The 1,153,433-nt window shown below is 46.9% G+C and overlaps 3 protein-coding genes across 10 annotated transcripts in view; 1 reads left to right on the top strand and 2 right to left on the bottom strand.

The window, feature by feature from the left end:
* Positions 1 to 47,472, bottom strand: part of PBXIP1 (PBX homeobox interacting protein 1) — a 220,419-nt gene extending 172,947 nt beyond the window's left edge. For 2 of the 5 annotated variants that reach the window (XM_069650225.1, XM_069650235.1), the window contains exon 1: positions 47,368 to 47,466. The gene's annotated coding sequence lies outside the window, so the exon portion shown is untranslated. Of the gene's footprint in view, positions 1 to 47,367 lie in introns of all 5 variants that reach the window. The other 3 variants (XM_069650226.1, XM_069650231.1, XM_069650227.1) reach the window with 3 other exon arrangements.
* Positions 47,473 to 322,159: 274,687 nt separating this feature from the next.
* Positions 322,160 to 926,775, bottom strand: SHC1 (SHC adaptor protein 1). 4 transcript variants are annotated; one of them, XM_069650218.1, is made up of 14 exons: positions 926,551 to 926,774; positions 816,108 to 816,185; positions 745,424 to 745,585; positions 664,557 to 664,627; positions 592,906 to 592,969; positions 503,369 to 503,488; positions 470,646 to 470,699; positions 442,001 to 442,052; positions 426,148 to 426,274; positions 418,208 to 418,391; positions 418,042 to 418,099; positions 399,689 to 399,865; positions 327,672 to 327,913; positions 322,160 to 327,583 (listed from the first exon to the last, which is right to left on the bottom strand). In XM_069650218.1, the coding sequence occupies exons 2-14, from the start codon at positions 816,117 to 816,119 to the stop codon at positions 327,455 to 327,457; spliced, it is 1,452 nt and encodes a 483-aa protein (XP_069506319.1). In that variant the 5' UTR covers positions 816,120 to 816,185; positions 926,551 to 926,774; the 3' UTR covers positions 322,160 to 327,454. The 4 variants fall into 4 exon arrangements, with proteins under 4 accessions (XP_069506319.1, XP_069506321.1, XP_069506322.1 ...); XM_069650220.1 differs by lacking the exon at positions 926,551 to 926,774 and adding an exon at positions 817,630 to 817,742; XM_069650221.1 differs by lacking the exon at positions 816,108 to 816,185 and having other exon boundaries at positions 926,551 to 926,775.
* Positions 926,776 to 927,568: 793 nt separating this feature from the next.
* On the top strand, positions 927,569 to 1,041,820 carry CKS1B (CDC28 protein kinase regulatory subunit 1B). The gene is made up of 3 exons (XM_069650223.1): positions 927,569 to 927,729; positions 998,761 to 998,888; positions 1,041,282 to 1,041,820. Exons 1-3 carry the CDS (start codon positions 927,671 to 927,673, stop codon positions 1,041,332 to 1,041,334), a joined length of 240 nt encoding a protein of 79 aa, XP_069506324.1. The 5' UTR covers positions 927,569 to 927,670; the 3' UTR covers positions 1,041,335 to 1,041,820.
* The last annotated feature ends 111,613 nt before the right edge of the window (positions 1,041,821 to 1,153,433 follow it).

Below are 1,153,433 nucleotides of genomic sequence, written 5' to 3'. Positions count from 1 at the left end.
TATTTAAGGGAATGTTTACTGCAATACACTAAAGTGCAAGCTTCACGTTCTTCCTACACTTTTATTTTAAAACTAAACCATACCAGAATGGTTTCTTTTTAATATACAAGTATAGGAACAGTGAAACTTAAAAATAAAAAGTATAGGAGCACGGCTCCCGCTCACTTCGACCTCCGAGTCCAGGCCTTGACACCATGGACATGTCCACACCATCCTAATAATTTGCCATCGCATGGCGCCAAAGGCACCACTAGAAGCCGAAACGAAGACTGTCAATCTGTTGTGGGCATGATCAGTTTCATCTCCAATACCTGGCAGACGTCTGTTATGCGTAACTAACTGGTGGCCAAACACTGTGGCCCTACTATGACACTTAGGGCTCTCCATACACAATCACCCACAATGCATTGCAATGTGGAGGCAAAGGGCGAGTTGTTTGTAAACGTTATCAGTATTTCAAGATGGCGTGACCATTTTTGGGTCGAGGAAATAAAAAAAAGAAAACTAGACTGATAAATATTTCCATGTTACATAGAACAGTATTGCTGTGGTAGAGAACAAGTACCATTTCTATTGAAAAAAGTTTTGCGCAGGAAGGAGGGGAAAACGAGGCCATTGATGATATCAGGATGTGGCTGTGATGGTACTGTAACATACACCAAACAAGCTCCTCTTATTATCTTTTTATATATGTAATTTGTATACCGTTATCAGGACGTTGAGGCAAAAAAAAACTGTGCCAGTCAAGCTGTTCTGGTCAAGCCAGTTGGCGTGAAAGGGCCATTTGGGTAATGTGCCCATGTTCAGATTATCTGTGTGGCGCAGGAAGCGGGTGGGTGCCGGGTCTTCCTCTGCGCATGTGCAGCATCGCTACTGTTTTTACTGTTAACTATGGACTCTTTATGTCGCGTCCTTGACAGGAAGGAAGCAGAGGCGTCGGCGGCATCTACCGAGGCCCAAGACTGAGAGTTCAAGGCATAAGGGAGGGCCACGATGAGGTCCCTGCAGCTGTGACGTGAATTTAAGTAAACTAGTTTTAGGCAAGCAATTCATAACATGCTCATCCAAGAATGCATCACTTAATTGGAACACATTTTTAAACAATTGCTAAATCCCAGAATTCACCATTTCAAGGGCACCCAAGCTTTAAACAGGTAGTTTATCCCAGAATGCATTTCCTCCTCGGCACCCATCTCACAGATGATTTATCCCAAAATGCATTGCTTTAGTGGCACTCGATTTTAAAGTGTAATTTATGCCAACATACATTGTTTCAAAGATACCCGATTTTACATGACGAATTTATCCTAGAATACATCACTTCTGCCATACCGAATTAAAGGCGAGGGACAACTTGCAACATAGCCACCTTGTGCGGCACTAGCAACAGCTGATCCTCGCAGGCAGCCCCGCATTCATTGGTCGCTGGCTCCACTTCCTGGAGCAGGAGAAGGCGCCAGCAGACAGTCGCTGGCCCCCTCCAGGGCTGTGGTACAAAAGGGCAACTTCCCCGCTTGAAGTGCCTTTTCTTTTCTATCGGAGGAAGCTACAACATCGTGTGGACACCGCACCTTGCGGTTCCACGCCCAGTGAAGAGCTGGCGAGGGACAACTTGAAACGTGGCCGCCCCGCACAGCACCAGCTGCTCCTCGCAGGAACGAGCCCTGCATTAATTGGTCGCTGGCTCCACTTCCTGGAGCAGGCGGAAGGGGCCGGCAGGCACTCGCCGGCCCCCTCAAGGGGCCTCATCTAAGGCCAAGTCCCTCCCTGTCCGGGCCTTTAGGAGTCAGAGGACGCTTCACTATGCCATTGGCTGCAACTACTAGTAAGCATCCTATGGTGCTCCAATTGCCCACAACCCATCCTCACTCATATGGGGTCACCCGGCCCTGCAAGAAAAAGCCCTCTGGCCATGCATTTTGCTGGCGTGCCTGACCAGTCCTGAATACTGCACCACTTTCCACATATGTGCGCATTCCTTCGCGGCCCTTCATCTATGCAGGACCTAATTGACTGCCTCTCCCCCCCTTCTATAGCGACTGCCTGGGCCATTCTATCCCTCTTCAGATGACTCCAATTTCCAGGCTCTCTTCTAACTCCACAGTTTTTTCACATACCACTTCAACTGTCTTTGCTCGAGTACTCTATCTTTTGTCTATGAGCCACATATGCCCAGCCAAATGCTACCTCTCACATGTGGACCTTTTTCTCAATTGTGGATGCTTTTTCTCCTGCATTGCATTGCTTTCTGCTGGCTGCTAGTGGCAAACCCAACATTTCTTTTTAAGAGCACATATAATATTGTTACCCCCCATTTTGTGCTGTATTAGTGTTTTTTGGCAACTTCAAATCTAGGTTTGCTTTTTCAATTGCTACATCGTCCACTTTATGCTTTTTATTCTGTGCACCGATTGTCTTCCTGCGCACACCTCTTCCTCTGTGCTTGGCTGGCTACTACGCCACTTGGTGAATTCCTGTGCACTGTGCAGCTCTCCTGCTTCTCTCTCTCTGCCCCTCTAATCCCATGGCACTCTCCATCACTCCTATCTATTCTAACTGCTACTCTATCACTTATCCTACCTCTCTCTCTCAGAAAGTCTGGAAGAAAAAAGCATAAAGAAGCTCTCCTGGACTCTAATCCAGGCCTACATAGCTGACACTTGCGTCAAAGCCACTTGCAGACAGACTATCATGGATATCTTCTTCACTGTCCCCTCTACTGACCTATGGATCCCCCATCTGGTCTCCACTCTTTCTCCTTTCTCCTCCTCACCCATAAATGGTGGCACTAGACGGGAAGTACTCCTTGCTTACATCTGACCCTCTAGATGTATCATTAATGTCTATCACAATGGTACTATCATGGCCCAAGGTTCTCAACCTACTCTTTTCCTTCTCGACCGCCGCCTGCCTTTTCTCATAAGCTTCCTCCCTCCTCCTGACACCCTTGCTTCCTCTCCCTTCACTTTTCCACCACCATCGATAGGAGTACCATGCCCTTGTACACCCCCTCAGAAAACCTTGAAAGGTGGTAACACGCTTCACTTGCTCTGAATGCTCACTCTGCTGCCAAACACTCCTCTGACATCTGTCTCCTTATCAAAGACTTTCACCTTGATGTCCTCACTCTTACTGAGACGTGGTTCAATGACAGCTCTGTCCTTGCTCTTGACACTCTACAAAATCCTCTACAAACCCAGACCCAACAGGCCTGGAGGTGGAGTGGCCCTGATCTTCCCTGAGTGGTATGTGCTTCCATCAATCCTACTCCTCTTTTGAATGCCTCGTCTGTAGGCTTGGGGGTGTCTTTTCTCTCTCTCTCTCTCTCTCTCTCACTCTCTCTCTCTCTTTCTCTCTCTCTCTCCCATCTACAGATGCCCTGGCCCTCTTCATCTCTGAATGGGCCGACCTTGCCTCATCCCTTCCAGACTCCTCCCCCTTGGTGACTTCAACATCCACCTCGACCCAACTGAATCATCCACTTGTCAGTTCTGTGTCTTCTTTGACTCCGGCCCGACTCACTCTGCCTGCCACACTCATGATGCCCTCTTCTCTGGCGACATCCCTATCTCTAATCCAGTCACCACCCCCCTCTCCAGGTCTGACCATTCTCTCCTTTCCTCCCACCTGGGACACCTTGGCCCTCTATCCGAGCCCCCACCAGCCCTGCACTGCTAGCCTCCTCCACCATTATTCTACCGATGAAGTGAGTGTCAGTTGCTGCTTTTGCCTCCACCTTCATCCACCCTGCCACCCCTGCTCCTGACTCTCCCTCTGACTGTACTTGTTAACCTGCACCTTGCCATCTCTAACACCCTTGACATCCTTGCCCCTGCCACGAGGATCCACCTAAAACCTACCACCAAGAAAAACAGCTGGTATGACTCTGATATAGCATCTCTGAAACGCAAGTGCAGAGTTGTTGAACGGAGTGGAAGACCTTGGAGTTATCTTCTGACAAACTGGCCTGCCCCCTGCTCCAAAGGCAATATTGCTTCTCTATCCGCTCCAAGCAGCGGGCCCACATCCAAGCCCACATCTCTGGATCCACTAAAAACACGGCCAAACTTTTCAAAATCTGCAAGGAACTCGCCAATCCACTTGCAGTCTCCACCTCTCCCCCTCCTTCCCAGACTCTCTCCTCCACCCCATCATCTCTCCCATACCTGCTCCCCTGCTTCCCTTGGCCCCTCTCCTCCTACCCCCTCACTCTCCTCCCTCCTACCCATAACACTGGGTGAGGTCTCTAAAGTAGTATGCTCTATGAAGGCCACCCCAAACAGGTGTCCCCCGTGCTCCCCCAGAACCATTGAGGACAACCATTGCTGACTTCTGTAACCACTCCTTCACCACTGGCTCTTTCCCTTTATACCTCAAGCACTCCCTTGTGCACCCTCTCTAATAAAAAAAAATCTGCTGACCCCTCATGCCTGGCTAACTATCGTCCTATCTCTACTACCCCCTTCCTGGGTAAACTGCTGGAGAAGTTGGTTCTCCCCCAACTGACCCTCCACAATGATCTTGTTGGTTGCCTTCATTACCATCAATCTGGATTCTGGGCATCCAGAGGCACAGAAAATGCTCTCCTGAACACCTGTGAAACCATGCTCGTAAATCTCAACTCCAATTCTCCTGCTGTTCTCATTCTCCTCGATCTCTCCTCAGCTTTTGACACGGTCAACCATTCCATCCTCATAAAACTGCTCCTTGACACCCTCGGCATCACTCACCGAGCACTGGATTGGCTAACCTCTTCCCTCACCAACCACCCTTGTTCCCAGCTTCAACTGAGCACTTTCTCCTTCATCACCAACCTCTCCACCTGTGGCATCCCCCAGGGCTCCATCCTATCGCCATGGCTCTTCAATATCTTCCTTGCCCCTCTTGCTCATCTGATCTCCTCCTTCTCTCCTCACTTCCACAGCTTTCCTTCAAACTTCTCTCTACTTCCCCCTCTCTCATCCCCGACTGTCTGTCTGCCATTCAGGCATGGTGTGCAGCGAATTATCTCTGTCTCAATGCCAGTAACATGGAGACCCTCCTCATCAGGACACCTGGGCCCTCTTTTCCTCCTAAAGTCTGGCCAGCCTCTTTGGGCCCTCAACCCCGACCATCTTGTGAAGCAAAAAAAGTCTGGGTCATCTTTAACTCTGCTCTCTCCTTCACCCCTCACATCATAGACCTTACCAAGCAGTCCCACTTCCAGCTCCACCTCCTCAGAGGCATTCTTCCTTTTCTCACCTTCCCCGGACGCTCTATGTCTCCAGAGCTCTGGGCCTCTCCAGGCTGGACTACTCCAACAGCCTCTTACTCAATCTCCCTTTGTCCTCCCTTTGCCTCCTTCGGGTAATCCAGAATAGGGCTGCAAGACGACTGGATCCCTCCAGACCTAAAATCTCTCCACTGGCTCCCAGTGACTGCAAGGATCAAATTCAAGACCCTCTGCATCATCCACAAGGCCTTCTTGGGCCCGGGATCACACTATCTCCAACTTTCCCTTCCAAAATACTCACCTGCTAGAGCCCAACGCTCCTCTAATTCCAGCTCCTTGACTTTAAATGCTTCTCCAAGCAGGGAGTGGGGTGCTCCTCGGTTGGTGCCACCCTTTGAAACAGCCTCCCTGCCCCTCTCAGACTTGAGCCGGACCTCCTTAAGTTCCAGAAACTGCTCAAAACTCTGCTTTTTTCTACCTCTTTCCCCCTTTCCTTTCCCTGCCAATCACCCCACTGCCGCTGTGGCCGGTGGCCTAATCCCCATGAATCTCACAGGATCCCAGGCCCATCCTCCCAGTCAATACCAGCCCCCCACCCCTCTCCACTGCACTACCTTGCGAGCCCCTGCTTGATGGCTCCACATCCCACCCTTGAGAGTCGCCTGTACTGGCACTTAGGCTGAGGGCCTCCTCCTTGGCTCCCCTTAGCACTTCCCTCCTGGCCCCTCCTCCAGTACTTGTCCACTCCCCTGCTCCTCCTTCCATCCCCATCCCCTGAACTTCTCCTCAACGCACTTGCACGTCCGAATGCCACAAGGCCTAGTAGGACCCCAACTGTATATTACTGTTTCTGCCATTGTTATTATTTCCACTGTTCCCTTCACATTTAGCCATGTGGCACTTTGACACACAATTCTGTTGGATAAAGCACCCTACAAATGCTCGATAAAATTAAAATAAATAAAAAATGTATTCATTCTAGTGCATCATTGGCACTAAGTTTTTAAACATTTATGTATAGAAGAATTAATTGCTTCAAGGGCACCACATTTTGCACAAATGATCAATTCCAGGGTGCATCACTTCAGGCTTACCCAACTAAAGACCACCCAGAATCCCAAAATGCATCACTTCAAGTTTACCTAAGTCTAGGCAATTTAGTCATCCAAATGTACCACTTCAGGGGGACCAATGTTAGATGATCTACGTAGCGTTTCATATGGTAACTTCATTGACTAGGCTGTTGCTGGCAGTGGTTTTTGAAATATCAGATACATATGAATGGTGACACTGGATAGACTATCAACACGCTACAGACAGGAATTCTGACAATATAGCTCATAGATGGGCACAGCAAATGTTGGGGCTGGATAAAGGTTGGGAAAGCTTGGCGTGAGTTATGAATTTTGGGACCATTTCTATTGCTGGAGTGTCAGCACATGGCCAGGAACGGTCAAAATTGGAAAGATCATGTCCGGACAAAAATCAATAATACCCTCCTACCCGCCCCAATATGGCACCCACCATTTACCTATGGAACAGGGGCGTGAGAAGCGGGCAGTGGAAGCTCTTTGTATGTAGGGGCCTGTGCATCTGTTCCTTGGAATACAGCATAAAAGCTTATCGGGTAATATGTAATTGGGAATTGATGATTTATTGTTGTGTTCCCCATTGCGGCAGGAGGCTCAGGTTCAATGGGCTAGTATGTGTGCTTTGCATCTACTGTCTCTCAACAGCTTAGAAATACTGTTCACTAGCACAAGCCAGAAGCCTTTTTCTTTTGAGGGGTTTCCTTCACATGCCACAAGGGTCCCTTTCTTTGCTGCACTCTTTAACCTCAGTGCTCTGCTTCAGAAGTTCTGATTGGCACCCTTTAGCTAAGTGGGTTTCACTGTTCTATTTGTGGATGGAAGCATTCATTTTCTATATCTACTCCAGTTAGATGCTGTACCCTGGTATGCATGCTTCATGGAAGCCCTGCTCAGGGGTCCTTACATTTGTAGGCTTCCCATGCCATGCACTTGCCCGTCATGGTATTGTTCTGTTGTTTGCGCTTACTTGGTTGGAATGTGTCTCCACATGGGTCTGTGGTGAAACAGTTTGTTTGGCCTTCAGTGCATCCTTTTGCTTTGAAGTTTATTCATTTACTTCGATGTCTGGTGCCTCTGCCCATATGTCTCATCTTTTTCATTCAAGTGAGCACCCATTCCTGGGATTTTCAGACATAATTGAGGCCTTTTCTGGGGTTGTCCTACTCAAGAATATATTTCTAGGATTTTGATAGTTGATCCGGACCTTTCTTGGTGTTGTCCTACTTGAGAATCCATTCCTAGGATTTTAATACTTGATCGAGGCCTTTCTTGGTATTGTCCTAATCGAGAATCGATTCCTAGGATTTTGATACTTGATCGAGGCCTTTCTTGATATTGTCCTAATCGAGAATCGATTCCTAGGATTTTGATACTTGATCGAGGCCTTTCTTGGTGTTGTCCTACTCGAGAATCCATTCCTAGTATTTTGATACTTGATTGAGGCCTTTCTTGGTGTTGTCCTACTCGAGAATCCATTCCTAGGATTTTGATACTTGATGAAGGCCTTTCTTGGTGTTGTCCGATTCGCATTAGGCCCAGTTATTTTATCCTGGGTAATTCCAATGTCTGTATAAAGTTGGTGGAGGGGTTTTAATCTGGGTTGCTCTTCTGCAAAGACATTGGCTGCTGCATTCTGATAGCAGGTCTGTGAACCTCTGCTGCATCTCATCCAGGATAAAAGAAAATGCAAATGCCGATGCAATAAGCAAGGAAAGCTGTCTGCTTCCTTTAAGGTTTCATGCAGAGCCCCCTCTATTGGTTAGCAGGCATTGGGCATTATGGTCCATCCCGTTCTTATACCTTTCACAGAGGGTGTGCCCAATACATCAAGGAAGGATAGACTGAGGACAGTGTTTCAATTGAGGTCTTTAATTTGGAGAGAGAGAAATTGGAGGGAGATGGAAAAAGGGGCTGGATCCTAGCAAGCTTGCGACATGGACGAAACAGCCAATCGCTTAGAACAACACAAAGTGGTTGCATACAAAACCAAGTACTACAATTCAGTGCATTTATTTGCATTGTTTTCTCTAGTGCCAAGCGGGTTGCTTTGTGGCCACTACACAGCATTCCTTCTCTGTAGACTGCACATCATGTTGGTTGCTGGATCTGGGTGTGAAGCAGTACCCAGAGAAGGCTCCACATGGGTATGTTATGTAATTCACGTTTTTGCATTCAACCCAGTTAGACAATTATGTACAAACTGGGTAACACACACACAAATTGCTGAAGGAAATAAGGAGGGAATCTGGAGAATTGGGGTGACTAGGGTAGGATTATTTAAAACACACATCACAAATGAGGATAACTTGGTGAACAAAAAAATGGGCGTGGGATGGTTCTGGGTGCTGGGACCTGGTTCTTGATTCTGTTGGGCTGGAGTTCAAAGTACAACGCAAGCAAATGTTTAGATTCTTCCGAAGGGTCTTTCTTGGTTGCCCCAAGACACCATTTTTTAGACAAAACTTAGAGAAATGGGCCAACCCCTGGGACAAATTGGTAAAGGGCAGAACCTGCGAACCCGCTGGAACTGGACCCGTTGTTCCTCAACCTCCGAGGCAATTGTCAAAAATATCATACTCTTGCATATTTTCTTCAGCTCGATACAATGCTTAAAAAAAATGCTTTAAGAATCTTTAATGTACATGTACAACGCAGTGACTTGCGCCATTCCATTGTAAAAATAATAAATGGCTGTCCTCCCACCCCATCATCTTCCCTCGCCTGTACCTAACGAGGACAAACCTTGTTTCTTGTTTAAATCTATATCCAGTCTGGGTATGGACAAGATCCTATCCTCCATGCATCCAACTTCCAGCCGATAAAACATCCTTCCGGCGAAAATGGTTCTTGACAATAAAAACATCTTTATCCCATTCCTTACCAGTTTCGATAACTCTTCCTTGAAGTATGACTCTGTCCCTGAATCCATCAAAACTGTCACTATAACTCCACTGGTGAGGAAGGTAGGTCTAGATCCCAAAGTTGCAAAAATTCTTAGGCCAATTACCAACTCAAACGTTTTGCTGAAAATACTGGACATGGTGAGCACTTTTCAACTTCAATCCTTCCTTGAAAACACATCCAGATTCCACATCAAGCAATCAGGTTTTAGAGTTATCCAGAGCACTGAGGCAGCCTTGCATGATCACCAAACTAATATGTTGGAAACAGCAGATCAAGAGAAAATAGGGCTACTTGTCCTATTGGATCTGTCCGTGGCATTCAACCTACTGGACCAAAGTCACCTCCTCCTCCAAATTTGGGAAAGTGTGCCCCTGAAGCCACAAAGTGGATTCAATCTTTTCTGTCGCAGATTGTCCTTGGTGTTCTGGGAGGACACCTCCTACGAGTTAGCCCCTATTCATTGTGGAGTACCACATGGTGCCTGCATATCACCCACATTGCACATTAGACCCCTCTATGGGCTTCTAGGAAAGCAGGGTGTCTTCTTTACGAGCCCCCCCATGAGTGTCTGTGTGCCCCCCATGCCCCTTGTGATTGTCTGTATGCCCCCCGTGAGTGCTTCTGTGCCCCTATGCCCCCTTTGTATGTCTTAATACTCCTCGTGAATTGCCTGTCTGCCCCCTCCATCCTCCATGAATCCCCCTTCTTTTGCCTCCTTCCTACTCTTCACCCCCCTCTATTCTCCCTACTCTCCTACTCTTCCCTCCTCCCCGTCCCCCTGCCTCCTCCTGTTAACTTCTGGCACTACCTCAACTGCTGTAAGGCATAGTAAATCCATAGCTGCCTGTCTTTTGCTGTCACCTTGCCTCCCAACCCCTAACCCCCTTTTTCCTCTTTCTTTTTCCTGTTAAGCCTGGCACTATCCCAATTGCCGTCAGGCATAGTAATCATAGCTGCCTGGCTTTGCAGCCACCCTGCCCTGCCCTCCTTTCCTCCCCCACCCCATCTTTCTTTTTCCTGTTCACTTACTCTTATCATTTGTCCCATGACTTTTGATAGCAGCTTGTCTGTCTCCCCTCCTTCCCTCCTTGTCTTCTCCTCCCGTGCCCCCCTGCTCTTTAAAATGTGTCTCTGACCTATTTTGACAGTAGCTTGTTTTGTTCCTCTCCTTCCCCCTTACTCCAAAACCCCCTCCCCCCTCCTCTTGTATACTTCTTGCACTCCATCAATTGTCGTCAGGCATAGAAATGTTACTGCTGGTTTTGTCTCCTTCTTTTCCCTTCCCCCTTTGCCTTATCTGTTCCATGCACTTGCACTATCTGAAATGTCGCCAGGCTTATTACGATAGTTATTTTTCACATTCTGTGTTGTTTCAAGGACGTTAAGAATGTAAATGTATTTTCCCATGTTCCCTCCCTCCTTGAAGCGCTTTGAAACACATTGTGTATAGGCGCTATATAAATAAACAATCAATACAATACAATACAATACGCAGCTAATCATGGAAATCAGCAGAGATTATGGTTCCGACACCATCAAGCTCAACTCAATTCTTTGTATGATTAATCAATGGTTGACTGAAAATTGGCTCTGCCTAAATGAGGGGAAAACCGAACTATTGATGTCAGGAACATCAGCCACCAGAGGTAAACTGGGGAATGAATATTCTGGCTTTCGCATCAAGGACTGCCTCATACCAGTCCGGGAAAAAGTGAAGACGTTAGGTGCGTTTTTGAGTCCTCATTTAGCGCCAGGTTATGTACATCTTCAGTAACTGCCACTACTACCTACGACTCCTGCAAAACATTAAACCTTTCATCTCAGAGGCAAACTGTTCATCAATCACCCACCTGATCATTTTCTCCCACCCCGATAATTTCAAAGCATTACTGATAAGGGCAGGCAAATAATGTATTCAAAAGCTTCATATCCTTCAAAATAACGCGGTTTGCATCTTCCAAAGGAAACTCTCGACGAGAGCACCTATTCTCTCATAGACAAACCTTACATTGACTTCCGAATCTGGTCAGAATCCTTTTTAAGTCAGCCACCATTGTGTACAAGTGTCTATATGGAAAGGCCCCGACCTACCTGAAGGCACTGGTCAAGCTTTACGTGCCTAATCGGAATTTGAGCTCATCTAATAAGGTGCTTGTAAATAGACCTACAGCGAAATGAGAAACGGGATGGGAAAAGCTTTTCGGACAGTGGCCGCCCGGCACTGGAATTCTCTACCTTCGGTCCTACGAATGAACAACAACTTGGACTCCTTTCCGGATTGCACTGAAAACATTACTCTTCAGCTATTTATTTATTTTATTCATTTTATTGGGCATGTATGAGACTCTAATACAGCAAGACCGTGTTTCAAAGTGCCACAAGGCAAAAGGGAAGGGAGCAAAGGAACAAATACACAGTCAAATGACATTAAATAAATCATAAAAACAAGGGCGGTCCTACAAGGCCTTGTGACATTCCGAATGTGCAAGTGCAGAGAAAAGAGAAAGGTGTGGGGGTGAAGGGAAAGTGCTGGAGGGTCCACCAGGGGTGAAATGACAAAGGTGCCTGTAGCGGAGGCAACAGGTAAGTTCAAGACCAGAGATGTCCCAAACGAAAAGGAGGTCAACCACCCCCCGGGTCAGTGCAGGTCTGTGACAAACACCCAACTGGCATATGTGGGCCCAAGGCCAATCCAGGGGGGTGCGGATGCTGGTGGCTATTGGGCAGATGGCCAGGGCTCTGTTGGACTTTTGAAGGACCAGGCCGCCAATCTCAGTGTTGTGGGGATGGTTAGCACGGGAGGGAGAGAGGAAGGGAGAAGGAGAAGAGAAAAGTCTTGATCTGTTTGCGGCACTTGAAGAGATCCGTTCAAGGCAAAGAGAGAGAGGAAGTCTGTTCCAGAGGAGGGAGACAGCGGAGGAGAAAGAGATCTGCCCCAGCTCTCAGCTTGGAAAAGCGTTTGACCAGCAGAGAGTTGGAGCAAGAGGATCAAAGGGATCTTGAAGGAGAGTATTTAGTAAGAGACAGAGGGTCTTGAATTTGATCCTTGCAGCAACCGGGAGCCAGTGGAAAGATTTTAGAGCTGGGCAGGTACGGTCCCTGGGCTTGAGGCCAAGGATAAGTCTTGCAGCCCTATTCTGGATTAGTTGAAGAGGGTGTAGCGATGAAAGAGGCAGGTTAAGAAAGAGGCTGTTACAGTAGTCCAGCCTGGAGAGGACCAGAGCTCTAGAGACATCGAACGTCTGGGGGAAGGTGAGGAAAGGGCGAATGCCTTTCAGGAGTTCAAGTTGAAAATGGTCCTTATTGGCAAGGTCCAAGATGCGAGGAGTGAAGGAGAGAGAGGAGTCGAAGATGACCCAAGGTTTTTGGCTTCACTGGAAGGAGAAGGAGGAGAGCCCATAGAGGGTGGCCAGAGTGCAGGGGGGAAGTGAGGGACGGGTGTTTCGATAGCAAGAATCTCAATCTTACTGGCATTAAGACAGAGATCAATGGCGGTGCACCATGAATGGATAGCAGACAGGCAGTCAGGGATGATAGAGGAAGAAGAAGAGGAGGAGGAGAAGGAGGAGGAGGAGGAGGGGAGCTTGAAGAAGAGTTGTGTGTCATCTGCATAACACTGGAGGTGAGAAGAGAAGGCAGATATCAGGGGAGCAAGAGGAGCAAGGTAAATGTTGAAGAGCCAAGGTGAGAGGAAAAAGCCATGGGGAACACTACAAGTTGAGAGAGAGGTGGAGGAGGAGAAAGAGCCCAGGGTCACATGGGAGGGGCGGTCAGTGAGGAAGGAAGTCAACCAATCCAGTCCTGTGCCTGGTATGAGATACCAAGGGTATCCTGGAGATGCTTTATGAGGATAGAGTGGTTGATTGTGTCAAAGGTGGAAGAGAGGTCAAGGAGGATGAGAACAGCAGGTGAGTTAGAGTCAAGATTTGCAAGCAATTCTTCATGGGTGTTCAGTAGATCAGTTTACATGCCTCTGGATGCTTGGCATCCAGATTGATGGTCATGTAAACAACCAACGTGTTCAGTATATTTGGTCAGTAGGGGGAAGACCAACTTCTCCTAGAGTTTCCGAAGGAAGGGTGCAGTAGAGATAGGGTGCTTGTTGGCTGGACACAAGGGGTCGGCAGAGGGCCTTTTTTGAAGGGGGGCACAAGGGAGTGCTTGAGAGAGTTAGGGAAAGAGCCAGAGGCTAGACAAGGTTTCAGAAGTCCGCAAGATCTGGTGTAAGTGGGGGAGGTATTGCCTTTGATGGTTCTGGAAGAACAGGGAGACACCTATTTGGATGAGACCTTCATAGAGTGGACTACTCTAGCGACCTCATCTGTTGTGATAGGAGAGAAGGAGGAGAGAGTGGGTGGGGGAGGGAGAGAGACCAAGAAAGGCAGGAGGTCAGGGAGAAGAGTAGAGGAGAGAGAGGAAGAGAGAGAGATCAAGATGTCCTGAGTCTTAGAGGTAAAGTGGGAGGCCAGAGCGGAGGGCCACAGAAACAAGAGGTGTGGTGAAGACTGCAGATGGATTGGCTAGTTCCTTGCAGATTTTGTTCAGCTGTGTTGTTAGGGGCTCCAGAAATGTGGGCCTGGATGTGGATCCTCTTTTTGGAGTGTATGGAGAGACGTGATTGCCTTTGGAGCAGGCGACAGGCCAGTTTGTCAGAGGATGAGCCGGAGGTCTGCCACGTCCGTTCTGCAACTCTAGACTTCCATTTCATAGCGACAAGATCAGAGTCATACCAACACGCTTAGAGGCAGGTTTCAGGCAGATCCTCATGACCGGGGCAAGAATGACAAGAGTGTTAGAGATAGAAAGATGAAGATTGTCATGGACAGAGTCAGTGGGAGAGTCAACAGGAGGGGAAGGAGGGAGGATCAAGGTAGAGTCAAACGCTGCAATTGACACTCGCGTCATCGGACGGATGACCGCGAAGGAGGCTGGTAGTCCTGGAGGAGCCTCGGTCAGGAGGCCGAGAGGTCCCAAGTGTGAAGAGAGGAGGAAGTGGACAGACCAGGAGAGAGGGGTAGAGAGCGGGTTGGAGAAAGGAAGATCAGCTTAAATGAAGGCATCAAGAGTGTGTCTGGTAGAGTGGGTAGGCCTGGAAGGGAGAATAGTGAGGGAGAGAGAGGTACGGAGAGGTACGAAGAGCACGGAAGAATGTGGAGGCAGAGACCGCTAAGCACGGAGTATGACCCTGTAAATTGTACACCGACCTACAATGTTCTGTCCACTTATATCTATGTATCAATGTTTTTTTTGTGCAGCCTGATGCCTGCGGTTTCATGGTGCGTTATAAAGAAATAAATAAACAGACATGATTTAAATTAAAGTAGTCTAATAAACGTGTGGACAAAAGCAGGGTAAATGTATGGGCTGCACAACTGTATTCAACTTTGCAACTTTGAAGGAAAATCGCCGCCCCTCTAAATAAAGAGATCTACCAAAACAAGAGGAGACCCGTGGACCTACGCGCAGCATCTCACTCTAGCTCCCCAACCAAAACGGAAAAATCGACCCCTTAAATTGTAAAAAAAAAAAATGAAAAATGACTTTGACACCTTCTTCTACGAGAAAAAGGTGAATGACACGTTTTAACATAACAAAGGTTTTCCTTTAATCAGCACCATGCAGCATGCACCCATCCTCTATCCGATCCCGGTGTCAGCTCAGAATGCCCCCTCAATTCTCGCAAATCTCTCTTTTTCAACAACACCTGACTATGGTCTCACTCCAATGGACGCACATACCAATGCACAAACCTCAATTCACAGTACTGCGCTACTATTAAAAGATGCCAGCACAAATGCTGGCTACGCACACGCTCTGTAGAGCGCTCTGCTGCTCTCGAGCTAGGTACGCGCTTTAAACGATAAAATAAAAACAAACACATATGCAGGGATAAGCATAGTTCAAATGTGTCCTGCGGGAGAGGCAGAACGGCGGAAGAGGAGGGGAGATTCGGCTGGTAGTGGGACCCATCACAAGGCCGCCTTTCTAATGCTTGCTGGGGTTCCTGTCACGTAAAGCCCTGCCACTTGACAGCACCCTTGCAGTGTACCTCATCCCTCCTCATACCAGGCTCCTGTAACCTAATATGGAGCTGGGGTTTCAGCTTTTCCAGGATTCCAACCTTGCAGCATCTCATGGTGGGCCTGAAGCTCGATTGCAAAGGTCACAACAATACTAGACTCTGGAAGGCCCAGAACATCCAACTGCTTGAGAATGAGGAACAGCTTAGAAAGCCATGGTGCCTGAAGGCAGGTGCTTCCTGCTGAAAATGGTCCTCAGGCATGGCGCCCATATTCTAGCAGCTCCCGGATGCACAACTCATTGGATCACATTAAGCTTCAGGATTGCAGTGGGTTGTGTTCAGGGGCAACTCGTACCTAATGAGCGATGCCGTGTCACCCATTTGACTCATTATGCAGGAGAAGTTGGCAGACCCACTAACCAAAACAGGCAGAGAGTAGCGCATAAGAGCACCCTGCCCCCCTGCAGGAACCCTGCAATGTTGTGCATGCTCAATGGTTCATGTGAGGCTGGGCGTGAAGCTCTTCCTACCAGGCATGGCCAATTGGGTACACTGGCGGGTGACTGCCAGGAGAGGAGGCTCTTCTTTGCCGTCTTTTGCTGCACTGAGGCATTGAGGCATTACGTTTTCAGAGCCTGGTCTCTAAAGACGTAGCCTCCCTACTCTTCTTGCTTTCTAGCACATGATCCGAAACTGGAGGCAGACAGCAAAGAGGAGGAACTGGGCTGGAGAGTGAGGTAGCGGGCAGGCAATTCAAAAAATGATGCGTGAGGGGTGTGGGTGTGTGCGTGTGTATTCCCGCAGATATATGTGCACGCATGCGTGTTCTGGGCAAGGCTGACTTGTGGCATTTTGAGCAGGGGCATGGAAATGTGCTATTGGGTAATGCTGACTTATATTGTGGGCACAGTCACTGTGACATCATATGTTATGCTGTTATATATTGTGTGCATGGACATCATAAAAATATGCATTGCAATGTCAAGGGGAGCTTATAATTTGGGCACAGCCATTTGTGAATACGTTTTACCAGGCACTGATGGCAATTGTTTTAAGCACAGGCACCATGAAAATGTGTTGTAAAATGCTCCTCTGTAATGATGGTGAACAGACATCTTTTTGGTTTCTGTTATGTGTTTCTCCACAGAACTGACTGTACATTGTGATATCTGTGCTGCTAAAGTCACCAGTGTACGCAATTGGTTCCATAGTTTTCTGGTGGTGTACGGACATTCTCCGAACCCTGCTCGATTCAATCGGGCACGGTTTCTCAGGAAAATTCAGGATACAAATGTAGATCCCTCTACTTTCAACATTCATAATCCGCCAATGTCTGTGTCCATGTAGTGGGTACTTAGTGTTGGTGGTAGGGGTGGGATTGTTGTGGAAGGAAGAAGCTAGCTTACTCTGGACCACATACAGTTGTACTCTGGTATCCTGTTGTTAATGAGGTGATATGCCCCAAGGTGTTGCGAAGGTCCCTTAACGACAGTAGCGGTGTCGTTACCGAAAGGGTCGGCCCGCCACTGAAGGTCATATTGTCATTAGAACCTGCGTAGTTAGTATTAAGTGAAAGAAATGTTTCACTTTACCCAAGAAAAAATAAGATCGATTTAGAAAGACCACTCCTTGACTGCACAGAGCAGTCTTTCTAATCAAACTGTCACGCCCCTGCCGCACACGAGTACGCGCAGGGGCTGAAAGGCACATCGAGACCCAGAGGAGTTGTTGCGTGAGTGTCTGTGTGTCTGCGTAGGTATGTTTTGGGAGTAAGTGTGTGGGGAAAGGGACTTTTTTTAATAGTCAATTTTTCAGTTATTCTTTAATGATTAGCAGTGCTTTCAGGGCATGAGAGCGATCCAGGGCACAGAGGCTTGAACTCCTAAGGATCGGCTCCTAGGTCTTTGCTGTTTGAAATTCTGCCGGCAGATGGTCCAGATATTGGCTCATTCCTAGCTGGTAAAAATGTGGAGCCAGCACCTACATATAACCGGGACTCTTAGTCCAAAACATCACGTGCCTGGCGCAGAGAACTTTGAATTGAATCGTGGACTCCAGAAAGAGGCCAATCGGACCACCTATGCCAGGGGATATTTCTCGTCAAGCACATTACATGCTTTGGACATTGCACTGGGATGAACTCCATGGGCTACTTAAACATTCCACTTCCTGGTGGTAGCTGCTTAACACTGGAACACCCTGCCACGTACACTAAGGTCCGAAGACTCCTTCTGGACCTTCTGCAAACACCTAAAAGATGGCTCTTCTCTCAGGAGCTCCTAAAATAACTCCGTCCACCTCTCAGCACCTCTGCTAAGAACCATATCCAACACCACTTGCTAATTGGGGAGGCCGTGAGGCTCCTATATATGTATTTTGTAACACTGTAACCTTGTAACTATTTCACCTCTTATGGCTTAGTCTCAGCTGCGTAACCTTGTAACATTATCATGTAAACCCATAACTACTGCACCTGTTATGGCAAAGTCTCATGTGTGTAACCCTGCAACCGTAACTTTGTAACTGATGATGTTGTGTCTGCCAAGTATAGCACCTAAATGCCTCCAGGCTGGGTGCGCTTTATAAATGTTAAATAAATAAATACTTTCCCCGAAACGTGCACCATATGTGGAGGGCACATTTAAAGAGAAGGCCTCCATTTGAAGATGCCTACTGCCAAGTATTACCTATGCCAGGGCCCAAGCCCTAAGCTGCCTCCCTTCTTCCAAGCCTGAGGGGCTGCAAGCAGATGATGGGCATCTAGCATCAGGGTAAACTCTAGCGCTTCGGGGCAGGCAGGAGAGGAGCTACACTAGCGACCTTCTGGACAGCTTCAAGTACACCATGACCTGGGCCGCTCCCTTTCTTCCTCTGCATCATCCTCCACCACGGAGTCCCCGTTGTGGCACGCCATGGTTGTGCATGCCACAAACTGGCTGCCGCTCGCCTCTCCACGCAAACATGATTGTTCCCTTTCCAACTCCTTGGGATTCTCCTTTGTACACAATTAATTCGTTCCGCAGGTCAGAGGCACTGCTGGGGGTTTGGGGGCTTAGGGACTATAGCCCCGGGTCTTTTGGTTGTAGCCCCTGATAGAAGCTCAGGGTCTACAACCAAAAGGCTACAGCTAGCCCCGAATCCCGACAGTCCCGACATTAGCTTAGCCACTGATCTTTTCCAGATCTAGCAACACCCCTGCCGCAGGGCATTACATGAGTGGGGCGGGAGCTAATGTGTTGCTAGACATTGGTCTCTGAATGCATTTTTCTAGAGCATCAAAATGTTACACAATTCGTTCCGCTTAGATGAGCCTAGGTTTGTGGGAGGCAGGTGGTTTATCAATTTTTTGTGATCAACGAGCAACATTTGCATATCAAATGGAATGGTGGAAACAGCTGAAACTCAATAAATCAAGTTGTTCTTCGATGAAATTGATTTTGAAGAAAATATTTTTGCCAAACACACTATGATAAGTGATGAATCACACTGACAAATGTCTTTGTTAATGTTGTATTTGTCTTTCGCAGTAGGTCTGACGGGTAGCATGCCGCTAGCGGGACAACGGCAAAAAGACCGCTGCAGTTCTGCAAATGTCAAGGGAGGTCCGCCCACCCGTATAACACGGGCGTGGAAGGAGTAGTTGGGTGAGAACCCAAGGCAGGGTTAGGAGAGGGGGAATGAGAGGAATAACAGGGGAAAGTGGCCTCATCTCAAAAGTAAAAGGCATACGAAAGCAGTACATATCAAAGGGAGAGGTCAATAGACATCCAGAAGAATGTTGCCAGCGTCGAGAGGCGCCGGTGTTGTTCCACTGGCATTACGTCACTGTATCTCCTGACGAATCAATAGGCCACTTTCAGGCCCGTTTTTTTCATTTACTCTGAAACCACTCTTGTAAACTTGACTAACCTTGAAGCCAGAACCACAACCTGGGTAGAAATGCAGATGCGTGGCATGAAGGGGTGCAGAGGAAGGATGCCAACCCCCTCGTGCCGCAGAATGCATCACAAAAATGTCTTAAACCCTTAACTGCCGGGCTGTTATGCAAGTCCATGCCAAAAGGACGAGCACACTCGTCCTTGGCACTTAATTCAAGTCCAGAACTCTACAGTGAATTGCGGCCAGGATTCCCCTAGGATGACCATGATCTTTGTACAACAATCCAAAATGCTGGTTTTATGAAACTCCTGCTGAGGCAAAGGAGAGATTCAATGAACACAGAAATAAATAAACATACTCACAGAACAGGCCCATGCACATGTTTCTTCAAACGGACTTTCAAATCAATAATGAATGGATATTGCATCATTTCAAATTGATGATTCAGTCTTAGTTGGGCTCCCAGGAATTCTGTACATTTTTTGACATCTTTTCAAATGTTAAACAACAATCCTTAGGTCTCGTTAAGGGTTCGATTGTACTTTGTGTGATATAGGCATGATGTGCATCAGTTTGCAATTTTCAAAAAGATCAGCAGCAAGGGGAATAAAGAACACACACAACCTCAGAGCGTTCCGCGTTAACCTAAATCATTAACTAAAACATTCCCTCAATGAGCTTTCTATTTAGGATGCCAGAATCCTTTCAATACCCCTTATTTGTGCCTGTATTTATGACATTTTATAGCGCTTTCGCCAAAGCGCTGGACAGTACAAAACAACACAACACTAGAATTAAAGTAATGGATTAGAAATGGCGAATGTTATGACGCCAGAAGATGAGCTTAAAGAGCGGAGCGAAATGAGGATAGGGAAGAGGAAGAGCGTACAGGAAGTGGCCATGATTTCGAGTATTTGGGGGCAAATAGGGAAAAAGATCGAAAAGGGGGGGCTGCACAAGGAGGTTTAGCAGTAGTAAGAAGAAGGTGAGATTGGGATCTTAGAGAATGAGGAGGAGCATAAAAAGAAGGATATTGATATTCTCGAGACAATTATTAATTAAGCAATAATCACCTGTTCCCAGGGCTGGAATGGGTGATAACGGCACCGTGCAAGGGACTTTAAGAAGGGTCGCTGGTGCAGTTATCAACTGTTCCAGCCCTTGGAAAGGTGATTATTGCGATAAGCACCCCAGGTTTCAAATTCGGAAACCCAGGGTGCTAAGAGCAAAGTATTTTCTTGCAATGAACGGGACACCTCGCGGCCAGCAGCAGGGAGATAGAGCGATGCCACACTAAGCAGGTAAGTGAAGCTGGAAAGGGGATTGGGGCTAAATTAGTATTGGAGGGAAGGGAGGATGGGGGAAGATGTCGGGCAGATGTCGGGCAGAAGAAGCAGCCGTCAGGATGCTTGGAGCACGGGCTTGGATTCTGGGAGTTAGCCTGCTATCCAAGCAACCTGATTGGTCCACTCCCCTCCACCCAGGGTGCTAGTCTGCATTCAAACATCCAACATTTTCATGTAATGATAGTTTTATATTTACACGCACCTTCTCATCATGTCGCAAACATGACATCTAAAGCTTCAGCCAGTGGCTGACTCTGGCTGAATCCACTCAGACTCTGATCACATGATCGGCCTTCCAGATTCTTCTTACAGTCATCAAAGGACTGGGAATGGTTTGATATCTGAGATGTTAGATCAACTATTGGTCGCTTGTGAGAAGAACATACATATACCCTTGTGTCATGTAGGCGCGCGTCTCCCTGGGCTCTTCACATTAGATCTGTAGATTATTTGAATGGGATGAGAATCACTTAAAACGATTGTCCAACTCCATTCACTCTTCTATAATATCTTTTAATTCATGCAAAAAATGTGTTTATTGTTAAACTATATGGCAACCTTTGTATTGATAATATATTAAAAGCAAGTTTTGTTAATGCGTTAAATGCTAGATGCTTGCCTTTTGAACTTCTTTTTGAGTACTGCGATCTTAAGTGTCCGTCATATCAGTTTTCAAATTCAGTGTGCTTCAGGATTCAATAACATTAAGATTTCGTTATGATGCAACAATAATACAAAAGAAAAGGAGTTGCCAAAAGAATCTATCAATTCTTTGTTAAAACTGATGATAACCTGGACTACATACTCCAATTCCCGATTTGCTGGCTAAATACCTTACCCAATATTTCAAAAACGTATATTTGTGCAGCATGATAACTGCATGTGTGATAATGTTTTCACTGCCCGGCGCCATTTTGAAAATCTGATTCATACTTAGTTTTGTGGAAAGAAAAAGGACTTCATTCAGCTTCATACTGGCAACTATTAATGCCGTTTTTTTTATGAATCTTTATTTGCACACTGTACTTACTTCAGAAGGGAAATATTTAGATGTCTAGTTCGAAAGCTTATCTTCATATTTTTTTATATACACATTATATTCTTGGAAAGGTAAATTGTACATTTCAGAAAGAGCCAACATAGTAATATATGTGGAGCCTTTATGACTATTCACCATCTTGTTGAGTTCCAAATGTAAAATGTAAGGCAAAACGTTAAAAGCGCTGTTTTCCGATTATAATGTGTGCTTTTTCTGTATTATCAATTCAACATTTTGTGCAGTCTATACATTTCATCCAACCTGTTCAGCAATCACTCTTCCAAAGAGGTGGCATAACCACTAGAAGCAGTGACCTACCAGTTGCATTCCCCAGGTCGCACAGAGGGTCAGCATACATGCCAACATTATCCAGTCCAGTAGTGAGACAATAGTCCAGTCCTGGTTTTAACTTTGCGTCTTGGGAATTGTAGTCCTGTGTTTAGAATGGGGAAATCGAGCACACGTGCCAGAAGGCAAAACTAAAACCTGGACTGGACTACTGCCTCCCGAATGGAATGGATAATGCGGGCAGGAAGCATCGCTATCGGAAATACGAAAAAGCATACTTGCCAGCATCAACCATTCCATTCGGGCGACAGTAGTACATTCTAGCATTGGTTTTAACTTCGCTTTCTGGGAAATGTAGTTTTGGGTTTATAAAGAGGACATCCAGAACTACACGTACCAGAATGCAAAGTTAAAACCTTTATGGAATCGATAATGTGTGCAAGTATGGTTACTGTCAGACATGTCCGTTGAACTTGGCCGCCGCGGCAGATTCTCAGTACAGAGCAGTCAGCGAGCATGCAGATGAAGTACCTTTTTTTTTTTACTTTGACAATACTTTTCGAAGTAAGTTTTGTTGGTGAAAGTGACCAAAAAATCCCTGCACGCAAATTGCCTGTCCGTCGACTTTTAAGAGAAAGGTGGTTTTCGAATGATTGGAAATCGCATAGTATGGTTGTGCTTTCCAAACATCCTATCACGAGGCGGATTAGCTTGTGTGCCTGAAAGGATGATTCGGAAATATCCCGACCTAGAAGGACATTGCTCCCCTCCCCCTCTTGTACGACAAGAGGAAGGTTCTAGAATAGGAACAGTGGGGAGGCTGTTGCTTGACAACGCTTCAGAAGAGAAGAATGGACGCTAGCTGCCGAGAAAGGGACGTCTTTCTAAGCCGAGAGTTGGGGGAATGGTTTTACTCAAAAACGAGTCATAGTTAGTCCTGGCCTCCAGGCCTGATGTCACAATGGCACTACAACATGGCTGCCTGTTCAAGTAATTGTTAGGCCTGCTTCGGACTTCCCCTTCCCCTCCCCATGCCTGAAAGGAAGAGGTGTTTCCTAGTTGCCTGGCAAGAGGCAGAGGGCTTGGAGGCTTGCAGCAGGAAACTGTTGTGCCTCAGGCTTGAGGACAACCTGGCACAAAACCATGTGATGCTCGCTATCCGTGGGGCCCGCCATGTCTGCCCAATCCACCATATCCTTCAGAGACACTTCCGAACAACCTTTCCGCCATCGCCCGCATGGCCGAGAGATCGAGGAAGACCCTGGCTCCATAAGCAGCGGAAACGTCACCACATTCTCAGACGCAGGACCTTTGGACAGCTCTGTGCTGGAAGATGGTAAGCACCATAATTCCACCCACAAGATAGAGCCCTCGCCAAGCAGGCTGAAGAAGGATTCCTCCAGCCACCGAGAGACAGTGCAAGAAGCCTCTATTAAGAGGGATCGCAAGCGTTCACGTTCATTGGGCTCCAAGCACAAACAAGACAAGTCTAAGACCACCAGGTCTCGCAGCCGTGGATTTTTCAAAAGCATCAGCGGCTTTCTATCTGGCTCCGGCTCTGGGCACTCGGAAGTGAAGCCCAAACGTAGCACATCCAGGAAACAGTCGCAACACAGAAAAGCGTCACCCACCAAGAGCAAGCACCAATATAAGGAAGGCCAAAGCACTGAGAGGGAAGGGGAACATTACAAGAGATCATCAAAGAGCAACCAGGCCCGGAAACATAGGGCAAAGGAAAGGTCTTCTTCCAGAAAAGACAAAATGGGTAATCGCCCAGAAGAGACCGCATTGACAGCAGCAAAGGGCAGCATATCCTTCCAAATCCCCAGAGACGCCAGGACTGCATCCTTGACCAGCGTGGCCTCCCAGACAGTGGGATCAATTTCACACCTGAACGAGCCTAAGGAGAGCCTGACTGACCGACAGGCTCCACCAACGAGTAGCACAAACATCCCGGACAGCCAGACAGTCCCTCAGCTGGGTGGACGGGATTCTATCTCAGAAGGATATCAACCCCCTCTGGAGTCTGGAAGTTGGGAATGGCAGTGGAGGCAATCTCCGCCACCACAGTCACCTTCACCACCGCCACCACCACCTCAGCCACCAACAACGCCTGTCAATCACACCTCCCAAGGTGGTCTAAATGTCAGGGGGCTGTGGTCGACTATCAGCTCCCTGTTAAATCCGATACCCAGGAGCGCCTCGACGATACACAAAAGCACTCAGACTGAGCCCATTTTATTCCATCCTAAATCCCAAGCTATGCCAACCTCCAGCAGTCGAACAATGGGACCGGAGAATTCACCAAATGTTGTCATTCAGGGATCCCAGCCACAAACAGCAACGCTGCCCCAGCACCCCACTGAATCACAACACATATTGCAACAAGAACGCATCCACGTTCAGCTTGAGAGCCAGCCTTCACGGACCCTTTCCAAAGGGACACACCGATGATCTTCCAGCACGGTGGCCATCAACCTGCACACCCAACTGTTCTGAGTAGCTGATTGGGACTGATACTTTTGTGGGCTTAAGTGAGCCATTGCCGAGCGCAAATGCTTATTCGGTGCAAAGGTTTTCAACTGCTTGGGGTAATGAAGAGTGAGGTAGACGGGGCTCTGTGGGGATGGTGGTTTCTGAGACAGACCGGTTCCTCTGAATTGATGGTATGTTGGGGAACAGTGAGCCACACACAGCAGCCCTGCAGCCTTTCAGTGGCCACACCCTGTCAGGGAAATCTTACCCCTTCTGCCCATAAAAGATTCCACCTCTGTTGGGGCTCTGGGAGAGTTCATTGCCTCCATCGCCCTCGCAGTTCATCCAGTTATACAACAGTCTGCAGGGCTCTTTGAGGATCAGAGAGAGTCTCTTAAGCAGTCAATGTTCACATGCTTAATTATGAAATGTTGATCTTTAAAGAGCGATGCTTTGGGTTTAATCCATCTTGTGAGCATGGCAAAGAGAACACACTTCAAAAAAACAAAAAAAAAATTCTAAAATAAATTTAAAATCAAATCAGTCTGTAGCTTGCCTTTCCTCAGCAACCTCTGAGACCACAATGTAAGTATGATTTTAAAAATAACTATTACACAGTGCGTGCATGTTTGGTAATGTGGCGTCAGGGTCAGGACCAACTATGGGCATGCACCCCCTACCCAACTTTACTTCCCGGCAGACTCTCACCTTTACCAGATCCCTCCCCTTCAACAGACTGTCTGCCTTGGACAAACTACACCCATTCACCCCCATTTTGGCTCCATAACATAAGGACGTTTTTTTCAGGCTGCAGGGATTAGACCTCTATGGCTTCCACTCTATTCATTCAAGCCTGCTACCTTCTATGTTATATTAGTTGAAAGAGTGTTTTCAGATCCCTGATGCCCAAGATTTGGAGACGGTAGCGAGTTCTACAGTTGAGTGCACTCAAGGTACTTTTTCAGGTCAATTTTCTACTTTTGGTTAGGTCTGAAAGCAATCTTTTAGAGAAAGCGATCAGAACATAAGCTGTCTGCCAATTGAATACAAGTGAGGGCAGGTTGGAATGAGGAATTTTGGTTTCAATGTTCATGTCTGGTTTCTTGCAAGTTGCCTGCTGTCACCCCATGAAAGGCACCTAGACAGGTCTGTAATATGAATGTGTCAAGCAACATAACTAGGTTTCTACACATGGACTTGTCACATGGTAAAGTTTATACAGGAAATATAAAAAAGTGATACAGGTGCATCTCATAAAAGTGTTGGAAAAAAAGAACTCAAACTCCTTCTTGTCGGTACAACTCTGATATTCACAGGGTGCAAAATGGAAATGACAAGTTACCACCTGCTGCAGCCCATCTACCTCCAATCCCATGGGCTGGAATGTTATTAAAGATGGAAAAAGTACAAGTGACGTTTTTAAAATCTGCCTGGGCAAAAACACCTGAGCAGAGTGAAGACAGTTGGAGAAGGTTCTTGGAACTTTTGACTGCATTCTCAGGTGGAGTAATGGCAAAGGGCAACCCTGAACATTCATGGGTGGGAAGCAACAGCATTCCTCGTAGCCGCGCGAAGCAGGCAACGTTTATAACAAATGAAGTGGTACATACTGTTTACATCATCGCTATTGGGATGGGCGTTCCAACCCAATATTACCTTTGTGGGTGTAGTTTAGGCTATGGGTCTTGCCAACTTGCGTTTATGGTAATTGAACATGTTAACTCCTTACAGTTGGCTGGACTGTACAATACATAGGAACATTTGGGGATTTGTGGGCTATAGATATATATTTCCTGCTGTCGTTTGAGGTACTGTTCCACAGTAAAAGCCCAACCCTTTATTTAAAATCTAATTCATGAAAAGGTTACTTATATATGTAACTGTTATGCATTGTGTGGCATACTTTGCAGTTGGATCTCCTGGTAGTCTGGAGCGTGCAGCTGAATGCCATCAAGGACACACAATACATCCAACAGGGATGCCATTTGCCTGCTTAGCACTGGGCAGCTTCTGTTAAGGTGGCTGAACGGATATCTTGATGGGATACCACAGACCTTTCTTATACATTTGGCACACAGTTGTTGCTCACTCTCGTCGTTGTATGGCTTTGGGCATCCTTTCACAGGTTTTGTGTTGCACTTGCCCATTTTAAATGTACTCTTTGCCATTTTTACTTCTGTATGATCTCTTTATGCTTGCACCTTTTGGGCGGTAACACCCCTCAGAAATGTGGGGCCGTTGAGGGAAAGTAGGGCTTGCTTCCGAACATCCTTTTAGTGCCCACCTGTGGGGACCCTGTGCTTGACTTACGCATGCATTTAATATTGTGAAAGAAGCTGCTATCCTCTCTCGAATGGATTTTGTTGGAGTGGTACAACTCAACCGCCTCTGACTGGAAAATTAGTGGCAGTGAATTAAATTGTGTCTAGACAGCCCCTGATGATAGAGAAGTGAGATCAAGAAACAAGAATAAAATGGGGGGACTAAGGGGTATTGCCTGTGTGAGCTTTATGGAGTGCTGGCACCCATACAAAGGTAATGGAAATATGAAGGGCGATTTCCCTCTAAGAGTTCATGGAAGCAAGGGTCTAGAGCCTCTACCATAGACAATTGTTTTTGTATGACAACAAATGTTCAGATTAGTGGGTTCCCTGCAGATTAGGGAGCCTTCTAGGAATGACCATGCCATGCTCAGAATGAAATTGGGTTAACACAGTCATCCTTACAGCTTGAGCCCAACCTCACAGAGCTAGAAAGTAACCCTCAGGGAAACAGACTAAAGATATCCCACAATGGGAGGGTAACATTGTCCTAGAGAATGAGAAGGTTTGTTGAACATTGTTCTGGAAAACAGTGGGGATCGGGCATATCTACCAGTAATCAGAAGAGTGTAATTACGGAACCCCTAAGCCGTTCTAAACGGGGGTGGGGAGATGCAAAAGCACATAACTCATAAAAAGACATGTATTTGACAAAAAATGTGTGGTTACGAAGAAGACAACTTAGAAGAAATATAAGAAGAATACGGAGAGAATGTCAAATTGAAAAATGGTAGCACATGTACAATTGGAAGAGGTTAGTTAGTTGAGACAAGCATAGAAAATTGGCAAAGTAGTAAAAAGCAATTCTCCTTAATCAAGACAGTTTGAAAATGCTGGGAATTATTGTGTCAAAGGATTCAATGATATTTTGGAACCTCCTTAAAGAGACTGGGCTTACCCAGAAGGCTCTACAAACTTGCGATATAGCCGGCTTACATAGATTCAATGTTTGGTCATAATTTGGAGACACCTCTTGACTTCAATGCTGATGAGCTGGTGACTTGGGAGGTGCTTTTACAGTAGAGGATATTTCAAAAAGAATTGTATAATGTAAACCTCGAAGGCCATAGGTCCAGATGGGTTAGTGAACTATATGTTAAAAGGGGATGCGAGTGCTTGGGCCAAAGTTCTATATCCCCTATTGGTGCAGACTGTAGAGAAAACTAAACTTCCAATATTTTGGCAATATAGGTATGTCGCCCCCATTTACAAAAAAGGTGATGGGGGTCAACTAGAGTTGTAGACCTTTAGCCGTACCGGATTCTATAGGTAAAATAGTTGCCTCTCTGGTGCTGGAGGAATTGGAGAAATGGCAGAGAAAGACAACGCAGCTGCCAGTTGTTCAAACAGGATTTAGGAGAGGCTTAGCTTGTTCTCTAAATGGCTTTTTGCTAAAAGTGGCCCCATCCCCGGGTTGCTAAGAAATGTAATTCAGCTGTACTCCAAAACAACTACGTTAGGATAAACATGAGAGGATCCTTGACAAGGAAAATAGCAACAATCACAGTGTTAGGACAGTGGTGCCTATTGGCCTCCTGTCTTTTTAATCTGTACATGAGTGATTTAGAAGAGGAACGAATGAAGGTCTGTGCTTTTCCACCAAAGGCCAGTCGTGTCCATATCCAGTTCTTGGCCTTTGCAGATGATATCATACTTTTGTATGCCTCTAAGATTGGATTGTAAAGGTTATTAGGCTGCGTAGAACATTTTCTATCCAATAATAACATGAAAATGAATGTATCGAAAACGACCATCATGACCTTTAATTCATCACGGACAACAGAAAAGCAGTCTTCGTTTGTCCAGAAGGAAAAACTGAAGATTTCCAGTCAAATGATATGGGATATATTCTAACCAGTGGAAAAAGTCCCCAGGATGTTAACGATGAGTCACTGAATTAAAGTATCTCGGCTATTAGCCCAAATGAAAAAAAATAACAGTAAACTATTGTTGATTGTTTGCCTCCTCTTTGAAACGTTTATATCCAGAAAGTTATTCCTTCCATAACCTATGATCTAGAGATAACTGATCGACTAGTAGAGAAGGATTCAAACACTAATGTAGGCCTCAAAGCACTTTCTTCAACATCGTTAGGTCTGACAAAGTGTGAATAGGTAGGTCCGTTTTAAAATGTCTAGTAAAAGTAGTGTTGACGTGAATGTAGGATCTATGAGATGAATGATGTCACTAAACATGAATTGAAATATGAATCCTATTGTGCAATGATGCATCATTTTTAGCCTTTACTTTTCTGGAGGGGAACCCCTCCTTTTTGCAACAGTTTAAAAAATGCATGCTTCCTTGACTCAATCACAGTATCTGTGTAATAGTGCCGAGCACACTTCCTTGACTCAATCACAGTATCTGGGATATAGTGCCCAGCACGCTTCCTTTGCTCAATCACAGTATCTGAGATATAGTGCTCTGCACACTTCCTTGACTCAATCACAGTATCTGGGATATAGTGCCCAGCACGCTTCCTTGACTCAATCACAGTATCTGGGATATAGTGCTCCGCACGCTTCCTTGACTCAATCACAGTATCTGGGATATAGAGCCCAGCACTCTTCCTTGACTCAATCACAGTAGCTGGGATATAATGCCCAGTACGCTTCCTTGGCTCAATAACAGTATCTGGGATATAGTGCCCAGAACGCTTCCTTGGCTCAATCACAGTATCTGGAATATAGTGCCCAGCACGCTTCCTTGGCTCAATCACAGTATCTGGGATATAGTGCCCAGCACGCTTCCTTGGTTCAATCACAGTATCTGGGATATAGTGCCCAGCACGCTTTCTTGACTCAATAACAGACTATGAGATATAGCACCCAGTGCACATCTTTGTTGCTCTTATGTTTCTTCTTAGTCCAGAAAGTGTCACCGTCTGGGCAGCAGGTCACCTTCTTAGACACCTTTGTCCTGCAAACACCTACCAGCAAATGCTTATTTCTCCTTGCCTTAAGGCATACCAACAGGAATGTGTTCCCTTCTTTGCCAGGGTATTACAGTTATATTACCAGCAAACATTTCTTACCTCTTGCCAGGGTTGGTGCTAAGCTGATGTCACCACCGAACATCCAAGAGGGGCGCCCTCTCAGTCTACTGAATGGGATTAGATCTAAATGTCGACCTTCAATTGCAAGACTACTCAAAATGACATCGCAAAAAGCTCTTCTCCTAAGAGAATTTCCCCACAAAATCCACCTGTTCCTCTGTTCTCAATCTGCTTAAAGAGTTCTTCAGTATTTCTATTTGTGAGTGGCCAATTAATGGGGCTACAGGGGGTCACCACATGTGTCTTTGCAGGATTTTCCTTTTTCAACTAGGCTCGATAGACACATGTATCTGTGTTACAAGAGGGTAGGGGAAGAGGGCTATACATTCTCCTCGCTCTCCCCCTCTGCTAAAAATGGATTTTATGAGCTTATTTAGCCATTCTCCAAAGGAGAGACCAGGTAAGGGGCAATCACAAACTTAAAAGCTACCTTTTGAAAACTTTAATTTTTTTATAATTTAGCAGAAAATACATTTTTAAAAGATATCCAAAATATAACATGTAGAAAAGCTAATTAAAGACTATTGGCACAGTTATTTACAAACAAATCCAACTAACTTTTTTTTATAATTTAGCAGAAAATACATTTTTAAAAGATATCCAAAATATACCTGTACAAAAGCTAATTAAAGACTATTGGCCCAGTTATTTACAAACAAATCCAGTAACATATACTTAGATTCCAGCCACACTGGATTTCTATAGATGTGCCACATGATCCTCCAGCACATTCACATTTAACAAAACTCTGTTTCTGACTCTTGCACCTTATATAACAGCACAGAATCTCAGATTATTTTTTACTTTTACTCAAACTATATTGCATACATTCTGATTTGTATATTTTAACAACTTTAGACCCAAAGGATACATTCCTAAAGTAAACTGGGAACATGGTGTCTATCTGAAAGAGCGAGAGAGTCAATGTTAAAAAGAGTTGTCTGTTTTCGCCTCTTGCTCACTGCCATAAAAAATAGGGTGTCCTTGTCAAATGCGAATAACTTCACGCACACACATGGAATATTTTTCAACAAAGTTAAAGAAAATCTCACGAATTGCAACCTTTTAACTGAGTCCAGAGGCTGGTTGATGCTTAGGACATGGAGAAAAATGAACAGGGAAATGGGAACTGTGCACATGTAAAAAGAGTGTTTGCCGCATTCAAAAGATTTTAGCAGACCTAATGACATATATTCAGAGCTTTAAACCCTCAAGGAACAAATCAAGGAGATCATCACAAGTAATGTTCCCAGAAAACAGAAGAAAAAAGCACTTATATATTATAATAATCTATCATTCATTTGCAATAAGTGTATTTTGCAATATGCTTCCTTTTCATTAAAATGATGTGTTGAATAAACAGGCACTGCTCATTCAAAGTTAATGGGTTTATTGAAGTGAAAACACAACAGGCAGCAGACACAACCCTGTGGCACAGCTGATGCTCACAAACTTCCTGCCTCAAACGAAAACACTCTGAATGGAACATACCTGACAGAATTCTTCATACAGAATAATGAGTGGGTAAAGTTCCATACTCATAACATAGCATATATAAACGTAACACACCTTCCCCCCTTGCATGTTACACAGGACAAAGTACCAGGCACTTTACTCCAAATAAAAATCCTTATATCGATCCGGAAATTTCTTTGTTCTCCTAACTTGTCTATCAATGCTGAGATTCAGATCTTTCGAGTGTCCTTCATTTGATTTAGTTATATCTCTCATGTTGTTTTCCTCTGAATGTAATGTCCTTTGCGAATTTCCTTCATCTTGTTTATCAGTTGACTCACCACCCTCGTCAACACCCTCCATGTTGCCTTCGTCGACTATAGAATCTGAAGTGCTTTTGACAAGCCTAGAAATAGACCAACATTCACCACCATCGAGTATAGCCACATTGCCTCGAATGGTTACTATTTTTCTTGGACCTAAAAACTTGCTTTCAGAACATTTTACACCAAAGCGAGAATTCTTTATGAGAACTATGTCTCCTTCCACCAATCCCACTTCTTTAACATGAAATGTGGAGTCAAACCTTTGTTTATATACATCTTGGGCCTCACATATCAAAGTCATTATCTTCTTCCTATCTACTTTCACACATCCAGCCAATCCTAACCATCCTGGGCATAATTTGGAGGCAGGTTGTCTCCCTTTAAGTGAGACAAATGGTGAAACCTTAGTGGTGGAATGTGGTGTGATACAATAACTCCACACCATTTCCCGCAACAACCTAGACCAATCAATACCCGAATTTAGTGCCAATTGAATGCCACCTTTAATGAATCTATTGGCCCTTTCAACCATGCCATTTGCCCTAGAATGATATAGAGCAGTCCTGGAATGCTTGATCTCATAGCACTGTAAAAACTCCTTCATTCTTTGTGAACAGAACTGCACTCCGTTATCTGTTATAATTTCTGTGGGAAACCCTTCTTTGTAAAATAGCTCCTCAAAAAACATGATCAATTCGTTGGTGGTAGCCTCTCTTAATGCCTTACACTCTAACCACTTGGTGTGGTAGTCCATTAGTACCACCATGAATCTGAAACCATCCCCCAGACCTTGGATAGGGCCAATGATGTCCACTGCGAGTTTTTTCCAGGGTTCACTAGGAACTTTAACTGGACTGAGTGGAACTTCTCGGACAACTTTACTTTTATCAGCATTTCTACATTCCCTACAGTCTCTAACTTTCTTCTCAACCATGCTGTCCATCCCTGGCCACCAATATGACTGTCGCACCAACCTCTTGGTACCACTTATGCCCAGATGGCCCTGATGAGCTAGGTCAACCAAGCAAGCTCTAATACTTACAGGGGGAATAATCTTGCATCCTCTTCTCAATATCTCACCATTCTCAGACAAATTTAATTCTAACCTAATTTCATAGAATCAATCAAAGTTTCTATCTAGAGACTCCTTCCTGGGCCATCCCAACCTAGTCCACTCCTTCACTCTGGAAAGACACGAATCCTCTAGATCAGCTTCACTACACTCTCCTTTCCCCACAGCATTCTCTGTGATATTCGAGATACACAAATCCTCCTCATTCTCTATGCTGGGGACTAGTCCCACCTGATCCAAAGGAAGCCTGGACAGACAGTCAGCAACTACATTGTCTTTGCCTGGAATGTAACTGAGTGTAAAATTGTAACCTTGCAGCCCAATCATCCATCTCGCAATCCTGGGCGAGCCTTTTGCCCAATCACAACTACCTAGTAGTTGTACCAGTGGTTTATGGTCTGATTTAATCAGGAACTCCTGTCCCCATAGAAAATACTTAAAGTGTAAAATGGCCCAATAAACGGCCAAAGCTTCTCTTTCAATTACCGAATAATTGCACTCAGCTCCCTTTAATGGTCTGGAAGCAAATGCAATCGTATGAACCGCCTTACCTGAATCTACTTGACACAATGTGGCACCCAACCCAGTCAGGCTCGCATCAACTGAGAGAACTGTCTTTCTACCACTAATGAAACTGCCTAGGGAGGGTGCTTTCGATATACTCTCTTTTATGGTGGAAAATGCTTCCTGACATGCTGTTGTCCAATTAAAAGACACCCCTTTCTTTAGCAAATTCCTCAATGGTGAGGAAATGGTTGCAAACTTTTCCACAAACTTGTGGTAATATTCGGCCATGCCCATAAAGGATCTAAGTTGATCTTTGTCTGTCGGAGCAGGAACACCACAAATATTCTCTACTAGCTTAACTTTTGGAGATATTCCTTGACTTGAAACCTTATGACCTAAGTATTCAACTTCTCTAAGAGAAATGCAACACTTTTCCCTCTGTACTGTGAGACCATCTGACTTTAACCTTTGCAGTACATTTCTCAATATACAATCATGCTCAACCTCAGACTCAGCATATGCTAGGATATCGTCTTGAAAAACTGCCACATTCTTGAGCCCCTTTAATGCTTCTTCCATCACCCTTTGGAAAACTGATGCGGCAGATGCCAACCAAAAAGGCATCCGTAAGTACTTAAAGGTGCCCAGAGGTGTTACAAATGCGGTAACATGTTGGCATTGTTCTGACAGTGGAACTTGATGGTATGCAGCAGATAAGTCAATTACTGAGAACCAACTGGGTTCTCCCAATGTGGCTAGAGTCTCTGAGATGATGGGTAGTGGATGCCTCTCAATGAAGATGTTCTTATTCAAGTCCCTCAGATCGACACACAGCCTTAAGTTTCCATTGCTTTTTGCCACTAGAACAACAGGAGAAAGCCATTCTGTCCCTTCGATGCGTTCTATCACCCCTTTCTGCATCAGATTATCAAATTCTTCACTCAGTTGTTGTCGTAGTTTGAGTGGAACTGGTCTCACCTTGTGAACAACGGGTCTGGAATTTGGTTTTAGCTTTATATCATGTTCAAAGTTGGATAACTTTCCTAGATTGGATGTGAAAACTTCCGGGAATTCCTTTTTCCACTTGTCTTCAATCTCAGCAATTGTCACTGGTTCACTGGCATTAGCTTGAATGCGGACACCAAGTTCTCTTTGCTCATCCCACCCCAATAACGATGCGCCCTTTTTCACTACCAAGATCTTGGCCATACATGCTCTCCCTTTGTATGCTACTCTTGCTTGGAATTCTCCAACCATGGCAATAGATGACTCTCCATAGCCACATGGTTTTACTCCTGTTTGGGATAATATGCTGCATTTCTTCCCTAGAACGTTCTTGAACGTATCCAGGGATATTATTGTCCAAGGGGAGGCTGAGTCTACTTTCATTTCAATGTTGCAGCCATCTATTTCGAATTGATCAATAGGACCCTTACTGTCGTCGGATACTGCATTAATGTGGAATATGTGGCGAGTACTGTTTTTGCTGAATGGGAGCTTCATTAATTGATCTGCCGGATGTGTGACTATGACTAACAGATGCAGGATCTCTTTGCTCAATAGCATTAATGGAGGATTCCCTGCACACATTTGTGAAGTGCCCTCTCTTCTTGCATTTGTAGCACTCTGCGAATCTCGCTGGGCATGTGGGACAATTTGCCATGTGTCTTGAATTGCCGCCCCTTGTGCACTTCTGAATCCACCACTCCTTTTTGTTGGGTGTTCTCTTCTTTTGTTGAACAGCACACACTCCTTGTGCCAAGCCTTGTGATTGTTGCTTGTCAATTTTCCTCTCTCTCATGTACTGGGACGTCTGTTCAATACTACGTGTTAATTCTACAGCTTGCTCCAGCGAGACATCCTTGGCCAGTAGTTTCTCTTGTACTCTGGAGCTATTCATGCAACGCACTAGTTGGTCTCTAATGAGAGAATCAGTGAGTTCTCCAAACTCGCATGTGTGACTCAGTGTCCTGAGTGAAGCCACGTAAGATTCGACCGACTCCGCACTATCCTGGGTACGTTGAAAGAACTTATGCCTTTCAAAAGTAATGTTCTTTTTTGGCTCAAAGTGTCCTGCAATTTTTTGGATGGCTATAAGGTATTAATCGCCGTCACCAATACCTTCCTCATGGGTTCGTGTGAGGCCATCAAACACTATCCGACCCTCTGTTCCAAGATTGTGAAAAAGGAGTGCCTTTTTTCTCCCGGAGCCATACCTGTCACCTCCTATGGCCACCAGATAGTTTTCAAAGGTTTTGATCCATCTATCCCATTTCAGCGGAGGGCGACTGGGTTCGGAGAGAAATGGAGCTGGCGGCGGTATTGCTGCTGCCATTTCGTCTTTTCCAGGTGAGGGGTGCAGGTAGGACAGTTTGCAGGTGAGCAGAGGGTCGGGAGTATTCTGTGTGCTTGCAGAATGGATTTATCTGAAGTTTGATTAGCTGCCCTGAGGTTACTGTGAATGAATTTGTGAAATGGAATGTTCCAAGTTTATAATATTATTATGTGTCACAGTGGCGAGTCTTGTGACATCACAATGGGTCTCTCCAGCAGTCTGGGCTTCTTCCGTAGACAGAGTATGGAGTGTTCAGGAAAGCATTCATTGTTTAGTGGTACATGGAGATTCAGGCTCAGTTCAAAATTAAACAAGAGTCTAGTACTGTATATGCACAGACTCTTGATTACTGAAATACAATGTATAAGTCCAGTCTGTGAAAGTACATCCCCTAGATACTCTGCGCACACGGATAAGATTCCCTTCCCCTCCCAATCTGTCCTGAAGGGCTCGCAGCCCTGCGCCTGCTGCCTGTGATGCTGTCAGCTGTGCTGGGAAAAGGGCGCCGCTCAAACTCCCATCACTGGGAGGAGCGGCAAGACGAGGAGCCGTTTCTGTTTGATCAGCCATGTGCTGTTTTCATGTTCTGGTGTCCAGGCTGCTGGGAGGGAGGCGCTGTGTCCAGGAAAGTAATGTGATACGGTCGGAGAAGCAGTGGGTTGATCCTCCTCGCCAGTGTTGAATAAACAGCCACTGCTCATTCAAAGTTAATGGGTTTATTGAAGTGAACACACAACAGGCAGCAGACACAACCCTGTGGCACAGCTGATGCTCTCAAACTGCCTGCCTCAAACGAAGACACTCTAAATGGAACATACCTGACAGAATTCTTCATACAGAATAATGAGTGGGTAAAGTTCCATACTCATAACATAGCATTTATAAACTTAACATGATGCAAAGTGTAATGTAGAAATTAAGCATTACTCAAAGTTCCATTGTATGTCTTCCATAAAGTTCACTTCACTTTGAATAACACTGTATATAATTTAACTCAAAATGAATAATGCCTGACCATAAAGCTTGATGTTGGCTTGAGCTGACCTCAGATTAACCTCACTTTAGCAGCCTGCAACATCACAATACAGAGGTCATAAAAAACTATTATATTCACCTTGTTCAAGCTGGTTTCAAGCCAAGGCCTCAAAAGCATTGCCATATCGCTGGCTAATATATAACTTCAAATGGACCAGACACATATATCAAATTCAGGCCCCTCATAAAATCCATTTAGCTAAGGTCACAAGAGATTATCTGATCTTCACGGAAAAGCCAAAGAAACTAGCCTCTGCATTTATTTAATATCAGGAAGGATAATGTGCATGGCATGTACCAACCGTGACCTCTGTGGGGTGAAGTCAGCATTTCTTAACTTATTAAATGAATAAGAAAGTTACATGTTGCATTTTAACACCAAAATGGAAGCATTTGAAAAATCATCTCGATCAAGCAAGGTCCTACCAACTTAAAACAAATGACTAAAAATGATAGTGTGTAATCTATATAAATAAATCACCTAATGTGTAATGTTAAAAATAAAGATAAATAGGAGAAATTATTATCTCTGAAAGTGCATGATGTACAGAAATATGTAACTTCTTGAATTATTCCTTCTGATCTACAGAATATAATGATTCTTTTTTTTATTAAACTCACACATCGACATCAAATGTTACTGCAGTTAACGAAATGCGTCTCCATAACATGAGGAGTGAAATTCACTCCCATATTTGCAGCAATGGGACTCCAAGGGAAAAGCCCATCCTTTCAAAGTCTCAAAATTTGGGGAGAAGCTAAGGATATAAAACAACTGGTAAACAGATAGATGATGATTCCTAATAATGTGCGATGAATATTGTTGTGTACAACTGGATGGAGATGGAGGTAGAACTGAGACTTGGACAGTGGTTTGCAGGCAGGCTGGAGAAAGAAGCCCTTACAGAGAGAGATGAACAAACCCATGTTGGAAACTGGATCCTAGACAGTCAGCTGAAAAGGACCTTCGTGAGGCAGTAATTCCACACTAGTGGGATTCTAGCTGATTCTCCAAAAATAAGAAGCCACATTTAAAGATTAGAAACCCCAACATAAATCCAAATTGCCCATCAGTATTCTCCATGGTAAATCAAACCAATAGAGGGCAGCGATTTAAGGGGAATGCTAATTTGACAAAGATACATGAGCAATATTAAACAAAATGGCCTGTGTCTTCTGTTTGAAACTGATGCAAGTGAGATGCAATTTCCTTACTACCCAATGCATTTTATATTGAGAGACACAGTTTAAACCTGACAGCATTGCGCATACTTTATTGCAGATTACGTTTGGAGAATTATACCAAATTAAAATAGAATCTTTGGTTCAAGCCAGCATGGAATCATGCAGATCATATTGTCATCATGAAACACTATTGTTTGGTGAGATGTGTATTTGCCACCAGGGGAAGCCTAAGTCATAAAGTAGATGCTTGTGGAACAGAAATGAACACAGAGAATTCATGCTATTCATAGAAAATCATCAAAGTGTTAAACCCCGGCAATCCCTTATCTTGAAATACACAGGTGGATAGATATATGTGTAATGTGAAAGGACATGGTGCTTTAATTGGAGTATCTTACATCTCCAGCCCAAAACTCGCACAGATGTAGATTACAAGTTTCACACACTGGTTCATTGAAAGTTGCACCCACAGGTTTATTGAAAGCTGCATACAGTGTTCAGAGAAGAGTGCAATCCCTGGGAATATTATTTTCCTAATGCAAATCTTTAGGAGTCAGATGTCCTCTGTTCTTGCCTACATTTAAATGACCTGCACATTGCCTATGCATTTCCAACCCCATATTTATACAGAGGAGCCAATTAAGATTAATTGTTGTTTATAAACGTAAATTGATCAAGTAACTTTTCTCTGATGATATACTTGTCTTGATACTAGAGAAAATCAAGTGTTTCTGAAGAATTTGGAAATTGTTTTATATCAATGTGTACACACATTGGCCGATAAGCGACTATGCTCTTACTGAAGTATATTCTTTGCTTAGATAGAAGCAATCATAGAAGGAGTGTGTTTAGAATACCTATGGAAATGAACGTTTGTGTGAATTGCTATTAATACATTTTAAATAGGGAGGCAAAAATAATCATTGCTGACTAATTGTTTAAGAGTATATAACATCGTAGTGAATCCCCTGGTATAAAGTTGGAGACCACCTTTGTTTGAAGTTGACTTACTTAGATCATGTAAAACAATGTTTATTTTACCAGGAATTGTGGGGTGGGACTGTATGCGGGGGACATTCAATTAGTCATGTCACCATAGCAGAACATATAGATAATCCAAACAGAGGCTTCTACAATATGCAACAACATAAACAGTGGTTGTATGACAATGCAACTAGGATATTGTATTTTTGAACTGCTAGGAACCATAAATAATCAAGATTAGAAATACGCTAAGTCTACTCATTGGCACTCAGAACACCCAAACGAGGACAGAAATGCAATCAGATTTGTAGGTTTCTTCAACATAGAGGATACACCTAGTTAAGCTTGACAACGAAATACCCGGAGGCAAGAATAATTTCCATGGATTTGTTCCATGTGACATATCATCACTGGTTTAAGTACAGCCAATGAAATGTATGCATTTCTGTAAGGTTTAAGTTTTCACTGATAGCGATGTTAAATGATGCAGCGCTATGATCACGGAAGTGACATCGCCCCAGTACTGATTAAATGTATACAGTCTCACTTGGCAGTCTAGTCTTAGAAAAGAGCTAATGAGGTCATGTTACTTTCCCTCCAAACAACATGGTAAGAAAACACAGGACTTAAATTAGTAACCAGTCACTTTCTAGTTGTGCTATGGTATGGGCCACGCAGCTCCGAACACCCCAGGTACATATCTATAAACACCCCGACAACATTCTACTAGGAACACTATAACCTAGTTCAGTGATCCCCAACGTGTAGCTCGCGAGCAACATGTTGCTCTCCTGACCCTAAAATGTTGCTCGCCAGTTGCTCTGAGTCATTGCGTGGAAGCTAAGAAGGAGGCCATTCAGGGATAAGACAACAATGGCAGTGTACCCTGAGCCATAAATGTGCAGGAAGGCTAGCCAATCAGCCTACTCTATTTGACAGCCATGACATACTGTTAGTTATTGAAGCTTTAGCTGTGGAGGCATCAGTAGAGTGGTCTGAATGCTGGGTCAGGCCAGGTGGTTGCAGGGAGCAAGGGGGGTGGCTACAGAAATTAATCTATTGGGGCTTCAGATGAGACAGTCCCCAGTGATTGAAGAGAGCCGGAAGCACAGAAACTAGGCTGGCCTGGCCATCCATGTGAATACCCATTGCACTGCTCTGTAATCAGAAGTAAAAGTGACTCCACACTGAACCCACCCTTATTGAGACAATCCCTGTCTTAGCACTCTAAAATGTCTATGCCACTTGGAGCTCTGGTACACTATGAGGTGCATTGCTGCTGGATCAAGAATACAATCTACGAAGATAATGCTGCTGCCAACGGAGCCTTCCCCCGCTGCACTCAGGTAGACAGAAAAGGGGGTTAGTCGCTGAATAGTACGAAAATACGTAATAGAATAGTGACTTGAATGCCCAACTGTCAATGAAGTTCCAATTAGCTTCTTTTGTACATGTATGATTTGCATTTGTTGCCAAAATGCAATTTTTTGGTCCAAAATGTTCCACAATAATTGCATAATCTTTGTGAAGACATTTTCATCTTCTGATTCTTCTTTCCAGTATGGAAGTGCAGTAATGGGAAAAATAATCTAACCAAATGCCTGTGTTTGTGTTCTGGTGACAGTTGCCAACTTCAGTGCCTTTATACAGCTGGTGCCCACATATTGGGCAAATAAGTGGCATGCATGCTCAAACTTTCCTTCTTAAACAATGTGCTTATGCCAGTTTCTTTACATGTGATCACTGGATATTACCTACCCCAGTCACTATCCATGCCCCCGAGTTCATGCCCCCGAGCATGCATGCTCAAACTTTCCTTCTTAAACAATGTGCTTATGCCAGTTTCTTTACATGTGATCACTGGATATTACCTACCCCAGTCACTATCCATGCCCCCGAGTTCACTGGGTATTACCTACCCCAGTCACTATCCCTGCCCCCGAGATCACTGGGTATTACCTACCCCACTCACTATCCCTGCCCCTGAGATCACAAGATATTACCTACCCCAGTCACTATTCCTGCCCCCGAGATCAGAATGTATTACCTACCCCAGTCAGTATCCCTGCCCCCGAGATCACAAGGTATTACCTACCCCAGTCACTATCCCTGCCCCCGAGATCACTGGGAATTACCTACCCCAGTCACTATCCCTGCCCCTGAGATCACTAGATATTACCTACCCCAGCCACTATCCCTGCCCCCGAGATCACTAGATATTACCTACCCCAGTCACTATCCCTGCCCCCGAGATGACTAGATATTACCTACCCCAGTCACTATCCCTGCCCCCGAGATCACTCGGTATTACCTACCCCAGTTACTATCCCTGCCCCTGAGATCACTGGATATTCCCTACCCCAGTCACTATCCCTGCCCCCGAGATCACTGGGTATTACCTACCCCACTCACTATCCCTGCCCCCGAGATCACAAGCTATTACCTACCCCAGTCACTATTCCTGCCCCCGAGATCAGAATGTATTACCTACCCCAGTCACTATCCCTGCCCCCGAGATCACTAGATATTACCTACCTCAGTCACTATCCGTGCCCCAGAGATCACAAGATATTACCTACCCCAGTCACTATCCATGCCCCCGAGTTCACTGGGTATTACCTACCCCAGTCACTATCCCTGCCCCCGAGATCACTGGGTATTACCTACCCCACTCACTATCCCTGCCCCTGAGATCACAAGATATTACCTACCCCAGTCACTATTCCTGCCCCCGAGATCAGAATGTATTACCTACCCCAGTCAGTATCCCTGCCCCCGAGATCACAAGGTATTACCTACCCCAGTCACTATCCCTGCCCCCGAGATCACTGGGAATTACCTACCCCAGTCACTATCCCTGCCCCTGAGATCACTAGATATTACCTACCCCAGCCACTATCCCTGCCCCCGAGATCACTAGATATTACCTACCCCAGTCACTATCCCTGCCCCCGAGATGACTAGATATTACCTACCTCAGTCACTATCCCTGCCCCCGAGATCACTCGGTATTACCTACCCCAGTTACTATCCCTGCCCCTGAGATCACTGGATATTCCCTACCCCATTCACTATCCCTGCCCCCGAGATCACTGGGTATTACCTACCCCACTCACTATCCCTGCCCCCGAGATCACAAGCTATTACCTACCCCAGTCACTATTCCTGCCCCCGAGATCAGAATGTATTACCTACCCCAGTCACTATCCCTGCCCCCGAGATCACTAGATATTACCTACCTCAGTCACTATCCGTGCCCCAGAAATCACAAGATATTACCTACCCCAGTCACTATCCCTGCCGAGATCACCGGGTATTACCTACCCCACTCACTATCCCTGCCCCCGCGATCACAAGATATTACCTACCCCAGTCACTATTCCTGCCCCCGAGATCAGAATGTATTACCTACTCCAGTCACTATTCCTGCCCCCGAGATCAGAATGTATTACCTACCCAAGTCACTATCCCTGCCCCCGAGATCACTAGATATTACCTACCCCAGTCACTATCCCTGCCCCAGAGATCACAAGATATTACCTACCCCAGTCACTATCCCTGCCGAGATCACCTGGTATTACCTACCCCAGTCACTATCCCTGCCCCGAGATCACCATGTATTACCTACCCCAGTCACTATCCCTGCCCCGAGATCACCATGTATTACCTACCCCAGTCTCTATCCCTGCCCCCGAGATCACTAGATATTACCTACCCCAGTCACTACTCCTGCCCCCGAGATCACAAGGTATTACCTACCCCAGTCACTATCCCTGCCCCCGAGATCACAAGGTATTACCTACTCCAGTCACTATCCGTGCCCCGAGATCAGAAGGTATCACCTACCCCAGTCACTATCCCTGCCCCGAGATCACAAGATATTACCTACCCCAGTCACTATCCCTACCTCTGAGATCACAATGTATTACCTACCCCAGTCACTATTCCTGCCGAGATCACTGGGTATTACCTTACCCAGTCACTATCCCTGCCCCGAGATCACCATGTATTACCTACCCCAGTCACTATCCCTGCTGCGAGATCACAAGGTATTACCTACACCAGTCACTATCCCTGCCCCCAAGATCACAGTGTATTACCTACCACAGTCACTATCCCTGCCCCCGAGATCACAAGGTATTACCTACCCCAGTCACTATCTGTGCCCCGAGATCAGAAGGTATTACCTACCCCAGTCACTACCCCGGCCCCGAGATCACTGCGTATTACCTACCCCAGTCACTATCCCTACCCCCGAGATCACAAGGTATTACCTACCCCAATCACTATTCCTGCCGAGATCACCGGGTATTACCTACCCCATTCACTATCCCTGCCCCGAGATCCGAAGGTATTACCTACCCCAGTCACTATCCCTACCCCCGAGATCACTGGGTATTACCTACCCCAGTCACTATCCCTACCCCCGAGATCACAAGGTATTACCTACCCCAGTCACTATCCCTGCCCCTGAGATCGCTGGGTGTTACCTACCCCAGTTACTATTCCCGTCCCAGCGATCACCGGGTATTACCTACCCCAGTCACTATCCCTGCCCCTGAGATCACTGGGTGTTACCTACCCCAGTCATTATTCCGTCCCAGGGATCACCGGGTATTACCTACCCCAGTCACTATCCCTGCCCCTGAGATCACTGGGTATTACCTACCCCAGTCACTATTCCCGTCCCAGGGATCACCGGGTATCACCTACCCCAATCACTAGTCCCGTCCCAGGGATCACCGGGTATTACCTAGCCCAATCACTATTCCTGGGTATTACCTACCCCAATCACTATTCCTGTCCCAGGGATCACCGGGTATTACCTACCCCAATCACTATTCCTGTCCCAGGGATCACCGGGTATCACCTACCCCAATCACTAGTCCCGTCCCAGGGATCACCGGGTATTACCTAGCCCAATCACTATTCCTGGGTATTACCTACCCCAATCACTATTCCTGTCCCAGGGATCACCGGGTATTACCTACCCCAATCACTATTCCCGTCCCAGGGATCACCTGTCTTGGGGACTGTTTACTCTCTGACGATTAACCTGCCTTCAGGTAAACTCTCCCTTAATCCACAGATATCTTGCAAGTTATTTGTTCACATTCCACGCTTATTGGAGTTTCACGGATCCAAATTTCCACATGGACTATCCTCTCACCGCTTTACCTTATTAGCGGGTCTTGCCCGGTCAGTCCTGTATTTGGTACCCTCTGTCTCTTTCCATCTACACTCAGAAGAGGAATTAGGTCGGAAAAAAGACCCAGCTGTGCTCTGGCAAAAACTATCTTGCCGGAGCGCCGTTCCTTGTGGACAGAAGGGCCAAACCCCCCCAATATAAGGAAGCTCTCTGCCCCCGACTGCTCTGAGTTTTCCGAACGCTGTGTCTCGTGCAGTACAGTAGTGCACTTTTTCACAGACTGCATCTGAAAGTCATCCTTTGCTCAATGGCCCAAACTTAAACAATGAAACTGTCCTTCTTCTTCTTCTTCTAAATTACCGAATGCGTGGGCGGACCCACGCAGGCGCTTCCCCATCCAATAGGATGATGTGCACCAACCCACCAATCAACACATAGCCCACATAAACTCACAACTCCTCCCACCGCCCCGTCTGTCTCACAAAATCCAACAACACACTGCTCCTCCTCCTGCCTCTCAGGATGACTATTCTGATCGAGGAAATGAACGCCATACTAAGTGTGCATTATATACTCGGAATGACCGTTTGAATTACTAGCACAGATGTGTTTGATAAATTGTTGGTTATTCTTATGTTCCCAAAATGCACTTTGTTTTTATGCAAAGCAGCCAGCATCCTATATTCTGGGCATGCACATAATTCGACATTTAGCTGTGCCTCCCAGTCGCGCCCACACCACTGACAATCTGCCCGCCAGCGAAGGGGAGGGGGCAAGGAGACTTCCCTCAGTACATTTTGTCTATTTCCAGCACTGTACACTTCTCCTTTTTCCCACACTATGGTCTGGATACCTTTGGCGCAGAAGTCTAAGCACTCTGAGACTACTCCATTGGGTACAGTATAAAAACATTGTAACATAACCCCGTGTGTATACTCCACACTGTCCTGATGTTCCCTGAGTATCGCATGTCTTGGGTAGATTGTATACTTTAACCATGTGCCCTGCATATACTCTGCACTTTGCCCGTTGCTTTGTGTCTACTATTCATCTTTGACGGTGCTCAGGTTACAATGTGGACTTGGAATACTCTGCACTCCACCCGTGCCCTGGCTATGCTCTGTACTGTGCATTGGGAATACTTTGTACTGTACCCTGTACAGAACTTCTGTCCCGTGGGCAAGTTATGTCATACTCCCAGTGGCTGCAAGGATTACATTCAAGACCCTTTGCATTGTCCACAAGGCTTTCTGGGGCCTGGGTCCACAATACCACTCTCCCTCCGTAAATACATTCCTTCTCGAGCTCTTTGCTCCTTCACCTACAACTCTCTCAGGGTCATTAGCTTCTCCAAGCAACGAGTAGGTGGTAGATCTCTTTCTTCGGCTGGGGCCTCCCTCTGGAACAGGCTCCCTGCCTCTCTAAACCTTGAGGAGAACCATCTTCGGTTCCGGAAGCACCTCAAGACCTTCCTCTTTGCTTCTGCCTGAGCTTCTTCCTCTCCCCTGCTGATCTGTCTGCTTTGGCACTAGGGACCTGGTTACGCTCTGATTTCGGGCCCAGATGCCTGCCCTCCCAGCCACATACCTGCACTTCCTCCTGGCAACCCTTGCACTTGGGCCTGTATCTGCAACCCTACAGTCTCCTTCCAGCACTTATCAGAGACCCGTTGTCTACACCTTATTCTCGCACTTAACACCTGCTGGCTGCACTACCTGTTGTTCTATCACGTGTTCAGCACTTTCCACTCCCCCCTGCCACTCGCACTTTCCCCCTTCCCGCTCCCCTGCACTTGCACATTTCTCAAGGTTACTGGGCCTAGTAAAATCGCTGTTTTGTCCTCCCTGGTTTCCCCCTCCTTGCCGCGCTCTGAAACACCTGTGTATGAGCCCGATACAAATAAAATATCATATCATATTCTGTGCGATACCAATGCCTGGATATACTGTGTGTTTTGCGCAGTTCCCAGAGCGCACTCTTTGCCTGGGGTAGTTTTTGAAATGTGTTTGCTGTTTCGTTTAGCATAAAAACACAAACAAGTAGGTCCATAGCACAGTACAACTGGGCAGAAGCACACGTTCCTTCTCCTAGTCTACAAAGCTATTAAGGATATTGCTCCTCAGTACCCGTCTGATTATGTACGTTTGCACTCCACTGCGTTCCCTCCAATCGTCCTCTGAACTCAACCTCACCGTCCCATACCCTCCGTGTGTCTCCTCTCACTTCCGTGCTTGCCCCCCACGGGAACCCACTGCCCATAACAATCAAAGCCAGTCCAACTCTGCACCGCTTTAAAGCTCAGCTTAAACTTCAGTTACTTGCTAAAGAGGGTGGTCCCCCTGCCCTCACCCTGATCCTCTCTACCCGGCTCGCTCTGGTGATGCTGAATAATGGAATGTGTGTATTGGCATGGAACTCTTCTTTAGTTTGACGCACTTGCCCCCTTAGGTTAAGGTCACCTTTGTAAGTCACCTGTTTTCTTACAGGCATTTGCTCTGTTTATTTTGTGTTGTCCCGGGTTTACGTCCCTCTTTTTGACACCCTCATAAACTGGCTCGCCACTGGTTCTCATCTTTGTGCTATTATACAGGCACCCTTCGTGGGAATGCTTCCGCCATCTGCAAACATGTTAAAGTCATTTCTGATCGAAACTAACATCCCCGTTCTTCAAATAAATACAATACAAAAATACAACACACTCGACCTCGATGGGTATACTGTGAACTGCACCCTCTTACGTATACTTTGCTATATCACACATCACGGAAAGAGTATTCACTCTCCTCTGCGCTGCAACCCAATGCCCTATGTATATGCAGCCCTGTACCCTTAAACCCAACATACTCTGTACTGTACCCGGCGCCTCATGTATAGCTGTATTCTGGACGTACCATATGTGTCAGTGGCAGAGCCAGGGTGGGGTAGAGGGTGGCTGCCCCCTCCCAGGCATCCCCCTGGTGCCCAGTCCATGCTCAGTGTGCCCCCCACGGGTTTCCTATTATCCACCCCTGCACCAAATGCGGACTCCGCTACTGCCATGTGTATACTATATTCTGTACACCTCGTATGTCCAGTACTACTGTACTCCAGTTACCCATTCAGTTACTGTCCCCATGTGCTCCGGATATATACCTGGCTTTCGGTATACGTTGCTGTTCACCCCAATCCTCAGTGTACACGGAGCTGTATCCTATGCCACGGACATGTTCAGAGGCATCTCTCCTGGGCTGGATATACCCTGATCTGAACCGTACTCCGATTCCCTTGGTATACCAACCACAGCATCCCCCTTCCCCTATGCTCTGCTTTGTGCGCTGGGTGTTATCTGCCCTGTACTGTTTTGCCAGAGTATACGCCACACCAAGGGCAAATGCACCCTGGAGATACTGTAGGCTACTCGTGGTATATTCTGCACCGTACGAACCTCATTGGATATGCTTTCGTCGATATCCAGAGTGCACTTTGCCCACTACGCAGGATGCCAGCCCACGGTTCTGTGTATACGCGGTCTGTACCGTATAGCCCGATGCCATTTGTATGCCCTGCACTGCGCCTATTCAGCCCAGGGCTCTGGGCGTACACTTCCCGGCGCTCCGGGCGTAGCCTACACTGTTCGCTGGCTGTATGATGCACATTGCGCGTGTGCCCCGAATGTACGCGGCAGTTCGCGCACCCCGTGGTCCTCACCTACTTCTCTGTGCCCAAATCTGCCCTTGGGTTCCGGTGGCTTGTTCCGCGCGCGCTCCTGCTCTCGCTCTCTCTCCTTCTTTGGGCGCAGAAGTTTCTCTGAACTTTTTCTGGCTCTGGCAAGAGGGAGGAGCGCGTCTCCGAGCTCTGACCAATCACCGAGCTCCTGGGCGGGGCCCATGGTCGGCGGAGGCATGGCAGGTGGTGCTGGTGAAGAGTGATAGACTGGGGCAGGTGCCAGGGGGGGGGGGGGGCGAGCAGACGGAGGCCTGGATTCCAGCAGCTGCTTGAAGTAATGCCGAAGGATGCAGCACCACGATGACTCGGCTGTTGCCTTGTTGCCACAGTCGCACACAGAATCTGATATTGTCCCGCTGTGGAATCAAAGTGCCCATGTCTACAGTGCGTGCCCTGAAGTAATCTTTCCTCGTACCAATTATTCTAGCCTACATTACAGTTCTACTGAGGGGTGGTAACCAGTGCTAGAAATGGACAAAATGAACTGGGGGACCCCCCTAACGTTCGTGTGCGGGGGTGGGGAGGATTGTCAAATGTGTAGTTGGGACTGGGGCCGGATTGGCACTGGTGTGGGGAACTGGGGGGTGTTGGCTGCCTGCCCATAGGCCTGGGTCACCGGGCCGACACCTGCTCTGCATGCATGCAGACAGCGGACCATAGGGGGCCACCTACCGCATCCGGATCGCCGGATTTACACACCGCAGATGGTGGACCGCAGGGGCACCCTGCGGCATCCGGAGCCACATACCTTGGCTGGGGGCACACAGCAGCCTTAGCGATCGGGGCACCCAGGCCGAGGCTGCAACCAAGGCCATGATCACATGGCAGTATAAGTCCATTGGGACAGTGTTGCCCAGCGGGGCACCGTCTATATGCTGGGCCACGCGGACAGGGCCTCAGCAGGCTGCACGGCACCAGCATGGTGCCAATAAACAAAAGACGCAGGAGGTAGCTCAACTGACGAGCCAGAACTGGCTCGTCCCTCTTATTAAGCAGGTCACATGGTTATCACCATGTGACCATGACACAAGTCCTGGGAGCTACCATGCTCCTAGGAGGGGTAACATGCAACACTCCTCCTTTTCCATAACGACCAAACACATCACACAACACAAACACTAATACTACCAATACAGGTGCACCTAATTTTCACACACTCGGGGGCACTGGTTACCCCACCCCTTCCATCGACTAAATCTTGGTACCCCTGGGTGACAGTCAGGGTTGGTGGGTTATTGGTGACACTTTGGAAACTCCACATGCAAGCACGCCCTTTATTAACCTGGGTGAGTGGAACTTACACCAATGACAAAATACCATTGCTCGCACCTGGCACCCCTCCCACCAAAACCCACAAATGCAGGAGCACAACTTCGCACAACATTTTGGCTGGGCCATTTTAGGCTTGTCCAGGATCTGCGGGCTCCCAGCCTTCAAGTGTATGACTGCTGTGTCCATGGGATACAAATCCGACTTCCATTGGCATCTGCTCATGGTTCAAGGGCCGGCAAAGCCTCACCTGGAGGCATCTGGGGCCACATCGGCCTAGTCCTTAGCTGGTGGGGCAAACCGTGGCTGGGTGCTGGGTTGGTGGCGGAATGATGGGCCACCTCCTTCACTTTGGGGCTGCTGCTACCGGCAGAGAGTGCACAAGCACTCACGAGAGCTGCAACCCTCCTCCGCGCCATCCTTTTACTTTCTCATGAGAAACACTGCCACCTGGCCCTAGGGGGGCGACAGCATGTTCAGTGGGCCCGGTTAATTAATCTATCTTCATCCGTTAACTACGAGCCCCCACCGGAGGGTGGTAGGCCAAAGACTTGGTTACCTCCCTCAAAAAATCCAACACACCTTGGAAACAACTACCAGGATGTTCTATGTGAAAACCTAACTCTGGTTTATTATTCACAGTTGTATGGTTTATGTATTTCCTTGATCATAATTGCTGAAATAACTGCCCTGCTTTTATGTTCATGCACTAGAAATTCTATGACCATGTACAAATAACTTGTGAATTGTGTCTATTATTTGCTTTCTGTTTTGTTCTATTTCCAATATGTTTGCCAACCTGAAGGCAAGTGTTGTTCGTAAAAATCACTAAATATTAAGGGAAACTGAACCCTTACTTCCTCTTTTGCTTTGACCTTAGTCAAATAAATAAGCTAAAAGTCAACCTTGAGATTCCTTTTGTATTTATATCTCTTATAATCATGAGTATAAAGTGTTTCTGATATTCAGCATGCCAAATGAGATAACCTTTGCAGAAAATTATAATGCAAATTGATGTAAATGTATGTGGCAGGACGCCACCATTTTGTTTCGACGACACACGCTCTGCATGCATGCAGAGGGCGGACCGTAGGGGGCATCCAAAGGCACCCGGATCACCGGATCACCGGACTTACACACCGTGGATAGCAGACCGCAGGGGGCACCCTGCGTCATCCGGAGCACCAGAGCCACATATCTTGGCTGGGGGCATCCAGCACACAGCAGCCTCAGCGGTGGGGGCACCCAGGCCGATGCTGCAACCATGGCCATGATCACATGGCAGTATAAGTCCATTGGGACGGTGTTGCCCAGCAGCGGCACCATCTATATGCTGGGCCAGGCGGACAGGGCCTCAGCAAGCTGCGCGGCACCAGCATGGTGCCAATAAACAAAAGACACAGGAGTCAGCTTGGGATCAACTGACGAGCCAGAACTGGCTAGTCCCTTTTATTAAGCAGGTCACATTGTTACCACCATGTGACCATGACACAAGTTCTGGGACCTACAATGCTCCCAGGAGGGGTAACATGCAACAGGGGGTGGAGCTAAGTGTGGAATGATGTGCATGCCCTTTATATTGTGCTGGCTGCTTTGCAAAGAAACAAAGAGCATGTTGGGAACATAAGAATAAGCTCCAATTCACCTGCTAGTAATTCAAACGCTCATTCCTTCTGAGCATGCAATGCACACTTGGTATGGTGCTCATTTAATCATTCAGAATAGTACCCTTGCAGTAAAATGTGAACAAAGCATGGGACATGTATGCCCCTTTGGTCAGGCTCATTCTGATAAGATTCAGGGTCGGACTGGGCCATAAAATTGTCCCCTGCACCAATGAAAAAGTGGCCCAAAGTTGAAAATGGCAATTCATTTTTTTGTGAAACTGTTTGAATAGTACCCAAGGGAGAGGTTTTTGATAAATGTGATGCAAATTGTGCATTTTAAAGAATATTTTTTTCAGTATCACTGGTCAAAACTACTAGCACATGGTGAAGTGACTTATCAAACTTGCATACATGGCCAAAAAAGTGGGCCACTTTAACCCCAAAACAGGCCCACACTAGCATTTTGTGTTTTTGGTTCGGGCATTGCCCTGTTGCCATATAGGGCAGTCCGGGCCTGTCAGAGTGAATTCCGGTGCAGATCCTCACCGATGGAAATCACGGCTCCTGCCCTTTGGCAGCCACCTCAAGACGAAGAAGAAGACAGGTTCATTCTTAAAATTTGGGCTGTTGAGCAGAGGACGACTTTCAGATGAAGGCTGTGAAAACGTGCGCACATGCATTCGGGAGACTCATGGCAGTCAGGGACAGAGAGCTTCCTCAACCTGGGAGTTTTGGGCCTCTGTGCTCAGCTCATCTTATTTCCGGCCCAATTCCTCCCCTGGTGGCAGCTTTGGTTTTCCCTACCGGGACGAAATTCCCCCACTCCGAATATGAGCAAGGAATTGAGTGAATTGAGATATTCTGACCCCTGCAGAAACCGTGCATTTGACGGCACATTTGATTTGATTTATATTTGAAATGCGCATACCCCATAGGGTCCAAGCAAAAACTGCATCTAGGCTCTGATGTTATGATGGCTATTTGCATAAACTACACCGGCTGTCACATGAGGCGTTCAAAATTGAAAGCACAAATTACATAAAGAGATAGGCTTTTAATTGCTTCCTGGAGACAGTCAATGAATCAATCTGTCGAAGATCCAGCGGAAGAGAATTCCAGGACCGAGGTCCAAAGGAAGAAAACTGCTTGTCTCCCCAGGATGTAGTTTTGACAAGCGGAGCTGTCAGAAGGCACTAGTCTGTGGATCGAAGTAGTCGATGTGGGCAATACGTTTGAATTTTTTATTTATTTATAACATTTGTTGTATGCCCAGACCCAAGGGTATCACGGCGTATTTGCAAGATTACTTATGCTTAAGGTTACATGTCAATTTGCAAAAAATTACATTTAGGTGGTCTCAGTAAAGGAATTACAATCTATACAAGCTTAATAGTTACACGTCGCTTTGTACACAGGAACATGCTTGGTAGTTACATAGACACTATTTCCATTTGTTCTGTGTGTTTACGGGGGCAATAGTGGCAGGAATTTAGAATTCATTAAAGAGCCACGTTTTAAGGCGTTTCTTAAAGTTGGCTATGGAAGGCTCATTGATTATGTTGGCTGGCAGAGAGTTCCAAATTCTTGGGGCTGCTACAGGGAAGCTGGCGTTGCCAGTTCTGGTGTTTTTAAAATGCGGTACGTGTAAATGTAAGTTGGCAGTGGATCTCAGGGTCCTAATAGATTCTTTGCGACTAATGCAATTATTAAGGTAGCCGGGGGCATGGCCTGTTACACATTTGTGTGTGAGTGTGAGCGTTTTGTGGTGTATCCTTGCTTGGATGGGAAGCCAGTGAGCTTCTCTCCTAAGATGAGTTATGTGCTCCCTTTTTTATGCCTAGTGCTGATTTTAGGGCTTTATTCTGCAGTAGTTGCATTTTGTTGATGTTTTTTTTTGGAGGTGCCTAGTAAGAGTATATTACAATAGTCTAGTTTGGTTAGTATCAATGCTCTTGCTAGTGTTATGCAATTTTGCTGTGTGAGGAAGGGCCTACTTAATGAAATCAGTTTGGTGGTGTATGCTGTGGAAGATGCCATGGCGCTGATATGTTTATTCATGGTGAGGCTCGAGTCAAGGTAAACTCCTAGAGTTTTTACTTGATTTGAGATGTGTATTGAGGTATTATCGATAATAATACTTTTGTAAAGTGGGTGGAGATTGGCTAGATGGGTGGGAGAGCCTACTATGGGGATCTCGGTTTTTTCTCCATTTAGGAGGGGACTATTGGCTGCCATCCAGATTTGGATGATGGTGTATATTTTATTTACTAAGATGGTGTCTTGTTCTATGTTGCCTGGGATAGGGATAAGTATTTGTGTATCATCAGCAAAATTAGTGTAAATTACTCCCATAGCATCTAAAGTTGTGAAGAGTAATTTAGTGTATGCATTATAGAGCGTTGGTGAGAGGCAGGATCCTTGGGGAACTTCTATTGGTACTTGTATCGGGTCAGCTGCTATGTCACCTATGGCTACTCTAGAGGTTCGGTCAGAGAGGAAAGAGTTGATCCATTTGGATGCTTCCTTGCAGAAGTGGAAATTATCTGTTAGGGTTTGGCACAGTTTACTGTGACCGACTAAATCAAATGCCGTGGACAGGTCCAGCAATAATAGAATGCAGAGGCATTACCGGGACGACCCGGGCAAAAACCTGATTGTCTCTCTCCTAATAGGTGGTTATTTTCAAGGTGGGCTTGAACTTGTGTGCAGGCTATTTTGTCTTTAATTTTGAGGAGGAAGGGCACTGTGGTGATAGGTCTATAGTTGGTCGGTATGGTAGGGTCTAATGTGGGTTTTTTGAGTAATGGAGTGACCCATGCTTCTTTGATGTTGGGGGGATAGAGTTGGCTTGGAAGGAGGCATTAACATAGTTATGGTGGGAGCTAACGTAGGGGCACAATCTTTGACTAGTTTAGCAGGGAAGTTATCTCCTTTACAATTAGAGGGTTTCAGTGATGCTATTGTTTTGGATACTTGCTCGATGGTAACTGCAGTAAAGTGGAATTTTGGTATATTGTTGGTAGGAGTGGTGACTACTGATGGTATTGTCTTGTTGGCAGTATCTAATGTTTTTCTTTGCAATTCAAATTTGTTTTGCAGAGTATTAATTTTTGCGGCTAGAGCATCTTGGATGGTAGTGCACCAGGTTTTATTTACTACCACTGTACTGGGAGGGTGTTTCTAGTTCCTTTATGATGGAGAATAATTCCTTGCTGTTAGATGAGGCATTTGCTATGCGGGTATTGAGTGACTTGGCTTTCTGTGTGAATACTTGTGTTTTATAGGAATTTGAGATTAGATGTAATTCTTTTTTGTTTTCCATTGTTGGTTTTGTTCTACATAGGTGTTGTAGTGCTCTCTTTTTTCTTCTTAGTTCAATGAGGTCATCGTTGAACCAGGTGTTTCTGGGCTTTTGTTTTGGTCATTTGGGCCTGAGTGGAGCTATTTCATCAATGGCTAGTTTAAGACAAGAATGGTAGTGTGATGAGATTTCATCTGGGTTATGCAGAGGGGAGGGTTCAGTGGTAAGTAGTTTGTTGAGTAGAGGAGATAGTTTTTCTGCCGTGAGTTTCTTAGAATTTCTCATCATGGTGGGTAAGGGGGGGGAGTGTGTGTGGTGGGGTCTCTTGATCTAATGATGTTGAATCTAATGAGGGAGTGATCCATCCAGGATATCTCTAGGATGTCTTCTATATGTATTGTAGTGTTTAGTGTTAGTATCCAGTTGAGTGTGCGACCTTTTCTATGTGTTGGAGCCTTGACATTTTGTTTGAATTGCATTTCTAGGAAGGCGTTGTGGAATGCAGTGGCTCTATGGTCACTGGGGTCCTCATATCCAAGATTGATGTCACCTAAGAGGATACATTTGGTGTTTGGTTTAATGAGAGGGGTGATAAGTAGTGGTATTTCTAAGACTGGGTTATTAGTGATACTGGGTGTTCTATATACTATTAGGAAATTGATAGTAGTGTTGGGGTCTGTAGCAATTTTGAGCGATAACTGTTCATAGCCTGGTAATGTTTCTATTTTACATTCTCTGAACTTGAGAATTGTTTTAAAGATTATGGCGACTCCACCTCCTGTGTTTTCTTGCCGATCTGATCTGAGTATTGAGTAGTCAGAAGGTAATGCTAAGGAGAGCAATGGGCCTGAGGCTACGTGGAGCCAAGTCTCAGTTATAGCGATGAAATCTAAGTCATACTCAAGGATCAAATCGTGGGTATACATGGCGTGAGCGCTTAGTGATCGGATGTTGAGAAGGGCACCTTTTAGTGGATTGACTTTAGTTGTTGAACTATTGATGGGGAGTGGTTGTGGTGAGCCTTTCCTGACTGTAGTCTGTGATTGGAGGCGGCGGGGGGTTGGTTAGGGGTATTTGTGTACTTCGATTTGGGTGATGGCTTGTCCTGAGCCGGAGCAATAGGTATGATAGTGACTTTGCTATTGGTCAGGTGGTGTTTGATACTGTCTTTAGGATATGTGGTGGTCAGAGTGTGGGAGGATAGTCTATTTGTTCTTTGTTTACCTAAAATAGGTTTAGAGTGTGCGATGAGAGTATGGGTCCTTGTATTGAGCCGGAGGAACCAGGTTCTGCCCAATATGGGCTTGGAGGTGGGTGTACTGTGAGAGGTAGGTGCTATAATGGTGAATTGTGGTGTCCTAGGTAAAAATGGTGTGGAACAAGGTAGGGGGTGATATCTAGGACAGAGTAAGTGTGCTAGACCTCTTCCTAGCTGAATAAATGTCCCTTGGGTGCAGTGTGTTGAGAGATTGGTACATTGTGGCATTGTTGGAAGTTTGTAGTAGTAGTGGGTATGTTGTTGATTGTGGTAATTATGTTGTGTTGATGTTTGGTCTGCTCCCAATAATGTGCATGCTATAGCAAAGGTAAGTATGGGAGCTATGTAATGTAGTATACTTTGGCTAAAGAGTATCATGGTTGGGCGAATAGGATATAAGTGTGTTTATAGCTGATCGATCATATCTTTGGATAGTACTAAATACGGCTAGCTTGGGTCAAGTCCGGGATGATCTAGATTTCGCAGTGCTTGGGTTAATTAAGCAGTGCAACCATAAAATGTGAGTAGAGCAAAAAGTATATGTCCTAGTGTATAAGCAAAGTGTAGTACTGTATGCCAGCAGCTCATAGGCATAAAGATGGGTGATATGGGCTGATGTGAGGTGACGTCAACCAGGTAATTGCTGTGTGTCATTGCTACTGTAGTACTCGTGCATTAGTGGGTACTGGGTGTGTGTACTTGACTATGCATGAGCAATCAAATATGCAGGCAACGTATAAAATCAGCTTCATGAATTCAGCGGTACAATATTAGTGCAGATAATAATTAATCATGACTAATAGCAATGTATAGTGCAAAAAGGGGAGGTGGTTACAAATCCGTGCAATCGCCAATATCAACACGGGTGAACATATTTTGAGGTTAACATTGAGCATTGAATACTACGTATATGGCATGGTGATTTCATATTGCAATTGTTATTGAGGGGTGACCGGTGCTGCCTCATTTTGTCACTAAATACAAGTCACTTAACAGGCGTATGGACGTGATGATACTGTTGTGCAAGACTTTATAAGTATGAGGATATTGGCAAAATACTTACTCCTGAGTCCTCTGTCGGGAACAAAGTTATCTGGGCAGAGTGACTCACGAAGGCACACTGGCGGCACGGACAGGCATGGGACAGGTGTTGTCCTTGTTGCGAGGTCCTTTGGGCGAGAGTCCGGCTACGCCTACTGGCTATGGATTGGCAGGGATATGCGATCAGTCAGCCAATCCGGCCCAGAGATGTGGGGCAATGTATCTCGTCGGTACTCTTGCTCTGGTCATGCGACTGTGGCGGCCATCTTTACACGGGGCAACCTTGTGTTGGATAATGGCGGATATTGATTTCTTCGTGCTGCTAACAGATGGTAAGTCGCTGGAGGAGCGCAATTGTGGCTTACCTCTGTTAGCACAGTAATGGATGAAATTATGGAAGCATCCACTCTGGAGATGGGAGCTGGGTGAGGTGTAGCCTGATGGCTTGCCTCTGGATTCCTGATATTCTGGGGGACGCTGCACTGCTCCGGCAGTGATAGGGAGCTCCTGATCCACTGCCGCTCTCCGGCTGCAGCTAGGGTTATGGCACGGGACAGGTGTTGTCCTTGTTGCGAGGTCCTTTGGGCGAGAGTCCGGCTACGCCTACTGGCTATGGATTGGCAAGGATATGCTATCAGTTAGCCAATCCGGCCCAGAGATGTGGGGCAATGTATCTTGTCAGTTTAAGTCAGGTATGCCGTAACAAGACCATGAATGCACTTAAAGGGCAAACTTAAGACCTTAAACTAAATTCTTTGATGCACTGGAAGCCAGTGGAGGCTCTTCCGATAATGCCAAACAGTTGCCTTTCTTGGCAATGAAAAAATCAGCCTAATAACAGAATTCTGAGCATCCTGCAATCTCTTGATTTGACATTTCTGAACACCCATAAGAAGGGTGTTACAATAATTTTGAATTAGTAAGTATACACAACACAATTGGGCGGTCCTTTTCAGCAATAAGAGATAGAACCGGCTTTATGAGTTTGAGTTGATAGTATATGGATTTCACTGTCTGGCTAACATGAAGACTACAGTCCATACTCGACTGCCAGATACACCCAACATTTTTTACTGCATCCGAAAAATTTAGTGGGGACCACAAACAGGGAAGGGCACGGAATGCATTGTGAGGCACTCATTACCCTTTTTTTAGAACCAAGTACAATGACCTCTGTCTTTGATGGATTTAACAGAAGTTTATTTTCCAGCATCCAGCTTTCAATTTTATTCACATTGATCAAACTAGTTCTATTGCCTCCAATGGTTGTTTGAGTCATACAAAGATTTGGGTGCCGTCATCATATGAGTGATAGGACAGACCAAAATAAGAAAAAAGCAACAGCGGGAACAGCGCGGACCTCTGAGGCACCCCGTTCTCCACAGGTAAAGAATCCGAGAGATAGGCCCCAATTTTAACCTGCTGAGTACGATTAGTTAAAAAGGACACAAACCGTGTCAGAGTTTCGTCTGATACCTGAGCCCCTGATGACAGCCTGGAAATAAGAATCTCAAAATCGACTGTGTCAAAGGCCGCTGACAGGTCCAGCATGACCAGCATGCTTATGCCCCTTTCCCTGAGGCCCCCAGTAGATCGTCGCAGACTGCCATATGGACTCTTTCAGTACCATGGCCGGTCTGAATACCGACTGAAAAGGATCCAGAATTTTATGTTTCAACATAATTCTGCAATTGACCGGTCACAATCTTTTCTAAAACTTTAGCAGGCCACAAAAAGCCAGCTATTGGACGGTAATTGGAAAGAGTTTTGTGATCCAATGTTGTCTTTTTTAGCAGCGGTGTAAGATAAGATTTCTTTCAGTCCAGGGGGACACAACTTTGTGGCAGTGAGGCATTTACCACAGTTTGAATAGCCCCACTGAGTCATTGGTGTGCTGCTTGGCCAGATAAGATGGAATCGAGTTGTATCCAAAATTAATGGGTTTAGGTTTACCCAGTAAATTAACAATCTCCTCAATTCCAACAGGAGAGAACATGAATTTAGGACATGGGGTTACCAAATTCAGTTGGACATGTTTTTCTGATGTAAGAGCAATATCAGTAGATCGAGCATCAATACGATCTCTAAATCACTTTGATTTTGTCCCGAAAAAAAGAAATTAAACTTATTAGCCATTTTAGGAAAGTTGGCAAACTTGCATTAACACAATCTGGATTAGGGAAATTTTTTATGGCCAAAAACAGTGCTTTATGTCTGTTTTCGGCAAGATTGATTTGTTTTTGCAATTAAGAGGATTTTGCAAGCGTAATCTCTCTTTTGTATACCTCCGACCCAATCTAGCCACCAGGCGATCAGCTGTGTCTCTTGTCTTAAGCCATCATTTTTCCTTTTTTCTATAACATTGATTTAGACCTTTCAAACCTTTCCTTCCCACCGAAGCACTCTCTTGTGCACCCTCTTCTCAAGAAACCCTTAGCCGACCCATTCTCTCCGGCTAACTATTGCCCAATCTCCATCACTCCTTTCCTGAGCAAACGCCTGGAAAACCCGGCCATTTCCCAGCTTAATCTTCACACTGTATCTGTTGGTTGTCTCCATGACCATCAGTCTGGCTTCAGAACATCCAGAAGCACGGAAACTGCTCTCCAGAACATCTGTGAAGACCCCCTCTCTAACCTCGATGCTAATCTCCCCTCTGTCCTCTTCTTACTTGATCTCTCTTCTGCCTCTGACACAGTCAACCATGCCATCCTGCTCAACCGGCTCCATGATAACTTGTGTATCACTGATCAGGCTCTGTGCTGGCTAACTTCTTTCCTCTCGAACTGACCCTCCCAGGTCCAACTTGGGTCCTTCCTCTCCTCTATCCCTCTCTCTACCTGTGGTGTTCCCCAGGGGTCTAACCGTTCTCCCTTGTTGTTCAACCAAAACCTGGCACCTCTGGCCCACCACATTGCTGCTCTCTGCTCCAACTTTCAGTGCTATGCGGACGACACTCAGCTCACTTTCAGGCGCCTCTCTGCCGCCTCTTCTCCTTTTCTCATTCCGGATTGTCTGTCTGCAATCCAGGAGTGGTGTGCCGCCAATGATCTCTGCCTGAATGCCAGTAAGATGTAGATCCTACTCATCGGCACACCTGCACCTTCTTTTCCTGCCACTCTCTGGCCGGCCTCCATTGGTCCTCTTCCTCCTCCCACCTGTGAGGCTAAGAACCTCCGGTCATCTTCGACTCCACACTCTCTTTCTCTCCTCACATCTCGGACGTCTCCAAGAAGTCAAACTACCAACTGCACCTCCTCAGAGGCATTCTTCCTTTCCTCTCCTTCCCCAGAAGCTCTCTGTCTCCAGAGCTCTGGTTCTCTCTAGTCTTGACAACTGCAACACCCTCTTTTTAAATCTGCCTGCTTCTACTCACCATCCTCTACAACTCATCCAGAACAGGTCTGCGAGACTTGTCCTTGGCCTCAAGCCCAGGGATCATATCTCTCCAGCCCTAATGGCTACAAGGATCAAGTTCAACACCTTAACATTGTCCACAAGGCCTTGTGGGGCCTGGGACCTCAATACCTCCAACTCTCTCTTCGGAAATATCTTCCTACTCATGCTCTTCGCTTCTCCACATCCAACTCCTTGAGGGGCAGGTGCCAGGTCAGGGCCAAGCAACGAGTCGGGGGCAGATCTCTCTCCTCGGCTGGCGCCTCCCTCTGGAACACCCTCCTTGCCTCTCTGAAACTTGAGCAGAACCATCTCTGGTTCCGGAAGCATCTCAAGACTTGCTTCTGCCTTCTCTCTTCCTCCTCCTTACTGCTCTCCTGTCTGATACTGCACTGGTCACCTGGCTACCCTCTGAACTTTGGGCCCAGGTCCCTGCCATCCCAGTTGCACACCTGCACTGCCTCCTGGCAACCCTTGCACTTGGGTCTGTATTTGCAACCCTACAGTCCCTTTACCTCCACTTATCAGACACTTGTTGTATGTACTTAACCCTTGCACTGCCACCTGCTGGCACCACTACTTGTTTTTGATATGGTGTCCTGCACTTGTCCTTCCTCCCCTTCCCCTGGCAGTTTTCCCCTTCCCTCTCCCCAGCACTTGTGTGATCTCCAAGTCACCAGGCTTAGTAAGATCGTTGTCTTTGTCCTCCCTTTGTTTCCCCTCTCTTGCCTCGTCACGACTTGAAAAACTTGTGTATAGGCGCATTATAAATGTCATATTATATCGATATATTGTCACTATACCACTGATTATTATTCCTCCAGATTTTTAAAATATTTTTATGGGGGCAATATTGTTACAGTTAGATTGTAAGTGCGACATGAGATTAAAATAAAGTTTGGTGCACTTAGTGGTAGATTGCACATGAGTTAAGTCCTGCAATAAGTCTGTGCTGGAAATAAGATCAAGGTCATTCTTTCGGCCTAGCAGTTGCCCGTTGGTAGATATGGTTTGTGATCGAGAAAGGTGAGTAGTAGGAATTAAGAAACATACTATGGAAGGATCTGACCAACTCACAGTGGTTATTTCAGGTTCACCTATCCTTAACCCTCGATAAAGCGCAGGGTCCAAGCAGTGACCCCCAATATGAGTAGGTAGGTTAGATAAAAGATGTCGTGAATCTGTGTGATATCGTAAAGATGTTTACAGTCAACTTCTTCAAGGACATTGCACCAAATATTTAAATTGCCCAGAATAATGTACTTTGCATAAGGGAGAGTTTCTGATCCCAAATACGCACCCAGGGTGTCTTAAGAATAGGACAGCTGACTAAGGGGTCTATAACAGAGTAGCAAACGAAAAGCTTCTTTGGGTGTCGGGTGATAAGTACAAACCAATGACTGAGATGTGTTTTAAGAAGGAATTCGAAAAATGCCCTATAATCCACAGGCAGTCCAGAACATATTATATTTCAGCAACAGTCACTCAACCTGCTGTGCTACCTTTTCAGCTTTCTGATTTACACTTGGAACTCAACATTTAAAGATTTCAACATGACTGAAGATTACTGATACTGCTCAAAATCAATGGATTGCACAGTTCATGTACATGACTTGAAAGCAATAGTATTTTATCTCCAGTGTCATTGGAAAGCACACAGATCATTCTGGATGTATAGTCAGAAAGCTAGTGAAGTCTGTAAATATCTCTACAGAGGCAAAGTGGGGTTCATGCCCCTGATGCTAAAGAAATAAGGGGGGAGTTGACCCATTTGGTCCATGTACACAGTCCTACGGCTTTGGCCCTCCCTCTTCACCAGAGGTGTAGCACCTCGCTTTAAACACAATCCCCAATTACCTTTTCTCACCTAGGATCATGGGCCCCACCACCCCCTTCCACGAGCGTGAGGCGACCATGAGTACTGTGACAAGGAAGAGTATGAGTAGGTGTGATGAGTAATACCAGTAAGTAATTTGATCATTACCTCCACACACTTCTTCCTCGTTCCAGTACTTTACTTTTGAGTAATACTTAATCCTAATTCATTGATGATATGGCCCATGAAATATCCCACAGGCCACAACGTATGCTTCTGGACACCTGACGCCTTGTACCGGGACTATGCCTAGATGATCACCACCACGTGGAGCTCCTGCACACTCATCTCTACGGCTGCATGGGGTATGCAGATTCCTCAACTGAACCCCATCACCGAACAAGGGGTCTAAGGAGACCAAGGAGCAATTTGTTCCAGGTGCAGGGTATAGTACCCGCCAACATTCATTGCCCCTCAAAGCCCAGCCTTGAGAGGTTGTAGGTCCCTGGCAAGAGGACAGTAACTTTTTAACCAAGGTTTGCTGGTAAAGGCTGGAACAACTCCCATTATTGATAATCCTAAATTACAATGTTCCTGTACCTCCAAGGGGAAGGGGTGGAACTTAATTTGGAAGCGAGCGTCCTGTCAGGGAGGCTGGGGCCTCAAAAGTAAAGTACTGTGACGAGGAAAAGAGAGGCAGAGGTAATGCTTATTTGATGCTATCAAAGGAATACACATGGCACCATGTCAGATGTGAGTGGTTTACCCAGGACTAGTGTGTTCTTTGCATTCTGTGTTTTGTGGCACTGCACTAAAATACAAAGAAAAGCCAGAGCTGCACGCCCTCAGTAACGGACAGCTGGAGATCTCAGTTCCCGGCTACAATTAGCTGGCTAAGCCTTCCGAGGACACATTCATTGGCGTAGTGGGGGCCTCCACAGCCACAGCCCCTGCCACCACATGTCTTTGGGGGGATTGCAGAGGGGTGGGCACTCAGACTTCAAAAAGAGATTAGTTATTTTTGAAGTCACTCTTACTGGAGAAACACATTATTCCGTTATGGTTTTCCATAACTGAAATAATTTCTTTCTGAAGTCAGAGTGACTTCAAAAAGAAATAATTTCTTTTTGAAGTCTAAGGGCCCAACCAACACATGACATGGAGGCCTCTGGCTCATCTGCTCTGCGATTGACAGGAGCCAGAGCTGGTTCCTGCTGCATGGAGCACGGAGCCAGAGTCCTGCCTGCAGAGGAGTTCCTTGGAGCGAAGGATTGGGGGGAAAAAGGTAAGACATCTTTTTTTTGTAAATGTGTTAGCATGAGTGCATGCAAAGGTGTGCGTATGTGTATATTATGTGATGTGTGTGAATGAGTGAGTGCATGATGTATGGGTGGCTGGGTGTATGTGTGCAAGTGCATGGTGTATGGGTACACATGTAAATTAAATGAGCGAGTGAATGGGGGTGTGTGTGTGTGTGTGTGTGTGTGTGCGTGTGTGTGTGTGCATGTGTATGTGTGTGTGTGTGTGTGTGTGTGTGTGTTTTTTGCCTGGATTACTTACCTTTAATATTCATTACTCCTAGTCTGGCTCGTCCTCGTCTATCACTTGCCTATGAGGCATCTTACATATACGCAAGTACTGGGATGAGGAAGAGGGATGAGGAGGTAATGCCTGGATTACTTACTGGAAATTTCCATTACACCTAGCCCTACTCTTCTTCATTCCAGTACTTACGTATGAGGCACGGTACTAGGATGAGGAAGGGGGATGTGGAGGTAATGCTGGGCAGATTAGCTGATTTGGGATGCTGAGGGGGCAGAAGGGAGAGGGGGCATGAGGTGAAGGGTGAAGCATGGATGTGCGCTAAAAGGTAATGGACATCCATGATAAAGCAGGCATGATATGTGTTATTCGCACCCAGGGAAGGGTGCTCAGCCAATCAGGTGGCTGGAACAGCGGGCGAGAATACACAATCCCTGCCCACTCTCCCAGCCACCGAAGGCCCTTCCCCGGGTGGCGATATTTTTCTTCCCTTTTTTTCAAAGCGGTTAGGCAACAGGGAGCATCTCCCTCTTGCCCTACTACCGTCCCAGAACTCCTCCCGTTTGGCTGCCGCCATAGACATGGAAAAGGGACTATGTCCCTTTTACATATGGCATCAGCCATTTTTTTTCATTGTTCACCGGGGGATCGCCCGCGAAAGCAGCATGGATCTTCCGATGAAAAATAATGAAAGCCATTTGCCCCCCCCCCGGACAAACCCTGGGGTGCGAATAGCTTTCATGCCCTGCCAGTCGGGCAGATATGGCTGGTAATGGCCCAGAGCTGGAGCTGGGCCTATTTTAGCTCGGGCTGGCGGGCCATTACCGGCCATGTCTGCCCTCCTGGCAGGGCATGAAAGCTATATTAGTGACTAGACTAGCATTTTAGGGCAGCCAGTCTTGTCATTTATTTCCCTGGCATGACATGCTTTAGTGGGGTTCTATAATAAATTAAGCATGATAAGTGTTATTGCGTGGCTAGACTAGCATTTTGGTGCTGCCAGTCTAGTCATTTCTTACTGTGGCTTAACCTTTTTCACTGGACATCTCTAATAAAGAATTCATGAAAAGTGTAGTTATCTGACTAGACTGGCATTTGGGTGCAGCCAGTCTAGCCTTTTATTACTGTGGCATTTTATATGTTTCTGGGCATCTATGATAAAGTAAGCATGGTAAGTGGGATTACGTGGTAAGCCTGGCATTTTGGTGCTGCCAGTCTGGGTATGTCTATGCATTTTTGTCTATACTGGCCTACATTGTGCAGTCAGTTTGGACATGTTTTCATATTGTGGCATTGCATTTTTAATAGCAAATCATTCAATTACTTAAAGCACTAATGCTCATGTGCACTGGTGGTGACTTGCATCTATTGGATTTTTGGATTGGAATTACTCAACAAAAACAATTGCAAACGCTCTGGCTCTTTGCCCAATTTTTCACAGAAAGTGTGCTGTTTAATGCACCATTTTAACCCATTATTCAAACATTTATCTCGGAGGAAGATACACCCCTGAATCTTCTTTGGATTGTTTGGGCTCCCTCGCTATGCTCAGTAACTCTGGTATATTTGTGAGAAATGTTTATGCCCCCTCAATTACAAAAAAATCAGTTACCACTGGGTGAGTGATTGGTGTATTAATAGGTATGAATATTTGAGTGCAAGGTTGGGGCCTGGGCAAGGGGCAATGCAACGTGGATGTTTTATTACATGCTTTACTGCCATTTTTGGGCAAAGTCAACTTGATGAATGTTATTACATGGAGGGATATTTGTGGTGAGTGGTTATAGTGCAAAGAGGCTGGCAGATTGGACATTTTCTGTGGTGTGGCAGATTTTACTCTCATAAGGGGCAAGACCACTGTGCTATGTGTTCTTACAAGGTGGGTGGAAGCATTTGTGCAGCCAAAAAAGGAAATGTTTCCTTACTGTAGTAGTGCGTGTTTCACTGGAATTTATGGCAAAGTCAAAATGAAGAGTATTCTTACATGGTGGTGCAAGAGCTGGGCAAGCATTTGTGCGGCCAGCAATCATGTGGCAGGAGATTTGTACTAGCATTAAGGGCAAAGCCAACAAGAGAATATTCGGATATGGGGATATTGGCATATACTAGCATAGCGAGAATGAATATGTTTTCTTATGATATCATTACTGAGCATAATATTATTGTCCAAGCACAGAATTGGCTAGTACCTTTAGATGCCCGGAAGCCAGGCACGCAAACCCCATATGTCTATGATAAGTGAAAGATGTAAGGTTTGATTAAAACACATATTTATATCTTTCACCTAGTGCAGTTTGCTGCGCGCCTCTGCAGCAGCGTTATCATCATGCGTTTTGCGCTAGCTTGGTGGTCCAGGCTGTCCTGTATTGTGGCGCGGCCCATGCTTTGGGGCGGGCCCTCAGCATGGCTCCAGGGGAGATGCCCACATTTGTGCTGAGCCACTGGACACGTTAATTCGTTCTTCTTCATTCTAGTACCATTCGCTATTCGTTTATAATAAGGGAAAATGCAATTTAAATACCAATAAGTAAGCGTACTAAAAAAGGGGGAGTGCAAGTTCAGCATCTTAAAGCCAAAATGGTAAAACGTCCGGTGGCGTACCCGCACCCACCTTCTTTCTCTCTCATTGCTGGGTTTGTGCCGCTTAGCGCCGAAAGGAGGACCCGTAACATCAAGTGTAAACAACGGCAGCCATTTCATGTCCAGCTCAGACTGGGCCCTGAATTGTAGTTGTCGTTTTTTCCTTGTTTCTTGTAATGTTAGTACTGCTGGTTTGGACGCCCGGTTGCGGCTTTGACAGCTGCTCGAAATCTGCAGCGCATTGGCCTGTGGGGGAAGCGCAGAGGGGTGATATTTATAGTGGTTATTGTGGGGGGGGGGGGGATATTTTAAGTGGGCGGTGAGTCGAGGAGACATTGGAAAGGGCTTCACTGACTGGAGCTAATACACAGGTAAGGATGCGGCCCCTGGTCAATAGTGGCCCAGGGACCATGCGGCTTTTGTTTACATTGCTTTGTTTGTTTTGAGGGCATTTGGATGTTGTTTTAAAGTGCCATGTTACACATGCGACCAATAAAACATCCCGTGCTCCACAATTGAGTGATTTAACTGGGGCCTGGAGGTTGGGGGATGGGGGCAGAAACCAGGTAATAAAGTTGTGTTATGCTTTTGAATGGTCGAGGCCTACGCCCGGGTAGGTGGAGAAGAAACAGCTGAGCCCACTCGAGAGCTGTGGGCCAGCTGCCACAAAAAAAACTTTCCAAGGATATTTTTAGGACGTGTTAACTTCCTGAGGCCTCCGCCCAGCCCTAGCCGGATGATTATGCCTGTAGATACAATCTGGAATACGTCCCTTTAAATAACAGCAAGTGGGAATACATCTTCTCCACTCAATGTACGCGAAGGGGTGGGAAATGCCCAAATCAGTTCCCAGTTATCTTCATTACTCTGAGTCCGACTCTTCCTCGTCGCAGTCCATAACAAATGCGACAAACCCATCTCTCAGTCATGTCTCACAGTAAAAATAACCAACCTTTTACAACCATCCCTAGGGGAAGTAGGTTCCTCCCCACGACCACATGAGAAGAGAAGATGATCCCTCTTCCCTTTACACACCTGTATATCCAACCTGGTGACCAGGCCTAACCCTCTGGGAAAGCTGGCCGAAAAGTAGGACTGGGACAAGGAAGAGAAGGACTCAAGGTAATGAATATTACAGATACATAATCTGGGTATCACCCCTTCTTTCCTCTTCCAATTCCTTAACAAATAAGGATGTGTCAAGTCGGGCACTGGTCACCCGGAAATATAAAAAAGACACCAGACAATGAACCAACGGACCAGTGACTTTAGTCCATGAAAACTGCAGACATGTATAGTGGTTACTGCTCAGGACCGCCGAAACAAGCCAGTTGCGAACGCAGCTAGAGAGTGATCAGGTGACGCCCAAGTGGCTACCTGGCTGATGATTGATATAGAAATCCCCTGAAAGGCCCCAGGTAGATCTGCCCTGAACGACCAGAGAGGGCGCCACCTCAGCCAGCTCCTATCACACGGAAAGAGGCAGCGTAAGACAACAGGGAATGGTAGCAACTGAAGGCATCCTGCCTGCATAGTCAGCGCCAAAGTTGAAGGGAAGAGAGTCACAATCCCTCAAGGGGGTCATTCCATCCAGGAGTTTCTTGGCCGTCCTTCCTGAAAAAGGTACCGGACTCAACCAAGCACTCTTTCATGACTAAGTAGGACCAGGACATCTCAATGGTGGGTAGCGGATATACCTTTAGCATGAAACTCCAGAGAGGGGAGCAGAACTAGCCCCCCCTGGAAGGAAGTAAGGCACGGACTGGCACAAAGGAGGGACTTCAACTAGCCGGCCGTCTAGTGGAGAAAATGTCGAGGAAACAGATAGTCTGCATCGTCCGACACTTAAAACAGATCTCAGCCGTAGGTTTCAAATGATACATGAGCAGCAAGGATAGAACCAATGGTCGATCTCCGGATAGACAGAGAGGCTGCAAAACTCTCAGTTTCTCTAATCCCTCCCTAAGGATCTCGTAAGGCCCTAACAGCTTCAATCTGGGCATGAAGGGTGGAAACTGCCAGACCCACTGTACCTGAGGAACTTGCGGATGAACAGAGGAGGACAGGACTGGGAGAGCAGTCTCATCAAAAACAACAAGAGAAGACTTGACCACATTTTTATGAGATTTCAATGGTGGAAAGACTGCAACAACCCTAGACATCGACAGCCACCAACGGAGACAAACCCATATTCAAGGGCCCCTCGAGTTCAAGCACCAGGCTGTTAAGTGGAGGGTATCCACAGCCAAGCAAGGAGGAAGTGGGAGCCTGAGGGGTGAAGGGACAAGAGAAAACTCCAGAAGGGGGCCCTGATGTCATATATTCACTGACGCTACGTTCCTCCTTACCCAGATCAGAAAAAATGGAAAAGAAGAAAGGGAAGGAAAGCGTAGGGGAGGCCTGGAGGCTACAGAGTCAAGAGGGTAACTTGGGCAGACCCGAGTCCATGAGATAGAAGGAGAAACTGGAGGGAAGCAAACAGCTAAAATGTGATGACCAAACCTCCTGCACAATGAGCCAAAGTCATACTGAGTCAGGGACAGCCCCAAAGGAAAGGTGTGGATGAGGGCACTGGTCCCCCCATAAGCCAATGCTGGGACATAAATATCTTCTCGGGCCAAAGATGCTTCTCTGCCCAGGACAGCGCCCTGGTGGCTAGGGAGGCACACCCTGTTACTGATGGAAAGACAGCACTTATCCACGTGCTATCTGTCCTGCCCAGAACCCCCTGATGGGCTGGGCGACAACCGAACTGGAGCAGGACCCGACGAAGTGCTGATAGCTCACACCAATTCATCTAAGCAGGATGCCACGGGCCCTAGGCTGACTTAAGTTCCAAGGGAGGTCCCCACCCCATCAAGAAGGCATTGGTAGGCAGGGACCGAGGATCAGCGGACCTTCCCCTCCCTACGGTGGTAGGGTATGACAGAATAGACTGGGAAAAGGTCCTGGGAGGTTTATTTTATTTATTTATTTGTAAAGAGCACGAAGCCCAAAGGCATTTAGGCGCTGACTCTTAAGAAGATGGTTACAGGTTTGCTTCAATAAAATACATTTACACAGTTGCATTACAGAGAGGTTACATGCTGACTTTGAGACCAATGGTAGCAAGCGTTACAGTGTCTAGAGGCTAGAACTCCAGAAACTCAAAATGTGCGCTAACGTGTGATTGATGTGTGCTGTGGCTCACGGGACCGTAAAGAATGGCAACGCCATGTCTCTGTGGTTCTGAAGCCAGGCCTGGGATGCAGCCAAAGACCTGGAGGGGAGCGACCTCAACCCGGGGCCCATAGCCTGGTAGCTCTGTGGACGGGAACAGACACCAGACCATGCTGTGACTCGAAGTCTGCGTCCCTGAAAACCAAAGATAAAAATGCTACCAGATGACTCCTCCACAGGATCAGTTCGTATCCGACCCTGATCACAGTCTGGCAGACAGTTATACGCTGTGCAGCGTTCTCCCAGGGGGGTGGGAGGATCATGCAGATGTCCAGGTAACCCTGAGAAAGAAGCAGGCCTATCCAAAGGACCAATATCCCTTTGAAGGCTCCTGGAGCCAAAGAAAGTCAGAACGGCAGCACTTGGTATTGGAAGTGCCCCCTCTTCCATGGCAAAACTTAGGAAACTCTGATAGGAATGTGAAGATGGGTGTCAACCAAAACGTTGGAACAGGGAAAGTCCCTCAACGGTGCTATGAGCGGGATGATCGCTGAAGAGTCTACATCTTGAATCTTGTCTGGATGATGTAGTGGCTTTAGCGGTTCACCTGTTGTAGTTTGTGAAAGAGACAGAAATCTCCTGATGGCTTGGGGACCAGAAGGAGCTGCGGTGGCTGGCAGCCAGTAGAGGAACTGTCCTGCCCTGACCCTCTCCTCTGAAAATCCCTCACTGTGCAACAGATGCCGGTCTGAAGGAACTGGGTTTCTACTTGATGGTGGGGGCAGACGTCAGTCCTCTCGGGCTTGTTTGTTCATTTTTCAGATACTACATTACAGTCCGAGGAAGGCCAGCATCAGCCAAATACCCAGGGGTGTACTGGCCTATAGGGAACTCTGGAGATTTCCCGGTGGGCCTCTGCACCCTGGGCCTCTTTTGTGTGGTATTTCTAAATGTTCTCATAGGAAAAACATTGGGCTTGCTTAAAATGTGTCATATGGGGCCACTTTTAAAATTATTTCCAGGGCCTCTTTTGGTCCCCAGTAATTATTTCCAGGGCCTCTTTTAGTTCCCAGTCCACCCCTGCAAATACCTATGGCTTCCCTATTTCAACTTCTCAGCTCACTTCTCAAGGACGTATATCAGTAAGGAAGGAGTTGCACGAGCCTTCTTCCAGAGCTGAATGAAGGGCTTGAAAATCCTTGTAGGGCGCTCTGAAAGAAGAAGGCAACATAAACACTTGTACGTAATCCACAGGATGAGGCAGCATGGGTCCTTTCCAATGATCCCTCTACTCTCTAGGAGGTGAGGCTTCCTATGAAGAAACTGATGAACTGGAGGTAGCGCAAAACTACAGAGAGGCAATTGGGTGCCCTGGAAATTCCCAATGACAGCCCCTGAGGGGGTACGCCCTTGGCCATTGCCAGAGGTTTGTCGCCTTCTCTAGGACTCAACACTCTTCGTGGATGATATTTCAGATGCTTTGCAGCAAGGTTAATCACCAAACCTTAGAGGTCACTCAACAGCTGTAAGCATCGTCCCTCTGGCTTCTCAGGAGCAGGGACATTACATCCCTGAGTAATGGGAGAATCCAATGGGATTCCCTGAGGAACCTAGTATGGGGCCCTTCTCATGTGGCCAAGGGAAGGCATGCACTCTCTGATCTCGACCTTGGGAGTGGTGTACTGCGGGAGGATCACATGAGGGGAATATCAGGCCAGTAAGACTGGGAGGAACCCCTTTTTTAACTTTCCCAGTGACGCTTCCCTTCTGATGGCCTTTTGCCAAATCAGAGATGTAGAAATATCAAATTTTCCAAAAAAGTGACTATATGTCCCAGAATCCATCAGGGCTGTGACGAAGAAGAGGGCTAAAGAGGCATGCAGAGGTAGAGAACAGGCATGCCCAAAAGCCTATGGCAAGGTCAGGCAATTTAGACTAAGGGTCTGCACCTAAAGCCAATTTACCCACCGAGGGGAAAGAAAGGCTGCTGCAGCAGGGTGTCACAGAGAGAAACTGTAGCAGGAGCTGGAAGGTCGGCATTAGCAGTAGGAGAAGAAACAGAACTGGAGGCTGGCAGTTCACAAGGAGGTGTGAACACGGAAGGGACGCCGTAGCAAAAAACAAGCAGATTTCACCTGCAGGCTCTGAGTTGGTCCTGTGCTCACAAAACCTGTCTGACTGTGGCTGCATTGGAATAAACTGGAGAACTCTGGCAGTCTTTCCAGGTGCGCCTAATTATCATGAATGCAGAGCTGAAGTCCTGTGTTTTGCCTGAGGCCCTTGTGCAGAAGCAAGCCGAGGGAAGCTGGAGAACGGAAGACCCTCCATTGATGAGGCCAGACCGAGACACCTGTGCAGAGGGAAGGTGTGGATCCTGAGAGTGCCTGTGGTAGCAGTAGCAGAGGAAAATTAGCCGGGAAGTCGAGACAGCCCACAGCCACTGCAGCATTGGAGCAGGTAAATGAAGGACCGTACTACAGAGCAGCAGAAACTCCTTGCCAGTAACTGTAAACCTGCTGATCTTCACTTGTGCCGAAGGTAAAGCAAGTGAAAGTCTTCGTAGTTGTGGGAAGTCTTGTCAAACATAGGGAAATGTATCACATGATTACCCAGCAATAACTGAGGTACGCATATGTGAATACGTTCTTTCTTTTCCCATTGCAACTTTAAAATCATTGTGTGAGGAATTTGATCATTTGCACGGTGGGTGTGCTCTAACCTGGGCTTTATTGAAATGTTATATGAAATTGAATGAAGGTAAATCAACCTGTGGGAAATGTGTGGGGCTAATCCGCAGAGATTTTCTGATGCTTACCACACGACATACACATAGACATGTGTACTCTGGATTTACACAGCCTACAGGCACAGTCCTCTCTGTCACATTTAGTTAGGATCTGACAGGTGGAGTACATGATGCATCGCAGAAGGGGGAGGACCAAAACCTTCCTTCTGCCATGGCCAGCCTAACTAACGATTAAAAAGGCCCCATGGGTCTCTCCTGTCTGTTTGTTTATCCTCTGTAGATGGTGGCAGTAATTAACATAATTAACATACTAATAGAGTATACTTCAAACAGGCCCACGTGGGGCCTGGCTGCAGAGGTTAACAAAAGACAGGCAAACACCAACAACCTTTCATATGCACTGTTTTAACCTGAAGCCGGCTTCCTCCTCTCTGTATCAAGGGCAGTGACCTGTCATGTCTGGGACTATGTATTTACAGTAGTCACCCCTGCAGGGGGACACCATTCAGAAGGTACGAGTATGTGGTTTGGCAGCAACCAAATGTCTGGTCACGCCACAGCTTCAAGGGAGACCTGCTGCTTTAATCAGGAACCACACAGAGCTCAATTAACCAGAGAGACCCGTTGATCCACAACAGACAGAAAGATGGGTGGGACTTAGAATTACATGTTTTCACCCCTTTACCGTTTCTGTTGCAAAGCACTCTGGTTATGACCCCGTGCATACAGGAGATTGTTGGTGGGTACCCAAGATTGGTTCATTAAGGTAGGCTTAACCTACACCAATCCCTGTGGCCCATTTGGCTTTAAAGGAGGGTAGAGCCCTTCTTTTAGGCAGATCATCTGAAGACTTTGCAAGGAGTAACAAAAATAACTATTTTGGACCCTGGCTGAATTTACAGTTTGCCTTACAGCTTCCGCCAGTAAAGGAAGGTCAGGATTTCCAAAAGGGAAGCAAGATCCCTCCCCTAAACATCTCCCAAGGAACAGAGGGAGATACTGAATCCTGAGGAACCTCCAGCAGCTCAGAACCATTACCTAGCCAGTACACATGCCCTGCTAGGCCCTGCAAAACAAGCTTTCTAGGTGGGAAGTGCCAGAAAGTCTTTGAACCAAACCCTGGACAAGGCCAGCACCACAACACTCACCCCAGCTTGGGCCATCCACCTTAAAGGATGACACACACCCAGTGAAGAAGCTAGGAGGTGTGCATCAACAAGCATCAACCAGCATCCTCCTTAAAGGACATTTTCAAGGCATTCGAGCCTCTTGAGTTGCAACCGACTGCATTGTGGACTGTTGTTATGCAGCAGTTGCTAATGCCGTCCGAGACACCTCGACCAGTGCTTCCGACTCACCAACCAGCACTGAGACGATTCCTGACCCTGAGCCGCCGTGTAGGCCAGCCTGCAGCCATCCATCCAGCTTCGCTGGCCGAACAGCCTGCTACCTGATACCCACAGCTGTCTCCCATCTGGAACTCTGTTGCAGGAGCTGCAAAGCGCCCTGAAACCAACTCGACCCTGTCGAGACCAAGAGCTTCTACAAGCACAAGGTACATTGTGGTTCTGTCCCCCTGGTCCTTTTCCGAAGGCCCCTAGTGATATTTTATGACCCATTGCTCCCTTTGTGATGAAGCCAAGTATCCTCAAACTATTGTGATTAATTAATTTGCCAACTACCCTCCCATCAGTATCCAGAGTGCATCTCTTTTCCTTCTTAAAACTGTCTGTCCTCTGCATTCCCTTACAGGGTGGGTAGTATTTTGCAGTGTGCTAGAACTGTGTGTTGAATAATAATAAAGTAGATATTTGTTTACAACCTTGACTGGACAGTCCTGTTTATCATTGGGTTATAATTGTATTTTCGCTGTGTTGCAACTAACCAACGATCCACGACCTTGCAGAGATAAGACTGTTGTTCCATCCACGTTACCAAAATTGGACAAGGAGGTTTATAATTTGCTCGTGTTTCCAATCTGTTCAGATCCCTCCTGGTGTAATAGAGGTGTGGGGCTAATTGATGGTTTAGAAACCGATATTCATTCCTGGACCACTGGTGCCCCGGAAGTTGATTCGTCACACATTGCCCGAAGCAGTTGTGTGCCTCCTATTAACAGGGAGAACTGTAGCATTAATGATCACAGTAGAGTACCTTCCTATTTAGTTATAAGGAAACATTGATTCAGAGAGGGCGCATATGCAATATTATGTTTCCCGATCATTGTTGAAGACGAAAGCTGTCTTTGTAAAAGGAAACGCAAGTAGCAAGTTGAAGTTTACCATCAAGAAGCCATTGCGTGTACCTAAAGTTGTTTTTGAAGTGACCCTTAACTCTTGTAACATTCTACATTCAAGTGTTGCAGAAGTTGTTGAAGTTGTTGAAGTTGTTGAAGTTGTTGAACTCAGAAGTAGAACAAGCTTTGCCCAAGCCAATTGGCAAAACCTTCCAAAGAGGACAGCAGCCAAAATAAGAATTAAAGCTTGTTGCATTGAAGTTGTCGAAGCTAATACTATCCCAGGGTCCTCTGATACATGAAGATGCGGAAGAAAGCTGGGTGCTTGTAATAATACATCATTACGCATCAGTAAAGCTGACACAGGGTCAGTCAGAAGATGAAGCAGATTCTGTGGTAGCTACAAGACTTAGAGGAAACGCAAAGAGGCTGCCCTTTCGGGTAGACGTGGGAAGAAGAGTGCCTTGCCAACCTGTAGAGGTCAAAGGGCCTTGTTTAAATTGCACAATAACATTTCCACAATATCAACGAGTAGCAGCAGAAGTTGAACTGTGGTTGTCTAGAATTTTGTCAGAGATCGTATGCTGAAGAAGTTGAGCAGAAGCAGTCTGTGAGGCAGAGAAGCCTGCTCTCACAGCAACACAGAGAAAAGCAAATTGTCACAAGGAGAGCAATTTCCTTAAAAGAAGCATCCTGACAAGTTGTATACAAGACACTGCAGAAAGTAGTTGTTATTAAAGTGGGAGTGGCATTTTTGCTTTGAACCTTATCCAGGATTGCCATTGGTGCTCTTTTTTCTTTATGGGACTTTGAAAAGGGAGCTTTTCATCCAGAGACGAAGAAACTGTTACCCGTGGATGTTTGTTTCAGTGATTTTTTATTTTCTCTGGAACTTTTCAAGAACTTATCAAGACTTTGTTTTCCTTGGGAGAAAGTGACTTTAAACTTTTCTGGCGGAGCAGAATCTGCCCAGAACAAGCAGAAGTCCACCAAGACCGTAATTGTTGGTAACCTTTTATTTATGTTATTGTTGTTTTACTTTGATTGTTTAGTGTGATGGTTAGATGTGTGTATTTGTTACGCTCACCTGGTTCCCACAGGGGAGTCGATCAGACCCGGACAGCTGCGGTCTCCACCAAGGTGATGCGTAGTGAAGAGATGACAGTCTGGACTGGCCCGCCTAATCTTGTCTGCTGGACTCGTAGAAGTATTCTCCTGCAAGTGGAGAAAGGGATTTAGCCACCCGTGGACTTTAGTGATGGCCCCCCAACTGTTCTCGTTCTCCCCACTAATCACCTCCGATATCCCCTCTTGGTAACCTCACCTTATGTTTTTAAATGATGAGCTCTCCATCCTGCATGGCATGCAGGGGCGCATAGATACCAGTTACTTCACTGGTTTGAAGGTACTGGAGGAGTTCCGGAGACTCTAGTGTCTATAAAGTTCAAAGAGTTCAATATGTCCGATGTTCACTCTTGTTCCATTCCCTCGTTAGGTTGCAGCTGGGTCCAATAGAATATTGCCTGGAGGCAGCTGATGGCGTACTGGTAAGAGTCTGTATTATCAAACACTGTCCGGTAAAAGTTGCATGAGTTGAGGGACCCGCCAGGGGTGTCCACTGTCTCCCTTGGTGTTCGCCTTATCGATGGAGCCGTTCGCCGCGAGAATCTGCCTCAATCCCAATATTAGAGGGGTCACGGTGGGCGGGACTGAACATAAAGTGGCGCTCTACACCGACGATGTACTTCTCACAGTCACAGATCCTAACAGCTCAATACAACCTCTACTCGAAGAACTAGAAGCATTTGGGGCATGCTCTGGGTTCAGGGTGAACTAAGATAAATCCTCCATCCTCCCGATCAATCTCCCAAGGCGCCAGGCAAATACTCTTTGCCCCGATTTGCCAATCCCATGGGCTCACACTTCATTGGAATACCTGGGCGTTCACATCCCCAAATCCAGCCCACCAATCTACAAATATAACTTCCCTCAGTTATTTAAAACGCTACGTTCCGACCTGAAACAATGGGACAAGCAAGAGATCTCGTGGCTAGGCGGGTCGCCGCGGTAAAGATGAACCTGCTCCCAAGAGTGCTTTATCACTGCCACGCGCTCCCAACCCATATCCCTGAAACGGATCTTGTAGCCTTGCAGCGCGATATTATGAAATTCATCTGGGGAGGCAAAAGACCCCGCATCGCCAGGAAGATCATGACCCGCAGCCGACAACTCGGTGGTCTTGGGGCCCCGGACATCGCTAGATATCGGCGCGCAGCTCAACTCGCGCACGCCTTCGCTTGGACCTGCACAGGGGATCGCCCTGCCTGGCTGCAACTTGAAGAAGGGTGGTGCTCGTCCCCCTTATCAGACTTGCCCCACATCCAGTCCCGGAATACCCCACCCGCAATATCTCCGCTCCCAGCAACCTGTAATACAGTGGACAAGTGGAAAGCGGCAAACAGAAAATGGGGAATCAAAAGCTCGTTGGGCCCACTAACCACGATCTGGGGCAATCCAGGCTTCTCCCCCAGCCTTTGCCACTGAAGCTTCGCCAACTGGTCAAAGGGCAGACTCCACAGAATCTCAGACTTTTTAAATGATGGCCAGCCGCTCTCCTTCGAGGACTGTAAAGCAAAGTTCAACATCTACGAGGAGGAACGATTCCGGTACACTCAAATCAGACACTGGATCTCACAGCGCTCTGTCAGAGAATGAGGCTCCAGGGACTTAACACCCCTCGAACTTTCACTAACGGCATCCCCCCCAAAAGGCAAGATCTGTTCCCTCTATAAACTCCTGGAAAAAACCAACCCCGAATCAAAGGAAAGGTACATGCTAAACTGGGAGCGCGATCTTGGGCGCCCCCTTGACTCTGAAACCTGGGACAAAATTTGGACAAAACTTCATAAGAGCACCCAATGCGTTACCAATAGAGAAGGAGGATATAAAGTATGCTTTAGGTACTATATTACACCATGTCAACTGTATAAAGCGGGGGTGCGACCCTCACCGAACTGTTGGAGGGGATGTGAGCAAGAGGGGAAGCTTTTCCATCTCCTATGAGATTGCCCAAAAGCGGCGCATTACTGGAAGGGGGTTCTGACTCACATCCGAGCAATAACAGGCCTCAACATCCCATGGGACCCTGGAATTATACTACTAGGAGACCCGGGGGAAGGGGACCTGCCAATGTCGGGAAACGCAGCCCGCCTCTGCTCCCACTTACTCTTGGCGGCCAAGATCGCCTTAGCCCGTCTCTGGAAACTTCACGAGGGCCCCTCTATCCCACTCTGGTGGGCTAAGTGTTGGGACATCATTGTTGCAGAAAGAGTCACTGCCTCCCGCCTGGGCAACCTCAACCCCTTCCTGAACACTTGGGTCCCATTCATAGACTATGCCGATCGCTACCCTGCCCTCACACTGAAGCCGCCCAGTGTCCGCTGGTTGAACTGAACTCCGCTTGGCTAAAACTCGCCCCTCTTCAGAACTGTCCCCCTCCACTACTCCCTCCCTATCAGAATATCGTTAGGAATGAATTGCATACCGAATTTTACCGTTAATATCCACTCTTCCAGTATAATGAACTGTGTCATTACGATCGTGTGCTAATTTCATTGTCTACCGTTTAATTTGTTTTCTATTTGATTAATTATTGAATAAAATATACATTTTGAAAAAAAAAAAAAGTTGCATGAGTTTAACTTGCTGTTTTCTTTCCCTTTATAGGTGCGGCATAGAAAGATGCAACAAATTCAAGGATAATACCTCCGGTGGTAAAGCAGGTAAGCCTATGGTGGCAAAGAGATTGTCTTTGTCAGTTTTCTCGGCTCACCTTGTTATTCCTTTTGTTTTCCCCCCAGGTGCTGGGTTTCAACGAAGAAAATGAAGGAGGCAGTGCCGAGTTGAAAGATGCGGTGGACTGGTGAGTATAACGCGGCGCTGCTGCTGGCGAAGCGACGCATGCTGAAATAATGTCCTTTCCAGGCTTGGAGATGTGCTGGGTCCGGAATCAGGTAAAGAATCAAATAATGTCCGTGATCTAACCTCTTCTCCTTTCTTTTCCTTTTGTCTAGGAGCTCCGGATTCGAGGTGGGCGTGGCTGAAGACTGGATGCTGACTTGCAGACACGGTGAGCTTTACGCTGCTGGATGCAGAATAACACAAAGCTGCTGTTCGGGCGTGGTTTAAATAGCCTGCAAAGTAGTCTCGGGTAAGAAGATCCCCAGAACCACACCCGAGTAAAAAATAGTCCCTGTAATAAAATAGTCCCATCCAGGCCTCACGTTGGCTTGGACTCATTTGCAGCATGGTCTGCATAAGGTAAGTAAAGTCTATGAGCCTGGCATCTATGGTGCCAGGACTGATTTCTATGATGAGCCTGGCGCCTAAGGCGCCAGGACTGAATCCAAACAGCCCCCAGCTGGGGCTGTTGGGGTTTTAATGAGTATCTGGATGCCTGCCCCTGGGGCTGATGGACTCCATCCAGATGCCCGAGGGTAGGCATCATGACTGTATTCCAGGAGGTTTTCCCTTAGATCTTATAGGTAGGGAATCCCCTGGTAGAGTAGGTTTAGTTAGGGTTTATATATTGTTTCTTTTCAAAATAAAATGTCAAACTTTGAGAAAACTAAACTCATTCGTGAGCCTCACATTACTAACTCCTCACATTATGTACCAAATGGAGATGTGCAACGGCAGTCTTCATTTCAAGTTGTTTGCTTTGACAATATCTCCCCATGGTCTCACAGCTTTCTAGAACATCTCGGTCCAAGGTTGGGATCCCCTACTGGATCCACCTGTGATGCCTGAGGAATGGGTCGGTGCCACAGAGCCTGGGTGGGCCAGCTAGACCCAAGTGGAGGGCAGAGAGGAATCGTACCATACCTCTCAACCATTTGAGTCACCAGAGCGGGTGAAAACTGAAGATTTATTTTTGGTGGTAGAGAGCCCATTCAAATTATGGATGGTATAGGGACTTGGCGTGTGAATGAACGGACTCCGTGGTGGAAGACACCCGTCAAAAGCGGTTGAGTGGCGAGGTATTCCATATACACTGTTTGCCCAGATCCAGAGGTACTTCCTGCCTGAAAGGGGTGCTTGGCAGAGGGATAGAAAGAACCAACTGTGGGACTGGTATCCATGGCAACTTCCTCCACATAAGGACCTCCACTGGTATATCAATAGTGGTGTGCTGGTAGAGGAAGCACGGCAGCAGGAGGGGTCGCTGGTGCCCTTGAAGCAGAGATCTCTCTCCTGCTCCATGGGCCCACTCAACCTGGAGTGCACTCGAGCGAAGGAGCCCACTTTCCGCAGAGCGTGTGGGACCAGGACTGCTTGCCAAGAGTGAGCAAGTGCTTCTCATCCATGCGCGGCACAACTAACCAGCACGAGGTCTTCCCTCAGAGCTGCCTCTTGGATCTTACAAAGGCCTCATGGTGTCTCCAGGCCACGGTTCTGTTGATACTGAAGTCCCTTAATTTCCGTGATGCACCTGGAGGAGGGATACTGTCGACGATGCTGGTTCTGCAGTGGGGGCATCTGATGCTGTGTCCAGCCATGAAGGCAAGGGTCTGCCCAAGGGGTCAAAACCACGACCGCCTCATCTAAAGGAAGAAAGAAACAGAAAACACTGTGAAAACCTACCTGTCGGAGAGAGAAAATAAGGTTAGTGAAGACGAGGAGCTTCCCCATTTCTTGTCACATGATTGGGGGAAGGTGTCTCCTTCCACAAACGAGGATGCTAAAAGAATGGTTATTTTTACTGTGAGACCTGTCTTGGTAGTCACCTCATTTGTTAAGAACTGGGGCAAGGAAGAGGGACAAAGGGGTAATGTATCCCTTATGGTGACGTTCGGGCTGGAGAGTCCTGGTTTAAGTCAGCAAGGTGTTCTCTGTTTAGTGCTTGACCTATTTTTCCAGCCAGTATAGCTCCTACCTTGAGGCTGCATATCACTTTCCACCAGGTATATGAAGAGCTAAAAGCCTTCTTGCCACTAAGTAACTTCAATAACAACCTTCTGAGTAAAAGAGAACAGGCAGTACCTGGATAAGGTAACCCTTGAAAAGAAACTGACACCTAAGCAACTTATTCATAGTCCATTCTGCCATCTATGAGAGGGGTGTCTTGACCCATCTTTCTATATCCATTTTAACTTTGTCCCACGTTAACACATAGTTTGCCTTCTAGATCTGTTTGAATGATCTCATAATTGTGATCCATAATTTAGGCCAGATTCTTCAACCTATAAGTGGAGTCCCTTCAGGTATTCCCTCTCTTCATTCAATAGCTTGCCAATCAGTATTAGAATAGACTTAGTTAAATTGACCTTAAAAACCAGGAAATACACTGTATTCTTGGAGGCCTAATAATATTTGAGGAATTGATGGCATGGGATCCCTAAAGTAAATCAATGCATCATCAGCAGATAATCCTAATTGATCATCCCTACTATCTACCTGGAGACCTTTAGTCTCAGAATTGTTCATGATATGTGCTGTTAAGGTCTCCATGACTGATGCATATTCAAGGTAAAATAGGACTGATCTGCCTCGTACCTCTGCATAGATCGAAAGGGTCATATTGCACACCATTCACCACTACCCTTGCAGTCAGGGGTGAGTAGAATGCTCCAACCCATGCTCTCCAATTTTGTCCAGATCCTAATTGAGTAAGGATTTCCCTCCAAAAATAGCCAGCTACTCTGGCTGAAAGACTTCTTGGCATCTAAAGGCAGTAATATCACATCACTCAACTTTCCTTCCCGTATTGTCCTTTCCCTGTCTCCCACCTTGCGAACCCTATTGTGTAAGGTGGGAGAAAGGGAAAAGACACTATTTCACACCTAAAAACACTACAGGCGCGTTATAAATGCCACATCATATCATATCATATTGCTATGTGCCGATCTTTTGCTGGAGAATTAGATCCAGGCTAGATGCCAATATCCTGCTAAAAACCTCTACATAGATATTTAGTAATGGGATGGGGTCATGGGTTTGATCCTGTCATGTGGGAGGGGGATCTTTTCATGCATTTTACCTGTGTTACCCGGCCCAAGAGGAAATAATGGTAAAGATTGGTCCATAGAATCAGGTAAGTGCCGCAGCCAATGGAAAGGGGGGAGAGGAAAGTTAAGAGCATTATATAAAGGAAAGGAATGAAGTACTGAGTCTGGATTGTTCGAGTGTTCTCAGGTAGAGAAGACCAACCAAGAGACCATGCAGTGGAAAGACTGCAGAAAAGAGCGTGGAGAAGACTGTGGGAGAGATTGTTACAGGTGAGATATTTGCTGTGAGAGTGGTACCTGTGTAAGGGTACGTGCATGGTTGTTGGGAAGTGTGAGTGAGGGGTGAAAAAAGGCTTTGTCAAAAAGTGAGTGAGTGGAGTGTAGGAGAGAGTGAAATGTTGAAATCCAATTGGAAGAGAGGAGGAGAGTAGAGATGACTGATTAGGAGGGTGGGGAGTAGACCGGAGGGGAGAGGAGTAGAGAGTGTGGGGCAGAATGTAGGGTGTGGAGCAGAACACAGGGTGTGGTGCAGGGGGAGAGTGAAGTAGAGTGGAGAGAAAGCAAGAGTCAGCAAGAGTTTGTGTGACCATTGAAGGTACATGAGGGAGGAGTACAGACTAAAGGTAAAGGGAAGGAGAAAGAGGGTGTAACAAGGAAAGAAGAATCAGGGTGTGGAAGAACAGAGTACAAGGAACTGGGGGCATGTGAAGAGGCACTAGATTAAATTGGAACAAGGCATCTTGGGAAGCGTTTAGGATAGGTTCTCCCCTACAAAATCCTGGAGGAAGTAATGCTGAGACCTTCAGGCCATCACTTCAGTCCGATTTGTCGAAAGTAGGTGTTATCGATCTCTAGATGCTAGCCTGGGGGATACAAAATCCTGGGCTAGTGAGGTGGGAAGCACATGGGAGATGAGAGTCGGACAGCTCTTAGTGTACCACATATGATTCAGATAACATTGGGCTTCAGCATCATTTGAGGTATTTGAAATAAAATCCCTTGAACCAACCTCTGAAGTCTGGGTATTCTTAATCCGTAACAGTAATACAACTCATCTGTGTGAAGAACAACATGTAGGGACTTCCCTACCTTTAGTATTACCGCTATCAACCCTTTAAGAAATGAAGGCAGAGTCTGCCGTATCCCCAGAAAACCATTTGTAGAATGTTGCACGATACCCATCCTTCCCGGTAGATCTCACCACTTTCATTTTCTAAAAGGCAGCCTGCACCTCCCTCAGGGAAATAGATTCATCTAATCAAAACGCCTCCTCATAGGAGATTTAGATCTTGTAAATATCGCTATTCCTGACAATGTGGAATCAGATTCATCAGTATCATAGAACACTTGATCAAATTGAGCAAAGCACGGTGGCACCTTGGATGGGGTGGGGTTTTGTCTCCCTCCTGGGTGGGTGCTCTCCCTCCCATACTTTTCTTTAACTTTAGCTACTGTAAGGAAGGCATGGTACATTGAAGACAGATACATGTGATCACAGTTTAAGGGTGTTTATTGAACTTCAATTGGGTTTTGAAAAACACCTATCTAATCCTAAATCTAAAGATAGGAGCAAGCTACGACCCTCAAATAATAATATGTCCTAGTGGAGTCTGGTCAAAAGAAAAGGGCCTACACTAATAAACCTATTGCCAATTCTTACTTCTAAATACAAATGGTGTGGGAAACAATGTTATACAAAAGAGCAGTGTTGAAGAAATTACATGTCAGGATAGTTGAGCCGTTAGCTTCCCTTACCCACGTTTTGAGCACGGGACAAGGCGGCACACTAAAGCTTAACATACACTCTGTATTTTCTAGCATGAGTATGCAGTTCAAAATCTCGGTATCAGGACCTTCTGTGTCTCTTTGCCATTTGCTAAAGTCTCTTATTTGATGCGACAAAACATTCAAAGTTCCTTTCTCTTCAGGATTCTCATATGCACAACCTTTCTGGTCATTCACTGTTCACCGCAGGTCCCACTCCGCCAGGCTCAGACCCACTTTAACACAAAACCATCAATTGGTCTCCTTAGCCGGGCTCAGACCAAATTTATCTCATTTTCCAAACTTTCTTTACTATATAAAAATCGAATACTTTCGACTGTGCGCAGGATTTTGGTTCACCCATCGCAGGACCACTTTGATTGACAATTCGATGTTCTCTTCATGGTATAACCCTTTAACTTTCACTTCTGCCACTTCTCAAGCTGGATACATTACAGAGACCTTCAATTGAGCACCCCTGCAGTGCCGGACCACTCTGTCAAATGTATTGTATCAAAGTCTCTTCAACTGGTGGACACCTGAGGGGTCCTTTCTTACTGCAAATAGGGCCCAGGGGATCATGCGATCCCAGTATTTCCCATCCTTATCTACCAACTATTTCAAGATCATCTTAAGGGTTTTGTTAAATCACTCTACCAACCCATCTGTTTGGGGGTGGTAAACTGTGGTACATAAGGTGGAAATATGTAGTAATTCCATGACACCCATGAGTTTGCTCCTAAAATTAGATCTCTGATCCGTTAGAATTTCCTTGGGAAACCAACCCTAGAGCTCTCTACAGCGATTCTTTAACACTCAATGGATTTGAAATTAGATCATCTTCAGATCGCTCACACATTAGCAGAATTATTTGCACTTTTTTTTAAAGTCAACCAAAAACAACTTACTTTTTGCAGTCATCAGTGATCCGATATCTTCCTACAAAGATTTTTCCTGTGTAACCAGAAAAGGCCTATAGAGAGAAATAAACCTCATGTCAATATAGGTAGTCACAGATTGCAAACCCATCTCATATCAAACATGCTATGGGCAAGCTTTGTCGAAGATTTAAGACATGTTTCCACAATTTACCTTCCAACTTTGTCCAATCAATTAATCTTGTCAAAGGATTTGCGTCTAGACAATAAGTCAAAGTCGGAATGACCTTACCCATGTAGAACCTCACTAAAGGAACAAGTGAGAATTTGCAGTACGTATGCAGTATTTTCCTCAGACAGGAAAGCTGAATCAGTTTCTCTTTTATATCTTTAGATCTTGGACAAGATTGGACATAGTTGGAAAGGACCTTAATTTGAAACCCAGATATCGGACTTTGTTTATGACTGGAACATCGCAATCGTTCATAGTCCATCTATAACTGGGAGATTTCTTTAAAGATCTCTTAAATTTTACTATTTTGGACTTTGCTGGGTTTATCTGCAGATCGTTTTGTACTGCATACTCCCCCAGGGCTCTCAACATACATTGAAGACCTATGGGGCTGTAATCTAGTTGCACTATGTCCTCAGCATAGGCTATCCAATTCAATCTCTCTGAGCCAATCCTCAGACTGGCCAAAGTGGCCATGTCCAATGACTCAGCAATATCAGCAAGATCGAGGCTGAAGAGGCAGGGGGCAAGCATGCAACCCTGCCTCACTCCTCTATCCGCTGCAATAGGAGCAGACAAGTTACCCTCTATGTCCAATCTTATCTGCATTTTGGAATGGGCATGTAGATTTACAATAACTGCTAACAAAGCCAGAGAAAGCCTCCATCGTTACAGCTTAGATCAGAGACGCTCCCTATTGATAGTTTCGAAAGCATTTGTGAGATCAACCCAACCACAAAACACAGTGGGGCCTCTCTTAATGAAAGACTTAGCACTTACGATGCTCATTACGGCACCAATTAAAGGGGTAGATAAGCCCCTTCGAAAGCACACTTGATGGTTTTGCTACAAAGTTCAAACACAGTTCTTGAGGATTCAAATTTGATAACAAAAGTTCAGTTGTGTCCATAATGTCCCAAATTAAATAATATGTTCCTACTCCACCAGGAGCAAGAACAAGTTTTATGTTCATCTTCTTTAGGTAACCAACAACTGTCTTTATCAGTATGAATTGCCACAACTTTGGTTTTAACAGAACAAGTATATTCCAACTCCTCCTGGAGTAAGAACATATTTAAATAACAACAAATGTCTTGGTCAGGATGACTTGCCACAGTTTAGGTTTTGCAAGAAGTATTGTGTTCCAACTCCTCCTCCGACAATTTTACATTGAAAAGAAACAGTGTTTTTCTCCACAGCAAGTTAAATGAGTTGTCTTGATCAAAACCACAGTTCAGCACTCTGTCTACTATTATTACCTGGTTGACTTCCTGTACAAAGCCTTCTACTTCCACAACTTTGTTATATGGATATACTCGCAATGCTTCACAACATAACAAAGTGTGCTTCAGTGGTGACTTCCAACTTAGAACAACAACTTCACATAGTTTTTGTGGCATTCATCTTTTAAAGTAATTTTGAGGAAAGAAGAAACCACATTAGAGCTTTTTAGGATAAGGATTCCTTGGCAACTATGCTCCTGTCCCTCTAGATAATCTTCTCCAGAAGGGTAACCTGTGTGCCACGCTTCTTTCAACAACCAAATAGTGTCCAGGATATGGTATCACTGTGTTTCTGACTTGGCTTGGTAATGTGTGTTTATGTCAAATGGTGATCCATACGCCACAACATATGAATAGTACGTCTTACAATTCTTGGGTTCCCCAATGTGCCCCTTCTGCATTAAACACGTTTATGGACTTGATATTGTTGAGGTTTTAAACACTCTTGGCTTGGGTGCTGGTAGGCTTTTGGTTTTAAAGAAGCCTCCCCAAGGAGGTTTTGGGCCTTCCACTAACTCACACGCTTGCTTGTATATTCATTCTGCTTCAACAAAGGTATCTTTCGTTGCTTTTGAACAGTTCAGTATTCAGAATTTCAAATGGAACTTCTTTCATTCACATGCAAGCAAATCTGCCTGCTGAGAACAAGTGGACAGCATCGGAGTGCCTCGGAGTCATTTGCGCACCTTGAACTCACCGGGTAAGTCACTCACTCCAGCTCCGCTTGGTGTTTGCACGTCTTCTTATGCTGTGGCTTCTTGTGGTCGGGCAAACAGCCTCTTCTGGCCCTCCTCCACTCACGCCACTCAAACCTGGAGCTTCTACTGCTCCGTGGAGGTTCAGGTGCAACCCACTCACCTGCAACCTCTGAAGACACACTCCCTTCTCTGCTTCTGCTTCCTGCTGCGCAAACTCTGCAAGGCGAATTAGCAATGGGCAAGCATTCTCATCTCACGCTTCCCGCTGTGCGACCTCTGCAACAGGGACAACATCAGGCAAAGACTCTTACATGACCCACCACCGTTTCTGGCTTCTCCGTGGTTCCGGCGTCTTTTCTTGCCTGTAGCTTCCTTTCAACTGCATACATGGTCCACGCTGCTTTCTCCTCTACTGCTGCTTTCATCCTTTTGCCTGCACCTGAGGGGGCTTTTTAAGCCTCTCAGTATCCCCCAGTTGTAGATCATTTACACTAATTGGTTGACCGCTCTTACAGCAGTATTCCTCTGCATCCCTTTTCCTCATCCCAGTACTGAGGGAATTATGGGACTTGAAGTCCCTTTCAACAAAATTAGTTTTTTTTAACCTTTTCTGCTTTGCAATAAGCCATTCGGAGATCAGGGTTTCAGGGAAAATTAAACAAGGGGATTTCTCCTTCCTGCGGGCCTGTTTCCACCCATGTGATCTCCCAGCAGAACACCACCCCCATGGTCTGGATCAGGAAGCGTCAGCAATCCCCTGGCCACATTAGAAGGGTCCCAGGCCAGGATTCTGGGAGGAATCACTACTGATTCATCACACCAAGCAGACTCCACTTGTTTTATCATCGAGCTTAAAGCACAGCATTGGCCCCACTACCCCAAACCCTCTAGAACCTCTGGTAGCCATGCACCTACTCTAGGACCAATAGAAACTCGGGTTATACAGTGAGACACTACTGCTTGACTGAGTGCTAAGAGGCAACTCCCATGGCAGTTTGGCGCTAAATGCATGCTAATAAAATGAATGTCATATTTTAGAGGAAAATTGTTCTGGAAAAGAGATGGAGATAGAAAATCAAATCGTGGTAGCTCCTGTAAACCAAAGGCGCGCAAGCTCTAAATCGAGACAGGCCCCTCTTCAAAGGCAGCCTTGGGATGGATGCACTCTTAAAGGACTGATATCATGTTTTTTTTAATTAAATAGAAGTACTCTTCAGTAGCTCAAATAATAATAGCAATAGACTGAGACACTGATTCTGAGGTGCAAGCAAACATAAGAAAGTCTTCTTCCACGAAGGAAGAACACTTTCCTTAATTGCACCATATTCTTTTAAAGTGATAATGTGGCAGCCTGGCATCAAAGCCACCACTATTGCATGCAAGTTATTTACTGCTTGACAACAGCCTTAGTAACTATGAGGCATGCAGGGTAGGCACTGCGAGGGGATTCTCCTTTCAAAAGCACTGGCTTTGCGAGTAAAAAAAAAACTACACCTCTGAGGTGTCCTTATCCTCTTCTGCACCCTTTTCCCTGTCTATAAATAGCATCTACGGGACTGCTGCACCACTTTTCTAAATTGCTAAAAGCTTAAGGACACTTACGCAAATTAGAAAAGGCTTGTATTGTCACTGATGCACGTGTTTCTCCCATAGTGAGAGATTTGAGCAGCTTTTGCTGCAGGAAAGCACAACATCTCCACTCTTGCCAGTACAAATGTTTTACACTCAACAAGTGATCCCAACACTATCGTATGAAAGCGAGGCTGCGTTGAACCTGTCATGGCACCTCTGGGAGAAACTCAAAAGTTTATTCTGGAAATCGATTTGGAAACTTCCAAGCTGTATACCGATGGTTGTGATAAGAGCAGAATTGGGTCCCAAATCCATACAGTCAAAAATTACATGGAAGTCGCTATCTTTGTTAAGAAAACTTTATGAAGATAATCCAGCAGAGGGGTATAAAATTCCCTCCAAAAGTGGGCGAAGAAATAGCGCATTCTTACGAAACACTTGGAAAGAGGCATGGATGACGGTATTATACGAACTTGAGTCATCTATTGAGGAGTTTCTTTCTGATCCGAACCGAGTAAAGGAAAAACTGAAAAGATTAGACTGGATTCAAACAAGAGAAGTAAAACTTTCTCTTAATTCCCATAAAAACATGGTAATTGAACAGCGGAAAAGGGATACTCTTCCCAGCTACCTGATGAAAATTCCTTCAAAATATTACCGAGAGAGGTTAATGAAAATTCGGCTTAGAGCTTATCCAACAAACGAATATAAGCATAACACAGGGAAAAGAGAAACTAATGAAGGGAACTGTGGATTTTGCCAGCAAGAGAATCAGATGGAAACGACAGTCATCTTTTAGCAGTCTGCACAGGTGTCATAGACGCTAGACATAGAAGTCTCTCCAGTTATATGGCCCCATTGAAAGTTAAGACGGCAGAGGAATGGTGGGAAGACTTTGTACAAGTAAGGTTTCACCTGTGCCAGAATAAAGTTTCTAGACATTCTACTCAAAGACAAAGATGCAGAAGAAGAAGTTTTGTCACAAGCACAATGATGACAAGAAGAGTTTTAATGACAAGAATGGGCATGGAGTGCATTTAAAGAACTCTTGGGATAGGAAATGTGAAAAATGTTAGTGTATTTTGTTAAAAACTAATTCGCAATTAAAATTTGATTAAAAAAAACAACATGTCCACTCCAATACTTCCACCCACCTCAGAATGGTGGTGCTGGAAACTGGAGGGGAGAATGTCGACTTTCCATACTCCTTTTAGCACAAGCTAAGAATCGGCCCTATTTGTAAAAGAGTTATTTAGCACGGAAAATGAACACTTGATAAAAACAAGAATAGATTGGTCGAGAGGTGGACCCAGACAGAGCTGTCATTTGTTCCCTTGTCTATTATCTGTTATGCCGTGATTCGATGTGGCCCGTTGCTCAGCTGAGGCCACATCTCGCCTGAAAGTATTTAAAGGGCCACATTGTTTCACTGCATGAAACAGTAGGGTAAACGCCATCATTGAAAATGTCGGGCTCTCCGTTTTCGGAGTCAGACATCGATTCTTGTTACTTTGTAACATTTGCTGTAGAGTGGCAAAGACTCATGAACGCGTGGCTCTCCACAGCGCCCCAGAGAAAATGTGAAGACTATTTTGGATGCCAATTTACATGCAATATGGTGCCACTTACAATTACTTCAACTGTTATTACTCTGTTGATGCCCTTGAAAAAAAGGTTTGTCTACTTTACATACTGGAGATGATGCTTCACAGAACAAAGGTGAGACCCCTCCAATTGAGGGGCAGCTGGGTTGGGCTGAACAGGGGCGGGTAACGACAGATGGAACGGGTGGCATCCAGTAGCACCAACCCACAACTGGTTCTGGGCAGCACATGCTGCTCACAGCCGACCTTTGCAGCAGACACTGTAGGGGGCAGACCCACGGCATGAAGATCGGCATACAAAGGGGGCAGAGGAAGGTGGAAGCATCATGCCTCCCCAGCATGGATGACCTGCCATGAGCAACACCAGAAGGGTCTTCAGATAGTTCAGAACAAGGCCCTGCGCAGTGGCGGCTGGTATCATAGGGCGGCCGGGCGCCGCCCCCCCAGAAAAAAAGAGAGAGGCTAAAAGAGATTCAATCAGAGAACTTCTCTGATTGAATCTCTTTTAGCTTAGAAGATGCTGCATTTTCTTTGCCAACAGCGCGGGGGCGCTGTGGCAAGGAAACAATAGCGTATAGGCTGGCCCGGCTTTCACAGCGGGGCGCGTCCCAATTTAGTATATTTATTTCTATAGTAGAGTGCGTGGAGCTCGTAGCTCCATGCACTCTACGTAGCCCCTTTAATTAGAAGCCTGGTGGGGCGCTTCAGTGGTGGCCCAACCAGTATAAAATGTGCGCAAACAGCACTCTTATTCCCCCCCCTGCCATGGATACAGTAATGTCATTGGCTGGCAAACAGCCAATGACATTACTGTATCTATGACTGGCGCTGCAGGGTGTGTGCGGTCGCCTGCGCTGCCTTTACACGTCTGTTGACTGTTTCTCTTTATTTTCTTTCAGCCTGACGATGAATCAACAACAACACACGAGTGTGCTGCTGCAGAGTGACCAACCCAGCGGCACCGCGGTAAGTACACCATTGTTTCTTCTCTGTTTGGGCCCGGGGACTCGGGAGTGACACTTACACTCCCCTCCCCGGGCCCAAACTATGTGGTCCACCACGGCCCAGGCCCAGTCAACACTGAACGACATGTAGGCCAGCGCCTACACGTCGTTCAGTGTTGCTGCCGAGCTGACTGCCGTCAACTTGGGGCGAGCTTTGGTGGTAGCGGGGCACCCGCTTCCACCGCGGCCTGGGCCTAGCCTACTTTGTTTACCCCCGGTCCGTGCGTGGTCCAAGGGCCTTGCATTTTGCCATGCTGGACCGGTACGCAAGCAAGGCCCAGGGCAGGCAGGCGTGCGCTGCTGCTGCCCATACTGCAGCCGCTGCCCGTGACCACTCCTGCATCTGCTAATTGTGCGTTTTATATTTTCTGCATTTTTCGACAAAAAATGCCGAAAATATAAAACGGGAAACTGCACAAGTCACCAGGGAGAGCCCTGACAGGGAGAGGGCCTCTCCCTGCCAGGGCTCTCCCTGGTGACTTGTGCCGTTTTATATTTTCAGCATTTTTTGTCGAAAAATGTCGAAAATATAAAACGGCACAATTAGCAGATGCGGGAGTGGTCGCGGGCCGCGGCTGCTCAGGACCAAAAGAATTGTTTGAGGCAGCCCTTGGAAATAGGGTCAGTATTGGAGCAATTACTGCATTAGTTTACCTCGCTGAAAGGGCTGCATATTGGATTGGCCAACATCTTGGCTTCGGATCCCTGTCTGAGGATATGATTAGTTATTTATACCGCACGTAATACCCAGAGGTTTCTAAGTGCGGACCTGGGGATCGAACCTGTGTTGCTCTACTCGTCTTGCTTTTAAGGCGAGCACGGTGCCCCTGAGCTATCCTCCCGAGACAACTTCTCTTGGACTTAATGAACTTGCTCCACACTGATTGGGTCCGGTTAATCAGACTGCAATAGAGATGTTGGTCGACAGGCGATTGATTCTCTGGGAAGTCTGTACCAGAGCACAGGGGAGCAGCGTAAGGGGAGCGCTTGCAAGCTTCTAGGCGCACATGCACAGAATATCTCACAAGAGCTCTGTGAGGTGGGTGAAAAATATAGGAAGTGTGAGAAATTCACTTCAGAGGTTACGTGCTTTGATGCGGTGCCCAGAGGTCTTTGCTTAGTTGCTCAAATGCGGGGGGTACGGTTTGTCACGGATGTCCTTTTCTTGTTGGTTTAATCTGTTACAGCTGGGGTGGCATGTTTCCCTACTCGGCACTTCTGAATTCAGAGCCACGTGGCTGGCATCCCCTCAGTAATTAAGCACCAGAACAATATGCAAGTTCATAGTCCTTACAATGAACATTTGCAGTGAGTAATGTGTGATTAACATGTGGCCCAGGAATGCTTAAAACCTGTCAGTGTGTATTATTTACTGGGCTGTTTCTGTCACGATGCAATGCTGACAGATACACCTCAGACACCCCAACAATGAATTCAACCAAACATTGCCATCCTCGTGGTAGATACATCTGCTCCTGTGCGCGTGTGCATAAGCAGAGCTCCGATGTCTCCCATGGCCATGCAGCGAGAAGGCCATAGAGTCCTGTTTTTGCTTGGAATTCTGGGACTTGTAGTTTTCGTACCTTTCAAATGGGTAAGAAAGACAATTTCCAGACTCCAAAGGGAAAACGCAAGACTGGTTGTCCTTCTCGTGCACGACCACGCGGAAGCTTGAGAGCGAAGTAGAAGAGATGCTCATCCAGTCGTTTTTTTCTGTGCATTTTTGTCTTGTGGTATGTTTTTTCCATAAACCATAAATCTGTAACTACAAGTCCCAGAATGCAGAGCAAAAGCAAGGACTAGATGAGCAACTCCAAAACAACATGGCAGATGTTGACTTGTATGTTGTAAGTGCTTGTTTGGTTGCTTGCGAGCTTCCCTCTGTTACTTGAGGGCGATGTAATGCGAGGTGGGAATTTCCACACCACCACAGTGGGAGAGCATCACCCCTCAACAGTCACAGGCGACAGACTGGATCAGTTGCTTGGGGCAAACATTTTACAGCGTGCATGCAGGTTTGGTTTCTTCCATAGATATTTGCGTACAATTCGTAACAGAGGCGTAGTGAGGGGAACACGAGATCCAAAAGGGGCGATTTCTCTGCCAGTGCAGGTGGCACACATTTCACTTGGGGACTCTCGCGGACTCTTTAGAGAGGATGCGTTTTGTCTGCCACGTGAAATGCTAGCAGGGAGCGGGGTACTCCCTACGAAGCGCGCGTCCTCCAATGAAAGTATGCCCTGCACTTCAGGAGCAGTGGCTGCCTGCCTCGGTACACCCTGTTTCGGCGCTGCTGGTTCTGCGCGGGCCGATTCGCCGCAGCCAGTTCGGCGCAACCAGTTGGGCGATGGGATATTTTGGTGCTGGGACATTTTGGCGCGCCGCACACTTGATAACATAAGCGTGAAATCCATTCTACAGAAATGCAATACACACGTAGAAAGTACGCAGACCTGCAAACATTGTAAGAAACTGCAGAACGTGAAACATAGCATGCCTCACAGAACTGAAACTGTTGACAGCCCCCAGATTTGTGAGTGAAATACTGCACAACTAACTGCTTTTCGGAAAAGTGGTATTACCACTCGAAACAGGAAAATGAAGAGACTGTGTTGCTTCATTTTACTTAGTGTAAAACAGTGAGCGTTGCTTTCAGTATTAAAGCAAGCAACAGGGTACCCGTGTATACACTTACATTTACATTAAAGAGAGGCTCTAATTGAGCAATGGGGTGAACACAACAAGATGAGGGTGATGGGGAGCGGAATACAAAGGATTGATGACGGAACTGTGATTGCCTGTACTTCGTTGTTTTATTTAAAATGGGCTTTCTTATCACCGGGCTGTATAGTTTTTATCACGTTCAGCGGAGCAGGACATTTCAGTGCGGCCAGTTCGGCGTGGGCTGCCGCTCCGAACCGGCTCCTTCGCCGAACCGGCTGCACCAAATCGGCCTGCGCTGAACCGGCTGCGCCTAATCGCCCAGCTCCGGCCTGCCTGGGGCACGGAGGAATGTCATGTTTTTGTGGTACCATTAAGGGTTCAGGCAGGTACTTCCTCCAGAATTCTCCTGTAAGGGATGCCCCAGGGGGGTTGGGGCAGGGTTGTCCCTTTGGAGGCACAGCTCATCCACCATTGATGTCACATATTTTGCTGCTGAATTGTCAATTACTAGCATAACCTGAGAACAGTGGGCTAAGTCTGTGAAAAGACATACAATCTTATTGCATAAAAGTACCTCTAGGGATATTAAAAGTGACTGTGTCAGCCGCTTCTGTTTACTTAAGCCCTTGTCCTCTAGGCAATAAGAAGCAGGCCCTATAAGGATGAGACAACAGTATCAGGGCAGACATGAGTGAGCGCAAGAAGCTTAGACAATCCGCCTACCCTCCCTAACTGACAGCTGATATCATTTTTAAGGACGCTTGCTGAGAGCGGTGAATCTGAAACGCTTGAGTAGCAGCCTGCTGCTCATGCTCTATGGTAGCTTGTGAATGCATGGGTTTTTAATGTTCTGGGAGTGTTTGAGGCACATACAGAGGAGAGCCTTAAGGTGGCTGATTAGGAGCGCACAGCGTAGACTCTGCTACTGCTATTGTAATCAACAGCCACAAACTTTCCGTCGATGGACCCCACATGCCAGGATGCCGCAATGGCTGTGTAGAGTATGGATGCTACTGTCCAGGCTGGCCATTCAGTCCTACAAGAAAATCATGTTACTGCCGCCATAGTCAGCGCATCAAACACCGATCGTGCATGTGCAAAGACTTTTAGGGCCCAATTCACAGAAGCGTCTCATAATGGCAAAACCCCATTGGAAAACGTTCTGTGAATCAGGGCCTTAGAGTAATTGGCAGTGTGTGTGAATGCTTCAGATGAGTCTCGTTAGCATGTAAGTCCGTTATCTCTCTCTTTGGAACACAATGTTTAAATGGCTGCGCCCCAGAAGCAGCCTGTGATCAGATATTTCTCTGCAATAAATAGCCTGTTTGAAATTTGATGAAACACACTTTCCATTTGCAGGCTGGCAGCCACTCCCAGTAAAAGGGCAGGGAATGTGCATACCACATGTTGCAACTTTGAGCAACTGAAGCAATGGCAACTCAGCGAGGCAGACAGCCATTAGAGGTAGGACAAATGTCGCATTAATTAAGTGGTTAAAAACGAAAGTAATATTTTTGCTTAGTTTCCCCCTTTCAGAAAATGCCTAAAATCCTACCTTAGTAAGAGGATGAACACGTGTGAATGCCAGTAACAGCATGACAAACATATGTTATCATCATTACTGACTATATAATGAATTTCTTTATGCATACACCATGGTACCAGCTATTCTCAATACAAGCTGCTGTAAAATGCGCCATCACACTTGCACACGTAAGAATAGTGTACCACCATTAATATGTAAAACCAAATGCTTTTTTCATATTTCGGTGGGTTTTTTGGACAGTAAATTGCACATTTTGTAGGCCATTTTTCCAAAGATTTCGCGGGGGAAAACCCCCCCGCACTCCCCTTGGGGGGGGGTGTGCTTGCGAGCTGTGCACGCTCGCTACTAAATTCGCCCTGGGAAATTTACGCCCCACCACCTTTCAAACTCACCAGCCGCCACTGGCCCTGCGGATATCGTCTGGAGCTCCAATGTTCACAAGGATAGCTGACATTCACAGAGAATTGGACATCGAGATGTTGGACGAACATCTAGCGAAGCGGTGTAAGAACTTCTGCCAAGGACTGGATCAGAAGCCCAACTCTCTGATCAGAAGACTCGCTGCTGCCACTGCAAACCCCTTCGACCACTACCTGCAGCCCATAATGGCGAAGATCCTATGAAACCAGCCCTACTGTGGCAGGTCCACACAGACCATGAAGAATCCTAACCCATGACTACATACTCAAATTGAGAAGATGGAGAAATGAGTTTCAAGCCTCGGTATCCATAAATCGCTGCTGATGGATAAAATCTATCAGCAAGAAGAAGACAGACAGGTGGAAGCATCAGCGTTCCATCCTCTTCTCAGATGACATTTTGCCGTCGGTTTCCGCTGCGTGCCCCTGCTGCTGCCATGGATGTTGAAGGTTTTCGGGGCATGCGCCCTCAGTGCTGCTGCTTCCTCTCGATGGGGTCCCTGATTCTTTGTCCTCCCCGGGTGGCCGGGCGATCTCTTGTCTATCGGTAACCCTGGGCCTGGGGACGACCACTGAGGTAGGTGGGGCATTTTTGGGGGGTGTGGCGCAGAGGGCATGGTACCGGGGTGCAGGGTGTTGCGTTGCATTCTCTGCAGCGTGTATGGCATCAGGGGACGGCAGTGATTTAGTCCTAATTCAATGTGCATTTAGGCAATGAACGAAGGCATCAGTGATTAGCAGTTAGGGAGTGTGCCTTTGGGCAAGTACATTTATATTGTAATAGTGAACCAAAGGGAGATGGATCCAACTAAAGTTGCTGTGCTGTTTTCCTCCTTTGCGAAATGGACACTGACAGTGTCATGGCGCAGTTGGCGCAGGGAATGGGGGAACCGCAGACACAGGACTCACAGGAGCGCATTCAGCTGCTGCACTGCCCCAGGAAGAAGGACGACCCGCCAAGGGCCACGTGTCCGCTGGTAAAACAGGGCACGGAGGCGGCAAAAGTGGGGATCCTGTGCCCGGGCCACGGCTGCAAAATGAATTTGCTGGTGCTGGCGGTGTGCAGGCGGCGTGACAACCCTAATCATAAAACAAAACAGGACACCACAGAAGTTATAACTTTAATCGAGAACTACCCTTTCGATAATCAGCAGCAAATACTAGTAAATCTCGATATAGTGTCCTTGTACACGTGCATTCCACAAGATCTTACTCTTGAAGTGCTGGAAGAATTTCTACTTGAGAAAAGAACGGAAGGAGAGTGTCCGAACAGCTTTATACTCTGGTGTGCGTCAATGTGCTTAAAAGAAAATTTCTTCAGTTTCAACCAGCAACTTTTCCAACAAATACATGGAACAGCGATGGGCTCATCGATAGCACCTTCTGCAGCCAACCTGTTTGTCGAATCTTCTGAAAAGAGCGTAATCTATAGCCCCTCCAATCCTTTTCTAAACCATCTTCATATTTATATTCAATTATTTGGGACGGTGATGCAGCCACGTTCGAACATTTCAAGGAATGGCTAAATGGACAGAACCCGTTCCTAAAATTTACGGCTACTACCAGTACAACTGCAATCAACTTCCTCGATATTACAATTTGGGCAGACACCAGTGACAACACACTCAACATGAAACCGTACCATAAACCAACAGATCGGAATTCACTTTTACAGTATGACAGTTGCCACCCTAGTCATATCAGGCAGAACTTACCAGTAGGCCAATTCTTACGCCTCAAGAGAAATAGCTCAAGTACTGCCACTTTCGAAGAAGAAGCTTCAATGTTAAGCTGTAAGCTGCGCACAAGAGGATACCCTAATAAGAGCGTGAGGCGAGCACATAAACAAGCAAAGAATAATAACAGAGAAGCTCTCCTTGAGTATCGCAGCAAACCACGAGATAATGACCAAATTGTTTTTGTAAGTACTTTTAACACACTTTCAAACAAAGTGAACGCTATTATTAAGTGCAACTGGCATATTTTAGATGCTGGCGAATGTCCCATTAAAAACCACTTTGCGTGTTTAAGAGAGGTCCAAATATTAAAGATCTGGTCACTAGAAATGATATCTCAGTTCGACCACCCCAGTTGACCTTGACTGAGTCCTGGGGGATGCCAAAACCCATCGGACACGCACCTTGTGGACACTGTAGTTTTTTGTTTGAGCACAAAGCGCACAAAGGAAGTCGACTTAGGTTTAAGAAAACCCTGGCAACAAAGACAGTTTACTAACTGCAATTCTCAGATGGTAGTCTATGTGATTTGGTGTCCGTGCCCTAAAATGTACATTGGAATGACAGAACGAAAAATCAAAACAGGGATTACAGAACATAAAAGCTGTATTAGAAACAAGAATACAACAGCCCCCATGGTGGGACATTTTCTGTCCATGGACCACACTCCGGAGTCTTTTACATGGAGTGTACTGTCTCAAATGTACCACAAAGAAAATACAATGGTCAACAAGAAAAGATTATTTGACACAGAACAAAGATTGATTTATCTTTGCAACTCTGTAGAGACAGGTCTCAACGAATCCATCGATTGGAACAGACTGTGACAGACAACTAGTGAAGGACTCTGCAAATGTATTCTCTGTCAGAGACCTCGAGGTGTTTTCCCACACAATATTAGAATTAGTCTCGTACCGCCTCCATATGTACAAGATACACATTGAACTAGACGAGCTCCCAATTATTAATCGAAAGATTAGTATTTTTTACTAAATACGCTGGTACCATCTCAACAAGCCTCATATAATTTAAGGTTGGGTCATTTAATTAATTAATAAAAAATCACATACCGGTAGCATCAAGTTATACCGATGGTTGGTTCCACCTCACGGTCAGTACCGGAGGAAGAATATAGGTTACATTTAATCCCTTCCAAGATGGCTCACGTAATACACACATACGGGCATTGCAGTCGCACTCCGTTCTCAGTTTCTACGTCCCGTTCACATTAACATATATTATCGGTCGTGTTACGACACCAAACAGTCACATGGTCTTGATGCAAACACACGACTGAGAGGAGACCGGGAGAGCGAAAAAACACAGTGAAGAAACCAGACTGTGAGTACAGAAGCAAACATATATGAACGTTAATGTTACGTTCAGAGTCATCTTAGAGATTTCGACTTAACAATGGCACTAGTTTATATCTGTGTCGGTATGAGCCCGTTTTTTGTTGCTTTGTCATTTCTATTAGGTGGAGCGAGGTACGTACAGGTTCCCAGCGTGGCATTTTGGAATCCTTTTCCGCACACGCTGCGCCAGCCACGGCTGTTTTCGCAATCCACATACAAACGCTGTGTAAGCACCGAGGAGCATAACATAAGGTTAGCCATGGGTGTTTCTTGTACCCACCCCTTCCCCCCTTTCTCCCCTCCCCCCGTTTTTTCTCAGCAGTCCCAACCTAGGTGACTTCTGTTGGCCCGTTAATAATTTTTTGCCTTGTAGTTGGTGAAAAAAAAAATATATATATTTATTTCGTGTACAGTTCAATTGGATTTCCCTCGTGGGTCCACTGGTTGTGGTTAGAGCGACCAACCAGACTACTCCTGAAATATTCTCAAGCTTAATAAGAGATCCTATACCATCAGTAACTCTCTGTAATTTTTCTTATTTAATATTGTTGACCGTGGAAATAAATGAAACATAGAAGTTGCTAGTATTTTTAGCTTACCTCAAAGTGGGGCTGTTTTAGACTATATGTATCCAGTCAGTTTCCAACCACCTTTGACCAAGCCACCTGTTGCCTCACTTTTTTCTAGAGAGAGAACCTCCCATTCAAGCTGATCGCGTGTTCACCCCTGCTACTATTCAAAAGTTGGCAGCGAGGTAACCCTTTAATCTACAATTAGATCCAAAAGGCACACAAAACCACTATTAGCAGTGTTTGTTCTGAAGGCACACAACTGATTTGGTTTGTTGTTTTCCCTTCCATCCCTTAGGTTGGTACTTCACAGCAAAAGAAGTCACCCTTAATGAACTATCCTCCCTCCTTTGCATCAAGTGTCAAAGAATGTATACAGAATCTTTTTAGTAATTGACATGCTATCTGATGTTTGTAACATCATCCCCTAAAGAATTTCCCATTATTTATCCTACTCAAGGTCGGTGGGAATGAAACATGTCGGGCTAATGTTTTTCTGTGAGAATACTGTCACAAGTTTAATAAGGCACTTATAGCAGTTACGTACTTAGAACTACTAAAAGCGTCTCAGTATTGAAATAGAGATTCCAGATTAGACATCAAATGGGTGTTTTATCTTATATGCTAATGTTGCATCTTTTTCATGTCATGTGTTTTTTTCGTTATACAATTATTTGTTTTGTTTTGTAATTCTAAGAGTTACTACAGAGAGCAACTTTTTCTGTCTGTGTTAATCGGTTTTCTGTTTTCCTAGTTTTTTATGATATAGGTTTCTTTTTCACTCATACACAGAATCTTTTCGGGTCCTATTCTAGGACTGTTTTTCTAGAACATATTTGGTCCGCAAACTTGTTTGATTGGTTTTGTTTTATGGTTGTTGTCTAGCACATTAGGAGTTGTGATGGTTGTCACAAAGTCTTTTTATATATCAAAACTCTTTTTAAAAAAATGGTCTTAATCTATATGTAATAATCAAATAAAAAGAGATACATATATTTTTGCAATCATGATTGTAGTGTCATTTGTTGCAGTCGAGGAGTATAGTTCATAATGTCTCCCCATAGATGAATTTAGATCTTAAAGGGTGAGTTTTTTGAGAGGAGTTAAGACCCTTGGTTTTTAAATTAAATATTTTGTATAGGGCACTGTCTTAAGCCTCTGTTTTTAAAAATAAAACCTAGTCTTCTGTAAGTTTTTCGGTGTGCAGGCGGCAACAGTACCAGCCACCTCAGTGGCAGGGGGTGGTGGGGTCCAGCCTAGGTTGATTTGGGGACAGGACGGGGGGATGGTCCCTCCACCCCCATCATGAATGGAGGGGCAGTAACCCTGCCGGTACCTCTGTACCGACGATTGGTTTCCTCACGCAAGTAAGTGTTAAGAAGGATTTCTGAACTCGGACCAGGAGGGGCAGAGGTTCAAAAGGCCAACCTAGTTTCTTGGAACAGGGTAACCTCTGGACAAGCCAGACCAATCAGGGTAGCTATGGCAGGCGGTCAAGACTAAGTCTCAAGAGGGGTGAGGGTGACTGAAAGACCTTAATGAGCACACAAAGCAAGGACACTTACAAATTACTCGAGATATAGACACATTTATTACAAGGCCTTTGTAACATAGACCATAGCAAAGAATCACAGTAAAACTACAGTAAACTAATACATCACAACCAACAATATATTTACAAGACCATAAGGTCTAAGGGATTAGAAGCACGAAATATGTAGACCACCTAGATGGGGAGGAAAACAGGCAGTGCAGGTAATCTCTAGACCCAGTTCAACATCAAGAATACACCTAACTAAGAGGCAGTCCAAGCCCTGCGAAGAGAGGAGCCTTATGCTCAATAGTACATGCACGCGCTTGTGCCAATGGACAAAATAGGGTCTCTTCAAGGATCGCTAGCAGCTCAGGAAGGTGGATGAGGCGATGAAGAACAAGTTCCCCCTATTCAAATAGGACCTCCACTTGAGGGCAGAGGCAGTTTAAGAGTGCGGGATGGAGTCGCTATTTCGCAATAGCTGTGGAAAGGAAGGGGGCCCTCGGTGGCCACTTTGTGCGTAAAAATAGTCTCCTGTGCTAGGGGCCACCAGTTGGGGTAAGGATTACTCACCGGTCCCCGACGCAGGCAGACCCAAACTTTGCCAGTACAGTCCACTTCGCTGGCAGGTTCGAATGTGACAATTAGGACGTCTCGACACCGTGTAGACTCAGAGATACAGCGAGTATTCCCAAACGGGACAGTGACGATTTCTCCACTCTGGGAGGAGGAATCGGCCCACTTCCACTGCAGCAGGCTTCAGGGGTAAGGTGGTCACAAATGCAGCAAACTTGCACAGGTTGACTTTATTGCTTTACAATAGTTGCCTAGCAAGGTCATCAGTTCGCTCCTTTGACAAAATCAGTTCTCTCCTAAGAGCATTGGTTTCTTGACGGGCGGCATGCACTTCAGCCCTCAGTTCCACTAGTAATTGGGCCAATTGGTCAGTCTCTGAGTTATCCATAACGCCCGGGTGGGAATTTGTGGGTAGGCTTCGTGTTCTGTTACGCTCACCTGGCTCCCACAGAGGCGTCGATCGGAACTGGACAGCTGCGGTCTCCACCAATGTGACGCGTAGGGCCGAGATGACGGACTGGACTGGCCCACCTAGCTTCGTTTGCTTGGCCCGTAGGAATATTCTTCTGAAAATGGAGATAGGGAATTAACCACCCGTGGAGTTGAGCGTTAACCCCCCCCCACTCCCGCTGTTCTCCCCACTGATCACCTTTGATGTCCCCTCTTATAGTCCCACCTGATGGTTTGGAAAGATGAGCTCTCCATCCTGCATTGAGCGCAGGGGCGCGTAGATAACCAGTTGCTTCACTGGCTCGAAAGAATTGGTGAGTTCCAGAACAATATTGACTCTGAGATTCCCAGCAAGGCCCCGTAAGTATGTAGTTCGTAAGAGTTCAAATGTCTGACTTTCACTCTTGTCCGATTCCTTGCAGGTTGCAGCTTGACCCTAGCGAAGTGTTCCTCGTGGCAACCGGTAATATTAAGGTAAGGATTTGTATTATCCAACACAGTTCGATAAAATAATGTCAATATGTAACTTGTTGCTTTCTCCCTTATTCAGGCGCTGAGAGAAAGTATGAAGTCTCTGGGAATAATGCCTCCGGCGGTAAAATCAGGTAAGTCTATTGTGGTGAGGAGGTTTCCCCTTGTTTGTCCCTTTGTTTCACCTTGCTGTCCTTTTGTTTCCCCTTAGGGGCCAGGGTTCGTCGAGGATGCAGTGGAAGCTGCACCGACCCGTGAAGAGGAATAGTACCCCGGTGGTAAAAGCGGATAAGTCTATGGGGGGTAACTATATTGCCTCTGTGTATTCCCTTGGCTCACCTTGCTGTTCTTGTCGTCCCCTTAGGTGCCGGAGTGCTGCGGGAACATGCAGAAGGAAGCGGTGGAATGTGAAGATGCTGCGAAGGCCGGTGAGTTCAGCGCGGCCTTCGCAGCAAATAACTTCTTTCTTCCAGCTCGAAGGCGCGATGGATCGGGAATTCAGGTAAGGATCAAAGGTATTGCTTGTTCTAACCTTTTCTCCTTTCTCCCTTTTACTAGGAGCTCCAGGCTCGAGACGGGTGTGCAGAAGACTGGATGCAGATTTGCAGGCACGGTGAGTGTTACGCTGCTGGATGCAGAATAACGCAAAGCGTGTGCTGCTCTTCGGGCGTGGTTTAAATAGCCTCCAAAGTAGTCCCAGGTAAGTATTCCTCCCCAGCCCCACCCAAGTAAAAAAATAGTCCCTAGGTAAAGTAGTCCCTTCCAAGCCTCTTTTGGGCTGGAGCTCTTGCAGCATGGTCTGCATCAGGTACGTTTTGCAGCATGTTCTGCATCAGGTAAGTTTTAATCTATGAGCCTGGCGCCTATGGCGCCAGGACTGACTCTCCATATGAGCCTTGTGCCATAGACGCCAGGACTGCACCCAAATAGCCCCTAGCAGGGGTTGTTGGGCTTGCTTGGAATAACTTGATGCCTGCTTCCGGGGTTGCTAGACTTGGTCTGGGTCCCCGGGGGTAGGCATCATGACAGGCCCTGAGGACGGGGGCCTGGCACAAGGAGTCTTTTAAGCCATTGAAGGCCTTCTCACACTCTTCAGTCCAAGTTACCATCTTGGGTTTCTTAGGAGTAGTGAGAGAAGTCAGAGGGGCAGCTATGGTGCCATAGTCTGCCATGAAATTTCTGTAGTACCCAGTGAGTCCTAAGAAGGCTCTCACTTGGGTCTGTGTAGTGGGGGTAGGCCAGTCTTGTACTGCTTGTACTTTACTTGGTAGAGGCTGTATCCTCCCTCCACCTACTTCATGTCCAAGGTAAACCACTGAGCCTTGTCCAATCTGGCATTTACTGGCCTTTATGGTCAAGTGGGCCTTCTGAAGAGCCTGTAACACAATCCCAAGGTGTTTCACATGGTCTTCCCAGGTGGCACTGAAAACTGCTGTATCATCCATATATGCAAGACAGAATTCATCCAACCCATTCAACACATGATTCACAAGCCTCTGGAAAGTGGCAGGTGCATTCTTCAACCCAACAGGCATTACCCTGAACTGGTAAAGGCCCTCCGAAGTTGAGAAAGCTGTCTTCTCCTTGGCATGTTCTGCAATGGCTATTTGCCAATAGCTTGCAGAGAGGTCAAACGTGCTGAGGTACTTGGAGGCACCCAAGGTATCTACCAGCTCATCTGTTCTTGGCAAGGGGGGGCATCTGTCTTGGTGACAGCATTCAGAGCCCTGTAATCCACACAGAACCTCAATTCAGAAGTACCTGCTTTTGGAACCAAAACCACAGGGCTGGACCAAGGACTACTAGAGGGTTCAATCACCCCAAGATCCAACATGTTGTTGACCTCTGTCTTGATGTAAGACCTTACTTTGTCTGACATTCTGTATCCCCTACTTTTGGTAGGTACACTGTCTCCTGTGTCTATGTTATGTTTGCACCAAGGTGTCAAACCAGGGGACTGTGAAAACAGGGGGGAAAATTGCCTAAGCAAACTTCTCACCTCAGCCTGTTGATCAGAAGTCAGGTGAGGGGCCACTCGGACACCCTCAATGGAGCTGCCTGAAGGACTGCTTTGGAACAGGTCAGGAAGGGGTTCAGACTCCTCTTCCTCAACATCTGAAGCCAATAGCAGTGCTGCGATTTCAACTCTTGGGATGAAAGCCTTCAGCCTATTTACATGGAACACTTTTGGAGCCTGTGCAGGCCTCCCAAGGTCCACTAAATAGTTGACCTCACCCAGTGACTCCACCACTGTGTAAGGGCCTGACCATTTATCCTGTAAAGCTCTAGGCCTTATGGGATTCATAATCAGGACATTCTGACCAGGTGTAAAGTGGATGAGGGAAGCCTTCTGGTCATACCAATGTTTCACCAGAGCTTGTCCTGCCTTCAACTTATCACTAGCCAGACCCATCAGGAGTACCATCCTTTTTCTGAGCCCTAGCACATAATCTACTACGTTTGTAGTGATGGAGGGAGTGGGCATCTCCCATCCCTCCTTGACTATGGCTAAGGGTCCGCTTACAGGATGACCAAACAGAACTTCAAAGAGGCTGAAGCCAACACCCTCTTGTGGTAACTCTCTGTAGGCAAACAGTAAGCATGGTAAGAGAAGATCTCATTTTCTTTTCTGAGGTTCTTCCAGAGCCCCAATCATACTTTTCAAGGTTCTGTTAAACCTTTCCACCATTCCATTGGTCTGCGGGTGGTAGGCGGAAGAAAACTTGTAGGTGACTCCACATTCTTTCCACATAGCCTGCATCTACTTGGACATAAAGTTGCTGCCTCTGTCAGACACAACTTCTTTAGGGAAGCCAACCCTAGTAAAGATGCAAAGTAAAGCTTTTGCAACTGACTTGGCAGTTACAGTTTTCAATGGGATGGCCTCAGGATACCTTGTGGCATGGCCGACCAGCACCAGGATAAACCTATTGTCTGAGGATGTCTGGGGGTCAAGGGGACCAACAATGTCGATCCCTACCCTCTCAAATGGTACCCCCACAACTGGAAGTGGTACCAATGGAGCTTGGATTGTTGAGCCACTTTTACCGGATAACTGGCAGGAGGCACAACTCCTGCAGTGACTTTCTACTTGCACTCCCATCTTGGGCCAGTAGAAGTGCATGGATAACCTTTGCTTGGTCCTCTTAATTCCAAGGTGACCAGCAAGGGGCACCTCATGCGCCAGCTGCAGGAGGAAGGGCCTTACAGCAAGGGGAGCCACCAACTTCCTATGGTCTCCTTCTGTAAACTCTGTGGGTTCACTATACAGGAGCCCACCTTCCCAATAAATCCGATGCTTCCCAGGAGGTTCACCTTCAAGCTGGGAGCAGGCCTGTCTCCTTAGGCCTTCCAGAGATGGGCACGTTGGCCTTTACTGAATTCTTCCCTGTCAGGACCACCTTCTACTAATAAATCATTTAGTTCAGGATGGTCATTGGGGTCCAATACTTCAGGTATCACCACCTCCTTGTCAGGTCCTGGTGACCAACCACCTCCACCTCAGTGGTAGGTGAGTTAGGGGGAATATTCTCTTTCCCTCTTTTTGGTTTTCTGATTCCTTTAGCCTTGGGTTTCCCCTTTGGCTGGGCAGTGGTATTGGCCAGGGCTGCCCTTGTCTGAGACCTTGTGCAGGGTCTGTCAGCAGTGTCTCCCACAAGCCCCAAAGCTCTGAGATCATTGCCCAACAAGACCTTTCCTGGGACACTTCTCTGAATGCTCACTGGAATCCTGACTGCTATACCATTGATAGTAAGATTTACAGGCATTATTGGGAACATGAGAGGTGGGCCATCAGCCAACTTAGTGGGCATCAGAGTAGCTCTGGCAATGGCCTCTGGGTCTACCAAGGTAGAACCCACTACAGTTTGACTGCACCCACTATCCCTAAGAGCTGGAGTATCTACTCCATTGATCAGCACACTGTATTTAAAGTAGTGCTTGGTGTTATCTGGAATCCTAGCATAAGCCTCTGAGACTTTAGGCTGCCAGGAACCCAGGGAAACTAAAACTACCTCAGCTTCTATCCCACTGGGGGAGGAGTATGAGGAGAAGGATGCCCCTGTAATCTCTTCTTCCTCATAGGAGGAGAAGGCCAGATTAGCAAAGTGGACCCCCAAAGGTTTAATCTTACATTTGGGATCCCCCTTCACGTGGTCAGTTGCTCCACAAGCAAAACAAGATCCATTGGGTCTGTTTACATAGGGAGGCTTATTATAACCAGAGTTCTGTTTTGGAGGCTGACCTCCACTACCCTGTGAGTTCTCTTGTGTCTTACCCTTATTTTTCTTTTTGTGGCCCTTTTGGGAGGAAGTTTTATCAGTTTCCCCACCCTCTTTATCTTTGGACTTTTTCCCTTCCTCCTGCTTACCAGGATGAGTCTTGGCCTTATGGGACACTCTATGTGACACCCACAAATCTGCTGCAATGGCTAGTTTCTTAGGATCTATCTCAATATGTTCCAGCATGACAAGACTTATCATACCTTCAAAGGTAGAAACTTTATAACCTTCAACCCAGCCAGTCAAGTTTTGTAAGGATTCAGTTACATAAAATACCCAAGTACCACCTTCTTTTTTTATACTCTCTGAACCTCTTTAAGTATTGGACAGGAGTCTTTCCAAACTTTAAGATGAGAGTCTGCTTCAACATTGCAAAATCTGCTCTCTCAGCTTTTGACATTTCCATAATGGCACTGCAGCCAGAATGGGGCAGTCTGCTAAGTAACCAGGCAATTTTATCAATATTGTCAACTTGTTGAACTTCACATGCATACTCAAATGTATTCAGCTAGTCCATAATGTCATTCTTTTCCTCATACACACTGAGCAGATCTTTTGGAAACCTTGGATGAGAGGAGGCCCCAGACCCATGTCCAGGACCCTTGGATCCATTGGCAACTTGAAGCTTGGCCAGTTCCAATTGATGATCCCTGTCTTTCTGTTTTTCTGCCTGCTCTATTTTCAGTTTGGCCATATTGAACTCAAGCTCATTTTGCCTAAACAGCAGTTCTTGCTTCTTGAATTCAAGTATGGCCTCCCCTTCATCACTGGCAGAGGAAACATTAGCCATTTCATCCTCCATGTTCTCATGGTTGCTGTGGATCAGTGCAGCGGTAGAACCATCAGTGAGAGCAGCCCCACCTCCTTCTGCACTGTCCTCAGAGGCTACAGCTCTAAGCTGAGCCTCTTGCCAATCTATGATCCTCTGGATCATTTCCACTTTTGTGCCTTGAAAGGGGACACCTCTCTCAGCACACATCTTTCTCAACAAGTACCTTGTTAACTTTAAATGCTTCTAAATCCGAAACATTTAAAGTTAACAAGGTACTTGTTTCCATACTGTTAGATAGGACTATGCTTTTTAAAAGTTATACCACAACAATTCACTATGTGTCCTGGTTGAAATAACTTGAAATGCCTTCATTCGTGTGCAACACTGGATACCTTCAGTCCTATCCCACCGCTGCACACCAATTTGTTAAGAAGGATTTCTGAACTCGGACCAGGAGGGGCAGAGGTTCAGAAGGCCAACCTAGTTTCTTGGAACAGGGTAACCTCTGGACAAGCCAGACCAATCAGGGTGTCTATGGCAGGCGGTCAAGACTAGGGCCTCATTACACGTTGTGCGGTAAAAATGGGCAATTACCGGCATGGTGCAATTAGCGTGTCCGCACTCGCAAGAGGCCGCCAATTGCGTGTCATTACAAGTTCTCGGGCACGAGCATAGCGCCATGCCGGTAATGACCTTACCGCCATGCCGCAAAAGACCCCAAAAAGTCCCTTAACGGTATCGTCGAAAGCGCTGATAGCACTTCCGACCTGCCGCCACATGCAAATAGCGGTCACCGCTATTAGCGGTCATCGCCATTAGCGGTCACCGCTAATAGCGGTGACCGTTATTTTGCGAAACCGGAAATAGCGTCATCGCACAGGAACAGGAAAGAGCACGGCGGCCATCTTTAAAAACACAATCCATTGCCATCCTCCTTATCCAGGACACCTTACCAGGAAACCCGAACAAAACTCCTTCCAGGACAGCCTAAAGATGCCCAAGGCCGTGAAAAAATCTACAAAGCGGCAACGCAAGGAGAAATTCTGCCAGGAGGAGCTTGTAATGCTGACTGAGACACTGGCGGCAAATGCACAGGTAGTCTTCTGCAACGACATGCGGCGGGAGGCCGTCCTAAAGAAGAAGGCCATCTGGGCAGAGGTAGCCACCAAGGTCAGCGCGGTAGGCACCACCACCCGCACAGTTAAAGACTGCCGCAAGAGGTGGGACGACCTCCGGCTACGTGTGAGGAACATCCTGGCCGTAAACCGCAACCTGGCTACAGGCACAGGAGGAGGCAGCAAATCACCTATTAAGCTCCGTGAGTAGGAGGAGACCTGTGCATCCACAATCGGAGTGGAATGCATAGAGGGAGTAGGAGAAATGGAGCATGGCGTGCCCACTTCGTCCGATGGAGGTGAGTGTATGCATCCAACAATGCACAGTGAAGTGTGATGGGCCCCCCAATCATGTGTCCATATGAATGTTGTGGATCCAGCCACCAACAGACATGCATGCATCACCACATATCCGTTCAACCCAGATCCATTTATGCATGAACCACCCAACATCCCCATTACCTGCATCCACACTAAAGAGCCCCAAATGCATAGAACGTCGTGACGTAATCATTCAGCATAAGGCAGGTCGACCCATGAATGATGAATATCCCCATTTCTCACCCCTACAGGATCACACACAGAAACTGATGAGCCACGCACTGCGACACCTGCTCCCACATCCAGCAAAAAAGCCAGGAGGGATGCCACAGGGGACACCGCCACATCCTCAAGGGGAACCAGGAGGAGTGACCATGACCAGAGGGACAAAGGCAGCAGGGGCACCAGTTCAACACAGCCAGAGGCCATGCCTACTGCCGTCGCGGCACCCACGGGAGTGTGTCTCCCAGCAAGTGAAGGCAGCATTGAGGGAATGCACTCTGCTGCCACAAGTTCAACGGGTGAGGCAGCAGCCACTGCCCCACTTTCGGATGAGGAGGAGGCACCTGGCATTCTGGATCTAAGCCAGAGCCCCAGACCAACACGCTCCATACTGGCAAGCCCGAGGTTGTCTACAGGTCCGGGTAGCCAAGGAGGGTCACCCACCCCCACCCTTGAAGGGTCATGGAGCCCCCAGGTATTCTCACCTGAGGCCAGTGCAATGGAACAAGGCGCATCAGCCATCCCACCAGCACCCACCATGCAACATGACCTCACAGCCATCATTCAGAGGCAGACGGAGATCACTGGCCTAGTAGGGCAGCATGTGGCTGAGGTAGGCCGTCTGAGGGAGGACCTCGGTATTTTTGCACAGCAGACAAGGGAGGGCATGGAGGCATGCACCGACAGGATCTGCAACTAAATGGGCCAACTCAGGCAGGCCATGTACCGTATAGCAGACGCAATTGAGCGCTGATGCCCACTCACAACCCAGGAGGAACCGGCCACCACCTCCTCTGGGAGTTCCTGGCAAACTAGCCCCCTACGCCGGTCTCTGCGCAACCTGAGGCGCACCACATCACAACCACCAAATGGCGGGGCAGGAACTGACAATTAGGGCAAGGACTAGGTGCAACATGTTGAGAAGGACACATTCACACCATGAGGGTCACATGGGAGTGTTGTGGGGGGAGGGGGGTAGGGGTGTTTTTGGGAGTGTTGTGGGGTTAGGGGGGTAGGGGTGTTTTTGGGAGTGTTGTGGGGGGAGGGGGGTAGGGGTGTTTTTGGGAGTGTTGTGGGGGGAGGGGTAGGGGTGTTTTCACAGTTGGGGCCATGCACTTATTGTTGTCTTTTGTTCACAATACACTGTTGATAACTTTACACTGGCTTGGTATTCATCATTGTGTGTGTGTACTGTATTGGGGAGATGATTCTTTATGGGACTGACCACATGTATCAGGGCGGTAATACCCATCTTTATGCATAATGGTCATACCTTGGATGTCATGGAATCTGATACATCAGATGCTGACGCACATCGTGTCCCTCCTGGACATTGCCACTTGCATGTCCCTGCGGGCCTTTTCGGCCATCCCCATCACCATCCACATCATCCTCATCTTGCGCTTGCATGTCAGGTGGCATAGGCACATACCGTCTGATGTAAATTTAGTCCCGCATCACACATGCCATGGTTGTCTTCAGCACTTTGTCATGGCCGTACAGGAGGGCTTCGCCCGGCACGCTTAGGGACCGGTGCTGTGTGTTGTAGAGGCCAGATGCCTGGTCCATCACAGCGCTGGTACGGCTATGTGCAATTTTCTTGTCCTCATCCTGCTGGTTCTGTGGTATTTCTGGGTGCCCTGCTGGTGCTTGCTGCGCCTGTCTTGCCCTACTCCTACTCGTACTCCTCCTGCGTCTCCTCTGTGCTGCCTGTTGTTGATGCTGCCGCACTGCAATCATATCCTCCAGCCCATGTAATGCGGGCAGTACAGGAAGCATTTTTGTGTGGGAAGGGGTGTGGGAAGGGGTGTGGTGTGCCCTTTTGTGCTGCCACAGTCTCCATCGCCTACACCTGTGCTGGATGTGTCCACCTGTGGCAGATGGACATACTGCTCAGGTCTCTTAACGGGTGGTTCGCGATGCCGGTAGTAGCGCCATGCCGGTAGGGGGTTTTGGGGTCTTTTCCATGCCGCTATTGCCATGTCCGCCTACCTTGCGATGGGAGGCTATTATAGCCATGCCGCTATTTCCGGCCTGGGGGTCGCACGCCCACGGACTTGCCGCTATTAGTGCCACCGTACTTAACGATGTCGCTAATAGCGGCAAGCCCGGGTCGTAATTACCGCCGTCCGTGTAATGAGGCCCTAAGTCTCAAGAGGGGTGAAGGTGACTGAAAGACCTCAATGAGCACACAAAGCAAGGACACTTACAAATTACTCCAGACAGGTGTTATATTAAAAATATAGACACATTTATTACAAGGCCTTTGTAACATAGACCATAGCAAAGAATCACAGTAACACTAAAGTAAACCAATACATCACAACCAACACAATATATATACAAGACCATAGAGGTCTAAGGGGTTAGAAGCACGAAATATATGTAGACCACCTAGATGGGGAGGAAAACAGGCAGTGCAGGTAATCTCTAGACCCAGTTCAACATCAAGAATACACCTAACTAAGAGGCAGTCCAAGCCCTACGAAGAGAGGAGCCTTATGCTCAATAGTACATGCACGCGCTTGTGCCAATGGACAAAATAGGGTCTCTTCAAGCATCGCTAGCAGCTCAGAAAGGTAGATGAGGCGATGAAGAACAAGTTCCGACTATTCAAATAGGACCTCCACTTTAGGGCAGAGGCAGTTTACGAGTGCAGGATGGAGTCGCTATTTCGCAATAGCTGTGGAAAGGAAAGGGGCCCTCGGGGGCCACTTCATGCGTAAAAATGGGCTCCTGTGCTAGGGGCCCCCAGTTGGGGTAAGGATTACTCACCGGTCCCCGATGCAGGCAGACCCAAACTTCGCCAGTACAGTCCACTTCGCTGGCAGGTTTGAATGCGACAATCAGGACGTCTCGACACCGTGTAGACTCAGAGATAGAGCGAGGATTCCCAAATGGGACAGTGGCGATTTCTCTGCTCCGGGAGGAGGAATCGGCCCACTTACACTGCAGCAGGCTTCAGGGGCAGGGGGGTCCCAAATGCAGCGAACTTGCACAGGTCGTTGCCACAGCAGGACAACACGGTAACCGCGTTACTCCAGTCCGGGTGCACTCGTCTCACTTCAGACCTGGGAATGCCAAGTGTCTGAAATTCAGTGTGAGGGTGCCGTGGACAGAGAGCAAGCAGTATACCAAGTTTCGAGGGCTTCCTCAAATCGGCGGTGGTCTCAGAGCAAACATCCCGTGTAAACTGGTCAGCCCACTGGTTGGCCCAGGGACACTTCCGAAGAGGCTTACTTGCAGGGTTTGTTGAAGGTGTCGAGAATAGTTGATCTCACTATTCTAATGGGTCAAAGCGTCTTCGCAGACCTTTTAGGACGATCAGATGCAGAGGGGTCCTTCCAGCAGGTCACCAGCGGTTCTTCGACTCGGCTTCTTGATGCAAGATACTTGGCTCCTTATCCATTGTTCGTGTGAACTCAGGAGATCGACATGGTAGTGGGGTTCCAGCCTCCTCTTATCCAAAGTTCCCTTCGCGCCAAAACGGAGAGGACCCATTGGGAGATCTGCTCTCAAACACGCACACCATACATGGACCAATCACGGACCACGGTGGTCCCAGGCATTCAGGACACTCCAGACTCTCTGGCGCCTAGGATGTATATTGGGACCAGACATCCCAGCCCACATCCTGGAGGCACACACACCAGGCATGCAAAAGCCTGCGAAAGCATTGGGTTTCGCGGGAAAATGCATGACCAAATAAGGACTTACCCGGGTCGCTCGACCTGGGGAAGGTGAAGGGGCAAGATGGGCAAAGGACAGGACAAAGAACCTCGTGGCATGGCCATTTTGGAGCCAGGCCACCTATTCGTGCCAATTGCGGTAAGCGCGGTTAACATGGCAAGAAAGGGTTAAAAATACATGAAAACGATAGCTGCCACCAGTCCTTCCCTTTTTTTAAATCAGAGGAGCTTTTCCTCTCTCGCTCTTTCCCCTTATTCTGAGCACTGGGTTTTTCGTTTGTTCACACTTGCACTTATCAGCATCCGTTTCCTTTATCCGTTTCCTTTATTCTTTAACCTTGGTTATGTGTAACCGTATGTTTGATGAATGATGTAAATAATTGTTTCATCTCCCCTCTCCATGTTTACGATTCGATGTATAATTGTTGTGTTTTTTAATTCTGTTATTCAACATATGGTAATCTTTGTTTGCAACTTTTTATGCATGAATATGGTTGTAACTAGGGGTGGGATTTGATACAAGAAAAAAACCCAATTACTGAAAGGCACTCCACCAATTCAGCACACTAGGCAAGGTGCTGAGTGCTCTGTTTCTTGCTTTGCAGCATTATCTTGTTATGTTAACCAGTCCGGCAGTGCCCATGGCCCATCTGCACAGTTCATAAAAAGTCCAGTGAGAGTTTCTAGGGCCTTTGGAATGACTAGGGACCCAAGAGTGCTGTAAGGTAAGTTACATCACACTCTTGTTACATGTTGCACGAAAGCTGCAACCTGAGAAAAGGACTAAGGGAAACAAAGTCTTCCAGTACTGTCTGTCTTAAGGGCATGTCAGTTTCCACATAAAAAGTGAGCGAAAGCCCAGAGGAGTGCAGCTGAGGGCTGTGCTTCTCTGGCAAAGTCTAGATCATGGTGTAAAACAGCAGCAAAAAGTTTGGGGGTTGACACATGGAGGGAAAATTACATACAATTATGAAATCTTTCCTAACAGTAAGCACACCCTCTATGGTGGGGTAGAGCAGGGGGCTCACAATCAGGGCATCCATCGCATGCTGGGTGCATGGCCCAGCCACAAGGTACACAGGAGGGGCAGATGTTTCAACCCAGCACTGTGTGAGGAAACAGGACAGCGAATGGCTGCCCTCACACAGGGTTAACAGGGCAGGCCTCAGTCGCAGAGCATAAAACACCACAGGCTGTGTGCGAGGGGGGAGTTAGCCAGTATCTGAATGGAGGTGCATATAACATGGGGGCCCCCATCCAGGGCACGCAGGCCTGGCACGTTACTGATGCCAGCAGGCATGACAAACCCTATGCATTATGGGGTGATATGATGTGATATGATATGATATATGATATGATATGATATGGTATTTGTAACGCGCCTATACACAGGTGTTTCAAGGCGCGACGAGGCAGGGAGGGGAGGAACAAGGGGAGACAGACAACGATCCTACTAGGCCAGGTGTCATTCAGATCGCGCAAGTGCAGGGGTGAGGGAGGGGGAAAAGTGCAAGGGGAAGGGGAGGGGGGGAAGTGCAGTACAAGGTAAGTGGCGTAAAGTAATAAATAAACAGGGCCAGCTGGTGGCAAGTGCAAGATAAGTGCAGAACAAGTGCTGGGGAAGGGGGGGGGCTGTAGGGATACAGAGACAGTCCCGCAGTGCAGAGGGGTTCCAGGGCATCAGTGCAAGTGGAGAGTGGCTGGGCCCAGGACCGAGGCCGTTTAGAGTGGTCCAGTTGCAGGATCAGTGCAGTTTCAGTGAAGAATTAATTAGCTGTTCAGCAGGGGAGAGGGAGAGAGAAAGCAGAAGCAAAGAGGAAGGTTTTGAGGTGCTTCCGGAACCGGAGATGGTTCTCCTCAAGTTTCAGGGAGGCAGGAAGGCTGTTCCAGAGGGAGGCCCCTGCCGCGGAGAGAGATCTACCCCCAGCTCGTTGCTTCGAGAAGCGGCTAACCCTGAGGGAGTTGGAGGCGGATGAGCGAAGGGCTCGGGAAGGAAGATATTTGGGAAGAGAGAGTTGAAGGTATTTAGGACCCAGGCCCCAGAAGGCCTTGTGGACAATGCAGAGGGTTTTGAACTTTATCCTCGCAGCCACTGGGAGCCAGTGTAGAGATTTCAGTCCTGGAGAGATACGGTCCCTGGGCTTGAGGCCAAGGACAAGTCTCGCAGTTCTGTTCTGGATGAGTTGCAGAGGGCGGAGAGTGGAGGCAGGCAGATTAAGATAGAGGCTGTTACAGTAGTCTAGCTTCGAGAGAACCAGGGCTCGGGAGACAGTGAGCTTCTGGGGGTGGGAACAACAGGTGCTGTGGGAAGCTCATGGGGCACAGTGACACCACAAGCGGGGGCTGGGCATGGGGGCCCAGCTGATGGGGGGCACATACTTTGCCTGCAGCATCCCCCTGGCGGTCCAAGAAAATGCACTGGGGGTGCAATGCGGGGTGGTGCAAAAAGCGTTCCTGCAAGTCAAGCAGGTATGGTCACTTGGCATGTGTCCAGGGATACTAAGGAAAACATTTGGAAGGATACATTTACAGATGTATTCACTCTTTTGGATTACATAAGGTTAGAAGAAGTAAAGGAACACAGTCTGGAGGGAAAGATAAAAAGTATCAAGTGGAGAAAACAATAATGAACTGGGTCACAGGTTTCAGGATATCTTTAACAGTGATATTGGAGAAATTCCCTGGAGTTGCATCAGAAATTGTTATCATACACACACTTGATCTTGTCTATGTATCGTGAATGCGTGTACGGGGCACAGTTGCTTTATGATGAACGATTCAGGAGCTGAAAAGCTAGGAGTGCTCAATTAGACTGGGGGACAAGTGCCATGGACCTCTGGGCTAGATTCACAGTGGTGCGGCTGAACAGTGGAAGAACTCGGCCACAACATTTGCTAGAGCGGGACAGCCCTTTCGGGCAGGCACCCAATCCGATGACAAGAGGGGGACATGTTGGGCCTTCAATAGATCTACGTGTACCAGACCAGCCTGCAAGTTTAAGCAGGTCTGTGCCTTCTGCAGAATGTCTGCTCATTGTGAGAAACATGAGGGTATTCTCCCAAGTAGACCCTAAGAATTCCTTATTCAGGTGGCCAGGGAAGGGCTTGCGCTCTCAGATCCCAATCCTGGAGGTGGACGAGCAAGGGAGGATCACCTGGGCAGGGGAACCCTGTGTTACGCTCGGGGCAACACCCCAGGGGAGACCTGGTACCACCACTGGGAAGAAGGTAAGGAGGACGAAGTCCCTGAAGCTTTTGAAGGCTATTCCCACTCATCATCCCTTCCACCCAATGAATCTCCCTTACTGAAAGGAAAATCCAACAACCCCTCTAGATTTGCCAAACCTATTAGCAAAAGGAGTAGACCGGTACAACAAGAAAGAACACCTCGGAAGTACAAGCGGGGAAATTAAGATGCATTCCTTCACCACAAAATACCTGTCCCCTTTATCCTGACAAGGAGTTGTACGATTTTCCTATGATTTCTATACCAAACTACAGCTCCCATAATCCCTGCTTTCATTATATAAACCAAACAGTGTTCAATCATTTCGCAATCCAACCTTCTAACAGATTTCATTTTTACCCTGAGCAAGGAAACTACCTTTCCCAAAATCTACACCACTTAAACCCAAACCCAGTGGCATTGGAAAACTATGTCTCCCAGAGTCCCTATTTCCCTGTTGACCACCCAAGTACTCCCCTTTCACAACAACACACCTATTCTTTTTCTGTCAGCAAGTTATAAAATTTTCCATAAAATCCGGTAAAACACTACCACTCCCACAATCCTTACAATCCCACTGTTATGGCAAGGAAAGGAAGCACAGGCCATGGGAGCTTTACCTTTTGTGACTTGCCATGGCTCTTCCCCACTAACAAGAGTCAGGCAAGTCAGGCTAACCAAGCCGAGAACCCACAACTGCAGATGGTTAACTCTCCCCACCTGAATCAAAGGCAGAGCTCAGAGGCACACTTTGAGGAAGATGAGCAGAGCGGCAGGAAATAATTCCCCTTGGAGCAGTGGCAACCCTGGAGGCAGAGCAGGACAGGCCAGCTGGTGAAAGAATGGCTGTGGCGCTATCCACTGCAAAGCGAAGGTCACGGCAGAAATGAAAGGAAACTCCTCTGTAATGCACAAGGCTAAATCGGCACTTCTTTTGGGTGGAAACGAGCGAGTTGGAAGGAGAACAAGCAGCACCGTGTTGGAAGCCCTGACTTCAAAAGGGAGCAAAGTTGATCAACTGTATCCTACAGTACCGAGTGAGTAAATTGTGATGCAAGAGTCCGGCTAGCACTAAGGAGTCTCTTCTACTCTCCTACAGTGGTGTTTGAAGGCTGCGCGTGTGCCAGAGGAACCCGCAAGAGAAAACCTGAGACATTGTTGCCAATTGTGAACCCGAATGAGGGACTGTGAAACAAGTAGGAAGCAAAGTGAATAGCGAAGTGGTCCATTAACCGATTGTTACCTTGTCGAAAGACTCCAAAGGGTGAACTGTGCAAGTGTGAACCCGACTGAGGGATTAGAAACTTCAAGTTCCAAGAAACCTTATGAGAGGCCAGCGTAAGATGTCAAAGTGGTCCTAGGAGTGTAAAACCAAACCCCTTGTACAGTCGAAAGACTTTTACAAGTTGTGTATTGCTGAGCTGTGAACCCGGCAGACTGAAGCTTAAAGTGCATCGAAATTGGTCTGAGCCCGGTGGAGGGAGACTAATTGAAGGGATCTGAGCCTGGCTGAGGGGGATCCAGTGTGAACCGTGAGTCACTCGAGAAAGAATTCTCTGATCTTGCTGTAAAAGGGATCTGAGCCCGGAAGAGGGAGATCCTGGGTGAACACCCTACATGCAAGTGAACTGTGCTATTGAGAAGGTGAGCGTGAACCCGACTGAGGGATGCAATTGTGATAGAAACTGTGCTATTGATTTACATGGTTTGAGCCCGGCTGAGGGGGACACATGGAACTGTGAATCAAACTGTGTTTGTTAAATGAACTTTGAGATACGAGCCAAAGCTGGGGAAGCTTGCAACACTGGGAAGCTGGGTTGAAGTGTTTGCCTGCTTAAATGTGCCCACTGCCAACAAGCTCTGCCTGTCCCCGTGCCATTAACGTGGGGAAGGGAGTTACTATTACCACGCCTACTATCCTGACACTTCTTTGAGACAAACTATTTATTTTGCATTTCCCACTGGAAAACCTGAACACTCTATTTTCTTTGACAATACTACCCTGTTGTGTTGAAAGCTTACATATCCCTTGTCACCTTTGTATTAGATTGAGGGCAGGAAATAGTTTTATTTAGGTTATGCCTTTTTGATTGGACTAGAAGGACGAGGACTGTCTTTTCTTTATTTTGCTTGATGGTGGACACTACTTCCATCTTAGCAGTAGGGCAAGATAGGAGTTCTCCACCCCTTTTCAAACTAGTGAATAAACACCATTGAACTTGAACCACTCGTGTTGTATTCTTACCTCCGACAACCATGCCATCTCGCATAATGCAGAAACAAAGTGTGGAACATGAGTGAAAGAAAAGGTACACAAATAGGATCTCGGCTCTCCCTGTCGTTGGCACGGCACTGCCTATGCCAGTGCGGGAAGACAAATTGTGGTTGTGGGCAAACAAATATCATATGGTTGAGGTAGCTAAACATTTAGTGGAAGTATTTTCATGCGGGTTTCGGATACTGGTACAGGGGCTAGTGACCCCACCAATCCCCAGGAATCAGCGTTCAGCTCTAACACAACCTGAGATCCTGATCGAAAAGGTTGAAAAAGAAAGAGGCCACTGGAGAATTGGGAGCCCCTTTGAAAGCCCCCCCATTTGCCGCATTTGTGTGTTCACCTTTGGGGAGTGTACCAAATAAGGAGGCAGAGAAGTACAGGATGATCCACAACCTATCTTTCCCAAAGGGTCTGTCAGTGAACTATGCCATATACGAAAGGGTTTGCTCAGTTTCGTACGCATCTTTCGATGGAGCGCTCTGCCAGTTGCAGGAGCTTGAAACAGGGGCATTGCTATCAAAGTGAGATATCGAATCAGTGTTTTGGTTATTACCAGTGCATCCAGAGGATTATCATCTATTGTGGTTTCAGGTTGGGGGCAGCTACAATTTTGACAAATGCATGTCTATGGGGTGTTCCAATTCGTGCAGCTACTTCGAGACATTTGGTACCTTTCTGGAGTGGGCAACCAAGTGTGATTACAAAGGGGCCAAGGTAATGCACTACCTGGATGATTTCCTTTTTATGGGCAAAGGAGACACTGAACAATGCAGGGAGGCTCTGCAAGCATTCCAGAGGTTGGGCGTGCTGCTGGCCAAAGATAAAACAGAAGGTCCAGTGACCACTCTGACATTTCTTGGGATCAATATGGACTCTGTCCAGGGTGGGTGCCACCTCCCGGTGGCCAAGGTGCAGGAATGTAGGGATTCTGTGACCAAATGCATGCAGGTAAAAAAGGAGACTCTAGGTCAGTAACAAAGCCTGGTGGTATAATTGAATTTTGCACTATGAATTATCTCTATGGGGAGACCCTTTTCTAGGGCAATAGTGTGGGCGATGTCCGGTATTACCCAGAAGCACCACCACAACAGGTTGTCAAGATCTGTGAGGGAGAATCTATGGATTTCTTACCAATTTTAACAGAGTTCAAATTTGTCTGGAATACTTGTAGTCGAATGACCAAATAGGGTTGTACACTGACGCCGCAGGTAGTTTAGGATTTGGGGAAATGTTCGGTAACAGGCAGTGGGCCAAGGCTGGCCCCCGAGTTGCACATGAGTGGTTTGATGTGAAACATAACATTCTTTGAGTTATTCCCTATTGTGGTGTCTCTGATGATTTGGCCCGAGGACCTGCGGGGAAGGAATGTGATAGGCTGGTCTGACAGTATGTCAGTGGTGATGGCAATCAACAACCAAAGGGCCCCGGGCCTGATTGTATTAAGACTGTTGAAGGAGTTGGTTTTTTGTGTTTACGGGGGAACAAGCAATTTAGGCAAAACATGTACCAGGCATAATTAACAATGCAGCTGATGCTTTATCTCATTTCATGACGCAGGAGTTCCAGTGTTGGTTGTCTCAGGTGGACAGCAAGATGACATCTTTCCCCAGAGATACTGTGGAGACTTAGTGCTCCAACCTAGCCATCCTAATTGCGCGATCCTATCAGGGCATCAAAGTCGGCCTACGAGAAATCGTTAAGGGAGTTCGGGTTTTTTTTGTGGGGAAAACCACCTAACGGACCTATTTCACAGGGAGGCATTGATAAGATTTCTTGGGCACTTCCAGGGTTTGGGAGTGCCCGGAGGGATTGCCCGGGGCAAGGTAGCGCAGTTTGTTTCTTTGGTGGTTTACATGGGGAGGAAAGTCCATCCACCGATTTTGCTATAAGAAAGGCCTGGCAGGCTGGAAAAGGGTGGAAGGTGTACAGATATGATATGATATGATATGGCATTTGTAACGCGCCTATACACAAGTGTTTCAAGGCACGAGTGAGGGACACTAGACGGCCTTTGGATTCGCAGAAACTCTGCAGACTGGTGCAGGTCTTGTGGGGGGTGTGTAGGGTTCAGTACGAGGTGATTCTTTTTAGGGCTGTGTTCACCATTGCCTTTTTGGGGCATTTAGGATCAGGGGGCTAGTTGGATCCTCCACTAGGGATGGGGGTGGGGGGGGGGTTTGACCCTCTCTGATGTGTCTATCGAAGGGGGGTACTTACTACACTTATGGCTGTGGAGGTCCAAGACAGACCAGGAAGGTAAAGGAGTCAGGGTCACTTTGGCCAGACATGTAGACAAACTAATTTGCCCTGTGAGGGCCTTGGCTGCCTCTATTACGCCCAGGGAGCTAATGGGAGCACCGCTATTCTTGCATAGAGACGGGTCACGCATGTCATGCTTTCAATTTAGCCGGATGTTGGAGATGATTCGGTTTTGCACCCTATTCTATCAGAATTGGAGCAGCCACCAAAGCAGCGGTGTGGGGTCTGAAAAGGGAGCCGATCATGAGAATTGGGAGATGGAAATCTGCCACCTTTAAGGGCTATATCCGCCAGCATTTGGCTTGTTGACAGGGGGAAGGAGTGTGTCTGTGTGGGTAGGGGTTCTGGTCATGTGTTTTGTCAATCTTTGATTTATATGCTTTTTTCAATATCTTCTTCATCCAGATGATGGCGGGCAGTAGTGTGGTCTGGGTAATCGTTCAGGAGAATGGCGCGGAGGCTCCGGCATGGTCCAGCGCTTCTGAAGGGCATCAGCACAGACTTGCATTTTATTGGGGGTGGGGGGCATGCTGATCCACGTCCCTGCGGCATATGGAGGATGACCATACGGATACTAAGTTGCCCCTTCTGGTGTTCCGAGACCGGTAAGGTACAATGGAGAGGGCAGGTTGCATGAAGATCAGCATTAAAAGGGGGCTGAGGGAGGTGGAAGCATTGGCATTCCATCCTCCCCTCGGACATCGCCGCCGGTCCCCTCTGCATGTCCTTGCTGCTGCCTCGGAGGTTGAAGGTTTTCCCATCCCACCCACTCTTCCTTTGGGCAGAGGGGGGGCGTAGGTGATTGCTGGCAGGTGGGGGGGACCATACGTACACTAAGTTGTCCCTTCTGGGACCCCAGGACAGGTAAGGTACAGTTGCGAGGGCAGGCTGCCTCTCACGAGGAGGGTGTTTGGTCCAGCGAAGGCTCCCCGGGATGGGGTTGTGGGTACGGGGTGGACTGGGATCATGAGGCAGTCTTTACCCGTGCAATGGGGGGTGCCTCCTGGTAACGCCCCCCAAGAAGGGTGCAGCAGGGAGGGCCAGGGGCATCACTGCCACGTGCTGCCGCCCTAGGGGCGGAAATTATGGTCCACCTGGACCACCTGTCAGGACCATGACTTGATTATGTTGTTGTTGATGCATTTCATGTGTTCTTGTGTTTTTAATCTGGGACACATTTCTGTGTGGAATTTACTTGTGGAACTGTTTTTAAATCCATACCAATGGGAAATCCCCCTCACTAACGTGACAGGGGGTTTAGATTCTAGTAAAGACAGGAGGCGAGTATTATGCATTACAATCTTTACTCTGAAACCACAGCAGCAAAGAAAAAACTTTTACAAACAAAAAAGTTTCAATAACATAACTAAATAGAGTTCAATGTCAATGCAAGGGAAGCTCCCCAATCCATCATGGAGGACAGGTCATGCCCTGTAGGGAATTAATGAGCAGGGGTCCTCCTCTATATATGTCCTTTACTCTAAGCCCAACTCCTCTTTCTGCAGCTGTCTTGCACCAGACGCCCATGAAAAGATTCAACTGCGTAGTGCGGAGAAAGGATCCAGCGAAACTGAAGGGATCTCAACCTCTCCGCATCCTGAAGCTATAACGAAGCTCTCCTGGATAGAACTTCTCACTCGAAAGCTGAAACAATATGAAATAGAACAGGGTGGGTGGTGGAATAAGAAACAAAAAAACAAAGGGAGGGTGGGAGGGATAATACTTGCCTCCTGTCTTTAATAGAATCTAAACCCCCTGTCATGTTAGTGAGGTGGATTTCCCATTCTATGGCATGGCAGGAGGCTTCATATTATGCAAGTTCAAAGCCCTTGCACCCCAATCCCAATCCCAACCTGAGCAATACGCTTGTGATAATAAAATTATTCCAATTATTATCCCATGACCAATCAGCGGCTTTGATAATTCCCTCCCCACAGGGGAATGTCCTAAACACTATAGCATCTTCAACTGAAGAACCAAACGAGCAATTGACTCCCTCTCTCTGCAAACCTACTTAATCCATAAGGGCCAAGGGCAGGAGACCCCGCAATAGTGTTCCCATAGGAATAGCAGCTGAGAGGTATTAGGGGTTAAGTCCAACTTAAGCATTTTAAAACACTTAATAATTCATTCATTACAAAATGTCCTGGAAACCTGGATAATAGATGGAGGAAACCCAACGATTACCCCCTCTGGCAATAGAAAAGCGATTTCCCCGCCCTCCGGGAGAAACATTCAACTATCCATATCTAAAGGACTGATACAGGAGACGCACCTTAACAGGAAAGACAAAACAGTTGTAGCACAGACAATCTTTCCTTGGAAAGAAAAAATGCGGTAATCCAATACAAAGTAATCGTTGCTTATAAGAAAACACCTAGTGAAGGTGGAACCCCAAAGCCAATGGACCTGAAGGTCATGCGCACCAAGTACTGCCAAACCACTGTTTCCACCCCTAGCAACCATGTCTCGCTGAGATAATGGCAGTTAAATGCAAAGATCGACATGTAATGTCACCCTTTGTAAGCAGCTCCCCCAGAAACCCCTATTTCTGCTAAGGGAGAAACAGAAGCGAAAACATTTTTGAGTCACATAGCTACTCACTGAACAGGTGCCAGCCAAAAAACAAAAACAGACCTATTAAAGGCTATCCCAAAGTCCTTGATGACCCAGATAAAACACTGCGAAAAACCTCGGCAGCTCCAGTAAGAGATGAAAATATATTCTAATGAATAACAGAGACGAACCCTTGAAGGAACCATTCATAAGAGAAAACTGTCGGGCAGATATAGGCCGCGGGTGGAGAGGGATGATATTAGAAAATATGTACTGTAAACTCCGATAAGTATGGGAACCACCTCCCCCGAGAAGGCCAACACTAGTTTTGTCTCCTGCTTGCGCAGCCGAACTCGCAACCCTTACCATCCTGGCAAAGGACGAAAGACACACCAAATGAACTGAGCAATCTCGGAGGAACAGACCAAAGACAGTGCACTGGAACCCACATTCTCACAAGGGAAAAGAGATCACTCAATCGGAACTCCAACCTTACAAGATATTGGCAAAGAGAGAGTTTAATAATTTAACATTTATATAGTGCTACAAACCCTCAGGTATCTGAGCACTGCTTGTTATTACCCACGGAGTGTGGTGCTCATTTATGGACCTCGGAAGGATGAAAGGCTGAGATTAGCCCTGCCGGGATTCAATCCTGCGCCAGCAGGCGCTAACAATTCCAAAAGGCTGATCTAAATGTGAACCCTATACCCGTGACGATGTTTGGAACAATGACACGGAAGGAGCTGGCCATCTACCCATCCAGGCTAGCTAGCTGAGGGAAAAAACCTCCTTTACTAGGGGAGAAGACGGATACCTCCTTACTTAAGTAGAGTCCATCATTCCAAAGGATAAGCTGTAGAGCTTTAATGTCGTTCTTATACCTGAGAACAAACTCCATGATCGCGGAAGGGACACCTCTAACAGTATCCAAGAAGAATATTATCCAGAACCCCTTGTGACTGAGGTGGGTTATCACTCTCTTCATTAACTTAGCAATGCACAAGGGGGTTGATGGGAAAGGGCAAACCGAAAGGGAGGGACATTGATAAGAGTGAACCCATCAGTGGAAATGAAGAGGAAAACTCCTGATAAGGAGGAAAAACTGTAACCCCCAGCACTCATCCTCGAGGCCTAACCTGACCATACCCTCCGCCAGGAGACAGGAAACAACAAGCATAAAAACTCTTCCATTTTTAAAGGTGCCCCAAATAGATGTTAAGACTGTCAAGCTAATTATTGGAAGTACTCCATATGCCCACTCCCAATTAGTGGGAGCAGAGTTCTCTCATTCACAATTGAAAAAACCTTGAGGGAGGCTGGCATCACCGCCCCTTCCAAATTTCACTTGCCTTAGTGACCACTGGGAAAGGAGTCAAGGGAAAACTGACAGAGGAAGAGCACAAAATGGATCCTTGTTAATTTACACCAACCCCCAGGGGTTTGAGGTGAACATAATTTACGAAAAACCTGGTGAACACCAGAGGCATTACAGGAGCTATCGTAGGAGTAGCAGGGCTCCTGTTGGCACAATCCCTCCAAGGGAACAAAAACACCGTGCTCAAGCCCCTCGAACAGAGGAGTAACTGTGCGCACCTCTTGATGCGCCTTCTACCAGATAGGTAGACTTAGGAAAAAACACCCAAAGGAGCGTGCCCTATTCTCCTGAGGGGCAAAAGATCTTAATAAAAACCACCTGTCCAATAATAACTTAGGATGAAGTCGCACGGAAAAGGGCTTACGTCATCCTGTGGCCATGAAGGCGTCTCTTTGATGCCGAGCAGGCAATCGCTCTTATAATCCAGCCCTTTATGATCCGCACATTTTCGAGTGCTAGTATTATAATCCGAACCTGGATTGTATTGTTTTACCTCTCAGAGGAATACGTTGCCCTTGAGCCATCCCTCCTCACATGATCGGTAACTACGCTGCTCTGTAAGAGCAGAGGCGTCGTTGTTGCCGAGCAGGCAAACAGATCTCAATCAAGTAGCCCCATATTTGCACATCAAATAGGGAAAATAGAGGTTACCTCTCTCTTTAGCCAGCTGAGCAAACTGAGTTATATATGTCCTAAATACACAGCTGCCACTCTTCCTTTGTAGGGTCCTTCCCTTTTTGCCCTAGGGCAAAGAAGGATACCAAGGACTGTCCATTCAACGTCGAGAGGGTTAGCTCACAAAACAAGAGGATGGCACTGCCTCCCAGGATCATCCCTTTGATGAGGGAAAGAAGGCTAAGCACCTTAGCGCCTTACAAGTAGGGTCCTCCAAGTTATCTGTCGCAGAGACAAGGACCATGCAGTAACGGGGATATACTAAGTAAACAGGTTATGAGGAACAAACCAGAACTGTGGGTACTCCTCCTGACCTGCGTACCTGACCCCTTTAGGGGAGGAGAAAAAACCTAAGGGAAGTAAACGGACTGAGTTGTCCTGAACCTACCTAAAGGAAAAAAGAGAGAGGGGTAACTAACCAGACATTTTGTCCCATAAAGGGACATGAAACATCATGCTAGTACAGGAATGCACCTGAATGAAGGATGGATAGGAAGGCCCAAGCCCCCTCTAGGTCATTTAACGACCTCCTCCACCAACCCCTGTCTTTTCTTTGAAGGATAAAATGATAAAAATAAGTAAAACAAAATAATTCCTTTAACAAAAGGGAAGCGTTAATGCTTCACACACAGCTTAGCCATTGTTGTAACAAAGGAATACGCTGAGCAAGCGCACCAAAAGCTGCTTACCCTAGCAGGGTATGGAAACCAGCAGCACGCCAGGGAACAACCCTCGCATCCAAACACAGGTGAAACCTGAAACCGAGCAGGCAGCGGCACTCAAAACAAATGTGCCGAAATTCTGACGCAATATACCCCAAAATAGTGAGAGACACTTTGTATTTTTTGTATTTCATTTCTAAAGTGTAAAGGAGATGGTACATGACGCTCCCCTCACCTGCGCTTCAGTAAGCAAAGCTATTGCAAGGGCACGCGTGGGGATTGAAGTGGGTGGCCCATATGTGGAAAGCCTGCACCTTTCCCATAATGTTTCCTATAAAAGGAAAAACCCTTTATCTCTTTGGGTATAAATTGAACAATTTGCATTCATAATTCAGCAGTCATAATTCAGCATTTACATAGCACTATCAACCCTCCGTTATCAGAGCGCTGCTCAACCCTACCCCTGGGTCTGGGGCAGCGTATAAGAAAGGAAAAAAATCCCATCACTCTTGTAACTTATTGTGTATAAATTGAATAATTCGTAATTCATAATTCAGCATTTATATATATATATATATATCCCACAAGTATAAGAGCGCTGCTCAACCCTACCCCTGGGCCTGGGGCAGTGTAAAAGAAGGAAAGAAATAACCATCACTAGCCCCCCCCGCACCCCTGCCGCGTCGGGAGTAAAGCCAAGCTTTTGACGCCCGCGCGCGAGGAGAATAGGGAGGGAGGGGCCAGTTGGCGGTTATCCGACAAAACGTGTCAATTAAGCATACTTCCCGCCACGCATCTGGCCTGAAGCGAAAGCTTATGAAAAGACCGCACGCGACGGAGGGAAGTACAAACAGTAGCCTGTGCACGTGAGGTCTGAAGCAAAGGCTTCACAGACCCGCGTGCACAGCTGACAACATATTATAAGTAAATAAAAAGAAACCTAACCTGGCGCTCTAGACGCACCAACCCACGCGTGACAGGCCTGAAGCAACAGCTTCTAAAAGGGCCGCACGCGAAAATAAACAAAAGGCTGTGCGCACGAGGTCTGAAGCCAAGGCTTCAAAAGACCCGCTCGCCACAGCTGACAACTTTTACATAACTCACGCGTGACAGGCCTGAAGCAAAAGCTTCCAAAAGGGCCGCACGCGACTGCTCGCGCTAATCTTATGAAGAAAATATTTAAATAAACATACAGAGCTCGGCACTGCCAGGCGCCCCAAACCCATAAAAGGAACCACACTGCAAGAAAAAAGCATGGGAGCCCGTGACCCATTATTTCTGTTAGACGCCACGAAGTAAGTGGCAGTTCATACAATACTGCAAAATAAACTTAAAATAATGAAACACAATTTCCAAGGTGAAAGCAGAAAGGCACATATTATATATGCAACACAAATTCATATGGCAACCACTGACTAACATGCAAAGCACAACTAAAAGGAGTGACTTAGCTGTGGTGTCAGCAGCAAAGAAAGAGGAGTTGGGTTTAGAGTAAAGGACATATAAAGAGGAGGGTCCCTGCTCATTGGTTCCCTACAGGGCATGACCTGTCCTCCATGATGGATTAGGGAGCTCCCCTTGCATTGACATTGAACTCTATTTAGTTCTGTTATTGAAACTTTTTTGTTTGTAAAAGTTTTTTCTTTGCTGCTGTGGTTTCAGAGTAAAGATTGTAATGCATAATATGAAGCCTCCTGTCATGCCATAGAATTGATGTCTGTCTTCTGCCGCCCTTGCGCTGCCCCCCTTGCAAAGCCCACATATTATTGCTTTTAACTTTACATTTTGGGACTTGTTGTCGTGGACTTCCTCATTATAAACTCAGGACTACAAGTCCTATAATTAACAGCCTAAACCCCGACTGGACTACTGTTTCCCGAATGGAATGGATAGTGCTGGCACGTATAGCAACCTCTACCACACAACCTCTGCTTGTGCTTTGAGTTTGGAGTGGAATCCCTCGATAAAATGGCACCAGACAGGCATTGTAGGGTGCAGATTGTCATGAGGACTACGAGGACTACTCACCGGAAACTGACTGCCTCGTCTATTATGCGTGTTCTACTTTGAGTGAGAGGGTAGGGGCGGAGGGAGCGTGGCTTCTGACTCTTGAGGGACAGGTGGTCCCGGAAGATGGGTGGGAATTTCCCAAGACGTCCCTGAGTGGGCAGAAATAACCCACAGCCTCCTTCCATGGTATGACTCCGACACTACGCAGAAGGCAACGTGATTTCCCCAAGCACTCACCTGATCAGTATGGGAGGGCTGGTCATTTTTCAGTTTGATGGAACTACAGAAGGTTTGAAGGCAAATGCTTATTGTTGCTAAATCCATTTTGGAGGACAGAAACATTTTTTTTATCACATTATCTTTTTTGCTTAAAAGGTATCTCCATGATACCCCGAACATTTCCCTTTACACTCTAAGAGGAAAAATACCTAGGTTCGTTATATACACTTTGATGACAAACAACAGGTTTCATTGTGCCACACGCAGACATGGCAACATGTGGGAGCCCCTGGGAGGGAGATTTCACCACAGCAATCGGGAACATGTATTTTTCCCATAGGATTGCATTGGGGTTATCATTATTTTAGGCGGGAGACAATAAAAAATCGGTAGTCTCTCGCCTAAAACGGGAGTCTTGGCAAGTATGCACAGGTGAGGGCAAAAATCTATTTTTATTTTGCCCATTGTCACGAAAGTTTCATGGAAACGTTTTATTTGACTATACCGATCGTAAAGTGGTGGTGTATGACGCAGCTTCTGCCGTTTTGGAAGCCTCTTGGCACTTGGTCCTGTAGGAGTGGCAGGATGGCAAGTTAGAGGGAGGGGCAAGATGCCAAACCTGAAGATGAGCGCAGACTGGACAAACCTGTTTTCTGTTTGCTGGCATGCTTCTAGATGAGTTGTGGTGAGGGCACTTGGAGTAAGCATCACCAGGCGTGGGAATCCTGCTGGGTTTGCTAATGACCAGATCTGCCCTGAAAACGAGGATGGGTCGAGGGTTACTGAAGCGTTGGGTGACAGGCTCATGGGAGAGATGTAGAGTGCGGAGGTCAGAGGGTACTTGCAGGTGTTCAGATGCGGTGTGTGTGAGTGGCTAGCTGATGTGTGTAGTGCAGTGGTCTTCAAACTCCGGCTGTTTGCCTCCTTGGAGGGCCCAGAAAAAGATGTCCATATGGTCTCAAAACTCTTTTATAAGGTATTAATATGACAGTTTTTAATATAAAACAAGAATTAAGGTGGCTGCTTTTAATAGCAAATATAAACAATAGAAAGCCTGCTCATATTTTTAAGAGTGTGGTGACCACCCTGGACATCCTTTGGGCCCCTTAGTGGGGCCAACCCCTAGGTGGGGGAGCCCAGAAACAATAGTTGTACTCATGGGTGGGAGGGGGGTGCTCGGTATGAAAATGTTTGAAGACCCCTGGTGTAGTGTAAGATTGAAAGTGGGGTGATCAGCAGGTTGGTGAGAGGGGAAAACAAACACAAAGCCACATCTGTTAAGGACAAGGGGCTTCATTCCAAGTTGGCCGGTACACAACAAAAGTGCCGGTAATAACGTTTACCCGCACTTTTACCGGACCAGCCAACTACAACTTTGCCGGTAGAGGTTAAGGATTTACCTCCAGCTAATGAGGTAAATCTGACCCCTGCCAGCCAAAAGCTGCCTTTATTACCAGCGCGGCCGCGGAATACCGGCAAACTTGGAATGAGGCCCAAATTAACCATGGAGCACTGAGTATGAAACGGAAATCGATCAAAGATAAATACATGTGAGACAACAATAAGAGAGACGTACATATGAACAAACAGGCAGGCCAAGTGAAATCAGGAGCCATGCACCGGAGGAAGCCACAGTACCGACAGAGAAAATGGCGTAGGTCAGGGCACTCAATCTTTCCATTAGCAAGAGCTACTTGCAGCTGAGGGTCGATAGGCGGGAGCTGCAGGCAAGAGCTATCTGAGTGAGGGATGTTCATAAGCATTGGGGGTTGTACCAATGCATTTTTGGGCTGTTTGTTTCTTCTTGACACAGAAGGGAAAAACAGACATTCTTCTTTGGGGTAGAGCTATACACGGCCCAAGCAAGTTCAGTGACTGGTAGCAGGGGAGAAAGTTAATGTTGGTGCTGCCGCATTCTCCCCAATATGCTCGAATCTCTGGTGCACTGAATGGCTGGTGCGACTATATGCCACATATCAAATCAAGTGATATGGGTCTGTGGGAGGGCCAGTGAAACAGTAATGCAATTCTAGGGGACAGCATTGAGGGCCGCTAACTGCTATGACTTAATTATTTGCCCAGGGTTGCACTATGGCTAATCAGTGAAGCAGGGATGCACAATTAAAGCATTTGACCACACACCTTCCAAACTTTACTTAGTACAAATATTTAAGTTTTGGAATTCAAGGCCTACAATAAGATTGTTTTATAGAGTTGACTTGAAAAATCCACACATTGCAACAACCCAACAACACCCAAATCCTTATAGAAACACGCTAAGCTAAACGAATATCATTGTAGCTTTATTTTTCACATCCTCAAAGGAAAACTAAGTCCCATAATGCAAACAGTGCAGTCCTGGAGCATCTATTTAACACCACTGCACGTTCACCACTTGGACACATACCGAAAGACGTTTTGCAATAAACTCAGTTAGGTATGGCAATTGTCACAAGCTTCCTGCTCATTATTTTTGACTGATGTTAGGAATATTGTACTATAGACGTAAAGCAAACCTTTTTTGCATGTAAAGCTGGGAGATATCATGGCTATATACACATTTTAAAAGGGGGCTTTATTCCGTTACTCACTTTAACTGATTTTGAAGCTGGCACAGATTTGCTAGGCAACTGGCGCGGTTTTGGGTCTTTCAGTTGGAAATGTCTTATGACGCATAAGAAAGACTCTGCTGAGAACAAAAGAATTGTATGTGGGAGATTGCTAAGGTGCTGGCTGCAGAGTGTCTCACTGTGCGACTCAGACTGGACAGGGTTTGGGAAATGGGAAGTGCTTGATTATTGGGCTAAACTGATTCTTAAGGCTTTTGTGAGACAAAATGCATCCATGACGTTACAGCCCCACCTCCCTGTGCAAATAACTGCACCCATTCTCTTTGCAGTGAGAGGCGAAGGGAGGGGGCCAGCTGTGTGCATGGTGAGGGCAGGGTTTGCAGCTCTGGGAGCGAGTGACTGGAAATCCTCAGGCGAGCTACCCGTCGCTCGCAATCAACGTACTGGAGAACCTGGTTTAGGTGAATATACACACATAAACTACAACAGAGGCCGATAGCAGCGCCACTGTGACATTGTAAATTTGGAGAGGGGATGTAGCTTAAGCAGAGAGGTCACCAGCTTCTTCCCTAACTTCAGTCTTTCATGCTTCTCAGTAGCTGCATCACAACAGACCAGAGTGCATGTCAGAGCTAAATTTCTTCTGTAATGCACACTGTGCTATGGAGCAACAAAGTTTTCGCCAGCGTTGAAGATCTAGCACCCTGGCAAAAAGGGGGTCCTCTGATGCTTCCCCTCCAGGGCTGTAGAACCAGGCTGTGCCACATGTGCGCCAGCAGGGCCTGGCACAGTTAAAGATCTGAAGCACTTGGAGCTTCCTACAGAAGTGCACTGCAATTGTGTTACGTTCACCTGACTCCCACGGAGGCGCAGGCCTGGTTTGGAGTGCTGTTGCCTCTTCTATGGTGAAGCGCAGGACTCGGAAGATGGACAGGACCGGACCCTCAAATATGGGTTGTCTGGCTCGCAGAATTATCCTTCTGTGTGTGAAAAGGGAGTATTAACAATCTGCGGGATAATGTGTAAGCCTCCCACTCCCTTCTCACCCTCCACGAAACCCTTCTGCGATTCCCCGTGAAGTCTCACCTTAGGGTCTGAAAGGACGAGCTCTCCATCCTGCTTCTGATGCAGGGGCGCGTTGTAATCCAGTTACTTCACTGGATCTTGGATTGTAGAGAGTTCAAGTTTGCTTGACTTTCCCGGTAAAATACTGTGAGAATTCTGTTTATAAGTATGAGCCCGAAATAATAATTGTCCGTTGTCTCTATTTCAGGTGCAGAACAAATATTCCGAGATGAGCAATGGAACCGACGAAGGAAACTCAGGTGAGTTGTTTGATGAGAGGTTCCTTTAGTGTCCTTGCATTAATGCACTAATACTTGTGTCTTTTTTCCCCATAGGGGCCGGGGTTCAGAAATGCCGGAGATATGGCACCGACCCGAAGTGAAGTGGGAATGACCCAACAGGTAAGTCTTATGATGGAAAATTAGGGTTTTCTTATTCTGTTCCCTTGCTCAACTTTGTTTTTTTTTGTTTTTTTAATTTTATTTTTATTAATTTTTCAAAACAAACAACAATACACACCAAACCGCAGTCCAATTAACAGTATCACATTTAACATTCAATCATTAATGCGCACTGCTCCCCTGATGCCCCCCCCTCCGCGAGCCTGTTCCCATGTCGTTTTCTGTATCTGTCGCACATGATTGGGCATCGTTACCATCCAATTCCTCCGAATCCACCCCTGTCCCAAATATGCAGGATATCAGTGTCTTCCATGCCATCAGGGAGCCCAATTCTTCCTCCCAAGCCATACAACTCGCCTCCTGCCACACCGCTGTTTCCGCCTCCGCCCATTTCTGCAGGTCACTCCACCATACCTCCACCCGTGGCTTGTGACATTTTTTCCAGCCCATGGCTATTCTTCGTTTGGCTAGCACATACGCTAAGTCTTTTAGTTTGCCCACATGCTTCTGCTTCCGAGGTCTGGGAGACCCACCCAACAAACATGCCCAGGCGGTGTCTACAACAAGCGTAACCCCTCTCTCCCCCAACTTGCGCGCCACCTCCCCCCAGAACCTCTCAATCACTGGGCATGCCCAGAACATATGCGTCATGTCCGCATTCTCTTCGTTACACTTAGGGCACGCCTGTCTTCCGGCGTTCCGGAATTTGGATATCCTCAGCGGGGTCATATACGCCCTGTGCGTGACGTATAACTGTATTTGCTGTAATCTAGCATTCCTAGACACCCTCTTGTGATATCCTAGAGCCCGCTCCCACATCCCATCTTCCATCTGGGTCCCCACCTCACTCTCCCACTCCGATCGTAAATGTGTCAATTCCTTTCCAACCTTCGACATCACCATCTCATATAGCCTAGAGGTCTCATGTCCCCCCTCCGCTGTATCATATATCACTCCGATAATAACATCCGGTTCATTTGCCAGGGTAGTCTCGGGCCATAGTTCCCGAATTCTCCTCCCCAATCTGTGATATGTGACATATTGGCCCCCATGTAATCCCGCCTCCTCGCTGAGTTCTACAAACCCCTTGATGGCGCCCTCCTGCCACATGTCCCCCAATGTCACCAGCCCCACAGGTTCCCAGTAGGTCCTGATAATCCCTCTCAGTTGTCCATCTTCGCCTGCCAAGGCAACTAGCGGCACCTGCGGAGAGCACGGGAGTGGGTCTCCCATCATTTTGCAGGCTCGTCTCCACATCTTCCACCCCAGCCTCACCATCCCCGGGTACTTCTTTGTGACAGCCTCGGGCAACCAGATTACTTCGTTTAGATAAAACGGGGCACATTCCTGCCCAAACAATCTAAATTCTGGAGTTACTTCATCGGAGAGCCATTTGGTCACAAACTGTAATTGGCTCGCAATGTAATAGGCCTCAAAGTTTGGGAGTCTGACTCCCCCTTTTTCATGAAAGTTCTGCAACTTCCAAAGCGCTACTCTGTTTCGAGTTCCATGCCACAAGAACTCTCTGCAAACCCCATTTATTTTAGCAAAAAAACTCTTAGGGATCATGTATGGGATGTTGCTAAAGTAATGTAGCAGCCTAGGCAGAACCACCATTTTAATCATCGCTCCACGCCCCATCATCGCCAAAGGCAACTTCTTCCAAAAACTCATGCATGCCCGTATTTTCTCAACAGCCATCTCAGTATTACACCTATGTTCTTCTTCCACCGTGTGGCAGACATCTATCCCCAGGTAACGAAATGTATGAACTGACCAGGGCACCTGCAACACTGGCAACCTGTCTATGGGAACCCCCCTATAGCTGCCCAGCGGAAAGATGCTCGATTTCTGGGGGTTGACCGCTATGCCTGACAACCTCGCATACCTCTCCATCACGTCCAGGACATACTGTAAATTCTCCTCCGGATGACTCAGGTACAATAACAAGTCGTCCGCATACAGGGATATCAGGTGCCTTTCCCCCCCAACCTCAATACCCACCATATCATACTGCTGCCTTAGATACAGCGCCAGAGGTTCCAGAGCCAAAATGTATAGCATCGGGGACCAGGGGCACCCCTGTCTAGTGCCTCTGCTAAGTTGCCACCTCTCTGATATGATTGTACCCGTCCGCACTCTAGCCAGTGGAGCACTGTACAGCAACTCCGCCCATCTAATGTATCCCGGTCCCAGTCCGTACTCTCCTAAGGCCGCCAGCAGCCATTCCCATCTAACCGAATCGAAGGCTTTCACAGTGTCCAGTGACACAATTGCCATCTCCCCCTCTTCATAACATCCCAATTCGATCACTCGATGGAGTCGCCTGTGGTTTTGGGTGATATTTCTATCCGGTACATACCCTGTTTGGTCCGGGTGGATCAACTTGCCTATCACTCTCCGCAGTCTATTTGCCAGGACAGCCGTTAGTATCTTGCTGTCCTGATTCAACATAGACAATGGCCTATACGATCCGCAACTATCCCTAGCTCATCTTTGTTCTTGTCTTTTTCTCCCTAGGCGCTAAAATGTGGCTGCGGGTCCAGATGGTCGCTGATGAACATGGAGGCGCCCAGTAAAGGTGAGTGGAATGCGGCGCTGCAGCGATCGATGCGATGTGCTTTTAAAATGAATGTCTTCCTTTTCAGGATCGTCGGCGAAATGTCTCCGGGATGCGGATTTAGCAGGTAAGGACTCTTCTTTCTTCTATTCTCTTCTCTTCTCTCTTTGCAGGTGTTCCAGGATGCTGGCGGTGTGGCAGAAGTCAGGATGCAGGAGCAGACACGGTGAGCGTCCAGCTGCTAGAAGCGTGAGTTGCTGCTTGGGCGTGGCTTAAATAGCCTTCAAAGTAGTTCCAGGTATGTATCCTTCCTCTCAGGTATATATTCTTCCTCCGGCCACACCCGTGTGGTTAAGTAGTCCCCAAAGATAAAGTAGTCCCATTCAGGCCTCTAGATGGCCTGGATGTTGCAGCATGGTCTGCATCAGGTAAGTTTACACCAAGCACCTTTCTACACAAAGTCATCTTTTATGAGCCTGGCGCCTATGGCGCCAGGACTGTTGTCCAATACGAGTCCATTATGGGACTTAGTTTTCCCAATATGAGCCTGGCGCCAAAGGCGCCAGGACTGAGTCCAAAGGGCCCCTATTTGGGGCTGCTGAGACTTCCCTCGGGGACATGATGTCTGCCTCTGGGGTAGCTGGGCCTGGTCTGGCTCCTTGGAGGTAGGCATCATGACAAATTGTTCCAGAACCCAAGCACCAAGTTTCACCCTTTGAAAGACCAAAGAAATATCGAGGCTTAGTACCACCAAAAATGAAATACGCCAGTCACGAGTTCAGAGGTACATGTACAATTTTAATAGGCAGATGGCCATCTGGCTCTCGGCGCCTCACAGTGTGTACCAGCAGACACCGTGAGGGAGAGAGTGCAGGACATTACAAAGCATGCATCGTTTATACACAATCCCGGTTACATCGTCCAGCCCTTCTCCAAGTTAACAATTCACTAGGGTTCATACCCAGTTCACATTGCTAATTTATTTATTTTTTATTAAGCATTTTAGCGTAAATTAATACATAACTTTTTGCTTAGGCATTTCACATTTCCTTTAAATCATTTTCCTACCTAGCCGAACACAAGTGTGTACGAATGATAATCATTGTCCTTGTTCAGTTTCTCTATTCAGTGATTATCTGTCAAAAATCCTTTCCAGGTAGTAGGTTTGGCTCAGGTTTACCTGTTTTCTGGGTCCATATCCATGTTTGTTATTCTTGTTGGCATATTTTCTAGGTATGTGCCAAGTCCTCTTGCAGTTTCCTTATTCAGCTCATCACAAAGGGCTTGCCACCATTTGTCAGAGTTTTGACCGCATGTTGGAGCAGAAATGTTCTGGAGATATTTCTCTCTTTCCTCATTTAGTTCTCCACAGAACATTAGTACATTAGTAGATGTTGTAGGGATTCTTCTTTTTTTTTTGCACAGTCTACATGTATCAGATTTTTCCAGGCCGTATTTCTTTAGATTCTGACGTGTTCGTAGCACATTTAGCCTGAAGCGAAAAATCATTGTCAGAGCAACCTGAGTCACTGGTTTCAGAGATATCAATTGCCATTAACTAATTGATGGTAATATCCTGCATTACTAAGACGTTGGTAGCTTTTTTAGGTATATGTATCTTAGGTCCTAATGTACCTATGGCTTGTGCACAACATCCTCCTATCATAGAACAAATGACAGGCAGAAATTGTATACAACAACAGCAGAACAGAAAAAAACAAGGATTACCATTAAGGCTACAAAGATTTTCCAAACCCAAGATCGGAACAAGTCCCAGAACCATGTGCTAATATTCCAGTTTCCCTCTGGGACATGTACTTCAGTACCTGAGGTATGTAGATTCTTAATTGCCTTAAATTTGGTGTGAGAGGAATCGGGTCCAGAAAAACAGCATGCAGATCCCACATTTTGCATACTCCACCAGGCTCAGCTAAAATGATATCTAACACCATCCTATTTTGGAGGGCTGCTAATCTAATAGCCTTTTGCTCTAGTGTCATGTTATACAAAATATCAGTGGACCTATTGATGGTTTTCTCCAATTGTAACGCTCACCTGACTCCCACGGAGGTGCTGGCCTGGTTCGCGCTGCTGTGACCTCTTCTAAGGTGATGCGCAGGGTTCGGAAGACGGACTGGACCGTGACCCCAAATCTGGCTTGTCTGGCTCGCAGAAGTATCCTTCTGTAGGCGAAAATAGGGGATTAACTGTCTGCGGGGTAATGCAATCGGCCTCCCACTTTCCCCTCTCACCCTCCTCGAAACCCTTCTGTGATTCCTCGTAGCGTCTCACCTTAGGGTCTGGAAGGACGAGCTCTCCATCCTGCTTCTGATGCAGGGGCGCATTGGTATCCAGTTACTTCACTGGATTTTCGGATTGGTGAGAACCAAACTTGCTTGGCTTCCAGGTAAGTTTTTTGATAAGAGGTTCCCCTTGTGTTCATGCATTAATGTACTAATGCTAGTGTCTTTTTCCCCATAGGGGCCGGGGTACGGAATGCCGGGGAACAGGCACCGACCCGAGATGAGAGGTGAAATCCTTGTAGAAATCAGATAAGTCTTTAATGAGCGTTTTTTGGTAATGTCTTTTCATTCGCTCATTAACGCTGATGTCTCTTTTTCCCCTTAGGGGCCGGGGTCCGGAAATGCCAGGATGCAGCGCGGACCCGAAATGGAGAGGGAATGAATCAACAGGTAAGTCTTAACATGGAGATTTAGCTTTCCTTATTCCCTTCTCTCTCTCACCTTTTGTTCTGGTCTTTTTCTCCCTAGGCGCTGGGGCGTGGCTGCGAATCCGGATGATCGCTGCTGAACATGGAGGCGCCCTGTAAAGGTGAGTGGAATGCGGCGCTGCAGCGATCGATGTGATGAGCTTTTAAATAAAAGTCTTCCTTTTCAGGATTGTCGTCGAGATGTCTCCGGGATGCGGTTTTAGCAGGTAAGGACTTTTCCTTCTTCTGTTCTCTTCTTCTCTTCCTTTGCAGATGATCCAGGATGCTGGCAGGCGTGGCAGAAGTCAGGATGCAGGAGCAGACACGGTGAGCGTCCAGCTGCTAGATGCAGAACAACGCGAAGCACGTGTGGCTGTTCGGGTGGGGTTTAAATAGCCTTGGAAGAAGTTCCAGGTATGTATCCTTCCTCCAATCAGGTATGTATCCTTCACCGACCACGCCCGGATGGTAAATTAGTCCCACAGGTAAAGTAGTTCCTTTCAGGCCTGAAGGACGCCGGGATCCTGCAGCATGGTCTGCATCAGGTAAGTGCACCCAAGCACTCCCATAATGAGCCTGGCGCCTATGGCGCCAGGACTGATGTCTTTTATGAGCCTGGCGCCACAGGCGCCAGGACACTGTCCAAAGGGCCCCTATATGGGGTTGCTGGGTCCTTCCTTGGGAACTGGATGTCCGCTTTCGGGGACGCAGGGCTTGAACCGGCTCCCCGGGAGCGGGCATCATGACAGCACTCCCCCCCCAAGGCCCCTCCCAAGGTTGTTCCCTCCGGGGGTTTTCGTTTGTCTGGGAAGAGTCGGTGGAATTTCCTGACTAATCGAGGTGCATGCACATGGTCGCTGGGTTCCCACGACCTCTCCTGAGGTCCGTACCCCTTCCAATCAATTAGGTAGAACAGTTTTGACCTAAAAATTTTTGAGTCAAATGTTCTTCACTTCGAATTCGGGCTCCCCATCTATTAGAATAGGTTCTGGAGGTTTGAGTAGTCGGGTTCCGGGTACCACTGGTTTCAGAAGTGACACATGAAAAACAGGGTGAATTCGCATACTAGCTGGTAAATAAAGTTTAACAGCCACTGGGTTAATTATTGCCGTAATAGAATAAGGTCCCAGATATTTTGGGTTAAAAGTTCGAGGCCCTTTGAGTGGTAAATGTCTGGTAGCTAACCACACTTGATCCCCAATCTGATACGGAGGTGCTTCACTCCGATGTAGATCAGCATTCTCCTTGTATTTGCTCTTGGCTTGTTGTAAATGCGTAATTGCCTCTTTAAAGGCTTGGGTAATTGTAGAATGCAGATGTTCTACTGCAGGCATTCCGAGGTTCTGAGGTGAGTCAAGGTTTGACGTTCGAGGGTGATGCCCAAACAAAGTATAAAAAGGGCTGTGGCCAGTTCCAGAGTGTACGGAATTATTATATGCGTATTCGGCTATCCAAAGAATGTCTTTCCAGTTGCTTTCAGATTGCTGCAACATACACCGTAAGTACTGCTCAAGGGTCTGATTTGTCCTCTCGGTCTGACCATCGGTCTGAGGGTGGTGACTGGTCGATAATCTTACGTCGATCTGTGCCATTTGACAACATTTGCGCCAGAAGTGGGAAATGAATTGGCTACCCCGGTCAGAGATTAGTATAGATGGGAATCCATGTAGCCGAACACTATTTTCGAGGAATTCTTTGGCTAGGACAGAAGCTGAAGGTAAACCTTTCAAAGGAATAAAGTGGGCTATTTTGGAAAACAAATCCAAAATTACCAGAATAGTATTGTACCCCGAACAAGGAGGCAGGTCCGTAATAAAATCCATTGATAGGGTGTGCCAGGGTGCTGGCGGTATGTCTAGAGGTTGAAGGAGACCGGCTGGTCTTTTCTTTTGACTTTTATTTTGGGCGCAAACACCACAGGACATCACAAAAGATTTAACATCTTTTCGCCAAGAGGGCCACCAAAATTGTCGTTTCACCTTTTCCTCTGTCTTGGCAATACCGGGGTGTCCCTCTATTAATGTATCATGATAACCGGAAATAACTAGTTCGTGTAATTCCTTATGTGGCAGGAATAAGCGTCCTTGGAAATAAGGTAAACCATTATCTAAGGTAAAGTCTGATCCCTTTTGTATCCAATCCTGTAAGGTTGTAGGGTCCAGGAGTTGTTTCACTCTGGCTTGAATGTCTTCAAGCGTCTGTAACGAAGTCATGCCTAGAATCCTCTGTTTGGGAATTATTGGTACTGGTTCTGAGTTTGTATCAGAGTCTCCCATTCCAATTCGGGATAAGGCGTCTGCTTTGCCATTCTTGCAGCCAGGTCGATAGGTAATCACAAAATCAAATTCAGCGAAAAACAAAGCCCATCGGAGCTGCCGTGATGACTGAGCCTTGGCGGTTTTCAAATACTGTAAATTCCAGTGATCAGTGATCACTGTGATGGTATGTTGAGCGCCAAGCAGATAATGCCGCCAGGCTTTAAAAGCGGACTTAATGGCTAACAGTTCTTTGTCCGTGATTGCATAATTAACCTCGGGTGCCGAGAATTTTCTGGACCAAAATGCTACGGGATGCAGTTGGTTGGTTTCGGGATCTCTTTGGGACAGGACAGCTCCCATGGCTAGGCTGGATGCGTCAGTCTCGACGACATAAGGGAGATCTGGACGCGGGTGTTTCAATATAGGTGCGGAGGTAAACTTAGCTTTTAAATCCTGAAAGGCCTGCTCGGCTTCTTCAGACCATTCAAAACGTTTATTTTTCCTCAAGAGTGCAGTAATGGGTTGTACCCCGCGTGAAAATTCCGGGATAAACCTGCGATAGAAATTGGCAAAGCCGAGCATGCTTTGAACCCCTTTTACAGAGCTGGGTGAAGGCCATTTGAGGATGGCATCCACTTTTCTTGAGTCCATTCGGACTCCTTTGGGTGTCAGGATGAAACCTAGAAACTCTACTTCTGTGGTATGGAAAACACATTTCTCCAATTTAGCAAATAGTTTGTGTTGGCGCAGTTTTTCAAGTACTGCCCTGACATGTTTTCTGTGATCAGATTCCAAAGAGGAGTACACCAGAATGTCATCGATATATACGACAACACAAACATGGATGAGTTCCCGAAGGACATCATTCATGAAGTATTGGAAGGCAGCCGGCGCGTTACACAATTCGAAAGGCATCACCTGGTACTCGAATAATCCGTATTTAGTACGGAAGGCAGTTTTCCATTCGTCGCCTTCTTTAACTCGTACCAGATGATAAGCCCCCCGGAGATCTAACTTGGTGTATATGCAAGCGTCCTTCACCTGGTCAAGGAGTTCAGGGATCAGAGGCAGAGGATAACAGTTTTTAACCGTTATCTGGTTCAATGCGCGGTAATCGATACAAGTTCTAAGGTCACCTTCTTTTTTGGGCACGAAGAACAAAGCCGAGGATGCCGGGGACTTTGACGGGCGAATAAAACCATTAGCTAGGTATTGATCCAAATATTGTCTCAAATGCAGATTCTCAGGTTCAGCAAGGGCATAAATCCTGCTACAAGGGGGTTGTGCACCGGGCACTAGATCGATTTGGCAATCGTACGATCTGTGAGGAGGTAACGTGTTGGCCTGTTCCTTTTGGAAGACGTCCTGAAAGTCTTGGTATTCCGGAGGTAGTTGCATGGAGGCAGAGGTTACAGATGCTAGATTAATCTTCGGGTTTTCTGGGTAGCAGGTCTGTGTACAATCCGGGAAGGTTATTCTCTTAGCTCGCCAATCAATTCGAGGATTATGTGTCTCTAACCAAGGGATTCCAAGAATAACCTGAAACTGTGGTGCCTTGATTACATCAAACACAACACCCTCCCGATGGCCGTCGGGACCAATAAGAGTCACCTCAGTAGTGAAATGTGTTACCGGTCCAGAGGCAATTTCAGTTCCATCGACTGTGGTGATGACATCTTTGCTGGTTTTAGGACGGAGAGGGAGGTTAATCCTAGAGACCAATTCACGATCCACATAGTTTCCAATAGCCCCACTATCGATGTATGCCTTTATTGCATGCAACCGCTTAGGCTGTTCTGGATCTACGAGAACCATTGGCACAATGAAATGCGAGGTCTGAGAGTTAGTTTTCAAGCTCGGCAAGCGGACCCCTACACTTGTCGGGCGGAGTCGTTTCCCGAAACAGAGTCTTCATGGTTTTTATCAGCGGCTCCTACCGCCTTTCGGGGCGGTTTTGCCGGGCAATCTCGTAGAAAGTGTCCAGAATTCCCACAATAAAGACATAATTTTAACTGCCGCCTCCTTTCACGTTCCTTTTGAGTTAAGGGTCCTTTAACCCCTCCAACTTGCATAGGCTCAGAGACATCAACTCCCTTGGGATTAGCATGGGTCTTGACCAACACCCGGGTCTCAAACCTGGACCGATCTGCTTTTCTGTTTTGAAGTCTGTGATCCAATTGGACCACTAAGTCTATATACTCTGTGCATTCTTGGGGTGGATTTACAACTTGGGCCAAGACATCTTTAAGTTCTCCGCGTAGGCCTCGATAAAACAACGTGACTCTTTTATCCTCTGGCCATCCCGTTTCCACAATTAGTCTATTAAAGGTTGCAATATAGGATAGGAGGTCCTGATTGCCCTGTCGCAGGGATAGAAGTTCGTCATCCAGAGCCTGCCCCTGAGAGTGTCGAGCAAATAACCTTTCCATGCTTGCTTGAAACCTTTGAAAATCACGGAGAATCGGGTCATCTTGAGTAACCAGTGGAACTGACCAATCGGCAGCGCAGCTGCTGAGATATGACAATACAAAGGCTACCTTGGTCTGATCATTAGGGAAGGCCCCAGGTCTGCATAGGAAGTGCAAACGACACTTTTCATGAATACGGCGAATCGTTTGGGGTCCCCAGCAAAGCGTTCGGGTGGGGCCAGTGGCATGTTTCCAGGTAGATTATTCTGCACAGGGTTACTGGAAACCACAGGAGCGGGGTTCCCTCCGGAACCGGGTAGAGGAGTTTGCCCAGCTTGACCTTGCAAAAGCTGTCTGGCCAGGTCATCAGTTATTTCCTTTGATATTATTAATTCCCTCCTGAGGGCATTAGTCTCTTGACGAGCGGCATGTACTTCGGCCCGTAATTCCCCCAGTAATTGGGCCAACTGATCAGTCTCAGAACTTTCCATAGCGCCTGGGTGGGAATTTGTAGGAAGGCTTCGTGTTCTGTAACGCTCACCTGACTCCCACAGAGGCGCTGGCCTGGTTCGCGCTGCTGTGACCTCTTCTAAGGTGATGCACAGGGTTCGGAAGATGGACTGGACCGGGCCCCCAAATCTGGCTTGTCTGGCTCGCAGAAGTATCCTTCTGTAGGCGAAAATAGGAGATTAACTGTCTGCGGGGTAATGCAATCGGCCTCCCACTTTCCCCTCTCACCCTCCTCGAAACCCTTCTGTGATTCCTCGTAGCGTCTCACCTTAGGGTCTGGAAGGACGAGCTCTCCATCCTGCTTCTGATGCAGGGGCACGTTGGTATCCAGTTACTTCACTGGATTTTCGGATTGGTGAGAACCAAACTTGCTTGGCTTCCAGGTAAGTTTTTTGATAAGAGGTTCCCCCCTTGTGTCCATGCATTAATGTACTAATGCTAGTGTTGTTTTCCCCATAGGGGCCGGGGTACGGAATGCCGGGGAACAGGCACCGACCCGAGATGAGAGGTGAAATCCTTGTAGAAATCAGATAAGTCTTTAATGAGCGTTTTTTGGTAATGTCTGTTCATTCGCTCATTAAAGCTGATGTCTCTTTTTCCCCTTAGGGGCCGGGGTCCGGAAATGCCAGGATGCGGCGCGGACCCGAAATGGAGAGGGAATGAATCAACAGGTAAGTCTTAACATGGAGATTTAGCTTTCCTTATTCCCTTCTCTCGCTCACCATTTGTTCTGGTCTTTTTCTCCCTAGGCGCTGGGGCGTGGTTGCGAATCCGGATGATCGCTGCTGAACATGGAGGCGCCCTGTAAAGGTGAGTGGAATGTGGCGCTGCAGCGATCGACGCGATGAGCTTTTAAATAAAAGTCTTCCTTTTCAGGATTGTCGGCGAGATGTCTCCGGGATGCGGTTTTAGCAGGTAAGGACTTTTCCTTCTTCTGTTCTCTTATTCTCTTCCTTTGCAGATGATCCACGATGCTGGCAGGCGTGGCAGAAGTCAGGATGCAGGAGCAGACACGGTGAGCGTCCAGCTGCTAGATGCAGAACAACGCGAAGCACGTGTCGCTGTTCGGGTGGGGTTTGGAATGGGTTTAAATAGCCTTGGAAGAAGTTCCAGGTATGTATCCTTCCTCCAATCAGGTATGTATCCTTCCCCGACCACGCCCGGATGGTAAATTAGTCCCACAGGTAAAGTACTTCCTTTCAGGCCTCAAGGAGGCCGGGATCCTGCAGCATGGTCTGCATCAGGTAAGTGCACCCAAGCACTCCCATAATGAGCCTGGCGCCTATGGCACCAGGACTGATGTCTTTTATGAGCCTGGCGCCATAGGCGCCAGGACACTGTCCAAAGGGCCCCTATATGGGGTTGCTGGGTCCTTCCTTGGGGACTGGATGTCCGCTTTCGGGGACGCAGGGCTTGAACCGGCTCCCCGGGAGCGGGCATCATGACAGCACTCCCCCCCCCAAGGCCCCTCCCAAGGTTGTTCCCTCCGGGGGTTTTGGTTTATCTGGGAAGAGTTGGTGGAATTTCCTGACTAATCGCGGTGCATGCACATGGTCGCTGGGTTCCCACGACTTCTCCTGAGGTCCGTACCCCTTCCAATCAATTAGGTAGAACAGTTTTGACCTAAACATTTTTGAGTCTAAAATGTTCTTCACTTCGAATTCGGGCTCCCCATCTATTAGAATAGGTTCTGGAGGTTTGAGTAGTCGGGTTCCCGGGTACCACTGGTTTCAGAAGTGACACATGAAAAACAGGGTGAATTCGCATACTAGCTGGTAAATCAAGTTTAACAGCCACTGGGTTAATTATTGCCGTAATAGAATAAGGTCCCAGATATTTTGGGTTAAAAGTTCGAGGCCCTTTGAGTGGTAAATGTCTGGTAGCTAACCACACTTGATCCCCAATCTGATACGGAGGTGCTTCACTCCGATGTAGATCAGCATTCTCCTTGTATTTTCTCTTGGCTTGTTGTAAATGCGTAATTGCCTCTTTAAAGGCTTGGGTAATTGTAGAATGCAGATGTTCTACTGCAGGCATTCCGAGGTTCTGAGGTGAGTCAAGGTTTGAGGTTCGAGGGTGATGCCCAAACAAAGTATAAAAAGGACTGTGGCCAGTTCCAGAGTGTACCGAATTATTATATGCGTATTCGGCTATCCAAAGAATGTCTTTCCAGTTGCTTTCAGATTGCTGTCACATACACCGTAAGTACTGCTCAAGGGTCTGATTTGTCCTCTCGGTCTGACCATCGGTCTGAGGGTGGCGACTGGTCGATAATCTTACGTCGATCTGTGCCATTTGACAACATTTGCGCCAGAAGTGGGAAATGAATTGGCTTCCCCGGTCAGAGATTAGTATAGATGGGAATCCATGTAGCCGAACAATATTTTCGAGGAATTCTTTGGCTAGGACAGAAGCTGAAGGTAAACCTTTCAAAGGAATAAAGTGGGCCATTTTGGAAAACAAATCCACAATTACCAGAATAGTATTGTACCCCGAACAAGGAGGCAGGTCCGTAATAAAATCCATTGATAGGGTGTGCCAGGGTGCTGGCGGTATGTCTAGAGGTTGAAGGAGACCGGCTGGTCTTTTCTTTTGACTTTTATTTTGGGCGCAAACACCACAGGACATCACAAAAGATTTAACATCTTTTCGCCAAGAGGGCCACCAAAATTGTCGTTTCACCTTTTCCTCTGTCTTGGCAATACCGGGGTGTCCCTCTATTAATGTATCATGATAGCCGGAAATAACTAGTTCGTGTAATTCCTTATGTGGCAGGAATAAGCGTCCTTGGAAATAAGGTAAACCATTATCTATGGTAAAGTCTGATCCCTTTTGTATCCAATCCTGTAAGGTTGTAGGGTCCAGGAGTTGTTTCACTCTGGCTTGAATGTCTTCAAGCGTCTGTAACGAAGTCATGCCTAGAATCCTCTGTTTGGGAATTATTGGTACTGGTTCTGAGTTTGTATCAGATTCTCCCATTCCAATTTGGGACAAGGCGTCTGCTTTGCCATTCTTGCAGCCAGGTCAATAGGTAATCACAAAATCAAATTCAGCGAAAAACAAAGCCCATCGGAGCTGCCGTGATGACTGAGCCTTGGCGGTTTTCAAATACTGTAAATTCCGATGATCAGTGATCACTGTGATGGTATGTCGAGCGCCAAGCAGATAATGCCGCCAGGCTTTAAAAGCGGACTTAATGGCTAACAGTTCTTTGTCCGTGATTGCATAATTAACCTCGGGTGCCGAGAATTTTCTGGACCAAAATGCTACGGGATGCAGTTGGTTGGTTTCGGGATCTCTTTGGGACAGGACAGCTCCCATGGCTAGGCTGGATGCGTCAGTCTCGACGACATAGGGGAGATCTGGACGCGGGTGTTTCAATATAGGTGCGGAGGTAAACTTAGCTTTTAAATCCTGAAAGGCCTGCTCGGCTTCTTCAGACCATTCAAAACGTTTATTTTTCCTCAAGAGTGCAGTAATGGGTTGTACCACGCGTGAAAATTCCGGGATAAACCTGCGATAGAAATTGGCAAAGCCGAGCATGCTTTGAACCCCTTTTACAGAGCTAGGTGATGGCCATTTGAGGATGGCATCCACTTTTCTTGAGTCCATTCGGACTCCTTTGGGTGTCAGGATGAAACCTAGAAACTCGACTTCTGTGGTATGGAAAACACATTTCTCCAATTTAGCAAATAGTTTGTGTTGGCGCAGTTTTCCAAGTACTGCCCTGACATGTTTTCTGTGATCAGATTCCGAAGAGGAGTACACCAGAATGTCATCGATATATACGACAACACAAACATCGATGAGTTCCCGAAGGACATCATTCATGAAGTATTGGAAGGCAGCTGGCGCGTTACACAATCCGAAAGGCATCACCTGGTACTCGAATAATCCGTATTTAGTACGGAAGGCAGTTTTCCATTCGTCGCCTTCTTTAACTCGTACCAGATGATAAGCCCCCCGGAGATCTAACTTGGTGTATATGCAAGCGTCCTTCACCTGGTCAAGGAGTTCAGGGATCAGAGGCAGAGGATAACGGTTTTTAACCGTTATCTGGTTCAATGCGCGGTAATCGATACAAGTTCTAAGGTCGCCTTCTTTTTTGTGCACGAAGAACAAAGCCGAGGATGCCGGGGACTTTGACGGGCGAATAAAACCATTAGCTAGGTATTGATCCAAATATTGTCTCAAATGCAGATTCTCAGGTTCGGTAAAGGCATAAATCCTGCTACAAGGGGGTTGTGCACCGGGCACCAGATCGATTTGGCAATCGTACGATCTGTGAGGAGGTAACGTGTTGGCCTGTTCCTTTTGGAAGACGTCCTGAAAGTCTTGGTATTCCGGAGGTAGTTGCATGGAGGCAGAGGTTACAGATGCTAGATTAATCTTCAGGTTTTCTGGGTAGCAGGTCTGTGTACAATCCGGGAAGGTTATTCTCTTAGTTCGCCAATCAATTCGAGGATTATGTGTCTCTAACCAAGGGATTCCAAGAATAACCTGAAACTGTGGAGCCTTGATTACATCAAACACAACACCCTCCCGATGGCCGTCGGGACCAATAAGAGTCACCTCAGTAGTGGAATGTGTTACCAGTCCAGAGGCAATTTCAGTTCCATCGACTGTGGTGATGACATCTTTGCTGGTTTTAGGACGGAGAGGGAGGTTAATCCTAGAGACCAATTCACGATCCACATAGTTTCCAATAGCCCCACTATCGATGTATGCCTTTATTGCATGCAACCGCTTAGGCTGTTCTGGATCTACGAGAACCATTGGCACAATGAAATGCGATGTCTGAGAGTTAGTTTTCAAGCTCGGCAAGCGGACCCCTACACTTGTCGGGCGGAGTCGTTTCCCGAAACAGAGTCTTCATGGTTTTTATCAGCGGCTCCTACCGCCTTTCGGGGCGGTTTTGCCGGGCAATCTCGTAGAAAGTGTCCAGAATTCCCACAATAAAGACATAATTTTAACTGCCGTCTCCTTTCACGTTCCTTTTGAGTTAAGGGTCCTTTAACCCCTCCAATTTGCATAGGCTCAGAGACATCAACTCCCTTGGGATTAGCATGGGTCTTGACCAACACCCGGGTCTCAAACCTGGACCGATCTGCTTTTCTGTTTTGAAGTCTGTGATCCAATTGGACCACTAAGTCTATATACTCTGTGCATTCATGGGGTGGATTTACAACTTGGGCCAAGACATCTTTAAGTTCTCTGCGTAGGCCTCGATAAAACAACGTGACTCTTTTATCCTCTGGCCATCCCGTTTCCACAATTAGTCTATTAAAGGTTGCAATATAGGATAGGAGGTCCTGATTGCCCTGTCGCAGGGATAGAAGTTCGTGATCAAGAGCCTGCCCCTGAGAGTGTCGAGCACATAACCTTTCCATGCTTGCTTGAAACCTTTGAAAATCACGGAGAATCGGGTCATCTTGAGTAACCAGTGGAACTGACCAATCGGCAGCGCAGCCGCTGAGATATGACAATACAAAGGCTACCTTGGTCTGATCATTAGGGAATACCCCAGGTCTGCATAGGAAGTGCAAACGACACTGATTCATGAATACGGCGAATCGTTTGGGGTCCCCAGCAAAGCGTTCGGGTGGGGCCAGCGGCATGTTTCCAGGTAGATTAATCTGCACAGGGTTACTGGAAACCACAGGAGCGGGGTTCCCTCCGGAACCGGGTAGAGGAGTTTGCCCAGCTTGACCTTGCAAAAGCTGTCTGGCCAGGTCATCAGTTCTTTCCTTTGATATTATTAATTCCCTCCTGAGGGCATTAGTCTCTTGACGAGCGGCATGTACTTCGGCCCGTAATTCCCCCAGTAATTGGGCCAACTGATCAGTCTCAGAACTTTCCATAGCGCCTGGGTGGGAATTTGTAGGAAGGCTTCGCGTTCTGTAATGCTCACCTGACTCCCACGGAGGTGCTGGCCTGGTTCGCGCTGCTGTGACCTCTTCTAAGGTGATGCGCAGGGTTCGGAAGACGGACTGGGCCGGGCCCCCAAATCTGGCTTGTCTGGCTCGCAGAAGTATCCTTCTGTAGGCGAAAATAGGGGATTAACTGTCTGCGGGGTAATGCAATCGGCCTCCCACTTTCCCCTCTCACCCTCCTCGAAACCCTTCTGTGATTCCTCGTAGCGTCTCACCTTAGGGTCTGGAAGGACGAGCTCTCCATCCTGCTTCTGATGCAGGGGCACGTTGGTATCCAGTTACTTCACTGGATTTTCGGATTGGTGAGAACCAAACTTGCTTGGCTTCCAGGTAAGTTTTTTGATAAGAGGTTCCCCTTGTGTCCATGCATTAATGTACTAATGCTAGTGTCTTTTTCCCCATAGGGGCCGGGGTACGGAATGCCGGGGAACAGGCACCGACCCGAGATGAGAGGTGAAATCCTTGTAGAAATCAGATAAGTCTTTAATGAGCGTTTTTTGGTAATGTCTTTTCATTCGCTCATTAACGCTGATGTCTCTTTTTCCCCTTAGGGGCCGGGGTCCGGAAATGCCAGGATGCGGCGCGGACCCAAAATGGAGAGGGAATGAATCAACAGGTAAGTCTTAACATGGAGATTTAGCTTTCCTTATTCCCTTCTCTCTCTCACCTTTTGTTCTGGTCTTTTTCTCCCTAGGCGCTGGGGCGTGGCTGCGAATCCGGATGATCGCTGCTGAACATGGAGGCGCCCTGTAAAGGTCAGTGGAATGCGGCGATGCAGCGATCGACGCGATGAGCTTTTAAATAAAAGTCTTCCTTTTCAGGATTGTCGGCGAGATGTCTCTGGGATGCGGTTTTAGCAGGTAAGGACTTTTCCTTCTTCTGTTCTCTTCTTCTCTTCCTTTGCAGATGATCCAGGATGCTGGCAGGCGTGGCAGAAGTCAGGATGCAGGAGCAGACACGGTGAGCGTCCAGCTGCTAGATGCAGAACAACGCGAAGCACGTGTGGCTGTTCGGGTGGGGTTTAAATAGCCTTGGAAGAAGTTCCAGGTATGTATCCTTCCTCCAATCAGGTATGTATCCTTCCCCGACCACGCCCGGATGGTAAATTAGTCCCACAGGTAAAGTAGTTCCTTTCAGGCCTCAAGGAGGCCGGGATCCTGCAGCATGGTCTGCATCAGGTAAGTGCACCCAAGCACTCCCATAATGAGCCTGGCGCCTATGGCGCCAGGACTGATGTCTTTTATGAGCCTGGCGCCATAGGCGCCAGGACACTGTCCAAAGGGCCCCTATATGGGGTTGCTGGGTCCTTCCTTGGGGACTGGATGTCCGCTTTCGGGGACGCAGGGCTTGAACCGGCTCCCCGGGAGCGGGCATCATGACACCAATACCCTTGCTAATTTTCTGATATCTTCGGAATTCATTATCTCTCCCCAAAATGGCACGAAGAATTTGGCAACATCACCCAAGACTTGTGAAGGAGTATCACCATTCACATCTCACCTGGAACGAGCTTTAGAGAATTCAGCAGGGGTGGCAACATATACTTCTGGTAACAATATACCCAAATAACAAGTACCTTCCCAGTCCCTGGGTAACCAAGGATATGCCTCATTGCCGCAAAGTAAGCAGGATCTCATACATACAAAGGTCTATCCTCACTAGTTAAAACTGCAATATTTGTACATCCCTCAAATGTACCCATGGGTTGAGAACCTTCCCTTTGTATGCAGAATGGAACAGAGTTTGGACTATGATTGATGGTATAGGAAGGTGGCATAGCATCCCTTTTTCCCTACGGGAGCCATCTCAAAGGAAATAAACGATTGAAAAGGTCTAGAGAGTCTGTCAGAGGCCTTATAGAAGCAATATTCAGCTTGCTCCTATTTGCAAACAAAGAACATCCTAAAGGTGTTAAGACTCGTTTCTCAAATTCGTTAAGATTAGTCCCGTCAAAATTCCCAGTGACACTATCATTCCAAAGACCAAAGAATAATGCCCTGTGTGAGACATAACAGGCAGTAGTTAAAGGAAGAGTATGTATATACCACCTCAGTACCTTTTCCTCATGCTGCAGCAAATGTGAACAGATCCAGCAGTTTGTCTTATTTAGAATGGCATGGGTTGCATTCATAATTATCAATAGAGTGTTATTATGATAACCCTCTCCATGTTGGAGGTCTCGAGGAGGAAGAGTGTGCAAATGCACGTGAGGTGGAGACACAGTGGAGATACTTGCAGTTGGTAACAAGACATCAAGCGGATGTGCGTTTTCTAAATTCCAAAACCCAATTGTCAATACAATTATAATAAATACTGCTATTGTAACCAGTAACCGTTTGGTCTTCAGGGACCATGGTTCTTGACGGGCAGATTCATCATCAAACAAGTGACCAGCATCCATTTTTGTACGACTGGCCTGTAAAATAGGCATTGTTTCTCAGCGTCCGTTAAGAAGCCTCACTGTTAGGCTATTTTAGTTCATCTGTGGGTGGCACCTGATCACATGGCCTATGTTGATTGAAGGTAACTTTTCTGGTCCCTGCCTCTTATTTGATGCAGCAGAGGAATGACGTGGGACTGGCTCAACAGTGGTGTCTTGTGGGTTTCTTGTGGGCACAGCCTAGGCTTCACTTTCCTAACCAATTACATTAACTTAAATGTCAGCAACTCTAAATCTAAATCCGATTCCGTGGTCACAGATCGTACCTTGAGACTCCAGGTACGATATGGTCGGTGAACAAAGTGTCGTCATTTCCTAAAGACAATGAAGAAGCAGAAGCAAGATCGATCGATGGTGAAGAAGAATTTGAAGAAGAAGCAACAATCTCCCCAGGCCCCACGGGCTCAGGAAGGATTTCCGTAGACAAAACAGCAGTCTCCCCAGGGCCCACAGGCTCAGGAAGGATTTCTGTGACACCCTCTGTGTCGATCAGAGCAGGCTCGTTGTGAGCATCAAGATCACCAATTCCCTTCACCTCCCCTTTGCTGTAGGGCAGAGGAAAATTAATCCTCTTCACATGCGTCGCGTGGATCCAATGCTTCTTGCTTGTTGTACGGCGGTCTGTGTGGCCAAAAGCATTTGATGCGGTCCTCTCCAACGCGGTACAAGACATGAGCCATTCTCAGAATTCTTAAGTAGGATCAAGTGGCCAGGTCGGAGTCGATGACCTGGGCCCTCGTACTTTACGGGAGGGCTGCTCGCACCTGTTGATGAATCAAATACAAGTTTTAAGTTAACTGGTCACACTAGTCAGAAGGAGACTGTTCCATATATTGGCTGGTCTCCCCATTACAATCTCACAGTGGCAGAGCCCTGTCTTTGATTGTGCGGTCGTCCGCATTGATAATAAGACTATTGGTAAGGCGTCAGGCCATTTCAAATTACTATGTGCACAGACCTTTGCTATCTTATTCTTCAATATTCCGTTCTGGCATTCTACAAGTTCGGCACTCTGACCTTGCCTGGCTGAATGGAACCATTCATAAATCTGTAATCCTGCGCATACTTGCAGGATGACAGCAGTGATAAAATGTGGACCATTATCCGACCAAATGACTCTCGGAAAACCAAACCTAGGAAAATAATCCTTCTGCGTGGTTTCCGCCGTTGACATTGCTGTAGCATCTTTTAAAGGAAAAGCCTCAACCCATTTACTGAAAGCACAGATGAAAACTGAAACATATTTATAGTTCTAACAACGCTCCATCTCAATAAAATCAAAATGTATAACCTCAAAAGGCATGGAGGGGGACCAAAACGACCCTTTGGTGTTGGGGTTCCTTTCAAAATATTATGCTGCACGCATATCATGCAACTTTCGACAAATCGATCAGCAGTTTTCTGAATATTAGTATTGTACCAGACAGAATCTAATAGTTTGCAAATCTTTTGGCACATATGTGTGTTGGACCATGAGCCATTGTCACCATAGCAGTAACATAGGCATTGGGTGGCATCCATCTTTGTTTTTCATTATTACCCAACAACCCTCATCATCTAGAATCGCTGGACCCTCAGCCCACTGTTTGATTTCATCTGAAGTAGCGTCAGCCAGAATTTATTTTTTTTTACAAAAAATTCCTTCATCTGCCATACAAGTGTCAGTAACCCCTTTTGTTGGATCTAACACATACATTTATTTTATGCAAATCAGTGGCATTCTGTTTGGCTATTCTGTCAGCAAAAGCATTTCCTTTTCCTACATCATCCGTCACCTTCTGGTGAGCAGCACACTTCATTATTGCTAACTAAAAAGCGCAAGTGCTGAAAGTAACCAAACTATTAAGGTGCCATGCTGAATCTTTGTTCCATGCAAGGTCAAGAAACCTCTCTCAACCCATAGTCGACCAAAGTTGTGCACTACTCCGAACGCATATTGGCTGTCTGTGTATATATTCACACTAAGCCCTTCAGAAAGTTCACAGGCTCCGGTTAATGCAATAATCTATGCGGCTTGCGCAGAGTTATGCAGAATTTCTTTGGTTTCCAATATAGTGCTTAATGTGGTGATTGCGTAAGCAGCAGTGGATGTACCATCTGGAAGTTTAAAGCAGGAGCCATCACAAAACAGCTCCCCTTGTGGATTATTTAAGGGTGTATCACTTAAATCAATTCTGCCCTTAGTTTCTTGTTCTGTGGTATAGAGGCAGTCATGTGACATTTTGTCACTACAGTCAGTTTCTGTCATGATTCCTGCCCCTCATGTCCCCAGCCCTCCAAGATGTCAGGCTGGAGCCAGGCCACGATCACCTACATGGCCCCCAAGGGCCTCTCCATCCCTCCAAAGACCCACTTGGAGTAGGACTTGGCGGTTGTGGCACCAGACTCACTCACTCCCATAGAATAACATTGGGGATTGGATTTGTAGTGCATTGATGGGGACAAGATGGATGCCCCCACATATTTCGGTTCCCAGAAATGCATGTGCAGTCTAGTCTTTTGGGTGTGGTTCAGCCCAGAGACACCTGGGATACCCAGAGACACCTGGGATACCCAGAGACTATTTAAGCCACGCCCAGGCTGAGAAACATGCTTTGCGTTTTCTGCACCTGCAGCGTGACACTCACCGTGTTCGGATCGCTCTCCAGTAGGCCTGCATCTTTCTTCTGCGCTCAGCTCCTGCAAGAACAAGAACACAGTTAGGAACAGCCTTACCTTGCGGCGCTTCTGCCCATCATTCATCGCTCCTTCTGTTCTGCGGGCATCTTCGGCGGTGTCATTCCCATCCCGGCACGCCGCTTCCTAAGGAAAAGGGAAAAGAACAGAAAAAAGGCATTAGTAAGCATTCTGCAAATCTTCGCTTATTTTTAAAGACGGTACAAGCTTCAAGCGCTTACCTGAATCCCAGCCGCTCTGGGGGAACTCTGTCTCCGGAACTTCTCATCCATCTGCAAGAGGGAAAAGACACTCCAGGTTAGCGTGGAAACATCTAGAGGCGCTGCATACCGCGCTTACTCACCGCATTTGTTCTTCATAACCGGCATCCACGCTGAAAACGTTGCGGCACCTAAAAGACACAGAAAAAGAACTCAGTTCAATACAAATACGAAAGGGGTGCATCGCGCATCGTGCTCTCGCTCACCTTCAGCGCTACTCATCTCAGCAGCACGCCGCCATCCCCGGATGCCGGCCATCATCTAAGGAAGGAAAGGAACGAAGTTAGAGAACTGTTCAAAAGACTCATTATACTTACCTTTCGGACTCTAGCCAGTGAAGTAACTAGCTAGCAACGAGCCCACATCAATCAACATGCCCCTGCGCTGAAAGCGGGATGGAGAGCACACTATCCAAGAAAACAAGGTGAGCTGTGGATCAAAGGGAAGGGTTGGACCCCGGGGAAGAAGGGGTTCAAGCACACAGAGACAATAGGGAGTTTAACTCTACCAATCCTGTGTTTCAGGCCCAGTCTCCAGTCGAGTAGCCTCCAGGGAAGGGTTCGATGTCGTAAGAGGTCAGAACAGGCTGAGTGACGTCCCCGTGGATACCAGGTGAGCGTTACAGTTTCTTACCGAAGAGACAATAGTTTGGTCGGATTTAATGAGCAACATCTCTTAATTTGGATATGTGGAGCAAATAGAATCAGCTCGTACCTTGTTAGCCGAGCCGATGTGAGACGTTTCATCTGCGTTCTGTTTAGTAGAACGTCTATGGAGTGGGGTACCATCACGGTTAAAAAATGACCTAAAACCATACCCCCACCTTGTTTTACAGATGCAGCAGCTACAGCTCTCAAACAACTCGGCAAAGCGCACGCAACAGGATCTAATGTGGAAGAAGAATCACCACACAGTCTATTCGTGCCCCCATGTTCCTGTGTCAAAACAGCCAAAATGCATCCATCACATTCGTGCACATACAACACAAAGATCTTTTCGTAATTTGGTGTGCCCAAAACTGGTCTTGAACACAACGCAGCCTTGAGCAGATCAAAAGCATTCTGGCAATCCATGTTCCACGGTAAAGGCAAAGAAATGCCCTTCTTTGTCAGTGCCATCATAGGTTTTAGCATTAATGAAAAATTTGGGATCCACTGTCTACAGTATGAAGCCATGCCTATTAAAGCTCTGACCTCTTTCTCTGTTTTTGGGACAGACATGCTAGAGATGCTTTCTATCCGTTCAGATGTCAGTCTTCTTCCCTCCTTCGACAGGAGATAGCCTAAATAGGCAACCTCGTGTTGACAGTACTGAAACTTTTTCAATGAAGCCTTATGCCCATGTTCCGCTAAATGAATAAGCAGCAACACGGTGCCCTCCTTACAAGCAACTTCAGAATCAGCAGCTAGAAGTAGATCATCCACATATTGCAACAACGTGCAAGTAGAACCTAACTCAAGTGAATCAAGCTCATCTTTTAATGCTCTACTATAGATACTTGGACTCTCAATAAGTATTTTCCTTCACTCTGGGGATCTCATCATAGAATTCTTCATAATTTGCACAGTCATGAATCGGTTCTCCTTCAGTGACTGGCTCTGCTATAAACATAGCTAGGTTCACTATCTTACATCGGACTACTTTAATCGATGGATTCGATTCGATCACCTCATAGGCAGAAGCCCTCTGGGTTGTGAACGTGCCCATTGGTTTCTCTAGAATAGCAAATAGTGAATGTTTGATGTACAACATCATTGAGCAACCCATCACAATGGTTGTAGCCTTCTCTATGGCAAACACTGCGGCAGCTAAACTTTGTTAGCACGGGAAATGGCCTCTCATTACTGGATCCAAATTTCCACTGTAGTATGCCAGAAGCTTATACCCCAATGTGGTTCTCTGTGTGAGCACTGCTGTCATTCATGTGTGAAAACAGGTAAAATTCCTCTGCATAATTGGGAATCCCTAGAACTGGTGCTGTGCAAATAGCCTTTTTGAGTTCAGCAAATCCATCCTCCATGGTCTCAGACCATTCAATTTTTTATTTCGTCACTTGGGCCTTCTTTAGGGCCTGAAGTAAAGGCTTAGTGTAAGAGCTATAGTCGAAGACCCATGCCCTGACATAGTTGCACAGGCCTGAAAAGCTCTGCATCTGTTTTATTGTGTGTGACTTAGCCGTGTTCAGTATAGCTTCAGCCCATTCTGGGGTCACTCTTTTTCCCTAATGCGAGATCAACTGGCCTATGTTGTAGCTTTTCCTTGTCAACCTTATATCCTTTCTCAGCCAGTACAGTCAATAGCTGAACAGAATCGTGCCTGCCTTGCTCCTCTGTTGTGCTGCAGATTAAGATGTCATCCACATATTGCAGGACAACGCTTTCTAATGCAATATTGCTTAGGTCCATCTGCAGGACTCTGTTAAAAATATAAGGAGACTCACAGTACCCTTGGGGTAGCCTCGTGCTTTTCAGACGCATCTGTCTGAATGTGAATGACGTCAGATCTTGTGAGTCACTGTGCAACGGGATTGAGAAAAATTCACAGTGAAATATTTTGCCTCAACAGGTATATTACATAGAATTGTAGCCAGGTTCGGGACTAGAGGGAACTCGGCCTCAACAATATCATTTATTGGGCGTAAATCCTCCTGAATTAGCCTCCAAGACCCGCCCTTTGATTTCTTGATCAGATAAACCGCAGTACTGCATGACGACTCTGACGTCACTAAAATGCCTTGCTCCATCATAGCCGAAATTGTCTTAAAAATCACTTCATCTGCCTCTCTGGACCTGGGATATTGTCGTGCTTTTGGTAATATTGCTCCTGGTTTCTGTTTGATTCTAACTTCTCCAACCCCTTTCAATAGGCCTACGTCATAGGGTCCTGTGGTCCACACTGAGACAGGCACCTGGGCCATGTTGTCATCAAAATATTCAGGATGGTTTTGTGCCAACATCATTCTCTGTGGCACTTCCCTTTTGATCATTTTCACCCAAAAGGTGAGACTCCCTTCCACCATTGTCTCTCCCATATCTGCTTGCTCTTCAAACAAATTGTCATCAGTGACGTCAGTCAATTGATAACCTTCTTCAATGGCGATTACTGAGCACCATTGCCGGCCTTCGTCCTAATAACCATCTATCAAGGCCATTCTTCCTCGTACTACAGCTGTGTGTATCATCAAGGGAAATATTTGTCCCTTCTCCTCGTGCATCGGTATTCTTGGCCTAAATAGAAACTCATCTGGGGTTCTCATGATTTTGTCTGCAAGGCATGGCAGCCCTGCCTTTAGCACACGTATTCCGTACACAAAATATTTCTGGCACTAATTGTATAGCCCTCATGGCTGCGTGTCCTGCGTATGCTCTAATCATTTCGCACACGTTTGAATAGTGCATTCCTGGAGTTGAACATACTATGCCCTCCTCCGTGAATGAGATTGTCATATTTAACTTTGTCATTAAATCTCGACCCAAAATGTTTACTGGGGTCTGTCGTGAATATAATAAAGGCACATTCATTTCACATTCTCCTATAGAGACTGGAAGTGTGTTTGTGAAGGGAACACAACTTGTAGCTCCTGTGAAACTCTGAATATTTATGGCCTCGCCGGACACAGAAAACTTGTCTTCACGTATACACGAGTGTGTTGCACCAGTATCAACTAAGAAGGAATATTCTTTATCCCCTATAACGACATCCACCCTAGGCTCCTGGTGAGGGTCTGGTGTCACTGATAGGATAGAACATATCAGGGTTCCCAGTGAGCTGTCCTAATCCATATGTAGCTTGGGCCCACAATGTGCTGATGGATTTCCCCCATTGGCAGAGTTATTTCCCATTCCAGGGTTCATGGTCTGCCCTGAGCTCATTGTTTGTGACAATTACAGCGGCGACTGTTGGGACTGTCCTTGTGGAAAACTCATTATATTCTGAGGTTGCAAACCGTGTTGCGCTCCTGGTGCTTGTTGTTGCACCGTGTTATTTTGTGCAACACCCTGCTGTAAAAATGCAGGTGGATTCACTGTGCCTGCTCCCGTCCCTTGGCCATTCTGCACCATGCATTGGTTTCTGCATGTGCGCGCTAAATGCCCTGTCATCCCACACAACCAACATACTGGCGGTGGTCGGATCATTTGCCCATTTGACATATCTTGATTACCATGTTGCAAATTCTCAAAACCTCCTTGATTATTTTGGAAACCTCCCCGATTGCTCTGTCATCCTCTTCCTCTAAATCCTCTTCCTCTTGTCTAAAACCCTGTATTGCCCTGATTATTCTTTTGTGGATTATTGGCCTGCTGCATGCTCGATTCAGCTGTGCTAGTTATCATGGCACCTTCAAAGGCATATTTTGACAATTTCTTCTGCACCAATTTCGCTTCCTCGCCCTTTCGTGCAGCTTTCTTTTTGTGATTCTTTTCTTGCAGTAGCCTGCAATAGTGTGAGATGGTCAGCTGTATTTCTGCCCAAGGTTTAGCCTCCATTCCTACCAATTTCTTGAGCTGTTTCTGTACTGGTTCTGGCAGCTCTTGGCACAATATATGGTAGAACACAGGTATAGATTTCTTCCAAGATTCAAGAGTTTCGAGTACCCACGCATCTTGAAAATTCTGTATGTAAATTAACGGATCCTCAGATTCCTTCATTTTACGTGTCATCATAGCTCCAATATCAGAAATGTCTGGGTAAAGCACTCATAGTGCCTTCCATACTGCAGCTCTGCAATTGTTAAATGGAGCTCCGTCATGCGCAGTATTAATTGTGGTCACACCGGGGTAACCCGCCCTTGTCCACACATCGTCTGCTCTCTCACCAAGTTTGGCGATTAGGAGACCCTTGATATCCCCTATAGCTAACGTGTTCCCTTCTGTAATTTTTTCTAACTCGTGTATCCATTTTCCAGCTCCCGATGTCAGCATTGTGTGGCCATGGAATATATTGTGGTCTTGCCCCCCTTTCTCTAGTAACAGAAATTGGGATGCATAGCTCTCTCTCTCTTCTCTCATTGTTCTCCTGTCTATTGCAGGGGTAATATTCCTGCATCGCCGCCTGCCTGGCAATGTCCTTAGCCTGTCCACATACGGTGGTGATGACACCCCCCTCTGACCGTGAGATACTTCTTTGTGACGGTCTGATTGTGTGGCTGACTCAGATGCCCTCGGCGCAGACTCGCTATTGTCTGGCCATCATATACCTTTCTCCCTTGGGAGTCGTCTTTCGCCCCTTCTCTCTTCTTCCTTTTCCTCATGCTCCTCCCTTTCTGAGTCGGACATTGTCTGTGCCCAACTCGTGCCACTTCTTGTGTCTTCTTTATTCCTACTTATTTGTAATCTATCCAGGGATAGTTCTCTATTCCCACTACTTCGGGAAACATCCTCAGTGTCGTAAAGTTGAGTGCTCTCTAGGGGCTCGTCTTCCCCTTGGGGTATTTGCTCTAACCCCATTTCGTCATATATTCTATCGATCATTTCTCCAATGCTTCTGGTGTCGAAGTCATCCTCAATATTTGCCCTAGACATGCCTGGTACTGAATCGTACGAATTCTTCAATGTCTTCCCAATCTACCACTGGATCAGCTTTTTCAACCTCTCTCCCCAGATATTCAAGATCGCGTTCTCTCTGTCTTCACTTACGTTCTACATCGTCATCAAATTCTCTGTGCTTCCTTGCCTCTTCTATGACCCTATCTTCTTCCTTTTTCTTTTCATTTCTACGTTAATCTGCCCTTCAGATTTCATCATCCCTTCGTCTTTTTATTCTCTTCTCTCGTATTCTTTGCTCTTCCTCTGACCTTTGCTGCTGCTGTCTGTCTTGATCATTGGCTGCTCTCAATTGAGCTTGAGCTGTCTTTCTTGCTCTTTGCGATACAGCTGTTCTCGCCTTTGTCTATCTTTCTTTCTTATTCTTTCGTCTCTTACTTCTTTCTCTTTCTCGTTTCTCTGTACATCATCGAGCCTCTCTCTTTGCTTTGTATCATTAATGCCTTTGCCATTAAGTTTCAATAGAATTTGCCTTCCCATCCATTTGTTTTTTTGCAAATGCTATCTCATCAGTTCTATCTTCATTTCCTTTCCATCTTTTGCATTCTCTCTCCTTATCGAGAGATGCACTTGTCTGTGTCTTGTCCTTTCCTTCATCATCATGTCTCTCCCTGTTCCTTGGGACTGTGGAGGTGATATCCTTATCCTTTCCTTTCCCTTGATTTTCATCACTACTTTGCGTAGGTGACTCATATGCCGGGTTGCTATACCTTGTAGCTGCTTTAAGTTCTCTCAGTGGGTATAACCTCTCGTCTTTATTTTCTTCAATCTTCGTTTCAGCTGGGGCGGGTTGCATGGTAGGCGTCTCACCCCCCCTCTGAAAATACATTAAGTATCCAATCTATTGGTGGCTCCTCTTCCTTTCTCTGTTCATACATTTTCCAAAGCTCTAGAACAGCTAGGCGTTTGTCTAACTTTTTGCCTGTGTATGTGGCGTGCAAGTATGTCATCATGTGTTGCAAAACAGCTTTATATAAGGACCCGTCCTGTGGCCCTGGCATAAACATTTTGTGGGCGGTCCCCTTAACCCACTCTGTACTGTATTTTTTCAGCTTAGGTGCATGTTTCGGCAATTGTTTGCATAGGTGTGCCAATGGATACGTCTTCCATGCTTAAATCTGTTCCCTTCCTCCTTATATATCACTTGTCAAAGCTTCACGTGACTTAAACGGTTCCAACAATATGAGCGAGCACCGAACACAGCAAGCTCAATCCCGATTTTTTCACAAAATTTTATATCTTCTATTTTACTAAAGAAACATCAATCCGTATACTATATTATCTCAGCTATTCAATCGCGTAAAATTGAAGTCAATTTGTTAAAGAAAATGTTCAACTTATGACGTCACAACAAACAACACATAAAACAGACTTTTAACAGACTAGACGAACACCAGCTGGTCACATGTATCTCTGCCTCTAAATTTTACCCCGACATGGAGTTTAAACGTATCCCTTTCGGGGCGTCTTTAATCGCTGTGGTAGTCTATTTGTTCCCCTTTATTTGGGACTCTGGATACATGTTTCTTCTAGCCGCTATATTAGCGTAGGAATAAGGCAAATCCTCTCACTTCTCAGGTGTCCTCCCTGGTAACCTCTCTCTTCTTGGGTGTCCTCCCCGGTATCTTTCCTTTAGTTACTTCTCAGTTACTCTTGAGTCATTATTCCCTTCCCCTTAGATATGTGCATTCTTCTCTACTTCTGGCTATATTTTGTTTTCCCGCCTCCCTCCATTACCTTTTCCCTTTACTTGTTCTAAAGCATGCACTTTTGCCAAAACACTCAGTCTTTTTCACTCAGCGTTCGCATTGTTCCTCTCTGGACCCTCGGGATCGCTGCCTTCGTTACCGCCTTCTTCGGCTTTTCTCCCGCTCTGCTGCCCGTAGGAATGGGAAGGGTTTACTTGGGGAAACACAGGTCCCTTCAGACCTTGTGCTGCAGGTTTATTTCTTACACTACCACTGTCTAAGGGGAGCTTCACGGTCTACTCGGCCGAATGGCAAAGGACTTGTGATATTGCCGAAGACCTACAGTTACTTTATGTCAACGGGCAATGGGTGTCTTATTCTAATCGATAACTATCAATCTGTGCTACCAAGTGTACTCCGAGACCCCCAGCCGGCCCATGCAGCCGAGGTTTGCTTAGAAGTACTTTAAGACGAGATAGCTGCACCCTTGAGATGGATGGGGGTGCAGATTCATTTCTCCAACACCAATCAATAAGGACAACTCAATGGTTTGGCAAAGGGAGTCCATTTAATGACAAGTCCTGAAAACTGGGAGTCATGGATATCAGCATGATGCGATCGTCCTTCTCGCTTCAAACTCCAACGAACTTCATGCAAGTTGTAACATTTATCCTCAAAAATCATCATCACCCACGTGTAACACTCAAAAGTTAACATGCAATTCTATTGGTTAGGAAAAGGTAACTTTACTATAGGTACTATATCTGTATATGGTAACGGAGTGACGGGATTGGGTAAAAGCTGTCGGATGGGCATCTAACCCCTTCCTTCAAACATGACTACTGTAGACGTCACTAAAAGTATGACGTCTCATTGGTTCTACTAACTATAGGACCCTAGATTATTTGGTCCACTTTCATTGGGTGGGCACCAACCCCATGCATACTTTTCCACTTCGCATAGCAGCACGCAGAATGGTCGTCCAGGTGCGGGGTGCCCCTTAGTTACCCGGCCTTCCTCCGATTATGGTTACAATCAATCATCACTTTAGTGCCAATATGTCAATTAGTTTACTGTGGTTGGCCTCGAGACTGCATCTTCTGTCTGGAAAAGTTTGATATCTCTGCATGGTCAGGTGCCAAGCGTAGGTGTGAACCCTAGTTTCTTCTTGCTCGGCTGGCCACGTGATTCCTACACCGTGAATTTGTCTCTTTTCTCTCAATTTGTGTATTTGATTTTCATTTAGCCCGCCACCTACCTACGTCTTCTTATCTCGACCTTTCAGAGGCAGGATATTCTGTTCTCAGTTTCAATTAGATGTAGATACTGTTCTCTTCTTTTATTAGTATGACCTTGGCTTTCCTGGCACGAGTTGCCTCTGCCGAGTTTCGATTCAGCCATCTCTTCTCGTTTTGCTAAATATGAATCTTTTCTCATTTGACCTTTAGTAACCTGTGTTGATTCTGCTTCTTGTACAAAGTAGAAATACACTTATAAGACTGTGCTTCGTTTTGAGGTAGATAATGCATAATGGGGCTTCCAGCACTAGTCTTCTACTAAGCATAGCAAGCCGCACTGTTTTCTTAGCTTTCTTGTGGGTCCAAGCATATTTACAGGTGTAAACTGGTGAAATGCCTTCATCTTGCTTACAGCATTAAACTTCTTTGCATTTCGACATCTTCCTTTCACTTTAGGTTCACGATATCCTTATTCATAGCGTTTTGTCTTTTAGCATCATTCTCGGGTCGTCAGTTCTTCTAACTGCAAGTCAGTCTGGGTTCTTGTGACGTCACCATTCGTCTTCCATTAAGACCTTTTTGGTTTCTTCCGGGACTGTACTTAGGCAATCTTCATTTCGTTCCATTTGTTGGTAGGGTTTTCTTAATGGATACCTTACTGTCCATGGTTTTCTTGGCATTGGCACTTCGATAGGTGCTGTTCTTCTGATAGGCACTGGGCAGAGCCCTGCTGCGGCTCTCTGCTGGTTTATTTGCTCATCATATGTCACATATTTTGGTGTGAATGTTCCTGGTACTTCAAAATGGATTATTGGAGTGCAGGCTTTATTTGGGACCTCCTCTACAATTTATAATGGAAATTACCACATTTTCGAAAAGGACTTTTGAACTTTTTCTTGTTTAACCTTAATGCATGTCCTGCCTTAGTCCAGCAACTTGCTGCCCAATGTCATCCCTGTGCGGCTTACTCGTGCCAAGCCCCACCTAGCAAAGTCAGCATTTTTCATAGGACCAGCACCTCTATCAGCCTCATAGAGCTTTTCTATCATCCATCATCTTTGATGTTATTGTTTTATTGCCAACGAGAAATGCAAAACCAAAAATATGTTTTTATAGTCTCACAGTCCCCACTTTTGTGCTTCTTGTGCAACCATTTTCATTACAAACATATTTTTAATGTGTTTCATGCCCTTTTACAATGATTGTATTCATGGGAACAAGGTGAATGCAGACTGATCTTTGTTAATTTCTTAATACAATGACTGGATATTTATATTCGTCAGGGCCTTCACTTCAATTTTTATTTCACTGTAGTCATCAAAATGTTCATGATGAAGATAGAAAGCTTTCTTTTCATGGGTTGCAGATATTCTGACAGCAGTATTATACATGAACTGATCCTTTATTTGTACATCTAAGAATTATCATCATGGTAACTCTTCAGAAGAGAAATGGTTTATTCTGTATTCCCTCAACAGCTTCAAAAAATATCTGAGAAGCAGTGCACATGGTGACAGGCCACCGTATGCCTTTTCAAATGCATTCCTTTCGATATAATGGATTCTATGATGCATATCTGTCTATAGAAGAGATTGGTTTTACCTAGGCGATAATCATAAAATAGCTTTAGGAAATAGTGGGGCAAATGAGCTACCCAGTTAATTGGTAGACTATGTGCGTCCTAGTGCATGATTGCTGTGTGATGTGAATATCTTGGAAAGGTATGCCACTAACCCACATTAAGATATCATTGGGGCTAAATTGCTTAGTCCCTTCAAAGGAACACACATATCCTAAACCCTCCCAGCATATCCTATCACCTACTACTGCTGGTTTAATTTTTCTGACACACTGAACTTGGGGAGCTTCTAAAAGCCATAAGTGCCAATCAGTTGCAATAGCTAACAAGACATCCATGGCTATCTTTTGGGCAATCAGCACTGTGAGAAACCAGAAGGCGTCTCACCCACTAGTCCCTGGAGAGTTGTCATCCAGGTGGCAAGGACACGGCCATCGCTTTTGGATCCAATTCCTGGGGGTTGATCAGTGCGGGAAGATCACTTGGGTGAGAGGTCTTCGGGGAGTGGGACACCGGAGGGTGAGATGCGGTATACTCTTGCCTGTAACACCTTTACCGGGTAGGATATTTAGGAACTCAATCCCCCTCCCCCGTTTACAACACTAAAACTTTCTCATAGACAGCCTGCTATGAGCGAAAATGGAATAACACCCGAGCCGTATACCTGACGTGTCCCAATACAATGGTCAGCTAAGGTCAGGCAATTACTGACCATCACACACACCTGACTTCCATTACTCTTCCCCACATGGATAAAAAGCAGAGCACGAGAGCACACTTTGAGCGAGGCAAAGCACACGAGAAAAAGCTGTTCCAAGACAGCAGTTCAACAAGAGGAGAAACATGACAAAACAGAAGGGGATCGCAAGGAAGGAAGTTCCCTTGACCTTTTCAACAAGGAACCAATACATTCACGAAGCCTTGAGAATACAAATTGTAAGACCAGGAAACCATGCTGAGGAATCCTGCATTGTGTGTCAGAGTTACCCGGGGCCCTCCCGTGTCGATAATCAAGGCGGGGAGAATCGCCAACTGGCATGATACTGCCCTTGGCTCCAACAACAAAGCAGCATCACTGAAATCAACACAGACGTTGGGGAGACCGATACAAGAACGGTCTGTGTTGAAGCCAAGGTTGCAAGCGGCAACATTGTATGGCAAGCGCTGGAACGAACATTGTATGAAACGCGTGTAATAACCAACGCAAGTACAGTTGAACTGCAAATGAGTAAGTGAACTTTGAAACCAAGATACGATACCTTTGACAGAGTGGTCCGGCACCGCGTAAGATAATCAAGGCAGGGAGAATCGCCAACTGGCATGATGCTGCCCTTGGCTCCAACAACAAAGCAGCATCAGTGAAATCAACACAGACGTTGGGGAGACCGATACAAGACCGGTCTGTGTTGAAGCCAAGGTTGCAAGCGGCAACATTGTATGGCAAGCGCTGGAAACGAACATTGTATGAAACGCGTGTAATAACCAACGCGAGTAAAGTTGAACTGCAGATGAGTGAGTGAACTTTGAAACCAAGATACGATACCTTTGACAGAGTGGTCCGGCACCGCGTGTGTGCTTAATCTAAGGTCTCTGTAAGGTATCCAGCTGAGAGTTGACAAATGTGAAAGAGTGGCAAAGGACTGTGAATCGAAGTGGTCCTGCGTCGGGTCAAGCAAAATCCTGATCACAATTAAAAGTCTTCAATGTTGACACAGTAAAGATTTGTGTTACAATAGATAAATTGGTCCGAGCCCGGCATAGGGAGACTGATTAAAGATTTTGTGTCAAAGTGGATCTGCGCATGGCAGATGGGGATCCAGGATGAATAGTTTATCACCCGAGAAATTGGATACATGAAAATCCAGGGAACATTGTGTTAAAGTGTTAGAGGCGAAGGAGCGCTTCCATCGAGTGTGATCTTGGGAACGAAGAGGTGGCTGGGCCCAGCAGGACAAAGGGCCACCTTCGAGGCACATAATCATCGAAACCCGAGGGGCGGGATGGGAGCACCCGGGGCTGGAGCAGCATGATGCGGACGCTGTAGCGGGGTCCCTGAGGATTAGCACATAGAGCGTGAGGCAAGAGCTCCATGGCCTCATGACATGGTTGCTCGGACAATACTCCCAGTGCAACATTGAAGCAAGGGGGAGAGACGCTGGTGGAGTGCCCTCGGAGCAGAGTGCGGACGATCGAGGGATCCAGCAGATACCATCGGCCCTTTGGAGATAGCAGGAACCCACCCTTGCTGGGACTGAAGACCACAGGTGAAGGGGCTGACCCACGACTCATAGACACAGCGCTATGTCTAATAAACCCCCAAGACTGAAGGGTAAGCAACCCACATTAGACGAATACACTAAGACGCCGCCCGGCCCGGAGGGAGCCAGGAGCAAAGACAGAGCCCAAGTTGGGAGCAGTGCCACCATGGGCAATGACCAGGAGGTCCTTGATGCGATCGCCGATCTGAAGGTGGCTTGGGAGACCAAGCTTGAACTGGCTGTGACAGAACTAAAAACAGCACTGGAGCTCCAGGTTGGGGCAGTGCAAGAGGACGTGAATCTACTACGGCAAGACGTTAGGTCTCTGGCGGAGCACACGGAGAACCTCGAGAAGGACATGGGCCTGAACACGGTGGACTGTGCTTCCCACCGGTCGGAGCTTCACGCCCTGCTACAGCGAGTGGGCAATTTGGAGAGCAGAGCGGAGGAGGCGGAAGGACGAGCCCGGAGGAATAATATCCGTATTGTTGGACTGCCGGAAGGAACAGAAGGCCATAACCCCATGGAGTTCATTGAAACAATGTTGTTACAGGGAATCACTGGAGGAGTGCTGTCTCAGGAGTTTGCGGTGGAAAGGGCGCATAGGGCCCTAACGAGGAAACCATCGCCAGGAAGCCCACCTAGGCCGGTGATCACCAGGATACTTAACTACAGGGATCGAGAAAGGATCGTGGAACACTTTCGCAAAGGTGGGACAATACAAAGAGGGTTGGCAAACATAATGGCTTACCCGGATTATACCCTGATGGTGCAGCGGAGCAGAATGAACTTTGGAGCAGTCAAGAGAAGATTGCGAGAAGCGGGACATAAGTACATGTTGCTTTAAGCTAAAAGTTTTTCACAAGCACAGAACTTTGTTTTTTGAAACTCTGGAAGAAGCTATGGGATGGCTCGACACGCAGGGTTGCCCCCAGGAGTCGGACGTTCGGACGGGAGAAGGAGGTGACGCGGATAAGTAATGAGCGAGAGGGGCACCAGGGGGTGTCAAAACTTAAGACTATGGGACTTGATTATAGTCACTGAAGCAGCTTGCTAAATGGTGTGATCAGGCTGGGGGAAACACATGATCCGAGAATATTGCAATCATAACTTTGTCAAGGAGCCTTGCAGGACCAACCTTTACATCCCCCATTTAGAGTTTAGTTAGGTCGCCGATAGTGCGGTGACACCCTGCTGGGGTCTTGCCCGGGGTAGCAGGGTAGGCCCAAATGCGGGGGAGCCTGAGATCCGGGGATGGAGCTGGGCAACTGTTGGGGTTGGGGTAGGGTGAGGAGGGGGAGGGAAGGGGTTGTGTGCTGTGGTTTGTTATAGTTGGGGAATAGTTATGGGGTGAGCCTATACCTCAGGGAACATGAGGCGAACCATGGGAGACCTTAAGATAGTCACTTGGAACGTCAGGGGGCTCAATAGTTATCTGAAGCGGAACAAGGTAATGATGTACCTGCGCAGACAGAAAGTGGATATAGCCCTGTTACAAGAAACTCATTTAATGCAAGATAAACTGGAAGTTATACGGAAAAAGTGGAGAGGGACAGTGGTAGGGGTGACATACTCTGTCTATGCAAGAGGGGTAATCACATGGGTGGCCCCAAATGTTCTGTTCCAGTTGCTGAGCTCGCTGGTAGAGGCGGATGGTAGGATGGTGATCATGAAAGGGATGGTGGAAAATAGAGAGATCTGCATCGTAAATACTTATGCCCCGAACCAAGATACGACTGCGTATTTTAGGACCCTGTATAGTAAACTCAGTGGCAGCGTGGGGGGAGCTATATTGCGGGGGGAGATTTCAACTGTGTGTTGAACCCCAACATAGATAGATCAGACACTAAAATAGTTAGACCCACCCCGGCTGCAAAGGCACTGCATGCACTACTGGCAGATTTTGGGCTGACAGATGCATGGAGAACACGTCAACCGCAGGATAGACAATATTCATACTATGCAGCCCCACAGGGCCTATATACAAGACTGGACTATGTATTTGTCACGCAGGAGCTACTGACCGAAATACCGCAGGCGGAATATAAAGCTAGAGTCCTCTCAGACCACTCACCACTGCTGCTAGTATGGCAATACCGACCCCTGAGGGGGAGGATACCCACATGGCGATTGCGTGCAGAAGCACTTAAAGATAGCGTATTCAGGGAGGATATGCGAGAGGAAATAATAAGTTATTTCGAGATAAATACTGGCAGTGTTAAGACAGCGGGCACACTCTGGGAAGCCTTTAAAGTAGTAGTGAGGGGAATTGCCATAGCCAAGTCTAAAGGACTGCAGAATGGTATTCTGACCGAATTGCAGGACTCTGAAAAGGAACTGGAGAGGGTATTGGAACGGGGCAGCAACACTAAGGCAGATACAGAAGTGGCACTGGGCCTGCAGCAGAAATGTGCAGGATATTTGGAGAGATTAGCTATAAAAAGTACATAGAAAGACAACATGCTGCAGGCGACAAACCAGGAAGACTCCTTGCGTGGCTCTACAAAAACGAGACTCCTAGGCCCCCAATCAGAACAATAGTGAAAGACAATGGCGACATAGTGGATATGCAAGAGGGGGTTAATCAAGAATTTGCAGAATATTATAGACGCTTATACGGGGATGAGACGGGGAGCAACAAGGGGGAAATAGGAGACATACTGGAAGATATTGGACTACCCCAAATTAGTGTAGAGGCGAGGGAGAAGCTAGATGCCCTGATCACCCTAGAAGAGCTAGGAGAAGTGGTGAGGCAGCTGCCCACGTGTAAAACCCCGGGAACCGACAGACTCCCAAGCAAATTTTATAAGGCATTTAAAGCAGAGATTCTCCCCCCACTGCTGGAAATGCTTAATGAAGCATATGAAGTTGGGAGACTACCGGAATCACTGCGCGAAGCGGTTATCATACCACTCCCCAAGCCCAATAGACCTGGTAGTGACTGCGGATCCTATAGGCCCCTATCGATGTTGAACCAAGATAGTAAGATTTTAACAGCGGTTCTAGCAAACAGACTAAAGAAGGTCATCAATAAATTAAAACACCCTGATCAAACAGGATATGTCCCAAATAGGAATATCTCGAATAATTTGAGGCGACTCCATCGAGTGCTCGAACATACTGGAGGAGATAGTAGCGAAATGGCGATAGTATCACTGGATGCGATCAAGGCATTTGACTCGGTCAAGTGGCCCTGGCTGAAGGCGGCCCTAGCTAATTACGGTATGGGGCCAGGATATCTTCACTGGGTAGAACTCCTGTATAGTGCGCCATTAGCGAGAGTGAAGACAGGAACTGTGATCTCTGAAAGGTGGCAACTTGGTAGAGGAACCAGACAGGGATGCCCCTGGTCCCCCATGTTGTATATTCTGGCTTTGAAGCCTCTGGCGATTTATTTAAGGCAGCAATATGATGCAATAGGCATTGTCGTCGGGGAAACATCACATTTAATTTCACTATACGCAGACAATATGTTATTGTATTTGCGCTACCCAGAGGAGAATCTGCAGTATGTGTTAGAAGTGGTGGAGAGGTTTGCAGAACTTTCAGGTATATCTGTGAACCCCAGTAAATCCTATGTGTTCCCGCTGGGCAGATTTAGGGGGCTCTCGGTGGAGAATCTGCCGGTACTACAGATACCATGGGAGGCCACAACCTTTAGATATCTTGGGGTAGACATATACCATACAGTAGAAGCCGAACATAGGCATAATACAGAAAGAACGGTTCAGAAACTGGAAAACAGCATGAAGTTCTGGGCGAAACTCCCCTTGGCAATGATGGGGCGAGGGGCGATGCTCAAGATGGTGGTATTGCCCAGACTGTTGCATTGCTTCGCGAACATCCCATACTCCATACCCCGGCAATTCTTTATTAGTTTGGACAGCATATGCTGGGAATTCCTATGGCACGGGATGAGGAACAGGGTAGCCCTGTGGAAACTCCAAAATCTGCATGAGAAAGGGGGCATTAAATTACCAAACTGGGAAGTATATTATGTAGCGAGAAAATTGCAACATGTAGCCAAATGGCTCTCTGCGGCGCCTACCTCAGAGCATAGGCTGCATCAAGGAGATTGCACCCCATATTTTCTGAGAGAAATGATATGGTCACCCAAGCGGGAGCTGAGAGGTCGTCCGGGGATGTTGCGTCTTGGGTGGGGGATGTGGCAGAGGGTGTGCCGGTTGATGGACAAGCCGGGCCTGTGCACTTCGCAAATCCCATTGGTCACAATGACGGAAACAGAAAAGCAACTAAGGTTAATGATTAGGAAGTACTGAGAACCGGTGGGAATAGCAACGTTGGGGGATGTGTGGCAAGAAGGGAAAATATTGGAATTTGAGGAGTCGGTGGAACAAACGGGGTTGAGTGCTGGGCAATATATTACGTATCATGGGATGGTGCAACGAATTAAAGATACCTGGTCCGAGGTGGAACTAACAGAGGAACCGGACACCACACTAGATACGATATATGATATAGCGGAAGGGGGGCATGAAACGTCTAGAGTATATGAGATGATGATGACTCAAGTGGGCAAGGAAGTGGTGCAACTTAGACTGGACTGGGAGGAAGAAGTAGGGGACCTGATGAGTGACGGGATGTGGGAAAGGGCTCAGGGGTATCATAAAAAAGTGTCGAGAAATGCTAGGCTGCAACAGGTACAGTTGTATATAACTCACAGAGCATATCTGACACCACTAAAGATAGCCAAATTTAAGAACGCCGGAAGCCAAGTGTGTCCCAAATGTAATGAGGAAAACGCAGGAATGGTACATATGTCTGGGCATGCCCACTGATGGCGAAATATTGGAGAGACATAACACAGAAAATGGAAGACAAGGGAATCTGCATGAAGGTGGATACTGTGTGGGCTTGTTTGTTGGGAGGGTTTCCCAGATCGCGGAAGCTTAAACATGTGAGTAAATTGAAAGATCTGGCGTATGTTCTGGCGAAGAGAAGGATTGCGATGGGATGAAAAGCGTGTCACAAGCCCAAAGTGGAGACGTGGTGGAGGGACTTGCAGAAATGGGCGGAGGCAGGAACAGTGGCATGGTAGGAAGCGTGTAAAGGGGACATATAGGGTGAAGCTGGAGCCCTAGCGGGTTGGAGACAACTAATAGCAAAGCTATTTGGGCCTTCTTACGATGGACCAAGCGATGATGACTCAATAAGCGTGGCGGAAGAGGACTCCCCACCACAAGAGGTGGGGACTAACAATGGGAGAAAGTAGGCTCAGGAGGCGGCAGGGATGGGAAATACAGTGGGCGAAAAATGTAACAATGTATGTGTATTTATGAGCAAGTTATGTATCCACTGTAAATTGAGTTTGGTTTGTTCTTTGTTGTTTGAATAAAATTAATAAAATTGTTTTAAAAAAAAAAACATTGTGTTAAAGTAGATCTGAGCAAAGCGGAGGGGGATCTAAGGTGAATAGTAAATCACCTAAGAAAATTATGTATATGTGAAATATCAAAAAGAAAAGGAACTTTTTTGTTTATTTGTTGTATCAGGCCCTCTGTAAGAAGAGAATTTGAATGGCAAAGAGACTTTGGCAGAGAAGGCCATGATGCTGAACATTTGAACTGCATCCTCGTGCTAGAGAAGCCAGAGGCTGTGCTAAGCTTGAGTGTGCCGCCTTGTCCCTTGCTGAAAACATGGGCAAGGGAAGCCAATGGCTTGAATATCCCGATAAATCATTTCTTGAACACTTTTCTTTTGAATAACATTGTTTCCCACACTATTTGTATTTAGAGGTAAGGATTGGCAATAGGTTTATTAGTATAGGCCCTTTTTATTTTGACAAGACATCACTAGGACTGCGTTATTATTATTTGATGGTCGTAGCTTGCTCCCATCTTTAGATTTAGTATTAGATAGGCATTTTTCCAACCCAATAAACCAATTGAAGTTCAATAAACACCCTTAAACTGTGTCCACTTGTGTCTGTTTTACTGTTGATACCATGCTTTCTTCACAGTATAAATCTGCTGAAATCTGCTGAGCTCTTTAACAAGAGCACAGAGACCACTGACAACCTCAGCTTGTGTATTTCTGGAACAACCGCCCTTGCCACAATTCAAGCGGTATTCCAGATTGTCAGCTCCCTGGGCCAGACTTAATGTTCCACATCATCACAGATTGTCAGGTACTGTTCACTGAGGTAGTCTTAAACTTCCAAACAGGCAACATCCTATTCCCTTTCTTCACCTGAGGTTGTGATGTTTCAGCTCAAACTCGTCAGAAGGTCCGTAGTGATGGTGCTCAGTGCAGAAACAACTGACAGTCACTGATGTTTGCCTCAATGTTTTGTCAACTTTACTTCAGTTATCAGGCTGTTTGATTTCCTAGTCGGCCATCAAGTGCTTGGCCCTTGTACAGGTTCCAGGCTGCAAGCGCAGAATTGGCTCCTTTCAACATCTGCACTTCTATGCTCTGCTTACTTCTTATGATGAACGATGCTTTCTGTTGTGCTAGATAAATGGCCACACTATTGGAACAGTTCCGGAATTTGGACGTCGCCTGGAAGACAGACAAAGGTAATGAGAAACTGATAGTTATTAAAGTGACATTAGTTCCAGAGATGCTGATTTTCTATGGCGGTAAAATTGTGAAATTCAGTCACATTCATAACACAAGAAAAGGATTGCTGGATAACGGTGCAAGATCCCATATGTGCCAAATACCTCTGCTTGCATATTTTAAAAAGTATGTCTAAACATACGGTGCTCTAGCACCTTGAAGCGTCTTCTATGTGTTGGATGGAATTACCAGTAATTATCTCAGACCAAATACCCGGACAGACCGAAAGGAAGATGCTATAATACTGCTTTAATCTCAATGAAAGAAAGCAGGGAGATATGACAGCTATCAAAGTAGATGCTCAATATTCACACATCATTTTGCTTGTACAGAGTTTATGTACTTTCACTTATGTCATTTATGACATCATCCTTCGTGGCATTTCATAAAACCTATCACCGGGAGGGATTGGATTAGGGAAACATGTCTACTTATAGAATTATGTATGGGTTAATATCTCATTGGCTGCCCATTGTCTGTAGGACACACCCTGAGCTACTTTTATGTGTGTCACATACTGATTATAGCAGAGAATGTGGCATCGGATTAATAACTACAACATTGTATATGAAAGTGCATGGCAGGCGTTTTGATTGGTTGGCAACCCTATCCAACCATAGCCTTTCGGCTCATCTAGCAGCACGTGAGTGAAAACGAAAACTAGCTGTTCGAGCTGCGTGAAGTTGTTCTCTGACATATGTCATCGACCAAATTCTGAACCAAAGTCTATCGTTTGTAGTTGACCTTGTAGTCTGCTCTCTGTTCTGGGACATTCGAGGGAGTGTGAGCACACCACTATCTTAACTTGAAGCTCTAACGAATAGCCTTTGTTTTGAGTTCTTCATCATGTTTTAGGAGACCACAATTTTGTCCATTTCAGCCTCTCAATTACTGCTATTTGATTTTATTAAACAGGGTGTCATTATCTCTTCTGGCCTTTACAACCTTGCTCACTCCCCCTCACACAGGCTTTTGCCTTAGTGGTTGTCCAATACTTGACATCTGCAATTTTTTTTGTCTCTCCTAATCTTAGCAGAAATATGCCTTACGCACATGGGCTGTTCATTCAACTCCCATTGTGCCTTGCACCCATCTCTCGATTGCAGGGTTTGAGATAATTACCTCATAACCTGATGCTCTTTGTGCGATCAATGTGCTTTTAGGTTTCTCCAAAATTGCAAATAATGCATGTTCTACGAACAATGTCACTGAACACCCCATGGACATGCTTGAGGCTTTTTCAATTGCAAAGGCAGGCACTTCAGTTGTGATGCAATAACTTGTTCATAACATATACAGTTAAATTTTGTCAACAATGCAACATAATGTTGTCAAGAAAAGATCCCAATATAAAATCGTCTGTCCCATTCCCCCACCCCTTTGTTCCCAGTTAGAGCTCTATAACTACACCCACATCTCACACTCTCCTCACACGTCCAGACACAACACATAAACTCCCCTTTTCAGCCTCCTTTTTAAACCATAAAATACACTAATAAAACAAACTAAAATATCAAGCTAAAACAACAACCACTTCTGTTCCTGAGCTCTCTAATTATACAGAGCTCCTATATTTATCCTTATGTTTTCCCACACTGTTTAAACAATGCATGTGGTGTCACCTTCCCCCTCACTTGGGGACGTTCCCTCTCTTCCGTCTTCCTTTTCCTTAATATCCTTAAAAAATGTATGAAAAAACAAAAAATCAACATACTCCACAAATAGACCTCAGTCTGAATTTCAATCACTGCATGTTCACACTGTTCACAATGCTCCATACATCCAACCCTACTTTGTTATCCCTTGCAGGCTAAACTCACATGTGCGTGTTTACCCAAACTCCTCCGTTCACGGGGTTCGAACACCGGTCTGCATCTCTGCTTGCGGCCACACCCTGCTCCAAAGAGCAGGCAGGATTCTGCAAAGACGGCTCCCAGAGTGCCACTCGTGGTACGCGTTTTGGGGCTGCTCGCTGTAGGTGGGCGCGGCCCTTCCGGAGAGGCCACCTGGATACCGCTGCAGGTACGGGCAGCGCTGGGATCACATCAGCAGGTCACCAAATGAAGGCAAGTCCCTGTTTAAGCTCACGCCAGAAAGAATACAACCCTCTAGGGAAAAAGGCCAAGAGATTGCTTGCAAGGATAACAAGGTTTAATTGTACAGAATACAAAAGGTAATAGCAAAGAACTCTCTTGCTTGAGAACATTCTGGTCTAACCTAGTACAAGCAGAAGCTTAATAGGCAGTACAACGTCATTGCTATACAGTAAAAATTAGCATCGCTGGTTGATGGGACCCTATAAATGGGCCTGCTCTATAGGAGATGCCAGGCTACGATTGGTTCTCTTCTCCGCTGTTGGTCTGTTCCCACATGGGTCAGCTCGGCACATCTCTCAGAGGAGTGAAAGTCAAGTTCCTCATAAATTACAGTATCGGGACTGCTCTGATACTCTAAGACTACTACTACATCACTGTGGCATGCACCTGGGAGGCTTGGGGACTGGTGCCAGGGGTGAGGGAGGAATAAATACAGTCATGCTGACCCACACATTCTGTGCTTTGCTTATATCACACCCCTCGCACCGTAGGCCTCTGCCCTCATTTTGGTCTATAATTTATCCACCCCGTACCTCACACTTCATAGTGTGTGGATAGGTGAAACAGCCGTACATGCTCAGATCTTTTATGGCCATTGGTTTTATGGTTGGGGTCACTCACTATCATGGAATGCAGGGGTTTTTGGACCGGGTCAGTGGTGTGGGCCATTGCTATGGGTAGGCTGGGTGGGTGTTAGAGGACAGCTGATGGCTTAGCTGTGATGAATGGGCACTGCAAGGAGCCTGGTTTTGTCTCATGGCCTTGCAGGGCAAATTCCTCCCAGTGATACTAATTAATTGCAACAGTGAAGGGACTAGGAGAAGCTTCAGTGAGAACTGGGCGTGCAGCCTCATCCCGTCTTAATGTTGTGGGCCTACTCGAGTTCCTCCATTGAGCTAAAGTTGTTCCGCGTGGCTATGCAAGACTACCATAACTACAAAATGGTGTTCCTTTCAATGCGCACCCTGGATCTATGCATCTATCGTTCCTGCTACATTATATCTGTGCTGAGTTTCTTAGCACAGACCTTTCCCCCCTAGCACACTACACGGCTACTTATGAGATTCGCCTCACTCTAAAGCGCCTAGGGGGCTGGGATAGATGTATCTCCATCCCAACATTGACTAATTCCCATCCCAACATCGCTGCCAAAAATTGCTCACAAGGATAATGTCCTTTCATGACTGGATCGAAGATCCCACTATAATAAGCCAATGGTTTATGACCATGACCTAATGTTGTTTTCTGTGTAAGCACTGCTGTCATAACTTCTCCATTTGAATGAGAGAATAAATAACATTTGTCACTATAATTTGGAATCCCTAACAGAGTGGCTGTGCTGATCACCATTTTAAATTCAGGAAATACTTCAGTCATCTCTTCTGTCCATATTAATAGATTTTTAGTCATTTTTGCCTCTTTGAGTCCTTATAAAAGTGCCCAAAGATGTGTAGTGTAATCAAAACCCAGGCCCTGCAATAATTTCATAGGCCTAAACATGGTTGCATTTGTCTCACTGTTTTTGGCTGGTCAGTCCTTATAATAGCCTCTGCCCTTTCTGGTGTCATTTTTCTCCCTTCGTGTGGGATCAACTGTCCTATATACAGCACCTCTTTTTGGCAATATTGTAATTTCTCCTTATGTACTTTGTACCTTTTCTCTGCCAGTATAGTCATGTGTTTGACAGAGTCTTCTCTGCATCATTCGTCTGTCTCACTGCACACCAAAATGTCATCAAAATGTTGAATTATGTTACTTTTCAAGTTGAACATTACGCAAGTCCATCTGAAGGACTCTATTAAAAATTGTGTGGGCAACAAGTATATTTCAGGGAGTGGTCCGGAAACAAGGGTGCCGGTAAACTCACCGGCACCCTTGTTTCCGGACCGCCACATTGCGAGTTTGCTTGCCGAGGCCGCTGTGCCCGACAGGTCTGACCCTGCCGGGCACAGCGGACCCAGTAGGCAGACTCATCACAGAAGCATCTGCACCGTTTGTAACGGTGCCGATGCTTCGGTGAACCCATTCCCATGGAGTCCTAACGGACTCCATGGGAATGGGGATGAACATTTACCGGCACCAAGTAATGTCCTGGTGGCAGCGGGATGCTAGGTGCTGGCAAAATGTTAAGAGTCCGGCAACAACCCGCCGGTAGCACTGTCAGGGTTACCACCAGACTTGTAATGATGCGCATTGTCATGTTAAGTTTCATCATCGAGTCACGCCCTACTATGTTTACCAGCGTTTGTCTACAGTATAAAAATGGCATAGACATGTCATGTTCACCTATAGAAATTGGTAATTCGTCTGTAAATGGAGCTAAATTCATTGCCCCAGAAAATCCCTCCGCATTCATGACAACGCCTGACTTTGGATATTTTCCATCACTGACACAGGAACGAGTTGCTCCAGTATCCACAAGAAATGAAAACGTATTGCCTCCTATCATCACCTTGATCCTTGGTTCCTCTCTGGGGCCCGGTGTTACAGATAGCACTGAACACATCAGGTCCTTCTGTGGGCTGTCCTATTGTGGATAAGAATCCATCTCCGTAGCTGTAGAATAATTTCCTCCCACCACAGTCATACTCCCCGATTTGGGTGCGGCTACTTGCTTGGCTCCGGTATCCATGTGCCATTGTGATGTACCTGCCTGTTGCATTGGAATATATTGTACTTGTCGTGTTGGTGTCTGTTGCATCTGCATAGGTGGTTGCTGTTGTTGCCTCTGTGATGGCTGCAGCTGCATTGGGACCTGTTGTATTTGATGTGCTTGCGGTGCAAATGTCTGAGTTTGCGCATGATCTTGGGCATAATATCCTTGTGAGTTTGTATTATATTGTGGAGTGTATCCCATCCGCCATCTTGAAGATTGCCAATTCTGTTGCTGCATGCCTCCCTACTTCTGCATACTCTAGCTAAATGTCCTAATTTACTGCAACTCCAACATTGCAGTGGCTGTCCGCCGTTAAATCATCCCCTTCTCTGAGGGTTTTGAAATCCACCATGTCCTGCTCCTCGAGGCCCATTCCCTCTGCCTCTTGGCATAAAATTATACCCGTTCTGATCCACAGCATATGCCGCATTATTCTGCTATGGTAGCTGCACTGTTTGTGCCATTGCTCCCTCATTGTTTGTCAATGCTGCTCTTTCTATGGTGTATTTTGATAATATGTTCTGCACAAACTTCCTGTTTTATACCCTCTGCTTTCTTTTTGTCTTTCTCCCTTAAGATTTTACAGTGATTGCCAATTGTATCTATGTCCCTGGCTTTGCTTCCATTCCTACCTGTTTCTTTAGCTGGCGTTATAGTGGCTCTGGCAGCCCTTGACATAAAATGTGGTAAAATAATGATACTGTCTTATCCCATGATTCATGCGTCTCCACATCCCATCTGTCCTGAATCTCCTGAATAAAGGCAATGGGGTCTTCTTTCTCTCCCAGTTTCCTAGTCATTATTGCTCCAATATCCGATACATCAGGATATTGTACTCTAAGTAATTGCCATACATCTGCTCTACAATTATTAAATGGCGATCCGTCATGCACCCTGCTTTATGCAATTGACGTTCGGATATCTTACTCTTTTCCAAATGTTGTCAGCTCTTTCCCCTAGGATGGCTGTTAATAGGCCTTGAATGTCACCTATAGCTAAAGTCGCCCCTGATGTTCTTTCCTCTAGTTCAGAAATCCATTTTCCCGCACCTGAAGTTAAACTTTTGAAGTGTGCACTTTAAATTCTCCTTATCCGTTTGGGGCCATGGAATACATTGCGGTTAACCCCCCACCCCTTTCTCTAATATTGGGAATCGTGACAATCCTGGTTCATGATCATACCCACCCACACTCTTTGTTTTTCAAGCAGTATTGTTCTTGCCCATTTGTTTTCATCTTGGCAATGCCCTTAATCTACTTATATAAATTGGGGATATATCCCCTGTTCTACGCGATCATGCTTGCGGTCGTTCAATAAATGGTGTTCATTCTTGTGTTTTCTCTGTGACTTGTGAGAAACCAAAGGGGATCTCACACGCTAGGCCTTGGGGACTTGTCATCCAGGTGGACAGGACATGGCCATCGCTTTTGGATCTGGTTCCTGGGGGTGGCCCAGTGCAGCAGGATCACCTGGGTGAGGGGTCTTCGGGGGGTGGGGATAAGACAGCCAATGGTGAGACTTAGTATTCCCCCTTTTTTGTTCATCTACCCCATCCTATTTTGTAGGATTTTCTGAAGTCCCAACTCCCCCCCCCTTCTTACACAAACACTGGGCGGAGGAAGAGGGTGAATGAGATTAACAAGACTAACTCTCATACATCATTTTCAATTACAAAGGCAGGCACTTCAGTTGTTATGCAATAACTCGTTCATAACATATACAGATCAATTTTGTCAACAATACAACATCATTTTGTCAAAAAAAATCCCAATATAAAATCGTCTATCCCATTCCCCCACCCCTTTGTTCCCAGTTAGAGCTCTATAACTACACCCACACCTCACACTCTCCTCACACGTCCAGACACAACACATAAGCGCCCCTCCTCAGCCTCCTTGTTAAACCATAAAATACACTAATAAAACAAACTAAAATATCAAGCTAAAACAACAACCACTTCTGTTCCTGAGCTCTCTAATTATACAGAGTTCCTGTATTTATCCTTATGTTTTTCCCGCACTGTTTAAACAATGCATGTGGTGTCACCTTCCCCCTCACTTGGGGACGTTCCCTCTCTTCCGTCTTCCTTTTCCTTAATATCCTTAAAAAATGTATGAAAAAACAAAAAATCAACATACTCCACAAATATGCCACAGTCTCAATTTCAATCACTGTATGTTCAAACTGTTCACAATGCTCCATACATCCAATCCTACTTTGTTATCCCTTGGAGGCTAAACTCACATGTGCGTGTGTATTGTATTGTCATGTTAAGTTTCATCATCGAGTCACGCCATACTATGTTTACCGGCGTTTGTCTACAGTATAAAAATGGCATAGACATGTAATGTTCACCTATAGAAATTGGTAATTCGTCTATAAATGGAGCTAAATTCATTGCCCCAGAAAATCCCTCCGCATTCATGACAACGCCTGACTTTGGATATTTTCCCTCACTGACATAGGAACGAGTTGCTCCAGTATCCACAAGAAATGAAAACGTATTGCCTCCTATCATCACCTTGATCCTTGGTTCCTCTCTGGGGCCCGGTGTTACAGATAGCACTGAACATATCAGGTCCTTCTGTGGGCTGTCCTATTGTGGATATGAATCCATCTCCGTACCTGTAGAATAATTTCCTCCCACCACAGTCATACTCCCCGATTTGGGTGCAGCTACTTGCTTGGCTCCGGTATCCATGTGCCACTGTGATGTACCTGCCTGTTGCATTGGAATATATTGTACGTGTCATGTTGGTGACTGTTGCATCTGCATAGGTGGCTGCTGTTGTTGCCCCTGTGATGGCTGCAGCTGCATTGGGACCTGTTTTATTTGATGTGCTTGAGGTGCATATGTCTGAGTTTGCGCGTGATCTTGGGCATAATATCCTTGTGAGTTTGTATTATAATGTGGAGTGTATCCAATCCGCCATCTTGAAGATTGCCAATTCTGTTGCTGCATGCCCCCCTACTTCTGCATACTCTAGCTAAATGTCCTAATTTACTGCAACTCCAACATTGCGGTGGCTGTCCGCCGTTAAATCATCCCCTTCCTTGAGGGTTTTGAAATCCACCTTGTCCTGCTCCTCGAGGCCCATTCCCTCTGCCTCTTGGCATAAAATTATACTCGTTCTGATCCATAGCATATGCTGCATTATTCTGCTATGGTAGCTGCACTGCTTGTGCCATTGCTCCCTCATTGTTTGTCAATACTGCTCTTTCTATGGTGTATTTTGATAATATTTTCTGTACGAACTTCCTGTTTTATACCCTCTGCTTTCTTTTTGTCTTTCTCCCTTAAGATTCTACAGTGATTGCCAATTGTATCTATGTCCGTGGCTTTGCTTCCATTCCTACCTGTTTCTTTAGCCGACGTTATAGTGGCCCTGGCAGCCCTTGACATAAAATGTGGTAAAGTAAGGATACTGTCTTATACCATGATTCATGCATCTCCACATCCCATCTGTCCTGAATCTCCTGAATAAAGGCAATGGGGTCTTCTTTCTCTCCCAGTTTCCTAGTCATTATTGCTCCAATATACGATACATCAGGATATTGTAAAATGTATGAAAAAACAAAAAATCTACATACTCCACAAATATGCCACAGTCTCAATTTCAATAACTGTATGTTCACCCTGTTCACAATGCTCCATACATCCAACCCTACTTTGTTATCACTTGGAGGCTAAACTCACATGTGCGTGTTTATTGTCATGTTAAGCTTCATCATCGAGTCACGCCCTATTATGTTTACCGGTGTTTGTCTACAGTATAAAAATGGCATAGACATGTCATGTTCACCTATAGAAATTGGTAATTCATCTGTAAATGGAGCTAAATTCATTGCCCCAGAAAATCCCTCCGCATTCATGACAACGCCTGACTTTGGATATTTCCCTCACTGACACAGGAACAAGTTGCTCCAGTATCCACAAGAAATTAAAACATATTGCCTCCTATCATCACCTTGATCCTTGGTTCCTCTCTGGGGCCCGGTGTTACAGATAGCACTGAACACATCAGGTCCTTCTGTGGGCTGTCCTATTGTGGATATGAATCCATCTCCGTACCTGTAGAATAATTTCCTCCCACCACAGTCATACTCCCTGATTTGGGTGCAGCTACATGCTTGGCTCCGGTATCCATGTGCCATTGTGATGTACCTGCCTGTTGCATTGGAATATATTGTACTTGTCGTGTTGGTGTCTGTTGCATCTACATAGGTGGTTGCTGTTGTTGCCCCTGTGATGGCTGCAGTTGCATTGGGACCTGTTGTATTTGATGTGCTGGCGGTGCATATGTCTGAGTTTGAGCGTGATCTTGGGCATAATATCCTTGTGAGTTTGTATTATACTGTGGAGTGTATCCCATCGGACATCTTGAAGATTGACAATTCTGTTGCTGCATACCTCCCTACTTCTGCATGCTCTAGCTAAATGTCCTAATTTACTGCCACTCCAACATTGCGGTGGCTGTCCGCCGTTAAATCATCCCCTTCCTTGAGGGTTTTGAAATCCACCTTGTCCTGCTCCTCGAGGCCCATTCCCTCTGCCTCTTGGCATAAAATTATACCTGTTCTGATCCATAGCATATGCCGCATTATTCTGCTATGGTAGCTGCACTGTCTGTGCCATTGTTCCCTCATTGTTTGTCAATACTGCTCTTTCTATGGTGTATTTTGATAATATTTACTGCTCCAACTACCTGTTTTATACCCTCTGCTTTCTTTTTGTCTTTCTCCCTTAAGATTTTACAGTGATTGCCAATTGTATCTATGTCCATGGCTTTGCTTCCATTCCTACCTGTTTCTTTAGCTGACGTTATAGTGGCACTGGCAGCCCTTGACATAAAATGTGGTAAAATAATGATACTGTCTTATCCCATGATTCATGCGTCTCCACATCCCATCTGTCCTGAATCTCCTGAATAAAGGGAATGGGGTCTTCTTTCTCTCCCGGTTTCCTAGTCATTATTGCTCCAATATCCGATACATCAGGATATTGTACTCTAAGTAATCGGCATACATCTGCTCTACAATTGTTAAATGGCGATCCGTCATGCACCGTGGTTTATGCAATGACATTCGGATATCCTGCTCTTTTCCAAATGTTGTCCACTCTCGCCCCTAGGATGGCTGTTAATAGGCCTTGAATGCCACCTATAGCTAAAGTCGCTCCTGATGTTCTTTTCTCTAGTTCAGAAATCCATTTTCCCGCACCTGAACTTAAACTTTCGATGTGTGCACTTTAAATTCTCCTTAACCATTTGGGGCCATGGAATATATCGTGGTTGACCCCCCCGCCCTTTCTCTAATATTGGCAATCGTGACAATCCTGGTTCATGATCATACCCACCCACACTCTTTGTTTTTCAAGCAGTGTTGTTCTTGCCCATTTGTTTCCGTCTTGGCAATACCCTTAATCTACTTACATAAATTGGGAATATATCCCCTGTTCTATGCGATCATGCTTGCGGTCGTTCAATATATGGTGTTCATTCTTGTGTTTTTTCTATGGCATGTGAGAAACCAAAGGGGATCTCACCCGCTAGGCCTCGGGGACTTGTCATTCAGGTGGACAGGATATGGCCATCGCTTTTGGATCTGGTTCCTGGGGGTGGCCCAGTGCGGCAGGATTACCTGGGTGAGGGGTCTTCAGGGAGTGGGGATAAGACAGCCAATGGTGAGACACAGTATTCCCCCCTTTTTTGTTCATCTACCCCATCCTATTTTGTAGGATTTTCTGAAGTCCCAACTCCCCCTCCCCCCTTTTTACACAAACACTGGGCGGAGGAAGAGGGAGAATGAGATAACAAGACTAACTCTCATACATCATAATGGACATGTCCCAGTAATTGGGTAAGGCGAAGTCAGGCACTTGACTTCAAGTGCATACCAATGATACCAATTAGTTCTCCTCACACGGATAAAATGCAACACCGAAGGAGACACTCTGAGCAAGGAGGAACACGAGTACAAGCAGAACTTCCAGGATGAAGGCACACCCACTGGAGCAGAGCATCGGACCAAGGGATGAGAGCAGTGGCGCGAAAACCCAAAGGCTTCCCTACTGGAGGTTGTTGCCTCCGACAGACAGCGAAAGGCACTTGGAGAAGGCCAGATGCCACAAGTGAAGATTGCATCGTGTTTCAAGGATGCCAGTGATGCTCCCAGTTCAACGGCCGAGGTGGGGAGGCGAGGCCAAGCCTGTGGTACTAACCTTGACTCATAAATAGGAAATCGCAAAACACGAAAGAAGCGCACATAGCTGGTGAGTTGGCAAGCAACCTGAGAGATCAGTGTGCATTAAAGCAAATGAAGTAGCAACAGTATATCACAAGTGAAGGATGCCCGCGTGTGGGTGAGACGCGAAGAAAGGCAAACCTGTGAATGAACTTTAAAATAAAATGCAGCTGTGAGATCAGAGATACTAAGTAACAGAGTAGTCTGGTGAAAGGAAGTAGCCCGTTCGAAAGTCTCCATGAAAGGTACATTGTTTGAAGCTAAAAGGCGAACAAACAGCAAAATAATTAACAGGATTCATCCCTAGAGAAGGGAAAAGTAAAACAGTGAACGTTGAGTCAAAGTGGTCCTGCGGTGGCCTGTACAGAAAGCCACGCAACATTCAAAAGATTCCGAAATCCGAAAGTGGTTCGAGTCCAACTGACGGAGACCCAAAGTATAACAAGCTTGGGGAAGGGAGCCTCGATCCACGGTTTTGAACTATGTATTTTGCTGGAAACCGAGCCAGAGTGCGTCATCCTGCCTACAAGGATCGCCTTACTCCTTGAGGCCTAACGTGGGGAGGTGAGCTGGATCAGCCACATTATCATTTGAAAAATGATTTTTCCTTTTGCATACATTTCTCCTTTTTACACTTTTTGTACAAGAGATAGGGCAAGCATTAGGTTTTGTTAGCATAGGCCATTTTGATTTGACGGACTCCACTAGGACTGTGTTATTTATTATTTGATGGCCGCGACTATTCCCATCTTAGTTATAGGGCAGATTAGCAGTTTCTTCAACCCCAACATTTTCAATAAAGGTTTTACGAATTGAATCCATTGTGTCAGTGTCAATACTTATAATACCTTGCCTTACCTACAGGTGTCTTCTAAATCTGACCATTTTACCCCTTTATCTACACTCTATTCTCTTGAAAGTCCACATGTGCCCTCACTCTGCAAACTCTCATTCTATTCTCCTTCTGCATATGGCATCATTATGCCCCAGCTCTTACGGGTGTTATCTTCTTATACATCATCAAGATCTAAGCTACTTAAGGAAATCATTCTATCATCGTCTGTTATGACACCCCCTGAGTTACCTTCAGTTCCCTTTGATCAGGACCTTTCAATGTTCTCTTGAGTTCCATACCTTCCTCTATCCCTCATTTGCCTTTATGATTTCCCTAGCCTCTGCTCTATGTTTTCTTTGTCCTGCCCATCAGACCATGCTGATCGGGACATTCCTTGAAGTTTCCTTAGGGGCTGTTGTGACCCTCTTTCTTCTTCCAATCATTCTTATGCTTCTATAGGCACTATGCTTCTGCGGCATAAATATTCTATGTCATAGTCTTTTAATCCCCTACTTCTGTTAATTTCTTCCTTCATTCTCCTTAATTCCCTTAACTCTCCTTCCTCTCGCGTTCTTTGTAACCTACGTACTTTCAATCTTTGGGTTTCTGCCTCTTTTAGTTTCTCTTCTTCTAATATCGCCTTATCTTTTCTATTCTCACACCTTTTTTGCTCCTCCCTCTGCTTACATTCTTTGTATGTTCTCTCTTGAGGGATGGAAAAAAGCCACGCCATACCTCCATATAAGACTGTTAAGGATTCCTGAGGCATAGAGCCAAAAAGAAGGGCGCGTATCAAAATCTGAGATGGAGTCAATAAGAGATGAGATACATTTACTAGGAATAGTAAAGGAAGACTTGCTTACAGGAACAAATGTTTATGGGGTATAATATGTCTTTATAAAACTTTCTGCATGTTTAAACTGATAGATGTTAAACAACAGTAAAAACAAATAAATGCAATATATTTTTGGTACATTTTTTAAACAAAGGATTGGCGTCAATCACAAAGTTGAAGAGGCCAGCCCCTTCAGGCCATGTTGCCTGATAAATGAGCCAAACTTACAAGACCACTTAGAGGAATGGGCTGGCCCTTTTCTTGCTTTGAAGCTAAGCAGGGTGAGTCCCGATTACTGCATGGATAGGCATCTGAATTATTTACTTTTTTAAAACCGTGCTACTGTCAGTCCTTGAAGGTTTTGCTCTCAGAGACAATTTTTTGCCTTTTGCTGGATTGCATTCTGGTATTTGTAGTCTCCCAGTCAATAATAAAAAAACAAGTATTTTTACAGCAACAGTGGGTTTCCCATCCTTGCAGTAACTGGGATGAACGCTGCTTATCTTCAAAGGGAGAAAGGGGTCAGGCCACTAAGGCCATGTTGCCTAATAGATGCCCCCCCTTGTAAGAACACTTAGAGAAACATGGCCTAAGGGTGCTAGACCCTTCTTTGTTTTGAAACTAAGAAGGGTGGGTTCCGTTTACTGCATGGATGGCCGTGTGTTTTTTTAGTTTTTAATAGCTCATACCACACGGCATCTGCATTTTTGTAAAACAGAAAAAATGAAATTTTAAAAATCACATTTATGCTGAACACTGCTATCAGAGAACCCTGGTTTTAAGGAGTTCAAGACACAGCACTTAACCATTATGCTACAATGATGTTATTGTTTGGATTTTCACAAGTTTCATACCTAGCCTTTTATCATTGAACATATTAAATTATAGGCTAAGTAAGAAATGTATGCCCTATGAAGCACCATGTCATTGTGGCCTAGCGGTTAAATGCTGAGCCTTGAACTCTGGCGGTTCAAAGCTCGTATGTTTTTAAAAAAATGTTATTTAATTGAAAGAAAAGCAACGCAAGTGGGAGGTGGCGAGGTTTGTTGCAGTGCAGTCCTGTGATCATATTTAGCATGAGGGCATTTAGATGTGGCTGCAATGTCAGTCATGTCCAAACATCCATCGTGGCAAAATAACGGCACCAGAATGGCTTTTGTGCATAAAGGGCGTGCCGAAATGGGCGCTGTGGCAGAATGTCCGTGCCAAATTGGCACGCGCCAAAATAATGGCACCGAAAAGTGGTGTACCACTTGGAGAATGCTGTTAACCAAAGTGTGTGCGCCATGGTAAATAATTTAATCTCACTGCGCATTGCCTAAAACATTGTGAGCTCTCAAAGTTTTAAATATCTCATAACACACTGCATCCTTGAAGGTTTTGCCCCAGAGCCAATTTGTTTGCCTTTTGCTGAATTGCATTCTGGTATTTGTAGTCTCACACTCAAGATGGGGGGAAAATGCCGCAATTGTACACTTTTTGCCTAAGATAGTTCTATAAGGATTTATATTTTTGAGTTACACTATGTGTACTTTTCAAGTTAGCTTTATAAAACAGAGTATTGTTGAATGCCAGATATGGGAGTGAGTAGGGGAAATGATGAGAGGGCAAGTAAGTCATGAGTATTTGCCCACAATGTGGCCAGAGAGTTTGCAATCATGTTCACTGGTGCAGTTATTTTCCCTTGATTGTGGCTGCTTTTCAGGGCACAAGTAAAGGACACATGTGGGTGAAGAGCGTAACCTTTTTTCAGAGGGCGGATGCGCCTGCTTGTTTTTCTTTTAGGTTGGCAAGCTTGCTCAAGTATTTGGCTACCAGGATTTTACTCTGATTGTCACGTTCCTAGTGCAGACACTTACTCACAAGACCACAAGCAGTTGTTTCCTATTGGGATTTAGTTTTCCAGGGAATATTTCATGACAGATTGCTGGGTTTTAAAGGTGAGCACCTTTTATACTTTGCCAGCATATTTTTGGGAACATTCCCTCTCTGAGGTTATTTTTCTGGTGTTCATTACTTTTTTAAAAGTCCAATGCTATTTTGTCTTGCACACTTTTGTCTAAGGAGTGGGTGTGTATTATTAATGTTAATTATGTATGGAATAACAAAAATCGTGAAATTCAAGGAAAAAACATTAGATTAGTTGCAGGGATGCTAAGGTGAGCAATACATTGTAACAAAACCTTTGAAATTCAAGGATAAAACTTTAGTTGCAGTGACGTAAGGGTGAGCAATACATAGTAACAAAACCCTTGAAATTCAAGGAGAGAACTTTAATTTCAGGGATGTTAAAGTGAGAACTTAATGCAACAAAATCCCCTGAAATTCAGCAAAAGCCACCTTAACTTCAAGCCCCCTGTTGGGCAGTTTATGACCACAATGATGACATCACAGATAACATTACTAATGACATCACTTATTACATGTTGTATGAGAACACTGATGGCATTACAAATCACATTGAATATAACTGATTACATCAAAAATGGAATTAGACATAACATCATTTTAAGTTAGCTCATGAAAAGTTTGATTACCTTAATAACAATTAAAGCAGTGGACTTGTCCATAACAAAGGCTGGGGTCATGTCATGATCCCTACCCCTAACTCCCATAGGCAAGCCACTGGAGCCAGATGACGATCTCCCACTATGGCCTCAAAGGCCTTGCCATCTCATCAAAGACTCTTCTGGAGTCAGCCCTGGCACCTTTGGCGCCAGGCTCATACTCAATGTGAAGATAACATGGGGCCTGGACTTCTTAATGGGCTTTTGTTCAACATGGAGCCTCCCACATGCTCAGTTCCAAGAACTGTGCAATGTGGTCTAGTGTTTTGGGTGTGGTCGGGCTTTGGAATACCTGGGGCTATATAATGCCATGCCCAGCCAGAGGAACAAGCTTTGCGTTACTCTGCGGTTAGCAGCGTGACGCTCACCGTGTTCAATTCGGTTTCCTGAGTGGCTTGCCTGCCTTATCCCGGAGCCGTGCACCTGAAAGAACAAGAACCTCGTTAATACAACACTTACCTGTGAGTAGTATCCTGTCTTCGGTCCATTGCTTACCCGGTCACGAGAACACCAGCATCTTGGCGCTGCATCCTTCTCTGGAACACCGCAACCTGGAAAGAAGAGAGCGAAAATAGCATTAGGGACAGAATATCAAGACTATAAAACAGCAAAACCTACCTTAACGAGCTGGAGTCACAGCAGGTCTGGACTCAAACAGGGCCTGCACCAGTGAAGCAACTAGGTCATGATGCGCCCGCACCAGCTACACACCCCTGCACCGAGAAGCAGAACGGAGAACGCATCGTACAAAAAAGCAAGGTGAGGAGAAGGTCTAAAGGAAGGTTTGGTTTTCAAGGGAGGCGGGTGCCAATCAGCAAGAGACAGCTAAGTCTTGAATCCGATGTTCCTGTATTGCAGGCCCAATCCTCAGCTGAACCAATCTCCAGGGAGGGGTTCGAGAGTGCGAGTGGTCCAACCAGGGCTGAGGGGCGTCCACGTGGATATCAGGTGAGCGTTACAGGTCACTGGCTTCTGTATGCTTTTTCGACCTTGCATTAGAGCGTATTTACAGTTATTGGTCAGCAAGTTATTTCATCTTCTTATTTTCACAATGTTTTTTTAATAACATATTTTATTGGTTAATTTTTAAACATACATACAACATACCAACAATTTCCGCCCCAGTCACCGGGTTGATCCATCGATCTGCTCGTGTCTTGCCACTCTATGCATCACTATGCAATTTTGCGTGGGTACATGAGAACCTGAATCCAGTCCTCGGGTTCAATGGCCCCAACATCCTGTTCCCATCTGGCTTTAAGGATGACCAGTTCCGGGGTAGCGAATGCATTAATGGCTTTATATAGGATAGTTGTTACCTTGGTGGGGATGTGTTGTGTAAGTAGGTTGCGTTTCTGGGGTGTGTAATCTGGTGCATCGGTAAGTGCTTGCCTGTGATCATTGAGGGCGCGTGTTAGTTGTGTATAATGGTAGTGTTCTGCTGCTGGGATTCCAAATTTCTGCTGGAGTATTTCAAACGGGAGGATGGAACCATCGGTAACGACATCTCCTATTGTGGTTATCCCCGCCCTCACCCACTGGGTCCATGCGGTCAGTTTTCGTACCTCCGACAACATGTGGTTATTCCACAGCGGTTGTGCGGTGGTGATCCTGTTCCCCCAGCCTATGTGCATGTGAGCCTGCCTCCAGATGGTCGCGATGTTGGACGACATCGTTTGTGCTGGGGGTCTGGGTAGACTCTGGTATATTGTTTCGAGTGGTGGGGTGTCCTGAATAATAGGTAGTTCCGCTCTAATGTGTGGAAGTTCGCGATCCCCGTGGAGGAGGTCATTGACTACGTTTAATTGGCTGGTGCAGTAGAAGAACCTAAGGTGTGGGACTCCAATACCCCCCTCCCAGATAGATTGTTGCAGCGTGGTCAGCGCAATTCGGGGCTGCCCTCCCTTCCATATCAGTTTCCTAAGGAGGCGCTCCACCCGGATGAATTCCGAATTTGGTATAGCTAGTGGGGCATTTTGCAGTATGTAAAGGAAACGTGGAAGTGCCAACATCTTAAAGATGGTTGCTCTGCCCATAAGCGTAAGGGGTAGGAGCATCCAATGTTGAACATCCCCAACAAAACGGTCAATTAGTGGATGCAGGTTGTGAAGCACATAGTCTGATACAGCCCCCGAGACCCATATGCCCAGGTAGCGAAAGCCCTCCCTCTCTACTCGGTAAGGGATGTCCCGAGGAATTGCTAGGAATTGCACCACCTCTTACTGGGAAGAGGATTGACTTTCCCCAGTTTACTCTGAGGCCACTGAAGTCCCCATAGGTCTTTAGCATTCGGGTTATGATTGGACATGCGTGGACTGGGTTGCTTAAATAGGTCGTCTGCGTAAAGGGAGAGCTTGTCCTCTCGCCCGTCTGGCCAGTGGAATCCGGACCATGTGGTGACCTGTCGGAGCCATCGGGCCAGTGGCTCAATTTCTAGGGCGAATAGGAGGGGTCACAGAGGACAGCCCTGCCGGTTGCCTCTACCCAGCGGGAAGGTCCCAGTGGTCCAGCCGTTCACCCTAACTGCGGCTAATGGGGCCTCGTATAGAAGTTGAACCCAGCTAAGAAAGGTTTCACCGATGCCCATGCGCCTCATTGTTGCACAGAGACTTGGCCATACCACCGAATCGAACGCTTTCTTGAAATCAATTGCAAGTAGCACAAGTGAGTAGCGCAAGTGGTGTATTGGGAGTTGGTGCTCTTTCCAATAGCAGGTGTAATCGGCGTAAGTTCATTCTAGTAGATCTTTGCGGCATGAAGCCGCATTGATCTTGATGAACCAATGAGGATATGACCGGTTGGAGCCTATTGGCCAGTACTTTGGCCAGGATTTTGGCTTCACTATTAATAAGCGATATCGGTCTATATGATGTGCGCTGGTCATGGGGTTTGCCTTGTTTGGCAATGACCACAATGTGGGCCGTTCATAGGTCTAGTGAAAGGGTGCCCTGTTCCCTGGCTGCAAGGAACAGGTCACGGAGGGGGGCAGCCATCTTGTTGCTGCCCAGCTTCTTCCAGGTCTCGGCCGGGAAACCATTTGGGCCCAGTGTTTTCCCGGATTGTAACTGGGTCATCGCCTCCGCTATTTTAGCTTCGTCCAATTCCCTATCTAGGTGTGTTCTCTGCACTTCCGATAATTGCGGGAGCTCGATCTCATCTAGGAGGGATGAGTCTATAGGGGCCATTGGGGCGGCATAGAGTGTGGCATAAAAGTTTGCGAATGCCTCCGCTATCTCTGGGTTTGTTTGGGCTGGCTCATTTTGGCTGTCAGTAACCTGTCTGACGTGTCTGTGCCCTTCCTCACGTCGTTCCAGCCACGCCAATAGTTTGCCCACTTTGTCGCCCTGCTCATAAATTCTGGTCTTTGACTCCCTGTGTGCCTGTCTTGCATTATCTAGCGGCGTATTATGGAGGGCTGTTCTCGCCTTCAAGAGGGAGCGATGTGTTCAGGGGTAGCTTCGGAGATGTATCTGATTTCCCATTTCTCAACCTCATCCTCTGCCTCCGTCACTTTCTTATGGTGTTCTCCTTTTATTGCACGTCCAGGCCGTAATTTCCCCTCTAAGTACTGCCTTATGTGCCTCCCATAGTGTCACTGTGTCCTCTACCGAGCCTGTTTTTAATTCGAAGAATTTGTTAGATTTTTCCGTGATGTGTTCCACGAACTCGGGGAGGCCCAGGTAGTAATTATTTAGCCGCCATGTTTTAGGCGGTAGGGGACGATCCGTACGGAGCGTCACCTCCAAGGGAGAGTGATCTGATATGCCACGGGGAAGGAATTCAGCCGTTCTTACCCTACATGCTTCGGGGGTTGGGAGGAAGAAGTAATCTAGTCTGGATAAGGATGCGTGGGCACCCGAGTGAAAGGAGAATCCTTGGTCTGTAGGGTGGAGTTCTCTCCACACATTACTCAAACCAAGCGCTGATGCAAAGGTCGTCAGCCTCGTGGGCCGGTTTGGGTTCCGGTTGCGGATGTGGGTCCGGTCTAGTGTGTTGCACATAACATCATTAAAATACCCTCCCAAGATCCATACATCCGATTGTTGTTGCGCCATCAAGGCCGTCGCCTCCCTCAGGAGACCCTCCCCCAACCCCGGTGGGGAATATATCACTAGAATGGCCACTGTCTCCCCCCAGAATGTGCCCCGGAGCATCACGAAACGGCCACAGGGGTCCTGCGCCACAGCAGATAGTTCAAAAGGGAGTCGCTTATGTAAGAGGATCAGGACGCCCCGGGATCCCATTTTGTACCCTGCATGGTAAGCTAGTCGATAGTTGGTTCTGCGGAAGAATTGGCATGTGGAGCCCGCTAAGTGGGTCTCGGTTAGAAGGGCTATGTCAGGAGAACATCTATTAAGGAATTGCATGATCAGCCGCTGTTTTATACTTGAGCCCATGCCATTTACGTTCCAGGTAAAGATTTTAAGGGACCTGTGGCGTTCGTTGGGTATCATTGGGGCTTGTGCATTTCCATTAGCGAAATATTCATGGTGCTGTGTGGCCATTACTGTCTAAGAATCTGGGATGTTGTGCCAGGTAGGTGCGTGGTGCATTTGGCCATGGGGACACAGCGTTCGCGCTTGGTGGGGGCATGAGCAGCGAGCACGGTATGTTTGGTGGCGTCTTGATAGACATTGGCATGGTGTGACCTCCCAGAAAATAACTAACATAAAACAATTCCCCCGCCCTCCCCATACTCCTCCCCAACATGAAGTATCTGTCGGCCAAACTCTACTGGCGTTTAAAACTATTTTGCCAGATTAACTAATATGAACTGTTTCCCCTTTTCCCACTGAGTTACTACTCCTTTGTGGGTTTGGTGTCTCGAGTCGGGGGTGTGGCATCTGCTGATGGCAGGGTGTGTTAATGGTAACCGCATGTGACTCATATGATCCTTTATGCAGGAGTGAAGGAAACTCACTGCTATTGTCACTTCAGGAGGAGTGTTGCATTACAGGTGGTTGCCAGGAAAAGGGTTGGTTCTTGAGTGCATTAGTGGTTCAGTCTGCTCCCCTGTCCGGCCGGTGTTTCCTGTTTAAGCCATGCTAGGGATTGGGGTCTCCGTCTGGCTCAATTGGGATCTCAGGTATAGGTTGCTGGGCAGGTCTTTCTCCCTGCGGTCGGGGTCTTGGTCTACCCCTGCGGTTTTGATCGTGTCTGGTCCACATGTGGGTCTCTGCCCATTTCCAGGCTTCCTGTGGGCCGGTGAAGTGTACAGTTTTGCCTTCATGTTGGATTTTAAACTGGGCTGGGAACAGCTGCCCGTATCTCACGTTCATAGAGTGAAGCTTCCTTTTTAAATGCTCAAAGGATTGTCTGGCTTTCTGGGCTTTGCGAGAACAGTCTGGAAAGAAAGCAATTCTGGCTCCATTATATGTCATTGATCCTTTTGTTCGGGCCATTTGTAGGATGGCATCTCTGTCACGATAATTAAGAAGCCTCGCAATTATTGTTCTCGGGGAGGCACCCAGGGGCCGGGCGACCCGCGGCCATACGGTGTGCACGTTCCACTGAGAAAAAGTTCGAGAAGGTCTTCAGCGCAAAGAGGTCCGCCAGCCATTCTTCCAGAAAGAGTTCCACACTGGGTCCCTCCGTGCGTTCCGGCAGTCCCAGGATGCGAATATTATTGCGGCGGAACCTGCCTTCTCCCTCGTTGACTCGGGCTTCCAGGGTTTTCAGTCGGCTTAATGCTTGTGTAAGTTGTTGGTGCACCCCACCAAGGACGTCCTCCACGCCAGAAATTCATTGTTCCACTTCCCCAGTCCGAGACGAGAGTTTCTGGAGCTCATGGCAGAGGAAGGAGACCTGGAATAGATAGTGTCCATTTTCTGTTCCACCGAGGAGCGTGAGCTGGAGATGGTGCACATTACATCTTTTAGCGACAGGAGCTCATCTGGCAGAGAGGGGCCCCCCCCGGGTCCTCAACGCTTAATGCTGTAGATGTGCTCGTAGCATATTGGTCCATTGCACCTTGCGTCGAGGTTTTCTTGCTCTTTTCTTTGCCCATGATGTTGCTTTGCGCGGGTCGTCTGGTGCAAGTTTGGAGGAGCACTCCTTCTCGTGGCATTGTTCGAACCTTTACCAGTGCTTGCAATGACTTTGTGGTCGGCGTGTGCGGGCGTATGCTGTGTTTTGTCGCAGGAGCTTTTCCCCTTGGGTGCCTCGGGATTGCGTATATATGTTTAAGTTCAGGCTGAGAATCCCCAAGCGGCTTACCCATTGCCGTCTCTCACCTGTCGTCGGGAGCGGAAGTATGGTACCGGGGGCATCACTGCCCGCGTCAGCCTTACTCACAGGAGGAGTCCGCTCTCTGTCCTAGTCCTGGACCGCTCCCCGGCGGCAGGTCCGGGCTGTCCGCTCCTTATCTGCAGGCGATGCCGCGCGGCTCCGGCGTCAGCCCTGGCCGATGCGATATCACAAGCCGACGCCGCAGGATCGGGCACTCCACTCGCCCCCGCGCCCGCTGCACACAGGCGCTGGTACAGGTGCAGATCTGGCGGTCGGGGGTCGCAAGCCGCCTCCGCTCGTCCCCGCCGCAGTTCACCGTGTCTCGATGGCGGCCATCTTAATTGGGGCCGGGCAAAGTTTCCTTTCACCGCGAGGCGTTGCCCCAAGATTCCGCCGCCCAGAGATGTCGTTTTTAAGCCTTTTCGTATTCCATATCACAGGATATTGCAGGATATTTCAGGCGGCCACGGGAGCGCAGAAGAATCACGTCTCCATTGCATGCTCGCTGGCCACGCCCCTCTTATTTTCACAATGTTAATCTTAGTGCTTCAGTTACATGGTCAATTTTAAGTATTTTTAACCTATCCGCATAGGTTTATATATCTTCTTCATGACATCATTCTGTTGTCGTCAGACTTTTGCTTAGAGTTCATCCATATTTCCAATAGGCGAATTCTGCAACTTTGGCAGTGGGCAGCCTTCTTGGTAACATCTTTCCACTGTCTCAATGTGAGGGTATCTTCTGAAAGGCTGGCTGAGTGCATATCGTCTTTCATGTAATCGACATGGCAAGGACATGTCACAAAAACCCATGCATGGGTTTCCAATTGTAGCTCTTCATCTGCTACTCAAATAAGACAGTGGTGAGGGGGCTGGGACTAGAGAAGAGGCATCCACCTTCTCCTCTACAATACCCTTTTAGTGATAGTGTCCTTCTCCACTGATAAATGGGTCTCTAGGGCCCTTTTTCATTGTCTATGTCATGATCTACATCGCAAAAATCAACTGCCAGCAGCATGTCTACAACTTCAGGAAGATGTGCTTTTAGATCTCTGTCTCCTACATGGACATTATGCAGTATTTCCGTAATAGGTTGCTGAACCTTAGCCTTCAGGTGCCCTTTTTTCAGTCCCTCAAAATATTTTCCATGCACCGAAAAAAACACACACACACACACACACACACACACACACACACACACACACACACTTTTAAATCTGCTTTATTAGGGAGGGTGGCTTACTATGAAGACAACCACCTTTAATCCTGAGTAGGCAAGCAATAACAAAATAGCCCGATGGGAGGGTTATAATGATGCATCCACAATTTTTTGCCAATATTGTCAATAATCGACTATGCAAACAGTCTCTATCTCGGAATGCCTGAAAGGCTCACCAAAAAAGGTAAATCCATCTAGAACACTGCAGCAAGTGGACCGAGAGGACCGAGAGAAACGCACAAAGGGACAATAGCAGTGAAAAGGGACAATATCAGCAAATCCAACGAAGACCGGAAGAAATACCCCAATCCACGCCGCCCCTCTCTCCCAGTCACGCATCACACCTTAGGAGATCTGCGAAGAGTAGCCATGCATCACATTAGACAGATCTGTGAAGACATCCCATGTGAAACATCTAGACAAATATGTGGACGGTTAGCCATAAACAGCATTATACTGAACTATGTAGACTAACAATACATCACTCCAGATAGTCAGTGTAGATCAGCTACACACCACTTCCTGAAGTTTTTTGAAGAACATCCATGTACCACTTTAGCTGGTAATTTTACAATGTGGCAAAGCACAATTGTACCGTATAATTCTTGCTGAGCATATATGGACCAATTGGGAGCAGCCAATGTGTTGCACTCAGAGAAGCCTGTGAGAGAAGCTAGAGCTCTGTGCTTGGAGAGGTGGTGGGTCGGCTGGCAGACCTCAGCCAGAAGATTTGGAGAGTATAACTGGAGGAGCTCTTAGGAAATTCTTGGAAGAATTGTCAAGAGTAACCAAAGTTCTGACTAATCCAGCCTACTCCTGCTCCTCCAACATACCTCACAACCACCATGCATGCCTATGGGCTAGCCAAACCACACATACATACACCAAAATGTAATATTTGCACTCAACACTGTGCTACTTATGATCAACTGGGTCGACAAATCTGAATTACTGTTACCTTGACCCATAGTTTCTCTCCATGATGTTGATTGGGATTTGGGTCTGAAAATATCTCACTACGTGACCATGTACACACCCAACTCTCTATTTCTGGCTCCACCCATGGGAAAGTAGTTCTGTTCTGATTTTATGGTGCATCCTCTACTCCCACTACTCCCACCATTTAGCTGGGCCCAGATTTCCTTTCCTTTAAGGGTGGTGGGTACTCTATATTGAGTTTTATTTCCAGAAAACAAAAAGGTGTAGGGGTTTTTCCTGCTTTTATTTTTCCTCATTTTAGATTTAGAAGTCTCATAATTTCCTTCCCACTATGTTATTATCTCATGGGGATGGGTCAAGAGGATATTAGCGAAGGGTAGTTTGGTAACCAACTTCTTAGCTCCCTCGCCCTGAATGTGCTTTTTAAATGAGTGGACAGTGGGGACATTCATTTTATTCAAAGGGCAATCCCTCGCCTTGTGACCAAACTCCTCACAAGAGAATAATTTCTTGTCCATTATTGATTTCTATTGTGTGTTCTGTAATGTTTTCCGCGCAGGAGTTCATGTAGGACTCCTGGCAGTGCAGCTCTCTCCTTTGGTTTTGGTGAACAGACCCATGGGATACCCTTATGGCACCCATGGTTAGTGGTGCAATCCTGTGCCCCTAGTGTATGTTTTTGGGCACCTGTGTGTGACCCACAGAGCAGGGTACGGGCTGGTGGCAGCTCTGTGCTGAATTGACTATTGCCCTGGGCATCCTCCATTTTGGGATGCCCAGGCCCTGTCATTGGTATTGGTAGATTCCTGATCTAGACAAAATGGCCCCCATAGACTCTTGCCTTCCATCGCCTGTTACCTTGATCTTCCTGAAGTCCCGGGAAGCCCTGACTCTGTCACTTCCCCCTGACTGCCTGTTGGGTGGAAGTTCCATATATGGTAGTGTGGGGAAGTGCTGACCAGACTGGCTGGAGCCTTCCCAATGACTGTATGTTGTGGGTACGGCTGTGGGTCTAAGATCACAGAGACGCCGACGACTCGACGCCCTTGCTGGGCCACAGTTCTTCTAACTCTTTGCGGTCCAGAACTATCGACACCGAGGTGCCCCGCACGCCTCTTCCTTGCAGGACGTTTACGCTTCCCTGTCAACGAGCACCACTAGAAACGACGCTGCCACTTCACCGTTGTAGCTCGAACTGTTCTCCGTCAGACATTCGACGACCCGTGACTCCTGCCTTAAAGGGAGGGCACTCAAGAAGGGCCGTCGATTCCCCGATGAGGAACGCTACAACGCCAGGTACATTGGGGTTGCAGAACTATTGAAAAGTCTATTGTGAACAATATATGGACTGGGCTTGTGATACGTCTTTGCTTTACAGGTTGCCCAGGTGGGGGGATCTCCACACAGAACTTTGTCTAGGTAGCGGGACCAGTATTCTACCAATTGTTCCAACCAATTGCTTTCCTCCTATTTTCTATTGTTGGTTTCCTTATTAATTTGATCTGTGTGACATTTAACCTGAGTACAGTTGATGCACTTTGATGAGATCTGCTAATAATTGTGGTACCACTTAGAACCGTATATATTTACCATTGTTGATTTTCGGAGCACAACGTGAGTTATTGTGATAGTGTACATAACCTTGAATATTAATTATATAAAGACTGTGTTTTAACCGATACAGTGTGTGGACATTCCTTTGTGGGTGCTTGGGGACTACACTGTACTTAAGAACCAGACCGCATCACCTCCTGAGAAGCTAGGCCTTGATTGCTCAACCACGATACCAATAATAGAGAATCTTGGCTGGGGTCCTCTGTGCCTCTCCTCTACTATATAGAGAGCAGAAGTACAGACACCCCCCTCCAGTCTTTACACTTACCTAGAGTGGAAGATGAGGTTATGGAAGATGACATCCCTTCTTCATCTATCTCTACTGTGTTAATATCCAGTTCACTATTTTTGGGTGTCTCTAATTCCCTGGAGCTATGAGGGGGTGTTAATGGGGGATATTATTCTTGCTCCTCCTGTTCTAAAGGGCAATACTCTGGAGGGAATCCAAATTCTTCTGACAAAGGATCTTGTTAATCTCTTGTAAGAGATGAGGAGCTAGATGATGGTATCTGTCCATCTTCTCCTTCTACTATGAGGATGTCCTTACATGTTTCGTCATCACTGGGTTCCTTGGGGTTCTTTCTAATGGTCCCGATTGGTCTCGGGATATCTGTCTCTAAGTTGTTCTGAACCTCATGGATATTGTTATTGAGTAGAGAAACGGGGGAAAACATACAGCTAGGTCATGGTTTTCTCCAACCTGTTTAGGTTCTCTACATGAAATAGTCTTGGGACCCTCCAAGGCTTTTACATTTGTGGAGAGAGATAGAGATCTGATTGCCGTACTTTTCTCTGGCATATGTCACCACAGGGGCATTACTGCTGATGGCTGTAGATGTTTCAGGTTTTTTAAGGGGGGAGATAGAGTTCCCAACCTCTGTATATTCCACCCTCAGGGATAAGGAACTTTCTGTAGATGTTAGGGAATTGGAGACAATGGCATTTATCCATGAGCACTTGTCACTGTCTTGATCATACTCCAGGTTAGAATTCAGCTCAGCCTCCCCCTCTGAATAATAGTGTGCTCAGAGGTCTTACTATGCCACCCACTATTGGAGAAAGCTAACTCCTTCCCAAAGATGGACATAGCGGGGCTAGAAAAGTTTGGAGTTAGGTTTGGGGTCCCCCAGCTTGTGTCAAACGGGCATCATCCCACATCTGACACCATTTGTGAAGGTTGAGGAGTAAGAGACGGACACAAAGTTGGCATGTTGATTGGGAAAGATTTTTATTAACAACCAAAAAGGGGGGAAATTGGGGGAAAACCTAGCTAGCCCTATCTCTAAGAGGGAGTCCCCTGCCTAAAAAAAATAGTTTATGAAACTGAATCAGAATATCCGAAATAAAGTCTGCCGTCCTGTGTCCAAATCCTAACCTATCCCTTACAAGCTATACTCAATATAATGTGCAAGGGTAAATGTCTTCTGACTACCGACCTGCAGCCCAACCTTGTAGCTCAAACATAAAGGTTTCCAAAAGGTGTCGGAAGATAAAGCAAAGGTTCTACAAGACTCAAGGGATTGATTCCCTTTAACCAAAGTATTTCCAGCGTATGAAAACAAGTGAAAGTTCCACAAAATGTACATGCTTGACTCTTTTTTTCGCAGCACCCCCTCCTCGGTTTAATCTCCTGCCAAGTACAGTACACCACCTTCTCATATACCCAGAGCCTTGATTTACTCTCCTGCCAAGGTCTCTGAATATTCCTTGAACATGCAAGCTTCGTATTTGTTGGTATTATGGTTTGGGGTATTTGTCCCCCGTATGGGTCCCAAACCTATGTAATGAATCTGATGTGGTCATCACTGATTCCCCAGCAGCGACCTCCTCCCATGTGGCTAGGGTACAGCAGCCGCTACCTGATCCTGACTCTGGGGCTGGCTATATAAGGGAGGATCACATGAGGGGAGACATCCTGCGAGAGGGAGTGGCGGTATCCAGGGATGAGACATTGTATCTCCTTTTCCCCTTGCAGGATGAGCCTCCCATTCATAATACTCTAATTGCCTATTGTGACTCTTTACCTGCTTCCTGAGAGAGTGCTGAATCTCTCTCATTTCAATCTACACACCAACTGTCAAACAGTAACTTCCCCTCAAAACTTTTGTTGAGACATTCTTCCAATGTTTTTGTGCAAGTCAACTAAAAGTGACTACTGTTCCCATTAACACCTTAACACTGCAACAAAGAAGAGGGGTGGAGGAATGCGGAGCCGGAAAAGCCCCAAGCACAGGCAACTCTTTAGTTGCTGGAAGAACCTGCCTGTGCCCTGGACATTTAAAACAGGACCGCCAGAAACCAAAGCAGACAGCTGGTGGGAGCGTGCTGCTTCTCTATATGCAAGCTACAAGCAGAATGAAGAACAGTGGAGTCGTCCGGCTCGAGTGCTGAGAAGAAGAAAGCTGTGCAAGGAAGAGTGGACATGGCAGGAATGCCAGAAGCCATTCCAGGGATCCTGGGCATTCACCAGTGGAAAAAAGCAGCGAGGCACTTACCGGAGACTAAAGGGAAGCAGAGAAGCCCAGCTGGGGCCACAGGAAGCAGTAACGCGGAATACCGAGATGCGTGAGGAAGAAATCACATGATGGCTGTGCTCGGCAAGCTGTGAGAAGGACAAGGAACACCATGAAGAGCGGAGAGTCCATGTGGTGACAAAGGAAACACATGGGTGTATTGGCGAGCTCGCTGCATGCTAATAATTAAACAAAGTAAACCGAAGAAAGAAAGAAAACGAGTTATTAAAACAAAAGGAGAGAAAGCGAAAGCACATTTGCTAAAGAAGGGAACCTTTGAGGTTTGCTCATATTCACAATGCAAAACATATAAGAAACAGTAAAAGTCAGTATAGCACGAACAAGGTGAACTAGCCAGTAAGGCTAAGGTGATAAATTAATAAGAATGGAAATGCGAACAAAACACTAACTAGGCAATATACCATGGACAGAATGAATTAGCCACAAGGGAGGCTCATTACAAGAGTGTGAATACAAGAAGCTATGGTAGGAGAGTATACCAGGTACATTACTGCAAGAAGCCCTGGCAGTAGAGTATACCAGGCAATCTCAAGTGTGTGAATACAAGAATCCCTGACAGGAGAGTATAGCAGGCAATTACAAATGTGTGGATATAAGTGATCAAATAAACCCTGGCAGGAATGTACACCAGATATCCTGACAACTCAAAAGTCAAAAGTAATTGTGCATGATTTTGATATTGATATAGAGGAGAGACAAGAAATGTTACGTTCAAGAAAATGTTAAGGAAGAATCCTCTGGATTAAGAGAAGCAATATCCTTGAAAGACTTTTTATTGGAGTTACTTATTGTTTTTCCCATTTGAACATTTCTAAAAGACTGAAGGCCCCAAAATAAAGACCAAAGATAGTTGAGTACAAATTTGGTATTGATCAAGAGAAAAGACACTGGGCCTCATTATAAGTTTGCCAATCCTGGAACTACAGTACCGGTAAACTCGCCGGACCGGCAACCTACGAGTTGCGGTCGCAGGTGCCTTTCTGGCCTGGCGGGCCGAGCGGCACCCACTAGCATAGCATGTGGGATGCACCAGCACCGTTTATAACAGTGCTAGTGCATCCGACCTCCCCATTCCCATTGAGCCCTATGGGGCTTAAATGAGAATGGGGAGCATTCCGTTCCGGTGCCCGCGAATGGGCAATTACCGGGTCTGGCTGGGCCGTAATGACCCGGTAATTGCCCATTCGCGGGAGCCAGAAGTTTTCAGATGTTTGGCGGCAGCCTGCCGGTTTTACCGGCAAGGTTACCGCCACACTTCTAATGAAGCCCAATAACTGTTATGTTCAAGACACCATGAAGAACGATACAGGGGAAGGGAGACACTATCTGGATTAAGGTGCGACATCTTGAGACTTTCTGTTGGAGTTACTTATTACTTTTCCCGGTTGAACATTTCTAAAAACACTGAAGGCCAAAGACATTACCCTTTTCACATTAAACTTAATTTCTTTAGAATGTGAGGGTCAGAATAGTACTTTAGACACATTTTGTTTTTATTTTGGACATTCTAACACTGACCAATCTTTAGTTTTAAGTTTTCGGTAGGAAAACACCTCTAGTGCAGGGACAGCAAGGCATTTTCTGAAACCCTTTTTATTTATCAACAAAAGTCTTCAGCCAAAACCATGTCTAACTTGTGTCTGAGTTTCATTCCTGACTCTTCATACCCCCTTCACTTGGTTAGCTGCCAACCTCTCTCTTTCTTCAAGCCACAGCCTTGGTTCACTCTCCTGCCAATGTCTGTGAATCTCTCTTGCATGTGTACATTTTATATTCCTCTTTGTTATTGGAGGGGGGTATTTCCCAAGCATGGGTACTGGACCCCCATCACTTGTATGTTCTCACAGTTCTCTTTATTTATAGACCACAGCTTTGGTTTACTCTCCAGCAAAGGTCTGTGGGTGCTGCTTAAATATGCAAAGGTCATATTTCTTACGGTTCAGGGTTTATCTTCCCACCATTGGTCCCAGATCCCCTTTTTGTAATTATTCTGCCTCTTTGGTATCTCATACATCTTGCCTCCAGACTCCTGCCCCCTCTTGTTCACCCCAACCTGGAGATCAGCCACCCTGGTACCTGTAAGGACTGGGCAGTCCCTCTCGGTTGCTCACGGGTCTTGCAGGGGCTTCAGCAGCTTCCTGGGCTTTCCGGCATTGTCACTGACCTCCTGAGTGCTTCTTCTGCTGTTTGGCATTTGTCTCCTTGCACTCTCACGGCTCTGGTTACCAGTAAGTAGCTTTCATTCGCTTCCCGTGCTTTGGCCCTTATGCAAGTGCGGTTCTCTCCTGGAAGCTTTGCTCTACTCCCTCTGGCCGGTGTGACGAATCTAGCAACATCGTCATTGATTCTCTGGAGGGAAGCTTCCCTTACGGGGCCAGGGAAAGGCAGAAGCTACCTGACTCTGACCCTGGGGGTGGCTATCTCCAGGAGGGTCACGCACGGGAGGATAAACTCTAGAGAGGCAGGAAAACACTGAATGAAAATAAACTTTCAGATGTTATTCTTAATGACACCCATGTGCCCTTGCAACATGCCTGTATGTCTTATTATGACGCAGGTAAAGAATTGCCAAATTTTCTTGACCAACAATCTTATTTAGCTTTCCCTCCTTTAAGTACTGAGGTGAGGAGGAGGGATGAAACAGTGAGGATAACCAGAAGCAGTAAGAAAATGCTGCATTCTAGTGTTTGGAAAGTTTTAATTAATGCCGGGAAGATTAAAACACACACAGCTGAACAGAATAGGAGTGAGAGGCAGAGACTGCAGGGGATCGCAGCATGTCCTGACAATGGTTGGAACGCTGGAGGTGAGCACACTGTGGAAGGCATCACAGAGGCTGCCAAGAACGGCGTGCACAGAGACCGGGTAAAGAGAAGTTCAAGCCTTATTGCTATAGGCAGCCAGTGCTGCTAGAGGCCAAGGAAGTTAAAGCAGGAGCCAAATGGCTAACGGGATGCACCCCCAGTCAGCGAATCGAAGGAAAAGACGACGGAAGGATGCGTGGAATGCCAGAGCTGCCCGGTAAGCCTAGAGAGAGAGAGTGGGTTACCAGAGCGCTTGAGAGCGAGTGTCGCACATCATTAACAATACAAGAAAGCCCAATTAAAGAAATTGGAGGGACTGAAACAAATACTAACAGTGTTAAGAAAGGGTCTGTGAGGGGTCGGAGTAAGGAGTCCGACACAGTGTTAGTTGTTTCACAACTAGTTTTATTTAAATCATAAAGGGGTTTGGAAAAATCCCTTACTAGCCCCGACTCTATGAGGGGGTTCCCTGCCTCAACTAAAATAACTAATGAAGCAGTCTTAGTCAGAATGTCCAAAAATATAGTTCAACGTTCTGTGTCCAAAAACCTATCCTAACCCTCACACTCGAAATACTACAAAACCTACTACAAGTGTAGAATAATAATGTCTCTTGGCTGTTTTCTTGTAGCCTAGTGATGTTCTCTAATGCACAATTCCATTAAATAAGTCACAGTCCAAAGTGTTCGGAAAATAAGCTTCCCTTAACTCATAATAAGACTTTCCTACTTTAGTAGTACCTTTTCCTGTTAAGGAAAGTGTCTTCCTTTCCCTACACAGAATCCGGTAATGCCAGGGGGGACTATCCCCATCTCTTAGTCTTTCTTCTTGGTTAGTAATTCATGAAGAACAATTGCTTCTAATGCGCGTCCCCCATCTCTGGCAAACTAGGTTTACTATCCTGACAAGTATTGCCAACTTTTATAGTTGGAGTTCTCTGCCAAAGTGTGTGTGTCTTTGTATTGACTGAAATTGCTGTTACCGGATACTTGGTAACCAATTTGTCAAGTATTTCTCTTGTTGTCTGGGAAGGGGTGGATGGAAGCAAGGGGTATTGCAACGTGTTGCCTTATTGATTTTCCTTCTTTCAGGTGGATTTGTTTGCTACCCCCTTTTTGATTTACCAACAGCCCCTTTTTAAACTTGGCATGCACTTTTCCCCATCAGTATACCTGCGTGGCTCCAAAAACACGGCTCACTTCCCAGCTTCTCCGTTGTCACCAGCAGAGGCCCTTGGGATATTTCTGTTGTCTTTCCACCTGGCATTGCTGGCACCATTCGACAAAGTCGCTTCCCCCTTATTCATACAGGGGAGTTGCATGCTGTATCCATCAGTTGCGGGGCAGCATTTGCAGCTTTACGCCTCCCCCTCTGCTGCCTGTAACCACGGGCTCGCAGCATGTCTGCAAGTGTTTCCCAAGCGCCGAGATTGCCTCTGGCATTCCACACAGACGTTTCTCATGCCGCGGGAACAACCACTGCCTCTGCAGCAGACTTGCTCCAATTCTGTCTATTCGACTTCCGCTGTATCTCCTGCTCATACAACTCTTTTGCTCCTTCCTGCTTCCGCCTCTCATGCCAATGTTACCACGACCACTACTGCTGCAACAACTGCTCTCTCTTTGGTTTCCGCAACTGCAACCTTCGGGTCCACTGCTACCACAACCAATACTGCTGCTACTACAACAAACCGTGTTCTGTCTTCTGTGTGTTTTTATTTCTGGGCCGGACAGTTTCCCTTGTTTTGCAACAACTAGAATGTTACCAGCAGTTCTGGGCCTCCCTCTGTGGCCTCCTCATCTCAGTACCAATTATTCCTAGTGCTGGTATGTTTCTTTACTGGGATACTGCCAACGAAAAGGGTTGACACCTTTTACGTTCATCACATACCCTTCCCCTTAATTCAATGGCTTCCCCATCTGGAGAAGATGACAACATCTCTGGTATCTTCATATAACATGGATTCCCAACAGGGAATTCACATAATCCTGGCATAACCCTTGCATTTGTCCATTTGTACCCATAGCCAATAAGCCATTTTTTTCTCATTCTTTTGTTTCCTTCTTCCCCCTTTAGAAATGACAATGACCAGGAATGAGACAGTTCTTCAAAATGGCAAACTTGGCCGTAGATTTATTTTCACAACAAAAAGAATCACTAAACACATTAGTGAAAATCAGTCTGGAAGTGTGGCGCCTGCTCCGTGTCCAACACCTGCTTCCCCCTATTCCTTTGCACCAGGTCCATAGTAGGGCCAACTCTCCCCACCCTTTACGCTTGAGCCCCGCCTGCCCTTGCAGATGTTTGTGGGCAGGGAGAGCACTGTTTCTTAGGGGGAAGCTAAGCCCTTATTGTTACCACCAGACGCCCCTGCCGTTAGGATCCCAAGAGCCGTTGGTCCGAGAAGAGCAAAGACCCTTCCGGCTTCCTCCTGGCTCATTCGTAGTCTGTCTCTTGTGTCTGGTCACCCAAACACCGCCATGCCACTGGTGGGTTACCATCCACTGTGGCTCCCCCTTCCTTTTGCTTCTTTCTTACACCTCCAAGAGTTTTGTACACAAATTCCAATAAAAGAGCTCCAATCCCAATGCTGATAAATGAACTCCATTTTTTAGATAATATTCAGGAGATTTTAAGTTGATCAGCCCATGTCTGATATGTTGGAAGCCTCTGCCCCTGCAGAATATAGACATGGCGCAATTCAACTTCTTTCTTGACCTTTCTACTGCAGTGTGGTTCTCTGCTCCCCTCCATTCCGGCGTGGGAATTATCTCTGACCCCACGATCTCCGTCTCTCCCAGCTGTGCCGATATTTCCTGTAACCCGAGCATCATGTCCTTCAACAAGACCCCCCTCCCCAAGCTAGTCAGGTCATTTCCCCCCAAGTGGATGACCAACACTTTGGGCTTCTGCTGCTTGCCCAGCAATTTGCGCAGCAGCCCCTGCACCTGTGCCAATTTCATCCCTCGCACTCCGTGCCGCCATATCCGGTACTCGCCAGTGGTCAACTCTTCCTGCTGCGGTGTCCAGCTTGCCCCGGCCCGTGAAACAAACGAGTGCCCCACCACCCAAACGTAACGCCTCTTCCTCCTCTGCGAAGCTGGTAATGGGAAGGAGACGAGAAGGGGCATGTTACTTTACATTTTATCAGGCCTGATGTATCTTCTAAAACACACCGAAGACCACCTTCCTATTTTCTTGATATCCTCGGCCCTAGCCCCTCCGCTGCTGTGGAGGTTGCCGCCGCGATCCTGAACGAATGTGTCACTAACCGCCCCTCTGACAACCCCATGTTCTCCAGAGCCAGGTCCATAACCTTCTTAAACTGGAAGCGGCTCAATGCGGACCCGTCCCTATGCAACAGTAGTGGAACCCCCGGGTCAGACGATGGCCTTTGCTGAAGGTAGTTGGCCACGGCCGCCACTGGGCAGACTAAGCTCCCCTGGATGGCCTGAAGTGTCACCGCATACCCTTTCCCCTTCTGATCGGTCTTTGACCTGCGTACGTAAATGATCACCTTTGTTCTAGAAACCTGGACATCCCCCAACCGCAAGACCCGACCCCTTGCCCCCTTTGTTCTCGGGAACTAGCTCGCTCACCCTGAAGGCTCCAAAGAATGCTACAGTAAAGGCTGCTGTGAATAACACCCTCTCCCTGTCACTACTGCAAACCACCTTCAAAAATTTAATTAAACCATGTAGTTAACCACGTCGATGGGCCGCCTCTCATCAGGCTTCTTTACTGTTTGTTTGGCCCAACCTCTCATGGCCTTTGTGATGTAATGTTCTTTGGTAGGTTCCTTTTCACCCAGTAGTTTAGTATAATGGGCTATCGCTGCCAAGTGATATGTCACCCAGGCTCTGGTTTTTCCCATCTGCCAGCACCAGCCCAAAAAGGCCCGTACCGGTAACTCTCTCTGCCCTTTTGGCAAATTGTCCCTTTGAAATACTGTGGACCGTTCCCAGCAAGCCCTGTACCTCCTTGCTGTGCCTAGCGCCAGGGCTGTGTCTATCAGGGAACTTAGGTCACCCCAATCATCCCCCACCACTGCTCCTTGAACAGGGACATCACCTTCCTTGCTTCCAGCCAGTTGCCACAAAATTTCTCCCACTGTAAACGAGACAAAGAATCAGCAGCCATGTTTTTAACGCCAGGGATATGCCGTGCCCTGACCTCGATGTTTAACGCCAGTAGGCTGTTTGTGAGTTCCCTGAGCAATTTCAACACCCTTGCATTGTTGGATGACCCCAGATTGATGATTTGCACCACCGCCAAGTTGTCTGACCACAAAGACACTTTCTTGTTCTCCAGCTGCACCCCCCACAGTTTAAACGCTACCACAATGGGGAAAAACTCCAGCAGCGTGATGTCCTTTGTGATACCCTTCCAATGCCACTCAGCGGGCCTTGCTTTACCACACCACCTGTCCCTTAAGATTGTCCCAAAACCGTGGGACCCCAAAGAGTCAGTAAAAAGCTTAAGCCTTTCGCTACTGGCCCATTCTCCCCTCCACAGTAGCACCCCATTGAATTCCTCCAAAAAATGTTCCCACATCTGGAGATCCTCTTTTACCTCAGACCCCAACCGGACGTGTTGTGAAGCATGCTGCAGCCCCACTGTTTTCAGCTCTATGCCCCTGGCAAACGCTCTCCCCGCGGGTATTACTCTCCCAGCAAAATTGAGGTTACCTGCCAGTGACTGCAACTTCCTCAAGTTTGCTTTGCTCTTACCCTTCAACACCCTGATGTTCTCCTTCAATCTCTGCCCCTTCTCTAGCGGGAGCCTGCATTCGCCCCTAACTGAGTCAATTTTAATCCCTAAAAATGTCAGTTTTGTGGCTGGGCCTACCGTTTTTCCTTCCGCTAGTGGGACTCCCATAGTCCCCATCAAGCCCTGAAATGCCGCCATGAGCTCCAGGCACTCTTCGGTCCCCTCTTTACCAATGAATAAAAAATCGTCAAGCTAATGCAAGACCCCACCCTTCCACACTTTTTCCCTTAATACAAACTCAAGAAAGGTGCTGAATGCTTCAAAGTAAGAACATGAAATGGCACAACCCATTTGTAGACATTTGTGATAGAAGTACTTGTCCTCAACCTTGAACCCCAACAAGTGATGGCTCTCCTTGTGAATTGGCAGCAGCCTGAAGGCTGACTTTATGGCTGATTTTCCCATTACAGCCCCCCTTCCTGCAGCTTTCACCATCGGTACCACATCCTCCAGGGAGGCATACTGAACCCTACACAACTCTTCCGGTATGCCATCATTCACAGATTGTCCCTCTGAGAAAGAGAGGTGGTGGATCAAACGGTACTGGCCCTCTTCCTTTTTGGGCACTAGCCCTAATGGTGACACCACAAAATTGTCCATGGGGTGGGAAGAAAAAGGGTCAGCAACTCTACCCAGCTTGATTTCTTTCTCGATTTTTCGTGCCATTACCTACGGCCTTTCAACCGCCGACCGGAGGTTGGAGGCTTCCCTGCTACACACATTTCCTGTACAAGGGATCTTGAAACCCCACCTGAACACTTCCCATAGTGATTTCGCATCAACCCTGTTGTGATACCTTTTAAGAAAAGGAGTCATGGCGCAAAGGTTGACTGGCGTGAGTAAAACTGTTTTAATCACATTCTTGCATCTCACTGGTTTGTCAAGCTGGCTCACACCTGACAGTTAATCAATCTCGTTTTGACTTTTCTTTTGGCTTGCTGCTGCTCTTATGCTTCGCCTCGCCTGCAGAGGAGCTGTGCGCCCTTGGGCTGCCCCCTTTTGGGTGCCTGAATCGGCATGTTTTTCCAAAGGGGCAATCCCCTTCTGCAAACCTCCAGCAGTCTGCTCGCTCCCCCTGGTAGCTGGATCGACTGCCCCAGGAGGAGGGCCCGCGAAAGGACCCCCTACCTCGCTGAGGATAACCTCCTCTACCTCTCCAAACCTGTGACTTCTCCCCTTGTTGCTTGTCCCCAGACTCTCTGGCGGGCACCATTTTATCAATGTATCTTCCTACATCCACCTCATCCCAAGACATAGCGGGCCACACTTGCATTTTTAGCCTGAAACCTCGGCCATAATCCAGCCATCTCTCCCCGCCATATTTTAGATATAGATCATGGATATATTGCTCATACGCCACCATTGCCAATGCATCATACGGACACTTTTCTAACATCACAGACATGTACATTCTAAATGCTTTGAGCCAATTGTGAATAGTGGGTTCAACCTTATACCTCTCCCTTTTCTCTTTCTCTTTCTCTTTCTCTTTTTCAGAAAGGTCCTTCAAACCCTCCCCCAAAGGTGCAATCCCCAGTAAGTCAAAGATGTCAACAAACTCCTTTCTCCACAGTTTTTCCGTAGTAACCCAGGGGATGTGCCATACCAGTGAGTTCAATGCTGCTCACACTGGCGCAAACCCTGGCATTGGTCTTTCATACTGGGTTACCTGCCCCCAAACGCTTCCCGCCCCCATGTTGGGTGGAACCCCTGGCGTTGGCTGGGCCTGGCTCTCCCCACTGCCATTGTGAACCCTGGTCCCCTGTCCTCTGCGACAGGCATCCTACTGCAGGGGGCTGGATGCAGCCTGGTGTAGGATGCCCGCCCAATATAAAGGGGGGTAACCAGCCCGCTTTCCTTTGTTTGCCCTTCGCAGGCTTTGGTAAGTTTGGCTCTTGTTTCTTGCCGCCCTCCCTCCTAGCCAGGGGGCAGGGGAGGTAGAGGAGGACCCTGCTAGGGTTATCGCGCCGCCTCCTCCATATCTGGCTTCCTCCGTCATCAGCTTCATTCTTTCTCAAAGTTCTATATGCATGACCTGAGAGACCCACTGCGATAATTAGGGAACTTCACTCCCAATTATTAAAGGGACTGGTAACTTGGAGAATATTGTGGTAGTTGCCCAAACCTTTATTCCCAGAATAGTAAAAAGGGACTTTAGCCATGACACGGTCCACAGCTCCAAGGCACAGGAGTGGCACAAACCAACCACCCCCACTGCGGTCTCAGCGCCTGCAAGCCTAGGGTTACACAGGCCTCCTCAACCCCAGTAGGGACGGAGGGTTAGGGAACGCTTGTTGGAGAGGGATGGGAACTGAGGGTCACCGGGAAGAGGGTTAGGAAGAGGTAGTGGATAGGTTGGGGGATATAGGGTAGGTTTAGAGCCAATGCATGACATAATACCACAGCATACTCATACCCCTACATGCATACACTCCCCACAATGCTAAAACAACCACATAAATACTAGTTTGCACCAGTAAAAGCAATTAGTGCTGGTTGTGAGTGCTGGCTACTGGAGTGTCCCTTGTAGAATCCTGCCTGTGCGCTCTCAGGTCCGGAAAACAGTAGCAGTTCAAATGCTGCAAAGAGAGCTCACATTAGTTTACAGGGATTATGCTGCACGTGGCTCACATGTTTTTTATTAGCAAAACTCTGGTTAATAGCCTGGGGTGCTTTCATGCAACGCGGGGGCCGCATGTGACTTTAGCATGCAAGCTTTAGGATTTTTGGGGGTCGCACGTGGCTACAAGCAACACAGCTTTTCGTGGCCGCCAGCGGCTTTATTCATGTGCCTGTAGTTCGGAGCTGCACGTGGCTAATTTGCATGCAGTGCGGAGTTCCGGGTGTCCAACAGCCAGTATGCTGTCTAAGAACTGAGGGGCTGCCTAATACGGTTCGGCCAATGCGTGGATCATGCGGGGAGGATCTAACCATGCGATTGCCTGAGCGCGGCACTTAGCTTTCTGTGAAACAGGTGACTTCTCTGGATGGGCTGTGCCCCCTGCGTGTGTTCCCCTGTAGCTCCTCTCCCCCTCTGGGCCCTGCTTTACCTATCTGCTTTGAGCGAGGGGCTGGAATGAAGATTCAATGGGGTGTGGGCCCTTGTGAAAAAAATCCCTGTGGGCAGAGCCCCTCAGGATGCAACTTGTCAGGATGAATTCTCAAGCACAAGCCCCGCGCTCTATAATGTGCCATTCCGAACGTGGCCTGCATATTGTAGTTCTTGGCCCTAGGGTTGCTGGGTAATGTAGTCCGGAACATGTTTCTCCTACAATGAGGGCAGAGAAGCCTTCTATAAGGTTTAATTGGTTTACAATGTTTATGCCTTAGGCTTCTATTTTGTTTTGAGCTTTTGAATAAGTTCTTTGAGGTTCCCCCCATACTCATGCCACATGCACTGCCACATGCGCTCAGGCTCTTAGCCCTGAGAAGCCACTGGGTGCTTGTGGGTGTCCCCATCTATACACCCAACTTCTCGCTTCTCTCTTCCCAGTCTTCCTCCAGTCTTTAGGCAATAATTCAGGTCGAATTGCAGACATTTAACACCCAGTGTCTAACTGCCCCCACATAGGTCTGGTGAAGGTACTCAGGGTGGAGGGGTAATATTTAAGAGACAATCTTTAGTGCGATACCTATAGCCTCTGCAAGAATAACACTTGTGTCATGGTGCAGGGGATGGGGGTACCATTCTCTCAATTCTCTCATCTGGAATGGTATTTTTGAGTTCTCTCAGTCCTCAGGGAATTTCTATATCTGATGACAAAAGACTTTCCTGAGATGTAAAAGAACTGGGAGGGTTGTTATCGGCCTTCACAGCCTCCCTGTTGGCCAGGTAAGAACCAATGTTGGAACATAGTTCAAGTTCCATTTTCGGGTGAAGGAAAAACTTTTCTTGGATCTTTGGTTCCTCCCATTGGATTGAATTGAGTGAAAACTCCCTAAGATTTTCATATGTGAAATGTCCCATCAAGTCACCCCTTTCGGTTTTAACTGGGGTGGAAATGAAATTCAAAAAGGCAAACTTAATTTCTTCTCCATAGGATAGTAGGGTTAGTATTCTGGTCTCTCTTTTCCTTATGGTTCCTGTAGGAGGCATGATATAGATTATCAAATTAGTAGGGATGTTTACATGAATGTCCAAAGAGACAATAACCTTATCTCTGGCCGGGACCATATATCCCAGAGGGCAACAGAGATTATAACTGTTCCCCTCTACAGTTCTTCTTATTGGAATCATGACCTGCGGGGACAATTTGTGAAAGATGACTCCCATCCTAGGGTCATGAAGCTTATGGGAGTTTTGGTTTTCACCTTGATCTTGACTTTGCGATCTTAGTCCAATAAAGTGAGGTTGGTTGACTGTATTCTTAGGCACCTGTGATACAGCCAGAGCACCTGTCATTGAGAGATGGTGTAGGGTCGATGCTGTAAAGGGCACAAGGTAGGTGTGTGAGGTTGGAAGCCTGAGTTAACCTGCACTAGGGCAGATAACAGTTACAGATTACAGATTCAGTTACAATATGGCAGACGCCGGTCGACTGACCAGGTGAGAGGAGGGGGCTGATCTGTCACATAAATCAGGGTCGTTGGCAGTGCTGGAAAGGCTGAGGAGCATGGTGGGCAATTGGGATGTGGTCCCCCAATCGGTACAAAAGAATAAGGAGGTGGGGGTCACCCAGAAACAGCAGTTAAAAAGGGTACCACAGGGAAGGGATGAGGGGAGGGGGTAGTGCTGAACTACAAGCAAAGCACAAAGATATCACAAAGAGGATGAAGATAGGGAGGGATCAGAGACCCCCAGATTTTGCAGACATGCTTACACAAACTTTCATGAGGGCCACAATATGGTGGCTGTTGCCAGACGACATAATGAGGGTGGTGGAAAAGTTAAGGTCCGCCCAGAGGTGGGCATACATTCTGAATGCAGCTGATGACGCATGGCTTGACAGTGAGAAAAACAGTGCCGGTGAAGGAGTGCAAAGAGTGGGCAGAGGGAAAACACACAGAGGGGCAGGATTGTGAGGTGCTAGCACCAGTGAAAGTGCATGTGAAAGTGCCTGTGCGGATTGGGGTGGGTGTTGTAGAATGTTGTGGGGTCATTCGATGGATTTCAGAGAAAGGGGAGGAAGAAGGGCGGAGCCACGGAGAGACTAGCTACCTGGGGAGGCAATTGTGTGCAACAGAGGGGTGGGAGGGCATTTTGGAAAAAAGGGGAGCAATGACGGATTTGGCAAATAGGGCCTTGCGGGGAGAGGGAGGCAGGTTACCGGTAGTCCCCAATGGTTGTGGCAGCTACTAAGTGTACCGCACACAAACAGGGTCCTGACAACATGGATGGATTTCGGAAGGAGGGGTGAATGTGAAGTGTGCAACTTAGACGGGGAATTGGGCACAAAGCCAGTGGAAGGGGTACTGTCAGGCGACCTACATGAATGCATGTCAGAGACTGTCAAAACACACCAGGATGGTTTTAGGGTATGTGCACCAGAGAAGGACATTGACAGGGCCACATATAAAGAAGGTGGTCAGTGGCAGCATGGCTCAGTAGTGTTGGGGATGGAAAAGAGCACAGTATGGTGAATTGCAATCAGTGGTGTTGGCTCTGAGAAAGAAGATAACTCCATCTAATCAAGAGTGGCCCATGACACCTGACAATGACCTACAGCCACAGCTAATGGCATCCGTAGAAGATAAGCAGTGGCATGTGGCAGAGGGCCCACAGCTTGAAGTGATAAAGATTATCCTACAGAAGAGCAAGAAGGGGGGTCAAAGGAAATGTGAGTGCCTACGGGAGGATGAACAAATGATACAATATATCAATGCAGATAGAGAGCAAGACAATGTGTATCGTTGCCCAACAGAGATGTCCTGGTGGCCCATGGCAAAAGAGGGCTGGCAGAAGCACGTGGACATTTGTGTGACTTGTTGGAAGAAAAAACAGAATGATGAGCCAAAGAAGGAGCAGTTCATACAGATGGATGTGAAAGGCACACAGTGGGAAGACTGGCTGTCGTTTGTTCTCTATGGCCTACAAGTGAGAGAGTGGTCAGCGACCAAGTATTCACCATGCACAATGCTATTTGGGAGAAATATGACCGCCACTGACAAGTTGTTTCTGACACTGATTGCGGCTGCACCTAGGGACTCAGAGGTACTAGAGGCTGACTATATACTGGAAAGTAAGAGAAACTGTGACTTGGACAGTTCAAACAAACATGACAGACACATGAACAGGGTGTTGCTGGATGTTAGAGTGACAGGGATGCTCGGAGCTAGAAAGGAAGGGACATGTAATTATGCCTGTGTTGTTTTAGATGCACCCTGGCTAATGGCTGATGATGGTGGGGTTGTTTATGCAATACAGTACAGTGAATTCATGGCTTTAGAGGAGTTAACACATACATTAGTTGTCTTGTTTTGATACTGTTTTTTATTTTTTGCAGTGTGCTTTATGTAGAAAAACTGCAAGATTTTGGACAGCTATTATAGTGGTTCATAGATCAAATGAAAAGAGAAAGAATTGGGCAAATGTTACCATTTCTGATACTGCACTTTCTTTTGCTTTCTTTGAGGTATATTGGGTGCAATGGGACTGGCCTACAGACTTGCCTAGGAGACTGGCCTAACAGCTGAACACCCATGCCAAGCGATGTCACAGAGCACAGCTGAGCTGTGGAATGCGTGATGCCTCAGGCCCGAGCCCCTCCTGGGAATGTATACAGCAATGACGCTGCTGGCTCAAATTCCAAGGCTGCCAGAGACTGCTTCGTGCCTTTCTCAACTGCAGGCTTCGTTCCCCCTGCTCTGCGAAATGACCTGTTTGCTATCATACATGCATTATACATACTGGTTTATGGGTGGCGAATAGATTTAGCTACTCCATTGTATATAAGGATGAGCCAGGCTTGGGAGGGGCAGAGCAGTGAGCACCCTCCCATGCACTGGTGTGTGTTTGCATTACGGCCCATTTCTCTCTACTTCTGGTCTCCTATATATTATTTGTGGGCTAGTGTCTGCTGTGCCTGAGGTGTCGTCGGGGAGCTTTATGAGGAATGGTTTGGTGGGGAGCAGAACTAGCCTGTAAGATACACCAGGTTCCAGCTCAGGGGGTTGCAACAGTGAACGAGTGGTGCCCTCTGGTGCCCCAAGCTTCCCTAACCTTCTTAGGCAGTCAGACAGGGGAAAACATCACAAGATACAAGATAATGTTGAGTACATGTTATTCCATGTGAATGTATTATAGTGATACACTTGTAATCTTGTATCTGTTTATAGTCACCTGCAAAAGAGCATTTTAAAACGCTCTGTGTTAAGGGCTGTATACAATAAAGTGTAAACCACAAATACAAATTTGAAACGCATAAGTTTAAAGCTTTCCAAAGTAATTCATTTTATCTGCAAAAAGACCTTTCATTGGGATGATATGTATATGAACATTCTCTTTACCAACAGTCTGCGTCCCCTGGTTTGAGAGTCGGAGGAGGTAAGATCAGCCAAAACATTAACCTTAGTGCGACATCTAGTGGATATTTTAGTGTACTGTTGAGTCTTGCACACCATAGGGGTAGGCACTAAACAAAAAGCATGTCGTTTACTTGCAGATAAATCCGCAGAAACCGTACTTAGAAGCAAGTACCTAGAGACTAAGCCACGCTTACCCAGAAAAAGCATGGGGTTGTAGAGCATAGTAGCCTTGCATCAAAAACACTCTCTCAATTTAAAAACAATTACTCTACAATAGAGAGGGGTGTTCGTGTGTGGTTGGGCCACTGAGTACTTTCAGACTTATGTGTAGGGAAGGAGGTTTCATCTCATGACAGACCACATACTGTTGCACATGCTATGTCCTGGTGGCACCAACACTTCCACCCCCAGATTGGCCAAACTTGCTGAGAGGCTGCAGGAATACAGCTTCAACATAAAGAGTGTACCAGGGTTGAAAAACAGCTAAGCTGACTGTATGTCATGTCTCCCTATCAAAGACTCACCAGTGAGCACCTTTCTAGAAGGTGAGTGCGTAGTGGCAACACTCACAGAGGTGTTTAGGAAGGGATGTCATTTCACCAAAATGCCAGGGGGAGCGGAAGTGACATCACACGACCATGACCTCTGATGACATCACAGGAAGTGATGTCAGTTGACCCTACTCCCAAGTGAAATCATGGGAAGTGACCTTTCAGCCCTTGACAAAAAACAGGACATGGCACCACATAGCATTGTTCCTCAGTACACTAAGAAAAATATGGTTACAATAGCACTGTAATATGATATACATTTCATGCAAGAATGAATCACCATATGTAGCGCTAATATCAGTGTGTACAGCCCCATATTACCAAATTACTGTGAATGCAAGCAGACATTCAACACAACACCCTGGACTATTGCACATCACTCGGGCTAAACAGTAAACAGACAGAGCATCTCAAATAGGCCTAAACCCCAAAGTTCAGACATCCAGTGCCTGCCAAGCGTCTGGCCACAGATTGGAAAAAGTAACTGACCAACACAAGTACAACCAGAAGACAATCAGAGGCTGTACCACTTCTTGCTTTTACACTTGGACATTATGCATAGGAATGTTCTTGTCAATAGTGTATTTTGAACTATTGCACAACAACCCACTCCGCCAGTCACCCAGATCCTGAATATCCCTCAACCATTTTCACCATCCACTGCGAGTCGCTAAGGGCCCTCCGTCAACAACTTTAAATGTCTGCCACCCACTTCCGCCCTCCAACACCTTACACCTCCAATGCCTGGCTCCAACGCCTTCATGTTTACACAGTGCCACCCTCCCGCAACCTAAGTCTCCAACATCTCCAATAACATCAACCTTAAGCAAACCAACAAAGTCTCCAGTACCCTCCTTCAACACCCCAACAGTGTGAGTCTCAATTATCCTCCTCAAACATCTTATATCTGCATTCAATGCACTTTAACTCTCTTACTACACATTACGTCTGAAACACTCTCTCTCAACATCTGTAAGTCACTAGTACAACATCTTATGTCTCCAGTACCACCCTCCTTAACATTAAAGAGATAGAGGGGAAGGAGGTGTTGCAGGTCACAGTGATTGCAGGTTTTTTAAATTTTTAAATGTAAACAGCAGCAACTCCATGACATCACCCCTAGAAAAGGCCAATGTTATTATTTTCTTTAGTACTTTATACCTTGCTTAATGCCAGCCTCCCCCAGCTTCTAAGCACTGGAACAGGAACTGAACCCATGTTGCACTGCACCCTCTTGTTCCCAAGGAAAGTCATTTGCCCCTGTGCTATCCTTCCGATATATATATTTTTTGCTTGAGGAACCAACAGATGGTTTACTTCAAAGACGGAGGGCATCTTCATGTCATTTAATTATGTCACCATGCATCCGTCTACAGTGTGTCTGTGATGCAGGTCTGGCATAAGGAACAAGTTACTTACCTGTAACTGTTGTTCTCCAGCATGGGTCTGGCATGGATTCACATGCTCATGAATATTCCCCGTCGTCAGGCTGGGAATCCTCGGTAAAGAAAAAACCAGTATCAGTTTCGTTTCTGATCTGTCTTTCGTAGTAATAACCAATCACTGGTCTCTGCGTCATACTGACCACAGCCAATGACTGCCCTCTACCTAAGCCCCGCCTCTGGCAGCCATCTTCAGATTTGGAAGCACGTGAAGTGGCAGTATGACCAAGTGAAGAGCCGCAGAGGGGTAGGCTGGAGGGTTCGCATGTGAATCCATGCAAGACCCATGCTGGAGAACAACAGTTACAGGTAAGTAACTTGTTCCTTCTCCAGCATGGGGTCTGGCATGGATTCACATGCTCATGAATAAAGAATACATAGCAGTACACACATGCACAACCACGGGAGGTGGCAAAGGCTCCACATTAAGCATTACATCAAACTCAACATTAAGCATCTTACCTCCTCACCAGGCTCACCTCAGGCGAACAGGTTGCGCAGCACTGCTTGGCCGACCCTGGACTCCTCCCTGGAATCCCGATCGACGCAGTAGAATTTCGTGAAGGTGTGCGTCGACCTCCACGTAGCAGCCCTGCATATGTCCAGCAGGGGCACACCAGAAAGGAACGCCGTGGTAGCTGCGATCGCTCTGGTGGAATGGGCTCTCGGACGGCCAGGCAGCGGTCGGTTTGCCAACCGATGACAGTACATGATACAGCCGGAGAGCCATCTGGAAATGGAAGCCTTCGAGAGTGCCTTCCCCTGATTGACAGGTCCAAAATTCACAAAGAGTTGTGACGTCTTCCGAAAACACTTCGTGCGGTCCACGTAGAACTTCAGCGCTCTAGCCACATCCAGCGAGTGCAAAGTCCTCTCAGCTGGCGACGAAGGCGACGGGAAGAACACAGGCAACACCAAGGGTTCGTTGAGGTGGAAGTCCGACGGCACCTTGGGCATGAAGGAGGGGTGCGTCCTGAGCACTACCCTCGTGTCGTGAAAAGTCAAGTACGGGGCCTTGCAGGAAAGGGCCTGGATCTCTCCCACTCGTCGTGCGGAGGTGATGGCCACAAGAAACGCTGTTTTCCATGACAGAAACTTCAACGGGGCCGAGTGCAGAGGCTCGAACGGAGGTCCCATGAGCTTGGTCAGCACCACGTTGAGCTCCCACGCCGGGGCCGGAGCCTTCACCGGCGGGAACGATCTGAACAGTCCCTTCATGAACTCTTTCACCAGACGATGAGACCACAAGGACGTCCGCCCCGTGGTTCTGGTGTATCGGGAGATCGCAGCAAGATGAATCTTGATGGACGCGTGTGCCAGTCCAGCTTTGGCCAGCGTCAGCAGGTACGGCAGTACTTGGGGAGCCGTAATCCGTAGAGGGTTAATCTTCTGTGCGTGGCACCAGACAGAGAACCTCTTCCATTTGTGTCCGTAGCATTTAAGAGTCGAGGACGCCCTGGCCTTTGCAAGAACCTCTCTGCAGTCGGCCGGTATGTCGTATCCTCCAAACTCTAGCGCTGCAGGAGCCAGGCCTGCAAGTTCAGCGATTTCGGGTCGTGGTGGAGGATGGCGCCTCCTTCCCTGGAGAGTAGATCCGCGTCCACCGGCAGCTTGATTGACGGGGACGCTGACAAGTCCAGAAGGTCCGGGAACCATATCTGCCTCGGCCACGCAGGTGCGACAAGGATCATCCTGCACCGTGACCTCTTGAGCTGGTTGATGAGCCGGATTAGCAGTGGCAATGGAGGGAACGCGTAAAGGAACAGGCCCTCCCAGGGGAACGAGAAAGCATCGCCCATGCTTCTCGCCTGGGGAAACCTGCTGGCGAACCTCCGGCACTTGGAGTTCGTCGCCGTCGCGAACAGGTCGATCTGGGGTGTGCCCCACCGTCGGAAGAGGCGATCCACTAGATCCTGCCGTAGTTCCCACTCGTGGCACGAGCGCAGCTCCCTGCTGAGTGAGTCGGCGATGGTGTTTTTTATCCCTGCCAGATGAAACGGCACCAGAAATATCCTTTGGGCGACGGCCCAATGCCACAGGTCCTGCGCCTCCTTGGACAGTGCTGGGGACCTGGTTCCGCCCTGTTTCCTGATGTAAAACATGGTGGTGGTGTTGTCGGTGAAGATCCTCACCACCTTGCCCTTGAGGGACGGAAGGAAGGACCTGAGGGCCCAAAACACTGCACGGAGCTCCAGGACGTTGATATGTAGTGATTTCTCCGTCGGGAGCCAAAGGCCTCTTGCATGCAGATTTTCGGTGTCCGCTCCCCACCCTTCCAGGGAGGCATCCGTGGTCACTGTCTCCTGGTGGGCTGGGGTCTGGAAGTCCATGCCCGCCGTCAGATGCGCGCGGGTGCCCCACCACCGGATCGCTCGTCGGAAACTCTCGTCGAGTGTGATCCTTTCATCGAAGCTGCCCGTCGTTTGGATCAAGCGCGCGTCCAGGAACTCCTGCAACGGGCGCATCCGGAGCCTGCACAGGGGAATGAGGTAGATGCAGGAAGACATCATTCCGAGGAGGGACTTGATGGACCTCACCTTGGCCGCGTCGGCCACCAACATCCGTTGTACCTTGCCCAGGATGGCCCTGGTCCTCTCCTCCGACGGGGAGGCCAGAAGGGACACTGTGTCGAGCCTCGCTCCCAGAAACAGTGGGTCTTGCGCGGGTACCAGGTGGGATTTGGCATAGTTCACGGAGAATCCCAGGTCCGTGAGAAGCTGGACGGTCCTTGCCGTGTGGTCCACGGCGAGCTCCCTCGTCTTGGCTCGGATGAGCCAGTCGTCCAGGTAGGGGTAGACGTGGATCCCCTCTCGGCGCAGCTGCGCCGCCACCGGTGCAAGGCACTTGGTGAAAACCCTGGGTGCCGACCGTAGTCCGAAGGGGAGGGCTTTGAACTGGTAGTGACGCCCTTGGACCACAAACCTGAGAAATTTTTGGTGCCCCCTTAGGATGGGAATATGGAAGTAGGCATCCTCCAAATCCAACGACGACAGGAAGTCTCCTTCCTCCAGCTGACCCAGGACGTGCTGGAGGGTGACCATCCGGAACTTCTGAGCCTTGATGAACTTGTTCAGACGTCGCAGGTCCAGGATGGGGCGCCATCCTCCCGTCTTCTTCTTCACGAGGAAGTATCTCGAGTAAACTCCGGAGCCCCGAAGCCTCTTTGGGACGAGTTCGATGGCGCCCTTCCTGAGCATCGCCTTTACCTCCAGGAGAAGCTGCGGGACGTGAAGCTCTTTCCTGGCCACGTGGGGGACGCGCGGGCACCTTCTTTGAAACTCGAGCGCGTGGCCCCGGGCTAAGGCGTCCAACACCCAACGGTCGGTGGAGATGGACTCCCACACGCTGACGAAGCTCGCCAGCCGGCCTCCCACCGGGGTGCTTCGGTGGGGGCCCGACCCCACGGTCGGTTCAATCCTGTTTCGACAAGGCTTTGCCGCCTTGACCTCCTTGGCGACGATGGCGGGGTCCGCCCGACTTGCCTCGTCCCCTATAGGCCTCCTGAGACGACGAGCGGGCCGATTGACGGTAGGTGGAGAAACCGCCGCCGGAACCTTTGGAGGCGCCCTTGCCTCCGCTGCTCCGAAAGGGCGGCCGTCGTTGTTGCAGAACCCCAAGGGCCCGGGCCGTCTCCGTGTCCGCTTTAATGGCCTGAAGGGAGTCATCCACTGTTTTCCCAAACAGGTTGTTACCATCGAACGGCATGTCCAGGACTCTGGTCTGTACGTCTTGACGGAAGTCCATAGCCTTGAGCCATCCACGCCGCCTAAGGCACACGCCGTTGCCCAACTGGCGAAATCCCATGTCGGCGATGTCCGTCGCAATAGTGATGGCGTGGTTCGACGCCACCTCACCTTCCTGTAGGATCTCCAGGGCATCCGCCCTCTTGTCGTCCGGTAGGAAGTCCAGCAGGGGAGCCAGTTTGTACCATAGCTCCCTGTCGTAGCGGGCCACGATAGCCAAGGCGTTGGCCGCCTTAATCGTCGTCGCTGCAGACGAGATGACCCTGCGTCCCATAGAGTCCAATTTCTTTCCCTCACCGTCCGGCGGGGAAGTCGATGTGGAGGCCGCACCCCCCCCGCTTTCTGGCCGCCGCGGAGACGACGGAGTCCGGGGTAGGCTGCGCCCGGAGGCACAGGGGGGCAACGTCCGGGACCCGGTACTTCTTTTCGTACCGGTCTCTTCTAGCTGGCGCCGTGGAAGGGTTCTTGAGGAGGGCGAGGCCCTCATCCCAAATGTCGTCCAGTAGAGGCACCGCGAGGCCGTGTCAGTCCCCGTATCATCCCCTCGAGTCGTGGATGGGGAGGAGGGCTGGGCGGGGCGCGACAGCTGAAAAGGAGGTGGAGGGTGAATCCTTCTTTTCTTGGGAGGAGGAACGCCAGAAGGTCCCGGTTCTGGGTCCCCCGACGGGAGTGGTTCCTCCGCTGGCAATGGTAGTCTCGTCCTTATCTCCGAGCATAAGGACTGTATAGCCAACAAAATGGCCGCCGAGTTGTCTTGCGGCGCTGGCAGAGGGGAATCCGACGGGCGATCAGGGGCCCCGTCGGCGTCCTCGACGATGTCGTCGTCACCCGCGTCGGGATCCATCCCGACGGGCCGGTCTTCTTCCACGCCGAGGCCGTGGCTTAAGACCTCGATCAGCTCTTCCTCCGAGGTTGAAGCCGAGTCTACGACGACACCCTGCCCCCCCTTTTTCTTCTCCGCCGGAGATTTCACGGGGGTCCTATCGATGGGCATAAAAGAGGACTCCCTCCGAGGTGGCAGGGAGACTCTGAGCCCCGAGGTCGCCACCACTGGCGTAGCCTCCACAGTCTGAGCCAGGGCCACCGCGACAGTCTCGATACAGGCCTTGGCCGGATGGATTAAGGCCTTCACCACCTTAGGTGCGCTCACCGCCTTATCCTTGAGGGGGGGGACACTGCCTCGCTCCCCCTCCGATGGGGCCTTCGAGCTCGACCGGGGCCTCTCCGGGTGCTCGGCCTTCCTCTTACCCGACCCAGAGCGTTGGCTCGTGGTTGATGGTACCGGGGAGGGTGCGCCCTGCCTGGCGCCCGTAGAGCCCGACCGTTCGGCGCTCCCGGTGCCAGCGGACTCGCGGTGCTTGGCCTTGTGTTGGACCCCCGTCGCCGGGGCGTCCTCAAAGGTCTTAGAAGACCGCTCGGATTTCTTCCTCTTCTTCTCGCCGGACGGGCTCTTCCCTTCCAGCCAGTTGGCAAGACGTTGATGGCGGTCCTTCATGGTCCGCTCCGACATGTTGCCGCAAAACGCACAGTCCTTCTCCACGTGCGTCTTGTCCTCATGTAAGCAGTAAAGACAAAAGGAGTGTTCGTCCTCCTTAAAGACGCTCTGCAGCTGGCATCCAGGGCAGACCCTGAACAGCTTTCCGGGCGTCGAGCTTCCCTTCTCCTGGGCCATGTCCGGGACGGGCCTGAGAAACTTCTGGAGTCCTCCAAAAGCGTAGCTCGACGAAATCTTCACCCTTGAGGGGCGCAGACGAATCCGACACGGGTCCCCGTTGATCGGATGGAGAGTCGGTGGAGCTTGAGGCTCTTTTGACTGAAAAAACGAAGTTTTTGAGAAAAAACGTGAAAAAATAGCACTAACGCTCGAGAGCAATAGCACGAGGATCCCAACACATGAACGTGCAGTAAAAATCTGAAGATGGCTGCCAGAGGCGGGGCTTAGGTAGAGGGCAGTCATTGGCTGTGGTCAGCATGACGCAGAGACCAGTGATTGGTTATTACTACGAAAGACAGATCAGAAACAAAACTGATACTGGTTTTTTCTTTACCGAGGATTCCCAGCCTGACGACGGGGAATATTCATGAGCATGTGAATCCATGCCAGACCCCATGCTGGAGAAATATATCTGGGTCAGGCCACAGAGGGCCCTGGCAGGATAGGTGGGATGGGCCACAGGGGCACACCCCTCTCATTACAGGCCCAATGGCTCACTGGATGTGCAAAGCAGACAACGAGAAACACTGATGAGATTTGCGTTCATGCTGTGCTTCCATTGAGTACTGCAGGCTGCTCTTACCCATTCCAAAATAGCTAGACCTATCCCCATGCCCTTCCTGTTGCTATATTACTGGGTATGAGCTGCACAGACAGCCCCGCCTCTGAAACCAACCATTCAGGCATTCTCCACTAATGGACTGGCAGCCTGTTGGTGATGGAGGCTTCATGGTTTTACCTGCATCCCTGTTATTTCTTCAAGTAACATGATCTAGACTCTGAGTATCTGCTCTTGGCACTGCCTCTTTGTCCAGTGGCCCAGGGGTTGCAAGGACAGGTCTAGAGGAAGCAGAGGAGGAGCCAGGGGTAGCAGCTGCTACCCCTGGCAATCCCCAAATTACATCACCTGCGTGTAGGTAAGGTCCACAAGCCTGAAATGAAACTGAATGGAAGACTGCTGAAGCCAAAAATGAAGTATTAAATAAAATAAGAAATGATGTGGTAAATGGGTGGCCCGGAAAAAGAAATATACCAACACCCCTACAATCATAAAGGCAAGTAGTGCCTGAATTAACCCTGACCAACTATGTGGTTTTCAGAGGAGATCAGGCTCTTGCCCCCCGAACCTGAGCCATTTTGCGATCACTCATACCAGACGCAGAGTTTGAGAAGACTACAGGTGGACCAAGATGTATGTGGACATAGGTGCTATCTAACATTGCCATGAAAGCCACAACAGTGAAAACAGCTTACACATGTACCAAGCCCCTTTTCAAAATGCTGATGCGCCATTGGCAACATTGTGGCTAAATATCATAGGTCCATTAAAACACATGGAACCTGAACATAGATATGGAATAGTACTCATGGACTATTTCTCCAAGTTAATTGTGCTCCACATCATCTCCAGCATCACCACTACAGCAGTTATAGCAATGGAGGACTTTCCAAACAGATGGTCGCCAGCAACAGTGTACAACTAGTGTCCCACGACATGAAAAAGAACTTTAAAGAGTACAACATCAGCAAACAGTGGCACTCTATCATCCAAAAGCTGACTGCCAAATTAAGGCCAACATCTTCATAAAAGGCAGCCTATAACTAGAGAATGTAGCACACAATGATCTGTTCCTCACAATCATAGAGACAGAAGTAGTGCACGGTCTCATGACAAATTCCATCACTGTGGTCTCACCATTTCAGGCAATGAGGGAAAGGCCCACTTGTTTAACACATATACCTTGGTAGCTCCCTTACATTAGAGATGACCCAACTTTTTCAGTGGAAGATATGCCGTGGGGGGTCCAAAAGAAACAAGGTACACGCAAATCTTTTATATGACATGCGCAAAGCAGTACTGATAGATGACATTCAGATACGTGGCTGGGTCACGGTCCAGCTCACCCACAAAGACATCCAAACTAGATCCAAGTTTAGCAGATAATGCATTCAGAAATGAGCCAAATCCCGAAGAGGACATAAGACACAAATGTAAGTAACTGGAAAAACTATCACGCAAAGAAATCATCAAAATGTGTGGAGAAATGACTGCAACAATATGCAGACCAAGCTAAAATTCCAAGGGGCCTACAGATACTTCTCTTCCCCGATTTCGAGGATACAAGAGATACAGACTTGACCCAAAAACGGGAAGAACATCTAATCCACAGCTCAACAACCATGATCTTACTCTTAAGAGAACATGCAGTTTGAGCACACGGTAGACTGGTAACACAAATCGACAAAATAAAAGCAGAAACTGTAGCATATGAAGGGATGATCAAGACTACCGAGAGGATCGAGTTTTCACATTCCAATCCAAATACGACCTAACAACTACAAGATCACAGGAAAGTACGCCAAATAGCTCCCCAGCAAGCTCAGAATCAGAAAGTGAAACAGAAAATACAACTACAAACAACAAACCAACAACTACTAAAATGACTTTTTTAGAACAAATCAAATCTCCTGGCTAAAAAGCAAATTTTAAAATTTTGGAAAAGTGATGCTTCTCTGAATACTGAGTATTGGTAGCAAAGGAGCAACTTGACAAATATGAGAGGATTTGGGGAGCATTTAATGATCTCTATGCTTAGTTATCTAGAGGTTTAACAATAATTATTATATATTTTTTTATTTTTTTAATTTTATTTTTATTTTTATTTTTTTTTATTTTTTATTTTTATTTTTATTTTTTATTTTTTTCTTCTTCTCTTCCTTTCTCTCTCATTTTAATTTCAATTCTTGATTGTTCTTTATGGATAAAGTTAATATGAAGGAATTGCATAAGTATTCTTTGAACATTGTGTTATTGTATTACATTTTGTTGTCAATGTGTAATATTAAATGTATAAATAAAGATGAAAAAAAGAACAAATCAAACAGCACAAGAAGGCCAACCATTCAAATACAAAACATAAAAACATGTTCACTTTTCGGATCCCCTAACAGGTACTGCAACAGGACCAAATGAAGGAGAGGCAGGAGGGCTGGCAAACACCAACAATGACCTAGAAAAAGAAATAGGAAAAAGGCTAACAAGATCTCACTTGCAGAAACAATCAGGACAGGGCAGCGCCCAGACCTAGTAATCAATCTATCACCAAGACAACTATCAGTTATTGAAACAAAAGTACCCAACAAGGGACTATCCTTCTTGCCAAAAAGTTGTAACAATGTTGTGGACCTACAGATAGACCTTTTTAAATGTTCACGAAGACTCACATTAAAGAAATTATTTATGACCAAACCTAGTGTATACAAAAGACCATCTATTCGCAAATAACAAGACACAGAACTTATGATTAAAGAAGCAGATAAGGCTGGCAACATCGTACTAATGGACAAAAAAGACATTAAAATGGCGAACAACCATCTCAGCACCCCAGGAATATATATCAAACTAAGTAGCAATCCCATCCAAGACATCCTGAGAGACTACAACCTAATGTTAAAAAAAAACCTAACCAAAGGACTGCTGTCCGATGAAGAAAACCAATGCCTATGTGTCACTCACCCAATAATGTCAACCCAGTATTTTCTACCCAAGGTACACAAGGAATACAATTATGTCCCTCAGGGCAGGCCAATAATGAGTGGCATAGGAGGAATGACAGAGCCTTTAACTAAATACATAAACAATGTAATACAACCAGAGGTAACAACGATACCATCCTACTTAAGGGACTCAATACATATACTGTAAACATTGGAACAAATAGAGTGGGAATCAGATTTCCTCCTTGCAACTCAATGTAAAATCACTTTAGACTTCGATAGACCATCAATTAGCACTGGATAGCATTGACCTATTCTTTTCAGGCAAATCAGCCTCAAACTATACCCATTTGGAAATGACAAAAGACTTTCTACAATTTTCCTTATCAAACAGCATCTTCCTCTTTAATGAGGTTGTTACTGCCAAACCAAAGGGAAAGCGATGGGAGCCAGCTATCGCCCAACCCCGGCAAATAGCTTTATGCACCTATATGAACAAACACACGCCCTGGCCAATATGAAATTCAAAAACAATATCAAAAAATGGTACAGTTTCATTGATGATGAAACACTCCTTTGGCAAGCCACAGAAAACCAACTACAAGCTTTTGGCCAATATCTAAACACCAACAAATTGGGCATTAAAATAACCAGCCATGTCAGTATCGCACAGCTGGAATTCTTGGACCTAACTATCCAGGTCACAAACAATAAACTGATCACCCAAACTTAACCCAAGCCACCTCAGCGCTGCACGCAACAGGTTGCCATAAGAAATCTGTTATCATCAACATTCCAAAAGGGCAATACATCAGAGACAGAAGAAACTGCAACACCAATGAGGGATTCAATAAAGAATGTGAACCTTTGGAACAAAGATTTCAAGACAGAGGTTATGAAACGTGCAATCTGAAACAAACGAGAGAAATGGCAGGTATTACCCAAATTGGTCGTTTCAAATTGACCGTATTGTACAACTGGCCGTATTCAGCCAGTACCATTTGGTTGTTTTGAAACGACCAATTTGGGTAATCACTACCAAACATGGGGACCGGGGGTTGCAGGGGTGTCCCCCGCTCCCCTTTTTTGGTAGTGATTGCCTTTGGGGGTAGCAGGGGTGTCCCCTGCTCCGGAGGTAGGGGACCAAAAATTAAAAAAAATAAAAATCGAAAGCGGACCCCGCAGCGTCGGATCTGATCCACGTAAGAGGGACTGATCCGACGCTGCAGGGTAAAAACATGCACGGACGGCAAAAGGGCAAGTAGGGGGTTGGTGGGGGCAATGTGGTGATGGGTGAGGGGTTTTAATTAGGGACATTTTGCCTGCCGCAAAGTTGACTTTGCGGCTGAATTGACCACGGTCAATTCGGTCTTGAACAATTGCGCCACTGCCAAAACGTATACATCCAAATGGCAGGCAACCTTGAAAGAGAAAAGCTTCTAATCCTCAAATCTAAGACCCAAAGGGATGACAAACTATCAGATATAACACAGACAGTTACAAGATGCAGCAAATCTTTAAAAAAAAACACTGGTCATAACTGCTCATGGACCAGGATATTAAATCAGACCTTAAACCTTACCCAACTCTATCATTCAGTAGAGCACCAAAATTACGAACTATCCTCAGCCCGTTATTCATGACAAAGAAAACAGGACCAATGGATTGGCTGAGCCAAGTAAGACCAATAGGCTTTTCCAAATGTGGTATTTGCTCAATGTGTGGACATGCTACATAAAACTACCAAATTCAAAAACTGCAAAGATTTAATCACCAATGAACATATTCACTGTCATACTAAATATGTAGTATATGCTATCGTTTGCACCTGTTAAAAAATCTATATAGGTAGCACAATAAGAGAACTCTGAACCAGAATCCGAGAACACCTAAACAAAGTAGGTTCACAAGACCAGAAGCTCCCACTGGTGACCCACTGGCAAGCAAGCCATCGACTAGATGACAAAAAGAAAATCTGTTTCATTGGACTCCAAACTGCTGTATGTGGAATCCGGACGGAAACCGGGAACGCAAACTGAGATAGTAGGAAGCATGAATGATCTGCAGATTCAGATGTGAAACCAATGGTCTGAACATAGATCATGAATTCAATGTGATTTTGTAATTAAATATGTATGACTAATCTCAAATTATCTCAGGGTGGAACCCTCCAAATCTTTAAACCATACCTCTTGATCAGGATGACCAATTGTTACCTGGGATTACCATGACAATAGACTAAAAACAGACCACACCCAATATGCTTATTGTAAAACAATGGGCCTCATTACAAGTCCAGCGGTAGCCGTGCCGGCAAAACCCGGCAGGCTGCCGCCGGACCGGTAATTCCATTTCGCCTCTGTGATTGCCGGACTCACCGGGACATTACAACCCCGGTGACTCCGTAATTCTGGAGGCGGAATTCTGTAAAGCTGCATTCCCATGGAGTCCCATAGGAATCCATGGGGATGGGGAACATGGAAACACTGGTTCCGTCTGTGACAGGGCCGGTGTTTCCATGTCCGCCTGCAGGCGGGTGGTGCTACTTCCGCGAGGTCAGACCTGGCGGGAGTGACGCCTCCCACATGCAGGACTCGGAATCAGCCGGTCTGGAAACAACGGTGGCAGCGGATTTACCGTCACCGTTGTTTCCAGACCGGCTGACTTGTAATGAGGCCCATTATGTTTAATATATAAATTGCTCATTGTGTAACAAGTTTAATTTTCTTTGGAAAACAATGTGCAAAGTACCAATTATGAAATATATACTAGGTATAGACAAACACCTAATCATAGACGCCAAGTAAATCCAAAAAGCCTTACCCATATAAATTAACGTAAATATGTCTCTAACAAGCAAGCAAGAGCCCATTAGGTTATGTATACACATACATTCAACCCCCTGATAAATAAATGGAACCAGAATTGGAAGCGACAGATCATTGAAGCTACGCATATACATACACCCAACAGCTCTAGGATTTAATTCACTCTAGCGAGTCCATGCTGACTGCGCACATGCAAAGGAATACCTCTCCGAACTACTAATACACTGCACGTCTGCCGCCCTGCAATGAGCATGTGCACAGATTAGTGTCCCCAGCCTGGATCCAACGCACTTGCACACAGAGTAGTTGTTCAGGTTGAACCGCCGCTCAGTATATGGGTACATAAACCAGAATCCCCTCCTCTAAGTCCACATCATCCAGAGGAAACAAACGCATCGGCACAACACCACCGCACAGGTACGAAAGCTTAATTCAAAGTAGAATATGCCTGCACAACCCATAGTGATGCCTCTAAAATGCCCCTAGTAAGCGAGCTCCTTTTCACTCTTCAATAAAGACTAACATGCTGGGGGACATCAAGTCAACCCTCCACCACCTAGCAGGAAAGTCTAGAAATGACAAAGCAACAAGGGTCTTATACAGAACCTGCAAGGGCACCCCCTAGGAACAAGTACCGCGCCCAATCTCATGGGATTCAAGCACCATCCACCGTTGTATCCACATACTAGTGCGCTAGACATCAACACAGCAACCCAGCACAATGCAATGGGCCATGCATGTAGCTGCATGTCTCCAGCACCAGAAAGCATATGCCAGGACACGCTTAACTATCTAGCATAGCGCCCACACTCACAGGATTCACGTCTTAAATCATCGCTGGACAGGCTTCTCCACACATTAGGACACACCAGACACAAAGGGTAATACATTAACCAGAAGCCCAAGTTCAACCAGACATGCAGCAAGTAATCTCACTGACGCTCAGAACTATCTTAACTAAACTCTTACATACCACGCTCAAAAGACGTGGCGTAAACAAACAAACGGTAGGTAAGGCCCAACTTCACCAAATACCGCTTAATACGCCTCAAGGAGGCACCTTATGTACTAAAATGACCATCGTAGACTGCACTGGAACTAACCCAATGACCTCTCTCCCTTTCTTCCCTTTCCTTCCCATGGTACTGTTAATTCACTCACATGCTACCAAACTATGTGTATGCTAACAATGTGTTAAATCATGCTTATGTTACTATGTATATGATAGCAAACATGCCAAAACATGCGCGCAATATGTAAATACTAACTATTGTAATAGAAACACATGTACTACATTCATGTTTACTCCTTATGACCTTCACTATATGTTACCTACTCACTAATACACCTGTTTGTATATAAACCAGCCATGAAAAGGACCCTCAGGGGTCGAAACACGTGTCCACTGCCCACATTTAATAGAAAATCAACCTCACTGAACTAAAACTAAGTGTGTAGACATGAAATCTATCTAAAACCAACGCAAGGTATCTGGGTACAGACTGGCTTCATTCCCAGGGAGCGGTGGGGGCAGCACCTCTACTAACCTGTGACTCTGCAGCTAGTAAATCGAGTCACGAGCAGAAATCGAGAACACAAATAACTTGTATACAAGAGTTTAAACTAATAGAGTGAAGTGCATGTGGAGACTATGATCTAGTGGCCAACCTTCATTTCCAGCTCGCCAAAAAGGGTCCTCTTACCAGTGACCAACGACTATGGAACATGGAAAGCGTGGCATTGTACAAAAGGAGGGGCGAAGAAGGGAGACGAAATGTGCAAATATCGAAAGATGTGAGGGAATCAGGTCAAGAACCTAATGAATCCAGAAACTGGGAAGTTATTGAGAAAGGAACATTCTTTGAGATACGTGAATAACACTACATCAATAAGCGTAGACGATAACTTCTATAAACCCCCGGATTACGCACAGGAACATCAGGAGGGCCTGCCTGAGGAAGTCTTGTCTGTGGAGAAACACACATTCCCAAGAAGATCCACACACCAAAAAGAAACAGTCCAACAGGTTCAAGGACGTTGACATGCGCATGGCACCATGTACCTGGGCAAAGGATCTTCTGAAAGAAAAGGAGGTCTGTGGAACCCTGCCTCAGACAATACATCTAATCATATGCAAGATGATGTGTGCAAAGAATGCTGGGACCATGACGGAGCCTGCAAGTGAAGTTGTGGCCATGGCATGGCGTATGAGGCGCGCTGGGGCAATGACGTGGCGTATGTGAAACGATGTGCCATGGAACTGCACATGTGTGAATAGAAACAGGAAGGCGCAGAGCAGAGACATGGACAGACATTCCCGTTCACCTCCTGCTTAACTTACAGCACTGTCTGAACCCTTGTTATTAGACTATCGAGTTCATGTTCTTGTCAGTGGTGCACCGAGCGGGGGACTCCTTACCCCCCAGTGGCTCTTTGAACAGCCAGAACGGGACAATGTGGGTGCTGAGCAGGAGCACAGTGTTCCTGCTCAGTACCCCCATTGTCCTGGCAGCAGGACACCTTTTGGGTTACAGCTGTGGAAAGCAGAGCGGCTCTCCCAGGGAACTGACATGTTGCTCTGTGTCAACAGAGCATTACAATGGGAGCCATTAGGCACTGATGGGAAGGAGGGGGGACTATTAGCAGGGACGTTTGTCCCTAGGAAATTTGAACAGGGTGATCAGAAGTGAGAAGGGTGCGTGAAGCTGCATGCTTTATGACGTAATGCTTATGGCTTTAAAACCCAAGGGTGATATGTCAGACTACCATTAATCTGTATGATACTATTGTGACTTTGCATGCAGGATGGGGAGAATAAAACTAAAGTCATACTCGTAGTGCTCAACATATTCCTATGACGATGTATATTGTCTAAAATGTGTTTATTATGAAAGGATAGTTTATTATGTAATGTGGTTTGCTCCCAGGGCATTCCTATAAATAAAGTAGTATTCGAACACATAAAAAGCAAAGCAACACCTCAATAAACATGTATATCAACTAAACCTGTCAAGATCTGTTCAGTTGATTAAATTGTCCACATCCCATTTTAGCAAATTGTGTTATCCTGGGAAAATCATTTATTCGTGCTGTGCGTTATCTGCAGCTCCGTAAATCATTCACTTCATAGCTTGTGTTAATATATCAGGCTATTATTTTTTTTTAAAGCCTAATGACTAAAGAGTTGCTCCATATATAATTATAGTGCAATTTAGGTACTTTGCACCACAACGTTACTGGGCACTTGGCTTACTTATGGCATCTTATTCTAAAGTCACTTCCATGGTGCCTCCAAGTATCTGATGATGCTCCATGCAATGTCCTTTTCTTTGAAGTCACTTCTGTTGATGCAATCCATATGCACATTAGGAGGTTTGCATGTATGGAATGTGTTATTACCTGGCTAGACTGGCATTTGGAGGCAGCCAGTTTAGCCCTTTCTTACTGTGACTTTTATTTCCGGTGTTCCTGCAGCAGCAGTATTGCTGTGTGCTCCTGCTTGGTTTGGCTGCCTGTAGAATAGTGGTCTGGAGCAGAACATGGACATCAGTGTGGCCTTATGATCCTGCTCTGCACCCTCCATGCACAATGGGGGGCATAGCAGGAGCTCCCACTGTGTCCCACTCCAGGCTACTGACTGCACTGCAGGCCCAATGAGGGGCCGAGCAAGAGCACACAGCTCCAGGTTCCACTCTTGTCCGAATGTTGCAGGGAGAGGGTATGGGGTGGGGGGGAAGGAACGATTGTCAGTTTATCATTCTTTTTTTTTAAATGTATTTATTTATCGTGCCATAGCCAACATTTGACTTTAAACACTTTTCAAAAACAAACATACAACAAAATAAAATTACAACCTTAAAAAAATTAAGAACATTCAAATTCCTAAATTATTACCTTTGAATAAACAAGAAATTTCAACACAGACTATAAAAATATAAGAAATCAGCACATAGGGGAAGAAGTAGAAAAAGAAAAACAGAAAAGGAAGAGTAAGCGAACAGGAGAACACCTATACCTTCCACAATAGAACTCTTTGGTCTCATAGAGACTAAATTTAAATAAATTACTCATTGGAACACAACATCAAAAAGAGACTTAAAAGTGGGAAAAACGAATTCGTCCCCCGTGGCATCCAGTCACCCTTCACCTCCTTCTCTCCTCCTTTCAACTCAGTCTTTAATCAAATTAAGTTCCCTCAGAGCTCTAACAAGTTCCATTGAGAGAGCAGACTCATGACATGAAGATAGTCTCCCCCAGAAATCAATGGTATTTAACCATAACGGATGATGGACAAACCTACCAAATCTTCTTACCCTCATACTCCAAGTGCCTGGACAATCTGAGAATAAGTGTTTAGATGTCTGATTACCGGTATTATCACACTTATCACAGCTCAGTAGTATTTTCCCTTCAATTGTCAGTTTATCATTCATGTTCTAGGTATAACGCGCCCTTTCACACTTGTGTACAGGTGCGTTATGACTTATATCATATCAAGGTGCATTTGGGGAGAAAGTGGCAGGGCATTTTTCGTGGCCCGCTCCTCCCTCCCCCACCTTGCAATTCTGGTTCTTGGGCTGCACTTATAAGCAGACGTTAACTTCATTCCTAAATCATCATTCATTGAAGATGGGTGCACACCGTTTGCCTGCATGGAAAAAGAGTCTGCAAGGGGCTCAGCGCAGGACCATGCACACAAAGAGTTGAACAAAGGCTGCTTGCCTAGTGCCAGATGCACACTATTTGAGCTTCGAGGGGATGCCACTTCCGCTCCTTTCACATGATAGCAGTGCCCAGCGGCTGGAAATAGAAGAGGGTCGGATGAAAGGTTCAAATTCTAATAGTAATGCATTTAAAAGGCACTTAACCACAGCTTCTTATATAGTATGTGGAAGGAGCGATGCCTATGCCTTTGTGGGTAACATATTAATATCAACACATTTTCTTTTAATATTGAACAGCTGTGAGAAACCTACCTGAGAAGGAGAGTAGCTTAGATGCTTAACAGCTCTAGTTAACACCCCACAATGCCCTATACCCAGGCGTTCACTGAAAGAACAACCTCGAAGAGTCTCCTTGAAATGCCCTTTGCCTCACCTTAAAGCAGCGCAGGCTGAGCTCAAAGTTTAACTCTGTGGGGAAGGGCAGAAGACACATCACATCACTAAATATGTAAGGAAGGTCGGCTGTAGATCAAGGGGCCGGGCTCTAAGGAGGAGTGCGCAGTGTGCTAAATAACTAGGGCGTCTCCAGGAATAGAGTGTGCCACCGCTGAGGTTGAAATGGGGTATTGGCCGCCATGCCAAGCAGGCTCCCTAGTTTTGTGGTCATGTTCATAAACTGCTGGGATCTTGTGGCAGTCACCTGCGGTTAATCTCCCGCGTCAATTTGTATGCACTCTTCTCAGATTCAGTGGATCATGGCCAATTTCTTAGGCTGGGTTTGCGTAACCTCCAGTCCCTTCTTTAGGATTCTTCCTGATCAGGCTGGCCTTGGTGGAGGATGGGGATAGATGCCTGGAGAGCTGCTTCTTCCCGGGGGCTCTGTTGGGGTTCATCACAGTCAGGCTTGTCTTCATGGATAACAAACAGTTGATCAATCCCACATATCAAATAAAAACAATTAGCACCAGCTGCTGCTGCTCCAATGGCACAGCACCCACCGGAGAATACAGCGCTTCCCTGTTTGTCTCTCTCCAGAGAGATCACCGTGATAGACCAGGCCGTGCCGCTTTTCCTTGCCAGTCAAGAAGAGAGGTATGCAGATACCAAGGCTCGGCTGCAGGCCTGTGTAGCACTTGCCTATCCACAGGGGCCCCTTCTCTGGTTCTCCCCAGGAATAGAAGAGTATTCTACTGTTTCTAGGGATAAGCAGGAAGCTGTAGCAGAAACATCAGAAACACAGTCTGCAATCCGGCAGGAAACAGCTCCTCTCCCAGTCTGTCCTAGAACATTTACCAAAAATGGTCCAATGAGGAGTGTGAAGAAGTTACCATTTTCCCAGAAATGTGGTCACATGATTGGTGTGGGTTTAAGCCTGCGCACACCCTATTGTACTGCAGTGTGGGTATCCGCAGAGCTCTCAACTTGGTTTCAAGCCACCTACTTGCTAAAGACATCTCCTGAGGCCAAGATCATCGTGTCTGAGTCTTTCTACAAAAGGGGTCAGGATGTGAGATGGGGGCTCTCCCAATTTGCCGGCAGCAGTCATTGATCAGAAGTTATTTTCCAAGAGGTTGAGACATGACAAAATGGCAGGCGATCTTCTGATCTGATCTCAAAGCTCACCACTAGGATTTCACTGCACGGCTAATTTCACTCTACCTTCGCACCCGTTTCTGGAGCATGGTTTCTTTGTAGCCGCAATGGTTTTCCGAGCTGTGAGTTACCTATCGTGTGTGGTCTGAACGGCATGATCTATGCAGCTGACGTGCATCATGCCACACTCCAGCATCACAATGACAACACTTTGGGCACACACAGGTTTGGGTTCAAACCTTCCCAGTGTGCTGGAATGGGGGTAGAGATGGTCAATGCAAGAAGAAAACCATTCTGCTTGGGTTGTCAGAGTATAAGAGACTTCGCACATGGCGCTCTCACAATGGTGACACAAAGCAGGCCTCGTGGCATTTGTGGCATGGTATTGGATGGGTGTACCTGGGCATTCTAGCAAGACATAAGGCTGCAGGATCAGGGGGCATCGCAATATCAGAGAACCTACGAAGGTAGAGGCCAGGTAGATACGCCATGAGTCATAAGTCAGTTTTGCAGCATGGTAAATCGAATCTTTTACTGTTAGACAATTAATGATACTCATTTTATCGACCTGGTAAGGAAGGCTGAAATGCTAAATTGCCCCCACTGGGATTAGCCTGTGTGTCCTGAAAGTTGCACACCGATCTCTAAAGAGGGTGCATAAAAAAATGACCTGTCAGCAGCTATCGTCAACGTTGATATATCCAGGGAGGGCTAAGCGAGCTGTTCACATAAATATCAATGCTATCTTCAAAATAGTTTGTTTGCTGCATGGAGTGTCTTGCCCCAGAAGAGAACAGATGTCACGACTGCGCCACTGGCGCACCAATTGGCAACTATGTCGGACTATTTGAGACTCATTCATCCCCATAATTCTCCTTGAACAAAACCTTTTAATAATGCCTTTACTTTCCACTTGCAAGACCTTGGAACTTCCTGATTTAATTTCACAAAATACATATCCCATAATGCACCTTGTGGCAGTTCTCTTTCCCTGGCTATTCCTATGCAGCAGTCTAAGAACCACAATCCCCAGAAGCCTTAGAGATTAGTGCTGCTGTCACTTTCCTAGGTCCAGAGAGGGAGGAGGCAGATTGCCTTCAGGTGTGATGCTCCAGGTGCTGCTAATGAGCCTGCTTCAGCACAGGGCAGCTCAGTATTTAAGCACACCTGCAGGAGCACAGGGCTCTTGCATTGAGTTAGCTTTGTGCTTTGATCCTTGGATTTCTGCTGTTTCCTGTTGCTTCCAGAGCATGCTCCTGTTCCAGTGCCCTGTGCTCCCTGCCTTGCAGCCCTGCTTCTCTGCCTACACCCCCCTGCCTTCTGCCCCGCACTTATGTGCTTCCTGCACTGCTGCCCTGCTTGCAGTCTTCTGTTCCCTGTCTGCAACCACTTGCTCTCTACCACCTATAATCTTGTTACTTGCCTGCAGTTCCTTGTTCTATGCCCATAATCTGTGTTACCTGGCTTAAGCTTCCAGGTTTCCAGTCCTGAGTTTCCTTGTTATTTATCTGCAGTCCTGCCCTGGTTATTCTAGTCGAGGTGTACAATTCCTTAAATTCCTTATTACCAGTCTGCAGTTCAGTCAATTTGCCTAGTTCACGGTGTGTCCTGGGTTTTCTTGTCCCTGGTTTATATTTCAGTCTGCTGATCCATGATTACAGTCCTTAATTTCTATTATGCAGTTCCAGTCTCCTTTCCATGACCATTCAGAGTGGGGCCCTGTAACAGTAACCAGCTCAGAAGGCAAGCGTTTCACCAGACCCTGTGGGAAACATCCCCATTCTGTGAACACCTCAAGTGGGAACCTAAAGTGTTTGTCTTGCTTGTACTCCCTGACCCTTTGTGTTCACTGCCTTTGCTGCCTGTCTGTAGTACTTGCCTATCCTTTCTTGTCTGCAGGATTCCTTACACTCCTGTTTATTGTGCACTTTTCTCCCATCGGCTTTGTGGGCACATCTCTGTCCTCAAGCCCCTGCTAACAGAGCTCAGGGGCGCAACAAGACAGTAACTTTGGGGGTGGGGCGAGACTAACGCATTGAATTGTAGGGGAGGAGCTACCTTCAGATACAAGACTTTGTGTGGGCAGGGCAAATTTACTTGAATCGTCCTCCATTCCCATTTTCCCAGAAGATTTTCTTTTTTCGGGGGGCGGGAGGGTCTAGTGTCAAATTATCAAATTAGCAAGCGAGGGTGCAATTTCCAGCCGCATTGCCCATATATGGAATCCAAAATACACATTTTGATAGTGGCTGCCATCATGGTATTGCTGTGGTTGTGTTGTGGTGCATGGTTGGATTAATCAGTTGTTGGTCCATGGTGCATAATCAGCGGCCTTGTACCATAGTCCTGAGTGTCTTTGAGGTGTCAGTGGACAGTCAGAAGGGAGATCTCAGGAAACTGACTCATACTGTAGTCGCCTCCATTTTTATCATGACATAGTGTCACCTGACATGTCATCTCCTAGCCTAACACCGCATCTCGACACAGAACTCCAGCAGCAAAATAACATAGGTTACCCAATGGAACGTACACCAACTGAAGACAAAAGTCTACACTAAATTTCCCTAAACACCACACTAACACCACAGGTAAAGCAACACAACTCTCTGCACTCCTTAAACACGACTCTGCCAGAAACCAGTCAACCACACAAACAATGTATGTTAGCAACCTGGAGGACAAATTAACCACTGCTCTAGACAAGTCACAAAATACCTTAACCTTACACACTATGAACAGCTTTATCTTTACACATCTGCACATATCAAAATTGCAACAAAACATACTTACCCTGCCCTGTTAGTCCTTCTAGCCCAACACACACAGATCCTGAAGCTCTAAATAACCGTGAAAAAGGGAGACAGTGTGTTATGCAAGACTCAATAACATAGCATAACCAGGGACTGCGGGGAGATTCACTCGTTCTCACTTGTAGTAGTACGCAGAACACACAAGGCAACTTCAAAGACTGGCAAAAAGCGGGCAGAAAAATTAATATCAGTCTGCTATGGTATAATCTTTAGTGCAGTGACTGGCTGGTGAGACTATATTCCTGCCTGTCAAATGTAGTATATGGGAACTGAGGAGTGGTCACTGCAACAATAACGACATTTTAGGTTGTGACACCAGAGGCCAACAATCAAGGAGCACAAGGAGACACCATTTTGACCCTAAAATCATTAAATCTGCCTCACTATAAGGCAGTCTTTTTTATTAATAGTTTGAACTTAATCACTTCAAAGGACTCCATTTTCTGCAGTTGGGTCACAGTGAAATGAAAGCAGTGAATCTGGGAATTTAACTCCATTTGCAAATTGGGCACTTGACCAAATACCTTCTGAACTCTACTTGGTACAAATGTTTAAATGTGTGCTTTCAAGGACTACAGTAATACTGTCTCATATGGTTTACTTGGGAAATACACAAATCCCATTGTAAAGCAACCTGACAGAATACAACTACTTATAGAAACATGCTAAGGCAAATTAATGTCACTGTGCCTTTATTTTCCACATTTTGAATGGAAAACTACAAGTCCCATAATGCAAATTAATGATAGTCTGAAAGATCTATTGCACAGTAGTGTACTTTCAGCACTTTAAAAAATGCATTGTGCCTTTTGTTTAAAAATGTAAATTGCACAGAGGGGACCTGGCACATTTGCTCTTACGATCAAGCAGGTGCATGCAATTTTTGTCATTTGCACTAAGTGCAAAATAACGATGTAAATGCAGGAGTAATCAATCGCCTGTACGCCTTAGTTTGTTCACTTTGTAGTGCAAATTGAGTAAATGCCACTTGGCTTTTATGCATGGCCAGCAGCGTTTGCACCCGATTTATTTGGAATCCACTTGCTTTTTGCTGGTGTAAAAAGCAGTCAGATTCCATAAGAATCCAAAGCATTTGCGCTAGCATGAAAATGTCATGCTGGCATTAATGCCTGTTTCTTTGTATGATGGAGATGATGGGAGTTGTGGAAAAGTCAATTTTAAATCTGTGCCCCTCTCCACCATACAAACAAAGCATGTGTAACACGTTTGAACATACATTTTACAGACTTTTTATGCTTTGTCATAATAAACCTACTCCCCATTCTAAAAGAAATTCTGTAAAAAGGTCAGTAAGTGTATGCTACAAACTTCCAGCTAGCTGTAATGCATGCTAAAAGAGTATTTCATACCCACATAAAAGAAATCCCTTATTTGCATGTCAAGGTAGTGAACATCACGGGTATAAAATAATCTTCAAAAGGGAGCTTCATTGTTTTAGTCACTTTGTCTTAGAAGCAGACACCGATTTGCTAGTTAATCGGAGCTGTAATGGGGTCTTTCATTTAGAAATGCCCCAATTGCAGTGTCAGTTGCCTAACAATTCACTCCTAAGAAAGGCACTTCTGAGAAGAAAAGGAAACCAATTGCCCAGACTACATCAGACTACCTCCCCTCTCGAGCTCTTCGCTCCTCTACTTCTAACTCCCTCAGGGTCAGTTGTTTTCCAAAGAAACGAGCTGGGGGTAGATCTCTGTCTTCGGCCAGGGTCTCCCTGTGGAACAGCCTCCCTGCCGCTCTGAAACTTGAGGAGAACCACCTCTGGTGCCGGAAACACCTCAAGACCTTCCTCTTTGCTTCTGCCTGTGCCCCCCTTCTCCCCTGCTGATCTGTTTTCTCTCTCGGCATTGTGCACCTGGTCACCCTCTGTCCTTTGGGCCCAGGTACCTGCTCATCCTGCCACCCTCCTGCACTGCCTCCGGGCCACCCCTTGCACTGGGGTCTGTATCTGTACCCATGCAGTCCCCCTCCCGTCTTTCTGATGCACTTATCAGATATACCCTGTCGGCTAAACCCAGCACTTGCCTCTTGCTGGATGCACTACCACTGTTTATCACCTTTATTTATCCTATTTATTATTATTTATCTGCTTTCTCCTCCCCCCATGCACTTTCCACTTCTCCTCCCCCCATGCACTTTTCCCCTTTTTTCCCTTTCCTATGGACTTGTGCATTATCAATTTCACTGGGCCTAGTAAAATCGTTGTTTTTGTTCCCCCCTGTTCCCCTCCCTTGCCTCTTCGCACTCTGAAACACTTGTGTACAAGCGCGATATAAATAAAATATCAATCAATCAGAGACCTGGACGACAGAGACGCAGAGTACATCAGAGACCCGAACTTCATCAGAGACCCGTTCTTCATCGTCTGCTTTTCATCCTGCTCACAATGTCTGCTCTGAAGGTCAGCAGATCTCATACAAATGGGCCAGAATTTTCGTGGGGGAGAGGACGCTGGGCCTCTATTTGCCCAATCGCCTTGTGCCCATGACCGAGCTTATTAGGGAAGTCGGAAACAGACCCACCCTTGACTCCCCCTTTCATTGATGCCCTTCCCTCAATGCAGAGGCCCGAGGTTAGTGTGGGACATGGGACACTGGGGGGCCACTCATGCGTAGCCTGCTGCTGGCATATTATGCCTATAACCAAAACACAAGGAGTCTGCATTACTTATTTATTTTATTTTTTACATTTGCATAGCGCACAAACAGCCATTGGACATCGAGGCGCTGTTACTTGCAGGGAACTTAGTTACAGGGGGTACAGGTAGGTAATGCATTTACATGTTATATAATAAAACAGTAGGCACGGTTTATAAAACATTTTGCAGGTTACCAGGAGATGCATTCCGCTATTACAGGTGATGAGTGAGGTGCCCATCAGGTGAAAAGTGCTGTTTTCATGGCTTTGCGGAAAGCATTGAGAGAACCTCGCTTGCAGAGTAGGAGGTAGGGCATTCCAGTGTGAAGGTGCAAGGTAGGGGAAGCTGGCGCCACTTGCTCTCGCTCTTTTTCCCAGGGGCACGCTTAGCGTGTTGGCGTAAGGTGTCCTGGTTGGCCTTGTGGAGGTGGAGGGGTTCCCCTTGTGGCATTGCACACTTCACTGGTGAGGCCTGATCTGGAGTCTGGTGTCCAGGTTTCAAGGCCTCATCTCGAGTAGTATGTTAGGCTCCGGCATAGGGCCAGCCGGCATTCGTCCAGGTGGAACCCCAGGCTCCGGGCCCCGGCTGACTCAGGCCTTCACCCTTCCGAGGTTGATCATTTTAGCACCATTGAGATGAGTAATAATCACAGCTGTTATTACAGCCCTTAGAAGCCCGAGGAATAGGGCACGGAGTGCTATATATGAAAAAACCTGTCCAGTCCCCGAAGCTCCACCTGGAGTTCTCCATCCACTTCTGGGGGGGCCTTCTGGGGAGTACTGTGTCCATTTCTAAAATCAATGTTCAGAAGGACACAAGACCTGTCATGTCTGCAGTGCATGCCTAAGAGGGGAAGCACGTGCATATAGGCTCGCAACCCATTTGCTGAGGAGATGAGGTATATGTCCAGGCCAGTGTATAGGGGCGGACAGTTTGACATCAGTGTGCACTACACAGACCCGGCACATGGTCCGGATAGAGGCAGGGGCCTGCCCTGCCCATATCTTTGTCCCTCCCATGATGCAGCCAACGGCTTCATTTTCTGCTTAGGGTTTTTTAAGGAGGCTCCCACCTCCCAAATTAGCATATCTTTGTGAAACTAATCATGCTTAAATAATGGGATAATGTCAGTTTACCACTGGCATGCCAGAATGGCGGGTTGGTCTTTTATGGTGGACTGAAAGGGCAGGTTTTATTTTGCTGGCATAATCAAAAGGGCCAGAGTTAGCCTGCAGGAGGGGGCAGGAGTTGGGAGCCAAAGTAAATGGTCAAAGGAAAGCTAATATGAGGAATTGTCATTCATTCATAGACTTGTGGCAGGCGACTTGGCTGATTTTCTTGTTTGTGGGATGTTTTTGGGCAATGAAATGAGTGACTCAATGTCATCTGCATACCGATGGGGTTTCTTTTGTTTTCTGGCATGTCAATCCAATTGAAGCAAAAGACTACAGCTCCCAGAATGCATTGATCTGGTACAACGAAAGCTCAGGACTGGAAACACTTGCTCGGGTGATATGGAGCTACCTTGCAAAACTATACTCTTCAGTGCAAGGCAAAACAACTTTGAATAAGTGTGGGCGACTGCCCTTGGGTGGTAGCAGTGTGTTGTATAAATCCACATAACATATTTAAACAAATTAGGCTTGTTGCTGCCCTTTAAGTTTTAGCAAAGCGGTCAGGAGTTGGAAAAATTGAAGGGTTGAAGGCTGGCAGATTGCACTTAAGGGGACTGCTTCCTATGTGTGGTGTGGTGTGTGGGTTATCTATTGTGATACAATATATGTGCAAAGGCAGAAAACTATTATTGTAGCAAACATTAATGACAAACCCACCAGTTGACATGTGTCTAGTGAAGAGGTTTTCTTTCTTGCTACGGTAGGTATTGAGATCACAAGCCCATGTAAATGTACAATTGCATGGCCAAGTTACCATCATTTCATAGGTTTTGCCAGGATATGGTATTATACAACCTGTTACAGGTATTTTTTATCATACTGTAAAGTACTCGCAGCATTGCTGGGTATTCACACAAATGCCAGCTTTTGCCATCATAAAATAGCAACTGGCACAATTTGCTAGGCATTTCAAAATGTTGCCATTGCACTTGCATCATATAATTTGGTGATTTGTATAGAGCTTCATATAGATGGACCACTTCTAAGCTCTGTCTTAACCAATGTTATTACCCACTGATGGTACTCGATTAATTGTCCTCAGAACGAAGAAGGGCCTAGTCATTGCATGGCATTGTCCCGTTCCCAACACCAGCACGTTGCACATGAGCTATCCATCGGGCATGCAACTATTTGGCAGGAATTAACATTATATACCCAGGCCTCGCACCATTACCAGGATTTCCCATGAAATGCTCATGCACCCATGCCTTTTGGTAGATACTGTTATACTTTGTCTATGTACGCAGATCATATGGGATCTTTACTGCTTCACCTCATAGCCCACCTACTTCTCTGGTCTTCCCGTACAGCGCTTTGAAGTAGTTTCAAGGCATTCTTTGTAACCTAACCTTATTCAACATATCTGGGAACATTTCACACCCATCTTCCATTCTTCTGCTGCAGCATTTGGAGTGGCTTCTCCATGCTGTGTTCACCAACTGAAGAAAGCTTTTGGCTCTTGCTACACTTTCAATTCAGAGCAAAGTTCATCAGGCAGCAGCAATAGATGCTGTTGTGGCTGCAGCATCATCTAGGAGCGTGCCCTTCATTTAGACAAGGAACAAACATGTGAGACAGAAAATGTATTCCTGTTTAAAATAGTGTTGTATACTTCTTAATTTCAATTCCATTTAAGTAAAACTGTATTTAAATTGCAATGATTACAATATTTTGGGGAGCAATTGTAGTTCAGGGTAGCAGTAGAAGAACAATGTGGAGGGGGGGCGTATTCTGGTGTTTCGTTCTGTGTGCAATGTTGTCTGGAAACAGCCCTCACGAAACTGCGCCATAGCCGTGCGCTGACGGCTACTCGCGCCTACACTTGTGCATCCCGACACTCCCTTTCATCTTTTCCCTGGGACAAGGAGCCCAGACTATATCACCTTCAAATTTCTGGCCTTGGCGCTCTGATGCGGTTTCCCCTACAGGTGGCGCTACATAAAACATTCTAAATAAAAGGAAGGGATAGAAGAGGCTGCATTGGAATGATTACATGTTTTGCCAAAAAATAGGGTCCCAAAGTGATAGCAAAAGAGGGGGAGAAGAAGTGTCTGTGGTTATCCCTGGCAGGCACACAATATGCCTACTTCCGTGACAAGCCAGGAACTCAGACCACTACGGTGGTGATTTGGCACAGTATCAGAGCTTCATAACATAATATATAAATATTGGTTTGCTGAAAGGGTAGTAAGTTGCACCCAACAGCCTCGTGGCAGGAGGACTGGAAACAAAAAAGTAAGTTCATGATGACCTCCTCTTCCGGTGGTGTAAATGATGCCTGATGTCTCCACTTTGGCAGGAAAGATGAGGCAACATATCCTCCAAGCCACATCCCAAGACCCCCAACAATTAATCTGTTAGGGTGAGAGACTGTGGACAGGGGATTTGTATGCAGAGGGTGTGGATGACGCTGAAGGGTGGGTAGGGGTAGTTGGGGAAATGGAGTCATCATGCATCCCTGGCTTTTTAAATGTAGTCATCCAACCCCAGCCAAAAATTGTGTCTTTTTACAATGTTTCTCGCTTTATCCGTCTATAAAAATCTCTTTGGCTTGTCTTATGGTAGTACAGATCTAGCTCAAAAGCGTAACTCTGCCAGATACACTGATGGCATCTCATAACAAAACAGAAATCCTGATCGCTCTTCACCACATGCTGCCTTAACCGTGCCTGCAGAAATGGGTACCTGCCCGAAAATGGACCAAATTACCAACATTTAAACATGGAGCATTTGATTATGAATTTGACCCCATATAGTTGCTGCAAGAGACTTCAGATAACAAGCATACCAGATACTTTCTTCAATTCACACAAATGTTTACATCTCGTACTTTGGAAAAAATATACCTCTTTGGGAGGATTAGTGATTGATTTAACATACTACGGTGAAGATAATCTACCCACCTCTAGTGGGGCATCAATCATGGTTTAAAAGACTACAAGATCACCTACCAAGGTTGACGCGTGGGGGAGTCCAGAAAAAAACAGAACAGAGCCCCAACAAAAGCTAGTGCTAAACATTTCTAATTGCCATCGTACATCTGCAGAAGTCTATTAAATAAAGGGAAATTAATTCTACCCATAAAGAAGCATTCAGATTTCAACACACAAGTGTAATTGCACATTTGTTTTTAGCATTTTGATATTAAAGTTACATTTTACAGAGCAAGCAGATCAAATTCCATTGTTGGGCTGGTCAGGAAAAGTCCCCATCATTATGAAAGGTTCATGTTGCATGCATTATATTGACGATGGGGGTCGGGGGTCGAGCGAGCTAAGTGCGATGTTGCAATATCATATGTATCAAGTGTTGTTAATTGTGGGTGGGATATGTTACTTTTAGTGTTATATTTTGTTCAGAACTGATAGATATACATATATATATCAGCTTGCATGCGCACAAAAAGATAAAGTATTAAATCTACCAAATGTAAAACCAAACATGCACATTAATATAAATACATGGGGAATTCATGAATCTCAATATAAGCAGCCTTTTCACAATGAATCAAAACACGGTGGTTAGGGCTTTCTTTCAAAATGCACTTTGACTTCTAAACAGGTTTTCAGAAAGCAGGTGAATGAGTAACTTCTACATTTGCAGTCAGCTGCTGCAGAAATAGCCTTGAGTTTTTATGGTCGGATAAGTCTCGTAGATAGTAAATATAATCTCTTGCTGTTTGAGAGCGTGACCAAAGGAGTTTCGTTATTTAGTTTGGGCAGGAGTAAACGCAGGGTAAACTAGTGCCTAAAGCTATTTAGGCATTTCAATTTTGTGATAAAGTGGGAGTTTTTGTACATTCTAAAGGTTTCAAGGGAATGGTGACCGGGGGAATGAGATAGCATCATGAACAAAGAGAAATCATTCACCCAGCCTCTCATATCGCTAGGAATGTCCATGCGAGCCATGTGCAAATCAAGAGTTAGGGTTTGAACGGCTTAGGCCAGTTATTGCTAGTAATGAATTATGTTTTCAATACCAATGTTTAACAATGTGTTGTCGTCATGACCTACTAGGGACACATCGTAAGAGGTGTGTTATGAATATAATCTGAAGATAATTATTGACATAAACCTGAAAAATGAAAACAAAGGAATTTGGAAAAGATGGGTTTTTCTTTGAAGAGGGTTATGAATCATGTTTAGGGGGTGGATTGCAATAAAGTATTTTGGGAGTGTGTTAACTGTTGCAAAACTGTATAAAAGATGTGAACTGATGTGGATGACTTGGGGTAGTTTGGTCCTGCAACACCATCTAACTGCTCCCCGGAACATTGTACAATAAACCTGCCTAATGTGCAACCGTGTACTCACTTCTTAAGTGGTGGGCCTGTTTGGGTTAAGGTGATTGAAGGCCCGTCTGCATATTTGGTGAGTTTGAAGGCATCATGAGGTAGACACAGACAACTGAACTGAAGTTTAGGCTACAAACTTTTATTAAACAGAAGCCTAGCTTGCCCTATGCTAAGGTGGGATGTCCCTACCTAAATGAAAACTAAGGATAGGCTACATAAGGAAGTCCAAAGTAAATGTCTGTGTCCAAAAACCTATGCTTGCCCTCACATCTATTTGTATACAATGTGTAGGGATTTCAATGTCAACATGACAAGTGTTCATAAAACTGGTCAGAGTTTCTTCCAGCTTTTGGTTTGCAAATGGGTTCCCTTCCCCAAGGTTTGAGATTGTTCGTAATGCAAAGGGTTTCCCTTTCCTAAGCTCTCAAATCTTTCAACTTCTTCAAAACACGAATGTGATACGTCTCAGTTCTTCGGGTTTGGTTACCTTTCACTGATTTCACAAATTACAGTTCCTTAATTTCAGTTCACACAAAATGTCCTTTATATTCGATCACAATTTCTTTGCGCGTACTTTACGTGGCTTTTCCATAGGTAGGTGTTCTCGGTCTAGGCGCAGTTATCGAACCACATGGTCCCATTACAGGTCATGCAACCGACACACCTTACTTGCCTCTTCTTCCTTGTATGCATATTGACATTGTTTTAACTCTAAAGTGGTGCTTGGTTTATTCTCATTTTTCATCCTCATGATGCTTTACCATTGCTTGCTTTGCCACTATTCACTTGTTGCAATTTCACATGTTCTTATGGCTCTTGCCAATGCTTGTTCTCAAGTTACACAATTCCTGTATAACTTTGGATTCCACAAAACGGACTTCATTCAGATCACAAGCTCTCTCTCTCTCGTGCAGCACTTCACTTTGTCCTCAGAGCAGCTCTGTGGCTTCATTCCTACCACTGATGCGTCTCTCGCAGCTCGGGCCTTTCACCGAACCTTTGCCTGGTCACGCTGGCTCCCTTTCCACAGTCTGACACAGGCCTCCAGCTTCCTTCAGCCTTGCTTCCTGCTGCATACGGTCTGCATCTCACTGGGGTTCTCAAGCACACCGCCTTCCATGAGGGGTCTGCGCTCCTCCAGCAATCCGTAGATCTGCTTCCACAGTTGACATAATTATCCTCGTTCTTGCTGCTTTTAAACCTCCCACCAGATTGTTTGGTCCAAAAAGGACTAGACTGCTCAGGACTAGACTGCTCAGACTGCTAGGCTTGGGAGTTGTGCATTGCTCTTCCCTGCCTCCTCCTCCCAATACCTAACTGGTGTGTGTACGTGTGTGAGTCAATAAAAAGAGCATGTCTTACTATGGTTTGTCTCTTCCTCGTCCCAGTACCTAACTGGTGTCTATTAGTGTATGATTTACAGGAAAAATAAGGAAGGGACTGACAACAGCCTATAAAGGCCTGAGCAATGGCAGACTCATTATGAAAGGGAAATGTGGGATATTGCTTCTCACCCAAGGGTGCCTCACCGCCTCTCCCAAAAAATCTCCTCCACCCAGGTAGACCTCCCTCGCATATCCACCCCCAAAGTCAGGATCCGGAAGCAACAGCGTTTCCCTGGCCACCTTGGAGGAGGATATCCTGGGGAAATGAGTGAGGACACCCTCCGATTCCTCACATGAGCCAGGGTAGGAGCCCTGGCATTCTGAGACGGTGAGAGTCTTCTGTCCATACCTCTCAGCTGCGGAATATCATGACAGGGCCCAGTCTTCCGGGCACAGTGAAAAAAAGGCCTGCGGATGTCATATTGGTTAAAGGTCCGTCTGCTCCCCAGAGACGTGGTGCTCAGGACGACTTGACAAAGCACCACATGGGAGTGCCTCAGGTTCACGTGAGTGCACATTTGGGTAGTAAAGCAAGGGAGAAATAGGGGGGAAAAAGTAGTTGTTTCTTTGGTTTAAGGTTTTCTTTTGGTACGGGTAGGCTTGGAGTGCGAGTGTGAAATTAGTTGCGGTTGCGGAATTGGAAAAGTGGATGTTTCTGATAGAGTGGTTGAACTGTTTTGTGTTGTAAGTCCCATGTATATATTTTATTATATAGTTTGTTATTTTAGAGGTGTGAGGGTGTCTCTTACCGCACATGCCTAGTGTGAGGATTGTCCTGATACCCTTTAGTTTGCTTGTCTAGTTGGCTGGAGCCCTCACCTGAAGGTGGGGTGGTATCTTAGGTTAAGTTCAACCGTAGACCTTTCTGAAGTAGGCCTTGACATTCTTTTGTATTTGCCATGCGGGCGGAGCCCCTCACCTCGATTTTCTTGGTTAGTCAAAGTAGTGAAGGGAAACTTCCTGTAGTCAGGGAAAGATGGTTTTGTAGTAGAGAAAATCATACTCATGATGAAGAGAGCTAGAGCAGCGTTGCTGTAGTGGAAAGCATTGCGCCCCACTTATGCTCGAGTGGTGGGAATATTTCGGAGATATTGTCCGGCAGAGTTTATTTTGTATAAGATGCTGTCTTCCGTGCATGAGTGAGAAGCAGAATTGGAGTAAATAGTGAAATGATTTAATTGCGGTATAGCCGAGTAGGGTAAAAAGGGAGTTTTTGGATGAACATTTTTGTGCCGCAGGTTCAGCTCGGTATCTATTTTTTCATAACTTGGGTTGGAGTATGGAGACTCAGTTGAATCATTATTGCCATGTGTTACCCGGCTATAAGGCAAACATTTGAAAATGTCATAGAGAACGGTTGCGGGAGAAAGTGGAAAATTGTAAATTCTTGGCCTATTGAGGGAACCTATCATACAGGGATATTGGAGAACCTGCATCCCTTTTTAACTACAAAGCACAAGGTATCATAGTTAGAGAAGCGGTTAAACATCTTTGCATTATGGAGGATGTATGAAAAAGGCAGGAAGGGCCATATTGTTCAAATTGTGGGGGGAGGGGTGAAAAGGAGGGTGCAGGAATATCTTCTGCACCGCCCCATATGGATGCTATCCTTTATCACCCACAGAGGGGTACATTTTGCCCAATGGCTACTCCATTGGTTGCAAGACGGACACAGGTAATGCCTCCATCTGTTACGATTTCTAAGAATTGGGATTTTGAGGAAAATTGATGGCTAAGGCAAAAAGAGGTAGTAATGCTACAGCAGCAAAGAGATGAACGGGAGGCAGTGAGAAGACAGGTAAGGGATGTAGAAAAAGGAAGGTAGAGACATGGGCAGGCTCTTGTTAGATTGGACAACTCAGTTATCAGAACGGTTGAGGTATATATGGAGAAAAGGGATGCTGCCACAGGGGCTGAGCAGGGGGGATGGAAGACGACACCCTACGGTAGTGTTGATTATGCTTCCATGACTGTAGAAGGGTCAGGGGATGTAGTAGCTGGAGTACACTATGAAGAAGGTGAGGAATGGGATGTTGAGCAAGGAGAGCGGGGCGTAATCACCCTACCTCCTGCTCCAGTATCAACAATAGAAAGCACACCATGGAGCCATAGGACGTGCCAGGGTTCTCGCATTGCTGTAGTAAGTGGTAGAGGAGAGATGGGGGAAGCCCCAGGAAAAACAGGGGTAACTTAGTTTCAGTTGCTCCAGAAGGGTCTGGGAAGGGTGTATTACATCCCGTGGTCACACATGGACAGAGTAACTTGATGAAGACACTCCCTTTGCTCACTGCAGTGATGTGGAAGTGGATTTTTGCATTGGAGAAGCACACTGCCAGTGTCATGTTAGCCATAGGGGACATTGTACTTTATATTATTTACAGCTCTAATGGGTGAGTGGTCAGATGAGCTTTGGAAGAGATCAGGGTATCAAGGAATTCAGTTGGATACAAATACCCATGATGGAGCAGCTTTTAATAATCTTAGGGCTCAGGTATGGGGGCCTTGCAGATCCCGATAAGGCTGACATACATTCAATTTTAGCTAAGGCGATGACATTGGAGGATGATCCTGCCACACAAATCCAGTTAATTCAGGAGATGTGGAAAGCAGAAACAGGAGAAGCATGGGCCAAGACTGTAGTGATTTTTTATCACATGCCGAAGAAGGGACTTCTTAAAGAAGTGCAGCATAATTTAGATAAAGTGGTAGGGATGGAGGCCTAGAGTTGGCTGGAAATTCAGGCACACATCATGCATTTTTCCGAGAGAAGACAGGGAAAAGAGAGTGAGAATGCAAAGCAGGTGCAAAAAGCAGAGGCTAAGCTTGTTCAAAAGAAATTGGCAAAGATTTGTCTAGAAGGGCCAGTAATCATGAATCCTATGGAGCGACAACAGAGATACAGTGAAGCAGGTATCGCAAAGGGGTACATCGACGAATATATCCCTGGTTCAAGGCCGATGAGAGGGTTTCGAGGGGCAGGGGACAATTTCCACGGGGAAATGGGTCTTTTGGCTGGTTGAGAGGAACTGCCCCCAGTTTAATGGACTAACAGGAAATGATTTTATGGGATTCAGTGTTGGTTGTGTGGAATGTTGGGTCCTGTGACATGGGATTGTCATGAACAGCCACAGTACTTTAACATGGGAGCTTAACAGATGCAGGCCCGACCCTTCCATATGTCCTGGGCTCTGTGCAAATGCTGCATGCACAGTTTGAACAGAGCCGTGCAACTGGGGCTGCATAGAACTTCAGGTTCCCACCGACCATGCCAGTACTAGCCTCTGTGCAGACATGGGTAAAGACTCCTTTATCCAAAGGAACTGTTGCCCACTACACTGGAGCAAGTGTTTTTAGTAGGAAATTGTTTTTCTCTCCCAGGTGCTAATATGTACCAGGAGTAGGACAGCCCACAGGGGTCTCTGATGTGTCCAGTCCTGTCCATTAACACTGACCCGTAAGAGGAACCCCGGATAGGTATGCAGGTAGGTGACCAAATGTTTTCATCCATGGTTGACACAGGGGCTACCAAGTCTTGTATCAAGGAAGGGGAGTTCCCCTTGTCAGGCAAAATGATGGACACACAGGGATTCTCTGGAGCTATCTTGTCGTATCCTTATACTGAACATCTTCGTATCAAGGTGGGTAATCAAAATGTATCAGCCCCTTTTGTATTGTACAGGCACCCCAGCAAATCCTTTGGGAAGGGACATCCTGAGCAAGTTGGGGATGTCGATTACCTTCACGGAGCAAGGTATTGTATGCTCGACCCCAAGGTTGTATCCGGTAAGGGAAGCAGCGTGTTTTTAGAACTATTGTAGCAGCAGCACAATTAGAGGGGTTCCTGTGCATGCAGCATTGTTTCTTTAGCGTATTACATCAGACTCCCTGACCCAGTGATGCAGGGGAAGTTCCATTGTGAGCAAGCTCTAGCGGCAGCACCTTTTGCAATTCAAAGGTCTTCAACAATTACTATGGCTTGCCTGGTGAAATTGTACCTAGAGCATTTGTGTTCCTTGCAATTCTAGAAAAGTCTAAATCCACGTTGGCGACTCAGAGAGTGCAAGGGCATGAGGTAATTTTATCAAATGCATCAGTTCATCCCATGCAATGTCACCTAGTAAATCCTGTGACATTTGTAGCAAAGCCAGTGCCACGTATGAGGGAGAAGAAGAGAGGGTGAATGTGAAAGAGGATGGCTTGGAGGGGGGTCAGGTGATTTTTGTGGATGTGTCTTCGAACATCAACCACAAGATGGGTGTGAGGCATACGGATGGAGCCGTCATGGGTCTTGTGGATGGGGAGTACTGGGTCGGACTGTAGAGATGGTTGCCTTCTCATTAGTCTGCACAAGCAGTGGAACTGGTGGCACTTATAGAGGCACTAGAATCTTTAAGGAGAAGGCATTCACCATTTATTCTGACTCTGCGTACGTCACCTCTACAGTCCATTCTGGGTTATCAAGATGGCAGGTAAGAGGGTTTAGGAGGTCTGACGGGTCCCTGGTCCAGCATGCTGCACTACTTCCCGGCTAATAGAAGCGTTAACCTGGCCAGTAGAGATAGGTCTACTAAGGTGTGCTGCCCGTAGTAAGTGCACTAATTCAATAGCTCTCGGAAATGATGACACAGACAAGGCGGCGAAGGAAGCCGCATATTTTCCTTTCACAGATTCCCAGAAAATTGAAACCTTGTCCCAACAGATGCAGTTACCAGCCCCGTACACGGCAGTCCCAGTGATCCAGATAATAGATATGGAAGGGAAAGCCCCTAGAGAAGAACAGGAGCTCTGAAAAAATAGAGGATGTGTTCTCTTAACTAGTAAAAATTAGGGCGCCTGGCGGGGTCCTGATCTACCCAGGTGGGTACATGTATAAATATCAAAATACCCCGCGGTGACGCCTGCAACAGCCAGATTGAGATCTGGGACCCACACGGGCCCTTTTCCGGCTTGCGGGACCCCAAGAGAATTCAGTCTTCAGGAATCTACGGCCCATTCCGAGTGCTTTACGCACCCGCAATCCAGTAACCAATTGAGGATTGTCTACAGCACCCCACTGCCTTTGCAGCAGCAGATATTACGGACAAACACCGCAATCAGTGTCTATCCTGATGAAGGCCAACACACAGACAGGCTCCAATCAAGCCCGATTTGGCTGAAACACACCCGTGTCGATCCCCTGTGACACAACTGTGAAACCCCACTTCTGTGTATGTTCTGTAGAAACTGTTGTGTACACCCTGTGTTAACCACGCCCTGGACTACCCTCCGTCACGGGTGCACCTCGTTCAACTGTAGGTCTTTCCTACCTCATATGTGATTGGGCCCCCATGTGGATTCATTACCTTGATATTACAGAGGTTGATACTTACCTGTGTTACCACTGAATATAATCACTCCTGTCCGTTGTCATTTACTTTCGTGCTTATCGAAAGTACTATAAAGTAATTGAAAATTCACCCAAAAAAATTCTGTGTTTTGTTGAAATAAATTTATATGTTCAGAACCACACAACCGCTTATAGGATCTCTCATCCTGATTATTTTGATAGAAGTGGCAGGGAAGATAGTAATGCCTGTAGAATTTCTTCGTTTGGCTCTAGAACATGACATTGCCCGTCGCATACTTCTTGACCACAAATTGCAGCAGAGCTCGAGGAAGACTGGTTCATCCCTAACATACAAGAACAGGGAAGTAGATTTGTTGGTAATTATGTAGTGTGCAAGGAGTTCAATCCCGGAAATACCACGGCGAGGGGGTCTTGCCCAGGCCCTCATGTCCTTTCAAGGAGCTCTGCATCGATTTTGTGGACATGATAATGAGGTGCAGTAACTTCAGATATCTAATTGTCATGGCTTGTCCATCCTCCCGGGCCAGGTGCCCGGGCAAAGCCATCAACCCCTACAAGCAAGACCCGGAGAGCTGCAGAAGCCCACAGACCAGGTATACGATGTGGTGGGAGCCAGAGAGGAGGAGCCCCGCCAACGGCAGCTCCAGCGAGAAGCAGGGAAGGGGTCAAGCACCACCGACGAAGAGAAGGATGCCCCGTGGGGGCCAAGCATACGCCGAGGAGTGTGGGCCGCAGGGGAGGAGACACTGGCCCAGCTCTACACGGAGTCCAGAGAAACCTGCTTTCCGAGAGGAGCGGAAGCAGAGGGGCAAGCCACACCAGTTGTACCCGCCACAGCAGAGGAGACAGGAGCCCTGTATCCCCCCATGGGGAACAGGAAATAAATTCAGCAGTGCTCGCACCGAGAAGGACAAAGAAACAGTGACACACCAATGTAAGGGGAGCCCATGGAACAGTACCCACAGCAAAGGAAGTGAGATGTTCTTTCCCAACATCCCTATTCTCACAGTGGCCAATAGAACACAGGAGCTAAACGAGGCAAAGAGCACAGCGGCGAGCAACACATGGGCTACAAGAGCAGGACAAGAAAGAGCAGAATGCCAGTAAGTGGAGCTGGGAAGGGAGGCTACACTTGTACTTGTCTATACAGAAAGTAAACAGACAGTTCGACCAGGAATTGTGGCAGGATAAAATAACTTCTGACCCCAAAGAGGGAGAATCTAAGAGGCTGGGGCAGCTAGGCCCAGAGACAGAGCAGCCCGGGCAGAATCAGAAGCCAAGGGGGGACTAGCTAAGATGAGAATCAGCAACACCAGGGTGGAGAGGTGGAGAGGGAACCCCAACCAATTAGCAAAGGAAACATGGTGCGAGAGAGGAAGGAGGGCAAGATGCGGAGCAACAGTACACTTGTAGATGCCAGGCCCAAAAGGGAAACAGACCCCAGGGTCTCAGCCATCAAAGAAAAACCAAAAGAAGGGCCAACTAGAACGATACTTGCATAAAGACTTAGCACGGTCAGGACAGGAGGAGCAGCTTCAACAGATGGAGCAGGACGAAGAGGACACACAGGAGATAGGTACAATGGCACTAAAAGAAGATTTACAAAAGTGGGCATGGAGGAGAGAATCACAGCTTCCTTTCAAGAGCGGATCGGAGGCTTGAAAGAAGATCTGAAACAAACACTAAAAGAGATTCGGGGCGACATCAGCCCCTTGGGGAGTAGAATGGACCTAACGGAACAGGGGCTATCCGAAATGGAAAAGGAAGTACGTAAGAACTCGGAACTACTGGAACAGATTGCTTCCGCCAAACAAAACCTTGAAATACAAACAGAGGATTTGGAGAATCTTTCGAGGTGTGTGATTATCACGATCAAAGGCCTGATGGGGAGCTGAAATTCACAATCCAACAATGCTTCACCACCTTGCTGACGGATAGCACACCGGAGGAGATACGCATAGACCGGGTACGCAGAGTGGGCCCGAAAAGGAGTGAAGAAGGGGAACAGGCCCAGAGATGTCCTAGCGGCACTGGCATTGTACGAGGAGAAGGAGAAAATATTTAAGGCCGCAGGTAAAGAGACGATAACAATAAATGGCTCTGATGTCCACCCTGCAGAAAAAGAGAACGATGGGCCCGGTGACAAGGAACCTACAGGGAAAAAAAAGTCCCCTATAAGCGGACATTTCACTTTGGCCTACTTTTACTGTGGGAAGGGAGACAGCAGAGAGTGACAACTTGCGACAAAGGATTGGCAGTCTTGGGGCTGGAAGCAGAGAAGACAGCCTCAGAAGAGAAAGTGAGCAATGATCGCCAGCGAGAACCCAAGCCTTGGGAGTGGTCAACCATACATGGGAAAAAGGGGAGAGAAATTGAAAGGCCCAAGACCTAGGAAATGAAGAGGAGACACAACAAGCAGGGGCCGATTAGCGACAAATGCTCAAATGAAACAAAACCAATGGAGGAGGCGAGGGCTGCTTAATCAGGCATGTTGATGAACAGTAGAATGGATCCAGATGTATGGTCGCTCGGCGGGGAGGAGGTGAGGCATCACTTGGAATCGAAAAGGTTAGAGTAACCTAGGGGTCCGGGTGAAACATGGGTCGGTGCCCATGAGGTGGGAAGCATCCAAGGATACCGAGTCAGACCCGGAGGGGGGGAGGAGGGCAGGTGAAGTGGGAGAAGGGGGAGAGGGGAAAAGGAACCACACTCAACTAGGCATACAGCAGATGATGAGGGAAGGATATACCAGACACACAGGGATCAGGGTAGGAGTAGTATGACAAACTAATGGCTATGTCGATACTGATTTTTTCACATAATGTTAGTGGCTTGAATACGGTCCAAACGCAATTAAAGAGATACAACGCAGACATATTCCTGTTACAAGAGACACACATACGGAAAGAAGACAAACATAAGATACAGATACAGCAATACTCACAACTGTACCAGGCTAATGCCAATAATAAGACAGCAGGAGTAATGATAGGCTTCAAGAATACATTGGGGGCACGAATTATCAACACACTGATAGATCGGGAAGGAGATGCGTTTCTTCAGGCACAGATAGGAAAGAGAATAATTACCATCGGGACAGTATACACCCCAAACACATGACAGGACCCCTTTCTAAATCAGGTTCTGTGGAAACTAAAGCAGTTCATAGCTGGGGAACTAATAATCACAGGAGACTTTAACATGACATGGGACCCGGAGCTCGACAGAGTGGGCAGAACACCCAAAAGGCCGCTCATCCCTCACAGACGGTACAAAACAAATAGAAGGGATGGCTTTAAAAGATCTATGGAGGGTGAAAAAGGGACAGGAGACATGGTATACATGTTTCTAGCATGTGCATCGCACATTGTCAAGAATAGATTATGCATGAGGGACGCCTGGAAAATTGGGCACACTAATAGCGGTCTGAATGACACCTGGCCTAGTAGGATCGTTGTCTGTCTCCCCTTGATCCCCCCTCCCTGCCTCGTCGCGCCTTGAAATACTTGTGTATAGGCGTGTTACAAATGCCATATCATATCATATTATAGAACTGGGTCCAATGGACATCTCCACCATGCACCGATGAGGATACATCTGGGAGTTGAAAGTCAACAATCCCTTATGGTCATGGAAGTTCCCGGGGGATCCACTGAGGGACCACGTAATATGGGAAAAGGTGAGGAGTAACATTATAGAATACTTTGCTTTGAACAACATGGCAGGGGTCACGTTGAGGAGCATATGGGACCCCTTTAAGGGGGTGCTGAGGGGGGAGCTAACCTGGTTAAAAGCCCAAAGGAAAAAACAAAGAAATAGATTAGAGGAAGAACTAGAGGAGAAACTGGCGCAGGCACAAAACCTCTTGGCAAGCCGAAAACCTAAGGAGAATTATAATAAAGTTAATGAGGCACAAAGGCAGCTGAGGCTATTAAGCACCTCAAAGGCGGAAAGCGCCCTATTAAGGCTTAAACAAAGATATTACGTAAGTGCAAATAAGGCAGACAAAATGCTAGTCAGGCTCCTGAAACAACAGAAAGGTCAGCGGCATGTAGAGGGAATAAAACTAGCAAACGATGCCTTGACGACGGAATCAAGAGGGGAAAATACAGGCCTTCACGGCTTATTACAAGGAACTGTATTCCACGGGGAAACCGGATGTACAAAAGATATGGGCATACCGGGAGGGGATAGAATTGACTAAGATAATGATCGAAGAGAGGGAGGGCCTTGAAAGGGGAATTACAGAGGAAGAGGTGGAAAGAGCGATACAAAATTTGACAAGTAAATCTCCAGGGCCAGATGGATATACCGGGGTGTTTTACAAGGTCTACTGTAAAGAGTTTAAAGGGTTCCTGGCAAAATTATATAACACTTACAGGTAGGGGGGGGGTGACGAAAGCCAAAACTGTCCTATTCGGAAAACCAAATAAAGACCCCACAAACTGTGGTTCGTACAGGCCCATTGCGCTATTGAATATAGATGCTAAAATGTACACCAGGATACTGTCCGACAGAGTAAAGGAGGTTCTCCCCCGGGATCATAGGACAAGATTAGTCGGGTTTTTATAAAAGGGAGGCAAACTTGGCACAACAGCAGAAGGGTGATCCATCTGTTGGAAAAACTAGAAGTGGGAAGGATACCAGTAACTCATTTCGTTGGATGCGGAGAAGGCTTTTGATAGGGTGGAGTGTCTGCATCGGTTGCAGACGATGGTACAAATGGGCATCGGGCCTAAATAAATGCAAATGGTCAGTGCAAGCTACAGCACCCCTCTGATCCACTTGACAGTGAACAACCAAATCTCTGAAGCAATAAGGATAGACCGAGGGGCGAGACAGGGATGCCCTTTATCCCCACATCTATATGCTATTTACTTAAAGTCCCTGCTATCTGCCATTAGACAGAACGGGCCATTAAGGGAGTCCCCTTTAGGGGGGAAAACACATAAAATGGCCGCATCCGCAGACAACATGCTACTAAAATTGGTAAAGCCAGAGAGATCGAACCCAGCCCTAGTAACCACCCTTAAAGAACAGGAAGGGCTGTTTGGCTTAAAAATAAACACGGGGAAGTCCGAGATGTTAGAAGTGTTACTTTCAAAGGAAATGGCCAGCCAAATACGAAACAGCTCCCCATTCCCCTTAGCGAAAGGTAGTCTAGCATACTTAGGGATCAAACTGACAAGTAGGGTGGCCGTGTTATATAAGGCAAACAGCCCCATCTAATCAAACAAACGCAGGCTGATTTTGCAAAGTGGTCCTCAATGCGGATCTCCTGGCTGAGACGGATAAACACGGTAAAGATGGTGATTGTCCCGAGGGTTCTATATCGGTTCCACACACTCCCAATAGCTATCCCGAATGTCTTCTTTGAAACATTGAATACACTAATCTCTAGATTAATTTGGCAGAACAATCGCCCGATAGTAGCTATGGACGTGCTGAGGTCTCCCAGACACAGGGGTGGATTAGGGCTTCTCAATCTATTTCAGTATTATGAAGCAGCACAACTCAGAGTGTTCAGGGAGTGGTTCTCGGGAATTACCAACAAAATATGGGCTCGGATGGACAGGGCAGTAGCCGGAATGCCCCTGGCAGGCTTGCTCTGGCTGCAGGGAAGTGATATACCACCGAGCGCTCAACGTAGCAAGGTCCTTCACACGACATGCGATATCTGTGATAGGAAAATCAGGAAAGGACATTTGTCATCCATACCCTCTCCCTTTACACCAATGTTTGACAACCCCAATTTCACCCCGGGCATGGTAAAAGGAGCATTCAAAATGTGGAAAGAACAAAGGTGTGAAAAGATTGGCGACATGTTATGATAGGGAAGTAATGTCGTTTGAAGAGTGCAAAGCACAGGTGGGGTGAAGGAAGGGGGGAAAGTCGTATATACCCAACTCAGACATTGGCTGAGGCAGAAGGAGACTCGGCAAGCTGCATTGAGGCCATTAACACAATTCGAGACATATATCACCTCTCATTCGGTTCTCATTCGGGGGACAAGCACTTAGTGGCGGACATATACAGACTGCTACAGGAAGGCCCAGCTCTAGGATCTTGGCCGTACCAGCAGCATGGGAAGGATCGCTGGAGGAAGCAATACCCCTGAGTCACTGGGAAGAACTGTGGAGAACATTACAAAATTGACTAGGTCACTCCAACTACGAGAGGTGTGGTATAAAATGATGCTACAGTGGCATTACACCCCCCAGCAAACTGCATAAGATGTTTCGATCATCACCTGAGGAATGTTGGAGGGGTTGTAGGGGAGTGGGGGACTGGATGCATATCTGGTGGGGCTGCCCCAAGATAAAAGGTTTTGGTTTTCGTGAAGAGATTATGAAAAGCGTACAGGAATTGTCCCAGGAGTCTTGCCACTGACACCAACGGAGACTCTGGTAGGAGTGATGAGACCGGAGATACATATCTCGAAGTCCCAGAAAAGAGCCTTGACTACTGCACTAATAGCTGCATGGATGTTAATTGCTAAAGACTGGAAACAAAGCTCCACTCCTTCGATGATTAGCTGGTACCGCAAGCTTTGGGAAATAGTGGCGAAGGAATGGATGACATACTGGCCCGAAGGGGACGCTGACAGGTTCCAGAAGGATTGGGGAGAAATGTTACTTTTCTTGAAAAGCAACTTTGTGCAACAATGGTGCCCCAAAACATTTGGGTATTGGATATGGGTTGATATACTGGTAAATAGGGGAATTGAACAGAGAGAGGACTGTATACCTCAGAAGATATGAAACTGGGGAGTGGTTCCTCAAAAAGAGGGGAAGGCATGAGGGGGGAGGGAGTTCTGTTTAAAAAGATTTTTTTAATAAATGGCAATAAAAATATATTTAAAAAAAAGATACAGACACCCATTTTTCTCTGTGTTTTAAGGGCTATGGCACAGTGCCGGTTGGCATAAATGGCAACGGCAGTCGCATGCTTCGCATCACAGATCCAGCTTGAGGTACGGCTGCTCTTTTGGATAATGTCTGGACCTGTGGATTGTCTGCAAACAGGCAGTTGCCTCCAGCCTGGTGAGGTGTGTGCAGTCTCTCTAACCTTCATGTGCCCAAACTCATGATCCCCGAATAACCTTTCATTTTGGGCCGTCCAATACCCTAAGTAACCTCTGTTCCCCCTTTGTCCACTGTGCCCCTTGTGTCCTCTCCATCACCTTATATGGCCAAAACAACTATGGTTGACAGTGTGAATCAGGAACAATTGTAGCATAGGAGAAGATCAAACTACCTTTCAGCAGCATCACCAAAAGCTTTAGCAGACATTCCAGATCAATACCGACTGTTCAGCCACACTGAGATCTTCTTTGTCTCCCTACTGGCACCTGGTGCCCAAGCAGCTGCAAATGCCAAATGTCTCCATGTGACCAGGTATGAGCTGTTACTCTTTTGCAAACACTTCCGAGTCAATGTTTAGTGCCATTAAGGAAGATTTGAGGACACTAAGGCTTGTGACTTTGCAGAACCAGTGCTCGACATCCTGACAGCTATGGAGGTCAGGGCTTGCCGGAAATTTGGGAGTGCCTGTTGCACATTTGTGCCTCCCAATGGTACAGAAAATGGTACCCTCACCAGAACTATTGGTGCCCTGCATAAACTAAAAGTGATCATGGAGACTGAGGCTGTGATCACCAATGAGTCGTGGATCAACTCCTTGTTGTCTTGGGTACCTTCTTGGTTGAGCAAAGCTGTGAAGTTGTTTTTGCCTATTTCTGTCTTTTATCTCATTCTTTTATGTTCTTACCAAATACTTTTACGATTTTTCTCTACCCAGGTACCGACAGCTGCCATTCTGATGACTGTAACCCTGTCCAAGGATAGGGTCACCCCCCACTTCATCCCACATGGGTACTCAAACTGAACATCTCTTGTGTCCTCCACCAAATTGACATGCTTGTGTGCAGCAGCAGGTAGGTTGCAGGAATGGTGGGGGGATGAGTTGGGTTTGTTTGGCGGAGGAGTATGCCCATATTGAGAAAGGTGTGAGAGATGGTTGTAGGGATGCTCCCCAAGAAGATGATAATATTTTGTTAAAGTATTAACTAAAGGAGGGAATGTTGGGGAGGTCAGGAATGGTCCTTATCATTACGAAGGGTTCATGTTGCATGCACCGAATTGATGACTCGGGGTGCGGCAAACTGAGCGCGATGTTGCAATTTAATGTGTATCGAGTGTAGTTAATTGTGGATGGGATCTGTTAGCTTTAGTGTTACTTTTTGTTCAGAACTGATGCATATTAGCTTGCACACGCGCATGAAAGATATAGGGCCTCATTAGGACCCAGGCGGTAAGGGGTTTACGGCGGCGTAAACAGCGCCGACCCTTACCGCCTGATTCCGAGGTCCCTTAGCGCCATGGAGGTTTTTTTTTTGTAGTTGTAAATTGTAAATTGTAGTAGCATTCGGTGAGAGGCATAAAATGTCAAGCTTTGATAATCAGGTTTCCGTACCACACCCTCGTGCAGCCATTGGAAGTGTGACCTTTGCATGCCTCCATGGTCACACCAGGCCCTCGTGAAAGAGAAATGTCACTCCTTCCTTCTCCTGCCCCGCATTCGTGTCTCAAGTGTCGTGTCTTGACATGTAATCAAATGTTTTAAAGGTATGGACTGAGTTCAGATGCCACGACTACTTCTATCCGCTTGTTCCTCTGCACATGCAGGAGGGCATCATGCTTCAAAATGTTGTCACCCAGCCCAAAACACATAGGGCTTCATTATAAGTTTGGTGGTCCGGAAAGAAGGGTGCCGGTAGCAACGTAACAGCACCCTTTCCAGACCGCCAAACTAAGAGTCTGCCGGCAGGGGCACGGTACTCCCGGCAGGTCTGACCTGCCTGGTAGTTCAGACCCCTACCACCAGTGTTAACACTGAAGCAACGGTGCTGGTGCTTCAGTGTCCCCATTCCATCAGGAATGGGGATTTATCATTCTGCTGCCGCTTACGATATCCCAGTGGCACCGGGATGTCAGGTGGCAGAAACAGTATTACGTGGTCGGCGGTAGCCTGCCGCCTCCCGGCGGGTTCTACTGCTTACCTTATGATGAGGCCCATAGACCAGTGCCTGGGCTAGTCTCCTGCCACAATTGCCACCATTTTAACAATGATGCAATCGGAACTTGTTTAGCGAACAGGACCCCTATCGGCTACATAATCTGCAGCAGGCATACCAGCTTTCTAGCAGGTGGGTGTGCACAAGGTACTCAGGGCTGCTACCCTCATTTGTGACCACTCTCAGCAATCGAGTTTCAGCCTGGCAGGTGAAGTGTTTAAGGGGGCTTTTGTTGTGTGACCTAAATTACAAAAAGGCTTCCCTAGAGAGCAACATTGAAGTATTTTAACTTGCATGTCTTTTCACACAGCCTCCAAAACATTCTACATTTGGGCATCAGATGTTAAGTTTATGTAGGATGCAAATAAAGAGGCTGTTGACTTAATATGTGGTCGGGGGTTTGGCATTTGGGGCCCAATTCATGGAATCTGGCGCAGAAATGGTGCAAGAGCCACGCGCTGAGAAAGACCCTGCGTGAGCCATGGCGCAGATAAAAACTTGCCAGGCACACGTATTCATGGATTTCAAGAGGCATCGGTAGTCGTTGCGTAAGTAATAGCAAGCTGCACGAGGAATGCCCCCCAACACGCCTCCACGCACACCAAAAAGCTTGTGAAAGGCCTAACACAGGGCAAGCCTCCGCGCACCCTCCCGGGCCCAGCATCCAGCACCCTACTGAAATCGCACATCAACACCTAGCAATCCCCGGCTGCACCCCAGCGTAATCACGCGTCAGCACCTCGCTATCCCTAGCAGCACCCCAGAAAAAATGCGTGCCCTCCCACGCCATACACAAGCAAAATCGCGCGCCCCCTTCTAAGTGTAAGCTACACACGTTTAAAAAACATGAATCCCCACACACCCTCTGAACCCAGCCTACCCACATAACCACCCACAGCACATTAACCACTGTAGTGACCACACCATCCCAGGGCACCCTCACCTGTGACACCCCCCTGCAGGCAGCCCCCTCCACAAGGCACTCCACCCCCCAAACTCCTCACCTGTGGCAGCCCCCTGCAGGCAGCCCCCTCCACAAGTAACACCACCCTCAGCCCCTTTCACCTGTGAAACCCCCTGCAGGTAGCACCTTCCACAAGGGACTCCACCCCTCCAGCCCCCCTCATCTGTGACCCCCCCCTTGCAGGCAGTCCCCTCCAGAAGGGACACCAGCCCCCCTCACCTGTGACACCCCCCCTTGCAGGCAGCCCCCTCCACAAGTGACACCCCCAGCCCCTTTCACCTGTGACACCCCCCTGCAGGCAGCCCCCTCCCCAAAGCACTCCATCCCCCAGCCCCTTTCACCTGTGACAACCCCCTGCAAGCAGCCCCCTCCCCAAGGGACTCCATCCCCCCTCACCCGTGACAGCCTCTGCAGGCAGCCCCCCCCACAAGTGACACCACCCCAGCCCCTTTCACCCAAGGCAGCCCCCTCTCCAAGTGACACCACCCCCCCCAGCCCCTTTCACCTGTGACACCCCCCTGCAGGCAGCCCCCTCTCCAAGGGACATCACCTGCATGCTGTACCCTGACATTGTGATCACTGCAACGATTGTGTGTTGTGCTCCTGGACCGCTGTGTTGTGACATCAGCCATAATATTCTCAGTAACAAGTATCCTGAAAACCAAAATTAAATCTTTCACCTGAGCCACATCCATGAGTGCGGCATCTGCTCACACACACTTGCTGGGCATAACCATCTCCCAACATACACATGTGACAAGTGAATGTTAAAGTGAGGCCCTGCTCCCCACGTGACCATGTCATCAATCCCCAGGGACCAAAAAACATACCCTCAATGTTTGCCACATCAACAAACAATGGCCAGGTGTCTCACAGCCACAGCCTGAGCCACATTGAGCTGCTATGTTGAAAACATATTCCCTAACAAACACATCGCTGGGCATGTGTGAAGGACATGGCATTCAGAGAGTACACGACTCACAGACAGCTGAATCGGACAGCCACTGTGCAAAATAAAGAAATGCCACTAGTGTATCCCAGTGCAAGAGGTTGACCAACACCTGAGATAATGAATACTGTCGAAAGACATGCTGGTGAAGGGGAATGCACTACATGTGTGTTACACAGCATTAACTAAGTCATGTACCATTATCCTGAACATGTAACACTCCCACGGTCACCCCACCCACCTCCCTCCCAAACACAGTGAAGGCAAACACAGAGTGATGCAGAACATGTGAAAGGAAATACAATTCGACAGTGCACACCCATCCTTCCACTTCACACACCACCACCGGTCAGCCACATGTGTATACTGCCCTCGCAAATCAACCCAGCAACAATGCACCTCCATGTAAGCAACCAGATACATGACTACCAATGTTTGGAATCTGGGCTACTAAATGTACTATCAAACAGGCACGCAGCAAAAATAACTGCTACAAACAATGACTGTGTAAATAAAAATGATAATATACAGTAGTATTAATGGCATACAGACTGTTTAAAAAAAAAGCTGTCCATGTAAATTTTTCATAAAAATATTTCATCTGCATGTCAAGAAATATGTGTACAATTCGAAAATAAATGTCCATGAAGTCTGGTTATTATTCATTCAAAAACTCACCCTAAAAACTATGTACAAACTAACCATGGAGGATTGTCCAATTAGTCCACTCCAAAGAAAATTAAAATTAAAAGGAAACTTACACCTACAAAACTATGTATACAGGCAGCGGACTACTCCTCCTCATCTCCAATGTCACTCAATGTCTGGACCAGGTCACCATTGAGCAAGGCATCCATTACCCCCCAGGCGGGCCTCTGCTGATTCCTGGAGGGCTTGCAGGGCCTCCAGCATGTTCCTCTCCAACCCCTCCGCCCTCCTGCAAGTTACCTCTGGGATGGTAGCCCACCTCCTTGCCAGTTGCCAGTTGCCATTGTCACTCTCGCCTCCCGAGACTGCTGCCCCTCTGCTCCGATACGCCGCCCGTAGCGCACGAACACGGAAGACATTCTGTTTCGCAGTTCCACATTTGCAACCTGCCTGACGCCGCATACCTGCCCCCTTGTGATGGTACGGCCTGAGTAAAATAGCCTCCTACTAAGAGCCTGCTGCTGCCATGGCGCCCGGTGCCTGCTTTGTGTGGACACCCTCCGGGATAATGACATTACCCGGGGGTGTCTGGCCCGTGCCCTGCTCGTGGGCGCTTTTGTTTTTGCCTGGATTGGCACGGTGACCACCTCTGCTGATTCACTGTCGACTCCCAACTCAGACAGGGATGTTTGCTCCAACAGATGGGCCAATGTGGTTGGGACTGGTGCACAGGGGGCCTTGGTGGTATCTGGGCTGGAAGGCGACCGGAGGATGACCGGCGCACAGTGGAGGCGGCCGAGAGGGGGTCGCATTAGTGGACAGCCCACGCAGCGCTATCGAGACCAGGAATGCAGCTAGCCAGTTGAGGGGACGCCACACATCATCGTGATGATGTGCAAGCACTCGACAGTAAACCTGCACTTCATCACAAATCATGCTGGTACGTCTCTCAACACTGACCAGCAGGTGTACCATTCTGTCCCGAATGGCATCAGCATCCGGCATTGGGGTGTCTGTCTGGGTGGAAGGATCCGACACCTGGGGCTGGATCCATGTTGAGGCATGCTGGAAGGTGCATACAGCTGTAGCCGCTGGCCCAGGGACAGGATTTCGCACACGCTCCTCCATGGTGACCTGCGCAGCGTCATGCCCCAGGAGCAGGACTGCAGTAGTCACACCCACCTCACCACCCCTGCCTGACCCCATGAGCTGCATTACTATGGCCTCATCCTGCCAACCTGGGTGACTCCCAATCGTCTTCCGCACTGGATGACCCCTGTGTTGTCTCACCTGTCCCCCCCCCGCTGCTGAGGAGTCCACATCTACCTTCGCCCTCTTGGACTTCCCCCTCAGCAACTTTGGCCGATTGTCCAGACGCGGCAACAGCCTGCTCACTCCCTCATGATGTGGTGTCCATGGTGTGTGGCTGGGCATTGTGCCTCTGCCTGCTGGAGGCACCCCTGCTGCCTTGCTCCACAGCACTGTCTCCGCCCTCTTCTTCCAAAGCAACAACGGATAAGGAGACATAGAACACAAACATCAGGGTACTGCACCAATGTGAGCATGGCAACACAAACTTGCACATGAAATACACTCGTAAAGGGAACAACCATCATCCCCCTTCGCAACACACATGTACATGCAATGTACATACACATACATGCACATACATTCCTGTCCATCCCAACAGACAATCACATCCGGGACATGGCACTGTAACAATCTCTCAATTGCACATGCTACACACACATGCATCATATACTCATACACATGTCATGCACACACATTACCCGACAGTCCTCAAGCAGTGCGATGAGCAATCACATCAGAGTACTGTCAACGGCAATACCGCCACATGACTACGTCACACATTGAAATGCACCTGTTTCATCCAGCCATGAGTGATGGCCAGTCACACAATCACATCTTTGACACATACACATGAACACCATCCATGCAAATGAGGTTGCCAACATAACCACATCTGTCACAATTGTCACAGAGGCACGTGTCAGACAAATGTAACAAAACACGTGCATGTTCTGAAAGGCAGCAGTGCAACACACAATGCAAATGTAATCTCATCAAAATTACACATAGTCCACTGCACAAATGTAGAGCACTGTCTGGGTCATGCACGCAGACATCCGTACAAGAGGCATACTTGCTGTAAACCTAAGGTGCTCACTGCCAATGTACATGCACATGCACTGTGGAGCCCAGCAACACATGGACACTTACCTGACGACGTGGCTGCAACTTACTGACCTGGGCGTGCAGCACCGAGTAGAACTTTTCCAGGTCCCGCATGTTGGTGGTGTATGGTGGCACAAGCCCGGAGGAAGCGCAGGGCCTTGTTGTGGGTCCTGGATTTTAGGTCCTCCCAGAGCTTGTGCAAGTGTCTGAAGGTACGAGATGCCACCCCCTGCGCGTTGATGGCATCCATGATCCCGTCCCAGATCAGTTTACGCCCATCATTGCTGACTTGTGTTGGTCCATTGAAGAGGGCATCATAATGCCCCAGCACCTGCTCCACCAGGATGTCAACTTTCCTGGCAGTGAAGTTGACAGCCCTCTGCCTCGCTGCCATGGGGTTGCCACTTACCTCTGAAGATGTTGGTTGAGACATAGCAACGCCCGAGGCAGGTGTGGGTTGGCAAGGTGGTCCTGGGGCTGGGCTGCGGAGCGGTGGTAATGAAATGGCACGTTGGGAGTCTGGTGAATCAGCTGAGGTGGTCACATGACCAAGGACAGGAGCTCTGGCAATGGCTGGAGAGCAGGCACTCGAAATGCAGGGCAGGTGGGCAGCAGGCACACAGTCTGCAGGCAGCAGCAGATGGCTCAGTAGGAGTCAGCTCAGGGCAGTAGGAGGCAAGTAAAAAGGCTTGTAGGCAGGAGCGTGGGTCTTCCGTGTCAATTGCCTGGGTAGCCGGAAACAGAGTGCCGGTTACTCATTGCGTTCGAAATTAGCGCAGACATGTGAAATCAGAGGAAAGGCCCTCAGCGCGTAATTTACGTGACATGCGATGGGCGTTGGTGTTCAGAATCAGGATAAAGAAGTGCGTAGTAGCAAATCTGACCGTACATGTGATTGGGATTGGACGGACAAGTGCATTTCAGAGAATTTTGGGGTATCACGCAATTCGTTCACTACAGTGACAGTACAAACTTCTTATTTTGGTTGGGGATTTGCCTCCACGCACACACGCATGTACTTTTCCTTTTTCGGAGGCTAATGGTGAGTCGTGTAAGCATTATTTATACTCTGGGTGCCCCCTGTGTACTGCGTACCTCCATTATTACCATAACAGTAGCTTTCCGGGCTTCGCGTACACATTTTTTGTGTTGCTGGGTGCCACAGCTTATCGCGTCACGCTTTTACTTTTTACAGGAGCTACAGAGGTGTCGCGTACATGCATTTTTGATTTTTGGGGTTCCTGTGCGTTACGCGTCCCGTATATTTTTTCACCAGGGGTAATATTGAGCCTTGCTGGACCACAGAATTACCTTTTCCATCACGTATACTGCCCCCTCATTCTGATTGCCCAGGACAATTGCTTGGTGTGCTTTCCATTGTAAAAGTCCATCTGTACCATGAGTGGGAAGGCCCCAAGAGGGAAAGGTGGCAGAGGTGGCCGGGGACGTGCAGCACAAGCTGCTGCTTCCACCTCCAGGGGTAGGCGACGTGCAGAGAGCTGTGGTCCCCCCCAACAGGGTCAGGGATCTGCAGGTGCAGCTGCTGTCCCCACCACCCAGGGCCAGGGAGCTGCAGCGGTAGCTGCTGTCCCCACCAACCAGGGACATAGAGCTGCAGCGTTAACTGCTGTCCCCACCACCCAGGGTCACGGAGCTGCAGCAGTAGCTGTTGTCATCCCCCCAGGTACAGGGACACGCAGGGGCAGATGCTGTCCACCCCTTAAAGGGTAAGGGACATCACATAAAGCTCCTGTCCCCACCACCCAGGGTCAGGGACCTGCAGGTGCAGCTGCTGTTGTCCTCCCCCAGGTTCAGGGACCTCCAGGGGCAGCTTCTGTCACCACCTCCCAGGGTGAGGGCGCTGCAGTGGTAGCTGTTTTCATCCCCCCCCAGGTACACAGACACGCAGGGAAGATGCTGTCCGTCCCTCAAAGGGTAAGGGACGTCCACATAATGCTCCTGTCCCCACCACCGAGGGTCAGGGACCTGCAGGGGCAGCTTCTGTTGCCCCCCCCAGGTTCAGGGCCCTACAGGGGCAGCTGCTGTCCCCACCAGCCAGGGTCAGGGAGCTGCAGCAATAGCCGTTTTGTCCCTCCCCAGGTACACGGACACACCGGGGCAGATGCTGTTTGTCCCTCAAAGGGTAAGGGATGTCCACATAACGTTCCTGTGCCCTCCACCAGCAGCAGCTGCTGTCCCAGTATCAGTGGGTGATGCCATGGCCCAGGCCACTAGTGGTCCATCATCTTGTGCTGGGGCCAGGCACACAGGGTATGCACGACATGCCAAGAAGGTAGCGCATGCACAACAGGAAGAGGCTCAACTCCAATGCACGGCACAGGACACCGCCACATTGAGGAAGTGGAGCTTCAAAGAAGAAGAACTCCAGATTCTTGCGGACTACGTGCGCTATCACCACCATGACATGTGCACGCAGCCAGGGAGCACACAGACGCCTGCTCAGCGTATGATGCACAGGCAGCGAGACACGGATAACATCAATGCCTTAGGGAATGAGAGGCGCACCACTGCTAAGTTCATGAAGCGGTGGAATGACCTCCACCGTCGCACCAAACACAAGCTGGGTGCCAACCTCACCACGACTGTGACATCTGGAGGGGGGGACACCAGGGGAGCAGGAGATCACACCACATGAAGAGGCCATGAGCATGTTAATTCATGTGGATCAGGTGCAAAGCATGGGAGGCCTGCCAAATTACAAGGACACGTCCGGTGAGTGATCAACCTTGTGTAATCTGAATATGTGTGTGTAGATTAAACAAAGAAGTATGATTGTGTTGTACTTGTGCCTGCATTTGAATGACTGCCCTGGGTGAACCATGTCATGGTGTACTGACTCGTGCAGAGTGTACCTCAGAGTGGATACAACCCATGTGCCGTACATCCATTGAACATGGCTTTGTGACAGTAGCCAACACCAACCGTCATACACAAAAAGACATTTTCCATATTCCACCACAATGTGGCATCTGGTTAGTTGCATCAGTGTTGTTAGTGACTCTGCTCTGCTAAACAAGTGCTTGCTGCTGAAGCATGTGTTACACATCATGCACTGCAGGTTGTAGATAGTCCATCCACACATGTACGTAGGTGGTTCCATGCTACAGATAACTTCCATGAACCCTGGCAGTGGACCTGACAGTGTGCCATGAGTGACACTGAATTTGTCTACACTGCGTACATCCCTCCTGCAGCTATGGCACTGTCCCCCTTGCAAAATATTTGTGAGGATTCATCCCTGTTAACCTCCCACACTCAACACACACTCCATGGGTCCATGTCACTGTCCCCTCTTTGTATCTCCCAGTACATGTCATTACTCTCTCCACATCACACATTCCACACTCGGGTCATGTCCACATTGTGTTCACTCTCTGTGCCAGTGGAACACTAGTGTGGCATGTAATTGTAGTGGACTTGGCTGTGATTATGTGTGAGCGTGTTCACATGCGCTGTAATGGCATGTTGCATAGCCACATGATGCACATTTAGCTTGTTTTTGTCAATATTTAGTTGTGCCATGGGACAGAATGTGCTTTCAGAGATACATGTCTGTTGGCAATGTGTCCACTGGCTACATGGACAGGTACATGGAATGTAGTTGCTAGTCTGCATACGCCATGATCACATGGCTTCTTGTACATAGTGTGTGTATGCAATTTCTGGCATGGTAACATGTACCGCAATGTGTTGCAGGACAGCATTGTGATACCAATGTATATTGTGGATGCAATTAACTTGATTCTCCATGTCTTTATATGTCCTTGTGCAGGTGATGAGGCACTAGATGCAGGTGAGGAGGTAGAGGAGGAACAGGAGTCTGAGGCAGAACCAATGACCAGTGGAGAAGTGGTGTGGCAGTCCATGAAAATCCTCTGGTGCTACAGTCCATCCGGGGAATGGCTCAGTACGACACTGACTCCTATGATAACAGTAGCTCTGGTGCTGAACTGGATGGACAATCGTCCATGCTGTCGGAGGTGAGTGCACCAAGTGTTGGAGCTGCTGTTGCCCATAAGTCTGCGGTGAAGCCTGGCTGCGGTGTCAAGGGCAGAGCGCTGCGAAAACAGAGCTGTTAGGCTGCTCTGGTGTGTGTATCGAGGAGCGTGTGGAGTTTTGTTATGAGCTGTATCCAGATTATTGTTACTTTTGAGCAGCGAGCAAGACTGAGAGCATAATTTGCTTTGAACTGCTTTGAATTGCCGGAGCTGTGCGCACTTTTAACGCTCTCGAAGAGCATAGCCCCGCTCCCTACCTACGGAGCAACCAGGAAGTTAAATCCACGACATCCAGCCCTCACGGCGTGAAGCCCGGCTGCGGTGTCAAGGGCGGAGCGCTGCGAAAACAGAGCTGTTAGGCTGCTGTTTGGCTCTGGTGGCGAAGGAAGAGTGACACCTTTGCTGCATTCCCTCTGCTGGTTTGAAGTTGCAGATAAATCGTTATTACATCAATCCTCGTGGAAGAAGCTGGATGTGTACGAGGTCGTGCTCTGGTGTGGGAGTCAGAGCGATTTCCAGGAGTACGACTCAGGATCAAAATAGGAGGTGAGTGGCACTCGATCAGTTCGCTCCATCAAATAACTTGACAAACTCCTTTAATTTATTTCTCTTTTTAACAATAATTAAGTACACCCACAAGGGCTGTAGTAGCCCCTATTTGTGATTTGTGCGACTGTGACTGCGGGGCTTGACCCTTTGAGCAGTCGTACTTACATACACAGCTTTCAACTGGATTGATAGGCTTGACTGTGTCTGCAGGGTTCTATCCATTGAGCCCCTATTTGTGATTTGTGCGACTGTGACTGCGGGGCTTGACCCTTTGAGCAGTCGTACTTACATACACAGCTTTCAACTGGATTGATAGGCTTGACTGTGACTGTTGGGTTTTCCCTTCGAACAGTCGAGCCAATTGGTGTGCCCTGGTGACCTAAGACGGCACACTTGTGGATTCTGTGATAGAGCCTTTATTGACTCCATTGACTTTAAAATTATCTAAAAAACTTTGCTATATTTGCCAATTTATATCACTCACCTGTAATTGATTGCTAATCTTGGTATGCAGATTTTGGAGAAGATAATTTGGTGAATTGTTAGAAAACACAAAGACCAAAATACCATAGTGGGTTGGCCTAATAACCTGAGTGTCTTTTGATCTTTGAAGTAAGCGCATCATGGCATACAAACTAACGACAAGTATTCCACTGAACATACAGCATTTAGCATCAGTCAGGAAACCATCGAACACAGGGGATTCAGAAGCCATTCAGCAGAACTTTTACTCAGCCACTTCAATCACACCAACGTGAGCATCTTTCATCTCAAAACCAAAATTTACTTTTGAAAATCAAATGAATGAATCTATTGTTTCCATTTCTTCTATGTCAACCTCTCACCTAGTCGATTACAACAAATCTAGCGGGCCCGAGACAAATAGCTTGCCACTCCCTGTGAGCACTCCATGTGTGAAGGTTAACCCCCAACCACTCTCTGATCATACAATGCTAGTGTCCACAAAACACATTCCAAGACACTCTTCTTCCCGTATTGTCACCTCACCCATATAGTTTCCCTCGTTGTGTAACGATCAAACTTGCCTATCTATTCATGCAAGCCAATGTGAATCTCTAGTATTATGGAATGATAAGAATTGTTATGGCAAGATTGTCCATACGGGAGAGGAGGTATTTAGTCAAATAGACTCGCGAGAACAAACTGATAACTCGATGTTGGAATCTTTTGCCTTTCCTACACCCAGAGCTACCAAAATAGTTCCAGCTGATCTTTCTTCAGCATGCAACCATGATTCAACCAGCTCTCATTGCCATTCACACTACTGTCATGAGTCTATGTAAATTATTTGAGTCATTGGACACAAAAGTTTCACATCAGTCAAAACAATTTGATGATTTAACAAAGTGGTTATCAACATATTTCTCCACTGTTCAATCTAAGAGTATGCTTGCGCACAATGATCCATGTGCAGTGAAGAAATCAATAGAATGTGTTGATGTTAATCTTGATGGTATTGAGCACAATCAGATCAAGAATAGCGAACAGTTGGATATTGTTAATCAAAAGGTGACGATGGGGGTTTGTACTTTGCCTCTGATCCCTGGCATAATACGTTCTAACATGAACAGTAGGCCAAGCTTTAAGCGACTTAGAGGCTCTAAAAGCGAGAAATCCCAAAGCTGACCAAAATAAACCACTCTCTGTGTTAAAAAAAAAATGGGGAAATGTTAAACACACCAAAAAAACACTCAATTCCTTTTACAAAGCTTTGAACAAAACGTCTGCTCCTCAAAAAAAAGTCCAAGTGCCAAGTGAAACAGATCCTATTGTAACATCAGTACCAGAAGTGCCACCGATTTCATTTTTTGCACCTTCACTTATAGAGGGGCCAGCTAATAAAGATGAGCGGAGTGGCCCTTTGTCTCCGCTTACACAACTTGTACTATCTATAGCCCGTAACAATGAGGCTGACAAACAACTTGCTGCATTAAAAAAACATAATAACGAGTTGTGTGGCCTAAATAAGGTTAAGTCTGTTGATGTGTTGTCTAAACATACAACATGTGACCTACCAACCATACCAACTAAACTTTTTAGCAAACAGGTATCGGAACCTACTGTCTTGCCTACTGTAACCAATGCCAATGTTCCTCTTCCAAAAGTGCAGGTAACGATAACAGATGGTTTGGTAACACAACATGTGTTTGAGAATTTTAAGCAAAAGGTAGATGAATACTTGGCCACGAATATTGCTAGGATGCAAAACATCATCCCTACAGTGGTGGCGACTGCAAATGAACATAATTCACAACGTTTTTGTCACAAAGAACAACAGATGCAGGAGGAAATGTATAGTGATTATTGTAACACAAACACTGACAATTTGAAATGAACATGGAAACCACCAAATCATAACTCGCAATCAGTGTCACGCCATATAACCCACGCAGGGCACATTTTCACACCTTCATTTTAAAATGTAGAGATGGGAATTTCCCATCCGATGACTTGAATCGTCAAAGTGTGTTGAACATGTTTGGAGATATCCCTGATCTATGCAATGTATCAACACAAGATATTGATCAAATTGAATTCATCTCAGACATGTCTCGAGCAATTGTGAGGTTATGGCTCCCTTCTGGAGTGGTGCGAGACTCCATTTGGAGATGCAGAATGCAATTGTTTGACATGGGTTTCCTCCTAGCTGAAGATCCTTCAGCAGCACGCCCTAAAGTTCAAAAAGTTTACGTGAAACCAAATATTTATCGTGGAGTGAATCAAGATAATATAACTGGTCAAAGTGGTGTAACTCAAAATTATTAACCACCAATAAGTGCTGCCCCTTTTACAATAGCAAGTTGGAACACAAGGGGCAATTCTCATTTGCAGTCTTCAATCACTACATTAGCGTACCCTTGCCAGGTGATAGCTTTACAGGAAACCTGGCTCATTGATTGCCCACTGTGGGATGGGTATGAGATTGCCCTCCTTCCTGCCCTTCCAAGTGGGGGTAGACCATCTTCAAGTCTCCTTGTTGCAGTACACATTGAGAGTGGGCTGCATGTTAAGCCTTGCTCTTCTGTTGAAGCGCAAATACAACTAGTGCAAGTTGTTAGTCACACGTAGAAGATAGCATTTGTTAATATTTATCGAAACATTGCCGTCATGTCTGATGATATCTTCTATGATGGCTTATCTGGAATATTAGATATAATAACGATGAGTAATATCATCTCCGAAACTATCATTGCGGGTGACCTCAACATGGACTGTTTGAAAACCACGAACAGCACTCAGAATGTCCAGAGATGGAATAACTTCATGCAAGACCGTAACTTTTATATGCTTAATGGTGCGATAGATGGAGATATACCTTTTCAACACACGTGGCAGCGTGGGTTTAGTAAAAGTACAATTGAGGTAACAGTCAATGCCGCTAGAAATCGTCTTCGGTGGAATTCTAATACCCTACCCAGCCTTCAAAATAGTGTGGAACAAAACGCTTTGCAAGCTGACACCAAGGAATACTCTGATCTGCTAAATCCATTTAGGAAGACCATCACAATCCCTAGGTCTAACCAAATAGGACACCCACACATTTTTAATGCAGAAATACATCGCATTAAAGCAGAGTATAAAAATCTCCCAAAAAAATTAGCGGCATCTCTAAATCCATTACGATGGCAGCACCTAAAAACAGCCAAATTCCGCTACAAAAATTGGCTGAAGAGTAGAAAGGCAGCTCAATTCCAACGGGACAGTGAGACCATGCTAAATGCTATGTCCAATAAAAATTCTGCAAATATGTGGCAATTAATGAATGACCACAAATGTCATTTACAAGGAGACACACAAATTGATGGCGTCAAGGAATCGGACTGGATCTCCTACTTTTCTTCGTTGTATGCGGACTCTGCATTCTCACAAATTGTTTATTCACCCTCCTCTGCCTCCATGTGGCAATTACAGATTTCCATAGAAAGGTTACGCGCCATTATCATGCAGGCAAGTTCTTCCAGGGCGATGGGTCCTGATGGCCTCTCGAATTTCATGTTCAAAACCCATCCTGATGAATGGGCGAATATTCTCTATTCCATCTTTAAGGAAATTTTGTGCTCTCGGGTCATCCCCCTTTCTTGGAAAACATCCATCATTGTTCCTATTTTCAAAAAAGGGGATCGAAGTGTGCCTGCCAACTATCGGCCGATCGCTTTATTAGATGCGCCAGGAAAAATATTCACCAAATTGATTCTTTGTGAATTTAATGCCTGGACTCTACAACATCAGCTATGAGACCCACATTAAACAGGTTTCGTTGCAGGCATGGGAACCACTATAAACTTGTTTGCCCTTAATTCAATCAAATCACAATGCCAAATGTTTAAACAACAAGTTTTCTTTTGCTTTTGTGGGTCTCAATGCCGCCTTTGACTCGGTGAGCCGGACACTACTGCTCGCCAAATTATCTAGAGACAAGTGTCCAGTGACATCATATGATATCATACATTCATTGCATTCTCAAACCTCCATTAGAGTCCGGCTAACCTTAGACGGCTTATTATCTGAACAAATCAGTACCTTTCGGGGTTTGAAGCAAGGATGCCTTTTGGCATCAGCAATATTCAACTATTTTATCCATGATGTTCGATCTGTTTTGATAAATGTAATGTCAGATTCTCCAAAGCTTAATAACCAATCCATCCAATCACTTATGTATGCAGACGACCTAGTGCTTATATCTAAAACTCAACTAGGTCTGCAGCGCTTACTGGAGGCGTTTTACATCTATACTCAAGATAATGAGTTGAAAATCAACTTAAGCAAAACCCAAATTGTTGTTTACTCACCTAAGCGTCAAGGCCCACTATCGTATGTATGGACATTTGATCAATCCCCCATTACAAATGGTACCCCAGTATACTTATCTGGGAATAGTTTTTGAGGGCCAGTACAATGCAAAAGCCCATATAGCACAAATAGAGACAAAACTTACATCCTTTGTCTCTCAAGCTAAAATAATAATGTTTAAATATGGAAAATTTTCCATAAAGCCTGCATTGTTGTTATGGAATATGAAAGCAATTCCAGCTCTTTTGTACTGCCTTGAAACACTAAATGCCAACCTAAACTTTCCATTTGATAAATGGGAGGCAAAATACTGGCGGCGTATTCTACACCTACCAAATTGCGTACCAGCTGCCTAGATAAGGTACGAACTGGGTTTGATCTCTATCCATTACATATATCAATGGCGTTTGTGTGCATTTTTTAGGAAATGTTTGATTTCAACTACTTTGAATGTTATATTGAAAACCTTAACAGATTATATATTTACCACCAGCCAACCAGCCATTAAACAATGGCTCACAAAGGTCTCCCATGCATTAAAGGCGGCAGATGTGTCATTAGATCTATTAATTCAGAATTCTGATAAGGCTAAATCAAAATTGTTTGATCTTGATTGGATAACTACTAGAAATCTATGTCTTTCGTATCATAATACAGAGCTATCCCGATTTCCACACAAAAAAATCACGAACTTTGCCATCCTATTTGATTCTCTGCCCCTCTCATAAAATTCGTAATGGCATTCTAAGGCTACGTTTCAATTTAGGGAACACCAGGAATGTGCAAGCGAAGCGGAAACAAATAGCCGCAAATGACAATTTCTGCCGCTTTTGTTTGATGGGAGACATTTGTGAAACTCTAGAGCACATCATGTCTGAATGCTGTGCCCTACGAGCTTTGCGTGACATACATTACACAAGGCATTGTAAATATTTGTGTCTTATAGGTCAGGAACTGTGTTGGTCATTCATTTTGAATGCTTGTAATCTACCCTTACAAATCGCAACTGTCAACTTTTTGCAATGTTTAAAGTTGGAGACTACTGAAAACTAAAACCGACATTGCACAGGGAATAACAAGAAAAATATGATTATTTGTGCGGTTCCATATTTGGTGAATTAATTTTGATGTTTTTTTTCTTTTCTTTTAGTAATATTACCTTTCTGTGTTGATTTTCTTATACATTGGGGATATGATTATGTAGTTCTTTGTTCTCCCACGGTTTTAGTGGTTGTGCAGAATATAAGATAATTGTAATGTAAAGGATATTAATATATATATGATTTTGAAATTGATATGTATAAATCTATTTTTATGTAATTGATATTTGAAAGGTTGATTCAATTCAGCTGATACAAATTAAAAATAAATAAGTCTGCAGGGGGTCAGGTGCCCTCACAGGGACAGTCAGTGGTGTCACGTCCATCTGTGGTGTTACGGCTGCAAGGTCACACTCCACAGTATTGGTTTCTGGTCCTGGGCCAGGTGTCCAAGGGAGGGATGCAGTCCTGCAGCCACAGACAGTGGCATCACAGCAAGGGCCATGCTCCCTTGGGTCAGGCAGGCATGGGCCCCGCACACGTGGTGGACGTGTGCCGACTGGGGAGACAGTGTAGGAGCAGTTGATGTATAGTGTTGCACAACAACAGGGTGCTGCCTGTGAGATGTTGGCTGGTTAGGGTGGCCAATATCACCTGAAACACAGGTAGCGCACGAGCTGCAGGCATTGTGGTCCACATGCCGTTCACACAGGCTGCACATGGAGGCCAACAGCAGGAGTCGACGGGCCGATCTGAGGTCTCTGCAGGCCTCCCTGCTTGCAGAGGGTCGGGCACACAGGGAAGGCCCTGAGGCAAGAGTTGTTGGCCCTCAGAGCTTCAATTGAAGTGCGAGAGGCAGCTCGCAGCACACAGTACCAACAGGAGATGCAACTACTGAGGCAGACCATCTCAGAGGAAATCCGATAATCCCATGAGGTGTTGCATGAGGACCTCCGAGGCTTCATGTTGCAGATGCATTCATCTGTGTCCCGGCTGGACGCTGCCAGTGAGGACCAGGCCAGGGCACTATGTGGTCGACCTCCCTTACCACTACGACCTTCTGATTCTAATCGGGAAGGTGGCCACAGCAGAGACAACATGCCTCCCAATCCAAGATAGCCATGCAGTCCATGAGCCCATGGAGAGAATGTTTTTTCCAACACCCACCCATGTGGGAGTTGATGTGCACCCTGCCCCTCCCCCCTTGTGGCTGCCCCCCGGATGGACCTTTTTATTGTTGTTTCTTTTTTTTTCCCTTTTTTTTACACACCCCTGCCCAGATGTTGGCATTTCATGTTTTGTTTTGCCCTTTCCTGGTTGTCTTTTTTTTCTTGATTTCCCTTGAGGTGTGCCATTAATTCCTCAAGGACTACACGTGTGCTGTGGTGTACATTCCGGGAATGCCTAGTGCACTCAACTAGCATGTTTGCATGGTGGTGCACAGGATGGCATGTGCAGGTAATTATAGGTTTGGTGTTCCGTTGCTCATGTGTTCTGTGTCACCGGTACTTCACAATGGCTGGTTTAATGTGTTCTCCCACGTTGTTCCAGTAATACGTGATGTGGTAGTGACTGCTGTCCCGGGAGAGACACCCTGCACCATTTCAAGTCTATGCTCCCCATGCCCTCTACTGTGCCAGATTAGGAAACACTGTTCCTGGTGAAGGTGATGTGGGATTTACACCATTCCGGCACAGTCAGCGGGTAAGCTTTAGCACTGTCTTGTATGTTGAGCATGCCTCATTGGTAAGCATGTTTGCGGAATGTCTTGGTTGTCATATGTCCTTTGCATGCTGACATTCCAGTATGGTAATTTAAGTGGTGCTCATGTTACTGTGTACAGCACAGTAGGTGCACCCATAGAGGAATACTACCTATGTGTATTCCTCTATGGGTGCACCTACCGTGCTGTACAGCATGTCATTGTACATCTGAAGACCAGGCAGTGTGCTCCTTGATCTGGCATTTCCTTGGTATTCACTCAGTGTCACACTCTCTCCCTCTCTCAGTTGTGGTACACTGTACTCCTGGACTAATCACTATTGATTTCCATTCACCCTGTGGCACCCTGTGTTGCTCCTGCACTGTGTGTAGTATGCATATTTTCTTTAACTAAACATGTGATGACATGTATGTGCATGTTGTTTGTGCTGTTACTCTGCATTGTATTCAATTTAGGTGAAGTTTCTCCCGATGGTATGCATTGTATGCTAGGCAGGCGAGTTCCATGGACAGGTAAGTACATGGCATTTTCTGACACTTCTGTGGTGTTTGCATGGGAGTGGGGCACTCTGTGTGTTCACTTTGGATTGACTTACCTTGTGCTCAAACACTATTGCTTGAGGGGGGCATGATTCACACGGACGTTGGTTCTAATGCTGGCTATGATCATGTTCAGCAGATGCATTGCTGGGGCCACGGTTCACTGATTCTGATATTTGTGCTTTCTATCTGTGTGGTGAGCTTTCATGGTTGTTTGGGAGTGTGTAGCATGGTCAACAGTTTGTGTACTGTGTCAGGTGCAGATGTTTGGTCTAAGGTGTGCCACATTCAACTTGTATCATGTCTAATGAGTGACACATCAGATCCCTAGCAGGGTATGTGGGATTAGGGCTGTTTGTCACATTTGGCATATCCAAATTATGGATCAACTATTAGGGTGTGCTACAGCATTGTGACGCCACAAACATTTTGCTCTGTCTGATGTTACGTGGTATATTTGGTCTAACAATACATCAGGTGTAGTGTTGTTATTGGTTTTTATTTCATTCATCACCATGGTGTATGCAGCTTCTAGTGCAACTCGTCTGGGTGCATGGTGGTGCTGCATTGGAACAGATGCAGCATTAGACCATTGCTATGCGGTGACAATGAAGTCTGCATTGACCATGGTCTGGTGGTTAATGTAGTCTTTGCATGAATTAATCGTTGATCAATTTATCTTTTTGCTTTGTGTTGTCTGCTTATGCCTTCCATTGTGGCTACATCAGTGTGCAGAAGTACTTTGTGCCATCAAGCATGGTTCCGGCTGAGGTGCAAGAGGTGAGTGGCTCAATGAGTGTCAAGACATCCACTGTATGTTCTGAAAGAACTCCTTCACAGTACCTTTGTAATGTGCTTGCAGCACATATGTCTTGCAAATACACATGGCCGACTGAACCAACTTGTGACCGGCTCTTCAAACACAACCTTCCGCACCTATGGACCCCCTGATACTCACCATCATCATTATTCATTCTCCGCACTCACTCATGTCTCCCATGAAGTAATCAACAGAGTTGAGGAGTCCATGAAGGTGTCATCCCTATTGGTGTACAGCTGCTCCTACCGAACCATCATTGCCAACATCTCTTCTCTGTCAAATGCTCTTGGTGACCTATGCAAACTCTCCTTTCCTTGTGTTTTGTTTCCATCCACCATCAGGTACTCACTTGTCCTTACTACGACATATGCACAGCCTTCCTGACCACCAACATACTGGGGAATAGCTTTATACAACTTCTGGGAGAAACTGCCTGCCAAGTTGGTCCACACACAAACGTACGCCCAGGAGGGCATTCTTGAGTATGTACATGGGCACCAGTGTGGATTGCAACTGTCCGGAGCAACAGACACTGCTCTACAGGGGTCACATTAATGAATGGTAGCATCTCTCAATTCATAATGGCCTGCAGTCCTCATCATCTTTGATGTCTCATATGCGTTTCACAAAGTGATGCATTCAATCCTCATGCTGATGCTCCATGAACGGACAGTGGACTTGCTTAGGTCATTCCAAACCTGTGGCATCATGCAGGTGTCCATTCCTTTTCCATGCATCTGTGACATGAACATTTGCCTGATGCTATGCATATTTGAACCATTGTCCAACTGATGCATGTGCTATGAGGACAGACTATTCTTCAGCAGTGTTCCTAGAGACACACTTGCAGCCTTATTCACCATGTCTGCCTCACAGCCATCCTGGACTGGCGCACTCCAAATGACCTTGGCTTGTGCGCCATTTACAAAATTGCATGTCCAAATTGGATACACTACATCCTACTTCTGGCATTAACTCTGTCCTTCCTACGTGGTTACAATGGCAAACGTGCTGTGGTACTCTCCATGCTACACTACTGCAACATCCAACTCATGAGCGTTCCTTGTTATACCCTGCAGCTTACCCAGATCATGTATGAGTGACTCGTCATTTGACTCAGGGACAGGGCCAACGTCTCTCCTGAAATATGAATGCTTCTGATGCTCACAGACTCTGCACTTATTACATTGTAATACCGGTATATCATCCACAGGGGTGTCTGGGTCCCGGTACCGTCTTCAATGCTTCCTGATGATAAACTACCACTCATGCATTCCTCAGGCAACTACTCCCTGTGTGTGAAGCACTTAGTTATTGGAATGGATGGTGGTGGGTCCATTTGCTATGCCTGATGCCTTCTGTGTAGTAGGCTCACTCTCCCCCTGCACATTGAGCAAGTACTCCTAAAAGTCACATTGATCATGTAATCCTTTCTCTTCTCCACTTCCATCTCCCACTCTATTCCGTAGTATTGATCCAGTAGCATGCACCATGTCCATGTGCCTTATGTGTTCTTGGTGCCCTGACCCCCCACATGCATCACGTGAAGTACTGTATATATGGTATACTTGCTCACGATCAGCATCCAGACGTGACTAATCACTTCCATTAGTATATAATGTTCTTGCCTTTTCTGCACAAGATCTTCTCCGTGCACTCATCCCAACCTTTTGCCTTAACAACATCACCTGTACACTTGCACGTTGTAAACACTGACAAGGCATTGTGGCCTTGTTTCCCCTTCCAGTGATTGTCATGATTTATTTGGAGGTATTGATTGTCTGATTTATCTGTGTTAGTGAATGACTGTCTAGATTCACCTGCCCCCAACCTGTAGTCCAGTGTGCCCTTGCAAACATATATAGGATATTGGATGTATGCCTGAGCAACGCACAACACATGTGTTAGTTAGTAATGTGCTTCCATGACTGTGTGGCATGCAATAGCCCAATAATACACAGGTGATGGTCTGCTTTATCCAGACATTGGTATTGTTCTGAGGGTGTCCTATGTTTTGTTTTGGTTACATTTTTGCCATATGTGCTGTCTTCACAGTTTCATGCGCCATGTGTAGTGAAGCTTGCATTGTGTATGTGACAACGTGTAATGATTGTGGATGTGTTGCATGCACATTTGCTGCATGTCATGGATGGGGACAGGCATTGTGTGAAAATTGTGAGTGCGCGTGTGTATTGTCAGTTTGGATTGCATGCAGTGTGCATGTGTGCAGGAACACATGTTGATGGCAGTATTGGGACTTGTGGTTTGCATGTGTTGGATGTCAATGAGGGGTGCATGTGGCTTTTCTATTCTTTCTTTTCATGTACGTGGTACATGACCAATGTTTCTTGTGTTTCTTTGTCTGCAGATCCTTACATCAGGTAATGATGGCTATTGCTTGGAAGGCAATTTGAATGGTAACTGCATGCAGAGGGGACAGGTATGATCTACTTTTATATTGATCGTTATATACTATCACAAATTTCACCTGTCTCTTAGTTATTCAGATCCACCACTGCAGAAGGGGACAACTACAGTGGATATTGTGCTCTCCCCCTTGTTCTTATACGTGTACATGGCTGCCTTGGCACATATGATTAGGCTTTCACCTCTACCATACAGTGTAATGTGTTGACACCAGACTTTCTTTCAGGCTACCCTCATCCACCTCCTCTTCATCACTCATATCTGACTATCTTTCCACGATTCAGTCATGGTGTGCTGCTAACACCCTGTGCCTTAACGCCAGCAGGACAGAGATAGTGTGCACTGGGAACCCTGTTCCAGCTTTACCACTTACACTCTGGCCAAACTCCCTTGGCCCTGCAGCCGCACCCACATACAAGGATACTAATCTTTGTGTCATCTTCAACTCCACCATCTCCTTCTCATGTCACATTTCAGATATCTCTCGAGATTGCAACTATCAGCTACACCTCCTCAGTGGTCCTGTGCCTTTTCTCACTTTCCCCCAGCATGTCACTGTTTCCAAACCCCTTGTTATCTCAAGGCTCGACTACTTTAACAGGCTCTTTATCAACCCCCAGCTTTTAATCCACCCACGTATGACTAGACCATGACAAAACCACAAGACTTAACCTTGGCCTCAAGATCAAGGAGCGCATCTGTCTGGCACGGAAATCCCTCCACTGGCTACCCGTGGCTGCAAGTGGCAATTTAAGTAACTCTGCATTGTCCACAAGTGTTTGTGGTGCCTGCGACCTACCTATCTGGAAAGATTCATACCTAAATACTCTCCCTCCCAAGCCCTCCCCTCATGTACCTCCAACCTTCTTCAAGTTCATTCATCTCCACACCCATGCAGGTAACACTTAAGAACTCACGCCTAGGTTCACGCACTCACGCTAAGACCTGCCGCCCGCCATACACTATTACCCACAAGCGCCAAAAAAAGGCTCTGACGCTCGCTCCTCCCAGACATCACCTGACCAAAAAGCCTACTCACAATACCAAAAAGATCATGCCAATTATCGACCTCAAGTCACCTCAATCAAAAAAGGCTCCAACACCTCAAATGTGCTCTATTAAATGTTCGCTCACTCAACGCCCACGCTTTAGAAGTCAATGATATTATTACCAGCCAAGACTTAGATATGTTAGCCATAACAGAAACATGGTTGCATTCTGCCTCTGGTCCTACTATCAGCCTAGCTGTACCGCCAGGTTACTCGGTCTTAAAACAGGACAGATTAGCTAAAACGGGAGGTGGGGTCGCACTAAGACACCCTAGCCTTAAGAAGACACCACTGACATCCTCTCAGCCAAACTTACCCTCTCCCCTAAAGACACAGTAAACATTCATGTCATATATAGACCCCCCAGGCCCTGTCAATAACTTCACAGGCATAGTCAACCATCTCCTTGGAAACAATATCAAACAAACTTCCAAAACACTGCTACTAGGAGACCTAAACCTTGGATACAATGATAAAATTGACAAAGCAGCTACCACTCTCCCCAGAAACCTCACAGATCTAGGATTCACACAGATAGTTACTGCCCCGACCCATAATAAAGGCCGTATCTTAGATTGGGTGGCAGATCACAATTGTGGCTCCACCCTCAACTCCAACACAGCCCTTCCATGGTCTGATAATAAACTGCCTTCAATTCAGCATCCCCATATATACCCGCTCCGGCCAAGCTAGCCAGAAGGGCCAAAAAACTTACAGCAGACAATATACGTCCCTTTCTCAACAACCCCTGCCTGGCACCTCCTTTCTCCTCTGACCCCAACATTCTAGCAGAGATCTTCAAAGACACCCTCATCCACGCCATCGACGCCGCAGCTCCTCTTGAAAGCAAAAAAATAAAAAAAATCGTTTCACTCCAACTCATGGTTCACGGAGGACTTATTAAATCTACGCCAATGCAAGCGCCAAGCCTTCAAAACATGGCAGGCCAATCCCTGTGATGCCACCAAAGTAGACTTTCTTTGTATCTCTAAGAAATACAAAAGTGCCATATTTAAGGCAAAGTCAGAAACCTACAATAAACGCATCACGGAAGCCAACTCCCACTCAAAAGAGCTTTTCACCATCTTTAAAGAGCTCACCGTCCCCCCAATCTGTACAGTTGAGATTGTTAAGGATGAAGCCTGGTGCAATAGCATCGAAACAGCGATGTTAAATAAAATAGACCTTCTTCAAAACAAAATAGCAGAACACTTCAAGGCTCTGCACCCCCAAAAGACCCTCTCCGTCAATACCTCTAAAGATAAGCACACCTCCAAATTTAATTTCTCTCCAATCACCGAATCAGATGCTCTCCACATCCTCAAACAGCTCAAACCATCACAATGCAAAGGCAATATATGCCCCCCCCCCCAACATCATTAAAGAGTGTGCGGCACCCCTCATACCGATCATCACAGCATTCATTAACGCCTCATTCAAGATGGGCAAAGTCCCTGACAGCCTTAAAGAGGCGTGGATATGTCGGCTCCTAAAGAAACCAACTCTGGACCCTGCCCAACCTAACAACTACCGGCCCATTACAACGGTTCCTTTTCTTCTAAAAATCTTAGATAAAGCTGCACACATGCAGATACAGTCCTACCTGGAAAACAACTCTGTCTTAGGTAAAAGGCAGTCCGGATTCCGCAAAGGTCATGGCACTGAAACCGCTTTACTAGATCTGAAGAACCAAATTACCCTAATACTAGATAAAGGCAAGCCAGCCCTTCTGCTCCTCCTAGACCTCTCGGCGGCATTTGATTTAGTCGATCATGCCATCCTCACGAACCATCTCACTCAGGCCGCACATTTTTCCGAACAAGCCACAAACTGGATCACCTCCTTCCTCGAAGGAAGAGTAATGAAAGTGTTTCCAACATAGCTAACGCAGAGCCTACCACCATCAGGTATGGAGTCCCTCAGGGCTCATGTACGGCTCCTACCCTCTATAATCTTTTTACCAAACCTCTCTTCGACAAATTGGACGCACTTGGGATCACATACACCAACTACGCTAACGATACCCAAGTGCTCCTCCCGCTTACAGGACTCTACCATCAAGACGCAGCCACCCTCCAGAATATATACGCCACCATCCAAGCATGGATGGCCACGAACGGCCTATGTCTTAACGGAGATAAGACCGAAATTCTCATCCTTGGTCAAAAATCCACTCTCACGAACCTCGACCCACTCTACACCAACTTCTGCATAGACAATTGTGTCATCCCAGTTCTACCATCTGTTAAAACATTAGGAGTCCACATTGACGCTTCACTCTCCATGGACAAGCAAGTCAACTCCATTGTTTCTGCCTCCGCCCTGAGCACTAAGCTCATTAATGCCATCAAACCTTTCCTAACCAAAGATAACTGCCTTTCTATTGCCAGAGCCACCATAGGAGCCAAACTAGATTATTGTAATGCGCTATTGGCTGGCACCTCCAACTCCAATCTCAATAAACTCCAAACAACACAGAATAATGCACTAAGAGCAGCTCTCAATATAACAAAAAGGGACCACATTGCGCAAGCCAGAAAGGCAGCACACTGGCTATCTGTCAAAGAGCGCATTACATTCAAAATACTTATCACCGCACACAAATGTATCAACCTGTCTGCACCCTCATACCTGTCTGATACGCTAGCCAGATCTCACGCCACCAGACCAACTAGGCAATGCCACACCAACCAACTTAGGGTCCCACGCATCAAACAAGCTAGAGCAGGTGGAATAAGTTTCCCTCAGAGCTGAAACCTCTCTCACTGCCTTCCGAAAAAAATTGAAAACCACCTTGTTCAACTAATTCCTCTTCCTTTGTGTCGTTTACTCTTTTCTCCTCCTCTCCTGGAGCTACTACTCTTCTCTTGCAACTAAGTAATGACTTCACTGTATGTACAACAAGTCACTTTCATATCTGTAACAAGCGCCACAATGCCCTCTGGGCTGCCTGTGCACTCAACAAATGCGAATAAATAAATAAAAGTGAGCCAGTTTTCAAAGAAGAGATTGGGAGGAAGATATTTATCCTCAGCAAGGGCCTCCCTGCCGCACTCCGTATGGAGTCACATCTCATTAACTTCATGCAAGTTCTCAGGTGTTTACTTATACTCTTCCTCCTCTCTCCCTCTTCCCTGCTAAAGTATCCCTCTGCTATATCCCCCTCTCCCTCATTTTCTCCATGAAGCTCGATGACTGGCAGCCTGATGTACCTCAGGGTCTCACAGGTCAATGGCACACCCGGCAGTGTTTGGCACACTTGCCTCCGGGACCTGCACTAGCCTCATCCTCACTGCAATTGTGGAATGGCCCTAGTGAGTTGCATCTCTGTGCACTTACTCCCACCTACACACCCTGGATGCACTTGTGCCACCCCCAAACTAGTTCCCACCCTCCACTTGCCACTCCCCTGTAAACGTCTGTGCACCCACTTGTTCTGATTGCAGCATGGCTGTAGATCATCTGTCTGTTCAACTCTGTCCTCACTCCCTGCATGATGGCACATTAAGGCATTTGGTCAAAATGGTACCATCATCGTCCAACAGATTCACTGTTACATCCACTGTTAATAGTATTCTACGCACTTAATCGACCTGTACAGACTATTATGGGTCTAGAAAATGAAGGGCTCTGAACTATTGTTATTTTTCCCCTTGTTCCATCCATAATTGAGCGCTTTAAGATACTTGCCTTATGTATCGGCCATTTATGTATCTCCTTTGACATTATATACTATACCACAGTCTGAAAATCATTTTACATGACATATGAGATGGTTTAGGTGACATGGAGGTGATTTGATGGATAGTTTAGCATGGTGGTAGTGGCATACTCCCTCGTCAATGTGTTTATTTTGGAAACATAATATGAAATGTGTTTTAGTTCTAAGGGATGCACACAATGTAGCACTTCCAAGTACACATTCTCAGGGTGGTGGTGGGCACAGTTGATTGGCCCTTTGTCATCATTGAATGTCACCTGGAATGTGGCAGGTGTGTGTGCACTCCACAGGGGGTGGACTTTAGGTGAAAAAAGTAGCCAAAAGCTGGGTACAAGCTGTCTCGCCACATCCCCTTTGCCTAGCCATACGCAAGCGGCGGGTCTGTGGGTGTGGATGAAGTGCCACCACAATGTCCACTGGGAAGCCACGCTGTGTTGCAACATTGTGCAGGACACATGCTGCCACTATGATCCTGCACACTACTGGTGGTGCATATAGCAACTCACCACCAAAGTGGTCAAGGGAGCAGAAACGTGACTTGAGCACTCCGAATGGGCGCTCCACTATGCCCCGAGTTGCAATATGGGCAGTGTTGTAACTTACCTGGGCAGGTGTGGCGGGGTTCTGTATTGGCGTCATCATGTAGGTGCTCAGAGGGTAGAGGAGAGGTGAGAATGTTTGTCATTGGTGTCTACTTGTCCGTCTCTAAAATGCATGCATGTGCAGGGACATTTATATTCACCAATGAGCCATGTGTTGCCATGCCTCCCAGTTTCCAGGGCCCGGTTTAGGGGTGGCATTCTGACTATATAACTTTCCTGGGTGGAGCCAGGATAGTTTGCATAGACAGAAGTAATAATGCCCTTGGCTTCACATACAACCTGAACATTTATGGAGTGCCAGTGTTTCCGGTTGTGAAATATATGCGTCGCTGGTACGACGGAGAATCCACCTTTTACAATATTAAGACCCATCATTAACCAGAGGCCTTACCAAGGGACCGGGAGAGGGTTCGTGAGTGCAAATCATCCAACCAGGGCTGGGTGGCGTCCCTGTGGATACCAGGTGAGCGTAACACGCTCTCACTGCATCTACCAACGTAGCCACAGTTAAGCATTCCCAAAAATAATTTTACAAAAAATGTTCCACCGTAGAGTACTTTAGAATCTTATAAAAACAGCAGAGAAATCACGCTCAACCCGTAAAAATTACCACAGAAGACTAATCCTGGAATGCAATGCTCCTCAAAAGAAAATTGTTTATATTAATTTTAACCAGAATGAAACCACTAATAAAATTAATCAGTAAACTACAAAAAGTACTTAGCAACATGCACAATGTCAACATAGATACCTTTGCAAACTTCTGTGCAGGCGAGTGGATTTGCAAAACCAGCACAGAACCATATTTCAATGAAGAGGCTTACAAACGAGCAGAAAAAACCCAATTGCCATACAAAGCAATGGCCGAGGGTATTAACTGGTAGACGACACCATTATGACAGAAGAAACCTTCATTGAGAGAATGTCCCCAACAAACTTACAATCAACTCTCCATTCCACCAAACCAATCTGTCCCATCTACAAATGACCCTGCACCTCAATGTGTAACATAAGGAAACAATCCTTCAAATCCTTACGGCAATTCCTCAATCACTATGTGAATGTAAAAGAGAAAATAAGAATAAAAACGTTGCAAACCATGGCCTCCTGTCCAGTGCTCAATTACACGGGACTGCTTGCAAAAGAACTTTCCACATCAAAATGTTAGCGACACACCATTCCACTGTACGGAATCTTGTCCAGAGACTGTACTATGCAGGAAAAGTCTTGCTTTAGAACTGGAAATTTTTTTGCAAGTGATGATCACTCAGAGAATCCAGTAACTTTCGAGAAGAGTAGCAAAAACCTTACAAATGCCAACCTTCTAATACACACGTACAAAAAAGAAATAGCAAAGTTTAAAAGCACATCTGCTGATGTACCAAACCAAGAATGTGTGTGTTGTCGCAGAACTTTTTATAGAAAGAGCACCAAAACTGTAGATATAACATACAAAATAGAAGACAGTGAGGAATCCCAATTGTTCCAATTAACTCACTATCTTATAGCAGAAAACAAATACAAAATTACTAACCCCTTAATAGTTTCCACATACTGCAATACAAAGCTTGATAATAACCAAATGCCTTCACGGGCTAACACTAATAACTTGGAAATATTCCAACTTCCAAAACCTCTCCAACAGCTTAATTTGTATGCGAGCATTATAATCCAAACAGTACACCCATTCCACACTATAATACGCCTTCAAACTAAACAGCCAAGTTGCCTCCTTCTGAATTACTGAAAGGCATACATGGCAAAGTAGTTTGTTTGCCATTAGAGCTTAAAGAAAATGTAGACACGCTAGGAGTGTAACGGCCAATAGATCAATCATTGATTATCCTACTGAATGGTGTACCAACGAAAGACATAAAAATTTGGCAACAACTAGTAAACTTAAACAAAGTTAGAGAAGCCCTACAATATCTTAAAGAAACAATGAGTACTACAAAGAAATAAACATTGAACAAAGCCTAAGGGAAGCCACCGAAATTATTCAGGATTCCTCAGCAACTGGCCAATTTGAACTTGTAGGTCCTATTACGGCATCCAATATTTTACACCAGTATACAATTCACCCACTGCACTCCAAAGACACCGTAGAAGATGCACTAGAAACATATCAAATGCGGCAAGCCAAAAAAGATCTCCAATCAGCATAACAGCATAAAGGAAAAAAGTGTAGAAGCAGAAGCCTTTCCTCTACTCTTTCCTACTGGAAAGGGGTGAAGGTATGATGAAAGATGCACACAAATAACAGCATCAGAATACCGCTCTTTACGAATGTATTCTGAAGACCCCAGATTCAGACAAAACGTTGAATACATATTCCACCTCCTGTTTGAAAGTGAACCAGCAACTCTATGTTACGGAGTCGCACACAAATTGAAAACAGGTTCCAATTTTTTAAACATGTCTGCTACCCAACTACTTCAAAAGATAAAAGACAAAGATGAAGTTTTGCAGTCAAGTATCACAAATCTCTGGGCAAACATGCATGGTACAAAAGAATACTGGTTTCGATGCCACGATGGTGTACAGTGTATGCTATGGAACCTTGGCCCACCCACATGGTTTGTCACTTTGAGTTGTGCAAAATATGCATGGGAGGACTTGCACGACTTCCTACGCATAGCAAACCAAAAGAAAGAAGGGATAGACATAGAAACTCCAGGAGAACTCTGCTCTCTTGACTCTGTAAATATATCAAGATGCTTTCACCACCGATTTATTGTCATGCTGCACTTCATCTGTAATAAAACAATTCCTCCCCTCTGAGAAATACACTTCTTTTGGAGAAAAGAATATCAATCCAGAGGAGCACCACACATCCACATGTTTTTGTGGATAAAAGATGCTTCTAAATTTGGTCATGACAGTGATCCCACTGTTTTACAGTTCATTCACAAATATGTAAACTGCGACATCCCTTAAAGGATAGTTCCGGGACTTTTTTTTTATTGTCCCTACGGTTCGGCCATGTGTTTTTAAGCATAAATCGGTAGATCGTAGAAAACTTTCCTATGGACCTTACCCGACTTTTCGTCCATTAACGCACTCGAAATCAGCCGCCATTTTGTGATAATCCTATCATTTCCCCCCATCGACCTGGCTCACCTGCGTTTGCGGCACTAAATCAAATCCCCCGCCCCTGAGCCTGACATCAGCAGACGCGTACCGCCCATTTCCCAACGCCAAAGCACGTTTCGTGTCAACAATCGCTGCGCCTCAGCTAATGAAGTGTCGCCATGGAAATGGCAGGACGCCTCTTTCCTCAATAAGTATAAACACACCGTTTCACAACACACAGCAGCAGATTTTCGATTCCATTACTCTCTCTGTGTTACTTTGAGTATTCTGTGACTCGTTTCTGTGCTCTGGTCAGCTACCTTCGCCGCTTCTAGGCCTTGTGAACACCTGTACCATCTCTGTAAATTATTTTACTTTCTTTACCACACAATGGCTACAATAATGCCGTATATGTACGAGCCCGAGTACACCGAGGAGGAACTACTGGAAAGGCAAGCACGCGAAAACGATGGGGATTCGGACGGCAGTTGGGAGGACCAGTCAACGGATGAAGAGCCTGGACCATGTCGCATGGACGGCGTCTCCACCTGGTGCACGTGCAATCGGTGCGAGCTAATGCCAACTGAGGAGGAGAACTGCTGCTGCCGTGAAAATTCCGGGTGCTTGGCCTACATTTCGGAAGGCGAGCCAAGTCCGCAATGCATCACCGAGCTGCCAGAGTTCAGGGAAGCCTGCCTCTGACGGACCGTGTTGAGGATGATGATGGTGCTTATGCACGAACTTCGCGGCACTGTTCGTCCGCGTAATCCGAGTAACGAGTAAGTATACTCTGGTTGTGATGTCAGTGATGCCACTACTATTTCATGGTCGTCTCCCACATATAAAATTACATCTACATATCATTCGAACGCATGTAAATTGGTTCCATATTGTGCATTTTCTAGATAGAATTTTTTTCAAAGCAGAATGACATTTTTTACCTGAATCGACATTGATAAGAAAGTTTTGTCATTTTAATACAGTTTGCATCTTTCTTTTTCACAGGTGGTACAGGCTGGTGGCCTATCGTTGCTTCACTTGGTGGCTTCACGGGAGGCTCGGACACCGCGTTCGGAGAGTAATACCTGCCTGTGCGGTACTTGCCATTAGACAACATTTCCCCAGCGACAGTGGACAATACCGCGGATTTTCCCTGGATGTGCTGCAACCGGAACTTTACAATGTGTAATGTTTATTATTTATGTTCAATTGAAATTAAGATCTAAAATAAAACCCAACATATATTTTAACAATGGTTGTTTTGATTTTTTAAATGAATCTAGTGTGTCTCCATTGAATAGTCTTCCTGTGCCTTGTCTTGTCACACCACATGTCTCCGGCCAGCATCCTCCCTCACGCTGGCCGCCCACCTTCAATACACAATACCATTGAACCCATATGCAGCAGACATACATATGTTATTTTGCGGGATGGCATCAAGTCTCTCAGCCTTGCCTCCTCCCCCAAAAATACTTACCACACCACTTTGTTCAAGCGTTGGCAATAAAAGGCCGTTGGATTTTATTGATACAAAACATGGTTATAGGTAAATAATCAATATGGTTGATCATAATAAATCATCCTTTTGGGCACCGGGTACAGAGATGACCCCCTCTGGCCTGTGCCGCCTTGCCACCACAGGCCAGCCTGCTGCTGACTAACTGCCAAGGCATCCAGGGTCTCCAGGGTGAACTGCACCCATATATTCTCCTGGGAGGGTGAGGTATTTATAAACTCACCCCCCTGCCTTCCATGTACTAGATCCTGCAGCCTGCCTCTTACATGCAGTTAGATGGCCTCTCCTTGGTGAGGCCCTGCGGCAAACAAGTCTTGTCTGCACGACCACCGCCCCAATCCACCCCCCGCCCTATCAAAGGCAGTTTGCACCGGGGTACTTGCGCTGGCAAGTGGAGCTGTCAGGGAGCGATAAAGGCCAAGAGGTGCCAAAGACCATGTACACTTCAAAGTGGTCTATAGAGCATGGGTTGTTGTTCCCATGTCTACCTCCAGACCCCGTGTCTCCTGCCAAGCATCCCCCCTCACGCTGGACGCCCCCCTGCAATCCACATAAGTGTGTCTCCATTCACGAGTCTTCCTGTGTCTTGTCTGCACGACCACCGCCCCAATCCACCCCCCGCCCTATCAAAGGCAGTTCGCACCGGGGTACTTGCGCTGGCAAGTGGAGCTGTCAGGGAGCGATAAAGGCCAAGAGGTGCCAAAGACCATGTACACTTCAAAGTGGTCTATAGAGCATGGGTTGTTGTTCCCATGTCTACCTCCAGACCCCGTGTCTCCTGCCAAGCATCCCCCCTCACGCTGGACGCCCCCCTGCAAACCGCATAATGCCACGACATATACACGTCATTCATTCACAAACACACCCCTGTTTCGAATTCTTTATAACCCACTTCATATTTCTAATGAGAACTTCTTTGCGCTTTGCTAGTCAACCCGTGAAGGTGCTGGTTATCTGCTCTTCGTCTCTGTGAACTTCCGTGACCACTTCGAGCAAACTCGTCAGTTTGCAACCTGTGAACTGCTCCCTGTTCTACGACAAGAAACTACTCTGATCCCTGCATCTAACTGTTTGTTCGTCAAGGTAAGGCCATGTACCATAATCATTTTGCGTCCAATTTTTTAATTTATATCTATTTGCTAGTAGTCATCAAATTGCATCCATGTTTTCTTTTCGTTCAAGACAGTACATGCAAGGAACTAGTCACATGTTCTGAGTTTAGTCAAATTATTTTTCTATTTTTTTAAAGTTATTCAAATACTTATCCGCATGTGAATAACGTGTATAGTTCCAAGAACCAAAACGAACCTTGCATTGAACCTTTTATGTGTCATTTAATTTTTTAACACATTGGTATTCATAGAGAATTGTTGATCTTTACTTTTCAGAACTTTCCACAATGCCTGCCTGTTCCATTGGCGGTTGCCCTTCGAAGACCCATAAAAAATCTGAAGGTACTATAATGCATGTTTTCCCTAAGACAATAGATCAGATAAGAGAATGGGTCCGATATTGCGGATATCCACCGTCTGAGCTTGAAAGTAGAGTCCTAGAAGTCTTTGCGGACAAGAGGGGTGATCGATACCCCATCTGCAGCAGGCACTTTAGCTCAGACATGTACTCCACATCATTGCTAATAAAGAAGAACACACCGCGAGCGACGCGGAAATTGCTCTCAACCGCTATTCCCACTCTATTCGTCCACATCCCTCCACTGGTGAGTCAAGTTTACGGATTTAGCTCGCGGCCTTGCGGTAGTGTGTAGCATTAGCTAACAATAATTTCCCCATTTATGTATCCACTCAATATGAAGGCGGAAGATTCTCCATCCGTGTCGTTATTGCAGTCATCAGCCACTTCAAGCGCCTATCGGGTAATCTTACTTAGCTATTCTGCCACTGACTTGTTTTAGGCATGTAAATCAATAGTTTTAATTTATCGTGTAATTATTTTACCTAATGGTACACCCTAGTACTCGTCCTCTAGTCTTTGTTTTCAGTTATAATTATTGTTATCCAAAATAATGCAAGTACTGTCTTTCAGGGAGATGCTGAGGAGTCCAACGCATTGACGACAACCGTTGATGTCACTCAGATGCTCGAGGTACGTTTCCGGACAGTTCCATCGATGGAGATCATCAGATCTTGCATTCTTGTAGCGTGATTGTTACACACAATGTTTCTTTCGTTTTTAGCCTTTGATATGTCCTTCTGTCGTCGCCCTCCTATGTGTCTTCTTTTTTCAATATTGTGTTCATTACTAATGAAAGTCCTATGTTTCAGGGAGTCGATGGAGCATTAGTCCAAGAAGAAGGGGGAGCATGCAGTTACGGGTCCCTTGATGTTCTTATGCATTTCTAGGTATGGATACTGACAGTTCGATCAAGCGAGATCATATGACGTGATTACATCCGCTATACTTCCTTCTTTATTAACGCAAGTACTATGTTTCAGGGAGATGACGGAGCTTCTTCTACAAGAACATCACCCCTAGTAGTTGATGCAGATCTCTGGGTGGTGACACTTCCAACGATCGAGCAAATCGAATCATATTTAGATATCCATTATTTATTTTAGACAACTGATCATTTGTGCAGGTCTATTTAGATGAGCCGTTGACCCCTGCACAAAATTTATGTTCTTTTTAACAAAATAGAAAACCATACTAATGCAATTACTGTGTTTCAGGGAGTTGCTGAAGCGTCATCTTCAATAATATCATCAATGGAAGTCTATGCGGAGCCCGAGGTATGAATCTTGACAGTTCCATCTAACTAGATCAACAATGCGTGAATAATTGTCGTTTGAATGTTCTACACAAAGCGTTCATTCGTGTTTTGCTATTGAGATGTACGTGGGTATTGGTCCCCAAGTACATTTTGTGTTTTCAATATTATTATACATACTAATGAAAGTTCTATGTTTCAGGGAGTCGATGGAGCGTCAGTGCGTGATGGATGTGCTTATCATGAAAATATAGTCGTTGCAGCGCAAGAGGAAGTGGAGACATGCACACACGAGTCGGAGCAACAGCGTCCTGATGTTGAAGGTCGAGGCAAGAAAGTTTCAAAGAAAAGAAAGCAAAAGAAGGTTAGTGTCCTGGTCACTATATTATGTTGTTTTTCTCTGTTAATAGTTCAATACTGTAAGTTGTGTTTAAACTGAACATCCCTTTTCCAATCTGTCCTCTAGTTGCGAGTGGGTGTACGAACTAGATCTACACAGACAGTGAAGCGAACGAGAGATGTTGCTTGTCAAACCTTTTGGCAGGGACTTGAGACTGGAGATGCATCGTGCCAATGGGAAGAATATGAAGTGATTGACAACGGAGCTATACCAACACCAGCCATTGATAGTGAATGTCCTCCTGGTAGTTCGGATGCAGTCGGAGATCAATTCACAGAATCCACACCCGCAAAAACTAAGACCGTGAGAAAGTTGAAGAAATTGTTTTATTCACCCATCGCCGGAGAAGGAACAGATGTTGCAATGGAAGAGAAGGAAGTGGACGACAATGAAACACCATCAATATCACTGAACATAGCGGAAGACGATATCAGAGATTCTACCTTTCATGTGAGTGACATGTCCTCAACGTTACAGGCCGAACCAGCTGGGATGCAGAGTGACAGTATAAGGAAAGAGGCCAAATTCATTGTATTCGATAGTTGTTTGATTGATATTATTATTAGGATGAAATGTGGGCATTCGGTTGGTGGGGAAGTATGTGGGGAGCCATTGATTAATGTGACTCGTGCAATTCGAGGCACTAACCTTAAAATACAAGCCACCTGTACAAAATATCATCCTTTCTCATGGTCTGCACAACCCATGCTGGGGCAACTGCCAGCAGGCAATCTACTTTGTGCAGCGGCCGCACTTTTTAGTGGTTCAAGTTTTAAAAAGTTAGAGTATTTCTTTCAGTTTGTGGGAATCCATTTGATTGCGAAAACTCAGTTCTACAAATACCAAACCGATTATCTATTTCCAGCCATTAGCGAAGCTTGGAGAATGGAAAAAATGTCTATTGATAGTACATTCGCGGGCAAACGGTTCAGGCTAGCCGGTGATGGACAGTGCGACAGCCCAGGATTTTCAGCCAAGTACTGCACCTACCACTTTCAGGACATGGAAAGTAAGAAAATTGTGAGTTCGGTGGTCGTGCAGGTGTCACAAAGTACATCCTCAGTGGCCATGGAGAAAGTTGGCTTTGTAGCATCATTGCAAGAACTACAATCGCGGGGAATGGTGATCGACCTGATAGCCACGGACAGACACGTTTCAATTGCCAAGACAATGAGAGAAGAGTACAAAAATATAAATCACCAATTTGACGTATGGCATCTTGCAAAAACAATCAATAAAAAAATGTCGGCTGCAGGTAAAAAAAAAGATATGCAAGGTATTTCACAGTGGCCAAGTCAATCAGCAACCATCTTTGGTGGAGCTCAAAAACATGTGGAGGGTCGTTGGAAATTCTACTGGAAAAATGGCGGTCAGTAATGCTACACTGTAGCAACGTTCACCGCTGGACCACAAACCAACATTTCCACAATTGTGAACATGGCCATTTGTCCACAGAGGAGGCACGGAAGAAGAAGCGGTTGATTCCTTCATCACCCACTCACAAAGCCATTGAAAAGATTGTATTTGCTAAAACTATAACAAGAGATTTGAGGGGACTCACGGAATTCTGCCACACAGGAGATTTGGAGGTGTTCCACAATATGTGCCTAAAGTACAGGCCAAAACGATTGCATTTTGGCATGGAGGGCATGATAAATCGGACTCTTCTAGCGGTCTTGGCACATAACCATAATGTTGGCCGTCAACAAAGTAGGACGACCGGAACTTTAGGGACGCTTCGCTACAATAAGGCTTTCACTAAAAGAAGTAAACAATGGGTGATCAAACCAGTGTTTGAGGATATGCAATATGAATTTATTGAGAGACTTATTGTTGATGTCCTAGATAGGCACATACATGGAGTTGTGAACGAACCTGTGCAGGGGACAACTGCATTGCCACCCAACATTGCCTCTGTTCCATGTCCACCTAAAGCAGAGCTCGTTGAGAAATACACATCACGGTTTAAATGATTGTAATTTGATTGTCTGTTCTCTCGAGTCTCCTCATGTTGCAGGCCCATTGAATATGTGTATCTATGTAATGTGTAAATAAAAGTGATTGCTCAGTGTACATGCAATGTGTCTCTCCACCCTTGCCCCTCCCTTCACCGTGCAGTTGTGCGAACGACCCGGGTGTCACCTGTGACTTTGCTCTGGAGTCTCCTCATGTCACAGGCCCATTGAATATGTGTATCTATGTAATGTGTAAATAAAAGTGATTGCTCAGTGTACATGCAATGTGTCTATCCAACCTTGTTCATTTGCGCATTAAATTAAACCAAACAGTAATATAAATCATTTTTCAAAAAATATAGAATGTCTCCGTATTTATGGTTCTCTGGGGCTGCAAATGCACGCAGACAAAATGCAAAGATGGAGTGTAAATTTCAAGTCCTGTGAGATGGCCTTACACTGAATGTAGCTAACTAGGAATGTGTGCTCGTTCAAAGTGAAGGTCAGCTGCTTTGATTTTTTGCTCGGGTGCCGGAATGGCCCACGACTCAGTATAAGGTTCTATTGTTATTTGACCTTGACAGGCCGGGACCATCCCGAAAGACTTCTTTTTGGGGGTGTGGTGCAATAACGTAAGAAACGATAATGAATATAATTTCAGAAACGAAAGCCATTTAATGTTCGTTCATTAGAAGAAATAACGTCGGCATAGAAGGAGTGGTATTTCGGGGCTGCGCTACGCACAGACACAATGGAAAATGCAAATATAATGTAAGTAACTCTTTAGATGAGTTTATACCGCAATTTAATTACTATACAGTAGCTTTAAAGACGGGTTAAGTTGTACTTGTTCGTTCTATGTGGCATATTGTTTTGTACCGCGCACTATCTTGAGGAGAACCATCTCCTTTTACGGAAGCACCTCAAAACCTTCCTCTTTGCTTCTGCTTTCTCTCTCCCTCTCCCCTGCTACAACTGGTCCACTGTCTGCGACCTCGGTCCTGGGCCCTTCCACTCTCCGCCTGCACTGCCTCCCTGTCAACCCCTGCACTGGGGGACTGTCTCAGTATCCTACAGCCCCCCCTTCCCAGCACTTGTTCTGCACTTACCTTGCACTCGCCACCAGCTGGCCCTATGTATTTATTATTTTATGCTACTTACCTTGTACTCCACTTCCCCCCTCCCCTTCCCCTTGCACTTTTACCTTCCCCCTACCCCTGCACTTGCGCGATCTGAATGACACCTGGCCTAGTAGGATCGTTGTCTGTCTTCTCCTTGTTCCCCCCCCCCTCTCTGCCTCGCCACGCCTTGCAACACTTGTGTATAGGCGCGTTGCAAATGCCATATTATATCATATCAGTGACGAAGTGGTCCACTGGCGCTCAGGCGGCTCTGAAAAAGGCGAAGGAGAGGGGGTGGGTTACTGGAAATGACGTATAATACCCAGTTGCACTGTCCTAGCTATGAAATAATTTCCCGACCTAATATATAAAATGAATAATTTTAATAAAGATCTGATGGTGAGACTAATTTCATTTTTTATGTTTTTAAAACAGGTACATCCTTCATTATTGTATGTGTCACGAGTACCAGACACCGGCGGATGGCTTTTACAACCGCCAGTTGCTTCTCCGCGTGAACAACGTTACCACCCTGACCATTTTATGGGACGATCGCCAAGTACAAGTATGCCCTTACGCGGTACTAACGGCTAGATGCAACATACATACCGTTGTGGTGGCCTAGTGCCTCGTTGTTGGAACAGCCATGCGATTATCAGTGCGACCGAAGAGCTTATTTTATCGTAAACCAACACCCTGTGTACTGCACACGAACATCACTTGCCTCAAGACGAACTATTTTGGATCGAGAGCAAAGAAAAATGCAAATCGCTGAATATTCTCTAAACATTTGATGTCAAATAAATGTACTTTACCAAATTTACAATCTTGCGGTTTGATTTAAAAGTACAGTTTCATATTCCGAATTGTGGCGCGCTGTGTTGTGAGCTGATCTGTGTTGGTTCCGGGTTCTGTGTGGAGTCGCGTAGAAGACGCCTGGGCGCGTTTGCCTACGCAGCACAGTCACGTCACGGATAGAGGCGGGGAATATGAATGTTTTGATAAAGTCTGTTTCAGGGGCGGGGGATATGATTTAGTGCCGCAAACGCAGGTGAGCCAGGTCGATGGGGGGAAATGATAGGATTATCACAAAATGGCAGCTGATTTCGAGTGCGTTAATGGACGAAAAGTCGGGTAAGGTCCATAGGAAAGTTTTCTACGATCTACCGATTTATGCTTAAAAACACATGGCCGAACCGTAGGGACAATAAAAAAAAGTCCCGGAACTATCCTTTAAGAAAGCACACAGTGAGCTATATACACAAATTGTACACTTCCAAAGACATAAATGCAGCAAATATTGTCGATGCAGATATAAAAACAAAGGCAAATACTACACCAAATGCCGCTTTGGTTTCCCTAGACCACTTTCAGCAAAAGGACAAGTAAACAGCTTCATGTAAACTATTACACACAGTGTAAAAGGCAAATAGCCTAAAAACACATACTTTATTAAAAGAAACAAAGATTCAAAGTACATCAATGATTACAATGCAATCATTGCCCTCTTGTGGAATGCAAACATACATATACAGTACATTACAGTCACAGCACAGCAAACTTGAGCAGCAGCACGGTGGCATGGCTCCCTGTGATCTCTTTCGGATATTATCGGATTCCATTTCTGTACCAGGGAACCATCACCACCACCAACCACTCGACTCTAGTTGCGCCAGAGTTTGCTTTGTGCCGATGATATATATGTTTCTTGAGGCAACCATGTTCACAAACTAAAGGTTTTTTTTTTCTTTAATCATACATTTTCTGACAAAGGAAATAACTCTCCCAAAGAGGTTCAATAATCAGGCATGTTTTCAGCTCTTTGGTGTGAGCCAGCAAATCTGGTTGGACATTAATGAAGTTAATGGTTGTGGTCCGTGTTATGCAACCTTAATGATGAAACCAGATAAATCATTAATTGCAATGTGCATTAGGAAATGCATTCTCTATTCTAATATATGCACCACCACACTGAACTGAAGTCAATGCATTAATTCCTCTCATTAGGAATATTATGCATCAATTGTGTGATGAGATATCTGCTCTTAGGATAGAAAACTGCACCAACTGAAGTGCGTTTCCCCCCCCCCCCATAAAAAACATTTACCATTTTCCCCTCTGCCCTTGTGCATTTGAAAACCTTAAACTAACTAACCCAGATCAACAGGGTTTCCCAGCTTTAGGCAAGGGGCCTCACACATAATTTTGAAATGGGCTAGTGTCAACTGGATTCAGAAAGACTAGAGGGGAGAAACAGCAACCCAGGAAGAGTACTAATGTTTTGGGGGCAGTAGCTCGCTGGGATGATGTAGTTATTGTCTAAGTTAGAGGCAATAAATGAGCTGGGTTGGTAATGGGCTAGGTCCGAGAGGCTCCTGACCTTTTTGGGACAGTGGTTGGCTGACTTGGAGCAATAGTTGCCTGTGTTGGGTCAATAGGGGCTTGTTCGGGCAAAAGCTGGGTTGCGCAGTTGGTGGCTTCGTCGGGCAGATGCCTAGAGTGTTGGGGGCCGGGCTATTCATTGGGTACGTTGGCATCATGGCATCGTCAGCTTTTGGCTGACAGGTGGCATTTGGTGGTAGTGGCGGGGTCGTGAAGAACCGTACCCTTACTTAATAATAGTAGAGCACACTGCCACTGCTAGTGCCATTTACACAAGCTCGTAGCCCAAATGTAGATGTTTCACGTTAGGACATTTTAGATTCACAGACTCATGACAAAGTGGTAAACGAGACTGGGCCGTTCTGCAAGTGTGAAAATCACATGGACTGCCAGCCCCACCAAACCTTGGGTTGACCCTTTCGCACTGCTGGTCTTCCTCTTTGAGACTTTCTGGACCCTCTCAACCACATCCTGCAGTTACAGCCACACCAGTTACCACACGGCCTAATTTTGGTCTAATTTTGGAGGGCTACTATCCAAATTGGTTCGGGAATTGGTTACATTCTTTTAGATTACACGAGTTGTCTGGCCTCCCCCTCATCACATAAAACTTGCTAACATTGGTAACTTCTTATACATTTTCAAAGTCGCACCCAAATCTCACAAAGATTGCGCTCATTGCTCCAGTGGTCAGTGGGTCCAAAGATAGGCACGGGAAAAATGTCTCTAATAGGCCAAGCTTTAATACAGTTCTTTGCGTGCATTTTTGGTTTTTACAGACACTTGAACAGACAAATAAAAACCTATTTAGAACACATTTAAAAAATGTCAAATGAAATCTAATTTTTCAAGGTGTATTAAGGTTGAATTAGATCTACCTGGCACATTGTAATCAAATCTATGTTGCACTAATTGTCTTATTTTGAATTTCTCTACACTCATTCTCTCTCTGTATCTCTCCCCCACCTCCCCCACTGGCCTGATTCAGGGTTTGGCTGGCTGTGCAGTAAAAAAGTAGCAGTAATGGGATTACTGCCACTTTTACCGCACAGCCACATTTAGAGTATCAGTACTGAAACTCATGGACACCCCCCTTGTTTTGTGTGGAGGACATTTTCCCAACACAAACCAGGTACATCATGAAATATAATTGCATGTGGTAACAGCACATTTTCCTAATGTAGCCCAAAGGGACTTCAAAATGGGGAATAACTGAAGGGCCCGTCCCCATTACTCTGAATCATGTGAACCCTTCCCATTACTCTAACAGTAATTCTGTTTGACAATATTGCCGAAGTGAATACCGCCAAACTCATACTTAGCCCCAATGTCTCTGTCTCCCTCTGTTTCTATCTGTATCTCTGTGGGCAAGAGTCACATAGTGGGTGCACTTTTTCTAGAGCCACAATCGACTGTTGGTGAAAGCAGTGTGGCCAGAGAGAAGAACAAGTTACTTTCTTACCTGGTAACGTTCTTTCGATGGGATGGTCCGACGACGTATTCCATATTAATGACAGGTAATGTCCACAGCTGTGCTGCTTCAGAAAATCTTCGGCGTCTGCGTCCTGCGTCAATGACGTCGATGCGCTGTCCCAGAGGACCCCCGACGACGGCCAACGTCACCCGATGTGATAAGTAGGACGCATGACGCCCATAGCCTCAGTTATAGTTTTTTCCCAGAACGTGTGCCACCAGTTTTCTGCCAGTCAGACACACACGGCCTTGCAGAACGCAAGCTGCAATCGCAAAAGAAATTCTGCAGTGGGGAAGGCAGGGAGGGAGCGGTATGGAATACGTCGTTGTACCATCCCATCGAAAGAACGTTACCAGGTAAGAAAGTAACTTGTTCTTCGAGGGGATTGGGTCCTCCGACGTATTCCATATCTATCACAGACTCCCAAAGCAGTACCAAGCAAGGAGGTGGGAAAGAATTTAGAACATAAATTTAACATGCCCAATCAAATTGCGGAATAGAGAACTGCCTTGCCAAAGGCCAGATCTTGCCCTCTGATGGAATCAAGGGAATAATGACGTACAAAAGTATGTACTGAAGCCCAGGTGGCTGCATCACAGATGTGACGAATAGGAACTCCCCTCTGCAGGACAGTAGACGCAGCCACTCCTCTGGTAGAATGGGCCCGCAAGCCAGCCGGAGGGTCCTTACCCGCCAAGCGGTAACACTCGGAGATAGCTAAAATAATCCAACGAGACAAAGTCTGTTTCGTCACAGCTTGTCCCAAACGCTTTCCAGCGTAACCAATGAAAAGTTGATCGTCCACTCTGACCGGGGACATGCGCGAAATATAAAAGCTCAATGCTCTCCAAGGATCAAGCCTATGGAGCCTCTCCTCTTCCTTACCAGGATGTGGAGGAGGATAGAACGCCGGAAGAACAACCTTCTGGCTCAAATGAAATTCCGAAACCACCTTCGGAAGAAAAGAAGGACGAACTCTAAGGACAACCCTGTCCTTATGAAACACAGTGAAGGGTGGCTTAACTGAAAGTGCCTGTAACTCACTCACTCTGCGAGCGGAAGTAACCCCAACCCAAAACACAGTTTTCAGAGTTAACAGCCTCAAAGGGCAAGAATGTAAAGGCTCAAACGGAGCACCCATAAGAAACTTAAGAACAAGGTTCAAATCCCAACTTGGCACCAAAAAAGGTGACGGAGGGAACACATTAGTGAGCCCTTTCAAAAACTGCGAAATTAAAGGAATCTTAAAATAGGAACACTCTTCAGATGAGCGCTTAAATATGGACAGCGCCGCCAGGTAACCTTTAATGGTCCCCACTTGCAAGCCCCTGTGGGCCAAAGAAAGCAAAAAAGACAGAACCATGGGAATGTCACATTCAAAAGGATCCACATTCTGAACTCTGCACCAGTCGCAGAACTTTCTCCAACGGCAACGGTACAGAGACTTTGTTGCCGGCCGCCTGGCCGAAAGCAACACCTCCATCAAGTCTTCAGGGAGGTCCCAATCCTTATACCTCAACCTTTCAGAAGCCAAGCGTGAAGATTGAGGGATCTGACCTCTGGATGGAGAACCTGACCCCCCTCCCGTGAGAGCAGATTGTCTCGGTAGGGAAGACGACGTGGAGGGCAGATGGACAAGTCTAGAAGGTCCGGGTACCACGTCCTCCGGGCCCACGCCAGAGCAATGAGGATCATCCGGGAACCGAACCTCCGTAACCTCGGCAGCACTTGCGGGATGACGGGGACTGGAGGAAACGCGTACAGCAGTGGGAATGACCACTCCACCACAAACGCGTCTCCTAAGGCTCCTTTTGGAGGAAATTCCCGCGGGCAAAACCTTTCGCACTTCCGGTTGACACTGGAGGCGAAGAGATCCACTTGAGGGGTCCCCCAAAGGGCGAAGATCTCCAGGAGAATCTCCTGAGCCAGCTCCCACTCGTGAGAGATCGAGCTCTGCCTGCTCAGAGCGTCCGCCGTCTCGTTGTCGTCTCCGGCCAGATGAACAGCCGAGATCGAAACTTCCTGCTGGATGGCCCAGAATTCGAGCTGCATCGCCTCCCTGCACAGCGGAAGTGACCCTGCCCCCCCCCCCTTTTTGTTGAGGTAGTGCATGGCCACCGTGTTGTCCGTTAGAATCAGGACACTCTTTCCGCGCACAGTCGGCAGAAAAGCCTTCAGGGCTAGCCTGACGGCCCTCAGCTGCAACAGATTGATATGGAGGCTGGACTCCGACGGAGACCAACGACCGCTGACTGTCAACTCGTTGGCATGAGCTCCCCATCCCGTGAGGGATGCGTCCATCACGATCGTCACCTCCGGCCAGGGCAGCCAAAATGGGGCCCCCTTCATCAGATTGCCCTCGACGGCCCACCACAGAAGGTCCCGGGCTACCGAGGGCGGCACCTGAACAGGGTCCGACACCCTGCCGGAGGACTGAGACCACTGGAGCTTAAGTGCCCACTGCAAAGATCTCATCCGCAGACGAGCCTCTGGCACCAGAAGAATGCAGGATGCCATGAGGCCGAGCAGTCTCAAGAATTCGGACGCTGGGAGATTCTGGGCAAGCTGAAACTTGTGCACCATCTGCTGAATTTGAAGAGCCCTCACCTGAGGAGGAAAACACTGCCCCAGGGACGTGTCAAGCACTGCTCCGATGTACTGGAGCCGCTGCGTTGGTGTCAAATGGAACTTCTTTAAATTGAGGGAGAAGCCCAGCCTGTGAAGGGAGTGCAAGGTGACGGACAGATGATCCAGGACTTGCTCGGGAGAGCTCCCCCTGATCAACCAATCGTCCAGGTAGGGGTAGACGTGAATCCCCCCTTTCCTGAGATGTGCTGCCACCACCACCATGAGCTTGGTGAAAACCCTCGGGGCGGAGGTCAATCCGAACGGCAGGACCCGAAACTGAAAGTGCGAGTCGCCAACCGCGAACCTCAGGTACTTCTTGTGCATGGGATGGATCGGCACATGGAAGTAAGCATCCTTGTGGTCGAGAGACACCAACCAGTCCTGAAGTTGAAGGCCTGGAGGACTTGAGAATGAGTCACCATCTTGAACTTGTCCTTCCTGAGGAGTTTGTTCAAACCGCGCAAGTCCATGATGGGTCTCAATCCCCGTCTTTCTTCGAAATCAAAAAATAAGGGGAATACCATCCCTTGTTCCTCTCCGCTACAGGCACCAGTTCTATAGCGCCTTTCTCCAGCAGGGCTTGAATTTCCTGCGCAAGTAGCGGATCCGGACCTTTCAAAGAGAGGCTCCCTGGTGGATTGTCGTGAGGCCTCTGCCGAAAAGGAAGACAGTAGCCGTGGGTTATGATCTCCAGAACCCAGACATCCGAGGTAATGGCTTGCCACTCTACAAGATGCTGCGCCAGCCTTCCCCCTACCGGCGAACCATGGGACCTGGCCTCATGACTGAGTAGTAGCGGCTGCGGCGTTGCCTGAGGGCAAAGAGGCAACTGCCCGAGCGGCCTTGGCACCTCGAGTACCTTTGTTTCCACCTCTGGCACTCTTACGATGGCCTCTTTGACTGCTAGCTCCCCTCGCTTTACTGAAGGACGAGTAATAGCGAAAGGAACCTCCCCTCCATTGCTGACCCCTAGGACGAAAAGGCGGAGGTTGGCGAACTGCAGCGCCCAACGACTTCGCTGCAGCTTTGGAGGTCTGCAACCTCTCAAGGCTCTCGTCAGCCTTGCTGCCAAAAAGGTGTTCGCCGTCAAAGGGCCTGTTGAGGAGCCGGGACTGCACATCAGGAGCGAAACCCAGACTTCCGCAACCACTAATGCAACACAGTTCCACAGAGTGTGTGTGAAACGAGACAAGGCACATATGGAGTTGGCCGCCTGAAGCGCCATACCCCGCCAAAGAAAACACTTTCTTCGCCCAGCCGTCAAAACGTTTGTCATCCCTATCCGGAGGGATGGTAGGATACGACGCCTGCTTTGCCGGGGCCGTAGCCGCCTGCACCACCAAACTCTCCGGGGTGGGGTGCCTAGACAAGTAGCAGGGGTCGCTACTGGCTGGACGGTATTTTCGCGACAAAGACTTGCCCACTGCCGGGAGACTCTCCGGAGCAGTCCAAGCCGCCGCCACCCTTCTCTGCAGAGCCATATGAAAAGGCAAAACCGGGTCAGTGGGTGGACCGAGATCAAGGATGTCCGTGAGATCATCCTGAACGAACTCCCCTGGGGGAGCTGACCAACCCAAGTACTTGGTAAGGCGCCGATATGAGGACCTCTCCCGCAAGCCGTGCCGACCACTCAAGCCCGAAGGCGTCCGAGCGGTGTCTCTCGACCGGTGCCGACCTACCCCACTCAGAGGCGCGGACGGACCGGTGCCCTGCGATTCTAGAATCGCTAGCATCTGCTTCCCGAAGGAAGCCCATTCCTCCGGTGTCGCTTGCATGGAGGGATAAGCGACCCGCCGACGGGTGGAGTCCTCGGAAGAGGACGGGGAAGGCGACCTATGCCGGTGCTTCCTGGAATGCCTCGAAGAGGCGGAGGAGTGGCGAGATCGACTCCAGAAGAAGACCCACTGGACTTCCGACGATGACGCGGAGAGTCGCCCCTCGAGTCATCCGTCGAAAGCCCTGCAGACCTCAACTTCCGGGGCTTAGACACCCGGCCTACCGACAGCATCTTCTTGCGTTCCCGCAAGGCCTTTGCTGTGAGTGACTGGCAGTCGACACAGTCGTCCGTATCGTGGGCCTCCCCGAGGCACCAGAGGCAGGCATCGTGCGAGTCCGTGACCGACATCTTGGACCCACAGTCCCTGCAGTTCTTGAAGCCCGGACGCGGGGTTGAAGATGAGAAAGACATCGCCATGAACAAGTCTACACGACAAACCGAACAGGTTCAACGAACCGAGAATTGAAAACAGCAAACTCCAACGAGTCGAGGCGTACCGAGATTCACGAAGCGAACACGTTTGCGGAAAAAACGGAACTGAGGCTATGGGCGTCGTGCATCCTACTTATCACATCAGGTGACGTCGGCCGTCGGAGGAGGTCCTCGGGGACGGTGCATCGACGTCATCGACGCAGGACGCAGACGCCAAAGATTTTCTGAAGCAGCACAGCTGTGGACACTACCTGTCATAGATATGGAATACGTCAGAGCACCCAATCCCCTCGAAACACAGATCTCTTGAAAGGGGAAGGGGGTTCTGTATTTTTGAATGGTTTAAAGTAGAATGAGCACAGCAGCAACTGATGCATCCCTCAAGGTGTGAACTGGCCTGATAATTAGAAAAATTCATTGTTCTTGTGCATGTCCTGCAGGAATGTTTCCATCACAATGAAGGTCCATTGTCCATGTAGGGGAGGTGAAGGGGGTTCGTATAGGTTCTGTGGGGAAAGGTGGTGCTATGGCTTTGACAGACCTTGTAAGCGACAAGAGGATTGGGCTGTAGGGCCTACACTGTCTTTATATTTTGGTAACCCTTCCTATCCAACCATCGTCACCCTAACCCTCCTTCCCTGCTGGGGTTGCAGAGCCTGTATAAGCATCGACTTGCAGCAGGTCCCAAAACCGCATTGGTTGTGGTTGGTTCAAGCCACTCCTGCGCCTCGGAGCTGTGGACCCTGTCACAGAACTGTATACAAAGTAATGTTATTCTGTGAGCTGTGTTGTAATGTAACAGACACATGAACCCTCCATAAGTAGCATTTTCTGTAATGTCGTGAATTGACGTGATTCACGGATGATGGTTTGAGGGGCACTTTTTTGAGGCGAGGGGTGGGTCACTTTATTTTGGGTGTCCGGGCCCGTTTCTGGTCCCAGTCTGACCCTGCTAACCAAATATTTGGGAGGATTTCTTTCTATTGCTTTTTTGTGATCCCTGTCCATCTCGCTCCATGAGATTTAAACTTGCTATAATATTTCAGATCTTGTGAGAGATTTTCAGCAGGGTTATCACTATAAAGATTTTTTATGCTGTCTTTCCAGACTTTACCATCCTGGATAGCTAGATCAGGAGTTTTACTCGTTTGGAATGTATTCCAGTTTCCAGAACGAAATTGTGTCAGTTGCTGCCACCACTTGGTCATGTACTGAATTGTTTTTTCATTTTGGTAGAGAGGGATATTTTATGGACGCTCTGGTATGTGGTTCTCAAATAAACGGTTACTAGCTCCCTGCGTTTTAAGTTTGCATAATGTCCGGACTTTTTTGCAGTCCTTTCTGTAACGTGTCATGTGTTTAGTTTATCGCCATGCGTTTTTCCTTTTTTTGCTGCTGTTTTTTAAAGATAAAGTGGCCGCTGTGATAAGGATCATGTTTATCTACTTTGCTTCCTGCAATGTGCCTAGTCAAGTCAAAAGGAGGTGAAAGATAGCTCTCAAGCTAATTATATAGTATGTGTTTAACAAGCAGTGCAGATTCCTCTGCATCTTAGTTTGGCTAAATGAATTTATCATAGAGTTTGTAAATATTCTTAAATCTGGTTTTCTATTATTTGGTCATTCTGGGGATTACCAGTGATCAGTGTGGGGATTGTTGAAGTGGTGTTTAAAGCAGTGATGGCAGGAGAATGCCACTGCTACCATGTGTTAAAGTGAACATAAAATGATTAAAGGGGTCCCCTTTCTCTCACCCAATGAGACTGCAAAGGTAAAAATGAATTCAGAGATTTAGCTTTCGCACCGAGGGAAGGGCACTTAGCGAATCAGGTGGCTGGCACATCGGGCGAAAACACACTGTGTACTGCATGCGCGGAGCCCATCTCCCCCAAAAGAAATGTAACTATTTGCACCCTGGATGAAGCACGGGGTTCAAATGACTATTCACCCCCTTGTTGGGGGAGGACATGGCCGGTAACGGCCCACAGCCCTCGCCGAGGCCCAAGTGAAGCTGCCCTCCAACTTGGGGGTGATTGCCATAATCTCTTAACAATGACACGAACTACAAACTATGCAACAACTCCTAGCCCATGGTCCCTTTTCCCCCATAAATCGGAGATGCTATCCCCAGGACTAGGACAGGACCGGAACACACTATTGCAAAGCATGACATTTAAAATAGGGTTGGGGTGCTACGTCTGAGGCGTAGGCAGGGTAGGGCCTGAGCAGGCAAGGCCCACCCAAAATGTCAAAAGGTCCACTCAGCAGCGCTGTGTGGGCATTTACAGAAGTGAATGTCACTGCGGTGAGCCTAACTACATTAGCTGCAGGCACCACTTTTTAAACTCCTGGCTACGCCTCTGGGGTACATGTTCAGAACATGCACATGCACTGCTGCACCAGCTGCCAGTCCTTTTAAATATGTTTTTTTAAAGCTTGAGAACACTTACCAATGACAGAGGGTGCAATGCATGGAGGAAAGGGGGCAACGGAGAAGAAAAAAAGTACAGTAGTCAGTACTGCAAGTAACTTGTACTTACTCCTACATCCCATCCTCTTTTCTTCCCTTCGTCTGGGAGACTACAGAGCATCCCGTTTAGAAATGGCAGGTGGCTATGGATGAAAGATGTATAGATCAACCAACACATGTTTCCAAGACAGACTGATCAGATTGTGTCTTGGTCCCTTGAACTGAAGTTCGAATAGCAATGTCAAAAACATGAGAAGTAACCCACGCTGCTGCTTTGCAAAAATCCTCCAAGGGAACGTGTCGCTGAAAAGTATCTGAAGCTGTTATGCTATGCCTTTCACCTTAAATTTAACTTTCTCTGTCTTGTCTTTAAATCTCTTCATGATCTTGCCCCTCCATATGTCTCCTCTCTTCTCTCATTTTACACCCCCTCTCGTTCTCTTCAATTTGCCAATCTCTTCTTACTTTGTTCCCCCTTGTGCTCCTTCCCGTTTCCGCTCCTTTCAGCTCCTCGCTTCAACACCTATTCCACTTTCTGCTCCTCTTTGAAATCACTACTTCTTCATTCCCCTCCCTGATTCCTTTCCCCTTCCCCTTTCACCTTTCTCTCTCCCCTCTTGTACCCCGTCTTATTTCCCTTTACGTTCCCCTTTTCTCTCCTAACTCCTCCCTTCTTCCTACAAACTCACACTACTCCCTTCACCTTCTCCCTCTCCCTTCCTTCCCTACCTCCTCCTGCCTTCTTCATCCTCCTAGGCAAATTGTTCTACGTGCCGTTTTACTGGTTAGAGTCATATATATATTGTTTTTGCTTCAACGGTTCCATGTTCTATGTATTCTTGTTGTTAATTTGTAAAGCGCTTTGGATTAAAGCGCTCTATAAAATCAATAAATACAAAGCAGACATGAAGACTTTTTGGTGGTGTGAAACCTCTAAGAGAGCAACAATCAGCATTACAATACCATACATCATGCAATGTAGTATCCACATTTTTAAAACAAGATATTTTTATTAATTTCTTATTGTACAATATGAGTAATATATTATCAACTCCCCCCCCTTTTCCACCCCCTCGCCTCGCCACAGGTATAGTCAATCCTTTAGATGACATGTGTTCCTTAAGTTCCCAAAATGTCCAATATCCTAATCTTGTGTGGACATCATTGTACCATGTAGTCATTTTGTAGGTAGTTCAGTACTGGCCCCTAGTCTCTTTTGAATCCTTCATGGTCTCCCTGAATTCTATATGTTACCCATTCCAAGAAAACAGTGTTGTGCTATCACCAGCCATGCCACAATGAATAGGGTCATGAATCCCTGTTTCTGTGTTTTTGTAGGTGTTTTCAACCCCAGCTCACACATCCAAATCTTGACTCCCTTCAGCTCTGCCCCCCTGGAACATCCTTTGCATTTGAGTTATCACCCCCTCCCAAAATAGTTGTAACAATGGGCATTTCCTCCAAATATGTGTCCAGACCCCACCGATTTGAATCCCCTGCAACACCGATCAGATGCCTGGGGGAACATTGTGTGTATTCCTTCAGGGGTGTAGTGCCATTGTAGGACGATTTTAATCCACATTTCCTTCGCCTGGATGAACGGGTTGGTTTTGGAACAGCTCCCCATAGATATTCCCATTGTTTAGTTCAGATCGTCTCCCCTTGGGTTTTTCAGCCATTTCCTCATGTAATTCCACTGAAAGGCTCTTCTTGATCGTTCAGGTATCTATAGAAGTTTGAGTTTAAGCTCTTCGAGCCAGTATGGGTAGTTATATATTTTTCAAATTTTGTCAGATGTGTCGTAGCTGCTCCCTTAATAGTTGGGGTAGTCAACCAGGGTTTCAATTTGCTGTAGTTTAACCTTCCGTCGGGCCGAATACCTGGACACACTACTCAAACGTCCTAAGAGTTTGTCCGAGATACATATCCCTTATCTTTTGGCAGCCTACTCCTTTCCATTTCTTGAATGCCTCCTTCTCTATCCCCGGCCGAAATTCGGGATTCTCGAACATTGGGTAGAAGAGGGATGGTTCCACCGTGAGCACCCCTAGGTCAATGGCTGTATCCCACCCCTACCCTTATTATTCAGCTCATCTTAACATACGGGTGCCTTTGCTGTTTGTTTAGCCACATAAGCCCAGTGAGGGGGGATCCCGCTACCGCCCTGTCTTGCCCAGATTTTGTTTATCCCTTCTGCTGACCATTTTCTCATAACTCGTATCTGAGCAGACTCATACTATTTATAGAAATGTGGAAAAGCAAGGCCCCCACCCCCCCTTGTTTTTTGAGACTGTTAGTGTGGACATTGAAACTCTGGGGGTCTTTTCTTCCAGATATATGACAAAATTGCTCTGTTGAGAGTTTAAAGACGATCTTTGGGACTCTGATCGGCAATGCCTGTAGGCAATACAGCAGCTCAGAAGATAACCTTTGACTCGGTCAAGCAGCTGTGGGTAATTTGCGGTGTATAGTTCCCCATTCTTTTTTGTGAGGGTATGCCTAAATACGTTATACCCTTTACCGCATTTTTCAGTTGTGTTAAAGTTCCTAGCCTCTATAACACTTTCAGTTCTTCCGATAGATTCAGCATTTCCAATTTCTGTCTTTTGATTTTTAATCCTGGTATCGCCCCATAATTGTCTAATTCCTTAATTAATACTGTGAGTGAATGTTCTGGGTCCGTCAATGCTACCAGCATATTGGGCCTTATTACGAGTTTGGCGGTAGCCATGGTGCTATTAGCGCCATGGCTGCCTCCAGAATCGTGTTCGGGTTCCTTGAATGAGGAATTATCGGGTCATTCCAACCTTGGAGGACCCGGTAATTCCTCATTCCAAAAACCCATCCCCATTCGAGCCCCCATGGGGCTCAATGGGGATGGAGCTAATAACGGGCTCGTTATTAGCTCCCTGGTCCCCTTGCGGGACCCGCAAAGGACATCTGGTCTGACCAGATGTTCTGAGCGGGTCCCGCAAGAGAACCTCGTAATAGGGCGGAATGGGTTTACTGGCACCGGCACCATTACCGGTGCCGTTAAACCCATTCCACCCACCTCGTAATGAGGCCCCTTGTCTGCGAACGCTATTGCTTTATGTGTTTCTCCTGCCATTTCTATTCCTCTAAACCGGTCTGTCTCCCGAATCTTTATCAGTAAGGATTCTAAATAGATTGCATAAAGCGATGGAGATAGGGGGCAGCCTTGTTTAGTGCCCTGTTCCAGTGTTACTTTCCCTGTGACTATTCCGTTGAGGGCGATGCGTATCCCCGGTGAGTTATAAGTGGCCCAAACCATTTGGATGAAATTCTCGCTGAAACCATATGTTCTAATATGTGGAACAGCAGGGACCAATCGACCCCATCAAATGCTTTTCTACGTCTAATGGCACTAAAATGGCTGCTTGTCGTGTCATTCCTATTTTCTCCATTAGGTGAGATATCCTACGCGCATTATCAAATGTTTACCTGGATTGTATAAGTCCTGCCCTATTAAATTTGGTAGCATGTGTGTTAATCTATTTGCTAGAATCTTTGTGTACAGTTTTGCCTCAAGGTTAATTAATGCTATGGGGCGATAGGATCCTGGGAATGTCGGGTCTTTGCCGTGTTTGTGGAATACCACCAGTTTCGCTTCATTCATTAATGGGGTAATGGCTCCCTTAATCTTAAATGAATTAAACAATTTTGTAAGGATGGAGGCCAGAATATCTTTATATTTTCTGCAGAAGGTCGCCGGGTATCCATCAGGGCCCGGAGCTTTATTTAGTGGAAGGTTTACAATGGCCTTTTTTTTAGCTCCTCCTCCCTTATTTCTACTTCTAATAGCTTCTTCCGATATCTGTGGAGGTGTAAGCTTCATTAGAGATTTCTCCTGCTCCTGTTCTAATGGGTTATCCGATGGATATAATGGTTCAGAGTATTCCCTAAAGATTTCCTGTTTCCTCAATTGTCATCTTCACCTGCCCTGGTTTATTTTGTAGTTGTATACTTGTCTGAGAACGCTTTTTAAACTGTAGCTGCCTCGACAGGGGTCTGTCCGCTTTATTGGCTTTTACATAGTGACATTGTTTCAGGTATAGTAGTCCCTTCTTGACCCGCTTCGTCTTAAGTGTTTCCAATTGTCCCTGAGCGTGTCTTAATGGCCTTCTTAGTTTGCTACTTGGGTTCTTTGCCATTTCCCCCTGGATATCACTCTGCTTCCCCTCCAGTTCCTTCTTCCAAAGGAGTCTTTGTTTATCCCTCCTCGCCTTGAGCGCCATCAGCGCTGCCTTGAATGTGTCCCATACGGTTTCTTGTGGTACACATCTGTTGTCTCGTTCTCTCTAAAATATTGTTCGATTTTTTCTCTAATATTTTCTACCTGAGTCGGGTCATACAAGAGATCTGTGGGGAATTTCCATTTCCAAAGACCAGTTTTCCTGTTATTGATGGTAATGTGCATACATAGCGGGGCACGGTCGGATAATGAGATTGCTCCCAGTTCGATTCCTCTAACCTTCCCCAGCAACACTGTGGTAGCCCAAATGTAGTCTATTCTAGACAAGGAGGAATGTACATGGGAATAATGTGTATAACTCCGCTCCTGTCCCCGCACTACTCTCCATATATCGTGGAGGGTTAATGTGTCCATCTTCTGCCTTAATCCCTTGGACGGGCCCCTATCTCCATGTGAACTATTCCCGCTCCTATCTTGTGTGGGGTTGCCATGCCATGTTTCGATCCCACGCTAAAATAATGTCTCCCTTGGTGAAGTTCTCTAATTTCGATAGGATTTCTCTCAAGAACCCATCGTGGCCTATATTCGAGGCACAGACTGAGGCCAGTGTAACCATGTGCCTTCTATAACTGTATTCAGGAATATGCATCTTCCCTCTTTATCTACCATCGAATTCTGGACTTGTTCACCTAGCCCTTCTCGGAATGCTATCAATACTCCCGCTCTTTTCTCTCCCGCATTCACTTGGTGTAAGTGAGCGTATCCTCTAATCCGTATTTTCCCTTCATCTTTCTTACATATGTGGGTCGCTTGAAACATTAGAATATCACACGTTTCTCCCTGCAATACATTTTCTATCTTTTTCCTCTTGACCGGGGTATTTAAACCCCTTATATTATATGTCAGTACCTTAAGGTCCTGCATTTTGGTGTTCTCCTGCCTTTCCCCACCTTGTCTCTCCATTCTTTAAACCTTCCGTTTTCCTCTCTGGTGTCCCCAATAACCCCCTAACCCCTCCCTTATTTCCCATTTCTCACCAACAACACCCAACTTGGTGTCCCCATCCCTTCCCCTTCCCGTCCACTGAGGAGAGCCCAGGTTCCTATGAACGCTCAGTGTGTCCGTCGCGCTTGGCCCCCTGAACAACCCAGAGAAGTAGTTGTGGCGAATGCTAAACCGCACTAAGGATTCCAATTTCACCCCCTTTCGTCAGGCTGCATGCATTATATACACCTGTTAAGAGTATTACTCCGTTCCTGGGGTGTAGTTCATGTCCCCCTCTGTTCTTATCGCTCATGCAGTCATTGTTCTCGGTTGTATTTCTAATTTCCCCTTTCATTTCTTGTGGTCATTTTTCTCTTTTTTCATCACTGTTTTCCATTCCCATGGCTTCTGAGTCCTCGGTTTCCTCTTTGCTTTTCCTCATATGCTTCTTCTCCTTCCTCTGGTAGATTCAAAATCTGTATTACCTCTTCACATGTCGTGATTCTATATTGTCCTTCCCATGTGAAGAGTAGGCCAAACGGAAATGTACACTTATATCTTACTTTTTTTGATGACAAAAATGTCACCACTGGGCCCACCCTCTTTTGGAGCGTAGATTGTGAAAGATCTTGGTAAAGTTGTATTTCTTCCCTATTTATATGAATTTGACCCACCATCTTCGCTTTCCGCAGAATTTCTTCTTTTTGACTGTAGGAGGTTATTGCCACTAATCAGTCTCTTGGACGTGCACTTGAGTCTCCATGTCTCTGCTGGCCTACTCAGTGTACACTATCTAGCTGGATCACTTCCTCACTACTGTTTGCCAAGATGTCTGAACATTTGTTGAAACTTACTTCTCAGGTCTTTATCTTCCGTTTCTGCGAGGTTTTTAATCCTGATGTTGGATCTTCATGATCTATTTTCTAGGTCTTCGCACTGGATCTCTAGATTATGTGACTGGTGGGCTAGATGTTGCAGGGCTTCCTTGTTTTTTTGTGCATCTTCTTCCATGTTTTGAACCACCTTTTCCAGAGTATCTGTCCTTTCCTCCAACTTGGCCACATCGACTTTCAGTTCTTGGACCGATTGTTTCATTTCTTCTTTCAAAGTCTTAAACCATGTTTGAAAGGAGGCCATAAATTGATCTTGGAACCCTTTCAACCAAGTCTGCATATCTTCTTTGCATATCGCCATAGCTCCTCCTGGTCTTGTCTCCGTTTGTGGTTTTTGAGTTGCCGCTGCCACCTTCCCCCTTGTCTTGGGCATGTGGGCTCTGTTGTGGTTGCTCTACCGTTCCCTGCTGTTGTATCTCATTGTCCTATAGTAAGCTGAAGTCTCTCCCTGTAGCACTCACGGTTGTTATTTCGGTCTCCATCTCCTTATCAGCTACAGGCAAGTATTCATTTTCGCTGGAATATCCCTTACTTTTTTCTTGTGTCTTTGCCTGTCCAAAATCACTAATACTCAGAGAGGGTCTCTCTCCCATGTTCTCGCCACTCCGGGCTTCCCAAGACTTTTTTCTTACGATCTCCCCTTTGCCTTGGGCCTATCCTCTGATTATTTTCTTTTCCGGGCTATAGGTCTTCTTTAGCTTGCAGAGTCTCAGCTTCTGCAGGGCAGGGTTACATTTTATATCTGTTGGTTTCCCTTGTCCTTTTTTTCCTGCGGGCCGGTTTATGAGCATCCCTCTCTTTTGCCACTTTCTCCTTTTCTATAAGGTGCTGTACATTAGGAGGGCGCTTCCTGTGCTTCCCTCTTAGTCTGTGTGCAATGTCTCTACCTGCGTCCCCAAGCGCCAGACTCATCGTTATTGAGTGTTTTTCCTGTGTGTTCCGGAAGTAGCCTTCTCCTTTCTCAGGGGCGAGGGTGTGTTTCCTATCTCACACCTGGCCCCAGAGTTTTCCTTGCTGTGGGGTTTAACTGCCATTGCTTTCACAGGGTGGCGTGGTGGTTTTCACGCTGCCGCCCTCCGCTCTCGTCATGCGCCCAGTATGGCCCACTGACCAATGCTTCTTTTCCCCCCTTTTGACCGCTTACCAGCTTGGCTGGCGAAGTATCAGCAGCTGTGCCCTGCAATGGCTGGGTAGGCGGTGACTGACCTTGAGGAGTGGGCAACGGCATATAATGACAGCCGATTGCCATTTGGAGTGCAGAGTTGGGAATGCTGGGTGGCTGGAATCATTTGAAGTCTCTTTGGGAAGTTTGCTTTGGCTCAGAAGGCTGGCAGGTGGTGTGTTTCCCAGGCAGGCAAACTCTTCACAATGGGTGGCGGATTGCCCTTTGTACTGGTCATCTGATCACGTGTGAATGTCGTGTGCTGGCAAATTGATGATCAGAAGGCTGGCACTGCTAGTCCTGTGTGTGGCTGGCGGCCCGCTTATGGGTGCAGGTGGAGTGGATCTGCAGACCTCGTTAGAGGACTCAAATCTGTATCTTCAAAGTTGCAGAGATTGCAGCAAAGTTAGCTTGTTAGGTCGACCTTGCGCTGTCGCATAGCCGGTGTCGCCAGTGGGGAGTGGGTGTATGATGACGTGGCCACTTACTTCAGTTCTAAGTGGGGGAGATAATTATACCGCTCCACGTTCTTTATCGCTTCCAATGCGGCCCAGTGGGCAGAGACACTCACGCACGTACTCCTCTGGCGGCCGCCATTTGGGAATTTGCATGCAATGGCAGTATTATATGGCAAATGGCCTGTTAGTTGAATAATTGCATGCGACCACCTTTGCAGAAAAGCCAGTGTTCCGTAGAGATAGGGTGTTTAGCAGTGAAGAGGAGCCCAAACACCACTGCTGACTAGGAAGAGAGAAAGACATGATGGAGAGTCAAATCTGCAAACTCTAGAAGGGGCCTGCTGGTGATGTCAGACACATCCTCTAGGAAACAGCAAGGATAAATCGCGGCCATGTGAGAGGTCGCCACAGCTAGAGAGCAGTACTGTGGAGCGAGTGGACGGAAACGGAGTAACCCCCCCAGTGTACATGGAGCCGCCAATGCTGAGCAAATAAGGACGAGAAACGAGAATATGCGTGGCAACCCACTGGGAATGCTGAGCGGTGTAGGACAGGGGAGCCAGTAGAGTACCTCTGGAGATCAATGCTGCCGTATCAAACCAAAGGCAAATAGAGGCACCTAAGACCATGAGGGTGAATATCAGGAGAGCTGGTGAGGCGCCACTAGAGCTCTCTGAGAGCCAGGCAAGATTTGATAGTGACCATTTTGATGAACGTGTAATAGGGGTAACGATCATATAAATTGAGAGATTACGATAGCTGCTGAAAGTTTAAATGCGTTTATGAAATATACGGAAGTGAAACCACTGATTCTTGCAAAGTGACTGAGACTGAAATAAGTGATGCAAGTTGAAGTGCCCTTTAGTAAAGTGTGTGGTTGGGAGACCACCAAAGTACACTGACCACTGAAGTAAATGGAAGTTAAGAAACCGAAAACCATTGGGGCAAGAGAAAATGCTTGCCAAGCCGCCTGCAGGCTCTGAGAATGTTCAATTCCTTGATAATTGAGAACGTGATAGAAATGATTACTAACTATGCAACATCTCTGGTAAAGTAAGAGGCACACTGGTACAAAAGGAAGGCAAAAAAAGTCCCAAAAAAAACCAACCCAAGTTAAATCAAAACATTGCGAAAGAACTATGCATGATCTGGAATATGCTTTTGTGTGGAGAGTCTGATCATGAGAATGCCATAGTGGTCTCTGGTTCTTTGAAGGTAACTTGCTCTACAAGATTGCCAGCCTGGATCCACTACACTAGAACCTATAAAAGCGTTTGGGGAGCAGATAGCAAATCCGTCTGTGGTTTTAGATTCCTGGTCCCAGCAAGCTGCAAAATGTAGTTGGATTCAATACACCCGCAATCCTAAAGTGGACAACATGGAGGCATGAGGACATAAACATTTGCAATCTCTAGTATAGCAATTCTGAAACTGCCCTTTTTTTCGAAATCTTGGCAGCTGGTGCAGAGAGCCCGATTACATTATAGGGTTGGAAAGCGTCTTTTTCAGTCAGTGTCCCATAGGAAACTAATAAAACATTTGGCTGGGTCGGAATCAGAGTTGATTTTCTTGGGACTGATCCATAGCTTCAGTCAGGTTGAATAATTTGTGGGTCGTCTCTGATGCCTTCTATGAAGACGAACCAATTAACAGTCAGTCTGCCAGGCAGGTGAGAGTAGATGTGCATCCCTTCCTATGTGAAGACACTTTATACTTAATATCACCCAATGTTTAAGTAGAAGCAATGAGTTTTCCTCTCACTATACAGCCTTGCCAACATATTCTAGGACCAGTATAATTATATAAGAAAACTCCAGCCTTAAAATATGAAGGTAAATCCTGGATAGTGGGAGAAACTAACACATCTCTCTTTGGTGAGATGGAATAGTTGTGATGTGTTCAAACCTGAAGGAGGCACCTTACATTGAAAATGACTGTTTTATGCAGAAAAACAGGAATTTGAGATGTAGGATCGAAACCTAATATGGCGATATGCATTCTGCAGGATGAGTGCCCAAAGCCAATCCCCAGGTGCAGGTAATACAGGATTTGTGTTGGCGTTACTATCTTGAAATTCCCCTCCAGAAGAGCGAGTGAAAATTGACAAGCCCAGTATTGTACTGCCACCTGAATTGATTTTCTATTACACTGCCATGAACATAGACTAAAACCACAGGTTCATCTCCAATGGTGGAACAGGCTCCAAGATGCTTTTGTCAGTAATTTTCAGATACAAGATATAAGGAAAGGGCATTGAGACAGCGGTGGAGATGTTGAAGTGGTAAATAGTAGCCATATCTCACAATCAAAATGATCTGTGGATCGTTGGTCACTCCCTCCCAGGCAGATAGAAAAATGAACCATCACTTAACCATCATGTGAATGGGCAATTGGGCAGCCAGGTTTTTGGCTTGGAGCCTGAGGAAGAGGAAACTGAGTAGAAACCTTTTGTAGCATTTGCCTTTTTCTTCCCAGATTACTAGAGGGTCTGTCTTAATGCTTCCTGGGATGAGGACTGAAAGCATAGAGAAGCTTGAAAGGAGTTAGTGTTTTCATTTGTTCGGCCCTTGAGTGGCTGGCTTTCATGCTTGTTTTGAAATACCAGAAAGGGGCTTAGCCATCAAAGCACTAACTTGAACCTTTGGGAATATCGGCATGCCTGCAGAAGGTAAGTCAAGTGCCTTATCGGCATCAAGCAGTAGTTTTGTGCCTCTTAACTAGGCCGGATGGTGGGAATCTAGACAGAGAAACACAGCCCTTCAGGCAGTATCCACATGATTCACCACACCCTTCAAATAGTTCATAGCTACTGGTGTTTCATCTGATAATCACATATAAAAGTTGTTGAGATCCTTCTCAAATGTAGATAGTTAGCAAAGTTTGCCACATCTTTCCAAAAACTTAAATTGCGGGCTGCAAGTATCACAAAGTTTGCTTGCCTTAAGTGAAGATAACTGTTCTGAACATTGTGCTCGACAATATTGTCACACGGTCCGTCTTCTTTATTTAGTGGCCGCGTGGTAGGATCGGCTGGAGCTTTAATCATGCTGGGATTGCAACATCACTGAAGACTGAGTTGGTGGATAAATACTTTTTATCATCCACCTTTGGCAGTATTTAGCATTGCGCTTCTTGTTACTTGGTGCAACAGATGGGGGCGTGTCCCAAAATCCTCCTTAAATAAGTCCTCTTCTATACAAACAATCATTTATTAATCAGGATCAATGTGAATGTACGCAAACGCTCAAAAAGGAATCCCTCGTGTGGTTCAAACAATGGTGTAGCAATAGGTCCATGGGGTAAAGATTGCATATGTTGAAATGCATTGCATTACACAGTCTAGTTGGTAAAGCATGGTGTAGGAATAGATTTTTACTCTGGTTTGTAGCGTGTGGAAGACAAATATAAACCCTGAGCTTCATCTGCCTTGAAGTTTCCCAGTGAATATCTCAGGTTGTGGGGGACCCAATTCAGAACATTCCAAAAGGTAAAGTCAAATCCACTGGAGAATCTGCAGCGGAGGGAGTCAAAATAAAAACTAACTTGAAAGTGTGAGGGTGGACTGATTGTGAAGCAATTGGCGAGGGCCCTTCACCTCCGTCATGTGGATTTCTGGATTTGACATTCAGGCCTGTTGATCAGTAAGTCTATTTAGGATCTGCCATTTTTCCTATAAAGTCAACTAAAATGTTTCAAGGAGCAGAATATGTGGAGACTTGAGGTAGTATACACTATGAATACGCCAAGGGATTTTTCAATGGGTTCCAGTGTTTATGCAAAGTTGTGTTTATCTCAGGATTTAATGAAGCAATTCATATATTCCAAGATCTCCTCCCAGAGAGCCTTGCAAGGCCCAGCCTGTGGCCAGCATTAGGATGCTGAGTTAGCACCCCATGTCGGAACCTGCGTTAGGCTCTGAAAGCACCGCAGATGCCAACACTGGATTTATAGACATTTTAGTTTTGCCCCTGGTATGGTGTGCAGGCCCAAAGAGACTCCAAAAGACACTCCTGGATTTATTGTCTCTGGGCAACTTATTGCCGAGTCAGACATTCCTCCAAGAATAATGGCCTATGTCTTACCCAACTCTTGCCGTCAATGAATGTCTTGCAATCAGTGGCGGTCACCAGCAGTCACCAGGGAGCTATTTCCACCAGATTAGACAATCTCTGACTGACAGAAGAGAGAATGAATGGTGAAGAAAAAGAAGGCCACGCGTGGTTTGGCCTTGGGCACTCCTGGCAGAATGCATGTGGGTTCTGCGTTGGGCTCCATGTCCCTTTGCTGACGCACATTTTTTTATAAGAAACCTTTTTTATTTGGTGGGGGGTCCTCTCCCAAGCACACCCCTATTACACCTACCCCCACACCCCTTTTAACCCCTTTCAACCCCCCCTATATATTTCAATGAGTTTTTTCTAAGTAATTTCTTTGTAGAAAATGACTTTGAAAAACTGTGCGTCAGTAAAACGATGCAATACCCTGCGCTGGAAAAGAAGTTCACAGCAAATATGTCTCTTGATTTTCCATTTTTTAGATCATCATAAAAAAAGTAGGGGGGAAAAAATGTAGAAATATTAATTTTTCAGGATTGCTGCGTGAAGAATGCCTAAGTATCGTGGCAGCAGAGAAAAAAGGTTGGCGGTTGGTGTTTGGGGCTAATGACTACCCTGCGGGTTCTAGTATGTCCCAGTCATGCACCCTGCCATTGGTTTGAATTTCATTAAGTTCCCAAATGTATGAACGAAAGGGGACAGAGGAAGGAGTATCAGCAGTATATGTGCTATGGTGGTAGTGTATCAGGGTTCAGTGTATTTTATTTTATAAGAACATAAGCAAAACCAAATGTTGATGGCAGGAAGGTTTTGAATAAATCATAACTACGGGCACAGATCTGGACACCCACCAGACCATTGTTTTTCAGGCTGCCAAGCCAGTACCAAAGGGGAAAGACCATATGCAAATCGGGCTTGGTTTCAACCCAAAAGGCCCAAGGCACCAAGCACGATTTGCATATGGTCTTCCCTCTTTCTGTAATGGCTTGGCAGGAGAAGAATGATGGTCTGGAGGGTTGTCCAGAGCAATTCCATAGGTTAAGATTAATGGTAAACCTCCCAGCCATCACCCCTTTTGTTTTTTTATAGGAACATGACTTTGTTCCTCTGCTTGTAATTCCACCCTAAGTGTCATGGTTAAGTCTACAAGAGGATCACAAGCTTGGTGTGTAGCTTGGGACCCAAGGTACCTCACCTGTGATGCCTAAAGATGGCTAGGGCGGTTAGTGATTTTGGGCAGAAAGGATTGTCCTGGCAGTTCAAGCTGTACTGTCTCGTTTGGGGTGACAACAAGCCTGACTTGCATTATTTGTATACTTCTGTAATGGTATCGTAGACTAAAAAACAATGGAATGGAAGGCTTTCAAGAGCAGTTGCCAGTTATTGGAATAAATTAAAAGCATTTTTAGCCATCATTCTTCACAGTTATGTAGTTTATTTCAGAATCTTCATCTTTCCAGACAGGATAATTTACCCTCAACTTGAGGTGATTCTTTGAGATATTATCTGGGTAAAGGTAGACCAGGGTTTACAGGAGGCTGCTAGATTGCATACAAATGTACATCAGAGTGTCAGTGGAGTAGGTGCAATGTGTTTTATTTTTATGCAAAGGTGTATGATACTGTTCACGCCCAACATGAAACAACTTAAGAACTGTGTGCCTCACTCATATGCCAATGAACACTTCTTTTTCAGGACCTGCAGGTTTTGCAGAAATTCCCTTTACACAGAAACCACAGTACACTGAAGAAAGCCTTGGCAAGAGTCTTTTTCATAAAGAAATACTGCCTTTAATAAGCATTGTGTTTTTCTTCCTTTGGTATGATCAAGGCCCATTAACAAATAAAATAGAAATATACAAAGAAAACAAAAATAATACCAGTAAGCAAAACATTTCAAATCCATAAATCAACCAATAGTCATTAAGAATATATTGTGAAGACAAGCACCAAGTGGTGCTATGATATGCAATGGTGTGATAGCTACACTTTGGTATAAGGATGTGCATGCAAGAGATGTATACAAACCGATTTACACATCAGGAGGTGGGAAGACAGGCGAGTGTACATGTGTAGATTGGGGCTCTGGAGTAGGCAATGATGTGGACTGCGGCCTATGTTGTAGGAAGCAGCAATGTTCAACCATGTTTCTGAAGGGATCCCACCACTTCTATTTTTCAGACACCATTGGGTGGTGCCCCTCAGGATGCAAGTTTGACTGTTCTCAAGAACATCATCATAAAATTCAATATTCTTTATGTGGACCTCTTACCCCCAGAAAGAATTAAAAAAATAAAACCACAAGTATTTTAGAAAATATTTGGGTGGGGTAAAGTGGGACAAGTCACCAAACATGATGTTTTTACAGGGGAGACTGACTGTTCTCTAGGAGAGAGCCACCTCCCAAGGAATTCTGATATCCCAATTAATAGACACCAATATAATTGGCCACTTACTGAGGACCACGCTGAGTCTGATTCAGTTCACAATCCAGCCTGCACTAATTACACGCAAAATGACTATCGATCCACCTGGGCAACTATGTAGTTTAAATAAGACACCAAAGTGAGAAGAGGTCCTTGTCAGATATTGGAAAGTTCACTTTTACGAGACTGCAACAGACAGGCAAAGGACACCTTCTGAACTTTGAGTATTATTCAAAATGCAGTGATGGATCTGTGAAAGCTGCTGACAACCTGATGTCGTAGCCTTGAAGCGCTCTCTTTCAGAAAGACACATGTCCCAAGCCTTCGTCAAAAAAAGTGCTCCAAAGAGATTGGGTGCAAGGGGAATGACAGCTGGCAGACTTAAGGGGAACCCACACGGTCTTCAAGAAAACAAAACAAAAAAATAAACAGCGCAAATGGGCTTAGTCACCAGAGGGCAGTTTGTTGTCAAGGCGCCATTGTCAATGATGTATAATGTTGGGCTCTGTATGCCTCAGACAAGACCCAGTGTCTCTGGACATCATTGAAAGGCTTAGGTGACTGGGTGATGATGAAGGCGCGTCGAGAGCAGATCCAGAAGACAGCCTTTGGCTAACAGGAACGTTGGCACACGTTGGTTCCTGTGCTTTGCCAATGAGATGAGTCCACTTGATGTTCAATGTACAGTAATGCTTCTGGTTGATGGAAAGCATTAACTAATAGCGTTCCTGTGCCCTAAAGTTATATCAACAGTTCTAGCACCCTCCTGATGCCAGGTATCATGGATGTTCACAACAAGGACAGTAGGAGGTCATCAAAAGTTCTGCCATCATGAAACTAGTCGAGCTGATAGCAGAGCTCCAAGAGGGAAAAGGCACACAATTTCAGTCACAGGCTGATGGTAAGTGAAATGTGTTGTGCTTTTGGGAATTGACTTGCTGTGTTCACACTCAAAGGTTCCCTCTCAGTCCATGCTACTGTGCTCGCCCTAGGACAGCATTGAAAGCAGACGCCCCATAATTACCTTTTACAGGACTTGAATCCTACGTCCCCACAAGCACAAATGCTAGCAAATACTGTCCAAGGCATCCCCCTCCACTCCTCTTGCAAAGAGATGGCCAGACCTGTGGTTAGGGACCAAACCAATGTGCAAACTGAAGAGCACAGCTTTAATACCAGCTTCCCTAATTGATGCAATCCTAGAAAAATTCCTTTAGAGACACAGCGTTCAGTTTCCTTACCTGCCAAAATTGGCAATACTTAAAATAATAATGTCAAGAGGGCAGGTGTTCTTTTTTTTTTTAAAACAAAATACCTTTTGCACCAGACACGAAAACATTCTTGAGTGCTCTATAAAAAAAAAATAAAAACAACCAGTACTTGAACACTCGAAAATGATCAGAAAAAGTAATCACCTGTCCCAAAGCATTCCCTGGGGGGCAAATCTTCCTTTTTATGCGACTAGAAAGAAATATCTATTTAGGCTGAATTCCGGGTATTTGTTCTGAAGGGTTGACGGGTCTAGACTGGAAGTCTGCGTTTTGGTCTGATCAGAGGTGCATGCCCTTATTTTTCTGAGCAAGTAAGCATTTCATGCACCACTAAACTATCAATGTAAGTACACCTGGCTGGCAAAAAAGCTCAGTGGGCTATGTGTCTGCTTTAAATAGCTATACTTAATTAGCAGGTTTAATATTAACCAATTCTGCAAATTGCAAGGGATCAACCTTTGCTATGTATATTATACAAACGTTCAGCATGATGAATTTCTTAAGAGGGACGTGGAAGGGAAATTACTGTCCCCAGGAGTGAAGAAAAGAAGGTAATGAAAACAAAAAAAAAGACTAGCAAGTTCTTTTTAAACCCAGAGTTTCACAGAGACTGTGGAAAACCTAAACAGTGAAACTTAGGCTGGAGGAGAGGGTGTGTTCTGGTAAACATTACTTTGGCTTACAACAGAGTGGTAAGCATGGGCTTCGAACTGTCACCAACCTGCAAATTGTTTGCATGCAAAATATATGATGGATGTTTGTAATGGTATCAGCCGCTTTGGATCTGGGGCCCTGATAGAAACATCAGCCCCTGCAGAAAAGCAATAGTATTTTCCACTGTCTGATCCTCCCCGATGATGAAAGGGACCAATGTTACCCTATCACAGTTATTGCACCTACCACCCCGCCTGAACTTTATTCTCATCTTGTATTGCACAATCATTAAAATCTCACATCCTTTCAGGCGTGGAAATCTTTGATTGGACCGACTTTCCCCTTCGTCCTTAAGCCACAATTAGGGTTACCACAGAATAGTTCTGGGCATCCACTAATCAAGGTAGCTGCATGTTCCTGGTCTGGAGACTAGACCAATAAGGATTTTAAAAAAACTATTCTTTACCAGCATTAACAAAATAGGCTACGAAATTGACTTAAAACAGACATGCAAATACAGCAACAAAAAAGGATTCTCTAATGTGGCAACGTCTCCAAACACTAATAAGAAATATGCTTTAACAATTCTGTCATATTCCGCGGGCCCCCACTAGACTGAAAATCCAAATGAACTTAGTAAAGACTGAACTTTGGTAGAACTGTATGGTACTGTCCTATTGTTTTTGTAGTTACTTCTGTGAAGTTTATTTTGGTTTATATGACTTTTTACTTGTACTCTAAATTAGAAAAAGGCACTCTCTCCTCTAGGCCCATTACGAGCGTAATGTTTGCTCTGTGGCAAATAATGGAAATAATAAGAGGACAAACAGGGAAACCATACTTCGAAAGGGGACAGAATCAATAGGCGTCTAATCTATTTAGGGGTCTAACCTATTAAACTACTACCCAACAAATATTCTTGCGATTTTTGAAGAAAGAAGAAGGCCTTAAAAAATGCAAGGGTTTTTATGACGCTGGACATTTAGAAAAGGCAGTTACGCTCAGGTATATCTTGGCAATGTAACTAAAGATATATAAATAAAAATCTTCATAGGGGGCTTTCCCTTTTTACATTTCTAAAAGGCGATCTATTCAAATATGGGCAATTAATGGATTCGGTAAGAGTTGCTGGATGTAGAAGGACAGCTGCCCCGTGACCAACAATGTACCTGCAGCATGCTGTTAAATCCTTTTACAACACACATTGCTTCCTGTTGGCGCCTGGATGTCTAGCCTGGAACAAGGATGTCTAGTTATAGAGCAGACATACCTCTATATAAACAGGTGGTATTATAAAACTCGATTAGATCAACCTTGGAAAGAGGAAAAGATGGGTGAACCATCTTGTAATTTCGAGCAGTTGGGTCTCTGGGCAGGTGCTCAACCCACTTTGTAAATAGCAAAATACTTTTACACTAACCGTTTTTGGTAAATAAATTCAATTTAAGATGCATGATAAAAATCCTAACCAGTGTTTTAGCAGGGCTTGTGTTGGTTGCAGAAAACACTAGACAAACGGACAGCACTAGGGAGGATAAATCTCCCCAGATTAACAAAACCTTCTGCGTCAAGGTGAAGTTAAATTATAACATGGAATGGAGTATGGCAACTATTAAAATAAAAACTAAGCCAATAAACAGAAAAATGTTAGAAAGATGAAAACCCAACCCAGCCAAGTCAATATATTCAATGCTCTCAACCCGAATAGCGAATCAAATCCTTCAGAATCAAAGTCCTATCACAAAATATTGTAATAAACTTTGTCGGGCCATATAGCTGGATGGCTGTGCTTCAAAGCAGTTTGCCAAATCCAAGGTAGCTTGAAGAGTTGGCAGAGTATGTCAGAAGATTGTTTTAATACTCTGAATCTGCTCATTATAACTGGTTGTTATAAGAATGCAAATAAAGTAGTCTAAAATATATTCCACTTGACCCAGTTCTTCTTTGGCAGGTTTAGCCACATCACTGACACCCAGCTGCCAAACAAATGAAAATGCATAACGCGATCTTTTAAAAATAAAGAATATCAACTTCTCTGGTAAATATCACCAAAAGCTGAAGTGAAAAGCTCCTTTGGCCGAAGTCTTGTCACGTTTGATGCAACCAGCAAGAGTGTGAACACAGAAAGTACAACTCCCATTAACATGTAATTGTGCAACTGGGAGAGTAGAACTGGGTGCAGTGAGGGACGCTGTGTGACCCAGAATGTCTGTCCTCAGCACCTCCTGAGATGGAACATGGACTATTCCCTTTTAAACATTAGGAGTGATGAGCACTCCACACTCTTGCTGTGAGACCATGCTCAGGCAGAGACACTTCCAAGAGTATTGGGAAAACTGCGGCTGCACATTCTGTGCCCCCTCCATGAACAAAAGTCATACCGCTTATAGTTTGCTGGAGCATACCAAGGACTCATGAAATCGCTACTGAGGGAGTTCATCCCAAGAGGAAGATTGTATGAAATTTTTCGTGGAGTGCAAAAGAGAGATTGTGTGCAAGAGATAGCATCTGATTAGGGAAATATACCCATCTGCCGAACAGTAAAATGTTGGCCAGGTTCCTGCCAGGTAGAAAATGTTCCACAGTACCAGCAGCGAGCTGTGGTCATGGCAGTGTTGGATAGTGGTCCCAGACTCCAACATCCAGAGTAAACGCAGATCGGGAGTCCGTTTGTCTCCAGGACGGAACCATTTTCATGCCCCACTACAGAGCTCATACTCTCCTCTCAACGGGCTGCTGGAGGCTCATTTCACTACCCGCCGAGATGATGGGTAGGTGATTGTCCATGTGGTAGCTGATGAGATGGCTGACGCTCTCAAACCGGTGATCCTTGGTCCGGACCTACAGTCAGAAAGAATATAAAATTTCAGTAAATGAATCACATGTTAATCTAGGTTCACACATTTCTATCGCACGTTCGCCAACTCACCACTCCTTCAGGATCGACTAGGAGAAGGTGCTTGGGCTGAGAGTTCTGGAGTCCCGTTAGCACGTACTGGCCGGGCGTGGTAGTGCTCTCCCGCACCAGGAAGTCCCCATTTCCCCTTAGAAGCTTTTCAGCATCCTTACGACTCATTTTTCCATGGTACCAGGGCTCACACTTCAACTGCTCTTCCATTGAGGCCACTGCCTGAGCTGGAGGGGGTACCCGCAGAGCATCTTCAAAAGGCTCTATAGAGAAAGCATGAGGAGAGAATCATAAAATAGGCAGGACAGCCATAATCAGACGTGGCAGCGACAGCTCAAAGGGTATTCCAACATTTAATCACAACCTCGACCAACGCACTCCATCAATGCTGAGAAGTCACATTATTTCTTTTCAATAGCAGTTGGTGAATTTTATTGGTTCTATAAAGAACACATGCTACTTGTGCCCAACAACAATTATGAGGCCAACATCAAACAATATGACATAAATTACTTATCGTAAAAGCATTTCTGATGGTTGTATCTGCTTAGATTCACATGCTGTGCATATAGTCCGACATCCAGTGGTCACCGCGGAGTATTGCATCTTGTTTTTCGAGAGTCGAAAGGGGACGTCCACATAGGCGTGTCTGTAACACTATCCCTATAGTGATGTGTAGTGTACCCAAAATCCCTCACGTGTCGAGGTCCCTCTGATTGTATTTTTTATGCCATGAAGGAGCCTTATGACTAACGGGAGCGAGTACAGAAAAAGAGAAAGTAATAAGATGTCTATGTTTCTTCCATCCGAGCTGGGAGGAAGGGTGGGCGCATGTGAATCTAAGCAGATACAACCATCAGAAATGCTTTCACTGTAAGTACTGCATGTCTTCTGATGTTTGTTAATCTGCTTAGAATCACATGCTGTGCATAGACTAGCAAGCAGTACCCGGAGTTGGAGGTGGGTTGTGAGAAGGAACAGTAGAGAAAAGATGTCTTAGTACTGCTTGTCCCGCCTGTGAATCAGAACTAGAATGAGCATCTAGACAATAGTGTTTTGTAAAGGTGTGTGCAGAACTCCAGGTTGCCGCTTTGCAAATGGACTCAAGGGGAACATTTGCAATGAATGCTATGGATGCCCCAGTGCCTCGAGTAGAGTGTGTTCTAGGCTTGAAGGGCAGTTCTCTCTTAGCAGGAGTGTAACAGAGAGTGATGCACTGGACAATCCATCTAGAGACAGTGGATTTGGAAACTGCATCTCCTTTTCTTCCTGCCGCCACTGAGACAAAGAACTGATTAGTCTTTCTTAGTGGACGAGTTCTTTCCATATAAAATATTACCGCCCTGCGCACATCAAGTGTGTGCAGGCTCTTCTCTCCCAAGTTTGAAAGGTTCTGAAAGCACGTTGGTAGTTCTATAGACTGGTTGACATGAAACCTTGAAATTAATTTAGGCGCAAACCTAGGGTGTGTGCGTAGAACCACCTTACCTTTGGGAACTGTTACAAAGGGGTCTAAGATAGAGAGCGCATGTAGTTCACTCACTCTCCTGATGGAGGTGATAGCTATTAAGAAAGCAGTCTTAAGAGTGAGATCCTTTACGCTCGGTCTATGCATGGGCTCGAAGGGGGGCCCATTAGTCTGGCTAACATGACGTTCAGGTCCCATCCTGGAGCTGGGTAAGATATAGGAGGGTGAATTCTTTTCACTCCCTCCATGAAAGCTTTAATAACTGGAACCTTCCACCAAGACACCTTATGTTGTGACGTAGTGTAGGCGGATAGTGCAGCTAGGTGAACTTCAATGGAATTAAAGACTAAACCTAAGTCAAGTAAGTGAGTCAGGTATAAAACAATATGGGCCTCATTACGAGTCCGGCGGTAACCGATGCGGTAAAACTGCCTGGTTACCGCCGGACTCGTATTACCATTCCGCCTCCGTGATTCCCGGAATTACCGGGGCATTACAACCCCGGTTTTCCAGGAATCACGGAGGCGGAATGGTGTTAAACCCCATTCCCATTGAGTCCTATTGGACTCAATGGGAATGGGGATCATGGAAACACCGGCAGCATCTCGTAATGCTGCCGGCGTTTCCTCGTCCGCCTGCAGGCGGGCGGTGTTAAACCCGCCAAGTCAAACCTGGCGGGAACATCACCTCCCGCCTGCAGGAGTCGGGATCAGGCGGACCGCCACCTTTATTTCCGGACCGCCAGATTTGTAATGAGGCCCTATGTGTGGGAGAGCAGTCAACAGGGTTGATGCACTTTGAGTTGCACCAAATGACAAACAGTTTCCACTTACTGGAGTAGCATTAACGAGTGTTCGGTTTCCTTGCTTCCCTGAGAATGTCCATGCATCTCTGAGGGAGTTGCAGTTGTCCAAATTATACGACATCGGGAGCCAGGCTGCCAAGTTCAGGGTCTGCAGGTATGGGTGCAGCGTCAGGCCCCTGTCCTGCGAGAACATGTTGTACGGGCATGGAAGTTTCACTGGAGGAGATAAAGACATCTCCATTAGATGAGCGAACCAGGGTTGGCGGGCCCACATGGGGGCCACCAGTATCATTGTGACTGGTTCCTGGTGCATCTTGTGCACTATCTTGTTGTGAAGAGGAGTCGGGGGGGAAAAAGCGTAGACACATTTCCCTGACCATGTTATCCAGAGTCCGTTTCCCTTGGAGCGGTTCTGGGGGTACCTGGAGGCGCAATCGTGGCATTGGGCGTTCTCCAGAGTTGCGAACAAGTCGATCTCTGGGAAACCCCATTCTGCGAAAATGTTGAAGACGATGTCTCCATGTAATCACCATTCGTACTCTGTGGGTAGAGGGAAGTCTCTGCTGAGTCCGTCTGCCAGAAGAGTGAGTTCCCCTGGAACATGTTGTGATAACAGGAACATGTGTTTGATAGCCCACTTCCAGATGTTTTGGGACAGCTTGGACAGTCCTGGAGAGTGAGTGCCCCCCTGCTTGTTCAGGTAGTACATGGCCGTGTTGCTGTCCGTGAGGATTAGTACAGTCTTTCCTTGTAGATGTGTTTGGAAGGCCTTCAGTGCTTTGAATACCGCTAGCAACTCCAGCAGGTTTATATGGTTGGACGCCACACTTGAAGTCCAAACTCTGTGCGCAGTCTGATGGGACAGTTGAGCCCCCCATCCTGTGAGGGATGCGTCTGTGGTTAGAGTGGCCTCCACTGCAGGGGTGGTGAAGGATTTCCCCTTCACAAGGTTCTCCCTCGACCACCACCGCAACAAGAGAACCAGGGCTTGCGAGACAACCACTAGATCGTACCATTGTCTGCTGGTCTGACACCACTGGCTGCTGAGCCCTCTTGCATTGGGCGCATGCACAGGCACACGTGAGGGACCAAGTAAATACATGACGCCATCATACCTAGCAACCGCATGGCGTTGCGTACCATCACCTCTCGACTGGCTACATACTGAGGGATCTGAAATAGCATGTTTTGAACCCTCTCGTTGGAGGGGGAAGACGAGGTCGTCCCTTGTCCGAATTAGAGCCCCTAGGAATCACTTGACCTGGCCGGGGACTAGACTGGACTTTTTCTCGTTAATGTAGAAGCCCAGGTGGAACAAGAGGTCTATAGGGGTATTTGAGAAGCATGTTTCGTAAGAATCCCCGGTTATGAGCCAGTCGTCGAGGTAAGGATAAACCGGATGGACAATCTGCGCAGATGTGCTGCTGCCACTGCCAGTACCTTCATGAATACCCTTGGCGTTGAGGCTATGCCAAAGGGTAGTACTTTGAACTGCCTTCTATCATGAACCTCAGGTATTTCCTGTGCGCTGGCAACATTGAAATATGAATGTATGCATCTTTCATGTCCAGTGTTGCCATGTAATCCTCCTGTGTGAGCAGGGGGATTACTTTCTGCAAAGTCACCATGTGAAATTTATGAGGTTTTACAAATGTGTTCGCTGGGCGCAGATCTAAAACAGGGCGCTTGGTTAGATCCTTTTTGGGTACAAGGAAGTACATTGAATAAATACCCTCCTTTACCTGTGATAGAGGCACAACCTCTATGGCTCCTTTTTCCAGCAGCGATTCTACTGCCTGAAGAAGGATGAGAAGTTGATCTGATGTGAGACGTCTTCTCTTTGGCGATCTGAATGTCGATGACCGGCTGAACTCGATGTAGTAACCATGGGCTATTGTTGACAGTACCCAACGGTCTGTGGTAATCCCCTCCCATGCCTGGAGAAAAGATGTTAACCGATCTCCGCCCGGGGAGGCATGGGTGGAGATCTGAATCTTTGGGTCATTTGGCGATGGCGGCTGGGGAGCCTCTAGGAGTAGGGCCCCGACCCGTTCTCTTGCCATGACGCTGGCCTCTCGAGGGGGGGGGGGGGTACGGTGCATTGTAACCACTGATTCCTTGAAGGGAGGACCAGTTGCTGCCTGAGGCATGCTGCTGCTGAGGGAAACATTGTCCACGAAAAAGGCGCCTATTGCCAGATCCGCGTCTCTTGGAGGGTTTTGTGATCTGGTCAACGGTTTTCAAGGTGCCATGTTCCTTTTTCTCTATTTCCAGGGCGTCATCAGCCTTTCCAAACAAGTTGGAATCCTCCAGCGGCATGTTAATGAGGGACGCCCGAGTCTCTGGCTTGAATCCCGAATTCCTAAGCCATGCATGCCTTTTGAGGAGTACGGCCTGGACTAAGGAATGGCCAGCCGTTTCCGCAGCATCTAGAGTATTTTTAATGATGCTCTGGTTCACTTGAGTGCCTTTGGTAACAGTGGCCAAGAAACGGGTGCGAAGAGGCTCAGGGGCCTCCTGTAGGCCTTCGCGAACAGGCCCCATTGGGCATCAGCGTAACTAGCCAACAAGGTGGTATTGTTGGCAACACGCGTAGCGAAAGCCGCTCAGTCCGTTACCCTCTTTCCGAGTGCATAGAGCTTCTTCCCCTCCTTATCAGGGGGTGCTTTGCTGGTGGACAGAGGAACCCCACCCTCTTACTCGTGGTGGTCACCACCAGAGAATCTGGGATGGAATGACCCCTAATATATAGAGGATCCGAGTGGGAAGGGGTAAAGAGCTTCTCAATCCGTGGGTTAACACCCCTGACTAAGGCTGGTGTAGACAAAGTTGGGAGCGAAGCACCTCTTGATGGAGGTGAGCCAGTGGCTTTTCTTTGATGATTTTCTCCACAAAATCAACCTCTGGGGCAGTCGCCCCGTATCGATCTGAAAATGTGCAGCCGCTTTGCATAGCATGGCATTAAACGTGGGCTGATCGTCCACAGGCGAAGGCTCTCTAACAGGAGTAGTCTGTGGAGAGGCCAGATCTAAAGCATCAGGGTCAGTTGACGCCCCAGGGGACTGCCATGACACGTATGGGTCTGCCTCAAAGCCCCCTACAGGATCTTGTAGGGGCTCAGTATCCATGAATTCATCATCGTCCCGAGTGTTGACATGAAGGTCATCTTCAGGGAGGTCATATGTGTACAGTTCCTCTTCCTGGGGGTCAAAAAGTCTTGGAACCTTGGCTCGAGGGTCCGGAGGGCTTTCATCCCTTGGCCTTTTAGATGTAGTCTGCTCAGAAAGGGAAACAAACCTATCCAACCTCTTCATACAGGTCTCAAATCTCTCCCTGGTCCAATGGGAAGACCCACAACGGTCTAGGGTCGGAAAGGCTTGTTCCTCCGCCTCCAGGCGTCGAGATTTCTCCCACAAAGAGGAGGAAAAACCCCCGTTGCCATCCGAGGAGCTGTCCCGCGGGCCAGACGGTGGAGTAGTGCCTCTGAGTCTCTCCTTCGACCTAGGGGAGGGTTCTGGCGCTCCTGTCGCACCTTCGCTAGGTTTTGGCGTCTCCTTGACTCTTTCCACAGGCTTTGGCGAATCTTTCGGCAGCCGCTTCTGAGCGTCGGAAACAATTCTTGCGATGCTCTCGGCGACCATCTTCCCAGACGGGAGTTGATCGTGCAAAGCTGCCTTCGGTGGAGCCGGAACCTTGCTGTCGACGGGCGCCTTCTTGCGATGCACCTCAACGGATGCTACTTTAGGGGTAGCGCCCTTTGTATTCGACCGCCCGGTCGCTAAGCGCGAATGCGACTGCAGGGAGGGCTGCCGACCCTTATGGTTGGCGAGGACCGACAGCTGTGTCGGCGTCCCCGTTGGCGCAGAGGTCTTCTTCAACTTAGTCGAGGAATGACCGGGGGTTGTGTGCTTTGTGGTGTACATCCCCCAAAGCAGGGCCAGAGCCGTGTCTGTCGGGCCGGGGAAAGACGCCACGGAGCGAGAGTGCTCCGTCGAGGGGTCAACAACCTCCACTATGGTGGTCGATTCATCACTACCACCCTCGTCACATTCAGCGGCCGTGGCAGCAGGCAAGGAATCAGCCTTCGACATCCCATAGGCTGCCCACCTTTTAACCCTGCGTTCCTTCAGAGTTTTCGGATGAAGGAGCTAGCAGGCCGCGCAGCCAGCTTCGTCGTGCTCGAGGGGCAAGCAGCGTTTACACCGCCTGTGCTTGTCCTTCCACTGGAATTTGCCTTTACAGATGGGGTAAAATCTAAAAGGAGTCCTCTACATAGCTGACGACCTAACAAGTGACAACGACCCGGAAGGAAAGGGGGGAGAAAGGGAAAGGCATTCTAGTATGAGACAGAAATGTCCACCCTGACCCCCCTCTCCCTACTGTGTAGGCCGGCGAAGGCCGGGCCACGTGGTCGGCAGCACCAATAAGATCACCGTCCGTCGCAGATCTGGGTTCGGCAGAGATGTGAAAGGGCCGTCGAAAGAGGGCTGGAGGTGATGTTAGTAAACAACAATTAAACAAAATCGACCAAGGGTCGAGGGGACAATGGCAATGTCTCTTCACGAGTTCCGCTTAAGGCTGACCAATATTCTGGGTGGAAAAAAACATTCTGAGGGACCTCGACGCGCGAGGGATTTTGGGTACACTACACATCACTATAGGGACAGTGTTACAGACACACCTATGTCGACGTCACTTTTCAACTCTTGAAAAACAAGATGCAATACTCTGCGGTCACCACTGGATGTCGGACTATATGCACAGCATGTGATTCTAAGCAGATTAACACACATCAGAAATATATGTCCACAGTACAATCATGCTTCTTAAGGCCAAAGAAAATCACCAGGACCATCTCAACTATGTATGTTAGCGCTGCCACTATAAAGAACATGTTATTTGTTTGTAATGTTATTTCCGATGGATATGGCATTCCTCCCACAGATTCCTAATGTTTTGAAATAGTATTCAGGGACAGACTGGTCTGGAAATATTTTATCGTTACTTAAGGGTGCCATGCAGCTGTTGCTACTGTGCCGCAAATGACATCCTCTGTAATACATCCTACAGCAAAAGGTATGCAGAACAGTGCTTCCTACCCAAGCATCCTCTCCTTCCAGGGGAACAAGCGAGAAGTCTTTGTACACATTTACTAAAACTGTCCACACTGCTGCATTACAGATACCTCACAGCAGAACTCCCTCTGCAACACAGAAGTACTCGCTTTGCGCTAACGGAGTGTGCTCTAAGCATCTCTGATATCCCCTTCTTTGCCAACTCAGAACAAGTTCTGATGTTATGGTGTGAGCACTTGTAGAGTGTGACAAGAGGGGGGGCTTCTTGGCATGCAAGAACTAAGATACAAGAATCAGTGCCTAAGGAATACTTTTCAATAACGATGTGGCAGTGGAAAACAGAAATGTTTTAAATAGCTTTTGGAAGCCAAGTGGTCCTCATTTTTCTTCAGATGACCTTTATGGGCATTCCCGAGCCCAGCTTCCCAGTATGAAAAAGATTGTCATTCCACATTAGATTTAGCAGGTAGCCAGTAGCTGTGCAGAGAACGAACGGCTATTGCAGCGTGGACATGAGCACATATATTTACAAGGAAGTGAAGGTCAAAATCATAAAAAAATGATCCGCAATCAGGAGCATGAAACGCAGGCTGGTATGGACCATCAGTCAATGACCATATGTCGCAACCAATATTTTCAAACTCCCACAATCTTGGTAGCATTCATGTATGTGGGTGTACCTAGATATGTGCTTTTAGTTTAGACAATGTGAGATATTACCAATGAACTTTGCATGGAAAGGTCAAAAACAGGAATATATGTTTCAACATTCCTATGAGGGTTTTACCAAGATACTATTGGTGTGCACTCCTAGGAATCCAACCTTAGCGGACCTGTAGTGGTTAAACTCCCTGCCAATGTGAATGAGCAGCAAGGTTTAAACGAAAGGGATCAGAAGGAACAAGTTACTTACCTGTAACTGTTGTTCTCCAGCATGGGTCTGGCATGGATTCACATGCTCATGAATATTCCCAGTCGTCAGGCCGGGAATACTCAGTAAAGAAAAAATCAGTATCAGTTTCGTTTCTGATCCGTCTTTCTCAGTAGTAACCAATCACTGGTCTCTGGGTCATACTGCCCCCAGCCAATGACTGCCCTCTCCCTAAGCCCCGCCCCTGGCAGCCATCTTCAGATTTGGTAGCACGCAAAGTGGCAGTATGACCAAGTGAAGAGCCGTAGAGGGGTAGGAGGGAGGGTTCGCATGTGAATCCATGCCAGACCCATGCTGGAGAACAACAGTTACAGGTAAGTAACTTGTTCCTTCTCCAGCATGGGGTCTGGCATGGATTCACATGCTCATGAATATAAGAATACATAGCAGTACACACATGCACAACCAACGGGAGGTGGAAAAAAGGCTCAACATTAAGCATTACATCAAAACTCAACATTAAGCAGTTCTTTCCTCCTCACCAGGCTCACCTTAGGCGAACAGGTTGCGCATCACCGCTTGGCCGACCCTGGACTCCTCCCTGGAATCCCGGTCGATGCAGTAGAATCTCGTGAAGGTGTGCGTCGACCTCCACGTAGCAGCCCTGCAGATGTCCAGCAGGGGCACACCAGACAAGAACGCCGTGGTAGCAGCGATAGCTCTGGTCGAATGGGCTCTCGGACGGCAAGGCAACGGTCGGTTTGCCAACCGATGACAGTGCGTGATGCAGCCGGAGAGCCATCTGGAAATGGAAGCCTTCGAGAGAGCCTTCCCTTGGTTCACAGGTCCAAAGTTCACAAAAAGCTGTGAAGTCTTCTGAAAACTCTTCGTGCGGTCCACGTAGAACTTCAGCGCTCTAGCCACATCCAGCGAGTGCAAAGTCCTCTCGGCCGGTGACGAAGGCAACGGGAAGAAAACAGCTCACACCAAGGGCTCTTTGAGGTGGAAGTCCGACGGCACCTTGGGCATCAAAGAGGGGTGCGTCCACAGCACCACCCTCGTGTCGTGAAAAGTCAAGTATGGAGGCTTGCAGGATAGGGCCTGGATCCCTCCCACTCATCGTGCGGCGGTGATGGCCACAAGAAACGCAGTCTTCCATGACTGGAACTTCAACGGTGCCGAATGCAGGGGCTCGAATGGCGCCCCCATGAGCCTGGTCAGCACCAAGTTGAGTTCCCACGCTGGGGCAGGGGCCTTCACCGGCGGGAACGATTGGAACAGTCCCTTCATAAATTCCTTCACCAGGCGATGGGACCACAAGGACACCTGTCCTGTGGTTCTGGTGTATCGGGATATCGCAGCCAGATGTATCTTGATGGAGGCGTGAGCCAGTCCAGCATTGGCCAGCGACAGTAGGTATGGTAGGACTTGAGGGGCCGTTATCCGTAGAGGTTTAATCTTCTGTGCATGGCACTAGACAGAGAACCTCTTCCACTTATGTCCGTAGCACTTGAGAGTTGAGGACGCCCTGGCTTTTTCAAGGACCTCTCTGCAGTCAGCTGGGATATTGTACCCTCCAAACTCTAGTGCGCAGGAGCCAGGCCTGCAAGTTCAGCGACTCCGGGTCGTGATGAAGTATGGCGCCTCCTTCTCTGGAGAGAAGATCCGCGTCCGTCAGCAGCTTGACTGGTGGGGACGCTGACAAGTCCAAGAAGGTCCGGGAACCAGATCTGCCTCGGCCACGCCGGTGCGACTAGGATCATCCTGCACCGGGACCTCCTGAGCTGGTTGACGAGTCGGAGCAGCAACGGCAACGGAGGGAGCGCATATAGGAACAGGCCATCCCAGGGGAACGAAAAAGCATCGCCCATGCTCCTCGGCTGGGGAAACCTGCTGGCGAACCTCTGCCACTTGGAGTTTGTCGCCGTCGCGAACAGGTCGATCTGCGGTTTTCCCCATCGTCGGAAGAGTCGATCCACTTGATCCTGACGTAGTTCCCACTCGTGGCACGAGCGCAGCTCCCTGCTGAGTGAGTCGGCAATGGGGTTCTTTATCCCTGCCAGATGAAAGGGCACCAAAAACATCCCGCCCAATGCCACAGATCCTGGGCTTCCTTGGAGAGGGCTGGGGATCTGGTTCCTCCCTGCTTCCGGATGTAGAACATTGTGGTGGTGTTGTCGGTGAAGATTCTCACCACCTTGCCCTTGAGGGACGGGAGAAAGGACCGGAGGGCCCAGAACACTGCACGGATCTCCAGGATGTTGATGTGGAGCGTCTTCTCCTCTGGGAGCCAAAGGCCTCTCGCGTGAAGCTCTCCGGTGTGCGCTCCCCATCCTTCCAGGGAGGCATCCGTCGTCACCGTTATCTGTTGGGATGGGGTCTGAAAGTCTGTGCCCGCCGTCAGATGAGAGCAGGTGCCCCACCACCGGATCGCTTGTCGGAAGGTCTCGTTGAGCGGGATCCTGTCCTCGAAGCTGCCCGTTGCTTGGATTCAGCGGGAGTCGAGGAACTCTTGCAGAGGGCGCATCCGAAGCCTGCACAGGCGCACGAGATATATGCAGGAGGACATCATCCCGAGGAGGGACTTGATGGACCTCACCCTGGCCACATCCGTGGCCAGCAGACGCTGCACCTTGCCCAGGATGGCCTTCGCCCTTTCCTCCGACAGTGAGGCCAGACGCGCCACTGTGTCGAGCTTGGCTCCCAGAAACAGTGCGACTTGTGACGGGACCAGGTGGGATTTGGGAAAGTTGATGGAGAATCCCAGGTCCGTGAGCATCTGGACGGTCTTTGCTGTGTGATCCACGACGAGCTCCCTTGTCCCTGCTCGGATGACCCAGTCGTCCAGGTAGGGGTAGATGTGGATCCCCTGCAGGCGCAGCCGTGCCGCCACTGGTGTGAGGCACTTGGTGAACACCCTGGGTGCCGACTTCAATCCGAACGGGAGGGCCTTGAACTGGTAGTACCGTCCTTGGACCACGAACCTGAGGAACTTTAGTGTCCTTTCAGAATGGGGATGTGGAAATACGCATCCTCCAAATCCAACGACGAAAGGAAATCGCCCTCCTCCAGCTGTCCCAGCACGTGCTGGAGGGTGACCATCCGTAACCTCTGTGCCTTGATGTACTTGTTCAGTCGTCGCAGGTCCAGGATGGGGCGCCATCCTCCTGTCTACCTTTTCACGAGGAAGTACCTTGAGTATACCGGAGCCCCGGAGCCTCTTCGGGACGAGCTCAATGGCACCTTTTTTGAGCATCGCCCTTACCTCCAATAGCCGTTGAGGGATGTGATTTTCCTTCCTGGCCACGTGTGGAATGCGGGGGCACTTTTTTAGAAATTCGAGGGTGTGCCCCTGGGCCAGGGCGTCCAGCACCCAACGGTCGGTGGAGATTGACTTTCACACGCTGACGAACTTCGACAGCCGGCCTCCCACCGGGGTGGTTCGGTGGGGGCCCGACACCGCTGTCGGTTCAATCTTGCTTGGAGGACGCCTTGGCCTCCCTGGCGACGATGGCGGGGCCCACCCGACTTGCCTCGTCCTCTATAGGCTTCCTGTGACATGGAGCAGGTCGCTTGGCGGTACGTAGAGGAGCCACCGCCGAATCCTTTGGAGCCGCCCTGCTTGCCTCCGGTGCTCCGAAAGGACGGCCTTCGTTGCCGGAGAACACCTAGGGCCATAGCGGTCTCCGTGTCCGCCTTGATGGCTTGGAGGGACTCATCCACCGTTTTCCCAAACAGGTTGTTCCCGTCGAACGGCATGTCCAACACCTTGGCTTGTACGTCCTGGCGGAAATCCGTTGCCTTAAGCCACCCTCGTCGTCTAAGGCAAACGCCGTTGCCTAGCTGGCGGAAACCGGTGTCGGCAATGTCCGTTGCCACCATAACGGCGTGGGCTGACGCCACTTCGCCTTCTTGCAAGATCTCCAGGGCCTCGGCCCTCTCGTCATCCGGTAGGAAGTCCAACAGGGGGGCAATCTTGTACCTTAACTCCCTGTCGTAGTGGGCCACGATCGCGAGGGCGTTGGCCGCCTTAATCGTTGTTGCCGCCGACGAGATAACTCGTCATCCCATTGCGTCCAGCTTGTTTCCTTCGCCGTCAGGCGGGGAAGTTGACGCTGAGGCCGATGGGGCCCCCCCCGCTTTCTTCTTGGCCGCTGCTGAGACAACCGAGTCAGGGTCGGTTGTGCCTTAAGGCACAAAGGGGCCACGTCGGGGACCCGGTACTTCTTCTCATACAGATCCCTCTTGATAGGCGTCGTAGACTGGTTCTTGAGAAGGGTGAGACCCTCGTCCCAGATGTCATCCAGCAGAGGCATGGCGAGGACTGCCTTCCTCTTGGCCTCGCGCCGTTGGTAAAGGAAACCTCCCTTCTTCTCTTCGGGGCAGAGCTGAAAAAGCTTGGATGCCCTGGCGATCACTGCATGGAAAGATCCGATCTCGTCGGACGGGGAGGCCCGGGCTGGCGATGGGCGCTCCGTCCCGTCGTCTCTGCCGTCGTCGTCGGTACCCGTCGTGGCCGTGTCCGTTCCCGTGTCATCCCCAGGGACGGGGGACGTGGGTAAAGGCTGAGCAGGCCGCGAGGGCTGAAAAGGCGGGGCTGGATGGATCCGTCTTCTCTTGTTCGGGGGGCTTCCCGCCGGGCCGGCTCTGGCTCCTCTGTCGAGCCTGGTTCCGGATCCTCCGTCGGTGGTAAGGGCAATCTCGTCCTTATCTCCGAACATAAGGATTGTATTGCCAACAAAATGGCCACCGAGTTATCCTGCGGCTCCTGAAGCGACAGGCACGACGGGTGACTAGGACCCTCGCCGGTGCCGCCGTCACTCTCGTCGTCACCCTCGTCGGGATCCCTCCCGTGGCGACGGGCCTCTTCGACACCCTCATCGAGGCCCTCTAAGAATTCTACCAGCTCCTCCTCGGATGCTGTGTCCGTGTCCACAATGGCCACCGCCCCCACTCTTTTTCCGCCGGGGTCTTCACGGGTGTCTTTTCGATGGGTCTCAAAGAGGCTTACCTCTGCGGAGGCAGGGAGACTCTGAGCCCCGAGGTCGCCTCCACTGGTGTAGCCTCCACAGGCTGCACCACGGCCGCCGCGACTTCCTTGATAGAGGCCTTGGCCGGGTGAATCAAGGCCTTCACCGCCTTGGGCGTGCTTGAGGCCTTCACCTTGGGGGGAGGGTCACCGCTTCGCTCCCCCTTGGCCGAATCCTTCGAGATCGACCAGGGCCTCTCCAGACGCTTACCTGGGTTCTTGGGTTTCGTCTTCCCAGAACCAGAGCGTTGGCTCGTGGTTGATGGTCCCGGGGAAGGCACGCCCTGCCTGGCAGCCGAAGAGCCCGACCGTTCGGCGCTGCCGGTGCCTGCGCACTCGCGGTGCTTTGCCTTCTGTTGGGACCCTGTCGCCGGGGCGCCCTCACAGGACTTGGAAGACCGCTCGGACTTCTTTTTCTTCTCACCTGACGGACTCCTTCCTTCCCGCAAGTTGGAGAGACGAAGGTGTCGGTCCCTGATGGTCCGTTCCGACATGTTCCTGCAAAACGCACAGTACTTCTCCATGTGCGGTTTGTTCTCATGAAGGCAGTAGAGACATTTCGAGTGCTCGTCCTCCTTGAACACATTCTGTAGCTGGCATCCAGGGCAAACCATGTTCGGGTAGGCCGCAGAAACCTCTGGAATCCTCCAAGAAGCGCAACTCGACGAAATCTTCACCCTTGAGGGACGTAGAAAAAAATCTGACACGCATATTTGTTAATCGAATGTAGATACGGTGGAGCTTGAGGCTCTATTTGACCGAAAAATTAGAAATTCTCTTTGAAAAAGCGCGAAAACGCAGCAAAAGCTCGAGAGCTAAACTCGAGGACTCCCAACACTTCAGCATGCGGTAAAAATCTGAAGATGGCTGCCAGGGGCTGGGCTTAGGGAGAGGGCAGTCATTGGCTGGGGGCAGTATGACCCAGAGACCAGTGATTGGTTACTACTGAGAAGAGATCAGAAACGAAACTGATACTGATTTTTTCTTTACTGAGCGTTCCCGGCCTGACAACGGGGATTATTCATGAGCATGTGAATCCATGCCAGACCCCATGCTGGAGAAGCTTGGTATAAGTGTACAGTTGAAGAAAACGACAAAGTTCCCTATTAGGGAACTCACATCCCCTGCACAATGTATATGGCTAAAGGAAAGCCAAACCTTTATAAGGAGGTAGCACAAGGTACCTGAAATGCACCTACTTTGCTACTTCAAAATTGAATAGAGATTGCTTGTTCTTCTGTGAATCATATTCAAATATACAATGCTTTCTTGATAAAGACGAAGTTAATCAAACAAGTAATTCCAATGACCATTCAATTGTTCATTAGTTCAGGCATTTATTGTTCATATGGCCCAACACGTTTCAAGTAAACTCTTCATCTGGGGCGTAAAATCATACAAAAAATTCAAACAAAAATGGATAAGTCTAGTGTTTGTAACAATATGTAATTCATCATCAATTGTGAACCTTGTTCATTAGGTAATCATGTGTCGTTCAGATCTACTCATCTTTATTCTTAAACGTTCAACAGTGTACTTTGTTAGCCTAATTCAGTGCTTAGACAGCTAAAGGACATTCTCATAATGTTTAATCAATAAAACCTAATGGATACATCAGTGTATTGCTACAACCCTTGTCTTAATGGAAGGATCCGGCCTTGTTTATCAAGAAATTCTGAAGCTGATCATCATATTAGTAATTCATCAACTCTTAGACTTGTTTAATATCTAGAGTGCGAAGAGTTGTATTCCGACCTTCATTGTTGTCCACATTGTTCCATGATATGGGATTTGTTTCAATTAAAAATTCAAAGTTCCAATTTTCTCACATCGGTATAACATCCGATGTTATAAGTAGCACGCATGGCGTCCGTTGGCCTTAGTTCTGTTTTTCCCTCCTCGTGCATCAGAAGCGCCCATAAATATGGGTAGGACAGCACTCAGCCTTGTGGGAACGACAGCTGCAATAGCATGGGAAATTCTACATAGGGGTAGGTTGGGAGGGTGATGAGGAATAAGTTGGAGGAACATCCAGTCGAAAGAACGTTACCAGGGGTAAGCATCTTGTTCTTCGAAAGGAATGTGTCCTCCAACACATTCCTCATCTTTGACAGACTCCCAAAGCAGTATCCATGATAGTTGGGGGGAGAAGAATTTAGACATGCAGAATTCTCAGAGGAGAGGGCAGAATAAAGGACTGCCTTATCAAATGCAACATCCTGAGCGTGGGAAGTATCCAGAGAGTAATGCTTAGTAAAAGTGGGTGCAGATAACCAGGTTGCTGCATGACAGATGTTCTTAATAGGGACCCCTCTGCAGGGCAGTCGACGTGGCCATGCCTCTGGTGGAATGGGCACGCAACCCATCAGGAGGATCCTTGCCTGCCAGCCTGTAGCATTCAGAAATCATGAGGATGATCCACCTAGACAAGGTCTGCATGGAAACAGCCTGGCCCAGTCTGTGTCCGGTATACCCCACAAAGAGTTGGTCGTCCACTCTCAATTTGGACATCCCTGACATATAAAAGCTCAGCGCTCTCCTAGGGTTCAAACGATGTAGCCTTTCCTCCTTACTAGGATTTCGGAGGAGGGTAGAATGCCGGCAGCACAACTTTCTGCCGCAGGTGAAAGTACGAAACCACCTTAGGCAACAAGGAGGGTTTCACCCTCAGAACAACCCTGTCCTTATGGAATATAATAAAGGGTGGCTTGGAAGAAAGGGCTTGCAACTTGCTCACTGTTCTTGCAGATGTAAGAGCAACTAACACTATAGTCTTAAAGGTCATCAACCTCAATGGACATGAGTGCCAGGGTTCAAAGGGAGCACCCATCAGAAATGTTAAAACCAGGTTGAGGTCCCTGAGTGAGCCCTTTTAGAAACTGAGTGACTAGAGGGATCTTAAAATAGGAACATTACTCTGAAGAGCGCTTAAAAATTGAAAGCGCTGCCAGGTAACCCTGAATGGTACCAACTTGAAGACCTTTGTGTGCCAATGAGAGCAGAAAGGATAGAACATCCGGTGTCGTACACTGATAAGGTCCAACATTCTCGTCTCTGCACCAGTCACAAAACAGATTCCAACTGCAACAGTACAGAGACTTTGTTGCTGGCTGTCTTGACGAAAGCAACACCTGCACCAGGTCATCCAGGTGGTCCCAATCCTTGTACCTCAACATTTCAGAAACCAAGCGTGAAGGTTAAGTGTGTTGACCTCTAGGTGGAGAACCCGACCCTCCTCTCGTGAGAGAAGATTCTCCCTTTGTGGAAGATGTATTGGAGGACAGATGGACATGTCTAGAAGGTCCGGGTACCACGTCCTCCTGTCCCAATCCGGTACAATGAGTTTCCGAACCTCCTTATTACTTGAGGAATGACGGGGACTGTAGGAAACACGTACAGCAGTGGGAATTCCCAATCCACCACAAATGCATCCCCTAGAGCTCCTCTCGGAGGAAATTCCCTTGAGCAGCACAGTTCACACTTCCGGTTGAACTGGTGGCAAGATGATCCACTTGAGGGGGTTCCTCAAAGGGCAAAGATCTCTTGAAGGACTTACTGAGCTAGTTCCCACTCGTGGGAGTCTCTGCTCTGCCTGCTTAGAGCGCTTGCCGCTGTGTTCTCCTCCCCGGCCAGATGAACCACTGAGAGGGAGACTCCTCCTTGAATAGCCCAATACCAGAGCTGCATTGCCTCTCTGCACAGAGGTGGTGACCCTACGCCGCCTCTCTTGTTGAGGTAGTGCATGGCCACTGTATTGTCCGTCATTATCAGGACATTCTTTCCTCGTACAGATGGCAGAAAAGCCTTCAGCGCTAGTCTGATCGCTCTCAGCTCCAAAAGATTGATGTGCAGCTTGGACTACGACAGAGACCAACAGCCGCTGACAGTCAACTCGTTGGCGTGAGCTCCCCACCCTGTGAGTGAGGCATCCGTCACTACAGTGATCTCCAGCCATGGTTGCCAAAAGTGTTAGCCTTTCAGAACATTGTCCTTGCAGGCCCACCACAGAAGATCCAGTGAGACTCTGGGCGGCATCTGAAGGCGGTCCGGCATCTGTCCTGAGAACTCAGACGACCAGGATCGCATTTGTAAGCGGGCCTCCGGCACCAGGAAAATGCAGGTTGCCATGAGGCCGAGCAACCTCAAGAACTCAAAGGCCGGAAGATGGTCCTCATGCTGGAATTTAGTTACCACCTGGAGAATGTCTTGAGCCCTCACCTTGGTTGGCAAGCATTTTCCCAGGGAAGTATCTAAAACAGCCCTGATGTACAGGAGCTGTTGGGAAGGTGTCATTTGGGACTTCTTGAAATTGAGGGTGAAGCCCAGTCTGTGAAGGGAGCGGCAGGTAACGTTGAGATGATCCAAGGCTTGTTTGGGAGAACGCGCCGTGATCAGCCAATCGTCCAGGTAGTGGTAGATGTGAATCCCCCCTCTCCTGAGATGCGCTGCCACCACCACCACCATCAGTTTGGTGAATACCCTTGGGACAGAGGTCAACCTGAATGGCAGGACTCGAAACTGATAGTGCGAGCTGCCAACGGCAAACTTCAGGAATTTCCTGTGTTTGAAAAGGATCGGCACATGAAAATAAGCATCCTGAAAGTCCAATGACACCAACCAATCCTGAAGTTGGAGGGCCTGAAGGATCTGAGAAAGAGTGACCATCTTGAATTTGTCTTTCCTGAGGAACTTCAAGTATCTCAAATCCAAGATTGGTCACAGTCCCCCATCCTTCTTGGGAATCAAACCATATGGGGAATACCAACCCTTGTTCCTCTCCGCTACAGGCACTGGTTCTATAGCGCCTTTCTCTAGCAGGGTTAAAATCTCCTGCACAAGGAGTGGATCTGGAATCCTCAAAGAGTGTTTCCCCGGTGGATTGGTCTGAGGCTTCCTTAGAAAGGGAAGGCAGTAGCCAATGGCTATTGTTTCCAGAGCCCAGCTTTCTGAAGTAATGGCTCGCCATTCTTTGAGATGCTGAGACAGTCTGCCCCCCACTGGAGAACTGTGACTGAAGCCTTCAGAGCGGTTTTGAAGTGGCTGTTGCAGCGGCTGATGGTAAAGAGGCTGCTGCTGGAGCAGACTTGGAACCTCTACCTCGTCCACCATTAGGGAACTTCCGCTGGCCTCTTTGACTGGTCATTCCTCTCGCCCTTCCAAAGGAGAAGTAGTAGCGAAAAGATCTACCCCCTCCACGGTTGTCCGCTGGAACGAAAAGGCTGAGGTTGCCTAACAGCAGCGCCTAAAGATTTGGCAGCCACCTTGGAGGTCTGCAACTTCTCAAGGCTCTCGACCCATCAAATGGCATGTTGAGAAGACGACCCTGCACATCGGGTGCAAAAAACTCTACTTCCGCAACCACGCAAACCTGCGTATTACGGTGCTCGTAGCCATGGACCTGCCGATACTATCAGCAGAAGCCAATCGAGACTGGAGGGACTCGCACATTGCTTCCTTGCCGTCCTTAACACTATCCGGAAAGCCGTCCCCTCTCATCCCCTTCCCACTCCCACAGAGTGTACGAAAATGTTGCAAGCGCACAGGTGGAGTTGGCTGATTTCAACGCCATACTCCCTGCTGAAAATACCTTCAGCACCCATCCATCTACACGCTTATCGTCCCTATCAGGAGGGATGGTGAAGTACGCAGCCTGCTTCGAGGTAGCTGTAGCTGCCTGGACCACCAGACTCTCGGGAGTGGGGTGTTGGGACAGATAGCCGGGGTCTCTACTGGAGGGGCAGTATTTTCTTGTAAGAGACTTGTCCACTGCCGGATTGGTCTCACGGGTCTCCCAATTCCTAGCCACCCTCTTCTTAAGTGCCACATGGAAGGATAACAGGATCCGTAGGCGTACCCTTGTCCAAAACGTCAGTAAGATCATCCTGATCATAATGCACTGGAGGCCTGGACCAGTCCAAGTAAACCACCAGCTTAGACATAAGGTGCCTATTTGAAGAGTTGCCATGCTCCCCAGGTTCCGGCTTGCCGAACTCCACTACGGAGAGGTATCAATACTACTTGCGTTATGTTAAGCGTCACACGGGTCCTGCATCCTGCTCTCCTCTGAAATGAGGCACTCTGGTACATTTGGAGTCCCATACTGGAGCCCAAAGGGGGCATCCTCCCCCTCCGTAAATTCCTCCTCCTCAGAAAGTGACGAGAGGTTCCTAAACAAATCCTCTTTAGGAAGGGAGACAAAAGACTTTTCTGGCATAGAGCCCAGAGGCTTAGAAGGCGTCGAAGATGTCGACTTAGACTTAGTCAGAGCCTGCCTTGGCAGGTCAACTTGACCCGAGGGCTGAGCCGGTAAACTAGGCTCCACCGGCGTCGACCGGAAACCAAAGGCACCGATGGCTTCACTGGCATCGAAGACCCAATGGGCACAAACGACGGCGCTGATGGCTTCAAAGACCTCTATGACAATGGAGATCTTGATATCTCCCTCCATCTTGAGTAATTCTTCGACACTTTCCCTTGAGGTCTTGAGGGCCTTTGATGTGGATTATGCCGTGAATGCAGGCTCGAGGGTGTGCAAGTATCAGGCCGAGACCGTTCCTTGCCAGCTTCTTCAGAAGGTGCGGACGGAGCCTTGCCCTGCTTTTCAAAAAGCTTAAGCATCTCCAACCGAAAAGCTCCTCACTCTGCGGGTGTCGACGTTTTGGTCAGGCATGTCACCCTCTTGGGGGTACTTCTTAAAGACGACGAGCAACCACCTGTGCCTTCGCTTCGAACGCCTCGACGAGGAGGAAGAGTGGCGGGAACCACTACGGGACCGTGAGCGATTGGCTTTCTTCCGACTAGGAGCGTCGCCCCTTGAGTCGTCAGTCGAAAGCCCAGCCGGTCGGGATTTACGGGGCTTGGACACCTTGCCTACCTTTAACTTCCCCTGTTGTTCTCACTAGGCATTCCGTGTCATGGACTGACATTTCAAGCAGGTATCCGTCTCGTGGCCCTCGCCCAGGCACCACAGACAGACCCAATGAGGATCCGTAATAGATACCTAGGAGCCGCACTCCTTACATTTCTTAAACCCAGAACAAGGAGTCGTCGGGGTAGAAGACGACGACATAGTCGAAAAGAGATAACAGCAGTACTTCAGAAGAGTGAGGCGTGCCGAGTTTTATGAAGCAAACATGTTTGCGGAAAAACGGAACTGAGGCCAACAGGCGCCGTGCGTGCTACTTATAACATCGGATGTCGTCACCCTCGACGGTGGCCTTTGAGGGACATCGACTCTACGCCAAGAAGCCGTACCTGGACATTACATGTCAAAGATGAGGAATACGTTGGGGGACACAATCCATTCGAAGTTATGATTGTCTGCCCCTGATGAAGAGTTTACACGAAACACGTTGGGCCATATGAACAATAAATGCCTGAACTAATGAACAATTGAATGGTCACTGGAATTACTTGTTTGATTAACTTCGTCTTTATCAACAAAGCATTGTATATTTGAATATGATTCACAGAAGAATAAAAAATCTCTATTCAATTTTGAAGTAGCAAATCAGGTCCCTTTCAGGTACCTTGTGCTACCTCTTATAAAGGTTTGGCTTTCCTTTAGCCATAGACAGTATGCAGGGGATTGGAGTTCCCTAATAGTGAACTTTGTTGTTTTCTTCATCATATATACAACCTATATGCCAAGGTTGTTGGTTTATCCCCTGCACCTAGAAATACATTACTTATTTCTCTCTAACTCTGTAATTCAATCTACTGTATTGAACTTTACCTAGAGAAAACTAAGCAAGGAGTGCTGAGTGTTAACAAAGTTTGGCTTATAAATGTACTGTTAAGATACACATTGATTGTCAAACAATACATTCTGAAGACGGGTATCAAGATATGCTTATTTACTAAGCAACAAAAACAATAAGCTAAGGGATACTACAAGGGCAGTCAACTGTATGATAAAAGTTAAGTACCCAGTAACAGTTTTTCTGGTGCTTGTATCACTGTGCCTTCTTTAGGCACTGCCCTTTAGGCGCTGGTCATTTTGGTGCAGCGCTTTGGCCGCTCTGGTCATTTTAGCGTACCCTGCTGGCCATGGTCACCATGGGTCAGTGATTTAGCAGCACCGTATCTGACCAGTGTGCCAAATGCGTTGTGCAGAAACGGACAGCATCTAAAGGCTTGCACCAAATTGTCCTGGTACGTGCTTGCATCTGTTTAGAGTCAAATGCTTAGCATATTCTGCCATCTAGTGGTTGGTCCAGAGTATTTCAAATTGTTTCCTTCAAAAGTAAAAGCAGGCTTGAACAGGTTTTCCTGTCATACTATCCCTCTCCTATGGGTGCAGGCTCCTACAATTCCCTATGATGGTTACACCCTAAGATTGATTGTTTTCTGTAACTGTATTAGCATGAGGGCATGTTGTGTTAGTGTAAGAGAACTTTGTTTCGTGTTATACCTGCACAGATCATTTGGGTGAGCGCACGCGACAAACAGTTAAAGGTAGGGTGCAATCCCCATGTTTAAATGTACCAATTTCAATGACAATCGCACCGCACCATATATCAATGTATTACATTTTTTCTTTCAGAGCTTAACTTCCATTTCGTGAAATTAACATCTGTGAACCAGGCCATCCCCAACCACCATCCTGTAATAATCACTAAGGTTAAATTCCCTGGCTGCAATAAATCAACCGACGCGCCCCTCTATGTGAATCAGCAGTCGCAAATGCTATGCAACGCCCCACGTCATGATGTTAGTGCACGAAGGAGACAAATGTCCTCTGTAAGCAATGCATTTATGTGTCTCCACGGAAATGCACAAGACGCCTCTGCATTTAATAAATATCAACAAAACCTTCTCAATGCCATCATTGTTTTTCTCACTTGTTCATTCAATTTATTTCTGCCCATCAACTTGTACTTTGTAGTATATTGCTACTAACTCCACCGCTGCCTACAATAGAAGGTATTTCCACTACTGCAAAGTGCTATTCTCTGTGGGCTTGCAATTAATCGAAGTGCCTTGTGTAAAGGTTTATTATGCAATTATGTGTCTTTTAATGTCTTAATTATAGCATTGGCTTTTTGAAATTTTATTTCGATTTTTATATATTGTTTTTTAAAAATAAACTGTATCCCTTTCCTCGAAAAATAATTACTTGATTAGCATCACTATTTTCTTGAAGCACATTGCTAAATTAGCTTTTATAATAAATATAACTTGCATTTCCTTTTTTTTTTCTCTGGTTACATTCATAACCTACCATGGTCGGTATTCAGGGGTTCATGTATGAACACTAGGAAATGCTTGCAAGGAAAAGCAAGGAACAAATGGTTGAGATAACTGCTAGTGAGGGCGAAAATTCACCGGATCCTGAAAAGAGTCAAATGGAAGACGTTTCCACTTGGTGTAGCTGCCATTGTTGAAAGGTGATGCCAACTTTGATTGATGGCTACATATCAGAAGATGATCTTCCGCCACTCTGCATACCTCTGTAAACTGACTTCAAAGGCATCTTGCCTTAAAAGAACAAGTTACTTACCCCTGGTAACGTTCTTTCGACTGGATGTTCCTCCCAAAGTGGGGGAAGATCATTTGGAGGAGGGAGTAGCAATTTAAATTAGTAATGGACTGTATGAAGAACAGCGTTTGCAAAAAGACCTCCTTGAGACGAGGTCGAGTCCAAACAGTAATGCTTTACAAATGTATGCATAGACGACCAGGTGGCCGCTGTACAGATATCATTTACCGGGACACACGTTTGCAGAGCCGCTGAAGTTGCCATGCCCCTAGTGGAATGAGCTCTTAGCCCCTCTGTAGGTTCTTTACCTGCCAGTCTATAACATTCTCCAATTGCTAAAATTATCCATCTGGGTATAGTCTGTTTGGTAACTGCCAGGCCCAATTTTTGGCCGGTATACCCAATAAAGAGTTGGTCATGTTGCTCAAATTTAGCAAGTCTTGATATATAAAAGCTTAGAGCCCTTTTTGGGTCTAGCCTGTGAAGTCTTTCCTCCTCCTCCTTATACCTGCATGAGGTGGGAGGAGAAAAAGTTGGCAGAGTAATCTTTTGAGACAAATGGAAATCAGAGAATACCTTAGGCAGGAATGATGGTTTGACTTTAAGGATGACTTATGAATGACGGTATAAGGAGGTTACAAGAGAGCCTGTAACTCACTCACCCTGTGTGCTGATGTTAGAGCCACTAGTAGAATTGTTTTCAATGTAAGGAGCCTTAAAGGACATGAATGTAAAGGCTTGAAAGGAATGCATGTGAGAAATTTCAAAACCAAATTTAAATCCCAAACAGGGACATGAAATGGGACTGGAGGGTACACGTTAGTGAGACCCTTTAGAAATTGCACAATTAATGGTATCTTGAAATAGGAGACCTCTTCAGAGGAGCGCTTAAAAATGGAAAGCGCATCCAGGTATCCTTTTATCGTTCCAATCTGGAGCGCCAGATTGGCCAAATGCAACAAGAAAGAAAGCACTATAGGTGTGGTACATAGGAATGGATCCACATTCTTATCTGCACCAATTACTGAATGTATTACAGCGACACCGTAACAATGATTTAGTTGCTGGCCTGCTGGCCGAAAGTAAAATCTCCATTAAGTCTTCTTGGAGGTCCCAATCCTTATAGCTCAGCCTCTCAGAAACCAAGCGTGATGGCTGAGTGTCTTGACCTCTGGATGGAGAACCCGACCTTCCTCTTGCGAGAGAAGATCCTCTCTTTGCAGACAAAGTATTGGAGGGCAGATGGACATCTCCAGAAGGTCAGGGTACCACGTCCTCCTGGCCCAATCCGGAGTAATTAGAATCATGGTTTTCCTGAATTTTCTCAACCTTCTGATTACATGAGGAATCACAGGGACTGGAGGAAACGTGTACAGCAGTGGAAATTCCCAGTCCACTACAAACGCGTTTCCTAGAGCTCCTCTTGGAGGTAATACCCTTGAGCAATACTGATCGCACTTCCGATTGATCTTGGTCGTGAACAGATCCACTTGAGGGGCTCCCCAAAGGGTGAAGATCTCTTGAAGGACTTCCTGCGCTAGTTCCCACTCGTGGGAGACTGTGCTCTGCCTGCTCAGAGCGCCTCCGCCGTGTTCTGCTCTCCGGCTACGTGAACTGCTGACAGAAAAATTCCTTCTTGTATTGCCCAGAACAAGAGCTGCATTGCCTCTCTGCACAGTGATAGTGACCCTAATTCTCCTATCTTGTTGAGGTAGTACATGGCCACTGTTTTGTCAGTCATTATCAGAACATTCTTTCTCCATAAATAGGTGTCATGCACCCGAACCCAGTCGCACGTACCTCACTGCGGCAGCACGCTGGTGGGCCGACCCAGCCCCGGCGGGTGCGGCGCCTGCCTTTAGTTGTGGCCACACCTAGACATGGGCCGAGATTGCCCTCGGCGACTCGCCGCCCTGCTGGTCCCCCGGCGTTGCAGCATCCGTGGCACCGCTGGTCCCAAAACAGTTGGAGGCTGCCATGGCGCTTATGGTCACACTGGACCTCCTCGCTTCCCGGCCGCTCACGTGACCATACGCGTAACACTTTTCCCAATCAGTGTTCACTTGTCGATCACGTGACGCAAGCCCATCACATGATACAATCCCCAGCAATCGGGGGCAGGTCAAGATGAGTCAAGTGACCAGGAAGTCACGCATAAAGGAGACTCGTTTCTGCATTCAAACGCTTCTCAGCTGTTCTGACAGCGTGTGGCCATTCTTGCATCTTGAACCTGCTACTTCTTGTATTCTAGACTTCTGTACCCGGTTTTCTGACCTTTTGGACTGTTTTGGATTGCTCTTGGATTGCCCTTGTGGATTTTGCAACTTAGGATAGCTTACCTGAACTGCTACTATTCTTTGGACCTGGTACCTGGATTGGTTTTGGTTTTCCCTTGCTGGATTTGACAACTTGGAACTATTTACCCAAACTGTGTCTGCCCTCTGGATCAATCCTACGGATTGTATTTTTTCTTTGTTAATTTTGAATCACCAACCAAAAAACCTGCCTTACACCACGCGCTTCAAGTGTGCTCGTCAGTTGGACCCTGTTAGTGGTACTACCACCTCCTTTCCCTCTCAGGGGGAACAAATAGGTGTAGAGTCATCCCCGGTCTTCCCACGGGTAGGTGCTTTTCGCTTTATTATACGTTGCAATTCATCACTATACAGTGCTTATCTAACCCAGTGCTTTTCTTGCAGCCACCTGGGATCCAGTGTTTCCTGTTCCTACCACCTGTGGCCTCAATAACCGGTCAGCGAGTTGATCTTACTTCTCTGACTGGTGCTTGGGGACGGAGGTATACTAATCTACGTGGACCTCAGAGCTTGACAATAGGGCAGAAAGGCCTTCAGCGCTAGTCTGATTGCCCTCAGCTCCAAAACGTTGATGTGTAGTTTGGAACCCAATGGAGACCAACAATTGCTGATTGTCAGTTCGTTGGTGTGGGCCCCCCACCCCGTGAGTGAGGTGTCCGCTACTACTGTTATCTACGGTCATGATTGCCAAAAAGATTCTTCCTTGAGAATGTTCTCCTCGCAAGCCCACCAAGTTAGGTCTTGAGCACTACATTCGGAACTTGCAGAAGATCCGACATATTCCCTGAAAATTGTGACCACGGAGTCCTGAAAGCCCATTGAAGGGATCTTATTCTCAATCGGGCCTCTGGCACCAGGAAAATGCAGTTTGCATGACACTGAGCAACCTCAAAAAAATCAAATGCCGGAAGATGTTGGGCATTCTGGAATCTTGTTACCATCTGCTGAACGTGTTGAGCTCTCACCTCGGGTGGCGAGGCTTTCCCTGAGGAAGTATCCAAGACCGATCCGATGAACTGGAGTCTTTGGAATGGTTTCATATGGGACTTCTTGTAATTGAGCGAGAAGCCAAGACTGTGTAGGAAGTAGCAGGCGATACTGAGATGTTCCTGGGCTTGCTCGGGTGAACGAGCCCTGATCAACCAGTCGTCTAGGTAGGGGTAGACATGAATCCCCCCTCTCCTGGGACTTTCTGCCACTACCACCATCAGCTTGGTGAAAACCCTCGGGGCAGAGGTCAGCCTGAATGGCAGAACTCCAAACTGATAATGAGAACCGCCAACCGCGAACCTCAGGTACTTCTTGTGCTTGAGATGGATTGGCACATGAAAGTAAGCATCCTGAAGGTCCAATGATACCAACCAGTCTTAGAGTTGGAGAGCCTGAAATATCTGAGAAAGGGTTACCATCTTGAACTTGCCCTTTCTGAGGAATTGGTTCAAATTTCTGGAGTCCAAGATGGGTCTCACTTCTCTGTCCTTCTTTGGGATGAGAAAGTAGGGGGAATACCAACCTTTGTTCCTCTCCGCTAAAGGTACACGTTCTATTGCACCTTTCTCTAGCATGGTAAAGACTTCCTGCGCAAAGTGCGGATCTGGACTTTTGGTAGAGTTGTATCCCGGTGGATGATCCCGAGCCCTTTTCTGAAAGGTAAGGAAGTAACCTTGGCCTACTGTTTCCAGTGCCCAAGCATCTAAATTAATGTCCAGCCATTCATTCAGATACTGAGAGATTCTGCCTCCCACCGGGATCTTGTGGGTCAAGGCCTCAGAGTAGCTTAGAGGCAGCTGCAGCAGCGGCTGAGGGTACAGTTACCGCTGCTGGGGCTGATCTAGCACCCCTTACTCGTCCACCACGAGGGAATATTTTTTGTCCCCTTTGTCCAACCTGTCCTCTTCCCCTTCCAAATGAGGAATAGAAACGAAAAGGACGACCCCTCTAGGAAGATGAGCCTGAATAGGGTTGTTGTTGAGGTTGACGTATGGAGGTGCTAAGTGATTTAGCCGCCGCCTTGGGGGTCTGCAGCTTCTCCAGACTCTCATCCACCTTGCTGCTGAACAACCTCAACCCGTTAAAGAGAATATTGAGTAGTCAACCCTGCACATCCGGTGCAAAGCCTGACTTCCTCAACCACGCAAACCTTCGTAGTACAGTGCTAGAAGCCATGGACCTGCTGATACTGTCAGCAGTGTCCAGTCCTGACTGGAGACACTCCCCCATTGTCTCCTTTCCATCACTAAAGCCAGGAAGCCATCTCTTTCCTCGACCTTCCGGAATGTGTTGAGCCGCCATGCTAACACAGTACCACAGGGTGTAAGTAAACCTCGAAAGGGTACAGGTAACATTGGCCAATTTCAAGGCCATACTGCCCGAAGAGAAAATCTTTCGGGGCCAAAGAAATCAACCCTCATGTCGTCCCTATCCAGGGGAATAGAAGGGTATGCAGACTGCCTGGTCGATCTAGCTGCCTGAACTACTAAGCTTTCAGGTGTAGGGAGCTTAGTTAAATAGTCCGGATCACTGCTAGAAGGCCTGTAATTTTTGTCAAAGTTCCTGTTTACAGCCGGTCCAGATTCGGGTGTTTCCCAGTTAGACATGACCTTCCTTTGAAAATCTGCATTAAAATGGTAAAACTGGGTCCTTTTGAGGGCCCTGACTCAGAATATGAGTCATGTCTTCTTGTTCATAGGTACTGGAATTCCTGCTCCAGCCCATGAACTCAATGACTCTATTCACAATATTCCTGTATGCCGAATCTGCATGCTCAGCCGAATCAGGTCTAGACAATCATACAGATCAGTTATTTTAGATTCCTGATCAATAAGCTCCTCAGGAGCATTTTGCGTTCCATAATGCAACCCAAAGGTGGGAGAATCCTCCTCAGAGTCTTGCTCCTGCCCATAAATTGAGGACATAGACTTGAAAAAGTCTTTCTTTGGCATGTGTTTATAAGCCTTCTCCGGATTAGGCATAGTTTTCCGAAAGGTCGAAGTGACCTTCGAAGGCGTCGACAATGGCTTCGACACCAATGCTGTCTTGCCCGGCATTGCCTTAGATTTATGCACTGATAGGCTTGACTCTGTCGATTTGCTCTTTTTTGGAGGTATCGGAGAAGGACTACGTTCTCTAGACGATACCCTTGATGATTTCTCGACAGACTTAGAGTGACTCCCCGATTTTACACTCGACTTTGCCTTGGTAGTCTTTGACCTCCCCTCTGTCATCCGAATAATCGACAGGGGCAAGGTCTTTGCATGACTCCTTCGAAGGGGTCGAGGACGCGTTCTCGAAGATAAACAGAGCTTTTGCAAGCCTCCCATTTTCTGGGGAATCATTTTTTGTTTGACATCTGATAACCTCAATAGAGGAATCAGAGGAAGAGGGAGACCCATGGTGTCTCTTCTTCGCCGAAGAAGAAGATTGTCTCAAATGACTCCTCGTCCAAGACTTCGAGTTTTTTCACCGGGAAGAGTCTCTAGACTCCCCAGACTTTCTATCCCTCTTCGAAGAGGCCTTCGAAGCCTCCCCCCCTGCCACCAATCAACCTCTGCGCTCCCTGGGAGCTTTTCCAGTCATGGCCGGACAGGATCTGCAGTCGTCAGTCCGGAGTTCGGAACCCAGGTACCACAGGCAGATGCGGTGGGGATCAGTAATGGACATCTTCATCCAGCAACCATAGCATTTTTTAAACCCAGACTTAGGGTGGTCGAAGGATTTGAAGATGAAGACATTTTGATGAAACTGAAGCGCGCTGTTCAACACTCGAAGCGGAAGCTTTCGGAAAAACAGAACTGAAGCCAACGGGCGCGGCTCAAGCTTTTTATACTGCCGATGACGTTTATGGCTCTACGGCAACTATTAAGGGACATCAATGCAACATCGAGACAGCGCCCTCTGGTGGAAAGAACTTTTCCGAAGCAGCAAAGCAGACGATACATATATCAAAGATGAGGAATTCGTGGGAGGACGCAATCCATTCGAAGTTTGGTTCTGAGAATGCGGATGGTGCTTATGCACAAACTTTGTGGCACTATTCGTCCTTGTGTTCCCAGCAATGAGTGAGTATTGTGCCCATCCCTTTATTAGACCTTTATTATACACTGATATGAAATGACTGTACAATGCAAATGTCCATCACTCTCCATTGTTCTCATTATTTGATATGCCAAATGTATAATAATTGTGTTCTAGTCCACCAGTCATTGTTCTCTTTTTATTTAGTGTATAATGTTTTTGTCATAAGGCTAATCTACCAAAAAAATCCTGTATGTTCAATATATTCTTTTAGAGACTGTCCAACAACTATTTTAATGTCCTTACATTATAGTTGAATACATCTTTTCCAACTATTTGTTGTTGAAGTCGTTGATCAGTACTTTTATTGCTGCGCGTTTCGAGCAGTCTATACTTTTTTGAAAGATGAGCACAAATTGTAAACATATTTCACTTCCTTCAACTCAACAATTTCACTTATTTCCACAGATGGTACAGGCTTGTGGCCTATAGACCCTATATGTGGAGGATTTACAAAGGATTATGGGTTCAGAGACCATAAGGACATACCTGCATGGGCTGTACGAGACATAAGGCAGAAGTTTCCCCAGAAATTATGGTGAATAAGCTGGATGTGTCTAGATACAGTCAAATCAATTGCAATTCAAAATAGTTTTACGTATCAATCGAATTTTTTTTAATAATCATTTTGGCAGATAAAAAATCAAAAATAAAATTGTTGAAAAAAATATTTCAACGTTCTTTCAAATGTATGTTGTTCCTAGCAACTCAACTAAACTCAATCATGTTTCTTTATATTTGCTATCACACACCAATGTATAAATGGACGTGTAACATGACAAAGAATAACCACATGGATCATATAAGGGGTCCCATTGCTTATTGGCCTGCTTTATTTTTTTTTCAATGTGTTATGATCACCTTACAAGGAGTACATTTATGAATTGTGACACACCACAGACACATTGTATCATGTTTGTAAATAAACTAACGTTGAAATAGAAGGATCCATAGGTGGTCACAATCACAAATGTATCCCTTAAGTCCCCCCAAACCAGCCTGCATATAAGGTAATTTGGGATTTGGCCTGGTTCATACTTTATGGAATTTCCCTTTTTTGTTGGGTATGTGCTTCAAGTATACCTATGCCATTACATGACACGTCTGCAAAGCGAGGACCCGCCAACAATCCTTCTCTTGTCATGCACCCACGCTCTGGAACTCGATCCTAACGGCGAGTTGGAATACCCCGACATTTCTTCAATTTTGCAAAACATGGCTCTTTCAACAACAACGGACCAGGGACTAATTCAAATGGGCACACATACCGGCGCACAGACTACATAGTACTGCTCTACTGTTAAAAGATGCCAGCCCAAATGCCAGCTACCCACACTGTGTACAGCGCCCCACTGCTCTCGAGCTAGGACCGCTCTTTAAACCTAAGTAACCTAAGGCAGCACTTATTTCAAAATCCATTCACAGCATACATCAACCAGACGAGGTGTCTAAAGCCGGTACTTTGAAGGCTGTCCCTGGGAATAAACATATATCACTTGTCATGCAGGAGGATGGAGATATTTCTCTTTCCATTATCTCAACACCCTCCACCCAGTGAAATGCAAGGCTAGTCAAGCTGTTACAATGGGTGTGGGCCACCTATCATGGACGGTGGGAAAATGGCCCTACCTCAGAACATAATGTACAACACAAAGGAATCGTGCATCGGATGTCATTGGCAAATAGCCAATGCAGACACAGTGTCTACAGGTAGTTCGTTGAAAGCTGTCTCTGTGAATGAACATAAGTCGCCATTGCTGGTGTATTTCAAGCCCCCAATGTACACTATCTAGCAGAATGAAAGGACAGTCCTTCCTGTAACCGCCCCCATTTCACATATACACCCCCTTGTCCTAGTGTTCAAAGGTGACTTCTAATCCAAAGGAAGACTACTTCTCTGCTTTGTACTACAGAAACTTTGCTCCATGGTAAGCCAGAATCAGGAGAAGGACATTGTGGCATTTTTGTGAACTGTTCCTTTATAAGAACACAATAGGCCTAAGCTATCGCTAAGACTAGATTTCTCTGCCCTATTCTATAAAGAAAGGAAATAAGTCAGGATGTAGTACAAACAAGGAAAAAGACCCCTGTCCAGAATCCTATGTGAACCTTAATCTGTAACTAATGCTAAAGAATGAATTCAGCAAAGATACAATTAGGGCGCTCGCTCAACAAATGAATGGTGGCTGGTTTCTTACCCCCCCCCCCCCCCTCTGCTGTCTCTTGGTCAAAAGAACGGTCCTCTCGACCAGATACACAGTTCATGCGAGTAGCATGAATGTCTCTTGCCTTCTTTCCCACTTTGGACTGTCTGGTTCATATGCTCACGCTAGGTTTTCTTCCGGTGTTCTCTACTAAGCAAAGTCCTAGTGTTCTCTCCAGTTTTGCAGCTCCTGGTATCTCTGAATCCCTTTTGGGGTCTCGACTTGCTCTACCGCCCTAGGGTCTTGCTTCATTCACCCTGCCTTGGGGTTGTGCTTCTCTCTTGGTTTCTTCACCCCACCATGGCTATTTGTCTCCTTCATCCTGCCCTCAGGTTTTTGCTTCTCGCACTGCATTAGGGAGAATTCCCATACATGTGCCAATTCCCTTCACCTTAGAGACCCCTAGCAACTTTGCTGGATTTTGAGGACTTGATTTTTTTTTACCTGGAAAGAGAGTGGGCCTTTTTTCCCACTCATGTATTTTTTGATGTGTTTTTTACTCTTGTGTTCTTTGATTATGGAGTTTTAGATAACTCATAGGCATCATCTTTTCATGGGTACAACGTCCTTTCATCATGGGGTGTGTTTTCGCTGGGTTTTATACTGCAAATTTTTTGCCGAAAAAAACTAATCAAATTTATTTGGGGGCTTAGAAAAATATATAAATTGGGTGTGGGTGTACGGGAATATTAACAAAATTAAAGGGAATTGGGGGTAACCCCCAAAAATAAAAAAAATAAACATTCAGTGAGTTTTTTCGTAAACAAATCTGCTGTAAAAGAAACCAGCGTAAAAACATCCTGCGATGAAAGGACATGGAACCGTGTTACACAGCACCCTCAGTGCAGTGACACAGGGATGTCTTTTAGACTTCCCAAAGGTTTAAATAACTTCTCTGGGATGAACTACTGCTTCCCAGAGAAGGTAAAGTTAAACTGCCTTTACTAGTCTTTTTAAATGCCTAGACCCAGCACACACTATCTTCCTATATAGTGCTGGAGGGGTTACCTAGTATCCCCTGTGTAAAGAAACTCATGCAGCAGTCTACTGCTACCCTTTCCTATCGAAATGACTGGTGGCAGTGGTTTTACAACGAACTACCATGATTCTTCCCGACCGCGAACACCGTAGCTAAAAATCGTGGGAGCCATGTTTTTCAAGATGGCGCCTTAAATCCCTTTGTTTAAACTGGTCCCAGTCTTCTTTTTTCGCCATTTCTTTTTTTAAAAAGTCCTTCTAGAATTTGCCTCTGTGCATAAAACCAGGTTCGGTCCCTTTGTTTCTATGCCTTTGGCGGGCTTCAGGACTGAAGAGCACCTCTGGCGTCTGAATGTCTGGGGTGGGCAGGAAGTGAGGGAGGTGTCCGAAATGCCCTGTGCTTCTCTTAGGAGACCCAAATGCACTCTGGCGTGATTGACTGGCTGACTGTCCGGCAAGGACAGACACCCTGCTGGGTGAGTGAAAGCTAGGCTGGAATGAAAGGGAGAAAACGGTTTAAAAACCGAGTCTCTTGGGCTGGAAAGCAGAGTCGACCATTGGAACTAATGAACCGAAGTCGAGCTGGATGAGGACGGCTACTGCAACTCCTGGACCGTTGGTTTTCCCGGTGAAGCTCTGCTGCAGGTCCGAATAGCCAAGTTCATCTTGACAGAGAAGCCCCTTCAAGGACGACTTCTGTCTTTGAGTCGGTGGGACCAATCAACTCATAAACCACCTGGTTACCATTCTCAGAGCTGGTTAGGATTAACCAGGGGGAAGGACACCAGCTTGTATGCTTGACGACACTACTCGAACCGAAGATCTTCCATTTTGCCAGCTTGTTTGACAAGTCCCTGTGAAATGCAGGAGTCCCGACATCCTCCCTCTTGTCCCCACGACTGAGGCTCAGGAACAGCGAGATCGGCAGTAACTGCCAGGAACCAATGTCTTCAGCTGCATCTTTTCTTCATATTAAGGTAATGTGCCAACCCTCTCGCGGTGAAAGTTCGTGAAACTATCCCAACTTGCAGTCCTAATCAGCTTGTGACCAAACATATCATTCTTTTTCATACAAACTACTTTTGAGAACTTTGGCAAAGACTTTACCGTTTACTACAAGAACTGCTCTTTCCTACCCAAGACACTAGCCCATTGACTTTGCCTTAGGCCTATTGAACTGAATAGAGTCCTCTAGTGAACTGAAACTATTTGCACTGCCAAAGAAAGTATTTGTGATCTATTTGATTAACTTGTGCCTTTTTAGCCCCATTTAAAGTGACTGAAATGCCATTTTGCTCCTATTTCAGGGGGCCTAATTTACACAGAAACTTATTGGTTTGGTATTAAAGTGTATTTGTGTATGATATTAAGTTGCCTCCTTCTAGTGAATGTTTTCTAAATGACTGTGTAATAAATTAATAAGAGATTTATCAAGAAACCTTAAGTGTAAGTATTTACTTGAACCACTGTGATTCTAAGACCTCTGTGTAACATCCTTTTACTGCTCACATTCACTCTTGAGATAAGCCTGGCTGCTCAGCTCGTTACCAAAAACTGTGTAGTACAGACTTATACCAAAGGTTGGTTTTGCTTACACCTTTAGTCCTAATTGTATGTGGTGGTCCCAGAGGGTACTGCATGCAATTCTGCCTAACACACCCCACTTCAGGGTCTTACTTCTCTAACCCCACCATGGGGTGTCGCACTTATCTCATCCTGACTTGGGTTCTTGGTTTTCTCACCGCACCTTAGGGTTTTGGTCATCTCATCCTGCCTTGGGGTCTTCAGGGGTTTCGCCACCCTCCTCCTGGGTTCCTGGAGCCACCGCATAACTTTGGTTTCCTGGCGGTGCATCCTCAGGAGAGCTGGTAAATTGGACTGACCTATTGCCGCTTCTTTGGTCTCTCTACGGTGCTCTGCAATGGACGTAGTAGAAACTCTCTTCACAGGCTTCCGGTGGAACTTTGGCTGATCACTTATCGGTGCAACGGTTGACTGTCTTGGTCGACATCTGCTACTTTGGCATCTCGACAGTGCTTCACTGGGGGCGTAGTCGGCCCTCTCTTCCCACAAACTTTCCGTGGGACTTCAGCCTGTCACTTCTAGGTGCGCCCGCTTCCACTGACCTGCTCAGCATCTGTTCCTAAACCCTTAGAGCCAGCCAAGCGCTTACAGCCCGGTGGGTCATGAGCGTTCCGCTGGCTCTGCTGTTGCCCGGTTTGCCACATTTGGTGTACGCTCTCTCTGTCTGACCACACCGCCGCAGGAGCTTGAGCTCCATGGCTCTCTCCCTTCGTCCCGTTCTGATTGGCTCTTTATCTCCTACTCTTCAAGGAGTTGGGAGCATTCTTTTTTAAAATTTAATTTTATTGGTTTATACAAACCTTTAAAATCGTTTTCGAACAAACAAACATGCATCAACTTCACAAGTTCCCGTCCCCGTTCGGAAATCCTCGTCCCCATTCCTTTGAGTGTACAAACGTCAGAGCACGTTCGGTACCTGTACACCAGAGTCGAAGCTCAGCCGACTTTCAATTATGGCTAAAAAGTGCGTCAGTGGGATGAAGAGTTTTAAGTCAGTTCCATTGAACATATTGCCCCACCATTCGTCAGCGCACAAAGATGGGTGGCTTAAGCTCCAAGGGCCCAAGTGCACAGTTCTCTCATTTCGAAGGTTCGTGCAGAAAAGCACTGGATGCTTCAGTGATTCTGCTTCTTTTGTGCAGAGTCTACACGTGGGGTTTAGGTTCTTATTGCAACTCCAGGTTCTTAGACGTTCTTTGGTTTTAAACAAGTGCAATCGAAATAACATGAAACGTCTACGAGCATTAGGGTCCGGGAATACGGAAATGTAGTGTTGGACTTTATTGAAATCGCGAGCTTCTGCAAGCGCATCAGCATTGCTGTTGATCGTTCTGTGCAGGTTCGATCCCAATCGAGGTGCCAGCTTTTCAGTTTTGAGGCATTAGGGTTTTCGTGAAGCAAGGTTGGCGTGATGTCGAATTCTACCAGCAAGCGTTCGCATCTCTGCATCCACAAGGATACCACTTTTTGCTCTGATACTGGTGTGTTGTAAAAGATTTCAAACTGAGGAATGTTTTCTCGGGAGCGGGTTTTGCGATACAAGGATAGCAAATTCCAGCTGATCCTTGCCTGGATAGATATTAGGGCTAGTTCGTATCTTATGCAAGCAGTCTTTGTCCCTCTTGGCAGGCCTAGAAGGTTCATCCAAAATTGGTTCTCAAGGGAGGGCCATACTTCATAGGAACAGCCCAGCGCATTTTCAGCCCTATATATGAACACAGGAATGACTTTCTGTTGGTAAAACAGCCGCAGCGGTTCAAGAGAAAATTTCCCAAATTTCCTTTTCCTGACGAGGGCTTGACTCACCAGCTGAACACATTTCCTTTTTGTGTCTGTGATCCATGGTCCGTCAGTGATACACGCGCTTATTAGCATTCCCAGGTATTTTACGCTTGTTGTTGTCGACATTACATCCCCATTTAGGAACCACCTCGAGACACACCCTCTCAAGTTCTTAAATACTAGTATCTCGCATTTCTCTGTGTTAATCAGCAGCCGATTTTATTTTACATAGCATTGTGTGGCGTCGAGTTTCCTTTGTAGACCGACAGGTGTTACATCCATTACTACTAGGTCATCGGCGTAAAGCAGCCAACTTACGTGTGATGTGTTCACTTTAGGCGAAAGGAATTTACTGCGTTTATTGCAGTTCCTATATCTGATATGAATAATCTGAATATAGCCACTGCGAGTGGACATCCCTGTTTTACTCCGTTGTAAGTTTTAATTACAGTTGATAGTAACCCAGATGGATCTACACGGATCTTAATGGATGTATTTGTGTGAAGTTCCTTAATAGCCTCTGCCAGGTCTTGGGGGCAACCCCACCGGTGCAATTTGGCCCACAAGAGATCCCTATCAACAGTGTCAAAGGCGCTAGAGAAATCGATAAATGCCACGTATACTGTAGGGTTTGATTTCAGGGCCTCCATTTTTATCAAATTCAATAACAAGAGTTTTAGGGAACAACCTACTTGTTTAACGAAGCCGGCCTGCCGGGGGTCTACGTGTGATGTTTTTACTGCCCACTCCACTAGTTTTTGCTGCAGGATAGTGGCGTAAATTTTTCCCAATACATCCAGTAGTGCTATCGGCCGATAGTTTTTAGGATTCGATCTGTCTCCTTTTTTGAAGATTGGCACAATGATTGCTGACTTCCAAGATCTAGGAGACCGACCCAGTTTATTTATTCTTTCAAATAAGGCGACACAAATCTCAGCCCAGATCTCCGTATGCTGCTTGATGGTGTAGTTTGTGATGCCGTCCGGGCCAGGAGCTCTCAAGTTTTTGGCCTTCGTGATTATCTTCACAATGTCATTTTTACAAAAGGAGAGTGATCGTGGCGAGAATCTTGATACGTTCACACAATCCTCTACCTTAGATCCTTTATATAACACACAAATCCATTCTGTTTCGCTCACCAAACAGACTTGGAGGGATGTTTGCGGGCCTGCATGTTGTTAATTAGCCCCAGAACTCACGTGGGTTTTTATTCTTTAGTGCGACTAACATTACCTAAGCATCGTTTTGGATGGTCAGGTGTAGATGGGACTTTAGCCAGTTCTTATACCTCTTTTATGGCTCTGGTTTTCATTTTACGAGATTCCGGTTCGAGGTGTTGTGCATGACGGATCTCACATCTCATCTCCCGTTTGTGTTTTTGTATCTCAATGTCAAACCAGTGTTTGCGGGCGAAGTTCAGATTTTTCAGCCCTTCATTCTGAGGTTTATATTGTAGCAATAGCTGGTCATGTTCCATTTGAGTACTGTGCTGGCAGTAAGCAAATGACAACTGAGCGACCTCATACGTCTCAAGGCGTAATCTGACCCTGTTTGCTTCAGCTAGAACTTTGTGTTCCCACCTTGAAGCACCCTCTTTCAGTGACATTACAATTTCAGTCGTTACCATGTTATGATCACTGCTAGCGTTCTTCGTAATTCTAAGTGATTTAACTCGGGCATGTAGGTTGGAAGAGACAAACACATAGTCAATTGTAGATGTTGAATTATCGCGATGCCAAGTTGTTGATGGTGGTATGTCTCAGTGTGTTGTCATTCAGCATCTGCATCTGTCATGAGTCCATCTCTTCAGTCCATTCTTTGGCTACCAGTTTTTTTTCCCGCACCCGCAGGTTTAAACAAGTCAATGTTTAAATCTCGACAGATCATAATGTTCATGGAATCTTTGGACCCATGCAGGTGATCCACTATGGCTATAATCTCCTCTAAAAATTCAGTTTTACCCGCCGTCTGTTGTTTCCAATAGACGTTTCAGAGAGTAATTTCATCAGGCTCTTCGTCGCCCTTGGGTCTCCTTCCCATTGTGGTTTCCTGAATGAAAGAGGAGTCGTTAATGGACTTTAAAATTCTTAGGCCAGAAGCCCTACTAACTAATGTTATCAGGCCGGCCATCGGGCAGCCTTTCTCCAGTTTTATAGCCGGGTTCAGGGCCACTTCTTAGTCACATGAGATTGGTGCTTCCATTAACCAGGTTTCCTGCAAACAGACAATCAAGCCACTCAGCCAATTAGAGTTAAACAAATGCGTGAAGGCACGCGTATTCCAAGAGGTGACTGTACATACGCGTAAGGTCGGCGGATCCTGGCATTATTGATTGTCGTTCTTGTTGAGTGAGTCGGCTAACCATCCCCATTCTACATTGTCCCGTGTAGCATTAGGGCGTCGGTTGCTGCCGTTACACAGTGCATCGCGACGTGGGTCTCCACGTATAGTGATTCCAATAGGCAATTTGATGGCGTCGAATACGCACCCCTCCTTGTTTGTCAATGTACTGGTGTTGTTTCTAGTTACCTGTACAAGATCAGCCGAGGTGCTGCCCAGTTCCAACCATCCTTGTCTCGATGACTTGTGAGAGATGATCCTCGTGTTTCTTATGGACACGTAACACCGTACTCTGTTGCAGACAGCTTAGCGAGTTGTGATTGACACCATTATTCGTGATAGATTGGTCCGTACGTGGTGTTTCCATCTTATATACTTCAAACCCCAATGAAAATAGTGCAACGTTAGCGTCAGTAATTGTTGTAGCCATCAATGATGATGACACGTGTAGAATTACTTTGTCATTGCGCCTTTCGTTTGGGAATTCAAAGATCCTTAAGTCATTTGATGTTATTGCGCGTAGGTTGGGTATGAGGTGAAATAGTCGGATAATGTTTGCTCGATTGAGGGTCAGCTTGTCCTTGGGATCGAGGCACCTGATCATCACCTTGGTAGCCTGGATCTTGTTGTGCGCCTTTCCTGTGTGACTTCTTGTAGGCGCTTGGCGTTTCTCACAGTCATCTCGTTGGTCGCCCCTTCCAGCTATATTCAAGTTCCTCTCGCTAGAATTACTGTCGGTCCTACGAGCGTTGTGAGGGATAAGATCGTTAACATCCCCGTTCCCGCTCGTGTGGATTACGGCAGAATCGCATCATTCACGCTGAGTGCTTTTTTGAGGTTAACATTGTTTTAACCTCTTTTCGTGCATTGTTATAAATGGTGGTCTAGTAGGGGTGTGTGGTCCACTCTCCGGACTTGCCAACCCATTAACAAAGCAACAAATTCTCGCACCTTTAGACCCGGCAGCCTGCTCAGTGGCAGACTTGTCCACTTGAAGGGCTGAGTTTCCATCGGCCACCAACGGGCGTCCCTTAATGTCGTCACGAGGCTCTGGTGTAAGGTTATCTTGTTCGATATTGTTTTCCACAGGTGCCTTTTTTGATGCGTTGTCAACTGCCTCGTCGAGCTCTCTATTGTCATATGTGGACATATTTAATAATTCTGCCAGCATCTCGTTTAGTGCTTCAATATCCACCACACCTTGAGGTGGAGTTGGTTCTTTTGTCAGATCCACTTTCTGTGTAGGTTCAGTTTGCAGGGTTTTAGCAACTTCCTTAGTTACTATTTGTACCAGTTTTATGTTCCTTAAAAACTTTCTTGCTCCTGTATTTTTGTTGACTTTCCTTGTAGGCAGGTTTTTTGGTTTTTTGCTGAGATTCTTAGGTTTGATTTTAGGTTCTAATGATGCCGCAGGGACCTGCATACCACCTTCAAAGATTGGAAACACACCGGGCTTCTCTGCGCCTTGGTTCGAGCTTGCCCCCTGTTTTTCCGCTGTTTCCTGGGGTACCCTGGTGGAGGTTGATGCTATTTGGTTGTCATTAATCATTTGCCTCCTGCATGCTCTAGCCTGCTCAAAGGCAGAGTTAAAGGAAATCTCAACGATTTTTTCGTGCTCCAATGGTATGCTGGTGTCCGGGCCTTGCGTAGATGTAAGAAGAGTTTTTGGCGTTATTAGAACCGTTGTGACCCATCCGTCACACTTAGGCACAGTTGCGTCAAAAACTTGGCATTGCAGAGTTTTCTTGGCAAAGCACCATGTGAGGCACTCGCTGCAGCACTATGTTCACCCTCAGGAGTTTTGTAGGAAGGTAATATCGTCTCCCCAACCTGTTCAATTAAGAGCGACTTTAAGTCCCTTCTCAAAGGGCTCTTGGAGGTGAGAATGTTACGTGTAGGTTGGCCTGTTTGGTTGTGGCACTCATGCCGAAATAGAGAAATTGCTCCTCTTGCCACTTCCGCCAGTAGTTTTTTGTCCGCAAAGTCGTCGTTCCTCTGTTCACACAGAGAATTATATGCAGCGTCCAGACCTTTTAACCCTTCGTTGAAATTAATAACTGACAGCATGTTTCTTCTATGTGCGACACTTTGGTACTCATAAGAGCCGTCAGTGTGGTCAGGTCCTTCGCTGAGTCATTCAGGTTCTCATATAATTTCATATACGGGGCTAGGGACATCGCCATAGAGGATATTATTGCAGCTTGTAGTTCGGGTAGTAACCTAGCCTCAAGTTGCTCAGGGTTACAGGTATGTGTGACCCTTTTCAGCCCATTCTTTTTCCTATGCGCTCTTCCCTGCCTTATTTTCGGGGAAGGTCTTTCTATAATGGAGGAGTCAGAGAGATCTTGGAAATCTGAGGCAATGGAGTCCGATGAGTGAGGATTGTGGCTCCTCTGATTTGTTGGTACCTTCACCACCTTTTTGAATGGCGGCAGTCTCTTGAGAATGCATCTGATTGAACGATAGCTCATTGTCTGAAGGCCCACTTGAGGGCTCCCCAGGTACTTTGTCAGCCGGCTTTCTGCGTTTGTAGCGAACATTAGGCCATATGTCTTCGTTAGGTTCATTCAGATCAGCATTGTGGCGTTTCATAGCTGTTTTCTGTGTTTGGTCACATTGCAGCGGCGCATTCATCCCTGGTTGGCTGACACATGCCTTGTTCATTGATATTAGACTGTGCAGGATGTTATTGGCCACCCACAGGGAGTCACAACGCTCTTCATTTCCGTGACACCGTTTCCCATCGTGAGGTTGATTTCTCCTAACCTCTTGAGTTATACAGAGGGTGTTCTCGTTGTGTACTTCAGTCAGTTTCCATTCTGACAGCGTGTTGCTCTGGTGAGCCGGTGAACTTGTGCTCGAGGGATAGCCCAAATGGGAGTCCACACCCACTGAATCAGAAAAAACGTCATCGCCGGCCATAGCTCTAGCTGCCTTCAGAGGGGAGGGAAGGTGAGCAAGGAGTCCACAGCGATCGCTCGCCGTCTGGTCAAAGCCGGCCGCGAGGGAGGGGCTTGCCGCAAGCTGCACGTCTCCAGCACACGCGTCGCTGCACACTGGCAAATCGGCTCCAGCCGTGGCCGCGGAGCAAGAGAAGGCGCCGACGCCAGCCCCCAGGAACGCCAGTGGCTGAACGCTCCCACCCCTCACAAGGTAAGTGTGTCGCCGCCTCTACTTCAGAGTCGGTAGCGTTATGTGGCTTATTAGTAGTCAAGCACAGTTCACTGGTCTGCGATTGTAGTACGAGTGGTGTCAATGTTTGAACGTTATTTGGGTGTGTATTGCAGGGGTTAGTGCCTATGATACAGGTAGCGGGAGAGCACAGTTCGGCGCAATGTGCCAGCTCCACACACACCTAGTCGGACCTATTGAATGGTCACTATGGATACAATCCTCTCTTCTTTGAGCCATAGGCTCTTCACTCGTAGAGTTACATGAAAAAAAAACGACTTACATTTGTCGCGGTTTGCTTCTGGGTCGAACTGCATTCCCTATTGCCTCCAGGGCGCTCTCATTTCTTCTGTGCTCGAGTTCTGAGCACAGGGGAGGCCTGACAGGCCTGTGTGAGCATCTTTCAAGAGTGTCTTACATGGCACGGCGCCACTCGCCAAACAGCCCAACAGCAGAAGTCCAGCCCTTTCTCCACAGGGCTTGGGAGCATTCACTGTTCTTCCATCCATGGCAAGGACGATATGTACAAAGGGTTAGAAAGCATACCAGCCATTCGTACAGGAATTTTCAAAGTGTCATACAGTTTAACTCACATATAGCCAAGAAAGATATTTGGATCTTGAGAAAAGGGAGGATAACCTGTATCCCTCTGTAGTGATGAAGAGGGGTCAGCCCTAGTGAGATCCCACTTTTTCCTCTGGGGGTGTTAAGCTTAGTGGGCTCCCCTCCCTAGAACCAAAGGGGGTGACTTACCCTTGGGGAGAGGGGACCGATTCCCTAGATTCGTCTCAAATCACACAGGACTTCAGTTCTGAATCACTCCTTAACTCTTCAAACGACAGCTATTCAATGTCTTGTTTCATGTTTTTTTATTCAAATTTAGGAAATGCATTAATATTCTTTTAATGTTCCAAGGTCCTTACGTTTTTCGATCTCACATTTTTTAATATTTCAAATTTGAATTCATGATTTTGCTGTGTAACAACCATATTCTTTTCTATGTTCAGCTTCAACTTTCTTGTGTATTGTTATGCCAGTCAGTTACTACCATGCAACTTCATTTTTCTTTTAAATCTTTATTTCAGAAAATCATTTGTCTACTAAAATGGCTCTGTGTTGTTTTTAGATGTCCTAACTTCAGTCACGGAAACAAAATCCTGGTACAGTGCTGCACATTTTCCAGAAAGGCTTGGTCGTTGATAAGAGCATGGTTGCTCAACTGTGGCTTTCCGGATTCCACAGTTGACAGCCGTGCCAATGATGTCTTTCAGCATACACACAGAGATATCAATAAACAGTAGAAAAATATTTTGACTGCATATTCCTCTTACCAGAACTAGAATATTAAGCACCATGTTTCATGCCATACTCAATCACCAAATTTCTTTTATATTTCTTGAAGAATGCATGTAGCATTCTAAAATTATCACAACTTTGTTATACATCCGCGAGTTGCATTGATCTGAATTACAGATGTCATTACCCTTATTAAAAATTCATTTGAACAGATCTATTTATCAAAGTTACTCATTTATATTTATTTCTCTTGTCCAGTTCATTACTGTGAGAAACCTGAAGTTGTCTCCCCTGCTAGTCCCCTGGGATCGGTCATCCAGGCGGCCAGGACATGGCCATCGCTATTGGAACCGTTCCTGGGGTGGACCAGTGTGGGAGGATCACCTGGATGAGGGGTCCTGGGAGATTGGAGGTGGGACACCAAAGGGTGAGACGCGGTATCCCCGTCCCAATAACACCTTTTCCCCATCCTACCAGGTAGGATAACTAGGAACTAAGCCTCCCCACCCCCCTTTTTCTGACAAAAACACTTTCTCGCGGACAGTTCACTGTGAGAGCACCAACGGACTAACACCAGAGTCGTATACCCAACATGTGCCAACACAAGGGTCAGGCAGAGTCAGGCAATTACTGATAATTACGCACACCTAACTTCCATTACACTTCCCCACACAGATAAAAGGCGGCGCGCGAAAGCACACCCGGAGCAAGGCAAAACACACAAGGAAGCAGCAGTTCCGAGACGGCGATTTAACACGAGGAGAAAGGCGGCGAGACCAGAAAGGGTTGTAAGGAGGGAATTACCCTTCGCCTTTTCAGAGGAAGAAAATAGTTACTTTCACGAACCCCCGAAGACCGGGAATTAAAGCTGCAGAAAGGTGCGCTGTGTGTCGAGCGTACCCGGGGCTCTCCGGCATCAGTAGCCGAGGCGGGGGGAGAGGGGGAGCGATTGCCGCCATGGTACTGTCCTTGGCTCCTGCAACAAAGCCGTTCTGGTAAAATCAGCAAGGCCGTGGAGGCTGATAACAGACCAGTCTGTGTTAGAACCAAGGTTGCAAGATGCAACATTGTATGAAGAAATCTGCAAAGAACAAAGTGTAAGGCGTATGTGATGATCGACACAAATATAATTGAATATCCAAGAAGTGATGAGCATTTTGAAACCAAGGTAGATGCCATGTACAGAGTGGTCCGTCGCCACATGGATGCACATTTGAAGCACTCTGTAAGCAATCCAACTGAGATCTTAAAAATTATGAACTGCAAAATGTAATGTGGTCCTGCAACAGGTGAAGCCAAACACTGTGCGCATTTGAAAGTCTTCAATTGCTATATGAACTGTAATTGGCTGAGGGAGACTAATTATGAAAAGGGGATTGTAGCCCGACGTAGGAGGATCTGGGGTGAACCGTGAATCACCCAAGAAGAGCTTGTGGTACAAAAAGGATCTGAGCCTGGCTGAGGGGGAACCAGAAGGAGAGTGAATTGCCCAATGTGAATTCTTGGAAAAGAACTTTTCGTTTGTTTGATACATCAGGTCCTCCGAAGCAAGAGACTTTTGATAACTTAAGAGACTTGGGCATAGAAGGCCCTGATGCTTGTAAAGGAACTGTGTCCTCGTACCGGAGAAGCGCAAGAGTGTGCTATGCTCGAGTGAACTACCTTGTCCCATGCTGAAAACATGGGGAAGGGACGCCAACGGCCTGAACATCCTGACTTACCCTTTTGGGAACACATTTCTTTTTCATGACCATCACCCCACACTATTTGCAACTTAGCGGTAAGGATTGGCAATGTTTTTTATAGTATAGGCCCTTTTATTTTGACAAGAGTCCACTAGGACTGCATTATTATTATTTTTATGGTTGTAGCTCGCTCCCATCTTAGATTTACGTTTAGATAGGCATTTATCACACCCTTGATAAAGTTCAATAAACACCCTTAAACTGTGGTCACTTGTGTCCGTCTACTTTGATACCATGCCTTCCTTACATTACATAGACAGCAAATGGAAGTGCAGTTAAGTACTTTGGGAGAAGCTACGGCAACTTTTATTGGCCTATATACACGTTATGTTTTTTTTAAACAGTTTTTATTGATTTTAATAACAAGCAACCAAACCAAACAATAAACAGCAGTCATAGGTACAATGCAATTATCATGTGTCCATCGTAAACTTGATATTCCCCCATCTCTCCTGAGTCTACTCCATTTCACGATTCCCTATCGCATCCACTAAGGGTGAACTCAATACTGCGCCTATCAAGGAGTCATCTCCAGAGCCAGTTGGAGCCGCCTCACTTTGTGGCCACTAAGCACTTGCAGGCCATTAATGACTCTCCCAGGTCCCCCCCCTCTGTAAACTGCTTCACTCCACACTGCCGTCTCCGCCTCCACCCATTTCGGAAGGTCACGCCACCACACTTCTATCCGCGGTCAATTGTTAGCTTTCCAGCCCATGGCGATTCTGCATTTAGCTAATATATATGCCAAGTCCTTAAGTTTACTCAGATGTCCCATCTTACGCGGCCTGGGGAACCCTCCCACCATACAAGCCCACAAAGATTCCACTTCAAGTTTAATCCCTTTCTCTTCCAACCGATCAGCCACCTCCCTCCAAAATGTCCCAATTTCAGGGCAAGCCCAGAACATGTGCATCATTACCGCATTCACATTTCCACATTTTGGACATGTCTGTATCCCTGCATTTTTGAAACGTGCAATCCTCTGAGGGGTCATATACGCCATATGAGTAATGTACAACTGGATTTGCTGTAATCTAGCATTCCTGGATACCTTTTTGTGATCACCCACAATCCGTCTCCCATGGGTTCTCCGGCTTCCACCTACCAGTCTCGTCTCATCTGGAGCACCTCTTTACCAATACTGGACATCAGCAGTTCGTAAAGTCGGGAGACCTCATGGCCCCCATCCAGCATGTCATACATTGTTTCTATGGCCGTGTTCGGCTGACCTTCCAGCACTGTGTTAGCCCATGCATCTTTCACCATCCTTATCAGCCTGGCATAAGCAATATGCTGTCCGTGGTGCAGGACGGTGTCTTCAACCAGCGTGTCTAATTCCACTGCCTTCCCATCCTGCCATATATCCCCCAATGTAACAATACCATCTGGTTACCAATGCGTTGGATTATCTCCCGTAGTTGCTCATCTACCCCAGTCAATGCCACCAGCTCTGTCTGCGGGGAGCATGGAGCAGGGTTCTCCAGAGCCAAGCAAGCTCTCTGCTACACTTTCCTGCCCAGTCCTAACATTTTTGTGCTCTCTCTTCATCGCGATTCTGGTAACCAGATGCATTCTTTCAGAAAGTACGGGGAGCATTGCGCCTTCAGCCATCTAGATTCCGGTGTCACGTCATCCGATAACCACATGGTCATATATTGCAATTGGTTAGCTAGGAAATACATCTCAAAGTTTGGCAATTTAATACACCCCCCTATCATATGTGTTCTGTAATTTCCATTTTGCAATTCGGTTCCTTGTATTGTGCCATATAAATCCTCTACACAAGCTTTGGAGTTTAGCAAAGAATCGCTTGGGTATCATGTGAGGTATGTTCCCAAAGTAGTGTAACAGCCTAGGCAACACCACCATCTTTAACAACGCCACTCTTCCCATCATGGACAGGGGAGCTTAGCCCAGAATTTAAATCTGCGTTCAATATTTGTCATCGACTTCTCCGTATTATGTTTATATTCGTCCTCGGTAGTGTGGTACACATCAATCCCCAGATATCTAAAGGTCACCGTCTCCCACTGCATCTGGAGTACCGGCAGCTTCTCTCGCGGAATCCCTGCATATCTACCCAGGGCAAATATGCATGACTTATTGAGGTTCACTGTTTTGCCAGAAAAAGCAGCATATCTGTCCATCACTTCAATATATATTCAAGATTCTCTTTGGGGTACCTTAAGTATATCAACATATCATTGGCATACAGTGATATCAGATGCTGCCCTCCCTTTGTGGGAATACCCACTTCCCAAAATGATACACATGTTATGTTATACACATATATGAAGTGCAGCTATCACCGGCAAGGACATCATGGTTCTGGGAACTGTAAAGAGCAGGGGCAGAACAATACAGGAAACAGACAGCACCTAAAACAGGAATGTTTTTAACAGCCGACGAAAGGACAGATGAATAGCAGTTCCCCGAAGGGCGTGTGGGAGCTTATTCCAAAGCACAGCGGATTCGAGAGAAAGGGAGAAATGTATGGATTCTTCTCCCACAGATTCCTCATCAGATAGATATCCCCTTCCAGCTTCAGCTGCTCAGAAAAAACTTCGACAGGGGGCGTAGTGGACCTCGACTCGGCCGATGATCTGCCTTGACTCTGTGCTTGATTATCGACCCTGGACGTGACATCAGGCATCGTGTGTATATATACTGCGTTACTACACCCTGTACCTCAGTTCCCACCTTTTCCCTCAAGCTCAGCTGCTGCAGAGGAAAACAAGCGAGAAAAAAGATGGCCAATCAGCCAATGGAGGATTAGAAAAACAAAGATTACAACTGGGATAAGCAGAGTCACAGAAAAACTCTCCTTATTTTTATTTATTTTTTTAAGAAAAGGAATGCGGCTTGCAAGGAAGAAGAGCAACTGGCCCCAGAACCTCTCTCCCTCTCTCCCTCCCTGTCTCCCTCTCTTCCTCTCTCCCTCTCTCCCTCCCTAGCAGGCACAAACTGCCAACACTTTCTGAGTGGGGATGTATGGGAGGGGTAACGAGGTATCTGCAAGAGAAGAATCCATAGAAAGAAAATTAAGGTAAGCCATTTCTCCTTAAATTGATTGCTTTTCTCCTGCAGATTCCTCATCAGATAGACTCTCAAAGTAGTGGAAAAAAATAGAGGCAGGAGGAAAGCTTCACAGCAGGAACTTCTGCAACACCTCCCTCCCAAAACGAGTGTCAGCCCCATGGGCGACGTCCAGGCTGTAATGCTTCGTAAATGTGTGAAGGGAGGACCAGGTTGCAGCCCGGCAAATGTCCCTAACCTGTGCCCCTCTTTGCAGAGCCATAGGGGTGGAGGCCCCGCTGGTAGAATGAGCTCTGATGCCAGGAAGCAATTCCTTGCCTCCAGTATGGTAGTAGTCGGAAATACACAATGTGATCCATCACAAAATTGTCTGCTTTGATAAAGCTAGGCCTTTTCTTGAAATGGAATAGGCTCCAAACAATGTGTCTGTTTTTCTGTATTCCGCTGTTTTTGCTACACAGAAGCATAAAGCTCTCTTGAAATCCAACCGGTGAAACGCTCCTCCTTCTTGGAGGGGTGCGGAGGTGGGTAGAACACAGGAAGATCTATCGCCTGAGAAAGATGGAATTCTGACCCCACCTTAGGCAAGAACCCTGGTCTCACTTTAAGAGATACATTTTTGCTGAAAAAATGAAGAAATGGTGGTTTGCAGGAAAGGGCCTGTGACTCGCTGACCTGTCTAGGTGAGGTAAAGGCCACCAGAAGGCTGTCCTCAGCTTTAGCAGCTGCAGGGAACAAGAATATAACGGCTGAAAGGGAGGCACAATAAGGAAGGTGAGAAGCAGGTTCAAATCCCAATCAGGAAAAAAAGGGATAGGCGGACACTTATTCACAAGGCCCTTCAGGAATTGGGTCATAACCGTGAAGAAAGAGCCTTGATGCAGGGACCTTTTGAACACAAACCCTCCAAGTATCCTTTAACTGTGGTGACCTGAAGGCCTGAAGTGGCCAGTGACAGAAGGAACTCCATCACTGTAGTGGTGAGGCAAGAGTGAGGGTCAATCTCACATACCCTGCACCATGCCTCAAATTTTCTCCACCTGCAGAGATCTTGTAGCTGGTCTTCGTGCAGCCAGCAGCACCTCGATCACCTCCTCAGAGGGGTCCCAGTCATCATTTCTCATCATATCTCATCCACTCAAGAGCAACTCAAGTAGGTTGAGGGATTCCGGGACTGGGTGGAGCACCTGACCTTACAACTGGATTAGGAGACCCGGGCGACGAGGCAACTAGAGAGGTGGGCAGAAGGTCAAATCCAAAAGGTCAGAGTACCATGTCCTCCTCGCACAATCCAGGGCGATCAAGGTCAGGGTTGCTCAAAACCTCCTCAAACTCCTGAAAACCCATCTAATGACAGGAATCGGAAGGAAGGTGTAGTGAGTGGAAATATCCAGTCTACCAGAAACACATCCCCTAGCGTGCCATTCGCTGGGAATTCCCTCAAACAAAACTGTTTGCACTTCCTGTTGGAGTCTGGCAAAACGATCAACCGCTGGGATACTCCAGAGAGAGACTACCTTCTCTAGGACTTCAAGGCACACTTTCCACTCGTATGAGACTGTGCTCTGCCTGCTTAGAACATCAGCCAAACAGTTCTCTGCCCCACCAGATGAACTGCAGAGACCGAAATCTGGTTCTCCAACAGCCAGAAGCAAAGCTGCATCGTTTCTCTGCTTGTTCAGGTAATGCCTGGCTACCAAATTGACCATCGAGATCAGGACATGCTTCCACTTCAGCGACAGAGCGAACGCTTTCAGGGATAACCTGACGGCTCACAACTCCTGCCTGTTGATATGCCACCTGGCTTCCATTGCGGACCAAAGTTTGTTCACCTGCAGGTCCCCGCAGTGAGCGCCCCAAGCTTTCAAGGACACATCCGTGACCACTTGAGGCCACAGAGGCCAGAAAGGCTCTCCCGCTAACAGGTTGCCGCTGCTGGCACACCAAGAAAGGTGGTTTGCCTCAGACCTGGACACTCATGATGTCCTTGAGGGTTACGAGGTACTGGGACCACTGGCCTTGCAGGAGCCATTGTGATGATTGCATTCGCAGTCTGGGCGCCAGCACTAGAAAAATACAGGAGGCCATGAGGCCTAAGAGGGGGAGGAACAAAGCCACTGGTAAGGTGGCGTGGTTCTGGAACAGCCCTACCATCTGTGCAATGCTGGCTACTCTCTCCTCGGGCAAAAAGGCTTTCCCTGCCAGATTGTCCAGGACTGTCCCGATGAATTGCAGCCTCTGCGCTGGTGTTCTGTGGGACTTCTGCAAGTTCAGTGAGAAGCCCAGCTTGTGGAGTAGTGAGCAAGTGTCCCCTAGATGGGACAAGACCTGCTCTGCCGACCTTCCTTGGATCAGCCAGTTGCCCAAGTATGGGAATACATGGACACCGGATCTCCTGAGGTGAGCCACGACTACCGCCATGAGCTTGGTGAAGACCCTTGGTGCAGAGGTCAACCCAAAGGGAAGCACCTTGAACTGATGGTGCTTGTCCTCTATGAGGAACCTCAGGAACCTCCTTTGCTTTTGTTGTATCGGCACATGGAAGTAAGCGTCCTGAAGATCTATGGGCACCAGCCAGTCCTGAAACTCGAGAGCGTGGAGAATCTCCCTCCACATCACCATCCTCAATTTGTATTTCCTCAGGAACTTGTTCAAGGCCCTGAGGTTCAAGATGGGATGGAGATCTCCTCCCTTCTTGGGTGGCAGTAAATACCGGGAATACTAGCCTGACCCTCTCTGCTCTAGGGGTATCTCTTCCATGGCACCCTTCAACAACAGGGCTAGCAGTTATTCCTGGAGCTCCTGTTCAGGCGGGCAAGGAGGTGGTGGGGGGGGGGGGGGTTCTGCTCAGAGGTATTCTTAAGAAGGGGAGACAACCCCACCGCACAAGCGCAAGGGCCCAGGCGTCAGGTAATCTCCTGCCATTGAGCCGAATGCTCAGACAGCCGTCCTCCAACCATTGAATTGTGGGAGGGGAATTCAAAGCGGTGTTGAGGACAGAGCCGCCCCCGCTGTTGCTGCCGCCACCTACTGGCCTCTAGAGGCTCCCCTGCCCCTTACAGAGTGTGAGAAATGCTGCTGCCCCTGCCTGGCTTGCAGGAGCTGTGCCTTCCTGCCATAGGGGACATAGCACCTGTAGCCTCTGCCCCTAGAAGCGAAGCTAAAGGCAGATTTGGCCGGCTGTTGCACAGCTAGGCCCAGCAGCAAGCTTGGGCTCCTTGAACGTCTCCAAGGAGTCATTGGCCTTTGTGCCAAAGAGGTTCTCCCCATCAAATGGCATGTCCAACAACTTACTCTGGACATTAGCAGAGAAACCCAAGGAGCGCAGATAGGCCTGCCTCCTGAGAACCACAGCCGAATCCATCGACCGACCAACCAACACAGTCTGCGACTTCCAGGCACGTTTGCAAGGACTGCCTAGCCACCTCCTTCCCATCATCGGGCAGTTGCATGAACCTGTCCGGCAATTCTCCTTCAGTGACATACTGGGCTGCATGCTCCATTGCTTGCCATAGTCTAAATTCATATTTTGCAAAGCCACAGAAGACATTAGTAGCCTTCAAAGCCATGCTCCCGGAGGAGAAAATCTTCTTCGCAATGGCATCCACTTTCCTGCCCTCACTGCCAGTTTGCAAATTGGAAGTAGATGAGACCGTGGTCGCGTGAACAACCAAACCCTCTGGCAAGGGATGAGGAGGAGAGAAAAACCGGCCTCCTCTTGCCGGCCTATACTTGTTTGTCAGAATGTCGTTGCCACAATATGCCGGGTTGAGTGGCATATTCCTTTCCGTGGTGGGACCCTCACCAAGAATGTCTGTGAACTCATAGCCCTGGACAGGTACAACAGGGGTATTCAGCCCCAAAGTGTCAACTACCCTGTCCACGAGGGTCCTAAACTTTGCATGTGTATGGGCATATGGATGGGCCTGGTGTAATTTGACATTTGGAGAAGTATCCAGCCCACTGGCATCATGCAGTCTTTCTGCCAAAGCAATGAGGTCTGTCTGGTCAGTGACAGTCTGCCCTGCCAGCCCCCGAATAAATGGAGTCTACAGCAACCTGGTCTCCGTCGTTGGCTCCAAAAATGTGCGCCATCGACTCGAAGAAATCGGATCGAGACAATGTGACGAAAGACACATCTCTGATGGTCGGCATCGAGGGTATGTGCTTCGACTTTGAGGGAATGGCTATCTGTATCGATAAAGTTCTGGGTGGTGGTGGGACCTGAGGCACGAGGGACGGTCTCGGTGTTAAAGGCCATCTGGACTTGCTCGGTGCCGAGCCCGAAGGCTCCCCCGACGTCAGTAACGGTGCTTTCATAGGGCCGCAATCATCGGGCGCAACTGGAGCTACCAGGGTCTGCTGTTTAGGGGGTTCGCCTGCACCAAAAGCTGCCTTTGCAAACATGGTCAACATCTGGGACTTAAAGTCTTCCCATTCCTGCCTGGACGCCGGCCCCACTGATTGCCGCTTCTCTTTATGCAAGGACAACAAGGGACGCCAAGAATCAGATCTTTTCTTCGCCTTGTGCATGTGCCTACTCTCTCACATGTGAGGCCCTCCGTTTCGGCCTCCGAAGACCGAACAGTCGATAGCGCTGGTGGGTGGGATGGCGGGCGGCCCAACACAAGTTTGGGTGCCCACTCCCGAAGAGATTTCCGGTTCATTTTGCCACAGGATGCGAACCCCACAGTGTCGTGACCCGTGCTGAGGCCCAACATGCAGATGTCATGCGGGTCGCTCACCAGGGCTAGAATCCCAAAATTCGAGGCGCGAACATGGCGAACACGATGACAGAATTTGACAAAAACCATTGCGTGAAATTTAAGAATCGAAGTATTGCTAGCATTCCTCAAGAGCAGCATGCTGCGTGTGCGGAAAAAAGGAACTGAGGAACGGGGCGTAGTGATGCAGTATATATATTCAACACCCGACGGCACGTCCGGAGTCAATGATCAAGCACTGAGTCTAGGCGGATCAATGGTCGATTTGAGGTCCACTAAACCCTCTGTCAAAGTTATTTCCGAGCAGCTAAAGAGGGAAAGGGGATATCGATCTGATGAGGAATCAGCAGGAGAGAAGCGATCCATTGAAAGCCCAGCCCCCCGTCTGCTTAACTTAAACTGCAGCACCATGACCAGAAGTGCCTCCGCAGAACAAAGAGCATGGGGAAGGCACATATGGGTGAAATTTCCCCTACAAATATTTGGGACCAGTGCTGTAAAAAGCAAGGTGCACAATACAAAGGGTTTTAAAATCAATGTGCTTCGAAACAGGAAGCCAATGGAGAGTGCGAAGTACCTAACTAATGTGAAAGCGTAAATGGGTAGTAGTGGCTGCATGAGTAGCACAATTTTGAAGAATTTGAACAGGTTGAAGAAGGTAGAGAGGTTGGACAAGATATGGAATACATTACTCACCGTAATCGTATTTCTGGTGCTTGTATCTGCATAGATTCACATGCTAGCACCTCATTTTTGTCACCATAAAGGTACAGCCAGTTATCATGCATCCAGGTGTTACAGCTGTATCAAGATTGACAAGATCAAGACGCACAATGATTTGTGCATCAGAGTACAAGCGAAAGCCAAAGGAGTGAACAAGTGCAGCAAAAGGCTGAATATATACATTAAACAATGCAGGGGACAGGACAGAGCCCTGGGGGACCCCCACAGAGGATAGAAACAGGCACAGACAAATAGGGGGGGAGACAAAGAGTTTGGTCCTGGTCAGAGAGAAAAGAGTGAAACCAGACAAGGATCGTGCCCAAGATACCAGCTGATCACAGCCTGCTGAGCAGAATGGAACGATCAATGGTGTCGAAGGCAGCCAACAGATCTAATAAAATCAGCATTGCGACACCACGTTGATCCTGGGCAGAACAAAACAAAAGAGGCGATGGCTGGAAGGTTTTGAATTAATCTTAACCTCTGCCATTGCTCTGGACAACCCTACACAGCATCGTTCTTCGCCATCAGAAAAGGGGGAAGACCATATGCAAATCAGGCTTGCTCCCACCCCATAAAGGGCAGTCCAGCATGAACTGCTTGGTCACATCCTTTCTGCACAAGACCACAAGCATCCCTAGACATGTTTCGACCTTGTTGGGCGTCGTCGGTGAGGAGTAACTTGGCCACGTCTGGGCATACCCGTCCCACTCGGAATGACTAAAACAAAACAAAAGAGGTGATGGCTGGACGGTCTTGAATGAATTGTAACCTCTGGCATTGCTCTGGGCAACCCTCAGACCATCGCTCTTCTCCTGCCAAGCCATTACAAAAGCGGAAAGACCATATGCAAATCAGGCTTGAACCCACCCCAAAAAGGGGAGTCCAGCCCGAACTGCTTGGTCATATCCCTTCTGCATGAGTCTACAAATATCCCCATACATGTTTCGGCCTCATTGACTAATAAAATCAGTGCTCCGCCAGGGTGTCCAGTCTTAATTTCGAAAACATAATTTCGAAAGTCAAAAAAGTCGAATCAAAAATGTCGAAAAAAAAAATGTCGAATTTTTTTTTTCGATATTTTTTTTGGGCTCTAGTTTCTGTGAAATAAATAGGAAAAAAAACATCATTAAAAAAAAATTCGACTTTTTTTCGACGTTTTTTTTTCTACTTTTTGACTTTCGAATATTTTGTATTCGAAATTATGTCTATGAACCCTCCGCCAGCATGTTGATCAGCGAACCACCGCAGTTCAGAACAGCTTTGCTATCATGGCTAGGTTAAAATCCAGACTGAAAGGAATCAAAGATTTGGTTGAGTGACTTTAGTTTCTCGTGCTCCTTTTTTGCCGTTTCCAGGGTTTCATCAACCACCTTTCCGAAGAAGTTGCCGTCCTCCACAGGCTTATTAAATTACAGAGGTTTGTGTTTCGGGTTTGAATCTAGAATTATTTAGCCAGCAGTGTTGCTTGTGCAGGGTCCCTTGGGCAAGGGTGCGCCCTGCGGTTTCGGCAGAGTGCAGAGTGTTTTTCAGGATGTTCTGGGTAACCTGCCTGCCTTCAGCCACGACAGCGAGCAAGCGTGATCGGGTAGGCTCTGGAATTTCCTGAAGGCCATTCTGTAGTAGGCCCCACTGAACATCACTATAGCTCGCTACGAGCGTGGTGGTTTTTTCAATTCTAGTGGAATAGGCTGCAGAGGCAGTGAAACGCTTACCAAGTGCATTAGGTTTTTTACAATCCATGTCTGTAGGGGATTCTGCCGAGGACAGTGGTACCCCAGCCCGCTTGCGGCTGGCCGCGACGACTAAGGAGTCTGGTGTAGCGTGGCCCCTAATGTAGAGGGGATCAGAGGTTCGGGTGAAACATTTTTTCCACACGGTTGTTAACTGCCCATGTGAGGGTTGGAGAGAGTAAGGAATATGGTAGGCTTTTCTTAATGGAAGTTAATAAAGGGATAGCTTGGCTAACGGGTGCCTTCTTTTTGAGAATGTTCTCCACAAAGTGGGAGTCTGGGACGGCTTTGTGTGTAACAATTTTAAAATGGTCAGCCGCACTTTTTAGAAGAGAGTTAAACAACATTTGGTTGTCTACGGATGACAAGTCTCTAGGAGGAGGAGTAGTAGTAGAAGTATCCAGACAGATGACGCCAGGGTCATGTGATGGTGTGTGCCACGTGCCCTCTGGTGCTCCTGGCCCCAGTCTGGGTCCAAGTAGGTGGGGACCTGGTCATACAGGTCAAAACCCCCATAAGAAATATCTTGGCCCGGATCACCAGGGTCATCCCCAAAGATATCAGCCTGGTGCTCCTTTGGTTCCTCCAAAGAGGTAAATTGAGCACCAGAGGAAGAGCGCTTCTGGGACTTGGGCATGAGTCTACCTCTCTGCGCCCCTTCAAAGTTTTATCATACTGGTCTGAAAAGTTGATGAACTCAGCCATCTTTGTCATTCACTCCTCAAACTTTTCCATGGACCCTTCAGAGGAAGCTGAAGGGTTAGGGGGTGGGAAAGGCTGCCCAGAAGAGGGTGAACCCTTATGTAAGGCCTTAGAAAGAGGCTGGGGGCCTCAGAATAGTCCCCCGAAGGAAGAGGGTATCTCCCTGGAGAACCCAGCCATCGAAACGGTAACCAAAAGCTTCTCATGGAGCTTCGGAAGCACTATTGAGGGCGTAGAGGATTTCGGCGTTCGAGCGACTTTGGACGGCAAAGCGTTGGTCGTGGGAGTTTTAAAGGAACCGCCTGTTCCATATGAAGCTTTATGCCCATTTGGATGCCGCGGTTTGCATGGAGGGCACTGAACCGCGAGGTTTGGGAGGCACAGTCGAAGTCTTCGGCGGGCCTATGGGCATTGCGGTCTTTAACAAACCCGTTGAAGAGGCCTTAGGGGTTGTGTGCTTAGGGACACATGGTGTGTGGGTGTCCTTGTCGCCGGGGTGTGACTTTCCTATAGCAGTGCCGGTGGCCTGCCTATCGGGGCTGGGGACGGGCATATGGGAGCACGTAGGCTCTGTGGAAAGGTCGATAGCTTTTTTTTTTTTTATTTAAACTTCTTTTTATTATAAAGCGTGGCAGCAAAACACAGGCGAACAGCGTCAGGCAGTTACAGTATGAAAACAGTGTACATAAAGTAGGTGCGCAGAGGTTACTACACATGGTGAAACAATCAAAAAAAAAAAACACAGTCACCGCGTGGATAGGGCAACAGGAAACTATGATAGGGGTGAGGACCCAAGCTGGTGGGGGGAAGCGGGAGGGGGGGAGGCATCCGGTGTCTCGACAAGGTCAGACATGTAGGAGCGGAACCTGAGCCAAATGTTTCTAGGTCTGGAGTGGGTGTGTTGCATGTGGGACCAGGCTTCCTCAGAATCAGAGGCCCACGTGACCGCTCTCAGCCATTGGGCGTGTGTGGGAGGTGAGGGGTGAAGCCAGCAGAGCAGGATGGAGCGCACCGCGAGAAGCAGGCAGAGACCAGCTAGTTTCTTGGAATCACGGGGGAGGCCTGGGAGGTCGTGAAAAAGGCATACCACCGGGGAGAGAGCAATGGGGTGGTCAATCACAGCGGATACTGTCGAACACACAGCCTCCCAAAATTGTGAGAGGCAGGGGCAGGACCAGATCATGTGAATATAGTCGGCATCATCCCGGCCGCATCTGGGGCAGCTGGCAGGGTGATCACCGGACATACGATGTAGTCTGATCGGGGTGTGGTGAAACCTGTGAAGCACTTTGAATTGAATGAGTTTAAACCGGGAGTTGAAGGAAACACGATGTGTGCGTTCGCATAGGTGTGCCCAGCGTTCATCCGACAACTCAACACCGAGGTCTGCCTCCCAAGCGCGTTTCAGTTTAGCGAAGTCTGGGACAGATCTGGATTGTAGCATAGTATATAACCTAGAGATCTTACCCCTCGTGGGGCCGGGGGAGAAGAGCTCAATGGCAGGGTCGTCTGGTGGCAATGCAGGGAACGTTTGGTAATTACGCTTAAGGGTCCTACGAAGGGATGTATATTGGAGCCATACACACTGGTCGCTTCTCAAGGGCAAGGGGAGATCAGGCCACTCAACGAATACACCCTGGTCAAACACGTCACGTAGCAGCTCGTAGCCCGCGTCTGCCCAGCGGCGAACCGTGCCCGGTGGAACCCGCGGGACCCCAGGGAGAAAATTCCAAAGAGGGAGATTACCGTGGAAGGCATAGGTAGTTCCCGTCAGCTTCCACATTTTAGCCAGTGCGATGGCTGTGCAGGCGACCGGGCTCTGTGAGTCCTGTACCAACACCAAGGAGCGGATGTCCCGGTCATATACCGCAAGCCTCTCAAGTCGGACATGCGGGGGGGGGATCCGTAGTATTAAACCAGTAAGAAGTATATTGGATTTGGGACACCAGCCAGTATTTAAGAAAGTCAGGGGCACCGAAGCCCCCGTTAGACATGGGAGTGGAAAGGGTACCGATTTTAAGGCGAACCGCACCCGAGTGCCAAAGGAAGGAATTCACGGTGCGGGTCAAGTCGCGAAAGAAGCCCACCCCTGGCCACAAGGGTATGTTGGTGAACCTGTAAAGCAACTGGGGCAACACCACCATTTTCAGCAGAGCTATCCTGCCAGCCAAAGAAATCGGGAGTTTATCCCAGACCTGGATCTTAGCTGTCAAGTGTGTGAGATACTTCTGATAGTTTTCCTGGAAGGTCAGCACCCGCTGGCACGTCACCACTGTCCCCAAGTAGGTAAATGTGGATTGGGCCCATGTGAAACCGAGGGTGTCGGGGGGAGGAGAAGTGCATTCCGTGAGCGGGAAAAGAGTGGATTTCGAGCAATTCACTTTAAGGCCCGAAATTCGACCAAACCGAATGATGTCCTCTAGTATAGGGGGTCAGTTGGTGGAAGGAGAGCGCACAAACAACAACGCGTCATCCGCATAAAGGGACACTATGTCCGTCTGTCCCGCAGAGCGGAGGCCCCTATGAGCGTGGAGTTGGGGGAGCATGTCGGCAAAAGGCTCGATTGCTATAGTGAAGACCAGGGGGGAGAAGGGGCACCCCTGTCTCGTCCCTCTGGCGATCTTAAAAAGGGGGGGAGCAACGGTCGCCGGTGCGAACCCTGGCAACCGGAGCGGAGTAAAGCAGTCTGATCCAGGAGAGAAAGGAGGGGCCGAATTTGCAACCATCGAGGACCCGCCACAGATACCTCCATGAAACCGAGTCGAACGCCTTTTGCATGTCAAGGGTAGCAGCCACTGCGTGCGTCTCGGGGCTGATTTTGTTAATAATGTTGAATAGACGCCTCAGGTTCAGGGAGGTAGAGCGACCCGGGATAAAACCAGCCTGGTCAGGGTGGATGATAGATGGTAGGAAGGGAGCCAGCCGGAGAGCCAGAGCCTTGGCGTATATCTTGACATCGCAATTTATACCCCGGCCTTCACGGACTCCTCCCAAAGAGCCAGCAAATGGGGGAGCAGTTGTGACTTGAAATGTTTGTAAAATTCGACTGGGATACCGTCCGAGCCAGGGGCGCGGCCCGAAGATAGGGAATCAATAGCGTCCGACAGCTCCTCCCGCGTGAGAGGGGAGTCGAGGGAACCTGCGGTCTCCGCAGACAAAGTTGACAGAGGAAGGGCATCGAGAAAGTCGATCTCCGCCACCGATACCTCATCAGTGTTGGAATATAGGGTTTCGTAGAATGTGAAAAATTCCCTGTTGACATCCTGTGAAGAGACAGCCATAGAGCCATCAGGCCTCTCAACCCCAAGGATGTGTGGGGACCCCGTCTCGTGCCGGATCAACCGAGCCAGAAATCGGCCGGGGCGCTCACCCTCCCCATACCTCCTTGCCATGCCAGGGTTATCCAAGAACCTCTGCTCACGGTCCGCAAGGGAACGGAACTTGTCCAATTCCATCCCGATGTCAGCCAGGTTGCCCAGGGAAGAGTGAAGTGAGCATGTAGCTTCCAGGGTCGAAAGTCTAGATTCGCTGGTGGCAAGGTCTCTACGGATCGACTTAAGGATCCCATTCTCCTTGGACAACGCAATCCCTCTAATATAAACCTTGAAGGACTCCCACAGAGTGGCCTGAGACGTTACTGAGCCCGTGTTGGTCTCGAAGAACTCCTCAAACGACAGCTCGAGCTCGGAGCAGAACTCCGGGTCCAGTAAGGAGAGGGGTTTCAATTTCCAGTAGCGGGTACGGGCGGGATCGAGACCCCAGTCGACGGTGACGGTAACAGGAGTGTGGTCAGACAGGGTTCTGGGAAGGATCATTAACTGTGTTACATTCTTAACCAATTCGTTAGAGATCACCCATCTATCGATGCAAGAATAGGAATCATGAACAGAGGAGTAGAAAGAGTAGATGCAGGAATCCGGGTAGAAGAATCTCCATGCATCCACCATGGCCAGACGGGGTAGGGAAGACAGTGCTGCCCTGGAGAGGTGACGGGGCCTGGAGCCTGATCTATCGAGAGCTACATCGAAGATCGTGTTGAAGTCTCCACCCCAAAGGATTGGAACAAGGGGAAAGCCATCGAGAAGGGAGGTGACCTGCACATACAATTCCGGGTCATCCAGATTAGGGCCATAGATGTTCAGAAGAACCACTTCCTTGTGGTGTAGCATGGCATGGAGCAGTACATATCTGCCCTGGGGGTCGATTGTCGAGGAAATGAGGATAAAATGGAGGCTCTTGTGAATGAGGGTCATGACTCCCCGGCTTTGAGTGGAGTAGTCGGTGAAAAACCTATGGGGGCCCCAGGATTTGGCGAAACGCATGCATTGTTCGGAACGGGCATGAGTCTCTTGTAAAAAGAGAATCTTGGAACCGTGGTGCTCGGCCTGCAACTGGAGCTGCCTCATCTTTCTGTAATTACCCAGTCCCCGTACGTCCCAGCTCATAAAGGTCAGGGCACTCTCAATCACAGTGTGGTGGCGTTTGGGATGAGAAGAATGTCAATGACCAAAGGGTCGGATTCGCGGTCCTACGACACCAGTTCCAGAGTGCCTCAGCACAGTCCGCCTTCGCTGCCAGCGCTAACTTTTCAATAACAAAAACCCCAACATGACCCACCCCCACCCACCCCCCCCCCCCAAACAGAGGGATGACAAGCCCAACCCCTTGCAGACAAAACCAAAACAAAGGCATCAGCGCCTGGGGGCCTGTGGGCCTGACTGGCCGTATCGCTCCGGGTTGCAGCAGAGCAAGTAGAACATAAGATGCCCACAATAGAAGTCACATGTAGCTTGGGCAAAGTACTCGCACATGGCGATCCGGGAGGACGCTAAGTTGAACTGAACAAGCAGGCTACGGGATGAAGGATCAGCGTGGCCCCGGAGCGGGAAGGCGGAAGGGCCCGGGCGCTCCCCATCGGGAACCTAGGATAACTGCTGAATCGAGGTCAGAGGAGAAGGATCAGCCAGGGAAGTGTTCGTCAATGAATTTGGAGGCCTCCTCTGGAATCGTGAAGAACACCACCTGGTTGGCATGCTCTATGCAGAGCTTGGCAGGATAGAGCATAGCATATTTGATTGAGTGGTCTCGCAGCCTGCGTTTCACCGCCTGGAAGGTCTTGCGTTCCCGCTGGACGGCCGTTGAGAAGTCCGGGTAAAGATGAATCCTTGCGCCACCCAGTAATAGCTCGCCTTTGTGTCTTGCGGCCCTGAGGAGGGCGTCACGGTCGCGGTAGTTCAGCACACGAGCTATGATGGGCCGAGGTGGGGCGCCGGGCTTAGGTTTAGCCACCAGAGCGCGGTGTGCCCGCTCAATCGCGAAGTGTGGGGAAAGCTCGGGCTCGTCGAGGAGCGACAGCAGTGTGCGCTGAACAAAGTCCTCCATTGGCTCATGGATTTCATCCTCGGGAACCCCGATAATGCGGAGATTGTTGCGCCTCGAGCGGGATTCCAAATCTTCGTTTTTCTTTTCCACCTCGAGGACACGGTTGGAGAGAGCGGCAACCTCGGAACGTAGGGCCCCCAGCGCATCCTCAGCGGAGCCGACCCGCGTCTCAACCTCCGATACCCGGCTGTCAGTCCTCTCAATGTGGGCCTTGATAGAAGATATAGTGCCGTTCATATCCTCTAATTTTGAGTGAAGAGCAGTGAAACCCTCCCGTATAAAGTCCATCATATTTTGGGACTCCGGGGCTGCGTCGGACGGGGCAGTAGGGGCCTGCTCGGCAGCCTCCCCAGGTGATCTCACCGCAGCCTTCGTGAACATGTTGATGGAGCTCTGCTTCTTTGCGCCCCCTTTGGTCATCCTGGCAGTATCGGAGGTCGAGGAAAAGGAAGGGGGAGATATGGGAACTTGATATTAGTGTGAGGACCGCTCCCCAGATCACCAGGACCGATGCCTGTACAGGGTCAGTGCAGGCGTGGGGCAACTAGTGGGCTCACCAACAGCCAAGGCAGTGAGGAGTAGAAGAGGCTATGACCCCTCGGGGGCTGGTGGGCAGATGTCGTAGAAATTGGTGGCGAGGGGAGACCGCAGGAGGGGGGCTGGAGGGCCGCCCGTGTCAGGCCAAGCGTGACCAGGCAATGAAATACACAGTGGCAGGTGTGGTGCTCCAGTTGAGCCCGTGGGGGCATTAGTGTTATGTGTGCCACGACTCTGCAGCTCCAGGACGCAGACAACAACAGGGTGTGTTGCCGTGGAGAATATACCGTGGTCCGGCGGGTCTCGGTGTTCGGGGCCCCCCAATCGGCCTCAGGTGGGGTCAGCAATGTCAGCAGGCAGGCGGGACCCAGGCAGGCGTGGGGGGGTCAGTACCGCATCAGGCCCAGCGACGGCCCCGACTCGTGTGCAGGGAGCCCACTCACGAAACAGGAGAGAGAGTGAGTCTCTGGTCAGGGGCCACAGTAGCCAGGCACACCCCCCCTCACACGCCCTCTACCTTTGAGCACTCCGGTGTCATCGTCTGATGGAGTGGAGGAGCGGCGGGGGGGGAGAGGAGGGAAAGCGGGAGCCAGGTCTGCCACGGAGCGCCTCGGGTTATGGCTCGAGGGCTCGAAGCCGGCCGGAGCTGGGGGGCCGCCGGATGAGGTAGAGGGGCCGGCAGTCACCGACGATCCGGGTCGGGACGTGTAGAGGTGCGGAGAGAGGCCCGGCCGGCCGCCATGGTCCGGTGCACCTCGCCGGGCGGGCGCCCCTCCCCCAAGGTGGCCCGCGGCGCCGCGGCTTCAGGTGGATAGGAGAGCTGATGCCGCCGGAGCCGTAGGGCGGGGAGAGCGGGAGGCCACAGCCGCAGTCAGGGGAAGGAGGCGCAGCCCCGTCCTCGGGGCACGCAGAGGCTCCAGACTTCACACAGCCACAGCGGTAAGGCTCACGGAGGATTGGAGGTGGCCCTGCAGGGTCACATGCAGCGACGGGCGGTGTTAATCAGGATCGATCGCTCTGCCAGTCCGGAGCGAGACGTTCAAGCGGCCATCTTGTTTCAGCGCAACAGCGCCCCCCAAGGTCGATAGCTTCCGAATAGGAGCCATGGCTGCCGACAGATTCCTCATCCGAAGCGATGGCACCAGCAGTGGAAAGGTTTTCGCATAGTGTAGGATGCCCACCCCTTAGTCTGCCTGTCTTTTAGCGTCTTAGGCCGAAGAGTTTACAGGCCTGAACGGGCGCTCGTTGTGGTCGAAATTTGCTGTTACAAGATGGGCAGAGGTTAAAGGGAGTCCTCTCCATAACAGAGGGTAGCGGCAGCCAGACCAAAAGGAAGGGGAGAGGGGCGAAAGAAATGCATTCTCAGAGAGAAGACGAAAACAGGGCCCCACACTCCCTACAGTAAAGGCCAGGCCCGAGGGCCAAGGCCACGCGATCAACAGTCACCGAGCAGTTGTAGTGTAGACATCGGCGAGCACGAAACCCACGATACAGTCGTCGAGATGATGGTCCAAAATGATTGAACCACCGCAGGCTGTGGGATTAAATAACGAAGCAATATTAAACTCTTACGAGCACTACATAAGTGACCAACTAGGTTGGTGGAAAAAAACAATCTGGTGGGACCCCGACGCGTGAGGGATTGTGGGTACCCGTCATGTTAGGGATAGGGTTAGTGTCACGCCCATGTCGACGTCCACTTTAGATCTTCGAAAAAAAAGATGCAATACTCTGCGAATACCACTATATGTAGGACTATATGCACAGCATGTGATTCTAAGCAGATCCACAAGCATCAAAAACAATATTTATGTAGACACAAGGATAATTACACAATCTTTTAACAGCAACATTAATCCCAAAGTTAGGTTTCAATTCAACAAGAGAGATAAAGAAAGTAGGTGAGCAAATTTTTCTTATGCTAAAGATATTCCAGCACACTGAGTGACGTCATATGAGGTCAGTATTAGCACTTATTTGTGATCACCATTACAATGTTTAGTTTCAAGGAGGGAAAAGTTAAAGTTAGCTCAGAACATACTTTGTAAGTAGTAAAACAGTTAGATTCTCCCAGAGAGATGTAGGCAGTCTTTTATCCCTGCAAAAATAGAGTTCAACAATTATAACCTGAAAGGGAACAAGCACTGTCAAGGCCAATAGGTTCAGAGGGGGGCCTTTAGGGAGCCAGGACAGCCAAGGTCAATGGGCCAGTTCAAAGTTCTGATGCTCTCTTTTTAGAATTTTTTTAAATAAAATAGTTAGTAGCTCAGTAGAAAAATCACAGAAGCTCATAAGGAGACACCTTGAAGAAGCACAAGCTGGGAGGCCAGTGTAGATGAGTTGAGGTTAACTCAAAAGGGTTTAAAATAGTACTCCCCAAGATAGAAAGCACCCCAAGCCCCACAGTATCTGTGAATTGAAGAATTGGTTCCAGCTGGATGCCTTCTTGTTGCAGTGTAGCAGACCTTTGTTCCTGGTCCTTGCTGATGAAAGGGAGGACGTCTGGTGGGCTTCTAGGCAGCACTCGAGAGAGAGAGGGGCTCTGCAGCAATGGATTCTCCTTGATTCAGCTGCCTTTTGTGCTTTTGGTGCCTTTTTCTCAGCGCCAACAGCTCTGGTTGGAAGTTACTTGATCCCTCGGAAGTGATCTCTGGTGCAGGAACTATGGATGAAGATTTCCTGCTTCCGTAGGGTCCTCTGGATACCCACGAAGTTTTAGTCGGATTTGCACTTCCGAAGACAATGCACTCGATGAGGGTCAGGGGTGCCCAGGCATTGGGATTCTGCAGCCTTGGCAAGTCTCAAGGTTAGTTGGTGCCACCAGCCCAAGGGAGGAAGTCATCCCTTACGGGCCTTCCCAGTCAAAATGGGTAGTTCGCGATCCAGGAGGGTGCTGCTGGCGTCTCTTCATGTCTTCGTCGGATGTTGTCCTCCAGTTGTCGACTCTGCCTCTAATGCCAGACACCTCGTCTTTTAAGCAAGTTCCCAATCATTCACATCTGTAGGGCTATCAATCACCCAGAAGGGTGGCTGTCCAACCGGACAGCCAATCGGCAAATCAGAACTGTTTTCACTCAAGCACTCCTGGAGACAAAGGACAGGGAAGTTTCGGGACCCTCTGTCACTTCCTGCCTTTCCAGACACACTGGAGTCTGGGCGGCTTCAGGGCTGAACCTGCCAAAGGCAAAATGCACAAAGGGCTCAAACCCGATGCAATACAACAGAGTAAAAGCCCAGAAAGAACTGACAAGAAATGGCAAAATGAGGAGACAGGGGCAATTTGGGGGAAATCATCCCCCTTCGGTGCTGTACTACAACTGAGAAATCAGCGTGCAGATACATGGCACAAAGGTAGTAAAAGAAAAACACTGCTACCAGCCATTCAAGTTAGTTAGCTTAACAGACTGTTAATGAGAAGTGGGATAAGGAGTTCCTATGTAACCCCCCCAGCGCTCCACATAGGGTGGTGTGTGCTGGACCCACAAAACAAAAAGTAAGACAAAAGTCGTCATACTATACTTGGGAAAAATAGTTCACCCAGGAAAATGTATTTAAACATTAAGAGAAGTCCAACGGACTTCTCAGTGTCACTGCACAAACGGTGCTGTGTGTCACCATGCAAAAAGCAGATGCCTATAGTTTACCAGACTCCATTGAACAGTAAGAAACACAAAATCTTAGTCAGAAAAACACACAAGGGCGTGGGAGGAAATGGTCCCACTCACTCGGGAGTAAAAATTAAAATGTCCCGAGTCCAGCAAAGGTGCTGGGGTCTCCAAGGTTAAAGGGAATTGGCACAGAAGAACAAGTTACTTACCAACTGTAATGTTCTTTAGACTGGATGTTCCTCCCATGTATTCCTCATCTTGTGATAATTCGTTTCGCCAACTTCACTGCATCAGAAAAACAATTTTGGCAGAGGGCGCTGTGCTCGAGGTCGTGGCATCGAATATCCCTCGACGGGCTCTGTACCGTGTCGACGTCACCGATGGTATAAATGGCTCGAGCTGCGCCAGTTGGCTTCAGTTGTTTTTTCGAGGAAATACTCGTGGAACATCTAGGCGTATGCTGTGACTGATAGGCCCATCGTGAGAGGAAATTGTTAGAAAGTATAAACTATACTGCGGGGTAGGTTGGGAGGGTCGATGAGGAATACGTGGGAGGAACATCCAGTCGGAAGAACGTTACAGTTGGTAAGTAACTTGTTCTTCAAATGGATTGTGTCCTCCCACATATTCCTCATCTTGTGATAGACTGCCATAGCAGTGATCAATTTGGAGGTGGGAGTACTAGTTCTTGTTTTTGTGTACATAGTGAAGTACCGCTCTGGCAAATAGTCCCTCATTTGAGGATGAGGTATCTAAACAGTAATGCTTGATAAAAGTATGCATTGATGCCCATGTTGCAGCTGAGCAAATATCTTTTGCCGGGACTCCCCTCTTCAAAGCCGCAGAAGTGGCCATGGCCTTGTGGAATAAGCACGTAGCCCATCCGGTGGATCTTTTCCTGCTAATCTGTAACATTCCAATATAGCTAGAATAATCCAGCGGGATATGGTTTGTTTTGTCACCGCTAACCCCAATTTACAACCTGTGTAGCACACAAAAAGTTGGTCTTGACGTAATTTTGCCATTCTTGCAATGTAAAAGCTGAGAGCCCTTTTAGGGTCCAGTCTATGTAATCTCTCCTCTTCTTTTCCCAAATGAGGAGGATAAAATGTTGGTAAAACAATTTTCTGCGACAAATGGAAGTCGGAAACTACTTTCGGTAAGAAAGATGGTTTAACTTTCAGAACTACTTTGTCTTTGTAAAATGTGGTGTATGGAGGTTTACATGAGAGAGCCTGTAGTTCACTAACCCTGCGGGCTGGTGTTAATGCCACAAGGAGGACAGTTTTTAGTGTTAAAAGCCTCAATGGACATGAGTGCAGAGGCTCAAACGGTATACATGTTAAGAATTTAAGAACTAAATTCAAATCCCAAGTAGGAACATAAAATGGTATTGGTGGATATACATTTGTAAGTCCTTTCAGGAACTGTATTATTAATGGTATTTTGAAGTAAGAAAGCTCTTCCGAGGAGCGCTTAAAAATGGACCGCTGTCCATTGCAAGGTATCCTTTAATTGTTCTGATCTGGAGCCCCAGATTGGCTACATGCAACAGGAAAGAAAGCACCATTGGTGTGCCACATCGAAAAGGGTCCACATCTCTATCCTTGCACCAGTTACTGAATTTATAACGACACCGGTACAAGGATTTTGTTGCTGGCCTCCTGCCCGAAAGCAAGATCTCCATTACGTCATCCGGAAGATCCCAATCCTTGTATCTCAACCTCTCAGAAACCATGCATGAAGGTTGAGCGTGTTGACCTCTGGATGGAGAACTCGACCTTCCTCTTACGAGAGAAGATCCTCTCTTTGTGGAAGACGTACTGGAGGGCAGATGGACATGTCCAGAAGGTCCGGGTACCACGTCGTCCTGGCCCAGTCCGGGGCAATTAGGATCATGGTTTTCCTGAACTTTCTGAACCTCCTGATTACTTGAGGAATCACGGGGACTGGAGGAAACGCATACAGCAGGGTAAAATCCCAATCCACTACAAACGCGTCTCCTAGAGCTCCTCTCGGAGGAAATTCCCTTGAGCAATACTGATCGCACTTCCGGTTTACCGAGGTTGCGAACAGATCCACTTGAGGGGTTCCCCAAAGGGTGAAGATCTCCAGAAGGACTTCCTGAGCTAACTCCCACTCGTGGGAGACTCTGCTCTGCCTGCTCAGAGCGTCTGCCGCCGTGTTCTGCTCTCTGGCTAGGTGAACTGCCGATAGAGATTCCCTATTGTATTGCCTAGAACCAGAGCTGCATCACCTCTCTGCACAGGGGTAGTGATCCTACGCCTCCTTTTGTTGAGGTAGTACATGGCCACTGTGTTGTCCGTCATTATCAAGACATTCTTTCTCTGTACGGAGGGCAGGAAGGCTTTCAGAGCTAGTCTGATTGCCCTCAGCTCCAAAAGGTTGATGTGTAGTCTGGACTCCGATGGAGAACAACGTCCGCTGATTGTCAGATTGTTGGTGTGTGCTCCCCACCCCGAGCGTGAGACGTCCATCACTACTGTTATCTCCAGCCATGGTTGCCAAAAAGATTGTCCCTTGAGGATGTGTTACTTGCAAGCCCACCATTGTAGATCCTGAGCTACCCTGGTTGGAACTTGTAAAAGATCTGTCATTTCCCCTGAGAATTGAGACCATTGAGTCCATTGAGTCCTTAGGGCCCATTGAAGGGATCTCATCCTCAACCTGACTTCTGGCACCAGAAAAATGCAGGATGCCATGAGGCCAAGCAACCTGAGAAAATCAAAGGCCGGTAGACACTGGGCATTCTGGAATTTTGTCACCATCTGCAGAATGTGGTAAGCTCTCTCTTCGGGAGGCAAGGCTTTGCCCGAAGAAGTATCCAAGACTGCTCCTATAAACTGGAGCTTCTGTGATGGTATCATGTTTGACTTTTTTAAATTCAGAGAAAACCCTAGTTTGTGAAGGAAGTGGCAAGTCTTGGATAGATGATCCTGGGCTTGTTCTGGAGAACTTGCTCTGATCATCCAATCGTCCAAATAGGGGTAGATGTGAATCCCCCCTCTTCTGAGACTCGCTGCCACTACCGCCATCAACTTGGTGAAAACTCTTGGGCCGGAGGTCAACCCGAATGGCAGAACTCAAAACTGATAGTGAGAGTTGCTAATCGCGAACCTCAGGTACTTTCTGTGTTTGAGATGGGTTGGCACATGAAAGTAAGCATCCCGAAGGTCCAATGATACCAACCATTCTTGAAGTTGGAGAGCCTGAAGGATCTGAGAAAGAGTGACCATCTTGAACTTGTCCTTCCTGAGGAACTTGTTCAAGTTTCTCAAGTCCAAGATGGGTCTCAGTCCTCCGTCCTTCTTTGGAATGAGGAAACATGGGGAATACCAACCCTTGTTCCCTTCCACTACAGGTGCCTGTTCCATTGCACCTTTCTGTAGCAGGGTAAAAACTTCCTGCAACAGGAGCGGGTCTGGATTTTTGGTAGAGTTGTATTCCGGTGGGTGATTCTGAGGTCTCTTTAGAAAGGGAAGGCAGTAACCTTGGGATACTCTTTCCAGCGCCCTAGCATCTGAAGTAATGCCCCCCCCCCATTCTTTTAGATGCTGTGAGAGTGTCTGCCTCCCACTGGGGTCTTGTGAGTCAAAACCTCAGAGTAGTTTTGCGGCAGCTCCAGCAGCGGCTGAAGGGACAGATGCCGTTGCTGGGGCAGATCTAGCACCTCTTCCTCGAGGAAATTTTCTTTGCCCTCTTTGATTGGACTGTCCCCATCCTCTCCCAAATGAGGAGTAAAAACAAAAAGGGACTACCCCTCCAGGAAGATGAGCCTGTGTAGGGGCGTTGCTGAGGTTGTTTTTATAGCAGCACTAAGTGACTTTGCCGCTGCCTTGGAGGTCTGAAGCTTCTCCAAACTTTCATCTGCCTTGCTGCCAAACAACCTCGAGCCATCAAATGGCATATTAAGAAGTCTAGATTGAACATCTGGTGCGAAACCTGACTCCCTTAGCCACCCAAATCTGCGTAGCACTGTGCTAGACACCATGGACCTGCTGATACTGTCAGCAGTGTCCAAACCTGCTTGAAGGCATTCTCCCAAAGCCTCCTTGCCATCCTTAATTATGGATAGGAAACCATCACGTTCCTCTCCTTACGGGATGTGTTGAGCTGCCGCTGACATGCAGTCCCACAGAGTATAATTGAATCTAGCCAGCGTACAAGATACATTGGTGGACTTTAGAGCCATGCTCCCTGATGTAAAGACCTTTTTCGACCATGTATCTATGTTTTTGTCATGCCTATCAGGGGGAATTGTGGGGTATGCAGCATTTTTTGTTGATGTGGCTGCCTGAACTACCAGGCTCTCAGGAGAAGGATGTTTACTCAAATACTCTGGGTCAGAGTTACAAGGTCTGTATTTTGCTACATATGTTTTATTCACTGCTGGAATAGATTCTGGTCTTTCCCAAGCAGCATTTACTCTCCTTTGCAGGGCAATATGAAAGGGAAGCATGGGGTCTGGTTGAGGGCCTCCTGACAAAATATCTGTCATATTATCCTGGTATACAGGTGAACTCCTACCCCCATCCCATAAACTCTGTTACTTTATTCATAAGTTTTCTGTAACCCAAATCAGCATGTTCTGCTGGATCTGGTCTTTCAAATTCATATTCAGGGGACGTATCTAGTCCACTTGCAGACTGTAAACATTCATACAAATCCTGCATTTTTGATTGAGGATTGATTAATTCCTCTGGAACATCTCTTGTACCATATTTTACCCCTGCTGATGAAACCTCAGGTTCATCTTGTTCTTCATCTTCTTCATTTCCTGATGACATTTCTCCATATACAGCTGACATCGTTTGGAAAAAGTCATGTCTGCTTTCAGGGTGAAATACTTTCTCAGGAATATGTTTCAAACCTGTAGTTGGTGTCGACGTAAGTGTCGATGGCGTCAAAGTCGTGGCCGTTACCTTCGATGTTGTCGAGGTATTCTTCGATGTTTTCAAAGGCACTACAAATGCTGTCGAAGGAATCTTCGAGGCAGTCGACGTTATCGAAAGAGTCTTCGAAACACTCGACGCCGTCGAAGAAGTTTTCGAGGTCGTCGATAAAACACTCGATGTGACTTTTTTCTGCTGGGTCGTCGACCCTTTATACTCGACAGCCTTCGACAGAGGCTTTGAAGATGTTTTCGTCGAGGTCTTTAATGACGTATCGACGTCTAAAGTCTTTTTCTTAAAGTCTGTCTTTTTAGGTGTCTGGGAAGAGTCCCTAGAAGACACCCTCGAAAATTTCTAGTTTTAGACCTTCCTCTGTCACTTCTTTTGTGAGCAGAGGCATGACCTTCAACAGACATTTTTGAACAAGAAGAGGGAGATCGGTGTCGTCTCTTGCTCGCCTTTTTGGACGAAGAAGAAGAGGACTTCCTTGATCTACTCCTCGATCTGCTTTTTTTTTTTATGGCGTTTCGCCGAAGACTCAGCCGAGTTTTTCTTCCCTCTCGAAGAAAACTTTGAGGATTCCTCCCCCACCGCTAGTTCACTTCGTCTTTCTTTCAAGGCCTTATGGGTCATGGATTGGCACGAACCGCAGTTGTCGATCCGATGTTCGGACCCGAGGCACCAGAGGCAGTTACGCTGAGGGTCGGTCAGCGACATTTTTCTTCCGCACCTTAGACATTTCTTAAACCCCATTTTCGGAGTAGATGGGTTCGAGGAAGACGACATAATTCGCTTATGACTGAAGCGCTGTTTTATTTCGATCCGAAGCGAAGCTAACTGAAAAACCGAACTGGGGCCAACAGGCGCGCTCAAGGCAATTATACTACGGATGACGTCGACACTCAACAGATGCCGCCGAGGGACATCGCCGCCGCCGCCTCGAGTGGAGCGCCCTCTGGTGGAGAGAGAGAGAGAGAAAACATTTCCGAAGCAGCAAAGCTGAAGGTAAGGATATATCTAAGATGAGGAATACGTGGAAGGACACAATCCATTCTAAGTACAGGTCTGGGATGCGCACCCACAAGAAAAGGAGATTACAAACAATCCCCTGCATCGTATTACTTGGCAGGAGAGTGCACTAAGTACTCCTGGGGGAGGAAGAGAAACCTGGGTCTGGGACCCTCATCACAAATTAATCTTTGCTTTATGAGAAAGGCAAGGGGAAGGGAGCCATTGCCCCTGGTGTTGTGAACTGTGCAATGGAGCCTGAGAAAGGCCAGTGGAAGGGAGTCATTCCCCCTGGTGTTGTGTACTGTGCAATAGAGCCTGAGGAAGGTCAGAGGAAGAGAGTCATTCCCCCTGGTGTTGTGAACTGTGCAATGGAGCCTGAGAAAGGCCAGTGGAAGGGAGTCATTTCCCCTGGTGTTGTGTATTGTGCAATAGAACCTGAGGAAGGTCAGGGGAAGAGAGTAATTCCCTCTGGTGTTGTGAACTGGGAAAGCAAAGTTAAAGAATGCCAGGAGAAGGGAGTCATTCTCCTGGCAATTGAACCCCCAGGAGGATGAAACCAGTGATCTAGGGCAAGGGAGCCAATCCCCCTGGGATACAAAGTATTCAAGTTTCTGACACAGAGTGTTAGATGATCTGAAACCCTTTTTGCTCGTTTGTGAAGTACTAAAACCAGGGGAAGGGAGTCATTCCCTCTGGTGGAGAACTTTTAACCAGAACTGCACCACCCAGTCCAGGAGGATGGAGTCATTCTCCTGGACCAATAACTTTGGTACAACTCTTTAGTTTATTTATAAGTGTAAGGGACAGGACAGTAAATGGGGACATTTTGACACTCTTTAGTTACGCAGACATCTTGACAAATCCATTACCACTTTAGTTGAGGCAGGAAAATCCCATCAAAGATATTGAGAGATCGCTTTACTTTTATTTTCAGCTCAAATAAAAATGTATAGCAATCAGAATGCCACCTGTGTGCCAGTCTCCTCCTTCTGCACCCTTACAACATGTTTTCAATGTGTCCCTTCCCTCTTTTCTCCTTATTCTCCCAGTCCATGCCTATCGTCTTACTATCAGTTCTAACTCCATCCTCGTTCGTCAGAGAGTTCAGGATCTGACATCACCCAAGCGGGGTCACAATACACCTAATTATTTGACAAGGCTTAGGTGTCATAAGACCACTACAGTGGTGAAGGGTGCAATATTAATGCTGGATAACATAACGTGTATTAAATCAACATGGATGAAATTAAATTAATTACTACCGGTTGACTTTCACTAAATTATCATAATTGAGGGGGCACTGCAGCATAGGCCTCCCTTGGGTCACCAAGCACTCTATGCCCATGTTATCTTTGGTGATGCCCTATAGCACTAGAAAGCAATCCCCATGGTGTCCCTTGAAATACTGGGTCATATCAATTCCCATTCCAGTCAATGCTGACCCCACTCACTCATGTCAAAGATGTCCCTTTGTACATTGCCGTTGGAAGCAGAGGCACCACCAGCAACGTTGGCCGGTCGGGATTTCTCCAGGTTCTGCACGTTGACGTAAGATGGATCATCAAACAGCTCACCGCGATTTGATGGTTTGTTGGCAGGTGACCCGGAGCCTGAATACATCTCCCTTCCTGTGCAAAGAAGAAAGTACAAAGAAATCCTTTTAGAAGAATGCATGGGGTATGCACAGACAAACATCTTTTTTTCAGGCAGCCAGGTCACGAAGACATTGGTCGAGTAAAATGCAGGAAGCTTACAAACCAGAGAACCGACACCAGCACCCGAACATATCTAAATAGAAGCAAAATTTGATAGTAAACAGAACCAGAGCTGGGGTGTTTGGGTGCCATTGGTGCTTGGTATCATCCACAAGCTACTTCTAGTGCTCTGGAAATGGGTACTTTCAAAACAATTTGGATGGATGTATGGGTTGCATCAACCAACTAAGGCCTGGAACAAGGAAGTTATGTAATGTTTTGCTGAACCTATAGCTGTTGTGTGGTTACTGGCTTCAATTCCCTTCTTTTTAGGAGACTAACATTTCAGTTGATGCCCCAAACCAGAGTAGTTCTACTCCAGTTCCTTGCCATATAACAGTCCACAGCAATCTCTTACGCAGTAGCCTTTGCACAACCCGGAACATTGTGGAGATCAGATTCATTTTAGAAATCCGACAGCTTGTAGGACACTAGTCCTCTTTATTCAATGGATCATTTTCTCTGCATATTGGCATTTCAGGATTTTACCTGTTGTCCTTCAAGAGAAAACCATCAAAAGAGATGTTTTGGGATGATTTCAAATCAGAGATTTCACTCCCACACTTGAAACAGTTGATTCCTACCTCAAAATATTCCCAGTCAGCTGATATTCCAGGTAAAGTGTTATTTTGTCAACTGCAGCCCTCCATTATCAGAGCCTGAAATAGCATGGGATTATTAAACTTGCCTTTGATAATGGACAGATGCCAGAGGACATTGGCAAAAAAGAGGGAAAGGTAAAGATGGCAGTGGCTCTTCTTGTAAGTGCAAGTTGTCAAAGAAAAATAATGTTGCTCTTTACCTCATTCAATTGCAGCCAATTATTTCATATCTAAGGCTGGAGCTTTTTGGTATGCTCATTTAAATTCAAAGTTCTCATTCTCACACCTGAAACAGTTTATTCCGACCACAAAGCCTACCCACTTGGCTGATCCATCAGAGGAGTTATTTTGTCAAATGCAACACTCCTTAATAAGAGCATGCAACAACTTTGCGTGCTTACACACCAGAAAAGCCAAATCCAGGACTAGCCCTGGGTTTAACACTGTACTTTCCACTCTTAACGGATACACCAACCACACAGAACAAGCAAGAACAACCATGGCTCTCCATAACAATACAAAAAGAAGCCCTGCGACCCAGAAGAGGACAATTGGCTTTCACAGGCGTGAGACCCACCAGTCAGGGGAGCAAACACTGGCTAAAATGGCTTGAGATAGATGAAGGAGCCTGTTAAGATGGATTTCTAAAAATCATCCCTTCAGGGAGGATTTTAGGAGGTCACACTATTAATTGTAGATAGGGGAGACACTGTGATGTTAGCCAAAATCCAATCAGGGTAGGGTGGAAGAGCAGCCATGGCTTAGTCTCAGGAAAAGTACTAGGGATACAATTATCCGCATGGACCAACACCAATAATTCAAGTTAGTCAGCAAGCATATCAAAATTCAATTATTTATTAGTCCTTTCTGACCACACTAAGCATAAAAAAAAATCACAGGTAAGTAAAGCAATCAAAAACCATATATAACACGCATACGCATTCACCCTTGGAAATGAGACTGCACATGCATTAAAAAACAGTATTTAACAGGTGAGTAATGAGATGCACGAAAAACAGTTTGAATAGTAAGAGTAAGCACAAACCCAGTTTCCTCAGTCTAATGAAGTCCAGCCCCAAGGTACATGAGGCCTTGCACCCAATAAGTCACAAGTTCCACCTATAGTTTCTCCAGGGAAGGTATTTCATGGAGTGGGCTGTGGTGATACTTTGAACATTCTTTAAAGTAAGGTAAGCGTTAAATCAGGTCAGTACCCCACCCTGTCCTATTCCCAAGTTAAGTCCTAAGAAAGGATCCTTAGCCCAGGTTCAATGACCAAAGGCCAGGTCAGTTGTAGTTCAGCAACAAGGGCTCTACACCCAATGTATGGGAGACATTGGGTGTAAAGACACAGGTATGTTCACTTACACCCCCCCTCACTCTGAGTCTCCTAGGTGAAATTGCAGGTCCTCTGGAATTTGCTGGGGACACAATCCTCTGTCCTTGGTTCAGGTGAGGAAAGTCATGGGGTTGCAGGTGCAGAGGTAGCTTTTTGTGTTGGGAGTTGACCGCAGTTCCCACCGGACGATTCCATGCTCCTTCTCCTCCCCAATCTCCATCTCCACCTACTGTGTCCACCAGGGCTCTCGCCCTGGGTCTTTAACAACTACCTTGCTCCACTTGCACACCTCATTTCCACCTGCTCCCCAAACTTCCAGTGTTATGCAGATGACACACAACTCTTCTTCAAACTTCCCTCTGATCCTTTTCTTACTTTCTCCAACATTCCGGACTGCCTACCTGCCTACCTGCCATCCAGTCCTGGTGTACTTCCAATGATCTCTGCCTCAACACAAGCAAGACTGAGATCCTTCCTATTGGGACCCCTGCTCCCTCTTTCTGTCCCTCACTCTGGCCATCGTCTATGGGCTCTCCCCCTTCTCCTGCATGTAAAGCCAGAAACCTTTGAATGATCTTCAACTCCTTTTTTTCCTTCATCCCTCACATTCAGGACCTTGCCAAGAAGTCCCACTTTCAACTCCACCTCCTCAAAGGAATTCTTTCTTTCCGCACTTTCCCTAGAAGCCCAATGTCTCTAGAGCTGTGGTTCTCTCTAGGCTAGACTACTACAATAGCCTTTTCCTTAAGCTACCCTCTTCTTCTCCCGCTAATCCAGAATAGGGCTGCACGACTTATCCTTGGCCTCAAGCCGAGGGACCCCATCTCTCCAGCTCTAAATATTCTCCACTGGCTCCCGGTTGCAAGAATCAAATTCAAATCCCTCTGCATCATCCACAAGTTTGTCTGGGGCCGGGGACCAAGCTATCTACACTAAATACTATCCCTTCAGATCTTTACATTCCTCCGTCACCACCTCTCTGTGTGTTAAGCGCTAAACAGCAAGCTGGTGGGCGATTTCTCTCCTCAGCAGGTTCCATCCAATGGAATAGCCTTCCCCTTCCTCTTCGTCTTCGTCTTGAGCCAGATCTCCACAAATTCTGGAAGCTCCTCAAGACGCTCCTTGTCACCTCCTCCTTGCCTTCCTCCCTCCTCTTAAATCCCACAGTTGCTGAGATTGGTGACCAGGGCCCTTATGTGTCCCCCCCGGGTTCTGGTCAACCACACCCAATCGCCTACAGCCTCCCTTTGGAGGCTGACCACTCCACCTAGGCACTTACAGCTGCTCACTGCCTGGCTCCTGATATACCTAGCACTTTCCTCCCCCACTCCCTCATCCCTTCTCTCTCTCTGCACTTGCACATTCTGAATGCTTACAAGGCCTAGTAGGTCTGCTTCTCTCTTTCATTGTTGTATTTGTTTTTCATCTCCCTGTCCCCTCCCTGTTGCCCTGTGAAACACAATTTACTTGACGTATAAGTGCCTTACAAATGCACAATAAATAAATAAAATAAATTTTGCAAGTCCCAAGGCTCTGCTGGGAAAGGCGACGGCTGTAGTGAGGTAGCCCAAAAGAGCAGGTCAGTCCCCTGAATGGTCCACAGACAATTCCAAAGGCTTCCAAGGCACAATCCTCAAGCAGGGGTCGGTCCTTCTGCGATCAGGCAGAGGAGCTGGGCTTCACTGAGTCAATGTTGGTCAGCGGCAGGAGTCGTTCTCGGGTCGTCTGCCGGCTGCTCTTCTTCGGGGAGCAATCCCTTTGAGGCTGGGGAGGTGAGCCCTGGATGCAAAACCTTCCCTAGGTGCCTGGGCAAGTGGGACCTCACAGGGAGTGACTCCCTTCTTGGAGCAAGGACTCCCATTACAGAATGAAACTCCCTGTCCAAACCACCTTCTCTGCATATATGAATATGGAAAAGACATCTCTTGCAACTACAGTATTTTACAAAGATCCTGTTTTACCTCACTTGGCTGCTGGCAATACAAAACAACCGGAATGCCATGGTCAACAAAGAAGGACACCGTTCAAATTGTTTCTGTGACGTGTATAAGAGTGTAGATTGTAAAGCAAAGAGAGAGTACTAGAGAGGCAGTGGGACGGCTACGCAGATGCAAGCCTCCGCAGTATTGATATCCTTGAGGGGCAGAACCACACTGGGCTGCGGACCGATTGGAAACCAGGAGTTGGCTTTCTATCTGACATAGAAGCCCAGGTTGGAACGAGAGCAGAGACAGAAAGATACCAGTCTCGTCAGGTGGCGTGACCAAGCAGGATATGTGGTGGCCCGGGTGGCTGGGAACAGATGCAGAGAACAGACCCCCAAGCTCTGTGCATGTCGGACCGTAGCTACAAAGATACGTAGCCACGGGGAAGGCCGACAAGGTTTCGGAAGCCTGAGAAACCTGATTGAACACATACCGCTACAAGGTACCAAGATTGCGAATAATGGTTGGGGAACACACCCCACTTATGATAGCCTGAGAAAGCCGAGTGAAGAGTAATACGAATGTTGTGCAAAATCACTGAAAAAGCTATTCAGGGTACGGAAGCCTGAGAATCCTGAATATGCAACTAACATGAAAAGGGGAAAGAGGAGATATGACTAATTGAATTAAGACCGAGAAAGCCAGAAACATTGTCAAACTTTGAACAACCAGAGCAGACAACCATCATATCCAAAATAACTTTTGTGAAAGAAAAAAAGCTGTCTGAGGACTAAAGGACTTTAGAGACAGAAACTTTATTTTTGTTTTGTGTGTGTTCTCAAGCAACCCTGGTAAATGGAATTGTTTACATCAAGAAACAGTTTTCTTTATTAAAAGGAGAGACTGCAAAATTATTAAAAGGAGAGACTGCAAAAATACATTTGATATCAAGGCTGGAAATACATCCTGAAAATCTGAAACAAGTCAAGAAGAAATTGGGCCAGACAGAAGCCTTGCTGAGGCTCACGTACAAAGCCTTCCCTTTTCCTTCTTTTAGTTAGGTTTTTTCTATAGTGGTAGGGCCAGTTAGCTGTATAGGATTCGGACTAAAGGGTTTCAATTTGGACTTTAGCATCCACCCTTAGTTTTGTTTAGTTGGGTAGGGAACTTCCCTCATACAAAAAGGGTAAGTTAGGCGTTTAATTCCTTTTCGTTTTAATAAAACCCTTGAAACATGACACACAATCGTCTGAGGCCGCCTTCTGGTTCACCACATTGGGTTATCTGCTGCTGTTGTTGGGTGAGCAGATTGCAAGAACGAAGTTTGGTGGGCATTGAGACAGTAGGTGAGTGCCATGGCTGTCTCACCCACAATGGGTTGAGGATGCTAAAACTAACACTAGGGGGAAGGATAAAACACCTGACCAGAAAAGGAAGCCAAACCTCTCTTAAAAATGGGTACCATGGTCCAAGCGACAAGGCTAACTCTCCGGTAAGGGTAGCAGGTCAACACAGAAATACAATTAGTCCACACACATGAATCTAAAAAATACACATGGATTAAGTGAAAAAAAGTTTAATTTAATAAAGTCACACATCTAATACTATCAGTTCAAATAAGTAGTTGAAACATTAATACATGTTAAAAATATCCCAGTATATTATACAAATTAGTAATGTCTATGAAAGGACTGTACTAACCCCAATATCTATATGTGGACCCTTTGCCAATGGCAAGAACCCAACATAAAATATCAGGAGGTTGCAAGAACCAGGATACTATACAGCCCTAACAAGAAGGTTAAGTACCTAGTAACCTGCGCAACTAAGTGCAGTGTGAAAGGCCCTAGACCTATGGCAGTTTATGGGATTAAAAAGAGAAATAAACTCCATTTTATCCTGGAGAGAAATAGAGTAATAATTCCCAGTTGCCCCGAACAATACATTAAAGCCCGGGAGAGGATGGAACATAGTGAACTTTAGTAAAAGGTTCACAAAGAGTCATTAAATCGAGTCATTACACATTTCAGCAACAGTTACCTTACTGGTGCATTACATGGAACAAGACATACATTGCTACCAGTTGCAGCCATATTTCAAGTACGTTTACCATAGCAGAAATGAAAGGGATGATTTTAAAAATGCATATAAAATCACAGACAAGTATAACAATGGTGCATCTTGGCCCAGAACTCGCTGAACCACATTGGGGGTCCATCAAAAATGTCCAGGGGCAGGCAAGTACCCCAGAGACACCTTAAGAACAGTTCCAGTGTAGTTCAAAGTTCATAGGATATTATGGAAAAAGGTCAGAAGCCATCCACACTGAGGGAGGTAAGTCAATTTGTACCGTACAAGTTCAAATGCTGCAATGATCAACCCCAGGGGAAGCCACAGAAGACCCCAAAAGAGGATTCCAGAGGTCGGGAAGTGGATCCTCAGAGGAGACGTTGCAGGACAGGAGAACCCCACCACCAGAGCAAGTCTATGGGGAAATGCTGTAAGGATTTGTCTCATTGGAATCACAACCATAGACCGGGGGAACAGCCTGGAACTAATATTGTGAACTATCACCCTTTCCTAGGACTTCACAGTAGGTACTCACATGGGTGGTTCTGGCGGAAACGGCTCCAGGGATCTGAATGCAACCAGTACACAGCTCTTCTCTACCAGTGCAGTATTCAGGATTCGGTACTCAACTCAGCATCATGCACACTGATGATCCAAGAAACACAGTAGAAAGACAAAGGCTCTTCCTAGGACATCTGTTTTCAACCCAGGAGTGAACGATCTTGTGTGACAGTATACAGTCCCAGGACAGATGGTAGCAACCTCGGACGTCCCAAACTGAAGATACACCACAGTGATGAACTTGCAGCACCATTCTGGACTCCTGCAGCAACCCACAGCCAAGTGGATGATCCTGGTGGTATGGTCCCAAAGGGAAGGGCTCATCCCAGCCGGTGCAGTGTCACCTGGAGTCTCTTAGAAATCTACAATGAACTTCTGGCAGCGAGAAGCAGGACAATGCCAACCCACTAGCAAGTACTGGCTGGTCACGCAGACTACCACTCAACAAAGTCCCCCACACAGGAAACGAGAGGGCTAGCTCAGGGTCCTCTATTAGCCAATACCAATTAGGGCCATTATGACGGCTGCCATGAAGGGCTCACAAAGAGCCCACATGGTCAGAACAGCCATTTTGAGCGTACCTCTTCGTGTAGACAAAAAAGAGCCCTAGAAAACAAAATGGCCGGGAGCAGGATTTTAAAAAAGTGTCCCATGGAAGTGGGGGAGGAACGTCCGGTGGCGAGACATGGTATCCCCCCCTTTCCAAATATCCCTGTCCCATCCTATTTTACAGGATATTCCAACTTCCCAGATACCCCCCCCCTTTTCTACACAAATACGTAGCCAAGGAAGTAGAGATCTGAGCTGGAAAGGAGTACTACCCATGGAATACATTGAACATGTCCCACCAAAAAGATCAGGCAGGGTCAGGCACTTGATCTTAATTACAAACACCTGACACCTATTAGCTTTCCTCACATGACTGAAAGGTGAAACACCGAGACACACACTGAGGCCAGGCGATGCACGAGAAGGAGCAGTTCTTCCAGGCCGAGAATGGAGACCAAGCAGAGCACTCTCTCTCGATCAACTAAAGCAGGGCCGTGACATGCGGGATGTTGAGAGAGCAGATCACCAGGAACGCAGAGTTGTAAGGAGATCAGCTGGATGCCCGCATTGCTTTGTGACCGCTGAGTGTTTTGAGTGGTCAGCAAACAAGAGAAGAGGATGGCGCCTGCCAGGTCCTGTGGGAAGCAGTACGCTCCCCTCCCAAGGTGAGAACCAAGCGATGGAGAATCCTGGAGTCTACAGGTGGTGGCCTTCGCAGGAAAGGAGGAGGCGTCACCATGGGGAAGACTTCGACCACATGGCTGGTGAGTGATGAAAGAAGCCGGGCCGTGCACAGTACACGTTGAAGGTTGCGCGATTGATTAGAAGTTAGAAGTAATGAAGCAAAACTTTATTAAAGAGTGTTCTTGAAATTCAAGATACTTTATCAGCGTAGTGGTCCTGCGAGGTACGCTCATGTTGTCGAAAGACTCCGTGCTGCGAATGAACGTACGATTTAAAGTGAAAGGCAACATGAAAAGTGAAACATCAATGAAGTAGAAAATTGTGAATAATGGTGACTATCCCAGGGAGGCTGAAGTGAAAAGGAACAGAAAAACGAGGTTTGATCCCAGCAGAGGAGTGAGAGATTTATTTTTGGACTTTGAAATAAGTACTGTGCTCGAAACTACATTTACCAAGAGACCTTAGTGTAGGAGAGAAAAAGTGAAGTTTGAGGAAAGAAGGTCGAAGTAGGCATGCCAAGGTAAGAGCAAAAGTTTCGAAAGTCTTTGACAGAGGAAGGAAAGTGAAAAGAGGCTTGAGCCCGACAGAGGGAAGCCTATGAAGGTGTGATTGAAGCTTGGGGAAGGGAACCCCTAATTTGTGATTGGGGGTTTGAGCCCGGCAGAGGGAGACCTATATTGAATTGTGATAACCAGAAATATACAAACTTAAATTGAACTGTATTACAAGCTAAAAGGGGACCTGGGCTGAAGTGAGAAAGCCGAGAGGTCCAGCAGATAAACTAGTGAGTTTTCGTGGAAGGTCAAGTGGGTCCTGGTCCACAAAATGAACTGCATCCTTGTGTCCGAGGCCAGAGTGTGTCGCAAGGTTCGGGTGTGTCACAAGGTCCAAGTGTGTTGCCTTACCCTGTGCTACAAAACATGGAGAAGGGAGTTACTCAGCCATACTGACATTTTTTTTGTTTTTTAAAACATCTATTTATTAGCATGTCAACAAATACAAATCACATCAATATAATACAAGGGTTTTTTAGATTTTAGCAGAAGCATAAACACATCGTTCAACTACATTCAAATAAGTATACACTGCAAAGCAAACATTACAATCCAATACACCCCCCATAGCCACACTAAATCACTTTCAGTGTATGTAAACAACAAGAGTCTCAAAAAAATATAACCACCCCTCCTATCAGAAGACATACATAGACACAAGACTCCACGTAGACCAACACCAAACCAATACACTAAGAAAGAGAGCAAAGAAGAAAGACAAGAAACATTAGAAAGAAAAGAGGGAAGAGAAGAGAGAAAGAGAAGAAAAGAGGAAAAGATAAAAAAAATAAAAAATAAAAAGAGAAAACAAAATAAAAATAATTTCCACTCCTCAATATCATCCATACCTTAGATATTTAGCCATATAAGGCATTGAATGGCCCCCACATTGAAATGTATTCCTCCTCCTCTCTCGCTTCGAATGACATTTTATCATAAGCAGACAGGGTCTGCAACTCCATTAACCAGTCCTCCACTGATGGCTTCTTCCTGGTTTTCCAAACTCGAAGAATCAGTCGCATCGCAACTAACAAAGCTTTATCAATCCAACTGTTATATTTCACAGAATCAGAACATCTACCCCTATGTAGAACGATTATATTAACTGCCGATCTCTGCAAAAAAAATTTACAGGTTGAAGTGGCTATGTATATCTGGAAATCTATAAATATATGTACAAAATGTTGCAAGTGAGTAATGGGTGCGGGCTTAGGCTTCTTTGGTGAGTAGCCAAGTTTTGGCATTTTGTCTGAATCGGTGGAAGGATGTTTCGGTTCTGAGATCAAGTGCTAGGGAGTTCCAGAGTTTCGAGGCAAGCACAGGGAACCTTGAGTCACCTGCTCTTTGAAGCTTGTGTCTGGAGACGTTTAGGCAGTGGGTTTGAGCTGATCTGGTTGGTCGAGATGGGGCATTGTGCGAGAGGTTGTCAGCAAGGTATCTAGGGGCTTGGTTGGACAGACACTTGTGGGTAAGGGAGAGCGTTTTGTACTCAATTCTTTGAGGTACAGATAGCCAGTGGGTGGAGCATCTCAAATCTGAGATTGTTCAGATTTTGGTATATTCAGGGCTGCCCAGAGTATTATTTTGAACTACTTGTAACTTGTTAATGTTCTTTTGGCTAGTGCCCAAATAGAGTGCATTACAATAATCGATTTTTGAAAGTACTAGTGTCCAGCTAATGTTATGCAATTGGATGGTGATGGGTAGGGTCTGCAGGCGTTAATAAGCTTACAAGTGTAGGCAGTAGAGGATGAGATGCCATTAATTTGTCTGGTCAGGGTGAGGGAGGAGTCCAGGTATATCCCTAAGGTTTTGACGTGGTTGGATACAGAGATGTTGTTGCCGTAGATGGTGAATGTTTGGTAAAGTTTGTCAAGGTTGTTGAGTCTGGATTGAGAACCTAGAAGAAGAAGCTCTGTCTTGTTGTCATTGAGGCAAAGTTCATGCTTGGCCATCCATTCTTGAATGATAGAGTAAATGTCGTTGAGGACTTTGTTGTCAGTGGTGTAGTCGCCTGTTAGTGGAATGAGTATTTGAGTGTCATCTGCGTAGTTCGTGTAGATGACACCCAAATGATCCAGAATGTCGAATAGGGGTTCGGTAAACACATTTTATAATGTGGGCGAGACGCAGGATCACTGTGGGATGCCGCAGGTTACGGGGGTTGGTTCGGCTACGGCGAAGGGTGCGAAGACCCTCATGGACATGTTATTCAAAAAGGACTGAATCCAGGCGTTGGCTTTGTCAGAGAAGTTGGCTGCGGATGCTAGGTGTTTGCATAGACTGTCGCGATTTACCAAATCGAAGGCGGCAGAAAGGTTGAGGAGTAGTAGGGCCAGTTTGCCATCGTCTTTTAGGTTGTCCATTTGTGTTTTGAGGTCAATCATGGCAGTCTCAGTGCCATGTTTGGGGCAGAAGCCAGGTTGTCTTAGTCCAAGTAGGTCGTTTTTCTCTAGGTGGTTCTGGATCTGCAGGTAGGCTGCTCTATACAGAATTTTTAATAGTAATAGGAAAGGTACTGTTGTGATGGGTCTGTAGTTGGTAGGGATGTTGGGGTCTAGTGTGGGTTTCTTAAGCAGGGGTAAGACCCATGAGTCCTTAAGGTTGTTGGGTACTATACTAGATGTGAATGACGAGTTTATGAGTGAAGTGATAAAAGGAACTATATGTTTGGCCGCGTCTTTAATTACTGGGGCTGGGCAGGTGTCGCCTTGGCATTTGGAGGGTTTCAGGGTGGATATGTCTTCAGCCTCTTTGGTTGTGATGGTTGAGAATTCAAATGGGGTATTGTTGTCTGTTTAGTAGGAGGGCGTGATTTTAGGCTATTAGCAGTGGTAAGGCTTGCTTTCTTAGACTCAATTTTGGCTTGAAGCATGGCAATTTTGCTGAGGGCTTCTTGGATATTCGTACACCAAGAGGTATCTTTGGTGCATGTATCAGGTATGGGGGATGGGGATTCAAGCTCCCTCAAAATATTGAAAAGCTCTTTTGTGTTGGATTTGGCCTTGCTGATTCTCTCGTTGTACATGCTATTTTTCGTTTGGATGATTGCTGTCTCATAGTGTTTGGAGGCTGAGGTATATGACAACTTGTTGATGATTGTGGAGGAGGGTTTCCGTACTGATTCAGCATGTCTCTTGTTTTTACAAAGTGTTTTGTAGTTCAGGGGTGAACCATGAGTTGTGGTGCGTGCGTGCATGGTTTGGCTTTACGAAGTTTAAGCGGCGCGACAATATTGATGGCTTTGAGGATAGTTGTGTTGTAGAGGTCTACTAGATCTGTGGGGTTAGCAAGGGTAGGTGTAAAGTTGATGATGGGTTGGAGTAGAGGGATTAGTTTCTCAGCTGTGATGTTTTTGTTATTTCTTGTGAAAGCAGGTGGAGCATTAGATGGTGGTGGTGAAGCTTGTTTGTCTTTGGTGATGGTGAAGGTGATAAGATGGTGGTCAGTCCAGACACAGGGTGTGTTAGATAGAATAGTGGTGTCGCAGTTAAGGTCCGCTAGCCAGTCCAAGGTTCTCCCTTTGTTGTGAGGTGGTTGAGAGATGTGATGGGTGAATCCTAGCTCAGAGATGGTGTTGGTGACCATATTTGCTTTGTCGTCTTTGGTGTCGTTATAGCCAAGATTGAAGTCGCCTAGAATAAGTATCTGTGAATTGGGTTTGGTGTTGTTGGAGAGCAGGAGAGCGATGTCATCGTTGAAGGAGGAGAAGGGGCCAGGTGGTCTAAATATGAGATGGATGGTGATAGTATTTGTGTTGGTTGTGGATAGTTTGATGGTAAGCAGTTCTGTTTAATTGACTATGTGTCTGATATTCAGGGAGATCTTTGCTATGAAGGTGACGCCTCCGCCTTTAGCTGTTTGTCCAGGCGGTATATGGAAAAACCATTTGGGATGACTAGTGGCATGGATTCACATTCTATGAATATTCTGCGTCGTCAGGCTGGGAATCCTCTGTAAAATAAAGCAGTTTAGCTTTAAGCTAAAAACTGAATTGTCGCTTGTATAGCCCATTGCTGTCACTTTGGGTCATACTGCCACAACCAATGACACACGTCCACCTTCGCTCCAGGGAGTGCTCGAGTTTCCCTCTTCGATTTTCTCAAGTATTTTGCCTATTGTTCATAGTTTTTTCTTCCAAATGTTTTCAATCCGTTACCGTTGTGACTTGTCAGCAGTGGGGATCCTTCCACTTCACCCGACTTTCACAGCATGCCACGCACCACGTGTGAAAGGTGTCTGTGGGGTGGTACGGTTGAATTTCATTTTTGGTGTCCTCTTGGACAGCTGCAGAGGAACTTAACGGCACTGGATCTTTGGAGCCCTTCACATGCTTCGGAACATTGAACTTTCTCATCAGACAGACCTCCCTCTGGTTCTCAACTCAGCTTAGGGAATGTCTTGGAGCAGAAAAGAGTCACTGCATGTCCATAAGGATGCTCACAAGGTTTCAGCTGAATCTGAGCGTTACAAGAAGATGTGCTACAACATGGCATCGGTCCCAGGTTATTGGCAGTTTGCAGGCTAGGGAGGTTGCATCTCTTTGAGGGATGGTGCAAAATGCAGGTAGTCTTAAGACTGGCTAGACCAACCAGTCCAGAGGAGGAAGTCATCTGCAGGAGATCTTCCCCGACACTCGCCATTCGGGGTCGGGCCGGAAGCGGTCACTCACCAACTCTGGCAGTTGCTGGGGATCTTCAGTCCAGTGGTCGACAGTTTCTGCTCCAGGAGCCTCACCTTTAATGCAGGAAAACCGTCTGATACCACCAATTACCAGACATGCATCCATTCAAACTTGGGGAATGGCTGTCCAGTGGGGATAGCCAGCCTACCAGCACAAACTGGTTCCAGGCAGGCACACTACAGGACAAAGACCAGGGGAGTTTCAGTCACCTCCCCCACTTTCAGTCCTTTCAGGTACTCAGAGTCATGGCAGGCTTTACCCATCAAAACCTCCCCCATCGAGGCAGGTAGAAGAAGATTCAAGAAAGAACCAGTCATCAAGAACAGGGCCTATGACAACAGCCCACAAAAAGTCATGCAAAAAGGTACACTGCCATCAGCCTGACGGATGAACTTGGAACAGTAACTAAAAGTTATTGGAACAGTGAGAATAGGGAGACATGGTTTCCCCCCCAGCACTCCACTTAGGGTGGGGTGTGCTGATCTCACAAAATAAATTATAGGTGGGACAAAAAGTATCCCCCGCTTGTAACATGTGTTAACACAGGTAAAATAAAAGAGGAAGCTCAAGGAGCTCCCAGCAGCACTGCACAGAAAGTGCTGTTGTGTGCTGCATTAATAAAAAGGTAGATGCCAGAAAAAATGGAGGAAATAATAACTCCATTAAAAAGTAACAGAATGAGGTAAAAAAAAAAAAGGGGTTCCGTGGTTACAGTAAAATATTGAGTGAGTGTGGAAAAAGGTTACCACTCACCCATGAGAATCAGTCCAAAAATACAATATTCCAGCAAAAATGCTGGGGGGTCTCTCAAAGTGGGGAGAATTTAACTCAAAAAGGAAATTCTACCTAACAGATCTGCACCATTCAAACAGGCAGTGGCTATCCAATCATGGGTAGCCACTGGCCACAACGTCTCCGCAGCAACTGACATTCAGGCAAAAGAATGTGTACTGGGACCAGCCAGTCACAGATCCCACATCTGGGCTCACAAACAAACCGCCCCGTTTCTCACTCTCATGAAAGCAGCAGCTTTCCCCCGAAAAGGGCATTCCATATATGGCATTTCCTGACCTGAGAAGGCAGGAAGAAAGCCAAAGAACAATATGGCCAAAGGACAAGCGAAAACCTTGTGACGTAGCCATTTTAGGGTGCCAGCCACTGTGGAGGGTCAGAAGAAGGATGTAGACACTCTGAGAACATGTTCCACATGTTTTATGAAAGAATAAGGCCTAACATTGCCTACCGCTAGGGGATATTCCCTACTTTTATATCTAATTAGGGTGCTTGTTAGTCATCCGTGAATTTCCAAATGAATAAGTCTGCTGTCCAAAACTAATCTAACTGGCCATACCACTATTCTAAATAAAGGTCTGGAGAATGGCTGCCTTATATAGTCTTCACATTCTTAATCATAGGCACCCTGGGTACGGGGGTAGAGGGGTTTTGACTCACTGCCCATTCTCTACTGTGATTTTCATTGACTAGTGTGTGATTTGTGCCCATCCGCAACCGCCTCTCCCTGGCCTGTTGGTTCTCAAACCCTGAGCCATAATTCTTCTTGTGGATTGTCTGTGGTGTCCCCTCTGGCTGATTGCGCCATCTCCTTCACCCGTTGGGTAAAAAGGAGAATTTATCATACTTCTGTGCATAACTGCAGCAGTCCTACTTAGTTTGTCCCTTCTTTATTGGAAAACATTTAGGACAGTATGGGATTTTTAGACGCTAGTAGTGATTATATTGTCATTTCTGAATCTTAAATCCCTGAAGCGCACCCTTTGCCATTTAGAAACATAATGTAACAATAGTATCACATGTGTTCTGTATGGGTACTTGAGTACACCGAGACTTGTTCTGGCCCACTGGTGTGTTATCTTGTTTTTAATGATCAGACTACTATAAATAGCATTGTTTTCTGTTATTTTAATACATATTTTATTTCCTTGCAAATGGGAAAAGTACGTGGAGTCGCGTGGCTACTGTCATCCCATGATTGTTTTCTTTCCTTGTAGTGCTTATACACCAGGGTGTGCCTGTGCTCCACACTATTACTCTCTTTAAAGTCGCTCTTTATAAAACATTTTCAGTCCATCTCCTATTACAGCTATAGGCAGGGGAACTCCATCCATAGAAACAGTCATACTACACGGTCGTGCACTACGTGAGCATTGAAGTAACATCAATGGAGCGCCTAAGGATAAGCTAGTTTGTGATATTTTCAGGCAAGAGCCTAGCATCAGAGTTATTGGGATCGTTGAACTTCCTCAGTCAGCTGCTTTTCATTTTGAATGCCCTTTTTCAGATACTTTTTTGTGACATTTAGTCTAATCATGCTGGGCATGGCACCTCCTAATCTCTCATTTATCTACTCTTTGGGCGATATGCTGACATTAATATCACCATCTTGTTCCAACCTAGTAGTTTATGAGGTCTTTAAGTACTGGTTAAACAATTAAAATGATTCCCAAACGAGTTCTTTCATGTTCCGCTTGTCAGACTTTAGGCTAACTCTTAAATTTACTTATTCAACATGTCAAGCAGGTCACACTCCAGACAGTCTTTTCCAATGATTTTGTCAAGTTTCCGTTTGAAGTTCTTCCTACGTTAAAGTTAACTGTTCATTGTGCTATTCCTCTTGCCAAAATTCACAGAACTCCCAGTAAACAAACCAATGTGAAAAATCTTTGGCACCTCATCTTTAACATTTGCTTGCATTTGAACATCAACTTCTTGACCACAGTAGGATTTTCTGAGAAAAGCAAAAGGTAACTTATTATCATTTAATTCACATGGGGTTTCCAAACTGTTCCTTCCTTCTTAGTGCCAAGGTATCTCATCGTGATGGTGCACTATATGAGTAAACTTAACCAAACTATGTGTGGGGGTCCGAAATTAACACAGTTCATCCCATGTTTTTGCTATGATTTTATGATTACATGATGTATGGTACTTACCCTTGTCTAGAGATCCCCACTAACCCTCAGCAAAATAAAGTGTAGGGGATTTTGCCAGAAGGTAATTTTACTGATACTGGCTTTAGAGATGGGAAGGGTTTTGTCTGAGGTCCATTAAGGATTTTATAATATATTGCCTCGCTCGGCATATTGGAATAACTATAATAAAAAGTATATATATATTGTTCAGTACATTTGTGAAGTGTCTTCTCTTGTGTAACCCAGCTGTCAGCCCATCCCCTCTTAATAGTGAAGCCTGATTGATCTACTAGGTTATCAATTGAGAAACATTTGTTCTAACTTAGTGGACACCATGTTTTCTCCTTTAGGATACATCTCTTCACACCACCCACCAGAGGGCTTTGGAAAAATCTCCCTAACAGGTAGCATTTTATTCCCTATTCTTTGAAGGTTAGAATCAAATTATTTTAAGCGAGTGAATTAATAACCACTGCCAATGGGGGTATTTCTCCAGAAAGGAAAAATATACTTTAACGTTAGCGGATATGTTGTTAGCTACACTTCTTTTCACCTAGAAGGTCATTCAAACCACAAGATGTATTTTTACCATAAAGCTTCAGATGAGGTAGTAACACTAAGAGTGCTTAACTGTGCCACTGATTTACTGATATCCAAATGTATCCATGTAGCTGTGTCGAAGGAAATAGGGGGACATGGCTTTCTATTTTTTGTTGAGAGCATTTTCCTGTTCTTAGAAAGCAGAGGTTTTTAGTATGCCATTTATCTGCAGGGCTGGAGCCAAAGCATGTGTGCATACGAGAAGGGTACCATCTTATTCCAGATTCCATGGGTACGCTTCTGCATACTGCACAGGAGATACCCAAACCCTAACGAGATCTGGCGTTTTGCACCTGGTTGGCCATTGACTAGCACAAGATGTAGATGTGAGGATGCTGAATTTAATCACTGAGCCTTTGTCATTGACCCTCAAAAATGCTTGGTTGTTCAGGGATAGTGAAAGGGGTTGAAAGCCTAACTTGGAGAAGATTGCGATGAATTGGTATGTTAATAAAAATGCACAAATAAAAATAACAGATGACATAAAAATGATGAACTGATAGGACTGGTGAGAAGCATTGCTACGGCTTGCTGCAATTTCTAGATATTTCTAGCTGGACAGATGTTCAAGTTCAACGGATGCCAGCCATTCCTAATTTGTATGGGGTATCAGCAGCTCAGTGACTGACACATTGCTGAAAACTGACATCATGGGTTTTAACTGGCCACTATTGAGTGTGGCATGCCATATACAGACATATGACAGATGTGTGACACGCAGGCAAGAATAGGGATCTAGCCAAGAGGGTATACTAGGCTTGAATAAAGAAAAATAAGGGGAATACAGTCCACAGAGTGAAGCATAGAGCAAAACAGAACAGATAATATGGCCCCACTAGCCCTCTTTAAGTGCTAGTAATTGTAATTGGTTACACAATAACCAATTACAATTACTAGCACTTAGAGGGATTAAGCGTGTGGGACGTATGGGCAATAACAACACTGGACAAAATGCAGGAAACTGAGATGGGTGTAGGCTGAGGAGTCTGATCTGCAGTGATGCAGTGTTCCATGTAGAGACAGATGGGGTTTATGAAACAGTGCATGCAGGAACTTAAGTGGCTATAATCGGAGTCAAATGGAATGTAGGCTGCAAGGGAAATGTTGCCTGCTGGAAGCTCTGGCATAGAATGTGTGACAGGCAGGGATAAAAGGGATGTGGCTTTGGCCTAGCGAACATGTCTTGTGTGAAGAACATATTGCATCGGGCCTGTCGTGAAACCCGTCACTTCTTTCCCTCCGACTTTTTCGGCATGTCCCAGGAAAGCACCCCCACAAACCGAAACAGGGGCACTTGTGTCCAACTGTATGGACCAGAGAAACAAGGAACAAGAACACATTGTAAGCACTGCCCTCAAGCAAGTGAACTTTCAAATACAGAGGGGTGTTGTCAAACTTGATTCAAGGCTTCAAATTCACACTAAATGTACACATTCAGGACAATTCTGACAGCCTCCGCCCCATCTACAAATTCTACCAGATGACAATCTCACTTAGGACAGGTGGGGGCAAGCATCTTCAGTATTATAACTTTCTCCGATTAGTTGCAAACCTTGAAGAGGAGGGTGCTGCTTCATATCATATTCACCGCCAGACATCTGACCCACAGGCTGAAAAGTAAAGGAAGCAGTGAAAAGTTTGGACGACATGAAAGAAACAGCAGCTCATCAATCTCTTTTGCAGTAGGTGCTTCAGCTTGAGTGACAGGTCATACATACCAAGGTGGCACCAAGGTGAGTTGGAAGCTGGCCAGGAACTCGTGCCTGTCCTGCGCCATCCCGCAGTCTCATGTCCACTACGCCGCCAATGGGTGGCTCCTTTCCAGGGAAATCATTGTAGTACTGGTGATCTGGAGGCTCCTCCTCCTCCTCGTCCCAGGCAGACCCATCAAAACCTGCCATCCTGAAGAAAACGAAAAGAATTTGGGAAGGCAAAATGGCCAATTGTCCCATGACACAAAACCCTAAAAAATCCCACAACACTGCCCCTGCTCCCCAACACTAGAACAATTGTGACAGACACCACACAGATCCCTTACCTATGCTCATAGCCCACATGTGACATATTTAGCATGACATTCCTCAAGGAAACTGGCACACTAGTTCCTCACAGAAGGACATTAAAAAAGCATTACCTTTATGGTGACCCTCTGCAATTAGTATACAGATTTGATCCGGTTATGAAAAAGTCAAACTGCACAGGGAATTACTCCTTTCAACTCTTTTGAATATCCTGGGACGCTGCTCCTGCTACTGATGCAGAGGTTAATCAGTAACTACACTTTCTGCTTAATCATCAAACCTATATTACAAATAAAAACATTCACTGTCCAGTTCAGGGGACTTCAGTGCTGTTTGAGGAAATCAAGGTTTGCGGTTCTCTGTCCCATTTAATGCGACCCCTAAACTTTCTGCTGACTTACCTGCGTTTTTTAAACTTTTATTTGGTGGTCAAAGGGACGTCTACCACAGTTCCCCAGAAACTACACAACCATGGTAGACCATTAACTGCCAGGGCAGGGAGCTTTTGAATCACCCCATTTTGGTCCAAAGGTGGTTCTGTAAGTGTATTGGAGACTTGTGGCAGCTGTAATTTAGTTCTAGCTTCACCTGAAGCGCATTCGCAGCCCACTGCAACATTATGGCAGCCATTGGGATACTAATGTAGTTTGTAAGCCCTACTCCAGGTCATTTTGCTTTGGGTCATTCCTTGATCTGTGTGCAGCACGAAACTTCCTAAAAAGGCTGTTGTGATGACATGGTCCAGCTCTGCACCGTTCACAGCGTTTTAAACTCTTTTAGCCTATTTCTTTGCCCCACACAAGCCCAATAAATATCATGAGTGCGCAGACCAGAGTGTTCGGCAGATTGTGGGTCCTCCAGTTAAGAAAACATCTTAGTGTTATTTGAGGGCTGGCTTAGACCATCCCCTGAGCGAGTGTACTAATCTAGGAGAAAACCTGTGCATTCCTAAAATCAGGAGATTATTACCCGAATTACTGGAAAACTGCCACAGAGATAGGAGAATGAATCTGAGAACCTGGTTTGGTCATACTGGCTGGTCCCTGGCTCCTATGTTCTTGCCCAGAATCCTCGTAAGGTGGCTGAAGTCCTTCAGAGGATTTTACTCATTCTGCCCACATTCCTCCTCACTAGCTAAACTGGCTGTCCTTTCTTGGGACCTTTACTGTGCTGTCTACCTGAGAAAACCTCCTGACCAAGCTCATCGTGTTAGGGAGTCTCCCTGACCTGGAGGAGTGGTGGGTCCGGACTACTCCTCTTTATCTTAGTCCATCCTGGGCCACCTCCATCCTTTGCTTCTGTCACCAGACTGTTCTTTGTGGGCTAGCTGTCCTGTCCTTCCCCCCCTTTGAGAAGCTGGGTTCCCAAATGTCAGGTTTCTCCGTTGCTGCTGCTTCTGGTTGGTGGCTTGCCCATCTGGGTGCACATGTTATTTTCATTAGTCTGGGTCATCACTGTGTCACGGTTTTATTACACGGCACACTCCAGCCAGGGACTCCTTTCCCGACAACGAATGTTACGTACAATAAAGAGCTTTTTATTTTTAATAAACCACAGATTCTTTTCTTGAGTAGGCCTCCAACCTGTCTCACATCCAACATCCACAAACACCCCATGTCACAATGGACTAGGAACCAGGCTGGTGTGCATCAATAAGATTTATTATTTAATGAAAAAGAAAAATAGTCAACAAACAGCAGCCACCACAGTTGTGGCAACACAAATGCAATATCCTATCTAGAGCGACCAAGTGGAAATGGGCTGTTACACTCACTTTTGTTATAATGAAAAACAAGAAAATACAATCAGGTTGAAATGGACCGTTACACTCGCTTCTGTTTTAATGACAAAACAGGAAAATACCATCAGGTTGAAAGTGATAGCGCTACGGTTTTAGCACTCCCCCTGCAACACTCACCCCCAAACATCAATTACACTTGATTCCTTTTAATGGAAGGCAGTGGCAAGGAGTAGGAATAGAGAGAGATAATCGGATTTGGGGTAAAGCCCACCAACCCCAGATGGGAAGCCAGCAAATAAAGTGAAAACCCGTTTTTGGAGCAAAATGGCCGAATGGGATTTTGATTCTTACTCACAGCTGCTAGGGGACAGAATGAAAAGGAATTCGTATTGCTTACACTTTAGGAGAAAGGGAAAGTTTAGAGGATTCTAATCAGCACACCAGAGCAAAGTAGAAATGAAATGGGAAACTCGGTTTGGGAGAAAGCAAATGCAAAAGGGAAAACACAGTGGAAAATTGATATTTGTTTATACTGAGGTTTACAATGACAGGCAGCTCAAGGGTTTAGCTTACAAATAGGAAAATCGGTTTTCAATGACAAGGACAGAGGCACATAACAGGTAGACTTCTAGGTAAAAGGGATTGCTCAAAATGGAACAACAGTTTGGGGTTTAATAGGACAGATGAAAATGGGAATTCATTTGGTAATGCACACAATACACGGACAAATTCGGTTTTCAGTTACAAGGCCGCTAATTCTTTTGAGGCAACACTTTAATAGCCATATATTTACTAGTTAATAGAAAATGTGCACGTCTCGCTTAAAACATTGCACAATGAAATTCCCCCATTTAATGACATTCTTCATTTTGTGCTTGCAGTATAATTTTAACTGGAGAAAGGTTTTGTGGGAACCAAACATAGCTAGGCGCTTGGTGTTTTGATTCCTAGTTAAACCCGTTTGGTTCACTTATATGGAATGAGAGGAATGACAATCTTGGTTGAAAAGGGTTTTTATTGTTAGTTTTATTAGCATTCGAGCTGCCAACACATGTTTCAACCCAACAAGTGTCTTTATCAAGGCACTTTATATAGTTGATTTGATTGATGTCCGGTGTGCCCCTTTGGGGGTTTCTGAATGTTGGTCTGCTGAATAGTGAGCTTAATGGCCATGATGGCCTCTGCAGTCAGGATGTACGGTCAAGGAAATCTTTTTGAAAAGATCGGGGCACACCGGACATCAATCATATTGACTAATATAAACGGTCTTGATAAAGACCCTTGTTGGGTTGAAACACGTGTCGACACCTCGAATGATAATAAAATGAACAATACAAACCCTTTTCAACCAAGATTGATCATTTCTCTCATGGTTTAACTAGGAATCAAAACACCAAGTGCCTGGGTATATTTGTTTCCTACAAAACCTTTCTCCTCTCTAACCATTGGGACAAATGAACACTGCCCTTTGGGAACCAACAAACCAGCAGCACAACCTATGCTTTAAGAACACGTTGATTAGCGCAGCACACTAGTGTTCCCAGTGCTCAAATCTCACACCATATTATTTAAACTGGCCAAGACCTGCGCGCATTGTGGAAACTGGGCATATATATCTGGGTTTGATGAACTGAACACCTAGGCATACTGCGAATTGGGTAATGGTTACTTAACTCTATTACTAAGGCAAGCGGGAAATGTAGGCATACAGAGCCATTTGAGGAAACTGGGCGATATCAACACACTGGGCCATTTAGAAAAATGGCAATGCATGGTATTTTGGGACACAAAAAAATGAATACGAGTGTGCAATAGTGCACATTTAGAGAAATAAACACATACTCCCCAAAGGGTTTCGTTGGGGCATAACAGTCTTCAAATCCGACAATATTTGGTCAAATGTTAATGCCCAGAGTGCTTAGAATTGAACACGTTTTATAAAGGTTCAAAGTAAACTTCTGGGGATGAAAAGAGACACCCCATGCATTGTACTATTCCACTCAAGTTTGCACTAATTTTCTAAAGATATATTCTCAATGGAGGAATCTCCTAACCCCACCCAAAAATGTTTAAAAAAATACTATCTAGTTTTGATCAATATTGCTGTCTGGACTACAGTCAGAAAAATATTTAAAAAATGAGAAACACATGTTCACCACCCTAGTCTGATGAAATTCCATACCAGTCATAAATATATATGGTTGGTTTGTAAAGTTAGGAAAGGCCAGGCAAAAAGGAGGAGGGGACTGCAACTCTTCTCTTTTTTCGGAATGATACAAATCTTACCAGGTCGCAAAAATTGACAGACTTACTGTCCTAGTGTGCTTTCAAATGGACCCTTTTGCACTAATTATCTTGAGACGCGAGCGTTACAACTTTAGTGAAGCAATACCACACTGCATCATCTAAGGTGGTCAATTGATTATTCACATGTTAAAGAAATGCACGTAATCCAGAGACTAGCACACTCAATGGGACTAAGCCACTCATTCCCCCTTCCTGACCAGACACTGCATTCACCTCAGAAACAAGAGCTCTGTACTCACCCATAGGTGTAACTCAGTTATGTTGCTTTAGAGCAAAGTTGTCTCTGTAGAGACTGGCACATAGCCAGGGACGTCATTTAGGGGTCTGCCGGTTAGTTTGCGACCTCTGTCAATCTTTTGCGACCTCTGCGTTCCGTCCAATCGGAATGTAGGGGACGTGGCCACAGCGACGGTGCTGGTTTGCCCAAGTTCCTCCTTTTTGTCTGTACAGCAGATGAGCACATGTGTTCTCCTGTGTGCCGCAGTGCTCCACTGCGCCTGGGCTTGCTGCTATGTGCTGCCTGTGCTGTCACAGTATTTATATGGTAAGTCCGTATGTTAGTGTGGTCGGGACTCGGGCGTGAGTGTGCTGGGTGGGTGGAACGGGTGCCGGTCGGTCGCCGTGTGAGCTGTGGCCTGGCTTCTGAGCTGGGAATTTTCCTTTCCAAGGCTCTGCGGGACCGGGTGCCTGTGTCTGGAAACTCGGGCATGGGCTTTGTACTCCCGGCTCCCTCAGATTCCAAATCTGCAGTAGTGGCCATTTTTGGCAAATTCCAAATACGGGCCATTTCCAGTTGCCTTCTATGTTGTATGAGTCCCTCACGCCCTCGCTGTTGGCGTTATTTTTTACAAGCGACCGTTATGCTTTCATAGCGGTGCTGGGGATGCAGCTCCTGCTCCGCTGAGAGCGCCTCAGGCCGAAAGCAGCGCCTGCGCCACATGCTAAACTTGGTTGTATGTGTCCCCACCCTCCCCTGCCCCTGTGATGTTGTATGTGTCCCCCTCCCCAGCCCTCCGTGATGTTGTATGTGTCCTCCACCCCTGCCCAGCCCCCCGTGATGTTGTTTGAGTCCCTCACCCAAAGAACTGGTTTCATGCTGTGGCAGGGCCTGCACTCTCAGATGAGTACTCCATCATCAGTCTTGACAGAGACTCGAATCGAGCCAAAGGCGGGTGTGTGGCCTTTATAGCTAAATCCTCACTAGGACTCAGGCCGCCACCAAGTCAATCCTTTCCGTCAGCAGAACTTTTGTCCATTAAGTTACCGCTCTCAACATCCCGAACGATCACCATCCACCTCATATATAGACCTTCGGGACCTCTATCCACCTTCGGAGAATCCATTACTCTCCTCCTCACTGCCAACACTAAGCCAGGTTCACAAATTATACTAATGAGTGATCTTAACCTAGGCTTTCTGGATTCGAAAGATGCCAATGCGCTGGCCCTTGCTAATACAATCTCAGAATGAGGCTTTCTACATCGCATTACTAAACCCACACATAACAAAGGAAGGACATTAGATTGGCTGGCCAACCTCAATTGTGACACAAATATACTCCCCAACACACCGTGCGCCTGGTTGGACCACCACCTTATTTCATTCACTATCAAGGAAGGTAAACATCTCAACCATCAGAACCTTCCATCTCCACCTACTTACAGAAGGGATAACCGTAACGTAACAGTTGAGAAACTATTACCTTTTCTACAGCCGATCATCAACGTCACCACCACACACTCGGACCCCACTGTCCTAGTTTATCTATACTACCATACCTTACTCAATGCCATTAATACAATAGCATGTTTAAAATTACGCAAAGCCAAACCTTGTGCGCATCTAAATTCGTGGTTCACCCCGCACCTTAGATCATTACGCAAAATTAAAAGAAATGCAGAAGCTCTTTGGAAAAGCCTTCCGTCCCCCAACAAAGACAAATTCCTAATAGCAGCTCTCATCTACAAAGAGGCTATTCTCCAGACCAAAAAAAGACACGTACAATGACCGCATCACTCAAGCCAAATCCAGTACAAAATCACTTTTTAATATACTTGGAGAGTTGGAATCCCTTGCTGCACCAGCAGACACCTGCACGAAAGATTCCACCTGGTGTTCCAATATTCAGAAGGCATTATTGGATAAAATGACGTTGCTACAAGGTAAAATAGAACATAAAAAAAGTAGTCTCTACTCTGTCATATCCCAACCAGCCCCATCAGCTCCAACCCAGACTATTCACTAACTATTTAACTTCTCTCCACTTTCTATTAAGGAGGTTGAGGACATAATCTTAAAACTAAAACCGTCAAGATGCCAGGGAGACATTTGATCTGCTCCCATAATTAAAGAGGCAGCCAAGGACCTGGCTCCATTCATTACCTCCCCAATCAATGCATCATTTGAAACAAGCATAGTCCCCAACAACTTAAGATGCATGGGCCCTTCCCTTACTAAAAAATCACTCTAGACCCTAACCATCCGCACTAATTACAGACCAATCACTACGGTACCATTTCTATTGAAAATTCTGGACAGAGCAGCATACCTGCAGATTCAAGAACATTTAGAAATAAATAACCTACTTGGTCTCAATCAGCCTTTAGACCTAAACATGGTATGGAAACGGCTCTAATTGACCTTAAGACACAAATTGAAGACTTAAATTACAAAGGTAAACTTGCCCTCGTGCTTTTATAAGACGTATCGGCTGCATTCGACTTAATAAATCACAAAGTCCTATGTAATCTACTATCCTCAGCAGCACATTTTTATGATAAAATCAATACATGGATCCAATCATTCTTAGATAGCAGATCGAAGAGGGTCTTTTCACCTTCAGCTTCTGCTGAGCCAGCACCAGTCACTTGCAGCGCCCCCAAGGATTGTGCAGGTCTCCAACATTATATAATGTGTTCACAAAGCCTCCGATTACCTTGACTATCTGGGTGTCACTTACACTAATTATGCGGACACCCAGAAACTCATCCCCATCACCGGAGACTACGAAACCGATGCCAAAGCACTCAATGACATCTACCTCATCATACAATCCTGGATGGCTAAGCACGGACTCTGTCTAAATGACGGTAAAACAGAGTTACTCCTCCTAGGATCCCAATCTAGACTCAAAAGATTAGACGGACAGTTCAATTCCTTTGACATAGCCAGTAACATCATTAAGAACTTTAAGGATGTGAAAACACCAGGCATCTATATTGACTCTGCACCATATTTTCAGGAAACATGCAAAAATGTGGCTCCTTTCACAAGGGACCTAGCAATTTTCATTGAACCTGGTGTATCACTAGAACCTGTATGTACCTGTGTAACATATGTATATGTTACCACTGTACCTATTGCCTGTACGTCTGCGCTGCACTTTCATCGAACCTGCTGTATCTCTTTAACCTGTATGTACCTGCGTACCATATGTATATGTAATAAATGCACCCAGATGCCTCAGGGCTTGGTGCGCTATACAAATAAATTAAATACAAATACAAAATACAACGCATCAAATACCCAGACAGGTTCACTGCAGTCTCGTTTTCAAAGAAGAAAAGCCTTTATAAGCTGCCAGTCTTACCTGTCATGGGGAGTGACTAGCTTTGGAGGATTCTTTAGGTACTGCTTAAAGCGGAGCTCGAAGGCTTGTCCAATGGTGCTGATCACATCCTGCGCCAAACCTTCCTGACACTCCAAAATATGGCACGCTGGGAAAAAAATACTGTGGCATTAAAATTGTCCCACCACCATTTTATGGCCCAGAGCCATTCATAATTCCCCATCCTTATCCCCCAAAAGCATTCTGACAGTTGCATTTCACAAGTTTCAGTACAATTATAGGACTACAGCTCGACCTCTAAACACTATTCTTTCCTCATCTGCAAAGTTTTCATGTCCCAAAGTTGACTGTAAGAAGTGACACCCCTATAATGAGGCTGTTAAAAATCAACCTCAACAAGGCTGAAATGCGATATCTAGCAGTGTTGAGCTACAAGTTCAACTTCCAAACACCTCCCTGTTTTGATTTAGTTTTTCTTAATTATGGGGGACCACATCCCCCTTTTAACTAATACGAAGTACATCATTCATTTTCTCACTTCTTAAAGAAGCTTTTGTTTGTTTTTGCTCCCAATGTTTGCCTAGTCCTGTTCAGTTACACTTGTGTTGAGATGGATTTTCAGAACCAGATCTGTGGACAGATGAGAGGCCACACTGTTCTGGCGAACAGCGATAAACACTAATGTCTAACCAAACTCTATGTGGGTAGTATGGATGAGTTGCAAGGCTTAGAGGTAGAAGGACCAAGAGTGGTGATGTGCTCAGTTAAGCACACACAGAGCACTCTTAATAATACAAGGTAGATAGAATGTATACAAACAGTTATTTATTTACTTAGACCTTAGAACAAACTCTTCTCAATGAAAAACCACAGTTAAACAACACTAAAACATTCACTACATTTATACACACATTCACCTTGGTGTACTTTTCACTTTAAATAGAGTTAGAGATATGTTTCAAGATACTGTAAGTGTAGCAAAGCGTGTGAATATAGAAATAGAACCAGGTACACAATCAATACTTTGAAAGCTAATAGGTTTAGAATAAAGGAGTAAGCAAACACCATAAAAACAAACTTATAAATAAGGTACTAACCACACAAAGTCCTTTCCTACCAAGAAAAGCATGGGCCTAGTGCCCTTAGAGTTATAGTCTTTTCAGGAAACAATTTGTTGTAAGTTAATGAAATGAAAGGGTAACACACTTTAACAGATCCTCTCCCAATCCAACCAGCTTTGCAAGGACCCAGAGAAAGATTCTAGGCCAGAACACCTCTATTCAAGGATAGGCAAGGAAGAGATGGGGTTAGGCCTTTATGCCCACAGAGCCGTACGGATGCGGGTGGGGGAGAACACGCATGTTTGCTCAACCCCTGTACTCCGATTCACTCAGGGACCACCGTAGGAGTTCCAAAAATCGCTGGGCCTTCTGGTTTCATGCATTAGTTCCATTGGAAGAAGTCCAAGGGTTTCAGAGGTCCCTTCAGGCGTCAGGTTATTGCATCCGGCTACTTCCAGGCTACATTGGACAGGTTCTGGAAAATGGAGAGCTGGACACTCAGGACACACCGACTACTGGACCACCACTCCATCGATGACCTCAAAGTACCCTCAGGACACGAAGGCAACAAACAGCGATGGCAACTTAAAGAAAATGGCAGAAAGCGAACCTCTTGGCAGAAACAAAGAAATTGGTCTTGCAAGGTCTTTCTTTCTGGTGAAGAGCTGTAACGTCAGGAAAATGATTCTTACTCTATAAACTGAGAATCTGCAGAGTCCCAAGGCTCAACTCGGGGCTGCAACCACTGCAGAGAAGTAGCCCAGGAAGGCGTCTAACTAGGCAACAGAATGGTTCTGAGACTAGTCTGAGCATTTCGAGCAGCTGGATCTTCAAGCAGAAATCAGGACTGGCTGTTCCCACCAGTCCAGCGGTCAAAGAACTGATGAAGGTCTTCAGAAGATCTGCAGAGAGACATGGCCTCAAACGGCATGGGCTGTCCAATTATGGGCAGTCTCTGGCCAATGCATCTGTCCAGCAACAGATACTCTGGCATGAACGTGGACTGGGTGTAGACAGACCAAGCGTCCACATCCCTCCACACACACAGGCCGCCACTTTGCCTGCGAAAGCTGGAGCTTTCCCCCAGTAAAGGGCTTACCATATACGGAAATTCAATCACTCCAGGGCAGGAAGAAAGTCAAACTACAAGATGGCCAGAGGACAGGTGACACTCTTGTGGCATTGTCATTGTAGAGAATATGTTACTCTAATTGGCATCAACACCTGAAGTGCTAAGGGCGCATATCTTCGTTCTGAATTCCCATAAGGAATTACTGTAGGCTCCGCCCACCCCAGCACTTAAGTTTAAGCAGTTAAATGAAAAAGGGCACGCAGCTATACAAAAAACCCCATAAGAGTATCTACTGCCACCAGCCATCCTAGACACCACGCAAGTGGCCACAAATTTAGTAAAAACAAAGCTACAGGGACACAGTGTCCCTACCGCACGTCACTAAGGTGATGTGTACAGGAAAAATAAACAAAGAATTTTACTATGGAGAACAGAATTCTCCTACACTAATAGCCAAAGGGAGTGATCAGTCTCCCCAAAACAGATGAGCTTAGTATTGTAAGAGGAGCAAAAGACTTCTTACCTCCAAAGGTCAGGAAAGGTATAGAACAGCCAAAGGAAGGGTGTCCCATTTGTGTCTATCGAGGGAAAGTAGCAAAAAGAAGAATCCTTCCTAACATATGTTTGTTGACTTTTGAACCCAGAAATAATTTGCCAGAATGGTGGTCTAACATGACCTTACCCCCAGAGCAGTGAGCTACCTGGAGGAAGTACAGGGTGAGAGTGGCAGTTCTTCCACTTAGTCAATGCTTCCTCTCAGACTGAGATGACCTATAAATAACTGGGATTTTGCCCTTTACTTTGCTCCCAAATGTCAAAGTCCCAGTTATTCATGAGATCAGAGAAAGAGGGTCTGCAGGTCAGCAGGATTCCTAAGGTTGCGATCAGTTCAGCCTCTTGACGAATCAATTGAGTCCAGAACTAGAGGAACGTTCCAGTGTGGCTCCACATACCACGGAGAACCTTTGGGGAAGTTGTCTCTGATATTTAGAGAGCCAGATTAAAAATATTATGGAGAAGGTACGAGTGGTGCACAATCCTGCATTCCAGCAGGGATCCATGTGCAGAAATGCAGAACCGGCACAGAACTTAGGAGCCAATATAGAAAGGTGGTGTGAAGTAAGACTAAGGGTTCTGTATGCCAGCATGGACAACCGCAGACTCTTACAGAATGAGCAAGTATCAGTAGAGCTGGAATGGCATTGTCTGGGGCACAGAGGAGCCCAGGGACATTTGAACGGAATAGCTATGACTTCTGCTTGGACCCAAAATAGCCATCGGGCCCAAAATGACTACTAAGCTTTATCAAATCAAGTTTTGGGAAGCAGTGGACCAACAGCTGGGACAAAACACACCCGCAAGCTAATGAGCCTATCAAAGAGTTCCACACAAGGAAGGCTAAAGAGTAGTCTATAAAAATAATTAAAGATATGGCTGGGAAGGAGAATGCCTAACTAACGCTGAAGAGAGACCGAGAAGTCTCATCCTTGTGAATGTCCAAGATAAAGAGGAGATCTCGGAGAAAGCGAGAAAAAGATAGTTTTTTCTCTAGACTGTGAGATACAAAGTTTTGAGGGCATTTCAAAACAGATAGATAGGACACGAAAACCATTATTGAGCAACTCAACAGGTTAAAGTCAAATTCATATTGTTGTACAAGTTTGCGTTGAATTTCTGCACTGATTCTATATACTCACTGGAAGAGGAACACCACCTTTTAAAGCATGAACACAATGAGGATCCTTGTGGAGGCACAGGTGGAACAAGGAAGAACTTGCAATGGTGTTGATGCCTGGTGCACCAAACAAAATCCTAGAAGGCGGAGGAGAAGGGAGCATGAGAAAAAGTGTTTTGAAAGGGGGTTATGAGATCATATTGAGGCAACTGAATTAGTGGTTCATGATTCTAATTTTCACCATACATACTATTCATTAGGCTCTTTTGGGAGGGATGTGAGCTAATAACTTTATTACCTGGAGGGTGCAAGGTTGAGGTGGCCAAAAAGACAATAAAAAACTGAAGTCATGCGGATTCAGGCACTGAGCTCTGAGGTTGTTTTATCCAGACTATCTTGGGGAGAGGGAAAGGGGGAGGGAGGATGAGTTTTCATTCAGTCATTCAGGTTTTCACTTTGTTTTCCTTAATCGTCTTTTGGCGAGGCTCTGTATTTCACTACTTCCATTTGGAGCAGAATTAATTGTTTGTGGTAGCGTTGCAGGATTGTTGTGGGGGAATTTATCCAAAAGGAGGGTGAAGGGAAACCAAGAAGGCATATATTGGAGAGGGGAAAGCTACAAAAGTCTGAGTCTTTGATGACTGGGATTTAACCTGGTCTGGGTATTAGCCAACTACAAAGGATTGTTAATATAGATTTTTCTAGTTTGAAGTGGGGCAAAAATATTGGAATCGGGTGAAGAGTAAAATGCATTTTTCATATGTCACAAAAAACTCTTTGAACGTGGGGAATAAAGTCTGCCCCTGAATTGTAAATTCTTATACTCCTCGAGAAAGGCAGACACACCATGGAGCATTATTGGGGATGAGAATGCGGGACTGCTTTTTTATAGGTGCTTTTCTCAAAGCATACCTCAGGCTCATAACACACAGAATACCAAGAAGGCAAGGGTGGCAGTACTACTCCTGAATAGACTCTGTTGCAAGCCCTTTAAGTAATGTCGAAGGTTCTTTGGTTATGATTAAGGGGTCAGTGGGGGCATTCAAGTGTTATAAACGTCTTGTGGGGCTCAGTTCATTCACACACAGACCAACTGTGGAGCCTCAGAGGTAAATCCAGGGAGCTTAGTTATACATATGTATATAGGTACAGTTCCAGTTACTTGCAGGTATATTACAGGACATGAAGACCAGTAGACACGAGCAGACACCCACAGGCCATCCTCGCATCTCCAGCTCAGGTCCCCAACTGACACACATAGAACACTCACTCAGACACAACACTCACCCAACATTCTCCTGAGCTGCCCATCATAACATTCACCAACATTCTACCAGCATGCATCCATGGTCAGCAAGACAGTACAAGACTAACTCGCATCACAACACAGCGCTTACTATTTGCGCCTTGCAGTCTCAGTAGGACCACATCTGACATTTTCTCAAGAGGAGGAGCTCAAGGAGCATCACATGGTGGCGGGAGACCAACATAGCGGTTGATTCCACATGAACAGGGCAACGAAGTACAGATTTAACCTGACAAAAGCAATGTAACAGGATCTTAACAGCTGTTAGGGAGAATTCTCAGAAATGTGCTAATTGCTCTCTACCTTAGAAGTCCCCAACTCCTTTTGCAGGACTTTAGCACTTTTAATCTCTAACCTGTAGAGAGGGAGACCCTGTTCCCACTCTCTCATGGTTTTTCTACGATTTGGACTCTGTGTTTCTTTTGACTTTGGAGTCTGAAAAACTCCATAGGCATCATCTCTGCATTGTGACACACAGAACCTTCAGTGTAGCGGCACAGGGAAGTCTTTTAGATTTCCAAAATGTTTAAATACCTTCTCTTGGTGAAACTACTGTTCCCAAGAGCAGTGAAGTGAAATTGACTTTACCTACATTTTGTAACTTTCTAGATCCAGCACACACCATTTTACCATAGGGTGCTGGAGGGGTTACCTAGTATCCCTTTTGTCTAGTTTCTCATGTAACATGTTTATGTTACCGTTTCTACAATTAATGGCTGGTGGCAGTGGTTTACTTTTTACTACCATTGGTGTTTTTACCGCAGGCTGCAATTGCAGCAAGACACCCATGGGTGCCCATTTTGTCAAAATGGGCCCGGTCTTCTTTTTTTGCCATTTTTGGTTGGACAGGTCCTTCTTGAAATTTACTCTGCGCGCCAAACCAGGTTGGGTCCCTTTGTTCATCTTGCCTTTGGCGGGATTCACGAGTGAAGCACGTCTCTGGCTCCAGCGTGTCTGGCAGGGGGAGGAGGAGAGGGAGGTGCCCGAAACTCCCTGTGCTTAATCCCCTTGGTTACAGGAATGCACCCAAAAGGTGAATGGCAGGCTGGCTGTCCTTCGAGGACAGCCACCCTGCTGTGTGACTGACAGCTACGCTGGAATGAATGGGAGAAACCTGCATAAAAAGCGAGGCTTTTTGGTTTGGAAGGCAGAGTCGACCACTGGACAAAGGAATCCGAAGAAGAACTTGGAAGAGGCGCCTGCTGTAACTCCTGGACCGTTGATTTGCCCAGTGAAGCCCTGCTGCTGTGTGCTGAAGGTCCAAATTCGTTTTGACTAGGGACCAATCAACCCCAAAGTGAATTTTTTGGACATCCGCTCGGAGCTGGCTGTACTTCCACTGCTGCTGCTACTGGAACCGAAGTCCCAGGGAAAGGAACACCAAATCAAGTGGATCGCTTTTAAGTCAGATCCGAGCACCAGGAAGATCCTCCGGACTTCCCTGAAGCAGGGCTGACCACGCCTGACCAACCTCAACAGAGTGCTGGACCCCAGATGCGAGGGAAGTCTGAAGTGGTATCCGAGAACCACAGTGTTGCTATTTGCGGTCTGACACGAGGAGCTGAAACCGCGAAGTGCCACTGAATTGAAGTTTGCCTATTGCTGCCGCTGACCTTTCCATTGCAGTGTAGGAGACCCCAGAAGTCCTCTTTCTTGTCCCCACAACTGAGGCCCAGGAACACCAGGATCTGCAGAGCTGTACAGAAGCCAGCTGGAACCATTTCTTCTAACCAAAGGTACTGGCAAGTTAAGAGGACTTACCTCTAGTGGCGTAGCCTTACTTGTTCTCAGTTGAGACTTGTCTTGGTTAAACCTTGCAGAGTTGCTTGCAACATTGCCCCTCACAAGACTCCCAGCTTGTGTCCCTTCAAGTGATTTTATTTCTACAAACTTTTCTAAAAACTTTGTGCAAGACTTTTACTTACCTGCAAATAAGATCTTCAGGTCCGCCAGACTTTGCTCATCTAAAATTGGCTGTCCTGGCTCACTGAGAAACCCTTCTTACCTCTGACTCTGTGCTTTACCTTTCCCCCAGGAAAGGGTTAATTTACTTTGCATTGGAGAGTTCAAAAGAACTTACCAGATTTATGATGTATTTGTTAAGGAACAAGTTACTTACCTGTAACTGTTGTTCTCCAGCATGGGTCTGGCATGGATTCACATGCTCATGAATATTCCCCGTCGTCAGGCTGGGAATCCTCGGTAAAGAAAAAATCAGTATCAGTTTCGTTTCTGATCTGTCTTTCGTAGTAGTAACCAATCACTGATCTCTGCGTCATACTGACCACAGCCAATGACTGCCCTCTACCTAAGCCCCGCCTCTGGCAGCCATCTTCAGATTTGGTAGCATGTGAAGTGGCAGTATGACCAAGTGAAGAGCCGCAGAGGGGTAGGCGGGAGGGTTCGCATGTGAACCCATGCCAGACCCATGCTGGAGAACAACAGTTACAGGTAAGTAACTTGTTCCTTCTCCAGCATGGGGTCTGGCATGGATTCACATGCTCATGAATAAAGAATACATAGCAGTACACACATGCACAACCACGGGAGGTGGCAAAGGCTCAACATTAAGCATTACATCAAACTCAACATTAAGCAATTCTTACCTCCTCACCAGGCTCACCTTAGGCGAACAGATTGCGCAGCACTGCTTGGCCGACCCTGGACTCCTCCCTGGAATCCCGATGGACGCAGTAGAATTTCGTGAAGGTGTGCGTCGACCACCACGTAGCAGCCCTGCAGATGTCCAGCAGGGGCACACCAGATAGGAACGCCGTGGTAGCTGCGATCGCTCTGGTGGAATGGGCTCTCGGACGGCCAGGCAGCGGTCGGTTTGCCAACCGATGACAGTACATGATACAGCCGGAGAGCCATCTGGAAATGGAGGCTTTTGAGAGAGCCTTCCCCTGATTGACAGGTCCAAAGTTCACAAAAAGTTGTGACGTCTTCCGAAAACACGTCGTGCGGTCCACGTAAAACTTCAGCGCTCTAGCTACATCCAGCGAGTGCAAAGTCCTTTCGGCCGGCGACGAAGGCGACGGGAAGAAAACAGGCAACACCAAGGGTTCGTTGAGGTGGAAGTCCGACAGTACCTTGGGCATGAAGGAGGGGTGCGTCCTGAGCACTACCCTCGTGTAGTGAAAAGTCAAGTACGGGGGCTTGCAGGAAAGGGCCTGGATCTCTCCCACTCTTCGTGCGGAGGTGATGGCCACAAGAAACCCTGTTTTCCACGACAAGAACTTCAACGGAGCCGAGTGCAGAGTCTCGAACGGAGGTCCCATGAGCTTGGTCAGCACCACGTTGAGCTCCCACGCCGGGGCCGGAGCCTTCACCGGCGGGAACGATCTGAACAGTCCCTTCATGAATTCTTTCAACAGACGATGAGACCACAAAGACGTCCGCCCCGTGGTTCTGGTGTATCGGGAGATCGCAGCAAGATGAATCTTGAGGGACGCGTGCGCCAGTCCAGCCTTGGCCAGCGTCAGAAGGTACGGCAGTACCTGGGGAGCCGTAATCCGTAGAGGGTTAATCTTCTGTGCGTGGCACCAGACAGAGAACCTCTTCCATTTGTGTCCATAGCATTTAAGAGTTGAGGACGCCATGGCCTTTGCAAGAACCTCTCTGCAGTTGGCCGGTATGTCGTATCCTCCAAACTCTAACGCTGCAGGAGCCAGGCCTGCAGGTTCAGCAACTTCGGGTCGTGATGGAGGATGGTGCCTCCTTCCCTGGAGAGAAGATCCGCGTCCACTGGCAGCTTGATTGACGGGGACGCTGACAAGTCCAGAAGGTCCGGGAACCATATCTGCCTCGGCCACGCAGGGGCGACGAGTATCACCCTGCACCGTGACCTCTTGAGCTGGTTGATGAGCCGGATCAGCAATGGCAATGGAGGGAACGCGTATAGAAACAGGCCCTCCCAGGGGAACGAGAAAGCATCGCCCATGCTCCTCGGCTGAGGAAATCTGCTGGCGAACTTCCGGCACTTGGAGTTCGTCGCTGTCGCGAACAGATCGATCTGGGGTGTGCCCCACCATCGGAAGAGGCGGTCCACTAGATCCTGTCGTAGTTCCCACTCGTGGCACGAGCGCAGCTCTCTGCTGAGCGAGTCGGCAATGGTGTTTTCTTATCCCTGCCGGATGAAACGGCACCAGAAACATCCCTTGGGCGACGGCCCAATGCCACAGATCCTGCGCCTCCTTGGACAGGGCTGGGGACCTGGTACCGCCCTGCTTCCTGATGTAGAACATGGTGGTGGTGTTGTCGGTGTAGATCCTCACCACCTTGCCCTTGAGGGACGGAAGAAAGGACCTGAGGGCCCAAAACACAGCACGGAGCTCCAGGACGTTGATATGGAGGGACTTCTCCGTCGGAAGCCAAAGGCCTCTCGCGTGCAGACTTTCGGTGTGCGCTCCCCACCCTTCCAGGGAGGCATCCGTGGTCACTGTCTCCTGGTGGCCGGGGGTCTGGAAGTCCATGCCCGCCGTCAGATGCGCGCGGGTGCCCCACCACCGGATCGCTCGTCGGAAACTCTCATCGAGCGTGATCCTCTCCTCGAAGCTGCCCGTCATCTGGATCCAGCGCGCGTCCAGGAACTCCTGCAACGGGCGCATCCGGAGCCTGCAAAGGCGGATGAGATAAATGCAAGAAGACATCATTCCGAGGAGGGACTTGATGGACTTCACCCTGGCCGCGTCCGCAACCAGCATCCGCTGCACCTTGCCGAAAATGGCCCTCGTCCTTTCCTCCGACGGAGAGGCCAGCAGCGACACTGTGTCGAGCTTCGCTCCCAGAAACAGTGCGTCTTGCGCGGGCACCAGGTGGGACTTGGCGTAGTTTATGGAGAATCCCAGGTCCGTGAGCAGTTGGACGGTCCTTGCCGTGTGCTCCACGGCGAGCTCCTTCGTCTTTGCTCGGATGAGCCAGTCGTCCAGGTAGGGGTAGACGTGGATCCCCTCTCGGCGCAGCTGCGCCGCCACCGGTGCGAGGCACTTGGTGAACACCCTGGGTGCCGACCTCAATCCGAAGGGAAGGGCTCTGAACTGGTAGTGACGCCCATGGACCACGAACCTGAGAAACTTTCGGTGTCCCTTTAGGATGGGAATATGGAAGTAGGCATCCTCCAAATCCAACGACGATAGGACATCGCCCTCCTCCAGCTGACCCAGGACGTGTTGGAGGGTGACCATCCGGAACTTCTGTGCCTTGATGAATTTGTTCAGTCGTCGTAGGTCCAGGATGGGACGCCATCCTCACGTCGTCTTCTTCATGAGGAAGTATCTTGAGTAAACTCCGGAGCCCCGAAGCCTCTTTGGGAAAAGCTCGATGGCGCCCTTCTTGAGCATCGCCTTTACCTCCAAGAGAAGTTGAGGGACGCGATGTTCTTTTCTGGCCACAGGGGGGACGCGCGGGCACCTCTTTAGAAACTCGAGCGCGTGACCCTGAGCTAGGGCGTCCAGCACCCAACGGTCGGGTGAGATGGACTCCCACACGCTGACGAAGCTCGCCAGCCGGCCTCCCACGAGGGTGCTTCAGTGGGGGCCCGACCCCACGGCCGGTTCAGTCCTGCTTCGACGAGGCTTTGCCGCCTTGTCCTCCTTGGCAACGACACGGGGTCCGCCTGACTTGCCTCGTCCCCTGTAAGCTTCCTGTGACGACGAACGGGCCGCTTGACGACAGGTGGAAAATCCGCCGCCGGAACCTTTGGAGGCACCCTGTTTGCCTCTGCCGCTCCGAAAGGGCGGCCACCGTTGCTGGAGAACCCCAAGAGCCCGGGCCGTCTCCGTGTCCGCCTTGATGGCTTGAAGGGAATCGTCCACTGTTTTCCCAAACAGGTTGTTTCCGTCGAACGGCATGTCCAAGACTCTGGTCTGCACGTCCTGACGGAAGTCAGTAGCCTTGAGCCATCCACGCCGCCTAAGGCACACGCCGTTGCCCAACTGGCGAAATCCAGTGTCAGCGATGTCCGTCGCAATCGTAATGGCGTGGTCCGACGCCACCTCTCCTTCCTGCAAGATCTCTAGGGCTTCCGCCCTCTTGTCGTCAGGTAGGAAGTCCAGCAGGGGGGCCAGTTTGTACCACAACTCCCTGTCGTAGCGGGCTACGATAGCCAAGGCGTTGGCCGCCTTAATCGTCGTCTCTGCGTCCCATCGTGTCTAATTTCTTTCCCTCGCCGTCCGGCGGGGAGGTCGACGTAGAGGCCGCCCCCCCCCCCGCTTTCTTCCTGGTCGCTGCGGAGACGGCGAGTCCGGGGTCGGCTGTGCCCGAAGGCACAAGGGGGCCGCGTCCGGGACCCGGTACTACTTCTCGTACCGATCCCTTCTAGCCGGCGTCGTGGATGGGTTCTTGAGGAGGGCGAGGCCCTCATCCCAAATATCGTCCAGTAGAGGTACAGCGAGGACCGTCTTCCTCTTGGCCTCGCGCCGTTGATAAAGGAAACCTTCCTTCTTCTCTTCCGGGCAGAGCTGGAAAAGCTCGGATGCCCTGGCGATCATGGAGTGAAACGATCCAATCTCGTCGGGCGGGGAAGCCCGGGTGGGAGGTGGCGACGGGAGATCCTCGTCGTAAACCTCGTCGTCTGTACCCGTCGCGGCCGTGTCAGTCCCCGTATCATCCCCACGTGTCGTGGACGGGGAGGAGGGCTGAACAGGGCGCGATGGCTGAAAAGGAGGTGGAGGATGAATCCTTCTTCTCTTAGGAGGAGGGCTCCCAGAAGGGCCTGGCTCCGGGTCCCCCGTCGGGAGCGGTTCCTCCGTTGGTGGTAACGGCAGTCTCGTCCTTATCTCCGAGCATAAGGACTGTATAGCCAACAAAATGGCCGCCGAGTTGTCTTGCGGCACTGGTTGAGGGGAGTCCGACGGGCGGTCAGGAGCCCCGTCGGCACCCTCGACGTTCTCGTCGTCTCCTACGTCGGGGTCACTCCCGACAGGCTGGTCTTCTTCCACGCCAACGCCGTGGCTTAAGACTTCGATCAGCTCTTCCTCAGAGGTTGAGGCCGAATCCACGACGACCTCCTGCCCCCCCTTTTTCTTCTCCGTCGGAGATTTCACGGGGGTCCTGTCGATGGGCATGAAAGAGGACACCCTCCGCAGTGGCAGGGAGACTCTGAGCCCCGAGGTCGCCACCACTGGTGTAGCCTCCACAGGCTGAGCCAGGGCCGCCGCGACTGTCTCGATAGAGGCCTTGGCCGGATGGATTAAGGCTTTCACCACCTTAGGTGCACTCACGGCCTTCTCCTTGGGGGGAGGGTCACCGCCTCGCTCCCCCTCCGATGGGGCCTTCGAGCTCAACCGGGGTCTCTCCAGGAGCTTCACCGGGTGCTCGGCCTTCCTCTTACCCGAGCCAGAGCGTTGGCTCGTGGTTGATGGCGCCTAGGAGGATGCGCCCTGCCTGGCGCCCGTAGAGCCCGACCGTTCGGCGCTCCCGGTGCCAGCGGACTCGCGGTGCTTGGCCTTCTGTTGGACCCCCGTCGCCGGGGCGCCCTCAAAAGGCCTTAGAAGACCACTCGGACTTCTTCTTCTTCTCGCCTAACGGGCTCTTCCCTTCCAGCCAGTTGGCGAGACGTTGATGGCGGTCCTTCATGGTCCGCTCCGACATATTGCCGCAAAAGGCACAGTCCTTCTCCACGTGCGTCTTGTCCTCATGTAGGCAGTAAAGACAAAGGGAGTGTTCGTCCTCCTTAAAGACATTCTGAAGCTGGCATCCAGGGCAGACCCTGAACAGCTTTCCGGGCGTCGAGCTTCCCTTCTCCTGGGCCATGTCCGAGATGGGCCTGAGAAACTTCTGGAGTCCTCCAAAAGCGTGGCTCGACGAAATCTTCACCCTTGAGGGGCGTAGACGAATCCGACACGGGTCCCCGTTGATCGGATGAAGAAACGGTGGAGCTTAAGGCTCTTTTGACCGAAAAAAGAGACATTTTTTGAGAAAAAACGTGATAAAAAGCACTAACGCTCGAGAGCAATAGCACGAGGATCCCAACACTTGAACGTGCGGTAAAAATCTGAAGATGGCTGCCAGAGGCGGGGCTTAGGTAGAGGGCAGTCATTGGCTGTGGTCAGTATGACGCAGAGATCAGTGATTGGTTACTACTACGAAAGACAGATCAGAAACGAAACTGATGCTGATTTTTTCTTTAGAGAGGATTCCCAGCCTGACGACGGGGAATATTCATGAGCATGTGAATCCATGTCAGACCCCATGCTGGAGAACCTTTGTTTTATTCCCTTATCTAACCTTTGCACCGAACTCAGTATTGCTCTAAATGTACCAGTCATGATTCAATGTCCACAGTGTCCTAGCTATTTAAGTCACCTGAGGGTGTAGGAAGTGTGCGTGCCATCCCCAATGGGTATCATCTGATTTAGAGAAACAGAGTGTGTTTTGAAGTGTATTTTTAAGTGTTAGATGTTTTGCTCCCTTCTGAAGAAGGCTTATATAACTGACTGTTAAATTAATAATTGTTTAATCAAGAAACCTTGAGTGTAAGAGTTTATTTGCATACTTGTCACTGTGAATCTCTGTGTAACCTCCCTACTGCTCACATTGACCCCTCTTGAGATAAGCCTGGCTGCTCAGCCACACTACCAACCTGTGTAGTACAGACTTATACCAAAGGTTGGGTTCCTACTGCCAGGAGGTCAAGGTTTCTGTAGTCTCCCAAAGGGTACTGCACACAATATTGCCTAACAGCAGCTCATTCTTGGAAGCTGGGCTGGTTGAGAGCTGGAGGAACCTAAACTTGTATCTGGGATTTAGGCACTATTCCTTGTCAATGCCTCCTATTCCAGGATTGATTGCATTAGGGTTTCACTGAGTCTTGGGGAAATGTTAGGAGAGGTAGGCTGGGTTCAAAACACTCCCTCCTGATCACGCCCCTGTGATCATTACTATTAATGTACATATCTAAACACAAGATTAAGTAGTTGAGGCTTGAGGCATTTGTTCTCAAAGACCTGATCTGCAAGAAGTAGGTTGTCTAGTATATTGGGGAGTTCCCGACACTTAACTCACCTCAAAATACTCATTGAAGGTGCTGTACGAAGTGGTCATAGCTAGTGTTAGGGGAAAGTTAATATCATTGACAACCAAGGGTAAGAGACTAGGCAGATTATCAGAATACAATCCTAAAGAGGAGGCAATTTAATGCTCTGCAAACAAGGAGATGGAGTTTGGCCTGCTGCTAAGCAGCATTAACACAGGGTAATAAACATGGCAGGTTATTATTAACCCAGTGAGCAAAGGCCTGGAAAAAAGACATACTCCCTTCAGAAAAAAAGAGTGATGGCTTGAAAGTATGCAGGAAGTCTTGCAAGTGAGGAGAATTTCAAGGTTCCCATCAAGCATTAGATCAGGCTCAAACTGACAAAGTACTACAAGACGGGTATCTTGATACCGTTCCTATAGGCTGGATTTCAAAGGCTTAGCGAAAGTGTCCCAAGAAGTATACTGAAAGAATTGATGCACACAATAAACAGATTAAAGCTAAACAAGTCTTGGCCGCCATAGGCACACAGTTATGTTCTATACAATGTTTGCATCATCCCTGGTGGACGACTAATACATTTAGAGAACAGGGACAAATAAAGTAATCGAAGAGGGAAGTACACATCTCCAAGATACCAAAGCCTGACCCAACACCCCCATCCCCGTCTCCACAACTGTGCGTCATACAAGCCTAAACTACAAACACATGCACAAAAGTATTTATGAGAATACTGCCGCATAGACAGGATACAGAGCTTCCAAGGCAAATGGAACAGAACTAGGTACAGTCCATGCAGAAACCCTTTGATAATATTCCCAGACAAAATGGGCCATCATGCCAATCAGCTGCTTCGTGCAGCAGAATGAATGCATCATGCTTAAAGCTCTCTTATTATGACAGCTGTCTAGTCAAAGTGAATACACTTTTTAAGTTGGAGAGAGAAAGAATTGTTGAATGTAACTTTTATGAGATAATGTTGTTTCCATGGAGCTTGGCATAATCTATTTTTCATGCTTTTGCTCCCTTACACAGTAATTGTAGAGCCAGTATATCTCGCTTTGCAACTGTATGGGGTGAGATTTGTTTTCTTAAGCCCCACAGGAAAAAAACAGACTACTTTGAACACTTGTACAGCCAGACCTATTGCTTGCGTCAATGCTTGTAAGGTTTGCTGCCAAGACTCACATTCAGATCAGATATCAAGTTAAATTCAAAGTGAAGGAAATATTTGATCTTCCCTTATACTGCATTTCCCCATCAGCTATGCTTACTGGAGTCACCACAGCTGGAGAGGTAGGTAGAGGGCATAACTGCAGATTATGGTTTCATACTTTTCTTTCTTAGCTTGAATTAACTGATGTATTTGCAAAGAATTGTACAAAACGCTTTTCCCAAAGGTTAACAGGTTGGCACAGTAACATGTTTTTTTTTCTGTCAACCTTAAGCGGTCTCTCCCTTGCCTCGTTTTATACCAACAACCTTTAAACCGGACACCTGAAAATAATGCGACAGCCAACTCTCCAAGGTTGCTTACATTAGGTTTTGTCAAGAAGAAATGCTCACTCCCTTTCCATTCATGAAAGGTGCTCTCTCTCTCAAGCATGCAGAGTCTAACAAACAAAGTAGCAACTGTCCATATGTTTCATATTAGATTCTCTAACCATCAACATTCTGCTGTGAGTTGGGCAGCGACTAAGGTTTCGATAGCCTCTCCTGAAAGAACAACCCCACAGGGTGCCAACAGACCAGCACAGACTCCACCTATTCTTGCTCTACCCACCTCTTTGATTCACAGGGTCTTTGGCAACATAGGCGACATATTCAGCAGTGTCCTACAGGGCAAAAGAAAGAAAAACATTAATTAGTCTGAGATGCATAAGAATTTCTTGCTTTACATGAATAAGTGACTAGATCGATTCTATAAAATTATTTGTAGCAACAAGATGCTACCTACAATGAAGGGAGAGGTATTTAGCTCCATCAAAACTTTCCAGGATTATGGGCAAAACCAGACACTACAGGAACAAGCTATGATGGTCGACAATGTAAAAGGACCGCTCGCATCCATGCGGTCCTTTGCGCATCAGCTCTTTCCTTATCAACAAGATCAACATTATCCGTCAACACAGACACCAATGCCACAACTGAGTGCACACTACACATCCCATCCCGCAAAACAACAATTACCTGCACAACTTTCAAGACACTAACTATAGAAGACCTCACTGCCACCTTAGCATCCCTTTGGGCCACATCGTATGCGGACGATATCCACTACACCAAAGACCCTGCCAACTGAAGCATACCATCATCAACAACTCCCTAACTCAAGGCACCTTCCCCACGACCCTTAAGACTGGACAAATCCTCCTGGTTCTTAAGAAATCGGACCCTGATCTCAGCAACTACCGCCTCATCACCCATCTTCCCTTGCTAGGTAAGATCTTTGAGAAAGCAGTAGCCACACAACTCGCCCAACACATTGAAGCCAATAGCCTCCTTCAGTCCTACCAATCTGGCTTCAGACCCAGATGTAGCACAGGAATAGCTACCATCAAGGGATCGGCGATGCCCTGAAAATCCTCTATGATGGCCATCCTTGCCTACAAGTTCTCCTTGACCTATCAGCAGCATTTGACACAGTAGACCACCGGAGACTCACTGACAACACTGCTGCCTGGGGATCATCGAGATCACCCTCAACGGGTTCAAATCCTACCTTGCTAATCGGCAACAGTTTATACAAATCGAGTCTTCCAGATCACCAACTCTACCCATCACTTGCAGAGTCCCTGAAGGATCTATCCTGCCCACCCGTGATCTTCAATCTTAACATGGAACCGCTCGGAACTCTCCTCGCGCCACATAACATCCTCATACACATTCACCAATACGCAGATGACAGGCAGATCTACCTCAAGATATCCTCCATTGAAGACATCACAGGCTCAAGACCTGTCTTGCACAGATTCAGTCCAGGATGAAGGTTCCCCATATACCCCCGCCAAAAGACTAAATACCTACTGCTGACTAATAACACCCAACACCCGGATATCTAGACCGGGTTCTCTGCTGCTAGGAAGCTTGAGGGCTTCACACCCCAGATGGCCACCTCCACATTTGTGAAGATTAGCCATGTGTCCCATTTTGATTTATGAACATTAACCATGTATCGCACTGAGAATAGATCCGGGAGGATTAGCCTCAAGTCACAGTTAGATAAGATTGTGAAATTAACCATGCGTACCACTAGACAGGATTGTGAAGATTAGTCATGTGTCACATTAGATAGAATTGTGCAGATTAGCAACCTAGAAGAAGAGTAGCCAATGAACTAACCACCCTGCTCCTGCTTCCCTTCAACACACCCAAGTACTATACACGCGCGCTGGGTTAGCCAAATTATACATAAACACACACCTAAGATAATCAAGACTTACACTAGACCTCACCCATACGGATACAACAAGCCAGTGCATGCAATCACCCATCTGCAAGCCAACACAGAGATGGCAGTTTCTCCTGGTTCCGGACCTATCCTATCACTCTGCTCTCACTAACCAACACCGTCCTCTTTCTTGCAGAGCCACGTGAGCGCCTGCAGACTGCCCCTGGGTGTCGTAGCGGTGCGTGGCATAAATCAACATAACATAACCTGCGCCAAGTCTCTTGGTTCAACATCGGCAGACACCTGTAGGGAACTCAAGGTGGTAACAGTAAAGAGACAAGTGATCACAGTTCAAGAGTGTTTAAAAAACTGTAAGCAGGTTGGAAAAACGCCTAATCTAAACCTAAATCGAAGATGGGAGCAAGCGTTGACCATCAAACGAAAATAAGGCAGTACTGGTGGCGTCTTGTCAAAATAAATTGCCTATACCAAAAGAAAACACATTGCCCAATTCTTACAACTAAATATAGAAAGAGTGCCGGATAGGGTTTTCAAAAGAAAGAAGTGTTCATAAAATAATATGTCAGGATGTGATTTCGCAGGGGTCTCCCTTCCCCACGTTTTGAGCATGGGACAAGGTGGATCTCCACAGCACAGCACACACTTGAGCTTTACCCAGCAGGAGCCGACAGTTCGGTATCAACCATCGGGTTCTTCAATGCTCAGGTCTCCTTCACTAAAAGTCTCTTGCCTTCGAGGGCACAGTGCACTCAACAAACAAACTAAAAGTTCTGTTCCAAATGTTTGTAGAAGGTCAAAGGACTTAATCCACATAGCACAGCAATTTTGGTACTGGAAACTGCATTATTTGGTATACATTTTTTTTAAAAAAAAGACAAAGATGGTGCACTGCGGTGCACCGGAGAAAATGAACAAAACACGGTTCACTGCCACCAACCTGTCATAGCCACATCAAATGGATAACACAAATGTTACACAAAAAAAGGGATGCAAAGTACCCCTTTGACACTTCACTATTTGGAAGGTTTTGTGTCCTGCATTAAAAAACATAACCATGAGGCTGACCAATGCCCCATAATAAACAGGCAGATCTAGGTAAGTGAGGCATAACGGCTTTACTTGCCTCCAAAGTCAGGCCAGGGTTCAAGGTACAGATACGGCCTGTGCCATATTCAATATTTTATTTGTCTCTGAATTCAAGCAACATTTTTAGAAGCCAGGCAAAATTGTCACAATTATTGTCAGGTTTTTAAGGTTTCAAAGATGTTAGTAAATAAATCAGCTACTTTCCTGCTCAAATCACCCGGGGTGCGGGAGTGGAGGGGGGTCTATCCCCTCCCTGCTGGGTGCTCAGTAGAAGGAGCGGGGAAGGGACAACTGTACCTCTTCTCTGTTTGCACTCCCTCCTGTACAAGAGTGGAGGTAGTGTAGACCTGGGGGCAGGGGGTGCCAATTACAATTCAGGAACAAGTGCAGAGAATGCGAATGCACATACCTGTTTTGTACAAATATTTATTAAACAAATTAAGAAAAACCTCATTTAGTCCCTATGTCTATGATGAATTCCCCATCTAGTGTAAGGGTGCAGAAGGAGACTGACTCAAAGGTGGTATAGTGATCGCTATAGAGTTTTATTGAAGATCAAAATAAAGAGAAAACCTACCTTTCCCAATAGCTATGAGCGGTTTCCCTGTCGCAACTAAAAGTGCTAATGGATCTGACAGGGTTTTGCAACTCAAAAGAGTCCCAAGTCCTGGGTCAAGGGTCCCTATCTCTGTCCCTTAGACTTATAACTAAACAAGAGAGGAAGTGGATCTTCTTGGCCCAGAAGAATGGCTCCCTTCTTCTGGACAGCGGATCACAGTTCCAGTTGGTAGGTGGGATCTTTTCCTGAAGGAATGATAACCTTCCCGAGGTCTCAACCCCTTTCCCAGGCACAAAACAACGTTCAAGGTTGTAAAGCCAAAAAGCAGTAAAGTTCTCAATTCAAACTCAAAACGTAAAGTTCCAGTTCAAACACCAACATTCCTTATTGCCCATAGTTGCTTCTTCACTATTGGGTTCCTGGAAAATGCCTCCCTTCTCCAGGGATCTTGTTCCTTGGTTTTCCACCGCCAGGATGATGACTCCCTTCCCCTGGTCTATGTGTTCCAGTGGAATGCCTCTCCTCCTAGTACTCCAGCAGCACAGTGTTGCAACAGCAGGGGGGAATTGCCCTTTTCCTCTTGCTTTTCCTTTTTATGGTTTTGCACAGTTCAACAACATCAGGGAAAATCCCTCTCCCCCCGCCCCCCGAGTACAGTACTTAACAAAAGAAAAGGATTGCTGATCCTCGAAACCTCTGCTTCAGAATGTTCAACATTTCTTTATCCCAGGAGGAATGCCTTCCTTCCCCTTGATCACTGGTTTGATCTTCCTTGTAAACTTAATGAGGAGAATGACTCCCTTCTCCTGATGTCTGGCCCTCAGTGTTTTCCCCCACACAAAGCCAGGGGGAATAACTCCTTTCCCCTGGCCTTCCTTGGCTTTGTCTTCACACTCTTGGCTTTTTGTTTTTACAGTTCCCACCAGTGGGGAATGACTCCCTTCTCCTAGCCTGTCTTGGCATTAGTTTCAAGTTCAAAAAACCAGGGCGGAGGACTCCCTTCCCCTGGCCTTTCTTGGCTTTTTTTTCCTTCACTGTTCACAATGTCAGGAGGAATGTCTCCAACCCCCTGACCTTTCCCAGGCTTTTTATCACAGATCACAATGCCAGGGAGAACGTCTTCCTTCCCCTGCCTTTCTCATATAGAAACTTGTTGGTGCAGGTCCCAGACCCGGGTGTCTTTAGTGCTTCATCTGGGAAGACCTGGTTCACACGAAAAAGATGGCTAGTGAGGGTCTCTTCCTCAGGTTCCAGGTCCCCAACTGTTTTCTTATCTGTATTGTGTTCCCGATATACCTGGTGCACTCCCCTGCCAGGTACTATCATATGGCCAAGTGCTTAAGATATTCTCCTTGGGAATATCTGAGTCCCAGCCCCCGGGTTTGAGGTTTCTCTTGCCCCTTGTCTCGCTCCCGACAGCCCATGTACCTTCTGGGACTCAGCCGGTTCTTCTGCATCAGTCGCGTGCTTCTCCGGCATCTTGTTCGGCTTCTCACGTGCTGCTTCCGGGGTATCTGCAGTGGCTCCGCAACATATCTCTCTGGGTGGGTTGCACGTCTTGCCACCCGGACCTCCACTCTTCCAGTTCCTTGGTCTGTCCAGGCACTGTGGACGGGATAGGGACTCTTTCGCATGTGCATCCCGGTCAGCAGCAGCCTCTCTCTTCCAAGCTTGACATCCACCAGACTCGCAGATCCTTCTAGGACTGGCACAAAGTTAAGTCCCTTCCTCTCTTTATGTTGAATGACTAATGACAACTAGAATGCTCATTCAAGTTCTTAGGAGGACTCTTGATATGATATAAGTCATTTATAACGCACCTCTACACAAGTGTTTCAATAAGACAATAGGGGTGGGGGGGCCAGAGGAAGGAAAAGACAAGAGATCTTACTAGGCCTTGTGTCATTCAGATTGTGCATGTGCGAGAACGAGAAGTGCAAGGGGAAAGGAGGGCCAGGGGTAGAAGTGCCAGGAAGAGGGATGGGGAAAAAACAGGGCAGCTCTGCTCAGAGTATGTACAGAACAGGAGCAGCGAGGAGTTAAGGGACTTTAGAGGTTACAATTATGGCCCCTAAGTGCGTGGAAGGCCCGGCGGCAGTGCAGGCGTGTCTGATCAAGAGCGGTCCTGGTACCAAGTGACTTAGGGTAGCCAAGCAACCGGCCGGTGCTGCAGGAAGGTCAGCAGGGGAGGGAGAGAGAAAAAGCAGAGAAGAGGAACCTTTTGAGCTGCTTCCGGAACTTCAGGTGGTCCACCTCAAGTTTGAGAGGGCCAGGGAGGCCATTCAAGAGGGAGGCACCTGCAGAGGAGAGAGAGAGCTACCCCTCACTCTCTGCCTGGAGAAGTGTCGGACCCACAGAGAGTTGGAGGCAGCTGAGCGAAGGGTTAGAGAAGGAAGGTATTTAGGAAGAGAGCGTTGAATGTAGTGCGGGCTCCGACCCCAGAAAGCCTTGTGGACAATGTAAAGGGTCTTGAACTTGATCCTTGCAGCCACCGGGAGCCAGTGGAGAGATTTCAGAGCTGGAGAGAAACCGTCCCTGGGCTTGAGGCCAAGGATAAGTCTTGCAGTCCTGTTCTGGACTAGTTGCAGAGGGCGGAGAGTAGCGGAAGGCAGATTGAGAAAAAAATAAAGCTGTTGCAGTAGTCCAGCATAGAGAGAACCAGTGCTTTGGAGACAATGAGCTTCTGCAGGAAGGTAAGAAAGGCAGGCATACCTTCGAGGAGATGCAGCTAGTAGTAGGATTTCTTGGCAACATCTGAGATGTGAGGAGAGAAATAGAGTGGAGTCAAAGATGACAGCAAGTTTTTTTGCCTCACAGGAAGGCGGAGAAAGAGGGTTCAAAAAGGGTAGCCAGAGTGAGAGAGGCAAAGCAGGAGCATGAGTCCCAATGAGAAGGAGCTCTGTTTTATTGCCATTAAGGCAGAGATCTTTGGAGGCGCACCAAACCTGAATCGCGGATAGGCAGTCAGGAATGAGCGACATAGGAAAGGAGGCCGAGGGGGAGCCTGAAGAAGCGTCATCCGCATAACACAAAGTTAGAGGAGAAGGTAGAGATCAGGCAAGCCAAAGGGGCCAATTAGAGGTTAAAGAACCAGGGTGAGAGGATAGAGCTGTGGGGAACGCCACAGGTGGAAAGAGGTGGCAGAGAGAAAGGAACCCAATTGGACCTTGGAGAGGCGGTCCAAGAGGAAGGTCGTCAACCACTCCAGGGCCTGATCCGTGATGCCCAGATTCTCACTGAGTCGATTGATCAGGATGGCGTGGTTGACTGTCAAAGGCAGAGGAAAGATCAAGGAGGATGAGGACAGAAGGAACGCTGTAGTCATGATTAGAGAGCAGATCTTCACAAGTGTTTAGGAGAGCAGTTTCAGTACCTCTAGCAACTCTGAAGCCAGACCGATGGTCAAGGAGACAACCAACAGATTCAGTGTGGAGAGTAAGCTGGGAGATTGCCAGCTTTTCCAGACGTTTGGCCAGAAAAGGGGTGATGGAGATAGATCGGGTGATAGCTTGCCAGACAGTTAGGATCAGCAGACGGCTTCTTGAGGAGTGGGTGCACAAGGGAGTGCTTGAGGAGAGAGGCAAAAGAGTGATTACAGAAATCGGCCAAGGATGGAGCGAGTGAGTCAATATGGTCCATGATGGTTCTGGGGGACCAGGGGGGCACCTTTTTGGCCGACACTTTCATAGATCGGACTTGTCTAGAAACCTCATGAGGTGTTGCCAGAGAGAAAGAGGAGAAATGAGGAGGGGAGTGAGAGTTGGCCAAAGGGGGGCCAAGAGCAGAAGAGGTAGAGGAAGAGGACATAGAGGACAGGATGTCCTGAGTTTTAGTGGTGAAGTGAGAGGCCAGAGCAGTACAGAGGGCCCGGGAGGGAACAGGAGAGGTAGAGACTGCAGCAGGATTGGCCAGTTCCTTGCAGATTTGAAAGAGTTTGGCTATGTTTTTAGAAGCCGCAGAGGCGCAGCCTTGAACCTAGGCTCTCTTCTTGGACACGACAGAGTGTCTGTATTGCCTTTGGAGCAGGTGGCAGGCCAGTTTGTCAGAAGATGAGCCAGTAGCCCTCCTCTCAGCCACCCTGCACTTGCATTTCAGGATGGCGAGTTCGAAGACATACCAAGAGTTGCTCTTGGACGTAGGCTTCAGCTAGATTCTCATGACAGGGGCAAGGATGTCCCAAGTGTTAGAGATGGAAATGTGCAGATTAGAGAGGGTTGTGTCTGGGCGGGAGAAGCAGAGAAAGTAGAGGCAAAGTCATCGACCGGCACAAGCTTCATGGGGTGAATGACCGCAAAGGTAGGTGACAGTGCTGGGGTGGGCTTTGCCTGAGGGATAGAGAGTTTCAGGTGAGAGGCAAGTAGAAACTGGTCAGTCCAAGAGAGTGGTGAGAGGGTTAGAGAGGGGGAGGTCTAAGGAGATGAGAATATTCATTTTATGTCCGGCAGAGTGAGTCGGACCAGAGGGCAGAATGGATAGAGAAAGCGTGTCACAGACGTTGTGGAAAAGCCAGGAGGAGAGAGTAGAAGCATCCAGGTGGATGTTAAGATCTCTGAGGAGAAGTTGAGAGGTAGAGGCAAGGAGAGAAGAGGGGAGGTCAGCACACTGAGAGGAAGAGGGCGACCTGGCCAGGTGGCCTGTAGAAAGTGGCATTCAATGGAGGAGTAGGTCTGCGTAGGAATGACAGAAGCAGGGAGCCACTCATGAAAGAGCTACTCCACCTCTGGGTCGGTTAGTTGTGGGCTCGGAGAGGATCTTGTAGCCACCAGGAAAAAAAAAAAAAAAAAAGTCTCAAAACTCATGACGGAGCTGGCCGTGAACCATGTCTCGGTAAGAGCGAGAACATCCAGGGCAAGATCTTCGAGGAGGTGAATGATGTCAGAGAAGTGTTTGACAGCAGAACGAGAGTTCAGACTAGCAACGTAGAGCAGGTTGCCACATCTGAAGGACTTCCCGGGGGGAGGTAGCTGTTAGGGTGAATTCTCATTTCTGTGCTAATTCTCTTCAACCCTAGAGACCCCCAGCTCTTTTGCTGGACTTTAGGACTTTTTAATTTTAACCCTGGAGTGAGTGAGCTCTTTTTCTCACTCTCTCATGTGTTTTGATATGATTCAGATTTTATATTTCCTTTGTTTTTGGAGTCTGACAAACTCCATAGGCATCTACATTTTATATGGTGACACACAGCACCATCAGTGCAGTGTCACTGGGAAATCCGTTAGATTTCTCATATGGTTTAAATACCTTTTCTTGGGTGAACTATCATTTCCAAGAAATAGTAAAGTGAAATTGACTTTACTTCCCTTTTCTCTTTGTAGGTCCAGCACACCCCATTGTTTGTGGGGTGCTGGGCAGTTACCTAGTAGCCCTTTTCCTACTTACTCATGTCACGTTTTTGATGCTACCCTCACTATTTTAAATGACTGCTGATAGTGGTTTCATTGTTCCTACCATTGTGCATTTCTACCGCAGGCTCAATCCGCAGCTGTAGTATAGCACTCATGGGTGACCATTTTGTCAAAACGGCCACGGTCTTCTTTTTTTCACCATTTTCTGTTTGTGAGGTCTTTCTTGGGTTTTACTCTGCGCACCAAACCAGGTTTGACCCCTTTGTTCATTTTTTCTTTGGCAGGCTTCAGTACTGAAACCCGCTTCTGGCTCCAGTGTGTCTGGAAGGGCAGGCAGTCAGGGAGGAGCCCGAAACGCCCCTGTCCTTCGTCTCCATGGTTACCTGAATGCATCCAGTCCTGATTGGCTGGCTATCCTTGCAGGACAGCCACCCTGCTGTGTGAGTGACAGCTATGAGAGGCTGTGCATGAATGGGAGAAACCTGCATAAAAAGGTGAGGCTTATTCGAGTGAAGACCGAGTCGGCCACTGGGAAGGACATCCCGATGAAGAAACCGTGAACGAAGCTTGCTGCATCCTCCTGGGCCGTTGAACTGCCCAGTGAAGCCCTGCTGCTGTGCTGAAACTCCTTTTTCTAATAGACAAGAGAAGCTCCAGAAAAGGACTTCTTCCATTGAGTTACTGGGACCAACTAACCCAGAGACAAACTTTGCTGGAAGACCTTCCTGTCATGACCACTGCCTCCAAGGTGTCAGACCTAGCCCAACATCCTTGGAAGCAGGGTCATGATCCTTATTTCAGGCACAAGCCGGCCCCCGTAGGGGCCTTTTGGACCTTGTCCTGGCGCCAGCGGCGCCAGGCTCATGCTCATAAAGGGACCCAGTCCCGGCACTGGAAGCGCCGGGCTCATATAAAAAGGATTGGTGCTTGGGTGGACTTACCTCCTGCAGACCATGCTGCTTTCCTACCTGCAGGATGAACTCTTCATCCAATCCTGCGGGGACTACTTTAACTGCTGGGTGGGGCCAGCACCACTCCCAAGAATTACATACTGGAACTCTATTCTTACCTCTGAAAGCTGTGGAAGAAGACGCCTAAGCACTACTGAAGGCTATTTAAACCACACCCGATTGGTTTCACGTGCTTCGCGTTATTCTGCAATAGCAGCAGGACGCGCACCGTGTCGGCTCCAGCTGATCTTCTTCTGCACCTGAAAACAGGAAAATCTTCAACTTACCTTCCTGAATCCAGCTCCAGCCTCCCGCGACATCTGAAAAGGAAAACGAGTAGCACGAGAAAGTACCAGAGCTGCTCTTACCACCTTCCGGCGCCTTCCAAGGCCTCGTGCCGCGATTCTTCGTTCTCCAGCCATCTGCAACTATAAAGAATACTGGTTAGCGATAACTCTGTGATATCTGCTTACCTGTGCCACGGTCTCCGCGAGCTCCGTTCAGCGTCATTTGTCCGCACCTGTAAAATACAAGAAGGACATTATTAGAGCTCAGGACTCCATTTCTACTCACGTGCCTTAAGTGGTGATACCTGTCCATCCTCCCGCACGATCCTTCGGCATCAGTCTTCATTGCCGATTGCACCGCGACCTGAAAGAAAGGGGAAAAAGACTTTTAAAAGTGCATTTAACTTCAGATGAACTTTTTGCTTGCCTGCAAAAACTCCAGACTTCTCCACTTACCGGATCAGCATACCGGACCTGCAAAGAGGCAAGATTCTGAAAGGACAATAAAAAGACTCATATAAGGCACTCACCGTTCGTGCAGCTAACGACGGTCTTGCCTTTTGGACTCTACCTCCGCAATAAAAGGCTGAACTATCGTCCAGTGAAGTAACTGGCTACAGCGCCCCTGCACAGACGCAGGATGGAGCGCGCCGCTTTTACCTGCCTAAGGTGAGCACCTGCTGCCTAGGAGAGTTGTAGGAGTGTCAGGAAGGGGAAAGGGCCGAAACCCCGTCAGGCAGACGTTAACCCCTGTTTCTTCTCTGTCCGCAGACATCTCACTCTCCAGATTAAGAGCACAGTAAGGAGGGGGCCCTTCCAGGGTGGTGCCAAAGACCTGCGAGTGACTTTGGAAGGTTCGGAGAACGCCCAGACCAGACCCGCGCCTCCGAGGGATTCAGGTGAGCGTTACAGAACGCGAAGCCACCCACAAATATCCCACCCAGGCGCAATGGAAACCTCGGATACAGACCAATTGGCCCAATTGCTTGGGGAGCTGAGGGCCGAGGTACATGCATCTCGTCAAGAAACAAATGCCTTACGAAGGGAATTGATCGTTTCCAAAGAGCGAGCGGACGACCTGGCCAGGCAATTGCTACAAATTCAAGCTGGGCAAGCACCTTTGCCTACCTCGGGAGGGAATTATCCACTTACAACCTCAAGCAATCCGGTGCAGATTAATCTGCCAGGGAATGTGCCCCTGGCTCCACCAGAACGTTTCTCAGGTGATCCTAAACGCTACGCAGTATTCATCAACCAATGCCGCTTGCACTTTTTGTGTAGACCCGCTGCATTCCCGACTGACCAAGCTAAAGTAGCGTTTGTACTTTCCTATCTTAGTGGCAATGCGGCTCATTGGTCCATTCCTTTAGTGACACAGGATGATCCGGTCCTCCAAAACTTCCAAGACTTTCAGGCCAGTATGGAAAAGTTGTTCGCACGACACTCACAAGGGCAGGCCTTGGACAATGAACTCCTATCGCTAAGACAAGGTAACCAAGATCTCCTGGCGTACATAGCATCTTTTAACAGACTGGTGGTTGAAACCAGGTGGCCAGAAGACAAGAGGATCATGCTTTTCCACAGAGGGCTACGTGGAGAACTTAAAGATGTCTTAGCACAGGTGGTAAATCCTCTGCAAGAGTGCTCCGATTATATCGACCTAGTAGTTCAATTAGATCATCAACTACAGAACAGAAAGGCCGATCGCTCCAGATTTGAAACCCGGACGTTCTCAAAGACTCAAAACCCTGCTAAAGGAAATGATTCCGTGGAACCCATGCAGATAGGCATCGTGAAAGGACCTTTAACTCAAAAGGAACGAGAAAGGCGAAGACAGTTACAGCTGTGCCTCTACTGTGGGAAGTCTGGACACTTCCTTCGAGATTGTTCAGTGAAACCGGTCAAGAAAGCCTTGGGAGCTTCCGATAAGGATGCAAAACAACAAGAATCGGGAAACGACCTCGCCCGGCAAGCGTAGAGGTCCGCTTGCCGAGCGTAAAAACCAGTTCCTTGACCTCGCATTTCGTACTGCCCATGGTCCTCATAAGCCCCGACCAACCAAATCGTATGCATGCTATTAAGGCATTCATTGATAGCGGATCAATCGGTAACTACGTGGATCAAGATATGGCAGCTAGGATGAATCTTCCTTTATGTCCTAAATTGGTAAAAGATGTAATCACTACAGTGGATGGTACAGAAATAGTTTCCGGACCAGTCTCTCACACCACCGTGGAAGTGACGCTGCTCTGCCAGGACGGACATCGGGAAGGAATCGTGTTTGATGTAATCAAGGCCCCGCAGTTTCAAGTAATTCTAGGAGTTCCTTGGTTGGAAAAACACAATCCTCAGATCGACTGGCGAGCCAAGGTAATCCGGTTTCCAGAGTGCGCCCAAACTTGTTATTCTCGGCCCGACATCAGGCTGGCAGCCATCGCTTCCGAGAACCTCCAATTGCCTCCTGAATACCAAGAGTTTAGTGATGTCTTCCAGAAAGATCAGGTCAACACCTTGCCCCCGCACAGATCATACGACTGCCAGATAGACCCGATACCCGGATCCACTCCACCGTGCAGTAGAATATATGCTCTTACTGAGCCAGAAAATCTTCACCTCAGACAATACTTAGACCAGTACCTGGCTAACGGATTCATTCGTCCCTCAAAATCTCCAGCTTCTTCAGCTTTGTTCTTCGTCCCGAAAAAGGAAGGTGACCTGAGAACGTGTATAGATTACCGCGCCCTGAACCAGATTACAGTCAAAAACAGGTACCCGCTGCCTCTGATTCCCGAACTATTGGACCAAGTAAAAGGCGCCTGCATTTACACAAAACTAGATCTCAGAGGAGCTTACCACTTGGTACGAATCAGGGAAGGTGACAAATGGAAGACGGCCTTTCGCACAAAATACGGATTATTCGAGTATCAAGTAATGCCTTTTGGACTATGTAATGCACCGGCCGCCTTCCAGTTCTTTATGAATGACGTTCTCCGAGAGCTTATTGATGTTTGTGTAGTCGTCTACATTGATGACATCCTGGTATTATACTCCTCAGAAGCTGAACACTGACGACATGTCACCGCAGTTTTGCAGAGGCTTCGCCACCATCGTTTATTTGCTAAATTGGAAAAGTGTACCTTTCATGTAAAGGAAGTCGAATTTTTGGGGTTCATTTTGTCACCCAACGGTGTTCACATGGACACAAGAAAAGTGGATACTATCACCAAATGGCCGTCTCCGACTTCGGTAAAAGGAGTACAGAGCATGTTGGGCTTCGCTAATTTTTACCGAAGGTTTATCCCCGAATTCTCTCGAATAGTCCAACCTATCACGGCTCTCCTAAAAAAGAACAAAAAATTCGAGTGGACTCCAGAGGCCGAACAAGCCTTCCAAGATTTGAAAGCCAAATTTATTTCTGCTCCAGTCCTGAAACATACTCGTCCAGAACTTCCTTATATCGTCGAGACCGACGCATCTAGCCTTGCAATGGGGGCAGTTTTGTCACAAAGAGATCCTGAAACACACCAATTACACCCTGTGGCGTTTTGGTCCCGCAAATTTTCGGCCCCGGAAATCAACTACACAATCACGGACAAGGAACTTCTGGCAATCAAGTCCGCCTTTAAGGCCTGGCGGCATTATCTCCTAGGAGCCCGGCACACTGTCACTGTAATTACTGATCATCGTAACCTCCAATATTTGAAGTCAGCCAAGGCCCAATCTTCAAGACAACTCCGTTGGGCTTTATTTTTCGCGGAATTTGGTTTTGTGATTACGTTTCGGCCGGGCGTCAAAAACAGAAAAGCTGATGCCCTTTCACGAATAGGCGTTAACGAATTCGCAGCTAATCCAGAACCAGTACCCATAATCCCCGAACAAAAGATTTTGGGAGTCATCAACACAATGTCTCTTGACGACATAAAAAGGAAGATCAAGCAAATAATAACTCCCGAAGATTCCTTGACTTGGCGGCAGAAAGGAAAGGATTTTACGATAGATCAAGATCTATTATACTTCCAAGGCAGACTTTATTTACCGTGTGATGACTTACAGAAACAGGTCATCACCTGCTATCATGATTCCTTAATAGAGGGACATCCGGGTGTAGCCAAAACCTCCGAAAAGATTAAAAGACATTTCTGGTGGCCGTCCTGGAGAAAGGATATCAAAGACTTTGTGGCCTCATGCGGCATCTGTGCACAAAACAAGAGCCAGAGAGAAAAACCAGCCGGGCTACTGCATCCGATAGACATTCCACCGTGCCCTTGGCACACCCTCTCAATGGATTTTATCACGGATTTACCCCCTTGTTCCGGATATAATACAATTCTAGTAATTGTTGATCTTTTTTCAAAGATGGCTCATTTTGTTCCACTGAAAGGATTACCCACAGCTTCCATTCTAGCCTGAGAATTCCTTGAAAACATCGTTCGCTTGCACGGGTTCCCTTCAGTCCTAATCTCTGATCGAGGGAGCCAATTCATTTCCCATTTCTGGAGAAGTTGTTGTCGTCTTGCACAAATTGATGTGCGACTCTCTACCAGCCACCACCCTCAAACTGACGGGCAGACTGAGAGGACTAACCAAACTCTGGAACAGTATCTTCGTTGCATGTTACAACAATCAGAGGGTACTTGGAGGGACATTCTTTGGATTGCTGAATATGCGTACAACAACTCAATACATACCGGAACAGGTAGAACCCCTTTCTTCCTGTTGTATGGGGTTCACCCTCGGACCTCTAATTTAGATCCGCCTCAAGATCTCGGAACACCCGCTGTGGACCATCTTCATGCGACCATAACTCAAACATTTAAGGAAGCCGTCGCACACCTTCAACGAGCCAAAGAATCTTATAAAAAAGGTGCTGATCAACATCGGAAAGAGGCCCCTCAGTACCAAGTAGGAGACCAAGTCTGGCTGTCTACTAAACATCTGTCTCTAAAAGGACCACGCACCTTCAATCCAAAGTACTTAGGACCCTACACGATCACGGCTGTGATAAATCCTGTGGCGGTTAAATTAGAATTGTCCACTCGAATGAAAATACATCCAGTTTTCCATGTTTCACTCCTGAAACCTATGCAACCCGGAACCCGTCTGACTAAACCTCCAGAGCCAATCCAAGTAGACGGAGAAAACGAATACGAGGTTCGGAACATCTTGGATTCTAAGTTTTTCAAGTCAAAACTGTATTACCTGATTGATTGGAAAGGGTATGGCCCCCAGGAGAGATCTTGGGAACCTTCAGAAAATGTCCATGCTTCTCGTCTAATCAGAAAATTTCATCGGACCTTCCCCAACAAACCAAAGCCTCCGGGGAAGACCAATTTGGGAGGGGCCTTGAGGGGGGGTGCTGTCATGACCACTGCCTCCAAGGTGTCAGACCTAGCCCAACATCCTTGGAAGCAGGGTCATGATCCTTATTCCAGGCACAAGCCGGCCCCCGTAGGGGCCTTTTGGACCTTGTCCTGGCGCCAGCGGCGCCAGGCTCATGCTCATAAAGGGACCCAGTCCCGGCACTGGAAGCGCCGGGCTCATATAAAAAGGATTGGTGCTTGGGTGGACTTACCTCCTGCAGACCATGCTGCTTTCCTACCTGCAGGATGAACTCTTCATCCAATCCTGCGGGGAACACTTTAACTGCTGGGTGGGGCCAGCACCACTCCCAAGAATTACATACTGGAACTCTTTTCTTACCTCTGAAAGCTGTGGAAGAAGATGCCTAAGCACTACTGAAGGCTATTTAAACCACACCCGATTGGTTTCACGTGCTTCGCGTTATTCTGCAATAGCAGCAGGACGCTCACCGTGTCGGCTCCAGCTGATCTTCTTCTGCACCTGAAAACAGGAAAATCTTCAACTTACCTTCCTGAATCCAGCTCCAGCCTCCCGCGACATCTGAAAAGGAAAACGAGAACATTAGAGTAGCACGAGAAAGTACCAGAGCTGCTCTTACCACCTTCCGGCGCCTTCCAAGGCCTCGTGCCGCGATTCTTCGTTCTCCAGCCATCTGCAACTACAAAGAATACAGGTTAGCGATAACTCTGTGATATCTGCTTACCTGTGGCACGGTCTCCGCGAGCTCCGTTCAGCGCCATTTGTCCGCACCTGTAAAATACAAGAAGGACATTATTAGAGCTCAGGACTCAATTTCTACTCACGTGCCTTAAGTGGTGATACCTGTCCATCCTCCCGCACGATCCTTCGGCATCAGTCTTCATCGCCGATTGCACCGCGACCTGAAAGAAAGGGGAAAAAGACTTTTAAAAGTGCATTTAACTTCAGATGAACTTTTTGCTTGCCTGCAAAAACTCCGGACTTCTCCACTTACCGGATCAGCATACCGGACCTGCAAAGAGGCAAGATTCTGAAAGGACAATAAAAAGACTCATATAAGGCACTCACCGTTCGTGCAGCTAACGACGGTCTTGCCTTCTGGACTCTTCCTCCGCAATAAAAGGCTGAACTATCGTCCAGTGAAGTAACTGGCTACAGCGCCCCTGCACAGACGCAGGATGGAGAGCGCCGCTTTTACCTACTTAAGGTGAGCACGTGCGGCCTAGGAGAGTTGTAGGAGTGTCAGGAAGGGGAAAGGGCCGAAACCCCGTCAGGCAGACGTTAACCCCTGTTTCTTCTCTGTCCGCAGACATCTCACTCTCCAGATTAAGATCACAGTAAGGAGGGGGCCCTTCCAGGGTGGTGCCAAAGACCTGCGAGTGACTTTGGAAGGTTCGGAGAACGCCCAGACCAGACCCGCGCCTCCGAGGGATTCAGGTGAGCGTTACACTTCCCCAACCGGCTGTACTTCTTTGCTGCTGCTGGAACCGAGTGCCAGGGGTCGAGAATCCAAGCCAAAATCTCCAGGAGTCTCCCGAGGACCCTCTCAAAGCAGGACGACTGAAGCTCGAGTCACCTCACCAGAGTGCTGGACTCAGGGAGTGAAGGAAGCCCAACCGGCGTCCAAGATCCGCAGTGGTGCTATTTACCGAGCGATGATACCGCAAAGTGCCGCTGGCCTGAAAAAAGCCTGTAGCTGCCGGCGACCATCGAATTGCTGCCACAGGAGTCCCCAGGCGTCCTCCCACGATTGAGGCCCAGGAACACAGGATCTGAACTGCTGCAACCAGACAGGAGACAGCTGGACCCTCTTCTTCTAACCTAAGGTACTGTTCTGACTTGGGGGTAGTTACCTCGTCTGTAGCTTGCTTTTCTCATTTGAGACTTGCAGTAGCTGCGTTTTCTAGAGTTGATTCCAACTCTAACTTTCACAAGTGTAACAGCTTGTGGCCCAACAATGATTTTCTACAACAAACTAACTTTGTGCAAGACTTTTTGCTATCTAAGAAGTGACTCAGCTCCATAGACTTTGCTCCAATTGACTTTGGCTGTCGTTGCTCACCGCAGCCTCTTCTACTACATTGATTCTTACTGTCCCTCATAGGTGATGCATTGGTTTTAAACTAATATTGCTGGGAAAGGTTTTTATCTAGACTTCATTGGGAGATTTAAAAGTGCTCACATGCTCTGAGAACCTGTTTAACCTTTTTCCTTCCTTGAACCTTTCCTTTCTGCCAATCTCAGAATTTACCAAGTACAAAAGTGATATATAAATTCCAATACTGTCCTAGTTGGTGAATTCACCCCAGGGTGTAGGAAGTGTGTATGAAGCATCTCTAAAGAGTATCTACTTGCTTAACTTGATTCTGAGAACGCATTTTGAAGTGTATTTCGATTGTTGCACATTGCCCTTTTTAAAAGAATGCTTATTTATAACTAGCTGTTAAATAAATATTTTACTAGAAAACCTTGAGTATAAGTGTTATTTGGATACTTTTATTTGTGGATTTCGATGCTGCAGCTCTACACCTCACATTTGCCCCTATTGAGAAGTCTGGCTGCTCAGTCACACTACCAACTTGTGTAGTACAGACCTATACTAATAGGTGGGTTACCTAATACCAAGAGGACAAGGGTTGTGTAGTCACCCACAGGGTTACTACATCAATTCCTGCCTAACAGTACTAGCTTGAGGTGCAACCAGTGGAAGTGGAGGAGGGGCACGAGAGTGGGCAGAGGTTCTCTTCATTGTTCCGCACCTCCTCATCTCAGTACATGTCAAGGAGATCTTCATTAAGTCAGCCCTACTCTTCCTCATCTCAGTAACTGTAGGGTATTTAGTCTCACCTATATAAATGGAAGCGTGTGGTATAGAAGTGAGGGATAAGAAGGTGGGCCTCATGGACTGACGGGAGGTAAGGGAAGTGGGTGAAATGTGGTGTACTGTGTTCTTCCGAGATGTCCTCCCTGATCCCCACATGAGATCCTCCCGCTGAATACCACCCCCAGTGGGCTATCGGGTAGCAGCCTCATGAGAAGTGACAACATCTCGGGATTCGTCACACTAAAAATCAACAAACAGGTGCTTGTCAGGATGTCTCAGAAATAAACTCATTCCTACATCCAGAACTATGCTATCCTACCATCTGTACTACCACTATGAAGATAAAATCTAAGCTTCAGCTTAGCACTGAGTTACTCGCCTTTTGTGGTGGCTAGTTTCTTGACCCCCCACCAAAGAGTTCAGAGCATCCTGGCACCATAGAATGTTCCCAACAACAACAAAACATGTTTCAAAATGTTTCTTTGGTTCAAATAATAGCCTTGTCAGATAGTCTGTATAGTCTCTGGTTTATTCCTTCTCCTGGGATGAGTTCTCTTGACAGGTCAGTAGTTACACAAACAACAAAGTTCACTCGTCGTTCCTCCTGGTTTGTTCACAAACCTAGTCTCAGGTAGGCTCCAAGTCTGTTCTACTCAATTGATTACTCCCCCCCACCCCTGCCGAGTAGTCATTCGCTCAGCCCTGGTGGGCTAAGGAAATGCTCAGCCCTGCTTAGTTCATTGCATTTTTCTCCCCCCCCCCTGGGTTCTTTGGATTGTTATCCCAGTGTGGGTTATGGGCATGCTTAGTCCTGGATGTGTGGTTGCTTCTCTAAACCCCTTGCAGGGTATTTGGATGTTTAATCCTGGGGTATTCCGGTCATCAGCCCTTTGGGGCCTACGGGCCTGCTCAGTCCAGCGTTGCCTTAATTGCGTTCTCATCATCCTCATGCCACTCCTCGGATGCCACAGTTTATCTTTTCTACTGTGTCGCTCTGCTGTACTAGAGGCGGTCCCTCTTAACCCTGCGTACCCGTGTTGTTGCCTTTGCTCTGGTCTGCACTGTCTGGTGTTCTGAGTTGCCTCCCCCTTCAGTGGAGCAGGACGTCAGTGCATCCTATTTCGTTCACTTCTGCTTCGTTTCTCCGTGGTCCAAGTCTGGGCACCTGCCCTCAATGAAGCGGCAGCACACCGCAGGCTGCCTTGGGTCTCCAACCAACATGTTAAATGCGCGGGCCTCAGCTCCTCCAGTGCGGGAGCGTCTCCCTCTGCTGCACGCCCATGCATGCCAGCATCTCTGGCTCTCAAGCTGATTCTCTCTTCCTCTGCTGGCGTCCAGCTGCATTGATATTCCTCCCTGGAATGGAGATAAAGATTCCATTTTTCCTGGTCTGCCTTAAGAGGTGGCGACAAATCAGGTCAGAAACCATGCAATCCACTTCAAAGGGGTCATGTACCTGTTTACAATGTTCAAGTCTCATATAACCAACAAGCATTGGTAAGTTTGAAGTGGAGGGTGGTGGGATGGAATTCTTACTTGGGCGTTCCTTGTCTCCAGAGGGGGGAAAAAGAGTCACCCACAGTGGGATCCCACTTGCTCTTATCACTAGAGTGGGTATTGCACCTCCCTAGTCATAAAGGGGTGGCTGCCACTTGGAAAAAAAGATGAATTTCTAGGATTCGTCACACAACCGTAAAAACTAAAAAAAAACAGAGGCAGGGAGGAAAGGAGGGGTACAACGGACCCAGGAAAACTAAAAAACAAACCACACAGGAAAAGGGAAAACAAACAACATGGGGCAAGTGTCTGTGTTTTAAGGAGAAAGGAACACCCAAGGGTACTTACCACAAGGGATCTGCAGTTGATGTTGCCAGGTGAGGATTGATCAAGGATTCTCTGCTAAATGGGACTCTCAAGTTACCCCAATAGGTTCTAAATCTACTTCATGCCTAAGATTCTTTCTATTTAGTTGTGGCCAATCACAGTCTTAGAGTGGAGGACTATTACTTTCGAGCTACCAATTTGCCATTTAGTTACAGGTAACCTGTCGTGGCTATTCTTACATATGTGCCCAAATCTTCAATTTTTCCCACAGCTTCCATGTGGTTTTCACATTTCTTATGTTTCTTCTATGTAGTTTGTCCCTTGCGAGCCTGACACTTAGCCGTTCTATGATGGCACCATCAGATAAAAAGAAAAGTGAACTGTGGAAGTGCAAGAACTGGAACGGCCAGCTTTAATAGATGAACAAATCCCTAATTTGCACAGGAAATTAAAAACAACTTCTTTGAATGAACTCCTAGCAGACCCACTACCAGAGATAACACTTCTTTCGATCTTCTGGTCATACTTCTGCATGAAAAAATATAAAATCAATGCTAGAGAGCAACACTATTGAACAGATTTATTAAAAAGGTAATTTGAAATTAATGATGTACAGAGAAGCATACTGATGTGGTGAATTTAAAGCCTAGACACACATGACCATGTATTAAATTATGCCCATGTTCTACAACACAAAGTAGTAAGTGGATTAGGCAACATCTTTTTTTTTAAACATATGTTGATTTATAAAACTAATAAACATGTCAAACAGTAAAAACAAAAAATCTTCCCCGCCACCCCTCGGGGCACATGTAACATAGACCTTGGGGACTTTTCTTTTATGCATTGAAGATGTCCGTTACTTTAATGTTACGGGGGCACCACTGAGCCATGAAGTCTGATCGAAGATATTCCAGAATCCCATCCCATTCCTTTGCAAACTAGTCCCTCGTGCCCTGAATCGTGTGGGTGATTTTTTCCATCATTATTTGGGCCCATACTTTTTGTAACCAAGTGAAAGTCAGTGGGGTGTCTTTATTTTTCCAGTTCTGGGCGATGGTTGACCATGCTGCTATGAGAAGCCCCATAAAGCCTCTCCACTGAGTCTTTTTATACTTTCTTGCAGTTTGGTCTCGCATTCCACATAGCCATACTACCACTCCCATCTGCCTCACCTCTGGAAATATCTTTCCCATCTCTCCCATTACCTCCTCCCAAAAAGGTTTTATCTTTTTACAATCCCACCAAATGTGTCTCCATGTCCCCACCTCTTCACATCCTCTCCAACATTTATTAGACGTTTTGGGGAACATAGTATGCAGTCTTTCTGGGGTGTAGTGCCATTGTGTCATTATTTTGATACACATTTATCTTGTCTGTGCCGAGCGCGTCAACTTGGGGATCTGTTTCCATAGGTCCTCCCACTGACTTCTTGTTGGATGTTCCCCTAGCGTTCTATCCCACTTAGTCATGTATGTCCACTTGATTTGTTCCTCCTGTGAGTTTATGAATGAGTAGAGTGTCGAAACCCATTTCTTCGCCCCAGTGTTGGAGATGACATATTTCTCAAATGGCGTAAGGCTCCTCGTTCCCGCTTTAGTAATGTTTGGGGATTTTAGCCAGTGTTTACGTTGCTCGTACCTGTATTTATCGCTTTGGGAGAGTGATGAGGTTGAGTAGCATGAGGCAAGTGGTCCGATTTCGTTGTCTATGAACATTTCCCCCATCTTCGTTATACCTGCATTTTCCCAGTTTTCATACGCCCCACATACCATACCTGGTGGAAATTGAGGATTCCTGCAAATGGGTGTGAAGGGGCCTAGCATAGTGGTCATGATGCCTTTCCGTGTTTGGCAGTCCCACGCTTCCAAAGTGGTCTTCATAATTTCGCTTATTCCTACGTTAGGGTGTCTATGTTGTTTCTGTTTCCATAGTAATTCCACTAGTGGTGTCCTTGCAACTGCCCCGTCTTGTTTCGCCCAAATCTGCTGTGGGTTTACCCTCATCCATTCCCCAAGGACCGTTAATTGCGCCGCCTGAAAATATTTCTTGAAGTGGGGAAGCGCCATACCCCCCTCTCTTGTTGGCGTTGTGAGGATCGCCCTAGCAATTCTCTGGGTCTTCCCTTTCCATATGAAAGATGAAATCGCTCTTGATAAAGTTTTAAAAAAGGTGTGGGGGACACCTATCGGGAGAGCCTGAAAATAGTATAGTATCCTTGGGAGGATGGTCATCTTAACTGATTGTATTCTGCCCCACCAAGAAATCAGTAATGGATTCCATCTTTCTAGGTCTCTACGAATGTTTGCTAGGAGTTGCGGGTAGTTTTCCCCCCATGTAGCTGTCCTATTTTGTGGGTTATTCTTGCACCTAGGTATTTAATACCCTGTCCTGCAATCTTAAGCCCCAATAAGTCGGCTTCCCTTTCTATCTTTACCCTATTTCTGACTTTTTCCTGTTAATCTTTAGTCCTGATATGGCTCCAACGTCTTCCAATTCCCTAAACACTGCTGGTAGTGTCGTCTCTGGTTCTTCTAAGGTTATCAGCATGTCATCAGCATATGCTATTACCTTGTGTTGCGTTCCTGCCATTTCAATCCCTTTGTTATGAATGGTTTTCCTTATTTTTATTAAGAAGGGTTCTAAGAAGATAGCATATAATAATGGGGAGAGCGGGCAGCCTTGCTTTGTTCCCCTGGATATTCTTATCCTATTTGTGACCTCTCCATTGACTGCGACTCTACTGGATGGAGAGTTGTAGTTCGCCCTGATTCTAGCTATATATTGTTGCCCAAATCCCATACAGGTTAAGACTTTAAATAACATTGGCCATTCTACTCGGTCAAAAGCCTTCTCGGCATCTACTGATAGTAATATCGCTGGTGTGTGTGTTATGCCAATTATTTCCACTAGGTGGATAAACCTTCTGAGATTATCATGGATTTGTGTACCCGGGATGAAGCCCGACTGGTCCAAGTTAATTAATTTTAGAAGGAGCGGGGATAGTCTCACTGCTAAGATCTTTGTATATATTTTTGCGTCCAGGTTAATCAGGGATATGGGCCTATATGACTCTGGGTATGTGTTAGGGAGTATTCTCTCTTTAGGCTGAATTTCCTAACCTAGTGAGTCCCCCAGCAGCTTTGCTGGATTTCTGGAGTTTGTTTTTTTCCTCCTGCCAAGAGTGAGACTCTTTTTCCTCCCACTCTTGGACATGATTTATGGTATTCCTTTGACTGGTAATGTGTTTTATGGGCTATGGGGTCCTTTACTCCATAGGGTCTCATGTGTTTTTCCTATGTGTGTTACACAGCACCTCCCGTGCAGTAACACAGGGGTGTCAGAGTGACACCCCACCATAGACTCCATACCCTGGGACTGACTACTGTCTCCCAGGGCATGCAAAGTCACCATTGGCTTTACTAGTCCCAAATTATTAACAGAAACCAGTACAACCCATCATATTGTGGACATACTGGTCGGGGCAATTCGATTGCCCCGGGGTCTGTTAGTCGAGGGGGCACGTCTCCGTCCCCCTTGATCGAGTTTTGGCTGGTGGCAGTGGAAACTACTTTTTATATTCGACCGCGATTCCTATGGGATTTTCCCATTGTTCAAGGCTACCAACTTTAATTATTTAATTCTCATAGCCTCGAACATACCGCCAGTTTATTTAATTAATATTAATTCTCCGGTTGGTATTTTTTGCCATGACTCGATTCTAAAATGGCGTTTGTGTTCTCTTCTGTGACTCCAACCCAAGTCGAGCCCTTTGTTCCACTTTTTGGCAGGCTTCTCCACAGAAGCCTCCAAAAGTGGTGCCACTCTGTCTGGGTACCACAGGGGGTGTGGGAGGGGGTTTAGGCACCCTGGACTGAGTTACCTTGGTAACTCAAGTCGCACTCTTGTGTGATTGGCCCAAGTGGTGAGCCAGCCGGCTCACCACTTAGCATGTTTGATTGACAGCTAGGCTGAGTGAATGGGGGTTTCCTGCATAAAAGCAGGGCTTTGGAGACTGGAACTTCAGAAGTCGCCACAGGACCTGAGAATCCGAGGGAGAAGCTGAGCCGACCTACCACAACGACACCACCGGTGGAGCCCTGCAGAACCGACTCACCACTTCCCGACGACAGAGAAGATCTCCTGGCTGGAGAAGTTTCTTCCCCTGACTGGTGGGCACAACCAATTTACCTTTCTTTCTTCGCACCCCAACCCGGTTTGTGGTCGAACAGCCCGTGCCAAGCACCCCGGCAGCCGGATAGCCACTCACCACTGAACCGCGAATCACCGGACCGCTCCTTGTACCTGAGAAACTCCGCGGCTGGTTTCTTCCCTGGAAGTGCAACGGACACCTGTCTTCCTCCACGACGAGATCCTCTCCTCCCCCGGACAAAGCACCGACTTGCATCTGCTGCCAGGAACAACTGCCCCCGCTGGAGCGTTCTCACCACTTTAAGGTACTGTGTCCGCCAGGCCTCCCTTTCTAAAGATTGCTACAAGGTAATAATAACCCCTTAACCTTCTGGACTGGGCTGGCCGCCTTGAACCTCTAACTGGTCCCTTTCTTTGGTCCAACTCCTTTTTGAACCTTTACAAGACTTTTGTGCACTGCAACCGTGTGACCTTGGACACATTTCGTTTGGATCCTCTGAAAGTGGATCCGCCTCTTGAACTCTAACTTCCCGGTTTTACTTTGCCTTCCTCTCTTGTTATGTTCTGATAAAAGTGTTGGGATCTGTTTCAACTTGTTCTCTGCTCTTCTCTCCCTTTTTAAAACAAACTATTAGAGTGCCATCTACGTTAAGCGCTGACCGCTGTCTGAAAATAAGTGGGGCTTTACTTAAGACTTGTCTAATATTCTTTTAAGGGAGTGTATATCTTTTAGTGACCGTGTTTTTGAATTGCTTACTATTAGTGCCTGTGTGTTTTTCTAGATGTGGTTTTAAATAAATAATGATATCTCTTTTACACCAAGCCCTGGTCAGTGTTTACTTGTTCTACTGTGTTCTCTTGACCTATTGTGAATACTCTGTATACTGCCTAACTCTTCTTGAGGGAAGTCTCAGCCACAGCTACCAAGTGAATCTGTGTGGTACAGACTGCTACCAAGTGGGTTTACTGCCAAACACCTGTAGTCCTAAATCTTTTGCAGTGGTCCCAGAGGGAACTGCACAGGTTTCTGCCTAACAGTATATCGGGTCTTTCCCTGCTTTATGGAAAACTAACACCTTTGCCTCGTTCATTGTGGGTGTCACGTTGCCGCTATCTTTCAATGAGTTTAGGAGCCTAGTGAGAACTGGGATTAGTTGGTCTGCATATGTTTTATAGAATGGGGCCGTGAAGCCATCTGTGCCGGGTGCTTTATTCACAGGGAGTTCTGCTATTGTTTTTTTAACTTCCTCTTCACTAATTGGGTTCTCGAGGGCCAATCTCTCTTCCTCTGATATTCGTGGGATGGGAAGGGATTTTAGATAAGAGTTGTGTGCCTCCACGTCCAGGAGGTCCGAGGAGTATAGCTTTTGATAGTATTCTCTAAATGATTCTCCAATATCTAGAGTGCGTGTCTGTAATTCGCCTTTAGTGTTTCGTAAGGCCTTGATGGACCTTGCTTTCTGCTTTGCACGAAGTTGTCTAGCTAGAAGTCTATCAGCTTTGTTTGCTTTTATGTAGTATCTCTGCCTTAGGTAAAGTAAGTTTCTTTCTGCCCCTTTCACGCGCAATTGCTCTAGTTGGCCGTGTGTGTGTTTCAGCGATTTCTTTAACACCCTTGTGGGGTGGGTCAAGATTTTCTCTTGTAGTTCTGTTATTGCCTTTTCCAGTTCCTTTTCCCACATGAATCTCCGATTCTCCCTAGTGACCTTCAACGCTATGATCTTCCCACGTATAACTGCTTTGAACGCATCCCAGACTGTACCCAAGGAGACCTCCCCAGTGTTGTTATGTGTAAAGTATTCTTCCATCATTCCTTTTAGGGTTTCCCCCATTATTAGGTCTTGGATTACATCCTGGGGCAGCTTCCACCTCCATAATCCGTTTGTTTTCCCCAGGAGCTTCAGGTCGAGCCATAACGGCGCATGGTCCGAGAGTGAAATCGCTCCCCGTTCTATCCCTTGTATCATTCCCATAAGACCCACTGATGCCCAAAAGTAGTCTATTCTTGACATAGAATTATGTACATGCGAGAAGTATGTGTACCCCCTTTGTTCCCCTTTCAGTTCCCTCCACACATCGTTTAAGGCCAAGCAATCCATCTGTTGTCTAAGGCGTTTTGAAGGTGCTGGCCTAGGGTGTTCCCAGTGCTTCTGTCTAGTTGTGGGTTCCATGCCAAGTTGAAGTCACCTCCCAGGATCACCCCTCCTTTGCAAAGTCTTCTAGTTTCCCCAAGACGTCCCTGAGGAAGCCATCCTGCCCCATGTTAGGTGCATAAATCGATGATAGGGTAATGCAAAGTCCTTTTATCTCCACATTGGCTAGCACATATCTCCCTTCTTTATCCGTTAGAGTGTCCACCAGCTTCGCATCTCCCCCTTCCCTTATCGTTATCAACACCCCCGCTTTTCTGTCGGAAGAGGTTGCTTGTGCCCAAATATTGTACCCCCTAAGACGAATTTTCTGTTTGTCCCTCATCCTGATATGTGTTTCCTGGAGCAATATTATATCCGCTCTCTCACTCTTAAGCTGTTTCTCCAGTTTCACCCTTTTCGTGGGATGATTCATGCCCCTGATGTTATAGCTCAAAATGCGTACCTTCCCCATTTGTTACGTATTCATGCAAAGTTCTTGGGTCCCCTTCCTTGCCATATTTTCATGTGTCCAGCCCCTCACCCTCCCTCCCTTCCCCTTTAACGAGCCCCCCAACCAATACCTTTAAACCAAACAGAAACTTGCCCCCGAGTTGGGCGAGGGTTCCTAATGTCGCTACGGCGTTGCGCCCTTCGCTCCCTGCCCACCTTACCCTCGGGGAGTAATTTTGTAGGGGATCCTAAACCCCACATTCTCATCGGTCCTTACCGGGTTCCAATCCTGTGGGTTCTACCCGGACCGCCATCTCCATATGAGTAGTGGCTTTCCCTTCCTTAACATTCCCCCCCTGCGGGGATCTTAATTAGGTGGTGTTGCGTTTCTGTCCATACTGTTCATTACCCCTTGTTTCTGTCATCGTGGATTCCTCCTGTTCTCCTTTCCTGCGTTTATCCTCCTATATTTGACCGTTTCCCAGTCTCTTGGGTTTCTCGCTTGATCACCCCTTGTTTTTGGTTCCTCCCGGTCCTCCTCTTCTTCCTGGAGTCCCATCATGTTGAGGCCCTCCTCCCATGTGGTCACTCTTCTCTGCTTTCCTTCCCAAGTGAAGATTAGCTACAAATGGACCATCCCATTTGGGATAATCTTTTTCGCCACCAGCGAACTTGACCAGCAGGGCCATAGCTCTTCCTTTTTATAGGGTTACCACGGCTAAATCCTGATATAGTTGTATGTCTTGTCCGTTCATTCTGATATGTTCCATTTCTCTAGCCTCCTTAGTATCTGTTCTTTCTGTGGGTAGGAGGAGAGCGCCGCCAGTACATCCCTTGGTCTCTCACCCAGGGCGCCTGTCCTTTTCGGTACAACCCTATGGACTCTGTCTATCCCAATTTCTTCTATCTCTTGGGCGCCCAGGACATCTCTAAAGACTTCCTTCTCTGCCATTTTTAGGTCTTTATCCAGAACGGATACCGCCATGTTTTTGATGCGTATGTTCGACCTTCTGGAGGGGTTTTCCAGATCCTTGCACTGAATTTCCAGGTTGTGAGTAAGCCTAACCAGCTGTTCTTGTGTGTTCACTGACCTGTTGCATTTCTTCCTCAGAGTGCTGGAATGATCTCTCTATTATGTCCGTTCTCTCTTCTGGTTTGGCCATGTCTAATTTCAAGTCCTGCACCTCTTGCTTCATGTCGGCTTTCATAGTTGTGAACTGCTCCTGTACTGTAGCCATGAATGTTTCTTGCAGGTCCGGAAACGAAGTTTGCATTTCTTCTCTCGTGGGTGGTTTTTGTTGGAGGGTAGGAGTGTCGCTTTCCCCATGGGGATCCTCCTAGGTTTTATAAGGCAACATCTTTTTTAATCACAAATTAAATGACTGAAAGTTGGCCTTGATGGTTCATCTTCAGCTGGTGTTATACATGGTTCGTCAACATTTGGCATGCTGACCAAGTAAGCACACCATAATAGGTTTTGCAGGAACAGTTGTTTTTATGATATGTTTATGAATGAAACAATTTAAAAGGTTTTATTTATAAAATGCTACTTTTTCATAATTTGCATTTGATGACATTTTCTATATGCGATTTTATGGAATCTAAAATCGATTTGTGCAATAAATCCTGATTGATTGATAGAGCGGTCAAATGAGGATCATTTTACTCTCTGGGATGAACCATAGTTGAGCGAACTACACAGCTAGTTATCTTACACAGAATTGCCTCACGGAACAGTACGTGCATAATAAGCGAGAAAAGATGCTAATGGGCTGAAGGCTGATAGAGAGTCTCTTATTGGGTAAAACAGCATATCAGATATTGCTACAAAATTCTGATTTGCATGATAATTACATTAGGTTGGTGAGAACGGTTTTTATGCAATCCCTATGGGTGGTAACTTGGAGATCAACTTCTACAACCAGTTGCACATAAGGCAACCATTACTGTTTCTGAGGTGGACACTGGGCGTGTGGTGTAGCCTTGACAGAATGATGGCTCTGCGTATCTCAGGGAGGGAAGGTGAGTGACCAAGCCATATTTCATTAAAAAAACAGGTACGCTTACCGGGTCACCTCCTGAGGCAAAAGAGATGGACTGCATATGATGATTGGCAATGATCTGTGAACATGAAAGTAAAAAATAACGTTCTTATTAGATCTACGACATGAAAAAGTAAGTACACAAAGACAGCATAAAATTGAGATAATGCATTATGCCCCTCTCTGGGCAGTTTACATATTATTTTAGTGTAATTGAAGAAAACATTTTATAATTGCCATTGCAAATTCAGATACTTTGATCTGCAGATCAAGCTGGATTATTAGTTCAGAAGGTTGAGCAACTGTTCTACAGAGATACCATTTTTCAGTATTGATGAAGAACATGGTCTGCCATTTACAGTGCCTCATTTTAACTTGGTGCTGGTGTCCTCTGCCTGTTGTAGGTTTGTCAGCAGATGGTGACCTATAAATGGGTTGGCTCTGACTTTCCTTCACACCTGTGTGCGTAAAGTGGTAGAGTTAGGCAGTTTGCATTGTTTTAAATTGACTTTTGACATGCAGACTCTGAAATGTGTATTGTGTGTGGGGGCGAGGGGGTCAGAGGGTGTGACAAGATAGTACCCTGGCCTTGTCAAGAGGCAATGGGATCCACTCTCAGCCAGGGGTGGGGAGCATACCAGGGAGAAACCCAGAGCTAGTCCTACCACTGGGGTGGACTCAGAGTTCAGAGGGCCCCAATTCCTGTCCCTCTACCCACTTGTGCAAGTCTGTTTTTGAGCAGTCCACCTTTGTCTCAGGCCATACCTCCTCGACAAGATGCTTGCTAGCCTTTTTGTTTTTCTTCTAGTGATCGATTAAATAAAAAAGGAAACTACAAGCAACATCAAAGTGAAAGTCTTTTTACGACCACCAGGGGGCACACGGATGAGCTCCTCTGCCGTGTGAGCTCCCAGACAGATGGTCCCAATAGCGGTTTGAGCCCCCGCTAGACAACCCCCCACCACAAAAAGAACATCGCTGACTGAAGAAATAAGAGACCCTCATCCCCTGGGAAAAATTCAGAGAGAATCGGACCCGGGATCCAGAGAAATCAGTGTTCCCGGCCCCACACGTGTGTGCCTTGGCCACGTGGCCCGAAAACGATAGCGAATCGGCCGAGCTGAGCCGTAAACGGAGCCCGTCCAAGAGGACTCATCGAGGAACAAGACAGCAAGGGCTGATTCTGGCCCTGGGTGCCCCCCTGTCTCGAGAGCACCCTGCATGTCACTGGCGGAGAGTGTGGACCGCCTCAGCCAGCCACAGGCCCGCAGAGACACGTTGCACCCACCCGGAGGGACGCCGTGAGCAGCACTACGCCCGCACAACCTCCTATGAAGGAGCAGAGGTGAGAAACAACACCCCCTCCCCTGTGCCCGCACCATACTAGCAGTAACAGTGCGTAAGACCAACAGCACACCGCAGAGTGCAGCAGCCCCCGCCAAACAGGATTCCGCTCTTGGAACTGAGCGGCCACGTTTAAATCACCCGCCAGAAGTAACTTGAAGGAGGCCACTCCACCCACGCAGACAATATTTCCCTCGCTATTCATGCTTTATACACTGTGGGAGAAGAGCTCTCCTAGGTGTTTCATAAAATCTGCGCCACTTCCTAAGAGCATACTCTATTAGCTATACTATACCTGACCCTAAGGCAGCGTACTATTGCAGGTGCCCTGAACGGCGAACTAAGGGGGCCCCCAACCTGTTGGGCGAATAGATCCTCCCTTAGCCTGATCTTCCAGTGCCGTTTTTGTGGTCTCCCGGACACTGTGCTAAAGGAGTTAAGCCAAAGTTGACAGCCTTTCTATTATTGAACCCGTTGTGGCAACATTGCAGATGCACCCAGAGACACCACTGCAATAGGCTGGGATTGGTACCTACAAACACTGAGGAAAGTAAATTAGTTCCCTTTTTCCTCCCAAGCGCATTATATTAAGGGACCCAGGCGCAGTACTTCATCTGCTCAGTTGCAGTGAAAACATTAAGGACAAGACAATTAAATACTGGAATCATTCTGAAATTACCCACCCCACAACCCACTGAACAAGAGGTGTCACGGCCAGCTGCCCTCTCTTAAGTGAGATACCGGGATCAACACCACAAGAGACGACAAATGAGGGAAGTGTGCACGAACCCCAGATCACACTTCATTTCGCGGAGCCATCCTCAATCAATCATAAGGACACTGTTCGGTGCACAACGTCAATAAGACTAAGCGTGGGACTACTCAATAAGACTAAGCATGGGACTACCCAGAGAACAAACTAGGCCACCCAATGATCGACCTAACTACATAGGTACCACCACAGACTGCCCTAGTCCCAGGCGGACGAGTGCTCTCGAAGAACATCTCTTGCAGTTCTTCATTGCTTTCTCCGGAACATCTGAATCTCGAGTACCTCGCACTGTGGGCGTATGAACATCAAAGCGAAGCTTGCGCCCTACAAGTTATCTCCACACCGCAATTCCAACGCTCCCCTTCCTAGCGTCGAGATGGCATCCTCGTGGCCGGAATCTGCCGCAACTAAAGCCGATGTCGCAGATCTACTATCAGAAATGAAGAGTATGCGGGCTGATATCAGCGGAAAGACAGACAAAATAACTCACAGGATTAATAAGATGGAGGAAAGGCTTGAGGAGGTCAATCAAACCTCCCTATCCACGCTGGAAATGCAAATAGACATCAGACTCGCCGACATCGAAAGGAGAGAAGAAGAATTCCACCTGAAAGTCGACAACCATGAGAATCATGAGCGACGCAATAACATACGTGTCTTTGGTGTCCCGGAAGGAGATGGGGAGACGGAATCTGACCTGAAAAAAACTCTACATACTCTCTTGAAACTATTTGAGGACGACTCAGTGGATGAGCCCAAACTCGACCGCATCCACCGGGCTGGTGGCGCCGCTGGGGGCCCTAGGCCGATCCTGGCCCGCTTCCATATTTACGCTTACAGAGCCAGGGTTCTTGGCACGGTCAAACGCAGCACTTCGATCCTCATGGACACAGCCAGTATCGCCATATATCAAGATCTCTCCTCTCTTACCTTAGCCATGAGAAGGAAATGCCTCCCACTCACTAAATTTCTGAAAGACAAGGGGATTCAGTATCGGTGGGGATATCCCTTCTCGCTGACCTTTGAATAGGAGGGGAATACAATAAAATTGAAATCTGAAAAGGACATTAATGGCTGTATCGCAGAACTACTTGACCCACAGGAAGGAGGTTTGGCCCCAGAGGAAGGAAGAAATACAGACATGGAGTGGAGAATCAAAGGATCGAGACGCAGGAAGCTACCAGGTTAAAGGAAATTTAGGAGAATGAACGCTTCCCCGGATATGGAACATTGCATTTTCTGTGAAAACCACTGATGTCAAATTGTACTCGACTCAAGGGGACACCAGGTCCTGATACACAGGACTAGGATTCCCCACCATGTGGTCTGACACGAATAAGCGACTACCAAGGACTGGAAAAATGTCAACAAGTAAGAATAATTACTGATAGCAAACGGTGTGAACAGAAACAGGGTGGGGGGAGAAGGGGCTCATTTCTATTAGAAGTGTCAAAATAATGGACCATTAAGGTATGGTCCTCACTGGTGGTCCAAGACTAACTGGGTGAGGTTAACCCAGCTGGACCAGACACCGAATAGAAGGGGGGAGGGATGAGGGGGGTTAGGGGGGTGGGTTGGGGAGTTAGAAATCTGGTCATGGCACACAATTGTACAGAAAAATGCATATTCCTATCTCTGGGAAAGAAAATCTAGTGGGTAGGGCCCTTTGAGAATGATCCGGACAACGATTATGTTGAGTACGATGAATAGTACGACAGATAAATCTGGGCACATTAAGGCTGGCACCCTAAATGTCAAGGGACTTAATTCCCCCACTAAAAGATTGTTGGTGGCTCGGGAATTCAAGAGAGCCAACCTAGACATACTCTTCTTACAGGAGACCAGGTACACACGTGGGGAGGAGCGAAAGGTCTTGTATACTAAACTGGGAAGTGAACACTGGGGCTCCGGCTCCTTGCGGAAGGCGGGAGTGGTTATCCTGATTAGGAAAAGTCTTAGGTTCGACGTTACGAAGAACTGGGTTGATGCAGGGGGAAGAGCCTTGGTTCTGATGGGTAGGCTACATAACACAACCCTCACTCTCGCATCTCTTTACGCTCCCAACACGGGACAACCCCGCTTTCTCCAACAGATGATTCCAAAAATGATGCTTGAAGCCTAGGGTGAGATCATCATAGGGGGTGATTTTAACATGTGGGCAGACCCCGCTCTCGATAAGAATTTATTTATATTGCGCTCATACACAAAGTGTTTCAGAGCGCGACAAGGTAAGGGAGGGAAACGGGGGAGAACAAAACGATCTTACTAGGCCCAGTGACATTGAGAACGTGCAAGTGCATGGGAAAGGGGAAAAGTGGAAAGTGCGGAGAGGAGAAGAACATATAAATAATAATAAATAAAAATAAATAGATAGCAGAGGCAATAAAAAGTGGTAGTGCAGTCAGAAAGTGCTGTGTTTAAGGCAGCACACTGGGTAAGTCTGATAAGTGCAGAAAAAAAGAAGAAGAAAATGGGGGTGTGGGGAACTGTATGGGTACAGATACAGTCCACCAGCGCAAGGGGTGGCCAGGAGGCAGTGCAGGAGGGTGGCATGGTGAACAGGTACCTGGGCCCAAGGGACAGAGGGTGGCCAGGTGCACGGTGCCAAGAGAGCAGTTCAGTAGGGGAGAGGGAGAGCGGAAGCAAAGAGGAAGGTCTTGAGGAGCTTCCGGAACTGGAGATGGTTCCCCTAAAGTTTTAGAGTGGCAGGGAGGCTGTTCCAGAGGGAGGTCCCAGCCGAAGACAGATCTACCCCCAGCTTATTTCTTTGAAAAACGACTGACCCTGAGGGAGTTAGAAGTAGATGAGTGAAGAGCTCATGAGTGGAGGTATTTGCGCAGGGATAGCTGAAGGTATTTTGGACCCAGACCCCAGAAAGCCTTGTGGACAATGCAGAGGGTTTTGAATTTATTCCTAGCGTCCACTGGGAGCCAGTGGAGATATTTCAGAGCTGGAGAGATGCGATCACAGGGCTTGAGGACAAGGACAAGTCTTGCAGTCCTGTTCTGGATTAGTTGCAGAGGGCAACATGGAGAGGCATATTGATTAGGGAGGGTGCAGACAAAAAAAAAAAAAGAATAAGGACCCTAACAGAAAATAGACTCCGAAAAGATATTGCACAGTTGTATCTCAGAGCACAATCCAATGATGAAGGAAGGAGGGAGAGGATAGCTGAAGCAGTCCAAAAGAGAGAAGAATTTAGACATCTAGAGGAGGGTCTAATCACTCGTAAGCTCCAATTCCTTAAGCAAAAACATTATGAAAAAGGAGACAGGGCCGACGCAATACTTGCTGCTCGGCTGAGAGGACAACGGGCTGACCGTTGGGTTACTGCCATAGAGAGTGCACACAACACCCCATCTACTAGTCCCAGGAATATCCCCGAAGCCTCTGCCGATTTTTATGAAGACCTATACAAATCTGAAGCCACACATGGGCCGGCAGAGATTGACCGCTATATGGATGCAGTAAGCATGCCAAAACTCTCACCAAATAATGTTACATCATTAGATTCCCCAATAACACAAGTTCAACTAAGTTGAAAATGCAATCAAGCAGCTTCCACTTGGAAAAGCCCCCAGGAATGATGGGTACACCGCCAGATTTTACAAAACCTTCCTCAGCCCCCTCTTCCCATTTATGGTAGACCTGTTTAACCATATCCTTCAAACAGGAATAGCGCCGGAATCCTTCTCCCAGGCACTAATTTCAGTCATTCCCAAAGAAGGCAAGGACCCCAAACAATGCGCATCCTACCGACCCATCTCCCTACTTAATATTGATGCAAAAATATACACACGCATATTGGCATCGAGACTTGAAGTGCACATGCCAGCTCTGATCCACCCCGACCAAGTCGGATTCATATTGGGTCGACAAGGTGCTGACACTACCCGTAAGACGCTACACTTAATACATGAGGCACGGAAAATGACCACCGCCCCCTCACTACTCTCCATAGACGCAGAGAAGGTGTTCGACAGAGTCGAATGGAACTTTTTGGAAGCGGTCCCGTGCAAAATAGGCCTGGGTCCAAAACTAAGAAAAGGGATAAAAGCAGTGTACACAACGCCCCATGTGTCTGTGATGGTGAACTCTGAATATTGTCTCGAAAGGGGTACGAGACAAGGTTGCCCCCTCTCTGCGATACTGTTCGCTCTTTCGAGAGAGAGCAGATGACCTGGTGGAAGGCCTGGTGGAAGGCCTGTCAGCCCACAGTAGGGAATACAAACTGGCCCTCTATGCCGACGACATTTTACTCCATGTTCAGAACCCCCTAACTTATATACCCAGAGCAATACAACACATTGAGACATATGGCTCATTATCTGGATTCAAAATAAAATTGGTCGAAGTCTATCCTGTTTCCCTTGCATGATCCTAATCCCGAGTCTTCCGGAGAACTCTCGCAACTAGGGTTAGTGATGGGTGGCTCATCGCTGCGCTATCGAGGAATCAACTTAAAGAACATTAACGATATGGACAAGGCCAACTTCACGCAGCTCCATACAGCATTTCACGCAAAATGGCGACCCCTCACAATTTCATGGATGGGACGACTAAACGCCAGCAAAATGGTATGCCTCCCTCGATTCTTATACCCATTCCAGGTTCTTCCCCTGAGAGTTCCAGACTCATTCTTTAGAGAAGTGAAAAGCGCCATATTGTGCTTTCTATGGGAAGGAAACAAACCTAGAATATCATATGAAGTCCTTATCCTCCCAAAGGACAAAGGTGGGGTGGCTCTCCCGGGCATAAAATTATACTATTGGGCGGCCCAATTGAGGGTGTTGATCCCCCACTTAAGGAATAGGAAGGATACACAGTGGGTCTAGCTAGACGACGACAACTTGACTCCAGGCACATTGTCAAAATGGTTGTGGGTCCCCCAGTCCAAACTTGGGAAAAGACTGAGATCATTCCATAATTGGCCCTATCTGGGAGATTTGGAGGGAAGGGACAGATATGGTAGGCGTCACAATGTGGCCATCTCCCCCTAAGCCACATTTGGGCCCTGGGAATTCGGGAAGAAATACCGGACCACCCCAACTACCAGTCATGGTTTGTTGCAGGCTTGGAAATGGTTGGACAACTTTGGAGGGGAGGGGTATTTATAACGGTTTCTGAATTAGAGGAGGCACACCAGTTGTCCCCAATATCGAACTTCCTGTACTTACGGCTCAAGGGGGTAATATCCAGAGAGAAATGGAAAATCAAAATACAAAGAGAATTGACACCATTCGAGAAACTCCTAGATACAATCACTGAGACTAAAAGGCCTAATTACACACATGTATTGTGCACTAATCGACGTTGATTCGAGGTCAACAGTAAACCTTAAACAAAGGTGGGAAGAAGATTTCGGTAGGGAACTAGACCAACACACATTGGCCAATATCTGTAAAACATCCTCACAGGTATTAATTGTAACCCAATACAAACTGTAGGCCATCAAATTATTACACAGATGGCAATACGACCCCTACAGGCTATCGAAAATGTTCCAGACCATCAGCCCCATGTGTTGGAGGGAATGTGGTACTAGGGCGACATACTGGCATATGTGGTGGGAATGCCCCAGAGTACAGATGTATTGGAACGAAGTCTTGGGCTGGATAAAGCAGGTGGACGGTATTGCTAGAGAAGCAACACCCCTCCTTATACTCTTCGGATTGGAGGAGGAGGAGGAGGAGGAGGAGGATGGAGTATCAAGAGTTGGTGGATTAGCAGGCCCGCTGTAGCAAGCAGCTCGCACCTGCCTTGTAATTAGGTGGAAGGCGAGACACCCTCCATTTAAGAAAGAATGGATTGGAATGGGGGCATGGCTTGGAGCACCAACGATGTGGTCGCTCCGATGAAGCAGCCCGCGGATTGCCCGCTACTGCAGCAGAATTTATGCGGTTCCCTTAGCTGAAATGAATCGCCAACATCAGCTATGAGGAACGGAACCAGTGGAGCTTAGGCGTTCCAAAGATGAAGAGCCTGTACGGAAGCTCTGCACCCGAAACCACCGTTTAAAACTCTGCACCCTGCGCGCCCCTCGGAAGAAGCAAGATGGCGGGCGCACATGCGATTTCGGATGCGGCCAGGAAATGGAGGCGGACCCTGCGGTGACACAGGAGCCGGAGGCACTGGGAGCCCAGACGCGAACTGCAGCCCAAAACCAGACGTGGGAGGCGACCCGGACCTATCAATGGCATATCGGTGAGGGGGCCGGCGGAGCATCAGCCGGGAGGATCAGCCCAGCACCCGGGTGTGATACGTGGCGGCGGAGACCGCGGCGAGTCCGCGCCCCGCAAGCTGTTTGTGGCCAGAGGCCCGGCGAGAGGCGGAGAGGCGACCGATGAGCAGAAAACAGCCCCGGAAGAGGGGAAACAACAAGCGTGGCTGGACCGCAGCCCTGGTGGGGACCCCCTTGTGGCGGAGGCGACGGCTGAGGTGGGCAGCGTGGTGGGAATGCCCGCCACCCGCTTCTAGAGGGGCCTGATCGTGGGCCCCACCTTCGGAGGGGGGACATTGCTGAACACAAGAACCAGCGGGGGGAGCCACATTGAGGCGGTGGTTGGTGGCCCCTCACATCTGAAACAACAGCTAAGGTGGGCAACACAGGAGATCAGCCTGTTGCCCACCTCCCACAGGAACTCAAAAGTGGGCCCTCAGCCCTGAAGGGTACCGAAGAGCAGAGACACTGGTCACAGACAATGCAGTGGTCCGGAGACTCCTGTGGAGGCAAGTAAAGACTGCAAATACTACTCTGCCCCTGCGCTTCACGGGCTCCCCCAATGACTTGCTCTGCTGGAAGATCGCAACACCCTCCTTCGCCCTCCGCTGCTGCTGACTTTGACCCTCCGTTGCGGATCCACGCCCTCTGGGCTGGGAACAGCCTGAAACCTAAGTTACCGAACGGCCCCTGCAGAATCTTCCTCTGAGATCTGCCTCCCGTAGGTTTCCTGGGGCGCCCCGGCCCACATCCTCGCTCCGCTACCCCGCTGCTCCCAGCGGAGCGGGACGGGTCCCTGGTCCCCCCCCCCCCGTCCCTCGTTGAGGTCTACCGGTCCCTCCGTCTCGCCTGGCCTAACTGAAAGGACGCAGCCTGCCGGCTCAGGAGCATTGACAGACCTCGCCTCAAAACTGCGAAACCCACCTCCTTAGAAAACCATAGAGTTTGCTGCCTACAGAACCTCCACCACAACTTTAGAAATCCTCTGGGGCACTCCGGCATCTTTGGGTACGTCTGCCCCACTCAGCCGCCATGTCTAAACAAGCGAAGGCCAGCAAAAACCCGGACATAGCCACTATGTTCTCGACGACAGACAAGGGCAAGAAACAGGACCCTCCTAGTATTACCCCGCAGAAACCCCATGGAGGAGAAGAAGCCCTCAATACCAAAGGAGACTTAGTGGCTCTTATGGCTGACATCAAGACTGAATTCTGCTCATGCTTGTTAGAACTCACCACCAAAGTGGAACAGACGGACCAGAGGATGACTGAGGTGGAGCAGAGGCTGGGTGAGATCGAAGATCGCTCACTGGAACACACAACCACACTAGGGGAAGTTCAGCGCTCAATCAAAGCCTTACAAGACAAGTACGAGATCCTAGAATACAAGCAAGAGGACCTCGAAAATAGGGCCCGCCGCAACAACCTCTGGATCCGAGGAATTCTGTCCTCTGTACCCGACAAAAACCTGGCGGAATACATTGGGGACTTCTTTCGGTCCTTGTTCCCAGATCTGGACGAAGCCCAGCTTGTGTTAGACCGCACCCAGAGACTACGCCCACGCCAGGGAATAGACTCATCTCCCCCCAGATGTCATCACCAGGGTACATTTCTTTTCTACTAAAGAGGCCATCTTAGCGATCAGCCGTACTGGGGACGAACTCTTTTCAAAGCTCACCACTCCAGATTTACCAAGATCTCTCAATGCTCACCCTCCAGAAAAGAAGGGCGCTCCGGTACTTGGCACTCTTTCTCCAAGACCAAAAGGTGCGATACAGATGGCTATTTCCAAAGGCCCTGCAGTTTTCATACAAGGGCGCGGTGCGACGTTTCAGTCACCTGGAAGACGCTAGTAAAATCATGCACCCAACCTCGCCCAGAGAATCCGCCTCGCCAGACTGGAAGACAACTGGAGGCCCGGAAGCGGCCCGTCCCCCGAAGCCTAGGCGGCCATCATGGTCAAAGGTGCAGCGGAGCAACCGGAAGAGATAATCGAGGATGGGCAAGGCACGGGCCCTGAAGGCTCTCATCACACATACCCACTGACAGTTTGGCCCTGCCCTGCGAGGATCCATCATCTTCAGGGTAAGGAACATGCGCTGTTAACTATGGCGGCGGGCTATATCCACGGCTCATGCCCACTCTATGGGACGTTCCAACTCTGAGTCCTTGGAAATCCACAGCACTGAGTTATTTGTTGGCCCTGTTGGCCAAGGGTGTGACCGCTCACACAATGTCGGCCCACCTGCTGGTTAAAGTTACGGCCTCCCGTTGGGGGCTCGGGTTAAAATCCCAAATGCAGGTTGACCCCTTCTTAACTCTCACCAGTGATGGTGGTTGACCCGGGCTCTATCGACCCTTCCCCCCCAAACCAGCCAGCGAGGGAGAACCTGGCCCCGGACCACCAAAACCTAAAACTTCTCTCTCTCAATGTCAATGGGCTGAACTCTCCCACCAAACAGAAAACTATCCTGCAAAAACTTCAGGACGAGGAGGCTGCGGTGGCTATGCTCCAGGAGACTCACCTGCTACGAGCAGATGTCGGGCGTCTCCCTTCTGCTTGGAGACCTATACATCTTTGTCTCTGTGTATGCTCCCAACTCTGGCCAATCGAACCTCTATGACCAACTAAGTTCCTCTCTCTCACGCTTCATAGAAGGCCAGGCGATAATAGGAGGGGACTTCAACGGAGTACCAGACCCGATAAGAGATAAGTCGCACCTCTCCCCCCACCCTCCCCGACTCCGAACGACTTCACCCAGGCACTGAGCCTCCTACACTTATTCAGATCCCTGGAGGTGGTGGACTCGTGGAGGGTCCTACACCCACCTGAAATAGACTACTCTTTTTATTCTTATGTCCACCGAACCTTTTCGCGGATCAACCTCCTCCTGGCGTCCCCACAAACTCTCGCCTTCGTCAAGGAAGTGTTCATCGGCTCACAAATCCTATCTGATCACGCCCCAGTGACCATGGAGATCCGGGCTCAAAATCCCATATCTAATTCTCTGCGTAAATGGTCATTATACGACCCGATCCTCAATGACATGTCGGCGAGGGACAGAATCGCGACTGCGATCAAGAACTTTCTTGAAGAAAATCCAGCCTCCGATACCTCCCCGGCGAATAACTGGGATGCCATGAAGGCAGTGATCAGAGGCATCTTGACTGCACAGGGGGTAGCCTATCATCGGAACAGGCGGCAGACTCAGACAGCCCTGGAGGAAGAACTGAAAGCGGCAGAGGAAACCCACAAGGAAAAAGGCTGGTCCTCCAAAACGCAGCGAGCCCTACGCATAGCCAGAAAGAAGCTAGAAGCCCACTATGCGGAACAGACAGCGCAATTAATGGCCAAGGCCAAACAATCTTACCACGCAAAGAACAACAAGGCAAACAAAATTCTGGTAGCCAAACTGGCCAAAATAAAACAAACTAATACTATCTCCGGCCTGCGCGACTCCCAGGGAGTCGTCCAACACTCAGAATCTAAAAAACAGCAATTGGCGGTAGCTCACGTGACTCAGGTCATGACAGCTACTCCACAAGACCAGCGCAAACAGGAGAAACATCTGCAAAGCACAGCACTGCCCTAACTCTCCACTTCAGCAAGCGAATCCCTGGAGGCACTAATCACAGAAGAAGAGGTCGAGGAAGCCATCAAGTCTCTCAAAACACGGGCCCCAGGCCCGGACGGATTCTCGACAAGGTACTACAAACTGTTCAGACACCAGCTGACCCCCCCCCCCCTTAGTGACTCTCTTCAACTCCTTCAGGGAATCTGGATCGGTGACCCCTTCGATGCAGGAATCAACTACTATTCTCCTGCCCAAGCCAGGGAAAGACCAGAGAGACCTGGCCTCCTACAGATCGATAGCACTACTGAATATAGACGCGAACCTAGATTCCAAAATTCTTGAGAATCGCCTGGGTCGCATCCTGCCGGAGATAATCCGGCCGGACCAAGCAGGTTTCATCCTAAACTGGTCAGCAGGGGACGATATCCAGAGAACCTTAAACTTGGTGGACCTTGCCGCCCGAAATTCCCAAAAACTAGTACTGATGGCCTTGGATGCTACTAAGGCATTTGACAAGGTGGAATGGCCATTCATGAAACGCACGTTGGGGGCCTCTTGCTTTGGAACAGCTTTCCAGACAATGGTTCTGGTTAACTACAAAGAACCCAAAACATTTCTGAGGACCAACGGATCCATCTTGGCCCCAATCTCACTGTCCTGTGGAACGAGACAGGGCTGCCCATTATCACCTCTGCTTTTTGCACTTACCATGGAGCCCTTCGCCCAGAAAATAAGACAACACCCAGATCAAAGGCACGCAGGTCAGCCCATCGCAACACAAAATTGCCTTATACGCCGACGACGTCCTGCTTACGATCTCGGAAGCCCGCTCCTCCCTGAAGCATGCCCTAGCAGAAATAAGAGGGCTACGGTGAGGTATCCAGCTTTTCAGTCAACTTCGCTAAATCAACAGCCTTGGGCATTGGCCTCGCCCCGGAGGAACGGGAAACGCCGATCAAGATGAGCCCAATCAAGTGGGAAAAAAGAGCCATCCCCTATTTAGGGGTCTACATTAAGGCAGACCCAAAAGAAACATATCAGACTAACTTTGCCCTGCTGTATAAAGAACTGGAGGGAGACCTAAGACACTGGACGACCCAGGAGATTTCATTAGTGGGACGAATAACAGCCTGCAAAATTAACTTTCTTCCGAGGTTTCTTTATGCCTGCTCCTCCCTCCCAGTGGCAATTCCCGCACTAACCCTTCTAGATCTACAGAGGAAAATGGTGAAGTTCATATGGAGAGGTAAGAAAGCTAGAAAACACTAGTGGGCGGCTCTAAAATGGGAGGGCTAGGAGTCCCAGACTTGCAGGCCTATAGAGTGGTGGCCCAACTGGCACATGTCCACGCATGGCAAACAATCACAAACTGCCCCAGATGGGTAGAACTGGAACAATCACGGCTGCCCCTACCCCTACGATTCCTGCCGCACATCCCGCCACCCTCAGAACACATTGGGGAGATCTCCTTCTGGCAACCAAACACACCCTGAATTCCTGGGACTGGGCGCTATACCGGAAGGGCGTCCCGAGGGGCCTGAACCCGCAATCGCCAATTTTCCACAACCCAACTTTTTAGCCCGGGTCAAACCCGCGCAATTTTCAACGCTGGATAAATGGTGGCCTTGAGACCCTAGAGCAGATATACGAGGGAAATGCGTCATGCACGTTCGAACGATGCAAGGAAAAGTTCCAACTTCAGGAAAAAGACAGATTTACCTACATACAACTGCGCCATTGGTGCTCACAGCCCCAAATCCTACAAGCAGCAACGCGCGTTCCGACCTCTCTAGAACTATCGCTCAAGGACCCCCCGATCCGAGGCAGGATATCTACTTTTTATAGGTGCTTTCTGGGCGATTTCCTGGCCGGGGGAACCCACAGCATGGCCCAGTGGGAGGCCGACTTGGGGCACCCGATAGCAGACCAAACATGGGTGGACATCTGGACCCGAGCGCACTCCTCCTCCACCTGTGTCACCAATAAGGAATGTGCATATAAAATTATGCTGAGGTGGTACTATCCCCCTCTTAGGCTCAATCACATGAACCCCAGGGTGGACCACTCTTGCTGGAGAGGATGCGGCCACCCAGGCTGCTTCTTCCACATGTGGTGGACGTGCCCGAAAATCCAGCAGTTTTAGAAACAATGCCTAGGGACAATTACACAAATCATTGGGGCAGCAGGCCCGCTGGAACCGGGGCCTGTCCTGCTGGGGGTCCCGGTCGAGGCCATCTACCCACGGGAACAGGGCGAAACTGTTGACCCAATGCCTTCTAGCCGGGAAATCGGTGCTGGCCCGCTGTTGGAAGTCCCCGGACGGCTCCTGTTTAGCTCAGTGGTGGACAAAACTATGGGACATACTGATAGCGGAAAAGGTGACAGCAGCAAAGGCCAGGGTCCTCCACCGATTCCAGAACATTTGGGGCCCGGTACTAGAATATGACCAGCAATTTCCTGCCCTAACCTATAAGCCTATCAATGCCCGAAGGACCCTGGGAAACCGGGAGGATCCCGGAGGGGACGCATAGACTATGGGGTCACAGAACGGAGGGCCCAGAGAGTAAAGGCCTTTGCAGGGTAACAGAGGGAGGGGGGACCGGTCCGGAGGAAAATATTTGAGGGTCAACATGTCTCTGTTATTGTTTACGATGTATGCTTGTCAACCTGCCTTGATTTAAAATAAATACTTTAAAACATTTTAAAAAAAAGAATGGATTGGAGTAGCTACTAATATATGGACCATGGAGAGGATTACAGCCACCCTTCACGGAAGGTCGGCCCACCACGAAATATTATGGAGTGACTTTGCAAATACATTTGTCGCTAACACCACAAGCCCTGGTGTGAACACACCACTGACAATCAATGAGAACTTGCTACCCCCAGGAGATCACACAAATGAAAGACTCAACAAATGGACCAATACAGTGCCCGTAATGAATGAATGTCCTGTCGTAACCAACGCGCTCAAAGAGAACAATGTACGGCCCTACTGAACACAACGATGTATGCTAAATAAAGTGCCTTAAATATGACACTGACCAGCCAGGGAGGGATGGGGAGGGATGGAGGGAAGTTGGGAAATCGTTCTGAGTGTATCTCTCTAGTGTTCATTCTGAATTAATTATTCCAATTGCTGTATTATCCTACCACCTATACGATCTATGTAAAATTTTCCTTTCCCTGTGAAAATCAATAAAATAAAATTTGAAGAAAAAGTGAAAGTCTTTGTTGTGTACAAAACGTGGCCCACAAGAAACCCGCAACCACACGACCAACAGGCAGCAACCCAGGCTTCTGTGGCACGCAGCTAGCCAGAAGAAAGAGCTGCCTGATCCTGCCAGATAGCGGTGAGCATGCACAGCCACCAACGAGCACCATAGACCACCACGGATTTACTCGAGGGACACAGACCCTCGCAGCGTTCGTACTTATCAACAATACTTATCAACAGTACTTATCAACAATCAGCTTCACAGGCCACCATTGTTGTTCTGAGGTGGGTCCATGCTGAAGTGGGTGAGGCTTAACCGGATCATCCCAGGTGGGGAAGCTAGGGCTTGATTGACCAGAGACTGAACACCAATCCAGAGATGGGGAGGGAGATAAAAAAGGGACCAGAGAAAGCAGGAAGCTTGGGTTATTTGGGTGAGGTTACAGGAAAACGTGGAAAATCGAGAGACCAGCGGGAGGAAGGAAGGAAGGAGCAGCGGAGTGTGGAGGCAATTTCTGAAAAAGAGGAGACATTTGCTGGTGAAAGTAGTGCTGCAGTGCGTGACAGTGTGAGGAGTGGCGACAGCTGATATAATGTATGGCAGGGATCTGCAACCCTTGACTCTCCAGATGTTTTGGACTGCAACTCCCACCATCCCTAACAAGCATAGTGAATGGTGTGGGGGTTGTAGTTCAAAACATCTGAAGAGCCGCAGGTTGCAGACCCCTGGTGTAAGGAGTGACTGAAGTGGATGCAACAGAGTGAAAGGAGAGAGACTAAGTAGCAGGTGGGTAGAGTTGGAGCGTGGAGGAGGGAGTCAGAGTGGGGAGCAGTGAACATCAAAGGGTGGAGGTGAGGCTTAGAAGAGTGAGACATTGGAGGGACAGAAGGGAGGGGAGAAGAAGGTGGAAGGAGAGTAGAGCGAGGTAGGAAGAAAGGGAGAGGAGAGAGGATGTCTGAGAAAAAAAATCCACATCTTTCTAGACCACTAACAAGTGGCTAGAGTAGGGAAAGTTAGGAAGTGAGATGAACAAGTTATTTACCAACTGGTAACGTTCTTTCGACTGGATGTTCCTCCAACGTATTCCACATCTTTGACATGTAATGTCCACAGCTGTGCTACTTGGGAAACTTTTCGGCAGAGGGCGTTCTGCGTCGATGGCGTTGGGTCGATGTCCCCCGAAGGACTCCGTCGAGGGCGACGTCACCGGGTGTACAAGTAGGACGCACAGTGCCCGTAGACTCAGTTTATGCTTTTTCCCTCCATAACGTGTGACATGCTCGTACACAATACCTGCTTAACTGCATATAGCCTTGAGGGAACGTAAGCTGCAATAGCATAGGAAATTCTCAGAGGGGCAGGCTGGGAGGACGATGTGGAATACGTTGGAGGAACATCCAGTCGAAAAAACGTTACTAGTTGGTAATCAACTTGTTCTTCGAATGGATTGTGTCCTCCAACGTATTCCACATCTTTGACAGACTCCCAAAGCAGTACCAGAAAATGGAGGAGGGAGAAGAATTTAAAATACCCTGTCGAATGGCAGAATAAAGAACCGCTTTACCATGTAGCATATCCAGGGAGTAGTGTTTGACAAACGTGTGGATAGAAGGCCATGTCGCTATGTCACAAATATTCCTAATAGGAACTCCCCGCTGCAGGGCTGTGGAGGTAGCGATGCCCCTAGTGGAGTGAGCTTGCAACCCCTCAGGAGGGTCCTTGCCCCCCAATCTGTAACATTCAGTAATGGTGAGGATAATCCACCTGGACAAGGTCTGTTTGGTAACTGCCTGGCCCAATCGGTGTCCAGCGTACCCCACAAAGAGTTGATTGTCCACTCTGACCCTGGACATCCTAGAAATATAAAAGCTCAGAGCTCTCCTAGGGTCCAACCTATGGAGTCGCTCCTCATCCTTAGCAGGATTCGGAGGATAGAACGCAGGAAGTACCACTTTCTGGCTTAAATGAAACTCAGACACTACTTTAGGTAGAAAGGATGGATGTACCCTCAGTACAACCCTATCCTTGTGGAACACAGTATAGGGTGGCTTATATGAAAGTGCCTGCAATTCACTCACTCTGCGAGCAGATGTAACCGCAACCAAGAAAACCGTCTTGAAAGCCAATAGTCTCAAAGGACAAGAGTGCAAAGGTTTAAACGGAGCACCCATCAGGAATTTCATGACCAAATTCAGATCCCAGACTGACACCTGAAACGGGGACGGCGGGAATACATTGTTGAGTCCTTTTAGAAATTGGGAAATCAAAGGAATCTTTTTTTTTTATTGGCTTATTACAAACCTTAAAAAGAAGAATTTCTCATTTGCAAACTGTTAAATAAATTCTATACATCATCTTAGAGAGAAAAGGGAACGCATTACATGTTGCAAATTTAAAGAACGTGATCGTCAATAATCATTCATATCTCTAGAATTGAGTGAAAACCACGTAAACTGTACTGTGGGGTAGGCTGGTAGTGTCGATGAGGTATACGTGGGAGAAACATCCAATCGAAAGAACGTTACAGTTGGTAAGTAACTTGTTCCTCATCTTAGATCCAAAGCAGTTTTGTATTGGAGGTGGGAGTACAGAAATTTTAGTCATGTACAGAATGAGGCACCGATTTAGCGAAAAGACCTCCTTGTGTCATGATCTCTGCTTCCAAAAGGTCAGGGTTTTCCCAACTCCCTTGAAAGCAGATCCATAACCCAGGTTCCGAGTGCCAACCAGTCCCAATTGGGACCTTTTGGACCCAGTCCTGGCGCCAGTGGCACCAGGCTCATAAATATGCCCAGTCCCAGCGCTGGAAGCGCCGGGCTCATAATGCTTGGGTGGACTTACCTTCAGCAGACCATGCTGCTTACCTGCCTGCCAGTTGAGCCTCTGATCCTCTTCTGTTTGGAACTACTTTTCCTGTTGGGTGGGGCTGGAGCCACTCCCTAGATTCAGAACACTGGAACTCTTCTGGAAGGCAGGAACTCTTTTCTTACCAGGAACTCTTTTCTTACTTAGGCGTGGCTGTGGAAGGAGACGCCTAAGCACTACAGGAGGCTATTTAAACCACACCCGGTGGATGAATCTTGCTTTGCGTTATTCTGCAACCTCTGCAGCAGAACGCTCATCGTGTCTTCTGCATCCGGTCCTGGGCCTAAGGAAAAAGGCTTACCATCCTGAATCCAGTCTTCAGCAACACCTATAAAGGCAAGAAAGAACAGGTTAGCATTCCGGCATCTGAAAGGCAAAGGTTTACCATCCTGAATCCAGTCTTCAGCAACACCTATAAAGACAAGAAAGAACAGGTTAGCATTCCGGCATCTGAAAGGCAAAGGCTTACCTACTCTTCGTGCGCTCCGGAGGCCTTCGGCGCTGCATCCCGCATCTGAAAGACAAAACAAGGTGCGTTTAAAGACATTGGGGAACTTTAATACTCACGTGCCATTACTCCTTTCCACATCTAATCCAGTGGGTATTCCGGCACCCTGCAGCCGCTCCGAACTCGTACCTGCAAAATAAAAAGACAGTTAGAGCGCATAGTGAAGCAGGCAACAAGCGCTTACTTACGCGCTTCCAGGCGCTTCTATTCATCACACGGGCTCCATCTTCAACTCACTTCAGCCCGTCATCCGCCATCGCCGGAACCCTGCAAAACAAGAGACATCATTACTAAAGACTATAAAGACATTTGAATGACTCGAAACTTACCGTTCGTGCAGTAAACGACGGACAGCAGTCCTCTGAAGTCAAGAGGCCTGCGCTACCTATCCAGTGAAGAAACTGGTTACAGCACCCTGCCCCGAGGCAGATGGAGAGCTTGGCATTCACTTACCTAAGGTGAGAGCGTTAACCTTTGGGGGTCTACAGGAGAGGAGAAGAGGAAAGAGATAGGGACACCCCAATAACCCCAGTTCATTAACCCCATATTTTCTATCTGCAGACATCTTACTCTACACGTCAGGCATACAGTGCACAGAGGTCCAGCCCAAAGAGCCAACCGGGTGCTACACATCACCTTTGAAGATACGGTAGTCGCCCAGTCAAGACCGGCGCCTCTACGAGAATCAGGTGAGCGTTACACCTTGTGAAGAAGTCGAATCTAGGGCATAATGTTTTATAAAAGTGTGCATGGATGACCATGTGGCTGCTGCGCAAATATCTTGCACAGGACACCCCTTTGAAGTGCTGTTGAAGTTGCCATGCCCTTGGTTGAATGAGCCGTCAGCCCATCTGGAGCATCTTTCCCAGCTAATCTATAACATTCAGTTATAACCAAAATTATCCATCTGGAGAATATTTGCTTAGTCACGGCTAGTCCCAATTTGCAGCCAGTGTATCCCACAAAAAGTTGGTCACACTGATGTAGTTTTGCCAAACTTGAAATATACAAGCTAAGAGCTCTTCTAGGATCTAATCTATGTAGCTGTTCCTCTTCCTTACATGCGTGAGGAGGAGGGTAGAAAGTAGGCAGTGTTATTTTTTGTGACAGGTGAAAATCTGAGACCATTTTTGGCAAGAAAGAGGGTTTTACCCTAAGGACCACTTTATCTTTATAAAAGATGGTGTGAGGAGGCCCACTAGAAAGTGCCTGCAACTCACTTACCCTGCAGGCTGATCTAATTGCCAGAAGTAGTAGTATTGTTAAGGAGCCATACTGGACAAGAATGTAAGAGCTCAAACAGAATGCATGTGAGGAACTTTAGTACTAAGTTTAAGTCCCACCCAGGTACTTGAAAAGGTATTGGAGCAAACACATTATTTAGACCTTTTAAGAATTGAGTTATCAAAAAGGTATCTTAAAGTAAGATTCTTCCTCTGAGGAGCGCATAAAAATGGAATGCGGTGCTAAATAACCTTTTATCGTGCCAACCTGGAGCCCCAGATTAGCCAAGTGTAACAGAAAAGATAATATTGTGGGAATATTACACTGAAACGTGTCCACATTCTTATTTCTGCACCAGTTACTGAACTTGTTCCAACGACACCGATACAGAGATTTAGTTGCTGGCCTTCTGGCCCAAAGCAAGATCCCCATGCCGTCATCCGGAAGGTCCCAATCCTTGTATCTCAACCTCTCAGAAGCCATGCGTGAAGGTTGAGTGTGTTGACCTGTGGATGGAGAACTTGACCTTCATCTAGCGAGAGAAGATCCTCTCTTTTTGGAAGACGTATTGAAGGGCAGATGGACATGTCCAGAAGGTCCGGGTACCACGTTCTCCTGGCCCAATCCGTGGCAATTAGGATCATGGTTTTCCTGAACTTTCTCAATCTCCTGATTACTTGAGGGATCACAGGGACTGGAGGAAACGCATACAGAAGTGGAAACTCCCAATCCACTATGAACGCGTCCCCTAGAGCTCCTCTCGGAGGAAATTCCCTTGAGCAGTACAGTTCGCATTTCCTGTTGACACTGGTTGCGAACAGATCCACTTGCGGGGTTCCCCAAAGGGCGAAGATCTCTTGAAGGACTTCCTGAACTATTTCCCACTCGTGGGAAACTGTGCTCTGCCTGCTCAGAGCATCCGTCGCTGTGTTTTGCTCTCCGGCTAGATGGACTGCCGACGAAGAGATCCCTTCTTGTACTGCCCAGAAGAAGAGCTGCATTGCTTCTCTGCACAGTGGTAGTGACCCTACTCCTCCTCTCTTGTTGAGGTAGCACATGGCCACCATGTTGTCCATCATTATTAGGACATTCTTTCCGCGTACAGAGGGCAGGAAGGCCTTCAGCGCTAGTCTGATTGCCCTCAGCTCCAATAGGTTGATGTGTAGTTTGGACTCTGATGGAGACCAACTACCGCGATTGTCAACTCGTTGGTGTGAGCTCCCCACCCTGTGAGTGAGGAGTCTGTCACTACTGTCATCTCCGGCCATGGTTGCCAAAAAGATTCTCCCTTGAGGATATGTTCCCTGCAAGCCCGCCATTGCAGATCCTGTGCTACTCTGGCTGGAACTTGCAAAAAATGCAGGATGCCATAAGACCGAGCAACCTGAGAAAATCGAAGACCGGTAGAAACTGGGCATTCTGGAATTTTATTACCATCTGCAGGATGTTGTGAGCTCTCTCTTCGGGAGGTGAGGCTTTGCCCAAACAAGTATCCAGGACTGCTCCAATAAACTGGAGTTTCTGAGATGGTATCATGTTTGACTTTTTTAAATTCAGAGAAAACCCTAGTTTGAGAAGGACGTGGCAAGTTTTGGACAGATGCTCTTGGGCTTGTCCTGGAGAACGTGCCCTGATCATCCAATCATCCAGGTAGGGGTAAACATGAACCCGCCCTCTCCTGAGACTCGCTGCCACCACTGCCATCAACTTGGTGAAAACTCTCGGGCGGAGGTCAACCCGAAAGGCAGAACTCGAAACTGATAGTGAGAATTGCCAATCGCGAATCTCGGGTATTTTCTGTGCTCGAGATGGATTGGCACATGAAAGCAAGCACCCTGAAGGTCCAATGATACCAACCAGTCTTGGAGTTGGAGAGCCTAAAGAATCTGAGAAAGTGTGACCATCTTGAACTTGTCCTTCCTGAGGAACTTGTTCAAGCTTCTCAAGTTCAAGATGGGTCTCAGTTCTCCGTCCTTCTTTGGTATGAGGAAATATGGGGAATACCAACCTTTGTTCCTCTCTGCTACAGGTACATGTTTTATTGCACCTTTCTGTAGCATGGTTAAGATTTCATGCAACAGGAGCGGGTCTGGATGTTTGACAGAGTTGTATCCCGGAGGGTGATTGAGGTTTCTTTATAAAAGGAAGGCAGTAACCTTGGGATACTGTTTCCAGTGCCCAAGCATCTGAAGTAATGCCCCGCCATTCTTCCAGATGCTGTGAGATCCTGTCTTCCACTGGGGTCTTGTGGGTAAAAACCTCAGAGTGGTTTTGCAGCAGCAGCTGAAGGGACAGTTGCTACTGCTGGGGCAGATCTAGCACCTTTTCCTCGCCCCCGAGGAGATTTTCTCTCAGACTGGCCTGTCCCCTTCCTTTCCCAAATGAGGAATAAAATCGAAAGGGACGACCCCTCCAGGAAGATGAGCCTGTGTAGGGGCGTTGTTGAGGTTGTCATATAGCGCCGCTTTGGAGGTCTGCAGCTTCTCCAAGCTTTCATCCGCCTTGCTGCCAAACAACCTCGAGCTGTCAAATGGCATATTAAGAAACCTGGATTGCATATCCGAAGCAAAACCAGACTTTCTTAGCCACGCAAATCTGCGTAGCACCATACTAGATAACATGGACCTACTGATACGGTCAGCTGTGTCCAAAACCTGATTGAAGGCATTCCCCCGAAGCCCCCTTTCCATCCCTTAATATGGATAGGAACCCTTCATGTTCCTCACCTTCCGGGATGTGTTCAGCTGCCGCTGACATGCAGTCCCACAGGGTATATGTAAATCTTGCAAGGGTGCAAGTTACATTTGTGGATTTTAAAGCCATGCTCCCTGATGTAAAAATCTGTCTTGACCATGAATCAATCTTTGTATCATCCCTTTCTAGCAGAGGTAGCTGCTTGAACTACCAGACTTTCATGAGATGGGTGTTTACTTAAGTATTCGGGATCTGAGAAATAGGGTCTATATTTTGACACATACTTATTTACTGCAGGAATAGATTCAGGGTTTTCCCATGCAGTATTAACCTTCCTTTGTAAGGCCTCATGAAAAGGAAGTATGGGGTCTTGCCGAGGTCCTCCTGAAAGGAGGACAGTCATGTCATCCTCCTTATAAACAGGTGAATTTGTACTCCATCCCATGAATTCAGTTACCCTGTTCATCAATTTTCTATAACCCACATCAGCATGTTCAGCTGGGTTAGGCTTTTCAAATTCATATTCTGGAGATGTATCCAGACCACTTGCTGACTGCAAGCACTCATAAGTCTTGCATCTTAGATTGAGGGTCAAGTAACTCCTCAGGGAATTGTTTTGTACCAAATTTAAAACCAGCAGGTGAAACAACTTCTTCTGCTGATGAATCTTCTTCATAAATGGAGGACATGGTTCTAAATAAATCATGTTCTCTGGATGAAACACCTTTTCAGGTGGCATAGACTGACATTGGTGTCGATTTTGTCATTGGAGTGAACGAAGACGTCGACAAAAGCGTTGATGGCGTCAATGTTGTAGTCATTACTCTCGAATTTGTCGAGGTCATTTTCAACACCTTCGAAGGAATCGTAGACCCCATCGAAGGAGCCTTCAACACCGTCGACTGTGCACTCGACTTAACCTTTTTGGGTTGAGTCATCGACACCCTGTGCTCGACCGCCTTCGATAGAGGCTTCAAGGACGTTTTAGATGAGGACTTTGATGGCGTATGAGAGTCTGATGCCATTTCTTGAGTTCTATCTCCGATTTATGCACCGGTAGGCTTTTTCTAAGAGGTGTCTGGGAAGATTTGTCGGATTTTCTTGTCTTAGACCTTCCCCTGTCACTTTTTTTGTGAGCAGGGGCATGGTCTTCGTTAGACTTTTTTTAGGGGGTCTGGGCCGCATTCTAAAAATTCTTTAACATAGATGCTCTGAAAGCCTCCCACTTTCTTGGGGAGTCATGTCTCGACGGACGTGTTATGACTTCCTCAGACGACGTCGAGGTAGAGGAACTGGGAAACCGTAGTCTTTTCTTTGCCTTTTTAGAGGAAGAAGAAGAGGACTTCCTGGATCTAATCCTCGACCTAGATTTTTTGTGACGTTTTGCTGAAGACTCAGCCGAGTCTTTTCTCCCTCTCGAAGAAAACTGAGGATTCCTCCCCCACCGCCAATTTACCTCTTCGTTCTTTTAAGGCCTGATGGGTCATCGACTGACAGGAACCGCACTCATCTATACGGTGGTCGGAACCAAGGCACCAGAGGCAATTCCGATGGGGATCAGTTAGCGACATCTTTCTCCCACATTTCTGGCATTCCTTGAATCCAGTCTTCAGTATGGAAGGATTAGATGAAGATGACATTATCGTACGAACTGAAGCGCCGTTTTCTAGATCCGAAGCGAAACTAACGGAAAAACGGAACTGAGGCCAACGGGCGCACTCGAGGAATTTATCCAGCGGATGACGTCAGCGCTCGACGGATGCCGCTGAGGGACATCGACGCCACAGCCTCGAGTGGAGCGCCCTCTGGTGGAGAGAGAAAAAATTTCAAAAGCAGTTAAAGCTGAAGGTAAGGATATATCTAAGATGAGGAATACGTGGGAGGACACAATCCATTCGAAAGAGGGGTTCATGTTGCATGCGCCATATTGGTGACTGGGGGAAATAACAAAGTTGGCGCAATCTTGTAATTTTACATGTATCTAGCATAATTAATGAGAATGGGATATGTGTTACATTTAGTGTTACTTTGTGTTTAAGTTGATGCATTTAGATTTGCACACGCGCAGCAAGATAAATGTCAAAATCGTCAATTAAATATAAATACAATCTGGGTATGGTGTGCCATGAAGCACCTAGAAGCTGGGCAACTAAGAGCTTCATAATGTGAAGAGGATGCAGTAGTTTTACAACACGCATGCACCTGCATACATGTAGGTCTTAATATGTTTGGGACAGTTTGGGGAACATGGTGTTAATGTACATAGTTTGTCCACACCCTGCAAACAGGGCTTTGCAAGGTGAACTCTGTGTGACTGGGAAAACTGACTTTAAGGTTGTAGGCTGAGGGAAAGGAAATGAGCAGCCACAACATTATCAGATGGTCAGCCACAGGCAGGTCCAGGGTTTTTATGACTTTACATTCTTGCTGGAAGGAGAAGAAACAAGTTACTTACCTGTAACTATTGTTCTCCAGCATGGGTCTGGCATAGATTCACATGCTCATGAATATTCCCCGTCGTCAGGCTGGGAATCCTTAGTAGAACAAAAACTGTTTCACGTAGCTGACACCACCAAACCACTGGCGCAAATCATCATTTTAGGTGACTTCAACCTTGGTTATAATGACACTAGTGACCTACACGCCACCTCTTCAGCTTCTACATTAACAGAACAAGGCTATACTCAAATAAGTACGAAACCTACCCATGAGAAAGGGGGGATACTTGATTGGATAGCTGATCTTAATTGCAACATCACCCTAATAGACTATACACCACTAGTGTGGTCAGACCATCACCTAATCACCCTAGAAATCAACGTTAATAACCAGGAAAGGAAAAAGCTTACTATTGCACCTCCTTGTCTCACCAGGAACTAACGAAATATCACAGCGGAGACATTAGTACTCTTAGTAGTCCCTATACTCAATGCCTTACCGCTTACCAACGACCCCAACTTGTTGATCGACATTTATAATGACTCCATGACCAAAGATATTGATTCAATTGCCCCTTTAAAACTGTGCAAAAGCAAACCAAAAGCCCACTTGAACTCATGGTTTACGCCAGAACTAAAAGTACTACGTACAGAAAAGAGAAAACTGGAAACTCTGGAAAGCCACCCCCACTCCTGAAAATAAAACCAATCTTGCCACTATCACTGCCACCTACAAAAATGAGATAATCTGTGCCAAAAAAGAACCTTTCAATGACAGAATAAGCCAAGCAGGTTCTAGTACTAAAGAATGATTTAACATCCTAAGAGGACTAGAGAACCCCAACCCCACCGACAGATACCTGCACTAAGGATAAACCCTGGTGCACCAGCATACAAAAACGCCCTATCCAACAAAATCATTGGGCAACAGACCAAAATAGCTGACAAGAGGACAACTCACCACTGGCAACCCTACCATTCCGTCACCACCTTCTACCTCATATCAATTCAGGTTTCAAATTTAATAAGGTCTATACCCGAAGATCAAAAAATCATTGCATCTCTTAAACCCTCTAATTGTAAAGATGACAGCTGCCCTGCTCAGATTATTAAAGATGCAGCTAGAGATTTAGCCCCATTCATCACAAAACTTAAACTCCTCTTTCGCCAGTAACTCCATCCCAAGTAATCAAACAGTCCTGGGTTTTCCCTCTACTTAAGAAACAGACACTATACCCGCTATACCTACCAATTATAGACCAATTACTACAGTCCCCTTCTTATTAAATTTTTTTGGATAGAATTGCGTACCTACAAATTAAAGACTATTTAGAATCTAACAAATTACTCGGAACCCGCCAATCTGACTTCAGACCTCAGCATGGAACGGAAACTGCCCTTGTTGATCTCAAAAGCCTGATTGACGAATTGAAAGAAAGGCAAAGGGGCCATTTTACTCCTCCTAGACCTATCAGCTGGTAGACCTTATCATATTATGCGATCACCTATCATCAGCAGCTCATTTCTCTAGCTCTGCAGTTACCTGGATCCAATCTTTCCTAGCGAATAGAACAATGCGGGTTTTCTCACCCTCGGCTGCGGCGGATCCTATCCCCATCACTTGCGGAGTCCCACAAGGATCCTGCATCTCACCCACTTTGTACAATATTTTTACAAAGCCATTATTTGACAAATTGGACCGTCTGGGTGTCACCTACACTAATTATGCAGATGAAACCCAGATACTCCTACCTCTATCAGGAATTTATGACACAGACGTCACCCGGATCAACGAAGTCTACACCATCATTCAGGCATGGATGGCCACACACGGTCTCTGCCTGAATGATGGTAAGACTGAGTTACTTTGAGTTGGCTCACCTAACAACCTCTGTAAACTGAGCCCTAACATATCCTCATCGATGGGAACAACATACCCATAGCCAAAAATGTAAAAACATTAGGTTTCTACCTTGATGCCCATTCAAATCTTATCAAACAGGTAAACATGACCGCCTCTGCCACTGCCTATGCCGGCAAACTGATCAGGGTCTGTAGACCCCTATTGTCACCCACCAGTTGCCTTACACTGGCTAGAGCACTCATACAATCCAAACTGGATTATTGTAACAGCCTTTACCTAGACGCCAATAAATCCATTACTAATAAATTGCAGATCATGCAAAATAATGCGCTTAGAGCGGCATTAAACATCACCAGACAAGAGCACATCTCAGTAACCAGAAAGCAACATAAGTGGCTATCCATACAAGAAAACATTTACCTAAAAACGATCTGCCTCACTCATAAGGCGCTCAACCGCCAAGCCCCTCCCTATCTCACAGACAAATTCACTTGGAAACTGGCCAACAGAATCACTAGATCTTCAAACACACCATGTCTGGTGGTGCCTAGATAGAACCTAAAAAGAGCTAGCGGCGCCAATTTCCCGGTTCTAGCCCCACAGTTATGGAACACGCTGCCACAGTGTATCAAAACTATTCAAGCATTTGACATATTTAGATGCCACGTTATCACGTGGATACTCAACAAAACCTAAATGTCACAGTCCCTTGCTCCCACTGGTATGACCTACCCATTTCTCCTTGTATACTAACCATTCTAAAAGTGTGCATGTAATTATATCCCGACTGTATAAACTGCATTTCTCCTGCATAAAAATATATATATTGTATGTAACCATGCGCCTAGATACCCTTGGGTCAGGTGTGCGTTATTAATAAAACAAACAAACTTTCACTTATAAACTGTATTTCTCCTTTAAACCAATCACTGTCGTCAAGGGTCATACAGCCCCCATCCAATGACAGTCCTCTCCATAAGCCCCTCCTCTGGCAGCCATCTTCAGAATTTTACTGCATGCTTTGTGGCGGAGCCAAAAACCTGGGGTGAAGAGACACCTAAGGGCAGTGTTGACCAATACTTTATGGGTTTCAATTATTTTCTCAGGTTGTGTCCGGAGGTCACGCGTGTTGAATTGGTAGACGCTTAGATCATAATGAAACAAGGACGCCAGCAAGTCTGGGTGGGTCAAATAGTTAACACCAGTTCTAAGGAAACTTATGTATTCTCCCCCTCCGCATATTGTTTGAAGTGTCCTTGGAAACCATGGGCAGTCACATCTGAGGTTAGAAGGTCCCAGGCCAGATGGAACTTTTAATCAATTATGTTTATATGTGTAACTATGTGATGTCACGACCTACCACAAAAGACTGCAGGAAAGGGGTGGGCTACAAACATAGGCTGATGAAGCAGATAAATAAATGTGACCAATGGGAAGGTGTGAATTAGAAAATATTGAATTTCTTTTGTATAGGGTTGACCAATCGTGTGGGGGGATAATTTGTAATAAAATATGTGCGAGTGTTTTAACCGTTGCAAAACGTATATAATGTGAAGCGTTTGGGTGGTTCAGGGAGACTAGGGTTAGTTTGACTCTACAGCGCCATCTAGCTTCTCCCGGCTGGTTGTACAATAAACTTGCTTTACGTACAAACGTGCACTTGCTTCTTAAGTGGTGGGCCTGCTTTGAGTTAAGGTGATTAGAGGCCCATCCGCAGAACGCTAAAGGGAATATTAGAGCCACATTTAAAAATATTTTAAAAAGTGAAGTAAGAAGTAGATACGTAAAATGCTGGAGATAGGTTAGTCCTTTCCCCCTAAATATTCTCGAAGGGTTGTCCCAATTTGCTCCCTTCACTCTCGTTCCACTCACTTGGGGGCCTGATTTGGTGTCTGTTCCTTATTGGACTTTCCTTCTGAACCTTTCAACACAGTGCTGGGGTGAATTGGGAGCTCCAAAACCATATTTTCCATTTTGCTTCCCATCTGCATTCGCTCCGGGTTTTTGTCAGCGAGTATGCTTCTTGATTCAAAAGACTATGCTTCCCACTATGCCTAACACTAGCACTGGTCATTGTTGCAGTGTTCTGTTTGTGGCGGATCCCTTGTTCCTGGTTTTTTATTCTTAGTTTCTAGTCCCTAGTTCCTTGATTTCGGATTTAGTGTGCTAATTAGTATTTTCTCCTTCCTAGATCCCTTTCTGGCTTCCTCTTTTTTCAGTCAGCACTTTCCTGTGCATTCCTTTCCTGTACTGCCAGTTCTTCTGTGTTCTATATTACTTTGACCTTTGCCTGTTCAACCTGATCCTGTAGACATGCCTCATCGAGAGACCTCCTATATTTTTACCCTTTTCCTTTCCATCCCTGCGTGGGAACGAGGAGGTTGGGAGGAGGCTTTGGGCTTGTAAGTTAGTTTTCCCCGCTCCTGTGTCCTATGCTCCCCTTGGAGCCTGCCCATGGTTTTCCTTTGCACTTCTCTTTTGGTGTGCTGTTGTGTTAAGGTCCTGTGTGAATGCCTATATTTTCCTCACTATCATGTAAGCACTATTCCCATTTGTCCCTTCGCAGGAGTCTTATGTATTAAGTTATCCTCACTTTGCTGTTACAGCCATTCTGGGTCCCTGTTTCATCAGCAAGGTTTGTAGGCTTTGCTGACATGCCAGGTGCTGTTTCTTGTCCAAGTATTGTCTTTAAGTTAAATTATATAACATGTCAAGGGTGTCAGTTCACAGACCCTATAACTGCTTGCCCTCTATCTAGGGTTAGTGCTGACAGTACCTGTAACAGCAATTGTGGGTGAGGCACTTGCAGACTTTCCTTGTTATAAGGAGCTTCGTAGTGCTTACCCCACATCCCTTTTCATAGGTTTGTATTCATATCACAACTCCAGAGTACACTGAGGAGTTTCCAGAGAAATTCATGCAAGTGGATGACATCTTAATGGCTCCCTCTGCAGTCACAAAGAGCCACATTGACACAGAACAAAAGAAACTCAACCTTCCCAAATGACATCCAAGAGGAGGATGATGAGGGGGAACGTATACACTATGACACTCCTGATACAATAGACCTTTCACTACTAAATCATCAAAGGGCTTCACAAACACCAGCCTTTGCACAGGCAATGGACAATTTACACGTCCAGATGAAGGCAATACAAACCAAAAAGTAAAACGGAGCCAGGAGGTAGGTAACTCAGACTGCCTTAGAAACAATCCCAGCAAAGATGCATACCGTTTCTGGTTTCCAATGATGTTATTGTCAATTTCAGTGTTGTTTTTGCAGTGTTTTCAAAACATTTAGAAATCCTTATGTATCAATGTTTATAAATGTTCCACTGTAATTATTTGTGGTCATCAGTGTTTTTCAAGTGTATGCGAAAAGAATGTGTTTATTGGTGTATGCACACTTTTTGGAGCAGAGTAGTGTCACGTGATACATATAGTTCAGAATGCAATTTGAAGCTAAGGCAATCACAAACAAAACACCAATCTATTTAGATGAGAAAACCCCACCACCAGTTGCCCAATGCATCACCTCAAGTTTGCCAGACTGGAAACACAAACCTGCAATTAGGAAAAAACTGAAATCAAGTGTCCCGCTATGGATCTGATCAATGGAACAAGACGAACATCAAACTAAAGAATAGGGTCTTACTGCCCTCCCCAAAGTTAGTTTAAGATGTACCGAGCCAAAGATCGCTCCAGTCAACCCTACTTCTCTCCCTGTGGAGATCTTGTTCTCCCCGCAGACCGGCACCTTACCTGTAACCCCAGGTACATACCATATGGCTTCCCAGCTAGGTTCACACTTTATAAATCATAGTATTGTAAACGCATGTTAGAGAGTAAGTAAAGGGAGGAGGCCTAGAGAAGTTTTCCATAGCTGGACAAAAGGTTTCTGAGATAGTAGAATAATCTTGACACGTAGTTTTATTTCCTATGAATGTTATGCCATGATATATTGTTTAAGAATGCCTTCATTCTCTCCTCTTGGCCGCTAAAAGGAAAGGGGTCGCTGGTGTCAGTTGATGGATAAATGAAAGGCAAGTGTATTTATTCTACTTTCTCCTGGGCACTGCCAGAGCGCAGCGCAGCCCTTTTCCCTATGAACTGTGCTGTTGTGAGATTCAAGCAAATGTAGGGTGAGGTTAGGGCAGGTGGCAGATTGCTTTTTTCTGAATAGATTAGGAACGGTCCTAAAAGTGTTTTTTAATTGTTAGTTTCAGGAGACTCCGAGTATAACTTTCGGCCCTCAACAGATCCAAATCAAATACAAACACTACAAAAGCCTCGTGCAAGAATGTTTAGTGATAAACGTATTTTTCAGTGGTAAGAGGCTATTTTGTGCAATTCTGGCCAAACTTGCATTGCTTTTTCTGACCATGGATTCACAATTCTTCAAATAAGTCCCTAACCACGAACAAAAGACCTAGCACCATTTTTAGAATAACTGCATTGTCTAGGTTAACCCTTAAAAAGGAACAAAAACAAAGACGACCTGGAGTCACAAATAAGCACTGCAAAAGTCATGCTACATCCTTTGTAAAGCGCTATTGTCTGCATGTTTAATTTTTGGAGCACCATGAATCCGTGGTCCTGCGAACATCACAAAATTGGCCACAAATTCAATAAAACAGCTCCAGAGTAGTGAAAAATATTCATTTGCACCAAACGAACAGCGTAACCCAGTATTAGCTGCGTTTCCAATGTATGCGGTGCAAGGACCGGAAGTGAAAGCATTGGGAGAAAGGAGTGTGGGCGCCATAACAATCAGGGAGGGCCAGCCCCAGGCAGCTGACCCTTGGTCTACTGTACCAATGGACCCACACTTCCCCACCCATTTCATTCACTCGCCCAGCCTTGCGTCTCTAAAGTGACACGGGGGAGGGGGAGCCTTTTTGGTTTCAACTGAGGAGCCACCTCCTTATTCCAGTACTGCATTTCTGGACTTTAATGGTTTCAAACAAAAACCGGAAATGCTAAAGAAGCCTCACACCACTTCTACCTTGTCAATACCCAAGGGGATGACCCAGAGACTGAGGAGGTGGACTTATCCACAGCCGTGCATGGTGCTAACACGAGCCAACATCCCCTACAGTTTCATCATATTTCACATTGTCTTTTAGTTTAAAAATTGATGAAAAGAAAAATGTTGCCAGGAAGGTTTGAATCCTTTCTTGTGACAGGAAGGTCAAAGAGTGTTTGGAGTCCATTTCTGCTCCAACAAACTGCCTGGTTTGGGATATTCTTAGGCTTGTTTGAGGTACAGTGATAGAAAAATGTAGGCACTGTAAGAATTTGATTGTTCTTTCTGTGTGACTTTTGCACCAAGTGGCACGGTTTCCTTTAACTGGTGATTTGCCCGCTACGTTTCTAGCTCCACAATGTCCGCAGTTTTGGAGATGTCCGTTTTTTCAGCCTCCATGGCACATGGGGTCCATCTCTTTAAAGATTTGACGTGAATTGCTTAAAAGCTTTTCAGGTGTCAAAGTGATCACATGGCAAATAATGGTTGCACACCTTATGTGGGTGTTGATCCACACAAACCTTGTTCTGCAGCGTGTGCAAAATATAAGTGGTGTATTTTCCATGTATGCTGTCAACACTGGGGGCTTGAGACCATGAATAAAAATTTTTAAAAATTATTGTCATTCTCATACTACTTATCCCTGAGGCATTGTTTCAGGGCCCTGCTATGCAGAAAATCTGTTCAACCGTCGTTGCTGTGTTGGTCTCGTACCTCCAATCCATAACCAACTGACGCCAGCAACAAAACAAAAAAAACAATGTGAAGGGTGTTGACTTGGAGTAACACTTGTTACCTGTACAAGTATGATAAGGGCTAGCTAGTGTCAGCGCCTACTTTTACTTTTCAGTGAACAACTTTTAATACGGAGGACCAACCACTAGATGGTGGACTTTGCATAGTATTTAAATATAAAACCGTCTAACTTGCCCCAGAAAAAAACAGATCCACATCATACATATAGACACACCACAAATAGGAACGCACACATCAGGTCTCACCTGCTTGCAGTCGGAAGCCATAAGATTGAGGCTGCTTGTAGAGATGGTGAGGGTGATCGGCATCCCTGCAAACTTTAAATTACTCTTCCCCAGGATAGAGGTGAGCGAGCGACCGCAGGTCTAGAAGGAAAACAGGAACAACCTTCAGAGAAAGTAGAGGGAACACGGGACAACTTAACATTGGAGACAGAAAATAGGCCCTGCTGATTGTAAGAGTACTTAAAGGGATCCGTGTTGGTTGGTGATCAGATTATTGAGGTTGTTGTGTGCAATTGCCATAAAATGTGCCACCTACGGAGAAATGGTCAAACGATGGATCCTGTAGGTGGAAAGAGGGGGGCCACCCAAAGAAATAAAGGGGCAAAAAGATGGCCCACGGAGCGTGTGCGAACAGAAAGCGCGAAGGGGTGGAAACAGGAAAGCTGCCGTTAGGAAGTATTTAAGAGGGCTTATAGAGGGTTAAGGAACATCAAAGCAACCCGTGGAGGGTCAGAAAAGGCTGCCCTGCGAATGGGAAAAGCAAAAAAGAGGGCTGTCTGAAAAAGAGCAAGTGACAGTCTGCATCAAGTGTATATCAATGGTCACAGACAATCTTACACAGAAAGATAGTACTCCTCATGTTGAAGGTCAGAGGTAAAGCATGAGAACGACTTATTTAGCAGCCATCTAGAATAACACAATTTGCACTGATAGTGACGCTGCCCTTCCCATTATCACGGTACTAATTCAGAAGGAGATGCCTGCTAGGACGTAATGGCTTGGAGTCTTGAGTCTGAAAGCGTTGATGAGCAATACACAGTCTTAAACTGTGCGCTTTGAAACAGTGTTTTCTTTTTGTATAAGCGCCTAACAAACAAACAAACAATAAAATACAATAAATAAATCCTTCGTGTTACAAGAAGCATGCATTCAGTCAAAAACCGTGAGGAGACTGATCTCTCCAGTCAAAGAATCGGGATCAGTGGAATCGGCGTATTGTGTGCTTGCGTAAAAATCGATGTCCCAATCAAATACTGGTAACAGCCTAAATAATTAACATTTCTTGGTTATAAACAAGGGCCGGCCCTTAGCGGGAGCAGTCTGTGCCATCGCCCTAGCTGCCCCGAGTACACCTGCATTGTAAGTGATGGCGTTTGAATTATAAAGGGGCTGTACATAGAGTTCCAGGCACGAGGCTATGCTGTGTCATCTCCCAATCCCCTCTGTCGCTTTGGTGACAAACGCCCAGGCCCACCGATCCCCCTGCATTGGTGGCACTTTGCACTCTCGGGCCCAGCCCCAACCCCGCCCCGGACATCCTTGGAACCTGCTGTTAGTCATCTAGCTCACTTGATGCTTGGAAAAAATGCACCGAGATTAATGGTGTTAGATATTAGAAATAAACACAATGTTGGTAAAAACCAAAGTGGCTAGCTCCAGAAGCAACATGATTTGCACTCATAAAAAAAGAAATATATGGGATACATTACTGACCGTAATCATATTTCTGATGCTTGTATCTGCTTGGATTCACTTGCTATGCATAAGCCTACATCTAGTGGTAGCCACAGAGTATTACATTTTTTTGTTTTCGAAACTTGAAAAGGGACGTTGACAGGGCGTGCCAGTAATACTATCCCTAGTGGGACGTCTACTGTACCCAAGGTCCTTCACGTGTCGAGGTCCCTGTTAGGGAGAATTCTCTCTTTAGGCTGAATTTCCTAACCTAGTGAGTCCCCCAGCAGCTTTGCTGGATTTCTGGAGTTTGTTTTTTCTCCTGCCAAGAGTGAGACTCTTTTTCTCCCACTCTTGGACATGATTTATGGTGTTCCTTTGACTGTTAATGTGTTTTATGGGCTATGGGGTCCTTTACTCCATACGGTCTCATGTGTGTTTACTATGTGTGTTACACAGCACCCTCCGTGCAGTAACACAGGGGTGTCATAGTGACACCCCACCATAGACTCCATACCCTGGGACTGACTACTGTCTCCCAGGGCATGTAAAGTCACCATTGGCTTTACTAGTCCCAAATTATGAACAGAAACCAGTACAAACCATCATATTGTGGACGTACTGGTCCGGGCAGTTCGATTACCCCGGGGTGTGTTAGTCGAGGGGGCACGTCTCCGTCCCCCCTGATCGAGTTTTGGCTGGTGGCAGTGGATACTACTTTTTATATTCGACCGCGAATATATCCCTATGGGATTTTCCCATTGTTCGAGGCTACCAAATTTAATTATTTATTTCTCATAGCCTCGAACATACTGCCGGTTTATTTATTTAATATTAATTCGCTGGTTGGTGTTTTTTGCCAGGACTCGATTCTAAAATGGCGTTTGTGTTCTCTTCTGCGACTCCAACCCAAGTCGAGCCCTTTGTTCCACTTTTTGGCGGGCTTCTCCACAGAAGCCTCCTAAAGTGGTGCAACTCTGTCTGGGTACCACAGGGGGTGTGGGAGGGGGTTTAGGCACCCTGGACTGGGTTACCTTGGTAACTCAAGTCGTACTCTTGTGTGATTGGCCCAAGTGGTGAGCCGGCCGGCTCACCACTTAGCATTTTTGATTGACAGCTAGGCTGAGTGAATGAGGGTGTGCTGCATAAAAGCAGGGCTTTGGGGACTGGAACTTCAGAAGTCGCCACAGGACCTGAGAATCCGACGAGGGAGAAGCTGAGCCGACCTAACACGACGACACCACCGGTGGAGCCCTGCGGAACCGACTCACCACTTCCCGACGACAGAGAAGATCTCCCGACTGGAGAGGCTTCTTCCCCTGAGGGTGGGCACAACCAGTTTACCTTCTTTTCTTCGCATCCCAGGTCGTCTTGTGGTGGAATTGCCCGTGCCAAGCACCCCGTCAACCAGATAGCTACTTGCCACTGGACCGCAAATAAAAGGACCGCTCCTTTTACCTGAGAACTCCGCGGCTGGTTTCTTCCCTGGAAGTGCAACGGACTCCTGTCTTCCTCCCGACGAGATCCTCTCTTCCCCGGACGAAGCACCGACTTGCATCCGCTACCAGGAACAACTGCCCCCGCTGGAGTATTCTCACCACTTTAAGGTACTGTGTCCGCCAGGCCTCCCTTTCTAAAGATTGCTACAAGGTAATAATAATCCCTTAACCTTCTGGACTGGGCTGGCCGCCTTGACCTTCTAACTGGTCCCTTTCCTTTGGTCCAACTCTTTTTGAACCTTTGCAAGACTCTTGTGCACTTCAACCGTGTGACCTTGGACACATTTTGTTCTGATCCTCTTAAAGTGGAACCGGCCTTCTGAACTCTAACTTCACGGTTTTACTTGCCTTCCTCTCGTTTTTTTCTCATGAAAGTGTTGGGATCTGTTTCAAATTATACTCTGCTTTTCTCTCCCTTTTAAAACGAATTATTAGAGTGCCATCTGCGTTAAGCGCTCACCGCTGTCTGAAAAAAAGTGGTGCTTTACTTAAGACTTGTCTAATATTCTTCTAAGGGAGTGTATATCTTTTAGTGACCGTGTTTTTGAACTGCTTACTATTAGTGCCCGAGTGTTTTTCTAGATGTGGTTTTTAAATAAATAATTATATCTCTTTTACACCAAGCTCTGGTCAGTGTTTACTTGTTCTACCATGTTCTTTTGACCTATTGTGAATACTCTGTATACTGCCTAACTCTTCTTGAGGGAAGTCTGACTGCTCAGTCACAGCTACCAAGTGAATCTGTGTGGTACAGACTGCTACCAAATGGGTTTACTGCCAAACACCTGTAGTCTTAAATCTTTTGCAGTGGTCCCAGAGGGAACTGCACAGGTTTCTGCCTAACAGTCCCTCAGATTGTTTTGTTTCTGACATGAGGAAGCAAAGTGTAGTGTGAGTACAGGTGTAATAAAGCAGAGAGTAGATGTCATGATCTCTGCTTCCAAAAGGTCAGGGTTTTCCCAACTCCCTTGGAAGCAGATCCATAACCCAGGTTCCGAGTGCCAACCAGTCCCAATTGGGACCTTTTGGACCCAGTCCTGGCGCCAGTGGCACCAGGCTCATAAATATGCCCAGTCCCAGCGCTGGAAGCGCCGGGCTCATAATGCTTGGGTGGACTTACCTGCAGCAGACCATGCTGCTTATTTGCCTGCCAGTTGAGCCTCTGATCCTCTTCTGTTTGGAACTACTTTTCCTGTTGGGTGGGGCAGGAGCCACTCCCTAGGTTCAGAACACTGGAACTCTTCTGGAAAGCAGGAACTCTTTTCTTACCTAGGCGTGGCTGTGGAAGGAGACACCTAAGCACTACAGGAGGCTATTTAAACCACACCCGATGGATGAATCTTGCTTTGCGTTATTCTGCATCCTCTGCAGCAGAACGCTCATCGTGTCTTCTGCATCTGATCCTGGGCCTAAGGAAAAAGGCTTACCATCCTGAATCCAGTCTTCAGCAACACCTATAAAGACAAGAAAGAACAGGTTAGCATTACGGTCTTCAGTGACAGCTCTTCACTAACCTGGTCCATCGGCTGTCACCAACGCCTCGCGCTGCATTCCGACATCTGCAAGACAAAGGCTTACCTACTCTTCGTGCGCTCCGGAGGTCTTCACACTGCATTCCGGCATCTGAAAGACAAAAGCTTACCAACTCTTCGCACGCTCCGGAGGCCTTCGGCGCTGCATCCCGCATCTGAAAGACAAAACAAGGTGCGTTTAAAGACATTGGGGAACTTTAATACTCACATGCCATTACTCCTTTCCACATCTAACCCAGTGGGTATTCCGGCACCCTGCAGCCGCTCCGAACTTGTACCTGTAAAATAAAAAGACAGTTAGAGCGCATCGTGAAGCAGGCAACAAGCGCTTACTTACGTGCTTCCAGGCGCTTCTATTCATCACACGGACTCCATCTTCAACTCACTTCAGCCCGTCATCCACCATCGCCGGAACCCTGCAAAACAAGAGACATCATTACTAAAGACTTTAAAGACATTAGAAGTACTCAAAACTTACCGTTCGTGCAGTAAACGACGGACAGCAGTCCTCTGAAGTCAAGAGGCCTGCTCCCCTTATCCAGTGAAGAAACTGGTTACAGCACCCTGCCCCGAGGCAGATGGAGAGCACGGCGTTCACTTACCTAAGGTGAGAGCGTTAACCTTCGGGGTTCTACAGGAGAATAGAAAGGGAAGAAGAGAGAGACATTTAATAACCCAGTTCATTAATCCCATATTTTCTATCTGCAGACATCTTACCCTTCGAGTCAGCCATACAGTGCACAGAGGTCCAGCCCAAAGAGCCAGCCGTGTGGTACACATCACCTTTGAAGATACGGTATACGCCCAGTCAAGACCGGCGCCTCTACGGGAATCAGGTGAGCGTTACAGTAGATAAGCCAGAGAAACATCTATGCATCTACTTCTCCACAGGGAAGGAAGGGTGGGCAAATGTGAATCTAAGCATATGCAAGCATCAGAAATACGATTTCGGTGAGTAATGTAGCCCTTATGAGGCTTGTGGATCTGCTTAGATCACATGCTATACATAGATTAGCGAGCAGTGTCTGTAGAAGGTGGTGTGTCGTGAGAAGATACAGAGGCAAATAGATGTTTTAGCGCTGCTTGTCCCACCTGTGAATCTGCTTTAGAATGTGTGTCAATATAGTATTGCTGAGTAAAAGTATGTATAGAGCTCCATGTTGCTGCTTTGCAAATGGCGTCCAGCAATAAATGCCAGAGAAGCTCCTGTACCCCTGGTAGAATGAGCTCTTGGTGTGAAAGGCAGAGTCTTGTTTGATAGAGAGTAGCAGAGTTGATGAACTTCACTATCTGGAGATAGCTTTTTTTTTAAAAAAATGTAAACGTCATCACCTTCCCTGCCAGGTGCCATGGAGACAAACAGTTGGTCCGTTTTTGGAAGTGGTCTCGTTTTGTTTACATAGTAAAGGACCGACCTTCCTTACATCTAGTATATTGAATTTTTTTATCAGCTGAGCTTGAAGGGTTTTGAAAGAAAGCTGGTAGTTCGATGGACTGGTTGACATGGAACTTAGATATGAATTTAGGTTAAAACATAGTATGTGTTCTTAGTACCAACTTGTCTTTGTGTCTAACAAAGAAAGGGTCTTGCACTGACAAAGCTTGTAATTCACTGACTTCTTAGGGAGGTGATCGCCACCAGAAAAGCTGCCTTATATGTAAGGTGTTTAAGGCTGGATTTATGCATAGGCTCAAAGGGGTGTCCCATGAGCTTTGCAAGTACTACATTTAGGTCCCACCGTGGAGGTGGGTTTGAAACGGGGTGGGTAAGGAACAAGTTACTTACCTGTAACTGTTGTTCTCCAGCATGGGTCTGGCATGGATTCACATGCTCATGAATATTACCCGTCGTCAGGCTGGGAATCCTCGGTAAAGAAATAATCAGTATCAGTTTCGTTTCTGATCTGTCTTAGTAGTAACCAATCACTGATCTCTGGGTCATACTGCCCCCAGCCAATGACTGCCCTCTCCCTAAGCCCCGCCTCTGGCAGCCATCTCAGATTTGGTAGCACGAAAAGTGGCAGTATGACCAAGTGAAGAGCCGCAGAGGGGTAGGCGGGAGGGTTCGCATTTGAATCCATGCCAGACCCATGCTGGAGAACAACAGTTACAGTTAAGTAACTTGTTCCTTCTCCAGCATGGGGTTTGGCATGGATTCACATGCTCATGAATAAAAGAATGCAGAGCAGTATACACATTCACAACCACGGGAGGTGGCAAAGGCTCAACATTAAGCATGGCATCCAAAACTCAACATTAAGGAATTCTTACCTCCTCAACAGGCTCACCTTAGGCGAACAGGTTGTGCAGCACTGCTTGGCCGACCTTGGACTCCTCCCTGGAGTCCCGATCGACGCAGTAGAATTTTGTGAAGGTGTGCGTCAACCTCCACGTAGCAGCCCTGCAGATGTCCAGCAGGGGCACACCAGACAGGAACGCCGTGGTAGCAGCGATCGCTCTGGTCGAATGGGCTCTCGGACGGCTGGGCAGCGGTCGGTTTGCCAACCGGTGACAGTGCATGATGCAGCCAGAGAGCCATCTGGAAATGGAAGTCTTCGAGAGAGCCTTCCCTTGATTCACAGACCCAAAGTTCACAAACAGTTGTGACGTCTTCCGAAAACTCTTTGTGCGGTCCACGTAGAACTTCAGCACTCTAGCTACATCCAGCGAGTGCAAAGTCCTCTCGGCCGGCGTCGAAGGCGACGGGAAGAAAACTGGTAACACCAAGGGCTCGTTGAGGTGGAAGTCCGACGGCACCTTGGGCATGAAGGAGGGATGCGCCCTCAGCACCACCCTCGTGTCATGAAAAGTTAAGTATGGAGGCTTGCAAGATAGGGCCTGGATCTCTCCCACTCGTCGTGCGGAGGTGATGACCACGAGGAACGCTGTCTTCCATGACAGGAACTTCAAAGGCGCCGAATGCATAGGCTCGAATGGGGCCCCCCCCCCCATGAGCCTGGTCAGCACCACATTAAGCTCCCACGCCGGGGCAGGAGCCTTCACCGGCGGGAACGATCGGAATAGTCCCTTCATAAATTCCTTCACCAGGCGATGAGACCACAAGGACGCCCGTCCCGTAGTCCTGGTATATCCGGAGATGGCAGCCAGATGTATTTTGATGGAGGCGTGAGCTAGTCCAGCTTTGCCCAGCAACAGTAGGTACAGCAGTACTTGAGGGGCCGTAATCCGCAGAGGGTTAATCTTCTGTGCACGGCACCAGACAGAGAACCTCTTCCACTTATGACAGTAACACTTGAGAGTTGAGGACGCCCTGGCTTTTGCAAGAACCTCTCTGCAGTCAGCCGGGATATCGTACCTCCAAACTCTAGTGCTGCAGGAGCCAGGCCTGCAAGTTCAGCGACTGTGGGTCGTGATGGAGAATGGCGCCTCCTTCTCTGGAGAGAAGATCCGCGTCCGCCGGCAGCTTGACTGGTGGGGACGTTGACAAGTCCAGAAGGTCCGGGAACCAGATATGCCTCGGCCATGCCGGTGCGACGAGGATCATTCTGCACCTGGACTTCTTGAGCTGGTTGATGAGGCGGAGCAGCAACGGCAACGGAGGGAACGCGTATAGAAACAGGCCGTCCCAGGGGAACGAGAAAGCATTGCCCATGCTCCTCGGCTGCGGGAACCTGCTGGCGAACCTCTGGCACTTGGAGTTCGTCGTCGTTGTGAAAAGGTCGATCCGGGGTTTGCCCAATCGTCGGAAGAGCCGATCCACCTGGTCCTGACGTAGTTCCCACTCGTGGCACGAGCGCAGCTCCCTGCTGAGTGAGTTGGTGATGGTGTTTTTTATTCCTGCCAAGTGGAAGGGAACCAGAAACATCCCCTGGGCGACGGCCCAGTGCCACAGATCCTGGGCCTCCTTGGATAGGGCTGGGGATCTGGTGCCCCCCTGCTTCCGTATGTAGAACATCGTGGTGGTGTTGTAGATGAAGATCCTCACCACTTTGTCCTTGAGGGACGGAAGGAACGACTTGAGCGCCCAGAACACTGCTCGAAGCTCCAGAATGTTGATGTGGAGAGACCTCTCCTCCAGGAGCCAAAGGCCTCTTGCATGGAGAACTCCGGTGTGGGCCCCCCCCAACCCTCCAGAGAGGCGTCCGTCGTCACCGTCTCCTGAAACGCCGGGGTTTGAAAGTCCGTGCCTGTAGTGAGGTGAGCACCGGTACCCCACCATAGGATAGCCCGACGGAACTCCTCGTCGAGAGGGATCCTGTCTTCGAAGCAGCCCGTCGCCGGAAACCAGCGGGCGTCGAGGAACTCCTGTCGCAGACGCATCCGAAGTCTGCAAAGGGGTACAAGATAGATGCATGAGGACATCATCCCGAGGAGGGACTTGATGGACCTCACCCTGCCAACGTCCGCGGCTAGCAGGCGCCGCACCATGCCCAGAATGGTCTTCGTCCTCTCCTCTGATGGGGAGGCCAACTGCCTCACTGTATCGAGCTTCGCTCCCAGAAACAGTGCTACTTGCGACCGAACCAGGTGGGATTTCGGGTAGTTGATGGTGAAGCCCAGTTCTGTGAGCAGCCGGACAGTCCTCGCTGTGTGGTCGACGGCGAGTTCTCTTGTCCTTGCCCGGATTAGCCAGTCGTACTTCGTCAGCCTGCCTCCCACCGGGGTGCTTCGGTGGGGGCCCGACGACACGGCCGGGTCAGTCTTGCTTCGAGGAGGCCTTGCCCTCCTTGGCGACGACGGAGGGATCCCCCTTAATTGCCGTGACCTCTGTAGGCCACCTGGGACAAGGAGCCGGCCGCCTGGAGGTATGTGGAAGAGCCATCACTGGATCCCTTGGAGGCACCCTGTCTGCCTCCGGAGCTCCGAAAGAGCCGTCGTTGTTAAAGTACCCCTAGGGCCCGGGCCGTCTCCGAGCCGGTCTTGATGGCCTCGAGCGACTCATCCACCGCCTTACCAAAAAGGTTGTTGCCGTCGAACGGCATATTCAATACTCTAGTCTAGACATCCTGGCGAAAGTCCGTCGCCTTGAGCCATCCTCGCCCTCGGAGGCAAACTCCGTTGCCCAGCTGGCGAAATCCGGTATCGGCAATGTCCGTTGCCACCGTTATTGCGTGATCCGACGCCACCTCGCCTTCCTGCAGAATTTGTAGGGCCTCCGCCCTCTTGTCGTCAGGTAGGAAGTCTAGCAGGGAAGCTATCTTGAACCAGAGCTCCCTGTCGTAGCGAGCCACGATCGCTAAGGCATTGGCCGCCTTAATCGTCGTCGACGAGATAACTCGTCGTCCCATGGAGTCCAACTTCTTGCCCTCGCTGTCCGGCGGGGAAGTGGAAGTTGAAGCCGCCGCACCCGCTGCTTTCTTCTTGGCCGCTGCCGAGATGACAGAGTCCGCGTGGGCTGGGCCCTGAGGCACAAGGGGACGTCCCAGATGTCGTCGAGCAAAGGCACCGCGAGGACCGTCTTCCTCTTGGCCTCTCGTCGTTGGTAAAGAAACCCTTCCTTTTTTGTTCTTCAGGGCAGAGCTGGAAGAGCTCGGATGCCCTGGTTATCATGGCGTGAAAGGAGCCAATTTCGTCGGCTGGAGAAGCCCGAGGGGGGGGTGATGACGGGATGTCTGTTGTGTCATCACCGCCGTCGTTGTCCGTCCCCGTATCCATCGCCGTATCCTCTCTAGGGTCTGGCGAGGGGGATGAGGGGTCCACCGGCCTCGTGGGCACGAAGGGTGGAGAGGGGTGGACTCTCCTCCGCTTGTTCGGAGGGTTTCCCGACGGGCATGGTTCTGTATCCTCCGTCGAGGTCCGTGGTAATCTCGTCCTTATCTCGGTACATAAGGATTGGATTGCCAACAAAATGGCCGCCGAGCTATCCTGGGGCTCGGGTAATGGCTGCGACGGACGGGATGTCCGCTCCACTGGGCCCTCTTCGTCGCCATCGTCGCTATCGTCGCTATCTTCGATCACATCAGTGGAGACCGCCCCCTGGGATCGAACCTTCTCAAACCTCTCGTTGAGGCCTATGAACCTCTCGTTGAGGCCCTTCTCGGTTTCCACCAGATCCTCCCCAGAGGCTGATTCCGAGTCTGTAATGGCCACCGCCCCCCCCCCCTCTTATTCCGCCGGGGACTTCACGGGGGTCTTAACGATGGGCTGGAAAGAGGATTCGCTCCGCGGTGGCAGGGATACTCTGGGCCCAGAGGCCGTTTCCACTGGCGTAGTCTCAGCCGGCTTTGCTAGGGTCGCAGCGACCACTTCGATAGAGGCCTTTGCCGGCTGGATCAAAGCCCTCACCACCTTAGGTGCGTCCTGGGCCTTCGCCTTGGGGGGAGGGTCAGCGCCTCGCTCCCCCTTCGAGATCGACCGGGGCCGCTCCAGCAGCTTCTCAGACTTCCTCTTCCCCGAACCAGAGCGCTGGCTCGTGGTTGAAAGTGCCGGGGAAGTCGCGCCCTGCCTGGCAGCCGAAGAGCCTGACCTTTCGAAGCTCCCGGTGCCCACGGACTTGCGGTGCTTGGCCTTCTGTTGGGCCCCCGTCGCCGGGGCGCCCTCACAGGACTTAGAAGCCCGCTCAGACTTTTTCTTTGCCTTCTCACCTGCTGTGCCCTTCTCCAGCGAGGCGGCGAGGCTGGAACGACGATCTTGTTTGGTCCGTTTCGAAAGGTTCGTGCAGAACGCACAGTCCTTCTACACGTGCGTCTTGTCCTCATGAAGGCAGTAGAGACATTGCGAATGCTCGTCCTCCTTGAAAACGTTTTGTAATCCGCATCCAGGGCAGCACCTGAACAGCTTGGATCCGGGCGTCGAGCTTCCCTTGTCCTGGGCCATGTCCGTTGAGGTAGGCCGCAGATCTTCCGGAATCCTCCAAGAAGCCTAAACTCGACGACAACTTCACCCTTGAGAGCTATTATCGGAAGTAGAAACGGTGGAGCTTGAGGCTAGATTAAACCGAAAAAATGAGAAAATCTCCTGAAAAAGAGCGAAAACGCAGCAAAAACTCGAGAGCTAAAGCACGAGGACTCCCAACACTTGAGCGTGCGGTAAAAATCTGAGGATGGCTGCCAGAGGCGGGACTTAGGGAGAGGGCAGTCATTGGCTGGGGCAGTATGACCCAGAGAACAGTGATTGGTTACTACTAAGAAAGACAGATCAGAAACGAAACTGATACTGATTTTTTCTTTACTGAGGATTCCCAGCCTGACGACGGGGAATATTCATGAGCATGTGAATCCATGCCAGACCCCATGCAGGAGAAAGTCTCTTTACTCCTTCCACAAATGCCTTAATGATAGGGACTTTCCACCAGGACACCTTTCTTTGTGATGTGGTGTACGTGGATAGAGCCGCCAGGTGAACCTTGGAGTTAAACACTAGTCCAGAGTCAAGTAAGTTGAGCATGTAATGAACAATGTGTGATGGTGTACATTGGTTTACATTTTTTGACTGACACCATATTACAAACCTTTTCCACTTGTTAAAATAACAGTGCCTGCCTTTCATGCCTTCTTGAGGATTTCCATACACCTTTGAGGTGGTTTTAAATGGGCACATTCTAAGACTTCAGGAGCCAGGCTGCCAAGTTCATAGACTGAGGGTGGAACGTTGTCCCCCCACCCCATGCTGTGTGATGCAGGGGCACAGGAGTTTTATTGGATCGCACATCCGCAGTTTGGGCAGATGTAGATACCAGGTTAGTCTCGCCCACATAGGAGCAACTAGGATCAGTGTCACTTGTTCCTGGTGCATTTTGTTCACTAATCTGCTCAGTAGTGGTGTTGGGGGAAAAGCATAGGCACATTTCCCTGATCAGTTCATCCACAGGGCATACCCCTTGGACCCTTGTTGGGGAAACCTGGATGCGAAGTCTAGGCGTTGTGTGCTTTCGCTTGTGGCGAACATGTCTAAAGGGGGGGGGCAAACCCACAGGGGGGGAAGATATTGTTTAAGATGTTTCTGTCGAGCTGCCACTCATGCTCTTCGGTTAGAGGGTCTCTGCCTAATGAGTCTGCCAGAGAATTGAGTTCCCCTGGAACAGGTTGCAATGTTAGGAACATGCCCTGCTTGAGGGCGCACTTCGAGGTGTTTTGTGCTAGCCGGGACAAATTTGGAGAGTGTGTGCCCCCTGCTTGTTTAAGTAAAACATGGCAGTTGTGCTGTCCGTGAGAATTTGTACCATCTGTCCCACCAGGTGCACTTGGAAAGCCTGTAGGGCCTTGAGTACTGCTAGCAGTTCCAAAAGGTGTGTATGATTTTGGGCTGTGATCTGTGTCCAAAGGCCATGCGCTGTGAGATGAAGGTTGTGGGCCCCTCACCCCGCAAGTGGTGTGTCTGTTGTGATAACTGCTTGCGCTACCGGGTTGTAAAAAGGGTTTTCCTTTGTCCACCAGCGTAGCGGTTGATCTAGGGTTAGCGAAACAACCACTAGATCGTCCCACTGACCGCTTGCTTGAGACCACTGTTTCACTAACTACTCTTGCATTGAGCACATGCGCAACCGTCATCCCGAGCAAACACATTGCTTTTTATACGGTTACCAGTGGTATTTGCAGCAGTATGTTTTGCACTTTTTGTTTGACGGAAAGACAAGACTCTTCTGTCCTTATGACCGCTCGTAAGAACTGTTTTGTTTTGCTTGGAACGAAACTTGATTTCTTTTCGTTGAGTGAGAATCCCAATTGGAACAGAAGATTGATTGTTCTGAGTGTTTTGCTTGCAAATTTGGGGTGATTCCCCTGTTATCAGTCAGTCGTCCAGGTAAGGGTACACTGATTTATTCTCTTTGTAGGTGCACCGCCACTACCGCTTGTACCTTGGTGAATACCATTGGAGCGGAGGCTATGCCAAAGGGTAACACCTTGAAATAGTAGTGTTGGTTCGCTATCTTGAAGCTCAAGAATCTTCCGAGCGCTGGGAACATTGAAATATGAAAGTATGCATCTTTCATATCTAAGGTTGCCATGTAGTCCCCATATTTTAGCAGTGGGATCACTTCCTGGAGCGTTGTCATGTAGATTTCTGTGGCTTGACATAGGTCTTCACAGGGCGCAGGTCTAGTACAGGGCGCATTGTTAGGTCTTTTTTTGGCACAAGGAAGTACACTGAATAAATACCCGTGTTTACCTGGTTTGCCGGGACGATTTAGATGGCGTCTTTCAGTAGCAGTGTTTTGACTTCTTCCAACAGGATGCATTGTTCCTCCTGTGAAGTCTGCCTTCATCGTTGCGGGTGGTTGGTTGGTGTTTGGATCAGCTCTATGCAATACCCCCCAATCCCCGCCACGGTGGAAAGTACCCACTTGTCCGAAGTGATCCCCTCCCATGCGTGGGTAAAGTGTGAAATACGACCTCTGAGTACGAAGTGGCATGGGAGGGAAACTGTAGCAGGTGATCATTGGTCAGGAGGGGTTGAGCCCCCTCTTGAGGAGGAGGATCTGCCTCTACTTCTAGAACGTTTTTGGCCTCTTTGAAAACCCTGTTGGGAGGACTGCCCTTGCGAGGAACCCCAGGACGAACTTTGCCCACCGTGGTTGAGTTTGAGGACCGCTGGGAGTTCTGTCCTCTAAACCGGCGAGAGTTTGAGCCCTCTCTCTGCCTAAAGGGTTTGTTAGTGAGCTGTCCTAGGGATTTGAGGGTATCATATTCCTCCTTTGCGCTTTTAAGCGCATCCTCAACTGCTTTGCCAAATAAAGCATTGGGCTCAATAGGCATGTTTATTTAAGAACCTAGCCTGAGTCCTACATTTGAATCCCAAATGGCAGAGCCATGCTTGGCACTTGATCAGTGTGCCTTCTGCCATGATCTTTCCCGCATTGTCTGCTGCGTCCAATTTATTTTTAAGGATGCAGCTGGCTACCTGTTTCCCCTCAGCAATGGTGAGTGAGAGTTGAGTTGTTAGGGGCTCTGGGACCGAGTCTCGATTTCGTATCATTTGTGGCAATTCTAGCTGGCTCTTAGTGTTGTGTTATTAGCTATCCTCATCTGATAGGCTTCTGTGTACATTTTTTTATTCTCCTTGTCCGCAGGGGCTTTGGCAGAGGCTAGAGGGGTTCCTGCTCTCTTTCTTGTGGTGGTGACTACCAGAGAGTCGGGTTTTAGCTGCCTCCTAAAGTATAAGGAGTCTGAGGGGGCCAGTCTAAACATCTTTTTGATGCATGGGTTGACTGCCCGTGTCAAATTGGGTGTAAGCAGACAGGGTTGAATACGTTTCTGGACCGATTGTAACAGGGGGATACATTGAGTTGCTGATTTATTATCCCCAAGGATGTCCTCCACAAAGTCTTGGTCGACTTGGGCTTTTTGAGTGTCTATTTTGAAGTGTTCCGCAGCCTTTAGGAGCAGGTCATTATATTGCAGTTTGTTGTCTACCGCGGATTCTGCCACTGGTTGGTCGGTGTGGTCTGAGGACTAGATGATGTATACATCCTCATCGTCAATCATAATATTGGTCCAAGTCTCGTCTGTTCCCTTGGTTCTCTGGGTCTGTGTCAGAGCCAGAGTCTTGTGAGCCTTATGCTGTAATAATAAGTGTCTTGAACCAGGTCCTGATGTGATGAGGTGGTAGCCTGCGTGGTATCTAGGCATGCTTTTTTGGCAGCGGGCTGAGTGACTGATACCCTGCTTTGAGTGTCTGCTGTCCTGTTCTTTGGGGTCCCATGAAAGTTATGTCAGACCTCGGGTTGATCGTCAAAGAAGTTTATAAAACTTGCATTCTCCTCATGGGATTATCGAATTGTTCCGTGGTCCACTGGGAGGAGCTGGGAAACAGAGGGAGCAGGAGTAGGTGGAGGTTCTGGGACAGGGGTCTTTTTATGATGCATAGCCCCTGAAATGGTGTCCTGGGTAGTGTAATCCCTACTTTTAGTAGCCTGTGGATTTTATAACCTGGGGTGTCGAAGATTTATGGTTTTTCGATGGGACTTTAGTAGGGTGTCATGAACGTGTTTCTTAATTAACTCGCTCAATTTTGAGCTTGTTGAGCTCTTTCCGGAGGCCGCTGATGAGTCTTTCGACTGATCCCTGATTTAGATATGTTGTCGGAAACAGACGAACGTCTGTTTCAGGGGCCTGTCGTGTGGTGATCGCAATGGCCCAGAGGACAGGAAGTGTTCGGGCCATCCCCTCGGCACCGCGTGTGGCTTTCCGGTCTGCGACATGGTGAACTTTCGGAAGTGGGGGATGTGCTTGGTGTGATGCGACTTGGTAGTGCATGAGCCACAGGGTGTCATCCCGGTAGCAGAACTGCCAGCCTGCCTGTTGGGGTCTGGGTCTCGCAAGTGGGAATCTGTCGGATCCTGATTGCCCTCCGTGTCACTTAGGACATCGATGCTGCCATCGCTGGAGGCTCCCTCGACGTCCATGCTGGCCTCAGCCTGCATGGTGTGGTGGGCCCATCGCTTGGTCTTGCGGTCCTTCAAAGTCTTTGGCCTGAACAATTTGCAAGACTTGCACTGTCCTTCGGCGGGGTCCCTAGGAAGACAAAGGTTACACACTCAGTGGGAATCCTTCCAGGGAAACGTCCTGATACAGGAAGGAGAGAATTTAAAAGGAGTGTTTTCTATGATGTACAAGGATGGCAGCCTAGCGAAATAAATGGGAGTAAAGAGGAATATGCATTCTCTTAGAGAGACTAAAATATTAACTTCGCCCCACTCTCCCTACTGTGCAGGGCCAAGGCCCGTTGAGGCCTTGGAAGGCCGCAGTCAAAGGTCCGTCGAGACGGGAGTCGCTGTAGTCGATGGATGGTCTAATCCTTGAAGCCGTTGCCGGAGATCTTGCGGTAAACGGTTGTCGAAAGGACAGAAAGAAATACAAAGTTTAACTTTTCATTATGTAATGGCGTCAGCCAAGAAGGAACTCCGGGATATGCATCCGACTACGATGGAAGAAAAAAACAATGTGAGGGACCTTGACGTGTGAAGGACCATGGGTACAGTAGATGTCAAACTCGGGATAGCATTACTGACACGGCTGGTTGGCGTCCCTTTTCGAGTTTGAAAACAAAAATGTAATACTCCACAGCTACCACTAGATGTCGGCCTATGCATAGCTGTGATCTAAGCAGATCCACAAGCCTCAGAAATATATATATATACACACTTTATTTAAATCATCAAAAACAGGGAATCTGGTTTCTTTGCACAGAGTGAATTTTCCCCAAAAAATGTTTCACCACACTTTATTCAACTAGAGAGCACTATTAAGCACTTTTTACGGAGTCCTCTTGTCATGAGTATTGTTTTTAAAGAGACACAGATATAAAAGTAAGTCCTTTGTTGATGTTCTAGTTATTGATAAATCACAACCATGACTAAGCTGCAGAAGCAGCAAAATGTCAATTTGATTTCTTAATAAACAGACCACACTGCAAACTTATCAGGATGTTGCTGTAGTTTGTGATGAGTGCCCGACTTGCTGAGATTGTATACACATGCCTCGAGACAGTGTCCCCACCCTACATTATACGGCTTGTTTGGTTTCAATATATATCAAGCATTACTTACCAGTAACAGTCTCTTTCTGAATTGGATCTGCTTAGTCTCACATGCTTTGCTTAGACCACCATCTAGTTGTAGGTCTAGAGCAGGGATCAGCAACCTTTGGCTCTTCAGGTGTTTTGGCCTACAACTCCCATCAGTCCTAGCCAGCGTTACCAATGGTTAGAGATCATGGGTGGTGTTGTCCAAAACATCTGGAGAGCCAAGGTTGAGCATTACAAGTTGTTTCTTTGAAACAGTAAAGAGCATCAGCGAGGGCGTTCCTGTCAGACTAATCCTACTCTTCATGTAGATGTACTCCGGTTCCCTCGCACCTCTGTCATCAGATTGTTTTTCTGACATAATATACCGCATGATATAGGTAAAGTATAATAGACTGTTTCAGTTTCCATGAAAGGGTTCATGTGGCTAAGCAAATAGGCTATTACTGGGTCAATACTGCTTGCCTTTTGAGGCTTGTGAATCTGATCAGATTCACATTCTTGGCATGGGTTGGCTAGCACGGTCTAAGGAACATGGTGGGTGACTGGAAGGAAAAGTTGAAAAAAAGATTTTTGGTATTGCTAGGCCCACATGTGTATTGTGACCGGGTCAAGGTCCTGACTCCATCAAGAGGAGATGGGGACCCCTCTAAAACTGTGGCAGAAGACCAAAAGGGTGTTTTCCAGAGGCAGTTCTGCCTCAGAGGCGAGATGAGGGAGTTGGGAGGGCCCCAGTCTCAGTCCCTTCTACCCGTGCCAGCTGCAACTGTCAAGTACCACTTGTTCTCACCCTATACCTTCCATGCTGAACTCCAGATGTTATGGACAACAGCCCTCCCCCCGCCCCCCATCAGTCCTAGAGAGCATCGTCAATGGTGAGACATCATGGGAGTCGTAGTCCACAACTTCTGGAGTGCCGCAGGTTGCAAACCTCTAACCCACATGTTAATATCCTCATTTTGTTTCTTTTTCTGGCATGAGCAAAGTATATGCTAGTAGTGCAAATAATGAGCATTTTGTATGTTGCAGAGTTTGTTTGTGGGAAGGCTTTTGAATGAATACAAGAGTTTGTAGCAGGTTTGTAGCATTGCTGAATGCATCGCATTATCCAGCATGCAATGCTCATCTTGGTGACTGGGCACCCCTTTTGTCCAGTTGCAAAAGATACAAGGAACAGGCAGGTCTTGCACCGAGGGTTTGTTTGGTCGATGTAAAACATGGCTGCTCTGCAAACAGGTTTATGCAAGCCCCCCTTGAGCCTTTGTATGAGGAGAATGGAAAAAAAGCTGGGAGTTCAAGGGATTGATTGACATGAACCCTAGAAAGGAACATAAGTGAGAACCGAGGAAGTGTTCTCAGAAAATCTTTATTCTTGTGGATGGCCACAAAGGGGTGTCTATTGAGAGCTTGGAGCTCACAGGATCGTTCTATAGATGTGACCGGGTTTATAAAGCCACCTTAGAGGTGAGGAATTTAATTGACGCTTGCATAATTGCTAAAAGGAAGGCACATTAGTCTATAAAGACAGCACTGTGTGGAGATCCCCAACTGGAGCTGGGCGTCCCACCGGTAGATATATATTTAGCACCTTCCATAAAAGTTTCTGTAACCTGCACTTTCCCCCCGAAGATGCCTTGTATTGTGAGGTGGTGTATGCCACCAGCGCTGTTAATTGATTTTGAGGGAACTGTATACTTCGCAGAGTCCAACAAATAGAGGTGATAAGTAACAATGTCTGCGGGTGAACATTAAATTGGGTTAATGTGATGCGAGGTGCATCCTGAAAACAAATTGTTTCCACTTATTAAATTAGAAGGTTTTTGGATTATACTTCCTTGCCTCACTCAATATGTCCATATAGTGTTGAGTTAGGTTGAGATGACTAAACGTAGGAGCCAGGCTGTCAAGTTCATTGGTTGTGGATTAGGTGTGTTTTTATTGGTTTTGTTGTGTTATCAGGTTGTAAATTGGGTGCAATTTGACTGGTGATTCCAGTGACATGTGCAAGAGGTGAATACCATACTTGCAATGCTCTTGTGGAAGCAATGCGGATTACTGGGAGTTTCTCCTAGGGTACTTTGTGACCCACCATGTAAAGGAGAGGAGTCAGCAGAATAATATCCCGGACCACGGAACCAAATGGATTGCCCAGAGATGTGGGTTTGGGAAACTTGGATGTGAAGGTCAGGAATTTTGTGATTGTATTTGTTGCAAATAGGTAAATGTCTGGATAACCCCACCTGCCAAAGTGTTGAACTCCAACTCATGTTCCTGGACAGCCGCTCTCCTCAAGCTAACCATTATACAGTTGTGTACCCTTGGAAAGTGATGTGCTTGGATGCTTATTTACCTTAATAATGACCAATGCCAGATTTGCTGTCCAAACCACAACAATGTTGGTGATTTCCTCCCAGCTAATGGATGCAGAACATTGATATTGTGTTTTCTCTTCTTAGTAGAGCCGTCCTTTGAAAGGTTACAGATTGAAAACTGCAAAGTGCTCATTTAGCTGCCAACAGCCTCAGCACACAGATATGGAGTTTGGTTTGGTGAGGTGCTCACTTGTCCTGGACTGTCCAGGACTAGCAGTGAGCCCCCCCATCTTACCATGAACGCCTTTGTTAAGATCATTTGAACTAGCAGATGCACAAATGGGTGGTTTAACATATGTAATGGTCTCGATCATTGCAGATCTATCACAACCTTTTGTGATATTAGCACTAGATCCCCCTGTTGCTTGGGAACATTCAATTGCAAGCCACTCTTTGGGAGATAAGGTGTGAAGGAACAAGTTACTTACCTGTAACTGTTGTTCTCCAGCATGGGTCTGGCATGGATTCACATGCTCATGAATATTACCCGTCGTCCGGCTGGGAATCCTCGGTAAAGAAAAAATCAGTATCAGTTTCGTTTCTGATCTGTCTTTCGTAGTAGTAACCAATCACTGATCTCTGCGTCATACTGACCACAGCCAATGACTGCCCTCTACCTAAGCCCCGCCTCTGGCAGCCATCTTCAGATTTGGTAGCACGTGAAGTGGCAGTATGACCAAGTGAAGAGCCGCAGAGGGGTAGGCGGGAGGGTTCGCATGTGAATCCATGCCAGACCCATGCTGGAGAACAACAGTTACAGGTAAGTAACTTGTTCCTTCTCCAGCATGGGGTCTGGCATGGATTCACATGCTCATGAATAAAGAATACATAGCAGTACACACATGCACAACCACGGGAGGTGGCAAAGGCTCAACATTAAGCATTACATCAAACTCAACATTAAGCAATTCTTACCTCCTCACCCGGCTCACCTTAGGCGAACATATTGCGCAGCACTGCTTGGCCGACCCTGGACTCCTCCCTGGAATCCCGATCGACGCAGTAGAATTTCGTGAAGGTGTGCGTCGACCTCCACGTAGCAGCCCTGCAGATGTCCAGCAAGGGCACACCAGATAGGAACGCCGTGGTAGCTGCGATCGCTCTGGTGGAATGGGCTCTCGGACGGCCAGGCAGCGGTCGGTTTGCCAACCAATGACAGTACATGATACAGCCGGAGAGCCATCTGGAAATGGAGGCCTTTGAGAGAGCCTTCCCCTGATTGACAGGTCCAAAGTTCACAAAAAGTTGTGACGTCTTCCGAAAACACTTTGTGCGGTCCACGTAAAACTTCAGCGCTCTAGCCACATCCAGCGAGTGCAAAGTCCTTTCGGCCGGCGACGAAGGCGACGGGAAGAAAACAGGCAACACCAAGGGTTCGTTGAGGTGGAAGTCCGACGGCACCTTGGGCATGAAGGAGGGGTGCGTCCTGAGCACTACCCTCGTGTCGTGAAAAGTCAAGTACGGGGGCTTGCAGGAAAGGGCCTGGATCTCTCCCACTCTTCGTGCATGGGTGATGGCCACAAGAAACGCTGTTTTCCACGACAAGAACTTCAACGGAGCCGAGTGCAGAGGCTCGAACGGATGTCCCATGAGCTTGGTCAGCACCACGTTGAGCTCCCACGCCGGGGCTGGAGCCTTCACCGGCGGGAACAATCTGAACAGTCCCTTCATGAAATCTTTCACCAGACTATGAGACCACAAAGACGTCCGCCCCGTGGTTCTGGTGTATCGGGAGATCGCAGCAAGATGAATCTTGAAGGACGCGTGCGCCAGTCCAGCCTTGGCCAGCGTCAGAAGGTACGGCAGTACCTGGGGAGCCGTAATCCGTAGAGGGTTAATCTTCTGTGCGTGGCACCAGACAGAGAACCTCTTCCATTTGTGTCCATAGCATTTAAGAGTTGAGGACGCCCTGGCCTTTGCAAGAACCTCTCTGCAGTCGGCCGGTATGTCGTATCCTCCAAACTCTAACGCTGCAGGAGCCAGGCCTGCAGGTTCAGCGACTTCGGGTCGTGATGGAGGATGGTGCCTCCTTCCCTGGAGAGAAGATCCGCGTCCACTGGCAGCTTGATTGACGGGGACGCTGACAAGTCCAGAAGGTCCGGCAACCATATCTGCCTCGGCCACGCAGGTGCGACGAGGATCATCCTGCACCGTGACCTCTTGAGCTGGTTGATGAGCCGGATCAGCAATGGCAATGGAGGGAACGCGTATAGAAACAGGCCCTCCCAGGGGAACGAGAAAGCATCGCCCATGCTCCTCGGCTGGGGAAACCTGCTGGCGAACCTCCGGCACTTGGAGTTCGTCGCCGTCGCGAACAGATCGATCTGGGGTGTGCCCCACCGTCGGAAGAGGCGGTCCACTAGATCCTGTCGTAGTTCCCACTCGTGGCACGAGCGCAGCTCTCTGCTGAGCGAGTCGGCGATGGTGTTTTTTATCCCTGCCAGATGAAACGGCACCAGAAACATCCCTTGGGCGACGGCCCAATGCCACAGATCCTGCGCCTCCTTGGACAGGGCTGGGGATCTGGTACCGCCCTGCTTCCTGATGTAGAACATGGTGGTGGTGTTGACGGTGAAGATCCTCACCACCTTGCCCTTGAGGGACGGAAGAAAGGACCTGAGGGCCCAAAACACTGCACGGAGCTCCAGGACGTTGGTATGGAGGGACTTCTCCGTCGGAAGCCAAAGGCCTCTCGCGTGCAGATTTTCGGTGTGCGCTCCCCACCCTTCCAGGGAGGCATCCGTGGTCACGGTCTCCTGGTGGCCGGGGGTCTGGAAGTCCATGCCCGCCGTCAGATGCACACGGGTGCCCCACCACCGGATCGCTGGTCGGAAACACTCGTCGAGTGTGATCCTCTCCTCGAAGCTGCCATCTTCTGGATCCAACGCGCGTCCAGGAACTCCTGCAACGGGCGCATCCGGAGCCTGCACAGGCGGATGAGATAAATGCAAGAAGACATTCTGAGGAGGGACTTGATGGACCTCACCCTGGCCGCGTCCACAGCCAGCATCCGCTGCACCTTGCCCAAGATGGCCCTCGTCCTTTCCTCCGACGGAGAGGCCAGAAGCGACACTGTGTCGAGCTTCGCTCCCAGAAACAGTGTGTCTTGCGCGGGCACCAGGTGGGACTTGGCGTAGTTTATGGAGCATCCCAGGTCCGTGAGTAGTTGGACGGTCCTTGCCGTGTGCTCCACGGCGAGCTCCTTCGTCTTTGCTCGGATGAGCAAGTCATCCAGGTAGGGGTAGACGTGGATCCCCTCTCTGCGCAGCTGCGCCGCCACCGGTGCGAGGCACTTGGTGAACACCCTGGGTGCCGACCTCAATCCGAAGGGAAGGGCTTTGAACTGGTAGTGACGCCCATGGACCACGAACATGAGAAACTTTCGGTGTCCCTTTAGTATGGGAATATGGAAGTAGGCATCCTCCAAATCCAACGACGACAGGAAATTGCCCTCCTCCAGTTGACCCAGGACGTGTTGGAGGGTGACCATCCGGAACTTCTGTGCCTTGATGAATTTGTTCAGTCGTCGTAGGTCCAGGATGGGACGCCATCCTCCCGTCTTCTTCACGAGGAAGTATATTGAGTAAACTCCGGAGCCCCGAAGCCTCTTTGGGACGAGCTCGATGGCGCCCTTCTTGAGCATCGCCTTTACCTCCAAGAGAAGTTGAGGGACGTGATGTTCTTTCCTGGCCACAGGGGGGACGCGCGGGCACCTCTTTAGAAACTCGAGCGCGTGACCCTGAGCTAGGGCGTCCAGCACCCAACGGTCGGTGGAGATGGACTCCCACACGCTGACGAAGCTCGCCAGCCGGCCTCCCACCGGGGTGCTTCGGTGTGGGCCCGACCCCACGGCCGGTTCAGTCCTGCTTCGACGAGGCTTTGCCGCCTTGTCCTCCTTGGCGACGACGGCGGGGTCCGCCTGACTTGCCTCGTCCCCTGTAAGCTTCCTGTGACGACAAACGGGCCGCTTGACGGTAGGTGGAAAATCCGCCGCTGGAACCTTTGGAGGCACCCTGTTTGCCTCCGCCGCTCCGAAAGGGCGGCTGCCGTTGCTGGAGAACCCCAAGAGCCCGGGCCGTCTCCGTGTCCGCCTTGATGGCTTGAAGGGAATCGTCCACTGTTTTCCCAAACAGGTTGTTTCCGTCGAACGGCATGTCCAAGACTCTGGTCTGCACGTCCCGAGGGAAGTCAGTAGCCTTGAGCCATCACCGCCGCCTAAGGCACACGCCGTTGCCCAACTGGCGAATTCCAGTGTCAGCGATGTCCGTCGCAATCGTAATGGCGTGGTCTGACGCCACCTCTCCTTCCTGCAAGATCTCTAGGGCTTCCGCCCTCTTGCTGTCTGGTAGGAAGTCCAGCAGGGGGGCCAGTTTGTACGTCGTAGCGGGCTACGATAGCCAAGGCGTTGGCCGCCTTAATCGTCGTCGCTGCCGACGAGATGACTCTGCATCCCATCGTGTCTAATTTCTTTCCCTCGCCGTCCGGCAGGGAGGTCGACATAGAGGCCGCGCCCCCCCGCTTTCTTCCTGGCCGCCGCGGAGACGACCGAGTCCGGGGTCGGCTGTGCCCGAAGGCACAAGGGGGCCGCGTCCGGGACCCGGTACTTTTTCTTGTACCGATCCCTTCGAGCCGGCGTCGTGGATGGGTTCTTGAGGAGGGCGAGGCCCTCATCCTAAATATCGTCTAGTAGAGGTACAGCGAGGACCGTCTTCCTCTTGGTCTCGCGCCGTTGATAAAGGAAAGCTTCCTTCTTCTCTTCCGGGCAGAGCTGGAAAAGCTCGGATGCCCTGGCGATCATGGAGTGAAACGATCCAATCTCGTCGGGCGGGGAAGCCCGGGTGGGAGGTGACGACGGGAGATCCTCGTCGTAAACCTCATCGTCTGTACCCGTCGCGGCCGTGTCAGTCCCCGTATCATCCCCACGTGTCGTGGACGGGGAGGAGGGCTGAACAGGGCGCGATGGCTGAAAAGGAGGTGGAGGATGAATCCTTCTTCTCTTAGGAGGAGGGCTCCCAGAAGGGCCTGGCTCCGGGTCCCCCGTCGGGAGCAGTTCCTCCGTTGGTGGTAACGGCAGTCTCGTCCTTATCTCCGAGCATAAGGACTGTATAGCCAACAAAACAGCCGCCGAGTTGTCTTGCGGCACTGGTTGAGGGGAGTCTGACGGGCGGTCAGGAGCCCCGTCGGCACCCTCGACGTTCTCGTCGTCTCCTACGTCGGGGTCCCTCCCGACGGGCTGGTCTTCTTCCACGCCAACGCCCTGGCTTAAGACTTCGATCAGCTCCTCCTCAGAGGTTGAGGCCGAATCCACGACAACCTCCTGCCCCCCCTTTTTCTTCTCCGTCGGAGGTTTCACGGGGGTCCTGTCGATGGGCATGAAAGAGGACTCCGTCTGCGGTGGCAGGGAGACTCTGGGCCCCGAGGTCGCCACCACTGGTGTAGCCTCCACAGGCTGAGCCAGGGCCGCCGCAACTGTCTCGATAGAGGCCTTGGCCGGGTGGATTAAGGCTTTCACCACCTTAGGTGCGCTCACCGCCTTCTCCTTGGGGGGAGGGTCACCGCCTCGCTCCCCCTCTGATGGGGCCTTCGAGCTCGACCGGGGTCTCTCCAGGAGCTTCGCCGGGTGCTCGGCCTTCCTCTTACCCGAGCCAGAGCGTTGGCTCGTGGTTGATGGCGCCGGGGAGGATGCGCCCTGCCTGGCGCCCGTAGAGCCCGACCGTTCGGCGCTCCCGGTGCCAGCGGACTCGCGGTGCTTTGCCTTCTGTTGGACCCCCGTCGCCGGGGCGCCCTTAAAGGTCTTAGAAGACCGCTCGGACTTCTTCTTCTCGCCCGACGGGCTCTTTCCTTCCAGCCAGTTGGCGAGACGTTGATGGCGGTCCTTCATGGTCCGCTCCAACATATTGCTGAAAAACGCACAGTCCTTCTCCACCTGCGTCTTGTCCTCATGTAGGCAGTAAAGGCAAAGGGAGTGTTCGTCCTCCTTAAAGACATTCTGAAGCTGGCATCCAGGGCAGACCCTGAACAGCTTTCCGGGCGTCGAGCTTCCCTTCTCCTGGGCCATGTCCGAGATGGGCCTGAGAAACTTCTGGAGTCCTCCAAAAGCGTGGCTCGACGAAATCTTCACCCTTGAGGGGCGGAGACGAATCCGACACGGGTCCCCGTTAATCGGATGAAGAAACGGTGGAGCTTGAGGCTCTTTTGACCAAAAAAAGAGACATTTTTCTGAGAAAAAACGTGAAAAAAGCACTAACGCTCGAGAGCAATAGCACGAGGATCCCAACACTTGAACGTGCGGTAAAAATCTGAAGATGGCTCCCAGAGGCGGGGCTTAGGTAGAGGGCAGTCATTGGCTGTGGTCAGTATGACGCAGAGATCAGTGATTGGTTACTACTACGAAAGACAGATCAGAAACAAAACTGATGCTGATTTTTTCTTTACCGAGGATTCCCAGCCTGACGACGGGGAATATTCATGAGCATGTGAATCCATGCCAGACCCCATGCTGGAGAAGAGGTGGATACAGAATGGGGTAGAGGCACGCTGCCAACATGCCAAGAAGCCTTATGTTTTTGCAGCAATATAGACTGTTCTGACTGTTCAAACAAATTGCGCATGAAGAGCTTGTTCTCTTTCTAGGGACAGGCAGGCCGGAGCTCTTACTATATTTAGCTCATCCTCTATGACATTTTTTACTTGGTTGGTTATGATACTTGCATTTTGAGCATTAATAGAGGAGCCTAGTTGATGAAGCAGAGAAATTGTAGCCTGCATGTTTAGACGATATTAGCTACTGCTCTTCTCGGCTATGAGCCACTTGTCAAAGTAAGGCTACACTGATCTTTTGTCTTCGAAGGGATGCGGCTGCCACTGCTAGTACCTTTGTGAAGAAACAGGGTGTCGATGCAATCCTAAAATGAAGCATTTAACTGATGACTTTTTCCCACCTTGAACCTGAGTAAAGCCCATAGCCATGTAACATTGAAATATGAAAACACGCATCTTTTATGTTAAATATTGCCATGTAGTTCCTTCTTTTTAACAGCAGAACAACCTCTTGAAGAGCAGTTATCTGAAACTTTTGGGGTTTTACAAATTTGTTTGCAATCCGGTAATCTAATACTAGTCAATATATGGCATAAATACCAACGTTACTCTTGTGAATTTTCAACTCAATGGCCCCCTTTTGTTGCAGGGTGCGGATCTCTGCCTGCAACAGCAGAAGGTAGCCATGAGGTCTGCGGCAATGTCACAGGGGATATTGTGAATTATTGTGGTAAGCTGTATACAATATCACCTGTGAAACCTCTGGAACGCCCACTTGTCGGTGGCAGTTCTCCTTCATGCGTGGTAATTCTGCCCCATAACATGGTTACTTGGGAGGGTACCTGAATCTGGTATTGTTTTGAAGAAGGTCCTCTGGTGGGTATTGCTCTTGTGCTGCCTGTGTTTGGGCATGAATTGTGATTGCACAATCCCTTGAATAAAACTCTGCAGACTTTGTCCCCAGGCGCTCTGGCCAAACCAACAGACTTATTGGTGCATGGGCTCAGGCTGGTGTTGATGGGACCCATAAGGCATCCATGATTGTGATGTGCCTACAGGAGAAAAAAAGGCGTTCAGTTCATTGGCCCATTGAGGTCAGAGTTTCAAACTCTTTGTTGGCCTTCTCAAGAGCCTCATTAACTGCCATTCCAAACAAATGGTCATCTTCCAGTGGATCAACAAAAAGACTTGTGTTTTTGGGTGTAAGGCTGTGCAGTGCAGCCAGGAATATCTTTTGAGAACAGCTGCACACACAGGCCACTTGTCGACCAGTTGTTTCTGCTGCATCTATACTGATAATCACTGTGTTGGTCAATTGACCTTCAGTCATGATAGCATGGACACAGCTCTGGAAGGGACAGGCATTTCTTTAACCAATGCCTGGATGTCATCGCACTGCGCTTGGTTATACCTGGCCATAAGAGCTCTGACATTAGCTACACACCCAGTTGTAGACTACAAAAGGTAGCCATCATGATGCCAAGGTTACACAATTGTTTTACTTTGTTTGTCAGGTGGGAACTACCCAACCTCTTTCTGTCTGTTTTAACTACCAGAGTCAGGATCACACATACTCCTAATGTAGGCTGTCTCAGAGGAAGAGGGCTTATACATCTCTATGTGGAGAATAACCAACTAGATACAGATGCCTGAAGAAGCGTTTAACAGAGCTCAACACTGGAAAAGAGTGTCAATGGGACGCTGCTCCTCTAGAGTTTAGAAGAAGAAATTGTTTTCTTCTTCTAGGTCTTGTGCTTTGAGTGTAAACCTATCAGCAGCTCTTTTTAGGAGGGCAGTGCACTGGTCTTCTGAAAGTTAATTAGTTACAGGGAGTTCCGGGTCATAGGGCAGTTCAGGATAATACTCTAGATCTTCTGGTTCCTCTTTCTACTGCAGTTCCTGATAGTTGTCCTCCTCAAAGAAGTCATCTGGGTGTATGCAATCTTCCCTTGTGGTTTTAATTGGTGTTTCAGCGGGCCTGCAAAGGCAGGTGGTACCTCATCCTCAGGCTCTACTACCTGAAAAAAAGTATTTCAGGGTGCGCCCAGGTTGTGAAAGATTTCCCTTTTTGAATCTTTCCCTTCATAATTTCTATTGACTCCCTCTCGTTTTGCTCTGTTTTTTAACCTGATCTGACTTTTTGAAGGGAAGTAAACACTTCTGCTTCACTTCCCTTGGGCTCATTGTTATGGGGAAACCAATCAGTCCTTCACACTATCAGTATTGGGAAACTATATTTCCCTTTTGAAGTCTTTTACTATTTAACATTGCACACAGCACCTTACAGTGCAGTGCAATGGGAATATTTTGTTATCATACTAGCTTTTTACAGTTGGGATTTTTGGTTACTTTTGGTTATAACAGTTTATTGAGTGGCCAGCCTCAACACAGGGAGTTCCTTCCCTCTGCAAGCCAAGCGTCACACAAACGGTTAATGTCAGTTCTTTTATTCAGCCTTATTTCAGCCTCATATTATGCCCCTTGTATCCCTCCCCCTGAGCTACCAATGAGCGCAGAACCAGGGCAGCGTACAGGAAATATATGTGTATTTATTTGAATTATAAGTAATAGAAATCACACTAAACTACATACACCAACTTCTTTGTGGCTCACAATTAATTTCTTGTTACACAAATAAATCACATCAATGGGTTGGGAAAAACAAAATTACAATACTTTTCTTTCTACAGAGTTCACTTCAATAAATAATCAGCACTGGGCAATGACCAAATTCCATTAACATTCAATGCTGTGCAATTTCGATTTTCATGCACGCTTAAATGGCTAGCAGTTTAGTTTGACAAATTTGTGCAAATACATTTGGCAATTATTAATTCACCCACACGTTTGCTTTAAAATAAACAAAGGGTGATTTAGCCGCTTGTTTTTCAGACCTCCCCCCCTACTTGGTTCTGTGTTGGGGAAGCTTGAACATAGGATTACCCAATTAAATGACAGTCTATAGTTTTCAGCACACACTGGGAATGAGTGAGCTTTGTTAATTTCAAATTTTAACACAAATCTCCCCGCAGTGTTCTGCCAAGGGGGAAGGAATTAAATTAATGTTTTTAGTTTAATAGGCTAAGGATCTACGCAGTTCTAGCCCCCAACCTCCTGCGTCCACTATAAAAGGGAAAGGATTTAAGGCCAGCAGATTCCCACACCTTTTGGTTACAAAGGGCCAAAGTCTACTTCGATTGAAAACCTCTGTTTAAAGTTCAGGAAAGCCAGTTGCATTTCAGACCCTTTGGAAAGATAGGGCAGTGTCTGGTCGCTCCACTCTCATGGCTGGCCCCGAGCATTCCACCATAGGACCCAGTCAGCTTTTAGGCCTTCCCAGCAATACACAGCTCCGCCCAGAGGCAATCTCTGCAAAATCTCCTTTTGGCGTTTCCTTGTGGCCGTCAGATGGTAGGTTTTAGCACTCCGTTCACGATGGTCATTTGTCATGATTCCTGCCCCCCATGCCCCCAGCCCCCCAAGATGTCAGGCTGGAGCCAGGCCACGATCACCTACATGGCCCTCAAGGGCCTCTCCATCCCTCCAAAGACCCACTTGGAGTCAGACTTGGCGCTTGTGTCAAAAGACTCACTCACTCCCGTAGGATAACATTGGGGATTGGACTTGTAGTGCATTGATGGGGACAAGATGGATGCCCCCACATATTTCAGTTCCCAGAACTGCATGTGAGTCTAGTCTTTTGGGTGTGGTTCAGCCCAGAGACACCTGGGATACCCAGAGACTATTTAAGCCACGCCCAGACTGAGAAACATGCTTTGTGTTTTCTGCACCTGCAGCGTGACACTCACTGTGTTCGGATCGGTCTCCAGTAGACCTGCATCTTTCTTCTGCGCTCAGCTCCTGCAAGAACAAGAACACTGTTAGGAACAGCCTTACCTTGCGGCGCTTCTGCCCATCATTCATCGCTTCTTCTGTTCTGCGGGCATCTTCGGCGGTGTCATTCCCATCCCGACACACCGCTTCCTAAGGAAAAGGGAAAAGAACAGAAAAAAGGCATTAGTAAGCATTCAGCAAATCTTCGCTCATTTTTAAAGACTGTACAACCTTCAAACGCTTACCGGAATCCAAGCCGCTCTGGGGGAACTCTGCCTCCAGAACTTCTCGTCCATCTGAAGAGGGAAAAGACACTCCAGGTTAGCGTGGAAACATCTAGAGGCGCCGCATACCGCACTTACTCAACGCATTTCTTCTACATAACCAGCATCCACGCTGAAAACGTTGCGGCACCTAAAAGACACAGAAAAAGAACTCAGTTCAATACAAATACGAAAGGGTCTCATCGCGCTCTCACTCACCTTTAGCGCTACTCATCTCTGCAGCACGTCGCCATCCCCAGACGCCGGCCATCATCTAAGGAGGGAAAGGAACGAAGTTAGAGAACTGTTCAAAAGACTCATTATACTTACCTGTCGGACTCTTGCCAGTGAAGTAACTAGGCAGCAACGAGCCCGCATCAATCAACGCGCCCCTGTGCTGAAAGCAGGACGGAGAGCACACTTTCCAAGAAAACAAGGTGAGCTGTGGATCAAAGGGAAGGGTTGGACCCCGGGGGAAGAAGGGGTTCAAGCACACAGACAATAGGGAGTTAAACTCTACCAATCCTGTGTTTCAGGCCCAGTCTCCAGTCGAGTAGTCTCCAGGGAAGGGTTTGAGGTCGTAAGAGGTCAGAACAGGTGACGTCCTCGTGGATACCAGGTGAGCGTTACATAATTTTAAGAGCTCTCCCCTTCCTCATAGAGCATCCACTTTATATAGCAGTGATAACACCATCAAGTTTACAATCTTGGGGAGTTCCTTGCAAGAGTGCTCATACCAAGGATTGGACACTTAACCTTCTCTTTCCTCCCAACTCCAACCCCATGATATACACATATTCTGCTTCAGCTACTCATGAGGAATTTAATAAAACGACAGCAAGGTCTGCACCATTTTACACAGCCGTTTGGCAATTTTCCTGCCGTTTTTTCAAAAAGCATAATCTTTAGGAACATTCAATGTATTCCCCAAATACCTAATTCGCCAACTCTCAAATTCAGAGCATGTTCAGAGCAGCCAGGAACACCTTTCAGCTGGTCATTACAGTTCCCCAAGTCGCAGATTGAGGCATTTTATATCACCAAAATCGCCTTGAAATTATCTAAAAAATAAAACTTACATATATACAGTGTGATTGTAGTTTATGAGAAAAACCAACAATTGTGACAGTCGATTTAAACTAAGGGGAATCTTCATATGTGCAAATATGAGCTTCTCTTCCTCCGTGTCATTTGCCACCCTTGGCCAGCCTGTGGCAACACAGAGATCCCCTTCCCCACATTCCTGTCATGCACTAGCTAGAACATTTGGCCTGCTCAGAACTGACCTCAGAGACAGCAGGTCTAGGGAAACTTGGTTTTCGACACCCGTCGAGCCACATTTAATTGCAGTTGTAATCAGTTGAGATGCAAGCCAGGCTTTCCGTGATGGAGTACTTTGTGAATTGTGCCCAGAGGCCCACCATTTTGCATTTTCTAACAGCCTTGATTCTTTGACATACGGGATGTTTTCAGGGTTCACTCATCGTTTGTGCTGAAAGTACAGGGTTGTTTCTTTTGGTTATTAATAAAATACACTTTTAATTATCTGTTTGGTTTTCTGCTGAAAAATGAGTGTGAATCGTCACAGTGCACCACCTTTTGATGGGTGGCAGTTTCAGTGAAAGTGCTGCATTTATTTCTCAACCAGTAATGTGATGTGCTTTTCCATTCTGCACTTGGATTACATATTTGTTTTAGCTTTCTCTGGATTTCCACTTCAGAAAGACACCCACATAGTCTGCCTCGGAACTACAGGAACTTTTCATGGCAGCAAAGAGGGCTTTTCTTTTCAAATGTTTTCTGGTATTTTCCATTTGAAGCATAACATAGGTCAACACACACACACCGTGTCTTTTCTTTATGTTGGCAGGGGAACATTTTTCTCATGTCTTGCTTTAACTTGCAAACACACATGCAAAGCTGTTTTGGTGTTTTGATGCGAGTGTTTGAAAATCCTGTTCATGTGAAAGGTACCTTTGAATTTTTTCTGCCTTGGTAAATTAAAATGCTTTTTTTCCTTTGGTGATGACACGTAGGCATTTTCCCCATGACTCTTCAGTTCCGTTGGTTTGGGGCGTTTGATTACACCCCACAATGCGCCTACGACAAGCTAGTGGCAGCAAATATAGTTTTATCATTTGTACCTTCTTTTTAGTCTGCACATTTGCGTTTACCGCATATGGGTACTAAACGTGGCTAGTGCCCTAAAAAGGCCATGCAACGAGATTAGTTTGCTTGTTCTTTGGCCATATTCTTGTTTGCCTTCCTCCTGCCTTGCCAGGTCTGGAAATTCCTTTTAAGCATCATGTACTTGGCATGGGAAAGCTGCTGTTTTTGTTGACTAGTGATGACTATGTGTGTGTGGCCCAGGAAGGGGACGGGATGGTCTAGTCCCACTCCCCATCTGTGAAGCCAGAGAGACTAGGTGTGAGGCAAATGTGAAACCAGTAGTTGTCCCTGATTGGACAACTACTGATTGTTTGAATGATGCAGATCCTTACCATTGGTGAGGTTGGGCTTGCTTCCAGCTCAGATTTTGTATAAGAGGAGGACCTCTGCAGCCATTTCTTTAGATCATCGCTGGAGCCAAGAAGCCGTCAAAGAAGAACAGCCTGCCGAAGATCCAAAGAAGACTCCTGGATGGGCACAGCATCTCTTTCTGTGTCCGGCCTGGTGAAGCCCTGTGTGAATACTTGATCTCTGAAAACCCTGAGCAGTGCTTAAACCCCTGGTGTAGTGGGACTAAACTAGTCTCAACACTTTCTCCACGATCCTGCCCTCTGGAGACTTTGGAAGTGTCCCTGGACTGCCTAGTGGATTGACCAGCTCTCTTGTGGACTACCTCACCAGGAGCATCGCGTTCAAGCCCAGAACTTCGCTGGTCGTCAGCTTGTGTCACAAAGTCACCTCCTCCCTGAATTTCAGAATCCTAGCATCAAGGGATCCTGCCCTGGAGCAGATTCTGTGACGGTGACTGGAAGAATGCCCATCGTCGCCTGTGTGGAGAGACCGTCGAAGGAACTCATCTTTCTTTAATCTGTGAAGTGTCCCGAGGAGGCCTTCATCAGTGTTTCTTGCATTTCTTCATCGCCAGAAGTTGCATCTTGCAGTGGCACCCGACCTGAGGAAGCCTTGAAACCGCAACTCCTGGTCATCACTCACCGGAACTAATGGCAGAAGTACGAGCTGCCAGACAACGCCTCAAGATATCTGGGAAAATCATAGTCAGGTGGGTAAGTAAATGCAGTGCATCTGCCGTGCCCCCACCCCACCCCTTGTCCTCCATTGGATAACATTGGGAAACTGTCCCTTTGTCTCCTCGCTTTTTGGTAATCGAACCTAGGTATAATAACCTGAAATATAACAACACATTTACTTACCTTAATAAAATTGGTGAATGACTTCTTTGAACTATCAACAACACTAGTGAATTGCAACTTACCTGCAAAGACTCTTAAGGGGAGAAACATTGTGGCTCTTGTGACTTTTGGGCACAAGGCCCCACTCTTCTTAGGGTTTTAACTGCTAAAGTTAACCACTGAGCAGTGCACAAAACCGACCCAGCATACTTACAAGAGAGCATTACATCCTACCACCCACTACGCACCCCAAGGTCATGCACTGCCCTCTTACTAGTGATTCCAGCCTCCAATTCTACCAGGAGTGGAGGGTCCGCCTACTCAACCTTGGCTCCAACTCTGTGGAACTCACTCCCTCCTCACATTCAACACACCCAAGACTACATGGCCTTCCGTAAAGCTCTAAAAACCTGGCTTTTTCCGTAAACCAGGATTAGGACCGTCTAATGCCGCCAAAACTCACCAAAATTCTAGAATCACGAGTTCGATGACATTAAATTGGAAAGAAATAACAGCCGGCCAACAAGTTGTCCTAGGGATACCGTGGGATGCGACAACAGAAAACTACCATTAAGACACCAAGGGGGAATTGGGAACTGTGAAGCCACAGTTGACAGCCTTAATATCCTGCTGGCTCTAGGATATACATCTGCTGACTCTCCGCTTCCCAATACTAATACACATGCCTAGTAACCTCTCACACCATCAAGTTGATCATATCCATTCACTCCCTGCCTTGCCGGACTACATACCCAACATACAAACCCATCCAAGGCACTAAAACAACCGGGCTACGCAATACCTCTGTCCAGCCTGTCCCTTAACACCACTGCCTCAGTAAGACTACGTTACAACGAGATATATCCTGACCTACAACCAGTATTCTGCCAAGACCTACCCTGTAACCCACCATAAACCACAACCAGGGACCCGGAAGATGGGCTCCCTGACACATAGTGCTGTACCTAAGAATAATGACCCTCAGAACGTGCAAATCATAAATTAGTCCGGTCCAACCTGTGAACCTACCTCAGAGTACCACTACAGCAAAACAGGAGGACGATCACTACCATCTCATCCAGACCCAAAAATAACCAGGAACAGTGGGTCCCTAAAAGTAAATCATCCACTCCAAACACTCACCTCTCCTACCACTATGCTCACTCTCATGTGTTCAACCCACAGCGCTTTGAGATCAAACCAATGATATATAGGGTGCTATATAAATGCCAAATAACATAACATATACTGCATTTAAACTACTAACCTGCTTGTTGCATATGTGACTTTTAATGCCTTTATGAACCTATGTTGAATGTATATATTTGTATTAGAGTATTGTGGGATAATACTACCGTTTGACTAATTTTTCAGTGTGTCCAAAGGCCGATAATAAAAAGCTGTATGCTTTACACTTCGTGTCTAAATTGGATTATTGTATGCCCCACTGTGTGAACTCACTCAGGCCCCCTGGCCACACTCTAACTCTCCTGAGAATAAGCATAGACTGTTCATCAACATACCTCGATAGGGTTTTGGCTAACCTCTCAAGAGTTCCTCTGTTCACTATGACAAGGGTGGCCTCCTAAAATCTGTCCACTAGGCCAGATTCTAGAAATCCATCTTAACAGCCCTCAATGAGTTGTAGGTCATATGGGCCAACATCCTCATTTATCTCAAGTATTTCTTCTTATAACTGCTTCTACCTCTGCTCCATCTTGCCCCCCACCCCCTGATAGTTAGTGTTCTGTTAGCTATTGCTTGTAAAACAGACAATGCGTGTTGTATATGGGCTGATTTTGACACCATCCTTGGGGGTGAATGAAGAAATGGTGTGTGGGGCTTCTGAACATATAGTTTTAGTTTCGTCTCTCTGGGTGTCGAAGGAGTTGGCAGTTTGTCAGAGACCTTTCTTATCATGCTATCACCAGTGCCATTCTGGGCCTCAACCGCAACAGTCTTTGGTGATTTATCAGTACCCTATTTCGATGGCTGACCTAAGTGAACATAGTGAAGTTTGGTGGAGGAAGTTTAGCTGCAGCTTCAGAGCACTTTGTGCTGCATTTAGAGAGCGTGAGAACACGTGCAGTGTCATGCTTCAATGGGATCGTCGACAGTTCTGTGCCATCTTTGGGCATCAACCCAGAGGCTTTGGCACCATTTATTGGGGCCAAAGAGTCAGTGCTAATAGAAGCTGGAGAAGGTTTATCATGGCCAGTGTGCTTGGAAAGGACTCTGATTTTATTGGAGACAGACTTGTGGTCCCCGAGGGAGGTCTCCTAGGGCTATTGATTGGTGGACCCTATGGAAACAGTACCGGCTCTAAGGGAGCCAATGAAACTCCCTCTCGAGATGGCTGTTCGTAGGCCGTTAGGTCACCATTACCCAGCTCATCAACATCTATCACGCCTTCAGTGGATGGGGAATGTGACGAATCGAGGGAATTCCTTCCTTCTCCCCAAGCGGGAGAGCCCCCCCCGTGAGGCTAGTGCGGTGTGACCGCTCTGCAACACCCTACCTAGGGATCGAGGCAAGTGGAGCCTCACCAGAAGAGACTCCCCCCTTTGGGGACAAGGACTTCCGTTCCTATGAGTAACTCCCTAATCCCCTTCACGTGATGGCTTATATGGACTTGTCTGAACCACCATAAGTTCCATGATTTAAACAAGGATAAAATGAACCATTTTAATTGTCAAGATTAAATTGAAGCTATCCCTTTAAATGAGAACTCGCAAACGATTGTGCAGAGGAGGTTGAAGAGACATCTCACCAGTGAGAGAGAGCAGAGAGACCGGGGAAGCCCCCCTGTGCGTAATACGGATGAAAAAGGCAGAGCTAGTGTGAATTTCAGAGCCCGCTGTGACAAATTCAGGGAATTTGTCCCGTCTCCCCAAGGGGGTTCCCCCCCCCCCTTGTGAGGCCGTGAGATGAGCCTGCTCCGCAACATCCTGCCTACGGATCAAGGCACGTGGGACCTCACCGGGAGAGACCCCCCCCCCCTTTGGGACAAGGACTCCCGTTCCTGTGAAGTAATCCCCGATGCCCTCCAAGTGATGGCTTATATGGACTTACCTAATACACCAGAACATTATCTGTTCATGAAGATAAAGTGTACCTATATTATCAACAACAAGAAACAGAGGATATCCATTTCAATCAGAGTCTCCAATGAACTGGGATGAGGATGCTGAAAAGGGATGACAGCGAGAGGAGGCAGAAAGCCGAGAGACGGCAGAAAGCAGAGAGAGGGCAGAAAGCCGGGAATACCAGGGGAAGCCTCTTGTACATAAGGAGGCGGTGCGATCGCAGAACCTGCATAAGCCAGAGCAGCGCCAGCGTACAACGAGAAACGCTGGGAGACTGGCGTCCGAGGGTGGAAGAAATCCAAACATGTTGGAACTGAGAGTTCCGTTGGGGCGTGGCCATGCAGCTATCATGGTGGGCAGCCGGCCCGCACAACAATGTTGAAACCACCAGCAGGAGGAAGCAACTCCTGAAGCGAGTCCCGACAACAGTTATATCCACAAGGCAAGAACGGGGCACATATGAAACAGACGTTGCAGAAAGCGAACTTCAATTCTCCCAATGACTGCCAAAAAAGTTCCAATGCATAATTGCTGTAACATTCTGAGGGCACTAGTTACAAAGTGAAAATGCTGTAACATTGCTTGGCCATGGGGGCAGCACATGTTACAAGTGAACATCTGCCCAAACAGTGCCTGGCTAGGAGGGACAACGGATGAGAATTGGTTTTTGTATCTACACTTGATGCAATGCAGTAATTGCCCCACCTGTGCCAATACTAGCAGGTCTCCAGGTGCAACACCTGCAACATATGCTGCACCTTTTATCTGGTTGATGTGAGAAACCTGAGGATATACTCACTCCTGAGTCCCCTGGATCCTCTTCTCAGGTGGCCAGGGAAAGGCCATCGCTCTTTGATCCCGACCCTGGGGGTGGAGAAGCAAGGGAGGATGAGCTGAGTGCAGGGTCCTTGGGACCTAGGAGTAGGGTACCCTAAGAAGGAAATGGTATACTCCATATCCTATTGAGAATCAACCAAACCCTTCTGCAACCTTTGTGGGTTATTATAAAGCTACTCCCCGATTTCCCCACATATGACATTTAACAGTACTAGGATGAAGAAGGCGCCACCAAGAGTAATGAACACCCCACTCTTTCACCACTTTAGTACTGGGACGAGGAAGATGCCTACAAGGAGCCATGAGGGTCAGGCATGTCCCTTTAAATATGGTCAGGAAAGTCTCATTAGAGATCAACACCTGCAGCCTGTCAAGGGGCTGCAGGTGTATAAAAATAAACCAGTGGAGCAGGACGTGGAGCCAGGACCCCGGTAAACTTGCAAAAAGACTTGCACAGCCCGTATCCAGTGGGCTGTGTAAGTTGTGCCAGTCTGGGAGCCTCTGTTACAGAGGAGCTGCGGGAGAGCACCAGAAGACGAGGACGCCGTTTGCATACAGAACAAAGCATTCTGCTCGTCAGCGTGCAGAAAGGGACACGCAGCAGGTGAGCAGAGTTCCAGCAGGTGAGTTTCCTGACTTCAGCGTGGCAGAAGAAGCAGAGGGAACCACCGGCAGGAGAGGTCACATGCCGGTGAGTGTCAGGAAGACGCTCCCATAGGGGGACACTCGTGCGAATGTGTATTGAACACAGAACTGAATGGAACTCTACATTTAAAGCGACAACAATGCTTATTGAACACCGAATGAGGTGGAACTTTAAAAATGAAGCGCAACAATGTTTATTGAATAGCTAATGAGATGAAACTTTCAAATCAAGCAAAACCAATATTTATTGAATACTGAAACGAGTTAAACTTTAAAACCCAGCAAAGTCCATGCATATTGAATACTGCACTGAATGGAAATGTATTTACAATTTAGCGGCATTAATCCTTATCAAATACTGAATTGAATAAAACCCTAAAATTAAGCATTCAAAGTGTCGAATGGATTAAGAACCTTCATGGGCCAAGCAAATAAAGGGAATTACCCAAATGCTCAGATGAAAACAAAGTGCAGAAAAGGGCACAAGTGTGACAGAGAACCACAAGAAGGTAGGTGTGAGCAAAACACCCTTGAATTGAGCTTTCATGAATGAATGAATGCAGTATGACAAGGGCAAAGACCGGAAAGGATGTTCAGGAGAGCAGTTTCCGTGCTTCTGGCTGCTCCAAAGCCAGACTGATAGTCATGGAGACAACCAACGGATTCAGTGTGAAGATTAAGCTGGGAGATGGCCAGCTTCTCCAGGAGTTTGCCCAGGAATGGAGTAATAGAGATCGGGCGATAGTTAGCCGGAAGGGAGGGGTCGGCTGAGGGTTTCTTGAGAAGGGGGTGCACAAGGGAGTGCTTCAGGAGGGAAAGGGAAGGTCCCGGAGGTGAAAGAGTGGTTTCACAAGTCAGCCAGGGCTGGGCGAGGGTGTCAATGTGGTCCTTGGTGGTTTTGGAAGAACAGGGAAGAACCTGTTTAGAAGAGGTTTTCATAGATCGGACTTGTCTTGAAACTTCATCAGGGGAGCCGGAGGAAGAGGAGAGAGTGGAAGGAGGGGAAGGAGAAGCTGAAAGGGTGGAAAGGATGTGCTGGGTTTTAGAGATGAAGTGAAAAGCCAGGGCTGTACAGAGGGCCTGGGAAGGCACAGGATAGGTAGATACTGCGGCAGGATTGGCCAGCTCCTTGCCGATTTAAAAAAGTTTGGCCGAGTTGTTAGATACCACAGAAACGCGGGCTTGCATGCAAGCTCTCTTCTTGTTGAGGACAGAGGCGGTATCGCCTTTGAAGTAGGCGGCAGGCCAGTTTATCAGAGGATATACAGGATGCCAACTATTTCCTCTCAGCCACCCTTACACTTGCATTTGAGGGTGACACGGTCTGAGTCGTACCAGGAGTTGCACTTGATTTAGGCTTTATGCAAATCCTCATGACAGGGGCAGGTATGTCGAAAGTATCAGAGATAGAGTGGAGCAGGGAAAGGGCTGTGTCAGGGTGTGAGTCAGCCAGAAGTGCAGGAGGGGAGAGAGAAAGGCGGCGAAAGCCTCAACTGAGACACGCTTCATGGGTCGAATGGCTGAGAAGGTGGGTGGCAGCGTGGCGGCAGGCTTGGACTGAGGGGTAGGGAGAGATGAGAAGAAAGGAGAAAGTGGTCCCTCCAGGAGAGATGAGTGGTGGGAGGGTTATAAAGAGGAAGGTCACTGAAGATAAGAACATCAAGAGTGTGTCCTGCAAAATGAGTCGGGCCAGAGGGAAGAATAGAGAGGGAGAGTCGCAGAGGTCGTGAAAGAGTCCTGTGGCGGGACAGGAACATCCAGGTGGATGTTGAAGTCTCCAAGGAGGAGGAGTTGAGTGGCCGAGGACAGGAGAGAGAGAAAGCCTACACGCTAGGCATTCAAAAGAAGAGTAGGCCTGCATAGGAAAGATAGATGCAGGAATCCACTCAGGGAAGATCAAGGCAACACCCCCCACCAGCGCGGTTGGACCGGGGCATGGAGAGGATCTTGTAGCCATCAAGAAGTCGAGTGTCATAGCTTGCGACAGAGCTGGCCATGAACCATGTCTCGGTGAAACCAAGGACATCAAGGTTGTGTTCTTCCAGAAGACAGCAGATGTCAGAGGAGTTTTTGACAGCAGAGCGAGAGTTAAGAGTGGGGAGGTGGAGAAGGTTGCCATCCTTGAAAGACTTCCAGGGAGGGCTACAATCAGAGGTACTCCCTGCGGAAGTGCAGAAGGGACCCGAGGGAGGGCAGAGGAGGTAGGCGGACAGGGCAAGGTAGCCGAGGAGGAGGGCGCCAAAGAAGTGGCAGAGGGTTGGGGCAAGGATGCCAAAGAAGGGAGAGAAGGGGCAGCAGGAGAGGAAAGTTAATTGATAAGGTGCCATTGAGGTAAACAGTTAAGATGACCTTACAGGAATGGAAGGAACAAGGAGGGCCTCCCACCGGGTGCCACCATTAATGGGAGAGGAGGAGTAAGGAGAGAACACAGACCATATGAAGAGTCCATAGGTCTGGCAAAGGAACGACAAAGAGGATGTCAGTGAGGGTCTGTCTGGAGGAAGCGCTGGTGAATATATCAGCGATAGGGAGGCCTGGTATGGAGACCAGGATATCCTTTTTGAACTTCTTCCTACCAGACGGCGAGATAAGAATGAGACAGATGGTAGCAATGTAAGCTATTAAGATGGGACCTGTCTGCAAGAGGCCAGAGGTAGGAGTGCAGGGTTGCAAGTTGTTTTGCATTGAAAGGCCTACTCCGCTCCATCCCATCCGACTACCCTACTCCACTATAAGGTCTCCTTCCATTTTACACGGAAGGAAACCGCTTCACAGGCAGCAGCCACAGGCCAAGCCATTAGCACATCAACAATAACAGAAACATGACTAAGCTCCCCCCATTACTCTCGGACATGAACACCTAGCCAGACCCAAAACGCTGTAGTTATTAGACCTAGGACTCTTCCCTATGGATAACCTATTACCAGGTTTATCTGCCAAACTCATAGAAAGCAGATTGGCACACAGGAACCAGGGATTGCCATAATTAAACATTTGCCAGGATCACGCACTTTGGTCAAGTGATGAAATCAGGATTTGGCTCCAGTATTTACTTGAAGCACTTGACCAGATATTTCCAGCATGTTGATGAGACATGCCTCATGATAGTCTATGGGAACAAATAGTATGAACATCTTTTCCAGTGGCAATGCTAGTATATTATGTTGTCAGGGACTCAAGTTGATGATGGGTGCAAGACTGGCATATATTGATCAGGCAAGCCTCATGATGGTTTTTGGTGACAAGTAGCAGGAAACTCTTTTACAGTGGCAATGTTAGCATATTATGTTGTCATGATGTTGGAAGCATTGGGGGCATGTGGTGTTGGTCTTGGAGGCCGTAGCCATCAGTGGTGGTCTAATAAGCCCTGGCGTTGCAGCACACTGGGCCCCCGGACAGCATAACACCTGAGTCCGGGGGCCAATGTGCATTACGCTGCGTTGCATTCGCCTGGGCTTTTAAGGCCCGCCTCCGCCTGTGCCAGGTGCTGGTGACTGATGATTGAAGGCATGAGTGGAGGGCAAGGCGCCGTGGCAAGCATGGGCGAAAGCACGATCCAGACTGGGTTTCTCATGCCGAAAGGCTGATTTACCCGGGCGTGGCGGGGAATGTTCCAGCCCGGGTGCGGCAGCGAGAATGCCACCGGCGTATTGCCTTCTGATATCAGCATGATACAAGCTGTTGCTGCTTGAAACCATGAGTTGCATAATCCCGGGACGCCTCCTGGGGCTCCCAGGCTTCAGTTGAGTAAAATACTAATATACTGCAATGTTAAGTGACCATGTGTGAGGTTTAACACATGGGTGTCTTAGTTGGAATGCACTAACTAGACATACTGGCTGAGCAATTCACAAGAGGCTAACTGTATTGTTTGTCACTTTGTTAATTTCTTGTTGCCTTCATTTCATGGTAGCAACCATGCTGATAATTTCATGAGTACTATGTTATGTTTATGCATCATCCATGAGTATCACGTTATGTTCAACGTTAGTCTGTTGACATTACGCTAGCCATGAGTAATGTTAGAGTTCTGCTTTAGATTGCCAGAGTTATTCAAGCTTCATGTGTTCAGGTTAGGTGTTCAGTGTCAAGTATGACGTACAGGATTTAGTCTGCATGCGAGACACAGAGGAGTCGCGGCATGTCAGGTGAGTGTCAGTCTCTGTGTGCGCATGTGGATGTGGTGTGTATGTGTGAGAGAGAAAACGCATGTTTGAGAATGGGAAGGGTAGGGGGAAACCAAAGTGTTTGTGTGTGTATGTGGTGGGAGGGGCGGGGTGGCAAGGAGGAAAGGGGGACTTGGGCAGAATAACACCCTGAATCAAGAACAATAACTCTGCCATGTGCTTTTTTAGGGCAGCACAAAAATAAAAAAATCGACTGAAAGAGATCATCTTTTTTATGTGCAGCCTTCAAAAAGCAGAAAAGTGACATATAAGCCATTATTATGGGTTTGCCTCACTCAGGGAGAGAATGTTCTGCACAGGCTTTGGCGCAGGCCATAAGCACACTGATCAAACAGGCGACGGAAGGCACCAACCCAGTGGTCAAAGCCAGTAAGGTTTGGGAGGGCAGCGTTAGGGATCTATCGAAAGGTGGGGAAAATCACAGGGGCGACAAGAGACTTCTCCGAAGAGATGGCAGGTCCCACAGGAAGGGGGGCAAGGGGAGAGATACCCGGTAAGGCGAATTGGCTGGCTAAGAGTGGAGACAATAGATTCCCAAACATTACGGAGAACAACTAACCGTCACATTCCAATAGTGGTGAAGGAGGACATTTGGAACAGGAGATTCATTGACATTTTCTCACTCTTGGAACACGAGATCAACGGTCACGACACATTACAGGGGAACAGCGGTAGGGAAGCGGTGAAGGCAAGGAAGAGGGTAAGGACTGAGGAAAATTGGATAACTGGCTGGAGGCATTTAGTATCATGTCACAAATAACGGTGCAGAGGCAGACTCAACAGGGCCCGGCACTATACAAAGACAGCAAGTTTGTAGTGGAGGAGCAGAGAAGATTGGGGGTCTAGTGTGGCTCCTGAGAGACCAGCGTTTTCAGAAGGGGTTAGAGTGGGATCATAAACAGGTCGAGGAATGGTTGAACCCTAGGATGGGAGAATAGTTCTGCAAGGGGACAATGGATTTGGGCTTGTATGGAGGGAATGCACAGTTGGGGGCCACAGCACCGTTACTGTGGGGGAGGCAGGAACAGAGGGAGGGGCTGCGAGGGAGGTTAGGATGGAATTGAGATTGATACGGTTGAAGGGATCTGCTGCTTGCTGCAGGAAAAGATAATAGAGTGCATTTACGACATCAACACAGTATTATCATGTAGCAGGGCACCTTTGAGGAGGATTCAGTCCTTAATGGGTCGGATGAACTTTGTGGGCAGGGTTATTTCGGCGGGGAGGTTTTTTTTGAGGGGAATCGTCTTTGCCATGGGGGGTGCCACAAAGGGTCGGAATTTGGTGCGTTTAAGCACGGGAATGAAATAGGATCGACACATGTGGGTGGGCTTCTTGGAAGAACTATGGCACGCTCCTTGGATCCCTTGGTCTCAGGTACGGCTCTTCACAGATGCATCCGGGAGACATGGATTTGGGTAATCCTAGGAAGGGAAGGGTGCAGGGGGGTACAGGCCTAATGCATGGAACAGGAAGGGCTGGTGAGAGAACATCAATGTGCTGGAGTGGTTCCTAATACTGGTGGCCTTGCACTTGTGAGCCAAAGAATTGTACAACAAATGCCTGGTAGTGTGGTCTGATAACCTGGCAGTGGTGCAGGTGCTTAACACTCACCCAGCACGCTGCCCGGCAACCTTGAGCTCGTTTCCGCATTTAGTAAAGATGTGCTTGCGGATAAATATTGAGATAAAGGCCAGAAATATCCCCAGGGTGCTTAACGTTGCAGCGGATGCACTCTTGTTCACAGATGGCGAGGTTTCGGAACTTAGTGTGCTGGAAAAGGGTACGAGGGAGCTGGAAGCACAGGCGCTATGCACGCTTATGTGGGAGAGATACAGTAGGAGTTTCAAACCCTTTGTGCAGGCAACATACAATATTGGAACGGGCGATTGGGGGATAAAGTACATTATTTTCTGTTATGGGTGCGGGACACACATAAAACAAAGTCTTGGGAGGCAGGGAACCTGAGTACCACTGCCTTCACAGCTAGCTAGCAGGGCTAAGAGCTTTCATATGAGGTCATCCTCGAGTGGTTGGGGCAGAGAAAGTCCAGCAAGCAAGGACAGACTGCCTATCGATTTCGGGCTGTTCAAAAGAATGCTTTCTTGGCTTGGGGAGGTTTGTTATTCGTCATACGAATGCGTCCTTTTCAAAGCTTGCTTCACATTGGCCTTCTTTGGGGCTGTGCGGATCCGCAAATTGATCCCACAATAAAGAGCGGACTCAGAGCGCAGGGAACTGTTGAAGGAGGATGTAGTGATTAGGGTGGCATGCTATATGTAAGGATAAGATTCTCAAATAATCACCAAAGGGGCAAGGTGAAATCTCTGGAACCAAGAAGGCTGTGGAAGGACGAATGTTGCCCGGTGGTGGTCATGGGTGACTCAGTTTAAGGGCCAAAGAAGGAGCATATCTCTTCTCGAATGTTGACAGTTCTCCCCTCACTCAATTTCAGTTCAAGAAGGTAATGGTGGCAACTCTGGGTAAATTGGGGTACTCTCCGGGCCATTACACACGTCACTCTTTTCGCATAGGGGCAGCCACAATGGCGCACATGAAAGGCCTGAGCGACGAGGAAATAAAGAGCATACGCAGATGGGACTCAGACGGATTTAAACTGTACATCAGACGGGGGTGCTGTTGCGCACGAGGAGAGATGGCCGCTCCCGTGTGAGCTCTGCAGACATCCTGGGCCGAAATGTGATTAACATTGCCCAAACAGGCCGGTTCCGACTGGAAATCACCATAAGTGTTCCGTTACTATAATAGAACACTTCTGCGAAGTTTGATCTCAATCGCTGTCACGGGAACGAAGTTACACTGTGTAAGAGTTGCCACGCAGCCAGCGGGAGCAACCAGCCAGCACACGCTGTGGCGCAGGGGGAGGAGCCCAGCGACAAGAGGACTAGAGGACGAGCGACCGAACGGTGTGGCCTGCAGACACAAGTTGGGGGCATATGGGGGCATTACTGGGAATATGGGAGCTGGTTGACTTGGTCCTGTCTGTGACGATTGGTCACTCCCGCTGACAGTCTGCATCACCTACAGAGCAGCTACAAACAAAAAACAGCCATTTGCCTGGTCAAAAAACTCACCATCTTTGGAAGCAAACACATCAACAGAAGCCAGGAGATCACCAGACTGGAAAGAAACTAAAATGAGAAGAAAAAAAAAAAAAACCCGGATGGAGGTTTTAGCAGGGCAGAGGGGCCCTGGGACATCCAAGCGAACTACGGGGTGAGGGAGTGCAGGTGAGGGGTGCATATTCCCCGGTCTGCTTTGCAGCGGCCCGAACCTCCACTGGCTATCCTCCATTAAACGGGCACCCCCCACCCCACCAGATCAACTCTCCGATGCGAAGCAGGTGGACCCGGTCCCGGGTTGCCCATTAACATGGTCGCGTGGCTCTGAAGCCCGGCCGACATCACGGCCAGTAAACACTTGTGGCGTTTCTGGGCCCCTCCTCCATTCACTGCCCACTGCATTCGAGGTGCACAAAGTCCCCAAATATCCAGGCAAAGCCATGGGACAGACCATGGACAAAGTCACTCCACAGCCCACCTCAACATCACGAATAACGGCCGCACTAATCCGCAGGTAACGTCAGCTGCATTACGCTTCTAAACCCACGAACCAAGGTACATGGGTGTGGGCTCCACACGCAACGCTGCAAGGACGTGAAGAGACCAACAACCTCAGCAGAGTGGTTCCCCACATGTATTCATGCCCACCACACGCAGGACATACCACAAAAGGGGATTCACCCATAGGCGCTTTGGGGACAAGCCATTCCAGGACCCACTGAACAGCCACTACAGCAAAATAGCCATAAAGGCCCCCGGGCTGGCCCAACCTAAAGCGCCCGCGCCCTGGAACGGATAGTTACATTCTTAGGACAGATCACGGCTGTGCAGAGGGGGAGTACGCAGAGGTGCAGTTCACCTCTGCCTAAAACAGCAAGGGCCCCTATAGACCCACGTTATTATTGAAACAAACAGAAATCACCTTACATACCCAAAGAGGGGTGCATTCTGGGCACATTCTGGACACAAACAAGGTCCAAAATCTGCATAAGACCTACAAACCTCCACCCTCTAGCCGCAATACACAGTATGCACCAACAGTGCAGCCAAAGGCAACAAAAGACAGCAACGGAAGACCGACCTACCAGATCTTACAGCCTAACAGATAAGAGTGCGGCACCTCTGGCGAGGCGCCACTTCCCCTAGCCCCCAACACCCTAGCTCACCTGGCACGATACGAGAGGTAATGTAAGCAGCACAACCCTGGTGCAAGGCCACGACCTAACCAAAAGCAGAACAACACTGGGACCAGCCCCGAAAGAACAAAATACGATGCCCTAGGGCTTTGGTCCCAAGAAAGGCAAAGGAGCCATAGAGAAGTATACAACAACAACGAGGCGGGACATGGAAGCCACGATGTCCAAGGAAACACACCCGAAAGCACAGCCAGCTACAGCTGTAACGGAAATGGACACTCAGGCAGTCTTCCTGGCTATGCAGCAAGGATTCTCCTCACTCAATGAGAAATTAAACGGGATAACTGCCAATGTTGCCTCCATTAAAACTCAATTGGACAAGACCACAACCCGAATCACGGAAGCCGAGACACAAATCTCTAACACGGAAGACGCGCTGGAGACATCAAAAACAACAGTGACAACAATGGCAAAGGAACTGGGAACAGTCAAAATTAAGTGCAAAGATTTAGAAGCCAGATCCCGACAGAACAACATTCGCATAACAGGTATGCCGCAGGAGGCCCTGAAAGGGCCCATGGAACAAGCGGTGGAGAAAATTCTACGAGATCTTCTGGGAGATCCCGGATGGTCACCTATTTTCATTGTAGAGCGCGCACACAGATCTCTGGCGCCACGTCCCAAACCTGGAGCATACCCGAGGCCCATCATAGCGTGCATGATGGATTACAGAGACAGAGACTTAGTGCTGAAAACTGCCAGAGAAAAACAAGAACTGAGATGGGAGGCCAACACTATCTACATTTTCCCAGACTACACTCTGGCGGTACAAGAACGACGTCTATTTACTGGGGTAAAAAAACGACTGCGTGAACGGCATGTCTCCTATGCCATGCTGTACCCAGCTAGACTAAAGCTACAGTACCAGAACAAAACCTACTTCTTCACATTTCCCGAGAAGGCTGCAAACTTCATAGAGACTCGTATCCCAATACCAACTCACCAGCCGAGAACTAGGGAGGACTCCAGAAGTGATGCGAACCGACGACGGCAAACAAGATGCAGAAACAATGACGTGAAAAAACCGGGGTTCCCCCTTTGGGCAAGCTCCATTGAAAAGGCGTAACCAATTCAGTCCATCCATGTTAATGTTGTGAACACTTTTTCACTGTTCATAATGAGTTAGAGCAACAGCAAACGAAACTGGCCATGATGGAACAGAACATAACATTGCGGCCTGGGATGTCGCATGAGGAACACAAGGCAAGTTTGTTGAGTTACGGTTGGGGGGTGGGGTGAGGAGAGGGAACTACAATAAAAAGCACACAGGTACTTGACACTAACACAGACATGGTCATATCAAAGATGGAACATACCGACCACAATTACATACATATCAGAGAGGATGGCTGAACCAAAAAATTAGGATATCAAAATGTTAAGCTGGAATGTCCGAGGGCTGGGATCCCAGATCAAAAGAAGAAACATTTTAGCATACATTAACAGATTGGGCCCCAAGATAGTTTTCTTGCAGGAAACACATCTACTACACCAACAAGCCGGAAAGCTCACTCCAAGTTAGGGAACACATCAATACTATACAACATACTCCAGTCGAGCAAGGGGGGGGTAGCGACCCATATACATAAAACTATACCATTCACATGTCTCCACTCAAAATGTGATACGGGGGGGCAGATATATTTTGGTCCATGGCAACCTGCATGACAGGGAGGTGGTACTAAATATATATGGCCCAAACATAGATGACCCTGGCTTCTATTCCACTTTATTCGGGAAACTTGCAAAAATCTCCCACGGCGCATCTGCTATGCGGCGGCGATATCAACACCATTCTGGATGTACAACTAGACCGCGCGTCGGATCAGCCAAGGGCAATGTCTAAATCTGCCCAAACGATACTCATCCATATGAATGATCTGAACTTGAGACGCATGGCGCTCCTTAAACTCCACCAAAAGGGCGTACACGTTCTACTCTTCCGTGCATGATATGCATTCCAGAATTGACTTATGGCTAATCGCTAATGATGCATTAAGCTGGGTTACTGACACACACACTTTACCCCAGGACATACTCCGATCACTCAACCATACAGCTAACACTATGGATCGCAGACATAAGAATAAACAGACCACCCTGGAGGTTTAAACCGGCTGCCCTCCAAGATCTGGTCTAAAAGACGACATTAGCCCAAAACATATGGGAATACTTCGACATTAATGAGGGATCGGTGTCCAGTCAAGCGGTACTATGGCAAGCATTTAAAGTCTGTATCAGGGGCACTGCAATGTCTACAGAATTCAGAGTCCTCAAGGATATCTGCAGAGACCTGGCATGCCGTGAAACAGATATTGCCAACAAACAGAACCTGTATACACAACCACTGACCCCACAACTAGAACTGGAGATTAAAACTAAACTCGACGAATTTAAAGAAGCGGCCAACCGCGAGATCCGCTACTTCGACAGACCCGCAGCGGCACAACGCTACCAGGAGCGCGAGCGTCCTGGGAGACTGCTGGCCAGAATGGTGTGAGCCGAGCGGGATCCGACTACCATCCCATGCATAAAACGATCAGACGGCACTGTGACCACAGACAGACAAGGGGTTATGGGGGCAGTTTATGATTTTTATAAGCAACTATACTCCCCTCACAGCAACGCTACTGATGAGGACATAAGACCAATATCTCTCCCGCATACCAACGACATTATTAGCAGATGCCACCAGAGAGACCTTTGAAAACCCAATCACAGAGACCGAGATATCTGAAGCCATAAAAATACTACCTAATGGGAAAGCACCAGGCACAGATGGCCTTGGGGTGGAATTCTACAAGGAATTCAGCCAACTCCTCACACCCAGGCTATTGTCATGCCGCCGTCTTTTGGTGGTCGCTGGCGATTATGGAAGGCTTGGCGTTGGCGGCGCCATTAGAAGTTCCGTGGTTTTTTCTTTCACTTCCTGGTTTGGCGGTCTAGTCTTTCTTCTGTGTGTCTTTCCTTTCACTTCCTGGTTTAACGGTCTAGCCTTTTCTCTTGTTTCCGTATTTAACCACGCCCCTCTCTGGGCTCTGTGCGTTGCAACTTTGTTTCTTTCGCTTTGTTGCCGTGCTACTGTGTTTCTAGAACTTTACCTGTTGCCTGGTTTACTCAGTACCTAAAGCAGTATTCCTTTCTACTGTTTTTTCCCCTTCCTTGGATTTCCCTGTTGTTCCGTTCTAACTATTCCCGTGCCTTTCAGGGCTCCTCTATCCCTTCCTGTTTTCCGGATCTCGTTCCGATATCTGGCAGTGGTGTGTTCCTCCATCCCGATCCCCCGGGCCTCTCCTGCTACAACCTTCGAATACTACAGCTTTGACTACTTCAGAAAGACTTTCCTGTTTTCGCTTGCATTCCGGACTCACCAGTCAACTCCTCGGGCTCTTATTCGTTTGCAACAACATCCGGCGAGAGGTTTTTTTAAGCGGCTGCTTTTTTCCTCTCTTCCTGGCATCTTCGGGACAGGGGCCGGCTGTTTCCCTGTTGATCAGGGAATCAGGGTGGCTTCTTTCCGCGGACGACCGTATCTCTTCACAAAGAAGAAAAGACCAAAGGACAAGCTCTACAGACGAGGAAATCTCCTGGAAGAGACAGGTGAGGAGAAAGGGGAGGTGGACATAGACAGATCTGATTTGGAGGATTCTCCGATATATCCCAGCACTTGTGAAAGTTTGCAACGCCAAGAAGAGAACACAATGTCTATCTCGGAACAGGTCCAAGATATGCTCACTGCAATGCAGAATGTGACATTAGAATTACAGGCTGTGAAAGCCGAAAACGCTGCTTTGAGGCAGCGTGTCGATCACTTCGAACAGTCCCGGAGTGATCTGCCCCCCATGCCGTTAGCCTGCGGTAAATACGATGACTCTCCAGCTAGATTCAAAGAGTTCATGGAGGCATGCATAATCTATTTCACTTTCAGACCACAAACATATGCCTCAGACTCAGCCCGTATAGGTTTTCTAATTTCTAACCTTACGGGTAACGCTCTTTCTTGGGCTACCCCTCTGGTGACCAGTGCCAGCCCTTTACTCCAAGATTACGCCGGGTTCACCGCCCAATTCAAAATAGCTTTTGAAAGGCAAGAGTCTGCGGTAGTCGCTAGTGAACAGTTACTGGATATTCGACAAGGAAGTTCGGATCTTCTGTCATACATCTCCCGTTTCAAACGGGTGGCTGCTGACGCAGGCTGGCAAGAGAACGCTCAGTACACCATCTTTCGCAGAGGATTAAGGGAGGATCTTAAAGATGAATTAGCAAGGGTTAACCGACCAGCTACTTTAACCGACTTGTGGTCTACTGTTATTCAGCTGGACTTCCGCATCTCAGAACGACGGTCTGAACGTCGAAAACAACGTGGATTTCCGGCTACACCTGATCCTGGGATTCCCTCTCCCTCTCCCACCTGTATGTCGAAAGAGGAACCAATGCAAATTGGGACTACCCGAGGGCCACTCACCCCGGAAGAAAGAAGAAGACGCAGAGAGAACAACCTGTGTATGTATTGTGGATCCAATCAACATATTCTTAGAGACTGTCCTAACGTGCCTCCAAGACGTTCGGGAAACGCCAGTCCTCGGAACTAGTTGGGACAAGTTACCGAGGGGGATTTCCTGGTCCCTTCGTCTCTTTATCAGTCACACCCACGCCGTCCACAGAAGACAACCGTCTTATGGTAGTTGGAGTAGAGTTATGCCTCTCTCAGCAGTCCTATGAGGTTTTGGCACTACTGGACTGCGGTGCTGCCGGTTGCTTTATGGATTTGGTTTGGGCGGAAAAGGTTGGCATTCGCCGTTTGCAAAAAAACGAGGATCAAAAGGTGGAGGGTGTGGATGGTAGACCACTCAGCTCGGGCCTTATCACTCATACTACACCTCCTATGCAGATGAAGATTCTACATCACAACGAAACCATTCAATTTGACCTCATCCGAGCAGCACATTTTCCATTAATCCTGGGAGTCTCGTGGCTTCGGAAGCATAATCCGACCATTGATTGGACAAAGAATCAACTGTCATTTACATCAGCTTTTTGTCGTAGTTCATGTTCCTCACAGACCCAACATACTACGGTCCATGTTTTTCCGGAGTTAGACTCTAGTTCGGAGGTATTAAAGGTAAACAGCATCCCCAGAGAATATCTCCGCTACCAGGAGGTGTTTGCGGACGATGGTCCTCAGAAGTTACCACCTCATAGACCAGAGGATTGTCAAATCGTTCTCCAGCCCAACGCTGTTGTACCTTTTGGTAGGATGTTTTCTCTTTCCCTTAAGGAAAAGAAGGCACTTAAAGAATACCTGGATGCTAATTCACATTATGGCCTGATCCGACCTTCGTTTTCTCCTGCTGGGGCTTCTCTTTTTTTTGTTCCAACGAAAGGTACCGATGAACTTCGCCCTTGCATTGACTATAGGGGCCTTAACCAAGTTACTCTCAGAGATAGGTATCCCATGCCACTGATCGGAGACATCCTAGAAGCTGTTCAAGGGGCGAAGATCTTCTCAAAGATTGATTTAAGAAGAGCCTACCACCTTTTGAGGATACGATCCGGTGATGAATGGAAGACGGCCTTTCGCACTCCCTTCGGACACTATGAATATTGTGTTATGCCGTTTGGTCTTGTTAATGCTCCATCTGTATTTCAGAGATTCATGGATCGCATTTTCTCCGATCTACTTTTTCATTGTGCTGTCGTCTATCTTGACGACATTTTGGTTTATTCTACAGATGCTCAACTTCATGCTAAACATCTCCACCAAGTCCTTCAAAGATTGCAAGACAATCTACTCAAGGCCAATGCTGACAAGTGCATTTTTCAAGTCTCCGAGGTCAACTATCTTGGCTTTATCCTGTCTTCAGAAGGCATTCGCATGGATCCCGCTAAGATCGACGCCATCTTGCAATGGCCAACACCTCATACCATCAGAGACGTCCAAAGATTTTTAGGTCTAGCCAATTTTTATCGCAAATTCATCCAAGGATTTTCGGATCGAGTTCTACCCATTACAAGGTTGCTAAAGAAGTCATCCATGCCCTTTACCTGGTCTTCTGAGGCAAACCGGGCTTTCCAACTTCTCAAGAAGGAATTCTGCTCTGCCCCGGTGCTTCATCAACCAGATCAGAAGCTAAGATTCATTGTGGAAACTGACGCCTTTTCTGCAGCAATTGGGGCAGCTCTTCTACAGGAACATGAAGGGTTAGAATATCCCGTTGCCTACATGTCCAAAACACTGAATGACAGCCAAACACATTACTCGGTAATAGAAAAAACTACTGGCAATGAAATCCGCATGCGAAGAATAGCGACATCTCCTACAAGGAGCTACTCATCCTTTTGAAATCAGAACAGATCATAAGAATCTTAAGATTCTGCAAAAGATGGAATGCGTCAACTCACGTCAAGCTCGCTGGGCACATTTTTTCTCCCAGTATGATTTCGTACTGACTTACTTACCATGTTCAAAGAACATACTTGCTGATGCCCTTTCCAGAAGACCAGTTCCAGACAGGGTTCTGAAGGAATTTCCCAGTCTCATGCTACCAGAAGTTAAAGTGATCTGTTCTGTGGAGTCATTCTTGGACAGAGTCCGTAAGGTCACGCGGTCCACTTACCCTCTCCCGAAGGATCTATCCATGCAAGGTGGTTTATGTTTTCGACAACAACGTTTATTCCTACCAGACAGTTTCACCCGTCAGTCGGCTTTAAAATGGTGCCATGATGATCCAACAGCAGGACACAGAGGCGTAAAGAACACCTTGGAGTTGCTTCTTCGCAGGTTCTGGTGGCCTGGGATGGCCAAAGAAGTTACAACCTACGTCGAATCATGCCCGGTATGTTGTCGATCCAAGTACAGCACTCAAAAGGCAATAGGGTATCTGCAACAACAGGACCTTCCAAAGAGACCCTGGAGCGTTATTTCTACAGATTTCATTGTGGATCTGCCCCCTTCAGAAGGTTGTTCATGCATCATGGTAACGGTCGACTGCTTCACTAAGATGGCACATTTCACTCCCTTGGCAGGTCTCCCTACTGCAGCTGAGATGGCGGCTGTGTTTGCCAGAGAAATATTTCGCTTACATGGTACCCCGGACAAGATTATTTCTGACAGGGGTTCTCAGTACACCTCGAAGTTCTGGAAGGAACTATGTGAAAGACTGGGTATGGAACGTGCTTTGTCATCCGGTTTCCACCCACAGACCAATGGACAGACAGAAAGAACAAACGCCACTCTGGAGCAATATCTTCGGTGTTTCGCTAATGCCCAACAGGACAATTGGGTTAGTCTGTTGGTTACGGCGGAGTTTGCCTATAACAATGCAGAGCACAGTGCCACTGGTCTCAGTCCTTTCTTTTGTTCCTATGGTTTCCATCCCAACTTTATTCCTTCTCTCTCTTTTCCTCCTTCTACAACTCCATCAGTTGATGCCCTACTTACCAATATCTCGGATGCTCACAAGTCTGCCACGAGTTGCTTGCGAGCTAGCAGTCTCCGGTACCCAGCTTACTGCAACCTTAAGCGCCAGCCGGTTCCGGCATGGCGTAAGGGCACCAAGGTCTGGTTGTCTACTAGGTTTCTGCCTCGTTGGCTACACCCCTCTAAACTATCTCCCCGCTATCTGGGTCCTTTCCCTATACTTCGCCAGATCAATCCTGTGGCTTTTCGTCTCCAGTTGCCAAAGCACATGCACCGTCTCCATCCGGTGTTCCATTCCTCTCTCCTAAGGGAATGCAAGGGCGATCCCTACCATCGCACTTTGCCACGTGATCCGGTTCCCAAGGTGGTTCCTTCTGATGAGTATGAGGTGGCCTCCATTCGGGACTCCCGCTATCATCAGGGTCGCTTGGAGTATCTCATCCACTGGAAAGGATATCCGCACTCAGAGGACTCCTGGGAACCGGTGTCTTATGTTCACGCTCCGGCATTGATTCAGCGGTTTCACCGTCTGTTCCCGGGTAAACCGGGGGGGGTGCCGCTTGGTAGGGGGCATACTGTCATGCCGCCGTCTTTTGGTGGTCGCTGGCGATTATGGAAGGCTTGGCGTTGGCGGCGCCATTAGAAGTTCCGTGGTTTTTTCTTTCACTTCCTGGTTTGGCGGTCTAGTCTTTTTCTTCTGTGTGTCTTTCCTTTCACTTCCTGGTTTAACGGTCTAGCCTTTTCTCTTGTTTCCGTATTTAACCACGCCCCTCTCTGGGCTCTGTGCGTTGCAACTTTGTTTCTTTCGCTTTGTTGCCGTGCTACTGTGTTTCTAGAACTTTACCTGTTGCCTGGTTTACTCAGTACCTAAAGCAGTATTCCTTTCTACTGTTTTTTCCCCTTCCTTGGATTTCCCTGTTGTTCCGTTCTATCTATTCCCGTGCCTTTCAGGGCTCCTCTATCCCTTCCTGTTTTCCGGATCTCGTTCCGGTATCTGGCAGTGGTGTGTTCCTCCATCCCGATCCCCCGGGCCTCTCCTGCTACAACCTTCGAATACTACAGCTTTGACTACTTCGGAAAGACTTTCCTGTTTTCGTTTGCATTCTGGACTCACCAGTCAACTCCTCCGGCTCTTATTCGTTTTCAACAACATCCGGCGAGAGGTTTTTTTAAGCGGCTGCTTTTTTCCTCTCTTCCTGGCATCTTCGGGACAGGGGCCGGCTGTTTCCCTGTTGATCAGGGAATCAGGGTGGCTTCTTTCCGCGGACGACCGTATCTCTTCACAAAGAAGAAAAGACCAAAGGACAAGCTCTACAGACGAGGAAATCTCCTGGAAGAGACAGGTGAGGAGAAAGGGGAGGTGGACATAGACAGATCTGATTTGGAGGATTCTCCGATATATCCCAGCACTTGTGAAAGCTATATGCCGTATGGACAGAGGCCTTAGAGAAAGGCGAACTGCCTGAAACCACCAGAGAGGAGGTTATCGCCTTGCTGCTTAAACCCGGGAAACTGCCTGAGGAATGCGGTTCCTACAGACTTATTAATAAACACGGACGCCAAAATCTCTGCGAAAATACTGGCCACCCGGCTAACCCCACTAATGCCCTATATGGTCCATGAAGACCAAGCGGGTTTTATAATGGGTAGGTCCACCGCAACAAATATTAGACGCTTCCACAAGATTTTGAGGGCAATAGAAGCAGATACACATGGGGTGGCGGTCTCTCTGGACATGCAAAAGGCCTTTGACACGGTATACTGGCCCTTCTTATTCAGGGTATTACAGAACTACGGCTTCCGGCCTTACTTTATTAACTGGGTCAAAATATTATACACACGCCTCTATGCCAGAATAAGTATCAATGGTTCTCTTTCTGACATACTGGAGTTATTAGGCGGCACCCATCAAGGTAGCCCATTATCACTCCTCCTATTCGCATTGGTGATAGAACCCCTGGCAGACATACTTAGGGCCCGCTACAGCACGTATGGACTGAGGCTAGAAGGCAAACTGGAAATCATCCCATTATACGCCAATGACATTCTGTTATATCTTAAAAACCCGGACCGCGCACTCGGGAAGGTCCTGTCAGAGGTTAAGACCTTTGGCGAGTTCTCCAGCCTAAGACTCAATGCTAAAATAACCAAAATCTTTCCACTCACGGAAGCAACGGTTGCTCCAACCGACCTTCACGGACTCATCTGGACTCATCTGGAGCCCGGTACACATTCAATATCTGGGGGCACAGGTGGCCAGGACTGCTAAATTATCCCGTGCTCTGAACTACAACACCCTGGTCGACACCCTGTGTGCAAAAATGGCATGATGGACTGCCCTACCTATTTCAATGATGGGGAGAATCGCCCTCATCAAAATGATAATTCTTCCAAAACTCTTCTATCTGTTCAGCACAGTCGTGGTATGGCCAGGTCGAGCACATTTTGCAAAAATAAAAAGTGCGTGCAACACTTTTACATGGGGGGACACTCTAGATTGAGTTGGAGGGTGCTAACTGACCCATAGCCACAGGGAGGCTTAGCGGCGTCCGATTTTGAACTTTATTACTTAGCCGCACAAGCACACTTCGCCGCGCAATGGGCTACAGACTTCCTCAATACCAAGGACATGCTGACTTAACCCCATCTATGAGGACATGCTGACTTAACCCCATCTATGAGAACCTGCCAAGTTACTCCACAATATGACGATGTCACGCCCCAAGCGTCATAACTCCATCGACCCCACACAGGTCACAGCCACAGCTTGGGCCAGAATCACTGATATCTATGGCACAGATAGGCTATACCACCCAAGCATGCCGATCTGGGGTGATCCCAATAAACCACCTACTCTAGACAAGGAGGCAGCTACACACTGGGGAGACAGGGGTATCGTCCAATGGGGCCAATTGTTCACAGACAAAAGTTTTGTGTCCTGGGAAATCCTCAAAGACATAGTAGGCAACTTGCCCAAACAAGATGCACTATATGCGTGTTAAATCATCCATACGGCCCACCTTTCCAGCAGAGCCAGTGATAAACTTGGGTCTAGGATATATGTTCACTGCGGCGAAAGGGCAAATCTCGGCATCCACAATGTACAAGACTATTACTCAGCCCCCGCCCTCCAGAAATACATAACGCCAAAAACAAGGGGGAACAAGACCTGGGGCATCAAATAGAAGACAGCCACTGGCAACAGATATGTTCTTTAACCAAACATCTATCATGTAATGCCAGATATAAATTAATTAATTATAAAATTGTTCACAGAACACACTATACCCCTGCCAAACTGAGTCGCATATACCCCATAGTGACAAGTACATGCCCTAGATGTCAATCCGAAGAAGCAGACATTTTTCATATGCTGTGGTCATGCATAGAACTCAGAGTATTGGGCAGAGATCTGTACAGCGTTAGACGAGATGGCTGATCAGCCCATCGAATGGTCACCATCGCTATGTTTATTGGGAGCTACAGGAAAGATGAATCCAACTTGGCAGAAGCTACTGAACTTAAGCCTACTGATGAAAGGGTGATTCTGATGAAGTGGAAAAGCAATACCCTGCCAACGAAGGGAGAATGGGACAGAGATGATATGGAAAAATGACACTGAGGAACTATACATAGACTCAGTACAACCCACCTCTAGACCCAGCTATATATGGGCTAGATATAAACAATATTTGTCTGACAAAACTGAAGCCGATGATCCAGAATAATATGGGCTGCAACTTATAGTAATGTCAATTTTTCCATAATTACTACATAAAGTGTATGAGTCCTATCGGTGTGCAACATTAAATAAAGGTTTTAAGAAACCAGTCTGCGATAAGGACACAGAGGAGGTGGGGAGTTGGGGGGGTATGGCGGCTTGAGCACCGGAGTGGCTTGGAACTTGGTCTAGGTGAAGGTGGAGGCAGACCAATAATGATAGCCCTACCTACAGCCCTTGTCAGGAGTAACACATGTTCATTTCTTCAAAGATTACACTTTGGTATGGGTTGTCGGCTATTCGTTCGTTGCAAAAGCAGTGGAGGGATCCAGGAAGGAAAGACAGGACGGTAATCTGGGTTTTGCGTGGACACAGATACTTTGGATCGCACAAGGGGGGTTGCTATGGGAATGATTGTGGGGGGTCTTCAACACATGCAGGCAGCGTCACACGCACCCAGATGTGCTTGTCGTACATTTGTGGGGAAACGACCTGGTAACACTGGAGAGAAGGGAGCTGCTGAGAATAACACACGGAACACTGACACAAACGGGCAATTGTTTTCGGGGTGCGGAGCTACCATGGTCCAAAATAATACCCAGGCAATCATGGCATGGCGCATAATCCCCACAAAGGGATAGAGGAGACAGGAGGAAGGTGAATGTAAAAATGGGAACAATTTTGAAAAGTATGGGCATGGGTCAGATCAAACACCCTTTGATTGCGTTGAAAATGCTGGGAACTTTGCAGGGGATAGTATACACCTGTCAGACGCGGGGTCTGATCATGGAAGTAGGGGATGACGCTGGGTAATGATCATGGAAGTAGGGGATGCTTTCGAGGGAGTGGGTTGTAAGCAAAGGGGCCCAGACATGTGAGCGCAAGGATGATTAGTGAGTGAATAACCGCGCCAGAGACGCTTCACTGAGGGTTGTGGGGGGATGGGCGGAGGCTGGTATCCATCCCACAGTTCATCACGCCACCATCCACGGACGCGGGGGGCCCCCCCCTGTTAAGGAGCCAGGTCGCAAAGATGACAAAAAGTGAAATGCCTTCACATCAGGGTAAAGGTCGAGGAACGGGGTCCTCCCCACAGTTCTTCCTGCCACCATCCACAGACTGGGGTCCTTCCAGTTGTACCAATGACAATATGAATGTATGTTGTGCCACTATGAATAAATGCGGTTGCCTTATAAGAGTTCCTAGTTTGATTAAGTAGAGCCACGTCCAGGTGACTGGTGGAGGGGAACTTGCTGCAGGCGGTAACCAGCCGAGAGTAATGCTGGAATCGCAGGTTGATTCCAATTGAAAGCACTGGCAGGGACCACAAGGGTACTGCGCAGCCAACAGTTCAGAAGACCGGCAGCCAGGGGTACAAGACTGTGGAGGGTCCAGTAAAAAAAAAAAAGGGGAGGGGAGAGGGCTCGGAAGTCCTTCCAACTCCAACACGCAAGGGGGGGGGGGTGGAAGATTAAGAGAATGTGCTTTATGCTGCAATGTCGGGGGTTGGACGAACCAAAGCTCGTTAATGGGAAAGACTACGGGAACAAGATACAACTAAGGACATGAAGAAAGGATTGGGAAGGGTCAGTAGGATAAGACATGAGGGGAATGGGAGCAGAAACAAGGGAGGGAAAGAAGCTATTCAACAGGAGTGGGTGTGACTACCAACCGTGATGGGGCAAACTGTACGCAATGGGGTCCCAAGGGAATGAGTAACCTGGGGGAATTTACCAGTGAGTTGGTATTCAGCGGCTGAAAGGGGGGGGGCACCTGCTGGCTGAGCTTGGGGACAGGGGAGTTAGGGATGCTGGGGAGAGCAACAAGGGACAGAAAAGGGGGGAGTCTGAGGGATGCCTATGGCAAAGGAGGGTAGACAGGGGGGGGGACGCAGAACGTAGGGAACAAATTGGGCCAGAGCAATAGAGAGAGGGGAGCAAAGGGGGCTGAGGGGGTTACCGCACAGGTTCGAGGGGAATGCTCGGGCGGGCATTCAAGAAGGGTATTATGGGGACAACAACCTGGGGGAACTTATATTGGAGTTTGCAAATCAAGTCTCGGGAAGTCATGGATGGGAACGAAGGGGGAACCAAAATGGCAAAGAAATCAAATGGAAAGAAAACAAAGTAAAGAAAAATAAGAGAGTGATGGCCCAGGTAGGGAACCGGGTGACCCGGCGGGGAGGGCAGGGGAGGGAGGAAGGAAGGAAGGAAGCCACACCCAGTGCAGAATCCCGAGTTGTCGTGGAGAAACGGATTACCTGTAAAATAACTCCTGGCTCAATAAACCTTGCTGCAGCGAATTTAATTTCTACCTTGACAACTGGTCCTGGTTCATTTCTTTCAGGGGGGAACAAAGCGGAGGGGTATCGGTTGGGTGCACAAGATGTGTTTTTGGTGGCTGGTTCGGGGAGAAAGAAGGGTACATATGGAGCGCAAGTGTGGGTTCTCAGCGCTACGGGATCAATAGAGGGGCAGAGTAAAGTGCTCGCAATTGGGTTGTTGTGGTTCTTAGAGAAGAGTTCCTCTAACAGTGCTTGTCATAGAGAAAAAGTCCTTGGTCAGCAATGGTGCAGAAGCAGCACACCCTCTCATTATACCACATTGCTTCCCAGTCCAAGCCCCCAAATGTATTTATTCATGTCTATAAAGCGCATGTCACTGGCCCGCAGGCATTATAGCGCTAACAGGACGTACAACATATAATCATAACATATAAAAACAGGGACTATGCCTAGGAAAGGGTGGACAGCCCACAAGCCAAGCTTGGCAGTGGTGCTGTAGTTAGACTAGGATTCATCCAAACAGCTTGGTTTTCAGATTCTTCTTAAAAGTAAAGAAAGATTGGCACAACCTCAAATTGATAGGTATCACATTCCAGCTCTTAGGGACCGCATAACTAAATGACCCTGTGGTTGACCCCTACCAATATGGACCATGGCATGCTGAGTAGCCCGGTATTGTTCGATCTTAGTGTCCTCCTGGTTAGCAACCAAGAAAGCGGATTGGAGAGATAGGCTGGACTTAATCCATATAGACATTTGTGTGCAACACACAAGAGGCAGAAGGTCACTCTACATGCTATAGATAGCCAGTAGAGATCTCTCCTAGCATCAGAAACATGTTTGGGCTTCTTCAGCCCTTTTACTGTTCTGACAGCGTTATTTTGGATCACCTGGAGACGCATAATTTCTCCTTTCCCTATGCCCTGCAGCAAAGTGGCCCCATAATGGTCCTACCAATTGTGGCACAGTTATCTTATGACAGAAATGGTCTCAGCTGCACGAGTGGTTAGATAGTAGGAGGAAGATACCAGAAAGCTCACATGGGCCTTCATGTTCAGCTCCTGATCAATCACCATCCCTAATGTCTTTACTTTCAGAAGTGGAGATATGGTACATCCTGCAATGACCATCTCCTTGTAAACTGGGGATAGTTTCCGCAGGCGAGAGGCTATCCCTATCATTACTTCCGTCTTTGCCTCATTTAGCGCAAAATGTTTCTCCTGCATCCAGATTTGAATCAAGGAGTAGACCCTATTGATGAACTCAGTGTCCCTGCTGTATTCCCCTGACCAGGGGATGAGATACTAAGAATCATATTCATAGTTGGTATACAAAACCCCATTAGGGTCCAGATGTTGAAACAGCGGAAGTGTGAATAGATTGAACAGGACAGGGGAAGACAGAATCCACGCGGCACCCTACAGAGTACCTGAAAATCAACTGCCTTCCCATTGCCAGAGAAGACCCTTGCCGTCTGTTCAGTCAACAGGGATTCTATCCATTTGGCTGCTGCTGGTGAGAAGCTGGCAGAATGCACCGGTCTGTTAACCAGCAGGGCATGATCCACCAGATCGAATGCCAATGAGAGAGAGATCAAAATAAGGAGGGTGGTTAATCCCTTGTCTACAATATCCAGCATGTTAGCCTTGAGATCAATTAGCGCAAGTTCGGTGCAATGGGCCCTAAGAAAGCCCGACTGTCTCTGCCCTAGGATCTGTCATTTTTCAACATGTTCCTGCACCTGCATATATGCCACCCGATCCAAGATTTTTAGCAGGAAGGGCAAGTCTATTGTTGGTCGGGATCCAGCGTCATCTTTTTTTTTATAGTGGTGAAATCCATGTTTGAAAGGCATGATGGCACAGGGCATTCTTAAAGAAGGTATTCACCAGTCTTGTGAGCCAAGGAGAGTTGATTGGCACATAATTAAACCACTTTAGAGGGGCAGATATCTCCTTTACAAGAAGTGGGCTTGAGGCGATTCAGCACACTGGTTAAGTCACTCTCCGTGATTGGCGCAAATTCGAGGAGTGGCCGTTGTTCATTTTGTACTTTGTGGGGGGGAATTTGACTCAGGGTGGTCGACTGTAAATTCTTTTTTATGCAAATATACACCTGGATTTTCTGGACTATTATTAAGGGCGTCCTGAATGGACGTACACCAATTTTTGTCTGGACTGTCATAGACGTCTGAGGGCACTGAGACTCGTTTACTGAGTAAACACTTCTTTGGAGTCTGATTTCACTTGTATTATCCTTAGGTTGTATTCCTCTTTCTTCGCTTTCAAAATAGCTGCTTTATGTTCTTTGGCTGTCTTTGCATAAGCGTCCTTATTGATTTCAGAGTTTGAGGCTCTCCATACTGCAAAAACTTTGCGTTTTGCTATTTTACAATTTTGGATTTCGCTAGAGTACCAGCTTTTTGAGTCTATTTTTTCAATCTACAGCACGTTTTTTCTGTGCTAGCATGTTAACTGCTGATTCCATAATCATTTATAGGATTCTGCAATTTTTGGAGCCGTATATAGGTTAGGTATCTCTTTTAATGTGCCTTCCAGGAGAGGTACCAAGGCCTCTGGTTTAAGTCAGCGTATATTTCTAAAGGTTGAAAGCACTTTTTTTCTTCTACCTTCCTACAAAGTGCAGAGTCATCCCCTTGAACAGAAAGGTCTTGTCGCAGGGCCCATCCTGCAGTCACTCTACTCACGGAGCAGGCACTTCATCCCTTTCTTACTCTAATCAAATCCCTGCTGTGCTTTTGTGGAGCTGCCTGCTCAATAACACCCCCCCTGGCTGCAGAATAACCCATTTTATTACCAGTCTGATCCATTAACTCTCATTAGCCGCGGCCAGCGGGAAAATGTCAAGGCAGTTTAGTGTCAGACAGGCCAGTCTCCAGCACACATTGCCCACAGCCCCTAGCAACAGGCCTGGCTGTTTGATGCTGCATTAGAGGGGCCGGCAGATACAAGTCAGATACTGATGGCAGAATGAGAGCTATTGACCGCGCCCAGCCTTATTAATCTAATCGCAGATGTTGTATACACAAAAGCAAAAGGGTGGGACACGCACACTCTCACGGAAAAGCTCCTGGTTACAGGGAGAGCAAAACAGGGTGCTGTGAATGTGGTAAAAAGGGGGAAGAGTTACTGATAGGGGTATAGGATGTACAAAGAGTAGACACGCCCCCACACATATCCTTCAGCACCATCCTATAATCTCCCCCCCCTTTAGATTTGCCACTCAAGACTGAACACAGAGCAACAGCCCTCCACACCCAAGCAATGAGTCCCATACAAAGCATTGCCAAGTCAGGTGTGGGAGAAAGGGAGTCTTTAACTGGTGGTGGTGTTTTATGGGATGGAATACAGGGATGTCGTTTAGGGATCTCCAGGGGTCGCAACTGCTCCCTTGCCACCCTTGTGATGTCCCTTGCTACCCCTAAAAAAAAGAAAACAAAAACAAAAATAAAGTATATATATATTATTTTTTTGTGAGCTCCTGGGCTGTGGCCAGCACCATGTGGCTCTTTGCTTCTGGAGTGGCTGGCTTTATTATTCAGGACTAAAAAAAAAACAAAAAAATACCAAAAAATAACAGGGGTTCCACAAGTCTAATACTTTCAGCAGTGACCATAAATAAGAAAGAATAGGAATACCAAATAATTTGTCTTTCTGGAATTCTATACAGTAGTTGCTAGACTCATTAAAGGTTTATTTCAGGCACACTTCAGGGGTGAGTGACTGATTTAGTCTGTTCTTAAACAACTCAAATCAATCTTTCATCCTTCTGAGGTCGATAAATGAGTATCAACACAGGTTGGGTGATATTGTATGTATTCTATATAAAGCGCTTTAAGCGCAATTATTATGTAATAACACATCATTATCAGTTGGCCATGGATGTCTGGTTGCATTCTCAGTAATTTGGTAACATGGACCTATACACATTGATCTTAAGGATGCATATGGCGATCCATTCTTGTTTGAAATGTATACCACATTATGTTATGTTATGTTAACGGTACTTATATAGCGCACCGTCACCAACGGAATTGGTCCCCAGGCGCTCTGGAGGATCTGTAAATGAGAAGGTGGGATGGGTTAGTAAGGTGAAGAGGGAGTAGGATAGTGAGAGTGGTGTACTGTTGGCAGCTTCAACTCAGTAGACACCGGGTGCTGAGCTTTGGTGCGAGTATTGGATCGTTGACAGTCCGCGTGTGCTGTTGGTGCGACATGTGTTGTTGCAGTGTGGTGAAGTGCGTGCAGCTTGTTGTGCGAGAGATGGTTGTGAGAGTTTTTAAGTGTGCAGAGAGTTTGAGTTTATATTGGTTAGTGGGTTATGTGACATTTCACATGCAGGCATTCACAGTTCTGTAAAAGTGTAGCACCCAATGACCTACTCAATTCAGTCTGAGTGTAGCACTCGCCTATCTTCACAATCTTATCCAGATAACGCACATGCCAATGTTCACAGTTCTATCTAAGTGTCGGACATGTTAACATTCTCATTTCATTCTAAGTGTTGTGCTTGATAATCTTCATAGTTCCATACAGGTGTGGCATTCGCTAACCTTCACAATATTATCTAGATGCAACGCAGGGCGAAGTCAGGAAATCCGTCCAAGTGTGGCACACGCCAGCATCCACAATCCCGTCTAGATACGGCACAGGCCAATGTTCTCAATTCTAAGTGTGGCACATGCTAACATTCAAGTTCCATCCAGGTGTGGCACATGCTAACATTCAAGTTCCATCCAGGTGTGGCATATGCTAACATTCACAATTCTGCCTAGATGTGACGCAGGCCCAAGTTAGGAATTACGTCTAAGTGTGGCACATGCTTACATTCCCAATTCTGTCCAGATGTGGCGCAGGCTAATGTTCTCAATTCTAAGTGTGGCACCTGCTAACATTCAAGTTCCATCTAAGTGTTGCACACAGAATATCATACTATGCAGTTTGGGGACAGAACCCCTGATCAATTCGGGGGACCTGTATAGTGGGGGAGAAACCTATCAGTGCAATCTGAATATTATACCATACAATTTTGGAACAGAGACCCTGCTGAATTTGGGAGAACTGTATAGTGGGAGAGAGGCCTATAAATACAATCGGAGTATCATACAATTCGATTTCGGAACGGAAACGCTCCTAAACTTGGGAGACCTGTTTATTGGGGGAGAGGCCTATCTATGCAATCTGAATATCTTACAATACAATTTTGGAACAGAAACGGATACATTTTGGAACTGTTTTATATTGGTTTGTTAAGTGGCTAGGATTATAGGGTAGAGTGGTTGATCTACTCCTAACCCAGGCCACTCCTACCTTACTAGTCCTTGTAGTTGATGGTTGACGGCTGCCACCTGGCTTCCCCTGTGGACTCCTGCCAGCACTTCCTGGAGCCGCCTCTGTTGGGGCCGGCCTTGGGGCTACCGGGCAGAGGGCTGCACTTGCAGACCAGTGAAGGTTTCCCAGTGAAGGAAGCCGGGGGCGGGGGAGAGGGGAAGTGGTCAGCAACAGCGCTGGAATGGGCAGAGGAAGTAAAAGCTATGGGCCCAGGGGCTCTCTGGAAGTGGCCACAGTTACCTGCCTCTGGGGTGGGGTGAGACTGTTGAATGAGGGCGCGACTCTCACCGTGCTTCTGGACCAAATCAAGATGTCATACGGAGCTAAGCTCCAATCAGGGCTCAGGTGCGGGATGGGAGGCGGGAGGGCTGGAGTCCAGGAAGGGGAACTGGGAGGGTTGTGGCGAGCTGGGGAGGGAAGCGGGCCTGGCCACTGTTTTTATTTTTTTGGTTGTGGGGGTGCCGGGCCTGGGAGCTGTGGGCAGCCTTACCTGGGTGGCAGCAGTGCGGGGAGCCGCACGGGCAGAGGGCTGCCCTGGGGCGGAGGGGTAAAGGCACGAAGCGTCCAATCAGGGTGGTGGGTGGTATGGGGAGGAGGAGAGCAAAAAGGACACAGCAGCAACGTGGAGGAGACCGGGGCTGGGGGCTCAGAGAATACACTAGGCAATTTTTAGAAATAAGGCACTTGTTCACTCACCTGCACTGCACGGAAGCAGGGAGCGTTGGTACAGAGGTTTAGGCCTCAGAAACACACCGGGAATGGGGGCCAATCAGAGCCTGCAGGAAGGCTAGGGAGGCGAGCCTGGGAATGAGGAAAGGAGCAGTGGAGGACCGGGGAGGCCGCGAGGGATGGCCTGGCAGGTGGATTCCAAGCCAAGGGGCCACCGGAGCAAACGCTTACCTGTGGCCTGGCTGGTAAATGGCGCAGGGAGCATTGGTGCAGAGGTTTAGGCCTCAAACACACCGGGACTGGGGGCCAATCAGAGCCTGGGGAGGGCTAGGGAGGCAGGCCTGGGAATGAGGAAAGGAGCAGTGGAGGACCGGGGAGGCTGCGAGGGACGGCCTGGCAGGTGGATTCCAAGCCTAGGGGGCACCGGAGCAACCGCTTACCTGTGGCCTGGCTGGTAAATGGCGCAGGGAGCGTTGGTGCAGAGGTTTAGGCCTCAGAAACGCACCGGGACTGGGGGCCAATCAGAGCCTGGGGGAGGGCTAGGGAGGTGGGCCTGGGAATGAGGAAAGGAGCAGTGGAGGACCGGGGAGGCCGCGAGGGACGGCCTGGCAGGTGGATTCCAAGCCTAGGGGGCACCAGAGCAAACGGGTGAAAGGTGGTGTTCCATCCCTTCCTGTGATATCACTTCAGTGTGGAGTCAAATTACATCACTTCCTGTGATGTCAGAGGTCAAGGGTCGTGTGATGTCAGAGGTCAAGGGTCGTATGATGTCACTTCCGCTACCCCTGGCATTTTGGTGAAATGACGTCCCTGAAGCCTGCCCTACTAAAATAATTTTAAAAATCTTAATGAGATCGCACATTTGCTGCACCCTGACATGCATGCCAAGACGTCCCCAGCACATGCTGAGAAACGCTGAGGAGACTAGGTCAGTCTAGCCCTTGTGCATCTTTCGAGTTACAGTTAGAACCCAAGGTACAACTCCTCTGCAGGTACCGTTATAATGTGCCAATGAAAGGGGCCAAGCTCGCAATCAAAGTAACTGCAAATGTGTTCTGCCCACAGCCAGGGCCAGCGATAAGCGTGTACAGCTGCACTTGCCCCCACGTCTGTTAAGCTCCCGCGCCGAGGGTGACGTTAATTCCCTCTTCTTGCAGGCAGCATCGTGGGCCGTGTGCTCAGAGTCCCTATGCTTGCTGCAGTCCACTCTGAGCACACGGGGCACATACTGCAGCATGCATGAGGAAGGGGAAGCTTATCTTTAGCAGGGACAGCCAACAGCTGCGCCCCCCCCCCCCATAGTTGTAGGCATCCACCACCTCACTCATCATATTGGACCTCCCACCTCAGCCGGCTCTCCCTCCACCTCCCCGAAAGGACCCCTTGTGATTTTCTCAGAGCGGGGGGGGGGGCAGGACCAAGAGGACGCAAACAGGGAGCCAGGGGTCTTATATAGCCCCCACTCTCTGGCCCTGCTCCCCCTCTGTTGCCCCCTCTGAGACGTGCTTCCGCACCCCGTCCCCGTGGGTGGGGGCCGTATAGTTAGTCCCTCCTTGGTTGGGGTGGGGGGGGGGTGTCCCCACTAAGGGCGGTGCCCGCCATTCGCCGCCCTGACGGCGCGTTTGCCTGGCATTGTCGTGGGTCATCCTCCTGCTGCGACGCTGGCGAGACAAATGCACCCCACCCAGCTGCCCAATAGGTGCTGCAGCCCTCGTAAGCACTGCCGATCACTTTAAAAGTGGGTGCGATTTACTAGTGAAGGCCTATTTAAGAGACTATTGTTGTGGACAAGTCGTTCTTAACATGTTAAGAACTGCAAAGGGGCATTTTTATTTAGAAAACACATGCAACGCAGCAGTTCGCTACCTAGAATCTGTGCCTTCCTCCAGTGCAATTAAACATATTGCACAAAACCGTTTTAGCTATTTGCCTCATTTCCACATGTTTAGATTTACCAATCCAAAAAGCGTTTAAGTAGAATGTAACATTTTCATCACATTGTCTATGAAGCCTGCAAGGGAGCCATGAATATTTACCAAAGATTTGACAAGAGAGTGTGTCATCCTGGAGACTGAAGGGGATATTTTATCCGATTAAGGCCCTGCACTGATTTTCAGGGCACAAGTCAATACATGTGGGTGGACAGTGTCCGCCCACTTTTTTTAACGGGTTGACGCAACCCAGGTTCTGAGTTTTTGAGGCCAGCATTAAAAAAAAAGGTTTGCTTGCTCAAGTGTTTAGCTACTAGAATTTCACACTAGGTGGTCATGCTTCCAATGCAGACGCTTACCCACAAGAACACATAAAAGTGACAAATAGGTGCACGTCTCATGCTTGGATTTTGTTTTATTTGGAATATTTCATTATAAATAGTTGGTCTCAAAAGGTGGTCCCCTTTTATACTTAGGAAACTTTTACCAAAAACTATAATAACAATCGGATTTATACATATTTGTTTTTTTTACCATCTTTTAGCTCCTAACTACATACATATAGGTCATGACCTTTTAATGTCAGATCCTGTGATGTCATCAAATGAAAATTAAGGGGCCCGTGCTTACTTTGCTGCACTTGGCCCTCACAAATCCTAGGGCTGGCGCTGGGCCCAGCAGCAACTTCCAGGCTTATGAAGAGGCAGAGTGAGAAGAGACTGGGGGAGAAGAAGGTGCAACACAAATGGCATGTCTTTGCCTTGCAGGAAAATATAACAGTTCGGCTCCTGCACAGGTAAACAAGACAGACCACACAAAAATGCACACAGGAGCCTTACACCCACTCTAGCAATAGACCCATTGTTTCTTTCGTCCATATAGATAATTAAATGCCCAGCATATCCCCAAATAAATGTCCTCCCACCCCAGTCTTTTATAAGTATAAGGATAATTGTTCTTTTATAACGCATCTAATACCAGAAACCAGTTTCTAAGCGCAAGACCAGGATTCAAACCTGTGTTGCTATGCGTTGTCTTGCTTCCAAGACAAACGCGTTGCCCTGAGCTATCATCTCTGAAATCATTAGACATACTTTACCATCTTCGCGGCTCTGTAAAACATCCAATGGGGGCTTTTCCATGCTGTAGGACTTATAAGAGACCTACAGTTTCACACTCTCCACCGGGGAAGCATTATTCATTTGCAGCCAGTGAAGACGCACCAACTGAAGAGGTTCTCTATTGGCCTTCGTACCAGTTACAACATCAACACTATCCAGCACGTCTGTGGTCACAGCTCCATGGCAGATTGCTCAAACCCGCTTTCCCACCGCACCAGCCCCAACACGTGTCTGCCCAAGAGTGTTGAAACATTTTATGTAATGCATTCAAGGGAGATTACAAAGTATACTGATGGGGGGTACTCCAAAAACATAGTGAAACTGGGACAGTCACATGGCAGACTTTCCTGCAAGAGGAGGCAGCTGCATCAGCCCACACAAGGGGTAGAGGGAGGGGCGCGATTGAGGTGCAGCTGGCGTAGTGGGGTGCCCCTCTGGCTCACAGGTTGCATCCACTCCTCTGGAGGGTAGGCTGAAATACAAGTGGGGGGGAGCCCGTTCGGGGCAGGCAGCTGGAAGAAACCCCTTCTGGCCCAAAGGGGCCTTGTATTTCCTGGCTGCATAGAGGTACTCCTCCTTGTTGTTTGACGGGCAGGACTATTTTCCCACCCACCCCTGACATCCATTAAGTTTGGTTCAAGTGGTTTGGTAAGGTAGGTCATTAACGTTTCTTAGTTGTTGTCACAGATTCAGAGTTACTGGGCGATCCCAGCTGAGAATAAATCATGCCGGGGATGGTAGACGTAAGCCTTGCCTGCTGGCTGCAGGAACCATGATGGGCACTTCACCCTTTAGAACAGTTGGACTCCTCAAAAAGTGCAGTGTGGTCTGGGCTTCATCCATACAGGTGTATGGGAGTTAACAGAATGTTCCTGGTAGAAAGGCTACGAGAGACTGTGATGAATTCTGCTGAGTCATCACTGAACCCCAGCCTAAAGTCTCCTCCTGTGTGGCCAGGAGAAGGCAGTTGCTACCTGATCCTAACCCTGGGGGTGGTATCATGATGGGAGGGGGATCACATGGGAGGAGATGGCTGTCAGGGGAAAGTGCTGACTCCTTTGGTAGAGATGCAGTATTCATCTTCTGAGGCTGAGAGCCCTGCAATTCCCAAATATCTGATGGTATGCTGTTATAGCACAAGTCCCTCTCATGAGGAAACCAAAAGAACCCTCTGTGGAAAATTACCTAGACATAATAGATTGTATAACTTTGGAGTGTCTGAATGAGGTATGATCTTCTCTAACTAACATGATTAATGATTCTGTTTTGGGTAGAAGTCTTAGCCCAAAGGTCAAGTCACCTATCATTCATATAATATATCCTAACTCTGATAACATCCAGTTCAAAAATCAAATAGAAATCAAGGGACATAAAAAAAACCTCAAACCAATTGTGGACTTCAGGATCCATAATGCCTGTGGATCTGGGGCGAGGAAGACGTACCAGGAGTCAATGAGGATCAAAGGAGCTACTGAAGGGAATGTGTGGTCCAGTTGTTTTATGAGGCACGGCACCTGAGCGGGACATTTAAATCTGAAAATGGAACACAGCTGTGGGCAGGAGTAGCCGAAGCAGCCAGGAGAAGGACCATAGCGGTTGGAGCTGCAGCAGTAGTGTGGGCATCAGCAAATGCTGATGCGTGAAGAGAAGGAGTGCAGCTTTGCAGAGTACCCACATCAGGAAGCTGAGTTATGGTGAGCAGCGGGATAGAAGCCTAGCTGTGTGGGACACGTGCTCCTGAACCGACACGAGTTGCCCGGAGGTGCTGGAGGAAACAGACCACGTGTTTAATCACAAAGAATGTGTCTTAGCCTAAAGCTGCCTATGTTGACATGTTTCCCGGCCTATTCAGGTCTTCAAAGCACAGCTAATTTGCAAAAACAACCAATTTAGAATCAAGTAAAACATAACAGTTATTGTACACATGACAATCGACAAGTCACACAAAGCAAAATGTAAATCAAAACAAATCAAATATATGCGAGGTAGAGGGTGGGATCATACATATTCAATGCCTGAGCAACATATTTCATCCATTGTAGAAACATTATATTCAAAAATACAACACAACAATGGTTGGCACATGATGATAAAAAACAACCAATGCAAGCGAAATAGAAAGGAGACAGACAAACACAGAAGAAAAGAAATTAAAATTCTGGCAAACATTGTGTAATCATTCAGATTGAACTTGAAAATTATACATGCGTAATGTAAGAGTGGTGATACCATGCACTCAAATACCCCATCACGCAATCAGAAATCCAAATTACATGAGCCAAGTGAACCTGGATAGATGTCCTTTGAAATTAGTGAAATCAGCTTAGATATTGTGGTTAAAACCACCTTAAAATATGATGCTTACTTAAAATCACTCATAAGTAGACATTGAAGATATCCGAAACACACACCCCATTCCTAGCCAGGGTAGATAATGGTCTAAATTGATGATAATGCCCTTAGAGTTACCCAAAATGAAGCATTCATATTTTAAGCCTTCTGGATCTAATACAGTGATGTTACAATTTTGATATTAAGACAGGTGTCATGAGATGGACAAAGTTGATACAAGCTGATAAAACCATAGAGAAAACAGTATGGACGAACGGGATAGACCCACACATGGCTACTGCCCTGTACAAGCGAACATGATAGGTATACAATCTTGGAAGATATGCTACAAATGATATTGTGAACCGCCACCGGGACCGTCGCCACTTTTTACCTCAAAAGACGTTATAGGTCGACTATTGTGTCAGAGTGAGCGTCCATCTTCTAATACACCAAAATAACGTTAAGTATCCCAAACAGGGGTTGTGAGGCAAAACCTAACAGCAGATAGATGAAGACAACCAGTCTAGTGAGATTGATATACAGACTGATAGAAAAACAATACTATATGCAATAGAAAAATAGGAATAGAGTACCGTATTTAAATCTAAGTCAATCCCACTGATGGGGTGCCGTCAAAAACCTTCAAATAGTATCTGTAGATTAGGAGGATTCAATGTCCAGACGGTATAGTGGTTTGGCTGGTAAACCTGTAATGATGAGGAGGCGACAAAGTTGCTTTCTCGTGGTGTCTAGATATTAAAGAAATGGCACTCCCCATTGCATTGGATATTATAGACGATGTGAGATAGATGACTAGAGACAATAGTGGATCGCTTACCAGTCAATGACATGGGTTTAAGTTGTACTCAATTACGCTGCACGATTGGATAAACAGTGCACGTAGTCCCTCGCATTTCCGCTTCTGAGGTCTAGTGGACAGACTAAATGGGATTCAATTCCCTGCAAAGTACTCGATCGTTAAATACCTGTATCAAAGAGAAGGCGACAAAGTTGCTTCTCCGAGGCGTCTATGTGTATAACATAAGAGTGATCAATCCTCATTGGAAAGAGTACCAGGAAAATCTGGAGAGGAGAAATAGGGAAGTATGTTGAACGGCTTACCAATGCTTGTCAGAGATCAAGTCATGCTCCGTTACGCCACACCGTTGGGTGAACTGATAGCGTATGCCCTCGTGTTTCCGCTTCTGAGAGAACCCGCGTGTTAGATTCGGTGCTAATATATGCAACAACTCCTCGGTCACGTGTTCAGTAAATATCATGTGACACGCGGCTCCGGACATAAGCAGTCGCAAGTTTACTACATAGAAAATCCAGTGAAGAAAGTCTGGTTAACTCCAAATAGCTACAGTAATGACTCAATATTTCGGAGAAAGTGATATTTGCTTAGTGTTGTAAAAATTATAGGGTCATGTGACCACAGTCGGTCATGTGACTCCTGGGGCAATGTGTCAAACTAAAAGTAGTTCCTAACAGAGACTACATAATCTTAAGAAATCTAAACATGCTAAAAAACAGAAAATGTAACAACTTGGTATGCAATGGCAATACTGATAAGGAATAGGTAGTTCTGAGGAGTTGTCCTGGCCCTAAGAGCGAAACAAGATTACAATACTGGATTTGTGAAATGTCACGGCGGGTGGTGGGCCGTGGTGAACGTACCTCATTATTGCATGCAATCAAGTTATATTGATGGCACGTAAAATGAAAAAGAAACTGTAGCATGCAGGCAGCAATTCAACAGGAATGCCATGATATGGAGCAAAGGTTCAAGCAAAGAGGGTACATATCGCAGAGTATTGAGAAGGCTTTGCATAAAACCAATCTCCTTACGAGAGACTATCCTTAACCAGACTCATTTATGCTCAACACAGTCTACTCCGGAGGTTAACTTCATAACGAAATATGTACAAGACAATGATTGCCTTTACAGGTTGTTGAACAAGCATTGGCATCTTTTGAAATTAGACTGTGACCTCAGTCAGTATATCACCAACAGACCAAAGATTATTTTTACTAAAAATACTACTTTAAAAACCAAACTCAGTCCCTCTTTTCTTGAACCTCATTCGCATGCACCAGGTGGCTTCCACAAGTGTGGGACGTGCAATTTCTGCCAATATGCCCTTGCAACGACAACTCAGTTAACTTGCCATCAAGGTCTAACAATACACATACATGACTATGAATTGTAAATCGAAATACATTGTGTATGCTATTCAGTGTGTTTGCCAAAAGGTGTGTATATAGGCAGTACGATACGTGAACTACGCGTAAGGATTTGGGAACATATGTCACATCTAAGCAGCCAGGACCCCAAGTTAACATTCGCGACTCACTGGCAGACCAAGCGCCAATTGCACAACAAAAAGGACATACGGTTTCTCGGCTTACAGCAAGCATGTAATCATCCCAGAGGGGGAGATCGGCAGCTACTTCTACGCCAACTGGAAGCAAGAACTATTTGCAAACTGAGATGTACAACACTTGGACTCAACAAGGAACATGAGCTTAATGTTTTCCTATGATGGATTGATCTCATTTGATGTTGTAGACCCTAGAGTGTCTATACTCTGACACAATGATGTTATAGGCTTTGTCTTTGTTACTGTATCCTGGCAATTAATGCTGGGCAGCCAGTATTTATGTTTCAGATCTGAGTGTCCGTGTGACAATATCTTTTGCTCACTTTGAGCACTTACTATGTGTCATTTGAAGACCTCACGGAAATAAACCAGGGTTTTTTTAAAGTTTTTTTTAGATATGGTCCCTAATGTATTCTTATCTTTATTTTTCATCTTTTCAGGCTATCAGTGTTATCATAACTTTCCAATAGCGGAAGGTGGAGTGAAGGTGTTCTGCTGTGTTCTCTGGGCTTGAGGACGACGGCGCCATTGGAATCAAAAATGAACACCAAATACCTTTTTGTCAACTGAACCGGCAGAACCCAGACAACGACTATTGCAACAAAAGATGCTGCGATTCAAAAAGGTTAGTTAAGCCTTTCCCTCAGCATCACCATGCACCCTGGTACGCACTCCGAGTTTTCCTCGGACCCCACCATCAACGCACCCAAGCATAGTGATGAGATAGAGGGCCGCTAGTTAAGAAGCCACCGGACGCCCTCTAACATCACATCCCAGGTGGGAGGAGCTAAGCGCCCGTCTGCAATGCCTCCCGCAGTCCTCAAAATTGCCAGCAGGTCCTCGGCACCTGGCCCGATAACATTTCTGGCTGACCCTCTGATGCCAGACAACGTCTCCTGTCCCATCACTGGCAAAGAGGTTAAGGCAGTAAGCTCCGATGCGCTGGACGACTGCATTTTGATTGCGGCTACTCCCGTCCTAAACTTAAAAGAACTGCGCCCATTTTCTTTGTCCAGCAATAAAAACATCAAAAACCACAGTACCCTCGCAGAGCAGAGACCGCCCCAGATGCTGACGTGAGTCTGCAGAATGGTTCGCAAGGGAATTTTACACAGGTGACATCGATCACATCGGACACGTACAACACGCCCATTATGAGGTCGCCCACTCTGTATCAAGACCTACCGTGCACAGTCAGAAGGCAAACAAAGTTCTGACCATGGAAAAGGTAACCCTATAACAATAAAGATAATATAGACCGGCCACTGTGCAGCAAAGGCTCATTGGAAAGGACAACAGGAAGCCTAGCGCTGATCCCGTCACCAGACTGCTCAAACTTTCCCATTGAAACAAGTGGAGGCGAGCTGGTGACCGGTTCCCCTTACCCTCAGGCTCTGCATCATGATCCAAGAGTGACGATTGAAGCTACGATGCATCCAGTGCCTCGTAATCCTGCCACTCTGGATCCTACCACAACACCGGTCTCTTCCCATGGGACTCCAGATGGTTCTAATGAGGCTCCTCATCAGGACATATCTCAGCATGGCATTCTATCTGACGGAGGTTTCCCATCTCCATCGCCTAAAATAAAAAGTCAGTCCTTGCAGGTATCGGGTAATGGACCCCGACTACAGATGGTGAAACCCATCCATACTAGAAAACAGTATGCAAAAGCTATTGCTCTGAAAAAAGCAAAGGAGAAAACGTCTCATCAAGCATCCTCGCACGCACAGAAACCGAGGCGGCCCAAAAAAGTCGCTCCCTGGTTAAATCCTGGGCCTAAGAAGAGGGCCGCAGCCAAAACGAAGGCCCTCCCAATCCCAATGTTGTCTAATGCACTCAAGGACTTTTTCAAAAAGCAGTGCAAGATAAAACTTGACCTATCGACTGAGTTGTCCAATGCAGAAATTTTAGAAGCTGTTCAAGCACTACCATCGAGCAAAACTCGGAAAATAGAGCAGTCTGAGCTGAATGAAAACCCTGCTCCACCACCGTTACAACTATGCCCTGCATCGACAAGTGTGGATTTACACGGTCGGCCAAATGAACTTTCTAAAACTTCCATGGAAGGGTTTGAAGACCAAGAGGTAATGCATATACAAGATGGTTCCTCTGGCAGGGCCTCCAACGAAGGATCTGCTGCCAAACCTTCTCTGGCAAGCGCCTCGATCGAATCCTCTAAAATCCTCATGGCAGGGCTCGAAGGTGAAGAGACTATATATGTGGAAGATGGTTGTTCCAAAGGATCTCCAGTGGAGGACGTACTGTCAATCCCTTGCGGACATTCGGTGGATTCGCAAGTGGCGAGTCTCCGATTAGAGAAAGATTAAATCAACCTCAAGCACTGGACCAGAAAACACTGTGCCATCATCAAGAAACGCACTCAATGCCTTATCTCGTCCGTCACTGCCGATTCAGCCCAAAGTCCCTGCCTTGGGCTCTGACCTACCAGTAGAAGAAACACGATCATTTGCAGGGTACCTTCCCATGCCGGGGGCATCAAGAAGAAAAGTCCCTCCAGAATTATCGCTGACTGGGGCCAGACAAAAACCCAGCGACTTGTTAAATTCAATCCTCAGCCCTAGCCACCGTCGTAGCTCAGTGACACTTAGTCCTATCAACAAGCACAGACTGAGTGACTTTTCTGGTCCAGCTCCCAGAGACACCCCCTCAAAGAAGCCGGACCTCATGACTATCATGTCAACAGTGACTATCGACCCGGACCCCTTCAGCAAGTTGTACGAGGCAGTCAATGATTCCCTGAAAGACCAAACCACCATCATAGCGATGATGAACTCGAAACTTATTTTCTTAGAAGGCTACATCACGGCCATGGAGCAAAGAGCAGGTGCAATTAGAAAATAAACTCCAGCACTTGCAACAAGAACAGATCTTGAAGTCTTGAATCCTCTGTAACGAACAAAACAAGTCAAAGAGTGAAGGAGGGCCCTTAACGACACCAACGGAGTCCAGACCACACCATGGCAACCAGTCCTCAGTAAATAGAGGAATGCAATGCAACCTGATCTCAGGAACCCAACAAGCTAAAGAGACCGTAACAGTGAGCATGACGAAAGCTCAGAAACCCCAGAGCAGGCACCCGACTGCAGAGAAGCAAGACAAGCTCACATCAGCTAAGACCCAGAGCCGTGAAGACAGCTGACCGACAGACCCCGAGATAGGCCCAAAAGCTTCAGTGGAGTCGACTTTAGGCTACTCGATTTTCAAAAATACGAAAACAAAAGCTAAAAAAGTTGATCATGAAAAAAGACACATACTGCTATCCTTAGCAACAGTGGATCTGCAGGAGTTGGAAGAAGACAAACACTCCAAAAGGGGCACGAGATTAGCTGTTGACGAGGCCTGCGCTCCAACTCAAGCTACGGTGAAAGAATTCAATGTAGAAGGCGTAGTGGTGGACCTGGTGAAATCACGGCCGAGGATTTCATGGATGAAAAAGTACTTCTAGACTTAACACATCTGGACCAGGATCAAGAGTCTATATCACTCTCACCCCCCTTATCGGAGATGAGAGCTAGATCTGATCTTGACCGGCCCGCAGCAGTGTCCCACATAAAAATGAACCCTCGAAAAAAGATCAGATCGGGACCATAACCGCACTCCCCCTACTGGGAAAAGGAAAACCTCTAGCACTGACATCTGGTTACGAACATCGGACGCGACGAGACTCAGAAAAGACCAGAGGCAGGTGGCACTGGATCAAGTGGAGTGCGGCAGCCACAAGGCTTTTCGGAAGCACAACAAGAATTTAGATAAGACCTCCTTTCATTGAGGCTCAAAAAGCGACCACAGACCATCTGCGCCCACGAGAACCTTTAAACTGGAACAAATCTTGGCTGCAAAGGAGGACTTTGTGTTGAATAGACGAACTGTGCTGTACATTCTATCGACTATAAACAAACTAAGGGCACTGAAAACTGATGACTTTACCTTGATAGAACCCTATCACAGAGAGCGTAAAGCCAAGGCCTACCTCCATATCAAAGCAAGGGCACTCCAGCCTCTCTCGTCCGAAGTGTACAAAGATCTGGAAAAAAAGGGGTTTTGCCTCACTGAAATTGAGCCACCAAAGCAAAGCCAAATCGATCATCCAGACCGAGAGTCCCTTACTGCGTCGAAAGACTATACACGTCAAGAACCAAAGACTTGTACAAAGAATTGCGATCGGGCAGGCACCCCCGTTCGTCAACGAATCAAGTAGCCAGTTCGTTATTCCGCAATACCAGCGATGTGTTGCATCGGCATTATGCGGAATCCTTCACAAGACGTTCCAGCCCTAGACGCAGTCACATTGCCCCTTCCTTGAGACTGGGGAGCGAATTCGAACGCCATTTGAACGCTAATGCAATTCTTAGCCCGTCACGATGAACTCCCCCTAAGATAGGTGTACTAGCACTGGCTACCCATGGGACCGATTCATCAACTAAAGACAAGCCTGTGAACGTTCCCAAAGGCATATGGGCTTGGTTACCAAAAGCCCTGGAACCAAGTATAAGGAAATAGCAACCACAGAATATACCATTGAGTTTGCTGTTGGTTCAACTCGACGTTCAGGTTCCAGGAAGGTTTTTGTGCACAGCAAGCACTCCACGAAACAGATAACAGGTTATGGTCGCTGGCTTCAGTTCTTTGGACCACGAAATTTGTAATTAAGGGTACCATACCGTGTGACACAAAAATGTAATCCAAAGTCGCCAATGAAGCATCTCATTCCCAAGTCAGGATAAAAGGCCCATTGTCCAAGATAGAGGCAGCGTTGTGGAAGTTTCGAGAGTTCATCACGTCCAACCATGCCAGTCCTCGATCCTCCGCACTTTTGTCGAATGACATACTCGACCTCACCAGAAAGTATAATCAGCAAGCTATATCCACCAGCTTGGAAGCTTCAATACCCAAAGTCAATTCCCAACCTCTGCTACTCAAATATAAAGTGGACACCAACGCAAGGCAAAAAATTACTGCGCCGATGAAACATTTATGATAAAATGCTTGTGGTCAAAAGGCGATCCTTAAGACAGCTACAAAAGGCCGTAGCGAAACAACACGTGGGAAACAAGATCGTCCCTTGCTGCTGAGACCAGAAACTTCAAAGCCTGCCTTAGAGGCTTCAGTGCGACGTTATACCAGCATGACTCGGAAAACATGCTCAAGATCTTGAGTAGTAAGAACACCAAAGAATTCTGGAACCTTATTCGTCCATCAGTAAATCAGACGATTGACGCCTTGACAAATTCGGTCACTGAAACAAGATGGGTAACTTACTTTACGGCACTCTTCAAAACTCTGAGTGGCTCTAGTCAAACAGAGAATAACCTCAATATCACTTCCTGGGAAGACCTCTCTGACACAGACGATATCTGTAAAACAATCAAGAAGTTAAAATCGTCTAGAGCACCGGGCTAACCAATATAGACTTAAAACGCCATCCGGAGGAATGGGCTTCGCTAGCGAGTCAGATCTTTTCACGCTGTACTGATGGAAATTCAATCCCTTCGTCTTGGACCACGGCAGTGATTGTACCAATCTTCAAGAAAGGTGTCACAGACGACCCGACCAACTATCGCCCGATAGCCCTGCTGGACATTATTGGTAAGATCTGCGCAACCCTGCTCCTCGAAAGATTCCAAGCCTGGGCAAGGTTTGTGCCGTGTACAGACCCCTTCCAAACGGGATTCTTAAAAAAAAACGTGAGCACTTTGGTCAACATAATGGTACTGAACATCATTAAGAGTCAGATCATGATAGGTGCCCCAAGAGTATACCTGGCTTTCGTTGACCTCACCCAGGCTTTTGACCGGGTAGACCGAGTGAAACTATGGAAGAAAGTTCGAACGTGGAACTGTCGAGCATCAATAATGGGCCCTCTCATCGCCCTTCACTCAGGGACAAGTATGAGAGTTCGGCTGAGTCGCCAAGGTACTCTATCAGCAGAAATTCCCTCGAATTGAGGAGTGAAGCAGGGCTGTCCTTAGGCCCCAGCACTGTTCATTGCATTCCTGGGCGACTACCAATAGACAACATCAAGGGTAAGAGCTTTCCCTCCTAAACTTGGTAACACCGAAGTCTCACGTCTACTCTATGCCGATGACCTCATTCTTTTGGACCAAACCCCAGTTGGTCTTCAGAGACAGCTAAATAACCTGGTCCACTACATCAAACAGAATAATTTCGAAATAAACAAAGACAAGACCAAAATCCTGATCTTGGAGAAAGCATCAAAGAAAATCTCGAAGCCCTCCTTGTTTGTGGATGGAACTAAAATCGAGCAAGTATCCCACTTCAAATATCTTGGTGTTCCGATAGATTGCTCGAAAGTCGACATACAAACGCAGCAAGCCCTCTGGAACAAAGTACGCAACTTGACAGCACAAATCTGACTAATTGATAAAAAATGTGGTAGATTTTCATTGCTGCCTGCCATCCAATACTATAAATCTAAAGTGATTCCAGCGATCATTTATGGTATGGATGCAAGCCCAGTCATCCCTCAGACAATATGGTATAAACTAGCAGGTTTCCTCTGGCGATCCGTCCTAAATCTACCAAAATCTACTCCTATCGAAGCAATCCGGCATGCGCTAGGGCTGCTCTCATTATCAGCAACGGTAGATCACATCAGCATGCAGCTTTTTAGAAAGACTAATGCCGGACAGCACGCAAGTCTACAGACTGATCACGGAAGAAATCTCAAAAGGTACCTGCTGCTGCATACCTGCATACCTGGGTGAAAAGGAAATAATCTCTCCTTGAGATGATAACGTGCTCAGAGGAAGCCTTGATATCTAACCCGATGAGTAAAACAGAAGCTGGAAGACCAGAATTGGCTGACGACTCAGGACAAAGCAGCAAAAACATCAAATCTTTGGGCCACCTGCCACCTACAATAAGAAAATGGAAAGTTCTGCTGGAGTACATTAAGAAATTTCCCAACAAAAAGCTGAGCAGAACATTTATGAGAGCGCGGCTCAATCTTCTCCCAACTTGGGAAATTCTGGAAAGAAGTGGTCAGTCTAACTCAAATGAATGTACTCTGCTCAGAGACTCATCAATTGGAATCTCTTAGACACCTGATGCTGTCATGCCCAGCAACGCGAGGAGTGAGAAGTGTCTATCTATTACCTTCGGTTTCCACCATCGGCCTACGTGAATAAGAAGTTTGGTGGGCCCGCCTCATTTCTGGGGAAAACAGATGGACAATTGCAGGAGTTAAGATTTTAAACGCAGCTTTCGAGAAAATAAATTCTCTGTGAAGATGAAGCGCATGCGAGACGAAAAATGCTCAACTCAAACCAATTTTCGAAGATGCAACTTTCGCCAGGACAACTCCTTAAAATACCTATTCTTTATCAGTATTGCCATTGCATACCAACTTGTTACATTTTTTGTTTTTTAGCATGTTTAGATTTCATAAGATTATATAGTCTCTGTTAGGAACTACCTTTAGTTTGACACATTGCCTCAGGAGTTACATGACCGACCGTGGTCACATGACCCTATAATTTTTACAACACTAAGAAAATATCACTTTCTCCGAAATATTGGGTCATTACTGTAGCCATCTAGAGTTAATGCAACAGTTTCTTCACTGGATTGTCTATGCAGTAATGTAGTAAACTCGCGACTGCTTATGTCCGGAGCCCCGTGTCACATTACATTTACTGAACACGTGACCGAGGAGTTGTTGCATATATTAGGACCAAATCTAACACGCAGGTTCTCTCAGAAGTGGAAAAGCGAGGGCATATGCTATCAGTTCACCCAACGGAGTGGCGTAACGTAGCACAACGTAATCTCTGACAAGCATTGGTAGCAATTCAACACAGTTCCCTATTTTTCCTCTCCAGATTTTCCTGTTACTCTCTCCAATGAGGATTGCTCACTCTTATGTTATACACATAGATGCCTCGGAGAAGCAACTTTGTCGCCTTCTCTTTGATACAGGTTTTTAACCATCCGAGTATTTTTCAGGGAATTGAATCCCATTTAGTCTGTCCACTAGACATCAGAAGCAGAAACGCAACGGACTACGCGCACTCTTTACCCAATGGTGCGGCGCAATTGAGTACAACTTAAACCCATGTCATTGACTGGTACGCGATCCACTATTGTCTCTTATCTATTTCACATGGTCTATAATATCCAATGCAATGAGGATTGGCATTTTTTAAATATCTAGACACCACGAGAAAGCAACTTTGTCGCCTCGTCATCATTACAGGTTTACCAACCAATCCACTATACCGTCAGGACATTGAATCCTCTTTGACTGTCCACCAGACCTTTCCAAACCCATAAGGGAGATGTTCGAGCAGCGCAAGCTACTAATCTACAGATACTATTTAAAGGTTTTTGACGGCACCCCATCAGTGGGATTGAATTAGATTTAAATACAGTACTCTATTCCTATTTTTCTAATGCATATAGTATTGTTTTTCTATCAGTCTGTATTTCAATCTCACTAGACTGGTTGTCTTCCAGTCTATCTGCTGTTAGGTTTTGCCTCACGACCCCAGTTTGGGATACTTACCGTTATTTTGGTGTATCAGAAGATGGACGCTCACTCTGGCACAATACTCGACCTATAACGTCTTTTTATGTAAAAAGTGGCGACAGTCCCGGTGGCAGTTCCCAATATCATTTGTAGCATATCTTCCAAGATTGTATACCCATCATGTTCGCTTTTACAGGGCCGTAGCGGTGTGTGGGTCCATCCCGTTCATCCATACTGTTTTCTCTATGGTCTTATCAGCTTGTATCGACTTTGTCCAGTATCGAAACTAGGTGACTATAACCTTCTCGCTCTTGCATGTACTTAGGTGGACACTTATCTTTTCGCTTCAAGCATGTTCTAGTTAGGAATTCGTTATGAGATATCATGACATCTGTCTTAATATCAAAATTCTAACATTACCGTATAAGATCCAGAAGGCTTAAAATATGAATGCTTCATTTTGGGTAACTAACGGCATTATCATTAATTTAGACCATCATCTACCCTGGCTAGGAACGGGATGTGTGTTTAGGATATCTTCAATGTCTACTTATGGGTGATTTTAAGTAAGCATCATATTTTAAGGTGGTTTTAAGCACAACATCTAAGCTGATTTCACTAATTTGTTATGACATCTATCCAGGTTCACTTGGCTCAGGTAATATGGAATTCTGATCGCATGATGGGGTATTTCAGTGCATGGTATCACCACTCTTACATGACGCACATATAATTTTCAAGTTCAATCTGAATGATTACACATGTGTTTGCCAGAAGTTTAATTTGCTTTCTTCTGTGTTTGTCTGTCTCCATTCTGTTTTGTTTTCATTGGTTGTTTTTATCATGTGCCAACCATTGTTGTGTTGTATGTTTGAATATAATTGTTCTACAATGGATGCAATATGTTGCTCATGCATTGAATATGTATGATCCCACCCTCTACCTCGCGTATGTTTGATTTGCCTTTTGCTTTATTGTGTGACTCGTCGATTGTCATTAGTACAATTACTTATGTTTTACCTGATTCTAATTCAGTTGTTTTAGCAAATTAGCCGTGTCTTGAAGGCCTGAAGAGGTCGAAACACGTGTCGGCATAGGCAGTTTAGGCAGCTTTAGGCTAAGACACATTATTTGTGATTAAACATGTGACCTTCATTTGTGCGATTCCTAATATTGGTTCATTCTTTGATTGTATTCTATGGGACAGTGCATTTTCCATGCAAAGTCGACCTGTTTTTTGTTTTGATTAGGTTGGGGTAGCCTATAGGTTTGCAGCAGTCCAATTCTATACATGCTCCATTAGTAATTGTACACGCCCTATCGCACATTTACCGGGTACCCCGAAATCCTGTTTTTATATAAATAAGGTTCAAGTTATATACCCAATAACACACTTTGTACTCTGGTAATACTATAATGGCAAATATATACAGGTCTAGGTGGTACCACTCATAACTATCGATTCCTATGAAATGCATCAACTGCTAAGAGTTCATTTGGCATACGAATCAGATTATAAAATGAATCAACGATAGACACAGAAGGAAAGCAAGTTAAATCAAGCAATGGCAGAACAGTCCCCCGTCTACCTAGAGACAGTTCTGTGTGAGGATTCTTCCCCCCCCCCCCACCTGGGCAACCTGTAAAAGCGTATTTGACAAGCCAAGTCCAATTGTTCTCAATAGAGTCAATTCCTTCTAAAGGTTCTACGACCCCAAGTACCTGGTTTCGTAGAGTTCTTCGGTGAGTCGTCGATGAGCCCTTCCTGAGTGCACTCCCTTTAAAAGGTAGGAGCCACAGGTCGTCGAGAGTCAGTGTAGAAAAAGGGTGAACACTGTTGTTGCCGCTGCAGCTTCAGTTCTTGCAGTGCTCGTTGACGATTGGTCAAAAACGTCCTGTAAGCTGAGGTGTGCAGTCCACCTCAACAAGTGTTCGTTGCCGCAAAGAGTCGATGAAGAACTTTGGCCCAGCAAGGGCGTCGGGTCGTCATCATCTCTGTGGTCTGTGGGTGGCGGGAAACCCACCGCAGGTTCTCCTCGGTCGTCGGCGGCGGCCTTGAATTTTTCCGGCAGGACGAAAGCGATCAACATTGATAAGCAAGGGAGTCCTTGGATCAAACGTCTTAAGCAAGGGAGCACTGCGGCTCCGGTCGGTGACGGTGATGGACTTCTATGTCCGGGCGCTTTGCTTTGTGACTTTGCGGCGGTCCCCTTCGCTTGTTGGCAGCCCTTTGAGGGTCTGACATCCAGGGAGCTCTGGCAAAGATCAGCTGGTGCACGATGGTCCCTCATAGCTCGGGAAGAGGTCTCCTAGCCAGGTCCTCTCTTGGATCAGTTTCTTGACATTCACACAGCGTTCAGATTAGTGAAGGACAGCAGCAGCAGTTCTTCCAGTCGGCTTCAAGGTTAAGCATCAAGTATCAACTTCAGCTTCTGAACGATTTCCATCAGTGAGAGGTCCCCAGATATACTGTTTGGTCTCTCATTCGCTCTGCTGGGTCACACTCAGGCAACCAATCAAGGGCATTCATGCAGGCAGGTAGCCAATCAGGCTAACAGTGCATTCAGGCCATTCTCCTCCCTCCACACACTCACAGCAAGGAATGTGTACTGGGACAAGTACCCAGTCATTCAGCTCTCCACACTGCATGCATACAAGTTTCCGGCAGGGCTGTCTCAGTCTTTGTGTCACAAACCAGACAACCATAACAAGAAGTGCATATTGGTCACACACTTCATTCACCCATGTCCCACCCAAAGGGTGTACCCACAACATACAGTCAGTGGAGGATACATAGAGCACCTGTCAAATTCAGCATGGAGCTACCACCTGCCCATACCCTGCTCTGTGGGCCACACACAGGTACCCAAAAACATACACTAAGGTTACAGGGTTGTACCTCCACCCATGGGTGCCATAAGGGTAACCCAAAGGTCTGTTCACCAAACCAAAAAGAGGAAGAGCTGAACTTCCAGGAGTTCCACATGGACTCCTGGGCAGAAAATAACACAGAACATACATGATAAAGGCATAAAGGACAAGGATACAGAGGCCCAGTCCCTCCGATGCATTTCCATCATCACAATATTGTGGAAAGACTTTGATAATTTTACCATCTTGACAAAAGGTTGCATTATAAAATAGAGTTGCTGTGCTATCCTGGCAAAAGTAGTCCATTGGAATAAAAGTTGTGAAAGAGACGTTTGCCTTACAAGGAAGGATACTGTGTGGAGGAAAAATTGGTTTGGTTTTTGAACAAGTGTTTTGTGGAAGAGACATTTACTTTACCAAGTGGAATATTGCATTGGATGGAAGAGACATTTTGTGTTGATCTGAACAGAACTTTGTTGAATCAGAACTTTTCCAAGGGTGTTCCTGAATTGATCCAGGAGAAGGGAGCCCAAACCTGGTCACAACGAGTACTTTCTAAGAACTAGGAGTTCGAACCTTTGCTGATCAGAAGATAGACAAATGTACCTTGTACACTTTGGTTATATGTATTAGTGTGAGGGTCAGATACCTTTGGACACTAGGTCATCTTCCTTTCGTTTTTAGTTTGCTAGGTCGGAACAATCTCGTTAGGATAGGGAAAGAGGAGTTTATTTCACACCTTTTTTTTTATAAATGGCAAACTTTGTGTCCGTCTTGCATTTCTGACCCCTCACATAGGTTTTTAACCCGAAGAACCGAACCGGATATGACTTGTCAATGGCAGAGGGCCACCCGTGGGTTATGCTTAGGGCCCGGTTCACTAGAGGTGTGCATTGCTGGGATCGCCCGTAAATTGATTCTTAACCCCTTTAGTGCTAAGGACGAGTATGTTCGTCCTGAATTGCTATAGGTAATCACTGTATGCAGCGCCCACTCCTGCAATTAAGTGTTAATAAAGAGGCCTGTTTTTATTCTAAATAAATAACTGTGTGTATGTTATTTAAGGTACACTACTCAAGGGCTTTAGTAGAGGCTAGCCTTGCTATGATTATGACCAACCCGAAATGGCTTGACAAAGAAATGTCAGCCTGGGTTGTGATCTACTCTCTCCCAACCTTGCCGACTTTCCAGAAGCAAATGGGCCTTACATGTAACTGATTGCATCTATCCCAGTTCAAAATGTCTTTGCACGGCAGTAAGCACATGACCAAGTCTGTCAGCTCTGAACATGTGCAAACTAATAAGTATGCCAGTATGAAGCATCTTCAGCACTGTCTTTGTTTGCTGCATTGCGGTTCTTGTAGTTTTGCTTTTGCCATTATAAACGTACTTGGATGCAAAGGAGAAAAAGGGACTTGTTGAGCTAGTCACGCCACAAATATTTGATGAATAGAGTGCTCCCTTTGCTTCTGCAAATCCGTACGTGATTAAATAATTTACGGAAGTCGTGCATGGAAGTTAAGAGTGTTATTAGGGTGACTAGGGAGGAGAACAGACTTGGAAAGGTAAAAAGAACAATTAATAAAAATCCATCCACGGTTCTTGGACTAAAACATTTTTTCCACAATTTGAAAGGATATTTCGAGGACTGTAGATTGCACTGTTGCTCAGTTCAGAATGTTGGAATTTCTTTGCTTCTGCCGATTTCGTATCCTATGCATAAATAAAATAAATGTTAAATCCATAACCTTTAAAAACGTATGCAGACTGCAGGGATTTTCTCTAAGGAAAATGTTTTTCAATGGAAGAGGCCTGTTTCTTTAAAACGGTATAATTTCAACCTACTACAGAATTTTGCAATAATGTACTGTTGTCGAATGTCATCTGTGAGGGCAACATAACCATAACATTTTTCAGGTAAATCAGTCTCTGAAAGTGACGTCTGCTAATCAGGACCTCTTTCATAATGCTCCATGCTGAAAAACACAGTGCAGACAAGTAACTCTGCTAAGCCCGTCTACTGACTCCTTCCAGCAGCTGCTTTGTAGTTTGCCAGCATGACAGTTACAAAATGGCATTGCAATACTGCCAACAGCTGATGCCACCAAAGGTCCAGCAGTGAGGAGCTGCCTTTAACCATGGGCAATCCTGATCCTCAATTAAATTATGTATTTGTGTACTCTCAGGGCCTGGTGGCAGAGGCAACTCTAAATATAAGCATGTCTAATTTTGGTGTCCTATTAATGTCAGCTTGGTTGATAGTGACTCACTGGCAAGGCCTTGTGTGTATCAGCATCTGAGATATCACCCAAAACCACCATGTGGGCCGAGCTCATGAAACCCCCTATTGATTGCTCTGGAAAGGCTTGTCATCTCCTCTAGAAGAAAGGACATCTCGCATGGGCTTAGTTGGGAGCCAGCGCTTCAAAGAAAATCCCTGCCAAGAGCATGGAGAGTTCACACCAGGTTGGTAATGAACAGAGACTATTGATGTAGGAAGACAGGAGAAGGGCCAAAGTAGAGTGCCACAGAAGAGAACTTCTCAGCAAAAGAGGGTTTCCACCATCTTGGTATTTCCTAGGGCTCCCAACTTCCTGCAGACAAATCACTCTGGATATGACATCACCAGGCAGATGACTCAAACAGCATCCAGGATTCAACACATTACAAAGGCTAGTAAGGAACCGATGAACTGCAGAAGATGTCCTATTTTATGGGGTGAATCCAGCCATCTGTTGAATTATCTTTACACTACTGAAGGAGAACACCTGGAATTTTTGGAGGGGTACAGTTTGCTTTAAAAGTCCTCTTTCATAGGAGTGGGGCCAAAGACTTCCAGACAAAAACCAAGTTTTTTTCCTCAGCTATCCAGAGGAAAATTTAGGGAAACCTGCTGGCTGGAAGAAGGCCTACTGCAAGCTGAGAGCACTGGTATCCATGAACCTGCTCAATGGAAGTGGCAGCCGTTGGAAGTACTGTGTGCGGGAAGAGCAGATCAAAGACTAAAGACTTACCTTGCCCATGAGTGTCTCTGCATGTGCCACTGACCCCCCCCCCCCCTCAGCTACCAGAAGTCAAGGAACTGCTCTGGACCCCGTTTTTCAGTTTTCATCAGCTCGACCATTTCAAGGTGCTTTTCAAGTCACTGCAAGCACCTGGTGCCGGCTGCCTGTGACACTTCCCTCTTTCAGTCTGCTGTCGAGCCATCAAATGCCTGCACTTCAGCAGTTTGTCCTCTTTGTCACTAAAGAACCGCATCGCATTGTTGGACCGCTTTGAGCACAATCAACAGATTCTAGACACCAAATTGACCATCATTTGCCTGTTCTTCACCTAACACAAGACTAACACCACGACAGGACCGCACCGCATGGCTAAACCATCTCGAGCCAACTCAACTGAGTGCCTGAAATTCCCTTAGAACAACTGGCTTGAAACATTGAAGCTTAGAAGCCTGGCTCGTCAAGCCCCATCAACAAGTAAATCACTTCAAATACCTTTAAATTAAAAGGTATTTGAAGTGATTTTCCCTTTGGACTGCCTTGAAGGGCCCTTGTGACTAGTAAGACCCCACTCTCTACCTTTAAAAAAAAAAAAAAAGACATCTTCAGTGGATTTGACATTATTACTGACATTATGGTTTGTACATCCCTGTCTCCAGACCCAGAGTGCCCTCTCATTACAAAGTCTGTATATTCTTTGTCTTCCCTTACAGGTGTGGGTCATATTGTTCTTGATTAGAGGATTTGTGTTTTTAGTTAAATTAAAGTAGCCTAATTTTATAGAGCTTTGTTATTTGGACTGCTTCTGTGCTAGCTCAAATACTTCTTGAAGAGAAAAGCCTGCTGTCCTCCCATGCTACCCTAAATGGGCACATCCGACAGGTATAACTCTTTCACCACTTTAACCTTTATGATTAGGATCACTGCGGCTTTAGTAGTAGTGTGGACCCGAGTAGGAGTTTCATCCATTACTCACCACTGTACTCCTGCAGAGCAGTAGCCATTTTATCTCATGTACTAAGAACATTGCAGATTTTGAATTAAATGACATGTATAATTATTTCAGAAAGTGTAACATAATTCCCACATGAATACATGCAGGGGTCTGTGATGTTTATTTTTACTTGTGGTTTTTGTAAAACACTACATGCCGACTCTCAAACTTCAGAACTCTGTGGGGTTAAAAGGGCAGGGATCAAGTGGGTGGGGACAAGAGTAAGGATGGCATATCATTTTCCAAACAAGTGACTTGGATGAACGTTGCCCCGGTTATCCATTTCTACCCTTTCTGCAAAATGATGCCCACAAAACTCATGGAAAAAGATTAACTGTAAAAATGTTCCATCATGTGCATGTCTGCCTATGGGCATAATTCAGAATGGGGACATATTCGTCCAATATCACCATTCAGAGTAGCAATTTCTCTGGTTTACCCCAATTCAAACCCTAATAAATTAGTAAAGTTGGGGGCAGGATTGCCGTAAACCCGTTTTCCAGAAGACGTGTGCATAATTATTAGCTCCCATGAAATGGTGACTTGAGTCTTCCTCCCATGACCACCCTCCTTCCCAGCACTTCGGCATCCCTGATAATAAAGATTTGATGGAGATATGTCCTGTGGAATGATTCGCCAGTCTCTGGACTTACCTTTCTCCTGCGCAATGCTCCCTTGGCACCAGGCACTGCCTCACACACCAGGCTGATGGCTTCCCTGGATTAGAGACACAAGCAGAGACATGAGAGGCTTGAATGTACAGCCCTTTACATCAAAATATACAGTAGAGGCACAAGAGGCTTGCACACAAAGACATTTTAAATTAAAATGTACAGTCCCGATGAGATGCTTGCATGTAGCCCTTTAAATCAGAATATTCAGTCCAGATTCTCATCCTTTTTTGCCTTTCATATGCAACAGTGCCCTCCAAGGTAGGCCGCTCTGCCCTGCCCACGGAAAGGCCCACATTATTTACGTAATCTGCTTTTGTCTAGACAGACTAGAGTCATTCTTCCATCATTTCATAGCCCTACTTGTACCTACCCCACCACCAGAAGATGAAGCCTCCTCTAAAACCTTGCAGAGCTTTGGATCAAGTTCATGCTTTCTAGCAATACTGATCAGTCTCATTTGTACCCATTAAGGGTACACCCTACAGACCTTTTTGTTGATAGAGAGGGTTTGATATGTAGTGGTATAGGACTCCCAGAGGAGCAATGGACTACTTTCGGAGAGGCTCAATCTTCACACCGATGAAACTCCAAAAGGTGACTAGCAAGACACGAGGGCTGTCGGGAGAGCAAGACAAAGACACTCAGCTGGGAACAAGCAAACATTGTCCCACTCTCATTTGGATGTGCTCTCAGGGTTACACGGGTGTCCCAGCCCAGTGTTCAAGGCCTCTCAAAGACGTACACCCCTCGGGATAAAGATCAGACCCATGGGTGCACTGATGCTCACTCTGATTATTGAGGTTATCTAACTCCAGCCCTTATTTCTGGAATTTCTGAAAGCAACTGTGCATCAGGGTACTCAAAAGTGGTCTGAAGGAGTTATTTTAGCACTTAAAATCAATAGTCTAAACTAAGCAAGCGTTTCACCGCCATTGTAAAATTCATGCTGAATATTAGGTTATGTTATGTTACACTTGGATGTGGCCTCTCAGCGCCTCCTGAGAACTCAGCATGGATGCACCTTAAAATTATGTACAGAAAGGTAATGTCTTAGCTTGCATGAAAATTGATGTAAATTCCATCCATGAATAAAACTGGCATTCAGATCCCAGCTTTTTTCACCACTTAGCAAGCCCCGCCCACCTGGTGCCTTCCTGCTTGCCGCTCTGTTTCCCTACTTAAGGAGCACTCCAGCCTCTTTTCCTTTGCAGATGGGGAGCAGGTGCAAGTGGATCTAGGTCACCTGGCCTAAGCCCTGCCCACCTAGTGCCTTCCTGCCTGCCGCTCTTTTTCACCACTTAGCAAGCCCCGCCCACCTGGTGCCTTCCTGCTTGCCGCTCTTTCACCACTTAGCAAGCCCCGCCCACCTGGTGCCCTCCTGCTTGCCGCTCTGTTTCCATACTTAAGGAGCCCTCCAGCCTCTTTTCCTTTGCAGATGGGGAGCAGGTGCAAGTCGATCTAGGTCACCTGGTCTAAGCACCTTCTTAGCCCTGCCTCTTCCTTCCTGCTCTTAACTATTAGATCAAGGGAGTCTCTCGCCCGGGTGTCTGCAGTGAAGGGCAGACGAAGAAAAGGGCAATTCCTGTTTGGACCTGTTCGGACCAGGAGGACCCAGGGCCCGATTCCCTGCTCAGACAGCAGGTATGCATGCACCAACATGTGTTACCCCCTCTGTCCCCACAGGCCATCCCCACCCCCTCTGATCCCACTGTGATGTTCCCTTGTGCCCCCCCTTCTCGCACACAGGTGTTGCCCGTTTTGCTTGAGTCTTCTACCCTGCTCCCCCTCAACCTGCTCCAGCCTACTTCTGCAGGAGTCTGTCCTGATAAATTCTGGTTTCACCATCTTGTGGCCAATGCTGGATTTGACTTTTATGGACTTCATTCATTCACAGTGTGTCACTCTTTCTCAACTCTCATGCTGGACTTCCTTTGCATCTTGTACTCATGGTGGCCCTGAATCATGCTGTTCCCATCTTCCTCTTGCATCCTGGCTTGCAACATTATGTGTTACTACTGACTTCTGCAATTGTATTTGCTCTCCACTCTTGCCTCTCCACTCTTTTTGACTGCTTACTCTCTGTGCTCTCCTCCTTTCCCTTCTCCCTTTTCCTATCACCTCCCCTTACTTTCTTCTATGCACTTACTCTATCAGAATTGTCCCTGGACCTAATATGATAGCAACCTCGTCCGTTTCCTACCCACCCCCTCCAGCACTATCTGAAATGTCGTCAGGCCGAGTACGATAGTTAATTTCACATCCTTACTGTTCTTGGCCTGTAAGAATGTCATTGTATTTTCCCTTGTTCCCTCCCTTGCCTTGAAACGCTCTGAAACACTGTGTATAGGCGCTATATAAATAAACGATCATATCATATCAGCCTGGGTTCTTCTCACAAATTATAAGGGCCTACTTAGGCAATAATGCCTGGCGGTAACGGCCATTACAGAGTTAATAGGTCAACATAAAGTAAGGGGCACCACCAGGTCGTCATCACCCACTACAGACTACTGTGCTAGGCATTGTCCAATTGGCACCAGAGTTGAGTATCTGGAGGGATTTTTTGTGTGGTGTGGAGGGGGAAGAGAATTGCTTGTGGAGCAAAAAGCAATCCCTTCCACCCCCCAAAAAACTGTTTACACCAAAGAAATAAGGGGCGGTCTAAAAAGAGCCCTTTTCGATTTTGGTGGCAGCCTGAGAGCAAGTACGAGAAAATGCTGCATTTGTGTTTGCTTATTCATTTATTGCCCGCACTCCACCTCTACCGTTGTTAGCTTCCAGCTTGCCATGTACTTACCCCTAGGACTTGTACAGTCATAGGGGACTCTGCCTCCCAAAGCTAGGTCTGCACTCAAATATCCTAATGATACCCAAATTCCTGGGTTTTCCCTTTGTGGCTGCATCATGGCATGCAGATGGTTAAATCTCTTCCTGTCTCCTGTTTGGCAGTGACATTTCACTGGTTAGTTGAGGTGGGTGCAGTGTCACATTTCTCCCTGTTGTGGGCACTGCTTTAACTTGTGACATCAGGTAACCTGAGAGGGAGTATGCCGACTGTAATGACCTAAAACAGTGACACATTTTTGACGGTTGCAGCTAATAGGATTCCGTTCTATGAGGAAGAGATGAATGTTGAGGCCGAAGGTGCTTTGGGTAAGGGTTCCAATTTGGTTAGAGTTCCCACAACAATGACCCTTAACTGAACAAGGAATGGTCTTCCCAAACCCAGGTGCCCGGCCCAAGTGGGGCATCCTGCTCGACATTGGGTGCCATTTGATTTGGCTGTAATCGTCACCTTCCTGCCACCCTTGATAGTAGTTTGGAAATGACTGGACAAGAGACTAATTTCAGCTTCTGCTCCCGGCATTCCCCACTGTGGATGAACGGCATTGTGAAGCAGGCGCTCCTGCAAGAAACAAGAACGAATTCTGGCCATATACAAGGCTGGAAGGTATAGTGCGACACAGTGGTACTAAAGATACAGGTACGCCAGACACATTTGGGGGGGAATTCAGTGACTGAAGCCCTCCCAAATCCCAACTACTTTCTCCCCCCTCCAGCATAGGATCAGCTCTGCCCGACACACCGGCAGGCCAAATATCCCAGGCTGGGATGGGTCTCTGCCCCACCCGACTGACAAGGTCAAGTTTCTAACCCTGTCACACCCCAGGTAATTTGAAACCTATGGAGGATTTAGTGTCCTATTACGTAAGAGGGACCCAGCAGTGCTTAGGAATTCGGACGGGTAGATTGTTTCTCAACAGAGTTCTGCTGAGGATCATTACAGAATGCCATGTCAGTGCTCGAGAGCACACTTCTGTTGGTTGGCAAGTTGCGGTTCAGACCTCCTTTGCACGATTGGTTGTAACCATGGTGTGATGCTCTTACAGCCATATTGATTGGAGCATTTCCACAACAGTCTAACAATACACTGCTGTTCAAGAGACCCTGGACAAATGTGTAGTGTCCTAGCTTTCTTTCCTAGTACATATTGGTAGAACAGCAAAAACAGGAGCCTGATACTTTTGTGGATGCTGCAAGACTTAAGATAACGCTCAAGGTTTTCTGGAACTTGGTGTCATTAATGAGATGTTTTCCTCACTTTCCATGTTGCTCAGCGTGTGGTTTTATTTATACAGCTGGCCAGGGTGGGTTGTTTCTCCATACCTTTTACCATTCCTAAAGTAAATTTCACCAGTTCTCCAACCCCCACATTGAGTAATTGATTGTAGGAATACGCGAACACTAATTTTGATCTATACTACATAGATGCAGCATGTTATAAGTATGTATATATTAATTTCTTTCTTGCTTTACAGAGAATTCGTATTTATTTATTAAGGAACAGGGTGTTATTTCGAACAGAAATCGCTTACAAAGTAGGCAATAAAGACAGCAGAGGCAGTTCCAGTGTAAAGTGCCTTTAAATAAGAGAACTGTTGTTGTGTTCAATGACGAGTGCCAGTCTTTTGTGGCCTGTGGGCTGTGCCCGCAAAAGGCCTAACTACGAAACGGTGCATTTATAAGTCTGCTTCTCATACATAGGTATGAAGGGGGCAAGGCCTACAGAGAAGCAAGGACTACTGCAGCGGAGCGCAACAGACAAGCGGGGGAGTGTGGTGGCTGGGTAACAAGAGCACAACAATTAAGAGAAGCATTGTATTAGAGCGCTATGTGAGAAGTGGCCAGATTTTTCTAATGTATGGGAGTCTGTCGAGCACTACAGTGGCCATGATTAACTGGCAGAGTTGCAGGTTGCTGTCAAAGAGAACCTTATGTTGCAAGCCATTGGAAAGGTGATGACGCTTTCAGGAGGGAAAGAGATGGGACAGAGGTTAGCACTGGAGGCAGGGAGAAAGATGACTTCAGTCTTTGAAGAGTGCAGTATGAGGTAGTGTAGTGCAATCCAGTGGAGTATAGCCGCTAGGCAGTAATTATGCGTTCAGAGATTGCAGGCGAGAAGCACTAAGAAGAGAAGAATATCAGTTAACAGTTATCAGGTGACAGTAAAAGCCAAAGGAAAAATTAGTTTGCCAAGAGAAGGCATAATGGGTGAAAGAAGCAGGCACATGAATGATCCTTTAAGAACACCAAAGGGAAGGGGTTTGGGGGAGGAAGAGCTGGAGTCCCATAAGATGGAGAAGAACAGTCGGATAAATAGTAGGACACCCAGTTGAGTCAAGGAGGGGGGCAGGGGGGAGTTTAAATGAGGGAGGAATGATCCAAAGTGTCAAAGGCAGCTGAAAGTCTAGAAGAATGAGAATGGAGCATAGGTGAGTGGTGGGCAGTGGTAAGAGAATTGGCGACAAGAATAAGCACAGTCTCGCTGGAGCGCTTGGACCAGAATGCAGATTGAGGGGGTCAGCAAGTGAGTTTACCTTGTGATAGTTGACTATACAGTTGAAGACAACCCTTTACATGATTTTACAGTGGTAGGGAAGATGGGGGACAGGTCTGTTAAATGGGGAACTGTTGGAGTCAGCAGTTGGTTTCTTAAGAAAAAGGTAGAACTGTGTTTTGTTTTGACTGGTGCAAGTTCTTTAAATTACGGCCCAAAGTGGACCTTTGGAATGCAGAATGGGTTGGCAGAGCGAAGGTTGGGTGAAGGAGTGGAACAACAAATACGGAGGCTTACAGGAGAGAATCTGTATCTTTCCCCACCCATCGGCCGAGGTGACTGCCGTAAAGAAGGCAGTCTTCCATGGCAAAAACTTCAAAGAGGCCCAATGCATAGTTTAAAACGGAGGCCCCATCAACTATGACAGTAACACTTTCAGCTCCCACGCAGGCGCAGGAGCCTTCACCGGAGGAAACGTTCTGAAAAGGCCCTTAAGGATCTCCTTAACGAGCCTGTGCAACCACAGTGAGTTTGCCTGGAGTGCGGGTGTACCAGGAAATGGCGACCAGGCGGACCTTGATAGACAAGTGGGCAAGGACAGACTTGGCCAGCGAGAGCAGGTATGGGAGGAGCTGCAGCACCATCATGCGTAGCGGAGAAATCTACTGTGGCCGGCATCACAATATAAAACATTCCAATTGTTGTAGCAAACAAACTTAGAGGGGGTCCTGGCCTTGGCCAGAATTTTCTTGCATTCCAAAGGCAGCAATTAGTGTCCACATTCTAGGGCTGCAGGAGCCAGACCATGAGTCTGAGAAAAGTTGGGTCGTGGTGAAGGATTGACCCTCCTTCTCTGGAAAGAAGGTCTGGAAGTGGAGGCAGTTTGATGGCTGGAACCACCAATAGATAGAGACGGTCCGAGTACCATATCTGCTTGGGCCACGGCTGTTAAATGAGAATCATCTCTCAGTGGCAACATCTGAGCCTGTCGATCACACGTAGCAACAGCACAATCAGTGGGAAAGCGTACAGGAACAGGCCCTCCCAAGGGAACAAGAAGGTTTCCACTAAACTCCTTGGCTGAGGATGCCTTCTAGCAAACCTCTGGCATTTGGCATTGGTAGCTGTCGCAAAAAGGTCCATTTGAGGGTGACCCTACTCGTTGACGAGATGAGACTTGTACCTGCTGAAGCTCCCATTCATGCCAGGACCTCAGCTCCCTGCTGAGAGAGTCTGTGATGGTGTTTCTGACACCTGCCAGGGTAAACAAGATTTACATGTGTTCAGCAATGGGCCAGCATCACAGTCTGTGCCTTCAGGGAGAGCGCAGGGGAGAATGGTGGTGGTGTTGTCTGAAGGTTCGCACCACCTTTCCCTGAAGATGAGGCTGAAAAGACTTGAGGGCCCAGAAGACTGCCGGTAGTTCCAGGACATTGATGTGCAACTCCTCCTCCTCCGGCAGCCAAGAGTCCTCTGGCATAAGAATGTCCTATGTGGCCTCCCAACCCTAAAGAGAAGCGTTGGTCAGAACTGTCGCCTGATATGCTGCGATCTGAAAAGAAGAGCACTGCAAGAGATGCAGGATTAACTGACCACCATTGCAAGGCCTGGCAGAAGGCCTGATTGAGGGTGATCTTGTCGGTCCATGTGGCAGTGACTTGCTGCCACCTGGAATCCAGAAACTTTTGAAAGGGTCTCATCTGCAGTCTGCAAAAGGGAACCAGATGGATGCAGGAGGACCTCATTCCAAGCAGGGACTTGATGAACCAGACTGTTGCAACGGAAGCTACCAATAGCTGTTGGATATTCCCCAGGATGGTCTTCACCCTCTCCTCTGAGGGAGTTGCTAGACACGACAGTGTGTTGCAGCGAGCACGCAAGGATAGTGTGTACTGAGATGGCACTATGCATGACTTCGAGAACCCCAGAAAAGTCAGGGACCGGATGGTTGTTAGGACAGATTTTCTGGAGTCCAACTAAGGGCTTAGTAAAACCATTCAATTGAGGCAGTACAAAACTCCACTCTTAGTATAATGCTGTACCACTCGAGTTCAGGGTAGCTTAGACAGAGCAGCCAGGTTTATTTTAGGAGGGAGAGAGGGATGTAGAATCAGTACAAATTAAATTGTAATGCAAATGGTTCAATAATACTGAAACACTGTGTATTGTAAAATAATAAATGGTTTATTTAAATACAAGTAGGCCCAGATACATCTGGGGGAAATGAGTACTATCACATATCATAGAAACACATCATAGAAAAAAACAACACTTATTTGGAACACCTAACAGGAGTTCTAGGGAAGTCAAAACAAATAGGGACTTTTAGATTACTTTTATTAATACAAGGTAGTAGACCCTATCAGTTGTACTGTGATACTCGGCAAGAAATCAAATAGTAATATCAACTGGGCAATATACTTTTCTGATCTAATGAAACACAGATACTAGGAAAAGTATAAACCTATAAATCTGATTCAGGAGAACACAGTTACTCTAGGGGAGTTGCACCTTGGGGTGTAATGACATGCATTACTCACCGTAATAGCATTTCTGATGATTGTATCTGCTTAGATTTACATGCTGTGCATATGGTCCGACATCCAGTGGTAAACGCAAAGTAATGAATCTTGTCTTTCGGGGACGGAAAGGGGACGTCGGCATAGGCGTGTCTGTAACACTATCCCCATTGTGACGTGTAGTGTACCCAAAATCCCTCACGGGCCGAGGTCCGATTGTATTTTTTCTGCCATGAGGGAGCCCCAGGCTATTGTGAGTGAGTACATAAAGAGAGAAAGTAGTAAACCGTCTATATTCCTTCCTGCCGAGCGGGGAGGCAGGGAGGGTGTATGTGAATCTAAGCAGATACAATCATCAGAAATGCTATTATGGTGAGTAATGCATGTCTTCTGATGCTTGTTAATCTGCTTAGAATCACATGCCGTGCATAGACTAGCGAGCAGTACCCGGAGTTGGAGGTGGGTTGTGAGAAAGAACAGTAGTGACAAGATGTCTTAGTACTGCTTGTCCCACCTGAGAATCAGATCTAGAATGAGTGTCTAGGCAATAGTGTTTTGTAAAGGTGTGTACAGAACTCCAAATTGCTGCTTTGCAAATGGACTCAAGGGGAGCATTTGCAATGAATGCTATGGAAGCCCAGTGCCCCGAGTAGAGTGTGCTCTAGGCCTGAAGGGCAGTTCTCTCTTAGCAAGAGTGTAACATTGTGATGTATTTTACAATCCGCCTTGAGATAGCTGATTTAGAGATAGGATCCCCTTCTCTACCAGCTGCCACTCAAACAAAAAACTGGGTTGTCTTCCTCAGTGGTTTTGTTCTTTCCAGGTAAAACATGACTGCCCAACGCACATCTAGTGTGTGTAGGCTCCTTTCGGCCATGCTAGTGGGATTCTGGAAGAAAGTGAGTAGTTCAATTGATGGTTCACATGGAACTTTGAAAGGTATTTAGGCGCAAATCTAGGATGAGTGCGCAGAACCACTTTATCCCTGTGGACTTTAACAAAAGGGTCTAGAACTGAAAGGGCCTGTAGTTCTAAACCCTTCTAATAGAAGTGATAGCCAGTAGGAAGGCTGTCTTGTAAGTAAGGTCTTTTAGACTTGCTTTATGCATTGGCTCAAAAGGAGATCCCATGTGTCTGGTTAAAACCACATTTAGATCTCCTCCAGGAGCTTGGGAAGATGGATTCTCTTAACCCCTTCCATAAAAGCCTTAATAACCAGTATTTTCCAGCACAACACTTTCTTTTGTGACGCAGTGTAGGCTGTGAGAGCAGCTAGATGAACCTTTAGGGAATTGAAAACTAGTCCTGAGTCTAACAAGTGGGTCAGGTACAACACAATGTGGGTAGGAGAGCAGTCAATCGGGTCGATGCCCTTGGTATTGCACCAGATGACAAAACGTTTCCACTTACTGGAATAGCAATACCGGGTGTTAGGTTTCCTAGCTTCCCCAAGTATATCCATGCATCTCTGAGGGAGTTGAAGGTGTCCAAACTCTATGATCTCAGGAGCCAGGCTGCTAAGTTCAGAGTTTGCGGGCATGGGAGTAGAGTCTCTCCCACGTCCTGAGACAACATGTTGTACAGGCAGGGTAGTTTCACAGCGGGGGGGAGGGACATCTCCATTAGATGAGCGGACCAGGGTTGGCGGGCCCCCATGGGGGCCACCAATATCATGGTTACTGGTTCCTGGTGCATCTTGTGCACTATCTTGTTTAGAAGGGGAGTCGGGGGTGGGGGGGGGAGTGTAGATACATTTTCTTGACCTTGCTATCCAGAGTCTGTTCCCCTTGGAGTGGTTCTGGGGATACCTGGAAGCGTAGTCTTGGCATTGGGCATTATCCCGAGTAGTGAATAGGTCTATCTCTGGGAAGCCCCATTCTGCGAAGACGTTGAAGACGAGGTCTTCGTGTAGACGCCATTCGTATTCTAAGGGCAGTGGGAAATCTCTGCTGAGCACATCAGCCAGAAGATTGAGTTCCCCTGGAACGTGTTGGGACAACAGGAACATCTTGTGTTTGAGAGCCCACATCCAAATGTTTTGGGACAGGTTGGATAGCCCTGGAGTGTGTGTGCCCCCTTGTTTGTTTAAGTAATACATGGCTGTGGTGCTGTCTGTCAGGGCCAGAACTGTCTTCCCTTGTATTTGCGTCTGAAAGGCCTTTAGTGCCTTGAATACTGCTAATAGCTCTAACAGATTTATATGGTTGGATGCTACTTGTGGGGACCACACTCCATGAGCTGTCTGCTGAAGTAGGTGAGCCCCCTACACCGTGAGAGATGCGTCTGCCGTGAGAGTGGCTTCCACTGCGGTGGTGGTGAAGGTCTTCTCCTTCAAGAGGTTTTCCTTCGACCACCATTGCAGAGAGAGAACAAGGGCTAGTGAGACAACTACCAATCTTCCCATTGTCCGCTGGCCTGACACCACTGGCTGTTGAGCCACTCTTGCATGGACGCATGCGCAGCCGTGCGTGGGGAACTAAATAAATGCAGGGCGCCATCATACCTAGCAAACGCATTGCCTTGCGTACCGTCACTTCCCGACTGGCTACATATTGGGGAATCTGAGAAAGCATGTTCTGAACCCTCTCGTTGGAGGGGGAAGACTAGACCCTCCTTTGTCTGAATCAGAGCACCTAGGAATTGTTTGGCTTGACAGGGGTCTAAGCTGGATTTCTTTTTGTTGATATGTTAATGTTAAAGGATATTTGTACCGCGCACTATCACCACCAGAGTGGTCCCCTGGCACTCTGAAAAAAGGGAGGGGGGGTGAGTTAGTGGGAGTGAGCAGGAAAAGTGTAAGATAGCAGTGATGTGCTCTTGGCAGCCTCATCCCGGTGGATCCGTTGGCTGAGCTTGGGGTGTTTTACGGTCGGTAGTCATCGTGTGCTGTTGTGCAGGTCTATGTGCGGTTTGTTTTGTTGTTGCAGTGTAGTGAGGTTTGTGCTGTTTGCTGCGTTTAAGGCTTGTGGTTGTGTTTGGTTCGAGTTTGAGAGGTGTATGCAGAGGAGTGAAATTGTTAGTAGGTTGGTTATTGATTCATGAATTGCACGCCTGGTCCCGGCTTGGCAAAAGAGTCGTATATCAATCCTCAAATTACATTTTTATCTAGATGTGACGCAGGCTACATTGAGGAATCCATCTAAGTGTGACACGTGCCAACATTCACAATTCTATTTAGATGCGACGCAGGCTAGGTTGAGGAGTCCATCTAAGTATGGCACATGCTAACATTCATAATACTATCTTGATGCAACGCATGCTAATGGTTATTACACCTGTCTAAGGTGACATAGGCTGATCTTGACCGTTCTCTATAGGTTAGTTAATCTTGGCTTTACGGACCTACCAACGATATATAGAGTGCTATATAAATGTTGAGTAGCAAACATAACAGTATGTTAGTGCGTAGTGCAGTACAAAATTTATAGTCCAGTCAAGAGTGTATTTCAGTCAGTGGTCACTAATCTCTTTAGTGAGCATGTTATAATTCTATGGCAGTCAACGTTATGGTAAGGTATAGTGGCAAGGGTTTTCTGCAGTAGATTGATTGCTCCACCCCCCCACCTCTGCCACACACAGTTTTGTTGGTGTCTGTTGGCCGCTGGCTTCATTTGCTTCCCCTGCGGACACCGGTAGACGCATCTTGGAGCCGCCAGTGCAGGAGCTGCCCTTTGCCTTGGGGCCCTTAGCCGCAGGGCTGCCAGGCAGAGGGCTGCCTTGGTTGGTTCAGTTAAGACCAGACAGCCAGCCAATCACAGGAAGGGGAAGCCGTGGAGAAAGGGAAAGGAATCCATATGAGGGGATCTGGAGAGGCATGGCCACAAAGTGGCAAGAGTGGAATGGAGGGCCCCTGCAGCTCACCTGGGGCTGCCTTGCTGATAATGGTATTCTTCCACGGTGAAGCTGCAGGCCCAAACACAGTGCAAAGCCCGATTGGCCAATCACAGGGGAGGGAGGTCCAGGAGGCAGGCAGAGGGAGGGGAAGGGGAAGCCGTGGAGAACGGGAAAGGGATCCATACGAGGGGATCTGGGGCGGCATGGCCACGAGGTGGCAAAAGTGGAATGGAGGGTCCCTGCAGCTCACTTGGCATCCCAGACTGCATAGGAGGTATATTGTCTTCTGAGTATTTCCTAGGCATGACTCGTAAGAGTCCCCTGTTATGAGCCAGTCGTCGAGGTATGGGTTAACAGGGACGGATAGTCTGCGCAAGTGTGCTGCTGCCACTGCCAGACTTTCGTACACACCCTTGGCGCTGAGGCGACGTCGAAGGGGAGTACTATGAACTGATGGTGCTTGTCCACTATCATGAACCTTAGGTATTTAGGTATTTCCTGTGCGCCTACAACATTGAAATATGAAAGTATGCATCTTTCATGTCCAATGTTGCCATGTAATCCCCCTGTTTCAACAGTGGGATTACTTATTGCAGAGTTACCATACGAAACGTTTGAGGTTTGACAAACTTGTTCGGTGGACACAAAACTATTACAGAGCGCATGGTAAAGTCCTTTTTGGGTACAAGGAAGTACACTGAATAAATACCCTTGTTTACCTGAAGAATAGGGACGGCTTCTATGGCATTCTTTTCCAGAAGTGCTTCCACCTCTTGTTTCAGGATTCGCAGATCTGGCGTCAGGCGTCTGGTCTTGGCCGGTCTGAACTGTGGTGGCCGGGCGAATTCCATGCAGTACCCGTGGGCGACCGTTTTTAGAACCCACTAGTCTGAAGTAATCCCCTCCCATGCCGAAAGGAAAGATAAGTGCCCCCCCGACCGGGGTGACAAGGGAGGGAACCTGGATCCGTAGGTCATTTCTGACCATAGGCTGCGTCACCCCTGGAGTTGGGGCCTCTGCTTGCGCCTTTCCCGCATCGCTGACCCCTAGGTGGATAGTTGGTGTGGGTGCTGGATGCTTGACCGGAGTTCCAGTAGTTTCCCGTGTTGTACATGTTTTGGGTGGAACAGGATTGGCCTTGAAAGGACCGGCGGGAACCACTTCCCCTCTGGGGGGGTGGGGGGGTTTGTGTGATTTGTTGCAGGAACTTAAGAGTCTCATGCTCTTTTTTGGCAGTCTCTAGAGCCCCGTCAACTGCTTTACTAAAGAGATTAGACTCTTCGATAGGTTTTTTAATAAGAGCTGCTTGGGTCTCTGGCTTGAAGCCCGAGTTCCGGAGCCAAGCGTGCAGTTTAAGCAGTGTGCCCCGAGCCAGGGATCATCCTGCTGTCTCTGCAGTATCCAGAGTGTTTTTTAAAACATTTTAGTTGACCTGCCTGCCCTCGGCCACGATGGCGAGTAACTTGGTCTTTGCGGGTTCAGGTACCTCCTGGAGATCTTCTTGTGTAAGGCTCCATTGTGCATCGGCATAACTGGCAAGCAACGTGGTGTTTGCTATGCACGTGGTAAAAGCAGCTGCCATGGTAATACGTTTACCCAAGGCATATAATCTTTTTGACTCCTTATCGGGAGGTGCTTCTCCTGTAGCAAGGGGGTACTCCCGCCCCTTTCCGGGTGGTGGTAACCACTAGGGAATCGGGGGTGGCGTGGTTTTTAATATATTGAGGGGTCAGTAGGCGATGGGCGAAATCATTTCTCCACTCTTGGATTTACTGGTCTGGGCTGGTGTGACAAGAGAAGGAGCCAATTTCCTTTTAATGGAGTTTAGGAGAGGAATGGCTTTACTGGAGGTTTTTTCTTCTTTAAGAATGTCCTCCACTAAATCTTGTTCAGGTATGGCTTCTTAGTGGCGATCTGAAAGTAATTGGCTGCCTTCCATAAGATGGCATTAAAGGCCATCTGATTGTCTACTGGTGAGGCCTGGCGGGCCGGGGTGTCTGTGTCCTGATTGCGAGTATAGTGCCCATGGCTCTGTCTCAACTTGATGAGTGTCCTCCCAGTTGTCCGTGGCATCCGCCTGGTTATCTGCAGTGTAGTCCTGTAGGAAGATAGTATCTTCTCCTCATCATAAATGTATTGATATGTGTCCATTTCAATTTCATCTTCAGGGTGAATAGAAGTGAAATGTTCCCGAGAGGATTCCAAATTTCCAGGAAATCTTAAGGTTGACACAGAAATAGGATCCTGCCAAGGTCTCTTGGGTGTAGGGTGCTCTGAAAGCGACAATCCTTTCGAAGCAGTCCATGCACTCTTCACATTTTACCCTGGTCCATTTAGATGAACAAGAAGGTGCAAAACCTTCATTTTCTTGCCTTTGGCACCAAGAAAATGTATTACTAATAGTGCTAGACCAGGGGTGCACAACCGATTTTGACAGAGGACCGAAAGTACCTTACATGAGGGCTATAGTGGGCTGAAAAGTAAATGTGGGCGGGGCGGTAGGCGGGGCGTGGCAGGAGGCTTTTTCAACCCCCAATTTGTGTTAAACACATGGAAAAAGAATAAGTTTGAGGGGTAACGATTTTTATTTGCATTTCAAACTTACATTTTGTACTACACATTTTCCATTGTTCTAATTTATTTCTATTTAGTTATTGTATATCGTCCGTTTAATTAAATTATATATATTTTATTGACCCTTGATTGGTCATTCTGTTATTTTGGACTGCTATAGTCTGCTGTTTGGGTTCCCCAAGAGGAGTATGGCCTTCGTTGAGTCAGGTTTCCTCAAAAAGCAAAGGATGTACATCTCCTAACTGTGCCTGTTTTAGCTTTATTGGGTTCACTCTTGGAGTGCAACACTATGCCCCATGGCCCCCTCACCCCCAACCAATACTATGCCCCATGGCCCCCTTACCCCCAACCAAACACTATGCCCCATGGCTCCCACCCTCAACCAACCAAACACTATGCCCCATGGCCCCCTCACCCCCAACCAAACACTATGCCCCATGTCCCTCACCCCAACCAAACACTATGCCCCATGGCCCCCACCCCTCAAGCAAACACTATGCCCCATGTCCCTCACCCCACTCACTCAGCACACACTCGAACATACACTCAAACATACACTCAAACATGCACCCATACAGACCCAAACCCCCCACCCACCCCAACTCAGCACACAAACTCTCAAGCATGCACCCATACAGACCCAAACCCCCCACCCCCAAATCAGCATACAAACCAGCAAGCATGCACCCATACTGACCCAAACCCCCCACCCCCCCAACTCAGCACACAAACCCTCAAGCATGCACCCATACAGACCCAAAACCCCCCACCCCCAAATCAGCATACAAACTAGCAAGCATGCACCCATACAGACCCAAACCACCCACCCCCCCAACTCAGCACACACTCTCAAGCATGCACCACTACAGACCAGAACCCCCCACCCCCAAATCAGCATAAACTAGCAAGCATGCACACATACAGACCCTGCATCTCAACATACACCGCACTTACACTCCAAAACAAACATTCATGCACACCCGACACCCCCCCACCCCCGCATCCCAACAAACACTGCACAAACATACAAAAACAAACATTCATGCACACCCAACACCCCCTTTACCCCCCATCTCAACATACACAACACAAACATACAGCAAAACAGACCCGACACACAAACACACAGACCACTTACCGGAGACGTGCTGGAAGGCAGGTAAGCTGGAACGCTGGCGAGGTAACTGGTGTCGTACTACGGCTGGCGTGGCAAGGCTGAAATGCCTTCCGGCATCAAGCCTTATGGACCACGCCAGCCGTAGTGCTGGCACTCCATTAGTGCAGCACACACACACTACGTGGCTCGTAGGAGCGACGTGGTGCGTGTGTGCTGAGCCAATGAGGGCCAGTGTTTTGTCCGGCCCGGAAGACAACAAAGACTTTCCTAATGGAGGGCGGCCGATGCTGCTTGCGGGCCGCCCTCCATTAGGAAATTCTTTGTGCCTCGCGGGCCGGACAAAATGGCATGGCGGGCTGCAACTGGCCCGCATGTTGTGCACCCATGTGCTAGACAAAGGCTGACTGTCTTCATGGTCTTCGCAAGCATCGGGGTGCCGTGGCGCGTCTTTAGACGTGTCCGCGGCATGCTCCTTGTGTTTCGACGACTCCTTAGGCATCAGCCCCACCATAATCCTTGCAATGCTTTTGGCGATGTGTGCCGAATCGGGGCGTGCCATACGACTAGGAGGCCTAGCGGTAGATTTTTGTCCTACCGGGGCCTTTGGGGGCGTTGGAGCGGCAGCTGAGCGTGCTGGGCCGGCCAAATGTGATTTTGAGGTAGCAGCCTTAATTTTCGAAGGCCCAGTCGCAAGCCGCTGCTGCGGATGCGGGAAAGGCTGTTGATCTTCAAGATCAGAGGATTCCGTCAACATTTTTGGCGGTCCTGTTGGCGCCCTCACCCGTTTCGACGGAACCGTCGAAGCCGGGGAAGGGTTTGTGTGTTTAGTGTGTGTTTTTTGTACGCCCCTGTGACCGGGTGTTGTTCCAGTAGCGTGACTTGCGTCGGGCCTGGAGGGGTCGGGGACGGGCGTGGCGGACCTAGAAGTGTCCGTCGTAAGGTCAATGGCATCCAATAGGGATGCTTGGTCAACACTAGTGCCCCTGTCACTTTCGGCGGGTGCGGCGGTGGGGGAAGAAGATCCAGCCCACGACATGCCATAGGTGGCCCACCGCTTCGCTTAACGCAGCGCTCCTTACGTGTTTTAGGTCAAAGGAGTCTACAAGCTGACCACTGCGCTTCGTCATGGTGAAGGGGCAGACAATTATTGCACTTATCGTGCTCGTCCTTCCACAGGTATCTGAGCCTGCAAGAGGGGAAAAACCTTAATGGTGCCCTTTCCATAACGAAAGGTAGTGAAAATGATGACCAGACCTAGAGGCTAAAGAGGGGGAAAGAGGAGAGACATAGCGAAAGATATGACCACCCGACCCCACTCTCCCTACTGTGTATGCCGGCCAGAGGGCCCGGCCACGTGGATGACTGCCACCGGATCTTAGGCGTCGAGGTCCAACACCATTGAAAGTTCCCGCAGTCTTCGTCATAGTATTTGAAGCACTGTCGAAGTGACTTTAGGGGAAATAACCGACAAAGTCGGTAAACAAGGATAAACAATGTCCCTTATGAAGAGCTCCGCAATGGGGCGACAGGTTATCTGGACGGAAATAAACAAGATGAGGGACCTCACCACATGAGGGATTTTGGGTACACTACACGTCACAATAGGGATAGTGTTACAGACATGCCTATGCCGACGCTCCCTTTCGGTCCCCGAAAGACATGATGCAATACTCTGCGGTTACTACTGGATGTCGGACCATATGCACAGCATGTGATTCTAAGCAGATTAACAAGCAACAGAAATTCAATTACAGTTACTTTTCAGTTCACAGACTAAGGGATGCAATAACTCTTATTTTAGGATAACACAGTTATACTCAAGGTAAGTAAAACCTATATACTTTTTACCAGAGCTATAAGCAACTTAAAGGCAGGCGTAAACCTAAGACTCTTTTTGTGTCTGTCTAAAACAGACCAGAGAAAGCAAAACCCAGTGTTCCACTTTATAAATGACTCAATGTTATTCTGGTGGGTAAAACCTAATGGTTTTCTGGACAGGCTAACCGCAAGTCAGGGGAAGCAAGACCCAGTGGGGGACACTCATAGATTTATCATAACAGGAATAATAATGTGAAACCAACAGTATTACTTTTGGGGAAGAGGCACAACCAAGTCACAGGTGAATAATTTAACCTTATATATACTTTTCAGAATAGTGCAACACACATTCTAGGTAAGTAAGAACTTTTGTAACTGTGCACTCTCAGAGTTACAGTTGCCAACCAACTTCTTTTACAAGTAAGTAACCTTTAACCACGTATTCTCTTTTCTAGGCAAAAGGCCCAATCCTTTAAAAGTCTTTCCCTTATTCTTGGAGCATGAGTGTTCTCAGTGGCAGAAGGCGGGGTAGGGGGTCACTAGGGTCTAGTGTCCAACAGGCAGTGTACAGGATAGTTTCTTAAGTAGCAAAAGGCAGAGTTCCCAAGGAAGATTGTAAGAACAAGCAAGTACTTTAGAGTACAAAGTACTTCACAGAAGACACCCTAGGAGGATTCCCCCAGGGGACTGGGTGCGCTGGACGAGAGGACTCCCAATCACAGAAAACACCCCAAAGCTATACAGAAATCACAAATGCTTAAGATGGGTAAAATGCCCAAGCCAGCACAGTACCTCACAGCAAAGAAGAAGATTTTGCAGCAGGAGGACTTCAGAATCTGCAGCCAGAAACACGGTCAGTGAATTTCTTGTTGTGGTGAATGAAAACAGGAACTTGAAAGGGACTGCAGCAGGGATCAATGGGGAAAGCTCTAGGCAATGTTTTCCTTGTGGCTGGATGTGGCTCTGTGGATTTGGGGCCTTTTCAGGAGCACAGAAGAAGACCGTATCGCTGGTCGGATTCTCGTCGTTTGCAAGGTCCAGCACTCCGGTGAGGGGACTTTTTGTACTGGAATCGTGCCTCTGGATATCCAGCAGGATGCCCACGAAGTTCCAGCGAGATTCAGAAGAGGTGCACCGCACAATGGCTCGAGGTCCCAGAGTATTGGAGTATTGTAGCCCAGCAAGGTCGCAGCACGGTGTGGGATGGCTCAAAATCCAGGTCGTCTTGAGTCTAGTGGGTCTCACCAGGCTCTGGGTTGGGGTGGTCGTTTTCGGCATCCCCAGGTCGATTGGAAGAAAGGCGTACAGCAGGCTCCGGTTACACAGCAAGCTCTCTGTGCGCTGGAAATCGTTTCAGCCACGAATCTTCCTCTTCAGTTTTGGTTTCAGTGGTCGACTACCTCGTCAGCTTCCAGGTTCAGACTTTATGCAGGAATCCAGCCAATCAAACAGCCTTGCAACATTCAAACTTGGGAGACAAAGGGCTGCTGAGTTCGGACGCCTTCCTCGCTTCCTGCATTGACAGACACTTTTGGAGCCTGGGCGCGGAGTCCACAGGACTCCCGCCGAAGATAAAAACCACACAAAGGAATTTCCCACCCTGGATGTCAGGGGAAGAAACGGGAAAGGACAAGGAACACTAAAATGGAGAAAAAACAAGACAGGGGCAATTTTAGTAAAATGAGCACCCATAGGTGCCTTTACCGGGGATGTGCACACATCCCGCGGTAAAGGTGCACCAAATTAATAAAAGGAATCACTGCCATCAGCCATTAAAGGCCAATTTGTTCTTGAAACATAAATGTTATATTTAAAATGAGAATGGGGATACTCAGTATCTCCTCAGCACTCCACATAAGGTGGATGGTGGTCTCACTTAAAATGTGAAAGGGATCCAAAGATCCTTTCTACCCTTGGGAACTGTAGTTCTCACAAGGTTAGCCAGAGAAAGTTAAAAGGGGAGCCCCTGGGGCAACCCAGCAACAATAAGCACTTATTGTCAAAAAGTTGTCAGAGGATAACATTTAAAAGACACTACGGAGAGTCTTGAAAATGACACCCATAAAAAGAGTAAACATTTCTGTGTGTGGGAAAAGGTTCCCACTCACAGAGGTATAAGGAAAAATAATCCACCGGGAAAAGCAAAATGTTCTGTGGGTGACACAGGTCAGGAAGATTTATCATTACTATAAAAAAAAATCTTACCTTACAATGGTTTCTGAGGTGTGCTAGATTATCAGCGCGTGCAAGCGGGATCGGACGAGCCAATTGTCCATGTAAGGAAAGATGTGGCTTCCTTTGCGGCGCAGATGTGCTGCCACCAGGGAAAGCATTTGGTGAAAACTCTCTGGGCCGAAGGGTAGGGCCTCGAACTAGTAATTGGCGCCCCTCAATGACAAAATTCAGGAATTTCCTGTGTTTTTGATGAATGGGGATGTGGAAGTAAGCATCCTCCAATTCGAAGGTCACCAGGATATCTCCTTCCTCCAGCTGGCCCAGGATGCGTGGTAGAGCGGGAGGGCTGACGGTAGGGGGTGGTGGGTGTAGCCTTTGCATGACCAGGAGACTCTCCCTTTGGAGGAGTGAAAAGACATCCTCCTCTGCTGAAGGGTGCCCAGAGAGCACACCAATTCAGTGTTGGTCTTAATGGCCTGCAGAGTTTAGTCGACTGCCTTTCTAAACTAGTTGTCTCCATCGAATGGCATGGTCTGCACATTTGTGCGGAAGTTGGGGGCCTTGCGCCCACCTTGGTGGCAGAAAGCCACACCATTGCCCATCTGGTGAAAGCCAGAGTCTGCAATGTCGAGTGTGACAGTGATCGTGTGTTTGGAAGCCACCTCCCCTTCCTGTAACAGGGCTAGAGCTTCTGCCTTCTTATCAGGGAGGAAGTCGAGGATGTGCCCCAACTTGTTTATTTACTGATTTATAAAGGCGCACTATACAGTCAAATGGTGTTTCTCAGAACGTATACCATAACTGCCTGTCGTACCTTGACAGGAGGGCGTTGGCAGCCTTGATTGTTGATGCTGCCGTAGTAATGATGCACTTTCCTGCTGCATCCAGCTTGTCCCCTCCTGGTCCGGAGGAACCATAGACGAAGACGAAGGGTTGAACGACCTCTTCCTAGCGGCGGCTGAGACCACGGAGTCTGGCGAGGGCTGGGACCTGAGGCACATAGGGGCTGAGTCTGGACCCCGTTACTTCTTCTCCAACTGGTCTCTTTTGGCAGGAGTAGTATTAGGGGCCTTCATCACAGCCAAGCCATCCTCCCACATGTCATCCAACAGGGGAACTGAAATAGTCTTCTTGGAGGACTCCAGTCATTCAAAAGGAAACCTTCCTTTTTCTCTGGTACTAGGTTGAACAGCTTAGCAGCTTTAGATATCAGCATGGAATGACCCAAGCTCGTCCGGCGCAGAGGCCCTGGAGGGCGCATCTACATCAGAGCGTTCCCCATCCGCTTGAACACAATCATCAAACTCATCCATGTGTGTGTACCAGTTGTGACGGTCAGTGTGTAGTCGGTGCTGGATTTCAGCCACCAGTGCTTAAGGTGGTCAAGATGTCCAAGGACATGTCTCTTGGTGCAAGAGGAGTGACAGTCAAATGGACCTGGGCCCTGTGGAGAGCTAAACAGCTGGGAAGGATGGCGGGCCGGTGACCCCTGATGATGCATTGGCAGAATGGGGTCGGGTACCCCTTGGCCCCCTTCCTGATCGGAGTAAAAACCCTCTGGCAGGTCTTCTTCAGAACTGGTGTAGATTGCTGGAGATCTCCTGGGGGAATCACAGAGGTGCCAGAGTGAAGCGTGGTACAGCCTTGGTAGGAACTCCTGAGCTGGAGGCATGTCTCTCACCAAACCAGAGCCCTTGGGGAAAGAGGCGACGACTGCAGCTTGTGGAGCAGGAAAAGGCACAGTCGTTGACAGTGATGTCGTCAGACTGCTGATGGTGGCCTAGGCGGCAAGGAAACCCTTGGCATGGTAACTGTTGCAGTGGTAAAGGTGACGTCATGGACAAACCCTTTGGTGTTGCAGCCATCGAAGGAAGAGCAGTCTTCGTAGACCGGGTCATCGACTAAGTGCTCACCAACGGGGCGGTTGTCGATGGAGTGACGGTCCTGGTGGATGAAGCCTTCAACTAGGCTTGTGTCGACGACGGAGTCGATGACGATGGAGCCGGTGACAGGGCCTTGGATGACTTGCCCTTCGAAGACTTGTGTTTGGACGCCAACGATTTTCTCGCAGACCGGGACAGCATGCCTGCCGGTAGGCTGTTTTTGGAGCCAGTGATGGTGACCGGCCTCCCTCCGAACTGGGTCCTGTAGCTGCAGCAATCGATGACGAGGAAGGCCTTGGAGCGTGTGACTTTACCTTCTTTTGGATCTTCACCAAGGGAGCATCCTCAAAGAACCTAGACCTCTTTTACCAGAGGGAACTTGCTCTTTTGACCTGCCGGCCTTGGAAAAGGCATGACAACGCCCAGAGGCCGCATCAGAGGCCTCCCTTCTTCCATTCGCACCACCAACCTCTGATGGCAGACTTTCCGTGTTGGCAAGGATAAGGATTGACATATTGGATATCCATCCGCATCGTGGTCGAAATGTAGACAGTAAATGCACTCGAGATGCGAATCCTCAATGAAATTATTCTTCAGGCTGCAGTGTTCACAGGACCTCAAAAGACTGTTCTTCATGGCATCCATCATGGGGTTGGAGTAAAGGCCTAAGCCTGGTGCGCCACAAGCTGGAGATTTGATGATGGACTGAGGAAATTCGGCAACGTGTCCCCGCCGCCGGTAGTCACAACATGACTGTAGACTATTGAGAGATGAAAGGTTTTGGGGAAAAAAAATAGGCAAAAAAAGAGTGAAAAGCTATCTGATTTTGAGGAGTGCAGTAAAAGTCTGAAGATGGCCACCGGGGGTGGAGCTTAGAAGGACGTGTGTCATTGGCTGGTGCAGTATGACCCAAAGTGACTCCGATAGGCTATAGAGGAGACGAGCAGTTTTAGTAATTTTACCAAGGTTTCCTAGCCCGACGATGGGGAATATTCATGAGCATGTGAATCCATGCAAGACCCCATGCTGGAGAATTTCAAGTAAGAGGTCAAGATCAGGGGCGAAGAGGTTGTATGTGGCCAGTGGGTCATAGACGTAAGAGAGGAATAAGAGAGGGTGGGAGTGAGAAGTTGGACTGAGATATGCTGAAACGAGGAAGGAGAGAAAAGGGTGCCGATGGTGTGTCCTTGCTGATCATGAAGCAAACTCCATCACCTTTTTTGGAAAGATAAGGGAAGCAAGCTAAGGAGGCAATGTAACTGTGAAGGGCTGCCAAGGTGGTGGGGTCATGGGGGAGAATGCAGGTTTCAGTAATAACCATCACCGAGAGTGTGTTGTGATAGGAATTAAAATTATTTATGAGAAATTAGTGTTTTGTGCTGAGGGATTGGGCATTCAGAGACCCAGCATGAAGTTAATAGTGCTTCAGTGGTAGAGGAGGTAATTGCTGGTGTACATGAAAGGAAGCAGGTATGGTAGTGTAGAGGAGGCTGGAGTGGGTGGGATTGGTGAGAAATTAGTAGCCCGAGTGGTGTCTGACGGGGAGGGGATAAATGAATAATGAGGATGAGTGGAGGGAAGATAGGGGATGGGCAGAGGCCATAGGGGAGAGAGGGGGGGGGTGGGAGAACAGTAAGGGGGAGCAGAATTGACAAGAGCATGGTAGGCAAGGAGTGATGGGGAGGATGTAGGGGGGACCACTAACTCCTATACAATTCAAGAATTGCAATTTAAGCAACACAGGGTGATCTTGAAATGCATTTTAAATAATCAGAGCTGTAAAAATATGAAACCAGTTCCAGTAATTTAACATCAGTGTGGTGTCCATATTATATGGCACGGACACCAATTTGTCATTAAAGGCTCTTAAAAGGTTTGTTACAATTGATGCCCTTGCCGCCTCATTTAATTATTGGCAGGTGGAGTCACTATACTATTATCTCCAGGTGTGCTATCTGCATATTTATATACCCTATGCGATATGATAGGTTATTTATAACGTGCTTAATACCCAGAGGTTTCTAAGCGCGGACCCGGGGATCGATCCCGTGTTGCTCCGTGTCGTCTTCCTTCCAAGGTGAGCACGTTGCCCCTGAGCTATCCTCCCAAGAGGATTCAAGCGCACCCCCCACCCCCTTCGGTCCTTTATGCCCCTGTCCTGTTCCCAGGTTAGTGCCTCAAATGCCCTCATAACCAGAGGAAACATTACTTTCGTGGGGCTTGACTTGTGTATAAACCGTTAACGGCACAATAATAATAATTACAAAAAATTACTTTTTCATAAATTACATGACCCTTGCTATGGCATTTTTGTCCCAATTACACATATGTGCAGTGGTGGGGTGGATATAGGTAGAACCACAATGTCATGGGATTTACCAACACAGTTTACCCAATCACTGCTTGCACTCATTTGGTGCAGAGTGACTCAACTACTCTACAGGATTACTCAGCATTCCAAAAGCCTAAAACATTCAAGGCTATTTACTGAGTTAGCCACTTGTGTACATCCCAACTGCTCAATGCATTTGCCATAGAGCTTTCCAACTATGTAAGCATTGTGAGAAACCTGAAGGCACTCTCACAACTACTTCCCCTGGATTTTCTGCTCAATTGGCCATGGAAGGGCCATCACTTTTGGATCCCGTTCCTGGGGTGGACAAGTGAGGGAGGATCACCTGGGTGGAGGGCCCTTGGGGATTTGGGAGAGGGTGCCAGAAGGCGACACATGATATCCCCCCTTTTCTGACACTGGCCTAACTTACCCTCCCTCGCCTTTGTAGGATATTGCTATTCACATCCTAGAATTCCCCTTGAATTTTCATCAAGTACTGAGAGGAGAAAGAAGTCTCAAAGATGAATGCAGACTTCCCATAGGAAACACCACTATAGTAATGGCACGAAGAAGAGGGATCCTGAAGAACACAGGACTGAAGGTTAGGCATGTCACACTAATAGGTTTAAGTGAGTCAGACAAACCAGACAAAGGCGTCACACCTGAAACCCCAAGTGTGTAAAAGGTGGAGTACAAGCTAGCAAGAAGAACGAGCAGCAGGAAGGCCAGCCCAGCCCACGATGTGTCATGGGATAACAGAACACCGAGACGGTGAAGGACTGCGAGGTGAAGCAGGGTTTAAATACATGGCGAGGGAGCAGTGTCTCCAGGAAACTAGCGGAAGCAGGTGAAGAGAACCGTAAAGAGTGTCGGTACCTTTGTGTTGTTAGAACAGTGCTTGTTCCCCTGTGTAAAGAAAGCAGGGGTACCTGAGGGGTAGGCGGTGAGACCCTAACCTCAGAAAGCAGAAGTTGTGTGTGCAAAGAAACAGCAGAAACCAGCAACGCGAACGGTGAGTTTCAGAGAATGTAAGAAACCTGGTGACATATGAAAGTTGACAAGCTACATTGCATCGGAGTGGTCTTGTGCAATTGGCACATTCGGGAAATCTCAGATTGCTGAGGAATGAGAAAATTAATGAAGGAAGTGAAATAAAAATGAATTGTCTAGAAATTAAGTCAGAGTAGTCACGTATGAGAAAGTGTTACGTGTTCAAAAGTCTCTGAGTAATTAAAAAGACAGTTGGAAAGTCGCAAAAGCTACTAAACTTATAAAAAGATAGATGAAAGCTACAAATGCGCTGCTGAGGGGAGCAGTGAAGTAGGAGCACAATGTTGAATTGACAAAACTGAAGGCTGCCAAGGGGAGCAGTGAACTGTGAGCAGAATATTGCACTGGAAAACCAAATCTGAACAACGACTAAACTTTTGAATCGCTGTAAAGTAATTGTGAGCCAAATCAAATCAAGATGATACAGAGCTTGGTCAAGGGCCCCTAGTTGCGTGACCTCTAGTGGGTGGATCGCACGGTCCATCAGCTGCACTTAGACCAGGAAGCTGCAACTGAACATAGAGAGATGGTTTTGTGAACCAGTACTTCAAGCTTGGGAGCGGGAATCCTAAGCTTCTAATGAACATTGAGACTGCTTTTGGAAACTAGCATTTTGAGCTTGGGGAAGGGTACCCCTGAACTCCCATTAGAACATTGAGAACCCAGTTGAACATTGTATACTGAAACCAAGTGTGCTTTGAAAGGGAAATCTAAGTCCTGGCGAAGTATTTTGAAACCTACAACTTTGTGAACTATATCTTGAACTTGGGGAAGGGAGTCTGAAGCTGTGTCAAACTGTAACGCTCACCTGGTTCCCACGGAGGCGCGGCGTCGAAGGCGCAGAACTCTGAAGATGGACAGGAAGGGCCCCTCTATTCTGGCTTCCCAGGCTCGTTGGATACCCTCCTGTGCGTGAAAAGGGAATATTACCAACTGTGGAACAATGCTCAAGCCTCCCACTCCCTTCCAACCCTCCACGATACCTCCTCCACGATTCCCCGTGAAGCCTCACCTTAGGGTTTGGAAGGATGAGCTCTCCATCCTGCTTCTGATGCAGGGGCGCGTTGAAACCCAGTTACTTCACTGGATTGAGGATTGATGGGAGTTCAGGTAAGCTTGACTGTTCAGGTAAGGCGCTGTAAAAGTTCTGTTCAAAAGTTCAAGCTTAATAATAATGTTCGTTGTCTAATTGCAGCAAGCGCTAATGCTTATGTCTTTTTCCCCTTAGGGGCCGGGGTTCGGAGTGCCAGAGATATGGCGCCGACCCGAAGTGAAACAGTTCTGGATGAGCGCTCAGGTAATGTCTTTGCATTCGCTCATTCAATGTCTTTGTCTTTTTTCCCCATAGGGGCCGGGGTCCGGAGATGCCAGGAAGCGGCAGGACCCGAAATGCAGTGGGAATATTCCAACAGGTAAGACTTAAAAGGAAACTGAGCTTTCCTTATTCCTTTTCTCCCTCTCACCTTTGTTCTTGTCTTTTTTCCTCTAGGCGCCGGGGCGTAGCTGAATCCGGAAGATCGCTGAAGATGGAAGCGCCTTGCAAAGGTGAGTAAAATGCAGCGCTGCAGCGATCGAAACGAAATGCCTTTAAAATGATGTCTTCCTTTTCAGGGCCGTTGGAGAAATGACTCTGGGATGCAGATTTAGCAGGTAAGGGCTTTTCTTCTCCTATTCTCTTCCTTTCTCCCCTTGCAGGTGTTCCAGGGTGCTGGCAGGCGTGGCTGAAGTCAGGATGCAGGAGCTGACACGGTGAGCGTCCAGCTGCTAGGTGCAGAACAACGCGAAGCATGTGTGGCTGTTCGGGTGGGGTTTAAATAGCCTTGGAAGAAGTTCCTGGTATGTATCCTTCCACCAATCAGGTATGTATCCTTCCCCGACCACACCCGGGTGGTGAAGTAGTCCTACAGGTTAAGTAGTCCCATTCAGGCCTCAAGAGGGCCTGGATGAAGCAGCAAGGTCTGCATCAGGTAAGTGTGCACCCAAGCACTTAAACACATATCCTCTTCTATGAGCCTGGCGCCTAAGGCGCCAGGACTGGGGTCCGCTATGAGCCTGGCGCCTAAGGCACCAGGACTGAGTCCAAAGGGCCCCGACTTGGGCCCGCTGAGACTTCCCTGGGGAAAATGATGTCTGCCTCTGGGGTTGCTGGGCCCGGCCTGGCTCCTTAGAGGTAGGCATCATGACACAAACTTTATTTTGAACACAGAGTCAATTTTGAGTAACCCTACACTACATTTTGTATTAGACGTGAGGGCAAGCATAGGTTTTGACACGGACAGACTTTTAATCTGGATTTACGAGCATAGACTTTCCTTTGTTTCCTTAGATAGGGTAAATCCCACCATAGTTTTAGGGCAAGGTAGGCATTACACCATCCTGATTATCAATAAAAGTTATACTATTGAATTTAAGATCAGTTGTCTGTGTCATCTCTTGATACCATGCCAGTCTCACATAATCCATGCCTTAATTAAGCCACAATGGTATGCTGGCAGGCAAGACTGGGCGCTGCAGGCTACTGTCCACTTTTTTGGGTGAGGGGGGGGGCATACCAGATGGAACAATATATCCTTCGCACAATTATGGTTATCAGCACCCGAGTCCCAATGCCCATGGTGGTAAAGGCTGCTTCTGTTTTTTTTTTTCTTCCAACTACTAAGAAGGTGGCTGCCATAAAAAGAGCAGACTAGTACTGTAGGGGAGTTCACTTTTATGGCTTCAGGAGCTTCTGCATGGAAGGTAGTGTCAATGGAGCAAAGAGTGAGTGAGGGAAAGGGGAAAGTGGATGGGGTGCTGGGCCAAGGGACACGCAGACTAGAGGCAGTGGGTCAGAGGCAAGCAGCCGAGCACCTTATCATAATGCTTGGATTGCAGAACATATCCTACGATACATGGTTGCATTACCATGGCTACCGAGCCTACACCATGTGCTAAGGAAATGTGGGATGTTTTCACCCACGCATCCGAGCCCTACAACATCACTGTGCATTGCTGATAGCATAAAAAGCAATGCTGCCCACCAGAAAAAGCGCAGTGAAAACCTGACAGATAAGCCACCATCCACTTTTGACAATTCCCAGACCCATCCTTTGGTTGCACACAGAGCTGTTCAAAAATTTGTTTCATTGGTGTCAAAATATTTGCTGAAATCATGGCCCACAAGACCACTATAAAGATTCAACCTTCTTGTGGGGTGTTCCACATCACTCTACTGCAAGGATCCCCATCAAAACATTATCAGCAAGGATCATAACTGTCAAGCCAAATTCCCATTTTAAATTTAAGAACAGCTGTGAAAAAAAATGGGTGCAGTACCAAGGACATGTGATCTCTGACTTGCACGCCACTGACCGGCGCTGGCGCTCTATAAATCCTGACAGGAGAGCCGTCTTGCAGAACTGTGCATTGATGAGAAGGTGGTTTTATGTAATTAAAAGTTCAAAAGACTTGCCTGTCCATGGGAAACATTCACACCTGCACTTCCCAGCAACAGCCCAGGATATCACATGGCCCTGTTGATTGGGAGGGAGGGGACTTCCCTGCAGCCTGCAGGACACACCACAATAGATACTGTCAATTGAATAGAATATGCTGATTTGAGGTGTAACTGTAAACAGTGCCCTGCCTGGAAGGAAGGACATGTGATCTCTGACTCACCAAGTTTCTGGGGGCGGACCCAGACACTTTTGTGAATTGAAGGCAAATATATGTTTTATAAGAATACTGATAAGTAATTTTAACCAGATGACAGAAATGTACAATTTAGAGATCCTTAATATGAAAAATGTACCTACAATTTGAGTCTAAACTCAATTCCGTATGATGTTCTAAGCCTGGACCCCGCTATTTATTAATATTGCAGACACTGTGCTTACACTAGAGAATTGAAAACTTATTGTAATGTGCTCAGGGAGGGGGTGTACCTCTGTGTAAATTCTGAGGAAAAACCAATGTTGCAAAAGCTACTAAAAAGCGCAAAATGTTGTCATTTCTGAACCCAAGCTCGCAGGAACATGGGGCTTGATCAGAAGGAGACCTGTCTTAATTCATCCATCATGTGTACATGTATTTTCAACAACTTGTGTATCTGGGAAGCATGTGTGGTTATGAAAAATCGTTTGTGCAAAGGAGAGGGACTTCAGCCAGCCATAAAAATAGCATCACTCTGACTCATCCTGACTCACTACTCCGTTCTCCAGTCAGAGGACAGAAAAGTCTATAGCCTATCAAATCATGAGAGGGTTGGGCATAGAGAGTCAGCCGACCCACCCACTTTCAAAAGACATAAAAGGAGTCATTGAGACCCAGGTAGAGACATTCATTTTCCATTTCAAACTGATTTCTTGCGAAGCACTCTGCCGGACCACACAATATCAAGAAGGACCATCCAGAACTTAGACTCCAGAACTTTAAAGCAGAGGGACCTGAACTACAAGCTGAATCCTTTTCAGCAGGCCTCAAAATATTTTGCAACCTGACTCTACAACAGCCGGGCTGTGCTGTTTGATTCTGGCTAGAACCCTATGCCAGAAACCAGAAAGCAGTGCTGTATCCAGACCAGACCACTGTGCAGTGCCAAGAACTTTTGCCAGAACCAGAGATCCAGACTAGCAGAGCAGAGCTGCCCCAGATCGCTGTGAGCAGAACCGGTACAAGAGACCGTCCGTGGCGAGAGAACCGCAGCTAATCCTGTTGAACAGATCTGTGACGGAGGCCCATTCCTTCCAAGACTAGGAGTGAGTATCCTGAAAACTGTGCCAGAACCAATCTTGGTCTAAATTAATCTGATTCAAACCATTTTAACCTGTCCAGAACTGCATCATAGAAATCGTGTGTCCATTCTCTGATTTTAACCCTGTAAAATTGGCATTTTGTCATTCTGAAGTTTACTTTAATTTTGAGAAACCACCTCCACAAAAAACATCCGTATCTTTTGATCCGTATGTGCTAGGAACGACATTCAACTTTCATTTTAAAGCTACGAATCTCAGCTTTCCAACAAGCCCTAAGATGACTTTCTACTCCTTAGTTTTTCCGTAATCCCGCTCGACGCACTCAGAAAAAGTCCCGCGAATTGCAATTAGCTCACTTCACCACTTGTAGAAAAATAGCTGCTTTTGCTTTGCATTGCTAAAATCCGTTTTCCACCGAATAATCCCTCATGAATCACTGATAGTGTTGACCTGAACTAATTCAAAGTAGCTGTCACCTACCCTGAATCGCCTATAGGGAATTAAAATCATTTTTAGCATATTTTCACTTCAGTACAAATCACATTCAAAATATTTCTGCATGTTTTAAAAGCATACCGGTTGCTCCAAGATTACTAGAATTTGAACTGAATCTGTATCGCATGTTGATTGTATTCCTGAAAACTGTGTGCTTTCCTGCCATCTCTTCATATTGCATAGGGGGAGTGAATTGCCACAAGGGGAAAAGTGATTATATTCCCTCTTGTTGAAACCTGATCGGTTTATTTCTGTGCTGCATTCTTTCCATCATTGTTTTTCCTTGAAACCATAAAATAATTCTCTGCTACTTTACCCTTTCTATACCAACTCCTAAGTGATTACAAAAGTGTGCTAGTGTAATATTATCCATTGTTGATCACTGTCATATTCATAAGTGTGCGATCAAATATTAATTTATTATAAAAGTGTGATATATATTGTTTAATTTGTAAAATAAATCTTTTAATTTGCAAAACAAACCTACTTCTTGGCTCAGTGAGGTCAGGGGGATTCAAAGAGAGGGGCGTTATTATAAGGGTTTATCATCCAGATTATAACTTGTCACAAAAATATATAAATAAGGGCTTCCCTTGGGCATCCCAGACTCGGCATTGACTTAGTGGGAGTGCTGAATTGAAGTCCCTTAACAGAATGTTATGCAATGCCTTTTTATATTTCATGCTATGCCGAACAATGGTCTACTGGAAAACCAGACCTGTATAAATGCTTTACACATGCCCAGATAACATAACCTGACCACATTGGGAGATGCTAGGAAATCCTTTAATTTGACAATATGTCTACAGTCTATTATCTAGCAAGCTTTAGGACATAGAGGAAACTGATTATTATTCTCTACATGGAGGACTATGTACATATCTGGATATTTAAATGGCTTGTTGAATGAAATGACCCTTGCAAATACGGTCCCTCAAGCAAGGAGTGCAAGAAGAAGGCAGTAAAGTCCTCACAGGTGTGAAAAATTCCCTGGAAGCTTTGTGTTTCTGGGAACAATTTCATTCAGACTTGGCAAAAAACTCTGGTCAACCATCTATTTATATGATCAAAACAGAGAAAACCATTTATTGCTACTGGGTGTAAAGGTTTTCAATCCCTTTTTAAGCAGTGGAAGCACCCAGCTATAAAACTACAGGGTGGTTCCTCTGAAAAGAGCGGTCACCCCTGATTAATGTATGTGTCAATGGGTTAATTTGTGAGTCTGTCGTTGCAGTGTGCAATTGGTCCATTCGATCAGTCAGTCTGTCCTTGGTCATTCCATTTGTTGGTCAGGATCTGCATCAGTTGATCCAGCGGCTGGAACTAAGCACTTAAGAAAACAAGATAATCTTGGAGAAATGATGAAAGTGCTATCAGACAGAAGCAGCACTGGAAAATATGGGTTTCTTGTTTCTTTTTATGCACATTTTTGAAGGTTTTTCCAGTGACAAGATCCAATGTATAGATTTCATATCTTCTGATCTTGAGAATTGTTAGGTCACTCAAGAGGGTAGAGCCCAGGCTTTTAAGACGTCATGTATGTGGTGAGGGGTGTGCTTATAGTCTTTTTTACGCGACTATTTTTGGACTAACCAATTCTTTAAGGTTGATAATCTTAAACTGTATGTACATTTCTCCAGAGCCCTCTTTTTTGCGGCCTAGTTCTCGGTATTTTAGGAGCCTTTATAGTTGAGGTGCATATGTGCTCTCACATTGAGTTTCCGAAAAAAAGCCAATTTCTGCACCTATTACAGCACATGCTAGAGTTGATAAGTATTTGTCATGATGCCCGCTCCCGGGGAGCAGGTTCAAGCCCTGCGTCCCCGAAAGCGGACTTCCAGTCCCCAAGGAAGGGCCCAGCAACCCCATATAGGGGCCCTTTGGACAGTGTCCTGGCGCCTATGGCGCCAGGCTCATAAAAGACATCAGTCCTGGCGCCATAGGCGCAAGGCTCATTATAGGAATGCTTGGGTACACTTACCTGATGCAGACCATGCTGCAGGATCCCGGCCTCCTTGAGGCCTGAAAGGAACTACTTTACCTGTGGGACTAATTTACCATCCGGGCGTAGTCGGGGAAGGATACATACCTGATTGGAGGAAGGATACATACCTGGAACTTCTTCCAAGGCTATTTAAACCCCACCCGAACAGCCACACGTGCTTCGCGTTGTTCTGCATCTAGCAGCTGGACGCTCACCGTGTCTGCTCCTGCATCCTGACTTCTGCCACGCCTGCCAGCATCCTGGATCACCTGCAAAGGAAGAGAAGAAGAGAACAGAAGAAGGAAAAGTCCTTACCTGCAAAAACCGCATCCCGGAGACATCTCGCCAACAATCCTGAAGAGGAAATCTTTTATTTAAAAGCTCATCGCGTCGATCGCTGCAGCGCCACATTCCACACACCTTTACAGGGCGCCTCCATGTTCAGGAGCGATCATCCAGATTCGCAGTCACGCCCCAGCGCCTAGGGAGAAAAAGACCAGAACAAAAGGTGGGAGAGAGAAGGGAATAAGGAAAGCTGAATCTCCATGTTAAGACTTACCTGTTGATTCATTCCCTCTTCATTTCGGGTCCGCGCCGCATCCTGGCATTTCCGGACCCCGGCCCTTAAGGGGAAAAAGGGACATCAGCGTTAATGAGCGAATGAAAAGACATTACCAAAAAAAACGCTCATTAAAGACTTACCGGATTTCTACAAGGATTTCACCTCTCATCTCGGGTCGGTGCCTTTCCGTACCCCGGCCCCTATGGGGAAAAAGACACTAGCATTAGTACATTAATGCATGGAAACAAGGGGAACCTCTTATCAAAAAACTTACCAGGAAGCCAGGCAAGTTTGGTTCTCACCAATCCGAAAATCCAGTGAAGTAACTGGATACCAACGCGCCCCTGCATCAGAAGCAGGATGGAGAGCTCGTCCTTCCAGACCCTAAGGTGAGACGCTACGAGGAATCACAGAAGGGTTTCGAGGAGGGTGAGAGGGGAAAGTGGGAGGCCGATTGCATTACCCCGCAGACAGTTAATCCCCTATTTTCACCTACAGAAGGATACTTCTGCGAGCCAGACAAGCCAGATTTGGGGGCCCGGTCCAGTCCGTCTTCCGAACCCTGCGCATCACCTTAGAAGAGGTCACAGCAGCGCGAACCAGGCCAGCGTCTCCGTGGGAGTCAGGTGAGTGTAACAGTATTTCCAACAGACACATTTGCATTCTTTTGAAAATGGTTACATACAAGCAACTCCCTCCAACTACTCCTTGCTTAATTTGTTTGATGAATGATGAACAGAAGATGAGGGTCTTCATCGTCAACTAGAAAATACTTCTTTGATTGAAGGGACAGATACCTTGTCTTGGTGGAAAAGGATTAGACTGTAACAAATAGAGGCTTTCTATACATACCATGTTTGAACAACCATGCAACTAATATACATGACACGATGGTTGAGAAAACATTTGACATCTTATGTTTAACTGAAACCTGGATACAAAACACAAATGGGCCAGCCATCAAACTAGCAGTCCCCTTAGGATACTCGATGCTTTGCAACAATAGGGAATCTGGAATAGGAGGCGGTGTGGCAATTATAGCAAAAAACAGAGTTAGGCTTGTTTTCTTTTCCCATTGCCTGTCAAGACTGAAATACTGTTAGCTCAAATGATACCAAACCCCAATAGCTGTATCAACACAGTCTTAATCTACAGGCCACTTCACACAATGCCCAAATTCAATGAGGAACTAACACATCCTGAATCCACTAAAAGGCGCAAATCGCGCCACACTCCTTCTCAGCGACTTCAATCGATGGAAAGCGGACACAACCGACAAAGAAGCCATACAAGTAGAAAGGGCCTTAAATAACGCTCAAATCAAAGTTATTAACACACTTACCAATAACAAACATCAATATTCTCGATAGGGTGTGTGCCAGAAATCTAGCCGCCCAGATTGATCAAACCCTACCATGCATTTGGTCGAATCATCATTCCATAGAATGGCATATCTAACTGCCTAAGGAACACATGAAGTACCCAAACCCAGCTAAATCTGTTCACGGTAGGAATTAGAACATAGATCCTGCCGAGCTCCCATCCTGCCTCAATACCATCATGAGGGAAACATCGGATGATAACTCGGCTAAACATCTTCTCAAAGAATATCAAGGAAGACTCGCCACTCTGATTGATAGGGTAGCACCCCTAAAAAACAGATTGGTTCGAGAAAATCCTGTTCACCAAAAATGGTTTAGTACCAAAACTAGTTCTGAAAAAAGAGAAACACAGGCTAGAATCAATCTGGATTAAACATCAATCTAAGGAAAATAAAGACGCTTTCTAGAACTCTGAAATTGAACAAGCTACAAATAGCTCTAGAAAACCTTTTGAAATAGTAAAATCACTAGAGAATCCTAATGCCCTCCAAGACCCTTTTGTGTCCACCACCTAAGACACCCTGACAGTACAGGCTGCACTCGAGGAGAAAATTATCAAGGCACAAAAGAAAATTAAAGACAAAATACAGTGCAGGGCCACCCCAGGGGTTCCGACTTGTACAAAGACTGTCAAGTGTTAAACCAGCCTGACTCCACATTCTCTAAAATAGAGATATGTGATATGGAAAAAATATTTAAATCAATGAGACCCACAGCATGTTCTGAAAACATTATACCTTCTAAAATTCTTCTTAAACATCTGGAAATCTTCTCCCCTTTTCTTACCAGGTTTGTAAATGCCTCCTTAAGGGAAGGAAGGATACCCAAGGACATCAGGATTGTAGAAATTACCCCACTTCAAAAAAGAAAAAACTTTGACCCCAAAGACCCGAACAATCTTAGTCATATCACTAACTGCAATATACTTCTCAAAGTATTGGACAAATCAGCATACATGTAGTTGCAATGTTTCATCGAAGCAAAAAATATTCTACACTTCAAACAGTTGGGCTTTCGGCCTGCACTTGTAGATCTTCAGTCACACATGCTGCAAATCACTGGAGAAGGCAAAGTGGGTACCCTGACCCTTTTGAATTTATCCGTGGCCTTTGACGTGGTGGACCATGGTATCCTTAAACAAACACTAGGTCACTTGGGTCACTGCTCAGACTAAGCGGTGCACTGTCTCCTCTCATTCCTGTCCAATAGGGAGGCAAGAATCCAATGGGCAGAGCGCAATCTCCTATAGCTCCCATCTGGTCTGGTGTCCCGCAGGGGACAAGTCTTTCACCATTACTTTTCAATCTGTAGATCAGACCCCTCTGCTCGCTCCTAGATGATCTGGGTGTGTTCTTTACCAATTATGCTGACGACACACAGCTAGTCATTGAAATAACAGGAGTGTATGCCAACGATGCCACAACTCTAACCATATATCATCTTGTTGAGGATTGGATGTCAACAAACTGGCTATGCATAAATGGCGAAAAGACAGAGCTAATGATTTTTGGCTCAACAGCCACATGTGCCAAACTGAGAACTGAGTACACCAGATTTCAAATAGGCACAAGCTGCATCCCAGTTCTTGACAAGGCGAAGACATTGGGCATCCAATTGGAGGCCTCTCTCAACTCTGATGCATATGACAATCAGGTGACCAAAAGCTGCAATTACTCCCTTCACCTTTTGAAAAACATCCGTCCATACATCAAAAAAGGACAATGCAGCAACCATCGCCAGAGCCACTGTTTTGTCCAAATTGGACTACTGTAACTCTCCAATGATCGGTGCTTCAAGCAACAATGTAGGGAAATCTCAGGTGTTACACGGTTCGCATTGTCAACAAACTTACAAAACATGAACACATCACACACCATAGAAAGAACCTTCATTAGAATGGGATGGGGATGGATGGAGTGGACGTAATGGATGAGATGGATGGAGTGTACGGAATAGAGTGGATGAAGATGGAATGGACCGAGTGGACGGAATGAATGGAGCAGATGGAATGGATGGAATCAATGAAATGGATGGGGTGGAAAGAGTGGACAGAGTGGGTGAACGGAATCGATTGATGGTTTGCGGGGATGGAATGGACCGAGTCGATGGAACGGATGGAATGTGTAGAATGGGTGGAGTGGATAAAGTGGGTGGAATGAATGCAATGGAAGAAAAGGATTGAGTGGATGAAATGGATGGAACTAATAAGAGTAGTCGGTTAGAACAGTGAACATTAGCCTATGCCAGACCCTGACAGGACTGTGAACGTTAGCCCGAGTCGCTTGTAGATAGAAATACAAAATGGTGGCATGTTCCACACTTGGGTGGAGCTGTGAACAGTAGCCTTCGCATCTGGATAGAAATACAAATGTAAATAACATGACCCACATGAGTATCGCTGTTTACCCTACCTTCCTGTTCCCTGTGATGTTGCTATATATCCGTACCCCCCCGTCGCTGTACGCCAAGCCCCCGGTCTCTGTGTGTCGCTATGTTACCTGCCATCCTGTTCATGTGCCTGGTCCCGGGCGCTGCAAAGATAACCATCGTATCACATCCCTACGCTTACTCTACTATACACCATCATTCAACTAGAACATAGCTATACCCCTGAATAATTCAGCCTAGCTGTTCACATACGAATACGACCCCATGAACACCTCATCACCCTAATAAAACACAACTAGCCGAGCACATTCCGGCATAGTTGCTCACATATGCGTCCTTCAGGCATAACGCAGCCAGAAGCCCAGTCTGAATGTCCACCCACCAGACTGCACAAATCCAACTGATATCTCCAGCACAACACCCAACGTTAGGATGCAGCTACCACCCAGCAATTACATCAGCTGCACACATCTGGTGCACCCATGCACCCTACGACACTATCTCTCCATGCTGACCAGAACTACAGTTCCCGAGGGCGTTCAACCTACCAGCGCTTTAAGGTCATACAAATGATATATAGAGTGCTATATAAATGCCAAGTAACCTGACAATAATTAACATAACATTCAAGAAAGAATTCACTTCAAAGTAGGATCAATCGTCCACAAATGTGTACATGGAACCGCCCCTACTTACCTGAAAACTCCACAGTACCATCCTGCTAGAGTATTGCGGTCAACAGACAAACAGATAAAATGCCCTAGATACAAGCGTGAAAAAGGCCTAGGTAAATCGTTCGCTGAAAGCAGCTCAATTCTGGAACTCCCTTCCTGCTGTCATCACAGGTGATGACAATTTGAGAACTTTTAAGAAAGCTCTGAAAACTCATTTGTTCAGGTTGTTCCCTTGCATCCCTTGCTTAACCCAGCTGCTCCCGTCTTGTTTTTTGATGCAATTGTCCTTCTGTACGTGCCCTGCGCCCTGATGCCTGCGGGCGTTCAGCGCTTTATGAATAAACAAAACAAATACATACATGAGGATTATGTGTAGACATGACAAGTGTCTAGTAAAGATGCTAGATCAGTTTCTAGAAATGTGTTGGTGTACCAACATGGCTGAAGTCAATGAGTGCTACTCTTCAGGGACCATAACATGGTTGTGTACAAAAAGATTTGAATTTTGCCACATCTGAGCATGGAAATACTGAGAATCCTTGTAACACATTTCCATTATAGATACCCATTCTCACTACAAAGCCCAAGCATATTTATGTATTGTGACAAATCGAGGGAATTCGTCCATCCTCTACAAGGGGGTGGGGGGGCCTCCCACTTTGAGGCTAGGGTGGTGAGCCCACTTCGCAAGACCCTCCCTAGGGGATTTGGCAAGTGGGGCGTCAATGGGAGAGACTCTGTCTTATGGGTTAAGGACTCCCATTCCACTGAGGAACCACCTCTGCCATTCCCCATGATGGCATATATAGGACTATCAGAGGCGCAAAACCATTTTAAATTCCACAAGTTGGATGAAGAGAAAGCTAACTTGAACCTTCATAAGCAAGAAAGAATCTATCTCTTTAAAGCTAAACCTTCAATTAACCACGATGAGAAGGTTGAAAAAGGAGTACACGCAGAACGAAGGTGAGCGAGAGGAACGCAAATGCAGGCAGGGGAGGCCCACTGGAAGCGTAACACCTAAGGGAGGCAGCGCTAAAGAGATGCAGAGCCTGCGACATTCAGAACTGCTCTGAACATGAGAAGCAAATGCTGGATTGCAGATCCTGAGAAGCAGAGGAAACGGGAAGCCAATAGCCTGTGGTGTGAGAACAACGTTGTGGTCATGTTGCCCGCATAATGATGCCGATACCACAACACTCAGCTAACGGTTTAGTTGCCAAAAGGAATACCTAGACGCTGAGAGATTGAGTGGAAAGAAGAGGACGCAACCGAGAGAGAAACGGAAAGGAAAAGAAGGTCCCAGGCAATTACATGCCCCATCAACGTTCCCCTGCAATATTGGAAGTAATGGGGAGAATGGGAGGCCGCTGAGGACTCGTTATGTAATCTGAGAGACTCGTCCTACTGTAAATGACAAAACCTTAAAAGAAAAGTTGATGAACGTGAACTATAATATTGTAAGGAAGGGTACCACAACTGACTCCCGGAAATCAGTAAAAGTTTGGTAACACTACCCTGGGAAGAGGGGAAAGTACCCCGTCATTCAAGTAGCACAGAGCAGAACATTTCAGAGAGAAAATACTATGAAACAAAAACAAGAGAAGTCCGTAGGATAAAAAGAGACAAAAAAAAGAAATCAGAAAATGGTCCACTATAATTACACAGGTAGTAAAGTACAAATAACAAGTAGTACTTCACAAGATTACCCAGGGCCCCTTTACCTGGATCAAAGGATACAATAAAGGTCAAGAAGGGAAGTAAGTAAAGTGATCTCTAAAGAGGAGGAACATCCAAAACATTGTAAGAGATTGAAGAAATGAAACAGAAGGTAACCAGAGACTATCTGAAAGTTGTACATTGACAAGAAAGTAAAGGAAGACCAATACAAGGAACAATCAGGAGAAGGGAGCCATTCTCCTGACTTTAGTTTGTTAGAATAGTGATAAGGTCCGTTAGTATTAGTTTTGGACAGCAGACTTATTCATTTGGACATTTCCTGATGACGCACAAGCAACTTAGTTATTTACATGGGTCGGGAAGTCCCACATAGCTATAGGGAAAGAGGCCTTATTCTTAAATAAATCATGTTGGAAATGCCATCATCGTGTCCACGTCCACTTATGACCCGTCACAGTATGTACCAAAAACATATTTATTATGACCAGCATACACAAAATCTCTGTGCTGGGCTCGGGTACACTGGCACTGAGATGTTAAAACCCACAGGACCAAAGAAATCAAAGTACAGCCCTTCTTTGCTGTTAAGTATATTGTATGAATTAAATATTTGATGAGTGGTCTCTTACCTTATGGCAGGTTTAGAACAGGGTGAGGATGATATGCTCCGACACCATGCATAAACATTGCCCGCTTCCAGAAAGACAGCAGCACTTATAGACCGGTATCTGTGGCAAAGACCATGCTAGATTGAACTAAGAGCGAATCAAGTGGCATACAATGGATCAGGATAGTTTGAAACTGGAAGTTTTCAGAAGAGAGTGTACGGGTGTAGAAGGAGGCTAACACAAAGGTGGCATGTTTGGGGTTAGAGACGTTTCATTGAATAGGAAATAAAAAAGAAAATCTAACTATCCCTATTCCTAGGAAGGCTTTCCCTACCTAAACCCAAGAGATAAGGTAACCGTCAGGATGTCGGTCAACTCAAAAGTGTCCATCATCCTGTGTCAAGAAAAACTTTCCCGTACCTTACACTAGAAATGAAAGAATAAGGCAGTAATGCTATTGTCCCCGGAGATTGGCCCCCTTATCCTGGGTTAGGGGTCCTGGTTTCTCCAAAACAATTCTGAAGTCTTTAGAACAGTCTTAAGACTTGTGAGCCGTTGTGTCTCCAAACATTGTCAGGGGGAATGATTCCCTTCCCATGATGGTAAAAGTTCCAAACAATACTTTAATTCTTCTTCTGGATGGGGCGGGAGAATTTCTCCCGTCTCCTGGCGTCTGGTCTCACATAATCCAGGAGGACAGGGGAAGAGGACTCCCTTCCCCCAGTCTATCAGAGCTTCATTCCGGTACGGGTTCCCAGGAGAATCACTCCCTTCTCGTGGTATCGTGTGATCAGTTCTTTAGAACCAGGGGGAATGACTCCCTTCCACATGTCTTCTCTTTATCTAGCTTTACACCTACAACATCCAATTCTAAGTTTTAGGAAGGTCCTCGACCCTGGCTTCTCTTCTTTGATTCGTCTCTTGGCACACTACTTTGCCAAGTACTGTGATGAGGACGATGACTCATCGCTTTCTTGATTTGGATCCCAGAGTCTGGTTTCTCCTCCTCTTTGAATTGGGCCACTTGATTCACTTCCCTGCCAAGTGCTGCCATGAGATGATGACTCCTACTTTGTTTATGGCCCCTGACCCTCTTTTGACTGTCAGTGGGCCTATCTGCGCCATTCTTGTGAGAGACTCTCCCTCTCAAGTTCACTTAATGGTGATTGGGATCCTCAACCCTTCCCTGGTGGTCAACAGGCTTCGCTTCACCACTGCAATAAGGGGAGAAGGTTGGTAGGCTTTTTGCCCCTGTCTTGCCACACAAGTGCTATGTTTGCAAAGGGGCCTACGGACATCTGCATGGGCCCTTTTGGTGAACTTCCCCGCATTCCCTCCTGGTCTCACGTGCTACCCTTTAACTTGTCAGGGGTTTCAGCAAGCCACCAGGGCTTCCTGGGATGGCAAGCGCTCGGTTCGGCTTCTCTGGCATCTTGCTTTCCTTGAAGCTGTGTGACGGCGTTCCCCCGCTGCTGTCTGCGTTCCTTCCTCCTCTCGACAATGCTGTGCACACATTCGCTCCCGCTGACCTTCCGATTCTCAGATGCGGCAGACTGCCAGAGCCCCTCTCTCCCTCCGGATAAGGTGTGCAGGTTTTAATCTCCTGTGTTCAGTGCACAGCACATCTGCAGTCTTTTGCGGTTGTCCGAGACCAATTGTTTAGTCCATTGTCAACTTAGACAATGTTGCCAGCAGTGTCTGGGCCCACTGTACAAGTCCATCTCTTTCACAGGTTCCATCTTCATTGCTCCGCAGGGCCAACTTGTCCCAGTACTTGGACAACCTAGGTTCCTACCGTTCTTCATCTCAGTTCTTTTGAGTGCCTGGTACCCTGCCTTATAACAGTACATAAGTCTACAACGAGGTTAGCAGGGGAATGAGGGACTAAAGTAGGTGGGAGTGCGATTTTCTGATAAGGGATGTACCCTAGTTGGTCGTCCTTATCCCCAGAGGGGGAGTGCCTCAACATGAGACCCTCCTACATTATACCACCTACATGGGTCTATCAGGTAGCAGCCTCACTTCCCTGGTCTAATGGGAAGGGCTTCCCCCTTGTAGAGAAGTGCCAACATCTACTGAATCATCACAGACGGTACTGCAGTTGCTCAGCTTCAATATTCAACAAGATGACCAAGGAACTATGCCTCATCCAATTGCAAGCAATCCCTTAAGGGTTAAACAGTTTATGGAGCCAATAATGCAGTCTCCTAACCTGGAACTTTCAAAACCTTAAGGAACAAAGCATGAAGTGGAGTCCTGAGAGCCAAATAATCAGGATGTTGCTTACATCCCTTTGATGACAAAGCTGGAACAACACAAGCAGGTGGAAAAGGTATTTACATGTAATCGTGCTTGCCCATCATGAATATCACTTTTGGAGCCCAACGCAATGTCTAGAAGATTCTCTTTTCAATGACAGCAAGAGGCCCTTAGAGCACATTTGGCGAGCATCAGATTTGCAGCTTTATTAAACTTGGTTATTCCTATAGCGATCCTGATGATGAAGCTTCTGTTACTTTCTACTATTAGGCACCATCTGAGCTTCATGTAGAAGCTTGTTTTGGATTATAGTACAACAGAACACAGAAGAAGGGAATGGTGGTGGTGGCCGGGGAGTGGGCCAGGGGGAGTGTGTGGTCATGTGACAAAATAACATATCCAGCACAGAGTTCAAGAGATGCATGTGTTTTTAGAAGAGAAACAAACAAAAGGGAGATTGCATTGATGAGTGCACCTTCACCTAAAGAAGTTTGTGGGAACGGCATGCCTAATGTGTGTCAGATTTCTATTTAGCAGTACAGCAAGTAATATTTGCAGAAGGTTTTAACAGACTGCCACATAGCGGTCTCATATTCAGAGAGTTAAGATAATGTTAGACAGGCAGCCTTGTCGCTTCGCTAATGAGCTCTTTAACAAAAAAAAGTGACAAACTCTTAAAAAGAATCCCAAATGGTTCTTTAGAACTTACGTAGCCCTATGAAAAACTGCAGTACTTCAATCAACAACCATAAGATGCTTTTCACTAATGTAAGGAAGGCATGGACTAAACAGTAGAAACTGACATAATGGATGGACGTTTCGAAAAACCTTTATTTGGTAGTTTACTGGGGTTGGTAAAATTCCTAACTGGCCCTAACTCTAACATGGGAATAGTCTCAACCACTAAATAAACAATAAACAAATCCAAGTCAGTCTAGTTAAAATAAAGGCCTATACTAAGAAAACCTAACCTTGCCCTCCGTCTCAAATGACAAACGTGTAAAGGGAATACAAAAGGAAAAAAATAGTGTTTTAAAAGAAACGTCAGAATGGCTTAGCAGGTGGAGCTGGTTCACAACTCCGTTCCCCAAGTTTGGATCTCTTGGGATCATCAAAGTTCCATAGATTTAAACAGTTCACCAAACGTTTTCCAAAGTTCACTTTCATAGACTTCCTTAAAAAGATTCACTTTCACAGTGGGTTCATCATCTTTGCTTTCACAATACTTGAGGGGTTCCTTTCCCCAACCTTCTTACTCTTCAGTTTCAGCAATTAACCTTCTTGTGCTTTAGTTTACAATGTAGGACATTCAATCAGATTTTCATAAAAGGTCTCACAGGCTTCCCTTGTCTGAGTCACTATCTTACCATAACACAGTTCTTCTACTTTCAACTTGATAAAGGTCTGTTTCAACAATGCGATGGAGTTGTTATCTCATGCTTCCCTCACCTGAGGTCATATCCTTTTTAGCTTTCAATAATTCTTTGTGTCAGAGGCTTTCACAACCGCGTAGTAGTCTTTCACTTCTATGCATGGCCACTCCGACACTTGGGCTTCCCTCTTGATCGAGCCACTTGCTTTCTTGTAAACATGTTATGTTATTGAAATTTGTACAGCGCACGGTCACTGGGAGGTATCTTGGCGCGAAGGAGGTACAAAGAACCATCATCCAGCAGCAGCTATCAACTGAAACAGATGTTTTTAGAGCCTTCTAAACGCCAAATGATTTGGCAGATTTTTTACCGTCAGTGGCAAAACATTCCAGATTTGAACAGCGACAACGGAAAAAGCCTGCCCACCAATGTGCGATCGGCAAAAAGTAGGCACACACAGAAAACCAGCCGAAACCGAACGCAGAGAGTGGGTAGGAAGGTACCGGGTAAATTTGGTCTGGAAGTATTTTGCTCCCAGTCCATGCAGCACCCGATGGACAATGCAAAGTACCTTAAACTTGCTCTGCTGCGCCACCAGAAGACAATTCAAGATGCGCAGCACTGGGGAAATGTGAGCCGCATAAGGTGACCCCGTTGCCACCCGGGCGGCCAGATTTTGAAGGCGCTGGAGCCGTTGGACCATACCCTAGGGCTGAACAAGGTATAGAGAGTTACAATAATCTAATCGGCTTAGAACCATGGCCGCAACCACCGGAGAACTGAGGGTGGCGGTAGCATGGAAAGCACCTTTTCTAGTGTTTTAAGATGGAAATGACCTGATTTGCACACTGCAGATACTTGATCATTCATAGAGAGAGAGGCCAAAAAAATCACTCCCAGATTCTTGACATTGGTCACAGGAACAGGAAGAGAGCCAAGAGAAGAAGGCCAGAAAGAAGATACCCAAAGTGCAGGATGGGAGCGAGGGGGGCGCCTACCACCATCACCTCTGTTTTGTCTCCATTCAACTTCAGCCAACTGCGTCTCATCCACTCACCCACGGCAGTCAGGCACTGATGAAGGCACGACAACATCTCATCCCGATCGAGATCTAAACGGATCAGGATCCGAGTGTCGTCGATTCCAGCTTCTCTCAATCAGTTCCATGCATTTCTTTGGCAGCATAAGGTGACCATGCCCTAATAACGCAGGAGTCAAGTTGCCAAGTTAAACTAGTCTGGTTGAAGAATCCATTTCCTCGTGATAAGATCAAAACAGTTGAAAGCTACATATTAAGGGAGGGATTGAGAGAGAGAGAGGAAGAAGGTCCGATTAAAAGATCGGTTCGCCTATATCAGCACTATCTGATTCCAACAACCTGCTTAACATACTGACAGCTTTGGAGAAGTGAAGCTAAGGAGGAACTGCAGAAAGAAAGGCCTTCCCCCAGCTTAACAACACATTCACAATTAGGCTCTCAACACCTTATGCCATCTGAGCAATTTGAATTTTCTGGTGTTGCAAACAACCTGTTAGATTTTAGCTAGCAATTGTACTATTCAGCTAGCCACAGTGGGAGTCCTAGAGGCAACTGCTAAGCGCCTCTTCCCCTACATTCTCTTCTTCAATGAGATCCCTTTCAAGTTTGCCACATTTGTCAATGTAACCCTTTATTTGGAAGCGGGTGGGATCACACTACACCCCATTTTCAAATGTTGCAGCGCATTGTGGTGGAATCAGTCCAGAGTAACAATCACTTCTTATATTTTAGGACTGAAAGAAACAAGCTTAAATGTGATTTAGCAAATTTACAATTGGTCGATATGGCAGTTTATCATTGTGCAATCATGGATCCATAGACATTCCAAAGGCCCACACTCCCTGATCCAATAATCATTGGCATTGCCAACAGTTTTGGCAGCAGCTACAAAGTGGGGCGAATTACCTGGCAAACGCCTAATACTTATACACAAGCCAAAACTATTGGCTTTGCCAATGCTCGTTTTTAACAGGACATCCGGAAAGGACATGCATAGTGCTTAAACATCGAGTAACTGAAGGCAGAGCTGGTTAAGACATTATTTCACCAGCAGCACATTTACAGCTACAATTAAGTAATTAACTCTCAGAAGACTGCGTTGAAAAAAACATTGTCAGGCACTTAAGGCACCAAGTATTATGGTATGGATTGATAAAGCTATCTCAACGAGATCCCAGAAGGATATGTTTTGGGAGGGGCAGGAAGTGGCTGGGAATGACTATGGGGATTAGCATGGCCATGGGCAATCGATGGGTGGGTAAATAACCAAAACACCAACAAGCTTTGTGCCTCTCCTTATATGCCAATTCTCCCTAGCTATAGTCTAATGCAATAGTTTCGGCTAATAGCAAACTTCCAAAAAAGAAGAAATAAATAGGCATTCATCTCCACTACCACCATTCCCCTCAATCTTGTAAAGGTGTGAGCAGGATGTTGTCAGACGGGCATCTGGGACTACATTTTATGTTAAAGATTTGTTTAGTGTGCAGTAAGCACTAAGTATAGAAGCCAAGTGCCACAATCCAAAATGTTTACCCAACAGTACTTTCATACTGTGGCTTGGTCTCATTCCACATAATGCACATTCAGGCCACCAGATAAGCATCATACCAGGCCCTTTAACCATTTAATTTTTGTAAATACGACAGCTTTTATCTTTTCATCAGTATCATGTACACACTAGATGTGAGCAAATGGCAAGTGACTTGACAGAAACCAGAACACTTATTTTGACATTGATCTACATGGATGAAATTGACTGCCATGGAGAAGCCTGTGAAAATAAGATTTTTTTTTCTGTGGTCATTTCAGAAAGAAACAGCACACCGCAAGATAACGAATGGTTTCTTTCGGTTCACCTTCTGCTGTATTTTGGATCTAGATGGCTATGGAGCAGACAAGCATTATGCATATTTATTTTTCTAACATTTTAGGAACCGATCATTAATAAAAATGGAAAAGTGAGTTACAATTGGGACGTATCCTTTGTGACAAAATATGCTTTTTTCCAGTGAGAACAGGCCTGTATTGCACATGTTTTTTTCAGATTTCCTGTGATGTGTGAATTTATCATCAGGAAGCACCTATATGGTGAGCTGATATACATTTTTGTGTAGAAGGTTTCCACAAATGTAATACATTGTTTGAAGACAAGACATCTTTGCTATACAACTCTGTACTATTCATTTTCAAGTGTCATTAACTTTTGGTTGCCAGTCACATACTTTTTGCACTCTTGCAAAGGCAAATTATGTTTACTCTTACAACATAATTTACACTCTAATCATGAAAACAGTATGTAAAATGCCCCCGCCTCAAACCCTTACATGGGGCACGGATGAGCATGCAATGTCTAGTTTAAACATCCATTCAATCTTGCAGTCATTGTGGTAAAAGGTACTATAAATGGCCAGTGGCAGCAGTGCCCGTGCTCAAAGGTGATTATCATTACACCAATCACAGAGGTCACAGCCTTTTCCAAATCTTAAAGACTAATATTAATACATTCAAAACTGACACTCCAGCCAGTGCAAGCGCTGTTCCAAAATGAACAAAACGAAAATGCTTTTTTAAATTTAACATTTATAGAGCGCGCCAAACCCGTGGGTATCTGGGCGCTGGAAAACAGGTAATGCGGTACAGTCAACAATAGAAAACATAAGTTTGGCGTATATCATATTGGACATAATTACAGACATAGGATAAGTTTCAGATGCATAGGATCTGTAAGTATAATTATCAGTGATATTTACATTTGCAATCTTATTCACATTAAGTGATGTACTGATGAAGTAGAGTAGAAGTATTTACAGAGGCATAATGATAGTGAATATACTTTAGGCATTGCGGCAGCAAGGGCTACAAATTGGAAATGAAGAACCAGGCCTTGAGTTTTTTACGAAAGGAGGTTGAGGGGAAGGGTCGGCTCTGAAGTCTAAAGGTAGGGCGTTCCAGCCTTTGGCAGCCACAACTGGGAAGCTCCGTCCCCCCGCCTGGGTTATTTTGAATTTTGGAACTGTGAGAAGGAATGCTGAAGTGGAGCGTGTGGGCTTGATGGTTTCGGTTGGAGTAAGCAGATTAGTAAGATATTTAGGAGCAATGTTGGTGAGGCATATGTGGGTGATTGCCAAAGTTTTCAATTTGTTGCATTTACATTTGTAATTGAAATAGAAACGCAACTAAATATGTCCCTGCAGTGTTAATCCAGACCGGTATTTAACTTTTGCATATGGTGCTTCATGCAGGATCCTACAACTTCCAAGCACTGTGGACATTACAAATCAGTCAATAGTCCATTTACCGACCTCTAAATGATGTAAAGATGACTCTGCCCAGCCAACCTCTTATCATGCGATTAGCTATAGAATTTAGCATTGCACCCTTACCTCTCTGCACTATTGTATCATACCTTTGGCATAGGTATCCGGTTAAATTCTCGAAAACATTTTTGAAATATCATTTTAGCGAAAAAAAAATCCAGAAAAAAATAATTCTGAATGTACTTTTTATTTTAGATGTTTTATTTTTGTTTCGTAAATAAAAAAAAAGTGGAAATAAAAAAACCGGGGGGGTTTGGGGGGTCCCCCCCCATTTCAAAAAAGTAAAAAAAAATAAAAAAAATAAATAAAAAAAAAAAAAAAAAAAATCGACATTTATTTTTGCCAATTTTGTGCGACAAAATGGCATTTTCAAAAAAAGCCATTCGAAAATTTCACTATAAACCACTGGCATACCATTAGGTAATACTAGCTCTAGACTTTCATTTCTCATCGAAAGACAATTCTGCTATAGAACCACAAAACACACAATACAAGTCATGTGTGCTTTACTGTGTAATTTGCCCAGTCTGTATGAGTCTTAAAATGTAAATATACACAGAATAGAACAAAAGTACAGACTTTTGTAAAGGACTAATGAGTTATATTGTGAGACTTATCCCACTGTATTATATTAACATCTCCTTCTGCGACATACTTTATTAAGTGAACCAGCTCTATAGTGGCTGGGAATTGGTACTTCTAATTATGGTTTACTGCATTCCTACTAGGCAGAGCTTTACTGATTGGAGTTTGCCTACGTATTTGGACTAAATCTTTCTCAATGTTAATTATTTCCATCTGTGAGGTGCTTTGAACTGCTGAGCATGTTCTATGTGGGTGGTGATCCCACTGCGGTGGTTATGCTGTACCTATTATATGTGAGGGGAGCTTGGGTTGCCGAGGCCCATGCTGGGCATTTTCTTTGCAACAGGAATTTTGACTCCGGAGGCTTACGATGTTCCAGGTCTATGTGAGTGTAGCCCACAATGCGGTGGCCCTTCATTTACCGGGTCAGTGTGGTGGTGCTTGCACTGCTCCATCCCATGCAGCTCCTTCTCTATACGAGTGGAGCTTCTATTGCTGTGACCCACAAAGTTCCTGTTCCATGTGAGGAAAGGATGATTTACTGAGGTCCGTAGCATACCCTTTCTATATTGGGAGGGGGTGTGCACTCCTCAAGTCTATGCTGCTCCTTGTTTATGCAATGGGAGGTTTCACTGCAGGGACACATCCCTAATCTGTTCTTTGAATGGGAATCTGCTACCCTTGCTTTACAGTTTGCACTGATCCACTCCACCTAATCTACATGATGAAAGCCTGCATTGTGGTTGCCTCAGACTTGATTTGTTTGTGTGGGGGAAGAGAGCATGGCTCCCATGCAAGCTAATCTTTTCTGTGTGAGGGAAACATTAAATAGCTCATGCTGATGTTGTACCTATTCTTTGCATGCAAGAGAAGCACAGAGTGTTAGTGCTCATCTATTCAATTTGTAAAATGGAGGCTGTGCTACCACGCCCTGTGCTTTATTGGTTAAGTGTAAGAGAAACCTGATGCATGATAATGATTTCCATACAGTACTAATGTTTCGGACACGTCGGATGGACGTCACTTACTTTTCACTTCCTTGTGAAGGAGAAAGCTCATGTTGACTCTTAAAATCGCATATACTCTCAAAGTTTAAAAACAGAGAGAAAAATACTCCCATATCAACATCTTATCTGGAGCACTGCGCACATTCCCTCACAATGATGTTCTTCCGATAACACTGGTGTGTAGAGCCAATGATATTGCACACATTTTCACAGCAGTATCATGCTAAGGTGGGTGATATGCACCAGGAAGATGCAGGGCTGAAGTGGCTCCAGAAACGTCTTGGACATTTTGATCTACCCACTGCAGATGGTTCAAAGAGAACGAAAAAGACAGATCTTGCTAGTTATGCATCCTTACTTTTTGGATGAAGCCACTGTAAGATTTTCTCCTTGTGCAACTAATGGTAGAACTCTAAGTTCCCCGAAAGTTATCTTGTTGAGGAAGCCCAGTGAGCAAAAGTTCTATCTACGGCAACCTCAGAATAAAAGGACAGTGTAATGGTGTCCCGAATTACGCTCACACCAGAATAAATACACCCCTCTCGGGAAATAAAGCAAGAGAGCGATCTTGTAATGATAACAAGTTTCATCGTAAAAAAAGGAGGATGGTAGCAAAGGACTCCGCTGCCTGAATGGTCTTCTCCTGTCCCTCTTCCGTTCCTTCCTGCCAAAGTGGTGCCAGTCAGGAGTTTATATAGGCCTGGCTTGCTGTAGTGGCATCACCGGATATGGACCATGGCTTCATCCCAATCCGTCCTTCTTCCATAATGGGGAAGCTCCAAAGCCTTCTTTTCTTCGTTGTCAGCGGTTTTGTCAGAGCATGCTGTTCTACATTTTGCTAGCTCTGCATCAACACGCTGTAGCTTGTGGGCTACATTGACCCACTCAACAGAATTCTTCTCCTTAACCAAGCCGCGCTTTGGCAGTCAACAGCAAAATGGATGCGCTGGCTCCTTGGGGCACTATTGCATCATAACTGCGCCTTGCAGCGACAAAAGGATGGCTGCACAATCATGCCAAACACAAAATGGGCGAGTTGGAACCGGGAGCACACCGAGAAAGGTGCCAGTGTGTTCTGGGGTGCACCCAAAAGAAGCGAATCAAAGCGGCGCTGCCCTGCTGCTTGCAAACCCACAGTTCCCATTGAAAAAGGGAAATATTTACAATAAAAATGATGCTGCTCTGATGCTTTTTCCTCCGATTCCTCATCACACTATTTTATTAAGGAGACTCCGTCATGCCCATTCACATTCACATTGTGCTCCAGCAGACAAGAGCAGTAGCCCTGAATGAGAGGCTGTTGTTCAGTTCTGAAGGAATCAAAAGAAGCTTTACTTCAGCCACACAAGAAACGCTTTACTTTTGGGATACAATATATCAAAGATCAATGCGTCAAAGAGGCACTGGCTCTAGGCCCATGCCAATTTCAGTGCATCTGTGTTTGAAACAAATTGCTGCCTACAAGAAACTAACTATGGCTACAAAACAATGTGGAAATGCATAGGGAAGATACAAACCGAATTTGCAAGAAAAAGGCCAGCTGGCTTTACACATGTAAAAATGGGCTTTTAGAAACCAGAAAAGAAAATGCCGGTTTTAAAAGTACCATGTTGAACAAAAACTTGTCTCTGCCTTGCAATGTAAAGGAGTTTGTTGCTATGAAACATATGGGGGATGTTTTATCCAACAGGTTTGTTTTGATCCAGGACATAATAAAATAAAAGGAATTAAACTGCATTGGCTGAATTTTGCAAGCTCCAGAACAGGTTTTTCCCTGCTGGTACAGCTAAGGCTTCCCCCAAAAGGAACCACCATAAACTTCCAGGACACGAAACTGAGGATTGCTAGCTTGAAAAATTTTGAATGGACCAAGACAAAGAAAGTTCACACGCTCGTCAGACATTCGTCTGCTCCAGGCTGGGCAGAGGCCTCTCACAATAGAAATTCTGGGACACGAGGATGTGAAAAAGAAAGTCACACATCCCTGTGACTTCTACAAGAAGCTTCAAAGAAAACCTCCAGGACAACCCTGGACTTAGTGGGATGGCCTGGAAAGGCATGATCATATTTGGAGGACAATGCTGACCATTTGGTTTAAACAGCTATTTTATTAAGAAACATTTCACACTTATCTTTGTAACCGATCTTTGCAGGAATGTAACCTATTAACAGTTTTAATGTAATTTCGGGGGCTTCATTTAAGACATTGTAGCTTTCACTGCCATATTGGGAATAGAAATTGCAGAGAATTGGGTATTCCACGGAAAGTATACCCGATGCCACTGCGAATTTCAATGCTGACATGCCTAATGATAATCCACACGCATGTATAAAGTTATAGAATTTTGGCCCGAATATTTCACCCTAAAAATGACCAAAAATTATTAGAAGGGCAAAACAATGTTGTACAGACTGCAGAGTTCGACTGGCATGTTCTGCATAAAATATGTAACCTGCTCATGTAATTTGTTAAAATGCTAGCAATGTACAAATGTGCCATTTATGGCAAAGCTGGATTTTAGCTAAACTAACTGTGGTAGGGTCTTGACATTGTAAAACTCACATCAGAAATCTGACAGCATGCCCTTGAAACCCAACCAACTGAGACCAAGGCGTCAACCATTACCCTTGACCAATCGAGTTGTTTAGAAGCGTGCTCACCTAAGCCTGCCCAACCGTATAGTTCCAAGATGTCACCTTGCTTTATATAAAGGGTGGCTGACAGGACTCTACAGACAGACATTTTCCTGAATTTCCTGCGCCTGCGTTCCTGATTTTCCACATTCCTCTTGCCAGATTCCAGATCCCCCTGCAAAGTCCAAAGCATAGCTGGTTCCAGATTCCATTGAAAGGCCAAAGCATAGCTGATTCCAGATTCCACTGAAAGGCCAAAACATTGCTTACCATCCCAGCAAGGCTTCAATCCAGGGACCCCAGATCTAAAAATCCCAATAATTAAAAGGGAAAGCTGTGGTGTTCTTTTGGGAAGCATCCTGAAACCAGACCGGCTTTTTGCCCCCCTGCTTACCCGCTCCATTCCGCTGAGACTTCACTGTGCTGTGCTGTGACCAGACCTTTGCCCAGCTGTCCGCCGTCCAATGACCTGAGCCCTGGAGTCCAGAACCCGGTTGACTGTGCCTAATCCCAAATTGTCCCCATCCCATCACACATAGTCTACCCCATCTTGATTTTTGTCTTTGTTCCATTCTATAAGCAACCCTATCCATATCCTGATAACTTGTCCAACTGTCAGAATTCTCTGTGCATCTTGTCCTTGATTGCCAAGCGTTAGCGCCACTTTTCTGTTCACTTCTGTCTTGCATAGATCATAAGGCATTAGCAATATTTTGATTAAATAAATGTTCCCAAAAGAAAAGGGGTACACTGCGTGAAGGTTTACAACTGCTGCGTAACTTTGAAATTCACAGGTGGCATTCCTCTTTTCTTAGCCATTAAATCTAGTTTAAGTAAAATGTATCTTTCATTTTAAAACCGATTTTCTCTTTTTCACTGCTCTATTTTCCTAAAAACGAACCTCATTCTACCTTCCAAATCTCTCTCAATTCACCACCTGTAGCTCTCCTTTCACCTTTATATTGTCCCTGTGCTGTGCATCTATTACCCTGCCAAAAAACCGCATTCCAATTCAGTGTTTTTCACCAGTTTCTTGCAAAACCCGTTTTTACATTTAAAACTGCAAACTAGAAAAATGCAACCTTTTCCATGTGTGAATTCAGCTACACTCGGTTTTCCATTTCAACCTGCTTTGTGAACTGTATGCTTTTGTGATACTTTGCCTGATGGTGGCTAGTGATATAACATCCCTGATACTGTGATAAAACATATGCATATCATTATTTAAACACACATATAATTAATTATTTATAAAAATCCAAGTGTCATTTTAGGCTTTTGCAAAGGGTTTAACATCCTGCTGCTTCTTTCCATCCACTCAGAATTCGATTATTTGTGGGTTGAGGGAACATTGCCGGGGGAAACCTTAACTTGGGCGCTATCTCTGCTAATTCAAAAAGTGCTCCCATTCAATTGTGCTTTGGAGATGTTCTTGTAGAAGGTTAACCAAGTGTAGTTCCGTAGTCTTCATCGTAATTATTACCCCATTGGTGATTGCTGCCCAGTATTAAAATGTGTGATTTTTGTGAATTTTAAAAACAAATCATTATTCTATTTTCACCAACCGGCCTGGTTCATGGTCATTGTGACCCGGGGTATTTGTAAAAGGGGTGTGAGATGGGTCGGGTATCGGCTCAATTTGAAATAATTGAAATTAAAGAAAAAGCATTCCTATTGAGTGCCACATCCCAGGATAAGACCATGTGTTCTGGTCCGGTGTGTGACGCCCGATTGGAATCCTTAACAAGCTCATGCTTTCCTCTTATGCAAAAACACACTGCAGCTCTGCATACTTTTTACCAACCTTGAGGCCTAGCCAAAGGGAAAACTAAAACAATGTATAAATAATTTACATTCATTCTGTCCATATTTCACTCCTCCTGCTAAGGTTATCTGGGCCCTGTATGGTCCCCCACACTTAATGTTTATAATGTGTACCATTCTGTATTTTGACGCACAGAACATGTAATCCCATTTTTACTTTGCATGGACCCTTGAAGGACAGTAGACAGCTGGTGAGTCAGTTTGTGTGCTACCAGTAATAGCCTTATATTTTATTTATATATTATAGGTTATATTTAGATTCCACAGGCCGCATTCCTTCTGGAAAGGAGCTAGACTCCAACATTTTACAATGCCTAGGACCTGACATTACAAATCTATCCAGCTAATAGTTAATTGTGCCTTATATGTAAACAATAACTGCCTTCTTCAGTGCCTACCCATGCCTGTGTATGCCATTATATTTGCATGAGAGCTTTCCCGGTGCCCCTCCTCGCCTCTAGTACATTATAGTGCCTAAAGGAGGTCTTGCCTATCTCTAAAGCGCTTGGGGGTTCGCGAGGACCATGAAAGAAACCAAAAATGGAAGTTCGGTTTTCCTACCTTTTACCCACAGAGCACTGGAGAAGCTACGATAACCTGTCATCTTTCCTTTATGTCACTGCCAATTTGTATCCAGAACCCTTTTTTCTTACCCATCTCCTGTTCTGCACCTCATGTATTATTAATGCAACATATCAACATATTCTTCCCTCCGACCCCGACCTGCTAAAGTAGGTGTTCAAGCCAACTGAGCAGGCAGCTGGACGTATCTACTTGTAGAAGGATGTCACCTACATCACTTTTTCACAAAGAGCATCTCTAATTTCAGGAGCACACCCCAAGAAAATAAACTACCTGCAGAAAATAGAGCATTCAAAAGCTCTTCTGAAAAGATGTAAACTGTCAAGGAGAAAATAATCCAGGTTTGTTGCCACAAAGAAATTCCCTCTTGCATCTTGATTCGATCCACCAAATGTACTTTGCTCACTTTTTAATGTAGTTAAATCCTTGTTTGGGTCAGTGTCCATGTCCCTATAACTTTGAGGTACCACTCCGCCACGGTTATCACAGACTCAGGATTCTGTCCTAGGATTCGGATGCTAGCCAAAATGCTTCATTTATTAGACAAACACGTACATGTCATAGGACATTGATTATACGAAATGGCAGATCTACATTTTGTATGTGCCCAGTTTTTAAAAACCGGCACTCCTATACAAACAATCCTGCTTTTGGCTCACACAAAGCATTTTAATAGCTCGAAATATTAGGCATCCCTGCATTTCTAAAAAGCAGCCATAAATGAAGACACCTTGAAACCGCTAGATTGAAATATATGAAATATATATATATGAAATATATAATATATAGGCCAAAGATTGAATATATGAAGCATGTTATCCAGTTGTTGTCAGCGCTGTGATGAATCAGAAGTGATCATCCCAAAAACCCTAACCTGGACCGCTTCTCATGCGGCCCCGGGAAAGGCAGTTGCTACCTGATACAGGCATGACCCTGGGGGTGGTATTCTGTGGGAGGATCACATGGGAGGAGTCTCGGTCAGGAGGAATGGGAGAATCCTCTTAATAATTTCCCTAATGATCCTACAATTTTAATGGCTTACTGTGAAGTAAAAGACTCTGATATTAAAACTAAGAACATTAAAGACTTCAAGTCCCATAATGCTCTTAGTACTCAGACGAGGAAGAGGAGCACAGAGTTAATAGCCCGTAGTAAGACGTCTAGTTGTTCTAATGGCCACACCTGAGCAGGACCTTTAAACATATAAAGGCCTTTCAGGTGTAGGCCAATTCGGAAGTAGTGGGAGCAGCAGACGCAGAAGGAGAAAGAAGTCGCTGCTGTATGCAGTACAGAAAACGTGGCAAAGCTTGAGGTTCCTATGAGGTGCAGAGGAAGCGCAGAAGGGAGGCCCAGCTGTCCCAACAGAGATAAGCTCTCCTAGTCCTGCATTCCACTCCAGTGTGACGTTTTTACCAAAACGCATGGGCAGCAGTGCAAGCTCCGTTGACAGACCGTGCCAGTGTCGGAAGGGTGACAGGAGCCGTCAAACACGAAGGAAATCCTGACGCTTGAAGAAGCCGAATCAACGAGTTCGAGGAGACGCCAGGAAAGACCAGTGAGTTTACCGGACATAGGTGGCCCCAGGGCACTCCGAGATAGACCACTGCATAAGAATACATGTTTTGAATACCAAACCTTTGAATTGAAGCAAGTTGGATGCGACTCTCCTAAAAAAAAAAAGGGGAGAGGTTGAACGAAAGAACATTGTAACCAGTATTGACAAAGCCATGAGGGGGCAATAATTAAGCAAGGAGAATGTAATATCCCAAAGGGAAGAGGTCACATAAGAGAAAACTATAACCTGCATTGCCAAAGCCAAAAAGGGACAATAGTTAAAAGGGGATACAACATATCCAAAGTGGGATTTCTAGCAAGAGGATACTGTAACCAGCACTGCCAAAGTGAGCTCACAGTCTGTGGGAGAAAGGTGTAAACTACATTGCCTACAACCAATAATGTGTGTAAGAATAGATAAGAGATTTCAGGAGAAAGGCCCTCCTTGTAGAAAGAATCAAGGGGGAGAGAAGTATAACCTGCTTTTCCTATGCCAAAGATATCAATATCAGAAGCATTGCCCGTTTGTACAATATACATGTTGAAGAAGTTGTGAATCAAGTATTTTGAAACCCAAGAGACTGAATTAAGAAGCAGTTTTGATACAATCTCCCCATTAAAGATTTCAGTGTGGAAAGTTGAGAACAAACAGAGTACAAGTTTGAAGTACTGCAATGTGATAGAAGGTTGTGGTGGAAAAGGAAGAAATAATTCCAAGACTGTGTTTTGATGAACTGTTATATAATCATCCTGACAAAAGACTGTTTATGAAAAAGAAATGTAATAAAAGTGGTTGCCCTTTTGAGCAAAGGACATTTATATTGAATTTCAGATTGACATATGAGGAGAGAAACATTTTTCTTTGTCAAGCAGAGAACTTTAATGATTGTCTCAAGAGTGGAGAACCCCAAGTGAAAAACATATTGGAACTATTTGTTCTACCCGAAGCAGAATTTGGATAGTGAAAGGAACTTTCTTAAACATAATAGTTGGTCTGAAACATTCTGCATTGATCCAGGGGAAGGAGATACAACCCTGGTCACAAGGATTTCCGTTTCTAACTTTTGATGTTTGAATGTACATGTTATTTTGTGAAGTGTAATCACCAAGTTATTCCTGTATGCTCTTGTGTGTATTAGTGTGAGGGACAGTTATTTTGGACGATAGGTCAATTTCCTTTAACTTTGATTTATTAGGCATGGGAAACTGGGTGTTTTTCTCACACTTGATTATTTAAATAAAATGGCAACTTTTAAGAAAACTCCATCTACGTGTCCGCCTCACATTTCTGACCCCCTCACACAAACACACAGACAACCCAAGTTCCTTCAACTTCCATAGTTGGTAGTTGTCCCAAACAGAAGTTCAGATAGATGAGTCTTGGGGCAAAGAAGGAGGCTGCATTAAGTAGCACTCTCACCTAAACTTTTGATTCTCTATAATAACTAAGGGTTAAGCACATTTGCAACGTGTTAAGATCCTTGCATTCAGAGACATTTAAAAGAATGTACTTGGTTAAGCAGGACTCTTTTCTGGCAAAGGATCTGAGTGATTTATTTTATATGTCAGATGCCACAGAATATTTTGGTACAAATTTGGTAATAAATTCGGATAGGAGGAGTGGCTTCATATACTGCGATTCATGCAGTAAAAAGCAGCCAGGCCCAATTTAACTTGGATCTCTAGATTTCAAAGATGAAAAACTGATTAGAAAATCATGTCAAACTGAAGAAGTAATTGTTTTCGTTCACTTAAGCAAGGGTGCCGTGCATAGACCCCAAGAATAAACAAAGGTTGTCGTTCCGGACAGTTCTGAATTAAATATGCCATCAAGCCATGTACCCCTTTCTGTCCAAACTGTTAGAACATTTACAGGTGATTAACCAGACCAGCTCTGCATCTTCCTTCATACCACACCATAGCAAATGGCCGGAAACATTTCCAGAAAAACTTCATTTTCTTAGGCTGGTATAAAAGCGATGCTTATTGTAACATGCTTTATGTCTGCATAAGAAACTTCTGCCACAGTACTTGATGTCCTCGCAAAAGAGTATGCATGTCAAGTGACTCACTGGAACTGAAGAATCATTCTGGTAAAGAACAACAAACCTACTTTACTAAAGCAATGATTTGCTGTTTTCCCTTAGAATACTCCACATACTTCTCAGAGTCATTTCTGAGGTGATGCAATGCAAAACTCTTTCAAGAAAGAAGCATTCAGTTGTCAAAACTAAACCTTCTGTGAACAAGTCAGTGTCGGACCAAAGCCTCCAAATCGGGTGTTTTCCAAACCTTTGCTGGCCATCGTAGCCCTCTTGAAAGATTGTTACAACTACTGGACATTGCATACAAAGTGGTGAATGTACTTGTATTGTACAAACATTTAGAGCACAATGAAGGCTGTGAAAGCAGGTAGCATCACCCCCTTAGTATTCTTGAAATGTCAATCAACAATAGTGTTTCAGCTGTTCTTCCCAAAAAAGTAAATCCTGAGTCTTGGAAGTGCCCATCCCTCGCCCCCCCCCCTTTAAAGTATTCTTATTTTCTTGCAACTGACACATACCCCATTGGATGACCAAAGAGTCCACAAGAACACTAGCAGCCCTTGAAACAAGAATCCTACAATAGATATATAGGTAAACTAATGAAGAGAAAATGTTAATTGTGAGAATATGTTCATTCTTAGGAAATGGACTTGCTAGGTCAATGACAGTGGAAACGCAAACCAGGTCATCAACTGGCCTCCATCTTAGGTTCTGGCTCACCTATTCGAGTGAGAAATGTAAGCAATATATGTTTTTAAAGGAGGGCTGGCATATCAGAGAGAGATCTAGTTGTATTTTGAAACTGTATTTATTTGAAGAACAGGGATTTCAACTTTGATCAGAAATAACTTACAATAGCACATTTACAGATGGCGCAAGCATTCTGACGAACAGTGCCTGTACAATAGCATAAGGGTGAGAATAAGTAGTGAGTGAGGTTTTGAGGGTGTACAAAAAATGAGGACATATACCAAGGACAACGCAAAAAAACAAAAACAGCTGACTTACAAAGGTAACATTAACCTAAGGGGGCAAGTGCTTCAAACTAAAAACTAGTACTAATTAAATATAAAAAATGACATTATTAAGTGTCACTGTAGGTAGTGGTGGGGTCAGGTAGGGAGGATGGGGAAGAGGCCAGGGAGAACTGCCTCTTTAGCAAGTAAGTGAAGTTTAAGCTGATCTTTGAAGGGATCAGTTAGGCTGGCTTTGATTTTTATGCACAGTGGCTTCCAGGGGAGAGGGGCAATTGGGGAGAAAGAGTGGAAGCGAGGGGAGACACAGGAGGTTATGGGACGGTGAGGTGCAGACGAGGATTAGAGAGAACGACATGGTGAGTAGAGTGAGATACAATCAATCAGACAGGTACTGAGGATCGAGACCATGGATAGCTTTGTAGACTAGGAGAATGAGCTTGAAAAGAGAGCAGTTGCACATGAAAAGCAAAAAAGCATGTTGTTGGTAGATAGAAGTGGGGGGGCCCGAGTAGGTTGAGGTCTTTGTCTAAAGGGAGGATGGAGTAGAGGGGAAGGCCAAGGAGAAGGCTTGAGCAGTAGTCCAATTTGCTGAGAACAAGAATGGAGATTACTGTTTGTGTAGAGTGGTTAGTAAGAAAAGGCACATTTGCCAAATGTTGAAGAGGTTAATGCGAACAGCAGTGGTAGTGATGAATTGTTGCAGTCGTAGATCACCATCAAAGAGGACCCCAAGATTGTGAGACCTGGGTGAGGGAAGCAGTGAGAAAGAGGACTTTAACTGAGTTCAGCATGAGCCAGCGTAGGGCCACATCCAGTGACTAAATTCAGTGAGACTCTGTAATCTGTTTCAAGATGGCTGGGGTGAAGGAGGGAAAAGAGAAAAGTATTTGAGTGTCAGCAGTAAAACGTTGATGGTGAAAGCAAAAATGATAAGTCTTCCTAGGGCAGGGATATAGAGGGTGAAGAACGGCGATCCAAGGACTGATCCGTGGGGGACACCAACAGGGAGAGAGGTTGGGAAAGGGGATTAGAGGTTTGTGAGATCAAAGAGATTTCAAAGAATCGACCTTCGAAGTAGGAGGTGAGCCAGGCAAGAGCATATAATGAAACCCAAGATCCTGGAGAGTGAGGAGGGATGGAGGAGTGGTTGACAGTCAAAGGCGGCAGAAAGGTCCAAATGGAGGAGTATAGAAGAGAGTTTTGATTGGTGGGTATTAGAGAGAACATTAGACATGCATGAGTGCAGTCTCTGTGCAGTGTTTACTATGGAGGTCAGATTGAAGAGGATCTCCAAGGCCATTTGTTCTCAAGGCATAGTGATCCAGTTGAAGACCACCCACTCAAAGACTTTTGAAAAATGGTGAAGGAGAGAAACTGTGCAATAGTTTTCAGGAACGATTGTAAGCAGAAGGTTTCTTCAATAGGGTAAGCCAGGTGTAGATGGCTAACAGAGATATGGGCAAGTGATTGGTACTAGGTCTTTGACCATTTGTGGAGCAAAATGTTTGATAGGAGCGAAGGATGGGTGCTAATTCGATAGAAGTAGTCAAGCATAGAAGATGTAGAGGGCGAGGTGGTGGGCATACGCAGAGTTGGAGAGAGAGAGAGAGTCATGAATTTTATAGATTTTAGACGAAAAGTAGTGAGAAAAGTCATTAGCAGAAAGGGATGGGGCGATGGTTATTGACTTGCTACTTGTGAGCAAAAATTGGAGGGTAGTTGAAAGTTTGTGGGGTTGATTGCAAAGGGAGGAGATTCGGTTTAAGTAGGAGAATTCAGCTGAGTCAATACAGAGGTTAGGGCAGCAAGGGATTTTTTGTAAGCACGAGTATCGAAGGTGTCCGTAATTTGCACCAGTGACATAGGTCACGGCACATGTTTGTTTTGAGGATCTTAATTTCAAGGGTGATCCAATGCTGAAGGCATGGACTGAAAGGTGTGAATGTGTGAGCAGGATAGTATTTGCCAATTGGATTCATAAATGCATAGTGAAAGTCAGAGAAAGCTCAGAGAAAGCACGGTCGATGGAGGAGGCATGGATAGGAGAAAGACAGGAGAGAGAGGTCCTCACATCATCAAGGCAGAGAGTCCTGCCTGAATTTCTTCTTAGTCATTGAAGAGGAGAGATGAGGAGTAGATGATGGAGGGACCAAGATGTTAAAGTGAACAACAGAGTGATCAGAGGGAGGGAGGTCAATGGAGAGGTCAGAAGAGGAGCGTGATCAGAGAGAAAGACAAGGTCAAGAAAGTTCCTACCACAGTGGGCAGGCTGGTCGTGGAGGGAGTGGTCCGATGGTAGGGACTTACGCTCAAGGCAGGTGGCCACAGAGGGCTTGGGAAGGTTAAAGTCCCCCAGAATGACAATGGGTATGCAGGTAGGAAGTGGGAAGGGAAAAGGGTCTAATCAGGGAACAAAGAGTTGAGAAGAGCAGGGGGTCAATGGCAAAGTTGAGGGTGGTAAGAGTCGAATGTTCAGCGATGTAGGAACAATTGTTGCAGATGGATTAAGCATTCCAGAGGACAAGTGAAAAAGTGATAGGAGGTGGGAGAGAGGAATAGATGTTGTGTGGTAGGCGAGGGGGATAGCTGAGGTTGGAGATCCTAGGAGCATGAAAGCATCTTATTTGGGAGGTGCACAGGTGAATGTGGGGTGTTTTGGCTGTACTGCCTTGTGTCTCAGCAGCTATTTTATAGTTAGGCATTTGGTATTATTCATATTGGCGGATGTAGATCTTTTTAGGGTCAGACAGTGGGGGCACACTCTCACCCAGTACATTGCCAACCGTTGTCAACCGTTGACCACCGTCAACCATACTCAACTATCCCCAAACATTGCCAAACATGGTCAGTCACCGACCGGTGCCAAGCAGACAACCTCCACATTATTCTTTTACAGAAATCTGCAAAAGGCCTGAGTGTGCAAAGCAGTTCCCTTTAGCAAAGGCAAAATTGGTGGTTTTGCCAAGGATTGCCTATTTAAGAGTTTGGCATGAATTGTACATCGAGATATCTCGTTCAGCCCTCTGTCCGTGGAAAGTCTTGCTGCACATTTTATGCCATCTCCCCCTTGTTGGCTCGGTTTGCTATATAGCCCACAATGCCCAGACATTTCTTATCAATTTAAGTGAACACATGACATTGCTAAATCGACTATATACAAATGCAGACAAAGAATCAGCATAAAGAGTGACCTTTTCTTTCGAGTAACCAACAGACGTAAAAAGTAATTCCATTTTCTCATTATGCATGCATAAATGCCCATGTCTCCTGCTGCTGTGCCTAGTTTGGGAGTTCGATTTGTAGAAAATGTATTAGTGTTTTCCAGGTTTTAATCCAATTCGCCTATGTTTTTCAAATATATTCATTCACTACTAGCTTATGCCAAAAGTATAGTTAGTTAAAGTAAGTCTTGTGAAGAAGAGGTACAGTGTGCGTTATGGTTTATTTTGAAGGATTTTGGAATTTGTTCGTATTAGGGAATTCGTACTTTTGGGATGAGTTTTAGTCCCTTAGCATGGGCATCCCTAACGCTTGTAGACTTTACATTTTGTTATGTTAGGATAGATTGTACCTGAACGTTGGCATTTCCAATGGTTTGTAGACTACCTTTGTAGACTTTTTTTATAGATATTAACCTTAACTATTTTTAAACCTGCCTTTTCCAATGGATATATTTAGGCAAAAACCCACAAAGCAACTGGAAGTTCCACTGGCATGAGCTCCTCACAGTTTACATGGGCCTAGTTGAGATATCCCACTCATGCCGTAAGCAGTCTCTGCTGTCGCAGGGGTTTTTACTTGAAGTCAGGAAGTCTGGAAATTCCACTTTAACATTTGTAAGTTTTCATATATCTGAACCACAGCAAAGAGTTGAAGTGGTGTCGCTCTGCACTGCTCAATATCCATACATCTGGAGACAGGACCAAGCCCCACTATTGACCGCCTTGCCGCTCTTTTCCTCGGTTCTCGCCACTCACTCCTTCACTTGCTCTTGGTTTTTTTAAGCAACCTGTCCCTGCTTTGGGGCTGCTAAAAAACATTCTTGGTTATCCTAAACATACAGTAAAGTGATAATAGCTAGATTGTGAAACAAGCAATTCAGTTGGCAGATCTGTGCGAGATAAGGAGATCCGTGTCTTGCTTTAGGTCACCTAGGTAAAATGTATTGACATCTATAAAATAAAAATATTGAAAGGCAGATAAAAACCAGTGAGCTTGTCATATGTAGCACTTAAGATATTGCGAGACAAAAGAGTAACGGGGGCAAAGAGCGTTTTGATATAATCAAGGATTCCTGCAAGACATCAAATATATTTATCTTTTTAAAAGTATGACACTTCTACCACATGCTAGGACAGCCTGAGATGATTCAGTGATGCGCTATATGGAAAGCACATCATGGAATGAACCTAGACTGTTCTTGGCGTTTGATGGTTGCAACTGTATGTGAGTTTTACCTTACCATCTGGTGACCACCTTGACAGGCATATAGTAGCATGACCTTGACATATGACAGCACAAACATATTTGTTTCACAATTCTGGTTTAGGGTGTTAAGACAAGACAATATTTAGCACTGCTCGAAAGATTTCCCATACAGGAAAGGTGTGTCCCCTACACTGCTCTGTATTAGGTAGTGTTTTTGATTTAGGACATTGTGTTCAGCATCTGTTCGTTAAACAGGGTGTGCACCCTTCATACACTGTTTGGTAAACATCATAAATGAGTAGCTCCATCCATTGGTTTGTCAGCTATTGTACATGAGCATGAATGGGCATAACACACACTTTATTAGGTCAGTGGTTTGGGAAGTGCATGGACCAGACTTGAGCAAACTACTAAATGGCAGCTAATCGTTTAGTGCAGTCCGGATATTTCACTCAAAACAAAGACATTTTTGCAGATTAAGAAAAATAGCAAGTTTAAGCAGTGGAATCAACATGACGGACATGAACAGCTAAAACCATAGAATAATGAGTTTTTTCACACTTGTTTTCATTTGAGCGATATATGGGGACTTTTTCGACTCTTCCATGATCATATCAGAGTAACTGAAGACATGTGTTAAATAGTTTACACATTTTCAATGACATTTGGGATATCCTTCTGCAGATTGATGCAATGCACTCACAATGACACCTTCTGATAAGGACACTACTGAAGCACTTGGGCTTAATCTATCACTTCAATTCCTTTCTATGCCTGTAACAATAGAACTGTATTCACCTTCCATGTCTTCCTCTCGCCATTATAGTTTCCTCCAGTCTGTTCCATGTCATCACCTGTCTACACATCTTTTTTTTCTCCATTTTCCGCCATCTGACCTTCTTGCAGCCATTTGAAATGTTTCGGGTCACACTGTCTCTACTCAACACAAGGTCTGCATGCTGCAGCAACCTAGCCTCCTCTATCAGAGGAGTAACAAAAAACCTTTTCTTAAAGCTAGGATATTCAACTGTTTTGCAGAAGATAGTCGGGTCAAGGGGACAGGTTGTGAATAACTGGGATGTCTGGTCAGCCTACCCTGCACCCAATATTTTCTCGGCTCAGAGAAGGACGGCTTTTGTCCTGCAATGAATCAAGTTCTGCTCATCTTCAAAGGACATTCAAAATAGCCCTCAGATACCACCCTGCCACAGGCACCACTAAGCCCAATGGTGGGCATCACCAGGAAGCCCACTGCCAAGACTTGAATGTATACGGTTTACTATTCCTGTTGTAATCGCCAAGTAATATACAGCCCGCTAAAATCCTGTAGCGTGATCTAACCTTGATAAAGCAAAGAAGCACATATAAAATATCAATCCCTAGACTATGTCAATGAGTTGTAACTTAAGGGCCAGCAGGGTTACCACTGTAGCTTCCGAAGTATGGAGGAAATGCATGCACCAATACTTCCAAACTGTAAAAACCTCAGGCAGCATTTCCATCATTTTTAGCTCATAAGTGCCACTACATAAAAAGGGGGGTGGCGGCCTTATGCAAATCAGTCCAACTCCAGCACAAAAGGACCTATCTATCGAGAAGTGCTAGGTCACATGCACAGAACTTTAAGCAACACTGGGTGTGTTTTGGCTTCATCACTGGAGGTGTAATTGGGGTCCCCACTAGACTCAGGGAGAGTTAACGAAAAAAAACATGGAAAGGCTTCCGTAAAACAGTCAATTCTTATCCACTGAGCAGAATTCACTACCCAACCCTTACCTTTAATTCCACTTCAAACAAACAGGCACATTATAGAACAGGAGATGGTGAAGGATTTTGCTGAACATATTTATATAAGCAACTGGCCACTAAACGTTTCATCTCCATGAAACCAGCTGGCAGACTATTTCACACAATCAAAGATGTGTCATATGCAGTGCCACATAAGGTTACCTACACAGACATGCGTTTACATACGAAAGTAAACCCAGCCAGTATTGATATGTGCATCTTTACAAAGTGTCCGATGGTGGGATGAGGTGGGCACATTGGTCCAAATTTATGAACATCAATTGTAGTGATTCTTTAAAGACTTTGTGGAAACCCTCTGTTCGGGCTCGCTGGGGATAGAAATGGTGAAGAGCAAAAACTATTGAACAGGGACCCTAGAGTTGCCCCTGGTCAATCAGCTTATTTGTGATGCAGCAAGTACTTCCGAATGGTCCATTGCATCACGTCTGTTACCTCTTATGCCTAATCTTTACGGAGGTCTTATCTCCAATCTTCTCCTTTCAGCTGATTTGTGCATGTTCTTGTATTTTCTCACTGGCTGGCGATGACACATTCAATAATCAACCTGTGGAACAAGCCCATATAAATTAATGGTTTGCCTTTGCAAAGATTCCATTTATCCAAAGGGCATTTGCCATTCATTTTTTGAGAATGTTGCTTTGGCTCATAACCGTCTCTTGTCAACACACGGTAGGTACCTCGTCTCCAAGAATACAGTGAAAGGTTTACATCTCTCACAGTTTTTCTTAGACAATTTGGTAAACTTGACTATAATTCAGAGAATTCACTGTGTGAGCTTTCCTTCTGTTTTTATGGACGCTGTAATACTTGGAATAGATTTGCAAACATACAGAGCCGAGCCAAATCGTTTTCGTGGGGGGCATGGCCTGAGCTCATGGAGTCAAGACGTGTTGAGACGGAGCTCCCGTCTTGATCCTAGCCTTGATCCTTGAAAAACATGGCAATGGTCGAATAGCGTGTAGAAATTAAAGTATCCACACAGTATCAACAATCCTCTACCCGGTGAGAGAAGTCCTGATGTAAATCGGAGCCGGCAACCTGTTAAACTGAGCCGCTGCAGTTGGACCCCCGAGGCGGACTAGATGGCGGGAGGCGCTGCGGTTTGAGAGCGAAGGGAAGGAGGAGCTGAATATTCGGAGCAGAGTCCTGGAGGGAGTGCAGAGGTGGAGTCAGCTGCTACCACAGGCTTGAGCTGAGACACGAGCGACATGGCTCCCCGACCCTGGAGATAGTGAGGACGGCCTGAGGAGCCCAACTGAGATCTGACAGGAGACTGCGTCAATCAAAACCAACGGTGAGAGGGCGCGTGGGGTGCTTGGCAGCGCAGGCAGCAACAGGAAGCCGGGGACACCGTGTGAGTAGACACTGGTAAACCGGGGCGGGTCATTGGCCCAGAAAGGCAGCACTCCCAGAGAAGAGCACGGGCCTGCGCGGCCCACGGCGGGGCCCAGGTTGAAGCGGCAGGGCACACACGAATCACTGTAGTGGGGGATCTGAAAGATACCGTGCACCTGGGGTGTCTATCAACTGCCTCTCAACACGGCCAAGTGAGGTGCGAGCAGCAGCTACAGAAAGTGGGCTCCGGATGACTGGGCACCAGTGTTGAGGCCGGACCGGGACAGTAAGCGCCCTGGGAGCGGGCAGTTCAAATAAACCCTGAGCACCACAGTGGACGCCAGCACCCTGGGTACAAGCAGTACATACTTTCAACGGACACTGCATGCTTTCAAGAAACATGCAACACCCCCGCCAATGAGGGGGTACACATAACTTCTTACACACTGAGCTGAAACGCTACCTGGCATGCAGGCTGAACGCAACGGGCAGGAAGACTAAGAAGTGAGATCCGTGCAACGCAGCGACACCTGATCAAGCACTAGGCTGTGCCCGACAGGGCGAACAAGGCAGTACACAGGGTCACACGGAAAGCAGGGTGGCGGGCCGCGGTGGTTCCCTTGAAGCCCCCACCGGCACTCTCATCTAGCTGGCAAACGGAGCACGGCCCACTCCCGGGCCCGCAGCAAATGAAGTGAATGAGCTAATTCGCTATCATAAAACAGTAGTGCAGGCCTGAGGCGGGAGAGTGCAGCAATATGGAACATTGGGGACAATGATTTACGCAGGCACACACGAGGGGGCAGAAAGAAGAAACAAGCTGTGTTGAGCCCAGATCCTACACACCCATATAAGCTGGGCAGTGGAACACCGTTCAGCCCCATCAGATCTGGCAATAACCCTAAGGGCGAATAGAACAAACACCCCTGGTGGAACCGCGCTCCCGCCTTGGTTTGGAGAAGAAGGATAAGCGACCACCAGCAATTAAACAGACTTGATTGGGCAGTGCACGAGGAAAGCTGAGACCAAAGGAACAGAGACAAGAAGCTAAAGGGGTCGGCCCAGATCAACAAGCAACAGATGAACACAATAAGGACAAGCAAGTGCTAGAAGCTATTGCTGGACTGCGCTCCTTCATTGACACTAAAATAGAAGAGGTGAAGTCAGACATGCAGCTAATGCGCCAGGACTTGCGCAACCTCACAGAGTGGGTGACTGTTACAGAGTCGGGACAGCGAGAAACATCCAAAACGCTGAAAGACATACAAAATAGGGTACAAGTGCTGGAACGGCGCAAGAAAGTTCTAGAAGAAAGAGCAGAGGACGCAGAGGGGTGTTCTAGACGCAATAATGTACGCCTACTCTGAATCCCTGAGGAGATGGAAGGCCCCAACCCAACGAGCTTCATAGAAACCCTGCTACAACAAGAGATAAGTGCAGGCCACCTCTCACAAGGGTTTGCGGTCGAAAGGGCTCACAGGGCCCTGCAGAAGAAGCCACCACCCGGATCACACCCCCGTCCGATGATAGCAAGGATCCTAAACTTTCAGGACAGGGAAATCATACTACGCTACTCACGTGAGGGAGGCGAAATAAAAAGAGACCATGCCAGGATCGCCATATACCCGGACTACACCCCAGCAGTTCAAAGAACAAGTAAGTCTTTTATCCGGGTCAAAGCGAGATTGAAGCAGCTGAACCTTAAGTATATGGGGATGTACCGGCCCTGGCTCAAAGTAATATATAAGGGGAGAGCAATTTTCCTGGAAACACCTGCGGCGGCCAACATGTGGCTCGAACACAACAACGTGGCAGGGGGAGAAGAGGCTGCATCATAATTCACACATCGGAGTCAATAAGACACACACCAGTGGCTACGGACAGACACATGGATAAACAGCACAGTGCCTTTCAGGCTGCTATCAAAAGAAGCAGACACAGAGGGGAGGTACTTGATACTCCGGGGTAGTATTGAACAGCTAGGAATCTGCCTAATCAACACTTATCTCCCCAACTGCGGGACCTCGGCATACCTAACTAGGCTGAGTGCTAAATTGACTCCCTACAGGGACAGTTTTTTCATATGTGGGAGGGGGGGCAGGGGGAGATTTTAACTGTGTAAGAGACTATACTCTGGATAGGTCAAACCCACCGACACAGTCACTCAAACTAACCCACTCTTTGTTAAATAAAGTGATAGAAGACCTGGATTTGGCGAAGGTGTGGAGGGAACTACACCCGGAGGGGTAGGGAATACTCCTACTTTTCTTCTCCCCATGAGCTCTACACTAGGATTGACTACCTATTAATAGACAAGCAGCAACTGCCCCAGGTGGAGTCAGCTCCTACCTGGGCAGGTCACTATCTGATCATTCACCACTTCTCATGGAATGGAAAATGCTGGGCCCTAGACCGCCCATACCATTGTGGCGGATGCCAACGGAGGCTCTGACAGACTGTGCCTTCAAGGAGGGACTCCGAAGTAAAATAACAGAGTACATTGATAACAATTTACGGAGCGTAAAAGGATGGGACACGATCTGGTAGGCACTGAAATTGGTGGTTAGGGCAGAGGCCATTGCTAATGCTGGGGGCATCAAGAAGACACTGAGGAAAGAGTTGGAGGCGGGGAGGGGAAGATCAAACAGATGGAAGCCAGGGCTCCGAAGACGAGGGAGGCAGAGAGAGAACTAGAGGCGGCTAGGGATGACTGTCAAAGTGCCTGGGCTAGATTGGCTAAGTTTGACTATGTCGCGAAGACCACCAGGGCACACTCAGTGGGGATAAACCAGGTAGGCTATTGTCGTGGCTGTGCAAGAGGGAGAACCCAAAACACCCGAACACTGAAATTAGAGACCCCACCGATCAGGTGCATACGTCACAATCGGGAATTAACTAGATATTTAAATGGTTCTATTCCCAGCTGTACCACCACGAAACGGTGGTACCTCAAGTTGACATACTAGACACACTGGAAGAGATAGGTTTGCCGGCACTGGGTGAAGCCCAACGGGACATGTTGAATGGGGAACTGACGTTTGAGGACATAAACGAGGCCATTAAATCTCTGTCCACTAGCAAGACCCCCGGTAGTGATGGGCTATCCCCCTGCTCCCACCCCCACCCAACCACCCCCCCCCCCCCCCCCCCCCCGAGTTTTACAAAACATTTGGCGCTGAGTTGGCCCCGGTCCTTCAAGAGGTGTTCACGGAATCCTACAAAACGGGGGTGGTGCCGGGGACTATGAGGGAGACACTGGTAGTACCAATACCTAAGCCCGGGAAACCAGCAGACGAGTGCAGTTCGTATAGGCTGATAGCGATGTTCAACTACGACAAAGATACTGACGACCATATTGGCCAAGAGGTTATCTAAGGTTATAGGGCTTCATTAGGTGGGTCAAGATACTTTACAAATCAATGGTGGCCAGGGTAAAGATTGGGAAGGGCTCTGGGACATGCAGAAAGGCACCAGACAGTGCTGCCCGCTATCTCCAATTCTCTATGTCTTGGGACTAGAACCAATTGCCATATATATTAGGAAGCAATTCTTTGACGCTGGCATTAGGGTAGGGGGAGAGTATCAGGTTATCTCTCTATACGCAGACGATGTACTGCTGTACCTAAGAGACCCACACCTGAATGTACCAGTAATGTTAGACGTGCTCGAAAACTTTGCACGAGTGTCGGGGATCTCCTTTAGCACAGAGAAATCGTGTATATTCCCACTAGCGGAGCTAGCAAAGCGCAAGTAGGAAGACCTTCCGAATGTAGGAATTCGGTGGAAGCCACATACGTTCAGATACCTAGGGGTAAATATCTGGCACACACCTGAACAGACTCATGGAGGTAACACTACTGGCGGTGGAAGGGCTCAGGAGGTCCGCAAAATTCTTGTCTAAATTGCCATTATCTGTAATGGATAGGGTTGCAGTGGTTAAAATGATAGTACTGCCAAGGTTCTTATATTTTTTTCCACAATATTCACTATTACATTCCGGCCTACTTCTTTCGGCTTCTTGAAAAACTAGTGAGGTAGCTGCTATGAGGCACTACCAGACACAGACTATCCCTGCACACATTAATGTTGCGATACAAGGCAGGAGGGGTCCAACTACCAGACCTGGAACGGTACTTCCTGGCAGCCCAGCTTAGTCATGTGGCCAAATGGCTCGCTGATAAGGCTACCTCGGAAACAAGGATTCCGAGACAACTAGTAACACCAGCACACCTGAAAGAAGTGTTAAGGGTCCCGCTGGGCTGCTTAAGGGAAACCCCAATGATCGTACAACTGGACAGGAAGGTTTGGGACAGGGCCCTGAAGCTGGCCTGATATGCCCACCCCTACTCCCCCGAGATCCCGATCGCTGCCGAGGTTTGCATAGGAAGAGCGGATTTGGCACCGGTGAAGCAATGGGAGGGACACAGCATTTATACCTGGAGGGACACATACGAGGAAGATGTCTTTAGAGGCTTTGAATCCATGCGAGAGAGGGAAGGCCTGCCTCAGGGCCAATTCTTGTGGTACTGGAGGATCAGGAAGGCGGCAAAAAAATGGAAAGGGTGGCCAGAGGAGCCAGAACCAGACCCAACCCTGACGCTCCTATATAATCTGAGGGATGGGTGGAGACCCATGTCCAGGCTTTATGCTCAACTCGCAGACAGACCCAACCCTAAGAGTGATATACTAAATCAGAGGTGGGAGGCGGACCTGGAAATCAACTTAACTGAGAAGGAATGGGAAAGGATCCTGCTATACCCCCGCAAAGTGTCTAGAAATGGCTGGTTTAGGCTAACCCAACTGAATGTCCTGTATAGAACATATATGACACCAGGCAAAATAGCCAAATTCAGCAAAAACACAAGCCTGTTGTGCCCTTGGTGCTACTCGGAGGGAGCCGGAATGTTGCATATGTTCTAGGGGTGCCCGAAGATACAGAATTTCTGGGTCAGGATAGAACAAGCCTGTAGAAGGGCAGGGGTGGTGAGATATGAATGGTCACCGAAGGAGTGCCTCCTGGGGGCCTATCCACGAATAAGCAAAGTTAGGCATGTCGTTAAATTTATGGACATGGTGTGTGTGCTGGCTAAAAGGGCCATTGCAATGGCGTGTAAAACAGCGGGGGCCCACAGTTTACCAAATGGCACAGTGAACTGGAACACTCGGCAGGGGCAGAAACTAGGGTGAGGGGGGACAGAGTACCAAGGCAGGAGGGGAAGCTAGCCCTACTTATGAGGCCTGGAAGACTTTAATCTGGGATATGTTCCATCCATCAGATGACAAACCCCTGTGAAAGACTTGGGTTCACTGGTAAAGAGGCCAATTATTACCTGTGGCCGAGCCCTCACAACGAGGCAACCCGGTCTACCAGACCTGGCCAGTATAACCTCCAGAAATACTCGGGGTGCTGGACTCGCCCGGAGGATGCGGTTGAGAGCCTCCAGCAAAGTATATTGTAGTGAAGACTGGTTGTTGGTTTTTTCCTTTCTCTTTGTTGTATAAATTCTTGTTAACGTCAATTTTCCTTCAGTACATGTTGATCAGTGATGTAATGGAAATAAGAGTATTGGTAATATACAATATAAATGCCAATAAAAACATTTAAAAATAAATAGTTACGCCGGGCGGCGGCACAATAGTCAATTTTCCCGGACAAGGTATTGGCACAGTAAAATCACTACAATGGCGACTGTAGCAGTAGACAACATACCTGGTGACCTGCGTCCTGGTGTTGAAATCCAAGGCCCTCATAGACTGCAGGACTTCCACGCACCCCATGTACTGTTCAGAGAGAAGAGGGGAGCAATTAGAGGATGGCATCATACGCAGAACAGGCTAGGACAGGAATGCAATATTCCCCTGTCAAGCACACCATACAGGTTTTGGGTGTTGCAATAAAAATATAAAAAAGCATAGAATATGGCATGCATTAAAGGAGACAATGGGGGACCAAGATAATGTCCATCTGTACTGATCTCTTCAACATCCCCACTCCCCCACAAACCCCCCCCCTCCACCTTCTCCTCCACCCGAGCTCCACTCTGGCGCACACATCCTATTTGCAGTGAGGAAAGGGAAATAGTTTGGGACATTGAACTCCATCAACATATGGGATACATTACTCTCCTTAATCGTAGTTATGGTCCTTCTTTCTGCTTAGATTCACATGCTCTGCATAGTCCGACATCTAGTAGAAGTCGACGAGTAGTACAAGATTTGTTTTCGAAAACGGACGCCGACAGGGCGTGTTTAGTAATACCATCTCTAGAGTGACATGTACTGTATCCATGGTCCTTCACGCGTCGAGGTCCCTCAGATTGTTTGTTTCTGACATGAGGTTGCATGAAGTGTAGCATGAGTACAGATATGATGAAGCAAAAACAGTGATAATCCAGAAAACATCTATGCACCTTCTCCTCCAGTAGGGGAGGAAGGATGGGCGCATGTGAATCTAAGTAAGGATACAAGCACCAGAAATACAATTACGTTGAGTAATGTATCCCTTCTAGAGCTTGTGGATCTGCTTAGAGAACATGCTCTGAATAGATTAGCAAGCAGTATCTGGAGAAGGAGGTGGGAAGTTAGAAGGTACAGCGGCAAAGAGATGTTTTAGGACCGCTTGTCCACCTGTGAATCTGCTTTAGAGTGTGTGTCAATGCAATAATGCTGTGTGAACGTATGGACGGAGCTCTATGTACCAGCTTTGCAGATGGTCTCCAGAGGGACATTTGCATTGAAATCCAAAGTAGCTGCTGTACCACTGGTAGAGTGTGCTATAGGTGTGAAAGGTAGAACTTTCTTGAATAGGGAATAGCAGAGTTGTAGGCATTGGACTATCCATCTGGAGATGGCGCTTTTTGATATGTGATTGCCTTGTCTAGGAGGCGCTATGGAAACAAAGTTGTACACAAGACCGCCCTCCGTACATCAAGTGTATTGAGGTTTCTTTCTGCCAAGTCTGAAGGATTTTGAAAGAAGGTGGGAAGTACTATTGATTGGTTTACATGTAACTTTGAAATTAACTTAGGTGAGAACCTAGGATGTGTTCGGAGGAGAAACTTGACATTGTGTATAATGAAAAAGGGGTCTTGTATAGATAAAGCATGTACTCGTTTTATGGAGGTGCCAGCTACCAGGAATGCAGTTTTATAGGTAAGATGCTTTAGGCTGGCCCTGTGCATAGGCTCAAAGGGTGGCCCCATGAGCTTGGAGAGCACAACATTGAGATCCCAAACCGGGGGAGGGTTGGAAATTGGGGGTACACCCTCTTTACCCCTTCCATGAATGCCTTAATGACAGGGACTTTCCACCAGGGCACCTTGTCCTGTGAAGTGTTGTAAGCCGATAGCGCCGCCAGATGCACCTTTAGGGAATTAAATACTAGACCGGAGTCTAGTAAGTAAAGCATGTAGTGTAGAATGCTAGCTGGAGAACATTCTAAAAGGGCTCCGTGATTGTGACGTGCACCATATCAAAAATCTCTTCCACTTATTAAAGTAGCAGTGTCTGGTGTTGGGCTTTCGTTTCTCCTTGAAGATATCCATACATCTTTGTGGATAGTTCAATCGGCCAAACTCTAGGACTTCAGGAGTCAAGCTGCCAAGTTCATTGATTGTGGGCGTGGGTGGAGGGATGCCCCTTTGTGTTGTGTTAACATGTTGTATGGGCACGGGAGCTTGATTGGGTTGCACATCGCCAGCTTGAGCAGATGTAGAAACCAAGGCTGTCTCGTCCCACATAGGAGCAACCAGGATCAGGGTTACTTGTTCCTGGTGCATCTTGTGGACTCTCCTGCTCAAGAGTGGTATCAGACGGGGGAAATGCGTACCAAATTTCCCGACCAATTCATCCACAGGGCGTTCCCCTTGAACCCTGACTGGGGAAACCTGGACGCAAAGTCTGGCCATTGTGTGTTTAGCTTTGTGGCGAACAAGTCTAGTGGGGGGTGACCCCATAGTGAGAATATTTTGTCTAGGATATCTGTCGAGTTGCCACTCATGTTCTTCTGGTAGTGGGTGTCTGCTAGATTGTCTGCCAGAAAATTGAGGTTCCCTGGTACATGTTGAGATGTTAGGAACAAGTTCCGCTTCAGTGCCCACTTCCATATTTTTTGGGATAGCTTGGACAGACTTAGAGAGTATGTGCCTCCCTGCTTGTTCAGATAGAACATGGCTGGGGTGCTGTCTGGGAGGACTTGCATCGTTTGACCCTTGAGATGTTGTTGAAAGGCTTGAAGAGACTTGACGACTGCCAAGAGTTCCAGGATGTCTTTGGAAAGTAGCGTGTGTCCACTTTCCGTGGTGGAGGAAGTGTGCCCCCCATCCGGCGAGTAAGGCGTCTTTAGTTAGGATCGCTTGTGCTGATGGATCGCTTGTGCTGGTGGAGCGAGATTCTTTTAACAGGTTGTCCTTGGACCACCAGCGAAGAGCCTGAAGCAGGGTTAGTAAAACAACCACTAGATCGTCCCACTGTCCACTTGTCTGAGACCACTGTTTCACTAACCATTCCTGCATTGAACAAATGAGGAGGTGCGCGCAAGGAACAAAATAAATGCAAGAGGCCATCATCCCAAGCAAACGCATTGCTTTGCGTACAGTTATCTGGCGACCAACCTTGTATTGAGGTACCTGCAACAGCATATTTTGTACTCTCTCGTTTGAGGGGAATGCAAGCTCCTCCTTTGTGTCTGGAATAGCCCCTAGAAATTGTTTCATTTGTCTGGGGACTAGACTTGAATTTTTTTCTCGTTGATGGAGAAACCCAGATTGAAGAGAAGGGAGTAGTTTCTTACCTGTAACTCCATTTCTCCAGCGTTGGTATCTTTCATGGATTCACATGCTGTAACTATTCCCCGTCGTCAGACTGGGAAACCTCAGTAACTTTAGTATAGTAATTTTCCTATGGAAAAAAATTTGACACCTCGAGTGTCCCATCAACGTCGTTATGGGTGCTTTAGGTTGCACCAATGGGGCATCGAGTGTATAGCTCTGCCCCCAAGGCTTCCCCCCTCAGATTTTAACCTCTCCAACAAGAAGATGTCCAATGGACCGTTTGACTGAAGGGGAAGGCTGGAGGGCGCATGTGAATCCATGAAAGATACCAACGCTGGAGAAATGGGAGTTACAGGTAAGAAACTACTCCCTTCTACAGCATTGAATCTTTCATGGATTCACATGCTGTGAATAGACTTTGTAGCAGTAGGAGCCTGGAGCTGTATACCAGGCAAACAGGATATAGAGGTAAGGCAATATGATCAACAAGAGAAGGACATCGCTTCAAATCAATACAAAAAACAGGTGTAGAGCCAAAAAAAAAAAAAAAAACAGAAGCTGCAGGGCTTACCTTACTGAAACAGGCGTTGGCGTCCCACCTGTACGTCCTCAGCATGCTGTCGATTCAGACAGTAATGCCTGGTGAACGTGTGGGTCACTGCCTGGCAAATGTCTCTGATCGGTATGCCCGGCCAGAGAGTCGCGGTGGAACTAGTGGAGTGAGCCGAGGGAGCCGACTGTAAAGGTTTTATGGCCTTAGCGCGGCAGAAAGAAATAGCCGACGCCACCCAGCGTGAGATGCCTTGCTTGGAAATCAGCCTCCCTTTATTGGAGCGGACGAACACCACAAAAAGTTGCTTGAAAGCTCTGAATGACTTAGTGCGATCCAGATAGTACTTCAAAGCTCTTTTAACATCCAGGGAATGCAGGGCTCTTTCCGCTGGAGACAAAGCATTAGGGGAAAAAAGTTGGTAAGGCAATAGAAGTGTTTTTGTGAAAGTCTGATAGAATATTCGGAATGAAGTGCAGATTCGTAGAGAGAAGAACCTTGTCCTTCGCGAAGCGCATATATGGAGGGTCAATGACCAGAGCCTGCAGTTCCGATACTCACCTGGAGGACATAACCGCCACGAGAAAAACTGCCTTCCAACTGACCAATTCTATCGCAGCCGTAGACATAGGCTCAAATGGTGGTTTCATGAGCACTGAGAGCACAAGGTTGAGGGTCCACATGGGAGGGAACTTTTTCTTTGGGGGGGTAAGTCCTGAAAAGACTCTTGAGGAAATCCTTAATTAATCTATCGCTGAAAAGAGGGGTAGAATTACTTTTTCACGTGAATCTTGAAACTGCCGCTAGGTGAACCTTGATGGATGATCTTGCTATCCCCTGCTAACAGCATAAGGAAGGAGTTGTTGATCTGACACCGGCAATGTCTGTAGTTCAGGTTGAGTACACCAGACACAGAACCTTTTCCACTTGGGCATATGATGTGTTTGTAGACAGCCATTGCTGCAGCCAAAATGCAGCGACAATCCCGAGATATATTTAGGTTGCCGAACTCTGAGTGGTCAGGAGCCATGCGGCTAGGTTGAGGGAGCCTGGATTGTGATGCCACACCATCCCCTTGTTCTGAGAGAGAAGATCCGGCTGTGAACCCAGGTGAAGAGGGTCGTCCTTCGCTAGATGAAGGTCGGAGAACCAGGTCTGCCTGGGCCAGAACGGGGCTACCAGAATGATTTTGCAGGGAACCCTGCAAATCATTTGAACTGTTTTCATTATCAGGGGAAAATGAGGAAACGCGTAGGTGAACATCCCCGTCCGCAGAAAAGAGAATGCATCCCCCCTTGGAGTCCGGATTAGGAACTCTGCTGGAAAAATGAAGGCACTGCTTGTTGTCGGGGCTGGCGAACAGATCCAGAGGAGGAGTGCCCTATTCCTCCAAAATCTTCACCACCTGCAAGTAGTTCAGTTGCCATTTAAGCTTCCGAGAAGAGCCCTTGCTGAGGGAATCTGCCTGTATGTTTTGAATACCTGGCAGATGGAACACCAATGTTAATCAAACCTGTAGATGATTGTCGGAAGCCGCTGATACTCATTGTTCAGTGTTTCAGTGCGGCTTGACAGTCTGATGTGTGACGTGTAACGTGTCAGACGCATGAGGTCCTTTCCTCAAATTGAAAGGAAACTAGAGCGCTGCACAGACTACAGAATCTGCCGCTGAACCTGCCGGGTTGAGCGCTAAATTTGCCGGAGGGCGCACCTGAAAGAATGCAGCTACTTGTGAGCAGTTCAGCGGTTGAGAGCTTACAGATGCTACAGAGCTTCTTCGCCCGCTGGCAGTTGCTGTACAGGATTCGCATAGAACTCTCGTACTGCCTTCAAGCGGTCTGGTAAGCAAACTTCCAACTGTTCGTGAGTCTAATCACAGTTACCCCGCGCCACGCGCCAAGCTAAATTAAGCCATCCGTGCTGGTGCCAAGCCAAGCCGAGCGAAAGTGGGAGACTGCCTGGGGTTTTTGACCCCTTTGATCCCACTGTAATCTCAGATCGGCTGGTGTGTTCTATACGGAGCGGGAAGGCTGTTCTGGTTGCTTTGCTTTGTTGTTCCTTGCTGGTGTACCCAAGTCGCGCTACACCGTCCTTACGGCAGTGTAAAACACATGATTCTAATAATATCAATTGTCATGCAGTTATGGAGCATGAGAGAGGGTGAATTTTTGCTGGTGTGTCTGGGGACTGCGGGGGCCTAACATTTGGTACTCCTCTTTGACCTATACTCCACTGACTCTGTTGATAACGGTCATTTATATTAAAAAAATATATATATAAAAAGAAATGCGATTCGGACTTTGCAGCGGTGCCTGCCAGACCTAAAGGTAAAGCAATACTAGATCACTCAGTCATGACCTCACAGCCTAATTTGTCTGGGCTGAGGGACCTTACCGATATCAAGCAGAAATTTAAATTATTGGCTAATCAGCCCAGACTTGTTGAAAGTGCTATGCTGCAGGGACGAGATGTTCTGATTTTGGACTCACCAACTCCTCTTGTTAGTATGCTGGTTGGGAATCAGTCTGGCCATGACCAGGATTACCATCAACAAATGCCTCTTCTGATGGGCTTGGTGGCCCAGAATGATTCATCGGTACTCCAGCCTCGCAAGTTACCAGAATCAGGAGTTACCAACACTGATGTGTTGCAACCAGCACAATAGGTGACCAACCATTATCACTGGCTCTCACAAAGGCCACATGCCTCTCCTGCCGCTAGGGAAGAAACTTCCATTCTGTTTGCATGACAGTAAAAGATAATCTCCGGAGTTTGTCATATCACCATGACTCCTTCACAGATTTTCCTAGATAGCACAAATAGAAACCGTATAACTTGACGGATTTAAAACATGACATTTATTTTTGGCATATAATTAGGACTTGGCCATCTGGTAAATCTGGAGAAAGGGCTCTGTACTTTATTTTTCTTTCCACATCTCAGCCCCACCCTATCTGTAGGGGATAGCACCATTATTCTCGAAGCTTGCATTCCAATTTGCACACACAGAGGTAAGAAAGACATGATTTGTGGTGTGGGTGTGTGTGGGGTGGTTGTGTATGATGGGCTTGTGTATGTGTTTGTGTGGGGAGTGTGTGTGGCGAGTGCTTGTGGGTTGGGAGTGTGTGTGTGTGTGGGGGGGTGTGTGCAGGGGAGAGGTGTGTGTGTGTGTGTGCGTGCAGCGAGGGCGTGTTGGGCAGAGGGGGTTGTGTGTGTGTGTGCGGCAAGGGCGAGCGGGGGAGAGAGGTGCGTGTGCGTGCACGTTTGTATGACTGGACTGCAAAAAGGGATATTGTTATTTGGATGCAATATAAATTCTGCCCTAGGTTTCTTTCATGACCTAAGGGAACTAACAGGGTCAATGGGACGAGAAGGCCAGTGGAGCGGATACGATATGATGTGGCATTTATAATGCATCTGTACACAAGTGTTTCTAGGTGCGACAAGACAAGGAGGGGGAAACAAGGGAGGACAAAACATCAATCTTACTAGTCCTTGTGTCATTCAGATTGCGCAAGGGAAGGGAAGGGAAGGGAAGGGGAGAAGTGCCAGGGGGCAGGGTAAGGGGGAAGTGCAGTTAACTCACAAGTGCAGAGAGAAGGGACTGTAGGGTTGCAGATACAGACCCTTAAGTACTGGGGAGCCCAGAGGGAGTGCAAGGGCAACTGGACATGCAGGAGCCTGGGCCCAAATTCAGAGTATGACCAAGTGACCAGTGCGCGGAACAATCAGCAGGGGAGAGGAAGAGAGAAAGCGGAAGAGAAAAGGAAGGTCTGGAGTTGTTTCCGGAACCAGAGGTGGTTCTGGCCGAGTTTGAGAGAGACATGGAGGCTGTTCCAGAGGGAGGCCCCAGCCGAGGAGATAGATCTGCCCCCAACTCTCTGCTTGGAAAAGCGTCTGACCCTCAGGGTGTTGGAGGTGGATGAGCGTAGAGCTCGAGAAGGAAGAAGTTTTGGAAGAGAAAGTTGGAGGTAGAGCGGTCCCAAGCCTCGGAAAGCCTTGTGGACGATGACTTGCATTACTTACCGTAAAAGCATTTCTGATGATTGTATCTGCTTAGATTCACATGCTGTGCATAGTCCGACATCCAGTGGTCACTGCAGAGTATTGCATTTTGTTTTTCGTAGACGAAAAGGGGACGTCGACATAGGCGTGTCTGTAATACTATCCCTATAGTGACGTGCAGTGTACCCAACATCCCTCACACGTCAAGGTCCCTCTGTTTGTATTTTTTCCTCGCCCTGAGGGAGCCTTCTTAGGTGTGAGTGAGTACATAAAAGAGAGAGAAAGTAATAAAATGTGTATGTTCCTTCCATCCGAGCGGGGAGGAAGGGTGGGCGCAAGTGAATATAAGCAGATACAATCATCAGAAATGCTTTTACGGTAAGTAATGCATGTCTTCTGATGTTTGTTAATCTGCTTAGAATCACATGCTGTGCATAGACTAGCAAGCAGTACCCAGAGTTGGAGGTAGGTTGTGAGAAGGAACAGTAGAGAAAAGATGTCTTAATACTGCTTGTCCCACCTGGGAATCAGATCTAGAATGGGCATCTAGACAGAAGTGTTTTGTAAAGGTGTGTGCCGAACTCCAGGTTGCCCCATTGCAAATGGACTCAGAGGGACATTTGCAATGAATGCTATGGAAGCCCCAGTGCCTCGAGTAGAATGTGCTCTTGACGTGAAGGGTGGTTCTCTCTTAGCAAGAGTGTAACAGAGAGCGATGCATTGGACAATCCATCTAGATATAGTGGACTTTGAAACTGCATCTCCTGCTCTTCCTGCCACCACCAAGACAAAGAACTGATTAGTCTTTCTCAGTGGTCTAGTTCTTTCCATATAAAACATGACCGCTCTGCGCACATCAAGTGTGTGCAGGCTTTTTTCTCCCAAGTTTGATGGGTTTTGAAAGAACGTTGGTAGTTCTATAGACTGGTTGACATGGAATTTAGAAATGAATTTTGGTGCAAACCTAGGATGTGTGCGTAGAACCACCTTATCCTTGTGAACTGTTACAAAGGGGTCTAGTAAAGAGAGCGCTTGTAGTTCACTTACTCTCCTAATGGAGGTGATCGCTATTAAGAAAGCGGTTTTAAGAGTGAGGTTCTTAAGTGTTGCTTTGTGCATGGGTTCGAAGGGGGAGCCCATGAGCCTGGTTAGTACCACGTTTAGGTCCGGTTAGATATAGGAGGGTGGATCCTCTTTACTCCCTCCATGAAGGCTTTAATAACTGGAACTTTCCACCATGAGACCTTATGTTGAGACGTGGTGTATGCGGAAAGTGCAACTAGATTAACTTCAATAGAATTAAAGACTAACCCCGAGTCTAATAAATGAGTCAGGTAAAGAACAATCTGTGTGGGAGAGCAGTCAACGGGGTTGATGCCCTTTCCTCCACACCAGATGACAAACCGTTTCCACTTGCTGGAGTAGCAGTAACAAGTGTTCGGTTTCCTTGCTTCTTTAAGGATATCCATGCATCTTTGAGGGAGCTACAAATGTCCAAATTCTATGACCTCAGGAGCCAGGCTGCTAAATTCAGGGTCTGTGGGCATGGGTGCAGCGGTTTGCCCCTGTCCTGTGACAGCATGTTGTACAGGCAGGGTAGTTTCACCGCTGGAGACACTGACATTTCCATTAGGTGAGCGAACCAGGGTTGTCGGGCCCAAATAGGGGCCACTAGTATCATGGTAACTGGTTCCTGGTGCATCTTGTGCACTACCTTGTTGAGAAGAGGAGTCGGGGGGTAAAAGCGTAAACAAATTTCCCTGACCATGTTATCCAGAGACCGTTCCCCTGGAGGCGTAATCTTGGCATTGGGTGTTCTCCAGCGTTGCGAACAGATCTATTTCTGGGAAGCCCCATTGCGTGAAAACGTTGGCGACGATGTCTTCTTGTAATCACCATTCGTACTCTGTGGGCAGAGGGAAGTCTCTGCTGAGTTTGTCTGCTAGCAGATTGAGTTCCCCTGGTACAAGTTGTGACAACAGGAACATGTTGTGTTTGAGAGCCCACTTCCAGATGTTTTGGGACAGCTTGGACAGTCCTGGAGAGTGAGTGCCCCCTTGCTTGTTCAGGTAGTACATGGCTGTGGTGCTGTCTGTGAGGACCAGTACTGTCTTCAACCTGCAGGTGAGCCTGGAAAGCTTTCAATGCTTTGAAGACCGCTACTAGTTCCAGCAAATGTATGTGTTTGGACGCTACACTCTGAGTCCAAACTCTGTGTGTAGTCTGATGGGATAGTTGAGCCCCCCCATCCTTTAAGGGATGCGTCTGTGGTTAGAGTGGCTTCCACTGTGGGGGTGGCGAATGGTTTCCCTATTACGAGGTTTTCCTTCGACCACCACCGCAGCGAGAAAACCAAGGCCTGCGGGACCACCACTGGATCGTCCCATTGTCCGCTGGCCTGACACCACTGGCTGTTGAGCCATTCTTGCATTGGGCGCATGCGCAGTCGCGCGTGAGGTACTAAATATATACAGGACGCCATCATTCCTAGCAAACGCATTGCTTTGCGTACCGTCACCTCTCGACCGGCTACATATTGAGGGATCTGAAATAGCATATTTTGGACCCTCTCGTTGGAGGGGATGACGAGGCCGTCCTTTGTTCGAATTAGAGCCCCTAGAAATTGCTTGACCTGGCTGGGGTCTAGGATGGACTTCTCGTTGATGGAGAAGCCCAGTTGGAACAAAATGTCTACAGTCTTTTGGATATTTGAGAAGCATGTCTCGTAGGAATCCCCTATTATGAGCCAATCCTCGAGGTAAGGGTATACTGGGATGGACAACCTGCGCAGGTCAGCCGCTGCCACTGCCAGTACTTTCGTGAATACCCTCAGCGCTGACGCTATGCCGAAGGGTAGCACCTTGAACTGGTAGTGTTTGCCCTCTATCATGAACCTGAGGTATTTTCTGTGCGCTGGCAACATTAAAATATAAAAGTATGCATCTTTCATGTCCAGTGTTGTCATGTAATCTCCCTGTGAAAGCAGGGGGATTACCTCCTGTAAGGTCACCATGTGAAATTTTTGAGGTTTGACAAATTTGTTCGCTGGGTGCAGACCTAGTACAGGGTGCATGGTTAAGTCCTTTCTGGGTACAAGGAAGTATACTGAATAAATACCCTCCGTTACATGTGATAGAGGCACGACCTCTATTGTTCCTTTTTCTAGTAGCAGTTGGACTTCTTGAAGAAGGATGTCGAGGTGCTCTAGTGATAGGCGTCTTCCCCTTAGGGGTTTGTACGTAGGGGACCGATGGGCTATAGTTGACAATACCCAGCGGTCTGTTATACCCTCCCATGCTGGTAGAAAAGATGTTAGCCGGATCCCGAGATGCATGGGAGGGGACCCGAACGTTCGGGTTATTTGGTATTGGTAGCCGTGGAGCCTCTAGGAGTGGGGCCCCGACCTCTTCCCTTGCCATGACGTTGTCCTCTGAGCGTATTGGCCTCTGGTTCCTTGAGTAGAGGGCCAGTTGCCTGCTGAGGAGTATTGTTGTTGTTGCGGTCGTTGGCCTCGAAAAAAGCGTCTGTTGCCGTAACCTCGCTTATTGGGAGGCCTTGAGATCTGGTCTAGAGTTTTTAGGGTATCGAAACCCTTCTTAGCAGTCTCTAGCGCGTCATCCATCGCTTTACCAAACAGGTTGGAATCCTCAATTGGTTTATTGATGAGCGACGACTGTCTCTGGTTTAAAACCGGAGTTCCAGAGCCAGACATGACGCTTGAGAAGTATCCCCTGAACTAAAGACCGGCCAGCCGTCTCCGCAGCATCTAGTGTGTTTTTGATTATGCTTTGGTTAACCAGGGTACCTTCGGTTACAGTGGCTAACAAGCGAGTTCGTAGGGGCTCAGGGACTTCGACGTCTTGGCGTAACTTTCCCCATTGGGCATCAGCATAGCTTGCCAGTAAGGTAGGTTATTGGCAATTCTGGTGGAAAAAGCTGTTGAGGCTGTAATCCTCTTTCCCAGGGCATAAAGCTTCTTTCCTTCTTTGTCTGGGGGTGCTTCGCTAGTAGATAGCGGTACCCCTGCCCTTTTCCTTGTGGTGGTTACTACCAAGGAATCAGTTATTGAGTGACCCTTAATGTATAATGGGTTAGAGGGTGAGGGACTAAACAGCTTCTCAATTCTAGGGTTGACCCCTCTAACCAACGCAGGTGTTGATAATGATGGAAAAAGTCATCTCTTGACTGAGGCAAAAAGGGGAATGGCGTGGCTAGTAGGTGGTTTCTCCTTGATGAATTTTTCTACAAAATCTATTTCAGGTGTAATTTCCCCTGTATCAATCTCAGAATGTGCTGCGGGTTTCCGTAGTAGCGCATTGAAAGTAGGTTGGTCATCTATAGGTGGCGGGTTTCTGACTGGTGTGGTTTGAGGAGAGGACATGTCCAGAACGTCAGGGTCTGTCGACGCTCCTGGGGACTGCCAAGGCTGTGAGCCACCTCCATCTGGGTCTTCATTGAAGCCCCCACCACCCATGTCTGGGTTTTCCTCAAAACCCTCTTCTAGGTTTTATTGATCTTCAACATTTAGGAACTCCTCATCCTCTTGGAAGTGAGAGTCTTCTTCAGTGAGGTCATATGTATTAACCCCCTCTTGAAGTGGGTTAAATAGTCTTGGGTATTTAGCCCTGGGGTCTTCAAGAAGTACCTCTCTTGATCTTTTGGGTGTTACATGTACAGGGATGGACATGAACCTATCCAGCTTATCCATACATGATTGGAATCTTTCTAAAGTCCATTGGGGTAGCCGAGAACGGTCTGGAGGCGTAAAGGGAAGCTCTTCCACCTGTAGCCGTCTAGCTCTTTCACATAACGTTGAGGATAAACTCCCCTCGCCTTCTGAGAAGCCTTCTCGTGGGCTAGGTCTTTCCTTCGATGTAGGAGGAGGGTCCTGCCTGCCTTCCGATTGTCTCGGCGTCTCCCTGGCTTTGGGAGCGGGGCTCGGAGAATCCTTCGCCGCCCGTCTCTGAGCATCACTATTCGAGCCAAGCTCTCGACGGCTAAACTGTCCATCGAGGGTTCATCTGGCATCGTGTTGGGAGGTGCCGAGGCCTTGTCGCCGACGGGCGCTCTCTTGCGAGGCACGTCGCCTGTCGTTTTGGTGGTAGAGCCCTTATCTGCGGACAGCCCAGTCGCAGGTCGCGGTTGCAGGGAGGGCTTACGATCCTTACGGTTGGCGGAGGCCGCCGGTAGGCCCGGCGTCTCCGTTGGCGCTAGGGCTTTCTTCGACTTCGACGAAGAAGTGCCATAGGTTGTGTGTTTATCTTTATGTTTCTTGTGTGCGTCAGTGTCGCCGGGGTGTACATCCCCATAAGTAGGGGACAGACGCGGAGGAGCGGGAGCGCTCCCTAGAGAGGTCTACAACCTCGGATACGGAGGTAGTGTTATCACTGTCCTCGTCACATTCGGCGGCGGCGGGTGAGGAATCAGTTCTAGACATAGCGTAGGCTGCCCACCTCTTGACCCTGCAGTCCTTTAAAGTCTTTGGGCGAAGAAGTTTACAGGCCGCACAGGCGTCCTCTTTGTGGTCGAGGTGTAAGCAAAGGTTACACCGCTTATGCTTATCCTTCCACGTGAATTTGCCCTTACAGCGCGGGCAAAATCTAAAAAGAATCCTCTACGTAGCTGAGGATACAGTTAAAAGTGATAACGACCCCAGTGGAAAGGGGGGTGAAAGAGAAAGGCATTCTTAGAAAGAAACAGAAGTGTCCCACAACCCTCACTCTCCCTACTGTATAGGCCGGTGAGGCCGGGCCACGTTTTCAGCAGCGCCTAAGGATCGCCTCCGTCGAAATCACCTCCGTCGAAGGTCTTATTCGGCGGTGAACAGCTTAGCCGTCGAAGGAGGGTTTAAGATATAACGTAATTTTTAAATATAAATGACCAAGGGTCGAATAAATGGTATTAGCAATTTGTCTCCAATGAGCTCCGCATTAGTGCGACCCAATTCTGGGCGGAAAAAAACAATCTGAGGGACCTCGACGTATGAGGGATGTTGGGTACACTGCACATCACTATAGGGATAGTATTACAGACACGCCTATGTCGACGTCCCCTTTTCGACTACGAAAAACAAAATGCAATACTCTGCAGTGACCACTGGATGTCGGACTATGCACAGCATGTGATTCTAAGCAGATTAACAAACATCCGTGAAGAGATTTCAGCGCTGGAGAGATACGATCCCCGGGCTTGAGGCCAAGGACAAGTCTTGCAGTCCTGTTCTGGATAAGTTGTAAAGGTCGAAGAGTAGAGGCAGGAAGATTTAGAAAGAGGCTGTTGGAATAGTCCAACCCAGAGAGGACCAGAGCTCTGGAGACAGTGAGCTTCTGGGGGAAAGTGAGAAAAGGAAGAATACCTCTGAGGAGGTGCAGCCGATACGTCAGAGATGCGAGGAGAGAAGGAGAGGGTGGAGTTGGAGATGACAGCAAGCTTCTTAGCCTCTCAGGAAGGAGCAGGAAGAGGGCCCATAGTGGGCAGCCACAGAGAGAGGGGAAAGGAGGGAGTGGGTGTCCAAATGAGGAGGATCTCAGTCTTACTGGCATTAAGGCAGAGATCACTGGCAGCACACCATTCCTGAATTTCGGCCAGACAGTCTGGTATGAGAGAAGCAGAGGTGGCTGAGGGGAACCTGAAAGAGAGAAGAGTGTCATCCGCATAACATTAAAAACTGGAGCAGAAAGTAGCGATGCAGTGGGCAAGAAGTGCCAGGTAGTGGTTGAAGAGCCAGGGAGAGAGGTTAGACCCCTGTGGAACACCATAAGTAGAGAGAGAGAGATAGACAAGAGGAAAGACCCCCATTTGTTTGTTTGTTTATTGTTTTTATACGGCGCACCAAACCCGAAGGTAACTGGGTGCAAGCATTACAAGGAGACTTTAAGCTTGATGATACATAGAATTACAGTCAGAGTTACTGGTCACAGGTTGCCGGTGAGCAGTTAAAGATATATACAGAACATTACAATATATACAGTTACATTGCAGAGAGCAGTATAAGGTGACGTGTCAGTTGCCAGCTTATGTGGTGACAGAGACCAACAGTCTGTTGGATGACACTAAATTGTAAGGTGCTCGTCATTGGTTCTAATCCATTTCTGCATGTTTCGTCTGAAACTGGGGTAGGTTTGATCAGTCCGGAGTGAGTAGGGGAATGAGTTCCATGTTTGGGCTGCCATAACTGGGAAGCTTCTACCGCCAGATTTAGCTAGGTTGAAGCGCGGAACGCTAAGGTAGCAAGAGTTGGAGGACCTAGTCAGACGATTAGTAATTTTCTTGGCTACCCAATCAGAGGTACCGTGGTGCGGCATTGTTGAGGCATTTGTGGGTCAGGGAAGTCGTTTTTAGCATAATTCTGTCTTTAATTGACAACCAATGGTTCTGTCTTCTGATCACAGATCTGTGATCTGTTTGGGATATTTAGAGCCATCCTTCGTGCGTTATTTTGTAGTGTTTGGATTTTGTTTAAGATGTACTTGTTAGTCCCCATGTAGAGAGCATTACAATAGTCCAATCTTGAGAGTATCAGGGCATTTGCTAGGGTAATGCAGCTAGTTGGGGATAGGTAAGGCCTGCGGGCCCTAATTAATTTGCATGCGTATGCTGATGTGGACGCTAAGGAGTTGACTTGTTTGCTCATAGTTAGGGTGGAGTCAAAGTAGAATCCAAGCGTTTTTTCTTCCTTTACAACCTTGATGGAGTTGCCATCAATGTTGAAGGAAGAATATTCGTTATTGAGTTCAAGGTTGGCCAGGGTACCTAGTATTAGGAGTTCAGTTTTGTCGTCATTTAGGCAGAGGCCGTGTGTGGCCATCCATGCCTGAATGAGGAGGTAGATTTTGTTCACAAGAGCCAGGTCAGTAATGCAATTGCCCGATAGGGGTATGAGGATCTGGGTGTCATCTGCATAGTTAGTGTAGAGGACACCCAGATTGTCCAATTTGTCAAACAGTGGCTTCATGAAGATATTGTACATGGTGGGTGAGACGCATGAACCTTGTGGGACACCACACGTTAGAGATGAGGTCTGCTGAGTCTAAAGAGGAGAATACTCACATAGTTCTATTATTGAGGAATGATGGAACTCATGCTACTGCGTCCTTAGAAAAGTGGGCTGCTGAGGCAAGGTGCTTGCAGAGGACTTTGTGGTCCACCAAGTCAAAAGCCGCTGACAAGTCAAGGAGGAGCAACATGGCAGTTTTCCCTTTGTCTGCGAGTGCCTCAATTTGAGTTTTTAAGTCAATCAGTGCAGTTTCGGTGCCGTGTTGCGGCCTGAAACCTGATTGGCGGTTGCCGAGGAGGCGATTAGTTTCCAGGTATTGCTCTATCTGAATGTATGCTACTCTGTCAAGTATCTTTAAAAGGAAGGGAACCATCGTGATGGGTCTGTAGTAAGTTGGAATGGCTGGATCTAAGGTTTATTTTTTCAGCAGAGGTAGGACCCAAGATACTTTCAGGTTACTTGGGACAGTATTAGTTGAAAAGGATGCATTGATGAGTTTGGTGATAAATGGTGACAAGTCTCTCGCTGCGTCTTTGATTAACTGTGCTGGGCAGTTGTTGCCCTGGCATCTAGATGGCTTCAGAGATAATTTTCTCTACTTCAAGGATGGAAACTTAGGAGAATTTAAATTTATATGTTTTGTTAGTTGGTCTTTTGGTAGTTTGAGGGTGAGCATTGTGTTTAGTGAGGGAGGATTTCTTGTTTGCAATCTTTTCTTGAAGGAGTGCAATTTTGTTGGCTAAACCATTCTGAATGTTGGTGCACCTGGCTTTGTCTTTAGTTATATTATCAGCTGGTGGGATAGGCGCCTCCATTTCTCGTAGTATGGTAAAGAGCTCTTTTGTGTTAGAACTGGCTTCAGCAATCCTGTCGTTATAGAGGTCTTTCTTAGTGTTAATTATTTCTTTTTTGTAATGGTCGGCCAATTTAGTCAAATTCATTTCAGTTTCTACTGAAGGCGTGCGTCACCAAAGGGCTTCCAATTTTCTTTTTTGGCCTAAGTTCTTTTAACTGTGGGGTGAACCACGCGTTTAGGTGTGCTTGTGGTTTGCTTTTATGCAGTTTAAAAGGTGCGATAGAATACAACTATGTCCACAGCATTGGACTCTAAGTGTCGACTAGTATGTAAGGATCTGTGGATGAGGATAGACGGCTTAATGAAGGTAGGATAAGTGGTAGGAGTCTGTCCATTGTGATATCTTTTTTTGTTCCTGGTAGGTTGAGGAGTTGGACTGGAGAGGGCCAGTCGAAGAGAAAGGAGGCCAGCCAGGCCAGGGAAAGAGCAGTAATACCAAGGTTGTCCCAGAGACGATTCAGCAGGATGGCATGGTTGACAGTGTCAAAAGCAGAGGATAGATCAAGGAGAATGAGGACCTAAGCGAGATTAGAGTTAAGATTGGAGAGCAAGTCTTCACAGGTGTTCAGCAGTTTCCATGCTTCTGGCAGCTCTGAAGCCAGATTGGTGGTCAAGGAGGCAACCAACAGATTCAGTATGTAGATTAAGCTGGGAGATTGCCAGCTTTTCCAAGAGTTTGCCAAGGAAAGGAGTGATGGAGATCGGGCGATAGTTAGCCGGAAAGGAAGGATCGGCCAATGGCTTCTCTAGAAGGGGGTACACAAGAGAGTGCTTAAGGTGGGAGTGGAACGTTTCAGTGGCAAATGAGTGATTGCAGATCTCGGCCAAAGCTGGAGCAAGGGTGTTGATGTGGTGCTCGATAGTTCTGGATGAGCAGAGGAGAACCCGATTTGATGAGACTTTCATAGATCGGACTTGTGTAGAAACATCACCAGGGGTGAACAGGGGAAAGGAGGAGGAGAGATGGCCTCAGACGGGCCAGGAGTGGTAGAGGAAGAGGAAGAGGAAGAGAGGTTGGACAGGATGTCCTGAGTTTTAGTTGTGAAATGAGAGTCCAAGGCCATGCAGAGGTCCTGGGAGGGAACAGGCGAGGTAGAGACTGCAGCGGGATTGGCCAGCTCCTTGCAGATTTGGCCGAGTTGTTCGATGCCACAGAGATGCGGGCTTGGATGTAGGCTGTCTTCTTAGAGAGGACAGAGTCTGTACTGCTTTTGGAGCAGGCGGTAGGCCATTTTTTTCAGGGGGTGCGCCCGAGGCCCTCCACTTCCTCTCCACCACCCCTACACTTGCGTTTAAGGGCGGCGAGGTCAGAATCGTACCAAGAGTTGCAATTTGATTTGGGCTTCAAGTGGATCCTCATGACAGAGGCAACAACATCCAGAGTGTTCGAGATAGAGAGCGATATTACTCCTTCCTACTCTCTCCCTTGCTTCTCTTCGCACTCCACCACTATTCTCCCCTCCTTTTACTCATTCACCCACTTTCACTCCCTCAAGCACCTTCACACATTTTACATCCACCTGCGCATACTATCAACACAGTACCACTTTCTCTCCCCAATACCCTGCCTTCTCTGAAAATCTCCTGCAAACTCCTGCCACCATAATACCTATTCCTCCTCGCCCCCACCATTATTCCTCTCCCCCTCACACCTTCCTGTTTACTATCCCCAGATTTACCCTCACACTCCTTCTCCCATTGGTCAAAATACAAGGGCCAATCTCACACAATCTTCCTCCGCCAGTCAGGTGTTGCAGACATCAGAATACTACACCTCACCCCTTTTTAATTTGCGGGACCGCCGTGCTGGGAACATTGCGGCCGCATTGGAAAAGGTTGTGGTTCATGTCCAGGAGCTGCACTGCAACCGAGTCAAAGGCAGGCATTTCAGTGTTTCTTGATTTGATGTCAGGGGACTGCTCTGCAGCTGGTTTGAAAAAATCCATGTTAGGGAACAGTGCTACAGGTGCTTCATCGCAGTGGGCATGGTGGCAGCAGCAGGTATTTAGCATAAAATGCGGCAGGGTCTGGTCACTGCTGCTCAGCCTAACAGTTTGCATTTGTATTTGAGCATTTGTCAGGCGCTAAATTCCCTAAGAACCGGACAGGCAAACCTATATCTGGGCACTGATATCAAATCGAAGGGAGCCAGACTACACAAACTGTGAAATGATCAGCAGAAGAGGAACTTTTTTTCTGGAATATTAGAAAAGTATCCTTCATACAAACCTCCCTGGGAAGCTTGTTCCACATTTTGGGGCCAATTCCAGCAAAGGGTCTGTCACCCCAGGAGGAACGAGGAGTGTGAGGAACAAAAGGTTGCTATGCATTGATGAAAGACACCTGCCTGGCTGATGCCATTTCAGTAGCGCGCTCAAGTACAGTGGGACCAAGCCCAGTTTATACTTGAAGACTCAGCAGAGAATTGTAAACCGTATCCTCTGCTGGATGCTGGATGGGAATCCAGTGAAGTTCTCATAAAAATGGTCTAAAAGCCGAGCCTTTCGATCACTGGAAAATGAGACAAACTACCAAATTTTGACTTGGAGCCTGCCTAGTTGCTAGTTCAGTAAACCAGAATACAGAGCATTGCCATAGTCAATATAAGAGTTGATAAGAGTCCCGGTGACCAACTGCCAATGTTCTTTAGCGATGAAGGGCAGGGCTCTTTTCAATAACCAAAGGCGAAAGAAGGCTCCTCCAGAGACTTTGCTCATCTGAGAGGAGAAAGAAAGGTCCCGGTTCCAGAATATCACCACATTTCTCTCCTTTGATGCAAAGGAAGTAGGGAGCCCAGAGTTGTGGAGGACTATGAGTACGAAGAGTTTTTTAGCAGCGATTTTGGGCCACGCAGCAAAAGATAGAGGAGACATCTCTATTCTCCTACTCCTAGACCTATCAGCTGCCTTCGACCTGGTAGATCACAAGGTACTCTGTAATTACCTCATATCGGCGGCCAACTTCTCCACAGAAGCCACGGCGTGGATAAACTCATTCCTGGACCAGAGAACCATAAGAGTCTTCTCACCTACATCAGCAGTGGATCCAGTCCCCATCACCTGTGGAGTCACTCAAGGGTCATGTGTTTCCCCCACTTTGTACAATATTTTTACAAAGCCTCTTTGATATATTGGACAAACTAGGGGTCTCATATACCAACTACGCTGATGATACCCAGATTCTTATCCCAATCCAGGGTGATTATGACAAGGACACCAACCTCATAAATAAAATATACCAAATCATCCAAACCTGGATGGCCACACATGGCGTATGTCTTAACGACGACAAGACCAAGCTCCTAATCATCGGGTCTACCAGTAAACTTAAATTACCCCATTTGTACAATTCCATCACTATTGATGGCATCAAAATCAAGGTAGCCAAGGAAGTTAAAACCTTAGGATTCTACCTAGACTCAACTCTCACCCTGGACAAGCAAGTAAATGCTACAGCCTAAGCAACCAGTTACACCTGCAAACTTATTCACGCCTGTAAACCAGACCTATCCACAGACAGCTGTACCACCATAGCATGAGCCCTCATCCTCTCCAAATTAGACTACTGCAATGCACTGTATCTAGGCACCAGTAAACATAACACCAACTAACTCCAAACCCTGCAGAACAACGCCCTTAGAACAGCCTTAGGAATTTCCAAAGGGCAACACATATCTGTCCAAAGAAGAGCCGTCAATTGGCTGGCCATCAATGATCGTATCAAATTTAAAACTCTGAACATTACACATAATTGTCTGAACAATAAAGCACCTGCATACCTCACAGAAAAATTCACAAAGTACACTTCTGAACGACCCATCAGAAAGGCCCACTTAAACAGCATCAAAATCCCTAACTTTAAACTGAAAATAACTGGTGGGTCCAGCTTCCCAGTTCTAGCAGCTCATCTCTGGAACTCCATCCCTGACACACTCAGAGCCACTCCCTGCTTCCATGCGTTCAAAGCTAACGCCAAACTTTGGCTTCACACCAACGACTGCTAGAAGCCTCAACTGTACTAAATACTCTGTACATTTATTGTAAAATACTTGAAATACATTGTAACATAAGAAATGCTTGATATATGATCCTGTAACATAAGAAGAACAAGTTACTTTCTTACCTGGTAACGTTCTTTCGATGGGATGGTCCGACGACGTATTCCATATCTATGACAGGTAATCACCACAGCTGTGCTGCTTCGGAAACTTTTCCGGCGTCTACGTCCTGCGTCGATGACGTCGATACGCCGACGTCGAGGACCTCCTCCGACGTCCGACGTCATCCGATGTGATAAGTAGGACGCACGACGCCTGTAGCCTCAGTTGTAGTTTTTTCCCCCAGAACGTGTGACATAAGTCAACTGCCAGTCAGACACAAAGCCTTGCGGAACATAAGCTGCAATCGCAAAAGAAATTCTGCAGCGGGGAAGGCAGGGCGGGAGCGATATGGAATACGTCGTCGGACCATCCCATCGAAAGAACGTTACCAGGTAAGAAAGTAACTTGTTCTTCGAGGGGATTGGGTCCTCCGACGTATTCCATATCTATGACAGACTCCCAAAGCAGTACCAGAGCAAGGAGGAGGGAAAGAATTTATAAACAAATTTAGAATAGCCAATCAAATAGCAGAGCAAAGGACCGCCTTGCCAAAGGCCAGATCCTGCCCTCTGATGGAATCGAGGGAATAATGCCGTACAAATGTATGTACTGAAGCCCAGGTGGCTGCATCACAGATGTTGCGAATAGGAACACCCCTCTGCAGGGCAGTAGATGCAGCCATACCCCTGGTAGAATGGGCCCGCAAGCCAGCCGGTGGGTCCTTACCCGCCAAGCGGTAACACTCCGAGATGGCCAAAATAATCCAGCGGGACAAAGTCTGTTTCGTCACAGCTTGCCCCAAACGCGTACCAGCGTAACCAATAAAGAGTTGATCGTCCACTCTGACCCGGGACATGCGTGAAACATAAAAGCTTAAAGCTCTCCTAGGATCAAGCCTATGGAGCCTCTCCTCTTCCTTACCAGGATGCGGAGGAGGATAGAATGCGGGAAGAACAACCTTCTGGGCTAAATGAAATTCCGTCACTACCTTCGGAAGAAAAGAAGGACGAACACGAAGGACAACCCTGTCCTTGTGGAAAACAGTGAAGGGTGGCTTAACTGAAAGTGCCTGTAACTCACTCACTCTGCGAGCGGAAGTAACCGCAACTAAAAACACAGTTTTCAGAGTTAACAGCCTCAAAGGGCAAGAATGTAAAGGCTCAAACGGAGCACCCATAAGAAACCTAAGAACAAGGTTTAAATCCCAACCGGGCACCAGGAAAGGTGACGGAGGGAACACATTAGTGAGCCCTTTCAGAAACTATGAAATTAAAGGGATCTTAAAGTAAGAACACTCATCAGACGAGCGCTTAAAGATGGACAGCGCCGCCAGGTAACCTTTAATGGTACCCACTTGCAAGCCCCTGTGGGCCAAAGAAAGCAAAAAGGACAGAACCATGGGGATGTCACATGCAAAAGGATCCACATTCCGAACTCTGCACCAGTCGCAGAACTTACGCCAACGGCAACGGTACAGAGACTTAGTTGCTGGCCTTCGGGCCGAAAGCAACACCTCCATCACGTCTTCAGGGAGGTCCCAATCCCTATACCTCAACCTTTCAGAAGCCAAGCGTGAAGGTTGAGGGATCTGACCTCTGGATGGAGAACCAGACCCCCCTCCCGTGAGAGCAGATCGTCTCGGTAGGGAAGACGACGTGGAGGGCAGATGGACAAGTCGAGAAGGTCCGGGTACCACGTCCTCCGAGCCCACGACGGAGCAATGAGGATCATCCGGGAACCGAACTTCCGCAACCTCCGTAGCACTTGCGGGATGACGGGGACTGGAGGAAACGCGTACAGCAGCGGGAACGACCAATCCACCACGAACGCGTCTCCTAAGGCTCCTCTTGGAGGAAATTCCCGCGAGCAGAACCTCCCGCACTTCCGGTTGACACTGGAGGCGAAGAGATCCACTTGAGGGGTCCCCCAAAGGGCGAAGATCTCCAGGAGAATCTCCTGAGCCAACTCCCACTCGTGAGAGATCGCGCTCTGCCTGCTCAGAGCGTCCGCCGTCACGTTTTCGACTCCGGCCAGATGAACTGCCGAGACCGAAACTTCCTGCTGGATGGCCCAGAACTCGAGCTGCATCGCCTCCCTGCACAGAGGAAGTGACCCTGCCCCCCCCCCCCCCTTTTTGTTGAGGTAGTGCATGGCCACCGTGTTGTCCGTCAGGATCAGGACATTCCTTCCTCGCACAGTCGGCAGAAAAGCCTTCAGGGCTAGCCTGACGGCCCTCAGCTCCAACAGATTGATATGGAGTCTGGACTCCGACGGAGACCAACGACCGCTGACTGTCAGCTCGTTGGCATGAGCTCCCCATCCCGTGAGGGATGCATCCGTCACGATCGTCACCTCCGGCCAGGGAAGCCAAAATGGAGCCCCCTTCATCAAGTTGCCTTCGACGGCCCACCACAGAAGGTCCTGGGCGACCGAGGGCGGCACCTGAATCGGGTCCGACATCCTGCCGGAGGACTGCGACCATTGCATCTTGAGTGCCCACTGCAAAGATCTCATGCGCAGGCGAGCCTCTGGCACCAGAAGAATGCAGGATGTCATGAGGCCGAGCAACCTCAAGAACTCGAACGCTGGGAGCGTCTGGGCATGCTGAAACTTGTGCACCATCTGCTGAATGTGAAGAGCCCTCACCTGGGGAGGAAAACACTGCCCCAGGGAAGTGTCGAGCACTGCTCCGATGTACTGGAGCCTCTGCGTTGGCGTCAAATGGGACTTCTTTAAATTGAGGGAGAAGCCCAGCCTGTGGAGGGAGTGGCAGGTGACGGACAGATGATCCAGGACTTGCTCGGGAGAGCTCCCCCTGATCAACCAATCGTCCAGGTAGGGGTAGACGTGAATCCCCCCTTGCCTGAGATGCGCTGCCACCACCACCATGAGCTTGGTGAAAACCCTCGGGGCGGAGGTCAATCCGAACGGCAGGACCCGAAACTGAAAGTGCGAGTCGCCAACCGCGAACCTCAGGTATTTCTTGTGCTTGGGATGGATCGGCACATGGAAGTAAGCATCCTTGAGGTCGAGTGACACCAACCAGTCCTGAAGCTGAAGGGCCTGGAGGACTTGAGAGAGAGTAACCATCTTGAACTTGTCCTTCCTGAGGAGTTTGTTCAAACCGCGCAAGTCCATGATGGGTCTCAATCCCCCGTCTTTCTTGGAAATCAAAAAATAAGGGGAATACCATCCCTTGTTCCTCTCCGCTACAGGCACCAGTTCTATAGCGCCTTTCTCCAGCAGGGCTTGAATTTCCTGCGCAAGGAGCGGATCCGGACACTTCAAAGAGAGGTTCCCCGGTGGATTGTCGCGAGGCCTGTGCCGAAAGGGAAGACAGTAGCCGTGGGCTATGATCTCCAGAACCCACACATCTGAAGTAATGGCTTGCCACTCTACAAGATGCTGCGCCAGCCTTCCCCCAACCGGCGAACCATGGGACATGGCCTCATGACTGAGTAGGAGCGGCTGCGGCGTTACCCGAGGGCAAAGAGGCAACTGCCCGAGCGGCCTTGGCACCACGGGTACCCTGTCGTCCACCTCTGGTACCCCTGCGTTGGCCTCTTTGACTGCCAGCTCCTCTCGCTTTACTGAAGGATGAGTAATAGCGAAAGGAACCACCCCTCCACTGCTGTCCCCTAGGACGAAAAGGCTGAGGTTGGCGAACTGCAGCGCCCAACGACTTCGCTGCAGCTTTTGAGGTCTGCAACCTCTCAAGGCTCTCGTCAGCCTTGCTGCCAAAAAGGTGTTCACCATCAAAGGGCATGTTGAGGAGCCGGGACTGCACATCAGGAGCAAACCCCGACTTCCGCAACCACGCAAACCTGCGTATCACGGTGCTCGCCGCCATGGACCTACTGACGCATTCAGCCAAGTCCAGACCCGACTGAACGGACTCACACATGGCATCCTTACCATCCTGGACCATAGCAAGGAAACCCTCCCGTTCAACCCCTTCGGGAATATGTTCAGCCGCTAACGCAACACAGTTCCACAGAGTGTGCGTGAAACGTGACAAGGCACAAATGGAGTTGGCCGCCTGAAGCGCCATACCACCAGAAGAAAACACTTTCTTCGCCCAGCCATCAAAACGTTTGTCGTCCCTATCAGGAGGGATGGTAGGGTACGACGCCTGCTTTTCCGGGTCCGTGGCCGCCTGCACCACCAAACTCTCCGGAGTGGGGTGCCTGGTCAAGTAGCAGGGGTCGCTACTGGCTGGACGGTATTTACGCGACAAGGATCTGCCCACCGCCGGGAGACTCTCTGGAGCAGTCCAAGCCGCCGCCACCCTTCTCTGTAAAGCCATATGGAACGGCAGTACCGGGTCAGTTGGGGGACCAACATCAAGGATGTCCGTCAGATCATCCTGCACAAACTCCCCTGGGGGAGCAGACCATCCCAAATACTCAGACACCCTAGCCATAAGGCGCCGGTACGAGGAATCGGCATGGGAGCCAGGCTCAGGCCTACAAAATTCCACCTCCGGAGAGGTGTCCAGTCCACTGGCATCATGCAGTGACTGCCTCAAATCGTCAAACTGACTATGGCCCGAGACAATTTCATCTGGCACCAGACTAGGAACCAGGCCATCAGAATCCTCATCCGCCTCCGAAATATATTCCAGGTGGTGAAAAGGCACCCGAGAGTGCTTGCTCTTAACCAGAGCCTTCCTAGGGGGTACACCCGTGACACGAGGCACCTCCGACACGAAAGGCGTCGATGGCGCCGAGCGAATCGGCGCCGACGCCGAGAAAACCGGCAACGGCGCCGAGAGGATCGGCGTCGAGGAAATCGGCGTCGACGTCAAATGCAGCGCCTCCAGTATCGGCGGCGTCGACACAGCCCTCGAAGCCGGAGCTCCGAGCGTGTCCCTCGACGACCTGATCGTCGACGGCTTCGACGAGGCCCTCGAAGCCGGAGCCTCGAGAAAGCCTGTCGACGCCCTCGACGCCTCAGACGTCAATGTCTTCCTCGAAGACTTCACAGGAGCACACGGTCTCGAACGCGTCGAGGACCGGGACCTGGAACGGGTACGGCGAGAACGAGCCTCCTTGTCCGAACGGGACCGCTCCCGTGACTCGTGCCGACCACTCTTGCGAGCGGCGTCTCTCGACCTCACACGGCCGACCCCACTCGGGGGCGCGGACGGCTGAGTACCCTGCGACTCAAGAATCGCCAACATTTTCTTCCCGAAGGAAGCCCATTCTTCCGGCGTCGCACGGCTGGTGGGGTAACCGACGTGCCGTGCAGAATCCTCGGAAGAGGACCTGGAAGGCGACCGGTGACGGCGCTTCCGAGAACGCCTCGAAGAGGCCGAGGAGTGGCGAGACCCACTCCTAGAAGAAGACCGACGAGACTTCCGACGATGACGCGGAGAGTCACCCCTCGAATCATCCGTCGAAAGCCCCGCCGACTTCGACTTCCGGGGCTTGGACACCCGACCTACCGACAACTTCTTCTTACGTTCGCGTAAGGCTTTGGACGTGAGCGACTGGCAGTCAACACAGTCATCCGTGTCGTGGGCCTCCCCGAGGCACCAGAGGCAGGCGTCGTGCGAGTCAGTCACCGACATCTTGGACCCACACTCCCCGCACTTCTTAAAGCCCGGACGCGGGGTTGAAGACGAAGTGGAGGACATCGCCGAAATTCACAAACGAACAGATTCGAAGAACCAGAAAGAACAGAACTCCAAAGAGTCGAGGCTTAGAACCGAGAAACACGAAGCAACACGTTCGCGGAAAAAACGGAACTGAGGCTACAGGCGTCGTGCGTCCTACTTATCACATCGGATGACGTCGGACGTCGGAGGAGGTCCTCGACGTCGGCGTATCAACGTCATCGACGCAGGACGCAGACGCCGGAAAAGTTTCCGAAGCAGCACAGCTGTGGTGATTACCTGTCATAGATATGGAATACGTCGGAGGACCCAATCCCCTCGAAATGTAATATATGAATGTACCTGTAACTTAAGATTTTTATTGCAAGCGCCCAGTTGCTTAACGGCCAGGAGCGCTCTATAAATAAATAAACAATACAATACAATACTGGGATTAAATTGAAGGCTATTGCTGGTCTGGGAAGATGTTGGAGGGGTCGGAAACATTAACAAAAATGTGCATATCATCTGCATACGAGTGATATTTGTGACAAATCCCTGGATGTGGTCACTTCTCCCCTATGGGGAGCCCCTTCCCATGAGGCAGGGGAGGAGCGGCCTCTACCAAATAGTCCCCGTGGTGGTGTTCTCAGTCTGTGGATCTCATGGGAAGGGAAGCCTCCTATAGGATTAGTGACGACCTGGGGAGAACCTTAGCCCACCTTCTGCACCAACCCCCTACAACACAATCCCCAGTGTTCCTATCGGTTTCCTTAAAACCAGTAAGGTAGGAAGTACTGGGACGACGAAGAGTGTGGGCTTTTGTCCCTTATGTACGAGGGAGAGACCAACTGACTCACTGGGAGTCCTCAAGATCAGCACTGGGATGCGGAAGAAGTGCAAAAGCATGACCAGCACCACTATAAAACATACTGAGCGGTCTAGTCTTTTACAGACTTCCTACGGGCCAAGTTACAACTAAAATAGAAGAGAGAAATCCAAACACGGAGCAAGGCCATCCCTGGAGGAAGCGGAGATTAAAATCCTGTGCGAGGAAGGTAGAAGCAGCAGAGGGCGGGAAAGATAACTGTTGTCCCTGGAAGATCCACCGTGGAAAGGCTGGAGCGGGAAACGCAAGGTGGAGCAACCAGTCTGGCGAGAAGGCTGGCGCCAGGGAACCGACCTGGACCGCACAGTCCAACAGCAGGGAGCCGCTGCGTAGCCGTCGCAGTCCCTGGAATGATCAGAAAACGCCAGAGAAGAGAGCCGAAGCCCACAGACAACCAAGAGACACCGGCAAATGCCCAGAAGAGGGTGGGAAGACCGCAACAGTTGTAGGGGCCCCTGAAATGCAGAGACACCACATAAAAGGGGTGTAGGACCCAAGAGAAAAAGAAACCAATATCAAAAAGGGCCTGGGACCTTTGACGAATCTCAGGGTATTGTCTCTACTCCCATGGGGGGAGCCCCTTCCCATGATGCCAGGGGGGGGTTGAGGCCATTACCCGATAGTTCCGTGGATCTCATGGAGAGGGAGGCCCTCAAAGGGACCAGTGATGGTAGCCTTGGGAGAACACAGTATTCACCTCCTCCATTACTGTCCCCACTGTCCTTTCACCCCACTCAGTCCCCTCTGGTCCCCCACACCTCTATGTATTGCAGTAGAGTAGAGGACTTCATTAATCGTACTGGGACGAGGAAGAGTGAGGCTTACCCAGGTAGAACACAAACCATCACTGACACGATGAAGATCAGGCAAGAAAGCAAAAACCCATTGCAGAACCACCATATGCGGTGCTGCTTACTAGAGGCAGTCTCGATGATAAAAAGCAAGGAAGGACTGAATACTTGCTCAAGCCAGACCTGGAAGAGTGAGGAACCAGATGCCGGTTGCATGGTGAGGGACCCGAAGGAAAGAAGCAGAGGAGGGAGTCTCTCCAGGAGGTCCATGCAACAGGGACCTGTCCGGTGGCAGGGAAAGTAGAAACCCGTCCGGTGAAGTCAAATCAAGAAGGCGAAGGCACTCAGCCGGGGACGCGAGAGAGAGTACCTAGCACTGCATAGCCACTGAAGACAGTACACCAAAACGCAGCAGTAACACAGAAGCCCCACTCTGCTCCGGAGACCGCAACATTTCCCAAAGGTATGGAAAGGGTTGGGCCGGCTACTGGGACACAGAGGGAGCTAAATAGATTAAAAAGGCATATCCAATATCCCGAGAAACGAAAAGGGATAATGAACGAATAATACAGCTTGAAACAAACTTTGTGAAATAGGATCTGTGTGATTTTTCCGTCACGGAAAAGTTTGCATGGGAAATGTACGCATCACCAAAGGTTCGTACATTTCCCATGCGAACAAACACTGCAAATCACTACATACCCACACACCCACCCACAACGCACCCACAACACACCAACACCCCCAACATAAACAAACCCTACATACCTTTTCTTCACGTTGTGTCCCTGCAGCGCCAGTTCCCTTTCACTTCTGTGATCGGGAACCGGCACTGCAGGGTCCTTTTGTTTTTGTTTTTTATTTTTTTTACGGGCAGCTGCAGGGGTTTCCCCCGCAACCCCCCGTTCACTATACTGTAAAGTATAGTGAGCGGGGTGTTGCAGAGGACACCCCGCAGCCCCCGTTTATGTTTTTTTTACTTACCTACAATGCATGCCACCAAAGGCTCGCACTTTTGGTGTTCGGACGTTTGGTGGTATGCATTTTCGGACTTTTTGTACAGTCGGACCTTTTTTTTCAGTCCGATCGTACAATTCTGTGAAATATCCTATGTGGAACAGTACTTGGCAGAAGAGTACACCACGTCTGTTCAATTGGACATTGAGTGAAGCAGGGGCAGAGGTCCAACATAAACTGGATAACAGGGTCTGGGACCCAAATGAAGACAGGAAAGTCCTGCCAGCACAGCACGGTTTGGGATCTACATGAAACCGGCAAAAGCCTGCAAAATAAGCATGGCCAAGGACCCACACAAGTGCGAAGAAGCACATATTAAATGGGCTGGCACCCAAAGTAGGTCTGGGAGAAAAGAGGAACAAGTGACAGAAAAGGTCAGGGAGATCCCGAAACAGCCCAGAGGGATCTGAGGCCTGAGTAAAAGAGAAAGAGGTGCAAGTAACCAGAACAAGGGATCGGGTACCTTTTGCCAAAGAAAGACACTTTTTGGAACGCTAAGATTTACAATAAAGTCTGTCAGGATAGTGAACAAGACTTGACGTTACATTGGTGACCCGGATATATTTGGGCATTGTGTTTTGTGAACAGAAAGTCAGCAGTCAGGTCTGGCAGGATAGGGAATGAGAGCTAATGCTGCATTTAGGAGCTCAAGAAAGCACAGTGGAAGAGGCGTCCCCCCTGATATTTGGGAACTGTGTTTTGTATACGTTTGGAAGAACATTCAAGATTAAGAACTTTGAAGCTAAAGATTCATTCATAAGGTTTTCCTATCAAGAATTGAACATTTAAGTCTGTATCCAGAACGAGAGGGACTTTCTTCTGTATCCATAAGACACCCAGTTCTTCATTACTTAGTCTAGAGTGCAAGGGATGAAAATAGGTTTGTACACAGGATGGTGGACATTTTGCTTAGAGTCCTTAGTATTTTTGTTGAGGTAGGGCAACCGCTCATAGAAATAGGGCAAGATAGGTTTTTCCTTTCACTTTTATAAATAAAAGTCTTTGCAAACAAACATGCCACCACTGTGTCAGACGTGTACTTCTGCACCCTCACAGACCAGAGAAAGAAAGAAACCGATATCCAAGTGGTCTGGGACCCAAGAAAAAAAAAAACAATATCAAAGGGGTCTGGGACCTGAGAAAGAAAAAAAATAATACCAAAGGGGTTTGGAACCAGAGATAGAAGGAAACCAATAAGAAGGGTCTGGGATCCAACAAAAGGAATACCTGGCAGGATAGTGAACAGGCATAATTGCCAAGAAACGAGAAAAGCCAAGAAGGGTTTGGGACCCACAAGGAATAACTGCCTCCAAAATCATCATCATCATAGTCACAGTACCTGGAAAGGTATTGTACCAGGTGGGCTGGTAACACTAAGACTGTGAAAAGTTTGAGAAAGACCAGGGGAAGGGAGACAACATATCCCCTGGTATTAAGAAGCCAAGACAAAGCAATCATTCTTCTGGCAGTGGGAAGAGGTTGAGAGAGACTAGGGCAAGGTAGACATACCCCCTGGTCTTGATGAGCATTACGAAAGGAGCCAAGAGGAGGGAGCCATTTTCTTAGCATTGTGAAGGGCCTGGTAAAGGCCAGGAGAGGAAAGACACTTGTCCTTGTATTGGGGAAACCACTGAGAAACCCGAGAAAGGTCAGGTGGACAGAGTCATCCCCCTAAAAAGATACAAGACTTTTGAACCCAAACCCAAGGAGCCTTTTGAGATGGTTTATTTGTATCTTCTGAGAAAAATATTTTGTTTGCATCACCGAGGGATGAACTTTGGGCTGTGGTCCAGAAGAAGGGAGCCATTCTTAAGGACCAAGAAGGCCACCCCTCTTTCTTAGTTGAGTTTATAGGTCTGGAAATAGGGGTTGGACACAGGGTGGTGGACTCTTTGCTGACAGATTCCTTAGCATTAGTTGTCTGACAGATTCCTTAGCATTAGTTGTGGCAGGGAAGCCCCTCTTTGAACTAGGGTAAGATAGGGTTTTCTCTTTTATCTGCTCACTAATAAAAGTCTATAGCCAAAAGCATGCCACCTGTGTGTTGGTCTCCTACTTCTGCACTCTAACATATTGTAATGGTTCTCTCGCTCCCTGGTGTCCGAGTAGATCTTGGGACTGGATCGGTCTGCCTGGAGGCTCTGGTGTATTGTCACATTGTGGGCAATCCACCCAGATAATTGATGGATGTTGTGACCTGTAACAAAATGAAAGAAACTGACCAGCATTTTCATGAAGAGGTATGGCGTAACAGTAGTAATGCACAAGTACATAGGCGGTAAGTGGAACTGGGGCCCTCTAAACTGCCACCATATCCCCTTCTGGGGTAAGAATGGCTCTAGCTTCCACCTTGTAGGCCTCGAACCTCGACTGGCAGGGGTCCTCCTGCCCTCTTGACAAAGTCAGTTTCCTGAGCTTATCACACAAAGCAGAATTTCATTTTTTGGGGGTTCTGCAGTCCCTTTTATGGGACCCTGAAACCTTTTGCTTGTCCCCCTCTCCCCCCTTTGATTTTTAGGATTGCTGACCTCTTTTTGTGGTGAGAGGGACGGGACTTCTACTGAAGTCACCCTCCAGTGCAACCTTTTTTAGTATGCCTCCTATGGTAGCCCATACAGCTCCTACGACTGGGGTACGCTTTAAGAACACCACTTTGGCCCTGGAGTGATTATATCAGTCTGCACTGGAGAGTAGGCTGGTGGCAGTCGACATTTTGTTTGGGCTTCAACAGGAGTGAAAGCCAATTTACCACATTAGAAGCCAAATGTACCTTAATGGTAGCCATTAGGATACCAATGTATTTTTGAAGTCCTGCTCGCTGAAAGTTTGTTTTTGGGCATTCCTGTCATGGGCGCTACTCCCGAGGGGCCAGGACTGGCCCAGCGCCCTCGGAAGCAGACCCGTCTTCCACTACTCCGGACCCAGCAGATCCCTACAGGGGCCCTTTGAACCGTCTCCTGGCGCCTTTGGCGCCAGGCTCATGAAGGGTTTCAGTCCAGGCGCCATAGGCGCCGGGCTCATATTGATAAACAGTGTAATAATGCTTGGGTGGACTTACCTGAGGCAGACCATGCTGCATATTTACCCAGAACAATCCAGTCTGGTTGAAGTCCCCAGCCATCAGGGCTGGGAGGAACTATTCCCTCCATTCAGGAACTCTTTTCTTACCTGGGTGGAACCGGTGGAAGAACACACACTGGAAGCACTTCTCTGCTATTTAAACAACGCCCGATGGAAAACACGTGCTTCGCGTTATTCTGCAGCAGCAGCAGGAGGACGCTCACCGAGTCGGCTCCTGCATTCCAGGTCCAGAGTCATCTTCATCTTCCGCGCAGCAACCTGTGGATGAAGAAAGACACAGAACAATACTTACCAGATCCCGGAATCCAGTCACCGGCAAAACCTGCAAAGAATAAACATAAGGTTAGAAAAGTGCAACTCGCTCGCAGCCGCGCCCGCTTACCTGATCCATCCGTGATTGCAACGGAGCTAACCGCGGCCTTCTCTTCGGCAGCTTCTCTGCACCTGAAAGGCAAAGGACATAATTAAAAAGGGGTTTGGGTGAAGGCAGTCGCATTCATCTTAACTTACCAGTTTTTGCACGCGCAGAAGCGGCCGCATCAACCGCAGCATCCCGGCACCTGAAAACTAGAAAAAGGACATTATTAGAGGTGCCATTAAAAGCGGCCAACGGATATTATACTTACGTGCATCGGCACGTGCAGTGGCAACGGATATAAAGCCCGCAGCATCCCAGCACCTGAAAACTAGAAAAATGACATTATTAGAGGTGGCATTAAAAGCTGCCAACGAACATTATACTTACGTGCATCGGCACGTGCAGCGGCAACGGAAAACTACGCCCACAGCATCCCGAGGACTGAAACGAAGGAAAAGGGACATTATTGAGGTGCCCATCTTTTAAAGCCTAAAGACTACAGTATACTTACAGGCATCCGCTCGTGCAGTAACGGCGGCATCGCTCTTCGGCATCCCAGCACCAGTGCCACAACTAAGGCCGCAAATGACTTGAGCCTCAACACTGAACTCATCCAGTGACGTAACTGGAATCCACGCACCCCTGCACCAGACGCAGGATGGAGAGCTCAGCATTTATACGCCTAAGGTGAGAGCTCGCCGAGACAAGTAGAAAGCTAGGCTGTGGGAGAAACTGGCGATTGGTGGGAGAAGGAATCCCATCAAACGGTGATTAACCCTTTTTCTTCCACCTGCAGAAAACTTACCCTGCAAGTCAGACATTCGATAAGAAGAAGCCCAGTCCTGAGAGTCGTCCGAGCTCTACGCTTCTCAATTGAAGAAACGATAGCAGCCCAGCCGGGATCAGCGCCTCCGTGGGAATCAGGTGAGCGTTACAGAACGCGAAGACCACCAATAACCTCCTACCCAGGCGCTATGGAAACATCCGACACAGACCAACTGGCCCAGTTATTAGGGGAATTAAGAGCTGAAGTTCATGCTGCCCGCCAGGAAACAAATGCCCTTAGGAGGGAATTGATAATATCAAAAGAACGAACTGATGATCTCGCCAGACAGTTATTACAGACACAAGCGGGGAAAACCCTGCTACCTAATTCGGGAGGGAGCTATATCCCAGCGGCTTCAGCCAATCCTGTTCAAATCAACCTACCCGGAAATGTGCCATTGGCACCACCTGAACGCTTCTCTGGTGACCCTGAAAGGTTTGCGGTGTTTATAAATCAATGCCGATTGCACTTTCTTTGTAGACCTGCAGCCTTTCCGACTGACCAGACTAAGGTAGCCTTTGTGCTTTGGTATTTTAGCGGCAGTGCCGCTGATTGTTCGATCCCTCTGGTTACACAGGATGACCCGATCCTTCGTGATTTCCCGACCTTCCAGGCAAATATGGAAAGACTTTTTGCAAGGCATTCCCAGGGGCAGGCCCTGGACAACGAACTCCTTTCCCTACGACAGGGCAATCAAGATCTTTTGGCCTACATTGCATCATTCAATAGGCTAATCGTGGAAACCAGGTGGCCGGAGGACAAAAGAATCACGCTTTTTCACAGGGGTTTGCGTGGCGAACTCAAAGACGTCCTTGCCCAGGTAGTGAATCCTCCTCAGGATTGTTCAGAGTACATTGATTTGGTGGTCCAATTGGATCACAGACTACAAAACAGAAAGGCGGATCGATCCAGGTTTGAAACACGAGTGTTCCCTAAGCCTCAAAGTCACACCAAAGGAGTTGAAGCCGTCGAACCTATGCAAATTGGGGTTGTAAAGGGTCCCCTAACCCAGAAAGAACGCGACAAGAGACGACAAATGCAACTATGTCTCTATTGTGGAAATTCAGGACATTTTCTTCGAGATTGCCCGGTGAAACCACCTAGGAAGACAGTGGGAGCTTCTGATAAGAGTTCTGAAAAGCCTGAGCCGGGAAACGACCTCGCCCGACAAGTGTAGAGGTCCGCTTGCCGAGCGTAAAAACCAGTTCTTTGACCTCGCACTTCATAATGCCAATGGTCCTCGTAAACCCAGAGCAACCGGATCGTTTGCATGCAATTAAGGCATACATTGATAGCGGAGCAGTTGAAAATTATGTGGACCGCGAATTGGCTTCCAGGATGAACTTACCTCTTTGTCCAAAGGTGGTTAAAGACGTCATTACCACGGTGGATGGGACAGAAATCGCCTCCGGACCAGTGACCCATACCACTACTGAAGTGACGATACTAGGCCAAGACGGGCATCAGGAGGCAATTGTGTTCGACGTGATCAAGGCTCCTCAATTCCAAGTAATTCTAGGGATTCCTTGGTTGGAGAAACACAATCCTCAGATTGATTGGCGAGCAAAGACGATAAAGTTCCCAGAGTGCACACCAACTTGTTATCCACGACCCAACATTGGCCTAGCGTCAGTAACGGCTGACGGTCCACAATTACCTCTAGAGTATCGAGAGTTCCAAGATGTTTTTCAAAAGGAATAGGCTAACACCTTGCCACCCCACAGATCATACGATTGTCAGATAGATTTGCTACCCGGTGAAACTCCCCCTTGCAGTAGGATTTACGCCCTTACCGAGCCTGAGAACCTTCATCTGCGACAGTATTTAGACCAGTACCTGGCCAATGGCTTTATCCGTCCGTCGAAGTCCCCTGCATCCTCGGCTCTGTTCTTCGTACCAAAAAAAGAAGGTGACCTCAGAACCTGTATAGATTATCGTGCTCTGAACCAGATAACAGTAAAAAAACGGTACCCCTTACCTCTGATCCCGGAACTCCTTGACCAGGTAAAAAACGCCTGTATTTATACTAAGCTTGATCTCCGGGGAGCTTATCACTTGGTACGGGTCAAGGAAGGAGATGAATGGAAGACGGCCTTTCGCACTAAGTATGGGCTATTTGAATACCAAGTGATGCCCTTTGGACTATGCAATGCACCGGCCGCCTTCCAATATTTTATGAGTGATGTCCTCAGAGAGCTCATTGATGTCTGCGTTGTCGTCTACATAGATGACATTCTTGTGTACTCATCTTCAGAAGCTGACCATCGAAATCATGTTAGGGCGGTCCTTGAAAAACTTTGCCAACAAACTTTTTGCCAAGCTCGAAAAATGTGTTTTTCATGTCACTGAGGTCGAATTTTTGGGATTTATTCTGACACCCAAAGGAGTCCACATGGACTCGAGAAAAGTAGACGCTATCCTCAAATGGCCGTCTCCTACCTCCGTGAAAGGCGTTCAAAGCATGCTAGGCTTTGCCAATTTTTACCGTAGATTTATTCCAGAGTTTTCACGAGTGGTACAACCCATCACCGCCCTCTTAAGAAAAAATAAACGCTTTGAATGGTCCGCAGAAGCAGAACAAGCCTTCCAAGAGCTAAAGGCTAAATTCACCTCGGCGCCAATACTGAAACACCCACGCCCGGACCTCCCTTACATCGTTGAAACCGACGCCTCCAGCTTAGCAATGGGAGCAGTCCTATCACAAAGAGATACAGAGAATAACCAACTGCATCCTGTGGCATTCTGGTCTCGGAAGTTCTCGGCGCCTGAGATCAACTACACCATCACAGACAACGAGCTTCTAGCGATTAAATCAGCCTTTAAGGCATGGCGGCATTATCTCCTCGGGGCCAGACACACCGTCACAGTGATCACCGATCATCGAAATCTGCAGTATCTGAAAACCGCCAAGGCTCAATCCTCCAGACAGCTTCGCTGGGCTCTATTCTTTGCTGAATTTGACTTTGTGATCACTTATCGCCCCGGCAACAAGAACGGCAAAGCGGATGCTCTTTCCCGAATTGGAATGGGAGATAACGTTGCCAATCCAGAACCTGTACCAATAATTCCTGAACAAAGGATTGTGGGTCTGATTTCTTCACAATCCATTGAGGATATTGAAGAAAAAACTAAAGAACTTGTAACCTCACCAGACTTACTGAACTGGTTACAAAAAGGAAAAGATTTCACCGTAAGCAATGACTTGCCTTATTTCCAAGGACGATTGTTCCTACCACACGCCGATTTACAAAGACAGGTAATCTCCTGCTATCATGATTCATTAATTGAGGGTCACCCTGGCATTGCCAAAACCACAGAAAAGGTGAAGAGACACTTCTGGTGGCCTTCGTGGAGAAAAGACAAAGGAATTCGTGATGTCCTGCGGTGTGTGCGCTCAAAACAAGGGTCAGAAGAAGAGGCCGGCTCGTCTTCTGCAACCATTAGACATCCCACCGTGTCCCTGGCATACCCTTTCCATGGACTTCATCACAGACTTACCCTCCTGTTCCGGGTACAACACCATTCTTGTTATTGTGGACCTGTTTTCTAAAATGGCCCACTTCATTCCGCTAAAAGGCTTACCTTCAGCATCAGTCCTAGCCAAAGTATTTCTTGAAAACATCGTCCCGCTACACGGCTTCCCGTCAGTACTAATCTCAGATAGGGGGAGCCAGTTTATTTCCCACTTTTGGCGTAGCTGTTGCCGATTAGATCAAATCGATGTAAGACTTTCCACGAGCCATCATCCCCAGACCGACGGGCAATATTTACGATGCATGCTACAACAGTCGGAGAGTAACTGGAAGGACATCCTTTGGATAGCTGAATATGCTTACAACAATTCAGTTCATTCGGGTACCGGGAAGAGTCCCTTCTACATCTTGTATGGGATTCATCCTCGAACCTCCAACCTTGATCCACCTCAAGATCTTGGAACACCCGCCATGGATCAATTGCACACCGTTATTACCCAAGCTTTTAAGGAAGCGACTGCACATCTACAACAAGCTAAAGAGAGGTACAAAAAAGGAGCAGATCAACACCGAAGCAATGCCCCTCAATACCAGGTTGGGGATCAAGTCTGGCTGTCCACCAAACATTTATCGCTTAAAGGGCCTTGCACCTTCAACCCCAAATACCTGGGACCATATCCAATTACGGCCATAATTAATCCAGTGGCCGTTAAATTAGAATTGCCAACCCATATGAGAATACATCCTGTATTTCACGTATCTCTTTTGAAACCCATGCAACCTGGAACCAGATTGACCAATCCTCCAGAGCCCATTCAAGTGAATGGGGAGCCCGAATTTGAAGTAAAAGACATTTTGGACTCTAAAATCATCAGATCGAAGCTATTCTACCTAATCAACTGGAAAGGCTACGGACCTCAGGAAAGGTCATGGGAACCCTATGACCACGTCCATGCTCCTCGTCTAGTCCAGAAATTTCACCAAACCTTTCCCGATAAACCAAAACCCCCGGGGAGGACAAGTTTTGGAGGGGCCTTGAGGGGGGGCAGGGGGGGTGCTGTCATGGGCGCTACTCCCGAGGGGCCAGGACTGGCCCAGCGCCCTCGGAAGCAGACCCGTCTTCCACTACTCCGGACCCAGCAGACCCCTACAGGGGCCCTTTGGACCGTGTCCTGGTGCCTTTGGCGCCAGGCTCATGAAGGGTTTCAGTCCCGGCGCCTTAGGCGCCGGGCTCATATTGATAAACAGTGTAATAATGCTTGGGTGGACTTACCTGAGGCAGACCATGCTGCATATTTACCCAGAACAATCCAGTCTGGTTGAAGTCCCCAGCCATCAGGGCTGGGAGGAACTATTCCCTCCATTCAGGAACTCTTTTCTTACCTGGGTGGAACCGGTGGAAGAACACACACTGGAAGCACTTCTCTGCTATTTAAACCACGCCCGATGGAAAACACGTGCTTCGCGTTATTCTGCAGCAGCAGCAGGACGCTCACCGAGTCGGCTCCTGCATTCCAGGTCCAGAGTCATCTTCAGCTTCCGCGCAGCAACCTGTGGATGAAGAAAGACACAGAACAATACTTACCAGATCCCGGAATCCAGTCACCGGCAAAACCTGCAAAGAATAAACATAAGGTTAGAAAAGTGCAACTCGCTCGCAGCCGCGCCCGCTTACCTGATCCATCCGTGATTGCAACGGAGCTAACCGCGGCCTTCTCTTCGGCAGCTTCTCTGCACCTGAAAGGCAAAGGACATAATTAAAAAGGGGTTCGGGTGAAGGCAGTCGCATTCATCTTAACTTACCAGTTTTTGCACGCGCAGAAGCGGCCGCATCAACCGCAGCATCCCGGCACCTGAAAACTAGAAAAAGGACATTATTAGGGGTGCCATTAAAAGCGGCCAACGATCATTATACTTACGTGCATCGGCACGTGCAGTGGCAACGGATATAAAGCCTGCAGCATCCCGGCACCTGAAAACTAGAAAAAGGACATTATTAGAGGTGCCATTAAAAGCGGCCAACGAACATTATACTTACGTGCATCGGCACGTGCAGCGGCAACGGAAAACTACGCCCACAGCATCCCGAGGCCTGAAACAAAGGAAAAGGGACATTATTGAGGTGCCCATCTTTTAAAGCCTAAAGACTACAGTATACTTACAGGCATCCGCTCGTGCAGTAACGGCGGCATCGCTCTTCGGCATCCCAGCACCAGTGCCACAACTAAGGCCGCAAATAACTTGAGCCTCAACACTGAACTCATCCAGTGACGTAACTGGAATCCACGCACCCCTGCACCAGACGCAGGATGGAGAGATCAGCATTTATACGCCTAAGGTGAGAGCTCGCTGAGACAAGTAGAAAGCTAGGCTGTGGGAGAAACTGGCGATTGGTGGGAGAAGGAATCCCATCAAACGGTGATTAACCCTTTTTCTTCCACCTGCAGAAAACTTACCCTGCAAGTCAGACATTCGATAAGAGGAAGCCCAGTCCTGAGAGTCGTCCGAGCTCTACGCTTCTCAATTGAAGAAACGATAGCAGCCCAGCCGGGATCAGCGCCTCCGTGGGAATCAGGTGAGCGTTACAATTCCTCTGATCACGGTTTTTGCTAGGCAGGCCTAAAGTGGGCACTGTGCACACAGGAACTCGCTCTAAGCCCAGCACTGCACCATCAATAGTGGTTTGGGCTGCATCTGAACCCGCCCACAAGGGCGTGGAAACAGAGTGGATGACAGTAGCAATGGGGCCTCAGACCACGCTGCCGATGCAGGACTTAAGCTCCCGCCAGGCAATGCTACAAATTGGGGAGAGCGTATAGATGTTACAGCGCTTCTGATCCTTAGGAAAATCAGCAGTTGTGCACTACTGATGCTCTCGATGCCCACCGTTTATGATGCCGGAAGAGAACCATGACTTACGAGTTGCAATGCAGCACAAGCAAGTTGCTTTTTCCTAGTTTGTGCGTTAGGGTGAATCGCTGTGCTGCAATCCACACAAGAGCCTTACCCAGGACTGCCTGGCAGCGGTTTTGATGCTACCCGCTGGAGGGGGATGGCAGGAGCAGTGACGCATCTCACGACGCATGGAGGCATAGATGAACATCCACTCCTTGGTGGGCCAGTGCTGGACAATCGGAACCCGGGATGGCGGTGTGCATCGCTCTGAGGGATGGAAGACCGAAGAGAGAAGACAGTGGAGGGTGCAGGACCTCAGAGGAAAGGCCCTAGTCTTTTCCTTCAACAGTGCCAGGAAAAGTCCCGGATAATTGGAACTCCATAGGGCCTATGGGAGGAATCTGGTTTAATTCCCAATGGGAAATTTAAGAGGTACATAAAGTAATAGAAATAGGAACCTGAGCACAAAAAAGACAAAATGTGAAGGGGCCCAGGATAATAAAATACATTTAAGGAAATAAAGAAAGTGAAAATATAATTGAAGTAATAGAAGCCCAACTGGCCAATAGAAAGAGCATAAACGCAGGAGGACCAGAGAAGAAATACCCTGGCAGCCAATCCTGTAAGCAGAGCTTTCCAGCAATCAGTAGCCAACAGGTGGAGGAGTCTGGCTATAAAAGCAGAGCCAGCTCACCAACACCATCCTGACAGATCTACACAAGAATGACCTGGTACTGTATGAGGACGATGTTGCAGTCATCTCGGTCGGTGCAAGCTTCATTGAATGCCATCTCGAAGTGGTACAGCGATTGGCAGATATGACTCAACACCAGCAAGAAAACTGCCACGCTGTTCACCAGAAAAAAGATCAAGGAGCACCCGCACATCAGCCTCAACAGGGAGACCATCAAGTAGGAGAGCAGCAGCCGCTACCTCAGTGTGACCCTGGACAGCAAACTCAACTAGCAAAGTCATATCGCGAAGACTCAGCAGAAGGCATCAGGAAAGATGGTGGCGCTGTACCTACTACTGAAGACCAAGTCCATGCCACACCGGACAAAGATCAACGTCTACAAGGCGATCATCAGACCTACCCAGACGTGTGCCTCCACCCCAGCATGGATGACCTGCTAAGAGCGACACCGGAAGAGTCTTCAGATAGTCCAGAACAAGGCCCTGTGGAAAGTGTATGGAGCTCTACTCTTCACATGGATAGCTGACCTTCAAGGAGAACTGGATATCGAGATGCTGGACGAACATCTAGTCAAGCTGAGCAAGAGCTTCTGCCATGGACTGGATCCGAACCTGAACCCTCTGATCAGAAGACTCACTGCTACCACTGCAAACCTTTTTGACCACTACCCATGGCCCATCATGGCAAAGACCCTGTGAAACCAGTCTTACTGTGACAAGTCCACACAGACCATGAAGAAACCCAACCCACGACTACATACTCAACCTGAGAGGATGGAGTAATGAGGCTCAAGCTTCGGTATCGAATCACAGCGGATGGATCAAATAGATCAGCAAGAAGAAGAAAGAAGCTCTGAACTTGTCTCAGTCAGGGACAGATACCCTGCACTTCTCTCCAGATGCTGCTGCATGAAGAGGAGCTGTATCCCGATGGAGGAGTTGCTGCCTGGGTGAAGGAGCCTGGACTATCTTGGAGCACTGCCTCCCTGGAAGCTGCCTGAAGGCAACTGTATTCCTGCATCCCCACCTAAGCCGGAAAGTGTGGAAGAGCTAACCTGCCTTTGAACCCTAAGAAGAGGCTAAGGAGACTAGCTGACCCAGGGGCAAGACCCAGCATGAAGAAGGAGAGTACCCCTGCAACATACCTAAGCCGAAACGGTAGAAGAGCTGACCTGCTTGAGAAGCCAGGGAAGAGGCTGAGGAAACCGACTAACCCAGGAGGAAGGAGAGTACCCCTACAGCCAGAAAGGTGAAAGAGATGACTCGCCTGGGAAGAGGCTGAGGCAAAACCTTGCTATGATCCTGGTAAAGGGACCAGGACAGAAGCAGGACCACTGAGAGGAAGAGGGGCAAAAGCAAAGATCTCCTGAAGAGGAGAGTGGAGACAATCCAAGTGCCCTACAGACATGAGAGGCAAAGAATAAAGAGAGAAGGAAGGTAATGAAGATAAACTCCCTAAGAAAAGTGGAGTCACGACGAGAGAGCGAGAGGGACAAATCATTCGAAAGATGGAGATACGAGAACCAAAGCACAGCACCCAGCTGATCTCTCACCAAAGAGGTCCTGCATCTAGAAGGCAACTACAGGTTCCAGTTTGATTGCTACGCATACATGGCCCTGTTTGTCCATCAGAGAAAACTGTAACAAAACCTGTTTTGAAATGGTTGAACTTTTGTTATTTAGGGAAGGACTTTAAGTTAGATATTCTACCCTCAATACTTTTCACCCAAGGGAAGGGCTAGAAGTTTATGTTCTTTATTTTTATTTATTTTTATTTTTTTTATTTTTTTACATTTGTATAGCGCGCAGGCAGCCCAGGGGCATTTTGGCGCTGTTACTTGCAGACAGCTTAGTTACATTATGCATAGGTTACATCATTTGGCATTGACATTTAGGTGTAACAGATATTATGCATGGAGGCGTACAAAAGATCAGGTATACATGTGGCGAGTGTAGGTGATAGACGGTAGGGAATCAAGCAAACAGGGTGGTTTTCAAGGTTTTGCGGAAGGTGGTCAGGGAAGGTTCAGCTCGCAGGGCAGTGGGAAGGGCATTCCAGTGTAGAGCCGCAAGGTAGGGGAAGCTAGAACCCCCTGCTCTTGATTTTTTTATCAAGGGTACCGTGAGTAGGTTAGTATAAGGGGTCCTGGTTGGTCTTGCGGATATGGCCGGGTGGATCCTTTGTGCAAGGTAGGCTGGGGCTGCAGAGTGGATACATTTGTGGGTGAGGGTCAAGGTTTTGAAGATGATCCTCTCTTTTATAGGTAGCCAGTGGGAGGCTCTTCTTGCATTAGATATATGTTCTCTTTTGGAGATGCCTTGTGCTGCGCGTAAGGCGTTGTTTTGAGAAAGGTTTTTAGTGGAGGTCCCTAGGAAGAGGATATTACAGTAGTCCAACCGAGATCCAGTGATAGCCCTAGCTATGTTTGTGCAGGTGTCGCTGGAGAGGTAGGGTCTAACTGCATTGAGGAGTTTGGCCTGGTAGGCAGCTGAGGAGGCAATGGCATTCACCTGTCTAGTCATGGACAAATTGGAGTCCAGGTAGACGCCTAGGGTTTTCACTGACTCAGATACTGGAATGGTGATAGAGTCAATGGTGAAGTGGGAGAACTGAGCGTCAAGTTTTTTAAGAGTGTCAGGGGAGCCTACAAGTAGGATTTCAGTTTTGTCAGAGTTGAGACAGAGACTGTTGGCGGCCATCCAAGTTTGAATTGCGTTATAGATGGTGTTAAGAGCCTTGGAATCGGTCTCATAGTCACCTGTCAGGGTTACGAGGATCTGCGTGTCGTCCGCGTAATTTGTGTATGAGATCCCCATGGCGTCAAGGATGAGGAAGAGAGGGCGAGTGAATATGTTGTAGAGGGTAGGAGAGAGGCAGGAGCCTTGAGGGACACCACACAGCATAATGGTTGGGGATGCCGTAGCTAGATCAGAGAAGACCTGCATGGTCCTTCCATGTAGGAAGGAGGTGATCCAGGCACTAGCGTGGGCTGAGAAGTTAGCAGTGGAGGTTAGGTGGTGGCATAAGACGTCGTGATCCACGAGGTCAAACGCAGCAGAGAGATCGAGGAGGAGGAGCAGGACAGGTTTGCCCATGTCTCTGGCATCGTCCATCTGGTTTTTTAAATCCAGTAAGGCGGTCTCGGTTCCGTGTTTTGGGCGGAAACCAGATTGTCTCAGGCCTAGGAGTTGGTTCTCTTCGATGAAGTGTTGGACTTGCAGGTAGGCTGCTTTGTCGAGAATTTTAAGAAGGAAGGGGCCGGTGGTGATGGGTCTGTAGTTGTTGGGAGAGGTGGGGTCAAGTGTGGTTTTTTTTATGAGTGGCCTGACCCAGGCTTCCTTGAGGGAGGAGGGTACAATGCCTGTGGTGAAGGATGCGTTTACAAAGGCTGTGATAAATGGGGCGAGGGACTCTGCACAGTCCTTGATAATGGTGGCGGGGCAGGGGTCTCCTTTGCAGTTGGAGGGTTTGATTCCTTTCATTAGGGTGATGATGTCTTTCTCTTGGATGGTTTTGAAGGAGAAGGTGGGGGTGGCCTCTGGAGAGGGGGAGGGGGCGGGAGGGGGGGTGGGAAGAGAGAGTCTGGAGTTCAAGATTTTGGCTTGGAGGAGGTCTAGTTTGTTGCGCATGGCAGTTTGGATGCCGTCACACCAGGCTTTGTCTTTAGTGAAGCTCTGGGGTGTAGTGATAGGGGTTTCAAGTTCCCTGAATATGGAGAACATTTCTTTGGTGTTGGAGTTGGCTTCGGAGATTCTAGTTTCAAATGATTTGGCTTTTGCTAGGATGATGGCTTTTTTGTATTCCTTTGAGCGGGTTTTGAAGTCAAGTTTATCTTTGTCATCTTGGGAGGATTGCCAGCGCTTAAGGGCAGCGCGTTTGTTCATCCGGAGTTTAAGTAGGTCTGGGGTGAACCAGGTGTTGGAGTGGCTTGTTGGTTTTGACTTTCGGGGTTTGAAAGGAGCAATGGAGTTGATTGCTGCTGATATAGCCTTATTGTAATTTTGCGCCAGGGTTTCTGGGTTATTGGAGAAGGGAGGTCTGAAGGCAGGACCCTGGAGGAATGGTAGAAGTCTTTCTTTCGTAAGGAGGCGAGAGCTTCTGGTGAGGGCGGGTGGTAGGGGATGGGGGGGTTGGGGTGGGGGGGCGTAGGTGGGGATGTTGAAGGTAATGATGTGGTGGTCAGACCACGGGGAGGGGGAGTTGCCAGTGATTGTTAGAGGGCAGTTGTGCTGAGCAATCCAGTCAAGTGTCCTGCCCAATGAGTGGGTGGGGTCTGTGACAGTGTTGGAGAAGCCTAGAGTTTCGAGGGCTGAGTTGAGTGCTTTGGAGGCAGGGTCCTTGGGGTCATTAAGACCAAGGTTGACATCACCGAGGAGGATCGCTTTGGTGGATTTCTTAAGGTTGTCTGTCAGAAGGTGGGTGATAGTGGATTGGAAGTCTCCTGTGGGGCCGGGCGGCCTGTAGACCAGATGGAGTGTAATGGTGCAGTGGTGGGAGGTGGAGAGTTTAAGTTGGAGGTAGTCACTGGTGTTGTTCGTGGTTTTATCGTTTTTTCTGATGTTAATTGAGTCTTTGGCTATGATTGCAACTCCCCCGTCTTCATTGCACCATTGATTTAGCTATGCTGCCAACTCACTTTCAATGAACATTTGAATCAGGAAACCTTTATTTTAAGTTAAAAGATTAGTTGGGACAGGTGAGTTTACTTTATGGGTTTTAGTACTTTGGGGCACATTTTTACTTCACAGTTTATTCATACAGAGAATATTAAGTCACTTACATTTGAACATTTTGCTTTATTCTTTAAAACCTGTTTTGGTTACACCTGCAAAATAAAGCATTTTCTTTAAGAAGACCTTAAGTCTGAGACCCTTCTGTTCGCCATATCGTCTGACTAGTCACAGTCTACTGGCCTGTTTGGCCTCCGTTTTTTGTGTTTTCCCTGACTTTTCCTCATATTTCTATGGAATTGAACTTCTGTTGTCGCCCTGGCTTAAAGTTTTGGACTGTCATTGATTTCCCCTTTTGGATTATATTTGAAGGGTTTTGAACTCTCTTAGACCCATGTACTTCTGAATTGTAACCGTGATTGATCTTGACTGCAGTGGAACGTATAGTTGCTCTGTTCTTCCCCTGGATTTATCATACCTCGTTTCACTACTACCCGATTCCTACTGAGGAGTTTGCACTTTCCAAATACTTCCATAGATGCCCTCTAATTCCATTTGGGTAGGTCCCAGAGATTTTCCCACTTTTCCTCCGCTTGGCATTATAGGTACTGAACTTGGACTCCTGAAGTTCTGGAACACGGTCATAAGATAGTTGTGCATCCTCATGCCGCCTGGGTCAGGTTAAGGTTAACCACGTGGTACGTCCATTCGTTAAGCAAAGTTTTCGTCAGACTTATCTGGTCCATTGAGGTAGGAGGAACTTGTGCTATATGGTTAAATTACTGAACTCATAGGAAGAGCACTTTTTGGGCGGCTTATAACTTCGCTCCCCCTGTACGAATCCTTACCAAACTTCGCAAAAAAAAGTATATGGCCCGCTCTGAATTCTTTTGGCAGGTTTGGAGAGGTTTCATCAAAGGGCAGGGGGGTTAAAGTTTTAGGGGGGGTCCCAAAAATATATTTTTTTCCATACACAATGGAAAAAAATGTTGCTCACGCCTACAGCCCAAACCGCTCAACGTATTGTCACCAGATTTACGCCAGGAGCGGTGGATTGGTCCCAAAAGCGTGATTTTGTACGTTTTGTATAAATCCGTCCAGTCTTTTTTAAAACATCCAAAAAGTAGGTCCATAATAGTTAGTGATATCTGTGTTCGATCCGCGAACCCATTTCCCTGTTAGGTCTGCGGACAGGCATCCGATTGGCCTAGAGGGTGCCATGATGTCTGCGGACATCGGACGCGCCCACTGATTGGATGGTGAAAAGCGGGAAATGCATCAGATTTTTGGAAACGCCTGCGGTGTCCGCGGACATCGCAGTAAAAACATATTAAAAAAAACACACAACATTGCACTTGTCAAACTTATAAACAATCTCTGGGGAGGTGAGGGGTGATGAGGATGGGATGGGATATGGCCGTAAGAAGCCAAAAAACAGGTGTTTTCCATCCCTGACGTCTGAACAGTCCGGATGTTTGGGGGCAGTCCTGTGATGTTCGCGAACACTTCAGATGTTCGGGGGCATCTATGCCTATTTCTGCATTGCAGGGTTGGTGAAAAGCAGTTCTTGAATGGCTTATAACTTTGGCGCCACTCAATGAAACGGCATGAAATTTTGGAATTTTATTCTAGACTTCATTGTGAATGGTTCTGTAAAGTGTGGAGCAATTTTGTCAAGAGGGAACACATTTTGAGGGGGCAGGAGGTCCCAAAATATTGTAAAGGCTTATAAATGTGGTGCCATTTGACGAATCTGCCAAAGGTTTGCAAAACAATTTTAAATCTAGATATAAATGTTTTTGTAAAGTTTGGTGGGATTTTCTCAAGAGGGGGCTAAATTAGAGGGGGTCTCAACATTTTTATATAACATTTTTTTTTGCCTTTTGATGAATGTGGACAAGGGTTTTCAGAAAGATTGTAGCCCCAACCTTCAATGTTTGTGTAAAGACTGAATGGATTTTGTCAAGTGGGGGCTAGGTTATATGACTATTGTATGTAGATACATTTTGGCACTTTTGAAAAAATAAAACATGGGCGGATTTCAAGCAAACTTGTGTAAGGAGCATTGGCAATGTGGTAAAGTTATTTGAAAGTAGTATAGGTTTGAAAGGGAAATAAAATGCGCTTGTGGTAATGTGGTCATAGGGTTCTGACTTAGCCTTCTGCAGGCTACCATGGAAAGGGAAGAGGGGCTCTGTACGGAGTCCAGTCTTTTCTTTCCATGGTGGTTGTCACGAATAGGGGTTGGGGCAAAAGGAGACGCATGAACTTCTCTGAACTACAATTCCCAGCAGGCTGTGGGACATTGTGTAGTTCAGAGCGTTCACGCAGAAGACCAGCTGATGCAATCAGGTGGCTTCATAAACCATCAACCGCCCGTGCTCTGGTGCAGATCATTAATGATGAACAGCACGGGCGGCAGCGGTGTTTCGTGTTGGTGAGGGGATCTGGAGGTTAGTGGCACACCGGAGGTATGCTGCAGGAAATCAGGCTGCTATTCTGAATATGAGCGGCTGAGGTGACATGCGTATCCAGGAGCCCGGCTTCGGCGGTGAACAAAAGCGGCCCCGGCGGTATATCGCGTCATTCTTCAGGGTCTGGGTGTCCTTGTGAGGCACCCAGTTAGGTGCCTTGGTCTTATTCCTTGGGGGAATACTGTGTTCACTATCTCTTACTTAAGCGGAGAAGTATGCGCGTGCCAAGCGTACACTTTTGATATTCCATAAGGAGACGAACTGAGAAGGGGTAGAGCCATGCTTCTCTACTTAACAGTGCAAATGCCTTTAGGGTTTTAAGAGCATGAAATACGTGCTGTCAAAAGACATTAGGAGACATTATTGTTTGAACATTACATGCTATATAGGGGTGATTTCTCCAGACATTTTGAGTGGAGCGCAGCTAAATGTAATGTTTTGCAATGTTTGTTGCTTATGCTTGCCCAGTGGGCCATGTGTCTGTTTTTCATGGCAGGCTACTCCCCTTTTGTTGGTGCCGTACTGCTTGCACTAAAACCAGGTCCTGTATATTGACCCCTTTAAGTTTGCGGTCTGGGCTTGTTTCAGTTATGTTTCAGTACATCTTTGATGTCCTGGGTGTTAGTCTTAGCAGTGCACGGTGGTGACGCGAGTTATGGTTGCTTATCTTACCATAACTGGTGAATTTGAGGTTTTTCGGTTTTATTTGTAACCATAATGTCCCTTTAACAATGTATTTTCACTGAATATATGGGATACATTACTCACCGTAATAGTATTTCTGATGCTTGTATCTGCTTAGATTCACATGCTGTGCATAGGCCGACATCTAGTGAAAGCTGCGGAGTATTACAGCTTGTTTTTCGAAACTCGAAAATGGGAACCGACATAGGGCGCGTGCCAGTAATACTATCCCTAGTACGACGCCCACTGTACCCATGATCCCTCACGCGTTTAGGACCCTCAGATTGTATTTTTTCTGACATGAGGTAGCATGAGGAGTAGCGCGAGTACAGATTATCCAAGCAGATAGATAGACAGATAAGACTACAAGCATCCATGAGCCTTCTCTCAGAGGGGAGGAAGGGCGGGCTCATGTGAATCTAAGCAGATACAATAATCAGAAATACGATTACGGTGAGTAATGTATCCCATATATTCAGTGAAAATACATTGTTAAAGGGACATTAAGGTTACAAATAAAACCTTCTTAGATCACATGCTGTGCAAAGATTAGCGAGCAGTGTTAGAAGAAGGAGGTGGGAAGGAGGTGGGATGTGAGAAGGGTCATGAGCTAACAGATGTCTTAGAACCACTTGAGTATCTGTCTTGGAATGAGTGTCAATGCAGTAGTGCTGAGTAAAAGTGTGAATAGAGCTCCATGTAGCTGCTTTGCAAATGGTATCAAGGGGTACATTTGCAATGAAAGCAGAGTGGCCCCAGTGCCTCCAGTAGAGTGGGCTCTTGGTGGGCTCTTGGTGTAAAAGGCAGAGTTTTATCAGAAAGGGAGTAGCACAGCTGGATACAGTTTACTATCCATTTTGAGATGGCACCTTTAGAGACGCGATCTCCCTCTCTGCCTGTAGCTACGGAGACGAACAGTTGGTCTGTTTTTCTCAGCGTTCTGGTCTTGTCTACATAGTAGAGGACCGCTCTTCGCACATCTAGCGTGTGTAGTTTCACCTCAGCAGAGCTTTTGGGTTCTTGGAAGAAGGCCGGTAGCTCAATGGACTGGTTGACGTGGAATTTTTAAATGAACTTAGGCGAGAACCTAGGGTGTGTTCGTAGAACCAGTTTATCCTTATGAACAGTAAAGAAAGGATCCTGCACTGACAGAGCCTGAATTTCACTGACCCTTCTTATGAATGTAATGGCTACTAAGAAGGCGGTTTTATAGGTCAGGTGTTTGAGACTAGCCTTATGCATGGGTTCAAAGGGTGGGCCCATGAGTTTAGCAAGCACCACATTAAGGTCCCATCCTGGTGGTGGGTTTGAAATTTGAGGGTGGAGTCTCTTTACCCCTTCCATGAAGGCTTTAACCACTGGTACTTTCCACAACGACACCTTGTTATGGGAGGTTGTGTAAGTGAATTAAATACCAACACTGCATCCAGAAGGTGGAGCATGTAGGTGACAATATTGGAAGGAGTGCAATCAACCGGGTTGATTTGTTTATTCTGGCACCAGATAACTAATCTTTTCCATTTACCAAAGTAACAGTGTCTTGTGTTTGGTTTCCTGGATTCCTTTAGGATATCCATGCATCCATGAGGTAGATTGAGATGGCCAAACTATGACTTCAGGAGCCATGCAGCCAAGTTCATTGAACTGGGTTCAGGATGCACCGTTTGTCCTTGGTGCTGGGATAGTAGGTTGTCCCAGCACGGGAGTTCGATTGGTTCGCACACTGCCAGTCTGCGCAAGTGTGGGAACCATGGTTGTCTCGTCCACATGGGAGCAACTAGGATGAGCTTCGTCGATTCCCTGTGCATCTTGTTGACCAACTTCCTCATCAGAGGAGTGGGTGGAAAAGCGTAGGCAAACATCCCTGACCAGTTCATCCACAGGGCGTTCCCCTTGAAGTCTGATTGGGGGAACCTGTATGCATTGTCTCTTTTCGCTTGTGGTGAATAGGTCTATAGTGGGGAAGCCCCATTGTGAGAAGAGGTCTCCTACGACTTCCTCGCGTAGACACCATTTGTGTTCTTCTGGGAGGGGATCTCTGCTCAATGCATCCGCTAGTGAAATGAGATCACCTTGAACATTTTGAAATGACAGGTAAATGTTCCGTCTGAGTGCCCATTTCCAAATTTTCTGGGCAAGCTTGGACAGATTTGGCGAACAAGTCCCTCCCTGTTTGTTTATGTAAAACATAGCTGTCGAGCTGTCTGTTAAGATCTGCACTGACAGGTTCAACAGGTGGGGTTCGAACGTTTGTAGCGCTCTGAAGACTGCCAGAAGCTCTAGCAGATTTATGTGATTCTTGGCCACTGTGTGAGATCAGAGACCCTGAGCTGTGTGGTGAAGGAGGTGTGCTCCCCACCCAGACAGGGACGCGTTGTAGTGACTACGGCCAGTATCTCCGGGTCGTAAAAGGGTTTCCCCTTTGACAGGTTCTCTCTTGTCCACCAGTGAAGACTCTGTACTAGTGTTGGCGAAACGACCACTAGATCGTCCCACTTGCCTCAGACCACTGTTTCGCCAACCATTCCTGCATGGGTCGCATGCGCAGGCGCGTGTGGGGAACCAGATAAATACATGACGCCATCATGCCTAGCAAACACATCGCTTTGCACACCCTTATCTGTTGACCGGACTGATATTGAGGAATTTGCAGTAGTATGCTCCGAATTCTTTCCTCTGACGGAAAGGGTAACCCCTCTTGGGTGTTTAGGATAGCTCCTAGGAACTGTTTGGCGGTGCTTGGCACCAGGCTTGATTTTTTCTCGTTTACTGAGGGACCCAATTCGAAGAGGAGGTTGATCGTTCTTTGGATGTTGGATCTGCAAATTACAGGGGTTTCCCCCCGTGATGAGCCAGTCGTCAAGGTAAGGGTACACTGGGATAAGTCTCCCTGCGTAGGTGTGCCGCCGCCACCACTGCCAGTACCTTGGTGAATACCCTTGGAGCCGAGGCTATACTGAAGGGCAGCACCTTGAACTGGTAGTGCTGACTGTCCACCTTAAAGCGCAAGAATCTTCTGTGCGCTGAGAACATGGAAATATGAAAATAGGCATCTTTCATGTCCAATGTTGCCATGTAATCTCCCTTTTTTAGGAGGGGGATTACCTCTTGGAGCGTAGAAATGCAAAATTTTTGGGGCTTGACATACTTGTTTGCAGGGCGTAAGTCTAATACTGGGCGCATTGTTAAATCTTTTTTTGGTACAAGGAAGTAAGTTGAATAAATACCCTTGTTTACCTGGTTGCCCAGGACGAGTTCTATCGCGTCCTTTGCGAGAAGATTGACTATTTCCTCGAGGAGGATCTTCTGGTGGTACAGGGAGTGAATTTTTTGTCTTGAAGGGTGGTTGCGGGGGCGCTCCAGAAGTTTGATGCAGTATCCTGCGGACACTGTGGACAGCACCCATCTGTCCAATGTGATCCCTTCCCATGCCTGGGTGAAGGTGGAAATGCGCCCCCCTACTGGGGATGCATGGGAAGGGACCCTGAGCGGAGTGTCACTGTTATAGGCAATTATAGCTTGCCAGTAGAGTGGTGGTATTGCCGATTCTTGCTTGGTAAGCGGAAGTGGAGACCACTTTCCTTCCTAACCCATAAATTCTCTTGCTCTCCTTGTCTGGGGGAGCTTCAGATGCTGACAGAGGTGTCCCCGCCCTTTTCCTGGTGTTAGTGACTACTAGCGAGTCGGGCTTAAGTCGACCCCTTATGTAAAGTGGGTCTTACTGGGCGGCTCTGAACATCTTCTCAATTCTGGGGTTTACAGCCCTGGTGAGATTGGGGGTGAGGAGGGAAGGATCAATTCTACGTTGGATGGATTTTAGAATAGGAATGGCTTGGGCAATGGGTTTCATGTCCCCCCATGATCTCCTCTGCAAAGTCTCTCTCTTCTTGTGCCTCATTTAGAAGGGGCTGGTTATATACTAGGGAGTCAGTAACCTGTGGTTCTTTGCGAACAGGAGAGTCTATATTGTAGACTTCTGCCACGTCTTCCTCCTCCTCGCCTTGGCCCTCGTCATCTCCATAATAATCGGCTCCTGTTTGGTCGTCCAACATTTCTATGTGTGGATCCTCACCATATTGCTGGTAAGGTTGGATGTAGTAACGGTCTGAAATCAGGCCCGGAGTTGGAGTCTCAAACTGAGGAATCTTATTAGGAGGCTGGGGGTCTCTGGATCCTGAAGGAGTAGAGTTGTCAGGGGCATTTTGATAACTACGAAAATAATCAGGTTTTTTTTCGTAGAAGTTAGCCATAAAAGACATTCTTCTCATCACCCTGTCGATCTCCTGAGAGCTCCATTCCCTGGAGCTGGGAATGACCACCTCCTGCTGAGGCTCCTCTCCTATTCCCATATCCTTTAGAGTGGATGGGATAACTTTTGGTTTAGTGACGGGGACAGGGGTCATGGATGTATCTTTATCTGAAGACCTGTGAATGCCCTTGTGTTTCTGGGGTGCAGAGTAGAGTGTGATGACTTTTTCTGCTGTTTGTCCCCTTCCCCTTGAATAGAAGAGTGTTTTCCTGATGTTTTCACCTTCTCTGCCCTTTTCGATGCCTGGCGTTGAGATTTGGGGGTGTGTAGGCTACTGTCTGAATGTTTCGAGTGTGCACGTCGACCTTCGGAGGCAGACGCCGAACGGGCTGCTGGTGCCGATTGTAAGCGTGCTGCTTGGGGGTGGAGGTCGAACTCGTCATCCGACGATCGTACCTCCATGACTTTGGGGAGCGAGGCACTTTTAGCAACTGTGGACAGTTGCCTTTTGTCGTGAGGCGATCTCGAACACCCAGAGGACACCGATTCCGTGGACCGCTCTCTGCGTGCCTCCTTTTTACGAGAACTTGACACGCGTGTCGAGTCCCGGTTGGGATTAGTGTGTTTATGTGTAGTAGTTGGGGTAGCGCTTATGTCGCCGGGTGTGGTCCCCATAACTGCCTACTAGCGCTTGGGTATCTTTTGACGCCCCTGTGCCCTCTCCGTCCGAAAGGGCGGCGTCGCTGCCGTCACTGAAGGCACCCACCTCTTCCATGGCCTCGAGCTGCCTGGCGTGGTGGGCCCAACGTTTAGTGGAGCGGTCCTTTAGTGTTTTAGCCTTAAAAAGGCTACACGCTCTGCAGTTAGCTTTGGGGTGGTCTCTAGGCAAACAGAGATTACAGGTGGCGTGTTTATGAATCCAAGGGTACTTGCGGTTGCACTTGGGGCAAAATTTAAATGGAGTACTCTCCATATGTCGCCTAAAGGCAGCGGGCTAGTGCAAGTAGGAAATATTAGCGAGTGCGAGTATGTTTCCACCCCCACTCTCCCTACTTGTTTCAGGGCTGAGGCCAGAGGCCTTCCGAGGCCCGGACCGAGGCCTTCCGAGGCCCAAAGTCCGTTGTGCATTCTCAACGGTTGTTTGTTCTTTGGACCGGCGTCTATCTTCGGATCTCGATGTGGAAGTGAAAGAACGGGGAAATATATATATATATATATATATGATTTTTTGCAAAATGGCTGATAGCCAGGGAACTCCGCACAATGCTTCCGACAAATATGGCGGAAAAAAACAATCTGGGGGTCCTACATGCGTGAGGAATCATGGGTACAGTGGACGTCTCACTAGGGATAGTATTACTGGCACGCCCTATGTCGACACCCATTTTCGAGTTTCGAAAAACAAACTGTAATACTCCGCAGCTTCCACTAGATGTCGGCCTACGCACAGCATGTGATCGAAGCAGATTCCACAAGCCTCAGAAGTATATATACAAATTCAAACACAAAATATTACATACCTGTAATCGTCTTTCTGATGCTTGTATCTGCTTAGATTTGCATGCTTTGCAAAGGCCGACATCTACTGGCAGGAGCTACTGCTGGGGAACCAGAAGCAAGTACCCAGCGCACTGCAAATCTAACTTCCATATGAGATATGCACTTTACCTTTTTGTCCATTATGTATGATTCATTATGTTTAAATTATGTTTGATAGATGTGTCCTAATTCTTCTTTATTAGCATTCTCAAATGCTCCAGTTAATGCCATATATGCATGTTTGTAAGGCACCAATTGCCTGTGGAGCCAAAAGTAGCTCCTGGTAGCAGTTTTCAAGTTAATCTGGGCTTTCTTAGGCTAGAAGCAGTAGCTAAATGGCTCCCAGCCTCCCTCAATTTCGAAACCCTTCACACGTTGAGGTCCTCAGATTGTTTTGTTTCTGACAAGAGGGAACATGAAGTGTGTATGAGAGTACAGGGAAGGTAAAGAAACGTGTAAATTGTCCATGTACCTTCAACTCCAAACAAGGGGATGAAGGGTGGGAACATGCAAATCTAAGCAGATATAAGCATCAGGAATACAATTAAAGGTATGTAATATTCGTCTTCTGATGATTGTGTATCTGCTTAGAATCACATGCTTTGCATAGACTAGTGAGCAGTATCGGGAGAAGGAGGTTGGTTGTTAGGAGGTAAAGAGGCAAAAAGATGTCTTAACACGAGCTGTCCCACTTGAGAATCGCTTCTTGTTTGAGTATCCACACAGTAATGTAGAGTGAAGTGTGTTCTGGGTTTAAATTTAAGTGTTTTATTGGATAATGTGTAGCACTGTTGAATGAAGTTGACAATTCACCTTGAAATTGCTGCTTGAGAGACAGTGTCCCCTTCTCTACCTGCAGCTAATGAAACAAAGAATTGATATCAATGATTTAGGTTTATCCAGATCGTACATTACCTCTCCTGACATCTAGTGTATGGAGAGCTCTTTCTCCAGAGTTCTGTGGGTTTTGAAAGAATGCTGCAAGTTAAATTGATTGACATGAAATTTTGAAATTAATTTAGGTGAGAGGCGTGGATGTGTCCTTAAGAATTCTTTGTCTTTATGCATGGTGACAAAAGGGTCTGCGACTGATGGCGCTTGTAGTTCACCAACTCATCTTACAGAGATGATTGCTATAAGAACATTCGTTTTGTAGGTAAACTCTTTACGGTTTGCTTTATGCATAGGTTCAAATGGACGACCCATAGGTTTAGTTAGGACAAGATTTACATACCACCAAGAAAATTTGCTTTGTGAGATAGTGTAAGCTAAAAGCGCTGCTAAATGGGCTTTAAGCGAATTGAACACTAGACTGGAGACCAACACTAGACCCAAGTGTAGCAAATGTAGCAGGTAGTGCACTAAATTGGAAGGTGGTCAATGGGATTGGCATTGGCCCATCGCCAACATATTACAAATCACTTCCACTTACTGAAGTAACAGTGTATTGTGTTTGGCTTACTTGCTTCACTTAAGATATTCATGCATCGTTCAGGTAAATTAAGGTGTCAAAACTCTATGACCTCAGGAGCAAAGCTGCTACGTTGAGTGTCTGGTGAGGTGGATGGTGGGTTGCTCCCTGATTGCGTTAACATGTTTTAAGGGCTCTGTAGTTTGACTGGTGGGCAAACAAACATCGAGTAGGTGTGAGAACCAGGTTTGCTGCACCCACATTGTCGCTATCAGGATCATAGTGAGATGTTTGATGCATTTTGTGGATTATCTCGCTGAGAAGTGCTGGGGGGTGGGGGGGGAGCGTACACACATTTCCCTGACCAATTGGTCCACAGTGCGTTCCCCTTGGAAACCTGGATGTGTACGTGTGACATTTTGCGTTCTCTTGTGTGGCAAACAGATCTAGGTCTGGATGCCCCCATTCGCTGAAGATGTTGTTTACAATGTCTGTGTACAATTCCCACTCGTGTTCTGAGGGAAGCTCTGTGCCTCTGCTTAGCACATCTGCCAGACAGTTGTAATCCCCTGGAACGGGCTGCGACAGGAGGAAAATGTTTCTCTGAAGAGACCGTTTCGAGATTTTCTGTGCTAGTTTGGACAGACTTGGTGACTGTGTCCCGCCCTACTTGTTGATGCAGAACATGGCGGTTGTACTGTCTGTGAGGACTAGAAGTGTCTTGCCAGATAAATGTTGAAACACTTGTAAGGCTTTCCACACTGCCAGAAACTCCAGAATGTTGATATGTTCTTTTGACAGGGACTGGGTCCACATGCCGTTTGCAGTTTGGTGGAGATATCGAGATCCCCACCCTGAAAGTAATGAGTCTGTTAGAGTGGCTTCCACTGCAGGGGTGAGAAAGGGTTTGCCCTTGAGCAGGTTCATCCTTGTCCACCACTGTAGTGCCTCCAACACAGCCTGCAAAACTCCCACTAAATCGCCCCAGGGACAGTCTGCTGGAGACCATTGTTTCGCCAGCCACTCTTGTATCGAACGCATATGCAACCTTATGTGGCACTTGAAGGATGCAAGAGGCAATAATTCCGAGAAGGTGCATAACCTTTCGAACAGTTATCTGACAACCAGCTGTGTAACAAGGAACATGAAGCAGCATGTTTTAGATCCTCTCAATGGAGGGGAAAACTAGAGTGTCTTTTGGTTGAATTACTGCATGCAAGAATTGTTTGATTTGACAGGGAACAAGACTAGATTTGTTCTCGTTGATGGAGAAGCCAAACTGAAACAGGAAGTCCACTGTGTCCGGAGTGTACTGCTGACACATTTGTGGTGTGTCCTATGTTATGAGCCAGTCGTCTAATTAAAGGTACACCGGGATGGATTACCTGTGAACACCGGAGGGGCTGAAGCAATGCCAAAAGGCAGCACCTTCAACTGGCTGTGAGTGGACCCTACTTTGAACCAGAGGTACTGTCAGTAAGCTGGCAACATTGAAATATGACAGTATGCATTTTTCATGAAGTCTCCTTTCTTTAGCAGAGGAATGACTTCCTGTAAAGTAGTCATTCTGAACTTTTGAGTGAGGCTTGACGTAAGTAGTTGCAGGTCTTGGGTCTAACACAGGGCGTTTTGTCAGGTCTATCTTTGGAATGAGGAAGTAAACATAATAAATACCCTTGTTTACTTCTGCCAAAGGGTCGAGTTCTATTGCTCCTTTTTCGATTAATGACTGGACCTCTGCCTCAAGTATTAGTTGATGCGCTCTTGACATCCTTCTGGGCATGGACGGATGATCACACGTTATTTCCAGGACCTCAATGCAGTAGCCCTGTGCCACTGTTGACAACACCCACTTGTCTGTAGCGATTCTCTTCCATCCGTGAGTTATTAATGAAATGCCACTCCCTACTGGGGAGACATGGGAGGGAATCTGAATGCGTGTGTCATTGTTTTGCGGGCATGGCTGAGCCTTTAGCAGCTTGGCCTCTTGCCCCGACTTCGTCCTCTTCTGAACGCTCTCTGGAAGGAGGATTGAAAGGATGATGGCAGTCCCTGGCTTGAATTGCAAGATGAAGACGACTGCGATGTCATGGAATAACCTGGACCATGAAACGTACTGCGGGTTCTAAATGTACCCCGCTGCATGAAAGGTTTATTTGAAATATGATCACAGGTTTTTAGGGTCTCATGCTCCTCCTTTGCTGTCTACAGTACAATGTAGACAGCTTTACCAAAGAGTAATTCACTATCAATGGTAATGTTGATTAGGGTAGCCTATGTTTCTAGCTTAAACCCTGAATTCCTAAGACAAGAATGGCGCTTAATGATTGTCCCCTCTGCTACAATCCTTCCTGCAGTGTCTGTCACATAAAGAGTTTTTAATTAAAGAATTTGCCACCTGTTTGCCTGGTGAGATAGTGTTTAGTAAATGACACCGTAAGGACTCTCGTACTCCATTTATGTGTTCTTCTACAAGGTCCCGCTGGGCCCTGTTATAACTTGCCTCAAGGGTTGTACTGTTAGCAATTCTTGTCTGGAAGGCAGAGAAAGTTGCCACTTTATTCCCCAGACTATAAATCATCTTGCTCTCCTGGTCGAGAGGCGCTTCCGATGTAGCTAAGGGAGTGCCTGACCTCTTACGGGAAGTTGTGACTACAAGGGAGCACTGCTTAAGGTGGCCTCTGATGTATAAAGGATCAATTTCTGTGTGTGGATTTACTGGCTTAATAAGAGTAGGAGTAGATAGGGATGGCAGGATGCATTTTTTGACAGACTGCAATAAAGGAATATATTAGCCCACATATGTTCTTTCATTCAAGGTGGTGTCCACAAAATCAGTGTGTTCTCCTGATTCCTGAGTTTTCATCTTGAAATGCTCTGCAGCTCTTTTTAATAAATCGTAAGGTGAATTAGCCACTGGATCATTAGGCACACCAGGGGCCCAAATTAAGCATTTGTTTGGGTCCTCTAAATTAGTCACAGGATCCTAGTCAGTGAAGAATTATCCCCCTCGTCCTCATCTAAAGGGATGACGGACTGATTATATGGGTCAGAGACATCTTCCACTCTAGAAGCTATTGCTGGCGGTTCTCCCTACCGTTGCGATATAGCGTTTTGCTTAATGGGCTGTTTTCCTAGAAAATCTAGAAATGAAGCCACCTTCTCCATACTGGCTTCAAATCGCTCTTTGGTCCAAGACCCTGTAACTAGTGTCTCCTCGAGTGAAAATACTATTTGGTGGTTTTTGGGCCAACCGATTGTCTGGCCGCCAAAATCTATGTTTGAGCATACGTGTTTAATTGGAGGGCTGGCTTAGGCAAGCCTATACGTGTATGGCTTTATCTAGGGGGGGAACCTGACCCCAACACAATTCTGCTGGATTGTTGCTACAGTTGTGTGAGCTCTGGTATGGATATTTGGCTCCTGAACATCCTTCCTGGGTTGTCCTCATCCCCCTCCTGGTCATTCATGTTGGCTGGAATGAGACGTCCATGCTGGAACCATCTCTGGGGCATTTTACAGGAGCTTTCCCAAGATACCACCTTGGTTAAAGTGCCTTGGACTATGACGTGGCCATCCTTGAGGAGGGTGTTGGGACACCATTGTCATGCCTCTCCTGTTCATTTGGGCCTTCCTGGGTCACCTTCAAACTTGGTTTTCATCTCATCGGACAATTTTCTGCTAGCGCGCTGCCCGTCTTTGTCCTTCGAGCCACTGCAACCTGCTTGATCAGGTTCTTCTGCCCTCCTGGAGCCATCGTTGCAGTTTTCACTCCTGGCTGGTGGGTGCCAGTGCAAGCAAGGCCAATTCTTCTTTTGGCTCGCCTGGATCGTCTTTGGACTGAGGTTCAAGTCCCTGGGTGACAGGGTCCTGTAAACCACTCTGCAAAAGGCCTTTTATTTACCCCATTGTTTCATAACTCCTGAGCTATCTTTTCAAAAACCTTCACCTTGAGTACTTAATGTCAAAAGTTGTAACAAACGATGCAACAAGTATATTTAAGTTTATGCTTTTTTATTTAAGGTGCCAGGATGTTTTTTATAGTGTTCCCCGACACTTCACTAGGACAATGTACGTTCTTCTTTTCTGGGTTAGTCCCTAAGGGACCTTTTCTTTTCTTCACCTCCTCCTACTTGCCACTTTCTCTGCCTTTTCCTTGGGGATATGGTGCCCTGCTCAAACTTCAACACCCAGGCATAGTACCTCTTTCTTCACCGTCTTTGACCTCCTGCTGAGTCTTCTCCCTTGGTCGGAGCCTCCATCTTTACCTCCTCTCTGGGTCTTGCAATTCATTCTTCCACTGCAGGTCTGAGAGCCAGCCCAGCAACCTTCCTCTCTGCTCCAGCAAATCTTCTTCCTCCAACACTACAACTCGCCTTCTCTGTACCACAGAACTCCCTTCACTCTGGTCATGGAAACTGGCCTTAATATATAGCTTGGGCTGACTAGGTTCCCACTGATTGGCTAAAGGGGTCACATGCACGCTTTGGGAATGCTCCATGGCAGAGTTTCTTTGTAGTCCTGAGTCTTAATAGGACATGCGCCATCTTGGACGCCACTTCAGTCTGTGCTTGTAACTGACTCGGAAAGAGCTGCTGATTTGTTCCCGTCTCAGGCTGTGGAGTTTTCCTTCTCCGAACTTTGTTCTGGTGTCCTCCTTTGTCAAACGGCTCAGGGTATGTATTGAGCATCACTCCTGTGGGGAGGAAGTATGCAAGTGCTGGTATCCGCTCCTCTCCTCTCCCTTGATTTATTGAAGGCTGCAGCTGCAGGTGATCCCTTCTCCCTTGTGCTGGCAATTGTGAGGCAGACAAAAGTCTCTCCAGGGGTCTTAGTAGTGTGGGAAGGAAATGGGGCTCTTTGTGTACATTAACTGCACAGGCAAGGGCTTCTTACTGCCACTCTGGATATCAATAGGGGAGGAGTGTGCGATACCCCAAGACTAACCCATTAGGGTTACCAGAGTCTTCCAGAGTACAAATCTTTAAGCGCATTTTGCTAGTAAGGTTCAGGCTTTCCACTGTTGAGAACAAGCAATTATGGGAGATGTAGTCCCTGTCTTGTTGGTTTGTTAACATGGTTGGAGCCCTCTGGCCAGAACGCGTTTCCCAGCCTTCTTCCTAGCCTGGAGCCCACACCATTTCAGTGGAAGCAGGTGTGATGGAATGACACCTGCAAGGGTTAAATAGCCCATGCTTTTTTGAGTTTTAGAAATAAAATGGAGAAAATTCTGTTTCTAAATTAGAGGTCTGCTAATCGGGCACCGCTTACATAATGCTCCTTACCAAAATCATAGTGCATCTGCTGTGAGCGTCTCCCGACATCTCCAGCACCTGCCCTGCAGTAAGGCCGGTACAAAGGTCATATATTCATTCTTGATAGCTGCTGGAACACAACTTTCTAACAGACTGAAGTGTTTTTATTTTAATCATCTGCACCTCGGATTCAAAACATAATTGTGTACCCTAGTATGTTTGATGGCACGTTAAACTGTAAATATAAGCCAGGCATAGTTGTGGCATGGTTGCTACTGGGATCACACAATTATACAGCCATTGCATTTGAATGACCTTTTGTCAGCTTGGTGAGCAGTGCTCCAGTCACAGAACGGCTGGTGCGAATTAGCCCTTAAACATGGGTGTGTCTCCACAACCACCATGTGGGACTCTATCCCCTGAAAGCTGCAACACATTGCTTCAGGGCACAGGGACTCTCCTCAGGAGGTGTCACAGGAAAGACTGCTTCAAAGACAGCCCCAACATAAAGACCCTCTCACACCAGGGTGCAAATTACTGGAGTCCCTTTAAACTAGGCAGACATAGTAAGGGGTGAAGATAGAGTAGCCAGAGGAAATGTTTAGGCCAAGAGAGGGGTTCTATCATCTTGGATTCTGCTAAGGTTGCCTACACTCCCTGCCCCTCCCCAAACACAAAGTACACTGGGTAGGACATCAGAAGGCAAAGGGCAATACAACCAGGATTGAACACTCGACAAAAGGCTTTGTTTGGACCAATCCGTTCTAGCAATTTACCTTTTAGAGGGAAGGAAAATCTGACTGTAGCCGATTCATCTTTAGACTTCAAGACAAGGAGGATTGGATTCACCTGGAACTCTGTTGATATTGTCTATTCCAAAGTCCTCTGCCACAGATGCGACGACAGATGTTTCTAAGAAAGTGAAAAGCTTTTTTCCCTACCTACCTCAGGGGCACATTTGGAATGACAGTGCCGTGGACAAAGCCTCTGCAGTTGAGACACTGGTACCCAGAAAACTGCTTACTGTTGGTGGCAGAACCCAGCAAGTGTTGTCTTCCACCAGAAATGGACTTACCTTGTCCGTGATACTTTGGACTGGATCGCAAAGCAACCACAGAACTAAGGAAGCAACCCCAGGCACTTCCTGCATCTCCAATACGCCTCAATGCCAGTTTCAGCACCTTCAAAATCATCCAAACTGCTGCACAGGGACCGCTACAGTCATCTCAGACCTCGACTGCCTGCGCATCTCTAGGTTTTGCTCAACACTGACACTAAAGCTTGCCCATCTCCATGTTAGAGACCCAGCAAGTCTTCCAGGGTCCTCAATCCGGCACAGCTGCCGGGTGACCAACTTCTTCAAGCTCCAACCCATTGCCTCTGCAGTACCCGGATACCGTGTTGAGCCATCTCTGCTGCCGTTAAGCACTGCATCGCTGGACCCAGTGCCGCCACTCCCCAACTCAACAAGTTGGGGCATGGCCAAAAGCACCAGGGCTCCATGTCAAAGCCAAAATGCCTGGCTCAATGCTGTTGTGGACCAAAGACAAGAACATGAGATGTTTGCTATGATCTTGTACCCCTGGTCAGACTTAAATGGCCCTAGTCATGTATATGATTCCACTCTTTGCCTTTTCAAGACATGTTCAAGTACTTTTGGCATTTGCGACTCAAATCAAATGTCTGCACCCCTGTTTTCACTGACTCAAAGTGTCCACTTTCGTCTCACATTCTGCATTCCCTGGGTTTCCTTTACAGGGATGGGTCTTTAGTGTTTTACACTAGTTACGGGCAATTATAGTTTGTATTAAAGTTCCTATTTGTATAGAACCTTGCTTGGACATCCTTTTGTTTTGGTACGACAAGACTACTGTTTGTGTGGCAGCTATATCAGCTCGCACTCTTCCAGAAATGTATAGCCTGTCCTCGGCCAACGTTACCAAAAGAGGCAAAGGAGATCTATCCACCAGGCTGTGTCAGTTTCACCTTTATGAACGGGATTGCAGCTGGTTTAGTAGTAATGTGGGGGCAAAGTAGGAGTTTTAGACAGCTCTCATTCATGGGCTCTTGCAGAGTAGTAGTCTTTTCGTTACAGATGGTCACTGGCAATGCTCAAGATGGGATGTAGGCCTAGTAGAAGCCTTCTGAAGACCAATAGCAAATGTAGAAAAGCTTAGTGGGTGAGAATGTCCACAAAGCCTGCATTAGGATATGCAGACAACAGAGCCATGCTTTAAATTTCTCTTGGTGGGATCTCTTTGCAGTGCTTTTCTTAACATTCATCAACGGGTGCTAACTACAGGTGGAAAACAACGTCTATGCCACAAACAGACTACCGGAGGCACAAAATGTATTTTGGGTGGCATCTTTGCACTAAGTAGGTACCACAAAAAGATCTTTGAAGACTTCCTGTGCCACTCTTAAGTGCTCTCTTGGTCGATGTAGCCTTGCTGGAAGCACGGAAATACAGAATCATACAGTTCTGTGCTCAGTCCATCAATATGATAGAGTAGGGTTGTGCAGGGCCATTGGCAGTCTATTGCGGTGACTTTCCAAATGGTTCTCGCATCTAGGAACCATTATTACACATCAGCATGCCCTGTTGTGCATGCTAGCCTATTGCTCCATTGTACTCATCAGCATGCCCTGTTGCACCTATTAGCCTCAAAACCCAAGAGCGCTCTGCCGCAAACCTCCACAATAAACTCCTTACTTACAGTTACCTGCCACTAACCTTCAAAACCAGGAGAGGCTGATGGAGCCTCTCACTTTCCCTACACAGCCCCAGGCGGCCCTCAGTGAGTGGCTATCAATGCTAAATGGTAGCATTACTACCCCCTCCAGTGTTTAAAAGCTGCAAATGGCTTCCTCCACCCCTAACTCACACATTCCTCCCTCTCAGCTCCTACTAATAATACACACCTTCACCTCACCACCAGCCCCCCGGACAAATAGTCTCTTGCCTAACATGAGCCTAGAAAAATACTGTACACATATCCCGACTCAGCACCATGCGCCACAAATGCCTATCTTCACACACACATTCGTCCACTAAGAATGGTGGCTCACCTACCTTGCCTACCTCTAAAAGAAACAACCCTTCCTCCAGTGGTACTCAGACACTCGCCTTTTCAGGCCATCTAAGCACACCTAAACTTAACGTCAGGAGGATGGCTGAATCACTTGCGGACCAACCATCACTGAACTTAGAAAAGCCCAATAAACCGAAAGTACCAAAAGCCAACATTAAGGACACTGACGCGACTAACACCACGACTCGCCTGAAAGGAGCCTTAATCAACTTTAGATACCTCCCAGCCCACTACTTCGATATTGCAGACCTCATCAAGACCAATGACCTGGACATTCTTGCAAGCACTGAACTGAAACGTGGTTGCACTCAGCCTCAGGCACTTCCCTTTGCTATCCCTGAAGGGTATACCATTTTTCAGGAAAGACAGAATCACCTGTAAAGGGGGTGGATTTGCCCTTATAGCAAAAAATAACATCAATCTCAAAACATCTACTGACCACACATTCCCATATGGGGAAGTAATCACACTATTCACTCACAGCCACCTGCTCCCTGACCATCCACATTGTCTACAGACCGCCAGACCCATTATCTTCATTTAAAGATGATATCGCCTCACTTCTAGCATCCAACTCAAAGCCTCTATCCAAAATAATAATTCTTGTTAACTTTAACCTAGGCTTGAACGACCCTACAGACACCCAAGCACGCCAACTCAATGGAAGCCCAAGGCTGCACCCACCGTTCTTCCACCCCAACACACGAAAAAGGACGAACTTTGGACTGACTTGCAGATACCAATTGTGTCACTAATATATTCCATGCCCGTGGTCTGACCACAACATCATTCACTTCTGGACCGCAATCATCACCAGACCTCCTAAACCTAGCCCACTCACTTAACTACTCTTTCAAGAAATCAGCAGAATATTAATTGTGACAATATGCTGCCCTTCCAACAACCAGCCCCCCTACGTCCAGTTCAGATCCTACATCCATGGTATCCCTATATAGCCAAACTTTCCTAGCAGCCATCAACAAAGTAGCTCCACTAAGCTATCACTCATGCCAACTCCTGGTTCTCGGCGAACCGTAAAACACTGCGCTCTGCTAAAAGATCAGCAGAATGGAAATGGAAAAAAAACTCCCTCACTGGCAAACAAGGCACACTTTGCCACCTCCTCTAGTGAATATAAGGAAGCAACTAGCAAAGCTAAAGGGAACTCATACAACCAGAGACTTGAGAATGCCCAATCAAGCACCAGGGAACTCTTCACGATACTTCGTGAACTGGAATCACTGGCCCCAAGCACAGATCATTGCTTCAAAGATCAGCAGTGCCGCTCTACCGTCCAAAATGCGCTTGCAACAAAATCACCCTTCAAAACAAAATCGAAACCAAAATCGAAACCAAGAAAACCAAAACGTACCCTTGACTCTTCTACAAACCTTCCTACAACCTCGCCTCAGGTCGCGCGTAAATTCGAATTCACACTGGTCTGCATAACGGAAACTTTTAAAATTATCAACGGACTGAAGCCGTCAAGATGCCAAGGGGACATCTGCCCAGTTACCTTGATCAAGGATTGTGTCAATGAACTGGCACCCTTCATTTCCAGCCTAATCAACAACTCATACGCCTCCAGTAAAGTGTCAGACAATCTAAAAGAAGCTTGGGTACTCCCATTGCTTAAAAAAAACGACAGTGGAACCTAACATCCCTACTATCGACCAAACACAACATTTCCTTTCCTCTTGAATATTCTAGCCAGAGATGCCTACTTACAGATACAGAAGTTCTTGGAATCTAATAACCTCCTAGGCCTCAGACAGTCTGCTTTCAGTCCAGGCCATGGGACGGAAATAGCACTGTTACACCTCAAAATCCAAATGGACCAAATCAAGGACAAAGGGGACTTAGCGATGCTTCTTTTTCTTGACTTATCCGCAGCGTTTGACCTGGTCAAGCATAGAATTCTGTGTCTACATCTAGCAAAAGCTGCCCAATTCTCACCCAAAGCTATAGAGTGATTTGAATCCTTCCTCTCTAATCGCACAACGAGAGTCTTCTCCTCCTCAGCAGCAGACTCGGCCCCTGTCTCCTGTGGAGTGCCCTAAGGCTTGTAGGTCTCACCCACTTGTATTTACCAAACCCCTCTTCGACAGTCTAGACAAACTGGGTGTCACATACACAAACTTTGCTGATGACACCCAAATTCCCCTACCCATCACGGGAACTTATGATACCGACTCCAACACACTAAACAAAATCTACGTCACCATCCAGGCATGGATGGCTCAAAATTAGTTATGCTTCAATGATGAGAAGACTGAATTACTCATCATTGGCAGTCAACCCAAACTAAACAAACTACCCAATCTCTACAAGTCCCTCAACATTGACGGAAACATCATAAACGTAGCCAATGAGATAAAAACCGTAGGCATCTACATTGACTCTGCACTTACCCTAATAAGGCAAGTCAATGCCATTGTCTTCTCCAAACTTATCAGACCCTTCTTACCGCCAGACAGTTGCATCATGCTGGCAAGAGCACTCATTCTTACCAGAATCGACTATTGCAACTCCCCGTTTGCTGGCTCCAATGCCCAAAACTTGAGTAAATTACAAGTTGTGCAAAATAACACAATTAGAGCAGCACTCAAACCCAAACATGAACACATCTCATCTACCAGACGGAACGTACAGTGGCTTCCAGTCCGTGATCGGATTAAATTCAAAATCCAATCACTGGCACACAAATGCCTCCACAACAATGCCCCAGCGTACCTCGTCAACCAAATCTCAAAAACCAGTCTAACAGACCCACCAGATCCACCTATGCTAATCTAGTGGCTATACCTAGATTTTTAGGCGTCAGAAAGCAGGCAGAGTCAGCTTTCCAGTGATAGCCGGCAAGTCTTCGAACTCCATTGCCCATAGTTCTAAGGTCTGGCCCTTCTATATGGTCCTTCCGCAAAGGCGTTAAAAGGTGGCTCTTTATCCAAGGCCGCAACTAACCTTAGCTGAGAACTGCCTCCCACAGGGTGCTCATAGCTCTCACTGTTTCACTACTGCCTGTATACCTCTCATGTACCTAACCACTTGCCTTACGATGCGACCAGTAACACTTTTAATCGACTGCAATGACTTTTGTTTCCACTGTGCTGGACTATGATGCTGCGACCTACAATACTCGCACAGAATGTATAACTCACTGTCAGTCCACCTGTAAATAACTGTAAATAACGCACATAATGTAAGATACTATGTAATATATAACCTATCACCACCTTACCCGACTATTTGATTGGAATGTCAGGCAACAAAACTGAAATGTAACCAATCGCTTAAGCAAAAAGTGTCTAGATGCCTGTGGGTTTTGCGCGCTATATAAATGGACTAAATAAATAAATTAATTACAAGAACTCTGCCCATAACAGGACGTTGCCAGCAAGCAAGTTTTGTACCGAGATGTTGTCCTCTTGCAGTGGCGTCCAGAGGAATATCTATTTTCAGAGGACTGCATACTTTGTACTAAACATTAGGTAATCCCAGGTCCCCCAAAACTGAAGCTCCTGAAAACTAACTTTGCTAAGTCTCCTCTGGGCATTCTGTGATCTTTGAGAAAGTCATGCGAGACACTGTTAAGTTAAAGAATCTTTACATTAGAGCCGCATAGGCGCGCCCACACCTCCACACAAGATCACTTATGCAGACACTCTTATACCTATGTAGATGCACTTTTGCATGCTTGCACATGTGCGTGGAGGGTGGGAAAGGTGGTGAGAAAGATAAGAGAAGAGTGTGATTTTTAGATCTATTGTCCACTGTCTAGGCCTGTGATACAATATGGCCCTCTGCTGACTTGCAGACGAGATGTAGCCACAACTGAACAATTTCAGGCTTCCCAGTCATCAATTTATCATTGTTTCTTTGAAACAGTTGCTGCAGTGGCAAAAATGTATCCTAAAATGGTTCCTCACCACTCCCTACACAATTCCAATTGAGGGATCATTTACAAGTAAACATCCTGCTGCTGTTCTCCAAGGTGCAACCGTCGATTACGCCAATGTTTGAAAACGTAAGATAATAAAATGATAGAACACGTGATATCACGCCTTTAAATAATAGTTTTTGCCAAAAACTGTGGCAGAAGAGACAACCCTACGTTTTTTGGAAAAGAAAAACATCCACATGCTGAATTACACGGTTGTCTAATGGATCCAAATTGATATTAATACATTTCTGAAAACAGTGCACAAAAGGAGTCGGGCATAAGGGGCTCTAACTCTTAACCAAGTTTAAAAAGTTGTGCTGCCAAGTAGAAACATTCAGTCGACAAAACAGGACAAGTGGCTCTCTGACATGCAAAAGAACTCACTTGTGGCGCCTCAATATAAAGCGTCGGTATCCTCCTTAGGTTTCAGTACTGGGACAGAAACATAGCGCTGAATGCACCTCAGTTCTACCCTTTAGTGCGCTTGCTTTTTAGGTTTCTGACTGACAAACTGCACTTGAAATACACTGCATTCTGAACATGCAGCACTCCCTTCCTTATACTGCGTTTCAAACACAGATCTGTAAATGAAGAAGTGTCTTGAGCTGTATGTGTTTGGCTGTTAACTCGCCCAAAAATAGCCTTCATGACAGATGACTGAATAGCAGCTCGCTGATCGCCAGGGGCTCACAGGAGCCTCGACATCCACAGAACACCCCCGGCAGTCACCACACTGACAATCTTCTTTGCTCCCATGCAGGCTAACTTACTGTTACATGTTGAGATTTGAGAAGGAAAATGCAAGCATCCAGCACGGCCTCTACACAGACAGTAGGTCACACCTATAGCATACAGAAACGTTTGGAATTAATATGCTACAACAACGTCTGCTATGGATCATGCTAGCCAGGGTGGTTCAGTTTGGATGCTCAGGGACACTGTACTGGCTCAAACAGAAATGAAACATTGGAACACATAGACTGAGGCAATAGTGAAGCCATGAAATGGACACAAGACTGGCACAGAGGGAACAGTGACACTTAACATGGGTATAAAACCTATGTTAAGTGTCAAAACCAAATGGACGACGTAAGGGACAAAGGGAAACCTGCTCTCCTCCTCCTCTTAGATTTATCAGCGGCCTTCGACCTCGTCGACCACCAAGTCCTATGCCACCACCTCTCCACTACAGCCAACTTCTCCAATAATGCCACAGCATGGATCGCCTCATTCCTACAAGGGAGGACCATGCAAGTCTTCTCAGACCTGGCATCAGCCTCACCCACTATTATCCTATGCGGTGTCCCGCAAGAATCATGCATCTCGCCCACCCTCTACAAAATTTTCACTCAACCCCTATTCCTCATCCTCGACTCCCTGGGTATCTCATACACAAACTACACTGACGATACCCAGATCCTCATCACCCTAACAGGAGACTACGACACTGACTCAAAGACTCTTTACTACATCTACAACACAATTCAAGTCTGGATGGCAGCAAACGGCTTATGCCTTAACTCAGACAAAACTGAACTTCTCATAGTGGGCTCTAAAGAGACAGTCAAGAACCTTGACGCCCAATTCACTCATTTCACCATTGACAGCATAAAAATACCAGTTGCAAATGCAGTAAAGACACTAGGTGTCTATCTAGACTCAAATTTAACAATGACCAGACAAGTTAACGCCATTGCCTCAACAGCAGCCTATCATGCCAAACTGCTGGCAGCAGCCAGACCCTTTCTATCAAAGGATAATTGCATCACAATTGCTAGAGCCATAACAGGGTCAAGACTTGAGTATTGTTTGTTTGTTTGTTTATTTATTTATATAGCGCTCTTGACCCGGGGGTATATATGCGCTTTGAACATCAGGTTACAGGTAAAAGACAATAGTACAGTGTTGATAGGGCATAGATAATAGTATTCAAACAATATACATAAAATTGGACATTCGGAGTGCATACATATGTGGTAGGACAGTTATTTGTTGGTTAACCAGGAAATGACCTTGGTTCTGAAAGGTTGGAAAGTAGGTGTGGATTTAATATCCAGTGGGATGGAATTCCAGAGTTGTGATGCCAAGGTTGGGAAGCTGGATCCTCCGGCTCTTTTGAGGGAGTATTTGGGAACTGTTAGTTGTAATGAGTTGGACGATCTGGTGGTTCTAGTGTTCTGTCTTAGTGTAAATTTGTTCGAGAGGTAGGGTAGGGCAAGATGATTGAGGGCTTTGTAAGTAAGGCATATGGTTTTCAAATCAATTTTCTGTTGGATGGACAACCATTTGCAGGCAGTTCTGGTGGCGGAGATGTGTTCCCTTCTAGGAATATTGAGGGCGGCACGGAGTGCGTTATTTTGTAAAACTTGCAATTTATTGATTACTGTTTTGTTGGCACCTACATAGAGGCTATTACAGTAATCCAGTTTAGATTGAATGAGTGCTCTGGCTAGGATGAGACAGTTGCTAGGGGAGATCAGTGGTCTGCAGGCCCTGATAAGTTTACCGGTGTGGGCAGTGGCTGAGGCGGTTATGTTGATTTGTTTAGCTAGGTTGATGTTCGTGTCTAGGTAGAAGCCGAGGGTTTTTACGCTCTTGGCAATGGGTATGGTGTTACCGTCAATAGTGAAGCTAGTGTAGCCGGGACAGAGTTTACTGATAGTGTTCGGTGAGCCGACAAGAAGCAATTCAGTCTTGTCATCATTCAGGCATAGGCCATGTGTGGCCATCCATGCCTGAATGATGGAAAAGACTTCATTGATCCATTTGGCGTCCTTGTTGTAGTTGCCTGATAAGGTGAGGAGTATCTGGGTGTCATCTGCGTAGTTAGTATAGGTGACACCCAGATTGTCCAGCTTGTCGAATAAGGGCTTGGTGAAAATATTGTAAAGGGTAGGTGAGACACAGGATCCTTGTGGGACACCGCAGGTGATGGGGATGGGGTCAGCCGCTGCTAGGGGGGAGAAGACCCGCATGGTTCTGTTGTCCAGGAAAGATTGGATCCATGTGACTGCATAGTGGGAGAAGTGTGCTGCCAGAGATAAATGGTTGCACAGGATTTTATGGTCGACCAGGTCAAAGGCAGCGGAGAGGTCAAGGAGTAGAAGGATGGCAGCCTTGTTTTTGTCTTTGAGTTCGTCTATCTGGCATTTGAGATCAACAAGGGCCGTTTCTGTCCCGTGTTGTGGTCTGAAGCCAGATTGGCGAGTTCCTAGTAGGTGATTGGCATCAAGGTAGTCCTGGATTTGTAAATAAGCCACTCTATCCAAGATTTTTAGTAGGAATGGGGCGGTGGTAATGGGTCTGTAATTCGTGGGGATGTCAGGGTTGAGAGTAGTTTTTTTTAGTAGCGGTAGGACCCAGGACTGTTTCAGATTGCTGGGGACCATGTTGTTGGCGAAGGACAGGTTTATTAATTTGGTGATAAATGGGGAGAGATCCCTAGCTGCATCTTTTATGATCTGTGCGGGGCAGCTGTCCCCCTTGCAATTCGATGGTTTGAGGGATGCTATAATTTTCTGAACCTCCAATATGGATACCTTTTTGAAGGTGAAGCCTGAATTAGTGGCAGTGGGTGGAGGGGGCGTGGGGAAGGAGGTGGGATCGAGAGTGAGTTGTTGTCGTTTGTTGTTGATTTTAGTTTGGAGCCCTGAGATTTTGTTAGCTAGGGCATTCTGGATCCCTGTGCACCAGGGTTTATCCTTAGTGCAAGAGTCAGTGGGGGTAATGGGGTTTTCTAATTCCTTTAGTATGTTAAAGAGCTCCTTAGTACTGGAGCTTGCCTGGGAGATCTTAGTATTGAGAGATTCTTTCTTGGCCCGTATAATCTCATTTTTGTAGAGGGTGGAGATGTTGGTGAGATTGGTTCTGTTATTTATAGAAGGCACTGATTTCCAGAGTGCTTCAAGTTTGTTTTTTTGTTGACGCAGGGTTTTGAGCTCCGGGGTGAACCATGTGTTCAGGTGCGCTTTGGGTATTCCTTTGCGCAGTTTCAGTGGGGCAATGATGTCAATGGCTTTGGCCATGGACTCATTGTAGGTGTTGACCAGTTGGTTCAAGTCCATTGTGGCGGGTAGTGCGTTTAAAGTAGGGATCACCAGAGGTATTAGGGCTTCCGCTGTGATATTGCTCTTTTTCCTAGTAGGGCAGGCAGGTGCCATGATAGGCCTTTTATGTGCTGAGTTGCTGGTAAGAATGTCAAACGGGAGGAGGTGGTGGTCAGTCCAGATAAGTTGTGTGGGATCTTTCGTAGTAATGTTGCAGTTAAGGGTAGTTATCCAGTCAAGGATTCTGCCTTTCGAGTGGGTAGGTTTGGAGCAAAGTTGTTGGAGGCCATGCTCCTCTAATGCCATGGCCAGGGCAGTGGCTGGGGTGTCTAGGGGGTCGTTAAACCCAAGGTTAAAGTCTCCGAGTATAATCAATTGTGCTGATGGTTTGGAACTTTCAGCAACTAGTGAAGTGATGTCTTCCTCAAATGAGCCAGGAGGGCCCGGGGGTCGGTAAATTAAGTGCAGCGTAATAGTACTTTTAGGGGAGGTTTGAAATTTGACTGTAATGTGTTCACAGGATTTGAGTGGGGGAGCAGAGGATAGTCTGATGTCAAGCGTGGTCTTAAAGATGATAGCTACGCTGCCACCTCGAGCGTTCGGTCTATCTGCTCTAAGGATGGTGTAGTTATCAGGTATGGCTAGGGTAAGAGATGGACCTGCAGCATCGTGCAGCCATGTTTCGGTTACCGCAAGGAAGTCCAGGTTGTTTGTTAGAATGATGTCAGCGACTTCTGAGGCATGGGCGACTAATGATCTGACATTTAGGAGAGCTCCTTTAAGACTGGGATGGATAGTGTTGATGGGTGTTACAGTGTGAGGGTTGATCTTATTGAGTGATTTGGTAGGGCCTTTGCTAGGTCTGTAGTGGGTTCTAGCGCCAAGTCTCGAATTCCGATCGGAGGGGATGAGGGTAGTGTTACGGGAGTTGGTTGGGTTAGCTAATGTAGAGGTGTTGTAGTCAATGGTAGGGCAAGATGCTCTCGTGTTGATGGTGTTCTGCTTATAGACAGCTAGGTGTGTGTTAGCTGCGACATGCGGAACGTGTGCATGTCTATGGGTGGGAAGGGCGGACTTGGTATCCGGGGGGAAGGCTGGTGTGGTGGGCAGGAATGGTGTAGGGCAGGTGATCGGGTGGTGTCTTGGGCAGGCGGGTCTGACTAAACCATTATTATAGGCTAGGTAACTGTTGCCAGTGCAGGGTATGTTACTTTGCATGACACAGAAAGGGAACATGATCGCAGTCAGGCAGAGTAGCATGCTGGGGCTAAGGTAATGTACAGGGGAGTGGCGTGAAGGGGGCATAGGCGTTATAGGTAGGGCACAGCACAATGCGAATGAGGTCTAGGCGACCATAGGGCACAACACAATGCAGGTGGGGTCTAGGCGACCATAGGGCACAACACAATGCGAAATGAGGTCTAGGCGACCATAGGGCACAACACAATGCAGGTGGGGTCTAGGCGACCATAGGGCACAACACAATGCAAGTGGGGTCTAGGCGACCATGGGGCACAACACAATGCAAGTGGGGTCTAGGCGACCATAGGGCACAACACAATGCAAGTGGGGTCTAGGCGACCATAGGGCACAACACAATGCGAATGAGGTCTAGGCGACCATAGGGCACAACACAGTGCAAGTGGGGTCTAGGCGACCATAGGGCACAACACAATGCAAGTGGGGTCTAGGCGACCATGGGGCACAACACAATGCAAGTGGGGTCTAGGCGACCATAGGGCACAACACAATGCGAATGAGGTCTAGGCGACCATAGGGCACAACACAATGCAGGTGGGGTCTAGGCGACCATAGGGCACAACACAATGCAAGTGGGGTCTAGGCGACCATGGGGCACAACAATGCAAGTGGGGTCTAGGCGACCATAGGGCACAACACAATGCAAGTATGGTCTAGGCGACCATAGGGCACAACACAATGCAAGTGGGGTCTGGGCGACCATAGGGCACAACACAATGCAAGTGGGGTCTAGGCGACCATAGGGCACAACACAATGCAAGTATGGTCTAGGCGACCATAGGGCACAACACAATGCAAGTGGGGTCTGGGCGACCATAGGGCACAACACAATGCAAGTGGGGTCTGGGCGACCATAGGGCACAACACAATGCAAGTGGGGTCTGGGCGACCATAGGGCACAACACAATGCAAGTGGGGTCTAGGCGACCATAGGGCACAACACAATGCAAGTGGGGTCTAGGCGACCATAGGGCACAACACAATGCAAGTGGGGTCTAGGCGACCATAGGGCACAACACAGTTGCGGTTGTACGTTAGCGACCATAGGGCACAGCCAAATAGCAGTCATGAGGCATGGAGCACTAAGGGCTAAGGATGCCTGTACTATTAAAGAGGTGGCAGCAGTAATGCATAGAGGCGGTGGCGTTGGAAGCATGAGCATATGTAGCAAACAGTTAAAGAAACCGAGTTCAAACGTTTATGGGTGCGGAGTAGCAGAGGGCATACCAGAAAGCACAATAGTATAGACTGAGGGTATTCCCACTACTCACAAAAGATTAATGGTCCGTGGCCCCTGGCGCCTGATGCTCCAAACAGGCTCTCAACAGGCCTTAGAGTGGCCTTGGAGCTGGCCGCCGGCGTGATCCGCCTGCCGGCGGTTACCGCTGATGTAAATGAGGCTCAGCCTCGGTTTCAGCCCGCGCTGCGCCCGGCATGGGCGAGTCAGGCGCCGTGTGGGGACAGGGTCAGGCAGGCCCTGTCCTGTTCCCCGCTTGTCGCGTGGTTCCTCTGCTGGGCTGGGGGTGCTGGGGGGGCTCCTGCCCTCGCCCCACGATGAGGAAGAGTGGAGTGAGGGGGTAGGCAGGCTCTCAACAGGCCTTACAGTGGCCTTGGAGCTGGCCGCCGGCGTGATCCGCCTGACGGCGGTTACCGCTGATGTAAATGAGGCTCAGCCTCGGTTTCAGCCCGCGCTGCGCCCGGCATGGGCGAGTCAGGCGCCGTGTGGGGACAGGGTCAGGCAGGCCCTGTCCTGTTCCCCGCTTGTCGCGTGGTTCCTCTGCTGGGCTGGGGGTGCTGGGGGGGCTCCTGCCCTCGCCCCACGATGAGGAAGAGTGGAGTGAGGGGGTAGGCAGGCTCTCAACAGGCCTTAGAGTGGCCTTGGAGCTGGCCGCCGGCGTGATCCGCCTGCCGGCGGTTACCGCTGATGTAAATGAGGCTCAGCCTCGGTTTCAGCCCGCGCTGCGCCCGGCATGGGCGAGTCAGGCGCCGTGTGGGGACAGGGTCAGGCAGGCCCTGTCCTGTTCCCCGCTTGTCGCGTGGTTCCTCTGCTGGGCTGGGGGTGCTGGGGGGGCTCCTGCCCTCGCCCCACGATGAGGAAGAGTGGTTTCTTCCTGGGCACCTCCTCCAAGAACTTAGCTAAACTTCAAACGATACAAAACAGCGCTCTTAGAGCAGCCACGGGAATACCCAAGAAAGAGCACATCACGGAGGCCAGAAAACCGGCACATTGGCTCCCAGTAAGAGAAATAATTCTATTCAAGGCACTTGCCATCACACATAAATGCATCCATCTCACTGCCCCACGCTATCTCTCCTATAGGATGCACCCCACTAGATCCACCAGGCCTACCAGAACTCCCTACACAAACCCGCTCACTACACCCAGAGTCAAGAGAGCCAGAGCAGGTGGGGCAAGCGTCCCATACCTAGCTGCACTACATTGGAATGCCTTACCCCCACCACTGCGAGCTGAAGTCTCTCACCTAACATTCCGCAAAGCGATTAAAACCACACTCTTCAACTAAACCTTACCCATGACGGTTTACTCTCTATGTACCCGCTATGGGATTATCTGTAACCTGGCTACATTACATGTATGTAACCTTTATGAAACTAAGTATGCCACAAGTAACAGTGCCATAATGCCTTTGGGCTGTATGTGTGCTATACAAATGTAAAAATAAAATAAATACAGTACGGATTCCCCAAGGTCCCTTCATCCTCCCCCTTGGTCTGAGTAGAGAGAAGAAGAGTTTGTTCCCACCACTCAAAATGTCCTATAAATGCCCACCCGCTGGTTGTCATGAAAGCCCCATTGCGGGTTTCGGCTGAAGGGGGTTAGGGACACCCCGGAACGAGATCGGTAGGTAGCGCCCTTAGAGGAAAGACTTCAAGACACAATCCACTGGCTCCACAAGGCCACCGCAAAATAGGCATCTTTAGGACAATACCTTTCACAGTGCATTGCTCCCTCGGGCTGAAAACCCAGCACACATCAAGGCATTACCAAACCAAATTGTGGGAAGGGAATAATAGGTGAAGGGCATAGGGAACCCTGGAAAGACATTTTTCTAACAATGGAGGTATGAGAAAGGGAGCCCTACTACTCTGTCCCACAGGAACAGAACAACCAAGGTGAGAGGTGTTCATCTCCCCCTCTCCAATCAGCAGCAGAACTTGCCCTCGAAAACAGGAGGATCCGAGGACAAGAAAATTCTCCTTAACTCCTGTTTGCTGCAGAAAGGACAGCTCCCATTCATATCCGCATGCAGGTCAGGAAACCTGGATGGGACTTTTGGTTGACCCTTAAATAATAGAACTACCAATGTCTCTAAAGGAGGACTTACTCCCAGACCAGGAAGAGAACACAGACTTAGGAGCAGGGGAAGACAAACACAGGGCATCCAACTAGACGGAACAGTATCTCAATCATCCCATTATCCAAAGAATAAAAGAGGCTGTGTTTCCTTAGGGAAGTTCGGAGATGGTTGGAAATTGCAGAGCAGGAAGCTGGAGGAAGAAAGAGTGGAGGAAGAAGGCAGCGTGCCAGGAGGTAAAGTTATGGAAGAAGGAAGGAAAGCTTACAAGAGTCACTTAAAGAAGAGCAAGTAAGAGTGAAAGATCAGAAAAGAATATGGAAGGCTTGGCAACGAGAGGTTGCTAATTTAGGATGGACAGATGGGGTTGGAGGAGAGGGATGGAGAGGGGAAAGCAGACAACACCAGAGGTTAGTGTTGTAAGTGGGACACAGGACACGGAAAGAGGAAGAAAGGTTACACCGGAGAAGGATGGAGAGCGGAAAGTCAGACAGAGGTCCCAGAGGAAGGCAAATAAGAGGCGAGTTAATGGGAAAAATGACCAAAAGGCCAAAAGCAGGAGGCAATTGGCAGAAGGTGGTGGAAAGTGGGGGCCAGGTACAAGACAGTCAGTGGTAAAAACTAGATGGCCAGACCACAGAGGGGGTGCAAAGAAGTGAGAGGCAGACCCAGTGAGGCTCAAGCTAGGGAGAAGCCAAAATAGCAGGGCTAGGGAAGTGGAAGTCATTGTGACCTGGGCCAGAGACCAGCATGGCCCATTCCTACAGGCCCTAGGATAGATGACTGTGGCAAGCTCATCACCTATAGTGTCTAGAGCTTGTATAAATAGCAAGACCACAAAGAACGATAAACTATCCACCAACCCAAAGACACAAATCTGAATTGACAACAATGGGTGCAGTTTACCCAGCTATCTAGAACCAGAGGCTGCTCTGACCCTGAAGCTTCTTGTGGTTACCATGTCCATAAAATCAAGCAATCGGCCAGGATAGGTGCGGCAATTGGTGCAGGAGAGCAAACACTCACAAGTGACAGACATTTATCAGAAAGATGCCTCATTGTTGAGGACTCTCAGGAGCACGAGAGTCAACGCAGAAACTGAATGATGTATTGTGGACCTTGCCTTTTGCTACAAAATACCATTGTTCCTTTATTTTAACCTGATCCCATGGTGAGAGCCCAATAGGAGGCTACCAAGAGCCTGGTAAAATGCACTCCAACCTCCCCACTTAACTTTCTGTAGCAGTGAACACTTGAGTGATCGCCAAACCTTCTTGTGTGTTCCGTGAGAATAAAATGTTATTGCTTGATCCTTGCTCCAAGCATTTGGTCTTCGCTCAGCCTCCAATAAACTACTCTTAATGCCCATCATTGCATTCTATCATCACTTTATTTCGGCTGAAAGCCATAAACGTTTACACAACATCAATGTATACATTTCAAAACCAATCCAATTTATAGACAGTAGTGGGGGGAAAAACAAAACCTAGGACAATGGCGTCTTTACATCCAGTATAGATATATGGCAATATAAGGACTTCTCTGACTGAATCGGAAAACAAACTCTGCGGCCAGACCTTTTAGAAACATCCAATCACATTAGCACGAGAGTGAATTGGGGTAAGCAAGTAGTGTTAAAATATCCACACCCCGACTGAAGCATCTGAGATCATGCTACTGCTAATAAGTTCACCATTTGTGAAGCCCAGAAACATGCAGTTTGCTGTGGGTAAGAAATCAGGAGAGCGGTGTTTGTGTCCCAGTATGGCTGTGGGTAAGAATGAAAGTGCACGGACAGAACTGTGTGTGTGGGTTACAGTGTTGGAATAGTATGGGGGCTGCAGTTCAGGACTGGGGCATGGGGGTGCAGAGATCTGTGTGGGTCCAAGCATTCGAAAGGGATGCATAGCTAAATGAAGGTACCCTTACTGAGTGGAGTGTGGTTACCAGTACTGAAGTGTCAGAGGGCTGCAAATAAGGACTGGGTGTGTAGTGACCGTGCTGTAAGAAAACCCCAGACTTGAAAGTCTGACAGGGTCTTTGGTCTAACCCTGTAAAGGGGTGAGGGGGGCAAGGAAGCCTCTCAACGTGGGTAGGCGGCCTACCAGGTCAACATACCCCAAAGGTGGTGTGGGGGAGTTAATGGGGACCCCTGTGGCCGGCTTGCATGAAGCCAGGTATGTATATTGGTGTCACTTTTTCTGACCAGGTGGCCATCAACCTATGGTCCTGGGCAGCTCTTTCTTTTTTTAATGTTGCAGCTGATGTCCCAGAGGCTTGGCAAACAGAATGTTCTAGCATCTTGATTCAAGGGACTACAGTTATCAGACTCCTCTGAATGGATGGATAAAGAATAGATGTAGAAGGAATTCCAGGGAGCATCCAGCACAATGGAATTGGATGCAATGGACAAACCCTGGCCCGGAACTGTGGGAACTGGTTGTTCTAATGGACATTTTCTGTCCTTCCCCATTCAGGGGCCACGTTGGAGACCAGCAACTACCCCATAAACCTCAGATTGGCTACAGGGGGCCAGTGGGGCTGAGTTAGAGCTGGAAATAGCAAGAGACTGCAGAGGAGAGACCCAGGAACACTCCCCAAACCCTGTTGGAACAGTGAGTTACCAGGTATAGAGGAGAACCAGAGGACAAACTATGCAGGAGACGGCATGGCAGGCTAGACAAAAACGGAGACTGAAAAGGGAGTGGAGCAGAAGACCGTTTCTGGACACTTTCTTGGTGGCCATAATTTCTCCTGGGATGGAGATCAGGGGAGTCAGAGTTAGATCACAAGGAGATTGGCCCAGGTAAACCGCTTGCTCGAAATACCCATTGAGGAATGAGAGAACCTTCTAGGCAGGTAGAGAAGGGATGTAAGAAGCCTCCAGGGTCAGTTGGCAGTTAAAGATGTTCGGGCGAATTGTGAGGATGTGAACTAGGACCAAGAGACCAGACAGGAGAGCGCAGCAAATGGAGGAGAACTTGGAAGAGATTTTTGGCGTGTTTTGATAGAGTGAAGGTATGGTTTTGAGATTGACAAATTGGTACCAATGTTGCTGTTTGTGAGTGAGAGAGATGCGATGAGGAGTGTTAGAAGGAAGTAGAGATAGGAGGAGGAGGAGGTAGACTAGGAGGGTGGAGGAGAGAGTACAGGCAGGAGAAGTGTGGGAATGAGAAAGATTGAGAGGGAAGCAGATGATATCAGGAGGGAGGTGGAGAGATAGGAGAAGACAGAGAAGCAATAAAATCAAGAGATAGCATATGGGAGGGAGGGAAGGAGAAGTAGACACAAAGGTGGAAAAAAGTAGAGACGTGTGTTGGGAGAGTAGAGTGAGGTTAAAGGTTTAAAGTCTCAACACAAGAGGAGGACCCCAGGGCAACACCAGCCTAGAGGCTGCTTGCATAGTATGGATGCCCTGACTGAAGCAAACCTCTATTGCTTCAAGACCTTTGGAAGTGAGGAGGATGGACTAAGTAGGTGAAGTCCTCCTGTAAGGGGGAGGGAATAGCATAGAGAGGCCACCCCCAACCTAGACTCGGAGGCTGACTTGCTTGTTCATATATGGTATTTTTATAATAAAACTGAAAATGTAGTCCTTTCTTGACGCGACTTAATGGGAACCATTTCGCACAATAGAAAGGGATGATGCAGACCACGATTTGGATTAGCAGAGCTATGTGGTTACTAGTTCTGAAACTGGTGCAGAACTGATTCCAGGGGATCTGTGTGCGTGGGTCCAAAAATTGAAGAAAAAAAAACATGTTCTTCAGGTCAGGGTTATTGTGCAGCCCTACAGCAATAACAGAGATGCCTTTGGCTCTTAATGCAAGAACATTGGGCTTCAACAGCGAAAGAAAGAGGTGGCTCCCATCACAATAATAGAACAGGTATGGTTTTAAGTCGGGATTTGGGTGCATCATGCAAACCCCAATAATAGAAAAGCAAAAGCAGGCAGTAATGTAATGACAAAGGGTGTGGACTGAGTGGATCGGTAGATTTCCAAACGTGCCCCAGTGCTGAAATATCAGATTCCATTGCCAGAACTCTGCATGGGTACTGGGACTGAAATAGTTTAGATGTCAGTGCTGGAATAGCAGGAGTGTTATGAGCCAGGATTGAGGTGCATGGTGTGTGGGTCTCCGAGTTTGAACAGAAGGTGCTGCTGTAAACCAGGAATGAGCTGTAGAGATTTAACTGCGTCCGGCTCCTAGTTGGAATTTGATGGGGCTGGTGAGGACTGAGGTGTACAGGAATTGTGTGGACCCCAGTACTAGAGGACGAGGGGTGGTATAGGTCAGGATTTAGGCGAAACTGCATTGTAGTTTTAAAACTAGTTGGAGGTGCTGCGTGTGTATAGTTGTGGTGCATTGGCAGAGCTTTGTGTGGGCATCAGTACTCTAATACCAGGTGGCAAAGGCATTACTGGAACAGTTATGTGGGTGTGAAGGGTATGGGGTCCCAGTATTCGATCATCAAGCTGTGCTGCAAGCCAGGATTGAGGACCAAAGGCAATTGTGGGTCAGTGTAGCGATGGGGTGGTGCTAGTTAGAATTGTTCTGCATTAAAATAGCTATGAATGAGTGTGAGTATTTGAAAAGCAGTGGGGCTGCAAGTGAGCATTAGGTTCAGAGATCTTTGTATCCACACTCCTGCCAATTCAGAGTGGAGTAATCACATGCAGGGCAGAGCGTGGAAACAGACATTGAGTACACAGAGACATGTATGAAGCAATGTACTCACCCTGACCAGGTAGGAGACTCCAGGCCCCATCACTTGCTCGTCCAGGTGCAGCCACCCTCTCGTGGGTTTGTTCACGAAGCTGCCGTGACGAGTCCACTCATCGCCTCCAAGCTGTCCTCCTTCCACACGGCTCTTCTTCCCACAGTTCAGCTTGTTCATATCCTGCGAGAAAACAGTAATAGTCCTGGCTGAGTCAGGGCTGGACTGTTGCGATTGTGCTGGCACGCCTGGCTCGCCAATCTCCCCCAGGCTCACAGAGTCCTTCCCACCCACCGAGAAGCCCTTCAAGTTCAAGAGGTTGGCCGGGTTGGATAGTTTTAGATTGCCCATCTTGGGAAAGAATGAGCAGAGCGTGGTGGGACTGTCCTCAGACTCAGACAGCTCCCCGATGGGCAGCATGGGGGTCAGCGAAGAAGACGAGACAGAGCTGGGCAGGGTCTGGGTTCCCACCATGAGGTCAGACCCTGATGGAGAGAGAGCACCAATCATCACCACGTCCTCCACTGAACTGACTGACTCATTGCGCAAGTGATTATATTTGCTCTTCTGTAGAAGATCCATGGCAGGGAGAGCCTGTTCACTGGCTGGGAACTGGCAAGAATGGAAGGGGTTAGGAGAAGGCGGCTCTCTCATAGTCTGGCACAAGGTGTTGGTTGGCCCTAGACAGTAGGGCCCAGAAGGACCTTCCAATCCATGAATAAGCAGAGAAAAGGGCAGGCACCATGTGTGACAATTTTATCACCTGGTGTTAAACCAAAAGAAAAGACCCAGATCACTACCTTGATATCCTTGGATCCAAGTAATTGCGATCAACAAAATGCCCTCAGAGAATAACAATTTCCACATCCAAGATTGCAACGAATGCAAGCCAAAAGAGATTAAAGCAGACAGAGGTAGTACTGCAAGTTGCACAAGGAGAGGCAGGAGAGCCTCGCACCACTATTACTAGACATCCAAAAATGAATCCAACTGCCAGCAGAGCTTCCTGTTCCAATCACCTGCTTTCCATCTGCTTGATAGGTAATCAATAGTCACTGAGTCATAGCAGAATCTGCTTAAAGGGAAAAGGGAGGCAGAGGGTGGATTTATGCTACAGAGAGGTGGTCATTTGGTTGTCCACTGTTCATTACTCGCCAAATTCTGTGCCCAGCAAGCTCTTCACTAACCATTCGACCCAACTAATTTGTCAACAGCCCTTCCACAAAATAGAACCTCAGCCAAACTAGGTACTCACAAACACATCATCGGAACCCACCATGTCTCAACGCCTCTCCAACCTGAAACTCACTAACCCCTCGCTCTAGTCTGCTACTCACCAACCATCTTCCTAGCCTGTCGCTCATCAGTCCCTGTGCTCCCCCCCCTCCCTAACACCCAACCCTCTGCACACTAACCCTACACGCCAAGTCGCTGCTCATTAACCCCTTTGCCCAGCCAGCTTCCTGCCAGAGGGGGAGGAGCAGCTCTGAGGAGATGGATGAGAGGTGGTCAGTGTAGGGAATTAGTAGTGCAAGTGGGTGTAGGCTTTCTTGCGATCCACCCAAGTTCTGCTCAGTCCACTTCAGCACATAACCAGAGGGCCGGGCTGAGGAGCAGAGGCACCACCAACACTCCAGTCAAAGGTTAATTCACAATAAGAAACGGGTGTCCTACTCGTCCCATAATGTTACAGCTACCACCAAGGGACGAAGTACTCGGAGGACCGGCACAAGGCAGGTGAGGTTTCCCCTCTAACTGAGATCACTACCAGCCGAGCAACTCTTCTCCAAAGACCCGATGCCCGAATGCTGGTTTAACACACCTCTGCACCACAGTATGGCTATCGAAACGCCGACGCCAACGTGAATTTCTCGTTGAAGGGGGTGCACATATTTAATAATACTAGTCCATGTTGTGAGGGGGCATTTGCACGAGAAAGCCTCTTGCTAGCAGCTTTGGCAACCGGTGACAGGCAGGAAATGAACACCACGAAAGAGAGACGGGAGATCGGCCCTTCCTAAAACACCACCAGTTCCCATCTCAATCTGATGAAGGCTGGCGAGGATAATTTTCTGTGTGGGGTTGAAAAAGGTTAGGCTCGAAACGGAAAGATGCTCTTTAGAAAGAATACATATTTTCATAGCGAATCAGGCTCCAATCCTCATTTGCCCCCTGTGAAGCTCCTCGACGGACCAGCAAACAGGCGCTTCAAGCTTCAAAATAGCAGTGGTCCTGTTTGTGGCAGGCAGCGATATCCGTTAAATCGTTCTGGCTCAGCCGCGATGGCAGTCCCGCGGGCGATTTCCAATGGTGCTTGCTGACTAGTGCTCTAGGCAATGCTGGTTCTAGCGCAGATCCCGGTCAGCGCCTGACCCTCGCCTAGCTGGCCCCCTTGCTGTGGACCGACAGAGATCCCTGATGCTGCCCGCGTCGATAGAGTGCCTGCAACTCAGGGTCCGGGGACGCAGTGCTATCAAATGTGTTTGCTGCTCCGCCTGGTCATCTGTGCTCTCTCAGCAGTGCCTCCTTTCCGTCCTCCCTCCGCAGCGACTGCAGCTGGCACTGTTCAGCATCCCCTCCGCATCGACTGCAGCTGGCACTGTTCAGCATCCTCTGGCCGTCACTGAAGCAAGGCGTGTGCTCTCATCGTGTTTGGGGAAACGCACACACCCGGGGCTGTCACATCCAGGCCAGACCTCTGCACATCCTCTCACGTGCTAGGGACGGTGTTCCTGCTGCTGCTTTGTGGAACGTCGTCAGGGGAGGATGGTTCACTGCACAGACTGGCTGCAGAATGTTACCCAGGGGTGAAGCGGTCAAGGAGCGCTCCCGTAGCGTCTATACGCTCGCTGTGATCAAAGGGTGCGTCAAGGTCCAAACGCGGATCTGGGGTATCCACGCGGCGAACACGCTCACTCCCCGTCCCCTGCAAGCACAGTGGTCCCACGCCTCCCCTTACGGCGTCTGCACGTTTTATGAATGGGCAGGTGCAGCAAGAGCTGGGCTGGCAGGGCTCCTCCTGATGCTTATTCATGGACCATAGCCTCGCAGTGACTGCTGCATCTTGGAGCTTGGCGTCAGCCAATCAGCAGAGCCTGCTGACTCACCGGCCGTAATGTGAGGAAGAGGAGCCGCACAAGCTTCTCCGAGAGTAGCGTCTCCCACAGGAGCTGCACGGCACGAGCATCTTGCAGAGCATCTTCTCCCTCCTAAATCACAAACTATCTCTCTAGGAAGAGGAGCTACAGGACCACTCTATGGCCCGCCTCTTCAGAAAAACATTTCTGGGGGCAGCATCTCCATATTGGAGGAGCAGTATTTCTAGTACCAATCTCTCTCCAGGAGCAACTTCTCCTTAGGAACTTCTGCCAAAAAATGCACACAAGCATCTCTCTATTAGGAGGTGAAAACATGTTATGTTAGCAAAGTTTATACAGCGCTCTACCACCCGAGGGTATCTTGGCGCTGGGAGCCCGCGTAGCTAAGATACTGTACCCTAGAAAAGAAAGGTCTTCAGGGATTTCCTTAATTGTAGATTATTAGAGATATTTTGGAGTGTGAGTGGCAGGTCCTTCCACAAGTGAGCTGCCGCCACAAAGAAAGACCGCCTGCGTCGGAAAAAAGGTACACAGAGTAGGCTGGCAGACCTAGAACCCAAGAGCCAATTAGGAACATAGCGACTGAATTTGTCACAGAGATACTCTTCTCCCAGGCTGGACAGGGCCCAGTGGACCAGACACACAGACTTAAACTTCACACGCTGAGCAACAGGAAGCCAGTGAACTCCTCGCAGGACTGGAGTAATGTGTCCTCCATGCAGGGAGCCAGTGGCCAGCCGAGCAGCAAGATTTTGTAGGCGCTGAAGTCTCTGAACCAGACCTTTCGGCTGAGCAAGACAGAGTTGCAATAGTCCAGCTGACTCAGAACCAGGGCAGCTACGACCGGCAGTTTGAGTTTAGAGGGAATGAGGGGGGAAGTACTTTCCTCAAGACCCTCAAATGAAAGTGTCCTGCCTTACAGACTGCCGAGACCTGATGTTCCATAAAAAGGGTTGAAGAGATCACAACCCCCAGATTCTTGACAGTGGTGATGGGAGTAGGAAGGGCACCAAGGGAGGATGGCCATAAAGAGCACACCCATAGTGAAGGATCGGGGGTGAGGGCGGGGTGCAGGGTCGGACTGGGACAAGAAATAGGCCCGGACAACCAAATAAAAGTGGCCCACCCCTCTCCTCAAAAAAGTGGCCACCCTGCGCCTCAAAAAAGTTTCCCTCAAAGCATCATCCATGAATCACGTCAATTCATGACTTTACAGAAAATGCTACTTATGGAGGGTTCATGTGTCTCTTACATTACAACACAACTCATAAAATAACATAACTTTGCATACAGTTCTGTGACAGGGTCCACAGCTCCGAGGTGCAGGAGTGGCATGAACACGACCTTTCACCCCTTGACAAAACAGGAAGAGGCATCAAATTACATTGTTCCCAAGTACACTACGAAAAATATGGTTATGATTTCACTAATGTGATATTCATTTCATACAAGAATGGATCACCATATGTACCATTAATATCTGTGTGTAAAGATCCATATTGTAAAATTACTGTGAATGCAAACATACGTCCAAGGCCAAATGATAATATGTTATTGTATAGCACTTACGCTTAAGCCCTTTTTTATAGAACAAATATGCATACAATATCACCCAACCTGTGTTGGTACTCATTTATCGACCTCAGAAGGATGAAAGGCTGAGATGGTTCAAACTTGCAACCTGCAGATCACACACACATTGCAGCAGCCAGCACTCAACCCAGTGAGCTATCATATTGGCTATAATAAAATGAGCAATTATTCTGTAGTGTGGATTCCATTAAACTGGTAACTGAGATTTAACTGCAGACCAGTTAAGTTCATCTGCACGTCTGGTGCAAATTTAGCCTTCTGTAAATGTAATAGAAGATGTTCCTTTCAGTTACTGCTCCCTGCGGTCATCTACTTTTCAGGCTTCAGAGGTTGGCAAAAATAGGGAAAGAGAGCGCACTCATAGGACATTATTTACTCTGAGCAACATAATAGGTTGCTAAAAAATGGGTGGCAAAACATATTTTTTCTTTCCTGAGAACATGCTGTAACAAGAAATCAAGCCATAGCAGATGGCGTGCAGGAACGAGGTACATCGCATTACTGCCGCTGCTGAATCATTCCCCTACTTTGCCAATGCCATGACTATACCCGATATATGCCTGTGCACGCGACCAGGGGTGTTGCTAGGTCTGGAAAAGATCAGGGGCTAAGCTAATGTCGGGACTGGTGGGACTCGGGGCTAGCTAGCATTTTGGTTGTAGCACCTGAGCTTCTATCCGGGGCTACAACCAAAAGACCCGGGACTATAGCCCCTTTAGCCTCCCTCTAGCAACGCCTCTGCACGCGACTAATGAAATGCATGGGGTAACAGGGAACGCGTGCACAAGGGGAGACATCGTGTATTTGAAGCATACCAAGCTCCATGCAAAACTATGAACTAAAACCAACGAGATTTGCAAGCAGGCCACAGCGGCAGTGCAACTTGGAAAAAGGCCTCATAGTACTTCCGACTTCTTGAGTAATGTTGACCTTTGACTCCGCAACACTGCCTTCCAAGCTTTCCACCACCAGGATGACTGAATAGGGACTAATAGGGCAGACGTTTCACCTTGAGAACCACCAAAACATCTTTCAACCCAGTGCTTCTTACACTTCCTTGTCAAAGTGCATCGAAGGAGAGTTAACTGAAGAGAAGCGCTTTGCAAGACCCTAAAATAACATCAAGCGGGGAAAGTCCTTTTTCTCTTTGTGCCAAACCAGATGAAACTTGCTCAAATAATATATTTTTTATCAATAGAATATATGCAAGGTTAATTCCTCTGCATTGCACGCTTTGTAGCATGAAATCATCAGCAACAATATCGCTTTCCTCGGCCATCTCGCTTGCACACTTACATCAGGCTAAGGGGTTGCCAACTACCACAGGGTGTTGCCAGAAAGTTGAGAGGATCTATGCAACAGAGTGCCTAGGTCATGGGTCTGCAACACACGCGGCTCTCCAGATATGTTGGACTACATGATCTCCCATGATCCTTCACCATTAACAAATGCAAATGGGAGCTGTATGTCAAAACATCTGGCATGGCAAACAAAGGTTGCAGAGCCTTGGCTCGACATATAGCCATCATAATAATTTCCTCTCCTCGGACCCTTACCTAAGCCGGCAGGCTTTGCACAATCTATAATAGGCATTTTTTTAAAATGTATATTTAATATTTCATTGACCCAGCATGAAGGGCAGTGGGTGCTTCACAGGAATCATTTATTAAAAGGAGCAATTTGTTCATGAGTTGCCTGCCTGCCTATCACAGAAACCAGGATGTGAGAGGGATATGTAATTTAGACAATACATTGTACTGCTGTCTGTTCTTATACATATTTACATTAAACATATTCACAATTAAAGACACAAGGAGGTTACATGATCCCGCCTACCTGCCGTTGGGGTTCCAGGTAGACGGCAGTCACTCTATGCCTCCGTCCTGAGTCACAGTGGAAAAAAGCGGACACAGAAATCATTCAGAGGAAAGCGGCTCACTGCTGCAACTTGTGTGCGACGGCGGACTCTCCTCGTACTCTGCCTGCTGCTGTGGGGGCTCAGGGATCAGGCTGGTGGGTCAGGCAGGGTGCACTGCGGTGGCCGGCGCGGTGGTGGTCGACGGTCGTGGGTGGGTGTAATGCCCAACAGAGGGGGGGAGTGGTCCTATATTCTCTTTCAGAGAGACTCAGAGAGAAGAGAGAGTTACGTCACGTGTCCAATGGCACGGAGTGTCGGCCCCAGGCAGCCAGCGCCCACCCCCCAGGCCAGGCGCACAACACAAGTTCTTTCAACTTTGCAGGGCATTGAGGGCAACAACAATTTAGTTGTTGTTAGTTCCTGCAAAGTTGAAAGGAACTTGTCTGTGAACTTCCCCACATCAAAGGAGCACGGGGAGGCCCGCGGGCCACACGACATGGGCACAGGGGTGGCCTGCTGCGCCGCCGCCGGCCTGGCTGGCGCTGGCGGTGGCCGGCCCTTGATGCATTCATGCATGCTGCTGCTCATCTCATGCATATGATATGCATCTTCTCACCTGCACTGCAAATGCAATTTGCAATTTCCGAGTCCCGCTCTCTCTCCAGGTCAGTCAGGTCACCGTCGTCGTCAGCAGTACCGCCTCCAGGCTCCCCATGGGCTAAGCCAGGGCTGGCCTGGCACTGGCGGCATCTGGAAGTGGAACTTGGATGAAATTAAACAAAGTAACCCGGCCGCCCCCGCATCCCCTCAGAGAGAGAGTGTGTGTCAGTTTCCTTCTCCAGCGCCCGGCCGGCGCCAGCGCACAGCCCCTAACCTCTTAGGCGAGCTGCGCGCCTTCAGCCCCGGCCCGCGCCAGGCCGCCACGGTGAGTGGTGACGGCACTGTCACATCAGGGAGGCTCGATTGATATAGCAATCAACACAATGTAATTAATAGAGGAAAAAAAAATGGTCCAGCTTGGGCCCGACTCGGCCACATCACATGAGTCACTACTGCCTGCCTGCCTGGCAGCCTGCTGCAGAATGTAAACATTTTTTTACGGGAAAAAAAAACAGCCCTGGGGTGGCCTCATGAAAACCGGCCCCCCAGGTCCTCAAAGGTTATCGGCCAGTGGCCGATGGCCGATGCCGCCAGTCCGAGCCTGGCGGGGTGGGCCCCCACCACCAGCACCTCCACCTTGTCACCATTACGTTTCAGCCAGCTGTGGTTCATCCAATCTCCCACAGCAGAGAGGCACGAAAAAGGCGTGATGACCTCTCAGCCTGCTCAAGATCTAACTGGATCAGGATTGGAGTATTGTCCGCATAACAATAACATCTAATGCCGAAGGAGGGGATGAGACACACAAGTGGCTGAATGTAGATATTAAAAAGTATGGGGACAAGGCAGAACCTTTGGGAACACCACAGGAGAGGGAGCAAGGAAGAGAGAGGAACAAAGGTAATGAAAGAGTTTGACTGCTCTCCTCCAGGAATGAAGTAAACCAGGCCAGTACTTGGCCGGCAATCCCAGCATGGGCTAGGCGGGCTAACAGGGTGGGGTGGTCAACAGCATCAAATGCCGCAGATAGGTCAAGCAGAATAAAGGCACCCACCCCACCTGCATCTACCAGCCCAGTCATGTCGTCCAGGACAGATACCAGGACACTCTGTGCCCAGGCCAGGCCGAAAGCCGGATTGGGAAGGGTTGAAATACCCTGTAGTTTCCAAAAACTAGGAGAAAAGGGGGGAAATGAGAGCCTCGAGAAGCTTTATCAGGAAAGGCAGTAGAGGGAAGCGCAGGGTCAAGAGAGGGCTTTTTAAGAAGATGAATAACCGTAGCTTGTTTCACCTCATTAGGGATGTGGCCTAACTGACAAGACCTGTTAATGGCTTTGGGAAGCTCACCCAGGGTCAGTAAAACTTTCCTTCATCACTAGCAATGGCACTGTGCCAGAGGGGGCAGCTGACTTGAGTTGGTTCATTGCTGAGCTAATCGAGGACACAGTGAATGTTGAAAACACCGCCCAGTGAGGAGGACAGACCGTCAGGATGACCTGGGGAACCGTACTGTCAGATGCAGTAGCCTGGGAAAACGGCGAGATGTTATGGCAAATTATGTCAATTTTAGAAACGAAGAAATGAGATAAGGAATTACAAAGCTCCTGAGAAGGAATGACAGATGAAGAAAGATTGACGTCAGATGAAAGCGACCTAACCACTGAGAATAACTCCCTAGGTTTATTAAGGGCATTCTCAATTTTTAGCTCCTGAAAAGCCTTCTTAGCCACCAGAACGGCCGCACAGTAGTCAGCAGCACGCTGCTTAGAAAGCGCTTTAGGAGTAGAGCAATAAGAGAGATGCCATTTCTGCTCTACTTGCCTAAGCTTGAGACAAGCTTTTTTAAGTTATTCAAAGATCAAGGGTTTAGAGGGGAGTCTCTGGGGATGGGTCAGTTTAAGTGGGGCAACCAAATCTGCTGCTGCCGCCTAGGAGCGGGCCAGAAGCGAGAGATCTGTTTCATGAGCCTTCCCACAGTTGACCTTTACAGAGGAGACTACAGCCTTCAGGTCAGCGGAGCAGCAGTTATAGCCCAAGACTCTAGGAGGAAGATCCTTTGAGGGTATACACAGGGAATTCATGGGAATCGTCAGGAGATAATGGTCAGACCACAGGACAGGTTCCACATGGAGAAGTGATAATTCTGCTTTATCGGCCAACACCAGATCCAGCGTATTCCCCATCTTGTGGGTAGGGCCTGTCACAAATTGATGGAGCCCCAAGTCACAGATGCTATCAAAAAATGCTGAACAATTGGGGCAAGAGGGCCAAAACATTTTAAGTTAAAATACCCCAGCACAACAAGGTGAGCAAACGTCAGCTGGAGGTTGGCTAGCACATCCAACAGCGGATCAAGAAACCCAACATGAGATCCAGGAGGCCAGTAGACAACTAAAAAATGGCGCGTATAGGTGGGAGAGACTGGACAGCAAAGCATTAGTGCTTCCATGGGAAGTGAATGAGAGTGGAACTTGTGAAACCACAAGATTAGATTTAAAAATGGGGGCGATCAAAATGAATTATTTTGTAATCATCAGCCAGAGCCGGAACCAATGCAGGAGCAGAGGCCTCATTAAGCCAGGTTTCTGTAAGACAAAGAAGATCAGGGATCCGCATAGAAACAGATTGTTAATAAAAGCAGTGTGTGCAGCTATGGAGGGGCTATTAAGCAGCATTACATATAGCCCAGATGGAGATTGTTGTGGGGGAAGTGTAGGAGCAGGGAGCAGTGGCTTCCTCAGATCACCATTCCTTCGACCCGATCCTTGGAGGAAAACCAACAGCATCACTCATCACCTTTCCTACAGGAGCATTGTGATCTACACAGTAGAGAGATCAATCCTCACCATTACCATCTCTCAAATAAGTGGAGTCCACCTGCTCGCGGGTGGGGAGGAAGGGGGTGAGCACCAGCCACATCCCTGTATCAGGAGAAGCAACAGCACATCTCCCCCAGCAGTAGTAATAGCCCTCAATCAAGAGGGACAATAGTACTCAAGCAACATACCCCCAGTACATGAACTCTGCCAGATCTTCTTTCTCAAAGGAATTCTCAATTTTCTCACTTTCCCCCAGGGGCTCAAAGTAACCCGAGCCCTCGTTCTCTCTAGGCTTCACTATTGCAATAGCCTCCTCCTGAATCCAACTCCTTCAACTCTGCCACCCTTCAAGCTAATCCAGAATAGGGGAGCAAGACTTTCCCTTGGCCTTAAACCCAGAGACCGCATCACTCCTAGCCTAAAAAGTCTCCACTGGTTCCCGGTTGTTGCACAGATTAAATAAAGGTCAGGTTACTTGACAGAAACAAGAAGGCTTCTTTTGATTTTTATCTACATGGAAGTAATTGCAAGCCACCTCTGAAACAGATTATTTCTTTGAAGCCTTTCAAAAAAAGAAACTGTACACTATTATAAAAGGAATGGGTTCTTTCCATTCAGCTTCCGCAGAAGCGCTGTACATATTTATTTTCCTAGCATTTTAGGATTGTATAATTAGATGGAAATCTAAGTTGCAAGTGAGAATTAATCTTTTGTAACAAACTATGTTTTTTTCCAGTGAAAGCAAACCAGTATTTCACAATTGTATTTTCTAGAATTCCTGTGCTGTGTGCAGATCATTTTTAGTCTTATAATGTAATGTACACCATAATTATTAAAATAACTGTGAAAAATGAGTATGTATGGTCTAGTTAACACCCATTCAACCTTGCAGTCAATGGAGTACATTACTATAAAAGGTCAGTGCAGCAGTCTTTGCTCAAGGGTGAGTGATTATTATTACACCACTCACAGGTTTTATAGCCTCTCAAATCTTCAAGATTACAATTAAAACATCCAAAACCTGGCTCTCCAGGAAGCGCAAGCACTGTTCAAAAACAAACAAAAGTTATATACGTAATTGAAATAGAAACTCAGAAAAACCTGTCCCTGTGATAATCCAGATAGGCAAATAACTTTATGTAGCGCTTCGTACATGGTTCGTCCAACATCTAGGCACTGTGATTATTATACCTCAGTCGATAGTTTACCGACCTCTGAAGGATGTTAGCCAATAAGATAGCTCAGCCGGTTGAGAGCTCGTTGCTGCGATCTGTAGGTTGCAGATTTGAATCCCAGGAAAGCCAATTCAGCGTTTCATCCTTTCGAGGTCGATAAGATACAGACTTCGGTTTGGTGAGAATTGTGATAAATATGTTCTATGTACAGTTCTTTGCCCAAGCGCTATATAAATAACCATTTGACTATGAGATTAAGTATCGCATTTAGCATGCAGTCCTTGCCTCTCTGCATTGTTGTATCATACCAGTAGGTAGTATTAGCTCCAGGAAATGAGGGCTTTCATTAAAACATCAAAAGACAATTCTGCTATCGAACCTCAAAACACACAATACAATTAAGGTTTGCTGTACTATGTAATTGGGCAGGTTTTTGTGGGTTTTCAACATTTAAATATATACAGGAGAGATCAAATGGCTAGACCCTAGAGAAACTATGCAAGGTGTATTCTGTTACAATGCAGAAAGGTGCCACATAGTAATGATTTCCATACAGTTTTTGCACACGTCGGCTGGACATTTTACTCTCTTGCAAAGGAGAAAAGTCATCTTTACTCTCGTGAAATCACACTTACTCTCAAAGTTTAAAGCTAGGGAGTAAAATACTCCCACCTTAAAATCTTATCTGGAGCATGCCTTCTTCCCTCCTCTGCTAATCCCACAGTTGCTGTGATTGGTGTCCGGGCCCTTATGCATCCTCGGGCCCCCTGGCCTCCCAACCCAATCGCCCGAGCTCTTGTTTACCTTCACCACTTGCCTTGGCACACTCTCCGCCCTGGAGGTTCGCACTTACACCGAACATGGCTCCAGGCAAGGCATAGAACTCAACTCTCCAAGCACTTCATCTGTGGCTCACCAATGAGCTTGGACTCCCCAGCACGTACCTCCTCTACCCTCTTCCCTGCTGCACTTGCACGTTCTGAATACTCACAGGGCATTGCAGGTTTGTTCTTTTTTCCCTCCAATGCTTTAAATATTTTGATTGTAATGTGTTTCACTACTTGTTCCCTCTATTCATCCTGTGGGTGCTTTGAAACTGTATTTTCTTGCTGTATAAGCACCTACCAAGCAAACTTAAAATAAATAAAAAGGCCTCCAGCCACAATCCAGAGGACCACAGACCAGGGCATACCACCAAATAGAGGGGCCCCATTGTGGCAATGCTGCATGGCAGTGGGCTCCTGCCAGAAGACTGTCATCCCAGTGTTTACACACCTACATTTTACCAAAAGGTAAACGCCCTGGCAAGGCATCTACATGGCCACCCATACCAACAGGCAAGGGACCCTCGTTTGGGACTGCTGCTGTCACGCTTGAAGACAGGTTCAGGGTGAACTGGAGAATCCTCAGGAGCCACAGAAGCTAATACTCTCCTACACTCAACGATCGGACCAACAGTTGGCCAGAAGACAGGAGTGCTACTTGACCGCCCCACCCCCCTTCCGTGGAACCAACAGAAAAAGGCACAGGAGCTGCAGGGAGACAACAGCATCAATATATAGTTTCAAACAAAACGAAAAAGATAACACATATCCACCAAAGCAGTGGCTTACCTATTGCTGTGCAGTACCTGGCTGGAAACGTAGGTCTATATGGAATCCGTATAGATAAACAAGGTAATCACATGAGTGACAAGAAGCAGGAACAAAAGGAACACTAAATTAGAAAAGAAACCCAATTACCTATAACAAAGTACAGGGAACAGGTGTACTGAACTGGGGCAGAGTTCCTGTAAAGAAAGGGGTTCAAAAACGTATGTACCTGGATAGAGCGTTGAGAGAACAACCTCCCGTGTTGCCTTCCATGCATTTATGGGATTCCACTCTGGACACAGTGTGACGCGCATCGAGCCATCCGAGGATAGCACCCTGATGTGCAATACGTGCCACACCGTACCCAGAAATGATCCTGCCCTGAACCCATGGATGCGCAGAGCGCCGGCAACCCTCCTCGCCCTACAGAGCCCTCAACCACCAAGGCAACTGATAAGTGCGCACAGCGAACGGAAACCCTGTTCACCGCATTATCAGCCTTGGCGCATTCCTAACAGCTTCAATAGGAGTTCTGGCAAGGGACAGCCACGATAGCAGCCCCAGCAGGCTCAGTCACCAGGCAAAAGGAATCACCTGCGCCATCCCACCAGCTAAGGAACTCAAAGTACTGGTGCCAGCAAAGAAGCCATGACCAAGGACAAGGCACAACAGAGGGCCCAACAAGGGACTGTAGGTCCTGAGATAGTAGCCCGACAGACCTGGCAAAGTCTTACAGGGTCCAAAGAAAGACAACGTATCCACACATTCTGGAAAGTTCTCCCATCCGGGGACTTCAGAAGGTGAAACAGCCTCGCTTCGGCATGTGAACTGGCACCCGCTGACCTCCTGCCCAACCATAGCAAAATCTATCCAACTTTTACATCTACCCGCTTTAGTGTGCATATATTTTTTCAATGGCACCAACAAGTGCCAATCTTCTAGACCAAAGCACTTGAACACATTCTCCCCTCTCGCACAAGGACTCCAATGTGGGATTTGAATTGCCCGACCACTCCCAAAGTCACCTTGCAACCTGGTACTTTAGAAGTGCCAGCATTTAGTGAAAAGGGCGGGTGACATTGTGTATTGTGCCAACACGCCACAAAGATTGCACACCCCGTGTATGCAATACTGCTGGGTGTGGCACACATAGAAAATGTGGCCACACCTGGGGAAGGCTGGCTGGGAAGCAGTGCCTCATCATTCCATGCATCTTTTAGTAGCCGGATTCCAAATCAAGAAGAGAAAGTTGGGTCATTCTGTATTAATAACCCATGAATGATGAAAGCTCAGACACAGAGGAAGAGAAGGTGGACCAACAGAATGGTGCATGGTTCAAACCGCAAGTCCTATGGGGCGAGATACATGCAGTGTAAAGTGTGTACACATGGAAGAGAGGAAAGACTCCCAACGTCTTTATATGTGACTGCTGTAGGCGGTTCAAGAGTAGCATTGCAACATAGCCAAACAAAACAAGGGCAGTGAATGCATGGAGCAGCAGGCAACCAAAGAGGTGGGGACAAGCAGTACTGAGCAAGGTAGGGACAAGTTGGCAATCATGTAGCATCTGTGTGTAAAGAACAGACACGGGAAAAATAAACCACTGCCAGGGAATGGCCTGATTGGAAAAAAGCGAAGGTTGGGCGTGGGGCCTTTGCGGCCCTAATCAGAAATCCAAATAACAGTGTTTGTACTCCTTACAGATTGGTAGCCAAGTGAAGGACCGGGTAACAGGTCAGAAAGAACAACCTCTAGGCGTTTGTTGTCATTTAACGATCATGAAGTGTACCAGGGCATGCAGCTTTGTATGACACGTTTACATCAATAGATGAATAGTAGAGGTTGTTTTAGGAAAATACTTGCTCCCTTTATTGGGAATTTAAGAGGGAATATAAAATGGAATATAAGATGTACAGGAGGGTACCGTTTCTCCGCGGTTTATTATCAAGCTCCATATCCCTTCACAGCATTGGCAACCTCTCAGAGGGTTGCAGTAACCGCTGTGCTTCTCAGTATTCACAAGCGCTACAGAGGCATCAGCTGCCTCTTGATTGAATTAGCCTTTAGAAGGGAAGCGCTTAACTGCCACAGTATGGAAGGCTGCAGCTAACCTTCCTGCTCCACAAGATCTTTCAGCTCAAACAGCCAACGAATGGCTGAGATTACTTAGCGCCAGCTTCCACAAACAGTGTGGTCCTGTGAGTTCCCGATCATGTTCCTCCATGGGGGACACAACTCTCCTTTTCGAATTCTTTTCCTGCAGCACGATCAATTTTCTCAAGATTTTAAATGGTTTGTAGACTCTGCCCCCTTCCAAAAGTTCCCATCATTTCTCCCCTTGTCCAATTAATTAATTTATTAATGTGATACAGTTTTATACATAAGTAGAAAACTTAACACATATCCACATAAAAATAGAAGAAAGAAGGAAGAAACTCTTCCCCCCCTTGTCCAATGATAGGTTGCATAGAGCCCACAAAAACCCTGGCAGCCATTGTTTTAAACTGCAGGAGTAGGTAGAAACTACAATTATTCCTTATGGGAATTCAGGACGAGCATACACGCACTTAGCACTTAAGGGGTTACATTTTAATTGGTCCCCTCCCCCATCCACTGTTCTCGGTCACTCACTTTGATCTCCACTATTGGTTTTCTGATGGCCTGTGCCTCCTGGGAAGAGACAGTTGGACAAATGCATGCAGTAAAACTAGAAATGTGTTGCACCTCGGCATGCACCGTACACTGCGATTGGAAACCTAAACTAAATGGCACAGTTTTGTTCTGCATTGTTCATTTGCACCAATGGTGCACCCTTCAAGTTAGTCAGAGGGGATTGCAGTCTCCCATGATGCGGTCATGGTAATTCGTCACAGCGGGCTACCTCAAACTGCCTACCGGGATGGGTTTGGGAGAATTCTCAGAAATGTGAAGCCCTGCTGCTGTGCTGAAGCTCCGAATCCACCTAGACTAGAGAAGCCCTACAAGGATGACTTCTCCCTTTGAGTTGGTGGGACCAATCCACTCCAAAGTAAGCCTGTCTGGACATCCTCTCAAAGCTGGTTGTATTGTCACTGCATTTGCTGCTGGAACCGAAGAGCCAGGGAGAGGAACACCAGATTGTGTGCGCTGCTTTTAAGTCAGACCCGAGCGCTAGGAAGATCACCCGGACTGCCCTGTTGCAGGACTGACCAAGCCTGAACCACCTCAGAGTTCTGGACCCCAGAAGCAAGGAAAGTCTGAAGTGGTATCCGAGAACCGCTGAGTTGCTATTTGCTGTCAGGCGCATCAAGCTGAAACACAGAAGAACCGCTGAATTGCAGAGTTGCTAAAGCATTGCCCCTCAAGTCTCTCAGCTTGTGGCCCTTCAAGTGTTTTATTTTCAACAAACATTGCACAATACTTTTTACCTACCTGCAAAAGAAGGATTTCCAGCTCTCCTTGACATTGTACAATTAACACTGGCTGTCCTGGTTCCCTGAGAGATTCTTCTTTACCACAGAGTGTGTGCTTTGGAAGGTGTTTAAAAGTACTTGCCTGTTTATTAATTGTTAACCTTTGTTTTATTCCTCTATTCTATCTTTTTCACCTAACTCAGTATTGCTCTAAATGTACCAGTGATAAATCAATGTCCACAGTGTCCTAGCTATTTAAGTCACATGAGGGTGTAGGAAGTGTCTGTGTGCCATCCCCAATGGGTGTAATCTGATTTAGAGAAACTAAGAGTGTGTTTTGAAGTATATTTAAGTATTACATGTTTTTGCTCCCTTTCTGAAGGCTTTTATAACTGACTGTGAAATAAATCAATAATTGTTTCATCAAGAAACCTGGAGTATAAGTGTTTATTTGGATAACTGTACTGTGAAACTCTGTGTCGCAACATTACTGCTCACATTGACCCCTCTTGAGATGAGCCTGGCTGCTTAGCCACACTAAGAAAGATATATAGAAAACCTAGAGGCACACCTGTTTATATTTTATATCAAATTAAATTAGAGAAAGTAATGAGGTTGAAGATAAATTTGAGGTGCGGGGGGAGAAAGGCTCAACCTTGGCATCTACGTTGGACAAAATAGACAAAGTGTGGTTGTTCCCAAAGAAATTTTGGGAACTCCCGTCCCCTGCACACTATCGAATATCTGAAAACAATCAGAAAAAAACCTCGAGAGTTTCTGGATTTTGTTTACACCTAATATTTTAGGTAATATTTAGAAAAACAGACATTTTGACAAACACCTTTCATGATACATAAATCATTTTCCTTAAACAGGTAAGAAAATATTTTGTGAAAACAAAGATTTTGGTGAAAGTATCCTTTTCTTTATTGTACAAAGCATATGGTGGTGCCCAACGCGTTTCGAGTACAACTCTTCTTCAGGGGCAATGGCACAATTTTTTCATTTTTCTACAAAGTGAAGAGATGACATGAGTCAAATTATCTTAGCCCATTATAGACAGTACATATAATTTATCTCTGTTTTTAGCTCAGTTTAACCCAAATGGCGTAAAAAGTCATCCGTTAAACATAAAGTGACAAATTTAAACAAGTATTCGCAATTTGAGGAAGGTTGGCAAACGTACATTGATTCAAAAACCCATTCCTGGAAACCATTTAGTAGTGTACTTATTTTACACAAAATAAAGAAGAAAAAATGCTGCTTATATTCAGCTAGATAAATCTGATTATGATCCAATCATACATTCTTGAACAAAGATTATGTAGTTACATTTGTACATGGAACTATTTACCAGAAAAGGTAAAAACAAAAACGTTTTCAAAGTGGAAAGAAGGTTATCCATATGGTAATTTCTAAGTGAAAGTAAATGGAGTGAAAACTTACATGTCTTTAGAAAAAGATCAATACAATGAAGTGAATGCAAAGTGCATCTAGTGGTTGTCATCCAGCACGGGCAAATTGCAGCAAAAGGTTCAAAGTCTGCAAACTACTATTTAACTGAAAGGAGAGAGACGAAGATAAGTATCTCAAATAGACTACATCTAATCTAGAAAGAAACCTGATGGCTACAAGTACTTACATGGAATTTTTTGGTAGAAGGCGCTTCAAGGATGGTCGCATCTGCCGGTCTGGAGATGCGTCCACCCTGTGCAGCGTCTCCTTATATACTAACGGTGATGCTCTTTGTTAGCAGAATGACATGTGCGGTGAGTAGTCGAAGTGCGCATGTGTAGATAAAGCTCGTCATGTCTATTGACGTATTCAGGAGAAAGAAGAGTTGGCATGTGTAAAACAGAACTCGTCATGTTTACTGACGTATCCAAAATCAAGTGGTTGCGTGATGTACGTCAGCCGCGTGACGTACCATTCACGCCTTTCATGGAAAAGGAAACAAAATAATGAAACGTAGGGAAGGCGAGTCAAAGAGTGCTCGGAAAAGACTCAATGCAAAATTTTGTATACCTGATGTTTAAAAGGTTATTAAAACAGCAGTAACGTCGGGAAAACGTACTCTGATGCTGATTTAAATACAGGCAGAAATGTTTGCCACACTACCAACCTGTATATTTCAGACTTATACCAAAGGTTTTGTCCCTATTACCAGGAGGCCAAGATTGTTGTAGTGCACCCAAAGGGTACTACATACAATCTTGCCTAACAGGATGCATCAAACCTACCGAGGTACAGGTCAGACACCATGCTACAGAAATCCTTGGTCCCTTCGCTGAGACTTCAACTAAAATGGCATTTCTTGAACAATGCAATATATTTTGTTGCAACCAGGTCAGACGACTCTGCACCGAAACAGTGAATTTATTCCATAGAGGCTACTGTGCGCAATTGCGGATTCAATTCAGGGCATAATGTGATCTGAAGCCAGGAAAACTTTTCCGAAGCAGGCACCCACCCATATCTTACCATGATGACACCTGGAGCTGGGAAGAGGACGAATTGTCCAATAACAGGACGATTGCAATCTGCAGCAAATAACTTGCCACTTCCCATATCCAGGCGTGTGACAAAGCCCAACAATGGATAGTTCCGAAAAGGCCTAGTCTGATACAAACATCCAACATGGGGGTGCACAGAGTTGGGCTGGCATGTGCCATAGCGCCAGACCTGGCCCCCACACTCCACTGAGGAGTCACCAGAGCTACAAATAAGCCATTCCAAACAAACCACCTTGCATAGTTTAGTATCTGCTCTTCTACTACTAAAATTACCTGCAGCATTGACCTGAACATTCTCCGTCAATGGCTACTTGAAAAAAGTATTAGGGCGAGACCCCTCAAGTGATAAATGTCCTTTCTAACCAACGATCACAATGCATCTACATGGACCCCTTCCATAGTTTAAGAAATGTCCTTCTGGTTTAAACCAGGTTCCCTACCCTCTGCCTTACTATTCAATCACTACCTCTGCTGTCACCCCTTCGTCACAAACCCCCTTAATCTCTCTTGAGACAATGATGCAGACAATACAAAAATCACTAAAATACAAAGCCATTCTACTCCTGGATTTAAAACCTCAGAATGCATTAAGAAAATTGACACTTGGATGGCACATGACCATCTCTTACTGAATACATAAACAGATATGCTTACATCAGGATAAGCATCTTTAAAACCCCCTTCTAAAAGGAGCAGACATATCCATTCCAGATTTAACAGACTCTTAAACCTAGGAGTGACCTTGGACGGCAACCTTTTCCTAGAACCTCAGATCACAACAGTCACCCGACAAGATTTTACACACCTGAACGTCCTTAAAAAGATCATCCCATTTTAGACTTTCCTCAGAAACGCACAACCATAACATTTATAGTAATCTCCCGATTAGACTCCATAGCGTCCAGAATGCATTCACATGAATGTTACTTGGCTTTGCCTACAGATATATAATCTCATCGGCACTTCGGTGTCTGCATTGGTTAACTGTAGGCAGGAGAAGCAATTTTAAAACCATGTGCATAACTTTCAAAGCACTTCAGGGAAAGGTCACCAAATTTATACAAGCAAAACTCTGTTATGTTTCCAATGTAAACCTTCAATCAGTCTTGCTCATGACATTGGTGGTGCCTACCTATTCAAAGAATACATTGGCAGGATCCTTTCAACTCTTGCACGTCAACTTTGGAACACTTTTCCCAAAGATATTAGAACCATCCACCCGTTCCCTCAATTTAACACAAGTCATCAAATCATGACTTTTCTCCTATTAAAAGTTTTGACCGAAGACCGCTGGAAGGCGTGGAGCAGGATGGCCGCGTTGGACCAGAGCTCTGCACCCCACCAGCAAAACAAGCAACCCTGACAACACCCCCCCCCCCCGCCCCTGAGGAGCAGCACTGAAACCCTGGTCGGCGCAAAAGAGAGGAGAGAGGTGGGGTCCCACGCTCGCCAGGTGCTGGGGAAAACGCCATAACAGCGAGACGGCGTGAGGCTCCCAGCGGGCCACGAGGGCGCTGGGCTGATGCGCACTGGCAAGGAGCGGCGGGAAGAGAGGGAGTGTCCCTTGCTCCAAAATCAATGTTCACTGCACGTCCTGGCAGTCCAGAGAGGAGGGGTTGAGGACGCGGTGCAAAAGCCTTCAATCAGCTGCTGCAGCACTGGCGAGCACGGGCCAGGAGGGGGTGAGTCGTGAAAGCACTGCGGTGCATATAGGTGAACATGGGCCTGAAGGCGGCGAACGTAGGGGGAAATGCATACGTGAATACTGAAGGCGGCGATTGTACAACATTGCGCCACGCGCTGCGGTGAGCCCGGGCTGGCAGGTGGTGACAGACCAACCCATCAGAGGGAGACAGCAGGGACCGCGATCAGCAATTGGGAACGTCAGTGACCACGGCCCAGGCTGCAGGGAGACCAGCGGGAAGGTGAGGAGAACGGCAGTCCCTAGAGGCAGAAAGTGGGTTCTTGGGGAGAATCCCAGCCCCCAGTCCACCTCCATAGCTGAAAGTGGGCCCAATAGAGAGCCTCCCAGCAAGGGGGACACCCCATTGGTGTTTGAGGGTACTGTAAGGAGGGAGAGACACACCTGGGGGTCGGCGCAAGGAACATAGTGCTGAAAGGACCACACCGCCACTGCTGCAAGCCAAGGTGGAAAGAGTGAGGTGAAGGAGCCAGGCACTGGGGTCCTATGGGGAGAAGGGCCAGAGCTGGATATCTGGTGGCAGAGGAGACATGGCGGCAGGCAGACTGGGGACCCTGCAGCAGGATGTGCAGACGATCCTGCTGGAACTGAAGGCATTCAGGGCAGAGGTGCAGACCTTGATGGGCAACATCACAGAGAGGGTCAGGAAGGTTGCAAAGAGGGTGGAAGCCTTAGAGCACAATCAAAGGGTTGTGGACATAATGGCCTTGGGTCTGGAGGTCCGGGTCAAGGAACTTGAGGGCCGGGAGAGTGAACTCCTTAGCAAGCTGGATGATGTGGAAAACCGGGAGAGGAGGAGGAACAATCCGAGGATATGAGGTCTCCCAGGCAAGGACGTCGAGTCGCCCAGGGACTTTGAAATCTTATTGTCTGGGGTGCTGAAGAAAACTATGGGCGAGACATTCGACAAGTAAATATGCTTTGACCGGGTCCACCGCAGCGTGGGGGTGGGGATGGGGCAAAGGGGTCCCGCTCGGTCGTGGCAAAGTGCCACAACTACAGGGACAAGGAGGACATTCTCTGAGGAGGCGCCGGGTGGTAAGCAACCTGGATTGGCAAGGGGCCACAGTAAAGATTTATCAAGACTTGTCGAATCACACGCTGGAACAGAGGAGAAAATGCCGGCCCCTCACACAATGGTTGCAGGGAGAAGGCATGCGCTACTCTTGGTGTTTTCCCCTTTTCCTCTCGTTTGAATATGGGAGGGGGAGCACTACGAGCTTAAGCATGGCGAGGAAGCAACCCAGCTGCTGATGGAACTAAGAAATGAGGGGGCGGTTCAGGAAAAGGATGGCCAGTGCAGATTGCGAGAGCGGTTTAACAGTGCTTTTGCACAGCACAAGAGTGACCAGAAGGAATCGGTCACCAGAAAATCCAACTGCAGGCGACCCAGTCAATGGCCCCAAGTTGAAACAGGGGACTTGTGACTGAACTGTTGATTACCTTATAACGTGAGGGGGGGGGGGGTTACTGAGGTTTATGTTGGGGGGCAGCAGGCTTGTCACCCCAGTGACTTGGGGATTGGCAGGTGTTTCAGAGGAGTGGGGTTCAACACCCTGGATGGGCGTTGCTTCTCAAATGAGTTAAGTAGAGTTTACTGGTTGGCGGAGGGGGGGTCCATGCATAGCTCAGTTGTAGCAGTGGACTGGAGTCGGCTTTATCATAGGGGAGTTACAAAGGATCCAACTGAAGCTTTACAATGGTTAATTGGAATGTGGCCATACTTATGTAAATGGATTGAATTCTCCAAATAAGAGGTCACTAAAGGCAGGGTTGTTTCGCAAGGTCCAGCTAGAGGTTCTCTTCTTACAGGAAACCCACTACAGGCAAGGAGCAGAACGGGCATTGAAGGGAACTAACAGAGCTCACATAGAGCTAGCAAGGAGGGTGTGGGTATTGTCCTGGCGCGCAACATGCAAATGATGGAGGTGCAGGTGCGGAGGGCACTTTGTGGCGATTAAAGGTTGTTTGAACGGGACGATGGTCACGCTGGCATCCCTGTATGCCCCCAACATGCATCAACTGGCCTTCCTCAGAAAAGTTCTCAGTATTGGAAGGGTGGGGTGAGGGGCCTAAATTGGTGGGAGGTGATTTCAATGCCATCATAGACCCGGCGGTAGATTGGTGGTCAGCTCAGGGGGATCGAGTTAAACCGCAGGGGAGGGAACATAGGGCTTGTGCACAGCTCCTTCAGGACCATTTTTGGGAAGACGTGCAGAGGTCTAAATACCAAGCCGGTGGTTATACTTTCTTCTCTCCCCCACACCAAACCTACACGAGAATTGACCTTTCTGTTGGTCCCTAGGGAACAGGTGGTCATGGGAAAGTCCCCAAAAAATGAAACTGTGACCTGGTCAGACCACAAAAGGGTAGTAGTGGACTGGTGGATGGAGGAGGGACGGCGGGGTACCCCAAGGTGACGGTGTAATGACAGCCTCCTCTGAGACACGGTCTTCGGAGACACAGTCTTTCCGAGACCACCTACAAAAGAGATCGGGCACTTCTTTAAAACCAATGCCATGGTTTCAAGTGCAGTGGAAGATGGTATGGGAGGTAGCCAAAGCAACGTTCAGGGGCCTCTTCATAAAGGAAACGGGAGAGGGAGCTGATCGAGGAAGGTTGCGGGAGGACCTGACGAGGATGCGGGTGCCGCTCACGCAACAGGCAAGGGAGGGATTGTTGTCTGGGATGGTGGATAAGAGAAAGGAGTTAAGGAGTTAAGGAGTTGCACTCGCTGTTGATTGGGGGTGGGAGGAGGTGGGGGCGAGTGCTGAAAAAAACGACACTACGTCAAATAGAGGCATTATGGGAGACCAGGTGGGGACATTTTTGGCCAATAGAATAAGGGAATGAAGTTTATTGCTGTTGGGGTTGCAGGTGGAAGAGGAGGAAACAGGGGTGGAGAGCCATATGATGCGCACTCTGTTGGTGGCAGCACGAAGCAGCGTGACTCAGCACTGGAAAAGGGTGGTGCTCCCTCAGAACAGGAATGGGTGCAGAAAGCGCAGGCAATATATGACATGGAATACCTCATGCACCTGATCGATGAGACCCGCACGAACAGAGAGCAACTGGCTCCCCTGCTTTACTAAATATGGGCGTTGAAATGCTTGGAAAGGGCCAGAGGTTTGGAGAAGGGGGAGGCTGATGAGACAGTGGTTCTTTTTTGTTTTGTTTACCATTTTAGACTATGCGTGGGGGGGTGGGAGGGAGAAGAGAGAGGAAATTACAAACACTGATATGAGCCAAATGTTTTGTGAAACTCAGTACAATATTGGTGATTTGATGTGTTACAAAATCATAATAAACTTCAAAAAAACAATTTGACCAATCTCCAGACCACCTAATTTCCTAGACAGCTGACTAACTATCCACATGGAAGTCTGCCCTAAAGTTCAGCTTGCATATTTCCCATAATTACTGTAATTTATAATGCATTTACTTTGACTCTACACCACCAATGATAATCACTCTCCCTCACAGCTTTCCTTACTCATGTCCATTTTGTGATTTTTTTTTTGTTTATATAGTATTTTCTCACTAAACTTTCTGCTTGCACTCTAATTTTCTGCAATGTAATATTTAATTAAGGAATATTTTATTGGATTTGCCTAATACAATGCCTCTGATAATCGAAATTGATGGTTTTGATTTTAATCTAAAGAAACATAGCGACACCCATTCCTCTTTCTCTAAATACATGTTATTGCTTAGACTCTCACCTTCCTTTTGTATCACCTGCATACCCTCAATACATAGTCAACTCTAGGCTCTGAGACACGTCTGTCAATTGGGCTTTCCTTACCCAGCCAGCAGTGGTCTCTGCAGTGTACTCTTATTAGGGAAAGAATATTGATATTGCTAGCTGGTATTATAGCCACCAAAATTATCTGGAACTCCCGAGCACTTCACAAGGACATCACTCATTCATAACTAGTCTTGTAAAATCTCAACACACTTCACATATCTTGATCCACCTAAAGAGGAGGGCGACCATAAGGAAATCTCTTAATTTCTCCTGATGTACCTTTCCTTTCCTAACATACATCCCTGCTTACACGTTAATTCTACCTTGTATTACTTTACCCTAATGTTACCCAAATGTGTTACATTTTGTTCACCTATATACAGCCAATTTATCATTTCCTTCCATTGTTTTCCCCTTCTTCTACTCCTACAGACTATGGTCTGGTTTTAATACCCTGTGCAGGGTCATAATTTTCTCATCCACGTCAAGGACTCAGTGCTTTGACTTGCCCCGTATAAAAACTAAATAACAAAAGGACATAACAGTACGATCACCCCCCCGGGATGGTTATCAAGGTGTAAATGGAGCATTCAATTGCACCTCAAACAGAAGAGTACATATGTAACCAGATTCATTTTTTATATCGTAAACAAAGGCTTTAGAAGTTGATCTGCCAGGTTGACCCCTATCAATCCTTAATTTCCACTTAAATTCGGTTTAGAGTAGAAATTGTCTATATTTGGTGTCGCAGTTCACTGGAGTGTGACGGAAATAAGCCTAAACCGTCATTGTGTGCTTAGCATTAGAGAAAAACTCCAGGACTCTGCGCCATTAGATGTTGGTTATGCTTTTTAAATGGTTGTTCTTCAAGCACAAGAAACAAAATGTGTAAACAATGCCCTTTGCTCGATTACACGTGTTTCGGCTCGGCTGAGCCTTTATCAAATCAGGGCTATAAATACATACAAAATCATTTTGAATAATGTTTTCAAAACCACATGTGATACTACCACATTTGATCAGGTACCCAAAAATTCAATCAAAAGAAAAATGCTTTTGTAAAACATGCATCAATATTTCACAAATGCAAAACACAAATTTGCAATTAAGAGTTGAATGACAGAGAGTCAGGGTTGGTAATGGGGAGGATTGCAAAGGGAAGGAACCAAAAAGCAACGGGAAACCAAAAAGAGCATTTCAGAAATCAGATTTTAAAACAGAAAAGAAAAGAAAAAGAAAAAAAAATAGGAAAGTTACGTTAGTCACAATGTAACTCGGTTAACGCCAGTTTCTTTATATGAAGTGTCTGGTAAGTTCCAAACTCAGGTCTACACCCCCTAAAACAAAATAGGGGTTTTTTTTGCTTACCAGAAAACAACTTAAATCGGAAAATCTGCGTGGTAGTGCCTGTAATGGTTAATAAAAGGGGTGGTTGGTAGGGAATGGTTTTAGGGAAAGGCCTTTCCTATGTACCTACCAACCCCATCAACTGGTTCACACTGGAAAATGAACTTCAAAGCGTCTTTCGCAAAATCTGCTTAAAACATTTTTCCAAGACATTGAGCCACCCAGCATGGAAGAAAGCACAGGGTTGAAACCCAAATCCACCTTTTGCCATAATGACAACAATACTAAACCAGCTCTAATCACATTTGAAAAATGTGTTAGACAGGAAATCAGAAACCTGCAGAAGAAACAAAAGCCCCTTAGACACAAACTTACCAATGGAGAACAACAGGCACTCAGACAACTATCATCCAACAACAATATCGTGATCAAGACAGCAGATAAAGGCGGGGGTATAGTTATACAAAGCATAACTCAAAACAAGATGATGGTCATGATAATTGGAAGACGGTCACAACTACAAAATATTTGGTCAAGACGCAACCCAGACTATCCAACGGGAACTTACTGCAATTACCAGTTATGCTCGAGAACAAGATTGCATCACGGATGACGAAGAAACATTTCTGAACACTTCTGAGGGAAGAACACCTGCATTTTATGCACTCCCCAAAGTCCACAAGGATGGGACTGTCACTGTATCCCTACAGCCCCCTTCCCAGCACTTGCTCTGCACTTACCTCGCACTTGCCACCAGCTGGCCCTTTTTATTTATTATTTATTATTTATTATTTTTTACGCTACTTACCTTGTACTGCACTTCCCCCCCACCTCCTCCCCCTGCACTTCCTCCTTTTCCCCTTACCTCTGCACTTGCGCGATCTGAATGACACCTGGCCTAGTAGGATCGTTTGTCGGTCTTCCCCTTGTTTCCCTCCCTCCCTGCCTCGTCGCGCCTTGAAACACTTGTGTATAGGCGCGTTACAAATACCATATCATATCATATCATATCATATCATATCATATCATGCCTCTAACCCACCCGGAAGACCTATCATCTCAGGATGTGGTTCCATTTTGGAACCCTTATGTAAATCTGTTGCTTTTTTTCCTCAAGCCTCTATGCCAACGTACACCTACATACTTGAAAGATACCATGTCTACTATTAACATCTTTATAAACATTCCCTTTGACAACACCCAAGATAACTTAGTCAAAATGGACATTAAGACACTATACACTAGTATTCCCCAGACAGCAGCTCTGGAGTGTATAAAACACCACCTCCCTCATCATATGGAACAAAGAAGAGAACCCATCAACTACATCCTCTAGCTTCTAGAAATCGCACTGACAAAAAACGTTTTCACCTTTGATGAATCATTCTACTTGCAGATCAGTGGTACTGCAATGGGGGCAGCATTTGCCCCGAGTTTAGCAATCATATATATGGCAGAGTACGGAGCATACTTTGTTCTGAAAACACATAACCCGTTCCTGACTAAAATCAAACATTGGTATAGATATATAGATTATATCCTGTTTGTTTGGAAAGGAACACTTGAACTCTCCACCTTCCATACCTGGCTAAATACACCATCAGCAGAAATCCAATTCACCTTAAGCAACAGTCAAACATCTATAAATTTCCTGGACCTGACGATCACTACAGAGGACAACAGGCTCCAATGTACTCTATATGGGAAAGAGACTGACAGAAACACACTGCTTCATTTTAAAACCAGTCACCCGCAAAGCCTGAGAACAAACCTACCATTTGGCCAATTCTTCAGAGTACGCAGAAGCTGCTCGGAAACACAACAATACCGACAGCATGATGAACATCTTGAATCCAAACTCTTGGCACGCGGATACCCAAGGAAACTACTAAAAAATACATGCAAAAAGGAGTATTATGCATTCCAAGGGAAACCTTACTACAACCTAATAGTAGTGAAATACCTGATGACCGCATTACCTGTGTCATCACCTTCGGACCGGATACCAACAGAATCAAGAAAATCACAAAACAGTTCTGGCCTCTTGTTCACCAAAATTTACCTGATGAACCGATACCCAGGATGGCTCTCAAGAGATCACAAAATCTCAGTGAATGTCTTACACATGGCCGTCTCCCCAAGAAAACCATTAGAAAGGGTCTATGGAATTTAAGAACAATGATGGGCCACCATCCTTGTGGAAATTGTGCAGTTTGCAAATGCAACAGCAAAACCAAATCTTTAAAAATTGAAGGGAAAGACTGGTCTCTACAACAATTCACCAAATGTAAGACTCCTAATGTGATCTATGCTATCGAGTGCCCTTGTGGCCTCCGATACGTGGGTCAAACTGCAAGACCTGGACACAAACACATCGGTGGACATCGTTCCAAAATAAGGTGTCACTCTATCTCAGCACCTTTGGTTACCCACTTCATGGAACTCCAACACACACAAGACCAGATGAAATGGTGGGTCCTTGACAAGATTCAAAATACCTCCAACATCAAAATGCTTTAAATTACAAAGAGACTTAGTGGATATTCATATTGCAGACAATTGAATGTGGCCTGAATGAAGCCTCTCCCTCAGTAAACTACCATCATAACGGAACCAATTTTTCATCTCCTTGTACCTCATGGACATATGCGTCCACTTGGCTAGGTACCTAATCAAGGACACCTGCCTTAGGTTCAGCACCAGTTGAACCTACCCCTGGCGAACAGCCAGGTTACACCCAGTTATATCAGGGGGACTTGTAAAATTGAATAATTGAATCCCTCCTGCCCACCCACCAGGGTACCACCCACTCCTGCTTCCTGCAGCTCGGGTAGCTAGCAATATCTACTTTCACCAATTTTTCTCCCCGGAGCCTCCACACTGCCGCAATCTATTTACTCCCAGACAGGCATCACACAGCTTTAAATCTGTCCTGTCTAGCTTCTAAGTATTCTGGTACCAGCCTCTCTCTTTCCATACCACTCCAGTTCCATGGTAGGATTACATCTATTCAGTTAGGCTCTGCACAGTCCGAGCACTTTCTTTTACCAACTCTCCAGAGTGATGGTTTTACACCGACACAGCTGCATGTAATTTTGACAACTTGTGGTCATCCATGTATACACCCTGTCGTTGCTCCAGATCTGATGAATATAGTGCCCATTATCAGCGCCCTTATAACGTGGGCACACTCGGCGACCATGCCAACTCTGTACGTTGCCACAACCAAAGGGGTAGTTAAACACTTGTCCCCTCGCGCCTGCGCACATACTATACCTAGTGTCTCCTCTCGTTTCCAAGGAGAATGGTACGCAGCACAACGAGCCCCAACACTACCCAGTGACGCGTGCACCCAGGCCCTTCGTCGGCCTCGATCAGAGATATACACTAATCTCTGACACATGCGCAGAGCATGAATCACACCGCTCTGAGAATACAGTTCGGGAGCAGCCCAGCGCCTACCCGAACACCGCCGTGGATCACAACTAACTTGCTGCACACTCTCCTACACTCTGACCCTGTCTATGCAGGTATGTTCCCGGCCTGAGAAGCTTCTAAAAGGCTCTATCACAGAACTTAAAAATCTACGCATGAATGGGCTCTACCATTCTTTTCTTGTCTTTTGCCTAAGTCGCCTCCTAATGGCACACCATTTTGTTGCAGGAGCCACCATTTAACTAGCATGCACGCTCCGCATCCAGACTACCACTGGCTACGCATAGACATCCTAACCACCTCAGATTCACTTCCATCCCAGTGTAACAGTAGCCATCTTTTCCATTAGGTAAGAATGTTACCTCTACCCAACACCGCCAACTTAGAGGTGTTCCAAAGCACTTTTACCATTAACAGAATTTCTGCTTTGTTTCCAGCCAACACAGTGGTTTACACTGGGATACATTTGACCAGGACTACACCGCCTACTAAGGGTCGCACCCCTCTACTGCTACTGGGTCGCTCAATTCAACTTCAAGTTCAGTTTGATTTCTTTCCCTTTCCCTGTCCTGGCCCAGCCCGGACCCTTATAACTGTTGACCCAGCACAACTTGCTTAAATTCCCCATAAGCAAGACTCCAATTTAAAACATATTTTCATTCCGTTTTTTTGGTCACATTATACAGGCTGTCACAATCCAACTGGCCCAGAAGAAGGCTGTCCATCTAGAAGCCGAAACGTCACTGCAGCAGGCATCACCTGCCGTCAGTTCAATATCCGGGAAGCTCTCTTCCGACGTAGACCAAGGATTGGCCACTACCCATTTATTGTGTAACATTTCACTACAAACAACAAGGTTTTTATTCTATTTAAAAACAAACAGTTAGGTCTATGTTCCCTTTTGGACACTGGACATGAAGCACTTTTCATGCCTAGCAAAGTGACATGTTCACAAATAGCAACTGTGTTTTTCAGCAAAACTTATTATGCCTTTGTTGTTACTTTGTTTGTTTTACCTCATCACAATTATTTGTGCAATACTGGATGTATTGAAGTTCATCTATTGTAGAAACGATGAATTGTTTATTATCTTTTCTGGTTTGAATATTAGGAATTCATGGTCTCATGCTGAGAGTAAATTTCCTGCCAAATCCAACACTGTTAGCCACTCTTACTCTAGGACTTCTGCTTAGTTATTCTGTTGTTATACATGGATATGAATATTGTCTCCATTTCTTGTTTGCATATTCACAATGACTACTTTAGTTATTTATATATTATGTCCACTTGATTCCTACTTACAATACATGTAAATAAACACATATCCCCTAATTTATGGGGCACATAACAGATTTGTGATTTATTCCAAAAACAGTCCGGTTATCCCTCTGCATGTGAGCACAATTCGAAATACTTGCATACTGGTTTTATGGTGATTAGCCTTAACACGAACACAGTTTTTCGTAAATAATACAACATTCTACACTTTAGAATATTTCTAACTTTTTCGGCGGCTACCACCATCCCAGTTATACATGGTTAATAAAAGGGCCTGATCCCCAAAGTCCAAATCCCTGTGGAGAGAAATGTATCATTTACCCCCAACAGTTGAAAAAAAATGTTTAAATTATTAATTCCGTCAGAAACTCTACGACGGAACGATATAACCTGATTATTAATAAATTACCTATTCAATGTTGTGCTCCCCCTCATTTCACCCGTATATCAATTACACAAGTAAATGACTTAATTCTCTTTTTCATTCATGGCAATGCACATTTTCTATAGTCCAACAAAAATATATCCACACGTAGAGCATAATGATTGGATCGTAAAGTATTAATACTCTAAGTTAATGATTAAAGATTAGAGCTATCCTATGTTCATCAGAGAGTTTGCCGATTATCTAATTGAGGATAATTAAGTGACAGGGACGCTTACTGTGCAAGTTCTGTCTCTCGCATTGGCTGGCACGAACATTCGTAAGCGGGCGCCATTTTAAGTTGTGTTATATTGTTTCCATGGCAACGCTGTCCATACGTTGCCATGGTGCAGAGTCTTAAATGCTCAAGATGGAGCGAAACCTCAATCGTTGAGCGCCATCTTAGAGTGACGACTGATAGCACATAAACTATCAAAATAAATGTTGCTGTGTACTTGATACTGTAAAGTCACGGGGCGTAGGTACGCTCACATGTCAAAACTTAGACACACTGTAATGATGATACTAATCCCTTCTGGCAACAGCACATCTGAGGTCTGGTGTGCTTCGTACTAGAATCAGCTGCTGTTTATGTAAAAAAGGTATTTACAGATATCAGTGTGGTAACCAGTCGATCAAGCTGTGTGCTTCATACTATACAATCGCAGGGCTCTTTTAAATGCTTCAAGGAAACGAGATACTCGATTCTAAGTGCGCTTGCAATTCAAACAAAAACACTTGAATAGTAGAACTAATCCCTTGACTAATATGTGGGCATATCTTCTGAAACAAAGGCATATATTGCCCGATATACTTATTCATACAATTACATTTAAATGATAGCGTAGTATAATTTACTTGGCGATTTAGCATGTTTAAATACACAAACTTCAGATGTCCCAAATCTAAATGCTTGGTCAGCGGTACTTGATTTCACGGATTAAGGTTGGTAAGTGACTAAAAGTAAATCAATCCTCAATCATTCTCTGCTATACCATGAATCGGCATATTTAGGAGGAAGTATATTAGGAGAGCTTCAGTTCCTTGAAAGGAATGTTTATTTAGAGGTTAAAAAGGGCTGCTATATAACCACAAACTGAATGTAAAATTGTGTTCAAACACTTACAGAAATGATGACATCTCATTGTCACTGTTAAGACTTGTCACTGTCGTATTTAGAAGACATACGTGCTTCGGCCTGACGTAGCGCTTTTAATCTATCACCCCCCCCCTCTTATTCAGGGTTACATGTTGGAGACCTACAAATCTGATGTCAGATTTATTATGCATTTGGTGGCAAGTCTGCCAATGATGTGCTAATGGTAGCGTGGGGTCCTGACTTCCAATTTTCAATAGATGCTCGCGTACCCTTATTCTCAACTCTCTCTTGGTACTACCTATGTAAACTTTACGACACACACAGATAATACCATAAATTACACATTTAGTTCGGCATTTAATGCCCTGCTTGATTCTTAGGATTGTCATGTTGATGTCCTTGAATTCTTTAGTCTTGTCATGTGCATATTTACATTGAGAACACATGCCACATTTTCTAAAGCTGATGTCATTCATTTGTAGCCAAGTTGATTGTTTCAAATCCTTAGGGTCCAGTAATAATGATGGGCTTATGATAGTTTTCAGTGTCTCTGCTCTTTTGTAAATCATACGTGGTTTGTCCCCTATAAGCTTGTTTATATGTTTATCCAGTTGCAGCAAGTGCCAGTGTTTCTTCAATATTTTCAGAATTTTTTGATGATCCCTAGTGTATTGCGTTATGTAAGAAACCCCCACAGGTTTTTCTGGAATTGATTTGGGCTTGGTTTGCAAAGTATCTTCTTGATTTATTTGTTTGATTTTCATATAAGCAGACGTAACAGACTTCACTGTATAGCCCCTATTTCTGAATCGATTTCTTAAAAATACACATTCTTCATTGAATTTCTCTTGTTTTTGCCAATTTCGTCTGGCTCTAGTATATTCCCCCAATGGAATGTTATTAATAGTCGGTTCATGGTGACAACTCCTTGCATGGAGAATAGAGTTGGCTTCTGTAGGCTTCCTGAAGGTCCATGTTTGGAGTTTCTGGCCATCAAATGATTGTAAGATCCAAAAAGTTGATTTCTGCTTCTTTCCCTTTGCAAGCCTCCCCATTACCAACCCTGAATCTATGTCATTCAAATCTTAATTGCGATTTGTTTTTTGCATTTGCGAAATATTGATGCATGTCTTACATATGTATTTTTCTTTTGACTGAATTGTTGGGCATCTGATCAAATGTGGTCGTATCACATGTGGTTTTGAAAAAATGATTCAAAATGATTTTGTATGTATATTATAGCCCTGATTTGATAAAGGCTCAGCCGAGCCAAAACATGTGTAATCAAGCAAAGGGCATTGTTTACACATTTCATTTCTTGTGCTTGAAGAACAACATCTAGTGGTGCAGACTCCTGGAGTTTTTTGTCTAATGTAGATTCATTTTTTTTGGGGAGGAAGAGTAGGGGACCACACAATTAAGGCATATGGGAACCCTGGGATTAGAAGAGTTTCCAGGTGAGACAGGTTGACGTTTGCCCACTGCAACAACATTTGTAGATATCACCTGCATGGAAGGTGGTTTTCTTGGGATTAGTTTGGGGAATTGAATGCAATCAAGAGAAACCAAGGGCGGGACCAGTTGAAACGTAGAGCGAACACTACAGCCTGTAAAAAAAAAACACATTAGAGTCATACACAAAAAGGCATGCCTAGCTCCGTTCAGCAGCATACCAATGAGTTGTGTTTGAAGCTTTCATAGAAATCTCCAACAATGCAGCCAAACAAAACAGCCAAAGACCATGGACTTATGGTTAATGCCCTACCAGCCCTCTGTTTTTCTTATAAAACGGTGCTGTGAGACCTATATAAAGAACCCCACCACAGTCCAAGCTGGAGGCACAGTAGAAAGATTGACACTAATGTTTTTCAAACGAGATGAATACGTTGAGGTTTCACAGTGCTTCTCAGGATATGGTCCCTCCTCCAGCATGCAAAATTGCAACAAGACCTCTCGTTGGTCAAAGGTGTCTCAGGGTAGCTCAATTAGTGGTTACACAGAGCACATGGAATCTCAATAGGTAAAGATGTAGCACAGCCTCTATTTCAACCTGGCATAACTACACGGTTGCCCTATAGGCGACTAAAGTGAACACAAGGCATCAGTCTCCACAAATGGTCAAAGACTAGACCGCTTTCTCTGGGCTCCACAGGGGGTGAGAAAGGAAGGATAGCGTATACCTCATGAGAATCAACTGCCATGGTTTAAAAGATCCTTTCATATTCCACCCATGCCAATTATATTAAACCGGTAGAGTACCCAGCCTCTTACCAGAACAGTCGGCCCGAGTAACAAAGGGAAACGGAGAAAATAAAATCTGCATCAAGTGGCAGACAAGACATTGGTTCTGCTCAGAATAATACCCATGTACACTAGGAATTTCATCAAGAATGAATTTCACTTAAGATAAAGGAGAATATAAAAGTAAAAGAAGAAAGCTTCTAACAGCAACAATTGCGTGAGCCCAAAATATGGAATCTGCCGTAGACTTGATACTGTAAATTGGGAGTTCCATCTGCACAATCTGGGACACCGGGTATGTAAAAAGAGACTAATGGGGATTATGCGGTGTCCTGGGTTTAACTAGGGTAGACATGGCTGAACACTTGAGTCTTACCTTCGAGGGGTTGTGTGGGGTGGCAACAGAGAGTCGGACCCAGTAATAACGGACAAAGTCGAACCCAGTAATCACCGACAATGATCAATGTCCTGCCAAAAGTATTATTTATGTAAGAAAAGTCATATTTACGCAACGAATCCTATTAAAATTATTTACAGTAAAATTAACATTATCCAAAACAAACTAGTAGTATAGCAGAACAAAAGTAGTAGCAGAACTTTGTAGTAAAGCCTTTTGTGCAGACAGGTCTACAAAAGGAAAAAAATAATAAAACAAATGGAACTTTTACTCTGGGTTACAACAATACTCAAGTACAAAAAAAAACCAATACATGGTCATTAATTCAAGCACAACCATTGACACATTTTGCCCCACCACTGGTGCGTTTTCAAGGCTGGTTGCCATCCATTCATTTAGTTATTTCAATATTGCCAGGCCTGGAAGTTTAGAGCACATGTTAAGAAGACATATGGCAGGCATGTTTAGAGAATATTTGTCTTTATTATTTATTGTGCAAGACCGCTGACACCATAAATAACATGTGCAGCGCCCTGCTCACTTGGAGGCAGCCACTGCATGTTTTAAATGCGTCACTGCACCTTTTCCTTTTTGCAGGAATGGGCTGGTTCACAGTTGGTTAAGTAGAGTGACCTAGAACTGGGCTATGACATCAGTGAGGCTTTAATGGTCAGCTGGCCTGCACTCCATTGAGGAGCCTCCATCACAGAGGGTATCAGAGGGCAGTGTGATGCTAAGCAATTGTGGAACAGGGGATAACAAGGGTGTGTGACAGGCTCAGGGACCAATTATATTACTGAAACGGAAATGATTTGACAATCAGGACTGGCATCTGGTCCCTGGGGAGAGTTGGGGGCTGGAGTCTGGCGAGAGCAGATGGTTTCTGGTCTGGGGAAACAGAATATCTTCTACGACTAAGAGGGTTTTCCTTGGAAAAACTCATGGCGCTCCCTCCCACCCGCAGAAAAAAACAATACAGTCAACACCCTCTGCAGTTTAACGGAAGCTTATAAAGAGGGTACATGCTTTGGGTTTAGCCTCCTTATAGTATGTAGCAAAGTGTTGGCACCATTGCGCTCTGAACCTTCACTGACCGCCTTTCGGAAAACCCTGAAAACGACCCTGTTCATCTAACAATTACATGGCCTAGCCCTCATAATTGTATTGTATGATGTATTATGTGATATATCTGATCACAGGTCACTGCCTTACTGTAACCCAAGGCACAACCTGCTCACATTGTAACTAGGTCTTCCTTGCAAGTAACAGTGCCACAATGCCCCTGGGCTGCCTGCGCGCTATATAAATTTAATAAATAAATAAATAAATAAATAAATTGAGCTGTAGGTGAGGACTGCAGAGAATTACTGGAAATAAGACCGTCTAGACTAGAGTGAAGATGTTTTAGAAGGTAAAATGAATAGCCTATTTAGGTTGTCAGAGGGTATGGATTATAGCTGACCCCGATTCATCCTCCGATATACTATATGGTAAAAGGATAGAGGGAAAGGAAAATGCAAATCCTATGGCGTTGATGCTTGCAGGCCGAAAGTATTGAGTGCCAGTGTGGTTCTAGGTAGGTAGTTGCCGAAAACCCTTGGGCGTGTGTTTCAATCTTAGGCTCTCCCTTCTCTATGATCAGAGAAAGTCAGCACTGAGATGACCCAGACAGATGTAGGGGTTGCGTGGGGTGATAGGACTAGAGAAGACAGCAGCGATTTCCATCCCATAGACCAGTGTGCTTGTAAGCAACTCGCTTCCACATGCAATGGTTGATCGTGTGAGTAAGTGCAAGGTGGAGAACAATGAAGATGTGAATCGGTTAGAGAAGGCCGGAGAATGTTTAGTAAGAAAGAACACAATGGTTTAAGATTGTTGGTCTGCTATTGTTGGAGTAGTTAGTTGTTGCGACTGTTGACTAGCAACCTTGGTGCTCTGGTTTAGGGTTAACAGTGCAGCAAACCAAATGAGTCTGATTTCCTGTACTCCTTGGCAGATGAGTTATGGTCTTGAATATGCAACAGGCCAGTACATGAGTATGGATGCATTTAAAGTTTGGGGTGAAGGTTCACCTGATTGAATCCGATCTCCCAACGTCCTTGGCTAACAAGATGTGTCTAGGTTTCTGGGATGTTTGCATGACTAGGCAGAGGACATTTAGCCTGGTCGGTGTTACCAGGAGTGGTCCTCTATTGGTTGACATTTTTCTGTGCTGGTGTCAGTTGAATAGCCAGGAATCATCGTAAGGTCAGATGGTTTCTCGGTGCACAGACATCTGGAAAAAGAAGAGTTTGGTCGAGAGGAAGTAGAATACACCATCCTCCCGGGTGTGTTTTTTATTTTTAAAAAGTTTGTCACTGGTAAAAGTCTACGTTGCTTGATCAAAGCTGGAAAAACCGCTGCAGATACATTTTACATTTTATTTCTATGCTGCTTACCAAATCTGTTTTGTCAAATCATTAAATGTGAAAATAGTGAATGTTGATTAATGGTTATTCTTAAACATAATATGCATTCTGGAAATGTACATGTCAAAATAGATTTACATGAACAAATGCCATCCTTCCTGGATGTTATCTTAAATCTGTTGTAAGTATTTCAATCCAATAATTTTTTGCACTTCCATGTCTTAAAACGAATTTGAAGATCCCAACTGATGTACATAGCAGATATCCTCTCAATTGTAGAGTTGTGGATCCTGGGCCTCCTGCGAGAGACAGCCAGCCTAACAGTTTTCAGGACACCTAAACTGATGTACATAGCAGACATCCTCTCAATTGTAGAGTTGTGGATCCTGGGCCTCCTGCGAGAGACAGCCAGCCTAACAGTTTTCAGGACACCTAAAAGGTGTCCATTGGGGAGGAACCTGCTGACCAGTGTAAGAATCCAGTGGAATAAGCAGTCAAAAGAGGCAGGCAGAGCCTTTGGTGCAGCTGTGAAGTTGGCTACAAGTTTTTGGAACCAGACGGCAAAGCTGAAAAGAGTTCGAGACTCAGAAAAACATTTGACGCACCCACCAATATCCTTCGGGAAAGCGACAAGGACAGCATGCAGAAGGCACCACCGTGAAACTGCTATGTTGGATATAGGATCAGGTCAAAAACTCAAGAATACCTTCTTGGAGCATGACAATAGGGGACGCACTAACCCACATCAACACCTAATGTTAACCCTGAACTTCAAATGCTGGTGTTGGTCTCAGTCAAGCAGGCAGAGCCAGGGCCCTCTGGACAGAAGGATTCCCAAGGCTATGCCTGCTGTGGAGGAAATTAACATCAGGCCCCGACCTCAAACTGGAAATTGTTCTGTAGAAGGTTGCCAGTCCCCTTCAGATGTTCACTGTTGGGAGTCCTCCATAGCATATGGTGCACATTCTTCAGTGCTTTGCCCCACCATAAACTCATTCTCAGGTTGCCTACTTCTTGGCACTTGTTCAGAAGACTACTGCAAAGCCTCCAGTACTGACAGGCTTCTGAGGCGCATACAAAAAGGGGGGGGGGATTCTTCAGACCCAATAAGTAACACGACGGAAGCTTTCTATCCAACACACAGGATGCTCGAAATCAGAGCCAGGCATTCAGTCTTTGCAGACTTTTCATTGAAGGCTCCTTCTCAATATTAATGTAGATTCATACAAAGAAATCAGACAGTGGCAAGCATATCCTACATACAGACAGGGTGTGTCTGCAACATGTAGACCATGGTTGCACTCATACATATTGCAGTAGAGGCACTTGGAGTATTGAGGGATGCATGGCGAGCATTGCAATGTGCACCACTGGTTTTACTGTCGGAAACTAAAAAAAGTGTCAAGAAACCAATTAAGCTTGCACATTCAGTCATGCAAGACTACTTGCTGAGGAAACCACTAAAAAGCTTAGTACCTCTGAGGCACACATCATTAAGTGCCACGGCTTTGGAGACCAGAGCACATCTGCAACAAAATCGGGTAATACGGTGGTTGAGCGAGGTGGAAGCAGAAGGTAACAGGCGCTATTCTATACATCACTGATTAGGACTTGGATGTTTTTCAATCTCATATATGGCCCCCAAAAATCGGGCGAAAAAAACATATACATGGGACAGTGGTATTACTCAGTTGATGGGACCAAATGATGGCAAGGGCCTGTCGTTGAGTTAGAGGAAGTTAAGGACTAATGTTGCATACATTAGCAACTTAGTCTTTGTTTTTGGGTAACATGATGAAATGGTCTCCCTAGATTTGGGTAAATTAGGACAGCTTCTCTGTCATTTGGTATTGATGATGTATTTTTAACAGTGCTTTAGGTCAGCTAGCTCAGCAATATTTGCGCTTGCTTCAATCATGGGATGAGCATGCAGTTCACAAGTTCGAATTCCACCAGGGCCGGTTCTACCAATCAGACTTGGAGGCTGATCATTTGAGTACCATTAAACTGGAGAAAAACACCACCTTTATCACAGCGCTGACAAGCGGGAGGAATCTGCAAGAATCAATAACGAAAAGTATTTATTATAAGTGCTGTAATGATAGGGGTTATCAATACCATACTTATTAGCATACAAACTAGCAATGTTGGAAGACCGAGAATAGGTAGTAAGCGTTTCAGGCAGATTCATGAAGGTATGTTATATAGCTTTTATACGACAGCAATCACCACTTTCTGGTCTGATCGCACACACGCCTTGTCCGAGAAAATGGGGTATTTTGTATGGGAATGCTTAACTTACTGAACTACAATATCCAGCAAGATATTTGCAAGTTCTTCCTTTCATGGAGTAGGATAACAACATAGTTTTAGATAATGAAATTATCTATTGTTAGTTAAGAGGATGGATGACATGACTGGATAATGGTTAGGAAAGGGAACTACATTCATATGGCCCCGCTCGTTTGGAATGGGCATTAGTATATGCATGGGGGTGGGTATTTGGTACATTGCAATAGGCAGGATAACAGGATTCTAGCAAAATATGGCATAATCCCTCTCAAAGCACATAAGAATGTTTCCTCCAAGTACATCCGGTGAATCGAACTCTGCTCATTCCGCCCACTTCTCAGCTTCACCTTCCTCTTTTGTTCCTTTTTCTTTCCTGCGCTTTTCCATCGTCTGCTGGCTGTCGGACCCCCTTGATCCGCCTCTCTCACCTCATCTATATGCCGATTCTCCCCTTCTTTGCTGTGCTTTCCCTTCCTCACATCTGCTTCCCTAGTTGTTTCGCAACTCAACCATACATGCCAAGTTTCCCAATTTTGGGCTGGAGACCATCGATTTTTCTTTGAAAATGTTTCTATTTTTTATTGTCTGCCTCCTAAAATAATTCTAACCCCAATGCAACCTAATGGAAAAATTCAATTCTCCTGCTTTTGGTGCAGAAATCTCCCTTCTAGGTGCTGCAAAATGTTGGCATGTACGCCTATCTCCTCCCAGCAAGTAGCTCTCCTCTTCCCCCATGCATGGGCGGCACCACACTAGGGAGGGTTGAAGCCTTCCCACTGTGAGGCAGGAAGCATCACTCTGCTGTGACGCGCAGCCCGAGCGGGACCCATTTCTCACCTCGGAGTGTGCTGTATTTGCTTACTTTCAATAGTGCTTTAGAATGGTCAGTGCTACTTATATACAAGTCAAGTTGAAAATTAACGCATTTCGCTAATCTGTAAAATGAAAGCTCCTGCAGCCTCTGTTGTCCCATTGTGATGCCTTCCTGCCCCACCCTGCACCATTAGCCCGCCCACTCCTCCGCTGAGCCCTGGTGCCATGGTCCTGTCCATCTCCTGCTTTACATCTTTATGGCACTCTGGGCCGAGTTGTCAGATAATTGGTGTCAGAAAAACTGGCAAAATAACTGAAATGCAGTCGGAAGACCCAAGCTTACAAGGACTTCCGTGTATAACCTAAAGAGGTTTCTTTGCATGTGTACTCATTATTTTATTTTGTTAATGTCACATAAAATGATTTGCAAATTTGTTCAGGTACATCAATCATGCCACGAGCATATCGCATCCCAAACAGAAGTTGCAAGGCAGTTTCATGCACTGTTGATTCTGCACAGGTGTCCAGGGACTGTGTGCATATGCTGATGCTACACACTGCACGTTGCAACAACAAATAACACTGCAGTGCTCTCCTAACCACGTCTTTTATTGTGAAACTTAGAGTGCTATGAATTCAAGTCAACCACATTTCAAACACTTGTCAGAGTTCCTGAAAATGAGCTGAATTGTCTTTTGTTTTTTCTGTTTAGTTTGTAAATGTTTCTGTGCTCAGTACCCAACACATAATAGCTTTTCGATAAGAATATGAATAAGGATGGAGTGTGCTACAGGTTACTTGGTTACCTGGGAGCTCTTCAATGTCTGGGCGTCATCAGTTCTACCAAGAAAGTTGCCATGGCAAACTACACGAGATCCCTTGGTGGCATGTCTGAATGAAGAATCGCCATGCTGCATCATATATCGTATTTTGGCCCACAGTAGCTCTGCTTTTCCTGCTTCCCTGCATCATCTTTTCTAGACCAGGGTATGACTATCAGTGTTACCGGTCATGACCCAGGGCTGTGCCTACGTATCCTTGCTCTGCAATTTGCAATGTTCTTCTCCCACTGCCAGGTCTACGTAGCAGGTGATGCACAAACAATGTATATGCAATGAGTTGCCAGTTTCTGGTGAAATAAATATCCATTAGGTGGGGGCTTTGAGAGCTATTGTATAAGTATGCATACTTGCCTCCATGGGGTAGGAGGGGTCTTTGTCTGGGTTTGCATTAGACAGCACCAGCCATAATGATCCTGGATCCTCAAATAGACAGGTGCTCAAAATGGAAGAATTGTTTAAACTCTTCATAAAGCAGGGATCAGAAGAGTAGTCGGCAGTAATGTTGGGACCATGGTCTAATCCCCTGAACTTCGGCCCCACTGCAAATACAGTCAAAGTAGTGCATTATGACTTCTTTCCTTTAGCAAACGGTTTTCATCGGCTCATCAGGACCAAACCTATCATTGCTTTGTGGCTGTGCATGCAATCCAAAACATGGATACTCTTGTTTGCAATATAAAAGCTCAGGGCATGTCCCATGCACTTGCATACGGCAGAGTTATTACATTTGCAGAGCCCTTGGCAGATGGCCTTTGGTACCAAGAAAATGGAATGTGGGGTCAGAATTTTACAGTAGCCCGTAGCATGTACAACAGTTGACACAGCATTTTGACAATCACAACAACAGGAAATTGGTATAGTTCCTTCCATGAGCAACTAAAGTGAGAAAATGTTCGCGCAAAGAATTAGAAAACGAAATAGGCTCAGCTCAGCTGCTTTATCACAGTTCTAAATTGGGATTTGGCGGTGGTCGGTTTGGATTGATGACAGTGCGAATGTTCCAACATGAATTGAATTTCACTACCAAATAACCAAGAAAGGTTGTGAATTTTAGGCAATAATGTCAAGCAACAGGATGGTTTGGGTTTGTGCAAATTCAACCTTGGGCAGACCCATGTAAAAAACAATCGGTAATAGACGAGAATTTCAAGTAGAACAAAACTTCAAAATTGGGGTCTTTCAGAACAAGAGCATTTTTTTCTGAAAGGGAAAAAATCTAACTTGGGGCCATTTTCAGCAAAGTCAATGTTTTGGGGGCAAAGTGGATCTGTGCTAGTTCGCATCAGACTATCACTGCAGGTATAGGCTCATGTTCAGGCATCATGTAACAATAAATGCCTAAAAAGTGTTCTTTGATTGAATATCTGCAGGGCAATCCATTAGGATGAGCAGGTTACACACCCATGTGCTTATTGTTTCATGTACCCGAGTGGGATGTTTCGTGTGCCATGCTTCCACCAAAGCCCGGCCTTGGAAAAAATCAGCAATTTACATAGTGAAAGGGAAGGGACATATGACTGGAAGGAGGGGGGAGTGGAGATGGGGGTGCATACAGAGGCAAGGGCAAATGTTCATACAGCTATGTATACAACAGATGGACAGCAAACTATTTAAAAGAGAGAAATGCTAAGAAGGAGGGGGAGCCAAGAGGGAATCATACAACAGAGGGGCGCATAATGAAATTAATAGAAATGAGGTGGGGAGCCCCAGTAGGGCGCAAGAGCTATTTTGGGATATGGCCAGGGTGAGCCTGGCCCTCTTGAACCTAGCTCAGTATGTATCTGCACTTCCTTTTTTCATTAAAAAGCACTGTGTTAAAAGAATTACCGTGAAAACAGCGGCACCAAACATACAAAGGCAGAGGACAAAAGTGTTAGGGAGAATTCTCTGTATAGGCTAATTTCCCAAACCTAGTGAGTCCCCCAACAGCTTTGCTGGATTTTTTGGGGTTTAATTTTTTCTCCTGCTAAGAGTGAGACTCTTTTTCTCCCACTCTTAGGCATGATTTGAGAATGTCCTTTGACTTTGTAATGTGTTTTATGGGCTATGGGGTCTTTTACTCCATAGGGCTTCATGTGTTTTTGGTAAGTGTGTTACAAAGCACCCTCAGTGCAGTAACACAGGGGTGTCATAGTGGCCCCCAAACATAGACATACCCTGGGACTGGCTACTGTCTCCCAGGGCATGTAAAGTCACCATTGACTTTACTAGTCTTAAATTGTGAACAGAACCAGTACAAACCATCATATTGTGGAAGTACTGGTAGGGGTAATTCGATTGCCCCTGGGTCCGTTTTTCAAGGGGGCACTGTCCAGTCCCCCCTTGTTGAGTTTCTGGCTGGTGGCAGTGGTTACCGCGCGAAATATTCCACCGGAATATTTCCTATGGAATTTTCCCATTCATTTTAAACGCACCACTTTTTTGGTGCAATGTGAAAGATACTGCCGGGTTATTTATTTAATTTTTATTCCCCGGTTGGGTCTTTTTGTCAGGACTCTGTTTTAAAATGGCGTTTGTGCTCGCCTCTGTAACTCCAACCCAAGCCCTTTGTTCCACTTTTGGCGAGCTTCTGCACAGAAGCCTCCAAAAGTGGTGCCACTCTGTCTGGGTCTACAGGATGTGTGGGAGGTGGGGGGGGGGGGGGAATAGGCAACCTGGACTGAGTTGCCTCGGCAACTCAAGTCACACTCTTGTGTGATTGGCCCAGTGGTGAGCCGCCCGGCTCACCACTTAGCATGTTTGAGTGACAGCTAGGACTGATGAATGGGGGTTTTCTGCATAAAAGCAGAGCTTTGGGGACTGGAACTTCAGAAGTCGCCACAGGACCTAAAGAATCCGAAGAGAGAGAAGCTGAGCCGACCTGCAACAACAACACCACCGGTGGAGCCCTGCTGAACCGAACTCACCACCTCCCAACGACAGAGAAGATCTTCCTGGAGAGTCTTCTTCCTTTGAGCTGGTGGGGTTAACCAGTTTGCCTTTTTCGCCTTCCTGGATCGTCTTGTGGTCGAATCGCCCGTACCAAGCACCCCGGCGGCTGGATAGCCATGCTTCACCACTACCGCAAATAAAAGGATAGTACCTTTTAACCGGGAAACTCCGCGGCTGGTTTCTTCCCTGGCAGTGTAACGACCTCCAGCTTTCCTCCATGTCGAGATCTTCTCTTCCCCTGGACGAAGCACCGACTTGCACCTGCTGCCAGGAACAACTGTCCCCGCTGGAGCTTTCTCACCATTTTAGGCATTGTGTCCCGCCTGGTCTCCCTTGCAACAGACTGTTCAAGGTGTCCCGTAAATCCTTGACTCTCTATCCTGGGGTGACCTTGGACCCGTTAACATTACCTTTCTGAACTGATCTAACTCCTTTTTGAACTATCTGCAAAGACTTTTAAAGTGTACGTCAACTGTGTGATCTTGGGCACATTCCGCCTTGCTCTCTCCAAGAGTGGGCCCGGCCTATGAACTTTTTGCTCTACAGTAGACCCTGCCTTTCTGGACTTGCTTTCGTTCTTTAAAAGTGTTGGTATTGTGTGTTTTCCTATTTCTGCCTTTTCTCTCCCTTTTTAAACTGAATTATTGGAGTGCCATCTAGGGTTACACGCTCACCTCTGTTTTGCAAATAAGTGGTGTCTTAACTTAGACTTGTCAAATAATTTAATCAGGGAGGTGTATATATTTCTAGTGACTGTTTGAACATGCTTGACATGTTAGTGCCAGTGTATTTTTACAAGTGTGTTTTTAAATAAATAATTATATACTTTTATATACCAAAGCTCTGGTCAGTGTTTGCTTGTGCTACTGTCTCTTTGTACCTAATGTGTATACTCTATATACTGCCTAACTCTTCTTGAGAGAAGTCTGACTGCTCAGCCACAGCTACCAGGTAAATCTGGGTGGTACAAACTGCTACCAATTGGGTTTACTGCTAACACCTGTAGTCTTAAACATTTTGCAGTGGTCCCAGAGGGAACTGCACAGGTTTCTGCCTAACAAAAAGCCTGCCCAGGAAATATCAATAGACCCCTTAAAACGAAACCAAAGGCGTAACTGCTGGGCTTAGCTTTTGGATGGTTTACGCCTCCAATGGTTAGCATCTCCTTGTGAAACTAAATAGCCTCTTCATTGGGTATAAGATTCTGCTAATGGGCCAAACAAAGGTGAAATATCTATTCAGCCTCCTAGGCTCGGCGGGGTCTGAGGCGGGCGGGGTTTCGGGGTGTTGAACAAGGCAATGAGTATAAGGACGCTACTCACTATGGTAGCGCAATAGGTTTAATGTCCCGACTCAGTAACAGTTTTCAAAACTGCTATCCATCAACTCTGAATTGTTGCAGTTGGCTCCTCCCCTGCCCCCATGCCTCCCAACTGCTCTTGCTTGCCGTTTCCCTCCTCCTCGGACACCCTTTCTCTGCTTTGTCCCTTCCTGGTACTCTTCCCCCGAGATTCCCTTCGTGCCGCCTCTCTGTCAGCCTCCTCTGCTCTGTTTATTCTTCTTCTCGCCTCTCTGTTTTTCTCTTTCTGCCCGAGTTTCTCCGGTCTAGCTTCATTCGCACCATCCCCCATCCCTTGCCCTTTTGAACTGATGTTCTATTTATTGACTTCCAGGGGTCTCCAGGGGCTGCAGCTTCCTACAGATGCACTCTGCAGCAGGATAAGAGCTGGAGGAAACCGCACACAGGAAGCCGCCTGTATGTGTACGCTAAAAGTGGGTGCGTGCGTAATGGGGTGGGTGGGGGAGGTGTCCAAGGCTTCAGTCAGGGCGTGTAGTAGCGCATGTGCCCACCATATGCATGACACGTAGACCAGTAATAGCACCGCACACAGCACTGGAGCTACCAATGTAAACAAGGAGGTGGGAGGGGAGAGGTTTATACGGGCGAATGCCGAAAGATACAGACCGAGAGTGGGCCGTGTGTCTCACCATAATCAAATGTTAGATATCATTAACAAAAAAGAAACCACACACCCCGTTTGTGCCTAAGCGTTTGCGGACATGGTGTGGCAGAGCTCTTGGAAAGGTCACCCCCTCACTTAAGCCCATAAACCACGAATTCAAGCCCAACACCTACTGTAAAGGATCATTACACAAGATGCCATTTCGGTGTGCAGGGGGCCTGACTAGTGGTCAAAGTATAAAAATAAAAAATAATATAATTAAAAAAATAAAAGTAGTGGAACTATGTTTCTTCTGCCCTGCCCCCTTTTCTGTCCCCTGACCCCATTCAAACCCCAAACCTGGGTCCTTTCTTGCCTCCACTCATCCTGCAACATTGTGTTGTACAACAGTTGTAGTGAAACTGTATAAAACACAATGAAAGAAAATGCATTTAAAGGACATCCATTAGTGGGTCATTGTCCCACTAGGCATGCACTTTCATGCAGCCTCCCCTTTACCATCGTCCGTTAACACGTCTTGAAGAACATGGCCAGCCACATAGCAGGGTGATCCCCTACTTTGCCCCCGCCCCACAGATGATAAAAGCAATGAGACCAGGGTCCAATCAATACTCATAATAATCACACAGAAACAGTTGTAAAGTTTGGAAGCCATCAATCATTAATTTGTAGTTGTGAGAAATCTGAAGGTGTCTCATCCGATAGTCCCCAGGGATCTGTCATCCAGGTGGCCAGGACATGACCATCGATTTTGGATCCAGTTCCTGGACCAGTGCGAGAGGATCACCTGGATGAGGTCTTCAAGCTGGGGTGGGGGGCTGCAGAAAAAAGTGACCGGGCAACCGCAGCCCCCACCTTTAAGCACTCCCTGGGCCCGAGACCAGATGTGTCGGACATGGGGACACCCATTTCCACCTGTTGGATGTCCCCGGGAGGGGTGGCTAGAGGGGCAGCCCGCTATGTAGGCTATTAATCTAGTGCCCCGTCCAGGGGGTTGGCCCGCCTCTGACACACCCCTCCCATTACCTGCCAACAAGTCTGAGCCTACAGCCATTTATACGCAGATCACGATCAGCTGGGTGTTTTTGCTGCTTGGGAATGGGTTTTGCATCCCAAGCAGCCTATTGAAATAAATAATTTTCTTCCAGCACAGTATTGTGGGTCACACAAACTAAGGGAACAATGACGTGTTGCCCCGAGAAGTAAGGGAACGTTGTACCCTTTAGTGTCCCCCTACCTCTCACACTTTGACCCTGGGTCGTGACAGTACGTTTCCGGGTCAGACTAGGTACACAATTAGGAGTGTGTTCTCAAAAAAAAAAGGCTACACATTAGTTCATACTAAAACCAAAAAAGTGATGGGTGGAATGTTTCAAATTAATCTGAACCAGTGGCATTGCTCTGGCAACCTTCCACACCACAATTTTTAGCCTGTTTGCGCCATTGCTAAATGGGTCCAGCCGTATGCAAATCAGTGAGGTACTGCCACCAATGGGAGCAGCCCTGCCCGAACTGCTAGGCCAGATCCCCTCTGCACGGAAACGCAAGCAGCCCCAGACATTTTTCGGCCTTGTTGGGCCTCCTCAGTGAGGTGCAGCTTGGTTCCCTATGGCACAGCTCTTCAGGTTCTACTGTACCTTTTAAGACAAACTGGGCTTCTCGAATATTATTTGAAGACGCTCAGTGCATAAATTAAAACACATTTTGGCATTTAAGAATATGTCAACTGGAACAATTTAAGAGCGGTTTGGGGAGTCTCTGCCAAAAGAAAGTGGGTACATTTGTAGCAAATTGTACATTTTCAAAGCACCACAATCGCACTTAAAAGTCAAAACTGAAAAGGGGTTAAAAGAAATTTGCTTGCAGGAGGGATTTGGCGAGCGACCCCATGAACCTTTTAGCAAAGACTGTAGAATGATGCATTTCTCTAGGGTAGTAACATTTGTCAAAAACGATTAGGAGGTAAGGTACAATCGACAGGAGAAGTGGGATAATCTCACCACCCCCAGGATAATTTTAGGACACAAGGTACCGAATACTACTCTACATTACGTTTTAAAGCCCGTGCTTGCTGGAGATGGATTTGAAGTGGGCTCCACCCCACCCGCCCCCTTGGAGCAGGTGTTTGGCGGGGCTCACGTCTATGCTGCTGTGCTGAAAAGCGGGGATTGGCGCTTCACGCAGCTAATATGCGGCAGGACCGGATTGAAGGGGGAGCGGCTGTGGCGTGGCGTGACCGGGGGAGGGTGCGGTGCAGGCAGGTCCGTGGTGTTGAGGTTTTGCAGTGCATTTCGTGATGGACAAGGGGATCTGGGAGGGCACGTGTAGCCTTTCAATCACTGCATTCAGCAGCCTCGCAGTGAAGGTATCGCATCGTTCCTTTCCCCCCGCAGGTTACAAGACAGCTGCTGCATAATCATTCCGTTTAAAGGGACACGGAGTAGCTGGTTCATGTAGCGCTCTGGGCAACGTTTCTGAACTGCACCACAGGTACCGTTTGAAATAAGGAGGGACAAAAGTTAATAATAGCTTCACTGTACCCCTTTGCAGAACACATAAGAACAAAAAGGGGGACAGAGGCCATTAACAGAGCAACACCAAGGGGAAGGTATGTTGTGGCGCCACTGGAAACAATAAGAAATCTACAATACTTGAACTTGGGGACAACCAGGAGCATTAGTTGGGCTACCAAAAATTCTCATCCATTAGCGGCACATCCCCATTTTATTAAGAGTCATAAACTGGTTTTCTATAGAACCTACCGGCACGCAAGTTGACTTCGGTTTATAACGCAGACTCATGCGTTTGTGGCACTAGGGGTGAAGGCGTGGTCCCTCAACTGGCTTCCATATTTAACACTGTTCTATTTTTGGACATGCAACGGCACTCCCCATTGGTATGCGCAATCTTTGAGCGATAGAAGCATTTTATGCCGAGGGGGGAAAAAAACAATCCCAACAGGGGTCCACCTGCAGTGTGTCAAATATCCAAATTAAACAGAATCCGCTCAGAAAGCTCTAGGAGACAACGCGCCGCGCTATGGATCCAACAGCTGAAGTCATGCTTCCTCCTCTCAACGAAGAGGTTTGTTTCCCTGAGTCAAGTACGGCAGCATCCAAAGAAGACTTTGCCACAAGCTTTCAACAGTTCCAAGACACATTTTCAGCATCATTTCAATAAAAGTTCAAAACATTCACAACGGAAATCAGGCAAACTATTGGATTTTAGCTAAGACATAGCTACCCTAGGCGAACGGACCAATAAGAATGAACAAGCAATCCGGGAGTTGACCCTTTGGAGAGCAGACAATCTGATATCGCATTAGAGGAGCTCGCTAGGGTGACACATAACCTCAAACTGCAATGCAAAGACTTGGAGAATAGATCCCGACGTTCCAATATCCGGATAAGAAATCTACCGGAATCGGTTTCAGACTATGAATTGAGAGACGTTGTACTCGCTGTCCAGTCATTTGGTCGACAGACAAACGGTCGATGCAATTTGGTCGAAAGACAAATGGTCGAATGTTTTTTTTTAAGTTATATATATATTTTTCAGGTTTTCGTTTAGGAAAAAAATGTGACCATTTGTCTTTCGACCAAATTGCGTCGACCATTTGTCCTGTCGACCATTTATTTTCGACCAAATGACCTGTAACCGTTGTACTCCACATCTTTGCAGACTTGATCTCAGACGCAGAAGCTCCTATCATTCGGATGAATCGCCTTCATAGAACTGGCCCAAAAAGGAATGATCGAGGAGTGCACCCACGTGATGTCCTCGCAGCATGTTCTTCATATGCACAGAAGGAGCAACCTTCAATTAAATAGAATGGGTCAGAGATACAACTCTACCAATATCTCTCTCAGGCCATGCTTCAGAAAAGGCGTGAAATGCACTCTGGTTAAAATGTTACAAACACGTAGGATCAAATACAAATGGACCTTTCCTTTTGGACTGCATTTTTCGTTTGACGGCAGGCAACATCCAATCACCACTCGGGAGGCTGGCATGGCTTTGTTACAGATTGAAGAACACCACCCGGAAGAGAACCTTCCATATCCCTGGTTCACCGTCAAATTCAACACCCCAAGCCCTGGGAATGGTTGTCGTCTTCGTTTTGTGGGAAGAAACAAAAAGCAAATCTACAAGGGGACTGGAAGGCTCGCCTCAGGGGACAAACTCCAAAATCATCCGAGTAATATCCCTTAAGTGGACAGCCAGCGGAAACAGCAATGATCATCGTATAATCAGTAAACTAGGAGGAAGAGACGGAACACAACATCTTGGATCATATCTGTTCACGTAACAGATGGGGGTGCTAAGTTACACCGCACATTTCCCTGGAAATACAGTTGACCCAAGGCTGGGGTTTGTTGCCCTGGAAATCGGTTGGAACCATGGCTCACACGAGGGGATTATGTAGAGAGAGTTGGCGTTATGGGGTTAGAATGGGAAAGATCCTTACCTGTAATGTAAAAGAATGTCAAGTTTTGATTGGCATCAACGCCAATGTGTTAATCTTCTACAGTGCTCTGGTACATCTCATATGTAATGTATAATTCAAGAGCTCATCATGGAATGTTAGGGGCCTAAATAAGCCCCAAAAACGTAGGCAGGTTGAGTCTTTCTTTAGGCGGCACCAACCGGACTTGGTAGCACTTCAAGAAACCCATATCTCTAAATTAGAAAGCAACAAACTCCACCTCAGCCACTACCCCACCATAATTCAAGCGTGTGCTACGAACAAATCTCAGGTGTTTTAATTGCAGTTAAGGAAGGCTCTGGCCTCCAGGTGCTCTGCACACAAAAGCACAAGGAGGGCAGATATGTATTCGCCATCCTCAGGACACCCAGCATCACAATAACGGTAGCACTTTATATGTTCCTAACTCTGGTCAGGATGGTTTTTTGAAACAGGCGTCGGGTTTACTGGAGGTATTCGTGGAAGGTGAATTGTTAATACTGGGGGATTTTACTGAGGGATTTAAATTTAATATGGGACCCTGTTCGGAACAGAAGCAGGCTTACACTATACGCTTGACTTAGTCCTTCATGTTGAGTACTAGAAAAATTCAAAAATATATCGCTAGTGGACGTTTGGCTTTCACTGAGGGGGGAGGAAAAGGGCTACTCCTTTTCCTCACGTTTACAGATCTTTCTCCCGAATTTATTACATATGGCCCTCTGCCCCACAGCTTGGACATATAATACAAATTACTACTCATCCTATCACCCTTACAGACCATGCACCAATTACGGTAGTATTGGATAGCCCACTCGTAAAATTGCAGCTGTGGTGCTGGAAATTTCTGATGGGCGCTCCTGCACGACCCGGTAGTAAGACATGACAGAGACACACATCACCGAATATTTTGACTAGAATATGTGCTGGGAGATTACAATTAGTATGATTTGGGACACTTTCATGGCTAGCATGAGGGGAATTCTAATAGCATGCGAGGCCAAAAGACGAAAATAACAAATGGCCCTTGCAATAGAACTAGAGTTAGAGTTATCACAAGTTAAGGAAAAAATGGCAACAAATACAAGCCCGGAATCGCAGAAGGCATTCCGTGCGGCGGCTGGCAAATTAAATCTTCACCTCACAAAAAAAGCCTTAAACAGAGGTACTACATCAGAGCCAACAAAATGGACTGTCTATTGGCAGCTAAACTCAGTCAAAAAACAACCTCTCGGATCATTCAACACATAAAATTGTCAATGGGGGAATGGCTTCCCAAACAACCACAATCTTAATGCAATTCCAAGTATTCTACTCTAACCTATATAAATCTGATATGCCAGACACCACCAGACAAACTGAGTATTTAAAATGAATAGATCTCCCTAAACTTTCACATACAGTCAAATTTTTTAAAAATATATTACAAACGAGGAGGTGCTACGGGTCATTCGCAAACTTCCGCTGAATAAGTCACCCGGTCCGGACGGATTTCAAGCCAGGTTTTAGAAAACATATAGCAGCATTTTATCTCCCATTCTTACCAAGCTGTTTAATTCCTTTTTACATACGGGGCAAATATCGTCTTCCATGGAAGAAGCTAAAATGGTGTTATTTCAAAACCAGGCAAAGACCAAACAAACTGTGGATCTCATCGCCCCATCGCACTAATCAATCCGGATGCTAAAATGTTTACTAAAATACTGCCCAACTGTATAGTGGATATCTTACCATCATTAATACACAACGACCAGACAGGCTTTATTAAATCTAGGCAAACGCACGACAATATACACAGAGTATGTCATATACTCTAGAAGGTAGAGAACCAACAGATCCCTGCAGTTCTCATTTCTATAGATGCTGAAAAAGCATTTGACCACGTGGAGTGGTCTTTTCTCTTTTTAACACATGGGATTTGGCCCCAATTACGTAAAATGGGTCAGAGCAAACTATCAAAATCCTTCTGCGAGATTATTGATAAATGGACATTTGTCTCCTCCCATCTTGTTGCAACGCGGTACGAAACAAGGGTGCCCACTTTCTCCAATGTTATATGCGCTTCATCTGGAACCGTTACTAGCCAGAATTATTCAACAGGTGTTAAGTTTGGCGGTACCAAACATAAAATTCTTGCTTACGCCGATGATATGCTGCTTATTGCCACAGATCTGTCTAAAACAACACCTGAATCCACCTGAATCAATACAAGAATTTACAGAATTTGGCACAGTTGCTGGGTTGAAAATTGATATACAGAAGTCAAGAGATTTACCACCCAGTGACGTTGTTCTCTTGCAGTCACAGACACAGCTCGGATGGGCACAAGAATATATTACTCTGTTGGGGATTAAGATCACATCTACCATGGCAGGATTATATGCAGCAAATTATCCCCCTCTGTTAAGGGACATAGAATCGCAATTTAAAAAGTGGGATACACTTACTATATCATGATTGCGCCGTATAAATTCTGTGAAAATGGTAACCCTTCCTGGGGTACTCTATTTATTTGAAGCACTGCCCATTAAAGTCCAATTATCTTTCTTCCGCAAAATGCAGAAGTCCATTTCAATCTTTGTGTGGCAAAACAATCTCCCCCAAATCGCTCTCAACACTTTGATGTTACCAGCGGATAAGGGTGGGATGGGACTTCCTAACTTTCATATATATTTTCGGGAGGCACAAATTAGAGTCATAAAAGAATTGTCCCCGAACTCAGCTGAGAAAAGGTGGGCACAAATGGAAAGGGCCATGGGTGGCCCCCGATTAAATGAGATTCTATGGATGCCAAGAGCGGATTGCCCAACGAACATACACTTGAGGGAAATTATGCACACGGTAGAAAATACCTGTGATGAGGCAATCAAAAAACGTACAATAACAACTTATCCATCACCACTCATCTCGCTCTTCTTTAACCCACAATTTACCCCTGGGTTGGAACTGAACGCATTTAGGGAATGGAAGAAGGTGGGCTGTGTGAAGTTGCGAGACATGTTTGAGGGTGACATGGTGAAACCATTCATGCAATGTAAACAAGAATTGGGACTTTAGGAAAGATCTAGGTTCCAATATTTCCAGGTGCTGCACTGGATCTTAGCTTCCCGAATTAAATCTGCCGCCACAAGGTCATTGACACCATTTGAACATTATGTGACATCTAATCCTAGCCACAAGTCTTTATTATCTAAACTATATAGAATACTGGGGGGGAAGGCTCGCCCAATACGAAAATAAGTTATAAAACACGTTGGAAGACTACTTTAGGTGATCTAATCACTGATCAGGACTGGGAGAAACTCTGGCGAACGATCCCCAAACTGACTAGATCAATGCAGATAAAAGAATTTTGGATCAAATTTATGGTGCAGTGGTATTATACTCCAGCTCGACTAGCATTAATGAAACCTACTATAGCTGACCAGTGTTGGAGGGAATGCGGGCAAGTTTGGGATTGGGTACATGTATGGTGGAGTTGCCTGGGTTTAATCTAATATTGGGGAGATGTGAACTCATGTATTTATGAAATTATTTGTGTTATAACCTTGAAAAAACAATAAAAAAACTACTTTAAAAAAAAAAGTATTTACCAAAAAGATGCCACCTGTGTCAAGTCTCCTACTTCTATCCCCTTACACTAGTTGGAAAAAACATAGCCTCTATGCCAAAATATTGGGATCCCCCACGGAATTATCTTTTTGAGGATCTTAAACAATGCCTACATGAGGAGACCGTGGCGCTCCAAGGATGGTTGCAAAGAAGAAAAACAATCTTTTGCTTGAGATCAGCTCGGATTCTAAAGGCCTTTTGTCCAATCCTATGAAACTTTTTTTTATTGTTTGATACTGATTTGATTAATACTTTCGACAAAATAAATTCATATGCACTTTTTTAAAGAATATGCTCTATTTCCTAGGTCGAGAGATCTCCTTTCCCAAATATTTAACATGGTTTCAGAGGTGAATTGAAAGGTAGATATATCTTAGATTTAGATGCAACCCGATTCCCACTCTGGAAATCCTGGGGTCCGGATTGGGCCTCCAAAGGCAAGATAACCTGCAAGATCTTTGTAAAGATCCTCAGGCTGTTGAAACATTGAAACAACTAGTTACTTCTTGTCTGTTTTAAAAGATGTGAGAGCATTGCACTTCTCAAAATGTGTTGTGGCCATTGCCAATCATGCATCCGAGACCTTATGGCAGAGATTGATGAGTGGTGAACAGGTTTCAATGAGTTCAATCTCTTGTTTTATAACTGCTCTTAATTGCATTTTGGAATCAGATTCATTATGGAATGAAATTCTACTTTTGTATTGTCCTATATAGAAGCAGTCATTTATAGATGTACATAATTTGAGGAGTATTTTATAAATGTGGCATTGTGTTATTTACGGATCTGTGTGGTTACTGAGAGAAAATGGGGAATGCAAAAATGACGATTTCCCCTGCAGAACATTTCCCCACAATTATATACCGGGGAGATACCCCACACCCTCCCCCCTACTCATCTTATATTTTTTATAACCGTAAAACCTCCCCCACATATAATTGTGGGGAAATGTGCCTCTCGAAATTCAGCATTTTTGCATTCAACATTTTGGTCTGCTGTGTAATTGACTGATAGCGTTCTGTATTACTACTGTAATTCTCTTTATTGTCAAAGGTTTATTTTTAAAACCATAACACAAAACATAAATAACTAAAAGAGACAAAGCAGGCATTAACCTAGTATCGGAGGGGAAAGCAGGATAAGGGACTAAAATAGGATGAGGCACAACCAAAGGAAGAGTCCAGTGATAAAACAGTGAATAGATGGGGGAAGTATGCAACCAGCTGTTGCGTCAGCGCACGTGTTAAGTCCTAGCAAAGATAAAGCTGCCAGGAAGGCGGCAAAAGCATTAAGATGCTAGATCGCTTTCAAGCTTTGCATATGAAACTCTACCTGCAGTGCTATTTTATAACAAAGTGGGAAATTGTGAGGTCCGAGAGAAACGCTGCATTCAGGTTGTTGGGAGTCATGATTTCATGGCGTTTACAAAAGAGGCAGTATTTCCGAATACGATATGCTGGCCCACAAAGGGAAAGGAATCCACTTAGCCCATTTGCAAGCCGTGGTCAGTCATTCTCATTCCTCAGGCACCAAAGACCCGGATCTTCACAGCCGAGACGCATAGAAGAACACCTCTTTGCCCAACTTCAAAATGTCATGCCAGCCTTTCAGCCCTCTGCCACCTTCGCACAGCTTCTAAATGTTAATCGTTACAAACGGAGTCAAACAGCCCCAGCTGGGAAAGTGAAGTGAAATAGGAACATCCTCCGACAGGGAAAGACTAGAAAGGGAAATTAATGACCAGTCACGCTCTAGGGACAGACCAGGAAATCGGCTATCGGAAGCACAATTGTAAAATCAAGGGTCGGGAGGATAGCTCAGGGGAAATGTGTTTGTCTTGGAACCAAGACAACGCAGAGCAACACAGATATACATCATGGTCCAGCGCTTAGAGACTGGTCTCTGTTATTGGGCGTGTAATAAAAGACGAAAGCATGAATTAATCAAGTGAATCAGGAGCAGTACAAGAGAGCCCATGACTCAGCAATTAGGACACATCCCAGGTTCGAGTCTCGGAGGAGAAGGAACATGCACTGAAGCTAGAGAGTGGGCAAGAGAAATGTCCAGAACAAGCCCTTTTTGCCACTCTATATGGCTTGAAGGCTTCATAAACAAAGAAGGGGGAAATACCTGCTGAGAGAAAGACCAGAGAGAACGTTTAGAGAGCTGGCAGGGCGCTGTATGTCAGACACTGGCATACATCAGCCTGAAAGAGAGACCAGACTTTGCAGAGAGCTATACCCGCTGAGGCCAGACAAGAAGGGAAAGACTCTCAGGACAGTGACGATAGCTGCTGAGTAACAATATGAAAGCCTGATAAAAACCCAAAGTAAGGGGGAGAAACCCTTGCTGCACAGTAACAAGTGATTTCCAAAAGGCAAGGAGGGTCACCCACAGCTGGAAGGCGATAATATCTATGCATGACAAAGACACAAAGTAGTACAGAGAAACAATATGCTGGTAGAATATGGTAAAAAAGCAGGCAGGCAACTATAGCCCTAGGAATGGGCTGCTGCTGGGCAATTTATCACTGAGGGTAGAGCCTAGGACATGGACATCTGTGGCAGATTAGTAATTGCATCCCGACAGGGGTTTGTTTTGCTTTCTCTCATAGACCAATGTTCTCTTTTGCTGAATTGAAATACTTTTTCTCATAGGAGTTTATCCCTAACACTTTCCAGGTTATTTATTCGATTAGTAAACTTGATAACAGACTTGTATGTGATTGGCCGATCCTTCTTCACACAACCTTGCAAGAATAAGTAATATGCAGGTCAGCAAGGAAATAAGAAAGTCTGAGGGGAGAAGGGGAGCCCCAACATTTATTTGGAAAAGAAAGGGGACTATGGATCCATTCTGACAATTGATAAATGATCTGACAAAAACATTCTGCTATATTAGTATATACATCTTGGTCAATGCACACAATGCTGCAGCAGGTATATCATTTCCTAATATCCAGATGCCACAGTAATGCACATACGTTCAATATCCATAATGCAACAGCAATATGCAAAAGTGAGTAAATGTGTGCATTATTATTAATTATATTTTTAATGCACACATTTACTCGCTTTTCACAAATCTCAGAAAAAGCGGATTGTTGGAGACAAAGTAATCGATTCTCTTCTGAGGTGTGTGGAAAACAATTAGCTATTTATACCTTGCGGTGCAAAATAACCTTTACAAAGCAGCAGGAACAACATCGATGTATATTGTTCCCTTAAAAACTGATCCTGTAGTGGAGCCCCTTACATTTCTCTTGTCACCCCAATCTACAGGCGGTACCAGAAGAATCTACTTGCCATTCAACAGGCACAATCAAAGGGCCAGTACAAACCCTCATGTGCGCGCACAACAGCCACAGTGCCCACTCACCATTAGGCTGGCTTGGCTTTAGTGGTGCATTGCTCCTGGCTTAGCAGAAGGCATGCAGACAGTGTTGCGACTCGTGCAATCCAACTGCGACGGGTGAGGAGACGTGCACTAAATAAACTGTGCTGCAAGGCCACGACGATGTTAAGGCAACACAGCAGGAAAGCGGGTGCCTGAAGGCTTGAGGAAGGCCCAACAGGAAACCCGCTAGAGCACAGCATTCTGCTGCCGGCTGTTATATCACTGTGTCCAATCAGCAACTTAGCAACATAGGCTTTGGCTTGCGGAAGCTGGCGAGGTGAGAGATAAGGAGCAGCAAGATGGCAGGAAACACAGACCATTCGTTGCCGCCGGCAGCAGCATAGAACATGCATTCTTCTGGCCCGCTTTTGCACATCAAGAAATTGGGAAAACCCGGTGTGCAAGTAATAACTCTTTTTCACATCACTTGCTGCTGCTCAGCCCAACTACACTGTGCTTTAAAATAGGGCAGCATACTTTATTTTAAACCGGAATTGGCCCACATTGGGCAAGCGTTGCCCGCAATGGCTAAATGCCCTACTGGCCAGTCGGGGCCTGGTGGGAAATGTAGCACAAAATGACCCCGCCAGAGCTTGCAACAGAACGGTTTGCAACCCCAACCAAAAGTCTAACTAAGATGATAGAGAAAAATACATATAATAGCATTCTATTGTCCCTTTCTGAACAACCTGCCACCAAGCGCTGCTGCATGGCGACATTCAGAAACGCGTTTTCATCCTATGTATAGTCTTGGAACCTGCAGGCTGCCTATGGGGCTGAGCAGGGCGGCATGTCCAGTGGAAGAGTGAACACACAAAACACTTAATTTTGGATTACAAACCGGACACATTTTTTAATTCCACAGCAAAGATAGTTTAACACCAAAAATCTGACATTCTTTAATCACAAACCTTAAGAATACAATCATCATCAATAACATTTATTACACATTTGTCAACCCTACTGGCAAGTGATCCAGGTGGACCATGGCTACCTAGCCCCCAAAGAGGCGTTGCATGGTGAGGAGGCCCTGTCCCCTCCCCACCATGCCCTACTCTGGAGGCGTTACTGGGAGGCAGCCGCCCCTTTTCCACCAGGCCCAGCTCTCCCCTCATCCTTCCCCCATGCCCCGCCCCCCCCCCCCCCCCGCAGCCTCCTGTAACCGTGCCCCATTCTAGCACCAGAGTTTGCCTGATAGGGATCTCAGAGTCCCCATGGTCCTCCCCCACCTGCAATCGCTATTTCCCCTACCGCATCATAAAAAGGGTGGGTGGGACACGAAATCAAAGTCCTTCCAGCGGCTTGCAGGGCATTTCGCCAGCCACTTCTCCCCTGGCTGCACCCCACCCGCCCAATCCGGCAATTCCGCAATGGTAGGCTTTTGCCTTTGTGTGTTCATCTGCTTGCTTTCCCAGCAACATCGGAATACAGAACTCATTCGATTTTCCGGTGCAGGTTTTGGTTTGATCTAGAAAGTGCATTCCATATGCTTTTCCATGTGGAAGTGGACTTGAGGGAGGACAAGAATTGCTCTCAACTGGCTCATGCTGCAGAGAGCAGAAGAAGGGAATTTGATGGAGTTTGCTTCACGGTACAGCCTGCTCCACCCTCTGTTGGTGTTATCTGGAAGGCCTCTCATGAAGCTGGCTTTCAACAGTAGTAGTTATTCTATCAATTGCCTTCAACGGAAGTTCATACTTTGTATGGCCTTGGCCAGCATTTTGGACCTTCCCTGGAGATTCTGCTTTTGAATCTGAATCTTGCCTGCAGTACACCATTCGATTCCCCCCATTGTCTCTGTGCTGTAATTTTGTTCGCTTCTACAGTATCCCCTTTTCTGTGAGCTTTCCTCCTTCACAGATTATCCTCACTCTGCAAGTGCCAATTTCTCTTCGTTTCCCACCTTCCAGTCTTGTCTCTTGACAATTCCACACATTTGCCCATTCCGCAGCAAGTCTCCGTACGAAGCTTTCCTGTTGGTTTATTTCACGCTTCACTCCTAGGCTTTATAGTTTTATGTTGCTGTTCTCCAGTGCCCTGAATTTCCGGATCTGTCCACGTATTTGCAAGTTGTCAGCACATTTTTGCACTAAGCTTTTCTGTTGGTTTCTTTCTAGTGTTTCTCCTAGAATGCTGCCCCTCGCTTAATGTGGTTGTTCTTCAATGTCCTGAATTTCCCGATATCGCCATTTATTCTGCGACTTGGCGGCAAGCTTTTTTCTCGTTTCTAACTAGTGCCTTCAGTTTTTTTTATATTTCTTGATGTTAAGATTCACCAGTACCTCTACCCGCTTACACTGGCCACTTCCCTGCTAGTAGCAGATATCTGGTCCTAATTCTTGACTCGCCATTTTCTCTTTCTCCTAGCATTGCCATATACCTAAGTTAGTGCTAGAATAGTATCTATCTTGAGGCTCCATCTACATCTTTTCATTCTGGGTCTATGTTCTGCCCTTCCTATCTGCTTGTTCTATATCCACTTTGGTTGTCAGACTTCATTCCAAATAATTCCACTGTTGTGCATCAGTTCCGTATAGCTTGTGACTCCCCCACCCCCATGAGCCAAACTCTTAAGTCAGATAAAGGAAAGCTTTTTGTTGCTTATGCCTAGTTTCTATATGGTCAATGGTCTCCAGTTTTACCACAAGCAGAGTACAACAGTCTATTCAGCATGTCCAAATTGGGACATGCTGTATGACGTTTGTGAAACGTAATCTGCTGGCATAAATCCCAAGGGCTATACCCAATTTCCCTGGAGACCCCATATCATACTACAAAACAACCTGTATTCTGCTCAATACTTGTTACCTAGTATATTTGCTTGGCTTCTCTTTCTGTCCTGGACCCACTGCTTACAGCCAGCTCCTGTCCTTGCAGTTCCCGTGAACCACCTGTACCAAGATAGACCAGCTGAGTATTGACCCTATCTCTACTATATGCCAAGTGTTACCTCTCAAATGCTCCTGGACCTGTTGCGACTTCCTGTGACCTATGCTGTATTTGCATAGGAGGAAATCAGGGCGATGTTTAATTCCACATGGGAGGTCCCAACAACGAGTCCATGAAGGTCAATAGAGGGCCAACACCTAGAACGAAGTGGAAAAGGCCCAGAACACAAGTATGAATTACTCTCTGCTACTCGTATTAACAATAACTCAGGTTATGTCATATAATCTAAATGAATTGTCCACAATGATCCCGATTTTCATGGATCAATGTTGCCTGAATGGTGTTTTTTTGTTTTGCTGTTTGACTCTGGGCGGTGAATTAGGTAATAACCAGCCCTAATGATGGACACTGAAGTCCGAAATGCACTGGCACATTGGCATTAGGCCTCGAATATGGATTCATTAAATAATATACATTGGTTTATAAACCATGAATGATTTACGTATGTGTTCTACTTTTTGTTCAACAAAGACGAATAGCTACTTAAATACTATGAATGTCTTACAGCTTCTCAGGCTAGACAAAGGGAGTGAAACCCTCAGCATTTGTTGTGTTTATGTTAGTGTGCAGTGCCGAGGCACTTTAGAGAGGGTATGCACCCCACACTAAATAGACCTCAAAGGCCAATATGAAGAGTAAGATTGATAGCATCTTAACTAGACCCGTGTCTGCTCACCTTTATTCTTTGGAATAGAATAGGGGTCCCCATTCAGGAGTCGAATAGGAGACCCAACAACTACACCACAAATTACAGCCTGGCTATAGGAGAGCAATGGGGCAGTTGTGGTGAAGCGCGGACTAGCAAAAGGTAATCAGGAATAGGGAATACCTAGGAACATTCCGTGCACCCTGTTGGACCACTGATTTACCAAGTGAAAAAGAGACCCAGAAAAAACAATCAAGGTGCATGGGCGACAAGACAAAGCTGGAGGCTGAAAAGGGGGGATGGGGTCGGACTAGAGGGCCTTATGAAGACTTCTATGGGAAGTGCCAGCCCTCAAAGGGATAGCAAAGACAGAGGTTTGCCCAGGGAAGCAGCTGACCCAGGTAATCAATGGGACCAGAGAGAAGTTTCTAGGCAGGAAGGGGAGGACTATAAAAATCTATACAAGAGGATAGTGAGAGGTGTACGGGTCAGGTCAGGAGAGACGTCAGACCAACAGAGGAGGGTGTAGCAGGTGGAGGAGGACTTGGAGGAGACAGTAGTGCCGCCTTTATCTGCCGGTTTGCTGGAGGCAATATGCCTACCATTCTTTAAAGAGAGAGCAATAAAAAGATCACATCAAACCGGCATATAAATGCAACACTAGTGTCATCATGGATACCTTTGAATATAATGCCATGGTGTCCCAGTTGCTGTGCCATAGTCTCCAGGTTGCTAGACGATCGAGACAATTACGGCTGGCCCGTGATCCCACAGAATCCCTGAGGGGCATTCTTGCAGCAATAATAGAGGAAGCCCTGTTTGAAGGGCACATACGAACAAAGGAAGCTGCATTCTTCTGCTTGCAGTTCCTTAGGATTCCAGCAGGTTATGCTCTCCCAAAGGTTCACGAGGGGCTTACACCCCAATATCTGGATGCCCCGTTGTGTCTGGGATTGGCTCGATCTTGGAACCATTGTCCTACTTCGTTGATGTCTTCTTTCAGCCAGAGATGCCCAAGATGAGATCATACCTCAAAACTGCCACTGCTGTACTGATCCTATTAATGGACAAAAAGTTTGATGCCTCAGAACAGCTCCTTGTCACTATGAACATTGAGGCACATTACGCACGAATACCACAGATGGAAACAAATCTTAGAGTAGAAAAAGCTCCTCCAACCGAGGTGCCCGTACAATTAATTATGCAACTAGCGAAGCTGCCCCTCACCAAGAACTACTTCATGTGCCTAGATCAATTCTATGAGCAAGTGTCAGGCACCGCAACGGGTGCAACATTTGCCCCAGCATTAGCTAACCTGTATGTGTCAAAGTTCGAAGCTGATGTGATTTATACAGCAGATATTCCAATTGGTGGCCAAGTTAACCTGTGGGCCCGAAATATGAAACCATTACAATCTTCAATGGGAATCAATAAATGTATCAAATTTAGGACGTAGTTGAATAACCAGAACATGTTACTTACTACATTTGGCACATACATCCAGCAATGAGGTGGATCATTTCTTGAATTTGGAAATCCTTGCTTTAGACAGAAAACTCAACATCAGTCTTTAGGAAAACCACTGACAGGAACTCAATTTTGGACTATGCCAGTTTCCATCCTAGGCCTTTGAGGGATATTTTACCATTTGGTTAATTTTTAAGATTCCATCGGAAATGCTCCAAAAGGGGGACATTTGAGAGATAAACCAAACTACTTACTACCAGACTTAAAGCACTAGGTCATCCCAGACGACTTCTGAGAGATGCCTGCAAGAGGGTCAGTAACATACCGCGAGAGGTGACACTCCAACAGGAACATCGACAGTCTGACGAACACTGCATAATGGCAGTGTTCAGTTTCTCTCCTCACACCAATGAACTAAAAAAAAAAAATGTTAAAAAAAAAAATCAAGAGACTACGGCCCATCCTGAATGTCGGCCAAACCAATATCCCATGCCCTAGGTTTTCCTTAAAGATTAAAGAGACGACGAAGCATCCCTGATGCTCTTGTTCGATAACATGTCCCGAGTGACGTTAGAAATGCGCAACTGACCATGTGGCAGACCCCAAAATTAACCGACATGCCCCGTGTGGAACATACTCCATGTGTATACAGATGACACCGTCCACAGAGATTGACCTAGGCTGGCTCACACCTTGGCAGCAGACTGACTTCAGTAATCGAGCGGATTGCTTGTTCCTCTGGGGTCACGGGGCACGAGATTTGAGCAGCATTAGGGTTCCGTAACCAACATTATGGTGATACTAGTGGTCTGTATTTTTCCGTTGGACCAGAGCAGATGCTCCACTGTTAAACTGGGGTTGTGGCATCAAATACCCACATAGGTACGATGTGTTGGCATTAAAAACATGAATAGCTGTTTCAGAAATGTCAGATATTCACAGATACTGAAGTGAGTAGTTCATATTGTTTGTTTAGGTGCAGGTGAAGCACATAGCCCAGTTCATGGCAAGGGAACTACGTACTGCATTTACTCGAAATTGGCGATGGGTGAACTTGCATTTTCTGAGTGTTAGTAATTCAATGGATTAGTTGAAGACAGTCCTGATGAAGATGGCCAGAACTACTTAAGCCATTGAAGCCGGTCGACTTTGAACTCTGGGAAGCAAGCTGGAGCGCAGCGAATCCCAGATTATTTGATCACTTAGAGCTAGAGCCCAAAGATTAAACTACGTCTTGGTAGTGGCATTGCTTGCAAATATAAATTTAACACCTTTTAACGTAGTTTCTCGTGATCCAGGAGAAATACAATTAGCATACCTGAGATAGTGACACTTCAGTGGTTTAGAATATCAAATTGTTTTATTTCTTTTTTTATTTAATGTTATTTGGCTGAAAAAAAACTTTAACATAGATATTACAAAACTTTACAAAGCATTACAATCATTAAAAAAATGTTATAAAATAGTAAACACCAATTTCATAAAACAGTTAATCACATATTAAGAACATTCGCTTAAATACAATACACGTTGAACTAAGTCTTTTGACTATTAACAACAAATGAAAAAGATATTCTACATTCAACCTTCTTTCATCACACCACAATAAGTGTATAATTCCTAATTTAGTCCAAGATCATTAATTAGTGTTTTATTACATTATACCTGAGATTCAGTTTCCAAAGCCAGGCAGGCAATGAAGTTACATACCGCTAAGACTGTTGAGGCTGTTTGCCCTGATAAACAGTTGGACCAAATACTTTCTGCTTTCCCACATGGTCTCATGGCAAAAAAAAAAAAAACTTTTCATAAAATTCCACCTGTGCCCAAGAAGAGCTGAACAATAGATAAATAAATGTTTTAATGTTTCACATTCAGAGGCAGTCTTACAGAAACGACACCACATCATAATTTTTAATAACCCTGTGTCTTGCTAAGATTGGTTTCGTTTTACATAAAATTCAGCCGAAACCTTAGAATGGAATTGGCTGGATATATAGAAAGGAAGGGGACCAAAATTCCAAGCTTCTTATGATCGAATTGAAGGTGATTAAGTGAGGGATATAAATGGAATTTACTAATAGTTACAATCCAATCTGAATCAAATAGCAGTGTTCTAATATGCATTGGGTTATCCCTCAGGTTCAGGTTCCCTCAGGTTCCATACAGAGGTACCCAGTTCGGTCAAGAGTTTAATTCAAAAAGATTGGACTTCTCCAAGCCATGTGCTTCCCTGAGCCTCAAGTACAGTAGTTAAATCTTCAAATAGGGGTGCCACAGAGGGAAACAATATTTTCCTTATAAGTGATACAATTTTCCAAATTGCCCAAGCACGTAGTGACACAATTAAAGGGCTATATAAATTCAATAAAATACAAACACAATGCCATATACCCGATAGCGTCAACTGGTATACAGTTAGGCAGCCGTAGCACTCTACGCCAAATCAAGCCCTCCAAGGTGGGTAAATAATCTAAAAGTACTAATGGATAGATCTTGGCCCCATACAGGATCTTACATTCGTAGAACCTTAAAGTGTATCTGCCAGATTTCTGATCAACCTTCACCAATTGATTAGTCAAGTTGTGGGCACGCTTCTTCAACCATTCAAACAAGCTGACTTGGCTTGATTTGAATGTCAATGGCCCTTGTTGAGTGGATGATTGTTACAAAATACTGGTATATATCTAGTTGTTTAGTCTAGTGTTTGCAATGAGACACTGAATACTTTCTGCAGACTTTTAACAGAGCCCTGTGGGGACATTCTCTTGTTCAATCCATTCAGAGACAGGCAGCACATCACCAATTCCTAGGAGTAGTGTATGGTTTAAATAGGGACAGTTAGATCTTTGTTCAGTCTCCATCACTGGTCTTTATACCAGTTTACAGACTCTCATTGCACCTGGTGCGGTAGTAAGCTTGCTGTCTGGGTTTCCTTACAATTGTGTGTGGGTTGTTCTGTCCTTTGGTTGATACAAAAAGCGGATACGGTCAGGAGGGAACTAAAAGGTGGAGACAGAAAGGACGAGAGAGGTAGGACTACGAGGTGGAATTAAGAGAAGGAAGAGATCAATTTGAGGGTGGAGATGGGAGAATGGGGAAAGAGGGGGAAGATCAGGAGAGGAGTATGGAGAGAGGGACAGAGACAACGGTATAGAAGAGAGGAGGATCGGCGAGTGAGGAAAAGGTTGAGAGACCGTCATCCATAGGAAAGGGTGACGGGACAACCAAACTACCCCACTATGTCATCTGGAAAGTCCCTGAGCGAGTCAGACGGATATGGTCACAGCTTTTATGCCCTACCTAGAACTGGACTAAGCCAGACACGTAGCGGTACCAGGACTCTAGTGAATTGGCACTGCAGTACGACCTGTTGGAGTGCATTAGGGAGGAGGAAGCCCCCTCAAAGGTTGTGGGAAAGGTGGACAGGGATTCCACCTAGACTGTGAGCCAAAATGTTGACTGTTTTTTGGAACATCATTTTTATAATAAAAGCTGAAAATGTACTGGATGTGCCTTGCGACTCATTGAGCACCTTGCTAAGCCCTCTAATCACAGTCTAATCCCTAACAATCTTTCTAGTAACCCGACGCTGATATTTGGTTTTTTGACCTCCTAGGTCAAAGAGTTAACAGCATGCCTGACCTAGGGTGAGGTTTCTTCAAGCCCAAGCATGCAGAGTTTACTTCCGGCCTCACTCCGCCAGCCACCTGCATGTAAGTACTCACATAGTATCCTGTCATCAAAAGAGTGACCAGTGCCTTTGTAAGTGACAGATTATCACTTAGGTCAGGGCATGGACCATGTGTGCCAGGGGCTTCTCCCGCCAACTCCATGTACTACCTCCAGGAGGAAGCTCGCGCCATAATAGGCTGAGAGACCCCTCTTTGGGATTGATGTGCAAGGTGATGACAACTTTGTTGCAGTTGGTAGAAGAGTCAGTGTTCACATGACCTACTGTTTCTGTGCAGTGGCCCATCCCTCACATGCTACAGAGATCTACGTGCCATGTGGCAATTATTGCTTTGAATACCCGCATAAATGCCTCAAGACTTTTGCATCCTTAAAACTTCAGTAAAGCAAACACTCTTCAGCTGGGTAATAAGAACACATGGAATTTAAGCACTAACACACCAATCAACGGTGTCCGTTTCATGGTGTGGTCAATAGTGTCAATGTTGTAATATAAAGTGACTCTGATAAGTTTAATGGGGTACTGGTGGTCTTTTTTCAAAGGCCTTGATGAGCATGCCTTCTGAAATCCATTCCATTCCATGGTACTGATGATGATGAAGTAGCCCACACTCAAGTGTGTTAAACATTGCAGGCATCCGTTTGGAGGAACAGGCATGTTCTCTGATTTCTACAAAGATCAGCCCACCTAAAACAGGGTGGCACAAACCACTCCGACTATAAACCCAAGACATTAAATTTATGTGCCTGAAGAACCATAATCTGACTGAATATGTTGTATTGCGTAAATCTGTGGCTGATTGTTACAGCTTTCAGAGTCAATAGTCTACAAGGCGTAAATTCGTTTTCAAAAAGGGATTAGCAGTTTGCCAATTAACATGTTCTTGATTAGCAAACAAATGTATTTGTTTACGAATTGTGGGCTAAAAATGTTTATGTCACCAGATGTTATTTGTATCCAAGACCTGAAATGAGCAACAATAAATCAATTGTGAATACCTCTGAAGTAAGACATTAGTGAGGCGAGTGTAAAATGAAAAGGTTAGCTGCATGAATAGACATAAATAAATAAAAAGATATGATAAAAAAAAGCTGTGAAAACAGTTTTTACTGAAAGGCTCTTCCCCATTAAAATGAAATATAGATGACACCAAGTGATTTAGATACTCTGAACTTTACTAAAAAAACAAGGAGTGGCACCGTTTAACAGTAGACATACTACAATTATGCATTATGTAACAACTTACATTTATATTGCAGGACTGTCTGTTAAAAAAATTAAGTTACCATGTACTGATCTTTGCCGAACAGAATAGGCTTAGCAAAAATATCATCCAGAAGTACTTCTGGTTTGCAATTATTTGAAAATAAAGAATGCTTCCCACATAGGCCTTTTGGCACTTTTAGGAGCCTGAGGAGATTATTACTGCTGCACTCTCTCTCCATTAGCACCTTTGAATTTGCAATGAAAGGAAGAAAAATAAAAGAGGGTAAGGAGAGCCCAGGGGGCAAGAGAGTAGTGCAGGGTGAGCTGTGTTTTCATTGAATAGGGTAATTTAAATCACCAGTTCTGCTACATAAGTTCCAAATTAATTAGCAAACCTTCAGTATTACATTGCAAATTGCTTTGGGACACTACTTGTTCTATGCCTTGGTCTATACCACATAGTCCTATTATGGCTGCTTACACCTTTCACATCCGTAAGATGTTCATGGTTCCCAATAAGACAGGTGCATTGTGGAAACAGATCACAGTAAGTGCAATTCACACAGGAGTCCTAGCTATGAATAGCTTACACTTTCCTTGTTGTTTAGGTAATTTGGTAATTTTTATTAACCCCTATTCCAGGTCGAGCCTTCAACCTGTGGTAAAGGTGGATGAGCCAAGCAGGGTTCAGGCCCAATGTCCGACTCGTGATCTGCTCGAGTTTTTTCTCCCCAGAGGAAAATGAATACAATCTTGCCTGGTAGAGTGGGGTCTCCCGGATATGCTGTCCAAGTCTCCAGAACAAAGTCTTCTAGAGGGCAGCACAAAAGTCCTTGTTCACATCCAGAGTCTCAATGAGAAAAACGTCAGCAAGGAATTGCATTGACCAGGGATTGAGTAGCTTGAGTAGCTTTGAGTTGTCACATATGCTTTCTAACATGTCTCATTGCTATCAGCTGTGCATTTAAATTAGAATCTCTTTCAGCAGGAGACGGCAGGGAATGGATCACTGTATGCTACCCGTCTAGTGTGTAAGGTAGATGGATCACTGTATGCTACCCGTCTAGTGTGTAAGGTAGGTGATGTGAACTGGATGGGCATATTTGTATCTGAACGCCATAACCATCCACAGATCCAGATAACTACCAAACGGGTGCCACTTTCATAAAAAACTTAACTGAATCACAATATTAAAAAGTTTTTAAAAAACATTGTTAAATTGCTACGTTAATTTTCATAACTTCTGTTCAGTTGACATACACAAAAAAAGTTGTTTATGTGAAACTTCACAATTTCTCTTTTCAACATGCATAATAAGTTGTAGGCCTGTGTCACACAATGACTGCAAACATGTGACCTTATAGAGTGTTGATCTTCTGTTGAGCGTCGTTAAGGGTTGAAAGGCCAGTTGCAAAACCCAGAGGACATTTCTTATCATTCTCGTTCTTCTAAGCTTCCTTTCAGGATGGGGCAAACAAAGCTAGAAGTACTCTGTTTGCTGAATATAAGGATTTATAGATTGGTCAAGTGGATTTATATCGTGATTGGAGTACCCCCAGCTCTACAGCTTGAGCTTTGATGCCCGCAGAGCAGACTGCATTGTAAATTCTGATGTGCAAAAGCTATCGACAGGACTCTACTGTCCAAAGATCCTGTCCATTTCCACAGGCAAGTACCCTCGCCCGATTGGCTGGGGGAGGACTTAAGTTATGCTTGTTTGTGGGAACAGCACACAGCTATGCAGGGGTTTAGGACTACCACCCAACTTCCAGGCAGCCCCTAAAAGCCAGCCCATGGTTTCTGAAAAGTACGTATGAATGAAAATGAAGGTGACCTTCAGCAAGGCCACTAGGATCCTACACAAAGTTATTGCTCTATCTGGGATTTGTAATCAAATACACATACCTGCCATGCCAAGAAGCTGCTGTGAATTTGCTCGAGTTTGAAGGGAATGCAACTGTCTTGAGGGGTCTATACACCACAAGTTTGAGTGCATTTTCAAATGTGAATGAGGCTCGGACCACGTTCCCAACAGCAATCTCCAGTTTTTTTATTGCAGGCTCTGCATTCGTACTTTGACCATCACTGGAGATACATGAGGGCCTTGCAAAAAGCCAACCTTCAAGTGTTGTGCTTTGCTGAAGTGCCCACTCCCTCCCTGCTGCATGTAACCTGGAAGAGATATTCTGACCAATGGGACTTGCTTCTGCATGTCCGCCAACCAAAGAAAGAACTGTGCAACCAATAGGCACGACCTATGGCTGCAGACATGCACCATTCACCATCCAGACCATTGGAGCGGATTCATTAAAAAGGCACACAATCCAGAAAACCCGGGTTCCACACTTGCAGAGGCCAGTTGCAATGACCCCCCAAAACCCCAGTGAGCTTTGTATGATCACAGATGGTCTCCAATCATTGAAAGCTCTTTAAAAAGGTCTTACGCTGAACACCCACCCGCTTAGAACACAAACAATCTAGCCGACTTTGTATAGCTTTTTTAAATACACGATTTAACACCGTCGGAACTTCAATAAATGAGTCCCATAGAACCATAAGCACACTCTGGTCTAGGGTCCTGGACTCATGAACACTTCAGGTATCATGCATCTGCATCCCCTTCTATTCCACCAACATCCCCAATCCATCCTCTTTTCTTGCAGAGCAACATGGACAGAGGCCGCCAAAATGTCAGCGGTGCACCCAGCCCTCCTGATAATCAGCCACATTTACTCCCTAAAAATAGGCAAATGCTCCCCAAAAATAAAAATAGGGAGTAAAAATACTCCCAACAAAAAATAGGAAACAGACACGTCAAACCATGTTCCCCTGCCTTCTATTACAAAGCTCCATGGATATGTTTGGACCAGTCGTACAACAGGAAGAAACTACTATTCAAACTGCCTGATCGGAAGAATTAAACAAGTATCTTTTAAAGTGCATGAATAACTAGGTACAAATAAATTATTCAATAAACATTTTCGTTTTCTAGTTAAAAAAAATATGTTTACTCGCTTATAAAATACTCTCATTGGGAATGCAACTTACATTTTTAATCCCTAAAAATCATTTCTCACCCAACTTTAAAAAATGAGGACTAAAATACTCCAACTTCCAAATCTTACCCGGGCCACTGGGTGCATCATATTAGACACTTCACATTACGGATAAGAATGAGCCTTTTAAGAGCTGGCTGCATATCGGGCACATCTAAACGTAGTATGGAATAAATAAGGAGGAGTGCAGGCTACAGACATTTTGCCGGGATTGTGGCTCTACATGGAGTGAACGGATCTCAAAGCAGCAGGACCACAAAAAGTATTGACAATACAATGCTTCACCACTCTCTACCGCTCCTTTTCATTATTTTGAAAGGCAAATGGGTTGACTATAGTTTGTCCACTTTTACTTCCATAACAAATGTTTTGATGTGTTTGGCGATAATCACACATTCTCTTGGTGGAGCAGGTATTGCTGTACACACGAAGCTGCACAGAATTGCATGAAATGCTGGCGGGCACTCAATTCGGAACAGCGTTTTAACACTTACAATGGTCATTTCACACGGAAGACCTTCTCTATGGTCTCTTTTGGTTAAAGCTTTAAGAAGGTGGTTTTGTGGTGGTGCTGCATCGTGATCCGCTCCTGCTTCCTTCACCAACACCACAGGACCCTCCACCACATGCCAAAAGCGCAAAGAGGGGCCTTACCATGTACTCCATCACTCAGGGTTGAATGGGCTGCACACAAGAGCCCGAAGCGTTAAGCCACTCCTCTCCAAGGCTGACCTGAATTGCAGTGACAAACAGGGAAAATTAGGTTGGTATAACCAGGCGTGGGGTCGAAGGGCGCAGCCTAGCAATCTGTGTACAAAAGAACAGTTCAAGAGAAAAAAAAAGATCCTTTGGGAGGAGCTGGCACTGGTGTGCAGTTGACGGAGAGTGTGGGAAAGTGGGGAGTGTAAGAATCTGCGACTGGTGGGTAACTGAGCTGGAAGGGATGGGCAGCATGGGGAAATTGGCAGTTCGAATGGCAGTGTGGGAAGTTAACACAGCCAGTGGGGGAGCCTCTGGGAGGTTAGCTTAAAGAGCTGGCACTAATAGGTGGTTTAAGGAGCCGCCACTGCGAGCTAAGTTTTCAAAATGTAAAAATGTTTCTAAGGCGCAAATCGCAGCCCATTTGCAATAGTGTGTAAAGGAATACATTTCAGAACCTCGTATTTACATAAGGTTAGGGATGCAATGTTATGCCAATGCTACAGGTATTTCTGCACACGTCTTGCATCTTTTTGGATCCAATAAACATTTGTGAGCCTCTTCCGCTTTGTCATTGTAAGCTTTGTTGAAAGTAATCCAGGCTAATAGCCATGGTCTAAAGTGAATTTGCATGTCCACCTCCTCGGTCTATGACAGCACGTCGGGGATGAATCCGCCCACCCCCAAGGGAAATGCACAGCGCCGGGCGGGTGATGTGATCGCAAGGACGCCCCTCTACCCCAACCACACGTACAGCAATTTTCAACATACACGCTTTCCACCGATAAAATGCCAGGCTCCAGAAATGAAAGGACATGTGGACAGGTTAAAGGGCGGGGTGGGCATGGCAAAGCATAAAGCAATATCAAGACCATGGTGGCAGGGAAAGCACTGCTCCGACAAGGACGCTGCGGAAACAAACTGCACAGAGAGGCCGACCACTCGCAGCTAATGACTGGATACAGACGGATCTGTGAAACACTTCTTGCAGATAGGGAAGCCATCCGAGCGCCTAGAGTTTTATAATTCATGATCTGTGGTCAGGACAGACACTGCATGGAAAAGCTCTTAGTGCTTCCCACAACCGAACTGAGACAGAGCACCAGCGCTAGACACTTCAAAACCAGGCGCACTTGCCATATGCACGTCCAGCGAGATGTGCGCGGGGCTGCATTCGCATGTGTGGTTTTCTAGGTAGGTCTCCCTGCTCCCTCAGGGCACAGCACAGACTATGTAGTTTCAATGGGCCATTGTGAAAATCTAACGGACATCAAAAGCTCAGTTTATGCGCCGCAAGGAGTATCAAATTAGCAGTTCCCATTGAAATCCTAACACAAACCGTTTTACCAGCCCTTTCTGCAGCAGTCAAACGCTCCCACTCGCCCGCTCACCCCCGCCTCCACCCCTTTTCTAGGGGGGACGGAACTTAATTGGCAAGCAAACACGAATCATGGCTGTCTGATCGAGCGCGCCTTACCTTTCAGATGCAGCAGTAGCCCTGGCGCATGGCGTGCTTGGTGACCTAGGCACACAGGCAAACCACCTCCCCAAACCGTGCTTCGTAACCTGCCTCGTTTGGCCACTACATTCCCAACCAGTCGGGCATCCTACTACAGACAGCCAGCCGCAAAATCCAGCCCCCTTGGAGATGATACCGCTTGCCCAGCTTGTCCAAACTTGATATCGCCAGCCTAGCACACATTTCCAGCATTCTTTCACTTATCTTCCTGGGAGCGGCAGGCAAACTGGTGGGCTGAGGGGGATTTGATCTGCAGTGCTTGGATGACTCCGCTAGTCCCAGGTTTGATCGCAAGACAGCATGTCCAAACAATAAAGATTAGAAAATGAATTATACACCTAGCGCTTGCCAGTCAAACGTTTACAGTGTCGTACCACTGCAAATGCAGGCACAATTTCAATGTTTAAAACATCTTTTTTGTTTGTTTTACAAAGCAGAACAAGTCCTGGTCGCTAGTACAAGAACAAACACGCAACATTATTTTTATTTTATTGGATATTTGTAAGGCTCCCATACAAAAGATGGTGTTTGAAGGTGCCACAAGACAAAAAAAGGGGGGCGGAAACAAAGGAAAAAGATACAATAACAGTCCTACTAAGCCTTGTGACAGTCGGATCTCTATGGGACTGAAATCTCTGCACTGGCTCCCAGTGGCTGCGAGGATTAAGTTCAAAACCCTCTGCATTGTCCGCAAGGCCTTCTGGGGTCTGGGGCCTCAATACCTTCAACTCCCTCTTCGTAAATATCTTCCTTCTTGAACCCTTCGCTTCTCTGCCTCCAACTCCCTCAGGATCAGTCGCTTTTCCAAGCAGCGAGTTGGTGGTAGATCTCTTTCCTCGGCTGGGGCCTCCCTCTGGAACAGCCTCCCGCCTCCCTGAAACTTGAGGAGAACCATCTACGGTTCAGGAAGCACCTCAAGACCTTCCTCTTTGCTTCTGCTTTCTCTTCCTATCCCCTGGTGAACTCCTGGTTGAAATTGAAACTACACTGGTCTCTCGGGTTCCCTAAGATCTCGGGCCAAGGTCCCCTCCCCGTCAGTTGCACTCCTGCACTGGTGACCCCCCCCCTGGCAGCCCTTGCACTCGGGGTCTATTTCTGTATCCCTACAGTGCCCTACCAGCACTTGACACTTGATGTCTGCACTTACCACCAGCTGGCCTCCCTTTTTATTTATTTGTTCTACTGTGTGTTCCCATGTACTGCACTGCCCCATCCCCTTGCCCCTCCCCCTCCACTGCACGATCTCATTGTCACCTGGCTTAGTAAGATCATTGTCTGTCTTCCCTTTGTTCCCCCTCCCTTGCCTCGTGACTTCTTGAAACACTTGTGTGTAGGCATATTATAAATGCCATATCATATCGGATCGTGTAAATGCAGAACAAAAAGTGCGAGGGAGGAGGTTGGGGGGAAGTGCCGGACCGCGCAAAAATGCAGTGCTAAGGAAGGAAGGGAAAAGGGCGAAGGAGTGAAGTGCAAGTGGTAAGGGGAGGCAATAGGACAAGTGCCAGGGAAGGCAGGTAAGTGCAGGTGGGATGGGTGTAGTACTCGGAGGGAACCAGGGAGCCCATCACTCAGGCAGAAGCAGGAGTTAGCAGGGGAGGGGGGAGAGTGAAGGAGGAGGAGCTTCCAGAACTTAAGGAGATACGGCTGAAGCCTGAGGGGCAGGGAGACCATTCCAGAGGGAGGGTCCTGCAGAGGAGTGACATCTACTCCCCCCTCTTTGCTTAGAGAAGCATCTGATTCACAAAGAGTTGGCGCTAGTAGACAGAAGGGCTCTAGCAGGGAGCAATAGTTGGATATAGCAGGGTCCCAGGCCCCAGAAAGCCATGCAGATGATGAAGAGGGTCTTGAATTTGATCCTAGCAGCAACTGGGAACTATTGGCGAGAAATTAGGGCTGCAGAGATGAGGTCTATGGGCTTGAGGCCAAGAATACATCTCGCAGTCCTAATCTGGATTAGTTGAAGGAGACGGAAAGAGGATCTGGAGACATGGAGTCTCTGGGGGAAGGTGAGGAAAGGGAGAATACCTCTGAGGATGTGCAGCCGATAGTGGGCCTTCTTGACAAGGTCCATGCTGTTAGGAGAGGGAGGAGTCAAAGACGACGCTAAGGTTTTTTGCCTCACGGTGTGTCATCAGCTGTTATGAAATCATCAAATTCATCCATATCCTCCGCTGTATCCTGCTCCACCATGTCAGTCAAGGGTGGGTCATCCACTATGGGTGGTGTTGCTTGTCTAGGCGCAGGTGTGTGTGAGGAACATGCCTTGGTCTTGGCGGGTTGTCCCCCGGAGTGTGTTTCACTGTAGCCAACTGTGGAAGCATGTGCTGTTGTGTTTCCACCACAAGACTCTGTAGGGTAGTTAAGATGTCCAGGGATAAATCTCTAGAGGCCGATGGTGGTCTCTTGACGGGCTAGTGCCCTCCAATGATCCCACCGGATGAAAATGCTCCCTCAAGGGTTGAACCCTGGGGCCGTCCTCCTCTAGGTCCACTGGGTCCTCCCTTCTCTTATCCTGCTCCCCTTGTCGAGAAAGAGACGAGAATGGGGACTTTATTGACTGTGTAGTCGCCGTTACAGGACCTGTAGTTGTGGTTGCAGCAGGAGTCGTTGGTCGAGGAGGAGTAGAAAGGACGGTTCTCAGACTATTTTGTTAGTCGCCGATGTTGTCAACAAAGGCGCGAATGTTGTATTGTCGGTGCAGTCAAAGTAGTCATTGATGACGAGACAGTCGGCAGAGTTGTCATAGGCGCTCTCACCGCCGACAGAGTGGTCGACGACGGGGTAGGTGTGAACGGGGGTCTCACCGTTGACGCAGTGGTAATTGGAGGTCTCGCCTCAGGTTCAGGATCTAGTGAGTACTCTTCCTTTGGTTAGGGAGTTAGGAGCCCTATCTCCATCGGTTCAGCTGTCTTTTGTTCCAGACAGAATCTAGCAATACTGCCTGTTCTTGCATTGAATTCTGACCCTCGTTCAGCTGCGGCACATTTGGAATCACTCTTTGCCTGGATGGCCATTCTGCACTGTGCTTGGTTTGCGATGGATCCCTGCTACTAAGTTTCCTTGTTACAATTTCCACAGCTCTGCCATCTCAGCCCCTCCTCCCAATATTTTCTCCTTTCTTTGCACTGTGTCCCTTCAGCCATCAACCCCCGTTTCTTGTGCTGCTGCCCCAAGGCCATGCTTATTGTGCTCTGTCCATGCGGATTTCAGTTTCTCTTACTTCTGCTGTTTCCTTTTATTCTCCTTCTCCGTTCCCTGCTCTGCCTTCTCTTTCAAGTCTGTTTAGTCTCAAGCTTTAACCAGCATAGCCAGACTGTTTCCCTTGACTCTGCTTGACCTTTTCTCTTCGTTCTAGTCTGTTTTTCGACAGCTTTGGCCTTGCATAGTCTAGATTCAGTTACCTTGTAACAGTACCCTGCCCAGTTACCTCCTACCATTTCCTTGACTCTATTACCTTGTACCAGCTCCATGCTGATGTTTTCAGCATTCCAAGTTACTGTCATCCTGTTCTGAATTAGTCTCTCTCTTTTGGGGCTCTTAGTCTCTGGTGTTTTATGGTGTCTGCATCCATGCCTCTCTGTGTTCCTTTTTACAGAGATTGGTTCCTATATCCTAGGAGGCAATTTCTGCCCCTTCCTTTGTCTCGTTTTACCTGTAGTCTATAGTGTATTTCAGTGTGTTGCGTACATTCCCACAGAAGGCACCCACTGTACATTCTGACTGGACACACACACACACACAGAGGCTTGTCTCGTGAAAGTACACTCCTTGCTTGTACTTTAGGGTGCAGATACACAAGTCACGCCTGCTGCCTGCTTCCATGGGCTTGTAGGGTGTGGTGCCTGTAAAAGTAACTTGTATAGAGGCAATGAGCTTCTCTTATTTCTGTGGGTAGTCTGATCTCCAACATCTGTACACCCCTAGTGGGAATCCTCGTTTGTCAGGTACATGGTTCCCATCCGTTCTTGTTCACCATGGAGGTCTGCCTTTTCTTCATGTTCCATTGGTCAGAGTTGCCTGATCTGTTCTTCCTTCTCGTTTACCCTGCTGCTGTATGATCTTGCATGCCTCCAAACCTACGTAGGGTGTCCTGTGTATCCCCAAAAGCCTCTTTGGCTCAGTTGATATTCTCTCCTTCCTCCTCTTGATGGCTTGTTGTCATCCCACAGTTGCCCCTTATTGAGAAACCCCTTCCTTTGTGCCGCCCTGAACAAAATTCCATTTATACCTCAAACATTTACAACACAGATAACATCTCCCGTTTCTGACGTTTCTCTACATAAAACTTTTGAGCATCATTTTAAAAATCCAATAACATCTATGGACTTTCGGCTCCCATAAAACCTCAAGTACTCAGACGGAAAATAGGAAGGAGGAGTTGATGCAGACTAAGCAAGGTCTGAAATATAATGTGCTTACTAGTTGTTTTGCTGATCCCATAGTGCGTGGGACATTTAAAAATGGCATCCACACTCAACGAGGGAGGTGTACGGGAGAGAACAGTGCAGGAGAAAGCCGACAGAGAGAAGACTGGCATATCCATGAGGCGGCTCGCGAACGCGAGCCACACATGCTGGCATGGCGTGAAGGAAATAGATGCAGCAGGCACACCTGGGGGCCCGTGGAAGCACTGGGGGGTGCAGCGGAGCCCCTGGAGGTATGGTCATCCCGGGAAGCAGCATTCTCCAGTCCAAGCCACAGAGGGAAGCCAGCGAGTGAAGGCAGAACTGCAGGAAACGCTGGAGAAACGTCTGCATTGTGTAAGGAGCTGACCCAGAGAGGAAGTCCCACCGCAGAGACACACCATAAATCAGGGATGCTGCGAACAGCCGGTGTGTGTGCATAGAATCATTGAGGTCCTCGGGGTGTGCCGACACATGCAATCAAGTGAATAAATGTGAAATTGCTATTATGGACAATGCTCAAAAGTGGTTCCGATGCAGACAAGACCCAATGTTAAAGCAATGTCCAATAAGAATATTTGAATACAGACAAGAGAAAAGTGCAGCAACAAAACAAATATGTACGTGCGAGATGTCAATGTGGGGGAAAGCTGGAGCAAGTGTTACTCCAAGTGAAGATATTGAATATAAAGTTGATGTGGCTGTGACATCGTGAAAAGGACAGTGAAACCAATAAGATGTCCTGGAAAAAAGAATACACTAGGCAGTTGACATTTGGGGAAAGCTACACGGCAGAGAGGTATACCAGGGGATCTAAAAAGTCAATTAAAAGTCCTGTCAGCGAAATGTACCAGGCATTCCAAACTGTATACAAACTCAAAACTGTGGGAAGATACCTGGCAGCGAAGTATACAAGGTGATCCAAAGAGCCCATAAGAGGATTCCAACTGTGGGAATATTCTTGGCAGGGGAGTATACCAGGGGAGATCCACCAAAGTCGTGGAGGAAAGTTTGACCTTGTTGCAAGATACCTGGCCGGGGAGTATACCAGGGAATCAGAGAAGCACATGTAAGAAGTGCTGGTTTGTAAATACACCAGGCAATTGGAGTTGTACAAAGACCTTTTAACATTGTGGCAAGATACCTGGCAAGGGAGTTTACCAGGAAATCTGAAGAGCTCACAAGAGGATTCCTGGTAAAGGAGTACAACAGGCAATCCATCAAAATACAAGAGAAGTTAAAGAAAGCGTATTGTGGAATATATTACATGCACAAGAACTTTGTGAATCCAGTAAAAATAAACCAAGAAAGTGTTGGATATTTTGGAATGTATTGCTTGAGGAGCAAGAACCTTTTGAATCAAGTCTAAAGAATTAAAGGAACTATTGGATAAAGAGACACTTTTAGGATATCAAGAAACTGTTGTTCAAAAGAATCACCATTGCCATCCTGCCTAGACATCCATTTCTCCTTGGAAAAAAACCTCTCGTTGGTTTTATCTTTATATTTTGATTATGAAAACATTTTACTAAACATAAGTCAGACATTTCCTTACACCCTTAGTTGTTGGTTTCTAGTGTGAGGGATTAGAATGTTTTGGACACAAGGATGGTATTTAAGTTTCCTAGGCATGGAAAATCTTAAGGATAGGGTTAGAAAGGCGTTTATCCAACCCATTTCGGATTAAGCGTTTATCCAACCCATTTCAGATTAATACATATGTCTGCCAAAACTTTGTGTCTGCTTCTCATTTGTGGCCCCTCACAATCCCCCTCGGTCGATACATCACCAGTGAGAAATGGGAGGTGTAAGGGTGCAGAAGAGTTCGACACAAAGGTGGCATGGTTGTTGCTACACACTTTTATTGTTACCAAAATGAAGAAAAGAAAACCCAACTACCCTAACTCCAAGATGGGTTTTCCATACTTCAACAAAAACAAAGGAGTTATCAGAACGTCCATGAAACTAAAGAGTTCACCGTCCTGTGTCAAAAACCTATCTCTAACCCTCGCACTTACAAATAAACTTTCTCCTGTGTTCAGGGAAACTGTTTCCTGCGGGAATCATTCCCTTCTCCAGTCGCAATCTGCTCTTAGGAAGAAAGCAAAAACAAAGTTCCAGGCTATGTAAAACAAAGTTCCAAACTTATGCTAAAAACAAAAGTTCTAACGTTAAACCCTTCCATATCAAGAGAATGGCTCCCTTCTCTTGGTCTTCCTCAGGTTCTTTACAATGTTTACAAGTACCAGGGGGAATGACTCCCTTGACCCGGCTCTTCCTAGGCTTCTCACAATGCCAAGAGATTGCCTCCCTTCTCTTGGCTTTTTACAGTGTCTACCAACGGTTCCATGTGTTAATATCCCCGCAAAAATATCGCGATACAAAAATATAGCCATATTTTTGCAGCGATATTGACCCATGGACCATGCGGGGGACACCACTGCATTATTTTAAAATGTGCGGGGGACACCCCCGCAAACCCCGCTCCCACAAAATATCCCCACAAAAATATCGCCTATGGCGAGACAAACGGCCATATGTACAGCAATATTTTTGGTGGGGATATTTTGTAGGGGTACCCTACCAACACCGGAGGAAATGACTCCTTTCTCCTGGTGGTTCTTAGCTTTCTCACAATCAACCTGGTTCACTAGAATACCAGGTACTGTGACTATGAAGCCTGTGATTGCTTTTATGGCGGCGGGTCCCAGACTCGCATATCCCTCTTCTGTGCATAGTCTAACTGGTATACTCTCTTGCCAGATACTTCAACTATGAGGAGTACTACTGATGCTTCCCCAATCGGCAAAAACATATTTTCTTGGGGTCCCAGACCCTATACTTTGAGCTTTCCTGGGCATGCCAACTTCTACACCACCGTCTTGGGGACCCTGTGCCTCCCGTGCTGTCCTGGGGCTTTCGGGACGCTGGCTGTCAGCCAGTTGGTTTGGCTACTGTGCTAAGCTTCCCTTTGGTCTGCGGCAGCTCCGCAAGGAAACATCTCTCCAGGTGGCTTCACTTCTGCTTGCCACGCTCCTCGTGTTCCCAGACTGACAGGAGCTTCTTCTCCCCCTTCTCTTTGGTGCTCCTTCCACACTGGGTCGCTCTTCTCGCAGTGGTCCCGGTGCAAAATCTCTCTCCACCTGCTCTCTTGGACTTCATGGTTCCTCCAAGGAGGGCTCGTTGAAAAAGTGAGTCCTTCCACATTTTTCATCATGGGCCTTGGCCTGCCTAAACAACATCCAGACAGACCAGACGGCTTGTGCTACCGTGGGGTGTTCTTGTTGTATAAATGACTCTTGTTTCATGCTTTGCCATGCTCATTCGAGAATGAACATGGCAAAGCAAAGCATGAAACGAGAGTCATTTACGCCATGCCCTTCATTGGATTGCTGTTCTAAACAAGTGAGTCACGTGTCCGGATGTCAGGCAAATTCCGTGGTGGAAACTCTGCTTTCGAAATAGAGGTCTAGTTTCGCAGGGTGAAGCGTGTTTTGTGTTGAACCCGCCTATGGCCCTGCGGGGAAGGCAGCCTGGGATTGCTGCTGAGAACAGGAACAGGTGAGATATTGCCAGCAGTCTAGTGTTCTGATTCGAATAACCCCAGTTTTGGCTAACAGATATCTACCCAGTGAAAGGGGAGAGATTGTCTGAGTAGGCTGCTCTGGTCCTGGACGAGCGACACCAGACGCATATGCATCTGTATATATATATATATGCATATATATATATATATATATATATATATATATATATATATATATATATTACCCAGTGCTCCAGATTGAAGTTATAATATGGCACTTTCTGGAGTACCGGGTCCCCAAGTGTTTATGCCTAATCCAGGGCCGACCAAGATTAAATGGACGCCTTGGAAAAAGGAGTTTTTACATTACATTAAAGCTACCTGTGGTAATGGGATGTCGATGGAGAGAAAGGTGGCAATGCTGAGGCACTTTTTGGGATATGAAAGTCAGAGAATATATGACACTCTCCCAGACATTTCTCAACTGGATTTGGAAGAGGGATCTAACGATTTTGATGTGGCTTTGTTAAAGTTGGACAAACATTTTGAAGCTAAAACGAGTGCTGTCTTGGAAAGATATCATTTTGGCATGAGGTTCCAAAATGAAGGAGAATCCGTTGAAGATTACATCACGTCTCTAAGACACTTGTCTCTTAATTGTAAATTTGGTGCTAGCCTAGATGAACATATAAAGGGACCAGTTTATGTTACATTGTGCAAATGATGAAATTTGCGAGGAAATTTGGTTGAAAGATGACCCTAATTTAGAGGAGGTAATAGGCATTGCAAAAAGGATCGAGCACACCTTACAGTGCGTAGCCAAATTGGGGGTTAAGGAAAATAAGTCAATGTCAACTGTTGAGGTTCTGAAGGTGAATGATAAGAAGGGAGCCTACGTGAAAGAAAAGAAAAAACAAAAGTTCAAACCTGATAGACGTTATGAGTCTACCCAAAACAAAGGTGGGGGTAGTGAACAGGTAAATAGACGCGTCCAGAAAGATAGTGCCAGGGTCACATAAAAAGGGAAGACAGACTGTTTCAGATGTGGTAGTGCTCAACATTTGTCCATGTCTCCCATATGTCCTGGAAGGCGCGTGAATTGCAGCATTTGTAAGAAATGGGGTCATTTTGAGAGCTGTTGCAAAAATTATCGGGTTGGTAGTGGAAAAGGAACTCTTCTCATTGAAGAATATGATGGTGCAACATCTGAGGAAGGTGATATTTCTGAGAATGAAATTGTTACTGTTCACATGGTAAAGTGCTCAGGGTCTGATGAATGTGAACACCCCTCTGCTTGGATAAAAGTGAATGGACACTTACTTAAGATGTTGGCTGATTCATGTTCAAAGATCACGTTAATGTCCAGAGTGGTGTTCGAGAATGTAGTTGGTGGTTCTATTGAGCAATTACTACCCTCTGATAAAATGCCGGTGGGTACAATGGTGATAAGATAGAAATTTTGTAATGTTGTAATGCCAAGTTCGAGTTTAAGGGCAGAGTGACTCGTGGAAAAATGTATGTCACAAAAAGGGGAGAAACATTGCTGGGTTGGAAGGAGCAGAGAGGATTATGCATTAAGTTAGACCCTAATAGTGAGGAACAAGTACTTAATGTGGCCAATATACATGGATCGTGTAGAAATAATTCTGGAAGACATGAGTTGTTATTTAAGTATCCAGGAGTATTCAAGAGTAATGTAGGATGCTTAAAAGGAATGGTTCACAAGATTGTTGTAAAAGAGGGAAGCAAACCAGTTCCATCTAAACTTTACTGTTACCTTTGTCGATGCGAAAAGCTGTACGTGAGGAACTGATGAAATTAGAAAAAGAAAGCATTATTGAGCTGGCCAAGGCAGTAGAGTGGATTTCTCCTGTGGTAGTTGTGAAGAAAAGTAGTGGAGATGTGAGAGTGTGCCTCGATCTAAGGGTACTTAATCGGTGTGTTGTGGCAGATCGCCACCCTCTTCCAAACATGGGAGAGTTTTTGAGTAGAATTGGAAGTGCAACATTTTTTGCCAAACTTGATATGGCAAGTGCCTACCATCAAATCAATTTAGATGCTGAATCTCTCAAATTGACTGCTTTCATTACTTTTGAGGGAATATATCAATTTCGGCGCATGCCTTTTGGTTTAATATCGGCATCTTCAGTATTCCAAAAGGTTATGGACAAGTTGTTAAAAGATGTCAAAGGTGTCTGGTGCTTTCAGGATGATGTTCTCATATGTGGTATGGATGAAGAACAATTGAAGGGGAGACTGGATGAGGTTCTCAATATTTTTAAAGGAGAGAGGTATAACTTTGCGAAGTGAAAAATGTGTTTTTATGACACAGGTTGTTGAATATCTAAGCCATGAAATATCAGAGCATGGGCTTAAACCAAAAAGGAATCTGGTGGATTCCATTCTTAAGGCAAAATCTCCTAGCAATAAAGCTGAATTGAGGTCATTTCTAGGTACTATTGAATTTTATCATAGGTTCGTTGAGAATTATGCTGACTGTATAACCTCTCTTTAAGGGCATTGTTAAGGAAAGGAGTTGAATTCGTTTGGAGTAGGGAATGTGAGAGAGAGTTTGAAGAGATGAAAAGAAAAATAGATATGGCCAAACCCTTATCGATGTTTGATACAAGGAAAATAACTATTCTGTCAGTTGATGCCAGGGATACTGGTATAGGAGTAGTGATGTTGCAACCAGATGTGGATGGCTCAGAGGTGGTTGTAATACATGCATCACGAATGTTGAGGGGCAGAACTTAATTATTCTGTGCTGGAAAAGGAAGCCTTGGCATGCTATTGGGGCATTGAGAAAATGAAGAATTTTGTGTGGGGTCAGGATTTTACTTTAAGAACAGATCATAAGCCCCTCAAGGCAATTTTTGAAAATAAAGGTCTTGACAAGGTATCAAGGAGAGTTGCTGGTTGGGTCACAAGACTACAATGCCACAAGTTCAATGTAGAAGTGGTTGCAGGGAAAGAAAACGTGCGAGCAGACCATGCCTAAAGGGTGAAACTGGAGGATGGGGCAAGTGAGGGCAGTAATAATGTGTGTGGTGAGAGTGAAATGGTTTTTGTAACTGGAGAGGGTATCATACAAAAGCAAGAATGGATTTGGGTGTTAGAATCAGATGAAATGTGGAAACGCATAGTGATGTTTGTATAAAATGAGTGGCCGGAGAAAAGATTACTTTCCGGGGAGGAAAGGCCATTATGGGAAGTAAGAATTGAATTGTCAGTGAAAGGGGGGCTATTGTTCCGATGGGACAAATTGGTAGTTCCTGGGTGCCTGAGGGAAAAGCTGATAAAATCTGCTCATCAAGGGCATGTATAGGTATGTAAAACGAAAGAAGTGATAAAAGCGGATTACTGATGGCCTGGTATTGACCGCAAAATTGAAAAAGTGGTTGGTGCATGCACAGATTGTATTAGATCTGGAAAAAATGTGATGGCTGTGTCTCAGCCCATGGGAAAGACAAGTATACCCGAGGGAGTGTGGCAAGATTTAGCAATGGATGTTTTGGGTCCGGTGGGGATGGGAAGAGGAAAGTTCATTCTTGCCCTAGTTGACACATTCTGAAGATGGACGGAGTTCAAGATCATGAGAGAAGTTACATCTCAACGCATTATAGAATTTCTTGAAAATGTATTTGAAAGGGAGGGTCTACCTAGTAGTATCCTCACAGACAATGGTCCCCAATTAACTAGAACGTTGCTCAGAGATTATCTGGTTAAATGTGGGATTGGGCACAAAAGGACGCCTCTGTATTATCCACAGGGAAATGGTATGGTCGAAAGGGTCAATAGGTGTATTATAGAAGCTATCCGTGGAACCAACATGTGGTTTAGATAAGAGACTAGCTGTTAGGGAAAGGTTGTATGCGTTGCGGATGCCTCGCAGTTCTGAGACAGGTGTGAGCCCCTTTGAACTCATGAGGGGCCGGAAAGCTAATACATTGGTGGCTCCAGCTTGGCTGGGCAAGGGAAGAGAGACGGATGTAGTTGTGGAAGATGTAAAAAAAAGAATGGATGTACGTAAAGGAAAATGTCAATGAGAGAAATCCTAAAAAGAGAACGGTGGTTAAAGTTGGAGACTGGGTTCGGATAAGAAAGGCTGTGCTCTCGAAGAAAGGAGAGCCTCTGTATACGGACCCTGTTAAAGTTGTGCGGGTTTTTACAATTGCTGTGGGGTTGGAAAGTGGGCAAATCTGGAACATGTCCAGAGTTGCAAAAATTAAGAGATAACTTGTTTCTTGCTCATTTAAAGTGATAAATTTGTAAATGTGTGTTCATGAAATATAATTTTTTTTTTGTAAAATAAGGGAGGGGGATGTGTTGTATAAATGACTTGTTTCATGCTTTGCTATGTTCATTCTAGAATGAGCATGCGGCATGATGTTCTAATTGGAACAATGAATCTTGGAGAGTTTGTTGTTGCTTGAGTTATAACAGTTGAACATGAGATCTTGGATGTGTTGGGGGTCTCAAGATACTGTGCTTCACATTACCTAATAAAAGCACCTAGTTAACACAATTGGCGTGTTTGCTTTTATAAGAGTTCTTAAGCACTCCGTTTCTCCATCTCAGTAGTTATTTTGATTTCCTCCTTTGGGTTACTAGTGATCTTCTTCGTCCCAGTTTCATTACATGATAGACACAGGTAGTCCCTCCTCGTTTCGGTATAAGGTAATAAAGTGGGGTTGTCTACTTTACACAAATACATTAAGGTATTTGTACCTATGTTACCCTGCATAGGGGAGAGGATAAGGGAGGATGACAAGGGGGCGGTGGATACTGCGTTCTCCCTGTTGTCTCGTCCCTTGTCCCATAAGGGTTCTCACCCCCCATGTGATCCGCCCACAGTGCACCCCCCAGGGGGACTTTTGGACTGCAGCCCCATCACCCTGATCCCATGGGAAGGGTCACCCCCCCCTAAGGGAGAAGGGACAACGTCCAAGGATTGGTTACACGGGGCAACAAATAGCACCAATCCAGGGCTCCCGGCTCGTTTGGAAAAGTCAAAGCACATTTTGGGAACATAAGCAGGACCAGTGATTTTTAGATTTGAAAAAAAAAAATTTCTGTTAGGGATTTAAGCATTAAATCGTCCAGAGCACAAAGTACACTGGTTTTGGGGCTCATTTCATTTGTCACAACACTCACACGAACTGTAAAATGTCTGCAAACCATGAGCCATATATACGCCTTTGGACATCCTCAAATTAGAGGGCGAGGCTTGGGGTGCTCTGCTTAAATTGAGGACATCTCATTCCTCTAAATGTATTAATTTCATAACTCGTAAATGGATAGCTAGAGGCTGGTCCCTGTAATTCCCTAATGCAAGTCAACTGAAGTGTGCTCTGGACTCCTGTTGTACACACACACACACACAAAACAGATTCAGGAGCTTGTTAGGGGGGGAAACAGAAGGAACCACAGTAGCACCACTGTCTCAGGAGCAGTTTTTAGAAACTGTTGCACCATGCGTGATACTGGTGCCCTGAAGGATTGTAAACTTTCATCCGGACCGCACCCCTCCAAACAGAATAATAGTTCACTGCTAAAGGGAAAAATCTGGCAAAAAGGTGAAAGTGCGGTTGCACCAGTCTTTCCCCAGGTAGAAACAGTGTTTTTCAGAAGACAGTTCACCCAATGCTCCTGCTCTTTGCAGCCCTTTAGCTTACCTTAGAGAAGCTGCAGAAGGGCGCTGAACATTGGTGAACCACACCCAACCAGATGCATGCATGAGTCCATAGGCCAGGTGACTTGCCTGATCGTAAAGTCTGCTCACCAGGTGTAGAAGTTGGCCTCAATACCCCAATGAAAAATAGTCTGCAGGGACCCGACACAAACCAAACAAGGACACAAGCTACGTGGAGTAAAAGCACAGACCAGGGAGAGGGGACAAATAGCAAAAACAAAAAAAACACAGAAGTCACAGTTACCATATATGGATCCAAGGGTAGCAATCTAGGACTGTTACAAATCAGAAATACAGAAATGCCAAAAGCCAATCAGGGAGAATCCAAGAGCTGTATCCAAGAAAAGTTACTGTAAGGCATTCACGGTGGCAACAGTAAAGACAGACAAGTGATCACAGTTTAAGGGTGTTTATTAAACTGTAAATGCAGGGTGGTAGAACACCCAACATAAACCTAAATCTAAGATAGGAGCATGCTTTGACCATCAAATGAAAAATAAGGCAGCCCTTGTTGCGTCTTGTTAAAATAAAAGGCCTATACTAAAAAACCTATTGCCAAATCTTTACAACTAATTACAGAAAGAGTGCGGGGTAGGGTTTCCAATAAAGAAAGAAATGTCCACAAATAATAAGCCAGGATGTGATTGCCAAGAGTCTCCCTTAGCCACGTTTTGAGCACAAGACAAGGTGGATCTCCTGAGCACAGCACATACTCGAGCTCTCCAAGCACAAGCTGACCGTTCCGTACCAGCCATCAGGTTCTTCGATGATTAAGTCTCTTGCCTTCGAGGACCTGATCAATTCAACAAAACAAAAAGTTCCTTTCCAATGGACTGTGGGTGATTACTTTCCACCCCTGGATCTCCCTTCTTCGGCTCAGACCCCTCTTGAGTGTCAGCCTCCCTCCTTCGGGTTCACTATGGCTTTTCTTGCATTCACAAATCTTAATGTCTTTTCAAACAGTTCACTGGGGGCATGCCTCGGTCGACTTCACTCCAGTCAACACACTGTTCATAGGGACTTCAGGCTTCCCCCCTTTTGTCAGCATCCCTCCGCTGGGTTCACTCTTGCCAACTTTATCATTCGTGCCTTGCTCATTCAACTCTTACGATGCAGGATTCATTTTCCTTAGTTTCACAATCACCTGTCGGTCAAAGACTTTCGACTGTACAGAGGATTTTACAAGACCCCTGTATGACCACTTTGACCCCGTTTCCGCCTTTTCCCAAAGCATTCTGGCTATGGTAGTTTCAACAATCGGGTAATGGCCCGAGTTTCCTGAGGGAGCACCCACGTGGTGCCGAACCCGTTGCTGGCTTTCTCCCTTCCAGTATTAATAGCGCCTTATGCTTTCACAGTTCAATTAGCCACTTGCTACTTTTCATTCAACACAATTCGGTTTCTTATCGATTCTCCCCTCGACTCACCGGCTGTGATGAAACGCTTGGCTTTCTTTCCCTTTGGAGTCAAGGTTGGTACCACGTAGACAAGCGTCTCTTCTCGGCTTGGTTATCAGTGGAGGAGGGTCTTGTGTACCGTTGACCTCTGCAGCAACACACGCTGGCTATTGTTCCTGGTCTTACGATTCCTTCTGCAGAGGTTTCACTGGCCTCAGAAATGGCAAGGTTGCTTCTCTCCTGGTCACCCTCTCGGTATGCGCCGTCTTTCTCCTCCTCTTGAACTGCTGTGCTGAGTTAGCTCTCATGTCATGCAGTCTGCCTTGCTCATACTGTGCTCCACCTTTTATCCCTGTGGGAAAAGTGTGTGAGTGATATATATATATACACACACACACACACATACTGGTCAATTTCCTGACTTCGCCTGACCCTTGTATGGGGACATGTTAGGTAAACGGCTCTGGTGTTAGTCCGTTGTCTTTCGCATTGTGCAATGTGTTCGGGTTGGAAAGGGGGGGGGCATTGTTTACGAATGCTCTATGTGGTAGGATAGGGAAAAGGTATTAAAAGAAGGGGATACCGTGTCTCACACGTCGGTGTCGCACTCCCCAAGGACACCCCACCCAGGAACTGGACCCAATAGCAATGGCTGTGTCTTGGACAACTGATCCCTGGGGACTAGCTAGGGAGACACCTTCAGGTTTCTCACAGTAAGGTAATCTAAATGCCTGGAGCCAACGGAGGTGATCAAGGGACAAATCCAATAGACATAAGCCAGAACACTACCAATAGAGGAGTCCAAACAACAGGATTCAACAAGGTAATCAAGAAGCAGTTACAGGAGACAAAAGCCAGGAGTCCAGAGGTGCGAAGCGCAGGAACTGGGATGTTGAATAGAAACGCTGGTCACGTGGTGAAAAACCGCGATACAACAGGGTTATGTCTGCGTTGGCGGGCCTCCCCTAAGTCCAGACACGGGATTGCTGGTGCATCCCGGCGCGAGGGGAAGCTGTGCATGCTGGGAATGTCGATGTAGTTCCCAAGAGACCCTGGCGGCCTCAAACCCAGTGGGGGGGGGAAGAGAGCGAGCCCTCTTTGTCTCACATGAACGTTGTGCTGCAAAAAAGGGGTAGGAGGCTCATGGCTCATTTTGCTCCAAAGTTAGGTTTAGTTCTTGGCAGCGGTTTTAGCTTTGTTTTTAGTCTCTTGTGTTCTAGGATAGCTGCAGCGGTCCCGCTACTACGAGGGGAAAAAGCTGCAGTACAGCACTGGACTCAGCCCTCAGTCATAACTAGATCGATATCTCTCGATATCTCTCGATATCTCTCGATATCTCTCGATATCTCTCGATATCTCTCGATATCTCTCTCTCTCTCTCTCTCTCTCTCTCTCTCTCTCTCTCTCTCTCTCTCTCTCTCTCTCTCTCTCTCTCTCTCTCTCTCTCTCTCTCTCTCTCTCTCTCTCTCTCTCTCTCTCTCTCTCTCTCTCTCTCTCTCTCTCTCTCTCTCTCTCTCTCTCTCTCTCTCTCTCTCTCTCTCTCTCTCTCTCTCTCTCTCTCTCTCTCTCTCTCTCTCCTCCCCTCTCTCTCTCTCCTCCCTCTCTCCTCCCTCTCTCCTCCCTCTCTCCTCCCTCTCTCCTCCCTCTCTCCTCCCTCTCTCCTCCCTCTCTCCTCCCTCTCTCCCCCCCCCCCCCCAATGATCTATACAATGTGTAGGGATGTCCGCAACCAAAGCAAACACTGTCCAACAAAGTTCTGAGCTTCTTCCAGCCCACAGCTTCCCTTCAGCTCCTTCCTCCCCCCAAACAGTTCCAACAAAAAGTATCACGATTACCTCTCTTAAGTTCAGGATGATACAGTTTTAACCAATACTCTGGGTTCCCTTTACCAAGGTTCAAGTAACAGTTCCAAACGCAAAAGGGCTTTGAGACTCTGTCCTCAAGTCAGTAAATGCTTCAAGTCTCAGGGTTCCCTCGCCCAAGACTTAATTTCACTATCATAAAAAATATCCTTTGTCTTCTTAGGGTTCTTTGCCACACTTCTGCCCTCTTTTTATGGATGCTTTTTCATGTACATATCTTGACTGTGTTGGAATAAACTTCAGGGTTTCAGTTAATTCTGCTTTCAAAGTAGTTTTCAGTTATATGTAGTTTCCGCCAGTAGGTTTCACAGCCTTCCCAGCAGTGCCAATCATACGGCCGTCTGCTTTTCATGCCATGGGTCCAACTCCTGCGCATCAGGCACTCCTGTGTCGACCTCTCAACACAGGGGAACTAGCATCTTGAACACAAGTGAAAGGGACAGCCTTTTTACAAGGCACCCTTCGCAATATTCGGTCTGCTCCACGGAGCCCCAGCTCCCACGCCAAGCTTCCATAGACCGCCTCTCTGTAGACCTCAGCGGCTCAGCGTGCTTCTCAAATATAGTCCCCTGCTGCTCGCACCGGCCTCCCTGCTGCTTCTCCTGTCGCTCCCTTTGCTGCTGGGCTGGTCTCCTTTCATACATGTGCAGTCCCTTTACAGGCTACAGGGGTGGAAGTCCAATCAGTCCTGCCTGACCACAATCAACAGGACATGTCGGACCTTCATAGCTCTTAGGCATATTCTTTGTCCCAGCACCAGATAAGTAAAAAGTGTAGTCTTCATTACTCTTAGTTGCCCCTTCTTCGTCCCAGTACTGTCTAGTGTCAGATGTGGAGAAATGAGGGGAACTGGCTTATAACAGCCCATGACGGTTGGTGAAGGGTTGGGGTGGTCATTAATAGGGAAGGGAGATACCATGTCTCACCCAAGGGCACCCCACAAGGGCCCTCCACCCAGGTGATTCTCCCTCGCTTCTCCACCCCCAGCGTCGGGATTCAAGAGCGATGGCCTTTCCATGGCCACCTACGCAGAGGATTCAAAGGTTTTAGGAGTGAGAATACCCTTAGGTTAAACTCTAAAATGTCCATATAGATTGACCAGGGTAAATCTGGGAAAATAAAGGGCAGGGAGAATCCAGGGGAATGCAATTTGAGGACAGGGCCAATGTGCTGGTATTGAAGTGCCATGTGTTGTTCCAGTTGCATTGAACACAAAGTGAGATGTTATTTCTTTAAATCCGGATTTTTTTGTACTGAGAAACAAAATTGAAAAAAATGTATTTTGGTGCTACTTCAATGCAGAATTGTCTTCATAAAATGAAGTATCATTTAAAATATAAGTAGTGACTTAGGCTGGTGTAGTTTCATTTTGGGCAACAGTGTTGTCGTAAAATACTATTGCCTAATGTGATATTGTGCATTAAAGCAGCCGGGAGAGGCTAGAGTCGTAAATGAGATGTTTGCGTTACAAAAATGAGTACACAAAATTAGTTCTACTCAATAGGAATTGTGCAAAGTATTGAATCCCTGCAGTCCCTTATCTTTAAACGCACACATAGACTGTGGAAGGGCAAAGGGAGGTTTTAACATTGCACACGTTACTGAGCAATAATATATCTCCAGCCTGAAAAACCATGCAGGGTGAAAACTACACACAGATACATTAAAGGTGCCCAGGCATACATAGACTAAAAGTAACACACATGATTAGTGAAAGTCACATACACATATTCTGAGAAAGTCTTACGTGATGTTGCTGTCTTTTATGTTACAGCACTTTGACGCATATGGGATTTAGCGCTATATAAATAAATACAAAATAATAAGTAACTTTCTCTGATTCTATACTTCTTTTGATATTAGAGAAAATGAAATGTTTTAACACACGTGCATCATGTTGGAATGTTATCATTGAAGAAACCATTATTTCAAATAATGCAAATATTTCTGATGCTTCTTATCTGCTTAAATTCACGTGCTATGCATAGGCCAACATTTAGTGGTAGTTTGAAATTCAAATAAAGGTTCGTCGATTGGGCGTCTTTGTAATACTATCCCTTGTGTGATGTGCACTGTACCCATGGTCCTTCATGAGTTGAGGTGCCTCAGATTATTTTGTTTCTGACAGGAGGGAGAATGAAGGTTTTACATGAACACAAGAAAGTCAAAGTAGAATAAATAAAAGGTGAAAGACATGTATGCACCTTCAACTCCAGGAGGGGAGGAAGGGTGGGTGCATGTGAATCTAAGCAGATACAAGCATCAGATATACAATTACGGTAAGTAATGCATGCCTTCTGAGGCTTGTGGACCTGCTTAGAATCACATGCTATGCATAGATTAGCGAGTAGTACCTGGAGAAGGAGGTTGGTTATTTGAAGGTACAGCAGCAAATAGTTGTTTTAATACGGCTTGACCCACCTCTGAATCTGCTTTAGAGTGTATCTAACCAGTAATGTTGGGTAAATATGTGAACAGAACTCCAAATAGCTGCTTTGCAAATTGCACCTGATCAAATATTTGCAATGAAAGCCAGAGAAGCCCCTGTTCCTCGAGTAGAGTGAGCTCTTGGAGTGAAAGGTAAGGATTTGATAGATAGTCAAATGCATCCAAGTGTGCTACTCCCTAACAATTTTGAGATTGCAGACTTAGAGACATGATCTGCTTCTCTACCAGCTGCTATGGAAACAAAAAACGGATCCATTTTTGTAGTGGTTTTGTCGAAGAAGTATTTGATTGCTCTCCTTACATCTAGATTATGGAGGCTTCTTTCTGCAGAATTAGTAGGGTTTTGGAAAAAAGCTGGAAGTTTTTTTTTATTTTTTATTGTAGAACTACAGTTCAATATGAAATATCAAACTTTTGTTACATTAAGTCAACATCCTTTGTAATATTCCAGACCAACTTAATCAACTCAGAGCAAAAAAAAGAAACTCGGAACAATCTCATAGAAGGAAGAAGAAAAGAAAAAAGGAAAAGAGAGCAAGGCATCAAGCAAAAGAGAATTATATCACAAAGTTTCCAAAACATTATCTCTCTTCAAGGGATTAGTTATGTCATTTTGTGAGGAAGTCCAGAGCAAAATCTCCAGGTTCATAGCTATAGTGAAGGTCAGCTCAAATCGGGTCATCCTTCAAAATCATATCTAAAAAATTGATTAAGCTGCATGAAAGATTGATGTTTCTGCCGGCAACGACAAGATCCCACCAGTCGTCCACATCATAACAAGAGGGCTTGAATTTACTCAGGTGGAGTTCCCATTCGGTGACAAGATGTTTTAAGGACTCAACCGCCTGAGAGTCGCAGAACCGACATTTGTTGTCCCCAAGATCTTTATGATGCCGAATCCATTGCATTTCTTTATTGCATAAGGCATTTAGGCGAATCTTAAGAACTGGCTCCTATGGTGGCGTGACGGGCCGTTCGTAAGATACTTCGGTTGAAGAGGCAATTTCACTAAGCTTCGAGAAAGGGGCAGAGTTGATTTAAGGGATGAGCGACTGTTGTATGTAGCGATCCAGTCCCAAATCTCAAGCTTTTTTTTGGCATGTTGAGGACGAAATAGAAGTTCAGCCTCACTGATATTTGCGTCAACCATTATCGCTTTTAATTTGTGCACCCAAGATGTTGAAGAATGTAGGGAGTCATTTTTGATTGAAAAGATTTGATACGCAGGAATTTCTGAAGCAAGAGATGTTTTTCGGAGGAAAGATAGCGATTTCCAGACTAGCGTCATATATAATGAATTTAAAGCTAAATTCATATCGTAGGGCATTGATTGAGATGTAATTTGGAAGGCCCAATACTCGTCTCCAAAACTATCCTTCGAGATAATTCCAAAGGGTGTGATCCAGATTCCAACCTGCTTCTCCGCCGAAAGCGAGGGTTGGTATTACTTTCTGCAAATACAACATAGTTACAGGAGCAATTGAAAATTTACCATATTCTTTATTGATTTTGGCTCCTTGTAAGCTTAGGATGTTTTTTCTATCTATTAAATCGCCAGACCAACCGGCTTCGCAGAGGGAATCATTTATCAAGACTCCCAAGTAGCGAATTGTTTTCACAGTATTTAGGCACTTGTTTTCAATGAACCATCTGAATTTTTTATCCTTCTTTGAGGATGTATGTCCAATACACATGATCTTTGTTTTTTCCGTGTTTAAGGACAGATCATTTACAGTCAGATATTCATTTAGCCTCTGGATAAGACTCTGTAGCCCTATCTGTGTTTGGTCAATTAAGACAATGCCGTCAGACAATCAGACATTTCAATTCGGTACCATTTAACTTTGGCGGAAAGCTGTGGACGTCTTCCAACCACTCTGGCACATCAGCAAGAAACAAATTTGAAGAGATCCGCTGCGAGTTTTACCCCTTTATATGTCTTTATTGATGGGGTAAGGTCGCCTTGAGAATTCAGTCTTATCTGAATTGTCGTGTTGGTATGCAGGGCGATAATTGGGTCCAAGAGCTGTTCAGGGCATTTCCATGATCGTAATTTGGCCCATAGTTTTTGATGGTTGATTGCGTCGAATGCCTGTCGTAAATCAACAAAGGCAAAGAAAACTTTTTTCTTGGCCTCAAGGGCTGTTAATTTCAAGATGGTTAGTAAGAGAAGATTTACATCCACGCCTAGTTGTGGCATGAACCCAGTTTGTCGACAGTCTGATTTTCCGGTGTTATATGCCCACTGAACCAACCTTTGACTTAAGAGGGAACCAAAAATGTTCCCTATGGTATCAAGAAGGGCAATAGGCCGGTAGTCGGCAGGATCAGCTCTATTGAGCTTCTTGTAAATAGAGACCACTATCGCCTTGGACCATGTGGTAGGTTTCTTTGGTTGTCGAGAACCTCAGGAATAAGCCTTGTATAAATTTGGCCCAATGGACTTTGTGTTATTTTTAACATTAAGTTCGAAATTTGGTCCGGGCCAGCAGCTCTCAAATTCTTGAGTTTTCCAATGGTGCATTCAAGATCATGTGATGAGGGAGTAATGTCCCAACTAAGAATTGAAGGCACCGGGGGCAGAACCAATAGAACCTTAGGCTTTTCGTAGATCGTTGTGAAGTATTTGCACCCTGTATCACAGCTGATTTAATTTGAGATGGCACGTATAGAATTTGAGTTGCCTTTATTCAATATCGCCCAGATTTCGCGTGTGTTTTTCGTAATTAATAGTTTTAACATGGTTTCTGCATGATTTTGATCAATTAGAGTCAAGTGAGATCTCAACCAGTCTTGTAAAGCTGTCGCCGTTCTTTGATTTGTATTAATTTGACAGCTTGATCGATCCGTTGTTTCTTGATCTTGCGCAATTCTTTTCTCAATTTCTTTTTTGCCGTAGCTAGTTCATGACAATTTAGATGTTTAGGAATGTGTCCTACTGTTCGTGAGTTCCTCTTTCAGGGCGAAGTCAGCCAGCAGCGGTGTATATTCCACGTTCTGTGATTCATGAAGTCTATGAGATAAAGTTGTGATTAGAGGACCAGATGTTGAGAGCCGGTTGCCTGACGCATTTATTGCCAGGTTGGGAGAATAGTTTTCAGGCACGTCATAACTTTGTGACCAAACAAGCCGTAACACGTCATGGTCGCTGTAATTCATCTGCACCACATTGAGAGAAAACAGATTCATAAAAAGGTTATCTGAGGCTCATATGTAATCAAGCGTGGTATGTCTTTACATTCCATGCCACGTTGGTCTAGACGGTTGATCACCTTTTACAGCTCCATTGCCCATCTGACAGCGTCGATGAGAAAGGGCATTAGATGAGGCTTGACCTCTTGATAAAACTGCATGATCCAGCAGCTGTACATTTGTCTTCAAGTGTGAGTCGTATCTGAACCAGCTACAGTTAAAATCGCCACATATCAAAATAGAGAAATTGTTGTAATTGAGAAAAGTATCATCAATTAGTTTGATTACAGAGTCGATGAATGACGTAGCGCAGATCATAACAGGATTCCAATATCCGTTTATTATAAGCAAGTTAGACTTATTTTTTGACAATGTTATTTCAATCAAAGTGCTTTCAACAAACAGATTTGGATTAATGGAAGCCACAAGTCTCCACCAATTTTGGATCTTCAGCAGCGTTATTAAGCCTGCAAAGGGGCGTCCCTTAGTATTTTCTCTGGCTGGGTTTAGAAGAGTAAGAAACCCATCATGAGTAGGAGGGTAACAAAGCCAGGTTTCCTGCAAGCAGATTACAAATACGTGCTCTAGAGGTTCAGTGAAGTTGTTGAACAAATGAGTGAATCCTAGGGTGTTCCATGAGAGCAAAGTTAGCTCACATTGTGAGCTAGTCACTCTGTTATTTTCGGGAGCCGTTTACTGATGTGCTGACATGATCGCTTTTTCCCTTACGCGCTTGAGGATTAGAGTTCTGGTTGGTTGCGGAAGAGATAGAGATTTTCGCAAGGCAGATCGCCGGTCTACACTTCTGGAGTCATCGTCATTTGAAAATTTCGATGGGTTTGTATCGTAGGACTCGGTGCCTGGTTCCACAGTAAGATAAAAGCCATATAACAGAAGATCTTCAGTTGCTTGAAGTAAAAGCTTTTTCACAGCAACAGATGATATGTGAAGTAGAACCTGGTCAGAGGAGACAAGTCAACTTCGTTAGCCATGGGAGACTCATCAACAGAGTCATCTGTCTTAATTGAGTAGGTTTGACAGATTAAATAAGCCCTCAGAATTTGAACTGGAAACACTATTAGCACTGGAGTCGAATCGTTGACGTTTCGCTGGATTCTTAGTAGGGTTCTGCCCCTTTCGATGGAATTGTAGCGACAGGAATTGCAGATTGTGAAGGATTGGACTTCCGTTCAAAAAGACTTGTTTTCTTGGGCGTTGTTATATTTCAAATGAATTTTTTCACCTTCTGACGAACATTTTTTTGTGCTCCATTTTGTCGAGTTTGATCTTGTGTGATTCTTAAATTGGCACGTGTCGCTTTTTTTGGGTCACTTGTTATAATGGTTTTAGCAGAACCATTAAAAATATTGAAAGTTTTTGCAGAGGAGGTAACTTGATCATTTACTTTCACAGACATAGAGGGGGATTGAGATGACACATAGGTCATTTGTACCAGGGGAGCAACATTGCTCGAACAGCTTTGATCTTCTATGGCACATTCAGCTAAATTGGCAAGAGAATGAGAATCCAAGGTGTTTTCTTTGGCTAGGCTGACAAATGGGGTTGAGATGTTTGGAACGAGACCTCCATTTATTTGATTAGCTTCATTGGATTGAGTTCTTTGGTCGTCGGTGGCGTTTTTACGCATCCATTTTACCGCTTCTAGTAGTCCTTCAATTAGAGAATCATTTTGACAGTGGTGCCGAGCAGTTAAATCGTTCAGCCTGTCTTGCCACCTTAATGAAATTTCGGCATCCTTCTCCATCTGCTCTTGTAGAAAGCCAGTGAAGCGTTCTAGTTTATCCAACTTCGTTGCCAGGTTTGAGATCGCTGCTCCTTGATCAGAAATTGGCCCATTTAAAGATTCCAGCAGTTTTGTAAATGGAGCAAGAGCGACCGCAGAGGCAGATAACACGTTGTTATGTATCTGAGAGAGCGCATCAACGGAGATGCTCAGGGGAGGCAAACCTGGCACAGGGTCCATCGACGAAGTATGTGAGCTATCCAGGGTAAAATGAGAATTTGTAAAAGAAGAGTTTCTCATGTGAGTTGTGACAATAGCCACGTCACGTGGATAAGTAGGATTTGGATGAGGCATACTTGCATTGAGAATTTTATTGTCATTCGCCATTGCTGTTGGTGCACTAGCTTTAGATTTAAGCTCGACTATGCGTTGAAGCCGACGAGCATGTGCAATGGAACTTGAGTCGAGTTTGTTTTGGGTGGAGGGCAGACTGGGCAGACTAGCAGGAGCACCCAAGGACGTGGAGTCCAACCTGAGCAAACCGGGGTTGGATTTGGAACGGGTGTCGGGTACTTCAGGTGCTTGACAAGCAAGAGCACTGTCATTGCCCGAGTCAATATACTCAGGAAGACGTACCGTTGCATGACTGCCACGTGGGGGCTTTGCAGATGTTTCGCTAGCAGACAATAATGAAAGAGTTGGAGAGGGAATGATAGAATCACATTCGAGTTCCCAAATTAAGTTTTTCCCTTCAGATGTGACAAAAGATTTCTGGGGATCTTTCGGCAATACAGGCGCCTGAGGGCACTGCGGGCCAGCGACAATTTGTTCTTCAAGTGTCAAAGGCAACATTATCTGACGTTGCACTTCATTATTAGGAGGGTCTTTTACTGCCAGAGGCCCTGCAGGAACCGCTGAAAAGTCAGATGAAGCATCAAGCGCATTTTCACATATTTTGATCCCAGGCATGCAAAGATTGTTTATCAGCTGACTGACAGCGAAGTTAATTTGCTCCTCGGATTATGTTTCAGGCAGCGAGATTGGAGTGAGGGTGACTTGGGACGGGGGAGCTGAAGAGAACAACTTCGGTAATTTCAGAGCGGTAGGTAATGCTGCGGGCAACATTAAGGGGGCGTGAAGTGCTCGCCCAACAGATTTGCTTACCTTTTCTCCCGGTACTGCTTTCAGAGCCGTCCACGGATTCAGCATATGTCGATGCTGAAGAGTTTTCCTTCGGTTTGCGGCCCCTCAGCAGTTAAAGTCATTTACTCAACACAAGGAACGCGGTCTTAGCGTCGTGCTGGGGCAGACTGGTACTCTGCACATGGACTGTCAAGAGGCGTGGCACAGTCACAGGTTTCAGCAGCAAACAGCGTCTTCACTAGCCCTTGACTCCACTAGGGCTCAACGCCGCTCGGGTGTCTGTGTGCCGAATTTAAACTTCCTTGTAAAGTCACGTGACTGGGTCACGTGATCACGCGAAGGTCCGCCTCTAGCACGACAGCAAGAGCAAGATGCTCGCAGGGCTGTCCTTACAGCAACACAGCAAGAGGAGAGTTCAGCGTGGCAAAAGACAGTAGCAGGAGTCCTCACTTCAAAGCTGGAAGTTCAATAGATTAGTTAACATGGAACTTAAGAGATGAATTTAGGTGAAAAACGAGGCTGGGTTCTGAGAACCACCTTGTGCTTGTGAAAAATAATTAAGGGATCTTGAACTGATGGGGCTGGTAGCTCACCGACCCTTCTGATTGATGGGATTGCCACAAGAAAAGCAGTCTTATAAGTTAGATGTCTAAGACTAGCTTTGTGCAAAGGTTCAAACGGAGGACCATGAGTTTTGTGAGCACAACATTTAGGTCCCACCCCAGGCATGGATTTGAAATTGGAAGGTATAACCTTTTTACTCCTTCCATGAAAGCTTTGATTACGGGAACTTTCCACCATGACACTTCGCTTTGCGCTGTAGTATAAGCAGAGAGTGCTGCTAAATGAACTTTAATTCCTTCAAAGACTAAACCAGAGTCTAAAAGGTAAAGCAGTGTACGATATGCAAAGGGGACCAGTCAATTAGACTAATGTTACATGATTTGCACCAGATGACAAATCGTTTACATTGGTTAAAATAGCAGTGTCTTGTGTCAGGTTTTCATGCCACTTTTAGGATGTCCATACAACTTTGTGGAAGGTTGAAGTGTCCAAACTATGACTTCAGGAGCCAGGCTGCCACGTTCAAATTTTGAGGGTACGGGTTGTCCCCTTGTGTTGGAACAGCATGCTGTATTGGTACAGAGGTTTGATTGGCTTGCACATTGACAGTTTGAGTAGGTGTGGAAACCATGGATGTCTGGCCCACATCGGAGCTATTAGGGTCAGAGTGACTTGTTCCTGGTGCATCCTGTGACCTACCTTGTTTAGGAGTGGTGTTGGTGGAAAAGCATAAACACATTTCCCTGACCAGCTAATCCACAGGGAGTCCCCCAGGGACTTTGGTTGGGGAAATCTGGATGTAAACTCTGGATATTGTGCGTTTTGCTGTATTGCAAACAATATCTACATTTGGTTGCCCCATTGGGCAATGAAATTATGTGAAATATTTGTGTGAATTTGCCACTCATGTCCTGCAGTAAGTTGCAGATTTCAGCTTAAAGTGTCTGCTAGTGAATTGTGTTCCCTTGGAACGTTTTGAGACAATATTAAACTGTTGCGTCTGAGAGACCATTTCCAAATCTTTTGGGCCAACAGGGACAAACTTAAGTGTGTTCCGCCCTGTTTGTTGAAATAGAACATGGCAGTGCTACCGTCTATGAGGACTAGAACGGTTTGTCTTTCCAAGTGATGTTGAAAAGCTTATAAGGCTTTGAGGACTGCTACCAACTCCAGTAGATTGATGTGATTTTGTTGCGGTTAATTGTGTCCACACGCCGTGTGCAGTGTGATGAAGGAAATGTGCTACCCACCCTGAGAGTGAGGCATCTTCTGAGAGTGGCCTGCATTGGTGGGTTGCAAAAGGAATAACCTTTAAACATATTTTCTTTGGACCACCAGAGTAGAGGTTGTACTAAGGGCTGCGAAACAACCACTTGATCACCCCACTGACCGCTTGCATGAGACCATTGTTTCGCTAGCCCATCTTGCACAGGATGCATGCGCAGACGTGCATGTGGGACTAGATATATGCAAGAAGCTATCATCCCGAGCAGGCCCATTGCCTGACGCACAACGGCCACATAATGAGGTGCTTGGACAGCATGTTTTGGACTCTCATTTGCGGGGAAAACAAAGCCCTCTTGCATTTTTATTAGTGCTCCTATGAATTGTTTTATTTGACTGGGGACCAGTCTTGACTTTTTCTGGTGGATTGAGAACCCCAATTGGAATAATAGATTGATCGTAGCTTAAGTGTTCTTTGACACATTTGTGGTGTTTCTCCTGTCACAAGCAATTTGTCTAGATATGAGTGCACTGGGGTGGATTGCATTCGCAGGTGTTCTGCTACCACTGCTAGAACTTTGCTGAACACCCTTGGCGCTGATGAAATGCCAAAGGGGAGCACTTTGAACTGATAGTGGGTATTTCCTAGTTGGAAGCGCAGGAATTTTCGATGCGCTGGAACCATTGAAATATGAAAGTATGTATGTTTCATGTCCAATGTTGCCATGTAATACCCCTGTTTTAAGAGGGGAATTACTTCTTGGAGGGTTGTCATTCGAAACTTTTGCGGTTTCACCTATGTGTTGGCTGGACACAGGTCTAACACGGGGCGCACAGTTTCAGTACTTGGAAGGACACTAAATAGATGCCCTTGTTTACCTCGTGAGCTGGAACCAGCTCCTTTGTGCCTTTTTGAGGGAGAGACTGAATTTCTTCCTGCAGGATTTCTTGATGTTGTGGAGACATCTTCGTGTGCCTTGGTGGATGATGGTGGTTTTTCTAGAAACTTGATTGAGAAGCCCTTCACCATTGTATACAACGCCCATTGATCCAATGTGATTCCCTCCCATTTGTGAGCGAATTGAGAAATGTGGCCTCCTACTGGGGAGACCTGGGAGGGAACTTGGATGTGAATGTCATTGCTTGGAGGCAAAGGTGGCTCTAGCTGTGGCAAGTCTACCCCTACCAAGCCCTTGTGTAGCCCCTTTGAAAAGTGGACTGATAAGGGGTTGATTAGCTCTGTGGGTTAAACGAAGAAGAGGACTGACCCTGATTGTATCCTCACTGTGATGGAATCCTTGCCCGTGAAAGGAACAGTGTGTGTTAAAATAGCCCCAGTTAAATATAGGGTTAATTTGATATCAGACCTAAAGTTTATAGGGTCTCGTGCTCTTCTTTTGCACTTTTAAGAGTTAAGAGCATTGTCAACTGCTTTACCAAAGAGAACATTGGGCTCAATGGGCATATTTAATAAGGTAGCCTGTGTTTCTTGTTTAAATCCTGATTGGCATAGCCAAGAATGTCATTTTAAAAGTGTTCCTTCAGCAATGATGCAAACAGCATTATTTTCTGTATCTAAATTGTTTTTGAGAATGCAGCTGGCAACCCGTTTGGCTTCAGACGCTGATTTGTGAATCTGGGATTTTAAAGGGTCAGGAACTAGCAAGTTGTTGGAGGACAGTGTCCCATGGGTGGCAATTATAACTTGCCAACAAGGTGGTATGGTTTGCAACGGAAGTTTGGTACGCTGCTGATGTAGTCATTTTCCTGCCTAGGGTATACACTTGTTTGCTTTCTTTCTCAGGAGGTGATACTGCAGATGCTAACTGGGTAACCTACTCTTCTTCATGTGGTTCTAACAACCAAGGAACCTGGTTTAAGTTGTCCCCTAATAAAGAGGCTTACATTTGTTTTTATTCTAGAGTTTACGCATCTAGTTAAAGATGGAGTCAGTAAAGGAGGGCTGAAAAAGTCTTTGCACTGATTGTGGGTGATATTTTAGGTGAAGAAAAATCACACAAGTTATCCCTTTACTACAAAGTCTGTATCTTGTAGGGCTTCTTGTGTGATAATTTTAAAATGCTCTGCTGCCTTAATCAGACCCTCGAGGACATTGCAGCATGAAATGTACAATTGTGCGGCACAAAAAAGAACATTTTGTGGCACAACATTGTAAATATTGCATCATTTTTACGGCACATTTCTTAATGACTTCAGGGTGAAAGAAAAAGAGGCAGTGTGTGAGGCTACCAGAGGGCCAGTTTGTCATCATTTGTACCTTATGGATGAATTTAATAGAAAGAGTTCCGGCTTCACCAGAACAGTATTTGTTTTGCTCTACATCTTTGGTTTAATGAGCATGCCTATTTAATGATATTAACTTTATTGATTGCCATCAGTGGTAAAGGTGAACGTATTCCACATCTACGTTCTCCGACACGCGTCTCCTACAACACCTCTCACTCACAAATTCCTCATGGCAACTTACAATCATAAATCTCACTCCTGTGCATATTCACATTCTCAATCTCATTGCCAAGTCACAAGCCACACTCCCCCCAGTCTGTGCCACATTCCAAACCATACTCCAAACTCACATCCTACACTCCCAATTCCTCCCGCAGTACTTCATTCTTTCTTGCTACTTCTGCATCTTGCATCCTTCCTCCCATTCTTTCTATCGCACACTTCCCTAAACCTTCCTTTCAATGTGCAGCTTGCTGCCTCTTTCCGGTCAAGAGCTCTTGCTCTGCTTTCTGGCCCACCGTTCCACATCTCTCTCCTTTACCCCCACATATTGGGACTATTTCAAAATGTTCAAAGAATTTCGATTTTGGCCAGATCCTCAAAAAAATGGGGCATCAAAATAGAGCAGTGGATATGCTGTTTTTAGATAACCAATTTTTGAAATTAGCAGATCACCTTAGTCTCAAAGGGTGACCTACACATTTCCGCTGAGCTGTAGCGCAAATGATATGCGTGCAAGCTGCTTCAATACATTACTGTTGGAAGCGTTCTTCCGACACAGTTTTACAGGCTCCCAGTGCATTTCACTGTGGCAGGGCCTATCACTGTAAAATTCAATTAAAAAAAAACATTTCTGTCCCATTTGAGGAACAGAAATGCAAGCGAGGCATCAGTGGTTCATACCTCTGCCGTCACACCTAAAAAATAAAGTTGCATGACAGAGTCAGGAAAGACCCCGTCATGCAGTGAGCACCCCCTGTCCCTATTCAAAGCAGACACATGGGGCTTCCTTAGTTTTCTGCACATTTAAATGCGCATTCTGCTTGTAAATTCGTGATGCGCGTTTAAAATGCCCCCTGATTTGCGCAAAGAGGTGAAAAGGGGCAGCTGAATGGGCACATATGAAATGCACCCATTCAGATGTCCTTTGTGGATTGGGATGCTCTTTCTTTTGGCACAAGTGATGAGACATGCTAGAGCATTTCATTAATTGTGCCCACATTGTTTGGGAGAACCTTTTTCAAACAGCAATTTTAGAAAACAAATCAGCTGTTTTCGTAGCATTTTGCAGGATCTCAAAATCAATACAAGCTGGAAGGTCTGCTTCATGAGTAGGTCATTATACTGCAGCTGGGTATGTATAGGAGAATCAGCAATGAGCTGATCCTGGTCTTCAGGGGATGGAAAGACGTAAATGCATGGGTCTTCATCGTCATAATACTGATCTTGATCATCTTGAGTGAATTGGTAATCTTGTGAATATTGTTCACCCCCGTTGTTGTTGGTCATCAATGATGTAGAGATCACCTGATGCCCCTTGGTTATCTGGAGGGGAAGTTTGAGTAGAAGTAGTGTTGGGAGGCAGGGGGTGTATTCAGTGCAACCTTTGAGTTTTTGCAGGAGGAGGTTCTCCCCCTTCCCTCCACCCCCATGGGTTTGTAAATTGGTCTGGGTGTCCGTCCATGAAATCGACAGCATGACCTTCATTTCATGGTTCGTTTAAACTGGTCTCTAGTCCACTGGCTTGAGCTAGGGACATTTTGAAACTGAAAAGGATCTGTGAGATCCTTTCCCTGAGAGTGTAGAGCTTCTGATAAAGAAAGAGGATGTAAAAGGTATATTTTTTAAAAAAATTTTTTTAATTAAGTGTATTTGGTTTATTACAAACCTTTCACAATCAGCAAAGCAGTCATAACAAAATCAACATCGAACAAGTACAAAGCAGCGGTCAAAAGTAGAAAAAAAACTAGAAAGTCCAGAATAGGCTAAACTAAATCTAAAAAAACCGTTCACATTCGAGCAGGATACTTAAAATAAGTTTTGTTTTTCAAAAAAGTAATAAAGATAAAAATTTGGATTAATGATTCACATTAAAAGATGAACATTAAACACTAACACAACGCATCCTTTTGACCATTCAATTCACTATTTACGATGCGTTTCCTTCATCGGTATGGTCTAGCCTTTTAAGGGTGTTTTCTAGAAATTTGACCGTTACAAAATTTATTTTTGGAGATTGGCAAGCATAAATTATACTCCACCATTTCTCCGCATCTAGGCCACATAAGTCAGTGATATTACTAGATAGGTACAAATTTCGCAAGTCTCTCAGTTTAGTGCAGAATAACACTAAGTGATTTAATGATTCTTCACTTCTTTTGCACAATCTGCACTTTGTGCATATTTTTTCTTTAGTGTATCTTGCATTTGTTGTTTTCATTTGCAAGGTATTCAATCTGAAGCGTAATAACAGATCTCTTTGTTTGGAATTTGGGAACTTTCTCAAATAGTCTGGTATGATAGTCATCACCCCACAATTGGATTTCAGGAGTGTATGGGTTTTTGACAGAGCTCTTTCTATTTCAGTGTTCGACCAGTCTTAGGCCCAAAACGCTCTTTTTACAGCTGTTGGATTTTCTGCTAATGTTTGGGTTTTGAGGGCAAATTCTGTCAGAGTTTGTTCATTTTCTCTTTTCCAGTCTTCTGCTACTTTTTCTTCGTAGTTATTGGATTTGCCAAATATTTCAAATTGGGGAGGCATCAGATTACTCATTGTTTTTCTATACAACATCAGTTTATTGTAGCAGATGTGTATATTTAGCGATGTTAAGCCCAGTTTGTGTCGAATTACCGTCATTGGAGTTGCTTTCGGTATCGGTAAGATGTTTTTCCAAAAGAGACCTTCTAAAGTGGTCCAAAACGTCTCTGGGATATTCATACAAGTTTCTGCTTCGTATATCAACGTTGGAATTACTTTACGCCTGTAGAATGTTATCACTGGTCGAAGTGAAAATTTACCATATCTTTTGTTGATGATGTTAGCTTGGGCTGTTAGCTGTTTTGTTTTTATCTTTAGCATCCTTTTCAAGGGCTCTTCCTTTTTTATTCCACTTACTTGTATTCCCAGATATCTCATTTCATCACATGAATTTATCCAGGTTTCGTTAACTTTCCATTCTTCATTTTTAGTCTTTTTCCATCTTTTACCACCGAATATTAATATTTCGGTTTTATATGCATTTATTTCTAGATCATTGTTTTCTATATATTTTTCAACCTGATTTAGAGCTCTTTGTAGACCAATTTGTGTGTGATCTAAAATGATCCGGTCGTCAGCATAAAGCAGATGGTTGACCGGTCTGTAGTTTAGTCTAGGTGGAAAAGTCCTGCTGTTTTGAGGCAGTATTGCAAGTCTTCGATGTAAAAGCAGAACAAAGTAGCTGCTAACGGGCATCCTTGTTTAAGGCCTTTTGTTGTTTTTATATCCTTGGATAGATTGCCGCCTTGATCTAATTTAACTCTTATTGAGGTTTTGGCGTAAAGTTCTTTGATGGCTTTCAAGAGATCTGTAGGGCAACCTTTAGAGGCCAGTTTTTCCCAAAGACGGCTTCTTTTCACGCTATCAAATGCTTGCCGTAAATCAATGCTGGCTATATACAGTTTTTGTTTGTTTGTATAGGCTCTTCATTTCATCAATCCTAGAATCGGGAGATTTAAATTACACCCCACATTTTCAACAAAGCCTGATTGTCTTTTGTCATATGTATTTGAATCCTTGATCCATGTTTTCAGTTGTTTTAGCAAGAGAGTGGCAAGGATTTTCCCAACACAATCTAGTAGGACAATTGGTCGATAATTTTTGGGGTCCATGCTGTTACCTTTTTTGAAAATTGGGACGATGATAGCAGACTTCCATAATTTTGGTATTTGACCCTGCTTCACAATTCTCTTGAAGTCTTTCGCAGAAAATTGCCCATTTTTCTGGGTCTTCTTTTAACACTGCGTTCGATAAGCCATCTGGCCCTGGGTCTCTTGAAGAGCTTGCTCTCAGAATTAGGGACTTTATCTCCTCCTTATCGAACTGAATTTCCCAGGGACATGTTTTTTCTTCTTTAGTGTTATTTTCCATATCCGATGCCTCTATCTCATTGAACAATTTTGCAAAGTGCTCTATCCAAACATTTTCGGATATTGGGTTTGTGAGCACTGCTGATGATTGTTTGTCATTTAGCAGGTCCCGTAATGTCCTACTATTTGCGTTAGACATTGCTTTCTGCATGACTTCTGCATCTTGTTGTAACAATTGTGATTTATGGGCTTTCTGCCAGTTTTTGTATTTTTGTTTTCTTTTTTGAAACATTTCTTTCATACCTTTGTTCTTTCCATTTTTTAATGCACGTAGATCTTTTCTTAGTAGTCTCTTTTGTATCACTACTACTGGATCATATACATGTAATTTTTTGACTCTTGATTTTGTATATTTTCCAGAGCTTTGTCTAAATATCTGTAATGATGTGTCGTATTCTACAGACATTTTTTCTTTAGATTGCCACTTTTCTAGATTTTCTAGTACAGTATCAAAGTGACTTTTTTCAACCTTAAGCGGTTTAGGCCATGTTCTAGCTCTATTTTTACATCCCATATTTGCTTTATTCGAGTTTCCCAATGTGAAAATTCAGCGATGATTGGTTCATGATCGCTGTAATTTGAAGGTGATATCCTGAAGCTTGAGTTTTCACTAATAATCGTTCGCACACAAACATGTAGTCAAGTGTATTGCTCACATTGCCATTTGACCAGGTCTTTGCTGGCGGTATATCTCCCTTCGTATTACCATTTAATCTGTGCAATCTCCTTGCTTCCATTTCTTCATTCCATACTTTCCCACGTTTGCGTTTTTGATCGTTTTTTTGATTTGTGTCACTTTGAGTTACTTTATTTTCTTCGAAGCAATTTGCGTTGAGGTTGCCACAGATGATGATATTTAGTTCTTTGTATGCTTCTATTTTTTCATCCAAACATTCCATTATTTGGTTTATGAAGCATTCACCTTCGATATTTAAGGGATTCCAGTAGACATTCAGTATTAACATTGTTTGATTGACTTTTGGAGCTTCCAGCTGAAATTGTATAACTGTTGTCTGTATGTACGGGTTAATGTTCATAGATTCAATCACCTTTATTCCTGACCCGTTTTTGATTAGTGTTAAAAGACCTGCAGATGGTCTTCCAAGCGAGCTTCCTTTAGCAGGATTGCATAGCACGGTGAATCCTTCCTTAAATGGGGCTATTTTTAGCCAGGATTCTTGTATGCATATTATGTCTAGCTCGTTTAAGGATGGATTGAAATCATTGAAAAGGTGGCGGAAACCTCTGGTGTTCCAGCTTCCTATTTTCCATTGTTCAGTGTGGACTTTTTTGGGTGGCTACAGTTTTGGTTTAATAGGAAGAATAGGTAAAAGGTATATATTGTGTGTCTTTTGACGTGATGTCAATGGGCGTGAAAAGAGCAGCTAATTTTATAGGAATAGGCTTTAAAACTGTCTTTGAAATGCGTTTTAAACGTAACTGTTTAAGTTTCGATGTACTGTGGACATGCGTCGATGGTTTGAGTCTCTGCGCTTGTTTTTCGGCACATAAAAAGGGGCGATTTTTTTATGCACAGTGTCTGTAGTTACTTTGCTCTGCATTTGTTTCAGATGTTCGTCATGTGGTGATCGAGTAGAAGAGGGCCCAGAGGACAAAGGACACTTCAAGCTAAAAAGGGTTTCACTGCTTTCCTGTGACACTGCATGGCCGTATTTGTCCGACGATTTAGTCGACGTACAGCTAGCGGTTGGTGCGATACAAATTTGGGCCTCTGTCACCGAATGTGGTCTCAATCACAGGACCGCTGGCCTGGTTATGGGAGGCGGGGACTGGCACTAGAGATTCAGAAGAACCCACATTGTCTTCAGCATTACTATGTGTGCCGTAGCTGCTTTGTTCCTCCTCTGACTCTTTGGCACCTGTTAGGACATCAATGGATGCCTCGGCCTACATCATGTCAGCCGCACAACGTTTAAAGGGTGCATTTTCTATAATTGGTCTAAGAAGCAGCACAATGACAAATGTAAAAGAGAGAGAAATTAAAAGATATTCTCTATGTGAAAGAGTATATGACAACCCCCACTCACCCTAAAGTAACAGGCCGTGGCCTGGTGTAGGCCAAAGCCAACGGTCATCGAGAAGGGAGGAGCTGCTGTTGAAGCTTTAGATCTAGAGTCGTTCAAAAGCCGCTGAAGGAAGGTCGTCGAAACAATAAATAAGAGCAGACAAGTTTATACCGTTTTGTAATAATGGCGCTAGCCCAGGAACGCCATAAATAGCAACCGACTGTGATGATGGAAAAAAAACAATCTGGGGAACCTTGACTTGTGAAGGACCATGGGTACAGTACACATCACACAAGGCATAGTACTATAAACACGCCCAGGCAACGTTCCTTTTAAAAGTCTGAAAACAAGTCATGCAATATTCCACGACTATCACTAAATGTCGGCCTATTCATAGTATGTTATTCTAAGCAGATCCATAAGCCTTAGAAATGATTTTTCTAAATATATATTTAGTGATGAATCTCAGGGTATTGTCACTGCTCCCATGGGGGAGCCCCTTTCCCATGAGAGGGAGGCGATGCCACTACCAGATAGTTCCCCTGGGCGTGGTACTCGGCGGGTGGATCGCATGGGGAGGGAAGCCCTCCATGGAAATAGCGACAATAGTCTTGGGAGAACACAGTATTCACCCCCTCCATTAGAAGACATAGAACGAAGTAACAGCACAGCACCAAGCTCTGTTTCTAGGACAGACTGGAGCCCATAGCCACGCTTCCTGAAGGTAGGGAAGGGTTGAGCTGGCTCTTGGGACACAGAGGGAGCCAAACAGATTGAAAAGGCACCCACTACCACCCGAGAGACAAAAAAGGGATAACGAAGTGTAATACAGTTTGAGACGAACATTGGCCGTTGCCCTAGGTAGAACAGTACCTGGCAAGGGAGTAGACCAGCTCTGTTCAATTGGACATTGCATGAAACAAGGGCGGAAGTCACACGGAAACAGAATATCATGGTCTGGAACCTATATGAAGGTGAGGAAGCCGCGCCAGTGCACATCAGGGTCTGGGACCCATATAGAATGGGGCAAAGCCCACAAGAGAAGTTACAGGGGTCAAGGACGCACAAAAGCACAAAGGAGGTACATAATCAATGGGCTGGGGCCCAAAGTGAATCGGGGAAGCCAAGAGAACATATAGAGGGGCCTGGAACCCACAGCAAAGAGAAACAAGCAGGAGAACAAATCTGAGAGATCCTGAAACAGCCCAGGGGTATCTGGGGCCAAAGCAAAAGAAGAAAAGAAGTGCAAGAAACCAGGAAAGGGCATTGGGGCCTATGGCCAAAGAGAGACACTTTTTGGTACTATAAAATATACAATCAAGCCTGGCAGGATAGTGAACCAGACATGATGCTACGTTTGTGAGCAGAAGAAGGGACAGGGGAAGAGGCTTGGAAATTATGGTTTGAAATAAAGAGATCCACAGTCAAGTCTGACTGGAAGGTGACCCAGACGTATATGCTATACTGGTGAGCACGTGAAGAAACCCTCCTCCACCCCCTCCGAGACTCAGGACATGTGTTTTGTGGTCCACAATGCAAGTCAAGCAAAATCGTAAACCAGACTAGGCACTCTACTGGTGAACGGGAAGAAGAGCCACCCCTCTTGTGTGTGTTTGGAAACTGTGTTTTGTTGTAACAAGAGCCTACAGTCAAGTCTGACAGGACAGTAAAGCCAGACTCGATATTGAAGCGGTGAAGAAGAGGGGAGACTATTCCCCACACATTAATAGGGCAAGATGGGTTTTTCCTTTTCTTTTACTTTTTATAAATAAAAGTATTTGCCAACAAACATACCACCGCTGTGTCCGACTCATACTTCTGCACCCTTACATAATATATCTCTGCAGAATGTTAGAATAAACGCTTGTATGGACTGAAAACAGTAAGATTCATAGAAGCAGGGAAGTTTGCTTTTGGTTGATTATTGGTTTTGCTAACATTGTAGTGAACCCCACAGTGACAAGCTGGAGACCACCTTAGTTGAAGTCACTTCATGTTTTTCTCGAAATTCGAAATGTGTTCGAAAGAATTGTCTGTTCATTGCCCAGAATTGTGGGGTGGAACTATGTCAGAGGGGACTGTAAGGAAGGCATGGTATCAAAGTAAGATAGACAAGTGAGCACAGTTCATGGGTGTTTATTGAACTTTTATCAGGGGTGTGAAAAACACCTATCTAACCCTAAATCTATGATGGGAGCAAGCTACGACCATGAAATAATAATAATACAGTCCTTGTGGAGTCTAGTGTGGGACAATGTTCACAAAAGAAAGAAGTGTTCACAAAATGATAAGTCAGCATGTGTAACCAGGGGCTTTCCTTCCACAGGTTTTTAGCACGGGACAAAGCGGGTCACTTGAGCACAGCACAATCCAGGGCTTCTCCGATACAAGGTCACAGTTCCTCTCCCCTATATCATGGACTTTCCGTACCACAGTCTCTTTGGGGAAAGGTTTCTTGCCTCAGAGGGCCTGATGATCCATGAACAAAAATGGGAAAAAGTTGCTTGCTTCATATTGCTGTCGGGCGATTTACTCTTCACCCTGGATCCCCCTCTTCTGGACTCAGATCCTCAATATATTATCAATTAGTCCCCCTCAGTCAGGCTCAGACCAAGTCATTCACAATTAGTCCCCCTCTTCCGGGCTCAGACAAATTTCAATAACAATATCTTCCTGGATGATTTTTGCTATTCACCACGGGATCCCCCTCTACCTGGCTCAGACCCCTTTTTACACACTTAGTCCCCCTCAGACCAAGACATTCGAATGTGCATGGGATTCCACTCAACCCGTTGCAGGACCACTTCGATTCATCTTTTAGTAATCTTTTAACACAGTCTGGGATACCAAAACAGAGACCTTCAAGTAAGCACCCAGATGGTGCCGGACCACTCTCTTTCTGGTACCGTTCTTGGTTTCTTAAAGTCCAATCGTACACAAGTTCTTTGTTCATACAATACTGCCACTTGTAACCTTCAGCATCACACAGCGCGGCTTGCTATCAGCTTCTCCCAACTCGCTGGCTGTGCTAAGCTCGTTGTCAAGGCACTGTACCACAGTGGCAATTTCTGCTTCCGCCTGGTCGATAAATGCAGGAGGGCTCTGTGTACCTTTTACAAATGCTGCAATGTTTGTCAGCTGTTATTCCTGGTCTTATGTTTCTTTTCTTGGAGATTTGCTGAAAGTCGCCATCCTTTCTTGAAAAGTGTAAGGGCAATTCCCTGCCTGTTGTCCTCTTTGGTTTCGCCACCTTTCTCCTAGATTTAAACTGCACCCTGGAATAGCTGCTTCCTAGTACATTTCTCCTTGCTCAGAGTGTGCTTTCGTGCTCTGCCTTTTATCCGTGTGGGGAAGTGTGATGAAGTCAGGTGTGTGTGTAATTAGCAGCAATTGCCCGATTCTGCCTGACCCTTGTGTTGGGACATGTCAGGTATATGGCTCTATTGTTAGTCTGTTTCTCACGGGCAGTTCATCGTGAGCAAGTGTTTGTGTTGCAAGGTGGGGGAGGGGTTGAGTTTCTAGATATCCAACCGGGTAGGATGGGAAAAAGGTGTTTTAAGTAAGGGGATAACGATGTTTTAAGTAACGGGATACTGCGTCTCACCCTTCGGTGTCCAACTTCCAATCCCAGAAGACCCCCCCGCCCATCCTGGTGATCCTCCGGCACTGGTCCATCCCCAGGAACTGGTTCCAATAGCAATGGCCATGTCCTGGCCACAGGATGACACATCCCCAGGGACTAGCGAGTGAGACACCTTCAGGTTTCTTACAGGACATTACATTGGGGAGGTTGAATGTGAGAGACTGTGCCGGGAGATGGCAATTCCAGCATGGGACTACAACTCCCAGCAGGCTGAGGGGAGCAGCAGCACCCACGTGAGGAAATTAGAGCAGGAGCGTGCTTCCACAGGTGCTTGCAATTCGCACTGGAAAGCATGCGCGCCTGCAAGGAGTTTTCCACCCACACAGGTGATCTGGCAAGGAACACGCTGCGAGTGCGTGCTTTTCCTCGTTGATAGTCCCAGCTGCGGCAGTGAACTTGGAGCCTACTTTGGAGGAGATTTAATGCACCTGCGAAGGCCTTTGCCGTATGGTTGCAGCTGTGATTGTGCAGGCTAATGGAATGCTTGCAGATCATCTGCCTCTGAAGTCGCCCGTGGGTCCGAAGTCTCAGATAACTAGCACATCATTGCGGGTGTAAAATTGTTTGGTTTGGCAAGGCGTCAATAGTTACGACCTTTGGGGTTTTCTTTGTTTTTAGTGTGGCCAGAAAGCACGAACTGCATCAACCTTCTCAAATTCTCAGCTGTATGAGAAGAGTGGGAATTCAGGAACAAAACATTGTGCTGTGCAAAATGAAGACAATGAGTTGGGCTCTTGAGGATTAATGGGTATTCTATGACAGTAGGATGGTTAAATGTTGCAGGAGCTTGTGACAACGAGTGGGTAATATAGGCAAAAGACAAAGCATGAGGTTCTAACCAGAATATGTGGCAGGGAGTGTTTATACATGGGTAAATGTCAAGTAATGGACTAAGTTTGCAGGAGACCAGGTTTGGGAGTGTTCTACAAGGGTAAATTACAAGTACTGAAACTCTTACTGGAGGAAATGGTGAGCAGAGCGAATACAGAGTGTCAGGAATCATAGGGTATCCTCCCCTTGGAGATAGGGGATATATCTATATCTCACTCTCTCACTCTCATTAGTCCAATATCTGCCATCAGTGGAGTGGGTTAGGGAGTGCCTCACAAGAACAGGAGTCCTTGTCCCGTAAGGGGGAGTCTATCCCGGCGAGGACACACTTACCCTCACCCCGTAGGTAGAGTGTTGCAGAGGTGGTTTACCTACCTAGCCTCACCAGTGGGGGGGGAGTGAGAACTCTCCCTTGGGGAGAAGGGAGAAATTCCCTCGATTGGTCACACATACCTCGGCTCTCGAGGCATGAACTTGGATGTTGATTTAAATGGTTTTCTTTGCATTAATTCATGTTTTTCTACATTGTTTTTGTTGCATGGTTTTATATCTTTCGAATACTTTTATGCTCTTTATTCTTGCTGATAATTCCTGCCTATGTTGGGTAACAATGTGGTTGCGGTTTCTTTACTAATAAGTTACTATGCCTTCACAGGATTTGACGTATACGACGTGACGTGGAAGCTCCGTCTTCTTCCACATTCCTGTCATTCATCCACTTTTGCCACGAGCTGCGGTATGGGGCTGGTTAAGGTTTCTTCATCTCAGGTGAGTCTCTGACACCAGGGTGATCCAATTCATATTGAACTACCCAACATCTTTACATAAAGAGTCACTATGTTTTATTTCTTGTAGTGATGTTTGTTGGGCTCTGCGGACACTTGTGCACAGCCAATTTTCCTCACTCTACAGGTACTTTAAAGCTTTTGCTTGGGAGCACCGTACTTTTTAAATGGTCTTTTCTTAAGGCACACTGGTGATTTTGTGTTTCTTTACCTTTGCAGGAAATTGTGTCGTAAATGTGACATTTGGCACGCTGTTACGTAACAGCAACATTTTATTGCAATGCTTTAGTGTTCTGGCTTCGGATACTGTGAACATCTATGTTAGAATAAGGTAGTGTTGTCTGAACTTATGATGTTGTTGGTTTAGATTAGGAATTAGTTTTGTGCTCTAGAGGTGTTTTGCTAATTATCTTTAAGTTTAGAAGGGTTTACCTCCGATGAAGGGTCATTCCCGAAACGTGTAGGGTCTTTGTGAAGCCTTCTATCGTGTTGCTTTGACATGAAGGAAATGTTTTGTACAACATCTTTTAAACTTGTTATTTTGAGTTTGACAATTTGTTCAGGTGGCACTATGGTGCATTTAATAGGAATGTAGCTACTTGCTGTATATTTAGGATGTATATGTTTTCCGTTTGAATTGTGTGTGCATCATTGCTGTTCTGTGAGCGCATCTGTGATCTTGGTAATATTTTACTGGACTATAATTTTAATTCGGGCAATGTATCACATGTTTAAAATGTCTGTAAGAAGCGGAATGGGACTAGGTTCTGAACAGACCGGCAATGCGATGATAGTGTTCATACATACAGCATGCACAATTCACACTGGTGTATTTTATGATTTATGATGGTGAACTGTATAAAACATGGTAGATGCCCCCCCCCCTACCTTTGATTGTGTGCCACCCAAAGTCGGATTCCCTGAGATGGCAGTGGGTAGAAACTATAAAAAAAAAATTTTTGATGAGGGCCTTCCAAAGGTTTGGTTAAGGAAGGGAGCATAACCAGCCAGCTCGTTGAGTTCACTCGCTGCCATGCTGATAACACTGGTTTACAGAGGTACAAGCACAGGGAGTAAAACTTTACTGCATCAGACTGATCGGCCTAAGTAACAGATGTGAGAAAACCTGCAGGAAAAAAGTTTCCATGGGTTTCCCTCCATCCTCCACATTATGGATGTACTCCACAAACTCAGCAGAAACCCTGGCAGGAGGGGTCCACCGCTCTGTACAATAATCCAAACTCTACCTAAAAATGGATCAATATTTCCTAGAGGCTTTTTTTGCACCTGAAAAAAGCCAACACAATATTTAAGCATCCTTACCAATTCTGGCCACTATGTTTTTTCCACTGCCAATCTGTGCAGTGGATTAACGCATTTTGTGTCACAGGCAGGGGAACCCTGGTCAGCCTAGGTTCCTGTGCCTTTGTTCGCATCATAGTTAAATCATAAGAACCGGCGGGAAGTGCACTCATCACGTAAATTGTCATGCTTTCTCCACCTCGCATTCTGCGTGCCGATATAAAGAACCCTATGGGGGCTAGTAACTTGACTGTACTGTAAATATCTCTACTCCTTGTGACCCCTCTCTTGGGTCGCTTTGTCCTTCATTCTCAGTATTATCCACCACTTCTTAAAGCACCGTTGATTGCTAGCTAGGTTTTCCCAATATAAACCGCAAACAGGCATATGTCCAACTTTATCTTTGGGCAGGTGAAATTACCAGGAAGAGGAGGTAATTTAAATGTATTGTTGTCATTGAGAGAATTGAGCCTTGGAACCGAGAGGTATAAATGTTGATTGGGATCCAACACCTTATTTATAGAATGATTGGATCGATAAATATAAAAGTTAAAAGGAAATGTAACGCCAGAATAACATTTAAGTAAGTGGTATAAACAATTGACTGGTGGGATCATTGATATAATGAGATGAAGTCTTATTACAATAGAGTTAAACTCTCTTAAGATGTCGACGAACATAGTATACATCACAGTAGTGACATTATAGGTCACAAAATGAGACTACATTTTAAATTGTTTTCAGTGGGTGTTTTGCATCGAATGACTGATGAACGATCACAACAGAAATACGCTAGAAGAATTTATAAAGCAGGTAAAGCTATTTGCGATAGATCATCAAATGAACAGATTTCAAGGATGAAGGGATCATCATAAGACATTACTTGCTGTTATTTATTTGTTCATCAAATAGGAGAAAGACTTGACATACTGGGTTAGAATGGACAAAAGGAATATGAAATACCCAACAAGAGAGAGCACACTGATGAATTGAAATCCCGATCTATAGACTAAATAGGTAAATTAGAATTGTTATAATCAACATTGTGGAAGGAAGATGAGTGATACATGCTATGATGTTTCCTTAATGCATCATTTCCATTTAATTTCAGCACTCTAACCAGCTATAGGAGAAAGAAAGATATAGAGCAACAGCAGACACAGTTAGTAAACATTAATAGTGATGAACATGCACAAATATAATTATTATAAAAAGGTATTTGACTAAAGGTCTAGCTATGATACGGATTACCCACAGGAAGACCCATCCACATTTCCTGATTAAAGATAGCAATAGCCCGAAACGCTTTCTAAAGTTGAAGAAGTAGGAGACTGACACACAGGTGGCATGCTTTTGGCTATAGACTTTTTTTTACTAGTGAGAAAAAAAAACCTATCTGACTCTAGTTCTAAGAGGGGTTTCCCTGCCTCAACTAATACTAATTAATCTGTCAGGATGTCAGTCTAAAGCAAAGAGTTCACCATCCTATGTCCAAAACCTATTTCCAAACCTTATACTATAAACTCCACTAAAGAAAAGGTGTGTTTTTTTGGTTCACAAGAATGTCTCCCTTCTTCTGGACGACAGCCCAAAGTTCGCCTCTGAGTGATACAAATGAAATGTTCGTCTCAAAGGATACAAATCAAAAGTCTCAAAAGGTTCTGTGGATTGGGGTTTCAGCAAGGCGCATAGAACAAAGTCTTGTATCTTCACAGTGTAAAGGAGGATGGCTCCCTCCCTCCTGACCCTTCTCTGGTTTTTCAGTAGTTTTTCCAATGCCATGAAAAGTGCCTTTCCTCTCCTGGCCTTTATCAGACTCTTCACAATGCCAAGAGTATGACTCCCTCCTATTGGCTCCTTTCACAATATATATCAACACCAGGGTGGTACGTTGCCCTTCCCCTGGCCTTTCTCACAATGCTCAGCATGTTCACAGCACACCTGGTTCACTATCCTGCCAGGTACGGTGACTATAACGATGATTCTGGAGGCAGTTAGTTATTGATGGGGGTTCCAGACCCTTCTTAGCTCTTCTCATTTCTCAATAATTATACCCAGTTAACCATCCTGCCAGGTATTCTTTTTGTCGGGCGCCAGATCCCTTGTATTGGTTTCTTTCTCTGTGGTATGTGATGAATCCTGCAGAGTCCTCACTATAACCCTAACTAAAGTATCCTACCAGGTAGCCAGGGAAAGGCAGACACTTCCTGATCCTAACCCTGGGGGTGGCATTAGTTGGGAGGATCACATGGTAGGAAAAGGGCCATAGGGGAACGTGAGGACTCCATTGGGTGAGACGCGCTATTGGTCTTCCTCTAGGGAAGAAATACAGCTATGCCAAAATACGCAATAGCTTGCTGTCAGAAAGAACATTTCCCAAGCTGAGTATCATAATGTGGGTGAAATCATTCATAGCATGTTATGCATGGGTCTGTGGAAACAGATATTGGTGATGTGAACATCATTCAGCAAAGACAGGGAGTGGTAAACATGTCGGAAGAGGCTGGTGCAGATTGACGCATTGAGGAACCCGTTGGAGGGTCCTTTTCTCTAGAATCACCATGGAGGCTGTTGGTACGGCCGGCAGGTGTCCTGGGGTCGCCATTGAGGATGCCGGTTTCTCAGCGTTTCTCCGGAGCAGAGTGCGGGTTGCTGCATGCTCTCGAGTTGTGATCTGTGCCTGCTTATGATATGGCATTTGTAACGCGCCTATACACAAGGCGCGACGAGGCGGGGGGGACAAGGGGAGACAGCCAACGATCCTACTAGGCCGGGTGTCATTCAGATCGTGCAAGTGCAAGGGTAGAGGGGACTGGGAAAAAGTGCAAGGGGAAGGGAGAGGGGGGAAAGTGCTGTACATGGTTAGTAGAATACAAGATAAATAATAGGGCCAGCCGGTGGCAAGTGCAAGGTAAGTGCCGGGAGAAGGGGCTGTAGGATACAGAGACAGTCCCGTAGTGCAGGTAGGCAGTTGAGGGAAGAGTGGCTGGGCCAAGGACAGAGATCGGAGAGTGGCCCGGTAGCAGATTCAGTCCAGGTTCAGTGTTTTTAGCAGGGGAGAGAGGGAGAGAAAGCGGAGGCAAAGAGGAAGGTTTTGAGGTGCTTCCTGAACCGGAGAAGGTTCTCCTCAAGTTTCAGGGAGGCAGGAAGGCTGTTCCAGAGGGAGGCCCCTGCTGCGGAGAGAGATCTACCCCCAGCTTGTTGCTTGGAGAAGCGGCTGACCCTGAGGTAGTTGGAGGTGTATGAGCGAAGAGCTCGAGAAGCAAGATATTTTGGAAGAGAGAGTTGAAGGTATTTTGGCCCAAGGCCCCAGAAAGCCTTGTGAACAATGCAGAGGGTTTTGAACTTAATCCTCACAGCCACTGGGAGCCAGTGTAGTGATTTCAGTCCTGGAGAGATATGGTCCTTGGGCTTGAGGCCAAGGACAAGTCTCGCAGTCCCGTTCTGAATAAGTTGCAAAGGGCAGAGAGTAGAGGCAGGAAGATTTAGATAGAGGCTGTTACAGTAGTCCAGCCTCGAGAGAACCAGGGCTCTGGAGACAGTGAGGTTCTGGGGGAAGGAGAGGAAGGGAAGGATACCTCTGAGGGGGTGTAGCTGGTAGTGTGACTTCTTAGAGACGTCAGATATGTGAGGAGAGAAAGAGTGTGGAGTCGAAGATGACTCCAAGGTTTTTTACTTTGCAGATAGGCGCAGGAAGAGTGCCAAGGGAGGCCAGCCAGAGAGCTGCAGGGAAGGAGGGAGTGGGTGTGCCGATAAGTAGAATCTCAGTCTTACTGGCATTAAGGCAGAGGACATTGGCGGCACACCATTCCTGGATAGCAGAGAGACAGTCAGAGATGAGGGAAGGGGAAGAAGAGGCTGAGGGTAGCCTGAAAATGAGCTGGGTATCATCCGCGTAGCACTGAAAGTTGGGACAGAGAGCGGCGATGCGGTGAGAAAGAAGTGCCAGATACTGGTTGAACAGCCAGGGGGAGAGGTTAGATCCCTGGGGACACGACAGGTAGAGAAAAAGATGTCAGAGAGGAAGGAACCCAGTTGGACCTGGGAGGGTCGATTGGAGAGGAAGGAGGTCAGCCACGCCAGAGCCTGACCAGTGATACCCAGGTTATCACGGAGACGGTTAATCAGGATGGTGTGGTTGACAGTGTCAAAGGCAGAAGAGAGGTCGGGCAGAATGAGGACACAAGGGGTGTTAGAGTCAGGGTTAGAGAGCAGGGCCTCACAGATGTTCAGGAGAGCAGTTTCCGTGCTTCTGGCAGCTCTGAAGCCAGACTGATGGTCATGAAGACTACCAACAGATTCAGCATAGAGATTAAGCTGGGAGATGGCCAGTTTCTCCAGGAGCTTGCCCAGGAAGGGGGCGATAGAGATTGGGCAATAGTTAGCTGGGCAGGAGGGGTCGGAAGAGGGTTTCTTAAGAAGGGGGTGCACAAGGGAGTGCTTGAGGGGGTGAAGGGAAGACTCCAGAGGCGAAGGAGTGATTGCAGAAGTCAGCCAGGGCAGGGGCCAGGGAGTCAATGTGGTCCTTGATAGTTTTGGAGGAACAGGGGTGCACCGGTTTTGACGAGACTTTCATAGATCGGACTTGTCTTGAAACCTCGTCAGCAGAAAAAAAGGGGAAAGGCAGAGAAGGAGGGAGGAGGGGTGGCTGCAGAAGGGCCAGAGGGAGAGCAGGGAATCGAGGGGGGGGAGGTGATAGGAGGAGAGTGAGGACAGGATGTCCTGAGTTTTTGAATTGAAGTGGGAGGCCAGTGCCGTGCAGAGGGCCTGGGAGGGGACAGGAGAGGTGGAGACTGTAGCAGGGTTGGCCAGCTCCTTGCAGATTTTAAAGTGTTCGGCCGAATTGTTAGATGCCGCAGAGATGCGAGCTTGGATAAGGGCTCTCTTCTTAGTGAGAATGGAGAGCCTGTATTGCCTTTGGAGCAGGCGGCAGGCCAGTTTGTCAGAGGATGAACATGAAGCACGCCATTTCCTCTCTGCCACCCTGCACTTGCGTTTAAGGGTGAAGAGATCCGAGTCATACCACGAGTTACATTTGGCTTTGGGCTTCAGGCGGATCCTCATGACGGAGGCAAGGATATCGAGGGTATCAGATATAGCAGAGTGGAGAGTAGAGAGGGCTGTGTCAGGGTGGGAGTCAGCCAAAGGGGGAGGAGGGGGCGAGAAGGTGGTAGCGAAAGCCTCAACTGACACGCGCTTCATGGGTCGGATAAGCGTGAAGGTGGGTGGCAGTGATGAGGGTGGCTTTGCCTCTGGGGTAGGGAAGGTGAGGTGGGAGGATAGGAGAAAGTGATCACTCCAGGAGAGAGGAGTGGAGAGAGGGACAGAGAGGGGAAGGTCAGAAGAGATCAGAGCATCAAGAGTGTGCCCTGCAGAATGGGTCAGCCCAGACGGGAGAATAGAGTGAGCGAGAGTCGCAGAGGTCGCAAAAGAGTCCGGAGGGAGGACAGGAGGCATCGAGATGGATATTGAAGTCTACAAGAAAGAGGAGTTGAGTGGTTGAGGACAGGAGTGAGGAAGAGAGGTCAGCCCACTCGGAGAGGAAGGCGGAATTTTGACCAGGTGGCCAATAGATAGTAGCCACAATAAGGTAATGGCTAGGAGAGAGAGTCGGCAGGCAAGGCATTCAAAGGAGGAGTAGGTCTGAGTAGGAGTGACAGTGGCAGGAATCCACTCAGGGAAGATAAGGGCCACCCCTCCCCCCCCCAGCATGGTTGGGCCTGGGCAAGGAGAGGATCTTGTAACCGTCAGGTAGGAGTGTCAAAGCTGGTGACAGAGCTGGCTGTGAACCATGTCTCAGTGAGACTGAGGATGTCAAGGTCCAGTTCCTCAAGAACATCCCAGATATCAGAGGAATGTTTGACGGCAGAGCGAGAGTTGAGAGTGGCAATGTGGAGAAGGTTGCCATCTTTGAAGGACATCCGGGGAGGGGTACAGATCAGAGGTACGGCTTGTGGAGGTGAAGAAGAAGGAGCCAGAGCCAAAGAGAGGGCAGGGTGAGAGGGTGGAGGCAAGGTAGCCGAGGACAAGGAAGAGGGGACAGCAGGAGAGGAAAGGAAGTTGATGAGGCGCGGGAAGCGTCTATCAAAGAGGTGGAGGTTGGCCTGAGGGCCTTGGACCAAGATGGTCCCGTTAGCGTAGACATTAATGATGGCCTTAGAGGAGAGGAAGGGGGCCAAGAGGACATCCCAACGGGTGCCACCATTAATGGGAGAAGAGGAGAAGGGAGAGAGCACAGAGACCATATGAAGCGTCCAATGGTCAGGGGAAGGCACGAAAAAGGGGATGTCAGTCAGAGTTTCCTTGGAAGAGGCACTGGTGTAGGTGTCAGCGATAGGGAGGCCTGGGTTGGAGACCAGGATATCCTTTTAAAACTTTTCCCTACCAGATGTGGTGAGGAGAGCAGGATAGTCAATGGAGAAGCAGTTAGAGAAGATAGGAGAGATAGAGAGAACCATGGAATAAGGAGGGGGGAGACAGACGAGAGCAAGCAGACAGGGATGAAGCGGCAAGCCCTAGTTTACCACAATTACAGAGCACCAGTAACAGTAAATACGAGTTAGGTACCCAGTGTAGAGGCCACCTAAGTTTGAGAGTCCTGCGAGGGGAGAAAAAGCCCTAGTATACCACAATTGACAGATCACACTGAAGTGGTGTAGGTTAGTGGGCGAGCAGGTGGAGCTAACCAGAAAAAGGCGGACCCGCGCCTGGCGTCCCCTGCGGACACCTGCAGACACATAGGGAGCCGCAACCGTAGGAGCCGCCCTTTGCCTAAGGGCCCCTTAGCCGAGGGGGCTGCCGGGCAGGGGGCTGCCCAGGGGGGTGGGATTTAAGGCGGAAGGAGAGGAAGGGGAGGGCGGTGTGGGCGGGAAGGGAGAGGGCAGAGGCGGACCAGGAAGTGAGGAGGAGGGAGGGGGCAGGAGGCAGCACAAGCGCGCACGGAGCGCCAACAAAACAAAGCGAAATGGAAAAATCAATGGAGGCTTACTGAAGCCCAATGGGGCTTGGATGGCAGCCTCACAGCAAGCCGCACAGGTCTACGGGCGACCGCTCGATCCCGCTCTGGCTTAACAAGAGTGCTTGCTTGTCATTGCCACTTGTTTTGCGAATCACTGAAGCTGAAGTATTGCAGGTGGGGCGATTTCTTTTCGTCCTGCCCATTATGTCTGGTATTAGAGCGTGCGCTGTAAGGGGGACTTCTGAATATTGAATGGAGTCTTCTTTGCAAAGCAAGACCATTGAGATACAAACACCCACAGAGCACGTACAACCCGTTTCTAGTTTAGGGTCTGGGGATTTGGTCCTCCCAGATCCTAGTACTATAGGGGGAGTGGGAATGTGACCCTTAGTCATTTTTCCATAGTTCTCATAAAGAGCTCTATGAGAAGGCAGAGCCTTCCGAAAGATAACATTAAATCCCTGGACTCAGATATGGTTATGGGGCCATCTGTGGTTGGGTCTATGATTGGTTGTGAATCAGATAAGGAAGTCGCCTCTTGCCAAAAAGATGATGTGAACCTGCTTATGGAAAAAAATCCATAGATTGGTCCCTGGGAAGCCTTACTTCATTTTCATCTACCAAGAGTTTGGAAACTGCCATTTTTAAAAGTGGTCTACAGACCGCCCGGATAGATAATAACTTGGAACTCATAAAGAGAATTGGCAACTTATTAAGGAGAAAATAATTTCTGACCTTAACCAATGTAACAATAGTAATGATTTTGGCTGTTGGACTAAAGCATTTGATATAACTATGCGACAAACATCACCTGCTAGGGTAAACAAACAGTGTCAAACTAATGTTAGCCAGATTTGTCTTCCAAAGTGAGTACAACGTGCCAAACAAATGGTGCCAGCTCTAGGCCCCCTGTTGGGTGTTGTGCCAAAGTCAGTACTCACCTGGTGGTTCTGAAGGATGTTGCACCCCCCCCCCCCCCCCTTAGTCTTGCCAAACTCTCTGGGCACTGGGAAAACATTTTCTATAAGAAATGGGAGTGTGGAGAATCTTGTTGACAAGCGTACGGTCTCTCCAACGAAGAAGAAACTACATCTTAAGAAGGAGAGTATGCCTGAGATCTCAGGCCCTAATTAGAGAAGTTGTATTATGGACCAAAGGAATTTTATTTTAACTAATGTAAATAAGGCTGAGCGACGGGAATCTAGGCAATCCTTTTAAAAAATATGTTTTTACATTGGTTCCATGCAAGAATGGGTCCTGGTTGCGTTAAAATGCAGGATCGTAGGTTTTTACGTCGGGTTCAAGTTAAGGGCTGGTCCACCGAAGACAAAAGTGACTGCATTATTGTTGATTGTGGACTCGCAATTGTCCTGTTTTTTTGAGCCATTGAAAGACTCTATGGAACTGTTCTCTGGATTCTAAGATTAAAATTGTTCTTGATGATGTGTAATAAGGACTGAATAATGGAAACGACATCTGTTATTTTTAGTTTAAGTGGCCTTTCTGTGTAGTACATTTATGTCTTGTGATTTGTTTGTATATTCGTGTTAATGTGTGCCTCGATGCCTGTGAGCTTTGGCGCGATATAAATAAATAGCCATTTATGTCTTCGGAGAAATGAAACGCCGTTTAAAACCACGGAGATTCATAGAGCTGGAAGCTCCCCTGACTCCCAAAGGAATAGCAAAGATAAGTCTGTAATAATACCAATTTAGACCCTGATTATTTCTCTGTAAAGCCAAATCTTCCAATTAATCCTTATGATATTCCTTCAAGGGATATAATTAAGGATATAATTAAGGAAAGATATGAGCATGAGATTAAAATTCCCATGAGAAAAGGTGATTTTTACATTATGGACTCAGTCCCATAATCCCCAAAGTACTGGTACTGGGACGAAGAAGAGGGCTGAAGAGGCATGAAACTGCAAAGTGCAGCTTGCTAATGAAAATGACCCACACCTGAGGGAGACTGGGAGGTTTAAAAGCCCCCCTCAGGTGCATGCCATTAGTAAGAAGAAGGAGCAGAGCAGTAGTCATATGTGGAGGAGTTGTGAATTCTCCATGTTGCAGCAGAAGCAGAATCTGGAGGAGGAAGAAGATGCCGGCAGAACTGTCGAGTAGTTGCCGATCCTGAGAGTCTTTGCCCCCAGAAGCCTTAATTGCAGAGGTCGTGCAGCGGAAAGCGTCGGAGAAGGAAGCTTTCCCCCTCGAGACCTGACTTGCAGAGGCTGCGCAGCAGGAAGAGAACCTTTATAAAGCTTTCCACACAGTAAGGTGGACTCTGGTGGCAAGCAAGCACCAGAAAGCCTTTGGAGCAGAGAAAGTTCAGGGTGCAAGTGGCACGGGCCACAGAAGACTGAAAGCAGCCGTTTGCCGGACCGTGAGAAGCAGCTGAGGCAGAGGACCTGGAAGAAGTGAGGTAAAAGGACGCGCACACAAGACCCTGTGACACTGGAGCACTCCGTAGCCACCCGCTTGCACAGACCAGGTGCTTTAACATAAGAAACATGCGTAGAGGGAAATAAAAGAAGAAAAGTGCTCTTGAATACCAAACTGACAGAAAGCAGATAAATCAGTATTTTGTAAGCCAAACTGACTTTGAAGGGAGCAAGTGGAATGATAATAGCTGGATTATCAGACCAGAGGGGTGTGATTATATGCATGCAGGTCAATTTGAAAGCCTGCAACAAGATGGGGCAATCATTCAAGAACACAATACAAACTACAATTTCCAAAGCCAAAAGAGTTATAACAAGGCAAATTAAAAATAACAAATCATTGCCAAAGTCATGCGGGGGCAATTGAGTCTCCAAAAACCAATTGCCCATGTTTGAAGAAGCTCATAAAAGGAACTGGCTTGAACCCACATTGTCAAAGCCAAAGAAGCGGGAGACAGAATTATTATCAGCCTTTGGTTAATGAAGAAATGGGGATACAAGAATGGCAAGAAGGCTGCCCTTCGGGTAAAGGATATTCATAAGGAATGGAGCATAACTTGCAAAGGGTGGAAATCCCCAGTGTATAATAAATAGCACCAATGTGAATCTTGTTTTCCCTGAAGAAATTATTAAATGTGTTGTGGAGCAAGATATATTGCTACGTTGTTGGAAGCTGATGCTTTACCACTTGTAGTAAGTAAGTACTTGTAGTTTTCATTCTGGTCTGGCAGCCGAGTACAACAGGTCACAGGTTGGTGCAATACTTCATGCTGTTCTGGCTGGAGGGTACACCAGAACAGGGAACAGTGAATTAGTAGGCCTGGCATGCGAGTAGACCAGGTGGAAGTGGATGAAGTACTATTAAGTGGTATTGAGAAGTCATAAAGAAGACGTGGTAGAAACACGGATGTATTTTGGTGAACTACAGAATCATCCTGACAAACGTTCCTTGCTGAAGCAAGTGTTGTGTAAACTGCTGCAAAAGCATTCATTTTCAGAATAAATACATTGTTGTAGAATAATCTTGACAAAGACAATTATGTTAATAGTGATGAACTAAGGAGTGTTCTTGTTTCTTGCGAAGAAGGTTGTTTGAGTTCTGAATATCAAAAGTGCAAGAGAAAGAAACCTTGTTGAACAATTCTGAAATGTTGGAACTTTAAGTTTGTGGGGTACATTTACCAGCCCAACAGAAATCCCAGCATCACAAAACTGCATTTTAGCAGTTACAAAAATAATGGCTGCGCTGTGCCAACTGAGCATATATTCCCTTGCATCACAAATCTGCATTTTAGCAGTTACAAAAATAATGGCTGCGCTGTGTCTGCTGAGCACATATGGTGCGAGATGGAGCATTGACACCCCGAGAATGGCTGCATTTATTTTTCTCATGTGAACCCAATGATCCAAGGCAGAATGGCTCAGGGCTGCTGTGTTGTGATTTGCAAAAACTTAATAATGCTAAAGAAAATGCTCTGTGTTTAAAACAACCTTGCACTGGTGCCATTTTCATCTTTAAACATCACCCAGCTTAGTTTTAGTAAAGCACAGCCATGTCCATCTATATTCCGGTTGAACAAAATTAAATGAGGGCCTTCCCTCCCTGAACGGCATTATTGTGTCAAATAAAGTCCGAGAAAAGCCGTTCATTTCAGTCTACACAGCTAACATTTCACTTTGGAAACAAATTAACATACGCAAAGCCCTTCCAAAGAAGCTCTCTCTATCGCTCCTTTGCCTGGTGTCAGTTTCAAAAAACCCATTTCTTAAACATATCCCAGTGTATAGAAACAGACAAAAGCTATGAAAGCCTTCAGAATGAATTGCAAGGAAAACCACATTTGTTAATTGAACATGAAAAATAAAATGAACCTGTGTTACACTGCAGTGAAAGCAGTGAAATTAATGTGAAAGTTGAATGGGAATAATACTGTAAAATGCACAGAAACACAACTGTATATTTTGGGGAAGAAAAGCTTCAAAAATATAGGTATATTTTACTCTGTGTATTTTATTTTTCCTCACAAAAAGAACTTCAACAGCATGCCTGAAGCTCAGCCCTTCCCGTTAGACCAGTTTGGCTTAAAGGCCAAATGTCGCCCCTCTCCGTGATTTGATACTGCCAGGGCAGGGACCCTGTTCTTTGGGCTGACAAGTGTGATAATTACAGGGTGCCTCAGACTGCATGGCAGAGATGCTCCCAAGAACGAAGGGGGACTCCAACCCATGTGTTTACCTCAGAAGTCTGAAATCCCCTGCATTCAAACTGAAAGACTTCAAAGGAGGAGTCATGGCAACCTCTGTGCAAGTTGACCAGGGAAAGACAGTTGGCTAGGGGGTGGGAAAGACTGCCCACTTTTGGGAACAAAGCCAGCCCATTTGATTTAAAATACTTTTTACATTAAGACATTTATTTCAGTGATCTGAATAAGCAGTAATGTGAAATCATGATGGTTTTCAATGTCATTTTTTTTTTTATCAGCAAGATGAGACATTGGGGTCTTTCTAGCACGTGGGGGACATGAACAGCATTAAAAGGGCATTTCTGAGGAAAGCGTACCTGACACAGATGTAAAATCTGATGGAAATATTCCCGACACCGTTAGGCCTATGTGTAGCCATTTGTAGAAGTTTAGGTGAAATATTTTCCATAGAAATTGCGAAAGAGTTCCAGAAGGGCAAAGCAACATCGCACAGACTGAGGGTTTGAAATGGCATATTCCTTGCAAAATATGGGATCTACCCATCTAATTTTCATGATGATAACAATTGTAAATATAAGCGTTTTGTTTCATAACTGATTTTGGCAAAGGGAACTGTGGTGAAACAAAGCACATCATAAAAACAACCACACTAAAACTGATGTCACTTCCCCGGGATCTAATCCGCTTACAGGGAAACTGCGACATCCACAGCCTGACCTATCCAGTCCTAAAGGCATGTCCAGATTACTTTCGCCCACGTAGAAAAAAAAATCCTCCGGTATCATCCTGCTTATAAAAGTAGGAGGAATGGAGAGAGTGAGGACATTCAAAAATCCAACATTCAAAGTCCAGAGATCCAGACATTTAACATTCACCCTGCAAAACTCCAGACTCCAGAGCGAGGCCAGAGGTAGCTGATACAGACAGAACCTCCGATCCAGGCAGAACCACTATCCATAACCTACAAAAATCCCAATAATTCAGGGAGAAAGGAGGAAAAGGCTGCGGACCCCTTTGAGAGATCCAGTGACCAGACCCGGTTGTCCCGCTGTTCCCTTAAAGGAGAGCCCAGCCGCTGTGCAGTGAGCAGATCCTTGTCCCGCTGTCCGGAGACCCGGTTAGCTGTCCAAAACCCCAACTCAAGTGCATGTTGTAAGTATCACCCTTTCCCAGAATCAAAAAGCTGCATACACCTTTCTGTTACATTGCACTGCTTTCCAACCCTATAAAAATCATATTAACACCCTAGTAACTCTTAAATTGTCAGAATCCTCTGTGTATCTTGTTCTTAGAAAAATCTGTGTTAGTCTCCAGGTGTTGCGTAATTCTTTCTAAATCATTTCAGTCCTTTGTAGAAGTCCTTAGTATTAATTTGAAAACATTAATTTCCCATAGGGATGAACACAGCATGAATAGGTTAAGCTTGCAAATTAATATCCTTGCGTATCGTGTCTTTCTTTAATAATCTAGCCATTGAAATATAGTTGCAGTAAACCAAATCACTTAACAAAACAGAGTTTGCCCGTGAAAGTGTTTCCCTTTTTAAATCCAATTTTCCTTTCCTTTAAATAATCCCATACTGTCACCATAAAGTCACCCTTTCACTTCTTTCTCATACCTGTTATGCGCCTTTGTGCCTCATCAGTAAAACAGATTTCCGATTTTGACTGCTCAGCTCATTTCTTAAGCGGTTGGCTTGTTTTAAACCCGTGAAAACGAAGAAATTGCTATTCGACCACGTGTGATTTTTGCTGCAACGCTTTCCTTCCCAAAGTCGATTTTCTCACCTGTATGCATGTTGTGTTGTACCTTGCAGCTTGTAGTTTTCTTGCTTCTTTAGTACAGCCACAGAAATTCCTGTTTTATCCACTCAACCGCATATGTAAAATAACTATCCAGTGAATTCAGAGTGCCATTTTGCTCATTGACAAGGGATTTTTGCCTATTATACCCGACTGCTTGCAACTCTTCTCCACCCATACAAAACTTGGTTAACAGGGGTTTGGGGTAGGGGGGGTGTTGCAAGGGGAATGCATAACAGTGGTGCCATTTAAAAGTATTACCAAAAAGTAATCTTGCTTTCATTAATTTTTGCATTGATGTGTCTGATGTCAGATATTTTAATTAAGTGTATCCCCTTTGCTGTGTAATGCCCTATATTGTATCGCTTTGATTTTCATTTGAATTTTTAAAATAAATAAATATTTCATTATTAGACACCGGCCTGGTTCATGGTCCATTGCGACGCGGGGGTGTAGGTCAAGGGGGGTGTGAGACAGGTTGGCTGCCTTCTCAAAGCAGAATCTGAAATTAATAAACTTGAAAGCGTTTTTATTGTGCGCCATATCCCTGGCCAGTGGAAGGAGTCCTGGTCTGGAGTGTGCCGTATCTTTAAATCCATGACAAGCAGAAATCGAAAAGATATGGATTGAAACTGTCACAAGACAGGATTTCTTTATTCCTTTGGAACTGTCGAACAGAATCCTGCTTACATCTGGAGAAGGGGAATTCACCAAGATTATAAGGAGAGACAGTTATACTGTGAACCTAACTGTTATATTTGTTGCTTTTGAACTGCCATATCCTACCTTGTTGAGTTGTACGTATATGTGTGAGGGACAGAAAGCTTGTGTTAGAGTTGTGATGAATCCTATGGATGCTCACTAAACCGATGCCTAAAGTCTCCTCCTGGGTGGCCATGGAAAGGCAGACACTGCCCGATTCTGACCCTGCAAGTTATGAGAGACTAAGACAACCCAGTGGGAAGGTCCCACTGAAAGCTAAGTCACACAAGCAGCACCCAGCCAAACGGGTGTGAAAACTTGGCAATACCTTTTAATCATACATTGCCAAAGACCAGAGGGAAATGGTGGGAAGCCCCAGAGTTGTACAGACCACTACTCAGATTCTGGGATACAAACATGTGTAGTTTATACAAACCTACATTGCCAAAGCCTAAAGAGAAACAGATACAAACTTAAGGCTTGGAACTGTTGGTTTACAGGTGCAGAAGAAAAAGGGACGTGGCAAGCAGGCTGCCCTTCTAGAGAAAGCTATCCAGAGGGAGAGGAGCAGAGTTGAGACGGAGTCCATAAGGGCTCAGATGACTGTTTCCCTAAAAATAAGTTGGACAATATATGTTGCCAAACACTGCAAATCTATTACTGTCCCAGGTTGGAAGGGACCACTGTTGTAGATTTCCTCTAGAGTTAGTTGGGCAGGCAAGTAGACCCGAAGGTCCTCAATGTTGTGGTGAGACACCTCGTATGAGAAGTAAACCAGGCATTGTGATAGTAGTATGCTTGGCAAGGGAGTAGACCAAGCAACCCAGATTACAGTGCAACAGTTCATGAAGTGTGGAATTGTCAACGATATTATTTGTGATAACAAGTAGAGACTGTATAAAGTGACCTTTGAAGAGTGGTTGTTCTTTAGAAGGTATAATTTGACGAGTCATCCTAACAAAGGCAAATATTGTGGTTTACTGGAAAAGACCTACATGAAGCTTGTTCATTTCTTTGAAGTATTTTTGAAGTGGTGGAACATTAATGTTGCATTAAATTTACCAATAACTGTGTTGGGACATTGTGAACAAGGACCAGGATTTCCTACCTTACTTTTTGGAACTGTTGAGCAAACATAGCTCAAATATGGGGAAGGAAAAGTGCACCCAGAAGGGACATTCGTTATATATATAAACAAATTTTCAGCTTGTTTTTATTGACATTTGTAATTAAACAGGTAATCAACTGAAGATTAACATAACCCGGCTCTCCCTCCCTGTTCCCCTACCTCCCCCAGATTCCAGGGTTTCGCCAATGGTTTTCCCTCTCTGAGATGAACATCCATAGGCCCCCACTAAGCCACAGATTATAAGAGTCTTAATATTTTAACACTGCAATAACTCCGCCAGTCCCCCTTATTCACAGATCGGTTTCCTCTTGGGTATCGATAATTCCCAATAACATCATCGCTCTAGGGCACCAAGCTCTTCGCGCACCCTCCTTTAGGTATGTCAGGAGGGATGCCCAGTCGGTTGAAAATTGCATGTGTTGGCCTTGAATAGAGTAAGAGAGCCATTCCATGGCAATTACTGACCAGAGTTTTGCCACCCACTCGTGTTCTTGTTGAGGGTCCTTTTTCCACCGTCGTGCCAAAACCATTGCCGCAGACATCATCATTATAACATACAGCTTGCGGTCCGCTTTCGAGGGAATATCAAGCAGAGCACGGTTCAAGGCTATCATACTGAGCCCCCTATTTCCACCGCCCTCCGTCCCGAGGACTCGCCTCATAACCGGTTGAATGTGACCCCAAAACGTTGCCAGTTTCGGGCATTCCCACCATATGTGAGCCCATGTACCCGTTCCTCCGCATTCCCTCCAACAATCTTGGGTGGCCTGGGGAAACATCTTTTTCAGTTTGACTGGGGTGAGGTGCCACTGAAACACTAGCTTCAACCAGGTCTCTCGAATATGGAGGGATCTGGTTAATTTCGGTATCTGGGCCCATAAATGTTGCCGCTCCTTTTCATCAATAGCGGTTCACGTGTCCATCTCCCATTTCCCCATGTAGGTTCTAGTTGGCAGTGTTTCCCCCTCTTTGATGTATTTATATATCGGCCATCAGGCCCTTATCCCCTGCATGAGTGTCCAGATATTTTTTTCAAATGGGGTTAGTGGGCGCGTGTCTGCCTGCTTCATGGAGGGGTGAGACAGCCAATGCCTCAGTTGGATGTACTCATATCTGTGCTTTTCCTCCAGGCCAAATTCTAATTTGCATTGTTCAAACTCTTTGACCTTTCCCCCCGCAAACATATCTCGAACCATCCGACAGCCCCCTAGGAACCAATCATCGAATGATGCCGTCTTACAGCCTGGAGTAAATTGAGGGTTCTCAAATAAGAGGGGGAAGGCCAGGAAGTAAGATGCGCCTGTGAGGATGCCATATCCCATGCCTCCCCTGTGGTTGAGGTAATTTTACTTATGTACATTTTGGACGGTCTATCTGACCTCGGTTTCCACAACACTCCCTCCAAATGTTCTGTTACCACCGCCCTATCCATAGACCTCCATGGTTTATCCTGATCGTCTCTCTGCCAGTCCCTGAGCACTCTTAATTGAGCTTCTAGATAGTAGGCTCGGACGTCCGGCTCTCCCAAGCCGCCCCGTGAGGTAGGTGTTTTCATAAGAGCTGCCGCCACTCTGGGGCGCTTTAATTTCCAGACGAACCGGGTTGTGGCTTTCTGCAAGGTTTTGAAGAAGGGGCCTGGGACCTCCACCGTAAAGGGCGGCAAAATGATACAGGAGTTGCGGCAAGAACGTCATTTTAAGGACGTTGATCCGCACCAACCAAGATCCCAAACAATCAATTTCGATTTAAGCTTTTCAAGAAGGGGTGGATAGTTTGCCTGCTATAGCTCGTCAATGTTTTTGGTGAGGAGGACCCCCAAGTATTTTATGTGTGCATTCGCCCACTTGAAAGCATATGCCCCCTTGATTTGTTGTTTCGAGGACGCTTGCAAGATCTCTGATTTACTAGTATTTACTATCAGGCCAGCTACTTGGCCAAATCTATCTAGTTCCTCACAAGCCCCAGGCAGGGAGCTCTCAGGGTGGACCAATGTAAGAAGCATGTCATCTGCAAAGGCAGCTACCTTGTGGGCCCTCTCCCCAAAAGGAATACCTCTTATGGACTTGGTCGATCATATAGCCTCCAGAAACGGCTCGAGATGGAGCGCATATAGCAATGGGGAAAGTGGACAACCCCGTTTTATGCTGCTCTTCACTCTCACCGGGGGTGATAACTGACCATTGATGGCGAGCCGAAGAGTCGGAGATCGATAACTAGCACCCACCCACGCAAGGTATTTTGGGCCAAACCCCATTTTAGCCATAGTAGCAAAGAGGAATCCCCATTCCACTCGGTCAAAAAACTTTTCGGCGTCGACCGCTAAGATGAGGGCAGGGATCTCCTTCAGGTGTGTTTTCTCAAGTAGGTGGGCTACCCTCCTAACATTGTCTGCCGTCTACCGGCCTTTGATAAAGCCTGATTGATCGGAAGTTATTAGTTTAGGCATGATGGAATCTAGCCTAGTCGCCAAAATCTTCGTGTGGATCTTCGAGTCCATATTTATAAGGGCTATTGGACGGTGGGAGCCACACTCCTCTGGATCTTTACCTTCTTTACGTATGAGAATGACCTTTGCCTCATCCATGGACCTTGGCAAGACCCCGGGGTATTGGAATTCTTTATGGCGTTTATAAAATTCGGCTACAAAGCCATCTGGGCCAGGAGCTCTATTCAGGGAGAGGGAAGAGATAGTCTTCTGTTATGCTTGAACTAAAATGGCGCTGGTGCGCAGTGCATTTTGGGAGCGCTCAGAGCCATGATGGATATTTACTTCATGCCGCAGTGAAAATCTGCACACATTTTGCTGAGTATTCGATTCACGGTGCTGAGGAAAACATGCTTTCCAAACCTGGTATGCGGCCAAAGACATTTCTGCTGGGAAAGCTAACTTTGTTATGGTTTGTTACTGTTCTCCGTGGAGCGTGTTTTTAGAGGAGGGAGGCACTCTGCTCCTTGAGGGTGGCTGTCGATTGACCCAGCTGGCAACCGACGGCTGCTCATCAAACGTGCAAGTGCTATTTCCAGAAGGTTAGAGAACTGCCACCCCTTTTCGGAGTGTGTATATATGCGGAAACCTGGAGGTGGTCAGGTGAGACTTCAGCCGGAGGAGGACGCTTACGTCCGGCACTCCTGTGAGCTGTGGTGCTCTTGGCCTGGCTGTTCCCGGGGTCTTCCAGCCGCTTCTGGGCGAGATGAGGAATTCAGTTACGCTCACGTTGATGTATTTCCTTTTGAATTCTTTGCTTCTTCTGTGATTTATGTCTATATTATTTCTGTGAGTTATTTCTATATTATTATTGGTTGCTTCTAAAGTTTGAATAAATAGCCGTATAAGTGCTGATTATCTTCTAAGAGTGTGTGGTTGCGAGTTATTGCATCTTTCTGCGTTCAAAGTATTGGCTCTATAATTGCATTGGTGATTTATGTTTTTCCGTGCACTCTGGGGAGAGCAATACACCTTCCTGACTTCATCTGTAGTTCTATCCCCTTCCAATTGTTCTTGCTCTCCCTGCGATAGGGAGTTAAGGGTCAGTTTATCTAGGTATAGACTTTGTTCATTCGAGTCTGGATTCTTTGAGGAGTAAAGAGTGGAGTAATAACTAAGAAATTCCCTTACTATCTCTTTGGTTCCCGGTATGTATTGCACCTCCCCTTCCCCCCCCCCCCCCCCCCCCCCATTCTCAGGATGGTTTTGTCCCGCTCCTCCCTTCTCAATAACCTGGCCAGGAGGCGATCAGCTTTTGTCATGATCTCTGCTTCCAAAAGGCCAGGACTTAACCAACTCCCTTGGAAGCAGACCCATAACCCAGGTTCCGAGTGCCAGCCAGTCCCAATTGGGACCTTTTGGACCCTGTCCTGGCGCCAGTGGCGCCAGGCTCATAGATATGCCCAGTCCCAGCGCTGCAAGCGCCGGGCTCATAATGCTTGGGTGGACTTACCTGCAGCAGACCATGCTGCTTACTTACCTGCCAGTTGAACCCCTGATCCTCTTCTGTTTGGGACTACTTTTCCTGTTGGGGGGGCAGGAGCCACTCCCTAGGTTCAGAACACTGGAACTCTTCTGGAAGGCAGGAACTCTTTTCTTACCTAGGCGTGGCTGTGGAAGGAGACACCCAAGCACTACAGGAGGCTATTTAAACCACACCCGATGGATGAATCTTGCTTTGCGTTATTCTGCATCCTCTGCAGCAGAACGCTCATCGTGTCTTCTGCATCTGATCCTGGGCCTAAAGGAAAAAGGCTTACCATCCTGAATCCAGTCTTCAGCAACATCTATAAAGACAAGAAAGAACAGGTTAGCACTACGGTCTTCAGTGACAGCGCATCTCTTACCTGGTCCATCGGCTGTCATCAACGCCTCGCGCAGCATTCCTGCATCTGAAAGACAAAGGCTTACCTACTCTTCACGCGCTCCGGAGGTCATCACACTGCATTCCGGCATCTGAAAGACAAAAGCTTACCAATTCTTCGCACGCTCCGGAGGCCTTCGGCGCTGCATCCCGCATCTGTAAGACAAAAGAAGGTGCGTTTAAAGACATTGGGTAACGTTCAATACTCACGTGCCATTACTCCATCCACGCCGAACTCAGTGGGCATTCCGGCATCCTTCAGCAGCTCCGAACTGGTACCTGCAAAATAAAAGGACAGGTAGTGCGCATCGTGAAGCAAGCAACAAGCGCTTACTTACGCGCTTCCAGGCGCTTCTATTCCGCATACGGGTCCATCCTCAACTCACTTCAGCCAGTCAACCGCCATCGCCGGAACCCTGCAAAATAAGAGACAGCATTACAAAAGACTTTTAAAGACATTTGAAATATTCGGAACTCACCGTTCGTGAAGTAAACGACGGACAGCAGTCCTCTGAAGTCAAGAGGCCTGCGCTACCTATCCAGTGAAGAAACTGGTTACAGCACTGTGCCCCGAGGCAGATGGAGAGCTCGGCGTTCACTTACCTAAGACATCTTACTCTTCGAGTCAGGCATACAGTGCACAGAGGTCCAGCCCAAAGAGCCAACCGGGTGGTGCACATCACTTTTGAAGATACGGTAGTCGCCCAGTCAAGACCGGCGCCTCTGCGAGAATCAGGTGAGCGTTACAGCTTTATTCGCTTTAATATAGTATTTTTGGCGCAAGCGGAGAAGGCTCCGTTCTGCCTCCCTGGTCTGGATAAGAGTCAGCTGGCCTCTCACCGTCCGAACCTCCCTCGCCAGCGCGGCGTATTTTTCACAGCCATATGCGCCATCGCCTCCTTAGGTTTCTTGCCGAGCCTCTCTTCCTCCAGCCTTAATTGCTTTTCTCTCCTCGCCTTCACTGCAATAATTTTACCTCTTATCGTGGCCTTTAAAAAGTGTCCCACCATATTTGTGGAGATGTGTCGCCTATGGAATTATTCCCCGCAAAATCATCGAGCTCCTGCTCAATTTCCCTAGTCAAGACAGGGTCTTTAAAAAGTGGGGATGGATACCGCCACTTCCACAGCCCTAGCGCACCCCGTGATCTGACTGTCGTCAAGGTCATATGGGCATGATCCGAAATCGCGATAGGACCAAGTGTGATCTCTGCGGTGTTCCCCAACATAGAGGAAGACACCCATATATAATTGATGCGCGAATGGGTCTTATGCGCATGTGAGTAGAACGTGAATCCGATCTCATCCCCCCCCCCGGGTCTCCCTCCAGGCATCTACCAAGGCCAGTTCTGGAATTTTCTTCTTCAGGTCTCCGGAGGGCACCCCCCCTGTGTTCCCCACATTGCCCTACTTTTATCCTTGACCGGGTCCCAAGCTAGGTTAAAATCCCCTGTTAGAAGAATGCAGCCCTTAGCGAAATTGCCTAACCAGGTTAGAGCTCCCTGAATGAAGGCGTATTGTCCAGTGTTGGGCGCATAGATGGTCGCGATCGTATAGCATTCTCCTCTGCCCTCCAAGACCACCGCCAGATACCTGCCCTGGTCATCCATTTGCGATGTTTTGATTTCCAAATCTACCCCATCCCGCACCGCCACTACTACTCCTCCTCCTCCCCTTTTGGTTTGCTGCGTGGCCTGGAGCAGTCTAGCATAACCCCAAAACCTGATCCTATGCCTATCTCGAGTTTGTATATGGGTTTCTTGTAGAGTGACTGCGGTTTTTCTTTTCGGATGTACAACTCCACCTTTTTCCGTTTGACTGGCGAGTTTAAACCATTCACATTTAGGGACAGTACCTTAAACTTAGCAGACATTAACTATTTGTGTGGTGAATGCAATGTAGTCTTGTCTGCTTGATACGCAACTGACGTGAGGTGCCATGATGATAGCTGGACTGAGCCATTCATCACCAGAGGCCTCCGTCTCTTCGCATTCCCCTGGAGGTCTGCCCCCCCCATTGACCCTCCCCCAACCCTACCCCCCCCTTCAACTTTCCCCAACTTCCCCCCGGGTAGGCACAGCTGGCGATCAGCCCCCCTCGTTCCACTTGTACGAGAACCATGCCTTACAAACTGCCTAGGTTTAACAAACGCGGAATTACCCCATCCCATCTTACGAGAGCCTCCCCCCTCCCTTCTTTGCATTATGAGATTACACATGCTTTAAATCCCTGCCTCGTGGTTATATCTTCAGATTGCAAGGGCCCTCCCCGGCCTTGCCACGACAATTCTGCTATTTCTGCAGTGAGGCAGTGTCAGGTGAGTTGGCCATCAATTCACTTTGGCTGTTGGACCGGCTTCTTTCCTGGAGGTGGCGGTTTACTTTCCTTGGAGAGACCCTCCAGGACCGCTTAGGCCTGACTGTTGACCACTCCCAAGACTTATGCTTGTCCTGACTGGAGGGTTGCCCTGCAGAAGGCGATGGCGGGCACTCCTCGATTCCCAGCAGATCTAGGCCTTGGTCGCATGTCTCAATCTTGTGCTGCCTTCCCTGCCAAGGGAAGGTTAAGCCGAAAGGATGGGTCCACCTATATTTAAGGTGCTTCTCTCGCAGGTGCTTCAAGACCGGGCCCATCCGCCTTCTCTTATTCAGGGTTGTTTGCGACATATCTTGGTAGGGAGCTATCTCTGAGCCATTATATGATATATGGCCCGCCTTTCTCGCCATCTCCATTATCTTTTCTTTTGCTGCTAAGCTATGAAAGGCCACCAAGACATCTCTAGGCTTACTCCTTGGTTCCACTCGAGGTGGGCCCACTCTGTACTCTATCGAATTGTAGGTCTATGTTTGAGCCCGCGTCCATAAGATCCATGAAAATCGTTGTTAAGAGGTCCTGGGGCTGGACAGACTCCGGCAGGTTCTTGACTCTAATATTGATTCTTCTTGAGCGATTCTCTAATTCTTCGGTCTGTAGCTCCAGGTTCTGATTCAATCTGCATTAGACGTCGGGGTCCCGATAGGGCTTTACCAGGTAGTCCAGCTCAGGGTCTAAAAATAAAATAAAAAAGGTCCATCCGGCCCGTCCTGAGGATTGGTGGACAAGGGGAGGGGGGGGGGGGCTGGGGGGAGTGGACTGCTTGGCCAGATATCTCCCAAAGGCCCCCCACAGCCTGTCTCACCTGGGGCGGAGCAGGTAGTTCCACTCGTCTCCAGGAGTCGGCAGGGCCACAGCGTCAGTACACGCTCTCTTGCAGGCTATCCCGCCAGAGGATATAACTCAGGCTGCTCCTCTCATGAGCGGCGGCAAATGCCAAGACCAGGTAGGAGGAATTCACGGAGCCAAGCAGGAGAGGGAACCAACAGGGAGGGGGGGGGGGAGGGCGCGAATATCTTCAAAGCTACCCTGTAGGAGGAGTCCCCGTGGGTTATACCCTCACCAGAGCCCCGGCTGGTGGGGGCAGTCAGGGCCGGATGGGGGGGCACCGCCTCAGATAGCGGGGGGCTGCGCCACACAGGGGGCCGTTACTCGCCGCAATGACCAGCGGTGGTTAAGCGGTAGCTCCGCCGGGCTCCTCCTGAGTCCCGGGGAGCGAGAGCCTCCAACTCCGGGATCCACTGGGCCGCTGTACTTCAGGTGTGGGCCTGAAGCCCCAGCCGGGCCCCGCTGCAGCGATTCCACCATTGCAATAAATCCAAACTGACTTGGCACTCAACTTGCCAGGGAGGGCAGTTTGCAGCTCTAAGGCTGCTTCAGGCACCGAGGAGCTCTACGTAGGTCTGAGAGGTCGTGAGCCGCAGTGTTCACCGATCGGCGGCCTTCTTGAGACTCCTCAGTTATACTTTTTTAATGCATTTATTGTTTATTTATATAGCACTTATACACAGGTGAAGTGCTTCAAAGCGCTTCAAGGCGGGAAGGTAACAAGAAAATACAGTAATCAATCTTAGGCCTTGAAGATTCTGAGTGATCTAAACAGAAAAACTAGTATACTAGGCCGGACAACATTTCTTCTAGTGCACCTGCATGAAGTGACACAGTTGAGACCAATCTCGGGGGGGGGGGGGGGACATACTAATTGGTCCTAGTACATTTAGGTCATACAGGGTCCTGGGTTAAGTGCAGAGAGGTTAGCCCGCTCAAGAAGCGTAAGCTGAAAGTGCAGTAATGTTGAACAAAGTGCAGCGGCCCGGAGGCAAGTGCCTGGCAGGGGAGCCTTGGACCTGTAAGCTCTGGAAGTGAACCAGGCAACCACTCGGCAAAAACCGAACAGCGTTTGGGAAGAAGAGAAGGAGGGTGGAGAGAAAAGAAAGCAGGTTAGCAGGGGAGAGGGTGAGAGCAGGAGGAAGAGAAAAGGAATGTCCGGATACTTAAGGTGCTCCGGCTCAAGATGGAGAGAGGCAGGGAGGCTATTCCAGGGGGAAGCACCTGCAGAAGATAAAGATCTACCCAAAATCTCTGTGAAAGCAGCTCACCCGCAGAGGATCTTGAACTTAATCTTTGCAGCCACAGGGAACATCTACTGTACAGAGGTACATGGAGTTATGTGGGATTATGGAACCCTGTATAGAGCAGGAGGATGAGGGAGATGCTGTAGTAATGCGGTCATACCGCATTCTCGCTGGATGGTCATCCCAAGCCCCAAAGGGGGAACCCTCCCATGAGATCCACCTGTTGAGAACCACCCCCAAGGGGACTATCGGGTACCGCCTTCACCTCCCTGGACTCATGGGACAGGGCTCTTCCCAAGGCAGAAGGGACAACATCCAAGGATTCGTCACAGCTTATAAAACTGGATCTATGCATATTTGCATCATTGTTTGTGACAAATGGCACCCCCTTTATATATACTCTTCCCCAATTGACCATCTGTAAGTATGTGTAAAAAAAGAAAGCCGCAAAAGATATGGCAAAAAATATTTTGCTTAAATTGCCATTCAGCAAAAGTGAGTAATAGCAGAAAACTAGCAGCGAATTGAGAAGTGGATCGCTACTAGAGTTTGTTCTCTCAGGGATTGTATTATGATTGAAGAATGCATAATCCAGTTAATTGGACTTTCACTAACTGTGAATAACCAAAATAAGAATATATGTGAAATCAATTTGATGAGTACATTCTTTAAATTGTCTTTTACAAATTAATTGTGATTTATAAAATAATTACTACATGTATTTAATCTGTGAATATTTTAATCTGGATTATTTTTTCATTATTTGTGAATTGACGTATGGAGTGCGCTCTTGATCACCATAAAAATAAAGGGGTTTTGAATTGTTTATATACATTTTGGAATTTGAATAGGCAACAGGTCTTATCCGAGTGCACCTGAAGCACTAAGGTATTACTGAATATATATTTACATTCCAAATATATTGTGCATCCAATTCAATTGAGCATTTCTGGTTACTACCATTGATGTCTTGTATTGCGATAATTTTTTCATGTTGATCCAGCCCTGCACATGGCCATTGGACAAATTGTATGCAGAATTTGCAGGTGGGCTTTTAATGCTTCACAGGTACTTGCACCCTCCTGCCCTTCGGGTAGATTTCTGACTCAAGGTGCCAGCTTTCTTGAGTGTTTCTAAGGGTGCATCGCTCAGATACAGCGGTATCATCAATAAATGGTGCATGCCACAAGCGGTTTGTTAGGGTGGTGGCCTTCAAATTGCCACCCAACTGGACGGGTACTGTGCTTATACCCATGGATGAAGTTTCTTTATATTCCAGTAGGAATCAATATAGAAATCTGTTCATGTCTTCCCCATGTACAATGCACATTGTTTTAATGGATTCCAAATAAATCTTTCCATATCCTCATTCCCTTGTAACCAGCATAAGGTGATGCAGGTGACGCAAGGGGTGGGATGGCGTGTGAGCCAACATGCGAGCATGTCAGCAAGTTGTGGGCCAGGCGTGCAAACCGGCATGCCAGCCAGTGGTGTGCTGGCGCACGAGCCGTTGCCCCAGCCAGGAGTGGCCTGTTGAGCGAGCCGCGTGCCAGCCAGCGGTGGGCTGGCAGATGAGCAAGCGTGCCAGTGGGCTGGACGTACCAGCTAGCCAGCCACTGGTGAGCTGGCACACGAGCCAACGTGCCAGCTGGCCAACCAGGGGCTGGGTTGGTGAGTGAGCCGCTATACCAGATCACCAGCCAGGGATGGCATGCGCAGGACAACAAGAGGTTGGCTGATGCAAGCAAGGGGTGGCTGTTGGGCATGCGAGAGTAAGCGAACGAGGGATGGCCATCACAAGAGCCCAAGACTGGTGGGTCCAAAAGAGATGGCAAGGGAGAGAGCGCAAGGGGTGGCTGGTGGGCGAGATGGAGAGAGGGCAAGGGATGGCTGGTACAAGAGGACGAGAGACTGGCCTGGAAGAGGGTGCGAGGAATGCCTGGCAGGCACAAGGTGTGGGTGGCTCACAAGAAAGGGCACAAAGGGTTGCTGGCGCGAGAGGTAGTCAGCGCACAGGATGCAGAGTGCGAGAGGTGGTGAGTGGTGGACCGAGCAGTGGCAAGAGCGAGCAATACAGACAACGCACAAGAGCGTGAGCAAGACTGTTCAAAAGAGCAAGACAGAGACAGGTTGCCCCAGAGACAAGAGAGGAGGTAGAGGAAAGGCAGAGTGTGCACGCTAGAGGAGAGAGGGTGTGCTGGCAAGAGGGCGGGCAGGTGCAACATGGTAGTAAGGTTTTCAGAGCTTCAATGAAAAACAATTGTGCAACCAGTGGACTACGCCAAACAACATTGTTGACACGAAAAGTATTTGGGTGGTGTACCGGTTAACGCACAGGCCCTTCAGAGTACTAAATTAGCGGCAGTTAGTCACCCTTTTGTGTCATCATGTTTATAGTGCCCTTTTGAAAGGTGAGGTTTTCAGTCCAGTAGTTCATTTGTAACTAACATCTCTGCAAGTGCAGAAAACGCAAAGCAGCGTGACACTCACCGGATCGGTCTCCAGTAGGCCTGCATCTTTCTTCTGCGCTCAGCTCCTGCAAGAACAAGAACACCGTTAGGAACAGCCTTACCTTACGGCGCTTCTGCCCATCATTCATCGCTCCTTCTGTTCTGCGGGCGTCTTCGGCGGTGTCATTCCCATCCCGGCACGCCGCTTCCTAAGGAAAAGGGAAAAGAACAAAAAAAAGGCATTAGTAAGCATTCTGCAAATATTCGCTTATTTTTAAATACTGTACGAGCTTCAAACGCTTACCTGAATCCCAGCCGCTCTGAGGGGGGGAACTCTGACTCTGGAACTTCTCATCCATCTGCAAGAGAGAAAAGACACTCCAGGTTAGCGTGGAAACATCTAGAGGCGCTGCATACCACGCTTACCCACCTCATTTGTTCTTCATAACCGGCATACATGCTGAAAACGTCGCAGCACCTAAAAGACACAGAAAAAGAACTCAGTTCAATGCAAATACGAAAGGAGTGCATCACACTCTTAATCAACTTCAGCGCTACTCATCTCGGCAGTACGCCGCCATTCCCGGAGGCCGGCCATCATCTAAGGAAGGAAAGAAACAAAGTTAGAGAACTGTTCAAAAGACTCATTATACTTACCTGTCGGACTCTTGCCAGTGAAGTAACTAGGCAACAACGAGCCCGCATCAATCAACGCGCCCCTGCGCTGAAAGCAGGACGGAGAGCACACCACCCAAGAAAACAAGGCCCAGTCTCCAGTCGAATAGCCTCCAGGGAAGGTTCGAGGTCGTAAGAGGTCAGAACAGGCTGAGGGACGTCCCCGTGGATACCAGGTGAACGTTACAGATACCTTGCCCCAAAACAAAAGGACCATTCACACAGTCCAGTCCTGGATGAGTTGCAGAAGGAAGAGAGTAAAAGCACTGAAATATTTGTATAGTCTGTCACAGAAGGCCAGCAAATGAATGACCAGTCCCCTGGAGACAGTGAGCTGCTGCGGGAACGAGCTGAAAAGGTAGGATATCTCTGGGGAGGTCCAGCTGTCAGGGTGACCTCTCACAGGAGAGGATGTGAATGTGCATATGAAGATCATCACAGGCAATACGCCATAACAGGTTGCAGCTGGAAGGGGGGCAAGAGAGGCTGGAGGGAGAGTGTGACATGGAATGAGTGAGCAGGAGTGGTGAGGAGGATTGACCCAGTGTGCAGCACATTGTCCATATGCAGTATGTAGGTCAACAAGCACAACCAGTCCACCATGACATGGTCAACCCATGTCAGTCATGAAATTGTGGATATCAATGCAAAACAATCCTTACACTTCATTCATCCAAGCAACATACACATGTCCTGGACACACATGCATCACCACTCACCGGACGATATCTCATAAAATTGGCAGGTCTCCCACGCCTTGGATCTGCTCCACATCAATGAGATCACTGGCAATCTCCTCATCTGGAGTGAGTTCCTCGTCCTCTGGTTGTGTCCCATCTCTAGTCACCAGAATAGAGGTGTAGGCGGCACCCAGCTTATCCCTGGCTCTGCGTCGAAGGCAATTCCAATGCTTGCCCACCTCCGTAGCTGTGCGCCTCTCATGGCCCATGCCGTTAATACGATCTGTGATGGCCTGCCAGTGGGCCATACGCTGAGCAGGCGTATGTGTGCTCCCTGCCCGCACAAGCAGGTCATGTTTGTGCTCCAACACGTAGTCCACGAGAATGTTGAGTTCCTCATTACAGAAGCTCTTCTTCCTCGCCTTGGGTTGGAGCCTGTCCCACTACTGCATACTTTTGCTTCTTGCAAGGTCGTGCAGACCCGGAGTGGCTTGGACCAGGTGGGTCTGGAGTACTGGTGGACTGGCCCATGGCATCAGCCACTGATGGGACGACAGTAGGCTGGCTTGCAGGTAGCTGTACCAGGGTGCTGGGGACAGTAGCTAGCACAACACGTCCCTTGCCCTTACTGACAAGGACATCTGCCCCCGAGTCACTACGGGCCTGCAAGGTGTACATGTGCATGTGTCTGACTAGTGAGTGCGTGACTGGCCAACACTCCGGGATGTATGTTACTTGAGTTTGTGATTTGCGATTGCCTCACGCTGCCAATTTACCCTCGAGTGCACTGTGACGTGATAGCTCCATGGCCTGCTTCATGACTGTCAGGTGATGTGTGTGAATGGGAATGGGATTGAATGACCAATGATGCGTGTGAGTTGGAGGCACAATTCGGAGGTGCTGCCAGTGCCTTGTCCAATGAAGAATGGGAATGAGAGACATGATTGTGCATGTGTGTGAATAGAACTTCCCTGTGTGTAGTGGACAGTGATGATGCTTATGACCTCTGACAGTGCCACTGATGTACATTAGCATTGTGACAAACACACTTGTTCAGTACACTGATGTTTGTGTTCTATGTTTCCCTATCCACAGAGACGATGGAAGAAGAGGGCGGAGAAGGCGCTGTGGAGCACAGCAGCAGGGATGCCTCCGCCAGGCATAAACTCAAGGCCCAGTCATCCTCCCAGGTGCTGTCATCTTCCCGGGAGCGAGGAGACTGGTGCTGCGTCGGAGTCAACGGCCGCATCTGCTGAGGGTAGGTCCAAGAGGGCAGAGGTGGTGGAGGACTCCTCTGCAGTGGGGTGGGGGGGCAGGTGAGCCTGCACAGGGGCAAGACTCTGCGGAAGACAGTGGGGAGGTATCCAGGTTGGCAGGGGAGGGAGAGGAGGATGAGGCCACATCAGCCCAGAGCATGCAGCCAGGCAGGGGTGATGACGTAGGTGTGACTGGTGCAGTCCAAGGTCAGGGGCTGGAGGCAATGCAGGCCGCCGTGGAGGTGCCTGTGCCTAATACTGTCCCTGGCACTGTGACTGCACCAGTATGCACCTGCGGCATGCCCCAGGCCGGACCCACCTGCAGGCGGCGGATGTTTCCACCCAGACGGAAACACCAATGCCTGCGGATGTCGCCATTCGGTACAGGGTGGAAACAGTGCTAGCCGGTCTCACGAGGCGGACTGACTCCATTCACGATGATGTGCACGCTTCCATTTTGGGGCTTGCACGTCATCACAGGGAGATCAGCCGTCTCATTGACTGGCTAGCACATTTACTGGTATCGCAGTTGGTGCGTGGGATGGCCACTTATGTGAACCCCTCATCATCATCTGCCTCCTCTGTGCACCAGTCGTCGTCCATGCCGTCTTCTGGTCCAGATACCAACAGGGCCTCCTGTGACCTGTCCCAACCTCGGCAGCCACCCTGGTGGAGATCCCATCCCTGCCAGAATCGGGAGTCAAAGGAGGATCAGCACAGGTGGTCACAACAGAGATCCAGCAGGCAACAGGACACGGGGCAATGGAGGAACAGCAGGCACCAAGCAGCAGGGCACATGCACAATAGCCCCGGGGGCTGTCATAATCCCAAAGGCTGTCCTTGAGGCGCAGGCACCGGGCTACTCAGCAGCAGCAGGCTCAGCGTAGGAGGCGACAGGACTCGAGGCTTCTAATGGAAGTGAGGAAGTTATCGGCCATCGGGCAGGAGGAAAACGTGGACCTTACAACAAAGATGTCTTCGGTGTTGTTTTGGCCAGCAGATCGGAGCAGAGCGGTAGTGGGCACGGGATGCTAGACTCACCATTGCCAGGGCGGAGAATACACTGCATCGGGCAGAGAGGCGGGTTGAGGTTCTGGAGGAGACTTAAAGGGAGTTTCGGAGTAGCATGTTGGAGTCCCTGCAAGCCCTCGAGGGGAGAGCGGAGGCCCGCCTGGGGGAAGTGGACGCAGTGTTCGATGATGCCCTCGCGGAGACATTGAGGGGACAGGGTGAGTCGAAGGACTAGCCCACTGCCATTGTATATAGTTCTTTAGGTGTAGGTTTTTAACTTTGCTCCACTTTTTGTACATAGTTCTTTTTTTATTATATACTGTATATGTTTGTATATAGTTCTCATTTTTCAAATATTTTTTTCTGTTCTCCATGAAGGAATGGTTTTCTTTTCCATTTGTGTTTTCATTTGAACATATATTCCTAGATATGGATCACATCTTTGATTTCATTTTTAGTTTGTTCGCAGCCAATGTTTTTTCTTTTTGACACTCTTTCTATTGACTAGTTTCATGGTGCTTCTATTTAATTATTTTCATATGAGTAGGACTTGAATACTGTTTTTCATATATATTTTTTCATGTTAAATAAAAGTGCTGTCTGGTCTCAATGGTTTCGCCTGTGCTTGGCTCTTGCTTACTCTGTTCTATGTCCATGATGCTGCCCTATGTTGTTCATGTGTGTGCACACATGCATGCATGTGTCATGTTTGACTTCCAATAGCATGTGGTATGCATGAACAATGGATGGGTGTTAAGGTGCACTTGGAGTGTGCAGTGTGTGATGGCATTTCATTTCACATCTGCTGCATTTATGTCTATCAGTCCACAGTGTGTTGGGGGTGTTCCGTGAGTCGAGGCCTGCCTGCAGGTCGCCATCACAGGTGCAAGTGTGTGTGTGGGGGGGGGGGGGGTACATGAAGCGAGGCCTCCCTGCGGGGTATGGTCACGGGTGATGGGGGTCCCATGTGGTGTGGGATGCCTGCAGGGTATGGTCACAGATGATGGGGGGTCCCATGTGGTGTGGGCTGCCTGCGGGGTATGGTCACGGGTGATGGGGAGGGTCCCGTGTGGTGTGGGCTGCCTATGGGGTATGGTCACGGGTGATGGGGATCCCATGTGGTGTGGGCTACCTGCGGGGTATGGTGATGGGAGAGCCATGTAGTGTGGGGTATGGCCATGGGTGATGGTGGGGCCATGTGGTGTGGGCTGCCTGTGGGGTATGGTCACAGGTGATGGGGGGGGGTACCATGTGCTGTGGGCTGCCTGCGGGGTATGGTCATGGGGGGCCATGTGGTGTGGGCTGCCTGCAGGGTATGGTCACAGGTAACGGGAGGCCATGTGGCATGAGTTACCTGCGGGTATGGTCACAGGTGATGGTGGGGCCATGTGGTGTGGGCTGCCTGTGGGGTATGGTCACGGGTGATGGGGGGGGGGCCATGTGGTGTGGGCTGCCTGCGGGGTATGGTCACGGGTGATGGGGGGGACCCATGTGGTCTGGGCTGCCTGCAGGGTATGGTCACGGGTGATGTGGGGCCATGTGGTGTGGGCTGTCTGCGGGGTGTGGCTGATGGCTGTGCGTGCTGGCCTTTCAACGCAATTTGGCTGGTGCGACCAGGGTACGCAAATTTGCTGGGGTACACGCAGCCCTTTACACGCGATTGGCTGGTGTGAGAGGCGTACACGCTAATTTTTCACATGATTCCGATGGGGTGGGGGCTGATTGCTGGCCCACGGATGGCGCAGGGCCTTGCGCCATATTAGGCAGTTCACTGGCTTTTTCCTGCACATTGGGGCGTGTTGGCGGCGTTACTGGCACTGCTTGATGTTCATTGCACCACGGCTAGCTACTAATGACTTGCGAATCCCATGAATATGCCTGCTGCGCAATTGCTGGTTTGCGCCACGGCATGTGCACACCCCTTCTTGGAGCATGGCGCTTGGGCTACTTCTGCACTGGATTCCATGAATTGGACCTTTAGTTTTGAAACCAAATGCAGCCTGTGCTGCCCTAGCGGTCAATTGTTGGTTCCATAACCGCCTTAGAGCTTAGACCTTTCTGGAAGGAGACAGGCAATGCCAACGTTAGCAGAAAAAACTGTAAAGAGCCAGTCCATCCGAGCTCTAGGCCATAGAGATGAGCGTGCAAAGACATTTGCCAACAGCATAGGGGAAACCAAACTGATATTTAGACGAAGTAAAAACGAAATAAGCAGCATTCTCTAAACCGCGCAGGCTGGCCGAGGCCACTTCCGTTACAGGGAGGAAAATGATGGCAGAGAACGACAGCTACTTGCAGCACAGCCGCATTTAGAGCCACATGTCAGAGGGGCAGAATGGCCCTGGGAAAGGCTGAATTCTGTGACCATCAGTGGCGCAACACCATCGATCAGACCGGGCTTCAACCGCCGCTCCTCTAGCTCCCCCACCTCCCCCCTAAGGTAACGCCACCCGAACCCACCCACCGCTTGGAAATTTTGACTCGACCTTGCTGACAGACAGAGCAATTGCTGGACAGAACAGGACACAGATGTTAAAAGGCACCTGGGCGTGGCTGTTAAAGGCCCAGCATGCATTTACAAAGTAACGTGTTTCATTATTAGCACCTGCATTCATATTTAGGCATTTTTAGGCAATTGAAATCGTGATGAGGGTTTAGTATGTGTATGCCAGGGGAGTGATGGAAGGGTAGAGAGGGGGCAAGAGACCACTAATTCTCGCAGCAGTCCTTAAGTGGGTGCTTTCTGATTTAAAGGAGAGGGTTCACAGCTTGTAACATTAAAGAGGCACTAGAACAGTCTCATTATAATGCGTAAATAAGTTAGATACCTACACAAATAAGTTTGTCACGCCCCCACCATCTTTAAAGTTAGCAACCCTCCCAACACTTGAAGGGTAGGCCTCGCCCCCCCTGACCCGTGAAAAATGTAGGGTTCGTTGCGCCCCTGGTGACTAGCCTGTTCGCCTGTTTTTTTTTCGACTCCCTCGAGCTTTTTATGGAATTGTTTAAATTGTACATTGTTTTTATCGATTTAATGTTTTGATATGTGACAAATAATAATGTGTGTATCAAGTCTGTGATATGACTGATGCACAATAAAAAAAGAAATAATAATAATAACTAGCCTGTTCGCCTGAAAGGCTGTAGGCACTTCTTCAGCGCCAGTAGAAATGCAGAGATCTAGGGCTATAGCATAGCCAGCCCACCTTTGCAGTGTTTTTGACACTTCCCCTCAGAAGCGACGGACATTCAAATTGGCGGCTGTGCATTAAAACACATAATTAAGTGATATACTAAGTTAATATTAAATGGCATCCGATACACTAGGATTCCACCAGGCGCTCACACTGCAATTTAGACTTTGTAGCACAATACACTACGAAGAATACATTCCTTGACATCGGCTCCAACAGGAACCTGGTCATGGCCAACCCCAGGTCTGAAGAGTCCAACAGGTGACTCGTGAACTTTCAATTTCACAAGGAAACACATTGCAAAACCCATTGCAGCACTCTTGGTAGTAGAGGGTATCAAGAAAGTGGTGACCAAAAGAACTAAGATGGTGACAAAAGCAAGAGCAGAAAATACAGGTAGCGGCAGAGAAAAGCTCACAATTATGAGTGAGGAGCAGGGGCTGTCACAAGGTGTGGTGAGGCCCGGGGCAAAACGTTTGTCGAGGCCCCCTTATGATTTTTTTTGTACTGGGCCAGCGGCAGCGGCGCTGCAAATAGGACACGCGATAAATCTCCCCTTGTTTGTGTGGAGGAACCCAAATATGGTTCATTATTATAAATCTACTACAGCCAAGGTATTTTTCACGACCAGAGCAGCTGTGCACCATAAGTGTTATTTCATGCTAAATTGGCCAATATTCAATGTAGGCCAGTCTAGCCACCTGGTAACACTTATGTTTTCTTTACCTAGGCCTGGCTTAAGAGGCTTTGGGTCCCATTTCAACATGACGGTTGGGGGCCGCCCATTGCTTAAAGCGCAAAAAAGTCTGAGGCACCCATTGGGTGCATACATTATAATGGAGACAAAGAAATACAGTCAGGAGTTAATAGCCACTGATTATCAGAAAACGGCCAGCCAGATGGGAGCTGAAACACTAAATGCCCACTGGTATAAGGTTTAAATTCCCCTTTTCCCGCGATAATATACCCCAGGGAAGTGACAGCTGAAAGGGCTCCAACAAACGCCCTTTCTTGGACTTCTCTTTTAGGTTTAAATACATTTTATTGTGAGAACTACAGTTCCCAAGAATAGTAAGATCGAAGTTATCTTACTTACCTTCTCTTTTAAGGGTTCAGCACACACCACCTTATGTGGGGTACTGGGGGTTACCTAGTAACTCCTTATCCCACTTCTCATGTAACTTTTTGTTACACTAACTTAAATGGCTGGTGGCAGTGGTTACATTTAACTACCTTTTATTCAGGCTTCTAGCAGGCTGATTTCTCAGCTGCAGTACAGCACCCACGGGTCACCATTTTCTCAAAAAGGCCCAGTCTTTTTTCGCCATTTTTCATTTGTCAGTTACTTCTGGGCTTTTACTATATGTCCTTTAGAACACATTTGAGTCCTTTGAGAGTTTTGCCTTTGGCGGGCTTCAGCCCTCAAACCCATCCAGGCTCCAGTGTGTCTGGGAAGGCAGAAGTGAGGGAGGAGCCCGAAACTTCATTGTCCCTTTTTCTGTAGGTATGCCTGGCTGAAACCAGTTCCAACTTGGTGGCTGGCCCAGGTGATTGACAGCTCCATGAGTTTGAATTTATGGGATCCAGCATAAAAGGCGAGGATTTTAGGCCTACAAGCAGAGTCGACCACTTGAATAAGGAATCAAAAGCAGAAGACAAGCAGAGATGCCAGCAGCACCTTCCAGGACGCGAAAGCACCAGTGAAGCGTTGCAGGTGTGCTGACCCAGTTTTCACATCGACAGGAAGGCCCGCCAAGGTCGACTTCCTCCCTTAGGCTGGTGGGACCAACTAGCCTCAAGACCTTCTTCATTTTGGGCTGTCCCCTGACTTGCTGTGACTTTCCTGTGCTGCAGAATGCCAATACCCAGGGTACCTGGCTGGACCATTAACAAATGCATCGTCTTCTGAAGATCAAATTCGGCTGAAACCTTGCAGGCATCCGTGTGGACCTACAGAGGCAGGAATTCTTTACCAAATGTCCCCTCACCAGAGTTCAGGAAGGAGTAATCAAAGAGAATCTGCAATATTCGTTTCTTCTTGGTGCTAAGAAAAAGGCAAAAACCACAAAGAGCCACTCAGGTGAGCTGAATCAATTTCTGCCGACTCCTTCTCCCGAGTGCTGCCACAGAAGCCCGCCAGAGGTCCCCACTTTCGTCACCATGAGGAAGGAGCAGGAATCAGGGTCTGCAATGCTGCACCTAGAAGGAAGCCAGCTACAATTTCTTCTTCACTTTCAAGATACTGTGGGGCTTGGGTGTAATGACCTTGTGCCATTTTCAGTGCTTCCTGGCTTGGAAGTGCTGTTTTCTTCAACTGAGGGTTGACCTCCGCTCCTTTGTGCAGGCCTCGCAGCTTGTGCACCATCAGGTAGTCTCCCCATGAGCTCCTGTGTTTCTTCAAGAACCACTGACTGGTTAACTAACTTTTCCTCTGAATATTTTTATCAGAGCTGGAACTGTCCATTTGACTTTGGCTGTAATGGTTTCCCAAACAGTCCATCTTCTTGATCCGACTGGCTTTGGCAGTACTGGTTCCTCCATAGGTTTTAATTGTGAACACTTGTATGGCTAGGAGACAGACTGCCTATATCCCTCTGGGAGAGTTTACTTGTTGCTAACAGTTAGTGTGTTCTGACTAACTCTGAAACGTTCCCTCCCAGCTCCATTTTGTAAAAGGTGATATATATGTACTGATACTGACCTTAATTGATGTCACTCCAACCTTAATTGATGTCACTCTGTGTGCTGGATATGTAATGCATAGAAAATGTTACTCACCTGCATTATTTTCTTATATAAAGTAATTCCATTTTCCATTGAATGTTATTGTTGTTGCATTTTAGGTTTGCTTGTATTTATTTATTTTTTCATTTGTATAGCGAGCACAAGCCCTCAGGCATCAGGGCGCTGGGGTGAGCCGGTTACAAAAAGGCCCTTGGGCACAATAGGTAGTATACATAGTTTTAGTGTTAAATACAGTCATAGAAGTACATGCATTACAGTCATATGAGTACATGCATGAGGCTACAGAGTCAGGGTGCGGTCGGATGCATGAATCAGGGAGGGTTAATTGAAGAGCCACGTTTGAGGGCTTTGAGGAAAGCCCAGTAGGAGTCCTCTGATCTGAGTTTTAGTGGGAGGGAGTTGCATTGCTTTGCTGCCATCACTGGATTAAAACTAGAGATCTCTGTGAGAGGTACAAATGTTTAAAAAATTGGTACTTTCCTTCAAAGAATCTTATCGGATCCCAAAATATATGGAAAAACACCTGAATATACAATACCGAATCGAGATGAGATTCAAATTTTATTTTAGTTCCAACTAGAGCAGTTCAGGTAATTTGGGATGCAAATAAAAAGGCAACGATTTCTTTTAGGTTGTGTGAAAATGACAATGAACCTGAAACGCGAAAGCATGTGATGCTGGAATGTAAAAAACACTCAGTAATTTAAGGCGTGAATTCTTTGCTAGGTAATTCAGGGACTTGAGGATAATTGATCAAGATTCTATTTGGGCTACAATGTGTGATGCACAACGGAAATCATAGAATATAGCTAAGATTGGCTATTTGGGAAAAATAGGAATCCTTGAAACATCAAGGATATATAGACAGATGGACGTTCTAAATCAATGCAAATTCCAACAGCATTATAAATGAAAATTCTATGGTAATAACTGCAGATCTGTGAGCTATATAATAATAAGAATATCTTGTGTTGTGTAACCTTTGCAAATTGTGTACAAAAGTAAATTAGGCAATTTTATAAGTGTGTAGATTTAGATTTTAGTGATTTTATTGAAATACGTGGATTTTGATTATTTGGATTTTATATTGATTTTATCGAAATGTACGAAATTTATAACTATGACATTGAATTGAATGGAATTGTATATTTGTTTAGTTGATTTTCAACTAAATCAAATTTCAAATTTAAAATAAACAAACAACTGGGAAGCTTTTGCCACCTGCTTTAGCTAGTTTTCATTTTGGTTGAACTAGTCTTTGTGTAGGGTGTTCTAATGGGTTTGGATGAGTGTGATTTGGGGAATCTTTGGGAGAGGTAAGGTGGTGCAGACTTTAAAATGCATCCATGGGTGATGGTTAGGATCTTGAAGAGTATTCTTTCCCGAATGGGGAGTCAATGTACCACCTTGCAGGCATCTGATATGTGTTCAGATCTGGGGAGGTTGAGGGCAGCTCGTAGGGCATTATTCTGGCTGGTTTGCAGTTTTTTTTAGATTATGGGCTGAGGTGCTGACAAATAAAGCATTGCAGTAGTCTAACCCTGCGCCCACCGCAGCACGAGCGATCGTCAGGCAGCTGACTGGCGATATGCAGGGTCTTGAGGCATTTTGGTGAAGTATGCTGCTGAGGAGGTGATGGCATTGACTTGTCTGGTTAGTGTTAGTGAGGCATCCAGATAGACTCCAAGGGTTTTGACAGAAAGCGAGACTGGGATTGGGATGGCAAAGGTCGAGCATTTGGGGTTTTATTTATTTAGTGCCGTTGTGTGTCCTATGATGTGCAGCTCCGTTTCGTCATCGTTCAGGCAGAGACCATGGGAGGCCATCCATGCTTGACTGATGGCAAATGTAGAGTTTAGCGTGGCAGCATCTTCTGAATATGTGCCAGAGAGCGGGAGGAGAATGTGTGTGTCGTCTGCATAGTTTGTGTATGCAATATCGAGGGAGTCTAGGAGGTCAAAGAGGGGCTTTGTGAAGATGTTATAGAGGGTTGGGGGGCGCAGGAGCCTTGGGGGACTCTGCAGGTGTTGCGATTGCGTTCTCTGAGAAGATGTTCATTCTTCTACCTTCTAGTTAGGAGGCTATCCAAGACGTCGCTTCTGGTGAGAAGGATGCGGCTGGGGTGCGGCATCAGCAGAGTATACTGTGTTCGACTAAGTTGAATGCTGCAGACAGATCTAGTAGCAGCAAGAGGGCAAGTTTACCCTTGTCCGTGATGTCATCCATCAGATTTGTTTTAATCAAGGAGAGCAGATTCGGTCCCATGTCCTGAGCGGAATCCAGATTGGCGGATTCAGAGTATCTGGTTTACTTCGAGGTGCTGCTGTATTTGGGCATAGGCTGTTCTGTTGAGTATTTTTTTTAAAACTTTATTTAACGATTGTGGTACACAACAATGCAACAACACGACATTCCATGCATGTTCATGTCATAAACATTCGATTCAGTCTCTGAACATAATATGCAGTATTACAGAATGGGCGCTTTACTAGGCCCTGCCGGGCTACTGCTGGTCGAGTCCATTTCACATAAATATACTCTGAACGGGGCCCAGATTTCCTTTGGTTTACACGGGCTCTGGAGTGCCAAAACATAGTGTTCCTCGCATTCATTAACATGCATCAGTTCCTTAAGAAAATGGTTTACTTGCGGTGCCTGTGCACGCTTCCATTTCTGCAGAATGCACTTTTTGGCCACCGCGCATGTGATGTTAAAGAGCCTTCTGATCATCTCAGATCTCTCTCCTATATCCCCAAACAGGTATTTTAATGGTGTGAGGTCTGCCGGTATCTGCGCAACTTCTTCCAGAATTTCGCCACCTCCCCCCAGAATACACATATGTGTGGGCAGCTCCAATAACTGACACCTGCCAGGACTGTTTCGTGTGAATTTCGCAATTTTTTGGGGGGGTATAGTGTAACTTTTCAACACCTTAAATTGAATCAGCCGGAGGCCCACGTTCATGGATACCCTCTTGGTCAGTTCACAGTACCTCTCCCAGGATCTGTCAGTAATCGTAGCACCCAAATCTGATTTCCAGGAGCCCTTTATCATGTTCACCGTTGGAGTGTTGGCTTGTATAGTTGTGTAAAGTCCCGAGACATTGGTTCCCGATTGGGTGGACAGAGCCACCAGGCACGGGTGTGGTGGGGGCTCATCGGGGAACAGTGGCCATCTAGCCTTAAATGCCATTCTGATTCTGTAATATTGTAATACCATCAACTGATCTCTACTCATCCCTGTTTTGAATTCTTCCAATGTTATAAATTTGCCATTAGGGAATATTTCCTTGATTTTAAATTCTCCCTCCGGGTCCCATGTCTTTTGCACATTTGGATCCTATGTGGGTTATATACCGGGGAAGTTCCAGAATGGGGCCTCCGAGTAGTATGGTGCCTCCAACCCGAGCCTATGGTAAATCTTGGACCATGCATGCACTGTTGTACTAACTGGGTTGAATGGGCACTCATCCTTGTGTTTTTCTTTCAAGATAACTGACCTTAAGTCGGTTGGGTGTGCTGCGTGTATTTCTAGGCAGATGTGGGGTGAGGTGTCTTGCTCATCATACCAGTGTTTAACAAACTGGGCCTGTGCCACTAGGTAATATAATTCAAAATCTGGGGCTGCTATGCCACCTTTGTTATAGGGTTCGACCATCTTTTACCACTTCATTCTGACCGCCCCCCCCCCCCCCCCCGCAACAGACAAACTCTACTGCCATGGACCTAAGTTTATCAAAGAACTGCCTACCAGGCCATATCGGGACATTAGTAAATATATATAATAGCTTGGGGAGAATAACCATTTTCAATAGAGCAACCCGGCTGATAAGCGAAATGGGAAGTTTGGCCCAGAAACTGAGTTCAGTGGCACTCGTGTCCAATAGGGAGTCATGGTCGTTTGAAAGTAGGGATGCTTTATCTCCCGACACGAGAACACCCAGGTATCTTATCTTAACAGGGGACCATTGTAGGCCGTGTGTGCTGTCTGGGCATCTAGTGGCAGGGGTTAAGGGAAAGATTTCAGATTTGGAATGGTTGGTTTTGTATCCCGAGTATTCTGCAAACTCATGTACAGTCTCCATCGCTGGCCCCAGCTGTGTGTCTGGTTCTCGTATATATAACAGAGCGTCATCTGCATTTGGGTCAGGCCCGACATCCATATGCCCCCCTGACTTTGGTGTACCCCAATTGCTGCTGCGACTGGTTCCATAGTGAGGGCGAACAGTATAGGGGAGACCTGGGCAACCCTGTCTCATACCCCTTCCCAGCTCAAACCATTCAGACATGGTGCGATTAGTCAATACCCTAGCCCCGGGGTTAGTATATAATAACTTAACGCATTGTAGGAAGTATGAGCCTAGTCGAAATCTCTCGAGCATCATAAACAAGTTTGTCCATGACACCGAATCAAACGCCTTTTCGGCGTCAAGAGATACGGCCACCGCCTGGGCTTCCAGCTTAATCTGGGCCATGATACCAAACAACCTGCGGAGATTCATTGCCGTCGATCTGGTGGGGATAAACCTGCATTGGTCCGGATGCACCAGCACTGGCATGTTAGGTAGGAGTCCCGTGGCCAAGATCTTTGCAAATATTTTGGCGTCACAGTTTATAAGGTATAGGGGCCGTTATGAGGACATCTCATTTGACGGGCGCCTGGGCTTGAGGAGCACCGTTATTATAGCCTCTCTCATGGATGTTGGGAGTGGCCCCAATTCCATGGCCTCCTCCCACACGGACAGAAGCACCGGGGCCAGCTCTTTGTGGAGTTCCTTGTATAGCTCAGCCCTCAGTCCGTCTGAGCCGGGTGCTTTTCCGTTAGCTAGTGATTTTATCGCTTCCTTTATCTCATCTACCGTTAGTATTCTCCAATCTCTTTGGGTGTTTTCAGATCATGGTTGGCATACAGGTCTGTGAAAATTGGGCAATTTCTCTATTTATGTCTTCCTCACTTGTGGTTACCATACCGTCCCCGCTACTATGCTAGAAATCGTGGTATAGTTTCTCTCGGCCAACAAAAAGTTGGCTAGGGTGTGACCCGCCCTGTTCCCCCTCGCCATACCAGCGTGCTCTGACTGGGGTTGCCATATACAGCAGCTCCCTAGTGGCCAGTCTATTGAATTCCTGTAGGTTACCATTGATGTCCGCCAGGATGCTGTCCTCATGTGCGGCCGTATACCGCATCTCCAACTCGCCCAACCGCTTCTCTATTTACACCTTGACGGCCCTCAACAGCCCCGTGGACTTGGAGATCAGAATCCCCCCTCATCCAGACCTTAAACGTCTCCCATGGTTGCAGCTCTATTTACCGAGTCTTTGTTTGTTTCAAGGAAGCGCTCTACCTCTATGTGCAGTGCTTCTGCCACTGTAGGGTCCCTAAGAATATCGGGTGGCATTCTCCATCTTCTGGCCGGAGGTTTTACATTTCCCAGTGTCATATCTAAAAGGATAGGGGAGTTGATCCGATAGGGTACGGGGGAGCATTTCACTACTGTCGATTTGGTTCATAAGAGACGCGGACACCAGCCAGTAATCCATGCGGGAATCAGTGTCATGCACTGAGGAGTAAAAAGAGTACTGCCTTTTATGGGGGTTTAGTGTTCTCCAGGCATCCACTAGTGTTAGTTGCAACAGGATTTGTTGTAGGATAACAGCAGTTTTGGTGGGATTTCTGTGTCTGGAGGTGGAGTGGTCTAGGGTGGTATCCAAAATGGTGTTGAAACCCCTCCACACCACTTGTTCGCCACCAGAGAAGCCCATCTCTTGCATTACATTCGTATAGAAGTCAGGATCGTCCACCATGTTAGTTTTTTCCCAGCGATGTTTCCCCCACACTATTACGTAGCGACCAAGTGGGTCTATTTTGCTTTTCCCAAATTGAAACCCAACAGAGGGGTGGATCAGGAGGAGTTCTCCTCTTGCCTGTGAAGAGTATTCCGTATAGCATCTATGCTGACCCCACCCCTTCAAAAGCTCAGTGTTGACTTTCTGGAGTGCATGGGTTTCTTGCAACATGACTATCTGGGGATGGTGTCGACTTACATAGGTCCCCACCTTGTTTAACTTGGCCTGGTTGTTCAGCCCACGGACATTCCATGTGAGAAGTTTTAGTCTCAACCCTCGGGCCGTCACGTTAGGATTAGCCATATCTGTATACTCTCATCATGTCTTTTATCTTGCAGTTACTCGGGAGAGTTCCATTTAACTTGTAGAACTCTTCCAACTGAGACCCAGCACCACAACACCCCCCGATCATTCCCACATTGCTCAACGGAGCTAAACAACCTGCAATACTTTAATCCCCCATCCACATCCTCTACCCCAACTTGACGATGCTGCCCAGCAATTAACATTCCCTTAAACTGGTGGAGCTTTCCAGAGGGTCACTGGTTGCAGCCATCTGGCTCGCTCTTGACAGAGCCTCACATCTCAGTTAATCATAAGTCTTTGTTCAGTCCGTCCACGATACGCAGCTTCCCATTTTCCTCTGGCGGCAGGTAGCTGGCCATCATTCTCCCTTTCAATCTGTGGGGTCTCGCCTCTCATCTCTCGGTTGTGGTCTCGCATTTTGGGCCACCGCTCGGACCTCCAGGCGGCAACGGAATGGAAGCTTCCACATATGTCATGGCTTCTGTGGGATTCTCGAAGAAGTGAGCCCTTCCCCCATGTTGTATTCTCATCTTCGCCGGGAAGATAAGGGCATAGGGTACATTGCGCATACGTAGCTGCCTTTTCACCCCTTCATAGGATCTCCTTTGTGTTTGCACAGTGGCTGAGAAGTCTGGGTATACGTGGATTCTGTTTTGGTCATGGTGCAGTGTTCCTTTCTCCCTCGACAGTCGGAGTATAGTGTCCCTGTCCCTATAATTAAGGAGCCGTGCAATTATAGTTCGAGGGGGAGCTCCTGGTTTTGGGTGCGGTGCTAGGGTGCGGTTCAATCAGAAAATGTTCCGAGAAGGAGTCGGCACCTAGGATATCCTTCAACAGGTTTTCCACTTTCCATGGGTCCTTTGCCAAAGTTCTCCGACACCCCAACAATCCGGATGTTGTTCGTCCGGGATCTCGATTCGAGGTCCTCGCACTTGTTTTGAGTTTTGGGTAATTACGTTTGGAGGTGGGCTATGTCACAACTGTGTTGTGATATTGTATCCTCGCTTGCGCTTATCCTGTTTTCCGCCTCAGTAATACGTGCGCTTTTTTTTCTCCACACGTGCTTTCAGGGATCCGATCGTCGCCACTATATCATCTAGTTTTACATTCACGGCCATGAATCCATTTGCACCAGCGTTGCTAGGGGATCTATCGGGTCATTCTCATGCCCATCAGGTGTCGATGGTATCCCTCCAGTCGCCCCATGCGGTTGCGAACTGGCGAAGGTATCCATCGGGCCGATCTTTTTCCCTCCTGCCCACTTCTTCTCGTTGCGGCCCATGTTTCCCTATGCGTCCGCTCCTAGCACATGGTGCGTTGCTTATAAACCAGGAGTGAGTTTGGCAGTTCTGTGCTGGCGGGAACCCCCCCGGCCACCCTCCAGGACTGTGTGCATGAGGGCCTTGTCAGGTAGTCCGGCGGCGCACCCGGAACAATAAGGGTGGCCCGCAGGGGCTGCCTGGCTGTGCCCGTGTGGTCTGGGATTTTCGAGGTTGTGGGCGGTTATTCTGCACCTGAAGATTTATGCTCATCGTCCCCCTTAGTCACATAAATGCAGCCTGGTGGGCCTCCTAGATGTGCCCGTGTTGTTTAGGGTGTTGTAGGGTTGCGGGTGGCCACCTTGCGCCTGAGGATCAGTACCTATTTCCCCATAGTCACTGGGGTGCGGCCTAGTGGGCCAAGACAGCAGCCGTGGAGCACGATGCGGGCCCCGCCCCCTCGGCGGTTACCACCGTGGGCCGTGCGTTAGAAAAGCCCGCCTCGCGATCAAAAATGGGGCTTCTGCCTCGGCCCGGAGTCACTTACTTGGTGTGGAGAGGGGGTTCCTTCCACGCATGTCCTCGGCTCTAGTCCGCACCCCCAATGGAGATTGCGGGCAGCGTAGCGGCCAGGGCCGTACAGCAATCATAGTGCCTCCAGTCGGGAGCAGCACGCGGCCTCTGGGTTCCCCTTTCCCGCTCCTTCCACCTCCCGTCACTTTCCACAGGTCGCGAGGAGCGTTCGCTAGCGCCGCTGCAATCTCAGGGCGGGAGGGGCCACTCGGCTCTCTCCTTGGCCTCAGGATGTTGCAGGCCGCGTGGTGCCCCTCCCCCCGCTCAGCTCACAGCCTACGCGGCCGTGGAGCCTCCAGGCGGCCACACGGGCGTCTCTCAGCCGCCGGGAATGCCAGAGGCAATATCTCGCCAACGCAGTCACGGTTTTTCACCGTTTATTTTCCAGGTTGTGTCTTTCGCTTTCCGCCACCAGATTCCAGCTTCTTGTTGGGTCTGGGAGGGTTCTGAGAGGATCTATTTCACATCAGGATTGTGTCTGAGCCGGAGCTCTCCCTCTAGGCGGCCATGCTTGATGTGCGCAACAGCGCTCCGTTCTGTTGAGTATTTTTTAGCAGCAAGGGGATGGTCGTAATGGGGCGATATTTGTTGGGTGATGTTAGGTCAATTTCTTTTTATTTATTTTTTTATTTATTTTTACGAGCGGTAAGACCCATGCTTCTTTGAGGCTGGCAGGTACCATGCTTGTAGTGAAGAAAGAGTTTGACTGCCGTGATAAACGGGGCCAGTGCTTCAGTGCAGTCTTTGATCAGAGGGGCTGGGCATACATCTCCTTTGCATTTTGAGGGCTCTAGGCTTTTCAGGATGTGCAGGGTTTCTTGTGCGGAGATTGTGTCGAATCTAAATAATGGTGGGGTGGAGTGGAGGTTCTCAAGGCCGTGACGGTATCAATTAGGGCGGCTTGTTTGCTATGTTTCAAGGTGGCTTGTGTGCCTTGTGTATATATAAATATATTTTAAAATAACTTTAAGTGAGTAACACATGTGCAGTGCAAAATGATCGGCAGCCAAGGCTCAGACCAAGATCGAGAACACACCGGCCCATGCCTGATGCAGCATGCCATGTGCACATGGTTTTATGATGGGTATCTTACAGTCGGATGGCATGGATTGAACACCTTGCAAGTGCATTGATCCAATATTTTTACCAGACCTTCCTATAAGTGTCAAACATGTTTTGCTGGGCAGACACTCAAGATTACACATCGGAATTCAGTGTGATTAGTCATTACCAGGCCTCACCATTGAACACTGGCTCTGCTGGAAGAGGAGCGAGATCGGCAGCAGAATCGAATTGTCAGCAGATACACTGGGCGAGTGACCAAGGGTAAAGGTAACATGTTGTGTGTGAGAGGAGTGGCAGCAATATGGCTATTGATAGTGTGTGCTAACAGCACTGAGCGCACACCCTACTAACGTTTGGGTGTGATCTCCAGTTCTCCAGGGATTTACATTGATGTGCAGTGGAACATTTCTGAAACTGATGGCGGATGACTGCATTTTCTACGCACCAACCCAAGTACTGTCACGCATTGTGACTGCAGAATCTGTAAACTGAAGCAACTTTACCTATAGAGCAACGAAGGGACGTGCACCTCTCACTTAATTAAACATGGAGTTCACAACATGTTAAATGGAACTGGTCCTCTAAATATTGTTTTTAGTACAGGGTGTACAGAGAGAGAGATTGTTGTCCTTTCATTGGTTACAGCGTTATAATTCGATTGCTTCGTCACAACAACAACCAAGCACGGCTCTGTGGCTATCATGCGGTGGATCTGCAAAGAGCAACAAAGGTGAACCCGCAACCAGATGCAATTCATGTTATGGTTCGTGTGTTTCCACTCGTAGTTCCAGTTGCAGCGGGGGTCCTGACAACGCGCAATGCTTATCACTTTAAAAACATGCAACTCCCAAGGGAACCCGTTGTAATGACACGTGCGTGTTGAGGGGGTGATGTCATATTTACTGGTGTCTGGAATGAGGGGGTTTCCAAGTTCTGGAGGGACGGTTGGGACTTGAGAGAGGCTGTCTGAGAGTGTGGGGAACCCAGTGTCCTATGTTTGTACTCGTGTCTCTGTCTACCTACCTATCCTACTGTTCTACGAACCCTTACCGACCACTGGACCAAAGACAATAAAGAGTAATGTAACTTACCTCAAGCATTCTTTTTTAATTACAGAACCCTCCTCATAACGTTAGGCTTCATGCCTCTGCTTCAGGGGTTCCAGTTGTACTAGACAACAAACATCTATTGCCTAGGATTGCCAGCGCCTGGAAGCCTCGGTATGCAGAGATACCCTTTTAATCATCTGCTAAAAATGTCAAAAAACAAACCCAGAGGAGCCTGTGCACACCACCCGGCACCTGTACGACAGCCAATCAGGAACACAGAAAATGAAAGCATCTGAGGTTTTGTCTAAATGGAATGAAGAGGCTGACAGAGTAGCAATGGATTACGTTTGGGAAGGGTGTGAGAATGGCTTGTGACTCAATAGAATAGCCATTACCCGACACATACATAGGTCAGCGTGCTACATTCCACACAAACACCTATGATTGGGAGGAAGGTAACCCACAATTTAAGCATCTTTGTGAGGAAAGGATGGTGTACAGCCTATTTATCTACCAATACTGATAACCTATTCATTGTTACATTCTTTGTACAGAGATGTCTAAATGGTGTTGTCCTGCACAGATCCAAAACCTATTAACTAGACTATTCACCGGACACAGCTTCTTTCAGTTGGTCTGATGCATAAGAACAGCCCCACTTAGAAAAGTTATCATACCGCCACAGGCTTTTCTGTTCATTTATTGGAAACTAAGAGGACATCTCAAACTCCGGATAATAGCAGAGCTAGGGAAAAGAAAAGGGCGATGGAGGGGGTGGGCTTTCAGGTTCTGATGTGCCGCCACCTGCAAAGTCAGAAAAGCTATATTGGGCCGCACCCTTCTCACCCTATTGGCACCAAAACATGCCTTCACCACAGTACTCCCTCTCTGCTTCCATCGCAGTTGCAGCGAGACAATACACATCGGGCCGGAGAAGCGTAGTCAGCGAGAAATGAAGGGGCAACCGGATTCCAGAGCTCACCACTCATGTGTCCCATATGTAGGAGACCCTTCACCCACCTGTGTCCCACATGTAGGAGCTCTTTCACCTTCCAGACGTTGGACCCGTTGCACACAAGGTGGCAGTTTTGCAGATTAGTGTTAGGCAAGATTGTATGTAGTAACACTGTGGGAGACTACACCAGCCATGTCCACTTGGCAATAGGTAACCCAACCTTTGGTATATGCCTGTACTACAGAAGTTGGTAGAGTGACTAAGCAGCCAGGCTCATCTCAAGAGGGGTCAATGTAAGCTGTAGGGTTATAACAGAGAATCACAGTGACATGTATTCAAATAACACTTATACTCAAGGCTTCTTGATTAACATAACTATTTATTAATTTAACAGTCTGTTTTAAAATAAGCCTTCTTTAGAAGGGGGCAATATGCAACACTTAAATATACTTCAAAAATACACTCCTTCAGTTCAGTTAGTAGATACCCTTTTGGGATGTCACACACACACACTTGCTACAACCTGAGGGGACTTCAATTGCTAGGACACTGTGGACATTAACATATCACTTTTTACACTTAAAATGCACTACTGACGTAATGGCAAAAAGGAAAAGATTAGGGAAGGAAACAAAGGTTAACAAGTTTCTCCAAACAGGTAAGTACTTCACAATCCCCCAATGAAATATAGGTTAACCCTTTCCCAGCTGTACAAGTAAAGTATGTATGACTTTTGGAGGGACAGATAAACACAATGTCAGAGGGTAAGAAGAGGCTGCAGGGAGCCAGGACAGCCAATGTCAATTGAGCAAAATCTAGGGGAGCTAAGGCACTTCTTGAAGATAGCACAAAAGTCTTGCACAATGTTAAAGAGTTTTTGTAGTAAAAGAATCACTTTTGGGCCACAAGCTGGGAGGCTTATGAAAAGTAAAGATGCAAGCAACTCTGCACAGGGCAGCCAATGGAAGTCTCCAGTGAGTGCAAGCAAGCTACACACAACAAGAGATAAGTACCCCTAGTTACACAGTACCCTTAGTCTGATGAAAAGGTTCCAACTGGCTTTTGTCCCGGTTGTAGTCCTGCAGATCCTGTTACACACTTTGTGGTTTCAGCTACTCGAAAATAGCACCACTGCGGTTCTTGGACACCTTTTGGACTTTCCTTGCTTCTGGTGTCCAGCACTCTATTGAGGTGGCTCAAACCTGGTTAGTCCTGCTTCGAGGGAGTCCAGAGGATCTTCCTGGAGCTCGGGTCCGGCTTTAAAACGATGCACTCGATTCTGGTGTTCCTGTCCCCTGGCACTCGGTTCCAGCAGCAGCGAAGAAGTACAGCCAGCAGGGAGAGGGGTTCCAGTCAAGTTAGTCTTGGGGTCAGTTGGTCCCACCAACCCAAGGGGAGAAGCAGTCCTTTGCAGGCTTCTCTAGTCTATTCGAAATATGGAGCTTCAGCACTGCCGCAAGGCTTCTTCGGGCAAGCCAACGTTTCAGGAGGGTGCAGCAAGCTTCTCTTCCAGTTTCTTCTTCGGTTCCTTTGTCCAGTGGTCGACTATGCCTTCCTTGCAAAAGACCTCGCCTTTTATGCAGGTTTCTCCCATTCATTCACAGCCTAGCTGTCACTCACACAGCAGGGTGGCTGTCCTCCAAGGACAGCCAGCCAGCCAATCACCTTTGGGTGCATTCCTGTAACCGAGGAGACTAAGCACAGGGAGTTTCGGGAACCTCCCCGCATCCTGCCCTGCCAGACACGCTGGAGCCAGAGGCAGGCTTCACCAGTGAATCCCGCCAAAGACAAAATTAAAAAGGGACCAAACCTGGTTTGGCGCGCAGAGTAAATTTCAAGAAGGACCTTACAAACATGAAATGGCGAAAAAAGAAGACCAGGGCCATTTTGACTAAATGGGCACCCATGGCTGGAATACTGCAGCTGCGAATGAAGCCTGCGGTAAAAACGCACAATGGTAGGACAAATTAAACCACTGCCACCAGCCATTAATTGTAGTAAGCGTAACATAAAAATGTTACATGAGAAAGTACGCAAAAGGGGATACCAAGTATTCCCCCAGCACTCCATGTAAGATGGTGTGTGCTGGGTCTACAAAGAGAAAAGGGTAAGTAAAGTCAATTTCAATGTACTACTCTTGGAAACAGTAGTTTATCCAATAGAAGGTATTTAAACCTTCAGCAAAATCCAAAGGACTTCTCTGGGACACTGCACTGAAGGTGCTGTGTGTCACAATACAAAACGAGGATGCTTATGGAGTTTGTCAGACTCCAAAACCAAAGGAAACAGAGTTCAAATTAAAGAAAAATACTTGAGAGAGTGAGAAAAAGGTTTCAGCAAAAGAGCTGGGGTCTCTAATATAGAAGGGAATTAACACAAATGAGAACTCTCCCTAACACTGAGCCAATGACGTGTGCTGGTATGTGCAAGGATGGTAGACATGTGCGGAACTACCTTAAGATTTTCAAGAATTACTCTCATTTACAAATACCCCACATTCTCATGTCTGATCATATATGCCACTCTTGCCCAAAGATCATCAGTCTTACACACGCAGTCAACATATACTATCAGCCCACGTCCAGTCCTACATGATAATAATCAGCCATCAAATGACAGGAACAACTTCTTATAACCAAGTACAGCCTTGCTTTTCAATGCACCACTACTCTATTGCCAGAAACCCCTCATAGGCCTACTGCAAGACGTTTGGCTCATGCTAAGCACCATAACCAATGTTTACCATCTCATGTCAGTGTATTTCGTGAAATGCAGACATACCAGCAATATATGCACAAAAAAAAAAAAAAAGGAGTAACTTGCCCAGGCACACTTCACACGAAGAGCTACAACTTCTTTCACAGACGTACAGCTTCAGATGGCAGGATTAATCCCCTCAGCCCCCGCTGTACATCTGTGTATCTAGATAATCACACATTCACATCACAGTTTTTACACTGCACCCAGAAAATTGCTATGCAGGTTTTCACACATTACCATGCCATAGCAAAGGCAGCAGTACTGTAAGTTTCACCAACGCTCAATAAAAAAGCACAGAACAGTCAGCAATGTAGGGACAGTAAAGGCTGCAGCGGTACAAACATTTGTCACAAATCCAGTACAGCAAAAGGTACCAGCTGTGCAAGATGCGTCATGCTACTGGTCTAACAGGCAGAAGCAGTGACAATGTAATTCAAACATAACATATACATTGTAGGCAGTACAGCAAGCTTCCCTTCTACAACTTATATTGCACATGCAACCTGCCCTCCCCCTACAAAAACAGGAGTACAGACATCATTGGAACAATATAGGAACAGCACACGCTTCAAACCCATCGAGCAGGTACATCACAGACAGCATTAGCAGCATACCTCCAACACTACATCTACATAACAGGTTAGCTACAGTGCAATCAAGCTTCGCCTCTATCAGATCAGACACACCAGAGTGGACAAAGGTACAAAAAACATTCTTCACAAATAGGGCCCAACCTAAGGGGCCAGCAGGGCAAGCTTCCATCATACTACTGGTCCACCACAAGCAGCAGAGCAAGCTGCATGCACAACGAAAGGGTACCGTACAGACAGCAGCAGTGAACCATTTCCTCCAACATTATAGGTAAAGCACAGGCAGCAGCAGTGCAAATTTCACTCACAGAAGCCGGTACATCTGAGGCAGCAGAGCAAGGTTCCCGCCTACAGAACAAGCAAAGAACAGGTAGCAGCAATGCAAATACCACGGGTTTAAGCTACACTCTCACAACAGGTTCAACACAGACAGCAACATTGAAAGTATAACTGACACATAAAGGGTCTGGTACTTGGAAGACAGCCGAACAAGCTTCCCTCCTACATCTACAGGACACGTAGCTGTAGTACGTGCTTTCCTTGCACATATCCATCAAGGTCCGCGTCAAAAAAAAGCTTCCCTTCCACAGACTAGAGACACTGTACAGTACATGCAGCAGTATTGATGTAACTATATGCAACAGCACTTCCTTCTTACAGAACTGCTACAGCACAGGCAACAACAATGGCAAGCTTCTGTCGAAAGATGCTGCTCATCATTAACTAGTGTGTGAACAGGCCGGGGAAACTGGGAAGGCCCAGATTACTGTATCAGATTCACACCCCTCCCAAAAACGATCAAAATGACAGAGGACCACACAGAGGCAAGTGTTAGCCATCCTGTAGGTTGAAGTAACTTTTTTAAATGACCCCCTAAGTGGAGCAAGCACATCAAGAGATCCCAGGGGGTGGTTTTGAGCAGGAAGTGGGTGGGAATTGCCATAGGTAGTCAATGGCTGAGTAAATGACCAAACACCTACAAGCTTTACGTCCTAATATGCCATTTCTCCCTAACTGTACTCTAATGAACGGGGATAAAATTCAAGTTGCAAATTACTAGCCAGCCATGAAAGTCACTTGCCACCTAATTTCTATACATATACACAGCAGACCATTTCTTACTCGCCAAAAGTCAAATATCACTAGCCAATTGCTAGTGGCCAGTGCAAATTTTGCACTCTGCTCCAATGTAATAGTTTGGTATTATTAGGTTAATAGCCAAAACTAAAAAAGGTTACTCCAACCATACACAAAAAGAGAGAGCCCTTACCTGAAGCTGGGTTGTCAATAAGTAGAGCAATGTAAGGGGGGGGTCATCTATCTTCTATCCATGTCTTCTCTAACAGAAACACATAACTTGAATGTGAAAGGTAGACAATGGCAGTGGGTAGGATGCGAAGCAGCCCATAAGACACTACTTAATTTCCTCAAGGATCCAGTCAAGACAAAGTCTGAGGGTAACATAGTAAACTTAGTTCATTTACTATCATTAGCAGAATGTTGTGCAAGCCATGGAACGTTAAGAACCTGTGGGTTCTATGTTTGAGGGTTTAGCGGGGTTTCAGGATGGGAGCTAGACCCGCCTGGGCAGCATTCTACTGCTCTATTATTCACTGTGATGAATCAGGGATTCCCCCCAAAACATTAGCCTGGGACATTCCTCATGTGGCCAGTGTGAGACACCCCCCCCGGGGCTCCGTCATCCAGGTGGCCAGTATACGGCCATCGCTTTTGGCTATAGTTCCTGGTGGTGGACTAGTGTGGAGGATCATCTGGGTGATGACTCTTCCGGGAGTGGGACACCGGATGGTGAGACACACTATCCCCTTCCCTGCAACACCTTCACCCCATCCTACCAGGTAGGATACTAGGAACTCAGCCCTACCCCCCCTTCCCAACACCAACACTTTCTCAGGGACAGCTCGCAATGTGACAAAATGGACTAACACCCAAGCCGTATACATAATATGTCCTAATACAATTGCCAGGCAATTACTGACCATCACGCACACCTGACTTCCATTACACTTGCCCACACGGATAAAAGGCAGAGCACAAGAGCACACTCCGAGCGAGTCAAACCACACGTGGAAATAGCAGTTCCAAGCTGGCAGTTTAATACAAGGGGAAAGAAGGCGAAACAGAAGGAGCCCTTGACCTTTTCAACAAGGAACCGTTACTTTCATGACACCTCGAGAATAGAAAGCGCAAGACCAGGAAACCACAATGAAGGCTCCTGAATTGTGTGTTGTAGGTACCCGGGACCCTCCTGCGTCGATAATCAAGGCAGGGAGAATTGCCTGCTGCCGTGGTACTGTCCTTGGCTCCCACAACAAAGCAGCGCCAGTGAAATCAACACCTGGGTGAATTGGGGAGACAGATACCAGACCGGTCTTTGTTGAAGGCAGGGTTGCAAGCAGCAACATTGTATGATGTGCACTGAAGCGAACAGTGTATGAAACACATGTGATAATCAACGCGAATAAAATTGAACCACAGATGAGTTATTGAACTTTGAAACCAAGATACAATACCTTTGACAGAGTGGTCCGGCACTGCATGCGTGCTCATTCAAAGGTCGCTGTAAGGTATCCAACTGAGCGGTGGCAAAAGTGGAAGAGTGGCAAAGGATTGTCAATCAAAGTGGTCCTGCAGTGGGTCAAGCTAAATCCTGTGCACAATTGAAAGTCTTCGATGTCAATACTGCCAAGAGATTTGAAAACAAAGTAGATAAAGTTGGTCCGAGCCTGAGCGAGGGAGATCAAACGAAAACTTTGGGTTAAAGCAAGTTTGGGTTAAAGTGAATTTAATTGGTCGGAGGCTGGCAGAGGGAGACTGACTGAACATTGTGCGGAAACTGATCTGAGCCTGGCTGAGGGGGATATGGGGTGTACTGTGAATCACCCGAGAAATTGGATACATGGAAATCCTACAAGCATTGTGTTGAAGGGGATCAGAGCCTGGCTCCGGGGGGCCCTAGATGAATAGGGAATCACATGAGAAATTGAGAATGCGTGAAATCCTAAGAGCAAAGGAACGCATCGTTTGTCGCATCAGGCCCTCTGAAAAAAGAGACTTTGAAAGGCAAAGAGACTGGACACAGAAGGCCCTGATGCTAATGTTCGAACTGCACCCTTGTGCTAAAGAAGCCAGAGACTGTGCCAAGTTCGAATGTGCCGCCTTGTCCCGTGCTGAAAACATGGGGAAGGGAGGCCAACAGCCTGAATATCCTGACATCATATTTCTTGAACACTTCTATAAATTGTTTCCCACACTATTTATGTTTAGAGGTGAGGATTGGCAATAGCTTTATTAGTATAGACCATTCTATTTTGACAAGACACCACTAGGACTGCATTATTATTTGATGGTTGTAGCTTGCCCCCATCTTTAGATTTAGGGTTAGATAGTTTTTCAAACCATTTTTGAAGTTCAATAAACACCCTTGAACTGTGTCTTCCTGTTGATACCATGCCTTCCTTACACTAGGGAAAGGCAGATGCTTTGTGATCCCGATGCTGTGGGTGGTGTTCTGCGGGAGGATCACGAAGGGGAGGAAACAGGTCACGAGGAAGGGGAAATTCCTCTGTTTAACTTTCCTGGAGGCACTAGTCTCTTGTTGGCTTATTGAAAAGCAGACAAGGTTAAGAAAACAAACTTTATCATTAGGGATTCAAAGTCCATTAATTCTCTCAGTACTGGGACGAGGAAGAGGGATGCAGGAGTGGTCAGCAAATTGTTTAAAAAATGACCCACACCCGAGGGAGACTGAGAGGCTTAAACAGGCCCTCTCAGGTGTAGGCAAGAGGGACGTAGGATTGGAGAAGTCAGTGTGGGTCGAGCATGCAGTGGAAGGATGAAGTAGAGCAGCAAGATGATGCCAGGATGGGTCCTGAGAGGGTCGTCCCTGTAAATCTCTACACTGCAGAGGTTACGCACCTGGAAGCATGGAGAGGAAACGCTTACCCTGTGAAACTATGTTACGATTACCCCGTGAAACTATGTTGTGCAGAGTTTGCGCAGTGGGAAGCAGACGACATTGAAGATCGGGCAATATCAGTCTACAAGAAGTTGCCAAACACAAGAAGGGTATGTTCAAAAGCCCCAGGGTTGTCAAGGTTGCGGGTCAGGTTCTGGAACATCTATAATTGTGGTCGATTTAAACACAAATTGCCACAGCAAAGGCAGAAGCAGGAAAAAACTTTACCCTGACCACTATTTTGGTATTGATGCAGAAGGGAAAGAAAGGTGGCAAACAGGCTGCCCTTCTGGAAGTAGCTATCCAGAAGGAGATGAGCATCGTTTGTAGACAGGTCTTAGCGTGGATCAATGTGAATGTTCTGTTCCCTAAAATCTGCTAACATTGTAATACCAAAGTTATTGTTATTCTTATCTGAAAGTTACAATTGAAGCATTTTTCTGTTGTGGCGTTGAAGAAGTAGACAGAAAGGCGAGTGTACCTGTAGGGAAAGAAGGGATTGTCCAGAAGAAACCTGGTGAAAGGATAAACCAGGTAGCAGAAGGTGCAAGTGCTGAAGGGTGGTACTACTAGAAAATGACATGTTGAGTTGTGACATTTGGTGAAGAATTGTGAAAGCTGGTTGAAGACAACCTACAATTCTTTCTGCAGTTATGATTTTGGTGAACCATCCTGATCATTTTTGTTGTTGTCAAAAACAGGAGACAGTTCTTATTCCAGGAGTAGTGAGAGTGTACAACTTTTAACTTTTTCAAAATACTATTGAAACAACAGAAACTTTGTGAATTGGAGTACAAGAACTATATTGGAACTTTGTGTTAAAAAGGATTTCCTTGTTTTTCTTTTGAACTGTGGAGAAAACCCTTGTTTGGATATGGGGAAGGGACGTTCACCCAGACTACAAGAGAAACTGATCACATTGTGAAGCAGGTCATATGTTATGTAGTAGTTGTTGAATTAAATTGCCATACAATTCCTTTTTGCTTTGATTGCTGTACAAGTGTGAGGATTAGATATCCCTTGGTTAGAATATTCCCTTTCGTTTATATTAGGCACGGCAATCCCTATCAGGCTAGGTATAGTGAAAGTACTTTGCTCTCTTTGTCCTGCCATTCAGTCTTGGAAACTGTTGAAAATGGTTTCCCCCATAGCCCCAGGAACGGTTGCAGCCTCTGGAATGCAGACCGCTCCAGGATTGTATTCTACTCTGAGCCTGTGTGCACTTTGATCCCCTGTGCCCCCCAAGCATTCCACAATCAAGTTCCAGCACACTCTTGGTCACCCTTTGAGAGCCTGTGCAATTACTGCCCAGTTTTGGATTGGGTGGTTTGTTTGCTTGTTTAGGTAGAGCATCACTTCCTTTTCGGAGCCAGTGGTGCATTGCCCTTCCAGACACTACCTGTCCGTCTGCTGAACCGTATTATTTTTTGGGGGATTGGGTAGCGCAGCGCCACAAACAGCAGCAAGCCGCTTCACAATAAATGCCTGCAGGGGTGAATGGGGCCTACAGAGGAGGCCAAAGTATGGTAAAATATAGGGCACAACATTCATAGCAGTCCAGAGGGAGCCGCCATAGAGGAGCAAAGTGCAAAAAGGAGGCAAGAGCACGACGTTGGGATGGGGTACCCTCACAGGGTTCGAAACAGATATCATGAGCAGGAGCTAAAACCAGCTCCTGGGTGTCAGACATCGCAGTGGAGGCAGGAACTACCGATGGGGAATGAGGAGCAAGTACACAGCGCACTATGATGGTAATTTCAACATGAGATATGCAAGTCTAACTATTTGCACATAATGTTTGAGTCGTTCTGTTAAAATGTGTACTAGATATGTCCTAATTCGCCTATAGTAACATTTTCAAATACAAACATGCATACGTAACATTAATATTGAGTAAGGCACACATTGCATGGGGAGCCAAAAGCAGCTCCTGGTAGCTCCTGCTTTCAAGCTAACCAGGCTCTTCTAGGCTACAAGCAGGCGCTAAATAACTCCCAAGAATTCCTAGGACAGTTAAAACACCCCTCACAAAGGTGGGGCGGGGACCCCAGGGTAAAAAAACAAATCCAATTGGAAAGTAAAAGACCCTAGATAGGGTGCATCCCAAGTCAGGCAAATAGCTTACCATATAAATGACACTAGGACAGGCTAAAAAATAATAAACTCAGCATAAAGAAAAGGATCCATAGGACAGGCAAATATACTGACATGTGGGCAGCCCTAGAGGTAGGGGGTGTATCAGCCACTTCTACTCCCTACAAATAGGCCAATACTCCCCAGAAAAACTAAAATAAGGAGTAAAAATACGAAACACACACGTAGGACCATGTGCCCCTGCGTTCATAGATACAGCTCCAAGGATATGCTTGGACCAGTAGAGCACATAGCACCACACAGAAACTACTATTATTACTGCCTGGTTGGAAGTAGTAAACATGTATCTTATAATGTGTATGAATAACTAGGTTCAAAAGGAATACATTATTACAATTATTTCCGTTTGAGGCAAAACATTTTTACTCGCTTATAAAATAATCCCATTGGGAATTGGACTTACATTTTTACTCCCTAAAAATATCATTTTACTTCCAACTTTAAAAAATAGGGAGTAAAATACTCCCACTTCAAAATCTTTTCTGGAGCACTGCATGACAAAGGTAACTGCGAAACTGAGGCCTTAATCACCAAGTCAGAGTGACCATGTTCGAAGGGTTACAGTCATCCGAATGTGCGTGGCCAAAAAAGTGGCAGGGTATTAGTAGCACATTCAGGTTCAATACACGCAATCGAGATTAAAAAAACTTGCACAGAGGAATATTGTTGATAGGGTTCTTAACTAGTGTGGTAAAAAGATCACTGGATCTATCAAAATATCTGTTCTATTTTTCAAATAGAAGAGAGACAACACAGCTGTGTACATGTATTATGCAATCACTTACTAGACAATATATCTATTCAAATATCAATCACCACTCTCGGGTTTACAATTATACAAAGCAACTGAAATGGCTTCACAACTATAATCTGGACAGACGGAGGAAACATATTGTTAAAGACCATGATCAGACATGGGACATCTAAACCGTGCAGCAAAAAGTATAACAGATATTATCAAGTCATACACATCTGAAAAAAGGAGGAAAAAGGCGGGAATGAAAAGGAGATAAACTAGATCTCCCCCTGGCTGCAAGGATTAAGTTCAAGACCCTTTGTGTTGCCCACAAGGTTTGCTGGTGCCTGGGCCCACTCCATCTGCAAAGCTCTCTTCCCAAATACTCGCCTTCCCGAGCCCTCCGCTTGCCTTCCTCCAACTCTCTGCGGGTGAGCTGCTTCTCCAAGCAGGGAGACCTTTATCCACTGCAGGTGCCTCCCTCTGGAACAGCCTCCCTGCCTCTCTCCGTCTTGAGCTGGATTTCCTTAAGTCCCAGTATATCTCTCTCTCTCTCTCTCTCTCTCGCTGCCTGGTGTACCTTCAGAACCTCAAAAGGTCCCAAGCTTTCCTTGCCAGTCTCCTGCACTTACCCCGGGGCCTTGCACATGCCGCAGCACTACTGCACTTCGGTTACGATCCATGAGAGGGTATCTCTCTACACTTAATCCGTCAGAAACATGGATTGAGCGTGCTTGGTCCCCATTGCTCCCCCCCTGTACTCCCTTTTCTGTTCACCTGCATAATCTGAATGTACCATGGCTATTAAGATCAGTTGTCTTGTCTTCTTAGGTCTTGCCCACCCATGCACGGTTGCGCTTTGAAACAAGTGTGTATAACCGGACAATAAATAAACAATCAATATGTAGTTTATAAGAGACTTCCAAAAATAAAGTAGAACTTGGACATTACCAAACCTGAACATGAGACACAGTAACCTCTGAGTTATGTACCATGTAACAAAACACTCTAAAATTGTACAGTTCTTCCATCTATGAGACCCTGAACAGTCCAAGACGTGTGTGTGTTTTGGTCCTACCATCAAACAGACCATAATACCACAGACATGACCAATTAGACACAACTGACAGCAAAGCATTTTGAAACACGAGAAGTTCAAAACAAGTAAGAAACACAATCTAGCCATCAAAGAGGGAACAGATACATTTCAATATCTATAGAAGGCCTTTGCTGAAAATCTCACATAAGCAGGGGGAACATTTTCGAACTGCAAGCTACTCACCACCCATAAAACCTCACTCACCACCTATATTCTAGAGATACACACAGCATGTCTTACTCACCAAGAATCAATTAGTACTAGCCAAAGGCTAGTGGAGAGTGCAAATTGTGAGCCCTGCGTAAGAAAAATACACAGAAAACCAGAAACCACCTACGTTAGCAAAGCTAATGACAATAGTGGTACTAAAAAGCAACTCCCAAAATGTACTACAAAAAATCTTTTGACCCATTACCATACCCTACGTGATGGTGAACCATGGGTTAAGCCATTCCACAAAACACTAACACTTGTTCAACCCCACCATACAAACAGAACTAAAGAAAGGGGTGAGGCCTGGCTGTGGGAGTCAGTTGCATACTTGTTTAAACAGATGCAATCATGAACCATTCTGTTAAATCCCTGGTCAGGCAATTAGAAGCTGGAGTCGTCCTTCTTTAAGCACTATATAAAATGCCAATAAAAGTATGGACGGACACAATCCATGTGGCATCGCAGCAAATCACCATAATCAAAAGGAGCCGATAAAGCTCTGGGAAGGAAGGGTAGTCTCACACTGCACCCCATTTGGGAACAGCGCTGACCTCTCTGAACTGAGGAACCCGGGCAAATGTATTTTTTTATGCATTTATAGCACTGCATCAAGCCCTTAGGGATATGCCCGCTAGTTACATTTGACAGATGTGGGTAGGTATAGAACAAGCCGGTGGTACATGACAAAGTCTTTAGGTTTTTTCTGAAACGTTGGTTAGAAGTCTCTGAGCGCAGGTACATCAGTAGTTTTTTCCAGAGATTGGACATGACAGCCGGGAAGCCGAAGCCACCTGCTCATTTCTGTCTAAATCTGACAGTGAGTAGTCGTTGGAAGATCTGAGTGGTCTGGTTGGGGAGTATTTTTTTAATCCTCTGGACGAAGTAGGGGGGCTTAATTCGCCAGACCGCGGTGTGCAATTGTGAGGATTTTAAATGTAATCCTTTCACAGATGGAGAGCCAATGGGCTGACCACCTTACCTCGGCTATGTGGTCAGAGTTGCTAAAGTCCATGGCTGCTCGGAGAGGATTGTTTTGAATGACATGAAGCCTATTCAGGTTTTTGTCTGAGATACTGCTAAGTAGGGCGTTGCAATAGTCTAGCTTTGACTTCACAAGGGCACACGTAACTGTGTGATGGTTGGTGGTGGATAGAAAAGGCCTGCTTTCTCGTATGAGTTTTGTCGTGTAGGCTGTTGAAGAGGCAATGTTGTTGATTTGGCAAGTCATGTTGAGTGATGCATTCAGATAGATGTTGGAGATGGGAATTTTGTGACCGTCTATGGTGAAGAGACAGTATGCAGGGTCAAGGAGACAGTTAGGGGGCTAATCAGGAGGTGTTCAGTCTTTTCATCATTTAGACATAGGCTGTATTGGGCCATCCAGGTTTTGATTGTCTCGTAGATGGCGTTAACAGTGGTGCAGTCCTGGTCGTAGGATCCGGTGAATGGGATGAGTATCATCTGCGTAGTTGGTGAAGGAGATACCCAGGATGTCAAGGTGGTCAAAAAGTGGTTCTGTTAACTGTTGTATAGCAATGGGGGGACGCAGAAGCCTTGTGGGACACCACAGGACATTGGGGTGGGCGGTGCTGCGGCTTTGCCAACAAAGCCTTAGGTTATATTTTCAAGGAAGGAGGCAGCCCAGTTAGCTGCCTCTGTTGGGAAGTGTGCTACCGCCGAGAGGTTGCGGCAAAAGGTCTTATGGTCCACCAGGTCGAACGCGGCAGACAGATGAAGTAACATCAGGACTGAGAGTTTTCCTGCGTCATTGGCATCGGCCAATTGATTATTTAGGTCAAGGAGAGCGGTTTCTGTTCCGGTGGCTGGGCGGAAGCTGGATTGGCAGGGGTTGAGGATGGAATGATCTTCCAGGAATGCCTGGATTTGGATGTAGGCAATTTTATCTAGGATTTTTAGTAGGAATGGGACATGTCGGTATGTATAGTTGGACCCAGGATTCTTTGAGGCAAGACGAGATGACGTTAGAGTAAAGGAGGCATTGACAATGGCAGTGATGAGGGGGGTGAGCGGTTCTGGCATCGTTTGACCATGGTAGCAGGGCGTGTCTCCTTTACACTGTGAGGGCTTGAGGCCCTTCACCACATTTGCCAGGTCAGATTTGGCAATGGGAGTGAACTGGAAGAGCTGTATGTGGGTGGGCAGTACAGTAGTTGGGATAAGCGGTGGGCTACGGGCAAAATCATGGGATTTGGATTTGATCTTGTGTGATGTTGTTGCGAAGGCCATCTTGGATGTTGCTGCAGCAGGCATCGTCTTTGGTGATGGTCGAAACGTGTATGGTGGAGGTTTTTAAGATTTGGGCTGATAAGAATATCAATTTGTTTGGGGATACTATAATTTATGGCAACATTTTACTATTTCCAGAACTTTTAAAAATAGATGCAATCTGCCTGTCAGAACACTGTCATTGCATTCAATTGTTACATGATTTGAAATCCCAGTTTTTGAGTTCTCAAGATAGCCCGATTCAAACCCTATTAGAATTTATCAAAAAGATCCCAAAGAAATATATTTCTGTATTATACCAACCTATTTTGTATTTTACTCCTTCCCTACTGATTGGACAGTGATATCAGTCGTCTTAATTGGAAGGAATAGACGAAAGCCCACATGTACCCTCGAGAAACGGTAATATTGTCCAAACTCTGTTTAATTTAACTAAACATACTCATGGGCTATATTATTCAAGGGAACTGCTTTCCAAATGTTGTCGCTCCCAACATCCTTACTGAATCCACTGTAAAGCCACCAGACACCTTTTTCTATATCATTTTGGCAATGCCCAAGGAGCTTTGGAACACAACCTTGAAACATTTATCTGTAGTTATTGGCAGTGAAATACCTACCGACCCCATGTTGTTACTGTTGGTATCTGGGGAGATAGCTCATTTAATAGATTATTTCAACAGCTATAGTGACAGCTACATGAAACAACGCATCCATGACTGCGAATGCAAAAACATCACTTTTTGTTTACAATAAATGTATGTGAATGAAGGCAGGGGTGAGAACACACGGAACAGCCACCCCCGCCACTCCCTACTTTAATGAATACCCCCAATCCATCTATACTTTTGCATACATTTGTTGTAAATTATTCAATGTTTTCTACTTCGCAATAATGGTCTGGTAAGTGATTGGGTGATACTGCCAAATGTAACATTGCTGTGAATTGGGTTAGTGACGAACGTCCTAGCTTTTCCAAATGGAATACTGACATTGATTATTGCATGGTGGGGAGGAGGGGTGTATAGGTCACATGGATGTCCTCAGAAATGTGTGAAAATAAGGAACACATGAGAAATTAGAGGTTAGAACAAAACAAAAACTATTACAGTCACGCTTTTACTGAAAGACCAGACATATGCAACACCTGTGTGTATGCTTTTGACTTAGTTTACTTGATAATATTTTAATGACTCATGTTGTGAAATCCCGGTTATGTGTTAAATCACATTGCATCAAATGTGGTGTAAAAATTAATACTAGTGATTAAGTCTCACCAATCTAAAGATACTAAGTACCCTACCTGACAACATCAGATGATACTACTTACAATCACTCACCAAAAACAGGATAACAGACCATATCCACACCTTGAATGTAGACATTCCCCAACAAGAAAGATATATTTTCTTTTGTTCTATGTGCTTGTAAAATACTTTGGAGGAGCATTTGACTCAATTCAACACCCATAACTTATTACATTACTGCAGGCTGTTGTGGTGAGGAAGCATACGCATAACAAAATGCACATACACCTCAATCACCTGCAAGGTGAACATAGATAGCAGGCAACAGGAAGGTGGGGTTCAACCATGGTACAATATTAGCACAATATTAGTAATATCTAAATAAAGGACTTTGAATAATTGGTAGAGACAAGGTATCACATGTTCGTGACTAAATGCCTCTAAAGTAAAAGGGTCGCTTTGTGTTGTTCAATTTGTCAACCTAGCATCAGCCAAAAAAAGGCCCCAGAATAATATAAACCTCATGGGAATATTAAGTGTAAAAAGGTCCCAAAAAAAGCAGTTTGGAAAAAGAACTAAAGACAGAACAAAAATAAAATTCCTTCTTGATAGCACAGAAGTGAAACACACCCTAAACGAGCTTATTCTGAAGACCAGATAACCATAATCTGGATTTTGTCTACTAGCAATAAGACACACACGGAAAGGTGATATGTATATACTATGCCATCAGCGAACAACTAGTATATATTGTTCTGCAATTAAAACATAAGATGAAACGTTTTGACTGTCATCTCCCCTTAACCCTACTCCATGTGTATAAACTATTAGCATGTTATGACACTGGCACAATGGTAAGACATGTGGTACCTTCAGCTATTTTAAAAAGGTTCAATACATGCACAAAACTGCCCAAACCCGTGGTGTAAAAAAAGAACTGGGTAGAGTGACAATGTACACAAGTGTATTTCTAAATTATTCCACTATGATAATGAGAGTGACCCAAGCAAAGTTCATCAGGCACACGAGAACTACATACCCATCCAAGCCTCCCAACCAGCATATACCCAGGCTCTCATGTTCTTTGTTGAGACTCCATACACCCGACTTTGCCCAGTCTTTCGACATAAATACTCGTTTGATCCCATTATTAAGACTACCAGAGTAAAAATGGAGGCTGAAATAAAAAAGATCTGCAAAATGTAAGGGATATGAAGAAATAATCTCTAAGATCTGCACCAAGTATACACATTTCATAAAAAACAGCACTAGGCTCTGAAAACCCAAGAAGCAAATAAGAATATGCTATCAGCTTTAGCGTCAACATACAGTGCAAATATATGGCCCCTCCTTAATGAAGGAACTCTTACTGGTACGTTGTCGCTTCTTCTAAATGCAATTTCGGAAGAAACGTGGGTAACCCATTTCCAAAACCTCTTTGCTGACCCAGCGGTGAATCAGATTATGATAAATACACAACAAAACGACCTTCCCGTCCTCCAATATGATCATATAGATAGCCTGATCCAAATAAAAAAAACTAAGCCTATAACGGGGCCAGATGGCCTCTCAAATAACACCTTAAAGGCCCATGCTGAAGCATGGGCTAATATTCTACATGTAATATTTCAAGATGTGATAAGCACAGGACGTATCCTGTAAACATGGAAATACTCGATACTGATACCAATATTTAAGAAGGAGAACTAGAGTTTACCATCTAATGCCTGATCGCCCTACTTGATATACCGGGCAACATTTTTGCGAGACCGATACTGAAAGACCTAAACAACTGACTTAAAGTGGCAAAAAGGATGGACCTCCACCAATTCTAGATTTGTCACCGGACTAGGCACTGCGGTAAATTTATTAACTCTAACAGCTCTGAAAAACCAAGCATGGAGATCTAAACAACCTATATACCTAGGATTTATTGACTTCAAAAAGGCCTTCGACACTATATCTAGGAAACTCCTATGGCAAAAATGAATAGATGCAGGATGTCCAAATTACATTCTTAAGGCACTTCAGCAACTATACTCTCCAAGTAAAACTAACCCAAGATGGACAACTACTTATAGGGGATTTGAAACAAGGTTGCATCTTGGCTGCAACTCTTTTTAATTTCTATATCAGAGACATGTATAAACACCTCCAAACCATGAGAGGCTTCCCGCCAAAACTTGGTAACAACCCCATCTCGTATCTATTATATGCTGAGGATCTAGTCATGATAGAGCAAATGCTGAAGGGGCTACAGAGACAACTGCAGGGGCTAATAGAATTTGCACCAGAAAATATGCTCTCTATAAATATAAGTAAATCAAATATCTTGAGATTGAACCCACATACTAAACCAAATAGGGTACCCTCTTCTAAATTGACAATAGGACCACAAAAATTTGAAATAAAACATGAGTACAAATATCCAGGTTTAAATATGAAGAATAATACAGTAGACCTGCCATATAAAAACGACTTGAAATATAAGAAGCAATCAATGTGCTTGCAAGCAAAACTTGTCCATAAGAAATATGGAAAATTCTCCTAATTGCCGATAGTAAAATGTTATAAAGAATAATTCCTACCATAATCTATGGTGGCCATACAAATCTCCCAGAAAATCACCCAGACTGGCACTATTTGGAGAGAGTCTTTTGGTCAGAATATTCTACCAATACCTAAAAGCTTCCCAATCCGACTAGTCCAATACGAACTAGGACTAATAGTAATGAAAGCGATTGGATCATGGAATGCTATATAACAAATGTATGAACAAAGACATGTTTCGTGATTCTCTTATACCAACATTAGCCAATCTGTTAGAAAACACCTCACAAGTCCCCTTAGCTTTGTGGAAGCAATACTGCGTACTAAATAGGACCAAAGCAGATATTGACCAGACTTTTATTGATAACCCTAATCGAGGCAAACAAAAATGTTGGTTTACTGACAGGAATGTGACCAGGCACAGATATAATAAATATAAAAACTTCTGCAGTGGACATTTTTTACTAAAAAGACCAAACCAGATCCCAAGATGTGTGGTCAAGTTCCATGATCAAACATATTGAACCCAAATTATGCGCCTATGGTTTGACCTATGGCCTACAAACACACTACTGGAATTAAGAGCCCATGACAGAATTAAAGCTACTTGTCGATTTTGCAAATCGCCGAGTCACCGGGAAACACGTGAACATCTTTTAGTAGACTGCACAAAGTTGAATACGTTAAGGCGAGAACATTTCCCCACAAGTTCTTTTTTGATTACCGCCTATTGACACCCCACCAAATGTGGATAATGATTTTTAGCGCTAAACATATATCTTTTAACATTAATACAATAAGATTTTTAATGAAATTAGAGATCAGCTTTATGCAGAGATGCATTCTCTCCTGTGACAGTTCTCTATTAACAAAGATGATTAGAAAGAAAGGAAACCCACCTGAATGTATTCTAATGAATGTACTAGCATAATGTATTATACTGTTTAACTTTGTTTTCCTTTTATATGATTTTAAGGTTAAGAGCTGTATATATTTGTAATGTTGCATGTCCAACTAAAACAAATTCTAAAAAATTCATTAAAAAATAAAAATTCCCTCTTGATGGCACAGAAGTGAAACACACCCTAAACTAGCTTATTCTGAGGACCAGATAACCATAACCTGGATTTTGTATACGAGCAATAAAACGCACAAGGAAAGGTAATATGTGTATACTATGCCACCAACGAACTAGTATATACTGTTCTGCAAGTAAAACATACGATGAAACGTGTTGACTGTATAATCTCCCCCTAACCCTACTCCATGTGTATAAACTATTAGCATGTTATGACACTGGCACAAAGGGAAGACATGTGTTATCTTCAGCTATTCTAAAAAGGTTCAATGCATGCACAGAACTGCCCAAACCCGTGGTGTAAAAAAATAACTGGTTAGAGTGACTCAATGTACACAAGCATATTTCTTAAATTATTCCACTATGATAATGAGAGTGACCCAAGCAAAGTGCATCAGGTACACGAGAACTAAGTACCCATCCCATCAGCGATTGCTGGATCTTAAACACCCCTCTACTCCAGCACCAACTTCCTGTGCCACACGATGTTATTTTAGGTTACTGGGATATATACCGTCATGTACATGGTCTCCAGATCTGGCGGATCTAAAAGAGAGTGGGGTGGGTTAGGTTAGTGGAGAGATAGAGAATGCAAGATAGCGTTGCTGCTATGTTGAAGTGTGCAGACTGTTAGTAAGCATATCTCTGTAAAAAGAAGGTGGGTAGTCACTATAATCGATAAGCGGGTGGGAGCCACTTGCAAGGGAAGGGTATGTACATTTGCAGGCAATGGGTCACTCACTGATGGGATTGAGGTTATCAAATAAGGACAGTGGGAGCACTGGTGATTCATTTAAGGTGGCAGGACATTCTAATTCTTCATTGATCACATCTAACTCGGCACATGTTTGCCAAATGCCTAACTCGTCAGGCTGCAATAGTGGTGCGCGGGGGACGGGGGCTTAGGGGGCAATGAGGCGGTGGAAAGGGTCGGAGTCCTTCCAAATTGACAAGTTCAAAAACTTACCAGGGCTGCATGGATCCCCCGCTTCGCTTTTCCACCGCTGGTGTAGCTTCTAGTTAGTCACCGAAACTTCTTGGTAAAGAAAAATAAAACTTTCTGCCACTTCTCTCCTGACTACTACTGTCAACTTCCGGTTACTCTCTCTGTCTCCGACGTCAGTAAGGAGGGTCTCTAAAAACAGCTGACAACACTAAACCTTGTGCACTCACGGGGCGTGTCCAGGACCGTGTCTGGGCAGGGCACACTTCAGCGCGGAGCTAAGTACTATAGGACATATCGAGGTAGGAGAGAAAGGGAAAACGACGCTCTGTGACGCTAAGTCATCAAAAAACAAATCAGCGATTCGGAACACTTTTCATAACCACGGCGTCTACCAGGGGCTAATGATAAAATAAGGGACTTTTAACTAGTTTACTGAAACATGCAGAAACTGTTACGATAGGCGTAGACACATAGTTCAGTAAAGTGCGTGGTTTTGAAAAACAAACCTCGCTTGTATGGTTGACTAACCTATTTTGATATTTTTTCCCGAAAAGTATGTATAGTTTGTTATCCAAATTGAAACTACTTGTTCTGAATATACGGTACTACGGTTTCAAAATGGCCCCCACGTTACAAAGCAATCTGCCTGGGTATTGCAATTCTGCAGCTGTTGTCCCTCGTCTTTGTTTGTGTAATCTGTAAATTGTTTGTAGCCAACTTTTAACCGTCTTGAGCAACGTTTCTCTACAAAGCCCGCGTTGCAATAAAGGCTGGATGCTCAGAGTCGGAGTTGAACTGACGAAAATTAATTTATAGTTATCAACGTTTGCAGCCGTGCTGTTTTCCCACCCTATCTATAGTGATGGTCTGATCTGAATGATTCAAAGGGCTAAAAATAGTGAAGCGTTTTAGTTCTGGCAGTGGATTATTGTTTGGTGCAGTGGGGCTATGTTCTAATATGGCTGCAGCCTGCACCGTTTGATGCACGCTGACGCCATGTGTGATTTTTAAGGTCACGTGGCTGTGATGACGCCATTTCATCGCCAGCCAATGGAAACTGGCAGCGCGCGGATGTTTGAAACTGAGGCTAGGTGGCAGGCTCTGTCAGCGGTTGAGGTGTTGGGCGCGCGACTCTGGTGTAATGTCTTACAAGCAGATATACTACAGCGACAAATACGATGACGAGGAGTACGAGTACAGGTCAGAGGATCTGTAAATCTATGCACACTGGAGTTTTTTTGTTTGTTGTTTGGAGGGGGCGTGCAGGTTTTGTGCACTAATGTGTGTCCTCTCAGGTTAACTTCCCTTCCATTCATGCACCTTCTAAGCTTTCCCTCCAAGTCATGAGTTGAATATGATGTTTCAGTTAAGATCATACTCCGGCCACCTCATCGCTGCATGTTTCTCTACAGATCGGACTCGCACAGTATTGCATCCTAGATATGCACATAATTAGATTTTTCTCTCATGCAGAAAATTGTCGTTCATTCTCCATTTGCAATGATGACCGCACGATATGCCCCAAGATCATCATGATGATCGCTAGTTAGGGTGACACTGCGGTTGGTTGTTTCTTGATAAATCCAAAAGTGGGATGATAAATCGAGGAAGGGATCTAACAAGGAGTATGTCCTAACAAGCGATGGGCATTGCCTACAGATAGGCGTGCATTCCACCAACACACGAAATATAGAAATTAAAATGGTGTTTTCCCTTTTTTATGCAAAACTAATTTACTTTGCATCTTTATTGTATTTTAGGTTATTTTTCATATTCTTTACAATAATGTGTTGTCAAGAAGAACAGTGCGGATTGTTTGTAAATTAACTCGTCAATCTGCACTGTTTGTCTTGATGACTGAGTATCCCAAACTACTTTTTCTTTTTTTTATAGTCTGCTTAAATGCGAAGTGAAATATATTTCTTAAAGCAGAATAATTGTAGTCTGCAGCAGACAGCAGGGTCCTCAGTGGTGGAACATTGTGTTACAGCTGATTTGGGGGGGGGGGCCTAATAAAGGAAAAACCCAGCCTGCCGCAATTGGAATATTTTAATTAAAGTAACCAGAGGAGCAGCGGTCGCTTTATCTTCATAGAGCAATGTATTTGAATATGGGGTAGTAATCTTAAAACCCAAATATTTAATTTTCCTCACTTCATTAAGCCCCACGCTTGCCATTTAAAGAAATTGCATCTTGCCTGTTTTCTTGAAAACTGCATTACATACGATTTTAGCCTTATTCATTTGCAATCATTTTCTATGTAATATTTCTAAATGGCGTCAACAGATGCGTGACGGCTCGGCGCGCTATACAAATAAACAATACAATACAACACTAGGCTGAGGACAGACTTTCTTTTCTATTAAGCACTATCAGATAGTCTGTATAGGCCAACCATCAGTAGTTTAACATTCCCAACCTAAATAGGTAATTTGGAACTGACTCATGAGGGTGGCATAACCCAGCCTTGCTTCAGGCCAATAGTAGCTGGAACGGAATGTTAGCAGTGCTCACATCCTAATTTTCAGCCTCACATGAATAGTCCTGTTGGTTTGAAATATGATTAGAAGTTTCAGAAGCTCAGGCAGAAGTTCCTTGTTGGACATTTTATGCCAAAGTTTGCCTTGATGTAACTTGATCACATACTGAAGAAAATCATGCAAGGCTATCTGTATCAAAAAGACTGGGAAAGGTCTTCACTGTCTGCGCTCCCAACCAATTTGAATAATTAAGACTTTTAGAGTCAAAAAATATATTGAGACCAATTAGTCAAAAAATATATTGAGACCAAGAAAATATTACAGGGTCACTTTTTGATCAAAAAGTGACTCTGGGGGGCGCTGTTGCGCACGGCTAAGATGGCCGCCTAGGTGAAGAGCTCCGGCTCGAACGTAATCCTTTTTATTAATAAATCCTTCCAGGTTAGCGTTGGCCGACGCGCTACTGCAGAATATTGCTGGGGAATGCCTTTGGAAGACATCCTGCAAAGGCTGTGTGAGTGGATCTCGAGACGGCGGAGCAATCATCGATTGTATCGGCAGCGCCTGCAGAGCGGCGGCCTGGCCACTGGTGGGCTCCGGGCGATTCGCACTCGAGCCCCGGGCTTGAAACGGCTGAGCGGCCTTGTGGGGGAGGAGCAACCTGCCTGAACACGGACGCTGCCTGTGGACGGCGACGCACCACTCATCCTCCTGCTGGACCGATCGGCGGTGGGAGAGCAGACCCCCTCGCTCCGGACTTCAGGCCACAGGATAGACCGGGCGAGGAAACGCTGCGACGACGACACCAGCCCCCTGATTCCGGTCCCGCCCGCGGCAAAGCCCAGCTAGGACGTAGCTGGTGAAGTAAGTGGGCAGACCGGGGAGGTGGACGGACAGGGGGCCAGCGCCCCCCCACAGGGAACGTCCGTGCCACGGGAGCGGGGGCGAACGACACAGGCGCCAGGAATAAACATCCTATTCACGGGACCCCCCCGGGAGCATACACTCCCCGCCGTTGTGGTCTTGTGGGGGTACGTACTACGGACGGCAGCAAAATCTGCCTGGACACCAAACGCACAGATTACCCGTGCGAAGGGACAGCCCCGTGCTCCCATACACGCTGCGATACACCTTGAACAGTGAGGCCCGCCAGGCCGCTTAATTCCAACACTCATCCGCCCCTACACGGGGACTGCGGTGTGGACGGTGGGGGCACTACATTACATCCCGGTTGAGCTGCAGGCCAGAAGTTCACCTGGATCCCCTCGATGTAAAGACAAGGCAACGGCTGAACGCCAACCTCTTGCACTCCCGACATACTCAAGGCCGAGGCTTTGCTTTATACGGGGACCGCGGAGGCCCACCACAGCACCCCGGGGACGAGATTGTATATCCCGGTGCCCACCCCCCAACCTACATCGCAACAGAACCGCTGCTGGTGGTCATTGGTGGCCGGCAGCATACAGACGTGGGAGAGCACAATTCACCCTAGAAGTTGCAACGCCACCCAATGGGCCGCACTGAGAAAAAAACTACGGGGGTGAGAAAGACCGGCCCAATGGATTCCTACACAAACTCCCAACAACAGGAGACGCCAGGAGGGGCAACACAAGCGTCTGATGCTCAAAACTCGGACCCCTTGGACCGCTTGGCTACAATTGTACAGAACGGGTTCCTGGCGGTCAATGTGAAATTAGACGACATTGTGGCGACGATCGGCTCCTTAAAAGCGCGAATGGAGAAGGAAAGCGCACGCATCTCGGAGGCAGAAAACAGGATAGGTGTAAATGAAGACGTGCTCACACAACATGGTCGTGACATAGCCTTACTCCAGACAGAACTCCGCAAGACGCAGAATAAGTGCGAGGATCTCGAATCTAGATCCCGCAGAAACAACATCCGTATTGTTGGAGTGGCAGAGTCGTTTGGCAAGGGCTCCATGGAGAGAAGGGTGGAGGAGCTATTGAAATCTGTACTAGGGGAGGATTCCCTGTCCGGCCACTTCCTCGTTGAAAGGGCCCACCGCACCCTGGCACCAACCCCCAAGCCGGGCGCCCCACCCCGAACCATCATTGCGCGTCTACTCAACTACAGGGACAGAGATGCGATCCTTCGATCAGCAAGGGAAAAGGGGACACTACACTATGAAGACAACAGAATACATATATATCCGGACTTTTCTGCAAATGTACAGGCACAACGCAGGTCCTACGAGATGGTCAAAAAGCAACTACGACTCCGCAACACACCCTATGCCTTAATATTCCCTGCAAAAATGAGAATTCAACATGGCGGTAGAGCCCACTTTTTTGAAAACCCCGTAGAGGCACTGGCATACGTCGAGGCCTCCATCCCACTGCCCCCAAGAGACCGCGCAAGAGACCCGAATGCAAGACCCTGCCCGGGTGAGGGTAGAGGCGATCCGGTGGATGGATGAGACTCCCCCCTACCAGTTGCAGTTTGTTTCTCTTTTCACTACAATGTCAGCACAGCTAAACTGAACCGAAATCCGACGTAATCGGGCCGTAGAGTCTCCCGCATGGGCGGCCAGACGGCTGAGCATTGCTTTGCGACGATGCACCCTCAGGATTGTTCCAATCAGTTACTTGGGCTCATCGTCAAGTTGGGGCAGATGATGTGGGTGGTGGGAGGGATAGGGCCAAAGGGTAAGTTCTTTTGTTGTGATCACCGCCCAGACGAGTTTCAGTTTGGGAGGGAAATGTGGGCAGTTGAAGGTTGTGGTTTGGTTGGAAAACGGTCTCACAAGTGCTGGCATCGCTCCAGTCCTGAATACATGTGCATTAACGGTTGTCGAAACTTAACACAAACCACACGCACAGATAATGGGTGATGGGTTAAAGGTTAAACTAATGACATGGAATGTCCGAGGCCTAAACAATCCAATGAAAACCAGAAAAGTAGGCAATTATGTCAGTAGGCACGGGCCCCAAATTTTAATGCTACAGGAAACGCATGCGCAGAGCACGGTTAATGATCAAATACTGGCGAAATGGGGTAAGCAGCGGTTCTCCACGAACTACTCCTCACAATCCAGGGGGGTAAGCATTCTGATTCACAAATCACTGGGGTTCATTGAAAAAGGCCACCTGTTGGACTCGATGGGTAGATATGTACTGGTCTGGGGGGAAATTGCTGGCGAACAGATAACCCTGGTAAATACCTATGGCCCTAATCTTGAGGACCCAGACTTTTACTTGCATATATTTGAAATCCTTGCTAAACATGAGGCAACAAACATAATATGGGGAGGTGACTTCAACGCTGTGCTGGACCAGGCCCTGGACAGGTCAGCCAAGACACCTAGACCACCATCTAGGACGTCGCTAGCTCTGAAACAGATAATGCAGCAGCTGTCCCTGCTGGACGCCTGGAGGGTGCTGTATCCAACAAGCAAGCGTTACACGTTCTATTCCTCTGTGCATGACAGTGAGTCACGCATCGACTATTGGTTTATCCCCTCAGGCACTTCACACGCCTTACAGAGCTGCGAAATCCTTCCCCGTACACTGTCTGATCATTCCCCAGTGACCATGGAAATTATTATCAGGGGTGCCCCTAAGCCGGCCAGGAGGTGGAGAATGCCTACCGGTATATTAAAAGATCCAAACGTAGTAGAAAGCCTGCACACAGACATTGCCGACTTCTTCACAGACAACATTGGGTCTGTGGACCATATCTCCTCAGTCTGGGAAACATTCAAGGTGTGGGCAAGAGGGGTCCTAATATCCAAAACAACGGGCCTACTGAAAGAGGTACGCCGAGACCTGGAAAGGGTGGAAAGGGAACTAACCGTATTGGAGGAGACATATAGCCGAACACATGGTGGAGATACCCTCTCTGAAATACATAAATCTCTTAGGGAATTCGATAAATTGGCAATGAGGGAGGTTCACTATATAGCAGCCCCTTCCAGAGCCCGGAGATACGGGGAGGGGAACAAGGCTGGGAAAATGCTGGCCAATCTGGTCAAGCAGGAAAACAAAGTGGCCCCGATTGCGTCTATACTCACGGCGCAAGACGTGATGGTAACAAGTGAACAGGGAATAAATGATGAATTTGTACAGTTCTATAAAGCACTGTACGCGAACCAAGATAGGAAATCCCCTGATGAGATCAAAGCCTATTTGGCCGCCTTGGATCTCCCTAAACTCACAGAAGAAAACAGGCTCATACTGGAGCAACCAGTCACGGCAGAGGAGCTCACTGAAGCGATCAAGGGGCTCACGTCTGGTAAGGCACCGGGCTCGGATGGCCTGGGAGTGGAATTTTACAAAGAATTCCGGGAAGAACTGGTCCCAGTTCTGCTGGAGGTGTGGGGGGAGGCTCTGGGTAAACAATCCTTACCACAAACAATGCGTGAGGCCATAATAACGGTGTTGCCCAAGCCCCGCCGCCCGCCTCAAGACATGTCATCCTACAGGCCCCTGTCCCTAATAAACGTGGACGCCAAAATCTTCGCGAAAGTGCTGGCAAACCGTATGCTACCCATCACGCCAGCACTAGTACATGCCGATCAAAGCGGGTTCATTCCCCAACGGTCCACCGCCCTCAATTTGCGTAGGCTATTTGGCATAATGTCACAGATCAACCCGAACAAACAAGCGGTGGCGATATCCCTGGACGCTGAGAAAGCGTTTGACTCGGTTTCCTGGGAATATCTGTTCTCGGTGTTGGAGGCATTTGGGATTGGCCCATTTTTCATTCGGTGTGTTAAACTGCTTTACACAGCTCCATGTGCGAAAGTACACACAAACAGAACTATGTCCCAATTGTTTGAACTAGGCAGGGGTACCAGACAAGGGTGCCCCTTCTCCCCTATACTTTTTGCCTTAACAATCGAGCCCATGGCGTCGGCGATACGATTGAGACACGATAATAGAGGCATAACACTGAAGGGAGCCACCCAAATAATATCATTATATGCGGACGATACGCTACTCTATGTTCGCGAACCTGACAAAAACATTGTTCCCATCATGACAGATATTAACGAATTTACAGAATATTCTGGATACAAGGTCAACAACTCCAAGTCAGAGGTGTTCCCGCTCACCCCCTCCACAAGATGCCCGGCTCATATTTGTGGCCTTAAATGGTCTGCACACCACATCAGATACCTCGGGGTACTGGTCTCCTGCAACAAACAAACACTATACATCGACAATCACGATCAGGCGCTACACACACTTAATGTTAAATTACAGATATGGAGGCGTCTCCCAATTTCACTACACGGTAGAATTGCCATTCTTAAAATGATCGTACTGCCGAAATTGTTATACCTATTTGTAAACATCCCCATATGGCCAGGGAGAGAGTTCTTCTCTAGACTTCGTTCTATGGTGGTGTCCTTTCTGTGGGACGGGAAGACAGCCAGAATCAGCTGGGAAAAGATGACAGAACCCTACGAGAAGGGGGGAATGGCCGCACCAGACTTTGAGCTCTATTATACTGTGTCACAAGCACAATTTGCAAAGTACTGGTACGATGATTGTGACAACTCCCCTCACGCGCAAATAGAGGAATACACTACCGAGCCCACTAACATTGGATCAGTGATCTTCAACACAAGACATAAAGACTCCTGCGAGTTCGACCCTGTGAGTTGCACAGTAAAAGCCTGGGGAGCGATATATAAAAGGCTGAAAATAGAGACTCCATATAACCCTGAGGTGCCCCTGTGGAAATACCCTGGCCTCCCCCCCACGTTCGATACCGATATACAGGAAACCTGGGACCCCGGCAGGGAGATGAAAATAGGCGATATGTACCTAGAGGGGAAATTCGTGACCCTGGAGGTGTTCACCAGGGGCGTGGGAGGTGGGCAGCTCAAGACATTGCAGTACTATCGAATGAGATCAGCATATCACAGTCGCTGGCCGTCATTCCCAGACGAACCCCCTTCCCACCCGTGTGTGCAGTTGGTTACAGTGCGGGGTGGGCTGGGAATCTCCAGACTTTACAAGGCAATGCAGACTCACTCTGCAGTGGTAAGCCAGGTGAGGGAGAAATGGGAAGTGGACATGAAAATGCCAATACCAGAAGAAAAGTGGGCGAGATACTGTGCACTAACAAAGCGAGTCTCCCTCAATGCCGGGCTTCGACAAATACAATTTAAAATCCTCAACAGACTGCATTACACACCCGCCAGGATAGCTACATTCACACCAGATGACCCAGGCAAATGTCCCAAATGTGGGTCCCCGGCAGCGGGGTCTTATCATATGTACTGGGAGTGTCCAGTTGTGATGCGTTTCTGGGAGAAAGTAGCGGAAATGCTAAATGAAGTCACACAGATTCCCCCGCACCTGACCCCACAAAAATACTTATTTGGTGATATAGGTAAATGCTCCGAGAAGCGTAGAAGATTGTTCAATGTGTCGTGTGTTATAGCTAAAAGATGCATATTGAAGTTGTGGAAGAGCCCGGCTGCCCCCACCATGGACGTGTTCTTACGTGAACTAACCTACATCAATGAATGCGAGGAACAATTCGTGCTGTCCCAACCGAGCATGAGCAGGCCAAAAGACATTTGGGGCCCATTCAGGACATACCTCTGTGACATGCTTTCTGATATCGAAACAACTGTTTAAATTACTACTGTTATTTATGTATTTAACAACAATATTGTTATGCATACTACTATATATTGTGTTTGCTGGGCGCTGCTGCAATTGTCGAGACCTCAATAAAAACATGTTATAAAAAAAAAAAAAAAGTGACTCTGTAATATTTTCTTGGTCTCAATATATTTAAATATATTTTTGTCTCAAAGTTTTAACTATTCAAATCCCAGTCTTTTTGCTATGTCAATCCAAGGGTTTTCTGAGAAATTACACCTGTGGTTTTACACTGCTTGCACACACCACCATTTAAAACAGTAAATTCTCTTATTAGGCAGAAAATTGTCAGTTATGCGCACAACCAACTATAGGATAATTTCTCACACTTACCAATAATGCTATGTGTATCGACTGATCTTTACATGACATTACCTGATATTAAAACATATTAAGAAAACACATTAATCAGTATATTCAAGCCCTTCTTGAACCCTGTCTCGTAAATTGGCACAGTTATTCTTCTGTAACCTCCTTAGTCGGTAATGTTAATAGCATTTATGTTTGTGCACTACAGCAAATGTTTTCAGGATATTTCCTACATCCCTTTCCTTTTAAAGACAGTACTATGTAGGAGCGCCCAGATAGTTGGTCAAAATATGGGCCAACAAAGGAATGTCTGTCTTTAAAACTACATGAGATAAAACGTCCAGTCTTGGAGCACTTGACGATGTTAAATTTTTTAAAATAACATTACGTATATAATAAAAACACACCCTGCATTTTTTCCAATGAGACTGTCTTATCTTCAAAAATATTGGGAAGAGAAATAATTTCCATGTTAGACCCCGATCTTCCTACATATAATTCTTTTTGAGACTTCATAATGGATTTAAAATGATAAAGTTGTTCAAAATAATGTGACTAGGTGTCAGATATATTGTTAGTTTTAGGGGAGTAACCAGGATTTCTGATAATAGGGCTTAAACCGTCTACTATTATGGGTGATTAGAATCAAAAGTATTTACTAGATAAACCCGTTTTTAAATTGCTGTGCGAGTTTTGCTGCTCTAGAATTTCCCCATGTAAAACTGATGGGCATATAATTACTAATTCTCCCATTTAGAGCAGACAAGCCTGTGATGCCAATGAATCCACCCATGCCTTCTCTTGATCATTCCCATCTGAGTATTGGAGGAAGAAATACATCCTCCCATAATCTCTCTATGCTTGTAATAAGTGCCATTAAAATCTCTTTGTTTCCATCTCAGATCAAAACTTTAAACAAATCTGTAAATCGTGGTAAAAGTTGAGAATTTTTTCATTTGTTGGATTATAAATAAAAATAATTTTTATAGTTTTTATAATATGTAGAATAATGTGGTATTTTAAATTGTTGATTTATATTGAAAAAGTTGAATTTTTCAACTATATTAAATAAAAAAAAAAATGTACCCAATACTCTGTGTAGGTGGGAAGTGACCAGCTACTACACAGTATATTTTTTCATTTCATTATTAGCCAGTGCTAATGTATGCCTGCTTTGTTTTTAAAAGCAGGCTGCCAGATGGATGGCCCTTAGGACCCTTATCTGCTGGTTTTGTTATGCATGTGAATCCATAAATATGAATTGGAGACTTGTTATGCATGTGAATCCATAAATATGAATTGGAGACTGTAACCAAATCTGCTGCAAAGCAATCCAGTCATGGACTACAATAACATATAAAGCCTTCTGATTTTGGTAATGTTTTAAAATCTTGTCTATTACAAATCAAAAGCAAGAAACCCCTAAAATAGTCAAGTAGGACACTTGTATACTGGTTGTAAGCCATTACACAACATACTATTCATTTTCAGTTAAGTGCAAAACTACCGAAGCTGTCTATCTCAAACAAACCTTTTGAAATCCTCTTTTGTCGAGCATATAACTAGTAAATTAGCTACTCGTATATTCATGCATCGGATGTATATAAGAGCTTCAAAGAAGCAGCATTACTTTTGGTAACACATTGAATTGGGAACTTACAATAATGAACGTTGAAACTATTACCCGCAAAAAATCAGCTTGAGTTAAATTCAGCTTGACAATAAACTGTGATCATATTGCCCATGGGTACATTGTATTTTATCTTTTTGCAATGCCATTATATTGTCATTTTAACCGATCACTTATGAGAGAATCAAATACAAAACCGACAGCACCCTTTGTCGACTTCATACATACAACCAGTAGGTTCCATTAAAATTTATAGCGAACTATCAAAAAGTACCCGATCTCCAACGGGTTCTGTAGACCGACATAACACTCATCAATTGTTGAAAATGAATGATCCTGTAGGTCGCTGTTCCGATTCGCTTATCGATTGATGTGTTTTGCACTCTCAAGTAAACTGCACTGAAAATGGGTTTGTGTGGCTGGCTGGCAGATGTTGGTGGGGGTGAGAGTCGGTGTGCTGCTGCATACTGGGATCTTCTGTGCTCTGTTGATAAACCCTGGCCTGGTGCAGTCTGTTGTAGTGCAAATATCTCAGAAACTATGGCCTCGAAACATGGTTTTCTGGGTTTTGTTCCCCGTCCGAGATCGGTCCTTCGACGACCAAATTGATGTTTTGCCGATTTCAGGCTACAGTCTCATGTGTGAAGGTGAAAGAGGTGGGATGTCCAAATGTCATGTAGCCAGTAATGTGTGCAGGGTCCTAAAAGGTCACTATGCAACATGTGGTGCAGATTGGTGGAATTGTATGAGAAACTTACAAACTCAGAAACCAACAATGTGTGTATATATATATATATATATATATATATATATATATATATATATATATATATATAATTTTAATGATTCTTGTGATTTCATTACTAACCCTTACACCAGGCCATGAGTGATGACCTAGTAATGGCGAAAGCACAATACATCCAATAGATGCTTTCCAACATTGTAGCTAGGGCTGGGCGATATGGACCAAAAGTCACATCTCAATATTTTTGGGATGAATGGTGGTATACAATATATATCTCGATATTGGTTATTTGGGTTAAATGCTCAGTTGTAAGCCGCCAACTACACGTGAGATGTCACAAACAACTTTATTTATATTGGGGGGGGAAAACAAGTGCAAATACAGGGTGCCTCTTTGAGAATACACACAGCTTTGTAAATATAAAAACGTAAATAAATTGTAGTATGTAATGTGTATATATCTCAATGTTAACGATATTGTCTCATCCTATATCAATTCGGAAAATATATCGAAATATATCTCCAAAATTCGATCTATCGCCCAGCCCTAATTATACCTACCTTTTTTGTGTGTTGAAATACAGTGGGGACATAATTCGGCAGAAACTTGCAAGCCAGTCTGGGATGACTCTTTCTTGTTAATTCTGATGGCTCCCACATCTCTGAGGTAAACTGCTTGCTGCAAATGTGGAAGTGATTGCCCTTTTAAATCTGCAAAGCCCTCATTTGCACAGCTATGAACTTCGAAATCTGGAAACCCAGTTGAGCAACCATTGTAAAGGGTGCAATACTTGCACTAGCCTCTGGCTAGTGATACTGGGACTCTTGATGAGTAAGACATGGTGTGCTGTGTGTAGCCCTGGAAGAGGACATTTACTGTAGTGCGAAGCAGTGAAGTTGTCTTCCATTATATTAGAAGGTGGCTTTATACACAGGGACGAGGGGGTGTATCTCCAAATAGGGCCCATGAAGGCTTGTTCGTTAAATTTGATAGTGTTTGGGGGATGGAAATACATTGACACGTTATTGTGATATCATATGTAAATAATTGCAGGCAACGCTGTTGGAGGTAATGTCAAATGAAAAGGGAGGATAAATGTCTTCTGTAGCAGACCGGACCAATGACATGCTTATTGACAAGGACAGCCTTCAAAGCACTACCTGTAGACACCAGGTCTACAGCAGCCATTTGGCCAATGGCATATTAAGCTACGTTCCTTTCAGTTGCAGAGTTTCTGTCTGTGGAAGAGGATACTCACTTTGGTCCTCCCTGCCTGCACCCATTGCCAGATGTTGACTAATTTCAGCCTTGCCTTTGGTTTGTGTGGGGTTGTCGAATGGATGTGAAAAGAAATGTCTCTAGGAATAGGCCTGTCCGATGACATACGCTTATTGGCAGGGACTGCCTTAAAAGTACTCGGTATACACATCTTGTCTGTTGGGACCATTTGCCCAGTGGCACGTGGAGATGTATGTATTTATTCATGCTGTTAATGGATTTTGAAAGCCGTAACATTTTCAACTAACTAGAGGACCAGTAGTATACCAACCCTGTAAACAGTATAATGGAGTAGGTTGCCTCAAAATTAAGTCGGGCAAGCATATACCAATGGCGGACATAGTTGATTGTATATGTATATTTGAAAGACACAGAACATCAGTCCGTCTGTTGTGTCGCTACCCATTATGGGTGAACTTTTTTTTTTTAACGCCTTACCTAAAATAGTAGTCAACAAGATAAGTAATACTTGCACTCAACACAACTGTTTTCGCCTCCTCATCTCCAATAGTGACACAAAAACAAACTTCCTTCCTTTTTGTTTTTCTAAAAAAAAAAAAAAATGTGACACAACGTATAATTTAAAAATACTAAAACCTCCAATATATTTGAGGCTTAATTTCATGGTATTTATGTACTTCTCGCTTATATAATACAGGCATTGCAAATTCTTCAAAATTCCACAAGACATGCAGGGCGCGTTCCTTAGTTTACATACTCGACCTGAGAGAAATGCACATGCCCCAAGGTGACTTGTGACAACATATTTCCCAGGCTTTAGGTGTGTTTGCAGTAAATGAAAAATAAGTTTATAACATCCCCATATTTGCCAGCCAGGTCGATTATCATGCAAATGGTTCTCGACCTCCATAAATATGAACAAATAGTGAAACAATTTGATAGTCGAACATTAGCCTCTCCTAATGCCCCATTATGTGTTTTGTTTTATGTAACTTCAAGTCTATATTTCATATTTTGGCATGACTTCTGGATCTTCAGATTTTGTACATTCCGATGCTAAAGTCAACATGTCTGTGCTGGACAATTTTACATAGGTACAATTTATGATGAAATGTGAACTCTTGTCATGTACTCTCAGAAAGGTGATCGTTACCAATTGTAAAAATCAGTAGCCCATAAGAAACAGGAACATAATTACGATAGTTTTTGTTTGGCATGTCACATGTCCTTGTATGCATTGGTGTATGATGTGACACTTATGTTGCTTTTTACTCTGATATTTAAAAAATAATGGGGGCCGATTTACTAAGGAAGATACGAGTCGTAAGTCAAAGTTATGCCTAAAATGAGTCAGAACTTATGTGGAGGTAACTTACGGGTATTTACGAAAATGACTTGTGACTAAAACCCAGAAAGGCGAAAGTCCAGAAATGGAGCTTATGTCAAAGCAGAACCTCTGTCAAAGGTGAAAGTTACACAAAGACAAAAAAGGCACAAAAAACTTCCAATAACACAAACAAATCAATAGCTTGGCTAATCGATCATTAGAAAATACACAAATAACCACTAAGCCACCCGAGAGTAGACTGCACACAATAAACCCAACACACGTTCTGTAACGCACCACAGAACCTCACACACACACGCACACTGTCACATCCTACTTGCAACCAATACAACAATCCTGAAAAAGGAACACCACCCCCATGCAAAACACACACACAGCGCCAGCAAACAAGACATACCTGAATGCCTCCACACAAACAGCTGCTGAATCTCCCACGCAAACCAGAACAAGCCAACCACCACAGCGACGATGCACAGCATGACGACACACGTCCCGATATAAAGGCACAAAGCCCCACTCACCAATCCGGGGAAATGTATACCTGCAATTTGGCGATGGCGCTCTACGCAAAACAATGGCACGATGCTTCAGCTGCTGCCACACCCCAGCTGAGGAAAAGGAGGAGATGGAGAGAGTGGGTCTTTTGATTCAGGATCACCCTCTTTGGCATGTTGTATGCAGAGGTGAATGGAAGGTATCGCTTCCTCTGTAAGTCATGGACATGTTGCAGGAGTGGGGCAGTGCTTTTCAACCCATTGTTGCATGGTCAAATGCCTTCGGGCACGTGTGAAGCTCCTGGCTGCACTGCACTTCTTCACCGCTGGTTCCTTCCAGAGAACCAGTGGCATCACTGCAGGCATCTCACAGGCAACGCAAAAGCGCCCTGCACCAGGTCGTGGAATGCATCATATTGTGCAGCCAACGCCACGTACACAGGCCCCTGCCCCCGGACAAGCAGCGACAGGTGGCTCCCTCAGTTTACGCAGGGCACCGATTTTCTTCCTCCCTTCAGTCCCTCCGCCCAGGCCATAGGTGCCGTGCCATTGACTATGCCCATGTCAAACTATAACCCCCAAGGGCCAAGTGCACATGTATCGGAACTAACACTCAACTGGTCTGCGATGCCGGTGGCCTGTTCATGAATGTGCATGCCAATTTCCTGGGCTTCGGCCATAATGGCCACATATTCCAGCATATGTGCATAGTTGAAAGCCGGACACTACGGGGACATGTGGATGATAGGTAAGTACACAAACTAGCAACACACGCAACACACACACACGCAACACACACCCCCCTTGCCACCAATGGGTGCACCAACACATGACCATCTCAACACATGCACCTCACCACCGGGTCCATGGCAAACCAACACCATCCAAGCCCTTCTACACGCAGGTGATGCTGGTTACCCTTTGAGCTCCTACTTCATGGTACCCTACAGGCGGCCCACCACCATGCAACAGGAAAGGTACAATACTGCCTGCATGCCTGTTGCATCCTGCATAACATTGCAGTGTGCAAAGGTGCACATGCAGACCTAATAACTTACCTTGGGCCACTGTCTTGGGGGGGGGGGGGGGGGTGGAGCCCAGTGCGACGCGTGAGCGGTTGGTCAACACCTTCTTTGCATGAGCGCACATGCTGGCTGAAAGGAACCGTGACCGCACATGAAACGGTGTCCATGATGAGAGGATCACAAGTGCCAGGCATGGCCGGCGCACGCTCGCCCACCTTAGACACCCACAGAAACAGACATCCAGCCATGCCAACACATACCAAACATGCATGCCGCCACACACACAGCCCTGCACTGCACAGAAAAGCAATGGACACATACCTACAACCAGTCCGCCACCCCAGTAAAGCACATCCCAAAATCCAATAAAGGAAGGCCATGGAGTATGCAGGGATCAACAGCAATTCCATTCCACACAGCAGCACACAAACCACCATGTTCCCCTCAACATCACATGAACTAGAATAACTGTCCACACATACACCCACTCATGTGCCCTACAAGACACACATTGGCAACCGTCCCGACAACAATGACGAATTGCAAATGACACATTGTGACATAACCAAAGTACAGTGCCTGCTTATTCTTCTACACAGCGGCTCCCACACCTGTGGCAGCCTAACCACCAAACTCGCCTTGCCCTCCACAGGTCCTCTGGGATGTCAGCCGGCATCCTGGCTCCTCCTCATGTTCCCCCACGCTGCTTCCTTCCAAAAAGGGTCCCCTGCTGGTCTCTCCCACACAGGCCTCGCTGATGCCCACTTTGCTGCTCAACTGGTCTCCCTTTTATACACCTGCAACAACTTGGCAGGTTGCAGGTGTGCTTTCTCAGTTGAGTTTGCCTGACCTATAATTAAAGGGACATGCCTGACCATCACAGTACACTGCAGGCATATTCCTCGTCCCAGTACTAGTACTAGAGTGGTAAAATGGGTGTTTAGTGTTCATTACTCTGTCGCCTCTTTCTCATCCCAGTACTGTCGGAGGTAAAATGTGGGGAAATGAGGGCAACTGGTTTACAGGAGCCTATGAAGGCTGGGGGAGGATTAGGTTGATCTTCAATAGGGAAAGGGGGCTACCATGTCTCCTGTAGGCAACCCAATCCCCAAGGACCTTCCACCCAGGAGATCCTCATAGATTCTCCAACCCCCAGGGTCAGGATCCAAAAGCAATGACCTGGCCACATGAGAAGAGGTTCCAGGGGGAGTAGGAGCGAGGACACCCTCGGGCTTCTCACACTTGCTGTTAATGTGAGTGTTTAGGAGTTGTTAATTTTGTATTATACCAACTGTAAAACTCGTAGCGTACGTGAATGCAGTGTATGTAGGGACCTCTGTGGTAGGAGTATGGGTTGTAAGACTGTCTCTCATAGGACCTTGTGTTGCAGGAGCGCATGTCATAGGAGCATGTGTCAGTAGAAGGAACACGTGTTGGAGGAACGCATGTTGTAGGAGTGTATCTTGAGTGTGTGGTAAGTGTGTATCACAGGATGTGTCGTAGGTGTATGTGCAGTAGGTACACACTCTGTACTGTACTTATTGAAAGTGTACATTTATTCCATCACCTTAAAATGGACATCAAAGACAGCTGGGACCTGCCTTTCACTTTTTTAGATGTTGTGTAATGTACATACTGTAAAACTCATATGCTGTGTGTACAGTTGATATGAAAAAGGTGCCTTCAGCACATGTAGCATATATAGATGCATTTCGAACGTTAATATCTCAAAATTCGCTATTGTTTCAGTTCACAAAGTCCAGATAAATCTAGGTGCCTGCAAACAATGTGGAAAATGGAAGCAGGGAGTTTTGAAATTTGTGCCGAAAAATATTTCTTTACTATGAAAACCCACATATTAAAAGCTGTTCAAAACACGATCAAAGTAAACATTTTTTGAACTATGAATTTTGCATGCCCAGGCGGGTGCCTTGTAATATTACTCTGGAATGTGTTCCGTTTTTTTAATATAAGTGTTTCAAAGTTAAAAGTCATTTTCTGAAACAGTGTTTAACCTTAACTGTGCCTTGCGCTATGAAGGCATAAAAAAGTATATATTTCAAATATTAGGCCATATTAATATTTGGTCGAATGTATAAAGGAATATACTGGGCAGGCAATCATTTTGGTTGGGATTTTTTTCTTGAATAAAAACTTTTAAACAAATCTTTATATAATGATATTTAAAAATAGTAACCTGGGAACTCATTGGTTGATGGTAACAAAGTATACATAATTGCATAACCAATATAGGGAACATTTGAGATTGTTTGAGTTGATGATTTTACTGCAGTTCCAAATAAATTGAAAAAAGGTTAATCTATGCAAAAGGATGCACACGAGACCCACACATTGCTTGTAACACATTGACAAACGGTGTCAAGAAGATCATGCATAAGAGTGTAAGGCGCGTCTGAAGTCTGCTTGAAGAGTTAACGCATACTGGCTGAGGACCATCTCCAGATATGTAGGCCATGCAGTTGGAGTTTTTTTTTGGCAACATTTATTTTGCTAAATTGGCATCTCTTGACAACAGTGGTTGGCACGCCAAGTGGAAACCGTTGTCTGTTCTGCTCGGTTCTGGATCTAGTGAATCTTCATCACGGTATCAGTCCTTTCTCCAATTTCCTGTTGGCTTTGCCATGATAGCTTTGTCTTGTCCATGCATTCCAGTTCATACATGAACCCCACTGAACACTGCATTTATAAAAGGGCACCTGGCTTTTCCCTGTTTACTGCAGGTCATACTAAATTATGAAAACATAATTGAACAGGACGACACTGTATGTATAAACCCATTAGCCTCCTCTTTATATGGCTTGTATTCAATTTATGTTCTAGCATTCATGTGTGAAGAAGTCAATGTTTACAAGTGATGAATTCAAAACACAAAACAAACATTAAAACACAGGTGTAAAAGTGCAGTACATTACATGTGTAATCCTCCAACTTTGGTTTTTATTAGTTGTTTCATTAGGCAATGCAATAATTTACATACAACCATAGTAACATTAATAACCTTTATTAACCCCGCCCCTCTCCCCTTGATCCACCCCCTCACATGTGCTACCATGACCGTCCATCCATTGGGACGTTGAGGCGACTAGTTTGGTCCATAAAATCAGTTTTTTCTGGCAATGTGGATTCTGTGTGTAGTGCTTGGGCACATCGGCTGTCCCATTCAACCAGAGAGTCTAGTGGGCCCTCAAACCCACTCTTACATTCAGGCGTTTTTCACCTCCCTCTTTCAACAAGAAAGTTCCCCACTCGGTCAAAAATCTTTCCATCTTGTCGTTTACCACTGCGGTCAACTTATCATACGTAAAAATGTCCCACAATTTGGTTGACAGTTCTTTCTTAGTTGGGGCGGTTTTGTCTTTCCATTTCTGAGCTAGCGCTACCCTTCCCGCTCTTAACATAGCTTCGATAATATTTGGTAACCCGGGGTTTCAGAATCAGTATCTCGGACGCCAGGCAAAACCTGGAGGGGGGCACAGAGAGGGAGTCACACCGGCCAGATCTTTGATCCAACTAAGGACTTCAGTCCAATATATCCGAACAGAGGACACTCCCAACACATATGGTATCGTGTTCCCAGCTGCCCACATTCCCTTGAGCAGTATGAGGAGGATCCCACAAACATTTTGGACAGTCTCAAAGGGGGCAGGAGCCAGAAGTGAAGGGTTTTAAAATTGTGCTCCAGCTCCATGGCTGATGTGTAAAGGTTGCCAGTAAACAATAACTTCTCCCCCAGGTATCGTCTGTTATCTCTTCCCCCCATCCTTGCCTTCCAGCATTGCCTAAAATTCTGCCTTCCCTCCAGCTATGCTGTGACCAATACCCTGTATATTCTGGACAGTGCTCCCTTCCTCGTAGAGCATTTGCTAAGGTTGTTCTCAAAGGGTATGCGGATATGGGAGGTGCGAGTATGCGACTTAAGGGTCAGTCAGTATACACTTCAGGCGGAAGAATTCACGGACAGTCATTGTATTGGTTCCCAGGGCCTCTGAAAGGGCCTCATACTCGATAAAGCAGTTGCCCCGGAATAGTTGATCTTCTCTCTCCAGGCCCTTGTCTGACCACTGCTGTGTGTGTCGGAAGCCTTTGTTTCCCATATCCAGCGGGGCGCCCCACAGTGAGCTCAGAGGTGATGGCCAGGAGGAGAGGCGTGAGTTTGCTTTGTTGTTTTTCCACAAGCACCCTAGCCCTGATAAAGTTAACATGTGGCAGTATCTCATTGGCATGGGCCCACAGAAGTTCCCTGACTTTTTTAGGATGGGTATGTATGTCCTCAATGTAGGACATGCATAGTAGGTGCCCATGTAAGTGTTCTAACATAACTCGCAGCTGAGCTGCCTTATAATAATATAAAGTGAGGGAGGCCGAAACACCCAAAATCTCTAGGGAGAGTCAATGTGGCATGCTTAATTCTAGGCCTCTTCCCTTTCCATATATAAACTGGTTCACCATGGTCTGTAGTTTCACAAAGGTCTCTGGTAGGGGTGAGGGTAGGGACGTGAACAAGTATAGGAGGTGGGGAAGAATGTTCATTTTCACTGATAGCATTCGCCTCAAACCAGGAGACGGTGAGAGGCACGCAGCGCAAGAGGTCCAACCTTGTTTTTTCTAGAATGGGATTATAGTTCAACTCTACTAATCTAGTCAGATCTCTGGGGAGGCGAATGCCCAGGTACGGTGAGAACAAGTCCTCAACCCTCATTCCACCTACTGTTTTCCTGCCTCTGGTCTCCGATTCGTCCACCCCTATGGGCATCACGCTAGATTTAGGGAGGTTAATTTTCAGGCCAGAGAACCTGCCAAAGGACTGTAGAAGGCTTAAAAGCTTGGGGAGGGATCCTGTAAGGTTTGTCAAACAACGGAGGATATAATTGGCAAACAAATGGAGTTTACAAGTTTATGTCTCCACACTGGATTCCTGTTATACCTTGGTTTTCCATAATAGCGATTTGCAGGGGCTCCATGGCCAGGGCATACAGTAGGGGGAAGATGGGACAGCCCTGCCTCGTTCCTCTAGTAAGATGCGGGGGGCAGAGATAGTTGCATTCACTGCCACTTTTGCTGTGGGGCCGTTGTATGAAGCAGAGATCCACCGCCTAAAGTTCCTCCCGAACTCCATCTTCTGACGGACCTTACCCATATACTGCCGCTCGACCCGGTCAAAAGCCTTTTCTGAATTTATGCATACCAGGTATGCATCTAGCCCCTTATGTCTTGCCTCGTGTATTAAGTTTATTGATTTATTTTCCGCTCCGTGCCGACCCGGGATGAATCCCACCTGGTCACCATGAACCAGTGAAGTCCTCTGGTGACAGTCTGTTAACCAACAATTTCGCCATTATTTTACCGTTGGTGTTCAGCAGGGAGATGGGTCTTAAGATTGGCACTGGGCAGGGTCATTCTCTTCCTTTGGAATTACTACTATCAAAGCCGCGAGCATAGACTGCGGGAGAGAGCCTGTCTCCAATGCATTGTTGAACAGTTTGGCCATGAAAGGAGCCAGGGCGGAGCAGAATCTTTTATAGAAAAGTACGATGAAACCATCTTCCCATGGGGTAGTACCTCCCCCTCCCCCTTTCATACCACTAATTGTCGTTCACTTCCTGGGCGGTAATGGGCGTTTCCAGGGGTTCTGCCTTTTTCCACTGGGAGACATGCGATCAGGAGGAAGTCCAGAAACCGGTCTACGTCGGACTCCTCCACTATCTGGGGGTCCTCAAGGAGCTTTTCACTTCATATTGGTCGGATCACGTCCACCCTTCTACTCTTTCACTGTTCTCTCAGCCTCCATGCCACTATTTTGTTGGCTTTTTGTCCTCTTTTCATGCATTTTTGTTTTAAGAATGCCAGTTTTCTCTCCTGGCCTTGGCTTTGTATTCTTGTAGTTTGGCCCATTTCCCTGGAAACATTTGGGTTTTCAGTAAACTCCCCCAACCCCCCTGCAGCTGAAGGGACTACATTTTCCCCCTGAGGTCCTTCTCCTGAAGCGCCCTTTCCCTCTTCCTTCTTGCGCCCATTCCAATCCGGGTTCCCCTAATAGTGGCCTTGAAATCCTCCCAGACCCCTGTGGTCCCCACTTCCCTGTTGTCGTTAATTTCAAGAAATTCTCTGATCGTTTTCAGTAGTGCCTGGGCTAGTTCTTTGTCCTGCAGCAATTGGTTGTTGCATGACCACCTAGTGTTGCGCTACATTTGGGGGGGTACACCAATTCTAACCTTCACCAGGTTGTGATCAACCTACTGTTTAATCTCAACGGCTGATTTACTCGCACGTTCCAGTAAGGGGATGGGGGGGGGGGCTTCTACAAGGATATCATCTATCCTTGAGAAAATGCCATGCACCTTTCAGTAGTATGTAAATGGGGCATCCCGACCCTGTTCCCTCGTGTGGGAGTTTGTCACTCCCAACTCCAAGTTGATTTTCTGGAAGCGGGAGGATGTCCTCTGTTGCGAGTGGGTTATGTTGCGGGGACCTGTTCTCTTTCTGTCATGTTTGGGGTGCAAGACCATGTTAAAGTCACCTCTTATTATCAGTGTGCCTTCACACAAAGGTTTGGATTTTGCCCTTGACCGATTCCAAATACTGGTCCTGAGCTTCATTTTGGCAGTAAATGGATACCATTGTGAGCATGTGGCCCCTGACCTCCCACTTCACCATCATGAAGTGGCATTCTGGGTCTTTTGACTGTGCCTTTAAAGTGAAGTGTAACTTTCTAGATACCAGGAGAGCTACTCCCTTTTTTTTTATTATTTGTTTTTGAATTATTATTTGTGTTTTAATTTTTTTTTTTTTATTATTCATTTATTTTTTGGGGGGAAAGGCAGGATGCATAAAATACCTCCCCTGTTGACCTGGCTTTCAAGGAGGGCTCCCCCCCCCCCTCTGCCAGCGAGTGTAAAAACAAAATCTAGCTTTAACCGGTTGAATTCCCGTACGGTTAAGGACCTCTTGTGCGGGGGAGTTCAAACCTGAACAAACCCATCGCCAGTGTATTCGTTGTCAGCCATCGGGCGGGAAAGCACTTCTCTAATGTCTCGCAGAGTTACCGCCACGGTGTACATGCCCCCGGGCTGTGATCCCTTTTCATCTAATAGCCTGTGGGACAAACCCCTGGACAGACCGGGTTTTTGGCAGCACATAACAAAACCCCCAACTCCTCTAACACTCCCCCCCCCCCCCCCCCCCCCCCCCACCCTCGCTGGCAACTGGACTACTTGCAACATTGAACGCATCGCTGGGCTAGGCCACCGTTTTCCACCCCTCCTTTTGGGCTGTATAAAGCAAAGTAGCCCATCTGAGCCCGCCCCTCCTAGATAGCTCGAGCACAATGAATGCACTCCAATCACCCCCTACACTCGGGGGGGGGGGGGGGGGGGGATCCCCAGAGCAATAATGATTCCACCAAACAGTTGGAAGGCACACAGGGGCACTGCCTCACAAAAAGGGTCAAAGTCAGGGGCCCGGATAAAGCCCCGGCCAGCCTCTCACGAGGCCAGCCTTGTCTGTTCTGCTTTACACAATCGAGAGCAATCTCCTCTAAGGAGATCCTCCAGGCCCTCCTAAAGTGATAAATCGCGTTACCTTCTCTAGGAGACATCGGTAATTCAGCCAGAGGCCTCCTCCCCCGCACCACGCGGTGACACAGGTTTAGTTTCTTAAATTTTCTATAGCCACAAACACGGCACCTGTCCACAAATCCGGTGGCCTTCTGGGATTCACCCAGTTTGCCTCCTCGGGGCTTCGATGGGGTCGCTGCGGTGGCATTGCCTAGCAGTACCTGGGTCACTCTGTGTATATCATCTTCTGTTATGAGGCTGAATTTGTAACCCTCCTATTGGAAGGCCAGGAAAAAGGGGAATCCCCACCTATATCAAACTCCTTTGGCATTGAGCCACTTTGTTAGAGGCCCGCAGAGCATCCTCCTTATCAGGGTGAAGGCGGAGCGGTCCTAGTGTACAGTTATTTGTGAGTTTCCCCCATTCTATCGGGCCCCTCTTCCTTGCCAATTCCAGAATCTTTGATTTCTCAGAAAAGTAGTGCAATCTTGCCAAAATGTATCTTGGACCCCTGGAGCTCCCTCCCGCTCTGTGCTCTGTCAATGGTAGGGTCATTTTGTGTTTCCTTCATTAAAGAGCTTACTGACCACCGCATTTATAGCTTTGATGTCGCTCTGGGTTTCTCCTTCTTGCTCCGGGAACCCGTAGAACGTTAGGTTATTGCGGTGCTCGTGATTCTCAAAATCGTCCCATCTTTAATGCACACTTTTTTCCTCTCTCCTCTTCAGCTCTGAGAGTCTCATATCGATTTGGGTTTCCAGTAGGTCCACAGATGTTTGGTTGGCTTCGAGATCTTGTATACAGTCATCCATTTTGTCTAAGCCGTCCAGCCTTTTGCCGGCGTCCGCCCTAAAGCCCTTTTTTATTCAAGGAGGGCTGCCATGTCTTTGCTCATTGACTGGGTCCCCTCCAAGTCAGCCGCAGATGTAGTAGGCATGATTGTCTGTGTTGGTGGGGGTGGGAGGGGCTCTGGTCGTGTCGACGTTTTTGGAGTGAGGCAGTCCAGTTCATGGGTGTTTGCAAAGAGCCTGAATTCCTAGGCTTCAGGGTGGAGGATACACTCAAAAGTGCTGGGGGTTGAGTGGGTGGTGGTCTTCAACAAACCCTTTTCTGCATAGGTCACTGGTGCGTTATGATGCTGGGACCTTCTCCTCTACCCTTACAGTTCCACGGTGGGAAACGGGTCCATTTCGCAGGGCTGGGGTAGAGCACTGTTGTCACTACTGCATGTGGTTAGGGGCCTGGGTGGGGGCTTTCCAGATGGGCTTGGTATCTGTGTGGGCTGTGGCTAGCTGAGTGGATACACCAGGTATCTCCACCCTTCTCCCCGAGGTCCCCACGGGGGTCCCTTAGAGAGGGTGTTAGCTGGGTCACAGGCCGCAATGGGGTCTCCGGCCACCTCCTCCGGTGTCAGGGCTGTGTTAGCGGGGGCTCATGGTGGGGGAGAAACAGGCTCCCTGTGTGGTCACGTGTCCTATGGGCACCGCACCAGGTCTCGCAGGTCTGGATGACTCTTATAGGGGAGGGTGCCCCTGGGTGCAGGCGTGCTGGGAGGCCAGAGGTGGCTGCATCGCTTTACTTGAGGAGAGCGGGGCCCTGATGTACTATGAAAAATGAGGGGTGGCGTACCTGATTTGCCAGGTCTCCTTTCAATCTATGGATAGGGGGCTCCTCTGGCTACCTCTCGTTGGATCATGGCAATCCTGGGGGCAGGCTTCTGTCTGCTATCCCGCTCTTGGTGACCCCAGTGTCCCTCAGGTTCTTTTTCCTCGTCCCAACACCTGGGTGGGGGAGGGGGCGTGGCAGCGTCTCTGGTGGCCTTCCACACCACGGAGTGCCCGCTGGCTGGCACAGTCTTTCAAGGCCGCTTTCAGCCTGAGCTCTCCTCACTTCGCCTCTTGGAGCTCTTGGGCGGCTTGGAGTCTCGGCAATCCCGCTGCGGTTCCTGATGCACATCTCTCCGGTCTCCCTATATCTCGAGAAACGAGTGTGGACCGGAGGGCGCTCCTAGGTCTGCACACCCCAAGGGGTGGTGGCGTGTGTGTGTGTTGCACTACTGCTATTCTTGGCTTGTCGTCGACACATCAGTGTTTCAGCCTCTCAAGTGATTGACAACTGCTCTACTACTTGCAACGGCCTTCATCAGGACGGAAAATTCTTTCAATTCACCTTCAAATGGGTTCTTGTGTTCAGTATCGTGCAGGTTCTGTGGACCTCATGCACATCTGGTTGGGAAGCAGGGAATTTGTGCCCATGCTCCACTGGTCGTTTTCTGCTCTGGCTTTTTTTCTGTGTGAATCCAGATTTAACAAAAGCTGGCTGATCATGTGATCCAACAAGCTTTATCGTGCATTTAGTGGCATTTTATTTGTGGAATGGAACTCCTAAACTGGTAGCCCATGCCCGCTAACTATACAGTGCTGCTCCGCTGGACCTGTGCAATCGAATACTGGCCATGATAGTTTCATGATGAAAATGTAACCCATAGAAAAGGGGAATTGCATTTAAAATCGTAGTTGAATTCACATTGAGGTATAGGGGACCAATAGTCAATACTTGAGTTAAAAGAATCAGTAGAGCGATTACACAAGGTATAAATGACTTGTAAGCTCATAGAGACTAGCACTTGGCTGTACCAGAAACGTATAAGTAAACTCACTTGTTTTGTAGATGACGATGGAGGTGGAAGCAGTATACCACATACTGCAAGTCAGGTCAGAAATAACACTGAGCCACTCAACACGGGAGAAAGGGTTTGTTGATTATTAAATGCAGAGACAGCTTGCACATTACTTAGATGTGTCAATGCATGGTGTACAGAAGACCTTAAGCTCCATCGTGCAGTAAGATCATAACAAAGGGTGTTACATACTGTACAGGCTAGAAAATGTCACATACCGGGGCGTGTGCTATGATTTGTTGCCTCTGGGGCACTTTATTTTAGGTAGTTTGCGCTGCTGATTACAATATCACAAGATGGTGGTTGGGACCGGTTCTGTTTGTAGATGTTGAAGCTGCCTAAAAATTGTATATACAGTGATCTACCTTGAACTCCTACGCAAGATGCACTCCCTGCCAAATTCTGTTTAAAATGGGTCTGCTTGCCCTTCACACATACCTCTTGTCCACCAAAAGTATATGCAGAGTTATGGAAGTGGAATACTTGCACATAAGGATGCGCCTAAATTCATCCCAAGTGCAAAGGTCATGGTTCCAAAACTTGCATTGCTTGGAGACCCAAGCTACAAATTAGACTTTCTGGCTGAAACCTGTCTCGGTTTGCTTGTTGTCTTGTGCAGATGGGGTGTGACCTAGCAGTTCAGGTTGGACTTCCTCTTTTTCGGGTGAGACGACACCTGATCTGTTTAACATTTCCTAGTCTATAATAGCATGGTGGCAACCCTACAGATAAGCCATGTTTACTTCCAAATGCAAGTACATTCTCTCAGCAAAATAGTAAGGAATAGACATGGCAGCCTGCTTCCACCCACACAGCTTTGTTCATTCGGTTCAGTGGTTCTAGCCGATCAGTGCCACAGAATGGAGGTGTAACTGATTTTAATGTGAAATGTATTTTTTAATTTGCATGACCTACCAGGTGCAAGGGAGTAATAATTACAAAGATCTATTTATTTTTGGATTCAGTTTCCATAAAAAGAGGGAGTGGTTATAAGGGAGAGGCGGATGTGAAGCGGGTGATGTTGATGAGGCAGGAAGTATCAGAGTCCTGAGGGCCAGTATTGTTCTATATGATTGTGATATTGGCCCTTAAGTATGTGTTGAGTTTTTCCCTCTGGCTAGAACTATTGCATGGCCACACCTGGACAGCCCCTTTTAGGGCACAGTATGCGAAAGAGCCAAAGATAAAAAAATAAAATAAAGTAGGCCATGCAAACCACTCTGAGCTGCTCCCCCACAGTTCCTGTGGCTAGGACTGGTACTAGCAAGCGTACATCTTCTGTTTGTAGTTTAACCATATTTAGTACAGTGAAGGGAGAGTCAGAGTTGGGGAAGATTGAGGTCGTGTGGAGCTCTTAAGCTGTCACATTATTGGAATTTTAGAGCTAGACTGAAGTAGAAGAGTTTAAGTCATGTTATTAATAGTGATACAGTGTTCATGTTCTGGGTTTCATTTTATGATTGTGGGGCTGTTTCTTTTGTTTGGTGGAGAGAAAAAGTTGGGGAGACTGACTCGTCTGTGTTCCAATCCACAAGATGTTCTTGATAAGTGTGCATATGAGTATTGTACAAGTTAGTGAGAGTGGCCCAATGGGTCGATCTCTATTTTGTTTTGATTTGTGAGGTTGATGTGCTCATTTAACTTGTCCAGATTTGTGATAGCTATTATGTTGTTACAATGGTATTGGTCCATCCCTTTGGAGTGGCGGGTCTGAGTGGGTCTTGTGAGGTTTATTGTAGTCCTAGCCTGGGGTTGCCAATGTTTATAAATTCTGCTTTATCCGATCTTTCGAGGCATCAGGATAGTTTGTGTGTTGCAGTCTAGTTAACTGCCAGGTTTTGTAAGAATTTCCAAACACTAGGCAATCCTCACTTTGCAGAGTCACCTGTGCATTGAATGGGATGGTTTTGGAAACAGGAAAGAATGCCATACTCTGCTTTCCAACTTCTGAAGCATGGGGATAAGAACCAAAGGGAAATTACTTTCCCTTTGAACTTAGGAAAAGCGGGCGCCCCCTTAACGCATCATGTCTGGACGAGCAAAGCAAGGAGGGAAGGCCCGTGCTAAGGCAAAGACTTGCTCCTCCCGGGCAGGCTTGCAGTTCCCAGTAGGCCGTGTGCACAGGCTGCTGCGGAAGGGGAACTACGGTGAGCGGGTGGGAGCCGGTGCCCCCGTCTACCTGGCTGCTGTGCTCGAGTACCTGACTGCTGAGATCCTCGAGCTGGCCGGCAACGCCGCCCGGGACAACAAGAAGCCCCGCATCATCCCCAGACACCTTGAGCTTGCCCCCCCACTGAGTGTCTATTTGCCCCCAGGCACCCCTTGAGTGTCTGTATGCCCCATTCCCCCCTTAGCGCCTGTTATGCCCCCTTGTCCCCCCCCTTGATTGTCTATGCGCCCCCATGCCCCTTGTGACTGTCTGTGTGCCCCCCTGCCTTGCCTCCCCCTTTTTGGCTCTGTGTACCTCCTTGCCCCTCGTATCTGTCTTTCTACCCCCTCCCCACTCCATTAATCCCTCTTCTTCTACATCTTCCTACTCCCCATCCCACTTTATTTCTCCCTCCTCTCAGTCTTCCCCCTCTTAGCACTTTTATCATCTCTTCCTGTGACTTTTGATAGCAGCTTGTCTGTCTCCCCTCCTCCGCTCCTTGTTCTTCTCCCTCCTCCGCCCCACCCCTGCTTTTTAAATTTGTCGCTGCCAAATTTGCACAGTAGCGTGTCTTGTTCATCCCCTTCTCCCCACTCATATCCCCCTGTCCCCCCTCCCACCCCTCCTCTTGTATACCTCCTGCACTACATCAATTGTCATCAGACATAGTAATGTTACTGCTTGCTTTGTTCTCCTTCTTCTCCTTTCCCTCTTGCCTTATTTGTTCTATGCACTTGCACTATCCGAAATGTCAACAGGCCTATTACGATAGTTATTTCTCACATTCTGTATTGTTTCAAGGACTTTAACTGAATGTAACTGTATTTTCCTATGTTCCCTCCCTCCTTGAAGCGCTTTGAAACACATTGTGTATAGGCGCTAAATAAATAATCAATCAATCAAAACCCTCCCGGAATTCAAACGTGTGACAGCAGGTTATACACGTGTCTGATGGTGATAATTAGAAATCATGTGTCCTTGGTTTGGAAAAGATGCACAGGTTACTCCTAGACTGCAATACCTTATCCTGGCTCCCGACAGTGAAGGGTCAATTTTCAAACTTTGGGCTTGACTAATTTACAGGAAATACCGAGCTCAGGGGCCTCAAATACCCATGAATACTACGACCTGCCTCAGTGTCTGAAGTGCACCTTGGAAGGAAACATGACTCTGGCATCATTCAAGCATGAACATTCTGCAGGCTTGGTCTTAGGCGTAGGTGGGTTAGCTTCATAAAAAAATAGCTTAGCCAAACATTGAAATTATAATAGAGGTGGGTTAGGTCATTGGGGAGAGTGGGAGTGAAAAGGGGAAGGGGAAGGGGAAGGGGAAGGTGCAGGTTGCAATTTCTGTACCTGATCTGTAGTGGAAATATTTTCGCTTTTGTTACCAAGCACTCATGCTGCATGTCTTGCATTTAACCTATTTATTTGTTCTGTTGTCAGTGAGGGATAATTGCAATAATCCTGTATATGCAGCATTTAACTATACTTAGTTGAGCCCCTACCCCCAGACTAGTCATAAAGGTTTTAGATCACTATGGGTTCGAAATTGAGTTTCAACGAGCAGGACCTAAAACCAGCTCTTGGGTGTCGGGCATCCCCCAGTAGACCGGAGCTACTAGAGATGCTATTTTAAACACCCTTGAACTGTGATCACTTGTATTTGTCTTTACTGTTGCCACCATTAGTTCCTTACAGGAGGCATTGGCACACTGCCAGGGCTCCCTGATGCCGCAGCTGAGCTCTGGGACGGAGGCACTAAAGGCCGCAGACAGCACCGCCTGCCGTCCTGGAGTGACTGCGTTACAACTTTTCCTTCTGGGAAAACGCAGGGGTCCCTGCCGGGGCTCCTTTGGACTGCTGCTTGACTTGGGGATAGTCACCCAACATGGGAGACATGCACCCAAGCACTGAGACATCACCCCCAGCTGTCCTGGAGCTCTGCCTAGGCTGCATTCCAGCGGAGGGAAAAGCTCTAAGGTGGCTTGGCCAGGACGGCCAGCTCTGCTGCAACGGGCCAAATAGCCCTCACCCCCAAAATCCTTTCCCTGTGGCCTGGTGCTGCTTCCCAGGGGTGCACAAATTAGGCTTTGTGGCTTTTTGGGGGGGTAGTTTGACCTGTCTCCCCCAAACGCCCGCACCCATAAAATCAATTCCCTGGTGGTAGATTGCTCCTTTCTGCTTCCCAGGGATGGCAAAATGGGACCAGACCCTCACTTTGCCCACCCAGGAAAGCAGAAGGGATCTGTCGCTCCTTGGGGAAGCAGGGGGGCTGGCCCACAAACATGGGTCAAGCACCCTAATGCCCCCCAAGACAGCTCCACATTTTTTACAAAACAGCACCTATCTGATCTGCCCCCAAAGGCGGCAAACACTATGCCCCCTTTCTTTTATTATGTTGGTGGCGATGGGGGCATGTCAGTTCCCTGGAGGATCGACCAGCAATCTGCTTGTGTGAGGGCTCTTTAGAAAGGGGAGAATCTCCCCTTTCCAACAAACCCTCACTTGTTCAAATCGGGCACAAACTGCTCTTGCAGGACACAAATGCGTCTCTGCGCAATTTACATGCTGAAGCCTTTCGGCAGTGTGAAAGAGAATCTTTGAAGAGGGCTAGAGGCCGATTTCAAACCCTTCGCTCTCGTGTTTCAGGGTAAATCTTGCATGATGACTACAGTTAATTGGCGACATTAATTCGGGAATGGAAGTGCATCACAGGAAGAAACGAAGAAAACGATTTTAGGAGAGGGACTGGGGTTTGTCTTCAGGACAAGGCATACATTCGTTTTCAAACATGGATTAGCAAAGTTTGCCAATTAAAGTTTTCATGATTAGCAAACAAGCTAATTTGATCATCAATTTCGTACTGCGATTTTAAAAGTCACCAGATCCTAAGTAGAAACAATACAGGATTTGTTGTCTACCCTAGAGGTAAGACATTAGGCAGAGGAGTGTCCGTAAAATTTAAAAGGTTAAACTGCATGAATGGGCAAAAATAAATATGATAAAAAGGAACAGTTTCCACTGCAAGGCTCTGTACAACTGAGTGTAATCACTGTTGAACAGGGCAGTGTGCCGTATATTGTATGCTTGACCCATCATTTGGTGTGTAAGGAGGGGTTCAGAAGTTTCATAAACCAAAAAGTTCACAATGTTAAAGGAAGGTCATAGCCTGAAACGAAGTATATAGTATGGTTTTGCAGGCAGGGTCATTTTTAACTTCAGGTGGACAAGATGACCCTCGCCTGTTATTGATGACAACTGTTTTCAATCTAGTGTTAAGTACTACTTTTGGGGGATGGCAGGGCCACTAACGGCCCTCAAATCCGAGTCAGATAAGCACAAGTGCTGCTCAGCCCTGCACATCCATGAAAGTGGTAATTATCGCTTTTAGCGCTCGGAGACGCTATCTGGGGGGCTGATTCTTTTTTTTTTTGTGTTAAGGGAATGGGGCTTTTGGGGAAATTCATCATTACCTTAAAAATAAATCACCAATATGTCCACGATTGGATATAACTATTTACAGGACTTGCAGGTGAGCAAGGAGGTGTGCAAGAGAGTGGGCAGGGCATTGAAGTGTGGCACTACAGTGGAGACTCAGCCTGGGGCACCGCCTCCAAGGACAGGGTGAAGAGTGGGCAAAGGCACAGCAGCTCAGTATGAAATGCAGGCAGCTACTTGCACATTATGCTTGCATTCCCAGCATCCAGATTGGCGAGCTCTCTCCTGCAGGTGCCAATATATAATGCAATCATAATCGTAGAGCAAAGCGAGCGCTGGAGAACTACAGTGTATGGAAGATGTGTATATGTACAGACTGGATGAAAATAATGACCACTACTCTGCGTAAGCATCTATTTGGCTTTGTGTATTCATTATGTAAGAGGAAAGAAAGTAAGACTAAGCAAAGCGGATGGCGTAGCAGGCAGAGAACTGGGCAAACGAGGTGGAATATTGCAGTTTTGCCACCATCTCGCTTTAAGGGCAGCCTGGTGTAAAGGAAAAAAGAGAAGATAAACTGGCAATGGGTTGAGCACCAATTGCACAGATTCATACAATCAGCAGGTCACAGAACTAGGTTTGCCATCAAAAGCATTTACCTGTATGATCATGTACATTTTCAAATTCTTCACTTGTCAATGTGATGTACTGTCCCCAACAAAAAAAGATATATTACTTACAATATGAGATTTGGCTACACTAACCTAAATTTCACTGAATTGGAGTTTTTAAAGTAGCAATACTGTATGTATGCATTATGCAACAACTTACATTTTTTTGGAATGGAATTGCAGGACAGTCTTTAAAAAAAAAAGTTAAGTTAACACATACTGGTCTTTGCCAGACAGGATAAAGTTAGCTTGATAAAAATATTGTTTACTTTAGGTTTGCAAGTATTTGGAAAAAAAATGTCTTGCCTAGAACTCCTACACAGGCATTTGGTGCTTTTTAAGAGTGGAGGTGATGATGATTACTGCTACACTCTTCTCCATTAGCCCGTTTGAACTTGAAGTGAACAGATAAAAGAAGTTGGAGGGAGCTGTGAGGAGGGTGAGCTAAGCTTTCATTGAACAAGGCAATTTAAATAGCTAGCTGTGCTACACTAGTGACAGTTTAATGAGCAAACCTACTGAATTGTCTAGCAAATTGCTATGCGACACTGATTGTTTTATGCCTTGCAGGAGTATGTGGGAAAACCCCAAAAAAGGAGGGGCATGCCAAAAAAAGGAGGGGCATGTATATGTAGAGTTGGAGGTAGGTATACAAATAAATTCAATTTTTACTGTGTTTTAGCAAGAACCAAAATCCACTGCATTCCTTCTGAAAAACCGTGTGAGGGGGGAGGGGGGGGGGGAGAAAATAAACTACACAAACACACACTGGTCAATCTTTTATCCTCCCAGGCCACAGTGTAGTAATATAATTGGTGTAATGGAGCGAGTGCCCGGACCAAAGTAAACAGTGAACCTTTACTGTAATGGGTGCCACAACCGAAGGACATGATCAGTGGTTCATGGTCTTCTGGCCTAATTGATGCAAAGTGGCAGTGGCTTGGGCTTAACCCAGGCACACTGCCTATGTCAAAGGCGCAAAGTGGGTGTGGACAAAAGCCACTCATGGTTATTTACATGAAGTGGGGCAAAGTTGCCAGTGGGACAGTTACAATTGCTATAAAAGGGACAGGCTTGCGTACATCATATCTCCCAACGCCCAGGTTATGTAGTTCAATGTGAAGCACAAGAAGCTTTTAAAATTGTTGTGTCCTCTGGACAAGTGGATGGCTGTGATTGTTGTGAGAAACCTGAAGGGGTCTCACCCACTAGTCCCCGGGGATCTGTCATCCAGGTGGCCAGAACACGGCCATTGCTTTTGGATCAAGTTCCTGGGGGTGGACCAGTGCAGGAGGATCACCTGGATGTGGGGTCCTCTGGAGTGGAAGTGGGACACCGGAGGGAGAGACACGGTATCCCCTTCCCAATAGCTTCCCCCACATCTACCAGGTAGGATACCTAGGAACTCTGACACAAACACTTTTTCACGGCAGCTCACTGTGAGAGAAAACAGACGAACACCGAGCTGTATACCTGACGTGTCCCAACACACGAGTCAGGCATTACTTATAATTACACAGCCCAACTTCCATCGCACATCCCCACATGGTAAAAAGGCGACACACGAAATCACACCCCGAGCAAGGCAAAACACCTGAGGATGCAGCAGTTGCAAGATGGCAGTTTAATACGGGGTGAAAGATGTTGAGACTAGAAAGGGTTGCAAGGAGGTAATTGCCCATGGCCTTTTCAGAGGAAGAAAACTGTTACTTTCAGGAGCCCTTGAGCATAAGAAACAAAAGACCAGGAATTAAAGCTGAAGAAAGGGGCATTGTATGTCGCAGATACCCGGGGCTTTCCGCATCGACGGCTGTGGTGGGGAGGAGCGATTTGCCACTGTGGTATTGTCCTTGGCTTCGTCAATAAAGCTGCTTGAGTAAAGTCAGCGCAGCCGGTGAGTCAGGGAGACTGCAAGTAGACCAGTCTGTGTTAGACCCAAGGTTGCAGGTGGCAACATTGTATAAAGAAATCTGCAAAGAGTTTAAGGCCTATGTGATCAACGACGCAAATATAATTGAATATCCAAGAAGTGAATGAACTTTTGAAATCGAGGTAGATGCCATATACAGAATAGTCCCGCACCACGTGGGTGCTCATTCGAAGGTCTCTGTTAGGTATCCAACTGATGGTGTCAAATTGTGAACTTTGATTATAAAGCCAAGTGTGAATCCGATGGAGGGATGCCGAGAGAAAGCTAGCGGAAGGGAATCCCCGCTTTCTGATGAGGGTAAATTCGTAAACTGTGAAACCGAAATGGTCCCGCAACGGGTCAAGTCAAACCCTGTGCACATTCGAAAGTCTTCGTTAGCAAATAAGAACTGTAATTGGTCTGAGCCCGGCTGAGGGAGACTAATTCAGAAAATGGGATATGAGCACGACTAAGGGGGATCCAGGGTGAAGAGCGAATCGCCCTAATTTAATACTTGGAAAGGAACTTTGTTCGATACATCAGGCCCGCTGGATCAAGAGACTTGATAACTTAAGAAATTTGGGCATAGAAGGCCCTGATGCTTGTAATAGAACTGAGTCCTTGTGCCGAAGAAGTCCAAGAATCAAGAATGTGCTATGCTCGAGTGTAAAAAACTGCAGCTAGTGCTTATTTTTTGTAAAAAGAAAATAGCACTTACCGAGATGCAGCTGCAGCTTTCCTGCCTGTAGTCTCTGGTCCCCGTCCTCCGTGTCCGGCATCAATGAAGCAAAAGCCACCCAGTGGTAGCTTTTGTTTACTACAGCTGGCTGGCTTTTGCTTCATTAGTGCAAAGTTTAGAGCTTCATTTGCTCGAAACGTTACATAGACATATATATATATATATATATATATATATATATATATATATATATATTTGATATTTGATATTTGTTTTATTATTGGCCAACTTTTTGGCCAATAATAATTTCTGACCGAACCATTCCTTTAAGCATTTCCTTATTATTTTAATATAATCTCATTGACTATGCTATCTAACCATCACTTTAAGGGCAATTCCCTACAAAGAAAACTAAAGAGTGCTTGTCAAATGTCCAAGACAAAATAGTCCTCCGTCCAAAACCTACTTGCTATCTGACCTTACAACAAATGTAAAAAGAATTGGACCAGAGCTGTAGCCTTTCCACTCACCTTCGCCTGGTCAGACTATTTGTGTTTGTCACAAATAATGTTCATCAAATGGTCAAAAGTCATTCTTTTTTTCATGATACAATTCTCCATCCTCTTTTGTGCGCTGAATGACAAGTCTTAAGTCTTCAAACCCATCCAATCCTTTCCGTTCTACAAAGGGAAAAAGGATTTTCGTAGTGCTATATTACCACTTTTGGCCTTTTCTTTGATATTGTGCTTGGTTTGGGATTCAACAACATAACCCTCCAGGTTCTCTCTGTTCCCAGTCTTGATCACTAAAATGTGTTATTTCTAGTGCTCCCCAAAGCGCTCTCATGTGTTTAACTCAGTCTCTTGTGGGTGTCGGCGTATATCCAGTGTTTGGGGTTTTCTGACTTCTGTAATCCTTTCGGCTTCCCCAGCCTTGTATATCAGTGTCACTTTCTAGGGCTTCTCAAAGCCCTCTGATATGCATAATTCAGTAGTGTCTCGATTGAGCGCCTGTCTGTGTCCAGCGTTCAGGTTTTCCCGGGCTCCCGTAACCCGGTTGGCCTCTCCAGCATACAACCGTTTGCCTCTTTCCCCACCCTTACCTTCTCCGGATAGTCCGTTTCCCTTTATGCCTGGCCAAGCAGTGGTCCCTCTTCTCATGCGGAGGTCAGTGATCGGATCTCTCCTCTGTGGTCTGATCTCTGCATCAGTTAAGGGCCCCAGGCCCCCCACAGCTTTGGTGTGGTCACACCAACAGGCAAAACACTATCTCTACCATCCCTGTTTCGTTATCTCCTTCGGCTTTGTTGCCTCTCGGGACGCCAGCCTTTTGGCATCCCCTTTGCCATCAGGTCGCTCTCCACGCTACTGCTGGATGCGTGGTCTAGTGTGGCTCCAGTCCTCTAGGACATCTTCCCATCAGAGGCTTGCCTCCGCATAGGATTCGCACCCCTCCACTCAAGGTTTCTCATCCTTTTTAGGTTTGCCACCACAAACAAAAGTGTGCCATTCCTCTTTGTTGAGCTCAAGGGGAATCCAGTATTTCCTGAAGCCGAAGAGATTTAATCAAGGTCACGACTTGTTGAATCCAAAACTGAAGTAACATTAGCATTTTCGCTTCCCATATACGCAGACCATGTATTCTTGATAGGGAGTGCCTCATAGAAATGGGGAGTCCTTGTCCCCTAGAGGGGAGTCACTCCCAGTGAGGTTCCACTTTCCCAGACCCATAGGCAGGGTCTTGCTTAGCGGGCTCCCCTCCCTAGCCTCAAAAGTTGTGGATCCCCCGTGGGGAGAAGGGACGAATCGTCCAGGTTCGTCACACTGCCTGGTAGGTTCCGCTGCGTGCAGCGCTTTACTTAAGAGCCCCTCTCTCCTCCTTAACAGACCAGGAACATGCTTCGAACAGACACAAGGTTTAAGTTGCAGGCTGGCGTGGAAAGGGTTCTGATGACCATCTGAAGAGTCACACAGAGTGAACACTCTCCTCCTGCAGAGTCGTTGTGAGTGATTGCATATTTTAAATCAAGGCCCAAGGCATAAATTAGTTTTCAAAAATTGATTAGCAGAGTTTGCTAGTTATTTTTTTGATTAGCACACAGACCCATTTGATTAGCAATTTTGTACTTGCATTGTTAAAGTCACCGAGTTATTTGTACCCAAGATATGAAATGAGCAACAATACAGCAGTTTTGCGTACCGCTGAAATAAGACATTAGTTAGAGGAGTCGGGCATTGCAAATTCTTTAAAATTCAGCTTGACCTCAAGTTTCCCTATTCAAATGCACTCGACCCATAGCAATGGAGGACAACAAATTTAAAATGTGATTTCTGTACAATGGTGCATGTCACTACAAACCCGCTTTGTTGGACACACTGCTGCCACCCAGAGGCCGGCCATGCACATTGAAACTTAGTAAAAGTCAAACAAAAGTTTTAAACCTCTCTTGCAAATGCTACTCCACCTTCATAAAATGTACTCGACTATGCAGATGGTGGAAAATGCTTTGCGAGCCACAGCCGAGTATCTGTAAAAGGTTAGCTGCATAAATGGACACAAATAAATAGATGTGATAAAAAAGGCTCTGAAAATAGTTTGTCCAGCTGTCTCGTGCCAGTTGTAATATATAATGCAATCATAATCCTAAAGCAAGGCCTGGAGGCTAACTACAGTGTGTGGTATTGCAATAGATCTGTAGATGTACAGATTGGATGGAACTATTGATCACTACTTTGCATAAGCATCTAGTTCGCTTTGTGCATTCGTTATGTAAGAGGAAAGAAAGACTAAGCAGAGTGGAGTGCGTAGCAGGCAAAGAACTGAGCAAACTAGATGGAATATTGTAGTTTGTGGCCATTTCAGTTTCAGGCTACCTAGTATAAAGCGACTGGGTGATAATTTAGAATGTCAATGAGTGTGGGTTGAGCACCAGTTACAAGATGTATGCAACCTGCAGGTTACACAACTAGGTTTGCCATCAAAATCATTTGATCATGTACATTTTTCGAAAGTGTTCACTCGTCAGTATGATGCATCTTCCCTAACAAAATGAAATCTAGTTGACGCAATGAAATTTAGATACGCTAACCTGAACTTTACTTTAAAGCATGCAGATGATGCCGTGTTTTACAGTATCAATACTCTATGCATTATGTAACAACCTACATTTTAAGAATGGAATTGCATGACTGTCATTTCAAAAAAATATAAAGTTGACACATATCTGCGAGTATGTCCCCCGCTGCCAGAATTCTTCACAGAGAAAGATCCTGTGCTGGTTAGGACTTGTGCCAACTCATTTATTTACACAGACCAAGCATGATGGAGGCACCAGATTCAATACAAGATAACCTCGGGCTTACCACATATGAAGAAACAAGAAGGGTGGTAATAATTTAAGTCCCTAAAGATGGTCTTCACTGACCGAAATGCATTGGCATTATTCGCTACAGGCCTATGAATTATTTTAAGAATAAAGACTACTTGTGAAAACTTATGAACCTCTAAGTGAACCTTCATTTATGTATGAATCAGAACTAATACAACAATATACAACAAATTAAGTGGATTTCCACACAGGTCCTTCCAGTTGTCTGGGATACCTTACCAGACCAATATTCGGCTAATATTTTGTATCACCCCACAGTACAAATGGGGAGAGGTCTGGCGACGGGACCAAATTATTGAACTACAACCATAGAGGCAGATTACAAATTTCTGATGTATACAAAGCTGTGCCCACTCAATCCTATTTGGCTTATTGGCACATACTGGTCTTTGCCAGACAGGATATAGAAAGGCTAATAAAAGTAGCATCCTGATTATTTCGGGTTTGCAATTATTTGAAAAAGATTTCTTGCCTAGCACTCCCACACATGCCTTTGGCACTTAAGTGTAGAGGTGATGATTTCTGCTGCATTTTCTCTACATTAGGACTTGGTGAAGAGAGAAAAGAGGGGGCGAGAGCACAGAAGGCAAGAGAGGCATGCAGGGCGAGCTGTGCTTTCATTGAAGAGGGCAACTTAAATAGCCAACTTTGCTACACAAGAGTCCATTTGATTAGCAAACTGACAGAATTGTATAGCAAATTGCTTTGCAACACTGCTTATTTTATGCCTTGCTAACTGGTAGAGCTTCATCAGAGGAACTGGATAGGGTTTCTTTAAAATGGATGTCATCTAAAACTGCCCCCGGTAATGACCACCCATGTGCAGCCCCTTTGTCAGTCAAGCTCCTCCACCAGCAAAAACTGGAATCTTGGGACCTGGTGTCAGTTAAGAATTTATTTTTATGGGAGCCCCGCATGTGACACCAGAATGTAGGACAGGTACTGAGATGCTTTGCTAAACACACATTCTAAAAATTAAGAGTTAGTCGTTAAGGAGTCTTTATGCCTTTTTTAAAAAAATGTTATTTAAAGCATGTTGGGACAAATGGATGTATTTCTGGGACAAATTGATTTAATTTTGCCCGTTGGACAAGAAGATCTTTACAAAAATTCCACACCCCCTGGGGCCAGATGGCATTTAAAATATCAACAATGACATCAACAGGGGGTGGGGCTGCTCAGACATAATGTTATCATCACTTCTAATTCCTGGCAAATTTCAAGGGTTTTGTTTCATTGAATTGGTTATATATGATGCATCACTCACCGTAATCGTATTTCTGATGCTTGTATCAGCTTAGATTCACATGCTCGGGGGCCAGGCGCTCGCCTTGGAAGCAAGACTGCGCAGAGCAACACAGGTTCAATCCCCGGGTCCATGCTAAGAGACTTCTGGCTATTAAGCGTGTTATAAATAAATAACCAATTACAATTTACAATGTATAATTCCCTGCCAGGTGCTATGTAGACCAACAGTTGGTCTGTTTTTCTTAGCGGTTTTGTCTTGTTTACATAGTTAAGAACCGCCCTCCTTACATCTAGTCTATGGAGGTTCTTCTCAGCTGAGTTTGAAGGATTTTGATAGAAAGCGGGTAGTTCAATGGATTGGTTAACATGGAACTTGGATATGAATTTAGGTGAAAACCTACGGTGTGATCTTCGTACCAACTTGTCTTTGTGGATAACAAAGAACGGGTCTTCTACTGACAAAGCTTGTACCTCACCGACTCTTCTTATGGAGGTGATGGTCCCCAGAAAAGCAGTTTTGTATGGTAGGTGTTTAAGGCTGGATTTGTGCATAGGCTCAAAGGGAGGACATATGAGCTTTGAGAGTACCAGATTGAGGTCCCACCCTGGTGGTGGGTTGGAAATGGAGGGGTAAAGTCTCTTTACTCCCTCCATGAAAGCCTTAACGACAGGGACTTTCCACCAGGACACATTGTTTTATGAAGTGATGTATGCGGATAGAGCTGCTGATGGAGTTGAATACTAGGCCAGAGTCTAGTAAGTGGCGCATATAGTGAAGAATGTGAGATGGAGTACATTCAATATGGTTTACATTTTTTTTGACTGGCACTATATTACAAATCTTTTCATTTGTTAAAGTAACAGTGTCTGGTGTTAGGTTTACGTGCCTCCTTGAGGATTTCCATACACCTTTTTGAGGTCGTTTTAAACGACCAAGCACTATTACTTCAGGAGCCAAGCTGCCAAGCTCATAGATTGAGGATGTGGGTGTAACGTTCTTGTCCCCCATTGGTTGAGCATGTTGTATGGGCAGAGGCGTTTGATTGGGTTGCGCATCGCCAGTTTGAGCAGATGCGTAAACCAAGGTTGTCTGGCCCACATTGGGGCAACTCGGATTAGAGTGGCTTGATCTGGTTCATTTTGTGCACTATTCTGCTGAGTAGTGGTGTCGGTGTAAAAGCATAGGCACATTACCCTGACCAGCTCATCCATAAGGCGTTCCCCTTGGATCTGGGTTGGGGAAAACTGGATGTGAAGTCTGGGCATTGTGCGTTTTGGTTTGGGACAAACAAGTCTAAAGTAGGATAGCCCCAGAGGGAAAACATATTGTCTAAATTCCTCCGTTGAGTTGCCACTCGTGTTCTTTGGGTAGGTGATCTCTGCTTAGAGAGAATGCTAGAGAATTGAGTTCCCCTGGAACGTGTTGAGATACTAGGAACATGATCCGCTTGAGTGTCCGCTTCCAAATTCTTTGGGCTAGCCTGGACAGACTTGAAGAGTGTGTGCCTTTGTGCTGGTTTATGTAAAACATGGCAGAGGTGTTGTCTGTGAGGACTATTTGACCTGTTAGATGGACCGGAAAAGGCTTGTAGGGCCATGGCTACTGCTAGCAGCTCCAAAGGGTTGATGTGATTTTGGGCTGTGATCTGTGTCCACAGGCCATGCTCTGTGTGGTGAAGGTAATGTGCTCCCCATCCAGAGAGTGAGGCATCCGTTGCAACTACTGCTTGCGTTGGAGGATTGTGAAAGGGTTTTCCCTTTAACAGGTTTTCCTTTGTCCACCAGTGTAGCGCTTGAACTAGGGTTAGCAAAACCCCCACTAGATCGTCCCACTGACGGCTTGCCTGAGACAACTGTTTCGCTAACCACTCCTGCATTGGGCATATGTGCAACTTTGCGTGCGGAACAGGTAAATGCATGAAGCCATCATTCCGAGCTAGCCTGTGGCTTTGCATACGGTTATTTGGCGACCGGCCAGATACCGAGATATTTGCAGCAGTATGTTTTGTACTCTTTCGCTGGAGGCGAAGACTAGCCCCTCTTTCGTCATTATGATCGCTCCTAGGAACTGTTTGGTTTCACTTGGAACAAGACTTCATTTGAGGTTTTTAATACCTTGGTTAATAACCTTGGAGTAGAGGCTATGCCGAAGGGTAGCACCTTGAACTGGTAGTGTTGATTCACTATTTTGAAGCGCAGGAATTTTCTGTGCGCTGGGAACATTGAAATATGAAAGTATGCACCTTTCATGTCCAAAGTTGCCATGTTGTCCCCCTGTTTTAGCTGTGGGATTACATCTTGTAGGATAGTCATGTGAAGTTTCGGAGGCTTGACATGTGTGTTCGCAGGTCTAGGACTGGGCGCATTGTAAGATCTTTCTGTGGCACAAGCAAGTACATTGAATAAATACCCTTGTTTACCGGGTCGATTTCTATGGTGTCCTTTAGTAGCAGAACTTTAACCTCTTCAGAGCGTGACCAGGCAAAGTGGGGGTTGGGGGGGACAAGGGAGAACCAAAAACAACGGTCTTTCTAGGCACAGTGACATTGAGAATGTGCATGGAAAAGGGAGAAGGGGGAAAAGTGCACGGAAGGGGGGGGGGTGGAAAGTGAGGTAACAGATGAGAGAAACAGAATAAATAATAAGTAAAATAAATAAGGCGATAAACAGTGGTAGTGCAGCCAGCAAGTGGCATGTGCTAGATTAGTCAGATAAATGCAGAAGAAAAGTGGGAGGCGGGCTGTATGGGTACAGATACAGGCCCCAGTGCAGGGGTGCAGGGGGTGGCCAGGAGGCAGTGGAAGCGGGTGGCAGGGTGAGCAGGTACCTGGACCGAATGACAGAGGGTGGTCGGGTGCACGTTGCCGAGAGCGAAAACAGATGAGCACGGGCGAAGAGGGGCAAAGGCAGACATGAAGAGGAAGGTCTTGAGGTGCTTCCGGAACCGGAGATGGTTCTCCTCAAGTTTCAAAGTGCCAGGGAGGCTGTTCCAAAGGGAGGCCCCAGACAGAGATCTACCCCTAGCTCATTTCCTGACCCTGAGGGAGTTGGTAGAGGAGCGAAGGGCTTGAGGGGGGAGCTATTTACAGAGGGATAGTTGGACCCATGCCCCAGAAAGCCTTGTGGACAATGCAGAAGGTTTTAAATGTAATACTTGCTTCCGCTTGGAGCCAGTGAAGGGATTTCAGAGCTGGAGAGATACGATCCCAGGGCTTGAGAGACAGTGAGCTTTTGGGGAAGTTAAGGAAAGGCAGAGTACCTCTAAGGGGGTGCCAAAGTTTTTAGAGACGTCCGAGATGTGTGCAGAGAAGGAAAGTGTGGAGTCAAAGATGACCTTGAGGTTCTTAGCCTCGCATGTAGGGGTAGGAGGAGGGCTAAGGGAGGCCAGCCAGAGAGTGAGGGGAAAGGATGGTGAAGGTGTACTAATGAGAAGGATCTCAGTCTTGTTGGCATTTAGACCAAGATCATTGGCGGCACACCATTTTTAAATGGCGATTAGGCAATCGGAGATGAGGGAAGGAGAGGAGGTGGCTGAAGGAAGCCTGAAAATGAGTTGGGTGTCATCAGCATAGCACTGGAAGTTTGAGCAGAAGATGGAAATACAGTAGGCGAGAGTTGACAGGTATTGGTTGAAAAGCCAGGGCAAGAGGCTAGACCCCTGAGGAACACCACAGGTAGAGACGGAGATGGAAGATGGGAAGGACCCAAGTTTTTCTGTGAGGGTCGATCAGAAAAGGAAAGGGGTCAGCCAGGCCAGAGCCTGATCAGTGATACCCAGGTTGTCACGGAGACGATTGAGCATGGTGGTATGGTTGACCGTTTAGAAAGCAGAGGAGAGATCAATGTTGGAGTCAAGGTTGGAGAGCAGGTCTTCACGGATGTTCAGTAGAGTGGTTTCTGTGCTTCTGGCAGCTCTGAAACCAGATTGTTGGTCATGGAGAGAGCCATCAGAGTCGGAATAAAGGTTAAGCTGAGAGATGGCCAGCTTTTCAAGGAGCTTACCCAAAAAGGGAGTAATGGAAATTGGGCGATAGTTAGCCGGACAAGAGGGATCAGCTGTGGGTTTCTTGGGGAGAGGATGCACAAGGGAGTGCTTCACAGGGGAGGGGAAAGATCCAGAGGCAAAGGAGAGGTTTCAGAAATCGGCAAGGGCCGGAGCGAGGGTATCGATGTGGTCCTTTAATGGTTTTAGAGGAACAGGGATGGACCTGTTTTGATGAGGTCACTAGACAAGTCCGATCTATGAAAGCCTCATCAGGGGAGAAAAGAGGAAAGGAGGAGAAAGAGGGAGGGTGTGGGAGGGTCATCACGCCGAGAAAGAGAGGGGAGAGGAGGGGGAGCGGAGGAGAGTGTGGACAAGATGTCCTGGGTTTTCGAGATAAAGTGAGAGGCAAGGGTATTGCAAGGAGCCTGGGAGGTGAGAGGAGGGGTGGAGACTGCAGCAGGATTGGCCAGCTCCTTGCAGATTTTAAACAGTTCGGCCAAGTTGTTAGATGCCGCAGAGACGCGGGCATGAATGTGGACTCTCTTCTTGGTGCGGACAGCGAGTCGGTATTGCCTTTGGAGCAGGCGGCAGGCCAGTTTGTCAGAGGATGAGCAAGAAGCCCTCCATTTCCTCTGTCGTCCTACACTTGCGTTTAAGTGTAGCTAGGTCAGAGTCATACCATGAATTGCACTTGGCTTTGGACTTCAAATGGATCCTCATGACTGGGGCAAGAGCATCAAGAGTAGCAGAAATAGAGGAGTAGAGCAGGGACAGGGCTGTATTAGGGTGTGATTCAGCCTGGGGTGGAGGAGGCTGGGAGAAGGTGGCAGGGAAAGCCTCGACTGATATGGGCTGGATGTCCGAGAAGGTGGGTTGTAATCTTGGGGTAGTCTTGGCTTGAGGGGGGGGATGGAAAGATGAGAGGAGAGAAGGCAGTGATCACTCCAGAAGAGAGGAGTGGCGAGGGTGGTAGAGAGGGGGAGGCCGGAGAAGATCAAGACGTCAAGTGTGTGACCGGCAGAGTGAGTCAGGCCGGAGGGAGGATGGAGAGGGAGAGTGACTTGCAGAGGTCGCGAAAGAGTGCAGATGAGGAACAGGGAGAATAAAGATGGATGTTGAGGTCACCAAGGAGGAGGAGTTGAGTAGTTGAGGGCAGGAGGGAGGAGGAGAGGTCTGCCCACTCGGAGAGAAAAGAGGTGATTTCACCAGGGGGTGGGGTAGAGAGTAGCAACAGTAAGAGTGGCTAGGAGAGAGGGAGCCTACAGTCAAGGCATTCGAAAGAGGAGTAAGTCTGAGTGGGGATGATAGAGGCAGGAATCCACTCAGTGTCACACTCACCTGTCTCTGCAGGAGCGATGGTACACCCCCTCGGCCCTGAGTACACACTTCCCCTGATTCAGCCTGGTGGATATGCTTGTTAAGTAAAGAGATGCACACTAAGATCTGGGTTAACTCAACCCCTTGGGCTCCCGCCCTTCTCCCTAAGAATGTGCTGAGATGTCTTCCCCAAGGCTCACCTTTGCTTTTAGTTGGGTGCATACTCCATCCTGCTCTCTGTAGGGGCGCTGTTCTATTGGAAGGGATTTGTAGTCCTTCTTGCATAGATTTGATGGCCAATGACTATTTAGCCAACGTTCAGATGCCACACTGTTCTGGCTTCACAGCGTGGACTGTACAGTTCAAAGTGCCAGTTACTTCACTAGCCGAGTGTTCCAAACGGTAAGTGCGCCTCGCAATTGAAGTAGCGCTAGGATTCGAGTTGGCACTGATTTATGATTCTGTTCTTAATTGTCTTTCAGATGCTGCCAAGCGTTGAAATACCGAAAGATACCTTAGGTAAGTATGCGCAGCAGGATGAACTCCAACGGTCCAGTGAGTAGGCGCGGCGTCACTGATTTATGAGCATCGAGTAATGTTCTTCTTTTCTTTTGCAGGAGCTGGCTGGTGGATGCGCGCGCTACGAGCCGAGATGCAAGCGCAGCGGGATGAACTTCGCAGGCCTGGTGAGTATGCGCGGCATTGCTGGTTCGCAAGCTCCAAGTAATACTCTCCTTTTCTTTGCAGATGCCGGTGCAGTTGTAACCTTGTGTCCGAACGAAGATTGCTGCTCGACGAATGCAGGGTGAAGGATCCGGAGTAAGTAAGCCCAGAAGCTGAAGCACGTGGACAGGTCAGGAGCACGGTGTGTGTGTTGCTGATGCAGCTTACAGAAAGCAACACGCAGCGTTGGAGAAACCTGGGGCGTGGCTTATATAGCCCACCATGCCCAAACACTAGAGAGCCTATGAGTTCTTACACACTTCCTTTTTGGTAACAATGAGCAGAAAGTGACTGAACTAAACAGGCAGCAACCATGCAAGGCTAACTAGAGGAAGCCTACCACCTAGGGGTGTTTGTGTGTGTACAAGCCCAGCCTATGATCTACCAACTATGGGTGTTTGTGTGTCTATGCCAGGTCTGCCAAGCCTTGCCCCAACTACATACCTGGTATTCATGACACTCAGGGAAGATCAGGGCTACAACCCCTCTGGGCGGTTGGATCTGGGGACGGTCTACAAGGCCCAGGTAGGTGCATCCACACATGTGAGGCACCGGTTTCGTCGGGACACCAGCGGGAATGTGGGACTGTTGGAAGGTTGGACATGTAGTGTTCCTGGTGTGTTTCGGTGTGGGCAAATGTCTGAAAATGTTGGGGTTTTTTTTCCCCTAAATTTTGGACTTTGCTGGGCCTTGTGGGTAATAAATTCTAGGACGATTCGCGCAAATCGGACCTCTGTGGATTCCCATGGGTGCCTTCTTTTCAGGAATGCATGATGTTCCTGTTTTCCTTGGTGGCTGTGATACCCCAGGCCCCAATTTGTAGGTTGTCTTCCCCAAACCCTTTGGGGATAACAGTGGTTTAGCCTTTTCCCTCTGCGCCCAGGTAGTTGCACCAACACATGTGAGGTACCGTTTTCTTCGGGACACCTGTTGGAATGTGGGAAGGTAGGGCATGGGTTGTTGGCGGCATGTTTTGGTGGTTTCGTGTTGGCAAATGTCTGAAAATATTGTTTTACCCCTAAAATTTGGAGTTTGCCGGACCTTGTGGGTAATAAATTTGAGGAAGTTGTGCGCAGGCCAGACCTCTGTAGATTCCCACGGGTGTCTTCTTTTCAGAAATGCATGGGGTTCCCTGTTTTCCTTGGTGGCTGCGAGGGGTAGAGGATAGGATCGCTCAAAGCATTGCAAGCCAAGAGGGGCAGGTTTGTACCAGGATTGACGGAGTATGGTAGAGATGTGGGGCGGGAGGGGGGAGGAAGGAGGGTTTTCGACTAGAGTGGATTCTGAATATGCAATTAATGATGAATGCATTGGGAGCTGGAGTGATATGATATGGCATTTATAACGCGCCTATACACACGTGTTTCAAGGCACGACGAGGCAAGGGAGGGAGAACAAAGGGAGGACAGACAGCGATCCTACTAGGCCAGGTGTCATTCAGATCGCGCAAGTGCATGGGATGGGGGAAGGGGTAAAGTGCGGGGGGGAATGGGAGGGGACAGTGCAGTACATGGGGGGAATAGAGTAATAGCAATAAGTAAAAGTAACGACCAGCAGTGCAGACATCAGGTGGCAAGTGCTGGTAGTGGGACTGTAGGGATACAGAAAACAGTCCCCAAGTGTGGGGGTTGCCAGGCAGGCAGTGCAGGTGTGTGTGACTGGCGGGGGAGGGACCTGGGCCTGAAATCAGAGGATAGCCAGTGCAGTTTCAGTTTCAGCCAGTAGGCCAGCAGGGGAGAGGAGGAGAAAAAGCAGAAGCAAAGAGAAGGGTTTTGAGGGGATCCCGGAACCGGAGATGGTTCGCCTCAAGCTTCAGGGAGGCTGTTCCAGAGGGAGCCCCCAGCCGAAGATCTACCACCAACTCGTTGCTTGGAGAAGCGACTGACCCTGAGGGAGTTGGACGCGGATGAGTGAAGAGCTCGAGAAGGGAGATATTTAGGAAGAGAGAGTAGGCCCCAGATTTGAACGTAATCCTCGCAGCCACTAGGAGCCAGTGCAGAGATTTCAGTCCTGGAGAGATACGATCCCTGGGCTTGAGGCCAAGGACAAGTCTCGCAGTGCTGCTTTGGATGAGTTGCAGAGAGGCAGGCAGATTTAGAAAGAGGCTATTGCAATAGTCCAGCCTAGAGGGAACCAGAGCTCTGGAGACAGTGAGCTTCTGGGGGAAGGAGAGGAGAGGAGAGGAGAGGAAAGGAAGAATTACCTCTGAGGTGGTGCAGCTGGTAGTGTGACTTCTTAGAGACATCACAGATGGGGGAGAGAAGGAGAGTGCGAGTCGAAGATGACCCCGAGGTTTTTAGTCTCGCAGGAGGAGGGCCAAGAGAGGCCGGCCAGAGAGTGACAGGAAAGGAGGGAGCGGGTGTGCCGATGAGGAGAATCTCAGTATTACTAACATTAAGGCAGAGGTCATTGGCGGCACACCACTCCTGGATAGCAGTCGGACAGTCGGAGATGGGAGACTGAGAGGAGGTGGCCAAAGGTAGCCTGAAAATGAGCGGAGTGTCATCCGCATAGCACTGGAAGTTGGGGCAGAGAGCGGCAATGCGGTTGGCAAAAAGTGCCAGGTATTGGTTAAACAGCCAGGGAGAGAGATTAGACCCCTGGGAGACACCACAGGTAGAGAAAAAGATGGATAACGGAGAGGAAGGACCCAAGTTGTACCTGGGAGGGTCGGTCAGAGAGGAAAGAAGTCAGCCACGCCAGGGCCTGACCGGTGATACCCAGGTTATCACAGAGACGTTTGAGCAGGATGGTAGGGTTGACCATGTCAAAGGTTGAAGACAGATTAAGTAAGATGAGGACACAGGGGGTGTTAGAATCAAGGTTGGAGAGCAGGTCTTCACGGATGTTCAGGAGAACAGTTGCCGTGCTTCTGGCAGCTCTAAAGCCAGACTAATGGTCATGAAGACAACCAACAGATTCATTGTGGAGATTAAGCTGGGAAATGGGCAGCTTTTCTAGGAGTTTGCCCAGGAAGGGAGTGATGGATATTGGGCGATAGGTAGCCGGTCAGGAGGGGTCGGCAGAGGATTTCTTAAGAAGAGGGTGTACAAGGGAGTGCTTCAGGGGGGGGGGGGGAAGACTCCAGTGGCAAAGGAGTGGCTGCAGAAGTCGGCCAGGGCAGGAGCCAGGGAGTCGATGTCCTCCATGGTTTTGGAGGAACAGGGGTGAACCTGTTTTGACGAGACTTTCACAGATCGGACTTGTCTAGCAACCTCATCTGTAGAGAACAGGGGAAAGGCAGAGAAGGAGGGAAGAGAGGTGGCTTCAGAAGGGCCAGAGGAAGAGCAGGGAGAAGAGGGACGGAGGGAGGGAAGAGGAGAGTGAGGACAGGATGTCCTGGGTTTTAGAGATGAAGTGAGAAGCCTGTGTCATGCAGAGGCAGAGACTGCGACAGGATTGGCCAGTTCCTTGCAGCTTATAAAGAGTTAATCCGAGTTGTTAGAGGCCGCAGAGATGCAGGCTTGAATACGAGCTCTCTTCTTGGTGAGGGCAGAGAGCCGTATTGCCTTTGGAGCAGGCGGCAGGCCAGTTTGTCAGAGGATGTACATGAAGAACGCCATTTCCTCTCGTCCACCCTGCATTTGCGTTTAAGGGTGACGAGGTCTGATTCGTACCAGGAGTTGCACTTGGCTTTGGGCTTCAGGCGGATTCTCATGACGGGGGCAAGAATATCAAGAGTATCGGATATAGCAGAGTGGAGCACGGAAAGGGCTGTGTCAGGGTGCGAGTCAGCCAAAGTGGGAGAGGGGGTTGAGAAACTGGCAGCGAAAGCCTCAACTGACACGCACTTCATGGGTGGGATGACTGAGAAGGTGGGTGGTGGGATGACTGAGAAGGTGGGTGGCAGTGATGGAAGTGGCTTGGCCTGGGGGGTAGAGAGGGTGAGATGCGAGGAAAGGAGAAAGTGATCACTCCAGGAGAGAGGAGTGGTGAGGGGGACAGAGAGGGGAAGGTCTAAGGAGATCAAAACATCCAGAGTGTTCCCTGCAGAGTGAGTCAGGCCAGAGGGGAGAATAGAGAGTCGCAGAGGTCGCAAAAGAGTCCAGAGGGAGGACAGGAGGCATCCAGATGGATGGTGAGGTCTCCAAGAAGGAGTTGAGCGGTCGAGACCAGGAGTGAAGAGGAGAGGTCTGCCCACTCACAGGAAGGAGATCTGACCAGGTTGGGGGGTAGGAGGAGAAGGAGGAGAAGGAGGAGGAGGAGGAGGAGGAGGAGGAGGAGGAGGAGGAGGGAGACGCAGAGAGAGAGAGAGACGCAAGAATGACAGAGGCAGGAATCCACTTGGGGAAGATCAGGGCTACACCCCCTCCTGAGCGGTTGGACCTGGGTACGGAGAGGATCTTGTAGCTAGCTATCAGAGAGGAGCGTGTCAAAGCTTGTGACCGAGCTGGCCATAAACCATTGAGGTCAAGTTCCCCCAGAAGGCGGCAGATGTCGGAGGAGTGTTTGACAGCTGAGCGAGAGTTATGAGTGGCAATATGGAGAAGGTTGCTGTCCTTGAAGGACTTCCGTGGAGGGGTACAAATCAGAGGTATGCCCTGCGGAGGTGTAGAAGGAGCCGGGGTGGGGTGGGGTGGGGGGGGCAGGAAGGAGAGGGCAAGGTAGCCGAGGAGGAGGAGGAGGAGGAGGAGGCGGCGGCGGCAGGGGTAGGAGTAGGAGAAGAAGCTGTGGAGGAGGGAGAGGGGACAACCGGAGAAGAAAGGAAATTGATGAGGAGCAGGAAACGCCTATCGAAGAGAAGGTTGGCCTGAGGGCCTTGGGCCAGGACTGTGCCATTCACATAAACATTAATGACGACCTTAGAGTGGAAGGAGGTCAGGAGGGCATCCCACTGGGTGCCACTATTAATGGGAGAAAAAGAGAAGGGAGAGCGCGCAGAGACCATATGTAGGGTCCATAGGTCTGGCGAGGGAACAACAAAGGGGATGTCGGTGAAAGTTTGCCTGGAAGAGGCACTGGTACAGGTGTCGGCGATATGGAGGCCTGGATTGGAGACCACGATGTCCTTTTTAAACTTCCTCCTACCAGATTTAGTGAGGAGGGCAGGATAACCGATAGAGAAGCAGTTAGAAAGAAAATAGGAGAGACAGAGAGCACCATAGAGTAGAAGATACTGATGTAGGGTTTGGATTGGAGGGTGAATGAGTGAGTGGATGTCTTGGGAGATTAAATGGACAAGATGTTGCATGAGGTGGAAGGGCGGTTGCAGCGGTAAGAGGGGGGCAGTGAGGAAGAAAGGTAATAGTTATTTTGAAATGGTTTAAGGAGTCAAGTAGGGAGGTTGATGTGAGTGAAGGTTTGTATTATTAAATTGCTTGTTTCTGAATGTATGGATTAAGAGGAGGATGGAGTTAAGGGAGGGATTGAGAGAATGTTGGTCCGAGTGGCGTGTACATTTTGAGACTGATTGCAAAGGGGATAGGGATGAAATCTTCCCCAGAAGGATGGTGTGCGGTGCATTTCTGGTTGTGCAGTGTGGGGCTGGTTGCAAACAGGAAATGGATGTAATCTGCCTGGAAAGGAGGGTATAGGGTGAACATCAGTATGCTTGATTTGAGAATGGTTACAAGGAACATGGGGATGAAATCTGCTGGCGGGTTCATATTGATTTTTGACACACCAATTGTAACCCCCTGAATCTGGAGTTTTTGGCCATGATGCAGAACGGGATAAAGATAAGCGAGAAGACAATGTGATATTGCCCATCTTTTGGGGAGATGTGTATATAGAGGTCAAGCTGGATGGAAAATTGCTCAATTTTAATGTCTACATGTCGAATGACATCTCCTGGGGTGAGACAGGAGCAGTGGAGGTGTTTTCCTGATAGTAGGAAGTTTAGGGAATTAATCCGGTCTCTTGATGGCTTAATGAAGGATGGGAGAGTAGATGCTGGGGATAAGAGGTACATAATTGTTTAGGTTTATCTATGAAATGATGCAAGAGTAATGAGTGAGGGGTGAACGGATTGTTTACTGATGAGGTGGGGTGAAATTGTGCGTAAGTGTCAATGGGGCGTGAGTGGGGAGTGTAAGATAAAAAGATGGGTTTGAGTGGTGTATCGGTTGTCTGAGTTGAATTATTTAATTTATAAGACAAATCCTGTCGTAGCATTGTTATTTGAAGGGTTGTGGGATAAGAAGTTCTTGGTAGGAGAGGCAGAATGAAGATTCTATGGAAGGAATGGAGTGCACAGTTGTCATCTCTTCCGGGACTGAGAAAAAATCACCCCAGTACTTAGTTCACTGGCTCCCAGTTAAACACATCCAATTGATAAGACCCTACATTTCTCACAGGTGCCCAGAAGCGACAGTCAAAAAGTTGTGATAGGATGCTGCAATCCTGCATGACTGCTTTAGTAACAGTTGCACACTTCAGAAAAAGCCAGAGAGAAGCTTCCTTTTACAGTTGTGCCCATCAACCCATTGAACTATATATCCAAAGAACTCTGCATAAAGATTCACCAGACCGTCTGCAAATGTCTACAAATGTGGTCATTGACTGTGCAACAAGAAGCAACATTGCCCTGATCATTGCTCAGACTTGCCAACATTCCTTTGACTGCAGGCCTTGGGCAGCAAGACCTTTTAAACGCCAAGACTATACCTCCCACTCTATAGCAAAGGTACCCAATTGACTCTCATGATCTTCCGGTCTGGCAAACTCGCTCGTGTCAGGACCTTTTCATGACTGCACGGGGATTAGACTGTCGTCCTTGTCTGTCGCAACAGACCAGGGGACAACCGAACCACTTAGCCTCAGGCGAACACCCCACCTTCTATAATTGCTAGGTGATTAAACCTAATAAGGACAGGACCCTCTGGCCTTTCAAGCTCCCCTCAGTCTGGGACCTGTCTGAACTATCCCACCACTCACTAACCCACTTGCCATTCTTCTTTGTACCTTACATTACACACACTGTCCCAACAACACTGCAGCTTCTGTGCTTAGTAGTACCCTTTCACCTCTTCTGACACCAGCACAGAGCTTTGGATGGGACTTCCTTCTGCACACACCCACACCCAAGAGCGATCACCACAACTTGTAGACGCAAACAATCCGACGATAAAGGCCATTCTTCTAATCTACCCTCAACTATTAAGGTTCTTCTACTTAGCTTCTCCCATGCCACTATGAGCTCCTCCCTCCCATGGGCGTAATTTTAGGGGGGGGGGGCAGGGGTGTTTGTCCCCCCCCCCCCCAACTTTCATGGCACACCATTTTGTCCCCATTCATTTGGCTTGGGCAACTTTTCTTCAGATGTCATGCCCCCCCCCCAACATTTTCAGCAAAGTTACTCCACTGCTCCCACCCCCCAATTTCCGACCCTCCTTGACAGCCCCAAACATCCTACCGCAAAGTGGCAGACAAAATGGTAGACGTTGCACTATGCAAGTCCACATGACATTAAAAAAGAGGGTCCTCATCATTGCAAACTACTGAAAGGTGTACAGTGACTGGGAATAGGGCTTCCTCCCCTTGCCTGCAACATGCTTGCACATAAGGCCCTCAGGTTCTCATCACTTGAGGCCATAAGCAACACAAGGGGATGGATCACCCTCTCTGAGGAACGAATTGAGTGAGGGCAGACTGCACCAATGGGTTAGTCTGTGGCTACAAGCCAGGTTTCTCTTGTGGCTGGTTGGGGTGCTGAATAGTTCACCAGGTGCAATCCAGTGTTCAAACGGTATGACTAGATGTGTTGGCCCTGAAGGACCTACGCCTGTGTTGGAGGCTCTGTGCTTTATTTACCTTTTCATGAGGTACTAGGTGAAGTCCCTGCACTGTCCACCTTACCTGAGATTCTGTGATCTGCCTCGCCCCCCCCCCCCTCCCCACCGACTGCCAATTGCCCACTCTCCACTGCTGGCTCCCTGCTCCTTTTTCCTCTGCTTCCCTCACTGTGTTCTTCCTCCTCTGTTTGTAAAGCGCTCTGTTGCTTCCTGAAGCTTGGTCCGTGCTCAATATAAAGTAGAGGCGGCACAGGAGAGTTGCCCATGTTCGATAGCCCTTCCCTTTTGCCCAGAACCTTGAGGGATTTCCATCACAACTGATGCCTAAAACCATGCCTTTGTCATGTGCATTACCCTTCGGTAAATTCTGATGGATTTCAACTGCAGCCGGTCCTCTGACTCGTTAATGCCCCACACTACCCCAAATTTAGGGTCCCTCCAAGTATCAATTTTTCATGCGCTCCTGCTCGTAATCCAACCTTGCTTGCATGTTTGTGCAACAAATGGCAAATTATACAAAAAATCTGGTCTTTACTGCACATTTATCAACATCTGACCAGTCTCCTTGTTGCTGCATGCCTTTTTGCGTTGGTCGCATTCTCACTAAGGAGAGAAAAGCAAAGTGAACAGAACGCTACAATTGTTCTTTAAAAGAATAACTGCCTAGATTGTCTGTAGTTTGACTTGAAGAGTGCATTTCTTCGCGATGGTATGTGCTAATTTTGAATTTCTTTTCAACACCAAAGAGAAACTGCGTTAAAATGTAGAAAAATATTCCTTGTTGAGTGAGCATTTAATGCAAGACATTGTCATGGTAGGTGCTGCTTGTTCGTGCATTAAGCCTATACTGGCTTTGCTCCTACAAACCCTGCAATTGAAGCATGACATACTAACCACTGTAACGTTTTCCATTAAATTGTTTTCTGGGTTTGGTCAGAATTTGTATGCCAGCTTCTTACTTCCCATTTCTTCTACGATTTGAGATAACGTTAGAAAGAACTGTTGAGTCATTGCTCACCAGGAATACTTGCTGTTAATTTACAGTTTGAGAATTCTGGTTCAACAGATGGTTCTCTCAGAGCTTCGACGAACACAAGCGCTATATAGTTGCAATTCATTTCATTACCAAATAAGAATTTGATGACGGTAACATTACTAATTAAGATTTGGGTAACAATAGAAGATGAGGGCATTGTGAGAAACCGAAGGGCATTCTCCCATTAAGACCCAGATGGTCCTGCTGTTCATGTTGCCAGGGCGCGGGCCATCGCTCTTGGATCCCATCCCTGGGGGTGGACGAGCAAGGGAGTATCACCTGGATATTGGAATCTGGGGTTGCCTTTGTGGGAATACCCCAGGCAGGAGGTGGTATTCCGAGGAGGAAGAGGAGGAGGAGGAGCAGCAGGAGGATTATTATTATTCATGGGATACATTGATTCCTGTCACCCCAATCCAGGTCTAATTTTCCCTAATTCCAATCCCATCATCCATGACCCAAGGGCAGAGTCGGACTGGGATAAGAAATAGGCCCAGTCACCCAAAAAAAGTGGCCCACTCCTCGCCTCACGACCCTTGACCTCTGATGACCTCACTGGAAGGGATGTCATTTGACCCCACCCCAAAGTGACATCCCTGGAAGCGAAGAAACGCCTTTCACCCCTTGACAAAACGGGAAGTGACATCAAATAGCATTGTTCCTAAGTACACTAAATTACTGTGAATCCAAGCAGACGTCCAAGCCCAAATGATATGTCATTGTATAGCAGTTATGCTTAAGCTCTTTTTTTTTTTTTAATAGATCAAATATGCATACAATGTCACCTAACCTGTGCTGGTACTCATTTATTGACCTAAGGAGGATGAAAGGCTTTTTTCTTCCAAAACACCCCAGGCATGGCCAGAAACCGGCCCCAACTCCCCAGGGACTATTTCGGCCCAGACATTGACCGAAAGGCCATGGGGCCAATCCGACCCTGAGGAAAGAGTCAATTGCCCAAGGTGGGAAAGGAAGAAAAATCAACTAAAACAAAGATCAAAGTTTGGTATTAATATCCATTCATCCTCTACCAATCTAAATCACAGTGACTACCATCAAGGCTCATGTTTTGGGGGCGTGGCTGGAGCTCATGGAGTGAGGCTGTGTCAGGGCTGAGCTCCCGTCTTGATCCTACTATAAGATCCTCAAACTCGCCATTAATTGCAAGCAATATGGTCAAGAACAGCAGCGCTTAACAGAACAAGCGTTTCTGCAGCCTCAGAGCGAAGTTCTGAAGAAAATCAGAGCCTGCATTCAGGCCAACGAGGCTCACGGACGATCCCCAGGGGCGCAGAAGAAATGGCAGCCTGAGCGAGGAGGAGGGCCGCTGTGGGGGGAGGGGCTTACCAGGACACTTGGCCCCTGTGATTAGCCGGACGACAACGGCCTGCGGCAACTGGCCGGGTCTGGGACTTGAGACGAAGGGTGCTGAGGAGGTGCCGAATCTGCCAGAGCGCTCCTGCGGCGGCCCCCAGATGGAGGGCGGTCCTGTCGCTAGGCACCGGCCCTTCTGAGGCTTTCCCCACCCCCTGTTGGTTGCACCTGAAACGGATGCCCGCGGCTATGCTGGAAATGGAGCACAGAATGTGCTCCTGAGTGAGGGGAGACGCAACAGCTGGCCCTGGCTGCGCCCGCGGGGCCAGGAGCTCTGCCGGCGTGCGAGTTGCAGGCGAAAATGCGCGGAAACCACCCGGACCGTGCAGGGAGGTAAGAGTGCTGGTCTGGGCGCACGAGGCGAGGGGCAGCAATTGAAGCAGGCTGGGAGTTTGTTGCAGGCGCAGAAGATGTGCCGTGAACTTGTGTGGCACGTGCCACCCGAGGCGGAGTCCCCCCTCCCCCCCTCCCTATTGGAACAGCATACGATCCTGAAAAGTAGTGACTGGACTGCCTGGGACACAGAGGGGGCACAACAACTCAGATTGCACCCACGATGTGCGTGGGACTTCAGGTTACACTGGGAACCAACGTCCACAAGTAAGACACAAGGCCTAGTGCAGTGAACTAGCACTGGAGTGGGGGAGGGAGGTCGCAGCGCACCACGCCGGGAGCCATCTTGCCGAGCAGCAGGCTGCATGCCCCCACCCACTGTGAAGAGTACGGTAACAATTAACACAACAAGCACAGCTTGGAACGCGGGGCTGCCCCGCCGGACGCCCTGCAGCTGGGGGACACGCATAGGAACAGCTGGCGCTGGTGGACTTGGTTGGTGCTGTGCCTGGTGTGCGGCGAAAAGGCACTGCCAGTTAGCAAGGTGACAGAGTAAAATTGGACGTGATCCTGAAACAGCGCTACGCGAGTGGTGCTGGGCCTTGCACCCGCATCTGGAAGGCAGCGAGGACTGGAACACCAGGGCACCACGCGAACTACACCACCTGCCCTCCACAGAAGGCACACGGAGCTAGGGGAAGCCAGGCGTAACCGAGACCGGCAACGCCGAGACCTGTCTCAATCCAGAGGAAAGAATAAAGAAAAGGTCACAATCATGGACTCATTCAACGCTGCCTCGTCCAAGGGACAACCAAAGGGTGGGACAGCGTCACAAGCAGCCCCACCAGCTAAGAAAGCTGAAAACAAAGACAGCCAGTACTGGACGCAATCACTGCCCTGAAAACTTTTATTGACTCCAAAATCAATGAAGTTGCTACTAATGAGGCAAGACATCCGTAATCTCACCGAAAGGGTCACGAATACTGAACAGGATCTGAAAGAGACTATGGACACTACCAGTAACCTGGAGAAGAGGTTGTCAGAGCTGGAAAGAAAGAACACAGCTCTGGAGGCCAGGGCTGAGGAAGCCGAAGGTCGCGCTCGGCGCAACAATGTGCACTTACTAGGGGTTCCGGAAGGGATGGAGGGCCCGAACCCCACTGAGTTTGTAGAAAACCTGATCCTGCAGGAGATGGGGGCGGAAAAACTGTCTCAAGGATTTGTGGTGGAGAGGGCCCACAGGTCCCTGCAGCAAAGACCACCACCACCAGGCTCATATCCACGCCCCATGATAGTGAAAATACTCAACTTTCGGGACAGAGAAGCTATCCTTGACTCCGCCCTCTCGAGAATTTATCAGTCGTGACAACTCAAGCATAGCGATATATCCTGATTATACACCGCTAGTTCAACGGGCGAGAAACTCCTTCGTACCAATTAAAGCAAGACTTAGGCAGCTCCAGCTTAAATTCATGCTGATGTACCCGTCCAGACTTAAAGTAATCTACAAAGGGAAGCCGGTCTTCTTGGAGACACCAGCAGCGGGCCAGGATGTGGATCGAGCACAACAATCTGGATCAGGGCAATGAGCGAGTTACCTGAAAACGCAAGCTGGAATTGAGCATCAGCGGGTAAGGGGGACTGGCAACTACACAAGGAGCTACTGCACCACGAAGCGCACATCCGACTAGACTACAGGGTGTATAAAGATCTGACATGAAGACGGGACAATACCTGAACCCTACTCCAGGGAACGGTCTACCCTCACGAACGGTCAGGTGCCGGCCTGTTGCCGACACCGCACACACTCGCACATGAGGACCCGGATGGGTCAAGAAGGTGCGGGAGCGCACGAGCGCTGTGACTGGAGCGCGGCTGCTGCAGTTTTTCGTTAATGGTTCAAGGCCAGTTTAAAGTGTTGGTTGCCATATCACATAGTCTTCGAAACCAGTTCAAGGAGTGCCAGAACGTTAATGGGTAAAGGGGCTGTTGGGGCTGGGAGGAGGTGGAGGGGAGGATCAAGGGGGAGGGCGGAGCCAGGGAGTTACATACCAGGGGGGGGGGCAGCATGGGGCTCTCTATGAACGGAAATGGCAGTTGACTTGAAAGTGTTAACCTGGAACGTGAGGGGGATGGGTTTGTACATACGCAGAAACAGAATTAAATCCTACTTGGGGAGGAAGAAGGCCTCTATAGCCCTACCACAGGAGACACACCTCACTGCTGAAGGTAATGAGAGTGTTAGACTACTGGGGTGGACAGGGGTTTAGGGCTCCCTACTCCAAATATGCTAGAGGGGTCTACACTTGGATTGGTGCTGGGGTTCCATTCCGTCGCCTGACAAAAGAAGCCAATGCAGGAGGGAGATACTTGATACTGAGAGGGAGTATAGAAAAGCAGATCTGCATAGTGAACTCTTACCTCCCCAATCACGGCACTGCAGCATACTTGGCTGTGCTTGGAGAAAAAGTGGCTCCATACCTAGACTGCTTTTTCATATGGGGGGGGGGGGAGACTTCAATTGTGTGCGCGATCCCACACTGGATAGATCCAGCCCACCGCTGCAGGGGCCCTCACTGACCCTGGCTGCACTGAATAGGGTGATCAGGAGCCTTGATCTGGCAGATGTATGGAGAGAACTGCATCCAACGGTCAGGGAGTACTCCTACTACTCGCCCCCACACAATCTCTATACCAGGATTGACTATTTACTGGTAGACAGGGCGCAGTTGCCCCAGGTGGAGGAGGCCACTTACCTAGGCAGGACAATCTCGGACCACTCGCCATTTACCATGAAATGGAGGCTAAGGGGCCCTAGACCCCCAATACCGCTGTGGCGCATGCCCACAGATGCCATTACTGATATCACCTTCAGGGAAGAACTTGGAGACAGAATAGTAGAATACAGAGACACTAACGTGGGAAGCGTCAGGAGTTGGGACACTACATGGCAGGCACTGAAGGTGGTGATCAGGGGAGAAGTAATTGCCAGGGTGGAAGATGTAAGGAAGATGCTCAGGGATGAGCTTGAAAAGGTAGAAAGTAAGATCAAACAGCTGGAAGCCAGCCCCCTAAAATCCAGAGAGGTGGAACTATAACTGGCTGAAGTGAGAGAGGGGTGCCAGGGAGCATGGGACATGTTGGCCAAGTTAGACTACATGGCTAGGACAACCAGAGCCCATGCGGAGGGGGACAAAACGGGGAGGCTGCTCTCCTGGTTGTGTAAAAGGAGAACCCAAAACACCCAATTATGGCCATAAGGGATGACTCTGGCACGCTACACACCACGCAATTGGCTATAAACGAAGCATTTAGAGACTTCTACTCCCGATTGTACGACCACGAACAGCAGGTACCTCAGGAAGACATACAAGATACGCTAGAGGAAATAGGACTACCTGCACTAGATGGGCACAGCGAGATATGCTCGATGAGGAACTGTCAGTAGCGGACATACAGGAGGCAATACAATCGCTGGCAACTTGCAAGACACCGGGGAGCGATCGGTTGCCCCTGGAGTTTTACAAAGCCTACGGCTCTGAGCTAGCGCCCCTGCTGCACGAGACAGTCAAAGAAGCATATGAAACGGGAATACTAAACAAAAGTATGCGTGAAACACTAGTGGTCCCGATTCCAAAACCTGGGATGCCCCTGAACGATTGCGGCTCATATAGACCGCTGGCCATGCTAAATTATGATATCAAAATCCTCACGACAATATTGGCAAAGCGGCTGTCTAGGGTTATAGGAACCATAGTACACAGCGATCCAAATGTGTTTGTGCCGGGCAGAAGCACTGCAGGGAACCTGCGTAGACTCCAGCACATTATCGCGCAGACTGCACATGAAAAGAGCACTCCGCAGTGATCTCCCTAGACGCCATAAAGGCGTTCGACTCCATTTATTGGGAGTGGTTGATTGCCACCCTGAACCAATTTGGGCTGGGTAGAGGCTTCGTAAAATGGATCAAACTGCTCGATCAAGCACCAGTGGCAATGGTCAAAACAGGGAGGACTGTCGCAGCATTGTGGGACATCCGGAGGGGCACACACAAGGGCTGCCCGTTATACCCAATGCTCTATATCCTGGGCCTAGAGCCCATCGCAATCTACATAAGGAAGCAATTCTTTGACGCGGGCATACGAGTGGCAGGAGTAGATCATGTTGTGTCCCTGTATGCGGATGAGAGACCCGCACCTAAATGTTCCTGTGATCATGGACGTGCTCCAAAACTTTGCCCGGGTATCAGGAATCCACTTTAGCGCTGCAAAATCATGCATATTCCCGCTAGCGGGACTAGCAAGAATGAGCGAGGAGTCCCCCCCCCCCCCCCCCCCTACCTTTTCCACCCCCCCCTCCCCTTCCCCCCACAGGTCGGGCTACAGTGGCATAAACACAAATTCAGATATCTAGGGCGTAAACATGAATTCAGATATCTAGGAATTAACATTTGGCACACCCCGGAGAAGACGCATGGAGGTAACACGATGGTGGCTGTACGGGGCTCTGTAACGCCATGAAATTCTGGGGCAGGCTGCCACTGTCGGTTATGGCCAAAGCGGCCATAACTAAAATGATAGTCCTACCACGATTCCTTTACTATTTCCACAATGTTCATTATTTCATACTTGCTACTTTCTTTAGATTACTGGAGAAACTACTGAGGGAACTGCTATGGGGCCAACTCCAGGCGTAGATTCTCACTAGCCACCATGATGATACCCTACAGGTCGGGTGGGATACAGCTGCCGGACCTGGAAAGATGCTACTTAGCTGCGCAACTTGGCCATGTGGCCAAATGGCTGGCAGACGAGGTCACCTCAGAAACAAACCTACTCAAAGCACTAGTGGTACCGCTCCACCTGAAAGAGGTGCTATGGCCACCACTGGACTGCTTTATGGTGCAGCCAATGGTTGTGCTGCTTGGGAGGAAGGTTTGGGGCAGAGCACTGAAACTAACGGGACAAAACCACCCTTGCTCACCGGACACTCCGATAGCTGCAGACCTCAAGGCCACTAGGGCAGATCTACCCATGATCAGGTTATGGGAAAGACACAATATTTACACTTGGGGAGATCTGTACCAGGAGGGCTCTTTCAAAGACTTCAACACCATTAGTGAGAAGGAAGGACTACCCACAGGTCAATTTCTTTGGTATCATAAAATCAGAAAGGTGGCGAGCATCACATGGGCAACCTGGCCGGAGGAACCGGAGGCAGCACCGCTGCTAACACTACTTCACAACCTAGGGGATGGGTGGAGGCTGGTGTCTAGGCTCTATGGTCAACTCGCAGACAGGCCGAACCCCAAGAGTCAGCGGTTGAAGCAGAGGTGGGTGGCGGATGCAAGCAGCACGATCACAGAGAATGAGTGGGAAAGAATCCTGGCATATCCCCGAGAAGTGTCGAGAAATGCTAGGTTCCGTCTGATCCAACTGATCATCCTTTATAGGATGTACATGACACCGGACAGAATTGCTAGGTTCAGCACTACTAACTCACTGTGCCTTTGGTGTAAATCAGAAAACGCTGACATAATACACATGTTCTGGGAATGTCTGAAGGTGTGTGGTTTCTGGCACAGAATTGAGCAGACATGCAGGAGGGTGGGGTTGACACGCTATGAGTGGACATGCCTCTTAGGCTCCTATCCAAGGGTAAGCAAATTCCGGCACTTAGTCAAATTAATGGATATGGTATGTGTGCTGGCCAAGAGAACTATAGCTTTGGCGTGGAAGAAACCTGGGGGGGGCGCAATACGCCAAATGGCACGCTGAGCTTGAGCGCTGGGTGAGAGTGTGGCAAAGATGCGGGGGGGGGGAGCGACCAAAGCCCTGCATACGAGGGCGTTGGTATGGGATGTGTTTCACCCATCTGATGATAAACCCCCGTGAGCGCCAAGCCAAACATCAGTCACCTGGGTGCAACAATGATTGAGTACTGAACTGCTATGCCTAAATATACAGTTACTGAACAACCTGGTCTCTCTCGCTGCCGGATTAGAGAGACCAGGTTGTTCAGTAACTGTATATTTAGACATAGCAGTTCAGTACTCAGTCATTGGCGCTCACAGGGGTTTATCAAAGTGTTATACCCATTATTTCATGATATTGAAGGAAAAGCAAAGTGCCAAAACTGAATTTGTGTTGGAAACTGAAAGGAGCCTGAGCTTGGGGAACGGAACCCTGAGAGGCCTAGCCAAGCTGGAGAATTATTGCTTTGTATTGTTGAAAGGATTGAAGCTTGGGGAAGGGAACCCTGAGAAGTTTCAAAAGGAACTATTCTATTTCGTTTGCATTGTTTGGACAAGTTAAAGCTTGGGGATGGGAACCCGAAGGAACCAAAGGCACAAAGTATTTAAGAAATATTGCAAGGGCTCTGTGAAGAAGGTCTTACGAACAGCCCTTTTTAATTGAACTCATTTTTGTGACATTGACCAAACTATACCTGCTGAGAAGTCCACCTGAAGCCAACCTTGGTTTTTCCTATTTTCGATTGAGAGCACGCATAGGTTTAGGCAGTCGCACTTACGGCCTTTAGAAATATCATTTAAGGGAACCATCCCTTTAGAGTTGGGGCCAGTTGGGCATTACACCAACCCAGGAATAAAGGTTTTGAAACTAACACCTTTTGAGTCTGTGTCTCTCGATACCATGCCTGTCTCACAGCACCAATATGTTAAAGTGGATACTGTTTAACTTCATATTTTTGTGTAACTTGATGTAGGCCTGATCTAACTGTCATAATTGTTCCGTGAACCTGGCACCTTGGTAGAATTTAGCTTTGGACTGGTTCTGCACTACCCAAAGGTTGGCCAAGAGAACTGCGTAGGGGCTCTTAGCTTGCCTGTGTTTATGGGCAGTTTGATTGGAATCTTTTTAAGCATTTGCCTGGGCTTCCATGTGACACCGAGTTGCCATTTTAGCTGCACAGGAGCTGTTGCATAAGAGTATAGGTGCCAGGGGGCGCTGTTTGGAGCTGAGCCCGGTATGGCGTTGTAGAAGCTCCAGCTTCATCTCCGCCACCGACGGTAGTGTCACCGGCGTAGCTTAATGTAAAGGCTCCATACACAAGATTTAGAGTGAGGAAGGGACAGAGCACCGTATGCCTGAAACTCGGGCGTGAGGCACCCTTGCTTCATCGTTATTGAAGCGTTTTCATGTGCGGCCCCGAGGGATAGAAGATGGCAGGGGTTCCGTCCTGGAGCTTCGGAGAGTGCATGAGTGGGGGAGGAGCTGCAGCTGAGGGGAGAGATTTGCGATCCTCGCGAATTATGGAAAGCATTGAGTAAGGCGGATGGAAGGTATGCAGACGCGCTGAAAGCAGAAAAACCATAGCACATAGCCAAGTACTCAGCGGCCCTGGAGAATGTGTCCCGCCTGCCGAGAGGTGGCTTTGTGGTGCGGCAGAGGCTGTCAGGACCTTGCACGGAGGAATCGGAGCAGATGTGGGGTGGGGGGTGGTGACAGCTCGGCCTTCGACCCCCGGCATTCCGCACCTGAGCAACGCCATAAATAACATTTAGGCCGAGGAATGAGCACAACACAATGGGAGGGCTAAACAAGGTTTGGACGACATATCTTGAAAATCTACTCGGCCCGTGGGACAGATGCCGGTGTGTCGGGAGCTCTCAGCTACCTACGCCAGCCCTCCCAACTGTTAACATCGAGGTAAGGCAGGCAGACAAAGATGAACCATCGAGGGCAGGAGCTCAAGCCACGAGGTAGGCAGTGAAAGCCTGAGAGCCCTGGAGTGGGGATCCGACTTCCATCCTGTCCTCCGACCCCCCCCTCCCACTTCCCCCGTGCCTCGAGGTGACAGCGGTTTGGGCCTGGTGTGGGGCGTCACCTAAAACGGCAGAGGCTGCTGGAGTCCCGTGCCCTGGGCTCCTGGATCACAGGAAGTGAATTTCCTCTGCACCCTGCCAGCCACTTTCGACCCAACAGTTGGGGAAGGTCCCCCTCACCCTTCATCCAGCTCCGGGCCTGCTGGGAGGTGAGCGGATCCTGACTGGCCGCAAGGGATCTCTGGATCCTCTCCTGCAGAGTTGAGCCACCTGAACTGCCTCCTATTCCACAGGGGTCCTGCTTGCCAAGCCCCACAGCAGCCAGATTCTCTAGCGCCGTGATACGAGTTCTCCCTCCCTCCTCCTCTAAGCTACAATAATCCTTGCAGTTGGGCGAAAACTTGCACACCCCCGGACCCTGCCGTGCGGCACCACCGAGGCTATGGCCGCCTGTATAGTGCAGTGGGAGGGGGCCCCAGTCCCCAGACTCTGAAACACTTCAACAACCAGCATAATAGGACACCCAAGTGAACTCTGAGGATTGGATCCCCACTTGGCTGCTGTCCATCCACTTAATCACACTGCTCTAGGGGGGTGGCCTAGGGGAGCTAGGCCCTCAGTGCACCAGCTATTCAATGTACCCAGCGGGACTGGGTCCAGACTGACCCTCGGAGACACCAGAGTGGGCTAATTCTGCTGAGATCCTTGTTCAATCACAAAGGAAGGAGTTGGGGTGGACTGTCCCCGGCCAACCCCCCCACACCCTCTGCTCAGAGCACTCCCTGACGATCAGGAGTCCGGTTCCCATCACTGGTTCCTGTGGAGGGACCTGGGCCCTATATAATTCTGAACTCCAGCCCCCGACTACGGAGATCATACGCCGGAGGACACCAGGGAACGTATTCCAGGGGGGGAAATAAGCCTGGATTCCCCCCTCCTCCCTCCTCCTGCACGATAGCACAACACATAAGGGATGTCCAACAAGGTAGCCCCGGACTCTCCAATAAACAGGGGGAAGGATGGCGAAAGGTCAGAAAAATATCAAGCAACCGAACATTTTCTACATTACTGAATAAACCCACCTCTGAGAGAATGAAGGACGATCAAGCAGAGTCGCAGTTGGTGGAGCCATCAGGGGAGGCAGTCGGTGCCTCTCTCACACAATCCGTTACAAAATCAGATTTGCAATAGCTGCTGGCGGCCATGATGAGGGAATTCTACAAAGGAACCGAGGAAGTCATGAGCAAAATATCCACGCTGGATAAGCGGTGGCATCAGTTGAAGGCAGAACAGAAGATGTTTAGAACATTCTGTGTGAGCAATCATTTGAAGTTGAAGAAATTAGGGATAGAGTTGCCGCCCTCGAGGCTAAATGTGAAGCATTGGAAGCTAAACAGGAGGATGTCGAGAATCGCTCGGGGCAAAACATACGCCTAAGGGTAATCCCTGACTCAGTCTCTGATGCAGACTTGGAAAGCTACACTAAGGACCGGTTTAGATTCATAATCGCTCTACCTGATGGTGCCCCGCTTGAAATACAGAGTTCACTGCACAAGAGCCCGGCAATCCTTCTCTGCTCCCTCTGGATGTCCCAGCAAGGATCACATTTTTTCAAGGTTAAGGAGGAAATAATGCGCGAAGCCAGGAATACTAGACCTATTCCGTTTAGGGGGGCGAACTCCGTTTAGGGGGGGAGACCTCGCCAGTACCACCCTCCTCAAGCGAAAAGCACTGAAGCACTTGACTGAGTGGTTGAGGGATAAGAAGGTTCTATACCGCTGGGGCTTTTTGACCTCCTTAAATTTCACCTGGCAAGGAAAACCGATTCACTCGCCAAAGGAAGCTGAGAAGTTCCTAGGGAAGGGAGCAGAGAGCGAAGGCGCGGATAGAGAATCGGTCTCCCAGGATCCAGCAGAGAAACCAACCCACGAGCACCTGGACGAGAGTGCGCAGGAGATGCCGCATTTAGGGCCCACCACGGAAAAACAAGAACCCGGACGGAAGGGCGCATCATTCCCACAATTACCGAACCAGATCTCAACCTTCGATTGTCCTATGGGATCAGAAACCACTGAAAGGCGACCAGGAGTAAGTCAAATGATGAACATCCGTTCCGCTGTGGCAACAGCTGGAGTGCTGACCCTTCCTAGTAACCTATAAGAGTAGGGAAGCCAACCCAGTCCCAAGAATGGGGCGCAAAGATCGTAACGTTGGTGAATATTGAATAAGCATACTGCGGAAATCCTATTTGTGCATTTTAAAGCTATGCTGCTTATCCCATGTTGGCCTTCAATTGTCGGTGGCAGGATTGAGCCGGAAACCCTGTTGGTGGAGGGTCATTCCCGACCATTATTGGAGAGGAGGAAGAGTTGGGGACCGAAGGCAACAAGGCATCAACATACAACATTCATCCAGCTACACTCGGGCCAAGCAATTCTACCTCGACACGGGTGAGTATCTCTATCGACAGAATTAGTAGCATCCACACCAGTAGTAACCATGGGTTCTAGCAGTGAATGGGAAATAAGAATGCTAACGTGGAATGTATAGGGGCTCAACTTCCCGGGGAAAAGATCAATAGAGCGTAGATTAACACAACTCGCAGGCGACTTTACTTGTATGCAGCAGACCCACTTGCTTCAAGCAGATGAACACAGAATTAGATTCCAAAGGTTTAAGAAATCCTACTGTGCCACCTTGGGGGAGAAGAAGGGGGGGGGGTGGCCATCCTGCTCAGAGAAAACGTGCCTCTAACCCAAATTACAGTAAAAAGGGATCCCTGGGGTAGGTTACTACTGCTTTAAGGGCCTGTCCTGGAACAGCCACTTACCATAGCAGCCATCTACTCCCCGAACAACGAACAGGAGAAATTCCTGCGTGACCTTATACCAAGAATATTCGTATTCACAGAGGGACACCTCCTGATTGGTGGGGACTTAATGTAGTCCCAGACCCCCGAGTGGATTAAACCCCCCCCCCCCACCCACTACTAGAGCAGACTTCTCCTGGGCACTAGGCCTTGCTATCTTTCTCAGGGAAACAGACTGTCGACATCTGGCGGTTAGCCAACATGGGTTCGGCTGACTTCACCTTCTACTCTAATGCTCACAAAGGCTTCTCTAGAATAGACCTGATTCTTATGCCAGGTGTTCTCTTCCCCTGTCAGGAAAGGCACAAATCCACACGAGGCTTCTATCGGATCATGGCCCTGTCACAGCAGATCTGCGGATACAGGGTTCCCCAGCCCCTCCTCCCAAAAATTTGGAAATAACACGATTCTACCCTTCTTGATGCGGTTATAAAAACAGAACTGAGCGAGACCCTTGTCCACTACATCAACGAGAATACAACTAGGGAATCCCCTATTGCCATGATTTGGGACGCCATGAAGCCGGTGGTGCGGGGGGCTCTGATCAGTGCAGTAGCAGAGCAACAAAGGGTCTCCCGACTACAAGGCTCTAAACTGGAAGTGGTAGTCGCAGACCTGGAAAGAAATTACAAAAAGCAGCAAATGAGGAAAGGGGAGAGGGACCTTTTAAAAAAAGCCAAAATAGTCCTAGAAATGCACTGGGCAGATAGTTAAGCTAAAGCCCTGGTGTACACAAAGCAATTCTATTTCATCAATGGGAACAAAGCAAACCGCGTCTTGGCATACAAATTAAAAAAGGTCCACAATAGAAATAATATCTTAAAGCTTAAGGGGAATGATGGTAACATGCGATTTACTGAGCCCGCGAAAAGGGAACTGATGGCTGAGTACAATAGGCAAATCATGGCGGTGGCCCCTATTGCGCTGGAAATCCAAGTTGTGTAGTTATCCCTCAGTGTTCGCCCCCTCCTGTCCGGGACCTCTTAGCCCCCTTAGAGGGACAGATCTGAATGGAAGAAAATGCATAAGCAATTAAATCCCTGAAATATTCGGCCCGGGCCCTGATGGGCTCACAGCCAAATTCTACAAGACATACTCCTATATCCTGGGCCCCTCCGCTCACAGCCCTATTCAACTTGTTCCTCACGACGAAAACCATTACCCCATCAATGGCAGAATCACTAACCATTCTCGCCCTCAAACCAGGTAAAGGCCCAGAGCTCTGCTCCTTGCTATTAGGCTGAGCAACGTTCTCCTGAAACTGATATACCCAGACCAGACAGGCTTCATCCCTGGTAGAAGCACACATGATATTAAGGGGCACAATTGACCTGATGGAATCTGCAACCAGAAAGGGAGAGAAATTGGCTGTCATTTCTATAGATGCCTTTAAAGTATTTGACCTGTTGGATTGGGGATACAAAAAGGCAACGCTCTCTCACTTTGGGTTCGGCCCCAACTTTGTAGCCTGGGCAATGTCCAATTACCAAAACCCCTCTACTCAATTAAGAATTAATGGGGCAAGAACAGATAAGATCGCCCTATCAATGGAACCGGGCCTTACTGTAGGAAAGAGGGAATACAAAACGGCCATGTTTGCTGATGTCCTCCTGAAAATCGCACAGATGGAGGGGCCCTATGGGAAGAAATTGCGGCCTTTGGGAGGGTCTCTGGATTTAAAGTGAATTATCCGCATTGGCAGTTAACATACAGCGCAAACAAAGAGAAGCGCTAGCTCCACCCATCCCCATCCCCTGGGCCATCTCCATTATTGGGTATTTAGGAGGCCAAATTCCCAAAAAGGTCAAACAGATATACCAACACAACTTTCCACCACTACTCAAGGAGCTACAAAAAGACCTAGAATGATGGGGGGGGAAAGCAAGAAATCTCTTGGCTAGGAAGAATAATGGCGGTTAAAATGAATATTGTCCCGAGGATTATCTACCACTGCACGGCCCTCCCAAAAAACATCCCGGAAGCAGACCTGAAGAAATTGCAGAAAAGTGTAATGAAATGTATCTGTGCAGGGAAGAAACCACACATTTCCAGACAAATCGTGACCCGTTCTAGGGTCCTGGGTGGCCCAGATCTAGCCAGATACTGCAGAGCTGCACAGCTCTCCTGCATTTGCTTGGGATATCCCTGGCAGACCAGCCTCACTGGAAGCAGATTGAGGAAACATGGTGCACAGGCCCTCTTTCCTCCCTCCCTCATATAGTCCCAGCCCGGAATCTGGCAGCATTGAGGCCCCTCACGGCCAAAAGAAAAATATTGTAACAAATTGGAGGCCAGCAGCGCATAAGTGGGGTTGCACGAGCACAATTGGCCCCCCTCACCCTGGGGTAACCGAGACTTCACCCCTGGTTTCCCCCCAATAGTTTAACAACCTGGAGGGCGGGAGGCCTGAGGAGACTTGGGGACTTCCTGTAGGATGGATTCTCCCCCCCCACATTCATAGAATGTAAAACAAAGTTTCATGTCCAAGAATCAGAGCATTTCCACTACGCACAAATAAGACACTGGGCATCACAAGGTGAGGTTAAAGAAAAAGGAGGGAGGGACCTAGCTACGCTGGAAAGAACCCGAACAGCATCTGCTGCCAGGGGCAAAATCTCCACTTTATATTGGCTGTTAGACAAAACAGATCCTTCCTGGAAGGAGAAATACGTGCTCGGATTGGGGAAAAAGACCTGGGGCACACACTAGAAGTAGAAGATTGGGGCAAAATATGGGAATGACTACATAGCAGTACCAAATGTATTACAAATGGAGAAGGGGGGATACAAGGTGTGCTACCGGTACTATGTGACTCCTGAACAAAAGCGACCCTACTATTCCCTCAGGCTGTTGGAGAGGTTGCACAGATGCTGGAATCCTGTTTCACTTGTTATGGGCCTGCCCAAAAATTACAGGATTCTGTAAAGCAGTATTAGAACATATCAAGTTGCTCACAGGGTTGGAAATCCCTTGGGATCCTTGCATAGTATTGTTGGGGGACACCAAGGAGGGGGCATTCCCGTTAACAGGTCAGATAGCCAAATTAATCACACACCTCTCCGCCGCGAAAATCTCCATAACACGTCTATGGAAACATCTGGAAGGCCCATCTTTGCCTATTTGGTGGCCAAAATGTTGGGACATTGTGGTTTGGCAAAGAATTACTGCCTTGCAGCTGGGGGATATCGCACGATTTCCGAACAGTTGGACACCCTTAATGGAATATGCGGAGAAGTATCCAGGACTGGCCCACCGCCCTCCCATAACCCGATGGCTCACATAGTCCCTCCAACTGCAATGAGCACATGACCCTCTTGACACTCCTCATATTAGTAGCATGGTAGGTAATCGGGGAGGGGAAAGCCCCCTCGCCCCCAGAAATGCTGCAACTGTGATGTTGATCCCTTATGACAATATATTCTTATGTGACAATATATTCTTATGTGATTGTTATGCCCTTGTAATAACTGGTTTATTTGTGATGATGTACTTGTTGTATGCCTCCCTGAAAACTTCTAATAAAAACGTCTTGTCGAAAAAGAGTATAGGTGCCAGCCACCATGTACCTTGGATTGCAGAAGCTCACTCTGTCAAGACAACAGACCAATCTCTAGGATAAGGGGCGTTCTCTGTTAGTCATTCTGTAATGCCAAAAGCTGCACCATTTGCAGATTAATTCCTGTGTATATGATGACCAGCTGGGCTATACATTTTTAAATGCATTTGGTGAGAAGTAAGTCATATCTTTGGAGAGACTTGTTCTCCATACCAAGAAGAGTGAGCTGGCTTGCTGTGTCCAGGTGGAGATTTATCATGATGCTCCAATCATTTGCCAATCCTGTTTAGATTCCAGAGTACGTCTTCTGTAGAACCTGCAAACAAAGAAGGCAGTTTGGCGCCCCATTCCTTAAGAGGACAAAGTATTCAACAAGTGCGTTAGTATGTGCTGTGGGGAGAACAGAAGACCTTTTTGAAACTGAAAACCGTGGCATTTAAACACTTTCCCATTTGTGTTTTATTGATATTTATATAGTGCTTTTTTACCAAAGCGCTGCACAAAGAGAACATCAACAATTGTGTTCACAGTTAGCCAATAGGACTCAGACAGGAGACTGTAGTAGAGAAGATTTTAGGGAGGAGCGAAACAGTGATTAAGAGGTGATGGATCGTAGGGATAATGGAAGAAGGCTCCAGTGGAGATGAGCCAACAGCTGAAAAATTGAAAACGAGGTTGTGTGCAAGGGGCATGTGGAACAGTAAGTAAGAAGAGTCCAGCAGAAGGGAGAGGACGAGGCGGGAGTAGAATGAAAGAAGAGAGGCAAGATAATCAGGGGCAAGACCATGTAAAGATTTGAATACTAGACAAAATAGAATTTCAATTGAGAGTGAAAGGAAAGCCATCCAAGGGATCAAGAGAAGAGGAAATAGTCCTGATAGGATAATGAGCAAAGCAAATGGATAGAGGAATGATGCATTGATTTGAGTGGTGTTCATCGAGAACAAGAGAGGCCAAAAAGTAGAACAAAGCAGTAGAATAGTCGAGAGCTTCCCACCAAGCTCTATTATGGCAACATGTCTGGAGGAATGAGAACCTTCTCGTATTCCCAAGAACTAAGTGATTCAACATTGGCACAACCCTGATTTATGGGAGTCGGACGGTCTATGCTTGTGCATTAATGTGAGAGCAGTCCATAGATGCTGGAGGTTAAGCAGTGATGATTGATCACTGTTGTCTATTTGCTGGCGGTGAGCCATGTGTTTGTATGCTCCAAGTGCATAAAGATGAGCCATGACTATGCTGATAAAGGGCTCTATGGATAAAGGGGATTTCTTCAGGTGATGGAACACCTCTTCTCTTGGGCATAGTTGTCAGTGGATGCATGCGCTGTCTCGATTCTAATGGGTGAAAACAGTCCTTTTGTTCGTGCAGGAGTAATGGTATGACCTAGGCCCTGTCCACAGAATAACTTTGTGCATTTGTGTGTCTACTCCTACAATAACTGATCAGATGCTTGCATGATTGGGATATGCCAAATCAGTTTTTTTCTAAAAAAAAGAAATGATTTACATCGGCCTGTTGACCATTGTGGAGGGTAGAGATGATGGACTGGCCCAGCAAAATGGCGTTTAGTATGTGTTGCAGGAAGAGAATGTCCAATGTGTGGCCATGCTTGGTGAGTGGCCTAGGCGTTATGTGAAGGTGAGGTTTTCACTGGCATTCAGAGCTAGCTTGAACAAGAGTTTTTTTTTTTTTTGGATGAGGTTGAGAGGAAGGTATTACAACCTACAGCAGCACATGTCGAGTGCTTTTTGTTTGGCATAGATGAATGGAATCACTCGACACTAATGCTAGGGTGGTGTCAACGACCACCTATGTGAGGTGGACATCAAAACAGGGTTTGATATATTTTCTGTTTCTTTTGCAGGCACGTGATGTTGCCCAAGGACATTGCAAAGTTGGTACCAAAAACACACTTAATGACGGAGACTGAGTGGCGGAACCTGGGAGTCCAGCAGAGTCAGGGCTGGGTCCACTATATGATTCACGAACCAGGCAAGTTTTCTGTTCCCTGTTTGTCTTGTGATGCTGGTTGATGTGCAACCTCAGCGCTCCTATGCCATTGATCAGTGTCTGTTTGCAGTGTTTGCGCAACAACATTGTCACAAGTGGGGCAGAGTTTGTGTGTGAAAGCAAAATTAAACGACACTTCCTTTAACCTGCATGGACTATGGGGGAAAGGAAAACTTTAGGACCTTAAACTCTATTTATTTTATTCATTGTGCTAGAATCGCTTTTGCTGATGTGGGCTCAGTTGGGTAAGGGATATAGTGCAGACTTAACTGACCCTTCATCCCTTTCTATTGGATGAGTGACTTTAGTACATTTTGGATTATTACTATGTAATCCAAGGTACCTTTTTTGTTTAGATGAGCAGCTGTGTGAAACCGATCTAATGAATAGTAGTAGTTTTTCGAAAAGCTGACAAATTTAAATGTTAATGATTCAAAACAGCTGAGTATTGAGTATTAAAGTGGAAGGATCCAGCCCTCCTTTGTCTCAATTGTGATGGTTTCTTGAGCACTGTCTTGCTTTTGATCGCTCCTCCTCGCTCACCAAGAATTTCCAACTGTTGGAAGAAGGCCCTGTACAATGCACACTCTTGACCAGTGCCAAGCCTAGGATTTGTGGGACCCAGGGCGACAAAAGATTTAAGGGGCCCTCTATTTTGAATATGTAGTGTCATCTGTGTTTTCACAGAAAATTACATCAGATTGAGTCTTAAACACAATACTCGAGCAGCTCATGGGTAAGTTGCATTTAGCAAAGTTGCCAGAAGTAGGCAAAGAGACAAACTTTGTACTGTCCAGTATATGAATGGTCACTTATTTTTACATATATGACAATATCAAAAGTGAGGCTTTTTGGAGTGGTGGACACTGAGCTGAATCAGTTTTGGGGACTTTTGACAGATACGCCTCAGTGAACTAAAACAATTAGCCTTTGAGTACACACTTTAGTTAAGTGGCAATGCCGGGAATGGCGACCACTCTGCAACTCGGGCACTTGAACACATCTACCAAGCTATATTTGGTTGAATTTTTGTTTGTGACCATTGTTTTTGCAACTTTGACTTGAAAGCCACTTCTGACTGTGGAATGTAGTGGAACAAAAATGTGATTGCGTTTTCCTAACTGAAGTTAAGTGTTGCTTTTGCGGCAGATTTGAATTACCTTTTTTTTGTGTGTATAGATTTGGCCATTTTGTCCAAACTAGCAATAGGTTTTTAATTCACAAGCTACATATGATGATTTTCTTGTTATAAATATACAACCAATGCTTATTTTCTTTTAAAACATAAGGTGAGCTACATACCTATGATTCCTGCTGTGACCGCAGGTTCCAAGGACGATAGGGCAGGAAATGGTACTGGGGCAGACAGGGTAGTATACCTCTACTGCAGGATTGCCTTATAGTGTTGAAGTAGAGCATGACCAGTTACGTCCTGAGGCAATGCGAGTAAACCCTTTCACAAGACTTCAAATGCTAACAAAATTAGCACAGGAGCGCTGGATCGGGGAAGACCATACCCCCAGGACAGCAACTGCCTCTCTTCTCACATCTTTGGCAAATCATCATGACTCACTTGCCCACTCCTCCTTTCCCAGCCATGTCCCCATATTTGCTTTCAACAATACTATTTTATAAAGATGACTTAAATGAAGTAACTTACAAATATGTAAATCTGTATACCTACAACACAAAACTAAAGGTTCCTAAGAGCTAGACTTAATTGCTTTCAAATATCTGATTATATTCGAACCTACCAAGAAATGACATGTAGATTTCTACAGAGGTTTTACATTACATTAGATTTTTTATGCGCACTATTGACCCTCGGGCATAAAGGCGCAGACTACAGAGAAGGACATACAACACCAAGGAGACAACTATAAGAAAAGAGAGGTCCAGGTAGCATTACTGGAGATATTCTGAGATCCCCAGTAAGAGAAACAGCGCTGTTGAAAGGATCCACATTTTATAGGGATGTCAAGCGAACAAGAGGGTCTTCAATTCCTTCTTAAAAGAGAGGAGGGAGGAGTGACTCCTCAAACATATAGGACGATTGTGCCACATAGAAGGGGCCTTCACATTGAATGCTTTTCTGCCTTTGATGTCTTACATATTGGCTGCGTGATCAGATTTAAGGAATTAGATCTCAGAGATCTTTGATTACACTTTTCTTTTATGTGCTGTTGTAAATATGCTGGCATTATTTGGAGCCGGCATTTAAAGACTATAACTAGCACTCTAAAGTTAATCCTGGCTTCAATAGGAAGCCAGTGCAAAGAGCGTCTGGCCACGGTTACGTGACTATGCCTGGGGAGTCTGAATACTACTCTGACCGCCCAATTCTGGGCAACCTGTAGTCCGTGCAATTCTCGTTGACTGATGCCCAGCAGGAGACTGCAACAATAATCCAACTTGGTGCCGATTATTGCCTTGCTATTGTCTCAGCGCTTTCTTGCGAAATCATGGGCCTCAAGTGAGCCAACAATTTCATGTAATAAACTACCCCCGCCACCACAGATGAAACATGAGCTTTCATACTTGGTGTCGGATCCAGTATTACTCCTAGTATATTAGTTTTTGGCAAAGGAGTGATAATGTCATCGCTCAGTTTAAATGCGCTGTAGGCTTGATTTAAGTTTTTAATCGCTTTGGAACTGCCTACTATTAGCAGCTCTGTCTTACTGCGATTCAGAGCTAGGAAGTTATCAAGCATCCACTTTTCAATCAGAGCGAATACTCTGTTAACCTCCGCCTCATCATTTTATTTATTTTTTTATTGGCATTTCTTCCCCCCTCCCCAACCACCCCCTCCCTCCCTTCCGGTTCGAACGTCTATTCAATGTCTCTGCAACCCTTGTATGAGTCCCACTTAAGCTGAAAACATGTCAAGAATACGGATCTTGTGTGGGCACCATTGCAGCATAAAATCGCTTTGCAGGTAGTCTAAGGCGTCTCCCCAGGCTGTAGTGACCTTCTGTCTGTCGCCTTGAATATTATAAGTGATCCTCTCCATGGCTACATGATTCCAGATCCACTGGAGCCATTCTTGTGAAGTTGGAGGGGTCTTTGGTTTCCATTTTTGGGCTATGGCTAGCCATGCTGCTATAAGGACTCCCATGAAGTTCCGTTTTTGAGTATTTGTGAAAGACTTATCTCGGGGGGGGGGGGGGGGGGGCACATCCCACACATCCAAATTTCTTCTCCTAGGTCGGCCGCGCCCTCGAAAATTATCTGCATTTGTGCTTTTACTTCTTCCCAGAATTGTTGTATTACTATACAGTCCCACCAGACGTGTCTCCAACTTCCCACAGAGTCGCATCCCCTCCAGCATTTCCCCTGATTTGTTGGGAACATTTTGTGGATTCTCTCCGGCGCATAGTGCCATTGAATCATCACTTTCGTCCAGGCTTCCCTCGTTTGTACAGCACGTGTCTATTTCGGGATTATTAGCTACAGGTAGGTCCACTGTTGCCTCGTAATTTGTTTCCCTAGGGTCTCTTCCCACTTCTTCATATACTGCCAAGTGATGTGGTGTTCTTGGACGTTTATGAACTTGTACAGAGTAGAAACACATTTATTCTCCCCCGTGTGGGTCATCATATACATTTCAAATGGGGTGAGGTCCCTTGTCCATGCTATTGATATTCTTGGTGTTGCGAGCCAGTGGTGGAGCTGCTCATACTGATATCTATCCCTTTCCGTGAGGCCCAATATTTCCTGGCAGTCTGAGAAGGATCTGATTCGATGTTCTTCTATCATATCTCCCACTTTTGTACAATCCGCCTCATGCCATTTCCTGAAGGATCCTTTTACCTGTCCTGCGGGCAAGTCTGGATTGTCAAAAAGTGGTATAAATGGGGCGGGCTCCTTCGTTAAGGTTTCCTTCGTTGTTCTGTTCCAAATATCCATGGTGGTGCTCATGACTTCGCTAATTTTGATGTTCCGGTGTCTGTGTTTGGGTCTCCTCCATAAGAGGTGGCGCAGATTCGATCTTGCGACGGCTCTGTCCTGTGCCGCCCAGTTTTTCTGAATTGTCCGTAATCCATTCATTAAGGACCCACAGTTGAGCTGCCTCGTAGTACTTTCTAAAATGGGGGAACGCCATTCCTCCATCTGATTTGTGTGCCGTGAGCACCTGTTGTGACACTCTGTTGTTTTGTTTTGCCAAATGTACTTTGTAATGGTTTTGGAGAGGGTCTTGAAGAATGATGCCGGGATTCGAATGGGGAGAGCTTGGAAATAATACAGCAGCCTGGGTAATACAGTCATCTTGATGACCGTTATCCTGCTCCACCAAGATATTGACAGTGGGTTCCATCTGAGTAAATCGCTTTTTACGTCTTATGAGTTTGGGGTAGTTTCGATTGTAAAGATCTTTTATTTGTGGAGTCAGGGTTACACCCAAATACTTCACCCCTCTTTCGGCCTTTTGAAGATTCAGGTCTTCAATCAGTCTTGTATGTTCCCTCGATGTCTCCCGCCATGGGCATTACAGACGATTTCTGCTTATTTATTTTCAGCCCCGAGATCGCTCCGTAATCGTCTTATCTGTTGGATGAGGAGGGGCAGCGTATTGCTGGGGTCCGCTATGGTCAGCAGCATATCACCTGCGTATGCCGCAGTCTTATGTGTATATCCTCCCATTTCTATGCACTTGATGTCCTGGGCCGCTCTGATCCTTGCAAGAAGGGGTTCGAGAAAGATTGCGTAAAGAAGTGATGACAAGGGGCAACCTTGTTTTGTACCCCTGCCAATATTGACTGGGTCTGAGAGCTCGCCATTAACTGCTATCCTGGCCTTCGGTGAGTTGTAATTGGCACGAATCATGTCGATAAAGTCTTTCCCCAAGCCCGTTTTCCGTAGAATAGCATATAGCATTGACCATTCAACCCGGTCAAACGCTTTTTCAGCATCTAATGCTATTATTGCCAAGGGGATTTTCATGATTCCGGCCTTTTCTATGAGGTGAACTATTCGTCTTATGTTGTCGTGGGTTTTCCTGTTGGGGATGAAGCCTGATTGTTCTTGATGGATTAGTTTGGGGAGCAGTGGTGCTAACCTGTTGGCTAGGACTTTCGTATAAAGTTTAGGATCGACATTGATTAAAGCAATTGGACGATATGAGCTCGGGTTTTCAGGATCTTTCCCTTTCTTATGGAAGACCAGAATCTTGGCATCATTCATAGATGCGGCTACATTGCGCGCTGTCTTAAAGGTGTTGAATAGTGTTGTCAAATAGGGAGTTAATATTTCTGCATATGTCTTGTAGAATGCTTCGATATAGCCATCTGGTCCGGGAGCTTTACTCTTAGGAAGGTCTCTTATCACTTTCATCACCTCTTCTGGTGCGATTGGTTGAGCGAGGGCTGCTCTTTCAGCTGGGGTTACCGTTGGGAGTGACAGCCCCAACAGAAATGTCTCCTGAGCCTGTTCACTCGGACACTGTGACGTGTAGAGGTTCTGATATAACTCTCGAGACACCTCTTTTATGTCCTTCGTTTGTGTTCTCTTGACCGGTTGTCCATCTGTCAGAGTTTTCACCGATTGTTCTTGCCGGATGCCTTTTAGTTGTCGTGCCAGTAGCTTGTCTGCTTTATTTGATTTCATTGCATACCAGTGTTTTGTGTGCAATAATTGCATTTCGGCTCTCTTGGTCCTTATTAGGTCTATCTGGCTCTGTATGTGTCGATATGCTCTCTTTATTTTCCTGGAGGGGTTCTTAGTAATTTCTTCCCTAGTTCTTCCATGTTTTCCCCCAGCTCGTCTTCCCATTTATGTAAGAGTTTATCTTTTGAGCTTTCAACACTATTAGTTGACCCCTGATCACTGTTTTGAATGCTTCCCACGTGGTGCTCGGGGACACGTCTGGGGTGTCGTTGTGCTCAAAGTATTCCTCTATTTTCTCTCTGATTATTTCTCTTGTTGCTAAATCTTGAATCAATTCTCTAGGGAAAAGACCAGCGCCATAGACCTGATTGTTTCCTCCATTCTGGAAGGGTGATCCATAGAGGAGCGTGATCTGATAATGAGATTGCGCCTTTTTCGATGTCCTGTATTTCACCGGTTAATGCTCCTGTGGCCCAGATGTAGTCAATCCTAGAACTTGTATCATGTACGTGTGAATGATACGTATATCCTTTGGTTGACCCTCTAATTCTTTTCCACACGTCTTCTAGTGCCAGATTCTGCATTGCCTGTCTGAGTGTCGGTGACGGGGCCCCCTGTAGGGAGGTTTTGGGGTTCCACCGGTCTTCTGATAGATTCCACGCTAAATTGTTGTTTTAATGCATCCATCCTTGCCCGTGTTCGGGGCGTATAAAGTTGCAATCGTTAGTTTGCGATTATCTATCTGGACCTTCGCAAAAGCATAGCAGCCGTTTTTGTCTGTTAATGTCTCCTTAATTTGGACCCGCAGATGGTTTGCGAAGGCTAGGAGTACGCCTTTTTTTTCTCTTCGTCGTTGGATTGAATTATCTGTTTGTAGCCCTTTATCCGGACCTGGCTTTTTCTCTTCTTCTGGATGTGGGTTTCTTGGATTGATATTATGTCGAACTTTTCCCTTTGTAAGAAGTGTTCCGTTTTTTTCCTCTTCACTGGCGAATTCAGCCCTCTGATGTTATGTTTTTCAGCCCCATTCTTTCCGGTGTGTTAGCATTTTCTTACTAGGACCATCCTGTGGGTTGCACTGAAATGTCATTGAACCGGTATATGGGTCTTCAACCCCCCTCCCCCCCCCCCCCTCAACTTTCCCCTGAACTCTCTCCCTTCCCTTTCCCCCCCCAACTTTGTTCCTGAGGAGAGGGCCCTGGGCCCTTTGGTTGCTCCGGCGTGTCACCTTTGCTCCATGCCCTCAAACTACTCAGGAATACTATATGCAGGGACTCCTAAACCCCGCTTGAGGTGTCGATTCCACGGCTGTTCCGAGGCCCAGCCGCACCTAATTTTCGGCGCTTGCCCTTGCTCTCGTGATTGCACACATTGTCACTCTTCTATATTTCATAGTAGCTTCTTTTCCCGGGGAGTTAGTTTTGTTCTGGATTACGGGTTCAGAGCCTTTCTTTTCACCGTTTGCCAGCCCCTTGGCTGTCTCTTTTGTTTTGGGGATTCTTTTGATTTTGGGGGGTCTAGTTCGTGCTCCTGACATCCCACGATCTTGAGGCCCTCTTCGCATGTTGTGATGCGATATTGTCTTTCTTCCCACGAGAATAGTAGGCTAAAGGGGAATGTCCATTTATACCGGATTTGTTTTTCAGCCAGGATTTTGGTCAGCTACCTCATTTCTCTTCTCTTTCTGAGCGTGGATTGTGCTAGGTCCTGGAATAGTAGTATTTCACTGCCGTTCATCCTTATTTGTTCCAGCGTCCTGGCCTTTCTCAATATTTGTTCCTTTTGTGTGTACCTAGCCATGGCCACCAGGACGTCTCTTGGGCGGGTTCCAGGGTCCCCTGTTCTCCGGGGGCCTACCCTATGAATTCTGTCTGTGTATGTCGTCCCTGGGATCATCCTTTAGTATGTCTTGAAACACTTGTTGCACTGCTGTGCGAAGGTCTTTATCCTCTGTTTCCCGGCATGTTTTTAATGCGAATGTTTGATCTCCTCAACCTGTTTTCCAAGTCTTCGCATTGTGCTTCGAGTTCCAACACCAGACGTGCCAGGCGGTCTTGTGCCTCCGCTTGTTGGGTCGCCTCCTCGTCCATGTTCTGGACCGTCTTTTCCAGATTGTCCGTTCTCTCCTCTAGGGATTCAATGTCTTTTTTTAGTTCCTGAACTGCATGTTTCAGTTCTCCTTTCATGTTATCAAATTGTGACTGCGTTGTGGCCATGAACTGGCCCTGGAATTCCTTGAACCAGGTTTTCATATCTTCCTGTGAGGCCATATCCAAATCTTCGTTTTGCTCAGTAGTGTCTCCTTCTTTGCTTGGCTGTTTATTTGATTGCTTCGACCTGCGTTTCCAATTCCCTAGATGTGGGTCAGATCTTGTGCCTGCTTGGCTCCTCTTTTATTTGTCGTTGCTGCTTGTGACCCCTGTCTCGTCCTGGCTTTTGACATGTGTATAAATTCTTTGCACGATGCGCTTTCTCGATGTGCTCCTCTCTATCGGGCCCCCGGGCTCTGATGTGTAAGTATCCAGTCGCTTTCCCCCTTGCTTTGGATTGTGCCCCGTCGCTTCTCTAGTGCGAGATTGATCCCTTTTAATGCGGCCTGTTAGGGATCCACCCCCGCTTATGGCACTCTGTGATGAATGTCTCTTATAGATGCTTGGGGGTCTGACCCTCTGGATACTGGCGTGTTCCCCACTTCTCCATCGTATATACTCCCCCTCCCCCCTGCCCCCCCGCACCCCCCCTGTGTGGCTGTGCTTTAGTGAGACCGCCGTGTGGGGGGGGGGGGGGGTTTGAGTTTATATAGTTCCTGAGGGTGGAATGCGGTTCAGTTTCGGCCCTTTCTCTGCGTGCTGGGACATGTTTCTGAGCACTCCGTAGGGAGAGCCCTCCCCGTTTGTCCCCGACGCTCTGCCCCGCCTCGTACCTGCTTTGAGAGCCCGCAGATGAGTCACTGGGCTCCACTGGGGTCGATCGCCATCCGCTGTGATCCGCTGAGCCTTGCCGTCTGCTTCCCTCAGTTGCGCGCTGCCTTCTGGGCCTCGCTGCCTGCCTCTGCGCCCCTCTTGTTCGTGGTCGGGTTGGGTTGGGAAGCGGCTTCACCGCCCGGCGTCCTCACCCGCCTGGCGCCTCACTCTCTCCGCCGGTCTCCTTCCGTTCCGGCGCTGCAGCGGTCTCGGGCCCCGCCCGCTCCCCTCTCGTGGCGTCCCTGCAATGCTGGGTCCTCAATCTGAATCCTCGAGGCTCCTTGGGTTGTCCGCCAATGGAAGACTGGATATCCTTGCCCGGGACTCGCACCCCGTTCCCGGCGTATTCGCTGGCCCCGAGGCAGGGGGGCCTCAGTCCGCTCGAAGACACAGGCTTCCGAGTCCGGTCTGAGGGACAGCTTCGGCGGGAAGACAATCCTGGGCCCAGCCAGGGCCGCTGCACTATTGCCTCCAATCTACTCGTTCTGCCACCTTTTCGCCCCTTTTACTCCTCACGTTGGAGGGAGGCTCTGCTTCACGGGCACGGCGCCTGCTTATTGCATTACTTTATTGTCGCGGCTCGAGCTGGGGGACGGAGCTACGCTCACGCACGTGTACCCGGCCGCCATCTTGGAATCCCCGCCTCATCATTTTTATGGTGTCCCGTTAAATTAATGACACATTGGGTGTCGTCTGTGTAATTGGAAAACACAACCCCCTCTTCCTGTAACATAAAGAACAGGGCCATGAACAAATTGTACAGACATGGGGACAAGCTTGCCCCTTGAGAAACCCCGTAAAGAACTGAAAGTGGGGTAGCTTCAGCAGTAGCTGAGTAAACTCTACTTGTTCTATGCTCTAAAAATTAGGCGATCCACGAAGCTGCTAAATCAGAGAGGTTAGCAACCTCCTGGAGCCTTAGAATAAGAATTGAGTGTTCAATTAGATCAAATGCCGCTGATTGATCTAATGAGATAATCATGGACAAACCACTTCTATCCATTTCCCCCATTAATTTAGTTTTCAACTCCAGAAGAGAAGTTTCCGTCCCATATTTCTTCCTAAAGCCTGACTGATTTGGATGGAGGATGGGATGAAGATCCAGATGCCCTGCGAATTGACCATAAGCCACTCTATCCAAGATCTTGAGTAGGAAGGGTGTGTAGGAGATGGGTCGGAAATTAAGTGGATTGTCCATTGCCAATCCCGTTTTTTTTAGGATGGGGTGACCAGAGTTGCTTTTAACTCGTCTGGTACACTACCTTCCTTCAGAGAAGCATTTATAAAAATACAAACTGCTTTAATGAGCTGTGGTGGACATGTTTTTATTATCATAGAAGAACAAGCGTCTCCTCTACACTGTGATTTCATATGCTCAATGATTTTTAACAGTTCACTTTCTGTGATCGGATGAAAGTTGAACTGGGGAATTAACGGGTCATGAATGAATCCTTCAGTTGTTTCCTTACTAACGTCAATGGTTGCCACCCTTTTTTCAAGCATTGTTGTCCTGATTTTGTGAAGTTTGTTGTGCAAACCATTTTGTATGAGTTGACACCATTCCACATGAGTTTCTACTAGAGAATCAAGTGGTGCAGGAGTAGTTTCCTGTTCCTTTAGTATCTTAAAGATTTCCCTTGTGTTGGATTTAGCCTTGTTAATGCAACCATTATGAAAGTCTTTTTTTGCGTCCAAAACAGACTTTTTGTACTCGCGTATTGTGTTCTTGTACTTTGCTAGCAGTACTGGATGGTATTCCTTTTTCCATGCAAAGTAGGCTTTGCTGACCTCAGATTTTTTGATTCTGAGATCCCCCCTTAAACCAAGCCTTACTTTTGTGCTCATTGACTTTAACCTTTTTTAATTTAAGCGGTGCTAGCTTATCTACGAAAACTATACAATGAGCATTTATTAAAGCATTCAAGAAATCTAGATCAACGCTACTTATGCTCTCCAACCAAATCACTGGTATCATAAAGCACTGGCCCTTTTTGATCAAAGATCCAGTTTTACTGCCCTTCATTGGAGATGCACCCAAATTCTCTTACAGACGGTTCAAACATTTGGGAGATGTATTAATGGTACTGTTCTGCTACCAAAAAAGACGAATTGGTTTAAAAAAAACACACACACACACATAGGTTCTTTTCTTTGTGGCTCAAATTGCCATTGTAATAAAAGTATTAAAACTACAGAATTTGAGATGGAACGTAACGCAGTGGAAACATTACTTGCATGAGGGACAGGATAGATTGCAATTTTGACTTCGTAGTATATGGATTATTGTGCTCATGTCCTAAATTAGATATCATCAGCACATGCAAAAATGCGTATTCTAGAGCAATAAAGAACACGGGCAGCAATTGCTTTGTAGCTACCAATTTCAAAGAAATGCACAATCCAATGGGTAGGATTGAGCAAAGTGGTACCTGAACCACAGGGAGAGGAGACAAAGAATCCATTCTCAGAAAATTAGAGTCAAAATTGATTATTAGACTCAACTGTAAAATTAATGCTACTGAAGGGTATCCTGTTTTTTTGTAAACCATTGCACTTGCGTCTCCTTTATGCATTGGTCTTTAAAATAATGTTTCTTCTCTTCTCACTTATTAATGTTTGAAAAACAAAGTTAGATATTTTGTCTATACTTATGTTCATAATACAGTAGTGATTTCTAATATTTACCTGAAAGTGATGTAATTATGGAAAAGTACATTGACTCTCTCGCTCAATGTCTGCCCTGTTTTTATGATGTTTGTTTTCAGTATCGGCAGCATAAATGAAGTCCGGTTTCTATGCTCATTTTAAGAATGTTGCAACCATGACTGAAGATGCAGCGAAACTCTGCCCGCCTTCCTTTTTAATAGCAACTACTAAGTAAAAACTTTTTTCTTTTACTTAATCCTGGAATCTATTGTTTTATTACAAGGGTTTATGTTCCACACTGATTAAGTGCTCAAGGACAGTTTACACAATGCCCACCCGTTCACACCGCAGATACGTGGGTTTGGTTGAGCTCTCAGTATATAAATATGTTGAACTCGGAGTACAATTGGAGCGTTATTCTCTTGCATTTTGAATGGAAGACTACACCAGAATACAATTCAGCAGATATTTTTAAAAAAATGACCTATGGGATTTGTGAATATACTTTCCAAGACTTAGACGTGCAACAAAAGAAAATGCGTGAAAAAATATGCCAGTTGATGTTCATTGTCTGGAAAGAAGCGTGCTTCATACGACGTGACGGAAATGTTACCATTTGCGAAGAGTTTTAATGTGTCAACTAGGAACACATGAAAATAAGGGTATAGTTTTGAAACTTTTGTGCGACATATGTCAATAGTGCTGTAAGAGGGCATATTTTTGGGCAGCAAACTGGTGCTTTGGGTGTGCTTTCACAGTTAATCTGCTCCTTTTGCGTTTCTGATCGCCAAAACATCAGCAACTCTTTTCTAAATCAATGGTTCTGTAAATGAACTACCACTTAAAAATAGCCTCTACGTTTAATGCTGCACCAAAAACAAGTAGTCAAGTATTTGAGTCTCTGGTGTGGGTGGTGACTGCACGGCCTCTCTGGGACAGGCGGTAAAAAGAGCCAGCCTAGAAGTCCTGAGGCCCTGTATAATAAAATTCATGTTTCTCCAAATACAGGCAGCATTTGGTCGGTGGGAGGGCCCTATGAGTGTGTGAACCTGGATTATGACACTGTGGGAAAATACTTCTAGTATTCCCACCGGTGTTCATAAAATAACTTTAAGACAAAATGAAACGCCAGAAGAGAATGTTGGTATTTAATGCTCAGAGAGAGACAGGTTTATTCCGCTGCAGCGAACTCTGCATGGTTTCAAGCCACCATGTGAACCGCCTTTTTTCTCTCTCTCTCTTTCTGGCTAAGGGCTTCTTCAGAAAGATTGTGTTCTCAGTTATCTGTGTAGAGCACCTATGTTAAACAACTTCAGATAAGTACATTAATCTGCTACATCTATGACCAACATTTCCTTAACAGCATTCATCAGCCATTGTGCGAATCTCCTCTTCCCCCACACCCCTGCCACTCATTCTGCACCTCATCACAAGTGGGGCCAAGACTTTCAATTCTCCACAGTGGGAGCCCCGGGTCAACGGAAACTCAACACCTAGTCGCCTTAACGCCCAGTTTCATGAATGTGACCGGGTCAAAGTGTTCTGCCACCTTCGTTGACACCAAAACCCTGTGAATAGCATACCGTCTCGGAGCATTTTTCGATGCGGACATGAGGGTACAACGGTGAACCCGGCAACTAAAATGAGACTGTGTGTAGCAGGGCTGCTATGAAATGCAACTCCATGTCCGGTGCTCCTATGCCCCCTCTTCCACGGAAGAACAAGGGTCTTCCAACCAATCCTGGGGTGCTTGGGGTGCCATGCTAGCCTAACCATTAACAACCTTAAATTATTAAAGAAGGATGCACCTGGCCACACCGGAATATTCTGAAACATGTACAATATCTTGGACCACCAACATTTTAGCTATAGCAACCCTCCCTAGCAGTGACAAGGGTAGTGTCCACCTACTTCCTCGGGACCTCCAGGTGTGCCAAGTGACTTTCCGCTAGAAGATCTCTAGAGTCCCTACTCACCATCAGGCCCTGCCCTGGTATTTGACAGAGGTCCGCTCCCATCTAAACCCTTCCAGGTTCACTGGTTTCTTGATCACCTCAGTCAGAGGGAATAGTATCGATTTAGACCAGAATACCTCCCGAACTCTGCAACTTCCTGCACCAAATGGGGGTGGGGGGGGGGGGGGAGTTCTCCCAAGGGTCCTTGAAGTATATAAAGATACCAACTATCTCGTACCCCTCACCCCTAGCGCCAACCCGCTATGAATATGAAACTTACTCAATCTGGACGCTAGCGGCTCCATAGCCAAGGTGTAGAGGAGTGGGGAGAGTGGACAGCCCTGCCTAGTTTCCCCTACCTAAAGCAAACAGTTCCAAGAGTTCCTCAAACAAACCGATCCTAGCTGACGCTCCAGAGTATGTCTGCACCACTGAGAGGAAATATGTTGGAATCCCTACAACCCTCAATCCCTCAAAAAAAGAGAGCCCCATTCTGCAGAATCAAAAGCTTTTTTTTTTTTTTTTTTTCCATATCCAATATGAACCGAGAAGGTATCTGGTCATTGCATCTAATGCCATACCAGAGAGAGAAAAAAAGCATTGAATGATTTAAAAACAAAAAAAAAAGGTAAAGGGCTTAGCTTCATTAAAAAGGGGTTTAAAGTTTAAAAAAAGGAATTGTGGGGCCCACGATGCTTTTTTCTTTTCTTCCCCGCAGCCCCTCCCCACCCCCCCGCTGGTATGGCATTCGATGCTATTGCATTTGATGCAACGACTATAAACCATGGAGAAGAATCTAGAGATTTAACGCTGTCGACCTCCCCGGAATGAAGCCACTTGATCCATATGCACCTGACCCGAAACAAATGGGAGGAGCCTTTCTGCCAGGAATTTTGCAAAGATCTTCGTATCCAGATTCAACAGAGAAATCTGACGGTACGATGCACAGCACAATCGGGGGGTCTTTCCCATCCTTCAAAAGCAGGATAATCGCTGCTTTATGTAGTGGTGGGGGGGGGCATTGATCGAACCGATGACTCACCCCATGGTCTCCTCCCATGCGGTCACCATATGTTTAGCTAACTCTGACCCTATCGCCTTATAAAACTCTGACTAGCCCATCCGACCCAGGAGCTTTAGCAGAGGGAGGGCCAGCACCACGGCCATTTTATCCTCTACCGTGAACGGCTTCGCTAGTATCTTTCCTCCGGGCCAAGCAACTCAACAGACTCAAGATACTTGGTCAAGGCACTCGCCTCCGTGCCACCCCATGGATGCATAAATGTTTTTAAGTATCACCCAAAGGTGTCCAGAATGATGTCCACCGCTACCATACCCCCTTCTGGCGTGCAAATTGCTGCAATATTCGGGAACCCTCTCTCCAAGCGCAGCATAACGGCCAGCAGTCACCCTAAGTGACCTCCTTTTGCTATATATTTTCTTGCCATTACCGGCCGGGATTTAACCTCCCACTCGGCAAGGTCCTTAAATGGGCCTAGTGTTACCTTTAGGTCGGCTCTGGCGTCGGCTTCTGCCATAATGGCTTCAATTTACTTAAGCTCCCCTTCCAGATGACAGCTGCCTCCTAATTGTTTTCAGCATGCCAATTTCAAGGGACATGCACCTCCCACGCAGGCACCCCTAAATGCCTCCCAGACAGATGTCATTGAGCCCACAGAGCCCATGTTCTCTTCAAAATATAAACGTACCACCTCGGACACCTCACTGCGGCACTATATCTACCAGGGCTGCAGCCTTAAATCTCCATCCAAGTGTGGGTACCATCTCCCTCCCCAATTCCAAGGATCAGAGAGTGATCTGATAACATTCTTGGGAGCAGTGCGCATTCCAATATCATCCTCATTAAATACGGACCTGCACATATACAATCCAACTCAGACAACGTACCGTGGACTAACTCTCGCTGCCCAGGATGAAGAACACACCACACATCTACCAGATCTAACGCAACCAAGCACCTGCCCGCCCTGGTCTATCCAACACCTTCATAATCACATTCAAATCTCCTGCCCAGACAATATTTGTGTGCATAAACTTAAAACAGCTACAGAGTAGGGATACATAGAAGTCTGTTAGGTCCGTAGATATTCACAAACATCAGGTCGGGGTGAAACCGTTTTGACTTATGAATCAACGTCATAACCCTGGATGAATAGTTGGAGTATGAGGTGTAGTATTTGTTGGGTCCCTGGTATTTAGCGATCCCTCTCATTGACCCTCCCCATCAGGTGGGTCTCCTGCAACATGATCACCTTGCCCCCATATGTCTCGCAGTAATTAATCACCTTTCTATTTTTCCTTGGGTTATTTAGGCCACGACCATTCCAGCTTATATTACAATCCAGCTGACTTAACTCTGGAGAATTGTGACATTCCGTTTTGCACCGAGGCTCCATAAAATGACGTGAACCCTTTTGTAAACTGAACCACCACCCAACTCTCCCACCGCCTCCTCTTCACAAGCAACCTCATGAACTCCCCTGCCCCAGCTTTGTTACTCCTCACCCTATCCCTCCCTCCCACACTGCCCATCCCTTCCTCAGAGACAGCCCCGCCCCCACCCAACGCCACTGAACAAACTCATCTGCCCCGTCCCATGAGTGAGAGGACCTATTTCAACATTCTAATTGGCAAATGGCCTATTTAGCTACAGAAATGTTATGTTTCAAACAACAGAGTAACGTGGTCCTGGGAGGATCGCAAAGCTCTTATAAGGGTCTTACTGCTCTGAACAATTCTGTCTTGATGGGTACAGCATTGCGTACTGTATCTGCTTCTCTTGTAGCATACACTTTGCCGCCAGGAATGAGAGCCTAAGCTTTTCGTACGGATCGAGTAAAATCTTGAGAAGGGGATATATTAGCTCCCTTGTATTGGACCTTCCCTAGCACCTGGGCCTTGCTCAGGATGGTGTCCCGGTAGTTTAGCACTCTCATTATGACCGGGCGGGAGTTCTGACCCGGTCTCGGCACCTTACTTGATATCCAGTGGGCTCGCTCCTCTATGAATTGGGAAGACGGTGAGGGATTTTGCAACACCACCTTGATAAAGGATGACTTCTTCTGTATTGCGTGAAGACACCGACTCAAGTATTTTAAAAGCCAATTAAGCCACCAGACACCGACAAAACTCTAAGTGCTGGCATGGGTGGGGGGGTAGAGCAATTACTCTTCTCCAGAAAGCTCCTGTCACTCTAACTTACCTTTCAATGGCCTAGACTGCTACAGACCTACACCATGCTTTATTAGAAGGATATGTGACCACCAGCCTAAACCTATTCATGGCTGGACAGCATACACTGCCTGCAGTATAATGTTAACTAGTACCATACCCCGAGAGAACCACAAAGATTAGCCTGCGCCAAATCCAGACAGAAATGTGATTCTTAGCATATGTGATTCTTAGCATGCACCACACTCAGGATTCTGAACCCTAGCCAATATACTCTCTGTGAAAGTTGAATTTAGGAGTGTGCCCAATAGCTCCCATGTGAAAGCCGAACTTAGAAGTACATTTAGAAGTTGAATTTAGAAGTGTGCCCAATAGCCTCGCTGTGGAAAGATGAATCTAGAAGTGTGCCCAATAGCCTCTCTGTGAAAGTTGAATTTAGAAGCGCGCCCAATATACTCTTTGTGGAAAGTTGAATTTAGGAGTGTGCCCAATAGCTTCCATGTGAAAGCTGAATTTAGTAGTGCATTTAGAAGTGTGCCCAATAACCTCGCTGTGAACAGTTGAATATAGAAATGTGACCAATATCCTAATAGTCTAATAGCGTGCCCGACCGATCTCCCTAATAACCTCTCTGTGCAAAGTTGTTTTTAGATTTATGCCTAATACCCTCCCTGTATAAAGTTGAATTGAGAAAGGCCTACTTGCGCGACGTACATAGTATGGTTTGAATTGAAGGCAACGTTTGAAAGAGCATATAACCCACCATACGCTACCCTCTTCTTTACACCACCACTCAACTAGAACACAGAGATACTATGACACCATTCGGTATAACTGTTCTCATACCAACATCTGCCGCACACTCCCCATCATTCTAAATAAACACTGCTGGTTACTCACCCCCAGCCAGGGTTCTCCTCAGGCCTAACGCAGCCACTTTCGGTCTGGATAAATCCTGCCAGAACAAACACATACTCCTGATCTCTCAACCACCACACCTACCGCTAAGAAGCAGTTATTACACTAATACCGCACCTGCTGCACACATATCCGGTGCTCACACGCACCTTTGACTCTCTCTACTGATCTGAACTTCGGTTCCCAAGGGCGTTCAACCTACCAGCGCCTTCAGACCATACCAATGGTATATAAGGAGCTATATAAATGCAAAATAACAATAACAATGACCAACATTTCCTTAACAGCATTCATCTGCATAAAAACATTTGGGGTGGATCATGAAGTAGCCTGTGTTCTGTAACATAGTTGCGTTGGGGGTACTTTCCTTTACCAAACAAGGATAGCGCTACATAACATTCCAGTGATAATAACCTACGTAACACATAAACATTCACTCCTGACCGTACTGCATAAACCCGTTGCCACGATGACACCTTTGTGTTTTTTGTTTTTGTTTTTTTTGTTTTTCTTCTTTTTCTCTGTTGGGAACATAAAGATACATGAATCCTCTTTGGGATAAAATAGCCATACACGTGAACTTGTGTATGGAGCAAAGAAAACAGCCAAAAGTAATTCCATCAGGACATGTTTCATGGTGCTCATTTGCTCCTTGGAGTGTCTTATTACCTCACCGCTTTAGGTAGTTCCTTTAGAGATGGTGGGCTTGCCCACCTGGTAGCTGTGAGTTACAGCAAGGGAATCTTTTTTTGCAGTTTGCAGTCTAGTTGCCATTGAGTCACAGTTTCCTGGGTCTCAAGTTATATCGCCCATTCTGTTGGTCCAGAAATTTCTTTGTGAATGAATGGCAATGATACAAATGTCCAATGTCTCAGCAGAAGGGGTGCTTTTTAGTGCAAAACAAAGCAGGCAATGGTGTGGGTAATCAAGAGGATGATGCTTGCTTTTGTGCGTAAAGCGTGGACCCAAAACTAGCAGCCACAATACCTTTGTGACTATCTGAGTGGTGGGCAATGCCTGTGATGCCCTTTTTCACCCGGGGCGCAGTCCTAATGCTCAACAAATACCCAGACATATGCCTGGATGCCATGTCCTGGCATCCCCAATGGTGTTTAGAAAAATGCTCCAATCCGCAACCTGTTTGCGGAGAATGAACTGGTGTTTAGCTAACTCTTACAGTAGTTGATTAATAGCGGATATAACACATATTTTGGAATTTGGCACACCCCATTCATTTACTAGGCGGCCCATAACTACATTGCAAGGAGACAATCCAACACTTGAATGCACAAATGATCTTGCAGCATTAACAAAAGATACCATACAGTTGCTCCAGACAGTGTAAAGTGACCCCCATCAGGGTAACCTTTACAAGTGTGTATGTGTGTTTATGCTAAACATACATTCTTATCACAAACATCATTTTTCTTGACAGGGAGGCAACTTTAAACTCTAGCTGTAATGCTTCAAAAGAAACTTGTCTTTTTGGAGATACCTGACTCTTCCCAATGTTATAGGACACACATACTTTTATGAAAGGCAATCGTGGCTAGTCTTTAGTGTTACTTCACACTGCAGTGAACAATTTTACACATTCCTTCTGCACCCATGTGAGACCGGCCATAAGCATAGGACCGCATTAAAGGAAAATATATATGTGGTAATTTCCATTTCCCCTCATCTTGCATATCTAGCCGCTAACCACCTACATATTTCCTAGTCTGTTAACATTCCTGAAATTCTTGCTCAGCAACCTCAACCTTAATAGTTTGCATGGTTTCATTTTCTTTCTCCCCTTTTATCTTTGGCATGGTGATGGGCATAATACCTAGCCACAGTCATAATCTGGGCAGCAACTTGAGTCGGCCTTGTAGACTCATACGTTTGTGTATCCTTCTTTAGGTGAGGCAACAATCCCTCTACAAAATGTGCACAAAAAGCTTTCTGTCTCTCTGGCATAGTCATATCCATTCCACTAAACGGGTAAAAACCTCTTCCTTTCGTGCAAATGACTTTCAACTGACTCCCCTTCTTTCTTCCTGTCTGCAGACCTTTTCACCCAATTAATTTGCTTGCGGGGGAACCACCTGCTGGATACGTGTTATTAGCATTGTTGGAAGAGCTATTCTTTGGACAATTCCCCTGCCTTGCCCCCTTTTTATTCACTGCCTCTGTCACCTACTCCCACTTTGACAGGATCTAGACTGTCTTGCATTGTGCATTGACGCCATATATCTGCTGCCAGAATACATGAAAACAACTGATCTATATATCCCAATGTAAGCTGACCTGTTTTAAGTACCCGGTCTGTCTGGGTATACAACTGTTCTGGATTTTGTCTACTATATGGATAATCTTTAGTAAAAGACAGTAATTCCATCCGGTTACAAGGGACATGAACGTGGTGCATCGGATTATCAGGTTCAAAGCCAGGCATTTCTCTCATTGGAAACGCTTGAGTTACCATAGACATTGATGGGGCATTTATGACCCACAATAGAAATGTTGCAGGACAGAAGTTTGAATCAAGCTTATACTCTTGGATTGCTTGGTCTATGTCCTCCTTGTCACCTGGCAGGGGATACACTTCATTGTTCTCATTCACCTTTTTTATGTAGCAGTCACATTTGTTTGCATAGCCTTTGTACTAGTGCAAATATAAGCATATCTTGTTGCTGGGGCATGTACACTTCAGCCTGTTCTACTCCTTCCACCCCATTTTTGATTCATGCCAATACTACCTTTTCGAATGGATTATGTCCTCCCAAGTATTCCTCCTCTTTGATATTCAATGTCCACCTTCAGCTGCTTCGGAATTATTTTTTCGGCACAGGGCGCTGTGTGTATATGCAGTCGACTGGATGTCCCTTAAGAGCATCCGTCTCGAGGATGATGTCATCAAAGGTATATATAGCATGCGCCGCACCCATTGGCTTAATTTCCATTTTTCCGAGTAAGCTTACGCTTCGAGAACTACGGCGCGCTTCAATAGTTTAGTTCGCGGAAATGTCTTAATCTTCGACACCGACTACCCCGAAGGCCGGGTTTAAAAAGTGTCAGGACTGCGGTTCCCAGATGTCGATAACCGATCTGCATAGAGTATGCTTGTGGTGGCTCTGTGTGGAGCACAAGACCTCGGCCTGCTTGTAATGTCGATCAATGACTCTCTGAAGGAGCGAAAGGGGAATTTAGCTGTAGGTAGAAACCCCAAGAAATCCCCATGGACTATCCGGTCAAAAAACCTTCTTGGGACTATGCGAGAGGCGACTCTTCCCGAAGGAAGAAGGTAAGAAGGTCCAGATAGAGGAGTGGCTCCCACCGCACCTACTCATCGAAGAAGAGGCACCAAAAGTTGCCCACTTTGACTTCGTCTGCCTCCTCTCCTGAGGGAGCTATATCTTGTCCCACAAAGACCTTCTCTCATGCCGAATGGGAAGCATCCAGGTTAGAAATGTAGATCATTTTTCAAAAACAAAATCCCTCGACAAGCCATGCTCCTACTGCGCCTTCTAGAGCCGGTAACGAAATGGCTCGAGCCAAATCCTGCACGCCCTTGACGCCAGCTGCGTCATCGAAGTCGAAAAGTATGAAAATATTGACGACTCTTCAAGCGTCGGGTTCAACATTTATGGAAACTTAGATGCCTTTACTAGATAAAACATATACTCTACCTAGAAAGGATTATTTTAAGTCACTAACCTCGATTTACGAGGGCAATGAGCCATTGGATAACAATGCGCCATTTGGGTTACGGTATGGTACACCAAATGTCCCTGATGGGTTTATATCAGGGGAGTCCAGGCTAAACGATCTTTATGATAACTTAAACAGCCAGTGTAGTGGACACTTCACCAGAGTTAGAATTTGGTAAACCTAGATCTGATGAACATGCAGATGCATCCTATAGGCAGTTGATATCTAAGGTTGTAGATTACTTGGGATGGAGTAGGCCTACCCTCCCCTTCGAGCCGGATGATCTAACCAACATCCTTGACAAAGGTCCGCAAAACTATCCAATTTTACCGTTCCACATTGCACTTCAAAAAAAGTGTCTGCCAATAGGGAGACCCTGGAGTCAAGTGCAGCAGTAAACAAGAACTTGACCAGAAAATACCACCCATCCAGTAGTGACCCCAACTACTTATAAAAACACCCTACCCCAGAAAGTCTGGTGGTGCAGGCAGCTACTGCAACCAACAGGCAGCGTATCCAACCATCCCACCGGATATGATATGGCATTTATAACGCACATGTGTTTCTAGGTGCTACAAAACAAGGAGGGGAGGGGAAACAAATGGAGGACAAAATAACAATGTTACTAGGCCTTGTGACATTCAGATCGCGCGTGCGGGGAAGACGGAAGGGGAGAATTGCCGGGGAGGTGGAGTGCAGTGAACTCACAAATGCAGCCAGCGGGTGGCTTATAAGTGCAGAGAGAAGGGACTGTAGGGTTGGAGATACAGACCCTTAAGTGCTGGGGAGTCCGGAGACAGTGCGAGGGCAACTGGACATGCAGTTGACCAGTGCGCAGAGCAGTCTGGTGCATCAGCAGGGAAGAGGAAGAGAGCAAGCAGAAGCAAAAAGGAAGGTCTGAAGTTGCTTCCAGAACGGGAGGTGGTTCTGCTCAAGTTTGAGAGAGGCAGGGAGGTTGTTCCAGAGTGAAGCTCCAGCCGAGGAGATCTCTCTGCTTGGAGAAGCGTCTGACCCTCAGAGTTGGAGATGGATCAGCGGAGAGCTTGAGAAGGAAGATGTTTTGGAAGAGAAAGTTGGAGGTAGTGCGGTCCCAGGCCCCAGAAAGCCTTGCAGACAATGCAGAGGGTCTTAGTCACAGGGAGCCAGTAAAGAGATTTCAGAGCTGGAGAGATACGATCCCTGGGCTTTAGGCCAAGGACCGGTATCTCAGTCCTCTTTTGGATAAGTTGCAAAGGTCGAAGAGTGGAGGCAGGAAGATTTAGAAAGAGGCTGTTGCAATAGTCCAGCCTAGAGAGGACCAGAGCTCTGGAGACAGTGAGCTTCTGGAGAAAGCGAGAAAAGGAAGAATACCTCTGAGGAGGTGCAGCAGATAGTTTGACTTCTTAGAGATGTGAGTAGAGAAGGAGAGGGTGGAGTCGAAGATGACACCAAGGTTCTTAGCCTCACAGGAAGGAGCATGAAGAGGGCCCAGAGTGTGTGTGTGTGTGTGTGTGGGGGGGAATGGGGGGGAGAAGAGAGAGAATGAATATATATATATATATATGTATATATATATGTATGTATATATATATATATATATATATTTATCTCCCAATGTGGAGGATCTCTTCCTTCCTGGCATTGAGGCAGAGATCATTGGCGGCACACCATTCCTGAAAGGTGGCCAGATAGTTTGGTATGAGAGAAGGAGCAGAGGTGGCTGAGGGGAGCCTGAAAGGGAGCTGAGTATCATCCGCTTAACATTGAAAATTGGAGCAGAAAGTAGCAATGCAGTCGGCAAGAGGTGCCAGGTAGTTGTTGAAGAGCCAGGGAGAGAGGTTCGACCCTTGGAACACCACAAGTAGAGATGGAGAGGAAAGACCCCAGTTGGACCTGAGAGGGTCAGTTGGTGAGAAAATAGGTCAACCGGGCCAGGGCCTGATCATTAATACCAAGGTTGTCCCAGAGACGATTGGGCAGGATGGCATGGTTGACCGTGTCAAAAGCAGAGGATAGATCAAGGATAATGAGTACAGAAGGGAGATTAGAGTCAGAATTGGAGAGCTATCTTTACAGGTGTTCAGGAGAGCAGTTTCTGTGCTTCTGGCAGCTCTGAAGCCAGACTGGTGGTCATGGAGGCAACCAACAGATTCAGTATGTAGATTAAGCTGGGAGATGGCCAGCTTTTCCAAGAGTGATGGAGATGGGCAATAGATAGCCGAAGATGAAGGATCGGCCGAGTGCCTCTTTGGTAGGGGGGTGCTTAAGGGGGAGGGGGAAAGTTCCAGTGGCAAAGGAGTGATTGCAGAAATTGGCTGGGCTGGAGCAAGGGTGTTGATGTGGTCCTTGATTGTTCTGGATGAGCAGGGGAGAACCCACTTTGAGTCTTTCATAGATCGGACTTGTCTAGAAACATCGTCTGGGGTGAACAGCAGAAAGGAGGAGGAGAGACGGGCCAGGAGTGGTAGAGGAGGAGCAGGAGGAAGAGAGGGTGGATAGGATGTCCTGAGTTTTAGTAGTGAAATGGGGCCAAGGCAGTGCAGAGGGCCTGTGAGGGAACAAAAGAGGTAGAGACTGCAGCAGGATTGGCCAGCTCCTTGCAGATTTTGAAAAGTTAGAGATGACAAAAGGGTAGATGCATGGGCAAGGAAACTATTTTCTGCGGGAAGCATGGCTCAGAAGTCTGCCAACGCCACATGTGACTTCGAAAAGTTTTAATTCACTCTATGGGACTGTATTTCTATGGCGTCTGAGCATATTCCCGAAGAGGAAGAAAGAGACGGTTTCTTGGCTATTGTTAGACTGCAAAGAAGCCATGTGCAAGTCTCTTCAGTCGGGTCTGGACTCGACCGACGGCATCAGCAGGGCCATGGCGGCAAGCACCGTAATTCGCAGATTTGCATTGCACCGGATGTGCCATCTAGACTCCTTAACATGCCATTTGACTGGTCTTTTTGGCAGCAAGGCTGACGAGTCTTGAAGCTGCAGACCTCAAAGACAGCAGACAAATCTTTAGGTGCTGCTATTAGGCAGCCTCAGCCCTTGCATGCCAGTGGACAGCCTTGGAGGGGTAGATATTTTCGCTACTACTCCTCAGTTGGAACAGCAAGAGGAATGGCAAGGCCAAAGAAGATTCCCTCATGGTGGACGAGGGAGAGGTGCAAAACCCACTCAAGCAGGGGCATCTTTACCAACAGCCGCTGCTTCCGGCAGCTCAAAACTACTCTGAGGTCTTGAGTCAGGACACCCCAGTGGGAGGCAGACTGTCTCTGCAAGAATGGCGAGACATTACTTCGGATGCTTAGGCATTAGAAACCATAGCACACTGTTACTGCCTTCCCTTCATTCAGAGACCTCGGAACCATCCAGCGGGGAGCCATTTTCTAAAGGTTCTAGATCCGTTCCTTGTGCATTAAATTTTGAGCCTGCTAGAGAAGGGTGTTATGGAGCAGTTAACTGTAGCGGAGAGGAACAAAGGATGGTATTCTCAATGTTTCCTAATCCCAAGAAAGACAGATACTGAGACCCATCTTGGGCTTGAGATTCTTGAACAAGTTCCTCAGGAAGGACAAGTTCAAGATTGTCACACTTTCTCAGAGCCTTCAGGCCCTCCAACTCAAGGATAGAATGGTGTCATTGGACCATCAGGATGCTTATTTTCATGTGCCCATCCATCTCAGGCGCAAAATACCTGAGGTTCACCGTTGGCAGTTCTCCTTATCGGTTTCAAGTTCTGACCTCCGCCCCCAGGGTTTTCACCAAACTGATGGCGGTGGTAGTAGAAAGTCTCAGGAGAGGGGAGGATTTGCGTCTAACCTACCTGGACGATTGACTGGTTGGGGCGCATTCTCACGAACAAGTTCTTGATCATCTCGACATCCCCTACCATTTCTCTTTACAGACTGGGCTTCTCCCTCAATTACAGGAAGTCCCATATGGCACCTTCTCAAAAGCTCCAGTTCATCGTGGCTGTACTGGATACATCCTTGGGAAAGAGCTCGGCACCCAAGGTGAGGGCTAAAGACATTCTGCAGATGGTCTCCAAGTTTCAGAGTGCCCAGCGTCTCCAGGCCTTTGACGTTTTGAGGTTGCTTGGCCTCATGTCATCCTGCATTTTTCTGCTGCCAGAGGCTCGCCTGAGAATGAGATCCCTTCAATGGGCTCTCAGAACACAATGGTCTCAATTCTCGGGCAACACGTCAGACCTGCATCCGGTTCCAAGCAGGGTTTTACAGGATCTCCTTTGGTGGGCCTGCAAGGACCACATTCTGAAGGGAGAACCTTTTGGCAACCATGGACAGAGATCACAGTAGTGACGGACGCTTCACTCGGGGGGGGGGGGGGGGGGGGGAAACCCCACGCCAATAATCTCACAATCAGCAGCTGTTGGTCTCCATCAGAGTCCAAACTACACATCAATCTTTTGGAGCTGAGGGCAATCGGACTTGCACTGAAGGCCTTTCTACCCTCTGTACAGAGAAAGAATGTCCTGATAATGACAGACAACACGGTGGCCATGTACTACCTCAACAGGAGAGGAGGTGAAGGTTCACTACCCCTGTGCAGAGCGGCAATGCAGCTCTGGTACTGGGCAATTTAAGAAAGAATCCCCCTATCAGCAGTTAACCTAGCCGAAGAGGATAGCAGAGCGCCGGACGCGCTGAGCACGCAGAGCACAGTCTCCCACGAGTGGGCGCTGGCTCTGAAAGACCTTAAGGAGATCTTCACCCTTTGGTGAACAACTCAAGTGGATCTGTTCGCTATCGGTGTCAACCGGAACTGTAAACTGTACTGCTCCAGGGAATTTCCTCTGAGAGGATCTCTACGAGACGCGTTAGTGGTGGACTGGGAGTTTCCAATCCTATATTCCTTTCCTCCAGTCCCCGCCATTCCTCATATGAAACACTTGTGTATGAGCGTGATAGAAATAAAATGTCAATATCAGGAGGTTGAGTGGGGGCGTGGCTTGATGGCTGTGTGAGGAGACATGCCCTGGCGGAGCTCCCGCGGATCCGTCAATGATATTTGGGGAAAACAATGGTTTTCTGAAAAAGGTGCATGCCCACAGCGCACATATGAGGACATATGAAGGTTGAGGGCATGGAACGAGAGTAACTGCAGCCCGATCGACGGCGTGATGGTTAAACTGTAGCCGTTGGAAGAAACGAAGGGCTGGGGACTGGAGAGCCCACAAGATGGCCGGAGACAGACAAAGGGCCATAAAATAGCTGTAACCCTGCAGCTGATCGGTCAGGCCAGCGAGGTGGAAATCAAGCCAGCAGCGAATGCCCAGCTCATAGCGCATCCAGCTCAAGACTCCCCCCCCCCCCCCCCCCCCCGATCCTTCCCCCCCCTGGTGTACCAGAGCGGAGGGGGGCCCGCTGAAGAGGAGGTGAAGACCACGGCCCATGGCGCAAAGCAGAGTGATGGGGAAGTTTGGCCTGGGTGGCCGTGTGGCGACGTGCAGAACTGGGGAGGATCGCCGGAGCGTGTTAAAATAATAAACGCTCAGCGCCCCACACAGGGAGACCGGACCCTGAGACTCGGGGAAGAGTGGGGCCCCCGCAGTCTCCGAGCCGAGATGCGGGCTGGACGGAGCGGGCGGCACCGCACTGCTGTGACGGTGGCAGACACGCCGGAGCCCGGCGAGCGCAGGAGCGTGCCGGGGCCATGATCCGAGACACCTGGAGCTGTGCCGCGAGGTCCCGATGGTGGTGTCCTACCGAACGGGGAGGGATTTTGTGAAATGCGATGAAGCTCTGATCATTGCATGAAGTGGGCCCCCAGCAAACGAAGGTGCGTCTGCAGCGTGAGGCCAAAGGTGAGGGCATAGTCCCATACAATATTATTTCGGCGGCGATCAAGCGAAAGTGGTCGGGGACATTGGCTGGAAGGGGAGATTCGGGTGCAGGGGCTGATAACGAAACGGAGAGGTCCCGGGGCCATCGACGCTACATATTGTAAGCCGGGGCATACTTGAGAGCCCAACCCCACACAGGGGACACAGAAATTGCCAGCACGGTGTCAGGGCGCCCACATATTCAGAGGCACGCCCGTAGCAGCCTGCACCTGCAGGAAAGGCGGAAAATTGCCACGAGCATCATGGCAGGCTGAGTAGCTGGAGGGCCTAGCCGGGGCTCAGAGCTGTTGCAAGAGGGGCCATTTAGCTGTCTGGGCGCAAGAGACTGGAGGAACCGGGATCATAGCCCAAGTGAACTAACCAAGCCCGCACTAACACACACGTGGTCACGGCCCACTCTGGGTAGGCCACAGGCAATCAGGACTCATCCCTCGTACGGCCGGATTGGCCCCAAACACCGGGAACCACGCGACACGGAGCAAGATTGCAAAAGAAAGGCTGGCGTGTCGGCCCACACCGGCATGACTACGCCAAGACATCGCCAGGGGCAGAAGGGGCCAGGAGTAAAGATAAATCGGCCGCAGGGAACGCAGAGGCGCCTGGCACGATCCAGGAGGTGCTTGCAGCGATCGCGGACCTGAAAGTTGACTGGGAAACTAAATTTGGACTGGCCATGAACAAGCTCAAGGTGGCCCTGGACCTTAAAGTAGGGGCGGTCCAGGAAGAAGTAAACCTCCTTAGGCAAGATGTCAGGGCGCTGGCAGAGCGCACCAGAGACCTGGAAAAGGAGATGACCCCAAATACAGTGGATTGCGCCACTCTCAAATCTGAGCTTCATGCCCTGGTGCAGCGGTTGGGCAACCTGGAATGCAGGGCTGATGAGGCAGGACGGGCCCGACGCAAAAACATCCATATTGTCGGCTTGCCTGAGGCAACCGAAGGGTCCGACCCAACGGAATACGTTGAAACCATGTTACTGCAGGCAATAACTGGAGGGGCTCTGTCCCAAGGGTTCGCTTTTGAGAGGGCGCATAGGGCCCTGATAAGAAAACCGCCACCAGGGGCTGAGAGGGTGAAGAGCCAGACTCAGTGTTATCAGGAGCGAAACGGGAAGCTAAGAGGGGAGGCAGCACACCATGTCAATGGTAATCTTAGGGTGGTGACCTGGAATGTGCGGGGCCTCGATAGTTACCTTAAACGGAATAAAGTGATGATGTACCTAAGAAGAATGGGGGTCGACATTGTATTAGTACAGGAAACCCACCTCACCAAGGAGAAACTGGAGACGGTTAAGAGAAAATGGAAGGGAAGTGTCACGGGAGCCACATACTCTGCGTATGCGAGGGGGGTTGTTATATGGGTGGCGCTGCAAGTGCCGTTTCAGCTGCTTAGGTCCACTATAGACCCGGAAGGTAAAATGGTGGTGGTGGAGGGGCTCCTGGAGAATCGAGAAGTGAACATCTCATAAACCTGTATGCCCCTAACCAAGATACTGCGGCTTACTTTAGGTCCCTATATGGTAAAATTAGCCCCCTACTAGGTGGGGTGATACTGTGGGGAGGCGATTTCAACTGCACCCTGAACCCCAAGATGGATAGGTCAGACATTAAGCTGGATAAACCGACCCCAGCAGCTAGGGCGCTCGGGGCACTGTTGTCAGACCTCAAACTGGTGGACATATGGAGAAGGTTGCACCCAATAGATAGGCATTATTCACATTACGCAGCGCCACACGACCTGCATACTAGGTTGGATTATATGTTCGCCCCCAAAGAGGTAGCAGGAGAAATGGTGGGAGCAGAATATAAGGCCAGGGTGCTTTCGGACCACTCTCCGCTGGTACTAGAGTGGCGATACCACCCCGTCAGGGTGCGTATCCCGAAGTGGAGACTTAAAGCTGAGGCCCTACAGGACTCAGGATTCCGAGAGGACCTGAGAGAGGCCATCACGGAATACTTTGATATAAACACTGGTAGCGTGCAATCAATGGGAGCGGTATGGGAGGCATTCAAACTAGTGGTGCGAGGGGTGGCCATATCCAAGTCCAAGGGGACATTGAACTGGAGTTGGTGGGGCCACGGAGAAGGAGCTAGAGGATTTGTTGCGGAGGGGGGGGGACCACCCGAGAAGACGTGGCAAGGATAGCGGAGTTGCAGGGTGCTAGCGTTGAGCTATGGGGCAGGCTATGTAAGTTAAATTACAGGAAATATGTGGAAAGGCAGCATGCGGGCGGGGACAAGCCAGGCAGACTGCTGGCCTGGCTATATAAAAACGAGACACCCTGACCAGTGATTCGAGTGATTAAGGGGGGGGGGGACGATCAGATTCCTGATACCCAAGACGGTGTAAATGAAGAGTTCTTCAGGTACTACAAACACCTGTACGAGGACAAATGCGGAGACATGGGCCAAGAAATAGCGGAAACACTAAAGGATATGGGCCTGCCTACTCTGGACGATCTGGAGCGAGCAGACCTAGAGGCCCCAATCACCACGGACTAACTGGACGCGGTGATCCTGCATCTGCCTACATGTAAGGCGCCAGGGTCAGACGGGCTACCCAGCGAATTTTACAAGGCGTATAGACAGGAGTTACTCCAGCCGCTGCTGGCCACGTTTAACGAGGCCTATGAAAGAGGAGAGCTGCCAGAGAGCATGCGAGAAGCGGTGATTATTCCGCTCTTGAAACCAGGCAAACCGCAGGAAGACTGTGGGTCATATAGGCCCTTATCGATGCTCAACCAGGATAGCAAAATACTCACAGCGGTGCTTGCTAACAGACTTAAGAGAGTAATTGGCAGATTGATACACCCAGATCAAACCGGTTACGTCCCCGGCAGAAATATTACTGACAACCATAGGAGGCTACATCACATTATAGACCAAACTGCGGGGGACCCGAGTGACCTGGCCATTGTGTCACTGGACGCGGTCAAGGCCTTCGGCTGATAGCGACCCTTAGTGGTTTTGGGATGGGGCTGGAGGGGTATATGAGATGGGTGAAGATGTTCTATGGCTCCCCAATCGCCAGGGTCAAGACAGGCGCCATAATTTCAGACAAATGGCAGCTTAGTAGAGGGACCAGACAGGGATGCCCATGGTCGCTCATGTTATATATTCTCGCGTTGGAGCCGCTGGCAATCTGTCTTAGGCAACAATATGGGGAGGTGGGGATTGAAAAGGCAGGAGGCACACATTTGATATCGTTATACGCCGATGACGTGCTCCTTTACCTGCGCTTCCCAGAAGAGAACCTGCAGTATGTCCTGGAGGTGATGGAGCGCTACGCCACCCTCTTGGGCATATCGGTAAATCCAGGGAAGTCCAGTGGGTTCCCCTTGGGGAGATATAGGGGCATTCCACCAGATGCATTGCCCATTTTGCAGATACCCTGGCAGACCGAGATGTTCCGATACCTGGACATAAATATATATCACAGTATTGAGGCAGAGCATAAATACAACACGGAGAGGGCGATGGAAGGCATTAGAAACAGCATGGCGTTTTGGTCTAGACTACCCCTAGACATGATGGGAAGAGCAGCGTTGCTTAAGATGGTTGTGTTGCCCAGATTGCTGCACTTCACGTGAATATCCGGTATTTGATCCCCAAACGCTTCTTTGTCAAACTTCACAGCATGTACAGGGGCTTCATCTGGCACAACTCCAGGAACAGGGTGGCCCACTGGAAATTACAAAACTCATGTGAAAAGGGGGTATTAACTTACCGAACTTTGAACTGTATTACTTGGCGGGGCAGCTACTATACGTGGCCAGGTGGCTATCGGAAAACAAATCGGCGGAAGCCAGGCTTCTGCAGGGGGACTTGGCTCCATATTTTCTTAGAGAGACAGTGTGGTTGCCTAAATCGAAAGTGGCAGGGAAGGGAAGGCTCCTGGGGCCGGGCTGGGAGGTCTGGCGTAGGGCATGGCGAACTGTGGGTGACCCGGACCCGCTTTCCCAACAGGTCCTGCTGGTGGCGCTGTGTGGGGGAGACTCCCAGCTGATAAAAGGAGTTCGCAGATACTGGGAACCGGTGGGCTTGGCCATCTTGGGTGACGTGTGGCAGGAGGGGGAGGTGGTAGGGTTCCAGAGACTGATGGAGGAGACTGGGGTGCACAAAGGCCAACACATAACGTACTCCAGAATTTTGAAACAGGTGAGGACAGGTGGCCCGAGACAAAATTGGCAGAACAACCTGATGCCGCCATAGATACGATGTCTCGGAGGGCGGGCACGAAATATCTCGGATATATGAGCTAATGAGCACGAAGGCGGGAGGGGAACTGCTCCAATTGAGGTGTGATTGGGAGGAGGAGGAGGTGGGGGAACCCATGACGGACGGCCAATGGGACAGAGCCCCAAGGTACCATAAGAAGGTCTCCCGGAATGCAAAGCTCCAGCAGATCCAGCTATATGTCACCCATAGGGCGTACCTGACCCCCAGCAGAATAGCCAGATTTGGGGGCTCGGCTGCACAGCTATGCCCCAGGTGCAGGGAGGCGGAGGCTGGGCTGCTGCATATGTTCTGGGCCTGCCCAGAGGTGGGCAGATTCTGGATAGAATTGAAAACAAGACTGGCTGGCAGCGGGGTGGTGCTTGATGTGGGATCTGCATGGGCATGCATGCTAGGGATTTTCCCCAGGCCACGTAACCTAAGGCATATTAGCAAGATGAAGGACCTGGTTTATATCTTGGCCAAGCGTAGAACTGCTATGGGCTGGAAGGCAGCTCACCGGCCCAGAGTGGAGATGTGGTGGGCGGACCTCCTGAAATGGGCAGAGGCGGAATTGGTGGCCTGGTAGGAACTCGCCACTAGAAGTGGCGAGGAGGAGGTGGGTCCACTGATGGCCTGGAGGCAAATGGTGGCTTCAATGGTGAACCCGCACCAGGCCGACTGTGAAACAGATGACATGGATGGGACAAGGGCAGAGCAACAGGGAAAGGCTCGGGTGGATGGCACAGATGGAATGGTCGAGTTAACGGGGGGGGAGGACAGTAAAGTGTATTCAATAACGGGTTGATTGTGAATGTCCTAAAAGTTTGTATGGTTGTTTGTTTTAAAAAAATATATATCGGGAGGTTGAGAAAAGTCAGAAAACTCATGATCATAATTGCCCCGGATTGGGCCAGGAGGACTTGGTGCCCAGACCTTCTGGACATGTCCATCTGCCCTCCAATATGTCTTCCACAAAGAGGAGGGTCGGGTTCTCCATCCAGAGGTCAAGATTCTTAGGCTTCATGCATGGTTTCTGAGAGGCTGAGATACAAGGATTGGGACTTCCCAGATGACTTGATGGAGATTTTGCTTTCAGCACCAGCAACAAAGTCCTTGTACCGTTGCCGTTGGAACAAATTCTGCAGCTGGTCCCAGGACAAGAATATAGTCCCTTTACTATACAAAACACCGGAGATGTTATGTTGTCTACTATACCTAGCCAATCTTCATATTTTAAGATCCCACTGCTATCGCAATTTCTGAAGGGACTCACCAATGTGTACCTCCCCCCTCCCCCCCTGTTGCCCCCCAACTCCTTTCCCGGTTCCAGTTTGGGACCTTAATTTTGTGTTAAAATGTCTTGTGTCCGCCATTTGAACCTCTACATTCATGTCCATTAAGGTTGCAATAGTTTAAAACCATTGTGTTTGCAGGCACTTTCATCTAAACCACCCTTTATAATTTTCCACAAGGATAAGGTCATCCTGAGGGTTAAGCCTTCATTTTTGCATAAGATCCTTTCAGACTTTCATGTAGGACAGAAAATTGTATTGCGGTTACACAGATTAGATCCACGTAGAGCTCTAAGCTTCTACATTTCTAGATTATCCAAACTTCATATAGATGATCATCTTTTTATAGGTTATATAGGTCACAAACTGGGTCAGGCCGTGACAAAGCAGACCTTATCCAGAGGGATCATTCTGGCAATTTCAGAATGCTACAGGCTGGTGGCCAAAGATCCTCCAGAAGGCTTGAGGGCCAATTCCACCAGGGGCATGGCTACCGCTTCGGCTCTGCAAAGAGGTGTTCCTATCAAAAACATTTGTGAGGCAGTGATGTGGTGTAATATATACACGTTCACAAAGCATTACTGCCTTGATTCTTCCCTCAGTCAGGATGGAAGCTTTGGAAAAGATTTCCTCCATTCGGTTCATGAGAACCATTGAGAAAAGATTCTTACTCCATCCACCAAAGCAAACGCTGCTTTGGGGGGGTCTGTCAAAGATGAGGAATACGCGGGAGGACACAATCCATTCGAAGAACAAGTTACTTACCACTGGCCACGTTCTTTCGACTGGATGTTCCTCCCACGTATTCCTCATCGCCTTCCCAGCCTACCCCACAGTAGAATTTCCCATGCCATTACAGCTTTCGTGCTTTCAAAGTTAGTACGGTCAAACACGTCGTTATGCGGGTAGTTCTACTAAAAGAAAAAACAGAACTGAAGCCAACGGGCGCTGCGCGTGCTATATATACCTTCAATGACATCCCCCTCGAGACAGAGGCCCTTGAGGGACATAGTTCACTGCATGGATGCACAGCGCCCTCTGCTGAAATTATTTGCCCAATCAGCTGAAGCTGGATATCTAATATCAAAGATGAGGAATATGTGGAAGAAACATCCTGTTGAAAGAACGTTACCAGGGGTAAGTAACTTCTTCTAGATGGTGGGGGGCGTGGTTTAAGGGCCATGTAATAGGACGTGCTCCGGAGCTGCTCTGATTGATCCTGCAAGATCCTGCGATCTCAACATGCCCACAGACAGAGTTCATTGCCTAAAAGACACTGGCTTGTGTAAGAAACCCCGGGGCCAGCTGTGATGGAATACGGGAGGAAAACAAGACAGGCACAGGCTACTAGGGCGCTTGGAAGTTTGTATCTGTTCGGGCATAGAGATACAAAATGGCCGGCGCACAGAACAAAGACTGCTGCAGTAGCCGACATGCACCAGAATAAAAAAACAGCTGATCGGTGAGGAGCGAAGCGCAGAGAATGGGCGCCTGAACACTGGAAGCAAGGCAGCCTCAATATAAATGCCCTGCAGACCCGGATGCAGACCCGGATGAACTTGGAGGCAGACGACCGCCAGGCGAGCGGTGAGGTACGGCCAAGATAGTAATGCGAGCGTCCGCTCGAGGCGCCCATTAAGGGAGGATCGTAGCGCATCAGCTGTTCACACATCCCCAAGTGCTCCCGAGAAAATCAAAAGCCACAGGCACTCCAGGCGTTGGGGGAACCTTGCAACAGTGTAGCTGGGCACAGAATGAAGCCCGGCTACGAAACGATAAGTGCTGTGGTACTGCAGACCTGAGCTAGCTGGGGAGAGCTGACAGATCAGCAGGCGTTCGTGAGAAGGAATGACCACTAAGCCAGCAGAAACCACTAGACCAGTGCGCTCATGGTTCTCGTGGGCCAACAGCTGGGAAATACCACAGCAGTCTAAGACGGAGCCCCAAGAGAACCACACAGGGCATGCAAGCTCTGAAGTGTAGGTGTAAAGGAGCACTGGGGCCATGCTGCAGGGGGACAAGTAATGCACCCAAGAAGCAGAAACTGAACAGCAAGCGAGCCTGCGGAGCTGCATAACTCTACACATCAAGAATACAGCAAAGGGACACTAGCCAGACACTGCGACCCTGGAAGAGGTGGCCATAAGCGGCAGGAGGCCCCCTGGGCACTTGGAGATGGAAAGGACCTGGAGGATTGGAATACTGGGATCCACACTGGATACTCATTGCGGTTAGAGGTGGAGATGGAGGCCAAGGAGGTACCCCATATGATCTAGGACCGAGCGTCATTAAAAAGACTCACCACACTACGCCACACACTATTGAACCCCATATACGGTGTGGGCAGGGCCCAGAGACAAAAACTGTGCAAAGTTTGGAACAGCGGCTCTGAGGCACGCCCAGGGGCATAATCCAGGCAGTTGAGCCAGGACCAGCAGACAGATCCTGAGCCCTAACACGGAGGGGCAAGGCCTAAATACAACGCCCAAGACAGGCAGCCGGCCTGCACAGCGGAGCGATAGATATGGCGACCAAGCTCAACAAAACCAAAGGAAAACATCCCACGATGGAAGATTACGCCAAGACCCCGCAACCCACGGAAGGCGCCAGAAGCAATGACAGCAGCACCCTGCAAGAGGTCTCCCCTGCAAGGGAAGACCGGCATATCCTGGAGGCTATCGCAGACTTGAAAGCCTCGTGGGAGACAAAATTGGAGGCTGCCATGTCTACACTGAAGGTGGCGCTGGAATCCACAATTGACGCTGTGCAAATAGACCTGAACCTCCTTCGACAAGATGTGTGGCTGATAGCTGATCGCACGGGAGAACTGAGATCCACGCGTTGCGGCAGCAGATGGGCAACCTGGAGTGCAGAGCTGAGGAAGCGGAGGAAAGAGCGCGAAGGAACATACGCATCGTAGGGCTTCCTGAAGGAGAGGAGGGAGCAAATCCCACAGAGTACGTGGAATCCATGCTCCTGCAGGAGATCAAAGGGGGTGCTCTGTCTCAAGGATTCGCGGTGGAAAGGGCACACAGAGCCCTGGCAAGACGACCGCTCCCCACCCCTCCCCCACCCCCCCCCGCGCCTCCCCCCACCCCCCCGCACCTCCCCCCACCCCCCCCCCCCCCCCCCCCCTTGCGGGAGTTCCCCCGAGACACATCGCTAAAATATTGAACTATCGCGACAGGGAACGCATACTGGAATACCTCCGCAAGGGAGGCACAATCCAAAGGGCATCTGCCTCAATAGCAGCATACCCTGACTACACTCTTCAGGTGCAACGTAAGAGGCAACATTTTGGTGCAGTTAAGAGGTTACTACGGGACTCGGGACACAAGTACATGTTGATGTACCCAGCTAGAATGAAGATATTCCACAAGAACAGAACACTGTTTTTCGACACCCCGAAGGAGGCGTCAGACTGGCTGGATGCACAAAACTGCCCTGAAGGAGGGGAAGATCAGAAGGGAAGCAGCGCGGAGAAATGATGCAGCGTTTCAACAAGCGAGGTGCTGTATAAAGATGAGCCAATGGGACTTGATTATAGTTGCATTAAATAATGAGAAGGCAGAATATGACGATGTAGAGTACAGTTGCACTAAATAGTGGGAAGGCAGAATATGATGATGCATGACCAGGAGCAGTAGAGCACCGGACCTCAACCCCCTTTAGATAGGTTAGTTTGGTTGCCAGTAGTACGGTAACCACCTGCTGGGTGTCCGGTATCGCAGTAGCTAGACGGACCCAAATGCGGGATCGCCTGAGATCCAGGGATGGAGCTGGGCAATTGTCGGGGCGGGGATGGGAGGGGCAAGGGGTGGGAGTTGGAGAGTGTGTTGGGGGTAGTGGTTAGAGAACGAGGCAGTACTCGCGCGCCTCCGCGCGAAACTCTGGATGAGCATCCCCGGGCTGGGAACCCCGGAACAAGGGTAAAGAGGAGAGACCGTAAAGGGGATGGGTGACCTCAGAATGATAACCTGGAATGTCAGGGGGCTCAACACTTATCTGAAGAGAAATAAAGTGATTATGTACTTGAGGAGACAAAAAATAGATGTAGCCCTGTTGCAAGAGACCCACCTTACAAAGGAGAAACAGGAGGTGATTAAAAAAAAAAAATGGAAGGGCACCACTGTGGGGGCCACTTCACCAGCATATGCCATGGGGGTGATATGGGTTGCACCTCGGTTGCCTCTTCAGATATTACAAACTGTGGTGGAGCCTGATGGGAGGATGGTGGCAATTCGCGGTCTGCTCTAAAATAGAGAAATAAGTATCATAAATACATACGCTCCCAATTAGGATACTGTGTCCTACTATAAATCGCTAAATATGAAGATTAGCCCCCTCGCAGGCGAGCTGGTCATTTGGGGGAGGGATTTTAACTGCACATTAGACCCTGTATTTGATAGATCGGACACGAAATATGATCCACCCGCAGCGAGAGCACTTAGAGCCCTCCTGGGGGATTTTGGGTTCAAAGACATATGGAGGCAGCAGCACCCGACAACAAGACACTATTCCCATTACGCGGCCCCACATAAACTATACACAAGGTTGAATTACATGTTCACCTCCCCCAGAGTATCTGGGGAGGTGGTGGGCTCAGAATACAAAGCCAGGATTCTGTCGGACCATTCCCCCATGGTCCTGGAGTGGAGACATCAGCCCCCAAGAGCCAGAGTCCCCACTTGGAGGCTCAGAGCCGAGGCTCTGAAAGATGCTACATTCCGTGAGGATCTTCGAGAGGTGATAATGAACTACTTTGAACTCCACACGGGAAGTGTGGAATCAGGGGGACCCTATGGGAGGCCTTTAAGGTGGTAATCAGTGGGGCGGTCATCGCCAGATCCAAAGGGCTCCAAAGAGACATAGAGCAGGAGTTGAAGGACGTAGAAAAGAGATTGGAAACAATAATGAAAGAGGAGGGGGCCTCGCTAGAACACTCTGAGAGGGCGAGCCAGCTACAGCTGGCAGGAGGAGAACTATGGGACAGGCTCAGCAACCTAAATTACAAGAACTACATTGAACGGCAACACGCGAGTGGGGACAAACCTGGCAGGCTGCTAGCGTGGCTCTATAAAAATGAGGTACAAAAGCCTGTGATTAGGGAGGTAATGGGGGATGCGGGACAGATCTGTAATACCCAGGAAACAGTGAACTAGAGATTTCTCGAATTTTACAAACGCCTCTACGCAGAAGTGGGGGAAGACATGGAAAGCGAAACTCGCGAGGTCCTAGAGGACATAGGATTGCCCCAACTAAGCACTGAAGATAGAGAGAACTTAGAAGCCCTGATGACGCTGGAGGAACTAGAGGCAGTGGTAACGCACCTACCCACGTGCAAGGCCCCTGGCATGGACTGGCTCCCCAGCAAGTTTTACAAAACATATAGACAAATCCTACCCCTCTGCTGGCCATGCTGAATGTGTCATACGAGGCGGGAAGACTGCCGGCGTCCCTGAGGGAGGTGATGATCATCCCTCTTCTCAAGCCATGCAAGCCCAGCGCGGACCCCGGGTCATATCGGCCACTGTCCATGCTAAACCAGGACAGTAAGATCCTTACTATAGTACTCGCTAATAGACTTGAGCCTATGATAAATAAACTGATACCCCCTGACCAAACAGGATATGTCCCGGGTAGGAGCATATCCGACAACCATAGGAGGCTTCATCACATCATAGAGCAGGCAGAGGGTGACCCAGATGAAATGGCAGTGGTCTCACTGGATGAAGTCAAGGCATTTGACTCGGTCCGGTGGCCATGGCTGATGGCGGCCTTAAAGGGATTTGGGATGGGACCTGGGTACCTGAGGTGGGTGAAAATGCTTTATAGCTCCCCCACAGCCAGAGTAAGAATGGGGAAGATCATATTTGAGAGCTGGCAGTTGGGCAGGGGCACAAGGCAGGGCTGTCCATGGTCACCTATGTTGTATATATTGGCTCTTGAGCCCCTGGCCATCTACCTTAAACAACAATATGGGGAGATAGGGGTATGCACCAAAGCGGGCCCGCATCTAATACCGCTATTTGCAGACGACGTGCTTTTATACCTGCGCTACCCAGAGGAGAACCTGCAATATATCTTAGAAGTGATGGAACGATATGCAGCCTTCTCCGGGATCAAGGTTAATCCCGATAAATCAACTATGTTTCCCCTGGGCAGATACAGAGACACCCCACAGATAAACCTGCCCTCCCTACAAGTAGCATGGCAGACTGAAACGTTTAGATACCTTGGGTTCACCATTTATCATACGGCAGCGGCAGAGCACAAAGATAACACAGAGAAAGCGGTGGAAGGCGTTAAAAATAGCAAGGAATTATGGGCCAGGCTTCCCGTGGCTATGGTAGGTCGGGCAGCCCTGCTGAAGATGGTGGTTCTGCCCAGGCTACTGCACTTTTTTACAAATATCCCATACATGGTGCCCAAACGCTTTTTCACTAAACTACACAGCTTGTGTAGGGGCTTCCTGTGACATAACACTAGAAATAGGGTGGCCCTGTGGAAGCTCCAGAATGCATATGATAAAGGGGGGGGTTAAGTTACCAAACTTTGAGGTATACTACTTGGCGGCGCAACTACAATATGTAGCCAGATGGCTAGCGGAAAATGAAACGGCTGAATCCAGGCTATTGAAGGAAGATCGTGCCCCTTACTTTTTACGAGAACTAATATGGCTTCCTAAACCGGAGATGCGAGAGAGACCGAGATTACTCAGATTGGGCTGGGAGGTCTGGCACAGAGCGTGTCGGTCCATGGTGGGCCTGGCCCCGTTCTCCCCGCAGGCGCCACTGGTGGCGCTATGCGGTACAGATGACCAACTCAGAAGAATGATCAGAAGATGCTGGGAGCCTGTGGACCTAGCCACCCTGGGGGACATCTGGCAGGAGGGAGGGTCTTCGAGTTCCAAACAATAGTGGATGAGACTGGGGTACAGCCAGGACAGTACATCACGTGTAATAGAATTGTCAAGAGAGTGAAAGAAACATGGTCCGAGCTGGAGCTGGCGGAGCTCCTGGTTACGGCCATGGAAACAATGTACGACATCTCGTGGGGGAGGGGGGGCACGAAATATCCAGGATTTATGAACTAACTATGCTGAGAGTGGGGAAAGAGCTCACCGATCTAAGGAGGGATTGGGAGGAGGAGGCAGGAGAGGCCACGCCTCAATGCTCTTGGGCTGCTTGCGCGCTGTATAAATAAATAAAATGCAAGACGGACAATGGGAAAGGACCCAAATATAGCACAAGAAGGTTTCCAGAAACTCCAGGTTACAACAAATCCAACTGTATGTCACTCATAGAGCATACATGACCCCCCGTATGATAGCGAAATTCGGAAATGCAGAGGCACAAAGGTGCCCCAAGTGTGGCGACGAGAACGCCGGGATGGTCCACATGTTTTGGGCATGCCCAGAGGTTGGGAAATTCTGGGAGGAGATTAAATTCAAGCTGTCCGAGAAGGGGATCAAATTAGATGTAGAATCCATTTGGGCATGCATGCTGGGGGGGATTTACCAGACCTAGAAAACTGAAACATGTATGCAAACTCAAAGATTTAGCATACATCCTGGGCAAGAGGAGAATCGCCATGGGCTGGAAAGCCGCTCACAGACCCAGGGTGGAGAGGTGGTGGGAGGACCTCCTCAAGTGGGCAGATGCAGAGACCATGGCATGGTATGAGCCAGCCATCAAGGGGGAGGGGGGAAGAAGTGGGACACTGATTGAAGGGAGACAAATGATGCCTTCGCTGCATGGGTGCACCCGTGGTGCACCCGTAGTGACCCCAGCGACGAGGACTTGCCTGAGAACCCTGAGGAGGACTTGCCCTGAGTGACCAATAGCAGAGGTACAAAGAGTAGTGCTCGAGTATTTGGGGGAGCGAGGGGAGGGAGACATTAAAGAAACAAACATGTATGGTATACTGTGAAAAGCGTGTAATTGGAAATGTCGGGTGTGTTATATGTTGTGTGTGGAATTAATAAATAAATAAAAACATGTTTTTAAACTTCTAGATGGCTGGCAGTGGCGTTGCCAAAATCTAGGCTCTGTGGGCAGAGAACTCCATTTTCCTTCTACAAAGAGAGTGACTGGCTGTACCAATTGCACCTTTTTTTTTAACCAAAGATGGTGGCCGAGTTCCATTTGAATTGGAAGATTTTTGTTCTCCAGCCCCCTCCCTCCCATCCTGTTTCTGGTGCAGACTGGCTCTTGCACACTTTTGGTGTCAGCAGAGTGCTCACACTTGACCTCGACAGATCAAATATCTTCACCATCCCCCTCCTGTCTTTTGATCATGTTTTTACTGCTGCTTTGTCGGGTCAAAGGCATCTAGTGCTTCTATACCATAATTACTTGTTTCAAGCTTTCTTAAATCATACAAGTATTGGGTTATATACATGCTCACCTGTTGAGTGCCAAGTCATTTTATGTGGTGGTAAAACGCACGTGCCCCTCGAAGATCTTTGCAATACTGCACTTTAGGAAACTTCTCGCACCTTCTGTAAGCAGTAGACTAGCTACAGACATGTTGCCAAATCTGGACAGTCATTCATCCAGAAACTCTCTGGTTAACTTGCACCCAGTGCTGTGCAATTCTAGGGCATCCTGTTCATTTTATATGGTACTTTTGAATCTCCCTTCAGTATTGGGGAATGGAGGTGGGGCAGAGTAAAAAGGTTAATCGACTAGTGCCTGCCTGTATTCCCATGCCCCTTTCCCCCATACAGCCCTCCCACAACTATTAGCAATTAAAAGGACTGGCACCTGGGGCATGCAGGAGGGTAGTCACTGGCATACTCGTGCTTTTGCCCCAGGAAATTTTTAATCTATGCTATGCAACATTTACCATTAAAATATCCAAGAAACGTTACACAAGTATATACGAAGGGAACTATAAGCTAGCGGTATAAGTAAACACTTGGATGAGTAACTTTCTTATGATTGCAGTGCATTGTTGATGTTGCTCAGAAGTCTAAAGCATTGCAGTTTCTCTACATTGCTGAATTTAATCATTCGTTTGAAGGTCTCGAGTCCGGTCCAAGTTGACTCTGTATTGTGCGTAGCTGTCTGTGTTGGCTGACCAGTGTATTATATTTCTCAACTTCTATCTGCACTCTACCTGTGGCCTGAGAATTTGTTTGTCCGTAGCCCCACCCTGCCCTCGCATTATCAAATGCAGTTTGGAGCGTGGGTTTTCGCTGTGGCAGCTGCCACATTGTGGCACTATATGCGTGGCTTCAAGCTAGTCATCACATGACCTGCTTGCGTGCTGAGCAGATTAATGTTTCTATTTCTCATTCTGCCTGTCAATTTCATTCTTTCTAATTGTTCGGCTCTCGGCTCCTAGCAATGATATCCTCTTCAGTTGTTTTATTAACTACACAGAAGCAATTCATAGTCCAACCGGTAAGTTGTAGGGCAATACCCCATTTGACAATGAAAGAGGGGCTTAGAAGTAGAAGTCATTATAAAGGTGACAGTTTGCTGTTTGTTCCCCAAACCTTTTAGTTTTGTGGAGCTACCAAGTCCCAGCCTGGTAAGCAGTGAGAACCACTTGAAGCTCCCTACCATGTTCTTTAACTATTGTGAAGGGGAGTGGATCATTGCACTGCCCCGGGAAATAAACCCGTTCTGCGTGGGCATTCATAGGGATCTGGATGAAGCACTCCAACCAAAGTGCAACCCTTTGAATTTGAAGAGGCTCAGACTACTGCTAGTCTGTATTAGCAACCCTTGCATTGAGGAACACTAACTTGAAGCACCTTCTCTGAATACTAGTTAGGTTTTACTGAACGCCACTCACCCCTCTAAGGTGCTTTGGTGCACAGTCATGTTTATGCACGTCTGATCGCAAGCACCATGTAAAAGGGTTGCTATTTTTAAATTGCTTTATTCAACAAAATAACTTTTTAAAACAGTGAAAGGTGAAGATGTGCATGTGCCTTTTAAAATGTATTAGAAAATCCTTGCCAGACGATGATGATGATGATGGTGGTTTGGCCATTGAATGTAAAATGCTCTAACGTTTGCAATTTGTTTTCTTTTATAGAGCCTCACATTTTGCTCTTCCGGCGACCGCTGCCCAAGAAGCCAGAAAAATGATCTGCGTTCCTGCACCTTGTATATTTATATATATATATCTATATATTTTTCATGTTTTGTCTCTGAGCTGCAAGAACCTTGTTTGGAAGCGTTGCATCCATTCGCCTTTCTGAGCTGTTCCTTTCCTCTCTTGGGGAAAATATTTGTGTTACATCTGCTGTCTCGCTTCACGGGTAAACAAGACGAACACTACAATGCTTCAAGGAATGGAAAAAGCTGACTTGGCCCAAAATGGAATCTGGCTGGCCCAGAAACGTCCTGGTTGGCCCAGTTAATTCCCTAACAGCCTGCTGGGCTTCTCTTCAATGCTCAAGAAAAATTTAGGAAATGGTTTTAAGTGATTGACACACGACATGTACAGTACTGAAGCTTAGCAACTGCTGTTATTCTACCATTTCGGTTTGTGTTTCGTTTGCTTTATTTCATATTGTATAGTCTTCTGTTTAACAAAAAACACTTGAATAAAGTGATATGTTTTTTTATGAATGGGTTTTTGTGGTGTTGAGTACCTTTTCTGTTAGGGGCAACTTGGCTAAAGGGTAATTGGTAGAATATATTGACAGTTTAGCTACTCTGAAGCACCTGTATAGTTGGATACGAGTCGGTTGCAAGTTATCTGTCAACAGATCTTGTTCACATTGCCTCTTCACATTGAGTGACAGTATGGAATGCAGCCTTATTGTTGGCTTTGCCTTCAAGGTGGTGAGTGATGATGGGTTAAACCTACAAAATTGAAACGTTTCTCCAACTGGAGAGCTCATGTTATTTGAAATGTAAAGACATAGCTGGGCATCATGAGTAAACCTTTCTCCTTCTCAAACATCATTTTATTAAATGGCCAGATTAAAGAGAGGAAGATCGGAGACCACCAGGGGGCACAGAGGAAGAAGGCCGCATAAACAGCAGCTCCAGTGCCTGCTGGATCTATGAGAGGAGAATAGGCGAATCCATACTGTCTCCACTGATCAATGGGGTGCATCAGCTGGGTGATGCGCGGCGGACATTGTGAGAAACCTGAGGGTATTCTCCCAAGTATACCTCGAGAATCCCTTATTCAGGTGGTGAGGGAAGGGGCTGATGCTTTCAGATTCCAACCCAGGGGGCGGGCGAGGGAGGATCACCTGAGATGGGGAACCCGGGATTATGCTCGGGGGAAATACCCTAGGTGAGATGTAGTATTATACTGTGAACAAAGTCCCTGAGGCCTTTGTAGGTCGTTTTAAATCTACCTCCCTTGCATCCAAAGAATCTCCCTTACCTGTATCCAACAACCCCTCCACATCTGGTACATCCCCTAGAAGCCCAAACCCTGTTGCATTTGGAAACCACATCTCTCAGAATCCTTGTTTTCATGTTTCCTACCTAGATACTCCGTCATTCTTCTACGTTCTTCTGATTATTATTTCCCGAACTCCCAGTCTACTTTGACGAAACACTACCATTCCCACAATCCCCCCCTTTCTTTACACTAATAATCCCAGTTATTCCCATTTGTTTCACCAACCCTACAAACGTCACACCTCTTTGTTTACCAAAACCCCTAGTACGAGGGCTATAATTCTGTACAACACCTTTTCCCCTACCTGTCCTGTAGGATGTTTAGAAATTCTAAACCACCCTCACACACCTTTCCGACACAAACCGTTTCTCACACCGTGGCAGACCGCAGCCTCGCACCAAAGCCGTTCACCTGACATGTCCCAAAACAAGGGTCAAGCAAAGTCAAGCAACTGACAGTAATCACACACACCTGACAGCCCTTTGCCTTCCCCACAGGGATAAAAGGCGGAGCACGAAAGCACACTTCGAGCAATGCCGAATGTACGAGGAGACGGCTACACCGAACCGGTAGTTCAAACAGAGAAGAAAAGCGACACGACCTGGAAGAACGACAAAAGGGGAAATTCACTTGCCCTTTTCAAAAGTCGCGAAAACCCAAAAGTCAAATCAAGACTGAGAGTTCCAGCTGGCGTGTGGAGGAGCAGATGTCAACAGTACACTGGTGCCTCCCACACTGTTAGCGCAGGTGGATAGGTGTCCTGGCTACCGTGGTACTGTCCCTAATACCAGACAGCGGCTTCAACACAGCCGGTGAGTCAGAGGAAGCTGATGGCAAACCATTGTGTGTTTAGCCCAAGGATGCAAGTGGCAAAATTTGAGGAACGCAGAAATCTGAAGCCAAGAACTTGTGTGTATGGAAACTTTTGTTAAAACTCGAGAAGGGCCAGCTGCAGAATGGTCAGGTGCCGTAGGAGTGCTCAGTCGAAGGACTCTTGCTGGTCGCTTGAGTGTTGAAAACTGCAAGTAACAGAAGGCCCTAATAGAGGGGGCAACATAATATATTGGAGTCGTCCTACAAAAGTCACATCAAATCCTTTGTACAATCCGAAAGTCTCTGACTCTTGGTTGAGAGAAAGCTAGGGTAAGGGAACCCCACTTTCTGAGAAGATTGTGAACTGTGAAATAAGGCAAGTGTGTACCCGACAGAGGGATGCCAAAAGAAAGCTAGGAGAAGAGAAACTGTGCTTTCTGATGAAAATAAACAAATCACAAACTATGTAGAAATTACATGAACTGTGTTAAAGAAGGCTTTAGTGAACCTGACGGAGGGAGGCCCAGGTTGCAAGGAGGATACGAGCCCGGCAGAGGGAGATTCCAGAGGCGAAGAGCAATCGCCCAAAGAACTTTTGTTTGCCGTATTACGTGGCGGGGTGAAAAAGAATACACCCGAGAACAGTGTGTCGACGTGAGTGAACCCGGCAAAGGGTTTTCCACATTGTCGTTTGTCTAAACAGACATTAAAGCTCCTAAAGATTATGAGCGATATCTGAGAGGCCGTAGCGAACCGGATTGAGGGAGGCCCATTTGGCAAAGAAGATCCGAGCTCGGCGGAGGGAGATCCTAGGGGCGAAGAGCCGTCTCCCAAAGGTACAAGAATACTGGATGAACTTTTGTTTGTTGTTTTAATCTATCAGGCCTTGTAATGTAATCCAAGAGACTTTTGCAGACGAACTATGAGTCTCGTGCTGGACAGGCCCAGGAGTATGCTGTACTCGGAGGTTTCGTCTTGTCCCATGCTTGAAACTTGTGTAAGGGAGACCCAGCAACACCATCCAGACTTGTAATTTTGTGAACACTTTCTTTCTTGTCTGATGAACATTATCCCACACTCTTTTTGTATCTTGGTGGTAAGGATTGGCAATAGATTTTTTATTATAGGCCCTTTTTATTTGACAAGACGCTAGTAGGACTGCCTTATTATTTTGATGGTCACCCTTGAACTCTGAACACTTGTGTCTGTCTTTACTGTTGCCACCATGAGTTCCTTACATGCTTGCTGTTTTTGCTTTGTGCTAAAAAGTCAAATCTTGCCGTTTTTGCTTGGTTCTAAAAAGTCAAATCTTGCTGCCCATTGCGATATTCTCTATATTTTGCTTGTATACTGTTTTTTCTCTATAACTTGCCAGCCCAGTGACCTCACCATTCTTTGTCCCACACCTACCTGCCTTAGCCCCCCCAGTATCTCCATCCTCTCCTCCACCCCAATGGCGCTTTCTGCTTCTACATTGACTATCCTTCCCTTCTCACTAAGTCTGGTAGGAAGAAGTTCAAAAAGGATATCTTGGCCTCTAACCCTGGTCTTCCTATCGCTGACACCTACTCCAATGCTTCCGCCAGACAGACCCTCACCGACATCCTCTTTGTCCTTCCTTCGCCAGATCTCCTTCGCCAGATCTCCTCCTCATATGATCTCTGTGCTCTGCCCTATCTCCTTCTCTCCGATTAATGGTGGCACTCACTGGGAAGTTCTTGTGGCTTCCTTCAACTCCTCTAAGTCATCATTAATGTCTACCTAAATGGCACCGTCATGGTCCAAGGCCCTCAGGCCAATCTCCTCCATTTTGATAGGCGCTTCCCTCGCCTCATTTCCTCATCTCCTGCTGTCCCCTACTCTCCCCCCTTGGCTAAATTGCCCTCTCTCTCTTCCACTTCCTCTGACCCTACTAGGGCTCTTTCTCCTCCGCAGGGCGTACATCTGATCTGTACCTCTCCCCAGAAGGTCTTTAAGGCTGGCAACCTTCTTCATATTGACACTCTCAACTCTCGCTCTGCTGTCAAACACTCCTCTGACATCTGCCACTTCCTTGAAGAACTAGACCTTGATGATGTCCTTGGTCTTACTGAGACATGGTTCATGGCCAGCTCTGTCACGAGCTATGACACTCTCCTCCCTGATGGCTACAAGATCCTCTCAGCACCCAGATCCTCCCAGTTGGAGGGGGGCAGGGGGTAGCCCTGATCTTTCCTGAGTGGATTCCTGCCTCTATCATTCCCCCTCAGACCTACTCCTCTTTTGAATGCCTTGTCTGTAGGCTTTCTCTCTCGCCTACCCATTCTCTTATTGTGGTTACCATCTACCGGCCTCTTGGTCAAATCACCTAATTTCTCTCTGAGTGGGCAGACCTCTCCTCCTCCCTCCTGGACTCTACCACTCAACTCCTCGGTGACCTCCATATTCATTTAGACTCTCCTTGCTCCTCCTCTGTATGCTTCCGTGACCTCTGCGACTAAATCTCCCTGTCTATCCTCCCCTCTGGCCTGACTCACTCTGCAGGGCACACACTCGATGTCTTGATCTCCTCTGACCTCCCCCTCTCCATCCCTCTGACCACTCCTCTCTCCTGAAGCAATCACTCCTCTCCTCTCATCTTTCCCTCTCTTCCCCCCCAAGCCAAGCCTACCCCAACTCTGCCACCTACCTTCTCGGACATCCGGCCCATGAGGCGTGTGTCAGTTGAGGCTTTTGCCGCCACTTTCTCCCCCCCCCGGCCCCCTCCACCTTTTGGCTGTCTCACATCCTGACAGCCCTGTCTCTGCTCTACTCCTCAATTTCTGATACACTTGATGCTCTTTCCCCTGTCATGAGGATCTGTTTGACGTGTAAAGCCAAGTGCAATTCCTGGTTGACTCAGACCTAGCTACACTTAAACGTAAGTGTAGGGCGGCTGAGAGGAAATGGAGGACTTCCTGTTCATCCTCTGACAAACTGGCATGTCGCCTGCTACAAAGGCAATACCGACTATGTCTTCACCAAGAAGAGAGTCCACATTCAAGCTCGTGTCTCTGCAGCATCCAACAACTTGGCCAAACTCTTTAAAATCTGCAAGGAGCTGGCCAACCCTGCTGCAGTCTCTACCCCTTCCTGTTGCCTCCCAGGCTCTTTGCAATGCCCTTGCCTCACTTCATTTAAAAAACCCAGGACATCCTGTCCACCCTCTCCACACACACCTCTCCTTTCCCCTCCCCATCTGTGCTCGCTGACCCTCCTTTAGCCACCCCCCCCACCATCCTTCTTGTCATTTCCTCTTTTCTCCCCTGACGAGGTCGCTAGACAAGTCTGATCTATGAAAGCCTTGTCAAAACAGGTTCATCCCTGTTCCTGTAAAACCATCAAGGACCACATTGACACCCTCGCTCCGGCCCTTGCTGACTTTTGCAACCACTCCTTTGCCTCGGGATCCTTCCCCCTCCCCTCTGAAGCACTCCTTTGTGCATCCTCTTCTCAGGAAACCCACAGCTGATCCTTCTTGTCCAGCTAACTATCGCCCAATTTCCATTACTCCATGTCTTGGCAAACTCCTGGAAAAGTTGGCCATCTCTCAGCTTAACCTTCATTCCAATTCTTTTGTCTGTCTCCATGACCACCAGTCTGGCTTCAGAGCTGCCAGAAGCACGGAAACTGCTCTTCTGAACATCCGTGAAGATCTGCTCTCCAACCTTGAGTCTGTCCTCAGCCTCCTCGTTCTCTCTTCTGCCTTCGACACGGTGAACCATACCATCCTGCTCAATCGTCTCAGTGAAAACCTGGGTATTACTGATCGGGCTTTGGCCTGGCTAATCTCTTTACTCTCAGATCGACACTCCCAGGTCCAACTTGGGTCCTTCCTTTCATCTATCTTCCTCTCTACCTGTGGTGTTCCCCAGGGGTCTTACCTTTCGCCCTGGCTTTTCAACCAATACCTGGCAACTCTCGCCCACTGCATTGCCACGTTCTGCTCAAATTTCCAGTGCTACGCTGATGACGCCACTCATTTTCAGGCTGCCCTCTGCCACCACCTTTCCCTCTCTCATTTCTGATTACCTAACTGCCATTCAAGATTGGTGTGCCACCAATGATCTTTGTCTGAATGCCAGCAAGACGGAGATCCTCATCGGCACACCTTCACCATCCTTTCCCCTCATCTCTGGCCGGCCTCCCTTAGCCTTGCAGGTGGGGGTAGGAGGAGGGCCAAGAACCTCAGTCATCTTTGACTCCACCCTTTCCTTCTCCACCCACATCCGAGGTCTCTAAAAAGTCAAATTTCCGACTGCACCACCTCAGAGGTACTCTGCCTTTCCTCTCCTTCCCCCAGAAACTCATGGTATCCCAAGCTCTGGTTATCTCTAGCTTGGACTATTGTAACAGCCTCTTTCTAAATCTACCTGCCTCTACTCTCCGCCCTCTGCCATTAATCCAGAACAGGACTGCAAGACTTGTCCTTGGCCTCAAGCCCTGGGATCATATCTCTCCAGCTCTGAAATATCTCCATTGGCTCCCAGTAGATGCGAGGATTAAATTCAAAACCCTCTGCATTGTCCACAAGGCTCTCTGGGGCCTGGGTCCAAAATACCTTCAGCTATCCCTCCACAAATACCTCCCCTCTCGAGCTCTTTGCTCCTCTACCTCCAACTCCCTCAGGGTCAGTCGATTTTCAAAGAAACGAGCTGGGGGTAGATCTCTGTCTTCGGCTGGGGCCTCCCTCTGGAACAGCCTCCCTGCCACTCTAAAACATGAGTAGAACCATCTCCGGTTCCGGAAGCACCTCAAGACCTTCCTCTTTTCTTCTGCCTTCACTCCCCCTCTCCCCTGCTGATCTGTTCTCTCTTGGCACCGTGCACCTGGCCACCCTCTGTCCTCTGGGCCCAGGTACCTGCTCACCCTGCCACCCTCCCGCACTGCCTACGGGCCACCCTTTGCACTGGTGTCTATCTGTACCCATACACCCCCCCCCTTTTTCTTCCTGCATTTATCAGACCTACCCTGTCTGTTGCCTTAAACCTAGCACTTGCAAATTGCTGGCTGCACTAAAACTGTTTGTTGACTTTATTATTTATGTATTGTTATTTATCTGTTTCTCCTCTGCTTCGCACTTTCTATTTCTCCCCCCTTCCATGCACTTTCCCCTAACCCTCTCCCATGCACTTGCGCGTTCTCAATGTCACTGGGCCTAGTAAGATCGTTGTTTTGTTCTCCCCTGTTCCCCTCCCGTGCCGTGTCGTGCTCTGAAACACTTGTGTAGGAGCACGATAGAAATAAAATAACAAAATACAGAGGTGAACGGCAGAGACCCGGTGGGCAGTCAGGCCGACTACCTTGAGCCCGGAGCGCCGAGGCAGGCAAAGACACAAGCAGGCTACACGTGAGCATCCAGGCACCGCTACATACCCACGGTGCTGGCTGCAGTAGAGGACAGAGGGAGCCGTAATACGTCCCGGGGAGTGTGTGCCACAGGAAACAGTTATGCAGACAGTCCACAAGTCGAGGCAGAGAAGGAGTGGCCCAGAGTGGGACGCTCCAGTGGCAAGACAGATGGACATTTGGCCCTCCTGAAGGCACGCGCCAACCAGGAAGGGCTCAAGGAAAGGTGAGGGCCATGCAGGCCCAGGTGTAGACAGTGTCCCAGTGAACGGGAGTTGGCCACTTAATGTGCCCTCCCGGTCGGCGGGCAGTACCGGAGACCAGGTGAAGGGTGCCTTGCATACCTGGCATTAGATACAGAGAACAGGTCGGCAGGGGGGCAAGAAGAACACCACAGGCAGGTGGAGTGACTCATGACTGTGATGGGGGAACCTTTGAGAGATTCACCCGTGTGGGCAGTGAAAGGCCTGTGTGGCCCTGAGTAACCAGCTGGGTGGATGCCGAAACAGCTGAGTGATTAGACTGCCTAGCGTGTATTGCGCAGCATGGTGAGAACAGACTCCTGACCCCTTGCACAATGAATCCACCCCTGGAACACCTAAGGTGGGGAAAAGACAGAAGTGTACACAAGTGAACGACAGTGCAGGGTCTGCTATTGCAGTCTGTCTGGCCAAGCAGCAAAGAGAAGTCCAAGGGATCCTGAGAGAGACACAGAGACAGACATAGGGGTGGAGAGGGTCCTGTGGAAAACTGATAGCAGGGTGACGTGGGCAGCCATAATGGCGACACAAACGGCAGTGATGGATTCATCACAGTCAGCCATCAAAGATGATGTAGGAGGCCTCCTGGCTGAAATCTGAGTCCTCCGAGGTGACATCCAGGGCTCGCTGGTAGACCTGAAGGGTAGGGTGTTGACATAAGAGGTCAAGTGGAGGGCCTAGAAAATAATCCGATGAATGCTCCTACAAATGTAAAAATAAAATAAAGAAATACTGTCATGGTTGAAATGAGCGTAGACGCCCGGATGACAGAATTGGAGCTACATGAAGAGAAGGGGTTACTAAAGATGGACGATCTCGAGAACTGCAAGTAGAAACCAAATCGGGATCCTTGGACTGAGGGAGAGGGATGGGGAGACACCTGTACAAGTGGAGCAGAAAGTACAAGATACCATCAACCTCTTATTCAAAGTGAGGGAGTGGGGTGCAGCTGTAGAGAGCACATAGTGGGTGTGGGGGGGTAACCATATGGAAATGGCCCAAGAAGAATTGCCAAATTCCACTGATATAAAGACCAGGCGGAAGTATTGACAAGGGCCAAACGGCAGGACTGGGAGTACGAAGGCTCAAAGATCAAGTGTTTCCAGGTCTTGTCAGCCCTGACATTGATCTGAGAAACTGCTGCATGCTCACGAAATGGCTTGCAGAGCAGGGAATTCGATACCACTGGGCATACCCATTTGCACTGCAGTTTGAGGTGTGGCCGGTAGATTACTGAATAACAGTGAACGAGGCAGAACAGGCGTTGGAGCACTTGACACGTGACACTGTAGCGACGCAGGCGGAGAGCACAGTGCTCTACAACAAGTGTGAGCGGTGGGACTGTCAGGCCCACCACAGCGAGGGAGACTGAAGAGCGGACGCAAGTTCATGAAGCACAGTGGGCTTTCACCGGAGAAGGGCACATCTGTCTTGCCAGTGTTGCACATCTGTCTCTCTGCCGGTGGCTTCTGGGTGTCTGCCTTTAATAATAATAATATTATTATTATTAATTATTATTATTATTAAAGGCAGACACCCAGAAGCCACCGGCAGAGAGACTCCTATGTTGGACACAGTGGTACGCATGGGAGATCTGTTACTCACCGGTCGGGGAACAGCCAAGACAGGAGACCAAGAATGTTGTAACTGGGAAGTTTATTGAAGAGCTTGGGTTGGAACCTCCACCTGAACCTCCTCTCTGAGGGAAAGAACACTTTTTGATGATGTGACTCTCTGCTGTGTGTTGAACTAGGCAGAAAGACCGATCGCCCAAAAGAGCGGGGAGAACGCACTGCCACGGACCCAGCTGTAAGAAAAGACAGAAGGTAAGTAACTGATGAAACCGGAATCACCAGCAAGCAACAATAAGCAAAAGATGTACCTGAACTACCCTCTCCCTTGGTTTCAATGGGACACACACACACACAGGGATTTCCTGCAAATGTAGAAAAGGAGTTGGAGTCTATCCTGACCGTAGATAACAAAAATAAAGAAACAGCGAAGTAAGTCTTACCCCTAGTGGTTTTGAGGAGGCTTGTAATCCAAGAGAGAACACAACAAAAGTATAAAACAACAAATGGGAAGGTTAGTAAGGTGGCTACTCCCAGGCGGAACGAGGGACGCACTAGATACGGGTAGGTGCACTGGCAGCAAAGTGTTCTTGTATGCACTTGAAGAATAGTGCACCTACCTGGTCCTTCGTCTATCAGCAAAGCGTCCAAGCGTACACTAGCAAGACTGGGAAGTATGCAATCCCAATGGAAATGAAGTCCAAAGCACACAACGTTGGCAAGTAACGGGACTGGATGGTGAGGATGGCAGTTCCCCTGCCCCCCCCCCCCCCGCCAAGCTCAAAACGGACAGAAATGGAACACCATTAATCCTCAATTGAGATAGAACAATTACTATTAAGGGAAATTTACCAAGGACTGTTCGGATGGGAAGCTGCAGCCAACCGGGTTTGGTTAGTTGTGGTCCCCAAGGATGGTGGATGGGATGTACACAGGTAAGGGTACTGCACTGGCGAGGTAGTTGACTGAACAAAGTCAGTAGCAGAGACAGAAGCGTGTTTGGAACACGGATGAACACCGGAAACCGAGAACTCAGAATAAAGGCGGTCCGTGTAACGTTATCAGAGGTTCGGTATACATGCGAGCGTAGGAGGCAGTGAATACAGGAACAAAGGCAGTCCGAGAAGAGTTGTCAGAGGTTCGGTACACGGGTGATTACAAGATCAAACGGGCACAAGCATGAAGAAATCCTTTGGATGTAATCAGGTCTGGCACACGGTGAATCATAGAAAAAGCAAAACGGGCACAGAAGACGGAACTTCAAAGTGCCGGCTGTAACTTTCAAACCGAAGCAGCGTTTCCCAAGCTGCTGCTGATTAAATCAAATAAATGGGCAGAGGTATGTGAAGGCGAGACTGCAATAGGACTACACACAATGATCAGATGTGCTGGGTAATGTAAGCGGAAGTAGATCTAGATGGTGCTGCATTAGCCAATCTCCATAGCAGTCGCCACTGCGACAAAAACAGCGCTGTAAAACGCCGGACACAACATTAGAGGAAGTCCTTCTGCCCTGGTGGAGAGCTTGAGGAGCAGCAAAGCAGGGCCGAGTTGTGACAGCATCCACCCCTAAAAGGCAGCGTCAACCCCCTACTGGCATGGAAACGGGGCAACAGTCTAGGAGAATGAATATTGGCCAGCGGCTCACAAGATCGGTCCTCCAGGCCATAACCCTTCCAGTCCACAAGATAGAAGGGGCAACCCCTGCATAGCTGAAAATCCAGGATGTCCGCCACCTCATATTCAACCTCGCCCTCAACGCGAACAGGACGACGGGTGGGTAAACGAGCAGAAGGAGAACACGGTTTAAGGAGACAAACATGAAAGACCGATGTACCTTCCATGAAGATGGCAGAGAAAGACGCACAACCGCAGGATTAATGACTTCAGTGATAGCTTAAGGACCTACGAATTTGGGCAGGAGCAAGTGCTTTCCAGGAATTTTCAGGTTGCGAGTAGACAGCCAGACCTTCATGCCTACCTTTTATTCCGGTGCAGGTTGTCTATGCCGATCAGCATACTTCTTGGCCCTATGCTGAGCATGGAGGAGGTGGGATAGGACAGTCGTGTGAACAGATTTGATGTCTTGCACACATGCCAGAGCAGCCGGATTATCCATGGGAAGAGCAGGATCCATGGGCTAAGACTTGCGGATGCTGCCCATACATGGCGAAAAAGGGAGAAACACTAGAAGCCGAATGCAATGATTTATTGTAGGCAAATTCGACTGGCGGAAGCATCGCCAACCAGGTGGACTGAAAGCGTAGGCAAAGACATTGCAGATTTTGTTTGAGTGTTGCATTGATCCCCTCGGTCTGCCCATCCGTCTGTGGATGGTAAGCTGAGCTGTACCTATCGTTGATGTGTAGGGACGCCGTCAAAGTCCTCCAAAAATGTGATGTGAACTGTGGACCACGATCAGAAACTATGACAGAAGGTAGGCCAAAAAATTGAAACACGTTCTTGAGGAACAGACGCCAAACGGGTGCTGAAGGCAGTCCAGAACATGGGATGAAAAAAGCCATTTTAGTAAAATAATCGATGACCGCCCAGATAGTATCGAAACCTTCCACTGAGGGTAGGTCCACTATATAGTCCATAGAGACCATATACCATGGCTTGTGTGGCTCTGGAAGCGGCTGACACAAGACCACAGGTTTGGAACGAGATATTTTGCACTGGCAACAAACGGAACAAGAAGCCACATAGTCAATGACGTTCCCCGTCATAGAGGGCCACCAAGCCCAACGGCGCAGAGAGTCGAAGGCTTTCTTTTGACCCGGTTGGGCAGCCATCAATGAATCATGCGACCAAGCAAGTGCACGAAGACACGCCTTCCCAGGCGCAAAGTACAAACAGCCTTGAATGTATGGCAATCCTTGCACCATGTCAGGATTGAGGGCCTCACAGTCCTCTCTGTGTGAGGAAACCCAGTCGGAGACAAGAGAACGTAGCAAGGGCTGAGGGGTGCACTCGCAGACCACCCTACAAGGCAGCAAGAAAGACCGGTCAGACGTAGCGCTAGACTGGTTGTGGGCCAAGTGCGACAAAGCGTCTGCACAAGTATTGAGGCAGGCTGGTCTGTAAGTGATGGTGAAGTTGAATTGCGAAAAGAGATGCCAGCGAGCCTGCTGGGCCATGAGGCATTTCATAGATTTGAACGCCAGGAGGCTCCGATGGTGTGAGAAGACAGTAACTGGATGACGCGCCCCCAGTAGGTGATGCCTCCATTCAGAAAAAGCATCCTTGATGGCCAGTAATTCTCTTTCCTTGATGGGACAGTTGCGCTCATACTGGGTCAACTTCCTTGAGTAATATGCAACCGGATGGATCTCTCCTGAATCGGGACATCGCTGAGACAATACCGCCCCTATGGCTGTCCCAGAGGCATCGGCTTCCACCAGGAACGGCAGAAGCGGGTTAGGGTGTTGCAAGACAGGTGCGATAGAAAACGCCGCTTTCAAGGCCTCAAAGGCCCATTGCGCCTCTGGATTCCACTGGTATGGATGTTTAGAGCTGGTTAAAGCAGTCGGGGTAGCCGAAATGGACGAAAATGAGTGGATGAAGCGCCTATAAAAGTTTGAGAACCCTAAAAGGGACTGTAGGGCTTTGGTCGTAGTAGGGACAGGACAATCGAGCACTGCCTTGACCTTGAAATGACTCATTCTGATTCCCTGGTTGGTAAGATCATACCCAAGGAATTCCACTTCGGTGGAGTTAAACACGCATTTCTCAGCCTTAACAAATAAGTGGTTTTCCCTGAGTCTTTGTAGGATGAACCGTACATGTTCAGTATGCGTTTCCCTGCAAGACGAATATATCAAAATGTCATCCAGATAGACAACAACAATATGGTCAAGACAGTCATGGAAGATGTCATTCATAAATGCTTGAAATGTGGCTGGGGCATTGCACAGCCCAAAGGGCATCACTAGGTACTCGAATAGCCCATACCGGGTTTTGAAGGCCATCTTCCATTCATCCCCTTCTGGAATCCGAATGAGACTGTATGCACCACGAAAGTCCAGCTTGGTAAAAATCACAGAGAAGCCAAGCTGGTCCAAAAGAACCGAAATCAGCGGGAGGGGGTACTGTTTTTTTTTTTTTTTTTACATTAAATGCGTTCAATGCCCTGTATACAAGGGCGGAGATCGCCTTCCTTCGGGACAAAAAAGAGAGGAGAGACTGCAGGTTTCCCAAGCTGCTGTTAATTAAATCAAACAAACAGGCAGAGCCATGTGAAAGTGAGGCTGCACTAGGACTACACACAATGTTCAGGTGTGCTGGGAAATGTAGGCAGAAGATCTAGACGGCGCTGCATTAGCCAATCTCCATCGCAGTCGCCACTGTGACAAAAACGGTGCTGCAAAACGCCGGTCACCACGGCGGAGCGCAACATTAGAGGAAGTCCATCTGCCCTGGTGGGAAGCCTGAGGAGCAGCGAAGCAGGGCTGAGTTGTGCCAAGATCCAGTAGGGGGGATTAGTATCTCCAGCCCCAGGTGGTCATTTTGGGAAGAGGGGACGTCTCAAGACTTTTCTTTTTTCAACTTATGTTGTTGTTGCCGTTTAATTGTTTACAAGTTTATGGAGGGGAGTTGCAAGTTAACTGGTTGTGGGTCAAAGAAAGGGGGGGGAGTTTTTCAAGGTGGTGCAGCAGGAGGTGTCCGGGGGGTGCTTGCTAGTGTGAATGCATCAATATGCTGCACTGTCCCATGGGTGAGTTGGCAAAGGTGAACAACGAGAAGGTTAGGCTAACAGTGGGGACACTTAATGTGAAGGGTCTCAATTCCCATTCTTTGCTGCTCGCGAATTCCGGAATTCCACCCTAGAAGTGCTCTTAGTGTACGAAACAAGAATGAAAATGGGGGAGGAGAGCCCTATAAGGGAGACTGGAGAGGGCCAAGTCTGTTGGGTGGCTGGAAAGGTGAAGCGGGGGGGGGGGGGTGGGATTATGCTCCACAAGCGACTTTGACTGAAGGGGGTAGAAACAACAAATCTGTTTGGATGCTTGGTGGTAAGCAGTAAGGGGCTCTCTTGAGGGGATACAAGTGGTGCTGTCCTCAATCTATTACCCCTCTGGGTCAAGGAGCGTTTTAATGCTGTAGCATTGGATGCCGTTATGGCAATGAGGGGGCGAGTTTATGATAATAGCGGGGGACTTTAATTTGTGGGCAGATGACAAGATGATTGGAGCCCCAATGAGGGCCCCAAAGGTAGACAAAGGGGGACAGCCGGAGGGAGCCCTAGAGCACACTTTAGAAGCAAGGGGGCTCATGGACACCTGGAGACAGTTGCACCCCGGCCAGAAAGGCAACACATTTTATTTAATACTACTTGCCACTTATACCAGGATTGACTATATATTTCTAAATCAAGACCAGAACGGCAGACTCGGCTGCTGTGAGAATAGACCGGTGGGTTGGTCAGACCATGATATGGTTTATATGATCATGGACATGGTGGGGCTAAGTAGAGCGGATGCAAAGTGGAGGTGTAATGAGTCTCTTTGGCAAGACAATATTCGCGGGACAGCTGAGGAAGGATATAGAGGAGTATTTTGTGCTGAATGGCACTGTGTAGAGAAACCTGAAAACTGTGTGGGATGCAGGAAACTCCACGTGGAAGGGACACGTGATGAGTGAGGGGGCCCAGAGGAAGAGGGAGCAAAAGGTGCTGGAGGAGACTGTTCAGAATGATCTAGAATAGAGGGAAAAACGACTGGACTCATGCAAGGGGTACGAGAAGGAAGTCCTTAGGGGCCTACAACATAAGCGGGCCAAGTGCAAGGCATTTGTGTTGGGTGATGCAGAGAGAAAACTACAGTTTCTCAATCCGAAGTTTCAAGAAAAAGGGGATAAAGCCGACACGCTTCTGGCAGTGAGGCTCAGAGGGCAGAAATATGGGTGGAGGAGAAAGGGATGCAGAGGGGTACATGAAGAAGAAATCGGGTGAAATAGTGAGTGTTTCACAAAATACTGCAAATGCCTCTATAGGAGCGAATGTGGGGCTCTAGGGGATTACCTTCGCGACACAGAGATTGTAGGGTTAACTCGCACAGCGGTAGTGCTTTTAGGCAGCCCAATCACATTGGAGGAGATAATGGGGGGGAGGGAGGGCATTAATCGACTCCCGAGTGGGAAGGCGCTAGGTAGGATGGGTATACAATCGGTTTTTACAAGCAATTTGCTGGTGTGCTCCTCCTGTACATGGCCCACTGGGTTAACAATATCATGGATACGGGTTCCGTGCCAAGATCCTTCAGTAAAGCACTTATCTCAGTACTACCGAAGGAGAGGAGGGACCTAGGGTACTGTCAGTCATACCGCCCGATATCCTTGCTCAATGTTGATGAGAAAATATTCATGAGACTAGAGCAGAAAATGTGCCTGGTGCAGCCTGACCAGGTGGGCTTCGCTATGGGGCGACAGGGAGCTGATCCGATGCACAAGACCCTGAATCTAATGGAGCTAGCAGCTGGAGAGGAGGGCGGGGAAGGGACTTTGCCTTGATCAGTTTTGATGCAGAGAAAGCCTTCGACTAGGTGGAGTGGCGGTTTCTATTTGCGGTCCTTGGCAAATTGGGCTTTTGAAGATAAGATGCTACGTGCAATTAGGGTGATAAATCCTAAATTTAGGGAATCCTAAATTCTCGAGCTAAAGCATAGGATCACCAGGTTTATATTGCAGGAGCAAAAACAGAGGATAGCATATAATGTACTGATACAGCCCAAAGTAAAGGGAGGGATAGGGCTGACTGACATGCACACATACTTCAGAGCAGCACAGTAATAATCACACACCTAAGAGTGGATAAAGGAAAGCAATGGGTTACATTGGAAAAACTATCTGCTGCGCCCTGTCACACTGGGGAAGTGGCTCTGGGCTCCGCTGAAAGTGGTTCTGCTCAAGGTACGATAACGCAGGATCCTTGGTCCACTGTGGTCCCTATGGAGGGGGAGGAGGGAAATGAAAGGAAATGAAAGGATTTACCATGTGGCCTTGTGGGCTCCACTGATATACACCACCCTCTTAGATTCCAGGACTGGTATGAGGCAGGGCTTGACAGGGTCGGGCAAATAATGAAGGGGACAGAATTTGTGGTGCTGGGGGTTCTGGAAGAAAGTCTATGCATAGGAAGACTGTCTGCATTTAAATACTTTCATCTTAAGGGGGTGTTCATGTCTGATAAATGGAAAGAGGCATTACAAAGAGAGCCACTGGGCACAGAGACTATATTTAACACTGCAGTGTCCATGAGAGGACTGATCCCCAGACTCTATTCCTTGTTAGCTGCACAGGGGAGTGATGTAGAGACGCACAGAAGGCACTGGGAATGGGATTTGGGGAGGGAACCTGACAAGGACCAATGGAGGGCACTGTGCATAAACACCCACAAAACGTTGATAGCATGACAGTATAAGTCACAAGAAATCAAACTATTATACAGGTGGCACTTTGACCCTGTACGCCTATCCAAAATGTACTCTGGTGTAGATCCCAGATGCTGGCTAGGGTGTGGCCAACAGGCGGACTATTGGCATATTTGGTATGCATGTCCAACGGTGCATAGAGGTCCTGGGCTGGATTAGAATGCTAGATGAGATACAAAGGAGGCTAGCACCAGTACTGGTGCTTTCTGGTGTGGAGGAACAGGAGGGGGAGTGGAGACATGTTCCACACATGGTGCACTTCCTACTCCTGGCTACCAGGGCCTGTATGGTGATGGGTTAGAAGCGACCACCAATGCCGATCAAGCAACAATGGGCCTTGAGAGCTACGGATTTCTATGAAATTGAGAATTTAACCAGTGTATTCAACAATGGGAAGCCGTCCAGAGAGATGGAGTGGTCAGCCTTCCTGGGCCAATATGGCTCTTAGAAAGACCAGGGAAGTCGAGAGTCCGACCAGACTGTTGGCACGTGATAAGGAGAGGGGAGTGATGAGAGCCATCACGAGACGTGTCCTGGCATAAGATAGCAGAATTTAACTTCTGCTTCACACTACTAACTGCGCACCGCCGCCTGTTGAAGTATGGTTTCCATTTACTGAACTCCTAAATTGATGAATTGTTATTTTGTAATAATTGAAAAAGTTGATTAATTTCAGCTAAGTTCAATAAAAGATTTAAAAAAAGAAAAGAACTCTTACATCACCTTGAGGGAGTGGGGTGGAAGGGAGCGGGTGATGTTTGAACTGAATAATGTTATTTAAAACTGAATTAGCGTTTTTGCCATGTAGAGAGAATGAGACAGTGCTGTAATATGATTTCAAACGGCAAAACGTAAAGAAAGACAATTGTTTACAAAAAAAAAAGAGGAAGGACCTTTCCTACCAGAGTGAAAAAAGGTAAATGTGGGAATACTGGAACCTCAGCTCTTTTATGTTCCTTCCTGTAACGGGGACGGAGACTCAATTGGTTCTGCTCTTTAAGCATGGAATTTAACCAAGTGTGGTCAGGAACCAAGCCATTTGTTTTGAAAGAGTCCTGCACATTTGTATACTGTTTAATCCCCATATAACCAACAGGCATTTGGGATTATGCTTTCAAGGGAGGTGCAGTAAAATGTTTACCTTGGGATTCCCTGTCCCCCAAGGGGAGAGTTCACCCCCTTGTGAAATCCTGCTTGACCTGTGCTCAAAGGGGTGTGAAATGTTACAGGGTCTTCTACCTAGTCCCAAAGGAGGTGTGTCACCCTTGGAGTGGAGAAAGGACAAATACCCTGTATTAGTCACAACCCCCCAGACAAGTGTTTGAGCCTGTTGGCCCCATCAGTGAGGGGAAGCTATCACAGTCATCAGCCCAGGTCCACGCACACAAAATCATGGGTTTGTCATCCCCATGATACTGTTGGGTCAGCAATCAAGAAGCATGCTCATGGCGCCACCTCAGCTGACTCCCGTGGAATGCATGGAAAGGCCTCTTGGACCCTGTCCTGGCGCCTCTGGCACCAGGCTCATAGTGTGGGTGGAGAATAATGGAAGAAACTAGTAGAGACTAGTGACTTCCTGTTCCCCCCACAACATGGCGGTGTAATGTGTAATAGTTCTTTCTTACACAAGGTCCAGCGTTTGGATGTGGCTGCCTATATAAGCCACACCCTTACCTTGCTTCACGTTATTCTGCTGATAGCAGCTTGACGTTCGCCGCGTTCTGCAAAGGAAGGAAGAAGAAGCATTAGGATCCTAAAGTGGCAACTTCAACTCAGCATACCACTTACCTGGGAACTCCTCTCCGGTTATCCTGGCTGGCAGCAAAGGCATCTTCTTGTCATCCGGAGCTCCAGGTAGTTCTGAATCCCGCTGCAGCCTCAAACTACGGACTGCTGCACCCGAGAAGATCAGCACCTGCAAAACAAAAGAAACAACAAGTAAGCACATGGAAACGCGCAGGGCATGCAGCGCATTTGCACATATAATATTAAACACCAGCATAACACACAAGTACATCCAACATCCATACTCATGTGAAGGACTTGCACAGAACGCTGCGCTCTTACAAACATCTGCTGCCTCGTGCTGGAAAGACACAAGTACCACAGAAATACTGTATTTAGCCACGAACAAGCAAAGAAAAAACCACCTATTCCAGGCAAGGGTTTAGCAAAGGACAAAACCCTGCAAGACAAGTCTTTTTCAGACGGACACGACACAGCCCGCGTGTTTTCAAAGAATTAAAAAAAAAAAAATACTTCCTACACACACTAGAAGGAAACAGTGGGTAAGGAGTTCAACCCATTCCACGTGGCTGTGAGGCCAGACGCTTCGATACAAGACCAAACACATCTCTTCTCACAATGCTATAAATATCTCATATTGGGAATCTGCCATACAGGGCATGATTTGCTACGGACTATTAGGTTAAAAAAAATGGTGCCTCCCTTTTTATACGTGGCCAACAATGTTGTAGGAAAATCTGTTCCAGTGCAGTGTCTGCAATTGGGAAAGAAAAATTGAATGAAATGTGCATATTCACTTCCTATGACGTCACTTCTCATTGTGCATGTCGGAGTCCCCCCGCTTTTATTTTTAAGGCTTGAGCTGTAAAGTAGTTGTATCTGCATTTGTAATGGGGCTGCAACCCGAGATCACAGACTGCATCAAATGTGTGCTAATTGCTACAGCTGCTATAACCTAGATATCACTTGTCAGGCCCTGGTCTGGCTGACGACCTTTCTCTCTGACCAACCCTCCCAGGTCCAACTTTGGTCCTTCCTCTCCTCTATCTCTCTCTCTTTCTCTCTCTACCTGTGGTGTTCCCCAGGGGTCTAATCTTTCTCCCTTGTTGTTCAACCAATACTTGGCACCTCTTGCCCATGGCGTAGCTGCTCTCTGCTCCTACTTTCAGTGCAATGCAGATGACACACAGATCGTTTTCAGGCTTCCCTCAGCTGCCTCTTCTCCCTCTCATCCCGGATTGTCTGTCCACAGTCCAGGAGTGATGTGCCGCCAATTAACTCTGCCTTAATGCCAGTAAGGCAGAGATCCTCCTCATGGGCTCACCAGCACCTTCCTTTCCTGTCACTCTCTGGCTGCCCACTCTGGGCCCTCTTCCTGCTCCCACCTGTGAGGCTACGAACCTCAGGATCATCTTCTACTCCACACTCTCCTTCTCTCCTCACATCTATGATGTCTCAACGAAGTCAAACTACCAGATACACCTCCTCAGAAGCATTCCTCCTTTCCTCACTTTCCCCCAGAAGCTCACTGTCTCTATAGCCCTGGTTCTCTCTAGGCTGGACTACTGCAGCAGCCTCTTTCTAAATCTACCTACCTCTACCCTCCATCAAGAAAAAGACTGCGAGACTTCTCCTTGGCCTCCAGCCCAGGGATCATATCTCGCCAGCTCTGAAATCTCTCCATTGGCTCCCAGTGGCAGCAAGGATCAAGTTCAAGACCCTCCGCATTGTCTGGGACCGCAATACCTCCAACTCTCTCTACTGTAATCTTCCTACTCAAGCTCTTTGCTCCTTCACCTCCAACTCATTGAGAGTCTGTCACTTCTCCAAGCAACAAGTTGGGAGCAGATCTCTTTCTTCGGCTGGTGCCTCCCTCTGGAACAGCCTCCCTGCCTCTCTGGAACTTGAGCAGAACCATCTCTGGTTCCGGAAGCACCTCAAGACCTTCCTCTTTGCTTTTGCCTTCTCTCTTCCTCTCCCCTGCTATCCCCTGTCTGACACTTGCACTGGTCACCTGGCAACCCTCTGAATTCAAGCCCAGGTGCCTGCCTGTCCAGCTGCATACCCGCACTCCCTGCTGGCACCCCCTGCACTTGTGGTCTGTATCTGTAACCCTACAGTCCCGTTTCCTGCACTTATTGTCTGCACTTCGAACACTCGCACTTGCCACCTGTTGGATGCGCTACTTGTTTGTTGATTCCTTGTCCTGCACCTGTCCATCCTTGCCCCCATCCCCCACTCTACTGGCACTTCTCCCCTGCACTTGCGTGATCTCAATGTCACTAGGCCTAGTAAGATCGTTATTTTTTGTCCTCTCTCTGTTCCCCTCCTTTGCCTTGTCGCAGCTTGAAACACTTGCGTATGGGCACTTTATCATTAAAAACATTTTTATTGAATACAAATTGGTTGGCACAATGCCCCTCTAGCCCTATTTTAAAGAGGAACTTCCCTACCTAGAATCTAAAACTAAGGATCTATCTGTGTCAGGATATCAGTAACTGAAAAGCCAACTTTATGCCCAAAATAACCTATACTGACCCTCACACTTAAAAACAAACTACAAAAGGTGCAAGGGAATGTCTTTAACTTGATGTTAGAAAAAGTGTTCAAAACACAGAGTAAGAATTACTTTAACAAAAATGTTCTCCAAGGGAAAGACCTTATGATACAGAAGATGGTCCCCTTCCCCGGAATTCTTAAACAGGGTGGCAAAATGTCTCTTCAGCAAACAGTTCTTTAGTGTCTTTAATGGACTCACAAAGTTCTTGTTCAATTAAAGGTTCTGTAACTGTCTCTCTGTAAAGGTTCTTCTATCCCAACAGATTACCTGGTATACTCCCCTGCCAGGAATCTTTGTACAATTTTCAGCTGCCTGGTGTACTCGTCTGCCAGGACGTCTTATGTGTTTCGCAGTTCCTTGATATAACACAATAGCATATACCATGTGGTGCTTGGTATATCTGTGGTCATATTTTACTCAAATGTGTACTTGCTCAATCTTCTTCCCCACATTGGCATCTCATGCATATGTATTTGATTGGGGTTTTACTTTATACTTTGTCTTGTCTGCATTCAAACATTCTTCTTACTGAATCTTGCCTTTATACTTTGCCTTGGCTGCATTCAAACAAACTTTGTCTTTGTACATTTGCTGCATTAGCACTGTTGTATCATTCAATCACTCGTTGGCGCGGTTGTCGGAATGACCCGTGGTCCCCAGCTGCTTTGAGTAGACTCACCAGTCTTTTCCAGCATCTCTGACGTTGCTCATGCTTCTATGTTATGGCTTCTTCTCCCTTCCAGTTTGGAGTGTGTATACTCTTCTCCGATATCCAGTTGGCTCTGCAGTCACCTGTCAGCTTTCCCTCGCTGCCCGTGTGGAAGACTGCTGTCCTGTCGAGCAGCCCGACCTGCAGGAGCTTCTGCACTGCTTCCGGCTTCTCCACAGCCTTCCTTGCTTGCCCGTGGCGTCCTCTGCCACGCTCTGCTTGCTCTGCCATGGTAGCCTACTCTGTTTAGCCAGCTTTCTCACTGTGCCTTGTGTTCAGCAGCCTTCGTGTAGATGGCAACGTGTATTCTGCACTGCTTGCTGCACCTCTCTTCCATAATGCGGTTGCCATTTTTAAATGTCCTCCACATTACAGGTTTGGAAAAACAACTAGTCTACATGTTGTATTTCAAGCTCCTGTCACTTTGCACAAACTCCCTTGTCCATCACCTCGTCTGAGTACTTGAGTGGTTATGGGAGTTTAAGACCATAACTTTCTATGGGCTTTTAACTTGTTTGTGATTTTTCTCACATAGTTCATGAAAAGGCACATCAAGAACAAAAGGTGTTATGTCTTAGTTTGGGTGTTTGAGTGAAATGTTGGAGCCTGACTAGCATGACAATAGTCCATCAAAAACTCTGGTATCAGAGGGTCATCCTCATAGGGAAGGGGAGGGAACACTGTGACTCTTCCAATTACTTCATGGCATCTCCCCAGCAGTTGTCTCCTCCCATGGGATCCTACCTCCCAGGGTCAGGATCAGGTAGCAGCTACCATCCCCTGGCCACATGTGAGGAGGTCACTACAGGGGAATCTGGGATCGCTCCATTGGATTCATCCCACTATTCTCCAGCATGGGGTCATGCATGGATTCACATGCTCATGAATATTCCTTGTCAGCAGGCTGGAGTTCCTCAGTAAAAAGAAAGCAGTTTCGCTTTAGACTGAAAACTGCTTGTCTCCTCTATAATCATTGTCCTTTGGATCCTACTGCCGCCAGCCAATGACACTCGTCCTCCTAAGCTCCACCCCTGGTGGCCCTCTTCACATTTTAACTGCATGTTTTTAGTGTTGGGAGGCTTTGCCCTTCAAAATTTGTGAATTTATTGCTGTTTTTTTGGATATTTTCAATACTTTTCTTCCATTTTTTCTTCGTCAACCATCACGTAGTGACTACCGGCAGCGGGGACCCTTTGTCTTTTCTCTCTGCGACTTCGACAGACCCAGGCTTGGGGCTATATTTCACTTCGACCATGTCCAATGTGATGAAGAAGAGTCGCTTCGGGGCCTGAGTCCTGTGGCCTGAAGAACATTTTCATTGAGGATCGGCACCTCAAGTGCCTTTATTGTCTTCACCCAGTTCACGATGGCTGTGAGATCTGCCACATCTTCTCATTGAAAACCAGTTATTATCACCACCAGAGGTTAGTAGCTTGAATCAACCAGGTGAAGGCCTCTGATGCGCCCTCTGGGCGCAGTCATGCCTTGTGCAGGGCCGGCAGGTCCCACGAGAGTGCTCCCTCTGAGAAGAGGTTGAGATCCTTTGAGAATGCTCCTTCTCAGGAGATCCAAAAGAAGGCAAAACACCACACTATATCTGCTCCCTTTAAAGGTCGCTGTGTTTGCGGGATCAAGTTCGAGAAAGGGTCAGTCTCCATCACCTGCTCTGTCGTCAGCCTGCTAACTGGTGGGTTTCCTCAATCTGCGAGAAAGTCCCTAACTGCTTGTAAACGGAAGTCTTCAAAGGACAAGTCTTTGATGGACAGACACGCAAAAGGCGCTTTAGTGGCTCCTCCGTCATCTGTCTGTGACGCAAGCCCCGTCAATGTCGTCTTTGGCTCAGACCACCTCCTAGTCGATGACGACAGCTCTTCCTTCATTTACAAAGAGTCGTTTCCACCGTCACGATGACTACGCCAAGGGCCTCTTTACCTCCAATGCCTCCGTTGGCAGTGCTGACCACGACGGCATAATCAATGGCTTCCATTATGCAGATCCCCATTGTTGTCTCCTTCCTGAAGGACTCGGCAAGAGTGTGGGACTGGCTGCCTCTGCTGGATTTCCTGCCAAAGCTAACAAAGGTGTCTTCTTCAGCTCCCGTGGGATCCCTGAGAACATCTCCTCACATCTATGCCAGTTCTGAGGATTTTGACCCTCTAAGGGGTTTCAGCCTGGCTCCTGCCCTGGATGCAATGTTCGCACCCCAACTGGCACTAAGTGATATGTCACGAGACATCCTCACCAGCATGCACACTTTGGTGGCGGAGAGTCAGCAATAGCTAACTACTACCCCTGTGCCTGGTCCAGCCGAAGTCCTCCCAGGCCACCAGCCAGGTGTCTTCCCAGGCCAAGGTGTCTGCCAGTGCCACCCCCGAGGGGGGCTGTCGCATCTGGATCTGGACTTGGAGCCTTGACTCCAATGGTGGAAGAGACAGTGTGCATAGACACTGCCACGGATACTGTGACTACTCGCACTGATGAGTATGAGGATTATGTCCCCACGACGGTGAACCTCTGGATATTGACAAGCCCGCCAGGGCTTTGCCACCAGATGAAATTGGCTGTTAGGAAAACCCAAAGGTCATACTGGAGAAATTGGAAAATACACCATCCTTATTACTTGAAACAGAAACCAAGATGGCGCCTATTTGGTTCCCTTTTTGTTAATTCCAAGTACAGGTCTAGTCCTTCTCAAGATGGCGACCTCCTCTCACCAGACACCATATCTTTTCAGCAAGGAAGCAGGTAGGTGTGTCGCTACTCGCTCCACACCTTGTGCAGCCCTTTAGCAACACGCTTGCTTACTATTAGAAAACCTTTCTACCCTTTTTCTAGTTTTCGGACCCCGGTCTAACTTTTCTCTTCAATGAAGCTCGGGGAACTTTTTGTGCAGTCACTCTTGGACCTCCGTGACATGATGCAGCATAAAAGTGTTAGTGTCGCACTGGTGGGAGCAGAGAACAGAGACATAGAGTTCCCCCACTCTGTTTGCAAAAAGTGAAAGGGTTGGGCCACGGAATCCATTTCAGAGTATATAGATAATATACTGAGACCCAAGGTAAAAATGGTACAGGCATACCTTAAGGATTCGACCTCAGCAATCAACATTATTGAAAGTATACAATGGCATCCGTCTTATTATTTAGCAACATGGGACATCGGGGCCCTGTATACCTCCATCGGCCACGACCTTGCCCTGGACACAATTGACTATACATTCAAACAAGAATCGGCATCACATTTCCTGTTCGTTTGTATGCTTAAAGAAATGCTCATGGCTACATTGGACAACAGTATTTTTACGTTTAATAACACCTTCTTCACACCCATGGCTACCCCACGTTTTTGCTTGAAGTATGCACCAGCCTTAGCAAAACTGGTGATGGGCATGTTCGAGGACTTACAAATTTATACTAAAGAAACGTACAGTCAACATGTTGTAAAATGGACCCGCTATATTGACGATGTCCTGTTCATATGGAAAGGCACACCACAAGAACTGGAACTGTTCAGGCAAGAAATCAACAATAATGACTTGGGTATTGAATTTTCTGGAGAATGCAGCAATACAGAGATTAACTTTTTGGATTTGACAATCTATGTATCAGGAGATCATCTCGAAACCAGAACGCACCGGAAGAGTACAGAAGTGAATTCAACATCACATGCCACTAGTTGCCACTATGAACCCGTAATTCGGAACATCCCCAAAGGGGAGTATATCAGAGCAAGGAGGAACTGTTATGATCAAAGGAGCTTCAAGAAGGAATGTGAAACTTTGTCTACAAGATTTGAAGCCAGAGGCTACTTCAGAACAAGTATTCTAACAGCCTACAACAAAGCGAAACAGACACCTAGGTTACAAACACTTAGCCAACAAGACAGACCAACCCAAGAAAATAAGGCTCAATTTATTACAACCTACTGTGCTAATTACCATGTGATTAGGAAAACCCTTAAAAGACATTGGGATCTGCTTAAACTGGATCCTCATATAGGACCATTTATCCATGACTATTCATTAGTTTACAGAAGGGCAATAACTTTGAAGAGGAGCCTTAGCCCTTCACTATTACTTGACAACAAAGAAACGCCAGGTACCTGACTTCAGGAATCTCGACCGGGTTTCAGGAAATGTGGAATGTGCTCCATGTGTAAACATGCGGTTACTATGACAGATAACTTCAAAAACAAGAATGGAATTCAGATGCAAATAAGAGAACAGATCAATGGTCGTACCAAGTATGTGATATATGCTATCATATGCACCTCTGGGAAAATGTACATTGGAAGTACGATTCGAGAACTCTGTACCAGGATTCGGGAACACTTTGCAGCTATCGGAAGTCAAGACAGAAATATGCCACTAGCTGAACACTGGCAGAGACATCACCAGATGGAACTCAAGCAAAACGTTAAATTTATTGGACTCAAAAAAGTGACCCTTGGACGCAGGGGGGGAAATCAAGAATTGCGACTCTGTCAGGAAGAAGCTACTATTTTAGATGTATAGAAACTGGTTTGAACACGGACAATGAAATGTCCAACTTTCTGTAAAAATTGTTTTGAACTATGAAATGTAATGTCCAAACTGATTTACACCAACTGTAATGTACATATGAGAATACAAGTACCCTATGGTCATGGTCATAGTTGCATTAATATATATACACATGACATGACATGCATTTCAAGATTTTGACTTAAAATATGGAAATAATAATCTGACACGTTTGGAAGGTACCCCGTTGTTGGGGTTAATTCTGTATTTTACCGTTTCCCAGAAGGCATTAGGCAATAATATTAGAACCACCAATTCGTCATCTGATAAAAACCCAAGTGCCCCAAGGGGGTACCAGCCTTGCCTGTATTTATATATATGACACTACATCTCCCACAAAGCATGGAGCAGTGACTAGTAGGACAACGAACATAATGTGCACATTTAAATGAATTAAATATGAAAAAGTGGATAAGAAACCTCAGAAAGGAGCACACATAATAAATGTTAAGTAGACTTAGAGGACATATCTAGAGTCAGATATACGGTTTGTTATCGGCTTAATTTGTCTCCCCCTCGGTGGAAAACTACATTTCTCATGTATCTCTGGGAGCATGTCTTCCTAAATACACGTGGCACTGGCAGTAAAATTACGGGAGCTCATTTCTCACCCGTGCACCCATGGTTCATCCTTTTCCTTTAAATATCAAAAGGACAAAGAATAGATTGTGACTTAACGTAATTTAGACTCTCACTGAGCCTTTCATCCCAAAACATGGCCGACAGACCTACCGAGACACAAATGAAAGTAGGACAACTCAGTTGCCTAGGCAACACTACACATACGCTCCGCGGCTGCCGGAGAGGGCTCTTAGCAGAACCCGACGCGTGAAGCAGGAAACTAGATTGTTAAGGTAAGCGCTGAAGGGCAGCGGAAGCCCACCCAAATAGCCTCCCAATCACAAACAGGTCCGCAATTAAACAGGCAGGTTTACACATGCCGCTTTGTTTTGTGGACGATACGATATGCATGCGCACGGAACACTCTTTAAAAGTCCTGGTGTTCATTTACTTCACAAACGCTCATCCATCTGAATGAGGAATACAGGACATGCATGCTTTACGAATATACGTTTCATTTAATGACCAAGTCTAATCTTTATGCTGGAGTTTCTGCTCCTATTAGAAACCTGGAGAAAACGGAACCTAGTTAAGATTTAAATGCAACATCTCCAGGTCGGGTGCTTTAGTATGAATAATTAATCATGTTATAATAAACAGTAGGATTGTCAGATACCCGAATCCTGATAGAAATAAAACTTTAACACAAAAATTAAATTTCGACACAGTATCAAGCAGGGGAAATTAACATAATCTCCCACTGTGCTCTTTTTTCTTGTTGAAGTGCTTGCAGCGCTTATGAGTCTGATGGGACTCTCTCTGACAACACAAGATCAGTGCACGCATTCCGATGATAGGTAAGCCCTATCTGGAGACAGATCTATTTTAAATTTAACTAGCAAGTGAAATATAAACTAATCTGTAGTTCTTTTCTGTTATTTTTTTTTTCCTGCTCTACCAATGATGTTTCCCTCCCTCCCCTTCCTCTCCCACGGTAATCGCTCATGCCACGACATTTTCTCATGTCTCGTAACCACATTTGGGCGCCATGATGGTATGTTCTATGTTTTGATGGATTTACACATGTTTTTTTCGGAATCATAATGGTGTGGAAACAAACTGGTGATATATTTTGTTTTGTGTTTTTAACAAAAATGCTGATCTGTTCGGGTCATATGCTGGATAATATGATTGATATGCATTTTTTCTTTTGGGAACCCCTGGGAATCTGTTTTATCTATACATCACAAAAATTGCCTTTTAATTTTATTTAAATTCTGCTATCTTGTATATAGTATATCAAGCAACCCTTAATGCCCAGATTTGAAAAAGGCACACTTAGGGTGCTGAAACACGTGTCACCTCTGTTTTAATTGCAGAACTGCTCCTTCACATCTTAGCCTCTGGTTATGGCTGATCGGCTTCCATTGCCGACCTGCATCTCTTACTAACGGAACTACCGATCACGGCCCGTTTCCATTGCCGTACAACTGCCTTACCTTCTGAGCCTCTGATCACGGTGACAGTTTCCATTGCCGTGCTACTACTCTCGCTGCCTGAGTCTTCTGATTACAGCACCAATCTGATGCTCTTTAGTGCACGGAGCACTGTCCACACAGTCATCCTTTGCCAAAACCACTACCATCTATCTTGGAGGATTGCTGGTCAACTTACATCGGGTTTTATTCCCCGGAGGGTTTCCCGAGGGTGCCGCCCACGAGGCACTTGGAGCCCAGACACTGGTCTCTTCAGCGCCTTCTGGGAGACATACCCTTAATTCAAAACAGGAGGAAGAACAGAGGATCCGGTGGAGAAGGACTCTCAGTTCCGTGAGTACCTTTGATACACTGTTGGTAAAGCTAATATTGGCTCCTTCCAAGCCATCATCTCAAAGATGTCTAAACTCTTTAGTCTGGTGCTGGAAGAAAAGAAGGAAGGTTTCCTCTTACAACAACGTATGTCCTCAAGGAAGACTGTGGTGTCGATTCCATCGTCGGACGACATTTGGGAGGACGGATTGGCCGTTATGAAAACTGTAAGTGCCACGCCATCAAAGCAGGACAGGCTGGAGAAGAAATACTGGATTCGGGATCAGCACCCAGGTGTCTCAGGTCACAGTCTTCTCCGAACTCTGTGGTGTCTGCTGCCACCAGGAAACGATCGTCTAGCTCCTCGTATTCATCCATGGTGGCCCCGGACCAGGAGGGCACGAAGTTAGATGCGGTTGGCAAGCTCATCCTCTACACTGCAGGCCACCATCAAGGCCACCAATACCCTTGCCATCCTGTCTCGTTACGACAGGGAGCTTTGGTACAAGCTCAGGCCTATACTGGATTTCCTTCCTGATGACAAGAAGGTTGGGGCCCTGACCCTATTCCAGAAACGTGAGGTGGCTTCGGATCAAGTCATTACTTTGGCGCTGGACATTGTGGACTGAGGGTTCTGCCAGATGTGGCATTGTTTGGCCCTTTGATGCCAGGCGTGGCTGAAGGTCACAAACATTCAAGCGGACGTGCAGGCCAAGGTTGTGGACATGCCCTTCGATGGAGACAACCTGTTTTGGAAGGCAGAGGATGACACTCTCCAGGCTAGCAAGACTGACACAGAGAAGGCACCCTCTCTGGGGTCCCTGCAGCAGAGTAGGTTGTCCTTTTGTTCCCCGAGGGGGAGAGTTTCCAGGTCTTCCAAGGGGTACTTCACCCCTACCATCAGCCTTTCTGCTCCTCCACCCAGGAAGCCTACAGGGGATGCTCCCCGGCCTTTGGCAGTGGAGGCCAGCATCGTCATTCGCAGGCCAGGATGCAGATGCCCAAGCAGGCCTGGATCAGCCGTGGATCTGTGCCACCACTCACACCCCAGTGGGAGGCGTGCTATCAAACTTTGTTGAGTAGTGGAGAAAGATCAACATGGACAAATGGGTGCTGGACATTATTCAGCGAGGGCACGCTTTGGAATTTCAAGACCGGTTCCCTTGCATTCCTCCTGTCGCGCATCAAGAACTTCACATGGCCCAACTACTACAGGATGTTCAGGCCATGTTGAGAAAAGGGGCAAGATAGCTGGTCCCTCAGTGGCTCCCGAGTATAGTCAGATGCTTTCTGGTACGGAAGAAGTCAGGAGGGTGGTGACTGTTCCTAGACTTACAACGCCTAAACAAGTACATAAAGTCCCAAAAGTTCAGGATGGTCATGTTGCAGCACATGCTCTACCAGCTGGAGGAAAGGGATTTTCTGGCAACTCTGGACCTGGAGGACGCATACTTTCACATCCCCATTCCTCACAAACATCGGAGGTTCCTGCGTTTTTGTCGTCCAGGGACGGCACTACCAGTTCCAGGCCCTGCCCTTTGGCCCAAAATTGCCTGAAAGCGCATACGCATCTAACCTTATCTGGATGACTGACTTATTTGATCCCGCTCTCACACGCTGGTGACACAGCAGAGACCATATGCCTTGTGACTTCGCTCTGATTCTCCATCAATTATCCGAAGTCCTGCGTGGTGCCATTACAGGATGCTCTGTTCTTGGGCACCTGTCTCAACATGGTCGCATGTCTGGCAGCCCCCTTGGAAGAGAGGGTGAATGCCATCCTAGGGAAAGTTCAGCGGCTGTCGGCAGTGTACATTGCAACAGTTTGGTCCAAGTCCCTGTTGGGCATGATGTCTTCCAGCATCCATCTGATCCCCTTTTGCAGGCTCCAGTTGCGGCCTCTCCAGGAATTCCTAGACGCCAGGTGGCAGCAGGTCACAGGCACTTGGACAGACAAGATCGCTCTCGATCTGGCATTCCTGCAGGCTCTGCAATGGTGGGCGGTGCGTCCGCATCTCACTCAAAGAGCTACCTTTTGGATCCCCCATACCAGGCCACGGTCACCACAGACACCTCTATAGAGGTTTGGGGAGCCCACACATGACAATCTCACGCCACAGGCCTTTGGCTTCTGGAGGAGAAGGGCTTGCACATAAACATCCTAAAACTGGGGGGGCGTGGCTTGGCGGCCATTCAGTAGGAGGCACGATCGAGAAACTCCTTCAAGATCCTGAAGCAGATCCAGCCAAACTGGTGCGAAACTACTAGAAAGCACCTAAAACTAACAGAAACAGAGGTCGGAACACCCGTAGATCACTTGCTGAGTCTCCCGACGGAAATCGGAGCAGGAATCGAGGAGAAAAAGGCGAATGAAGACGGCACCCGCGGAAAACAAAATGGCGGGCGCGAGCGGCCGAACCGCCGGAAAGAAAGTCAGCGCTTCATAACCACAGGCGAGGAGCGTCTGGCTAGGGCAACACCCTGCACAGTGGGAGCCACCCCGGAGAGGCAGCCGAAGACTAACACAGGTGGTCCAGGAAAGGGAGCCTTGGCACTACAGAGGTGCGGAGCTGGAGAAGCCCAGCGTGGAGAACGCACCTGATCTCCACTCAAACACGGGCGCAAGGGCCCCATCTCCCTCCGCAGCCACCCCGCTGCAAGATCGACAAAGTTAAGGCGGGTTAAGATAATCAGCCAGAAACACCTGTGGCTGACCGAAGACGAACAGAGGCGGTCCAGGAAAAGCTGATACAGACACTAGAGAGGTACGGGGCTGGAAGAAGCCTGGTGGGGAGAGCGCACTCGAGCTCAAACACGGGCGCCGGGGCACACAGGCCCTATCCCGCTCCAGAGCCACTCCACCAGCAAGGATCATAAATGTGAGTCAAGATAATCAGCCAGAAACGCACACGGCCGGCAGGGGGGGAGGGCATACCCAGAGGCTCGGGGAAGCAGCGGCAGGCGAGAGGGGCAGACGATATAAAGGGAAGCAGACCCCGTAGCGCTAGAGATCTGCGACAAACGGAAGACACACGCGGAGAAGACCACAAGGCGCATTGGGGTGCATTAAAGAAGGGCCGGTACAAAACAAACTACTGCTCAACATTCAGTGCAGTAAGCTCCCCCAGCAGATGAAGAGGGCGCACAGCAACTCACAGGACAGTTAAAACCCATAGCGGGGAAGCCCAGGAACTCGAGATATTTAGAGACTGATAGGGCCGGGGCATGGACGGACCCAGATCCGCCGACCACTTGGCAGTACAAAGGCAAGTTCCATAGAGATGATGCCAAATTGGAAAACAGAGGGAAAATCTAAACAAACCAGCACAGAAGCCTTCACTAAAACATCCGGAAACAAACAATCTGTCCTGCCTGACACAGCAATGGCTACCTCGAGCGCAACACAACAGGCGGAAAACACAAATGAAGGAACAATTCTAGAAGCAATAGCCGCCTTGAAAGCGTCCCTTGAGGCCAAAATGGACATAGTGATAGGCGCCCTCAAGGCATCCTTAGAGAATAAACTGGACACTGTTATGGTAGACATGGGCCTCCTCCGCCAGGACGCCAGAAATCTGACGGACAGAGTAACAACAACGGAGCAGCAAGGGCAGCAAAACACCACAGATGTGGCAGTCACGCAAAAACAAATGTTAGAAGTGATACAAAAGGTCAAGATCCTCGAACAAAGGGCGGAAGACGCAGAAGGCAGAGCACGAAGGAATAATATTCGCATAGTTGGGCTTCCAGAGGGCGAAGAAGGCAGGGATCCCACTGAATATATTGAAAACATGCTGCTCCAAGAAATTGGAGCGGGAACACTGTCCCAAGGTTTCGCAGTGGAGAGGGCGCACAGAGCACTAACCAAAAGACCTCAGCCGGGCACCCCTCTGAGAGCGATGATCGCCAGGATCATGAATTTCAAGGACAGGGAGAAGATACTATCATTCTCAAGGGAAGGTGGAATGATTACAAGGAACACCTCCAAAATTACCTTCTACCCAGACTATACTGTCATGGTTCAAAAACAAAGAGTGAAATTTGGTCTGACTAAAGAGCGCCTCAGGACGGCAGGAGTGCGATACATGCTTTTATACCCCGCCAAACTTAAGGTATTACATCAAGGGAAATCAAGGTTCTTTGACTCAACTGAAGATGTTCACACATGGATGGACCAACAGGGCATCCCCCAGCAAAGACAAAGAAACCGGAATAACAACGAGAACCAGCCTCGGTGAGAGGAAACGTCGACTTTAGGAACAAGACGTCAACATAAAGTAAGGTTGCTAAGCCAGATGCAGAGCATGAAGGAGCGACTTGCTTCAATCCAGCTGTGATGGCTAAGGAAAACCACAACCCCAAAATGAACGTTTCACAAGTTCGGATGCCAGTTTGGAGGCATCACGCTGCAGTGAGCCTATTCCACTTCGGCGGACAGAGCAAGAGAAGCGGCGAGGGCCGAGCAGGGGGAGAGTGGCTGGCCGTTAGTTTGGAAGTTTTGGTTTATGCGTTGGTTAGTAAAAAGTTTGGCCGGCTGGCACAAGGAACTCACGGTGGGAAGGACAACTTAGGCATTCACAGAACAGCTTGAGTGAGAGGGGACCGGGAAGACCTACAGCAACCAACTAAAGGGAATCACCCCAGACGAAAAGGCGGAGAAGATCGAGAGGAAGGGGGCACACCCCAAGAGACAGACGTAAAGAGAAGAAACAGGCCGAGGAACAAGATAAAGGGCATGGGACAGCAGAGCCTGAGTAAACAAGACGTAGATGGACCCTGACGAGATAACAATAGCAACCTGGAATGTGCGAGGACTTAACGCCTACGTCAAAAGACGCAGAGTGTACGCCTGGTTAAACAAGATGAAGTCAAGATAGCAATGCTGCAAGAGACTCATCTAACATCAGAAAAACAGGCCAAGGTGGGCAAGAAATGTGGAGGACAAGTATACAGCACTACATACTCGAACTATGAAAGGGGGGACGCTAATTTGGATAGCGCCGGGGTTACCGTTCCAACTAATAAAGAAGGAAAGCGATCCGGAAGGAAGACTAGTGTTGGCACACGGAATGCTAGAAAACAGGGAAATATGCCTGATTACCACGTACGCCCCAAACCACGATGCATCAGAATTCTTCAGGAGCTTAGTGCCCAGGCTGGCTCCATACAGGGAGGCTACGTTCACCTGGGCAGGAGATTTTAATTGTACCCTGGACCTGCTCCTCGACAGGTTGGACGATAAACATAGGAAGCCGGCACCCCCTGCTAAGGAGCTTCAAAGGACCCTCGCACGACTGCAGCTGGTGGACATCTGGAGGCAGGTACACGGAAGCGGGAGAGGGTATACACACTATAGCGCACCCCACGGCACATTCACACGAATAGACTACCTATTTACGGGTACCGAATCTCTGATAGAATTCACAGGAATTGATATAAAAGCATGCACACTCTCAGACCATGCCCCAAAACTAGCAACATGGGTGCACACCCATAGGAGAACCTCAATACCAACGTGGCGCCTTCGAGCAGAGGCCCTAGGGGAGGGAGAACTGGAAGAACATCTGCAAATGGTGATAGAAGATTACTTTGAACATAACGAGGGTAGCGTAGGAAGTAATGCCACACTCTGGGATGCATTCAAGGTAGTGATCAGAGGGGCGGCAATTGGGAAAACAGGAGGGCTAAAAGTAACAATCATGGAAGAACTGGACAAACTAGAAAGGGAGATAAAAATGGAGGAACGAAGGCCAGAGAAGGCGGGCGAGGATCCCAGGGAAGTACTGAAGTTAAGAACAAGATGAATGGAACTCTGGGAGAAACTAGGAAAGCTGAATTATGGGAAATATTTATAGAGACTCCACGCAGAAGGAAATAAACCTGGCAGACTCCTAGCATGGCTCACTAAACAGGAAAACAAAAGAGAGCCCATAGTCGTACTAAAAGATAAAACGGGGACCGAGGTCAGGAACCAAGAAGATATAAACAATCTATTCACCGGTTTTTATCAATGGCTCTACGCTCCCAACCCAGAGGTGGAGCCGGAGGACATTGCTAATGCCCTAGCAGAGATAAGATTACCGAAACTAACAGCTGAACAGGCCCAACTATTGGACGCCCCCATTACTGTGGAAGAAATCGAGACAGTGATTTCTGAGCTCCCTTCGGGCAAATCCCCAGGCCCTGATGGGCTTCCGGGAGAGTTTTATAAGACATATAAGGGCACTATAGCCCCAAAACTACTAGAAACATACCAGGAGGCATACGAAACAACACAGCTACCAAACAGTATGTTGGAAACAATAATTGTACCGATCCTCAAACCAGGAAAATCCCCAGTAGAGTGCGCCTCCTATAGACCGATTTCCCTTATTAATCAAGACGCCAAAATACTTACCGCGGTCCTGGCTAACCGTCTGAAAGTAGTAATATCCACGCTGATCCACTTAGACCAGACGGGCTATGTTCCAGGACGCAACACATCTTGGAACCTCCGCAGACTGCATCATGTCATAGATCAGACGAACCAGAGACGGGGCAAATGCGCAGTAGTGTCATTAGACGCTGTTAAAGCCTTCGACTCCGTCAGCTGGAAGTGGTTGCTGAGTGTCTTGGCCCACTTTGGTATAGGGGAAGGGTTTCTTAGATGGATTAGGCTGCTGTACAGAGATCCCAGAGCAAGAGTGAAAACGGGAAAACACATTTCGAAACCCTGGCGAATATACAGAGGAACCAAACGGGGCTGCCCACTGTCACCAATGTTATACATATTGGCCCTCGAACCATGGGCGGTCTTTCTCAGGGCAGAATATGAAGACACAGGGATAGAAATAGATGGAGTAGTACACCAGATCTCTTTGTATGCGGACGGCATCCTCCTTTTCATGGAGAACCCGCGCGCTAACCTACCTTGCCTCCTAGAAGTGGCGGACGCATACACTAGGCTCTCAGGGATAGCCATCAATAAAGAGAAGTCTGTCCTGTTTCCCCTGGCTGACCGAAAGAAGGTCCCCCGAGACAAACCTCCAGACATGGGTCTAGCATGGGCACCGAACTTCTCCTGGTATTTGGGGATATAGATACACCACGACACTGCTGAATCGCACAAACGCAACACACAGGTAGCCTTAGAGAAAACACAAAAGGCCATGGACTTCTGGGGGACACTCCCGTTGGGGATGATGGGAAGAGCGGCCATTCTGAAGATGGTAGTATTCCCACGACTGTACAACAACCCTACAGAGTGAGTATGAAGAAGGGGGCATCAGATTGCCAGATTAAAAAAAATATTACTTAGCAGGGCAACTGCAATTTGTGGTCAAATGGCTGCGCAAGGACGAATCAACAGACAAAACACTCTTCCAGCCAGCACTGAAATCACAATACCTGCGAGAATTACCATGGATTGACAAATCCCTGTTTAGGACCCTGCCAAACATGCTTAAGCTCGCAACGGATCTGTGGGCGAGGGCGTGGAGACTCCAGAGGGCAAAAGATCCCTGTTCAACACAGATCCCATTAGCAGGATTACTAGGCACAGACACGAGTACACTCGCAGCATACAGATCCCATTGGGAAGCCAAAGGAGTAGCGCAAATAGGAGACCTGAGAGTGGACGAACAATGGATGGAGTTCCGAGACTTGGTGGAAGAATATGACATACACGAAGGTCAATTCCTCCTACATAACAGAATGATATTGACAATTAAGAAGAGGTGGCCGGAATGGCCAGAGCAAGAGGACATAGGAGGAGAACTAGATGCATGGTAAGATACATCGGAAGGGGGGACACACAACCTCCAGGCTATACGAACAATTGCTACGATCCAATAACTCGCAAGCGCTACATATAAGAGGACGCTGGGAAGAAGAACTTGGGGAGACCCCTTAGCGATCAGGAGTGGACCAGAGTGCTGAAATATCCCAAAAAAGTATTGAGGAACGCAAGGTTTAGACAAGCACAATTATACACCATGCACAGGGCATACCTCACGCCCAAGAGGATGAACAGAATGAACTTGGGAGACCCCCGCACATGCCACCACTGCTCCGAAGAGGAAGCAGACATGATACACATGTTCTGGACCTGCCCAGTGATACAGGTTTTCTGGGATAAAATCAGACAAAAAGTGGCCAGAAGTGGTCTTGAAATACAAGCAGAAAACCCTGAACTGTACCTGCTGGGCCTGTTCCCAAGAGGAGGCAGACACAGGTCGCACCTTGCAAAAATGAAAGATCTAATATGCATTCTAGCCAAACGGCGGATAGCAATGGCATGGAATACAAAGGAAGGACCGACAATAGACTCATGGTGGGCAGACCTCAAGAAATGGGCAATGGATACGAGCGGTGCAGAAAGGAGAAGGGGAATCAGGACACAAAATAACAGCATGGAACTCCCTGATGCAGGATCTGTTCTAACATGGAGAGGAGGACCCCCCAAGAGCGGGAGGCACAAATCAGAAAAATCTTAAGACTGCCACAGGTGCAGAGTTAGCCTACAACAACACGATCGCCGGATCACTCTGAGATGGAAGATGAGAAGGGATACCCACGCAGAGTGCCAAACAGTCAGTTATGTTATATGTTTTGTTTGTTTTGTAATGTTAATATAAAATCAATAAAGAGTATTAAAAAAAAACATCCTAAAGCTCCGGGCTGTCTTCTGGACACTCAAGTCATTCCAGCCTCAGCTACAGGGCAAGGGGGTGTGGATCTTCACAGACAATATCACCACCATGTTCTACATCTGGGAACAGGGCAGGATGCTCTCCCATGCTCTCTCCCTGGAAGACCAGTCCCTGTGGCGCTGGGCCATTCTTCAGGACATGTTCCTCATCTCCTTTCACCTGGCAGGCACCAAGAACACCATTGCAGACTTGCTCAGCAGGGCGTCCCAGTCCTGCCACAAGTGGGAACTTTAAGCGCAGGTGTCTCTTCAGCAGGTGGGATCCTCCCCAAATTGACCTCTTTGTGACAGTTGCCAACTCCAAATGGTGGATGTTTGCCAGCAGATATCCTCAGCTGAGGAGTCTGGAGGATGCCTTTTCATTCCCATGGGACAGGCTCTTTCTGTATGCCTTGCCTCAGATTCCGCTCCTGTTATGTGTCAGATTCTGCTCCTGTTATATGTGATCAACACACTTGGATGTCGCCATTGCAGGATGATCCTCATCGCACCAGCATGGACGTGGCATTTCTGGTACCCGGACCTTCTCCATCTGTCAGTGCCTCCATCCATCTGACTGCCTCTACTTCCCGACCTTCTCTCCAGAGAAAACGGAACAATATTGCACCACAACCCAGTGTCACGGAGCCTCATGGCCTGGCTCCTGCAGCCCTAGAGTTTGGGCACTATTCCCTGCCACTGGAGTGCAAGAAGATTCTGGCTAAGGCCAGAGCTTCCTCTACGTTGTCTTGTTATAGTCACAAATGGAAGTGCTTCACAGTGTGGTGCAGGACTGGGAAGATTACGCCTCTGCAGATAACGGTGCTGCAGCTCCTCCGGTACCTACTTTCGCTGGCCAGAGCTGGGCTAGCTCACGCCTCCATCAAGGTTCATTTGGCTGCCATATCCCGGTACACCTGGAAAGAAACGTATTGATTTGTGCAAGAACTCTGCAATATGAATGCAGCCGTTCTGCTCATCTTTCCTGTTGTCCCGATTCGTTCAACCATTTTGTCTTGCATCTCTGCAGAAGCAACCCATTTCACTGTGATAGATGTGTTTGGCATTTTTTACAGTACCCGTTTACCCCAGCTGTGAATATTTGTTCATGCTTATAGACACATCTTTAAAGTAGACCTTCACAGGGGTTTGTAGAGAGACAGACCCTCTTTCTTCATTTTTTTAAAGAGTGATCAGGACTCCCTTGTGTTGAGACTGAGGGGGTCTATTTTGGTCCACTAAGTGGACAAATTACTGTTGGCTTCACTACTTTTAGAAGTATGCCAAAAGGACTTCCTAGATATGTTCACTAATATTGCTCTGAAAAGACATAAAGCTTCTAAGGATAATCTCCAATTGTGTTAGAACCAAGTCTATTACTTTGGGCACAGCATCACTGCAGGACCGACACCTGTCTCGAGCTTGAATTGATCCTAGTCATTCTGTTTCCAAACCTGTAAACCGCAATACGGTGATATGTTTTATGGCAATTGCTGAATACTGCTAGCAACCTATTATGGATTATGCCTCCATTGGAAAACCTTAATGGCTTTCACTCTTAATGCGACCCCTGAGCCTCTTTCCAGGTCCTGAGAAGTAGATGAGTCATTTTCCAAGATCATATGAAAGCTATCCAAGGACCCAACATTAGGTCTTCCCAATTACCTAAAACCATCTACTCTCTATTGTCATGAACGGTATGGGATTGCGATGGGAGTTTTGACCCAATTTCACAGTGATAAGCATTGCCCTAATGCTTATTACAACTCAGCTTTGGCCCTCTTGCAGCAGGCCGGCCACCTGTCTTTGATCCATTGCTGCAACTGCCCTGTAGGTACAGCAGAGAGCGTTACGCTGCTTGGAAGCAGAATAATGCGAAGCGAGGGCACGTGGATGGGCTGGTTTTATAAAGGCTGGTTCAGGCCCCTCCCATTAGCTCTTCCTACAAACTACACCTTGTCCTTCTTTGGGCCTGTGTCAAGACTTGATGGTCGTGTAGGCGATGATACCTCCGTCCCCAAGTCCCACTCGAGCAAACAATCAATATACTGCTCGAGCAGCCCTTGAGGCCACAGGTGGTGAATGTCGTCAGCCGGAACCAGGAATGCCGGAAGATGTTCCCCCCGACCACTGTAAGGCAAACACGCGGGTTAGATAACAAAAATATACCCAATACACAATCCTCAATGTTATCTACAAGGGAGCTTACCCTGAGTGGTTGTTTGGAAACCAGTGTTGATGTGGGGTGTTTGTCTGAGGGAGCCGGCAGGGTTGACGACAAGGTAGCAGCCTGGCAATGCACTTGAAGGATGGAATCACCACCTGATACGGTACTGTGAGCCAAACATTATGGCACGTGATCCAGAGAGCAGAGTCTAAACCAAGGGGCAATCCAATTGCAGTCCAGGAGGAAAGCCGAGGTCGTGTCCAGGGGGAGCGGTTCAAAACAAGGTACCAAACAAGGGAAATCCAAGAAGCAGTCCGTGGGAGGAGCCGAGTTCAAAGCCAGAAAAAAGCAGGTCCGGGCGAGGTACAAAAGGGAAAGCGGGTCGGAATCCAAGGGCAAAATCCGAGATCAAGAAAAGCAGCGTCACGTCCGTAATCCGTAGTCCAACCAAGATCAGCTGTGAAGCGCGGATGGGAGTTCGCGCGTTGCTTTTGAACGCTCGCTCCAGTGACCATGTGACCCACGCACGTGATCGTGATCGGACGCTCCCGCGATCACGTGACTCACACACGCGATTGGCACGCACGCGATTGGACGCGTGGAGGAAGAGCGTCCAAGTGCCGGCAGCAGAGACGCGGAATGCCCGTGGCGCGTCTCCACGGCAACCGCCAATGCAGAAATGGAGAGCGAGGCATAAACCAGCGCTGCTGAGTTCGGCCAACCCCTTGTCGGCAAACCTGAGGGTGAGGATGTGCGATGGTGCGTGTGGGGACTTGCTGTGCTCTGTCTCTGCCGTGTACTGATGGAATTACGGGGTGGAACAGGATGGCTTGTGTATGTGGATGGGGGCATGACAGCCTGTAGCACATGCCCTCCAGTTCTGATCCATGGGCCACGCACACACCCTAGGCCTAGAGTGAGCAGAGCACACTTTAACATGAGCTTGATTGCACTACCTTGGAGTCCAAAATGTCCTTAACTTCATATTCAGGTTCTCCGTCGATAGTTTTGGGTTCCAGTGGCTGTGTAATTCTTGTCTCGGGCTTCACAGGTTTTAAAAGAGAAACATGAAACATGGGATGGATTCGCAAGTTGTCTGGTAGCTCTAGCTTTACCGCGGCGGGGTTGATGATGGCCTTGATGGGATAGGGCCCAAGATATCTGGGGCGGAAGACCTGAGGTCCTTTTAGCAGGATGTTTCTGGCCGCTAATTACACTTTATCTCCGATTTGGTAGCGTGGAGCTTCCCTTCTATGCCGGTCAGCAATCTTCTTTTGCTGTTCTTTGGCTTTAGTTAAGTTCTTGGTTGCTTCTTTGAGGGTCTGAATAATAGTTTTATGTAGAGAGGTAATTGCTGGCATTTCCAGTTCATCAAGTGGGTCAAGGAAGATGTCCGGTGGTGCCGACCGTTCATGATGAAGAATGGGGTTTGTCCTGTGCTAGTGTGGATAGAGTTATTGTAAGCAAACTCCGTTAGCCACAAAACATCTTTCCAGGATCCCTCGGTCTGTTGCAGCATGCACCTCAAGTACTGCTCCAGTGTCTGGTTAGTCCTTTCGGTTTGAGCAACGGTATGGGGATGGTGACTGGTAGAAAGGCGGTGATCAATCTGCGCTATTTTGCAGCAACTCCTCCAGAAGGCTGAGACAAATTATGTTCCGCGATCAGAGATCAATGCAGAGGGGAAGCCATGCAATTTGACTATTTGCTCCAGGAACACGGTGGCCAGGATTCCAGCCGTAGGGAGTCCTTTTAGCAGAACAAAGTGTGCCATTTTAGAGAATAAGTCCACCACTACTAAGATGGTGTTTGAAGCCATCACAAGGAGATAAGTCTGTAATGAAGTCCATGGAAAAGTATGCCAAGGCACCGTTGGTACACTTAGGGGACGTAATAATCCTGCAGGATTGGTCTTTTGAGATTTTTGTTGTGCGGGATGGGATTGCGATGGGAGTTTTGACCCAATTGCACAGTGATAAGCATTGCCCTAATGCTTATTACAACTCAGCCTTGGCCCTCTTGCAGCAGGCCGGCCACCTGTCTTTGATCCATTGCTACAACTGCCCTGTTGGCAGAAAGCGCAGAAACTCTGTTTTTAGTCCACCCAGTGACTGTAGCAGACCCCTAGGCTGTTACTGATTTACTCCTGAATTGGTAAACTCTGCACATTCTGAACTCCTATTTAACTAAATATTAAAAGATGCTGCTTTCTGCTGCTTTTTGCTGCTGTCGTTCTATTCTGAAACCTGCTTCTCTACTACCGACACCCTCTGATGGTGAAGCACACAACTGTCTAATTATTACAGAACTCTTCTTAACCCCAGACTAAATTTGAAAGATGTACCTGTTACGCTCACCTGGTTTCTGCGGGGGCATTGGGGCATGGTTGGAGCCTTCCCTTTGCCTGGTGCCTCGAAATCACCTTCCCCTTCAGAGAGTTGTTGGACCTGCGGCTCAGGAGATCGGTTTTGCCCCTGCGTGAAGAGGAGAGGCAATGAGAATGGAGTAGGGACCCTGTGACTTCCCCCAGCCCTTTTGTGCCAAAATATGGTGGGCAAACACTTTCCCATAGACGCTCACCTGTAGTTTTGTGATGTTGAGCTATCCGTCCTGCCTTTCCTAGCGGGGGTGCGTAGAACGGACCAAGTTACTTCACTGGCCCGTGGGAAGGTTGATCCAGACCAGCTGCGACCAATCCACGTATGAGGTAAGTCTTTAGTATGATTATAGTTCGATCAGAATTACTGTATTCTGTATAGCGGTAATTCTTGCAATGTCTCATTCCATTTCCATATGTACGGGAAGGGAGTCTGGATTGAGGAGAGTCCGGAAGACATCAGAGGTTGATGGAGTTTCCACAGTGACAGGTAAATTGGTCTTTATAGGAGAACTTTAGTCTCTTGTATATATGCGGCCATGTGAATGCATATGAGTTCTAACCTGTTTGTTCTTTTCCCTCGTAGGTGCAGGCTGACGATGAAGAATGGTGTCCGGGTCTTCGAGGAAGATTCGCAGTTGCAGGAGATAAGTCTGTAATGAAGTCCATGGAAAAGTATGCCAAGGCACCAGTGGTACACTTAGGGGACATAATAATCCTGCAGGATTGGTTTTTTGAGATTTTTGTTGTGCGCAAACTGCGCAAGTTGCAATGAATTGGGCCACATCCTTTCTCCAGGTGGGCCACCAATAGTTCTTCCTGATCTTGGCCCGTGTCTTGGTAATGCGTGTCCTTCAACTAGTGAGTCGTGGTAATTAGCGATGATCTTGTTTTGGATCTCTTTGTCCTTAATCTATAGCCTTCCCTGAAAATAGGATAAGTTGTCCATGACAGAATACTGATCTCCCTTACTCAGCCATTCTTGTTGGTTGGTTTGATCCATTTGCGATTGGAGGTCGGTCTTTAATTCTTCCCAACAGGCGGTTACTGCACTCTGGTTCTGAATTCGTTCCTCCGGAATAATGGGTACTGTTGCTGATGGTATAAATGTGTCCTGGTTATCGCCCATTTGCGACAGGGCATCAGCTTTTCCGTTCCGTACTCCTGGCCGGTACGTGATTACGAAATCATACTCCACGAAGAAGAGAGCCCAACGGAGCTGATGAGATGATTGGGCCTTGGCTGTCTTTAAAAACTGCAAATTGACAAGAGGGGTCCTGGGAGTCTCTCTGCCAGACTGGTTGCGAGAGACTTACCCAGAGTCTTTAGCTCACTATCTTTCACAGAGAAGAAATATCCCAAACATATCAGTCTTTGTCCTGCCCTGGGTAAGTCTCTCGTAACCAGGACTAATGTCTGGCAAAGAGACTCCCAGGACCCCCCTTCAATTTGCATATTTAAGTAACTTTGGGTCTCATCCTAAGTTACTAGGGGAATCCAGACATGGACCCCTTGCTCACTATTCTTAGAGAGGCACAGCTCCTCCCTACTGATGAGGTCCAACCAGACCGAAACACGTGTCTGGGGATGCTGTTGGTACTCTTGTTCAGAGCAGAATTGCCTAGCATTTCGATGCTGGACTGCCCCAGGGCAGGACACAGACTGATATGTTTGGGATATTTCCTCTCTGTGAAAGATAGTGAGCTAATGTCATGATGCCTATCCCTGGCGATCCAGACCAAGTCCAGCAATCCCGGAAGCAGGCCTCAAGTTATTCCAAGCAAGCCCAACAACCCCTGCTAGGGGCTATTTGGGTGAAGTCCTGGCGTCTATGGCGCCAGGCTCATATGGAGAGTCAGTCCTGGCGCCATAGGCGCCAGGCTCATAGATTAAAACTTACCTGATGCAGACCATGCTGCAAGAGCTCCAAGCCAAAAGAGGCTTGGAAGGGACTACTTTACCTAGGGACTATTTTTTACTCAGGTGGGGCTGGGGAGGAATACTTACCTGGGAGGCTATTTAAACAGCGCCCGAAGAGCAGCACACGCTTCGCATTATTCTGCATCCAGCAGCGTAACGCTCACCGTGCCTGCAAGTCTGCATCCAGTCTTCTGCCACGCCCGCCTCAAGTCCGGAGCTCCTAGAAAAAGGGAGAAAGAAGGAGAAAAGGTTAGAACAAGAGCAATACCTTTGATCTTTACCTGAATTCCCGATCCATCGCGCCTTCAAGCTGGAAGAAAGAAATTATATTATGCGCGTCGCCTCGCCTGCTGCAGCGCCGCGCTGAACTCACTGGCCTTCGCAGCATCTTCACATTCCACCGCATCCTTCTGCATGTTCCTGCCGTACTCCGGCACCTAAGGACAGACAAGAACAGCAAGGTGAGCCAAGGGAATACACAGAGGCAATATTAGTTACCCCCCTAGACTTACCTGATTTTACCACTGGGGGTACTATTCCTCTTCACGGGTCGGCGCAGCTTCCACTGCATCCTCGCCGAACCCCGGCCCCTAAGGGAAAACAAAAGGACAGCAAGGTGAAACAAAGGGACAAACGAGGGGAAACCTCCTCACCACAATAGACTTACCTGATTTTACCGCCGGAGACATTATTCCCTGAGACTTCATACTTTCTCTCAGCGGCTGAATAAGGGAGAAAGCAACAGGTTACATATTGACATTTTATCGAACTGTGTTGGATAATACAAATCCTTACCTGAATATTACCGGTTGCCACGAGGAATTCTTCGCTAGGGTCAAGCTAAAACCTGCAAGGAATCGGACAGGGTGAAAGTCAGACATTTGAACTCTTACCAACTACATACTTAGGGCGTCTTGCCGGGAATCTCAGAGTCAATATTGTTCTGGAACTCACCAATTCCTTCGAGCCAGTGAAGCAACTGGTTATCTACGCGCCCCTGTGCTCAATGCAGGATGGAGAGCTCATCTTGCCAAACCATCAGGTGAGACTATAAGAGGGGACATCAAAGGTGATCAGTGGGGAGAACAGCGGGAGTGAGGGGGGTTAACGCTCAACTCCACGGGTGGTTAATTCCCTTTCTCCATTTGCAGAAGAATATTCCTACGGGCCAAGCAAACGAAGCTAGGTTGGCCAGTCCAGTCCGTCATCTCGGCACTACACATCACATTGGTGGAGACCGCACCTGTCCAGTTCAGATCGACGACCCTGTGGGAGCCAGGTGAGCGTAACAGCTAAAGACTCTTGGTAAGTCTCTCGTAACCAGGACTAATGTCTGGCAGAGAGACTCCCAGGACCCACCTTGTCAATTTGCATATTTAAGTAACTTTGGGTCTCACCCTAAATTACTAGGGGAATCCAGATGTGGACCGCTTGCTCACTATTCTTAGAGAGGCACAGCTCCTCCCTACTGATGAGGTCCAACCAGCCGAAACACGTGTCTGGGGATGCTGTTGGTACTCTTGTTCAGAGGAGAATTGCCTAGCATTTTGGTGCTGGACTGCCCCAGGGCAGGACAAAGACTGATATGTTTGGGATATTTCTTCTCTGTGAAAGATAGTGAGCTAAAGACTCTGGGTAAGTCTCTCGTAACCAGGACTAATGTCTGGCAGAGAGACTCCCAGGACCCCCCTTGTCAATTTGTCTTTAAAAACTGCAAGTTGCGATGGTCCGTGATAACGGTGACAGTATGCCTAGCCCCCAGGAGGTAATGCCTCCAGTTCTTAAAGGCGCCTTTGATTGTCAATAGTTCTTTGTCGGTTATAGCATAATTCTTCTCAGGTGCTGTAAACTTGCGGGACCAGAATGCTATAGTATGTAACTGTGGGGTGTCAGGGTCTCTCTGTGATAACACCGCCCCATGGCCACATTGGAGGCGTCGGTCTCAACCGCATATGGTAGATCGGGTCGAGGGTGTGGGAGTATAGGGGCTGAAGTGTAGGCCGATTTCAGTTATTGAAATGCTTTTTCAGCATCGGAGGTCCAAGAGAACTTTTTATTCTTTTTTAGCAAAGAGGTGATAGGATCGACGATTTGCGAGAATCCTGGAATAAACCGCAAACCCGAGTACAATCTGCACTCCTTTGATTGATGTCGGAGATGGCCACTGAAGGATTGCTTCCACTTTACGAGTATCCATGTGTACTCCCCGAGGAGTAAGCATGAAGCCCAAGAATACGACTTCTGCAATGTGGAAAAAACATTTTTGCACTTTGGGGAATAATTGGTTCTTACAGAGCTTTTCCAATACCTCTCTCACATGGCCCACATGCTCTTCCTTAGATTCCGAATAAATAAGGATATCATCAATATAAACAAGGACACAGACGTCTAGCAGTTCGTGGAGTATGTCGTTCATAAAGAACTGGAATGCGGCTTGTGCATTGCATAACCCTGAAGGGCATAACCTGATACTCGAAGTGCCCATATTTGGTTTGCAATGCTGTCTTCCATTCATTGCCTTTTTTCACTCTGACCAGGTGGTAAGCCCCCCACAGATCCAGCTTCATATAGATTTGAGCATTCTTCACCTGATCGAGTAGTTCAGGAATGAGTGGCAGGGGATACCTATTTGTTACGGTAATCTGGTTTAACGCCCTATAATCTATGCAGGTCCTGAGGTCTCCTTCTTTCTTCGGTACGAAGAAGAGACCTGAGGAGGCCGGAGACTTGGATGGGCGGATGAATCCATTAGCTAGATACTGATCAAGATATGTTCGTAGGTGCTGATTTTCCTGCTCCGTCAGAGCATAGTTTCTGATGCAGGGGACTTGTGCTCCCGGGACCAGATTGATTTGGCAATCGTATGTTCTATGTGGTGGTAGGGTATTTGCTTGTCCCTTTTGGAACACATCCGCAAAGTCTTGATATTCGGAGGGCAATGAGCCCGACACCCCCAAGATGGGTGTCCCCTGGTATTGTAATCTGCTCACATCCTTAAGATAGCAACTCTTGGTGCATTCACGAGGAAAGGTCAGTCTTCTGGTGCACCAGTCGATACTTGGATTATGGGTTTCCAGCCATGGAATTCCGAGAATCATTTGGAACTGGGGGGCCCCTATGAGGTCAAATGAAATGCTTTCCCGGTGACTATCTTGGCATGTCAGCAGTACCTTGTCGGTATGTTGAGTTACAGGCCCCGAAGACAGCTGAGAGCCATCCACGGCTGTGACATTTGTCGAGTGCGGTTTTTGCTGAAGCGGAAGGCTTATCCATGCAGCCAACCCCTGATCAATATAATTACCCACTGCACCACTATCAATGTAGGCTTCTAGAGCATGCACTTTCGATGGTTGTTGGGGGTGGGTGATTAATACTGGAATAACCAGGTGTGAGGTCGTTACAACTCTCTTGACTCCGCTCGTCAAGTGGACCTCTACACTTGCCGGGCGTCCAAGTTTTCCGGCTCCTGTTCCTTGTCTTGACTGTCATTGTCCGTGCCACCTACCACCTTCTTGGGGGGGGTTTGTAGGGCAATCCCGTAGGAAATGTCCTGTTTTTCCACAGTATAAACAAAGTCGCTGTTCTCTTCTTTTTTCTCTTTCGACCTTGGAAGAGAAGAGTCCGGCACAGGCCGCAACGAGTTACAGGTAAGAAGCACGCTCAGCGATGTAGCAGCTGGAGCGCTCAGCGATGTAGAGGCTGGCAACAGGTAAGATGCGCACTCAGCGATGTAGCGGCTTGCAACAGGTCAGATGTGTGCTCAGCGAAGTAGCGGCTGGCGACAGGTAAGATGCGCACTCAGCGATGTAGTGGCTGGCAACAGGTAAGATGCGCCCTCAGCGATGTAGAGGCTGGTAGCAGATGGGAAACGCGTCCAGAGACAGAGCGGCTGACAGCAGGTATGACGCGTCCGGTGATGAGGTGGAAGACTGCAGGTAAGAAGCGTTCCCAGGAAATCTCGAAGATGAGGCTGTAATCCAGTGAGGCACAGGTAGGTATGTTGGGTGTCTTGACCCACGTTCAAGTTATTATGCTGCAACATTTGGTGCTGTGGGCTTAGGAAATCCAAGATGGCGAAAAAGCCCACATTTGCGCCAGGATCCAGGAGAACCGCGCAGTTTTGCACACACCAAAATGGTCCCCTGACCTGCCACCCACCAGTGCAAAGAAAGATGGTGCTGTTCAAAATCCGTTTTTATTAATGTCAAAAATTACTAAGATCATGGGCCCGAAACCACCAAACAAAAATCCAACGATGGTTGAGTGTTTTACTTTACTCTACTGCAGATCCACATCAATGCCATGTCAAGCAAGGATCATATACTATCAAGTAAAATCCTTTCTTTTTGAAATGTATTAATTCAAGACAGCTGTCAAAAATAGGTGCAGTACCGACATTGGACACTGACCGGGGCTGGTGCTCTATAAATCCTGACAGGAGAGCGTCTTGCAGAACTGTGCAGTGAACAGAAGGGGGTCTTATGTAAATAAAAGTTCAAAAGACTTGCTTTTCCTGAGAACCATTAACACCTCAGAGACACACACAACAGCCCAGGATATTACATGGCCCTGTTGATTGAGAGGGAGGAGTTTCTCCTGCAGCCTGCAGGACACAACACAATAGACCCTTTCAATTGAATAGAAATGCAGATCAGGGTGTAGCTGGCAACAGCTGCCCTGCCAAGAAGGAGAGGCCTGTGATCTCTGACTCACCAAGCTTCTGGGGGCGGGCCAGACTGGATTGTGGATTCATATTGCAGCAAATATATGTTTAAGTCAAATTGCTTATAAAATCTTGTATTAAGCTCACAGAAATGTACAATTTGGGGGTCCTTAATATGGAAAATGCCCTCACGATCTGAGACCAAACTCCACTTTGTGCGGTGTTCTGGGACCGAACCCCGCTCTTTATTAATATTGCAGATTCTGTGTTTAGGATAGAGACATAGTAATTTCCAGTAATATGCTCAGGGAAGGGGTGCAGGTCTGTGTAAATTTTGAAGAAAAACCAATATGGCGAAAGTCACTAAAAAGCACAAAATGTTGTCATTTCTTAACCCAAGCTCTTAGAAAGATCAGAGTTGGGCAAAAATGTACCTTAATCCATCTGCAATGTGTACATGTAATTTCAACAAACTGTGTATCTGGGAAATATGTGTTTTGGGTAAAATTGATTTTTCTAAGTAAATGCAAAGGGGAGTGTTCTTTCTGTATGCCATAAAATGAATGCCTGATGACACTCCATTCCTTCCCCCAATCAAGGGAGAGAGGAGGACTTGGCCAATGATAAGTTGTGAGGGGCAGGCTTAGTTATGCCCACGAACACACCCACTTGCAGAACACATAAAAAGAGACTGCTTGGACAGGCAAGAGATTCATTTTCCATTTTCTTGCGGAGCATTTTGCCAGACCACACAACATCTAGAGGGAACATCCAGAACTTAGACTCCAGATAGACTACAGAACTTAAAGCAAAGGCCTAACCCACAAGCTGAGAACTCTTCTCAGCAGGCCTTCAGAATCCAGCAATCCAACCAAACTATTCTACAGCTGGGCGAGCTGTTGGATTCTTTGCCAAGAACTTTTGCCAGAACTGGTAGCAGACCCAGAAACCAGTGCTGTATCCAGAATTCACTTGATCCAGACCAGCAGAACAACAGACCAGACCGCTGTGAAGTGCCGACAGCAGAACCACAGACCAGATCAGACCAGAACCAGAGATCCAGAACCAGAGAACCAGTACCAGAAACCCCCCGGAGTCCAGTCCAAACCTGCTGACCAGACCCTGACGGCCTATTTCAAATTCATAGTGTGAGTACTCAGCCAGAACTGTGCAAAACAAAATCTCTTAGTTTAAAATAATCTAATTCAAACTATTTTAACCTATTTAGAACTGCATCATAAGAAATCGTGTGTCCATTCTGCAAAACTGTCATCTGTCATTCTGAGCTTTACTTTTATTTTGAGAATCTACCTCCAAATTGTCCGTATCTTTTGAACCGCGGGGAACGTGGGTTAACTTTCATCTTAAAGCTAAGATTCTAAGCTTTCCAACAAGCCTAAAACCGACTTGCTACTCCTTATAGTTCCTCCGTAATCGCGATCGACGCACTCGGAAAAAAGTGCCGCAAATTGACAGTTTGCTTCATTTCAACCACATGTAAAAATATCTGTCTTTTGCTTCCATTACTGAATCCCGTTTTCAACCTGATAACCATCCCTGAATCATTGGTAGGGCTGACCTGAACTGATTTAAAGTATCTCTCACTCACCCTGAACCTCTAGAGGGAATTAAAAGCATTTTCAGCATATTTTTCACTTAATTGCCACCACATTTAAAAGGATCTTGCCTGCTTTAAAATCATACCTGTTTTCCTCTAAGCTCGCTGGGGGGAACTGGAAATTTGTATTGCATTTTGTATTCCTGAGAATTGTGTGCTCGCCTTCCATCTCCTTATCTTGCATAGGGGGGAGGGGGGGGCAATTGTCAAAGAAAAAGTGAACATATTATCTTTTGTTGAAATCATACGAAGTTTATTTCTGTGCTGCATTTTTCCCTCATTGCTTTTCCTTGAAACCATAAAAGTATTTTCTGCTACCTTATCCTTCCTATACTAACTCCTCATTGATTGTAAAGAAGTGTGCTAGTGTCAGATTATCTATTGTTGATCAACATTATATTCATAAGGGTGCTATCAAATATTAATTTATTATAAAAGTGTGATATATATATATTGTTTAATTTTTCCAATAAATCTTTTAAATTGCAAAACAAACCTACTTCTTGGCTCAGTGAGGTCAGGGGGATTCAAAGAGAGGGGCGTTATATAAGGGTTTATCACCCAGAGTATAACTTATCATAAAAATATATAAATAAGGGCTTCCCTTGAGCAATCCCAGACAAGGCACTGACTTAGTGGGAGTGCTTGATTTGAGTCACTTAACAGATTGGGGGCTCGAGCCGGGGATTCTGGCTTAGATCTATCACTTGTGCAGATTAATACAGTGTGCTAACTGACAGGATATATACATTCTGTTGGATCACCACGCCGTGTTACACTGTAAAAACACCCCTCAAAGGAACGCTCTAAGGAAACGGTCTGTTTTGCAAAATAAAATACAAACTTCTGTAAGTCAGGAAGGAAATCAATTTCCAGAATGATGACCTTGGTAGATATCAAAATAGCCAGAGAACACCTCTTACATAAGCTATTTGTGAGAGGTGAGTGGGCTCATCAGGACCAGGCGGTCTGGTTGCAGGCAATCGCACCCCAGATCACTGAAACAGGGTCAGATATATGGAGAGATCAGGGTCCCTTACATGTGGCCCTGAGTGAACTATATATGGCCCCTAAGGCCAAGGATGAGCACAACAAGATTGCCAGTGTAGCGGCATATTTATATATGGGAGCCATACAGGACAAATGTGCTGAAGGCCAAGATCTGGCAAATAGGCAACTGATGGCATTAGAGAAGGCCCAATCTGACCTGGTCTCTTCTGAGCAGAGGCTGCAGAGGAACCAGGAGTCAGAAAATGTTAGTAGGCAGTATATTATTAAAATAACCTTTGCTGCACATAATCATATGCTCATATCTTAATGGCGGCCCCTGATTACTTCTGCCAGCACTGCGAGCTGGTAAACGCTCTTGCTGGTGCCTAAGAGCCCGTTGCTTCCTGGAGGAGGTGGGGCTGGGGACACGCACGTCACGATCACGTTACTCCCTGATCGCCTCTCCACTACGAGACAGCCGCCCGAGCGGCGAACCTTTGCTGCACATAATCATATGCTCATATCTTAACGGCGGCTCCTGATTACTTCTGCCAGCACTGCGAGCTGGTAAACGCTCTTGCTGGTGCCTAAGAGCCCGTTGCTTCCTGGAGGAGGCGGGGCTGGGGACACGCACGTCACGATCACGTGACTCCCTGATCGCCTCTTCACTACGAGACAGCCACCCTCGCGGCGTTAAGCCCGATAGGTGTAAAGGGCGCTGACTGTTCTGTGGCTGTTCGGCGCGCCGGGGATGCAAGTTTAAGGTTGAAACAGTCAGTATTAGTTCTCTTCTTAACCAGGCGGCTTGGACTTGGTGCATGTAACCAAATTCTAAACATACTGTAAGATAACCACCTGGTGGGGGGAGAGTCGGTTTAAAGCTTGCTCTTTACACTGCCGGGCGCTCCCATACAAGGTGGTTTTGTGGAACATTGCATCTGTATCTCCTTACTGACGTGAGATTGGTGTTATATCTGCTTGGCAGTTGTGGTAGATAGCTACCCTTGTTTTAAACTCCATCTAAGAAGTGATCTTGTTATATAATACGAGTCTCAAATTGCTCGCTTTTTAAAAATAATTTTTATATTTAGCTAGATTTTATAGACCAGTGAAACTCTAAATTGACCTACTGTTTGCTAGGTTAGAAGGCGGTGCCGTATAGACATTCTGTACCCTCTATTATTATGGCCCCAAGCCCATGTACTCATAATCTTAGGTCAAAAAAAGGCAAACAAAGTACACCAACAACCAATATAACAATAGCAACTAAGAAAGGGGGGAAAGGAAAAAATAATAGGAAGGGAGAAAAGAAAGAACTCACAGGTGAGATTAAAGATGTACCTGGTCAACCAAAAATACTTAGCTTTTTAACTATTAAAGAAAAAGTATTGGTACCTGATACTGAACAACCCCTCCCTCTCCCCTCTAACAGTTCAATGATTGATAATAATTCTTTATTAACACTAGTGCATAATCTGAGGCGCCAATCCATGGGAATAGATAAGGATCATAACATTTCTGCAGTGGAGGATACTGAAATGAATAATATTATTGGATTTAATCTATCTGACACTCCAGATTTGACCAAATTTGCACAAGAAGAAGATATCGGTAATGAGGAAGAGGTGTCATGGAATCCTACAGAGAATTCATTTAATAATTCTCTTAATAGAGATATGAGTGGGATTAATGAAAACCCCCTTGAGGTTGGAGAAAAATGTGATGCACTCACCACTATGATGGATGTTTTAATGACCATTTGTACTAAGTTGCTTAAAGAACAAAGGGATATTAAGGTAATGGTACAACAGAATATAGATAATACTAGATCCCTTGAGATTGGGGGGAAAAGAATTTTGGGGGGGGGGGGAGTATCCAATGGAAATAAGTGATGATCTTGGGGTTTTGAGCAAATTGGTCTTAGTGGCTGAAAATGAAAGTAAGAAAGAACAAGCCCTGTCTAACCTACCCCCTCAAGAGTTGCCCAATTCTAGGGTTAACACACCAGAAGAAATAACCATGAATGAGAGTGTTGCTGTAGTAACAGTATCTCAAGGTTTGAAGAGACGCACTAGGCGCAAAAAGAAAAATAGAAGGCCCACTCGGAAAAGGGTGGCGATGGCTAAAGTCATAACTACAAAAAAGATTAAAAAGAACACGTTGGCCCTAGCAGATACAGCTTCTCCAGACTCTGAATGTGTAGAGGTGGGGAACCACTTTGAAATTATTGAACATCAGCAGAAATTGGACTTAGGCAAAAAAAGGAAAACAAAAAACGGGGGTTTACAGGCCTGGTTAAAAGGAAATAAGCAGGAGCTGGAGGAATTTGGACCCAAGGATAGGGCACTTATGGGAAATAATTTTAAATATGTTACAATACCTTGGAATAGTAATGATATGACTCTTACTAAAACAGAACAGGAAACATATATTAGGGAGATGGAGCGTTTGGTGATGCATAGTAATCATAAAATTGGCATGGCTAACATAGTTGGAACGAATGAAGAGCCTCTGTTTCCAGTGGGAAAAACCATAAAGATTATAGAAAGGGATACCACAGATGAAAGCCCCTTTCTAAACCGGGCATGGTTATTGAATAAATTGTCATCTATACCGCAGTTACAAAATATTGATACAGGGGACATTGAATCTATTATACTACCAGAAATTGGCAGTTGGGAAAACTGGGTTATTGCCCGATTTAGATCTGCTGTGTTTGTTGACCTTATACGTGAAAACTCCAATGGAATATGGGGGAATGAATATGAAATTGTGATATGCAACTCTCCCCCATATAAAAATATCAGTACAGCAAATAGGGGTTTGGAGGGGTATCCTCAAACATGTATTGCATCTGGAAGTAATTTAAAGGGGACAAACATTTTGGAAGGAAATACCCCATGCTCAAATTGAGATGAGGTATGCACTAAAGAATATACCCTTCTCTCTTGGAACTGTAGGGGTTTTAACTCCCTTTTACACAAGGATGGTATAAAACTACTCTTGGAGAGTGACATTTTTGCCCTCCAAGAAACTTGGATTACTGGGGAAATCTTATTGGATGGATATAATATATGGCAAAAACCTGCCGATAAGGGTGAGAAGGGTCACCCATATGGAGGGCTCTGTATAGGGATAAAAAATCATTTTAATTGTAAACCATATGTGAAACATGGGAGTCTCCGGAATGTCATGTGTGTATCTATAGATAGAGGAAGCCATACAAGGAAACTTCTACTTATACATATCTATTCTCAACCTGATGGGGTCAATTTTCCGGAGATTGGGGAGTATCTCAACCTAACCCTTGATAGTTGGACTCTGGAATCGCCTGTTTCTGATATTTGTATAGTGGGAGATTTTAATGCCCATTGTAACATAGCCGCAAAGGATATGAATAGGTGTAATGAATTGTGGGAGGAAACTGCTATACTTGCATCTACAGAATTACAGGATTGTCTAGGGGTTGGGGGAAAAAATCAGCAGACCCTATTAGGCTGTCGATGGATGAACTTGATGTTTGACTGGGGGCTTACATACTTGGAAACTAATATAGGTACAGGGGATGGGAACACCTGGTCTAATGGAAAGGTTTCTTATAGGCTTGACTACATGTTTGTTAATAAAAATCAAAGACGCACAAACATCTCGTTCGAACATGTAGATATCCTGCTAAGTGATCATGTACCACTTCGGGGTAAATTTAATTGTGATCTAGGAACCCAAAGATGGGGAGTGGGGGAGGAGATGAATATCCAATTTTCAGCTAGTGGAAATAGGATTACTTGGTCTGATAGAAACCTAGCCTCCTTTAATGGTCTGTTTGATCGTTTAGTCATAGATGGTTACGACATAGCTTGTAATGGACTTAACTCTATTACCAATCTGCTGGGTATGATACGTCGTACAAACAGTAATGTCATTCTGAAAAGTTCAAAGGGGAAAAATCACACACATAAGTTCGATCAAACAATCTATGATAGGAAAAAAGAGATGAAACGTGATATTCGGGAACTTAAGCAGATATGTGACTTAGATGATAAAGAGAGAAGTAAAAGAATAAGTAATATAAAGACACATTATAAAAATTGGATAAAGAATTATAAATATAATACCAACAACGCAAATTGGAGATGTATATATAAGTTATGTAAAACTCATGATTCAAAAAAATTTTGGTATCTATATCGCCAATTTTTAATGGATGAGGATAACAGGGAAATTAATGATGTTAGTCAGGAGGTTTGGAAACAATATATTACTAACCTCTTTTTCAAGACTAGTCACATATCAGCTAATACTAGCCTAAATCCATGGGGTATGACTAATATGCCCTTTGATATTATTGATATTCTTAAAGTGATCTCAAAAATGAATTCCTCTCGTGCCACAGGGCCGGATGGGCTGGCTAACATTGCTATAAAACAAAACCCTAAGAAATGGGCAGGTATCTTTCTCCAACTATTCACGAATATATGGGGAACAGGTATTATACCAGAAAGTTGGAGGAAAGCTATTGTCGTCCCTATTTTTAAAAAAGGGGACCGAAAACTGCCGGATAATTATAGACTTTTAGCAATGGCGGATAGTAGTTGCAAGATTTTTTGCTCCTTGTTAGTAAACATCTTGAATAATTAGATAGAGGAAAATTGTTTACTCTCTATTCAACAAACGGGATTTCGAAAGGGATATAGTACCCTGGATAACTTGACCATGCTGAACTACATCATAGCCAACTCAAAGGACAAGGGGGAAAAACTATATGTATGTTTTATAGATTATTCGAAAGCTTTTGACTGTGTTAATAGGGGACTTTTGTGGGAAAAATTGAGAGTGAAAAAGATTTGCCCAAAAATCCTTCATTTTTTGGAGGAAATGTATAGGGATACTACGGTGACTATCTGCTTGGGTAAAGGAAGGATGTTGTCATGTGACATTAGAACTAACATTGGTCTTAAGCAGGGTTGTGTTACCTCTCCGATACTGTATAATCTATATGTATTAGATATGTGGGAGAGCTTTAAGACCTTAAACATCTTCCCATCTATTGTGGCTGGGAAACCAATATGTGGACTTACGTATGCAGATGATACTATCCTTATGGATAAAACTCCGATAGGACTGCAAAGAATGTTGAATGGTTTATCTGCTTACTCGGAGGCCAACAACCTCAATATTAATATAAATAAAACAAAAATTATGGCATTTGGAGTTACTAAACAGGAAAAGAAAAGGCTTATTTCCAGATGGCATATTAATAATATTAAATTAGAAGTTGTTGATGCCTATCCCTATTTGGGGATGCCCATCCTGAGTAAACCATGTATTAATTTTTTCCAAGAGGCAGTTAATTTAAACATTTTGAAGAAATGGAATGTGATAAGGAAATACATGGCTAGTAAGGGTGGCCAGTCCATTGAAGGTTTCTTAGAAATATATAAGAGTTGTATTATTCCAGAAATTATGTACGCTATAGAAACAGTGGAAAGTGAATATTTGGGTAAATTAGACCAACTCGAAGGGAAGCTCTGGAGACCAGTCCTTGGGTTGCCCAAAGCTGTGCCTATTCAAGCAATAAGATGCGAGTTGGGGATAATTTCCCTCTCCACGTGGTGGAAAATAGGATGTTGTAAACTCTATTTTAAAATAATATTGGGGAAAGAGGGGAAAGAAAGCCTTCTTGGCCTCATAGGAGGAAATAAGAGCGAAGGTAGGTTTAAGAATCCCTACATGATTAGCTTACAAAATACAGTACTAGCCTTTCTTGAAATTTTAGGTTTTAATGAGCTCCCGGGGAAGGACAATATAGTACGCATCTTGAAAAATCTCAAAGAAAAAGCGTATATTTGGGATTTGTGTGAAAATCAGTCCTATTTATATAATATCCCCCGATACACAATGTATGCTCTTCAAGGTCTTAAACCAGCCACTCCGAAACAATATTTGTTAAATACAGGAAATAGGACTCTGAGGAGATTTATTTTACAGCTACGTATGAATACTCTCCCATGTAATGAAATTACTGGGGCTTGGGCAAATATACCGCGTGCTGAAAGACTGTGCAGGCATTGTAAATTAGAGGTGGAGACAGTAAGACACATTTTAACTATGTGTACTAAATTAAAAGAATGGTATTATAAAGGATACTCAAATTTAGTCGGTGATCTCCAAATGATTGAATCTAATCAATTTTGGTCAGTAATCTATGACGGTGAAATTAAGGTTTTTATTGGGGCAGCCTTTTATATTTGGAAGCGAGCAATTTCTTTTTAAAACCTGTAATATCTTATTTTAAAATGTGATATCCTGCTTGTATGATTTACATGATTTGATGTGCGATATTCCCTTCTTATGTATGGATAATATGAAATTAATGTATGTTCTCTGTTTTCGATGTAATTAATTTTGTTAGTGTATAAGGTTTTAATTAACCAATATGCACTTTAAATAAATAATAATATTATTAAAATAAAGGAGGATATGGATATCCTGCAACAGGAAAAGTCTGACCAGGATAACAGATTTCTGGCCTTGCCGGAGTAGTACCAAGAAGGTTTGGACGCCCTACTGCAGAGCCAGAAAAAGCTGGAGCAACAACTGGACTTCAATAGGGCATGCGCAGAGCAGGTAGTCACCCTGCAAAGTCACCTAGATAGGGAGAAGACAGAGAGCAATAAACTGATTTTGAAAGACCTGGATACACAGGCAGAGTTTGATCAAGAACACCAGAAAGCTGGTGCCTTTCAAAGGCAGAGGGACGACCTGGCGGCACAGATGCAGGCTCTTAGTCAGGAAAGGGACACCTTAGGCCAGGAAGTCTGCCAATTAAAAGAAAAAATTGAAGAAAATCACTTGGCCCTCCAGGGACTGGGTGACCTCCAAAAAGAGCATCAGAACGTGTTAAAGCACACCAGGAGGGTGGAAGATGCTCTGGCAAGAAAGGAACAGGCCAGTAGGGATGGGACTCAGGAGGTAGCCCTCCTGCAGCAAAGACTGGCCCAGTATTCCAGGACCAACCAGGAAGCGCAGAGAGAAAACGAGGCTCTGTCAGCACAATTATAGGCTCCACCAACACCAACAGGTAGGAGAGACTGATAGAGTATAGTAAGGCCTTAACTGAGGAACTGAAAGCGCAGGCTCTTGCATTGCAACAGGGAGCCGGGGCTTACAGAGATGAAGTTCGCTGGGAAAGGGAAACACCTGAGCATAACCTCAGGAGCCCTAGTACCAGAGGCCTTCATCTCTCCCAGTCCTTGGACTCTGCCACCCCCATGTCTCCTGGCGCACATGAGCACAGGGCCACAGGGGGGCAGATTATTATCCAGCCAAAAGTATGAGGTTCATAGGCCAGTACTTCCCAGGAATGGATGGGCGGGCATCCGGGTATGGGCACCCAAGCACAGTGCAATTTAGTGGGGAACCCCATGAAAGTAGGCCCACTAAGGGCATCCTAAAAACCTCTGCCCAGTTAGGTCAGTGGGGGGGGGTACCCACATCTTCCCAACCCAGGGTACTACCAGAGAAGGGATAGCTACCCTTCCCGGGATCAGCCCAGGGGAGAAAATAGAACCCTGTACCAGCCTGAGCGGGTTTCACAGTTAGAGCACCAGGTCCAAAATATGGCACGGGATCTGGGTCACATACTGAGAGCTCAACAGAACCCTCAGGTGAGCATGCCACCGCAGAATGCCCCAAACTCTGGAACCGGAAACAAAATCTCCTACCCCTGGAAGTCTGCCACCCAAGGAGCAGAGAGGAGGTAGGAGAAACAAAGGACCCAAACAGACCCACTTTGAGGAGGAGGTACAGATCTTCCAATTTGAGGGAGAGGGATCCCAAGAAGATCCTGGGGAAAGGATCTTTTCCTTCAGAGATGGGGGAACTCCTCCCAAGGAAAAATGGGTCCCAAGGGATTCCAATCCAGACTGGATAGATGTGGGGATTGAGCTGTCGCCGCCCATCATCCTATCCCAGAACCAACAATACCGAAAACCCCTGGTTCAAACCCATCCTGGTGACTGCCTCCAAAAAGGGGGGGCAGCCCAGAACCGGAACCAGGGGAACCTAAAACCGAATCAATAGACTGGGTAGATATGGGGATCGAGCTGTCGCCGCCCATCATCCTATCCCAGAACCAACAATACCGAAAACCCCTGGTTCAAACCCATCCTGGTGACTGCCTCCAAAAAGGGGGGGGGGCGGCCCAGAACCGGAATCAGGGGAACCTAAAACCGAATTAATAGACTGGGTAGATGTGGGGATCGAGCTGTCGCCGGCCATCATCCTATCCCAGAACCAACAATACCAAAAACCCCTAGTCCAAACCCACCCTCTCCACAGAATTTTGCCCAGATCTCTTCTCTCTCAATGTCCAAAACCAGAAAATTAGCCCACCAGTTGTCCAAAAATGTGCATTATCTGCGCCCCCTTGAGGAGAAGGAGGGAAGATACTATGCCCCGGTACAAGTACAGGGGCAGGGTACAATTTGGCACTGGTGGACACTGGATGCCAAGCTACTCTTCTGTCCAAAAGGGCCTTTGATGAACTAAATGCAGGAAGGGGGGAGAATTACCGTATTCCTCTCACCTCTCTTCCTGGACAACTCCAGAACTTTGACGGGAAGGAAATTCTCGTCGAGGGGACTGCAGATTTGGACATCAAAATTGGGCGACACAAGGTGAAACACCCGGCCATAGTAGTGACTCCAGAGGGCACCCCTTGTTTACTAGGGAATGACCTCCTGAGAAGGTTGTCACCCCTAATAGATTGTGTAAACAAGGTCCTCTGGACCCAGACTAGCCGACCAATAAAATTAAAGCAGAGTGTCAACTATGTTGGCTTAAACGGCACCTACCACATGGTTGAACAAAAATCTGACCAAGTAGAATTTCACTTCCAGAATAACCAAATTCCAGATGTGACAGTAATAGCAGTAGGACAACAGACTGGTGGTGGGGGGGTCCTCTCTATGTCTGAAAATCAACCTTCCTTCCCATTTAAGGTGGTATTCCACACTGGAAGGAAACACTCTGAAATTCTTTACTAATCCACAATCAGACATTCCCACTCCGATAGTCCAGAAAGATATGAAATCATCTCAGAGCCTGGCTGATATTCAGCAAATTGGAGAGCAGTTGTTCTTCCCTGTTCAGTTAAATGATGGGAAGGACTCTGTTCTCACCTGAGTGTGTGTGAACAACGGTAAGAGCTTCATCAGCGATATCCATGTTCCGCCAACTCCCAAAAGATCCAGCCATTCCCACATTCAAACTGATAGACAAATGGGAAATGGATCTGGAAACACCCAATTCCAAACATCTCCTGCCAAGCAGGTGTATGTTCCAAATCTCCATTGGCAACAAGAGCAAGTCCATAATTGTTGGGTCGTGCGAGATGTCACTGCCGCCTTTTACTTAGGCAGTGACATTCTCAATCGCTTTGCCATTAGTTTGGACCTAATAAACTTCAAAGCTTGGTCCCGATTAGCGGATAATCCCATGGGCTTTGACGATCCAGAAAAAGCATTTAGGTCAGCTCAATTGCTACCTTATGCAGCTGAAATTCAGGTTAAAGAGGAAGTCACCATCCCAGAAAGGACCCGACAATTCTCCCTGGAAGTGAAAGTTAAAAGAGGACAAAAATTGAAAAACCCTGATGCTTATATTCATCACTCCATGGCCACATTGGAGGCATCGGTCTCAACCACATATGGTAGATCGGGTCGAGGGTGTGGGAGTATAGGGGCTGAAGTGTAGGTCGATTTCAGTTATTGAAATGCTTTTTCAGCATCGGAGGTCCAAGAGAACTTTTTATTCTTTTTTAGCAAAGAGGTGATAGGATGGACGATTTGCGAGAATCCTGGAATAAACCGCTGGTAGAAATTGGCAAACCCGAGTACAATCTGCACTCCTTTGATTGATGTTGGAGATGGCCACTGAAGGATTGCTTCCACTTTACGAGTATCCATGTGTACTCCCCGAGGAGTTGTAGTGATAAGCTGCTAGGCGCTTGCAGTAACCTGCATTTGCACTAACCCACTGAGCTATCTTGTGTGTATTAGAGCCTATTCGAAGCGTGGAGGAAAATGCTGACATCAACCAGGACTCTCAAACTGGGTGAGCCTGCATGCTTGCAAGGGGTTAATTGCAAAGGCCTTTTTTGAAGACATAAAACATCGTGCTTTAGCAAGAGGCTCCATGCAGTTCGTGGGAGCCAGGCATTGCTTTGCCCGTCTTCGCTCTGCAAGTCAGGTGCACTGATAAGACAAGAATGCAAAGAAACAGTGCCCGAAGCCTGGGAGCCAAGACTGGCTGTTTCCAGTCTTGTAACTTTCCAAGCAAAAAACATGTTTACTGCCAGGAGGGAAGAGCCTAGAAGCTTCTCGAAGAGCTGACACGTCATGATGATTGACGTGCAGCTCCTAATAAGAGAACTATACTTGGACCAGGGAGGGGGGACTCATCCTGGACTGTTGGAAAGACGTGCGTATCAAGGACAGTGCCTGGACGACCAGCTGTGCGCTATCAGGGCCGAGGCTCCTAACATCACATCCCTGCTCTGGTGTAGGACTGTGGGGGCTTGGCCAGTCCTCCCCTCCTCTGCTGAGGAGTGCCGGGCACCAGATAGCGGCGAGGGTCCTGGATGTGATCAGATCGTATCTTCATCTACATTTCATTAGGAGCGTAAGACCAAATAATTGCATATTCATCTGTGATTGATAATTGGCATTATATAGCTTGCACTCTCTATTTCCACATTATCATAAATTGCTGCTTAGTTTTCATTAGTCATTGTAGATAATAAATGCAAGCATCATATTCTGTGTGATTGGCTTTTTTCCAGACTGAGTTCATCGTGCTTCTTAAACCTTATTTGTGTGGGAAGGTAATTAGGAGTGATTTACTTTGCACAAAGGGCTGGATCCCAGGGAGGTGCGGGTACTGTTTATCACTACATTTGGCGCTGTGAGTTTGGGTTTTCGAGCACGATGCCCTTCTGGAAAAGAAATACAAAAGATGAATGCAATGGGGAAGATAGTGCACTCTGTCACATTCCAGGATGGCCGGCATCAAATGCTTGGTCGGGTGTGGCAGATATTTTGCATCGGTACTCGGCACCGATGGCATGGGACATGCTTGAAAATGATGTTTCCCCGGCGGTAATTAGTAAGTGCTTGGAGAGTTTACCGCTTGAGAAATGCAGAAAGGAGCTCAAGGCAGCAGGAAATATAGGCTGGTTATTCCTGCAGGCGCTCAGAAAGGTGCATGAGAATGAATTGCTTAAAGATGCTAAAATTAGTAAATTAACAGACGAGATATCCCTGCTCCAAGAGCAACAAATTATTATGAGAGAGACCCTTGAATCGTCCGTTAAACGGGCTGATCAGATGGAGGACAGGTGTGCCTCTTTAGCTGTGCGTGTAGCCACGCACAAGCGCAGACAGCAGCGGGGCAATCCATCAAAGATAAGGATTCGCGCGCTAATTAGGAAAGATAACTGGGACCCAAATTTATGGTCGGGTGAAGTCAGTGATAGTGAAACTGAGCAAGCACATGACTGGAATGAGTCTGTTGAGATTAGACTTGCTGAATTAAATTGGTCTGATGGAGAAGAGCTGGAATGTGTTCCAGAGAAATGTGTTTATCCAGCACGGCCATTAATCACTAACAAATCAAAGGGCCAAGCTGGCGGTGCAAATATTCAAAATACAAGGATTGTCCGTGATTATACACAGACAGAGCTTTTAGAGATTGCTAAGTTATTTAGACAGAAGCTAGGTGAAGCACTTTTGACTTGGTTCCTTCGCATCTGGGACACGGGTGCCGATAGTATCTTCTTAACCCCAGAGGAACTGTTAAAGATGGGTTCACTCACTACTAATGTGATGTTGGGACAGATAGTGCGCGGTGCGCTCGGACAGCAAGGTTCTCATTCCTTGTTTAATTGGCTTCAGACTGCCCTAATGAATCTGTATGGGAGTCCAATGGATATGGAAGAGAGTTGGGGCTGTTGGCAGTCACTAACTGAAGCAACAAACCAGCTTAGAGAGATGGGTTTGCAGTGTGCACTGTACAGTGCAAATTTTGCAGGGCCTGACATGGAGTTGTTTACAGCTGGCATGCGCGCACGTTTGTTAAGAAATGCACCGAGTCACATGAAGGGCGCATTGCTTTCATTGCTGGGTCCAGCGCAGGGCAAAGCCATTGGTGAAGTGGCACTTCTGTTAGGGCAACTAGAAGGGCTGGATGTACGCAAAGCAGCACGTCTAGTGGCTGCAAACAATGATTCAGAAAAAAAGCGTGGTAAAAATGTAAAGTATAAAGAGAAAGCTGATACTGTTGAGATCACACGCAAACAAATGTGGGTGGACCTGCTAAAGGCAGGAATTCCAAGAGATGAGATAGATGGTAAACCCACATCTGAGCTGCTTGAGAAATGGAAAAAAATTAAAAGACAGGGACGGGAAAAAACTAAGCCCTCTGCACCCTCTGAAGAGGAGGTGTTAAAGCCCAAAGTGCGAGCAAAGGGTTACCCTGATTTGGCAAAGAACAAGTGGGAGGTCCCAGACCCCATTTTTGATTGAAGGGCTGGCTCTGTCTTTGAGGTACGGTTAATAAAGAGAACTAGCCCCAGAGACAGACGCCCTTTTGTGCCACTTACCTTGTACTTGGATGAGAAAGTAAAACATGTTTTGGCTCTATTAGACACAGGAGCTGAGGTAACCATTCTGAATGGCAATCCCAGTAAATTGTCTGGTCCCAGAGTTTTGGTCAATGGTTATGGGGGAGCAGAAACTGTTGCAAAAGCCTTTAATGTAAAAATGTCAATTGGTGAGGGATTGCCTTTCACAGCAAATGTTTTGATTGCAGATATACCAGAGTACATCCTTGGCATGGATGTGTTGTTGGGCAAAAGTGTGACTACAGATTTAGGCGAATTTGTTTTTGGCAATCGAAAAATCCATGTGAGAGTTGTTAACCCTGTTGTGGTTGGGCATGCCAAATGGTCCCCCTTGCATTTACCTCCTCCTGCTGACCCAGTGTGTGTGAAACAGTACCGGTTGCCAGGAGGACATAAAGAGATTGGTGAAACTATTGAGTCATTGGTGAAAGCTGGCATAATGAGGCCGGCAGTCAGTCCATTCAACTCGCCGATCTGGCCTGTCCGCCGCCCGGATGGGGCATGGCGTCTGACAATTGATTACCGCATTTTGAACAAGAAGGTGCCGCCCTTAGCTACGGCGGTGCCAGACATCATTACCCTGATTGAAAACCTTACGAGAGAAGTGGGTGAATGGCATGTGGTCCTTGACCTGGCCAATGCATTTTTCTCCATTGATATTGACACTGAATCACAAGACCAATTTGCTATCACTTGGGGAGACAGACAATTTACCTTTACTAAATTGCCCCAGGGGTATGTGCATAGTCCCACTCTGTGTCATGGATTGATTGCCAGAGACTTAAAGATGGTGCAATTGGATAATGTATTTATTGCTCATTACATTGATGACATCATGCTGACTAGTGTTGAGAAAGAACATGTAGAAAATGCTGCTGAAAAGTTGATCACACACATGCAAAATCGGGGGTGGGCCATAAATCCCAAAAAGGTACAGGGGCCTGCTCAAGAGGTGAAATTTCTAGGTGCAATCTGGTCTGGGTCAGTTAAGAAAATTCCCGACCCGGTAATTGATATGGTTCAGCAGATGGCTCCACCAGCAGATAAAAAAGAGGCACAAAGATTCATTGGGTTAATGGGGTTTTGGAGAAATCACATACCTCATTTAAGCCTGATACTGAAACCCATTTACAAAGTCACCAGAAAGAAACATGACTTTACATGGGGCCTAGAGCAACAGACTTCCTTCCAACAGGCTAAAGATGCATTGCAAAATTACATCGCGCTGGGGCCCCTGACAAAAACTGATCCTTTTGAATTGGAAATTCTTGTCTACAATGACGTGGCTGTGTGGAGCTTGTGGCAAAAGCAAGGACATAAAAGAGTGCCACAGGGGTTCTGGTCAAGGAAACTCACAGATCCTATGACAAGATACACTCCTCTTGAGAAACAAGTTGCTGCAGTGTACTGGGCTCTAGTTGAAACTGAAAGAATCACAGGCGAGCAACCAGTGACAATTTGCACAGAAATTCCAATCATGGGCTGGGTGCGTGACACTGCTGCAAATGGGAAAAGTGGCAGAGCACAAGACGCCACTCATGTCAAATGGAAATGGTATTTACAGCAACGTGCAAAAGCTGGCCGCACAGGGGTTTCCAGACTGCAAGAACAAATGCTGGAGGCAGTAGATCTGGATGCGATGCCTGAACCAAACACCCATGTGGCGTTGCCAGAATCTCCCTTCAAAGTCGCACCAGCCTATGATACATTGACAGAAGAAGAACAAAAGTCTGCATGGTTCACGGACGGCACGGCAAAGTATGATAAAGGGCAAAGACACTGGCAAGCTGTCGCATTCCAGCCCCATCGAGAAACACTGCTAATGAGAGAAGGTGTGGGAGGATCAAGTCAGTATGCTGAACTGCAAGCAGTGGCCTCCGTGATTGAACAGGTGAAGGAAACAGAGACTGCATACATATACACAGACAGTTGGGCCACATATCAAGGCCTGACACATTGGGCACCGGCATGGAGAAGAGATGGTTGGCAAATCAAGAACACGCCGATCTGGGGAGGGCCAGACATCTGGGAAGAGATGTGGTGCAAAGGTGAGAGGTGCAAAATCTGCATTGGGCATGTCGATGCACACATGCCCCCTGACACCTCACTGGCTGCCCTGTTCAACAATGAAGTGGATCAAATGGCAAAGATTCGCCCAGTGACAACACCGCAAGAAGCTGAGGTGCTGCAAGGGATGGCGGATTGGGCACACCAAACCTCAGGGCATCTAGGGCAAACAGGAACTTATCAATGGGCAAAAAAGAGACAATTGCCCATTACCATGGATCAAGCCAGACAAGCTGCCTCCCAATGTTCCGTGTGCAGTGAAGTGAAGCACTACCCTCTGGAGAGGAAGCCACAAGGCCCTTTGAGAAGAGGTGAAAGAGCTGCTAGCGTATGGCAAGTTGACTACATTGGCCCTTTACCGCCCGAGAATGGAAAGCATTATGTGTTGACCATGGTAGACACATACTCTGGACTGTTATTAGCTTATCCAGCCGCCCATGCAGATCAAAGGGCTACCTTGCAAGGCATGGAATACCTCATCAGACACTATGGCATCCCGGATGAAATCCAATCAGACCAAGGCAGCCATTTTGCTGGACACAATGTGCAAGACTGGGCACTAGAGCAAGGCATAAAGTGGACACTGCACATCAGCCGATACCCAGAATCCTCTGCTCTGGTGGAACGTAGCAATGGGCTGCTCAAGCAACAAATAAAGAAGCTGACTAAGACTCACACTCTCAAGGGGTGGTCCAAACATCTGGCACATGCACTGTTTGAACTGAACAATCGTCCACTGGGAAATCGCCAGACACCCTTTGTGAGACTGACAAGTGAGAAAGTGGAATCTACAAAGACTCTTGTTGTGTGGAAAACTGACAAAGAAGCTAAGCTGCCTGTACAAGCCACTGCAGGCAGCATTGGACTTGATCTATCTACCTGTGAAGATGGTGTTATACCGGCGGGGCAAACCAAATCCATCTCGCTGGGTATTGGCATCAAATTGCCGGCTGGCACTTATGGACGCATTGCTGCACGATCCAGCCTGGCAAAACAAGGCATTGACATATTAGGAGGTGTGATTGATCCTGATTATAGAGGGACTGTTTCGGTACTTTTACATAATGCTGGTGCATCTGCAGTACCATTAACCAAATATGACCGAATTGCACAATTGATTTGTGAACAAGCAGTTGTCCCCCTAGTAGTAGAAAGCAAGCAATCTCCAGACACTACATTGAGGGGGGAAGGAGGCTTCGGTAGCACAGGAAAAAAGGTGTGGGTGCACCATCCTAACAAAAAGCCTGAGGCTGGGGAAGTGTTAAGTCAAGGTGTTGGAAGTACTTATGTTGTACTTTTGCATAATTCTGATGTGCCTGTTTATATTCCCGCTACTAGGCTCACACCACGAACGTAGAGCAGTATGAAGGGGATGGGACTTGCCTTGCTGTGGGTGCTCCTGGCCTGCCAAACCAACGCTTTCTCTGTAAAGAGTGGGTTATTGCAAGACACTACATGGACTCTGAGAATCGCATGCACTACACCTGATGCTCCAATCCTGCGTGATAACTACAACCGCACCGTAACCTGTGAGAAAAGTGTTACAAATGAGTATCCACATGGAACTGCAAGAGTTCTAGATTGGCACATTGTTGGACACCTTTTATCACTAACTCATATGACTGGCGCCTACGAGATTTTAGGTCCAAAAGTTTCAGTGAATGGATCAAATAATTTGTTTGATGTTTCATGTTTCTTTTGTCCCAAGAACTGCAACGAGTGTACTCGCCAAGATTTTCTGGACTATAACTTAGCCACATGTTCTTCATATAATTGTACGTTGAAACAGCCTATACCAGATGGTAGTATGGTGTTTGTATCAAAAACCAATATTGTACTTGGTAGGCATCCCACTTGGAGGATGGTGTTTTTCAAATCTCACAAAGAGGAGTTGGTAAAACTGCTAGATTTTCCAATAGTAAGACAACATTTAAATTGCAGACATGTGATGCACGCTTCCATTATTTCAGAGGTACACTTAGACATAGACTTGTCACGGGGCAATGTCTCCTTAGTACTACCAAGCTGCTATAAATGGAGTCAATTTCTATGGCCCATCACCAAATTGCGCGTAGCTAGGGGTTTAGATTCCTTGATTGCGGGTGCAGCGGGAGTGGGAACGGGGGCTTTAAATGCTTTTGACATAGAAACTGTGCGCAACAAGTTAGCCACTATGGGTTCTGATGCCAGCGGCGCTATAAAACTTCTGGCTCAGTGGGGCCCATTGATAAGTCCTACCCTGCGCAACACTGCTACAAGTATTGGCAACCATTGGAAGTGGCAGAATTTCAGCTATGAAGACATTTTCTCTGCCATAGGACAGGTCAACAAAACTGCTAAAGACACACGATGTATTTTATGGCAAACTTTGCTAAATCAGCAGGTGTTAGCTTTCCGCTCCGAATGGGGGCGACTATCTTCAACCCACTGGCACACAGAGCTACAGTTACCAGCAGACATATGGATTAAGCCGCTTGCTTTTGATTGCATGAATAACACCTGCCATGCGTTAATGCAAGTGAGTAGGACCGCTTATGCTCTAGAAATATGGTGCCCTTTTATAGTACTGCCTATGAAAATCAATGGTTCCTGGTGGGTTCCGCAAATACGAGGGGAATGGTTAGACAGCCAAAACTACACCATCCACAGTCACACCTGCATGCCCTGGGATCAGGGGTGGGTGTGGCCCCTAACTGGGAGGGTTCCGGACCCATGTATACATCCCGTAGCAGGGGAGTGCACCTGGATGCAATACCACATAAATGGGACTGACATCTTTCAGATAGATCAGCATACAGCTTGCGTAGTTACTAATCATTCCTTGCTTATTAACAATTATAGGTTATTAGGGAATCCTCAAGTATTTTGTGTAGATCAAGTTGTGACTATCCTAGACATTGTTACTCATACCCTATATTCTCTAACCCAGTGGTCTCACACTACTCTGCATGCTGAGCTCACGCATTTGCTTAACTGGACTCTATCCTATGGAGTGATTACTGCCCGGCTTCAAGCTATTAGACAATTTGCTCAAACTGCTTGGAAAGATTTCCAGACGCTAGCTACCTCAGTTATTTCTGCAGAGTACAAGCTAATAATAGACAGAAACCAATTAATCAAAACTGCTGACCATCTGCAATCTGTTACTACTCACCACTGGTGGGATATATTCACTGGATGGTCTCCCTCCTCCACTAAACTGCTTAATATAATACTGCACCCATTGCTGTGGTTGCTGATTTCCCTAATATTCATACTTATCGTCTTCATTGGACTCTTGCGCAGAATGTCTTTCCTTTATACTAGAATGTCTGCGCTAGAGAAACGCTTAATTGGCCTACAGCACACTGTGCATGCTTCCAGATCATGGAACTGAGTCAGCATTTTCAGGCCTCACTTCGAAAGGGGTGGAATGTAGTGATAAGCTGCTAGGCGCTTGCAGTAACCTGCATTTGCACTAACCCACTGAGCTATCTTGTGTGTATTAGAGCCTATTCGAAGCGTGGAGGAAAATGCTGACATCAACCAGGACTCTCAAACTGGGTGAGCCTGCATGCTTGCAAGGGGTTAATTGCAAAGGCCTTTTTTGAAGACATAAAACATCGTGCTTTAGCAAGAGGCTCCATGCAGTTCGTGGGAGCCAGGCATTGCTTTGCCCGTCTTCGCTCTGCAAGTCAGGTGCACTGATAAGACAAGAATGCAAAGAAACAGTGCCCGAAGCCTGGGAGCCAAGACTGGCTGTTTCCAGTCTTGTAACTTTCCAAGCAAAAAACATGTTTACTGCCAGGAGGGAAGAGCCTAGAAGCTTCTCGAAGAGCTGACACGTCATGATGATTGACGTGCAGCTCCTAATAAGAGAACTATACTTGGACCAGGGAGGGGGGACTCATCCTGGACTGTTGGAAAGACGTGCGTATCAAGGACAGTGCCTGGACGACCAGCTGTGCGCTATCAGGGCCGAGGCTCCTAACATCACATCCCTGCTCTGGTGTAGGACTGTGGGGGCTTGGCCAGTCCTCCCCTCCTCTGCTGAGGAGTGCCGGGCACCAGATAGCGGCGAGGGTCCTGGATGTGATCAGATCGTATCTTCATCTACATTTCATTAGGAGCGTAAGACCAAATAATTGCATATTCATCTGTGATTGATAATTGGCATTATATAGCTTGCACTCTCTATTTCCACATTATCATAAATTGCTGCTTAGTTTTCATTAGTCATTGTAGATAATAAATGCAAGCATCATATTCTGTGTGATTGGCTTTTTTCCAGACTGAGTTCATCGTGCTTCTTAAACCTTATTTGTGTGGGAAGGTAATTAGGAGTGATTTACTTTGCACAAAGGGCTGGATCCCAGGGAGGTGCGGGTACTGTTTATCACTACAGGAGTAAGCATGAAGCCCAAGAACACGACTTCTGCAATGTGGAAAAAACATTTTTGCACTTTGGGGAATAATTGGTTCTTACAGAGCTTTTCCAATACCTCTCTCACATGGCCCACATGCTCTTCCTTAGATTCCGAATAAATAAGGATATCATCAATATAAACAAGGACACAGACGTCTAGCAGTTCGTGGAGTATGTCGTTCATAAAGAACTGGAATGCGGCTTGTGCATTGCATAGCCCGAAGGGCATAACCTGATACTCGAAGAGCCCATATTTGGTTTGCAATGATGTCTTCCATTCATTGCCTTTTTTCACTCTGACCAGGTGGTAAGCCCCCCGCAGATCCAGCTTCATATAGATTTGAGCATTCTTCACCTGATCGAGTAGTTCAGGAATGAGTGGCAGAGGATACCTATTTGTTACGTTAATCTGGTTTAACGCCCTATAATCTATGCAGGTCCTGAGGTCTCCTTCTTTCTTCGGTATGAAGAAGAGACCTGAGGAGGCCGGAGACTTGGATGGGCGGATGAATCCATTAGCTAGATACTGATCAAGATATGTTCGTAGGTGCTGATTTTCCTGCTCCGTCAGAGCATAGTTTTTGATGCAGGGGACTTGTGCTCCCGGGACCAGATTGATTTGGCAATCGTATGTTCTATGTGGTGGTAGGGTATTTGCTTGTCCCTTTTGGAACACATCCGCAAAGTCTTGATATTCGGAGGGCAATGAGCCCGACACCCCCAAGATGGGTGTCTCCTGGTATTGTAATCTGCTCACATCCTTAAGATAGCAACTCTTGGTGCATTCACGAGGAAAGGTCAGTCTTCTGGTGCACCAGTCGATACTTGGATTATGGGTTTCCAGCCATGGAATTCCGAGAATCATTTGGAACTGGGGGGCCCCTATGAGGTCAAACGAAATGCTTTCCCGGTGACTATCTTGGCATGTCAGCAGTACCTTGTCGGTATGTTGAGTTACAGGCCCCGAAGACAGCTGAGAGCCATCCACGGCTGTGACATTTGTCGAGTGCGGTTTTTGCTGAAGCGGAAGGCTTATCCATGCAGCCAACCCCTGATCAATATAATTACCCACTGCACCACTATCAATGTACGCTTCTAGAGCATGCACTTTCGATGGTTGTTGGGGGTGGGTGATTAATACTGGAATAACCAGGTGTGAGGTTGTTACAACTCTCTTGACTCCGCTCGTCAAGTGGACCTCTACACTTGCCGGGCCTCCAAGTTTTCCGGCTCCTTTTCCTTGTCTTGACTGTCATTGTCCGTGCCACCTACCACCTTCTTGGGGGGGTTTTGTAGGGCAATCCCGTAGGAAATGTCCTGCTTTTCCACAGTATAAACAAAGCCGCTGTTCTCTTCTTTTTTCTCTTTCAACCTTGGAAGAGAAGAGTCCGGCACAGGCCGCAACGAGTTACAGGTAAGAGGCACGCTCAGCGATGTAGCAGCTGGAGCGCTCAGCGATGTAGAGGCTGGCAACAGGTAAGATGTGCACTCAGCGATGTAGCGGCTTGCAACAGGTCAGATGTGCGCTCAGCGAAGTAGCGGCTGGCGACAGGTAAGATGCGCGCTCAGCGATGTAGTGGCTGGCAACAGGTAAAATGCGCCCTCAGCGATGTAGAGGCTGGTAGCAGATGGGAAACGCGTCCAGAGATAGAGCGGCTGACAGTGGGTAAGACGCGTCGGTGATGAGGTGGAAGACTGCAGGTAAGAAGCGTTCCCAGGAAATCTCGTAGATGAGGCTGTAATCCAGTGAGGCACAGGTAGGTATGTTGGGTGTCTTGACCCACGTTCAAGTTATTATGCTGCAACATTTGGTGCTGTGGGCTTAGGAAATCCAAGAAGGCGAAAAAGCCCACATTTGCGCCAGGATCCAGGAGAACCGCGCAGTTTTGCACACACCAAAATGGTCCCCTGACCTGCCACCCACCAGTGCAAAGAAAGATGGTGCTGTTCAAAATCCGTTTTTATTAATGTCAAAAATTACTAAGATCATGGGCCCGAAACCACCAAACAAAAATCCAACGATGGTTGAGTGTTTTACTTTACTCTACTGCAGATCCACATCAATGCCATGTCAAGCAAGGATCATATACTATCAAGTAAAATCCTTTCTTTTTGAAATGTATTAATTCAAGACAGCTGTCAAAAATAGGTGCAGTACCGACATTGGACACTGACCGGGGCTGGTGCTCTATAAATCCTGACAGGAGAGCGTCTTGCAGAACTGTGCAGTGAACAGAAGGGGGTCTTATGTAATTAAAAGTTCAAAAGACTTGCTTTTCCTGAGAACCATTAACACCTCATAGACACACACAACAGCCCAGGATATCACATGGCCCTGTTGATTGAGAGGGAGGAGTTTCTCCTGCAGCCTGCAGGACACAACACAATAGACCCTTTCAATTGAATAGAAATGCAGATCAGGGTGTAGCTGGCAACAGCTGCCCTGCCAAGAAGGAGAGGCCTGTGATCTCTGAATAACCAAGCTTCTGGGGGCGGGCCAGACTGGATTGTGGATTCATATTGCAGCAAATATATGTTTAAGTTAAATTGCTTATAAAATCTTGTATTAAGCTCACAGAAATGTACAATTTGGGGGTCCTTAATATGGAAAATGCCCTCACGATCTGAGACCAAACTCCACTTTGTGCGGTGTTCTGGGACCGAACCCCGCTATTTATTAATATTGCAGATTCTGTGTTTAGGATAGAGACATAGTAATTTCCAGTAATATGCTCAGGGAAGGGGTGCAGGTCTGTGTAAATTTTGAGGAAAAACCGATATGGCGAAAGTCACTAAAAAGCACAAAATGTTGTCATTTCTTAACCCAAGCTCTTAGAAAGATCAGAGTTGGGCAAGAATGTACCTTAATCCATCTGCAATGTGCACATGTAATTTCAACAAACTGTGTATCTGGGAAATATGTGTTTTGGGTAAAATTGATTTTTTCTAAGTAAATGCAAAGGGGAGTGTTCTTTCTGTATGCCATGAAATGAATGCCTGATGACACTCCATTCCTTCCCCCAATCATGGGAGAGAGGAGGACTTGGCTAATGATAAGTTGTGAGGGGCAGGCTTAATTATGCCCACGCACACACCCACTTGCAGAACACATAAAAAGAGACTGCTTGGACAGGCAAGAGATTCATTTTCCATTTTCTTGCGGAGCATTTTGCCAGACCACACAACATCTAGAGGGAACATCCAGAACTTAGACTCCAGATAGACTACAGAACTTAAAGAAAAGGCCTAACCCACAAGCTGAGAACTCTTCTCAGCAGGCCTTCAGAATCCAGCAATCCAACCAAACTATTCTACAGCTGGGCGAGCTGTTGGATTCTTTGCCAAGAACTTTTGCCAGAACCGGTAGCAGACCCAGAAACCAGTGCTGTATCCAGAATCCACTTGATCCAGACCAGCAGAACAACAGACCAGACCGCTGTGAAGTGCCGACAGCAGAACCACAGACCATATCAGACCAGAACTAGAGATCCAGAACAAGAGAACCAGTACCAGAAACCCCCCGGAGTCCAGTCCAAACCTGCTGACCAGACCCTGACGGCCTATTTCAAATTCATAGTGTGAGTACTCAGCCAGAACTGTGCAAAACAAAATCTCTTAGTTTAAAATAATCTAATTCAAACTATTTTAACCTATTTAGAACTGCATCATAAGAAATTGTGTGTCCATTCTGCAAAACTGTCATCTGTCATTCTGAGCTTTACTTTTATTTTGAGAATCTACCTCCATTAAATCGTCTGTATCTTTTGAACCGCGGGGAACGTGGGTTAACTTTCATCTTAAAGCTAAGATTCTAAGCTTTCCAACAAGCCTAAAACCGACTTGCTACTCCTTATAGTTCCTCCGTAATCGTGATCGACGCACTCGGAAAAAAATGCCGCGAATTGACAGTTTGCTTCATTTCAACCACATGTAAAAATATCTGTCTTTTGCTTCCATTACTGAATCCTGTTTTCAACCTGATAACCATCCCTGAATCATTGGTAGGGCTGACCTGAACTGATTTAAAGTATCTCTCACTCACCATGAACCTCTAGAGGGAATTAAAAGCATTTTCAGCATATTTTTCACTTAATTGCCACCACATTTAAAAGGATCTTGCCTGCTTTAAAATCATACCTGTTTTCCTCTAAGCTCGCTGGGGGGAACTGGAAATTTGTATTGCATTTTGTATTCCTGAGAATTATGTGCTCCCCTTCCATCTCCTTATCTTGCATAGGGATGGGGGGGAATTGTCAAAGAAAAAGTGATCATATTATCTTTTGTTGAAATCATATGAAGTTTATTCCTGTGCTGCATTTTTCCCTCATTGCTTTTCCTTGAAACCATAAAAGTATTTTCTGCTACCTTATCCTTCCTATACTAACTCCTCATTGATTGTAAAGAAGTGTGCTAGTGTCAGATTATCTATTGTTGATCAACATTATATTCATAAGGGTGCTATCAAATATTAATTTATTATAAAAGTGTGATATATATATATATTGTTTAATTTTTCCAATAAATCTTTTAAATTGCAAAACAAACCTACTTCTTGGCTCAGTGAGGTCAGGGGGATTCAAAGAGAGGGGCGTTATATAAGGGTTTATCACCCAGAGTATAACTTATCATAAAAATATATAAATAAGGGCTTCCCTTGAGCAATCCCAGACAAGGCACTGACTTAGTGGGAGTGCTTCATTTGAGTCACTTAACAGATTGGGGGCTCGAGCCGGGGATTCTGGCTTAGATCTATCACTTGTGCAGATTAATACAGTGTGCTAACTGACAGGATATATACATTCTGTTGGATCACCACGCCGTGTTACACTGTAAAAACACCCCTCAAAGGAACGCTCTAAGGAAACGGTCTGTTTTGCAAAATAAAATACAAACTTCTGTAAGTCAGGAAGGAAATCAATTTCCAGAATGACGACCTTGGTAGATATCAAAATAGCCAGAGAACACCTCTTACATAAGCTATTTGTGAGAGGTGAGTGGGCTCATCAGGACCAGGCGGTCTGGTTGCAGGCAATCACACCCCAGATCACTGAAACAGGGTCAGATATATGGAGAGATCAGGGTCCCTTACATGTGGCCCTGAGTGAACTATATATGGCCCCTAAGGCCAAGGATGAGCACAACAAGATTGCCAGTGTAGCGGCATATTTATATATGGGAGCCATACAGGACAAATGTGCTGAAGGCCAAGATCTGGCAAATAGGCAACTGATGGCATTAGAGAAGGCCCAATATGACCTGGTCTCTTCTGAGCAGAGGCTGCAGAGGAGCCAGGAGTCAGAAAATGATAGTAGGCAGTATATTATTAAAATAAAGGAGGATATGGATATCCTGCAACAGGAAAAGTCTGTCCAGGATAACAGATTTCTGGCCTTGCAGAAGGAGTACCAAGAAGGTTTGGACGCCCTACTGCAGAGCCAGAAAAAGCTGGTGCAATAACTGGACTTGGAATAGGGCATGTGCAGAGCAGGTAGTCACCCTGCAAAGTCACCTAGATAGGGAGAAGACAGAGAGCAATAAACTGATTTTGAAAGACCTGGATACCCAGGCAGAGTTTGAACGCCAGAAAGCTGGTGCCTTTCAAAGGCAGAGGGACGACCTGGCGGCACAGATGCAGGCTCTTAGTCAGGAAAGGGACACCTTAGGCCAGGAAGTCTGCCAATTAAAAGAAAAAATTGAAGAAAATCACTTGACCCTCCAGGGACTGGGTGACCTCCAAAAAGAGCATCAGAACGTGTTAAAGCACACCAGGAGGGTGGAAGATGCTCTGGCAAGAAAGGAACAGGCCAGTAGGGATGGGACTCAGGAGGTAGCCCTCCTGCAGCAAAGACTGGCCCAGTATTCCAGGACCAACCAGGAAGCGCAGAGAGAAAACGAGGCTCTGTCAGCACAATGATAGGCTCCACCAACAGGTAGCCATGCAGGAGAGACTGATAGAGTATAGTAAGGCCTTAACTGAGGAACTGAAAGCGCAGGCTCTTGCATTGCAACAGGGAGCCGGGGCTTACAGAGATGAAGTTCGCTGGGAAAGGGAAACACCTGAGCATAACCTCAGGAGCCCTAGTACCAGAGGCCTTCATCTCTCTCAGTCCTTGGACTCTGCCACCCCCATGTCTCCTGGCGCACATGAGCACAGGGCCACAGGGGGGGAAGATTATTATCCAGCCAAAAGTATGAGGTTCATAGGCCAGTACCTCCCAGGAATGGATGGGCGGGCATCCGGGTATGGGCACCCAAGCACAGTGCAATTTAGTGGGGAACCCCATGAAAGTAGGCCCACTAAGGGCATCCTAAAAACCTCTGCCCAGTTAGGTCAGTGGGAGGGGTACCCACATCTTCCCAACCCAGGGTACTACCAGAGAAGGGATAGCTACCCTTCCCGGGATCAGCCCAGGGGAGAAAATAGAACCCTGTACCAGCCTGAGCGGGTTTCACAGTTAGAGCACCAGGTCCAAAATATGGCACGGGATCTGGGTCACATACTGAGAGCTCAACAGAACCCTCAGATGAGCATGCCACCACAGAATGCCCCAAACTCTGGAACCGGAAACAAAATCTCCTACCCCTGGAAGTCTGCCACCCAAGGAGCAGAGAGGAGGTAGGAGAAACAAAGGACCCAAACAGACCCACTTTGAGGAGGAGGTACAGATCTTCCAATTTGAGGGAGAGGGATCCCAAGAAGATCCTGGGGAAAGGATCTTTTCCTTCAGAGATGGGGGAACTCCTCCCAAGGAAAAATGGGTCCCAAGGGATTCCAATCCAGACTGGGTAGATGTGGGGATTGAGCTGTCGCCACCCATCATCCTATCCCAGAACCAACAATACCAAAAACCCCTGGTTCAAACCCATCCTGGTGACTGTCTCCAAAAAGGGGGGGCGGCCCAGAACCGGAACCAGGGGAACCTAAAACCGAATCAATAGACTGGGTAGATTTTGGGATCGAGCTGTCGCCGCCCATCATCCTATCCCAGAACCAACAATACCGAAAACCCCTGGTTCAAACCCATCCTGGTGACTGCCTCCAAAAAGGGGGGGCGGCCCAGAACCGGAATCAGGGGAACCTAAAACCGAATTAATAGACTGGGTAGATGTGTGGATCGAGCTGTCGCCGCCCATCATCCTATCCCAGAACCAACAATACCAAAAAACCCTAGTCCAAACTCACCCTCTCCACAGAATTTTGTCCAGATCTCTTCTCTCTCAATGTTCAAAACCAGAAAATTAGCCCAGCAGTTGTCCAAAAATGTGCATTATCTGCGCCCCCTTGAGGAGAAGGAGGGAAGATACTATGCCCCAGTACAAGTACTGGGGCAGGGTACAATTTTGGCACTGGTGGACACTAGATGCCAAGCTACTCTTCTGTCCAAAAGGGCCTTTGATGAACTAAATGCAGGAAGGGGGGAGAATTACCGTATTCCTCTCACCTCTCTTCCTGGACAACTCCAGAACTTTGACGGGAAGGAAATTCTCGTCAAGGGGACTGCAGATTTGGACATCAAAATTGGGCGACACAAGGTGAAACACCCGGTCATAGTAGTGACTCCAGAGGGCACCCCTCCTTTACTAGGGAATGACCTCCTGAGAAGGTTGTCACCCCTAATAGATTGTGTAAACAAGGTCCTCTGGACCCAGACTAGCCGACCAATAAAATTAAAGCAGAGTGTCAACTATGTTGGCTTAAACGGCACCTGCCACATGGTTGAACAAAAATCTGACCAAGTAGAATTTCACTTCCAGAATAACCAAATTCCAGACGTGACAGTAATAGCAGTAGGACAACAGACTGGTGGTGGGGGGGTCCTCTCTATTTCTGAAAATCAACCTTCCTTCCAGTTTAAGGTGGTATTCCACACTGGAAGGAAACACTCTGAAATTCTTTACTAATCCACAATCAGACATTCCCACTCCGATAGTCCAGAAAGATATGAAATCATCTCAGAGCCTGGCTGATATTCAGCAAATTGGAGAGCAGTTGTTCTTCCCTGTTCAGTTAAATGATGGGAAGGACTCTGTTCTCACCTGAGTGTGTGTGAACAACGGTAAGAGCTTCATCAGCGATATCCATGTTCCGCCAACTCCCAAAAGATCCAGCCATTCCCACATTCAAACTGATAGACAAATGGGAAATGGATCTGGAAACACCCAATTCCAAACATCTCCTGCCAAGCAGGTGTATGTTCCAAATCTCCATTGGCAACAAGAGCATAGTCCATAATTGTTGGGTCGTGCAAGATGTCACTGCCGCATTTTACTTAGGCAGTGACATTCTCAATCGCTTTGCCATTAGTTTGGACCTAATAAACTTCAAAGCTTGGTCCCGATTAGCGGATAATCCCATGGGCTTTGACGATCCAGAAAAAGCATTTAGGTCAGCTCAATTGCTACCTTATGCAGTTGAAATTCAGGTTAAAGAGGAAGTCACCATCCCAGAAAGGACCCGACAATTCTCCCTGGAAGTGAAAGTTAAAAGAGGACAAAAATTGAAAAACCCTGATGCTTATATTCATCTAAATGCTTCTCTCCAACAGCAAGGGTTGGGGGTAAACCCAACACCATTAGTCAACATAGAACATGACACCATTCCAATAGCGGGGGATAACAGCAACTTAAAGATTATTACTCTAGCCGCAGGCACCATTATTGGAATGGCGGTTGATGACCGACATTTTTCCATTGATTTACGAAATGAACTGTTAGGACCAATCCCCAAGGACTGTTTTGACAGTGACAGTGATGACAATACAACACCAGACAGGATCTTTACCCGGCATGGGGGGAACTTCCTGGTGTACACTTCCTGCCCTTAAGGTAAGGACGATGTGACTTGTGACTTCAGGAGGGATGAGGTGATATTCCATGTCCATGAGGGCTGCCTTTCCCACCTGAAGCCTCCAGTCCAAATCAGCACTCTGACCAGGGACTTCTCCACCCAGCTGGAGGAGACCGCTGAGATAGCAAAACCAGAAGTCTTTCCAGGCTTCAGGCAGATGGTGGAAGAGAGAGTCAACCTAGCTGATGCCTGCGTGACTCTGGAACAGAAGCAAAAGTTGAAACAAGTTTTCTTGGATTTCCAAGATCTCTTTGCGGTAGACTCATATGACTGTGGTCGCACCGATATCCACACAACAACAATTCCCACGGACCCTGGCATGACTCCAGTGTTTGTGAAGCAATATTGCTTGCCTCTCCCATCCATGGAGTACCTTACTGAAATAATTAAGAACCTTGAATCCCGGGGAATAATCCGTCCAGTCCACAGCACCTTCAATAATCCGGTGCTGGGAATATTGAAGCCAAACGGCCAGTGGAGACTCTGCGCCAACCTTAGGGAGCTCAACAAACGGGTCCATACTTCCCGATGGCCTCTTCCCTACATTGACCAAGGGCTGGCCCAGATTCAGGGGTCACAGGTATTCACTGCAATAGACCTGACCAATGGATACTGGACTGTGCCTGTCAGCAGGGAGGACCAATACAAGCTGGCTTTTACCTTTGGGGGCTAGCAGTACACATGGACCCGGACTCCCTTCGGATACCTCAACTCCGGAAATTAATTCAACATTTTCCTACACAAGGCCATGCCCGACCTGGGTGCGAGGGGTAACCTGGTTTATGTAGATGATGTCCTCATCAAAAGTTCAACTGTGGAGGAACAAATAGCGGAAATCCGTTATGTTCTGACCCAGTTGAGGGCCGCCGGAGCAAAACTTTCCTTTCAGAAAGCACAGTGCTATAGAACCCGTGTTAATTTCTTGGGGCATGAGATTACTCCTCAGGGTCTCTGTCCCCAGGAAAAGAAAGTGGCAGCAATCCAGAAACTGAAAGACCCCACAACTCTGCGGGAACTAAGGAGCCTCCTTGGACTGACTAATTACAGCAGAAAGTTCATTGAGGGCTACGCAGAGATCACCAGACCCCTGATTCATCTCTTGAAGGGGGGGTAAAGTGGGAATGGGGTCCAGAACAATCCGAGGCAGTAAGACAGCTCAAAAGAAGCCTCTCACAAGCGCCCTGCCTAGCTTACCCTGTCAGAAACAAGGAGTTTTTCCTGGAGACAGGGTTCTCTAATACGTGCTTGACGGCAGTATTATACCAAAAGCATGACAAGGTCAATAAAGTAATCTCCTATGCGAGCAAAACTTTATCCTCTGTGGAGGAAAACTTCAACGATTGTGAGAAGGCACTCCTGGCAACGGTGTGGGCATTGAAGAATTACCGCCCGTTTATCCAGGGGGAACACATCATAGTGGAGACTCCACACCAGCCTCTGCAATATCTCCAAAGTGACAGAATCCGGGCCGGAAATGTGAGTAATTCCCGAATCACTTCCTGATCCTGTCAATGCAAGGATTTCCTGTGGAGGTCAGATATGGCCAAAACAAGAAGAGTCCCCTCACGCAAGGTCTGGCTGACTTGCATGATTGTGCCAGAGAAAACTGTCTCGAGGACGAAAGTCTAAAAATCAAGAAAAACATGGAGGCATACCTTAATTCCTCACACAAAGTCTTTGAAGAAGACAAGTTATTGTTATTGTTATTGTTATTTTGCATTTATATAGCGCCTTATATACCATTGGTATGGTGTGAAGGCGCTGGTAGGTTGAACGCCCTTGGCAACCGAAGTTCGGGTCAGTAGAGAAAGTAAAGAGAGTCCAAAGGTGCGTGTGCGCACCAGGTATGTGTGCAGCTGGTGCGGAATTCATGTGGTAGCTGCTTCTTAGCGGTAGGTGTGGTGGTTGAGAGATCAGGAGTATGTGTTCGCTAACGCAGGATTTATCCAGACCGAGCGTGGCTGCGTTAGGCCTGAGGAGAACGCCTGGCTGGGGGGTGTGAAACCAACAGTGTTTACTTAGAGTGATGGGGAGTGAGCGGGAGATGTTGATATGAGAACAGTTATACCGAATGCTGTCATAGTATCTCTGTGTTCTAGTTGAGTGGTGGTGTAAAGAGGAGAGTAAGCGTGGGGTGTGGTATGATATATGCTCTTTCAAATGTTCCCTGCATTCCAAGGCATATTATGTACGTCATGCAATTCTATGCGATCAGGTCCTTTCTATGCATTTTATTCATTTCAGCGTTCAAGATTGCCCTACACACTCCTGTCTGCTCGACACACTCACGCACTCTAGTCTACCTTGCGTGCTCTAGTCTATCCCTCATTCTCCAGTGTGCCCCACGCATGCACTCATGTATTCAATACGCATGCGCTCCTGTCTTCCTCGCGCATGCACTCCTGTCTACCCCGCGCATGTACTCTTGTCTGCCTACGCACTCATCCGCTCTGTATACTCATCCGCTCTGTATTCTCATCCGCTCTGTATTCTCATCCGCTCTGTGTACTCATCCGTTCCGTATGCTCATCCACTCTGTACGCTCATCCGCTCTGTACGCTCATCCGATCTACACGCTCATTGATCTACGCATTCATCCGTTCCCCATACTCATCCGCTCTACGTACTCATCCGTTCAACATACTCATCTGCTCTACATACCCATCCGCTCCACACACTCATCCGCTCCACACGTTCATCCGCTCCACACGTTCATCTGCTCCACACGCTCATCCGCTCCACACACTCATCCACTCCACATACTCATCCGCTCCACATACACTCATCCGCTCCACATACACTCATCCGTTCCACATACACTCGTCCGCTCCACATACACTCGTCCGCTCCACATACACTCGTCCACTCCACATACTCGTCCGCTCCACATACTCGTCCAATCCGCACATTCGTCCAATCTATACACTCGTCCAATCTATACACTCGTCCAATCTATACACTCGTCCAATCTACACACTCATCCAATCTACACACTCATCCGGTCCACACCCTCATCGGCTCAACATACTACTCTTCCGCTTGATATACTACTCGTCCGTTCCACACACTCATCCGTTCTACGTATTTATTTGCTCCACACACTCATCTGCTCCACACACTCATCTGCTCCACACACTCATCTGCTCCACACACTCATCTGCTCCACACACTCATCCGCACCACACACTCATCCGCTCCACATATTCATCCGCTCCACCCACTCATCCGTTCCACACATTCATCCGTTCTACGAATTTATCCGCTCCACACACTCACCTGCTCCACACACTCACCTGCTCCACACACTCACCTGCTCCACACACTCATCAGCACCACACACTCATCCGCTCCACACACTCATCCGCTCCACACACTCATCTGCTTCACACACTCATCCGCTCCACAGACTCATCCTTTCCACACATTCATCCGCTCCACCTACTCGTCCGCTCCACACACTCGTCCGCTCCACACACTCGTCCACTCTACGTACTCGTCCGCTCTATGTACTCGTCAATTCCACACACTCATCCGCTCTACATAAATGTTCCCTGCATTCCAAGGCATATTATGTACGTCATGCAATTCTATGCGATCAGGTCCGTTCTATGCATTTTTATTCATTTCAGGCGTTCAAGATTGCCCTACACACTCCTGTCTGCTCGACACACTCACGCACTCTAGTCTACCTTGCGTGCTCTAGTCTATCCCTCATTCTCCAGTGTGCCCCACGCATGCACTCATGTATTCCATACGCATGTGCTCCTGTCTTCCCCGCGCATGCACTCCTGTCTACCCCACGCATGTACTCTTGTCTGCCTATGCACTCATCCGCTCTGTATACTCATCCACTCTGTATTCTCATCCGCTCTGTATTCTCATCCGCTCTGTGTACTCATCCGTTCCGTACGCTCATCCGCTCTGTACGCTCATCCGATCTACATGCTCATCGATCTACGCATTCATCCGGTCCACATACTCATCCGCTCTACGTACTACTCATCCGCTCTACGTACTACTCATCCGCTCTACGTACTCATCCGTTTAACACACTCATCTGCTCTACATACCCATCCGCTCCATACACTCATCCGTTCCATGGGTTCATCCGCTCCACACACTCATCCGCTCCACGTACACTCATCCGCTCCACATATACTCATCCGCTCCACATACACTCATCCGCTCCACATACACTCATCCGTTCCACACACACTCGTCCGCTCCACATACACTCGTCCGCTCCACATACTCGTCCGCTCCACATACTCGTCCAATCTATACACTCGTCCAATCTATACACTCGTCCAATCTATGCACTCGTCCAATCTACACACTCATCCAATCTACACACTCATCCGGTCCACACCCTCATCGGCTCAACATACTACTCGTCCGCTTGACATACTACTCGTCCGCTCTATGTACGCATCCGTTCCACACACTCATCCGTTCTACGTATTTATTTGCTCCACACACTCATCTGGTCCACACACTCATCTGCTCCACACACTCATCTGCTCCACACACTCATCCGCACCACACACTCATCCACTCCACATATTCATCTGCTCCACCCACTCATCCGTTCCACAAATTCATCCGTTCTACGAATGTATCCACTCCACACACTCACCTGCTCCACACACTCACCTGCTCCACACACTCACCTGCTCCACACACTCATCGGCACCACACACTCATCCGCTCCACAGACTCATCCTTTCCACACATTCATCCACTCCACCTTCTCGTCCGCTCCACACACTCGTCCGCTCCACACACTCGTCCACTCCACGTACTCGTCCGCTCTACGTACTCGTCCGTTCCACACACTCATCTGCTCTACATATTTATCCACTCCATACACTCATCCGTACCACACACTCATCTGCACCACACACTCATCCGCTCTCCACACTCATCCGCTCCCCACACTCATCCGTTCCCCCCCACTTAGCCGCTCTCCACACTCAGCCACTCTCCATACTCAGTCGCTCTACCCACTCATCCACTCCCCACAGTCATCCGCTCCCCACAGTCATCCGCTCTCCGCACTCATCCGCTCTCCGCACTCATCCGCTCCCTACACTCATCCGCTCCCCACAGTCATCCGCTCTCCACACTTATCCGCTCCCTAGGCTCATCCGCTCTCCACACTCATCCGCTCTCCACACTCATCCGCTCTCCACACTCATCTGCTCTCCACACTCATCTGCTCTCCACACTCATCTGCTCTCCACACTCAACTGCTCTCCACTCTCAACTGCTCTCCACTCTCAACTGCTCTCCACACTCATCCACTCTCCACACTCATCCGCTCTCCACACTCATCCGCTCTCCACATTCATCCGCTCTCTACACTCATCTATTCTCCACATTCATCCGCTCTCTACACTCATCTGTTCTCCACGCTTATCTGCTCTCCACGCTCTTACACGTTCATCTGGTCTAAACGTTCATCTGGTCTACACGTTCGTCCGTTCAGTATAGTCATCAGTTCTACGCCCTCCTGCGTTCTATTCGCTTCTGTATTTACGTACTCATCAATTCTACACGTACTCATCAACTCTACATGCTCGTCCGCTCTACACACCCAACCACTCTACACACTCATTGGCTTTAGTATGTTCATCTATTCTATACACTCACCCGATTTCCATACTCATTTGATCTTTCTAGTTGTCTGTTCTTCCACTCATGCACTCTTCCACTTAGTGCATTCATCTGTTCTATACGCTTCATCCATTCTAATTATTTCATCCATGTCATTCACTACGTTCCCTCCTCATTCATTATGTCCATTTCATCAGTTTAGATCTCCTTAGTTTCCCAATGATTTGTTCAAATTATCCACTTCACTGTTTTGATCTACATTACTCGTTTAGTTCTGTTTGTCTTTCTAGTTTACATTCAAGTTTATTAGCTGTCAATTTCTCGCATCAGGTAGTTTGATGGGTCGGTGTCATTGTGATGCTGTTAGTTTGGAAAACCGGTTGGTTTTATGGGAAGAGACAGGTTTTCAGTAGTTTGCGGAAGGACGTTAAATCCTCAGTTAGGCGGATGTGGGGTGGGAGCGAGTTCCACAGGGTTGGGGCCAGGGCTGAGAATGATGATCCGCCTAACCTGACTGAGTTTGTTTTAGGAATTACTAGGAGGCCGGCTGAGCTTGATTTTAGGGTGCGAGTGGGATGATAAGGTATTAGCTTGTCTTGAAGATATTGAGGTCCAGTTTTATGCAGTGCTCGATGGGAGAGGCATAGGGTTTTGAAAGCCACCCTACGGGCTACAGGAAGCCAGTGCAGTGTTTTAAGGGCTGGGGAGACGTGGTCTCTTGGACCGAGCGCAAGTAGCATTTTAGCCACCGCGTTTTGTGCCCTTTGGAGTTTATTCAGTTGGTAGGCATGGATTCCGAGGTATAGGGGGTTTGCGTGGTCCAGTCTTGATATAACGATTGATTGGACCGCAGAGAGTCTGTTGGGAAATGAGAGATATGGAAAGATGCGCCTAAGGGTTTTAATGTGGTAGTGGCAGGACTTTGAGACATTGTTAACTTGGCGCGAGAGTGTTAGGTCAGAGTCCAGGGTGCATCCGAGATTTTTCACTGAGTTGGAGCGTGTCGGTGAGTTGCCCATGGCGGGTGGCCAGGGTAGTGGGTGCGGAAGAAGATCGGAGTTGCCGCAAACCATGATTTCTGTTTTGGAGGGGTTTAACAAGAGGTGGCTTTGGGTCATCCAGAGTTCTATGTTAAGGAGGCAGGATGCCAGGTCAGGTCGGGAGTTGGGTTTCGAGTTCAGGAGTTTTAGAATTAGTTGGGTGTCGTCGGCGTAGTTGTAACACAGGATGTTGTGTGAATGAATTATTGCTGGGAGGGTGATCAGGTAGAGATTGAACAGGAGGGCGTATAGACATGCTCTTTGTGGGACTCCCGTGTCGACTGGTCGGGCTTGGGAGGTAAAGCTGGAGAGTGTCGTTATTTGGTGCCTGTCTTTGAGGAATGAAGCTATCCATTTAAGAGCGGTTCCACGAATTCCTAGGGAGTGGAGGCGGTCTAGGAGGATTGAGTGATTGATCGTGTCAAAGGCGGCTGATAGGTCGAGAAGGATTAGTGCGGCGCATCCCGCGGAGTCTGCTGTCATTTTAAGGTCATCCCAGATCGAGGTTAGGGTAGTTTCAGTTTCGTGACACGTTCTGAAACCTGATTGGGCGGGGTCTAGGAGATTGTTGGCTTCGACAAAGGCATTTAGTTGAGAGTAGGCGGTTCGGTCAATGAGTTTGGCAAGGAACCTGGTGTTTGAGATGGGGCGGTAGATTTTGGGCTCGAGAGGGTCGAGCGAAGGTTTTTAATTGGAGGTTTGACATGCACCATTTTGAATGCGTCGGTGTCATAAATCACCAATGTATCAACTGAAAAGGATATGGAAACCAATAAAGGATACAATTTGGTAGGGCTCTTCCGGATCCTATTTTCACAAGACTTGATTGTAGGCAGGTCAAATTAGACCTTCCAAATGATACAACTCTTTGACTGGATAAAACAGGCAGAGAGATGGATCACTGGAAAGGGCGTGGGAATTGTGCAGGAAGTATGCCTAGGATAGATAAAGTATCATAAGAAACTGTCCCAATCAAATTATTAAGATAACACAGTTTTAGCATTAATTCAGACACTGACCTTATGGCAAAACTGAAGTAATCCACGAAAGTTCCTTGAAGAAAACCAGGAGTTGAACAAATGACAAAGGAAGGGAAGATTAGTAAGGGAGACTTATCCCGAACGGCACGAGGCTCTCGCTAGATACCGGGTTGGTGCACCACAGGATAGCGTCCAAAGTACTGTGCACAATAACCTTCAAATAGTTCATAAAATACTTCCTTTCCCACGATGAACAAAAATTAGAATTTCACCTGTTAACTGTCACAGGTACCAAAGCTTCAAAATAGTTCAGAAAACCACGTGCAGGATTACACGCGATAGAATACACGCAGCCAGGCCAGCCGCGCTTGAAAACAGGATCCGCGTGTAGATATTTAGCACGCGAACAGGACACACGCAGCTCAGGACAGCCGCGCTTGAAGACCGCGTCCGCGTGGAGATTTAACACGCAAACAGGATTCACGCAGCTCAGGCCGCGCTTGCAGACAGCGTCCGCGTGGAGATTTGGCACGCGAACAGGATTCACGCAGCTCAGGACAGCCGCGCCTGCAGACAGCGTCCGCGTGGAGATTTGGCACGCAAACAGGATTCACGCAGCTCAGGACAGCCGCGCTTGCAGACAGCTTCCGCGTGGAGATTTGGCACGCGAACAGGATTCACGCAGCTCAGGACAGCCGCGCTTGCAGACAGCGTCCGCGTGGAGATTTGGCACGCGAACAGTATTCACGCAGCTCAGGACAGCCGCGCTTGCAGAGAGCGTCCGCGTGGAGATTTGGCACGCGAACAGGATTCACGCAGCTCAGGACAGCCGCGTTTGCAGACAGCGTCCGCGTGGAGACTTGGCACGCGAACAGGAAACACGCAGCTCCGGAATTAGCGTGTGGAGGAAACACGCTCAAAATAGGCCAAAGAAGTTGCTGAAGGGAATGCGAGAACGCAGGTCCGGAGTTCAGCTACCAAAACGCCAAAATTGACTTAATCAGAAGCAGCGATTGGGGTTTCCACACTGCTTATGTACGCACTGCCGTGATACACGTGACGGACCTAAGTCACGTGAAATTTAACGACGTGAAAAATGCAGACGTCGTTTTCCGGGCAATGCATCGAACAACCTCCATTTTGAGTAGAATGGTCTAGTGGTTCTATGGGCGTAACTCATTTTGTATGGAGAAGTCGTTCCTGGTCCAGAGGTATGTCCAGCAGGCATGACAGTGCCCCCCCCAAAGGAGCAGCCTCTCCCCTTTTCGAGTGGAATCGCCTTAATAAAGCTGGAGCATGAATGTTAGACAGAGGTTCCCAGGATCTATCCTCGGGACCATAACCTTTCCAATCCACCAGATAAAATGGTTTCCCAGACCGTAACCTCAAGTCCAGAATGTCATGTACTTCAAATTCGTCTGACCCTTTCACAGAAATAGCAACAGGCCGTATAGGCAATCTAGTAGCATCTGAACACGGTTTGATGAGTGACACGTGGAATACAGGATGCACTCACCACCGTTGTGGCAAAGCCAGACGGACAGCAGCCGGATTTATAACGTGGAGCACTTCATATGGCCCGATGTATTTAGGCAACAATTTCTTTTTACCGGGTATCCTCAAGTTTTTTTGTGAACAGCATACCTTCATACCTGCTTTGTAGACAGGTGCAGGGATTCTATGAGCATCGGCATAGGTCTTGTCTCGTTTTTTAGCTTGCTCCAATTGCTGCTTAACTTTCTTCTGTAGACTTTTAAGATCTCTAAAATTACGTCCTGCTGCAGGAGTATCCAAAGACAAACTGGAATCCAAAGGAATGGAACGCGTGTGTTGCCCATACAAAGCATAGAAAGGTGAAGTACCTATAGCACTATGAAAGGAATTGTTATAGGCGAGCTCTGCTGCCGGCAGAACATTGAGCCAATCTGACTGAAACTGCAGGCACAAACATCGCAGATATTGTTCCATAGTGCTATTGACTCTCTCAGTCTGTCCATCCGTTTGAGGGTGATAAGCACTAGACAATCTGTCATCAATTAGTAATGCCGAATTTAGTGCTCTCCAAAAACGTGACGCAAATTATGAGCCCCTGTCAGTGATTATCACTGAAGGTAGACCAAAAAACCGGAATATATGCCGGATGAATAGATCAGCCAGACCAGCAGCTGTTGGTACACCAATACAGGGGATGAAAAGCACCAATTTTGTAAAGTAGTCCACCACCACCCATATGGTATCGTAGCCTTTATTTCTTGGAAGTTCAACCACAAAATCCATTGATATCATGTCCCATGGTTTTTTGGGAACAGGTAGAGACTGGAGTAAACCCACTGGTTTGCCAGGAGTGTTCTTGCATTGACTGCATACCGAACATGTTGAAACATAATTTATAACATCTTGTGTTATAGACGGCCACCAACACCATCTTTTCAGTAACTCTAGAGTCTTCTTCTGTCCAGGATAGGCGGCAACCAAGGAATCATGACCCCAACTGAGGGCCTTGTTCTGAGTGGTACCAGTTGGTAGATAAAGTACTCCTTGTTTAAAAGGCAAACCATTGTATATATCAATATTCAATTCCTGAATCAATTGTGGATTTAGTTTCACCCACTCCTGTAACTCGTTTTTTAGGTTGTGCAGAACAACTACATATCACGTGATCTGCCAACAACTTTTTTTGCACCGATGATTCTTCTTTCACCTCTTCACCGATGCGAGACAAAGCATCCGATTTGACATGTTGTCTGGCAGGGCGATAAGTAATTTGAAAATCGTATTGAGCAAAAAAAACATGCCATCTGGCCTGTCTAGCTGTAAGACATTTCATAGTTTTGAATGACTGAAGATTTCTATGATCCGAATACACCACCACCTGATGTTTGGCCCCAAGAAGATGATGTCTCCATTCTTGGAAAGCATCCTTGATTGCAAGTAATTCACGCTCAGTGACAGTATAGTTTTGTTCATATGGGGTAAGTTTGCGTGAGAAGAAAGCAACTGGATGCTCCTCCTTAGTTTCTGGACAAACCTGCGAGAGTACAGCTCCTGTAGCGACACTGGAGGCGTCAGCTTCAACTATAAACTGACCATCCGGATCAGGATGTTGAAGTACAGGTGCAGTGGTAAATGCTTCTTTTAACTTCTCAAAAGAAGCTTGGGCATTCTGGTTCCAACAGAATGGAATTTTAGAACTAGTTAAAGCTGTCAATGGTGCCACTGTTTTGGAGAAAGAAAGAATAAATCTGCGATAAAAATTCGCAAATCCTAGAAATGACTGTAATGACTTGACATTGTGTGGAACAGGCCAATTCAATATGGCCTTCACTTTGGAACGACTCATTCGAACACCTTGATTGGTAATGTCGTAACCCAGAAATTCCACTTCTTGTGCATGAAAGACACATTTCTCGGCTTTAACAAAAAGTTTGTTCTCTCTCAGTCTTTGTAAAACAGCTAAGACGTGTTTAACATGTTCTGGAAAAGATGATGAATATATCAAAATGTCATCCAAGTAAATCACCACGAATTGATCCATCATATCTTTGAAGATATCGTTCATGAAGAACTGAAATGTGGCGGGAGCGTTACAAAGACCAAAAGGCATCACTAAATATTCATAAAAGCCGTACCGCGTCTTAAAAGCGGTCTTCCATTCGTCTCCTTCGCAAATGCAAACCAAATTGTAAGCACCGCGCAAATCCAATTTAGAGAAATACTTGGAAGTTCCTAATTGATCTAACAGAACATTAATCAGTGGTAAAGGATACTGATTCTTTATGGTGATGTCGTTAATAGCCCTGTAATCAATGCAAGGCCTTAGATCTCCTTCCTTCTTTGCAACAAAGAATAAAGGAGAGGCAGCCGGCGATTGAGATGGCCGTATAAATCCCATATCAAGAGCTTTATCAATGTATTCTTTCAAGACAACATCTTCTTTGAGAGTCAAAGAATAAACTCGACCAGTAGGGATTTTAGCTCCAGGAATTAATTCAATTGGACAATCATATTGCCTATGTGGAGGCAACCGTTCTGCCTGACCTTTGTCAAACACATCAGCAAAATCTGCATATTCACTTGGTATATGTGTACCGCTCTGATGTACCACACTGATAGTGGAAATTCCCTCAATAGAGGCCAACATGTGTGATTTATTTGACACCACCTGGTTGGTAAAGCAGTGTTCATTGCAAAAAACGGAAGGATATTGGATCAATCCCGTAACCCAGTCTATGGCGGGATTATGAAGAGTCAACCAATTAAGTCCAAGTAATATTTTGTATTGAGGAGCCGCAATGACAACGAAGACTATTTCCTCCGAATGACCATTTGGTAAAGTCATCTGAATAGGTACAGTCTCCTGAGTTACCATACCGGAAATCAAGACTGATCCATCCACAGAATTAACAGTTTCAGGTTTGTTCTTGTCTATAAGGGGTATAGAACATTTCTTGGCATATGTGATATCGATGTAATTATTAGTGGCTCCAGAGTCAACCATTGCCTTGGAAGCCAAGTCTTGATCATTGAAACGTAAAATCATCTCAACAGCTATCGGTGCATGAGCTGGAAATGTAATGGAGTCCGAAGTAACACTCGACACAGGGCCTCCTGCTACTGTCGAGTTTTGGCGTTTCCCGAAGACTTATTTGGTCTTTTAGGACATGCCGCCAATAAATGCTCAGATGAACTGCAATACATACATAAGTTATTTTTCCTTCAGTTCTCTCTTTCGGTTCTAGACAACCGGCCTCTCACCGCGCCAATTTGCATTGGTTCAGGATCATTTGAAGAAGGTGCCGGTGTATCAGAACGAACTGGTGCATGAAGGAAAGGTTTTCTCTCTCCTTTGCGGGCATTTCTTCGGGCATCAATTTGTAAGATTAAATCAAGAAATTCTGAAAACCCTGTAGGAACCACTGGGACCGTGGACAAGGCATCTTTGAGTTCTTCTGAAAGACCCTTGTAGAAAACAGCCGTCTTCTTGTCTTCCGGCCATTGGGTTTCGGCTGTTAATTGGTTAAATCGTGCAATGTAATCCAACAAGGGTTGAGTACCATGTTGTAAATTCAGCAACTCCAGATCTGTGGCTTGAGTAGCGTAGCGCATATCAAAGACTTTGTTCATAGCAGCCAGAAGATCATCGCAATCGTACAACAAGTGGCTATTAGATTCCAATAAAGGATTTGCCCAAGCAGCAGCTGTACCCCCCAAATGAGAAAGAACAAATGCTGCTTTAGTAGTTAGATCAGGAAATGAATTAGGCCGGCAAAGAAAATGAAGTCGGCACTGATTAACAAAAGTTCTGTAGGTTTTAGGATCACCTGTGAACCTTTCCGGGGGAGCCAATGGAAACTGTGTGGGCATAACCACTTTAAGAGTTTCCTGTGATAATGATGGTGTCGTAGTCCCAGATCCAGATGCAGTGGCCTCTGGAACCTGTGCTCCCTGAGGAGTGGCATGCATGGTATCTTGCATAACATCCATTCGATGCCGTAGCACGTCCTGTGCCGTAATCATTTCATTTCTCAAGTGAGTGATTAACTGAGTCAAAACAGTTAAAAGATCCGTACCCTCCATGGCTTCTGATTCTGTCATAAATCACCAATGTATCAACTGAAAAGGATACGGAAACCAATAAAGGATACAATTTGGTAGGGCTCTTCCGGATCCTATTTTCACAAGACTTGATTGTAGGCAGGTCAAATTAGACCTTCCAAATGATACAACTCTTTGACTGGATAAAACAGGCAGAGAGATGGATCACTGGAAAGGGCGTGGGAATTGTGCAGGAAGTATGCCTAGGATAGATAAAGTATCATAAGAAACTGTCCCAATCAAATTATTAAGATAACACAGTTTTAGCATTAATTCAGACACTGACCTTATGGCAAAACTGAAGTAATCCACAAAGGTTCCTTGAAGAAAACCAGGAGTTGAACAAACGACAAAGGAAGGGAAGATTAGTAAGGGAGACTTATCCCGAACGGCACGAGGCTCTCGCTAGATACTGGGTTGGTGCACCACAGGATAGCGTCCAAAGTACTGTGCACAATAACCTTCAAATAGTTCATAAAATACTTCCTTTACCACGATGAACAAAAATTAGAATTTCAGCTGTTAACTGTCACAGGTACCAAAGGTTCAAAATAGTTCAGAAAACCACGTGCAGGATTACACGCGATAGAATACACGCAGCCAGGCCAGCCGCGCTTGAAAACAGGATCCGCGTGTAGATATTTAGCACGCGAACAGGATACACGCAGCTCAGGACAGCCGCGCTTGAAGACAGCATCCGCGTGGAGATTTAACACGCGAACAGGATTCACGCAGCTCAGGCCGCGCTTGCATACAGCGTCTGCGTGGAGATTTGGCACGCGAACAGGATTCACGCAGCTCAGGACAGCCGCGCTTGCAGACAGCGTCCGCGTGGAGATTTGGCACGCGAACAGGATTCACGCAGCTCAGGACAGCCGCGCTTGCAGACAGCGTCCGCGTGGAGATTTGGCACGCGAACAGGATTCATGCAGCTCAGGACAGCCGCGCTTGCAGACAGCGTCCGCGTGGAGACTTGGCACGCGAACAGGAAACATGCAGCTCCGGAATTAGCGTGTGGAGGAAACACGCTCAAAATAGGCCAAAGAAGTTGCTGAAGGGAATGCGAGAACGCAGGTCCAGAGTTCAGCTACCAAAACGCCAAAATTGACTTAATCAGAAGCAGCGATTGGAGTTTCCACGCTGCTTATGTACGCACTGCCGTGATACACATGACGGACCTAAGTCACGTGAAATTTAACAACGTGAAAAATGCAGACGTCGTTTTCCAGGCAATGCATCGAACAACCTCCATTTTGAGTAGAATGGTCTAGTGGTTCTATGGGCGTAACTCATTTTGTATGGAGAAGTCGTTCCTGGTCCAGAGGTATGTCCAGCAGGCATGACAGTCGGGAAAGATACCGGAAGAAAGGGAGGCATTTACGATAGATCTTGCGTGTCCTCCTGCGCAGGTGGAAGCAAACATTTCTTTAAGGGCTGTGGCTGGGCAAGGGTCCAGTGGTGATCCAGATGGTTTGCAGGCAGATAGAAGTTTGAGAAATTGTTCTGGTGATATTGGGCTAAAGGATTCGAACGTTGGTTGCGTAGAGGTCGCAGCTGATGGGCTGGCGGAGGATTGCCTGGTGGCTGTAAGAGAGCCAGTTTGGTGGTTAGAGTTTTTGTCCTTTCGATAGCCGTGGTGTAAAAGTGGAGGGAGAGTGAGTCGCACAGTGATTGTGACGGAGTCGGGACGGTTGTGTTACAAGCCGGATTGGTGAATTCGGAGATGAGCGTGTATTTGTGGAGTTCTTTGCTTGGGTTTTTGCAGTTTAGGATTCGGGTGTTGTAGTGGGCTTTTTTTGCTTTCCGGATTTCGGCCTTGTACCAATACAGGTGTCGGGCCAAGGTGGTCCTGCTCTCGTGGGTTTTCTCTTTCTGCCATTTGCGTTCTAGGTATTTGTATTGTCGTTTAGTGGTCTTCAACTCAGGAGTGAACCATCTTGGGAAAAGGCCACGGCGGGTTGATGGTTTGCACGGAGGGGGGGAGCCGCATCAGAGATGCGTTGAGCCATGAATCAAAGGCCTCAGGGGTTAGTTGGTTGTTGAGACGGCAGGTAGGGGGTGGAGACTGGAGGAGTGCCTCGGCTAGGTCCAGGGTGATTATTAGTTTTTTCCAGCATTTGCGTAGATTCGGAGGTTCAGATACGAGTACGGGAAGGGGGTTGGGGGAGCGGATGGCGAACGAGAGAATGAAGTGATCGGACCAGATGATAGGGGTGGGGGGCTTTAAATGAATCAGGGTGTTGGAGCTAAAGATGGCATCAAGAGTGTGTCCTTTATAGTGAGTCGGGCCGTTTATGTGGGGTTGGAGATTAATTGCATCTAAACCGTCAACCAGGGAGTGTGTCATAGGGTTGGTGGGGATGTCGAGCCATATGTTGAAGTCTCCAAGAAGGGTGAGGTTGGGATGGTTTAGTTGGAGGGTGGCGATAGAATCGCAAATGTTGTTTGTGAATTGTCTTTCGTAGCCAGGGGGCCTGTAGATTATTAGGAAGCTGTGTGAGAGCGACGGGGAGAGAGATAGTTTAATGAGGAGAGATTCGCAGGATGGAATGGAGGGTTGGTTGTCGATGATTGAGATGCGGAAGAGAGATTTGAAGACGAATGCTACCCCCCCCTCCTCTGGACGGACGGTTCAGTGGGATGAGGGTGTAGTCAGGGGGAAAGGCTTCATTAGCGATTGGGCCGAAGTCGTCAGAGAACCAGGTTTCAGTGATGAAAAGGCGAGGAGGTCAAATATGCAATGTCTGTTTTTTGCTACAGATCGGGCATTAAATAGGATACAGTTCACATCGGCAGGCAAGGTTGGTCTCGGTGCTGGAGGGGGATGGGGCGGTGGGGGAGAGAGTGGAGGGAGAGGGGTAGGGTGGGTGATGCTAGATGGGAATAGTGGGCGAGCAGAAAATTTGGCAGGCTTCGGGCAGGGTTGGGTGGCTACGTGTGGAAGGATGATCGGTTTGGGTTGGGGGATTTGAAGGTGGGGTGTGGGCGGTTAGGAGTTTCAGTTGCAGTTCATGAGAAATCGAGGGAGAGGGGTTTCAGGAAGGGAGAAGCCACGGGGGAAGGAGGAGATTGCGGGAAAGAGGTGGTGGGTTGAGACAGGGGAGGCGAGGAGTGCTGAGAGATTGAGGGGGACCAGGAACGTTTCCTCTTTAGTTTCTTTGTTGCGATTGGTGTGTGAGAGAGGGTTGGGGGGTCAGAGGGGGAGAGGGAAGCAGCTTCGGTTCTTGCTAGGGCTAGGCGTGCAGTTTTTAGGGAGGGGAAAGGGTGCGGTCGGGGGGGAAGGTGGCAGGGGTATGAGAGCAAGGTGGGGGGTGGGTGATTTCAGGGTGGGGTGTGCCAGGTATGATAGTGAGGGGAGCGGGTATGGTTAACGCTGGCGGTTCGGAGGTGGGGATCCGGGGATGAGTGGTTTTAGGGTGAATGGCTCGCCATCGTGCCCCCCTGGCTTGGTGTTTGGAGAGGGGAATGGCAGGGAGTGCGATGGAGGGTGGGGTGATTTGGGAGGGGGGGACGGGAGGGAAGGCAGATCGGAGAGTGGGGGTGGTCCACAGGGGTCGTTTCTGACAGACTCTGGTGGAGTGGGTGCACTCATGATTGGTGCAAGCTTTTAGGTTGATTTAGGAGGGCCTTCTGATTGTAGTTCTAGGATCGGTGGTGGCATGCTTTTTGGCACACTTCCAAGTTCAACTGCTCAAAGACGATACTAGACTATTTGGTGCATTTCTAGATACAATTGTAGACAGAGATGATATTAGTTTATTAGGTACACTTCTAAGTTCACCTGTACACAGAGAAGATATTCGGTCTGCTTCTAGATTCAATTTGATTAGAGGGGGTATTAGATTATTAGTCACCGTTTTAGATTCTACATTACACAGCTATACTGTTAGTTATACTAATAGGATTGAATAGGGCACGGTAGTGGGTGGACATCTTTCAATTCACCTTTATAAAGGGAGGGTATTAGGCATGAATCTAAATCAACTTTGTATTAGATTATTAGTCACCGTTTTAGATTCTACATTACACAGCTATACTGTTTTATATTTTAATACGATTAATTAGGGCACGCTAGTAGGTGCACTTCTTTCAATTCGACTTTATACAGGGAGGGTATTAGGAGCTTTGTATCGAGAGGTTATTAGGGAGATTGGTCGGTTCTGTCTGGCATGGTATTACACTATTGCAATTTTCACAAAGAGGCTATTGTGGTCACTTCAAAATGTAACTTTCCACAGAAAGGCTATTGGGAACACTTTCTAAGTTCACAGAGAGGCTAATGGGCACACTTTAATGCAACTTTTCACAGACAGGCTATTGGGCGCATTTCTAAATTCAACTTTCCAGACTGGCTATTGGTAACATTTCTGAATTCACAGAGAGGCCATTGGGCACATTTCTAAATGTGAATTTCACAAAGAGGTGGTTGGGCACACTTCAAAGTGCAACTTTCCACTGACAGGTTATTGGGCACGCTTCTAAATGCAACTTTCACAGAGAGGCTATTGGGCACTCTTCTAAATGCAACTTTCCACATAGAGGCTATTGGGCACACTTTCACAGAGAGGCTTTTGGGCACACTTCTAAATGCAACTTTCAGAGAGAGGCTATTGGGCACACTTCTAAATTCACAGAGAGGCTATTGGGCAGATTTCTAAATGCAACTTTCAAATAGAGGCTATTGGGCCCACTTCTAAATGCAACTTTCAAAGAGAGGCTGTTGGGCACACTTCTATATGCAACTTTTCTCAGAGAGGCTATTGGTCACAACTTCTAAATGAAATTGGGTACACTTCTAAATGCAACTTTTCTCAGAGAGACTATTGGGCACAACTTCTAAGTGCAACTTTCTCAGAGAGGCTATTGGTCACAACTTCTAAATGTAATTGGGTACAATTCTAAATGCAATTGGGCACACTTCTAAATGCAACTTTTCTCAGAGAGGCTATTGGTCACAACTTCTAAATGCAATTGGGTACACTTCTAAATGCAACCTTTCTGAGAGCGGCTATTGGGCACAACTTCTAAATGCAATTGGGTACACTTCTAAATGCAACTTTTCGCAGAGAGGCTATTGGGCACAACTTCTAAATGCAACTTTCTCAGAGAGGCTATTGGGCACAACTTCTAAATGCAATTGGGTACACTTCTAAATGCAACTTTTCTCAGAGCGGTTATTGGGCACAACTTCTAAATGCAATTGGGTACACTTCTAAATGCAACTTTTCTCAGAGAGGCTATTGGGCACAACTTCTAAATGCAACTTTTCTCAGAGAGGCTATTGGATACAACTTCTAAATGCAATTGGGCAAACTTTCTCCGAGAGGCTATTGGGCACAACTTCTAAATGCAATTGGGTACACTTCTAAGTGCAACTTTTCTCAGAGAGGCTATTGGGCACAACTTCTAAATGCAACTTTTCTCAGAGAGGCTATTGGGCACAACTTCTAAATGCAATTGGGTATACTTCTAAATGCAACCTTTCTCAGAGTGGCTATTGGGCACAACTTCTAAATGCAATTGGTTACACTTCTAAATGCAACTTTTCTCATATAGGCTATTGGGCACAACTTCTAAATGCAACTTTTCTCACAGAGGCTATTGGGCACAACTTCTAAATGCAATTGGGTACACTTCTAAATGCAACCTTTCTCAGAGCGGCTACTGGGCACAACTTCTAAATGCAATTGGGTACACTTCGAAATGCAACTTTCTCAGAGAGGCTATTGGGCACAACTTCTAAATGCAACTTTTCTCAGAGAGGCTATTGGGTACAACTTCTAAATGCAATTGTGCACATTTCTAAATGCAATTGAGCACAGTTCTAAATGCAACTTTTCTCAGAGAGGCTATTGGGCACAACTTCTAAATGCGATTGGGTACAACTTTCACATGCAAAGGACAGAGTTTCTGAATGAAATTATAATGAATTTACGGTGGTGGTGCTTCTAAATTCAACTTTATACAGGGAGGATATCAGGCACACTTCTAGATTCAACTTTGCACAGGGAGGATATCAGGCACACTTCTAAATTCAACTTTGCACAGAGAGGCTATTGGGCACACTTCTAAATTCAATGGTTATTTTTGTGCTTTATTAATGCAACTATATCACAGACATGTTTGTAAATGCGATCTTCAGAATGTAATTCTAACACAATATGGAGATTTTACAATGGTTCAGTTTCTAGGTTGAGTGGAAGGGAGTATGGCGAGAGGTAGTTGCCTCTGTCCCCGCCCTTGCCACACTTACTTATTGTCGGCTTCTTGCTTCTCCTGCGGATACCTGCAGATACGATCTGGAGCCGCCTCTGTGGGAGCCGTCCTTTGCCTCAGGTCCTTAGCCGCAAGGGCTGCACGGGCAGAGGGCTGCCCTGGGAGGACTAGCAAAGAAAGGGGGGACCTTCTCGTCCGGACCAATCGGGGCAGGGGGCGGGACGGGAGGCGGGTACCAGGGACTAGGAAGTAGAGAATGGGGCTTGGACTGTGGGGCTATGGAGAGGGAGATGGGGTGGATTTAGCAATTTAGGCGGCAGAAAACTACACAAGGGGGACTGGGGGGCCGATTACTCGCCGGATGGGTTGCCAACAGAGTGACCGTTGCAGTCAGGGAGCGGGATATTGGGTTAAACACATGGGGCTGGGAAGCCAATCGGGGCAGGGGGCGGGATGGGAGGCGGGTACCAGGGACTAGGAAGCAGAGAACGGGGCTTGGACTGTGGGGCTACGGAGAGGGAGATGGGCTGGATTTAGCAATTTAGGCAGTAGAAAACTACACAAGGGGGTCTGGGGGGCCGATTACTCACCGGATGGGGCTGCCAACAGAGTGACTGTTGCAGTCAGGGAGCGGGATATTGGGTTAAACACACGGGGCTGGGAAGCCAATCGGGGCAGGGGGCGGGACGGGAGGCGGGTACCAGGGACTAGGAAGCGGAGAATGGGGCTTGGACTATGGGGCTACGGAGAGGGAGATGGGCTGGATTTAGCAATTTAGGCGGTAGAAAACTACACAAGGGGGCCTGGGGGGCCGATTACTCACCGGATGGGGCTGCCAACAGAGTGACCGTTGCAGTCAGGGAGCGGGATATTGGGTTAAACACACGGGGCTGGGAAGCCAATCGGGGCAGGGGGCGGGACGGGAGGCGGGTACCAGGGACTAGGAAGCGGAGAATGGGGCTTGGACTGTGGGGCTACGGAGTGGGAGATGGGCTGGATTTAGCAATTTAGGCGGCAGAAAACTACACAAGGGGGCCTGGGGGGCCGATTACTCGCCAGATGGGCTGCCAACAGAGTGACCGTTGCAGTCAGGGAGCGGGATATTGGGTTAAACACATGGGGCTGGGAAGCCAATCGGGGCAGGGGGCGGGACAGGAGGTGGGTACCAGGGACTAGGAAGCGGAGAACAGGGCTTGGACTATGGGGCTACGGAGAGGGAGATGGGCTGGATTTAGCAATTTAGGCGGCAGAAAACTACACAAGGGGGACTGGGGGGCCGATTACTCACCGGATGGGGCTGCCAACAGTGTGAAGGAATGCCCACTGTCTATGTGGATGGAAGCTCTTACCATGTTGACAACAACGGGGAAAAAGAACTGGTGGCCGGCGTAGGGAATGCATGGGTGAATGAGTCCCCAGAACCCTCCGCTGGGTACAAAATTGGTCCCCGAAGTAGTCCGGTGGCAGAGTTGATGGCTGTGCATCAAGCCATCCTCACTGCTGTCCAACATCAACTCCACAAACTGGTCATAATCACAGATTCAGATTATGTAGGGAACGGGTTCGTGGAGCACCTGGTTCATTGGAAAACCAGAGGCATGTCATGTGCTAATAACAAACCCTTGAAACATGGGAAGTTAATCCAAAATATTGATGATCTGGTCACCTCGAATGGGATGACCATCTACTGGAAGAAGATCAAGGGTCATTCCAAAGTAGAGGGACCAGACAAAATTGGAAATGACTTAGCTGATCAGCTGGCCAAAACCGGGGCCATCCAAGAGGATCTAATAGAAATAAAGTCCCTGTTGGGGGAACTCCAGGTCACTGCTATCACTAGGTCCCAGACAAATACAATGATCTTTCAACTGCACAATGGAATAAGGAGACCCCAGATGCTGATTTGATTACGGCTCAAAAAGGGGATCCAATAATTGGTAAGTTTTACCAACACATTGAGGACCCTGAGAACTTTCCCCTGATGGATACCGATTACATAGGGAAAGAGGACCTTAGAGCGTTGATGAAATGTCCAAAAATGTTCCGAATCCAAGACGATTTGTTGGTAAGGAAATCCCAAGCTGGCCACGATCAGTGGGTGGTCCCTACCTCATTCCGGAGCCTGATGTTAAGTCACGTCCATGATGCGGCCACCACCGGTCATAGGGGGTTTCATACAACACTTGAGATCTTAAGAGAGGTTGCATACTGGCCACACATGGGGCAGGACCTCGACCAATACTTGAAGGGGTGTCTTGTGTGTGCACAATTTCAGCCAACATCCCTCACACACCGGGCTGCCTCTCCAAAAGAGGGGGATGACACTGCCATGGTCAGATTTGCAAATCGACTTCATAGGCCCCGTGATTCGCTCCTCAAGGGGAAACAAGTATATGTTGACGGTCACATGCTTGTTTACCAAGTGGGTGGAATGTCTCCCGGCCCCAAACTGCAAGGCAGAAACAGCAGCTGCCCTTATGATCAACCACATCTTTTCACATTTTGGTCTACCCCAAAGGATTGAGTCAGACAGAGGTAGCCATTTTACCAGTGAAGTAATGACTAAGATGTGGGAGATACTGGGGGTTAAAAGGAAGCTACACATTGCTTACCGGCCAGCCTCTTCTGGTGCAGTGGAGAGATACAACAGAACCATTGTGAGCATCTTAAAAAAATGTGTGGCAGATTCTGGGCCAAGTTGGGATATCCGATTACCTCTGGTCCTAATGGCCATCAGATCTACCCTTTCATCTGCAACTAAAATGTCACCATTTGAGCTGATGACTGGACGCAAGATGGTGCTTCCCCAGCATTTGCTCTACAGGACCCAAGAGCACACATTGATAAATGCCTCCACAACTCATGAGTATGTGGAGAATTTAAGGAAACACCTTCAACAGGCTTTTGCCTGTGCTCAGCGGAATCTAGAAAGATCAGCTGATAGCATGAAGACCCATTACGATTTGAAAACCACTGTGAAAGATTACAATGTAGGAGACCGGATTTATCTATACAATTTCCAAAGAAACCATGCCAAACAGCGAACATTTTTGCCTACATGGAAGGGACCTTTTGAAATCATAGACAAGATCTCCCCAGTCGCTTACAAGATCCACATCCCCAAAGGTAGTTTGGCAGAAGGGGAAGACAAGTGGGTCCATATAAATCAGTTAAAGTGTTGCCATCCCAGGCACACTCTGCAGCAACTGGAGGAGTCCTCTGCAATACCAGAGGGGGCCGCTTCAGAGTAATTCAATTCCAACCCTAAAATATTCCACATATAGTCTCTAAAATATTATGATTCTTGAATGAAAATGTCTTCTGATTGTATCTTGTTTTTAAAAAAAATAAAAATGTAAATGTCTATTGGTTTATAAAATGTATATGCCGCCCCACTATACCAATAGTGGGGGAGAAATGTCTACGAATAGGTATTGCCGCTTTGCTTTGTCATGGAGACTGACCACGGAAGACGACCTGGGGACCGGGGGCAAAGATGCGAGGGGCCCGGGGTACCGCCCAATACTCCCATCAGGACCGGCGAGGAGAACCGATCGATCCACCCTGATGGAGGAAAAGATGCTGAACTTTGTCATCTGCGGAATCGGAAGAAGATGATGCGGACATTCCAGCGCTTGGATCAAAACATCCTTTGCACCCGACTCCCCCTCGACTCAAAATCAAAGTGCAGTCGGGCGGGGGGGCTTGTTGGGTGTCTTGACCCACATTCAAGTTATTATGCTGCAACATTTGGGGCTGTGGGTTTAGGAAATCCAAGATGGTGAAAAAGCCCACATTTGCGCCAGAATCCAGGAGAACCGCGTAGTTTTGCGCACACCAAAATGGTCCCCTGACCTGCCCCAAAATGGTCCCCTGACCTGCCACCCACCAGTGCAAAGAAAGATGGTTCTGTTCAAAATCTGTTTTTATTAATGTCAAGAATTGCTAAGATCATGGGCCCGAAACCACCAAACAAAAATCCAACGATGGTTGAGTGTTTTACTTTACTCTACTGCAGATCCACATCAATGCCATGTCAAGCAAGGATCAAATACTATCAAGTAAAATCCTTTCTTTTTGAAATGTATTAATTCAAGACAGCTGTCAAAAATAGGTGCAGTTCCGGCATTGGACACTGACCGGCGCTGGCGCTCTATAAATCCTGACAGGAGAGCTGTCTTGCAGAACTGTGCAGTGAACAGAAGGGGGTCTTATGTAATTAAAAGTTCAAAAGACTTGCTTTTCCTGAGAACCATTAACACCTCAGAGACACACACAACAGCCCAGGATATCACATGGCCCTGTTGATTGAGAGGGAGGAGTTTCTCGTGCAGCCTGCAGGACACAACACAATAGACCCTTTCAATTGAATAGAAATGCAGATCAGGGCGTAGCTGGCAACAGCTGCCCTGCCAAGAAGGAGAGGCCTGTGATCTCTGACTCACCAAGCTTCTGGGGGCGGGCCAGACTGGATTGTGGATTCATATTGCAGCAAATATATGTTTAAGTTAAATTGCTTATAAAATCTTGTATTAAGCTCACAGAAATGTACAATTTGGGGGTCCTTAATATGCAAAATGCCCTCACGATCTGAGACCAAACTCCACTTTGTGCGGTGTTCTGGGACCAAAACCCGCTATTTATTAATATTGCAGACACTGTGTTTAGGATAGAGACATAGTCATTTCCAGTAATATGCTCAGGGAAGGGGTGCAGGTCTGTGCAAATTTTGAGGAAAAACCAATATAGCGAAAGTCACTAAAAAGCACAAAATGTTGTCATTTCTTAACCCAAACTCTTAGAAAGATCAGAGTTGGGCAAGAATGTACCTTAATCCAACTGCAATGTGTACATGTAATTTCAACAAACTGTGTATCTGGGAAATATGTGTTTTGGGTAAAATTGATTTTTCTAAGTAAATGCAAAGGGGAGTGTTCTTTCTGTATGCCATAAAATGAATGCCTGATGACACTCCATTCCATCCCCCAATCAAGGGAGAGAGGAGGACTTGGCCAATGATAAGTTGTGAGGGGCAGGCTTAGTTATGCCAACGCACACACCCACTTGCAGAACATATAAAAAGAGACTGCTTGGACAGGCAAGAGATTCATTTTCCATTTTCTTGCGGAGCATTTTGCCGGACCACACAACATCTAGAGGGAACATCCAGAACTTAGACTCCAGATAGCTACAGAACTTAAAGCAAAGGCCTAACCCACAAGCTGAGAACTCTTCTCAGCAGGCCTTCAGAATCCAGCAATCCAACCAAACTATTCTACAGCCGGGCGAGCTGTTGGATTCTTTGCCAAGAACTTTTGCCAGAACTGGTAGCAGACCCAGAAACCAGTGCTGTATCCAGAATCCACTTGATCCAGACCAGCAGAACCACAGACCAGACCGCTGTGAAGTGCTGACAGCAGAACCACAGACCAGACCAGAACCAGAGATCCAGAACCAGAGAACCAGTACCAGAAACCGCCCGGAGTCCAGTCCAAAACTGCTGACCAGACCCTGACGGCCTATTTCAAATTCATAGTGTGAGTACTCAGCCAGAACTGTGCAAAACCAATCTCTTAGTTTAAAATAATCTAATTCAAACTATTTTAACCTATTTAGAACTGCATCATAAGAAATCGTGTGTCCATTCTGCAAAACTGTCATCTGTCATTCTGAGCTTTACTTTTATTTTGAGAATCTACCTCCATTAAATCGTCCTTATCTTTTGAACCGCGGGGAATGTGGGTTAACTTTCATCTTAAAGCTAAGATTCTTAGCTTTCCAACAAGCCTAAAACCGACTTGCTACTCCTTATAGTTCCTCCGTAATCGCGATCGACGCACTCGGAAAAAAGTGCCGCAAATTGACTGTTTGCTTCATTTCAACCATGTGTAAAAATATCTGTCTTTTGCTTCCATTACTGAATCCCGTTTTCAACCTGATAACCATCCCTGAATCATTGGGAGGGCTGACCTGAACTGATTTAAAGTATCTCTCACTCACCCTGAACCTCTAGAGGGAATTAAAAGCATTTTCAGCATATTTTTCACTTAATTGCCACCACATTTAAAAGGATCTTGCCTGCTTTAAAATCATACCTGTTTTCCTCTAAGCTCGCTGGGGGGAACTGGAAATTTGTATTGCATTTTGTATTCCTGAGAATTGTGTGCTCTCCTTCCATCTCCTTATCTTGCATAGGGGGGGGAGGGAATTGTCAAAGAAAAAGTGATCATATTATCTTTTGTTGAAATCATATCAAGTTTATTTCTGTGCTGCATTTTTCCCTCATTGCTTTTCCTTGAAACCATAAAAGTATTTTCTGCTACCTTATCCTTCCTATACTAACTCCTCATTGATTGTAAAGAAGTGTGCTAGTGTCAGATTATCTATTGTTGATCAACATTATATTCATAAGGGTGCTATCAAATATTAATTTATTATAAAAGTGTGATATATATATATTGTTTAATTTTTCTAATAAATCTTTTAAATTGCAAAACAAACCTACTTCTTGGCTCAGTGAGGTCAGGGGGATTCAAAGAGAGGGGCGTTATATAAGGGTTTATCATCCAGAGTATAACTTGTCATAAAAATATATAAATAAGGGCTTCCCTTGAGCAATCCCAGACAAGGCACTGATTTAGTGGGAGTGCTTGATTGGAGTCACTTAACAGGTACAGCGGAGAACGTTACGCTGCTTGGAAGCAGAATAACGCGAAGCGAGGGCACGTGGATGGGCTGGTCTTATATAGGATGGTTCAGGCCCCTCCCATTAGCTCTGCCTACAAAGTTCACCTTGCCCTTCTTTGGGCCTGTAGCACGTACCTTCCGGTTCTGTTCCATGGGCCACGCCCGGCCCAGTTGCACACGCCCTAGGCCTAGAGTGTGCAGAGCACACTTTAACATGAGCCTGGCGCCAGAAGAGCCAGGACTGGGTCCAATGGGACCCTGGAGATGAGGAAGGACTGGCCCCATGGCTAGTGGCCATGACAGTACCCATACTGAACGCCTACATTGGTTACGTTGATGCTCTTGTTTAAGGAATCTCCAAAGACAACTTTCAGCAAGGTAAACAGTTTGAAAACATAATGAGGTGCTAGAAGGTTATTGAATGCCCAATGCTTGTTCTTCCCACGTGGCTGAACCTCACCTCATTACACGTACCTGCACTTTAGCTAAAGATAAGTCTGCCACTATACTCATTCTCACTACAAAGTTACTCACTTTGGCATTCTGTGGAAACAGTGAGTTTTTCTAACTTCAGCCGTGCTCTTATATGTAACCTGGATTCTATGTGGATCTGTGTGATTTTACCAAACCCAAAGGTCTGACTCCCAAAAGTTCAGATTTATTTTTTATTTCCACAGATATATATGAGGGGGGAGACCCTCCACAGCCCCCCACCTTACCCCTATACATTTGTTATACGCTTTACCCCCCAAATATATATATGTGGAATATTGGGGGTCGGACTTTTGGGAGTCAAACTTTTGGTATTGTCAGGATCGGCCAGAAACACTCATTGCCTTCTATGTCACCTGGCAGTATCTCTGGCAGAACCCTTGCAAAACTCACGTCACGTTCGGATTCCCACACCCATTTCAGGACGCATACAGCTCCGTTGCCATGGCGATTGTGGCATCCCCTCCAGAAGCGTAACGCTATCGCGTTCCGCAGGGGAGGAGTCAAGCGGAAACGAGGCCGTGCTCGCCCGTTATAATCCCTTCCGGGTTGCCGCACTCGTTGCTTCTGATTCTGATTCAAGGCTAGTTTGTTCGTTCCTTGTTCTTGACACCGCTTTTTTGCCCTCTTTTGCCTGGTTTGCTCTCCTCCTGGCCCACGACCCCGGACTGTCCTCTGACCTGCATTGTAGATCCGTCTTACCTCTTGTTGATTACACGCTGTTGAAACCGGACCGTCCAATGACCAGCCTCCTCTTTCCGGATTAAACCTGCATTGCCCGCATGCTGCTTGACCTCAGATTGTTCAACGACCTGCCTCCTCTTTTCGGACATTATCTGTATTGCTCACCCACTGCCGACCAGGAACTTCCAACGACCTACCTCTTTGGAAATCATCTGCCACACGCCGTCAACTGGGGAGCGGCTGCCAGTCCGCTACGGCTGATTGGGCGGCCGTGTTTGCTTGCCTCCACTACTGCCTAGAGTGAACCTACACCATCCCATTCTCGGCGCCTGGACTAGAGACTGTGAACATTGGCGCATAAGGCGTTAGGCGTCCTTGTTTCATCGGGATAGTACCTTGGACTGGAGACTATTCCGCATAGGCGTCTCTTGTCGGCGAGGTGTTAGGGTTAGGTTGGATGGTGTACGAGTTTCTCTGTAGTATTCTCACCATAGACCCCAGTGGTAAGTGTACTACATTCCATCTCCTCGTTTCTTCTTGCTCCTTGCTGTTCAATGTTCTTGTTTGATTCTAATATTCATGGTCTTGTATAGTTCTTGGGGACTACCTTGTTTGAACTCAGGTTTTTTCATTTAGGCAGTCATCAGTTTTGGAGTTTCCAACCCGAGGCTAACAACGGTGTCTGAACTTGCCAAACTACGGATGCAGTGATCTCCATCTTTCGGCTAATTGATTCCTTTGTAGTTTTGATTATAAATACAAAGGGGTACATTGGTAGGAAGAACTCTACAGCGACGCTTCCAGTTCTTCTACCGGATAGTTAAATGAAGGGCACACGAATTACCGATCTCTAATGTTGCAAAATGAAACACTCTGGCTGAAGAATCGGCCAGAAGAGCAGCTCTCCACGGCCATCTGTCTCCTAATGATGTACTTAATTGTGTTTCAGCTGACCAGTCCTCGGATGCCACCCTTCAGGCTGTGTTACAGGAATTAGCTCCTGAGCAACAACAGGCATACTGGTTCCGAAGAAATTGTAAGTTGGGCGAGTGTACTTTATGGCACAGTCCTGATTGCTGCATGGCAGCCCTTGAGCACTCTAATCCTGGCCCGTCTGACCTGCCCATACTCGTAAGACACGCATGATTACCCTTAGAAACTGGAACAGGTTTGCTCTTTACTTTTCCATTGTAGCTCACCATTATTGTAACACCTGCCCAGCACATAACATTGGAAAGGCTGTCAAGACTCCTCCATCCACACAGCCGGCCCCAAAAGGGCCTTTCTTGAATATCCAGGTCAATTTCATACAGCTCCCCAAATGTCTATTACATGAATATTAGTTTATTGTGGTAGATGTGCTTTCAGAGTGGGTAGAAGCCAATTTGCGATTTTCATGGTCCTGGAAGTTTTGTGTGTATGTGTGTTAAATATTGCTGGGGAGTTGAAAGAATCAAAATGCCCCCTAGGCCGCTTATGTGATATACATGGACATCTGGATATTTCATGTAATATCCAGATGTCTTACTAACCTCTTACTCTCCCAACCCTCTCCATCCCCATACCCGCTAACCTTTGACCCGCTGCCATCTTACAAAAATACAGCAACACAAATGCAGTGAGATGCCATCCGAGAAAAAAGGGTACAGTGGCTTTGGGGGATACTGAAAGGCAGACGCCATCACAATGGTAAAGAAGTTACTAACCAAATTAATTCTCCATTGTAGTTTCAGTTAAAATTGACAGTAAAAGGGGCACCCACTTAGGTATTAAAAACATCTGGAAGGCTCTACATATCACCCAACACTTATACTGTGCCTATCACCACCTGTCTAGCGGCATTGTAAAATTTAGAAATAGTGATAGCCAGAAGAAACTAAGATTTGGTAGGAGGCTGGCCTCAAGTAGCCAGAAGCATTGCACCATGTTCGCCTTCATATTTGCAATAATGCCAACTAAATGCATGGGTTGTCTCCACGTTAACTACTCACAATGCAACCTATGCATATGACCAAGACTCCACACTTGCTGATGGTCCCTTACATTCGCTCCAGTGGGGGACTGGGTCTACACCCCTGCGTACCAGAGGAAATCTGCACTCCAGCCTAGATGGCACAGCCTGCATAAAGTTCTTAAGACAAAAACCACAATCAAATGCCTAAGACATTCATTGTGGATTCATGCTGGAGGATTTTACTGCTGCCTGAAACCCCAGATGCTGTCTCCAGAAGCCACATCACCCTCCATGACTGCATGTGTAATTAAACTGCCTCAGTCATCCACAACCAGCTTTACCTCGTCACCCCCACTTGCAGTAGTAGCCACGCCTTTGTTGACCACTGTGAATACTATACAGCACTGGCTCCAGTGTCATGTGATGCTCTCGCCTCTTTTCCAGTAAGTTCATGCGCTGCCGAAGACATTGAACACCAGAACGCCCCTGCTGCTCGAGGCTAAGAGGCAACAGCCTTGCACTGGTACAACCTCCATCATCATTGCAGAAAGTAATTTGCTCGCATTTTGTGAATGAACAAAATATCGGTTGGACACCAGAGAGCACACAGTTCTGCTGCTTGCATTTTGTTTGTTGAGGAGGTGACAGATCATGACTTGAAGAAGCAGCAGCTGCAAAGTCCCCTATACAAGATTCTCATGCACGAGTTTATGCTGTTTATTGGAATACTGGTCCTGGTGCATTTGAACAATTTCCTTTAGTGCAGTTCGACAGCAAGCCCTCCATTTCGTCAGTAATGCATCCTGATAATTATTTCTGCCTATCACTGTTATTCCTCATGCTTGTGGGGGTTTATACCACCGGCAGAATCTTTGAAGCACTGTGAGGAACTAGTGTTGGTCCAGTAATGATGTATGAACTTTGTTGTACAAATTAACATTGACTGTGCAAAATAGATCATACAACATAATTTTCACCTCATTGATCTTCTTCCAGTACAGACCTTTTAACACAGCGGTCATATGCCCGCAGGCACTGGTGTTCACACCTGGATTGAAAGCAAGAACAGCGACCTAAATGCAACCTGCAGTATGCTTGCATCCAGAGCAAATCTGAATATTGGATTGATTCGTTTCCCAATGGCATATGTTCTCTTTGATTGGAGAAACTTCTGTGATGACCATAGACCTGTTTCTGAGTCAGACGGTTCTGAAGCTTGTAAAAATCATGAGTCCTTATTTGTGTTAAACGGACCACCAAACTTGCCTCCATTTTCTGCAATGAATAAGAAGCTTTCTGCTATCAGATTGTCATCACCCGCAAATTGTCTCCTGAGTTATGTAAACGATTGCACATTACCTATAAGCATCAATAATTGTGAGTATGCACTATCAACTACAAAGAATGTTATTATAAATGTCATTTTTCTTCTTTCTCAAAAAGGGATTCTCCTTACTGAATCATGTTACACTACATACCTGGGCACCTATTTTATTTGAGTAACTTCCACTTTTGAATGGCTTCCAAAGAATTGAACATGTTCCTGTTCTATGTGTCATGTCCTGCCCGCTATCAGACTCTATACAAAGCTACGTCCACGATATGAGAGAATAAGGTTGGTAGGAAATTGCCTAAAATATCGGTTATTTAATCAGGATTGGCATTCAAATAAATCAAAACTGACACCTGACCCTAATGACTCAAGAGCAAGTAGCCTTTTGCACTCTGGTCTTGCAAACTCGTATGCCCCTGGATACTACCTTGGACTCTGGAAGAGTATATCCCCTGATTTGTTTTCTTAAACATTCAAGAAGTACACCTACTATTGTAGCCCACAACTACAGCTAATTTACACTGAGAAAACAGACACAGGTTGGTACTTGTGTGATTGGCTCACAGATCAATGGGATCTCTAGGAGCTTCCAGAATACATGATGTCCTGATCTTATTTGAAGTCCTAATAGGGTTCTATTATATAGCCCTTCTCATAAAGTGCGCTCAACTACACTTGTAAAGGATTTCTAATAATATAAAGATTCATGAAAAAATTAATATTTATGAAAGTAACAAAAAAAGCATCCAAAAGGAATAACGATGTTTACTTATAAATGGTGGCTCAGCATGTTTAAATTGCCAGAGGCCATTTTGAATGAGCCTTAGCGGAGGGCAAGTGTGGGGTAAAAGCAGAATTTGAAGTATAATACAATGTAATGCATAGGGTCGTATCCTAAACAAACAGGGCCCGAATGAGTTGGAAACCTTTTTTGGACTGATGTGCATTAAGGTGAAAGAAAAAACTGCGGTCACTGCATATTTTATATTTTGACATCTTAGCACACTTAGAAATGTATGCTTCTTCCATGCCATCTGGGTGTCTGCATAGGGAAATATTACGAGGTGCTTAGTTATGATAGCCAAATGAAGACTGATTTATCAGAAGCCTGACAAGACAGCCATAGCTGTGTATTATATATATTATAGTCTCACACATGCCAAGTTATTGTAAACAGATACACAGATAAAGAGTAGTTTTACAGTTCACCCCATGAGCAGCTGCTTACCTTGGTCAGTCTTGGAAGGTCACTGGCACCCAAACAGCTCATTTTAGCAGAATCAGATTTCTGAGAAATATATAGGGATGAGGGCCTGCATGTACATAAATACGGACGAAGAACATGAAGTTGAACATGCACAGAGACAATTCTCGCGAGACAGGCAAAAAGATGCGATAATCCGAGATCCACGAAAACGCAGATCATTATGTCTGCATTAGTTTAGGGAGCCTCACATCGCCTGCCTCAGTCACAAAGCATCAAAGGAGATGGTGTGAGGCAAGTGAACTCTTGTTGCAGTGCTGGCAAGTTGTCCTTGGTAGCCGAGGCAGTTTAATAGAGAGTGGAACAATGTAATCGGGAGATGGCAGGGCAGTACAAAGCACAATGGGGACAGGGACAAGCAGGAGAACATGCTGTGAAGAAACCTGCTGATCCCTCACTAAAACCGTGCCCAAAGTCTTTTCCTAGGTGGCCAGGCAAAGGCAGATGCTTCCTGATCTTGGGGATGGTGTACTGCGGGAGGATCACATAGGAGGAGACAGGGCCCAGGGTGGTGAGGAGATCTCGTGGGATGAGACGGGGTATTTGTCCTCTGAAAGGAAGTGCCTTTCTGGGTTGTGTGAAGGCATCATAAAGAAGGACACAGACAACAGATTACAAATTAAATTTAAGCAATTCTATTAACTTAAATGTCAGGATGGAAAAGGCCTAACTTGCCATATGTTAACATTTCCCTACCTAAATTAAACTAAGGAAAGTCTGAGTCAAAGAGTTCAACTGTCTGTGTCCATATATTTTCCCTCACAACTATAACTATACAATGTGTAGAAAAGTCAGCAACCACAAACAAAACAGTGTTTAACACAATGTTCTGAGCTTCTTCCAGCTAGTAGCTTCCTTTTAGGTCCCTTCCCCAAGTGTAAAACAGTTCCATACAGTAAAAGTCTCAGAATAACCGTTCTTGGATTTAGGATGCAATAGTCTTATTCCAGTCTCGGGTTTCCTTCCCCAAGTTAGGACTCAAGGTTTCCTTCCCCAAGTTCCAAAATATACAGTTTAAACAACCTTGAAATAGAAGGCTTATGGTCAGGACTCCGGTAACCCTTCCCCAAGTTCAAAGTGACAACATTCAAAGAAAAAAGAAACACAAAATATTCTTGTCTCCACAGTTCAGTCAACGTCATTTTCAATGACACTGTAAATCAAGCTT

The sequence above is a fragment of the Ambystoma mexicanum genome, chromosome 1p (genome assembly GCF_040938575.1).
Source record: "Ambystoma mexicanum isolate Mex_15411 chromosome 1p, UKY_AmexF1_1, whole genome shotgun sequence".
In the NCBI taxonomy this organism is placed as follows: domain Eukaryota; kingdom Metazoa; phylum Chordata; class Amphibia; order Caudata; family Ambystomatidae; genus Ambystoma; species Ambystoma mexicanum.
This window is presented reverse-complemented; position numbering and strand designations above follow the sequence as displayed.

Excerpts from the sequence above, each read along its gene's own strand:
- SHC1 (XM_069650215.1), bottom strand. The coding sequence starts at position 746,056 with ATGAGAGAGCCGCCTTCTCCTAACCCCTTCCATTCTTGCCAGTTCCCA. Across the intron at positions 592,970-664,556 it reads ACCAGGACGCAGGTCACCAG|GGAAGCCATCAGCCTGGTGT; the intron begins GTATGTTGTCTA and ends TCTCTAATCCAG. Across the intron at positions 327,914-399,688 it reads AAGGGACATCTTTGACATGA|AGCCTTTTGAAGATGCTCTG; the intron begins GTGAGTGGGGTC and ends CTTTCTCTATAG.
- CKS1B (XM_069650223.1), top strand. The coding sequence starts at position 927,671 with ATGTCTTACAAGCAGATATACTACAGCGACAAATACGATGACGAGGAG. Across the intron at positions 927,730-998,760 it reads GACGAGGAGTACGAGTACAG|GCACGTGATGTTGCCCAAGG; the intron begins GTCAGAGGATCT and ends TTTCTTTTGCAG. Across the intron at positions 998,889-1,041,281 it reads CTATATGATTCACGAACCAG|AGCCTCACATTTTGCTCTTC; the intron begins GCAAGTTTTCTG and ends TTTCTTTTATAG.